The sequence below is a fragment of the Dendrobates tinctorius genome, unplaced genomic scaffold, assembly GCF_039654945.1.
Source record: "Dendrobates tinctorius isolate UK_male_01 unplaced genomic scaffold, ASM3965494v1 ptg000147l, whole genome shotgun sequence".
In the NCBI taxonomy this organism is placed as follows: domain Eukaryota; kingdom Metazoa; phylum Chordata; class Amphibia; order Anura; family Dendrobatidae; genus Dendrobates; species Dendrobates tinctorius.
The window spans coordinates 7467394-8620826 of NW_027361814.1; positions in this window are offsets into that span (position 1 = coordinate 7467394).

The following is a 1153433-nucleotide window of genomic DNA, read 5'->3' on the forward strand; positions in this document are numbered from 1 at the left end:
CATGACAGACATGATGCATCCCTGATTCTCCAGTAAAAAGAGCAACTCCTTTTGGGTAGCAGCAGAAGTACCGGCGGAGTCCATGGCCTGATCGTACTGTTACCATGGCTGGTTGGGTGCGGAAAATCTCCAGGAGTGGACCCTCTGGATCGTGGCACCGAGGGGGCCCCGGGCGAGCTGCCAGGTGGAGCCGACCCCTATACAGGGATCGTTAGGAGCAGGCCCAGGGGTTCGGGAACCACGATAGCCGGTACCGAGAGGGGCGACTAAGAGTGGACTGGAGTAGGAGCACGAGACTGTAGGAGATAGGACCAGAGTGGGGTTGCGGGACTGGAGCATAGACAGCAGGACGGAGCAGGATAACTGGAGACAGGACCGGAGTAGGACTACGGGACTGGAGCCTAGACACCAACACGGGGCAGGAACACGGGAGGCAGGACTGAAGTAGGACTGCAGGGCTGGAACATAGATAGCAGGAACACGGGACTCAGGACAGGAGTAGGACTGCAGGACTGGAGCATAGATAGCAGGACGGAGCAGGAACACGGAGTACAGGACTGTGGGTCTGTGGCAGGAACCACGGAGTACCAGACTGTGATCCTGCGGCAGGAACCACGGAGTACAGGACTGAGAGACTGCGGCAGGAACACGAGGAAGCAGGACATAGTGTGCTAGCAAGCACAACGATCAGACACCTCCCTCAAAGGAGGATGGCCTGATATGCCCCTGTCTGGACTGCCAATGGTTCAGTGGTGCTTCCAGGTCAGGGCATTGCCGGAGCATAATTGACAGGAGGGAGGCGCGGCCGCAGCCTATGGCACATGCGCATTGCATGCAGGGACGCCGTCGGCCATGGACCTGTCAGAAGGGACCGCTGTGGATGTCAGACGGCGGGGGGCTGCGGCGCTGGAGTGGAGGTCGGGTGAGTATGCAGTGGCGGCGTAACAGTATAATTTTTGATCCAAGTCCAAAAAAAATGGCTACAATAGTGAAAAGTATACTGGTATTCAAAAACCTTGAGGTCATATATCCACACTGTGTTTTTATTTATTTTTTTTTGTTATGCCGAAAATTGTTGAAGCAAAGTGGATGTGATTTCATGAAAACTCCTCTCTATTGTATGAGCAAAGACACTGATGAACTATGAGTATTTTTGGGTGTGTTTTCCCCTATAGGCTTCTATGCGGAGCCAGAAAAAAGACAAATTTAACCCCTTTTACCACCTTAGACGTATATGTGCATCTGAGATTGGCTCCCCTTGTTTGCTGTGGGCTCCGCGATGAGCCTGCAACTTTTCCGGCATATGTCAGCTGATTTGATGAGCTGACATGTGCCCCTAACAGCCACGGGTGGAATCGAGATCAACCCACATCTGTTAACATGTTAAATGCCGCTGTCAATTTCTGACAGCGGCACTTAACATGCTCGTGCCAGAAGCGCATCAGTAATCCCGCCCATTTTCATCCGTGACACATGACCGCAGGTCGCCGATGGGTTGGCAAGACAACCTGGGGTCTGTAGGAGACACCTGTGGTTGTTACTGCCAGATAGCTATGAGCGCCACCCAGCGCTCGGCACTCATAGCAAGTGAGCATTTCTGCTACACAGAGCAGGGATGAAGCACTGCTGTGGGTAGCACAAATGATTGGATGAACTCAGCTTTGAGTCTTCCATGGAGACTATTGAAGCAAGTGTAAAGTAAAAAATAGTTTTAAAAATTATTTTAAAAAAAATGAAAGTTTAAATCACACCGCATTCGTCCCATTCAAAATTAAACAATAAATAAAATGGGCATATTTGGTATCGCCACATTTAGAATCGCCCAATCAATATATAAAAAGAATTAATCCAATCAGTAAATGACATAACAAGAAAAAAAGTAAAAATGCCAGAATTGTATTTTTTTTGGTCGTCACAACATTGTATTAAAATGCAATAACCATTGATCAAAAAAATCGTACCTACACCAAATTGCTATCAATAAAAACATCAGCTCGGCACACAAGAAAGAAGCCTTCACCAGTCCCAGATCACGAAAAATGGAGATGCTATGGGTCTCAGAAAATGAATATAAACACATGGGTCATGCACACAGTGAACAAGTCTGTAGGGCAGTGTTCACACAACCAAAAGACTGAAACACAGAAAAACACAGTATAACAAATGTATAAAAATACTCTGTTGTAAAAATGTAACAGTAAACAGCAAGTTACTAGTAAAAGGATGATAACAAAACATGATATTTGGTTGATGTGTTTTTTGCAAAAAATGTATACTAAGCCGCTCTACCAAACGTCAAGGTATACCCATATCAGAGCAGTCCCTAACTGATGTATTTAAAATCTGACCATGTGTATAGTACCTATATGAGCAGGATTCAGAAAGGTAATGTCCGATGTGGACACGCTGTGGATGACTGCTTATATGTGCACGGCCCATTAGGGAGGGGTGGAGACCTACCTAATCTTGCAGAAACAAGAAACCAATTGAATATAAACACATGGGCCATACACACAGTGAACAAGTCTGTAGGACAGTGTTTACATCACCAAAAGACTGAAACAAAGAAAAACACAGTATAGCAAACGTATAAAAATACTCTGCTGTAAAAAAGTAACAGTAAGCAGCAAGTGCTAGTGAAAAGATGATAAAACAGTGTATTTGGTTGATACGTTTTTTACAAAAAATGTATACTAAGCCGCTTTACCGAACGTCAAGGTAACCCCATCAGAGCAGTCCCTAACTGTTGTATTTAAAAACCTGATCATGTGCATAGTACCTACAGTATATGAGCATAATTCAGACAAGTATTGTCCGATGTGGACATGCTGTGGAAGACAGCTTATATGTGCACGGCCCACAAGGGAGGGGTGGAGACCTCCCTAATCTTGCCTTGTGAGCTGTGCACATTTAAGCCGTCTTCCACAGCATGTGCACATCAGACAATACCTGTCTGAATTATGCTCATATAGATACCATACACATGATCAGGTTTTTAAATACATCGGTTAGGGACTGCTCTGATACGGGTTACCTTGACTTTTGGTAGAGTGGCTTAGTGTACATTTTTTACAAAAAAAAGTATCAACCAAATACCCTGTTTTGTTATCATCTATTATCAAGTAATAGCACTTGCTGTTTACTGTTACTTTTTTTACCACAGAGTATTTTTATACATTTGTAATACTGTGTTTTTCTGAGTCTCAGAAAATGGCAACTTTTTATTTATTTATTGAGAAGCTTTGGATTTTTTTTCACCACTTAAATAAAAAACAGCCTAGACATATTAGGTATCTATGAACTTGTAATGGCATGGAGAATTATACTAGCAGGCTAGTTTTAGCATTTAGTGAACATGGTAGAAAAAAAAAAAAAATTCTGAAATTAAACCTTTTTTTGCAATTTTACCGCACTTTGATTTTTTTTCCTGTTTTTTAGTACACTATATGGCAAAACCGATGATGTCACACAAACGTACAACTCGTACCGGGAAAAAAAAATCACTCACATTGCTAGGTTGACAAAAAAAACCTTATGGCTCTGGGAAGAAAGGTGAGAAAAAAAACGGAAACGCAAAAACAGAAAAACCCAAGGTGGTGAAGTGGTTACAAATTTTTTTAAATGTTATGTGCACACGTTGCGGATTTTGCTGCGGATCCGCAGCGTTTCTGGCCCTACGCGTCCGCAGCAGAATCTGCTGCGTTGTACAGTACCATTTTATTCTATGTAAAATGGAAACCACTGTGCACATGCTGCAGAATTTTCCACGTAGTTTTGCTGTGGTTTCAAATCCGCAGAAAGAAATGACATGTCACTTCTTTTCTGCGGATTCCGCTGAGGTTTACCATCTCCTCCATTGTAGAGGTGACAAACCGCAGGGCAAAACCGCAGAGTAGAGTTGAGCGAAACGGGTCGAAAAAATTCAAAAGTCGACGACTTTTGGCAAAGTCGGGTTTCATGAAACGAAACCCGACCCTAGGATGAGGTCGGCCACGAGGTCGGCGACTTACGCGCCAAAGTCGCATTTCAAAAGTTTGTTTTGCGCTCTTTTTCAGCCAATCAGGATCCACGGACACTGTGGGCAACGTGATGACCTAGGCACGGGTCACCACCATCTTTCAGAAGGGCATGCAAGTGATTGGCTTGCTTTGGTGGGCGTCACAGGGGGTATAAAAGGGCGTGCACGCCGACCGCCATCTTACTTCTGCCGATCTTAGTATAGGGAGAGGTTGCTGCTGATTCTGTAGGGAGAGCGTTAGGCAGGGAAGAAGACAAAAAAAATGCTTCTGCTGCTAGCGATTTGGCCTGCACAACACACAAGTCACTGTGTGTGCAGTGCAAGGGGAGGCTATGTGGTGTATCAGTGGTGTTGGTTGTTGGGCTGCCTTTTAAGGCTTCCTGACACGCTGGCATTGCTGTTTACCCACTGCTCCGCAAACTGCTTTTTTAAAAGCAATCCAATCTCCCTTATCCTCTAGTCACTTTTGTCACAGCTGTGCCATCGAGCCTGTCACATAGCGCTCAGATATCAGTGGGCCTCACACAATCCACAAGTGTCCAGTGTCCAAAAGTGTGCACAGAGATTCAAAATCTCCATTATCCTCTCGTCACTTTGGTCACAGGCAGCTGTGCCATCGAGCGTGTCACATAGCTCTCAGATATCAGTGGGCCTCACACAATCCACAAGTGTCCAGTGTCCAAAAGTGTGCGCAGAGATTCAAAATCTCCATTATCCTCTCGTCACTTTGGTCACAGGCAGCTGTGCCATCGAGCGTGTCACATAGCGCTCAGATATCAGTGGGCCTCACACAATCCACAAGTGTCCAGTGTACAAAAGTGTGCGCAGAGATTCAAAATCTCCATTATCCTCTCGTCACTTTGGTCACAGGCAGCTGTACCATCGAGCCTGTCACATAGCGCTCAGATATCAGTGGGCCTCACACAATCCACAAGTGTCCAGTGTCCAAAAGTGTGCGCAGAGATTCAAAATCTCCATTATCCTCTCGTCACTTTGGTCACAGGCAGCTGTGCCATCGAGCGTGTCACATAGCGCTCAGATATCAGTGGGCCTCACACAATCCACAAGTGTCCAGTGTCCAAAAGTGTGCGCAGAGATTCAAAATCTCCATTATCCTCTCGTCACTTTGGTCACAGCTGTGCCATCGAGCCTGTCACATAGCACTCAGATATCAGTGGGCCTCACACAATCCACAAGTGTCCAGTGTCCAAAAGTGTGCGCAGAGATTCAAAATCTCCATTATCCTCTCGTCACTTTTGTCACAGGCAGCTGTGCCATCGAGCATGTCACATAGCGCTCAGATATCAGTGGGCCTCACACAATCCACAAGTGTCCAGTGTCCAAAAGTGTGCGCAGAGATTCAAAATCTCCATTATCCTCTCGTCACTTTGGTCACAGCTGTGCCATCGAGCCTGTCACATAGCGCTCAGATATCAGTGGGCCTCACACAATCCACAAGTGTCCAGTGTCCAAAAGTGTGCGCAGAGATTCAAAATCTCCATTATCCTCTCGTCACTTTGGTCACAGCTGTGCCATCGAGCCTGTCACATAGCACTCAGATATCAGTGGGCCTCACACAATCCACAAGTGTCCAGTGTCCAAAAGTGTGCGCAGAGATTCAAAATCTCCATTATCCTCTCGTCACTTTTGTCACAGGCAGCTGTGCCATCGAGCATGTCACATAGCGCTCAGATATCAGTGGGCCTCACACAATCCACAAGTGTCCAGTGTCCAAAAGTGTGTGCAGAGATTCAAAATCTCCATTATCCTCTCATCACTTTGGTCACAGGCAGCTGTGCCATCGAGCGTGTCACATAGCGCTCAGATATCAGTGGGCCTCACACAATCCACAAGTGTCCAGTGTCCAAAAGTGTGCGCAGAGATTCAAAATCTCCATTATCCTCTCGTCACTTTGGTCACAGGCAGCTGTGCCATCGAGCCTGTCACATAGCGCTCAGATATCAGTGGGCCTCACACAATCCACAAGTGTCCAGTGTCCAAAAGTGTGCGCAGAGATTCAAAATCTCCATTATCCTCTCGTCACTTTTGTCACAGGCAGCTGTGCCATCGAGCCTGTCACATAGCGCTCAGATATCAATGGGCCTCACACAATCCACAAGTGTCCAGTGTCCAAAAGTGTGCGCAGAGATTCAAAATCTCCATTATCCTCTCGTCACTTTGGTCACAGCTTTGCCATCGAGCCTGTCACATAGCGCTCAGATATCAGTGGGCCTCACACAATCCACAAGTGTCCAGTGTCCAAAAGTGTGCGCAGAGATTCAAAATCTCCATTATCCTCTCGTCACTTTGGTCACAGGCAGCTGTGCCATCGAGCGTGTCACATAGCGCTCAGATATCAGTGGGCCTCACACAATCCACAAGTGTCCAGTGTCCAAAAGTGTGCGCAGAGATTCAAAATCTCCATTATCCTCTCGTCACTTTGGTCACAGGCAGCTGTGCCATCGAGCGTGTCACATAGCGCTCAGATATCAGTGGGCCTCACACAATCCACAAGTGTCCAGTGTCCAAAAGTGTGCGCAGAGATTCAAAATCTCCATTATCCTCTCGTCACTTTGGTCACAGGCAGCTGTGCCATCGAGCGTGTCACATAGCGCTCAGATATCAGTGGGCCTCACACAATCCACAAGTGTCCAGTGTCCAAAAGTGTGCGCAGAGATTCAAAATCTCCATTATCCTCTCGTCACTTTGGTCACAGGCAGCTGTGCCATCGAGCGTGTCACATAGCGCTCAGATATCAGTGGGCCTCACACAATCCACAAGTGTCCAGTGTCCAAAAGTGTGCGCAGAGATTCAAAATCTCCATTATCCTCTCGTCACTTTGGTCACAGGCAGCTGTGCCATCGAGCGTGTCACATAGCGCTCAGATATCAGTGGGCCTCACACAATCCACAAGTGTCCAGTGTCCAAAAGTGTGCGCAGAGATTCAAAATCTCCATTATCCTCTCATCACTTTGGTCACAGGCAGCTGTGCCATCGACCGTGTCACATAGCGCTCAGATATCATTGGGCCTCACACAATCCACAAGTGTCCAGTGTCCAAAAGTGTGCGCAGAGATTCAAAATCTCCATTATCCTCTCGTCACTTTGGTCACAGGCAGCTGTGCCATCGAGCGTGACACATAGCGCTCAGATATCATTGGGCCTCACACAATCCACAAGTGTCCAGTGTCCAAAAGTGTGCGCAGAGATTCAAAATCTCCATTATCCTCTCGTCACTTTGGTCACAGGCAGCTGTGCCATCGAGCCTGTCACATAGCGCTCAGATATCAGTGGGCCTCACACAATCCACAAGTGTCCAGTGTCCAAAAGTGTGCGCAGAGATTCAAAATCTCCATTATCCTCTCGTCACTTTGGTCACAGCTGTGCCATCGAGCCTGTCACATAGCGCTCAGATATCAGTGGGCCTCACACAATCCACAAGTGTCCAGTGTCCAAAAGTGTGCGCAGAGATTCAAAATCTCCATTATCCTCTCGTCACTTTGGTCACAGGCAGCTGTGCCATCGAGCGTGTCACATAGCGCTCAGATATCAGTGGGCCTCACACAATCCACAAGTGTCCAGTGTCCAAAAGTGTGCGCAGAGATTCAAAATCTCCATTATCCTCTCGTCACTTTTGTCACAGGCAGCTGTGCCATCGAGCCTGTCACATAGCGCTCAGATATCAATGGGCCTCACACAATCCACAAGTGTCCAGTGTCCAAAAGTGTGCGCAGAGATTCAAAATCTCCATTATCCTCTCGTCACTTTGGTCACAGCTTTGCCATCGAGCCTGTCACATAGCGCTCAGATATCAGTGGGCCTCACACAATCCACAAGTGTCCAGTGTCCAAAAGTGTGCGCAGAGATTCAAAATCTCCATTATCCTCTCGTCACTTTGGTCACAGGCAGCTGTGCCATCGAGCGTGTCACATAGCGCTCAGATATCAGTGGGCCTCACACAATCCACAAGTGTCCAGTGTCCAAAAGTGTGCGCAGAGATTCAAAATCTCCATTATCCTCTCGTCACTTTGGTCACAGGCAGCTGTGCCATCGAGCGTGTCACATAGCGCTCAGATATCAGTGGGCCTCACACAATCCACAAGTGTCCAATGTCCAAAAGTGTGCGCAGAGATTCAAAATCTCCATTATCCTCTCGTCACTTTGGTCACAGGCAGCTGTGCCATCGAGCGTGTCACATAGCGCTCAGATATCAGTGGGCCTCACACAATCCACAAGTGTCCAGTGTCCAAAAGTGTGCGCAGAGATTCAAAATCTCCATTATCCTCTCGTCACTTTGGTCACAGGCAGCTGTGCCATCGAGCGTGTCACATAGCGCTCAGATATCAGTGGGCCTCACACAATCCACAAGTGTCCAGTGTCCAAAAGTGTGCGCAGAGATTCAAAATCTACATTATCCTCTCGTCACTTTGGTCACAGGCAGCTGTGCCATCGAGCGTGTCACATAGCGCTCAGATATCAGTGGGCCTCACACAATCCACAAGTGTCCAGTGTCCAAAAGTGTGCGCAGAGATTCAAAATCTCCATTATCCTCTCATCACTTTGGTCACAGGCAGCTGTGCCATCGAGCGTGTCACATAGCGCTCAGATATCATTGGGCCTCACACAATCCACAAGTGTCCAGTGTCCAAAAGTGTGCGCAGAGATTCAAAATCTCCATTATCCTCTCGTCACTATGGTCACAGGCAGCTGTGCCATCGAGCGTGTCACATAGCGCTCAGATATCATTGGGCCTCACACAATCCACAAGTGTCCAGTGTCCAAAAGTGTGCGCAGAGATTCAAAATCTCCATTATCCTCTCGTCACTTTGGTCACAGGCAGCTGTGCCATCGAGCCTGTCACATAGCGCTCAGATATCAGTGGGCCTCACACAATCCACAAGTGTCCAGTGTCCAAAAGTGTGCGCAGAGATTCAAAATCTCCATTATCCTCTCGTCACTTTGGTCACAGCTGTGCCATCGAGCCTGTCACATAGCGCTCAGATATCAGTGGGCCTCACACAATCCACAAGTGTCCAGTGTCCAAAAGTGTGCGCAGAGATTCAAAATCTCCATTATCCTCTCGTCACTTTGGTCACAGGCAGCTGTGCCATCGAGCGTGTCACATAGCGCTCAGATATCAGTGGGCCTCACACAATCCACAAGTGTCCAGTGTCCAAAAGTGTGCGCAGAGATTCAAAATCTCCATTATCCTCTCGTCACTTTGGTCACAGGCAGCTGTGCCATCGAGCGTGTCACATAGCGCTCAGATATCAGTGGGCCTCACACAATCCACAAGTGTCCAGTGTCCAAAAGTGTGCACAGAGATTCAAAATCTCCATTATCCTCTCGTCACTTTGGTCACAGGCAGCTGTGCCATCGAGCGTGTCACATAGCGCTCAGATATCAGTGGGCCTCACACAATCCACAAGTGTCCAGTATCCAAAAGTGTGCGCAGAGATTCAAAATCTCCATTATCCTCTCGTCACTTTGGTCACAGGCAGCTGTGCCATCGAGCGTGTCACATAGCGCTCAGATATCATTGGGCCTCACACAATCCACAAGTGTCCAGTGTCCAAAAGTGTGCGCAGAGATTCAAAATCTCCATTATCCTCTCGTCACTTTGGTCACAGGCAGCTGTGCCATCGAGCCTGTCACATAGCGCTCAGATATCAGTGGGCCTCACACAATCCACAAGTGTCCAGTGTCCAAAAGTGTGCGCAGAGATTCAAAATCTCCATTATCCTCTCGTCACTTTGGTCACAGGCAGCTGTGCCATCGAGCGTGTCACATAGCGCTCAGATATCAGTGGGCCTCACACAATCCACAAGTGTCCAGTGTCCAAAAGTGTGCGCAGAGATTCAAAATCTCCATTATCCTCTCGTCACTTTGGTCACAGGCAGCTGTGCCATCGAGCGTGTCACATAGCGCTCAGATATCAGTGGGCCTCACACAATCCACAAGTGTCCAGTGTCCAAAAGTGTGCGCAGAGATTCAAAATCTACATTATCCTCTCGTCACTTTGGTCACAGGCAGCTGTGCCATCGAGCCTGTCACATAGCGCTTAGATATCAGTGGGCCTCACACAATCCACAAGTGTCCACTGTCCACAAGTGTGTGCAGAAATTCTAAATCTCCCCTGTCCTATAGACACCTTGTACCTTGTTTTACATTACTATATAGTTTGTTGGATTTTGTCTACATTTCTACCAAAAATGAGGAAGGCTGGTGGAAGAGGCCGTGGAATTGGGCGGGGGTTGGCAGCTGGTAATGATGGTGTTGGTGGTGGATCTGATGGTAGTGGCAAGAGCAAAATAGGACCGAATGCAGGAGGTGCTGACCCTGCATCATCGTCTGGCTACATAAGGCCTCGAACGCTTAGTTTTCTAGGAGTTGGCAAACCGCTTTTAAAGGCAGAGCATCAGGAAAAAGTTTTGTCTTACATTGCTGACTCAGCCTCCAGCTCTATCGCCTCCTCTTCTTCAGTTGTAAAAAGTAAAAGCACTGAGTCGTCATTGGAGGCTCATGTTCATGAACCACACCTTTCCTTGTGTCCTTCACCCCAACCAAGATTGAAGGATGACGCAGGCCATACTACTGATTACTCCATGGAGCTGTTTTCACATACCATGCCTGGATTATCAAGTGAAATAGTGAATTACCCAGGCCAAGATGAATCTGACATGGAGTGCACTGATGCACAGCCGCTGATGGATGATTCTGCTGGTACATTCACTCAGAGCACTACATTGTCCTCGCAGTGTACAGAGCCAGATTTTGACCCTGATGAGACTCAGGTGCCCCTTCCCACACACTATACCATCATACACGGTGACACAGAGAAAGGTGCACATGACATAGAAGAGGAGGTGATGGATGACCCAGTTGTTGACCCAGATTGGCATCCATTGGGGGAAGAGGGTGCTGCTTCCAATAGCTCAGATGAGGAGCATCCACAGCAGACATCGACATCGCAACAGCTGTTATCTGGCAGGCCCGGAGCACTCCAAAGACAGGTTCCAAACATCAAAAGAGCTGCTGGACAGCTTGTCCAGAGGGTCAAAAGATCACAGCGTACTAGGCCGCAAAATGTCTGCCAAAGTAGGAAGAGTGCAGTGTGGCACTTTTTTGAACAAAATCCTCATGATCAGGCCAAGGTTATCTGTAAGAAGTGCGCAAAGACCTTTAGCCGAGGGAAAAATCTGAAAAATTTGAATACCAGTTGCATGCTTAGACATTTAACCAGCATGCACTTGCAAGCGTGGACACAACACCAAACCTCAAGTGCCACATGTGCAACTGATCACAACGAAGGTAGTCAGCAACGCTACATTGTTTCCCCCACTGTAAGCCCACCGGTTAGCACAGCAGCAAATGTTGAGGTGTCGTTGCAAGGCCACAGCAGTCAGGGAATCCCACTGTTATATCAACGAAAGACTGATTCTAGGCCATCAGAAAGAACACCAACTCCATCACCATCATCAACCCTCTCTCAGTCCGCCCTGTCCACCGCTACTTCCACCATATGCAGCTCTCAAGTCCAGCTCACCCTCCCAGACACTATGAGTAGGTCAAGAAAGTACTCAGTCTCTCATCCGCGTACACTGGGTTTGAACGCCCACATTGCCAAACTAATCTCGTTTGAGATGATGCCCTTTCGGTTGGTGGAAAGCACAGCTTTCCGCGAACTCATGGCCTATGCAGTACCACGCTATGACCTACCCAGTCGCCACTTCTTCTCTCGCAAAGCCATCCCAGCCCTCCACCATCATGTGAAAGACCGCATTGTCCATGCACTCAAGCAGTCAGTGAGCGGAAAGGTGCACCTCACAACTGATGCATGGTCCAGTCGGCATGGCCAGGGCCGTTACGTGTCCATCACTGCGCACTGGGTTAATGTGGTGGATGCAGGGTCCACAGGGGACAGCGGTGGTGGGACAGTGCTGCCTAGCCCACGGTATAGGAAACAGTTGGCTGTAGGCGTTCGACCCTCCTCTTCCTCCTCCTCCTCCTCCAGAAGCGAAAGCTCGTCCACAGAGCGCAGTCGTACGAGCACTCCATCTACAGCTGCCACTGTTGCACACGATGTGTCCCCCTATCGAGCAGCTAGTGGAAAGCGTCAGCAGGCTGTGTTGCAGATGATGTGTTTGGGCGACAGACACACCGCCGAGGTGCTGGCCGAGTACTTGAAGCGACAAACTGAGTCATGGCTGGGCAGTGTACATCTTGAGGCAGGCAAGGTAGTTATTGATAACGGCCGTAATTTTGTGGCAGCCATAGCCCTTTCAAAACTCAGCCACATACCTTGCTTGGCTCACACCTTGAACCTGGTGGTGCAGTGCTTCCTCAAAAATTATCCGGAGTTAACAGCCCTGCTCCAGAAGGTGCGAAGACTGTGCGCGCACATCCGCCGGTCGCCTGTACACTCCGTTCGTATGCAGAAGCTGCAGCGATTGCTCCACCTTCCCAACCACCGCCTCATTATCGACATTGCAACAAGGTGGAACTCCACCCTGCACATGGTGGAGCGGCTGTGCGAGCAGAGGCAGGCAATAATGCATTTGTGGGAGGATACACGGCCAGGCACTTTGAGAGCAGACATGGAGTTGACAGGCGTGCAGTGGTCGAAGCTGAAAGACCTTTGTAAAGTCCTTCAGTGTTTTGAGGAATGCACACGGCTGGTAAGCACAGACGACGCCATCCTAAGCATGAGCATCCCACTTATGCGTCTGCTCATGCAAACTTTGACGCACCTTAAGGAGCAGGCGTCTGCAGCCAATGTTGATGAGGAGGAAGAGGAGGAGGGAATCCTTGATGACATTCAGCCATTGTCTGCTCAGGGACCTCTCCTGGACGAGGTGGAGGAAGAAGAGGAGGAGGAGGAGGATGATGGGGATGATTACTTAGGGGAGGAGGATGCATCTCGTGGGGCAAGTGAAAATGTTGGCGTGGCAAGGTCTGGTACAGGGTTTGTGCATGACTGGAGGGATGTGGATTTGCCAGAAAGTGCTCCTCCACCCAGCACTCGCAGTGCATCATTGACACCGGGAACATTGGCCCACATGTCAGATTATGCCTTGCGGATCCTAAAAAGGGACCCCCGCATTGCCAAAATGATGAACGATGACGACTACTGGTTGGCCAGCATCCTGGATCCACGCTATAAAGGCAAATTACAAAACATCATGCCACAGGAGAACCTTGACCTAATATTGGCTAATAAACAAGCAACTCTGGTAAATCGGTTGCTTGAGGCATTCCCAGCACACAGCAGCGGTGATGGTTCTCACACGAGCCGTACCGGCCGGGGGCAGCTTGGCAGAGGTGTTCGTGGTGCACACAGCAGAAGTGGCGTTGGAGACAGGGGTTTCATGACAATGTTGTGGACTGATTTTTCAAATACCGCTCACACAACAGGTAATACTGCATCGATGGAAAGTGACAGGAGACAGCAGTTGTCAAGTATGGTTACAAACTACTTTTCCTCCCATATCGATGTTCTCCCACACAGGTCATTCCCCTTTGACTATTGGGCCGCTAAACTGGACACCTGGCCTGAATTGGCCCAATATGCCTTACAGGAGCTCGCTTGCCCAGCTGCAAGTGTGCTATCGGAAAGAGTCTTCAGTGCAGCTGGATCAATCCTGACAGAAAAAAGGACCCGTCTGTCAACCCAAAATGTGGATGATCTAACCTTCATTAAAATGAACCACGCATGGGTTTCCAAGGATTTTGTCCCACCTTCCCCTGATGACACATAGGGTGACAGAAAAATGGCTTGCTTTGGTCCACATCTTCCTGGTACTTCACCTATTTCGCCTTTTGCATCAGCTGAATGTCCAACATCAACATATGCCACTTTCTAAAACTCCCTAACTGTGCTGCCTCCCCCCCCCATGGCCGGGGTCACCACCTACCGCACGACACCGTGCGAGTGCCGTTGCCCTGGACAGGTGGGTAGGCCGACTCTTGGGCGCGGGCACTGGCACAGGGTCCCTCATAGTGCAATCAAGTGTCTCTGACGGTGGTGGTGCACACCCGCCGTCAGACACACCGCTGTACTATGAGGGGCCCAGTGCCAGTACCGACGCCCACGAGTGGGCCCCCCTTGCTTGGGCAGGGCCCAAGCATTTGCAATCTTTACCTCTCCCTGCTCCTCCGCTGTGTAATCTGGGCCGTCAAATCCATACTGTGCCTGACACCGTCTGAGCCTGCCTCCTGAGACATATATTTTGAATGTGTACGCTATCCATACATGTTATCCGGGGATACGGTACCCTTTCTAACCTTTGTGCAATCACGTGCAATCCATACTGTGCCTGACACCGTCTGAGCCTGCCTCCTGAGACATATATTTTGAATGTGTACGCTATCCATACATGTTATCCAGGGATACGGTACCCTTTCTAACCTTTGTGCAATCACGTGCAATCCATACTGGGCCTAACACCGTCTGAGCCTGCCTCCTGAGACATATATTTTGAATGTGTACGCTATCCATACATGTTATCCGGGGATACGGTACCCTTCCTAACCTTTGTGCAATCACGTGCAATCCATACTGTGCCTGACACCGTCTGAGCCTGCCTCCTGAGACATATATTTTGAATGTGTACGCTATCCATACATGTTATCCGGGGATACGGTACCCTTTCTAACCTTTGTGCAATCACGTGCAATCCATACTGGGCCTGACACCGTCTGAACTTGCCTCCTGAGACATATATTTTGAATGTGTACGCTATCCATACATGTTATCCAGGGATACGGTACCCTTTCTAACCTTTGTGCAATCACGTGCAATCCATACTGGGCCTAACACTGTCTGAGCCTGCCTCCTGAGACATATATTTTGAATGTGTACGCTATCCATACATGTTATCCGGGGATACGGTACCCTTTCTAACCTTTGTGCAATCACGTGCAATCCATACTGGGCCTAACACCGTCTGAGCCTGCCTCCTGATACATATATTTTGAATGTGTACGCTATCCATACATGTTATCCGGGGATACGGTACCCTTTCTAACCTTTGTGCAATCACGTGCAATCCATACTGGGCCTAACACCGTCTGAGCCTGCCTCCTGAGACATATATTTTGAATGTGTACGCTATCCATACATGTTATCCGGGGATACGGTACCCTTTCTAACCTTTGTGCAATCACGTGCAATCCATACTGTGCCTGACACCGTCTGAGCCTGCCTCCTGAGACATATATTTTGAATGTGTACGCTATCCATACATGTTATCCAGGGATACGGTACCCTTTCTAACCTTTGTGCAATCACGTGCAATCCATACTGTGCCTGACACCGTCTGAGCCTGCCTCCTGAGACATATATTTTGAATGTGTACGCTATCCATACATGTTATCCAGGGATACGGTACCCTTTCTAACCTTTGTGCAATCACGTGCAATCCATACTGGGCGTGAGAACGGCTGGCGAGCTGTTAAGCAAGCTACAGCACCTGTCCAGACAAGTACAGGGATTCCCTAGCGAGGAGACTTATTTGATTGTTTTCAATGTTGGGACAGCAATTTTTGGGGAGCACTATACTCTGGAGAATGATAGATGGGGCCCACCATACACTGGAACATTCCAAAGGTGGACATCAGACACTGGAGCAGCATTTACAGGGCCCATTATACACTAGAGCATTAGAAATGGGGCCCATTATGTTTGGAGCATTATTTGGGCCCATAAGACAGTGGAGCTTCATCCATGGGGACCAACATATACTGTAGCATTATGTGGAGTTCATCATATACTGTTTCAAACATTATATGGGACCAATGATTCTGTATGGAGAAATAGATGGGCCTCGTCATGAGATGTAAAAAGTGAGGTATTTTTCATTGTACTATACCGCTATTTATCTGCCGTATCGGAGCATGATGAGTTGTGGTATGTGTTAAAGGGGCGCTCTTTCTCCCAGGGCACATGAAAACCTGCAGCCAGCCCTCCCCCTCCCACAACTTTAGCCAAATAACCCCCATTTTTCAGTGCGTAACTTGTATTATGAAGTTAATTAAGGTTGACAAGCTTAAGTAAGAAGAATTGATGCTTTTGGCATTCAAATGGGCACTGTAGGTGTGTTTCCTGTCCTCCTCTCACTGCCGACTTTTATTCCCCATTGACTTACATTGGGTTTCGTGTTTCGGGACGACCCCGACTTTTCCCTATAATCGGACGATCTTGCTCGACCCGACTTTTGGAAAAGTCGGGTTTCACGAAACGAAACGCGATCCTAAAAAAACAAAAGTCGCTCAACACTACCGCAGAGCAATCCGCAGGTAAACCGCAGGTCTTTTGACCTGAAATTTACCATTGGTTTGGAAACCTTGCAGAACAAAGCAGTATTTATGTATATAAGAACATGGCCTCAAAGTCACAAAATGTTAATTATCAGGATGTAGAAGAACAAAGGATTTGGCGTTTTTACACCAATATGAATTTGTGCTATGACAAATTTCGATGGTGATGCCTGCCGGGTGCTAAAACGGAAAAAAAATGTAACTCTATACAGATACTTGTTCTATATATGCTTTTTACTTCCGGAGGACTAAGAAATCTCAGCACTTTACTGTGACAGGCCATAAGGTAATATTTCTTTTCATTTTCACTAGTCACATTTGCATGGCTTTGAAGGTCTGAATATTTTAAAAAATGGAGTAACTTTTACATGTGAGTTCATATGGTAACACGTACAAAAAGAATTTTCAATAAGCCACTTTCTTTAAAGCAAAGGAGAGATAGCGCCAAGCCTGAACATCCTGCAAACTCCTGTATTTATATCTCTTTTATGCTTTTCTAACTTTTTTAAAACTAAATATTTTGTAGCAATTGTTGACTCAGAATTAGGTGTAATATTGTAGCAAAACGTTTCGTGTATGGGGAGAAAAGAAATGTGATATATTCAACAGTATATTTATTTAATATAGCATAATGCAAAAAGTCCATACAGCTCTATCAATGTCTGGCCTGGCACTTTTAGGCTGTTTTCACACGTAGCTTTTTTTTGCGTTTTCGCAGCAGTTTTAAAAGCTCAATTTTGCCACGAAAGCGCAAAAAAAAGCATACCATGCAATCCTATGGCATTCTGCACATGCTGTGCTAATGCTGGGTATTTTTCAGCGGCGGAATTGCATCACGGAAAAATACGCAGCATGTTCATTCTTTGTGCGGAATCGCGGGAAAATCCGCACACATAGGAATGCATTGTTCTGCTTGCTTTCTGCATATGACTGTGCCCACCATGCGAAAAGTAAGCAGAACATTTGCAGATGGTACCCATGGTCCAGCGGAGAGGAGATTCTTCTCCAGGCCCTGGGTACCATATCCCTGTTAAAATAGAATTAAAATAAGAAATTGTGATCTTCTCACCTTCCAACATCCCTCGAAGCGTCACGAGGCCTCAGCGATGCTCCTGGCAAGACCTGCTCCCAGGGATAACTTGCGATAATGACCTTTGATGACGTTGCGGTCTCCAGTTTTTCCACGGTAAATAGGTGGGAATTTAGAATGCGGATTGCTCGCATATTTCCCACAGAATGGAATTCCGGAATTCCCGCGGAAATTTATCCACGGTAATGCCACACGTGTGCACATAGCCTTATTCTTATTGGAGTGAGCTACAATACTAGATGCATCTAAATAGGATTAGCACTGTTTCTGGGACCAAAAAATAGAATAGTTTTTCCCATCCTGGAAAACAATAATTTTACTTCTAATAATTTTACAATAATTATTGTGTCTTCTAAGTTGTGTAATATGAAAAATAGAAAGAAAAATATATAGCACACTTTGCAGACTGGTACATTTGCAATTAGGCTTGTTGGTCTCATCAGTATACTGTATTATTTTAACTCATTATTTTCCAGATTGCTTTAGTTTAGAGGAAACACTGAATTCTATATTTATTTGTTTTTTTTTTTGCTATTCACTGCTCACATAACCAATTGGGGATTGGGAAAACCCACTCGGAACACAGAGGAGGAACAAACAGTGATCTAATTTCAGCAGACTCATCCAAATGGCTACCAAAGAATACTATTGCAAATGTCTGGTTACATCTTCACCTCTCCAAGTTGTTTTCCACAGCTCATGGAAGCCATAGTGGTTCTCAGATTGAAGTTGCTTGTGTATTGACTAGAGATGAGAGAATCGCTTTGAGAAGAATTGAATTCACCTTGCAGTGAGTTCTGATTCATCAGAATCTGATTTTTTTGCAATGCCATTTGACTAAGGCTAAGTTCACATTTGCATATATGTGTGCAGTGAATCATCTGCATGCGCAATCGCATGCTAACACAGTTTTTTTTTATCTGCATCAGTTTATACATGACTCCAAAAAAACACTGTGTGTGTATATATTTGCATGCGTTTTGGCATGTGTTTACATTATTTATGTGCATGCATTCGATAGGAAAATGCTTTTCCAGGAGAATTTCCTTGACACGAGCAACGTGCAATGGGCGTGTCTCATGGAAATTCTGTATATAGACCCTTGTACAGATGAAATCATCAACTTTTGCTGCTGCATCCAACTGCAAGATCGATCTTGGCATTGAGAGCTTCTATCGTAATCTGGATTTGGACTTGAAAATGGCTGCTGCCTTTGCTGTGGCTTGTGAAGAAGAAAGAACAAGAGAAAGATGGAGAAGACATCATTGTTGCTACTGGCAACACCCCATCGTTGAAATCCGAGAGAGCCATGGAGCCTACCACTCATTGTACACCGAGCTGCGTGCAAACCCTCAGAAGTTTATCGACTAAACAAGGATGTCGGAACAGAGCTTCAATGACTTGCTGCTACATGTCCAAGGGTCCATCACCAGGCAGGACACACAACTACGTCGAGCAATTCCTGCTGAGGAACGTCTGTTGATGACCCTAAGGTACATAATTTTGAAAAAGCAACACCTGTCATTAATATTATTGTTATAAAAGCTATGTACTGATTTTTTTCCCCATTTTCTGTTCTGCAGATTCTTGGCTACTGGAGAGACCTTATCATCTCTACATTTTCAATTCCACATTGGAGTGTCCACCCTTTCTGGGATTGTTGGAGACACCTGCCATGCTTTATGTGACGTTCTGCGTGAGGAATTCCTCCCCAACCCATAAATGAACTCTGGCTGGAAAATGCTGCAAAACTCCAGGACATTTGTAATTCTCCTAACTGTGGGCTATATTCAGCAAACACATTTGGATTAGGAAATCTGCTGGAAGTGGATCCGAGTATTTCAATTACAAAAAATATTTTTCTATTGTTCTCATTGCGATTTCAGATGCTGTCGATTTGTCGATTTGTTGCCGTGGACATTGGCTTATTTGGACATGGAAAGGACTCACAGACTTTCAAAATCTCTGACATGGGCCAATGTTTGTATGGGAATAATTTCAATTTTCCACAGCCATGACCTCTTTCGAACACTGAAGGACCACCAATGCCATTTGTTGTGGTTGGGGATAAGGCATTTCAAATGTGTGCCAACCTCATTAAACCATACTCAAGTCGGGACTTGAATCACATCAAAAGGATTTACAACTACCGACTGACAAGGGCATGAAGAACTGTGGAGTGTGCCTTTGGTTTGCTGGCATCTAAATGGTGCATTTTGGGAACACCCATCAATCTAAAAATTGAGACAAATGATGAGGTTGTGAAAGAATGTGTTATTCTGCACAATTACATCCTGGCGAAAGAGCAACACCACTTAGAACTTGAGGAACCTGTTAGTACCACACTGCAGGATTACCAAGATCACCCTCTGAGGACTACAGTGGAAGTTGCCCAAATGAGGGATACATTTGCTGCCTACTTTGTTTTGGATATTGGACATGTGGCATGGCAAGACAAAATGCTTGGCATCTTCTTTGTCTCCTGCAATAACTAAGCCACAGAAGCAAAAGATGAGCCAGTGAAGACTGAACTGGTTACCAGATGACCAGAGCTGGGCAATGTGATGGGACAAGTTTGGACTGGGTTGATATAGGGTTTTTTAGTCTCATTTTACATATGTTAATTATAATTATGCTTCTGGGGTCTGGAAAAACCTCTGGGAAAAATAATTCACATTTGATCCATAATTAAATTTAACCTCTTTCTGACATCAGACGTACTATCCCGTCCATGGGACCCGGGCCATGCCCATGGACGGGATAGTACGTCTAGCGCGATCAGCTGCGCTCACGGGGGGAGCGCAGCTGATCGCGGCCGGGTGTCAGCTAATTATCACAGCTGACACCCGACACGTTAACCCCTTGCACACTGCGGTCAAACACGATCGCGTTGTACCGGGGGTTAAAAGGAAGCATCGGCAGGGAAGGGGCTCCCTCCATGCTTCCCTGAGCCCCCCACAGCAGCGCAATGTGCAGCGCTGCTGCGGGGGTCTCCTTCCCTGCAGGTCCCCGGATCCAAGATGGCAACGGGGACCTTCGGGGGCCTGCAGGGAGCTGGCTTCCTCATGCCTGCAAAGCGCAGGCAAGGAGGAAGCCTTCTGCACTGCCTGTGACAGATTGATGATCTCTCAGTGATCTGTGATGTGACAGATCAGCAATCTGTCACATGACAGCTATATTCCCCCTGGGACAATGTAATAAAGTTTTTAAAAAAAGTGTTAAAATAATTTTAAAAAAATCGCTAAATAAATAAAAAAAAAATATTCCCTAATAAATTCATTTTTTGGAAATAAAAAAAAACAATAAAAGTACACATATTTGGTATCGCCGCATCCGTAATGACCCGCCCTATAAAACTGTCCCAATAGTTAACCCTTTTAGAGAACCCCTTAAAAAATAAAAAAAAGAAGCAAAAAATAATGATTTATTATCATACTGCCGAACAAAAAGTGCAATAACGCGCGATCAAAAAGACGCATATAAATATCCATGGTACCGCTGAAAACGTCATCTTGTCCCACAAAAAATGAGCCACCATACAGCGTCATCAGCGAAAAAATAAAAAAGTTATAGCTCGCAGAATAAAGCGATGCAAGAATAATTATTTTTTATATAAAATTGTTTTCATTGCATAAAAGCAACAAAACATAAAAAAAGACATAAATGAGGTATCACTATAACCGTATTGACCCGAAGAATAAAACCGCCTTATCAACTTTACTGCACGCGGAACGGTGTAAACGCACCCCCCAAAAGAAATTCTTGAAATGCTGGCTTTTGTTCATTCTGTGTTCCAAAAATCGGAATAAAAAGCGATCAAAAAAGTCACGCGCCCGAAAATGGCATCAATAAAAACGTCATCTCGTCCCGCAAAAAATAAGACCCCACATGACTCTGTGGGTCAAAATATGGAAAAATTATAGGTCTCAAAATGTGGTGATGCAAAAACTATTTTTACAATAAAAAGCGTCCTTTAGCGTGCGACAGCTGCCAAAAATAAAAACCCACCATAAATAGTAAATCAAACCCCCCGTTATCACCCCCTTAGTTAGGGAAAAATAATAAAATTTAAAAAAAATGTATTTATTTCCATTTTCCCATTAGGGTTAGGGTTAGGGCTAGGGTTAGGGCTAGGGTTAGGGCTAGGGGTGTGTTAGGGTTAGGGTTGGAGTTAGAATTGGGGGGTTTCCACTGTTTGGGCACATCAGGTGCTCTCCAAACGCAACATGGTGTCTGATCTCAATTCCAGCCATTTCTGCGCTGAAAAAGTCAAATGGTGCTCCTTCCCTTCCAACCTCTGTCATGTGCCCAAACAGTGGTTTACCCCCACATATGGGGTATCAGCCTACTCAGGACAAAATTGCAAAACAACTTTTGGGGTCCAATTTCTCCTGTTACCCTTAGGAAAATAAAAAATTGGGGGCAAAAATATCATTTTTGTGGAAAAAAATATAATTTTTTTATTTTCACGCCCGGACGTTATAAACTTCTGTGAAGCACTTGAGGGTTCAAAGTGCTCACCACACATCTAGATAAGTTCCGTGGGGGGGTCTAGTTTCCAAAATGGGGTCACTTGTGGGGAGTTTCATCAGTTTAGGCACATCAGAGGCTCTCCAAACGTGACATGACACTCGCAAACCATTCCATCAAAGTCTGCATTACAAAACGTCACTACTTCCCTTCCGAGCCCCGACGTGTGCCCATACAGAAGTTTTCTCCCACATATGGGGTATCAGCGTACTCAGGTCAAATTGAACAACAACTTTTGGGGTCCAATTTCTCCTGTTACCCTTGGGAAAATAAAAAAATTGGGGACTAAAAGATCATGTTTGTGGAAAAAATATGATTTTTTTATTTTCATGCCTGGGCGTTATAAGCTTCTATGAAGCACTGGGTGTTCAAAGTGCTCACAACACATCTAGATAAGTTCCTTAGGAGGTCTAGTTTCCAAAATGGTGTCATTTGTGGGGGGTTTCCACTGTTTAGGCACATCAGGGGCTTTCCAAACGCGGCATGGCGTCCAGTCCCAATTACAGCCAAAAAGTCAAATGGCGCTGCTTCCCTTCCGAGCTCTGCCATGCACCCAAATAGTGGTTAACCCCACATATGGGGTATCAGCCTACTCAGGACAAATTGCACAATAACTTTTGGGGTCCTGTTACCCTTGGAAAAATAAAAATTGAGGGTGAAAAGATCATTTTTGTGGAAAAAATGTGATTTTTTAATTGTACGGCTGTACGTTATAAACTTCTGTGAAGCCCTTGGGAGTTCAAAGTTCTCACCACACATCTAGATAAGTTCCTTGGGGGGTCTACTTTCCAAAATGGTGTCATTTGTGGGGGGTTTCCACTGTTTTGGTACATCAGGGGCTTTCCAAACGTGACATGGTGTCCGATTTCAATTCCAGCAAAAAGTCAAATGGCGGTGCTTCCCTTCTGAGCTCTGCCATGCGCCCAAATAGTCATTTACACCCACATATGGGGTATCAGTGTACTCAGGACAAATTGCACAATAACTGTTAGGGTCCTGTTACCCTTGGGAAAATAAAAATTGGGGGTGAAAAGATCATTTTTGTGGAAAAAATATGATTTTTTAATTGTACGGGTGTACGTTATAAACTTCTGTGAAGCCCTTGTGAGTTCAAAGTTCTCACCACATATCTAGATAAGTTCCTTGGGGGGTCTAGTTTCCAAAATGGGGTCACTTGTGGGGGGTTTCCATTGTTTTGGTACATCAGGGGCTCTCCAAACGTGACATGGCATCCGATCTGAATTCCAGCTAATTTTGCATTGAAAAATTCAAACGGCGTTCTTTCCCTTCTTAGCTCTGCCATGCGCCGAAACAGTGGTTCTCCCCAAATATCAGGTATCAGCATACTCAGGACAAATTGCACAATAACTTTTGCAGTCTAATTTCTCCTGTTACCCTTGGTAAAATAAAAAAAATTGGACCTGAATTATTTTTTTTTGAAAAAAAGTTAAATGTTCATTTTTTTTAAACTTTCAAAAAGTTCCTGTGAAGCACCTGAAGGGTTAGTACACTCCTTTAATGTGGTTTTGAGCACCTTGCGGGGTGCAGTTTTTAGAATGGTGTCACTTTTGGGGATTTTCTATCATATAGACCCCTCAAAGTGACTTCAAATGTCATGTGGTCCGTAAAAATAAAATGGTGTTGCAAAAATGAGAAATCGCTGGTTAACTTTTAATCCTTATAACTTCCTAACAAAAAAAATGTTGGTTCCAAAATTGTACTGATGTAAATTAGACATGTGGGAAATGTTACTTATTACATTTTTTGTGTGCTATATCTCTATGATTTAAGGGCATAAAAATTCAAAGGTGGAAAAATTGCGAAATTTTCAAAATTTTTGCCAAATTTCCATTTTTTTCACAAATAAACGCAAGTTATTTGATTGAAATTTTACCACTACCATGAAGTACAATATGTCACGAGAAAACAGTGTCAGAATCACCAGGATCCATGGAAGCGTTTCAGAGTTATTACCTCATAAAAGGACAGTGGTCAGAATTGTAAAAATTGGCCCGGTCATGAACGTGCAAACCACCCTTGGGGGTAAAGGGGTTAATAAAAATGAAATTTCCTGGCAATGTTATTAATTTGAATTTCAGCAGATTTTTAATTGTCTCTTAATGTCAGCATATTATAGTAAATGCTCTTTTCATTTTTGCCTTCTGTACACATTTATTTTTGTCTTAAGTTTACTTTTAGGGGATTTCCCAATATTTAACCATGCTGTAACAATGGCTGCTGTGTATACCAGGTTGGCATATGCCAAAAAGTCACTTCAGAAGTAATTTGAACATAGGCGTAAAGTGTAACCATTGTCTAAATTTTTATTTCATAATTCAATAGCACACTTGAAAATATCGTAATTTTCTCTTTGTAAAACGTGCCTGATTATGAGATGCACCTAGATTTTAAAGAGGAAAATAAGAAAAAAAATATTTTGAGACAAATAGTGTGCAAAAACTTTTAATAAAATACAAAAACATTATCTCATTATCTGTGGATGACGCACTGTTATGGGGGATCTGTGAATTACAGTACGGTGCCTTCAATACCGTATATTGTGACTACCACCCCCTTATGCTCAGGAATACACCCACTTACTGTACACATGGATGTATTCTGAAAGATGAGGTTGGTGGTAGTCACATTTGCAATAAACATGTCATGATCCAGGCCGGGATATGTATCCTATCTCCCTTTCCTGGTCTTATCATGTTAAGGGTTAACTTTTCTCTGCCTTGCTCTGGCGCCAGGCTGGCTATTTCTCATCACTGCATCCTGCAGGCGGTCTCAGTTATAGTTTCTGCCTACAGTGTGAGCAGCAGACTCCGTGTATACCGTGATCAGTCCTTTTGCTGTTGCTGACTTTGCTTGTGTCTCTTTTGTTCCCTTCTTCCCGTCCCGACTCTGTGTTCCCTCTTTAATGTTTTGAACTCTCTGGTATTTGACTTGGCTTGGACCCTGACCTGCTGTTTCTCTCTTGCCTTTGGCATATCTGCTCCTGACGGATACTGATACATTTGACTTGGTTCTTACTCTATGTTTGTTTATTCCTTTGGTACTGCTCTACAGATTAATATCGACCCCACTTGTTTGACTAGTCTGCTGCCACTTGCTGGTAGCCTCGCTGCTACGCTGCAGATCTGCTTTTGCTGTGTGCATTCCTCCCTCCATTCTATTGCTATTGCCATCTAGTGGAGCTTTCATCTACCTGCACAGTAGCAGTGTTGCAAAACACTTATATAATAGATACTACATTAAAGTGTATATTTACACTAAATATGGCTAGAATTCCCATCATCCTTCAGAATATACCTATTGATACAGTATATTCTGAAGGATGATGGGAGTTGTTTGCTCACCTTTCCTAAAAGGATCTCGGACTTGTGAGTACTGTAGTTGCAACAATAAATAGTGTGCAGGGACTTATATGTGATTGGTAGAGGCAGCTCAGCAACAGATCCCTCCACCAATCACTATCCATACCAGCAGGTGAGGAGGAGAATCACTCTTTTCTCCCTCCTCAGCTTTAGGCCTCTTTCAGTCATCAGTGTCTCCGGGACGTGTGGTGACAGTTTTCACACTTACCGGAGACACTGACTGACACATGCAGACCCATTCAAATGAATCGGTCTGTGCACATGTCAGTGCGTTTCCACGGACCATGAGTCCTTGCGCCCCACATGTAGACATGTCCATTTTTTACCATCAGCACGGGCTGCAAAACGTCCCGCACACGTGCACACGGAGAGCACACATGGATGTCATCCTTGTGACACTCATCAGCGCGGGGGAAGAAGCGCTACAGTAAGCGCTGTTCCCCAGCTGCAGGTGCTGAAGACATCTCTCATCATTTTCCCCTACTCTGCCGGTGATCGGCGCAAGCATAGGAGAATGATGAGAGTTATATTCAAGTCAGAACAATGAGAGCAGGTGGGGGCTCATGGGACTATTATTCCCATCAACCTTATAACAGTGACAGCAGGAGCAGATGATGGAGGTATTCCTCACCCACCGCCTGCGATATAACTAAATAAATGAATGAAAAACCCGATGTGGGTTCCTCCCTATTTTCTATAACAAGTAAGGAAAAACTCACAGCTGGGGGCTGCACCCCTCAGCTATCAGCTTCAGCAAGGTTCATTATCTAGAATAGAGGGGTCCCCACACCTTAGTTTTAATTATTTACTGTAAATAATGAAAAAAAACAGTGTGGGGTCCCCCCATTTTTGACAACCAGCCTTGCTAAAGCAGACAGTTGGGTGCTGGTATTCTCAGGCTGGTAAGGGGCCATTGATATAGGCCCCCCAGCCCAAAAATAGCAGCCCACACCTGCCCAGAAAAGTCACATCTATTAGATGCACCAATTCTTTGCTCGGCTCTTCCCACTTGCCCTGCAGTGGTGGCAAGTGGGGTTCATATTTGTGGGGTTGATGTCACCTTTGTATTATCAGGTGACATCAAGCCCACGGCTTAGTGATGGAGAAGCGTCTATAAGACACCTATCCATTACTAGTACTATAGTTGTAAGGTAAATAAAGACACAGCAAGAATAACGTCCTTTATTAGAAATAATACTAAACTCAGTTTTCCATTTTTATTTAAACGCCTAATTCCAGAAAAGGGACCTGTATAAACCCTTGTGTGCGCGAAACAGCTGTTGTCTAGTGCGTCTCCACTTTTCTGCTTCCATGCTGTTGTTGTATTTTACCAAGTAAAGGATCATTATGGGATGGTGAGTGCCAGAAGCCACTTTATTTCCTGGACTTGGTGATTTTCTGCATTCTTTGGTGCGGCACCCGAAATCCCTGAACCAGTGCCTAGTCAAAGAAATTATTCCTGGAGTTTTCCCAGCTGTGCCATCCATTCTGGTCTTTTGGTGTAATTCCAGAAAAGCCCTTGTTCTCCTGTGATAAAAGTAAAATAAAAAATAGCAAAATACCATACCTGTCGGTCGTTCTGTTCCACGCCATAATCCATGTCTGGGGAATAAACAGTTTTCAATCTGGATGGTGCCAAGATGCGACCATCCTGGCTGAAAACCACGGGTGAATGAGCTGCTGCTGCTGCTGCGAGGCCGGGCCGAGAGCTCCATTTGCGCCCGCGCCACATCTGCGGCCATTTTCCTGGAGACATGGCATAGAGGCAGGCACAGATGGAGATCTCGGCTTTCCTCCATTTCCACCTGCGCCGTGAAGCCGGAAGCCGGACGCCGGACCCTTGAAGAAGAATGGCGGCCGCCATATGCCACCTCCGCAGGGCCACCGCTTGCCGCCGTACCACCACCGCAGGACCACCTTTCACCACCGTACCACTACCACACACCGGAGGACCGCCACTCACCGCCGTACCAGTACCGCAGGACTGCCGCACAACCACTGCAACACCCCCAGCTCCGTGCCTGCAGCATCAGTAAGAACAGTGTTTGGTTTATAAGATGCACCCCCATTTTCCCCCTAATTTTCAGGATCGCAGAAGTGCATCTTATAAAGCAAAAAATACGGTAAGCAACTTTTGAATATATCTTATCTGAGAAATCTGCTTCTTGATAAACGTTCTTGAAATTCCGAGGACTTAGGTTTTCATATTTTGATAGGTTTCTCCTATGGCCTTCTAATTTTATTTTTTTTTCCTTTTGGGGGGATTTTAAAGTATATGATCATAGCTTTGGGGTACTTCCATGTAATTTATTTAGATAGAGGGTACTTAGATTAGAAATATTAAGCCAAACAATTAGTATTCATTGAATAAGAACTTAACTTCCATAATGTTCCCACACAGGACTGTATTAGGAATAGACAAGCCATACATACTGCGACTCACCACAGTCACATACTAATGATTATATTACATAACATATGCCCCAATGATATATTATTCATATTGCAGCTATCAAACCTGTTATCATAACATTGAGTTTCTTGATACAGTGAGCGTGTATGAATCCCACACATGTATCATTGCATGTCACCTATACCTGTTATACTATGCTCTAGGCTATTCCTATTTTATCTCCTCTCCGATGACTAACGTCTCTGCTGGAGTTACATAATGTGCCATATTTATTATATACTCTGAAATTATCACATCATAGATTAATAAAAAATATAAAAAGTCTATTGCTGGAACTTGTGTAGCATTTTTAAGAATAAATTTAACTAACAAAGTTTTAAAAGATCAGATATAAGATAAAGGTTGAACTCGATAGACTTGTGTCTGCTTTCATCTCAACCTTAAAACTGTGAAACTTTATAGAAATTGAAAACCAGTTGGGTTATTGTGCCATGAAGAAACACAACTCTGGTAATTATGGAGCAGTATGAACCCATGCAAGACTTTTCAACTCAACAAGAATGGCCCAAAGGTTCTTCTAAGCAACTTTGCTACAATTGAGAGAAAAATTAGGGTAAGTTGTTGCTATTTTGGAATACTGAGAAGTTTTAGCTGTATCAAAGAAGTGGTATGTGGAACCACTGTGCCACAGACCGTGGAGAGCCTGGGGGGTGTAACTAAGCGAACACCAGACTGTTAACTAGAGCCTCTGACAGTCAGATTAGACTTGGCTCCCAATGAACGCCAGGTGCCACTCCAGGACAGACCAATGGTCGTGCAGAAGCTGGACCCAGAAGGACAGACTGGATGGAGCGGCAGGCAGAGCTTGTGTCAGAGTGCAGCAGACAGGGTCTGCATCAGAGTACAGCAAGCGGGATTTGCACTTAGAGTGTAACAAGCAGGAATTGCACTACAGTGCAGCAGGCAGTATTATGCACTTAGAGTGCAGCAGGCAGGATTTGCATCAGAGTGCAGAAGGCAAAATTTGCATCAGAGTGCAGCAGGCAGGAATTCTACTAGAGTGCAGCAGGCAGGATTTGCATCTGAGTGCAGCAAGCAGGATTTGCACTCGAGTGCAGTAAACAGGACTTGCACTGGTATGCGACCTTACACAACATAGACTGAAAACAGGAAGGTTGCTCTGGCATCTCCCCAGTGGGGAAGAAGCAATACATACATAGTGTCCCACAGCCATTGGCTGGGGAGGAGATAGCAAGTGCATGAGCTGACCCTCTAAGAGGGCGGGAGCGCGTGCACAAGCCCTAAGAACATGGCTAGAGGAACGGTTGGAAGCATGCAGAGCATGGGGAAGGGAAGAACTGTCTGCAGCATGGGTGAGTGAAGAGACATGCCAGAGACCCTGCCTGTCAGAGCAGGGATCCGGCACGGTGCTAACAAGCGGTATCAGAACTAGAAATGTAGACCTATTTTATCTTTTTCCACTTGTCTTCCAATCCTCTTCGTTAACTCTTGGACATGTACCCATAAAAGTAAAAGTGCAAATAAGTTTTAAAGTGCAAAAAAGTTTGTAGTCTTCCAATACTTGTACTATATACTTGTTTTTGTGACAAACCTGAAGAAAATAATGTGGCACGTCCATCTTCAAATGCCCACACCCCAGCCAACTAGCTTGATGGGCAGAGTGGGTAAGCCGCAAGGCAGCAATGTATGGCTTCCAGCACTACATTCTACTGCTTGCCAGAGAAGGGCTTCAAATATGGAGACTCGCTCATATTTGCTATGTCAAATATATTTCAGGAACTTTAAACAAAAAAGTTTGACCTTTTCTAAACATTTTTCTTTTCCGTTACTATAGAAAGAAATGCATTACAAAGCTTCTCCTATATTTTGTTAAACACGGACAGCATACAGATGCCATCCGTGTGCTGTGTATCTTTTTCACAGACCCATAGACTTGTATTTGCCTTTGTCATCCGTGTTACCAGAAAAAAAATGGACATGTCTCGATTAGAGTTGAGCGAAATGGGTCAGTCAGTTTCAAAAGTCACCGACTTTCGCAAAAGTTGGGTTTCATGAAACGAAACCCGACCATAGCGTGTGGTCGGCCATGAGGTCGGCGGCCATGGCGCCAAAGTCGCATTTCAAAAGATGCTTCCAGCGCCCTTTTTCAGCGAATGATGGAGGACGCACACTGTGGCAACGCGATGACATAGGCAGTGGTCACCACCATCTTTGAGAAGGGCATGCAAGTGATTGGCTGGCTTTGTGTGGCATCACAGGGGCTATAAAATGGCGTGCACGCCGACCGCCATCTTACTTCTGCTGATCTCTAAATAGGGAGAGCTGCTGCTGCTGCTGATTCTGTAGGGAGAGCGTTAGGCAGGGAAGAACCAAAAAACTGCTTCTGCTGCTAGTGATTTTGCCTGTACAACACACCAGTTAGTGTGCAGTGCAAGGGGAGGCTATATTTTGGTGCATTCAGCTCTATTGGTTATTAGGCTGCCTTATAAGGCTCCCTGATAGCTGCATTGCTGTTTTCACACTGCTGTGCAAACTGCTTTTTTAAAAGCGAAAATACATTTCATCCTCTTTTTTGCCCAGTTACCAAGCGTTCATTTTTCCACACTTTTGTGTGCAGCAGTCCTGCTTATCAGGCTACCTGCTGCCATACATGGGAGTGAGAACATCATTGTCAGCTTGCTAAAATCTCTAGGGAGATTCAAATTCTCCCCAGTCCTATACAGACATTTCATACACCATCCAATTTCAGCCTGTTATATTGAGGTGGAATCTACACTGGGCCTGAAATAATAGTTCAGTGTCCTCAAGTCTGTAGGGAGATTCAAATTCTCCCTAGTCCAGTATAGACATTTTATACACCATCCAATTTCAGCCTGTTATATTGAGGTGTAATCTACACTGGTCCTGAGATAATAGTTCAGTGTCCTCAAGTCTGTAGGGAGATTCAAATTCTCCCCAATACTATATACACCTTGTACCTTGTTTTACAGTACCATATTGTTGGTGGTAATTTGGGTACATTTTCCCAAAAATGAGGAAGTGTGTTGGAAGAGGCCGTGGAAGTGGGCGGGGGTTGCCAGCTGGTAATAATGGTGTTGGTGGTGGTGGTGGATATGCTGGTAGTGGCAAAAGCACAATAGCACCTAATGCAGGAGGTGTTGAGCCTGCGTCATCGTCTGGCTCCACAAGACCTCGAAGGCTCCCTTTTCTGGGAGTAGGTAAACCGCTTTTAAAGCCGGAGCTTCAGGAACAAGTTTTGGCTTACATTGCTGACACAGCCTCCAGCTCTATCGCCTCCTCTTCTTCTAAACTTTCAAAAAATAAAAGCACTGAGTCGTCATTGGAGGCTCATGGTCAGGAACCACACCTATCCTTGTGTCCTTCACCCCTACCAAAAGTAAAGGATGCGGCAGGCCACACTACAGATTACTCCACTCTTTTCTGTCATGGTCACACGTGAGTCTGGACACAGCGACTACCGCAAGGCGAAACCATAACACACGTGACCCTGGATACACCACCTCCAGTGGGGCGAATTTAAATAATAAAACGTGCAGCTGGATACGCCGTCTCCAACTGGCGAATTTAGGTAATACACGTTATGTACAATAGTCTGGAAACCCCGCCTCCAGTAAGGCGAATTTACATAATAAGGGGGAACCTGGGCAACATTAACAATGGTGGGCCCTGTGATAGGGAATAGGGATGTGGAGACCTCCTGTGCTCCCCTGAGCCAGTGTCCCTGCACTCCTAACGTTCCCTATGCACGCGTACCTCAAACCCTGACTCGCCTTGACCTAAACGCTCACTAGGGAATTGGACGGTGCGGAAACTAATCCCACCACTTCACTAAACACACATGAGGAAAGAAGACAAAACAGGGAAACACCATTTAGCTTTGCTCTGTTGCGTACGCTCCTAGCAACAGAGCCCACCACCTGCGTGCATTTTCTCCTCCACCCGGATCCATCACCAATATCGAAACCATCAAAATAGTGCAGCCTTGGAGCAGAGTCCACCACCAATTGCAGAAGTCCAGTAACTGAGTCCCAAAGATGAGTTCAGCTCCTGCCCAAAAAGTCAAGCATGCTTGACTCCAGCTCTCAGCAACCAAGTCCCTCATGCTGAGTGTAACTCTCTCCATAGTCGCCACTCCACCAAGCCATGCAAGCATTTCCTGCCGACACCATAAACTGTGACTCCACCACGCCATGCCAGCCCTTCTTGCAGACCACATAGCTGCCACTCGTCCCCTCTGGCTAGGCTGCGCAGGACTCATGTTCAGCTCCTTCTTTCACCCAGGCTTCCTTGTGAATGACTAACACACAATATCACCAACAGTGATTGAACACACCTGACTCTCTTTTATAGAGCCTAGCACCTGATTTGTAATTAAGTGCACATTAAACCAAAGAAACTAAAGTGCACTACTGCTCACCACCACCGGGGCAACTTAGAATGAACGACACCACGTGTAATAATTCTAATGGCCATCGGGGGCAATCACACCACTTTGGCACCAAGCCAAAGGAAAAAAGTTCACTTTGTCCATTTAAACTGTCAGATCCAAACTGGATCATGACATTTTCACATACCATGCCTGGGTTATCAAGTCAAATCTTGAATTACCCAGTCCAAGAAGAATCTGACATGGAGTGCACTGATGCACAGCCACTGCTAGATTTATCTGCTGGTACATTCACTCAGAGCACTACATTGTCCTCGCAGTGTACTGAGCCAGAATTTGACCCTGATGAAACTCAGGTGCCCCTTCACGCATACTATACCACCTTACATGGTGACACAGAGGAAGGTGCACATGACATTGAAGAGTAGGTGATGGATGACACAGTTGTTGACCCAGATTGGCATCCATTGGGGGAAGAGGGTGCTGCTGCCAATAGCTCAGAAGAGGAGGAGTATCCGCAGGAGGGATCGACATCGCAACAGCTGTTATCTGGCAGGCCCGGAGCAGTCCAAAAACTGGTTGCAAAAACCAAAAGAGTTGCAGGACCTTTAGGCCAAACGGTCAAATTAGCACAGCGTGCAAGGCCTCAAAATGTCTTCCATAGTAGGAAGAGTGCAGTGTGGCACTTTTTTGAACAAAATCCTAATGATCAGGCAAAGGTTATCTGTAAGAAGTGCACAAAGACCTTTAGCCGAGGGAAAAATCTGAGAAATTTGAATACCAGTTGCAAGCTTAGACATTTAACCACCATGCACTTGCAAGTGTGGGCGGACTACCAAACCTCACGTACCACATGTGCAACTGCTCCCAATGAAGGTAGTCTGCAACGCTACATCGTTTCCCCCACTGTAAGCCCGCCGGTTAGCACACCACCAGCAGCAAATGTTGAGGTGTGGTCGCAAGGCCAAAGCAGTCAGGGAGTCACAATGTTATATCAATGAAAGACTGAATCTAGGCCATCAGAAAGAACACCAACTCCATCACCATCATCAACCCTCTCTCAGTCCGCCATGTCATCCTACCAGAGACTATGAGTAGGACAAGAAAGTACTCATCCTCTCATCCGCGTACACTGGGTTTGAACGCCCACATTGCCAAACTAATCTCGCTAGAGATGATGCCCTACTAGTTGGTTGAAAGCGAAGCTTTCTGCGAGCTCATGGCCTACGCAGTACCACAGTATGACCTACCCAGTCGGCACTTCTTTTCTCGCAAAGCCATCCCAGCCCTCCACCTTCATGTGAAAGACCACATTGTCCATATACTCAAGCAATCAGTGAGTGGAAAGGTGCACATCACAACAGATGCATGGTCCAGTAGGCATGGCCAGGGCCGTTATATGCCCATCACTGTGCACTGGGTTAATGTGGTGGATGCAGGGTCCACAGGGGACAGCGGCGGCGGGACAGTGCTGCCTAGCCCACGGTATAGGAAACCGTCCACAGAAGAGAAAGCTCGTCCACAGAACGCAGTCGCACTAGCACTCCATCCGCAGCTGCCAGTGTTGCACACTCGGTGTCCCACTATCGAACAGCTTGTGGTAAGCGGCAGCAGGCTAAGTTGAAGATGATGTGTTTGGGCGACAACAGACACACAGCGGACGTTACTGGCCGACTACTTGCAGCGACAAACTGAGTCATGGCTGGGTAGTCTACATCTTGAGGCAGGCAAGGTAGTTAGTGATAACGGCCGGAATTTTGTGGCAGCTATAGCCCTTTCAAAACTCGGACACATACCTTGCCTGGCTCACACCTTGAACCTGGTTTTGCAGTGCTTCCTCAATAATTATCTGGAGTTAACAGGCCTGCTCCAGAAGGTTCGAAGACTGTGCTCGCACATCCGCCGGTCGCCCGTACACTCCAGTCGTATGCAGAAGCTGCAGCAATTGCTCCAACTTCCCAAGCACCGCCTAATAATCGACGTCGACGGTGGAACTCCACCCTGCCCATGGTTGAGAGACTGTGCGAAGAGAGGCAGGCTGTAATGCATTTGTTGGGAGGATACACGGCCAGGCACTTTGAGGGTAGACATGCAGTTGTCGGGTGTGTGCAGTGGTCAAAGCTGAAAGACCTCTGTAAAGTCCTTCAGTGTTTTGAGGAATGCACACGACTGGTAAGCGCAGACGACGCCATCATAAGCATAAGCATCCCACTTATGCGTCTGCTCATGCAAACTTTGACGTACATTAAGGAGCAGGCGTCTGCAGCCGAGGAGGATGAGGAAGAGGAGGAGGAGGGATGCCTTGATGACATTCAGCCATTGTCTGCTCCAGGACCTCTCCTGGACGAGGTGGAGGAAGAAGAAGAAGAGGAAGAGGAGGAGGAGGAGGAGGATGGGGATGATTATTTAGGGGAGTAGGATGCATCTCGTGGGACAAGAGAAAATGTTGGCGTGGCAAGGTCTGGTACAGGGTTTGTGCGTGACTGGAGGGATGTGGATTTGCCAGAAAGTGCTCCTCCACCCAGCACTTGCAGTGCATCATTGACACCTGGAACATTGGCTCACATGTCAGATTATGCCTTGCAGATCCTAAAAAGGGACACCACATTGCCAAAATGATGAACGATGACGACTACTGGTTGGCCAGCATCCTGGATCCATGCTATAAAGGCAAATTCCAAAACATCATGCCACATGAGAACCTTGACCTAATATTGGCTAATAAGCAAGCAACTCTGGTAAATCGTTTGTTTGAGGCATTCCCAGCACACAGCAGCGGTGATGGTTCTCCAATGAGCCGTAGGGGGCAATATGGAAAAGGTGTTCGTGATGCACACATCAGAAGTAGCGCTGGAGACAGGGGTTTCATGATCATGTTGTGGACTGATTTTTCAAGTCCCGCTCACACGACTGGTAATACTGCATCGATTGAAAGTGACAGGAGACAGCAGTTGTCAACTATGGTTACAAACTACTTTTCGTCCCATATCGATGTTCTCCCTCACAGGTCATTCCCCTTTGATTATTGGGCCTCTAATCTGGATGCCTGGCCTGAATTGACACAATATGCCTTACAGGAGCTCGCTTGCCCTGCTGCTAGCGTGCGATCGGAAAGAGTCTTCAGTGCTGCTGGCTCAATCCTGACAGAAAAAAGGACCCGTCTGTCGACCCAAAATGTTGATGATCTAACCTTCATTAAAATGAACCATGCATGGGTTTCAAAGCATTTTGTCCCTCCTTCCCCTGATGACACATAGGTTGCCAGAAAAATGGCTCGCTTTCGTCCTCCTCTTCCTCGGACTTCTCCAATTCTTCCATTTGCAGCTGCTGAATGTCCAACATCAACATATGCCATTTTTTAAACCTCCCTAACTGGGCTGCCTCCCCCCCATGGGCGGGGTCACCACCTAACGCACGCAACCGTGCGAGTGCCATTGCCATGGACAGGTGGGTGGGCCGACTCTTGGGCGCCGACACTGGCACAGGGTCCCTCATAGTGCAATCAAGTGTCTCTGACGGTGGGGGTGCACACCCACCATCAGACACACCGGCGTACTATGAGGGGCCCAGTGCAAGTACCGACGCCCACGAGTGGGCCCCCCTTGCTTGGACAGGGCCCCAGCATTTGCAATATTTACCACTCCCTGTTCCTCCGCTGTGTAGTCTGGGCTGTCAAATCCTTCCCTGGGACTGCCACTACAAATTTGGAGAACTGATAGATGATGGTTAAGACATAGCTATGCCCTGTCCTGCTGGCCGGGCTCTAGCTTCAGATGATCAATGGCTTCCATTTCTTATGGACGTCGACTCACAATGAGATGCAGTGGTGATTTATCATCAGCATTCACAGTTTTCCTGCTCACAGACGTGTGAAATTCCTGCCCACATTTTTAAATGTGCCATCTCATGCCAATCCAATAGAATCGCCTACAGCCTGTGGCTTCTGTCTTTTGCACTCCAAAGTTACCTGACAGATCATGATAGGCAGTGAGGACCATGTCTACATCTCTCCCTGTGATCAAAATTTGATGGAGATGAGTAATGGTGATGGGATCAACGGTACTGTGATACAGCAACCCTTTCTTCACAAAGAACTGTTTTCGCAGTCTCCACACACAAAGTAATTGAGGGTTAGCATCGCCTCTGAGAATTCTCCCGGGAGTTTTTCCCGTGATTAGTAATTCCTATATTTCTGCAATCACTCGAATTTATGTCTGTACTTTTATCCATCTCGTTTCCTCTTGCGGAGGGTCTGGACTGTCTTACTGAGACAGAAATATATATGAAGATTTAAAAATACCCCAACAGTGTATACTGGTGTACGCTTCAAAAACATTTCCTTTTTTCTTCTTGTTGTCTAATCCATACTGAGGCTGTGAGTGTCTTTGTCGGACTCCGAAAATAAACACAGAGATTTTAAATGTTTAAACTATGCTATATATACCTGTTATCCGGTGATACTGTACCCTTTCTCAACTTTCTGCAATCTTGTCGAATCCATACTGTGCCTAAGACCGTCTGAGTCTGCCTCCTGATTACAGATGAGTGGTGCTTGAGTGGAACTGTTGGCCAAGTTAAAATTATAGCTGTTTTGGGCGGTGTTAGATACGTTCGTCGAACTACAACACTTTGATTAAAATTCGGCTGTTCGAGTTTCCGTTCGAGAATGTTTCGTTAAACAAAAGCGTATCTTTTTTTCACATTAATAATGGTTTTCAATGATAATAGATAGTTTTAGGGCATAGTAGCGGTGTCTGGTAGCCATCGGTGTAGTACACCCGTGAAGGAGCTACACCGTGTGTGTTTCTAATAATTTTTTACTGCATATTGTCCAGAAAATCCTTTTAGGCCTAGTAACTGTGTCTGCTACTCAGAAGAGGAGCCCACCCGTGAACTGAGCTATGCCGCCTGTTTATGAAAGAACCAGTTTTTGCCTGCATTTACACCACTTAATACTTTGGGCCTAGTAACTGTGTATACTGAGAGTTGGCCACTCGTGAACTAAGCTATGCCGCCTGTTTATGTAAGAACTGCGTGCTACTCAGCAGAGGAGCCTAGCTGTTAAGCAAGCTACAGCACCTGTGGTTTGGACACGTAATTTTTTCACATTATTTCTGGAATGCCATTTAGGCCTAATTCTGGAATTACGGTTGACCTGCACTTACTGGGAAATGCTTGTTCGCGGGGAAGAATTGTAATCCCAGATCCCCATCACTAACGGGGTTCAGCGTGTTATCTGCACCTGTAAGCGATACACGCTGGTCTTTTCATTGTAGCACGCATGCAGCCCCGGACATGTAAGGGCATGACAGACCTGTTATTGGCGATCTCGCGTGCCAGAGCCTCGCGTGTCCCTCTAGTAAGCTGGATGCGGACCGCGGGGGCATGCCTGAGTCTCGTTCGTTAATGGAATTAAGCTTGCAATCTGTGCAGCTTTTTTGTGGATGGCATGGTTGAGGTTGCCCGTGTTGAGTCCAATTAAGCCGCAGGCTCCACTCCTGGTCATGCCCTTCTGGACGTTCCTTTAAGGTTCAGCTTTGCAACCATACTGTCCCTGGAAACCAAACACTTTTCCTGACAGTGACATTCTGGTAAAAGAGCGGGATGACATCACGTCTGTATACCCTCTGCCTAAACAGTCCAAGTGCAGAGAGATGGAAGATGGGACGAAGAGGAGTCCAGAGTACAGGGATTCCTTGGCGAGGAGACTTATTTAATTGTTTTAAAGGTTGGGAGCAATTTTTGGGGATACTCTGGAGAATGATATCTGGGGCCCACCATACACTGGAGCATTCCAAAGGTGGACATCAGTCACTGGAGCAGCATTTACAGGGCCCATTATACACTGGAGCATTAGAAATGGGGCCCATTATATATGGAGCATTATTTGGGCCCATAAGACACTGGAGCTTCATCCATGGTGAACAACATATACTGTAGCATTATATGGAGCTCATCATATACTGTATCGAAGATTATATGGGACCAATGATTCTGTATGGAGAAATATATGGGCCTCTTTACTCAGTATGGTGCACTATACGGTGGCCATAATACTGTATGGAGGAATATACTGTCTGTTTTTGGAGCTATTGGAGAATTTAAAATGGATATTAGTCATGAGATATAAGAAGTGAAGCATTTTTCATTGTACTGTACCACTATTTCTCTGCCGTATCAAAGGATCATGAATTGTGTCATGTGTTAAAGGAGCCCAGTGACACTCTTTGGCCATGAGACCACGAAAATCTGGAGCCAGCACTACCCCCCCCACAACTTTAGCCAAATAACCCCCAGTTTTCAATGCCTAACTATTATTATAAAGTAAATTAAGGTTGACAAGCTTAAGGCATAAGAATTGATGTTTTTGGCATTAAAATGGCCACTCTAGGTGTGTTTCCTGTCCTCAACTCACTGCCGACTTTTCTTCCCAATTGACTTACATTGGGTTTCGTGTTTCAGTCGGACTTCGACTTTTCACAATAATCGGCCGATTTCGTTTCGTTCGTTTGAAACCCGACTCGACCTGAAAAAAGGCAAAGACGCTCATCACTAGTCTCGATGTGTTTTGCATGGACACATGGTCTGTGTAAAAAAAGGACATGTTTATAGCCCTATAGGTTATAAAGGTTAAGTGGGGTATCCATGAAAAAACAGATGTCACATGTACTGGAAACACGTGTAAAGGAGGCATAAGTCTAAGGGGTGTTTTTCATTTCTTAGATAAGAAAATCACTTCCTTCTACCTGTAAGTAAGCCTGCCAGATAAGTATATGTGTGGTCTTCTATCCAGTCACTCTTTCCAAAACTTCTAGTGCTAAAGGAGTTTTCCATTGGAAATGTAATTTAGATAGGTGCCGCCACCCATTTTAAGAACCTCACAGTTGCCTATCTGAAATATCATTCCGATAGGTGCCATCTTTATCCAAAAACTGAAAGCAGCCAATTTCTGGTGCAAATTGTCGTGAGCAACTAGACATTTCCCTTTTAATGGCTGTTAAGAAAATCTAGTTTTACAATGGCGTTTATTTAGATGAAGTCCTGACCTTGATATCTTCTGTTAATGCTAGATTTTAATCTTGTAAGTAAGGCATATATTATCCCATTAAAAACAGATCTTATAAGTTTCCCTTCAATTTTTATATGTCCGAAATGCATCTACTGCTACAAATTCCTTTAAAAGTCAACTTTGGCCAAAAAGAACTTGTCATTTAATTCACAATGCCAAAACATGGACCGCATGAATTAGTCCCTGTCACTAGATTCAAGCTGCCTGGAACATGGGCATTGTGAATGAATGAATCAGAGCATGGTTACATGATAGCAGCCAGGTATTTTTTATTCTGCAGTACTTCAGCTTTCCTGAAAATAGGGAAAGAGCTAACTAGTCCTGAGGCTTCTCCTTCAGCGACTCCACTTGATTGACAGATTACTTCCATTGGTGTACGTAGAGACTTATCAGTCACCTACAGTGGTTTGAGGAAATGCTGGCTGGAGGCAGTGATGGTCTAGTCAGGTCTTCTCTCTAAGGCTACTTTCACACATCAGGTTTTCGGCGTCAGGCGCGATCCGGCGTCGTGCCGGAACGCCGGATCCGGCAAATGTTTAGTAAAACCGGATGTGACGGATCCGGTTTTCTGCCGGATCTGTCTTTTTCTTGACAGACAAAACCGGATCCGTCTCATCCGGTTCATCCGTTTTTCTATCCGTTTTTCGACGGATTACGCCGGATCCGGTTTTTAAAATTGACCCTTGTGGCCTTCCGAACGGGATTGGCTACTGGAAAACTATATATAGCATGTTCCTACAGCCCTTCTTTGACAGGTTGTAGAGGAGAAAGTGCAGGTTGGAGAGAAGAGCAAGTTACTGGCGAAGATGGATGTTGTCATTGGAAATATTTTGAAGAATTTGGCGGATTTTATAGCGGAGGCGAATCGTTTGAGGGTGATTGTTCTGGAGAAGGAGAGAGCGAGACAGCAGCGCATCAGGCATCGCAGACGATGTTTGTGGATCCACCCCATCACAGCCAAGAGAATGAAGCGTGGGGTCTATTCTACACTCTGCATGGACCTTCGACGAAACCTGGATACATTTTTTGGATATGTTAGGATGAAAATGGAGAATTTTGATTACTTGGTGGAGCGCATTGCACACCTCATAAGCAAAGCGGACACCTATTGCCGCTTCTCTGTTTCACCCACAGAGCGTCTGATGGTGACTTTAAGGTAAGCCACATTTATTGGATGTGATCGCATCAGAGCACACTTTCACTGCAATCTTGTTGGTGGTAGTTTGTATCTCCAAGTGTTATAGCTCAGTTTTGGTATGTAATGCTGTGATTTAAAACTAATTTATTGTTTTTTAATTCCCCACAGATTTCTTGCAACTGGAGAATCCCTTTCGTCACTGCATTTCCAGTACAGACTCGGGATTTCCACCATATCTGGAATTGTGAAGTACACATGCCGTGCACTGTGGGACTCCTTAGCTGAAGAGTTTTTACCAGAGCCCACAACAGAGAGGTGGATTGAAATTGCTGACAAGTTTCAACAGATATGTCAGTTTCCCAACTGCTTGGGCGCTGTGGACGGGAAACATATCCGCATTGTAAAGCCAGCTGGATCGGGATCGGAATATTTCAATTACAAGAAATATTTTTCAATTGTCCTCATGGCCATCGCTGACGCGGAATACAAATTTATTGCGGTTGATATTGGGGCCTATGGCCGCTCCAATGACTCTCAAGTTTTCAAACTGTCTGCCATGGGGCGTAAACTGTATGGAAACACCTTCCAGTTCCCACCACCTAGACCGCTGCCGCAAACATCTGGTCCACCTATGCCATTTGTCTGTGTAGGGGATGAAGCCTTCCAGCTGTCAGAACACCTTTAGAAACCGTACTCTAGCAGAGGATTGACAAGACCAAAATGCATTTTTAATTACCGCCTCACAAGAGCAAGAAGAATGGTTGAATGTACCTTTGGTATTCTGACAGCCAAATGGCGGGTCCTATTGACTGCGATCAACCTAAAGACAGAAACTGTGGACGAGGTGATCAAAGCGTGCGTGGTACTCCACAATTTTGTTATCTGCAAGGAACCCATTTCCATTGAGGACACCTCTGAAGAAACCACCTTGCAAGATTACCATGACATTACCACTAGAAGTTCTGTGACGGTTTCAGTAATGAGGGACAATTTTGCACTATACTTTATGTCACCTCAAGGCAGAGTACACTGGCAGGATGACAGAGTGTGAAAGATTTGTGCCCTAACCAAACTTGTGTACCTTCTGTACCAACAGTATATACCTTTGCCAACCAAAGTTGGCTATCTTGTCATGGTCTCTATTTTTAGCTTTAGGCCACAGGTGTGTACCTGGTTGTGTTTTATGCAAAGTATTTCACCTTTTAACAAAAGTTGTGTACATTGTTAGGAAATCACCAACAATAAACACAACTTTTTAGGTGAAATACTTTGCTTCAAACACAACCAGGAACACAACTGTGGCAAAAAGCTAAAATTTACCCACAGTTATATACCTAGTTTTGAATACCATTTCACCTTTTAAATACCCTGTATTTAACCTTTTTCGCCGCAGAAAGAAATGACAGACAACAAGTGTAAAATAATTTAACTTTTATTGAAAAATGTTTTTTTTAGTAAACTTTTTTAAAATTTTAATAAACTTGTTTAATAAAGCTTTGAAACCATAAAACTGGTCATTTTTATTTAAATACACACAATATAAATCTGTGTAGTGTGTGGTGGAAATACTGCTGGAGGGGCTGCGGGACACTTCGACACTGGGAGTGTGGAGAGAGGACTGGGATCGTGGTGGGGAAGGAACAGTTAGAGGTGAAGGTGTGGAAAAAACTACAGAATGGGTGGACATGTGGGAAGCAGAAGAGGTGGTGGGTGGTGGAGTGGAGGGTTGGGCAGGGACTGTAGGAGCAGATGATGTTGATGGAAAGTTGTATGGGGAAGGAGTTTGGTACGGGGCAGGTTGCTGGAAGTGGGGAGATGTCTGGTACGGGGCAGGTTGCTGGAAGTGGGGAGATGTCTGGTACGGGGCAGGTTGCTGGAAGTGGGGAGATGTCTGGTACGGGGCAGGTTGCTGGAAGTGGGGAGATGTCTGGTACTGGGGAGGTTGCTGGTACTGGGGAGTTTGCAGGTACTGGGGAGGTTGCTGGTACTGGGGAGGTTGCTGGTACTGGGGAGGTTGCTGGTACTGGGGAGGTTGCTGGTGCTGGGGAGGTTGCTGGTGCTGGGGAGGTTGCTGGTGCTGGGGAGGTGGATGGTATGTAATAGGAGGGGGAGGATGGAAAGTGGCTGGAGGGGGTGTAGATGTAATAGGAGGGGGAGGATGGAAAGTGGCTGGAGGGGGTGTAGATGTAATAGGAGGGGGAGGATGGAAAGTGGCTGGAGGGGGTGCAGGTGGAGGAACTACTGTGGTGGGAGGAGGAGGTTGGGAGGTAACTTGCTGGAGAGCAGCGTGGCATGAATGCATTACATGCATCTGCTGGGCAGGAGAGAGCGTTTCCATGCGCTCCACAACAGACCTGAAAAAGGTGTGGTTTGGCAAAGATCTTGCTTCTGAATGCATGGTTTGCAGAAGTGTCTTCACCTCCAGAATGCTGGAGTTGATCTGCTGATAGCCTGCGGAGATTTGCTCTGACAAGACTTTTAGACAGTTCTGGAAAGATGCATTCAGATGCAAGAACTCTGGCGCATAAGTCTTTTCCTGACCCCTCTGCCGCTGCCGCCCAGTACCCGCAGGTGTACTAGAGGTGGCAGGGGCAGAAGGGTGGGGTAAAGGGAAAGCGATCTCCTCACCAGCAGCTTCATGTAATGTAGGCGGCCACGATGCTCCTGTGCTGGTGGATGGGACAGATGGGTCGAATGTGTGGGAAGGCTGGGAAGGTGCAGATGTACCGGGGCGGTCGAAGTGTCCCTCGGTGCCGGTCTCCTCAGGGATCGCCTCAGAAGGGTCCAATCGTGCAGGATCCCGAGTGCTGCTCACCGTGCTGTGGAATAAAGAGAAAAAAAAACAATTAAAATAGTGACATGGTATGGCCCTGGCTGAAAAAAAAAAGTTACATCTAAACATTTTTTTGTCACATGTGGTGTGTAATATTTACCTTCTGGTGAGCATTGTCTCCCGGAGGAACGACAGGGCTCGTGCGTACTTGTACTTGCTCCTGCGTCCTCCAGATCCACTCGGGGCCCGCATCTCTTTATTGAACTCCTTCTTGAAACGATCCCTCACAGACCGCCACCGCTTCACAATTCTCTCCCCTGAAACGAGAAAGGACAAAGTGGTTAGTATACAACATCAGTGTTTCCCAAACTCCAGTCCTCATGGTCCCCAGGGGTCATGTTTTCAGGATTTCCAAAGTAAATAGAAATCCTGAACACATGATCCGTGGGGACCACGAGGACTGGAGTTCGGGAAACACTGGTTTAAATCAAGCAACCGGTACTGTATATACTTACGCTCTTTAATCTGGGCCCGAGCTTCGAGGTCCTCCCAGCGGTCCACAAGGAGCGAACAGATTTCCTCCCAGAGTCGTCGGGTAACGATCAGGTCAGCGTGGCGGCGGTCAGCCATATTCCAGAGCGGCTCCCTTTCTCTGACGAGATCGATGAGGCGGTCCACATCAATCCCTCCATCCTCACCGTCAGAGTCGGGAGCACACTGTGAAGGCTGTTAAAGAAAAAGACAAAAATAACATAATTAGCCTCCACAAAAGAAATGAAATAAAAAGTGCAAAAAAAACAAAGCAAAAATATTTATACTTACACGCTGGTGACCGCCGCGTTGCTGTCGCCGACGACCCTGGGAGGCACTGCGAGGACCTCTTGGCCGAGCACCAGATTGGGAAGACTAGAGAAGAAAACAAAAAATGTTATGTCTTTGGATGTAGGCATTTGTTTGCTGTGTGTGGTCTGCAGAACATTGTTTTCTATGTGTTGTGTGTAGTGTGATGTTGTGTTTCTGCGTTTGATGCAAAAAACTTACCAATTGTGAGCCCACTCCAAGTGTCTGTCCACCCCTTCCTTCTTCTTCTGGGAGCTCCTCTTCATCTTGTGATTCCTGTTTTGAAATAAAAGGCAATGAATACACATATATTACAGAGATGATGGATTTTGGAAATAAAAACTTACCGTCAAACGCTGACGATGCGAGAGAGGGCTCGAAGAAGATGTGCTGTCTTCCTCATGGCCAGACTCCATGGCTGTGGGTGGTGTTTCTGCTGCTGCCATTGCTGCTGCTGCTGCATCTATTGGGCGGCTGTTGAATAAAGAGAAACAAAGGGCCAATGAATATCTTGATATTCCATAGCCCTAGTTTGGAGGAATGGGGGATTTGATAATTACCGTCTCTCATCTGCTGCTGGACTCCCCTCCCGTTGTTCAGCATGCTGCTCCATTTGGGGTGGTGCTGATGGTGCTGCTGCTGCAGATGTCTGCTGCCTTCTCCTGCTCCTGGTTCTTGGCTTGGGTGGCATGTTGGGTGTGGCTGAGGGTCCCATTGTCTTGCTTTTATATATGTCCTGTGGGCAGAGCTACTGAGCATGCTCAGACCAAAGAAACCGGATCCGGCGCATTGCGGCGCTCATAGGCTTTCATTGTATGAAAAAGCCGGACACGCCAGATCCGGCGTGTCCGGCTTTTTCGCCGGAGACAAAAAACGTTACAGTAGCCGTTTTTTCCAGATGCCGGATCGCGTCACATTGCCGGATCCGGCGAAAATCGGATGAAACGCATGGCCATCCGGCTCGATCTGGCTCTAATGCAAGTCAATGGGGGGGGGAAACCGGATCCGGCATTGCATTTCGCCGGATCCGGTTTTAGTCAAAAGCGCCGGATCGCGCCTGACGCCGAAAACCTGATGTGTGAAAGAGGCCTTAAGTCTTCGACCTGGTCAAACTACTGTATTTTTTCTCTAAAATGATGGAGCGTTTCAAAGTAAAGCATATCTGGCTGCAATCGTACAGTCCGGCTCTGCTTCCCATTAAATACACAAATCTTAACATTGCTAAAAATAAAAAATATACGTGTAACCTGAAATTGAGTACTTTTTGGTAGCTAGCATCCATAACTGGATCTAACCAACCTATAACTCTGTTGTATTAGTTTACACCACACAGAGATAAGATCATCTAGAAATTCTGCCTTAGGGAATTTCATTACTTTCTTAGGGTAACGTCATATGTTTTCATAAGTTACAGAGCGAACAAAATAAGCTGACTATGTAAACATAATAATGTTTTACTGAAAGTACATGGGCACCCTGGGACTACCGCGAGCTGAAGAAACGCATGAATCCCACACTGTTTGCTAAAACTCGGGGTGATAAAAGCATTGCTGGTTATTGCCTTGTGTAAGGAAATGAGTAGCCTAATAAAGTTAATTTTAGAGGACATCATTTTTATTGTATTTCTCTGACACAAGCTTGAATTAAAATGCAATAAAACATTATGATTATGTAACGTACACGCCTAATAAGGTTCCTTGCAGGAAGTCAGAAAATGAAAATTGAATTACTCGACAGCATTCCTTCATGGCACCTTGCCTTCTTCCGAGAACGGGATCTGTGAACCATGCTGCACACAGGGACACACTTCCTGTAGATTTATTGATTTTCTTCTAATTTATTTAGGGATTTTTTAAAAAAAAGGTCATCAGAAGAGGACAAAACACTACCTGTGATCTGTTAGGGATTGCGAATGTCATAGGCGGTGATCCACTACTTGGAAGATCCCTTCTAGAAAGAAGAGCTGCTCTGCTTTAACAATTCATGGTTTAGTGCACATGAGTCGAGGACAGACAATTATTTGAATGGCTTCAAAAGCTATTTGAGACAACCTTTTTTTAAGAGAAATGTTCTTTTAAGGGGTATTTTTTACTCATAAAGTGATGGAATATGATTTTATGATTGTGGGATTCCATTTTCTGGGTTTGCCGCCGATCCTGATGGATGCAGCACTAATTCAAAAATGTTGCCCATTTATAGCCTTGCCCTGCACAGTTGCCCACCATGCAAGGGAACTCTAGCATAGCATCATTCGAGTAAAAAGCTTGCACTGGAGTTCCCTGCACTGCCATGAGATCAGAGATTCTGCAGTGCGGAGAAAAACTGTAATTTTTTGCTCCATCTTTTATCCCCTTCACCCCATAGCATGTTTCCACCTTCCTGACCAGGCCAATTCAACAAATCCCGGTGATTCTGAGACTGTTTTCTCATGACATACTTGCACTGATCATGGGCATTGCTGCGAGTTGTAAGCTGTCACATACCACTGTCATCTGCACCTGATTGCCCTATCACTCAGCGTGAGGCCATGCGATGGTGCCGCCATAATACTAGTACTGCTGTGTATGGAAACACACCTCCCACAGAGCAGTACTAGTACGGCACATGTCGGGAAGGGGTTATGTAATTGTGTCCAAATGAGTCCAATTTCTCACAATACAAATTGAACACATGGAATCCACATCACAATTACTTGGTGACCATATATACTCTAGCATAACCATCTCCCAACAGAGTATCCAAAAACTATGTTTTTTTAAAACCTGTCCAGGTTTTTTTAGAACACATCTGTGAGCCTCATTGGATGCAATAGACATGGTCTGTTACTTTGGATGTCTGCCAAGGTGTAAAATTGGAAAGCCACTCGGTAAAATTGGTTCTCATTTTTCCATAACTGGAACATATATGCATTACATGTTTGACTATTAATTTGAAATGTGTGGCTGCTTGTTACATTACCAAACTATAGTAGGTCAATCATCAGTGGGCAGGGAAGCCAGACTGTTCTTTAAAAAGGCATCATCATTATGAGCCAACCCCTTTAAAAAAAAGTATATCTGTGCTGTAATTAAAGATGAGCAAATTGATCTGTAGTCAATCAAATTTTCTACAAATTACACCCAAATTTTAAGTTTACCAAAATCTGAATTTTTCAAGATTCGATTTACACGAATCCAGCAAAATTGTGGCTGGTCTCCATTTTGTTGGATTATTTTAGAAACCAGGAAGTGGTTCAGAGTAAAAAAAAGATTATATTCACATTTCCTACGCTAGCACTCTACCTGCCCTGTTGACACAGCTCTGCTCTCTTCAGACTAATCTTCTCTTTGTCTTCCGGCTCTGCCTAGTCAAAGGCATAAGGTCTTGTGCAAAGACCAAAGAGAAAATTGATCTGAAGACATAAGGCTCCGTCACACACAGCGATCTCACTAGCGAGATCACTGATTTTGTGATGCCAGAGCGATCTCGCCAGCGAGATCGCTGTGTGTGACGGGGATCAGCGACCGGCCCCCCGCCGGGTATCGCTGATCGTGCTCGATCGGCCTGGGCCATTTTTTCATCGCTGGTCTTCCGCTGGCCAGCACGCATTGCTGCGTGTGGCAGCAAGAGACCAGTGATCAGCGACGCTGGACGCTGGTTTCTAATGTAAACACTGGTTTCCAAGGTAAACAGCAGGTATCCAGGAGCCGCGCGGCTCTAAGATACCCGATGTTTACCTTGGAAACCAGTGTGTTCGCCGGCTTCCAAGGTAAACAGCGAGTATCCAAGAGCCGCGGCTCCAGGATTCCCGATGTTTACATTAGAAACCAGCTTGCTCGCTGGTCCTGATCGCTGGAGGGGCTATCTATGTGACAGCTCACCAGCGATCAGCCTAACGATGTCCCAGTGATCCCATCCATGTAGGATCATTGGTGGGATCGCTGAGACATCGTTATGTGTAACGGGGTCTTTATTTCAAGTGAGCTCTTTTGCTAGACCTCCACATTGATCTTTACTTCCGATCTTCCGACACTGACTGGGTCTCCATGTGACTATGGAAGGCTTAGTCAGTGTCATAACAGCTGGATTAAAGATCAAAGAGAAGACCAGTCCAAAGACGTAAACATAGCGGGCTAGGAGGATGGATCGGGATCAAGATAGGCTAAGGGCAGGCCTACGACATAATTTTATTTTAACTCTTCCTGGCTGTCCTTTGCTTAATATGATTTTTAATCGGAAGACAGCTCAGAGTAAAATAAATGTCTTTTTGTTTTCTGAACAAATTATTTTTGGACTGAATTGAATCTGTCACCCAATTCAAGCTAATCGGCTCAAAACGAATTTTGGAAGATTTGTTCATCTCTGATTATAAGCCACTACTGGTCATTAAACATTTTTTTAAATAATTCTTATAATTTATCAGCCAGTTCTTCAATGTATATGCATAGAACGTACATGAGGAATATAAATATTGCTTTCAGTCTTTTATCAGTATTGAATAAAATATGTTTTGATTCAAACAAATCTAAAGATAATGTTGCAATAAGTGCAAGATACTCCAGTGAATACAAGGAAAAGGAACAGAAGAGAGTGTTAAAGGGCATTTGATTAGTATTTCAAGCACATCTAGACTTTCCTGGAGTACATTTCACAATAACTAACCCGCTGCTCCTAAGATATTGCATTTACAATTTACAAACTCTTTCCATAATCATTACCGACTTTCCATTGTGGATCCTATCGATATCCCACACACTTACCTATGGTTCTGGATGACCAGACTGCTTTAAAGAACTGCCTTCTAATTGAAGCAGGTTCTGAAATCTCTGTTCTCACTGATTTGTGCATACAGAGGGTATTTTAAGCCTTTTTTTCAGCTCTCTTTATAAATTCACATGGAATACCATGTTGGGATCCGGTGATAATTCAGGTAGTTAGACTGTCTAATATTAAATGGCCAATTTGGAAAGAGAGTTATCCATAACAGCTTATATTTTCAGCCAAAATAGCACATGTAAAATATTGGAATCAATCAAACAAAGATCATAGTAATTTAACCAAATAGCTTATAGGTTGAATCTAAAAGTATCTCCAGGGCAGGAGACAGGCGCTGTCATGCAATATATAGTTTAAACTAAAGGCTAAAGAATGTTTTCAAAACGATTAACTTAATGTGTTTGACGTGTATTGTTTCTTTTAATGTTAACATTTAAAGAAAACTGTCATGTGAAAAAAGTCTATTAACCTGCAGGTATGAGATTAATCTGCAACTTAATAGTGATCTGAAGCCATGTGGCCGCCGTAATGAGAGCCCGGCTACTAGGAAGAAATGAACTTTATTCCTCCCAGCAGCCTCCAGTGTTATGAATGGGTCACCGAGGAGGATGGCAGGAACAGGCTAAGCCACCAAAAGACCAGAGAGGTTGGTAACTAAGCGGATTGCAGACCCCTGATCCTATCAACACAACTAGCAGTAGCCGTGGAGCGTTCCTACGATGCCCTAGACGCTTCGTCACAGCCGGAGAACTAACTAAGCCGAAAGACAGAAAGGTGAAATCTAAACTGGCCTGGAGCAGATCCCCAAAGGAATAGACAGCCCCAAACATATATTGTTGGTGAGACAAGATGAGACACAAACACAGGCAGAGAACAGACTGAGCAAATGGTGGGGCCCAAGCTGTTTAGACAGGACAGGATAGAAAAGATACTGTCTGCAATCATGCACAAAACCCTAAAAAAGTCCAACACTTCTGATAAACAAAAAACCTGAGGCCACATTTCTTCACCCCGGCTAGATCAGCACTCTGGTATAAACTGGCAGCAAAGCAAAAAGATACTAACATAACAGGGGACTGAACAAGCTGTAACATATGAAGCAGGGCCCAGTGCAGCCCCAGCAGGGAGCATGCTGAGCCCTAGCAACAAAGCAGAAAGCAAGAAAAAAAAAGGCACAACCAGATTAGATGCAAAGGATTAGCAAAAGAATCACTTAACTGAACCATGCAGATCAGGTAGGGGACAAAAGAACTCCAAATGCACAAGGAGGAAAATCACCAGCAATCTTCAAGAGCAGCCAGCTCAATTATATGCGCCCAGCCAGTAATCCCAGGTTCCCAATTATCGTCGTCAGGTGGGGAACTTCCATCAATATTGCCAGCTCCACTACTCTCAGTAACCACCAGAGGGAGCAGAGGGATCTTCAGCTCAGATATCCGAGCAAGGGAATTCACAACACTCCTGCTTTCAGTCATGAAGGCGCGTCCGACTTGGCTTCTGTTACCGCTCAATATATAGTTAGCAGTGGGTATTACTGACCCTGGGCACTAACTGATAGCCTGCTCTGCACTGATGTCTGCTTCATGCTTAACCGACTGTTAGTCAGTGCCTTGAGGCAGTTACAGCTGCAGCTCACTATGCATTGAGCCGTAACTGTAAAACACCGGCCACGCCTCTATGACTGAAAGCACAAGGCTGCCGTTAGGATCGAAGTTCATTTCCTCCCAGTAGCTGCACTCTCAGTGCACAGTGTCATGGTCACGTGTGTCGGGACGCAGATGATACCGCAAGGCGGACCCATAACACACGTGACCCTGGATACACCGCCTCCAGTGGGGCGCATTTAAATAATAAAACGTGCAGGTGGATACGCCGCCTCCACCTGGCGAATTTAGGAATTACACGTTATACATACAATAATCAAATAATAACGGGGGAACCTGGGAAACTTTAACAATGGTGGGCCCTGCGATAGGGAATGGGGACATGGAGACCTCCTAAGCTCCCCTGAGCCAGTGTCCCTGCACTCCTTACATTCCCTAAACAGGCTCCGCACCTGTCGCCGCACGCGTACCTTAACGCCCTTGCTCACCCTGACCCTAAACCCTCACTAGGGAATGGGTCGGTGCGGAGACTAATCCCACCACTGCACTAATAACACACATGAGGAAAGAGACAATACAGGGGAAACACCACTTAGCTTTGCTCTGTTGCGTGCGCTCCTAGCAACAGAGCCCTCCACCTGAGTGCATCTTCTCCTCCACCCGGATCCATCACCATAACAGGATCCTTCACCTTAGTGCAACCTTGGAGCAGAGTCCAACACCAGTTGCAGCTGCTTAGTACCAGAGTCCCAAGGAAGTGTTCAGCTTCTGCCACGAAGTCAAGCATGCTTGAGTCCAGCTCAGCGGCCAAGTCCCACATGGTGAGTGCCACTCTCCATAGTAGCCACTCCACCAGACCATGCAGACACTTCCCGCTGACTCCATCACTGCGACCCCACCACACCATGCAAGCCCTTCATCCAGACACCATAGCTGCAACACGTCCCCACTGGCTAAGCTGCGCAGGACTCCTCACCAGCTCCATCCTTCCTCCAGGCTCTCCAAGTGAAAACAAACTCACAATATCACAGGCAGTGAGTGAACACCATGAGCACACCTTTATAGGGTGTCACACCTGATCCATAATTAAGTGCAAAAAACCCTAAAGTGCAAAACCACTCACCACCACCGGGGACAGTCAAGACACCTTGGAACTTTCCAAAGTAAAAAAAGTTCACCCAGTGCAATTTAAAACTGTCAGATCACTTCAGATCATGACAGTACCCCCTCCTTAATGATGGGCCTCTGGACCCTCAAGACCACCCCTCATTAGGGAAACACCTACAGCGGGGATGCCCAGATCCTGAGTTCACCCCACCACTACCTGACACTTCAGGTTTATGACAAACACACCGCTGGTGTTGGCAATAAAGTTCCTTTTGGAGGCACCACTCATCTCCAGAGCACCGACCTGGGGAACGAGTTTATGTATGTGTATGTTTGTTTGTTATGAGCTGATCAGGCTCCACAACACACTTCCACAAGATGTTTTTTGGTGGCACCATACACGCTCGTTCACACGCAGGTCCGGACCTGAACGTTTATTGCATACATTCGTTTGTCATAATTGGTGAACTCATTCTGAACTAGACAGCAGAGCCCTGCATCACCACACTCACACCCCCGCAAATCACCAAGGGGTCACCACCCTCCAACCCTCTTCACCATGAGGTCTGCACCTCCCAGGGTTGGTTAATGGCGAGGGTTGAGATTTGTCCCTACTCCCCCGCAGCACACCTGCTGCTCACACCAGGAGGAGAGGGAATGCATATGGAGGAAATATACACTCACTGGCCGCCTCCACACGGCCAGGAGGGGCGGCTTCTATGGTGGTATTTGAAGATTTGGCGTAAACCCCGCGAGCTCTACATCAGTCAGCTCACTACAGGGACGTACCCCTTCACCTCGGGGAACCCCAGACAGCACCATGGGGACACCAATTCCACCCACCTGTCTGGTTACGTCCGCCTGTATGAACAAGTCCCGCTCCCCAGCAGCGACTCTAGGGGGCACTTTGCCAGAGCCGCAGGAATATGGAGGAAAAATACACTCGCTGGTTGCCTCCACACGACCAGGAGGGGGCAGCTTCTTCAATGGTATGGAAGATTTGGCATAAACCCTGCGGACTATCACACCAGTCTGCTCACCACGGGGATGTACCCCTTTACCTCGGGGAATACCAGACAGCTCCGTGGGGCACCATTCCTCCCACCTGCCTGGGTACCTCCCTGTGCATGAGCAAGTCCCGCTCCCCAGCAGCGACTCTAGGGGCTTTTAGCCAGATCACAGCCGCCCTTTTTTTTTTTTTCTCAGCAGAGGCCCCAGACCCAGATAACTGCTGCTGCAGCGGCTCTAACACACCATGCCGCTCCCCACTCACCTCAGTGAGGCCCGGCAGCAATTACTAACAGGTCTCCACATGGCCAAGGCTCACCAGAAAAAAAAAAACTGTATGGCCTGTGATAATGTCATGGTCACGTGTGTCGGGACGCAGATGATACCGCAAGGCGGACCCATAACACACGTGACCCTGGATACACCGCCTCCAGTGGGGCGCATTTAAATAATAAAACGTGCAGGTGGATACGCCGCCTCCACCTGGCGAAGTTAGGTATTACACGTTATACATACAATAATCAAATAATAACGGGGGAACCTGGGAAACTTTAACAATGGTGGGCCCTGCGATAGGGAATGGGGACATGGAGACCTCCTAAGCTCCCCTGAGCCAGTGTCCCTCCACTCCTTACATTCCCTAAACAGGCTCCGCACCTGTCGCCGCACACGTACCTTAACGCCCTTGCTCACCCTGACCCTAAACCCTCACTAGGGAATGGGTCGGTGCGGAGACTAATCCCACCACTGCACTAATAACACACATGAGGAAAGAGACAATACAGGGGAAACACCACTTAGCTTTGCTCTGTTGCGTGCGCTCCTAGCAACAGAGCCCTCCACCTGAGTGCATCTTCTCCTCCACCCGGATCCATCACCATAACAGGATCCTTCACCTTAGTGCAACCTTGGAGCAGAGTCCAACACCAGTTGCAGCTGCTTAGTACCAGAGTCCCAAGGAAGTGTTCAGCTTCTGCCATGAAGTCAAGCATGCTTGAGTCCAGCTCAGCGGCCAAGTCCCACATGGTGAGTGCCACTCTCCATAGTAGCCACTCCACCAGACCATGCAGACACTTCCCGCTGACTCCATCACTGCGACCCCACCACGCCATGCGAGCCCTTCATCCAGACACCATAGCTGCAACACGTCCCCCCTGGCTAAGCTGCGCAGGACTCCTCACCAGCTCCATCCTTCCTCCAGGCTCTCCAAGTGAAAACAAACTCACAATATCACAGGCAGTGAGTGAACACCATGAGCACACCTTTATAGGGTGTCACACCTGATCCATAATTAAGTGCAAAAAACCCTAAAGTGCAAAACCACTCACCACCACCGGGGACAGTCAAGACACCTTGGAACTTTCCAAAGTAAAAAAAGTTCACCCAGTGCAATTTAAAACTGTCAGATCACTTCAGATCATGACACACAGCTTCAGAATACTCTTAACCTGCAGATTAACCCTATATCTGCATGTTCAGAGTGATAGATGTGACTTGATCATGTGACTTGATCATTTCTGGCACCAACATGGACAACTGTAGAAGAGATGCAGGAACAGCAGTTGATTCAAGGGGTGCATTTTAGATCTTTTTTCTACCAGGGGTAAACTTACCATTGGTGTATCCTGTGCAGCTGCACTGGTGCTTGAAAGGTGAGGAGATCACTCCTACCTCCAAAGCAGGATGAATTGCGTATTAGCATGAGCTATTGGACTGCAAAGGACCCATGTACCGTTCTTGTACAGGGGCCTCTTCTGTGTTCATCCGACCCTGTTTACCAGGTGAAAAAAAACATCCTGGAAAACCCACTCTGACCACAGAGCTGCACTATCGGCAGGGGATTAGAAAGCTTAACCAGAATTGATCATTTCATTGCCAGGAAGACATCAGTCTATGAATGGGTTGCTCTGATTGAATTGCAGTATTATCGGGGTTAATTTAGGATGTTTGCACTACACAGACACTTGCTTTAATTCTATAAAGGTCTATGCCAATCTTTATTTTCTGCCCAGAGACATCACAGGAGCTAGCAAGAAGATATAAAAGCTATGATTAGATGAAGAATAGTGGATGAGATGAGAATCAAGGTGCAATAGGAACAATTTTGTTTGTAAATGTGTGCTTGCTGTACAAGGGGGAGAAGTCCTGAAATATACAAGCTGAGTATTATACATGTTTATTATTTTGTTATCTTTTGATTATATAGTTTGATATTATTTTTTAATGTATTTACCATTATTATTTTTGTAAAATGAATTATTTAAATAAGCCATTTTGTGTGAATCCATTTCATCCTTGAGAGAAAAAATAGATCTGCCTTTTTTTTTTTTAAATATTCTGATTCTTGTTCATGGGTTTCTGGTATTTAATTGCATTTTGTTTCACTCTACAGGGTGGGCCATTTATATGGATGCACCTAAATAAAATGGGAATGGTGACAGTTTTCTTGTGTAGGGTGTCTTGCATTGAAATCTGCTGCAATGACCCAGGTACTGCATTCACCAGACATTAACACAATGTCTATCCACTCCTCGCGTTAACCTCTGCGACATGTCAATGGCTGTAAACAAAGAGAAACTTGTAAATAACTCATGAAAGCATAAAGGTACGTTAAAACCAAGCACACCATTGTTTTTCTTGTGAAATTCTCAATAAGTTTGATGTGTCACATGACCCTCTTCCCATTGGAAAAAGTAAAGTTGGATCCAAAATGTCCGACTTCAAAATGGTCGCCATGGTCACCACCCATCTTGAAAATTTTCCCTCTCCCATATACTAATGTGCCTCAAACAGGAAGTTGATATCACTAACCATTCCCATTTTATTTAGGTGTATCCATATACATGGCCCACCCTGTATATTTACTAACTGTCTAAGGCCAGGTTTACATCAGCCGACAAGCAGTGTTAGGGTACGTTTCCAAGTACCGTAATCCCTGCGCTTTGGACGGAGCAGAAACCCCACTCCACCCAAAGCCTCGCCCCCTTCTGTATGCTCAGTGATTCCGGATATTCTCATTGAACACATCCGGAATTGCCACAGCGTATCCATAGAGTAGGCTGTTTACCTTCCTGAAACTGAGCGTCTCCGCAAGGTAAACAGACATGCTGCAGTCTAAAAATGCGTGCCGCACATCCAGTTTAGTGGGTGTGTCACCCGCGTATTCGGACTCATAGTGGAGACGGGGTTTCATAGAATCCCCTCCACTATGCTGGAACATCTGGCCGCTGTGGATTAAACACTGCGGCAGGACGCAGTGTAAAATCCACAGCAAATACTGAATGTTTCCGCTACGTGGAAACATGCCCTTAAACATCCACAGATTAAACAAAAAATACACAAAAATTGAGCTGTTAAAGTTGGTACACATGCAGCATATAAGCGCTTGTTCACTTTGTCCATAAAACATTGAAAAAACCTACAAGAAGCAAAATAAACAAAAACCCTGCCATAAGTTAAAAGCAAAATTGCGTTTAAATAACACAGGGTTCTTAGTAATACAATTTTTGATAAAAAATGTATGAAAGCCATCTCATCATCGCCAAGGTGACCCTGGTTGAGACGGTCCTACACTGTCTAATATTAAAACCGTACCATGTGTCAAAGTTGACCTCAGTGTGTGAATAAGGGCAGACAAAAGGGGTTTTTGTTCATTTTGCTTCTTGTAGGTTTTTTCAATATTTTATGGCCAAAGTGAACATGCGTTTATATGCTGTATGTATACCAACTTTAACTAGGCTCAATTTTTGTGTGTTTTTTCTTTGCATTTTTGCATTCTGTGCAAGTCGGTGTGTGGCCTCTCCCTCTTGAGCTGTAAATCACATTTTAAAGCTTCCCCAGGCTGGTGTCCTTAGGTCGGGATCTGGTCCTTTTGTCTGTCCTTATTCACACACTGAGGTCAACTTTGACACATGGTAAGGTTTTAATATTACGCAGTGCAGGACCGTCTCGATCAGAGTCATCTTGGCGATGGTGAGATGGCTTTCATACTTTTTTTGAGCAAAAATCGTATTACTAAGAACCCTGTTATTTAAACACACTTTTGCTTTTTACTTATTTAGTCATAGCAGAGTTTTTGTTTATTTTGCTTCTTGTAGGTTTTTACAACCACAGATTAGCAACATTTGCTTGCCGGTGATCATTTAATGGCCTGTTTAGAGCCATATGCACACAGAACAATCAGTAATAGATTGTACTGGTCGCAAAGACTGACATAATTCTTGGCAGCACTTTTAAAGTTTGTAAAGCACGATGTGCTGCAGAAAGCCATGATCCTTATACCAGCCAAAATATTGTTATACTAGACGAACAATTTTTTGCTCTTTCATCACATGATTGATAACCTGTTTAAATAAAATGATTATCGAGAAATGAGCAATCTTAATAATATTCAAAATAATCCTGTAGTGTAAATGGGAATCTAACAATAATTGCAAATGCTTAATTATGAGAATAGATGAAAAGATCTGACAAAATTAAAATTTGCCAAATCTCACAGATATTCCTGGGAATTTCAGTTGGCAGCAAACATGATTCTCCACGAATTGAATGCTCTAGGGCAGTGTTCCCCAACTCCGGTCCTCAAGAGCCACCAGCAGGTCATGTTTTCAGGATTTCCTTAGTATTGCCCAGATGATAACTGCATCACCTACACAGGCAGGTATTCCATCACCTGTGAAATACTAAGGAAATCCTAAAAACGTGACCTGTTGGTGGCTCTTGAGGACTGGAGTTGAGGATCACTGCTCTAGGGTCTCTCCAGACCACAGAGCATAATAAACTTAAAAAAGGTTGTCCACTACATTTACATTGATGACCTATCCTTAGGATGGGTCATCAGTAGTGTTGAGCATTCCGATACCGCAAGTATCGGGTATCGGCCGATATTAGCGGTATCGGAATTCCGATACTGACTTCCGATACTTTTGTCATATCGGATACCGGAATCGGAAGTTCCCATCATGCTATGAGCCTGCTTGCTTTGATTAAGCCAATGGGAATCCTCCAAAGTGTGGGCACATCCTGTTAGGCATGTAGGCATGTTAACTATTGGCATGGCTGTGATTGGCTGCCGAAATGATGTCATGATGCACTATAAAAGCCACCGCAGCCGCCATTTCTGGTTCACTCTGCTGTGAATTCAGATAGGGACAGGCTGCTGTAGAAGACTGTGAGGGACAGTTAGAAATAGCGATTCCACCAAACATCTAGTGCTTTACCCAGGCTACATAAACCACCACTGTAGCCTTCTTTGCCCTAGCAGCAGTGTTCACAGCTGTCTGCAAGGGCTGTGTGAGTGCAGCTCACGCTGTGGAGTGGGTCCTGCAGCCACGTCAGGTTGTAGGCTGCCCAGCGTGCCTCACTGCTGCCTCATACATCTTTTAATTTTTGAGCTGCATTTTTTACATAATTTCAATCTAGTGTGCTTCCATCCGTATCCATATACGTTGGTTGCAAACACTAGTAGTAGACAGCGGAGCCTTTCTGCAGCCTTTCAGTGCTAGTGTCCACTTTGCTGCACTGTTCACGGCTGTCTGAGAGGTCTCTGACTGTGTGTGAGTGCAGCTCACGCTGAGTAGTGTGTCCTGCAGCTACGTCTGGTTGTAGGACGCTCAGCGTGCGTCAGTGCCTCACACATATTTTTATTTGAGTGCAGCTCATTTTTTCTTCTATTAGTGTGCATCCATCCGTCTCCATCTACGGTGGTTGCAAACACTATATAGGAGTACACAGCGGATCCTTTCTGAAGCCTGTCAGTGCCAGTGCCCACTTAGCTGCACTGTTCACGGCTGTCTGAGAGGTCTCTGACTGTGTGTGAGTGCAGCTCACGCTGAGTAGAGTGTCCTGCAGCTACGTCTGGTTGTAGGACGCTCAACGTGCGTCACTGCCTCACACATATTTGTCTTTGAGTGCAGCTCATTTTTTCTTCTCCTATTAGTGTGCATCCATCCGTATCCATCAACATTGGTTGGTTGCAAACACTATATAGGAGTAGATAGAGGAGCCTTTTTTTCTGGCTTGTGCCCTGCCGGCGCAGCCAGATTAGTATTACCCAATTTTTTTGGAGCCTCATCTTTTGCATTGTAGGTTATCTGCCTGCATTGTAATAGCTCCAAAAAGTTGGTGATACTATCAGTTTCAATTCTTTGTTCACAAACTTTGAGTTTGTTTCCAACAAAGAAACCACAAAAAAAGTTCACCAAACACTACATTTGGAACTTGTGTAGGCCACATCAGCTCCTATTAAAGTGTAGTCCACACACACACACTTCATAAAATTAGTGTTTCTTGTACCTGTAACCAGCTGTTCAGGAATAAGCACACTAAGGCCCCCCTTTGTACTTTTCTGCCTATCTTAAGCAGTCTGGCAAGATGAAGAAGGCAGGGAGTAAGGCGCGTGGGCATGGAGTTTCAGCAGGGAGAGGACGTGGGGATTCTGCAGGTAGAGGACGTGGGGATTCTGGGCCTGCTGCGGGCACCAGTGGATCAGCATCCCCCAGTTTTAGCAGGCAACAGTCCTTTATGCGCAGCTTTGTAGGACCTCAACGTACCCCACTGCTGCGGGAGGAACAAATTGAAGCCGTTGTCGGATGGATGGCAGCTAACGCATCGACTTCAATTACTTCCACAGCCTCTCAGGACCAGAGCACCGAAGAGCAACCATCTGTCTCTTCACCACCTGCCAAAGTGCCCAGGCAGTCAGAGAGACATGGACAGGAGCCATCACAGTCTCTACTTCTGTTCTCGGAATCTGTTGGCTTGGAAAGAGGGGGCCAGCCAAGCAGCATTCCTGAATGTGAAGAAGAGGGAGTATGCAGTGATGCGCAACTTCTTTGTCCCTCTGAATCTGAAGAGGCGAGTGGGCCAGTACCTATGGTCAGCACACCTCAGTACGCATCAGATGATGACGAGACTCAGTTGCCACTTTCTGGTGCGTACGGTGCTGGCGAGACAACCCCGGAGAAGCAGCTGTTTGAAGAGGGGAGGGAAGATGATGAGGTCCTTGACCCATCATGGCGTGAGCAACAGGAAGGTGGTGGGAGCAGCTCGGAGGAAGAGATTCCCCTACCGGCCAAAACAGGAGGCAGAGGGAGGGGGAAGACTTGGTTGCCTGTACCCTCCACTTCGGCACCCGTTAGGAGCATTCCTCATTCCAAAGGCAAAACGGGCGCTCCCAAGACTTGCAGTGCGTGGTCCTTTTTTGACACAGTTGCAGATGACATTTGCTTTGTCAAATGCAAGCTGTGTCATCAGAAAGTCAAAAGAGGGAGAAATGTCAGCAACCTCAATACCACAAATATGTGGAAACATGTGCGCACCAAGCACGAGTTGGAGTTGCAGAGACACCCTGAAGACGTAGGCCAACGTACAGCACCACGTACCACCTCTTCAGTTCGTGTTGGGGCCTCTTCCTCCAGCTCACACACTGCTGGTTCGGCTTCCTCACAGGATCGCCAAGGAAGAACCTCTGCCACTGTTGTCCGGAGACCCTGTCAGATTCCACCCATAGCAGCACGTTCCCATCCATCACAGCCATCGGTAGCACAGGCATGGGATAAAAGGCGCCCTTACTCGGCAAACCATCCCCGAGCACAGTCTCTGAATGCTGGCATTGCCAAACTTCTGGCAGTTGAAATGCTGTCACTCAGGCTGGTGGACACTGACACCTTCCGGGACTTAATGGCATTGGCAGTCCCCCAATACAACGTGCCCAGCTGCTTTTATTTCAGCAGGCGAGCCGTCCCTGCCCTGCAGAAACATGTTGAGGGCAAAATAAAACATGCGCTACTAAACGCCGTTAGTAGCAAGGTCCACCTGACCACCGATGCGTGGACCAGTAACCATGGACAGGGACGATACCTTTCCCTCACTGCCCACTGGGTCAATGTTGTGGAGCCGGGTACAGATCTGGAGAGTGGCGCTGTACGTGTTCTTCCAACGCCACGGATTGCAGGACTCCAGTCTGTACACATAGACTCCTCCTCCTACTCAAGTTCCTCAGAAACAGCAGAGCAGGAGCCTGTTACGACCGATATGAGCACAGCCGTGGCCAAACGTCAACAGGCTGTACTCAAATTAATTTCTTTGGGGAATCGAAGCCACACAGCGCAGGACCTCTGGAATGCTATCAAGCAGGAGAGCGATGTGTGGTTTGGGCCAGCGAATCTCCAGCCGGGCTTGGTAGTGTGTGACAATGGCCGAAATCTGGTGGCAGCTCTTGGCCTAGGCAACCTCACACACATCCCATGTCTGGCACATGTGCTTAACTTGGTCGTGCAGAGCTTTCTGAGGGACTATCCGGATCTTGATGCACTGTTGCACAAGGTCCGCATAGAGTGCGCTCACTTGCGGCGTTCCAGCACGGCAAGATCGCGCCTCGCTGCTCTGCAGCGACGATTTGGCCTTCCGGAACATCGCATCATATGTGACCTACCCACCCGGTAGAATTCAATGTTACATATGTTTGAGCAGCAGGCAGCAGTCATGGAGTACCAGCTGCATCAGGCGCAAACAAGTCGCACTGTGCGTCTTTCACACTTCAGCACCATTGAGTGGGCCTCTATGAAGGACATCTGCCTCATTTTGCGTGCCTTCGATGAATCCACGCGGATGGCGAGTGCAGATGATGCACTAGTCAGCATGACTGTCCCCCTTATCTGCCTGCTTCAACAAACACTGCAAGCACTAAGGGATGAGGTTTCGGAAGAGGTGGAGGATGAGGAGTCCCAAATGCCATCTGCTTCTGGACAGTCTGCGCTACGTGTTTCCTCACAAAGGCCTAGGCAGGGGACACTTTGTGAGGAGGATGAGGAGGAGTCGATGGAGGAGGAAGACATCTCTCCAGAGGAGGGAGGTACACAAACCTCTACTCAGTATGTACAGCGAGGGTGGGGTGATGCAGAGCAGGCCGAGGTCACGCCTCAAACAGGGGACAGTGGTTCTTTGGCAGTTGGGAGTCTGCAGCACATGGTTGATTTCATGCTGCAGTGCCTGAGAAACGACCGCCGCATCGCCCACATTCTCGTCTCGGCTGATTATTGGGTGTACACCCTCCTAGATCCTCGCTACCGGGACAGCGTACAAAGGCTCATACCAATGTTGAACCGGGAGCGTAAACTGCGGGAGTATGAAGAGTCACTGGTGCAGTCCATAATGTTTTCCATTCCACCCGACAGCATTGTTGCTAGTGCCTTACAAAGCAGCTCTGTGCATCGAGGCAGTGGAGGAAACTCTGCACAAAGAGGGAGCAGAGGCAGCGCCGCAGCACAAGGCAAGACCACTATGGCCCAAATGTGGCAAAGTTTTGTGTGTCCACCACAATTGTCTACACCATCAGCGACGCCTCGAGTCAGCAGGAGGCAACGCTTCCGTCAGATGGTGTCAGACTACATGTCTTGCCCTGTCGCTGTACTCCCAGATGGCTCTTCCCCCTTCAAGTTTTGGGTCACTAAGCTGGATACATGGCCAGAGCTTAGCCAGTATGCATTGGAGGTGCTGGCTTGCCCTGCTGCCAGTGTATTATCGGAACGCGTCTTTAGTGCCGCAGGTGGTGTACTAACAGACCGTCGCACGCGACTATCTTCCGATAATGTTGACCGGCTGACTTTTCTGAAAATGAACAAGGCCTGGATCTCCACAGACTTTGCCATTCCTCTTACAGACTAAATTAGTGGTTGGCAACTGTATCCAGGTCTGCTGGTGTGTTCATTTTTTTACCTCCTGAACTATAATCCCTGTGCTTCAACACAGCCAGTTGTCGCTCAGATGTGTGGTCTGCTCAGAGAAACACACTAGCTCCTGTGTTAGTGGGGTTCAGTAACGCCAGCTGATCCCCTGCTGTGTGGACGGCAAAGTCACCAGCTCCATCAACATTCAAACCACTACTGATTTTTAACCGTGCCCAACTTAGGTCTCTGGCTCCACTGTCTCTACTATTTCCCCTGGCCTCCAACCCCGCCATCTACATCTCTGAAGTGGCGTCAGCACAATCTACACTTGTTCCTGTGTTCCTGTGGCTCAGTCTCTTCAGTTTATCCCCTGATGTGTGTCCGGCAAGGTCTCCTGCTCTGTCCACATTCCCATAACCAGTAGTGGGAATGAGGACAGAGCTGGCGAACTTGCCGGACAAACATCAGGGGATCAACTGACGGGACTGAGCACCAGTAACACAGGAACAAGTGTAGATTGTGCTGACGCCACTTCAGAGATGTAGCTGGCGGGGTTGGAGGCCAGGGTAAATAGTAGAGACAGTGGAGCCAGAGGCCTAAGTGGAGCATGGTTAGAATCAGTAGTAGTCAACAACCTCCATAAAAACCGCTGCCCATTGGCCTCTGCATGCGGCATGCGTAATCCTGGGCTCCAACAGCGTCAGTTGGTGTTCAGAAGTGTCGTCTCCACAGAGCCAAACACATTAGTTCAAGTGTTAGTGGGGTTCAGCACTGCCAGCTGTTCCCCTGCTGTGGAGATGGCAAGTCTCCTGCTGCCTACACCTGCCAAAATCCAGTAGGCCCCAGCCTGCTCCACGCCTGATCCTGGGCTCCAACAGTGTCAGTTGGTGTTCAGAAGTGTCGTCTCCACAGAGCCAAACACATTCGTTCAAGTGTTAGTGGGGTTCAGCACTGCCAGCTGTTCCCCTGCTGTGGAGATGGCAAGTCTCCTGCTGCCTTCACCTGCCAAAAGCAACAGGCCCCAGCCTGCTCCTCGCCTAATCCTGGGCTCCAACAGCGTCAGTTGGTGTTCAGAAGTGTCGTCTCCACAGAGCCAAGCACATTCGTTCAAGTGTTAGTGGGGTTCAGCACTGCCAGCTTTTCCCCTGCTGTGGAGATGGCAAGTCTCCTGCTGCCTACACCTGCCAAAATCCTGTAGGCCCCAGCCTGCTCCACGCCTGATCCTGGGCTCCAACAGCGTGAGTTGGTGTTCAGAAGTGTCGTCTCCACAGAGCCAAACACATTCGTTCAAGTGTTAGTGGGGTTCAGCACTGCCAGCTGTTCCCCTGCTGTGGAGATGGCAAGTCTCCTGCTGCCTACACCTTCCAAAATCCAGTAGGCCCCAGCCTGCTCCACGCCTGATCCTGGGCTCCAACAGCGTCAGTTGGTGTTCAGAAGTGTCGTCTCCACAGAGCCAAACACATTCGTTCAAGTGTTAGTGGGGTTCAGCACTGCCAGCTGTTCCCCTGATGTGGAGATGGCAAGTCTCCTGCTGCCTACACCTGCCAAAATCCAGTAGGCCCCAGCCTGCTCCACGCCTGATCCTGGGCTCCAACAGCGTCAGTTGGTGTTCAGAAGTGTCGTCTCCACAGAGCCAAACACATTCGTTCAAGTGTTAGTGGGGTTCAGCACTGCCAGCTGTTCCCCTGCTGTGGAGATGGCAAGTCTCCTGCTGCCTACACCTGCCAAAATCCAGTAGGCCCCAGCCTGCTCCACGCCTGATCCTGGGCTCCAACAGCGTCAGTTGGTGTTCAGAAGTGTCGTCTCCACAGAGCCAAACACATTCGTTCAAGTGTTAGTGGGGTTCAGCACTGCCAGCTTTTCCCCTGCTGTGGAGATGGCAAGTCTCCTGCTGCCTACACCTGCCAAAATCCTGTAGGCCCCAGCCTGCTCCACGCCTGATCCTGGGCACCAACAGCATGAGTTGGTGTTCAGAAGTGTCGTCTCCACAGAGCCAAACACATTCGTTCAAGTGTTAGTGGGGTTCAGCACTGCCAGCTGTTCCCCTGCTGTGGAGATGGCAAGTCTCCTGCTGCCTACACCTGCCAAAATCCAGTAGGCCCCAGCCTGCTCCACGCCTGATCCTGGGCTCCAACAGCGTCAGTTGGTGTTCAGAAGTGTCGTCTCCACAGAGCCAAACACATTCGTTCAAGTGTTAGTGGGGTTCAGCACTGCCAGCTGTTCCCCTGATGTGGAGATGGCAAGTCTCCTGCTGCCTACACCTGCCAAAATCCAGTAGGCCCCAGCCTGCTCCACGCCTGATCCTGGGCTCCAACAGCGTCAGTTGGTGTTCAGAAGTGTCGTCTCCACAGAGCCAAACACATTCGTTCAAGTGTTAGTGGGGTTCAGCACTGCCAGCTGTTCCCCTGCTGTGGAGATGGAAAGTCTCCTGCTGCCTACACCTGCCAAAATCCAGTAGGCCCCAGCCTGCTCCACGCCTGATCCTGGGCTCCAACAGCGTCAGTTGGTGTTCAGAAGTGTCGTCTCCACAGAGCCAAACACATTCGTTCAAGTGTTAGTGGGGTTCAGCACTGCCAGCTGTTCCCCTGCTGTGGAGATGGCAAGTCTCCTGCTGCCTTCACCTGCCAAAAGCAACAGGCCCCAGCCTGCTCCTCGCCTAATCCTGGGCTCCAACAGCGTCAGTTGGTGTTCAGAAGTGTCGTCTCCACAGAGCCAAACACATTCGTTCAAGTGTTAGTGGGGTTCAGCACTGCCAGCTGTTCCCCTGCTGTGGAGATGGCAAGTCTCCTGCTGCCTACACCTGCCAAAATCCTGTAGGCCCCAGCCTGCTCCACGCCTGATCCTGGGCTCCAACAGTGTGAGTTGGTGTTCAGAAGTGTCGTCTCCACAGAGCCAAACACATTCGTTCAAGTGTTAGTGGGGTTCAGCACTGCCAGCTGTTCCCCTGCTGTGGAGATGGCAAGTCTCCTGCTGCCTACACCTGCCAAAATCCTGTAGGCCCCAGCCTGCTCCACGCCTGATCCTGGGCTCCAACAGCGTCAGTTGGTGTTCAGAAGTGTCGTCTCCACAGAGCCAAACACATTCGTTCAAGTGTTAGTGGGGTTCAGCACTGCCAGCTGTTCCCCTGATGTGGAGATGGCAAGTCTCCTGCTGCCTACACCTGCCAAAAGCAACAGGCCCCAGCCTGCTCCTCGCCTAATCCTGGGCTCCAACAGCGTCAGTTGGTGTTCAGAAGTGTCGTCTCCACAGAGCCAAACACATTCGTTCAAGTGTTAGTGGGGTTCAGCACTGCCAGCTTTTCCCCTGCTGTGGAGATGGCAAGTCTCCTGCTGCCTACACCTGCCAAAATCCTGTAGGCCCCAGCCTGCTCCACGCCTGATCCTGGGCTCCAACAGCGTCAGTTGGTGTTCAGAAGTGTCGTCTCCACAGAGCCAAACACATTCGTTCAAGTGTTAGTGGGGTTCAGCACTGCCAGCTGTTCCCCTGCTGTGGAGATGGCAAGTCTCCTGCTGCCTTCACCTGCCAAAATCCAGTAGGCCCCAGCCTGCTCCACGCCTGATCCAGGGCTCCAACAGCGTCAGTTGGTGTTCAGAAGTGTCGTCTCCACAGAGCCAAACACATTCGTTCAAGTGTTAGTGGGGTTCAGCACTGCCAGCTGTTCCCCTGCTGTGGAGATGGCAAGTCTCCTGCTGCCTTCACCTGCCAAAAGCAACAGGCCCCAGCCTGCTCCTCGCCTAATCCTGGGCTCCAACAGCGTCAGTTGGTGTTCAGAAGTGTCGTCTCCACAGAGCCAAACACATTCGTTCAAGTGTTAGTGGGGTTCAGCACTGCCAGCTGTTCCCCTGCTGTGGAGATGGCAAGTCTCCTGCTGCCTACACCTGCCAAAATCCTGTAGGCCCCAGCCTGCTCCACGCCTGATCCTGGGCTCCAACAGCGTGAGTTGGTGTTCAGAAGTGTCGTCTCCACAGAGCCAAACACATTCGTTCAAGTGTTAGTGGGGTTCAGCACTGCCAGCTGTTCCCCTGCTGTGGAGATGGCAAGTCTCCTGCTGTCTCCGCATTCCAAAGACAGTAGGCCTCTGCCTACACCCTCCTATTTCCTGGGCTTCAACACAGCCAGTTGTAGCTCGGAAGTGCCGTCCACACGGAAAGAGACACTTGCTCCCGTGTCTCAGTGGGGTTCAGTAACGCTAGCTGATCCCCTGCTGTGTGGATGGCAAAGTCTCCTGCTGCCTACACAGTCCTACTACTACTGATTTTTAACCGTGCTCCACTTAGGCCTGTGGCTTCACTGATTTTCGTATTTCCCCTGTCCTCCAATCCCGCCAGTTACAGCTCCGAAGTGGCGTCTGCACAATCCACACTTGTTCCTGTGTTACAGGTGTTCAGTCCGGTCAGTTAATCCCCTGATGTGTGTCAGACCGATCAGATACTGATTACTTATCCTGAGGATAGGTAATCAATGAAAAAGTAGTGGACAACCTCTTTAAGATGCAAAAAATGTACAGAATCCTCATACTCACCTTAATGGTCACCTCTCTGCTCTCCATCCTGCACTCAGTGCATCTTATATAAGAGCCCATTTCTGCACAAGCGCATCTAAGGTCACAGCGTCATGATGTCACAACATTATGATGTCATGTCTTGCACTGTGACCTTGCATGCACAGGCGCGTAATGTCCTGGGCCTCATCAAATCCAAACGTCTCAGCCTCAAGAGGAGCTGTCCATGGATTCAGCTCTCGGTGGTGATAATAAGATGCGCCGAAGACTGGACATGGGGCATTGCAAGGTGAAATGGCCAAAAAGGTGAGCAGTAAGATAAGTATTTTATTATTTTGTTTTACTCTTTTCATGCACTTTTATGGTTCAGTTGGCTGCCATATTGCTGAATCCATATGGAAGCGATCTGCCATAAATAAAATATGCATTTTGGCAAATGTAGTTTTTTGTAATCTTCAAATAGAATGCTCTTCCACTCAAATATTTTCGCTCATCTCTACTTATTTGTTTTACAGCCCTAAGAAGAGATTTCAATCTTTTCCATTACTTGTCTAAAAGTATATCTTTTTTTAAGCTGCTTTCTTTAAGATCACATCTTATTCGTAAAATATTTCCTTTTATGAAGGCTTTATCCCTAATCCATAATTGTCATAGAATCCTGAAATGGCAGTAAAGAGTACAAACCACAACATGCCAGTCACCACATAATCGATATCTACAGCTGTTTTTATGCTGTTCAGATAATTTCCCTCTGTGAAAAGGGCACATGTTTTGTTCTGTGGGGCGAGATGACACCGCAAATAATTTATTACTCAAACTTTGACGTTTTGCTTGGTTTTCACTTCTCTGCCCTTTTCTGCTGCTGGAGATTTGCCAGTTTTAAGCTTGGAAGTCAGTGTAAAGCCAATGACAGTGTGAAGAGAGAAATGACCGTGCCTCACGTATATACATTACAAAGCCCCAGGCAAAAATGACCCCAGTTATTGTTCTTCAGGATGGAAAGAGGAAAATGTTCTGTATTATTTTACTGCAAAAAGAGAAGCTCAGATGTTTATAAATCTGTGTGGATGGTTTTTGGAGACACATGTCCTCATACTGTGGTCACACGTTTTCCATTATATTAAGACCCCCTGGACAGTCGGTACAGACCACCTGCAAGCTGGCACAGCCCCCCGGCAGGCCTGTACAGACCCCCGCAGCCTGCACAGACCCCCGGACAGTCGGTACAGACCACCGGCAGGCCGGGACAGCCCCCCGGCAGTCCGCACAGACCCCCGGGCAGTCGGCACAGGCCCCTGGCAGGCCGGCACAGACCCCCGGAAGGTCTGTACACACCCCCGAGAGGCTGTACAAGGACAGAAAAGGGTTTTTCTTATTCCGATACAGGAAGTCCCATAGACTTGAATGGGACTTCTGGTATCGGAATCGGCGATACCCGATACTTTTTTCTTATTGGTCCGATACCATCCGATCCGATATTTTAGGGTATCGGATGGTATCGCTCAACACTACTCGTCAGACCACACTTGGAGTATTGTGTGCAATTTTGGACGCCGGTGCTCAAGAAAGACATTACTGAACTTGAAAGGGTTCAAAGGCGGGCTACTAAAATGATAAATGGAGTTGGTTCACTACAATACCCAGAAAGGTTATCAAAATTAGGTCTATTTACTCTAGCAAAGAGAAGACTTAGGGGAGACCTAATATATATGTACAAGTATATCAGAGGGCAATACAGAGATCTCTCCAATGATCTGTTTGTACCAAGGACTGTGACAAGAACAAGGGGGCTCGGAAGTGCCGTCCACACGGAAAGAGACACTTGCTGCCGTGTCTCAGTGGGGTTCAGTAACGCCAGCTGTTCCCCTGCTGTGTGGATGGCAGTCTCTCCTGCTGTCTCCGCATTCCAAAGACAGTAGGCCTCTGCCTACACCCTCCTATTTCCTGGGCTTCAACACAGCCAGTTGTAGCTCGGAAGTGCCGTCCACACGGAAAGAGACACTTGCTGCCGTGTCTCAGTGGGGTTCAGTAACGCCAGCTGTTCCCCTGCTGTGTGGATGGCAGTCTCTCCTGCTGTCTCCGCATTCCAAAGACAGTAGGCCTCTGCCTACACCCTCCTATTTCCTGGGCTTCAACACAGCCAGTTGTAGCTCGGAAGTGCCGTCCACACGGAAAGAGACACTTGCTGCCGTGTCTCAGTGGGGTTCAGTAACGCCAGCTGTTCCCCTGCTGTGTGGATGGCAGTCTCTCCTGCTGTCTCCGCATTCCAAAGACAGTAGGCCTCTGCCTACACCCTCCTATTTCCTGGGCTTCAACACAGCCAGTTGTAGCTCGGAAGTGCCGTCCACACGGAAAGAGACACTTGCTGCCGTGTCTCAGTGGGGTTCAGTAACGCCAGCTGTTCCCCTGCTGTGTGGATGGCAGTCTCTCCTGCTGTCTCCGCATTCCAAAGACAGTAGGCCTCTGCCTACACCCTCCTATTTCCTGGGCTTCAACACAGCCAGTTGTAGCTCGGAAGTGCCGTCCACACGGAAAGAGACACTTGCTGCCGTGTCTCAGTGAGGTTCAGTAACGCCAGCTGTTCCCCTGCTGTGTGGATGGCAGTCTCTCCTGCTGTCTCCGCATTCCAAAGACAGTAGGCCTCTGCCTACACCCTCCTATTTCCTGGGCTTCAACACAGCCAGTTGTAGCTCGGAAGTGCCGTCCACACGGAAAGAGACACTTGCTGCCGTGTCTCAGTGGGGTTCAGTAATGCCAGCTGTTCCCCTGCTGTGTGTATGGCAGTCTCTCCTGCTGTCTCCGCATTCCAAAGACAGTAGGCCTCTGCCTACACCCTCCTATTTCCTGGGCTTCAACACAGCCAGTTGTAGCTCGGAAGTGCCGTCCACACGGAAAGAGACACTTGCTCCCGTGTCTCAGTGGGGTTCAGTAACGCCAGCTGTTCCCCTGCTGTGTGGATGGCAGTCTCTCCTGCTGTCTCCGCATTCCAAAGACAGTAGGCCTCTGCCTACACCCTCCTATTTCCTGGGCTTCAACACAGCCAGTTGTAGCTCAGAAGTGCCGTCCACACGGAAAGAGACACTTGCTGCCGTGTCTCAGTGGGGTTCAGTAACGCCAGCTGTTCCCCTGCTGTGTGGATGGCAGTCTCTCCTGCTGTCTCCGCATTCCAAAGACAGTAGGCCTCTGCCTACACCCTCCTATTTCCTGGGCTTCAACACAGCCAGTTGTAGCTCGGAAGTGCCGTCCACACGGAAAGAGACACTTGCTGCCGTGTCTCAGTGGGGTTCAGTAACGCCAGCTGTTCCCCTGCTGTGTGGATGGCAGTCTCTCCTGCTGTCTCCGCATTCCAAAGACAGTAGGCTTCTGCCTACACCCTCCTATTTCCTGGGCTTCAACACAGCCAGTTGTAGCTCGGAAGTGCCGTCCACACGGAAAGAGACACTTGCTGCCGTGTCTCAGTGGGGTTCAGTAACGCCAGCTGTTCCCCTGCTGTGTGGATGGCAGTCTCTCCTGCTGTCTCCGCATTCCAAAGACAGTAGGCCTCTGCCTACACCCTCCTATTTCCTGGGCTTCAACACAGCCAGTTGTAGCTCGGAAGTGCCGTCCACACGGAAAGAGACACTTGCTCCCGTGTCTCAGTGGGGTTCAGTAACGCTAGCTGATCCCCTGCTGTGTGGATGGCAGTCTCTCCTGCTGTCTCCGCATTCCAAAGACAGTAGGCCTCTGCCTACACCCTCCTATTTTCTGGGCTTCAACACAGCCAGTTGTAGCTCGGAAGTGCCGTCCACACGGAAAGAGACACTTGCTCCCGTGTCTCAGTGGGGTTCAGTAACGCCAGCTGATCCCCTGCTGTGTGGATGGCAAAGTCTCCTGCTGCCTATACAGTCCTACTACTACTGATTTTTAACCGTGCTCCAATTAGGCCTGTGGCTCCACTGTCTCTCGTATTTCCCCTGTCCTCCAACCCTGCCAGTTACAGCTCCAAAGTGGCGTCTGCACAATCCACACTTGTTCCTGTGTTACAGGTGTTCAGTCCGGTCAGTTAATCCCCTGATGTGTGTCCGGCAATGTCCGGCAACTAGTTATGGGAATGTGGACAGAGCAGGCGACATTGCCGGACACACATCAGGGGATTAACTGACCGGACTGAACACCTGGAACACAGGAACAAGTGTGGATTGTGCAGACGCCACTTCGGAGCTGTAACTGGCGGGGTTGGAGGACAGGGGAAATACGAAAATCAGTGAAGCCACAGGCCTAAGTGGAGCTTGGTTAAAATTAGTAGAAGTCTACAACCGATCTTAACATTTCTTCAATGCAGCCTCAGCCTGCTCCGTGCTTGTCCCTGGGCTCCAACATCGCCAGTTGCTGCTCATAACTGACTTTGGCACGGGTACTCCCTCCTGCCCAGCTTGGTTCCAGCCCTGCCTGCTGTTTCCGGGAAGTGTCAATGTCAGTTTGCCACCCCAAGTTGCCATGTCGTGTTGCGGTTGGGTTAGCCGAGGCTAGGGTGCCAGCAGTTTAGGTGCTTCCTATGTGGACTGCGGGTTCTGGTAAGAAAGGCTTGTTCCGTAGTGCCAGTAGGACAAGCACCCCCCCTGTAGGACTGTGTGATTCGGTAACTGCGGCCAGCTTGCGGCGTGCCAACTTTGCTTTTCAGGGGTAACTTCAGCTGCCCCTCCGGGTTCCAGCACCGTCAGCTGGTTCTCGGCAGAGCCTTTGGCCTAGGTGCCTCCATCTCGGTATCCGAGTTCTGGCAACGTCTGCTGGTCCTTGGTAGTGCTTTGTAGCACAGGTACCTCCTGCTTAGTAACCGTGTTCCAGCACCGTCAGCTGGTCCTCGGTAGTGCCATTGGCTCTTGTTCCTTCTGCTGCCCCTCCGGGTGCCAGTACCGTCAGCTGGTTCAAGAGGACAAAGAACAGGAAGACAACCACCAAGATGCAGAACAACAAGAGAGAGAAGACAAAGAAGCATAAAAAAACAAAGCAGAAGAACATTAAGCATAAGACTAATACTCTGAGCAAATGATATTATCTTATTTATAAGCAGAAGAAGACTAAGCAGTGTATGGGGGTGAGTCCGTTCCTCCTCGTGGTGCCCCTGGAAAAGTGAAACTGAAACACGGACAAATCCTGTTGTAAATCTTTTGTGACAGGCAGAATGGAAGGTGTAAACTTCTAACTTTTCTAGATAACAACTACAGGAATGCCTGACACAAACAAGAATATGATGAAGAAGAATAGGAAGAAGATGAAGAAGTTGAATATGTAGAATAATAATTGTTGAAGAATATGAAGAATGTAAGAAAAGGAAGAAGAAGAAGAATGTAAAAAAAGGAAGTAGAAGAATTTAAAAAAAGGAAGAAGAAGAATGTAAAAAAAGGAATAAGAAGAAGAATGTAAAAAAAGGAAGTAGAAGAATGTAAAAAAAGGAAGAAGAAGAAGAAGAATGTAAAAAAAGGAATAATAAGAAGAAGAAGGTAAAAAAAGGAAGAAGAATAAGAAAGAAGAAGAAAGAAGAAAGAAGAAGAAGACATACATGTCTGGCAAAATATAAATGAGGCTAACATAGTCAGTATCTTTGTAACTCCTAACGTCTTTAAAAAAAAAGTTTAATTCCTGCTATTCCATTTGATTGGGCTAAACCTCTATGGCTTTAATGTCTCCTCCACCTCCCACAATACATTCTACATTATTCTTAGTTGTTTTTCTTCATGTAGAATTAACCTACAAGGAAAGAAAGGGTTTTTTTTAATTCCGATATTTTGGCCCCATTGACTTGCATTGGTTCCCGGTATCGGAATCGGTGATACCGATACTTTTTTTTAAGATCGGCCGATCCATTCCGATCCGATATTTTCAAGTATCGGCTGGTATCGCTCAACTCTAGTCATCAGTGTCTTATCGGTCAGGGTCCAACATCCGTTGCCTCCACTGATCAGCTGTTCTCAGTGGTGGCTGTCAAATGAAACTGCTCAAATGCAGAGCTTGCCTGTCTTCTGGCTGCGGCAGGGTGCTACACATCCACTTCCTATTCAAATTATTAGCTGATTGATGGGAATGCCTGATGTCAGACCGATCAGATACTGATTACTTATCCTGAGGATAGGTAATCAATGAAAAAGTAGTGGACAACCTCTTTAAGATGCAAAAAATGTACAGAATCCTCATACTCACCTTAATGGTCACCTCTCTGCTCTCCATCCTGCACTCAGTGCATCTTATATAAGAGCCCATTTCTGCACAAGCGCATCTAAGGTCACAGCGTCATGATGTCACAACATTATGATGTCATGTCTTGCACTGTGACCTTGCATGCACAGGCGCGTAATGTCCTGGGCCTCATCAAATCCAAACGTCTCAGCCTCAAGAGGAGCTGTCCATGGATTCAGCTCTCGGTGGTGATAATAAGATGCGCCGAAGACTGGACATGGGGCATTGCAAGGTGAAATGGCCAAAAAGGTGAGCAGTAAGATAAGTATTTTATTATTTTGTTTTACTCTTTTCATGCACTTTTATGGTTCAGTTGGCTGCCATATTGCTGAATCCATATGGAAGCGATCTGCCATAAATAAAATATGCATTTTGGCAAATGTAGTTTTTTGTAATCTTCAAATAGAATGCTCTTCCACTCAAATATTTTCGCTCATCTCTACTTATTTGTTTTACAGCCCTAAGAAGAGATTTCAATCTTTTCCATTACTTGTCTAAAAGTATATTTTTTTTTAAGCTGCTTTCTTTAAGATCACATCTTATTCGTAAAATATTTCCTTTTATGAAGGCTTTATCCCTAATCCATAATTGTCACAGAATCCTGAAATGGCAGTAAAGAGTACAAACCACAACATGCCAGTCACCACATAATCGATATCTACAGCTGTTTTTATGCTGTTCAGATAATTTCCCTCTGTGAAAAGGGCACATGTTTTGTTCTGTGGGGCGAGATGACACCGCAAATAATTTATTACTCAAACTTTGACGTTTTGCTTGGTTTTCATTTCTCTGCCCTTTTCTGCTGCTGGAGATTTGCCAGTTTTAAGCTTGGAAGTCAGTGTAAAGCCAATGACAGTGTGAAGAGAGAAATGACCGTGCCTCACGTATATACATTACAAAGCCCCAGGCAAAAATGACCCCAGTTATTGTTCTTCAGGATGGAAAGAGGAAAATGTTCTGTATTATTTTACTGCAAAAAGAGAAGCTCAGATGTTTATAAATCTGTGTGGATGGTTTTTGGAGACACATGTCCTCATACTGTGGTCACACGTTTTCCATTATATTAAGACCCCCGGACAGTCGGTACAGACCACCGGCAGGCTGGCACAGCCCCCCGGCAGGCCGGTACAGACCCCCGCAGCCTGCACAGACCCCCGGACAGTCGGTACAGACCACCGGCAGGCCGGGACAGCCCCCCGGCAGTCCGCACAGACCCCCGGGCAGTCGGCACAGGCCCCTGGCAGGCCGGCACAGACCCCCGGAAGGTCTGTACACCCCCCCGAGAGGCTGTACAAGGACAGAAAAGGGTTTTTCTTATTCCGATACAGGAAGTCCCATAGACTTGAATGGGACTTCTGGTATCGGAATCGGCGATACCCGATACTTTTTTCTTATTGGTCCGATACCATCCGATCCGATATTTTAGGGTATCGGATGGTATCGCTCAACACTACTCGTCAGACCACACTTGGAGTATTGTGTGCAATTTTGGACGCCGGTGCTCAAGAAAGACATTACTGAACTTGAAAGGGTTCAAAGGCGGGCTACTAAAATGATAAATGGAGTTGGTTCACTACAATACCCAGAAAGGTTATCAAAATTAGGTCTATTTACTCTAGCAAAGAGAAGACTTAGGGGAGACCTAATATATATGTACAAGTATATCAGAGGGCAATACAGAGATCTCTCCAATGATCTGTTTGTACCAAGGACTGTGACAAGAACAAGGGGGCATTCCCTTTGTTTGGAGGAAAGACAATTTCTGCACCAGCATAGAAGAGGATTCTTCACGGTAAGAGCAGTGAGGCTCTGGAATTCTCTTCCTGAGGAAGTGGTGATGACCAACTCACTGAATGAATTTAAGAAAGGAATGGATGCTTTTCTTGTGAGTAACAGTATAGAAGGTTACGAATAAAGTATAGAAGGTTACGAATAACAGAATATTATAGGTAGATGGTTGACCCAGCTTAGGGGAAGGAATTTTTTTTCCCTATGGAGAAAATTGGCTTCTACTCTGTGGGTTTTTTGCCTTCCCCAGGATCAACAATGCAGAACAGCTGCACTAAAAATAGGCTGAGCTAGATGGACATAAGGTCTTCCTTCAGCCTTCAAAACTATGTTACTATGTTACTGGACTTATCATAGTTTCCCATTTTTGAGTTCCGTCTGCTTTTTTTATTTTTTGATTATCAAGTTCTTGAGTTACAACCAGTTGACTGCCACCTATCCTTTACTCTGAAGCTGTTGCTGCGTCATTTCTTTTTATTATTATTATTTATTTATATAGCGCCATTGATTCCATAGTGCTGTACATGAGAAGGGGGGTTGCATACAAAGTTATAGATATCGCTTACAGTAAACAAATTTACAATGACAGACTGGTACAGAGGGAAGGGAACCCTGTCCTTGTGGACTTACATTCTACGGACTTTACATTTCTTCTGCTTATCTATCAATTAACCAATCTATCTGTTCATTCATCCACACACCGGATGGCACTAGTTTAAAAAACACTGGCACCGATATTTAACACGTCAAATACCTACTATATGTTTTAATGACATCTCAAATGTGCATGTAGAGGTATTATTTAAGACACCTGGGGCTCTAATCAATAGGGAATGATCGTCTTTGTTTTCTAGCACTCCCATAGACTTCGATGCAGAAGACAACATCACATCTAAGCATGTGCACTTATTGAATGTGTATCTCTTGAATATAAAAAGTGGCAATTGCTGATTATTTTGATTTAGAAAATGAGGGCTTCGGAAGCCCATATGAAAAAAGTGGCATGCACCGAATAAATCCATAGCAATTCAAACTCTGGTGGCCAGATTGAAGCATAATGCTGTATTTGAATGAAAAATCATTACTGCACATGCGCTGGTACACTATGTCACGGAAGTATTTCGCTGTGTTCCGGGATATAGTGCACCGACGCATGCGCAGTAATGATTTTCGGCTTTTCCTGCAGTTGGGCAAAGTATACTGCACGTGCGCAAGGCAAGATTGCTTTGCACACGCGCGAACTATGGAGGTGAACAACACTAATTCAGGAAAAGATCTCGGACAGGGGCCATGGATGGGGTGGAGAAAAAAAGAAGAAACACCGCCTATTGGACCAGACACAGGGCATTTACATAGCCCGCCAACTTCCGGTGACAGATTCCCTTTAATGCAGTTTTTTAAAAGAGTTGCCCCATACACCATTTATTACCTAACTATAGAGAAAAAGATATGAAATACATCGATCATCTACTGCAGATGAGCAAAATTTACAATAAAAGTCCTTAGTTATGTGTTCAAAGTGTATAAGCCCACTGCCATATCACGTGACCTCTTCAATGGAATCCCTACTTTATCGGTTGTAGCATTACATGATTACAGCAGCCACTGCAATGCAGATTTTCCAGGCCAATGCCACTTGGCTCTGGGCCACACCACCCAACAGACACAGAACCGTTGCAACAGTGACCAACACACAGTACCAACACCTGATGGCGTCATATAACAGAGCAAATAGGTGAGACCCTCCTGTGAGATTTCCTGCTAAATTTAAAATACCTTGATCAAATAAGTGGAGAACTCATACAAAGGAGAAACACAAGATCCAAAAATTGTACATTGGTGCATCCACAAAATAGGTGATAAGTGTTTGAGCGTTGGGGGGGTCTTCATCACCACTCTGTCTGGGGTCTGTTTGGCAGTTTGTATATATATTTAGACTTTCAGGTCTGTGCTTATTAGAGCAGCAAGTGGGATTATCGGGTAGTATTGGTAAGTTCATTATTTAAAGGCATTCTCTGACTTTAGAAAAAAATAAATAAAGGGCATCTCCTTTAAGAAAGCAGCTGATGCAGCAGACACACAGGCTGGTGCATGTACATGAAAATCTCCCTGAGTAACCCTATTTATAGAGTATAAAATTAAATGTCAAAGACAACAATGGTGAGAACTGGAGTATGTATCACCATTTACTTAACTGACTGTGAAAGCTAAAAGTAACACATTCTGATTAATGGAAATACATTTCTGTATTGAAACACGTATTTGCAGATACCACAAGAAAATGGATCCTTAGCACACAGATCATGATTTATGCAGTCTTATTATATTTCATTATAGATTTTATTGTCAGCCATGAACAAGTCAGAAATATGCCAATACGATAATTGCTGCCTAATATGCATAACCAAGAGGAAAAAAAACACCTAAATGTAAGCTAAGGTGAAGTTTCTGAACAATGAATAATAGAATGAAAACTGTCACCCCCCAGGGCGTTTTTAAGTAAAAGAGCCACCTTCAGCAGCACTAAGGCTGCACTCTGCGAAGGTGGTTCTTTTGTTTCTGACCCCTAGTAATGCCAAAATATTGACTTTTATAAATAGGCCCCCATACCTGTATTGAGTCCCATAGGTATGTTGTGTCCCCTGTGTTAGCCACCTCCAAGCCGTCCATCATGCCCCTGTCTTGCGTCAGGGACCCGCCTCCCAGCCGTCCATCATGCCTCTGTGCCCCTGTGTGCTGCCGTCTGCTCCTGTGTTGTATGCCGGCACCTGTGCTGTGACTACAGTTCTCGGGCATGCGCAGTCACAGTTCAGGCGCTGGCATACAACACAAGAGCAGGCGGTGGCGCACAGGGGCATGATGGATGGCTGGGAGGCGGTGTCCAGACGCAAGACTGGGGCATGATGGACAGATGGGAGGTGGCGCCAAGACGCAAGACAGGGGCATGGTGGATGGCTGGGAAGCGGCGCCCAGACACAACAGGGACCTGTGTGCAGTCTCTTTTGTCTCCAAGCGCTCTTGTCAATTAAGGGGCGTAACCTCCTAATTTGGCCTCACTGGTGATCTGGCATGCCTGACTTTGGGTCAGAACGAAAACAGCTACAACATGATGGATGGCTGGGAGGCAGCTGATACAGGAGGACACAACATACCTATTGGACGCAATACAGGTATGAGGACCTATTTATAAAAGTCAATATCTCGTCGTTATTAGAGGTCAGAAACATAAGAGCCACCTTCACAGAGTGCAGCCTTAGTGCTGTTGAGAGATGGCTATTTTACTTAAAAATGCCCTGGGGGGGTGACAGGTTCCCTTTAAGCAATGGTAAAATTATTACATCTCCATCAAATCTATTACCCAAGCTCATTTGCTACATTATATGTGTGATAGCTGCAATTTTTTTAATTGATTTGGTATATATATGTATGTATATATATATATGTATGTATATATTTTGTGGACAAACATAGACCGGGTGGGAGGTTGTCCACCTTATCTCCATCCCAGGGTATGGTTTAGGGGCTAAATAGTTGGCCTCTAAAGGCATTCAGTGTTTAAAGGAAAGGAAGGAATGGACGTTACGGCTTCTTAAAATTTCAATATTTATTCATCCATATTGAAAAGCAATGTAGTTTGGCAAATTCCTTAAATCACATGGATACACACAAGGGGGGAAGAAAGTCTAGCGATGCGTTTCGATCTATAAGAAGATCTTTGTCAAAGCTAAACTACATACAACAGCATGAAATCTATATACTGCACACAAACCAATCAAATGAGTTCCTTTTATCAGATGACTAAATTGTAAGGTCTTGAAAGAGCAAACACATTTACCCAAATCACGAACTGGTACATTGTGCCGACATACTGTAAGCATAAATAATTAAAAAACAATCTTCAGACAATAAAACAATGAAAACAGTTCACCTTTCAATAATGAAACATAATTTCATTTAGTTTCTTAAGGCTGGTTGGAAATCTAAACCTACAAATATGATACACAACTGAGAATTGTAGAAATAATCATGTTTATTGATTAATAAATATAGGACAATTTGTGGAATATTTACAAAATGCAGTAGGGGGAGAGCAACTAAAACAGGTGGACAAAATGCGGGGTGATGCGGGACAAAAATATATAGTATATGCACCAAATTGTATAAACTAGAGTGTAGAAAATCTATCAAGTATCAATAATTAGTGTTGAGCATTCCGATACTGCAAATATCGGGTATTGGCCGATATTTGCGGTATCGGAATTCCGATACTGAGTTCCGATACTTTTTGCATATCGAATACTGGAATCGGAAGTTCCCATAATGCTATGAGCCAGTTTGATTTGATTCAGCCAATGAGGAATCCTAAGAAGTGTGGGCACATCCTGTTAGGCATGTAGGTATGTTAACCAATGGCATGGCTGTGATTGGCTGCTGAAATGATGTCATGATGCACTATAAAAGCCGCCGCCGCCATTTTGGGTTCACTCTGCTGTGAATTCAGTTAGGGACAGGACGCTGCTGTTCAAGACTCTGAGGGACAGTAAGAGATATCAATTAGCTATATTGTGCTTTACCCAGGCTAATTTAGCAACCACTGTGTGAAGCTTTCTTTTGCCTTGCAGCGCTGTTCACAGCTGTCTGCAAGGTCTGTGTGAGTGCAGCTCACGCTGTAGTGTTCTGCAGCAACCTCTGGTTGTAGTCCGCTCAGCGTGCCTCACTGCCTCATACATAGTCGTTTTATTTTATTGCTGCTCATTTTTCCTGATTTTTCCTATTAGTGTGCTTCCATCTGTATCCATCTACATTGATTGCAAACACTATAGGAGAAGATAGTGAAGCCTTTCTGCAGCTTTTCAGTGCTAGTGCCCAGTTCTCTGCACTGTTCACGGCTGTCTGTGAGGTCTCTGTGTGTGAGTGCTGCTCACACTGTAGTGTGTTCTGCAGCCACCTCTGGTTGTAGTCCGCTCAGCGTGCGTCACTGCCTCATACATTGTCCTTTTTTGCTGTAGTGCTGCTTATTTTTAATGAAATTCTCCTATTAGTGTGCTTCCATCCATATCCAGCTAGATTGGTTGCAAACACTATATAGGAGTAGATAAAGAAGCCTTTCTGCTGGCTTGTGCCCTGCAGCCCCAGCCTGATTAGTATTAGCCTATTTTTGTAGCCTCATCTATTGCATTGTAGGTTACCTTCCTGCATTGTATTAGCTACAAAAAGTTTGTGATACTATGGTACTATCGCTTTTACATCTTTGGTCACATCCTTTTTTTTCTGAAAAAGAACACATAGAAAAAGATCACCAAACACTCCACTTTACAGTTGTGTAGGCCACATTACCTCATATTAAAGTGTAGTCCACACTTTATAAGATTAGTGTTTCCTATACCTGTTAGCAGCTGTTCAGGAATAAGCGCACTAAGCCCTTTGTACTTTTCTGCCTATCTTTATCAGTCTACCAAGATGAAGAAGGCAGTGAGTAAGGCATGTGGTCGTGGGCGTGGAGTTTCAGCAGGGAGAGGACGTGGGGATTCTGTCCAGTGACTCAGCATCCCCCAGTTTTCCCAGGGAACAGTCCTTTATGCGCAGCTTTGTAGGAGCTAACCGTTCCCCACTGATGCGGGAGGAACAAATTGAAGCCGTTGTCGGATGGATGGCAGCTAACGCATCAACTTCAATTACTTCCACATCCTCTCAGGTCCAGAGCACTGAAGAGCAACCATCTGTCTCTTCACCACCTGCCAAATTGCCCAGGCAGTTAGAGAGCCCTGGACAGGAGCCATCTCTACTTCTGTTCTCTGAATCTCTTGGCTTGGAAACAGGGGGTCAGCCAAGCAGCATTCTAGAATGTGAAGAAGAGGTAGTATGCAGTGATGCGCAACAGCTTTGTCTCTCTGAATCTGAAGAGGCGGGTGGGCCACTGCCTATGGTCAGCACACCTCAGTACGCATCTGATGATGAGACTCAGGTGCCACTTTCTGGTGCATACTGTGCTGGCTACACTACCCAGGAGAAGCAGGTGTTTGAAGAGGGGAGTGTAGATGATGAGGTCCTTGACCCATCATGGTGTGAGGAACAGGAAGGTGGTGGGAGGAGCTCTGAGGAAGAGATTCCCCGAACGGCCAAAACAGGAGGGAGAGGGAGGGGGCAGACTTGGTTGCCTGTAGCCTCCACTTCGGCACCCATTAGGAGCATTCCTCTTCCAAAACGGGCGCTCCCAGGACTTGCAGTGCGTGGTCCTTTTTTGACACAGTTGCAGATGACATTTGCTTTGTCAAATGCAAGCAGTGTAATCAGAAAGTCAAAAGAGGGAAAAGTGTCAGCAACCTCAATACCACAAATATGTGAAAACATGTGCGGACCAAGCACGTGGTGGAGTTACAAAGACACACTGAAGACGTAGGCCAACCTACAGCACCACCTACCACCTCTTCAGCTCGTGTTGTAGCCTCTTCCTCCAGCTCACACACAGCTGGTTCGGCTTCTTCACAGGATCGCCATGGAAGAACCTCTGGCACTGTTGTACAGAGACACAGTGTAATTCCACCACAGAACCACGTTCCCTGTCATCCTCACACTCTCAGGCCACTCTACAGCCATCGGTAGCACAGGCATGGGAGAAAAGGCAGCCATACTGGGCAAACCATCCCCGAGCACAGGCTCTGAATGCTGGCATTGCAAAACTACTGTCCCTTGAAATGCTCTCATTCAGGCTGGTGGAGACTGACACCTTCCGTAACTTCATGGCATTGGCAGTCCCACAATACAACGTGCCCAGCCGCTTTTATTTCAGCAGGCAAGCCGTCCCTGCCCTGCAAAAGCATGTGGAGGGAAAAATTAAACATGCGCTACTAAACGCCGTCAGTAGCAAGGTCCACCTGACCACCGATGCCTGGACCAGTAACCATGGACAGGGATGATACCTTTCCCTCACTGCCCATTGGGTAAATGTTGTGGAGCCGGGTACAGATCTTGAGAGTGGTCTTGTACGTGTTCTGCTAACTCCAAGGATTGCAGGAATCCAGTCTGTACACATTGACTCTTCCTCATACTCCAGTTCCTCTGAATCAGCACTGGAGGAGCCGTCACGGTCTACCTCCACATGGACCCGTGAACGCTTACCTGTTACGACCGATATGAGCACAGCCGTGGCCAAACGTCAACAGGCCGTACTCAAATTAATTTCTTTGGGGAATTGAAGCCACACAGCGCAGGAGCTCTGGAATGCCATCAAGCAGGAGAGCGACGTGTGGTTTGTGCCAGCGAATCTCCAGCCAGGCTTGGTAGTGTGTGACAATGGCCGAAATCTGGTGGCAGCTCTGGGCCTAGGCAACCTCACTCACATCTCATGTCTGGCACATGTGCTCAACTTGGTCATGCAGAGTTTTTTGAGGGACTATCCAGATCTTGATGCACTGCTGCACAAGGTCCGCATAGAGTGCGCTGATTTGCGGCGTTCCAGCATGGCAAGATCGCGCATTGCAGCTCTGCAGCGCCGATTCCGCCTTCCGGAACATCGCATCATATGTGACCTACCCACAAGGTGGAATTCAACGTTACATATGTTGGAGTGGTTGTGTGAGCAGCAGGCAGCAGTAATGGAGTACCAGCTGCATCAGGCGCAAACAAGTCGCAGTGTACGCTGTTCACACTTCACCACCACTGAGTGAGCCTCTATGAAGGACATCTGCCACGTTTTGCGTACCTTCGATGATTCCACGCGGATGGCGAATGCAGATGATGCACTAGTCAGCATGACTGTCCCCCTTATCTGCCTGCTTGAAAAAATACTGCAAGCACTAAGGGAGGAGGTTTTGGAAGAGGTGGAGGATGAGGAGTCACAAATGCCATCTGCTTCTGGACAGTCTGCGCAACATGGTTCCTCACAAAGGCCTAGGCAGGGGACACTTTGTGAGGAGGATGAGGAGGAGTCAATGGAGGAGGAAGATATCTCTCCAGAGGAGGGAGGTACACAATGCTCTAGTAGTCAGTATGTAGAGCGAGGGTGGGGTGATGCAGAGCAGGCAGAGATGACGCCTTAAGCAGTTGACATCGCTTCTTGGCCAGTTGGGTGTCTGCAGCACATGGTTGATTTCATGCTGCAGTGCCTGAGAAACGACCGCCGCATCACCCACATTCTCAACACGGCTGATTATTGGGTGTACACCCTCCTAGATCCTCGCTACCGGGACAACTTACAAAGCCTCATAACACCGTTGAACCGGAAGCGTAAAATGCGGGAGTACCAAGACACACTGGTGCACTCCATCATGTTCTCCATTCCACCCGAGAGTAGTGCTACTAGTGCTTTACAAAGCAGCTCTGTGCGTCGAGGCAGTGGAGGAAGCTCTGCCAAAGAGGGAGCAGAAGCAGCGCCTCAGCACAAAGCAAGACCAGTATGGCCCAAATGTGGAAAAGTTTTGTATCCCCGCCACAAATGTCTACACCATCACAGACAGCTCCAGTCAGCAGGAGGCAACGTTTCCATCAGATGGTGACAGACTACATGTCTTGCCCTCTCAGTGTACTCCCAGACGGCTCTTCCCCCTTCAAGTTTTGGGTCTCTAAGCTGGATACATGGCCAGAGCTTAGCCAGTATGCATTGGAGGTGTTGGCTTGCCCTGCTGCTAGTGTATTATCAGAACGCGTCTTTAGTCCCGCAGGTGGTGTACTAACAGACCGTAGCATGCGACTATCCTCCGATAACATTGACCGGCTTACTTTTCTGAAAATGAACAAGGCCTGGATCTCGCCAGAACTTGCCAGTCCTCTTCCAGACTAAATCATTGGTTGGCAACAGTATCCAGGTCTCCTGTTGTGTTCATGTTTCTACCACCTGAACTGTAATCCCTGGGCTCCAACACCGCCATTTGCTGCTCAGAAGTGCCATCTGCACAGAAAAACACTAGCTCCTGTGTTATTGGGGTTCAGTAGCGTCAGCTGCTCCCCCGCTGTGTGTCCGGCAATGTTTCCTGCTCTGTCCACATTCATACTACTACGGATTTCAAACTTGCTCCATTTAGGCCTCTGCTTTCACTCTGTCTCTAGTATTTACCCTGGCCTCCAACACCGCCAGTTGCTGCTCAGAAGTGCCATCTGCACAATCAACACATGCTCCTGTGTTACTGGGGTTCAGTAACGTCAGCTGATCCCCTGCTGTGTGTCCGGCAATTTCTCCTGCTCTGTCCACATTCCCACTACATTCCCACCCTGATTGATCCTGGGCTCCAACACTGCCAGTTGCCGCTCAGAAGTGCCATATACACAGAGAAAAACACTAGCTCCTGTGTTAGTGGGGTTCAGTAATGCCAGCTGCACCCCTGCTGTGTGTCCGGCAATGTCTCCTGCTCCCTCCACATTCATACTACATCACATATTAAACTTGCTGAAATTAGGCTTCAGCCTACACCCTGATTGACCCTGGGCTCCAACACCGCCAGTTGCTGCTCAGAAGTGCCATCTGCACAGAGAAAAACACTAGCTCCTGTGTTAGTGGGTTTCAGTAATGCCAGATGCTCCCCTACTGTGTGTCCGGCAATATCTCCTGCTCTGTCCACATTCACACAACATCACATATTAAACTTGCTGAAATTAGGCCTCAGTCTTCTCCCTGATTGAGCCTGGGCTCCAACACCGCCAGTTGCTGCTCAGAAGTGCCGTCTGCACAGAGAAAAACACTAGCTCCTGTGTTAGTGGGGTTCTGTAACGACAGCTGCTCCCCTGCTGTGTTTCTGGCAATATCTCCTGCTCCGTCCACATTCACACAACATCACATATTAAACTTGCTGAAATTAGGCCTCAGCCTACACCCTGATTGAGCCTGGGCTCCAACACCGCCAGTTGCTGCTCAGAAGTGCCGTCTGCACAGAGAAAAACACTAGCTCCTGTGTTAGTGGGGTTCAGTAACGCCAGCTGCTCCCCTGCTGTGTGTCCGGCAGTGTTTCCTGCTCCCTCCACTTTCATACTACATCACATATTAAACTTGCTGAAATTAGGCTTCAGCCTACACCCTGATTGACCCTGGCTCCAACACCGCCAGTTGCTGCTCAGAAGTGCCATCTGCACAGAGAAAAACACTAGCTCCTGAGTTAGTGGGGTTCAGTAACGCCAGATGCTCCCCTGCTGTGTGTCCGGCAATATCTCCTGCTCCGTCCACATTCACACAACATCACATATTAAACTTGCTGAAATTAGGCCTCAGCCTACACACTGATTGAGCCTGGGCTCCAACACCGTCAGTTGCCCCTCAGAAGTGCCGTCGGCACAGAAAAACACTAGCTCCTGTGTTAGTGGTGTTCAGTAACGCCAGCTGCTCCCCTGCTGTGTGTCCGGCAATGTTTCCTGCTCCCTTCACATTCATACTACATGACATATTAAACTTGCTGAAATTAGGCTTCAGCCTACACCCTGATTGACCCTGGGCTCCAACACCGCCAGTTGCTGCTCAGAAGTGCCGTCTGCACAGAGAAAAACACTAGCTCCTGTGTTAGTGGGGTTCAGTAATGCCAGCTGCTCCCCTGCTGTGTGTCCGACAATGTCTCCTGCTCCCTCCACATTCATACTAAATCAGATTTTAAACTTGCTCCAATTAGGCGTCTTTCTCCACTCTGTAGTATTTACCCTGGGTTCCAGCACCGCCAGCATGTTCCCGGCAGTGTCTATGGCACGGGTACTCCCTCCTGGCCAGCCTGGTTCCAGCACGCCAGTTGTTTCCGGGTAGTGTCAACGTCACTTTGCCTCCAAAACTTTGTCATGTCGTGTTGCGGTCGGGTTAGCCGACTCTATGGTGCCTGCAGTTTAGGTGCTTCCTATATGGGCTGCGGGATCTGGCAATAAAGGCTGGTTCCGTAGTGCCAATAGGACAAGCACCCCCTGTAGGACTGTGGGTTTCGGTAACTGCGGCCGGCTCGCGGCCTTGCAACCTTGTTTTTCATGGGTACCTTCTGCTACCCATCCGGGTTCCAGTACCGTCAGCTGGTTCTTGGCAGTGCCTTTGGCTTAGGTGCCTCCTTCTCGGTATCCGAGTTCCAGCAACGTCTGCTGGTCCTCGATAGTGCTTTTTAGCACAGGTACCTCCTGCTTAGTAACCGGATTCCAGTGCCATCAACTGGTCCTCGGTAGTGCCAATGGCTCTTGTTCCTTCTGCTGCTCCTCCGGGTTCCAGCACCGTCTGCTGGTCCTCGGTAGTTCCATTGGCTCTTGTAGATTCTGCTACCCATCTGGGCTCCAGTACCATCAGCTGGTTCTCAGCAGTGCCTTTGGCTTAGGTGCCGCCTTCTCGGTATGCGTGTTCCAGCAACGTCTGCTGGTCCTTGGTAGTGCATTCTAGCACAGGTACCTCCTGCTAAGTAACCGGGTTCCAGTACCATCAGCTGGTCCTCAGTAGTGCCATTGGCTCTTGTTCCTTCTTCTGCCCCTCCGGGTTCCAGCACCGTCAGCTGGTCCTCGGTAGTTCCATTGGCTCTTGTAGCTTCTGCTACCGATCCGGGTTCCAGTACCGTCAGCTGGTTCTCGGCAGTGCCTTTGGCTTAGGTGCCTCCTTCTCAGTATCCGAGTTCCAGCAACGTCTGCTGGTCCTTGGTAGTGCTTTCTAGCACAGGTACCTCCTGCTTAGTATCCGGGTTCCAGTACCATCAGCTGGTCCTCGGTAGTGCCATTGGCTCTTGTTCCTTCTGCTACCCATCCGGGTTCCAGTACCGTCAGCTGGTTCTCAGCTGTTCCTCAGCCTTCTTGTACCTTCTGCTACATTTCCAAGTTCAAGCTTTTTGAAATGGTTTTTGGTAATCACTCTGGATCTCCCTGACGACGACCCTGAAGTCGACGACCCTGAAGACCACCCCGAAGAAGACGACGACCCCGAAGACGATGACCCTGAAGACTACCCCGAAGAAGACCAAAAAGATGACCCTGAAGAAGATGACCAAGAGGACAAAGAACATGAAGACAACCACCAAGATACAGACCAACAAGAGACAGAAGACCAAGAAGCAGAAGACCAAGAAGCAGAAGAACAAAAAGCATAAGACTAAAAATCAGAGCAAAAGATATTATCTAAATTATAAGCAGAAGAAGACTAAGCAGTGTATGGGGGTGAGTCCGTTCCTCCTCGTGGTGACCCTGGAAAATGCCTGCTGCTGCAGGCCAAACTGAACGCGGACAAATCCTGTTGTAAATCTTTTGTGACAGGCAGAACGGAAGGTGTAATCTTCAAACTTTAATAGATAACAACTACAGGAATGCCTGTCACAAATAAGAATATGATGAAGAAGAAGAATAGGAAGAAGATGAAGAAGTAGAATATGAAGAAGAATAATAGTTGAATAAGAAGAATATGAAGAATGTAAAAAAAAAAGAATATTAAGAAGAAGGCTAAGAAGAAGAAGATGAATAAGGTGGAGAAGTAGTTGATGAAAAAGATGCTGCTGCTGAGGATCTTGAAGGAGAAAGTGTAGGTAAAGTAAACAAGAAGGTGAAGAGCATGGAAGTAGTGAAACATACATATCTGCCAAAATATACAAAAGGTTAACATAGTCAATATCTTTGTAACTCCAAACATCAAAAAAAAAAAATAATTCCTGCTATTACATTTGATTGGGCTAAACCTCTATGCCTTTAATGTCTCCTCCACCTCCCCCAATACATTCTACATTATTTTTAGTTGTTTTCCTTCATGTAGAATTAACCTACAAGGAAAGAAAGGGTTTATTTTAATTCCGATATTTCTGTCCCATTGACTTGCATTGGTTTCCGGTATCGGAATCAGCGATATCCGATACTTTTTGGGTATCGGTCCGATCCAATCCGATCCGATATTTCACGATATCGGATGGTATCGCTCAACACTATCAATAATACATATCAAATCATTAAACATCAAAATTACAGTACAATGATAAGATGTTCAATACCAATATATATATATAATTTGTAAATAAGGATAGTCACTGCCAAACATATACACCAAGTAGGTGTCCTCACATAAATGAATCTGACTTGTACATAATAGTTAAAATTCACAAATGTGACATTAGCCAAGTAAAGTACAACGAAAGTGCAAGAGTATATGAAATGCAAAGTGCCAGAGTACAAAAAGTGCAAAATAGAGGAGGATAATGGCAGTATACTAACCAAAGGTAAAGCCCCGCAGCAGCCCACTCTGCCCCATGCACGTTTCGCCTGAGCTTTGACGATACACAAGTCAGATTCATTTATGTGAGGACACCTACTTGGTGTATATGTTTGGCAGTGACTATCCTTATTTACAAATTATATATATATATTGGTATTGAACTTCTTATCATAGTACTGTAATTTTGATGTTTAATGGTTTGAGATGTATTATTGATACTTGATAGATTTTCTACACTCTTATTTATACAATTTGGTGCATATCTCTATATATAAAACTGAACGTGTGTGTGTGTGTATCACCAACCAATCAAGAAGCATCTTTCATTTGAACAGAGCTGTTCAAAAGAAGCTAAGCTATGAATGGTTGCTATGAGCAACAGTTTTCCTTGCAACCAATCACTAAGCATCTCTCATTTCACCAGAGCTGGTTAAAAGAAGCTGAGCTGTGATTGGTTGTTATGAGCAAGTTTTCCCACTTGACAACACCTCAGCAGACACTGACATGGTTGGAGAAATCTAGCATTTTTGGGAACTTAAGCTCCCTGCCATTGTCTGCCCCCAGACAGGAGCACAGAGCACATGACAGAAATGAATCCCCACCTCTCATGCCCATATCCCCATCACACATCCTCCATCCTGTAGGCACATCTTCCCTCTTAAAGGGATCATTGGTATGGAAGTCAGAGCAAATCTATCCAGCACTTTGGTTTTGACCCCAGGCCTCTCTTAACGGGATCTCCAGTATGGAAGTTAGGACCGTACCACTCAGCTCTGTGGTTCTGACCCCAGTTTCTCTTAAAGGGATCATTGGTATGGAATTTAGGGCAAATCCACTCTGCGCTTTGGTACTGACCCCAGGCCTTTCTTAAATGGGATCTCCGGTACGGAAGTCAGGGCAATTGCCTTCAAATGCTCTGGTACTGACCCCAGGCTCTCTTAAAGGGATCTCCTGTATGGAAGTTAGGGCAAATCCCTCAGTGCTCTGATCCTGACCCCAGGGTTCTATTAAAGGGATCATTGGTATGCAAGTCAGGGCAAATCCACTCAGTGCTCTGGTTCTGATCCCAGGCTCTCTTAAAGGAATCCCTGGTATGGAAGTTAGGGCAAATCCACTCAGCGCTCTGGTTCTGACCCAAGGCCCCTCTTAAAGGGATCTCCGGTATGGAAGTGAGGGCAAATCCACTCTGCGCTTTGGTACTGACCCCAGGCCTCTCTTAAAGGGATCTCCGGTATGGAAGTTATGGTAAATCCCTCAGGGCTCTGAGGACCGTTCAACTTAGTGCTCTGGTTCTGACCCCAGGCTGACGGGATGATGTGGGATATTAGTGGTAGTTGTCCGGTGGCTCTGGCTGACGGAATGATGTGGGATATTAGGGGTAGTAGTCCGGTGGCTCTGGCTGACGGGACGATGTGGGATATTAGGAGTAGTAGTCCAGTGGCTCTGGCTGATGGAACGATGTGGAATATTAGAGGTAGCAGTCCGGTGGCTCTGGCTGATGGGATGATGTGGGATATTAGTGGTAGTTGTCCGGTGGCTCAGGCTGATGGGATGATGTGGAATATATGGAGTAGTAGTCCGGTCTCTCTTGCTGACGGGACGATATGAGATATTAGGATTAGTAGTCCGGTGGCTCTGGCTGATGGGACGATGTGGGATATTAGGAGTAGTAGTCCGGTGGCTGTGGCTGATGGGACGATGTGGGATATTATTGGTAGTTGTCCGGTGGCTCAGGCTGATGGGATGATGTGGAATATATGGGGTAGTAGTCCGGTCTCTCTTGCTGACGGGACGATGTGGGATATTAGGAGTAGTAGTCCGGTGGCTCTGGCTGATGGGACAATGTGGGATATTAGGGGTTGTTGTCCGGTAGCTCTGGCTGACGGGATGTTGTGGGATATTATAGTGAATGTGGCTATGCGGAGAGGGCGGGGCTCTACACTCAGCTTTATATATATATATATATATATATTAGCTGAAGAGCCCGGCGCTGCCCAGGCATAGTAACTAACTGTGGTTAGTTATAGCAAATAACTATTTGCTATATAAGTCCCATGCTCATATACCCATCACACATCCTCCATCCCATAGTCCCATGCCCATATACCCATCATACATATTCGCCATCCCATAGTCAAGTGCCCATATACCCATCACACATCCTTCATCTCATAGTCCCATGCCCATATACCCATCATACATATCCTCCATCACATAGTCCAGTGCCCATATACCCATCACACATCCTCCATCCCATAGTCAACCATTATGACATCATAATGAGCGGCGGGTCTTGCAACCTATGATGGCATCAGCGTCGCCATGGCAACCATTATGACATCATAATGAGGGGCGGGGCTTGATGCACACACACTTTTTCCCCATTATGTAGATAGGGGCAAAATTGTTTGGTGAATTGGAACGCGCGGGGTTAAAATTTCGCCTCACAACGTAGCCTAGGACACTCTTGGGGTCCAGACTTGTGACTGTGCCAAATTTTGTGGCTGTAGCTGCGACGGTGCAGATGCCAATCCCGGACATACACACACATACATACATACATACATGTATACACTTGAGCTTTATATAATATATATATATATATATATATATATATCTATATATATATATATATATAATCATTATAATTTGTTATAACTAACTGTAGTTAGTTACTATGCCCGGGCAGCGCCGGGCTCTTCAGCTAGTACTATATATTTTTGTCCTGCATCACCCAGCATTTTTTCCACCTGTTTTAGTTGCTCTCCCCCTATTACATTTTGTAAATATTCCACAAATTGTCCTATATTTATTAATCATTTTTAGTCTCTTTTGGGTATGTCTGCTGAGTAAGCACTTCTTATTACTTGGATCAAGCTTTTCTATTAACCCTCCTACTCCTTCACCATGCTTACATATGCCCTCACAGTGTTTGCTCCTTTAATCCTCACTCTCCTTCGCTATCCCCAAACCCCAGCACCCTCTAACCAAATAATCATCTCGCCTTTCCTCTTTCCTCCCCACCTGACCTCCTCTGCTGAACTGCTCCTCAACCTCAAATCTGTCCTAATTAAACATAAAACAAGCTGCCCACTCTCCTTCTCCCACCTGCTCTCCCTTTCTCTGCTTCTCCTCACTGCTAGTGACTTATCTCCCAATCTTGGACCCCCACAGCTCATACCCCCCATTACTACCCCTTCCTACCACTCCCTGTCTAATAAGAACTACCACAATCTTTCCAGCTTAAAACTCGTGCCATTGTCACCCAACCCCCTGCTTCCTCTCTCTGGAGTACTTTGGAATGCCCTCTCCATCTGCAATAAGCGTCATGTGATTCATGATCTCTTTCTCTCTCGCAATCTTGCCTTTCTCAGCCTCATAGAAACCTGGCTGACACCCTCTGACACTGCCACCCCTGCTGTGCTGTCTTACAGCGGCCTCCACTTCACCCACACTCCTCGCCCTGGCAACAGACACGGTGGAGGAGTGGGTCTTCTCCTTTCTTCCAACTGCACCTTTAACCCAATCCCACCTCTTCCCTCCCTAATCTTCCCCTCTTTTGAAGTCCACTCTGTCCGCATCTACTCTCCCTCCACCCTCCAAGTGGCCGTCATATACCGACCTCCAGGCCCGACCACTGCCTTCATTGACCAATTCTCTACCTGGCTTCTTCACTTTCCTTCAACTGACATCCGCACTGTCATCATGGGTGACTTCAACATCCCCACTGATACCCTTCAGTCAGCAGCCTCCAAACTCCTGTCCCTTACTTCATCCTTTGGACTTACTCAGTGGTCCTCCTCAGCCACCCACACAGACGGACACACATTAGACCTGGTCTTCACCCGCCTCTGCTCTCTTTCTAACTTCACCACCTCCCCTCTCCCTCTCTCTGACCACCATCTACTCACTTTCTCATCCCTGTCCTCCTCTCCTGGCATCCATGTCCAGAAACATGCACTCCCCCGCAGAAACCTTGCACACCTAGTCACCCACGCGCTCTGTGACTCTATTCTACCACTGGCATCCATATCCTCACTCCAAGACACAGACAGTGCCACTGCTTTCTACAATGCCACTCTCGCATCAGCTATTGACACAGTCGCCCTTTGGTTCATGGCAGAATGCGATGTACCAACAGACAATCCTGGCACAATAACACCACTAAAAAGCTCCAGCAAGTGTCCAGGGCTGCAGAGCGGCGTTGGAAGAAAACAAATTTGCAAGATGAATTCACTGCATTCAAACAGGCAACACTTGCTTTCAAATCTCCACAAGCCCATATGCTAGGAGGCGCCTGTCTGTATCCTGTTCATTTAGACACTGTTCACATGTTCAGGTTTTAAATACATTAGATAGGGACTGCTTCGTGAAGGGTTACCATGACGTGGTGATGCGGCTTGGTATACATTTTTTGCAAAAAACGTATCGACTAAATACCCTGTATTCGTTATACAGCACTTGCTGAGTTACTGTCATGTTTTTTACTGCAGAGTATTTTTGCAAATTTGTCATTTTATGTTTTCCTGTGTTTCAGCCATGGGGTGGTGTGAGCATTGTCTGACCAACTTGTTCACACTTGTGCATGCCACATATGTTTTTAATCCATTTTTTCCTTGCTCAGCATGGTTTGGGAGACCCTACCCCTCTCCTGTGTGATATGCACATAAATGAGCTGTCTAACACCACAAGCCCATATGCTAGGAGGCACCTGTCTGTATCCTGTTCATTTAGACACTGTTCACATGTTCAGGTTTTAAATACATTAGATAGGGACTGCTTCGTGAAGGGTTACCGTGACGTGGTGAAGCGGCTTGGTATACATTTTTTGCAAAAAACGTATCGACTAAATACCCTGTATTCGTTATACAGCACTTGCTGATTACTGTCATGTTTTTACTGCAGAGTATTTTTGCAAATTTGTCATTTTGTGTTTTCTTGTGTTTCAGCCATTGGGTGGTGTGAGCATTGTATGACCGACTTGTTCACACTTGTGCATGTGACATGTTTTTAATCCGTTTTTTCCTTGCTCAGCATGGTTTGGGAGACCCCACCCCTCTCCTGTGTGACATGCACATAAATGAGCTGTCTTACACTACAAGCCCATATGCTAGGAGGTGCCTGTCTGTATCCTGTTCATTTAGACACTGTTCACATGTTCAGGTTTTAAATACATTAGATAGGGACTGCTTCGTGAAGGGTTACCGTGATGTGGTGAAGCGGCTTGGTATACATTTTTTGCAAAAAACGTATCGACTAAATACCCTGTATTCGTTATACAGCACTTGCTGATTACTGTCATGTTTTTTACTGCAGAGTATTTTTGCAAATTTATCATTTTATGTTTTCTTATGTTTCAGCCATTGGGTGGTGTGAGCATTGTCTGACGACTTGTTCACACTTGTGCATGTCACATATGTTTTTAATCAATTTATACCCTTGGCCTGGGTCAACTCATAAAGTCCCATGAATTCGAGTACCACCTTTATGCTGATGACACTCAGATCTACCTCTCTGGCCCAGACGTCACCTCTCTGCTGTCCAGAATCCCGGAGTGTCTATCAGCCATATCTTCCTTCTCCTCTCGCTTCCTCAAGCTCAATGTGGACAAATCTGAACGCATCATCTTTCCTCCATCTCACAGATCTTCCTTACCTGACCTATCTATCACAATTAATGACATCATGCTTTCCCCAGTACCGGAAGTCCACTGCCTGGATTCTGGAATCTGCCCTTTCCTTCAAAATGTACATCCAAGCTCTTTCTACCTCCTGTCGCCTCCAGCGCAAAAATATTTCCAGGATCCGTCCTTTCCTCAACCCTCAATCAACTAAAATACTTGTGCTCTCCCTCATCATCTCCCCCCTCGACTACTGCAACATCCTTTTCTGTGGTCTCCCTGCTAACACCCTCGCACCTCTCCAGTCAATCCTTTAACTCTGCTGCCCGACTAATTCATCTCTCTCCTCGCTACTCCTCCGTTTCTCCCCTCTGCAAATTTCTTTACTGGCTTCCATTCCCTCAGCGTATCCAGTTCAAATTACTAATACTGACCTACAAGGCCTTCTATAACCTGTCTCCTCCATATGTGTCTGAACTAATCTCCCGATACCTTCCCTCACGTAATCTATGGTCATCCCAAGAACTCCTTCTCTCCTCCACACTTATTTGCTCCTCACCCAAACGCCTCCAAGACTACTCCTGAATAGCCCCCGTCCTCTGGAATTCTTTGCCCCAGCATGTCCGACTTTAAACCACATTCGGATCCTTCAGACGGAGCCTGAAAACCCACCTCTTCAAGAAAGCCTACAGCCTGCAATGACCTTGCTACCTCCTCACCACTACTGGAGATATCACCTCAACCAACATCGGAACTGCTGCAACCCACCAGCCTACTGTTTCCTTCCCCCACCATCCTGTAGCATGTAAGCATGAATGGGCAGGGTCCTCTCCCCTCTGTATCAGTCTGTCATTGTAAGTTTATTTACTGAAGGTGATATCTGTAATTTGTATGTAACCCCTTCTTATGTACAGCACCATGGAATCAATGGTGCTATATAAATAAATAATAATAATCATCAATAAACATGATTATTTCTACAATTCTCAGTTGTATATCATATTTGTAGGTTTCGTTTCTAGTGGATACACAACATTGTATTTTTTTTCTTTGTGTATATTGGTTGGAAATCTAGTTTCAAGGTTGTATATCCAGAATGCCTCGCGCGTAAGGAGTCATCTCCTCATATCTCCTCCGTGCCGAGGTTTTTTGACCTGCTCTGTACCCTGGACTTTAAGGGAGGACGCATTACTTGCATGGTAAGAAATAAAATGTTTAGCTGCTGTAGAATTATTTTGGTTAGTAATATTATTATTTGTTAAATCTCCTATGTGTTCAGATATACGGGTCTTCAATTTCCTGGTAGTACACCCTATGTATGATAATTGACAAATAGTACAGTCAGTTTTATATATGACATTGGTTGTATTACAATTAATAAACTGGTTAATATTGAATGTTTGTGAATTGTCATGATTATTGAACACTTTGGTGATTTTTGCATGTTTACATGTTCTACACTTGAGTGTGCCACATTTATAAAAACTTTTACACTCTAACCAAGTTTTCAAAGGGGGGTCTGGAATGAAATTATCCTGGAGAGATAGCATTCCCAATAGTGGGAGCTCTCCTATCTACCACATTCACTCCTGAGTCTTAGATATTTGCAAGAATTTGATCTTCATATACACTCCCTGACAGAAGTTATGTCGCTTATCCATGTTATGTAAATAAAAGCTTATAACCTGATGTTAAATTCATCCATGGGTTGCATAAATTATTCTTTTGAAAACTGAAACCCTCTGAAATGTGGTTTAGGTTAAGAAAATAAATTGACATCAATGCAGAAATATTGATCTTTTAATGGACACAGAAAGGTCAAATTTTGGCAAGACAAAAGTTTTGTCACCTGGTCATATAATGCACCCAATCCTAGTTTACATCCTCACCTGTGCTCAGTTAATTAGTGGGTGTGCATAAACAGAAACCCAGCACCCCCAGACCTTCACTTGAGCTGTGACTTGAGCTCTGACAACATGCCAAAAATCCACCTTGCGACCAAAGCCTGGATTATCAAGAGGCTGAAGACCAGATCCACTGCAGAGGTGGCTGGCACCTTTAATGTGTCTCAGCATCAAGTACAAAGAATTAAAAAAAGATTCAAAGAGACTGGAGATGTGTTTGACAAGCCCAGGTCCAGCAGACTCCGCAAGACAACTGCTCAGGAGGAATGTTTGTTGGTTAGAAAATCCAATGCAAGCCCCTCTTCCACTGCAGCAGAGCTCCAACAGGCCTGGTCACCTCAAGTCCCTGTGTCAAATAGAACAGTTTGTAGGATTCTGTCTCAAAATGGCATCCATGGTGGAATCAGTGCCCAGAAGCCAGCACTAAGCAAAAGGCAAATAAAAAAACGTGTGGCATTTGCAAAGTCCCACAGCCTGCTAAACAGATGGATGCTGGAAAAGTGGCAGAAGGTGGATTTCTCTGATGAATCTTCAGTAGAATTACACCACAGCTGCCGCAAATACTGCAGGAGACCTACTCGAGCCCGTATAGATCCAAAATACACACAGAAAACAGTTAAATTTGGTGGCGGAAAGATCATGGTCTGGGGTTACATTCAGTATGGGGGGGTGCAAAACATTTGCAAGATGGAAGGCAATACCAATAGCCTAAAATATCAAGAAGTATTAGCTACCTCTTATATTCCAAATCATAAAAGGGGTCAAATTCTGCAGCAGGATGGTGCTCCATCTCATACATCCATCTCTACAGCAAAGTTCCTCCAGGCAAAAAGTTCAAGGTGCTCAAAGACTGGCCAGCCCAGTCACCAGACAAGAACATCATTGAGCATGTTTGGGGTAGGATGAAAGAGGAAGCTAGGAAGACAAAACCAAAGAATCTAGATGAACTCTGGGAGGCATGTAAGACGGCATTCTTTGCTATTCCTGACGACTTCATTAATAAATTGTATGAATTATTGTTGAACCGCATGGATGCAGTCCTTCAAGCTCATTGAAGTCACACAAAATATTAAATATGACTCTAATTACACCACAACTGCATTCACCAATGTTATGCAACATATATTTGTATTTTAAGTTAATTATTTGTTTGAATATCACATTATTTTGGTCTTGCCAAAATTTGACCTTTCTGTGTCCATTAAATGATCAATATTTCTGCATTGATGCCAATTTATTTTCTTAACCTAAACCACATTTCGGAGGGTTTCAGCTTTCAAAAGAATAATTTATACAACCAATGGATGAATTTAACGTCAGGTTATAAGCTTTTATTTACACAACATGGATAAGTGACATAACTTCTGTCAGGGAGTGTAGTAAGGGCAGACATTTATTAATAAAATTCTTTCAGGACCTTACAATTTAGTCATCTGATAAAAGGAACTCATTTGATTGGCTTGTGTGCAGTATATACAGTAGATTACATACTGTTGTATGCAGTATAGCTTTGATAAAGATCTTCTTATAGATCAAATCGCATCGCTAGACTTTCCTCCTCCTTGTGTGCATCCATGTGATTTGAGGAATTTGCCCAACTGCATTGTTTTTTAATATGGATGAATAAATATTGACATTTTAAGGCGCCGGAACGTCCATTCCTTCCTTTCTTTTGGTTACCTGATGTCAAGATGCAGTTCCACGCACCTGTGGCTGTCGTTGAGCTTGCTGTGGCTGTATAGCCATTTTTTTTTTTACTCATTTAGTGCTTTGTAGGGCTGGAGAGAGGAACTGCAGTGTTTTGTGTCCTTAGAAGGAAGAGCTGAACCAGTGAGAGGGTATTATCCTCAGCGAGTGGATCCCCACAGACGCAGAGACTGTATACCATTTTGTTTTGTTCTCCCTGTTTTTGCCTGAAGGGCTGTGTTTATTTTCACTTTACGTTTGGTTTATATCATTTGTCTTAAGCCCCCGTCACACACAGCGATCTCGCTAGCGAGATCGCTGCTGAGTCACAAGTAGTGTTGAGCGATACCGTCCGATACTTAAAAGTATCGTATCGGATGGTATCGGCCGATCTAAAAAAAATATCGGGTATCACCGATTCTGATACCGGAAGTCCCATTCAAGTCTCTGGGACTTCCGGTATCGGAATAAGAAAAACCCTATTTTTGCCTTGTACAGCCTCTCTGGGGTCTGTACGGGCCTTTCGGGGGGCTTTGCCGGCCTGCCGGGGGGTCTGTGCAGGCTCCGGTGGTCTGTGCAGGCCTGCCGGGGGGGCTGTGCCGGCCTGCCGGTGGTCTGTGCAGGCTCCGGTGGTCTGTGCCGGCCTGCCGGGGGGCTGTGCCGGCCTGCCGGTGGGCTGTGCAGGCTGCGGTGGTCTGTGCCGGCCTGCCGGTGGTCTGTGCAGGCTCCGGTGGTCTGTGCCAGCCTGCAGGGGGGCTGTGCCGGCCTGCCGGTGGGCTGTGCAGGCTCTGGTGGTCTGTGCCGGCCTGCCGGGGGGCTGTGCCGGCCTGCCGGGGGGTCTGTGCAGGCTCCGGTGGTCTGTGCAGGCCTGCCGGTGGTCTGTGCAGGCTCCGGTGGTCTGTGCAGGCCTGCCGGGGGGGCTGTGCCGGCCTGCCGGTGGTCTGTGCAGGCTCCGGTGGTCTGTGCCGGCCTGCCGGTGGGCTGTGCAGGCTCCGGTGGTCTGTGCCGGCCTGCCGGTGGGCTGTGCAGGCTCCGGGGGTCTGTGCAGGCATCGTCCGATGGGACTACAAGTCCCATCGGGCGATGCCTGCTACCATGACAGTGATTGACACATTAGCCAATGATGGGACAGTTGTAGTCCCATCATCCAGCTAATGTGTTGAATGAAAAAAAAAAAAAAAAAAAATTACATGCTACATACATGCTACATACATACTACATACATACTACATATATACATACATGTAACATACATACTACATGCAACATGCATACTACATACATAATACATATATACTACATGCACGCAACATACATACAACATATATACTACATGCATGCAACATGCATACTACATATATACTATATATACTACATGTAACATACATACTACATATATACTACATGCTACATACATGCTACATACATACTACATACATGCTACATACTACATGCATGCTACACACATAAATAGAGTACATACTCACCGTCACTTGTCACTTTGATCCCCGAAGCCATTGTCCCCTTGAGGAATAAATATCAAAATAAAAAAACACCAATATACTTACCCCGATCCGCAGAAGTCCACGAGGGTCCCACGTCGATCTTGCGTGGAGAACAGCAGCATCAGCTGATGCTACCATTCTCTACCAGCTCCAGGAATACAATGACGGAAGGTAGGTATCCTTCCGCACTGTATTCCTCCACCACTGTAAAAAAAAAAGTCCCTAGTCTCACTTTATGCCATTGCTGCGTGGGAATTTCCCACGCAGCAATGGCATAAAGTGAGACTAGGGACTTTTTTTTTTTTAAAAAAAGTGGTGGAGGAATACAGTGCGGAAGGATACCTACCTTCCGTCATTGTATTCCTGGAGCTGGTAGAGAACGGTAGCATCAGCTGATGCTGCTGTTCTCCACGCAAGATCGACGTGGGACCCTCGTAGACTTCTGTGGATCGGGGTAAGTATATTGGTGTTTTTTTATTTTGATATTTATTCCTCAAGGGCACAATGGCTTCGGGGATCAAAGTGACAAGTGACGGTGAGTATGTACTCTATGTTATATGTACTGTATGTCTATATGTATGTATTGTATGTAGTATATATGTATGTTGCATGCATGTAGTATATATGCAGTATATATGTAGTATGCATGTTGCATGCATGTGATATGTAGCATGTATGTAGTATGTAGCATGTATGTATGTTGCATGTATGTAGCATGTAGTGTGTATGTATGTAGCATGTATGTAGTGTGTATGTTGCATGTATGTAGCATGTAGTATGTATGTTACATGTAGTATATATAGTATATATGTATTATGTATGTAGTATGTATGTAGCATGTATGTAGTATGTATGTTGCATGTATGTAGCATGTAGTATATATGTAGTATGTATGTTACATGTAGTATATATAGTATATATGTAGTATGCATGTTGCATGCATGTAGTATATATGTTGTATGTATGTTGCATGCATGTAATATATATGTAGTATGTATGTAGCATGTATGTAGTATGTAGCATGTATGTAGCATGCATGTAGTATGTAGCATATATGTAGTATGCATGTTGCATGTAGTATGTATGTTACATGTAGTATGTATGTAGCATGTATGTAGCATGTATGTAGCATGTAGCATGCATGTAGTATGTAGCATGTATGTAGTATGCATGTTGCATGTAGTATGTATGTTACATGTAGTATATATGTAGTATGTATGTAGTATGTATGTAGCATGTATGTAGTATGTAGCATGTATGTAGTATGCATGTAGTATGTAGCATGTATGTAGTATGCATGTTGCATGTAGCATGTATGTTACATGTAGCATGTATGTAGTATGCATGTTGCATGTAGTATGTATGTTACATGTAGTATGTATGTAGTATGTATGTAGCATGTATGTAGCATGTAATTTTTTTTTTTTTTTTACATTCAACACATTAGCCGGATGATGGGACTACTACTGTCCCATCATTGGCTAATGTGTCAATCACTGTCATGGTAGCAGGCATCGCCCGATGGGACTTGTAGTCCCATCGGACGATGCCTGCACAGACCCCCGGAGCCTGCACAGCCCACCGGAGCCTGCACAGCTCCCCGGCAGGCCGGCACAGCCCACCGGCAGGCCGGCACAGACCACCGGAGCCTGCACAGCTCCCCGGCAGGCCGGCACAGACCACCGGAGTCTGCACAGACCACCGGCAGGCCTGCAAAGCTCCCCGGCAGGCCGGCACAGACCCCCGGAGCCTGCACAGCCCACCGGCAGGCCGGCACAGCTCCCCCGGCAGGCCGGCACAGACCACCGGAGTCTGCACAGACCACCGGCAGGCCTGCAAAGCTCCCCGGCAGGCCGGCACAGACCACCGGAGTCTGCACAGACCACCGGCAGGCCTGCAAAGCTCCCCGGCAGGCCGGCACAGACCCCCGGAGCCTGCACAGCCCACCGGCAGGCTGGCACAGACCACCGGAGCCTGCACAGACCACCGGCAGGCCGGCACAGCTCCCTCGGCAGGCCGGCACAGACCCCCGGAGCCTGCACAGACCACCGGCAGGCCGGCACAGCTCCCCCGGCAGGCCGGCACAGACCCCCGGAGCCTGCACAGACCACCGGCAGGCCTGCACAGACCACCGGCAGGCCGGCACAGACCCCCGGACAGTCGGCTCAGCCCCCCCGAAGGCCCGAACTGACGGCGCATCATGATGCGCACAGACAGCGCATCATGATGACGTCATTTCGGCAGCCAATCAGAGCCACAAAAGTGGCTCATTGCATTTTGGACTTGCGATTCCGGTATCCGATACGAAAAAAGTATCGGTACTCGGTATCGGAATTCCGATACGGCAAATATCGGCCGATACCCGATACTTGCGGTAACGGAAAGCTCAACACTAGTCACAAGTTTTGTGACGCAACAGCGATCTCACCAGCGAGATCGCTGTGTGTGACACTGACCAGTGACCGGCCCCCCTGCCGGTTATCGCTGATCGTCCTGAAATGGCCAGGACATTTTTTTGATCACTGGTCTCCCGCTGGCCAGCACGCATCGCTGCGTGTGACAGGCGGGAGACCAGCAATCAGCGCACTGGTGACTAAGGTAAACGCAGGGTTTCTAAGCAGCACGTGGTGCTTAGAAACCCGACGTGTACCTTAGTTACCAGTGCGCTGATGCAGGGAGCCGTAACCAAGGTACACATCGGGTTTCTAAATGACACGCGCTGCTTAGAAACCCGATGTGCACCTTAGTTACCAGCTCCTTGCATCAGCGCACTGGTAACTAACGTACACAGAGAAGCGCCCGCTCAGCGTCGCTGGTGCTGATCGCTGGTGAAGCTGCCTGTTTAACAGCTCACCAGCGATCATGTAGCGACACACCAGCGATCCTGACAAGTTGATATCGTTGTCGGGATCGCTGGTGAGTCGCTATGTGTGACGGGGCCCTAATAAACCAACGGAAGAGTTAAAGAGACAGTTTACCTGAGTCTACCTCCACATGCAGCCGAATGAACAGATCTACCAAAATATATACAGTATATATATACTGTATATACAGTTGTGGCCAAAAGTATTGACACCCCTGCAATTCTGTCAGATAATACTCAGTTTCTTCCTGAAAATGATTGCAAACACAAATTCTTTGGTATTATTATCTTCATTTAATTTGCCTTAAATGAAAAAACACAAAAGAGAATGAAGCAAAAAGCAAAACATTTATCATTTCACACAAAACTCCAAACATGGGCCAGACAAAAGTATTAGCACCCTCAGCCTAATACTTGGTTGCACAACCTTTAGGCAAAATAACTGCGACCAACCGCTTCCGGTAACCATCAATGAGTTTCTTACAATGCTCTGCTGGAATTTTAGACCATTATTCTTTGGCAAACTGCTCCAGGTCCCTGATATTTGAAGGGTGCCTTCTCCAAACTGCCATTTTTAGATCTCTCCACAGGTGTTCTATGGGATTCAGGTCTGGACTCATTGATGGCCACCTTAGAAGTCTCCAGTGCTTTCTCTCAAACCATTTTCTAGTGCTTTTTGAAGTGTGTTTTAGGTCATTGTCCTGCTGGAAGACCCATGACCTCTGAGGGAGACCCAGCTTTCTCACACTGGGCCCTACATTATGCTGCAAAATTTGTAGGTAGTCTTCAGACTTCATAGTGCCATGCACACGGTCAAGCAGTCCAGTGCCAGAGGCAGCAAAGCAACCCCAAAACATCAGGGAACCTCCGCCATGTTTGACTGTAGGGACCGTGTTCTTTCTTTGAATGCCTCTTTTTTTCTCCTGTAAACTCTATGTTGATGCCTTTGCCCAAAAAGCTCTACTTTTGTCTCATCTGACCAGAGAACATTCTCCCAAAACGTTTTAGGCTTTTTCAGGTAAGTTTTGGCAAACTCCAGCCTGGCTTTTTTATGTCTCGGGGTAAGAAGTGGGGTCTTCCTGGGTCTCCTACCATACAGTCCCTTTTCATTCAGTCGCCGACGGATAGTACGGGTTGACACTGTTGTACCCTCAGACTGCAGGGCGACTTGAACTTGTTTGGATGTAAGTCGAGGTTCTTTATCCAACATCCGCACAATCTTGCGTTGAAATCTCTTGTCAATTTTTCTTTTCTGTCCACATCTAGGGAGGTTAGCCACAGTACCATGGGCTTTAAACTTCTTGATGACACTGCGCACGGTAGACACAGGAACATTCAGGTCTTTGGAGATGGACTTGTAGCCTTGAGATTGCTCATGCTTCCTCACAATTTGGTTTCTCAAGTCCTCAGACAGTTCTTTGGTCTTCTTTCTTTTCTCCATGCTCAATGTGGTACACACAAGGACACAGGACAGAGGTTGAATCAACTTTAATCCATGTCAACTGGCTACAAGTGTGATTTACTTATTGCCAACACTTGTTAGGTGCCACAGGTAAGTTACTGGTGCTGTTAATTACACAAATTAGAGAAGCATCACATGATTTTTCAAACAGTGCCAATACTTTTGTCCACCCTCTTTTTTATGTTTGGTGTGTAATTATATCCAATTTGGCTTTAAGACAATTCTTTTTGTGTTTTTTCATTTAAGGCAAATTAAATGAAGATAATAATACCAAAGAATTTGTGTTTGCAATCATTTTCAGGAAGAAACTGAGTATTATCTGACAGAATTGCAAGGGTGTCAATACTTTTGACCACAACTGTATATATATATACACATACACACAAACACACACACACATGGGACACCTCCACATTAAACCTACAGAAGCTGCTATGAATCATGAATCCCATTCTAAACCCATAGATATTCATATGGAATTAGTCCCTTTGCAGCTATATCAGCTTCCGCTCTTCTGGGAAAGTTTTCTACAAGATTTTGTAGGTGTCTGTGTGACATTTTTCCCATTTATCCAGAAGAGCATTTGTGAGGACAGACTTTGATGGTGGAGGGGATACCAGGCTCAATCTGTGTTCTAGTTCATCCCAAAGTTAGTTGATGGGGTTGAAATCCAGGCTTTGTGTGGCCAGTCATGTTCTCCACATCAAATTTCACCAACCATGTCTTTATGGACCTTGTACACTGGACAAAGTCATTGGCATGAAAAAAATCGGTCTTTCCCAAAACTTTTCTTGGAAAGTTGGCAACTACAATTGTCCAAAATGACTTTGTATGCTGAAGTATTAAAGCTCTCCTTTCACTGGAACCAAAGGGCTAAGGCCGATGGATGACAAACAAGCTCATAGCATTATCCCCCCTCAACCAAACTGTATAAGGGGCACAATGAAGTCAGGCAGCTAATGTTCTCCTGGCATTCACCAAACCCAGACTCATCCATCATATGCCTGATACAGAAGCATACATGATCCGTCACTGCACAGAATACAGCTTTCCACCACTCCATCCGACACTTACATTGTGCTTTGTGATATAAGGCTGCATGCAGCTGGTCAGCCATGGAAAACCATCCAATAAATCTCCTAATTCAGATTTTGTGCTGTTGTCAGTGCCAAAGAACATTTGTTACTCTGCAGCTGATCAGTCTGAAGATTTTGACTCCACTATCTTTTGTATGGCCACTTGATTGGGTGCCACATCGATGCCTTTTACAGTATTTACAATAAACATTACATACTAATTTATCATATTCTCTGGATCACACGTGCTGACTTCCCATGATAACACAAATGAGTAGAAATTAAAGGAGGGGAATTTGGAACATTTTTTTTTTTTATAAAATATGTTCTTTTTCAGAAACTGCTAAATACAGTATGTCAGTCATTTTTTGATTAGACTTCCAAAAATTATAGTTTTCTAACTTAGGCTAATATTTTCCAGGGTGGCCTTTAATAATAATGGTCACGCTATACACAAAACAAGCAAATAACATAAAAAAAAGCACAATCCAATTTTTTTTATCCTGTTTGATAAATATTTTATCAAAAAATGAAGTTAGACTGAATATTTTTACGGCGAGGTGATTGAAATATTTTTTTTAGTAGATTGATGCAGACTGGTAAGAGATTCATGGCTTATTTTCGACTTAATTACTCCACAGAGGTCTATCGGAGAAGCTTACTAATAGCGTCTTCGCTCAGACACGCTGATACTTGCTGTTTAGTACTAAGGCTCCTGCCTGTCATCGCCTTCAGTCCTTGATATATGGATATATTTTAGATTCCTTTTGGATAGAAAGACAAAGTGACGCTAAAGTTCAAGTGCTGCGAAGTGTTCCCAAGAGGTTTTATGCCTGGATTTATTACTGGTAGCATTGCATAGGAAAAATGAGCTTTCTCGTTTTATTAAAAAATATATAATTTTTTCAAGGCATATGGAATTTGAGGTTTATAGAGATGAGTTACTCTTGAAATTTGAATTTGCCATCTTTGCTGAATTTTCCCCCCAAAATATTTTAATGACGAATCGGTTTGCCACAAATCATAATTTCTACAAAGCCTCTAATTGCCCTGAAAATAATTAATACTTGGAGGTTTCCTAGGACTTTTTCAAATCGTTTCCAACCTCTTTCAAGCTCGTTAATGCAAGCACAGCCCTATTACAATGAAATTGACCTCAGCATATGTGGCTATAGGTAAATGAATGATAACTGTTCTTCACCGCCATGCTGTCACACACTATCTGTACAGTTTATTCAGTGTCTTATAGCTTTCTCTCCCTATTGCTATGGCTAAGCTGTGAGCTGTGACGTCCATTCACTATTCAGATTCACTACAAAATGGCAACTGCATTCCCTACTTCAGCTTTTATGCAGGTTATGATAAACCCTTCTGATTGGCTATCCCATACCATGTGACATGATAGCTGCAAAGCATTAAGGGGATGCCCACTCAGCCGTGTCCGAAGTTATATGAGCCTCTCTGGTTGAAGCAATCTTCTGCAATGTGAAAAATATCAGCAGCCATTTTAAACAGTTTTGGAATCGCAAACCGAATTTGAGTAGGTCAGAAAATTCCTAAAAATGTAAAACAAATTATAGTCACATCAGTTAGTTAAACTATCAAGGATTAGTTTTCAGCTTGCTTAATCTCTGTGAAATTTTTCAAAGAATCTAAGTCGAAAATTAGAATTTTTTAAAAAAGTTTCACAAATATAGTTGAAGACGATCACCGCCCATTGTAGTGAATATGGGTAATTTAAAGGGTTATTACAATCTTATGGCCTATTACTTGGGGAATATGTGGGATCCCATAGAATGAAGGGGCTGCACAGTTTATCTAGTAATAAGCTCCATTATAAACTCAGCACAGAAGAGCTCCTAGATACTCGCTTGTGCACGAAAATACAGCATTTGTTCATTTGAATAATGCAATGCTGCAGTTCCCCGGAAAGCAGGTAAATGGGGTACAAATCTGTAGGTAAAGGGACTGAGCAAAGCATTTTCACACTGTAAAAATTGAAGGTACATTGCAAGGATTTGAAGCTACTTCCTCCTATATGATGGTAAGGCTGTTGGAACCAAGATTCTTGGAACCACCGTGGCTCATTTACCAATTTGCCATGCACTACAAAGTTTCATGCCAACTGTTTTGATTGTACAGTGGGTACAGAAAGTTTTCAGACCCCTTTAAATTTTTCACTCTTTGCTTCATTGCAGCCATTTGGTAAATTCAAAAAAGTTCATTTTTTCATTAATGTACACTCTTCATCACATCTTGACTGAAAAAAACAGAAATGTAGAAATTTTTCCTAATTTATTAAAAAAAAAACTGAAATATCATATGGTCATAAGTATTCAGACCCTTTGCTCAGTATGGAGTAGAAGCCCCCTTTTGAGCTAGTACAGCCATGAGTCTTCTTGGGAATGATGCAACAAGTTTTTCACACTTGGATTTGGGGATCCTCTGCCATTCTTCCTTGCAGATCCTCTCTAACCAACCAATCTGTTTCATATATAGCCCAAGGAAGCAAAACAGAAACTGGCACAATTTTAAATCCAAGTATAAAATAGTTTTATTAATCCACATGGAAAATTATTAAAATTCTCACAAACAAATAAAGAAAAATTGTACAAGCCAAATAACCTCTATGGCGGGACAATAAATGGCTATAGATCACTACAATATGTAATTTGTGTGTGCCCAAATATATACAAAAATCAGTACTGGCCCTTTAAATTATTACCAAGAGGGGTTAATAGAGAATATTTAGACATTCTTATTCAAAGCCCCGTATATCATAATAAATGCACATAGGCAATGCATAAAGCGCTATCAATAAATTAACCCCATTACAGGAACTCAGTCACCGCATTAAGTTATAGTGATAACTTACATATATAGTGTCTTATGCCACATCCCTCACCCCTTTTTTTCACACATGTATTTGGGGATCCTCTGCCATTTTTCCTTGCAGATCTCTAGTTCCGTCAGGTTGGATGGTGAACGTTGGTGGACAGCCATTATCAGGTCTCCCTAGAGATGCTCAATTGGGTTTAGGTCAGGGCTCTGCCTGGGCCAGTCAAGAATGGTCACAGAGTTGTTCTGAAGCAACTCCTTTGTTATTTTAGCTGCGTGCTTAGGGTCATTGTCTTGTTGGAAGGTGAACCTTCGGCCAAGTCTGAGGTCCAGAGTACTCTGGAAGAGGATTTCATCCTGGATATCTCTGTACTTGGCTGCATCCATGTTTCCTTCAATGGCAACCAGTTGTCCTGTCTCTGCAGCTGAAACCCCCCCATAGCATGATTCTGCCACCACCATGTTTCACTGTTGGGATTGTATTGGGCAGGTGATGAGCAGTGACTGGTTTTCTCCACACATACCACTTAGAATTATCACTAAAAAGTTCTATCTTCATCTCATCAGACCAGAGAATCTTATTTCTCATAGTCTGGGAGTCCTTCATGTGTTTTTTAGCAAACTCTATGCGGGCTTTCATATGTCTGGCACTAAGGAAAGGCTTCCGTCGGGCCACTCAGCCATAAAGGCCTGATTGGTGGAGGGCTGCAGTGATAGTTGACTTTGTGGAACTTTCTCCCATTTCCCTACTGCATCTATGGAGCTCAGCCACAGTGATCTTGGGGTTCTTCTTTACCTCTCTCACGAAGGCTCTTCTCCCATGATTGTTCAGTTTGGCTGGGCAGCCAGGTCTAGGAAGACTTCTCGTGGTCCCAAACTTCTTCCATTTAAGGATTATGGAGGCCACTGTGCTCTTAGGAATCTTGAGTATTGCAGAAATTCTTTTGTAACCTTGACCAGATCTGTACCTTGCTATAATTCTGTCTCTGAGCTCCTTTGACCTCATGATTCTCATTTGGTCTGGCATGCACAGTGAGCTGTGAGGTCTTATATAGACAGGTGTGTGCCTTTACAAATCAAGTCCTATCAGTTTAATTAAACATAACTGGACTCCAATGAAGGAGTAGAACCATCTCAAGGAGGATCTCAAGGAAATAGACAGCATGTGATGTAAGTATGAGTGTCTGAGTAAAGGGTCTGAATACTTATGACTAGAGTTGAGCGATACCAGCCGATACTTGAAAATATCGGATCGGAATGGATCGGCCGATCTTAAAAAAAAGTATCGGTATCGCCGATTCCGATACCGGGAACCAATGCAAGTCAATGGGGCCAAAATATCGGAATTAAAAACAACCCTTTCTTTCCTTGTAGGTTAATTCTATATGAAGAAAAACAACTAAGAATAATGTAGAATGTATTGTGGGAGGTGGAGGAGACATTAAAGCCATAGAGATTTAGCCCAATCAAATGGAATAGCAGGAATTAAACTTTTTTTTTAAAGACGTTAGGAGTTACAAAGATATTGACTATGTTAGCCTCATTTATATTTTGCCAGACATGTATGTCTTCTTCTTCTTTCTTCTTTCTTCTTCTTTCTTATTCTTCTTTCTTTTTTTACCTTCTTCTTCTTCTTCTTCTTCTTCTTCCTTTTTTTACATTCTTCTTCTTCTTCCTTTTTTTACATTCTTCTACTTCCTTTTTTTACATTCTTCTTCTTATTCCTTTTTTTCATTCTTCTTCTTCTTCCTTTTTTTAAATTCTTCTACTTCCTTTTTTTACATTCTTCTTCTTCTTCCTTTTCTTACATTCTTCATATTCTTCTTATTCAATAATTATTATTCTACATATTCAACTTCTTCATATTCTTCCTATTCTTCTTCATCATATTCTTATTTGTGTCAGGCATTCCTGTAGTTGTTATCTAGAAAAGTTAGAAGTTTACACCTTCCGTTCTGCCTGTCACAAAAAATTTACAACAGGATTTGTCCGCGTTCAGTTTGGCCTGCAGCAGCAGGCCTTTTCCAGGGGCACCACGAGGAGGAACGGACTCACCCCATACACTGCTTAGTCTTCTTCTGCTTATAAATAAGATAATATCATTTGCTCAGAGTATTAGTCTTATGCTTAATGTTCTTCTGCTTTGTTTTTTTATGCTTCTTTGTCTTCTCTCTCTTGTTGTTCTGCATCTTGGTGGTTGTCTTCCTGTTCTTTGTCCTCTTGAACCAGCTGACGGTACTGGCACCCGGAGGGGCAGCAGAAGGAACAAGAGCCAATGGCACTACCGAGGACCAGCTGACGGTGCTGGAACCCGGTTACTAAGCAGGAGGTACCTGTGCTACAAAGCACTACCAAGGACCAGCAGACGTTGCCGGAACTCGGATACCGAGATGGAGGCACCTAGGCCAAAGGCTTTGCCGAGAACCAGCTGACGGTGCTGGGACCCGGATGGGTAGCATAAGCTGCAAGAGCAAATGGAAATAGCGAGGACCAGCTGACAGTGCTGGCACCCGGAGGGGCAGCAGAAGGAATAAGAGCCAATGGCACAACCGAGGACCAGCTGACGGTGCTGGAACACGGTTACTAAGCAGGTGGTACCTGTGCTACAAAGCACTACCAAGGACCAGCAGACGTTGCCGTAATTCGGATACCGAGATGGAGGCACCTAGGCCAAAGGCTCTGCCGAGAACCAGCTGACGGTGCTGGAACCCGGATGGGTAGCATAAGCTGCAAGAGCAAATGGAAATAGCGAGGACCAGCTGACAGTGCTGGCACCCGGAGAGGCAGCAGAAGGAATAAGAGCCAATGGCACAACCGAGGACCAGCTGACGGTGCTGGAACACGGTTACTAAGCAGGAGGTACCTGTTGTCATGATCCAGGACGGGATTTCGCTTTGACCTGTCCTGGTTAGACTAGGGGTTAATTGTGCTGCCTCTCTCTGGCAGCAGGAGGCTATTTAGTGCTCACTGGACCTGGGTCCGGTGTCAGTTATACTCCTGCCCTCGGCTGAGTTAAGTGACCTCTTGTATACGTGTGCCTTGTGCCTGATAACTTGCTTGCTTGTTCGGTTGTGATCTGGTTCTGTCCCTGTTATGAGTTCTGCCTGACCCTCTTGTACTGCGCTACCTCTCGTGTATGACTCTCTGCTTGTGACCCGACTCCTCTCTGCTCGTCCCCTTGGTACCACGTCGCCCTCTTGTGTATGACCTTTGGCTCTGTCTGACTACCCGTCTGTTCGTCCCTCCTGTACCTCGTTCGCCCGTACTGTGTGTGACCTCTGTTTTGCCTGACTCTGAGTTGTTGTATGGTGTCCTGTCCTATCTGAATACAGGATGTTAAGCCCCGCCCCCTTGCAGTCACATGACCATAGGTCCCGTGCAGACTATTCAGTTTCAGTGTCCGCAGGTCCTATGCATCTTTACCTTCCAGCGCTGACTGGACCCTGACACTATTAGCCTGAAGCACGCTTGGTCACCTCTGCTGCCCTGCTCCACAGGTATCTTTTAGCACTGCTTCTGTACTCAGGACACACGCACTGGCTCTATGAGCAAGTGCAGTGCGGTGTCTCTGACATTATAACTGACCCATACCATTTTTTTTTTTCTCTGCTCCCATTCACCTGTGTGTGTGATGGATCCTGTGCACACTCTTTCTGAGCAGGTTAAGCATCTGACGCAGATGTCTCAGAAACTCTTTGGAGAACAAAGAGTCCTGGCTCAGTCTCAGCAGCTGATCGCTGACACTGTGCAGGGGGTTCTTTCATTGGGGGCTCGGGATGTTACATTAATTTCCCCTGAGTCTCCAGTGAAGTTACCAGATACCTTTTCTGGAGATAAAAATGACTTCAGAGTTTTCAAGGAGGGCTGTAAGCTTTTTTTTTCCTTAAGACCACACTCTTCTGGGGATGAAAGTCAGAGAGTGGGGGTCATTATGTCTCTGTTAAGGGGAGCCCCCCAAGCTTGGGCTTTCTCCCTTCCTACCACAGCCCCTGAGCGTATGACGGTAGATGCATTTTTTGAGGCCCTGGGGCATATTTATGATGAGCCTGATCGGGTGCGTATGGCTGAGGACAGGCTGATGAATGTTTGCCAGGGGAAACACTCAGCCGAGTGGTTTAGCTCAGAGTTCAGACGCTGGGCTGCTGAGGTCTGCTGGAACGACGCCGCTCTCCGTGGGTTGTTCCGCAGAGGCCTGTCTGAGCATCTGAAAGACGCCTTGGCTCTCCACCCCCCACCTGATGTCCTGGAGGAAGCTATGACACAGGCCGTCCGAATGGATCGCAGGTTACGGGCAAGGGGAGTGATACAAACCGAGACATCATTGTTCTCCCAAGGAAGGGGAGCCAGTTCTTCACTGAAAATCACGGCAATGGGAACCATCAACCGTAAGGAGGAAGAAAGGAGGCAACGGCACGTGAGAAAATGCTGTGTTCACAGTGGCGAGTCTGGACATGGGAAAAAGGATTGCCCCTCCCGGCCACTAACCAACAAACGACTGAGCCCGGGTGATTATCGTGGAGGTCACCCAGGCTCTCAGGTACCCTTTTCTGCATTTTCTAAAATGTCATTCCAAGTGCAACTTTGTTGTGGGGGTGTCTCCACATCCACAACTGCCTTCGTGGATTGCGGTTCATCATTGAACTTTATTGACTCTGACTTGGTGGCCAGGTGTAAGTTAGGGACAGTTAGGTTGGAGACTCCGATTCACCTTGTTGCTATTGACAAAACACCACTGGGTAAGAATGACATTGTGTTTTGTACTGAAGAGTTTCTCCTTAAAGTGAGTTCCTTACATCAGGAACGTATTTCATGTTTTGTAATGAACAACCTGCCTGCGGGACTGGTGTTGGGGTTCCCCTGGTTACAGCTGCATAATCCTGTGATTAATTGGGAATCTCGGGATATTGTTAAATGGGGTCCCTATTGCTCTGAGAAATGTCTTGTTTCTGTGATTGTGTCGTCCGTGGGTCTAGAAGGCATTCCGGAGTGCCTGATAGATTATACTGACGTTTTCTGCGAAAAAGAGGCTGAGGTTTTACCACCACACCGCCCATTTGATTGTGCCATTGACCTGGTTCCAGGTGCTAAATTGCCCAAAGCCCGCCTGTATAACCTCTCGGGTCCAGAACGGGCTGCGATGAAGGAATATATTTCTGAGAGCCTCCGTAAGGGACATATTCGTCCTTCTGTTTCTCCTGTGGCGGCAGGGTTCTTTTTTGTAAAAAAAAAAGACGGTGGTTTGCGCCCATGCCTCGATTTTCGTGAGTTAAATAAAATAACTGTGAAGAATACTTATCCCCTTCCACTTATTCCTGATTTATACAATCAGTTGTCCAGAGCTAAGTGGTTTTCGAAATTAGACCTACGGGGAGCGTATAACCTTATCCGAGTCCGGGATGGAGATGAATGGAAGACCGCCTTTCTCACTACTGAAGGGTTGTTTGAAAATTTGGTCATGCCCTTCGGCCTGACCAACGCTCCAGCGGTCTTCCAAAATTTCATAAATCATGTGTTCTCCGATTTGATTGGACGTTTTATGGTGGTGTATTTGGATGACATTTTAATCTACTCGCCTGATAAACAGACTCACATTGGTCATGTTCGGGCAGTTCTCCAAAGGCTCAGGGAGAACTGTCTGTTTGCTAAACTTGAAAAATGTTTATTTTTTGTTCAGGAACTGTCCTTTCTGGGGTTCATCGTGTCTGCTGAAGGGTATCGCATGGATCCTAATAAGGTGCAGGCCATTCTCGAGTGGGTTCAACCGTGTGATTTGAAGGGTCTGCAACGTTTCCTAGGGTTCGCTAATTATTATCGGAAATTTATAAGGGGGTTCTCACAGGTGGTTAAACCCCTCACAGACATGACTCAAAAGGGGGCCGATATCAAGAATTGGTCAACCGCAGCGGTAGCGGCATTTCAGTTTTTGAAAAAATGTTTCATGTCGGCCCCGGTTCTTATCCAACCGGACCCCTCTGAACCATTTATTGTTGAGGTAGACGCCTCAGAGGTGGGGGTGGGGGCGGTATTGTCCCAGGGACCCGCCACTTTGACCAATTTAAGACCTTGCGCCTTTTTCTCAAAGAAGTTCTCTCCGGCAGAGAGAAACTATGATGTGGGGAATCGGGAACTTCTGGCCGTAAAATTGGCTTTTGCAGAATGGAGGCATTTTTTGGAGGGGGCTGTCCATCCTATAACGGTAATCACGGACCACAAAAACCTAGCTTACATCGAGTCTGCTAAAAGGTTGACTCCCAGACAGGCTAGATGGTCACTTTTTTTTTCTCGATTCAACTTCTCGATCACTTTCCGACCAGGATCCAAGAATATCAGAGCAGATGCGTTGTCACGCAGTCTAGATCCGGTGTCCCCCCCGGAACCTCCATCCTCCATTCTTCAGCCTGGGGTGGTGGTGGCAGAGATTTCTAATGTGTTGGAACGAGAGATTCGAGAAGCCCAGGCTCTTGCACCTCCAGCTAAGCCGGTGGATAAACTTTATGTGCCAGCTCAGTTTCGTCTCAAGGTCCTCCAGGAGTTCCATGACTCAGTTCTGGGTGGACATCCAGGGATCTCAGCGACCCGGAAGGCCATTGCTAGAATGTTCTGGTGGTCTTCTTTAGCCTCTGATGTTGGGGAGTATGTGTCTGCGTGTGAGGTTTGTGCCCGTGCGAAAACTCCCCATAACCGGCCGGCCGGGGAATTGGTACCACTGCCAATTCCTGAGAGACCATGGACTCATCTGTCCATGGATTTCATCACCAACCTTCCCCCTTCCAAGGGTAATACCATGGTCTGGGTCGTAGTGGACAGGTTTAGTAAGCAGGCACATTTTGTACCTTTGGCAGCTCTACCTAATGCGGAAACATTGTCCAGATTGTTTGTGGAGCATGTGGTGCGGTTGCATGGGGTACCCCTGAATGTGGTGTCTGATAGGGGAGTGCAATTTGTGTCCAGATTTTGGAGAGCTTTTTGTAGGAGGTTGGGTATTAGTCTGTCCTTTTCATCCGCCTACCATCCAGAGACTAATGGGCAGACTGAGCGGACCAATCAGTCTCTGGAGCAAATTCTGCGTTGTTTGACCTCAGCCCGACAGGATGATTGGTGTTCTGTGTTACCATTGGCTGAGTTTGCTTTTAACAACCGCACTAACCAGTCTACGGGTACATCTCCTTTTTTTTGCAATTATGGGTTTCATCCTCATTTTGGAGAATTTTCCCACTTGAATTCTGGGTGTCCTGGGGCGGACGAGTCGATCCAGCGGTTGGGGGAGGTATGGCGGGAGGTCCAGAATAACATTACGAAGGCCCAGGACAAATTTAAATTTTTTGCGGGCAAAAAACGATCCGTGGGTCCAGTGTTTCAGGTCGGGGATAAGGTATGGTTATCCACCAAAAATATAACGCTCAAGGTCCCCTCTGCGAAGCTTGGACCCAAGTTTATAGGTCCCTATGTAATCACCGAAGCAGTTAACCCGGTGGCTTTTCGGTTGCAGCTCCCGCCATCTCTGCGGATCCCAAATGTTTTCCATAAGGCCCTTTTGAAACCTGTGAGGTCCAGTGGGGAGGGATCATCATCTTCCCCGACACCGGTTCTGGTAGATGGGCAGGCTGAGTACGAGGTGGAACGAATTGTCGACTCCAGGTTGGTCCGTCGCGCCCTTCAGTATTTGATACATTGGAAGGGCTACAGTCCTGAGGAACGCTCGTGGGTTCCTGCTCGATCAGTTCATGCGGATCGGTTGATCCGAGCCTTTCACGCCAAGTACCCTGAGAGACCTGGGGGTCCGGTGGCCCCCCATTGAGAGGAGGGTACTGTCATGATCCAGGACGGGATTTCGCTTTGACCCGTCCTGGTTAGACTAGGGGTTAATTGTGCTGCCTCTCTCTGGCAGCAGGAGGCTATTTAGTGCTCACTGGACCTGGGTCCGGTGTCAGTTATACTCCTGCCCTCGGCTGAGTTAAGAGACCTCTTGTATACGTGTGCCTTGTGCCTGATAACTTGCTTGCTTGTTCGGTTGTGATCTGGTTCTGTCCCTGTTACGAGTTCTGCCTGACCCTCTTGTACTGCGCTACCTCTCGTGTATGACTCTCTGCTTGTGACCCGACTCCTCTCTGCTCGTCCCCTTGGTACCACGTCGCCCTCTTGTGTATGACCTTTGGCTCTGTCTGACTACCCGTCTGTTCGTCCCTCCTGTACCTCGTTCGCCCGTACTGTGTGTGACCTCTGTTTTGCCTGACTCTGAGTTGTTGTATGGTGTCCTGTCCTATCTGAATACAGGACGCTAAGCCCCGCCCCCTTGCAGTCACATGACCATAGGTCCCGTGCAGACTATTCAGTTTCAGTGTCCGCAGGTCCTATGCATCTTTACCTTCCAGCGCTGACTGGACCCTGACACTATTAGCCTGAAGCACGCTTGGTCACCTCTGCTGCCCTGCTCCACAGGTATCTTTTAGCACTGCTTCTGTACTCAGGACACACGCACTGGCTCTATGAGCAAGTGCAGTGCGGTGTCTCTGACACCTGTGCTACAAAGCACTACCAAGGACCAGCAGACGTTGCCGGAACTCGGATACCGAGATGGAGGCACCTAGGCCAAAGGCTCTACCGAGAACCAGCTGACGGTGCTGGAACCCGGAGGGGCAGCTGAAGTTACCCCTGAAAAGCAAAGTTGGCATGCCGCAAGCTGGCCGCAGTTGCCGAAGCACACAGTCCTACAGGGGGTGCTTGTCCTACTGGCACTACGGAACAAGCCTTTCTTACCAGAACCCGCAGTCCACATAGGAAGCACGTAAACTGCTGGCACCCTAGCCTCAGCTAACCCAACCGCAATACGACATGGCAACTTGGGGTGGCAAACTGACATTGACACTTCCCGGAAACAGCAGGCAGAGCTGGAACCAAGATGGGCAGGAGGGAGTACCCGTGCCAAAGTCAGTTATGAGCAGCAACAGGCGATGTTGGAGCCCAGGGACAAGCACTTAGCAGGCTGAGGCCTGATGTGCTGTCAGTTGGGAGGCAGCAGGACAGATTGCCATCAAAACAGCAGGGGAACAGCTGACGTTACTGAACCCCACAAACACAGGAGCTAGTGTTTTACTCTGTGAAGACGGCACTTCCGAGCAACAACTGGCTGTGTTGAAGCCCAGGGACAAGCACGGAGCAGGCTGAGGCTGCATTGAAGAAATTTTAAGATCGGTTGTAGACTTCTACTAATTTTAACCAAGCTCCACTTAGGCCTGTGGCTTCACTGATTTTCGTATTTCCCCTGTCCTCCAACCCCGCCAGTTACAGCTCCGAAGTGGCGTCTGCACAATCCACACTTGTTCCTGTGTTACAGGTGTTCAGTCCGGTCAGTTAATCCCCTGATGTGTGTCCGGCAATGTCGCCTGCTCTGTCCACATTCCCATAACTAGTTATGGGAATGTGGACAGAGCAGGCGACATTGCCGGACACACATCAGGGGATTAACTGACCGGACTGAACACCTGTAACACAGGAACAAGTGTGGATTGTGCAGACGCCACTTCGGAGCTGTAACTGGCGGGGTTGGAGGACAGGGGAAATACGAGAGACAGTGGAGCCACAGGCCTAATTGGAGCACGGTTAAAAATCAGTAGTAGTAGGACTGTGTAGGCAGCAGGAGACTTTGCCATCCACACAGCAGGGGATCAGCTGGCGTTACTGAACCCCACTGAGACACGGGAGCAAGTGTCTCTTTCCGTGTGGACGGCACTTCCGAGCTACAACTGGCTGTGTTGAAGCCCAGGAAATAGGAGGGTGTAGGCAGAGGCCTACTGTCTTTGGAATGCGGAGACAGCAGGAGAGACTGCCATCCACACAGCAGGGGATCAGCTGGCGTTACTGAACCCCACTGAGACACGGCAGCAAGTGTCTCTTTCCGTGTGGACGGCACTCCCGAGCTACAACTGGCTGTGTTGAAGCCCAGGAAATAGGAGGGTGTAGGCAGAGGCCTACTGTCTTTGGAATGCGGAGACAGCAGGAGAGACTGCCATCCACACAGCAGGGGATCAGCTGGCGTTACTGAACCCCACTGAGACACGGGAGCAAGTGTCTCTTTCCGTGTGGACGGCACTTCCGAGCTACAACTGGCTGTGTTGAAGCCCAGGAAATAGGAGGGTGTAGGCAGAGGCCTACTGTCTTTGGAATGCGGAGACAGCAGGAGAGACTGCCATCCACACAGCAGGGGAATAGCTGGCGTTACTGAAACCCACTGAGACACGGCAGCAAGTGTCTCTTTCCATGTGGACGGCACTTCCGAGCTACAACTGGCTGTGTTGAAGCCCAGGAAATAGGAGGGTGTAGGCAGAGGCCTACTGTCTTTGGAATGCGGAGACAGCAGGAGAGACTGCCATCCACACAGCAGGGGATCAGCTGGCGTTACTGAACCCCACTGAGACACGGGAGCAAGTGTCTCTTTCCGTGTGGACGGCACTTCCGAGCTACAACTGGCTGTGTTGAAGCCCAGGAAATAGGAGGGTGTAGGCAGAGGCCTACTGTCTTTGGAATGCGGAGACAGCAGGAGAGACTGCCATCCACACAGCAGAGGGAACAGCTGGCGTTACTGAAACCCACTGAGACACGGCAGCAAGTGTCTCTTTCCGTGTGGACGGCACTTCCGAGCTACAACTGGCTGTGTTGAAGCCCAGGAAATAGGAGGGTGTAGGCAGAGGCCTACTGTCTTTGGAATGCGGAGACAGCAGGAGAGACTGCCATCTCCACAGCAGGGAACAGCTGGCAGTGCTGAACCCCACTAACACTTGAACGAATGTGTTTGGCTCTGTGGAGATGACACTTCTGAACACCAACTGACGCTGTTGGAGCCCAGGATCAGGCGTGGAGCAGGCTGGGGCCTACTGGATTTTGGCAGGTGTAGGTAGCAGGAGACTTGCCATCTCCACAGCAGGGGAACAGCTGGCAGTGCTGAACCCCACTAACACTTGAACGAATGTGTTTGGCTCTGTGGAGACGACACTTCTGAACACCAACTGACGCTGTTGGAGCCCAGGATCAGGCGTGGAGCAGGCTGGGGCCTACTGGATTTTGGCAGGTGTAGGCAGCAGGAGACTTGCCATCTCCACAGCAGGGGAACAGCTGGCAGTGCTGAACCCCACTAACACTTGAACGAATGTGTTTGGCTCTGTGGAGACGACACTTCTGAACACCAACTGACGCTGTTGGAGCCCAGGATTAGGCGAGGAGCAGGCTGGGGCCTACTGGATTTTGGCAGGTGTAGGCAGCAGGAGACTTGCCATCTCCACAGCAGGGGAACAGCTGGCAGTGCTGAACCCCACTAATACTTGAACGAATGTGTTTGGCTCTGTGGAGACGACACTTCTGAACACCAACTGACGCTGTTGGAGCCCAGGATTAGGCGAGGAGCAGGCTGGGGCCTACTGGATTTTGGCAGGTGTAGGCAGCAGGAGACTTGCCATCTCCACAGCAGGGGAATAGCTGGCAGTGCTGAACCCCACTAACACTTGAACGAATGTGTTTGGCTCTGTGGAGACGACACTTCTGAACACCAACTGACGCTGTTGGAGCCCAGGATTTGGCGAGGAGCAGGCTGGGGCCTGTTACTTTTGACAGGTGAAGGCAGCAGGAGACTTGCCATCTCCACAGCAGGGGAACAGCTGGCAGTGCTGAACCCCACTAACACTTGAACGAATGTGTTTGGCTCTGTGGAGACGACACTTCTGAACACCAACTGACGCTGTTGGAGCCCAGGATTAGGCGAGGAGCAGGCTGGGGCCTACTGGATTTTGGCAGGTGTAGGCAGCAGGAGACTTGCCATCTCCACAGCAGGGGAACAGCTGGCAGTGCTGAACCCCACTAACACTTGAACGAATGTGTTTGGCTCTGTGGAGACGACACTTCTGAACACCAACTGACGCTGTTGGAGCCCAGGATTAGGCGAGGAGCAGGCTGGGGCCTACTGGATTTTGGCAGGTGTAGGCAGCAGGAGACTTGCCATCTCCACAGCAGGGGAACAGCTGGCAGTGCTGAACCCCACTAATACTTGAACGAATGTGTTTGGCTCTGTGGAGACGACACTTCTGAACACCAACTGACGCTGTTGGAGCCCAGGATTAGGCGTGGAGCAGGCTGGGGCCTACTGGATTTTGGCAGGTGTAGGTAGCAGGAGACTTGCCATCTCCACAGCAGGGGAAAAGCTGGCAGTGCTGAACCCCACTAACACTTGAACGAATGTGTTTGGCTCTGTGGAGACGACACTTCTGAACACCAACTGACGCTGTTGGAGCCCAGGATCAGGCGTGGAGCAGGCTGGGGCCTACTGGATTTTGGCAGGTGTAGGCAGCAGGAGACTTGCCATCTCCACAGCAGGGGAACAGCTGGCAGTGCTGAACCCCACTAACACTTGAACGAATGTGTTTGGCTCTGTGGAGACGACACTTCTGAACACCAACTGACGCTGTTGGAGCCCAGGATTAGGCGAGGAGCAGGCTGGGGCCTACTGGATTTTGGCAGGTGTAGGCAGCAGGAGACTTGCCATCTCCACAGCAGGGGAATAGCTGGCAGTGCTGAACCCCACTAACACTTGAACGAATGTGTTTGGCTCTGTGGAGACGACACTTCTGAACACCAACTGACGCTGTTGGAGCCCAGGATTTGGCGAGGAGCAGGCTCGGGCCTGTTACTTTTGACAGGTGAAGGCAGCAGGAGACTTGCCATCTCCACAGCAGGGGAACAGCTGGCAGTGCTGAACCCCACTAACACTTGAACGAATGTGTTTGGCTCTGTGGAGACGACACTTCTGAACACCAACTGACGCTGTTGGAGCCCAGGATCAGGCGTGGAGCAGGCTGGGGCCTACTGGATTTTGGCAGGTGTAGGCAGCAGGAGACTTGCCATCTCCACAGCAGGGGAACAGCTGGCAGTGCTGAACCCCACTAACACTTGAACGAATGTGTTTGGCTCTGTGGAGACGACACTTCTGAACACCAACTGACGCTGTTGGAGCCCAGGATTAGGCGAGGAGCAGGCTGGGGCCTACTGGATTTTGGCAGGTGTAGGCAGCAGGAGACTTGCCATCTCCACAGCAGGGGAACAGCTGGCAGTGCTGAACCCCACTAATACTTGAACGAATGTGTTTGGCTCTGTGGAGACGACACTTCTGAACACCAACTGACGCTGTTGGAGCCCAGGATTAGGCGTGGAGCAGGCTGGGGCCTACTGGATTTTGGCAGGTGTAGGTAGCAGGAGACTTGCCATCTCCACAGCAGGGGAACAGCTGGCAGTGCTGAACCCCACTAACACTTGAACGAATGTGTTTGGCTCTGTGGAGACGACACTTCTGAACACCAACTGACGCTGTTGGAGCCCAGGATCAGGCGTGGAGCAGGCTGGGGCCTACTGGATTTTGGCAGGTGTAGGCAGCAGGAGACTTGCCATCTCCACAGCAGGGGAACAGCTGGCAGTGCTGAACCCCACTAACACTTGAACGAATGTGTTTGGCTCTGTGGAGACGACACTTCTGAACACCAACTGACGCTGTTGGAGCCCAGGATTAGGCGAGGAGCAGGCTGGGGCCTACTGGATTTTGGCAGGTGTAGGCAGCAGGAGACTTGCCATCTCCACAGCAGGGGAACAGCTGGCAGTGCTGAACCCCACTAATACTTGAACGAATGTGTTTGGCTCTGTGGAGACGACACTTCTGAACACCAACTGACGCTGTTGGAGCCCAGGATTAGGCGAGGAGCAGGCTGGGGCCTACTGGATTTTGGCAGGTGTAGGCAGCAGGAGACTTGCCATCTCCACAGCAGGGGAATAGCTGGCAGTGCTGAACCCCACTAACACTTGAACGAATGTGTTTGGCTCTGTGGAGACGACACTTCTGAACACCAACTGACGCTGTTGGAGCCCAGGATTTGGCGAGGAGCAGGCTGGGGCCTGTTACTTTTGACAGGTGAAGGCAGCAGGAGACTTGCCATCTCCACAGCAGGGGAACAGCTGGCAGTGCTGAACCCCACTAACACTTGAACGAATGTGTTTGGCTCTGTGGAGACGACACTTCTGAACACGAACTGACGCTGTTGGAGCCCAGGATTAGGCGAGGAGCAGGCTGGGGCCTACTGGATTTTGGCAGGTGTTGGCAGCAGGAGACTTGCCATCTCCACAGCAGGGGAACAGCTGGCAGTTCTGAACCCCACTAACACTTGAACGAATGTGTTTGGCTCTGTGGAGACGACACTTCTGAACACCAACTGACGCTGTTGGAGCCCAGGATTACACATGCCGCATGCAGAGGCCAATGGGCAGCAGTTTTTATGGAGGTTGTTGACTACTACTGATTCTAACCATGCTCCACTTAGGCCTCTGGCTCCACTGTCTCTATTATTTACCCTGGCCTCCAACCCCGCCAGCTACATCTCTGAAGTGGCGTCAGCACAATCTACACTTGTTCCTGTGTTACTGGTGCTCAGTCCCGTCAGTTGATCCCCTGATGTTTGTCCGGCAAGTTCGCCAGCCCTGTCCTCATTCCCACTACTGGTTATGGGAATGTGGACAGAGCAGGAGACCTTGCCGGACACACATCAGGGGATAAACTGATGGGACTGAGCCACAGGAACACAGGAACAAGTGAAGATTGTGCTGACGCCACTTCAGAGATGTAGATGGCGGGGTTGGAGGCCAGGGGAAATAGTAGAGACAGTGGAGCCAGAGACCTAAGTTGGGCACGGTTAAAAATCAGTAGTGGTTTGAATGTTGATGGAGCTGGTGACTTTGCCGTCCACACAGCAGGGGATCAGCTGGCATTACTGAACCCCACTAACACAGGAGCTAGTGTGTTTCTCTGTGCAGACGACACATCTGAGCGACAACTGGCTGTGTTGAAGCACAGGGATTATAGTTCAGGTGGTAGAAAAATGAACACACCAGCAGACCTGGATACAGTTGCCAACCACTAATTTAGTCTGTAAGAGGAATGGCAAAGTCTTTGGAGATCCAGGCCTTGTTCATTTTCAGAAAAGTCAGCCGGTCAACATTATCGGAAGATAGTCGCGTGCGACGGTCTGTTAGTACACCACCTGCGGCACTAAAGACGCGTTCCGATAATACACTGGCAGCAGGGCAAGCCAGCACCTGCAATGCATACTGGCTAAGCTCTGGCCATGTATCCAGCTTAGAGACCCAAAACTTGAAGGGGGAAGAGCCATCTGGGAGTACAGCGACAGGGCAAGACATGTAGTCTGACACCATCTGACGGAAGCGTTGCCTCCTGCTGACTCGAGGCGTCGCTGATGGTGTAGACAATTGTGGTGGACACACAAAACTTTGCCACATTTGGGCCATAGTGGTCTTGCCTTGTGCTGCGGCGCTGCCTCTGCTCCCTCTTTGTGCAGAGTTTCCTCCACTGCCTCGACTCACAGAGCTGCTTTGTAAAGCACTAGCAACAATGCTGTCGGGTGGAATGGAAAACATTATGGACTGCACCAGTGACTCTTCGTACTCCCGCAGTTTATGCTCCCGGTTCAACGTTGGTATGAGCCTTTGTACGCTGTCCCGGTAGCGAGGATCTAGGAGGGTGTACACCCAATAATCAGCCGAGACGAGAATGTGGGTGATGCGGCGGTCGTTTCTCAGGCACTGCAGCATGAAATCAACCATGTGCTGCAGACTCCCAACTGCCAAAGAACCGCTGTCCCCTGTTTGAGGCGTGACCTCGGCCTGCTCTGCATCACCCCACCCTCGCTGTACATACTGAGTAGAGGTTTGTGTACCTCCCTCCTCTGGAGAGATGTCTTCCTCCTCCATCGACTCCTCCTCATCCTCCTCACAAAGTGTCCCCTGCCTAGGCCTTTGTGAGGAAACACGTAGCGCAGACTGTCCAGAAGCAGATGGCATTTGGGACTCCTCATCCTCCACCTCTTCCGAAACCTCATCCCTTAGTGCTTGCAGTGTTTGTTGAAGCAGGCAGATAAGGGGGACAGTCATGCTGACTAGTGCATCATCTGCACTCGCCATCCGCGTGGATTCATCGAAGACACGCAAAACGAGGCAGATGTCCTTCACAGAGGCCCACTCAATGGTGCTGAAGTGTGAACGGCGCACAGTGCGACTTGTTTGCGCCTGATGCAGCTGGTACTCCATGACTGCTGCCTGCTGCTCACACAACCGCTCCAACATATGTAACGTTGAATTCCACCGGGTGGGTAGGTCACATATGATGCGATGTTCCGGAAGGCCAAATCGTCGCTGCAGAGCAGCGAGGCGCGATCTTGCCGTGCTGGAACGCCGCAAGTGAGCGCACTCTATGCGGACCTTGTGCAACAGTGCATCAAGATCCGGATAGTCCCTCAGAAAGCTCTGCACGACCAAGTTAAGCACATGTGCCAGACATGGGATGTGTGTGAGGTTGCCTAGGCCAAGAGCTGCCACCAGATTTCGGCCATTGTCACACACTACCAAGCCTGGCTGGAGATTCGCTGGCCCAAACCATACATCGCTCTCCTGCTTGATAGCATTCCAGAGCTCCTGCGCTGTGTGGCTTCGATTCCCCAAAGAAATTAATTTGAGTACAGCCTGTTGACGTTTGGCCACGACTGTGCTCATATCGGTCGTAACAGGCTCCTGCTCTGCTGTTTCTGAGGAACTTGAGTAGGAGGAGGAGTCTATGTGTACAGACTGGAGTCCTGCAATCCGTGGCGTTGGAAGAACACGTACAGCGCCACTCTCCAGATCTGTACCCGGCTCCACAACATTGACCCAGTGGGCAGTGAGGGAAAGGTATCGTCCCTGTCCATGGTTACTGGTCCACGCATCGGTGGTCAGGTGGACCTTGCTACTAACGGCGTTTAGTAGCGCATGTTTTATTTTGCCCTCAACATGTTTCTGCAGGGCAGGGACGGCTCGCCAGCTGAAATAAAAGCGGCTGGGCACGATGTATTGGGGGACTGCCAATGCCATTAAGTCCCGGAAGGTGTCAGTGTCCACCAGCCTGAATGACAGCATTTCAACTGCCAGAAGTTTGGCAATGCCAGCATTCAGAGACTGTGCTCGGGGATGGTTTGCCGAGTAAGGGCGCCTTTTATCCCATGCCTGTGCTACCGATGGCTGTGATGGATGGGAACGTGCTGCTATGGGTGGAATCTGATAGGGTCTCCGGACAACAGTGGCAGAGGTTCTTCCTTGGCGATCCTGTGAGGAAGCCGAACCAGCAGTGTGTGAGCTGGAGGAAGAGGCCCCAACACGAACTGAAGAGGTGGTAGGTGGTGCTGTACGTTGGCCTACGTCTTCAGGGTGTCTCTGCAACTCCAACTCGTGCTTGGTGCGCACATGTTTCCACATATTTGTGGTATTGAGGTTGCTGACATTTCTCCCTCTTTTGACTTTCTGATGACACAGCTTGCATTTGACAAAGCAAATGTAATCTGCAACTGTGTCAAAAAAGGACCACGCACTGCAAGTCTTGGGAGCGCCCGTTTTGCCTTTGGAATGAGGAATGCTCCTAACGGGTGCCAAAGTGGAGGGTACAGGCAACCAAGTCTTCCCCCTCCCTCTGCCTCCTGTTTTGGCCGGTAGGGGAATCTCTTCCTCCGAGCTGCTCCCACCACCTTCCTGTTCCTCACGCCATGATGGGTCAAGGACCTCATCATCTTCCCTCCCCTCTTCAAACAGCTGCTTCTCCGGGGTTGTCTCGCCAGCACCGTATGCACCAGAAAGTGGCAACTGAGTCTCGTCATCATCTGATGCGTACTGAGGTGTGCTGACCATAGGCACTGGCCCACTCGCCTCTTCAGATTCAGAGGGACAAAGAAGTTGCGCATCACTGCATACTCCCTCTTCTTCACATTCAGGAATGCTGCTTGGCTGGCCCCCTCTTTCCAAGCCAACAGATTCCGAGAACAGAAGTAGAGACTGTGATGGCTCCTGTCCATGTCTCTCTGACTGCCTGGGCACTTTGGCAAGTGGTGAAGAGACAGATGGTTGCGCTTCGGTGCTCTGGTCCTGAGAGGCTGTGGAAGTAATTGAAGTCGATGCGTTAGCTGCCATCCATCCGACAACGGCTTCAATTTGTTCCTCCCGCAGCAGTGGGGTACGTTGAAGTCCTACAAAGCTGCGCATAAAGGACTGTTGCCTGCTAAAACTGGGGGATGCTGATCCACTGGTGCCCGCAGCAGGCCCAGAATCCCCACGTCCTCTACCTGCAGAATCCCCACGTCCTCTCCCTGCAGAATCCCCACGTCCTCTCCCTGCTGAAACTCCACGCCCACGCCCACGCCCACGCGCCTTACTCCCTGCCTTCTTCATCTTGCCAGACTGCTTAAGATAGGCAGAAAAGTACAAAGGGGGGCCTTAGTGTGCTTATTCCTGAACAGCTGGTTACAGGTACAAGAAACACTAATTTTATGAAGTGTGTGTGTGTGGACTACACTTTAATAGGAGCTGATGTGGCCTACACAAGTTCCAAATGTAGTGTTTGGTGAACTTTTTTTGTGGTTTCTTTGTTGGAAACAAACTCAAAGTATGTGAACAAAGAATTGAAACTGATAGTATCACCAACTTTTTGGAGCTATTACAATGCAGGCAGGTAACCTACAATGCAAAAGATGAGGCTCCAAAAAAATTGGGTAATACTAATCTGGCTGCGCCGGCAGGGGACAAGCCAGAAAAAAAGGCTACTCTATCTACTCCTATATAGTGTTTGCAACCAACCAATGTTGATGGATACGGATGGATGCACACTAATAGGAGAAGAAAAAATGAGCTGTACTCAAAGACAAATATGTGTGAGGCAGTGACGCACGTTGAGCGTCCTACAACCAGATGTAGCTGCAGGACACTCTACTCAGTGTGAGCTGCACTCACACACAGTCAGAGACCTCTCAGACAGCCGTGAACAGTGCAGCTAAGTGGGCACTGGCACTGACAGGCTGCAGAAAGGCTCCGCTGTCTACTACTAGTGTTTGCAACCAACGTATATGGATACGGATGGAAGCACACTAGATTGAAATTATGTAAAAAATGCAGCTCAAAAATTAAAAGATGTATGAGGCAGCAGTGAGGCACGCTGGGCAGCCTACAACCTGACGTGGCTGCAGGACCCACTCCACAGCGTGAGCTGCACTCACACAGCCCTTGCAGACAGCTGTAAACACTGCTGCTAGGGCAAAGAAGGCTACAGTGGTGGTTTATGTAGCCTGGGTAAAGCACAAGATGTTTGGTGGAATCGCTATTTCTAACTGTCCCTCACAGTCTTCTACAGCAGCCTGTCCCTAACTGAATTCACAGCAGAGTGAACCAGAAATGGCGGCTGCGGTGGCTTTTATAGTGCATCATGACATCATTTCGGCAGCCAATCACAGCCATGCCAATAGATAACATGCCTACATGCCTAACAGGATGTGCCCACACTTCTGAGGATTCCCATTGGCTTAATCAAAGCAAGCAGGCTCATAGCATGATGGGAACTTCCGATTCCGGTATCCGATATGACAAAAGTATCGGAAGTCAGTATCGGAATTCCGATACCGCTAATATCGGCCGATACCCGATACTTGCGGTATCGGAATGCTCAACACTACTTATGACCAATACTTATGACCATGTGATATTTCAGTTTTTCTTTAATAAATTTGCAGAAATTTCTACATTTCTGTTTTCAGTCATGATGGGGTGCATAGTGTACATTAATGAGAAAAAAATGAACTTTTTTGAATTTACCAAATGGCTGAGCTGAAACAAAAAGTGAAAAATTTAAAGGGGTCTGAATACTTTCTGTACCCACTGTATCTAACAAAAATAAGGAGGATTTTCAGATAATTTGCGCTGCTGGTTTCCCATATAATAGATCCAAGTCCAGACAGAAAGTATTTGTGTTTTTTCTTTATTCAATCAACGCGTTTCGTAGGAGATGTAAAAGTTTTATACTATTTTTACTCTTTACTTGTGACGCTTTAAGGAATATATTAGGAATATTTTAAAGATGATCAAAAAAGACTTGCTGGACATTCATCTAAAAGCCACATCAGTAGCCCATGACCCCCAAACCAAAGCACTGAAAAAAACCTCCTCCTACCTGCTGGATTCCCAGTGCCTTTTCTGATCAGTAGGAGGCATCGCCTTAGGTCTATTAATCAGAAGAGGCCAAATACTGACCAAATACTGAATGTGCACGTGGCTTTAAGTAGGTATGTCTCTATCTTGTGCAATCTGGCAGCACTGTTTGGACAAAGTTCAAATGAGTAGTGACTCTCATAGAATAATTGTCTTAGGGTCCCAATACATTTAGCGATGCACCAGCGATCCCTACAACGATACGACCCGGTCAGGATCGCTGGTTCATCGCTAAATGGTCACTAGTGAGCTGCCACACAGGCAGATCTCACCAGCGACATAGCAGCGGTCGGCGGTCGTTACTTACCTGTCAGATGCGGCGATGAAGACGTCCTCCCGCCCGCGTCCACGCGTCACTCGTCGGCACCAGCAGGAAGCCGCCGACGAGAAATGGTCCTGGATGTTCTTGTGCAATCAGCGATATCCAGCGGGGGAGCCGGTCAGAGGTAAGTGTCACATATAGCGATATTGCTAGCAATATCGCTGCTGCGTCACAAAATCGGTGACTCTTTAGCGATATTGCTAGCAATATCGCTATGTGTGAAGCCCCCTTTAGAAAAAATCCTGTAGTATTGTTATACTATGTAGAGTCCAATAAGTTAATAAAAAAATGTACTTAAATACAGTTCCACAACTGTCCACAAGTTGTGTGAATGTGCAATTCAATCCCAAGATGTACAAGTGCTTCTCAATAAATTAGAATAATATCAAAAAGTTAATTTATTTCAGTTCTTCAATACAAAAAGTGAAACTCATATATTATATAGAGTCATTACAGAGTGATTTAGTTCAAATGTTTATTTCTGTTTATGTTGATGATTATGGCTTACAGCCAATGAAAACTCAAAAGTCATTATCTCAGTTATTTAGAATAATTCACACAAAAAAACACCTGCAAAGGCTTCCTAAGCATTTAAAATGGTCCTTTAGTCTTTTTCAATAGGCTCCACAATCATGGGGAAGACTGCTGACTTAACAGATGTCCAGAAGGCAGTCATTGACACACTTCACAAGGAGGGTAAGCCACAAAAGGTTGTTGCTAAAGAAGCTGGCTGTTCTCCGAATGCTGTATCCAAGCATATTAACCCCTTCACGACCTTTGATGCCACGTAAGCATCATGAAAAGTCGTGACAATACGACCCATGACGCCTATGTGGCATCATGAATTGATTGCCCCCCTGCGGGTCGGGTGACCGGGGTCACTGAAAGGTCACCCGACCCGCACACAAAGGACCCTTCAGAGTTAACACCTGGGGGTGTGGCTTAGCCCCCACGTGCCTACGATCGCTCTGATTAGCTGTTAAAAGTGAAACTGCCAATCAGAGCGATTGTAATATTTCACCAATGAAAATTGGTGAAATATTACAATCCAGCCATGGCCGATGCTGAAATAGCATCGGACATGGCTGGACACCGAGACCCGACCCCCCCCACACCGACTGACGGCACCGATCGGCTGCCGCCACCGTCTGACGGCACCGATCGGCAGCCGCCGTCATAATCTGCCCCCCCGCCTTCCCTCCGCCCCCCCAGCCCTCCGATCATCCCCTCTCACCCTCCGATCACCCCCTCTCATGCTCCTTTGTGCCTCCGATCTCCCGCTATCCGTCCCGGTGTCCCGCCGTCCAGCGTCATGGGCGCCTCCATCTTAGAAGATGGCGGGCGCATGCGCAGTGCGCCGAATCGAAACTGCAATGCTGCAGATTCATTCATTTATTTTGATCACTATAATAAACTTTCATAGTGATCAAAATAAAAAAAAAAAGTAAATCACCGCCCCCCTTATCACCCCCATAGGTAGGGACAAATAATAAAAAAAACAAAATATTTTTTTTTATTTTTCCATTAGGGCTAGGGTTAGGGCTAGGGTTAGGGCTAGGGTTAGGGTTAGGGCTAGGGTTAGGGTTAGGGCTAGGGCTAGGGTTGGAATTAGGGTTAGGGTTAGAAATAGGGTTAGGGTTGGACTAAGGGTTAGGGTTGGACTAAGGGTGTCATGTCGGACGCTATTCACACCACAGCGTCCGGCAGGCAGAGGTAGTTCCACCTCCGTCCACTATAGCCTCAGTGGCGCCGGCTTGACTTTCTCAGGCTATCGGGGGTTAATCTAGCTGGAGATCAGGTTGGATGTTTGGTCACGCCCACGGTCTTTAAATAGTCGTCCTGGCCTATGAGCGTCGCCGATTATAGCTTGTGTGTCATACCAAGTGGTTCCGGTCTGGAGTGAAGGTGTTGGAGAGAGAGATTCATATCTGGTGTCGTATGATCCGTTGTTACCTTCTCGCCTTCCCATATTTGTGTTTTGTTGTGCCCTGTTCACATTACTGTATAGTCCTGTGTGTATGCGGTGCAGTTTAAGTTCTCCCTGTCTGTCATTATTGTGTGGTGCTTTGGTGGTTTGTCTCCTCACTGGGTGGAGGGTGGAGGGTTAAGCTTAGGGCTGAGCAGGAGATAAGGAAAGATTGGAGGCTCAGGCATTTGCACCATCAGCAAAAACCCTGAGTTGAGGGTCAGACAGGGTTTCCCCTAGTTAAAGGGACACCAAAGGGGCCCCGGGTATTTCTGCCTTAGTTGACCTAAGCCCCGCGTGACAAAGGGTTAGGGTTGGACTAAGGGTTAGGGTTGGACTAAGGGTTGGAATTAGGGTTAGGGTTGTAATTGGGATTAGGGTTGGGTTGGGGTTGGGATTACGGTTAGGCTTGTGGTTAGGGTTAGAGTTGGGATTTCGTTAGGGGCGTGTTGGGATTAGTGTTGTGGCTAGGGTTATGATTAGGGTTGGGATTAGGGTTAGGGGTATGTTGGGGTTAGGGTTGGAGATAGAATTGAGGGGTTTCCACTGTTTAGGCACATCACGGGGTCTCCAAACGCAACATGGAGCCACCATTTATTCAAGCCAATTTTGCGTTCAAAAAGTCAAACGGTGCTCCCTCCATTTCGAACCCCGACATGTGCCCAAACAGTGGTGTACCCCCACTTATGGGGTATCAGGGTACTCAGGAAAAATTGCACAACAACTTTGGGGGTCTAATTTCTCCTGTTACCCTTGGGAAAATAAAAACATGGGGGCTAAAATAATTATTTTTGTGGAAAAAAAATGATTTTTTATTTTGATGGTTCTGTGCTATAAACTTCTGTGAAGCACTTGGGGGTTCAACGTGCTCACCACACTTCTAGATAAGTTCCTTGGGGGGTCTAGTTTTCAAAATAGGGTCACTTGTGGGGGGTTTCCACTGTTTAGGTACATCAGGGGCTCTGCAAATGTAACATGACGCCCACAGACCATTCCATCAAGTCGGCATTTCAAAACGTCACTACTTCCATTCTGAGCCCCAACGTGTCCCTGAACAGTGCCCCCCCCACATATGGGGTACCAGTGTACTCAGGACAAACTGGACAACAACTTTTGGGGTCCAATTTATCCTGTTACCCTTGTGAAAATAAAAAATAGTGGGCTAAAAATAATTTTTTGAGGAAAAAAAAATAATTTTTTATTTTCACAGCTCTGCGTTAAAAACTTCTGTGAAGCACTTGGGGGTTCAAAGTGCACACCCAACATCTAGATTAGTTCCTTGGGTGATCTAGTTTCCAAAATGGGGTCATTTGTGGGGGGTTTGCAGTGTTTATGTACATCAGGGGCTCTGCAAACGTAACATGACGCCCACAGACCATTCCATCAAGTCTTCATTTCTAAGCGTCACTACTTCCCTTCCGAGCCCCAACGTGTGCCCAAACAGTGGTCCCCCCCCAGTTATGGGATACCAGCGTACTCAGGACACACTGGACAACAACTTCTGGGGTCCAAAATATCCTGTTACCCTTGTGAAAATAAAAAAATAGTGGACTAAAAATCATTTTTTGAGGAAAAAAAAATATTTTTTATTTTCAAGGCTCTGCGTTATAAACTTCTGTGAAGCACTTGGGGGTTCAAAGTGCTCACCTCACATCTAGGTTAGTTCCTTGGGTGATCTAGGTTCCAAAATGGGGTCATTTGTGTGGGGTTTCCACTGTTTAGGTACATCAGGGGCTCTGCAAACGTAACATGACGCCCACAGACCATTCCATCAAGTCTTCATTTCAAAGCGTCACTACTTCCCTTCTGAGCCCCAAAGTGTGCCCAAACAGTGGTCCCCCCCACATATGGGTTACCAGCGTACTCAGGACAAACTGGACAACAACTTTTGGGGTCCAATTTATCCTGTTACCCTTGTGAAAATAAAAAATAGCAGGCTAAAAATTTATTTTTTGAGGAAAAAAAATATTTTTATTTTAACGGCTCTGCGTTATAAACTTCTGTGTAGCACCTGGGGGTTCAAAATGCTCACTATGCATCTAGATAAGTTCCTTAGGGGGTCTAGTTTCCAAAATGTGGTCATTTGTGGGGGAGCTCCAAAGTTTACGCACACAGGGGCTCTGCAAACACGACATGGTGTCCGCTAACGATTGGAGCTAATTTTCCATTCAAAAAGTCAAATGACGCTCCTTCCCTTCTGAGCCATGCCGTGCGCTCAAACAGTGGTTTCTCCCCACATATGGGGTACCAGTGTACTCAGGACAAACTGGACAACAACTTTTGGGGTCCAATTTATCCTGTTACCCTTGGGAAAATAAAAAATAGCGGGCTAAAAAATCATTTTTGAGGAAAAAAAAATATTTTTTTTTTCATGGCTCTGCATTTATAAACTTCTGAGAAGCACTTGGGGATTCAGAGTGCTCACTACACATCTAGATAAGCTCCTTGGGGGTTCTAGTTTCCAAAATGGGGTCACTTGTGTGGGTTTCTACTGTTTAGGCACACAGGGGCTCTGCAAACGCAACATGACGCCCGCAGAACATTCCATCAAAGTCTGCATTCCAAAATGGCGCTCTTTCCCTTTTGAGCTCTCCCGTGCTCCCAAACAGTGGTTCCCCCCCACATATGGGGTATCGGTGTACTCAGGACAAATTGAACAACAACTCTTGTGGTTCAATTTCTCCTGTTAGCCTTGTGAAAATAAAAAATAGCAGGCTAAAAAATCATTTTTGAGCAAAAAAAAATGATTTTTAATTTTCACTGCTCTGCGTTATAAACTTCTGTGAAGCACTTGGGGGTTCAAAGTGCTCACCACACATCTAGATAAGTTCCTTCGAGGGTCTAGTTTCCAAAATGGGGTCACTTGTGGGGGAGCTCCAATATTTAGGCACCCAGGGGCTCTCCAAATGCGACATGGTGTCCGCTAACGATTGGAGCTAATTTTCCAATCAAAAAGTCACATGGCGCTCCTTCCCTTCCGGGCCCTGCCGTGCGCCCAAACAGTGGTTTATGACCACATATGAGGTATCAATGTACTCAGCAGAAATTGCCCAACAAATTTTAGGATCCATTTTATCCTGTTGCCCATGTGAAAATGAAAAAACTGAGGCTAAATAAAATTTTTGTGAAAAAAAAAGTACTTTTTTTTATTACGGATCAATTTGTGAAGCACCTGGGGGTTCAAAGTGCTCACTATGTATCTTGATAAGTTCCTTGGAGGGTCTAGTTTCCAAAATGGGGTCACTTGTGGGGGAGCTCCAATGTTTAGGCACACAGGGGCTCTCCAAACGCGACATGGCAACCGCTAAATATTCAAGCATATTTTCCATTCAAAAAGTAAAATGGCGCTCCTTGCCTTCTGAGCTCTGCCGTGCGCCCAAACAGTGGTTAATGATCACATATGAGGTATCGGTGTACTCAGGAGAAATTTCCCAACAAATTTTAGGATACATATTATCCTGTTACCCATGTGAAAATGAAAAAACTGATGCTAAAAGAAAATTTTGGTTGGAAAAATTAAAATGTCCATTTTTTCATTCCATGTTGCTTTAGTTCCTGTGAAGCACCTGAAGGGTTAATAATCTTCTTGAATGTAGTTTTGAGTAGCTTGAGGGGTGCAGTTTTTAGAATGGTGTCACTTTTGGGTATTTTCTGCTATATAGACCCCTCAAAGTGACTTCAAATGTGAGGTGGTCCCTAAAAAAAATGGTTTTGTAAATTTTGTTGTAAAAATGAGAAATTGCTGGTCAACTTTTAACCCTTATAACTTCCTAACGAAAAAAAATGTTGTTTCCAAAATTATGCTGATGTAAAGTAAACATGTGGGAAATGTTATATATTAACTATTTTGTGTCACATAACTCTCTGGTTTTACAGAATAAAAATTCAAAATTTGAAAATTGCAAAATTTTCAAAATTTTCACCAAATTTCCATTTTTTCACAAATAAACGCAAAAATTATCAACCTAAATTTACCACTACCATGAAGCCAAATATGTCACGAAAAAACAATCTCGGAATCGCTAGGATGCGTTGAAGCGTTCCTGAGTTATTACCTCATAAAGGGACATTGGTCAGAATTGCAAAAAATGGCCAGGTCGTTAAGGTCAAAATAGGCTGGGTCATGAAGGGGTTAATGGAAGATTAGTGGAATGAAAAAGTGTGGTAGAAAAAAGTTCATAAGCAACCGGGATAACTGCAGCCTTGAAAGGATTGTTAAGAAAAGGCCATTCGAAAATTTTGGGGAGATTCACAAGGAGTGGACTACTGATAGAGTCATTGCTTGAAGAGACACCACACACAGACATATCCAAGACATGGGCTACAAGTGTCACATTCCTTGTGTCAAGCCACTCCTGACCAATAGACAATGCCAGAAGCGTCTTACCTGGGCCAAGGAGAAAAACAACTGGACTGTGGCTCAGTAGTCCAAGGTGCTGTTTTAGATGAAAGTGAATTTTGCATTACATTTGGAAATCAAGGTCCCAGAGTCCAAGCTGCTTGAGGTCTAGTGTGAAGTGTCCACAATCAGTGATGGTTTGGGGAGCCATGTCATCTGCTGGTGTAGGTCCACTGTGTTTTATCAAGACCAAAGTCAGCGCAGCCGTCTACCAGGACATTTTAGAGCACTTCATGCTTCCCTCTGCCGACAAGCTTTTTGGAGATGGAAATTTCATTCTCCAGCAGGATTTGGCACCTGTCCACACTGGCAAAAAGACCAACACCAGGTTTAAAAACAATGGTATCACTGTGCTTGATTGGCCAGGAAACTCGCCTGACCTTAACCCCATAGAGAATCTATAGGGGTATTGTCAAGAGGAAGATGATAGACACCAGAACCAACAATGCAGATGAACGGAAGCTGCTATCAAAGCAACCTGGGCTTCCATAACACCTCAGCAGTCCCACAGGCTGATCGCCTCCATGCCACGCCGCATTGATGCACTAATTGATGCAAAAAGAGCCCGACCAAGTACTGAGTGCATTTATAGAACATAAATATCAGTAGGCCAACATTTACAATTTTAAAATCATTTTTCAAGTGTCTATTATAAAGTATTCTAATTTACTGAGATAATAACTTTTGGGTTTTCATTGGCTGTAAACCATATTCATCAACATTAACAGAAATAAACACATGAAATAGATCACTCTGTTTATAATGACTCTATATAATAAATAAGTTTCACTTTTTGCATTGAAGAACTGAAATAAATTAACTTTTTGATAATATTCTAATTTATTGAGATGAACTTGTAGTTTTAGGAATGACAAATTCAGGCATCCGTGTTTCACAGTCTGAGTATAGACTGCAATGTGTGGACTTACCGAGGGTCTCCTAGCCTAAAATCAGCAGTCTCATAGGCATAATATACCTGCAGCCGGTCCGTGCATTGCTGTCCAGTCAGACCATGATGCACGGATTCACATCTGAATTCAGTTGAAGAAAGCAGCTGTGACTGTTTAATCTTTCAGAGCCTCTTTAACCAATTTTCTACTGTGAAAATACTGTGAAGAGCTATATCCTTTTTATTGTCTCCCCATCAAGACATACTGTATGAATGAGGGCTTGTTTTTGTACCATATGTGATGTTACTTTTAAAGACTACCTTCATTTTACAATATAATGTACTGAAATACAGTAAAAAAGAATCTAAGCGGGATGAAATGGTGAAAAAAAATGCAATTCCACCTTTGTTATTTGGGTTTTGCTTAAATTACACCCATTGTTTGGTATGAAAAGAACGTTGTATATCAGAAACAGATCTCTCTAGATCCCTCCATTTTTAATTCTAGACCATGAATAATGGCCATGGTTTCCTACCCTAATATTTAAGTTAAATATTCTCAAGAAATAATGAATGACCTTATTTCTAGCATTGAAGGGAACCTATTCTGTTTCACACATAGTCATATATTCGGACAACATGTTGTGGAGAAAGAGAAGCTGAGCAGAATGAGATATTGGTTTGTTGGAAAAGTCTAAGGGTCCCGTTACATTTAGCGATGCACCAGCGATCCCGACAACGATATGACCTGGTAAGGATCGCTGGTGCGTCGCTAAATGGTTGCTAGTGAGCTGCCAAACAGGCAGATCTCTCCAGCGACGCAGCAACGATACATCGGGGGTCGCTGTTACCTGTCACACCGCAGCGATTCTGACAACTTCCGCCTGCGTCCATGTGTTCTGTGTCGCCAACGATGTCGCTAGTCGGCGCCGAACACAGTGATGCATGCCAGCCAGTGGGATGCCAACAAAAAAAATAGCCCAGGCCTTTCGAGCACGATCAGCGATATCTAGCAGGGGGGGGGGCGGTCGCAGGTACGTGTCACACAAAGCAAGATCGCTGGCGAGATCGCTGTTGGTCACAAAATCAGTGATGCTTTAGGGATCTCGCTATGGGAGAAAGGCCCTTAACTTGTAGTTTGTTAATTGAAATCCCTGATGTTTGTAGGCTTAAGAGTTCAGTGGGAGGTCCTACTCAGTGACCAACAGCTATTTGCATGCACAGTTTTACAGGGAATACTTTCAATCATTACTAGGACCACCCACTGGACTCTTATGCATACAAAACACAGAGATTTCAATTAATAAAAATCAAGTTTTAGAGAAACTTTTCCCACAAATATGTCACGACTCTTTTGTCTGGTGTCCCAGGACCAGGGGTTCCTTCCCTGTCGCTAACACTAGACGTGCCCTAGCTCGCCCTGCTCCCTGGATTACTTCTGATGGTGATGACGCCAGGGCCACATACCTTGCCTTAGCTCCTGATTCCACCCTCAGTCTGTACCCTTTCACCACCCAGGAAAGAGGGGAGTACTAGTGTATCATAATACACCAACCAGACTAATAAGGTAAGACAAACAGGGATAAAGGAAAATACCAAACATAAAAATATAATAGCATGCTTACTCAGACAATAGAGGTAAACACTGGGAAGTGGAGGATGGGGTTAAACCAAAGTAGGAGAAGAAATGGAATTATCACAAACTCAAAACCCAGCAACAGTCACAGATAAATCCACCAAATGCCTTCTCCAACAACAACCACCACTAACCTTAGGTTCTTTAGAAGGACGCAGATCTGGAGATTTATTCCGACAGAATATAGGCTTAACTGGATGGACAAATGTCTTTTTTTTGGCCTTGTTAACTATGTAAACCTCCAGCCATGCAGCATAAGCTAATCTGACAATGAGTGCTAGCCAGGTCCAAGATTATACAGGAGATGGGAGTGGCTAACAGTGAACAGCTTAGAGTCTTAATGCAGGAAAGCTTCCTGAAGCTCTCAACTGATCAGAATAACCACAGCACTGCTAAAAGAAATTTACATAGTTTAAAATGAAGGTGAAGTGCTTCCAACCAGTGCAGGAGAAGGAGAAATCAGACGCTGTGGTCTTCTGGTTCCTCTCGGTCATGGTTAACGCATGACAAAATCTATATATCTGTCTATTCAGCTTTTCCTCCATATCATCCCTTCTGAACATCAGATGTCATTTTTTTAAAACTGTAATTAATACATTTTACATGACGTGGTGGTTACCCAATGACAGCCCCTCTTATAGTTAAATTATTCTGGCAATCAATTAATTATTACTGATTCTGCTTCTAAAAAACTCTTCTTTCAGTTTGTACACACTTATATTCAGCCATAAACTTATGTTGCAAAAGAAATTTAGTATAGTCTGTGCAAACAAGTGGCTGTTCCATCTAATAACAGAACAGATTCTGTCCACCAAATTGGGATCCACAGCTCTCCATTATGACTCAGGTGGAGGACCACTCATAAGTCTTAAAAAAATAACTTTTCAAGTGTGGAGTGTTATCCAATATTGCTGTCTTAAAAAACTCAAAAAACTAAAAATCCCAAGATTAGGGCTCAGCAGAATGGAGCAGTGTTTGAGTAATCGTACCTCCAGTGCATTCACTGTCTATGGGACTATTGAGATAGTGGAGCGCTGTGCAGTGAATGAAATTGTGGAGGACATGCTTGACCACAACTCCATTCAGATGAGACCCTGTTCCTGGAATCAGCGGGGTCAAGCATCAGGACTTACACAATCACCATAACACTAAAGAGCCTGTAACACTAAGCGACATCGCTAGCAATATCGCTATAACGTCACTGGTTTTGTGACATTATATCAATATTGCTAGCGATATCGCAGTGTCTGATACTTACCTCCGACCGGCTCCCCTGCTGATCATCGCTGATCGCGCAAGAAAGTCCTGGACCGTTTCTCGTCGTCAGCTTCCTGCTGGGCTTCCTGTGGCGCCGACGAGCGACGCGTGAACTCAGGCAGGAGGACATCTTCATTGCCTCGTCTGACAGGTAAGTAGCGACTCCTGACCGCTGCTATGTCGCTGGTGAGATCTGCCTGTGTGGCAGCTCACTAGCGACCACTTAGCGATGCACCAGCGATCCTGACCGCGTCATATTGCTGGTCGGGATCGCTGGTGCATCTCTAAGTGTGACAGTACCTTAACTCTTATGGCCCCTTTACATTTAGCGATGCACCAGCGATCCCGACCACGATACAACCCGGTCAGGATCGCTGGTGCATCGCTAAATGGTCGCTAGTGAGCTGCCACACAGGCAGATCTCACAGCGATGCAGCAGCGATACAGCGGTCGTTACTTACCTTTCACATGCAGTGATCCGGGCGTCCTCCCGTCCGCATCCACGCGTCGCTAGTCGGCGCCAGCAGGAAGCCCAGCAGGAAGCGCCCGACGAGAAATGGAGGTGTGTGATCTCACGCGATCAGCGACAGACAGCGGGGGAGCCGGTCGGAGGTAAGTATCACACATAGTGATATCTCTAGCGATATCGCTGTTGCGTCACCAAATCGGTGATGCTTTAGCGATATCGCTATGTGTAAAACCCCCTTTAGTGTTTTTAGGCTGGGGTAACCGAAAAAAATCCATCCAATTATGCTAATCACACTCTGATTAAACTCAGATCAGTAGGTGGTCAGAGCATGATCTGATTTTCTCTTAGGTGTAGAAAAAAGAAGGTTTCTCCAACCTCTCCATTCAGGCTGTGATGTCATCCGAGTGGGATGCAATGTTTTCTATGGACACCTAGACTTTAATTGCTGAGTGTGGATCCAAATATCAGAGGTAAATCGTGCAAATCATGCATGCTGTCATGCGGGCCGAGGAAAAAAATCAGACATGTGCATGGCCTCATAGAACAACATGAGGACAAATGCTGTCTGGCAAAACAATGGATAGCACTTGTCTGAGTCATACGGTCATCTACATGAACTCTTATGTGGATTTTTTGTAGTTTTTAAACCTGGCACATCCTCTTTATTACAGCCTAAAAACTTCAGGATACAATTTTTTGCAGCATCAACTTTATTGGTTCCAGAGGAAGAAGATACATTGACAACAGCAATTCAGATAATTGCAATCACTAACCAATTGTACAAGGTCAATATTCCAAATTACTTCCTTACAAGGAACAAGAGAATTTTTAACAATAACCCAGATGGTAATGGTAATGTCAATTTTGAAGTGCTCATCTTGACAATTTGTAATGTTACATAGCAAATATCAGGTATTCTGTGTTGCCAGGATTCAATATTAATATACGAGAGCTCTTATAATTTTTTTTATAAAATATATATATATATATATACTAGCTGAAGAGCCCGGCGCTGCTCGGGCATAGTAACTAACTGTGATTAGTTATAGCAAATTATAATTATCCTCCATCCCATAGTCCCGTGCCCATATACCCATCATACATATTCTTCATCCCATAGTCTCATGCCCATATACCCATCATAAATATTCTCCATCCTATAGTCCCGTGCCTATATACCCATCACACATATTCGCCATCCCATAGTCGAGTGCCCATATAACCATCACACATCCTCCATCCCATAGTCAACCATTATGACATCATAATGAGCGGCGGGGCTTGCAACCTATGATGAGTCAGCGTCACCATGGCAACCATTATGACATCATAATGAGGGGCGGGGCTTGATGCGCACATACTGTTTCCCCATTATGTAGATAGGGGCATTATGACATCATAATGAGGGGTTAAAATTTCGCCTCACAGCATAGCTTAGGACGCTCTCGGGGTCCAGACGTGTGACTGTGCCAAATTTTGTGGCTGTAGCTGCGACGGTGCGGATGCCTATCCCAGACATACACACATACACACATACATACACACATACATACATACATACACACTTTGAGCTTTATATATTAGATATATAAAGTTGAGTGTAGAGCCCCGCCCATTCCGCATAGCCACATCCACTATAATATCCCACATCATCCCATCAGCCAGAGCTACCGGACTACTACTCCTAATATCCCACATCATCCCGTCAGCCAGAGCCATTGGACTACTACCCCTAATCAGGGGTGAACCTAGCCTATCTGCTGCCTGAGGTGAACAGCAAAATGACCCCCCCCCCCCCCGCACACAACACTGGGGAACAATTTGAAAAAAAATTTCTGTTGAGTTAGGTTTTTGAGCTGATTTATACTAAAATTGGCATGCTGATTCCAAAAATGTAGTCAGTTTTTTTCTATCACGTCAAGTTTTTCCTCCTCAACTTACCTGCCATAGAAGCACAATTGCACTGATTTCTGTAATAAGACTTGTTATCTGAGTACAATTCGACTCATATAGAGCTACGTGGCAACTTGTAAGAGTATACACCAAAAAGAGTCAAGGAATATGAGACTCAAATCAATTTATTGAATAATTACAAGTATAAACAGAACCAAAATAACATAATAAAAAAATACATAATGTGTAATCACAAAAAATGCATATATACTAAACACAGTGACCACAAAAGATACATAATCATACAGAAAATGATAAGGGTAGTAATACCAATAAAGTGCATAATGTAAGCTGAAAAAACCAACTACTGTAAAAGGTGCATATTAATAATATAAACCCAAATCAAAAATACCTGTAGTAAGTGTCTCAGTGTGTCAAAGCTCCCTCCAACGTACGTTTCGCCCACTGTGGCTTTTTTTTGACACTCCTTGAAAAAGCCACAGTGGGCGATACGTACGTTGGAGGGAGCTTTGACACACTGAGCCACTTACTACAGGTATTTTTGATTTGGGTTTATATTATTAATATGCACCTTTTACAGTAGTTGGTTTTTTCAGCTTACATTATTCACTTTATTGGTATTACTACCCTTATCATTTTCTGTATGATTATGTATCTTTTGTGGTCACTGTGTTTAGTATATATGCATTTTTTGTGATTACACATTATATATTTTTTTATTATGTTATTTTGGTTCTGTTTATACTTGTAATTATTCGATAAATTTATTTGAGTCTCATATTACTGGACTCTTTTTGGTGTATTCATTTTTGAGTAGGTTAATGTATTTATTATGAATATCCATATACGTTTTGTTATTTAGTGAATTTTGTTATTTTCACTTTGTTGTTGGCTTAACTTGTAAGAGTAGTCACAACTGAGACAGTGTGGTGAGAGGTGTGTACAGCTCCCAATACGTCATAATTATCAATATCTTTACACAAAAAATGTATCATAGTAGGAATAAATAGGATTTGTGATAGCTTCTCTCTTTACATTGGGCACTTAGTTGTAATTTATATATCTTTTATGATTTTTTTCTTTGTTAGTTTTCAAAGCTTGTAATTTTCCATCTCAGTGTTTTATTTACTTATGTACATATTTCCTTTGTTTCAGATCATGTCTGCTCCTTCTTCCTCTCGTCGTAAATGCCTAAACAACCCTGACTCCTTCTGCTATATTTGTGGTGTTTTCACCATTCCAGTTCAAAGGGCAAACATCAGTGCATTTGTCAAACAAGCATATTTTGCATATTTTAAAGTAAAACTCGGTGATCAAGATAAGCCATGGGCCCCTCACATAGTGTGCAAGCAGTGTGTCGAGAGTTTACGGATGTGACCAAAGGAACACGTGAAAAGTTGGCATTTGGTATCCCCATGGTGTGGAGAGAGCAAAAAAGTCATTCCACAGACTGTTACTTCTGTTTAGTGAAAACATCAGGATTTAACAGGAAAAATAAAAGTAAAATAGAATATCCAAATCTACCGTCAGCTATCAGACCAATGCCTCATTCAGCTGAAATTCCAGTGCCAGTCTTCGAACAGCTACCATCTCTAGAAGTTCTGAGTGATGTTGACGAACACAGTGACAGCAATGATGCAGAATTTGAAAGTCACAAGGATTCAGTTCGTAAGGGATTTGATCAGCACGAGTTAAATGATTTAGCACGTGAATTGGGCTAATCAAAAAAAGCTTCAGAATTACTAGCATCAAGGCTGAATGAGAAACAGTTACTTGAACAAGGAGCGAAGGTATCATACTTTCGTACTAGAGAAAGTACATTTTTGCAGTACTTTCGGTGTGACAGCGGTTTTGTGTTTTGCCATAATATTCCTGGTTTACTACAAGAATTAGGGCTTTCAATGTACAATCCAAATGAATGGCGACTGTTTATTGATAGCTCAAAGCGGAGTCTTAAGTGTGTCTTTCTACACAATGGCAATTTATTTGGTGCAGTCCCTATTGGGCATTCTGTCTCTCTTCGTGAAGAACATGGAGATGTAAAGAGAGTTATTGAGTTATTGAAATATGACACACACAATTGGATCATCTGTGTTGACCTTAAAATGGTTTGCTTCCTTCTTGGTCAGCAACGTGGGTACACAAAGTATCCCTGCTTTCTCTGTATGTGGGATAGCAGAGCTCGAGAAAAGCATTGGGTTGAGTCGAATTGGCCTCCAAGATCTGGTCTTAAACCTGGAGATCCTAACATTCTACATCAGCCACTTGTTGACAGGAAGAATATACTATTCCCACCTCTGCACATAAAACTAGGTCTCATGAAGCAATTTGTAAAAGCATTGCCAACTGACGGCGACCGTTTTAAGTACATCATGTTGTCACTTCCTGGACTGTCCATTGAAAAAATCAAGGCTGGTGTGTTTGATGGTCCACAAATTTGACAGCTCATCAAAGATGAACATTTCACCGGGACTATGTCAGATCTTGAGAAAAATGCTTTGTTATCATTCAAAGACGTCGTTAAGAACTTTCTTGGAAATACACGTGCAAGTAATTACAAAGAAATTGTTCAAAAACTATTGGAGAGCTACAAAGCGCTTGGTTGCAACATAAGTATTAAACTACATTTTCTGCATTGCCATCTTGCCAAGTTTCCGAAAAATCTTGGTGCTGTTAGCGATGAGCAAGGTGAACGATTTCACCAAGATTTGAAGGTTATGGAAGACCGTTACCAGGGTAGATGGGATGTACATATGATGGCTGACTATTGCTGGAGCATCAAACGTGATTGTCCTCAAGTTAAACACTCCAGAAAAAGCTATAAATGTACATTTTTACCTTAAATACTTGCATATATATATATATATATATATATCCTTTGTAAAAAACATGATAGTGTTAAAAAACATATTTGTCATGCCTATTTCTTATATATTTCATTTTTTGTTCATATTTGTACTATTTAAAAAAAAAAAAAAAACTTTTTAGGTACAGTAGTTTACATATTTTTGAGAAGACAAAAATCCTATAGTTCAAAAACTTGACGTGATAGAGAAAAACTGAGATCATTTCTGGATTCAGCATCCAAAAATTAATTAAGAACAGTTGTCTGACCTAACTCCTAAAAAATTGCGTTCCCCATATCTATCCTGTAAAACTGAGTACAATAGTGGACATTTTGATTTAGATAAATAGAAAAAAAAAGGTGTCCAAACACAAGGATGTCAGCGCCATCACACGCACAGACAAGAACAACACGTAAGTATCCAGAACAAGGGTCAATAATGGCAATGGTAGGCCTGGCACAGGGCTGGACTGGGTCAAAAATGCAGCCCTGCCACACAAATCCCACCAGCCCACAAACTATAGCACTCCTCACCCCGATCAGTGAATTTTTGCTATACTTTGTCGTCCCCCCATCACTCTCTTTCAGGAGTTATTTGAAAAGCCACATGTGAATGCACCACAGTGCGTATGACTGACCACAGCTCCATTTACATGGTGCTCTTCAAAGCTACATTTCCCAGGATCATGTCGGTCCCAGCGGTCTGATCCACAACAAACAGTAAGTCATCCCCTATCCCCACATAATGCTCCATACAGTATTATGTGCCCCACATATTACTGCATACAGTATATTGGGCCCCAAATATTATTTCATACAGCATAATAGGCCCCATATATTACTTCATACAGTATAATGGGCCCCATATATTACTTCATACAGCATAATAGGCACCATGTATGACTTCATACAGTATAATGGGCCCAATATATTACTTCATACAGTATAATGGGCCCATATATTACTTCATACAGTATAATGGGCCCATATATTACTGCATACAGCATAATGGGCCCCATATATGACTTCATACAGCATAATGGGCCCCATATATCACTTCATAAAGTATAATGGGCCCCATATATTACTTCATACAGCATAATAGGCACCATATATTACTTCGTACAGCATGATGGGCACCATATATTACTGCATGCAGTACGTATAATGGGCCCCATATATTACTTCATACAGTATAATGGGCCCCATATATTACTTCATACAGCATAATAGGCACCATATATTACTTCATACAGTATAATGGGCACCATATATTACTTCTTACAGTATAATGGACACCATATATTACTTCATACAGCATAATGGGCACCATATATTACTTTGTACAGCATAATGGGCACCATATATTACTGCATACAGTATAATGGGCACCATATATTACTTCATATAGCATAATGGGCACCATATATTACTTCATACAGTATAATGAGCCCCATATATTACTGTATACAGTATAATGGGCCCCAAATATTACTTTGTACAGCATAATGGGCACCATATATTGCTGCATACAGTACAATGGGCACCATATATTACTTCATATAGCATAATGGGCACCATATATTACTTCATACAGTATAATGAGTCCCATATATTACTGTATACAGTGTAATGGGCCCCACATATTATTTCATACAGCATAATGGGCCCCATATATTACTTCTTATAGTATAATGGGCCCCATATATTACTTCATACAGTATAATGGGCCCCATATATTACTCATACAGTATTATGAGCACCATATATTACTGCATACAGTATAATGGGCACCATATATTACTTCATACAGTATAATGGGCCCCAAATATTATTTCATACAGCATAATGGGCCCATATATTACTTCATACAGTATAATGGGCCCATATATTACTGCATACAGCATAATGGGCCCCATATATGACTTCATACAGCATAATGGGCCCCATATATCACTTCATAAAGTATAATGGGCCACATATATTACTTCATACAGTATAATAGGCACCATATATTACTTCATACAGCATAATGGGCCCCATATATTACTTCATACAGTATAATGGGCCCCATATATTACTTCACACAGTATAATGGGCCCCATATATCACTTCATACAGGATAATAGGCACCATATATTACTTCGTACAGCATGATGGGCCCAATATATTACTGCATACAGTACGTATAATGGGCCCCATATATTACTTCATACAGAATAATGGGCCCCATATATTCCTTCATACAGCATAATAGGCACCATATATTACTTCATACAGTATAATGGGCACCATATATTACTTCTTACAGTATAATGGACACCATATATTACTTCATACAGCATAATGGGCACCATATATTACTTTGTACAGCATAATGGGCACGATATATTACTGCATACAGTATAATGGGCACCATATATTACTTCATACAGCATAATGGGCACCATATATTACTTCATACAGTATAATGAGCCCCATATATTACAGTATACAGTATAATGGGCCCCAAATATTACTTTGTACAGCATAATGGGCACCATATATTGCTGCCTACAATACAATGGGCACCATATATTACTTCATATAGCATAATGGGCACCATATATTACTTCATACAGTATAATGAGTCCCATATATTACTGTATACAGTGTAATGGGCCCCAAATATTATTTCATACAGCATAATGGGCCCCATATATTACTTCTTATAGTATAATGGGCCCCATATATTACTTCATACAGTATAATGGGCCCCATATATTACTTCATACAGTATAATGGGCCCCATATATTACTTCATACAGTATTATGAGCACCATATATTACTGCATACAGTATAATGGGCACCATATATTACTTCATACAGTATAATGTGCCCCAAATATTATTTCATACAGCATAATGGGCCCCATATATTACTTCATACAGTATAATGGGCACCATATATTACTTTATACAGCATAATGGGCACCATATATTACTTTGTACAGCATAATGGGCACCATATATTACTTCATACAGTATAATGGGCACAGATTTAATCACACACTGGCTGCTCCTGCCCCTGCATACCATTCACACCTCTCTGCTACAATAACCTCACCCCCTGCTGCAACTTGTCAACTGAGCCAGGGTCTGTTCGTCACAAGTACCCAGGTTGCAAAAGAACTGAATAAGATCAAAGTTTTGAAGGCTGCAGGTCCTGACGGCATCAGTGCAAGGCTAATCAAAACCTGTGGGCACCAGCTGAGTGAGATCATTACATATCTGTTCAATATGAGCCTGAGAATGGGTATAGTACCACAACTGTGGAAATTATCGTGTGTGGTACCAGTTCCGAAGAATCCTTATCCGAAAGACCTTAATGACTATAGACCTGTAGCATTGACATCACACCTGATGAAGGTATTAGAGAGATTGGTTCTCACACTTCTCCGTCCTCTAGTGAGCTCGGATATGGACCCTCTCCAGTTTGCCTACAGGCCGGGCATTGGTGTGGATGATGCCATTATCCACCTTCTAGATAGGACTCTCTCTCACCTGGAGAAACCTGGGAACACTGTGAGAATAATGTTCTTCGATTTCTCTAGTGCTTTTAACACCATACAGCCAGGTCTACTGAGAGACAAGCTGGGCCTTGTTGGTGTGGACCTCCATCTCTCCACCTGGATCCTTAACTACCTCACGAACCGACCTCAGTTTGTAAAGGTTCGGGACAGTGTGTCAGACACAGTGATCTGCAATACAGGGGCACCTCAAGGTACAGTTCTTGCCCCTTTTCTCTTCACACTGTACACTGCGGATTTTAGGTGCAACTCATCTAGCTGCTACTTGCAGAAGTATTCTGATGACTCTGCAATAGTAGGCCTCATCACAGGAGGAGATGAAAGAGAGTACAGAGATACTAACCAAGCTTTTGTGGAGTGGTGTCAGAGGAAACACCTTAGGATTAATTCCGGGAAGACCAAGGAATTGGTGGTGGACTTTCGCAAGGGCAAAAATCCACCAGTAGTGGTGAACATTCAGGGAAATGACATTGAGATAGTCGACACCTATAAGTACCTTGGTGTGATCCTCAATAATAAGCTTGACTGGGCCTATCACTTGGATGCAGTGTACAGGAAGGGTCAAAGCAGGCTTTATCTGCTCAGAAGGCTGAGAGCCTTTGGAGTTAGAGGGGCACTCCTTGCATCCTTCTTCAACTCTGTTGTGGCATCAGTCATCTTCTTTGGTGTGGCGTGCTGGGGTAGTGGCATATCAACCAGGGACAGGAATAGGCTGGACAAACTGATTAGAAGGGCCAGCTCTGTCCTGGGATGCCCCCTTGACCCAGTTCAGGAAGTAGGCGACAGGAGGATACTGGCCAAGGTGAGCTACATGGTGCAGAATGATTCCCATCCCATGCATGAGACCGTGACAAAGATGTGCAGTACTGTCAGTGACCGGCTACTTCATCCTAAATGTGAGAGGGAGCGCTATCGAAAGTCCTTCCTTCCTGCTGCAGTTAGGCTGTATAACCAGCACTGTCCAAAACGGAGAACGACCCAAACAGAGAACTGATAGATCCAAAGTTGTGATAGTCCGGTTACATTTTTTTTTTTTTTTTTGTATATGTACCTACCGTCAATGTAATGCCTTTATGCATCTGTATCTGTACTTGTTCCTGCCTTGCTGCTGTAATGCTCTGAATTTCCCCATGGTGGGACGATTAAAGGATTATCTTATCTTATCTTATATATTACTTCATACAGCATAATGGGCACCATATATTACTTCATACAGTGTAATGGGCCCCATATAATTCTTCTACCCAAACCCTGTTGCTCTGGTCTCCTCAGTGTATTCTGATCCTCCGCAGTGCTTGGCACAGGGACATCATTAACTTTACCTATATAATTGTCCACTTGGACTAATAGTAATAGTGATTTGTTTGTACCCTGTTGTCTGGCGCTGGCCCACTTTATGGGGGTGCTCAGGGCATATGATTATACACCAGTAAAAAGTATGAGAGGCTCAATGTGACCAGTGCCATCTAGTTTCCTACCCTCTTATTTGACTGGTACTGTGGGCACACTGACTGGTACTGAGGAAAAGAAAGAAAGAACACATTGAAAAAGAAAACAGAGCGAGAAAGAAAGAAAGAACAGAGAGAGAAAGAAAGAGGGGAAAGAAAGAAGAGAGAGAGAAAGAAAGAGAGGAAAGAAAGAAATAACAGTGAAAGAAAGAAAGAAGGAAACAGAGAGAGAAAGAAAGATTCTATAAAGATACTATAGCAGCCCGGCTCCCACTGTAGTGCCCACCTGAGCCTCCCGATGCAGGACATATCATGATCCGCTCACATGGCCGGCATCCCGAGTCCACGGCGATCCTTCTGTCTGCGCTGTTGGGGGAGGATACGGTGATGGATCTGAAGCATTCCCTGAAGTGCCTCCATGGTTCCGTCACAGTCTCTTCCCAAAATTATCTCATTTCCAGTCAGCTTCTAGCACGTCACTTCCGGTGGAACATCACGTGTGAATTTAAAAGTGCTCTTCGGGGCTCTGCCGTGTACTCCTGCATCCGTGGGAAAAGTAAGCTCCCAGCCGGCACAGTGGAGCAGAATCTCTCTCAAAATCGGGACTGTCCCGCTGGGAGGTATGAATGCTCCCCACCATACACCTTGTACACGTATGGCTCCGCATACATCATACACACACGGTTCCGCTTTTTATGCCTCATACACACACGGCTCCATTCTGTACACCTCGCACACACACGGCTCCACTCAGTACACACATGGCTCCACTCTGTAAACCTCGTACAGATGCGGCTCTGCTCTGTACACCTTGTACACATGTGGCCATGCTCTGTAAACCTTGTACACAAATGGCTTAACTCCGTAAACTTTGTACACATGTGGCTTTGCTCCATACACCTCGCACACACGCGGTTCCGCTCCATACACCTCACACACGCGACTCTGCTCCGTACACCTCGTACACTTGCGGCTCTGCTCCGTACACGTGCGGCTCTGCTCTGTACACTTCGCACATGTGCTGCTCTGCTCTGTACACCTCGCACACGCGCTGCTCCGCTCAGTACACCTCGCACACGCGCTGCTCTGCTCCGTACACCTCGCACACGCTGCTCTGCTCCAAACGCCTCGCACACGCGCTGCTCCGCTCCGTACACACGGCTCCAATCCGTGTACACACACAGCTCCGCTCCGTACACACACACAGCTCTGCTCCGTACATATCTCTGCTCCGTACACCTTGTACACATGCGGCTCTGCTCCGTACACCTCGCACACACACACAGCTCCGCACACCTCACACACTCACGGCTCTGCTCCGTACACCTCGTACACACACACGGCTCCGCTCCGTGTACACACACAGCTCCACTCCGTACACATCTCTGCTCCGTACACCTCGTACACACACACAGCTCCGCTCCGTACACACACAGCTCCACTCGGTACACATGTCTACAATGTACACCTCGTACACGTGCAGCTCTGCTCCGTGCACCTCCCACACACGTGGCTCCACTCCGTACACGTTGTACACACATGGCTCCGCTCCGTACACCTCGTACACACACGGTTCTGCTCCTTACACCTCGTACACACACGGCTCCGCTCCGTACACCTCGTACACACGCGACTCTGCTCCGTACACCTCATACACACGCGGCTCCACTCCGTACACCTCGTACACTCGAGGCTCTGCTCCGTACACCTCATACACACACACGGCTCCACTCCGTACACCTCGTACACGTGCGGCTCTGCTCCGTACACCTCATACACGTGCAGCTCTGCTCCGTGCACTTTGGTCCTCGTACACATGCGGCTCTGCTCCTTACACCTCACACACTCGAGGCTCTGCTCTGTACACCTCGTACACACACACGGCTCCACTCCGTACACCTCGTATTTACGTGGCTCTGCTCCGTACACCTTGTACATACACACGGCTCCACTCCGTACACCTCGTACACACGCGGTTCTGCTCCGTACACCTCACACACTCGAGGCTCTGCTCCGTACACCTCGTACACACACACGGCTCCGCTCCGTACACCTCGTACACTCGAGGCTCTGCTCCGTACACCTCGTACACACACAAGGCTCCACTCCATACACCTCGTACACATGCGGCTCTGCTCTGTACACCTCATACACGTGCAGCTCTGCTCCGTGCACCTCGGTCCTCGTACACATGCAGCTCTGCTCCTTACATCTCGTACACACGCGGCTCTGCTCCTTACACCTCGTACACACGCGGCTCTGCTCCTTACACCTCATATACATGTGGCTCTGCTCCTTACACCTCGTACACACGGCTCCGCTCCGTACACCTCGCACACACACAGCTCTGCTCCAAACACCTCACACACTCGCAGCTCTGCTCCGTACACCTCGTACGCACACACACACGGCTCCACTCTGTACACATCTCTGCTCCGTACACCTCGTACACTTGCAGCTTTGCTCCATACACCTCTCACACTCGCGGCTCTGCTACAAACACCCTGTAAACCCCCCTGACCCCACAAATTAACTTCTCTCATCCAGGACGATGACAGCCAGCACAGACAGCAGAGTCCTGCATAAAACAAGGGCTGATGTGCACAGGACCTGTGATGAGGTCATAGGAGGGGAGGAGTCATGGTCACATGATATCGGATTGAAGACGCTACAGATGAGGAGAAGAGCGACTACAGGACCTGTGATGAGGTCACAGGAGGGGAGGAGTCAGGGGTCACATGATCAGAGGGCCCTGACTCCTTCCCTCCTGTGATCTCATCAATTACAGCCTCTTGCACGACCGCAGCACCAGCGTGAAAAGGCTAAATTGTAGGTGCTGCGGGTAGAGGAGCGCATAATGCCACCCCCTGCTGACATCCGCTTCAGCACCTGGCTCAACTTGCCTCATTATAGCTGCGGCCCTGCCACTAATATCCCACATCATCCCATCAGCCAGAGCCACTGGACAACTACCACTACTATCCCACATCATCCTGTCAGCCAGAGCTACTGGACTACTACCGATAATATCCCACATCGTCCCATCAGCCAGAGCCACCAGACTACTACCACTAATATCCCACATCATCCCATCAGCCAGACCTACCGGACTACTACCCATAATATCCCACATCATCCCGTCAGCCAGAGCCACCGGACTACTACCACTAATATCCCACATCATCCCGTCAGCCAGAGCTACCGGACTACTACCCATAATATCCCACATCATCCCGTCAGCTAGAGCCACTGGACTACTACTCCTAATATCCCACAGTGCTGAGTGGAATGGTCCTAACTTCCATACTGGGGATCCCTTTAAGAGAGGCCTGGTGTCATAACCAGAGCGCTGAGTGGATTTGCCCTGACTTCCATACCAATGATCCCTTTAATAGAACCCTGGGGTCAGAATCAGAGCACTGAGGGATTTACCCTAACTTCCATACCGGAGATCCCTTTAAGAGAGGCCTGGGGTCAGTACCAAAGCACAGAGTGGATTTTCCATCACTTCCAAAACCGAGGATCCCTTTAAGAGGGGACTTGGGTCAGAACCAGAGCGCTGAGTGGATTTGCCCTAACTTCCATACCGGGGATATATTTAAGAGAGCCTGTGGTCAGTACCAGGGCATTTGAAGGCAATTGCCCTGACTTCCATACCGGGGATCATTTTAAGAGAGGCCTAGGGTCAGAATTAAAGCACTGGATGGATTTGCACTGACTTCCATACCGGAGATCCATTTAAGAAAGGCCTGGGGTCAGTAGCAAAACGCAGACTGGATTTGCCCTAAATTCCATATCAATGATCCCTTTAAGAGACCCTGGGGTCAGAACCAAAGCGCTGGATGGATTTGCTCTGACTTCCATACCAATGATCCCTTCAAGAGGGAAGATGTGCCTACAGGATGGAGGATGTGTGATGGGGATATAGGCACGGGAGGGGGGATTCACTTCTGTCATGTGATCTCTGCTCCTTTTAGGGGGCAGGCTGGGAGCTTATGTTCCCAGGGATGCTAGATGTCTCCCACCATGTCAGTGTCTGCTGAGGTGTTGAAAAGTGGGAAAACTGTTGGTCATAGCAACCAATCACAGCTCAGCTTCTTTTGAACAGCTCTGGTGAAATGAAAGATGCTTCATGATTGGTTGGTGATATACACACACACACATTCATTTTTATATAGAGAGATATTTGTTCATGAACCAATTTAATGCACACATTCCCATTTCATTTTCTGCTTTTTCTTCTCAAATAATGGGTCCAGATAAGCCGCCCTTTTATAACTATGAATTAACCTTGAATTAATCCCCATGATTTGTGTAACTATTCCAATTCATAACCATACACAGCTACACGACGACGATAAATAATTGAAGAGAAAATCCTAATTATATTGGATTAATTCAGCCCGGTTTAATTAGAAATTAATTTGCAGATATCCTAATCTGTTTGTGAAAGGATTTGTTATGGAAGCATTTGCAGGAAAAGGTCTTTGTTTCTGTTTCTTGAGAAGATTAATTTCATTCCAATTTTGTTCTCTCTGAACTCTGGCTTTAATACGATATTCTAACACAGTGTGTCTGCTGGATCCTTATAAAAGGACATTTTCAATTTTATATGAATAAAATAAAAATATGACACTCGCTCACAAATTTTGGTCTTATGAAACATTTTTATTTATATCCTGAATCCAAAATCTTGAATTTATCAACTCCAACTAAGATCTCATTTAGACAGTTGTTTTTCATGGACTGTGTTCTTTTTTTTTATGGACAGAAAAACATTTTTAACAAGAGTTTTTTGTGGACAAAGTGTTTGCAGAAAAAAAAGTATATGTCCATTCTTGTTCCAAGTCATGGATCAAACTCTTCCATTCAAATCAAAGGGTCCATAAAAAAAAAAAAGGATATCCCACTCCCCCATATACCTTCTGTGTGTTATGCGAGTGCCATCCTTTTTTAATCATCTAATGCATAGGAAAAGTCAGTAATATATCTAATATATAAAGCTCAATGTGGGTGTGTATGTCTGAGATTGGCATCCGCATCATCGCAGCTACAGCCACAAAATTTGGCACAATCACACGTCTGGACCCCGAGAGTGTCATAGACTATGTTGTGAGGCAAAATTTTAACTCCGCGCATTCCAATTCACCAAACAATTTTGCCCCTATCTACATAATGGGGAAAAAGTGAAAGGAAAAGTGTTGGAGGCAAATTGACAGCTGTCAGATGTGAACAAGGGGGACTTAAAGAATGATGGCGCCAAAGAGTATATACCGTACAGTTGCTAAGGTGGGGCCCTGACATGGGATACTCACCACACACGGGGATATGAACACACACACACAAAATGCGCCACACACTACCACGTGCTTTAACACGTATACCACCCTCAGCACACATTTCACCACACATACACCAACCTCATCACATAAAAGTCGAAACACAAAAGTCGCCACTAAAAACTTGCCATGCTGTCCCAGAGCTGTTTAAAAGATGAAAAATGGGCTGTGATTGGTTGCTATCAGCAACAGTTTTCTTTGTAGACAGTTGTGGTAACTGAGGCCTATTATTCTTATCATTTCTATGGTGTTATCGTCCTTCTGTAAAGCTGGAAATAACACAATTTATTACCGTTCCATCACAGACCACCCTCTGACACAGACTGCAGGGGGAGCCCAGTATCACACAGGATAGGATTAGATACACGGCTCAGCAGTCAGTATCACACAGGATAGGATTAGATACACAGCTCAGCAGTCAGTATCACACAGGAGAGGATTAGACACATGGCTCAGCAGGCAGTATCACACAGGATAGGATTAGATACACAGCTCAGCAGTCAGTATCACACAGGATAGGATTAGATACGCAGCTCAGCACACAGTATCACACAGAATAGTATTAGATACACGGCTCAGCAGATAGTATCACACTGGATAGGATTAGATACACGGCTGAGCCGTCAGTAACACACATGATAGAATTAGGTACACGGCTCAGCAGTCAGTATCATACAGGATAGGGTTAGATACACGGCTCAGCAGATGGTATCACACAGGATAGGATTAGATACACTGCTCAGCAGTCAGTATCACATAGGATAGGATTAGATACACGGCTCAGCAGACATTATCACACAGGATAGGGTTAGATACACAGATACACATGTTGTTTATCAAAAGGCTCTTGAATGAGTTGAAAATAAAATACTATCAATACTTGGGTAATCATTTAGTTAATTTGTGTTGCAAATCTGTAGCGTTAAATATATGATGTGAAATGTTTTTATGTGTATAATTTGTTATAACTAACCACAGTTGGTTACTATGCCCAGACAACGCCGGGCTCCTCAGCTAGTATATATATATATATATATATATATACACTTTGCGGTCATGTGGTCCGATCTCGGGGTCAGCCTGCCCAAAACCACAGGTATCGGATTTGCATACATTCAGTCACATGCCAACTAGATGTGTACGACCTCGCTCAATGCTGACAGGTACTTCACATGTCTAGTTGGAATGTGGCTGGAAGTATGCAAATCACATACTTCAGGGGACGCCCCCTAAAGAAGTGTGGACGAAACACGCGTTGGGGTGGAGGGACACGGCACAGTCTCCGCATACTATGTAAGTTAATTTATGCTGAATTCTATTTATGATGTATATGGGCTAATGTGCAATCAACAGAGGAATGGTTAACAAAACGGAGTAATCTTAGGATATTCTTGGCTAATATTACCCCTCTGCACTGTGCACTTTTTATGGTCTATATATGGGCCTTTTATTGGTATTTAAAACATATCTTATATGACAGTATGAATAATGGAGCAAGTAGCATTATGTTTCCTTCAAGTATGAGATTACTATTGATTTGAATACTGGATAAATTGTTGTCAATAAACTTTTTTCTATGACATTTTGAGAAGTTTGTGTTGATTCTGGCCACTTCCCTTTTGGGGAGATTTTGTGGTACAGACGGATTTATGCTATTTATAGTGACACAACAGTAATTTCGGGAATTTTTGGTTTGTGATCTGGTAGCTAGCCTGAGTCCTGAAAATCAGTTTGTACCAACTCTTCTAGGAATTCATCCTGATTGTGGCTATTGGGTTTATACCTACTGAATGTATCCACCTGACAGCACAAGCGCAGTGTGTACCTAGACAAAGGGTGATGCACAGCCAACAGATGGAATCAAAATACTGAAACCCAATTTTTATCAGACTAGATACACACAGGATTTGTGCTCACCATCGAGCATTTCTTCTTAAGAAACAAGGATGTGCTTGACAAAGGCCACAGTCTGGATGGACCCCTAGGTATCTGTCCACTATATGAACCCATTGTAAAAAAAAAGTATATTAATGATTTATGTTTCTGTGCAGTGGTCCTTGGTATAGAAAAATGAGGTATTCTGCATTTTTCCATATGATACAACCTTACGCAGATATACTACAGCCAGACATTTGAACTGTGGTGAAAGGAGGCCTGTAGGAGCTTTACCATCACAGGGAAATATTCCCAAAGTATACTGCAAGCTAAATTCACAGACACAGTGTGAACTCAACCTAAAAGACACTGCTCAAGAATAGCTATGACACATTAATCATTATCAGAATTCCATTGTTCAACCACAATTGTCTTATATAGTACAAAATACAAATACATATTTTTTGTAAAAAAAAATGCAACTATGGGCAAAATGCATCAAATGTCATTAAACTCCTGTCATTATGTAAACAACAAGCTTTGTATTGATTCAAATCATTTTATAATTAGTATCTTGCAACTCCTTTAGCACAGTGGGATGATTTAGCGAATCCTGCTTTGAGCAGGGGGTTGGACCAGATGGCCCAGGAGGTCCCTTCCAACTCTGCGGTTCTATGATTCTATGAAATACTGAATAGTGATGAGCAAACCCGAACTGTAAAGTTTGGAGTTCGGACCGGTTTCCTAGCATCCGTGCACATACCCTGATGACTGACTTTTTCCCTGAAGTCTGTCATAATGTTCGGGTTATTGAAATGTTGCTGCACAGCCAATCAACAAGCTTCTAGGCTGTGTTCACTTCTGGAGCCATTACAGCCATGCCAAGTACTGGCATGTTGGAGACAGACTAACAACGTTCCACAGGCACCTCCATGCAGATTGATTTGCTTTAAATAGTAAATGTCTCCCAGCCATTGGCTGGGAACACTTTAGGATGGTGCATGTGGCCCCTTTAAGAAGGATGAAACGACCGCCCCAAGCACAGTGGCCGGGTGTCACAAAACATTTTTGGATCTGTGTCAGAGTCTGGACTCTCTCATATATAACCTTTTTTCCTTTCAGGCCATCGGGGGTTAATGTCAGCTTTTGACCCCGGTGGCCGCTGGTGTTACTGCATGTTTAATTAGTCTGCTGGAGATCACGCCCACCTTCCTATATAAGGTCACCTGGTACACCAGCTAGTTGTTGGTAATACAGTTCATTTGGAAACCAACCGTGATGAAGACTGGACCTATCTGGTGCAGAGGGGGTTCAGCTTATCTGGAGCAGTGGTGAAGCAGCTGAAGAGAGGAGCTATCAGGAGCAGTGGTGCTTCAGATGAATGTTGTCCAGTGGCTAACTCTGCTGTCCAGGAGCATTGCAGCAGAGCAAGCTAAGTTTTGTTTTTTAGTTCATTTAACCCTTAGGTGTCTGTCATATCTTTCCTTGTGTGTTATTTGGTGCAGTACTCTTTTTCCCTGTCTCACCTCCTGGGGAGAGGGTTGGGTGTTTAGCTCAGGGCTAAACAGGAGATAGGGACAGGTCAGGGACTTGGTCCTCACTACCATCAAGTGTACCCCCAAGTTAAGGAAAGTCAGGGCACCTCCTTAGCCTGAGGGGCAGCTCAGGGGCCCAGGTTCCACATCTCCTGTTTTTTCCCTACTGCCCCTTGATACCGGGAATTTGTGTGTTTTGCACACATCGTGAGCATCAGTGGACAAGGAAGAAGGAGGAGGAGTGGGACTGGGGCTGCAGTGGTGAGTCGGCATCCCTGACGTGGGAGAGGGGCAGCCTGCAAGGCCGCTGGCGCTACAGACAATAGGCGCTGCTGTGTCTACGCAATGACCGCTGGATCCTTGCTACAAAGATACTGTACCATCCTTACTTCAGTTCTTGGACCATGATCAGAAAATGCATGAATACAAGCACACAGTGGTAGGAAAACTACTGATGACTTTCCCACCTCACAACTTGGGCTCATAGGAACAACAAGGCAGAGGTAGAGGAGAAAATAGTCAACGCAGCTGGAGCACTGCCAGCACCTCGTAAGGTAGGGTTAGCATGGTCAAAATGTGGAAACACATCTTCCGCATGCCACAACATCTGGCACCACCATCTGATACGGTGCATATCAGCAGGAGGCAGTGTTTCCACATAATGATGGAAGAATACCTATCCACACGTTTCCACGTTATAATTGAGTGGTCTGTCCTATTTAATTTTTGGGTCTCCAAATTGGACACATGGCCTTAGCTTGCCCTTTATTCCTTGGAGGTGCTGGTCTGCCCAGTGGCAAGTGTACTTTAGGAAAATGTGTTTAGCACAGAAGGCGGTATCACCACAGGCCCATCCACCTGTCCACAGCCAACACGGGCAAACTCACATTAATTAACATGAACCAGGCATGGATCACTAAGGACTTGTCCATTCTTTGGGCTAACTAGACAACAATACCAGCCGCACCCAGCCATAGTCATACTCTATTTGCCATTCATTTAATTTTGGGGACTCCCCCACCAAAAAAAAATTTAACAGAGGTGTTGGCTACCTTCTCCTCCGATTTTGGTACATCCACCTCATCCTCCACTTGGATCTCCGCCTCCTGGGTTAAGATAATACTTTCCTTTTGTATTTAATTTCTGTTAATTTCATTAGTTCCCTTAAAAATGAAAAAAATCCCCTTCCCCAAAAAAAACAGTGTTGGATAACTCCTACTTCGACTGTTAAACAAACATGACAATATTTACCTCATCCTCCAGTTGGACCTCACCTCAGCTCTTTGTTCAAAATAATACTATTTTGTTTTTGTATTTAATTTCTGCTATTTTCATTAGTTCCCCTTAAAAATTAAGAAGCAAAATATAAAAATACCTAAAAAAAGTGTTGGCTCCCTCCTACTTTGACTGTTATACCTACTGTACATCACAATGTGTACCTCATCCTTGACTTGAACTTTGGCCTCCTGGTTTAAGATAATTGTTTAATTTTGTATTTTATTCTCTTATTTCCATTAGTTCCTCTTAAAAATAAAAATTGGCAAGAAAAGATGAAAATTCCAAAAAAAAACTGTTGGCTACATCCTACTTCGCCTCTTACACATAAATCATCAAATCCACCTCCACTTGGATCTCGTCCTCCTGGTTCAAGATTTTTTATTTTATTTTATTTTAAATCAGTTTGCTATCCTCATTTCTAGAGGGGTAGTTAATGAAGATTGGGTGCACTCCGTTAAAGGTGCACAGAAAAGGATACCACTCCTAATTCCTAAGAATATCAAAAATCTGGCACTCAAAAAAATAGTTGCAAAGAATTTATTAAGGATACATGATCCCAATATCTTGTGTAACGTTTCAGTCTTATAAACATACCTTATTCAGCCTGGGATAAAATAAAAAGACAAAAAGCAAACATAAACAATATATAAACATAAAATGTCAAAAGACTATACCAACGTAAAATACAAAAGTAGTATCACAGATTAATTCACAAACAACAAATATATACATAAAGAATTGTCACATTGATATAGTACAAGTTAATAAAGAACAATATAATTACATGATGAAGCACCCAGAGGTATGGAAGTATGACAAAAGTGAGTTATGATAAGGATAAATTGTAAATAGACATTTATAAACAATGTAAATAAAGATAAAAATAACACATTAAAATTAAAATGAAATGAAAAAATGAAAAAAATGGAAAAAAGAAAAAATGAAACAAAAGGAAAAAAGGGAGAAAGAAAAAAGAAAAGATAAAAATAAAAATACAATGAAATATCAAATAGAAGATACGGAATAAAGAATAAAATAAAAAATAGAGTGAAAACTAAAATAAAGGAATAGTAAATAATTGGAGTGCTAGTTAATTATGATGGAAGGAAAAATAGCCAAATGCTTACCAAGATATATAAAGAGGTGGAGAGCACAAATGTGATGATATGCTGGAGAAAGCCTGAGGGAGACAGCAAAATAATGAGCTGAAAGAGCAATACAATAATAATAAAAGCCAGAGTTCTGGGTAAACGTAGGTTACCAGGATGAGAGATGAAGAGCCCATACGTCGCGCAATAGAATGGGGGAATTTCCCTGGTGAGAGGAGCGATAGGAGCAGTGAAAAGACGCGCTTTATATAGAAGATCGTGTGTATGGAGGTGCGCGTCACCGGAAGTCGGAATCGGAAATGACATATTCGTGAACCACAGTGATGGAACGCAAGTATGGATCCAGAACAGGGAAATCAATATATATGGAAGTGGTGCCTGTGGAAAGCATACAAATTAGTATATGGACGAGAACATAAGAAAAATAATAAACTGAGAAATTAAATAAAGTGTTATAAAGAAAAAAGTAATAAAGAAAAAACACATTAGAAAGCAATTATTATGGATTAATGAATTAAGAAAAAAGGGGGAAAAAAGGGGAAAAAATTATAAAAATAAATAAATAAATAGATAGGGAATAGGGAAGAAAAAAGCACAGTGTAGAAAAAAATAAAATTAAATTAAATAAATGGAATGAAATGAAAAGATAAATATAATAGAACCAATTATTATTATTATTATTTATTTATATTGCACCATTGATTCCATGGTGCTGTACCTGAGAAGAGGTTACATACAAATTACAGATATCACTTACAGTAAACAAACTAACAATGACAGACTGATACAGAGGGGAGAGAGGACCCTGCCCTTTCGGGCTTACATGTTACAGGATGGTGGGGAAGGAGACAGTAAGTTGGTGTGTTGCAGCAGTTTCGGTGTTGGTTGAGGTGAGATCACCAGTAGTGGTGAGAGAGAAGGGGGTAGCGGGGTCATTGCAGGCTGTAGGCTTTCTTGAAGAGGTGGGTTTTCAGGTTCCGTCTGAAGGAAAAATCAAAAAGAAGAATCTGGGGATGGGAAAAATTATGAAAAATAGAAAAAAAAAATAAAATAAAGAGTAGAAATAATAAATCAGAATACCAAAATAAAAAAAAGTAAAAATAAAAATAATACAAATAGAAAAAGGAAAAAAGGATTACAAGCTTTATTCTACTCCATACATCATCTGGTGAAAAAGTCAAGTGCGAGTAACTAGGTGCTGAAAGAGAGGAAAAGACTAGTAAGACACATACAAGTATAAATCACTGGAAACTCAAGACATCGTATTTTCTATTAAGGCCTTTCTGTTCCATGCTCTGTAAATGGTGGATCCAGTAGGTCTCTCTAAGTTTGAGTTGCCTCCTCTCCTGTTTTGCTGAATATGTTTTAATATCAAAAATCTTAGTTGTGCAATAGAATGTCCTGCATTATGGAAATGAAAAGCGATTGGTAAGTTGTGTCGTCCGCAACGAATGTTGACTTATGTTGGGAAATTCGGTCTTTTACTGCCTGTGTTGTTTCACCAACATAAACTTTGCCACATGGACATTTAATCGCATAGACTACAAATCTTGAGTCGCAGGTGAAAAAACCTTGTATGGAGATATCGGCACCTGTGCAAGGATGTGACATTTTGTTACCTTTAAATATGTTAGCGCATTGTGCGCATTGGAGACAAGGAAAGGTGCCTTTTTTCTGTGTATGAAGGTATGTTTGTTTAGCAACTCTTAAAGATGATCCAATATCAGCTTTGACAAGTTTAATTCTCAGGTTGGTCGGTCTTCTAAAACAAGGCAAAAATGGTACTCCAAATTCGGGTATGTCTGGGTAGCTGGTATGTGGAAGTGGCCAGTATTTATGGATTTTTTTTATGTAATCTACCGTATTTTCCTGCATATAAGATGACTGGGCGTATTAGACGACCCCCCAACTGGACTGGCAGAAGCAAGCCTCAGACTCTGTGTGTGCACTGTTAAAATGTTAATGTAATTAAATTACTTCCTATTTTACCAAGATTGCTATGGTGAAATAACCCCTTTTAGTCATTTTCCTATCCACCACTATAATGGTCGTAGTAAGGGCTTGGTTGCAAAAGGAAACAAAATTGGGGTAAGAGCAGGACAATTGCAATGCTCTTACCCCAATTTTGTTTCCTTTTGCAACCAAGCCCTTACTACGACCATTTTAAAGCCATTTTATGGCTCGGAAGTTTGGGTCACTATTGACTTATATGATGTCCGGGGTCGAGTTCGGGTTAAGCTTGTGACCCAAACCGGACTTTAAAAAAAAAGGCCAGCTGAACACACACATCCATGCAGCCATTTGGTAAATTCAAAAAGTTCATTTTTTTCACATTAATGTACGCTCTGCACCCCATCTTGACTGAAAAAACAGAAATGTAAAATGTTTGCAAATTTATTGAAAAAGAAAAACAGAAATATCACATGGTCATAAGTATTCAGACCCTTTGCTTAGACACTCATATTTAAATCACATGCTGTCTATTTCCTTGTGATCCTCCTTTAGATGGTTCTACTCTTTCATTGGAGTCCAGCTGTGTTTATTTGAACTGATAGGACTTTATTTGTAAAGGCACACATCAGTCTAAATATGACCTCACAGCTCACAGTGCATGTCAGACAAACATGAGGTCAAAGGAGCTGGCCAAGGAGCTCACAGACAGAATTGTGGAATGGCACAGATCTGGCCAAGTTAACAAAAGAATTTATGCTGTGCTCAAGGCATGGTGGCCTCCATAATCCTTAAGTGGAAGAACTTTGGGACTACCAGAAGTCTTCCTAGACCTAGCCATCCAGCCAAACTGAGCAATCGTGGGAGAAGAGCTTTGGTGAGAGAGGTAAAGAAGAACCCCAATATCACTGTGGCTGAACTCCAAAGATGCATTAGGGACATGGGAGAAAGTTCCACAAAGTCAACTATCACTGCAGCCCTCCACCAGTTAGGCCTTTATGTCAGAGTGGCCCGACAGAAGCCTCTCCTCAATTCCAGACATATGAAAACCCGCATAGAGTTTGATAAAAAACACATGAAGGACTCAAAGACTATGAGAAATAAGATTCTCTGGTCTGATGAGATGAAGATAGAACTTTTTGGTGATAATTCTAAGTGGTATGTGTGGAGAAAACTAGGCACTGCTCAACACCTGCTCAATACAATCCCAACAGTAAAATATGGTGGGGGCAGCATCATGCTATGTGGTGTTTTTATGGGGAAACATTAATGCGGCCAAGTACAGAGATATCCTGGATGAAAACCTCTTCCACTAAGCTCTGGACCTCAGACTTGGCAGAAGGATCAGCTTCAAACAAGACAATGACCCTAAGCACACAACTAAAATAACAAAGGAGTGGCTTCAGAACAACTCTGTGACCATTCTTGACTGGCCCAGCCAGAGCCCTGACCTATACCCATTTGAGCATCTCTGGAGAGACCTGAAAATGGCTGTCCACCAATGTTCACCATCCAACCTGACGATACTGGAGAGGATCTGCAAGAAAGAATGGCAGAGGATCCCCAAATTCAGGTGTGAAAAACTTGTTGCATCATTCCCAAGACGACTCATGGCTTTACTAGCTCAAAAGGGTGCTTCTACTCAATACTGAGCAAAGGGTCTGAATACTTATGACCATGTGAGATTTCAGTTTTTATATTTTTATAAATTCGCAAAAATTTCAACATTTCTGTTTTTTTCAGTCAAGATGGGGTGCAGAGTGTACATTAATGAGAAAAAATGAACTTTTCTGAAATTACCAAATGGCTGCAATGAAACAAAGAGTGAAAGATTTAAAGGGGTCTGAATACTTTCTGTACCCACTGTTTACTATATTAGACCATTTAATGGTAGAAATCTCTTTGACCTCCTTAATTCAATGACTTTTCTTGGAAAACAGTTATTTGCCTTGTTTGTCTGAGTACATGCTTTTTTTTCCCTCTGGTTAATGGCATGTACGTCAGTAATTTTAATGGAAAAAGTACTTCTAAACAGGTATGTATACAAAGCTCGATGTTCTTCCAAGAGCACACAAGTAGAAAAATAAACTACTAGTACCATTCATGTAATCATACCTCAATGACGAATGACCCAAATGTTCTCCATGTTCTATTAAGTTAACATGTTCTTTTATAAATTATTAAGTTCAGACCCTGTACAAACAGCAAATAACAAGTCATATAAGAAGTAATTGTTCCCTGTCATATTATGGATTTACATAATTGAATATCATGCTAAACTGCAATAAACATCTGAACTGACTTTCTAAACTGCAACAAAAGTTGAATACTCCAATAAAATATGTTTAAAAATATGGAAATTAAATGCATTAGCCACATTGAAAAGGTTGCTTTCCAGAAACACTGTTACTCATCACTAATGGTTCTAGTGCTGAGCGTTATATTATTGTGCTTCTCTCTTGACTTGTTCGGCTTATGTACACTCCCTGACAGAAGTTATGTCGCTTATCCATGTTATGTAAATAAAAGCTTATAACCTGACGTTAAATTCATCCATGGGTTGTATAAATTATTCTTTTGAAAACTGAAGCCCTCTAAAATGGGGTTTAGGTTAAGAAAATAAATTGGCATCAATGCAGAAATATTGATCATTTAATGGACACAGAAAGGTCAAATTTTGGCAAGACAAAAGTTTTGTCACCTGGTCATATAATGCACCCAATCCTAGTTTACATCCTCACCTGTGCTCAGTAAATGATTGGTCAATTAGTGGGTTTGTATAAAAAGAAACCCAGCACCCCAGACCTTCACTTGAGCTGCGACTTGAGCTCTGACAACATGACAAAAATCAACCCTGTGACCAAAGCCTGGATTATCAAGAGGCTGAAGACCAGATCCACTGCAGAGGTGGCTGGTACATTTAATGTGTCTCAGCGTCAAGTAAAGAATTCTAAAAAGATTCAAAGAGAATGGAGATGTGTTTGACAAGCACAGGTCCAGCAGACTCCGCAAGACAACTGCTCAGGAGGAATGTTTGTTGGTTAGAAAATCCAAAGCAAGCCCCTCTTCCACTGCAGCAGAGCTCCAACAGGCCTGGTCACCTCAAGTCCCTGTGTCAAATAGAACAGTTTGTAGGATTCTGTCTCGAAATGGCCTCCATGGTCGAATCAGCGCCCAGAAGCCAGCACTAAGCAAAAGGCAAATAAAAAACTGTGTGGCATTTGCAAAGTCTCACAGCCTGCTAAACAGATGGACGCTGGAAAAGTGGCAGAAGGTGGATTTCTCTGATGAATCTTCAGTAGAATTACACCACAGCCGCCGCAAATACTGCAGGAGACCTACTGGAGCCCGTATAGATCCAAAATACACACAGAAAACAGTTAAATTTGGTTGGGTGGCGGAAAGATCATGGTCTGGGGTTACATTCAGTATGGGGGTGTGCAAAACATTTGCAAGGTGGAAGGCAATATGAATAGCCTAAAATATCAAGAAGTATTAGCTACCTCTTACATTCCAAATCATAAAAGGGGTCAAATTCTGCAGCAGGATGGTGCTCCATCTCATACATCCATCTCTACAGCAAAGTTCCTACATGCAAAAAGTTCAAGGTGCTCAAGGACTGGTCAGCCCAGTCACCAGACATGAACATCATTGAGCATGTTTGGGGTAGGATGAAAGAGGAAGCTTGGAAGACAAAACCAAAGAATCTAGATGAACTCTGGGAGGTATGTAAGGCTGCAATCTTTGCTACTCCTGATGCCTTCATTAATAAATTGTATGAATCATTGTTGAACCGCATGGATGCAGTCCTTCAAGCTCATGGAAGTCACACAAAATATTAAATATGACTCTAATTACACCACAACTGCATTCACCAATGTTATGCAACATATATTTGTATTTTAAGTTAATTATTTGTTTGAATATCACATTACTTTCTGTGGCCGACAACTTTTGTCTTGCCAAAATCTGACCATTCTGTGTCCATTAAATGATCAATATTTCTGCATTGATGCCAATTTATTTTCTTAACCTAAACCACATTTTGAAGGGTTTCAGCTTTCAAAAGAATAATTTATACAACCAATGGATGAATTTAGCATCAGGTTATAAGCTGTTATTTACACAACATGGATAAGAGACAACTTCTGTCAGGTAGTGTAAAAGTGTGTCTTGGTGATGTTATAACACTGGGTCATTTAAACTCGGCTCAGTTTGCGGGAAGCCCTCCGAGTAGTTACCATTCCTTCATGGCTTATGTTTCACTGCTCTGCATTGCTAAATTCTAAATTCAAGTTATTTATTTTTATATTTTTCATTTCTTCATTTTCAATGGGAAAAAGAGTGGTGAATTGAACTTTTATGTTTTTTTAAATTTCTTTTCTATGGTTTTGTAAACTTTTCTTTGCATGTTACTTTATTTTTTATTCCCTTCAGAGAACTGTAACTTGCGATCGTCTGACACTTGTATTATATACTGCAATATGAAAGTATAATAATAAAGAAGAACAGAAGAAAATATAGACTACATCTTAACAAATGACAGAGCAAGACCAAAAACTGCAAGTGAGTAGATACAACTGAGCCACCAGGAAAAATGCTTCTGATGGTCTGCTATTCATTTATTTAAGACATATCTTGCTTGTTCCATCCATTTTTATTTTCATTGAACTCTTTTGATATAAAAACACACAAAGGACATACCATGAAAAGAGTCCATTGGGTGATATACCTAGTCCTAAGAGACAAAACAGTTGCTCCAAGATCATTTCAAAATTGAGGAGCATTATGTCAGACCTGTGATGTCTTTTTTCTTTTCTTGGGGCCATTACAGTTCCTGATCTTGAACCTTTGAAAACACTGTAGGAAAATCTTTAACTTTTATGGGAATGCCAGGTAGGACAGAGTTAAAGCCTAGCACTATAGGTCCTGATTATGTGGCTAGCTATGTCTAGAGCCAGGCTCTTTGTTCATTTGTGAGTTGGAGCTGGTGAGTGACCAGCAAATGTGAGCTGTCTGGGAGGTGAACACTTCTCATAGGTAGTGGAGCTGAAGAGAAGCCAGTGTTGATTTACAGTTTGCGCCTGTGACAACTAATGCCCATGCTGTGGTGTGAGTACAATCACACACATGTACTGTGCCTACTCTGGCAAAAGGATTGTGTGGTTCGTTATATGTTTTGGTCTGAAGAAAAGCCGTTATGTTTTGATTTTCTGATGCTGGAAAAAGCATTTTCATTTAGAATGTGGAGAAATGCAATAAATCTTACCTTGTGTTGCACCAAGACCTGCAGAGGCGTATCTAGGCTTTCTGGCACCCGGGACAAGAATTTGTTTCGGCGCCCCCCCAAGTACATATGCGACTTGCACACTTAGCCATGTACTCACGAGCTGCTCTCCCTAATGTCCTCAATGTTCAGTAATAAGCTGAAAGCAGGAAGAGAAGCTCGTTGTCACAAGACCATAACTATGAAAATCGCATATGAGTGAAGTTTCCATGTGATGACTATAGGAACCTGCAGAGCTGAATCCTGACATTGCAGGCTTCTGAATTCTCACAACGAATACACTGCACACTTTTAGGATTCTCCCTTGCCGATGTACAGTCATGTCAGCACAAGAATGTGATTTGTATACTTCTGGCCACATTCCGGCTAGACGTGTCTGGCCTCGCTCTGTTCATTTTCATTGAGTGAGGCCACACATGTTTAATCAGCACGTGACCACATGTATGTAAACTACCGGCATGAGAGAATCCTGACAGCGGTCAGTGCACACTGTGAGAATTCAGAAGTCTGCCGTCACATAGAATGACTGCAGACTCAGAACAAACCTGGACAACCCCTTTTATGCTCCTAAGAAATAAAAACATGAGAATTAGTCAGTATCACAAATAATATTTAGATCCAGGTACCTTATAGATGACGTCGTCTCTGGAGTCATTCTCTTTTTATTCTTCTTGTCCAGACCCCATGATGAGTTTTCTCATCCACAGCCGTCTCTGCAGACTTCCATCTTCTCCGGTCTTCAGCAGCAAATCTCCACACGATGCCCTTAAAGATAAAAGTGTCATTACAATGCTCCTAAATAAAAATATCTGCAATGTACTGTCGCCTCACACTATTCCCCTCCCTCCTCATACTGTCTCCTCTAACATCCCACCTGTTCACCATACTGTCTCCTCATATATTTACCCCCTCACTATCTATACTGTCTGCTCACACATACCCGACTCCCCATACTGTGTCTGCACACATCCCATCACCCTCACTCCCCATACTGTGTCTGCACACATCCCATCACCCTCACTCCCCATACTGTGTCTGCACACATCCCATCACCCTCACTCCCCATACTGTGTCCACTTACATTTTTCCATTGCTACTCATACTGAGTCCACATACATTTACCCATTCGCACCCCTTACTGTCTACACCCATCCCACAAACTGTTTCCTCATACATGCCCTCATACATATTCTTCATTTTGTGTCCTCAAATCTCCCCACACACATTAAATCCCATCCCCACTCCGAATCCCCCATCCCCAATCCCCCACACACATTAAGTACCCCCATCCCCACTCCAAATCCTCCCCCACACATTAAATCCCCCATCCCCACTCCAAATCCCTCACACACATTAAATAACCACCTGTCCCCACTCCAAATCCCCCCACACATTAAGTATCCCCCACTCCAAAACCCCACACACATTAACCCCCATCCCCACTCATTAACCTCCATCCCTACATTAGCCCCCATCTCCACTCATTAACCCCCCCACTCATGAACCCCCATCTCCCATCTTCGGTGGTTCTTCAGCTCCACAGAGGAGCACCCTTACCACCAGCATTTGCTCTGGGCACCGGGAAGTGACATCAGCAGCACGATCACATGACCTGACCACGCTGCTGATGTCACTCTGACCCGGCGGTCAGAGCTTCAATTGCACTGGCGTCTGTATAGATGCCAGTACACTTGCTGCCTGGGAGCCGGCGTGGCCTCCTTCTCTGCACCAGCTGTCAGCTTGACAGCCATCACAGAGAACAGTCAACTCACAGGACGGGGAGCGGCAGAATGCAGCCGCCGGGGGGGGGAAACACTGACGACCGCTGCATTAGGCGGCCCAACTGCGCCCCCCGGCTGGCTGTGCCGGGGCAACTGCCCCTGCTGCCCCCCATGGATACGCCTCTGAAGACCTGTGCTAAGTAAGTGTCTACAGCTGAGCATGAATCCCAATACTATGGTGGGTAAGGTTAGTCTTGTTATACTTTTGGTGTCATAGTAAACTGATTTGTAAAGTAATTCAGATATGTCCAAAAGATAAAATTAAAGCACTAGAGATTCTAAATATAGAAACCCACACTAGCCATAACAGGAGTATTTTACTGCTCAGAGATACAAAGTGATTCCAACAAAGGTGATAAAATCATTATTTATTGATATATTAACACATAAAGGAAAATGAAATAAAACACAGGGTGTGGATAAACCTCCAAAGGGGATGTGAAAACAAGTCACAGTACTGGTGACATAAAAATTCATAAAATACATAATTAGTTACCTTACCTGTATATACCGATCTGTCCAGTCCTGTCTTTTTAGTGGTGTCAAAGTCAGGGGTTTTAAAGAATATGTAAAGTGTTTAGTGCAATAAAGGAATCCAATAGATATCCACTTCTTGACAGACTGTCATACAGGTATATACAGTAGAGTGACCTATACTCATTTAAACCAGCAGTAGCTTTATACACATATAGAGTTATAAAGTGCCATGAAAATATAAAACCTATAAGAGAAAAAGTGAGCAAAAACCCTGCTGTAACTTAGGGTTTTTGCTCACTTTTTCTCTCGTAGGTTTTGTATGTTTTGTGGCCAATGTGAACATGCGTTTATGTTCTGCATGTGTACCAACTCAAGTCAGTCTCAATTTTTGTGTTTTTCTTTGTATTTAGTGCCATAAAAAGTCAATAATCTTGAGAAAATTACATCACCTGAGATGTTTAGAAGTGACAGGACTTTAGGGGAGACCGGGACAATCGCAAATTCCCAACCCCTACGCCGTTTCGCAAAAACTTCTTCACCCCCGTAAGACCGCAAGGTCCCCTGCTCAAAAAGGCACATGTGTAGTCCCATCTGAAGTTTCACAAAGAATAACTGGATGATTCTGTGAGTGAATGGGAGAAGATCCTGTGGTCAGATGAGACAAAAATTGAGCTATTTGGCATTAACTCAACTCGCTGTGCTGGGAGGAATAGAAATGCTTCCTATGACCCAAACCACACCATCCTCTCTGTCAAGCATGGAGGTGGAAACATTATGTTGTAGGGGTGTTTTTCTGTTAAGAGCCCAGGACTACTTCACTGCATCAATGGGAGAATGGATGAAGCCCTGTACCGTAAAATCCTGAGTGACAACATCCTTCCCTCTGTCAGGACATTAAAATGGGTTGTGGCTGGGTCTTCCAGGAAGATAATGACCCAAAACATACAGCCAAGGCAACAAAGGAATGGCTCAAAAAGAAGTACATTAAGGTCATGGAGTGGCCTAGCAAGTCTCCAGACCTTATTCCCATAGAAAACTTATGGAGGGAGTTGAAGCTCTGAGTTGCCAAGAAAGCCACAAAATCTTAATAATTTTGAGATGATCTGCAAAGAGTAGTGGAACAAACCTCCTTTTGACTGTTGTGCTTGCTAGCTAGGGTTCTCCCATCAAGTATTAAGTCTTGTTTGCCAGAGGGATCAAATACATATTTCTCACTGCAAAATGCAAATAGATTTCTATGCGATTTTCTGGATTTTATTTTTTATATTCTATTTCTCAATCTTAAAAATTACCTAACCCTTAAAATTAAAGACTGTTCATGTCTTCGTCAGTGGGAAAACGTACAAAGTCAGTAAGGGATCAAATAATTATATAATTAGCTCCTTCAATATACTGTATATATATATATATATATATATATATTATATATATATATATATATATATATATTCACAATTCTTTTCTTGAGGTTTTTCTATCATGTATTGATGAAAGTCAATCCTTTTACCCTTGAAAAGAATATGTCAGCTTCCCACAGCTGAAGACAGCTCATGTCTAGTGTTGAGCATTCCGATACCGCAAGTATCGGGTATCGGCCGATACTTGCTGTATCGGAATTCCGATACCGACTTCCGATATTTTTTCAATATCGGAATTCGGCATCGGAATCGGAAGTTCAGTTGATTGACGGCCTGACGTCATCATGATGCGCGGTGTGTGCGCATCATGATGCGCCGTCATTTCGGGCCTTCCGGGGGTCTCTGCCGGCCTGCCGGGGGGCTGTGCCGGCCTGCCGGGGGGCTGTGTGGACTGCCCGGGGTCTCTGCCGGCCTGCCGGGGGGCTGTGCCGGCCTGCCGGGGGGCTGTGCACCCTGTGGGGGTCTGTACCGGCCTGCCGGGGGGCTGTGCCGGCCTGCCGGGGGGCTGTGCTGATGTCCGGGGGTCTGTGCAAGCATCGTCCGATGGGACTACAAGTCCCATCGGGCGATGCCTGCTACCATGACAGTGATTGACACATTAGCCAATGATGGGACAGTAGTAGTCCCATCATCCGGCTAATGTGTTGTTAAAAAAAAAAAAAATACTACATACATACTACATGCTACATACATACTACATATATACTACATACATACTACATACATACTGCATGCTACATACATACTACATACATACTACATACATACTACATGCATGCTACATATATACTACATGCTACATACATACCACATACATACTACATGCATGCTACATATATACTACATGCATGCTACATACATACTACATATATACTACATGCATGCTACATACATACTACATGCTACATGCATGCTACATACATACTACATACATGCTACATATATACTACATACATACTACATATATACTACATGCATGCTACATATATACTACATACATACTACATATATACTACATGCATGCTACATATATACTACATACATGCTACATATATACTACATGCATGCTACATACATACTACATATATACTACATGCATGCTACATACATACTACATGCTACATGCATGCTACATACATACTACATACATACTACATGCTACATACATACCACATATATACTACATACATACAATACATTCATACAATACATACATAGACATACAGTACATATAACATAGAGTAACATACTTACCAATACTTGTCACATTGTTCCCCGAAGCCATTGTCTTTCCGGAATAAATATTAACATAACAAACCACAAAAATACTCACCCACGATCCGAAGCAGTCCACGAGTGTGTCCCACGACGATCTTGGGTAGAGAACTGCAGCATCAGATGATGCTGCCGTTCTCTACGGGCTGCAGGAATCCAATGACGGAAGGTAGGTATCCTTCCGCACTGTATTCCTCCGCCACTTAAAAAAAAAAAAGTCCCTAGTCTCACTTTATGCCATTGCTGTGTGGGAAATTCCCACACAGCAATGGCATAAAGTGAGACTAGGGACTTTTTTTTTTTTTAAGTGGCGGAGGAATACAGTGTGGAAGGATACCTACCTTCTGTCATTGGATTCCTGCAGCCCGTAGAGAACGGCAGCATCAGCTGATGCTGCAGTTCTCTACCCAAGATCGTCGTGGGACACACTCGTGGACTGCTTCGGATCGTGGGTGAGTATTTTTGTGGTTTGTTATGTTAATATTTATTCCGTAGACGACAATGGCTTCGGGGAACAATGTGACAAGTATTGGTAAGTATGTTACTCTATGTTATATGTACTGTATGTCTATGTATGTATTGTATGAATGTATTGTATGTATGTAGTATATATGTGGTATGTATGTAGCATGTAGTATGTATGTAGTATGTATGTAGCATGCATGTAGCATGTAGTATGTATGTAGCATGCATGTAGTATATATGTAGTATGTATGTAGCATGCATGTAGTATATATGTAGCATGTATGTAGTATGTATGTGGTATGTATGTAGCATGTAGTATATATGTAGCATGCATGTAGTATATATGTAGTATGTATGTAGCATGTATGTAGTATATATGTAGTATGTATGTAGTATATATGTAGCATGCATGTAGTATATATGTAGTATGTATGTAGTATATATGTAGCATGCATGTAGTATATATGTAGTATGTATGTAGTATATATGTAGCATGTATGTAGTATGTATGTAGCATGCATGTAGCATGTAGTATGTATGTAGCATGCATGTAGTATATATGTAGTATGTATGTAGCATGCATGTAGTATATATGTAGCATGCATGTAGTATGTATGTGGTATGTATGTAGTATATATGTAGTATGTATGTAGTATATATGTAGCATGTATGTAGTATGTATGTAGCATGCATGTAGCATGTAGTATGTATGTAGCATGCATGTAGTATATATGTAGTATGTATGTAGCATGCATGTAGTATATATGTAGCATGCATGTAGTATATATGTAGTATGTATGTAGTATATATGTAGCATGTATGTAGTATGTATGTAGCATGCATGTAGCATGTAGTATGTATGTAGCATGCATGTAGTATATATGTAGTATGTATGTAGCATGCATGTAGTATATATGTAGCATGCATGTAGTATATATGTAGTATGTATGTAGTATATATGTAGCATGTATGTAGTATGTAGCATGCATGTAGCATGTAGTATGTATGTAGCATGCATGTAGTATATATGTAGTATGTATGTAGCATGCATGTAGTATATATGTAGTATGTATGTAGCATGCATGTAGTATATATGTAGCATGCATGTAGTATATATGTAGTATGTATGTTGCATGTAGTATGAATGTAGCATGTATGTAGTATGTAGTATGAATGTAGCATGTATGTAGTATGTAGTATGAATGTAGCATGTAATTTTTTTTTTTTTTTTTTTACATTTAACACATTAGCCGGATGATGGGACTACTACTGTCCCATCATTGGCTAATGTGTCAATCACTGTCATGGTAGCAGGCATCGCCCGATGGGACTTGTAGTCCCATCGGACGATGCCTGCACAGACCCCCGGAGCCTGCACAGACCACCGGCAGGCCGGCACAGCCCCCCGGCAGGCCGGCACAGCCCCCCGGCAGGCCGGCACAGCCCCCCGGAGCCTGCACAGACCACCGGCAGGCCGGCACAGACCACCGGAGCCTGCACAGACCCCCTGGCAGGCCGGCACAGCCCCCCGGCAGGCCGGCACAGCCCCCCGGCAGGCCGGCACAGCCCCCCGGAGCCTGCACAGACCACCGGCAGGCCGGCACAGACCACCGGAGCCTGCACAGACCCCCTGGCAGGCCGGCACAGCCCCCCGAAAGGCCCGTACAGACCCCAGAGAGGCTGTACAAGGGCAGGAAAGGGTTTTTCTTATTCCGATACCGGAAGTCCCATAGACTTGAATGGGACTTCCGGTATCGGAATCGGCGATACCGATACTTTTTTTAAAGATCGGCCGATACCATCCGATACGATACTTTGAAGTATCGGATGGTATCGCTCAACTCTACTCATGTCTCATTGTCTAATCATTTCTCCAGTACACTTCTGTTTCTTATGAAGCAATCTCAACTAATTCCTTGCTCAATCCTGTTAATCCTAGTGCTATTGCACTCTTCAATTAGCTTCTACAAACTGGGAACAAACTAATAGTATTGCTGTTCACACCTTTGTCTCTGTTCCTCTGTGTAATTATATCTCTGTGATGCATCTCTTCCTATGTATCTTCTGTTCCCATGTGCAAACCTGTCTCTGCTTTATCTGGTGCTTTCTGCTCTGCTTGTCTGCCTATGAACCTGCATATCCTGCTTTACAGGTCCTCACTAATCCACGTAGTGTACGACAAGACCAGCTCTACTGCACCATTGCTTCTGATTTGTGCTGTTGAGCCCAGTTTACAGATCAAAGAATCCAACTCATCAGCTTCCAGTGCTGAGTAGGCCTCTGAAGTCATGAGTCGTGATGCATCTCATGACATTAAACCCCATAGGAGATGTACGCTTTGATATCATGACATCATCGAGTGCATTGTGATGCTAGAGGACTACTAAATGAGGGAAGTTCCTGTGCAGTGTAAAGATGTTGGAAGATGTCACATATCAAAGAAAAGACCAAAGGGCACTTCGGGGAGGCCCTGATGGGGATCTGTGGTGATGGGAAAAGTGAAAAACAATGTAAATATTACTTTTTTTCCCCTATCGTAATTATGTTCTGGAGCTTTTTGAGATTCAAGAGCATAATAAGGAATAATAAATTTGATGCTAATTAATTTCATTAATTTAAATTTCGGTAGATATGCTTATCAAACAGAGTGCTTATCTAACAGAAGCTCAGCCACAATATCTGCCCTTGCAGTCATATACAAAGCATTGAATAAAATACAAGCAGGATTGAAAAAATGAACGTTAATATCTGGATAAGTGAGTGAAATAAATATAGGTGATATATCCCCTTTAAATTCAGTCTGTGTATATTACCCATTTATAAAATATTGGTCAATCTGTTGAATCCACAGTTTGGATACACTTTAAAAATACAATCCATTAATGCATAGATTAAATAAAATGTTTCTACTTATCTCTGAAGCTTGGATATCAGTTGTGTTAATCCCTTGATGTCATCCTAGTAGCCTTACAACATGATACTTATCCAACTGTGTGATGATAAGAAGAATCACACAACATGGGGTGCAAAACGGATTGAAAATCCCACCGTGCTTATCTTCTCAGATATATCACATGTGCTCCATATAGTCATTTAAGCATTTCTCTACTTTTGCTGACATGTAAATTTCCGCTTCTCATCTCAAACAGGGTTCAACTCTTATCAGTATTAAATTCTGTTAAAGAAGTTTCCATCTTATACTTTTCTCATCTTCCAACAGAAAACTCATCTCCTACTTCCAGTGCATTAATACATTTTTTTGCCGTGTACAAAACTTGTGTAATGTATTTGACCTGCAGGGCTATCACTTATTAATACATTCAGGTAACTCTTGCTGTGTTGGAAACAGTCCATTACACCGTCAGATATGTGGATGAAAGTCGGCTGGTTTTCAGATCTCCAGTAGAACACATTTTTAATCATCCTAAGATCTTAAGTACTGAGGCTCCATACAAGCTTCGAGATGTAATGTAGAACTAACAGAAGTTTATGGGTGCCCACCATACCACTATATGATAAAAACAAATTATGAATTGATGCATCAGATCCGCTAATACAGAAGATAGGACCCCTAAAATAAGTATTATACAGTGATATGTATCAGCTTTGACAGAAATTATTTCTACTGTATATAAAGTTTTAGCTTATTTAGGAAAGGCCGGAGTAAAGCCGCCCCCCACACAACGTGGGCAGAGTTCGGCATGACAATAGGTTGGAAGGGGTTGGGTGGTGTTGAGGGAGTGGGGCACGTCTGAGTGGAGCATTTATATGGGCACTCAAAGTGAGGGGTACCACACTTTCCCACTCCCAGGGGTTAAGAAAAGTCCTGCCTGCCTGCCCTGAATTTTGTATATTCCGGTTGTGGTTGATGGTGACAATTCTTGGGTTATGGTGGCTTTTGGTAGTTGGGGAGTCCTTGAAGCTGATACTAAATTGGTCTGAGGGATCCATGGGGAGATGGATTCCTCAATTGGAAGTAAATTGAATATGGTTTTTGATCTGGTGAATTTTGGTGGGATTTATGACAATGGATTGTCGGATCCTCGGGAAGTTTAAGTGGGCAATGGAACCCTTTGGGTTATGGTGTTCCCGAGTCAGTGGGATAACAGCTGGAATAAATATGGTTTAATTATGTTAATGGTTTATGTATTTGGCAATCACCAGATTTTGGGAGCATCAAGGACCATGCCAGTATTATATTACCTTGAATTTATTATTGTATGTTTGCTTAAATAAAGGCTTCTGTGGCCAAAATTATCCAAAGTGCAGTGTCATCTTTTTCATTTGGGGTCTCAATGGGGGAGGTTATTTTTGGTAAGGGTTTTTGGAGTTAAAGTATGGGACTTAGCCCAACCGGAACATCGACAATACCAGTGTCATGTCTATATCGTAACACCTGGACCCCCGAAATTTCTACTACTAACTTCTATCAGTAGAACTAAGTGGGTCTGAATGTTGCAGCCATAGTGTAGTATAAAATCAGTCGCAAAAAATGGGATGACCCAACCACAGAACACGAAAACAAGGTCCCAAAGGCATGAAGTGTTGGTGAGCATGTGCAACCATTGTTCCAGTTAAAACCTTTAGGAGTGGTAGTTGTGAACAGGCTTGGACTGACCCACTGGAGAACAGAAGAATCCTCTGGTGGGCCCCTGTGCAAGAGTGGGTTACCACCCTCTTATATGAGCACTACATGGCACAACATATTTGAATCACGATGCACAGACAAATGCAGCATCCTATTCATTTAGCTACTGCATCTACCCAATTCATTGTTATATAAATTTGTGATAGATAATGTCGCATTTGCATTTAGTTGAAAAGTGGGTCCCTGGAGTTAGTTACTGGTGGGCCCTTGGCACCCTAGTCCAACATTGGTTGTGCATGTGCATTAACATTTCAACCACACAGAGGGCTTTGGACCATTTTCTTGGAAGCAGTGAGTCTTTGGCGGCCGAACCTCAGCCATGATACATTTATCATCCTTTATGTGTAGAGGTGATAAATGTTTAGTTTTGGACAATCACACAATTTCTAAAAAACACTGTCCAAAGAAAGCTTTGAAAGCAGTCGCTGCCAAATCTTCGCCAGGACCAAAAGTGATGACGTCTTGTCCATTCAGTCACTTCACCTCACCAATGAAGCCACTGTTTGTCTCTGAAAGATGAACTGATTGTCATCCCACTAGAAGTGATGATGTCTAATTGGGCAATCAGTTTACTTTACAGCCAATTATTGGCCTGAGAGGTCAATGGACTGAAGGTGATGATCTCTTTTAATTGGGAGAGCTGAAGCAAAAGGGGCCTGGAACACTTATTACCAGGGGTTTAATTACTGCAGGTGTAGGGGTTGCACTTGAACCAGGGCCCTGGAGCCTAGTGAGAAATCCCATAATTTTAAAGACCCTTTATAATTAGGGACATGTTGGTGATTTAGGGTCCATGAACATCAAATCACACTGCTACTTTATTCAATAATGATGATCTCTTCAATCTTTCAAGTTTTCGAAACATCTTCAAAGTTGTTTTGAAACAGTGTCAAATTAGGAGCAGATGAAAAAGGCCTTTTGCTACAGTCGTTCTTCATCTAACATATCCTTGGTGTCAAACCTGTCTGAGGCCAATGGCTCAAAAGGCTACCTTGAACAGACTTGACACAAGCTACTCTGTCTGGCGGATTCCATAGAAATCCCAATATCCTTTAACCCCTGCACATGGATCTGGTTTAACAACAGGACCCAGTGGAATTCAACCATGAAAGAGCTGCCTTCCAGAGGCAGGTATGTCTGCCAAGCAGAGTCAGAGCTGAGAGGTCAATTTAAGGGCAAAATCAAGATCCCTAAGAATAAAGAATAGTCAGAGAAATAAGCAGAGGTCAAAACAAGAAAACACTAAACCCAAACAAAATCAGAAGACACACACAACCAGGGAAGCAAAAAGCTATATCTGGCAATTTCCCGCAGTAAGTTGGAAGCTTTAGTAGGGTGTGATGCTCTCCAATTGGCAGGAGCAGGGAGCTGATAACTTCACATGGGCAAAATACACACCCAAGCTGGATAGCACTACCGATCCCAGCCACTCTAACCTTAGTGTCTGGACAGAGCTTGCCATCCAGAGCTTCTGGTTCTGACCACTCTATCATCAGCACTGCCAGCAAAATGAATATGATGGTGTCTACTGACAGAAGCAGATGTTGCAGGAGCAGGTTCTGGTGAAAATGTGACACATAGATTGTCATTAGCCAAATGTGGCGCCCTGTGTCTGTGTCGCCAAATAATGGTCACACGTGCTATTTTACAGTGGGGCAAAAAAGTATTTAGTCAGTCAGCAATAGTGCAAGTTCCACCACTTAAAAAGATGAGAGGCGTCTGTAATTTACATCATAGGTAGACCTCAACTATGGGAGACAAACTGAGAAAAAAAATCCAGAAAATCACATTGTCTGTTTTTTTTTCATTTTATTTGCATATTATGGTGGAAAATAAGTATTTGGTCAGAAACAAAATTTCATCTCAATACTTTGTGATATATCCTTTGTTGGCAATGACAGAGGTCAAACGTTTTCTGTAAGTCTTCACAAGGTTGCCACACACTGTTGTTGGTATGTTGGCCCATTCCTCCATGCAGATCTCCTCTAGAGCAGTGATGTATCTCACCATACATGGCCCCATTCATTCTTTCATGTACCCTGATCAGTCGTCCTGGCCCCTTTGCAGAGAAACAGCCCCAAAGCATGATGTTTCCACCACCATGCTTTACAGTAGGTATGGTGTTTGATGGATGCAACTCAGTATTCTTTTTCCTCCAAACACGACAAGTTGTGCTTCTACCAAACAGTTCCAGTTTGATTTCATCAGACCATAGGACATTCTCCCAAAACTCCCCTGGATCATCCAAATGCTCTCTAGCAAACTTCAGATGGGCCCGGACATGTACAGGCTTAAGCATTGGGACCCGTCTGGCACTGCAGGATCTGAGTCCATGGTGGCGTAGTGTGTTACTTATGGTAGGCCTTGTTACATTGGTCCCAGCTCTCTGCAGTTCATTCACTAGGTCCCCCTGCGTGGTTCTGGGATTTTTGCTCACCGTTCTTGTGATCATTCTGACCCCACGGGGTGGGATTTTGCGTGGAGCACCAGATCGAGGGAGATTATCAGTGGTCTTGTATGTCTTCCATTTTCTAATTATTGCTCCCACAGTTGATTTCTTCACTCCAAGCTGGTTGGCTATTGCAGATTCAGTCTTCCCAGCCTGGTGCAGGGCTACAATTTTGTTTCTGGTGTCCTTTGACAGCTCTTTGGTCTTTACCATAGTGGAGTTTGGAGTCAGACTGTTTGAGGGTGTGCACAGGTGTCTTTTTATACTGATAACAAGTTTAAACAGGTGCCATTACTACAGGTAATGAGTGGAGGAAAGAGGAGACTCTTAAAGAAGAAGTTACAGGTCTGTGAGAGCCAGAAATCTTGATTGCTCGTTTCTGACCAAATACTTATTTTCCACCATAATATGCAAATAAAATGAAAAAAAAACAGACAATGTGATTTTCTGGATTTTTTTTTCTCAGTTTGTCTCCCATAGTTGAGGTCTACCTATGATGTAAATTACAGACGCCTCTCATCTTTTTATGTGGTGGAACTTGCACTATTGCTGACTGACTAAATACTTTTTTGCCCCACTGTATATGTGTATTGCAAATGATGGGAGTTATGCTTTTTCTGCTGGGGATAACTGCACACACAATTTACCCCGCTCCCTCACACTGCCTGAAGCTTATAGAGCATTAAAATCATACTTCTCCATTTTGGACTAAACCAGCAGGTACTGGCAGGTTCCTTTTTTTTTTTTTTTTTTTTATTCCAGGATATTTGTTTTGTGTTTTGCTTTTGGTTTTCTCTGTGTAAAGGTCATGTGTTCATATGCAATTACATTTTGCATGCACATTAATTTACTTTTTCTGCTCAGATCCAGTTTCTCATCAAAGGGAGGGAGTCTGACTTCAGCGTACTATTACGCCTGATATCGGAAAGGGGTTAAACTCACACCCTAACTTTCCAATTGCATTGGGTTAAAGCCCAGAACCAAGCTACATAAATGTATTGCACTTGTTTGTTATGGAGTTAAAAATGCTCCTGTATCTGGATATAGCATATTACATACCGTACATTTTTTTGAAAAAAGAGAAAATAATTCAGCTCACCCCTTTTCTGTCGTCCTCCTGGATATTGAATTCACCCCTTGCGCACGGATTTGCCTTTGGCTCCAGGCAGATTGAAAGTAAAGCGGGAGTCACACATAGAAATCTCGCTAGCGAGATCGCTGCTGAGTCACAACTTTTGTGACACAACAGCGATCTCACCAGCGAGATCACTGTGTGTGACAGCGATCAGCGACTGGCCCCCCTGCCGGTATCGCTGATCGCTGCAAGAAACCTCTGGACATATTTTTCGTCACTGGTCTCCCGCTGGCCAGGACGCATCTCTGCGTGTGACAGGCGGGAGACCAGCGATCAGCTGTAAAATAATTAAAAAATAAAAAATATTGTTATTCTCACCTTCCGGTGTCCCGCGCAGCCATCCCGCCTCTCTCCACGCTCCCGGTCCCAGTGATCTTTTGCACGAATGACCGCGAGACATCGCGCTCCCGTGAGACCGTGACATTCTCGCGGTCATTCTCGCAAAGGATCACTGGGACCGGGAGTGTGGAGAGAGGCAGGATGGCTGCGCGGGACGTCGGAAGGTGAGAAAAGCAATATTTTTTATTTTAATTCTATTTTTTTACAGGGATATGGCATCAGCGCTAATGAACACAGCGATGCCTGGCGCTCGGCATCGCTGTGCTGATCGCTGGTGGAGCTGTCTGTTTGACAGCTCACCAGCGATCACATAGCGACTTACCAGCTATCATGACACATTGATATCATTGTCGGGATCGCTGGTAAGTCGCTATGTGTGACTTCAGCTTTAGTCATGGAGCCCCATCACTGGGACAGTCTGGAAAATGCAGTCATTTCAACTTTGAATGGCGTTTGCATAAGCCCACCCATTTTAAGGTCCATTATTATGTCTCATACTATGTGCATGAAATCTGTATAGCAGCATATTGAGGCTATCTTACATTTTACTATGTTGGCAAAAGGCATGTGTGCACCACTGTATAAGCACCATAAAATGTAGTAAGTATATCTAATGTTGACAATCCTCTCTACTAGGGATGGGCAGTCAAGTGATGTTGAAGTTCGGGCGAACTTTACAAAAAAAGTTCGGTTTGGGTACCAGAATGGTACCTAAACTTGACCCCGAACCCCATTAAAGTGAATGGGGGGCCGAACATTCAGCAATTCCCCAACTGTCATCTGCTTTGATTAGAGGTAACCTTACTGACATTACCATAGGTCACTGCGCTGTGGATCCCACACGGTCACACAGAGGACAGCTTGAGAGCCAGCAGCTGTGCCCAGCGGTGAAAAGGTTACCGTCGTTCAGACATCTACTCTCATCAGCATATTCCTGGTCTCACTATTAGCAGCGAGAGCAGGGAATGTTAATTAGAATATTCACCAGCCTGCGCATAGTAAGAAAGATGTCAGGGTGATATATAATTTGTGCAGTGCATGTGTAGCTTACTGAACACGTATTTAGGGTCCCCCTTATTTTTAATACCTTGCTGAGGGAAAGCAGACAGCTTGGAACTCATGTTATTATTCAGAGAGGGGGCCAAGATCCATCAAACTTCCCAACCTATTAATATCAGCTCACAGCTGTCTGTGTAGCCTTTACTGGTTAATAAAATGGGGACCGCCAAAAAATGACTTGGGGTCCCCCCTATTTTTAATAATCAAAGGCTAAAAAGACAGCTGTGTGCTGATAATAATAGGCTGAGAAGGGCCATGGCCCCTTCCCAAACTAATAACATCAGCCCTCAGCCACCCAAGAAATGGAGCATCCATTAGATGCGCCAGTTCTGGAGCTTAGTGTTACGGTGGTGGAACACGCTTAAAAAAATATAAATAAGCGTGTTCGCCGCCCAGGGTCTACCGTGCGGCAGATGGAAAGACCGCTGCTAACAGAGGCAGAGCACTACGGCGGTAGTGTGCACTGGTTATAACTGCTCCCAATATGCACTGAGGCCAGCTTTGTTCACACACAGAGCTGCACACACAGAGTATACAAAAACGCTGAGTCTGTTCTATATCACAGACTGACAGCAGCACAGATACGGTATTTAAGGTCACAGGAGTAGCCTTAAACCGCTGGACTACTCCGTCTAGACCTACCATAACAAAAGATGCGGAACGTCGCAACTGCGAACGTCTGACAGACTGCAACCGCAGCGCGGTGTGCACGGAGCACCAGAGGAGACACCGCAAACTCGCTGGCGCGATGCAGGATGCTAGCTGCTGGAAAAGTATTGCTAGCGCTGCTACTGGCGGCTGCCCAATCACTCACACAATCGTAATATCAGAGGAAAGGGGATTCATAATAAGTCAGTCACCAGTCCAAGCATCCATCACCATACATACAGCAGCAGTATGAAAATACTAGCGCATGGCATAGCGGCCATGCGCACTTTTTATAGCATACGGGACCTGCCAGAAATCTCCAGAGCCCTGAGCATAACCAATCAAATCAGGAGCAGGACCTGAGCAGCTGACTCCTGAACTCCAATGAGAGCTAGTCCCGTGAGCATTCTCAGTAGCTAGGACAAAGAACTTAGCCTCTGGAGACAAATGTGTGGATCTGGATTCCCGCATAGGCATTATAGAACCCAGATTCCTAACACTTAGTCTCAGATCTTCCCACTTGCCCTGGTGCATTGGCAAGTGGGGTAATGGTTTTTTGCTTGATGTTAGCTGTTTTATGTCCGCTGACATCAAGCCTATTGGTTAGTAATGGAGAGGCATCTATAAGACACCCCCATTAATAACCCTGTAGTCAAATGTAAAAAAGACACACAGAAAAAAGTTTGTTAATTGAACAAAACACTCCTGACAAATCCCCTTTTCCCCATTTATTAGCATACAAATAAAAATGAAAAATCAATGTAATCCTCACCTGTCCGCCGTTAATCCAAAATGATGATGTCCCATGATGAACACCAACTCTGCTACATCTGGTTGCATTGCTGAGTGGTATCATGAATAAGGTAACTCAGCAAGACGACCAGATCACACTGAACTGAGTGTGAGAATGCGGCTGCGTGTGAACGGCGGTAACCTTAATGACGTCACTGCTCTTCACTGCAGCCACGTTTTCACGCTAAGCTCAGTGTGTTCTGGCTCAGGCTGAGCAGTCACATTACTGATGTCACCATTCAGCAATATAATCAGAGGTAGCAGAGTTGGTATTCCTCATGGTACATTGTCATTATGGATTAATGGGGGACAGTTGAGCATTACTTTGATATTTTATTTATATCTTTGTTAATAAATGAAAAAAGAGTTGATTTGTAATGGAGTGTTGTGTTCAATTAAAAGGACTATATTCTGGGTGAGTCTTTAATAATTTTCACTACGAGTTTAGTAATGGCATTGTCTGAGAGATGCCCTTCATTACTATCCCCTGAGCTTGATATCGGCTGACATTATGAAGCCCACATCACCCCCAAAATATTGCCCTGCTTGCCAATGAACCAGGACAAACAGGAAGAGCCAGGCAAAGCGCCTTTTCTGAGGCGGCTGCATGTTGCTATTTTTATGCTGGTGAGGGCAGCCTGAGAATACCAGCCCCCAGCTGTCTGCTTTAGCTTAGCTGGTTATCAAAAAGGAGGAACCCGACATGCTTTTTTTAAACTATTTATTTAAAGAATAAAAAAACAGCATGGAGACCCCTCTATTTTTGATAACCAGCTAAGATAAAGCTGACAGCGGAGACCCCACTTTTGTTCTGTTTTTATTTTTTTAATATTTTTTTAAAGCAGTGTGCTGACCACTCACAGCCATTCCAATAATTGACATAGCTATGATGGGACCAGAAGTGCCCACACAGGAAAAGCTTGTTGATTGACGATCGATTAACGTTCAGGTTTGCCCATGAATACTCCCTAAAAATTCATGCCATTTGTCCCATTGCATGAATTCACAAAATAAAATACCCTTGCAAGAAATGAAATGGATGCAGAAGGATAAGGCTGTATGTACATCTATGACAGCTCTTTTATGACTCCATACCAAGCAAAAATGCATTAAACTGCATATGTATGAGCCCTAAAATGTGCAAAAATATTCTTCCTGGAACCTAGGAAATAATTGTAATTCATGTACGTGCACCATTTTTTATATTTTACTTTGCAAAATTTACAGCAAGACACTAGTAAAATTACCTGCTTGTGGGCCTGTACATTAAATGCCTGGAATGGCATTAACTCCACCTACAGAATATCAAAATGGTTTATGCTTAGAAAATGCTTCCTTGCTCTTTATTTACATGCAGAAGGAATACATAAATATTACAATACATTAAAATAAAATATAATAAGTAAAATTAGTAAGTAAATGTTCCCTTAGGAGGCAGAAAATTAATTAGAAGAAAAACAGCACATGAAAATCGATGAATAAATACAATTTTTTTTTTAATAGAAACAGGTTTCATTAAATAAGACATAACACATTAAACATTGTTTGTAATGTAAAACGTAATAGAAGGTGCTCATAAAACTATGAAAAGATGCAAAAAAAGTGGAATAATATATATAAGATGCTATATAAAATACAAAAAAATAAAACCGCACCTAGCAACAACAGTGGAAAAAAAAACAAGAAACTACACTATGTCCATATTAAAACTTAAGAAACAAAATTACCATATACTTTGCTGTAAGTAAGTAAAAGTGATAGTGCATATAAATAAAATACAGTACATTGTAAACACTGTTTTTGATTAAAAAAGCGTAAAAGCCATCCCTCCAGTGCAACTCCGGACGGTTGCTTTTTACTTATTCAAATTTTACTTTTATTTCTACCTTAGGTTTTGTCTGTTTAAAGGCCAGTGTGAACATGCTCCTACATGTTGCATGTATACCAGCTTATACTCGTAGTTCATTTCTTTTGGTTTTCCTTTGGGTTTTTGCATTCAATGATGTTGCTTTCTTTTCTTTGAACTGGGCATTATGTTCACATAGATTCCCATGGCTGGATGTCCGCAGTTAGGCCCTGGTCATGCTCGACCCTTATTCACATTGAGGTCATTTTTGACACATGGTAAGGTTTTAATACTAGAGGTTAGGACCATCCCGGCTCGGTACACCTTGATACTGGTGGGAAGGCTTTTACGCTTTTTTGATCAAACACAGTACCCCATGTTATTTATATGTACTACTAGCTGAAGAGCCCGGCGTTGCCCGGGCATAGTAACTAATTGTGGTTAGTTATAACAAATGATAATGATTATATTGCACATAAAAACATTTCACATCATATATTCAACACTACAGATTTGCAACACAAATTAACTAAATGATTATCCAAGTATTCATAGCATTTTATTTGCAACTCTTTCAAGAGCCTTTTGATAAACAACATTTTTGGTTTTTCCTTTCGGTGCAATGATGAACAGATTTTTGGCAGTTCCAACTCTTGAAAAGATCACGTAAGGTTGACCATGAGAAAAGCATGGAGATTGCAAATCAATCCCTACTACTTTCAAGGACTGTCCCTGAGCCTTGTTAATGGACATTGCAAATGCCAGTTGAACTGGAAACTGGAAGCATTTAAAATCAAAAGGCAAATCAGATGGAATGAGTGGAATTCTTGGTATGAAAATGTCCTCTCATTTGGCATACAGTATCCTGTCACTGAGCTGTGTATCTAATCCTATCCTATATGATACCGTCTGCTGAGCTGTGTATATAATCCTATCCAGTGTGATACTGACTGCTGAGCTGTGTATCTAATCCTCTCCTGTGTGATACTGTCTGCTGAGCTGTGTATCTAATCCTATCCTTGTGATACTGACTGCTGAGCCATGTATCTAATCCTATCCTGTGTGATACAGTCTGCTGAGCTGTGTATCTAATCCTATCCTGCGTGATACTGTTTGCTGAGCTGTGTATCTAATCCTATCCTGTGTGATACTGTCTCCGGAGCCGTGTATCTAATCCTATCCTGTGTGATACTGTCTGCTGAGCTATGTATCTAATCCTATCCTTGTGATACTGACTGCTGAACCGTGTATCTAATCCTATCGTGTGTGATACTGACTGCTAAGCGGTGTATCTAATCCTCTCCTGTGTGATACTGTCTGCTGAGCTGTGTATCTAATCCTATCCTGTGTGATACTGACTGCTGAGCCATGTGTCTAATCCTCTCCTGTGTGATACTGTGTACTGAGCTGTGTATCTAATCCTATCCTGTGTGATACTGACTGCTGAGCTGTGTATCTAATCCTATCCTGTGTGATACTGACTGCTGAGCCGTGTATCTAATCCTATCCTGTGTGATACTGACTGCTGAGCCGTGTATCTAATCCTATCCTGTGTGATACTGACTGCTGAGCTGTGTATCTAATCCGATCCTGTGTGATACTGACTACTGAACCGTGTATCTAATCCTATCCTGTGTGATACTGACTGATTGTATCTTTTGTGTACTGGTGTACCAAACAGCCAATCCCTGATTGTAGGCTGGCTGTCTCATCGGTATTACTGCACCTGTATTGCCACCATCTATATTTGGGTCCACTGCACCCTGATAGTGCATTTGTTTTAAGGAATAGGCTGGTAAGCATCTCTGCCTTTTTCCTGGTGTTTTTTTTATAGATTTTTGGAGGATTTTCAAGTCCTCTTTTTTTGTTTTTTTGCGGAGTCCCAATGTGGACAGCGGTGATAATGGATGTTAAGCGCTGTGGAATATAATAGCGCTATATAATAAAAACATAATAATATGTTCGGCTTTGTCTGTTTAATGGCTAGTGTGAACATGCTCCTACACTTGTAGAATAAATAGAAAAAAGATATTTGAAATATTAAACATAATGAAAGATGTTAATAGAACTATGAAAAAAATGGAAACAAATGACTGGGATTACATAGATAAAATGCTGAATTTTCTATACTGAAAATACACAAATTAAACAAAAAAATAAAAATAGCAGAAAAAACAGAACAAAAAAGGAAAATATATAAGGTCCACAATGTAAAAAAACAACACTTTGCTGGAAACTAGAAAATGTTGCAGATTATTTGTTCACAAATCTGCTGAGTGTGCACATACCATAAAAGTAGCTAAAAATTTGGAAAATGGCCTTTTTTTCTTTTAGAAAAACTATGCAATGTTTGCCAGCCCAGTGTGAACATTAATATACACAGTGCTTCAAAGCAGTATGTCTTTGTAGCGTTAGTGAGGGCATAGAATGGATATGTATTGAGTATGTTGCAGCAATGGGTCCTGTGAACCGATGATTAAAAAGCTTTGCAGCAAAGACAGATGGAGTCAGGACTGTCCTTTATGCCATAGTTACAGTGCTGGTGTTCTTATTGATTGAAATCATTGATCTGGAAGAACGCAGAAAATGGTAATGAAAGGCCAACATATACTGCCCGTACCCAGTGGAGAAGAAACTAGAGTAGAATCAAAATTTAAGAAACTGTCTTAATATATAAGTTGAAGCAGGGGCAGACAATGACAGCTTTGGGCCCCCTGTGCAAGAAATGTGTCTGGGCCCCCTCCTTTTATGGCAACAAAGTTATATATATATATATATATATATCTATATCTATATATCTATATCTATATATATATATACAGTTAGGTCCATATAGCGTATTTTTCGCTTTATAAGACGCTCCGGATTATAAGACGCACCACAAATTTTGAGGAGAAAAATAGGAAAAAACATTTTTTTAATAAAATGGTGGTGCCTCTTATAATCCAGGTGTCTTATTGCTTACCGGGGGGGTGGCTGCGGTGAAGTGGGGTCCGAGGGTCGCTGCTGGAGGAGGCAGGAGTGGGGTGATACTGCAGGCCGCAGGAAGGGATGAGAGGGTGCTCTGATGTGCAGCGCGCTGCCAGGGGGGCTCGTGCTGCTACCAGGGGGGCTCGTGCTGCTACCAGGGGGACTGTGCTGCTGCCAGGGGGGTCTGTGCTGCTGCCAGGGGGCTCATGCTGCTATCCGGGGGGCTCATGCTGCTGCCAGGGGGGCTCATGCTGCTGCCAGGGGGGCTGTACTGCTGCCAGGGGGGCTTGTGCTGCTACCAGGGGGCTTGCGCTGCTGCCAGGGGGGTTTACTGCTGCCAGGGGGGCTCATGCTGCTACCAGGGGGGCTTGCGCTGCTGTCAGGGGGCTGTACTGCTGCCAGGGGGGTCTGTGCAGCAGCCCGGGGCTCTGCCCACATTTACCGGATGTCCGTCGGCCCTGTGGGTATCTCCGGGTGCCCAGCCGTGTCTCCACGTGCCCAGCAGTGTCTCCAGTTCCCATCCGGGGCTCTGGAGATATTTTGCGAAAGGCCAGAGCCCCGGGCCTCCCTCTCGGTTCCCTCTGTTTTGGTTCCGGCAATATGGCGGCTGCCGCCGGGGGCGGCGCATGCGCTGATGGTGATCTCGGGACTGAGATCTCGAGAGATGAGATTTCAGCGCTGAGATCTCATCTCTCGAGATCTGTCCCGAGATCACCATCAGCGCATGTGCCGCCCCCGGCGGTGGCCGCCATATAGCCGGAGCCAAAGCAGAGGGAACCAAGAGGGAGTCCCGGGGCTCTGGCCTGTCGCAAAATGTCACCAGAGCCCCGGGATTGGAACCGGAGACACCCACAGCTCCGACGGACAGCCGGACACCCCTGCGGCCTACATCCATTAATGTATATCCTCTTTGTAAGACGCACCCCCATTTTCCCCCCATGTTTGGGGGAAAAAAAGTGCATCTTACAAAGCGTAAAATACGGTATATTTGGACAGAGACAACATTTTTCTAATTTTGGTGAATTTTAAACAAAACAATTCAGATGCAGTTGAAGTTCAGACTTTCAGCTTTCATTTGAGGGTATCCAGATTAAAATTGGATGAAGGGTTTAGGAGTTTCAGCTCCTTAACATGTGCCACCCTGTTTTTAAAGGGACCAAAAGTAATTGGACAATTGACTCCAAGGCTATTTCATGGACAGGTGTGGGCAATACCTTCGTTATGTCATTCTCAATTAAGCAGATAAAAGGCCTGGAATTGATTTGAGGTGTGGTGCTTGCATTTGGAAGGTTTTGCTGTAAAGGAAACATGCGCTCAAAGGAGCTCTCCATGCAGGTGAAACAAGCCATCCATAAGCTGCAAAAACAGAAAAAACCCATCCGAGAAATTGCTACAACATTAGGAGTGGCAAAATCTACAGTTTGGTACATCCTGAGAAAGAAAGAAAGCACTGGTGAACTCATCAATGCAAAAAGACCTGGGCGCCCATGGAAGACAACAGTGGTGGATGATCGCAGAATAATCTCCATGGTGAAGAGAAACCCCTTCACAACAGCCAGCCAAGTGAACAACACTCTCCAGGAGGTAGGCGTATCAATATCCAAATGTACCATAAAGAGAAGACTGCATGAAAGTAAATACAGAGGGTTTACTGCATGGTGCAAGCCACTCATAAGCATCAAGAATCAAAAGGCTAGACTAGACTTTGCTAAAAAACATCTAAAAAAGCAAGCACAGTTCTGGAAGAACATTCTTTGGACAGATGAAACCAAGATCAACCTCTACCAGAAAGATGGAATGATGGAAAGAGAAAAGTATGGCGAAGGCGTGGTACAGATCATGATCCAAAGCATACCACATCATCTGTAAAACACTGCGGAGGCAGTGTGATGGCTTGGGCATGCATGGCTGCCAGAGGCACTGGGTCACTAGTGTTTATTGATGATGTGACACAGGACAGAAGCAGCCGAATGAATTCTGAGATATTCAGAGCCATACTGTGTGATCAGATCCAGCCAAATGCAGTCAAACTGATTGGTCGTTGTTGTAGTTGTTTCCTACTACAGATGGACAATGACCCAAAACATAAAGCCAAAGCAACCCAGGAGTTTATTAAAGCAAAGAAGTGGAATATTCTTGAATGGCCAAGTCAGTCACCTGATCTCAGCCCAATTGACCATGCTTTTCACTTGTTAAAGACTAAACTTCAGACAGAAAGGCCCACAAACAAACAGCAACTGAAAACCACCACAGTGAAGGCCTGGCAGAGCATCAAAAAGGAGGAAACACAGCGTCTGGTGATGTCCATGAGTTCAAGACTTCAGGCAGTCATTGCCAACAAAGGGTTTTCAACCAAGTACTAGAAATGAACATTTTATTTACAATTATTTAATCTGTCCAATTACTTTTGGTCCCTTTAAAAACAGGGCGAGGTGTACTCGCTTGGCAGCGATATAACATGCAGGAGGACTGTATTTTCTTAAAAGTTCACCTGAGTTTATTGCTCCATAACCCCAGCAACACAAAGTAAAACAGCCTTTAGATCTGGCAAAGCAAAATAACAATGTCCATAAACAGGGCTTAGCTCCATCAGACCTGTGGTCACACAGGTCTGGTTATTTGTCCAGGATTCAGGCTTGGTCTAGAGCCAAACACACACAGTTCCCCAGGCTCAGGGTTACCTGCTTACGAGGTCCACAGTTTTCCCAGCCTGGCTTCATATAGGTCCTGTAAGCCCGGACCCTCAGTGCCTCCTGGACTCCACAGGAGCACTTGACCGCTCCAGTCACACATACCGGTCTCCACAGTCCCTCACTGACCATGGTCAGTATCACTCTCAGTTGTCAGACCGTCTATAGTGTTCAGCCTGGACACAATGAAATCTGTCCATCCTGACAGATTCCCACACACTCACTGCCATGTGCTAAACACACCTCCATTACATAGCTTGTAACCACACTCACAAGTAAGGGTATGGATCACATGGGCTGGTCAAATTGTCATGACCTCACTGCAGGTCCTCAAACACCTGCAGGTCCTGAAGGAAAACAGAGGTAAGGTGAGCACCCTCACCCAGAGGTGAAGTAATATGTGTAGCCAGACCCTCCCATTTCTCATTGCTACCCGCAACCCATACACAGGTGCACTAAATGACATATTAGTGCTCATGTGCACTAAAGACAAAATACTCCGTGTTACATCGCAGGCAACATCCATCCCTGCGACATATACCTCCCATTAACCACGCGACTACCAGTCACACCACATATTCCCCCCCTCTGTTCAAACCTGTGGGGTTGAACACTTGTCCTAAACTGAGGGTCTTGAGATAGGGCACCCATATCACCTTGCCCTTCCCGTCGAGAGGGCCTTCCCAATTGGTTTCGAGAGTCAGTTCCTGAGACATAGTCCGTCACTGTCACCACATCCCTGTCTGTGAACAATGTGCTATCAGACTTTGTCACCTCATGTTTCAGCATCAAAAATTTAAAAGGCCTTCCCTGCCCCCATCGGTCAGTATGTAGGCATAATTCCCTTGCACCCATACGTCCTGTCTGGTCTGACTCTTTGTCTTTTCGTCCACTACAGGGTCTCCCACTTAGGTCACTCAGCCCTGAGCTAACTGAGACATCATTGCTTCTACTTCTTCCAACAGGCCACCTTCTGTTATGTCTCTGCTGGCCACTTCTCCTATAGTCTTTATTGCCTGGAGAGCAGTCCTTTCATCTGTCCCTATGTCTTCTTCTAGCTCCAGCTTGAGGACTTCCAGTCTTAAGCGAACCTCTTCGCCTCTCCATACCGCGAGTTGAAGTTGGCGGCCATCATCTTCCCATTTCCTGCAGCTCTCTGTTGATCTGCTCCCTCTCAAGTCTTAGCTGCTTTACTTCTTTCAGGTACACCACACGATACTCCAGGAGCAACCGGATATTCCCAAGGCTCTCCATGGATCCGACAACAAGGAATGGAACATCCCATCTTCACCTACGACCTGGGCTTCTTCATCAGTCGGATTCCTCACACCGGTCGTATTCACCATCTCCTGCATTACTTTCCCAAGTCTTCTGATGACTTTCCTCACCAGATCTCTGGGCACTTGAATGATGTCCTCCACAAAGTCCAGCTGACTTTGTGCTTTCCTCACCTGCTCCAGACGTCGAGCGGGATCTGTTGTGAGTTCATTTTCCCCTTCATTACTGAGGCCCGAGGAACTCCATCTTCTGGTAAAGAAAGGTAGTGAGCCTGATTATCAAACACCTGAGGCTGATGATGATGACTGGCTGAGTGGAGTTACTGACTGGATATAAGGCTGCCGACGCCCTTCATCCCTGCGGGTGAATTCTCTGTGGGATCCTTGGAGACCAGTCTGAATTCCTGCTCCTCTAAAGTTAAGTTTGCTGCTTGGCCTTTTGCATTGGTGCTTTGACTTTGTTTTTGCTTTGTTTTTCTGGATTTCTGCCATTCCCTGCTGGGGTGTGCTGAATTCCTTTAGCTCTGTCTTCTGAAAATACCTGAGTGCTGATTTAGTTTTTGAAGCCTAGCTGCTTCAGGGCCTTTTTCTTATCAGCTTGTTGGCTTATGTCTTTGATAGGGTTTTGGCAGATTGCAGACAGCAGCCTTCCTGTCCTTTCCTATCTAGGTAGTTTTGGGCCCCGTCTTTGCTCAGTCTATCTCTCTGTCTGTGTTGGTGTTTTCATCTTGCTTCACCGTCATTATATGTTGGGGGCTGCCTATTGCTTTGGGGTCTGCTCTGGGGCAGTTTAGATTTCCCCTTTCTTTCTTTAGGCCTATTTAATTCTCCGGCTGTGATCGAGGGGTCTAGGGCATCGTAGGAACCCCCCACGGCTACTGCTAGTTGTGTTGATAGGTTCAGGGGTCTGCAATCTGATAGTTGCCAACTTCTCTGGTTTTCTGGACTTAGCTTGTATTTCTGTTTTTGCCTCCTACGGTGACTCATTCATAACAGGGATCATCTGCTTTGTGCGGAGGCATTGTAGGTGCATGTTCCTCAGGATAGTCACTTACTTCACTGTTCCCCTCTCTTTAGTCGACAGTATGACCAACTGCTTCGTCTGTGGTGCCCAGTTAACACTACATGCTTCTACCGCCTTTCTAAAGGCCTCATGCACATCCTCACTGGCACACGTTTCTCACATGTCTTCGGGTACCTCTATTATGCACTTGAAAACCAAAGTCTCACCTTCTTGGCCATACTGTTGGACTTCCTCGTCCTGAGTGTCAGCACAGTTTCCCAAGACATCGACATCCCTTGTGTGGCCATTGCATAGCACTTCCTCTGCTGGTTTTCTTCCTCCATAGAGGCCCCTTCTTTGGTCAGCCTCTCCAGCTCACTCTCCTTCATTGTAATCACATTGGGAGAGTGCAACAGTTTGATTTCCTGGTCATCCGTGGATTTCTGGAGCTGGGCATTAGTCTCCTCTATCTTGAGCTCTCTGAGACCTTTATCCCGCTCCTCTGCCAAGCAGTGACACTCATCCTCTCTCCGGAGAAGCTCCTGCTGATGCTTTTCTTGGGCCTCTCTGAGCACCTCCATATCTTTCAAAAGGGCCTTGTTTGTAGTTTGACATGCTGATAGGTGATCTATGAGCTCAAAGTCTTCCTTCTCCAGTTCATCCACTCTGTGCTCAATCGTTTGTCTCAGGACCCTTTCTCACTCGACTGTTTCTTTCACTGTCCCTTTAAGCAGCTCTATCTTGTGGTCCTGCTCTCTTTTGGCCAGCACGTGTCGCACCATCAAGTTCTTTAATCAGATTTTCAGATGGGCTCCCTTGCCCACCCATACTCTGCTTATTCTGAGCTTCACCTGTTCGTGCATCCGCCTCTATGGTCTCTGCCGGTCTACTACATTTCTGTTTTAATTCCAGCCCATCACCAACTCCCTCTGTGCTGGGGTTTGTCAGATATAAAGTGACCTCCTTAAATGTTCCAAAAGCAGTTAAAAGGGGGCACATATTAATACTTTTATCATTATATCTTTAGGATTATGTACTAGAGGCCCATAAGCAAGAGAATTGTTGGCATCTATTGGAGAATGCTGTGGGCATGCTCAGTAAATAGATATGCAAAAAATTCAGCAGAGTAAGAATGCTTTCAAAAATAGAAGTGTTAATATTTTCTCTTTATAAATTAACAAAGTGCAAAAATAAAGTGAACAGAAGTGAAATCAAAATCAAATGAATATTTGGTATGACCACCTTTTGCCTTCAAAACAGCATCACTTCTTATAGGACTTGAACCCAGCTACACCCATCTGGGGTTTGAAGAAGAAGGACCAGAAAAGGGCTTCATGAAAAAAATGCAGCCAAAAATCATAATGTAGATATACAGTGGGTACAGAAAGTATTCAAATTTTTCACTCTGTTTCATTGCAGCCATTTGGTAAATTCAAAAAGATTCACTTTTTTCTCATTAATGTACACTCTGCACCCCATCTTAACTGAAAAAACCCCAGAAATGTAGACATTTTTGCAAATTTATTATAAAAGAAAAACTGAAATATAACATGGTAATAAGTATTCAGACCGTTTGCTCAAACACTCATATTTAAGAAACAAGCTATCCATTTTCTTGTGATCCTCCTTGAGATGGTTCTACTCCTTTATTGGAGTCCAGCTGTGTTTAAGTAAACTGATAGGACTTGAAAAGGCAAGCACCTGTCTATATAAAGGGCCTGTCACACTAAGCGATATCGCTAGCAATATCGCTATAACGTCACTGGTTTTTGTGACGTTATAGCGATATCGCTATGTCTGATACTTACTTCCGACCACTCCCCCGCTGGTTATCGCTGATCGCACGAGAACGTCCTGGACCGTTTCTCGTTGTCAGCTTCCTGCTGGGCTTCCTGCTGTGACGACGAGTGACGCGTGGACGAGGGCGGGAGGACATCAGGATCGCCTCCTCTGACAGTTAAGTAGCGACCGCCGACCCCTGCTATGTCGCTAGTGAGATCTGCCTGTGTGGCAGCTCACTAGCGACCACTTAGCAATGTACCAGCGCTCCTGACTGCGTCATATCGCTGGTCGGGATCGCTGGTGCATCGCTAAGTGTGACAGTACCTTAAGACCTCACAGCTCACAGTGCATGTCAAACCAAATGAGAATCACGAGGTCAAAGGAACTGGCCTAGTAGCTCAGAAAAAGAATTGTGGCAAGGCACAGATCTGGACGAGGTTACAAAAGAATTTCCGCGGTACTCAAGGTCCCTAAGAGCACAGTGGCCTCCATAATCATTAAATGGAAGAAGTTTGGGACCACCAGAAGTCTTCCTAGACCTGGCTGTCCTGCCAAACTGAGCAATCGTGGGAGAAGAGCCTTGGTGAGAGAGGTAAAGAAGAACCCCAAGATCACTGTGGCTGAGCTCTACAGATGCAGAAGGGAGATGGGAGAAAGTTTCACAAAGTCAGCTACCACTGCAGCCCTCCACAAGTCAGGCCTTTATGGCCCAATGGAACCTCTCCTCAGTGCCAGACATATGAAAGCCCACATAGAGTTTGCTAAAAAACACATGAAGGACTCCTAGACTATGAGAAAATGGATTCTCTGGTCTGATGAAACGAAGGTAGAACTTTTGGGGGATAATTCCAAATGGTATGTGAGGAGATAACCAGGCACTGCTCATCACCTGCCAAATTCAATCCCAACAGTGAAACATGGTGGTGGCAGCATCATGCTATGAAGATGTTTTTCAGCTGCAGGGAAAGGGTGACTAGTTGCAATTGAAGGAAACATGAATTTGGCCAAGTACAGAGATATCCTGGATGAAAACCTCTTCCATAGTGCTCTGGACCTCAGACTTGGCCGAAAGTTCACCTTCTAACAAGACAATGACCCTAACCACACAGCTAAAATAACAAAGGAGTGGCTTCAGAACAACTTTGTAACCATTCTTGACTGACCCAGTCAGAGACATGACCTAAACCCAATTGAGCATCTCTGGAAAGACCTGAAAATGGTTGTTCACCAACATTCACCATCCAACCTGACGGAACTGGAGAGGATCTGCAAGGAATAATGGCAGAGGATCCCCTAATCCAGGTGTGAAAAACTTGTTGCATCATTCCCAAGAAGACTCATGGCTGTACTAGTTCAAAAGGGTGATTCTACTCAATACTGAACAAAGGGTCTGAATACTTATGACCATTTGATATTTCAGTTTCTCTTTTTTAATAAATTTGCAAAAAATGTTGCATTTCTGTTTTTTTCAGTCAAGATGGGGTGCAGAGTGTACATTAAGAATGTATTTTAAAATGCTGACATTGTTACTGTCATCCCGTGATCTTCTTTCCCCAAACACAAGCATAAATATGTTTCTCATATATATTTAATCTTTTGTGATTGCTAGCTGATAACCAAGCATTTAATCCATCTAGAAACTATCATTTTCCCAACTCCTTCAAGGCAGTATTCCTAGCATTAACACTAGTGTTCTTTTCTTCACTTGTACTTCTCTGAATTGCCTTATACTTATTTCAAAATAATTGTTCAATAAAATGATATTTTTACTAAGTAGCATGGACTCAGTGTTCTCCGTATTTCCATATTTGATAGCATTGCTACATTTGTGGACATAACTAATAACATGAGTGTATATAAGCTCATATGTTTTACTGGAACTTTTTTCAATATAAAAAGTGAAAAACTGGGTGACAGAAGTGCACACACAAAGAACACTATCACCTGATAAGGAAAGTAAAAGGCGGGAGTATGCGCACACCTGGCAATGTTGTGTGAAGGCCCAACACCTAAAGACATGTGTAACTGCTGCTGTGGCCCCATGGTTGGTGGAGATAAACTTCTTTCAGATGATTAATAATCAAGAAGGATGATATCACATTGAACGAGGTGCGCTGCGGTATTTGAGAAGCTTTTTGCTTTCCAAAATGGCTCTTCAGTGTCCCAACGTGTTTCGGCCCCGGACCGGCATCTTTCTCAAGGTAATTAAGCAAGTATCTTACTTAGTTGTTTTTTTACCTTGAGAAAGGAGCTGATGCAGTGCTGAAATGCGTTGGTCAAGTAAAGCACCATTTTGGAAAACAAAAGGCTTCTCATGTAGCGTAGTGCAGCCCATTCATCGTGATATCATCCTCCTCTACCAGTAGTCAGTAAAAGTGACATTTTGTCTTGAAATTGGGGAAACCACTTGTTATATTACTTGTGTTGAGCTTTTGACATTTTTTTCTTGATTTGGTTTATTGCAAACAGCAGAAAGTTAGTAAATTGTGATAATAAACTTAATTTGGAGTGAGAGTTGACTCATTTTGATTGTAACTATACTGTATATGCAGCTTATACGAGATATTAAATTATGCCAAAACAATGGATAGGTAAGGTGGAATGGAAAAGAGAATCATCGGTAGTAGATCATTCTTTCTACATTACCATTAGGACGATAATGGGCACTCAAGTCAAATAGAGTTACAGTCTGGAGCTTGTTAAAATGCAATGGACCATCACAACTTCTCCCCAGGGAGTGGGAAAATATGTATTCATTATTTTAATGCCACTAATCTGAAATGGGTAAATAACAAGGGGAAGAGGTGCAGAGGTCATATATTGGTGCGACAGAAAGGGTTTTGTAAGGCACGTAGTAGCATGATTGACAATAGGCAATGTCACCTCACCAGACGTAATGTATACAAGGGGCAGCAGTAAATTAATATAATACAGAGTCTCTACATGATACTTTAATTAAATTTACAGTGGAGTGCACAGGAGGCAACGTCTTTAAGCATTAGAGAGTAATGAATTAATGAAGGGAAAAAAAAGGAATTCAGATATTCAAAGTGTTTTCTCAGACATTGTCCATAGTTTGGAGACCAATCAAGTGCATATTGCCAAGACTAAACCAAGTGTTTAAGGGGGTTTCCCAGATTTTTTTTTTTTAGAAATTATTTATTTGGACTCAAACTTTAAATAAAAATAAAAATTTAAATAAAAACTTAATAAGTAAATCCATTCACTTATTAAGGATAAGTGAATGGATTTATAAGCAAATCAAATTAATTTAGAGCTTTCTAAATGCCACAAAGTCTAGTAAATCCAAATTTTTAGGAATTTGAGTTGCCTAAATCTGACAAAATGCCAGTCACCACTTTGCAGGATCTCTCTGCTCAATAAAGGGGTGAAAAGTTCAATAAAAAAATCATACTCACCTATCTGCCCATCTATTGCAGCCGCTGCTCTCGGTTGGTCCTCCGCTGAAGAGAAAACTGGTGCCAGAGTGGCACAGGAGTATAGGTAGAGAGTAGAGGAAAGCCGGGAGCTGCAACATGATGGACAGGTAAGAGAGTAGGTGAGTATGACTTTCTATTGGTTTTTAACCCCTTCCCGTCCCATCCATTTATTATGCTTTGGGGTTTCAAGTTCTCAGAGCGTAACTAACGGCTTTTTTAATGGAAATTATGGGCTACTTTGATTCACATTGAATTTATTCAAAGTCTAATTTTCTGGATGCTTTTAGATGAATCTTCCAAATTCAAATTTTGACAGATTCACTCATCTCTACAGTTTACTTAATTTTTCTACTCTGCTCTGGTTCTTCTGATGGTTTTGTTCCTTGGTTGACATATGTTCCTGGGCACTGATATGATGTCTGCAGTGATAAGAACTAGAGTTAAGCGAATGTGCTCAGGTTCCTGCTTATTTGGCAAGCTATAGCGGTTACCGAATAAGCTGCAGAGGGAACCCCGGCTTCCTGGATATCTATGGCTGATCAGGTGTTCGGCGCCGCAGCTGCATGTGTCGCGACTGTGTGACAGTCACAACACATGCATGGAGAGTCTTTCTCACAGTGCTAGCGAGGATCTCCCTGAGGTCACTGCTTTTCATCCCGGCTGCTAACGGAACCTCAGTGACTGGACGTAACCTCTATGACGTTACTACCTGTCTCTGAGGCTGCACTCACAGCAGTTCAGTCACCAGTGGTTTTCAGCCTGGATGGAAGCATCTTGGCACCATCCAAGTTGAAAACTGCTTATCCCCAGACATGGATTACAGCGTGGGACAGAATGACGGACAGGTGTGGTATGTTGTTTTACTTTTATTACAGGAGAACAAGGGCTTCTCTGGAATTAGGCGATTAAATAAAAATGGAAAACTGTGTGTAGTCTTATTTCAAATAAAGGACTTTATTTGGGCTGTGTGTTTATATACCATACAACTATAGGATTAGTAATAGATGAGTGTCTGATAGACGCCTCTCCATTACTAATCTGTGGGCTTGATGTCACTGGACAATACAAAGGTGACATCAACCCCGCAAAAATCAACCCCACTTGCCACCACTACAGGGCAAATGGGAAGAGCTGGGCAAAGCGCCAGAATTGGCGCATCTAATAGATGTGTCTTTTCTGGGCAGCTGTGGGCTGCTTTTTAGGCTGGGGGGCCAATATCCATTGCCCCTTACCAGCCTGAGAATACCAGCCCCCAGCTGTCTGCTTTAGCAAGGCTGGTTGTCAAAAATGGGGGGCCCCACACCTTTTTTAATTATTTATTTAAATAATTTAAAAAACAGCATTCTTGCTAACTAGCCTTGCTGAAGCTGACAGCTAAGGGCTGCAGCTGTGAGTTTTGTCTGGCTGGTTCGTAAAAATACAGGGGAACCCACACCATTTTTTTAAAATTAATTCTTTACAGCGCAGGAGCAGCTGATGAATACTCCCATCCGCCGCTCCTGCTCCCGTTGTTATTAGGGACAGCAGATGTCGGATGATGGGAGCAGTTGTCCTATCAGCTGACACCAGTGACCGGAGATAAGCTTTATACCTCCAATCACAGCTGAGCACTCCCACTGTCTTTTGACTCTGTGGGAACCACGGCTCTCTGACCGGCGGGGATGATTTCAATGCCGATCAGAAGCGATGTTTGCTGCATTGTCATCCACATGACAGCTTGACAAACACCAAGTGTTCGGGCAGCCGAATACAAACAGTACCATGGACTTCCTGGTGAAGTCCATGTTTGGTGTCCATGCCCGAACAGTAGGTGTTCGGCACGAACGCCGAACTTTACTGTTCGGGTTCACCCCTCTCTAATTAACTTCAGTCCCCTGCCGTCGATTTTCCCTCAGATGGTTATGAAAATTACAGGGGACCCCATATTTTATTTATTGACAAGTACAGTAAAATACACAGCTAAGGTAACCTTTGTTCACAGCCTACAGGTGTTCCAGCAGCTGGAAACATAAGTAACCTTAAAGCGTCCGTCAAAGTTTCCCATGAGGGTTAAGGGTCTCATAGCTGCCGGAAGACTCAGTGGCTGTGAACTCTGGTAACCTTTACCTGAGTTCACAACCACTGGGTCTCCCAATAGCTTAAGTGCCAGACTGATGATTGCCGGAGTGCTCAGTGCCGGACTCTCGAATGGTCATCAGTACAGCACTGGCGCTGCGCAGCATGAGAACCAGCTGCTATGAACTCAAGTGACCTTAGAGTAAGATTATCTAATGAGGGCAAGACCATTCAATTTAATAAAGGGTTATGTCTTCAGGACAATTGGACACCATAATGGATAAACTAGGGATTTGGACATCACCTATAAGTCAGAGTAAAAAGCAGCTGATTAAAATTTGCGTACACCTTTTATTACATGGATGCTCATTTTATTGGTGGTGAATGCATCCCTACATATCTCCTTCAGTGACCTATTCTGGGAAATAAGCAATTTGTCTGAGATTTGAGAATCTGGGTGTGCAGTGATATAAAAGACCCTAAGTCGAGAGGTGACCATGTTTCTCTTTTGTCAAATTTCTAATGTCACAAATTTAACCCGATTTGTTATATGCTAGCTACATTTTTGATAGACTGCAATCTACTTCAGAAACACTAAGTGGCCACATATAGCTAAAAATCTCCTGACAGAGTATCACAAAACCATATTTTTTTTAAAAAAAGTTATCTTACACCACTCACCTTGGGATAAGATGTAAAGCCAAGACAAAAAAGGTAAGAAAGGACAAATCTGTGCATATATTCAAAGTATTGCAGTTGTAATCAAATTTTATTCCCTTTGAAACATTATAGCCTTTTACAATCTTGCCATGCATGTCACATATTGGATCCTAACTTCTGTCTTACAAACTACAAAAGTTGCAGTGTAAAGTCTGACACTTGATAAATCACTGCAGAAGACTGAACAGCTGCAGACATTTACACCATGGGCTGATAAAGGTTGATAAATCTGGTGCCATAAGTGCAGGACACCCTTTACAGGTTAAGTGTCTGAGTCATTTTCTTGGCACAGTTAATAAAAGTAAAAGAAAAACACAACAACCTGTTACTGTGACTACAATTAACTTCTTTCACAATCTCAGAGCTACCTTTTGTCAAATAGCTTCAAGTACCATCAAGAGGCCAATAACGACATTAATTAGCACTTGGACTGAGGATAAATATGGGCTCTATCAAGAGATTAAAGTAGAATAGGCAAAAGGCTCCACCAGACCTTTTTGACGTGTAAATTCAGTCAAAATATTCTTTTGATATGTCAGAAATTCAAGATGACATTGCACAACCACTATTACTGACCACCAGGAAAAATGTCTGCATATAGATTACGGTAAATGCTTTTTCCATGGCTCAGAGATTTCTGATACTGAAAATCTGATCCAAGTTTCTAAGCAAAGAACTAATCTAATCAATGCAATCTATGTGATACTTTTATACAGAGAAGGAATTTAGATTGGATTTCACCTTTACCTCCATTAGGAGGTATGAACGATTTTGGAAAAATAATAAATTGAAATTAATTAAATTAAATTAAATTGAAAACATTCCAGTTCTATATTTTTGGTTGTTTTCCCTATTGCTTCTGACATACAGTACTGTGCAAAAGTAGAAAAAAATGCTGCAAATTGAAAATGTTTTCAAAAACAGAAGTTTTAATAGCTATTTTTTATCAATTAACAAAATGCTAATTAAATGAACAAAAGTAAAATTGAAATCAAATTAGTATTTGCCTTCAAAACAGGGATCAAAATATCAATTCTTCAAGGTACATATTTGTAGTTTTTGAAGGAAGTCAGTAGGAGATTGTTCCAAACATCTTGGAGAACTGACCACAGATTTTCTGTGGATGTCACATGACCCCAGACAGACTGGATGATGTTGAGATCAGTGCTCTGTTGTGGCCATATTATCACTTCCAGGACTCCTTGTTCTTTTTTATACTGAAAATAGTTCTTAATGACATTGGCTGGATGTTTGAAGTCATTGTCCGGGTGCAGAAAAAAAATTGGAGTCAATTTGTTGCAACCCTGATGACATTGCATGATGGATAAGGTAAGAGAGACTAGGCACTCAACTTTTGCAATAAAGTGAATAAATGCTTTTTAATGGCATTTGTTTAAAAGAGAATGTGGTGCTCAATCCAGTCTACAAAACAGGCAATAGAGATTCGGTACTACTTTTACGGTAAAGTGATCAAAAATTTTTCATGGCATTCCAAAGTAATATTATAACGTTTCGGTCCCAATCTGAAACTTTGTCAGGACTAGTTGCCGCAGTGCAGGGGGTCATATGTGAATAAAGCAGTGCTGTGGAATTGCGTCCTAGGTCGCTGTGGTACTGCATTATTCACATATGACCACCTGCACTGCGACAACCACTTCTGACGAAAGTCCCGATTGGGACAGAAATATTGCAATATTGTTTTGGATTGCCAATAAAAACTTTTGTTCACTTTACTGTAAAAGTCGAGTGCCAAATCTATTTTGCCTGTTATATAGACTGGATCCCTACTCAAGCACCACATTCTCCTTTAAACAAAGTGCCATATACAACTCTGGCAAAAATTAAGAGACCACTGAACAGTTTTATAAAAATCAGCTTCTCTACATGTCTGACAGCCATTCCATTCCAGTGTCAGTTGAATTCCAACCAGAGTACACCTCATTCTACTTAATGTGCTTCTGATTAAGTGATCACCTGAGCCAAATCTTATTTAAAGAAGGAAAGTATAAAAACCCTGCTGTGGTGTTCACAATCATCTTGCAATAGGACAATAGGACAAGCTGGATGGCAAAGCAAATGCTAGTAATATCCAAAAAGTAATAGGAATGAAAAAATAACTTTTAACCATGTCAAAGGAGTTGAAAAGTCTTGAATGAGGAAAAGAAGGGCTAAATTTTGGCTATACTAGCAGAGGGATGCAGTGAGCATAAAGTTGCCTCCATCCTTAAAATTTCTAAGACGACAGTCCATTACAACAAGGTCAAGCAGCAGACAATGGGGACAACAAAGCTACAGACCAACAGAGGGTGAAAACGACTCTCCACTGACCGGGATTACCGTCATCTTATTCTAATGCAACCGCATGATGACATCAAGTGACCTACAAAATGAATGGCAAATGGCAGCTGGGGTGAAGTGCATGGCAAGAACAGTTTGTAACAGGCTCCTAGAGGCAGGGCTCAAGTCATGTAAAGGTAGAAAAAAGCCTTTCATCAATGAGAAGCAAAGGATAGCCAGGCTGAAGTTTGCCAAAGACCATAAGGATTGGACCATAGAGGACTGGAGTAAGGGGTTTTAGGAAGTTTCGCCCCCAGCAGTTCGCCCCCAGCAATTTGCCCCCAGCAGTTCGCCCCCAGCAGTTCGCCCCCAGGTACATTTCGCCCCCCGCACATTTCGCCCCTATCATTTCGCCCCCAGGAGGATTCGCCCCCGCACATTTCGCCCCCGTATGTTTCACCCCCAGCATTTCGCCCCAGCAGTTCACCCCCGCCAGTTCGCCCCCGGATTTTTCGCCCCCAGCAGTTCGCCCCCGGATGTTTCGCCCCCAGCAGTTCGCCCCCAGCAGTTCGCCCCCGCCAGTTCGCCTCCGGATTTTTCGCCCCCAGCAGTTCACCCCTGAATGTTTCGCCCCCAGCATTTCGCCCCCAGATGTTTTGCCCCCAGCATTTCGCCCCCAGATGTTTCGCCCCCAGCAGTTCGCCCCCGGATGTTTCGCCCCCATCAGTTCGCCCCCAGCAGTTCACCCCCGCCAGTTCGCCCCCGGATTTTTCGCCCCCAGCAGTTCGCCCCCGCCAGTTCGCCCCCGCCAGTTCGCCTCCGGATTTTTCGCCCCCCAGCAGTTCACCTCTGAATGTTTCGCCCCCAGCATTTCGCCCCCAGATGTTTCGCCCCCAGCAGTTCGCCCCAGGATGTTTTGCCCCCAGATTTTTCGCCCCCAGCAGTTCGTCCCTGGATGTTTCGCCCCCGGATTTTTTGCCCCCGGAAGTTCGCCCCCGGATGTTTCGCCCCCGGAAGTTCGCCCCCGGATGTTTCGCCCCCAGCAGTTCACCCCGGTAGTTTGCCCCCGGATGTGTGCACCCTGTTTTGCCCCCAGAATTTTGTGTTTGGATGTTTCGCCAGTTTGTCCTTGTGGTTCATGAATTCCCATCCGTCATCAATTCACATGTCACAAAAGTACTGTACAGAGTGCTGCACTTTGGTGACATTTTAAATCAACTGTTTCCATCTGTAAACCTCACAACTGATTGCAGTATAGTGTCAGAGCATTTTGCCGCAATTTTAACAAGACATTTTCCAAAACGTTTCTGAAACGTTTTTGTGTTACATAAACATAACATGAAAAAAATAAACGGATTCAAAAAATGTAGTGTGAATGAGGCCTGATTTAGGTGGGGAATGTAAACCACTCTAAAATCAAAACATTTTGTGAACTTTTACCTGACCCAGCACTGAGCTGCTTTTTTGCAAGTTTTGTTGCAGATGTAACAATTTTCATGTCAGGTGTCCTGCAAGTTACATTAGACTAGCTTTTATTCCATCTTTACATCAGAATATAGCAGTATCTAAAATCTCTACAAAGAGAGAGGTGTACTAGCACAAAAAATCAGTCAGCTTCCACAGCAATTCACTTTCTACAAGTATGAACTCAGTTCTGTCCAAACGTGGGAAGAAGAAGTTGGTCTACGAGAATCACATTTATGTATTTTCCAAACGGACGGCTGACGATGTCCATTCCATCTGGACTTGCAAGTAACCAATCCCCACAACCACGCAGCACAAGCAGCAACACCTGAAGCAATCCGACTTGTCATTGAGGCAGTCACCAGTGCAAGGACAACACAGGAGACACCACCACAGATTCTCACAGAAGTCACTTCAGGAGCCCATTCTTATGTTGTAGCACTTCTCCCAAAGAAAGCATCACTGAAGAGAACAATACGATTATCAAGGCAACTTGGCAATATTCCAAGGTTGCCCCAAACCCTTGATCAACTTGTTATTCCCCAGGAGTTCCAGGGGATCAATATTGATGGTATCCATCTGCAGTTCCTTCTCTGGTGAGCATTTAACATTTCCATTATATAGAATTATTGCAAAGTTTATGTTGCACAAATGTGAAAAATTATCTATTACAAAGTGCTGATATAGAATACTATGTGATTATTTTACCTTAAAGGGAAACTTTGAGGATAGTGTAATGTAGGGTGAGGCCTACTGATTCCAACTATGCCTCACTTTTTAGTTGCAGTCTGATTCTCTGCTCAGCTTCAAAGTAGAAGTCCTGCCTTTGAGATACAGTGGCCTGCCATGTTCATAAGCAGAGTGGTAACCTTGTCCACCAACCATGATTTGCAGGTATCCAGCCATTGTCAATCACAGCCAGAGGACAAGGTTGTTGCATCAAACCCGCATCACTAGATGTCAATTTTAGTGTAGAATTTTCTGCTATAAATTAGCTGCAGATTGTCTGCTGCAACTCCTTAGTGCATGTGAATGGACCTTAAGGATTCATTAACATGTCTCCTAACCTCTGCCCTGCCCCTTTAGCCATGCCCCCTGCCAACAGCCTGAAATGAAGTTCCAATGCTGCATTAGTGCTGGGAAGAGGGTACACCATGCCCCGGTAGGTGCCTGTCACTTACCGGAACATGGCAGGTTAATTAATTTTCACCACCTGCTGCCACACGCTGCTTTGATACAGGACCTGGAATGATGTATGCAATCATGTGATCGCTCACGTCTCAGGATCTGTATCGAACCAGAGTCAGGAAAGCAGCGCAGCAGCAGGCGGTATTAGTTTATCCTTGCCATGCTCCAGGAGGAGACAGGCACATACCAGAGCATGATAGATCCAGGGGGCCTGCTGTTCATGGGCGCATTACACCCCTTGGCGGCAGGCCCCTGACGGCCCGAGGGCAGTGGCGTCCCCTGCCTACATGGTAGGTACGCCACTGCTGCACTGCATGTCATTTTTTTTTAACTGTGCATTTTTTCATGAGCATGTGGATGGGATTTAGACATTTACGCTGCATATGACCCCGACCTAATGAACCGTTGAGTTAGTATGCTTTTTTTTCACAAATACTTCTTGCATGTTTGCTTGTTTTTCCTAAACCTTTTACTATCATGGAATTCTGCATTTTGCTAGTTTCTGCCGCCGATATTCCTTTCACAACTTTGAAAATGTGACATTTTTGAAGCTTGGAAGCATTTTTAAACAGGAATACATCATTTTCCACTGGGACAATACATGTCATAGATAAACTATTGTTTAGCTCCTTCACACCAGATTTTGCTTCAATTTAATGTTTTTGTTATAAAATCAGAAAATCTGAAACTAAATGTGAGTTCTTAATGTGAGATATGAACAACAGATGCTTCTGATTAGGAAAATTTATTGTGAATTCATCCCAAATTTCTCTGTCGTGCATCCGCCCTTTTTGCGCTGCACTGAGCGCACAAAAATGCAACACAGTGCGCTTGGCGCACGTGGGTGCAGCGCAAAAAGGTGGATGCACGGGCAAAAGTGCACCAGCGCATGACCAGCGTACCCAACGCTAAGTATAGGGTATGCTGATTGCATGCAGCTGACAGGAGGGGGCGAGGCCGGGGGTGGAGCTTAGCAGCGGCCCTGCACTGTGCCCAGTAACGCTAGTGTGAAACTAGCCTAAGTGTCCAAGAAAAAATATGCAACTCCAGGTAGAGAAAAGTTAATCCATGTGGCAGAAATGACCAGAGTACATATTAGAGATTTGAAAGCTAAGGTATAAGGAAGATATATTAAAGAAAAAGTGTTGCTACATTACCTTAAGTAGTGGCGGTACCCCATCGCGCGTTTTGCATTTGCTTTTTCAAGGGGAGTGTGTTTTTTAATATAATCAGGTAAAATTACCTTTTGGTATCTCTTATACAGGGTGCCGCTACCTCCTAGACTAGCGCGTCCGCCCCAACGCACATTTCAGCTCCTTTCTCAAGGGGCCTGCTACCAACCATGTGTCTCCATTATTTATATCTCCCAGCCACAGCGTGGTATACCACATGCCTTGAAGTGACACTCACCACCCGGATGTGACGCTTCACATCCGGGTGGTAAGCGTTACTTCCAGTGGCGCGGACCTGAAGTGACCACGGTTATCTGATTATATTTGCAGAGTATTATTGTAATTATGGGTATGAGGGTTATTGCCAAGCAAGAGCAAGCGGCATTGTTTTATGGTGGACATCTAGATCATAATCTGTGATGTGGCCTATACAGCTTGCGATATAATTATGGCTATATTAATATTTGTAGTAGTTTATTATTAGTAGAGTTGAGCGAAACGGGTCGAAAAAATTCAAAAGTCGCCGACTTTTGGCAAAGTCGGGTTTCATGAAACGAAACCCGACCCTAGGATGAGGTCGGCCACGAGGTCGGCGACTTATGCGCCAAAGTCGCGTTTCAAAAGTTTGTTTTGCGCTCTTTTTCAGCCAATCAGGATCCACGGACACTGTGGGCAACGTGATGACCTAGGCACGGGTCACCACCATCTTTCAGAAGGGCATGCAAGTGATTGGCTTGCTTTGGTGGGCGTCACAGGGGGTATAAAAGGGCGTGCACGCCGACCGCCATCTTACTTCTGCCGATCTTAGTATAGGGAGAGGTTGCTGCTGATTCTGTAGGGAGAGCGTTAGGCAGGGAAGAAGACAAAAAAACTGCTTCTGCTGCTAGCGATTTGGCATGCACAACACACAAGTCACTGAGTGTGCAGTGCAAGGGGAGGCTATATTGTGGTGTATCAGTGGTGTTGGTTGTTGGGCTGCCTTTTAAGGCTTCCTGACACGCTGGCATTGCTGTTTACCCACTGCTCCGCAAACTGCTTTTTTAAAAGCAATCCAATCTCCCTTATCCTCTAGTCACTTTTGTCACAGCTGTGCCATCGAGCCTGTCACATAGCGCTCAGATATCAGTGGGCCTCACACAATCCACAAGTGTCCAGTGTCCAAAAGTGTACGCAGAGATTCAAAATCTCCATTATCCTCTCGTCACTTTGGTCACAGGCAGCTGTGCCATCGAGCGTGTCACATAGCGCTCAGATATCAGTGGGCCTCACACAATCCACAAGTGTCCAGTGTCCAAAAGTGTGCGCAGAGATTCAAAATCTCCATTATCCTCTCGTCACTTTGGTCACAGCTGTGCCATCGAGCCTGTCACATAGCGCTCAGATATCAGTGGGCCTCACACAATCCACAAGTGTCCAGTGTCCAAAAGTGTGCGCAGAGATTCAAAATCTCCATTATCCTCTCGTCACTTTTGTCACAGGCAGCTGTGCCATCGAGCCTGTCACATAGCGCTCAGATATCAGTGGGCCTCACACAATCCACAAGTGTCCAGTGTCCAAAAGTGTGCGCAGAGATTCAAAATCTCCATTATCCTCTCGTCACTTTGGTCACAGCTGTGCCATCGAGCCTGTCACATAGCGCTCAGATATCAGTGGGCCTCACACAATCCACAAGTGTCCAGTGTCCAAAAGTGTGCGCAGAGATTCAAAATCTCCATTATCCTCTCGTCACTTTTGTCACAGGCAGCTGTGCCAACGAGCGTGTCACATAGCGCTCAGATATCAGTGGGCCTCACACAATCCACAAGTGTCCAGTGTCCAAAAGTGTGCGCAGAGATTCAAAATCTCCATTATCCTCTCGTCACTTTGGTCACAGGCAGCTGTGCCATCGAGCGTGTCACATAGCGCTCAGATATCAGTGGGCCTCACACAATCCACAAGTGTCCAGTGTCCAAAAGTGTACGCAGAGATTCAAAATCTCCCTTATCCTCTCGTCACTTTGGTCACAGGCAGCTGTGCCATCGAGCCTGTCACATAGCGCTCAGATATCAGTGGGCCTCACACAATCCACAAGTGTCCAGTGTCCAAAAGTGTACGCAGAGATTCAAAATCTCCATTATCCTCTCGTCACTTTGGTCACAGGCAGCTATGCCATCGAGCGTGTCACATAGCGCTCAGATATCAGTGGGCCTCACACAATCCACAAGTGTCCAGTGTCCAAAAGTGTACGCAGAGATTCAAAATCTCCCTTATCCTCTCGTCACTTTGGTCACAGGCAGCTGTGCCATCGAGCCTGTCACATAGCGCTCAGATATCAGTGGGCCTCACACAATCCACAAGTGTCCAGTGTCCAAAAGTGTACGCAGAGATTCAAAATCTCCATTATCCTCTCGTCACTTTGGTCACAGGCAGCTGTGCCATCGAGCGTGTCATATAGCGCTCAGATATCAGTGGGCCTCACACAATCCACAAGTGTCCAGTGTCCAAAAGTGTACGCAGAGATTCAAAATCTCCATTATCCTCTCGTCACTTTGGTCATAGGCAGCTGTGCCATCGAGCGTGTCACATAGCGCTCAGATATCAGTGGGCCTCACACAATCCACAAGTGTCCAGTGTCCAAAAGTGTACGCAGAGATTCAAAATCTCCATTATCCTCTCGTCACTTTGGTCACAGGCAGCTGTGCCATCGAGCGTGTCACATAGCGCTCAGATATCAGTGGGCCTCACACAATCCACAAGTGTCCAGTGTCCAAAAGTGTACGCAGAGATTCAAAATCTCCATTATCCTCTCGTCACTTTGGTCACAGGCAGCTGTGCCATCGAGCGTGTCACATAGCGCTCAGATATCAGTGGGCCTCACACAATCCACAAGTGTCCAGTGTCCAAAAGTGTACGCAGAGATTCAAAATATCCATTATCCTCTCGTCACTTTGGCCACAGGCAGCTGTGCCATCGAGCGTGTCACATAGCGCTCAGATATCAGTGGGCCTCACACAATCCACAAGTGTCCAGTGTCCAAAAGTGTACGCAGAGATTCAAAATCTCCATTATCCTCTCGTCACTTTGGTCACAGGCAGCTGTGCCATCGAGCGTGTCACATAGCGCTCAGATATCAGTGGGCCTCACACAATCCACAAGTGTCCAGTGTCCAAAAGTGTACGCAGAGATTCAAAATCTCCATTATCCTCTCGTCACTTTGGTCACAGGCAGCTGTGCCATCGAGCGTGTCACATAGCGCTCAGATATAAGTGGGCCTCACACAATCCACAAGTGTCCAGTGTCCAAAATTGTACGCAGAGATTCAAAATCTCCATTATCCTCTCGTCACTTTGGTCACAGGCAGCTGTGCCATCGAGCGTGTCACATAGCGCTCAGATATCAGTGGGCCTCACACAATCCACAAGTGTCCAGTGTCCAAAAGTGTATGCAGAGATTCAAAATCTCCATTATCCTCTCGTCACTTTGGTCACAGGCAGCTGTGCCATCGAGCGTGTCACATAGCGCTCAGATATCAGTGGGCCTCACACAATCTACAAGTGTCCAGTGTCCAAAAGTGTACGCAGAGATTCAAAATCTCCATTATCCTCTCGTCACTTTGGTCACAGGCAGCTGTGCCATCGAGCGTGTCACATAGCGCTCAGATATCAGTGGGCCTCACACAATCTACAAGTGTCCAGTGTCCAAAAGTGTACGCAGAGATTCAAAATCTCCATTATCCTCTCGTCACTTTGGTCACAGGCAGCTGTGCCATCGAGCATGTCACATAGCGCTCAGATATCAGTGGGCCTCACACAATCCACAAGTGTCCAGTGTCCAAAAGTGTACGCAGAGATTCAAAATATCCATTATCCTCTCGTCACTTTGGTCACAGGCAGCTGTGCCATCGAGCGTGTCACATAGCGCTCAGATATCAGTGGGCCTCACACAATCCAAAAGTGTCCACTGTCCACAAGTGTGTGCAGAAATTCTAAATCTCCCCTGTCCTATAGACACCTTTTACCTTGTTTTACATTACTATATAGTTTGTTGGATTTTGTCTACATTTCTACCAAAAATGAGGAAGGCTGGTGGAAGAGGCCGTGGAATTGGGCGGGGGTTGGCAGCTGGTAATGATGGTGTTGGTGGTGGATCTGATGGTAGTGGCAAGAGCAAAATAGGACCGAATGCAGGAGGTGCTTACCCTGCATCATCGTCTGGCTACATAAGGCCTCGAACGCTTAGTTTTCTAGGAGTTGGCAAACCGCTTTTAAAGCCAGAGCATCAGGAAAAAGTTTTGTCTTACATTGCTGACTCAGCCTCCAGCTCTATCGCCTCCTCTTCTTCAGTTGTAAAAAGTAAAAGCACTGAGTCGTCATTGGAGGCTCATGTTCATGAACCACACCTTTCCTTGTGTCCTTCACCCCAACCAAGATTGAAGGATGACGCAGGCCATACTACTGATTACTCCATGGAGCTGTTTTCACATACCATGCCTGGATTATCAAGTCAAATGGTGAATTACCCAGGCCAAGATGAATCTGACATGGAGTGCACTGATGCACAGCCGCTGATGGATGATTCTGCTGGTACATTCACTCAGAGCACTACATTGTCCTCGCAGTGTACAGAGCCAGATTTTGACCCTGATGAGACTCAGGTGCCCCTTCCCGCACACTATACCACCATACACGGTGACACAGAGAAAGGTGCACATGACATAGAAGAGGAGGTGATGGATGACCCAGTTGTTGACCCAGATTGGCATCCATTGGGGGAAGAGGGTGCTGCTTCCAATAGCTCAGATGAGGAGCATCCACAGCAGACATCGACATCGCAACAGCTGTTATCTGGCAGGCTCGGAGCACTCCAAAGACAGGTTCCAAACATCAAAAGAGTTGCTGGACAGCTTGTCCAGAGGGTCAAAAGATCACAGCGTGCTAGGCCGCAAAATGTCTGCCAAAGTAGGAAGAGTGCAGTGTGGCACTTTTTTGAACAAAATCCTCATGATCAGGCCAAGGTTATCTGTAAGAAGTGCGCAAAGACCTTTAGCCGAGGGAAAAATCTGAAAAATTTGAATACCAGTTGCATGCTTAGACATTTAACCAGCATGCACTTGCAAGCGTGGACACAACACCAAACCTCAAGTGCCACATGTGCAACTGATCACAACGAAGGTAGTCAGCAACGCTACATTGTTTCCCCCACTGTAAGCCCACCGGTTAGCACAGCAGCAAATGTTGAGGTGTCGTTGCAAGACCACAGCAGTCAGGGAATCCCACTGTTATATCAACGAAAGACTGATTCTAGGCCATCAGAAAGAACACCAACTCCATCACCATCATCAACCCTCTCTCAGTCCGCCCTGTCCACCGCTACTTCCACCATATGCAGCTCTCAAGTCCAGCTCACCCTCCCAGACACTATGAGTAGGTCAAGAAAGTACTCAGTCTCTCATCCGCGTACACTGGGTTTGAACGCCCACATTGCCAAACTAATCTCGTTTGAGATGATGCCCTTTCGGTTGGTGGAAAGCACAGTTTTCCGCGAACTCATGGCCTATGCAGTACCACGCTATGACCTACCCAGTCGCCACTTCTTCTCTCGCAAAGCCATCCCAGCCCTCCACCATCATGTGAAAGACCGCATTGTCCATGCACTCAAGCAGTCAGTGAGCGGAAAGGTGCACCTCACAACTGATGCATGGTCCAGTCGGCATGGCCAGGGCCGTTACGTGTCCATCACTGCGCACTGGGTTAATGTGGTGGATGCAGGGTCCACAGGGGACAGCGGTGGTGGGACAGTGCTGCCTAGCCCACTGTATAGGAAACAGTTGGCTGTAGGCGTTCAACCCTCCTCCTCCTCCTCCTCCTCCAGAAGCGAAAGCTCGTCCACAGAGCGCAGTCGTACGAGCACTCCATCTGCAGCTGCCACTGTTGCACACGATGTGTCCCCCTATCGAGCAGCTAGTGGAAAGCATCAGCAGGCTGTGTTGCAGATGATGTGTTTGGGCGACAGACACACCGCCGAGGTGCTGGCCGAGTACTTGAAGCGACAAACTGAGTCATGGCTGGGCAGTGTACATCTTGAGGCAGGCAAGGTAGTTAGTGATAACGGCCGTAATTTTGTGGCAGCCATAGCCCTTTCAAAACTCAGCCACATACCTTGCTTGGCTCACACCTTGAACCTGGTGGTGCAGTGCTTCCTCAAAAATTATCCGGAGTTAACAGCCCTGCTCCAGAAGGTGCGAAGACTGTGCGAGCACATCCGCCGGTCGCCTGTACACTCCGTTCGTATGCAGAAGCTGCAGCGATTGCTCCACCTTCCCAACCACCGCCTCATTATCGACATTGCAACAAGGTGGAACTCCACCCTGCACATGGTGGAGCGGCTGTGCGAGCAGAGGCAGGCCATAATGCATTTGTGGGAGGATACACGGCCAGGCACTTTGAGAGCAGACATGGAGTTGACAGGCGTGCAGTGGTCGAAGCTGAAAGACCTTTGTAAAGTCCTTCAGTGTTTTGAGGAATGCACACGGCTGGTAAGCGCAGATGACGCCATCCTAAGCATGAGCATCCCACTTATGCGTCTGCTCATGCAAACTTTAACGCACCTTAAGGAGCAGGCGTCTGCAGCCAATGTTGATGAGGAGGAAGAGGAGGAGGGAATCCTTGATGACATTCAGCCATTGTCTGCTCAGGGACCTCTCCTGGACGAGGTGGAGGAAGAAGAGGAGGAGGAGGAGGATGATGGGGGTGATTACTTAGGGGAGGAGGATGCATCTCGTGGGGCAAGTGAAAATGTTGGCGTGGCAAGGTCTGGTACAGGGTTTGTGCGTGACTGGAGGGATGTGGATTTGCCAGAAAGTGCTCCTCCACCCAGCACTCGCAGTGCATCATTGACACCGGGAACATTGGCCCACATGTCAGATTATGCCTTGCGGATCCTAAAAAGGGACCCCCGCATTGCCAAAATGATGAACGATGACGACTACTGGTTGGCCAGCATCCTGGATCCACGCTATAAAGGCAAATTACAAAACATCATGCCACAGGAGAACCTTGACCTAATATTGGCTAATAAACAAGCAACTCTGGTAAATCGGTTGCTTGAGGCATTCCCAGCACACAGCAGCGGTGATGGTTCTCACACGAGCCGTACGGGCCGGGGGCAGCTTGGCAGAGGTGTTTGTGGTGCACACAGCAGAAGTGGCGTTGGAGACAGGGGTTTCATGACAATGTTGTGGACTGATTTTTCAAATACCGCTCACACAACTGGTAATACTGCATCGATGGAAAGTGACAGGAGACAGCAGTTGTCAACTATGGTTACAAACTACTTTTCCTCCCATATCGATGTTCTCCCACACAGGTCATTCCCCTTTGACTATTGGGCCGCTAAACTGGACACCTGGCCTGAATTGGCCCAATATGCCTTACAGGAGCTTGCTTGCCCAGCTGCAAGTGTGCTATCGGAAAGAGTCTTCAGTGCAGCTGGATCAATCCTGACAGAAAAAAGGACCCGTCTGTCAACCCAAAATGTGGATGATCTAACCTTCATTAAAATGAACCACGCATGGGTTTCCAAGGATTTTGTCCCACCTTCCCCTGATGACACATAGGGTGACAGAAAAATGGCTTGCTTTGGTCCACCTCTTCCTGCTACTTCACCTATTTCGCCTTTTGCATCAGCTGAATGTCCAACATCAACATATGCCACTTTCTAAAACTCCCTAACTGTGCTGCCTCCCCCCCCATGGCCGGGGTCACCACCTAGCGCACGACACCGTGCGAGTGCCGTTGCCCTGGACAGGTGGGTAGGCCGACTCTTGGGCGCGGGCACTGGCACAGGGTCCCTCATAGTGCAATCAAGTGTCTCTGACGGTGGTGGTGCACACCCGCCGTCAGACACACCGCTGTACTATGAGGGGCCCAGTGCCAGTACCGACGCCCACGAGTGGGCCCCCCTTGCTTGGGCAGGGCCCCAGCATTTGCAATCTTTACCTCTCCCTGCTCCTCCGCTGTGTAATCTGGGCCGTCAAATCCATACTGTGCCTGACACCGTCTGAGCCTGCCTCCTGAGACATATATTTTGAATGTGTACGCTATCCATACATGTTATCCGGGGATATGGTACCCTTTCTAACCTTTGTGCAATCACGTGCAATCCATACTGTGCCTGACACCGTCTGAGCCTGCCTCCTGAGACATATATTTTGAATGTGTACGCTATCCATACATGTTATCCAGGGATACGGTACCCTTTCTAACCTTTGTGCAATCACGTGCAATCCATACTGGGCCTGACACCGTCTGAGCCTGCCTCCTGAGACATATATTTTGAATGTGTACGCTATCCATACATGTTATCCAGGGATACGGTACCCTTTCTAACCTTTGTGCAATCACGTGCAATCCATACTGGGCCTAACACCGTCTGAGCCTGCCTCCTGAGACATATATTTTGAATGTGTACGCTATCCATACATGTTATCCGGGGATACGGTACCCTTTCTAACCTTTGTGCAATCACGTGCAATCCATACTGGGCCTAACACCGTCTGAGCCTGCCTCCTGAGACATATATTTTGAATGTGTACGCTATCCATACATGTTATCCGGGGATACGGTACCCTTCCTAACCTTTGTGCAATCACGTGCAATCCATACTGGGCCTAACACCGTCTGAGCCTGCCTCCTGAGACATATATTTTGAATGTGTACGCTATCCATACATGTTATCCGGGGATACGGTACCCTTTCTAACCTTTGTGCAATCACGTGCAATCCATACTGTGCCTGACACCGTCTGAGCCTGCCTCCTGAGACATATATTTTGAATGTGTACGCTATCCATACATGTTATCCAGGGATACGGTACCCTTTCTAACCTTTGTGCAATCACGTGCAATCCATACTGGGCCTGACACCGTCTGAGCCTGCCTCCTGAGACATATATTTTGAATGTGTACGCTATCCATACATGTTATCCAGGGATACGGTACCCTTTCTAACCTTTGTGCAATCACGTGCAATCCATACTGGGCCTAACACCGTCTGAGCCTGCCTCCTGAGACATATATTTTGAATGTGTACGCTATCCATACATGTTATCCGGGGATACGGTACCCTTTCTAACCTTTGTGCAATCACGTGCAATCCATACTGGGCCTAACACTGTCTGAGCCTGCCTCCTGAGACATATATTTTGAATGTGTACGCTATCCATACATGTTATCCGGGGATACGGTACCCTTTCTAACCTTTGTGCAATCACGTGCAATCCATACTGTGCCTGACACCGTCTGAGCCTGCCTCCTGAGACATATATTTTGAATGTGTACGCTATCCATACATGTTATCCAGGGATACGGTACCCTTTCTAACCTTTGTGGAATCACGTGCAATCCATACTGGGCCTGACACCGTCTGAGCCTGCCTCCTGAGACATATATTTTGAATGTGTACGCTATCCATACATGTTATCCAGGGATACGGTACCCTTTCTAACCTTTGTGCAATCACGTGCAATCCATACTGGGCCTAACACCGTCTGAGCCTGCCTCCTGAGACATATATTTTGAATGTGTACGCTATCCATACATGTTATCCGGGGATACGGTACCCTTTCTAACCTTTGTGCAATCACGTGCAATCCATACTGTGCCTGACACCGTCTGAGCCTGCCTCCTGAGACATATATTTTGAATGTGTACGCTATCCATACATGTTATCCAGGGATACGGTACCCTTTCTAACCTTTGTGCAATCACGTGCAATCCATACTGGGCCTAACACCGTCTGAGCCTGCCTCCTGAGACATATATTTTGAATGTGTATGCTATCCATACATGTTATCCAGGGATACGGTACCCTTTCTAACCTTTGTGCAATCACGTGCAATCCATACTGGGCCTGACACCGTCTGAGCCTGCCTCCTGAGACATATATTTTGAATGTGTATGCTATCCATACATGTTATCCAGGGATACGGTACCCTTTCTAACCTTTGTGCAATCACGTGCAATCCATACTGGGCGTGAGAACTTCTGGCGAGCTGTTAAGCAAGCTACAGCACCTGTCCAGACAAGTACAGGGATTCCCTAGCGAGGAGACTTATTTCATTGTTTTCAATGTTGGGACAGCAATTTTTGGGGAGTACTATACTCTGGAGAATGATAGATGGGGCCCACCATACACTGGAACATTCCAAAGGTGGACATCAGACACTGGAGCAGCATTTACAGGGCCCATTATACACTAGAGCATTAGAAATGGGGCCCATTATGTTTGGAGCATTATTTGGGCCCATAAGACAGTGGAGCTTCATCCATGGGGACCAACATATACTGTAGCATTATGTGGAGCTCATCATATACTGTTTCAAACATTATATGGGACCAATGATTCTGTATGGAGAAATAGATGGGCCTCGTCATGAGATGTAAAAAGTGAAGTATTTTTCATTGTACTATACCGCTATTTCTCTGCCGTATCGGAGCATGATGAGTTGTGGTATGTGTTAAAGGGGTGCTCTTTCGCCCAGGGCACATGAAAACCTGCAGCCAGCCCTCCCCCCCCACAACTTTAGCCAAATAACCCCCATTTTTCAGTGCGTAACTTTTATTATGAAGTTAATTAAGGTTGACAAGCTTAAGTAAGAAGAATTGATGCTTTTGGCATTCAAATGGGCACTGTAGGTGTGTTTCCTGTCCTCCTCTCACTGCCGACTTTTATTCCCCATTGACTTACATTGGGTTTCATGTTTCGGGACGACCCCGACTTTTCCCTATTATCGGACGATCTTGCTCGACCCGACTTTTGGAAAAGTCGGGTTTCACGAAATGAAACGCGACCCAAAAAAAACAAAAGTCGCTCAACTCTAATTATTAGGGCTTTTTCAGTTCTGCCCCTTGTAGCTGCAATATATTGCTGGCAGTCCCTGTGTCTATCCGTTTTCATGGTAGCTGTCTCTTCCTGGATTTGCGCGTTAATAATGAATTAATTAATGAGTGACTGTGAGCAATGAGTGTATCTGTACTCTCCTACTCCCCCAGTTTTGGCAGTATGGCTTTAATGAATTTGTTTCAATAAAAATTATATTTTTATACACACAAATAATTGCCTTGTGATCATCCTTTTTCCTATGGTTCTATGAGGTACCTACAGACGCAGAGGGTCCTCTTCAGTCCTCTTCCATGCACTTCCACATTGTGTGAATATGTCATCGTTCCCGAGGGAATCCCTTTCATTATTCCGAGCTAGGGATTCCCTTGATCAAGAAAACTCTCCACACAGGTCGGGACCTCAGCAAAGGGGAGGGAAGTGATATTTATTTTCTGATTAGCAAACTCCAAACATTGCCTGTTTTGGGTCGGTGTGGTTGAACCCGAGCAGGCAATGTTCGATACGAAACCTGAACTTTCCAGATCGGGTTTGCTCATCACTATGGTATAGTATGATATGTAATGGATGACAAAAAGAAACCATTAAGTGTAACACCACTAGTACATGACAGTAAAATGATGGTCACTTGTCTTAGATCAGGGGTGTCAAACTCATATTCACCAAGGGCCGCACCAATTTAATGGTTGTCCCCAAAGGGCCGTTTGTTACTGAAAGACCAGATGCACACAATCGAGTTCCGTCCAGAACATGCATTTCTCTGCACAGAGCAGTGCATGCCCCTGTATAAGGCATGTCACAGGGGATCAGCTCTTTACCAAGCGATGTCACATTTTCCCTGGATCTCACTGAAATCATGGAGAGCTATGGCTGCAGCTTCCAGTCACTTGTCCTTGTCATTGGTGCTGAAAGCTGCTGATAAACAGCTGGTTCAATGCAGAATACAACTGGACCCTATTCTTGGCCTAATCTGAGGAATGGGCATCAAAAGAAAAAGGGATCCTGAAGTGAGAATACCACTTTTATCTGCTGCTCCATTCTTTGGTATCCTGGCAGAGTGTTCTTTGAGGGCTAATCCCAAAACCTCCCTTCTGAAGACCTGATAAAGAGGTTCTGTAGAAGCTGGTTAACCACCACTTTAGTTCAGCAAAGCCAATATCTCAGTTCTGCAGAGATGGTTGGTGGAATTAACCCTGTAGTCAGTCAACAGTCCCGCTGCTTCCATACATAGCCTGCATTAAGGGGGCATTCTCATGCCGAACAGCAAAATAAGGCAGCATGCTTTCAGCAATCATGTTGTGGTAAGCATGCTGCCGATCTTCCCCTCCTGGTACCTACCTAGAGGTCTTCTGCTCATCTTTGTCTGATCTTCTCCTGGCTGTGTGGGCTGGCAATCGCCATGCTGGATCCAGAGGCCACCACGAGTCCTCTCCTCCTTCCCAGCATCCTCTTCTTCTGCCTGATCTCAACGCGGCATTGCGCATGCGCAGCAGTGTTTTGGTGACAGGAGAGGCATCCTGCCCCCTGGATTGACTGATGAATGGGGCAGGAGTGACATAATGTCAGTGAGTGGCCAGGAGATATTCGGCCTCACTGCCACGGCATTCTTCATGCTTCATGGATCAATGATCGAGGCAAGATGAAAAGACAGCCAGAAGCAGGAGAAGACATCACGGGGAACCGCTAGACGGCACTCCGGGACCCAAGGAGATGCAGCTGCGACAGGTAAGTATGTCAGTTTTTTTGTGTTCTAGGGTGATAATACTCCTTTAAGGCCAGCCAATAGAGCTGCTGAAAAGGCAGCCACAAGAATCCCCAGCAATTGGGGGCCTGTATATTTTACCCCAAGGTATGTTCAGCCCTAGATGTTTTGTTTCCTGCATGTTGACCCCAAAAGCTGAGGGTGAAACATCTGGGGTCAAAATGCTAGGGGCAAAACATCAGATGGTGACACATCCAGGGACAAAATGCTGTAGGTGAAACATCCGGGGCAAACTGCTGGGGGCAAAAAATCCAGGCACGAAACATCTGGGGGTGAACTGCTGGGGGCGAAACATCCGGGGGCAAACTGCGGGGGGCAAACCGCTGGGGGCGAAACATCCGGGGCGAACTGCTGGGGGTGAAACATCCGGGGGTGAACTGCTGGGGGCGAAACATCCGGGGGCGAAACATCCGGGGGTGAACTGCTGGGGGCGAAACATCCAGGGGCGAACTGCTGGGGATGAAACATCTGGGGGGCGAACTGCTGGGGGCGAAACATCCGGGGGCAAACTGCGGGGGGCGAAACATCCGGGGGCGAACTGCTGGGGGCGAAACATCCAGGGGCGAACTGTTGGGGGCGAAACATCCGGGGGCAAACTGCTGGGGGTGAAACATCCGGGGGCGAACTTGCTGGGGGCGAAACATCTGGGGGCGAACTGCTGGGGGTGAAACATCCGGGGCGAACTGCTGGGGGTGAAACATCTGGGGGCGAACTGCTGGGGACTGCTGGGGGCGAAATGTGCGGGGGTGAAATGTGCGGGGGCGAAACCTCCTGGAGGCCAAATGCTGGGGGCGAAATGTACCCGGGGGCGAAATGTACCCGGGGGCGAACTGCTGGGGGCGAACTGCTGGGAGCGAAACATCCAAATCCCGGAGTAAGGTAATCTTCTCTGATAAGTCTAATTTTCAGCTTTGCCCAACACCTGTTCATCTAATGCGTAGACAGAGACTTGGAGAGGTGTACAAGCCACAGTGTCATGCACCCGCTGTGAAATTTGGTGGAGGATCGGTGAGAAATGTGCTGTCTTCCAGGTGCAAAAATTAAAGATGTGTCTGACAGGATATCAGGACTCTTCAGACCTACAGATGACTACCCATTCCTGCTACTACATGTGGGGACAAATGACACCGCAAGAAATGACCTGGAAACCATCTGCAGAGACTTTGAAGACTTAGGCAAGAAAGTGAAAGAACTGGGAGCGCAGGTGGTCTTCTCTTCCATCCTCCCAGGGGATAGCCATGGAACAAGGAGGTGGAATAAGATTCTGCAGGTGAACAACTGGCTACGTCGATGGTGCCATCAGCAGCGATTTGGATTTATGGATCACGGAGTGATTTACCTTTACGATGGACTACTTGCTAGAGATGGGGTGCACCTTACGAAGACTGGAAAACATGTATTTGGAAGTCGCCTTGCTACACTTGTAAGGAGAGCTTTAAACTAGAACAACATGGGAAGGGAAGCAAAAGACCAGAAAAAGCCATACACCTGACAAATGCTATTGAGAACTCTGCTATTAGAAGTGGAAAGGAAGAACACAGACAAAAGAATCTAATTAATAAAAATATTGGAGAAAGAGAAACCAATCACAAACTAAAATGTTTCTATACTAATGCACAAAGCATGGGCAACAAACAAGGAGAATTGGAACTACTAACACAGGAAAAGAAATATGATGTCATTGGAATCACTGAAACTTGGTGGGACAATACACATGATTGGAATACAAGACTAGAAGGATACAACTTATTTGTATGTTAGAAACGCGTATATCTGCACAGAGATTGAAGCTTCAGAGACTGGGAGTTCTGTGGAAACTGTTTGGGTAAGAATACAAGGACAGAATAATGGAAAGGACACCATTGTAGGCATTTACTACAGGCCGCCTGTGCAAGCTGAAGATATGGATGAACTCTTTATGCATCAAATGGCCAAGTTCTCCAAAAAATATAACATAGTTGTCATGGGAGATTTCAACTATCCAGACATTTGTTGGGAATCTCTCTCAGGCAAAACTAATAGGTCAAGGAAATTCTTATCCTCTCTTGCTGACAACTTTATCTTCCAAAAGGTAGGGGAGAAAACAAGGGGAACTGCTACCTTGGATCTAATCCTTATAAACAGGGAGGAAATGGTTGAGGAGGTAAAAGTGGCTGGGACGCTAGGAGGTAGCGACCATGCTATTTTAGAATTTTGGATAACTAGAGGAGGAAGACCTGTGAAGACTCAGACGTCAAGGTTAGATTTCAGAAAGGCAGATTTTAAGGGATTCAGAAAGAGAATTGGAGGGATCCAATGGCTGGATATCCTTAACCCCTTCACCCCCAAGGGTGGTTTGCACGTTCATGACCGGGCCAATTTTTACAATTCTGACCACTGTACCTTTATGAGGTCATAACTCTGGAACGCTTCTATGGATCCCGGTGATTCTGACAATGTTTTCTCGTGACATATTGTACTTCATGTTAGTGGTAAAATTTCATTCAAATAACTTGCGTTTATTTGTGAAAAAAATGGAAATTTGGCAAAAATTTTGAAAATTTCGCAATTTTCCAACTTTGAATTTTTATGCCCTTAAATCACAGAGATACGGCACACAAAAAACTTGATAACTAACATTTCCCACATGTTTACTTTACATCAGCACAATTTTGGAACCAAAATTTTTTTTTGTTAGGAAGTTATAAGGGTTAAAAGTTGACTGGCGATTTCTCATTTTTACAACACCATTTTATTTTTAGGACCACATCACATTTGAAGCCACTTTGAGGGGTCTATATGATAGAAAATACCCAAAAGTGACACCATTCTAAAAACTGCACCCCTTAAGGTGCTCAAAACCACATTCAAGAAGCTTATTAACCCTTTAGGTGCGTCACAGGAATTTTTTTGAATATTTTAAAAAAAATGAACATCTAACTTTTTTTCACAAAAAAAATACTTCAGGTTTAATTTTTTTTATTTTACCAAGGGTAACAGGAGAAATTCGATGGCAAAAGTTATTGTGCAATTTGTTCTGAGTACGCTGATACCTGATTTGTGGGGGGGAACGACTGTTTCGGCGCATGGCAGAGCTCAGAATGGAAGGAGCGCCGTTTGACTTTTTCAATGCAAAATTGGCTGGAATTCAGATCGGACGCCATGTCACGTTTGGAGAGTCCCAGATGTACCTAAACAGTGGAAACCCCCTACAAGAGACCCCATTTTGGAAACTAGACCCCCCAAGGAACTTATCTAGATATGTGGTGAGAACTTTGAACCCACAAGGGCTTTACAGAAGTTTATAACATACAGTGGTACAATTAAAAAATCATATTTTTTCCACAAAAATGATCTTTTCACCCCAATTTTTATTTTCCCAAGGGTAACAGGACCCTAAAAGTTATTGTGCAATTTGTCCTGAGTATGCTGATACCCCACATGTGGGGGTAAACCACTATTTGGGCGCATGGCAGAGCTCGGAAGGGAAGCAGCGCCATTTGACGTTTTTGGCTGGAATTGAGATCGGACATCATGTCGCGATTGGAAAACCCCTGATGTACCAAAACAGTGGAAACCCCCCACAAATGACACCATTTTGGAAACTAGACCCCCTAAGGAACCTATCTAGATGTGTGGTGAGAACTTTGAACCCCCAAGGGCTTCACAGAAGTTTATGACATAAAGCCGTACAATTAAAAAATCATATTTTTTCCACAAAAATGATCTTTTCACCCCAATTTTTATTTTCACAAGGGTAACAGAACCCTAAAAGTTATTGTGCAATTTGTCCTGAGTATGCTGATACCCCACATGTGGGGGTAAACCACTATTTGGGCGCATGGCAGAGCTCGGAAGGGAAGCAGCGCCATTTGACGTTTTTGGCTGGAATTGAGATCGGACATCATGTCGCGATTGGAAAACCCCTGATGTACCTAAACAGTGGAAACCCCCCACAAATTACACCATTTTGTAAACTAAACCCCCCAAGGAACTTATCTAGATGTGTGGTGAGCACTTTGAACCCCCCAGTGCTTCACAGAAGTTTATAACGCCCGGGCGTGAAAATAAAAAATTCGTATTTTTTCCACAAACATGATCTTTTAGTCACCATTTTTTTTATTTTCCCAAGGGTAACAGGAGAAATTGGACCCCAAACGTTGTTGTCCAATTTGTCCTGAGTATGCTGATACCCCATATGTGGGAGAAAACTACTGTATGGGCACACGTCGGGGATCGGAAGGGAAGTAGTGACATTTTGGAATGCAGACATTGATGGAATGGTCTGCGGGTGTCATGTTGCCTTTGGAGAGCCCCTAATGTACCTAAACAGTGGAAACCCCCCACAAATGTCCCCATTTTGAAAACTAGACCCCCTAAGGAACTTATCTAGATGTGAGGTGAGCACTTTGAACCCCCAAGGGCTTCACAGAAGTTTATAATGCCAGGGCATGAAAATAAAAAAATCGTATTTTTTCCACAAACATGATCAATTATTCCCCAATTTTTTCATTTTCCCAAGGGTAACAGGAGAAATTGAACCCCAAAAGTTGTTGTCCAATTTGTCCTGAGTAAGCTGACACCCCATATGTAGGAGAAAACTACTGTATGGACACACGTCAGGGCTCGGAAGGGAAGTAGTGACATTTTGGAATGCAGACATTGATGGAATGGTCTGCGGGTGTCATGTTGCCTTTGGAGAGCCCCTAATGTACCTAAACAGTGTAAACACCCACAAATGACCCCATTTTGGAAACGAGAACCCCTAATGAACTTATCTAGATGTGTGGTGAGCACTTTGAACCCCCCCAGTGCTTCACAGAAGTTTATAACGCCCGGGCGTGAAAATAAAAAATTCGTATTTTTTCCACAAACATGATCTTTTAGTCACCATTTTTTTTATTTTCCCAAGGGTAACAGGAGAAATTGGACCCCAAACGTTGTTGTCCAATTTGTCCTGAGTATGCTGATACCCCATATGTGGGAGAAAACTACTGTATGGGCACACGTCGGGGATCGGAAGGGAAGTAGTGACATTTTGGAATGCAGACATTGATGGAATGGTCTGCGGGTGTCATGTTGCCTTTGGAGAGCCCCTAATGTACCTAAACAGTGGAAACCCCCCACAAATGACCCCATTTTGAAAACTAGACCCCCTAAGGAACTTATCTAGATGTGAGGTGAGCACTTTGAACCCCCAAGGGCTTCACAGAAGTTTATAATGCCAGGGCATGAAAATAAAAAAATCGTATTTTTTCCACAAACATGATCAATTATTCCCCAATTTTTTCATTTTCCCAAGGGTAACAGGAGAAATTGAACCCCAAAAGTTGTTGTCCAATTTGTCCTGAGTAAGCTGACACCCCATATGTAGGAGAAAACTACTGTATGGACACACGTCAGGGCTCGGAAGGGAAGTAGTGACATTTTGGAATGCAGACATTGATGGAATGGTCTGCGGGTGTCATGTTGCCTTTGGAGAGCCCCTAATGTACCTAAACAGTGTAAACACCCACAAATGACCCCATTTTGGAAACGAGAACCCCTAATGAACTTATCTAGATGTGTGGTGAGCACTTTGAACCCCAAAGGGCTTCACAGAAGTTTATAATGCCAGGGCATGAAAATAAAAAAATTGTATTTTTTCCACAAACATGATCAATTAGTCCCCAATTTTTTCATTTTCCCAAGGGTAACAGGAGAAATTGGACCGCAAAAGTTGTTGTCTAATTTGTCATGAGTACGCTGACACCCCATATGTGGGAGAAAACTACTGTATGGACACACGTCGGGGCTCGGAAGGGAAGCAGTGCCATTTTGAAATGCAGACTTTGATGGAATGGTCTGCGGGTGTCATGTGCGTTTGGAGAGCCCCTGATGTACCTAAACTATTGAAACTCCCAACAAGTGACCCCATTTTGGACACTAGACCCCCCCATGGAACTTATCTAGATGTGTGGTGAGCACTTTGAACCCCCAAGTGCTTCACAGAAGTTTATAACGCTCGGACGTGAAAATAAAAAAATCATTTTTTTCCACAAAAATGATATTTTTGCCCCCAATTTTTTATTTTCCTAAGGGTAACAGGAGAAATTGGACCCCAAAAATTGTTTTGCAATTTGTCCTGAGTAGGCTGATACCCTACATGTGGGGGTAAAACACTGTTTGGGCGCATGGCAGAGCTTGGAAGGGAAGGAGCACCATATGACTTTTTCAACTCAGAATTGGCTGGAATTGAGATCAGACGCAATGTGGCATTTGGAGAGCCCCTGATGTGCCCAAACAGTGGAAACCCCCAATTCTAACTCCAACCCTAACCCCAACACACCCCTTACCCTAATCTCAGCCCTAACCCTAGCCCTAACCCAAGCCCTAACCCTAGCCTTAACCCTAACCCTAGCCCTAACCCTAACCCTAGCCCTAACCCTAGCCCTAACCCTAATGGAAAAATGGAAATAAATACATTTTTTTAATTTTATTATTTTTCCCTAACTAAGGGGGTGATAACGGGGGGTTTGATTTACTATTTATGGCGGTTTTTATTTTTGGCAGCTGTCGCACGCTAAGGCTAGTTTCACACTTGCTTTTTTTTGCAGCGCGTTTTTCCCGCAAAAAAACGCATTGAAAAAACGCATACATAAGCATACAACTGCTGCGTTTTTTTCAAGCATTTTTATGAGCATGCATGAAAAAAACGCAGCGTTTTTATGCGTTTGTATGCGTTTTTAGTGCGTTTTTACCGCGTTTGCGTTTTTTTCCAACATTTTTAGGTGGCCCCTCACACTACTCAAACCATGACTTTACTAACCCTAACCCTGACCCTAACCCTAACCCTAACCCTGACCCTAACCCTTAACCAAATCATACTTAACCCTAACCCAAACCCTAAACCCTAACTAACCCTAACCCTAACCCTAACCCTGACCCTAACCCTAACCCTAACCCTGACCCTAACCCTTAACAAAACCATACTTAACCCTAACCCTGACCCTAACCCTAACCCTGACCCTAACCCTTAACAAAACCATACTTAACCCTAACCCTGACCCTAACCCTAACCCTAACCCTAACCCTGACCCTAACCCTTAACCAAACCATACTTAACCCTAATCCTGACCCTAACCCTGACCCTAACCCTAACCCTAACCCTAACCCTGACCCTAACCCTTAACAAAACCATACTTAACCCTAACCCTGACCCTAACCCTAACCCTGACCCTAACCCTAACCCTAACCCTGACCCTAACCCTAACCCTAACCCTAACCCTGACCCTAACCCTTAACAAAACCATACTTAACCCTAATCCTGACCCTAACCCTGACCCTAATCCTTAACAAAACCATACTTAACCCTAATCCTGACCCTAACCCTGACCCTAACCCTAACCCTAACCCTAACCCTGACCCTAACCCTAACCCTAACCCTGACCCTAACCCTTAACAAAACCATACTTAACCCTAATCCTGACCCTAACCCTGACCCTAACCCTTAACCAAACCATACTTAACCCTAACCCTGACCCAAACCCCAACCCTAACCCTGACCCTGACCCTAACCCTAACCCTAAACCCCCTTAACTAACCCTAACTCTAACCCAAACCCCTAAATTCCATGGTTAAAAAAAAAAAACGCATATGCAAAAAAACGCATACATGAGCATGCCAGTGCACACATATGCGCATCCATAGGCTATAATGGCCATTTTTAGCGCAAAACATGCGCATATGTGCGCATGCGCTTTTTTGCAGGGCCAAAAAATGCAACATGCTGAGTCTGGAAAATACCAACGCACACCCCAAAAAAATGCAGCGCATGAAAATCGCATACATGCGCTTACCAGCGCGCAGGTATGCGCACCCATGTTAAATATAGGGGAAAAACGCATGCGCAGGTATGCGTTTTTTTCCAGCGCTAAAAAACGCAAATGTGAAACCAGCCTAAAAGACGCTTTTTATTGTAAAAATAGTTTTTGCATCACCACATATTGAGAGCTATAATTTTTCCGTATTTTGACCCACCGAGTCATGTGAGGTCTTATTTTTTGCGGGACGAGTTGATGTTTTTATTGGTACCATTTTCGGGCATGTGACATTTTTTGATCGCTTTTTATTCCGATTTTTGGGACGCAGAATGAACAAAAACCAGCATTTCACGAATTTCTTTTGGGGGAGTGCGTTTACACCGTTCTGCGTGCGGTAAAATTGATAAAGCGGTTTTATTCTTCAGGTCAGTACGGTTACAGCGATACCTCATTTAGGTCTTTCTTTATGTTTTGTCGGTTTTATGCAATGAAAACTATTTTATATAAAAAATAATTATTTTTGCATCGCTTTATTCTGCGAGCAATAACTTTTTTATTTTTTCGCTGATGATGCTGTGTGGCAGCTCGTTTTTTGCAGGACAAGATGACGTTTTCAGCGGTACCATGGATATTTATATGCGTCTTTTTGATCGCGCGTCATTACACTTTTTGTTTGGCGGTATGATAATAAATCATTATTTTTTTGCTTCATTTTTTATTTTTATTTTTTAAGGGGTTCGCTAAAGGGGTTAACTAATGGGACAGTTTTATAGGGCGGGTCGTTACGGACGCGGCGATACCTAATATGTGTACTTTTATTGTTTTGGTTTTTATTTATTTTCAAAAAATGAATTTATTGGGGAATATTTTTTTTTTTTTACTAATTTATTTGACGATTTTTTTAAAATTATTTTCACACTTTTTTTTATTTTTTTTTAACTTTATTACATAGTCCCAGGTGGGACATCACTGTCCTGTGATAGATCGCTGATCTGTCACATCACAGATCACTGTGACAGATCAGCAATCTGTCACAGGCATTGAAGAAGACTTCATCTTGCCTGCGCTTTGCAGGCACTGAGGAAGCCAGCTTCCTGCAGGCCCCCGAAGGCCCCCGTCGCCATCTTGGATTCGGGGGCCTGGAGGAAAGGAGCCCCCCGCAGCAGCGCTGCACATTGCGCTGCCGTAGGGGGCTCAGGGAAGCACGGAGGGAGCCCCCTCCCTGCCGATGCTTCCCTTTAACTCCCGGTACACCGCGATCATGTTTGATCGCGGTGTGCAAGGGGTTAACGTGTTGGGGACGGTCCGTGACCACCCCTGACACATAGTTCCGGGTGTCAGCTGTGATAATCAGCTGACACCCGGCCGCGATCAGCGGTGCTCACCACGTGGGCGCCGCTGATCGCGGTAGACGTACTATCCCATCCATGGGCATTGGGACCCGGGTCCCATGGACGGGATAGTACATCGGATGTCAGGAAGGGGTTAAAGACAAAAATGTCCAGGAAGGATGGGAAATCTTGAAAATTGAAATTCTCAAAGCACAATTGTTAACAATTCCGAAAAGAGGGAAGAATAGGAAGCATTTAAGGAAGCCAGGATGGATGAACACAGAACTTAAGCACATGCTAAAAAGAAAGAAAAAAATGTTTATAAAATGGAAAGAGGGAGGCATATCTAAAGAAGAATATAATGCTGTCTGCAGAACCTGCAGGGCACAAATCAGATTATCTAAAGCTGACAATGAATTGAGGCTTGCAAGAGATGTCAAAAGCAATAATAACGGATTTTGGGGATATGTCAAAAGTAAAAGAAAAGTCAAAGATGCTATAGGATTTTTACAGGATGAAAATGATGAAATGGTAAGACAGGATGTTGAGAAGGCCGAACTTTTAAATTCCTATTTTGCATCTGTTTTCTCTCAGAAAGGAAATGTAACATCAACTGTTCTTCACTGTCCTATTAAGGGAATAGAAGAATCCAGGATATCTATAAACAGAAAGATAGTGAGGAAACACTTAGCTAACCTAAATGAATTCAAGTCTCCAGGTCCAGATGAATTACACCCCAGAATACTGAAGGAGATAGCAGAAGAAATTTTTGAACCCCTCTCCATAATCTTTGAAAATTCTTGGCAAACAGGAGAAGTCCCAGAAGACTGGAGAAGAGCAAATGTTGTTCCTATCTTCAAAAAGGGGAAGACGGTGGACCCAGGCAACTATAGGCCGGTGAGTCTGACTTCTATACCAGGAAAGATCTTTGAACAAATTATTAAACAACATGTATGTCAGTACCTGGATAAGAATGAAGTGATTAAACAGAGTCAGCATGGGTTTGTAACTAATAAGTCATGTCAGACTAACTTAATTTCCTTCTATGACGGAATCACTGATTGGGTGGATCAAGGAGATGCTGTAGATATAGTATATCTTGACTTCAGCAACACATTTGACAAAGTATCTCACACAATCCTTATTGAAAAAATGACTAAGTATGGAATGGACAAGGCAACTGTTAGGTGGATTCATAACTGGCTTAGTGATCGGACCCAAAGAGTGGTCATAAATGGTTGCACATCCAGTTGGAAGAATGTCTCAAGTGGGGTACCACAGGGCTCTGTCCTGGGCCCTGTATTGTTCAACATCTTTATCAACGATTTAGATGAAGGAATTGAGGGTAAACTGATTAAATTTGCTGATGACACAAAGCTAGGAGGGATAGCTAATACTAGAGAAGAGAGAGAGCGGATTCAAAAAGATATAAATAAACTGGAGAAGTGGGCAGCAACTAACAGAATGGTTTTTAACAGGGAAAAATGCAAAGTACTACATCTGGGCAATAAAAATGAAAAAAGCATATACAGAATGGGAGGAATAGGGCTAAGCAACAGCACATGTGAAAAAGACTTGGGTATACTAATAGATCACAGACTGAATATGAGTCAACAGTGTGATGCAGCAGCAAAAAAGGCAAATGCAATTCTAGGATGTATTAACAGAAGCATACAGTCTAGATCACATGAAGTCATTATTTCCCTCTACTCCTCTTTGGTCAGACCTCATCTGGAATATTGTGTCCAGTTTTGGGCACCACATTTTAAAAAAGACATCAACAAACTAGAGCAAGTTCAGAAAAGAGTGACCAGAATGGTGACCGGTCTGCAAACCCTGTCTTATGAGGAAAGGTTGCAGGATTTGGGAATGTTTAGTTTGCAAAAGAGAATAATAATAATAATAATAATCTTTATTTTTATATAGTGCTAACATATTCCGCAGCGCTTTACAATTTGCACATATTATCATCACTGTCCCCGATGGGCTCACAATCTAAATTCCCTATCAGTATGTCTTTAGAATGTGGGAGGAAACCGAAGTGCCCGGAGGAAACCCACGCAAACACGGGGAGAACATACAAACAAAGAGAAGACTAAGAGGAGACTTAATAGCAGTCTACAAATATCTAAAGGACTGTCACATTGTAGAAGGATCAACTTTATTCTCATTTGCACAAGGAAAGACTAGAAGCAATGGGATGAAACTGAATGGGAGGAGACACAGATTAGATATTAGAAAAAACTTTTTGACAGTTAGAGTGATCAATGAGTGGAACAAGCTGCCACGAGAAGTGGAGAGTTCTCCTTCAATGGAAGTCTTCAAACAGAGGCTGGACAGACATCTGACTGGGATGATTTAGCAAATCCTGCTTTGAGCAGGGGGTTGGACCAGATGGCCCAGGAGGTCCCTTCCAACTCTACGATTCTATGATTCGGTGATGCTTCAGCAAGGCTGGAATTGGGCAAGTTAATCTTTGCGAAGTATGTATGAATCAAGCCGCATACAAGGTTATCCTGGAAAATCAGTTGATTCCTTCTGCTCAGGCAATGTTCCCCAACTCTGAGGACTGGTTTTTCCAGCAGGACAATGCGCTGTGGCACACAGCTAGGTCAATCAATGTGTGGATGAAGGATCACCACATCAAATCCCTATCATGGGCAGCTCAATCTCCAGACCTGAACCCCACTGAAAACCTCTGGAATGTAATCAAGAAGATGGATAGTCACAAGCCATCATACAAAGAAGAACTGCTAAAAATTTTGTACCAGGAGTGGCATAAGGTCACCCAAAAGTAGTGTGAAAGACTGGTGGAAAGCAGCCAAGACACATGAAAGCTGTGATCAAAAATCATGGTTATTCCACAAAATATTGATTTCTGAACTCTTCCTGAGTTAAAACATTAGTATTGTTGTTTCTAAATGACTATGAACTTGTTTTCTTAGCATTATTTGAGGTCTGCAAGCACTGCATTTTTTTGTTATTTTGACCATTTCTCATTTTATGAAAATAAATACAAAATTTAGTGCTTGGAAATTCGAAAACATGTTGTCAGTAGTTTATAGAATAAAAGAGCAATTTACATTTTACTCAAAAATATACCTATAAAGAGAAAAATCGGCCAAAATGAAAATTTTGCAGTGGTCTCTTAATTTTAGCTAGAGCTGCATATCTACAGCATAAGTATATTCTAAGTAGTAGTACACAGTGGTTAAGCATACCTACCGCTGCTCCATTTTAACAAGCATAAAAGTTTCCCGTTATGCCAGTTGGTGCTGGTCTTGGTGGTCGTTGCACCACCAATCAACAAGGTGCCAACACTGCTCTGAAAGGGGATAACTTGTTTTCATTAGGGATGAGCAGATCAGGCATAATTTACATTTGCTTGTTCGTGCAAATTTTTCTGGGAAATTTGGTTTGCAGAGTAGTTATTGTCAGAAAATGTCCTTTATTATGCTCTGGGATCTCTTGAAACTGCAGAGCATAATAAATGTAATATGTAATAAATGAAAAAAATTCTTATACCCACCTCACCACTCACCTCTCCAGCCTCTCTGCTCCTGACTGGCTGCCTATATTCTGATCCTGACGTTTGTACTGAAATCACAGAATGTCAATTAGCCAACAATCAATTTTCCATGGATCAAAAGTTTTGCAAAGCATTTAAAGGGAATCTGTCACCCTTTTTTGAAATATCATATAATGATATCATTCAATTGTGTGTCACATAAGGATTCTCTTAGTACTTTTGCTTCCCCCTGACCCCGCACCTTTCATGCATAAATACCTTTTTTATATCGGTTCAGATGTATGTAAACTGCCGCTGTCTGGTCCGATGGGCGGGGCTTATTCAACTGCTCCCCCCCTCCCTGTCTTGCTCTACACAAAAAGAAATGCGTAGAGCAAGACATGGAGGGGGGGAGCAGTTGGCTAATGCAATTTTTTACAACATGTAAAATGAACAGTTTAGGCAATTTTCCCCAAGTGAATCACAATTTGTGAGATTTTGCAGGGTACAGCGAATTCATAAAAATTTGCCACATATTTGATTCAAATGTAATTGATACGCTCATTTCTAACTGATACATATTATTCTAATTTATCGCCCACGGCCACCCTGTTATTTAAATCTCAGCCAATAGATCAGTGTTGTGATAATAGTAGGTTGCAAAATAACGCAAGAATGATAAATATCCCTTTAAGGATACAGCTAATTTGCATTTTTGAGTTGTAGTTTTGAATGACTTGCCATTTTCCCTTACTTTATATGAAAAAATAAGGCAAAAAAAAATTCCAACTGCAGTGATATGTTAAAAAAAAAACAATTTCAAAAATTTTGTTGTCTGTTTTACTTTTATGGCATTAATTGCACAGTTACCAAAAAGTTGATTCTCTAAGTCAGTACAATTACATTTTCTTACTGTGTTATTGGCTTAACCCCTTCACTACCAAGGGTGGTTTGCACATTAACTCCCGGGCCAATTTTTACAATTCTGACCACTGTCCCTTTATAAGGTAATAACTCTGGAACGCTTCCATGGATCCCGGTGATTCTGACAATGTTTTCTCATGACATATAGTACTTCATGATAGTGGTAAAATTTCATTCATATAACTTGCGTTTATTTGTGAAAAAAATGGAAATTTGGCGAAAATTTTTAAAATTTTGCAATTTTCCAACTTTGAATTTTTATGCTCTTAAATCACAGAGATATGGCACTCAAAAAACTTAATAGATAACATTTCCCACCTGTTTACTTTACATCAGCACAATTTGGGAACCAAAATTTTTTTTTGTTAGGAAGTTATAAGGGTTAAAAGTTGACCATCGATTTCTCATTTTTACAACACCATTTTATTTTTAGGGACCACATCACATTTGAAGCCACTTTGCGGGGTCTATATGATAGAAAATACCCAAAAGTGACACCATTCTAAAAACTGCACCCCTCAAGGTGCTCAAAACCACATTCAAGAAGTTTATTAACCCTTCAGGTGCTTCACAGGAATTTTTTGAATGTTTAAAAAAAATGAACATTTAACTTTTTTCACAAAAAAAATTACTTCAGGTTCAATTTTTTTATTTTACCAAGGGTAACAGGAGAAATTGGACTGCAAACATTATTGTGCAATTTGTCCTGAGTACGCTGATACCTGATATGGGGGGGAACCACTGTTTGGGCGCATGGCAGAGCTCGGAAGGGAAGGAGCGCCGTTTGACTTTTTCACTGCAAAATTGGCTGGAATTCAGATTGGACGCCATGCCACGTTTGGAGAGCCCCTGATGTGCCTAAACAGTGGAAATCCCCCACAAGTGACACCATTTTGGAAACTAGACCCCCCAAGGAACTTATCTAGATATGTGGTGGGCTCTTTGAACCCCCAAGGGCTTCACAGAAGTTTATAACGTACAGCCATACAATTAAAAAATTCATATTTATTCCACAAAAATGATCTTTTCACCCCAAATTTTTATTTTCCCAAGAGTAAAAAGCCCCCAAAAGTTATTGTGCAATTTGTCCTGAGTACACTGATACCCCATATATGGGGGGTAAACCACTATTTGGGCACATGGCAGAGCTCGGAAGGGAAGCAGCGCCATTTAACTTTTTTGGCTGGAATTGAGATAGGACGCCATGTCACGTTTGGAAAGCCCCTGATGTGCCAAAACAGTGGAAATCCCCCAATTCTAACTCCAAACCTAACCCTAACCCTAGCCCTAACCCTAGCCCTAACCCTAGCTCTGACCCTAGCCCTAACCCTAACCCTAGCCTTAATGGGAAAATGGAAATAAATAAAAAATATTATTTTATTATTTTCCCTAACTAAGGGGGTGATAACGGGGGGTTTAATTTACTATTTATGGCGGTTTTTATTTTTGGCAGCTGTCATATGCTAAAAGACGCTTTTTATTGTAAAAATAGTTTATGCATCACCACATTTTGAGAGTTATAATTTTTCCATATTTTGACCCACCGAGTCACTTGAGGTCTTATTTTTTGTGGGACGAGTTGACGTTTTTATTGGTACCATTTTCGGGCACATGACATTTTTTGATTGCTTTTTATTCTGATTTTTGGGACGCAGAATGAACAAAAACGAGCGTTTCATGAATTTCTTTTGGGGGGTGCGTTTACACCATTCCGCGTGCGGTAAAATTGATAAAGCGGTTTTATTCTTCGGGTCAGTACGGTTACAGCGATACCTCATTTATGTCAGTTTTTATGTTGCGGCGGTTTTATGCAATGAAAACAATTTCTATATAAAAAATAATTATATTCTGCGAGCTATAACTTTTTTAATTTTTTTGCTGATGATGCTGTGTTGTGGCCCGTTTTTTCCGGGACAAGATGACGTTTTCAGCGGTACCATGGATATTTATATGCGTCTTTTTGATCGTGCGTTATTGCACTTTTTGTTCGGCGGTATGATAATAAATCATTATTTTTTGCTTCGTTTTTTATTTTTATTTTTTAAGGGGTTCGCTAAAGGGGTTAACTAATGGGACAGTTTTATAGGGCGGGTCATTATGGACGCGGCGATACCAAATACTTTTTATTGTTTTCTTGTTGATTTATTTTCAAAAAATGAATTTATTAGGGCATTTTTTTTTTTTAATTATTTTTACACTTTTTTTTTTTTTACTTTATTATAATGTCCCATGGGGGACATCACTGTCCTGTGACAGATCATCACAGATCGCTGTGACAGATCAGCGATCTGTCACAAGCACTGCTGCAGGCTTCCTCATGCCTGCGCTCTGCGGGCAGTGAGGAAGCCAGCTCCCTGCAGGCCCCCGAAGGTCCCCGTCGCCATATTGGATCCGGGGACCTGCAGGGAAAGCAACCCCCACAGCGGCGCTGCACATCGTGCTGCTGTGGGGGTTGCAGGGAAGCACGGAGGGAGCCCCCTCCCTGCCGATGCTTCCTTTAATCCCCGGTACACCGCGATCATGTTTGATCGCGGTGTGCCAGGGGTTAACATGTCAGGGGCGGTCCGTGACCGCCCCTGACACATTGTGCCGGGTGTCAGCTGTGAGCGCCGCTGATCGCATTAGACGTTCTATTCCGTCCTTGGGACTTAGGTCCCAGGTCACATGGACGGAATAGTACATCCAATGTAGGAAAGGGGTTAAAAAATTCTGAACATTGTAAAAAAAAAGTTTTTTGCCACCATTTTCCGAGGCCCATAACTTTTTTATTTTTCCATCAATAGAGTTGTCTGAAAGTTTTTTCCTTTTTTATACTTAGCAAGCTGTTATAATTTAACACGATTTTGGGGTACATAACAATTTTTAATTGCATTTTTGTGGGAGGTGTACTAACAGGGATAAAATACTATTTTGGCTTTTTTTGTTATTTTTACATTTACCATATGGATTAAACAATTTTATATTTTTATGGCTCTGACTTTTATGGCCATAACAAATGTCTATTCACTTACTTTTCTTTATTTTATTTATTTTTTTTATTCTTGAACCTGTGCTTGTTAGATCACTTGTACCTTAAACAGCAATATTTCAGTATTGAGTATACAGTAAACAAGACAAACTCCCATAACGCCTATCCTATGGCTGGATATTAAAGGAGAAACACAGCAAGACAGCACATGGCTCCCTGTAATCTTGTGGGAGGGCCAATGCATGCCCATATGAACGCCTAGGCCAATGATTGACAGCAACATTTAAGAGATTAAAAGCTAGATCGGAGTTCGGAGCTAGCACTGATCCCTGCTGTTAAAAGTAGATGCAAGCTATACTGTGTACTACAGCTGGCATCTGCCCTGTGCGAATGGGGCTCTCCAAACCCCCTTACATGCTCCGAGATAGTAGGTCATGGAATGCTAAGGGGTTAACGCATCATACCTGAACTCAGCAATTTGTGCCATCCACAAAAAAATAATCAGTCGTAGTAAAGTTTTGATCCAGAGATATAAAGCTAAAACAATCACTGCCCTGCAGCACAGTAATACAACATCTATAGATCACATCCCAGATCGTTGTGTACATATTTGCATAAAATAATCAAATTAATAAAGACAATGGGGGGTGAAGAGACTTGGCGTTTAATAATGTATATTAAGATACTAATTATTTTATTGCCCTCTGGGTAGGAGTGTGATTTCTTCTGTCAACAGGGAGCTAGTCTGATTGCCGTATGTGGAGTCGGGAAGGAATTTTTTTCCCCAATGTGAAGCTTACTGTTGCCACATGGGTTTTTTTTGCCTTCCTCTGGATCAACATGTTAGGGCAAGTTAGGATAGGATATGGGTTGAACTAGATGGACTTAAAGTCTCCCTTCAACCCTAATTACTATGTTACTATGTTACTATGTAACATAAGCCCAGATGTTAATTAGTGTTTATTATAGGCGTACCGTTTATTTGGATCTGGGTTAAGGCCCCGTCACACTAAGCAATCTCGGTAGCGAGATCGCTGCTGAGTCACAACTTTTGTGACGTAACAGCGATCTCACCAGCGAGATCGCTGTGGGTGACAGCGATCAGCGAGCGGCCCCCCTGCCGGTATCGCTGATCGCTGGAAGAAACCTCTGGACATTTCTTTGGTCGCTGGTCTCCCGCTGGCCAGCACGCATCGCTGCGTGTGACAGGTGGGAGACCAGCGATCAGGTGTAAAAAATAATAAAAAATATAAAAAATATAGTTATTCTCACCTTCCGACGTCCCGTTCAGCCATCCTGCCTCTCTCCACGCTCCGGTCCCAGTGATCCTTTGCACGAATGACCGCGAGACTTTGTTATCCCTCGAGACCGTGACACCTCACGGTCATTCTCGCAAAGGATTACTGGGACCGGAGCGTGAAGAGAGGCGGGATGGCTGAACGGGACGTCGGAAGGTGAGAATAACTATATTTTTTATTTTGATTCTATTTTTTACAGGGATGGCCAGCGATGCCGGGCGCTCGGCATCGCTGTGCTGATCGCTGGTGAAGCTGTCTGTGTGACAGCTCACCAGCGATCACATAGCGACTTACTAGCGATCCTGACACCTTGATATCGGTGTCGGGATCGCTGGTAAGTCGCTTAGTGTGACGGGGCCTTTACTCTTCAATTGTCTGTAGTTCTCTGGTTATACCGTCTCCCCCTGGTCTTTATGTACAGTCAGGTCCAGAAATATTTGGACAGTGATCAAATCTTTGTGATTTCAGCTCTGCAGGCCTCTATTTTGGATTTAAAATGAAACAACTGAGATGCAATTGAAGTGTAGACTTTCAGGTTTAATTAATGGCGGTTAAGCAGCGCCATTTTTCTACCAAGCCTCCTCGTTTCACGGACTCAAAAGTAATTGGGCAAATTAACTTTGCCATAAATAAAATGTTAATTTTTAATAATTAGTAGACAATATTTTGCAGGTAATGACTGTGACTGCTTGAAGTCTGGAACCCATAGATATCACCAAACGCTGGGTTTCCTCCTTTGTGATGCTTTATCAGGTTAGCACCACTACTGACTTCAGTTGTTGCTTGTTTGTGATTCTTTGTACTTTAAGTTTTGTCTTAAGGCCCCATCACACACAGCAATCTCGCTCGCTGATTTTGTGATGCACAGCGATCTCGCCAGCGAGATTGCTGTGTGTGACGGGATCAGCGACCGCCCCCCGCCGGGTATCGCTGATAGTACAGCATATTCCTGGGCCATTTTTTCATCGTTGCTCTCCCGCTGGCCTACGCGCATCGCTGCGTGTGGCAGCAGGAGCCAACGATCAGCGAGGCTCCCAGCGCTCTAAGCAGGTGCTGGGAGCTGGTCTCTAAGGTAAATATCAGGTTACTAAGCGGCGCGCGTCACTTAGTTACCCGATGTGTACCTCAGAAACCTGCGTCCTCGCTGGTGCTGATCGCTGGTGAAGCTGCCTGTTTGGCAGCTCACCAGCGATCATGTAGCGATGCACCAGCAATCCTGACAAGGTTGTATCGTTGTCAGGATCGCTGGTGCATCTTTATATGTGACGGGGCCTTAAAGCATGTGTAATGCTACTCAAAGGAGTTGAGATCTGGAGATTGATTGGACCATTGCAAGATATTGCACTTCTATAAAAACATCTAGGCTGTAGTGATGAGCGAATATGTTCAGATAACACATCATCCGACCATGCTTAGGTGTTATCTGAGTATCTTGGGCATGCTTGGATAATATGCTCGAGTCCGTACACTTGCATGTGTTGCGGCTGTCTAACAGCCCCAAAATATGCAACCACAGGGACTCGAACATATTATCCGAGCATGCCCAAGATACTCGATTAACACCCAAGCATGCTGAGATAACGAATCATCCGAGCACGTTCTCCCAGCACTACTAGGTTGCTTTCGCAGTATGTTTTGTGTCATTGTCCATCTGTACTGTGAAGTGCCATCCAATGAATCTTGCTGCATTTGGCTGAATCTGAGCAGAAAGTATAGCCCTGTACACTTCAGAAATCATCCGGTTGCTTCTGTCTTCAGTCACATCATCAATAAACACTAATGACACATGCCATCAAACTCCCTTCACCATGTTTTATAGAGGATGTGCTGTCCTTTGAAACATGAGTTGTTCCAAGTAGGGATGAGAGAGTAGTGAAATACTCAGACTTGCTGTACTCGTTACGAGCGAGTAGCTCCTAATACTCCTAATGAGTAGCGAGTCCAATATAAGTGTATGGGAAATGCGAGTAATGGGCAGAGAATGTGTGTGAGCGGAGACTATGTGTCCGTGGAGAGTGTGTGCGGGGCTGTGTCAGGCTCTGCTGGCTCTGCAGGTGCTGTTCGGGGCCTGTGTGGCCTGTGCTGGCTCTGTGAGGGGTCTGTGCGGGCTGTGCTGGCTCTGTGCGGGGCCTGTGCCGGGCTGTGCGATCATCGTCCGATAGGACTACTTGTCCCTTCCAGCTATGCCCGCTACAGTGACAGCATTAGCGGGGGATGGGAAAGTAGTATTCCCATCATCTGGCTAATGTGGTGAATGTAAAAAAAAAAGACATACAGAATATACAGCATATAACATACAGTACATACACATAACATACAACACATAACATAGAGTACATACCGCACACACTTAATTCCCCGAAGCCATTGATCACCTGTAAAAATAATTAAAATAATAAAGCAACCTATACTCACCTTTCTGCCATAATCCCATTAACAAAGAGAGTCCCACGTCGATCTCCCGTGGAGAGCAGCCTCATCAGCTGATGCGACCGCTCTCCAGGGGCTCCAGCGATACAGTGATGCTGTGCGGCCAGCCAATCACAGTAATGCCACAACAAAAAAGGTGGCGGCTTTACTGTGATTGGCTTACACATGCCGTTGGGAGATCCGAATATTGCAATGCGAATAGTGAAATTTACTCGCTAGGATTCAAGTACTGTGAGTACCTCATTACTCGCCGAGTACCGAATCCTAACGAGTATACTCGCTCATCCCTAGTTCCAAGCCTTCTCTGTATTTTCTTTTTCTCTTTATTCTGGTAGAGGATGATCTTAGTTTATCTGTCCAAATAATGCTTTTCCAGAACTGAGCTGGCTTCTTTATATATTTTTTGCAAAGTTTATCTTTAAGGCTGAGTAATGGTTTGCACCTTGTGGTGAACCCTCTGTATTTGCTCTCATGAAGTCTTGTCTTTATGGTAGACTTAGATACTAAATCACCGACTTCCTGGAGAGTGCTTTTCACTTGGGTGGATGTTGTGAAGGGGTTTTTCTTCATCATCGAAAGGATTCTGTTGTCATCCACTGATATTGTTCCTGAGCTCACCAGTGCGCTTTCTTTTGGAGATTGTACCAAACAGTTGATTTGGCCACTATATCTTTCATAGATTTATTCCTTTTTTTCAGTCTAATGATGGTCTACTTCTCTTCTATTGAAGGTTCCTTTGACTGAATGTTGAGGGGTTAAAAACAAAAGATTCCAAATGCAAATGCAACATATGAAATCAGCTCCAGACATTTTACCTGCTTAACCCCTTCACTACCAAGGGTGGTTTGCACGTTAACTCCTGGGCCAATTTTTACAATTCTGACCACTGTCCCTTTATGAGGTAATAATTCTGAAACGCTTCCATGGATCCCGGTGATTCTGACATTGTTTTCTCGTGACATATTGTACTTCATGTTAGTGGTAAAATTTCATTCAAATAACTTGCGTTTATTTGTGAAAAAAATGGAAATTTGGCGAAAATTTTTAAAATTTCGCAATATTCCAAATTTGACTTTTTATGCCCTTAAATCACAGAGATACGGCACACAAAAAAACTTGATAAGTAACATTTCCCACATGTTTACTTTACATCAGCACAATTTTGGAACCAAAATTTTTTTTTGTTAGGAAGTTATAAGGGTTAAAAATTGACCAGCGATTTCTCATTTTTGCAACACCATTTTATTTTTACGGACCACATCACATTTGAAGCCTCTTTGTGGGGTCTATATGATAGAAAATAGCCAAAAGTGACACCATTCTAAAAACTGAACCCCTTAAGGTGCTCAAAACCACATACAAGAAGTTTATTAACCCTTTAGGTGCATCACAGGAATTTTTTGAATATTTAAAAAAAATTACCATTTAACTTTTTTTCACAAACAAAAACTTCAGGTTCAATTTTTTTATTTTACCAAGGGTAACAGGAGAAATTGGACTGCAAAAGTTATTGTGCAATTTGTCTTGAGTACGCTGATTCGGCGCATGGCAGAGCTCAGAAGGGAAGGAGCGCCGTTTGACTTTTTCAATGCAAAAGTGGCTGGAATTCAGATCGGACGCCATGTCGCGTTTGGAGAGCCCTTGATGTTCCTAAACAGTGGAAACCCCCCACAAGTGACCCCATTTTGGAAACTAGACCCTTATCTAGATATGTGGTGAGAACTTTGAACCCACAAGGGCTTCACAGAAGTTTATAACGTACAGCGGTACAATTAAAAAATCATATTTTTTCCACAAAAATGATCTTTTCACCCCAATTTTCATTTTACCAAGGGTAACAGGACCCTAAAAGTTATTGTGCAATTTGTCCTGAGTACGCTGATACTCCACATGTTGGGGTAAACCACTATTTGGCGCAAGGCAGAGCTCGGAAGGGAAGGAGCGCCATTTGACGTTTTTGGCTGGAATTGAGATCGGACACCATGTCGCGATTGGAAAACCCCTGATGTACCAAAACAGTGGAAACCCCCCACAAATGACACCATTTTGGAAACTAGACCCCCCAAGGAACTTATCTAGATGTGTGGTGAGAACTTTGAACCCACAAGGGCTTCACAGAAGTTTATAATGTACAGCGGTACAATTAAAAAATCATATTTTTCCACAAAAATGATCTTTTCACCCCAATTTTCATTTTACCAAGGGTAACAGGACCCTAAAAGTAATTGTGCAATTTGTCCTGAGTACGCTGATACCCCACATGTGGGGGTAAACCACTATTTGGGCGCATGGCAGAGCTCGGAAGGGAAGCAGCGCCATTTGACGTTTTTGGCTGGAATTGAGATCGGACACCATGTCGCGTTTAGAAAGCCCCTGATGTACCAAAACAGTGGAAACCCCCCACAAATGACACCATTTTGGAAACTAGACCCCCCAAGGAACTTATCTAGATGTGTGGTGAGAACTTTGAACCCCCCAGTGCTTCACAGAAGTTTATAATGCCTGGGCGTGAAAATAAAAAAATCGTATTTTTTCCACAAACATGATCTTTTAGTCACCAACTTTTTTATTTTCCCAATGGTACCAGGAGAAATTGGACCACAAAAGTTGTTGTCCAATCTGTCCTGAGTACGCTGACACCCCATATGTGGGAGAAAACTACTGTATGGGCACATGTTGGGGCTCGGAAGGGAAGTAGTGACGTCTTGGAATGCAGACTTTCATGGAATGGCCTGCGGGTGTCATGTTGCTTTTGGAGAACCCCTGATGTACCTAAGCAGTGGAAACCCCCCACAAGTGACCCCATTTTGGAAACTAGATCCCCTAAGAAACTTATCTAGATGTGTGGTGAGCACTTTGAACCCCCAAGGACTTCACAGAAGTTTATAATGCCCGGGCATGAAAATAAAAAAACATATTTTTTCCACAAACATGATCAATTAGTCCCCAATTTTTTTATTTTCCCAAGGGTACCAGGAGAAATTGGACCCAAAAGTTGTTGTCCAATTTGTCCTGAGTACGCTGATGCCCCATATGTGGGAGAAAACTACTGTATGGGCACACATCGGGGCTCGGAAGGGAAGTAGTGACGTTTTGGAATGCAGACTTTGATGGATTGGTCTGCGGGTGTCGTGTGCGTTTGGAGAGCCCCTGATGTACCTAAACTATTGAAACTCCCCACAAGTGACCCCATTTTGGAAACTAGACCCCCCATGGAACTTATCTAGATGTGTGGTGAGCACTTTGAACCCCCAAGTACTTCACAGAAGTTTATAACGCCCAGGCGTGAAAATAAAAAAATCATTTTTTTCCACAAAAATGATATTTTTGCCCCCAATTTTTTATTTTCCTAAGGGTAACAGGAGAAATTGGACCCCAAAAGTTGTTTTGCAATTTGTCCTGAGTAGGCTGATACCCCATATGTGGGGGTAAAACACTGTTTGGGCGCATGGCAGAGTTTGGAAGGAGCACCGTTTGACTTTTTCAATGCAGAATTGGCCAGAATTGAGATCAGACGCCATGTTGCATTTGGAGAGCACCTGATGTGCCCAAACAGTGGAAACCTCTAATTATAACTCCAACCCTAACCCCAACACACCCCTAACCCTAATCCTAGCCCTAATAGTAGCCCTAACCCTAGCCCTAGCCCTAACCCTAACCCTAGCCCTAACCCTAATCCTAGCCCTAACCCTAACCCTAAAGGGAAAAAGGAAATAAATACATTTTCTTTTAATTTTATTATTTTTCCCTGACTAAGGGGGTGATAACGGGGGGTTTAATTTACTATTTATGGCGGGTTTTTATGTTTGGCAGCTGTCATACGCTAAAAGACACTTTTTATTTTAAAAATAGTTTTTGCATCACCACATATTGAGAGCTATAATTTTTCCATATTTTGACCCACCGAGTCATGTGAGGTCTTATTTTTTGCGGGACGAGTTGACATTTTCATTGATACAATTTTAAGGCACGAGACATTTTTTTATCGCTTTTTATTTTGTTTTTTGGGACGCAGAATTTACAAAAACCAGCATTTCATTAATTTCTTTTGGGTGGTGCGTTTACGCCGTTCCGGGTGCGGTAAAATTTATAAGTCCGTTTTATTCTTTGGGTCAGTACGGTTACAGAGATACCTCATTTAGGTCGTTGTTTCATGTTTTGGCGCTTTTATGCAATGAAAACAATTTTATACAAAAAATAATTATTTTTGCATCACTTTATTCTGCGAGCTATAACTTTTTTATTTTTTCGCTGATGATGCTGTGTGGCAGCTGGTTTTTTGCGGGACAAGATGACGTTTTCAGCGGTACCATGGATATTTATATGCGTCTTTTTGATCGCGCGTTATTGCACTTTTTGTTCGGCGTTATGATAATAAATCATTATTTTTTGCTTCGTTTTTTATTTTTATTTTTCAAGGGGTTCGCTTAAGGGGTTAACTATTAGGACAGTTTTATAGGGCAGGTCATTACGGATGCGGCGATACCAAATATGTGTACTTTTATTGTTTTTTTTTTTATTTCCAAAAAATGAATTTATTGGGGAATATTTTTTTTTTTTTTAATTTATTTAGCGATTTTTTTAAAATTATTTTTACACTTTTTTTTTTTTTTTTTTACTTTATTACAATGTCCCAGGGGGGACATCACTGTCCTGTGACAGATCGCTGATCTGTCACATCACAGATCACTGTGACAGATCAGCGATTGATCTGCAGGCACTGGGTTTGCAGGCACTGAGGAAGCCAGCTTCCTGCAGGCCCCCAGAGGTCCCCGCCGCCATATTGGATCCGGGGACCTGCATGAAAGGAGCCCCCCGCAGCAGCGCTTCACATTGCGCTGCCGTAGGGGGCTCAGGGAAGCACAGAGGGAGCCCCCTCCCTGCCGATGCTTCCCTTTAACCCCCGATACACCGCGATCGTGTTTGATCGCGGTGTGCAAGGGGTTAACGTGTCGGGGGCAGTCAGACCGCCCCTGACACATTGTGCCGGGTGTCAGCTGTGATAATCAGCTGACACCCGGCCGCGATCAGCGGCGCTCACCACGTGACGTAATATTCCATCCATGGTAATTAGGTCCAGGGTCACATGGATGGAATATTACGTCCATTGTAGGTAAGGGGTTAAAGGGGTTGTCCGGTCAAAACCTATAAGTCTGTAGTCACTCTGTGTGACTGCAGACTTTTGACCCCCCACACACACACACATTGTGTGCTTCGGGTATTTGCCGGTTTCAGACCTGGGAATGGAAGGTATGCATGAGTTATACATACCCCTGGCCAGTGGGCATGGCCTTCATCCATACACTTGAATTGAGCCAAGGCCGTGCCTCGAACAATGATGCAGAGGCCAGTAGGCATGTCCGACTAGAGGGTGTTGCCTCGCTCCATGCAAGTCTATGGAGATCAAGGCTGCACCCACTGACCGGGGGTATGTATAACTCATAACCGGCAGATCCCCACACAGAGTGACTGCAGACTTATCAGTTTTGACTGGACAACCCCTCTAATTGATAATGGATTAATGATTGAAAAGCCAATTAAAAAGTTTTTAAGATAATTGTGCAACTACTTTTGGTCCCTTTAAAAAGATGCAGCTACATATTAAAGAACTGCAATTCCTAAACGCTTACTCCAATTAGGATGCGAATATCCTCAAAGCAAAAGCGAAGCGTCAAAACTTTAAGCCCATATTTATTATATAACTATATCTTGTATATGTTTTGATTAACAGCTAGAATATCGAAACTTGCGTCACTGTCCAAATATTTCTGGACCTAACCATATGTGATGAATTGATCAACCAGTAATGATTTCATAAAGCATACATAATTGCCAATACATTGACTTAAAATTCTTCTTTCTTTTGTCTTTTCCTTTGTTGGAATTGTTCTAAGTTTTCAGGACCTACTGTGCTTTTTTAGGCTTTTTGAAGGTTTTATGTGTAGCTGTATAGAAAGTTCGGAAAGTAAGATAGTAAGTCATTGTTCGTTTACCGCCCATCTCTTCACAATATTATAATAATTATAAGTATCACAATCTTCTTTGTCCCTCTGGATATATCAAAAGAAAAGCTAAGAAATAATGGGGTTCACCATTATCTTCCCTCTCATCCTCAGTCCTGATCTTAGCATGAAATGAAAAGGACTGTAATTTCATGTTGAAGTTTCTCTAAAAGGATCCATAAGTAAGATACTTATTTCAAGGTGTAGAAGTGTGTTCCTCCATTACTACAAGTAATGATCTCAGAAGGCTCCTCTCCTATGCATAATAGATAAAATAGCTCATTTACCTCCAATAATATACCTAACTAAATTGGTATGATGTAAATGAAATCTCTCCTTGTAAGGGGGATTATTTCTGGAGGTCACTTGTGGCTGGTCTACTCACAGTCAAATCTTGTGTATCCAGTTTATAATAAATTCATTTTACAAACCACAGGCTCCTTTGAATAGATCTTCCTCACAATATTATTTCCCCAAAGAATGGCAGAATTCTCCATTGTTGCCTGCACTATTATGTTAACATTTAAAGGCTTTGGAAGGATAATTTGGAAAATTACACTTAATACCTATTCTACTCTGCAGTGTCATTTTCGTTGTATCCATTTCCAACACTTTGTTGGTCATAGTAAGGGATTCATATAAAACTGCCAAATAGACACATTCAAGTTTTCTTGGCCAAGAACCAACACTGATAAGGTTATAGACTCAATCACATGTGACAAGAGAGAGCAGAGGCAAAATGAAAAAAAAAATTGGTTTCAGTTTTAGCTTTAGAGCATTTGCTTTGATGTAGTGTGCTAATGGTATCTTCCCTATATATGGTGTTTGCTTACCAATTGTAGATTTTAGCTAGTGCATTATAATTAGGGCTATGCAAATGGCCTCTTCAGAGAGGAAGAGGACTTAAACTCTAGTGCCATATATTGGAAGTAGCAATACTAAAAGTCAATATCAATCCTTTAATGAGTCATGCCTCATGATTTAGGTGTCACAACTGTGTTGTCGGGTATCCCAGGACAAGGGGCTCCGTCCCTGTCCTAAACGAAATGGGCGTCCTAGATTGCTCTGTTCCCCATATTACTCCTGATGGTGAAGTTTCTGGGGCCACTTACCTTGCCTTAGCTCCTTAATCCGCCCTCAATATGTACCCCTCCCTCGCCCAGGGCAGAGGTAAGTAGTAGTGTACCATAATACTCCAACTAGACTAATAAAGTAATACAAAAAGGATAAAGGAAAATACCAATCATACAAATATACTCACACAAACAATAGAGGTATACACCAGGGAGCAGAGAATGGGAAAAAACAAAGTAGAAGATGGGGATTAGCACACACCCAAAACCTTGCAACAGTCTCAGATAAATCCATCAAACGCATTCTCAAACAACAACCACAAACCATCATCTCCAACCATGCAGCTTAAGCAATGAGTGTTAGCCAGGGCCCAGATTATATAGGAGATGAGAGTGGCTAAAAGTGAACAGCTGAGAGCCTTAAGCAGGAACGTAGATTAACTCCTGCACTGCTAAAAGAAACCTGCACTGTTTAATATGAAGGTTAAGTCCTTCTAAACCATGCAGGAGTAGGAGAAATCAGATGCTGCAGTCTTCTGGCTCCTCTCTATCACAATAAACCTGTGACATTAGAATAACAGCCAAACCCAAAGCTGAATTTGAAGACAAGTGCTTTGCAATGTTGTCCCTCTTCAGTGCAAAGTAAGAGATCTGATTTGGCTTTATAAGAAGCAGATTTTCTATGATAAAAATACTGAACAGAATCTCCACTGCATATTCAATAGGTGTACACATGACCTACGTCCACAGTGTGAAATGGGTAAAAGCTAAGGTGACAATTATGATCATTTAAAATATATTTGAAGTTGTTGTTGCCCCAGTTACTTGTTGCAGAGGTAGCACTGGATTAGGCCAAGAAACATGGACATGAGGGGAGTGGAGAAGGAGAACGGCTTGCCTGGTCAGATAATCAGCCATCTGCTTTGCAAAGCTTAAGCTAATAGGAAAAATAGCTCATTCTGGTAACGCACTCTTGTGAGATATGTGAAAATGATATGTAATTGATATTTTAATATCTGATGGAATTCCCTATCAGATACGGTTTGGCTCAAAATACTTGCTCCCATACGCAGCCCCCACCTTTGGCATTCCCCCAGGCCAAAAGGGAAGTCAAATACATGTCAAACCATGGGACCTCATTATCCAGCAAAAAGGCCTTTGAAACTCTCCCCAGGGGGGTCAAAACGCAATTCTCAGAGGGGTGTAAACTCTTGTGCAGTTGCCAGCCAACTGGCTTCCCTTGTTTGACTCAGGCTGCCATGCAGACATTGTGGCACCACAGGTCTCAGGTTCCCAGCACAAGGCTCTGAGATATTGAATCTAGAAAATGACCTATAATAAAAGAATGCAATATCTCTAAACGAAGCCGAGCACATAATCGGAATCCGCATTCCTTTACCCACAAGCCCATATCATGCAGCCACCTCTGGAACTCTGCGTTATTTAGTTATAAAGCATAGCTGCCAGAAATTAAACACGGTAGCCATATTTGGTCTCCCTGTACAGATAAAATCCAGCAGAACCCAGTGGCGCCACCACCATCCCGTTTAGAGCCTCGGCCAGAAAGTTATAGGCATCCACAGCTCTGACCTGAAAATCATGCTCTCAGATATGGGGGAGAGAGGCGGCTGTTATGAATGAGTCACCGAGGAGGAAAAAGCAAAAAGCAAGCTAAGCCCAGAAAACCGGAGAGGTTGATAACTAGCAGATTGCAGACCCCTGATCCTATCCACAACAACTAGCAGTAGCCGTGGAGCATGCCTAAGGTGATCCTAGACGCCTCGTCACGGCTGGAGAACTAAATACGCCTAAAGAAAGAAAGGGAAAATCTAAACTGCCCCAGAGCAGACCCCAAAGCAATAGACAGCCCCCAACATGTATTGTCGGTGAAACAAGATGAAAACACAGACACAGGTAGAAAGATAGGCTGAGCAAACGATGGGGCCCTCGCTAACTAGAAAGGACAGGAAAGAAAAGCTGCTGTCTGCAATCACGCAAAAAACCCTGCCAAAAAGAATGTCCAACACGTCTGATAGAAAAAGGCCCTGAAGTCGCTAGACTTCAAATCACTATATCAGCACTCAGGTATATTCTGAAGACAGAGCAAAAAGAGATCAACTGATCAGAGACAAAATGGGGATTCAGCCCAGTCCCAGCCAGGGCTGGCTGAACACAAAAACTAAGTAAACCAGACAAAAACTCATATGAACAATAGCAGAGAAAACTTAGCTTTAGGAAGGCAGGAACCAAACTGGAAACCAGGAGCCAGAGTCAGGAAAAATCACCAGCAAGAAACTAGGGAGTTGGCTGCATTAAATCCAATCAGAAACTCCTGATGTCCAATCGCAGTCCTCCTCCTTAAGTGGCCGGTCTCTGCCATTTAGATCAGCTTCATTACCTCCCTTCACCAACATAGGGAGTCCTGATAGAGAACTCACTACTCCTCTGTCAGCACAGCCAGCTCCATAACCCTCACCAGAAGCCAGAGGCAAACCCGAAAATGAGCTCACAACAGGCAGCACAGCTCAAGGATGGGCGCAGTGTGTGGGAAGGAGCAATCTAAGGGATAATAGGCAGCTCCTCATTTTGAATTCAGTTGTTCTTCTGGCAGGAGTCCCGTTAGCTGATGCGGGCAGAGAATTGCGTAACAAAGATTTGGACCTATGATTCATCAATGTCTCCCTGTGGTCACATACTACATCACACGGTAATTGTAATATATCTGTACCCTACCCTTATACTACACTCCTGACTGTATACTTGTATATTTGTTCCTGTATATATATATATATACATGTATCTTTCTAGTGCGCCTTTCGTCGATTAAATATAAAAATAATCTTGGGCTGCTCTTTTATCATGATTCATGAATCCCCACGTCTGCACACTCAGTTGGTTATTATATGCTACCTGTGATTGGTTCCTGACTCGATATAAGCCTGTTGTCGGACGTGGCTTATATCTAAAGAGGAACTGGTGGCAGCATACTGTACTCTGTTAGTGATTAACTCTGACAGCGAAAGCCAGAGGGTTTATATATATATATCCCCATGCAGGACTAGTGATATATCCCCCCTCACTGGGAGCACCTCAGTAGCTCGTACCTGTAAGGGAAGCCTTTCCGGTGACTATTTGCCCTCAGTGCAGTTCCCTGACTGACCTGGGGTAAGTGGTGGTGCTAGAGAGCCGATCCCTGTTGGGTCATTCTCTCCCTTCCCCAGTGGTGAGTGAAGTTGACACACCCCTTCCCCTCGGTACGATCCGTTACAAAGCTAATTTTGATTCCATTTTGCCAGCCAGTAATAAACCCATCATTTTGCTTTTATGGCGAGAGTCTAAAAGCCTGACTATCCCATAATAATCCCAATACTTTGTGCTAACAATAAGTCTGTCTGCCCAAAAATAGTCAAGCATGCAGCTTTCCATGCTCATCTGCAAGACCGAGGTCCTAGCTGGTTCACTATCCACAACTTTTTGCAACGGCTTGTCATTATAGCCAGCTTCATCATAATTATCATAAATTTAATGTCTGTGCATGTCATTATTCAATATACCCCTTTATATTCTGCTTCTTCTGCCCCCTCCCATTTTCTTCTCCTCCACATCCTGCAACATATGACATTGTCCCTGAGGGTCTCCAACAGTCCCAAGGTGGTGATGAACCTGTTGAAATTCTTCCTCCATCCCTTGTCGCAGCCTTGTGAATCTTTTTTTCCACTATGAAGATGAGGGGAATGACAATGTTAACACCACAGTAGTCCCTACTGACAAATTAGATGACACAAATCCTTCAACCGAGGCAAATGTAATTTTTCGAAGTAACCCAAGCCCAGTTTGCCTACTGCATGATATGTCATCATTGCTTTACACTGCTCATACAGATGCTCTAACATATTCAGCTTTAATTTCCAACACGCTGAATGTCACAAATGGTAGATGCTCATGCAGACCATTCTTATTTTTGCCAAGTTTGAAGGATGCATTTTGCCACATAGGAACAGTGGTAATTAGAGAGGAGTGGATCGATTCACGGAGCTCCAATCTGGCGTTCAGGTCAGTAGGACCTGGTTTCTAAACAGGAGGTCTGTGAATCTCTTACCTTCTGGCATCTTATGCACATATTTTGAATAGCCAGAGCATAATAAACGTAACTTCGTAAGATGTAAAAAATAAGAAAAATCCTTATACTCACTACTCATCTCTCTGGCCTCTTTACTACTCCCCACCACCAGTGCTGTATTTGTAACGGTGACCAGGGTGGTAGTCATAAGTGAGTGTAATGTTTCCTACATGTTACAGACAATTGTGGGTCCTGGCTGGGTGTTAGTGTTGTGCGGGCCTTGTGCCCACGCAGGCTGCCGGTAGCCTATGGTATTGGCTGGCCAGGACCACAAATTCAACAGATTAATAAGAGACTTCTGTTCAAACATGGGAACTTTACTGAACTTGATGAGAGTTATGTACAAAGGATACCAGAACACAGTCTTAAGCATGTGTCATTCACAGCAATAAGCCTTTACAAAGCCATTGTTTCCTTCCACTGTAGTCTACGCCAGGGTCCTATATCGTCACAACCAAGCTTGTCACCACAGTCTTGCTCAGCGAGTTTCTCTACACCTGCTCAGCGTCCTATCACTAGGGATGCCCTGGATCTACCACTTGGGACGATCACTAGTCCACAGTCTCAGATGTATTTAGGTCCATACCTTCACCTTTTTTTGGGCCACCATTCCAGACTTGTGTAATGTGATGCTTGTATACAGATGCTTGCAAGGACATCTGGGATCTCACTATTATGAAGCATACGAGCCTCCTCCACTGCCGTGTTTGTCACACCAGAACTGATAGACCATGTGATGAGATGACATATTGACTCCAATATTTTGCCTGGATGTCCACATCTTGGCTTTTGAATGGATGGATGGACTTCTTTTTATATTCTTCCAACCATCATGACACTCACATGACGCAGGTTGGCAATTTTGGCTGAGAGACCGCTAAAAATGAGCTGGATGATGCTGTTTCTCTTTTCTTGGGAAATCTTCTTCATGGCTGCTCGTTGATTCGAACCAGTTACCTTTTGCTTGGAAATCTAGTAAAACACTGAGCTATTAGGAAATGTGAGAACATGTATTTTATAGTATACAGGAGGAAAAATATTTTTTCCACCACCAGGTGCAAAACAGCAACAGTTCAGTGACATGACAAGAATCTGCATTACTAATCATATGCTAAATAGCTGCAAGTCAAATTTATGCAAATTTATCCAAGATGATTGTCTATAAAATGATGGTAGCCTGAGTCTCACATTCGAAGCAGTAGTGAATCGTGAGATATGGAGCCTCAAAATCAAAAGTTCAAAAAAAGTTATCCTTTTGCTTGTCAGTGTAGATATATAGCATTTGTTCACTTTTTATGGCTTTCTCCATCAATTTATAATTTTAAGCTGTTAGCTGTGACAACAGCTCACTATCCAGATTTGTTCCAAAATGTCTGCTGTATTCCTTGCCTCTGCTTGTATACAGGTTTAAGGGGTGTACCGGTACCGTGTGATGCTCCACTCCCTTTTCTCATGTTAATATTACCTTGTTAATATAATTGTATATATCATTACCTGATGCTGCTATGTGTATATATATATATATATGTGTTGTGTAGATAGGGACAGTGCAGTCATAGAATTAGCCACTAGAGGGGGACATAGTAGAATAGGGTTAGGAGTTTAGTGTAACAAATATTTAACTTAGGAGGGCCCTTCTGTAGGTAAGCCAGGAGTATTTCTTGATTGTAATCAGTTGGGCCATGGAGCTCAGACAGTCCTGTAGGTCTTTAGAACCCGGGACAGTACAGTGACCCCACAACATTTACAAGATGGGAGCCCAGTCATCCAGGGTTTGGGTGCTGGAGGACTCAGCAATAGAGTTGAGCGAAACTGGTCGAAAAAATTCAAAAGTCGCCGACTTTTAGCAAAGTCGGGTTTCATGAAACGAAACCTGACATTAGGATGAGGTCGGCCACGAGGTCGGCGACTTACGCGCCAAAGTCGCGTTTCAAAAGTTTGTTTTGCGCTCTTTTTCAGCCAATCAGGATCCACGGACACTGTGGGCAACGTGATGACATAGGCACGGGTCACCACCATCTTTCAGAAGGGCATGCAAGTGATTGGCTTGCTTTGGTGGGCGTCACAGGGGGTATAAAAGGGCGTGCACGCCGACCGCCATCTTACTTCTGCCGATCTTAGTATAGGGAGAGGTTGCTGCTGATTCTGTAGGGAGAGCGTTAGGCAGGGAAGAAGACAAAAAAACTGCTTCTGCTGCTAGCGATTTGGCCTGCACAACACACAAGTCACTGTGTGTGCAGTGCAAGGGGAGGCTATATTGTGGTGTATCAGTGGTGTTGGTTGTTGGGCTGCCTTTTAAGGCTTCCTGACACGCTGGCATTGCTGTTTACCCACTGCTCCGCAAACTGCTTTTTTAAAAGCAATCCAATCTCCCTTATCCTCTCGTCACTTTGGTCACAGGCAGCTGTGCCATCGAGCGTGTCACATAGCGCTCAGATATCAGTGGGCCTCACACCATCCACAAGTGTCCAGTGTCCAAAAGTGTACGCAGAGATTCAAAATCTCCATTATCCTTTCGTCACTTTGGTCACAGGCAGCTGTGCCATCGAGCATGTCACATAGCGCTCAGATATCAGTGGGCCTCACAACCATCCACAAGTGTCCAGTGTCCAAAAGTGTACGCAGAGATTCAAAATCTCCATTATCCTCTCGTCACTTTGGTCACAGGCAGCTGTGCCATCGAGCGTGTCACATAGCGCTCAGATATCAGTGGGCCTCACACCATCCACAAGTGTCCAGTGTCCAAAAGTGTACGCAGAGATTCAAAATCTCCATTATCCTCTCGTCACTTTGGTCACAGGCAGCTGTGCCATCGAGCGTGTCACATAGCGCTCAGATATCAGTGGGCCTCACACAATCCACAAGTGTACAGTGTCCAAAAGTGTACGCAGAGATTCAAAATCTCCATTATCCTCTCGTCACTTTGGTCACAGGCAGCTGTGCCATCGAGCGTGTCACATAGCGCTCATATATCAGTGGGCCTCACACCATCCACAAGTGTCCAGTGTCCAAAAGTGTACGCAGAGATTCAAAATCTCCATTATCCTCTCGTCACTTTGGTCACAGGCAGCTGTGCCATCGAGCGAGTCACATAGCGCTCAGATATCAGTGGGCCTCACACCATCCACAAGTGTCCAGTGTCCAAAAGTGTACGCAGAGATTCAAAATCTCCATTATCCTCTCGTCACTTTGGTCACAGGCAGCTGTGCCATCGAGCGTGTCACATAGCGCTCAGATATCAGTGGGCCTCACACCATCCACAAGTGTCCAATGTCCAAAAGTGTACGCAGAGATTCAAAATCTCCATTATCCTCTCGTCACTTTGGTCACAGGCAGCTGTGCCATCGAGCGTGTCACATAGCGCTCAGATATCAGTGGGCCTCACACAATCCACAAGTGTCCAGTGTCCAAAAGTGTACGCAGAGATTCAAAATCTCCATTATCCTCTCGTCACTTTGGTCACAGGCAGCTGTGCCATCGAGCGTGTCACATAGCGCTCAGATATCAGTGGGCCTCACACCATCCACAAGTGTCCAGTGTCCAAAAGTGTACGCAGAGATTCAAAATCTCCATTATCCTCTCGTCACTTTGGTCACAGGCAGCTGTGCCATCGAGCGTGTCACATAGCGCTCAGATATCAGTGGGCCTCACACCATCCACAAGTGTCCAGTGTCCAAAAGTGTACGCAGAGATACAAAATCTCCATTATCCTCTCGTCACTTTGGTCACAGGCAGCTGTGCCATCGAGCGTGTCACATAGCGCTCAGATATCAGTGGGCCTCACACCATCCACAAGTGTCCAGTGTCCAAAAGTGTACGCAGAGATTCAAAATCTCCATTATCCTCTCGTCACTTTGGTCACAGGCAGCTGTGCCATCGAGCGTGTCACATAGCGCTCAGATATCAGTGGGCCTCACACCATCCACAAGTGTCAAGTGTCCAAAAGTGTACACAGAGATTCAAAATCTCCATTATCCTCTCGTCACTTTGGTCACAGGCAGCTGTGCCATCGAGCGTGTCACATAGCGCTCAGATATCAGTGGGCCTCACAACCATCCAAAAGTGTCCAGTGTCCAAAAGTGTACGCAGAGATTCAAAATCTCCATTATCCTCTCGTCACTTTGGTCACAGGCAGCTGTGCCATCGAGCGTGTCACATAGCGCTCAGATATCAGTGGGCCTCACACAATCCACAAGTGTCCAGTGTCCAAAAGTGTACGCAGAGATTCAAAATCTCCATTATCCTCTCGTCACTTTGGTCACAGGCAGCTGTGCCATCGAGCGTGTCACATAGCGCTCAGATATCAGTGGGCCTCACACAATCCACAAGTGTCCACTGTCCACAAGTGTGTGCAGAAATTCTAAAACTCCCCTGTCCTATAGACACCTTGTACCTTGTTTTACATTACTATATAGTTTGTTGGATTTTGTCTACATTTCTACCAAAAATGAGGAAGGCTGGTGGAAGAGGCCGTGGAATTGGGCGGGGGTTGGCAGCTGGTAATGATGGTGTTGGTGGTGGATCTGATGGTAGTGGCAAGAGCAAAATAGGACCGAATGCAGGAGGTGCTGACCCTGCGTCATCGTCTGGCTACATAAGGCCTCGAACGCTTAGTTTTCTAGGAGTTGGCAAACCGCTTTTAAAGGCAGAGCATCAGGAAAAAGTTTTGTCTTACATTGCTGACTCAGCCTCCAGCTCTATCGCCTCCTCTTCTTCAGTTGTAAAAAGTAAAAGCACTGAGTCGTCATTGGAGGCTCATGTTCATGAACCACACCTTTTCTTGTGTCCTTCACCCCAACCAAGATTGAAGGATGACGCAGGCCATACTACTGATTACTCCATGGAGCTGTTTTCACATACCATGCCTGGATTATCAAGTGAAATGGTGAATTACCCAGGCCAAGATGAATCTGACATGGAGTGCACTGATGCACAGCCGCTGATGGATGATTCTGCTGGTACATTCACTCAGAGCACTACATTGTCCTCGCAGTGTACAGAGCCAGATTCTGACCCTGATGAGACTCAGGTGCCCCTTCCCGCACACTATACCACCATACACGGTGACACAGAGGAAGGTGCACATGACATAGAAGAGGAGGTGATGGATGACCCAGTTGTTGACCCAGATTGGCATCCATTGGGGAAGAGGGTGCTGCTTCCAATAGCTCAGATGAGGAGCATCCACAGCAGACATCGACATCGCAACAGCTGTTATCTGGCAGGCCCGGAGCACTCCAAAGACAGGTTCCAAACATCAAAAGAGTTGCTGGACAGCTTGTCCAGAGGGTCAAAAGATCACAGCGTGCTAGGCCGCAAAATGTCTGCCAAAGTAGGAAGAGTGCAGTGTGGCACTTTTTTGAACAAAATCCTCATGATCAGGCCAAGGTTATCTGTAAGAAGTGCGCAAAGACCTTTAGCCGAGGGAAAAATCTGAAAAATTTGAATACCAGTTGCATGCTTAGACATTTAACGAGCATGCAATTGCAAGCGTGGACACAACACCAAACCTCAAGTGCCACATGTGCAACTGATCACAACGAAGGTAGTCAGCAACGCTACATTGTTTCCCCCACTGTAAGCCCACCGGTTAGCACAGCAGCAAATGTTGAGGTGTCGTTGCAAGGCCACAGCAGTCAGGGAATCCCACTGTTATATCAACGAAATACTGATTCTAGGCCATCAGAAAGAACACCAACTCCATCACCATCATCAACCCTCTCTCAGTCCGCCCTGTCCACCGCTACTTCCACCATATGCAGCTCTCAAGTCCAGCTCACACTCCCAGACACTATGAGTAGGTCAAGAAAGTACTCAGTCTCTCATCCGCGTACACTGGGTTTGAACGCCCACATTGCCAAACTAATCTCGTTTGAGATGATGCCCTTTCGGTTGGTGGAAAGCACAGCTTTCCGCGAACTCATGGCCTATGCAGTACCACGCTATGACCTACCCAGTCGCCACTTCTTCTCTCGCAAAGCCATCCCAGCCCTCCACCATCATGTGAAAGACCGCATTGTCCATGCACTCAAGCAGTCAGTGAGCGGAAAGGTGCACCTCACAACTGATGCATGGTCCAGTCGGCATGGCCAGGGCCGTTACGTGTCCATCACTGCGCACTGGGTTAATGTGGTGGATGCAGGGTCCACAGGGGACATCGGTGGTTGGACAGTGCTGCCTAGCCCACGGTATAGGAAACAGTTGGCTGTAGGCGTTCGACCCTCCTCCTCCTCCTCCTCCTCCTCCAGAAGCGAAAGCTCGTCCACAGAGCGCAGTCGTACGAGCACTCCATCTGCAGCTGCCACTGTTGCACACGATGTGTCCCCCTATCGAGCAGCTAGTGGAAAGCGTCAGCAGGCTGTGTTGCAGATGATGTGTTTGGGCGACAGACACACCGCCGAGGTGCTGGCCGAGTACTTGAAGCGACAAACTGAGTCATGGCTGGGCAGTGTACATCTTGAGGCAGGCAAGGTAGTTAGTGATAACGGCCGTAATTTTGTGGCAGCCATAGCCCTTTCAAAACTCAGCCACATACCTTGCTTGGCTCACACCTTGAACCTGGTGGTGCAGTGCTTCCTCAAAAATTATCCGGAGTTAACAGCCCTGCTCCAGAAGGTGCGAAGACTGTGCGCGCACATCCGCTGGTCGCCTGTACACTCCGTTCGTATGCAGAAGCTGCAGCGATTGCTCCACCTTCCCAACCACCGCCTCATTATCGACATTGCAACAAGGTGGAACTCCACCCTGCACATGGTGGAGCGGCTGTGCGAGCAGAGGCAGGCCATAATGCATTTGTGGGAGGATACACGGCCAGGCACTTTGAGAGCAGACATGGAGTTGACAGGCGTGCAGTGGTCGAAGCTGAAAGACCTTTGTAAAGTCCTTCAGTGTTTTGAGGAATGCACACGGCTGGTAAGCGCAGACGACGCCATCCTAAGCATGAGCATCCCACTTATGCGTCTGCTCATGCAAACTTTGATGCACCTTAAGGAGCAGGCATCTGCAGCCAATGTTGATGAGGAGGAAGAGGAGGAGGGAATCCTTGATGACATTCAGCCATTGTCTGCTCAGGGACCTCTCCTGGACGAGGTGGAGGAAGAAGAGGAGGAGGAGGATGATGGGGATGATTACTTAGGGGAGGAGGATGCATCTCGTGGGGCAAGTGAAAATGTTGGCGTGGCAAGGTCTGGTACAGGGTTTGTGCATGACTGGAGGGATGTGGATTTGCCAGAAAGTGCTCCTCCACCCAGCACTCGCAGTGCATCATTGACACCGGGAACATTGGCCCACATGTCAGAATATGCCTTGCGGATTCTAAAAAGGGACCCCCGCATTGCCAAAATGATGAACGATGACGACTACTGGTTGGCCAGCATCCTGGATCCACGCTATAAAGGCAAATTACAAAACATCATGCCACAGGAGAACCATGACCTAATATTGGCTAATAAACAAGCAACTCTGGTAAATCGGTTGCTTGAGGCATTTCCAGCACACAGCAGCGGTGATGGTTCTCACAAGAGCCGTACGGGCCGGGGGCAGCTTGGCAGAGGTGTTCGTGGTGCACACAGCAGAAGTGGCGTTGGAGACAGGGGTTTCATGACAATGTTGTGGACTGATTTTTCAAATACCGCTCACACAACTGGTAATACTGCATCGATGGAAAGTGACAGGAGACAGCAGTTGTCAACTATGGTTACAAACTACTTTTCCTCCCATATCGATGTTCTCCCACACGGGTCATTCCCCTTTGACTATTGGGCCGCTAAACTGGACACCTGGCCTGAATTGGCCCAATATGCCTTACAGGAGCTCGCTTGCCCAGCTGCAAGTGTGCTATCGGAAAGAGTCTTCAGTGCAGCTGGATCAATCCTGACAGAAAAAAGGATCCGTCTGTCAACCCAAAATGTGGATGATCTAACCTTCATTAAAATGAACCACGCATGGGTTTCCAAGGATTTTGTCCCACCTTCCCCTGATGACACATAGGGTGACAGAAAAATGGCTTGCTTTGGTCCACCTCTTCCTGGTACTTCACCTATTTCGCCTTTTGCATCAGCTGAATGTCCAACATCAACATATGCCACTTTCTAAAACTCCATAACTGTGCTGCCACCCCCCCATGGCCGGGGTCACCACCTACCGCACGACACCGTGCGAGTGCCGTTGCCCTGGACAGGTGGGTAGGCCGACTCTTGGGCGCGGGCACTGGCACAGGGTCCCTCATAGTGCAATCAAGTGTCTCTGACGGTGGTGGTGCACACCCGCCGTCAGACACACCGCTGTACTATGAGGGGCCCAGTGCCAGTACCGACGCCCACGAGTGGGCCCCCCTTGCTTGGCCAGGGCCCCAGCATTTGCAATCTTTACCTCTCCCTGCTCCTCCGCTGTGTAATCTGGGCCGTCAAATCCATACTGTGCCTGACACCGTCTGAGCCTGCCTCCTGAGACATATATTTTGAATGTGTACGCTATCCATACATGTTATCCAGGGATACAGTACCCTTTCTAACCTTTGTGCAATGACGTGCAATCCATACTGGGCCTAACACCGTCTGAGCCTGCCTCATGCTGTATAGACATATATTTTGAATGTGTACGCTATCCATACATGTTATCCGGGGATACGGTACCCCTTCTAACCTTTGTGCAATGACGTGCAATCCATACTGGGCCTAACACCATCTGAGCCTGCCTCATGCTGTATAGACATATATTTTGAATGTGTACGCTATCCATACATGTTATCCGGGGATACGGTACCCTTTCTAACCTTTGTGCAATGACGTGCAATCCATACTGGGCCTAACACTGTCTGAGCCTGCCTCATGCTGTATAGACATATATTTTGAATGTGTACGCTATCCATACATGTTATCCGGGGATACGGTACCCCTTCTAACCTTTGTGCAATGACGTGCAATCCATACTGGGCCTAACACCGTCTGAGCCTGCCTCATGCTGTATAGACATATATTTTGAATGTGTACGCTATCCATACATGTTATCCGGGGATACGGTACCCTTTCTAACCTTTGTGCAATGACTTGCAATCCATACTGGGCCTAACACCGTCTGAGCCTGCCTCATGCTGTATAGACATATATTTTGAATGTGTACGCTATCCATACATGTTATCCGGGGATACGGTACCCTTTCTAACCTTTGTGCAATGACGTGCCATCCATACTGGGCCTAACACCGTCTGAGCCTGCCTCATGCTGTATAGACATATATTTTGAATGTGTACGCTATCCATACATGTTATCCGGGGATACGGTACCCTTTCTAACCTTTGTGCAATGACGTGCAATCCATACTGGGCCTAACACCGTCTGAGCCTGCCTCATGCTGTATAGACATATATTTTGAATGTGTACGCTATCCAAACATGTTATCCGGGGATACGGTACCCCTTCTAACCTTTGTGCAATGACGTGCAATCCATACTGGGCCTAACACCGTCTGAGCCTGCCTCATGCTGTATAGACATATATTTTGAATGTGTACGCTATCCATACATGTTATCCGGGGATACGGTACCCTTTCTAACCTTTGTGCAATGACGTGCAATCCATACTGGGCCTAACACCGTCTGAGCCTGCCTCATGCTGTATAGACATATATTTTGAATGTGTACGCTATCCATACATGTTTTCCGGGGATACGGTACCCTTTCTAACCTTTGTGCAATGACGTGCAATCCATACTGGGCCTAACACCGTCTGAGCCTGCCTCATGCTGTATAGACATATATTTTGAATGTGTACGCTATCCATACATGTTATCCGGGGATACGGTACCCTTTCTAACCTTTGTGCAATCACGTGCAATCCATACTGGGCCTAACACCGTCTGAGCCTGCCTCATGCTGTATAGACATATATTTTGAATGTGTACGCTATCCATACATGTTATCCAGGGATACGGTACCCTTTCTAACCTTTGTTCAATCACGTGCAATCCATACTGGGCGTGAGAACGACTGGCGAGCTGTTAAGCAAGCTACAGCACCTGTCCAGACAAGTACAGGGATTCCCTAGCGAGGAGACTTATTTGATTGTTTTCAATGTTGGGACAGCAATTTTTGGGGAGCACTATACTCTGGAGAATGATATATGGGGCCCACCATACACTGGAACATTCCAAAGGTGGACATCAGACACTGGAGCAGCATTTACAGGGCCCATTATACACTAGAGCATTAGAAATGGGGCCCATTAAGTTTGGAGCATTATTTGGGCCCATAAGACAGTGGAGCTTCATCCATGGGGACCAACATATACTGTAGCATTATGTGGAGCTCATCATATACTGTTTCAAACATTATATGGGACCAATGATTTTGTATGGAGAAATAGATGGGCCTCGTCATGAGATGTAAAAAGTGAGATATTTTTCATTGTACTATACCGCTATTTCTCTGCCGTATCGGAGCATGATGAGTTGTGGTATGTGTTAAAGGGACGCTCTTTCGCCCAGGGCACATGAAAACCTGCAGCCAGCCCTCCCCCCCCACAAATTTAGCCAAATAACCCCCATTTTTCAGTGCGTAACTTGTATTATGAAGTTAATTAAGGTTGACAAGCTTAAGTAAGAAGAATTGATGCTTTTGGCATTCAAATGGGCACTGTAGGTGTGTTTCCTGTCCTCCTCTCACTGCCGACTTTTATTCCCCATTGACTTACATTGGGTTTCGTGTTTCGGGACGACCCCGACTTTTCCCTATAATCGAACGATCTTGCTCGACCCGACTTTTGGAAAAGTCGGGTTTCACGAAAGGAAACGCGACCCTAAAAAACCAAAAGTCGCTCAACTCTACTCAGCAACAGTGGAATGCAGAACAGCACCAAGATGTTGCAGCTTACTATGTAGGCAGATGCCCACAGGGGAACTCCTGAAGGTAGTGAAGCTGGACAGTCGAAGGAATGCTGCAGTACCGGACGAAAAGGTATGACCCGGGAGCATTCTTGAAGAAATTGGGAAAAGCACAAGAATAGACAAGGATGTATACTGTGATGTTCCCTGTGAAGTTGCTGTTACTGAACTGGACAAACTGCAAAAGAATACAAGTAAAGTTGTCTGGTTGTCTGTTACAAGTTGAAACTGGACTCTGTCTCTCTTTGTGTGAAACCAATAGGAGTGAACCCACAGCAGACCAGATGGGACCTTGATGGTACAGAAGGCATTACAAAAGGTATGGTGCAAAGGGGACATTGTATGTTTGTGGTGGGAGACCAGGGTGCATTTGAGCAATCTATGTCAGCCACAACTATGGCCCTGGCTCCCCTCACACAGACAATAGTGATCCCTTTTATTGGCTGTGCTATACCATGCTCTACACTAGTTTGAGTTGCATTAGCTTGATTTGCTCATCTCTACAAGAAGAAGATCCTTGTTTATGCTATGGCTCATCACCATGGCTTTAAGAATTACAGTGGATAGGGTGAAATCTGGAGTAAATTCAAATCAAAATCCAAACAAATGTTTCAAATTGTGATGTTTCAAAAAATGTGCAGACATATGGTACCTTGAGGCCATTTTCCAAGTTCAAAAACATATTTCTGTTTAATTACCAGTTAAATGTATGAGCAAGACTTTAACAAATCCAATCTACATGTTGCTGATAATTTCTTTGCAGAAACTGTGCAAAATTCACAGTGAATAGAAAAAGTGAAATCTATAGCAAATTCCACTGCAAAATCTACATGTAACACCTGCCTATTTTGCTACAGAAGAGTTGTGGCTTGAAACCGAAAAATCCGCAGTAAATATTTTACATTTTACATGTATACGGTGCACACACTCCATCAGTATCAAGGGAGAATGACACTTTTTTCATGTCTCATTAAGGGATGGAGTGACATACATCAAAGTAAAGTAAAAAGACTTGTCTGGGTGTAATATTACTGCTAGGGGCTTGCGGAAAGCACCAAACAATAAAGATGGTTGGTGCGTTCTCAGCCCGGGGTCCACCGTGCAGAGATGTAACCTGCTGCTCGGTAATGGTGGAGACAACATGGCGGTATAACAGATGAACACATGCGGGTTAACATCACCAGGTGTGTACAGAGGCGGACTCTTTTGCCTCAGAGTCTTGCCAACGTGAAACATAAACGCCGTGGCCTGTTATGCTCACAGCCCTCAGCAAGGTGAGCGTTGGTGTGCAGTCACAGGACTCTGCCCCAAGGACACAGAGCTAGAGTCCCTCTAGACCACTAACGCTCGGCGCCGCAACTGAGGCGCCAGGAGAGGCTACGCCAATAGATTATCACAAGAAGTGCATACAGCGCCGCTCTGGCAGACACCACTAACCAGCCTAAGCTTAGGTTCTGGAAAGCGCACTAATGGCGCACGGCGCTGCACTGATGGACGCTGATGTACATGCAGCACAGAGACCTGGATGCACTGTGGCGCATAGGCAATGCCACTACTAGGCGCTGACTCTAATTCCGATAACCCTATTACATAAACCAAGGGAGGGGAATCATAATGAGTCAATCACCAGAAACATGCATCCATCATCACACATTCCAGTACATAATTCTATACTAGCGCATGGCCGCCCGGCCATGCGAGGCATTTATAGTTGCAGCCTTCCGGGACCTTCCTAGTGGTCCAATCGGAGCAGCAACAGGACCTGAGCATGTGACCTCCAACTGTTATGATTGAGTCACTGAGGAGGAAAGCAAGACCAAGCTAAGCCACAGAAAACCAGAGAGGTTGGTAACTAAGCGGATTGCAGACCCCTGATCATATCCACACAACTAGCAGTAGCCGTGGAGCGTACCTACGATGATCCTAGATGACTCAACACAGCCAGAGAACTAAATATGCATAAAGCAAGAACGGGGAAATCTAAACTGCCCCAGAGCAGACCCAAAAGGAATAGATAGCCCCCAAACATATATTGTCGGTGAGACAAGATGAAAACACAAACGCAGGTAGGAAAATAGACTGAGCATACGATGGGGCCCATACTAACTAGGCAGGACAGGAAAGGAAAGACTCTGTCTGAAATCACGCAAAAAACCCTGGTTCATAAAATGCCCAACACGTCTGATAGAAAAATACTGAAGTCACTAGACTTAGCCCAATATATCAGCACTCTGGTATTTTCAGAAAGCAGAGCAAAAAGAGGCCAATCTAACCAGGGACAAAAAACAAACTGGCACAAGCAGTAACATAAGGATGGAAATTCAGCACAGCCCTATCTGACTAGCTGGCTGAACACACAATACTGAAATAGACAAAACCAGATCAAATGTGAACAATAGCAAAAGAACACTTAGCTGAGCATGCAGGGACTGAGCTGGAAACTAAGACCTCATGAGGCAGGAAAAAATCATCAGCAGGGATAGAGTGAGTCGGCTGTCTTAAATCCAATCAGAAACTCCAGATTTTCAGTCATCCTCCTCATTATCAGGTGGCAGGCCTCTGTTAATTAGATCAGCTCCATTACCTCCAGTAACCACCAGAGGGACCCCGGAAAGAGAACTCGCGACCCCTCTGTCAATACAACCAGCTCCACTACCTTCACTAGTAACCAGAGGTAGGCCAGAAAGTGAATTCACAACAGTACCCCCCCTTGAGGAGGGGTCACCGAATCCTCATCCACGCCACCAGGCCAATCAGGATGGGCCTGGTGAAAAGCACGAACCAATCTATCGGCATGAATGTCAGAAGCAGAGACCAAAGAATCATCCTCCTGGCCATAACCCTTTCATTTGACCAAGTACTGGAGTCTCCGTCTAGCCAAGCGAGAATCCAATATTTTCTCTACCTCATATTCCACATTGCCTTTAACCAATACAGGGTCAGGAGGCACCGCCATAGGAAATACTGGCTCCACAAACCTCTTCAACAGAGATTTATGAAACACGTTATGGATCTTAAATGTAACTGGAAGAGCCAATCGAAAAGAAATAGGATTAAGAATCTCCAAAATCTTATAAGGTCCAATGAATCTTGGCTTGAACTTTAGAGACGCAACCTTCATAGGAAAATTCTTTGACGACAACCAAACCATATCACCCACTTTAAACCGGGGACCAGTGGTCCTATGCCGGTTGGAAAACCGTTGGGCCTTTTCCTGAGGGAGGGACAACTTATCCACCACTTGGTCCCAAATCTGCTGTATTCTCTCTACCACAGTGTCCACACTTGGGCAGGTCGAAAATTCCACTTGCCCTGAAGAAAATTGAGGATGAAACCCAAAGTTACAGAAAAAGGGCGACATCAAAGTAGCAGAACTAACTCTATTGTTTAGCGCAAATTTGGCCAAGGGCAAAAATGAGACCCAGTCATCTTGATCAGCAGATATAAAACATCTCAAATAGGACTCCAAAGTCTGGTTTGTTCTCTCAGTCTGCCCATTGGTCTGAGGATGAAATGCAGAGGAGAAAAATAACTGAATTCCCAGTTTGGAACAAAAAGCTCTTTAAAATCTGGAAACAAATTGGACTCCTCTGTCTGACACAATGTTCTCAGGAATCCCATGCAACCGAACCACCTGTTGTAAAAACAAGGGCACCAACTCTGAAGAAGATGGCAACTTTGGGAGTGGTACAAGATGGATCATCTTAGAAAATCTATCACAAACAACCCACTAGAACGAGAACAGGGTTTAGACCGAGAACAAGTCCCACAGGACTGCACAAAATTCCTGACATCACGAGATAAGACAGGCCACCAAAAAGAACGACTCACCAAATCTCTGGTACCAAAAATACCCGGATGACCAGCCAACACGGAGCAATGAATTTCAGACATTACTCTCTTCCTCCGCTGATCAGGAGCATACAATTTTCCCATAGGGCAATGTTCAGGTTTGTCCTCCTGAAATTCCTCCAGGGCACGTCTCAAATCGGGTGAGATGGCGGAAAGAACTACCCTCTCATTTAGAATGGTAATAGGCTCGGTCACAATAAGAGAATCCGCAAAGAAACTCCTAGAAAGGGCGTCCGCCTTGACATTCTTAGTGCCCGGAAGAAAAGAGAACACAAAATTAAAACACGTGAAAAACAAGGCCCACCTAGCCTGTCTAGGATTCAAGCGTTTGGCTGATTCAAGATAAATCAAATTCTTGTGGTCAGTGAGGACCACAACTTGATGTCTAGCTTCCTCCAACCAATGTCTCCACTCTTCAAATGCCCATTTCATGGCCAACAATTCCCGATTCCCCACATCATAGTTACGTTCAGATGGGGAGAATTTTCGAGAAAAGAAGGCACAGGGATTCATTTTAGAAGTCACCGGATCTTTTGGGGGCAAAACGGCTCCTGCACCAATCTCAGAAGCATCTACCCCCACCTGAAATGGGAGTGAGACATCAGGTTGCCGTAGAACCGGAGCAAAAGTGAATCTCCGCTTAAGCTCCTGAAATGCCGAGACTGCCTCTGGAGACCAAATCACCACATCAGCACCCTTTTTGGTCAGATCCGTCAGTGGTTTACCAATACCAGAAAAATTACTTATAAATTTACGATAAAAATTAGCAAAACCCAAAAACTTCTGGAGAGCCTTCAAAGAAGTGGGCGTAACCCAATCATAAATGGCCTGTACCTTGGCTGGGTCCATTTCAATAGCCGACGGGGACCAAAATAAATCCCAAAAATGAAATCCTCTGTACACCAAAGAGGCACTTTGATCCCTTAACATACAGGGAATTTTCCCTCAAAATCCGGAACACTGTCCAGACATGTTCCACATGAGATTCCCAATCACTGGAAAAGATCAAAATATCATCCAGATAAATGAACAAAAACTTATCCACAAAGTCCTGGAAAATATTGTTCATAAAAGATTGGAGGACAGAAGGGGCATTAGTGAACCCAAAAGGCATCACCAGGTACTCAAAATGTCCCTCCGGAGTATTAAATGCTGTCTTCCATTCATCCCCGTGCTTGATGTGAATAAGATTATACGCAACCCTTAGGTCAAGCTTGGTAAACCAGCAGGCACTTTTAACTCTGGAAAATAAATCAGAAATCAGGGGTAACGGACACTGATATTTAACAGTGATTTTGTTAAGGGAACGATAGTCAATACATGGCCTTAATGAACCATCTTTCTTGGCCACAAAAAAAAAACCCAGCACCTAAAGGTGAAGAGGATGGTCTAATATGACCCTTCTCCAATGACTCCTTGATATAAGATCGTATAGCATCATGTTCAGGTACCGATAAAAAGCCGACCCTTGGGAAATTTACACCCGGGCATCAACTCAATTGCACAGTCATAACTCCTATGAGGAGGCAAAGACACTGACTTACTCTCACTAAATACATCAGAAAAATCAGCCAAATAATCAGGAATATCATGAGACTGGGGAGAGGTGGAGAAAACAGGAGTGTCACTAAGATCACACTGACAACCCCAACTCACCACAGACACAGATTTCCAATCCAAAACAGGATTATGAGTTTGCAACCAAGGAAAACCTAGAACAATAGTATCATGCAAATTGTGCAACACCAAAAATTTACAATTTTCTTGGTGGTCCGGGGCGACCCGCATTATCAACTGGGTCCAAAACTGGGGTTTATTCTCTGCCAAAGGAGTAGCATCAATACCCCTCAAAGGGATAGGAGTCCACAGGGGTATCATGGGAAAACCACAACATTTAGCAAAGTTTAAATCCATCAGATTCAAAGCTGCACCTGAATCTATAAAAGCCTTAGCAGAAAATGTGGACAAGGATCACATCAGAGTAATTGCCAAAAGGAACTTAGGCTGTACAATGCCCACAGCAAATGTGTGCGCCAAACGTTTTTCTCGTTTAGGGCAGACAGAAATAGTATGAGAGGCATCTCCACAGAAAAACCACAGCTTATTACGCCTTCTAAACTCCTGACATTGTGCCCTAGACAAAACCCCATCACATTGCATAGGTTCAGACGTTCGTTCAAAAGGCGGTGTGGCGCCCCTGAGGCTCAGTCACCACAGAGGTACTGCACCTCCTCCTGAGGTGTGGTATCCCACCATCTAGGTAAGGTGCAGACTCCTGACCACGCTCCAACACCCTCACCCCACCACAAAGTAGTGTAGCAAAGCACCTTCGGCGGCTCCCTGCTTGGAGTATAGCAAAGCACCCATTGGTGGCTCCCTGCTTGGAACACAAAATGTGCTGGGAGGTGGGTGGAGTTAGATGACATTTCAAGGAGCGGGAAAAGTTTAAGTTAGTAAGTCAGTAGTTGGAAGGAGAGAGAAGAAGATCCCTAGAAAGAGGGATAGATGGATGGAAGTGCTGCAGCAGATCCCAGTGATCTGGGTCTGCTGGCACGGAAAAGGGAGAAAGAGAGCAACATAGACTGAAAGCCTGACTCTCCATAGAAAAAAAGGATTAGTACGGAACATGAGAAGTAAAAGAGAACAGAGGACGTGGGTGAGAAGAGAACCCTTCCTAGAAGTTCTAAGCGCAAGGCCGGGGCCCGGTCCCCGAGGTTGTACGGATACTAATGTTCCTGTAGCAGACACCAGAGGAATAGAAGTAGTGACCACTTTATTCCCACATAAGACTTGGGGGCACAATAGCAACTGGATAGTGAGTCGGGACTTAGTAGCAAGGAGTCCCCGAAGCAGGCTACAGCTGTCTGCCATACAAGTAGAGTTCATAGGAACATTAGACAAGAGGAACTCCAGTGTTACTCAGTACTAGGAGTACTTCATCTAAAGGCGCTATAAGAGGATACATTCAGAAAGGCACAAGTTGGCCGGATTGTTGGAAAGGAGTATTCCATCTGGCCTGGGGGTTGACTGAGTACCAGACCCGGAGGACATGGCACAGAAGCGGGCACCTGTTTGTACAAGAGACTGTGAGTAAAGCTTTGGAACTACATGCCCTGGTGTCCTCCACTTATTCCAGCGTCAACCTGCCCGGCACTGCTACAACCCCTGCGCCTGACACTACACCACCTAAGTGTCACCATATCTACTCTGCCCTGGGACAAGAGCCCTGCTTGTGGAGGGCTATACCATCTCTGCTGCAACACACCATCTGTCCCAGAGGATCTGTCTGCAGCGTCGGCCTAACATCTACATTGCCGAACACCACAGGTAGCGTCACGACTTATTCATTCACACTGAACATTTACAATGGGCACCCAGGGCCACGGGCCGGGTCACAGCTACCGTGACAACTCCCTTTGAGATCCACCGGGCCCGGTACCGAGTACCCCACAGCCCTGGGTGTGAGGGTGTCCCAGCGGCAGCGCCTCTCGTGTAGTTTTACGCTCACGTAAATGCCGACCAACTTGAATGGCTAACGACATAGAATCATCAAGACCAGAGGGAACAGGAAATCCCACCATAACATCTTTAACGGTTTCTGCCTAACCCTTCCGAAAGAGCGCTGCTAAGGCACTATAATTCCATGTAGTAAGGACTGCCCACTTTTGGAATTTTTGACAGAATAACTGTGCAGAATCCTGACCCTAGTTCAATGCCAATAGGGTTTTCTCAGCTTGATCAATATCATTAGGTTCATCATACAACAACCCCAAGTCTTGAAAAAATGCATCCACATTAGTCCAAATAGGGTCCCCAGGTATCAGAGAAAAAGCCCAATCATGGGGATCGCCACGCAGCAAGGAGATGACAATTTTAACCTGCTGCACAGAGCTCCCCGACGAGTTAAAGTACTGTCACACTTAGCGATGCACCAGAGATCCCGACTTGCGATATGACGCTGGTGCATCACTAAGTGGTCGCTAGTGAGCTTCCACACAGGCAGATCTCACCAGCGACACAGCAGCGGTCGGGGGTCGCTACTTACCTGTCAGACGAGGCGATGAACACGTCCTCCCGCCCGCGTCCACGTGTCGCTCGTCGGCGCCACAGGAAGCCCAGCAGGAAGCTGACGATGAGAAACGGCCCAGGACGTTCTTGCTCGATCAGCGATAATCAGCAGGGGAGCCGGTCGGAGGTAAGTATCACACATAGCGATATCGCTAGCAATATCGCTATAATGTCACAAAACCAGTGACGTTATAGCGATATTGATAGCGATATTGCTTAGTGTCACAGGCCCTTTAGGCTTCAAGCTAAGAAATAGTTTACAATTATTCTTAAAATTCAAAAATTTAGACCGATCCCCAGAAAACACACCAGGAGTAGGGATTTTTGGTTCAACAGCAGATGATTGAGCGAGATAGGCGGAAATTCCCCGCACTTCAGCAGCGCACTGCTCAACACGATCAGACAATTGCTTAATCTCCATTAAAAGAAAAAAAAATCCTCCGACAGCCCCAGAGAAAAAATATATAAAAAAAATTCTGACTTTTTTTTTTTTTTTTACAATTCGCTCCTGCTTTTGAGTACCCTAGAATCTGCGGTTTAGGCTGGTGATTTTCTTATGATTGGGTTACCGAGGAGGAAAGCAAGACAAAGCTAAGCCACAGAAAACCAGAGAGGTTGGTAACTAAGAGGATTGCAGACCCCTCATCCTATCCACACAACTAGCAGTAGCCGTGGAACGTACCTACGATGAACCTAGATGCCTCGACACAGCCGGAGAACTAAATAAGCCTAAAGCAAGAAAGGGGAAATCTAAACTGCCCCAGAGCAGACCCCAAAGGAATAGATAGCCCCCAAACATATATTGTCGGTGAGACAAGACAAAAACACAAATGCAGGTAGGAAAATAGACTGAGCAAACGATGGCTCCCACATTAACTAGACAGGACAGGAAAGGAAAGACTCTGTCTGCAATCACGCAAAAAAACCCTGGTTCAAAAAATGCCCAACACGTCTGATAGAAAAATACTGAAGTCACTAGACTTCGCCCACTATATCAGCACTCTGGTATATTCTGAAAGCAGAGCAAAAAGAGGCCAATCTAACAAGGGACAAAAACAAACTGGCACAAGCAGTAACATAAGGATGGAAATTCAGCACAGCCCCAGCTGGAGCTGGCTGAACACACAAATCAGAAATAGACAAAACCAGATCAAATGTGAACAATAGCAAAAGAACACTTAGCTGAGCATGCAGGGACTGAGCGGGAAACTAAGACCTCAGGAGGCAGGAAAACATCACCAGCAGGGATAGAGGGAGTTGGCTGTCTTAAATCCAATCAGAAACTCCAGATGTCCAGTCATCCTCCTCACTATCAGGTGGCAGGCCTCTGTTAATTAGATCAGCTCCATTACCTCCAGTAACCACCAGAGGGAGCCCAGAAAGAGAACTCGCGACCCCTCTGTCAATACAACCAGCTCCACTACCTTCACAAGTATCCAGAGGTAGGCCAGAAAGCGAATTCACAACATCCAACCTCCAATGAGAGGTCGTCCCACGGGCATGCTCAGTGGACCAAAAGAGGGACTTAGTCCCAGAAGCTGCTTGCTGCTGGCTAGTGTGGATTGATATAGCTGGACCAGGGGTGGCAGCAGCAACCAAACTGACAGCACTGGCTTGGGCAAGACACCGGGATTGACGTCTCTGTTGAGCAGCCTCCTTTGTGGTCGGGGAAGAATGGGAGATCGCAGAAGGCAAGGCTCAGGATTCCTCCTGTGCAGAGGGAGAAACTCGACGCCTAACATGCTACAGCTTCATGCAATTCATCTTGGTGCATGAACCATTAGGGTGTATTCATCTCAGGAATCAATTATCTACATACATTTTTATAGATATTAAAAAAGTTATTGTATTGGTTTTGAAATAGTGTCACGGTGGTGAAACGTAATATGTTGATGTGTGTGGCTAATTTGATTATTAAGACATTGGGGACTTCATGCTTCCTTCCATCATGATGCTACTGATTCCAAGTAATAAGCAATAAAAAGAAATTTGTCATACAACAATTGGAATTTGGTTGGGAGATATATAAAGCTACTTTTAATTTTCATCTCCAGCAATTACCAGAAAACTGTTGCTTTTCCTGATATACTATTGTCAGGTGATTTCAGGTGAAGCGTGTTCCAGATTCTCAGCTGAAGCCTTCCGACAGCTAATTATCATTGTATGTATTCTCATTGTATTACCGTCCACGCTGAAGAGGAAAACTTCATCAAGTGATGTTAATAGCCATGAATTTTCCAACATAAGTGACAATGAAAAATAACAGCATGGTATCCGGAATAATCTTTTAAATTGCCCAAAATATAATTAAAAGAGAAAATGACATATAAATGTGTGAAAGCTAAAAACTTGTGAACTCTAATGGAAATGTTATGTATTAATGTAAAAAGAAAAAAATATAATTAAATATTTAGATATTTAATGTTTAACATTTACCATTTAAAAGACTATGTTAGATTTGTATAAATACAGCTTAAAGGGAATCTGTGACCATAAAATTACTGTTTAAACTTAAGTGCACCTTCTCACCTATTTGTTTTACATCTGTCTCTAGCCACAAAAGAGGAGGATGGAGATAAATGAAAAACTAATTGGTCGATTTACACGTAACCTATAGAAATCCATGGTCTTGCACAGGAGCAGACAAAGACAGAAGAGGGCCCCGTGCAAGAACAATATATGTTTTTTTGCAGCCCAATAGCTCATCATAATGCACAATTCCTCCTGCTTTGGAGATAGAAATCACCCCTACCTCTTTGGACTCTGTGTGGATACACAGTGGTATGTCTGCCCTGTTCTTTTCAAATAATTTTTATTAAAGTTTAACAATTTAAAGTGGAAGAGAAGGGAAGGGGAATGGGAAAGGAATCAAAATCATACAATTACAAACAAGAATTATGACCATCATATACCAGACTTCAAACACAAAATGGAAGACATAACAATTTCCTCATGACTTCAAAATAGGACACAACAATTCACAATTCATACATGACATCAAGGAAGGAGATAACAATTCCTTCATGACTTTAAAATAGAACATAACAAATCATTTATATTTGTATTCCAAACCTCCCACTTCAAATGATAGTGATTCAATAAACCTGCGTTGATAGCAATTTTTTCCTCCATTATACTATGGGTGCGTAGTGTGTTAACTATATCCAAGAAAATAGGAGCATCTCCCACCACTGCGCTATAAAATTCTTTACCGTAAGGAATATGTGCGTCATCACAAATTTGATTGTCGGGCTAATACCCTCTAGGTCTAGGGATAAAAGCGCCATATGGGGGTTACATCGATAAAGGTTTTGGACAGTGAGTTGACATGCATCTTTACCTGCAACCAGAGTGTATGTAACTTGGGGAGGCTCCAATAAATATGAAATAAATTTCCATTGCAATGGCAGCATCTCCAACACAATGGAGATGTATCCACACTTATATGAGATAGTCTCGTAGGTGTGTAGTACCACCGGAGCGCTACCTTCATATGAGTCTCGTGTAGTCGCATAGAAATTTTATATCTGTTGGAAATCCTAAAGGCATATTTCCACTGCTCCTCAGAAATGGGTGATCTAAGATCTAACTCCCATTTTTTCATATAACTGGTCATCGAAAACACTGTATCTCTATTGAAACAATGATAAATATGCCTAAGAGTCCATCTACTTTCAAGAGCAGTGTTGCCCACTAATGAGAGAATCACGTCTAAATTTAACTTTCTACTGCTTTTTAACTTTTGAAGGTTATCTCTAATCAGCAAATAAGACATGAATTCACCTGAGGGCAAATGAAAGCTGTCCTTAAGAGAAGAGAAAGACTTGATACATATGCCATCATAGAGATCTCCAATTTTCTTTATATTATGATTGGGCCAGGCATTTGGTATTGGGCAATCATATATGACTGTGATCATTTTGAGAGGCAGGTTGTTAAGAATAGAAACTCTATTATAATTTTTCTTAAGTTTGGCAAACTTTCTCCACGCTTCAAAAATAGCATCATAATTAGGATGTCTATGCTTTTTCAGAGAAGAGACAAGAATGTATTTAAAAAAAATCTCGTAATGAACTATAGTTAATTTGCTCCAATTCCAGATCCATTCATGCTGGATGATCCTTTTGGGTAAACCATTGGTGACTATGTTTAACTAGATACGCTTGTTGGTATGCCCAAATGTCTGGGACAGCCAAGCCCCCAAGAGTGTTCCTGGCTATTCGTGGTCTCTTGTTTTCCCAAATGAATAGGTTAATCAGGTTTTGTATCTTATCTATCAGCTTTAAAGGGAATTTTAACGGAATGGCTCAGAAAATATACAATATTTTTGGCACAATAATAGATTTAACTGTCAGTATCCTGCCCAGAAGTGTAAGCTCCAAAGAGTTAAAACGTGAGAAATCTTTGGAGATGTTAGCCTCGTGAGTTTTAATATTTACTGGCACTATAGAGCGTAAGTTGGAAGTAATGGAAATTCCTAAATAGGGTAAGCTTTTTTCTTCTAATTTGAAATTGGTTCTTTGCAGGGCCCATTCTACATCCTCCCGGGCCATGTTAAATGGCATAATTTTGGATTTGAGAGAATTAATCTTAAAGAAAGACATTTTATTAAACTTTTCTAGAAGTGATAATAATACATTAGTAGATTCGACTGGGTTTGTGACCGATATGAAAAGGTCATCTGCAAACAGACTTATCTTATGGGAGGACCTTCTAGTATCAATTCCTGATATCGATGGGAATGATCTAATTGCTTCCGCAAGAGGCTCAATTGCTGATGCATATAGTAGAGGTGACAAGGGAAACCCCTGCCTAGTTCCGTTACTGATATTAAAAGGCTTGGATAGATGGTTATTGACATAGATTCTGGCACCAGGTTCATGGTAAAGGGAAACAATATTACTAATAAATTTATTATCAAAGCCAAAACAAGAGAGGGTGTTTTTAAAAAATAGCCAATTTAGTCTATCGAAAGCCTTTTTGGCATCAAGGGATATGATCATAGAAGTAGTATTTGAGGAATTGATTAAATTTAAGGCTGGTTTCACATTAGCGCTTTTTAAGCGCACGCACGGCCGGGGGTAGCTCCGCCCCCGAGCCGACTCTCTGCCCGGCGTGCCCGCCCCTTGCTTGTAGCGCCGCCTCCTAGCGCACAGCGGCGCCTGCGATCGGCGCACCCTATCTTTAGCATAGGGTTAAAAAAAGAGGGGGTGGAAAAAGATCCACTAATATACGACCACAGATCCAGTATAAAAATAGAATATCTTTATTAGACAGGTATGCAGAACAAGACAAAAACAGTGTGGTGATACACATAGATTAACCACGTAGCATGGAAAACATAGCAGACCCCACCCAAGGACTCATAAATTAGTTTTACAAATCAGATGAAATATAAATATATACTTGTACAATACTAATCTAGGCGCGTCTGCCCCCAGGACCCTTTACATCATCGTCATACTTTGGTAAGATGCCACCTCATCGACCCCTGGCGTTATGCTGCCCGGTTTGGGTGAACATGGTTACATACATCGCATTAGCTATATGGTGATGTAACATATTTTTGACTGGTACATCAGCCAGTGTTCACTTTTTGCGATTGCGGTATGATAAAGATGATGGTGGCACTTTTATATATATTTTTGTTATAGTCTCCCTTGGATGGCTGCTATTTGATCTTTAAAATATAGCGATTTATTTGCTCACTGGGATGCCATGATATACCTGCAGGGCCCACCAGACCGGCCATTAATGCGGTTTACAATAAGTATGAGTTATTTTGGTGCCTAGATTAGTACTGTACAAGTATATATTTATATTTCATCTGATTTGTAAAACTAATTTATGAGTCCTTGGGTGGGGTCTGCTATGTTTTCCATGCTACGTGGTTAATCTATGTGTATCACCACACTGTTTTTGTCTTGTTCTGCATACCTGTCTAATAAAGATATTCTATTTTTATACTGGATCTGTGGTCGTATATTAGTGGATCTTTTTCCACCCCCTCTTTTTTCATAGTACTTTTACGATGGATCTTTATTGGGGTCCTTTTCAATTGACGGTTACATACAGGTTGAGCACTTAGTATGCATATAATGTGTTATTTCAGCCTGTTTGTGTTTATGAGTATTTCTTTTGACTTTAGCATAGGGTGCGCAGATCGTGCGCAGGCCGTGCGCTAGTTGCGCTTTGACCTGCGCTGCGCACTTTTGACGGTGCGCCGTGCGCGCCAAAATCCGAAAAGTTTGATTTTGGCGCGCACGGCGCACCGTCAAAAGTGCGCAGCGCAGGTCAAAGCGCAACTAGCGCACGGCCTGCGCACGATCTGCGCACCCTATTCTAAAGATAGGGTGCGCCGATCGCAGGCGCCGCTGTGCGCTAGGAGGCGGCGCTACAAGCAAGGGGCGGGCACGCCGGGCAGAGAGCCGGCTTGGGGGCTTAAAGCGCTAATGTGAAACCAGCCTAAAATACTTAAAATTCTTCGTGTCCCATCAGGGGCCTATCTGCCAGCAATAAATCCTACTTGGTCATTTTTGATCAACTTCGGAAGAATATTTTTAAGGCGGGCGTTCTGCCAGGATTTTAGCGAAAATTTTTATGTCCCCATTTATCAGTGAAATCGGTCTGAAATTTTGAACGCTATCCAACCCCTCCTTTCCTTTGGGAATCATGATGATTGTAGCTTCTAGCATGCTTTTTGGGAAACTACCTATAGCTGATACATGTTTAAATAGTACCTGAAGTTGTGGAGATAAAAGTCTGGAAAAAAGCTGAAAATACTCATTTACAAAACCATCTGGCCCAGGGGCCTTTGTGGGTTTAAGATTCTTAATTGTATTTGCAATATCTTCAGTTCCAATAGGCCTATTGAGGAGTTCCAAATCTAGCTTATCAATTTTTGGCAGTTTTAGTCCCTTCAAAAAGGATTCTATGGAATTTAAACTGGGGGTGGGATTTGAGGGATCCTCATGTAAATTATATATAGATTCAAAATACTCGGAAAAGGTATTCACTATGTCTTGGGGATGTGTTTTAATTACTCCCGATGACGATTGGATCTTGGAAATATTTTTTTAACACAATCTAATTTTAACTTGGCCATCATGTATTTTGAGGGTTTGTTTTTGGAAAGATAGGAAGTAAATTTAGAGGCCTTGAGGGCTGAGTCGTATTTTGACATCAGTTGGTTACTGAGCTCTTGCCGGAGCTTTAAAATTTCTTTATGAAGACTATGGGACGGGATACGTGATTTAGATTGGACTTCCTCCTTCAACTTAATATTCTCCTGTATCTCAATTATTTGTTTTCTAAATTCTTTTTTGTGTTTAGTTAGCAATTGTATAAGCTTGCCTCTAACGATAGCTTTATGAGCCTGCCATAGAATGAATGGGTCAGTATCCTCGGTTGAGTTTTCATTAAAATAATGGTAAATAGAATCTTCTATAATGTCTTTAGATTTGGGATTTTTAAGAAGTGATGAGTTGGCCTTCCACAAAAACGTATTAGTTGTTGGGGGCCTATCCTGAACTGGGCTAGTAATGGGGCGTGATCTGAGAAAGATTTGTTCAAAATTGAAATCTTCCAAAATTTTGACAAGGAAAAGATATTTGTAAGGAATGGGTCTATTCTGGAAGATGAGTTATGCATGCTGGAATAATGTGTGAACTCTCTAGAAGATGAATTCAGGCATCTGAAAACATTGAAGAGTTCGTTGCGTACTAACCAGTCACCTAATGAGAATGAAGACAAGCGAGCAGATGAGGATGAATCCAAACGTTTGTCTGGTACAATGTTAAAGTCACCTATTAATAAGAGTTCACCCTGTTTAATTTTCTCAATTTTACGAATCAGTTTATTGAAAAACGTAAATTGTCTTATGTGGGGAGCATAGACATTAACTATCGTAAAAATACCCTTGTTCAGTTTGCAAGCCAAGATATGATACATGCCTTTTAGATCTGCCTCTTCTACAATCAATTGCAACTCTAAATTGTCTTCAATAATGGTCATTACTAGAGTTGAGCGAAATGGGTCGAAAAAATTCAAAAGTCGCCGACTTTTGGCAAAGTCGGGTTTCATGAAACGAAACCCGACCCTAGGATGAGGTCGGCCACGAGGTCGGCGACTTACGCGCCAAAGTCGCGTTTCAAAAGTTTGTTTTGCGCTCTTTTTCAGCCAATCAGGATCCACGGACACTGTGGGCAACGTGATGACATAGGCACGGGTCACCACCATCTTTCAGAAGGGCATGCAAGTGATTGGCTTGCTTTGGTGGGCGTCACAGGGGGTATAAAAGGGCGTGCACGCCGACCGCCATCTTACTTCTGCCGATCTCAGTATAGGGAGAGGTTGCTGCTGATTCTGTAGGGAGAGCGTTAGGCAGGGAAGAAGACCAAAAAACTGCTTCTGCTGCTAGCGATTTGGCCTGCACAACACACCAGTCACTGTGTGTGCAGTGCAAGGGGAGGCTATATAGTGGTGTATCAGTGGTGTTGGTTCTTGGACTGCCTTCTAAGGCTTCCTGACAGGCTGGCATTGCTGTTTACCCACTGCTCCGCAAACTGCTTTTTTAAAAGCAATCCAATCTCCCTTATCCTCTAGTCACTTTGGTCACAGCTGTGCCATCGAGCCTGTCACATAGCGCTCAGATATTCATTGGGCCTCAAACTGCTTTTTTAAAAGCAATCCCAATTTTTTTTTTTTTGTCCTGCTGAGAAGAAAAAAAAACTGCTTCTGCTGCTGATAGCAATTTGGCCTGCACAACACACCAGTCACTGTGTGCAGTGCAAGGGGAGGCTATATAGTGGTGTATCAGTGGTGTTGGTTGTTGGGCTGCCTTTTAAGGCTTCCTGACAGGCTGGCATTGCTGTTTACCCACTGCTCCGCAAACTGCTTTTTTAAAAGCAATCCAATCTCCCTTATCCTCTAGTCACTTAGGTCACAGCTGTGCCATCGAGCTTGTCACATAGCGCTCAGATATTCATTGGGCCTCACACAATCCAAAAGTGTCCAGTGTCCAAAAGTGTGTGCAGAGATTCAAAATCTCACTTATTCTCTAGTCACTTAGGTCACAGCTGTGCCATCGAGCCTGTCACATAGCGCTCAGATATTCATTGGGCCTCACACAATCCAAAAGTGTCCAGTGTCCAAAAGTGTGTGCAGAGATTCAAAATCTCACTTATTCTCTAGTCACTTAGGTCACAGCTGTGCCATCGAGCTTGTCACATAGCGCTCAGATATTCATTGGGCCTCACACAATCCAAAAGTGTCCAGTGTCCAAAAGTGTGTGCAGAGATTCAAACTCTCACTTATCCTCTAGTCACTTAGGTCACAGCTGTGCCATCGAGCTTGTCACATAGCGCTCAGATATTCATTGGGCCTCAAACAATCCAAAAGTGTCCAGTGTCCAAAAGTGTGTGCAGAGATTCAAACTCTCACTTATCCTCTAGTCACTTAGGTCACAGCTGTGCCATCGAGCTTGTCACATAGCACTCAGATGTCAGTGGGCCTCACACAATCCAAAACTGTCCAGTGTCCAAAAGTGTGTCCAGAGATTCAAACTCTCACTTATCCTCTAGTCACTTAGGTCACAGCTGTGCCATCGAGCTTGTCACATAGCGCTCAGATATTCATTGGGCCTCACACAATCCAAAAGTGTCCAGTGTCCAAAAGTGTGTGCAGAGATTCAAAATCTCACTTATTCTCTAGTCACTTGTGTCACAGCTGTGCCATCGAGCCTGTCACATAGCGCTCAGATATCAGTGGGCCTCACACAATCCAAAAGTGTCCAGTGTCCAAAAGTGTGTGCAGAGATTCAAAATCTCACTTATTCTCTAGTTACTTAGGTCACAGCTGTGCCATCGAGCCTGTCACATAGCGCTCAGATATCAGTGGGCCTCACACAATCCAAAAGTGTCCAGTGTCCAAAAGTGTGTGCAGAAATTCAAAATCTCCCCTGTCCTATAGACACCTTGTTTTACATACTATAAGGTTTGTTGGATTTTGTCTACATTTCTACCAAAAATGATGAAGGCTGTTGGAAGAGGCCGTGGAATTGGGCGGGGGTTGGCAGCTGGTAATGATGGTGTTGGTGGTGGATCTGATGGTAGTGGCAAGAGCAAAATAGGACCGAATGCAGGAGGTGTTGAGCCTGCGTCATCGTCTGGCTACATAAGGCCTCGAACGCTTAGTTTTCTAGGAGTTGGCAAACCGCTTTTAAAGCCAGAGCATCAGGAAAAAGTTTTGTCTTACATTGCTGACTCAGCCTCCAGCTCTATCGCCTCCTCTTCTTCAGTTGTAAAAAGTAAAAGCACTGAGTCGTCATTGGAGGCTCATGTTCATGAACCACACCTTTCCTTGTGTCCTTCACCCCAACCAAGATTGAAGGATGACGCAGGCCATACTACTGATTACTCCATGGAGCTGTTTTCACATACCATGCCTGGATTATCAAGTCAAATGGTGAATTACCCAGGCCAAGATGAATCTGACATGGAGTGCACTGATGCACAGCCGCTGATGGATGATTCTGCTGGTACATTCACTCAGAGCACTACATTGTCCTCGCAGTGTACAGAGCCAGATTCTGACCCTGATGAGACTCAGGTGCCCCTTCCCGCACACTATACCACCATACACGGTGACACAGAGGAAGGTGCACATGACATAGAAGAGGAGGTGATGGATGACCCAGTTGTTGACCCAGATTGGCATCCATTGGGGGAAGAGGGTGCTGCTTCCAATAGCTCAGATGAGGAGCATCCACAGCAGACATCGACATCGCAACAGCTGTTATCTGGCAGGCCCGGAGCACTCCAAAGACAGGTTCCAAACATCAAAAGAGTTGCTGGACAGCTTGTCCAGAGGGTCAAAAGATCACAGCGTGCTAGGCCGCAAAATGTCTGCCAAAGTAGGAAGAGTGCAGTGTGGCACTTTTTTGAACAAAATCCTCATGATCAGGCCAAGGTTATCTGCAAGAAGTGTGCAAAGACCTTTAGCCGAGGGAAAAATCTGAAAAATTTGAATACCAGTTGCATGCTTAGACATTTAACCAGCATGCACTTGCAAGCGTGGACACAACACCAAACCTCAAGTGCCACATGTGCAACTGATCACAACGAAGGTAGTCAGCAACGCTACATTGTTTCCCCCACTGTAAGCCCACCGGTTAGCACAGCAGCAAATGTTGAGGTGTCGTTGCAAGGCCACAGCAGTCAGGGAATCCCACTGTTATATCAACGAAAGACAGATTCTAGGCCATCAGAAAGAACACCAACTCCATCACCATCATTAACCCTCTCTCAGTCCGCCCTGTCTACCGCTACTTCCACCATATGCAGCTCTCAAGTCCAGCTCACCCTCCCAGACACTATGAGTAGGTCAAGAAAGTACTCAGTCTCTCATCCGCGTACACTGGGTTTGAATGCCCACATTGCCAAACTAATCTCGTTTGAGATGATGCCCTTTCGGTTGGTGGAAAGCACAGCTTTCCGCGAACTCATGGCCTATGCAGTACCACGCTATGACCTACCCAGTCGCCACTTCTTCTCTCGCAAAGCCATCCCAGCCCTCCACCATCATGTGAAAGACCGCATTGTCCATGCACTCAGTGAGCGGAAAGGTGCACCTCACAACTGATGCATGGTCCAGTCGGCATGGCCAGGGCCGTTACGTGTCCATCACTGCGCACTGGGTTAATGTGGTGGATGCAGGGTCCACAGGGGACAGCGGTGGTGGGACAGTGCTGCCTAGCCCACGGTATAGGAAACAGTTGGCTGTAGGCGTTCGACCCTCCTCCTCCTCCACCTCCTCCAGAAGCGAAAGCTCGTCCACAGAGCGCAGTCGTACGAGCACTCCATCTGCAGCTGCCACTGTTGCACACGATGTGTCCCCCTATCGAGCAGCTAGTGGAAAGCGTCAGCAGGCTGTGTTGCAGATGATGTGTTTGGGCGACAGACACACCGCCGAGGTGCTGGCCGAGTACTTGAAGCGACAAACTGAGTCATGGCTGGGCAGTGTACATCTTGAGGCAGGCAAGGTAGTTAGTGATAACGGCCGTAATTTTGTGGCAGCCATAGCCCTTTCAAAACTCAGCCACATATCTTGCTTGGCTCACACCTTGAACCTGGTGCTTCCTCAAAAATTATCCGGAGTTAACAGCCCTGCTCCAGAAGGTGCGAAGACTGTGCGCACACATCCGCCGGTCGCCTGTACACTCCGTTCGTATGCAGAAGCTGCAGCGATTGCTCCACCTTCCCAACCACCGCCTCATTATCGACATTGCAACAAGGTGGAACTCCACCCTGCACATGGTGGAGCGGCTGTGCGAGCAGAGGCAGGCCATAATGCATTTGTGGGAGGATACACGGCCAGGCACTTTGAGAGCAGACATGGAGTTGACAGGTGTGCAGTGGTCGAAGCTGAAAGACGTTTGTAAAGTCCTTCAGTGTTTTGAGGAATGCACACGGCTGGTAAGCGCAGACGATGCCATCCTAAGCATGAGCATACCACTTATGCGTCTGCTCATGCAAACTTTGACGCACCTTAAGGAGCAGGCGTCTGCAGCCAATGTTGATGAGGAGGAAGAGGAGGAGGGAATCCTTGATGACATTCAGCCATTGTCTGCTCAGGGACCTCTCCTGGACGAGGTGGAGGAAGAAGAGGAGGAGGAGGAGGATGATGGGGATGATTACTTAGGGGAGGAGGATGCATCTCGTGGGGCAAGTGAAAATGTTGGCGTGGCAAGGTCTGGTACAGGGTTTGTGCGTGACTGGAGGGATGTGGATTTGCCAGAAAGTGCTCCTCCACCCAGCACTCGCAGTGCATCATTGACACCGGGAACATTGGCCCACATGTCAGATTATGCCTTGCGGATCCTAAAAAGGGACCCCCGCATTGCCAAAATGATGAACGATGACGACTACTGGTTGGCCAGCATCCTGGATCCACGCTATAAAGGCAAATTACAAAACATCATGCCACAGGAGAACCTTGACCTAATATTGGCTAATAAACAAGCAACTCTGGTAAATCGGTTGCTTGAGGCATTCCCAGCACACAGCAGCGGTGATGGTTCTCACACGAGCCGTACGGGCCGGGGGCAGCTTGGCAGAGGTGTTCGTGGTGCACACAGCAGAAGTGGCGTTGGAGACAGGGGTTTCATGACAATGTTGTGGACTGATTTTTCAAATACCGCTCACACAACTGGTAATACTGCATCGATGGAAAGTGACAGGAGACAGCAGTTGTCAACTATGGTAACAAACTACTTTTCCTCCCATATCGATGTTCTCCCACACAGGTCATTCCCCTTTGACTATTGGGCCGCTAAACTGGACACCTGGCCTGAATTGGCACAATATGCTTTACAGGAGCTCGCTTGCCCAGCTGCAAGTGTGCTATCGGAAAGAGTCTTCAGTGCAGCTGGATCAATCCTGACAGAAAAAAGGACCCGTCTGTCAACCCAAAATGTGGATGATCTAACCTTCATTAAAATGAACCACGCATGGGTTTCCAAGGATTTTGTCCCACCTTCCCCTGATGACACATAGGGTGACAGAAAAATGGCTTGCTTTGGTCCACCTCTTCCTGGTACTTCACCTATTTCGCCTTTTGCATCAGCTGAATGTCCAACATCAACATATGCCACTTTCTAAAACTCCCTAACTGTGCTGCCTCCCCCCCCATGGCCGGGGTCACCACCTACCGCACGACACCGTGCGAGTGCCGTTGCCCTGGACAGGTGGGTAGGCCGACTCTTGGGCGCGGGCACTGGCACAGGGTCCCTCATAGTGCAATCAAGTGTCTCTGACGGTGGTGGTGCACACCCGCCGTCAGACACACCGCTGTACTATGAGGGGCCCAGTGCCAGTACCGACGCCCACGAGTGGGCCCCCCTTGCTTGGGCAGGGCCCCAGCATTTGCAATCTTTACCTCTCCCTGCTCCTCCGCTGTGTAATCTGGGCCGTCAAAATCCATACTGTGCCTGACACCGTCTGAGCCTGCCTCCTGAGACATATATTTTGAATGTGTACGCTATCCATACATGTTATCCAGGGATACGGTACCCTTTCTAACCTTTGTGCAATCACGTGCAATCCATACTGGGCCTAACACCGTCTGAGCCTGCCTCATGCTGTATAGACATATATTTTGAATGTGTACGCTATCCATACATGTTATCCAGGGATACGGTACCCTTTCTAACCTTTGTGCAATCACGTACAATCCATACTGGGCCTAACACCGTCTGAGCCTGCCTCCTGAGACATATATTTTGAATGTGTACGCTATCCATACATGTTATCCAGGGATACGGTACCCTTTCTAACCTTTGTGCAATCACGTGCAATCCATACTGGGCCTAACACCGTCTGAGCCTGCCTCCTGAGACATATATTTTGAATGTGTACGCTATCCATACTTGTTATCCAGGGATACGGTACCCTTTCTAACCTTTGTGCAATCACGTGCGATCCATACTGGGCCTAACACTGTCTGAGCCTGCCTCCTGAGACATATATTTTGAATGTGTACGCTATCCATACATGTTATCTGGGGATACGGTACCCTTTCTAACCTTTGTGCAATCACGTGCAATCCATACTGGGCCTAACACCGTCTGAGCCTGCCTCATGCTGTATAGACATATATTTTGAATGTGTACGCTATCCATACATGTTATCCAGGGATACGGTACCCTTTCTAACCTTTGTGCAATCACGTGCAATCCATACTGGGCCTAATACCGTCTGAGCCTGCCTCATGCTGTATAGACAAATATTTTGAATGTGTACGCTATCCATACATGTTATCCGGGGATACGGTACCCTTTCTAACCTTTGTGCAATCACGTGCAATCCATACTGGGCCTAACACCGTTTGAGCCTGCCTCCTGAGACATATATTTTGAATGTGTACGCTATCCATACATGTTATCCAGGGATACGGTACCTTTTCTAACCTTTGTGCAATCACGTGCAATCCATACTGGGCCTAACACCGTCTGAGCCTGCCTCATGCTGTATAGACATATATTTTGAATGTGTACGCTATCCATACATGTTATCCAGGGATACGGTACCCTTTCTAACCTTTGTGCAATCACGTGCAATCCATACTGGGCCTAACACCGTCTGAGCCTGCCTCATGCTGTATAGACATATATTTTGTATGTGTACGCTATCCATACATGTTATGCGGGGATACGGTACCCTTTCTAACCTTTGTGCAATCACGTGCAATCCATACTGGGCCTAACACCGTCTGAGCCTGCCTCATGCTGTATAGACATATATTTTGAATGTGTACGCTATCCATACATGTTATCCGGGGATACGGTACCCTTTCTAACCTTTGTGCAATCACGTGCAATCCATACTGGGCCTAACACCGTCTGAGCCTGCCTCCTGAGACATATATTTTGAATGTGTATGCTATCCATACATGTTATCTGGGGATACGGTACCCTTTCTCACCTTTGTGCAATCACGTGTAATCCATACTGGACGTGAGAACGGCTGGCGAGCTATTAAGCAAGCTACAGCACCTGTCCAGACAAGTACAGGGATTCCCTAGCGAGGAGACTTATTTGATTGTTTTCAATGTTGGGACAGCAATTTTTGGGGAACACTATACTCTGGAGAATGATAGATGGGGCCCACCATACACTGGAACATTCCAAAGGTGGACATCAGACACTGGAGCAGCATTTACAGGGCCCATTATACACTAGAGCATTAGAAATGGGGCCCATTATGTTTGGAGCATTATTTGGGCCCATAAGACAGTGGAGCTTCATCCATGGGGACCAACATATACTGTAGCATTATGTGGAGCTCATCATATACTGTTTCAAACATTATATGGGACCAATGATTCTGTATGGAGAAATAGATGGGCCTCGTCATGAGATGTAAACAGTGAGGTATTTTTCATTGTACTATACCGCTATTTCTCTGCCGTATCGGAGCATGATGAGTTGTGGTATGTGTTAAAGGGGCGCTCTTTCGCCCAGGGCACATGAAAACCTGGAGCCAGCCCTCCCCCCCCACAGTTTGTAGCCAAATAACCCCCATTTTTCAGTGCGTAACTTGTATTATGAAGTTAATTAAGGTTGACAAGCTTAAGAAAGAAGAATTGATGCTTTTGGCATTCAAATGGGCACTGTAGGTGTGTTTCCTGTCCTCCTCTCACTGCCGACTTTTATTCCCCATTGACTTACATTGGGTTTCGTGTTTCGGGACGACCCCGACTTTTCCCTATAATCGGACGATCTTGCTCGACCCGACTTTTGGAAAAGTCGGGTTTCACGAAACGAAACGCGACCCTAAAAAACCAAAAGTCGCTCAACTCTAGTCATTACCCCTTCTTTCCTATTGGTTCCAAATGCTTCAAACGTAATGGGGAATTTTTTATTTTGGAAGGGAGGGTGGTTATTTCTGGCGAATTTTGTTTCTTGGAGACATATTATGTCCGCTTTATAAAATTTAATTTCTCTCCAGGTGGTGTGTCTTTTAAAAGGACAGTTCAATCCCCTAACATTATAGGATAAAATCTTTATGTCCATTTAAATTATTCTATCTAAACTTGAAGTCTAAGAAAAACCTATGCAAACAACAAAATAAACAAAGAAGATACAAACGATGAAGAACTTCTGGTAGAAACCAGTCCTGGTTTCTAACCTAGAGTTGGGGTAAAATCAAAGTGGCGAAAAAAACCTGTGGGGCCAATACGATTTTACTTCCATTTAAACAGAAACATTAACTTAGTTATAATTCTTAAAATGGAATTTATCTACCTAGTTCATCCTTTGTCTTTCAGCTCCTTTTGAACATGAGCAAGAAAGTCTTTACCTTCTTCAACGTTCAACAAGGAAATGTTTTTCCCCTTGTACCACACTATGAGCCTTGTGGGGAAACCCCATCTAAAAGCGATATCCAGGTCTCATAGCTTAATTGTAACCTCTCTGAAGCTTTTTCTTGCTTCCATCGTATTGCGGGAAAAGTCTGCAAAAACCTTGATATGCTCAAAGGGGACTGGGAGTATGCCTCTATCCCTAACCAGTTTAAAGAGTTTCTCTTTAGTTTCGAAGAACAATAGCCACAAGATAGTATCCCTTGGCTTTTCCTGAGGGATGCCCCTCGGCCGAGGCAGCCTAAGTATCCAGTCTATTGTTAAGTGGATGTCAGAGAGTGAGGGGATTGCTTTCTTGAAGAGGGACTTAACATATCCTGAGAGATCCCCCTGGGCAACAGACTCCAGAATCCCCCTAAATTTAAGATTATTACGACGGCTTCTGTCCTCCAAGTCCATCAGCCTAGATTTTATAAAGCAGATTTCCTCCTTCAAGGACAGATTCTGTCGCTCAAGGGTCTCCGTCCTGTCTTCGACTTGCGATATCCTGCTTTCATTAATTTCAAATCTACTAGTAAACTTATGACATACGTCCCGAATAAGAGTCTTTTGTGATTCGAATCCGTCAGCGATAGTGTCTTTAAAGGACTTACAGAAATTCGCCAAAATCCCCTCAGAAACTGGCTTATTCGAACTAAGAAACCTCTCGTAGTTGACCATGTCGAGAGTTTGGGTATCAAGGCATGAGGCCATGGAACATCCCTTTTTAGGGAGATGCTTTACCGGACTGATAGCTAGGGAGAATTCGCTTGACGTGCTATCGGAATCCGGATTAGTAGCACCTTTGTCATGTTTACCCCACTCCAAATTCTTCCTCTTATGGGATTGTTACAAGTCCATGTGGCGTTCCCCCCCATGGACCTCAGGGGTTTGAGGTGACTTTGGCGAAAGATTTTGAAACTCAGAAAGAAGCTCTCTCTGTGTCTGTTTCCCCTTAGATGCTTTACCGTGGAATGCAGTGGAGGCACCCAACAATGGAACTTGTTTACCATCTCCCCTTTTAATGGGGGACCTAGACTTAATCGGACTGACCAAATTAGATAGGTCAGCTGTTGGCCTAGTTTACGGAGAACTCCAAGTTTTTGGGATTTCAGTAGTTGAAGATTTGAATCTAGCATTACCTGAGGCCATGTTGAGAAATGGCAAGTACAGTGAGCAAAATAAAGTTAAAAATTATAGCAAAGTAAAAGAACTCCCCACACCATATTAGCGTAAAGTATGTGGACTGTCATGCACTAATCAATAGTATGACAGGAAGACTAAAACTAAATTATGGTATGGAATAAATAGAGAATTGAGTGATATGACTCATCAAGATTTCCTCAAGCCTTGTGAAATGGTCAACTCTTCCAACAATTTATCTCACTAAGATGAAATTTATATAATGAATTATATAAAAGGGTTAACACACAATATGTAACTGTTATTGCAAAAAGGAGTCAGCTGAGCAACTCTCTAGAGGCTAAAAGATATTAAATGATTAACACTTTTAGCAATTTATTTCTCTAAGATGAGATTTCTATAAACAGAATTATCACCCAGTATATAAAAGTAATTGCAAAAAAGAGTTAACTTAGTAACTCTCTGGAGACTAAAAGATATTAAATGGTGAACACTTCTAGCAATTTATCTCTCTAGGATGAGATTTCTATAAGCAGTTTATAATCTAAAAAACTCAATGACAAAATAGTTTACTTAAGCAAATAATTACATCCAATGTTTATCAGCCGGGTGAGTCTTCTTTAGTGATATGTTAGTCGAGAAAAGAGAGAGACAACAAATTGCGAGCATACATAGTATTGTAGTTTTCTTGAAGGTACTTCCGGCAACATATGAAGTGAGAGGCCAAACATATGCATCAATAACCTTGGCCAGACTTACCCACAAGCCAAATATATAAGGACATATACTATGATGCCCAAAGTGTGAAAGGAACTCTCCTCTATAAAGCAACTCAGCACAATACCCCCCTTTAATGTCCAAGTCAATAAATTAATGGACCAGTTTGTGGATGTAAAAACATGAAGTTAATGCTGAATCCCTTAAAATAAATACATACTGTAAATATATATAAAAAAGGAAAAAGAGATAAAAAAAGTGCCCAGTATTTGGCTATAACCAAGCAAGAAAGTTCAGTCTTTGTTTACCAGAGCCCTAACAGGACTATTAAAAGGTTAAATTATAGCTGCTTTTGCATAAAAAAAAACTTCTTGTTATTCTTCTTAACTTCAAATCTTCTTCATCTTTCTTCTTCTTTCCTCTGTGTCTTTGTTAAGATTCGGCTTTACCTGGCTCCTCACTCACTGGTACCTCTCCTCGCACACTCCAACCTCTGCTCTCTTCAGCGCAATAAACTTTGTGCCCTTTTCCAGCAATGGCGGCCGCGTCACTTCCGGTTTTGTTGTTTGGACGCTCACCGCTTCGTTACCTCAGAAAAACTCCCAGGCAGCCTGAGAATGCTGCGGCAGCTTCCCCCACGGTCCCGACGAGTCCATGGCAAGTATACCTCGTCACCTCAGGCGCTCCCTCTGGTTTTTTCAGAGCGGTAAAATTCGCGCTCTGTGATAAGAACAATGGCGGTGGCATCGCTTCCGGTTTTGTTGTTTGGATGCGTCACCGCTTCGTTACCTCAGAAGAGCTCCCATGCAGCCTGAGAATACTGCGGCAGTTCCCTCCACGGTCCCGACGAGTCCAGGGCAGCTATACCACGTCACCTCAGGTGCTCCCTCTGTTTTTTTCAGCGCGGTGAAGTTCGCGCTCTGTGGCTGGAACAATGGCGGCGGCGTCACTTCCGGTTATGTCTTTCAGCCGCGTCAGTGCTTCTCCTCACCTCAGGAGCCGCCGGCCTCATTGAAAAGATTGCAACAGCTCCCCAGTGGCATCAGCAGCTCCAGGACAGATGTCCCACGACTTAATAAGGTGATTTCTAGTCAGATGAACGTCGGACAGGGAGGTCCCAATCTTTCAAAATTGGCCAGACCCCTCAGCAAGCATCCTTATTCAAATAGTGCCAACGATAAAGGCAGCATATAATAGATTCCTTTGTGAAATAAATAGCGCTGATGTAAGCTTTTCTTCACCAGGGGAATCCCTTCACACCTGGTATCATCCCACTGACAGGATCACCTCACACCACACCGATTCTTGTCAGTCAGTTATTGCTGCCAATCAGAAAAAAAAAATGTCACAAGCTTTAAATAAAGTATTCCAAAGACTCACTGGTGGTTGTTATCATTTTTGGAGCATTTTAAGCGTATTTCCATCAATTTTATAATAACTGTCGTCGCTTGACTGTATAGTCCCATGGGAGCTTCAAGCTCACACAACCGCCATGGTGCTGAGCTTAGGCCCGCCCCCTGTCTGCTCTGTTCTTGCTGCTATCATTGCCCATAAGTTTAAACAGTTTTTTGGTGTACATATCTTTCTGCATCATGATTTTATCATTTTTAGGCTACTTTCACACTTGCGTTTTTTTGCGCTGCGCTGCGTGCGCAGTGCAAACACGCATAAAAAACGCATCATGCGTTTTTAATGTGTTTTCTTGGTCTTTGCGCATTGTTTTTAACAAAAAACGCTTGCAGCTTCTATAGCATGCAGAGACAGCTTCATCTGCATTCTATAGAAGCAATCAGCCTGCAAAAAATGAGTGTCCCATAGTGGGACAAAGCGTAAAAGTTAGAATGAAGTTAAAAAAAAATTAAATAATTGTAAAAATATTTTTTTAAAAAATAATAGAATAAGTATTGATTTTTTATTATCACTAAATAAATATTTGAATGAAAAAAAATCAATACAATAAAAGTACACATATTTGGTATCACTGCATCCGTAGCGACCTGGCCTATAGAACTGTCCCACTGGTTAACCCCTCTAGTGAACACCATCAAAAAAATGGCAAAAAACAATGCTTTATCATCATACCGCCGAACATAAGGTGGAATAACACGCGATCAAAAAGACGGATATAAATAAACATGGTGTAGTAGGGGGCCGGGCTAGGGGGGTGGACCACTGCTTACCAGACGAGGCAAAGATGAGACGGAGACAGCTTCCACTTGTAACAGTTCCGGATTTATTTGTCGTCCTCCTGACGACCACCAAACACGCACCGCAGCTTCTTTGCACCACTGTATCGCCAGGCCCGGGTACCTATTCTTCAGCTCCAGTTGCAGTAACGCACCTCGCGGATCTTTCACTGGGGGCTGTCCTAGACCAATCTACCCCCAGCGCTTCACCTGCCCGAGGTCGTCTTCCAATCGGTACCCCCGGGGCCTCGTCTGTCTTGTGGTACATCGAGTCAGGGTCTCCCCCCTGGCTGCCTCTTCTCCTTGCCTGTCCTGCAGTCCGTCTGGTCAGGGCCACCCCCCTGACTGTCTCTCCTCTGTCCATCCCCCTGGCCGAGCTCTTCTCACTTTCTCTGTCTTCTTCTGAGCTCCTCCCAGGACTAAAACTCTCCTGGAGCCCCACCTTCTTCTATTTATCCCCTCTCTCACAGGGGAATTTCCCACCCGGGCTCCTATCTCCCCGCCCCCCATGACTAAGCGGATCCCTAAGCCCTAAGCTGATGTTAAGTCCTGTACTACTCTCCCCTACCATCTTGTGGTCATTTCACGGTACTGCACTCCCTTTTCTGTCTTTCCCTGCTGTTACCTTTCTAACCTGTCAATCTCTGTCACTAGTGCACAAACCGTCCCCTCCTTCTACTAGTCACGTCTGTCCGTCAAGTCACCTTCCCCACACTGGTACTGCTGAAAACATCATCTTGTCCCACAAAAAATTAGCAGCCATACAGCATCATCAGCACAAAAATAAAAAAGTTATAGCTCGCAGAATAAAGCGATGCAAAAGCAATTATTTTGTTTTATTATATAAAAGCGACAAAACATAAAAAATGATATAAATGAGGTATGGCTGTAATCATACTGACCAGAAGAATAAAACTGCCTAATCAATTTTACCACACGTGGAACGGTGTAAACGCCCCCCCAAAAGAAATTCAAAAATTAGAATAGAAAGTGATCCAAAAATGTCATGTGCCCGAAAAAGGTGCCAATAAAAACGTCAACTCATCCCGCAAAAAACAAGACCTCTTATGACTCTGTGGGTCAAAATATGGAATAATATAGCTCTCAAAATGTGGTCTCGTCATGCAAAAACTATTTTTTGCAATGAAAAGTGTCTTTTAGCGTGTGATAGCTGCAAACATAAAAACCCGCTATAACGACTCTTTCACACGTCCTGATATTTCCTAATGCAGAGATGTCAATGTCCGTGTGTATAATACTTGTGGCACTCGTGTGACTTGTGTGTGCTACATCAATACCACATGGATGAGCGCCAGGGAAGAAGCGTTACAGTAAGCGTTGTTCCCTGGTGCCGCGTGCTGAACACAGCTCTCATCATTCTCCCCTGCTCTGCCGGCGATCGGCGCAAGCAAGGGAGAATGATGAGAGTTACATTTAACCCCTTAGCGACCACTTATATGCCTTTTAACGACAGCAGTTAAGGGTACTTAAACAACAGCGCCGCTTTTAACGGCACTGAGGTTTAGGATAAGTGCACACGTACCGGAACTCTCACGGAAATTACAGCGAGAATTCCGGATTTCCATTCTGCGGGAAAATCGCATTTTAAATTCACGCGATTTTCCCGCGGAAAAACTAGCATTTTGCAAGCGTATTTAGCTTGCAAAATGCTAGCGTTTTCCAAGTGATCTGTAGCATCGCCTGGAGAACTGATTGACAGGTTGGTCACACTCGTCAAACATAGTGTTTGACGAGTGTGACCAACTTTTTACTACTGAGGTCGCCTATGCGGCATCAGTAGTAAAAGATAAAATGCAAAAAAATAAAAAATGGTTTTATTCTTATCTTCCGACGTCCCGCGCAGCCGTTCCCAGTAATCCTTTGCGAAAATGCCCGACGTCAGTTCTCGCGGGATCGCGATGTCTCGCGGTAATTCGCGATGACGTCGAGTGAATGACTGCGAGACTTCGCGATCCCGCGAGAACGGACGCCATCGCGGGCATTTTCGCAAAGGATTACTGGGAACGGGAGCGTAGAGAGAGGCGGGAATGCTGCGCGGGACGCCGGAAGGTGAGAATAACAATATTTTTTATTTTAAATTCTATTTTTTACAGGGATATGGTACCCAAAGCCCGGAGGACAGTCTCCTCTCCTCCGGACCGTGGGTACCATCCGCAAATGTTCTGCTTACTTTCCACATGGTGTGCACAGCCACATGCGGGAAGTAAGCGGAACAATGCATTCCTATGGGTGCGGGATTGCCGCGATTCCGCAAAATTAATGAGCATGCTGTGGTTTTTACCGCAAAGCGATTCCGCCGCGGTAAAAACCGCAGCATTAGCACAGCATTGCGGAATCCCATAGGAATGCATGAGATGCTTATTTTTCGCGTTTTCGCGGCAAAATCGCGCGGTTAAAACCGCCGCGGAAACGCGAAAAAAACGCCACTAGAGTCCCTCTAGGCACACCAGTGCTTGGCACTGCAACTGTGGTGCAAAGAAGGAACAAATGAATAAATAAAGCGCACTAAGTGTGAACTGCACCACTCTGGCGGATGCCACTAACCATCCAGACAAGGGAAGAAAGTGCTAGACTTGCGCACGGCATTGCACTGGCGGATGCAGTCGCTTAATGCGGTACTGAAGGTGCCCAGAGCTGGACGGCAACATATGGCGCTGAGTGAGGTGCTGAGACGTGGAAGCACAGTGGCACAGACGAAGCCACTAGTAGGCGCTGACTCTAACTCTAATAGCCCTATAATATGCGTATCCAAGGGAGGGGAGTCATAATGAGTCAGTCACCATTTTCATGCATCCATCATCACTCACACAAAATACAAATAGAGTCTATACTAGAGCATGGCCAAGCGGCCATGCAAGGCTTTTATAGCAGTGTCCTTCTGGGACCTTCCTGATGGTCCAATCCAAGCTGCTTGAGGACCTGAGCATGTGACCTCCGACCTCCAATGAGAGGACGTCCCATGGGCATGCTCAGTAGGCTGCAAAAAGGACTTAGCCTCCGGAGCTGCTCGCTGCTGACTAGTGCGGATTGCTAAAGCTGAACTAGAGGTGGCAGCAGCAACCAACCTGACAGCACTAGTCTGAGCAAGGCGTTGAGATAGACATCTTTGCTGAGCAGACGCCTGTGTGCCCAGGACTCAATGGGAGACCGCAGACAGCAAGGCTTGGGGTTCCCCTGTGCAAAGGGCGAAACCCGACGCCTAATAGATTGTCCATTTAATTTCTCTCTTCTCTGATGTGATCGCACATCAGAGGAGAGAGAAAAAATCACCCCATACCTCTGTTGTTTTTGCATGCCCCCTGAAGTCCCCCAGGCCACTGGCTTCTTCTTCCAGGAGAAAATGACGTGTACATGCGCAATGTGCCCGTCGAGATCGGCCGGCTGGCACCCGGCAACAATAGGAGACTTTTTCCTATTGGTTCATTTTGATCACTGTGATAGACCCTATCACAGTGATCAAAATAAAAAAAATAGTAAATCAAACCCCCCTTTATCACTCCCTTAGTTAGGGAGAAATAATAAAATGAAAAAAAAGTATTTATTTCCATTTTCCAATTAAGGTTAGAGTTGGGCTTAAGTGAGTTGGGCTAAAGTTAGGGTTGGGGCTAGAGTTGGGGTTAGGGTTGGGGCTAGAGTTGGAGTTAGGGTTGGGATTAGGGTTAGGGTTGGATTGGGGTTAGGGGTATGTTAGGGTTAGGTTTGTGGTTAGGGTTATGGCTATGGTTGGGATTAGGGTTAGGGTTGTGTTGGGGTTAGGGTTGGATGAAGAATTGGGGGTTTCCACTGTTTAGGCACATCAGGGGCTCTCCAAAAGTCACATGGCGTCTGATCTCAATGTCAGCCAATTCTGTGTTGAAAAAGTCAAATGGTGCTCCTTCCCTTCCAAGCTCTGCTGCTTGCCCAAACAGTGATTTACCCCCATATATAGGGTATTGGCGTACTCAGAACAAATGGGAAAACAACTTTTGGGGTCCACTTTCTCCTGTTACCATTGGAAAAATAAAAAATTGGGGGCGAAAAGATTATTTTTGTGAAAAAAATATGATTTTTTATTTTTTTGGCTCTACGTTATAAACTTCTGTGAAGCACTTGGGGGTTCAAAGTGCTCACCACACATCTATATAAGTTCCTTAGGGAGTCTAGTTTCCAAAATGGTGTCACTTGTTTGGGTTTCCACTGTTTAGGCACATCAGGGGCTCTCCAAATGCGACATGACATCCGATCTTAATTCCAGCCAATTTTGCATTGAAAAAGTAAAACAGCAGTCCTTCCCTTCTGAGCTCTGCTTTGCGCCCAAACAGTGGTTTACCCCCACATATGGGGTATCAGCATACTCAGGACAAATTGCACAGCAACTTTTGATGTCCGATTTCTCCTGTTACTCTTGGGAAAATACAAAATTGGGGGCAAAAAGATCATTTTTGTGAAAAAAATATTTTTTTATTTTTACGGCTCTACATTATAAACTTCTGTGAAACATTTGGGGGGTTCTAAGTGCTCACCACACATCTAGATAAGTTCCTTAGGGGTCTACTTCCAAAATGGTGTCACTTGTGGGGGGTTTCCACTGTTTAGGCAAATCAGGGGCTCTCCAAACGCAACATGGTGTCCAATCTCAATTCCAGACAATTTTGCACTGAAAAGTCAAACAGCGCTCCTTTCCATTCGAGCTCTGCCATACACCCAAACAGTGGTTTACCTGCATATATGGGGTATCCACGTACTCAGGACAAATTGTACAGCAACTTTTGGGGTCCAGTTCCTCCTGTTACCCTTGGGAAAACAAAAAAGTTAAATGTTAATTTTTTTAAACATTCCAAAAATTCCTGTGATGCACCTGAAGGGCTAATAAACTTCTTGAATGTGGTTTTGAGCACTTTCAGGGGTGCAGTTTTTAGAATGGTGTCACTTTTGCGTATTTTCTATCATATAGACCCCTCAAAGTGACTTCAAATGTGATGTGGTCTCTAAAAAAATGGTATTGTAAAAATGAGAAATCGCTGTTTAACTTTTAACCCTTTAACTTCCTAACAAAAAAAATTGGTTCCAAAATTGTGCTGATGTAAAGTAGAAATGTGGGAAATGTTACTTATTAAGTATTTTATGTGACATATCTCTGTAATTTAAGGCTAAGTGCACACGTTGCAGAAAATTTCTGCACGAAAACCTGAATCCCTTCCCAGAAACCGCACCTATTTTTCCGTGGCTTTTTTGCGCGTTTTTGATGCGTTTTTGATGCGTTTTTTACCGCAGCGGATTCTAAACGCAAGGAAGAAGCCAAAACCGCAGAAAAATCTGCAAAATTAATGTGCATGCTGCGTTTTCTTACCGCGATGCGTTTTTTTCGCGGTAAAAAATGCATCAATGTGCACAAAAAGTGCAAAATGCATTGAAAAGACTGTGCAGCTTATTTTTAGCGGTTTTATAGCAGTTTTATAGTGAAAACCGCAGTAAAAACCGCTAAAAAAATGCTACGTGTGAACACAGCCTAAAGGCATGAAAATTCAACACTGGACAATTGTGAAATTTTCACCAAATTTCTGTTTTTTCTCACAAATAAATGCAAGTCGTATCAAAGAAATTTTACCACTATCATGAAGTACAATATGTAACGAGAAACAGTGTCAGAATCACCAGGATCTATGGAAGTGTTCTGAGTTATTACCTCATAAAGGGACAGTGGTCAGAATTGTAAAAACTGGTCTGGTCATTAAGATGCAAACCACCCTTGGGGGTAAAGGGGTTAAGCTGTGTTTTACAGAACCAGCAAAAGCTATGATATTTCAGAAATCTCATGCACACACATTGCTTTTTTTGTGACTGAATTGGAAAGCTGCTGTGTTTTTGAAAACTACAACATGTCAGTTCTTTCAGTGTTTTTGCAGCATTTTTTCACCCTTAGAAAGCAATGATTAAGTGCAAAAATGCAGCAAAAACAACAGGGCCCACTGGGTTGCATCCATAGAGTAAAAGGTGGCTGGAGAAGTGAGCTTGAGTAAAGAGTAGTCAAACAAGCCAGGTCAATAACTGGAGAGAGAAAGACGAATAAAATCAGGAGATTTGGCAAAGTCAGGGTAATATCTATGGTCAGGTAACAGGCAGGTCAAAATCAAGAGAAATAACAGAGTCAGATAAAGTCAAATTCACAATCTGGGTCCTGAGCAATATATTGATACAAACAGCAAAGAAATGACACAAGCAAAATAGAGAAGACTAAGAGTAAGGCTGGAGTCACACTAACCTGCGCAAAATACGGTCAGTATTTTACATGCGTAATACGGATCAATGACCACTAAATAGTGGTCCGTAGGTCATCCGTAAGCAAGGTGAGGTCGCGTATTTTGCGCATGTGTGTCTCCGTATGTAATCCGTATGCAATCCGTATGGCGAGATTTTCTCGCAGCCTTGCAAAATGGACATTTAACAGTTTTGAGGCCTGCAAACAATTTAAATCATTAGCCTGCACCCTATTTAGACACTCAGAAACAGGTGGCTGCCTACATTCTGTACATTTGTCACCTTGCTTTCACGAGGTGTGCTGGTGTTCTTTGTGCAGCATGGCAGAGGGTCTGACATTCAATACAACCGAGCAGGTTCTCTTTACCTGGCTTTTGTCACGGCGCTTTGGGCAACCATATCCTGTGATAGTGGATCCGCGGAGGAGGAGACGCATGTGGGTACATCCACTTTTGAGGCAACGACTCACAAGAGGGCATTTTCACCGCCTCTATTCGTCTCTGCGGGAGCATCCGGACAAATTTTACCAGTACTGTCGAATGAGCATTTCCACATTTGATCGCCTCTTGGAGACAGTGCGCCCTGGGATCACCTTTCAGGACACTAGGATGCGCAAAGCCATATCTGCAGAGGAGCGACTTCTACTCACAATACGGTATGTACTCCACAACCACATTCTCTATGTTCATAATGTGTGTGTTAATTTATGTTTTTTGGCCTTCTTGGACAAAGTTTAATACCCTCATCTTACTCAAAATATGTTTCACCTGACACAGCAGAATGTTACATCTAATATGTCCTGCATATCACTTAGTCATTGTGACACCACATATGTGTGTGTTGTTATCTCTCATTTCCTACCAAGTTTGGTCGGCATGTAACTGATTTTTTTTTACTTTAGCCATTCTAACCTGTACTATTTCTGTTGTTCTACAGCTTCCTGTCCACTGGCCTGTCTTATGCCACCCTCCACCATGAGTTTCTCATTGGAAAGTCCACCATTTCAGGCATAGTGAGGTCTACATGTGCACAAATCTGGACAACACTCCATCAGGTGGTCCTACCCAAGCCCAGGATGGAAGACTGGTTAAGGATTTCAAGGGACTTTGAGGAGGACTGCCAGTTTCCAAATTGTATTGGGGCCCTGGATGGCAAACATATCAGGGTGCGTAAGCCGCCGAACTCAGGGTCCCAATTCTTCAATTATAAGCAATACTTTTCTGTTGTATTGTTGGCTCTGGTAGACCCTCAATACAAGTTTATAATTGTGGACATTGGGGCCTATGGAAGGACGGGAGACTCTAGAGTCTTCAATACTTCCATAATGGGTCGGCGGCTACGCACCAACCAGTTGGATCTACCACCACCACGCCAGCTACCAGGCTCCCCCGAACAATCAGTCCCTTATGTCCTTGTGGCAGATGAGGCCTTTCAGTTATCACGTAATGTCATGAGGCCATATCCCCGGCGCAACCTTGACCACAGGCGCAGAATTTTTAACTTGCGCCTATCACGTGCTAGGCGACTGGTGGAGTGTTCCTTTGGGATTCTTTGTGCCAAATGGTGGGTACTCCAGTCTGCCATTCAGTTGAGTGAGCAAAATGTGAATGAAGTTGTGAAAGCCTGTGTTGTTCTGCATAACTTCACCAGGATCCATGATTGTTCCTCCTCTGATGGTGTTGTGCGTAGGCCGGACAATGTGCGCAGGGTGAGACCACCTATCATCCCTCAACGTAGACCGCTCTCTGGCCTCAAAGTGCGTGATATATTCACGAATTACTTTATCTCACCTGAGGGGGCAACGTCTTGGCAAGAGAATGCTGTGTCTATGTTATAATTTCTTTTTTTCAAAGTGTGTCTAAATATATATTACTCAAGCCTTTTTATGATTCTATGAGTGTTTCTTTGCATTGGTTGGTGTCTGTAAGTATGTTGTGATGGATAGTTAGAAATCACACAGAGACGTTAAGTAGAGTAGACAAATTTTTAGTTTTGCCTTTTTTTTGTTTGTTTTGCTTAAAGGCAAACATAATTTTGCCAGAACACAAATTTAGCAATGGCCAAAAAGACCTTTTGGGCCATCTTTAACTTGGTGTAACATTAACATTATGGAAAAAAAATGCACCAAACATTATGCAATTACAACATTGCTGCATGCCTACATTAACCTTGATTAGGCAACAAAGGGTGAGCTACATCACCAAAATAAAGTGAATAAGATAGCACTCACATTTCCTCATAATGTTTTCCAATCATAGAAAGATTCCACCATGACAGGCAAGGCTACCTCACATCTTTCACACAGATATTACCTGTCTGTAGAACAGACAATATTTAAGCATGCTATACTGGAAAGGATGAAAATACAAAAATCACTTGTTAAGACATTGAGAGAGCGTGATATTGTGAATGCTGGTCGCCTCAAATTGGTTTACTAGAGAATGCTAATAACAAAGTTGACTACTTAACTAAAGGCAAGCACGCCTTTCCTATGCATTAGCAAGTGATTAGTGTATTTTCATCTTTTCAGGTAAAACAGCATAGTGCATTTAAATATTCTCTTTTATACACACATGTAATATCTGTGTGAAAGGCGTGAGGTAGCGTTGCCTGTTATGATGGATTGTTTCATATGTTTGGAAAACATTTTTTTAAAATGTGAGTGTTAAATTATGTTCTAAATGTTGGTGAAGGAGAACACCTGTTTTTTTGTCTAGATTAGAAGCACCAGTTACATGTCACTGGACATCTTCAAATTTTTGAGTCATAAATCCTCATATGTAGGGGAAGGGGAACGGGGAGGAACAGCCTGTGGGTGCTGCTGGACATTGTGGCCAACATCGCCCTGTGTGGGGCCATACTGTTGCCCATGATGCTGTTGTTGTCCAGCCTCCTGGGCCTGTTGGTGATACTGCCCAGAGTAATAATGATGATGGTGAGGGGCTTCTTGTTGGCTCGGGTAGGCCCGTGGCTCATACCCACCAAGATAGCCAGATCGTCCCCAACCAGGTTGGGACCAGCCTCCAACACTGGGTGGGTACAAGTGGCCATATTGGTGGGGTTGGCTTGATGAAGACATTTGGGGCTGCGGAATAGAAGGATGGGTAGGGGGAGGAATGGGTTGAGGTGTTGGCCCACGTATTAGGGGCTGTTCAGACCCTGCTTGAGCAAGCATCTGTGTGGATGGTCTCATGCGCATTAAATTTCTTGGTGAGAGCTGCCACCTCTCCAGAAATTCAAACACCTCATATGGGGTATTGGGGGGGGTGCTTGCATCAATCAGGATCTGAATACACCCCCTAATACGGAGCCTGACCTCACGGGTAAGGGCACGGAGATAAAGGGTGAGGCTACGTGCATAGGCCTCCTCACCATCATCTGTAGTGACTCTGGACAAGTAATTCAGCACCCCAGTGTCCACATGGGTCCGGCTCTCTTGAATGGCGACCTGGCGCCTTCTTCTTATTCGCCGTGATGCAAGAGCAGCCTGTGGGGAGGGCCTGATCTGGGCAGTTGGGCTGCTGCTCAAGTTGCCCATCTCTTCCAGGATGGGTGAGGTTGCAGCTGCAGACCGTCCTGGTGGTGTGTTGTGTCGGGCACCCATTGGGTGGTCTTGTGATGCCTCCTCTTCAGACATCCTTCTTGTAGGGGGAGAAGATGGGCCAGCCACCTCATCCCCTACAGGATCAATAATGGGCTCTGCCTCTGAGGCCGTTCCTCGATCCGTAAGGTTGGATTGAGTTCTGTTATGAAATAGAACAGAGGCAAAAATACATCAATATTTTTGTCCCTGTAAAGTATTTGTGTAATGTATTTGTGTCATGTGGTGTGAGGTATGTACTTACGGTCTCAGAGCCAGAATTGGGGCTAGGAAGTTCAGCTGGTCATAATATATATATTTCCGCTTGACATGGCCAGCATCCCCACTCCTGGACCGCTGCTGGCGTTCCCGGCGGTACTGGTCCCGGATGCTTCTCCACCGTTTCATCACATCTTCCACTGCAATGTGACAGGAAAGATTGTCAAAATCACATATTTGAGAGGTCACATTTTAAAACAGTAGTCTAGGCATGGGGCCTTATGGGGTGTGCGTTCTACCCATGGTGGCATATGTAATTGGGCCGATACCCAGGGTCTCATTAGCTCCCCTGAAACAAATTTTAGTGGCTAGGAGGATGAGGAGCTTGTGGCCTAACCCCTAATTATGGCTGTGTGAAGCCACGTGTCACATCCTAATGTAACGGCCTCATGAGGCTAAAATTACATGCCCAGGAAGGGGGGGGGCTGATTTTAGAGTCATTTTATAGCGCGCTCTAACGTTAATTATATTTTTATGGTTGCACTTACGAATTTTCTGCTGCTCATCACGTGGTCTGTCACCGAAGTCATGGTACATCTGGCGACAGATGCGCCTCCATGACGCCTCCTTTCTTGTGCGTTTCGCATAGTTTGCGTCGCGTGGGTCCCATATTTCTGGACGCTCCTGCACCAGCACAATTAGCATCTCCACATTTATGTAAGTGGACGCCATGCTGCTGCTGTACTCCGTGGAGGCGTACTTCCTGGATGTCTGGAGCGCTTTTTGAGCTCATTTGCATGTCTACGCTTCCTGATGATGGATTGGCCCATTTCCTGTTCACCAGCCAAAAGACCTGCGTATTGCTCGCAGGTCACACGTGTGTTCAGTGTGTAATCCGTATTTTTTGCGCACCCATAGACTTGCATTGGCGTACTACGGGCGTAGTACGCTGACAATCGCAGCATGCTGCGAGTGGCACGGAGCGGAGGATACGGAGGAGAAATATACACCTGGTGCGAGTGACCCCAGAGAGAATCATTGGTCCGTGTCTAATGCGTGCTTTTTGCGCCTCTCACGCACCCGTATTCCTCGCCAGTGTGACTCCGGCCTAATAACTGTTATCCCCAATCAAGCTTCTGGGAGTTTAAGTAGGACGTGGTGCTGCCCTATTGGTTAAATGATGAGATACTACAGATGATTGCATGGCACCAAGAAGTAAAAGTAAGGGTACGTGCACACGTTAATTTGATGCAAAAATGTATGCACAATTTCTGCATCTCTTGGCAGGAAAAACGCTGTGCAAAAAAGAAGGGTATCTGCGTTGATGCATTTTTTACATGCGTTTTTGTTTCAGATTTTTTTCCCCACTCAATAGTATATGAGAAATCTGCAGCAAAAACACTGAAAGGCTACATTCACATGCTACATTTTTGGAGCACTGTTTATGCAAATTAAAGATTGCTTCTCACAGTATCAGAAAAAGCTATGAGATTTCAGAAACCTTGTAGGTACATGAGCCGACTGGGGGGGTGGTCCCTTTCGGCTGCGGAACAGACTGGAGGCAGACAACGGAATCCGCTAAATCAGGTCCAAAACTTTATTGGGTGTCCTCCTGACATCCACGGCATGTGCGACAGCTTCTGCCCCTAGGCCCGGGTACCAGTTACTTCCTGCTGCAACTATTGGCTAAGACCCTCCGGGTTCTTTCACCGTTGCTGCCATTAGGCCCACGGCCACAGCGTTTCCCCCTGGCTAAGTCTGCCCGCTGTACACCTACTCACTCTTCGGTGTCCAGTCGTCCGGTACCCAAACCTTCCATTAGTCACTGCCTTCCTTTCCTGCGGCTGCCTTCTCAGGGCCACCCCCCTTTCCGAGTAACCATCTCAGTTTCTCCTCTGTCCTTTCTGAGCTTCTCCTTTCTCCGTCCTCTCCTGTGCTCTTCTCACTTCTCTCTTACTCCTGGGTGTCTCTGCCCTGCCCCCTGGGACTCTCCTTCCTTATATTTCCTCTTTCTGGAAATCCCCTTCCCTGTCTCGTAACTCCGCCCACCATGACTATACAGTTTCCCTGGCCTAAAGCCTGCTGTTGAGTCCTTTTCTCACTGCTCTCTGTCTCCATCTTGTGGCCAAAACCCGGTACTATGTTGTTCTGCACTAATTCCCAGCTGTTAACCATACATGTACAATAAAGCATAGTGCACATCATCCTTTACGTGTTCTTCCCACATCAAACAGGTCCATAGGTCAGTCCACCCCCTACAACCTCATGCACGTTTTTTCTTTCCTGACTGAATTGCAAAACTGCTGCTTTATTTTAAATTTGTAACATATCAATACTTTCAGCGTTTTGGCAGCATTTTTTCACCATAGAAAGCAATGAAAAAGTGCAAAAATGCTGGATTAAATGCAACCTTGCATATTTGCTGTATTATTGTTGCGCTTTTGCTGCATTTCTTGTTAAACTAAAAGTTTATTAAACATGTCCTGTAGATAAACGATACGTGTAATCTGCACCGAAAAACATAGCAAAAAAACAATACAGCAAAAACGTGCCAAAATTTTGTAAGCAGCTTCTTTACTGCCAAGAGAGCATATATTTCTTGAAGTAAAAAATGCAGCAAAAATGCAAAGAAATGACACCCTTCAGATTTACGTCTGCCACAAATCTATAAGGATAAAATTAGTAACATGTGCATAACACTTTAGGGATCTCATTCACTTTGCTCGCACTTGGAAATCCTTCAGATTTTGTGACAAATCTGAGCAGAAAAAAAACGAGAAAAAATGCAACGTGTGCACAAACCCTAATGCATAGCTTGTAGCCATCGCCAGCATTGGGGGGCCTGGTGACAAGAACAGTCAAGAAAGGGTGTTAAATAGGGATGAGCGAGTATACTCGTTAGGATTCGGTATTCGGTGAGTAATGAGGTACTCGTGGTACTCGAATGCTAGTGAGTAAATTTCACTACTTGCCTCGCAATATTCAGATCTCCCACCTGGCATGTGTTAGCCAATCACAGTAAAGCCATCGTCTTCTTTGTTGTGGCATTACTGTGATTGGCTGGCCACGCAGCATCACTGTATCTTTGGAGAGCAGTCGCATCAGCTGATGCGGCTGCTCTCCACGGGAGATCGACGTGGGACCCTCGTTTTAATAGGATTACGGCGGAAAGGTGAGTATAGGTTGCTTTATTATTTTAGGTTTATTTAACCTTCGTCCGGCTGAGTAGGTACAATTGTACCTATTCCGTTTTAAAATTGCAATAACTTTTTTCGAAAAGCCGTAGAGGGCTGAAATTTCGTGACATCTCTGCAGTTTTGGTCCAGAATATATTGGCCAAATTTCAATAAAATATCTCAACCCCCTTCCGAGATAAGGGGTCGAGATATTTTTGCATCCATAACAAACTGCATAGGTACAAATGTACCCTCATATATTTTGAATGAAGATAATGCAAGGAAAAAAGAATAATATTTTTTTTAATGATAATACTATTTTATTATTATAAACAAGTAAAAAAACTGTTCATTTACATTATAAAAGAAAATATAAGAAACTTTTTTTTATTGATTTTCTTCGCAAGTAATGCATGTTGTCTTTGCTACCGAGTGTTCATCGCAAATGGGTTTCACACAAACCACACAAGACTTTCTAGTCTTACGTTGTTTTCATCTCAGGTCTCGGCAGACATAGCAACTACCAACAATAGGGGAGGGTCCACGACTACCATGAGGTATTTGAGGACCAGCTGCTGCTTGTGATGCTACCAGAATGCATCGTCCAAGCTCCATTTCTACTGCACCTCGAAGAAAATGGTTTCTCATCATCATTCGGTTTGTACTACGATCTTCAATTGCAGGCATACACAGCTGATTTGCGAGATCTTTCAGGAACTTTCTTTGTTGATCCTTTGTCCTGAAGCTTGGATTGTGTTCTCTGTAGATGATGTAGGATGCAAACCCAGTGACGTCAATCATATTGTAGAAAAATGCCAGAGGCCAACGTAATGTTCGTCGTTTCACAGTGTACTCGCCCAACATTTTATCCATAACATCAACTCCGCCTTTTGTTTTGTTGTAGTATTTTATTATCTCTGGCTTGGCTGCTAGTGTCTCTTCAACTTCTCCCGTCATGTGCATAGATGATAGGAGCACGACTGATTTGTTCTTCTTTGGTACATATGAACAGACTGTTGCATCATGATTGTAGGCAAAATTTGTTGAGTTTACAGGCCTTTCTTTGGCAGGCTGCATGTTGCTAGGTAGGAACCTTTTGTTTTTTCTCACTGTACCAACTAGTGTCATGTTCCAGGAGTTCAATACCTTAACTAGTTCCATGGTTGTAAAGAAGTTATCGGTGGTGAGATTTCTTCCATAGCCTTTATACGAGCTCACTAGGTCCAATACTGTTCGTTCACCAATGTTTACTTGTCGAGGACCATCAGTTGGTTTCCCAGTGTAGAGCTGACCTTGTAATGGGTAGGCGTTTGACGAGTCACAAGACCAGAAAATCTTTATGCCATATTTAGATGGTTTTGAAGGTATATACTGGGTAAATTTAGTATGGCCTCTAAATGGAAATAATTGCTCATCGATGGTGATACAATTATATGGCTTGTAGGCTCTCTTCAGATTTCTGTTCAGCATTGTCCAGATGTCCCGTATTGGTGCAGCTTTATCTGTTTGCACACGTTCTGCACGTGCATTTTCGTTGTCAAATCTGATAAATCTGAGTATCATCTTGAAGCGGTCACGAGACATGGCTGCAAGTATAAGAGGCAGAGCATCAACATTCCACATTTCCTCCAGATTCTCTTTGTTGTCTCTGTGCACACCAGCAGCAATCAGTATGCCCAAAAATGCATGGAGTTCAGTTTCAGTAAATTGCTTGAATGTTTTTTGTGGTGGCCGTTCAGAAGAATCAGGAAAACGTTGTACCAGTTCGTTGTTGTAAGCATCACAAACTCTCTTGGCCTTTCGATTCGTTTCTCGTAATATGATGTCACACATCTCGGGAGTCATGATTGACTTGAATATCTCTTTTGCTGTATAGAGGTTGCTGATTGCTGCAGGGCCACCTCTTTGTCGTAGGACATTACAAGATTTTGTTTGTGCATTTGGCAGTGGATCACTACACCATTGAGTTTTATCCTTAGCAGTCCAAATGTCGCCTGCACTTTGAGGCACAGACTCATCCTCAACACTTTCGTCTGAGTCGTATTCTTTTTCCTGCTCTATGACCATTTCTTGTTCAATGTCTGAATCTTCTTCAGTAACATCCACTTGTGGTACATAGTTTTCATCATCAGATGCAACATATGGTTCTTCCTCATGCTCAGAATCAGATTCTTCTAGCATTCGCATTATTTCGTCAGACGTAAATCTGTAAATATGAAAAAATGAAAAATAAATAATCTTCCGAAATACTACACAATACTACATTATTGGCTTTTCACAAAATGATACTAACCTGCAAACACGTTTTCTTGGATTATGGCAGAAACTAGATCCAGCATCACTATCACTCATGATGACTTGGTAGATGAATTTTGGCTTCGTAATTTAGTTCAGTAACACGTGGCAAGTAGAATGAAACTCGATTCTAAAGTGCAGATAAAAAAGTAAATTATTTCTAGTGATAATTATTTATAAATGTCATTTATGTATTATGTAAACCGTATACAGTTTCAGAATTTTCATTCCATCTTCGACTGTTTTTTCGACCAATAGGAAAATTGTAACAGAGCCACCATCTTTATTTTGTGCTGAATATAAGTAAAACATCGTAAAACAATATGTAGATACTAATTATTATCCATTTTTCATATAAAAATCATACCTATAGTGATAAGTATCATACAAAATATATGTAAGCCAAGTCCAGGCTCAAAGACAATTTCTGACTGTTCTGTCCCCACATAAGGTGAATGAAGGTATAACTGGCTGTTAGATGCTGTGAGACTTTCCTACCTTCGTATCCAAGAAATTGAAGACTTCACAAGCCTAGAAATGTGTGAGCTCACAGCAATGAGATGAACAGCAAAATGGCTACTGAGAGGAGGGAGGCAGGAAGAGAAGTAGAAGCCACTCCCAGTTTGAATCAACTTAATTGACAGCAACATAAGTGAGCAGTAACAACACTGGCCAATAGATATCAGCATAACATTTGTAGCTGAATGAACTTTAGTTTCTGAAGCCAAGTAAAGGAGAAAGTCTTCCCACAGTGGAGGTATATATGAAGGTACAATTGTACCTCTGCAGTCTGTTAACGTTGTAAAATTATGCAGCCTGACGAAGGTTAAGGTGATCGATGGCTTTGGGGAATTAGGTGTGTGCTGTATGTTATAAGTTGTATGTTCTGTATGTCTTTTTTTTACATTCACCACATTAGCCAGATGATGGGAATACTACTTTCCCATCACTCTGCTAATGATGTCACTGTAGCGGGCAGAGCCAGAAGGGACAGGTAGTCCCATCAGACAATGCCCGCACAGCCCGCACAGGCCCCACAGACCTCTGCACACATTCTCCATGCATACATAGTCTCCGCCCACACACATTCTCTGCCCATTTCTCGCATTTCCCATAGACTTGTAGTAATCGCAGGCACGCGGAATGCAGTGATGAGATGGGAGCCGGAGTAACCTTTAACTGTAACTTTAATAGAGATATATGTATTTCTGTTTAGGGCTATCTCGAGAAACCAGCAAACTAACAAACGTTATCCTCACAGGGATCAGAACAACACTACACAGGTAACACATTAATAACTGCCCGGTCTAGAACCGGTACCTATAAGGCCGCGGTGCGGCCGACTATGGGTCCAGAAACTACGATTATACAACTACGGCGTGTCACTTATCCTCCTCTGGCATCCGGCAGAGTGGTGATTGATATCCAGTCGATGTCTCAGACGAGGAGCTGTTGCAGGCTTCTGGAGTTCCTACGCCCATGTGGAGCTAGGGCACAACAGGTCCCTGTAGAGATCCTCTGCATGGCGCCTCCTGGCGATGGCGATGTGACGGTGAACTAGGCCCAGTGCGTTTAGGCCCCAGCCGTGGGCTGCAGTGAATGGGCCGCAGCCGGGGGCTGGAGTCGGGCTGTGGTGGCCGCAGGTGACAGCGGGTAGGCCGCGACCGCGGACTGGAGTTGGCCGGCGGCAGCCACAGATGTCAGTGGGTAGGCCGCGACCGCAGGCTGGAGTTGGGAAGTGGCAGCCGCGGATGGCTGCGGGTAGGCCGCGGCCAAGGGCTGGAGTGATGGGAGCGGGTGCGCTGTCGTTTGGTCGGTATCTCCCTCCTGGACCGCCCGGGGCTGTCTCCCTCCTGGCAGTCGTGGATCTTCCTCCGTCCTCTCTGGCTGTTATTCATTCCTGCAGGCTCTGGCTGTCTGGTGCCACCTAGACCTCCTGCTCCTTCTCTCCTGTTCTGTCGAGTGCCCCCTGCTGGCGTCCTCAGCTTCTTTTATATTGGCTCTGCCCCCACTCCTTCTGGAACTGTATATGGTCCTTCCTCTCAATATGTCCCCTAGAAACAGTCTCCCTGGGAACCTTGCTGACAGTCCCCTTGATTCCAGTCTGGTTACACAGTGGGAACTCTCCCTCCTACACTCCCCCATCCTGTATGCTCGCCAGTCCTCGGGCGAGGGCTTAGAAGGACTTGGGCCTGCTTCTTGATGTGAAATTTGTCACACAAACTGTTCTTCTTTGTAGTGTTCGGGGGGTTTGCCAGCTGTGGACCACTCGGAGCGGCGTGGTTCGCCTATGGTGGAGTCTTCTGGGGTGTGGACCACTCGGAGCGGCGTGGTTCGCCTATGGTGGAGTCTTCTGGGGTGGTGGAAGGTGGTGGATCGACTGGGGTTGCTCGATCGACTAGGGTTGCTGGGGTATAAGTTTTTGAAGTGTCCGTTTGTACCGCTGGAGGATCTTCCTTGTCATCCTCATTCCACACTGGCGGTGGAGGTTCTGGAACCTGAGGAGGGGCCTCGGGTCGTTCAGGGTCCGTGGAAGCGTAGTGCCGCAACATATTGCGGTGCACAGTTTGGGTAGGGTGCTCAGTTTGTATTTCGGACACCGGTCCACTGGGCTTATTTGGCGCAGTACTCAGTTGGGATTTTCTTCCTAGCGTTGCCCTAATTTATTCTGGGGCCGTTGGTCTTGTACGACTACACGATCTCCGGCCTGAAATGAGTTGGGATGGAGTCTTCCCCAGGTGTTCCAGGTCCTGAAGTTTTGTGTGGATGATTTGGTGCAGGGTTTGCAGCAGATACTGGTGGTTCCAGACCCACGAGGAGACTTCCGTCCATGGTAGTTCGTCTTCTGGGTTTAACTCCACTTCGGTGATTCCTTTGCCCTCCCGGCTGAACAGTAGCGAGTACGGGGTATAGCCAGTGACTCGGTGTACCTGGTTGCTATAGACCCAGACCAGTTCGGGGATGTATTCGGGCCAGTGGGCTTTCCGGTCACTCTCTAGGGTGCGTAGCATCTGAATTAGTGTCAGATTAAATGTCTCGCAGGCCCCATTTCCTTGGGGATTTTATGGCATCGTTCGGGATTTATCGATCCCGTATAAGCTATGCAATTCTTCCATTATTTTTCCCAGAAAGCACGCACCCTGGTCTGAATGAATCCACTGGGGGCAGCCGTATTCTTTAATAAAGTTCTTACAGATCGCATAGGCTGCTGACTCCGCTGTCTGATCTCGAGTAGGGGTTACCACGGTGAATTTGGTTAAATGGTCCACCATGACTAGGCAATGCTTGTACCCCTGGTGAGGGGGGCCAATGGTTAAGTAGTCTATCATTAGGAGTTCGAGGGGTGCTGATATTACTATTGTTTGCACTGTTGCTCAGGTGGTTTAGTTAGTTCGCACAGACGGCATACGCGGTAAACTTCTTCCACTGCGGCTTGCGGACGGGGGTGGTAGGCCATTTGTTGTAGCTACTGGAAAGTCTTTTGTGCCCTGAAGTGAGCCCCCTTTTCATGGGCCTCGCGAGCAAGTACAGTGAGCTGAGCTCCCGGAATCACGACCTGCCAGGCGGTCGTCAATGTTGTGCGCAGCACTGCATTATGGTACAATAGTCCTCCTTTGATAACCAGTTTTTCCCACTGGCATAGCATTAGCAGAGTGTCTCGAGTCAATGTCCTTCTTTGCGTGTCGCTGGGTAGCTGCTTCATGGCCACCCATTGATGCAGGGGGCCTATCTCCCCATCTTCTTGTTGCTGTTGTATCCATTCGTCTAGCATGCCCCTAGCATGTCCTGTGTGAGATTGCTCCCAGGTTACGGCCAGAGCGAACGGCGTCTCTTCTCCTTCCAGCTCGTCATCTCGGCTTTGCCCAGGGGTTGCATGTTGAATTCTGGAGAGGGCATCGGCATGTACATTTTCCGCTCCCCTTTAGTAGATGATTTTATATTTGAATTTGGCCATCAGGGCCACCCACCATTGTTCGTGGGCCCCCAATTTGGCATTGTCGAGGTGGGCCAGCGGGTTATCAGTCTGTACCACCACCTCAGAGCCTGCCAGGTACTCCGCGAACCGCTCCATCATGGCCCACACTACCGCGAGGAGCTTGAGTTTAAAGGAGCTGTAATTGTCAGGATTGCGTTCGGAGTCGTGGAGTGATCGGCTGCCATAAGCGATCACCCTTTCCCGGCCGTCTTGGACTTGTGACAATACAGCTCCCAGCCCGTGTAAACTCCCGTCAGTGTGCAGTATAAACGGCTGCAAGAAATCCACGCAGGCTAACACTGGGGCTTCCGACAGTGAGGATTTAAGATCTTGAAAGGCTTCTTCCTGCGATTCTCGACACTGGATTTTCCAGCCATTGGCCCCAGCAGAGGCCCCCTTCAACAGGTTCTGAAGGGCTCGAAGTTTTTTATGAAACGACGGTAATATCTGGCAAACCCCAGAAAAGCTTGTACATCTTTTACCGTCTCAGGAGTAGGCCACCCCTGTATCGCGGCGATCTTCTCCACGGAGGGTCGGACGCCCTCGGCTGAGATGGAATGCCCTAGGTATTCGATCTGCGTATGGAACAGGTGGCATTTCTGGGTTTTTTCCTTCATCCCGTACTTTTGCAGCCGGCCAAGCACCTGCCCCAAGCACTGCAAGTGGTCTTCAAACGTGGCAGCATAGATGATGATATCGCCTAGGTATATCAAGGTGGCCTCAAAATAGAGATATACTAGACATCGCTCCATTAACCATTGGAAGGTCCCGGGTGCGTTGGCTAGTCCGAATGGCATACGATTAAACTCGAACAGTCCCATGGGTAGAATGAACCCTGTCTTGGCTCGGTCCTCCTCTGACATTGGCACCTGCCAGTACCCACTGGCTAAATCGAACGTAGAAAAGTATGTAGTCTTCCCCAAGGCAGATAGGGATTCTTCTATATGGGGCAGCAGGTGCAGGCGTTCAGCTTTCGATAATCCACACAGAACCGTAAGGCACCATTTTTCTTACGGACCAACACAATGGGGGCTGCCCAAGGACTCTGGCTTTCCAGGATAACTCTTTTTGCAGCATTTGGCCCAGCAGTGTTTTTACTTCTTGGTACAAGTGCGGCGGAATCTGCCGATATCGCTCTCTGATAGGGGCCGTCCCTTCGGTGGGAATGCCGTGCGTGATGGTCGTGGTGCATCCGAAGTCATCTTCATGGTTAGCAAATACCTCATGGTACTGGCCCAGGAGTGCTTCTACTTGCTGTATTTGGGACGGGGTTAGGCCAGAGAGTTCTGCATTTTGTCTAGGATAGCTCGGCCCTTTTCTTCGGTCGAGGCCCTGGCGGTATGAATGTTTTGAGTGAATAGTCACCGCCCATGGGTCCCCCGCCTGCACTTTTAGCTGTAATGCCGGGGTCGGAAGCACCTCCTCCAAAGGTTTCACCATTTTTGCCATTTTGGCGCGCAGTTTTAGGATGACATCTTGATCTTCCAGGTTGACACAGCGCACAAGAATGGCCCCCTTTCTCACGGTGACCAAGGCGCCAGCCACTAGGACTCCAGGAGGTAGGCGCTCCTAGAAGCATGGCTCCACCTGCACCTCTATTCCCTCCAGAGGCAGATGGGCCCAGATGGGCAGGGTTACGACTGTCTGCTCTGGTGGCAACATGAGCTGAGGGCACAACAGGCCCCTGTAAAGTAGAGTTCCTCTGCGTGGAGCCTCCCGGCGATGGCGATGTGACGGTGGTCAGGCCCCACCGTGTGTAGGCCCCAGCCACGGGCTGCAGTGAACGGACAGGCTTGAGTCGGGCAGTGGCATCCGCGGACAGCAGCAGGTAGGCCACTCCTGCGGGTTAGAGTTGGGCAGTGGCGGCCACGGACAGCAGCGAGTAGGCTGCAACCGCAGGCTGGAGTTGGGCAGTGGTGGCCGCGGACGGCAGCGGGTAGGCCGCGGCCGTGGGCTGGAGTGACGGGAGCGGGTGCGCGGTCGTTTGGTAGGCATCTCTCTCCTGGACTACCCAGGGCTGTCTCTCTCCTGGCAGTCATGGATTTCCCTCCATCCTCTCTGGCTGTCATTCACTCCTGCGGGCTCTGGCTCTCTGGCACCGCCTAGACCTTCTGCTGCTTCTCTCCTGTTCTGTCAAGTGCCCGCTGCTGGCGTCCTCAGCTCCTTTTATATTGGCTCCACCCCCACTCCTTCTTGAACTGTCTCTGGTTCGTTATCTCAATATGTTCCCCGGAAACAGTCTCCCTGGGAACCTTGGTGACAGTCCCCTTGGTTCCTGTCCAGTTACACAGTGGGGACTCTCCCTCCTACAGACTTACATTGGAATCGCTACTCGTTATGTGTACACGAGTATTAGGAGATACTCGTAACGAGTACAGAGAGTCTGATTATTTCACTACTCGCTCATCCCTAGTCTAATATATAAAGCTCAAGTGTGTGTATGTATGTATGTATATGTGTGTGTATGTCCGGGATTGGCATCCGCACCGTTGCAGCTACAGCCAGAAAATTTGGCACAGTCACACGTCTGAACCCCGAGAGCATCATAGGCTATGTTGTGAGGTGAAATTTTAACCCCACGCATTCCAATTCACCAAACAATTTTGCCCCTATCTACATAATGGGGAAAAAAGTGTGTGTGTGTATCAAGCCCCGCCCCTCATTATGCTGTCATAATGGTTGCCATGGCGATGCTGATGTCATTATAGGCTGCAAGCCCCACCGCTCATTATGATGTCATAATGGTTGACTATAGGATGGAGCATGTTTGATGGTTATATGGGCACTGGACTATGGGATGGAGGATATGTATGATGGGTATATGGGCACGGGACTATGGGATGGCGGATATGTATGATGGGTATATGGGCACGGGACTATGGGATGGAGGATATGTATGATGGGTATATGGGCATGGGACTATGAGATGAAGGATGTGTGATGGGTATATGGGCACTCGACTATGGGATGGCGAATATGTATGATGGGTACATGGGCATGGGACTATGGGATGGAGGATGTGTGATGGGTATATGGGCACTCGACTATGGGATGGAGGATATGTATGATGGGTATATGGGCACGGGCCTATGGGATCATGGATATGTATGATGGGTATATGGGCACGGGACTATGGGATGGAGGATAATTATAATTTGTTATAACTAACCACAGTTAGTTACTATGCCCGGGCAGTGCCGGGCTCTTAAGCTAGTATTAAAATAATTAAAGACAAATAGTGCAAAATATTTAATGAAACCCTAATGAAATACTACTTTTTCCTCAACATACTACTTTTTCAACCAGGAAACAAAATGTGATGGCACTCACTCCGATAAGATCTTTCTTCTTCATTTCAATTCACACCCCAGCATGAGTTCACAGGAAGGAGGATTCAGCAGGGTGTGCTAACAGGTGATGGACGTTTTTTATCACTTGGCTCTTGTTCGGGTCTGATAATAAAGCATCATCATATTTGAGGTGTTCTTGATCTTGATGCGTTTTTTTATGCATTTTTTCCACTCATTATAATGGGGAAATACATTGCAAAAATGCTGAAATTATTGACATTCTGCAGATTTGAAACTGCTTCAAATCTTCCAGAAAAAAATAAGCAACGTGTGCATGAGATTTCAGAAATGTGATTCACTTTGCTAGGGCAGCAAAATGGAAAAAATGCATGAAAAATGTTGCAAAAACTTGTGCCCATACCCTAAGCTCGTTTGGGCAACTTTCATTTAAAGTGTTTGGCCAGTGTAAAGTTAGAAAAAAGTTGGCCTAACTTGCCAATTTTAGTGGTGCAGTAAGATTTTCTAATTGCTCGTAAAAAATAAATATTAGAACTCGCTCACATAGCCGAGAGAATCGGGTCAATCATTGCAAATGACACTTGGATCAAAATCTGAGTTTAGTGTCAGTATAGGTCTGATTCTCTTGGATGAGAGCGAGAATCGGAGCACACTGTCAGGAAAAGATGGAGAACAAAATTTCTCCATCTTCTCTATAGCCGGGAGTCCGTGAAAATCAGACTGCACTTATAAGTTAACCGAGTGAAATCCGATATTTCCCATGCACCCATAGACTTGAATGGGTGAGTGCCATCCAATTTGTGGGGCAAATTGCAGCATGCTGCATTTTCTTTTTCACTGACAGATCTCCAATAAAACATAGGACAGCACTCGTCCGATATATACGCTCATGTGATCGAGCCCTTAGGCATATTACGTTTCAACTTTCCGGTCCTTCTCACCTGAGATAAACCACTCTACAGGTGTCTGGCACTGAGAACACATTCATGGTCTGTCAAGCATCGATGGTCCTGAGGGATAGATTTTAGCTAAACACCAGTCTTAAGATTTTGGCCAACTGTAGTCTTTGGAATCACGGCTCTGTAAAAGTTTTCCATCAGGTCGGAAGGATGCTTGTGTCAGATGTGATTGTAAATGTTGGAGCACTTCAATGATACCAATAAGTCATGTGACTCATTCAAGCTGTTTAATCATTAATAAAAAAAAACCCGTTGTCTGGTTTAGATTTAATTTTATAGCAGACTCACCTCCCGCAGACAGATAATAATGCTTTCCATAAGATTCTGTAAAAGACATCTGTACCGGGCAGCTGGAGAAGTTAAACAGATAAATACCTCAGCATGTATCATGTTGGGTTTGGTTATTAAGGTGATAAATTAAACTTTCCATGATGACATTGAACAGCGCAGATGACATACAATGGAAATTAATTGAATTTCAACTTTTAGAGAAAACATTATGAGCAATAATCAGCTTATTGTCTCAGATGAGGATGTGCAATATCCATCGTATCCACTTCTTAACTGATTTATCCAATCGTAAATAGGACATTGTCTTCCTCTCTTTATTGCAGTTAAGGTGTTCCTGACCTTCATATCTTCAAGCATTGGCTTTAATGTATATGCTTCTAGTGATCTTTTTCCCTATTTACAATGTGAAGATAATATTTCTTGTATGCATGTTAATTCTTGCTTTGAGATAATTCGGCTCTAGTTCTTCACACTAAGTCCTATTTACAATTGTTTATATTGATTACATACCTAGTAGAGCTTAGTCACTGGATCTCTCACATTAATATATAATTTTGTACTTATTACATAACATGGTGTAATTCCCTTGTTACATTTCTATTGTATATTGAAAGAATTTTCTTCTTTTGTTTTTATTCTTCTTGTAGTGTAATTCTGATGAAGGCTTAGCATTGGCCGAAACGTCAATTGTGGATAAATTGTGGATACACCTACATCAATAAAAATTGTATTGTTTTTTGTATCTCAACTGGGAGTGCCAAATTCTTTTTTCTATATTTCTGGAGTGGTATCCTATTTGTGCACCCGTCCCATTGGAGTGCCACGCAGCCTCTTTTTTATATATTTAAACAGAAACAGGGAATTTACACCAAATTTCTTCTCAAAACTCTTCTTTTTCATGTCTATGGAAAAGCAATTTGCTAGTAATATGAGGACTTTTAGCTTTTTTGTTTGTTTTTATCCTGAAAATTTTAAAAATCCTGGTGAAAAAGTGCATGTAATTTCTTTGAAGCTGATCGTGATGGAATCTTCTCCAAATTAGTCCCTAACAAATGAAAAGGCTACAAAAAAATCCTTCCAAAACACTTTGGGAAAAGAAAATCTCTTTCAAAGACTACATAAAAAGGGGCATTTCATAAACTGGTTTTCTCTTGAAAAAACTTGTCACTTTCAAATACCTCCAAAAGCTATGCAAACATAACCTAAGGCCGATTTCACACATCCGTGTTTTGTAGTCTGTAGTAAAGCACAGCTATAGCTGTCTCTGATCTTCATGTCACAATGCCTCCTTTTCCCCAGCCATCAATGACTTCCTGCATTGGTGACCATGATGTCTACGCATGGTCACCAACCATGGTCATGAATATTTTCTATAAAACAATCTGGATGACTCTTGACAGTGCTTCTTCTTTAGTTAGAGGATATAAGATCTCCAGAACAGAAAATGTATGGCAAAAGCTACAACTTACTTTTTTGTCTGAATATAGTTTCTCGAGAATTTTATTCTAATATATACTCCATATGCAGTGGGTACGGAAAGAATTCAGACCTCCTTAAATTTTCTACTCTTTGTTTCATTGCAGCATTTGGTAAATTCAAAATAGTTCATTTTTTTCTCAGTAATGTACATTCTACACCCCATCTTCACTGAAAAAAACAGAAATGTAGACATTTTGCTAATTTATAAAAAAGAAAAATTGAAATATCACATGGTCATAAGTATTCAGACTCTTTGCTCAGTATTGAGTATAAGCACCTTTTGAGCTAGTACAGCCATTAGTCTTCTTGGGAATGATGCAACAAGTTTTTCACACCTGTATTTGGGGATCCTCTGCCATTTTTCCTTGCAGATCTCTAGTTCCAACAGGTTGGCTAGTGAACGTTGGTGGGCAGCCATTTTCAGGTCTCTCCAGAGATGCTCAATTGGGTTTAGGTCAGAGCTCTGGCTGGGCCAGTTAAGAATGGTCACAGAGTTGTTCTGAAGCCACTCCTTTGCTATTTTAGCTGTGTGCTTAGGGTCATTGTCTTGTTGGAAGGTGAACCTTCGGCCAAGTCTGAGGTCCAGAGCACTCTGGAAGAAGTTTTCATCCAGGATATCTCTATACTTAGCCGGATTTGTTTCCTTCAATTGCAATGAGTAGTCCTGTCCCTGCAGCTGAAAACACCCCATAGCATGATGCTGCCACCACCATGTTTCACTGTTGGGAGTGTATTGGGCAGCTGATGAGAAGTGCCTGGTTTTCTCCACACATGCTACTTACAATTATCACCAAAAAAGTTCTATCTTCATCTCATCAGACCAGAGAATCTTATCTCTCATAGTCTGGGAGTCCTTCATGTGTTTTTTAGCAAACTCTATGTGGGCTTTCATATGTCTTGGACTGAGGAGAGGCTTCTGTTCAGCTACTCTGCCATAAAGGCCCGACTGGTGGAGGGCTGCAGTGATAGTTGACTTTGTGGAACTTTCTCCCATCTCCCTACTGCATCTCTGGAGCTCTACCACAGTGAACTTGGGGTTCTTCTTTACCTCTCTCACCAAGGTTCTTCTCTCACAATTGCTCAGTTTAGTTGGATGGCCAGGTCTAGGAAGCCTTCTGGCGGTCCCAAACTTCTTCCATTTAAGGATTATGGAGGCCATAGCGCTCTTAGAAACCTTGAGTACTGCAGAAATTCTTTTGTAACCTTGGCCAGATCTGTGCCTTGCCACAATTCTGTCTCTGAGCTCCTTGGCCAGTTCCTTTAACCTCATGATTCTCATTTGGTCTGACATGTACTGTGAGCTGTGAGGTCTTATATAGACGGGTGTGTGTCTTTCCAAATCAGTCCTATACGTTTAATTAAACACAGATGGACTCCAATAAAGGAGTAGAACCATCTCAAGGAAGATCACAAGGAAAATGGACAGCATGTGACTTAAATATGAGTGTCTGAGCAAAGGGACTGAATACTTATGGCCATGTGATATTTCAGTTTTTCTTTTTTAATAAATTTGCAAAACATTCTACATTTCTGTTTTTTTCAGTCAAGATGGGGTGCAGAGTGTACATTAATGAGAAAAAAATGAACTTTTTTGAATTTACCAAATGGCAGCAATTAAACAAAGAGTGAAAAATTTAAAGGGGTCTGAATACTTTCCATACCCACTGTATATAGGTATTTGGGAGTTGTGTTTTTGCTTCCTTAATAACATGTCAATACATTCATCATCTTTAGTTGTGAGATTATGAAATTCCAAAACTTTGGGAATAAAAAAATTGGTACATTGGATTTTTTATTCTAAATGTCAAGGATTCACATTTTTGTCTGAATGCTATGTGCAATTTTCCCAGAGAATGTCATCCCTACTGTGCAGAACGGCTGAAATGCTATGGGAATAGAACTGCTGCATTTGTCAGGATAGAAAATAATGACTGCAGTAAACTACACAAAAGTTATGGAGGAAAAGCTGCTGTCCTCTGCAAAAAAACTAAAACTGGGATAGAACTTCACTTTCAGGAGAAAAACAGCACAAACCGAAAACAGAAAATATCACACTTACATGTACTGTCTTAATTTCATGTATTGCTGATATTATTCTGCGCATAATATATTCATGCATCAGTGCTGTAAAGGGAACCTTTCATCAGGATTTCAGCTCCAAGACTATACAGTATACATGGATAAGTAGCTGTTTCAAAGACAAGTCCAGGAATACCTTTACATGGCCAGTTTATTCCTCCATTACTGAGAAATCAATGTTTGAATTTATATGCAAATGAGGTTAAAGATCGAGATTTGTAGATTTGCAAGCCTTTGTCATTCAAGCTCTATTCCCCTCCCAGCGCTGCCTCCTTCTGCTTAACTCACTTCCTATATGCTTTTTGGCTTTCAGCCCCATAACATTTGCCACAGATGGCAGCAGGGCAGATTATAACAGCACAGATTGCAGCAAGACAGCAAGCAGCAGTACAGCAGCACAGGTCGCTCATCATGTGGCAGCTTACTACGTGGGCAGATGCCCTTTTGTTTGGGGCAAAGTGGACGGGTGAACTCCTGAAGGTGGTGAAGCTGGACGTGCTGAAGGATGACAGGGAAAGCACAGGAAAAGTGAATGAGGCAAACTGTGTGGTACCCGATGTGCACGCTGTAATTGATTTGAACGGGCTGAGAACAGACAACAGTAAAGTTACTTGTTTAAAGTTGGAAATGAACTGTGTCTCTGTTTGTGAGCTAGTGTCTAGAAGAAGCCCTGATGATGTGGAGCATGAAGCAACAGGTATGCTGACAGAGAACTGTGAACTGCATGTGATGGGAGACCAGGGTGCGCTTGAGCCATTTACCTCAGCCACAACTATGGCCCTGGCTCACCCTCACACTTGGCATAGTTGGCAGGAACCCGCTGCCTTGCGATGGGGAGATGTCGTGGTAAGAGAGGAAACTGATATCCTGAATGTGACTGCTGTATTGGACGTGACTGAGACTCTGAATGGGAGTTGGAAGCCAGTGGACCAGAAGCAATAACTGCCCTGGAAGAGTCCTCACCAGAAACAAAGGCCGAGCTGGAACTACATCGACAGGAGCTGGAGTGCGCAGCTGTACCCACGGAAGGATCCAGCGGTCATGGGACGGGTGCGGCCAGGATGATGTATCAAAAGGTGGTGAGTGCACCGCGGCCCCTGACCCCAGATGGCTGGTCCTTGCCCCAACCCCTTACCACAGAGGCTCAGTCTGGCACTCGGCCTCCCGACCCAGGTGGTGAGACCCTGTATGGTGGCCCTGTGATTTACAGCCTGTCCCCGACTCACCAGATCCAGGAGGCCAGACCCCCATCCAGTGGCAGTGCGTCCCACGGTGCATCTCAGCTCCCACCTGCAGCAGAGGGCCCCTTCCTTACTCCCAGGCAAACCGCCTGAATCGAGGAGGTGGTCAAACAAAAGAAACAACGGTAAAAAGAAGTGTGGGCAGAGCTGCGTCAACCCAGAGGGGGCGCTATGGCGGGGCGTCACACTCATGGCCAGGTCGTCTACACTGAAGCCGACCGTGGCTTTGGCTTCATATGGGAGGTTGGCACCAGCAATAAAGGTTATGTAAATGCTGCCGCCATGAAATTCGGAAGGGCCTTAGAGGAAGGGGACTGGGTCTACTTCTTTAAAAAGGACTGCCCCCGGGGATACTTTGCGGTAGTTGTCACTGTTATGATTGAGTCACCGTAGGAGGCAGACACAAAAATAGAAGCTACGTCCAGAAAACCAGAGAAGTTTGCAACTATCAGATTGCAGACCCCTGAACCTATCAACACAACTAGCAGTAGCCGTGGGGGGTTCCTACGATGCCCTAGACCCCTCGATCACAGCCGGAGCGCTAAATAGCCAAAAGACAGAAAAGGAAATCTAAACTGCCCCAGAGCAGACCCCAAAGTAAAAGGCAGCCCCCAACATATAATGACGGTGAAGCAAGATGAAAAAACACTCACACAGATAGAAAGATAGGCTGAGCAAACGATGGGGCCCAAGCTAGCTAAACAGAACAGGAAAGGAAGGTTGCTGTCTGCAATCAGCCAAAACCCTATCAAAGACATAAGCCAACAAGCTGATATGAAAAAGACCCTGAAGCAGCTAGGCTTCAAAAACTAAATCAGCACTCAGGTATTTTCAGAAGACAGAGCTAAAGGAATTCAGCACACCCCAGCAGGGAATGGCAGAAATCCAGAAAAACAAAGCAAAACAAAGTCTAAGCACAAATGCAAAAGGCCGAGCAGAAAACTTAGCTTTAGAGGAGCAGGAATTCAGACTGGACTCCAAGGATCCCACAGAGAAATCACCCGCAGGGCAGAAGGGCGTCGGCAGCCTTATATCCAGTCAGTAACTCCACTCAGCCAATCATCATCATCAGACTCAGGTGTTTGATAATCAGGCTCACTACCTTTCTTTACCAGAAGAGGGAGTTCCTCGGGCCTCAGTAGTGAAGGGGAAAATAAACTCACAACAGTACCTCCCCCTTGAGGAGGGGTCACTGAACCCTCAACCACGCCACCAGGGCGATCAGGGTGAGCCTGATGAAAGGCACGCACCAATCTTTTGGCATGAATATCAGAGGCAGAGACCCAGGAATTATCCTCCTGACCATAACCCTTCCACTTAACCAAATACTGGAGTCTCCGTCTAGCCAGACGGGAATCCAGTACTTTCTCTACCTCATATTCCATGTTACCTTCAACCAATACAGGGTCTGGAGGTGCCACCCCCGGAACAACAGGTTCAACAAACCTCTTCAACAAAGATTTATGGAACACATTATGGATTTTTAATGTGACAGGAAGAGCCAAACGAAAAGAGACCGGATTAATAATCTCCAAAATCTTGTAAGGTCCAATAAATCTAGACTTAAACTTAGGAGAAGCCACCTTCATAGCAATATTTTTTGATGATAACCACACCATATCACCAACCTTAAACTGGGGACCAATGGTCCTATGTCGGTTGGAAAACCGCTGGGCCTTTTCCTGGGAGAGAGATAACTTATCCACCACTTGGTCCCAGATGTGGTGCATTCTCTCCACCACAGTGTCAACACCTGGGCAGGCAGAGGGCTCCACCTGCCCTGAAGAAAATCGAGGATGAAACCCAAACTTACAAAAAAAAGGTGACATCAAAGTGGCAGAACTAGCTCTATTATTTAAAGCAAATTCGAGCAAGGGCAAAAATGAAACCCAATCATCCTGATCAGCAGAAATAAAACATCTCAAATATGACTCCAAGGTCTGGTTTGTTCTCTCTGTCTGCCCATTGGTCTGAGGGTGAAAAGCAGAGGAGAAGGACAACTGAATTCCCAGCTTGGAACAGAAAGTTCTCCAATATCTAGACACAAACTGGACTCCTCTGTCAGATACAATGTTCTCAGGAATCCCGTGCAAGCGAACCACCTGTTGTAAAAACAGGGGCACCAACTCAGAGGAAGACGGCAACTTAGGGAGTGGTACAAGATGAACCATCTTAGAGAACCTATCACAAATCACCCAAATAACAGTCATCCTTTGAGAGACAGGCATATCAGAGATGAAATCCATTGAAATATGGGTCCATGGCCTCTTGGGGACAGGCATAGGCATCAACAACCCACTAGAGCGAGAACACGATTTAGACCGGGAGCACGTCCCACAGGACTGCACAAAATTCCTGACATCACGAGACAAGGAGGGCCACCAAAAAGACCAACTCACCAGATCTCTAGTACCAAAAATACCTGGATGACCAGCCAAAGCAGAGCAATGAACTTCAGACATCACTCTCTTCTTCCACTGGTCAGGAACATACAACTTTCCACTGGGACAATGCACAGGTTTGTCCTCCTGGAACTCTTCCAGAGCACGTCTCAAATCGGGCGAGATGGCAGAAAGAACTACCCCTTCACCTAAGATGGTAGCAGGCTTGGTCACCACAGGAGAATCAGCAAAGAAGCTCCTAGAGAGGGCGTCTGCCTTGACATTCTTAGTTCCAGGAAGAAAAGAAACCACAAAATCAAAACGTGTAAAAAACAAGGCCCACCTAGCCTGTCTAGGGTCAAGCGCTTGGCCGACTCTAGGTAAATCAAATTCTTGTGGTCAGTGAGGACCACGACTTGATGCTTAGCTCCCTCCAACCAATGTCTCCACTCCTCAAATGCCCATTTCATGGCCAACAGTTCCCGATTCCCCACATCATAGTTACGTTCAGATGGAGAGAACTTTCGGGAAAAGAAAGCACAGGGATTCATTTTAGATGTTACAGGATCCTTTTGGGACAAAACAGCTCCTGCACCAATCTCAGAAGCATCCACCTCTACCTGGAACGGAAGTGAGACACCAGGTTGCCGCAAAACCGGGGCGGAGGTGAATCTTCGCTTCAGCTCCTGAAAGGAAGAAACAGCCTCCGGAGACCAATTTAACACATCAGCACCCTTCTTAGACAAATCAGTCAATGGCTTGGCAATACTAGAAAATTTTGCTATAAATTTCCGATAAAAATTAGCAAAACCCAAAAACTTCTGGAGGGCCTTCAAAGAAGTGGGCTGAACCCAATCGTAAATGGCCTGTACCTTGGCCGGGTCCATTTCAATAGTTGACGGGGACAAAATAAATCCCAAAAAAGAAATCCTCTGTACTCCAAAAAGGCATTTAGATCCTTTGACATACAGGGAATTCTCCCTCAAGATCCGGAACACAGTCCGAATATGTTCCACATGAGAATCCCAATCCTTGGAGAAGATCAAAATATCATCCAGATAGATAATCAAAAATTTATCGACAAAATCTCGGAAAATATCGTTCATGAAGCACTGGAAGACAGAAGGGGCATTAGTGAGCCCAAAAGGCATCACCAGGTACTCAAAATGTCCCTCCGGAGTATTAAACGCCGTCTTCCATTCATCCCTATGCTTAATGCGAATAAGATTATACGCCCCCCTGAGGTCAAGCTTGGTAAACCAGCAAGAACCTTTAACTCTGGAGAATAGATCAGAAATCAGGGGTAACGGATACTGATATTTAACAGTAATTTTGTTGAGGGCACGATAATCAATACAAGGTCTTAATGATCCATCCTTTTTGGCTACAAAAAAAAACCCGGCACCTAAGGGTGACGAGGATGGTCTAATATGACCCTTCTCCAACGCCTCCTTAATATAGGATCGCATAGCCTCGTGCTTGGGTACAGATAGATTGAAGAGCCGACCCTTGGGAAATTTACACCCCGGGCTCAGTTCAATTGCACAGTCATAACTCCTATGAGGAGGCAGAGACGCAGACTCATTCTCACTAAATACATCATAAAAGTCCGCCAAATAATCAGGAACATCATGCGACTGAGGAGAGGTGGAAAACACCGGAGCCTCACTAAAGGCACACCGACAACCCCAACTCACCACAGACACAGATTTCCAATCCAAAACTGGATTATGAATTTGTAACCAGGGAAACCCTAGAATAGTATCATGCAGATTATGCAACACCAAAAATCTGCAATTTTCTTGATGGTCTGGGGCGACCCACATTACCACCTGGGTCCAAAACTGAGGTTTATTTTTCGCCAAAGGAGTAGCATCAATCCCCCTCAAAGGGATAGGCGTCTGCAGAGGTGTCATCGGAAATCCACAACGTTTAGCAAAATCCAAGTCCATTAGGTTTAGGGCTGCTCCCGAATCCACAAAAGCCTTGGCGGAAAATGTGGACATGGAGCAGATCAGAGTAATAGCCAGAAGAAACTTAGGTTGAACACCACCAACAGAAAACGTGTGTGCAAAGCGTTTCTCTCGTTTAAGACAGACAGAAATAATATGCGAGGCATCTCCACAGAAAAAACACAACTTATTACTAGAGTTGAGCGACTTTTGGTTTTTTAGGGTCGCGTTTCGTTTCGTGAAACCCGACTTTTCCAAAAGTCGGGTCGAGCAAGATCGTCCGATTATAGGGAAAAGTCGGGGTCGTCCCGAAACACGAAACCCAATGTAAGTCAATGGGGAATAAAAGTCGGCAGTGAGAGGAGGACAGGAAACACACCAACAGTGCCCATTTGAATGCCAAAAGCATCAATTCTTCTTACTTAAGCTTGTCAACCTTAATTAACTTCATAATACAAGTTACGCACTGAAAAATGGGCTGGCTCCAGGTTTTCATGTGCCCTGGGCGAAAGAGCGCCCCTTTAACACATACCACAACTCATCATGCTCCGATACGGCAGAGAAATAGCGGTATAGTACAATGAAAAATACCTCACTTTTTACATCTCATGACGAGGCCCATCTATTTCTCCATACAGAATCATTGGTCCCATATAATGTTTGAAACAGTATATGATGAGCTCCACATAATGCTACAGTATATGTTGGTCCCCATGGATGAAGCTCCACTGTCTTATGGGCCCAAATAATGCTCCAAACATAATGGGCCCCATTTCTAATGCTCTAGTGTATAATGGGCCCTGTAAATGCTGCTCCAGTGTCTGATGTCCACCTTTGGAATGTTCCAGTGTATGGTGGGCCCCATCTATCATTCTCCAGAGTATAGTGCTCCCCAAAAATTGCTGTCCCAACATTGAAAACAATCAAATAAGTCTCCTCGCTAGGGAATCCCTGTACTTGTCTGGACTCCTCGTCGTCCCCATCTTCCATCTCACTGCACAGTATTTCAACTTTGCAAGTGCTGTGATCCTGGGCAAGCAGGGGGGCCCACTCGTTGGCGACGGCACTGGCACAGGGCCCCTGATAGTACGGTGGTGTGTCTGATGGCGGGTGGGCCGAACCTGCACTTTCATCTGCAGCTTCCTCTTTGTCACCGTGTAAGATGGAACTGTATATGGGAAGGGTAACCTGAGTTTCATCAGGGTCAGATTCAGGTCGTGTAGCGTGCGAGGGGAATGTAGTGGTCTGGGTCAATGTACCAGCAGATTCATCGAGCAGTGGCTGGGCATCAGTGCACTTGTGTCGCCCCCAGGAGTACGGTCGCCACAGTGGCATTACCTTCTTCCTAGGGAGTGTGATGTCATGCTTGGGTGCAACGAAGGATCTCTCTAGCAGGTTAACTGATTGGGCGGCGTTATTCCCACGAGTCATGACCCTCCAAACAGCGTTCATGAAGTCAAAGTGTTTGTTTTACGTGGGCAGTATGGTTGCAAAGCTGAACCTTAAAGGAATGTCCAGAAGGGCACCACCAGGAGTGGAGCCTACGGTTAAAGTCGACTCCACCTGGGAAACCTCAACCATGCCAGCTACAGAACAGATGCACACATTGCAAGCTTAATTCCGTTAACGAACGAGACTCCGTCATGCCCCGCGGTCCGAGTCCGGCTTACTAGAGGGACACGTGAGGCTCTGGCACATGAGATTGGCCAATAACTGGTGTGTCATGCCCTTACATGTCCGTGGCTGCATGTGCGCTACACTGAAAAGGCCAGCGTTTGTCGCTTACAGGTGCAGATAACCCGCTGAACAACGTTAGTGATGGGGATCACTGATTACAATTATTACCCGCGAACAATGATTTCCCAGTAAGTGCAGGTCAACCGCAGTTCCGGAATTAGGCCTAACCGTCATTCCTGAAAAAATGAAAAACTTACGTGTGCAAACCACAGGTGCTGTAGCTTGCTTAACAGCTCGCCAGCCGTTCTCACGCCCAGTATGGATTACACGTGATTGCACAAAGGATAGAAAGGGTACCGTATCCCCGGATAACATGTATGGATAGCGTACACATTCAAAATATATGTCTCAGGAGGCAGGCTCAGACGGTGTTAGGCCCAGTATGTATTGTACGTGATTGCACAAAGGTTAGAAAGGGTACCGTATCCCCGGATAACATGTATGGATAGCGTACACATTCAAAATATATGTCTCAGGAGGCAGGCTCAGACGGTGTTAGGCCCAGTATGGATTGCACGTGATTGCACAAAGGTTAGAAAGGGTACCGTATCCAAAAAAAACATGTATGGATAGCGTACACATTCAAAATATATGTCTCAGGAGGCAGGCTCAGACGGTGTTAGGCCCAGTATGGATTGCACGTGATTGCACAAAGGTTAGAAAGGGTACCGTATCCCCAGATAACATGTATGGATAGCGTACACATTCAAAATATATGTCTCAGGAGGCAGGCTCAGACGGTGTTAGGCCCAGTATGGATTGCACGTGATTGCACAAAGGTTAGAAAGGGTACCGTATCCCCAGATAACATGTATGGATAGCGTACACATTCAAAATATATGTCTCAGGAGGCAGGCTCAGACAGTGTTAGGCCCAGTATGGATTGCACGTGATTGCAAAAAGGTTAGAAAGGGTACCGTATCCCCAGATAACATGTATGGATAGCGTACACATTCAAAATATATGTCTCAGGAGGCAGGCTCAGATGGTGTTAGGCCCAGTATGGATTGCACGTGATTGCACAAAGGTTAGAAAGGGTACCGTATCCCCAGATAACATGTATGGATAGCGTACACATTCAAAATATATGTCTCAGGAGGCAGGCTCAGACGGTGTTAGGCCCAGTATGGATTGCACGTGATTGCACAAAGGTTAGAAAGGGTACCGTATCCCCAGATAACATGTATGGATAGCGTACACATTCAAAATATATGTCTCAGGAGGCAGGCTCAGACGGTGTTAGGCCCAGTATGGATTGCACGTGATTGCACAAAGGTTAGAAAGGGTACCGTATCCCCAGATAACATGTATGGATAGCGTACACATTCAAAATATATGTCTCAGGAGGCAGGCTCAGACGGTGTTAGGCCCAGTATGGATTGCACGTGATTGCACAAAGGTTAGAAAGGGTACCGTATCCCCAGATAACATGTATGGATAGCGTACACATTCAAAATATATGTCTCAGGAGGCAGGCTCAGACGGTGTTAGGCCCAGTATGGATTGCACGTGATTGCACAAAGGTTAGAAAGGGTACCGTGTCCCCAGATAACATGTATGGATAGCGTACACATTCAAAATATATGTCTCAGGAGGCAGGCTCAGACGGTGTTAGGCCCAGTATGGATTGCACGTGATTGCACAAAGGTTAGAAAGGGTACCGTATCCCCAGATAACATGTATGGATAGCGTACACATTCAAAATATATGTCTCAGGAGGCAGGCTCAGACGGTGTTAGGCCCAGTATGGATTGCACGTGATTGCACAAAGGTTAGAAAGGGTACCGTATCCCCAGATAACATGTATGGATAGCGTACACATTCAAAATATATGTCTCAGGAGGCAGGCTCAGAAGGTGTTAGGCCCAGTATGGATTGCACGTGATTGCACAAAGGTTAGAAAGGGTACCGTATCCCTAGATAACATGTATGGATAGTGTACACATTCAAAATATATGTCTCAGGAGGCATTCTCAGATGGTGTTAGGCCCAGTATGGATTGCACGTGATTGCACAAAGGTTAGAAAGGGTACCGTATCCCCAGATAACATGTATGGATAGCGTACACATTCAAAATATATGTCTCAGGAGGCAGGCTCAGATGGTGTTAGGCCCAGTATGGATTGCACGTGATTGCACAAAGGTTAGAAAGGGTACCGTATCCCCAGATAACATGTATGGATAGCGTACACATTCAAAATATATGTCTCAGGAGGCAGGCTCAGACGGTGTTAGGCCCAGTATGGATTGCACGTGATTGCACAAAGGTTAGAAAGGGTACCGTATCTCCGGATAACATGTATGGATAGCGTACACATTCAAAATATATGTCTCAGGAGGCAGGCTCAGACGGTGTTAGGCCCAGTATGGATTGCACGTGATTGCACAAAGGTTAGAAAGGGTACCGTATCCCCAGATAACATGTATGGATAGCGTACACATTCAAAATATATGTCTCAGGAGGCAGGCTCAGACGGTGTTAGGCCCAGTATGGATTGCACGTGATTGCACAAAGGTTAGAAAGGGTACCATATCCCCAGATAACATGTATGGATAGCGTACACATTCAAAATATATGTCTCAGGAGGCAGGCTCAGACGGTGTTAGGCCCAGTATGGATTGCACGTGATTGCACAAAGGTTAGAAAGGGTACCGTATCCCCAGATAACATGTATGGATAGCGTACACATTCAAAATATATGTCTCAGGAGGCAGGCTCAGACGGTGTTAGGCCCAGTATGGATTGCACATGATTGCACAAAGGTTAGAAAGGGTACCGTATCCCCAGATAACATGTATGGATAGCGTACACATTCAAAATATATGTCTCAGGAGGCAGGCTCAGACGGTGTTAGGCCCAGTATGGATTGCACGTGATTGCACAAAGGTTAGAAAGGGTACCGTATCCCCAGATAACATGTATGGATAGCGTACACATTCAAAATATATGTCTCAGGAGGCAGGCTCAGATGGTGTTAGGCCCAGTATGGATTGCACGTGATTGCACAAAGGTTAGAAAGGGTACCGTATCCCCAGATAACATGTATGGATAGCGTACACATTCAAAATATATGTCTCAGGAGGCAGGCTCAGACGGTGTTAGGCCCAGTATGGATTGCACGTGATTGCACAAAGGTTAGAAAGGGTACCGTATCTCCGGATAACATGTATGGATAGCGTACACATTCAAAATATATGTCTCAGGAGGCAGGCTCAGACGGTGTTAGGCCCAGTATGGATTGCACGTGATTGCACAAAGGTTAGAAAGGGTACCGTATCCCCAGATAACATGTATGGATAGCGTACACATTCAAAATATATGTCTCAGGAGGCAGGCTCAGACGGTGTTAGGCCCAGTATGGATTGCACGTGATTGCACAAAGGTTAGAAAGGGTACCATATCCCCAGATAACATGTATGGATAGCGTACACATTCAAAATATATGTCTCAGGAGGCAGGCTCAGACGGTGTTAGGCCCAGTATGGATTGCACGTGATTGCACAAAGGTTAGAAAGGGTACCGTATCCCCAGATAACATGTATGGATAGCGTACACATTCAAAATATATGTCTCAGGAGGCAGGCTCAGACGGTGTTAGGCCCAGTATGGATTGCACATGATTGCACAAAGGTTAGAAAGGGTACCGTATCCCCAGATAACATGTATGGATAGCATACACATTCAAAATATATGTCTCAGGAGGCAGGCTCAGACGGTGTTAGGCCCAGTATGGATTGCACGTGATTGCACAAAGGTTAGAAAGGGTACCGTATCCCCAGATAACATGTATGGATAGCGTACACATTCAAAATATATGTCTCAGGAGGCAGGCTCAGACGGTGTTAGGCCCAGTATGGATTGCACGTGATTGCACAAAGGTTAGAAAGGGTACCGTATCCCCAGATAACATGTATGGATAGCGTACACATTCAAAATATATGTCTCAGGAGGCAGGCTCAGACGGTGTTAGGCCCAGTATGGATTGCACGTGATTGCACAAAGGTTAGAAAGGGTACCGTTTCCCTGGATAACATGTATGGATAGCGTACACATTCAAAATATATGTCTATACATCAGGAGGCAGGCTCAGACGGTGTCAGGCACAGTATGGATTTGACGGCCCAGATTATACAGCGGAGGAGCAGGGACAGGTAAAGATTGCAAATGCTGGGGCCCTGCCCAAGCAAGGGGGGCCCACTCGTGGGCGTCGGTACTGGCACTGGGCCCCTCATAGTACAGCGGTGTGTCTGACGGCGGGTGTGCACCACCACCGTCAGAGACACTTGATTGCACTATGAGGGACCCTGTGCCAGTGCCCGCGCCCAAGAGTCGGCCTACCCACCTGTCCAGGGCAACGGCACTCGCACGGTGTCGTGCGCTAGGTGGTGACCCCGGCCATGGGGGGGGAGGCAGCACAGTTAGGGAGTTTTAGAAAGTGGCATATGTTGATGTTGGACATTCAGCTGATGCAAAAGGCGAAATAGGTGAAGTACCAGGAAGAGGTGGACCAAAGCAAGCCATTTTTCTGTCACCCTATGTGTCATCAGGGGAAGGTGTGACAAAATCCTTGGAAACCCATGCGTGGTTCATTTTAATGAAGGTTAGATCATCCACATTTTGGGTTGACAGATGGGTCCTTTTTTCTGTCAGGATTGATCCAGCTGCACTGAAGACTCTTTCCGATAGCACACTTGCAGCTGGGCAAGCGAGCTCCTGTAAGGCATATTGGGCCAATTCAGGCCAGGTGTCCAGTTTAGCGGCCCAATAGTCAAAGGGGAATGACCTGTGTGGGAGAACATCGATATGGGAGGAAAAGTAGTTTGTAACCATAGTTGACAACTGCTGTCTCCTGTCACTTTCCATCGATGCAGTATTACCAGTTGTGTGAGCGGTATTTGAAAAATCAGTCCACAACATTGTCATGAAACCCCTGTCTCCAACGCCACTTCTGCTGTGTGCACCACGAACACCTCTGCCAAGCTGCCCCCGGCCCGTACGGCTCGTGTGAGAACCATCACCGCTGCTGTGTGCTGGGAATGCCTCAAGCAACCGATTTACCAGAGTTGCTTGTTTACTAGCCAATATTAGGTCAAGGTTCTCCTGTGGCATGATGTTTTGTAATTTGCCTTTATAGCGTGGATCCAGGATGCTGGCCAACCAGTAGTCGTCATCGTTCATCATTTTGGCAATGCGGGGGTCCCTTTTTAGGATCCGCAAGGCATAATCTGACATGTGGGCCAATGTTCCCGGTGTCAATGATGCACTGCGAGTGCTGGGTGGAGGAGCACTTTTTGGCAAATCCACATCCTTCCAGTCACGCACAAACCCTGTATCAGACCTTGCCACGCCAACATTTTCACTTGCCCCACGAGATGCATCCTCCTCCCCTAAGTAATCATCCCCATCATCCTCCTCCTCCTCCTCTTCTTCCTCCACCTCGTCCAGGAGAGGTCCCTGAGCAGACAATGGCTGAATGTCATCAAGGATTCCCTCCTCCTCTTCCTCCTCATCAACATTGGCTGCAGACGCCTGCTCCTTAAGGTGCGTCAAAGTTTGCATGAGCAGACGCATAAGTGGGATGCTCATGCTTAGGATGGCGTCGTCTGCGCTTACCAGCCGTGTGCATTCCTCAAAACACTGAAGGACTTTACAAAGGTCTTTCAGCTTCGACCACTGCACACCTGTCAACTCCATGTCTGCTCTCAAAGTGCCTGGCCGTGTATCCTCCCACAAATGCATTATGGCCTGCCTCTGCTCGCACAGCCGCTCCACCATGTGCAGGGTGGAGTTCCACCTTGTTGCAATGTCGATAATGAGGTGGTGGTTGGGAAGGTGGAGCAATCGCTGCAGCTTCTGCATACGAACGGAGTGTACAGGCGACCGGCGGATGTGCGCGCACAGTCTTCGCACCTTCTGGAGCAGGGCTGTTAACTCCGGATAATTTTTGAGGAAGCACTGCACCACCAGGTTCAAGGTGTGAGCCAAGCAAGGTATGTGGCTGAGTTTTGAAAGGGCTATGGCTGCCACAAAATTATGGCCGTTATCAATAACTACCTTGCCTGCCTCAAGATGTACACTGCCCAGCCATGACTCAGTTTGTCGCTTCAAGTACTCGGCCAGCACCTCGGCGGTGTGTCTGTCGTCCAAACACATCATCTGCAACACAGCCTGCTGACGCTTTCCACTAGCTGCTCGATAGGGGGACACATCGTGTGCAACAGTGGCAGCTGCAGATGGAGTGCTCATACGACTGCGCTCTTTGGACGAGCTTTCGCTTCTGGAGGAGGAGGAGGAGGGTCGAACGCCTACAGCCAACTGTTTCCTATACCGTGGGCTAGGCAGCACTGTCCCACCACCGCTGTCCCCTGTGGACGCTGCATCCACCACATTAACCCAGTGCACAGTGATGGACACGTAACGGCCCTGGCCATGCCGACTGGACCATGCATCAGTTGTGAGGTGCACCTTTCCGCTCACTGACTGCTTGAGTGCATGGACAATGCGGTCTTTCACATGATGGTGGAGGGCTGGGATGGCTTTGCGAGAGAAGAAGTGGCGACTGGGTAGGTCATAGCGTGGTACTGCATAGGCCATGAGTTCGCGGAAAGCTGTGCTTTCCACCAACCGAAAGGGCATCATCTCAAACGAGATTAGTTTGGCAATGTGGGCGTTCAAACCCAATGTACGCGGATGAGAGACTGAGTACTTTCTTGACCTACTCATAGTGTCTGGGAGGGTGAGCTGGACTTGAGAGCTGCATATGGTGGAAGTAGCGGTGGACAGGGCGGACTGAGAGAGGGTTGATGATGGTGATGGAGTTGGTGTTCTTTCTGATGGCCTAGAATCAGTCTTTCGTTGATATAACAGTGGGATTCCCTGACTGCTGTGGTCTTGCAACGACACCTCAACATTTGCTGCTGTGCTAACCGGTGGGCTTACAGTGGGGGAAACAATGTAGCGTTGCTGACTACCTTCGTTGTGATCAGTTGCACATGTGGCACTTGAGGTTTGGTGTTGTGTCCACGCTTGCAAGTGCATGCTGGTTAAATGTCTAAGCATGCAACTGGTATTCAAATTTTTCAGATTTTTCCCTCGGCTAAAGGTCTTTGCGCACTTCTTACAGATAACCTTGGCCTGATCATGAGGATTTTGGTCAAAAAAGTGCCACACTGCACTCTTCCTACTTTGGCAGACATTTTGCGGCCTAGCACGCTGTGATCTTTTGACCCTCTGGACAAGCTGTCCAGCAACTCTTTTGATGTTTGGAACCTGTCTTTGGAGTGCTCCGGGCCTGCCAGATAACAGCTGTTGCGATGTCGATGTCTGCTGTGGATGCTCCTCATCTGATCTATTGGAAGCAGCACACTCTTCCCCCAATGGATGCCAATCTGGGTCAACAACTGGGTCATCCATCACCTCCTCTTCTATGTCATGTGCACCTTCCTCTGTGTCACCGTGTATGGTGGTATAGTGTGCGGGAAGGGGCACCTGAGTCTCATCAGTGTCAGAATCTGGCTCTGTACACTGCGAGGACAATGTAGTGCTCTGAGTGAATGTACCAGCAGAATCATCCATCAGCGGCTGTGCATCAGTGAACTCCATGTCAGATTCATCTTGGCCTGGGTAATTCACCATTTCACTTGATAATCCAGGCATGGTATGTGAAAACAGCTCCATGGAGTAATCAGTAGTATGTCCTGCGTCATCCTTCAATCTTGGTTGGGGTGAAGGACACAAGGAAAGGTGTGGTTCATGAACATGAGCCTCCAATGACGACTCAGTGCTTTTACTTTTTACAACTGAAGAAGAGGAGGCGATAGAGCTGGAGGCTGAGTCAGCAATGTAAGACAAAACTTTTTCCTGATGCTCTGGCTTTAAAAGCGGTTTGCCAACTCCTAGAAAACTAAGCGTTCGAGGCCTTATGTAGCCAGACGATGACGCAGGGTCAGCACCTCCTGCATTCGGTCCTATTTTGCTCTTGCCACTACCATCAGATCCACCACCAACACCATCATTACCAGCTGCCAACCCCCGCCCAATTCCACGGCCTCTTCCACCAGCCTTCCTCATTTTTGGTAGAAATGTAGACAAAATCCAACAAATTATATAGTAATGTAAAACAAGGTACAAGGTGTCTATAGGACAGGGGAGATTTTGAATTTCTGCAGACACTTGTGGACACTGGACACTTTTGGATTGTGTGAGGCCCACTGATATCTGAGCGCTATGTGACAGGCTCGATGGCACAGCTGTGACCAAAGTGACTAGAGGATAAGGGAGATTTTGAATCTCTGCACACACTTTTGGACACTGGACACTTTTGGATTGTGTGAGGCCCACTGATATCTGAGCGCTATGTGACAGGCTCGATGGCACAGCTGTGACCAAAGTGACTAGAGGATAAGGGAGATTTTGAATCTCTGCACACACTTTTGGACACTGGATGGACACTTTTGTATTGTGTGAGGCCCACTGATATCTGAGCGCTATGTGATAGGCTCGATGGCACAGCTGTGACCAAAGTGACTAGAGGATAAGGGAGATTTTGAATCTCTGCACACACTTTTGGACACTGGATGGACACTTTTGGATTGTGTGAGGCCCACTGATATCTGAGCGCTATGTGACAGGATCGATGGCACAGCTGTGACCAAAGTGACTAGAGGATAAGGGAGATTTTGAATCTCTGCACACACTTTTGGACACTGGATGGACACTTTTGGATTGTGTGAGGCCCACTGATATCTGAGCGCTATGTGACAGGCTCGATGGCACAGCTGTGACCAAAGTGACTAGAGGATAAGGGAGATTTTGAATCTCTGCAGACACTTTTGGACACTGGATGGACACTTTTGGATTGTGTGAGGCCCACTGATATCTGAGCGCTATGTGACAGGCTCGATGGCACAGATGTGACCAAAGTGACTAGAGGATAAGGGAGATTTTGAATCTCTGCACACACTTTTGGACACTGGACACTTTTGGATTGTGTGAGGCCCACTGATATCTGAGCGCTATGTGACAGGCTCGATGGCACAGCTGTGACCAAAGTGACTAGAGGATAAGGGAGATTTTGAATCTCTGCACACACTTTTGGACACTGGACACTTTTGGATTGTGTGAGGCCCACTGATATCTGAGCGCTATGTGACAGGCTCGATGGCACAGCTGTGACCAAAGTGACTAGAGGATAAGGGAGATTTTGAATCTCTGCACACACTTTTGGACACTGGATGGACACTTTTGGATTGTGTGAGGCCCACTGATATCTGAGCGCTATGTGACAGGATCGATGGCACAGCTGTGACCAAAGTGACTAGAGGATAAGGGAGATTTTGAATCTCTGCACACACTTTTGGACACTGGACACTTTTGGATTGTGTGAGGCCCACTGATATCTGAGCGCTATGTGACAGGCTCGATGGCACAGCTGTGACCAAAGTGACTAGAGGATAAGGGAGATTTTGAATCTCTGCACACACTTTTGGACACTGGATGGACACTTTTGGATTGTGTGAGGCCCACTGATATCTGAACGCTATGTGACAGGCTCGATGGCACAGCTGTGACCAAAGTGACTAGAGGATAAGGGAGATTTTGAATCTCTGCACACACTTTTGGACACTGGACACTTTTGGATTGTGTGAGGCCCACTGATATCTGAGCGCTATGTGACAGGCTCGATGGCACAGCTGTGACCAAAGTGACTAGAGGATAAGGGAGATTTTGAATCTCTACACACATTTTTGGACACTGGATGGACACTTTTGGATTGTGTGAGGCCCACTGATATCTGAGCGCTATGTGACAGGCTCGATGGCACAGCTGTGACCAAAGTGACTAGAGGATAAGGGAGATTTTGAATCTCTGCACACACTTTTGGACACTGGACACTTTTGGATTGTGTGAGGCCCACTGATATCTGAGCTCTATGTGACAGGCTTGATGGCACAGCTGTGACCAAAGTGACTAGAGGATAAGGGAGATTTTGAATCTCTGCACACACTTTTGGACACTGGATGGACACTTTTGGATTGTGTGAGGCCCACTGATATCTGAGCGCTATGTGACAGGCTCGATGGCACAGCTGTGACCAAAGTGACTAGAGGATAAGGGAGATTTTGAATCTCTGCACACACTTTTGGACACTGGATGGACACTTTTGGATTGTGTGAGGCCCACTGATATCTGAGCGCTATGTGACAGGCTCGATGGCACAGCTGTGACCAAAGTGACTAGAGGATAAGGGAGATTTTGAATCTCTGCACACACTTTTGGACACTGGACACTTTTGGATTGTGTGAGGCCCACTGATATCTGAGCGCTATGTGACAGGCTCGATGGCACAGCTGTGACCAAAGTGACTAGAGGATAAGGGAGATTTTGAATCTCTGCAAACACTTTTGGACACTGGATGGACACTTTTGGATTGTGTGAGGCCCACTGATATCTGAGCGCTATGTGACAGGCTCGATGGCACAGCTGTGACCAAAGTGACTAGAGGATAAGGGAGATTTTGAATCTCTGCACACCCTTTTGGACACTGGACACTTTTGGATTGTGTGAGGCCCAATGAATATCTGAGTGCTATGTGACAGGCTCGATGGCACAGCTGTGACAAAAGTGACTAGAGGATAAGGGAGATTGGATTGCTTTTAAAAAAGCAGCTTGCGGAGCAGTGGGTAAACAGCAATGCAGGAATGTCAGGAAGCCTTAGAAGGCAGCCCAACAACCAACACCACTGATACACCACTATATAGCCTCCCCTTGCACTGCACACACAGTGACTGGTGTGTTGTGCAGGCCAAATTGCTAGCAGCAGAAGCAGTTTTTTTTTCTTCTCAGCCGGACAAAAAAAAAAATTGGGATTGCTTTTAAAAAAGCAGTTTGCGGAGCAGTGGGTAAACAGCAATGCAGGAATGTCAGGAAGCCTTAGAAGGCAGCCCAACAACCAACACCACTGATACACCACTATATAGCCTCCCCTTGCACTGCACACACAGTGACTGGTGTGTTGTGCAGGCCAAATCGCTAGCAGCAGAAGCAGTTTTTTTGTCTTCTTCCCTGCCTTACGCTCTCCCTACAGAATCAGCAGCAACCTCTCCCTATACTAAGATCGGCAGAAGTAAGATGGCGGTCGACGTGCACGCCCTTTTATACCCCCTGTGACGCCCACCAAAGCAAGCCAATCACTTGCATGCCCTTCTGAAAGATGGTGGTGACCCGTGCCTATGTCATCACGTTGCCCACAGTGTCCGTGGATCCTGATTGGCTGAAAAAGATTGCAAAACAAACTTTTGAAACGCGACTTTGGCGCGTAAGTCGCCGACCTCGTGGCCGACCTCATCCTAGGGTCGGGTTTCGTTTCATGAAACCCGACTTTGCCAAAAGTCGGCGACTTTTGAATTTTTTCAACCCGTTTCGCTCAACTCTACTTATTACGCCTTCTGAACTCCTGACGCTGCTCTCTGGAAAAAACTCTATCGCATTGCATGGGTTCAGACATTTGTTCAACAGGTGGCAACACCTCTCGTGCAGCTTTGCGTTCGCGCAAACGCCGATCAACCTGAATGGCTAATGACATAGAATTGTCAAAACCAGAGGGAACAGGAAATCCCACCATAGTATCTTTTACGGCTTCTGACAACCCCTTCCGAAAGAGAGCAGCCAAGGCATTATCATTCCATGTAGTAAGTACTGCCCACTTTCGGAATTTTTGACAGTACAATTCTGCCGAATCACGACCCTGGTTCAATGCCAGCAGGGTCTTTTCAGCCTGATCAATGGCATTAGGTTCGTCATACAACAACCCCAAGGCCTGAAAAAATGCATTCACATTAGTCAGAATAGGATCATCTGGTTTCAAAGAAAACGCCCAATCCTGGGGATCGCCACGCAGCAAAGAGATGACAATTTTAACCTGCTGCGCGGAGCTCCCTGACAAGTTAGGCTTCAAGGCAAAAAATAATTTACAATTATTTTTGAAATTCAAAAATTTAGATCGATCCCCAAAAAATACATCAGGTGTAGGAATCTTTGGTTCAGCAGCATGTGAATGAGCAAGGTAGGCAGAAATTCCCCGCACTTCCGCAGCGAGCTGCTCCACACGATCAGACAATTGCTTTATCTCCATAGAGAGAAAAAAAAATTCCCCCTACGGACTTTTTTTTTTTTTTTTTTTACAATTCTTTCCTGCTATTGAGTACCCTAGGATCTGCGGTATGGCGGGTGATTCTGTTATGATTGAGTCACCGTAGGAGGCAGACACAAAAATAGAAGCTACGTCCAGAAAACCAGAGAAGTTGGCAACTATCAGATTGCAGACCCCTGAACCTATCAACACAACTAGCAGTAGCCGTGGGGGGTTCCTACGATGCCCTAGACCCCTCGATCACAGCCGGAGCGCTAAATAGCCTAAAGACAGAAAAGGAAATCTAAACTGCCCCAGAGCAGACCCCAAAGTAAAAGGCAGCCCCCAACATATAATGACGGTGAAGCAAGATGAAAAAACACTCACACAGATAGAAAGATAGGCTGAGCAAACGATGGGGCCCAAGCTAGCTAAACAGAACAGGAAAGGAAGGTTGCTGTCTGCAATCTGCCAAAACCCTATCAAAGACATAAGCCAACAAGCTGATATGAAAAAGACCCTGAAGCAGCTAGGCTTCAAAAACTAAATCAGCACTCAGGTATTTTCAGAAGACAGAGCTAAAGGAATTCAGCACACCCCAGCAGGGAATGGCAGAAATCCAGAAAAACAAAGCAAAACAAAGTCTAAGCACAAATGCAAAAGGCCGAGCAGAAAACTTAGCTTTAGAGGAGGAGGAATTCAGACTGGACTCCAAGGATCCCACAGAGAAATCACCCGCAGGGCAGAAGGGCATCGGCAGCCTTATATCCAGTCAGTAACTCCACTCAGCCAGTCATCATCATCAGACTCAGGTGTTTGATAATCAGGCTCACTACCTTTCTTTACCAGAAGAGGGAGTTCCTCGGGCCTCAGTAGTGAAGGGGAAAATGAACTCACAACATGTCACCTTATGTCCAGGGAAGGACCTCGACCTGTATGCGGCCCCGGAGCTGGCCCAGTCTGGCCCATGTATCTGGGTCATTACTACATCAGGGGCAGCCTCCACTCTGCCCTGGCAGGCCACGTCTCTAGTGACTGCAGAGACATCATCAGGCCGACCATGGGGAGTCCAGGGGAGGACAATTGCCGTTGAATTGTAGAGACTTTCTGCTAAACAAAAGTTGTGCTTGTTGCACCTTAAATAATAAGTTACGGAACTGTACCGCATCCCTGGGGGCAAAGAAGCCATGGAGCAATCTCCCAGAGTTGGGTCCCATGTGGCCGGACAAGCAGGAGTGAACGTTGACTTTATGTTTTTTTTCTTCTTGTTTTATTGTTGGTGCACCAGTTGTTCTTTTTCTGCTGGAAAGCAGTAATTTGCCCTTGCGGAGTGATGGGTCCTTGGACTGGTGGACTGGGTTTGGCTGTAGCAACAGACTGTTTTTGAAACAGGCAGCGCACATATCAGTGAAGGACAGTGCTCTGCTCAAAGGGAGGGGGTAAATCCCCCAATGACTGTAGACCCAATTGACAGGTCATGAAGTTGTACATATGTTTTAGTCCAGTGGACGGGACCGGAGTTTAATTTACTCCAGGTGTTACCTGGGGGACTTGGAACCAGGCACCCATAGCAAGGACTCAGCTCATGTTGGGTTAATGTATTCATTCCCGGTCTACCATTCATTCTCCCTGCATGGAGTATTGCTTGTATATAATAATGTTTATGTATGGCATGGTCGGGGACAACCATTGTTAAGGAAAGGAAGAATGTAAGAGACTGTAAAAAGAAACCATTCCAATATGATTTATTGTAATGCCCTGTTGTAAGGAAAGTGTAGTACCCTATTTAGACCATTAGATGGGATATCGCTATGCTCAGCGTGTATATAGTTAATGTAGGAGGGGCTAACTGTGGTTAAGCCAGGGAGCATCTGGCATTTTTGTCAGTTAGGCCAGGAGAGCCCTGACAAGGCATTCAGCCCTTTAATATTTGAAGACAGGAGCCCATACGTTCAAGGCCTGAGGGCCACAGATGGCAGCACAGATTACAGCAGCGCAGTGTCATGTGTACATGTCCTGTGTGATATGACCCGCAGGTCGGTAACTGAAACAACAAGACAAAGGGGAACACTGGGGACACAGTTATAATGGTGGGCCCTACAATAGGGAACGGGCCCTGCACCTATCCCTTACTAGGGAACTGGCTAGTGTGGACGCTGGTCCCACCGCTGCACTAATACACATGAAGGGAAATACACCAAACGGGGGGAAAACAACAAAACCCTTATCTTTCTCTGCTGCAGTCACAAGGCAGCAGAGTTCAGCACCAGAAAGGATTTCAGCAGTGGCTAAACACCTCAGAGCCAGCTGCAACTTCACCGCCTTTCTCTGCTGCAGAGTTCAGCACCAGATCTGCTTTTAGCCGTGGCTAAACACCTCAGAGCCAGATGCTAACTTCACCGTGGTTGGAATCCACCAAGGACCTGCTATTACCAACACCAGCTGATACATCAGGTGACCTTATATAGGAAAGGGGAGTGGTCACCTTCAGCAAAGAAAACAACAGACATGTAATAACACCTGTGGCCACCGGGGGCAAAAAACCATATTAAGCCCCCAGGCCTGAAAGGAAAAAAAAAGGTTTAAATGAGGGAATCCAGAACCTGACACAGATCCAAGAATTGGACTGTGACAGTACCCCTCCCTCAATTAGGGGCCTCCGGACCCTCAACACCATACTTCACTGGGGACCACCTACAGTGAGGACGCCTTGCTCCACCAGAGTTCACTTCAGCAATCATCTGACACTCCGGGTAATGGCAAGAGAGGGCAGATGAAGGTGACGACGTATACTCCGGAGGTAACACAAATCTCCAGAGCGCCGACGTGGGGAATGAGCTAGGCCTGGGTATAACAAAGGGTAACTCCAGTTAATAACTCGCTGGCGCGAGCATGGCAGACACCCATACAAACACGTACATACCCAGGTCTGGACCCAAACATTCATTGTCATTCACTCTCTTGCCACTAGGTGGTGAACTCCTCAGAGAACTGACAACAGAGGTGTCCCCCCTGTGTCGCAACACTCACACCCCCACAAGGCTCAGAGGTAACAATTCCTCTCTGCCCCCGCTCCTAAGAGGACTCTGAAGGGTAGCTTGTGGTGAGGGTTGCGACTTGCCCCGACTCCCTGGCAGCACCCCTGCTGACACTACTGGAGGAGAAGGGGACAGGAATAGGGAGGAAATATACACTCCCTGGTCGTATTCCTCCACACAACCAGGAGGGGGTGGCTTCTTCAAATGTATAGAAGTTTCAGCGTGAGCCCCACGGACTTAATCATCAGTCTGCTCACTACATGGACGTGCCCCCTCACCACAGGGAACATCAGGCAGCACCGCGGGGACACCAACTCCTCCCACCTGCCTGGGTGCGTCCGGGTATATGAGCAAGTCCTGCTCCCTAGCAGGGATTACAGGGGGCATATTTGCCAGAGCCGCAATTGGGGAGGGAAAGATGAAGGAAATATACTCTCCCTGGTTGTCCTCCTCCACACGACCAGGGGAAGGCGGCTTCTTCAGTAATATAGAAGTTTCGGCGTGAGCCCCGTGGACCAAATTATCAGTCTGCTCACAGCAGGGATGTGCCCTCTCACCTCGGGGAACATCAGGCAGCACCACGGGGACACCAACTTCTCCCACCTGCCTGGGTGCGTCCGCGTGTATGACCAAGTCCTGCCCCCTAGCAGGGACTACAGGGGGCACATTCGCCAAAGCCGTAAATTGGGGTTCTGGTTGAGCCAGAGGGGAGGTCCCTGACCCCAACAACTGCTGCTACTGCTCCAACACACCATGCAGCACCTCACTCTCCTCAGTGAGGACCAGAAGCAATTGGTCACAGGTCTGTACTTGGCCCATGACTCATAAGAGAAAATGAATGGTTGGTTATAAACTGTCAAGTGTACCTGTCCTGTGTGACATGACCCGCAGGTCGGTAACTGAAACAACAAGACAAAGGGGAACACCGGGGACACAGTTACAATGGTGGGCCCTACAATAGGGAACGGGGACGTGGAGACCTCCTGAATTCCCCTGAGGAAGTGTCCCTGAACACTCCTAATGTTCCCTATACAGGCTCTTCACCTGTCGCCGACCAGGATACCTGAATCCCTCACTAGCCCTGCACCTATCCCTTACTATGGAACTGGCTAGTGCGGACGCTGGTCCACCGCTGCACTAATACACATGAAGGGAAATACACTAAACGGGGGGAAAACAACAAAACACTTATCTTTCTCTGCTGCAGTCACCAGGCAGCAGAGTTCATCACCGGATTAGCTTTCAGCAGTGGCTCGACACCTCAGAGCCAGCTGCTACCTTCACCATCTTTCTCTGCTGCAGTCACTGGGCAGCAGAGTTCAGCACCAAATCAGCTTTCAGCAGTGGCTTGACACCTCAGAGCCAGCTGCTAACTTCACCATCTTTCTCTGCTGCAGACACCGGGCAGCAGAGTTCAGCCCCAGATAGGATTTCAGCAGTGGCTAAACACCTCAGAGCCAGCTGCAACTTCACCGCCTTTCTCTGCTGCAGACACCGGACAGCAGAGTTCAGCACCAGACCTGCTTTCAGCCATGGCTAAACACCTCAGAGCCAGCTGCTAACTTCACCGTGGTTGGAATCCACCAAGGACCTGCTATTACCAACACAAGCTGATACATCAGGTGACCTTAGATTGGAAAGGGGAGTGGTCACCTTCAGCAAAGAAAACAACAGACATGTAATAACACCTGTGGCCACCGGGGGCAAAAACCCATATTAAGCCCCCAGGCCTGAAAGGAAAAAAAGGTTTAAATGAGGGAATCCAGAACCTGACACAGATCCAAGAATTGGACTGTGACACGCACAGATTGCAGCAAGACAGCTAGCAGCAGTACAGCAGCACAGGTTGCTCATCATGTGGCAGCTTACTACGTGGGCAGATGCTCTTTTGTCTGGGGCAAAATGGACAGGGGAACTCCTGAAGGTGGTGAAGCTGGACAGGGAGGACACTGTGATGTCGAACGGGACGGGACAACCTGGGTACATGCTGAACGATGACAGGGAAAGCACAGGGAAAGTAAATGAGGCAAACTGTGTGGTACCTGATGTGCACACTGTAATTGATTTGAACGGGTTGAGAACAGACAACAGTAAAGTTACTTGTTTAAAGTTGGAATTGGAATGTGTCTCTGTAAACTAGAGTCCAGAGGAAGCCCTGATGATCTGGGGCATGAAGCAACAGGTATGCTGACAGAGAACTGTGAACTGCACGTGATGAGTGACAAGGGCGCGTTTGTGTCATTTACCTCAGCCATTACTATGACCCTGGCTCACCCTCACATCAGTCAAACAGGAAATGGCAGCACAAGGAGGGGAATTTCTCAGAAATGGAGGACTGGATTTGTCTTGTAAATGTATTGCTAAACTTGTCATTGAAACAGCTACATGTACATATTGTTGCACACCTGTCCTGGGTCCAGCCTCTGCTCCCCTCACCCTTGTCCACTGAACTCTGTTATACTCCACATCGAGCGTGCTCCCGTTTGATCACCTGCCAAGACCTGTCTATTATTATTATTATTATTAATAAAACTTTTAAGTGCTCTGGATTTTCTGCTACCTGTTTAAAGTCTTCGGATTTTCTGCTACCTGTCTGCGGTCTCCAGGACCTCTGTTACCTACCTACGATCTCCAGGACCTCTGCTACCTGTCTGTGATCTCCAGGACCTCTGCTACCTCTCTGTGATCTCTGTGATCTCCTGTATATGGTCTTCGGGACCTCTGCTACCTGTCTGCGGTCTCCAGGACCTCTGCTACCTGTCTGCGGTATCCAGGACCTCTGCTACCTGTCTGCGGCCTCCAGGACATCTACTACCTGTCTGCGGTATCCAGGACCTCTGCTACCTGTCTGCGGCCTCCAGGACCTTTGCTACCTGTCTGCTGTCTCCAAGACCTCTGTTACCTCTCTGTGATCTCTGAAACCTGTACTACCTACTGCAATGATGCCCCTGGCCTTTATGCCCACCCGAACCATGAACTTTGAGGATGCACTGCTCTAGGTGAGTATAACATATATAAATAGGTTGTGAAATTCTGCTGACATATTAAGAATAAATTACATGCCTTAAATCTAGTTTTTTTTCGTTATATTAAATTTAATAAAGCAATGAAAAAATAGAATTACTGTAATATCTTACTATATGATTCCTGTACCTTACAACAGTCGCAGACCTACTTTTTTTGCCATAGTCTGGAAGGTCACACATTAAATTGTCTCCTTTCGGAAAATTTTAGGGTCACATTGCCATAATGATTTTACAGTTACTCTTGGACTTCCACAAATTTCCTTTATCAGTGACCATGTTGTCTATACATACAATGCACATTATATCCGTAATTAACAGTAGTAACAATTTTAGTATTTCTTATTTCCTAAGTTGCATATACATAATAGTTACTTACATGGCAATTTAGAGCTACCGTATTTTTCGGACTATAAGATGCACCGGACCATAAGACACACCCCAATTTTCAGAAGGAAAATAGGGAAAAAAATAATAATGTGTCAAATGGGGGTCCGTCTTACAGTCCGAATTCAGCTTACCTGGGAAGGGATCCGGCACAGGTGGAGGAGTGGTCACAGGGGTCATTCAGTGGTCCAGGCTGGTGCAGTGGCGGCGGCTCTGTGCTGGGGCAGGTGTGCTGTGCTGGGGTAGGTTGGTTGTGCTGGGGCAGCTGGGCTGTGCTGGGGCAGCTGGGCTGTGCTGGGGCAGATGGGGTGTGCTGGGCTGAGGCAGCTGTGCTGGGGCAGGTGGGCTGGGCTGGGGCAGCTGGGCTGGGGCAGCTGGGCTCTGTGGGGTGAGGGTGGCGGCGGGCTGTGCTCCGGTGCAGGGGTGCCGCCGGTCCTGGGACGGCGCATGCGCAGGTTCAGATCTCGTCCCGAGATCTCTGGGGACGAGATCTCGCTGCCGAGATTTGAATCTCGTCTCCCGAGATCTCGGGACGAGATCTGAACCTGCGCATGCACTGTCCCCGGACTGGCGGCCATCTTCCCGTCGTCCATGTTCCCGGAGGCCACCGCAACATGGCAGCAGCCAGCAACGGATGTGCGGGAGCCTCTGGGCTTTGAGGAAATGCCGGCGGAGCCCCCCACGGAGCACAGAGAGCTGCTACCCCTGCACCGGAGCACAGCCCGCTGCCACCACCGCACCACAGAGCCCCGCGGCACCAGAACCAGCCACCAGTCATGGACGGATGTAAGTATATTGCGACCATAAGATGCACCCCCCAATTTCCCCAAAAATTTTTTGGGAAAAAAGTGCGTCTTATGGTCCGAAAAATATGGCATTTTAGCTTTACACAAGGTACCGTATGGAAACGTCCCAACCTCACCACCAGGAACACCCAAGAATGGGTTGAGTTTTTAAATCACGGTCATTTTCGGCCTGGCAAATATTCGAATTTCTAAGTCTATTTACAAAAACTGGGAAAGTGCACAATAATTCTATAATCATCTTGCTTCTGCATATCATTTGTTTGTTTTTACTCTTCTTTCTTTTATAGAGGGTCACTGCAGAAAAACCTATACCGTACGCTATATGGTTTATTACAATGGGTCACTATGGTGGAAGGATGCTTAGATATTCATCCTGACTATGATATTGGTGCAATTATGCCCACTGTCGGGAGTAGAAACTCAGCATGTATTCTTCTGACATTGGGCATAATTGCAGCATGTATGTAGGCTGTCATAGTTGTATTTATCCTAAAGAATTTGCATAGTCCTACTTGGCTCATAACCACGTTGCCTTTTTGTTGCATCCTACACAGGGATTAGCTGCAGCCTAGTAAGGAAAAGGAAGCTTTGGGAGAAATTTTCAGCAAGTTTTGTGCTGATTCATTTTTTTAAATATTTTTAGAGTATTCAGAGCTTTGTTTTCCAGGCACAGAGGTACAAATCCCATGCTTACATGTAAGTAAAATCATGTTATCTTCCTCCTTGCAGTCATCTGAATGTGGAATTTAGGAGTCTTCTGTGTAATTTCATTAGTTAAGGAAATATGTCATAAGAAAATAACTTGAGTTTTTTTTTGCTCTTTTTTATATTTTCCACATCACTATATTAAATCCTGAAATCTTGTGGTATTCATTCTGGTCTTCAAGGACAGACATGCAATTGGTGCAGACGTATTAGTAATCAAGAGGAAGTTAGTGGCCAATTGCAGATACCTCCTCTTGACTATGTATATGTCAGAAGGAGGCAACAGTAACGCCAGTGATGATTGTGCACCGGACTCAAGTGGCATAACAATCGCACGAGAGTCCCGTGAATGCATATGTCGACAGCACTGAGATGGCGCCAACATGGGAGTTGAGTATCCATGTTTTTATTTCAATGGGGCCAAACATAGGGAATGAGAAGGGGTTGTCCTAGTAGTTGACAACCTTTTTAAACCTTGCAAAAGATTGCTTCAAGTAGAAAAAGCTCACATGACCTTGGGCATTTTTGAGGTGGACTTCATAATTATGCATTGCAGCTATTTCATTACATTAGTGTTCCCAAACTCCAGTCCTCATAGTTCCCAACACGTCATGTTTTCAGGATTTCTTTAGTATTACACAGGTGATGGAATTATTATTAAGGTAACAAAAACTGCCACCGGCTCTCTCACCTGTGCAATATGCTAAGGAAATCCTGAAAACATGATGTGTGGGGGGGCATGAGGACTGGAGTTTGGGATACACTGCATTAGATGGTATAGCACAGCCAAACAGGACATACTATAATAGCCTGTATAAAAGTTGAAGCAGGAAATGCACTGGTAATTTCATAGTGAATCTAGAGTCCGTCACAGTTCATAGTATAGACATAGCGTAAGTAAGATCGAGCAATAAAATACTGAATAAGCTGTAAAGATAATGTATGACAGCACAGCATTGAATAACAGTTGTTTAAACATTGTAATATATGGTGAAATAGGTTTGAAACTACTGAAGCTGTGATTACGTTAAAATAGGTTTGATATAGTCCTAGGAGACCAAAGAGTGTTATTAACATCTTTTCAGGAATTTTGGACTTCTGTCAAATTATCTGTGAATTTTTGGGGAAATTTGGCATAGCTAGCAAGTTCAAATTTCAAAAGTTCTACTTATGTATAGTGATGGCCACAGTTCACCTCCTACTCCTCCTTGCATAGTGATTTCTGCACCAATCACAGATCATTTAAGGGGAACAGGGAGCCAGAGCCATTCTCCCTACTCATAAGATGTTGCACATACTGTATGCAGTTCCACCTTAAGCGATCCTATTGTAGTGTTGGGTGTGTCTTGCTAAGGAGGAAAGCAAATGGTGATCTGCATGGGGGTGCCCTGTTTTTGCTTGGTACAAAGGAGGTATGATCTGTGTGTATGGAACTGACAAAAGAGGAAGAAGTTGCCTGCACAAGTTGATGTGCTTCTCTTCTCTGCTACCTAAAATCACCATCACAGCCAAGAATTGTCCAAAAGTTACCCCCCAGTGGCCTGGGTGATCTTTACACCCATGCACTCAACACTCTCCCATAAAAATATCTTCCATCTCCAGTCTATTTATTTCCTGTAGTCCAGGCAGCTGTTGATAGCCTCTGAATGCTATTAAAAGCTAAATAATAATTATGCACAAAAAATAGATTGTTTTACTCTAATTGTGCTGGCTAGATGGTGCTTTCCGCTTTGACAGTGGTGTTAGTAGTTTCCTATTAGAGGAACATATTAATCACTTAAAAAATATATGTTTAGTAGAAATGCATTAAAAACCACACCAAAAGAAAACCGTGAAAAGTTGTAGCCATATAATAAAAACCTCTTTTACAAGTGACATGTGAATCAGAGCATTATTTTCTCGTTGGATAGGTGAGTAATATGGTTGATTATTATTTTTTGTCTTTTACAGGGGTCATGGGCATCAGTGGATTAGGAGTCAAGGTGAGTATAACTTTGCTTTTTTTTATTTTTATGTCAAATAAGATTGTCAGTGTCTTTATTTCAATTAAAGGACTTTTTCTGCATGGTTATTTTTATACAATCTAACTATGGGGCTAGTAATCGGGGTGTCTTATACATGCCTCTCCATTACTAACCCCTGGGTTTGATGACAGCGGTCATAAAACAGCTGACATCAACCCCAAACCTACTACCCCACTTGCCACCAAACCAGGACAAGTGGAAAGAGTCAGGTAAAGTGCCAGATTTAATGCATTTAATAGATGTGCCTTTCTTGGAGTGTCTGCTATTTTTAAGCTGAGGAGGGACAATATCCATAGCCCTTCCCAGTATGAGAATACCAGCCCCCTGTTATCTGCTTTAGCTTAGCTGATTGTTGAAAATTGGGGGGACCCCACGCCAGTTTTTAACATTATTTATGTAAATAATTTTAAAAAACAGCATGGGACTCCTCTATTCTTGATTACCAGCCATGATAAAGCTGCCAGCTGTGGGATGGCAGCCCACAGCTGTCGATTTTGCCTGTTTTGTCTATCAAAAAGAGAAGAGACCCCACGTTATTTTTATTTATTGCACAGGCCTGTTGATGAATATTCACATCTGCATCACCTTCTCTCACTGCTATCAGCGACAGAAGGTATACGCTGATGAGAGTAGTACGTTTTTACCACCAGGCACAGATGCTAGCTCACACGCTGTCATCTGACAGTGTGGGAACTGCAGCTCTCTAACCAGCGATAATGATATTACCACTGATCAGATTCCATGTTTGCCACGTTATCACGTAGATGACTGCATGGCAAACAATGGATGTTCTGGCCCCCCAATTCAGATGAATGGGGTCCAGGTTCAGGTTTAAGTTTGGATACTGTTCTGCTACCCAATCCAAACTTTTTTTAAATGATCGGCCGAACCCGCCAGAACCTGAACATCCACAGGTTCTCCCATCACTAGTCCTGAACATTCCACAGCTCTTGTTCTGAGGAAAAAAATGAACTTTTATGATGCCTGGACTATGTGGAATGCTACTATATAGACCTTCCACATCAATGGAAGCTAAGAGGGTGTTCTCCAGGGTAATGCTTTCCACTTGTGTAAGTAGGCATATGATGATAGCACAGTGACAAATGGATGCAGGATAAGTTTCAATATAATTCCCACTGGGTGATATCTGGGTGATATAGTCAATTCCAGAAACAATTGGGAATTCTTTAAGGGGATCCAGGCCTTTATTGATACCTTTATAATAATTATTGAGGAGGCCTCCAATATTGTAGGGTTAACAAGGGCTACATAGGGCTAGGGCTCATTTATCTGTATGGTGCCAAACTCAGCGACTAGACAGTATCAGTATAAGGTTATTAATATAGTGATTTAAAGGTTTCTTGGTGTTGCCTGGTGTTAATGGACCATATAACATAAAGTACACATTGTTCTATTGGAACAGTGAATCACAGGTCCACGTCATTACACTTTTGAGGTTTTTATTATATGACTATTACTTTTCCTGGTTTTCTTTTGGTGTGGTTTTTAATGCATCAAATAAACATATATATTTTAAAAGTATTTAAATGTTCCACTGAGTAGATATTCTTTTTGTGATACCAAATAAGCTGAGTAGTCTCCTATTAGAGGACATTGCACCTGGAAGAATCATTCTCTGCACCTGATTCTGGGAAGCAACTCGGTCACTAATACAGTACGGCCTAAAATGGTATGCTAAGACTACAGGGAAAAGTAGACAGACAGACAGGGCCACATCTTCATGATGCGAGAGGAGTGTCTGCTCTGTTTCAAGGAGGGTGAATCCTAAAAGTCAGTGTTGACCCTTTAACCCCTTCACCCCCAAGGGTGGTTTGCACGTTCATGACCGGGCCAATTTTTACAATTCTGACCACTGTACATTTATGAGGTCATAACTCTGGAATGCTTCCATGGATCCCGGTGATTCTGACATTGTTTTCTCATGACATATTGTACTTCATGTTAGTGGTAAAATTTCATTCAAATAACTTGCGTTTATTTGTGAGAAAAACGGAAATTTGGCGAAAATTTAGAAAATTTTGCAATTTTCCAACTTTGAATTTTTATGCCCTTAAATCACAGAGATATGGCACCCAAAAAACTTGATAACTAACATTTCCCACATGTTTACTTTACATCAGCACAATTTTGGAACCAAAATTTTTTTTTGTTAGGAAGTTATAAGGGTTAAAATTTGACCAGCGATTTCTCATTTTCACAACACCATTTTATTTTTACGGACCACATCACATTTTAAGCCACTTTGAGGGGTCTATATGATAGAAAATACCCAAAAGTGACACCATTCTAAAAACTGCACCCCTTAAGGTGCTCAAAACCACATTCAAGAAGTTTATTAACCCTTTAGGTGCGTCACAGGAATTTTTTTGAATATTTAAAAAAAAACTTCAGGTTCAATTTTTTTTATTTTACCAAGGGTAACAGGAGAAATTGGACGCAAAAGTTATTGTGCAATTTGTCCTGAGTACGCTGATACCTGATATGTGGGGGGGGACGACTGTTTCGGCGCATGGCATAGCTCAGAATGGAACGAGCGCCGTTTGACTTTTTCAATGCAAAATTGGCTGGAATTCAGATCGGACGCCATGTCACGTTTGGAGAGTCCCTGATGTACCTAAACAGTGGAAACCCCCTACAAGTGACCCCATTTTGGAAACTAGACCCCCCAAAGAACTTATTGTCATGTCGGACGCTGTTCACACCACAGCGTCCGGCAGGCAGAGGTAGTTCCACCTCCAGCCACTATAGCCTCAGTGGCGCCGGCCTGATCTTCAGGCTCTCGGGGGTTAATCCTGCTGGAGACCAGGTTGGATGGTTAGTCACGCCTACGGTCTTTAAATAGTCATGCTGGCCTATGGACGTCGCCGGTTATAGCTTGTGTTTCATACCAAGTGGTTCCGGTCTGGAGTGGAGGTGTTGCAGAGAGAGAGATTCGTATCTGGTGTCGTATGATCCGTTGTTATCCTTTCTCCTTCCCATATTTGTGTTTAGTTGTGCCCTGTTCACATTACTGTATATTCCTGTGTGTGTGCGGCGCAGTGCAGTTTAAGTTCTCCCTGTCTGTCTTTATTTGTGTGGGGGCTTTGGTGGTGTGTCTCCTCACTGGGTGGAGGGTGGAGGGTTAAGTGTAGGGCTGAGCAGGAGACAAGGAAAGGTTGGAGGCTCAGGCATTTGCACATCAGCAAAAACCCTGGGTTGAGGGTCAGACAGGGTTTCCCCTAGTTATAGGGACATCACAGGGCCCCCGGGTATTACAGCCTTAGTGGGACTAAGCCCCACGTGACATTATAATCGGCCCACATTTTTTCAGGAGTCCATGGATCCATTAGATTCCATAACCCGCCAGTTGGCGGCGCTGTCCTTACAGGTCTCCGAGTTGAAAGGGGAAGTTCAGCAGCAGGGCCTGGTAGTAGCGAAGGTGCAAACGGCATCTGCAGGTATCGGTGCAGAGCCGAAGTTTCCGCTGCCAGAACGTTTTTCAGGGGATCGCAGCAAATTTGTCGTATTTCGGGAGGCCTGCAAGTTATACTTCCGCATGCGGCCAATCTCCTCAGGTAATGAGGCCCAGCGGGTAGGGCTGGTGTTGTCATTACTGAGTGGTGACCCCCAAGCATGGGCATTTTCCTTACCAGCTGACTCTGCTACATTTCTTTCTGTTGATAATGTTTTTTCTGCCCTCGGACTCATTTACGATGATCCTGACCGACTGGCTCTAGCGGAATCTAAAATCCGCACCCTCCGCCAGGGGGAACGCTTGGCAGAGGACTATTGTTCGGAATTTCACCGCTGGGCCGTAGACACACAGTGGAATGACCCAGCGCTGCGGAGCCAGTTTATGCATGGGGTGTCAGGGAGGGTTAAACAAGCCCTCCTGATGTATGAGTCTCCGGCATCATTGGAGTCTGCCATGAGTTTGGTGATACGTATTGATCGCCGTTTTCGTCAGGGGGCACAGGAGACGCTACCTCTGGGGGAAAGCAGAGGTGCAAGTGTGGTTGAAGTAGATGAGTCCCCTGAACTTATGCAGATTGCTGGTGTGGCACAGGTTAAGCGTCGCGCTCCGGGATTCCGGAAGCCCGGAGCATGTTTCTACTGTGGTAAAAGAGGTCATTATATTAACGTTTGCCCGGTACTACCTAAGAAGCTCAGAGGGTATGGAGGAGACCCAACTGAGCGTATGCATATCCTCCATGATGGTATCTCAATGTATGCTCCCTGCCAAGGTTATTATCGCGGGCAGAGAGCTACCAATATCAGTGTTTGTGGATAGCGGTTCCGCCACCAATCTCATAGATGAGGAGTTTGCACTCACCGCCGGGTTTAAGATTGAAAAACTTCCTCACCCCATACAGGTGGTGACCATTAATGCTGTTCCCCTCCCTCAAGGGGAGATTATGGAGGTTATGGCAGAGGTGAAACTCCACATTGGGGTCCTACATTCTGAGTCGGTTACATGTAGGGTCCTCCGTAATCTCCCAGCACAAATGGTCCTGGGTTTTCCATGGTTGTCCAGACACAACCCGGTAATTGATTGGAAAACTCAGGACATAGTACAATGGAGTGGTTTTTTCCAAGACAATTGCTTGGCCACATGTGTGTCCGCCGTGACGCCCAGCCTGCCGGAGGCTTTGCAGGATTTCGCAGATGTTTTCTCTGAGAAGGGTTGCTCAGAACTGCCTCCACATAGAGCCTATGACTGTGCAATCAGGTTAAAACCCGGGGCCAAATTACCTAAGGCCAGGATGTTTAATATTTCTGGTCCTGAGAGACAAGCTCTGAAAGACTACATCGTGGAGAGTCTGAGCAAAGGACACATCCGGCCTTCGTCCTCGCCTGTAGCCGCGGGGTTTTTCTTCATTAAGAAGAAAGATGGGGGGTTACGCCCGTGTCTGGATTTCCGAGAGTTAAACCAGATTACTATCCGTGATCCTTACCCTATGCCGTTAATCCCGGATTTGTTCAACCAGGTAGCGGGGGCGAAATGGTTTTCCAAGCTGGACCTCAGGGGGGCGTATAACCTCATAAGGGTCCGTCAGGGGGATGAGTGGAAGACGGCGTTTAACACTCCTGAGGGTCATTTTGAGAGTCTGGTTATGCCGTTTGGGTTGACCACCGCGCCAGCCGTTTTCCAACATTTTATTAATGATGTATTTGCTCATGTCCTGGGGAGATTTGTGATTGTATACCTGGATGATATCCTTATTTATTCTAGCGATCGGGACACTCATTTGGAGCATGTCAGGCAGGTGTTACAGTTGCTCCGGGAGAACCAGCTCTATGCTAAGCTGGAAAAATGTTTATTTTTTGTCCAGGAGTTGCCCTTTTTGGGATATATTGTGTCCGCAGCCGGGTTTAAAATGGACACCGCTAAGGTGCAAGCGGTGCTGCAGTGGGAGAGGCCGGAGAGTCTGAAAGCACTCCAGCGGTTCCTTGGGTTTGCGAATTATTATAGGAAGTTTATAAAACACTTTTCGACTATCGCCAAACCGCTCACGGACATGACAAAAAAGGGTGCCGATCTGGCGAACTGGCCTGAGGTGGCTATACGTGCCTTTGAGCGTCTGAAGAATAGTTTTGCTTCAGCCCCCATTCTGGTGCAACCAGACGTGTCTAAACCTTTTGTGGTGGAGGTTGATGCGTCGGAGGTGGGAGTGGGGGCAGTACTGTCTCAAGGCTCGTCCTTGAGCGAGATGCATCCATGCGCCTACTTCTCCAAGAAGCTGTCGCCGGCCGAACGGAATTATGATATCGGCAACAGGGAGTTGTTGGCCATCAAACTGGCTTTTGAGGAATGGCAACACTTCTTGGAGGGGGCGGCTCACCAGGTCACAGTCATCACCGACCATAAGAATCTGCTCTATCCGGAGTCGGCCAAGCGTCTGTCTCCTAGGCAGGCTCGCTGGGCATTGTTTTTTACTCGTTTCAATTTTCTGGTGACTTACCGTCCCGGGGCTAAAAACACCAAGGCAGATGCTTTGTCTAGCCATGGTACCCATCCTCCAGAAAGGGGTAGTGGTCTCGGCTCTCACGACGGAGGTAGAAGCGGAGATTGCCGAGGCCCAAGAGGAGGTACCACCAGGACTTCCCGCCAACAAATCATTTGTACCCCTGCATCTTCGGCTTAAGGTGTTGAAGGAACACCATGACTCGGTACTGGCTGGTCATCCAGGAGTGAGGGGCACCTTAGAGCTGGTATCGCATCGTTTCTGGTGGCCCAAAATCCGGCAGGACGTGGTCTCATACGTGGCAGCTTGCATCACGTGCGCTAGGGCTAAGTCACCCCGTACCCATCCTGCTGGCATGCTACAGCCTCTGGGGGTACCCAATAGGCCATGGACAGAAATCTCCATGGATTTCATCACTGACTTGCCAGCCTCGGTGGGGAACACGGTCATCCTGGTGGTGGTTGACCGTTTTTCAAAGATGGCGCATTTTGTGGCGTTGTCTTCTTTGCCCAATGCTAAGACATTGGCTCAGGTATTTGTGACGGAGGTGGTCAGACTCCACGGAGTACCGTCTGACATAGTATCTGATAGGGGTACGCAATTTGTGGCGAGGTTTTGGAAAGCTTTTTGCTCACGTTTGGGGATCAAGTTGTCACATTCATCGGCGTTTCATCCACAGTCTAATGGACAAACTGAGCGCATGAACCAAAATTTAGAACAATATTTACGATGCTTTGTGTCCGACAACCAGGAGGAGTGGTCTACTTTCCTTCCTCTGGCCGAATTAACGTTAAATAATCACCGCCAAGAGTCATCGGGAGAGTCTCCATTCTTTTGTGTGTACGGTCAACATCCTCAGTTTTGTACCTTACGTCAGGGTGACTCGGGGGGTGTCACGGAGGAGGATCAGCTAGGAGCCCAATTGTCATCAGTCTGGAGTCGGGTGAAACAGTGTTTGTTGAGCATGAGTGCCAGGTACAAACGGGTGGCTGACAGTAGACGTGTGCCAGGTCCGGACCTGTTTGTGGGTGAATGGGTGTGGTTAGCTACGAAGAACATAAGACTCAAAATTCCATCTTTAAAACTGGGTCCAAGGTTTATTGGGCCTTTTAGGATTTCTGCCATCATTAACCCAGTGGCGTATCGGTTGGAACTTCCTGCGGTGTACAAGATACACAACGTGTTTCACAGAGCTTTATTGAAAAAGGTGGTAGGCTCTGTGGACGTGACGCCGATGCCACCTCCAGTCATGGTGGATGGCGATTTAGAATTTGAGGTCGCCAAGGTAGTGGACTCTCGAGTAGTACGCCGTACTCTTCAGTATTTGGTGACTGGCGGGGGTATGGTCCGGAGGAGAGGTCTTGGGTTCCAGCCTCAGACATACATGCGGATCGGCTGGTCAGTTCTTTTCACCGTCGTCATCCGGACAAGCCGGGTCCTATGAGTCTTGAGGGTCCGGAGGTCCCTCGTAGAAGATGGGGTAATGTCATGTCGGACGCTGTTCACACCACAGCGTCCGGCAGGCAGAGGTAGTTCCACCTCCAGCCACTATAGCCTCAGTGGCGCCGGCCTGATCTTCAGGCTCTCGGGGGTTAATCCTGCTGGCGACCAGGTTGGATGGTTAGTCACGCCCACGGTCTTTAAATAGTCATGCTGGCCTATGGGCGTCGCCGATTATAGCTTGTGTTTCATACCAAGTGGTTCCGGTCTGGAGTGGAGGTGTTGCAGAGAGAGAGATTCGTATCTGGTGTCGTATGATACGTTGTTATCCTTTCTCCTTCCCATATTTGTGTTTAGTTGTGCCCTGTTCACATGACTGTATATTCCTGTGTGTGTGCGGCGCAGTGCAGTTTAAGTTCTCCCTGTCTGTCTTTATTTGTGTGGGGGCTTTGGTGGTGTGTCTCCTCACTGGGTGGAGGGTGGAGGGTTAAGTGCAGGGCTGAGCAGGAGACAAGGAAAGGTTGGTGCCTCAGGCATTTGCACCATCAGCAAAAACCCTGGGTTGAGGGTCAGACAGGGTTTCCCCTAGTTATAGGGACATCACAGGGCCCCCGGGTATTACAGCCTTAGTGGGACTAAGCCCCTCGTGACATTTATCTAGATATGTGGTGAGAACTTTGAACCCACAAGGGCTTTACAGAAGTTTATAACGTACAGCAGTACAATTAAAAAATCATATTTTTTCCACAAAAATGATCTTTTCACCCCAATTTTTATTTTCCCAAGGGTAACAGGACACTAAAAGTTATTGTGCAACTTGTCCTGAGTACGCTGATACCCCACAAGTGTGGGTAAACCACTATTTGGGTGCATGGCAGAGCTCGGAAGGGAAGCAACGCCATTTGACGTTTTTGGCTGGAATTGAGATCGGACATCATGTCGCGATTGGAAAACCCCTGATGTACCAAAACACTGGAAACCCCCCACAAATGACACCATTTTGGAAACTAGACCCCCTAAGGAACTTATCTAGATGTGTGGTGAGAACTTTGAACCCACAAGGGCTTCACAGAAGTTTATAACATAAAGCCGTACAATTAAAAAATCATATTTTTTCCACAAAAATGATCTTGTCACCCTCAATTCTTATTTTTCCAAGGGTAACAGGACCCTAAAAGTTATTGTGCAATTTGTCCTGAGTACGCTGATACCCCACATGTGGGGGTAAACCACTATTTGGGCGCATGGCAGAGCTCGGAAGGGAAGCAGCGCCATTTGACTTTTTGGCTGGAATTGAGATCAGACACCATGTCACGATTGGAAAACCCCTGATGTACCTAAACAGTGGAAACCCCCCCACAAATGACACCATTTTGTAAACTAGACCCCCAAGGAACTAATCTAGATTTGTGGTGAAAACTTTGAACCCCCCAGTGCTTCACAGAAGTTTATAACGCCCGGGCGTGAAAATAAAAAAATTGTATTTTTTCCACAAACATGATCAATTAGTCCCCAATTTTTTTATTTTCCCAAGGGTAACAGGAGAAATTGAACCCCAAAAGTTGTTGTCCAATTTGTCCTGAGTACGCTGACGCCCCATATGTGGGAGAAAACTACTGTATGGACACACGTCGGAGCTCGGAAGGGAAGTAGTGACGTTTTGGAATGCAGACTTTGATGGAATGGTCTGCGGGTGTCATGTTGCATTTGGAGAGCCCCTAATGTACCTAAACAGTAGAAACCCCCCACAAATGACCCCAATTTGAAAACTAGACCCCCTGAGGAACTTATCTAGATGTGAGGTGAGCATTTTGAACCCCCAAGGGCTTCACAGAAGTTTATAATGCCCGGGCATGAAAATAAAAAAATCGTATTTTTTCCACAAACTTGATCAATTAGTCCCCAATTTTTTCATTTTCCCAAGGGTAACAGGAGAAATTGGACCCCAAAAGTTGTTGCCAATTTGTCATGAGTACGCTGACACCCGATATGTGGGAGAAAACTACTGTATGGACACATGTCGGGGCTCGGAAGGGAAGTAGTGACGTTTTGGAATGCAGACTTTGATGGAATGGTCTGCGGGTGTCATGTGCATTTGGAGAGCCCCTGATGTACCTAAACTATTGAAATTCCCCACAAGTGACCCCATTTTGGACACTAGACCCCCCACGGAACTTATCTAGATGTGTGGTTAGCACTTTGAACCCCCAAGTGCTTCACAGAATTTTATAACGCTCGGACGTGAAAATAAAAAAATCATTTTTTTCCACAAAAATGATATTTTTGCCCCCAATTTTTTATTTTCCTAAGGGTAACAGGAGAAATTGGACCCGAAAAATTGTTTTGCAATTTGTCCTGAGTAGGCTGATACCCTACATGTTGGGGGTAAAACACTGTTTGGGCGCATGTCAGAGCTTGGAAGGGAAGGAGCACCATTTGACTTTTTCAACTCAGAATTGGCTGGAATTGAAATCAGACGCCATGTTGCATTTGTAGAGCCCCTGATGTGCCCAAACAGTGGAAACCCCCAATTCTAACTCCAACCCAAACCCCAACACACCCCTAACCCTAATCTCAGCCCTAACCCTAACCCTAGCCCTAACCCTAGCCCTAACCCTAGCCCTAGCCCTAGCCCTAACCCTAACACTAACCATAGCCCTAACCCTAGCCCTAACCCTAACCTAGCCCTAACCCTAGCCCTACCCTAACCCTAACCCTAATGGAAAAATGGAAATAAATACATTTTTTTATTTTATTATTTTTCCCTAACTAAGGGGGCAATAACGGGGGGTTTGATTTACTATTTATGGCGGTTTTTATGTTTGGCGGCTGTCGCACGCTAAAAGACGCTTTTTATTGTAAAAATAGTTTTTGCATCACCACATATTGAGAGCTATAATTTTTCCGTATTTTGATCCACCGAGTCATGTGAGGTCTTATTTTTTGCGGGACGAGTTGACGTTTTTATTGGTACCATTTTCGGGCACGTGACATTTTTTGATCGCTTTTTATTCCGATGTTTGGGATGCAGAAAGAACAAAAACCAGCGTTTCATGAATTTCTTTTGGGGGGGGTGCGTTTACACCGTTCCGCGTGTGGTAAAATTGATAAAGTGGTTTTATTCTTCGGGTCAGTGCGGTTACAGCGATACCTCATTTAGGTCGTTTTTTTATGTTTTGTCGGTTTTATGCAATGAAAACTATTTTATATAAAAAATAATTATTTTTGCATCGCTTTATTCTGCTAGCTATAACTTTTTTACTTTTTCGCTGATGATGCTATGTGGCAGCTCGTTTTTTGCGGGACAAGATGATGTTTTCAGTGGTACCATGGATATTTATATGCGTCTTTTTGATCGCGCGTTATTACACTTTTTGTTTGGTGGTATGATAATAAATCATTATTTTTTGCTTCGTTTTTTATTTTTATTTTTTAAGGGGTTCGCTAAAGGGGTTAACTAATGGGACAGTTTTATAGGGCGGGTCGTTACAGACGCGGCGATACCTAATATGTGTACTTTTATTGGTTTTTTTTTATTTTCAAAAAATGGATTTATTTGGGGGAATATTTTTTTTTTTTTTGTAATTGGTGATTTTTTTTAAATTATTTTAACACTTTATTTTTTTTTTACTTTATTAAATAGTCCCAGGTGGGACATCACTGTTCTGTGACAGATCGCTGATCTGTCACATCACAGATCACTGTGACAGATCAGCAATCTGTCACAGGCAGTGCACAAGGCTTCCTCATGCCTGCGCTTTGCAGGCACTGAGGAAGCCAGCTTCCTGCAGGCCCCCGTCGCCATCTTGGATTCGGGGGCCTGCATGAAAGGAGCCCCCGGCAGCAGCGCTGTACATTGCGCTGCCGTGGGGGGCTCAGGGAAGCACGGAGGGAGCCCCATCCCTGCCGATGCTTCCCTTTAAACCCCGGTACACCGCGATCGTGTTTGATCGCGGTGTGCAAGGGGTTAACGTGTCGGGGGCGGTCCGTGAACGCCCCTGACACATTGTGCCGGGTGTCAGCTGTGATAATCAGCTGACACCCGGCCGCGATCAGCGGCGCTCACCACGTGGGCGCCGCTGATCGCGGTAGACGTACTATCCTGTCCATGGGCATAGGGGCCCGGGTCCCATGGACGGGATAGTACGTCGAATGTCAGGAAGGGGTTAATAAGCCTTGTTACATGACTTAGGATAAAAGCCAAAACCAAAATCTCTCTTCCTCTCTGAAGAGACAATTTGCATATTTTCCAGAGGAGCAACGTGGCTTTAATTCTCCTCATCTCGGCATGCTTAGCATGTCACTTTCCGCAAGGAGAAACAATACTTCTTGGATATAGGAGGGTGGAATGTTATTAGTCCTCTTTACCTGCTCCACAGCCTCCAGACTTTAATCAGATGCATGACCTTTTCCTTTAGCACTGCTGCACTTGTTGATCAGAGGATAGAAATTCTGACTAGCCCTATCTTCTTTAAGCTAAATGCTTACCATTACCCTTTCTAGCCTACTCCTTAGACAAGCTGGTGAGCTGGCGACACTCAAAGGTGAATCTTAGCCCTCCCTGAATGGGAAGAGAGTGGAATGGAAAAAAGTGGTGAGTGCAAGAAGAACAGCAGTGGAGTCAAATGAAGAGAGAAAAATGTTAGATACAGAGGAACATTTGACTGTAAAGAAAGGAGTAGGAAGGAGGATCAAAGTAAGGAAAGTTGGGGCTGGAACAGATGTACATCTTTTGCTTTAGCTATGCTCTAAATAGTGTTAAGTGACTGGCTCCATTTAACAAGTGGGTGTTATATTTCTGTCTGGTTTTACTATGTGGCTTGTGCTGACAATAAATTGTCATGGCTTTGTTCAACACTAAACACATGCTAGTGCCAACCACACAAGTTACTTTCATCTGATAAATACTGCAAATCATTTAGCAATGTTTATAAAATGGCTCGTACAGTGCCAAGGTAGGAACACATCCAGCAATGCAATAGAAAGGACTGTAAAACATTATTTATTAGTAACTATTAAAATATCAAAAGAGGAAAAAATAAAAAAAAACACACTAGACCTACACATTTCAAGAATTAAGGCTCTTAATCATAGTTATGATTAAGAGCCTTAGTGCTCGGAACGTTAAGAAATTGTATTTCTTTTTTCCCTTTTGATATTTGTGCATCTGCACATTATTATTATTTATTTATTTATATAGCACCATTGGTTCCATGATGCTGTACATGAGAAAGGGTTACATACAAATTAATGATATCACTTACAGTAAACAAACTAACAATCACAGACTGATACAGAGGGGAGAGAGGACCCTGCCCTTTTGGGCTTACATGCTACAGGATGGTGGGGAAGGAGACAGTAGGCTAGTGGGTTGCAGCAGTTCCGGTGTTGGTTAAGGTGATATCTCCAGTAGTGGTGAGAGAGAAGGAGGTAGCAGGGTCATTGCAGCCTGTAGGCTTTCTTGAAGAGGTGGGTTTTCAGGTTCCGTCTGAAGGATCCAAATGTGGCTGATAGTTGGACTTGTTGGGGCAAAGAATTCCAGAGAATAGGGGCAATTCGGGAGAAGTCTTGGAGGCAGTTGGGTGAGGAGCGAATAAGTGTGGAGGAAAGAAGCAGGTCTTGGGAGGACCGGAGATTACGTGAGGGAAGAAATTGGGAGATTAGTTCAGAGACATATGAGGGGGATAGGTTATAGATGGCCTTGTAGGTCAATATTAGTAATTTGAACTGAATGCGCTGAGGGAATGGGAGCCAGTGAAGAGATTTGCAGAGGGGAGAAGAGGAGGAGTAGCGAGGAGAGAGATGAATTAGTCAGGCAGCAGAGTTAAGGATGGACTGGAGAGGTGCTAGGGTGTTAGCAGGGAGACCACAGAAAAGGATGTTGCAGTAGTCGAGGTGGGAGATGATGAGGGCATGCACAAGCATTTTAGTAGATTGAGGGTTGAGGAAAGGATGGATTCTGGAAATATTTTTCAGCTGGAGGCGACAGGAGGTAGAAAGAGCTTGGATGTGCGGTTTGAAGGACAGGGCAGAGTCAAAGGTTACTCCGAGGCAGCGGACTTCTGGTACTGGGGAAAGTGTGATGTCATTAATTGTTATAGCTAGGTCGGGTAAGGAAGATCTGTGAGATGGAGGAAAGATGATGAGTTCAGATTTGTCCACATTGAGCTTGAGGAAGCGAGAGGAGAAGAAGGAGGATATGGCTAATAGACACTCTGGGATTCTGGACAGCAGAGAGGTGACGTCTGGGCCAGAGAGGTAGATCTGAGTGTCATCAGCATAAAGGTGGTACTGGAATCTGTGGGACTTTATGAGTTGCACATGTTAACTAAATACCTCCCACTAGGCACGCTGCCGGAAAACACAGTGCGGCGAGCACAGGGAAGGAGGAGAGAGCACGCAAGGACCACGCCATGGCAGTGACTAAGCCGGTGTCCCCACATGGTGGAGGGGGAACCATGCGGAGGCATCAGCAGATGCTTCACAATGTAGCAAACTTTATTGGACATTTTCATTTATTCACTGCAGGTATATATCCATGTATACTGTTTATTTGCTGCAGGTATATATATGCACTGCTTGTTCCCTTTTAGTTTACATTTATATACTGTACAATATATATTCTTTGCTCATGTATATTTGCACATATGGTTTATTACGGCTGCAAACACCATGGTTTCTATTGACTCTCTACTCTGCTCTGCATATGAGCTCAGGCAAGAGCTGTCTGCTGCTCTCACCTGAACTATGCACCTCACGGGGTTTTTGCTTTGATCGGTAAAGGAGGTAAGAGTCTCAGAACTCAAACTCCCCCCAATCTACTCAGACATTGAAAATGATAAAGGTTTATGTACTACTGGAGCAGTTCTAACTCTAAAAGTCTATGGTATTCATCTTATGGTTGGTGAGGACCAGGAATCATAGAATGTTTGAGTTGGAAGGGGCCTCCAAGTTCATCACGTCCAACCTCCTGCTCAATGCAGGATTCACTAAACCATCTCAGACATATCTGTCCAGTCTCTGTTTGAAGACTTCCATTGAAGGAGAACTCGCCACCTCTCATGGCAGCCTATTCCACTCATTGATCACACTCACTGCCAAAAAATTTTTTTCTAATATCTAATCTGTATCTTCTTGCTTTTAGTATTATTCCATTATTTCTTGTGTTTCCATGTGCAAATGAGAATAAGAATAATACCTCTACACTGTGACATCCCTTCAGATATTTGTAGACCTCTATTATGTTTCCAATTGAAGTAAGATGTGTCCAGTGAGCAGTGAAGGTGTTAAAATTTAACTTTTAATTCACATATATAAAAATGGTCCAACATATAATGTTTAGCACATGAAAACATACTGGCTAAAAAACGTGAACGATCATGAATAAGACGAAAAGTCGAAACGCGTTGATCGTTCACATTTCTTAGCTAGTTCTGTCTGCAAAACTCCAAACACGGACTTCTCCTGGAAGTCCGTTTTACAGTTCAGGGAGAAGAGAGGGAGAATAAAGTTCACGTCCCCATTGATTTCAATGGGGTTCAAGTTCAAGTACATTTCAGGTACCCAAATATAACTTTGGACTAAAGTTTTGTCGGGTACCAGAACCTGAACTTCCAGGGGATCAGTCATCACTATTGGGCTTGCTTAACTTAGAAAAAAGACATCTCAGAGGAGATCTCATTTATTTGTATAAATACATGTGTGGTCAATACAAAAGATTGCATTCACATGACTTATTACTTCCGAAGACCTTACAAAGAACCAGGGGGCACTCATTACAGGTGGTAGAAAGGCAATTCTAGCAGCTAAATAAGAAAGGGTTCTTTACAGTTAGAGCAGTCAGACTGTGGACTGTCGACCACAACACGTAGTTATGTCAGACACTATAAAAGTTTTTAAAAAAGGGATGGATGATTTCCTCAGTATGCATAATATTGTGGGATATAGATAATTTAATGACAAAAATGTATAATTTGATGGAGAAAGGTTGAACTTGATGGACATGAGTCTTTTTTCATCCTAGGTAGCTATGTATTTTTTTATTTCTCATTTCAGTGATATTAGTTTGAAAAGCTTAGATTTTAATTTATCAAAGGCCAATAGGGGGTTAGCAGAGATTCATATTTGGGGGTGTGTACTTTTTCCCTTGAATGAAGTTGACCAATCATAAGAAGGAGGTATCATGCAGGGAAAATAAGATCACATCCACAGAGAAGGTCAGAAATGGCTTTCTCCTGTGAGATCTAATGGCATAATCCTGCTCTCCTTTGTAAGCTCTGCTCCTACTATGTATATAAAGTAGAGCAGAGTATGTGTCTTTACAAACACTTCTTGCAGCTTTCATCTCATGGCAGTCAGTGTAGAGAGAAGGGGAGTAGATGAGGCCAGTTTAACATGCTAGACCTGCTGAAAGTTCCCCTTTAAGGCTTCTATCATTTTTCAAATCAGAATAAAAATATTGAGGATGCATTAAAATGAGGACTTAAAATCATTGCTAACATAATCAGAGAAAAACCCTTTAGGCAGCAGCTAGCAATTAGCGAGTAATGTATGTATGTTATAAGCATGTATGACTCACTTAAATTTTGCCATATTAGCAACTTGAGTGTGATTTCTAATAACCTTGTAACATAAGAGAAAATTAATTATAAATGTTTAGCCTTGGAGGGAGTTAGGAACATGTGGTAATTGCAAGAAGAAAATTAGACCTTCATAACTCTTCTTCAACCAGCATTACTACATTAATTATTAATTTCTCTGTGACCTAAATAAAAGATAAGGTTTCACTTATTTTACTTACTCCAATATATCAGTGTTCAATGAGAAAAAAATCTGAAAAGTTGGAATAGCACTTTTCTAATTTTTGAAAGATTAAATGTATAACTAATGACATTTCGAGAAACTTCTTTGGTCAGAACCTTGACAGCTATAGCTGAAAGATTCTGGGTTCACTGTAAAATCTTAACAGTGCCACTGCAGTAATAATATGTAAGTTATAGCCCAGTAAGCCAATGTGGTAGAGAAGTTATTGGGCCTGTGTTGGTCTGAAGTAAGGGAGTGGGGGAATTTCAACAGTCCCTGGAGCTGGGGCCCTCACTGTCCCTGTCCCAGGGGTACTGTTGAAATCAGAGAGGCCTGGGTCTCTGAACTTACTATGCTCCTGAATGCACAATAAAACTATTACCTCCCCCACCCATGGTGGTATGGGACCAACATGAAATGGATAACACAAACCGGACAGGCAGGGCCAACAGATTGAGATGAAAGGAAACTGCAATCCAGCAAAATCTCCCATGAAACAGCATGGGAAAACAAGTGAACAGTAGGGGCGACCAACAAAATACGAGAGGGAAAGGAAATACACACAAAACCATGAGAAGACACTAACAGACTGTCACCAAAAAGCACTACTCCTTCACCACCAAACTGGATAGTTGTAAGCTATCACCGGCAGGTAACAGAGGTAACAGGGAGGTTAAAATAGAATCCCCTGCAGAGTGATAGGATAAGCCAAATAGCAAATGGATAACACCTGTTGTAAGAAAAGAGCGAAAAAGATAAAGGATAATCAGCAACCGGACAGCAACTGGATCTCCAGTGGCTCAGTAGATAGAGTCGCCAGCAGTCAAACACAAGACTGCTGATCCGGCATGACATCCTGGGGCATGACAGTGCCCTCTTTGGTAGTTAAATCTCTAATTCCAGTATTTGGAAATGTTTGATATTTTCAATTTATAATACATGGGTATAAATCTAACATATGCAGTATTTCTAATTTCCATCTGTGCAAACCCATCGACAAATTGAAAATAATAAAACTTTGTTTATTCCCAAATCAATTTTTCATTATTTTGTAATTTTTTATTTTTTTTTAATCCTTGCTTTCCTTTAGGCATTCTTGTTTTTCATCGATGTGGTCATATGTATTTAAGACTATTTGAGATGAAATTAAAAATAAATAAATAAAACAGAAAAGCCATTTTTTTCTTTATGATTTCTTGGGGGTTAAATCTTTCTATTGTATCAGATCGATTATATAAATGTATACTTTTTTAAAACTATAATTACTTTTACGCTAGAAAAATGTACATATATTTTTGTATATTTTAATAAATCATAAAGAACTTAAGCAATAAAGTTAAGTTTTAGTGTTTTTATTTGACATTTATTTTTAAAAGCATTTTTTTTTTTAATCCTACTAGAGGATGTAAATATCCAGTCACCTGGTTAAAAAGAGAGGAGAACCAGTGAGACATACATGCTGTATTAATAGTCCCAATAGTCCCAAACTCATTTCTTAAAATTCAGTAGAGATAACGTGGCCAGCTCCTTTAAGTGTATTATACTTGTGCAATTCTTACTTTATTCTTTATAATTCAAAAAGTTTACACATTTTATAGCTTCCATCTCTGCTCATTCTTCACTTTACATGCAGAACGAAATATTCAAGAATATTTCAACTTTCAAAAGTTTTACAAAAAGTTATTTTTTCCTGTTGACATTCAGAATAATATTTGAAGGTTATATCCGTTTATGTCCTTTTATTGGAGTAAAGTTTGTGTTTTCAAAATAGTGTGCCTGGTGTTATCATCAATGAAATCACCTTCTAGATATTAGCTTACATGGTAGGATATAATATCTGCATACAGTGTCTGGCACAGGAGATACAGTATCTGCTACCTTCTTATCATCTCGGTATGAAAATTTCAAAAGATAAGATGCATTTAATATGGGAGATAAATCTTACTTATATTATTGACAAATGTAAACTTAAACCTTGAGCTGCCGCCGATAAATTCTTTCCCAACTTTAGAGATACTGGGAAAGGAAATTAAGAAAATGTTGGTGTCTTTATGATCTGAAATTCCAAGGAATTAATAGCTTTTAATTTAACTGAATGATGTTGCCTTCAACAGTAAAATGTATGATTTAGACTATTTTGATAAACAAGGTCTTGGATTTATAGGGCACTGCAAGCTATTCTGCCTCGGTAAGGCAATTTATATTGACGACTAATGCAATAACATTGAGAGTTGTCCACTTTGGGACATTTATCGAACATCGTCAGGAGTCCCAGGTCCCAGCAATTTTTTAACCTCCCATAAAAATTAATGGAGAAAGTTTCATGATGGGTGGTCAACTCTCCATTTCTGACAGTGTGCAACATCTTCAGATATGGAATATTCTATTGATATTACATAAATATCCCAGATAAGGCCAGCCCTTTAACTCTATTAACATATCTGGATTAAAAGGGTTTTCTCAGAAAAGATATCTAACGTCTCACTAGTGTGATCCCTTCTACTGTAGAATAAAGTGGCAGCTACTTTAGGAAAGAGTCTAGGAAAGCTGGTTTACCCATTATAGTTAATGATTGACTATGCTCCTACTTAGAAAAAGACAAGCAGAATTCATAGAATCATAGAATGTTAGCGTTGGAAGGGACCTCAAAGGTCGTCATGTCCAACCCCCTACTTAATGAAGGATTCACTAAACCATCTCATACAGATGTCTGTCCAGCCTCTATTTGAAGACTTTCATTTAAGAAGTCGCCACCTCTCGTGGCAGCCTGTTCCACTAATTTATCACCCTCACTATCTAATCTCTGTCTTCTCCCTTTCAGTTTTATTCCATTGCTTCTTGTGTTTCCATGTACTTCCTTCTACAGTACAATGTGACATCCCTTCAGATATTTGTAGGCAGCTATTAAGTCTCCTCTTTGCCTTTGTTTTTGCAAACTAAACATTCCCAGATACTTTAGCCGTTCCTTGTAGGACATACTTTTCAGTCTGCTCACCATCCTGGTAGCTCTTCTCTGAACTTGCTCCAGTTTTTCAGTGTCTTTTAAAAGACATTAAAAATTGAGAGGAGAGAATGTGATCAGGTGATTTCCTACTACTGCTTCCACTAGGGTCACAGTCATTGGACCACTATTCAACTCTTCAGACATCAGCAACATATCCAAACAATATTCCGCCAACATCTACCCTTCGACAACCTCTTGGAAGCTTTAACCCCTTTACAGCCTTAGAAGTATCCATATGTCCAGGTCACCTGGTACTTAACGATCTTGGATGTATGGATACATCTTGCCAATTTTGCGCTCACAGAAGTTGTGTGGGCACAATTGCCACCGGGTGTCAGCTGATTCTGACAGCTGACATCCTGATCACAATGCCAGGAGTGGTGCCCTTACTGGTCCCAGCACTTTAATCCCCTAAATGATGCGATTGCATCATTTAGCAAGCAGGCAGAGGGAAGAAAGCCCCTCTACGTTTGGATCCCATGATGTCATCGCTGAGAGCCGATCATTGTCATGGTAACCTGATGTCATCATGATGATATCTGGATCACCAGAAACTAGCAAGTTAGTTAGATCATGCGCAGTGCATGATCTAACTAACTTGTGTCAGCAACGCTGACAGGTTATAAAGTACAGTGGCGAAAGATTCCCTATAATGAGGCAGATGGAGGCACTGTGGACACCGTCTGACTTATGATCCGGCGGTGTTTGGCTTTTTATTAGGAGTGCAGTTTTTTGCACCTCTGAAAAAAGAACACTGCTGAACGGAGGCTTGACAGAGTCCAGAGTAACTCTGCTGCCTCTTTATATTGAGTGCCTCCCTCTGGGGTTTCATCTGAATTAAGTCACTCATAGATAGAGTTGAGCGACTTTTGGTTTTTTAGGGTCGCGTTTCGTTTCGTGAAACCCGACTTTTCCAAAAGTCGGGTCGAGCAAGATCGTCCGATTATAGGGAAAAGTCGGGGTCGTCCCGAAACACGAAACCCAATGTAAGTCAATGGGGAATAAAAGTCGGCAGAGAGAGGAGGACAGGAAACACACCTACAGTGCCCATTTGAATGCGAAAAGCATCAATTCTTCTTACTTAAGCTTGTCAACCTTAATTAACTTCATAATACAAGTTACGCACTGAAAAATGGGGGTTATTTGGCTATAGTTGTGGGGGGGGCTGGCTGCAGGTTTTCATGTGCCCTGGGCGAAAGAGCGCCCCTTTAACACATACCACAACTCATCATGCTCCGATACGGCAGAGAAATAGCGGTATAGTACAATGAAAAATACCTCACTTTTTACATCTCATGACGAGGCCCATCTATTTCTCCATACAGAATCATTGGTCCCATATAATGTTTGAAACAGTATATGATGAGCTCCACATAATGCTACAGTATATGTTGGTCCCCATGGATGAAGCTCCACTGTCTTATGGGCCCAAATAATGCTCCAAACATAATGGGCCCCATTTCTAATGCTCTAGTGTATAATGGGCCCTGTAAATGCTGCTCCAGTGTCTGATGTCCACCTTTGGAATGTTCCAGTGTATGGTGGGCCCCATCTATCATTCTCCAGAGTATAGTGCTCCCCAAAAATTGCTGTCCCAACATTGAAAACAATCAAATAAGTCTCCTCGCTAGGGAATCCCTGTACTTGTCTGGATTCCTCGTCGTCCCCATCTTCCATCTCACTGCACAGTATTTCAACTTTGCAAGTGCTGTGATCCTGGGCAAGCAGGGGGGCCCCACTCGTTGGCGATGGCACTGGCACAGGGCCCCTGATAGTACGGTGGTGTGTCTGATGGCGGGTGGGCCGAACCTGCACTTTCATCTGCAGCTTCCTCTTTGTCACCGTGTAAGATGGAACTGTATATGGGAAGGGTAACCTGAGTTTCATCAGGGTCAGATTCAGGTCGTGTAGCGTGCGAGGGGAATGTAGCGGTCTGGGTCAATGTACCAGCAGATTCATCAAGTAGTGGCTGGGCATCAGTGCACTTGTGTCGCCCCCAGGAGTACGGTCGCCACAGTGGCATTACCTTCTTCCTAGGGAGTGTGATGTCATGCTTGGGAGCAACGAAGGATCTCTCTAGCAGGTTAACTGATTGGGCGGCGTTATTCCCACGAGTCATGACCCTCCAAACAGCGTTCATGAAGGCAAAGTGTTTGTTTTACGTGGGCAGTATGGTTGCAAAGCTGAACCTTAAAGGAATGTCCAGAAGGGCACCACCAGGAGTGGAGCCTACGGTTAAATTCGACTCCACCTGGGAAACCTCAACCATGCCAGCTACAGAACAGATGCACACATTGCAAGCTTAATTCCGTTAACGAACGAGACTCCGTCATGCCCCGCGGTCCGAGTCCGGCTTACTAGAGGGACACGTGAGGCTCTGGCACATGAGATTGGCCAAAAACTGGTGTGTCATGCCCTTACATGTCCGTGGCTGCATGTGCGCTACACTGAAAAGGCCAGCGTTTGTCGCTTACAGGTGCAGATAACCCGCTGAACAACGTTAGTGATGGGGATCACTGATTACAATTATTACCCGCGAACAATGATTTCCCAGTAAGTGCAGGTCAACCGCAGTTCCGGAATTAGGCCTAACCGTCATTCCTGAAAAAATCAAAAATTACGTGTGCAAACCACAGGTGCTATAGCTTGCTTAACAGCTCGCCAGCCGTTCTCACGCCCAGTATGGATTACACGTGATTGCACAAAGGTGAGAAAGGGTACCGTATCCCCAGATAACATGTATGGATAGCGTACACATTCAAAATATATGTCTATACATCAGGAGGCAGGCTCAGACGGTGTTAGGCCCAGTATGGATTGCACGTGATTGCACAAAGGTGAGAAAGGGTACCGTTTCCCCGGATAACATGTATGGATAGCGTACACATTCAAAATATATGTCTCAGGAGGCAGGCTCAGACGGTGTTAGGCCCAGTATGGATTGCACGTGATTGCACAAAGGTTAGAAAGGGTACCGTTTCCCCGGATAACATGTATGGATAGCGTACACATTCAAAATATATGTCTCAGGAGGCAGGCTCAGACGGTGTTAGGCCCAGTATGGATTGCACGTGATTGCACAAAGGTTAGAAAGGGTACCGTATCCCCAGATAACATGTATGGATAGCGTACACATTCAAAATATATGTCTATACATCAGGAGGCAGGCTCAGACGGTGTTAGGCCCAGTATGGATTGCACGTGATTGCACAAAGGTGAGAAAGGGTACCGTTTCCCCGGATAACATGTATGGATAGCGTACACATTCAAAATATATGTCTCAGGAGGCAGGCTCAGACGGTGTTAGGCCCAGTATGGATTGCACGTGATTGCACAAAGGTTAGAAAGGGTACCGTTTCCCCGGATAACATGTATGGATAGCGTACACATTCAAAATATATGTCTCAGGAGGCAGGCTCAGACGGTGTTAGGCCCAGTATGGATTGCACGTGATTGCACAAAGGTTAGAAAGGGTACCGTATCCCCAGATAACATGTATGGATAGCGTACACATTCAAAATATATGTCTATACATCAGGAGGCAGGCTCAGACGGTGTTAGGCCCAGTATGGATTGCACGTGATTGCACAAAGGTGAGAAAGGGTACCGTTTCCCCGGATAACATGTATGGATAGCGTACACATTCAAAATATATGTCTATACATCAGGAGGCAGGCTCAGACGGTATCAGGCACAGTATGGATTTGACGGCCCAGACTACACAGCGGAGGAGCAGGGAGAGGTAAAGATTGCAAATGCTGGGGCCCTGCCCCAGCAAGGGGGGCCCACTCGTGGGCGTCGGTACTGGCACTGGGCCCATCATAGTACGGCGGTGTGTCTGATGGCGGGTGTGCACCACCACCGTCAGAGACTCTTGATTGCACTATGAAGGACCCTGTACCAGTGCCCGCGCCCAAGAGTCGGCCTACCCACCTGTCCAGGGCAACGGCACTCGCACGGTGTTGTGCGCTAGGTGGTGACCCCGGCCATGGGGGGAGGAGGCAGCACAGTTAGGGAGTTTTAGAAAGTGGCATATGTTGATGTTGGACATTCAGCTGATGCAAAAGGTGAAATAGGTCAAGTCCCAGGAAGAGGTGGACCAAAGCAAGCCATTTTTCTGTCACACTATGTGTCATCAGAGGAAGGTGGGACAAAATCCTTGGAAACCCATGCGTGGTTCATTTTAATGAAGGTTAGATCATCCGCATTTTGGGTTGACAGACGGGTCCTTTTTTCTGTCAGGATTGATCCAGCTGCACTGAAGACTCTTTCCGATAGCACACTTGCAGCTGGGGAAGCGAGCTCCTGTAAGGCATATTGTGCCAATTCAGGCCAGGTGTCCAGTTTAGCGGCCCAATAGTCAAAGGGGAATGACCTGTGTGGGAGAACATCGATATGGGAGGAAAAGTAGTTTGTAACCATAGTTGACAACTGCTGTCTCCTGTCACTTTCCATCGATGCAGTATTACCAGTTGTGTGAGCAGTACTTGAAAAATCAGTCCACAACATTGTCCTGAAACCCCTGTCTCCAACGCCACTTCTGCTGTGTGCACCACGAACACCTCTGCCAAGCTGCCCCTGGCCCGTACGGCTCGTGTGAGAACCATCACCGCTGCTGTGTGCTGGGAATGCCTCAAGCAACCGATTTACCAGAGTTGCTTGTTTATTAGCCAATATTAGGTCAAGGTTCTCCTGTGGCATGATGTTTTGTAATTTGCCTTTATAGCGTGGATCCAGGATGCTGGCCAACCAGTAGTCGTCATCGTTCATCATTTTGGCAATGCGTGGGTCCCTTTTTAGGATCTGCAAGGCATAATCTGACATGTGGGCCAATGTTCCCGGTGTCAATGATGCACTGCGAGTGCTGGTTGGAGGAAGACTTTCTGGCGAATCCACATCCCTCCAGTCACGCACAAACCCTGTACCAGACCTTGCCACGCCAACATTTTCACTTGCCCCACGAGATGCATCCTCCTCCCCTAAGTAATCATCCCCATCATCCTCCTCCTCCTCCTCTTCTTCCTCCACCTCGTCCAGGAGAGGTCCCTGAGCAGACAATGGCTGAATGTCATCAAGGATTCCCTCCTCCTCTTCCTCCTCATCAACATTGGCTGCAGACGCCTGCTCCTTAAGGTGCGTCAAAGTTTGCATGAGCAGACGCATAAGTGGGATGCTCATGCTTAGGATGGCGTCGTCTGCGCTTACCAGCCGTGTGCATTCCTCAAAACACTGAAGGACTTTACAGAGGTCTTTCAGCTTCGACCACTGCACACCTGTCAACTCCATGTCTGCTCTCAAAGTGCCTGGCCGTGTATCCTCCCACAAATGCATTATGGCCTGCCTCTGCTCGCACAGCCGCTCCACCATGTGCAGGGTGGAGTTCCACCTTGTTGCAATGTCGATAATGAGGCGGTGGTTGGGAAGGTGGAGCAATCGCTGCAGCTTCTGCATACGAACAGAGTGTACAGGCGACCGGCGGATGTGCGCGCACAGTCTTCGCACCTTCTGGAGCAGGGCTGTTAACTCCGGATAATTTTTGAGGAAGCACTGCACCACCAGGTTCAAGGTGTGAGCCAAGCAAGGTATATGGCTGAGTTTTGAAAGGGCTATGGCTGCCACAAAATTACGGCCGTTATCACTAACTACCTTGCCTGCCTCAAGATGTACACTGCCCAGCCATCACTCAGTTTGTCACTTCAAGTACTCGGCCAGCACCTCGGCGGTGTGTCTGTTGCCCAAACACATCATCTGCAACACAGCCTGCTGACGCTTTCCACTAGCTGCTCGATAGGGGGACACATCGTGTGCAACAGTGGCAGCTGCAGATGGAGTGCTCGTACGACTGCGCTCTGTGGACGAGCTTTCGCTTCTGGAGGAGGAGGGTCGAACGCCTACAGCCAACTGTTTCCTATACCGTGGGCTAGGCAGCACTGTCCCACCACCGCTGTCCCCTGTGGACCCTGCATCCACCACATTAACCCAGTGTGCAGTGATGGACACGTAACGGCCCTGGCCATGCCGACTGGACCATGCATCAGTTGTGAGGTGCACCTTTCCGCTCACTGACTGCTTGAGTGCATGGACAATGCGGTCTTTCACATGATGGTGGAGGGCTGGGATGGCTTTGCGAGAGAAGAAGTGGCGACTGGGTAGGTCATAGCGTGGTACTGCATAGGCCATGAGTTCGCGGAAAGCTGTGCTTTCCACCAACCGAAAGGGCATCATCTCAAACGAGATTAGTTTGGCAATGTGGGCGTTCAAACCCAGTGTACGCGGATGAGAGACTGAGTACTTTCTTGACCTACTCATAGTGTCTGGGAGGGTGAGCTGGACTTGAGAGCTGCATATGGTGGAAGTAGCGGTGGACAGGGCGGACTGAGAGAGGGTTGATGATGGTGATGGAGTTGGTGTTCTTTCTGATGGCCTAGAATCAGTCTTTCGTTGATATAACAGTGGGATTCCCTGACTGCTGTGGCCTTGCAACGACACCTCAACATTTGCTGCTGTGCTAACCGGTGGGCTTACAGTGGGGGAAACAATGTAGCGTTGCTGACTACCTTCGTTGTGATCAGTTGCACATGTGGCACTTGAGGTTTGGTGTTGTGTCCACGCTTGCAAGTGCATGCTGGTTAAATGTCTAAGCATGCAACTGGTATTCAAATTTTTCAGATTTTTCCCTCGGCAAAAAGTCTTTGCGCACTTCTTACAGATAACCTTGGCCTGATCATGAGGATTTTGTTCAAAAAAGTGCCACACTGCACTCTTCCTACTTTGGCAGACATTTTGCGGCCTAGCACGCTGTGATCTTTTGACCCTCTGGACAAGCTGTCCAGCAACTCTTTTGATGTTTGGAACCTGTCTTTGGAGTGCTCCGGGCCTGCCAGATAACAGCTGTTGCGATGTCGATGTCTGCTGTGGATGCTCCTCATCTGAGCTATTGGAAGCAGCACCCTCTTCCCCCAATGGATGCCAATCTGGGTCAACAACTGGGTCATCCATCACCTCCTCTTCTATGTCATGTGCACCTTCCTCTGTGTCACCGTGTATGGTGGTATAGTGTGCGGGAAGGGGCACCTGAGTCTCATCAGGGTCAGAATCTGGCTCTGTACACTGCGAGGACAATGTAGTGCTCTGAGTGAATGTACCAGCAGAATCATCCATCAGCGGCTGTGCATCAGTGCACTCCATGTCAGATTCATCTTGGCCTGGGTAATTCACCATTTCACTTGATAATCCAGGCATGGTATGTGAAAACAGCTCCATGGAGTAATCAGTAGTATGGCCTGCGTCATCCTAAAATCTTGGTTGGGGTGAAGGACACAAGGAAAGGTGTGGTTCATGAACATGAGCCTCCAATGACGACTCAGTGCTTTTACTTTTTACAACTGAAGAAGAGGAGGCGATAGAGCTAGAGGCTGAGTCAGCAATGTAAGACAAAACTTTTTCCTGATGCTCTGGCTTTAAAAGCAGTTTGCCAATTCCTAGAAAACTAAGCGTTCGAGGCCTTATGTAGCCAGACGATGACGCAGGCTCAACACCTCCTGCATTCGGTCCTATTTTGCTCTTGCCACTACCATCAGATCCACCACCAACACCATCATTACCAGCTGCCAACCCCCGCCCAATTCCACGGCCTCTTCCACCAGCCTTCCTCATTTTTGGTAGAAATGTAGACAAAATCCAACAAACTATATAGTAATGTAAAACAAGGTACAAGGTGTCTATAGGACAGGGGAGATTTTGAATTTCTGCAGACACTTGTGGACACTGGACACTTTTGGATTGTGTGAGGCCCACTGATATCTGAGCGCTATGTCACAGGCTCGATGGCACAGCTGTGACCAAAGTGACTAGAGGATAAGGGAGATTTTGAATTTCTGCACACACTTGTGGACACTGGACACTTTTGGATTGTGTGAGGCCCAATGAATATCTGAGCACTATGTGACAGGCTCGATGGCACAGCTGTGACCAAAGTGACTAGAGGATAAGGGAGATTTTGAATCTCTGCACACACTTTTGGACACTGGACACTTTTGGATTGTGTGAGGCCCAATGAATATCTGAGCGCTATGTGACAGGCTCGATGGCACAGCTGTGACCAAAGTGACTAGAGGATAAGGGAGATTTTGAATCTCTGCACACACTTTTGGACACTGGACACTTTTGGATTGTGTGAGGCCCAATGAATATCTGAGCGCTATGTGACAGGCTCGATGGCCCAGCTGTGACCAAAGTGACTAGAGGATAAGGGAGATTTTGAATCTCTGCACACACTTTTGGACACTGGACACTTTTGGATTGTGTGAGGCCCAATGAATATCTGAGCGCTATGTGACAAGCTCGATGGCACAGCTGTGACCAAAGTGACTAGAGGATAACGGAGATTTTGAATCTCTGCACACACTTTTGGACACTGGACACTTTTGGATTGTGTGAGGCCCAATGAATATCTAAGCGCTATGTGACAGGCTCGATGGCACAGCTGTGACCAAAGTGACTAGAGGATAAGGGAGATTTTGAATCTCTGCACACACTTTTGGACACTGGACACTTTTGGATTGTGTGAGGCCCAATGAATATCTGAGCGCTATGTGACAGGCTCGATGGCACAGCTGTGACCAAAGTGACTAGAGGATAAGGGAGATTTTGAATTTCTGCAGACACTTGTGGACACTGGACACTTTTGGATTGTGTGAGGCCCACTGATATCTGAGCGCTATGTCACAGGCTCGATGGCACAGCTGTGACCAAAGTGACTAGAGGATAAGGGAGATTTTGAATTTCTGCAGACACTTGTGGACACTGGACACTTTTGGATTGTGTGAGGCCCAATGAATATCTGAGCGCTATGTGACAGGCTAGATGGCACAGCTGTGACCAAAGTGACTAGAGGATAAGGGAGATTTTGAATTTCTGCAGACACTTGTGGACACTGGACACTTATGGATTGTGTGAGGCCCACTGATATCTGAGCGCTATGTCACAGGCTCGATGGCACAGCTGTGACAAAAGTGACTAGAGGATAAGGGAGATTGGATTGCTTTTAAAAAAGCAGTTTGCAGAGCAGTGGGTAAACAGCAATGCCAGCCTGTCAGGAAGCCTTAAAAGGCAGCCCAACAACCAACACCACTGATACACCACAATATAGCCTCCCCTTGCACTGCACACACAGTGACTGGTGTGTTGTGCAGGCCAAATTGCTAGCAGCAGAAGCAGTTTTTTTTTCTTCTCAGCAGGACAAAAAAAAAAAATTGGGATTGCTTTTAAAAAAGCAGTTTGCGGAGCAGTGGGTAAACAGCAATGCAGGCATGTCAGGAAGCCTTACAAGGCAGCCCAACAACCAACACCACTGATACACCACTATATAGCCTCCCCTTGCACTGCACACACAGTGACTGGTGTGTTGTGCAGGCCAAATCGCTAGCAGCAGAAGCAGTTTTTTTGTCTTCTTCCCTGCCTAACGCTCTCCCTACAGAATCAGCAGCAACCTCTCCCTATACTGAGATCGGCAGAAGTAAGATGGCGATCGGCGTGCACGCCCTTTTATACCCCCTGTGACGCCCACCAAAGCAAGCCAATCACTTGCATGCCCTTCTGAAAGATGGTGGTGACCCCTGCCTATGTCATCACGTTGCCCACAGTGTCCGTGGATCCTGATTGGCTGAAAACGAGCGCAAAACAAACTTTTGAAACGCGACTTTGGCGCGTAAGTCGCCGACCTCGTGGCCGACCTCATCCTAGGGTCGGGTTTCGTTTCATGAAACCCGACTTTGCCAAAAGTCGGCGACTTTTGAAATTTTTCGACCCGTTTCGCTCAACTCTACTCATAGATTTAAGGGAAACCCAGATGTAAGCACCCAGGGTAGAGCACCAAATTAATGTGATCCAAAATGTTTTGTAAAATGTTCCCAATAAAAGCTTCAACTCAATCCACAAAAAAAGCAAGTCCCCACTCAGGTCCATCATCTGCTAATGGAAATATAGGGGGCTTCCACGTTAATGGTTGCCCAAAGGCTCTGGAAAAGCAAAATGGCCCTTCCCCAAAAGAAACTCAGCAAATTCTGTGCTCCCAAATCCAAATTCTGAGCTCCAGTTTAGGCACTGCAGTTAGTGTGAACATGTTTGGCATTTTTGTAGCAATGAGCGCTCGCCTAATTTAAAGGTGCACAAGCTGGGCACAATGTACTGTTCACTACAACGGTAGTGTGCAATTTTCTGTCGCGAGTGTGCGGCACCCTGCTGGAATCTGTGGTGCACCTGGGATCAGAAGATCATGGAGATTAGTTGATCACATATCCACTTTGGAACCTACATGACCGTTCACATGTGTGGTGTAGGTTTACTCTTTCTTTTGGCACTTAAGGGGTTAACAGTCATTGGTTTAAGTCTGCTGAGATTCAATCTGGCTTTGGTGTCAGGGGGGAGGGGGTGCACTCCCCTTTACTCTATAAATTCACTTCCAGCTTCCTCCCATGCCAGCAATAGGTTTTACTATCCTGAGCTCCACTTACCTGAGTAGCTGTGGTGTTCCTGTAGAAGCCAAAGGGTCCTGGAGAAGTTGTTTGTGTTCCCTTTTTAATTCTGTGGATATCCTTTGTTGTGCATTTCCACTATCTGTCCCTTTCCCTGTGTTGTCTTATTGTAGTAGTAAGACTAGTGTCTTGCTGCCCAGTTCAATATCTATGGCTAAGAGCCAGGATCAGCCAGGGATAAGGACCCATCTAGGGTGATAGGGAAAGCAGGTGTCAGCATAAGGTGATTGTTGAGGGGTCACCATCTTCCCCCTCTCCCTACCATCAGGGCTTCCTTTCATCAGCTCCCTCACCCCATCTTTTTTTGTGTGGCACACCGGGCATCTCCCTGCCCTGGTGTGACATTTTGACTCAGCAACATCCACTGCTGCTTGTTCCTGGAAAACATTCATGGAGTCAAAATCATCACGACTCCGGACTATAAATTCCAAAAGGGGTATAATTTAAAAAATGGGGTTACTTGATGAGGGATTCTGCTGTTCTAGCACTTAGGTGCTCTGTATTTGGAGTCCGCAGACTATTATAGAAAATTCTGCACTCCAAGATGCCTTCTGTATAACAGTACTGCTTAGCTGTATGGCGAGACTTGGGAGGAACGGAGCACTATTTGCCAATAGTGCTCCATCCCTCCCGAGTCTCGCTGTATGGCTAAGCAGTACTGTACAGCCACATATGTGGTATTTCAACATTCTGCAAAAATATCACTCTTTTTCTGAGCCCTGCCATGAGCCTGTACAGTAGTTTACCCCCATATATGGGATATCTGTGCACTGAATAGAATTTGCACAACAAATTTTGGAATGGATTTTCTCATGCTATCATTGTGAAAATAATTAAATTTGAGCAAAAAAATAATAGTGGGAAAAATGTTATTTTTGTTCATGGCTCAATGTTATAAACTTCTGTGAAGCACCTGGGGGTTAAAGGTACTCACCACACATCTAAATATGTTCCCTGGGGGTATAGTTTCAAAAATGGTCCCAATTAGGGGGTTTCTACTCTTTATGCACATCAGAGGCTCTCCAAGCGCAACATGATGTCTGCTAATTATTCCAGCAAATTCTATATTCAAAAAATCAAATGGCGCTCCTTCCCTTCCGAGCCCTGACATGCACCCAAACAGTGTTTAGCCCCCATATAAGGGGTATCAACATGCTCAGGATTAATTGCACAACACATTTTGGAGTTCATTTTTTCCTGTTACCCTTTTGAAAATAAAAAAAAATTGGGACTAAAGTTAAATTTTTGTGGCAAAAAGTTAAATGTTCATTTCTTCCTTCCACATTCGAAAAATTCTTCCGAAGCACCTGAAGGGTTAGTAAACTTTTTTAATGTGGTTTTGAGCACATTGAGGAATTGAGGGGTGCAGTTTTTAGGATGGTGTCACGTTTGGGTATTTTCTGTCATACAGACCCCTCAAACTCACGACAAATGTGATGTGGTCCCTAAAAAAAGGTTTTGCAAATTTTTTGGGAAAAATTAGAAATTGCTAGTCAACTTTTAACCCTTATAACTTCCTAACAAAAAAATGTTTCAAAAATTGTGCTGATATAAAGTTGATATGTGGGAAATGTTATGCATTAACTATTTTGTGTAACATAACTAATTTAAGGGCATAAAAATTAAAATTTTTAAAATTGCAACATTTTCTATATTTTTGCCAAATTTCTGTTTTTTTCTCTCAAATAAACACAAGTCATGATGAAGAAATGTTACCACTATCATAAAGTATGGTATGTCATGAAGAAACAGTCTTGGAATCAGTGGAATCCAGTGAAGTGTTCCAGAGTTATTACCTAATAAAGTGACAGTGGTCCGAATTGAAAAATTTGTATATGTTTTAATAAATAAAAATTTGGATACTAGTTCGGTTTTTTGGTAGTTTGATTTGGTTAGTTTTCCGAATTGTCCTTTATTTGTCCATTGGTGTGCAGAAATTGGTTTATTACAACTAATATATTAAATTAGGATAAGCACTATTGTCTTGGAATTTCTATTGTACTTGTTTCAAAAATGTGTATTAAGGTATCATCTGTAGGATAACCAACTGTGGGGGTGGGAGACCTCTTCTTGCCGCAGACAAACACGAGACTGAGACAGAGTTTGTATTGAACAGGTCCATTTTTAGTGCCTATCCTTCTGTAAACAACAGCAATTCACCACAGCCGTTTCACATTTCTCTGTACACAGGCCCCGGTACCTTCACTTCCTTTGTAACCATAATCGTGACGTCCTCTGTGGCTCTTCCACTGTGGCTGGCCTAGGCCCAACCACCACAGCGCTGCACCAGTCTGAGCACACCGTCCATATGATAGCCCAAGGCCGTCTTCGTCTGCGTCTCCCGTCCTCTGGCCCACCCCCCGTGACCGTCTCAACTGTCAGTCCTCTCTGGAGCCTTTCCACTGTCTCTATTTCCTCAGCAGAACTTCTTCTTTACTGTGCTCCCTTAGCTGACTGACTCTTCCAGAACCTTCCCTCAGCCTTTTATACTTCCAGTTTTGGTAACTCCGCCCACCATCACCTAACAGCTTCTCTGACCAATGGCAGTTATTCAGTCTCACTCCTACACTTTCCACTGCCCTCCAATGGGCAAGCTAAAACACTTCACCCTTTCTCTTTATCTTAGCGGTTTCACACCTACACTGCGGTACACCTCTGCTTCTCACTACAGGCTGGTTTGTCTGTCAGTCCACCTTCCCTACATCATCCATAGTGAGTGAGTGTGTGTGGGTTACGCCTTCTATATATTCGGTGAATCGGAGAAACAAATTTTTACACTATACTCGATACAGCTTGTATCTTGTTATACAGTACCTTTGTTCAACATTTAGCATTACGGTCCAATCCATACTGTGTAAGCGTCTGAGAGTGACTATGAACTTTATACGGAGATTTCAATTGTCCCCTAAAAAATATATACTTGCTATCTTGTTATCCAGGAACATTTTTACAACATTTTTTATTATGGTCAAAACCAAACTGAGTGAGTGTCTGAGGGTGACTACGTAAATATATACCGATATTTTCAATTTGGCCAACACTGTATACAGCAGAATGCTTCTGATACAGTAACCTTTTTAGCTATTTAGATTCTGGTGTAATCCATAATGAGTCTGTAAATGTCTGTCTGTTACTCTACCAATATATTTGGAACTTTAAGATTACCCCAACACTGTACACAGCTGTATGCTTGTGTTACATAACCCATTTACAGCTTTTCATATTCTTGTGTAATCCATACTTGGCCTGAGAGTGTTTGTGTCTGCCTCCTGAAATGTATACAGAGAATCAGAATGTTTACACTATACTATATATACCTTTTATCTGGTGATACTGTACCCTTTTACAACTTGTTGTTTTATTGGTAATCCATACTGAGTCTGTGAGCGTCTGTGTATGCCTCATGAAATATATACAGAGATTTACTGTTATCCATAGACTGTATAGAGCTGTACACTTATGATACAGTACCATATATCTGCTGGTATTTTGGGTCCATTTTCAAAAACATGAGGAAGTATGGTGGAAGAGGACGCGGATGTGGGCGTGGAGGGCCACCTGGTACTGATGGTAGTGGTGGTGCATCTGCTGGTAGTGACAAAAACACAATAGCAGCTAAGGCAGGAGGTGTTGAGCCAGCGTCATGGTGTAGCTCTGGAAAGCCTGTAAGGCTCCCTTTTATGGGAGTAGGTAGACTGCTTTTAAAGCCAGAGTATCAGGAACTGTTTGTGGCTTACATTGCTGAAACAGCCTCCAGCTCTATTGCCTCTTATTCTGAAGTTGTAAAAAATGCAAGCACTGAGTCGTAACTGCAGGCTTCGGGTCAGGAGCAACACCTTTCCTTGTGTCCTTCACCCACACCAAAAGTGAAGGCTGTGGAAGCACACACCTCAGATTACTCCATGGAGCTCTTTTCACATACTATGCCTGGGTTAATTAAAAATAGGTCCCATCATGTACTGGAGCAATGTAAATGGGGCAGATCAGACACTGGAGCAGCATCTAAGGGGCACACTATACACTGGAGCATTACAAATGGAGCCTATTATATATGGAGCATTATTAGAGCCCATAAGACACTGGAGCATCATCCATGAGGCCCATGATGAACTGGAGCAATGTAAATGGGGCAGAGCAGACACTGGAGCAGCATCTAAGGGGCACATTATACACTGGAGCATTACAAATGGGGCCCATTATATATGGAGCATTATTGGAGACCATCAGACACTGGAGCATCATCCATGAATCCATGAGGCCCATCATGTACTGGAGCAATGTAAATGGGGCAGATCAGACACTGGAGCAGCATCTAAGGGGCACACTATACACTGGAGCATTACAAATGGAGCCTATTATATATGGAGCATTATTAGAGCCCATCATACACTGGAGCATCATCCATGAGGCCTATCATGTACTGAAGCCATGTAAATGGGGCAGATCAGACACTGGAGCAGCATCTAAGGGTGACATTATACACTGTAGCATTACAAATGGGGCCCATTATATATGGAGCATTATGTGGAGCTCATCAGATACTGTATGAAACATTATATGTGACTAATTATTTGGTATGGAGAAATATATGGGGCTCATTATTCTGTATGGAACACAATGTGGTGGCCATAACACTGTATGGAGTAATATACTGTCCTGTTTTTGAGCTATGGTACAATTTAAAATAGATCAGTCATGTCATGTAAGCAGTGAAGTATGTGTCATTGTACTATACCTATATTTCTGTGGTGTATCGGAGCATCATGAGTTGTGGTATGTGTTAAAGGGGCGCACTGACACTCTTTGGCCCTGGGCCCACGAAAACCTGGAGCCAGCCCAACCCCCCCACAACTTTAGCCAAGTAACCCCCAGTTTTCAATGCGTAACTATTATTAGGAAGTAAATTAAGGTTGACAAGCTTCAGTTATAAGCAGTGTTGAGCATTCCGATACTGCAAATATCGGGTATTGGCCGATATTCGCGGTATCGGAATTTCTATACTGAGTTCCGATACTTTTTGCATATCGAATACCGGAATCGGAAGTTCCCATAATGCTATGAGCCAGTTTGATTTGATTCAGCCAATAAGGAATCCTAAGAAGTGTGGGCATATCCTGTTAGGCATGTAGGCATGTTAACTAATGGGATGGCTGTGATTGGCTGCGAGCACACCACCCAGCTGCTCCTCCCCCAGACATACACTGAACAGTGATCTATGGAAAGTGAAACTAGTGAGGGAGGAGGAAACGACAAGTTCTCATTTCAGAACACACCTCCCCCCCCCGGACGTTTATCTTAGAAGCAAGAGATGATATCTTGAAAACCGTGCAGACTAGCCACAGAAGGTAAATTACTTATTGTCAGCATTCTGCAGCCTAGATATGCACTGAGATTATGTGAAAAGCCTGGACAACCTGTTCTGTTATGTATTACCGCCAAGTTGGATTGCCCGCCATTGCTGGTGGGGTACTCGGTACCTGGCCCGTTGGTTTCAATGGGAGATGTCACGGTAGCTGTGACCCGGTCCGTGGCCCTGGGCGCCCATTGTAAAAGGGAAATGTTGAACGTGTGGATGATGATTAAAGTTTATGAGTGAATGATTCGTGACGCCACCTGTGGTGTTCAGCAATGAAGATGTTAAGCCGACGCTGCAGACAGATCCTCTGGGACAGATGGTGTTGTGCAGCAATGATGTTGTGGCCCTCCACAGGTAGAGCTGTAGTCCCAGGGCAGTGTAGATGGAGAGGTAGTGAAGAGACACAGATGGTGCAGTGCCAGGCACAGAGATGTAGCAGTGCTGAGTATGTTGGCGCAGGAGTAACTGGAGGACACCAGGGCATGTAGTTCCAAAGCTTTACTCACAGTCTGTTGTGCATACAGGTGCCCTCATCCGTGCCATGTCCTACGGGTCAGGGGCTCAGTCAACCTCCAAGCTAGATGAAGCACTCCCTTCCAAAACTCCGCCAACAGGTGCCTTTTCTGAACGTCTCCCTCTATTGCTACACAACCCCTTTAACATAGTCAATATCTTTGCAACTCCGAACGTCTTAAAAAAAATTTAATTCCTGCTATTCCATTTGATTGGGCTAAACATCTATGCCTTTAATGTCTCCTCCACCTCCCCCAATACATTCTACATTATTCTTAGTTGTTTTCCTTCATGTAGAATTAACCTACAAGGAAAGTAAGGGTTTATTTTAATTCCGATATTTCTGTCCCTTTGACTTGCATTGGTTTCCGGTATCGGCGATATCCGATAATTTTTGGGTATTGATCCGATCCTATCCTATCCGATATTTCCCGATATCGGAAGGTATCGCTCAACACTAGTTATAAGAATTGATGTTTTTGACATTGAAATGGGCACTGTAGGTGTGTTTACTGTCCTCCATTCCCTGCCGACTTTGCTTCCCCATTGACTTGCATTGGGTTTCGTGTTTCAGTCGGCCTCCGACTTTTCCCTATAGTCGGCTGATTTCGTTCGACCCGACTTTTGTGAAAGTCGGGTTTCATGAAACCCGACTCGACCCGAGAAAAAAAGGCAAAGTCGCTCATCTCTAGTTATCAGCAGAGTAAAAGGCCAATAATATTCACAATTTTGTCACAGGTAGCCAATGAAAATTGCTGATATTGCATATTTAGGGTTATGAGAGCTTCGTAAACTCTGATCTTTCACGAATTTGTAAAAACCTGCAAAGAGAAAATATGAAAAAAGTTGGAAAATTTGCTAATTCTATATTTTATTTTTGCATAGAATTGTGGCTAATTTAGAACAATGATTTCTAAATACTTTATTTAAATATTTTGAGTTTCTAATGGAATGTCAACGTTCCAATTTACATCCTTAATATATCAGCCAACTGTTATGCACCTGTCTCAGATATCCTGGGCTCTACCTCCTTCAGCTCGGTCCGCTGCCCCTCATTTTACTTTTCACCAGTTCTTGAAGTTTGCCCGTAGTGATGAGCGAGTATACTGGTTACTCGAGATTTCCCGAGCATGCCTGAGTGATCTACGAGTATTTGTATGTGCTCGGAGATTTAGTTTCTGTCACCATAGCTGCATGATTTGCGGCTGCTAGACAGCCTGAATACATGTGGGGATTTCCTAACAAACAGGCAGTCCCCACATGTATTCAGGCTGGCTAGCAGCCACAAATGATTCAGCTACGGCAACAGAAACTAAATCTTCGCGTACATGCAAATACTCAGAGATCACCCAAGTATGCTCGGGATATCCCAAGCAGCGAGTATACTCGTTCATCACTAGTTACCCGGTGTGGCTCAGTGAAATCATCTCCCTAATCCTATTTAATGTCAACTAATACAAACAGCTATGTCTTAGGATTTAGTCTCCAGAATCCTAAGTTTGTTTTACTCCACATCTGTATTTATTGTGATTTTACTTCCATTCACCTCTGCTCAATTCAAATTCTTCTGCCCTACTGCTTCTGTGATTGCTACTGTCCACGTCCTCATAGTTCCACATGTCCTCAAGTAAGCTGCACCAATGTTTGGAGTCTGTGTGCCTACATGGACCAGAGGCTTAGAGGATCCACCTCATCACGTGAGTCTAAAGGTCTCGTTACATTTAGCGATGCACCAGCGATCCCGACAACGATACGACCGGGTCAGGATCGCTGGTGCATCGCTAAATGTAATGGGACCTTTACACTCACGTGATGAGGTGGATCCTCTAAGCCTCTGGTCCAGGTAGGCACACAGACTCCGGGCGTTGGCCAAACAGGCAGATCTCACCAGCGAAGCAGCAACCCCGTCGGCGGTTGTTCTTACCTGTCACACGGCAGCGATGATGACGACTTCCGCCTGCGTCCATGCGTAGCTAGTTGGCGCCATTGGGATGCCAACGAGGAAGAAATGGCCCAGGATGTTCGAGTGCGATTAGCGATATCCAGCGGGGGGGCCAGTCATAGGTACGTGTCACATGTAGCGAGATCGCTAGCGATATCGCTGTTGCGTCACAAAATCGGTGACGCTTTAGCGATATCGCTAGCGATCTCGATATATGAGAAGGGGGCTTAACATTAACCCATCCAAACTTTATAGGGACAGACTATTCTATAAGCACAGTGTAATACTTTGCTTTTAGCTATCCTGCTACTATATAGAATCCAGCTGATCTCTTGGGTTTCTATTCTGAAATTACTTTTTTGTTAATGGACATAACAATATTGACCGAGTCATTAAATTTTTCTATTCTAGTTTTTAGGTTTCCAAATGTGGTCTAAACAAGGCATAGTTACAGGACCTAAATTAATCTTGTAAATTATGTAAAGCGAACAGGCTCAGTTACTATTAAATGAGTAGAATCAGGTTGTCTGCTTGTTGCAGATGCTATTGATTTCTTCCCTTAATGATTTCTTAAGGTTAACTAAAAATAGGACAATATGTTTGTCACTTGTTAAAACTCTGCATTAACAAAGCAAATTAAAACTGCAGAGGCAGCAAATTAAAGTAAAAAATAATAATTTCTGTGGTTTTCCTCCTCCCTATGCATTGTTTTTAAAGAGAAGGGCCGCTAAACTCAAGCAACATGGATTTATTATCCAAAACTTGCACGTACATATTTTAAGAAATTCCATTGTATCCTGCAGATTTCACCTTTCCTATCCTTCTAGACAGTTTGATTACATGTGAGTGTTATTAGTAAGTGATAAGATATAGTGTACCTGAACTGTCACACACAACCTGTAGAAAAGAAAGAAGATCTTGCTGACCTCAACGACCCAAACAAGATAAAACTGCTTTTTGTGCATCTACCAATCTAATGTACTGTATCTGGAAACAGTCCAGATTCTCATGCTCTGTAACTTGCTATCTACTTTTTTTTTGAGTGTGCAGTTCTTTCTCAGAATTCTGCTGGTACCGCAGGTACAGGAATTATTTTTTATTACTTCCCAACATGCATTTTTCCTGCCATTGTCCAATTACTTTCTTGCTCTATTCTGAAAGCCTGCCCAGAAGGGAGACACCAAGTGGCCACCAATTTTGTGGGGGGGTAAGGCATATTCTCTGTTTACCACATTATCTATAACACGAGATTAAGTTATTTCATTTTCTATAATTTATGCCAAAGATTGTGATACATTGGAGCACAGATATTTGCTTCCCATAGCTGGTGTACATTTGACTTTGTGGTGTACTACAGTCAAACATATGAAAGGTTAGTCTTGATATATTTACCCCCTGGAATTTTGTGGCATGCTTTAGGGTCCCAGCACCCAAGATTCTGTGAGTTTTCTGCTGTGCTATAGATAGGCATGCCTCACAGAACACTACATAGAATATGGCATACAGATGCTAAATATGAGTATAGAGATTAAAAACACATGTGACATGCACAAATGTGAACAAGCCGGTCGGACAGTGTTCACACCACCCACTGACTGAAACACAAAACACAAAATGACAAATGTGCAGATATACCCTGCAGTAACAAATATGACAGTAATCAGCAAGTGCTGGTAAAAAGATGGCAACAAATACAGGGTATTTAGTCGATACGTTTTTTTGCAAAAAAAAATGTATACCAAGCTACTCCACCTCGTCAAGGTAACCCTTAATGGAGCAGTCCCTATCTAATGTATTTAAAACCTGAACATATGAACAGTGTCTAAATGAACAGGATTCAGACAGGCGCTTCCTAGTGTGGGCACGTGGTGTAAGACAGCTCTTTATGTGCATGTCACACAAGAGAGGGGTGGGATCTCTCAAACCATGTATAAGCAAGGAAACAAAAGGGATTAAAAACACATGTGACATGCACAAATGTGAACAAGTCGGTCGGACAGTGTTTACACCACCCACTGACTGAAACACAATCTTTGTGTTTCATGAGTATAGAGATTACAGAAGTTTAGCACTAGGGATGATCCACATTTTTTTACATTTGAATTTACCAGGTCTACAATATTGCATTTTTTTTCATTTATGGCAAACAAATTTGCTGGGAATCGCAAGTACTCCAGTTGCCCTCGAAAGAGGTAATACTCCAAGGTCTCCTAGGACTGTATCTAACCTCTTTCTATCACTTTAATGCAAACAAAACCTTAGTAACGTAAATGATGGTAACCAGCAGCCTATTTATTAACACAATGTACTGATTTTTCACATTTTTTAAATAAAAGGTAGATCCAAAATCATCTTAGTCATTTGGGATCAGTGAGGCTGTTTTACGGAGAATATCGATCCAAACTGACAGTGTCACAGTTAGAGGTAACAACATTTTGCTGTGACTGTGATGAGTGACGTGCATAACGCCCTCTGTTTCCTCTAAATTAATATGCTGACTGGAGATCAGAGAGACCAGTGATGACCTACATTTGTTACTACTACAGCCTGGATGCTAACGGTGGCGGTGGTGCTTTTGCTGCTGCTAGCGGCTCCCACATTTTTGACCATGGTGTTTGTTTTTTTTTCCTTTTACAATAAACTGTCAATTGTCATTGCCACAATTTGTTTTATATAAATAAATTTTGTACAACATTGTAACTAAATTTTCACAATCTATTTTCAATTCCAATATTGAAGTTTTGAAAAAAAGGACATAATAAGAAAATGTTAGGTAGGTACAAGGAGAAAATACAGATTAGATATTAGAAAAAACTTGCTAGCTAGTCTGACTCCACCCCCTCCTATGATAAGCAGCTCACTGTCAATAGACAATGTACATGCAGAGCCTGGTGGGGACTGGATTAACTTTCTCAGCTCTGCTTCATACTACAATTTAGGCCACGTTCTCAAGTTCAGTATTTGGTCATTATTTTCACATCAATATTTATAAGCCCAAACCAGGAGCGTGTGACAAAAACAGAATTAGTGACGTGCTTCTATTATACTTTTCCTCTGATTGTTCCAATACTTATTTTGGCTCACAAATACTGATGTAAAAATACTGACCAAATACTGAATGTGTGAACATGGCCTAAGAACTCTGATTGTGTCATAACTGCTGCATCCAATAAACTAAGTGATGTATCGTTGGATTCAGGGTATCTATGCCTATAAACCTGCTGATACATTACCTTTAATAAAGAATACAAATGTGTAATGCAGCAGGATAAATGTTAGCTAAACCATGCTTTCTGATCAATCACATCAAGTCTAGCACTGCGGTTGGCAGCATTTGCTTTTCCACCCTCCGTTATCAATTGAACCTCCACATTATTTGAAGGAAACTACTCTCATTTTCTCCACTTCTGTATTTATTCAAAATATTTCTGTCTGGAGATCTTGTCTAATATTTCAGATTTTCACTTCTTGTCTCTGTTACTGAGTTTTTGACCCCGACTCCTAAAATCACCCTAAAATGACTTCTGCATTCCCTGATAAGGCTTTTAATTAGGCCATGATAGTCCCTTTTTATTGGATACTTTATGCAATGTGATGTGATAACCGCAAGGCATTATGGGAACGTGCATACAGTTGTGCCTGATAGCATTAGTCACAGAAGACTGACATGATATCTTTTACAATGTGCAAAATGGTGGAAGGCATTTTTTTTGCATTCACTCTAAAGGAATTGTAAGTCATTTGAATTTGTTGGAACCTGCAAATTTGATAAACTTCTATTTGAATTGAATTGCATTGATTGAACCATCTCTAATTAGAGCTAGAGATGATCAAATCTTTGAAATTCAAATTTGTTAGTTTCTACAAATTTTTTCAAAACAATCAATTAGCAGAAAATTGTTTCTCCACAAATTACAATATAGAAAATCTTCCAAATTCCCTAAGAATAAAAGTGTAAAACTCTGAGGATTCCAAGACCTGTATTCAACTGATTTCTAGCTGTTTAACACAAATGCAGCCTTAGTTGTTCAAATTCACCAGGACCTGTGAATTTCATAAAATTCTTCAAAATGTTTGACTCAAATCAAATTGATTAATTTAATCTCTAATTAACCCTCCGTCAGGAACAATGGATCTGACAGGCGCACCTCTTCTGCTTTCATTTTTCCCTTCTCACCAGATTTTCAGGAAACCCCCTCCCTCTAGATAGTCTCCTGGCTCTAGCTGCTGTGTGAAACCTGATACCACAGTTGGTCTGCAGAGCTTCAGGAAGGAAGATATAGCTGTGCTGGCTTCTCAGGCTCATTGGTCCCGAACACATCACACTTTATAAGGTTGGTATGTAATGTTTTTAGTCATTACTATTGTTTATTTAGCTTGTTTTATGAATGGATAGAGAAAGGTTTGTGGATATTTCATATAAATAAGGCAGATTTTCTTACAAATGAAAGTGTGCTTCTCAGGAGTTTTGAAATTTGTGTATATCAAAGTTATTACTTTTGTGTTCAGTAAATGGGTTTGTTTTGCACCTGATAATGTGTAGTCTCTTTTATTACATCCCTATGAAGGTCTCTGATCACTTTTAGATCACTGAAATTGAGAAAATTGGATATTCTAGGCATTTTTCTAGCCTGCGCTTGACAGGCACATTGATCCATTACGAGTTAGTGCGAATATTGTTCCTGACGGAGGGTTAACAAATAATGAATGAGGACTGGATAAAATCAAGTGCAGTGCATGATCAGTGATATCTTCAATCATTACTAACATATGCTTTTATATTTTTCTAACTCTAACAAGGGTAAAAATTAGGAATTGGTTTAGAATTAGGGTGATAGGATTTGATTTAGGGCAATGATTAGGTTAAGGAAGTCCAAGCAGATATTATAATTAAATCAGTGTTTTCCTCAAATTACAATACATGTCCTTGGGGGATAATGGGTTCAGTATTGGGTGAGGTGCTTACCTTACTGCGATGCTATCAACTCTTGCTATGTCACTAGTGGATAGTAAATGTTCTTTATTGCGGTGCTGTCACACGCGATCTGTAATGTTTAGTCACTGTTTCATGACTTTATTTTTCCCTACCGCTATTGCTAAGCTGTGATTTGTGGCATTCTGTCACTAATTAGATTCAACTAAATGGCTGCTGCATTCCTTGCCTCTGCTTTTATACAGTATGCAGACTAATATAGCCGCTCATGATTGGGAAAGCCATTCTGGTCATATTAAGTGAATTTTCAGACAATGCCATTCCTATTCCGAATGGAAAATTAAAAAAGTATTGTTATTTTAAAGCAAATTTATCTACATCTAATTGGTGCCCTCAACTGTAAAATAGAAAATGTTAGAACTGGTTGGTTCACCTTGAGAATTCTACACAAATATAATACACAGCCTCATCTTATTGTTTGTTTTGCTGTCCAGTTTCGATGTGTCAGATATATTATTTTTTTCTCTAGTAAGTTCGGACTAGCTGATCCTCTGAACTCTGTAATTGACTTGTAAGGGTCTCCTGTTTTTCCAGCCCAGTCAGCCCAATCTTCGTAAAGCAGATACTTCTTCCACAGCTCTGCCAATACTGTTGGTCTTGAACATTTTTCTTCAGTGTCAGAAGTATCACAGTAATCAATAAAAGCCAAACTGCAGTGTTATATCTGTATCATGTTGCCTCATATCATTAATCTTTGTTTGATAGGAGAATTTCACAATCCAAAGGCCTCCATATATGTGATCTTACCAGTAGACTTCAGAGCTGTGTTATTCCCCATAGAGAAGAAATATAGAAAATAAAAGAGGAAAAAATAAAGCAAACAAGATCTACAATTATTTAAGCCAATACAGGTCTAGAGTGAAAACATTTTTTACATGCAAAGTAAAAAACATCATTTGGAAAAAAAAAATTCTTTTCTGTAGAAAAAATGTTTTAGTGTTTGATGTGAATTATTTTTTAATTCATTTTAAATAATAAAGTTATGTAATTTCATATTTGCATTTATGGCAATTCTTCCATAATCTACAGTGCTCTATAGACAATGCATCTCACACACCAAGATGACCCTTTTTATAGGAAAATGGAAGGGTTAAGGAAGCAAACACAAATAAAAAGATATGGAAATTACATGCTTGAGGTAAACCCAACTGATGCAATCTTGTTAACTTTATGCACATGCTTAGCATCCATAGCGGGGTCAGAAACTGCTCATCATTTTCTGCACAGGTGTAATCCACATGGCAGTGCAATAGGGCCTAGCAAGTAAGGGGCCCATTAGTTAGTGATGACTATGGATGATGCAAGGAGAGGAAAGAATGATGCAGATTTCTATGAAACAATAGAGGTGTAAAGGAGCTAGTGGAACCACTGTGCCATGGTCTTAGGAGAGCCTGGAGAGGCGTAACTAGGTGAACATCTGACTCTTCACTAGAAACCCTGATGGTGGGGCTAGATTTGGCTCCAGGTGAACACCAGATGCTAAACCAGAGCAGACCTCTTACACATGGCATCTGACACTCAAAGGGGAAGGAAGCTGCAATGGCCCGGAACAAAGTTCAGCTGCTACAGACAAGCATAGTAGGAACACAGGCGGGCACTGGCAGGTGCAGTTTGATGCGGATGGTATACAGGCAAGCACTGGCAAGTGCAGGCAGGTACGGATAGTATTCAGACAGGCACTAGCAGGCAAGTATGGCTGTTATACAATCAGGTACTGGCAGGTGCAGGCTGGTGCGCTAAGAATGGCTGGTATACAGGCCGGTACAGGAAGACAAACTAGAAAAGTTTATCTGAGAACTATCAATCATGCAACAAACAGAGTATATACATTGCTCAGGCACCTCCCAAAAGGTGAAGGTGCCTTATATATTAAATGGGAAGGCGTGCACTGTCCCTTTAAGAGGATGAGAGTTCTTGTGCCCTAAGCACCGTGCCCCGGGATCTGGGAGCCATGTGCAGACTCTGGGCAGCAGCTGCAGGAGGAGGAAGAGTAGGATGGAGTCCACGGCGGTAAGTAAGTTGGCATCCCTGCCGGGGAAGAGGGATGCTGGCACTACAAGAGATGATCGATTCAAGGCAAATCGAATTTGCTTAGAATTTTACAAAAAAATTGGATTTGCAAGAATCATTTTTCTATTTGATTCAGGTAAATCTATTACAATAACGGCCATGCAGGCATCATTGTGCCTGATTCTAATAGGCCAGGAAGGGTTTAAAAAATGTAAAATACTCACCTTTGCATAGCTCTCACATGTTCCTCTTTCCTTACTCCTCCATTCCTCTTATAGGACAGAAAAGAAGCAGATCTAGCTTACGAGTAGAGTCTTCCAGGTGTCTCTGGTTCTTTTTTATGTGTCTTCAGTCCTGTTTCTTCTTCACAGTAGTCCTTGGTGCCTTAGGTATTGACTGGGTCATGCACCATGATGTGTGTTGGCCCTGAACATCATGACATTGCGAAGCCTGGTCAATGTATGCGGTCATCTCTAAATGTGACAACTAGGTTTGGGATTGATTCCAGTTATCCAGATATTTTAATTTCTCTCCAGAATGGGTCTAGAGTAATGGAAGGAAACTGATCATGGAAATTGTTCCATAAAATTCTATATTTCCATCAGTTGTTGCATCAGGTTGCTACTAGAGCTGCTAACTGCTGCTTTTTCTGATCTGGCTTTGGACACCTGACCTTTGATCAGACTTGTGAATAGTAGAAATAAGCCGATCATGCAAAATCCAGATTTGCCTGTTTGTATGGATTTATTAGAAGTTATTCTCCACAAACTTAATGTCTCTTCAGATCCAGACAATTATAAATTTAAAATGTATAAAACTTTTAATTGCATCACAGTTAGTTTATGTGAATCAATTGTTCCCTATCATGCTATGGGGTCTTGCAAGACCCCAAACGCATAATCAATTTAAAGTGAAAAAAATATACTCACCTCACAGCTCACCTATCCTGCAGCTGCAGCCCCTCATCCGGTCTCTTTAACTCTTTTACCCCTGCGATTTGGATGTTTTGCCCCCAGCAGTTCGCCCTCGAATGTTTCGCCCCCAGCAGTTCGCCCCGAGTGTTTCGCCCCCAGCAGTTCGCCCCCGGATGTTTCACCCCAGCAGTTCGTCCCCAGATGTTTCGCCCCCGGCAGTTCGTCCCTGGATGTTTCTCCCCCAGCAGTTCATCCCTGTATGTTTCGCCCCCGGCAGTTTGCCCCTGGATGCTTGTACCCTGTTTTGTCCCCCAGAATTTTGTGTTTGGATGTTTCGCCAGTTTGTCCTTGTGGTTCATGAATTTCTGTCCATCATCAATCCACATGCCACAAAAGTACTGTACAGAGTGCTGCACTTTTGTGACATGTTAAATCAACTGTTTCCATGTGTAAGCCTCACAACTGATTGCAGTATAGTGTCAGAGCATTTTGCCCGCAATTTTAACAAGAAATTTTCCAAAACGTTTCTAAAACGTTTTTGTGTTACAAAAACATAACACGAAATTTTTTTTAAAAAGATGTAGTGTGAATGAGGCCTGATTTAGGTGGGGAATGTAAACCACTCTAAAATCAAAACATTTTGTGAATTTTACCTGACCCAGCACTGAGCTGCTTTTTTGCATGTTTTGTTGCAGATGTAACAATTTTCATGTCAGGTTTCCTGCAAGTTACATTAGACTAGCTCTTATTCCATCTTTACATCAGAATATTGCAGTGTCTAAAATCTCTACAAAGAGGGAGGTGTACTAGCACAAAATCAGTCAGCTTCCACAGCAATTCACTTTCTACAAGTATGAATTCAGTACTTTCCAAACGTTGGAAGAAGAAGTTGGTCTACGAGAATCACATTTACGTATTTTCCAAACAAACGGCTGACGATGTCCATTCCATCTGGGTGTGTGAAAAACGGTCGACTTGCAATGGACGTGTTTGGAACAATGAAGCATCTGGTGAAGTGGTGAAAGTAACCAATCCCCACAACCAAGCAGCATAAGCAGCAAGACCTGAAGCAATCTGACTTGTCAATAAGGCGGTCACCAGGGCAAGGACAACACAGGAGACACCACCACAGATTCTCACAGAAGTCATTTCAGGAGCCCATTCTAATGTTGTAGCACTTCTCCCAAAGAAAGCATCACTGAAGAGAACAATACGATTATCAAGGCAACTTGGCAATATTCCAAGGTTGCCCCAAACCCTTGATCAACTTGTTATTCACCAGGAGTTCCAGGGGATCAATATTGATGGCATCCTATTCTTGACCTAATCTGAGGAATGGGCAGCAATAGAAAAAGGGTTCCTGAAGTGAGAATACCACTATTATCTGATGCTCCATTCTTTGGTATACTGGAAGAGTGTTCTGTGAGGGGTAATCCCAACCCCCCCTTCTGAAGACCTGATAAAGAGGTTCTGTAGAAGCTGGTTAGCCACCACTTTAGTTCAGCAAAGTCAATATCTCACTTCTGCAGAGATGGCTGGTGGGATTAACCCTGTAGTCAGTCAACAGTCCCACTGCTTCTATACATAGCCTGCATTAAAGGGGTATTCTAATGCTGAACAGCAAAATAAGGCAGCATGCTTTCAGCAATTGTATTGCGGTAATCATGCTGTCGATTTTCCCCTCCTGGTACTTACCTAGAGGTCTTCTGCTCATCTTTGCCTGATCTTCTCCAGGCTGTGTGGGCTGGCAATCGCCATGCTGGATCTGGAGGCCACCATGAGTCCTCTCCTTCTTCCCAGCGTTCTCTTCTTCTGCCTGATCTCATCGCGGCACTGCGCATGCACGCAAGTTTCTTGGTGACAGGAGAGGCATCCTGCCCCCTGGATTGACTGATGAATGGGGCAGGAGTGACGTCATGTCAGTGAGCGGGCAGGAGACATTTGGCCTCACTGCCGCTGCATTCATCATGCTTCATGGATCAGTGATCCAGGCAAGATGAAATGACAGCCGGAAGCAGGAGAAGACATCACGGGGATCCACTAGACTACACTCCGGGACCCAAAGAGCTGCAGCTGCGACATGTAAGTATGTCAGTTTTTTTGTGTTCTAGGGTGATAATACTCCTTTAAGGCCAGCCAGAAGAGACTCTGGGTGAGCTGCTGAAAAGGCAGCCACAGGAATCCCCAGCAATTGGGGTCCCATATATTTTACCCCCCGGTATGTTCAGCCCTAGATGTTTTGTTCCCTGCATGTTAACTCCAAAAGCTGTGGGTGAAACATCTGGGGTCAAAATGCTAGAGGCGAAACATCAGATGGCGACACATCCAGGGACAAAATGCTGTAGGTGAAACATTCGGGGGCAAAACATCCGGGGGTGAAACATCCAGGGGCAAAATGCTGGGGGTGAATCTTCCTGGGGGCGAAATGATAGGGGCAAAATGTGCGGGGGCAAAATGTACCTGGGGCAAACTGCTGGGGGGCGAACTGCTTGGGGCAAGTTGGTGGGGCGAACTGCTGTGGGCGAAACTTTCAATAACCCATCCAGGCCACAGGCAGGTCACCACAAGGTAAAACAACAACTGCAAAAAAAGCAGACAAAAATATGTGATTTACAATGGTGCTACTGAAAAATACAACATTGAAAACAAAATTGGAGTGGGATAATGGAAAAAAGCAAAATAATAAAATTTCAAATGTAACTGAATGAATGCCAATACTATATTTTTTTTTTTCTTTCACCGTCACCTGAAAATCCCAGTTTATTAATCAAAAAATCTGGAAGTAAAGCAGCATAATTCAGAATTCATTCATTTTAAATAAATTCTAAAATTAATTTGGAAATTCAGTGGCCAACAGGTTGAGTTAGGCTGTTTGGGGGTTAAAAATATTGAAAACATCCATAAGCCCAAAAAATTTACTGTAAAATATTATTATAATATTTTCATAGAAATCAATGGATTCATAACAGTTGAGACTCCCTTTATATTCAATTTTTTGCAATTTATTCACAGCACACTATAAAATGATACGTTACGTCCCATTAACAAAGAATAGTAGTTAATATAATATTGATGAATCGAACATGTCTCATCCTGTTGAATGAAACAATGCTATATGTTATACGTTTCCTCTGGGAAATCTAAATTTTACTATCACTTTGAGACACATTTTTATTACTATCACTTATTTATGAACTGCCAATAGATTTTGCTGCTGTGAGGAAGCTGGTTGATGAATGCTGAAATATAAGGTTGCCGCTGTCAACAAAAATTAAGAGTTATTGAAAACGTAGGTCAAGAGCTGGTGTAGAAAAGTAGCTGGAAAAAAGGGAATAATTCACATTAAAGTTATATAAAGTTGCATAAATTGCATTTGAGAGATGAGTCTCCGATTGAGCATAAAATATTTATTTACAGGGGTGTTACTGACTATGGAAGATAGGAAATAATTCTTGTTTTATTATGATGATATAATTTTAATTATTAGCATAAATTGTTGGTATACATAAAAATAAGAGGTTGTACAGTTACTCAACTTAAAGTGTCCCAAGGTTACCTTTGTGGCATCTTTGGTGTGGTCATGACAATGCAAGATTTCCCAATTATTAGTATTATTTACGAACAAAAGGTTCCCAATTTATGCATTTTCATTGTTAGTGTCCACTGGCCATCATTCTTTACATTTTCCATTGACATAGCGGTATGGGGGGTTGTATATGTACAAGAGCATGAAAAGATCAGGGCTTACCACGTTTGTTATCCTGTTGCCTGTTGAAATTGATAAAAACTGGTCTGCGAATACACCGTTCTACAAATTTTCAAAAGTTTTCAGGTTCAGTTATGAAATGAGTCATTTCTTAATGAATTTGGCTTCCTGACTTCAAACCTGACGATGACAATTTTTAGTTGAGCTTTGTTTTTGATATCAAAGAGTTTTCCTTTTGCTGCTACATATGCATAAAAGTTTCAATGTTTGGAAATATAAAGATGCACAATATTTTGTTATGTCAATTTCTGAGATTTATTTGGAGGAAACCTAGCAATAATTCAAATAACTAAACATCTAAACACTGTTGCGAATTTTAAACAATTCCAGAAATGGCGCTACAAAATTTGTTCCTCATTCAGTGACAACTCTTTTTGCTTGTCTCTTGTACTCCTACATCTGATCATCTCTTATAATTGTCCAACAGTAATCTATAAGCATTTATGCATTCCATATTCCTTCATATCTTTTCTCCATTGCAGCAATATCTTGATGAAATCTCTCTCTGTGCTCATCACTCACTGCTCTGCAGTTTGGTGAGGTTAGTCTAGATGTCAATGTAAGAAATTAATCTTTATGGACATGTTACAGCCAAAATCCTTATATGTTTTGAGGAGATTTTTCACCAACTTTTAATAGTTATCTGCTGTTGAGTTTCCCAAAACATTAGCTACCACTAACGCAAATGCTACCCATGCAGCCTTTTCCTTGCCTGCCACAAACAAAGAAATTTCTCATCTTGAGGAAGTTTACAAATCTGAGGTCCAATAATGACTCCTTCATGTATCTTTGTTTCACTCCACCTTGGAAATTTATCAATGCGATACTTGGATACTTTTGCATTTGTATCCATTGACTTTACAAAGTTTATCATTAGGCCGAACTTGATATGAAATGGTGGTAACAAACTCTTATGTGGGTCAACTAGTGCTGCATGCATGACACTTTCACTCCCTGGCTAAAGTGAATGTCAGAGAGGCTTTGACACGTCAATCCCATGCACACCGAAAGCAGCAATACTTTGGGTATCCACCCTGGTGACCAAGTAAGAGGACAACCACCTTTAAGTCACCACATAGGGGCCACCAATGTTAGTCATAATTCAGACACCTCTACAACTGGAATTAAAGTTGTGTGTTGCCAATATGCAGCAAGACTGCTTTTAGGTTTGTTTTGGATGAATTGATGAAGAGCCTCCACTCCTCCGGATAATGACTTTAATCAGAGCTTCCATTAAACTGTTGATGTTGTTGCATGCCACAAGATCACCCTCCATGAAGAAATTTTGGACTAGAGCTTTATCATGGTTCCAGAACAAAGAAATCCGAACATCACCCACTAGGGAATTCCACTGCTATAGCCTGAAACCTAAAAGCTCAGCCTTACTCTTGGGCAGATCCAAGTCTCTAACAAGATTGTTCAGTTCACGTTGTGTTATAAGGTGTATTTCAGTTAATGTTGCTTACAGAAAATCTACAGAAAGCCTAGGTTGTGAGAGGAAGATGCTACATGACAATAAGCACTCTTCTTCCTCACTTGACTTGACTAAAAATGCTTCTGATACTTTTGAAACTGGCAGTTCTTCTGTATGTGGTACTGGGTGTATTGCAGATGAAATGTTTGTATACTGTAAAGTACACTTCTTCTTTCTTAAAACTCCTGTCCTAATGGAGAGTATAATGTAGAATTAGCAATTTGTAGTGTTATTAGTTAGCTCTCTTCAGGTCATTGGGACTGCAAAAGGCATAGATTGCCTCTTCATAGAATCATAGAATGTTAGAGTTGGAATGCTCTATGCATTCCTGCTCAATGCAGGATTCACTAAACTATCTCAGACAGTTGTCTGTCCAGTCTCTGTTTGAATACCTCCATTGAAGAAGAACTCACCACCTCTTATGGCAGCCTGTTCCACTCATTGATCACCATCACTGTGAAAAAGATTTTTCTAATATCTAATCTGTATCTTCTCCCTTTCAGTTTCATTCCATTGCTTCTTGTGTATCCATGTGCAAATGAGAATTGTCATGCTTACCGTGACAGCAGTCAGGAGTGGCGTGCCTGTCAGGTGGCAGAGATCCCTGTTCAGATAGATAGTGCACTGGAGGCGCGGTAGTCACAGAAGCCGGGCAGGAGAACAGCATCAGGTGAGAAATCCTGCTCCAGGACCTGTGGGAGGGGAGGAGCGGCAGAGAAGCTCTCAGTGCCCGCAGGACCTTCCTACCATGTGGCCGCACGTCAGGGGAGTGGGCGGAGCTCACCTCCGAGATGCAGCAGCGCTGGTCAGAGAAATCAGCGCTACAGAGATTAATCAATAACCGTAATCAGATGAGCCAAGGGGTCATACACGGGTCAGGCAACGTAGAACAGGCGCAAGAATCAGAGGGTAGTCAGGAGAAGCAGAGGGTCAGAACACGAGATAGCAGCAGAGGTACCAGAGGAGTAAACGTAGAGAACTCAAGACAAAGCCAGGGGGTCATACACGGGTCGGGCAGACAGGTACAAAGTCAGAATCCAAGAGACGTAAACCGAGTCCAAAACAGGTCATACACCAGGCAAACGTACAGGAACAGGCGAGAGGCACAAACGGAGCAGGGTCGGGCACACTCACACTAGGAGTATAAACGACAGGGAGGGGTGCTCACCTGAAGCTATAAAAACCCTCCCTGGCCCCAAAGAGAGGCTCTCCCTATTAACCCCTGCACCACTTGTCCAGGATCCTGAATAAACCATGGCAAGAAAAAGGATTATCCCTGTACACTGTGACATCCCTTTAGATGTTTGTATATAGCTATTATGTGTCCTCTTAGCCTTGTTTTTTGCAAGCTAATCATTCCCAAATCTTTTAGCCGTTTCTCATAGAACATAGTTTGCAGTCCGCTCACCATCCTGGTAGCTCTTCTCTGAACTTGCTCCAGTTTTCCAATGTCTATTTTTTAAAGGTGGTGCTCAGAACTGGACACCGTATTCCAGATGAGGCCTGACCAAGGAGGAGTAGAGGGGGATAATTACTTCATGTGATCTAGACTTTATGTTTCTCTAAATACATCCTAGAACTGTGTTTGCCTTTTTTTGCTGCTACATCATACTGTTGACTCATGTGCTGTCTTTGATCTATTAGAATGCCCAAGTTTTCACAAGTGCTGTTGCTTAGTTAGTTCACATCTTCCCTTGCAACCACTGGGTAAGATTTGATACAAATTTATTACAGCATAGGTCCGGAGCCTGTCTTGTCCTAATCGCAGACAACCCCTTTAAGCAAGACGTAGCTTAGACCAATTTCATACCTCCATATTTTGGTCACAAGAGGTTTGTGACTTTACTTACAAATACAAATTTCATTATTTAATACATTTTTCACTTTTTTTCTACATCTTTACAGTTCTATGACAAAAATTCACAACAAACAGAACTCCCTTTTAATCTTCCTCAAAAACCTTTGTCATTGAATTTAATCCCAAATTTGCTTTATCATTTTGCTCAAAATGTAATCTACTTCCTAATTTCTAAGTGTTTCTTATCAAGAGGATACTCCAAAAATCCTTTGAGGAACAAATGTAAATGCAATTCCTCCCGGCAAAAATCAATTTTATTTTTTTTTGCATTATTATTAAAAATAACTCTGTTATTGTGAGTTGCAATGAAAAGGATTCATACAAACTCCCCTTTTAATAGACTCTCTAGCACCAAGGCAATTAATAGTGACCAAGCCTCCATTTGTACTTTAAAAGGTTTCAGACACAAATAATTGAAGATTTCCAATTAAAAACGGATAAATGCCTTCAGAAGAGCAGCGCGGATGGTGAATAATTTAAAAGCTTTGGGCATATAATGATTTATTATATATTCTCCACCAAATGACGAGCTCTAGATTTTGATTAACGTTTTTTTAATGAATGCTAGAGAATGGAAGAAATCTGGAGCCGGGATTCAATTTTTGTCACGTTACTTTTACTAAAAAATTTTCCATACGCTTAATGGAAATATGAACAAATAAGCAAAATAAAAATATAGAAAAAAGAACAATGTAACTGCTCATTATTTTTTGGTATTTTATATATTTTCTTATACTTGGAAAAGAAGTGATAGGAATGAGTTATATTACTTAATCGTTATTGGTAAGTGTATCCGCCAACTGTGTCTGAGCAGATTTATGACACTGGATGAACAGCAAGTCCTATCTATACTGTCATTTATGCCAGTGATCATACGGCGCATTCACTCAAGCGGTCTCTGTTGTGGCCAATTATAAACAGAGAGGAGTCCTTTGTTGCCTGGCTTCATCACCTTCTAAGTGCCTGAAATAGATCCTAATAAGAAGCAAAACTGAGTACCTAAAGACTAACAACAGCAGTCAACAGTAATTACCAGTGATAAATATCTCACTAGATAACAATAGAAGTCTGAATAAAGTTGTGGTTTCCGAGACCTACCATAGCTCTCCTTGTTACAGATGATGTATTGCATTTTTGCATTTTAGTATTTTGCTTATATTGGATGTGTCAGGTTGCTGTGAAAAGAACTTTGGTGTCTTTACTTCTTGGGGAGGTTTATAAAGGACTATTATCAATGAGTGACAATATACAGTGTGCCTGTAAAGTCATGGTGCACTTTTGACCAACAAAAAAATGATAGAAATGTGAAATCTGCTCCAAATAAAAGAAAACTTCCCCCCAGTTTCATACCTATTCAGTGCAGTTCAATGTGGGCTCCATTTGTTGCCCTACACACATCCAAACGATAGTGAAGTTCTTACCACACATGGGTAAGGACGTCTGGTGTAACAGAGTGAATAACGTCTGTGATTTTCTTTTTTAAGTGATTAATGTCTTTGATACGTTCAATGTACACGTGTTGCTTCACATAACCCCAAAAGTGCAACATGACTTTACGGACACACTGTATATGAGTTTGGAATAGTTATGGTTATGTATAGATGAAATGAAACGCTGGTGTAAAAAAGTATTGTTAAGGGCCTGTCACACTAAGCGATATCGCTAGTAATATCGCTATAACTTGTGACGTTATAGTGATATTTCTAGCGATATCGCTGTGTGTGATGCTTACCTACAACCCGCTCCCCCGCTGCTTATCGCTGATCGCGCAAGAACGTCCTGGACTGTTTCTCGTCGTCAGCTTCCTGCGGCGCTTCCTGTGGAGAGACAAGCGACGAGCGTCGAGCCGGGCGGGAGGACTCAGGATCGCCTAGTGTGACAGGTAAGTAGCGACCCCCATCCCCAGCGATGTCGCTGGTGAGATCTGCCTGTGTGGCAGCTCACTAGCGACCACTTAGCGATGCACCAGCGATCCTGACCGCGTCATATCGCTGGTCAGGATCACTGGTACATCGCTAAGTGTGACAGTACCTTTAATCAAATATTTAGATTTTAGTACAGAAAGTTAGCCTTTGGTCCAAACTAGGCTCATAGACCAAGCAGTGATTTTACACAATGTTTTGCTTGTTTATTCTTTTCTGTAAAAAAAACCCCAAACATTGATTCAATAGATTGAGTCATAAGTAGATTTAAAATGAATGACTGTAACATAGTTACTAGTAAGTGGGGGTGAGTAGCAATCACTATTAAGTTATACCACCCTATATTTAGTTTGTACAGCAGAGAAGCATAAAGAAGGTCGACCTTGAGCTGCAATTGGTGATGTTGGTCCAATGTGGTGGAGACAATCTCTTATACATGAGAAAATACTCAGATTTAAGATACAAAGTAGAGGGAAGAATAGAAACTGCACAAAAGTAGTGGATCCAGCACAGTAGACATAAAGATAGCTGCTCCAATAGATGCAAAGGAATGGCCACCAGCTTTCAGATTTCTCCAGTGTGGCAGAGTGTGAAGAAGAATGCCGCACTTCGGGCAGCTAGAAAACTGGTGCCTGTGTGCAAGGGAGTATGCAGTGAGCCAAACTACTACAGGACATTTCTGTCAAAGAGAAGTGACCTTCAGTGGAGATGTGACAGGGACTGTGACTGAGAGCTGCTGAGAAAGTAAGGGCCCCGTCACACATAGCGATCTCGCTAGCAAGATCGCTGCTGAGTCACAAGTTTTGACAGCCCCCCTGCCGGTATCGCTGATCACTCTTGGAAAGCCCTGGACATTTCTTTGATCGCTGGTCCCCCGCTCGCCAGCACGCATTGCTGCGTGTGACAGGCGGGAGACCAGCGATCAGCTGGTAACTAAGGTACACATCGGGTATCTAAGGGACGTGCGTCCCTTAGATACCCGATGTGTACCTTAGTTACCAGCGCGCTGATGCAGGGAGCTGGTAACTAAGGTATACATCAGGTTTCTAAGTGACGCACGTCCCTTAGATACCCAATGTGTACCTTAGTTACCAGCTCCCTGCATCAGCGCGCTGGTAACTAAAGTACACAGCGACACCACGCGCTCGGTGTCGCTGGTGCTGATCATGTAGCGACTCACCAGCAATCCTGACACGTTGATATCGTTGTCGGGATCGCTTGTGAGTCGCTATGTGTGATGGTACCTTAAGACTTAAAGTGAAGATGGTGCTGCTCAAATTGCCGACAGACCATTGCAAGTGTCAGAAAATTGTGAGATCAACTATTGCAAATTTCAGCTGTCTAAACTTTTACTGGTCAATAAGCTGCCCCTTCGAGATTACAGAAACTATCAAGCTTGTTGCTGTCAAGATCCAGGATGGGCTTTGTCTTTGGCCTATCCTGGTCAGACAGGGGTTAATTGTTCCGCCTCTCTCTGGCAGAGGGCGGCTATTTAATGCTCACTTGACCTAGGTCCGGTGTCAGTTATACTCCGGCCCTCGGCTGAGTTAGTTGACCTTGTGTGTATGTGTGCCTTGTGCCTGATATCTTGCTTGCTTGTTTGGTTTTGATCTGGTTCTGTCCCTGTTACGAGTTCTGCCTGTCCCTCTTGTACTGCGCTACCTCTCTGTGTATGACCCTCTGCCTGTGACTTAACTATTCTCTGCTCGTCCCTCTGGTACCGCTCAGCCCTCTCCGTGTACGAACCCTCGCTTGTCTGACCTGCGTTTTCCTCTACTACAGTTTCCCTGCAGTAGGTACATTATATAATCTGCAGCAGTAGGACGCTAAGCCCCGCCCCCTGCAGTCACATGATCTAGGTCCTGGGACTCCTTACTATTTTCAGTGCCGCAGGTCCTGTCTGCTTGAACCGTCACTACTGTATTGGACCCCGCGCTCTCCCATAGTGGGGGTAAGTCACCCTGCTCGGCGTGGCAGTTTGCCGACGCTGACAGGGTCCTGACATTTGAGTCCTGACAGTTGCCTCATGTGACATCATGTAACTATTAAGTTCCATGCCTCACTGTGAGAAAAGTTACTGGACCGACAACTGTGTGCACCTGCATCCCTCCATCATTTCTGAATGGGACTATGTTACCATAAAGGGCCACTGTATTCATCAATTCTTTTGCGTGGTAAAGAGATACCAGAACAATCCAACTATCTATAGTCTTTAAAAAGGTTTCTGATTTTCTTCAAATAAAGCTCAATCATTATATAATAAGTTTCTTATAACCATCACCACATATGCAAAGCAGTTACTGCATACAAGGAAAAAATGGCTGCAGTCTTAAACTTTTATTTCAAAGCTGATACTTTGTCGAGAGATATCTATGCTCTATGTGCCAACAAGTGACAACCCAGTGATTCTGATGTGAGTTGCAGAAGTTACTTTGGAAGAAATTTAAGGAAAACGATAGATCCTGGCGGAGCTAATATAACATCCGATCCAGTAACCTACTAACAAGATCTCTCCAATCTATTTCCAATGAGTTCGTATCCATTCCCATTCAGACATCTACATGACCTGGTTGTTCTATCAATCTCTTCAATAATCTCCACATACAGGTAGTGATGAAAAGAGATGGGCGAACCTGAACAGAAATGTTCGGTGTTCGTACTGGACATGGACTTTATGCTGAAGTCCGGTGGAGAGAGACAAACATACAGAGAGACTGACATACAGAGAGAGACAGACATACAGAGAAACAGACAGAGAGACAGACGGAGACACAGATACAGACATACAGAAAGACAGACAAAGAGACAGACAGACATAGAAAGAGACACATAGAGAGACAGACACTGAGAGCTAGAGAGACAGAGAAATACAGAGAGACAGACATAGAGACAGACAGAGAGAGACACAGAGAGAGACAGACAGACATAGAAAGACACAGACATAGAGAGACAGAGAGAGAGACAGATAGGCAGAGAGAGGCAGACAGGAGAAGAGAGAGGCAGACAGACGGAGAGAGAGGCTGACAGACGGAGAGAGAGGCTGACAGATGGAGAGAGGCACACAGGAGAAGAGAGAGGCAGACAGAAGGAGAGAGTGAAAGAGACAGTGAGTGAGTGAGAGTGAGTTCTGGTGGAAGTTCAGCTACTGTACTAGTACCTGAACTGAACTTTCTAAAAAGTTTGTGTCAGGTATGAGAACTTAAACTCCGACCGATATGCCCATCTTAAGTGGTGAGCGATCTTCGAGATTTCCATACTGCTCTACTTGATATGGACTTACTATTCTTAAAGGGGTTGTACAGGATTGGAAAAATCTATTTATTTTCCGCAAAAAAAAAATAAAAAGTGACACGCCTAGTTTGTATGGTATTGACGTCCAGCCCCATTCAATTCAACGTAGACTGCCAGACTGCAGTACCAGACCCCACCCATGGATAGATGTGGCGTTGTTACAGGAAAAAAGCAGCCATTTTTCTCTAATCCTATTCAATGCCTTTGAAGGACATTAGATGCCTTATCATCCAGTTATCCAGTCTGATGTACTGTATGTTGCCTGCATCAATTTACATCCTCCGCATAGAAATTGTCTCAGTGATTAGTTATTATTTTCCTTGCAAACACATGAAATATCATTGTGTGTGACAGAAGAATAATCTGCAGATAATTACTGACGGCGCCATCACTTGCTGTGGACATTTCACTAGCTGGACTAAAGACTTGGAGAAAATGAAATTGAGAATCAGATTCGGACCCAGATACACAAAAGTCATTTTTAATGTTCGGCATAATGAAATACGTGAAGGCTGCACTTTATGAGAGCAATGACTGTGGCTGGGAGTATTTTGCCTCTTTATTTTATTGCTGATTTTATTGCTGATAATTTTTATTCTCTAGATGTAATATATCCTGGGCGGAATTAATAACTGTGACACTTGCATGAAAAATACAAGATAAGAATACGATTAAACTTACCACATTACAGAAAAAATGGTTATAGGCCTAATATACCTGGAACCCACTGTTTTATTATTCAGAAATTAATTCCCCATGATTTTACGGCTCTCTCCCAGAGTCATATCTAGATAGGATTGGCAGACCATGTGCCCCAGGGGCCAAGGTGGGAGAGAGGGGAAGGGGCAAAAATGGCACTTTTCCTAGACCACCTTTCAAAAAGAAACTATGACTTTAGGATAATTTGTGGGGTGATGATTCACCCCATCTTGACTGAAATAAACTGAAACGTAGATATTTTTACAAATTTATTAAAAAAGAAAAACTGAAACATCACATGGTCTTAAAGGGAATCTGTCACGTACCCTTTGGCGGGCGATGAAAACGAGGTCGGTCCGGTCCGATGGATGGTGTTCCCGATGTGTGCCGCCTCCCCATCCTTGCCCGCCGTCCGCAGGTTTTTGCTGAATTGGAGTAGGTGTGCGCCATTTTTTGTGCATGCGCTAAGCATTCATAGCTAGCGCACGCGCAGTATGCTTTGCCCAGCTGCGGGCAAAGCCGGACTGCGCATGTGCCGGTTAACTAAACCCCGAAAGCGCGTGTTTCGGGGCTTAGTTAACCGGAGCATGCGCAGTCCGGCTTTTCGGCTTTGCCTGCAGTTGGGCAAAGCATACTGCGCATGCGCTAGCTATGAATGCTTAGCGCACGCGCAAAATATGGCGTACACCTACTCCAATTGAGCAATAACCTGCGGACGGCGGGCAAGGATGGGGAGGCGGCACACATCGAGAACACCGCCCATCGGACCGGACCGACCTCGTTTTCATCGCCCGCCAAAGGGTAGGTGACAGATTCCCTTTAAGCATTCAGACCCTTTGCTCAGTATTGAGTAGAAGCACCCTTTTGAGCTAGTACAGCCATGAGACTTCTTGGGAATGATGCAACAAGTTTTTCACACCTGGATTTTTGGGGATCCTCTGCCATTCTTCCTTGCAGATCCTTTCCAGTTCCAGTGACTCACCACCACAGAAGGCGCCATCTCTACAGAACCTTAAGCCTCAGCTGGAACTTCTGCTTTCTATATACAGCCTCTTTGTCCTTTTTTCCTACCATTTAAGTTAGGCTCGATAAAGACCCTGAACAGGATCAAAACGTTACCTCGTACCTCATTAACCTTGTACCTTATTATCACTCTAACTGTATTACTATGTGGTGAATTTTGAATAAACTCTAGCACTATCTGCAAGACCAAGCGAGACTTATTTTGAGTGCAGCTGTTTCTCTCTCTTGTCATGATTTCTGGACTGAGTCCAGGTACAGCCAGCACCTGATTTTTCAACGTAGCGCACATCATTCATTCTTTTGTTCGGTTCTCATGAGGGCAGCACAAGTGCCGAGCTGATGAGTGATCGCTCATCAGTCCAGTACTCACACTGCCCTCATGAGAACTGGCTGCTCTGAACTTAGGAGGCCTCAGTAAGGTTTTTTCAGTTCACAGCATTTGGTTCACACGAGGGAAGCTCAAATGCCAGACTAATGAGTGACCAAGAGGCACTCAACACTCTGACACTCATCAGTCTGGCATTCTTGCTGCCTTTGTGAAAACCAGCCGCTGTGAACTGAGGTAACCATAATTAAGTCACCTCAGTTCAGAACAGTATGATCCTTGCGGAGCACAGTGCAAGACCTAGCAGTAGCTGCAGCTCCAGTCTGAACGGAGTGCCATACACTGGATGAAAAAGACTGGGTACATCATGTGAACTACATTTGGACTACGACGGACTGTTGTTCATTTATATTTATTTTTATTTGTTTTAAATAAAGGGGGGAAAGTGGGAAACTGTTGGGAGTTTTTTTAAATGTTTTTTGTGTGTTTGTTTGGATGTGCCATTTCTGGGGTGGCTGTATGCTGGTCATATTAGCCTGGGAAGGAGCCAATACTCATGTAATTTCTCAGCCTTTTAATATCAGCTCCCAGCTGTCTGTTTTGTCTTAGCTAGTTATTAAAAATGGGGGGGCACTTAATTTTTTAGGGTCCCCTCTATTTTCAATAACCAGCAAAGGCAAATCAGACAGCTGGGGGGCTTATATTAATAGGCTGGGAAGAGCCATGTATATTGGCCCTTCTTAGTATAATAAACACCAGCTCACAACAGACTGCTTTCCCTTGACTGGTTATTAAAAATAGAGTGGACTGCACATCCTTTTTTTTCATTTACTTATTAGCATTTTTCATTTATTTATTTATTTATTTATTAGTAAATAAATGAAAAAAACTATGTGGGGTCCTCCTTTTTTATTATAACCAAGGAAAAGCAGACAGCTGCTGCTTTCCCTTAACTGAGTATTGAAAATAAGGGGGACCCACGCACTTTTGTCTTTTATTCTTTATTCATTAGCTAAATAAATGCACAGTAAGCAGCACACACTGTACTAATTATATATCTCATTGACATCTTTCTTACTACGCACAGGTGCCAACTATTGAATATTCTCATCAGCATCATCTGCTCTCGCCGCTTTCAGTGAGACCAGGCATACCATGATGATAGTAGTAGTTATCAGCCAATGACTGACTGGCAGTAACCTTTTCCTTGCTGTTCACAGCTGCTGACTCACACGCTGTCCTCTCTGTGACAGAGTGGCAACCGTGACCAGCAGTGACTTCAGTAAGATTACCACCGGTCAGAGCCAGTGTCTCCCACACAGCCATACAGATGACAGCGTGAGGACCGCAGAATGTTTGGGGCCCCAATTCACTTGAATGAATTCCGGGTTCGGGATCAAGTTCGTATACTGTTCTGGTACCCGAATCAAACTTTTTTATAAAGTTCGAGTCCACCACAAGTCCACCCATTCCTAGTGGAAAGGACTACATGAAGGATGGTGGGACAAGAGGTGAGCAGTAAGGTGGATATAAGGATTTTCTTAATTTTTTTAACCTTTTGATGCCCCTTTTCTGCTTATAAAAATGGTGGACAGTGAACAACCATTTGTTAAATTCACCTGGATGTGAGTTCCAAAAAAAGTCACATTTTGGTGTATGCAGATTTTTGAAACATTCTAGTAGAATGTAATTTCACGCAAGTATATTTGCTCATCTGTAGCAGAAAGCATTGAAAGGTAAGGTGAAAAAAATAAATAATTGACTGCAATTAATGCCTTGGGCAATCTACTATAGTTGCACTGGGCAAATCACCGATCTGGCTATGACAAAATGTTGACTCAGCCTTGCTGCTTAAAATTACAACCTGATTTGCCTTAATTTATGAGAAAACATAATTTTGCGATACTCTGCCTGGAGATGTTTATGGTACATGGGGCCACCCAGTGGTTGTAATGTGATTTGCGACTTGGTGTGGATTTTACGATCTTGTCACAATTTTGCATTCATTTTAAATTGCTAGAAACTAGAGTCCCTCTGGAGAATGAAATCCATGGAAAGGTAAGTGTGGGCACTAGAGTTGAGCGACTTTTGCTTTTTTAGGGTCGCGTTTCGTTTCGTGAAACCCGACTTTTCCAAAAGTCGGGTCGAGCAAGATCGCCCGATTATAGGAAAAAATCGGGGTGGTCCCGAAACACGAAACCCAATGTAAGTCAATGGGGAATAAAAGTCGGCAGTGAGAGGAGGACAGGAAACACACCTACAGTGCCCATTTGAATGCCAAAAGCATCAATTCTTCTTACTTAAGCTTGTCAACCTTAATTAACTTCATAATACAAGTTACGCACTGAAAAATGGGGGTTATTTGGCTAAATTTGTGGGGGGGAGGGCTGGCTGCAGGTTTTCATGTGCCCTGGGCGAAAGAGCACCCCTTTAACACATACCACAACTCATCATGCTCCGATACGGCAGAGAAATAGCGGTATAGTACAATGAAAAATACCTCACTTTTTACATCTCATGACGAGGCCCATCTATTTCTCCATACAAAATCATTGGTCCCATATAATGTTTGAAAAAGTATATGATGAGCTCCACATAATGCTACAGTATATGTTGGTCCCCATGGATGAAGCTCCACTGTCTTATGGGTCCAAATAATGCTCCAAACATAATGGGCCCCATTTCTACTGCTCTAGTGCATAATGGGCCCTGTAAATGCTGCTCCAGTGTCTGATGTCCACCTTTGGAATGTTCCAGTGTAAGGTGGGCCCCATCTATCATTCTCCAGAGTATAGTGCTCCCCAAAAATTGCTGTCCCAACATAGAAAACAATCAAATAAGTCTCCTCGCTAGGGAATCCCTGTACTTGTCTGGACAGGTGCTGTAGTTTGCTTAACAGCTCGCCAGCCGTTCTCACGCCAAGTATGGATTGCACGTGATTGCACAAAGGTTAGAAAGGGTACCGTATCCCTGGATAACATGTATGGATAGCGTACACATTCAAAATATATGTCTATACAGCATGAGGCAGGCTCAGACGGTGTTAGGCCCAGTATGGATTGCACGTCATTGCACAAAGGTTAGAAGGGGTACCGTATCCCCGGATAACATGTATGGATAGCGTACACATTCAAAATAGATGTCTATACAGCATGAGGCAGGCTCAGACGGTGTTAGGCCCAGTATGGATTGCACGTCATTGCACAAAGGTTAGAAGGGGTACCGTATCCCCGGATAACATGTATGGATAGCGTACACATTCAAAATATATGTCTATACAGCATGAGGCAGGCTCAGACGGTGTTAGGCCCAGTATGGATTGCACGTCATTGCACAAAGGTTAGAAGGGGTACCGTATCCCCGGATAACATGTATGGATAGCGTACACATTCAAAATATATGTCTATACAGCATGAGGCAGGCTCAGACGGTGTTAGGCCCAGTATGGATTGCACGTCATTGCACAAAGGTTAGAAGGGGTACCGTATCCCCGGATAACATGTATGGATAGCGTACACATTCAAAATATATGTCTATACAGCATGAGGCAGGCTCAGACGGTGTTAGGCCCAGTATGGATTGCACGTCATTGCACAAAGGTTAGAAGGGGTACCGTATCCCCGGATAACATGTATGGATAGCGTACACATTCAAAATATATGTCTATACAGCATGAGGCAGGCTCAGATGGTGTTAGGCCCAGTATGGATTGCACGTCATTGCACAAAGGTTAGAAGGGGTACCGTATCCCCGGATAACATGTATGGATAGCGTACACATTCAAAATATATGTCTATACAGCATGAGGCAGGCTCAGACGGTGTTAGGCCCAGTATGGATTGCACGTCATTGCACAAAGGTTAGAAGGGGTACCGTATCCCCGGATAACATGTATGGATAGCGTACACATTCAAAATATGTCTATACAGCATGAGGCAGGCGCAGACGGTGTTAGGCCCAGTATGGATTGCACGTCATTGCACAAAGGTTAGAAGGGGTACCGTATCCCCGGATAACATGTATGGATAGAGTACACATTCAAAATATATGTCTATACAGCATGAGGCAGGCTCAGACGGTGTTAGGCCCAGTATGGATTGCACATCATTGCACAAAGGTTAGAAGGGGTACCGTATCCCCAGATAACATGTATGGATAGCGTACACATTCAAAATATATGTCTATACAGCATGAGGCAGGCTCAGACGGTGTTAGGCCCAGTATGGATTGCACGTCATTGCACAAAGGTTAGAAAGGGTACCGTATCCCCGGATAACATGTATGGATAGCGTACACATTCAAAATATATGTCTATACATCAGGAGGCAGGCTCAGACGGTGTCAGGCACAGTATGGATTTGACGGCCCAGATTACACAGCGGAGGAGCAGGGAGAGGTAAAGATTGCAAATGCTGGGGCCCTGGCCAAGCAAGGGGGGCCCACTCGTGGGCGTCGGTACTGGCACTGGGCCCCTCATAGTACAGCGGTGTGTCTGACGGCGGGTGTGCACCACCACCGTCAGAGACACTTGATTGCACTATGAGGGACCCTGTGCCAGTGCCCGCACCCAAGAGTCGGCCTACCCACCTGTCCAGGGCAACGGCACTCGCACGGTGTCGTGCGCTAGGTGGTGACCCCGGCCATGGGGGGGGGCAGCACAGTTAGGGAGTTTTAGAAAGTGGCATATGTTGATGTTGGACATTCAACTGATGCAAAAGGCGAAATAGGTGAAGTACCAGGAAGAGGTGGACCAAAGCAAGCCATTTTTCTGTCACCTATGTGTCATCAGGGGAAGGTGGAACAAAATCCTTGGAAACCCATGCGTGGTTCATTTTAATGAAGGTTAGATCATCCACATTTTGGGTTGACAGACGGGTCCTTTTTTCTGTCAGGATTGATCCAGCTGCACTGAAGACTCTTTCCGATAGCACACTTGCAGCTGGGCAAGCGAGCTCCTGTAAGGCATATTGGGCCAATTCAGGCCAGGTGTCCAGTTTAGCGGCCCTATAGTCAAAGGGGAATGACCTGTGTGGGAGAACATCGATATGGGAGGAAAAGTAGTTTGTAACCATAGTTGACAACTGCTGTCTCCTGTCACTTTCCATCGATGCAGTATTACCAGTTGTGTGAGCGGTATTTGAAAAATCAGTCCACAACATTGTCATGAAACCCCTGTCTCCAACGCCACTTCTGCTGTGTGCACCACGAACACCTCTGCCAAGCTGCCCCCGGCCCGTACGGCTCGTGTGAGAACCATCACCGCTGCTGTGTGCTGGGAATGCCGCAAGCAACCGATTTACCAGAGTTGCTTGTTTATTAGCCAATATTAGGTCAAGGTTCTCCTGTGGCATGATGTTTTGTAATTTGCCTTTATAGCGTAGATCCAGGATGCTGGCCAACCAGTAGTCGTCATCGTTCATCATTTTGGCAATGCGGGGGTCCCTTTTTAGGATCCGCAAGGCATAATCTGACATGTGGGCCAATGTTCCCGGTGTCAATGATGCACTGCGAGTGCTGGGTGGAGGAGCACTTTCTGGCAAATCCACATCCCTCCAGTCACGAACAAACCCTGTACCAGACCTTGCCACGCCAACATTTTCACTTGCCCCACGATATGCATCCTCCTCCCCTAAGTAATCATCCCCATCATCCTCCTCCTCCTCCTCCTCTTCTTCCTCCACCTCGTCCAGGAGAGGTCCCTGAGCAGACAATGGCTGAATGTCATCAAGGATTCCCTCCTCCTCTTCCTCCTCATCAACATTGGCTGCAGACGCCTGCTCCTTAAGGTGCGTCAAAGTTTGCATGAGCAGACGCATAAGTGGGATGCTCATGCTTAGGATGGCGTCGTCTGCGCTTACCAGCCGTGTGCATTCCTCAAAACACTGAAGGACTTTACAAAGGTCTTTCAGCTTCGACCACTGCACGCCTGTCAACTCCATGTCTGCTCTCAAAGTGCCTGGCCGTGTATCCTCCCACAAATGCATTATGGCCTGCCTCTGCTCGCACAGCCACTCCACCATGTGCAGGGTGGAGTTCCACCTTGTTGCAATGTCGATAATGAGGCGGTGGTTGGGAAGGTGGAGCAATCGCTGCAGCTTCTGCATACGAACGGAGTGTACAGGCGACCGGCAGATGTGCGCGCACAGTCTTCGCACCTTCTGGAGCAGGGCTGTTAACTCCGGATAATTTTTGAGGAAGCACTGCACCACCAGGTTCAAGGTGTGAGCCAAGCAAGGTATGTGGCTGAGTTTTGAAAGGGCTATGGCTGCCACAAAATTACGGCCGTTATCACTAACTACCTTGCCTGCCTCAAGATGTACACTGCCCAGCCATGACTCAGTTTGTCGCTTCAAGTACTCGGCCAGCACCTCGGCGGTGTGTCTGTCGCCCAAACACATCATCTGCAACACAGCCTGCTGACGCTTTCCACTAGCTGCTCGATAGGGGGACACATCGTGTGCAACAGTGGCAGCTGCAGATGGAGTGCTCGTACGACTGCGCTCTGTGGACGAGCTGTCGCTTCTGGAGGAGGAGGAGGAGGGTCGAACGCCTACAGCCAACTGTTTCCTAGACCGTGGGCTAGACAGCACTGTCCCACCACCGCTGTCCCCTGTGGACCCTGCATCCACCACATTAACCCAGTGCGCAGTGATGGACACGTAACGGCCCTGGCCATGCCGACTGGACCATGCATCAGTTGTGAGGTGCACCTTTCCGCTCACTGACTGCTTGAGTGCATGGACAATGCGGTCTTTCACATGATGGTGGATGGCTGGGATGGCTTTGCGAGAGAAGAAGTGGCGACTGGGTAGGTCATAGCGTGGTACTGCATAGGCCATGAGTTCGCGGAAAGCTGTGCTTTCCACCAACCGAAAGGGCATCATCTCAAACGAGATTAGTTTGGCAATGTGGGCGTTCAAACCCAGTGTACGCGGATGAGAGACTGAGTACTTTCTTGACCTACTCATAGTGTCTGGGAGGGTGAGCTGGACTTGAGAGCTGCATATGGTGGAAGTAGCGGTGGACAGGGCGGACTGAGAGAGGGTTGATGATGGTGATGGAGTTGGTGTTCTTTCTGATGGCCTAGAATCAGTCTTTCGTTGATATAACAGTGGGATTCCCTGACTGCTGTGGCCTTGCAACGACACCTCAACATTTGCTGCTGTGCTAACCGGTGGGCTTACAGTGGGGGAAACAATGTAGCGTTGCTGACTACCTTCGTTGTGATCAGTTGCACATGTGGCACTTGAGGTTTGGTGTTGTGTCCACGCTTGCAAGTGCATGCTGGTTAAATGTCTAAGCATGCAACTGGTATTCAAATTTTTCAGATTTTTCCCTCGGCTAAAGGTCTTTGCGCACTTCTTACAGATAACCTTGGCCTGATCATGAGGATTTTGTTCAAAAAAGTGCCACACTGCACTCTTCCTACTTTGGCAGACATTTTGCGGCCTAGCACGCTGTGATCTTTTGACCCTCTGGACAAGCTGTCCAGCAACTCTTTTGATGTTTGGAACCTGTCTTTGGAGTGCTCCGGGCCTGCCAGATAACAGCTGTTGCGATGTCGATGTCTGCTGTGGATGCTCCTCATCTGAGCTATTGGAAGCAGCACCCTCTTCCCCCAATGGATGCCAATCTGGGTCAACAACTGGGTCATCCATCACCTCCTCTTCTATGTCATGTGCACCTTTCTCTGTGTCACCGTGTATGGTGGTATAGTGTGCGGGAAGGGGCACCTGAGTCTCATCAGTGTCAAAATCTGGCTCTGTACACTGCGAGGACAATGTAGTGCTCTGAGTGAATGTACCAGCAGAATCATCCATCAGCGGCTGTGCATCAGTGCACTCCATGTGAGATTCATCTTGGCCTGGGTAATTCACCATTTGACTTGATAATCCAGGCATGGTATGTGAAAACAGCTCCATGGAGTAATCAGTAGTATGGCCTGCGTCATCCTTCAATCTTGGTTGGGGTGAAGGACACAAGGAAAGGTGTGGTTCATGAACATGAGCCTCCAATGACGACTCAGTGCTTTTACTTTTTACAACTGAAGAATAGGAGGCGATAGAGCTGGAGGCTGAGTCAGCAATGTAAGACAAAACTTTTTCCTGATGCTCTGCCTTTAAAAGCGGTTTGCCAACTCCTAGAAAACTAAGCGTTCGAGGCCTTATGTAGACAGACGATGATGCAGGGTCAGCACCTCCTGCATTCGGTCCTATTTTGCTCTTGCCACTACCATCAGATCCACCACCAACACCATCATTACCAGCTGCCAACCCCCGCCCAATTCCACGGCCTCTTCCACCAGCCTTCCTCATTTTTGGTAGAAATGTAGACAAAATCCAACAAACTATATAGTAATGTAAAACAAGGTACAAGGTGTCTATAGGACAGGGGAGTTTTAGAATTTCTGCACACACTTGTGGACAGTGGACACTTGCGGATTGTGTGCGGCCCACTGATATCTGAGCGCTATGTGACACGCTCGATGGCACAGCTGCCTGTGACCAAAGTGACGAGAGGATAATGGAGATTTTGAATCTCTGCGTACACTTGTGGACACTGGACACTTGTGGATTGTGTGCGGCCCACTGATATCTGAGCGCTATGTGACACGCTCGATGGCACAGCTGCCTGTGACCAAAGTGACGAGAGGATAATGGAGATTTTGAATCTCTGCGTACACTTTTGGACACTGGACACTTGTGGATTGTGTGCGGCCCACTGATATCTGAGCGTTATGTGACACGCTCGATGGCACAGCTGCCTGTGACCAAAGTGACGAGAGGATAATGGAGATTTTGAATCTCTGCGTACACTTGTGGACAGTGGACACTTGTGGATTGTGTGCGGCCCACTGATATCTGAGCGCTATGTGACACGCTCGATGGCACAGCTGCCTGTGACCAAAGTGACGAGAGGATAATGGAGATTTTGAATCTCTGCGTACACTTTTGGACACTGGACACTTGTGGATTGTGTGCGGCCCACTGATATCTGAGCGCTATGTGACACGCTCGATGGCACAGCTGCCTGTGACCAAAGTGACGAGAGGATAATGGAGATTTTGAATCTCTGCGTACACTTTTGGACACTGGACACTTGTGGATTGTGTGCGGCCCACTGATATCTGAGCGCTATGTGACACGCTCGATGGCACAGCTGCCTGTGACCAAAGTGACGAGAGGATAATGGAGATTTTGAAACTCTGCGTACACTTGTGGACAGTGGACACTTGTGGATTGTGTGCGGCCCACTGATATCTGAGCGCTATGTGACACGCTCGATGGCACAGCTGCCTGTGACCAAAGTGACGAGAGGATAATGGAGATTTTGAATCTCTGCGTACACTTTTGGACAGTGGACACTTGTGGATTGTGTGCGGCCCACTGATATCTGAGCGATATGTGACACGCTCGATGGCACAGCTGCCTGTGACCAAAGTGACGAGAGGATAATGGAGATTTTGAATCTCTGCGTACACTTTTGGACACTGGACACTTGTGGATTTTGTGCGGCCCACTGATATCTGAGCGCTATGTGACACGCTCGATGGCACAGCTGCCTGTGACCAAAGTGACGAGAGGATAATGGAGATTTTGAATCTCTGCGTACACTTTTGGACACTGGACACTTGTGGATTGTGTGCGGCCCACTGATATCTGAGCGCTATGTGACACGCTCGATGGCACAGCTGCCTGTGACCAAAGTGACGAGAGGATAATGGAGATTTTGAATCTCTGCGTACACTTGTGGACAGTGGACACTTGTGGATTGTGTGCGGCCCACTGATATCTGAGCGCTATGTGACACGCTCGATGGCACAGCTGCCTGTGACCAAAGTGACGAGAGGATAATGGAGATTTTGAATCTCTGCGTACACTTTTGGACACTGGACACTTGTGGATTGTGTGCGGCCCACTGATATCTGAGCGCTATGTGACACGTTCGATGGCACAGCTGCCTGTGACCAAAGTGACGAGAGGATAATGGAGATTTTGAATCTCTGCGTACACTTTTGGACACTGGACACTTGTGGATTGTGTGCGGCCCACTGATATCTGAGCGCTATGTGACACGCTCGATGGCACAGCTGCCTGTGACCAAAGTGACGAGAGGATAATGGAGATTTTGAATCTCTGCGTACACTTGTGGACACTGGACACTTGTGGATTGTGTGCGGCCCACTGATATCTGAGCGCTATGTGACACGCTTGATGGCACAGCTGCCTGTGACCAAAGTGACGAGAGGATAATGGAGATTTTGAATCTCTGCGTACACTTTTGGACACTGGACACTTGTGGGTTGTGTGCGGCCCACTGATATCTGAGCGCTATGTGACATGCTCGATGGCACAGCTGCCTGTGACCAAAGTGACGAGAGGATAATGGAGATTTTGAATCTCTGCGTACACTTGTGGACAGTGGACACTTGTGGATTGTGTGCGGCCCACTGATATCTGAGCGCTATGTGACACGCTCGATGGCACAGCTGCCTGTGACCAAAGTGACGAGAGGATAATGGAGATTTTGAATCTCTGCGTACACTTTTGGACACTGGACACTTGTGGATTGTGTGCGGCCCACTGATATCTGAGCGCTATGTGACACGCTCGATGGCACAGCTGCCTGTGACCAAAGTGACGAGAGGATAATGGAGATTTTGAATCTCTGCGTACACTTTTGGACACTGGACACTTGTGGATTGTGTGCGGCCCACTGATATCTGAGCGCTATGTGACACGCTCGATGGCACAGCTGCCTGTGACCAAAGTGACGAGAGGATAATGGAGATTTTGAATCTCTGCGTACACTTGTGGACAGTGGACACTTGTGGATTGTGTGCGGCCCACTGATATCTGAGCGCTATGTGACACGCTCGATGGCACAGCTGCCTGTGACCAAAGTGACGAGAGGATAATGGAGATTTTGAATCTCTGCGTACACTTTTGGACACTGGACACTTGTGGATTGTGTGCGGCCCACTGATATCTGAGCGCTATGTGACACGCTCGATGGCACAGCTGCCTGTGACCAAAGTGACGAGAGGATAATGGAGATTATGAATCTCTGCGTACACTTGTGGACACTGGACACTTGTGGATTGTGTGCGGCCCACTGATATCTGAGCGCTATGTGACACGCTCGATGGCACAGCTGCCTGTGACCAAAGTGACGAGAGGATAATGGAGATTTTGAATCTCTGCGTACACTTTTGGACACTGGACACTTGTGGATTGTGTGCGGCCCACTGATATCTGAGCGCTATGTGACACGCTCGATGGCACAGCTGCCTGTGACCAAAGTGACGAGAGGATAATGGAGATTTTGAATCTCTGCGTACACTTGTGGACAGTGGACACTTGTGGATTGTGTGCGGCCCACTGATATCTGAGCGCTATGTGACACGCTCGATGGCACAGCTGCCTGTGACCAAAGTGACGAGAGGATAAGGGAGATTGGATTGCTTTTAAAAAAGCAGTTTGCGGAGCAGTGGGTAAACAGCAATGCCAGCGTGTCAGGAAGCCTTAGAAGGCAGCCCAACAACCAACACCACTGATACACCACAATATAGCCTCCCCTTGCACTGCACACACAGTGACTTGTGTGTTGTGCAGGCCAAATCGCTAGCAGCAGAAGCAGTTTTTTTGTCTTCTTCCCTGCCTAACGCTCTCCCTACAGAATCAGCAGCAACCTCTCCCTATACTAAGATCGGCAGAAGTAAGATGGCGGTCGGCGTGCACGCCCTTTTATACCCCCTGTGACGCCCACCAAAGCAAGCCAATCACTTGCATGCCCTTCTGTAAGATGGTGGTGACCCGTGCCTATGTCATCACGTTGCCCACAGTGTCCGTGGATCCTGATTGGCTGAAAAAGAGCGCAAAACAAACTTTTGAAAAGCGACTTTGGCGCGTAAGTCGCCGACCTCGTGGCCGACCTCATCCTAGGGTCGGGTTTCGTTTCATGAAACCCAACTTTGCCAAAAGTCGGCGACTTTTGAATTTTTTTCGACCCGTTTCGCTCAACTCTAGTGGGCACCAAAGTTTAGATAAAAGACAAGAGTTTGCCAAATATTGCAGAGAAGATGCTGTCATCAAACACAACTCCTGATCACTATCTCATATTTACAGCTTTACTTTGCTAGATGTGTCTCAGAGAAACCAAGTTACACAAACTTTGCAGTTATAAAGAGTTAAATGTCAAATTGAGTTCTGTGTTCTTTTTAGGTGACCTTCAACAATTACAAAATTAGTAAATATCCTGGAGACAAATTTTTCTCCACTTGTCAATGTGATTTTCAGATTTAATATAAAACTTTATATATCCGATCTTTTTTAAGTTCCCTGAATCAGAGGCCTCGATAGCCTTGTTTCGGCTGTTCTTTTTGATTTATATGTCTCTACAGCATTGCTAGCAGATGACTTCAGTCTCTGGACATTTTACCTTGTATCTGTCACTTCTTCTCTTCTCTAATTGGTATCCAGGCTTTTCCCAATGCTGTTTAGCACTTCTGAAATGTTGGATTTCTTCAAACACGTGCCAGGGTTATCACAGACCTTATTAAACATTCTTTAGCTTTTCCTTAAATGTTTAGAAGAATTTATAAAATCTGACAGTGGAATGTTTAAATTATAAAGTGTGAACTACACCAAGTAAACATCAAGATTAAGAATTAAAAGTAATCTCTGTGAAATAATTGCAAAAGTATATAATGGTGGAATTGGTTATCAAAGGATGCACAAAGTAGGTAATAATTCAAAGTGTAAGTGGAATGTATTATAGAGATGTAGATTCAGTTTGCTGTCTTAGATATCTGTCAATACCTCCTGACCAAGGCTTAAGTGCTTAGTGGCACTTTTCTCATTTTTTTTTTTTATTAACAAGTACAGTAAAATACACACCAAAGGTAACCTTAGTTCACAGCCTAAGATGTTCCAGCAGCTGGAAACTACAGTAACCAGAAAATGTCCATCAAACTTTCCCATTAGGTTTCCGGGCCTGGCAGCTGCCAGGATACTCAGTGGCTGTGAACTCTGGTAAGGTAAGGTTACCTGAGTTCACAGCCACCGGGTCTCACAGTAGCTCAGTTGCCAGACTGATGAATGCTGGCGTGCTGGACTCACGGTCGTTCATCAGTCTAGCACTGGCACTTGTAAAGCAAGAGAAACAGCTGCTATGAATTCAGGTGACCTTACTGTACTTGTTATGTTGTGTATTTTTATGAGTATATTATATTCTGTATGATTTTCTCAAGAGATGTGCAAATGAGCAAAATTGAAATCTGTGTGAATTTTACAAAAAGTAGCATTCTGGAGTATGCAGTTTTTTTGTAATGCTCCGTGCCCACTGTCTGGTCCTCTGCATTACATATGCGGCCCTATATTCAATCGAGGCTGGGGCTACCTGCCACAAGGAGGCCTTGGGTTCACTGCATATGCTCTGGGGCTCACTCTCAGCTGAAAGGCCTGGCCTAGAGTGAACGCAAGGACAGAGATGCGATGCAGCGGGGAAGTGAAGGAATTGACAGTGGTCAGGAACCAGACGGACAGCCAATAAGGTTAGTGGTGAAGAGAGTATGTTTTTATTTTGTTTTTTAACCTTCCTCCAGTCAATTACCAGTCCAGCCTAACTACCTAACCGCTGTACAATCTTCCGCTCCTCTGTCGCATCACATCTCTGGCTCAATGTTCAACCTAGGCCATGGCTTCTGGGGATGAGCAGGCCCCATAGTTCAGTACGCATGTTCTGGAGCATGCTCATGACCAGAAGCGCCGCCATAGAGTTAACACTTGCCGGAGATGCGACATGTTGGAGGTGTGGTGGGCCAAACAGCACACAGCTAACAGCAGAAGTGGTGGGATTGGACGGACAGGTAAGCTTTTAGGCTAGTATATTGGAAATATTTTCTTTATTTTTGTTTATCATATGTTCTGGGATCTGAAGACACCACAGAGCATAACAACGGACATATGAAACTTACCAGTGAAATCTATGCAAGCAGGCAAATCTAAATGCTAACTGATCCGCTGATCTCTAATTTTTCCTATAGAGCACAAGGGGTTCAGTTGTTTATCTGAGACTTCCCTTTCTTCTTGTGCTTATGTTCTTTTCTTGGATTGGTAAATCAGCAGGCTAAGATGTTAAGGAAAGGGATATTTCCATCACTCTTGACAATTTTTTGGCATAACGAGCAGTTGTGATGGCAGCTTTGATTTATCTCTTGTCTATCATATGGGAAGGCTGTTGATGTGTTTTCTGGGCTGCTTTGCCCACTCAAAAGCCATTTTCTCTTCACTTTTTCTCTCATTTAAAGAATTTATGCACATTCATTTTCAGGAAGCCATGAAAATCACCAGCATATTTGTATCACAGCAGTAGGGAACGCCAGCAATAATTACTTCCAGCGCTCAGAGACATATTCTGCAAAATAAATCTGCAAAAACAAGAAAAATAACTCAGGCATAAAACACACAGAATTAGAAAACTATACAGGTTAAATTCTACTTGACCGACTTCCGCGGCTCTACACTTGAGAGATGTATCAACATGAAATGTAATTAGACTGTTACTACCAATACTGTCTACTGTTACTGTGTATCTATCTATCTATCTATCTATCTATCTATCTATCTATCTATCTATCTATCTATCCCATATCTATCAAGGCATGTAATTATCAGTGCACAGTAACCTACAGACACTGTCAGGTTGACGTTTTTATACTGATTACAATGATACCTTGGTTGATAAAATTCATCTTGTGGTTGTTTAAACTTTATTTGTAGTTTTCAGTTAATGAAATTCTCGTGCTCCAGGTCTTTATGTGGTGCTCTAGATATTCATACTGCATGGCGCTGCGCTGCAGCATGATCACATCTATAATGTACATTATATTGTTTTATTTAATCTCATACATTGATTCTGAAAAAAAAACTCTCAAAATGGCACTAGCCGCGCCTGCGCAGTCGTATCTATCAGTGATCTTATAGATGCTACTGCGCAGGCGCCGCCTGCGCCATCTTGGTTGAGACAATTGTTTTTATTCCTCTAGCAAAATGGAGCTGGTGGCACCGGCGCGGTAGCATCTATCAGATCGCTGATAGATGCTACTAGGCAAGTGCGGCTGGTGCCATTTTGAGAAAGTTTTTTTTTTTCATAATCAATGTATATGACTAAATAAAACACTTTAATGCATATTATAGATGTGATCTTGCGGCAGTGCAGGCGATCAGTATGTAAAATAGGAGGCAGGTCAGTGAGGGATCAGTGACCTGTCATAAGACATCAGTATGACTAGCTAATCAGAATACCAGATAAAGCCCTTCCCACAGCCCCGCCCCAGAGCATGGGCATATCATTAACTGAAAACCAAAAATAAAGGTTAAACAACAAGCACAAGATGGATTTAATCAACTAAGGTCACATTGTAATCAGTATAACAGTGCTGACCGGACACTGTCTTTAGGTTGCTGTGCACAATCCTGCTGACAGGTTCCCTTTAAAATATGAAATTGACCAGCATCTCCAAAGAGAAGTGTGAACAGGTGCAAACTGCTATGAGTGAATATTATAAAAACAAAAGCATACAGCAGTAGGGATGGGTGAACCCAAATGGTAAAGTTCGACATCTGTAACAGACATCTAATGTCCATACACAGATCCCAAACAAGGACTTCTCCTTGAAGTTTGTGTTACTTTTGGGTTCGGCAGCTGATATTCCACAATGAGCACCAACTCTGCTACATCTGTTTGCATTGTTGAGCAGTGACATCAGTAATGGTACAATTCAGCAAGACAGCCAGATGACACTGAGCTGGATGTGAGAGCGCAGATGGTTGTGACCAGCAGTAGCCTTAATGACGTCACTGCCGGTCACACTCAGCCGCATTCTCATGCTCAGCTCAGTGTGAGCTATTTGCATGACTGAGGCTGGTTTCACACTTGCGTTTTTTTGTGCTGTGTTTTTGCGCAAAAAAACGCATGCAATTTTTTTCCTATGCTTAACATGGGTGCACATAGACATGCGTTTGTACGCGTTTGTATGCGCATGCATTTTTTTTGCAGTGTGCGCCCGGCCACACAAAATGCATCCTGTTGCATTTTTTGGGCGTCCGACCTGTCTCAAAAAAACGCATGCGCATGCAATGCGCACAAAATTCACCCCAAAACACATTATAGTCTATGGGAGCGCTGACGTGCGCATGGTAATGCGCACGTCAGCGCAAAAGGCGCATTCGTTTTTTTAAAAAAACCATGCGCAAAAACACAAAAAAACGCATAATGCGTTTTTTATGTGCGCTTGCACTGCGCACGCAGCGCAAAAAAACGCAAGTGTGAAAGTAGCCTAGCAGTAACATTATTGATGGCACTACTCAGCAATGTAACCAGATATATCAGAGTTGGTGCTCTTTGTGGGACATCAGCATTAGAGTTGAGTGAATTTGTTCAGATTTGGTTCCGAACACGATCGGCAGCGAATATTGTTTTTGCAAAATTCGTCGAACACAGCCGAACGTTAGAGTCAATTGTAGTTGAAATTTACAAATATGTTTGGAACCGACCATCAAACATACATTCGGCATGAATAGGGTACCAGTATGGCACGAATATGGCAAATTCATATTTGGCGACCGAATCCGAACAAATTCACTCAACTCTGATCAGCATTATGGATTATTGGCAGAAAGATGAGTATAACTTTGTTTTTTTATTTTCATTTCTACTTTAATAAATACTAGCTGAAGAGCCCGGCGCTGCCCGGGCATAGTAACTAACTATGGTTAGTTATAACAAATTATAATGATTATATCTATATATATAAAGCTGAGTGTAGAGCCCCGCCCACTCCGCATAGCAACATTCATTATAATATCACACATCATCCCGTCACCCAGAGCTACTGGACTACTAATATCCCACATCATCCCATCAGCCAGAGCCACCGGGCAACTACCACTGATATCCCACATCATCCCATCAGCCTGGAGTCAGAACCAGAGCGCTGAGTGGAATGGTCCTAACTTCCATACTGGGGATCGCTTTAAGAGAGGCCTGACATCAGAACCAGAGCGCTGAGTGGAACGGTCCTAACTTCCATACTGGGGATCCCTTTAAGAGAGGCCTGACATCAGAACCAGAGCGCTGAGTGGAACGGTCCTAACTTCCATACTGGGGATCCCTTTAAGAGAGGCCTGACATCAGAACCAGAGCACTGAGTGGATTTGCCCTGACTTCCATACCAATGATCCCTTTAATAGAAGCTTGGGGTGAGAATCAGAGCGCTGAGGGATTTACCCTAACTTCCATACTGGAGATCCCTTTAAGAGAGGCCTGGGGTCAGTACCAAAGCACAGAGTGGATTTTCCCTCACTTCTGTACCGAGGATCCCTTTAAGAGGGGACTTGGGTCAGAACCAGAGCACTGAGCGGATTTGCCCTAACTTCCATACCGGGAATCCCATTAAGATAGCCTGGGATCAGAACCAGAGTGCTGAGTGGATTTGCCCTGACTTGCATACCAATGATCCCTTTAATAGAACCCTGGGGTCAGAATCAGAGCACCAAGGGATTTGCCCTAACTTCCATACAGGAGATCCCTTTAAGAGAGCCTGGGGTCAGTACCAGAGCATTTGAAGGCAATTGCCCTGACTTTCATACCAGGAATCCCTTTAAGAGAGGCCTGGGGTCAGAACCAAAGCGCTGGATGGATTTGCCCTGACTTCCATACCGGAGATCCCTTTAAGAAGGACCTGGGGTCAGTACCAAAGCACAGAGTGGATTTGCCCTAAATTCCATACCAATGATCCCTTTAAGAGACCCTGGGGTCAGAACCACAGAGCTGAGTGGAACTGTAATAACTTCCATACCGGGGATCCCTTTAAGAGAGGCCTGGGGTCAAAACCAAAGCGCTGGATTTGCTTTGACTTCCATACCAATGATCCCTTGAAGAGGGAAGATGTGCCTATGGGATGGAGGATGTGTGATGGGTATGTAGGCACGGGAGGGGGGATTCATTTCTGTCATGTACACACTGCTCCTTTCAGGGGGGCAGACAATGGCTGGGAGCTTATGTTCCCAGGGATGCTATATTTCTCCCACCATGTCAGTGTCTGCTGAGGTGTTGTCAAGGTTGAAAACTGTTGGTCATAGCAACCAATCACAGCTCAGCTTCTTTTAACCAGCTCTGGTGAAATGAGAGATGCATAGTGATCGGTTGCAAGGAAAACTGTTGCTCATAGCAACCAATCACAGTTCAGCTTCTTTTGAACAGCTCTGGTGAAATGAAAGATGCTTCGTGATTGGTTGGTGATACACACACACACACACACACATTCATTTTTATACATAGAGATGAAAAAGAGTGGATTTGTTGGGTAGTGTTCTTTTGTTCAATTAAAGGATTTTTTTGTGTGTGTCTTTACTACTTTTAACTGTGAGGTTAGTAATGGGGGTGTCTAATAGATGCTTCTCCAATACTAACTCCTGGGCTTGATGTCAGTGGTCATAAAACAGATAACATCAACCCCAAAACCTTTACCTGACTTGCTAACACACCAGGGCAAGTTGGAAGAGCCGAGGCTAAGTGCCAGAAATGCGCCATCTCTGGGGCAGCTGAGGGATGATGCTATTAGTCTGGGAGAGGGTCAATATCCATGGCCCCATCCTAGCCTATTAATATCAGCCCTCAGCTGTCTAATTATCTTCTTTTGCTCTTTATTAAATAGAAGGGGACCCCATGTCATTTATTTTGGTGGTCCCCCCATTTTAATAACTAGTAAAGGCTATCAGACAGCTGTGAACTGATATTAATAGGCTGGGAACCTCTGTGGATATTGGCCTCTACCCAGAATAATAACACCAGCCCCCAGCTGTCTGCTTTCCCATAGCTGGTTTGTGAAAGTAAGGGGAATCCGAAGCCATTTTTGTCATTTATTTAAGTAAATACATGTACAGTAAGCTACACACACTGCATTAATTATCTCAGTGACATATTTATTACTATGCATAGGTGCCTACTGGTGAATACTCTAATCAGTGTACTCCTGTTCCCATTGCTATCAGCAAGACCAGGTGTACGCTGATTACAGTAGCAGTCATCAGCCAAAGCATGACCAGTGGTAACCTTTTCCCAGCCAGTCACAGCTGCTGGCCCACATGCTGTCATGGGCGTGACAGCATGGGAACAGCAGCGTTGTGGCCCATGGTAATGTCAGTAAGGTTACTGTCAATCAGAGTCGGTGTTTCCTGCACTGTTACATAGTTAATAGCATTGGAAAAAACGGATGTTCAGGCCCCCCCATTCATTTGAATCGGGCATTTGAATCGGCTCTGGGTTCAGGATCGATTTCTGGTGTACGAACTGAAATTTTTTATAAATTTGTCCAAACCCGACGAACTCAAACATTCATAGATCCATCCATCACTATAAAGCAGCACTCTGTAAGCACTATGATGTATGCAAACATTGAATAATTTTAAAAGTATCTAAAATATACTTTTAAAATTTAAGGTACATAGCGCATTAATTGGTAAATTCACGAGTGCTCACCAGAGACGACTCGGCATATTTTTCTTTGATGAGACCCCAAGCCTAAAGTGTATAAAATGTTTCTCTCTCAATTGCTGGTGTATTATTTTTTTATTTTCTTTCTATCTATAATATTTTAACCACTATAAAACACTATGGCTGACTTACATGTTGCAGTCGTTATATGAAAGCGTAAAACATGAATCTGGTGAAGCTAATATGTCTAGAAACAGACGAGTCGTCAGAATCAAAGATTACAAGCTATAGATGAAAGATACAAGCCAACTAGAATCTAATAGGATGGAGGTCATTACATCAAATATTGAGATACACAGGGGAATACAATGATTTCTGCCACAAGATGTTCAACAGATTTAGATCTCATTATCTATCTCTGATATTTTTTATTTTTCTGATGAATCTGATTGAATTTTTGCTGAAAACTTCTGATGTTTGTTTTACACTAGTTCATTTGGCTTTTCAGTTATATATGCAGTAACTTATCCATTTTGTAGTGAAATAGCAATACTGCTATTTTCACACCGGGCACTGGGGCTATATTACACTCAACTTGTCATTCGCAGGTTTTTTGTTTAAGTCTTTTTCCTATTTTGTCTTCTGGTATTTGCTTCAATTTTTGACCCCCAAAATTCATCAAAATGGCACACACGTATTATGAATAAAAAAAGCTGTTTTTCTCTCTGTCTTGAACTGTTTTGCAAATTTTGTCAGCAAAAGTCACACTTGGGTGCCAGAAATGTTAATAGTGCTCTGAAATTTTTTGCATACTATACCATAAATGAAGGTGGTGCTGTAGTGAAATTGTGCAAAATTTTGCTAAATCAGGCTGAAACATTTGGAACTGCTAAACTCTGGGGGAACTCTGGGGAAAAAAACAGGCAAATGCATACAAAATAGACATAAAAAAGGCACAAATAGAATAAAGAATTAGGTGCAAACAAAAAAAGACTCAAAACTAGACAAAATCAGGTGCAAAGCCAATAATAAATCAGGGCCATAATCTTTCCGGAAGAGATTTCAGCAATGCTCCATATTACCATGGACAGGATAACAATGACACCTCTATACACAGCTGATAGCATAAGATCCACCAATAATTGATGTCACAGCTCACCTCTCCCCTCTCTTCATAATGACCTTTGCACGCACTCAAATGCTTCAATACAAAAGGTAGGGCCAGGGTTTGAGTACTGTGTGTAATGTACATGTAATGCTTTCTGAAACTACCAGAAGTCTAAAAAAGCCCCAGTGGTCAGTGTTAAAGCAAACCTGTCATCAAGATATTGCGAAGTAAACTACAGGCATTGTTAGACTGGCGGAGTTACACTGATTAAAATGATACCTGGGCTAAAGAAATCCATCTTATGGTTGCTGTTTAGCCCCTTTCCTACAATGTATGTAATATTCCGTCCATGTGACCTGAGACCTAAGTCCCAAGGACGGAATAGTACGTCTAATGCGATCAGCTGCGCTCACGGGGGGAGCGCAGCTGATCACGGCCGGGTGTCAGCTAATTATCACAGCTGACACCTGGCACAACGTGTCAGGGGCGGTCACGAACCGCCCCTGACACGTTAACCCCTGGCACACCACGATCAAACATGATCACGGTGTACCGGGGGGTTAAAGGAAGCATCATCAGGGAGGGGGCTCCCTCCGTGCTTCCCTGCGACCCCCACAGCAGCGCAATGTGCAGCGCCGCTGTGGGGGTCACCTTCGCTGCAGGTCCCCGGTTCCAATATGGCGACGGGGACCTTCGGGGGTCTGCAGGGAGCCGGCTTCCTCACTGCCCGCAGAGCGCAGGCATGAGGAAGCCTGCAGCAGTGCCTGTGACAGATTGTTGATCTGTCTCAGCGATCTGTGATGTGACAGATCAGCGATCTGTCACAGGACAGTGATGTCCCCCATGGGACATTATAATAAAGTAAAAAAAAAAAAAAAACTAAAAATAATTTTTTAAAAATCGCTAAATAAATAAAAAAAAAATATTCCCTAATAAATTCATTTTTTGAAAATAAAAAAACAAAAAAACAAAAGTACACATATTTGGTATCGCCGCGTCCGTAATGACCCACCCTATAAAACTGTCCCATTAGTTAACCCCTTTAGCGAACCCCTTAAAAAATAAAAAACAAAGCAAAACATAATGATATATTATCATACCGCCAAACAAAAAGTGCAATAACGCGCGATCAAAAAGACGCATATAAATATCCATGGCACCGCTGAAAGCGTATGACAGATACCAAAAATAAAAACCCGCCATATATAGTAAATCAAATCCCCTATTATCACCCCCTTAGTTAGGGAAAAATAATAAAATAAAAAAAATTATTTATTTCCATTTTCCCATTAGGGCTAGGGCTAGGGTTAGGGCTAGGGTTAGGGTTGGAGTTAGAATTGGGGGGTTTCCACTGTTTTGGCACATTAGGGGCTTTTCAAACGCGACATGGCGTCCGATCTCAATTCCAGCCAAAAAAGTTAAATGGTGCTGCTTCCCTTCCGAGCTCTGCCATGTGCCCAAATAGTGGTTTACCCCCATATATGGGGTATCAGCGTACTTAGGACAAATTGCACAATAACTTTTAGGGTCCTGTTACTCTTGGGAAAATAAAAATTGGGGGTGAAAAGATAATTTTTGTGGAAAAAATATGATTTTTTTAATTGTACCGCTGTACGTTATAAACTTCTGTGAAGCCCTTGGGGGTTCAAAGTGCTCACCACATATCTAGATAAGTTCCTTGGGGGGTCTAGTTTCCAAAATGGGGTCACTTGTGCTTGTGGGGGGTTTCCACTGTTTAGGCACATCAGAGGCTCTCCAAACGTGGCATGGCATAAAATTCTGAATTCCAGACAATTTTGCAGTGTAAAAGTCAAACGGCGCTCCTTCCCTTCCGAGCTCTGCCAAGCGCCCAAACAGTGGTTCCCCCCACATATCAGGTATCAGCGTACTCAGGACAAATTGCACAATAACTTTTGCAGTCCAATTTCTCCTGTTCCCCTTGGTAAAATAAAAAAATTGAACTTAAGTAATATTTTGTGAAAAAAAGTTAAATGTTCATTTTTTTTAAACATTCAAAAAATTCCTGTGAAGCACCTGAAGGGTTAATAAACTTCTTGAATTTGGTTTTGAGCACTATAAGGGGTGCAGTTTTTAGAATGGTGTCACTTTTGGGTATTTTCTGTCATATAGACCCCTCAAAGTGACCTCAAATGTGATGTGGTCCTAAAAATAAAATGGTGTTGTAAAAATGAGAAATCGCTGGTCAAATTTTAACCCTTATAACTTCCTAACACAAAAAAAATTTTGGTTCCCAAATTGTGCTGATGTAAAGTAAACATGTGGGAAATGTTACTTATTAAGTTTTTTGAGTGCCATATCTCTGTGATTTAAGAGCATAAAAATTCAAAGTTGGAAAATTGTGAAATTTTCTAAAGCCAAATTGGATATAATTCCACACCAAACATAAAAAAGAGGGTGGACAAAAGTATTGGCACTGTTCGAAAAATCATGTGATGCTTCTCTAATTTGTGTAATTACCAGCACCTGTAACTTACCTGTGGCACCTAACAGGTGTTGGCAATAACTAAATCACACTTGCAGCCAGTTGACATGGATTAAAGTTGACTCAACCTCTGTCCTGTGTCCTTGTGTGTACCACATTGAGCATGGAGAAAAGAAAGAAGACCAAAGAACTGTCTGAGGACTTGAGAAACCAAATTGTGAGGAAGCATGAGCAATCTCGAGGCTACAAGTCCATCTCCAAAGACCAGAATGTTCCTGTGTCTACCGTGCGCAGTATCATCAAGAAGTTTAAAGCCCATGGCACTGTGGCTAACCTCCCTAGATGTGAACGGAAAAGAAAAATTGACAAGAGATTTCAACACAAGATTGTGCGGATGTTGGATAAAGAACCTCAACTAACATCCAAACAAGTTCAAGCTGCCCTGTAGTCCGAGGGTACAACAGTGTCAACCCGTACTATCCGTCGGCGTCTGAATGAAAAGGGACTGTATGGTAGGAGACCCAGGAAGACCCCACTTCTTACCCCGAGACATAAAAAAGCCAGGCTGGAGTTTGCCAAAACTTACCTGAAAAAGCCTAAAATGTTTTGGAAGAATGTTCTCTGGTCAGATGAGACAAAAGTAGAGCTTTTTGGGCAAAGGCATCAACATAGAGTTTACAGGAGAAAAAAAGGCATTCAAAGAAAAGAACACGGTCCCTACAGTCAAACATGGCGGAGGTTCCCTGATGTTTTGGGATTGCTTTGCTGCCTCTGGCACTGGACTACTTGACCGTGTGCATGGCATTATGAAGTCTGAAGACTACCAACAAATTTTGCAGCATAATGTAGGGCCCAGTGTGAGAAAGCTGGGTCTCCCTCAGAGGTCATGGGTCTTCCAGCAGAACAATGACCCAAAACACACTTCAAAAAGCACTAGAAAATGGTTTGAGAGAAAGCACTGGAGACTTCTAAGGTGGCCAGCAATGAGTCCAGACCTGAATCCCATAGAACACCTGTGGAGAGATCTAAAAATGGCAGTTTGGAGAAGGCCCCTTCAAATATCAGGGACCTGGAGCAGTTTGCCAAAGAAGAATGGTCTAAATACCAAATACCAAAGAATTTGTGTTTGCAATCATTTTCAGGAACAAACCGAGTATTATATGAGAGAATTGTAGGGGTGTCAATACTTTTGGCCACAACTGTACATAGTATAATGAAACCACACACACACACGCCCGTGCACAGATATACACATGTAGATAGACACACGCACATAGAAACATGCATGCACACACACAGTATAATGTTCCCATGCGCACATATACACAAACACGCACACACACACAGTATAATGTCCCCACATACTCATACACACATGTACATGCACGCACATATACATACACGCAATCACTCACTTACACACGCAAGCACAAACATACGCACATACACACGCAAGCGCATACATGCCTGTGCATACCCACATGCAGATACGCACATACACACGCACGCACATACACATGCACGCACATACACACATGCATACGCATACACACAGTTTAATATCCCCATACACACAAACACACATTCCCATGCATGCACATACACAGATACACACGCACTCACAAATACGTATACACACAGTATAATGTCCGCACGTACACATGCACGCACATACACACATACAAGCACAAACATACAAACACATACACACAGTATAATGTCCCCACACACGCAGATACACAGACGAACATAAACACGCAAACATGCACATACATACACGCATGCGCCGCACGTGCATGCACAGACACACAGTATAATGTCCGCACATACACCTACACACATATACACAAACATGCACATACACGCAAACTCGCAGATAAACCCACACATACATAAACATGCACACACAAACACGCATATACACACGCAAGCATGCACATACACACAAACGTGCACATACACACAAACGTGCACATACAAACAAACATGCATATATGCACGCAGATACATGCACACAGGCACATACACAAACATGCATACGCACGTGCATACACATACACACAAACACACACAGCATAATGTCCCCACACACGCAGATATGCACATACACAAACATGCACATACACACAAACACACGCACTTGCAAACACTCACAGAAGTATGCACACACATGCATACACAAACACGCATACGCACAAACACACATGTACACACCCACATACATGCGCATACATTCACACATACACACATGCGCATACACAAGTACGCACAAACATACAGACATATACATGCACACATATGCATACATACACACACGCGCACACATGCCCATACACACATGCGGCATACATACAAGCATACATGCACACATACGCAAACACACGCGGACGCCATCTTTGGACACTCGGGTATAAAAAGATGGTGGCCATGTGACACATCACACCTCCACCCCCAGTGCCACAGAGCTGCCCCCATCGTGATGTCACTGCCCTTCCGATGCGATAACATTGGGCACACATCTAGTTACATATAATTTTGCTTAATTTTGTCATGACTTGAAATATCCCCTTAACACTGACGTATGATTTGTGTAAGGAACTCTGTCTTTACAGATAGGAACTTTCTAAGCACTGTGGGCGCTGTCCTCAATCCAGCCTCCTCCATCTGTAATATCCATGTGCCTTGGAACGTTTCCTTACATTACTGCATTAACCTCTGTGGTCATCATTGTAGCATGTTTCTCTGAAGGTAAGGAACTGATGTTGACTCATTCATTAAACTACAGCTCATGTTTTACCACGTGAATAATTCATTTTGAACATCACTTCTGATTTAATGCCCTCATTTCCCCATACTCAAAGCAATTTGCAATAAACTGATTTTACCAAAGCATTTACATAAAGTCTCCAAAATCATTAACCTACATGGGCTTCTTAAAGTGTTATATCTTTAAGTATATAATAAAACTAGCTGAAGAGCCCGGCGCTGCCCGGGCATAGTAACTAACTGTGGTTAGTTATATCAAATTATAATTATCCTCCATCCCATAGTCCCGTGCCCATATACCCATCATAAATATCCTCCATCCCATAGTTGAGTGCCCATATACCCATCACACATCCTCCATCCCATAGTCCCATGCCCATATACCCATCATACATATATTCCATCCCATAGTCCTGTGCCCATATACCCGTCATACATATCCTCCATCCCATAGTCCAGTGCCCATATACCCATCACACATCCTCCATCCCATAGTCAACCATTATGACATCATAGCGAGCGTCAGGGCTTGCAACCTATGATTACATCATTGTCGCCATGGCAACCATTATGACATCATAATGAGGGGTGGGGCTTGATACACACACTTTTTCCCCATTATGTAGATAGAGGCAAAATTGTTTGGTGAATTGGAACCCGTGGGGTTAAAATTTCGCCTCACAACATAGCCTAGGACGCTCTCGGGGTCCAGACGTGTGACTGTGCCAAATTTTGTGGCTGTAGCTGTGACGGTGCGGATGTCAATCCCGGACATACACACATACACATGCTGAAGTGGTGTGAGGTTTGATAAGGACCCAGTGGAATACAAAGCCATCATCAAGTTCCTTTACTTAAAAGGTCGCACACCAAAGGAGACGCTTGATGATGTTCGATGAGATGAAAGAGGTTTATGGTGATGATTCCCCATCGTATGATGTAGTCAAGAACTGGCTTCGTCAATTCAAATATGGTCGGACTTCAGAGCAAACAGCTCCAATTCCATGGCGACCTCACTCTGCTATTGATAAGCACACTATCCAGCAAGTGGAGGTCGCATTTTGGAAAATCGACGCTTAACCATTCACCACTTAGTCCAAAATTTCAAGATTAGTGTTGGGTCCGTGGAAAAAATCATCCAAGACCATCTTCACATGCATAAGGCATTCTTTCACTGGGTTCTCCGGCTGCTCACACCTGTCACGTGCCCTGTCCTGAGTGACACGGCCAGCAGGCCGGTAACTGATACAACAGAACGCGGCACGTGTAATTGTCCTATGTGACGCGGCCCCAGGCCGGTAACTAATACAATAAGACAAGGGATTAGGGAAAACCTGGGTAACAATAACAATGGTGGCCCTGCGATAGGGAGCGGGGAACGTGGAGACCTCCTGCACTCCCCTGAGTCAGTGTCTCTACACTCCTAATGTCCTCTAGGCCGGTTCCGCACCGGGCGCTGATCAAGAACCTCAAAACCCTGACTCGCCCTGCACCTAAACCCTCACTAGGGAATTGGTCGGTGCGGAAACTAATCCCACCACTGCACTAAACACACATAAGGAAAAATGACAAAATGGGGGAACACCACTTAGCTTTGCTCTGTTGCTTATGCTCCCAGCAACAGAGCCCACCACCTGAGTGCATCTTTTCCTACACCATATCCAGCATCTGGGTGCACTGTCCAGAAACGGATCTTCACAGCACCATAGTGCAGCCTTGAAGCAAACAGAGTCCACACCTGCGTGCAGCTGTCCTGAAACAGAGTCCAGCAAATGAGTCCAGCTTTTCTGTCAAAGAGTCCAACATTTTGAGTCCAGCTTTCCGCAACCGAGTCCAGCATTCTGAGTGCAGCTCTACACCATAGCTGCCACTCCACCAAGCAATGCCAGCCCTCCTTGCAAACACCATAGCTGGCACTCCACCAATCCATGCCAGCCCTCCTTGCAGACACCATAGCTGCTACTCCAGCATTCTGACTGGGCTGCCCGTGACTCTCCTTCAGCTCCATTCTTTACCCAGGCTTGCTTGCAAATGAGGAACTTATCACCAACCGTGATTAACACACCTGATACTCCTCTATAGAGCAATCACACCTGTTACCTAATTACGTGCACAAACTAAGGTAACCTGAGTGCAATGACCCTAATGGCCACGGGGGGGGGGGGCAAAACCACCTTTGGCACACAGCCAAAGGAAAAAAAAAGGTTACTTTGTGCATTTAATCTGTCAGATCCAACCTGGATCATGACAACACCTTTCCAGAAGCAAGAACGAGTTGAAAGCTCTCAGGCTCTATTGATGATGTGCTATGGAAACCAGGAGGACTTTTTCCAACAGACTGATCAAACAAGTTGAAACCTGGGTCCATCACGATGATCCTGAGACTAAAGTCCGGTTAATGCAATGGAAGCACTATGACTCACCGCCTCCAAAGAAGGCACGTGTCAAACCCTCAGCTGACAAAGTCATGCTCACAGTTTTTTGTGACCAGCACAGAGTAGTATTGATGGATTTCCTAGCAAAGGGTACCATGATCACTGGGCGATACTATGCTTCACTGCTGTGGAAATTGCAGGAGGCCATCAAAACCAAGAGATGTGGCATGTTCATCAAAGGTGTCCACCTACTGCACCAGTTCACAACTCACATGTTGCCCAAATGGAAGCATCTCAGTCTCCTGACCTCAATACCATTGAGCCACTCTGAGGAGATCTCAAGTGCGAAGTTCATGCTAGACAGCCCAGGAATTTACAGGAACTTGAGGTTTTTTACCAAAAAGAGTGGGCAGCTTTACCATCTGAGAAAATAAAGAACCTCATCCACAACTACCACAAAAGACTTAAAGCTGTCATTGATGTTAGACGGGGCAAAACACGGTATTAAGAAATGGGGTATGTGAACTTTTGATCAGGGTCATTTGAATGTTTTAGTGTGTCATTATGATTTAAAAAGAGAAAACACAGTAGTTTGACAATATATGGCTTCACCCAACCACTAACCATGAGTGGAGAAAAAGTTTTGGTGTTATCATTCATATTCTCTGAAAAAACGCCAAGAAATCAAAAATTCTGCCGGGGTTTGTAAACTTTTGAGCACAACTGTATCTCATCTATTTATCTATCTATCTATCTATTTAATATCCAGTGGCGTAACTACAAAGTTATGGGCCCCGGTGTGAACTTTCAAATGGGGCCCCCATGAGAAAATACACGCACATCTCCGCTCCGTACACCTCGAACATGCTCGGCTCCTCTCCGTACACCTCGTACACACCCGGCTCCACTCCGTACACCTTGTACCCACTCGGCTCCTCACCGTACACCTCATACACACCCGGCTCCGCTCTGTACACCTCGTACACACACGACTCCTCTCCGTACACCTCGTACACACCCGGCTCCGCTCTGTACACCTCATACTCACTCCGCTCTGTACACCTCATACATGCGCAGCTCTGCTCCGTACACCTCGTACAAGCGCCGCTCCGCTCCATACACCTCGTACACATGCGGCTCCTCTCCGTACACCTCGTACACACCCGGCTCTTTTCCATACACCTTGACCAGGCGCAGCTCCTCTCCGTACACCTCGTGCACACCCGGCTCCGCTCTTTACACCTCATACACACGCAGCTCCGCACTGTACACCTCGTACACACGTGGCTCCTCTCCGTCCACCTCGTACACACGCGGCTCTGCTCCGTACACCCCATACACACACGGCTCCGCTCCGTACACCTTGTACACACACGGCTCCGCTCCGTACACCTCGTACACACACGCTCTGCTACGTACACCTCGTACACACCCGACTCTGCTCTGTACACCTCGTACACACCCGGCTCTGCTCCGTACACCTCGTACACATGCGGCTCTGCTCCTTACACCTCGTACACATGTGGTTCCGCACTGTACACCTCGTACACATGTGGCTCCTCTTCGTCCACCTCGCACACACACGGCTCTGCTCCGTACACCTTGTACACACACGGCTCCGCTCCGTACACCTTGTACACACATGGCTCCGCTCCATACACCTCGTACACACACGGCTCTGCTCTGTACACCTCGTACACACCTGGCTCTGCTCCGTACACTTCGTACACATGTGGCTCTGCTCCTTACACTTCGTACACATGCGGCTCTGCTCCGTTCACCTCGTACACACACGGCACCGCTCCGTCCAAAATTGTACACACACAGCTCTGCTGCATCCACCCTGTAAACCCCTCCTGACCCCACACATAAACTTCACCTCATCCAGCACCATGACAACCAGCACAGCAGAGTCCTGCAGACACCGAGGCCCCTGATCATGTGATGCCTGACTCCTCCCCTCCTGTGACCTCATCACAGGTTCTGTGTGCACAGAAGAGAACAGCATAGGATGTCATTGCAGGCTGTGGGGGGCTGTGGTGGGTCTTTCTGGGAGGGCGAGGATGGGGTGCATGGGGGGGGCGTGACGGCTCAGTGCAGTGCAGGAAGAATAGACTCCTGGGCGGGACGCGGGGGGGTCAAAAACGGGACTGTCCTGCGAGAATTGGGACGGTTGGGAGATGTCATGGTCTGACCTACCGGGCACCTGACTTCCCGGCCAGGTCGCAGTGGCGACTGCTGAGACCATGGTAGTTACGTCCCTGCTAATATCTATCTATCTCTATCTTTGTACATCTAACACCTCAGCATTTGTCATTTCTATTCTTCATTCTATTCCAGTACTTGTCACTAGTAGAGTTGAGCGACTTTAGTCGAATCGGGTTTCATGAAACAAAATTCGTTTCAGATGAAACTGGTCCAACTAGGGCAAAAAAAAGTCGGAGTTTCGTCCGAAACCCGACCCCAATGCAAGTCAATGGGAAATAAAATTCGGCATTGAGCGGACGGCATTCATCCACTCAATGCCGACTTTTATTCCCCATTGACTTGCATTGGGGTCGAGTTTCGGACGAAACTCCGACTTTTTTTGCCCTAGTCGGACCAGTTTCATCTGAAACGAATTTTGTTTCATGAAACCCGATCCGACCAAAGTCGCTCAACTCTAGTCACTAGGGATAGGCAAACCCGAAAGGTATAATTCGGGGTCCGCACCAAACACCTAGTGTCCGTGCATGGACCCCAAACACGGACTTCTCCCTGAAGTCCATGTTACTGTTCGCGTTCACCAGCCAAAACATGCAGTGCTTCCTGCTTTGTGACAAACATCTGCTCTGATTGGCGATAAGTTAACCTATAAGACAGCCCCCAATACTAGTTGCATAATCAAATGTAACACAAGCACAGACACAGAGAAAAGTCCTTTATTTGAAATAAAAACACAGACTCCTTAAAGGAAAAGAAACACTTCCTGCCCTCTTTCACCAATTTATTGCTGTAAAATTTAAAATAATAAAATACCATATTCCTCACCTGTCCAACGATAGTCCAAATATTCCACGATGTGCTCCAAATCTGCTACATCTGCATTGCATGGCTGAGTGGTGGCACTCTTAAGGAGAGAATGTATAGCATATGAATATATACTAAAATCAAACTTATATGATCGCTTGTGCTGAATTTGTATTAAATGCTTACGTGTTCTTTAATTTAATTCCGTCAATAAGCTAACCTTCAGCAGACTCTGACATGATTAATCTATGAATGGAAACTGCACCTGTACTAGAGGGTATCAGGCCCCACACCTGTCATTTCCCACAGAAATCAAACACCATTAGCTATAAGGGTTAGATAAGGTGTACCTTGTTTTCTCCATAAATACTCTGCATTTTCAGCCATTAAGCCAGACATCATTTTGAGGCACAATTGCTTGCATTTGTATCTGATTTCTCTGGCCGTAAAACCTCACATTCAATTTGGCAGCAGACAATTAAGATGACACAAGATAACAAGATAACAGCATGATGCAACATCCACAGGTTCGCTCATCACTACTTGTCACTCTAATGGTGCACACGGATAATTCCCACGCACACATGGACACGTACATAAGTATGCCACATGAATGGTGTCACACTGACACATGGATGGCACACAGACACAGACCTCACCGGTACTGTTTTTTCCTGTACCAGAATTACCAAGACATTTGAAGGGACCAAAAAGTGACTGTATGTGTTCACCTTCTTACAAGAGATTGACTTTGTATCCCCATATTGACTTGGACTTGCAGAACTTATGCTCATTATGTATTTTAGTCAAAAATAAATACCGTATATACTCGTGTAAAAGGTTAGTGAGAGCTGCTCGTAGGATTGCTAGAGAGGCAAATCTGAACCCCCGCTTGACTTCAAAAGATGTTCACAAAAATTAAGCAGACTCTGAAGTTGTGCTACGTTGTTCTACTGTTCAGAGACACCTGCACAAATATGACCTTCATGGAAGAGTCATCCCAAGAAAACCTCTCTGGCATCCTCACCTTAAAATGCAGCATCAAAAGTATTCAAAAGAACATCAAAACAGGCCTGACGCATTTTGAAAACAATTCCTGTGGACCAATGAGGTAAAAATAGAACTCTTTTTATTTGGCCACAATGATCAATGGTATGTGTGGAGAAAAAAGGTCACCGGATTTTAGGAAAAGACCAGTCATCAACCATTAAGCATGGTCGTGGATCAATAATGATTTGGGGTTGTGCTGCAGCCAATGGCTCGAGGAACATTTCATGTATAGATGAAAGAATGGATTCAATGAAATTTCAACAAATTGATGATGCAAACATAAAACCATCTGCAAAAAAGCTGAAGTTGAAAAGAGGATGCTTCTACAAATGGATAATGATGTTAATCACAAGTCAAAATTCATACCAGACAATCTCAAAAGGCGCAAGCTGAAGATTTTTCAATGGCCCTCACAGTCCTCTGATCTGAACATCATTGAAAATCTGTGGCTAGACCTAAAAATAGTAGTGAATGCAAGACGACCCAGGAATTTTTCGAGGAAGAATGGATGACAATCCCTCAAACAAGCATTGAAAGACTCTTGGCTGACTATAAGAAGCAGTTACAAGCTGTGATAATTTCAAAAGGGGGTACTAACCTTACAGGGTGGCCAAACTTTTGCATCAGCCCATTTTCTTTTTTTGCAATTTTTAATATGTAAAAGTTGAAAATATATAAATATTTTTCCCTGAAATACAAAGGTAATGTGTCATCTTTAACTTTAGGCCTTTTAGAGATCATTTCATCTTCAACTTGTTTAACTGTTCACAATAACAGCAATTTTGACCAGGGGTGCCCAAACCTTTAAATGCCACTGTACTCTCCTACCACTGCTCTCTCCGGTGTCCAGTGCATTTTTGCTGCGCTTCTCAGCGACATCACCTCAATTGTGACAAGCCGGATCACTCTATACTCGATACATAATCCGTGAGGTTTTTTTTTACAATGAAGACCTATGGTGTCTCATTCTGACCGTAGGCTTACAATGTAAAATTAAAAAAACAGCAGAAAAAAGGCAGCACAACTTACCTGCCCAGGTCTTTGAACAAATGCACTACAGGATGCAGCCAGCTCATATAGCAAAATGTTGGCAACACAGGTGCAAAATAGTAAATAGACAGCCACTCATCACCTACCCATTCATGGAGAAGGTGACTGCTTAGTACACATTTGCACAATAAAGGCCTGTATAGGGCACTGTTCACATAGAGGTAATGCATAGTGTCTGGTTCTCAGTTTATTAGTCACGCCCCTGCTACTCCATTAAGTGGGCTGTCCAGGACTCTCTCAATGCATCCCAGTGTGAATACCCCTGTATACAAGACCAAACGTGCTGGGCTTGGCTGCACCATGAAAAATATAGTGCATAAAATACATATAAATAGTGAGGTATTGGTCGATATTTTGGCCAAAATACCCAAGCTCGCAACTCGCATCAAGGGTCACCACACTTGTGAGTCCTAACACTAAACTAATAGCAAAGCCACAAAAGAGGACTAAAATCCTCCAAAAATTAAAACAAAAACAGCAGAAAAAAGGCAGCACCGCTTACCTGCCCAGGTCTTTGAACAAATGCACTACAGGATGCAGCCAGCCCATATAGCAAGATGTTGGCAACACAGGTGCAAAATGCTAAATAGAAAGCCACTCACCACCTACCCATTCATGGAGGGGGTGACCGCTTAGTATGCATTTGAACAATAAAGGCCTGTATAGGGCACTGTTCACATACAGGTAATGCATAGTGTCTGGTTCTCAGCCTATTAGTTACGCCCCTACTATTCGATTAGGTGGGTTGGCCAGCACTCTCTCAATGCATTCCAGTGTGAACACCCCTGTATACAAAACCAAATGTGCTGGGCTTGGATGCCCCCTGAAAAATATAGTGCATAATATACACAAAAATAGTGAGGTATTGGTCAATATTTTGGCCAAAATGCTCAAGCTCGCACCCCACGTCAAGGGTCCCCCCACTTGGTCTTGTATACAGTGGTGTTCACACTGTAAGGGTATGTGCACACGCTGCGGATTGGGGTGCGGATTTGGCCACGCGGATTTTGTAAAATTCGCAGGTAAATCTGCAGGTCAAAAGACCTGCGGTTTTACCTGCAGATTGCTCTGCGGTTTTTCATCTCCACAATGGAGGAGATGGCAAACCGCAGTGGAATCCGCAGAAAGAATTGACATGTCAATTCTTTCTGCGGTTTTGAAACCGCAGGAAAACCGTGCGGAAAAATCTGCACCGTCTGCACTGCGGTTTTTAATATCCATAGGATATTATGGTACTGTACACCGCAGCAAAAACTGCTGCAGATCCGCAGCGGCCAAATCCGCTGCGGAACCGCAGCGTGTGCACACACCCTAATGCATTGAGAGAGTGCTGGCTAGCCCACCTAATCGAATAGTAGGGGCATGACTAATAGGCTGAGAATTCACGGAATTTTATATTGACAACAAAGTGACGAGGATTTGTCCTCAAAGGCCTCTGGTAGTAAATACTTGTATTTTCCATGCAATAACAACTCTGAAACATCTTTTCTTAGAACTTTTGTTTTGTTGTGTCTTACGCATTCTTCCTGGAAAGCTATAAATACATTGACAACTGAGTTTTATTATTTACCATTGTGTTTTTAAATACTATTCTAGTAAGAGAAAAATAGAAAAGGCTCAGGATTAATTTCTCTGCATTGTGCAATACAGGTACTACGATTTATTCAAGATATTGATGTGCATTATGTCATGTGAATTATACACGTAAATGAAAGCCTGCTACAGATTTAACCCAGCACAGTTCTCAGATTGTCGCACACAGATAGCACAAACTTGACAGCTCTTACTCTAGTAGATCTCCGTTTAGAACGACCACTAGTCAGTCAATTTCTTTTTATCCTTAAACCAAGGTTCATTATACATGCCTTAATGGTACTTGGTTTTGAATGCCCAAAATATCCTAAATCGGTCAAATTTGACAATGAATCGATCAACTTGGGGAAAATAAAAAAAAATATATTACATAATATTTGCAGAAAAATAATTCTACCTTTCAATAGAATATCCCTTTTTATGTACTGTAACTTATTAAGGCATAGTGATGTCTTAGAAGTGTTGTGGAAACATCTCCTTGGGGGAGAAGCAAGGTGTCTTGCAGGTCTGCCAGGTTTGACCAAATTAAGGTGGCAACAGGTCAGAGACAAAGCATACACAGGAATATTGTCTGTGTAAAAAACCTGTCTGCAGGATCCTATGACAAGCTTGCTTTTTATGACCGATTTAGAAAAAAGGAATTGAATACTGTAAAGGTAACACCATAAAAGAGTATAAAGTTAACACGACCTCATTTAGAGAGTTGTTTTTTTCTGAAGAATATCAGCAGGTCTTCATTTTGAGAAGAGCTTGTGAGTAATTCACTGCTAGTTCCTCATTTAGGAAATGGCTTATGCAGAGGAACACAAGAGTCTTCAATTTAGAAAAGGATTTGTCCAGCTCATCAGTAGATCTTAATTTTGAAAAGAGTCTGTGCAGAAGATCACCAGTGAGTTCCCATTAAGAAAAGGGTTTCTGCAGAAATTCACCTCGCTTAGGAAACAGCTTGGTCAAAAGATCATCAACGGGACATCATTTAGAAAAGGTTTAGTCTATAAGATCATCGTCAGGTCTTCATATTGAGAAAAGCCTGGACAAAAGATCAGCAAGGGATCCTCATTTAGAGATTTTTTTTTCCTGAAGAATATCATCAAGTCTTTATTCTTGAGAAAAGCTTTTGAATTTATCATTGATTGGTCCGCATTTAGGAAGTGGCCTATCCAGAAGATCTCAAGAGGGCCTTCCTTTAGACATAGATTTGCCCAGAAGATCTCCAGTAGTTTCTCAGTTAGATAAAGGTTTTCCCTGAAAATAAGCAGTGGGTTCTCAGTTATAAAAGGGCTTATGCAGACCAGCACCTCACGTAAGAAATTGTTTGGCCAAAAAAATCACCAGCAGATCCTAATTTAGAGCTTTGGGTTTTTTTAGAAGAGCATCAGTAAGATTTCATTTTGAAAAAGCTTAGTCAGAATATCACTTATAGTTTCTCATTTAGAAAATGGCTTATCCAGACAATCATAAGTTGATTTAAAGAAGGATTTGCCTAGAGGATCCTCGGGAGACCTTCATTTTGAGAAAGGTTTGCCCACAAGCTCAACAGTAAGTCTTTAGTAAGACAATGCTTGCCCTGAAAATTAACAGGGGGTTCCCATTTACAAAGGGGCTTACATAGAAAATCACTTCATTTAGGAAAAGTTCTTGCCCAGAATATTAGATGCCTTCACTTAGAAAAGGGTTTACATTGAAGGGTCAACCCCTTTAAAAAAAATAACCCCATTACATTGTTTTTAAATATTGCTCCATCTTGTCAAGGAATTTGACCTACTTTACACAAACCAGTGATGTTCAGCAGAAATCTACTCCATGTTCAACGTGTTTTCCCACTGATGGAAACTTTATTCAACTATCAGAAACATTTTGAACAATTTTGGCAGGAGACACAATCACAGCCAAAGGAGAATCACTTGGAGCACTAGGAAAGTTAAAAGCTTGGCATGCCTCTTGAAGCCACAAAGAGACTACAGACGAAAATCCAGGCATGAAAAAATAATGTTCTCGTTGGGGTTCCTATTGACATAAAAAGAATCACACATCAAGATTTTCTTGGCAGCAAATGCTTACCATTGAGAAAAAAGTGACAATTGACAGTAAGGGTCAATTACAAATTTTGAAAATTCATAAAGAAAACATTTATTCTTCTCTTGTGATAAAATCTTCCTGCAGCGCTGAGGAAAAAAGTGTCCTTCCAAGTATATTCTATTATCACATCATTTTACACATTATAGATTATGGTTAGAAAAGGAAAGGATTTCTCAGGCACTCCAAAGAGGTTAGTGAAAAAGATTATTCCTTTTTTCAGACATAAAGTGCAGCTAAAACAGGGGAGTGGATTAAAAAACTAACGCGTTTCTGGCGCGATACTACACCCTTAGTCATAGGTATGTCAAGAAAATAATAAAAAAAAAAAAAAAATCAACAAGACCAAATTACAATGACATTCTCTATGCACCATGTATGAAGATACACCGATGGGCAATGGAATCTGTGGAAAAATCAATCAGGAATGGAAACAAATGAATGAAAACATAAGAACCATGAACAAAGCATAAAAATGTGATGAAAACAACAACAAAAAGAAGATGTATTCAAAAAAATAAAATTTTCTTTCTTTTTCTTTTGAATTTTGTTTTATGCTTTGCTCATGACTAAGGGCGCAGTATCGCACAAGAAACGTGTAAAGTTTTTTAATCCACTCCCTTGTTTTTAGCTGCATTTTATGTCTCAATAAAGGAATAAACTTTTTCACCAGCCTCGTTGGAGTACCTGAGAAATCCTTTTCTTTTCTAACTGTTCACGGCTGAGTTCACCTGCAGGATTGGCACCCACCTGGTTTCATTACTCCCAGCCTCAGCGTACAGCTTTCAAAGCTACAGTGAAGCTCCCTGATCCTCTCTTCTGCAGCAATATAGTTTATGGTTTATGATTTTTATGCAGAAATTAAATGAGTTACACAATTAGGTGATTATCTGAGAAATAGAAATCATAGTTCTTACACAAAACAAATACCATAATAACCCAAAATTAAATAATACTTTTTTTAACTAGTTTTTCAAAGAATTCTCTCTAAGGCCTCTTTCACACCTCCGTTGGCGGCGGTCAGCTGCAATCCGCCAAAGGTGAAAAAAACTGAACAGTCACCGTACAGAGAAGTACGGACGACAGCGGACCACGGATCTGCGGAAGGAGGAAAGCGGCGTCATTTAAAGGGACCGCGTCCAAAGATCTCGCGGGCTTGAATGCATCAGCGCGATATCGCTGGCTTCCAAGACTCCCAAGAGAACTTCGCCGAGATCTCGCGTGCTCATAGGAACGAGATCAGCGCGATGTCGCGGGGCTCCAAGATATCTTCGCCGAGATCTCGCGTGCTCATAGGAACGAGATTGGCGCGATGTCGCGGGGCTCCAAGACATCTTCGTTGAGAGCTCACGTGCTCATACGAACGAGATCGGCGCGATGTCGCCGGGCTCCAAGAGATTTGCGGCCAGCGATCTCGCGTGCTCATAGGAACGAGCAAAGTCGCGGGCTCCAAGAGAATTTCGCCGCGATCTCGGTGCTATGGAGAGAGAGAGAGAGATGAATGAATTAATTCAGGGTTAAATGTTCGGCAAAGGCAAATCTTCAGCACGCGCAGTGGTGAATGCGGATCTTGCCAGCAAAATAAACGTTTCCTTGTCAGTCCAGTCATGTCAGCGGACGGCAAAATTTTGGCGGTTCTGCAACAAAAAGGGATCGAACGGATGCCCATCCATCAAGATGCGCCGATAATGCAAGTCTATGGGGAAAAAAGGGGATCCGCCAAGAAAAATGGCGGATCCGTTTTTTTTGCAAAACGGCGGATTTTAACTGATGGAGACAAACGGATGTGTGAAACAGGCCTTAATATATATTTCAAAAGACAAAAAGTTATAATATAGGGTGAAAGGAAAGAAAGAAAGTGTCTGAGTAGAGATGAGAATATCTGAGAAAATTTAAATTTGCTAAATCGAGCAGATTTTACATAGAAATTAGATTTGCAGTGAATGTTCCCTTTTAGGTTCTGGGGTTTGTCCAGAACACAAAGCATGATAAATATAACATGTAAAAAAAAGAAACAAAACATAATACTGTAGAGGGCTGGCAGCCTCGCTACATCCGAAGCCTACTGCACACTGTCTTGGCCTTTGGACCTCTTCTTTAAGCATAAAATTACTATTCTGCAACCTGAAGATCAATATAGAAATGTTTTAAAGGGTTAATGAAAAAATAAGTTTCTAGGTAATTATCTTGGTTCAGTTTAACATTTGCCTTTATTCTGGCCGCAAGTATGCAGATCCCTTAAAAACCCAGCATAGGGCCAAATCTTGGGGGAATAACTGACAAAGGGTAAAAACCAGAGCTTAATTTTTATGAGTATGGGGAGTCTGGAAAGATAGTTGTAGGCTAAACAAGCATTCAGCTGAGAGCTATCTCTGTCATTTACACATTGTTTTAAAAGGAAATATTCTTCATAACACACATATACTGTGTGTATATATATATATATATATATATATGTAATATATAAAGCTCAAGTGTGTGTATGTATGTATGTAGACGCTCCGGATTATAAGACGCACCACAAATTTTGAGGAGAAAAATAAGAAAAAATATTTTTTAATAAAATGATGGTGCTTCTTACAATCCTTGCATCTTATTGCTTACCGGGGTTGATGGTTGCCGTGTAGCGGGGTTCCCTAGTCTCGCTGCTGGAGGAGGCACGCGTGGAGTGATGCTGCAGGCCGCATTCAGGGATCAGGGGGGCTCTGATGTGCATCGCTGCTGCAGGGGTCTTGTGCTGCTGCAGGGTCTTGTGATGCTGCCGTGTTTCTCCGGGTGTCCTGTGGTTTCTGGCCGTTGCTGCAGGTGTCTCCGGTGCCCAGTGGTGCTGCGTGTGTGCCCGGCACTTCCCGGGGCTCTGCCGACATTGTGTGACAACCAGGGCCGGACTGGGACTAAAATTCAGCCCTGGCATTTGAAGTTACACAGGCCCACTAGTCACATGGTGACTATATAATATCTTTGTACACTTGTAGTTTACAAGAAGTGAGAGGAGATTAACACGACTATATAACATGTAGTCACAGCTGTGCCCAGTATTTCAGCTCAGTCCTATTTATTGCTTTTAGGTACATACCCTTTTGTATGCATGATTACAGAATTCCTGACAGAACTGCTCTCTATTGGGCAACCAGACCCCCTGGTCATAGCCGCCCCTATCATACCTCCCAACTTTTGAAGAAGGGAAAGATGGACAAAGACTGCGGCACGCTGCGCGCGCTGCTGCAAATTTTGGCCACGCCCAACCACACCCATTTCACAACTAGTCACACCCATGTCCACACCTAATCGCACCCATTTAGCACTGCTGATCACACTGACTGGTACTGAGGGCACAGTGGCTGGCATTATGGGCACACTGACTGGCACTAAGGAAGAGAGAAAACAGAGAGAGAGAAAAAAGAAAACAGAGAGAGCGAGAAAGAAAGGGGAAAGAAAGAACAGTGAGAGACAAAGAAAGAACAGTGAGAGACAGAGAAAGAACAGAGAGAGAAAGAAAGAGGGGAAAGAAAGAAAGAACGAACAGAGAGAGACAGAGAAAGAAAAGAGAGAGAAAGAAAGAAGTAAAGAAAAGAAAGAAAGAACAGAGAGAAAGAGAGGAAAGAAAAAGAAAGAAAGAGGGGAAGAAAGAACAGAGAGAGAAAAAAGAACGATTAGAGAGAGAAAGAAAGAACAGAGAGAGAAAGAAAATGAGGGAAAGACAGAACAGAGAATGAAAGAACAGAGAAAGAAAGAAAAAGAGAGAAAGAAATAAAGAAAGATTCTACAAAGATACTATAGCAGCCCGGCTCCCATTGTAATGCCCACCTGAGCCTCCCGGTGCAGGACCTATCATGATCTGCTCACATGGCCGGCATCCCCGATTCCAAGGCGATCCTGCTGTCTGCGCTGTCAGAGGAGGACACGGTGATGGATCTGAAGCATTCCTGGTTCCGTCACAATCTCCTCAAGAAATTATCTCATTTCCGGTCAGATTCCAGCACATCACTTCAGGTGAAACGTCATGTGTGTGTTTTAAAATGCTGCTCGGGGCTCCGCCGTGTACTCCTGTGTCCGTGGGAAAAGCCCGCTTTGTATGCTTTGTACACACTTGGCTCCGCTCCGTACATCCCGTACACATATGGCTCCGCTCTGTATACCCCAAACACACGCGGCTCCGCTCCGTACATCCCGTACACATATGGCTCCACTCCATACACACACGGCTCCACTCCGTCCACCTCGTACACGCGTGGCTCCTCTCCGTACACCTCGTACACGCGTGGCTCCTCCCCGTACACCTCGTACACGCGCGGCTCCGCTCCGTCCACCTCGTACACACGGCTCTTCTCCGTACACCTCATACACACACGGCTCCTTTCCGTACACCTCGTACATGCGCGGCTCCACCTCGTACACACACACAGCTCCGCTCCGTACACCTCATACACACGGCTCCTCTCCGTACACCTCATACACACGGCTCCTCTCCGTACACCTCGTACACGCGCGGCTCCTCTCCGTACACCTCGTACACACGGCTCCGCTCCGTACACGCATGGCTCCGCTCCGTACACCTCATACACACGGCTCCACTCTGTACACCTCGTACACACACGGCTCTGCTCCGTACACCTCGTACACACACAGCTCCTCTCCGTACACCTCGTACACACGGCTCCGCTCCGTACACCTCATACACGCGCGGCTCCTCTCCGTACACCTCGTACATGCGCGGCTCCTCTCCGTACACCTCGTACACGTGCGGCTCCGCTCCGTACACCTTGTACACGCGCGACTCCGCTCCGTACACCTTGTACACGCGCGATTCCGCTCCGTACACCTTGTACACGCGCGACTCCGCTCCGTACACCTCATACACACACGGCTCCGCTCCGTACACCTCTTACACACACAGCTCTGCTACATCCACACTGTAAATCCTGACCCACACATACTTACCTCAACCAGCACCATGACAACAGCAAAGCAGAGTCTTGCAGACGGTAGAGGCAAGGCTGAGCGCACAGGACCTGTGATGAGGTCACAGGAGGGGCGGAGTCAGGGGTGACATGTTCGGGGGTCTGGACAAAGGCTCCTGATCATGTGACTCCCTGACTCCTCCCATCCTGTGACCTCATCACAGGTCCTGCGAACAGAGCGAGTGCGACGCTGTGAGTGGCTGCGGGGGGGAGGGGGTCTCATGCTAAGGCGAGGATGGGGTGCGTGGGGGGCGTGGCGGCTTATCTCCCTGCAGTGCGGGAGGAACTTGGAATCTATCACCGCCGTGCCCGCAGAGGGCCGGCGGCAGGAGCAACAGTGGCCGCAGCAGCTGGCAAGCGGCCAGATGATCGGGCGCTGCCGCCCGCGGCCCACGTGACAGCGGCCCAGCGGGAAAATGCCCGGTTGGTTATATTGCCAATCCGGGCCTGGTGACAACCCAGAGCCCCGACATTTCCTTGGTTCTCTGTGTGTGTGCAGTGGTTCTGGTAAAAAATGGCCCCAAACTTGGGGGAAAAAAGTGCATCTTACAAAGCGAAAAATACGGTATGTGTATGTCCGGGATTGGCATCCGCACCATCGCAGCTATAGCCACAAAATTTGGCACAGTCACACGTCTGGACCCCGAGAGCGTCCTAGGCTATGTTGTGAGGCGAAATTTTAACCCCGCACATTCCAATTCACCAAACAATTTTGCCCCTATCTACATAATGGGGAAAAAGTGTGTGTGTATCAAGCCCCGCCCCTCATTATGATGTCATAATGGTTGCCATGGCGACGCTGATGTCATCATAGGTTGCAAGCCCCATCGCGCATTATGATGTCATAATGGTTGACTATGGCATGGAGGATGTGTGATGGGTATATGGGCACTGGACTATGGGATGGAGGATATGTATGACGAGGTATATGGGCGCGGGACTATGGGATGGAGGATGTTTGATGTGTTTATGGGCACCGGACTATGGGATGGAGGATATGTATGACAGGTATATGGGCACGGGACTATGGGATGGCGGATATGTATGATGGGTATATGGGCACGGGACTATGGAATGGAGGATATGTATGATGGGCATGGCACTATGAGATGAAGGATTCAAAAAGATATAAATAAACTGGAGAAGTGGGCAGCAACTAACAGAATGGTTTTTAACAGGGAGAAATGCAAAGTACTACATCTGGGCAATAAAAATGAAAAAAAGCATATACTGAATAGGAGGATAGGGCTAAGTGACAGCACATGTGAAAAAGACTTGGGTATACTAATAGATCACAGCCTGAATATGAGTCAACAGTGTGATGCAGCAGCAAAAAAGGCAAATGCAATTCTAGGATGTATTAACAGAAGCATACAGTCTAGATCACGTGAAGTCATTATTTCTCTCTACTCCTCTTTGGTCAGACCTCATCTGGAATACTGTGTCCAGTTTTGGGCACCACATTTTAAAAAAGACATCAACAAACTGGAGCAAGTTCATAAAAGAGCGACCAGAATGGTGACCGGTCTGCAAACCCTGTCTTATGAGGAAAGGTTGCAGGATTTGGAAATGTTTAGTTTGCAAAAGAGAAGACTGAGAGGAGACTTAATAGCTGTCTACAAATATCTAAAGGGCTGTCACATTGTAGAAGGATCAACTTTATTCTCATTTGCACAAGGAAAGACTAGAAGCAATGGGATGAAACTGAATGGGAGGAGACACAGATTAGATATTAGAAAAAACTTTTTGACAGAGTGATCAATGAGTGGAACAGGCTGCCACGAGAAGTGGTGAGTTCTCCTTCAATGGAAGTCTTCAAACAGAGGCTGGACAGACATCTGACTGGGATGATTTAGCGAATCCTGCTTTGAGCAGGGGGTTGGACCAGATGGCCCAGGAGGTCCCTTCCAACTCTACGATTCTATAATTCTATGATTCTATGATGGGTATATGGGCACTCGACTATGTGATGGCGAATATGTATGATGGGTATAAAGGCATGTGACTATGTGATGGAGGATGTGTGATGGGTATATGGGCATGGAACTATGGTATGGAGGATGTGTGATGGGTGTATGGGCACTCGACTATGGGATGGAGGATATGTATGATGGGTATATAGGCACAGGCCTATAGGATCGTGGATATGTATGATGGGTATATGGGCACGGGACTATGGGATGGAGGATAATTATAATTTGCTATAGCTAACCACAGTTAGTTACTATGCCTGGGCAGCGCCGGGTTCTTCAGCTAGTCTAATATATAAAGCTCAAGTGTGTGTATGTATGTATGTATGTATGTATGTATGTATGTATGTGTGTATGTCCGGGATTGGCATCCGCACCGTCGCAGCTACAGCCACAAAATTTGGTACAATCACATGTCTGGACCCCGAGAGTGTCCTAGGCTATGTTGTGAGGCGAAATTTTAACCCCGCGCATTCCAATACACCAAACAATTTTGCCCCTATCTACATAATGGGGAAAAAGAGTGTGTGTATCAAGCCTCGCCCCTCATTATGATGTCATAATGGTTGCCATGGCGACGCTGATGTCATCATAGGTTGCAAGCCCCGCCGCTCATTATGATGTCATAATGGTTAACTATAGGATGGAGGATTTGTGATCTGTATATGGGCACTGGACAATGGATGGAGGATATGTATGACGGGTATATGGGCACGGGACTATGGGATGGAGGATGTGTGATGGGTATATGGGCACTGGACCATGGGATGGAGGATATGTATGAAGGGAATATGGGCACGGGACTATGGGATGGCGGATATGTATGATGGGTATATGGGCACGGGACTATGGGATGGATGATATGTATGATGGGTATATGGGCATGTGACTATGAGATGAAGGATGTGTGATGGGTAAATGGCACTCAACTATGAGATGGAGGATATGTATGATGGGTATATGGGCACGGGTCTATGGGATCGTGGATATGTATGATGGGTATATAGGCACGGGACTATGGGATGGAGGATAGTTAAAATTTGCTATAACTAACCACAGTTAGTTACTATGCCCGGGCAGCGCCGGGCTCTTCAGCTAGTATATATACCCCGAGAGTGTCCTAGGCTATGTTGTGAGGCGAAATTGTAACCCCGCGCGTTCCAGTTCACCAAACAATTTTGCCCCTATCTACATAATGGGGAAAAAGTGTGTCTGCGCATCAAGCCCCGCCCTTCATTATGATGTCACAATGGTTGCCATGGCGACGGCGTCATCATAGGTTGCAATGGTGATGGTTATGTCATAACAGTTGCCATGGTGATGATGATGTCATCATGGGTATATGCAAAACACAAGCCACAGAGACACCATCACATGTTTCTCAAGCAATGACTAGCCAGGTCTTTCCCCGGGAGGGAACAACCACGGGAAGGGCAGTCTCCAATGAAGGAAACCATCTATGCCAAAACATAGCATCCATCCACAGACAGCTGTTTCGGGGTATTGCCCCTCATCAATGTGGAAAGGAGGGTGAGGGGACCATGCATACCACAAAAGGGGGGAGAGGGGACCATGCATACCATGAAAGGAGGGTGAGGGGACCATGCATACCACGAAAGGAGGGTGAGGGGACCATGCATACCACAAAAGGAGGGTGAGGGGACCATGCATACCACGAAAGGAGGGTGAGGGGACCATGCATACCACGAAAGGGGAGTGAGGGGACCATGCATACCATGAAAGGAGGGTGAAGGGACCATGCATACCACGAAAGGGGAGTGAGAGGACCATGCATACCACGAAAGGGGAGTGAGGGGACCATGCATACCATGAAAGGGGAGTGAGGGGACCATGCATACCACGAAAGGGGGGTGAGGGGACCATGCATACCACGAAAGGGGGGTGAGGGGACCATGCATACCACGAAAGGGGGGTGAGGGTACCATGCATACCACGAAAAGGGGGGTGAGGGGACCATGTATACCAGGATTTTGGGGTGAGAGGACCATGCATACCAGGATAGGGGGGTGAGGGGGTGATGCATACCAGGATTGAGGGGGTGAGAGGACCATGCATACCAGGATTGGGGGGTGAGGGGTAGCATGCATACCAGGATTAGGGGGTGAGGGGACCATGCATACCAGGATTGGGGGTAAGAAGACCATGCATACCAGGATAGGGGGGTGAGAGGACCATGCATACCAGGATAGGGGGGGTGAGAGGACCATGCATACCAGGATAGGGGAGGTGAGAGTACCATGCATACCAGGATAGGAGGGGTGAGAGGACCATGCATACCAGGATAGGGGGGTGAGAGGACCATGTGTACCAGGATACGGGAGTGAGAGGACCATGCATACCAGGATTGGGGGGTGAGGGGACCATGCATACCAGGATTGGGGGTGAGAGGACCATGCATACCAGGATTGGGGGCTGAGGGGGGCCATGCATACCAGGATAGGGGGGTGAGGGGACTATGCAAACCAGGATGAGGAATAGGGTGCCATGCTCACCAGGATTGGGGGTGGGGGTACCATGCATACCAGGATAGGAGGGGGGCAGCACATACCAGGATGGGAGACCATATACCAATAAAAATGCTCGCCACCCGGGCGTAGAACAGGTTCATAGCTAATATATATATATATATATATATATATATATATACTAGCTGAAGAGCCCGGCGCTGCCTGGGCATAGTAACTAACTGTGGTTAGCTATAACAAATTATAATTATCCTCCATCCCATAGTCCCATGCCCATATACCCATCACACATCCTCCATCCCATAGTCCCGTGCCCATATACATATCCGCCATCCCATAGTCACATGCCAATATACCCATCATACATATCCTCCATTCCATTGTCCAATGCCCATATACCCATCACACATCCTCCATCCCATAGTCAACCATTATGACATCATAATGAGCGGCGGAGCTTGCAACCTACGATGACATCAGCGTCGCCATGGCAACCATTGTGACATCATAATGAGGGGCGGGGCTTGATAAGCACACACTGTTTCCCCATTATGCAGATAGGGGCATTATGACATCATAATGAGGGGCGGGGCTTGACGTGCACACACTTTTTCCCCAGTATGTAGATAGGGGCAAAATTGTTTGGTGAATTGGAACACGTGGGGTTAAAATTTCACCTCACAACATAGCTTAGGACACTCTCGGGGTCCAGACGTGTGACTGTGCCAAATTTTGTGGCTGTAGCTGCGACGGTGCGGATGCCTATCCCGGACATACACACATACATGCATACATGCACACTTTGAGCTTTATGTATTAGATATATACCTATTCTATGTGTATACATGTATTCAATCTTTTTTATTTTAACCTGTCAGTGTGATTTTACTGTATAGCTGCATATGAATTGCCTGCTTTTCAAAGGACATCTGTGCATAATTTTTTTTTTATCGCACCCTTTGACTTCTATTGGGGATAGCATAGTAACTGTCAGGACTCTAATGTCAGGACCCTGTCAGCGTCAGCAAACTGCCACGCAGAGCAGGGTGACTTACCCACACTATGGGAGAGCGTGGGGTCCAATACTGTAGTGATGGTTCAAGCAGACAGGACCTGTGGCACTGAAAATAGTAAGGAGTCCCAGGACCTACGATCATGTGACTGCAGGGGTTGGGGCTTAGCATCCTACTGCTGCAGATAATGTAATGTACCTACTGCAGGGAAACTGTTGTAGAGGAGAGGAAAATGCAGGTCAGACAAGCAAGGGTTCGTACAAGGAGAGGGCTGTGCGGTACCAGAGGGATGAGCAGAGAATAGTCAAGTCACAGGCATACACAGAGAGGTAGCGCAGTACAAGAAGGACAGGCAGAACTCGTAACAGGGACAGAACCGGATCAAAACCAAACAAGCAAGCAAGTTATCAGGCACAAGGCACACGTACGCACGAGGTCAACTAACTCAGCCAAGGGCAGGAGTATAACTGACACCGGACCTAGGTCAAGTGAGCATTAAATAGCCGCCCTCTGCCAGAGAGAGGCAGAAACTATTAACCCCTGTCTGACCAGGACAGGTCAAAGACAATCCCCATCCTGAATCATGACAGTACCCTCCTCTCAACGGGGGGCCACTGGACCCCCGGGTCTCTCAGGATACTTGGCATGAAAGGCCTGGACCAACCAATCTGCATGAACCGATCGAGCAGGAACCCACGACCGGTCTTCAGGAGCATAGCCTTTCCAATGTACAAGATATTGAAGGGCACGACGGACCAACCTAGAGTCAACAATTCGTTCCACCTCGTACGCAGACTGCCCATCTACCAAAACCAGTGGCGGGGAAGAAGATGATCCCTCCCCACAGGACCCCGCAGGTTTCAAAAGGGCCCTATGGAAAACATTGGGGATCCGTAGAGATGGCGGGAGACGCAACCGAAAAGCCACCGGGTTAACCACTTTGGTAATTTTATAGGGACCAATAAATTTAAGACCAAGCTTCACAGAGGGGACCTTGAGCCTTATATTCTTGGTAGATAACCATACCTTATCTCCAACCTGGAACGCTGGCCCCACGGACCATTTTTTGTCTGCAAAAAACTTATATTTATCCTGGGCCTTCGTAATGTTACTCTGGACCTCCCGCCATACCTCCCCCAACAGCTGGATAGTCTCATCCGCCCCAGGACACCCAGAGTCCAAATGGGAAAACTCTCCAAAATGTGGATGACACCCATAGTTGCAGAAAAAGGGAGATGTACCCGTAGACTGGTTAATGTGGTTGTTAAACGCAAACTCGGCCAAAGGTAACGCAGTACATCAATCATCCTGTCAGGCTGAGGTCAAGCAACGCAGAATTTGCTCCAGAGACTGATTGGTCTGCTCAGTCTGCCCATTAGTCTCTGGATGGTAAGCGGATGAAAAGGACAGACCAATACCCAACCTCTTACAAAATGCCCTCCAAAATCTGGAAACAAATTGTACTTCTCTATCAGACACCACATTCAAGGGTACCCCATGCAACAGCACCACATGCTCAACAAACAATCTGGACAATGTTTCCGCACTGGGTAGAGCTGCCAAAGGTGCAAAATGTGCCTGCTTACTAAATCTGTCCACCACAACCCAAACGACGGTATTACCCTTGGAGGGGGGAAGGTTGGTGATGAAATCCATGGACAAATGAGTCTATGGTCTCTCGGGAATTGGCAGTGGTACCAATTCCCCCGCCGGCCGGTTATGGGGGGTTTTCGCACGGGCGCAAACATCACACGCAGACACATATTCCCCAACATCAGAGGCTAAAGAAGACCACCAGAATATTCTAGCAATGGCCTTCCGGGTAGCCGAGATCCCTGGATGTCCACCCATAACTGAGTCATGGAACTCCCGGAGGACCTTGAGACGAAACTGAGCTGGTACGAAAAGTTTATCCACCGGCTTAGCCGGAGGTGCAAGAGACTGGGCTTCCCGAATCTCCTGTTCCAACATATTAGAAATACCTGCCACCACCACCCCGGGCTGAAGAATGGAGGATGGAGGTTCGGGGGGGGACACCGGATCTAGACTGCGTGACAAGGCATCAGCTCTGACATTTTTGGATCCTGGCCGAAAAGTGATAGAGAAGTGGAATTGGGAAAAAAAAAAGTGACCATCTAGCCTGTCTAGGAGTCAACCTTTTAGCTGACTCAATGTAAACTAGGTTCTTGTGGTCCATAATTACGGTTATAGGATGGACAGCCCCCTCCAAAAAATGCCTTTCTTCAAAGGCCAACTTCACGGCCAGAAGTTCTCGATTCCCAACATCATAGTTTCTCTCCGCAGGGGAGAATTTCTTCAAGAAAAAGGCGCAGGGTCTCAAATTAGTCAAAGTGGCGGGTCCCTGGGACAATACCGCCCCCACCCCCACCTCTGAGGCATCCACCTCAAAAGTAAATGGTTCAGACGGGTCCGGTTAAATAAGAACCGGAGCAGACATGAAACATTTTTTTAAAAACCGAAACGCCGCTATCGCTGCGGCTGACCAGTTCTTGATATCGGCCTCCTTTTGAGTCATGTCTGTGAGAGGTTTAACCACCTGTGAGAACCCCCTTATAAATTTGCGATAATATTTGGCGAATCCTAGGAAACACTGCAGAGCCTTCAAATCACAAGGTTGAACCCAATTGACAATGGCCTGCACCTTATTAGGATCCATTCAGCAGACACAATGAATCCCAGAAAAGACAGTTACTGAACAAAAAATAAACATTTCTCTAGTTTAGCAAAGAGACAGTTCTCACGAAGCCTTTGGAGAACTGCCCGAATATGACCAATGTGAGCCTGTTTATCAGGTGAGTAGGTCAGTATGTCATCCAAATACACAACCATAAAACGTCCAATAAAATCAGAGAACACGTGATTGATTAAATTTTAGAAGACCGCTGGAGCATTGGTCAGACCGAAAGGCATGACCAAATTTTCAAACAACCCTTCAGTAGTGAGAAAAGCAGTTTTCCACTCATCTCCTTCCCGGACTCGGATAAGGTTATACGCTCACCGTAGATCTAATTTCGAAAACCACTTAGCTCTGGACAACTGGTTGTACAAATCAGGAATAAGTGGGAGGGGATACGTATTTCTCACAGTTATCTTATTTAACTCTCGAAAATCGAGGCATGGGTGCAAACCACCGTCTTTTTTCTTTGTGAAAAAGAACCCCACCGAAACAGGAGAGACAGAAGGATGAATGTGTCCCTTACGGAGACTCTCAGAAATGTATTCCTTCATAGCAGCCTGTTGTGAGCTCATTTTCTCGTTCACCTTTAATGTCCGATGAACTCCCTCTGCTGGTGAAAGGAGGTGGTGAAACTGATTTGGATGGGAGAAACCTGTCACCTGAACAGGTGGATTGCGATTGGACATCCGGAATCTGAGTGGATATAAGGCATCCGACGCCCTGTAGGGTTGCTGGTGATTTCTCTGCTCTGAGCTCTGGCCTCCAGTTCAGTTCCTGTCTTCTAAAGCTAAGTTTTGCTCTGTTATTGTTCCATGAGATTTTGTCTGATTTGCTTAGTTTTGTGTTCTGCCAGCCCCAGCTGGGGCTCTCCTGAATTTCCATTTTTGTCCCTGATCGGTTAAATCTCTTTTGCTCTGTCTTCAGAATATATCGGAGTGCTGATATAGGGATTTTGAAGTCTAGTGACTTCAGGACCATTTTTCCTATCAGATGTGTTGGGACATTTTTGGTAGGGTTTTTGTGGATTGCAGCCAGGCATCTTTTCTGTCCTTTCCTATCTAGTTAGTTGGGCCCCATCGTTTGCTCTGCCTGTCTTTCTGTCTGTGTTTGTGTTTTCATCTGTTTTCACCGACAATACATGGTGGGGGCTGTCTATTGCTTTGGGGTCTGCTCTGGGGCAGTTTAAATTTCCGCTTTCTTTCTTTAGGCTTATTTTGTACTCCGGCTGTGAAGAGGCATCTAGGACCACCGTAGGACCGCTCCACGGTTACTGTTAGTTGTTGTGAATAGGATCAGGGGTCTGCAAGCCGCTAGCTACCAACCTCTCCGGTTTTTTGGACTTAGCTTGCATTGTGTCAGATTTTTTTTTTTTTTTATGTATATTTTTTCCTCTTTTTCTCTGGGGCCGTAGGAGGAATTTTTTCTTAATGGAGATTAAGCAATTGTCTGATCGTGTGGAGCAGCTCGCTGCTGAAGTGCGGGGAATTTCCGCCTATCTTGCTCATTCACATGCTGCTGAACCAAAGATCCCTACTCCTGATGTGTTTTTTGGGGATCGGTCTAAATTTTTGAATTTTAAGAATAATTGTAAATTATTTCTTGCCTTGAAGCCTAGCTCATCGGGGAGCTCTGCGCAGCAGGTTAAAATTGTCATCTCTTTGCTGCGCGGCGATCCCCAGGATTGGGCGTTTTCTTTGACACCTGATGATCCTATTCTAACTAATGTGGAAGCATTTTTTCAAGCCTTGGGGTTGTTGTATGATGAACCTAATGCTATTGATCAAGCTGAAAAAGCCCTGTTGGCATTGAGCCAGGGTCAGGATTCTGCAGAGTTGTACTGTCAAAAATTCCGAAAGTGGGCGGTCCTTAATACCTGGAATGATGGTGCCTTGGCAGCTCTCTTTCGGAAGGGTTTGTCAGAAACCATAAAAGATACTATGGTGGGATTTCCTGCTCCCTCTGGTCTTGACGATTCTATGTCATTAGCCATTCAGGTTGATCGGCGTTTACATGAACGTAAAATTACATGAGAAATGTTGCCACCTGTTGAACAAATGTCTGAACCTATGCAATGTGATAGAGTTTTGTCTAGGGCGCAACGTCAGGAGTTCAGAAGGCGTAATAAGCTGTGTTTTTTCTGTGGAGATGCCTCTCATAATATTTCTGTCTGCCCTAAACGAGAGAAACGTTTTGCACACACATTTGCTGTGGGTGGTGTACAACCTAAGTTTCTTCTGGCAATTACTCTGATCTGCTCCCTGTCCACATTTTCCGCTAAGGCTTTTGTGGATTCAGGAGCGGCTCTGAATCTGATGGACTTGGATTTTGCTAAACGTTGTGGGTTTCCTATGACACCTCTGTGGATGCCTATCCCTTTGAGGGGTATTGATGCTACTTCTTTGGCGAAGAATAAACCTCAGTTTTGGACCCAGGTGGTAATGCGGGTCGCCCCAGACCATCAAGAAGATTGCAGATTTTTGGTGTTGCATAATTTGCATGATACCATTGTTCTGGGGTTTCCCTGGTTGCAAATCCATAATCCAGTTTTGGATTGGAAATCTGTGTCTGTGGTAAGTTGGAGTTGTCAGTGTGCTCTTAGTGACACTCCTGTTTTCTCCACCTCTACCCAGTCGCATGATGTTCCTGACTATTTGGCGGATTTTTCTGATGTATTTAGTGAGAATAAGTCTGCGTCTTTGCCTCCTCATAGGAGTTATGACTGTGCAATTGAGCTGAGCCCTGGGTGTAAATTTCCCAAGGGTCGACTTTTCAATTTATCTGTACCCGAGCATGAGGCTATGCGATCTTATATTAAGGAGTCGTTGGAGAAGGGTCATATTAGACCATCCTCTTCACCCTTGGGTGCTGTTTTTTTTTTCATGGCCAAGAAACATGTTTCATTAAGGCCTTGTATTGACTATTGTTCCCTCAACAAAATTACTGTTAAATATCAGTATCCGTTACCCCTGTTTTCTGATCTATTCTCCAGAGTTAAAGGTGCTTGCTGGTTTACCAAGCTTGACCTCAGGGGGGCGTATAATCTTATCCGCATTAAGCATGGGGATGAATGGAAGATGGCATTTAATACTCCGGAGGGACATTTTGAGTACCTGGTGATGCCTTTTGGGCTCACTAATGCCCCTTCTGTCTTCCAGTGCTTCATGAACGATATTTTCCGAGACTTTGTGGATAAATTTTTGATTATCTATCTGGATGATATTTTGATCTTCTCCAAGGATTGGGATTCTCATGTGGAACATGTTTGGACTGTGTTCCTGATCTTGAGGGAGAATTCCCTGTATGTCAAAGGATCGAAATGCCTTTTTGGTGTACAGAGGATTTCATTTTTGGGATTTATTTTGTCTCCGTCAACTATTGAAATGGACCCGGCCAAGGTACAGGCCATTTATGATTGGGTTCAGCCCACTTCTTTGAAGGCCCTCCAGAAATTTTGGGTTTTGCTAATTTTTATCGTAAATTTATAGCTAATTTTTCTGGTATTGCCAAACCATTGACTGATTTGACTAAGAAGGGTGCTGATGTGCTGAATTGGTCTCCAGAGGCTGTTTCTTCCTTTCAGGAGCTGAAGCGGAGGATCACTTCTGCTCCGGTTTTGAGGCAACCTGATGTCTCACTCCCGTTTCAGGTAGAGGTGGATGCTTCTGAGATTGGTGCAGGAGCTGTTTTGTCCCAAAAAGATCCGGTAACATATAAAATGAATCTCTGCGCTTTCCTTTCCCGAAAGTTCTCCCCATCTGAACGCAACTATGATGTGGGGAATCTGGAACTGTTATCCATGAAATGGGCATTTGAGGAGAAGAGACATTGGTTGGAGGGAGCTAGACATCAAGTCGTGGTCCTCACTGACCACAAGAATTTGATTTACTTTGAGTCGGCCAAACGCTTGAATCCTAGACAGGCTAGGTGGGCCTTGTTTTTCACACGTTTTGATTTTGTGGTCTCTTTTCTTCCGGGCACTAAGAATGTTAAGGCAGACGCCCTCTCTAGGAGTTTCTTTGCTGATTCTCCTATTGTGACCAAGCCTGCTACCATCTTAGGTGAGGGGGTAGTTCTGTCTGCCATCTCGTCCAATTTGAGACTTGCTCTGGAAGAGTTTCAGGAGGACAAACCTGAGCGTTGTCCCATTGGAAAATTGTATGTTCCTGACCAGTGGAGGAAGAGAGTAATGTCTGAAGTTCATTGCTCCGCATTGGCTGGTCATCCAGGTATTTTTGGTACTAGAGATTTGGTGAGTCGGTCTTTTTGGTGGCCTGCCTTATCTCATGATGTCAGGAATTTTGTGCAGTCCTGTGGGACTTGCTCCCGGTCTAAACCTTGTTCTCGCTCTAGTGGGTTGTTGATGCCTTTGCCGGTGCCCAGGAGGCCATGGACCCATATTTCAATGGATTTTATTTCTGATCTGCCTGTCTCTCAGAGAATGACTTTTATCTGGGTGATTTGTGATAGATTCTCTAAGATGGTCCATCTTGTGCCACTCCCTAAGTTGCCATCTTCCTCAGAGTTGGTGCCCTTGTTTTTGCAACAGGTGGTTTGCTTGCATGGGATTCCTGAGAACATTGTATCTGACAGAGGAGTTCAGTTTGTCTCTAGATTTTGGAGGACTTTTTGTTCCAAGCTGGGAATTCAGTTGTCCTTCTCCTCTGCGTTTCACCCTCAGACCAATGGGGAGACAGAGAGAACAAACCAGACTTTGGAGTCTTATTTGAGATGTTTTATCTCTGCTGATCAGGATGATTGGGTCTCATTTTTGCCCTTGGCTGAATTTGCTTTAAATAATAGAGCTAGTTCTGCCACTTTGATTTCACCTTTTTTTGTAACTTTGAGTTTCATTCTCGATTCTCTTCAGGGCAGGTGGAGTCTTCTGCCTGCCCAGGTGTTGACACTGTGGTGGAGAGAATGCACCAGATTTGGGACCAAGTGGTGGATAAGTTGTCTCTCTCCCAGGAAAAGGCCCAGCGGTTTTCCAACCGGCATAGGACCATTGGTCCCAGGTTTAAGGTGGATGATTTGGTTTGGTTGTCATCAAAGAATATCTCTATGAAGGTGGCTTCTCCAAAGTTTAAACCTGGATTTATTGGACCTTACAAGATTTTGAAGATTCTTAATCCTGTCTCTTTTCGATTGGCTCTTCCTGTTACATTTAAGATCCATAACGTGTTTCATAAGTCTCTGTTGAAGAGGTTTGTTGAGCCAGTAGTTCCTGCGGTGGCACCTCCTGACCCTGTATTGGTTGAAGGTATTGTGGAATACGAGGTTGAGAAGATACTGGATTCTCATCTGGCTAGACGGAGACTCCAGTATTTGGTTAAGTGGAAGGGTTATGGCCAGGAGGATAATTCTTGGGTCTCTGCATCTGATATTCATGCCGAAAGATTGGTTTGTGCTTTTCATCGAGCTCATCCTGATCGGCCTGGTGGCGTGGATGAGGGTTCGGTGACCCCTCCTCAAGGGGGAGGTACTGTTGTGAGCTCATTTTCTCGTTCACCTTTAATGTCCAATGAACTCCCTCTGCTGGTGAAAGGAGGTGGTGAAACTGATTTGGATGGGAGAAACCTGTCCCCTGAACAGGTGGATTGCGATTGGACAACCGGAATCTCTGAGTGGATATAAGGCAGCCGACGCCCTGTAGGGTTGCTGGTGATTTCTCTGCTCTGAGCTCTGGCCTCCAGTTCAGTTCCTGTCTTCTAAAGCTAAGCTTTGCTCTGTTATTGTTCCATGAGATTTTGTCTGATTTGCTTAGTTTTGTGTTCTGCCAGCCCCAGCTGGGGCTCTCCTGAATTTCCATTTTTGTCCCTGATCGGTTAAATCTCTTTTGCTCTGTCTTCAGAATATATTGGAGTGCTGATATAGGGATTTTGAAGTCTAGTGACTTCAGGACCGTTTTTCCTATCAGACGTGTTGGAACATTTTTGGTAGGGTTTTTGTGGATTGCAGCCAGCATCTTTTCTGTCCTTTCCTATCTAGTTAGTTGGGCCCCATCATTTGCTCTGCCTGTCTTTCTGTCTGTGTTTGTGTTTTCACCGTTTTCACCGAGAATACATGTTGGGGGCTGTCTATTGCTTTGGGGTCTGCTCTGGGGCAGTTTAGATTTCCCCTTTCTTTCTTTAGGCTTATTTAGTTCTCCGGCTGTGAAGAGGCGTCTAGGACCACCGTAGGAACACTCCACGGCTACTGTTAGTTGTTGTGAACAGGATCAGGGGTCTGCAATCTGCTAGCTACCAACCTCTCTGGTTTTCTGGACTTAGCTTGCTTTTTTGTTTTTTCCTCCTCCTGTGACTCATTCATAACAACAGCCCGCTCGGGACCCGAAAGGTTATACAAGCGGGCCTTGGGCAATTTAGCACCTGGAACCAGGTCAATGGCACAATCAAATGGGCGGTGTAGTAGTAAAACTTCAGCCTCTTTTTTAGAGAAAACGTCCGCATAGTCTTTTAGGTGCTCTGGAATACCTTCAAGACCAATGGACAACAATGACACAGTAGCAAGACATTTTTCAGAGCAATAGGGACCCCATTTAACAATGTCCCGAGATTCCCAATTAATCACAGGATTATGTAATTGTAACCAGGGGAACCCCAACACCAGTTCCGCAGGCAGGTTGTCCATAACAAAGCATGAAATATGTTCCTGGTGCAAGGAACTCACTTTAAGGAGAAACTCCTCTGTAAGAAATATGACATCATTCTTAGCCAGTGGTTTTTTGTCAATGGCAACAACATGGATAGGAGTCTCCAGCCAGCTGTCCCTAACTTACACCTGGACACCAAGTCAGAGTCAATAAAGTTCACCGACGATCCGCAATCCACGAAGGCAGAAGTGGATGTGGAGACACTCCCACACCAAAGTTTCACTTGCAACAACATTTTTGAAAAAGGTACCTGAGAGCATGGGTGACCTCCACGACAATCACCCGGGCTCAGTTGCTTGTTGGTCAGTGGACCAGAGGGGCAATCCTTTTTCCAATGTCCAGAATGGCCACAGTGAAAACAGCATTTTCACAAGCGCCGTTGTCTCCTTTCTTTCTCCTTGGGGTCGATGGTTCCCATCTCCATGGTTTCCAATGTAGGACTGGCTCCCCTTCCTTGGGAGAATAACGGGTCTCAATCTGCATCACTCCCCTCGCCCATAGCCTGCGATCCATTCGGACGGCCTGTGTCATAGCCTCCTCCAGGGAATCAGGTGGAGGGTTGAGAGCCAAGGCATCTTTCAGACGTTCAGACAGGCCTCTACGGAACAAACCCCGGAGGGCGGCATCATTCCAGCAGACCTCAGCAGCCCAGCGTCTGAACTCTGAGCAAAACCACTTGGCTGAGTGCTTCCCCTGGCACACACTCATCGCCATGTCCTCAGCCATACGCATCCAATCAGGCTCATCAAAAATATGCCCCAGGGCCTCAAAAAATGCATCCACAGTCATACGCTCAGGGGCAGTGGTCGGAAAGGGAGAAAGCCCAAGCCTGGGGGGCTCCCCTTAACAGAGACATAATGACCCCCACTCTCTGACTTTCATCCCCAGAAGAGTGAAATGAAAAAAAGCTTACAGCCCTCCTTAAAAACTTTGAATTCCTTTTTATCTCCAGAAAAGGTATCCGGTATCTTCACTGGAGACTCAGGGGAAATAAATGTAACATCCCGAGCCCCCGATGATAAAACCCCATGCACAGTTTCAGTGATCAGCTGCTGAGACTGAGCCAGGGCTAGTTGTTCCCCCAGGAGTTTCTGAGACATCTGAGTCAGTTGCTTTACCTGCTCAGAAAGAGCATGCATAGGATCCATCACACACACAGGAGAAGGGGAGCGGAGAGAAAAAAAAAATGGTAACGGTCAGTTATAATGTCAGGACTCTAATGTCAGGACACTGTCAGCGTTGGCAAACTGCCATGCAGAGCAGGGTGACTTACCCACACTATGGGAGAGCGCGGGGTCCAATACTGTAGTGATGGTTCAAGCAGACAGGACCTGCGGCACTGAAAATAGTAAGGAGTCCCAGGACCTACAATCATGTGACTGCAGGGGGCGGGGCTTAGCGTCCTACTGCTGCAGATGGTGTAATGTACCTACTGCAGGGAAACTGTAGTAGAGGAGAGTAAATGCAGGTCAGACATGCGAGGGTTCGTACACGGAGAGGGCTGTGCGGTACCAGAGGGACGAACAGAGAATAGTCAAGTCACAGGCATACACAGAGAGGTAGCGCAGTACAAGAAGGACAGGCAGAACTCGTAACAGGGACAGAACCGGATCAAAACCAAACAAGCAAGCAAGTTATCAGGCACAAGGCACACGTACGCACGAGGTCAACTAACTCAGCAGAGGGCAGGAGTATAACTGACACCGGACCTAGGTCAAGTGAGCATTAAATAGCTGCCCTCTGCCAGAGAGAGGCAGAAGCAATTAACCCCTGTCTGACCAGGACAGGCCAAAGACAAACCCCATCCTGGATCATGACAGTAACATAGTTAGTAAGGCCGAAAAAAGACATTAGTCCATCCAGTTCAGCCTATAAAATTCTGTCAGAATAAATCCCCAGATCTACGTCCTTCTAAAGAACCTAACAATAACTGTAAGATACAATATCGTTACACTCCAGGAAGACATCCAGGCCTCTCTTGAACCCTTCGACTGAGTTCGCCATCACCACCTCTTCAGGCAGGGAATTACAGATTCTCACTGCCCTAACTGTAAAGAATCCTCTTCAGTGTTGGTGGAAAAACCTTTTCTCCTCCAGACGCAGAGAATGCCCCCTTGTGACCGTCACCTTCCTTGGTATAAACAGATCCTCGGAGAGATATTTGTATTGTCCCCTTATATACTTATACATGGTAATTAGATTGCCCCTCAGTCGTCTTTTTTCTAGACTAAATAATCCCAATTTTGCTAATCTCTCTGGGTATTGCAGTTCCCCCATCCCCTTTATTAATTTTGTTGCCCTCCTTTGTACCCGCTCTAGTTCCATTATATCCTTCCTGAGCACTGATGCCCAAAACTGTACACAGTACTCCATGTGCGGTCTAACCAGAGATTTGTACAGAGGCAGTATAATGCTCTCATCATGTGTATCCAGACCTCTTTTAATGCACCCCATGATCCTGTTTGCCTTGGCAGCCACTTCTCCAGGTAAGTTTATCATTAACTAGGATCCCCAAGTCCTTTTCCAGGTCAGATTTACCCAGTGGTTTACCGTTCAGTATGTAATGGTGATATTGATTCCTTATTCCCATGTGTATAACCTTACATTTATCATTGTTAAACTGCATCTGCCCCCTTTCGGCCCAAGTTCCCAACTTATCCAGATCCATCTGTAGCAGAATACTATCTTCTCTTGTATTGACTGCGATCTGATGCAATCCATTTTGCGATTGCAATCGGAGCACGTTGCGATTTTTTTTCCAGCCTGATCTTGATCCGCTCCGAGCTGGAAAAATGCAGATAAAGACACCATCATAGATTAACATTGGTACGAATTCAATTCAATTGAATTCGTCCGATTTCATCGCAAGTGAGCATGTTCCCCAAGATATATGGCCGGCTTTAAGGTGCTGTCCAGGTGTCAGGAAACCCGCATGCAGTGACCAAATTTACCTATTAGGCTGGGGTCACACCGTCATCTCATGCGAGAGAATCGGGGACGCAAATACTCTCTATGAAAATTCTGTAAAGGGTCTGATCCGAGAGTCAGTTCCTGTGCTCTGTTTCTTTCGCATGAGAGAATCGTAGCACAAGTGGGGAAATGACAAGAAAGTAGTTTCTCCATCTTCTCCATTGCCTGTGTCCACGGTAATCATAATAAAAAAAGTTATTGCTCTGGGAAGATGGGAAGCAAAAAGCAAAAATGCAAAAACTGAAATACCTCTGGTCATTAAGGAGTTAAAGCAGTTTTTGCCACTAGCATTTTTTTTTCCACCAGTGTTTTTTTTGTTGCTTTATTTTAACAGTTCCTGTTTTCTGGGTGCATTATTTTGTGATCAATATTTGAACTTCAACAAGCAACAAAGAAATCACTAGCATGTTTTGTGTTGAAAATGCTTAAAGGGAATCTGTCACCCCTTTTTTGAGATATCATATAATGATATCATTCAATTGTGTGTCACATAAGTATTCTCTTAATACTTTTGCTTCCCCCTGACCTCGCACCTTTCATGCATAAATACCTTTTTTATATCGGTTCAGATGTATGTAAACTGCCACTGTCCGCCCAGATTTCCCATTGCCTGGAGAAAGGATGTTACTCCTTTTAAACGTTTGTCCTCTTTTGAAGGTTGGAAGCTATATATACTGTATGTTATATATGTTCATTCTTTTGACAACTTTTTTGATATTTTCTTTTGCCTTCAAAAAGTGTCGGAAAAGGACACAATGTAATTAGCAATGAGTGAATATGCTCACATAAGCTGTTATATGAGCATGCTCGGACGCTAACCGGGTGATTTCGGGGTGCTCAAATAATATGTCCATGTCCCCGCAACTGCATGTCTCGTTGCTATTCAACAGCCGCAATCCCTGTATGTGTTGTGGCTGTCAAACAGCCGCGAGACATGCAGCTGGGGGGACTCTAACATATTATTCGAGCACACTGAAGTCACCCGGTTAGCACCCAAGCATGCTCAGATAACACCTTATGTGAGCATGTTCACTCCTTACTTAATGAGAACACAGTCTTAGGCTGAGTGCAGACGGAGTTTTGAGCCCTGCGGATTTTTCCGTGCAGAATGGAAGAAAACCGCAGGTCAAATGACCTTCATTTTTCCTGCGGATTTCTTCCATTTTTCACGCGGTTTTCATGCGGTTTTTGTGCGGTTTTCCATTGCGGTCTTCCCCCTGCGGATTTGGTAACAGGGGAGATAGAAAACCGCACAAAAGAAGTAACATGCTGCGGATTTTGTACCGCAGGAAAACCACGCGGAAAAATCTGCAGCGTCTGCACAACGTTTTTTTTTTTCATTCATTTTAAAGGTACTGTACATCACAATGCGGATATGCAACGTTTCTGCACGGTAAAATCCGCTGTGGAAACGCTGCAAATCTGCATCGTGTGCACATGGCCTAAGAAGCTATGAGTCTTAAAACTGATTGCAAAACCTGTAGCAATTTGTGGTGGCCACACAAAAAATAACTCATTTGACCTATGTGAAAGTACCCTTAAAAAAAATAACCTTTTTTTAAACTGACTTTGAAAAATGCTGTCTCCACATTCATACCTCGAAGTAAACAGAAAATGAGATGTCTCTCCAGCAGATTGAGCTTCTGTATATTTGCTTTAATCCTTGGAATCTTTCCACAGTATCAAACAAATTGACAAAACGGTTTTAATTAAAGTGCGCAGAGATCTTCACCAAACGAAATGAAGTGATTGCACTCTTCAGCTCAGTAAGTACAGCGTGCAATATTTTCATCAAAAAGTAATTGATCTAAATTAGTATTTTTTTAGGCAAATTTGTGTTTCTTTCTTGCTGGCACTGTGTATGAGGCGGCAGTCATCCGGCACGTCAGGCACAAGATGCAATCAAGGCTAAACAGCTACAGGAAAAATTTGCACGACGTAACTTTCAGAACGCGCAGTTTACAGAACACGTGCAGAGAGCTTGGAATAACTAATCCGGAGCCGACTGTGAATTTCTGGAGAATCCTTGTAATATAATTACGATCTGGTTTGTTGGGGGTCTCCGTAGACCTCATTTAGCATCCGTTATTACCAAGTATATATACTCCTGCTTAATGTACAGCACCCGTTGTCTGCATGATTAATTAGCCGTTGTTTTCTATTTGTTTTACCTGTTGTGTCCTTGATTTCTTAAATACCTAATTGCTATGTAACTAGATGATGTTATTAAATATGAATGGTTGCATCGTGGTTTTAAACAGTATGTAGTAGATTTTTATCTGCATTTTGAAACAAATCTTTCACAATGCAAACTGCTTACATCATTAGATAGATTTCTTAGACCCAGTTAGGCTGGTGTACTGACTCTGAAATCTATTTTAGAATAGCTGTGTGATGCTATTTGAAAGCTTAACTCAGTTTCCCTCCACCCAACCTGATTTACAGATCCTCAGTATCTCTCCTCCTTGCTGCTTAATCTCTGCAGACCTAAACTGATTGACAGCTCCTCAGTAGTGATGAGCGAGCATACTCGTTGCTCGGGTTTTCCCAAGCATACTCGGGTGATCTCTGACTATTTTTGCCTGCGCGGAGATTTAGTGTTTGTCCACTGTGTGGAGTTCCTATCAAACAGGCAATCCTCACATGTATTCAGGCTGTCTAGGAGCCGCAAATCATGCAGCTGCGTTGACAAACACTAAATCTCTGAGCACGCCAAAATACTCGGAGATCACAAGAGCGTGCTCGGGAAAACCCGAGCATCGAGTATACTCGCTCATCACTACTCCTCAGTGTTCCTCCTCCCTACTGCTGCTGCTAAGACCTCACACTGCTCAGATCTAGCTGTAGCTGTCATTCAAGCTACTGAGATTTAATTTATTGTTGTCATGAATAGAGATGAGTGAACCCGAACTTAATTAAGTTCGGGGTTCGTACCAGACACCTAGTGTCCGATGCCCATCTCCGAACATAGACTTCTCTGGAAGTCCATTTTAGTGTTTGGAGTTCCGGGAGAAGAGAGAGAAACTGTTGGAGTACTCTGCTTCCATTGGCGGCTCCTGAGAACATTTTCCATCTCCAAACTTTGGGTCCCCATTGACTTCTATGGTTTTTGGGTTCGAGTTTTGGAAGAGTTCTGGTACTCAAACCGAACTTTGGACAAAAGTTTGGTCAAACCTGACATACCTGAACATCCATAGGTCCACTCAACCCTACTCATGAGCTCTCCCACTCTTTAGTAGGAATCATCAACATTACTATTATTCAACCATTCGGATATGGATTTTTACAGTAATTACAACAGGCTCATCAGGTCTAAGTGGTCAATTTAAAAATGTACAGTATGCAGTTTGTATTGTGAAATCTGAAGTCACATCCAGTTTAATGAAATAGTCCGCCCAACTTGACTTAATTGACATCTCTTTCAAGATTTCTATTTTTCTTTTTGTTAAAAGAGATCTTTAAAAATTGCTGATTACAGAGTATTTTGCTGCTGGGGCTGACGGCAATTAGTTTTAGCGGGAACTTGTTTCTGAGTTTGAGGGGATCTGGAAATTAGTCTTAGTGCATGATGATTTTATGGCCACTCTTGAGCATGTATGCTTAGCATGTGCCTAACAGGGGACACAGTCTGGAGGAATGTGTAGGCACCTGATTACCATAGAAGCCCTTTGGAAAAAAAACATTTACTGCATGGGTTAGACTTACTTAATCTGTCCCACTGTTTCTGAGATTCCTGTGTGTGCCTAGTCCTCGCTGCATACATATCTTCCTGCTTGCTGCATCAACACCTGAAGTCTTTGTGCCCACCTTGACATGGGGCTTAGGGGATCCACCTCACCTGGTGAGACTAACAGGGTTTTACAGATCTGATTCACATCCATGTGAGATGTGCTGTCATGCCATCTCAAGTTAAAGGGTTTTTGATGCTTACACAACTTTTTTCTAAATCATTTTTTATACAAAGTATAAATTGTAATACCGAATGAGTCATTTATATAATTTCATGCTTTCCAAAGTACTGTATATACTCGAGTATAAGCCGACCCGAGTATAAGCCGACCCCCCTAATTTTGCCACAAAAAACTGGGAAAACTTATTGACTTGAGTATAAGCCTACGGTGGAAAATGCAGCAGCTACTGGTTATTTTAATAAAATAAATATAAATACCAATAAAAGTAAAATTAATTGAGACATCAGTAGGATAAATGCTTTTGAATATCCATATTGAATCAGGAGCTCCACATAATGCTCCATACAGTTCATGATAACCCCATAAGATGCTCCATAGAATAATATGCCCCACATGCTGCTCCATAAAGGTTATGGCCCCATAAGATGTTCCATAGATTATGCCCCATAAGATGCTCCATAGAATAGGCCCCATATGATGCTCCATAGATTATGCCCCCATAAGATGCTCCATAGATTATGCCCCCATATAATGCCCCCATAAGATGCTCCATAGATTATTCCCCCATATGCTGCCCCCATAAGATGCTCCATAGATTATGCTCCCATATGCTGCCCCTATAAGATGCCCCATAGATTATTCCTCCATATGCTGCCCCCAGAAGATGCTCCATAGATTATGCCTCCATATGCTGCCCCTATAAGGTGCTCCATAGATTTTTCCCCCATATGCTGCCCCCATAAGATGCTCCATAGATTATGCTCCCATATGCTGCCCCTATAAGATGCTCCATAGATTTTTCCCCTATATGCTGCCCCCATAAGATGCTCCATAGATTATTCCCCCATATGCTGCCCCATAAGATGCTCCATAGATTATGCCACAATATGCTGTCCCCGTAAGATGTTCCATAGATTATACCCCTTAAGATGCTCCATAGAATAGGCCCCATATGATGCTCCATAGATTATGCCCCCATATGCTGCCCCCATAAGATGCTCCATAGATTATGCCTCCATATGCTGCCCCTATAAGATGCTCCATAGATTATTCCCCCATATGCTGCCCCCATAAGATGCTCCATAAATTATGCTCCCATATGCTGCCCCCATAAGATGCTCCATAGATTATGCCTCCATATGCTGCCCCCATAAGATGCTCCATAGATTATACCTCCATATGCTGCCCCTATAAGATGCTCCATAGATTTTTCCCCTATATGCTGCCCCTATAAGATGTTCCATAGATTTTTCCCCTATATGCTGCCCCCATAAGATGCTCCATAGATTATGCCACAATATGCTGTCCCCATAAGATGTTCCATAGATTATGCCCCTTAAGATGCTCCATAGAATAGGCCCCATATGATGCTCCATAGATTATGCCCCCATATGCTGCCCCCATAAGATGCTCCATAGATTATGCCCCCATATAATGCCCCCATAAGATGCTCCATAGAATATGCCCCCATATGCTGCCCCATATGCTGCTCCATAGATCATGCCCCCATATGCTGCCCCCATAAGATGCTCCATAGATTATGCCTCCATATGCTGCCCCTATAAGATACTCCATAGATTATTCCCCCATATGCTGCCCCCATAAGATGCTCCATAGATTATGCTCCCATATGCTGCCCCTATAAGATGCTCCATAGATTATTCCCCCATATGCTGCCCCCATAAGATGCTCCATAGATTATACCTCCATATGCTGCCCCTATAAGATGCTCCATAGATTATTCCCCCATATGCTGCCCCCATAAGATGCTCCATATATTATACCTCCATATGCTGCCCCTATAAGATGCTCCATAGATTATTCCCCCATATGCTGCCCCCATAAGATGCTCCATAGATTATTCCCCCATATGCTGCCCCCATAAGATGCTCCATAGATTATGCCCCCATATGCTGCCCCTATAAGATGCTCCATAGATTATTCCCCCATATGCTGTCCCCATAAGATGCTCCATAGATTATGCCCCCATATGTTGCCCCCATAAGATGCTCCATAGATTATGCCCCCATATGCTGCCCCCATAAGATGCTCCATAGATTATACCTCCATATGCTGCCCCTATAAGATGCTCCATAGATTATTCCCCCATATGCTGCCCCCATAAGATGCTCCACAGATTATACCTCCATATGCTGCCCCTATAAGATGCTCCATAGATTTTTCCCCTATATGCTGCCCCATAAGATGCTCTTTAGATTATGCCCCAATATGCTGTCCCCATAAGATGTTCCATAGATTATGACCCTATATGCTGCCCCCATAAGATGCTCCATAGATTATGCCCCCATATGATGCCCCTATAAGATGCTCCATAGATTATGCCCCCATATGCTGCCCCATATGCTGCTCCATAGATTATACCACAATATGCTGCCCCCATAAGATGCTCCATAGATTATGCCCCCATATGCTTCCCCTATAAGATGCTCCATAGATTATTCCCCCATATGCTGCCCCCATAAGATGCTCCATAGATTATGCCCCCATATGTTGCCCCCATAAGATGCTCCATAGATTATGCCCCCATATGCTGTCCCTATAAGATGCTCCATATATTATTCCCACATATGCTGCCCCCATAAGATGCTCCATAGATTATGCCCCCATATGCTGCCCCCATAAGATGCTCCATAGATTATTCCCCCATATGCTGCCCCCATAAGATGCTCCATAGATTATGCCCCTATATGCTGCCCCCATAAGATGCTCCATAGATTATGCCCCCATATGCTGCCCCCATAAGATGCCCCATAGATTATTCCCCTATATGCTGCCCCATAAGATGCTCCATAGATTATTCCCCCATATGCTGCCCCCATAAGATGCTCCATAGATTATGCCCCAATATGCTGCCCCTATAAGATGCTCCATAGATTATGCCCCAATATGCTGCCCCTATAAGATGCTCCATAGATTATGCCCCTATATGCTGCCCCTATAAGATGCTCCATAGATTATGCCCCCATGTGTTGCCCTGCTGCATTTAAAAATAAAAAAATTATATACTCACATCTCCATTGCTGGGGCCAGGTGCTGATGTCACTGCTGGCACCTGAGATATTCACCTGTCCCCCAGTCCATCACTGCTTGCTGCTGTCTGGCACCTCATTTGTTAGTGACGTTCAGACTGCAGGGGGCGCGGCGCTCACGAGCCACGTCACCGCGCCCTCTGCTGTCTGAATGTCACTGAGAGATGACGTGCCAGACAGCAGCAAGCACCGATGGACCGGGGACAGGTGAGTATCGCTATACTTACCCGTCCTGGCATGGTCTCTGCAGCCCCCAGCTTCTCCGCGATCTCCCTTCCTGCCTTCAGCAGTCACGTGGTACCGCTCATTACACTCATGAATATGCGCATATTCATGAGTGTAATGAGCGGTACCATGTGACCCCTGAAGGAAAGAAGGGAGATCGCGGAGAAGCTGGGGGCTGCAGAGACCATGCCAGGACGGGTAAGTATGACCTGACACCCCCGCCCCCATCCCCCTCCGACCCCCTGGTGTATACGACTCGAATATAAGCCGAGAGGGGGACTTTCAGCCCCCCAAAAATGGGCTGAAAATCTCGAGTATATTCGAGTATATACAGTACATCCTTTTCCGGCCATACGTACATTGACCAATGTTGCCAAATATTGGCAGTAACACTGACACTTTGGAGATTTGTCAATTCTTGCAATAAGGGAAAGCATGATTTTGCAATACTCTGTCGGGAGATGTATATTGTGTATGTGACCACCCAGTAGTTGGGATGTCATAAGCTTGGTGGTAAAATCTTTGCATGACATCATTATTGCTTATACTTATATTTTGAAGTGTTACCTAATGTATGGCAACATATTGTATTGTACTATTCATTAGGCACTATATGGTGTGTTGCACATTTTAAGAGCGTAAATTGGAAGGAACTTTTTCAAAAGATACCACGCGGGATACAATTTAGGCCAACTTTGCCTATTGAGTAATTTTGGTACTGCTGTAGAATCATAGAATGTTAGCGTTCGAAGGGACCTCCAGGGTCATCGTGTCCAACTCAAGGCAGGATTCACTAAACCATCTCCGACAGATGTCTGTCCAGCCTCTGTTTGAAGACTTCCATTGAAGGAGAACTCACTACCTCTCGTGGCAGCCTATTCCACTCATTGATCACCCTCACTGTCAAAAAGTTTTTTCTATTCTCTAATCTGTATCTTCTCACTTTCAGTTTCATTCCATTGCTTCTTGTGCTTCCATGTGCAAATGAGAATAAGGATGATCCCGCTACACTGTGACATCCCTTCAGATATTTGTAGACAGATATGTGAAAATTTGCACTTGAAATATACCAACCATATTAAGACAGCTTGTGCCGCTTCCTTATAATGTCTCCCAGAATTCAGAATCTAATATTTACATCGTGTTCTCTTATGTAAATGTAATAGAATTTTGAATATAGATTGGACAGCGCCGATCGATCTGCTGGGAATTAAATACGTGCAAGTAAGAACTGTGTTTCAGCCTTTCTTGAATCTAAGAAACACAAGGTTCAGTGTTGTGTGAGTGTACTTTTATTGATGAAGGTAATGTTTACCTGGTAATTTTACTGCAACACAGACATATAAATCTGAATCGGAACCAAGAATGAAGAATCACTTCTCCTAATCATCTGGAGAAATTACAATGTAATGCAAGATGAAATATATTACATAAAATGTAGGCAATTAGAAAATATTTACATTGAAAGTTCAGCACATTTGTAAGCACTAAGAGTGATTTTATTGATCAATGTGTGCTCAAATTGTAGCAATAAAAAGTCATGAGTTTTGATGTATACTTTACTTTATAACAATATGCATCTTTACAACCTCAAATTATTCATGCAGGGTCCATTGGACCCCAAGAGAGTTTGTTTTCATCATATTTCCGCAAGTATGGAAGATAAGTAACCCATCCATTTTGGTAGTTTTATAACATGGGTGCCCATTTCTCCAGTGTTACGTGAGACGCAGTGTTCACTGCACGTGTCACAGCGAGGTGTAAGTATTACACTACATTTTAGGGCAACTAACTGAAGGTCAAATATAGCATATATCTATCTAATGCTTTCCAAATCCCAAGAGGCACTCAACCTAGTGCTTACATATCTGAGGAGGAGAGAAAATATATTGGAAATCATGTAGAAATAGAAAACGGAAACTGTTTACATGTTAAAATATTCTGGCTTCACTATCACTGACGAGATGTCTTGATACTTTCTTCTCACCTACTTGAACCTCTAGTGACTTTGTCCTAATCCAATCCTCTCATTCCCTCACAATTAACTTGCATTACATAGTTGGTTTATTCCACTACAAGGGAAATTACCATATATATGTGTGTATAAGCCGACCCGAGTATAAGCCGCGGAACCTAATTTTGCTACGGAAAACTGGGAAAACTTATTGACTCGAGTATAAGCCGGGTATGCATTGTTCCCTCACCCCTATCCTTGTATGCATGGCTCTTTATTCCCATCCTTGTTTGCATAGCTCCTTACTCCCATACTTGTCTGCATGGCTCCTTATTCCCATCCCATGAGAAAAACAGAAAAAAATCCCACTTACCTTCCCTGTGCACCCTCACAGCATCTTGTTCTAGTGCCATCAGCTCCTGTGGTTGGGTGATCACATGTCCCCGCTCATTAAGGCAATGAATATTCAGTTGTTTCCAAGAGAAAAAGGTCGCACTCTGCGGGATAATGATGAATGTTTATTGACACTGAATTACATGTCACGTCGGAGATGTGAAGGAGAGTGTGTCAAATGGCTGACTACGGCCGTTTCACGCTACTCGAGCGCTTCCACAGGTCAAAGTGCAGGAGGAAATGACGGATACTTATGCACACCAATCACTCCTCCTGCCAGCCACTACAAAACTAACAAGTGAAACAGACAAGTGTTACGTGCAGACATATAAAAACATACAATTTACCGCCTCAGCGGGAACAATACCTTTACATGTAAAATTGCAAAGATTACAAGGAACAATAAATCATTATCAGTATTACTGGTTAACCCCTATAATTAAGTTAACTCTTCTGGATAATCTATACCGGACCAAAAATGTGCTCCCATTAAATATAATATAATTGTGATATATTGCGACTATGCCGTAGCTCCTGTCACCAGGATAGAAATCACTGACACCTATCTTTTTGCCATTTATATTATAATAATATCCTAGAAAAACTATTTTCTCCCGATCAAATCGGATTAAGACAAATTTAACTATGTAGTACAAAATTAAGCGAATAATAAACTGCCCCAATTTTATATGAATTTTTTATCAAGCAAGATACTACGCCGAATGTCATAAATTTATATACCTCCCAAACATGATTCTTGTGTTATAATCTCATAATATTAAGCAAAATACATTTATATGAATCAGTTATCATAAAAAAATGGTCATATCTACTTTATCATTGAAACCTGCGGGATCCGTCGCCCGTGTATCCATGATCCATTTCGATTCCCGCTGCAATAATAATTTATGCAAGTTCCCCCCTTGTGGGGGTAACATCACTTTTTCAATACCCACAAAAGTAAGGACACCCGGATCCGTCCCATGTACAGTCCTGACATGGTCAATGAGACGTGGCACTCCTTTTCCAGATTTTATCGACTTGAAGTGCTCCCGAAATCGAACATAAAGCGGGCGTATTATCTTTCCTATATAAAAAAACCGACATGTACAGAAGATAACATAAACCACATGATCAGTCTTGCATTTAATAAAGCTGGACACCGTATGTCTAACTGCACCCATTTGCAGTGTACGATCAGTACAATGTTACCTACAATAGGGACATTGTCCACATTTATAATTACCTTTAGGTATTCCTTGATTTAACCATGTGTCACGTTGAGTTATTAAACGATTCTGGACTAAAACGTCCCTAATCCTTGTACTGCGTCTATTGGAAATCAAAGGTCCTGTGGACACTATATCAATCAATTCCCTATCTTGTTCCAAAACATGCCAATGTTTCCTTATTACGGATCTGATTTGTCTATCCATGGGGCCATAACAAAAACAAAAGGTAAATCTTTTTTCTTTCTACTTTCTTTACTCTGTTGATTTATTATGCATCTCCTCTGCATAATATAAACATATTTCTCCTCAAAAGCTCCCAAGAACAAATTCGCAAACGTGCAAGATACCGGCGTGCCCATCGCAGTTCCCACATTTTGACAATACCATTTCGAATCAAAAGTAAAAGCATTGTGTGTTAGAATAAAACTCAATGCATCACAAATGAAATCTATGAAACCTTGCTCTTTCCCTGTCGTACCTAAAATTTCCCTAATAGTGTCAACTCCCAATTGTTGAGGAATTCTTGTATAGAGACTTTCTACATCTATTGATGTTAAAAAGAAACCAGGTTGCCACCCAAACCCATGTATTACTTCTAGAAAAGCTTTAGTGTCTCTTATATAGGACGGGATCTGAATAAGCAATGGCCGTAATAGCCAATCTACATATTGTGAAAGTGCCTCCGTCACTGATCCTATCCCGGAAACAATGGGGCGACCTGGAGGACAAGATAGGGATTTGTGTATCTTAGGTACATGGTACCAATGGGGACGCGTAGGAAAATTAGGCAACAATTTTTCTGCCTTTTTTTCAGAAATAATATTTTTTATGACATATTGCCTGAGTAAAGACCTCAAATCTTTTATGAATTTGTGGGTAGGATCCCCCATCAATTTCGTATATGTGACTGTATCTGATAGATGTCGATGGGCTTCTGCTAGGTACATATCTCTCGGCAATAACACTGTATTCCCTCCTTTATCTGATGGTCTCACCACTGTGTCTGTCCATTCTCTAATTTCTCTCAATGCTGACTTCTCTGCCACTGTCAAATTTGAGGGAGCTGTGGGATATACTAATGCCTCTACATCTTTAATGACTAACGTCTCAAATAAATCAATAAGATTTCCTGGGAAGACGGGGCATATATTGTGATGTTACCCCACCTAAAAAAGGTGTATAAATCGTTTGTGGGTAGTCACCCCTAGATTCAGTGATACTCAACAATAGGGCAGCATCTTCATGCACTTCTGCCAATGTACCTACTCCTGCCATAAATCCCAAAGGACCCACTTCACATTGCACCTCCCCTGATAATGGAGTGTTAATGGGGGTTTTTTGTAAAAATTGCTTATGCAGATGCATCTTCCTAATGGATTTAAATAAATCAATCTTAAATTCTGTCAAATCAAAACTATCTGGTATACAAAAATTCAGACCCTTAGCTAATAATGAATGATGTGAATCATTCAACACATGATCAGTTAAATTTATTACTGCATGCGACAGTGTGTCCCTTATCGTCTCGATCTCTATGAGACTTGCTTTCTCTTGCGGTTTTGTCCATACAGCCTTCCTCCTTCCTCTTCTGATCCTCCGCCTAAAGGGATATTATGTCCAGACACACCTGCTTCTGCTGATATCTGCTGGTCAATTGCAGACATGGATAAACTGGCTCCCTCTCCCATGCTTGAATCAGAATCCGTTGTTAAATAATCTCTCCTGTTTGGAGCCTGATTCTGTTTACGATAATGGCGCTTATATTTCCCTTTTCCTGATTGTCCAGTATGTACATTCATTCTTTGCTTATTCCAACTGAATATCTGGCCATTCAAAAAATCATGTTTGTCTCGTAAAAATTTGTCTCGTTTTCTAGACTTAATCTCTGCCTGCATTGGCAACAATTTACTGTCCATTTTTTTATTAAATGTAAGCCACTGATTATCTGTCATTCTCGATTTTAACTCTTCTTGTGATTTCATTAAATCCTCTTTTAGGGTGGTTTCACATTAGCGCTTTTTAAGCTCACGCACGGCCGGGGGTAGCTCCGCCCCCGAGCCGGCTCTCTGCCCGGCGTGCCCGCCCCTTGCTTGTAGCGCCGCCTCCTAGTGCACAGCGGCGCCTGCGATCGGCGCACCCTATCTTTAGCATAGGGTGTGCAGATCGTGCGCAGGCCGTGCGCTAGTTGCGCTTTGACCTGCGCTGCGCACTTTTGACGGTGCGCCGTGCGCGCCAAAATCCGAAAAGTTTGATTTTGGCGCGCACGGCGCACCGTCAAAAGTGCGCAGCGCAGGTCAAAGCGCAACTAGCGCACGGCCTGCGCACGATCTGCGCACCCTATGCTAAAGATAGGGTGCGCCGATCGCAGGCGCCGCTGTGCGCTAGGAGGCGGCGCTACAAGCAAGGGGCGGGCATGCCGGGCAGAGAGCCGGCTTGGGGGCGGAGCTACCCCCGGCCGTGCGTGCGCTTAAAAAGCGCTAATGTGAAACCACCCTAACTGTGTCATAATTACGCAAGTTGGTATCCAAGACCAATTGCAATAAATCTTGCGAACATTTAAGCAGAATTTTCTCCCATTCCATTCTAAAGGAAGCATCACCTTTGAACTCAGAAATTTCCTTCCACACTCTCAATCCGCGGGGTACACATCCACAGTCTCTGTAGGACTTCAATGAATTATTGGTCCAAAATAACTTTGTTTCCCTCTCAGCCAAATTCATTAATTTAAATTCCAAAGCTTTAGTGCTTAAAGCCTGCACTTCATCACACGTTTCACACTCTTTGAAGTAATTATCAACATCCTCCCGACCAGCCTGTAAGCTCTGTCCCAGTGTGGCTGTATCCGCCTCCATGTCCAACGACATGGTTAAACTACTTCATGTGCTGCGTCTGGATAATCCAAACTAACAATCCAGTAACCAAGCGTGCTCAGTCCAGAAACAAATAATGCTAATGAAGTCAATGCAAGAAAGCGGACGGCACCGCTGTTACCGTGCTAAGGTCCGTGGCTGGCAGCAGGCTTTCTTGCATTGACTTCATTAGCATTATTTGTTTCTGGACTGAGCACGCTTGGTTACTGGATTGTTAGTTTGGATTATCCAGACGCAGCACATGAAGTAGTTTAACCATGTCGTTGGACATGGAGGCGGATACAGCCACACTGGGACAGAGCTTACAGGCTGGTCGGGAGAATGTTGATAATTACTTCAAAGAGTGTGAAACGTGTGATGAAGTGCAGGCTTTAAGCACTAAAGCTTTGGAATTTAAATTAATGAATTTGGCTGAGAGGGAAACAAAGTTATTTTGGACCAATAATTCATTGAAGTCCTACAGAGACTGTGGACATGTACCCCGTGGATTGAGAGTGTGGAAGGAAATTTCTGAGTTTAAAGGTGATGCTTCCTTTAGAATGGAATGGGAGAAAATTCTACTTAAATGTTCACAAGATTTATTGCAATTGGTCTTGGATACCAACTTGCGTAATTATGACACAGTTAAAGAGGATTTAATGAAATCACAAGAAGAGTTAAAATCGAGAATGACAGATAATCAGTGGCTTACATTTAATAAAAAAATGGACAGTAAATTGTTGCCAATGCAGGCAGAGATTAAGTCTAGAAAACGAGACAAATTTTTACGAGACAAACATGATTTTTTGAATGGCCAGATATTCAGTTGGAATAAGCAAAGAATGAATGTACATACTGGACAATCAGGAAAAGGGAAATATAAGCGCCATTATCGTAAACAGAATCAGGCTCCAAACAGGAGAGATTATTTAACAACGGATTCTGATTCAAGCATGGGAGAGGGAGCCAGTTTATCCATGTCTGCAATTGACCAGCAGATATCAGCAGAAGCAGGTGTGTCTGGACATAATATCCCTTTAGGCGGAGGATCAGAAGAGGAAGGAGGAAGGCTGTATGGACAAAACCGCAAGAGAAAGCAAGTCTCATAGAGATCGAGACGATAAGGGACACACTGTCGCATGCAGTAATAAATTTAACTGATCATGTGTTGAATGATTCACATCATTCATTATTAGCTAAGGGTCTGAATTTTTGTATACCAGATAGTTTTGATTTGACAGAATTTAAGATTGATTTATTTAAATCCATTAGGAAGATGCATCTGCATAAGCAATTTTTACAAAAAACCCCCATTAACACTCCATTATCAGGGGAGGTGCAATGTGAAGTGGGTCCTTTGGGATTTATGGCAGGAGTAGGTACATTGGCAGAAGTGCATGAGATGCTGCCCTATTGTTGAGTATCACTGAATCTAGGGGTGACTACCCACAAACGATTTATACACCTTTTTTAGGTGGGGTAACATCACAATATATGCCCCCTGTCTCCCCAGGAAATCTTATTGATTTATTTGAGACGTTAGTCATTAAAGATGTAGAGGCATTAGTATATCCCACAGCTCCCTCAAATTTGACAGTGGCAGAGAAGTCAGCATTGAGAGAAATTAGAGAATGGACAGACACAGTGGTGAGACCATCAGATAAAGGAGGGAATACAGTGTTATTGCCGAGAGATATGTACCTAGCAGAAGCCCATCAACATCTATCAGATACAGTCACATATACGAAATTGATGGGGGATCCTACCCACAAATTCATAAAAGATTTGAGGTCTTTACTCAGGCAATATGTCATAAAAAATATTATTTCTGAAAAAAAGGCAGAAAAATTGTTGCCTAATTTTCCTACGCGTCCCCATTGGTACCATGTACCTAAGATACACAAATCCCTATCTTGTCCTCCAGGTCGCCCCATTGTTTCCGGGATAGGATCAGTGACGGAGGCACTTTCACAATATGTAGATTGGCTATTACGGCCATTGCTTATTCAGATCCCGTCCTATATAAGAGACACTAAAGCTTTTCTAGAAGTAATACATGGGTTTGGGTGGCAACCTGGTTTCTTTTTAACATCAATAGATGTAGAAAGTCTCTATACAAGAATTCCTCAACAATTGGGAATTGACACTATTAGGGAAATTTTAGGTACGACAGGGAAAGAGCAAGGTTTCATAGATTTCGTTTGTGATGCATTGAGTTTTATTCTAACACACAATGCTTTTACTTTTGATTCGAAATGGTATTGTCAAAATGTGGGAACTGCGATGGGCACGCCGGTATCTTGCACGTTTGCGAATTTGTTCTTGGGAGCTTTTGAGGAGAAATATGTTTATATTATGCAGAGGTATTTCAGACATATCAGATTATACCTCAGATATGTGGATGATGTGTTCATAATCTGGGAGGGTACAAAAGAGACATTTGTTGAATTTGTTAACTATTCAAATGACATGAACCACATGAACATGGTATTCACATATAATTTTGGAGGTACCAAATTGGAGTTTCTTGATGTCCTTTTGGAGATCAAGGATGATACTATATGTACATCGGTTTTTAGGAAACCTATAGCCACCAACTCTGTATTGCGGTTTGATAGTTATCACCCCACACATACTGTTAATTCATTACCATATAGTCAATTTTTACGAATATTTTGTGTGAATAATACAGTTGAGGGTCGGGAACGACAATCCAGAGAATTACATGAGAGATTGAGACAACGAGGGTACCCTGACCATTTATTAGATACTACACTTCAAAAAGTGAAATCACAAAGGGATGACAACATGAGATGCATAATAAATCAACAGAGTAAAGAAAGTAAGAAAGAAAAAAGATTTACCTTTTGTTTTCGTTATGGCCCCATGGATAGACAAATCAGATCCGTAATAAGGAAACATTGGCATGTTTTGGAACAAGATAGGGAATTGATTGATATAGTGTCCACAGGACCTTTGATTTCCAATAGACGCAGTACAAGGATTAGGGACATTTTAGTCCAGAAACGTTTAATAACTCAACGTGACACATGGTTAAATCAAGGAATACCTAAAGGTAATTATAAATGTGGACAATGTCCGTATTGTAGGTATCATTGTACTGATCATACACTGCAAATGGGTGCAGTTAGACATACGGTGTCCAGCTTTATTACATGCAAGACTGATCATGTGGTTTATGTTATCTTCTGTACATGTCGGTTTTTTTATATAGGAAAGATAATACGCCCGCTTTATGTTCGATTTCGGGAGCACTTCAAGTCGATAAAATCTGGAAAAGGAGTGCCACGTCTCATTGACCATGTCAGGACTGTACATGGGACGGATCCGGGTGTCCTTACTTTTGCGGGTATTGAAAAAGTGATGTTACCCCCACAAGGGGGGAACTTGCATAAATTATTATTGCAGCGGGAATCGAAATGGATCATGGATACACGGGCGACGGGTCCCGCAGGTTTCAATGATAAAGTAGATATGGCCATTTTTTTATGATAAGTGATTCATGTAAATGTATTTTGCTTAATATTATGAGATTATAACACAAGAATCATGTTTGGGAGGTATATAAATTTATGACATTCGGCGTAGTATCTTGCTTGATAAAAAATTCATATAAAATTGGGGCAGTTTATTATTCGCTTAATTTTGTACTACATAGTTAAATTTGTCTTAATCCGATTTGATCGGGAGAAAATAGTTTTTCTAGGATATTATTATAATATAAATGGCAAAAAGATAGGTGTCAGTGATTTCTATCCTGGTGACAGGAGCTACGGCATAGTCGCAATATATCACAATTATATTATATTTAATGGGAGCACATTTTTGGTCCGGTATAGATTATCCAGAAGAGTTAACTTAATTATAGGGGTTAACCAGTAATACTGATAATGATTTATTGTTCCTTGTAATCTTTGTACTTTTACATGTAAAGGTATTGTTCCCGATGAGGCGGTAAATTGTATGTTTTTATATGTCTGTACGTAACACTTGTCTGTTTCACTTGTTAGTTTTGTAGTGGCTGGCAGGAGGAGTGATTGGTGTGCATAAGTATCCGTCATTTCCTCCTGCACTTTGACCCGTGGAAGCGCTCGAGTAGCGTGAAATGGCTGTAGTCAGCCATTTGACACACTCTCCTTCACATCTCCGACGTAACATGTAATTCAGTGTCAATAAACATTCATCATTATCCCGCAGAGTGCGACCTTTTTCTCTTGGAAACTACTATCGTCTTGCTACGAGGTCAAGCACCCGGGAGTCCTGGACGTGAGCTCTCCGCCTGCTGCCAGCCACGGACCTTAGCACGGTAACAGCGGTGCCGTCCGCTTTCTTGCATTGACTTCATTAGCAATGAATATTCACCTCTCTCCACGCGTATGGGAGTGGAGAGAGGTGAAAATTCATTACCTTAATGAGCGGCCACCCCTGGTAGCCCAGCAGCTGCTGGAAGCCGAAGGCTGTGGCTGTAAATGTGCACACTATAAGAGAAATGAATATTCAATGCCAGTGCAGTGAATGTTCATTTATCTTTAGCAGTGAGCACAGTTACAGCCACAGCCACTGGCTCCTGACTCCTGTGACCTGCTGCTCCGCTGCTCCCCCTTCCCGCCGTCTTCTGTCACAATGACTCATGTATAAGCCAAGGGGGGCATTTTCACCACAAAAAAGTGATGTGCTGGAAAAACTGAGCTTATACACGAGTATATATGGTATATGGTTTCCAAAGGGAAGGACTAAACAAATGGCTTTCTATCAAGGCTGGCTCACACTCAACAACTGCTAAAGCATGCCAAAACTCCCCCTTCTATAGTAAACCACTAAAATGCCATGGAAGTTAATGCGGATTTTCACAGACTGTCAGAATGGAGAAGGTGGAGAATTTTTTTTTATCTTCACTTACGAAAAAATCGGATGCCACTCAGACCACACTCTGATCAAACTCTGATCAGAGTCTGATCAGAATAATCGGTCCGATTTTCTCATACACAAAAAAATCTGACGTCTGAATGAGGGCTTAGGTTTAGGGAAACATAGCTCTTTTATACTTAAGACACATATGAATTCACAAGGATTGTTTTTTTTTGTTTTTTTTTAAATTGAGGCAGTCCTAACAAATAATTTGGCAAATACGTTGGAGACAACCGATCATGCATTGCCACCTCTTAATTTCCTGCAACATGAGACGGGATCCTGTTCTTCAGATAGGTTATTGTTTCATAGCCGGTGGTTGCATTCATCATACATTTATGGCACGTCCTATGAATACACCCATCTAACTTTCCTCTTATGAGTACCTGATAGCTTCCTTCAGAAACAGATCCTCCAAAGAAGACCAATTTTTGATGCGATTTCGGGTGGTTATCTCAAATATGTTTCACTGTATACAATTTTTTGGAATATTATGTTTATCTTTATTTTTAACATAGGGTTTACACTTTTGTCTTTCTTTTCTTTTTTTCTTGTCCTTCCCCTGTGTTCTTATCTATTGCTTTATCCTATTTGGACTGCTGGTATATGAAGGATTAGTCAGTACTATTATAAATCTTCTTTCGCTCCTTGGTCATTGTAAATAGTGAAATAGAAGTTAACGCTCTGTATAACACTGTGCTTTCACATATCATTAAGGCACTTTCTAGACATATTTGTCTATTTACTTTCCAGCTCTTTATGATGTGATAGATGATTAAGACTGTAAATAAATATTACGAAGAGTCTCACGTTTGAAACCGACTGAGTTTTAGTTTTATATGAAACCTCATATAATGGCTCTGGTTATCATTTTATAAAATATTTAGGCCCCTGCAGGGTAAGTGTATGCACATGTTGGTGATATTTTCGGTGAGCAGATGAACCCACTTTATCTTTGTGCTCTATAAACTTTTATGATCTGGCAATTTTTCATAAGACTCATGTTTACCCAGCAACATCATATATTTAGTGTAATGTTTCAAGGAAGTTGGTGATCAGAGCAAATATTTCCTAAATGTTCTAGATATCGAAGAAACATCCAAATATAGTGAAAATAAGGGTAGAAAAAAATGCAGAAATCCAATCAGTTGAAACTAGTTGAGTCGGCAGAAATACCAATAAATCAAAAGCCAATTTTTCATATCTTAAGGGAAAAAATTCCATGCCAAATTCAAAACAATATGACTGAATCAGTCCTTGGATAAACAACCCATCGCCAGTGATTTATTACCCATAAGTTGTAATATTATTATTACGCTCATGAAAATGCAAAGAACATTTTAGTTCTGAAGTTATTTAAAAGGACCTTCAGGGCTCATAAAATCCCTCTTCCCTGGAGAGCTGAACTTACTCATGCTCCTCTGGTCCAGTGCTGAGTCTCCTCCCCTCTGCTCCTGATGCCTGTTATTGTCTGCAGAGCTGACGTTACATTCGCCAGCGCTGCAGCCAATCAGTGAGCTTAGCTGCTCTGAATTGCTTGTGCCGTCAACTCTGGCAGAGCTGATGAGCTTATTTATTGGCTGCAGCGTTGTCAATGTGAGTCAGATCTTTAGACAATAAAAGTCACCGGGAGCAGCGGGGGAGGCTCGGTGCGGGACCTTCAAGGGTGGGTAAAGCTGAATTTGTTTTTTTAAAACAAACTGCAATTGGAGGATTGATGTTTTAAAATCAAGTGTCTATTGTACCTATTACCTAAACTGCACTTAATTTATTTTTTCCGTTTTGGCAAATCGGTGTACGGACCTATAACTGAAATTATATAGCTACGTAGTATGAGTTCAACTAAGGCATGAGAAAGAATAAAGAGAAAACGGTATAGAATCAACTATTATGTAGTTTTCCCCCATGATCCCAATTGTTAATCGACTGGATCAATATTTAGAACAAAAATTTTATAAATGTACATAAAAATTTCTAATTTTATTTTTCTAAAAAATGCATCTAAAAATGCATCTAGGCCCTTTTTGAAGCTTTAATATACAACGCTATGTAAGCTAGCCAACCAGCTGTAAGCAATGGAGCTCTCTGGTTTCTTGTTACACCCTTGATGTTTGCCTAAACCTGTTTTCAAGTAACTGGCTTCACATGGGGTTGTCTTGTGCGTTACCCTTGGGTCCCATTACTGGGACAGTGCCTTGGCACTCTGGAGGATCCTATGGTACTACTTAAAATTACAGACCTGCCAAATTTCTTAATTTTCTTATAGACATCATTTTTTTTCCTTCTGTGCAAGTGTGTTCCATCTGACGTTAGACCTGTACACAGTGAACTAAAGCAAAAGAAAAAAATCAAAGCCCACAAGGCTGACGTAAGCTGCTGGTGCTTTGAAAAGAGAACATCAAAAGGTCTGGAGATCCAAAATTGCATACGGAATTCTGACTTAAAAATAATATTGCTGTCATAGTTTTCCAAGACTGTCACAACATACATTGGGATAGCGAGGAGGAGAATGGAGTTTGGGCCATGAGGCATTATTAGGATTATATTGGTACTCCATTTTTTCTGCATTTACTCTTGCTAATGCTATTTTAACAAGGGTGTTTCAGGTGGTTTAATCTACTATTTAAATTTTTCTTTTACTAAATCTCATGAAAATGCAACAAAAATCATTAAAGTAAATGTTAATTTTAATTGAAAAAGAGCAGTTAATTTAAAGACTAACATTATTTTAATTTTTATTTCATAACTCAATAGTAGACATGACAATAAGCATCTTTGGAATATATCTGATCAGAATGATTTTCTTCTTTCGCTGCCAAAAAGTATCAGTCATTATCAAAACTTTCAATTCTGAGGTCAAATCTGTCCAGAGTGAAGACAAATTCTCCGATTACTAAGATAGGCGATGCTATGAATACACTTCTATGTAGATGGAAGGAGGAAAGAGCTAGATACAGAGCTCCTCATTTCTCCTCTCCCTCTCTCACCATCTACACAGAATCTTATCAGTAGTAAGACCTCCTGACGAAACTGCAGAGGCGGTGAAACGCACGTCGAGGTGCGGGCACAGACCAAATAACATCCCCACGACGTGGCTACAGGTAATTGACTAGTTATTTTAAAATGACCTAGATCCATGTGTGCTAGGTAAACATGATAGGCTTTTTAATGGTATATGATATACACCTATGCACTTGTCACTGTCTATTTAGCCTATATGTGTCTTTAGATGGGTCTCACAGCATTGTTGGTAACTATATTGTCCAAATATTTCAGGCTGCCATACATGTTGTGAGTGATATTTTAGCACTTATTCAGATAAGTGGTTATGGTCCGTTGGTGTCAGTGTTCCATTAATGCTCTTATACTCCATGTGAGGCAGGATATATAGCACTCCTGTTCTCATTATAAATATTAATTTTTTTGTATAGTTTTCTTTTGCATTTTAGTATATATGCTGTATAATTTTTATTCAAGAATATTAATAAAATTGCATATTTTAATATATTTTGATTGTGTTGTTCCATCTGTATCGCTATTGGTTTATAGAATGTTATCAGTAGTAACTCATCTCCTATCTCAGTAATGGGAGAATCTGTTTTCACCGAATACAGATTTTACCCTTAGAATTGAGAATTCTGATAATGACTTAGAAGCAGATTTATCTGATAAGATGTACTACAAAGATGCTTATATTCATTTTGATTTATTAAATAAAAATTAAAATGACAGTTACACTTTAAGTCAAATTGAAGTTCTAAGCGCAAGAAAAACAAAGAATGCAATAAAGTCTCTGTGTAATCCTTTGTCATTCAAAACCAAGCACACTGCGAGCTATAGACAGTCTGTGGATACTCTGGGCAGCTAGTTGAAGGCTCCATATAAAGGAATTCATCAATGAGCATAGATTAAAGGCCCCATTTAGCGATGCACCAGCGATCCGACCAGCGATCCGACCCGGTGAGGATCACTGGTGCATCGCTAAATGATCGCTAGTGAGCTGTCACACAGGCAGACCTCACAGCGATGCAGCAGCGATGCAGCGCACGATACTCACCTTTCACACACAGCGATCCTGACGTCCTCCCGCCCGTCAGCGTCAGCAGGAAGCCCAGCAGGAAGCTGACGACGAGAAATGGAGCCGGACATTCTCACGCGATCAGCGATGGACAGCGGGGGAGCCGGTCGGAGGTAAGTATCACACATAGCGATATCGCTATAACGTCACAAAATCGGTGATGTTACCGCGATATCGCTAGCGATATCGCTATGTGTAAAACCCCTTTAGTCTCTTTGTCTCTCCCGGATTAGAGCACATCTCTGTTTCAAATCCAACATGTTAACTATTCGTGTTAATCACACATTAGTTATTCTTTTGCCTTATACATTTTAAAATCACGGTCCCTAAAGAAATGACAAAAAGTTTTTCATGTAAAAGTGATTATTTCCAAAAGTTCCAAGGAAACTTTTTTGCAGGTATCTTTAAGCAAAGAGAATGTTGTTCTTTGGAAGTTTATAAATGATAGGGGTGTGATTTTTTTTTTCTAAATAATATAATGGGTTCTCGTATATATGGGAAATATGTGAATATCTAATGAAGAGGGGCTGTGTCCTGGATAATAAGAGGGGTGCAACACAGCTTCCTTGTACAAACTATAGACCTAATTTAGAACAGCAATGTGAATTTTTGCTCAAGATAATGGAAGGCCTAGCTATCGTTTGGGATACTATTACCTCCATAGTTTTTCCTATGACACCAAAGTACATAAAAAGTGACAGCTTGACTTCCAGAGATCTTGAACTCTACCGGAAATGTTAAAAAATGTCTCATAGATGTGGATCCAAGATAGAGGCAGACACAGACAGAAGTGAGCCCCTGTTTAAGAACAATATATGAAGCCCTATGTAGTCCAATTTCAGCGCTCAGATATCATCTCCCGAGATCTTGGTGCCGAGATCTCCATCTGCGCATGCGCCACCCCCAGCAGCCAATTTCTCAGAATCCACCGCATAGGAAACAATAGAACTGCGGAGGCTCTGGCCTTTCACAAAATGTCAGCAGAGCCCCGAAGCACCGGACACAGGAGGCACTGGACACAGGCAGCAACGGACACCCACAGCGACGCAACGCACATCCGAACGACCCTGCTCCACCGTGGCCGGTAAGGTATATCCATAAGACGCACCCCCATTTCCCCCAAAATTTGGGGGAAAAAAGTGTGCCTTATAATTCGAAAAATACGGTAAATTCTCAGAAGTTTTACAAAAAGTCTGGCCGCTTTATATGACCTAGGTTATTAATAAAGAGAACTTGGGAATGATCATTGAATTTTTTTCTGACATCTATGGTAGACACATTATTCATCTGCTTTTATGACTGAAGTAAAGATTTTATTAATACAATTATAGTTCATAGAAATGAGCGAATATTTTTCAAAAATCCTCATTGCCCAAAATGCAGATTTTTTTTTTGTAATTCGATCCCGTGCAGATTCAGCAAAATGTCAGTCGCTGGCCAACAGTTTTATGGACTATAAAAGATCATTAATATGTTAATCAATAAAAAAATCCTTCCCACGTTCCTCTATGGCTCCTCCACATCACTTGCCCAGTCCTCGTCACATCTTCAGATCGCTGCCACAAGTGCATGAAAGAAGTTGGCATTATTGTGTCACAGTATGCCCGGTCACCTTGCGTGCATGCCCACAATGAAGCTGGGCTTCATCATTGTGAAGTCCCAGGATAGGTGAGAGGACCAGCTACAGCGGTCATTAGATGCGGCAAGGATAAGACGGGTGGCGGTGCAAAATGAAGGTTTCGGTGAGGTGAGTGTTCAGGTGAGTATAGAATCTTCTATATTTTTTTAAATATCACATTAACCAGTGATTCAAATCTTATTAACATTTAAAAGTCACTGAGCTATTTTCCTTATGGAACTACAGATGATTGAAAATGGAATTTTCCTAAAGAATGTTACTAGCAAATAACATAAGTGCTGCAAAAAACAAGGCAAGTGCTAAAACTAAATTCATCTGTATGCCAGCTGTATCATGGATGCAAATAAAGATATTTCTGTGGCTAAATCTATTGGGACTCACACGAATTCACATTGACATTTGTCTGGAATATCATTAGAAAGTCAAAGTTTCAGGTCAGGGTTAGCACCATGCATGTTTTAGTTAGAATGTTTTTTTTTTAACAAAGTATCTTAAATAATAGGACAATCATCAGGCTGAAAATATTTATATTTTATATGCAACCAAAATTAATTTATGGCTGAAATTTCAAAGTTGTTTCAGATATTTCTTTCTCCATTATTGTCTACTTTGCAATCTTTTTCTGAGACAACAAGAAAATTCTTAAAATGCTCTGTAATGTTTTAGCTTAAAAATAAATATTTACACATCTTAGTGAAAGCATTTGAAAAGTTACACTATAGGGGCAAAAGTATTAGGAAGGACACCAACAGGAGCTTTATGACATCCCTGTCATGATCCAGGATGGGTTTCGCTTTGGCCCGTCCTGATCAGACTGGGGGTTAATTGTTCCGCCTCTCTCTGGCAGAGGGCAGCTATTTAATGCTCACTGGACCTAGGTCTGGTGTCAGTTATACTCCTGCCCTCGGCTGAGTTAGTTGACCTTGTGCGTACGTGTGCCTTGTGCCTGATATCTTGCTTGCTTGTTTGGTTTTGATCCGGTTCTGTCCCTGTTACGAGTTCTGCCTGTCCCTCTTGTACTGCGCTACCTCTCGTGTATGACTCTCTGCTTGTGACCCGACTTCTCTCTGCTCGTCCCCTTGGTACCATGTCGCCCTGAATTTCCCCATGGTGGGACGATTAAAGGATTATCTTATCTTGATTAAAGGATTATCTTATGACCTTTGGCTTTGTCTGACTACCCGTCTGTTTGTCCCTCCTGTGCCTCGTTTGCCTGTACTGTTGTGACCTCCGTTTTGCCTGGCTCTGAGTTGTTGTATGGTGTCCTGTCATATCTGAAAGCAGGATGCTAAGCCCCACCCCCTTGCAGTCACCTGACCATAGGTCCTGTGCCAGCTTGCTAATTTCAGTGTCCGCAGGTCCTGTGCCTCTTTACTTTCCGGTGCTGACTGGACCCTGACACTAATAGTTTGAAGCATGCATTGTCACCTCTGCTGCCCTGCTCCACAGGTATCTTTTAGCACTGTTTCTGTACTCAGGACACGCGCACTGACTCTGTGAGCGAGTGTAGTGCGGTGTCTGTGACACTCCCATTCTAAAGCAATAAACTTTATTATGGAATTAATACACAATTTGCAGCTAGAATAACTTCCACTTTTCAGGATAGGATTTCAACAAGACTTTGGAGGTGACTTTGGCTATTTCTGTCCATTCATCCAGAAGTACAGAGAGAATGAGGTGTACTCTGGTTGGAATTCAACTGACACTGGAATGGAATGGCTGTCAGATATGAAGAGAAGCTGATTTTTAAAAAACTGTGCAGTGGTCTCTTAATTTTTGCCAGAGCTGTATATATTCATCCTCTCCTATTAGGTTTTTCCTGTGAGTGCATATTTGTATGATTTGTATTTTCATTTATCCCTGTATGTCTTCACTTGTTAGTTTGGTTTATGTATTCTAATATACTACAACTCCCCACTTACCTGTGTGGCACAGGGTACAGATAAGGGCTGATTTAGGAACTCGGCAAGGCTTGTGGCCCCAGTGTCTGGACCATCAGAAGTAATCCGGGGAGTAGGGATAGATTTAGGGATAGGAAAGAAGCCCCGGGATATCCTGCAACAGTGCCATGACATCTGGGCTCACAATCTCCATTGTAGTTCATCCCAAAGGTGATGAATGGTACTGGGGTCAGTGGTGTGTGTGGCCATCATGTTCTTCTACATCAAACTCCCCCAACCATGTCTTTATTAACCTTGCTTTGTGCACTGGGATAAAGTAATTGGGGACAGAAAAGGATTCTCCCCAAACCTTTCCCACAAAGTTGGAAGCTAAAACTGAACAAAATGTCATGTGCTGAAGCATTAAGAATTCCCTTCACTGAAAATAAGGGTCCTAGGCCTAAAAAAATTATTTCATTGGATTTGTCCTCCTCCACCCAACTTTACAGTTGGAGCAATGCAGTCAGGTGGGTAACAGTCTCCTGGTATTCTCCAACCCCAAAAAGAGAAATGAGAACCATCACTCTGTAGACCACATTTTCACTACTCCAGAAGCAAGTGATGGTAGCTTTACACCACTTTATCCTGCATTTGACTTTGTGCTGTGTGATGTAAGGTTTTCCTGCAGCTACTGTACTTGGCCATGTAAACCAATGTCATCAAGCTTCTAATGCATAGATTCTGCTCTGATAATAGTGCCAGAGGAGGTCTGCAGTTATGGCATCAGCCATCAGCTTGTCAGCGCTCAGTGACTCCGCTGTGTAAATTTACGTGGTCTTCACTTCAAGGCTGAGTTGCTACAGATCCCAAATGCTCCCACTTTTCAATAATACCACTCACAGTTGATAGAAGAAAATTTAGGAGGGAGGAAATTTCATGAGCTGGCTACAAAACTGGCACCCTAATATAGTACCGCACATGAATTCATTGATCTCTAAAGAATGAACCATTGTTTGAAAAAATTTACTATAGGCGGAGATCATGATGACGTGCTGGATGCTATATATCTGTGGCCAATGTTGAATCTTAATAAGAAAAGATTTATAAAAGGTTGGATAAAACAGGCGGAAGTGCTTTATTAAGGATAATGAATGACAACTAATAAATAATCACTGAACTATTACATAACTTCAATAGTAATACCAACAACAACATAGTCCTTGATTGACTCAAGCCGCTCATCATGTCCATTCTTAAATACTTATGAAAAAACACACAGCCGGAGAGCAGCAATAAGATCTGGAGAATTATATTGCCAGCTTGATTTTAGCATATAGTGAACATGGTAAGTGAAAACCCCAGAAACAATTGTGGGTTTTGTTTTTTTGGAGTGTTATTTTTTTGCGATTTCAGCACACTTAGAATTATTTTCCTGCTTACAGTGTATCACATGATCAAATAAATGGTGTCATTCAAAAGTACCACTCGTGCTGGTAAAAATCAAGCCCTCACATGGTTATGTGGACAAAAAAGTAAAAAAGTTATGGCTCTTGGAAGAAGGGGAGGAAAAAAACAAAAGCAAAAAAATGGAAACTGATTGTGGTGTGAAGGGTTTAAACACACAGAGTCAGTTTTAAGAATCCCTGAAAGGTCATAAAGTATAGAACTTGGAATAGCTTCCCGGTTCACATCAATATAATTAGTACTGTATAGGTGTCAACCACACTTTGATCAACCAAATCATAGTACATATTTTCATCTATATCTCTACAGATTTCAGACACTAATTCATAATATCTCATGAAGGCAACTTCAATCATGTGCCCTATAATGACAAAGTAGATGTAGATGAGGTGAGATCTATTTGCAACACAATCTGTTACACAAAGCATAAATCCCTAAAAAAAGAGCTCCTTCTCAGATGGGAAACTCAACAGCAGTTCCACCTGCATTATCTCCTATTTGTTAGTAGTTTTCAGAGTTGTACTTTTTTTAATGTAGAGGAAGATCCAATATGGATTTATTGGCAGCGGATTATTCAGGATACTCTCCGGGTGATCTCAGAGTATTTTGGCGTACTCGGAGATTTAGTGTTTGTTGACACAGCTGGATGATTTGCAGCTGCTGGACAGCCTGAATACATGTGTGGAATTCCTAACAAACAGGCAACCCCCACATGTATGTATTCAGCCTGTCTAGCAGCCGCAAATCATGCAGCTGCGTCGACATACACTAAATCTCTGAGCATGCCAAAATACTCGGAGATCACCCGAGCATGCTCAGGAAAACCCGAGCAATGAGTATACTCGCTAATCACTGTTCAGGAACAATCAAGAACAATATGCTTAATAGATCAGGAATAAATCATTTGTGTGTGTCTATCTGTGCATCATCTACAGCAGGCTGCTTCTCTCATATACAGACACAGCTTATTGCTGAGATTTGATCTTTCAAGCACTTTCTGTAACTCATTCCACTTCTCGTTTGCAGTTGCACACTTGCATATATGCACAATCTGATTATCATCTACAATGACAGAGATCGTGCTTTGTGCTTTCTGATCCTTCTCTAGCCAATCATCTGGTAATGGATCAGGCACTTCTTCCTGAGTATATTTCCACGTACCTTCTCTTATGAGTAGCATTTTCACCTTGAATTTCCAGGACTGGTAGTGCTGGTTAGTGAGGCTTGGCAATGAGAACTTGACAGGGTTGATGCTAGTGGACATCTTTTCTGTTGCTCTATGCTGCTTTTGCTTTGGGCTTCTGTTGCTGTGTTACTCTGGGGTTCTGTGTCACCCTGGGCCCATAACCTGTTGGAAGCAGATTATTCAGGATACTCATCAAGCGCGTGACAACAGAGCTTCTTTATTCAGGAACAAACAGGAACAATATATGATAAGCTAAACAGATCAGGAATAAATCATTTGTGTGTCTCTATCTGTGCAGCACCTACAGCAGGCTGCTTCTTTCATACACAGACACAGGAAAACAGGAAATACAGTCACATGCTCTCCCTGTGTGAGCCTCTGGGAGTTTTTTTTTTTACTTTATAAACAGCATGCAAATCTAGCAACTGAACACTCATAGACAGGAATGGAGTTGTTGCACCAAACATATTCCAACAGGATTTTCAAGAAATGTCTTGCGAATAGTTCACATTGAAGTTGCAGATTAAGTGGATTCTTTCCCACAGATGTGTTCTGTGATTTTCCCAGACAACAATCTCTGTTAACAAACAGCACAGGGATGAAATATTAGGCTGATGGAATTCAATATAGTTTGTGTAAGTAAAAAGTATGGCATAAACAAGGCATTACACAGCAATCAGAGCTACTGCTTTCCCCTCTGAGGTAACAGCATGTTCAAGAACAAAATCGATGATTCAGCTCCCTTGGTCATATTTTTAATCTGTGATATTGACAACAAGGGTGTTTATACATTTAATTATCTGTTTGTTTCCAAGCTGCAGACTGAATATGATTACTAGTATGCATGAGGAGCCCAGAGCTTCCAGAAATGAAAAATGGGATATTGACTTGTACACAGACGAAGTTTCATGAGTAAAGCAGAAAGTGTATACAGATCACTTCAAATCATAACATTAGTACTATGTCTCAGAGTTATTCTCTTGGGGGCAATGTTCTTACCCTCCAACTTCTGAAAATCCAAAATAGAGAAATGGTATAATCAATCCCCATGACAGAAAAGGATGCAATGCAGTGTGACAACATTTTCAATACCTTCTTTAACTTGAAAATGGGGTGCCAATGTCTTCTGAGATGAGTTAGCCATGGAAGCCCCTATAAAAAGGTAATGCAATATCAGACATGAAATGCTAGGTGAAATGCTGAGAAACAAAGAAAACCCTATATCAAAGGTCACTAGAGTTGAGCGATACCGTCCGATACTTCAAAGTATCGTATCGGATGGTATCGGCCGATCTTTAAAAAAAGTATCGGTATCGCCGATTCCGATACCGGAAGTCCCATTCAAGTCTATGGGACTTCCGGTATCGGAATAAGAAAAACCCTTTCCTGCCCTTGTACAGCCTCTCTGGGGTCTGTACGGGCCTTTCGGGGGGCTGTGCCGGTCTGCCAGGGGGTCTGTGCAGGCTCCGGTGGTCTGTGCCGGCCTGCCGGTGGTCTGTGCAGGCTCCGGGGGGCTGTGCCGGCCTGCCGGGGGGCTGTGCCGGCCTGCCGGGGGGCTGTGCAGGCTCCGGGGGGCTGTGCCGGCCTGCCGGTGGTCTGTGCAGGCTCCGGGGGTCTGTGCAGGCATCGTCCGATGGGACTACAAGTCCCATCGGGCGATGCCTGCTACCATGACAGTGATTGACACATTAGCCAATGATGGGACAGTAGTAGTCCCATCATCCGGCTAATGTGTTAAATGTAAAAAAAAAAAAATTACATGCTACATACATACAACATGCATACTACATACATGCTACATTCATACTACATACTACATACATGCTACATTCATACTACATAAATACTACATGCAACATACATACTACATATATACTACATGCATGCTACATACATACTGCATGCTACATACATACCACATATATACTACATACATACTACATGCATGCTACATGCATGCTACATGCTACATACATAACACATATATACTACATGCATGCTACATACATACTACATGCTACATACTACATATATACTACATGCATGCTACATACTACATGCTACATACATACTACATATATACTACATGCATGCTACATACATACTGCATGCTACATGCATGCTACATACATACTACATACATACTACATGCTACATACATACTACATATATACTACATACTACATGCATGCTACATGCATGCTACATACATACCACATACATAACACATATATACTACATGCATGCTACATACATACTACATGCTACATACATACCATATACATACTACATGCATGCTACATACATACTACATGCATGCTACATACATACTACATGCTACATACATACTACATATATACTACATGCATGCTGCATACATACTACATGCTACATACATACTACATATATACTACATGCATGCTACATACTACATGCTACATACATACTACATATATACTACATGCATGCTACATAGATACTACATGAATGCTACATACATACTACATGCTACATACATACCACATACATACTACATATATACTACATGCATGCTACATACATACTGCATGCTACATGCATGCTACATACATACTACATACATACTACATGCTACATACATACCACATATATACTACATACATACAATACATTCATACAATTCCCACGCAGCAATGGCATAAAGTGAGACTAGGGACTTTTTTTTTTTAAGTGGCGGAGGAATACAGTGCGGAAGGATACCTACCTTCCGTCATTGGATTCCTGCAGCCCGTAGAGAATGGCAGCATCATCTGATGCTGCAGTTCTCTACCCAAGATCGTCGTGGGACACACTCGTGGACTGCTTCGGATCGTGGGTGAGTATTTTTGTGGTTTGTTATGTTAATATTTATTCCGGAAAAGACAATGGCTTCGGGGAACAATGTGACAAGTATTGGTAAGTATGTTACTCTATGTTATATGTACTGTATGTCTATGTATGTATTGTATGAATGTATTGTATGTATGTAGTATATATGTGGTATGTATGTAGCATGTAGTATGTATGTAGTATGTATGTAGCATGCATGTAGCATGTAGTATGTATGTAGCATGCATGTAGTATATATGTAGTATGTATGTAGCATGCATGTAGTATATATGTAGCATGTATGTAGCATGTAGTATGTATGTAGCATGCATGTAGTATATATGTAGTATGTATGTAGCATGTAGTATGTATGTAGTATGTATGTAGTATGTATGTGGTATGTATGTAGCATGTAGTATGTATGTAGCATGCATGTAGTATATATGTAGTATGTATGTAGCATGTAGTATGTATGTAGTATGTATGTAGTATGTATGTGGTATGTATGTAGCATGTAGTATGTATGTAGCATGCATGTAGTATATATGTAGTATGTAGTATGTATGTAGTATGTATGTGGTATGTATGTAGCATGTAGTATGTATGTAGCATGCATGTAGCATGCATGTAGTATGTATGTAGCATGCATGTAGTATGTATGTAGCATGCATGTAGTATGTATGTAGTATGTATGTAGTATGTATGTAGCATGCAGTATGTATGTAGCATGTATGTAGTATGTATGTAGCATGTAGTATGTATGTAGCATGCATGTAGCATGCATGTAGTATGTATGTAGCATGCATGTAGTATGTATGTAGCATGCATGTAGTATGTATGTAGTATATATGTAGTATGTATGTAGCATGTAGTATGTATGTAGCATGCATGTAGTATATATGTAGTATGTATGTAGCATGCATGTAGTATGTATGTAGTATGTATGTAGTATGTATGTAGCATGCAGTATGTATGTAGCATGTATGTAGTATGTATGTAGTATATATGTAGTATGTATGTAGCATGCATGTAGTATGTATGTAGCATGTAGTATGTATGTAGCATGCATGTAGTATGTATGTAGCATGTATGTAGTATGTATGTAGTATATATGTAGTATGTATGTAGCATGTAGTATGTATGTAGCATGCATGTAGTATGTATGTAGTTTTGTTTTTTTTTTTTTAACATTTAACACATTAGCCGGATGATGGGACTACTACTGTCCCATCATTGGCTAATGTGTCAATCACTGTCATGGTAGCAGGCATCGCCCGATGGGACTTGTAGTCCCATCGGACGATGCTTGCACAGACCCCCGGACATCAGCACAGCCCCCGGCAGGCCGGCACAGCCCCCCGGCAGGCCGGTACAGACCCCCACAGGGTGCACAGACCACCGGCAGGCCGGCACAGCCCCCCGGCAGGCCGGTACAGACCCCGGGCAGTCCACACAGCCCCCCGGCAGGCCGGCAGAGACCCCCGGAAGGCCCGAAATGACGGCGCATCATGATGCGCACACACCGCGCATCATGATGACGTCAGGCCGTCAATCAACTGAACTTCCGATTCCGATGCCGAATTCCGATATTGAAAAAATATCGGAAGTCGGTATCGGAATTCCGATACAGCAAGTATCGGCCGATACCCGATACTTGCGGTATCGGAATGCTCAACACTAAAGGTCACCAATCTAACCCAAGAAGAGGTGCAAAACCGGCTAAATAAGATTAAAATAGATAAATCTCCGGGTCTGGATGGCATACACCCACTAGTACTAAGAGAACTAAGTAATGTAATAGACAAGCCATTATTTCTTATATTTAGGGACTCTATAGCGACGGGGTCTGTTCCACAGGACTGGCGCATAACAAATGTGGTACCAATATGCATAAAGTGCTCTAAAAGTGAAGCTGGAAATTATAGGCCAGTAAGTCTAACCTCTATTGTTGGTAAAATATTTGAAGGGTTTCTGAGGGATGTTATTCTGGATTATCTCAATGAAAATAACTGTTTTTCTCCATATCAGCATGGGTTTATGAGGAATCGCTCCTGTCAAACTAATCTAATCAGTTTTTATGAAGAGGTAAGCTATAGACTGAACCAAGGTGAGTCATTGGACGTGGCATATCTTGATTTTTCCAAAGCGTTTGATACCGTGCCACACAAGAGGTTGGTACACAAAATGAGAATGCTGGGTCTGGAGGAAATGTGTGTAAATGGGTAAGTAACTGGCTGAGTGATAGAAAGCAGAGGGTGGTTATAAATGGTATATTCTCTAACTGGGTCGCTGTGACCAGTGGGGTACCGCAGGGGTCGGTGTTGGGACCTGTTCTCTTCAACATATTTATTAATGATCGAGTAGAAGGTTTCCACAGTAAAATATCAATATTTGCAGATGATACAAATTATGTGAAGCAGTCAATACAAAAGAAGATAGTATTCTGCCACAGATGGTTCTGGATAAGTTGGAAACTTGGGCTGAAAGGTGGCAGATGCAGTTTAACAACGATAAATGTAAGGTTATACACATGGGAAGAAGGAATCAATGTCACCATTACACACTGAACGGGAAACCACTGGGTAAATCTGGCATGGGGAAGGACTTGGTGATCCTAGTTAATGATAAACTTACCTGGAGCAACCAGTGCCAGACAGTGGCTGCCAAGGCAAACAGGATCATGGGATGCATTAAAAGAGGTCTGGATACACATGATGAGAGCATTATACTGCCTCTGTACAAATCCCTGGTTAGACCACATGTGAGGAGGCACGTAGGATGCAGTAACGGACTGTACACAGACCAAGGGTGAAAGGGGTTTATTATGCAGTAGAAACTCCACGCAGGGAGAAAACAGAGGGATAATATTCCCTAATACAGCAAAATGCTAATGGGGATAACTTAAGCAACAGGGACAAGTAAAGCCGACAATGCAATAAAATATAACTTATCACACAGGCACCAGTCACGGTTGAACTTCTGTCTGTAACTGGTGCTGCCTATATTGCGTCGCAGTGGGGGTCTGTCACAACCCTGAGGTAAATGATGTAGTATCTTTTGACGTTGGTGGTGTCCTCCCATGGTCCTGATGATGGCGGAGAATCCACAGGATCCTGATGTGGGTCTTGGGTCCAGCAGATGAGGTGATGAAGAGGGATACGTCCTTATCCTCAGCGGTGAGTGTCCCAACACTATGGAGATTGCAGCACTGCTCAAACACAGTTTACAATTGGCAGCCCGGTTCGCTGTGCCGACGCTTCCTGACCCTTCACGGAGGAGAAATGCCTAGTTAGGTCCTTCCCCTTACACGCACATGGAGTACTGTGCACAGTTTTGGACACCAGTGATCAGGAAGGATATAATACAACTAGAGCGGGTACAAAGGAGGGCAACAAAATTAATAAAGGGGATGAGGGAACTACAATACTACAAAATTAGGATTATATAGTCTAGAAAAAAGACGACTGAGGGGCAATCTAATAACCATGTATAAGTATATACTGTAAGAGGACAATACAAATATCTCTCCGAGGATCTGTTTATACCAAGGAAGGTGACGGTCACAAGGGGGCATTCTCTGCATCTGGAGGAGAGAAGGTTTTTCCACCAACATAGAAGAGGATTCTTTACTGTTAGGGCAGTGAGAATCTGGAATTCCTTGCCTGAGGAGGTGGTGATGGCGAACTCAGTCGAGGGTTCAAGAGAGGCCTGGATGTCTTCCTGGAGCATAACAATATTTTATCTTACAGTTATCAGGTTCTTTAGAAGGACGTAGATCTGGGGATTTATTCTGTTGGAATATAGGCTGAACTGGATGGACAAATGTCTTTTTTCGGCCTTGCTGACTATGTTACTATGTTACATTTATGGCATACCCACATGATATGCCAAAAATGTCTAGTAGATACAGGCCCCATCTTTTGGGGCCCACATCTTTTTCAAGATCAGGGCTTGTCTATCATCCCCATGAATAGAAAAGTTGAAGCTCATGCATGGCTCTCTTGATTTATTTTCATAGGTGTTCCAAAAATAGCTGAACTCTAGAGATGAGCGAATCTGTTTGCCTGAAGTTTTACAAAACAATTACATTCAGAAGGAATTGCAATTTTAGCCATTTGCTTTGTGGAAACTTGAAAGAATTTCGACCAGCCATTATTTAAATGAATTATTAAGGGCCAAGAAAACAATACTCTGCTGCATGTCTTCTTTGTGTAACACCTGCACAGGGAACTGTCAGAGCAGCTACTGGTATACTGGAGCTTACAGACACTAAGAAGAGTTTTGCAGCGGCTGTTAAACAGGGACCTACAGACATTAACCATTTTTCCCGTGAGCGGCAGTGGACTACAATTCCCAGGGACCCTTGTCTCAGTCAGATGACACGGCCAGGAAGGATAGATGACACGGCCAGGATAGGAAGGAGAGAGAGTGGATTGAAGGAGGAGGGACTTGGGGGAGGAAGCTGGGCAGGAAGTGAAAGTAAATATTCAGAGGAGAAAGAGCGTGGCAGCTTGTGAGAGATGGAGCGGTGTGGATCTGCATTCCTCTACGCTGCAGAGTGTGGCGGCCCCCGCTGAGATACCTGTTACTACATGCCGCCTGTGCAAGCTGAAGATATGGATGAACTCTTTATGCATCAAATGGCCAAGTTCTCCAAAAAATATGACATAGTTGTCATGGGAGATTTCAACTATCCAGACATTTGTTGGGAATCTCTCTCAGGCAAAACTAACAGGTCAAGGAAATTCTTATCCTCTCTTGCTGACAACTTTATCTTCCAAAAGGTAAGGGAGAAAACAAGGGGAACTGCTACCTTGGATCTAATCCTTATAAACAGGGAGGAAATGGTTGAGGAGGTAAAAGTGGCTGGGACCCTAGGAGGTAGCGACCATGCTATTTTAGAATTTTGGATAACTAGAGGAGGAAGACCTGTGAAGACTCAGACGTCAAGGTTAGATTTCAGAAAGGCAGATTTTAAGGGATTCAGAAAGAGAATTGGAGGGATCCAATGGCTGGATATCCTTAAAGACAAAAATGTCCAGGAAGGATGGGAAATCTTGAAAAATGAAATTCTCAATGCACAATTGTTAACAATTCCGAAAAGAGGGAAGAATAGGAAGCATTTAAGGAAGCCAGGGTGGATGAACACAGAACTTAAGCACATGCTAAAAAGGAAGAAAAAAATGTTTATAAAATGGAAAGAGGGAGGCATATCTAAAGAAGAATATAATGCTGTCTGCAGAACCTGCAGGGCACAAATCAGATTATCTAAAGCTGACAATGAATTGAGGCTTGCAAGAGATGTCAAAAGCAATAATAAAGGATTTTGGGGATATGTCAAAAGTAAAAGAAAAGTCAAAGATGCTATGGGATTTTTACAGGATGAAAATGATGAAATGGTAAGACAGGATGTTGAGAAGGCCGAACTTTTAAATTCCTATTTTGCATCTGTTTTCTCTCAGAAAGGAAATGTAGCATCAACTGTTCTTCACTGTCCTATTAAGGGAATAGAAGAATCCAGGATATCTATAAACAGAAATATAGTGAGGAAACACTTAGCTAACCTAAATGAATTCAAGTCTCCAGGTCCAGATGAATTACACCCCAGAGTACTGAAGGAGATAGCAGAAGAAATTTTTGAACCCCTCTCCATAATCTTTGAAAATTCTTGGAGAACAGAAGTCCCAGAAGACTGGAGAAGAGCAAATGTTGTTCCTATCTTCAAAAAGGGGAAGAAGATGGACCCAGGCAACTATAGGCCGGTGAGTCTGACTTCTATACCAGGAAAGATCTTTGAGCAAATTATTAAACAACATGTATGTCAGTACCTGGATAAGAATGAAGTGATTAAACAGAGTCAGCATGGGTTTGTAACTAATAAGTCATGTCAGACTAACTTAATTTCCTTCTATGACATAATAACTGATTGGGTGGATCAAGGAAATGCTGTAGATATAGTATATCTTGACTTCAGCAAAGCATTTGACAAAGTATCTCATACAATCCTTATTGAAAAAATGACTAAGTATGGAATGGACAAGGCAACTGTTAGGTGGATTCATAACTGGCTTAGTGATCGGACCGAAAGAGTGGTCGTAAATGGCTGCACATAAAGCTGGAAGAATGTCTCAAGTGGGGTACCACAGGGCTCTGTCCTGGGCCCTGTATTGTTCAACATCTTTATCAACGATTTAGATGAAGGAATTGAGGGTAAACTGATTAAATTTGCTGATGACACAAAGCTAGGAGGGATAGCTAATACTAGAGAAGAGAGAGAGAGGATTCAAAAAGATATAAATAAACTGGAGAAGTGGGCAGCAACTAACAGAATGGTTTTTAACAGGGAAAAATGCAAAGTACTACATCTGGGCAATAAAACTGAAAAAAGCATATACAGAATGGGAGGAATAGGGCTAAGCAACAGCACATGTGAAAAAGACTTGGGTATACTAATAGATTACAGACTGAATATGAGTCAACAGTGTGATGCAGCAGCAAAAAAGGCAAATGCAATTCTAGGATGTATTAACAGAAGCAAACAGTCTAGATCACGTGAAGTCATTATTTCCCTCTACTCCTCTTTGGTCAGACCTCATCTGGAATACTGTGTCCAGTTTTGGGCACCACATTTTAAAAAAGACATCAACAAACTGGAGCAAGTTCAGAATAGAGCGACCAGAATGGTGACCGGTCTGCAAACCCTGTCTTATGAGGAAAGGTTGCAGGATTTGGGAATGTTTAGTTTGCAAAAGAGAATACTGAGAGGAGACTTAATAGCTGTCTACAAATATCTAAAGGGCTGTCACATTGTAGAAGGATCAACTTTATTCTCATTTGCACAAGGAAAGACTAGAAGCAATGGGATGAAACGGAATGGGAGGAGACACAGATTAGATATTAGAAAAAACTTTTTGACAGTTAGAGTGATCAATGAGTGGAACAAGCTGCCACGAGAAGTGGTGAGTTCTCCTTCAATGGATGTCTTCAAACAGAGGCTGGATAGACATCTGACTGGGATGATTTAGCGAATCCTGCTTTGAGCAGGGGGTTGGACCAGATGGCCCAGGAGGTCCCTTCCAACTCTACGATTCTATGATTCTATGATTCTATTAGAAAAAACTTTTTGACAGAGTGATCAATGAGTGGAACAAGCTGCCACGAGAAGTGGTGAGTTCTCCTTCAAAGGAAGTCTTCAAACAGAGGCTGGACAGACATCTGACTGGGATGATTTAGCGAATCCTACTTTGAGCAGGGGGTTGGACCAGATGGCCCAGGAGGTCCCTTCCAACTCTACGATTCTATGATCATCCTGCGCTGCTGGAGAGAGCGCGGTCCTGTCACCCTTTGAGGCAATTAACATCAAAGACCTGGAGAGTTCTGCCGGCACTCCCACCGCATAAAGGCCATAATCCTGCCAGCTGGTTCCAGAGAACCCTCCGACCGCTTGAGACACACATTGAGTGCCCTTCTGAGACTTGTGGTTCTACCAGCACTATTTACAGTGAGTACACTACAACCCAGACTATTGACAGTAATATTCATCTAAGTGCACCAACGGTTCTAATTTGCGCGCCAACATCCGCGGCAACTGGGCCCCAACGCTTGGACTGAGTTAATACAAAAGAGGGGGAACCTGCTACGTTATATTTGCAGGGTCGGAGAAGAAGTAGACTGTGATGTGTATATGACTTTTATAGAGCACCGTTACTTGTATTGTATATTATTCCTTTAAACCCACCTCAATTCTGCTGCATAGCAATAAACCTGTTAAACGGTTTTACTCCTGTTCACTGAGTGTGTGTACTGAGCTGTGGCAGGGGTTTCCCGAATCAGCCCCTGGCAGAAGATAACTGTCCTTCTGCAGTCCCAGAGAGAGAGCTCTAATCAAGATTCGGGAGGAGGCACAGCGCCCTAGAGAGGTGAGACCCCCCCATAACACCCAGTGTATTGTGGTATCTCTAAAGGGGTGTTACATTTGGTTCTACCTATATCTTCACTCACCACCGTGGCTTAATCCTCAGATATCATGACATTCATCATGACATCATGATGTTCACATGCGTGCTGTCTAAGGCCTCTTTCACACTTCCGTTTTTGACAATCAGTCAAGATCCGCCAATTTTTTAAAAAAACGGATCCTCCATTTTTCTTTGCGGATCCGTTTTTTTCCCCATTGACTTTCATTAGTGGCGGATCCTGACTGATTGCCATCCGTTGCATCCGTTTTTTTGAGGATCCGCCACAATGTTAGTGTCCGTCAACATCCTCAAATATTTCCAAACGGACCTTGCAACGTTTTTTTGTCCGGCGGATCCTCCAGACACTGAATTAACCCCAAAATCTGGGTGCCGGACGAAAAATATTCTCTCTCTCTCTCTCTCTCTCTGTACCAGAGTGCAGCAGGCAGAGTTTGCAGCAGAGTGCAGCAGGCAGAGTTTGCAGGAGAATGCAGCAGGCAGAATTTGCACCAGAGTGCAGCAGGCAGAGTCTGCACCAAAGTGCAGCAGGCAAGATTTGCACCAGAGTGCAGTAGGCACGATTTGCACCAGAGTGCAGCAGGCACAGTCTGCATCAGAGTGCAGCAGGCAGGGATTTGCACCAGAGTGCGGCAGGGACTGGTATGCAACCTTACACAACATAGACAACAAACAGGAAGGTTGCTCAGGCACCTCCCCAGTGGGGAGGAAGCAATATATACATAATGCTTTTCAGCCATTGGCTGGGGAGGAAATAGCAAGTGCACGTGCTGGTCCTTTAAGAGGGCAGGACCGAGCACGTGCACTAAGGACATGGCTGGAATCCCGGCTGGAAGCTCTGCTGGAAGCATGCAGATAAAACAAATGAAGAAAGCAATGCAAAAAGTCCAAGGTATATTGTGGTTAAAAAATCACAAATCTTTATTGGAATATCAGGTAAAGACATATGTGGCTAAAAAGGTGACACATGAACAAACGGCAGAGTGAAAGTACACAGAAATCCAAACCAGATGGCGTCAGGAATATAACATAAACCTGGTTATGTGAGTACATAAAAGTAACATTCATATGGTCAAATGAATAACTACCAAGTACAAATAGTAGATAGATGGCCAACAATAACCAAGTGTAGGGAAAAAGTCCCAAGCTGATCACCAAAAATATTTATTAATAGTTTTAAAGCCATATGAAAAGAGTAACTAAATTAAAAACATACCAGGATAGAAGGAGCACTGTGCACCACACTCCACCAACCCCAACACGCGTTTCAGAAAAAATTCCTTCCTCAGGGGGCGTGTAAGAATTCTGATGTGAAAGCTATTTATAGATATGTATGCAGAACTATAGCCAGTAGCGCTAGATAGTGGAGACAAGCCCCCCTGACCCAAACCACCCACACAGCTGACGCTGACGAGTGCATAGGGCCCCGTGACGTCAGACACCAGACCGTGGGTGGAAGTGACAAGGGCAGAAGCCGCATCATCCGGCGCATGCGCAAAAACAGAATGACACACGGCGGTCGTCTTGTGAGAGTGCAAACATACGGGCATGTCTCCTGCAAATGCAGGAGTAAATAGGCAGCGCAATCTGGAAAAAAATACACAAAACAGAAGTGATTAAGGAGGGGAAACAGTAGGGAAAAAAAAAAAGTAAAGATGTCTAGAATGAGAGCATAAAAATATCGTCAAGCGCATGCGCAGAGGCAGTATGGCATATGGCGGACATCTTGGAAGAGGGCACAAATCAGGGCATATATATACAAAAAGGCAATAGTGTATAAAAAGCACAGCTTGAAACAAAATCACACAAAAAATAGAATATAGTGTAAACATATATCCCTAAGCCACAATCAAAAGATATATAGCCAGGGAGACATGCAACGTATATACATATACACAAGTACAAGCCCATATGTGCACCACACGTCCGTGGACAGAAAATACCATACAGGGTAATAACTGAAACATATAGATATATGGTGGCACATGAAGAAGACCAGCCAAAAATTACATGCATAATATATACACATCAACCAATATATAAACTAGTCCATCATATTGAAGAATCATGATGATGTATGGTTCATCCTCCTGTCGCCAAAGCGGGTAACTGTGATATCCTCACAAAGAGCTGAACAAACAGCAACACAGCAGCAGAATAGGTAACACAGCAATTAGTCACTATAAATAAAAACAAAAAATAAATTAAAAACAACACCGAACAGCGTCACACATAAAAATGCAGCTTAAGGACACTATAAGAAAGGGGCAAAGGACAAGCATTCGTTTAGACCGTGCGGATGAACTGTTTTTAGTTTCCATATCCACCTAGATTCAAGTTGACCTATTCTCTTAGATAATCCACCACCCCTAATACCTATTCTCAGGGCATCAATGCCTCGTACTTTCAACAAAGAAGAATCACTCCATCTGGTTTGGAGTTCTATGTACTTTCACTCTGCCGTTTGTTCATGTGTCACCTTATTAGCCACATGTGTCTTTTACCTGATATTCCAATAAAGGTTTGCGATTTTTTAACCACAATATACCTTGGACTTTTTGCATTGCTTTCTTCTTTTGGTTTATATTCATATGTTTGCAGCGTGTCCTGCATTGTCCCTACGATGAGCTGGAGTGGTCATTTTGATCATTTTTATTTTTAACACTCTATATATGATGTTATTGGTATGCAGCTTTTTGTGCTGTCATTTATGCTTACTTTTCAATTTTGCTGTGTTATGCACAGGTACCTTGACTGGCATTATGGATTTCCGGGCAAAAGAAAAATCTTGGCTCTCACAAATGGACCAGGTGTTGTGCAATAATGTGGCTGATACACAGCTGCCGGGTGATTCTGGATTAGAAGATAAATTTGCTATTGTTAAAACAATGTTGGTCAAGCTCTTGAGGAGGAGCATGCCAGTTCACTGGAGCCACTGTGATGATCCTAGTGGGATCAATGATATGCGAAGGTTCCTCCGTGGTTTTGTGTGGCTGGAAGACCCTGGACAGGGCGTCGGCTTTGGTATTCATGTTGCCAGGACGGACACGGAGCTCGAAGTCAAATCGGGCGAAAAATAAGGACCATCTGGCCTGACGAGGGTTGAGTCTCTGGGCAGGCAGGAGATAGGCCAGATTCTTGTGGTCCGAGAAGACGACAAAGGGATGGACAGCTCCTTCCAGGAGGTGACACCATTCCTCCAGGGCCAACTTGATGGCCAAGAGTTCCAAGTCGCCGATCGAGTAGTTACACTCAGATGGAGAAAAGGCCTTTGAGAAGAAGCCTGTCATGATCTCAGTGCGGGCTTGACTCGCACACGTGGGGTTAATGTTTGGAACCAGTGCTGATGACTGGCATTTCTGGGGTTAAAGGTTGTGATCCCGATGCAGGCTTACCTGCACACCTGGGGCTATGATTGTGGCCTCTCCCTGGTTCTGGGGGAGGCTTCTTATAGCCTCAGGACGCTCCCATCCCTGTCAGTTATACTCTTGCCCTTGGCATTGTGTGGTGACCCCTGAGTGTGTTAGTGCTGTGTTCTGGTTGCTTGATTCTCTGTGTATGACTCGGTCTGTTCCCTGGATATCGCTTTGGATTCTGCCTGGTACCTCCTATGTCTGTTTGGTTTTGATCTCTGCTTGGCCCTGATTATCCGCTCTGTCTCCTCCCTGGTACTGTACTGATATCTTGTGTATGACCTTTGGCTTTGTCTGACCTCCTGTCTGTTTATCCCTCCTGTACCTCGCTGGTCTGTACCGTGCATGACTTCTGCTTTGCCATAATCTGAGTTCTCTGGCTTCTCTGACACTATTAGTTGAAGCACGCTTTGTCACCTCTGCTGCCCTGCTCCCCAGGTAACTCTTAGCACTGCTTCTGTACTCAGGACACACGCACTGGCTCTATGAGCAAGTGTAGTGCGGTGTCTCTGACATTATATCTGACCCTTTCAGTTGTTTTTTTTTTTTTTCTGAAGAAAAAAAAAAAGTGTGTGTTATCCTCATGGATCCCATACAAGCCTTGGCTGATCAGGTCAAGCACCTGACCCAAATGTTCCATAAGCTCAATGTGGAACAACGCACGATGGCCCAGACCCAGCAACAGTTGGTGGTTACTGTGCAGGGGGCTGTCGATGCAGGGGCTTCTGGTTCTGGGGGTAGGGATGTGTCATTAGCGTCCCCCGAATCTCCGGTCAAATTACCAGACCTTTTCTCAGGGGATAAAAAGGAGTTCAGGTCTTTCAGAGAAGGATGCAAGCTTTTTTTCTCTAAGGCCCCGCTCCTCCGGGGATGAGTTCCAGAGGGTGGGGGTCATTATTTCCCTACTTCGGGGGGCTCCGCAAGCATGGGCTTTCTCTCTGTCTTCCTCTGCTCCTGAACGTATGTCAGTGAACGCATTCTTTGAGGCCCTCGGGCACATTTATGATGAATCTGACCGAGTGCGATTGGCAGAGGACATGGTGATGAGTGTCTGTCAGGGGAAACACTCAGCTGAGTGGTTTTGTTCTGAGTTCCGCCGCTGGGCGGCAGAGGTCTCTTGGAGCGACGCCGCACTCCGAGGACTCTTTCGCAGAGGCTTGTCCGAGCGGCTGCAGGATGCCTTGGCGTTACATCCCCCACCTAACTCTCTCGAGGACGCCATGACCCAGGCCGTCCGGATGGACCGCAGGCTGCGGGCCAGAGGGGTGATGCAGGTGGATACTCCATTATTCCCCAGTGGAAAAGAGACTGCCCCTGAGCCCATGGATGTAGGCGCCCTCTCCCTGAAGGATACGGAGAGGAAACGCCGGAAGGACAAGCAGTTATGCTTTTACTGCGGTAAAACGGGACATTGGAAAAGGGAGTGTCTGAATTGCCCGTCTTCAAACCCGGTCGGCGGGAAACGACTAGGTCTGGGTAGTCAACGGGGAGGCTGCTCAGACCCTCAGGTACCATTTTCCTCGTTTTCTAAAGTAGTACTGCCTGTGGAACTGTTTGTGGATGGTAGTTCTTTTTCCTCTACAGCCTTCGTGGACTGCGGATCATCTATTAATCTTATTGACTCCCAATTGGTCACACACTGCAAGATTAGGCTGAGACAGTTAGGCTCAAGGTTCCGATCAAGGTGATGGCCATTGACTCATCTCCCCTCACTAAGGAGGGAATTCGCTTTATGTCTGATGTGTTTTCGCTCAGAGTGGGCGCTACTCATGTGGAAAACATAAGTTGTTTTGTGCTGAACAATCTACCTGCAGGGTTGGTGTTGGGCATGCCCTGGTTACAACACCATAACCCAGTTATTAACTGGAAAACGGGGGAGATTGTACAATGGGGGTTTAATGATTTTGAGCTACAGTATATGATAAATCCGCACTGCTGGTTGAACCTGTTAAATCTGTGTCTGTATCATCTGTCGAGCTGGAAGGTATTCCGGAATGCCTGAAGGACTTCGAAGATGTATTCTCTGAAAGCGAGGCCGAGACGTTACCGCCACATAGACCCTTTGACTGCGCTATTGAGCTGGTCCCGGGGGCTAAATTACCCAAAGCCCGTCTGTTTAATTTGTCTGGTCCTGAGCGCTTAGCTATGAAGGAGTACATTACTGAAAGTCTGCGCAAAGGACACATACGTCCTTCAGTCTCACCTGTGGCGGCAGGTTTCTTTTTTGTAAAGAAAAAAGATGGCGGGTTACGTCCCTGTCTCGACTTCCGGGAGCTTAATCAAATTACTGTACGGAATACGTACCCCCTTCCGTTGATTCCCGATTTATGTAACCAACTATCAGGGGCAAAGTGGTTTTCTAAACGGGACCTTCGGGGGGCATATAATTTGATAAGGGTCCGAGAGGGGGATGAATGGAAAACCGCGTTCCTCACGACCGAGGGACTATTTGAAAATTTAGTCATGCCGTTTGGTCTTACCAACGCCCCTGCCATATTTCAGAATTTCATCAACGTGGTATTCTCGGATCTCATTGGTCGTTTTGTCGTTATCTACTTAGATGATATTTTGATATATTCCCCCGACAAGTATTCTCATTTGGAACATGTACGAACTGTGCTCCAAAGACTGAGGGAAAATCATTTGTATGCCAAATTGGAAAAATGTGTATTCTGTGTACAAGAGTTGTCCTTTTTGGGGTTAATTGTATCCGGTGAGGGTTTTCGCATGGACCCCAAGAAGTTGCAGGCCATTGCGGATTGGGTGCAACCCCGAGATCTTAAGGGTCTTCAGCGCTTCTTGGGGTTCACCAATTATTACCGCAAATTTATCCAGGGGTTTTCACAAGTGGTCAAACCTCTCACGGATCTAACATGCAAAGGTGCGGATGTGAGAAATTGGTCCTCGCTCGCAAAAGAGGCCTTTGCGATGCTGAAAAAATGTTTTATGTCTGCTCCTGTGTTAGTGCAGCCAGATCCGTCCAAACCATTCGTCGTGGAAGTGGACGCCTCTGAGGTGGGGGTGGGGGCGGTGTTGTCCCAAGGGCCTGCCACTCTAACCAACCTCAGGCTATGTGCTTTCTTTTCCAAGAAGTTCTCTGCTGCGGAAAGAAATTACGACGTAGGCAATAGAGAGCTTCTTGCGGTCAAATTGGCGTTTGAAGAATGGAGGCACTTTTTGGAGGGGGCCAGTCACCCGGTTACGGTGATCACGGATCACAAAAATTTGTCGTACATTGAGTCTGCTAAAAGACTAATGCCCAGACAAGCCCGTTGGTCACTTTTTTTTTCCCGTTTTCAGTTTACAATTACATTTCGTCCAGGGTCTAAGAATGTAAGGCTGACGCCTTATCACGCAGTTTTCAGCCGGTGTCGCCCCCTGAGCCACCGTCCTCCATTCTTCACCCTGGGGTTGTGATAGCAGAGGTCTCATCTGAATTGGAACGGGAGATTCAGGGGGCCCAGTCGCAGGCCTCGGCGGCCAAGCCGGAGGGGAAGTTGTTTGTCCCAGAGCAACTTTGCCTGAAACTCTTGCAGGAGTTCCATGAATCCAAGCTGAGTGCTCACCCTGGTATTTCAGCCACACGTCTGGCGGTGGCTAGGATCTTTTGGTGGCCTACCCTTGGTTCGGACATAAAAAAATTCATTGCTGGTTGTGGGGTCTGCGCTCGTTCTAAAACCTCTCATAGCCGGCCGGCAGGGGAGCTGATACCCTTGGCAGTGCCCGAAAGGCCATGGACTCACTTATCCATGGATTTTGTTACCAATCTCCCTCCATCTAAGGGTAATACAGTGGTATGTGTAGTGGTGGACAGGTTTTCTAAGCAGGCTCATTTCGTACCCCTGTCCGCACTACCGTCAGCTGAGACGTTGTCCAGGTTGTTTGTGCAGCATGTGATCCGGTTGCATGGGGTACCCCTGAATGTGGTGTGTGATCGTGGTGTGCAGTTTGTGGCTAAGTTTTGGTGTGCTTTCTGCAAAAAATTAGGTATGTCTCTGTCCTTTTCATCTGCATACCATCCTGAGAGCAATGGGCAGACGGAGCGCACTAACCAGTCCCTGGAACAGATCCTCAGGTGTCTAACCTCTGCTAGACAGAGTGACTGGTGCGATGCACTGCCGTTGGCTGAATTTGCCTTCAATAGTCGGGTGAGTCAATCCACTGGTAGGTCCCCTTTCTTGATTAACTATGGGTTCAGTCCTCATTTTGGTGAGTTTTCTCGTCTGGATTCGGGGTGCCCCGGGGCTGAGGACTCTGTTCAGCGGTTAAAAGATACATGGGCAGAAGTTCAGCGGCGTATATCCAGGTCTCAAGGCAGGTATAAGTTTTTCGCGGACAGGAAACGAACACCTGGTCCCATGTTTCGGGTGGGAGAGAAAGTTTGGCTCTCCACGCGAAACATTAAGTTAAAGATTCCGTCAGCCAAGTTAGGACCTAAATTCATTGGCCCGTACAAGATTGTGGGAAAAATCAATCCAGTGGCGTATAGGCTGTGCCTTCCACCCTCTTTCAAGATCCCTAGCGTCTTCCACAAATCTCTACTGAAACCTTTTGAAGCAGTCCGGGGAGACTCCAAGTCTGCTGCTTCTCCTGTTTTGGTCGAGGGGCAGGTGGAGTACGAGGTCGGTCATATCGTAGATTCCAGGTTGGTACGGCGGTCGGTACAGTACCTGGTTCATTGGAAGGGGTATGGACCGGAGGACAGGTCCTGGGTACCGGCCCGGTTGATGCATGCTGATCGCCTGGTACGGGCTTTCCATGCTAAGTACCCGGGCAAGCCTGGGGGTCCAGAGGCCACCCGTTGAGAGGGGGGTACTGTCATTATCTCAGTGCGGGTTTGACTCGCACACGTGGGGTTAATGTTTGGAACCAGTGCTGATGACTGGCATTTCTGGGGTTAAAGGTTGTGATCCCGATGCAGGCTTACCTGCACACCTGGGGCTATGATTGTGGCCTCTCCCTGGTACTGGGGGAGGCTTCTTATAGCCTCAGGACGCTCCCATCCCTGTCAGTTATACTCTTGCCCTTGGCATTGTGTGGTGACCCCTGAGTGTGTTAGTGCTGTGTTCTGGTTGCTTGATTCTCTGTGTATGACTCGGTCTGTTCCCTGGATATCGCTTTGGATTCTGCCTGGTACCTCCTATGTCTGTTTGGTTTTGATCTCTGCTTGGCCCTGATTATCCGCTCTGTCTCCTCCCTGGTACTGTACTGATATCTTGTGTATGACCTTTGGCTTTGTCTGACCTCCTGTCTGTTTATCCCTCCTGTACCTCGCTGGTCTGTACCGTGCATGACTTCTGCTTTGCCATAATCTGAGTTCTCTGGCTTCTCTGACACTATTAGTTGAAGCACGCTTTGTCACCTCTGCTGCCCTGCTCCCCAGGTAACTCTTAGCACTGCTTCTGTACTCAGGACACGCGCACTGGCTCTATGAGCAAGTGTAGTGCGGTGTCTTTGACAAAGCCACAAGGGTGCAGGCGACCGGAGGCAGATCTCTGAGACAATACTGCCCCGGCACCTGTCAAGGAAGCATCCATCTCGAGTACAAAAGGTTGATTGCTCTCAGGGCAATGCAGGACCGGAGCCATGGAGAAAGCCTGTTTTAGGGTCAGAAAGGCCTCTTCCGCCTCAGGAGCCCAATCCTTGGGGGTAGTACCTTTACAGGTGAGAGCAGAAATAGGTCTTGTGATCGCGGAGAAGTGGGAGACGAATTGCCGGTAATAATTGGCGAATCCGAGAAAGCGTTGTATCGCCCTTACTCTGATGGGGCCAGGCCATTTGAGAAAGTCAGACAACTTCTCAGGATCCATCCTTAGTCCAGCATCGGAGAAAATGTATCCCAGAAACGGCAGAGAGGACTGTTCGAAGAGACATTTCTCTATCTTCGCATACAGACGGTTCTCCCGCAGACGTTGTAGCACCAGGCGGCACTCTTTCTGTGGGACGAGAGGTCCAGTGAGAAGATGAGGATGTTGTCTAAGTACACGACCACACAGGAGTACAGGAGATCCCGGAAGATCTCATTGACGAACTCTTGAAACACCGCAGGAGCATTGCAGAGACTGTTATGAATGGGTCACCGAGGAGAAAAAAGCAAAACAAGCTAAGTCACAGAAAAACAGAGAGGTTGGTAACTGTTGTGAGTTCATTTTCCCCTTCGTCACTGAGGTCTGGTGAACTCCCTATTCTGGTAAAGGAAGGTAATGAGCCTGATTATCAGGCACCTGAGTCTAATGATGATGACTGGCTGAGTGGAGTCACGGACTGGATATAAGGCTGCCGACGCCCTTCTGCCCTGCGGGTGATTTCTCTGTGGACTTCTAGGAAACCAGTCTGATTCCTGCTCCTCTAAAGCTAAGTTTTCTGCTTTGCCATTTAGCATTTGTGTTCTGTTTTTGTTTGCCTTGCTTTTCTGGATTCTGCCATTCCCTGCTGGGGTGAGCTGATTCTTCTTTTGCCTGTTGCTCTGTCTTCAGAATATTCCTGAGTACTGACATAGTCTTTTTGAAGCCTAGCGTCTTCAGGGCCTTTTTCACTGTCAGTCTGTTGGCTCTTATTTTCATAGGGTTTTTCATGGATTGCAGACAGCAGCCTTCCTGTCCTTTCCTATCTAGTTAGCTTGGGCCCCGTCTTTGCTCTGTCTATCTTTCTGTCTGTGTTGTGTTCTTTCTTCTTGCTTCACCGTCATTATTTGTGGGGGGCTGCCTTTTGCTTTGGGGTCTGCTCTGGGGCAGTTTAGATTTCCCTTTCTGTCTTTAGGCTATTTAATTCTCCGGCTGTGATGGAGGGGTCTAGGGCATCGTAGGAACCCCCCATGGCTACTGCTAGTTGTGTTGATAGGTTCAGGGGTCTTCAATCCGATAGCTGCCAACCTCTCTGGTTTTCTGGACTTAGCTAGCATTTCTGTTTTTGCCTCCTACGGTGACTCAATCATAACAGGTAACTATGCAGATTGCAGATCCCTGATCCTACCACACAACTAGCAGCAGCCGTGGAGTGTACCTACGATGTTCCTAGATGCTTCATCACAGCCGGAGGACTAAATAAGCCTGAAGCATGAAACAGGGAAAACTAACTGCCCCAGAGCAGACCCCAAAGGAATAGATAGCCCCCACACATGTATTGACGGTGAAACAAGATGAAGGCACAAACACAGGCAGAAAAATAGGCTGAGCAAACGATGGGGCCCAAACTAACTAGAAAGGAAAGGAAAGACACTGTCTGCAACCTGCAAAAAACCCTACAAAAATAATGTCCAACACTTCTGATAGAAAAATTAACCCTGAAGTCACTAGACTTCTCCCACTATATCAGCACTCTGAAATATTCTGAGACAGAGCAAAAAGAGACCAAACTAGTAAGGGACAAAAAGCAAATTGGCAAAATACTGATAAATAAGAGTGGAAATTCAGCACAGCCCCCAGCCGGGGCTGGCTGACCACACAAAAAACTGAATAGACCAACAAAATCAAGTGTGAACATTAGCAGAAAAACTTAGCTTTAGATGACTGGAACACAGCTCAAAACCAAGAGCTGACAAGCCAGAAGGAATCACCAGCAACTGAATAGGGCGTCGGCTGTCTTAAATCCAATCTGAGACTCCTGAGGTCCAATCGTCATCCTCATTCTCAGGTGGCAGATCTCCACCGATCAAATCAGCCTCACTACCTCCTGTTACCACCAGAGGGAGTCTGGAAGGAGAACTCACAACTGGTGAACCAGAGAATGAACTCACAACAGTACCCCCTTGAGGAGGGGTCACCGAACCCTCATCCATGCCACCAGGCCGATCAGGATGGGCCCAGTGAAAAGCACGAACCAATCTATTGGCATGAATATTGGAGGCAGAGACCCAAGAATTATCCTCCTGACCATAACCCTTCCATTTGACCAAATACTGGAGTCTTCGTCTAACCAAACGAGAATCCAATATTTTATCTACCTCATATTCCACATTGCCTTCAACCAACACAGGGTCAGGAGGTGCTGCCATAGGAACCACTGGCTCAACAAACCTCTTCAACATAGATTTGTGAAATACGTTATGGATCTTGAACGTAACTGGAAGAGCCAATCTATACGAAACAGGATTAAGAATTTCCAAAATCTTATAAGGACCAATATATCTTGGCTTAAATTCAGGAGATGCAACCTTCATAGGAATATTCTTAGATGACAACCAAACCATATCACCCACTTTAAACCGGGGACCAATGGTCCTATGCCGGTTGGAAAATCGCTGGGCCTTTTCCTGAGAGAGTGACAACTTATCCAACACTTGGTTCCATATCTGCTGCATTCTCTTAACCACAGTGTCCACACCTGGGCAGGACGAAGATTCCACTTGCCCTGAAGAGAATCGAAGATGAAACCCAAAATTACAGAAAAAGGGTGACATCAAAGTGGCAGAACTAGCTCTATTGTTCAGTGCGAATTCGGCCAAGGGCAAAAATGAGACCCAATCATCCTGATCAGCAGATAAAAAAACATCTCAAATAAGACTACAAGGTCTGGTTTGTTACAGTGGGGAAAAAAAGTATTTAGTCAGTCAGCAATAGTGCAAGTTCCACCACTTAAAAAGATGAGAGGCGTCTGTAATTTACATCATAGGTAGACCTCAACTATGGGAGACAAACTGAGAAAAAAAAATCCAGAAAATCACATTGTCTGTTTTTTTTTCATTTTATTTGCATATTATGGTGGAAAATAAGTATTTGGTCAGAAACAAAATTTCATCTCAATACTTTGTGATATATCCTTTGTTGGCAATGACAGAGGTCAAACGTTTTCTGTAAGTCTTCACAAGGTTGCCACACACTGTTGTTGGTATGTTGGCCCATTCCTCCATGCAGATCTCCTCTAGAGCAGTGATGTTTTTGGCTTTTCGCTTGGCAACACGGACTTTCAACTCCCTCCAAAGGTTTTCTATAGGGTTGAGATCTGGAGACTGGCTAGGCCACTCCAGGACCTTGAAATGCTTCTTACGAAGCCACTCCTTCGTTGCCCTGGCGGTGTGCTTTGGATCATTGTCATGTTGAAAGACCCAGCCACGTTTCATCTTCAATGCCCTTGCTGATGGAAGGAGGTTTGCACTCAAAATCTCACGATACATGGCCCCATTCATTCTTTCATGTAACCGGATCAGTCGTCCTGGCCCCTTTGCAGAGAAACAGCCCCAAAGCATGATGTTTCCACCACCATGCTCTACAGTAGGTATGGTGTTTGATGGATGCAACTCAGTATTCTTTTTCCTCCAAACACGACAAGTTGTGTTTCTACCAAACAGTTCCAGTTTGGTTTCATCAGACCATAGGACATTCTCCCAAAACTCCTCTGGATCATCCAAATGCTCTCTAGCAAACTTCAGATGGGCCCGGACATGTACAGGCTTAAGCAGTGGGACACGTCTGGCACTGCAGGATCTGAGTCCATGGTGGCGTAGTGTGTTACTTATGGTAGGCCTTGTTACATTGGTCCCAGCTCTCTGCAGTTCATTCACTAGGTCCCCCCGCGTGGTTCTGGGATTTTTGCTCACCGTTCTTGTGATCATTCTGACCCCACGGGGTGGGATTTTGCGTGGAGCACCAGATCGAGGGAGATTATCAGTGGTCTTGTATGTCTTCCATTTTCTAATTATTGCTCCCACAGTTGATTTCTTCACTCCAAGCTGGTTGGCTATTGCAGATTCAGTCTTCCCAGCCTGGTGCAGGGCTACAATTTTGTTTCTGGTGTCCTTTGACAGCTCTTTGGTCTTCACCATAGTGGAGTTTGGAGTCAGACTGTTTGAGGGTGTGCACAGGTGTCTTTTTATACTGATAACAAGTTTAAACAGGTGCCATTACTACAGGTAATGAGTGGAGGAAAGAGGAGACTCTTAAAGAAGAAGTTACAGGTCTGTGAGAGCCAGAAATCTTGATTGCTTGTTTCTGACCAAATACTTATTTTCCACCATAATATGCAAATAAAATGAAAAAAAAACAGACAATGTGATTTTCTGGATTTTTTTTTCTCAGTTTGTCTCCCATAGTTGAGGTCTACCTATGATGTAAATTACAGACGCCTCTCATCTTTTTAAGTGGTGGAACTTGCACTATTGCTGACTGACTAAATACTTTTTTTCCCCACTGTATCTTGGTCTGTCCATTGGTCTGGGGATGAAACGCGGAGGCGAAGGAATTCTCAGATTGGAACAAAAGGCTTTCCAGAATCTGGAAACAAACTGGACTCCTCTGTCGGACACAATGTTCTCAGGAATCCCATGTAACCAAACCACCTGTTGTAAAAACAAGGGCACCAACTCAGCGGAAGATGGCAACTTTGGGAGTGGTACAAGATGGACCATCTTCGAAAATCTATCAGAAATCACCCAGATAACAGTCATTCTCTGAGAGACAGGAAGATCAGAAATAAAATCCATTGAGATATGTGCCCATGGCCTCTTGGGCACCGGCAAGGGCATCAGCAACCCACTAGAACGAGAACAGGGTTTAGACCGAGAACAAGTCCCACAGGGCTGTACAAACTTCCTGACGTCACGAGATAAGGCAGGCCACCAAAAGGACCGACTCACCAAATCTCTGGTACCAAAAATACCTGGATGACCAGCCAATGTGGCGCAATGAATTTCAGACATCACTCTCTTTCTCCACTGGTCAGGAGCATGCAATTTTCCCATAGGGCAACGCTCAGATTTATCCTCCTGAAATTCCTCCAGGGTGCGTCTCAAATCAGGCGAAATGGCAGAAAGAACTACCCCCTCACCTAGGATGGTAGTAGGCTCGGTCACACTAAGAGAATCGGCAAAGAAACTCCTAGAAAGGGCGTCTGCCTTAACATTCTTAGTGCCCGGAGAAAAGAGACCACAAAATTAAAACGTGTGAAAAACAAGGCCCATCTAGCCTGTCTAGGATTCAAGCGTTTGGCCGACTCCAGATAAATCAAATTCTTGTGATCGGTGAGGACCACAACTTGATGTCTAGCTCCCTCCAACCAATGTCTCCACTCCTCAAATGCCCACTTCATGACCAACAATTCCCGATTCCCCACGTCATAGTTGTGTTCAGATGGGGAGAACTTTCGAGAAAACTTTCGAGAAAAGAAGGCACAGGGATTCATCTTAGAAGTCACAGGGTCTTTTTGGGACAAAACAGCTCCTTCACCAATTTCAGAAGCATCTACCTCCACCTGAAATGGAAGTGAGACATCAGGTTGCCGTAAAACTGGAGCCGAAGTAAATCTCTGCTTAAGCTCCTGAAGTGCTGAGATAGCCTCAGGAGACTAATTCAGCACATCAGCACCCTTCTTGGTCAGATCAGTCAGTGGTTTGACAATACCAGAAAAATTACCTATAAATTTACGATAGAAATTAGCAAAACCCAAAAACTTCTGGAGGGCCTTCAAAGAAATAGGCTGAACCCAATCATAAATGGCCTGTACCTTGGCCGGGTCCATTTCAATAGTCGATGGAGATGAGATAAATCCCAAAAATGAAATCCCCTGTACACCAAAGAGGCATTTCGATCCCTTAACAAACAGGGAATTCTCCCTCAAAATCCGGAACACAGTCCGGACGTGTTCCACATGAGAATCCCAATCACTAGAAAAGATCAAAATATCATCCAGATAGATGATCAAAAACTTATCCACAAAGTCACGGAAAATATCATTCATAAAGGACAGGAAGACAGAAGGGGCATTAGTGAGCCCAAAAGGCATCACCAGGTACTCAAAATGTCCCTCCGGAGTATTAAACGCCGTCTTCCATTCATCCCCATGCTTGATGCGAATAAGATTATACGCCCCCCTGAGGTCAAGCTTAGTAAACCAGCAGGCACTCTTAACTCTGGAGAATAAATCAGACATCAGAGGTAACGGGTACTGATATTTAACCGTCATCTTGTTAAGGGAACGATAATCAATACACGGTCTTAATGAACCACCTTTCTTGGCCACAAAAAAAACAGCACCTAAAGGTGATGAGGATCATCTAATATGACCCTTCTCCAACGACTCCTTAATATAGGATCGCATAGCATCATGTTCGGGTACTGATAAGATGAAAAGCCGACCCTTGGGAAATTTACACCCAGGCATCAACTCAATTGCACAGTCATAACTCCTATGAGGAGGCAAAGACGCAGACTTACTCTCGCTAAATACATCAGAAAAATAGGCTAGATAATCAGGAATATCATGAGACTGAGGAGAGGTGGAGAAAACAGGAGCGTCCCTAAGAACACACTGACAACCCCAACTCACCACAGACCCAGATTTCCAATCCAAAACTGGAATATGAGTTTGCAACCAAGGAAAACCCAGAACAATAGTATCATGCAAATTATGCAGCACCAAAAATTTACAATTTTCTTGGTGGTCTGGGGCAACTCGCATTGTCACCTGGGTCCAAAACTGAGGTTTATTCTTCGCCAAAGGAGTAGCATCAATACCCCTCAAAGGAATAGGCGTGCGCAGAGGCGTCATGGAAAAACCACAATGCTTAGCAAAGTCCAAATCCATCAGATTCAACGCTGCTCCTGAATCCACAAAAGCCTTCGTGGAAAACATGGATAAGGAGCAGATCAGAGTAATTGCCAAAAGAAACTTAGGTTGTATACTGCACACAGCAAATGTGTGTGCAAAACGTTTCTCTCATTATGGGCAGACAGAAATAGTATGAGAGACGTCTCCACAGAAAAAACAGCTTATTACGCCTTCTAAACTCCTGACAATGAGCCCTAGACAAAACCCCATCACATTGCATAGGTTCAGACGTTTGTTCAAAAGGTGGCAGCGCCTCCCGTGTAGTTTTACGTTCACGTAAACGCCGATCAACTTGAATGGCTAATGACATAGAATCATCCAGACCAGAGGGAACAGGAAATCCCACCATAACATCTTTTATGGTCTCTGATAAGCCCTTCCGAAAGAGAGCTGCCAATGCACTATCATTCCATGTAGTAAGGAACGCCCACTTTCGGAATTTTTGACAGTATAATTCTGCAGAATCCTGACCCTGGTTTAATGCCAACAGGGTTCTCTCAGCTTGATCAACAGCGTTAGGTTCAACATACAACAACCCTAAGGCTTGAAAAAATGCATCCACATTAGTCAGAATAGGATTTTTAGGTGTCAGAGAAAAAGCCCAATCCTGGGGATCGCCGCGCAGCAAGGAGATGGCAATTTTAACCTGCTGCACAGAGCTCCCCTATGAGTTAGGCTTCAAGGCCAGAAATAATTTACAATTATTCTTAAAATTCAGAAATTTAGACCGATCCCCAGAAAACACATCAGGAGTAGGGATCTTAGGTTCAGCAGCATGTGACTGAATGAGGTAGGTGGAAATTCCCTGCACTTCAGCAGCCAGCTGCTCCACACGATCAGACAATTGCTTAATCTTGATTAGGAAAAAGAAAAAAAATCCTCCAACGGCCCCAGAGAAAAAAAGAGGAAAAAATATTAAAAAAAAAAAAAAATCTGACACTTTTTTTTTTTTAACCAACTTTTTCCTGCTTTTGAGTACCCTAGAATCTGCAGTATGGCTGGTGATTCTGTTATGAATGGGTCACCGATAGTGTTGAGCTTTCCGATACCGCAAGTATCGGGTATCGGCCGATATTTGCCGTATCGGAATTCCGATACCGAGTACCGATACTTTTTTCGTATCGGATACCGGAATCGGAAGTCCAAAATGCAATGAGCCACTTTTGTGGCTCTGATTGGCTGCCGAAATGACGTCATCATGATGCGATGTCTGTGCGCATCATGATGCCCCGTCAGTTCGGGCCTTCGGGGGGGTCTGTGCCGACTGTCTGGGGGTCTGTACCGGCCTGCCGGGGGGCTGTGCCGACTGTCCGGGGGTCTGTACCGGCCTGCCGGTGGTCTGTGCCCACTGTCCGGGGGTCTGTGCAGGCTCCGGGGGTCTGTGCCGACTGCCCGGGGGTCTGTGCGGCCTGCCGGGGGTCTGTGCAGGCTCCTGGGGTCTGTGCAGGCATCGTCCGATGGGACTACAAGTCCCATCGGGCGATGCCTGCTACTATGACAGTGATTGACACATTAGCCAATGATGGGACAGTAGTAGTCCCATCATCCGGCTAATGTGTTGAATGTAAAAAAAAAAAAAAAAAATTACATGCTACATACAACATATATACTACATGCATGCAACATGCATACTACATATATACTATATATACTACATGTAACATACATACTACATATATACTACATGCTACATACATGCAACATACACACTACATGCTACATACATGCAACATACATACTACATACATGCTACATACTACATGCATACTACATACATACTACATACATGCTACATAAATACTACATACATACACTACATGCATGCAACATACATGCTACATATATACCACATGCATGCAACATGCATACTACATATATACTGCATATATACTACATGCATGCAACATACATACACTCACTGGCCACTTTATTAGGTACACCATGCTAGTAAGGGGTTGGACCCCCTTTTGCCTTCAGAACTGCCTCAATTCTTCGTGGCAGAGATTCAACAAGGTGCTGGAAGCATTCCTCAGAGATTTTGGACCATATTGACATGATGGCATCACACAGTTGGCGCAGATTTGTCGGCTGCACATCCCTGATGCGAATCTCCCGTTCCACCACATCCCAAAGATGCTCTATTGGATTGAGATCTGGTGACTGAGGAGGCCATTTGAGTACAGTAAAATCATTGTCATGTTCAAGAAACCAATCTGAGATGATTCGAGCTTTAGGACATGGCGCATTATCCTGCTGAAAGTAGCCATCAGATGTTGGGTACATTGTGGTCATAAAGGGATGGACATGGTCAGCAACAATACTCAGGTAGGCTGTGGCGTTGCAACGATGCTCAATTGGTACCAAGGGGCCCAAAGAGTGCCCAGAAAAAATTTCCCACACCATGACACCACCACCACCAGCCTGAACCGTTGATACAAGGCAGGATGGATCCATGCTTTCATGTTGTTTACGCCAAATTCTGACCCTACCATCCGAATGTCGCAGCAGAAATCGAGACTCATCAGACCAGGCAACGTTTTGCCAATCTTCTACTGTCCAATTTCGATGAGCTTGTGCAAATTGTAGCCTCAGTTTCCTGTTCTTAGCTGAGAGGAGTGGTACCCAGTGTGGTCTTCTGCTGCTGTAGCCCATCTGCCTCAAAGTTCGACGCACTGTGCGTTCAGAGATGCTCTTCTGGCCACCTTGGTTGTAACGGGTGGCAATTTGAGTCACTGTTGCCTTTCTATCAGCTCGAACCAGTCTGCCCATTCTCCTCTGACCTCTGGCATCAACATGGCATTTCCGGCCACAGAACTGCCGCTCCCTGGATTTTTTTTCTTTTTCGGACCATTCTCTGTAAACCCTAGAGATGGTTGTGCGTGAAAATCCCAGTAGATCAGCAGTTTCTGAAATTCTCAGACCAGCCCTTCTGGCACCAACAATCATGCCACGTTCAAAGGCACTCAAATCACCTTTCTTCCCCATACTGATGCTCGGTTTGAACTGCAGGAGATTGTCTTGACCATGTCTACATGCCTAAATGCACTGAGTTGCCGCCATGTGATTGGCTGATTAGAAATTAAGTCTTAACACACAGTTGGACAGGTGTACCTAATAAAGTGGCCAGTGAGTGTATATACTACATACAATACATACATATAGACATACAGTACATATAACATAGAGTACATACTCACCGTCACTTGTCACTTTGATCCCCGAAGCCATTGTCGCCTGAGGAATAAATATCAAAATAAAAAACCACCAATATACTTACCCCGATCCGCAGAAGTCCACGAGGGTCCCACGTCGATCTTGCGTGGAGAACAGCAGCATCAGCTGATGCTACCGTTCTCTACCAGCTCCAGGAATACAATGACGGAAGGTAGGTATCCTTCCGCACTGTATTCCTCCACCACTGTAAAAAAAAAAAAGTCCCTAGTCTCACTTTATGCCATTGCTGCATGGGAAATTCCCACGCAGCAATGGCATAAAGTGAGACTAGGGACTTTTTTTTTACAGTGGTGGAGGAATACAGTGCGGAAGGATACCTACCTTCCGTCATTGTATTCCTGGAGCTGGTAGAGAACGGTAGCATCAGTTGATGCTGCTGTTCTCCATGCAAGATCGACGAGGGACCCTCGTGGACTTCTGCGGATCGGGGTAAGTATATTGGTGGTTTTTTATTTTGATATTTATTCCTCAGGCGACAATGGCTTCGGGGATCAAAGTGACAAGTGACGGTGAGTATGTACTCTATGTTATATGTACTGTATGTCTATATGTATGTATTGTATGTAGTATATATGTATGTTGCATGCATGTAGTATATACTGTATGTTGTATGTATGTTGCATGCATGTAGTATATATGTATGTAGTATGTATGTAGCATGTATGTAGTATGTATGTAGTATGCATGTAGTATGTATGTTGCATGTATGTAGCATGCATGTAGTATATATGTTGTATGTAGCATGTATGTAGCAAGTATGTAGTATGTATGTTGCATGTATGTAGCATGTAGTATATATGTAGTATGTGTGTTACATGTAGTATAAATGTAGTATATATGTAGTATGCATGTTGCATGCATGTAGTATATATGTTGTATGTATGTTGCATGCATGTAGTATATATGTATTATGTATGTAGTATGTACGTTGCATGTATGTAGCATGTACTATGTATGGAGCATGTATGTAGTATGTAGCATGTATGTTGCATGTAGTATATATGTAGTATGTATGTTACATGTAGTATATATGTAGTATATATGTAGTATGCATGTTGCATGCATGTAGTATATACAGTATGTTGTATGTATGTTGCATGCATGTAGTATATATGTATTATGTATGTAGTATGTATGTTGCATGTATGTAGCATGTAGTATGTATGTAGCATGTATGTAGTATGTAGCATGTATGTTACATGTAGTATATATGTAGTATGCATGTTGCATGTATGTAGCATGTATTATTATTTTTTATTTTTTTTTACATTCAACACATTAGCCGGATGATGGGACTACTACTGTCCCATCATTGGCTAATGTGTCAATCACTGTCATGGTAGCAGGCATCGCCCGATGGGACTTGTAGTCCCATCGGACGATGCCTGCACAGACCCCCGGAGCCTGCACAGACCACCGGCAAGCCGGCACAGCCCCCCGGCAGGCTGGTACAGACCCCCGGCAGGCCGCACAGACCCCCGGGCAGTCGGCACAGACCCCCGGAGCCTGCACAGACCCCCGGGCAGTCGGCACAGACCCCCGGGCAGTCGGTACAGACCCCCGGCAGTCCGCACAGACCCCCGGGCAGTCCGCACAGACCCCCGGCAGGCCGGCACAGCCCCCCGAAAGGCCTGTACAGACCCCAGAGAGGCTGTACAAGGCAAAAATAGGGTTTTTCTTATTCCAATACCGGAAGTCCCATAAACTTGAATGGGACTTCCGGTATCGGAATCGGCGATACCCAATATTTTTTTTAGATCGGCCGATCCATTCCGATCCGATACTTTTAAGTATCGGACGGTATCGCTCAACACTAGTCACCGAGGAGAAAAAAGCAAAACAAGCTAAGTCACAGAAAACCAGAGAGGTTGGTAACTATGCAGATTGCAGATCCCTGATCCTACCACACAACTAGCAGCAGCCGGGGAGCATACCTACGATGTTCCTAGATGCTTTGTCACAGCTGGAGGACTAAATAAGCCTTAAGCATGAAAAGGGGAAAACTAACTGCCCCAGAGCAGACCCCAAAGGAATAGATAGCCCCCACACATGTATTGACGGTGAAACAAGATGAAGGCACAAACACAGGCAGGAAAATAGGCTGAGCAAATGATGGGGCCCAAACTAACTAGAAAGGAAAGGAAAGACACTGTCTGCAACCTGCAAAAAACCCTACAAAAATAATGTCCAACACTTCTGATAGAAAAATTAACCCTGAAGTCACTAGACTTCTCCCACTATATCAGCACTCTGAAATATTCTGAGACAGAGCAAAAAGAGACCAAACTAGTAAGGGACAAAAAGCAAATTGGCAAAATACTGATAAATAAGAGTGGAAATTCAGCACAGCCCCCAGCCGGGGCTGACTGACCACACAAAAAACTGAATAGACCAACAAAATCAAGTGTGAACATTAGCAGAAAAACTTAGCTTTAGATAACTGGAACAGAGCTCAAAACCAAGAGCTGACAAGCCAGAAGGAATCACCAGCAACTGAATAGGGCATGGGCTATCTTAAATCCAATCTGAGACTCCTGAGGTCCAATTGTCATCATCATTCTCAGGTGGCAGATCTCCACCGATCAAATCAGCCTCACTACCTCCTGTTACCACCAGAGGGAGTCTGGAAGGAGAACTCACAACTGGTGAACCAGAGAATGAACTCACAACAAGAGACCAAAGGGCATGACCAGGTACTTGTAATGGCCATCTCGATTGTTGAACGCGGTCTTCCACTCGTCACCTACACGGATACGGACCAGATTATAGGCTCCTCTGAGGTCCAGCTTGAAGAAGACCTGAGCCCCTCTGAGACGGTCAAACAGCTCCGGAATGAGCAGAAGAGGGTACCTGTTCTTGATGGTAATCTCATTCAGGCCTCTATAGTCAATGCATGGCCGTAGAGTTCCATCCTTCTTTTTGACGAAGAAGAACCCGGCTACCGCGGGCAAAGAGGATTTTCATATAAAGCCTTTGGCGAGGTTCGCTCGGACGTACTCGGACATGGCGGTGGTCTCTGCGGGAGACAGGGGGTAGATTCTGCCCCTTGGAAGGGTTGAACCAGGAACAAGTTCAATTGGGCAGTCAAATGGCCAGTGTGGAGGAAGGACCTCCGCTTCCTTCTTATCAAAAACATCAGCGCAGGAGCTGTAGGCTGGAGGAAGACCCGGAAGGTCTGGAGGTGACCGAGGAACGGCCGACAGGCGGACAGGAGTCAGACAGCGAGCTTGGCACGAGTGCCCCCAGAGGAGTATCTCCCCAGAAGACCAGTCGAGAACAGGCTGATGAGTCCTTAACCATGGAAGACAGAGTAGAATGGCATGAGAGAGCTTAGGCAAAACGTAAAAGGCTATCTTCTCTCGGTGTAAGGCTCCAACTTGCAACTCCACTTCTTCAGTGACCAAGGTGACGGTCACCTGTAGCAGTTTGCCATCCACTGCGGCAATCTGGATAGGGTTAGATAGAGTAACCACGGGAATTTAGTATTTGTCCACCTCTTCAGGTCGAATGAAGTTACCTGCCGAGCCTGAATCCACGTAGGCCACCTCAGAACCACGTCTCTCCCCTGAAACCAAAAGCACAGAAATCGTAAGAGGTTGAGAGGGATCATCATCACCTAGGGAGGCCTCTCTTACCTGACCTAGGTGGAGAAGTTTCCCTGTCTCTTAGGACAGGTACGGACATAGTGTGATGGATTACCACAATAGAGTCACAGATCTTGTGCCCGCCTCTCTCTCTGACGCTACTCGGCCAACTTTAGGCGATCTATCTGCATGGATTCGACCGGGGAGGGAGAAGAGGACCCAGCCGAACGGGGACTGGCAGAACGGGTGAAAAGGGGAACTGGCCTGGTGGACCTCCTGTCTCTCACTGACTCCCGAGCGCGCTCCTGGAAGCGTAGATCAATGCGGGTAGCCAGCGAGATAAGGTCCTCTAAGGTGGACGGGGTAACTCGACCTGCGAGTTCATCTTTTATTCTGCCTGAAAGACCGTGCCAGAATGCCCCTACCAAAGCCACGTTATTCCAGCCGAGCTCGGAGGAGATAGTGCGAAAGCGAATAGCGTACTGTTCGACCGTGAGAGAACCCTGATGTAAGTTAAAGAGTGACTCAGTGAGAGAGGCTAACCGGCCCGGCTCATCGAAGACTCTGCGAAAAGTATCCAGGAAAACCGGGAGACTCGAGACTACAGGGTTGTCACGTTCCCAGAGGGGATTCAACCAAGACAGGGCCTCCCCCTCCAGATGGGACATGATGAAGGCCACCTTGGCCCAGTCAGAGGGATATTGCTGCAGCAACCATTCAAAGTGGAGGCTACACTGATTTAAGAACCCCCTACAGAGCTTGGGATCCCCGGTGAAGCAAGGCAGTTTGGCAAGGCGGGGCATCGGGAGATCTGTAGACGCGGAGGCAGGAGTCGGGGCTGCGGTGGCAACCTGGAGGGCCGACAAGCGACTGTCAAAGGAGGCCATGTAAGACAAAATGTGAGCCTGAGTATCTTGTTGCTGACCCAGCTCCTGTTGGAGACTGGCCAGTTGAGTGGCATTTCCAGGATCGGCCACCTGCAGAGCCGACAAACTGGTGTCCATAGACTTCATGACCGACATAATGCGTCCCTGATTCTCCCGCAGGAAGAGCAACTCTTTCTGATTAGCAGCAGTAGTACCGGCGGAGTCCATGGTCTGATCGTACTGTTAGCGTGGCTGGTCTGAGCCGGAATCTCCAGGAGTGGACCCTCTGGGCAGTGGCACCAAGGGGCCCCGGGCGAGCTGCCAGATGGAACTGACCCCTATACAGGGACCATTAGGAGCAGGCCCAGGGGTTCGAGTACCATGGTAGCCGGTACCGAGAGGGGCGGCTCAGGATGGACTGGAGTAGGACTGTGGGACTGAAGTGTAGATGACAGAACAGAGCCGGAACACAGTAGACAGGAATAAGACTATAGACTGGAACGTGGAGAAACTGAAGTGTAGATGACAGGACAGAGTTGGAACACAGGAGACAGGAATAAAGGGGGACGGAAGGACTGTAGCAGGATGGAACTGGAACACAGGAGGCAGGACTGGAGTAGGACGGCAGGACTGGGGCAGGATGAAACAGGAACACCGGAGGCAGGACTGGAGTAGGACGGCAGGACTGGAGCAAGATGGAACAGGAACATCGGAGGCAGGAATGGAGTAGGACGGCAGGACTGGGGCAGGATGAAACAGGAACATCGGAGGCAGAACTGGAGTAGGACGGCAGGAGTGGAGCAGGATGGAACAGGAACACCGGAGGCAGGAGACGGAGGAACCAGGAGTACTGGAGCAGGACTGAGAATACTGCTGAGAACACGGAAGACAGGCTGCGAGGCTGCTGCAGGAAACACCGAAGACGGCACCGAGAGGCTGCAGAGCACAGGAGGAAGCAGAGCCCAGTGTACAAGGTAACACAACGATCAGGCGCCTCCCTCAGGGGGAAGTGACCTGATATGGCCCCGTCTGGTCTGCCATTGGTCCGAAGGTGCTCCCGGGTAAGGGCACAGCCGGAGCACAAGAAGCAGAAGCGAGCCCGTCAGACGTGACCACCGTGGCCGTCGGGTGGCGAGAGGCTGCGGCGTGGGAGCGGAGGCCGGGTGAGTATGCAGAGACGGCGTGGGATTGGAGGCCGGGTGAGTATGTCAGAGCGGTGTAACAGAAGAGTTGGACTGGCATAAGCAAAGAAGAGCGGAAGCTGCAGAGGTGGTTCGTCCGGGTTTATCGAATCCAAGAATACAGACAAATTGGAATTGCTAGGGTCTTCTCTCTCTCATAATGGATTCAACCACGAAAGGGCCTCAACACCAAGATGTCACATAAGAAATCCCACCTTTGTTGAGTTTGACGGGAAATGATAAGGAAGGAGTTCAAAGTGTAGCCGACACTGATTGATGAACCTGCGGCAAAGCTTCAGTTTGCCATCAAAGCATAGTGGAGCTGAGAGTCGGAGACCTGGATTTCGAACTAAGCAAACTGTCTGGGAAGTCTCCAGAGAAGACACGACTGCTTCAACACGCGGCCTTCAACTTGGTGTTATGAATTGCAACTGTATGGAAAGCTCTTGTGTGTCCTTATGGCAGCAGAGGTCCTGGTACATGGTCCGAACAGGCAGGATCCGGGGTCCAGCGGGGTGCATGGCCTGAGCAAACTGTCATAGATGTGGTTTGTGGATCCACTGTGCCACGGACCGTGAAAAGCCTGGAGGGGCATGACAAAGCGAGCACCTGACTGTTCACTAGAGCCTCTGATGGTGTGGTTAGACTTGGCTCCTGATGAATGCCAGGTGCCACACCAGGCAGACCAATGGATGTGCAGCGCTAGACCCAGAGGACAGACTGGATGGACCAGCAGACAGAGTTTGTACTAGAATGCGGCAGACAGAGTTCGCACCAGAGTGCAGCAGACAGAGTTCGCACCAATGTGCAGCAGGCAGAGTATGTATCAGGGTGCAGCAGGCAGAGTTTGTATCAAAGTGCAGCAGGAAAAATTTTCATCAGAGTGCAGCAGTCAGGGTGTGCATCAGAGTGCAGCAGGCAAGATTTGCACCAAAATGCAGCAGGCAGGGATTTGCACCAGAGTGCAGAACGGACTGGTATGCAACCTTAGACAACATAGACAGCAAACAGAAAGGTTGCTCAGGAACCTATCCAGTGGAGAGGAAGCATAATGCCTCTCAGCCATTGCCTGGGGAGGAAATAGCAAGTGCACGCGCTGGCCCTTTAAGAGGGCGAGAGCACGTACACATGCCCTAAGGACATGAATGGAAGGCCGACTGGAAGCTTTGCTTGATACATGCAGAGCATGAGGAAGGGGGGAAAACGACCGCAACGCAGGGGTCTGGCGTGGTGCTAACATAGGGCAAATTATCCTGATTCCAGAAATGTGTCACTTTACTAGGCTATGAGCTGTAGTTTCAATACAGTGTTTTATCAGTAGGAGATAATCACTACAGGACTAGGTCTCATGTGCAAGCCAGTCCAGATAATTTGTGTAACCCCACCCCCACCACTGATTGGCAGCAAGCACAATGTACACAAGAAGCTGCCAATCAATGGTGGGGGTGGGGTTATGCACAGCTCAATATTCTGAGCACTGCTACATCTACAACATAGAAAGCAGGGATTCTATCAAAACTACACCAAGCAGCCCAGTAAGTGATACATGGCTGCAATCAGGGTCTCTGCCCCTACATCATGTAGCTCTCAGATTACATAGCAAAAAACTGGTGACAGGTTCCCTTTAAGCCATGATTTTAGGTTGTTAAAAGCATCATTATTTAATAAATATTAGCTAACATAAGCATAGCATCATTCAAATACAGTCTGAGACAAGTAAATGTCTAATATTCTGTTATTTGTTTTAATGTACCTTTTTCTAATTTTAGACAAGGGTCAAGGTCCGTTTTTAGGTTGATATTGATATCGTGATGATATTCTGTTCTTTTCTGTTCATATCAGTCAATATAAATAGGTAATGAATAGAATGCCATATTTTATGCAAGTAAAAGCTCGCACTGGTCTGCTTCTGCATGCATGGTTGGTAGAGTTGAGCAAAACGGGTCGGTCATATTCAAAAGTTGCCGACTTTCACTGAAGTCGGGTTTCATGAAACGAAACCCGACCATAGCGTGAGGTCGGCCACGAGGTCGGCGACCAGAGCGCCAAAGTCGCGTTTCAAATGATGCTTCCAGCGCCCTTTTTCAGCACACTGTGGGCAACGCGATGACATAGGCATCGGTCACCACCATCTTTGAGAAGGGCATGCAAGTGATTGGCTTGCTTTGTGTGGCGTCACAGGGGCTATAAAAGGGCGTGAACGCCGAACGGCATCTTACTTCTGCCGATCTTAGCATTAGGGAGAGGTTGCTGCTGCTGATTCTGAATAAGTGAGAGCGTTAGGCAGGGAAGAAGAACCAAAAAACTGCTTCTGCTGTTAGCGATTTCCACTTACAACACAACACTTTGTGTGCAGTGACAGGGGAGGCTATGTTTTTGTGCATCAGCTCTGTTGGTTATTAGGCTGCCTTATAAGGCTCCCTGATAGCTGCATTGCTGTTTGCACACTGCTGTGCAAACTGCTTTTTTAAAAGCAAAATTACTTTTCCTCTTTTTTGCAGTTACCAAGCGTTCATTTTTCCACCCTTTTGTGTGTGCACTGTGCAGCAGTCCTGCTTATTAGGCTGCCTGCGTCCATACTTGGACTGAGAGCATCATTGTCAGCGTCCTCAAATCTCTAGTGAGATCCAAAATCTCACCAATCCTATAGACACCCTCCACCTTGTCATATGGGTCGCCCTCCCAGGGCTGTGGGGTACTCGGTACCGGGCTCGATGAACTTCAATGGGAGATGTCACGGCAGCTGGGACCCGGCTCGTGGCCTTGGGCGTCCATTGTAAAAGGAGTTGTTGCAGTGTGCTTATGGTGATAAAAGTTTATAATTGATTTGTGACGCCACCTGTGGTGTTCGGCAATAGAGATGTAAGCCGACGCTGCAGACAGATCCTCTGGGACAGATGGTGTGGTGCAGCAGTGATGTTATAGCCCTCCACAGGCAGGGCTGTAGTCCCAGGGCAGTGTAGGTGAAGTGGCACGTAGATGGTGTAGTGTCAGGCGCAAGGGATGTAGCAGTGCTGGGCAGGTTGGCGCAGGGATAAGTGGAGGACACCAGGGCATGTAGTTCCAAAGTTTTACTCACAGTCTGTTGCAGGTACAGGTGCCGCATCCGTGCCATGTCCTCCGGGTCAGGAGCTCAGCCAACTTCCAGGCAAGATGAAGTACTCCTTTCCAACACTCCGCTAACATATGTGCCTTTTCTGAACGTCTCCTCTTATAGCGCCTTTGAATGAAGTACTCCTAGTACTGAGTTACACTGGAGTTCCTCCTGTCAGATGTTCCTATGAACTCTACTTGTACGGCAGACACTTGTAGCCTGCTTTGGGGACTCCTTGCTACTAAGTCCCGGCTCACTATTATGTTGCTGTTGTGCCCCCAAGTCTTGTGTGGAAATAAAGTGGTCACTACTTCTATTCCTCCGGTGTCTGCTGCAGGACCATTAGTATCCATACAACCTCGGGGACCGGGCCCCGGCCTTGCGCTTAGAACTTGAAAAAGGGTTCTCCTCTAACCCTGGTCCTTGTTCTCTTATTCTCCTTACGTCCCATGCTAATCCTTCTTTCCAATGGAGAATCAAGCTTCCTTTCTCTGTCTCTTTCCTGTGCCAGCAGACCCAGATCACAGTGGCCTGCTGTAGCACTTCCTTCTTCCATCCCTCTCCCGGGGATCTTCTCTGTCTCACACTCTGTCCTTCTACATCCTCACTCACTGACTGAATGAATGACTGAACGACTGACTCAACTCTTCCCGCTCTTTTATGTGAACTAAACTCCACCCACCTCCCAGCACGTTTCGTGTTCCAAGCTGGGAGCCACCAAGGGGTGCTATGCTACACTCCAAGCAGGGAGCCGCCGAAGGTGCTTTGCTACACTACTTTGTGGTGTGGGGTGCAGGTGTTGGAGTGTGGTCAGGTGTCTCCACCTTACCTGGATGGTGGGGTACCACACCTCAGGAGGATGCGCAGTACCTCTGTGGCGACTTAACCCTCAGGGGCGCCACACAGACACCATTCAATTTCAGCCTGATACAGTGAGGTGTAATCTCTACTGGGCCTGAGACAATAGTTCAGCGTCCTCAAATCTATAGTGAGATTCAAATTTTCACCAATCCTATAGACACCCTACACCTTGTCATACACCATCCAATTTCAGTCTGTTACATTGAGGTGTAATCTCTACTGGGCCAGAGACAATAGTTCTGCGTCCTCAAATCTATAGTGAGATTCAAAATCTCTCCAATCCTATAGACACCCTCCACCTTGTCATTCACCATCCAATTTCAGCCTGTTACTTTGAGGTGTAATCTCTACTGGGCCTGAGACAATAGTTCAGCTATCTCAAATCTATAGTGAGATTCAAATTCTCACCAATCCTATAGACACCCTACACCTTGTCATACACCATCCAATTTCAGTCTGTTACAGTGAGGTGTAATCTCTCCTGGGCCAGAGACAATAGTTCTGCGTCCTCAAATCTATAGTGAGATTCAAATTCTCACCAATCCTATAGACACCCTCCACCTTGTCATACACCATCCAATTTCAGCCTGTTACATTGAGGTGTAATCTCTACTGGCCCTGAGACAATAGTTCAGCGTCCTCAAATCTATAGTGAGATTCAATTTCTCACCAATAGTAGATACACCTTCTACCTTGTTTTACAGTACCATATAGCTTGTGGTATTTTGGGTACATTTTCACAAAAATGAGCAAGTATGGTGGAAGATGCCATGGAAGTGGGCGGGGGTTGCCAGCTGGTCCCGATGGTGGTGGTGTTGCATTTGTTGGTAGTGGCAAAAGCACAATAGCACCTAAGGTAGGAGGTGTTGAGCCTGCGTCATCGTCTGGCTCCACAAGGCCTCGAAGGCTCTCTTTTCTGGGAGTAGGTAAACCACTTTTAAAGCCGGAGCTTCAGGAACAAGTTTTGGCTTACATTGCTGACACAGCCTCCAGCTCTCTCGCCTCCTCTTCTGAAGTTTCAAAAAATAAAAGCACTAAGTCATCATTGGAGGCTCCTGGTCAGGAACAACACCTTTCCTTGTGTCCTTCACCCCTACCAAAAGTGAAGGATGTGGCAGGCCACACTACCGAATCGATTACTCCAAGGAGCTCTTTTCACATACCATGCCTGGGTTAGCAAGTCAAATCGTGAATTCCCCAGTCCAAGATGAATCTGACATGGAGTGCACTGATGCACAGCCACTGCTAGATTTTTCTGCTGGTACATTCACTCAGAGCACTACATTGTCCTCGCAGTGTACTGAGGCAGAATCAGACCCTGATGAAACTCAGGTGCCCCTTCCCGCATACTATACCACCTTACACGGTGACACAGAGGAAGGTGCACATGAAATTGAAGAGGAGGTGATGGATGACCCAGTTGTTGACCCAGATTGTCATCCATTGGGGGAAGAGTGTGCCGCTGCCAATAGCTCAGAAGAGGAGGAGGAGGATCCGCAGCAAGCAACAACATCGCAACAGCTGTTATCTGGCAGGACCGTAGCAGTCCCAAAACGTGTTACAAAAAGCAAAAGAGTTGCAGGACAGCTTGGCCAGATGGTCAAATTAGCACAGTGTGCAAGGTCTCAAAATGTCTTCCATAGTAGGAAAAGTGCAGTGTGGCACTTTTTTGAAAAAAGTCTCAATGATCAGGCAAAAGTTATCTGTAAGAAGTGCGCCAAGACCTTTAGTCGAGGGAAAAATCGGAGAAATTTGAATACCAGTTGCATGCTTAGACATTTAACCACCATGCACTTGCAAGCGTGGACGGACTACCAAACCACACATACCACATGTGCACCTGCTCCGAATGAAGGTAGTCAGCAACGCTACATCGCTTCCCCCACTGTAAGCCCACCAGTTAGCACACCACCAGCAGCAAATGTCGAGGTGTCGTCACAAGGGCAAAGCAGTCATGGAATCACAATGTTATTGCTACGAAAGACTGAATCTAGGCCATCAGCAACACCACCAACACCATCACCAACCCTCTCTCAGTCCGCCATGTCCACCGCTAGTTCCACCATATGCAGCTTTCAAGTCCAGCTCACCCTACCAGAGACTCTCAGTAGGACAAGAAAGTACTCATCCTCTCATCCGCATACAATGGCTTTGAACGCCCACATTGCCAAACTAATCTCACTAGAGATGATGCCCTACCGGTTGGTTGAAAGCAAAGCTTTCCACGAGCTCATGACCTACGCAGTACCACGCTATGACCTACCCAGTCGGCTCTTCTTTTCGCGAAAAGCCATCCCAGCCCTCCATGTGCACGTGAAAGACCACATTGTCCATGCAATCAAGCAATCAGTGAATGGAAAGGTGCACCTCACAACAGATGCATGGTCCAGTAGGCATGGCCAGGGCCGTTACGTGTCCATCACTGCACACTGGGTTAATGTGGTGGATGCAGGGTCCACAGGGGACTGCGGCGGTGGGACAGTGCTGCCTAGCCCACGGTATAGGAAACAGTTGGCTGTAGGCGTTCGACCCTCCTCCTCCTCCAGAAGCAAAAGCTCGTCCACAGAGAGCAGTCGCAAGAGCACTCCATCCGCATCTGCCAGTGTTGCACACGAGGTGTCCCACTATCGAACAGCTAGTGGTAAGCGTCAGCAGGCTGTGTTGAAGATGATGTGTTTGGGAGACAACAGACACACCGCGGAGGTACTGGCCGACTAATTGCAGTGACAAACTGAGTCATGGCTGGGCAGTCTACATCTTGAGGCAGGCAAGGTAGTTAGCGATAACGGCCAGAATTTTGTGGCAGCCATAGCCCTTTCAAAACTCAGACACATACCTTGCCTGGCTCACACCTTGAACCTGGTGGTGCAGTGCTTCCTCAATAATTATCCGGAGTTAACACCCCTGCTCCATAAGGTGCGAAGACTGTGCTGGCACATCCGCCAGTCGCCCGTACACTCCAGTCGTATGCAGAAGCTGCAGCGATTGCTCCACCTTCCCAAGCACCGCCTAATTATCGACATTGCAACAAGGTGGAACTCCACCCTGCACATGGTTCAGAGGCTGTGCGAACAGAGGCAGGCTGTAATTAATTTGTGGGAGGATACACGGGCAGGCAGTTTGCAGGCAGACATGGATTTGTCTGGTGTGCAGTGGTCGAAGCTGAAAGACCTCTGTAAAGTCTTTCAGTGTTTTGAGGAATGCACACGGCTGGTAAGCGCAGACGACGCCATCATAAGCATGAGCATCCCACTTATGCGTCTGCTCATGCAAACTTTGACGCACATTAAGGAGCAGGCGTCTGCAGCCGAGGAGGAAGAGGAGGAAGAGGAGGAGGGAAGCCTTTATGACAGTCAGCCATTTTCTGGTCTAGGGAAATCTTGTGGACGAGGTGGAGGAAGAAGAGGAAGAGGAGGAGGATGATTATTTTGGGGAGGAGGATGCTTCTCAGGGGGCAAGAAAAAATGTTGGCGTGGCAAGGTCAGGTACAGGGTTTGTGCATGACTGGAGGGATGTTGATTTGCCAGAAAGTGCTCCTCCACCCAGCTCTCGCAGTGCATCATTGACACCTGGAACCTTGGCCCACATGTCTCATTATGCCTTGCAGATCCTAAAAAGGGACCCCCGCATTGCCAAAATGATGAACGATGACGACTACTGGTTGGCCAGCATCCTGGATCCACGCTATAAAGGCAAATTCCAAAACATCTTGCCACAGGAGAACCTAGATCTAATATTGGCTAACAAACAAGCAACTCTGATAAACCGTTTGTTTGAGGCATTCCCAGCACACAGCGGCGGTGATGTTTTTCCAACAAGCCGTAGGTTTCAACATGAAAAAGAGGTGTTCGTGGTGCACACAGCCAAAGTGGCGTTGGACACAGGGGTTTCATGACCATGTTGTGGACTGATTTTTCAAGTACCGCTCACACGACTGGTAATACTGCATCAATAGAAAGTGACAGGAGACAGCAATTGTCAACTATGGTAACAAACTACTTCTCCTCCCATATCGATGTTCTCCCTCACCGGTCATTCCCCATTGACTATTGGACCAGTAAACTTGACACCTGGCCTGAATTGGCACAATATGCCTTACAGGAGCCTGCTTGCCCTGCTGCTAGTGTGTTATCTGAACGAGTCTTCAGTGCTGCTGGATCAATCCTGACAGAAAAAAGGACCCGTCTGTCGACCCAAAATGTTGATGATCTAACCTTCATTAAAATGAACCATGCATGGGTTTCAAAAGATTTTGTCCCACCCTCCCCTGCTGACACGTAGGTTGCCAGAAAAATGGCTTGCTTTTGTCCTCCTCTTCCGCGGACTTCTCCAATTACTCCATTTGCAGCTGCTGAATATCCAACATCAACATATGCCAATTTTTCCACCTCCCTAACTGGGCTGCTTCCCCCCACAGGGCTGGAGTCACAAGCTGGCGCCCTGTGCCAGTGCCGTCGCCAACGAGTGGGCCCCCCTGCTTGCTCAGGATCACAGCATTTGCAAAGTTAAAATACTTACCTCTCCCTGCTCCACCGCCGTGATGTCTTCCACGTTTCCTGACAGTGAAATTCTGGTCAGAGAGCGCAATGACATCACGTCTGTACGCCCTCTGCCTAAACAGTCCAAGTGCAGTGAGATGGAAGATGGTTACGACGAGGAGTCCAGACTAGTACAGGGATTCCCTAGCGAGGAGACTTATTTAATTGTTTTCAATGTGGGGACAGCTATTTTTAGGGAGCACTATACTCTGGAGAATGATATATGAGGCCCATTATACACTGGAGCATTCCAAAGGTGTACATCAGACACTGGAGCAGCATTTACAGGGCCCATTACGCACTGGAGCATTAGAAATGGGGCCCATTATATATGGAGCATTATTTGGGCACATAACACAGTGGAGCTTCATCCATGGGGACCAACATATACTGTAGCATTATGTGGAGCTCATTATATACTGTTTCAAACATTATATGGGACCAATGATTCTGTATGGAGAAATATATGGGCCTCATTACTCTGTATAGCGCACTATGCGCTGGCCATAATACTGTATGGAGTAATATACTGTCCGTTTTTGGAGCTATTGGAGAATTTAAAATCGATATCAGTCATGAGATGTAAGAAGTGAAGTATTTTTCATTGTACTATACCGCTATTTCTCTGCCGTATCAGAGGATCATGAATTGTGGTATGTGTTAAAGGAGCCCATTGACAGTCTTTGGCCCTGGGCCCACGAAAATCTGCAGTCAGCCCTACCCCCCACGCAACTTTAGTCAAATAACCCCCAGTTTTCAATGCCTAACTATTATTATAAAGTAAATTAAGGTTGACAAGCTTAAGTAATAAGAATTGATGTTTTTGGCATTAAAATGGGCACTGTAGGTGTGTTTCCTGTCCTCAACTCACTGCCGACTTTTCTTCCCCATTGACTTGCATTGGGTTTCCTGTTTCAGTCGGCCTTCGACTTTTCACAATAATCGGCCGATTTCGTTCGACACGACTTTTGAGAAAGTCAGGTTTCATGAAACCTGACTCGACCTGAAAAAAGGCAAAGTCGCTCATCTCTAATGGTTGGTTTACCCACCACACTGCACTTCTATCCCAAAATGGTTTCAGTAAAAATGTCAATTCTGGATGCAAAGATGAAGCCCACGCACAGCCCCATATCCCAAAAATTGAAAACATTATGATTCTCGGAATATAGCGACACAAGCAAAACATTTTTTATACACATTTCTGAATATTTTACTGTATTTACCACTTAAATAAAAAAAAAAATTATATATGTTTATGATATCTGTGTACTCGTACTGATCTGGAGAATCACACTGCCTGGTCAGTTTTACCATATAGTGAACATGGTAAATTTAAAAAAATATTGTGGTATTGCATTTTTTTGCACTTTCAATGCGCTTGGAGTTTTTGGTTGCTTGTTTTTTTTTTTTTTTGCTGTTTTCCAGTGCTTCATATATATAATACAGTGTGTGATTCAAAAGTAAGACTTGTCCAACAAAAAAATAATATATTATCTACATCAAAAAATGACTCAAATCATTGTGTAAGTCATTGTCAATGGCCCTAAGTCATTATCTTTCTTATTCGACTGTACTGTTGTAAGTGGATTACCGTAATTAAAAAAACATCACTATAGCTCCAAAATGCGTCAGCATCAGCCCTAATCCTCTACAAGTTGTAATATGTGTTAAAAGTAAAGATCAGTATGGCTCAAAAATGCATCAGTGCTGGTACTAGTCTACTATTCCTATGCTACAAGATGCTTTAAAAAGATGACTCAAAATACATCGGCATAATATTATTTCTAGTACTATATTGTAAAAGAGTTTGTTAATTAAGATTTCTGTAGCTGCAAAATGTGTTACCGTAATTGAATTGCTGCTGTTTTTAACAGGATTCATTAAAAAAAATCAGTTTAGTTTTGTGCCAAAGTTGTTTTGCTTGTTATAGGATTAATTTGCAAGCATCAGGAATTAGGATAGATCCAAAATGCATCACCCCCAATATTAATAATACTTATAATATTAGTACTAATCATAATACTTTTACACATAATAGATATATACACAACACAGACAAATGTACAATATAGACAAATACACAATACAGATAAAAAAAAATACTGACAGCAAATACACAGTATACACAAAAAACACTACAGAGCTAAAATAATTTCAATATACATAGCCTAAATAATGGCAAAATACAGTGCTCAAATAATGCAAAACAAATAATACCAACAAACAGTGAAACAATTACCTACAGTGACCAAATATGTAAAAAAGAAAAACTATCCGATTAATACTAAATACCAACATATTAAAAATACCAATATGTACCAAAAATATCATCCAATTAATACCAATATACAGTGCTGAAAAATACAAATATCCAGTGCCCAAATAATACAGAACAAAAAGATGCACTTTTTCCCCAAAATTTTTGAGGCTGAGTCTTATAATCTGAATGTGGCTTAACTGGGGGGGGTGGCTGTGGTGGAGCAGGGTCACAGGAGGCAGGATCGCTTCTGCGAGCCACGGGCTGGGAGGAAGGGGTATCCCAACACCGCAATGCTGCGGGCTCTGGGCTGTCATGAAATGTCAGCAGTGAGCAGAGTCCCCACTCTTCCCCGTTGATTTCCTTCTGGTGGTCTCCAGGAAAATGGCTACTGGAGGCGGCGCATGTTCAGATTGAGATCTCGACTTCCGAGATCTCGCCGGAGAGAAATCAATGGGTAAGTGCAGGGACTCCACTCAATGCCAACATCCCAATCCACCGAAGGACCTATTAACCAGGAATCACCAAGCAGGATATAATTAATCAATAATTTTTATTATATTGGTAGTAAAACAGTAAAAAAACAATTTAAAAACAATGTGCACGTATGATGAAGGAAATACTCCGAAACGTGCGTCGGGGTGCACGCTAAAGGGATGTGGTGACCCTTAAAGATATATGAACTATTTCCCTGTATTCCTCTCTAGCACGGCACTTTATGTAAAAGTCACTATGACTCTTTCTGCACAGCAATGAGAGCCCAATGATTTATGGTTGTCTTTTGGCACATGCACACTGCACTTTATAATGCAGTAGTTAATTATTTCAATATTTGTTTTTCTGCACATGCACATTGCACTTTATATCGCAGTAAAATAATTGATTTAATATTGAGATATAAATTTTCTGATTTTTTCAGCCCACAAAAAAATTTATTATTTTTATTGCTTGCACAAAAAAAGTTTTTTTTATCATTTTTTATATTTGAGGAATACATACAGTATGTGAATATAGTATGTATAATTGGGCCCATATTATTACTTTACAGTTGTGGTAAAGTTGTCCCCATAAGTGCACATTGTTTTTAAGTTGTTTTTTTTTACTGTTTTACTACCAATATAATAAAAATTATTGATTAATTATATCCTGATTGGTCTTTCCTGGTTAATGGGTCCTTCGGTGGATTGGGATTTTTTCTCTTAAATCAGTGGGTAAACCACTAATTTCATTGAACACTGGTGGTAGTATATATAATAATTCTAATAATTCATTAGTATTATAGTATATATTTTTCATATATATATATAGATATATTATATATCATATATAATACTATATCTGGTGTTCGTGTGAATTTACATATCAATGCCAACATTCTCTGACAGCCCAGGGCCTGCAGTATCGCTACCGCCACAGCCAGATTCCTGCAGTAGCGACTCTTCTTCCTGTGACTCTGCTTCACAGCAGCCACCCCACCCCAGTAAGCTATGGTAAAATCGGACTATAAGACGCACAACCATTTTATTAAAAAATATACGGCTCTGGCAAAAATTAAGAGACCACTGCAAAATTTTCAGTTTGTCTGATTTTTCTCTTTATAGGTATATTTTTGAGCAAAATGTAAATTGCTATTTTATTCTATAAACTACTGACAACATGTCTCCGAATTTCCAAGCACTGAATTTTGCATTTATTTTCAGAAAATTAGAAATGGTCAAAAAGAACAAAAAAGACGTGCTTGCAGACCTCAAATAATGCTAAGAAAACAAGTTCATAATCATTTAGAAACAACAATACTGTTTTAACTCAGGAAGAGTTCAGAAATAAAAATTTTGTGGACTAAGCAAGATTTTTAATCACAGCTTTCATACATCTTGGCTGCTTTCCACCAGTCTTTCACACTGCTTTTGGGTGACCTTATGCCACTCCTGGTACAAAAATGTAAGCAGTTCTCCTTTGTTTCATGGCTTGTGATTATCCATCTTCCTCTTGATTACATTTCAGAGGATTTCAATGGGGTTCAGGTCTGGAGATTGGGCTGGCCATGATAGGGATTTGATGTGGTGGTCCTTCATCCACACATTGATTGACCTAGCTGTGTGGCATGGTGCATTGTCGTGCTGGAAAAACCAGTCCAAAGAGTTGGGGAACATTGCCTGAGCAGAAGGAATCAACTGTTTTTCCAGGATAACTTTGTATGCGGCTTAATTCATACGTCTTTCGCAAAGATTAGCCTGCCCAATTCCAGCCTTTCTGAAGCATCCCCAGCTCATCACCGATCCTGCACCAAATTTCACAGTGGGTGCAAGACACTGTGGCTTGTACACCTCTCCAGGTCTCCGTTTAACCATTAGATGACCAGGTGTTGGGCAAAGCTGAAAATTACTCCAGTCCTCTATGGTCCAATCCTTATGGTCTTTGGCAAACTTCAGCCTGGCTCTCCTTTGCTTCTCATTGATGAAAGGTTTTTGTTCTAGTTTTACATGACTTGAGCCCTGCCTCTAGGAGCCTGTTACGAACTGTTCTTGCCGTGCACTTCACCCCAGCGGTCATTTGCCATTCCTTTTGTAGGTCACTTGATATCACCCTGTGGTTGCTGAGTGACATTCGAATAAGATGACGGTCATCCCGGTCAGTGAAGAGTCGTTTTTGCCCTCTGCCAGTCTGCAGCTTTGTTGTCTCCAATGTTTGCTGCTTGACCTTGTTGTAATAGACTGCCATCTTACAAATTTTAAGGATGGAGGTGATAGGCGTCGGGTTCCTCCCTCTGCACAGGAGGAATGCCGAGCCTTGCCTTCTGCCATCTCCCATTCAGTCCCGACCACAGAGGAGGCTGCTCAGCAAAGGCGTCGATCACGGCGTCTTGCTCAAACTAATGCTGTCAGGTTGGTTGCTGCTGCCACCTCTGGTTCAGCTTTAGCAATCCGCACTAGCCAGCAGCGAGCAGCTCCAGAGGCTAAGTCCTTTTTGCAGTCTACTGAGCATACCCATGGGATGACCTCTCAATGGAGGTCGGAGGTCACATGCTCAGGTCCTCAAGCAGCTCGGATTGGACCATCAGGAAGGTCCCGGAAGGACGCTGCTATAAAAGGTTTGCATGGCTGCTCGGTCATGCGCTAGTATTGACTCTAATTGTATTTTGTGTGAGTTATGATGGATGCATGAAACTGGTAACTGACTCAGTATGACTCCCCTCCCTTGGATACGCATGTTATAGAGCTATTAGAGTTAGAGTCAGCGCCTACTAGTGGCTTCATCTGCGCCACTGTGCTTCCATGTCTCAGCACCTCACTCAGCGCCATATGATGCCATCCAGCTCTGAGCACCTTCAGTACCGCATTAAGTCTAGCGCTTTCCTCCCTTGTCCTGGTGGTTAGTGGCATCTGCCAGAGTGGTGCAATTTGATGTATTTCATTCCATCATCCATGTATGCTGTCTGACAAGTGTGAACTGCATCATATATTGCCAGATATTTTTATGGTATTTCATTCCATCACTCCTGTGGTATTTCATTCCATCATCCATGTATGCTGTCTGACAAGTGTGAACTGCATCATATATTGCCAGATATTTTTATGGTATTTCATTCCATCACTCCTGTGGTATTTCATTCCATCATCCATGTATGCTGTCTGACAAGTGTGAACTGCATCATATATTGCCAGATATTTTTATGGTATTTCATTCCATCACTCCTGTGGTATTTCATTCCATCATCCATGTATGCTGTCTGACAAGTGTGAACTGCATCATATATTGCCAGATATTTTTATGGTATTTCATTCCATCACTCCTGTGGTGGGTCTTTTTTTTTTTTTTTTTTAACTATTTGGTTTCTGCTTTGAAGTGTAGAAAGGTTTTTTTTTCCCTTTCTCTGTTTGATGGCCTTGTCCAGCATTAGTTATTTACCCTGCATAGTAATGCCTGCTCTGGCCTTGTGCTAATTGGTTAATTACTGATTGTGGTCTTTTGGTGGCTGAAGCTAGCAGACATTTCATTTCATATATATTTAGCTCTGGTTGGGATAGCACGCGTGCGGGCTCACGCGTGCAACAGATATTAAGTGCAACGGGATCAAGTGTTTTGCAGTTAGACAATGCAGTTGGACAGGGCAGGAGACAGGTAAGGTGCATAAGTTTTTCATGCACGCATGCTTCTTGGTCAGTCGTACTACATATGCATTGATCATATCAACCTGCTGCTTTTTTGTCTTCACCTCTGCTTTCTAACAACTCGCCTGCCCTTTTACACATTCTGTGCACTCTCTGCATATCCACCCCTCCCTTTTCCCCTCTCCCATGTATAACTCTGAGGCTCTATTGACATTTCTTACCCACACCAAACCATCCAAAACCACCATGCAGCACTCAAAACGTTCATACAAATCATCCCACCACCTGCTTTTTCTGTTTTTTCTCCTTTTAATAGTTGCAGGTGACATCTCCCCCAACCCTGGGCCTCCCTCCACCAGCATACGTTACTCTCCTCCATCTGCATATAGAAACCCTGCTAATCTTATTAACATTCAGTGCATGCCTTCTCCTCTCACTTTCCAATGTGCTCTCTGGAATGCACGGTCTGTGTGTAACAAACTGACTTACATTCACGATCTTTTTCTCTCTAATTCCCTTAACCTTCTGGCTATTACAGAAACCTGGATCCAGCATTCAGACACCACCGCTGCTGCCGCTCTCTCGTTTGGTGGGCTAAAATTTTCACATACCCCCAGACCTGAGAACAGACAGGGTGGAGGTGTTGGTTTGCTCCTTTCATCACAATGTGCTTTCCAGGTCATCCCCCCGGTTCCCTCACTTACATTTCCTTCCTTTGAAGTCCATGCCGTCAGACTCTTTAAGCCCTTCTCCTTACGAGTGGCGGTCGTTTATCGCCCTCCAGGCTCCTCCCGCCAGTTTCTAGACCACTTCACCACCTGGCTTACTCACTTTCTATCCTGTGACATCCCCACCCTCATCATGGGAGACTTTAACATCCCCATCAATGATCCGCTCTCCCAGTCTGCCTCTCATCTTCTTTCTCTAACTTCTTCATTCGGCCTCTCACAGTTTACTAATTCTCCTACACATGAGGACGGGAATACTCTGGACCTGGTTTTCTCCCGTCCCGGCTCGCTGCACGACTTTACTAATTCACCCCTCCCGCTCTCGGACCACAACCTTCTTTCCTTCTCTGTCAAGAATTGTCTCCTCACCCGGAACACCCCCACTTACCACACTTATCGGAATACACGTACCATTAATACCCAACAGCTTAGGGACAATCTCCACACATCTTTAGCCCCCATCTCCACCCTCTCCTGTCCAGACATAGCATTGTCACACTTCAATAATACACTGAAGAATGCCCTAGATGAAGCAGCACCTTCTATACGCAGAAAGACCCGACACAGACAACGGCAGCCCTGGCACACAACGCAAACACGCTTTCTTCAGCGCTGCTCGAGGTGTGCAGAGCGGCAGTGGAGAAAATCTCTCTTAGCAGAAGACTTCATCCACTATAAGTTCATGCTCAAAACCTATAACTCTGCCCTTCATCTGGCCAAACAATCCTACTTCACTACCCTCATCACCTCACTATCCAACAACCCAAGACGACTTTTTGAAACCTTAAACTCCCTCCTGAAACCTAAAGTACAGGCCCCCATCACCAACCTCAGCGGTGAGGATCTGGCCACTTATTTCCTAGAAAAAATCAACCACATCCATCAGGATATCTCAGCCCTATCTCCTCAGTGCCTGGATCCCCTTCCCTGCCGCACCTCAAGCTCACTAGACATCTTTGAGCCTGTTTCAGAAGAAGAAGTTTCCAAGCTCCTCGCTTCTGCTCGGCCTACAACCTGCAACAGTGACCCTATTCCTTCACAGCTCCTGCAGTCTCTCTCACCAGTGGTCACCACTCACCTGACTAAAATATTTAACCTCTCTCTTTCTTCAGGTATATTTCCCTCCTCATTTAAACATGCCATCATAACCCCTTTACTTAAAAAGCCATCCCTGGACCAGAACTGCACTGCTAACTACAGACCTGTCTCTAACCTTCCCTTCATCTCTAAACTCCTGGAACGCCTGGTCCACTCCCGTCTAATCCGCTATCTCTCGGATAACTCTCTTCTCGACCCCTTACAATCTGGTTTCCACTCTTTACACTCTACTGAAACTGCCCTCACTAAAGTCTCTAATGATTTAATAACAGCTAAATCGAAAGGTCATTGCTCCCTGCTGATTCTCCTGGATCTCTCTGCCGCATTTGACACTGTGGATCACCAGCTCCTCCTCACTATGCTCCGCTCTATAGGCCTCAAGGACACAGCCCTCTCCTGGTTCTCCTCCTACCTCTCTGACCGCTCCTTCACTGTATCTTTTTCCGGCTCCTCTTCCTCTTCTCGTCCCCTTACTATCGGGGTCCCGCAGGGCTCAGTCCTAGGCCCCCTCCTCTTCTCTTTATACACTGCCCCTATTGGACAAACAATCAGCAGATTTGGGTTCCAGTATCATCTCTATGCTGATGACACCCAATTATACACTTCTTCCCCTGACATCACCCCTACCCTAATTCAAAATACCAAGGATTGTCTGTCTGCTGTCTCTAGCATCATGTCCTCCCTCTATCTGAAACTAAATCTCTCTAAAACTGAACTTCTTGTGTTTCTCCCCTCTACTAACCTCACTCTACCTAACATCGAAATAACCCTGGAGGGTTCAACCATAACTCCCAAGCAGCATGCCCGCTGTCTTGGGGTCATATTCGACACTGAACTTTCCTTTACTCCGTACATCCGATCACTCAGTCGCTCTTGTCACCTGCATCTTAAAAACATCTCCAGAATCCGACCTTTTCTCACCTTTGAAACTGCTAAGACTCTTACTGTCGCTCTTATTCATTCTCGCCTGGACTACTGCAACTCTCTTCTGATCGGTCTCCCTCTTACCAAACTTTCTCCTCTCCAATCCATCTTGAATGCGGCAGCCAGGGTCATATTTCTGTCCAGCCGCTTCACCGATGCCTCCATCTTGTGCCAGTCATTACACTGGCTACCTATTCGCTACAGGGTCCAGTATAAACTCATCTCTCTCACCCACAAAGCTCTCCACTGTTCTGCACCGCCTTATATCTCCTCTCTCATCTCTGTCTATCGCCCTACACGTGCCCTCCGTTCTACAAATGACCTAAGACTAACATCCCCCGTAATCCGAACCTCGCACCTCCGCCTCCAAGACTTCTCTCGTGCTGCTCCAGCTCTCTGGAATGCACTTCCCCAGGCGATCAGACTGATACCTAGCCCTGACCTATTCAAGCGCGCTTTGAAAACCCATCTCTTCAAACAAGCCTACCACATCAACTACCCAGCAAGCTAACTTTGCCCTGTTCCCTCCTTCCAAATATTATTCTAAATCTGCACCCTACTATTCATCTGTCTCCACACCCTTCATGCACATGATAACTGCACTTGATACTTGTCTATTGCACTTAAACACACGGGCTGATGACCGGATCATGCAGCTTTATATGAAAATCCCTATTATAATTGCCAGACCTGAATTAACAAGCATTTTTCACCTACTGTGTCCCCCCATTTCCTTGTAGATTGTAAGCTTGCGAGCAGGGACCTCACTCCTAATGTCACTGTTTGAATTGTCTTAACTTGTATTGAATTTATTGTCTGTACATGTCCCCGCTTAATTGTAAAGTGCTGCGGAATATGTTGGCGCTATATAAATAAAAATTATTATTATTATTATTATTATTAATTTACACATAGTGCACTTTATCTATTCATTTGTTCCTTCCTGGCACCACAGTTGCGGTGCCAAGCACTAGTGTGACTAGAGTGACTCTAACCCAGTGTATCAAGGGTAGAGTCCTGTGACTATACACATGCGCTCCCTTTGCCGAGCTCTGTGAGCATAAGCAGGCTACGGAATTTGTGTTTGGCAGTCAGGCGGCTCTGTGAGGTAACAGAGTCCGCCTCTGTACACACTAGGTGGAGTTAACCCCGTGTGTTCCTCTAATGTACAGCCATGTAACGTCCGCCATTACCGAGCAGCAGTTACCATCTCTGCACGTGGACCCCGGGCTGCGGACGCACCCAAATACCTTCTTTATTATTTGGTGCGTTCCGCCAGCCTGTAACAGGAGGCAACATGACACTCAATCTATCCCTCTGCTAGTAAAGACAGAATTGAGCCCTTCTTTTCCTCACTCAAGACTTTTCTTTTCAACTTGTTTGGCATGGTAAAACGTTATTTTTTCATTCCTATTACTTTTGGGATATTACTAGCACTTGTTTTGCCATCCAGCTTATCCTATTGCAAGAGGATTGTGAACACCATAACAGGGTTTTTTATATTTTCCTTCATTAAATAAGATTTGTTTCAGGTGATCACCAATCAGAAGCACATTAAATAGAATGAGGTGCACTCTGGTTGGAATTCACCTGACACTGGAATGGAATGGCTGTCAGACATGTAAAGAAGCTGATTTTTATAAAACTGTACAGTGGTCTCTTAATTTTTGCCAGAGCTGTATTTTTTACTATTTTTTACCCCAAAATTTGAGGTGCATCTTATAGTCTGCAACACATGCTAATATCAAAATTCAGAGCACAAATAATAGCAACATATAGTAAATAATATACACCCCAAAAAATCCCAGTCAACTAATGCCAGCATACAGTGCCCAAATAATATGGATATTCAGTGTCTAAATATTACCAACCAATTAATTCCAATATACAGTGGCCAGGGATACCAGATACCAAAACACATATCCTAAATAATACCAAATACCAATATACAGTGTTCAAATAATGCCAAAAAATATACATTCCCTAAACCAGGGGTCTCCAACCGCCGGTCCGCGGCCCAGCACCGGGCCGCTGCAGTGCCCTTGCCGGTCCGCGGACACAAGGGGAGCCAGGGGCAGTCAGTGGTGTAGCGGGGGCTGGGGCGGCACGCAGCAATTCTTAAACTGCGTGTAGCGGCGGGCAGGGAGCGATCAAGCAGCTCCGCTGCCTGCAAGAGGGAATAGCAGGAGCGGAGCTGCAAGGACCCATCCAGCTTCCTGCCCGCCGCCTGCGCTTCCTGTCTCTGACTGACAGAGAGGAGCGCGCCGCTGCTGTGTGAGAGCGAGGAAGCGCAGGCGATGCTGCGACAGGTGAGAGGTGGTGTGTGTATGTATGTCTGTGTGTGTGTGTGTGTGTATGCCTGTCTGTGTGTGTATGTATGTCTGTCTGTGTGTGTATGTATGTCTGTCTGTGTGTGTATGTATGTCTGTCTGTGTGTGTGTGTGTTTGTCTGTGTTTGTGTAGGTGGAGCCTGGCCCTGGAGGAGATGGGGACATGAGGAGAAGACCGTGATGGGGAGAGAAGGCCATGAGGGGGTAATGGGAGAAGGCCATGATGCCTGGGGTGATGGGAGAAGGCCATGAGGGGGTAATGGGAGAAGACCATGATGCCTGGGGTGATGGGAGAAGGCCATGAGGGGGTAATGGGAGAAGACCATGATGCCTGGGGTGATGGGAGAAGGCCATGAGGGGGTAATGGGAGAAGACCATGATGCCTGGGGTGATGGGAGAAGGCCATGAGGGGGTAATGGGAGAAGACCATGATGCCTGGGGTGATGGGAGAAGGCCATGAGGGGGTAATGGGAGAAGACCATGATGCCTGGGGTGATGGGAGAAGGCCATGAGGGGGGTAATGGGAGAAGGCCATGAGGGGGTAATGGGAGAAGACCATGATGCCTGGGGTGATGGGAGAAGGCCATGAGGGGGTAATGGGAGAAGACCATGATGCCTGGGGTGATGGGAGAAGGCCATGAGGGGTAATGGGAGAAGACCATGATGCCTGGGGTGATGGGAGAAGGCCATAAGGGGGGTAATGGGAGAAGGCCATGAGGGGGTAATGGGAGAAGGCCATGATGCCTGGGGTGATGGGAGAAGGCCATGAGGGGGTAATGGGAGAAGGCCATGATGCCTGGGGTGATGGGAGAAGGCCATGAGGGGGTAATGGGAGAAGGCCATGATGGGGGTGATGGAGAGACGTCAGTGATGGGGTGAAGGCAATGATGGGGAGAAGGGAGTGATGGGGTGAAGGCAATGATGGAGAGATGGCAGTGATGGGGTGAAGTCAATGATGGAGAGATGGCAGTGATGGGGAGAAGGGAGTGATGGGGTGATGGAGCAGGCAAGAATGGGGTGATGGAGCACTCATTCAAAACCTATGGTGAGTTGAGTCACATTATAAATGTTATTTAATTATAAGTATGCACTGCTACACTACAACCGCGTCCATAGCCCCGCCCCCTTATGACCAAAGCCCCGCCCCTGCCACACCTCCATCCCCGCCCTACCGGGCCATGGAAGAATGGTCTTGCTTGAAACCGGTCCCTGGTGCAAAAAAGGTTGGGGACCACTGCCCTAAACAATACCAACTAAATTAATACCAACGTAAAGTACCCAAACTTTACAAATCAAATAATACTGAGATACAGTGTCCATATAATGCAAAAAAAAAACCAAACAGATGGGGCATTACTTACATTTTGATTTTGGCACAACTTATCTTCCTGCTGCCGCTTTTAGTTGAGTAAGGGGATAAAAATGGAGGATTATAATAAAGTTTATAATCACAAGTCTGGCATACAGTAGTGTCTCCAATCACTCACCTCTAAGTCACTACTTTTATAGTGACAACGTAATCTGCAGCACCTTGCCAGTCAGAGGGAACGTGTACAAACAATATCAGATGTTACAGAGTAACACATAGTTCACCAATTCAAACAAGAGAAGTGAGGACCCTGCTCGGGAGCTACAATCTATAAAGACATAATTGGTAAAATAGGTAAAAGACCATCTTCAGAATAAATAAGGGTTTACATGTAAAATTACATGAACCGGTCATCAGCAGGTATCTGTCTACGTCCAGATACAAGGTGCTATGGAGTGCAAAGGAACAGAAATTGAAAAGTCCAGATTCTGAGGAATATGTAAGAAGAGAGAACAGGGAACAGTTAAGTTCATAAATTAACATGATAAGCCAAACTAAAAAGATGTCTTTAGGAATCAATTAAATCTGTGGACTTTCAAAATAAATCGATTGTTTGAGGTAGTGTACTCGAGAGAATTGGTAAAGCGCAAGAAAAGTTGTACTCTGCAGTCCTCATAGATCATGTGGCCAGCAAGGACTGGATGCAGATTCTCATCCTTTGTAAGTTGTTGATTACAGTGGTGTGAAGATGAATGATGGAGCTCAAAATCCATCTCCTCTCCATAATCTTTGAAAATTCTTGGAGAACAGGAGAAGTACCAGAAGACTGGAGAAGAGCAAATGTTGTTCCTATCTTCAAAAAGGGGAAGAAGGTGGACCCAGGCAACTATAGGCCGGTGAGTCTGACTTCTATACCAGGAAAGATCTTTGAACAAATTATTAAACAACATGTATGTCAGTACCTGGATAAGAATGAAGTGATTAAACAGAGTCAGCATGGGTTTGTAACTAATAAGTCATGTCAGACTAACTTAATTTCCTTCTATGACGGAATCACTGATTGGGTGGATCAAGGAAATGCTGTAGATATAGTATATCTTCACTTCAGCAAAGCATTTGACAAAGTATCTCATACAATCCTTATTAAAAAAATGACTAAGGCTAGTTTCACACTTGCTTTTTTTTGCAGCGCGTTTTTCCCGCAAAAAAACGCATTGAAAAAACGCATACAAAAGCATACAACTGCTGCGTTTTTTTCAAGCATTTTTATGAGCATGCATGAAAAAAACGCAGCGTTTTTATGCGTTTGTATGCGTTTTTAGTGCATTTTTACCGCGTTTGCGTTTTTTTCCAACATTAGGTGGCCCCTCACACTAACCCAAACCATGACTTTACTAACCCTAACCCTGACCCTAACCCTAACCCTAACCCTAACCCTGACCCTAACCCTAACCCTAACCCTGACCCTAACCCTTAACCAAACCATACTTAACCCTAACCCAAACCCTAAACCCTAACTAACCCTAACCCTAACCCTAACCCTAACCCTAACCCTGACCCTAACCCTAACCCTAACCCTAACCCTGACCCTAACCCTTAACCAAACCATACTTAACCCTAACCCTAACCCTAACTAACCTTAACCCTAACCCTAACCCTGACCCTAACCCTAACCCTGACCCTAACCCTTAACCAAACCATACTTAACCCTAACCCAAACCCTAACTAACCTTAACCCTAACCCTAACCCTGACCCTAACCCTAACCCTAACCCTGACCCTAACCCTTAACCAAACCATACTTAACCCTAACCCAAACCCTAACTAACCTTAACCCTAACCCTAACCCTAACCCTAACCCTGACCCTAACCCTTAACCAAACCATACTTAACCCTAACCCAAACCCTAACTAACCTTAACCCTAACCCTAACCCTAACCCTGACCCTAACCCTTAACCAAACCATACTTAACGCTAACCCAAACCCTAACTAACCTTAACCCTAACCCTAACCCTAACCCTGACCCTAACCCTTAACCAAACCATACTTAACCCTAACCCTGACCCTAACCCTAACCCTGACCCTAACCCTAACCCTGACCCTAACCCTTAACCAAACCATACTTAACCCTAACCCTGACCCTAACCCCAACCCTAACCCTGACCCTGACCCTAACCCTAACCCTAAACCCCCTTAACTAACCCTAACTCTAACCCAAACCCCTAAATTCCATGGTTAACAAAAAAAAACGCATGTGCAAAAAAACGCATACATGAGCATGCCAGTGCACATGTATGCGCATCCATAGGCTATAATGGCCATTTTTAGCGCAAAACGTGCGCATGCGCTTTTTTGCAGGGCCAAAAAATGCAACATGCTGCGTCTGGAAAATACAAACGCACACCCCAAAAAAACGCAGCACATGAAAATCGCATACATGCGCTTACCAGCGCGCAGGTATGCGCACCCATGTTAAATATAGGGGAAAAAACGCATGCGCACGTATGCGTTTTTTTCCAGCACAAAAAAACGCAAATGTGAAACCAGCCTAAGTATGGAATGGACAAGGCAACTGTTAGGTGGATTCATAACTGGCTAAGTGATCGGACCCAAAGAGTGGTCGTAAATGGCTGCACATCCAGTTGGAAGAATGTCTCAAGTGGGGTACCACAGGGCTCTGTCCTGGGCCCTGTATTGTTCAACATCTTTATCAACGATTTAGATGAAGGAATTGAGGGTAAACTGATTAAATTTGCTGATGACACAAAGCTAGGAGGGATAGCTAATACTAGAGAAGAGAGAGAGAGGATTCAAAAATATATAAATAAACTGGAGAAGTGGGCAGCAACTAACAGAATGGTTTTTAATAGGGAAAAATGCAAAGTACTACATCTGGGCAATAAAACTGAAAAAAGCATATACAGAATGGGAGGAATAGGGCTAAGCAACAGCACATGTGAAAAAGGCTTGGGTATACTAATAGATCACAGACTGAATATGAGTCAACAGTGTGATGCAGCAGCAAAAAAGGCAAATGCAATTCTAGGATGTATTAGCAGAAGCATACAGTCTAGATCACATGAAGTCATTATTTCCCTCTACTCCTCTTTAGTCAGACCTCATCTGGAATATTGTGTCCAGTTTTGGGCACCACATTTTAAAAAAGACATCAACAAACTGGAGCAAGTTCAGAAAAGAGCGACCAGAATGGTGACCGGTCTGCAAACCCTGTCTTATGAGGAAAGGTTGCAGGATTTGGGAATGTTTAGTTTGCAAAAGAGAAGACTGAGAGGAGAATTAATAGCTGTCTACAAATATCTCAAGGGCTGTCACATTGTAGAAGGATCAACTTTATTCTCATCTGCACAAGGAAAGACTAGAAGCAATGGGATGAAACTGAATGGGAGGAGACACAGATTAGATATTAGAAAAAACTTTTTGACAGTTAGAGTGATCAATGAGTGGAACAGGCTGCCACGAGAAGTGGTGAGTTCTCCTTCAATGGAAGTCTTCAAACAGAGGCTGGACAGACATCTGACTGGGATGATTTAGCGAATCCTGCTTTGAGCAGGGGGTTGGACCAGATGGCCCAGGAGGTCCCTTCCCACTCTACGATTCTATGATTCTATGATTCTATGATCCAAGATGGCATCCACTCCCTGTGCTGTCCCAGCTCTAGGACTAAGCACTTAGCTAAAGAGGCAGTTCCAGTACAGGGAGCTGGTATATCTGGTATTTAGAGCTCTAGGTAAAGTGGAGAGCTGTTTCTTCTCTGTCCACTGCCTGTGAGTTGCTAAACCAAGTGATGTGGAGGTATACGCTGAAACTCGGAATTCAAGATGGCACCTGCTCTTTGAGCTGGATGCAGCCATTATTTTCAGAGAAGGCGGTATCTGCACAGGGAGCAAGTGTCATCTTGGATAGTGATCAGCTTCTCCAAAATTTTTAGCAACTCGCAGGCAGTGGTGCAGCTCTGACAGGCCTCTCCAGGCACCATAGCCACCATTCAAGATGAGAAGCTTGGTGCCAAAAAAGTGAAATGGACTCGCTATTATCAAACTTTGTCCTAAAGGACATTTTGACCTTTTACTGACAAAGTTGCACACAAAGTTGGTCAAAGGTTGGAAAATGTTATCTAGGTTGGAAAATGTTATCTATTTTATCAGCAACTGAGAGAAAAAGTTGCATACAAGCTTATTTGGAGTCAAGCTCCATTGCCTGTTTCAATACATCTTTGTCTGCATCCAACAGAGCTAACTATTTCCACATTAGAAATATGCAGTAAGAGAAAAATTGATGTAGAAGGAGGGCAATTTAAAGAAAGATGGGAAAGCGAATACATATTAGTGTTTCAAGGAGAAAAAACAGTATGTCTTTTGTGAATTAATAATATATTAAACTGTATTTTAACTAAGAAATCTAGTTGAATTACATTTTCACCATGCATTTGAAAACTTGTGCTTGTTTTTTTTATATTTGTTGTTATTTTCAGAACATGATCAATAAATGTAGATGATGATGTGTCATGCATCTGGATTCAACCCATGATTCTGTGGTTGGTGACTCTTTCTTGGATGTTTTAGTTCTGCTAACTATGTTTCTGTAGGATTAGGGTAACAAGATTTTTTGTTTATTCTGTTCTTCTGTCCTATCACCTTTCGAGTGCTGTTTTAAATTTTACTGGTGTTTCCTGCTCGTTGAATTCATTCACTTTGCTGTAGTTTGTGTTAGTTGCAGCTGTTTTCGGTGTGTCCTTTATTCCTTAGAAAACTGCTATTGCAGCAATCCTAGGAGTTGCTAAGTACATTCAAGATAAGCCACTATCGAGTGGGGGTGACATTGTGTTATCTTGGGGTGCCAACCTCTGCAGTCAGGCAGGAACAGACCAGGGTCAGAGAAGGGCCTTTCCATGTCTGAACAGAAGTAGTTACACTTAAAGAGGTTGTTCACTACAATGTGTAGTGGGCAGATTGATATAAACCTTGGAAATAAAGCTTTCTTCAAATACCTTGCATTTACAATTGTACCTGTGAGCGGCGCTATTGCTGTCTGCTAATTCCTATCACTCGACCCTGTTTGCAGCTGCCTCTGATGTCCGGTGAGGACACATCAACTTCCGGAATTGGAAACTGACTCGGCATCACTGAGGTTGGACCCAGTCTCCCTGAGTGATTGAGCTATGGGAAGAACTTCACCATAAGTCACAGCCCAGTATCACACGGGCATTCTCCATTCTGATAATGAAAGCAATGAAGGAGAAAGCACGCATGATGCTGGGCTGTGAATTGCTGTGAAATTCCGGCCACAATCCGGTCACTCAGGGAGACTGGGTCTGACTTTGGTGATGCCGGGTCAGCTTCCAGTTCAGAAAGTTGATGTGACATCACCAGACATCACAGGCAGATGTAGCCAGGGATCACTTATTTCCAAGATTTTTATCAATTTGCCCACTACACATTGTAGTGGACAACCTCTTTAAACAGTTTTATAATTGCAAACCATCCTTTGAAAGCAACCACAATACTAATCTGGCTCACTGTGAACATTTTGACACCCTTGCTGTAGTGGATGGATTACCAGTGCAATGGCTGGAAAGAAGTATAAGCCTGGCTGCTGCATTCAGGATAGATGGCAGAAGGAAGAGTTTAGACATGGGAAAACCAATATGTAGTGAGTGGCAGTAGTCCAGAGAAAAATGAATCAAAGTATCAGTAAAAAAATTTGCAGTTTCAAAGGTTAGAAAGGGGTGGATTCAAAAGGTTTTTTGTAAGTTCAAAGTAAGTCAGAATCCTTTTTATATTACCATACTATTGTAAGTAGATTCATTAAAATAAAAGATCCATATAGGCTCAAAAAGGAATTTGCATCTTTCTGTATGAATGTCTCTTGTCATATATGTCAACGATAAAGATTGTTGCGGCTCAAAATTGCATCAGTATTTTGATCCTAGAGTACTATTCTACTGTTAGATTAATTATAAAATGATTGTAGATGAAAATACATCAGTATGATTCCTATTCTATTACTGCAAAATAGTTCATTATTTAAGATCATTGTAGGTCCAAAATACATTAGCGGCATCATTGATATGCTACAACTGTCCTGCAAAAAGACTCATAAAAAAGATTACTTTAGCTCCAAAATGCATCTGTGATTCTTATGCAACAACTCTGTTGCAAAATAGATTAAAAAAACTGTGGATCCAAAATTATATTACAAGTGGATTATAGGAAATTTGGTTAATAAAAATCACTGAATCTCTAGTCTAGTTTCAGTTTTCTCTGCACTAGTGAGTGAAGACTAGCTATTAGGGCTACCCATTTGCAATAAAAAAAAGGTCCGATTTCCAGACTGAAAAAACGGACGAGTGCTATGCGAGTGTCATGCGAGTGTAATGCGATTTTTCCATGGAACATCCGTATGACATGCGTATGCAATCCGTAGATTATGCGATTTTAACATAGCAGTTCTCTCTATGTAAAAATTCATGTTAAAATAGCATTGTAAAAAAAACTACACATCTAGATAGATAGATAGATAGCTTAAAAGCCGGCAGATCCCGGTACAGTATACAGTAGAATAGGTTAGAATATAATAGATAGAATAGATGTATACACATATAATAGGTGTACATATATATATATGTCATTGACACACACACATATATACTGTATATATGTATATATATATATATTAATATTTCATACAGAGGTAAATAGCTGAATAGTCGACAATTCAATTGTCGTCTTCTGTAAAATCATTACAGAACCCGACAGGATGTGAGACATGGTTTACATACAGTAAACCATTGCATATCCATTAGATCTACAGTATATATGTCCCTCACTAATAATGTTAGTAATGTGTGTGTTAAATTTTGGAGCTGTAGGTGTTAAATTAAAGGATTAGTTCATGGAAAAAACTTGAGTGGGCTCCCGCTCAAGCCAGTGACTGTGGGCAGAGATTAATAGCCTAGAGAGGGACCATTGTTTTTGGGCCCCCTCTGGCTAAAAATTCTTCCCCCAGCCAGCCCAGAAAAGGTGCATCTGTAAGATGCGCCAATTCCGGCACTTACCCTCTCTCTTCCCATTGTCCTGTAGTGGGTGCCACATGGGGTAATAAAGGCTTAATGTCAATTTGCTATTGTAAGGTGACATTAAGCCTAGTTAATAATGGAGAGGTGTCAATAATACACCTATCCAATTTTAATCCACTAGTCTGAAAGGGGTAAGAAAAAGCACACAGACATTAAGACTAAAGACATTTAATGAAATAAATAAACACACATTTTTTCCATTTTTATTTAACTCTCAATCTAATCAAAGCCATCGTTCTCCTGTAAAAAATCCAAATTAAAAAAACAACAATATCCCATACCATTCCGCCGTACAGTCATGTCCCCTCTGCAATCTATCTGAAGGGGTTAAATAGTTTACAACCGGGAGCGGTGCTAATGGCCTGACTGTAAATCACAGAGGAATATAGGAAAAGCTGCCTGCACAGCCTCCCCGCCTGACCGGAGATGAACTCATTAGCGTGGGAAAGTTTCTGAACATTTTCCCACGCTGTCAGTTCACTGCCGGTCAGGCGGGAAGTCTGCGCAGCCTCAGTGACTACCGCTGACGTCACATAGGCTGTGCAGACTCCCCGCCTGACCTGAGGTGAACTCAACTTCAATAGGCAGCTTGTAACCTGATACCACAGCTGTGCTTTAGAGGAAATAATGAATGTTGGGATCAGGGGAAGAGAAGATATGGCTCCTAAATTGTAAAGGAAGGATATTTTTCCATACCATATCAACATTTTTAATTTCACTTGTACTTTTGATTTATGCAAACATTTTTGAAGTGACAGTAAACATTTACGCTTATTGTAATTATAATATTCTCTACATTGTTGCATTCATAGCATTAAACGAAAAAAGAAATAAGGTTCATTTTTAGAAAAACAAATTGAAAATTTGTTTAGCTTTACATGTAACCCATAAAAAGCTCTGGCTGGTTTGTTTTATAGCAAAGCCACTAAAGAAGACTCAGGTCTTCAAAAATTCATTTTTAAACAGCAAACAAAAAGGCAGCAACACTTACCTGCCCAGTATACAATTTATTGCGCAGTTTTATACTGGGCAGTCACCCCCCTCCAGAAATGGGTAGGTGGAGAGTGGCTGTTAATCTGGTATTTTGCACCTGTGTTGCTAACATCTTGCTTTATGGGCTGGCTGCACCCTGCAGTGCATTTGTTCCTAGACCTGGGCAGGTAAGTGTTGCTGCCTTTTTGTTTGCTGGTTTGCTTTATGCTCTTTTGGATTTCTTAGATGACATTGATATCGCACTTGTTCTCAATATTGTTCTTGAAGTGGTAAGGCTGATATTGTTAAAAAAAAACTCAATACAATAGATGTCACCGGTGTGCAAATGTCTCTCTGTGCTAAGTGGTAACAAGAGAATGTCGGCTAAGTGAATAGCAGGCAGGTTTCACATCAGACGCGTTTCATTTTCTTCTTTTGATCTACTGTATATAACAGAGGCACGATGAATGCCTTCATTATCCTGGTATAAAGTAGCTTACAATGAGGATGGACTATTGCAAACAGAACAATCAAGAGTCTGTGAAATTCATATTTTCATCTAGTTAACAATTTTAGAAAATGTATTTTAGTCGACTGAAGTCAAGGTCAAATCAAAGTCTCGGGAAAGTCAACGAGTCCCAGAGAGGAATATTTTTTTTTATTTTGAGGAAAGGTATTTTGCATCTAGAAACAGCTCTTTTCCGTAGGCTGACAATATGTACTATGTATTGTCTTACCTTTAAGGGCATAAACTGTTATTATTTTAAGTTTTTTCTTCTTTAATAGCATAATAGATTATGTTACTTTAAGCATGAAAAGGTAATAAAAATTTTGACGAGGGGAAATCCACTTGACGTCTGCTGGAAGGCTCAAATATGTCTTATACAGTATATGCTTCTGTCCTCCTCCTCCTCTTGTACGGTTGTACACGACGAAGTAAAGTTACAGCATTTCGCTATTGGAACTATAAAGCTTTCATCTTGTCATAGAGTCACCCTGGCAAGGACGGCCTTAGCTGTGTTCAACCGAGGTACTGGCTACCAGACCCCATTCATGACCACCAGACACGGAGATGGAGAATCATTTAAACCTACTGCCCATCACCCTCAAGGCTTGATTACTGCTAGAGAAAAATAGAAAGCATCCAGCCATTTTTCAAATACGAAAGTATGCAAAATCTTTAGTGTAGATTTTGCTAAAACAGGATAATTTTAGTACTGTAAAAATATAAGTGCTTAAACCATGTGTTTTGAACTAAAACACTACTTCAAAACTTTACCGGCAAGCAATTATTTAAAGGGGTTTTTCCTTTTTGACATTCATTATGCCATCAATGTGCCCCTGTAAAATATTATAAAATCAGCTGTTACACTCCCCAGGCCCAGTGCTGTGTCTCTACTGATGTTCCAGTCATTGGAGTCATGCACAGGTGATGTCACATCAACAGTGCATGTGATCGCTACCTGTATTCACCTGGCTCGGCAGCACAAGCTGTCTAGATTAACAAGGCCACTGAAGCCAGTAAATCGATGCTTCCATGACATATAACTATTACATAGCAGTCCATAGTGTGTTACGGGGAGAATATATGGCATATGAATATATACAAGAATCAAAATTATATTATTATGTGGATGTTTTGCTGAATATTAGAATCATGTAGCTTTAAGATGTTTCTGACATTTCTGATTCTCTAATACTTATTTCTGTATCATAGAACCCACCTAGCTTCATCGAAACTGGGTGGACTAGGGTGGATTAGGATAGAAACAATAATTATGTGCGTAATGATTATACAGTAGATATAGGACATAGGAGATCATATGAGATCAATAATAATTTGCTATTTAGGGTAATCAGTAATTTGGAAAGAACCCATGATGTAATGCAATGAGACAGCTCGATTTTTGCCATAAAATGTTGTACACTTCTGGAAATAAATCAGAAATCATTTGGGAGACAAATGCTTGCATTTGTCCCGATTTCTCTGGCCGTAAGACCCCACATTCAATTTGGAAGCAGAACAATTAAGATGAGAACACACGCATTCTGTGTGCCATATCAAGTGTAGAGTAAATACCTTGGATGGTCAATCTAAAATGGTGGCTCAGAAGTACTATTTCTGTGCAGCGCTGGAGTCCTGGATTCAAATCTAACCAAAGACAACATCTGCAAGGAGTTTGTATCTTCTCGCCGTGTTCAAGTGGTTTTCCTCCAGTTACCCTAGTTTCTTCCAGTTACCTTAGTTTCCTCCTATACTCCAAAGACATACTGGGAGGAAATACAGATCGTGAGCCCCAATGGGGACATTGATGATGATGATGTCTGATGATTAGTGCAGTTCAATATGATGGTGCTTTATAAGCAAGCATAATAAATAAAAGAGTGTAAATGCTGCAGACCACAGTCAGCAATGATGAAGACTGAAATTAGGAGAAGGATGAGAGACAAGAGAAGATGATTGGGTGGGTGTACTAAAGGCCGATTTTGTACAAGGCACCAATCAGTTTAACCCCTTAACCCCCAAGGGTGGATTTCACGTTAATGACCGGGCATATTTTTACAATTCTGACCACTGTCCCTTTATGAGATAATAATTCTGGAACGCTTCAACGGATCTTGGCGATTCAGAGAACATTTTTTCGTGTCATATTGTACTTCACGATTGTGGTAAAATTTCTTCGATATAACTTGCGTTTATTTGTGTAAAAATGGAAAATTGGCAAAAATTTGGAAAATTTTAGCAATTTTCAAAATTTAAAAATGTATGCCTTTAAAACAAAGAAATATTCACATGAAATAGTTAATAAATAACATTTCCCATATGTCTACTTTACATCAGCACAATTTTGGAAACAAAATTTTTTTGTTAGGAAGTTATAAGGGTTAAAAGTTGACCAGTGATTTCTCATTTTTACAACAAAATTTACAAAACCTTTTTTTAGGGACCACCTCACATTTGAAGTCACTTTGAGAGGTCTATATGACAGAAAATACCACAAAGTGACTACAATTTAAAACTGCACACCTCAAGCTGATCAAAACCATATTCAAGAAGTTTATTAACCCTTCAGGTGTTTCACAGGAGCAGAATCAATGTGGAAGGAAAAAATTAACATTTAAATTTTTAGTCACAAAAATGATCTTTTTAGCAACAATAATTTTATTTTCGCAAGGTTAAAAGGAGAAAATGGACACAAAGTTGTTGTACAATTACTTCTGAGTATGCTGATACCCCATATGTGGGGGGAACCACTGTTTGGGCGCATGGCAGAGCTCAGAAGGGAAGCAGCGCCGTTTGACTTTTTCAAGCCAAAATTGGCTGCAATTGAGATCGAACGCCATGTCGCATTTGGAGAGTCTCTGATGTGCCTAACAGTGGAAACCCCCCACAAGTGACCCCAATTTGGAAACTAGACCCCCCAAAGAACTTATCTAGATGTGTGGTGAGCACTTTGAACCCCCAAGTGCTTCACAGAAGTTTAAAATGCCTGGGCATGAAAATAAAAAATCCTATTTTTTGCCCATAAAAATGATATTTTAGTCCCCAATATTTTATTGTCCCAAGGGTAACAGGAGAAATTGGACCCCAAAAGTTGTTGTCCAATTTGTCCTGTGTACGCTGGTACCCCATATGTGGGAGAAAACTACTGTTTGGGCACACGTCGTGGCTCGGAAGGGAACTAGTGACATTTTGGAATGCAGACTTTGATGGAATGGTCTGCGGACGTTATGTTCCATTTGCAGAGCCCCTAATGTGCCTAAAGAGTAGAAACTCCCCACATGTGACCACATTTTGGAAACTAGACCCCCTAAGAAACTTATTTAGATGTGTGGTGAGAACTTTGAACCCCCAAGTGTTTCACTAAAGTTTATAATGCCCGGGCATGAAAATAAAAAATCCTATTTTTTGCCCACAAAAATGATCTTGTAGTTCCCAATTTTTAATTTTCCCAAGAGTAAAAAGGAGAAATTGGATCCCAAAAGTTGTTGTCCAATTTGTCCTGAGTACACTGATACCCCATATGTGGGAAAAAACTGTTTGGGCACACCTCGGGTCTGGTTAGGGAAGTAGTGATGTTTTGGAATGCAGACCTTGATGGAATGGTCTGCGGGCATCATGTTCCATTTGCAGAGCCCCTGATGTGCCTAAACAGTAAAAAAAACCAAGTCACATCATTTTGGAAACTAGACTCCCAAGGAACTTATCTAGATGTGCCCCCTTTTTGGAACTAATCTGTTTCCTGTAAAGTAAATTAGTAGTGCATGGAGGTGTGGTACAATTTGAAGCAATCCTTCATACACAGGCTAGGTTTTTGGGGGCAGGTGTCACATTGATAAATTGTGTCCTTGCATATTCCCCTTTTGTAACATGCTCGGCGCCTTTTTTGCAACTTACCTCTTTTTCCAGTTTGCGGGACTTCCCCCAGGAAATGCTGACCTGGTACGATACGAGCACCTTCAGTTCCGGGAGTATTGGGGCCCGCTCCTTACGGAGTGCTAAATATCAGGGCTTAACCACTTCCTCGTGGAACTGATGGTATGATGTATCGGTGTGGACTGCACATTGGAACAGCAGGAAAGCGTTGAGCATTCCCATTTGTGCGACGTGCACGGCAAGCTTTTTGTACCACACCCTGGCCTTTTTCAAAGCACTGTACGGTTGGAGGAGTTGATCGGAGAGATCAACACCCCCTATGTTTTTGTTATACCCCACTACACAGTCTGGTTTGCAGTCCTGGGTAGAGGTACCCCGTACAGTGCTGAGAGCGCTGCCATCACCATGTAAAGTGGTCAAGAGAAGGACATCAATCTTGTCCTTGTACTTGACCACCAGTAGGTGGTCGCTACTTTAGGCTCTGCTGTCACCCCTTCTGGGCATCTGCCAAGTAGCGTCTTCGGGAGGCCTCTCTGATTTTTGTGGACAGTACCGCAGGCTGCGGTACCTCATGCAGAGAGGGATTTGTAGAGTGGGATGCTAGTATAAAATTTATCCATGTAAAGGTGATAACCTTTATCCAGCAGTGGGTCCACCAAATCCAACACAATTTTCCCACTCACTCCCAAGACAGGAGGACACTAAGGGGGTTCAATCCTGGTGTCCTTCCCTTCGTAAACACTAAACCTGTGGGTGTACCCTGAGGTACTCTCACACAGTTTATAGAGTTTGATTCCGTACCTGGCCCTTTTACTGGGCAGGTACTGATGGAATCCGAGCCTTCCCTTAAAATGAATTAAGGACTCATCTACGCAAATGTCCCTTTGGGGCCTGTATACTTCAGCAAACTTTTTGTTGAAGTGTTCGATGACTAGCTGAACTTTGAACAGACAGTCAAAGTTTGGGTCAACTCGTAGGAGACATTGTGCATTATCAGTGTAATGCAGGAATTTGTGGATCACCTCAAAACGCTTCCGGGCCATGACCATCGGAACATTGGAGTGTTGTATAAAACATCAACACTCCAATATTGCCGAAGTTCTGGCTTCTTCAGGATCCCCATGTGATGGACCAGGCCCCAAAACTGCATCATTTCAACTGCGTCTACAGGAGACCAGTTAGAATATGATGAATGGGGTTTTTTTTCCAAAAATTGATGAGCATACAAATTAGTTTGCTCCACCATGAGATTAACAAAATCCTCAGAGAAAAAGACTTTGAAAAAGTCCATTTCTGTGAGGCCGGTGGTGTGAAACTTGATATCTGATTCTGCCACAAAATCAGGAATCAGTGGCTCATAATTTTCGGAGGTGAGGTCCATACGAAGTCCGCAGTGGGGTGCGCTGGTTCATCGTCATCATCTGGAATGGTGGGTGCTGCCTCATCTTCTGTCCTGGGACGTCTGCATGGCGGTTCCACAGGACCCGAGAAGGAGGAAGAGGATGAAGAATCCAAAAAGTACAGAAATGTGGGATCATCTCCCTCGCTATCAGTGTCGGAGGCAAGAAAAGCATATGCCTCCTCCAATAAATAGCACTGTTGGGACGAACGTGACTGGTGGGACATTTTTTGTGTGAATATGGTGGTTTGTGTGTACTTTATTTATAACTGTATGTGTATGTGTGGGAGCTAGTGATTGGTGCAAACTATTCTGAAAAGAAAAAGCTAAAAGAAAAAAGAAAATAGGGAGCAAAAATGCCTGTGAAAAGAAAAGTCTAAAACAGCAGGCCCTAGCTCTGATAAGTGAACTGTGTCACTTATCAAAATTCGGCGGCAGCTGGATGTGCGCACAGGGGTGGCGCAAGGAAGGGGGTAAAAAAGAAAAATGGAAGCAACCAGCACGAGCTCTGATAAATTAATTACGTCACTTATCAAAATTCGGGGGCTGCTGGATGTGCGCACGGGAGTAGCGCAAAGGGGGTGAGAAGAAAGGGAGCACGAGTGTTGATTGGTGAACTGCGTCACCGATCAACGCTCGGCGGCTGCTAAATTTGTGGCACAAATGGGGTGGAGGGGGGTAAAAAGAGGGGTTAGGAGAAGAGGGGAAGGGGGGATGGGGGAATGGGGTGGATGAAGAGAGATCGGGCAGGGGGCAGGGATCAGTGATCAACACTTATGGGTGTAGTCTCTCTTCTTTCTTTTTTCTTCTTTCTTCTGTCTTTTTTCTTCTTTTTTCTGTCTTGTTTCTTCAGCAGGGATTATGGTGTCACAGGCTGCTGTGGCACCACAAATCCCAGCACAGGAGGAGCTCTGGCAGTGTGACCGCTCTGCAGGAATCCTCAGCTAGAGTGAGGATCCCTGAAGAGCAGGTCACATACAGGTGAGATAGGTCACATAGTGGTCATACCGCTGCTGTGGCCTGTCATTGGTGGAATCGAATGATCACACCGATCCCACCAATCACTGCTGGCCCTGGTGACCATGGCAACTGCATAGGATTGCTACGAACCTAGGCAGGTAACACCTTGACCGCAGCGTGGTAATGCCATTGCTGTGCCCTGCGATTGGCGCGATTGATGCGATCGGCGATCCCGCCAACCCGGGGGGTATTTGTCGGCGCCTGGCACCGGCCTAGGATCGAGTACATTGGCACTCGATCCTAGCCTGGGACATCATTGTTTCAGCCGATCTCATTGGCTGAAACCATGAGAAAGACTGTGATTGGCTGTTCAAAATTGAACAGGCATTCACATAAATCGGGAGGCCGGACGGGGGAGGATGCAGCCCGGGATCCCGACACCATCTTCCTACAGGTAAGATGGCGTCAGAATTTTAATGCAATCACTGCAACTTAAGTCGCGATGTCGCATTAAAGGGCATGACGTACTATTCTGTCCATGGGCATTAAGTACCAGGGCACATGGACGGAATAGTACATCTAAGGTCAGAAAGGGGTTAAGCCCAGCCCTGCACCCAGGCTTTTTAAAAATGCACATCCCCTCCTATCTAGTAGTATGGAAAATATATTAGGTTTTTTTTATTGAAAAATCATGGAGGAGCTCTTATAAGACTGTGATTTCATAGGCCAATTTTAAACTGAATTGGTCTTAAGAAGATAAAATTTATTAGAAAATACACTTGAACCTTTTCCCTATATCAGCAATATACAGTATGTACAGCGCATGTCTGCTGCAGTTATAAAAAGGAATCTCAGGCACGTGACACCTGTATTATACTAACATCATCAGCAACCAGGCCTAGCTTCAGTCACTCATGTTTAACCACTCAAATGCTGCTTTCAAACACTGACAGTGGCAGTAAACTCTGGTGCACCCATCAGACCCCTCAAAATGTGATCACAGGGTACCAATGGAATAAAAGCTGCTAACTTAGTACTTTGCAAAGCTAAACCACAGCCTGAGCTTCATAGGAGATATTTTCACTATACAGAGGGGAAATAAGCATTAAACACATCACCAATTTTCTAAGTAAAAATATTTCTAAAGGTGCTAGTGACATGAAATTCTCACCAGATGTCGGCAACAACCCATCCAATCCACACAGGCAAAGAAATCAAACCATAGATGTCCTTAAATTAAGTTATGTGTAATAATGAGGAATGACATAGGGAAAAAGTATTGAACGCATGAAGAAAGAGAGGTGCAAAAATCATAGAATGTCATGAGAGACGATAAACTTACTCAGCGACTCCGGAGATGGAAAATGACTCTAATTGAACAAACTGTGCTCCACTGGGAAACGCTGAATTGTGATGTCCCCGGTACTCAGGGCTGCCACTAGGAATTTCGGGGCCCCATACTGACAAAATTTTCAGGGCCCTCTTGAAACTCCACCCAGGCTACACCCTAGCCCTGCCTCCACCTTTCGAACCTTCCACAGTCCCACCACCCTCTCTTGTAAAAACTCCACTTCTGCACCATGTCCTCCCCATCACACATTAACAGTTCCCATCACCAAATCACATATATAGCCAGCAGCCTTTTGTTTTGGCCAAAGGATTTTTAAATCCTGCACAACCACAAGGTAGACTCTTCTGGCCGGGCCCTGCACTATTGTAACTTAGTAAACATTTGTTAAAATATCCAATACAATTTTAGGCATATTTTTATTTATTTTTCAATTTTTGAAATGACCAATAATACTAGATACAAGGGACAAATACCACCGCACCATGACCAGCTCACATATTATGACCACATCGTTACCTATACTACCACATACAAGGAACAAATACCGCCACACCATGACCAGACAGCATATTACCAACACATGGAGACAAATAATGCCACATGAAAGGAACAAATACTGCCACACCATGACTGGAACACATATTACCACCACATAGTGACTGAATAATACCACAAACAAGGAACAAATACCGCCACACCATGGCCAGACCACATATTACCAACACATAGTGACCGAATACTACAATACCGATCATTAATAAAAAAAAACAATACTAATGCCATTATACACAGGAGCTCTGTACTTAGTATACAGGGTCCATGTACAGGTAATACAGTGATCACTGGTGACATTATACACAGGAGCTCTGTATATAGTGTCAATGTACAGTTAATACCATGATCACTAGTGACATTTTACCCAGGAGCGCTGTATATAGTGTCAGCGTACAGGTAATACAGGTATCTCCAGTGACATTATGCACAGGAGCTCTGTATATAGTATACAGTATATAGTGTAAGTGTACAGGTAACACACTGACTCATCGGTAACGTCTCTAGATGAAGTCCTTCATCTTCGCTTTTCTTCTTCATCCAGTTCAGATGACCATCACTTCTTCCAGCTAGGACTCATCTCTGCATAAAATAACACAGTTATCTAGAACACATTCCCCAACCTCTATACTACGCCAGATGAAAAGAAAAGGAACTGTGTCACCCTGCACAGTAACAGGACCTCTCTTCCCCCACACTGAAAACAGTATCTTCAAAAAAATCCTTTAATTATCCCATACAGTAAAAATACCCCATATTCTGAACCCCACGAGTCCTCCCATTCTGAACCCCATGTGTCCTCCCTTTCTGCCTCATGTCTCTACATATTGCCCCCAAAGTCATCCATAATAGTAAAATGCATCCCTTAGGCTGGTTTCACATTTGCGTTTTTTAGTGCTGGAAAAAAACGCATACCTGCGCATGCGTTTTTTCCCCTATATTTAACATGGGTGCGCATACCTGCGCGCTGGTAAGCGCATGTATGCGATTTTCATGCGCTGCGTTTTTTTGGGGTGTGCGTTGGTATTTTCCAGACGCTGCATGTTGCATTTTTTGGCCCTGCAAAAAAGCGCATGCGCACATATGCGCACGTTTTGCGCTAAAAATGGCCATTATAGCCTATGGATGCGCATATGTGCGCACTGGCATGCTCATGTATGCGTTTTTTTGCATATGCGTTTTTTTTTTTTAACCATGGAATTTAGGGGTTTGGGTTAGAGTTAGGGTTAGTTAAGGGGGTTTAGGGTTAGGGTTAGGGTCAGGGTCAGGGTTAGGGTTGGGGTTTGGGTCAGGGTTAGGGTTAAGTATGGTTTGGTTAAGGGTTAGGGTCAGGGTTAGGGTCAGGATTAGGGTTAAGTATGGTTTTGTTAAGGGTTAGGGTCAGGGTTAGGGTTAGGGTTAGGGTTAGGGTCAGGGTTAGGGTTAGGGTTGGGGTCAGGGTTAGGGTTAGGGTCAGGTTTAGGGTTAAGTATGGTTTTGTTAAGGGTTAGGGTCAGGGTTAGGGTCAGGATTAGGGTTAAGTATGGTTTTGTTAAGGGTTAGGGTCAGGGTTAGGGTTAGGGTTAGGGTCAGGGTTAGGGTTAGGGTCAGGGTTAGGGTTAGGGTCAGGGTTAGGGTTAAGTATGGTTTTGTTAAGGATTAGGGTCAGGGTTAGGGTCAGGATTAGGGTTAAGTATGGTTTTGTTAAGGGTTAGGGTCAGGGTTAGGGTTAGGGTTAGGGTTAGGGTCAGGGTTAGGGTTAGGGTTAGGGTCAGGGTTAGGGTTAGGGTCAGGGTTAGGGTTAAGTATGGTTTTGTTAAGGGTTAGGGTCAGGGTTAGGGTTAGGGTTAGGGTCAGGGTTAGGGTTAGGGTTAGGGTTAGGGTCAGGGTTAGGGTTAGGGTTAGGGTCAGGGTTAGGGTTAGGGTCAGGGTTAGGGTTAGGGTTAGGGTTAGGGTTAGGGTCAGGGTTAGGGTTAGGGTCAGGGTTAGGGTTAGGGTTAGGGTTAGTTAGGGTTTAGGGTTTGGGTTAGGGTTAAGTATGATTTGGTTAAGGGTTAGGGTCAGGGTTAGGGTTAGGGTTAGGGTCAGGGTTAGGGTTAGGGTTAGGGTTAGGGTCAGGGTTAGGGTTAGTAAAGTCATGGTTTGGGAAGTGTGAGGGGCCACCTAAAAATGTTGGAAAAAAACGCAAACGCGGTAAAAACGCACTAAAAACGCATACAAACGCATAAAAACGCTGTGTTTTTTTCATGCATGCTCATAAAAATGCTTGAAAAAAACGCAGCAGTTGTATGCTTATGTATGCGTTTTTTCAATGCGTTTTTTTGCGGGAAAAACGCGCTGCAAAAAAAAGCAAGTGTGAAACTAGCCTTAGTCATATATAGTAGTATAATGCAGTCCCATAGCAGTATAATGCAGCCCCATAGAGGTATAATGCATCCCCATATGCGTATAATGCAGCCCCATAGGAGTATAATGCATCCCCATAATATAATGCTTCCCCATAGGGGTTATAATGCAGCCCCATAGGGTAATAATGCACCCCATAATATAATGCTCCCCCATAGGGGTATAATGCTCCCCCATAGTATAATGAACCCCCATAGGGGTAGAATGCTCCCCCATAGTGTAATGAATGCCCATATGGGGTAAAATGCTCCCCCCATAATATAATGCTCCCCCATAGGGATATAATGCAGCTCCATAGGGGTATAATGCACCTCTATAATATAATGCAGCCTGTTGTGAGTTCATTTTCCCCTTCACTACTGAGGCCCGAGGAACTCCCTCTTCTGGTAAAGAAAGGTAGTGAGCCTGATTATCAAACACCTGAGTCTGATGATGATGACTGGCTGAGTGGAGTTACTGACTGGATATAAGACTGCTGACGCCCTTCTGCCCTGTGGGTGATTTCTCTGTGGGATCCTTGGAGACCAGTCTGAATTCCTGCTCCTCTAAAGCTAAGTTTTCTGCTCGGCTTTTTGCATTTGTGCTTAGACTTTGTTTTGCTTTGTTTTTCTGGATTTCTGCCATTCCCTGCTGGGGTGTGCTGAATTCCTTTTAGCTCTGTCTTCTGAAAATACCTGAGTGCTGATTTAGTTTTTGAAGCCTAGCTGCTTCAGGGTTTTTTTCATATCAGCTTGTTGGCTTATGTCTTTGATAGGGTTTTGGCAGATTGCAGACAGCAACCTTCCTTTCCTGTTCTGTTTAGCTAGCTTGGGCCCCATCGTTTGCTCAGCCTATCTTTTTATCTGTGTGAGTGTTTTTTTCATCTTGCTTCACCGTCATTATATGTTGGGGGCTGCCTTTTACTTTGGGGTCTGCTCTGGGGCAGTTTAGATTTCCTTTTCTGTCTTTAGGCTATTTAGTGCTCCGGCTGTGATCGAGGGGTCTAGGGCATCGTAGGAACCCCCCACGGCTACTGCTAGTTGTGTTGATAGGTTCAGGGGTCTGCAATCTGATAGTTGCCAACTTCTCTGGTTTTCTGGACGTAGCTTCTATTTTTGTGTCTGCCTCCTACGGTGACTCAATCATAACAGAATCACCCGCCATACCGCAGATCCTAGGGTACTCTATAGCAGGAAAGAATTGTAAAAAAAAAAAAAAAAAAAAAAAAAAAAAGTGTGTATATTTTTTTCTCTATATCTCTGAGGCCGTAGGGGGAATTTTTTTCCTCTCAATGGAGATAAAGCAATTGTCTGATCATGTGGAGCAGCTTGCTGCAGAAGTGCGGGGAATTTCCGCCTACCTTGCTCATTCACATGCTGCTGAACCAAAGATTCCTACACCTGATGTATTTTTTGGGGATCGGTCTAAATTTTTGAATTTCAAAAATAATTGTAAATTATTTTTTGCCTTGAAGCCTAACTCGTCAGGGAGCTCCGCGCAGCAGGTTAAAATTGTCATCTCTTTGCTGCGTGGCGATCCCCAGGATTGGGCGTTTTCTTTGAAACCAGATGATCCTATTCTGACTAATGTGAACGCATTTTTTCTGGCCTTGGGGTTGTTGTATGATGAACCTAATGCCATTGATCAGGCTGAAAAGACCCTGCTGGCATTGAACCAGGGTCGTGATTCTGCAGAATTGTACTGTCAAAAATTCCGAAAGTGGGCAGTACTTACTATCTGGAATGATAATGCCTTGGCTGCTCTCTTTCGGAAGGGGTTGTCAGAAGCCGTAAAAGATACTATGGTGGGATTTCATGTTCCCTCTGGTCTTGACGATTCTATGTCATTAGCCATTCAGGTTGATCGGCGTTTGCGCAAACGCAAAGCTGCACGAGAGGTGTTGCCACCTGTTGAACAAATGTCTGAACCTATGCAATGTAATAGAGTTTTTTCCAGAGAGCAGCATCAGGAGTTCAGAAGGCGTAATAAGTTGTGTTTTTTCTGTGGAGATGCCTCGCATATTATTTCTGTCTGTCCTAAACGAGAGAAACGCTTTGCACACTTGTTTTCTGTTGGTGTTGTTCAACATAAGTTTCTTCTGGCTATTACTCTGATCTGCTCCCTGTCCACATTTTCCGCCAAGGCTTTTGTGGATTCGGGAGCAGCCCTAAACCTAATGGACTTGGATTTTGCTAAACGTTGTGGATTTCCAATGACACCTCTGCAGACGCCTATCCCTTTGAGGGGGATTGATGCTACTCCTTTGGCTAAAAATAAACCTCAGTTTTGGACCCAGGTGGTAATGCGGGTCGCCCCAGACCATCAAGAAAATTGCAGATTTTTGGTGTTGCATAATCTGCATGATACTATTGTTCTGGGGTTTCCCTGGTTACAAATTCATAATCCAGTTTTGCTTTGGAAATCTGTGTCTGTGGTGAGTTGGGGTTGTCGGTGTGCCTTTAGTGAGGCTCCGGTGTTTTCCACCTCTCCTCAGTCGCATGATGTTCCTGATTATTTGGCGGACTTTTATGATGTATTTAGTGAGAATGAGTCTGCGTCTCTGCCTCCTCATAGGAGTTATGACTGTGCAATTGAACTGAGCCCGGGGTGTAAATTTCCCAAGGGTCGGCTCTTCAATTTATCTGTACCCAAGCACGAGGCTATGCAATCCTACATTAAGGAGGCGTTGGAGAAGGGTCATATTAGACCATCCTCGTCACCCTTAGGTGCCGTTTTTTTTTTGTAGCCAAAAAGGATGGATCATTAAGACCTTGTATTGATTATCGTGCCCTCAACAAAATTACTGTTAAATATCAGTATCCGTTACCCCTGATTTCTGATCTATTCTCCAGAGTTAAAGATGCTTGCTGGTTTACCAAGCTTGACCTCAGGGGGGCGTATAATCTTATTCGCATTAAGCATGGGGATGAATGGAAGACGGCGTTTAATACTCCGGAGGGACATTTTGAGTACCTGGTGATGCCTTTTGGGCTCACTAATGCCCCTTCTGTCTTCCAGTGCTTCATGAACGATATTTTCCGAGATTTTGTCGATAAATTTTTGATTATCTATCTGGATGATATTTTGATCTTCTCCAAGGATTGGGATTCTCATGTGGAACATATTCGGACTGTGTTCCGGATCTTGAGGGAGAATTCCCTGTATGTCAAAGGATCTAAATGCCTTTTTGGAGTACAGAGGATTTCTTTTTTGGGATTTATTTTGTCCCCGTCAACTATTGAAATGGACCCGGCCAAGGTATAGGCCATTTACGATTGGGTTCAGCCCACTTCTTTGAAGGCCCTCCAGAAGTTTTTGGGTTTTGCTAATTTTTATCGGAAATTTATAGCAAAATTTTCTAGTATTGCCAAGCCATTGACTGATTTGACTAAGAAGGGTGCTGATGTGTTAAATTGGTCTCCGGAGGCTGTTTCTTCCTTTCAGGAGCTGAAGCGAAGATTCACCTCCGCCCCGGTTTTGCGGCAACCTGATGTCTCACTTCCGTTCCAGGTAGAGGTGGATGCTTCTGAGATTGGTGCAGGAGCTGTTTTGTCCCAAAAGGATCCTGTAACATCTAAAATGAATCCCTGTGCTTTCTTTTCCCGAAAGTTCTCTCCATCTGAACGTAACTATGATGTGGGGAATCGGGAACTGTTGGCCATGAAATGGGCATTTGAGGAGTGGAGACATTGGTTGGAGGGAGCTAAGCATCAAGTCGTGGTCCTCACTGACCACAAGAATTTGATTTACCTAGAGTCGGCTAAGCGCTTGAACCCTAGACAGGCTAGGTGGGCCTTGTTTTTTACATGTTTTTCTTTTGTGGTTTCTTTTCTTCCTGGAAGTAAGAATGTCAAGGCAGACGCCCTCTCTAGGAGCTTCTTTGCTGATTCTCCTGTGGTGACCAAGCCTGCTACCATCTTAGGCGAAGGGGTAGTTCTTTCTGCCATCTCGCCCGATTTGAGACGTGCTCTGGAAGAGTTCCAGGAGGACAAACCTGAGCGTTGTCCCAGTGGAAAGTTGTATGTTCCTGACCAGTGGAAGAAGAGAGTGATGTCTGAAGTTCATTGCTCTGCTTTGGCTGGTCATCCAGGTATTTTTGGTACTAGAGATCTGGTGAGTCGGTCTTTTTGGTGGCCCTCCTTGTCTCGTGATGTCAGGAATTTTGTGCAGTCCTGTGGGACGTGCTCCCGCTCTAGTGGGTTGTTGATGCCTTTGCCTGTCCCCAAGAGGCCATGGACCCATATTTCAATGGATTTCATCTCTGATATGCCTGTCTCTCAAGGGATGACTGTTATTTGGGTGATTTGTGATAGGTTCTCTAAGATGGTTCATCTTGTACCACTCCCTAAGTTGCCATCTTCCTCTGAGTTGGTGCCCCTGTTTTTACAACAGGTGGTTCGCTTGCACGGGATTCCTGAGAACATTGTATCTGACAGAGGAGTCCAGTTTGTGTCTAGATTTTGGAGAACTTTCTGTTCCAAGCTGGGAATTCAGTTGTCCTTCTCCTCTGCTTTTCACCCTCAGACCAATGGGCAGACAGAGAGAACAAACCAGACCTTGGAGTCATATTTGAGATGTTTTATTTCTGCTGATCAGGATGATTGGGTTTCATTTTTGCCCTTGGCCGAATTTGCTTTAAAAAATAGAGCTAGTTCTGCCACTTTGATGTCACTTTTTTTTGTAACTTTGGGTTTCATCCTCTATTTTCTTCAGGGCAGGTAGAGCCCTCTGCCTGCCTAGGTGTTGACACTGTGGTGGAGAGAATGCACCAGATCTGGGACCAAGTGGTGGATAAGTTATCTCTCTCCCAGGAAAAGGCCCAGCGGTTTTCCATCCGACATAGGACCATTGGTCCCCAGTTTAAGGTTGGTGATATGGTGTGGTTATCATCAAAAAATATTGCTATGAAGGTGGCTTCTCCTAAGTTTAAGCCTAGATTTATTGGACCTTACAAGATTTTGGAGATTATTAATCCGGTCTCTTTTCGTTTGGCTCTTCCTGTCACATTTAAAATCCATAATGTGTTCCATAAATCTTTGTTGAAGAGGTTTGTTGAACCTGTTGTTCCGGGGGTGGCACCTCCAGACCCTGTATTGGTTGAAGGTAACATGGAATATGAGGTAGAGAAAGTACTGGATTCCCGTCTGGCTAGACGGAGACTCCAGTATTTGGTTAAGTGGAAGGGTTATGGTCAGGAGGATAATTCCTGGGTCTCTGCCACTGATATTCATGCCAAAAGATTGGTGCGTGCCTTTCATCGGGCTCTCCCTGATCGCCCTGGTGGCGTGGTTGAGGGTTCGGTGACCCCTCCTCAAGGGGGAGGTACTGTTGTGAGTTCATTTTCCCCTTCACTACTGAGGCCCGAGGAACTCCCTCTTCTGGTAAAGAAAGGTAGTGAGCCTGATTATCAAACACCTGAGTCTGATGAAGATGACTGGCTGAGTGGAGTTACTGACTGGATATAAGGCTGCAGACGCCCTTCTGCCCTGTGGGTGATTTCTCTGTGGGATATCCTTGGAGACCAGTCTGAATTCCTGCTCCTCTAAAGCTAAGTTTTCTGCTCGTCTTTTTGCATTTGTGCTTAGACTTTGTTTTGCTTTGCTTTTCTGGATTTCTGCCATTCCCTGCTGGGGTGTGCTGAATTCCTTTAGCTCTGTCTTCTGAAAATACCTGAGTGCTGATTTAGTTTTTGAAGCCTAGCTGCTTCAGGGTTTTTTTCATATCAGCTTGTTGGCTTATGTCTTTGATAGGGTTTTGGCAGATTGCAGACAGCAACCTTCCTTTCCTGTTCTGTTTAGCTAGCTTGGGCCCCATCGTTTGCTCAGCCTATCTTTCTATCTGTGTGAGTGTTTTTTCATCTTGCTTCACCGTCATTATATGTTGGGGGCTGCCTTTTACTTTGGGGTCTGCTCTGGGGCAGTTTAGATTTCCTTTTCTGTCTTTAGGCTATTTAGCGCTCCGGCTGTGATCGAGGGGTCTAGGGCATCGTAGGAACCCCCCTCGGCTACTGCTAGTTGTGTTGATAGGTTCAGGGGTCTGCAATCTGATAGTTGCCAACTTCTCTGGTTTTCTGGACGTAGCTTCTATTTTTGTGTCTGCCTCCTACGGTGACTCAATCATAACAGCAGCCCCATAGGGGTATAATGCACCCTTATAATAAAATGCTCCACCATAAGGGTAAAATGCATCCCCATAGGGGTATACTGCTCCCCCATAGGGGTATAATGCTCCCCATAGTATAAGGAAACCCAATAGGGGTATAATGCTCCCCCATGGTATAATGAACCCCCATAGGGGTATAATGCACCCCCTAAGGGTATAATGCTCCCCCATAGTTTAATAAACCCCTAGTTGGGGTTCTAAGCACCCCCATAGGGGTATAATGCATCCCTATACCGCAGTTTTCCAATAAAATAAAAAAAGGTTCTCCTTACCGGGCCGAGATCCTCACCTAGATACATCTGAGGCATGCAAAGTGACGTCATATGCCGAGGACGTGTCCGCTGACGTCAGCTGTCGGCCTGTGATTGGCTGACGTCAGCTGCCAGCCTCTGATTGGCCGTCGGCTGTTAACTGTTGCTGTGCGGGAAGAATCTCTTGCACGACAGCAAATTTTAACTGCTCATGCGTCTGAGGGTGCACAGGCAGTTACTGAGCCTGCAGAAGCCTGCCGCTGGGGGCCGCTGAGTGGCCATACACCAGTAAGGGCAGTAATGCCCTGATGGCGGCCCTGCCGGTACTGACCACCACTGTACAAGGTATGATAATACACTAGATGTCATAGCTGCAAAGCATTGTGGGGAAGCCCGCACAACAATCCAAAATGACATCAGCCTTCTCTCTGATTCTTTCCCAATGTGGGAAATGGTATCCGTTAGATATTTATTTTTTCAAAATTGCCAATCAAATCTCAAAATGTTTGAAATCACGTGAAACTGATAATTTCAGGAAATTCATTTGAAACTCGATCCTATACAGATCAATTCACTCATCTCTACCTAGGCTAGTTACTTCACATAAAAAATTGCATTGATTGAAACCCGGTAAGTCTGTGTTATTGGCAGAATGTGAAATAACTAGAACACAGGCGAGCTACAAGTTAGAATGCGCAACAAATCCTCATGTGTCTGAAAGTAATTGCGCCTGCCAATGCTTCCTCTAAGGTTGCAACCTCCTGACTCTATACAAATGTCTTTTAAAATGTGCATAGCACAGGATGGAAGAGTCAGGCCATGCTTATGGTTTACATTATTTATAAGCAAATATTAAGAATGATAAAGGACGGCGAGAGCCGCACTTGTTTCCAGTTATTTCAGTGTGTAGCCACCGTGTACAATTTTAATTGTGTCAATCTGCTCATGTTTACAATTTTTATTTCTTCCTCTTCTTTGCTGTTTATTTAAAGGTCTTCACACTGAGATCAATGGTAACTGCACAATTGTTCTTACGGGTTGCATCAAATATTTATCTAGACCTAATAAAATACATGGAGATTTTTTTTTTCCCATATTTTCTTTTGGGCCTTTTTTTTTAGAAGAAATTTATTGCCAGCTTGATCTTAATCTTAAGAACTTTTTGACTATATAGAGCAGTTTACATGGTTCCATAAATTGAAAAAAGACAAGTTTAAAGGCCACGTTACACACAATGATGTCCCAGCGATCCCACCAACGATCCGACATGGATGGTATCGCTGGGACATAGTTAGGCTGATCGCTGGTGACCTGTCACATAGACAGACTCACCAGCAATCAGGACCAGTGAGCAAGCTGGTATCTAGGGTAAACAGCGGGTATCCAAGAGCCGAGCGGCTCTTGGATACCCGCTGTTTACCCTAGATACCAGCGTGCACGCTGGTATCCAAAGTAAGCAGCCGGTAACTAAGAGCCGCGCAACTCTTGGATACTCGCTGTTTACCCTAGATACCAGCGTGCACACTGTTCTCCAAGCGATGTTACAGATCGCTTGGAAAACGCTAGCATTCTGCAAGCTGATTACGCTTGCAAATTGCTAGTTTTTCAACGGGAAAATTGCGGGAATTTAAAATGCGATTTTCCCGTGGAATGGAATTCCGGAATTCTTGCGGTAACTTCCACGGGAATTCCGCTACGTGTGCACATAGCCTAAGAGTTCAGAAAAATGCTGCCGTCCTAGCGAATCCGTGCTGTAGTGAAACACAAAAATAAAAATTAGCATACTGAAAAATGTGGATTTTTGTAAAATTTCAGTGGAATTCAATTCCACGCACATTGATTTGCTCATTTCTAGCGAGTAATAGGCCAATGCCATGCCTATTTATTCGCTCATTTCTACTACTGAATGATACCAACTTAAATACGGCCCGATCATTATGGAATTTCATTTGTTTTGTGTCTAGTTTTTGGTGTTTTGGTGAATTTTTTTTCTTATTTGTACCTAATTCTTCTTTTAATTTACACATTTTTGTTTAAATGCTTTACCTGTGGGTTTCCAGATGTTTTCTCCTGATTCATAAATAGTGATTTATTGTTTTTTTTAAAGTTGCAAAACCTTGTGCAAATGTCCGCTAGTCCTCCTCTTCCCCGGACTGATTTTGGGTATCACATATATTTTGGCTAAATATTTTGCTCCATTTTGTGTCACAAAATAGGTCAGAGACAAAAATAAAGACCATTTTTGTTTTTCCGCAAAATTCATGAATTGTAGGTGCCATTTTTAAGAATTTGGCACAAAAAGAGGCAACAATTACCACAAGATAAAAAAGAAAACTGACTGAAACCCCTCAAAAAAATTGAATAAGGGCAATAGTTTTTTTTTTGTTTAATTACCCTTTAAAAGACATGGACATCTTTGGAGGCATTTATTTAGCGATGTTTATTAAACTTCTGCCTGTAGTTTAGATAAAATCATGAGATTTTACTATAAAGCTCAGAGGTGGATCGCTGGTGTTTTGGGGATATATGAGCTATGAAAGCACAGGAAACTTGATCGGAGTTGAAAGAAAGATGAATGCAGTAAGTTATCAGCAAATACTGGAGGCAAATTTGCAATCATCAGCCCTGAAGCTGCGCATGGGGCGTACTTAGACGTTCCAACATGACAACTATCCAAAACACAAGGTCAAGTCGACCTGTCATTGGCTACAGCAGAACAAAGTGAACGATCTGGAGCGGCCATCTCAGTCTCCTGACCTCAATATCATTGAGCGACTCTGGGAAGATCTCAAGCATGCAGTTCATGCTAGACAACCCAAGAATTTACAGGAACTGGAGACTTTTTGCGAAGAAGAGTGGGCAGCATTACCATCTGAGAAAATAAAGAACCTTATTCACAACTACCACAAAAAACTTCATGCTGTCATTGATGTTAGAGAGGCAATACATGATATTAAGAAATGGGGTATGTGAACTTTCTTCAGGGTCATTTGGATGTTTTGGGTTGTCATTATGATTTAAAAAGAGAAAACACAGTAGTTTGACAATAAATGGCTTCATCCAACCACTAACCATGAGTGGAGAAAAGTTTTGGTGTTATCATTCATATTCTCTGAAAAAAAGGCCAAGAAAGCAAAAATTCTGCTGGGGTATGTAAACTTTTGAGCACAACTGTATGTGTATATATATATATATATATATATATATATATATATAAATATAATATTGGTAGTTCAACTCACGCGGTGGTATACAGAGGTAGAAAATGGGAACACTGTCTCTTTAAGTCCTCATTCATTTACTATAAGACACCAAAAACCAACATGAGGGGAAAACAAACTCAGCCTGTCTAGCTAAAAGAGGAAAACAACAAAGAAAACAAAATGCTGCAACACAGGCAGTCTCCAGTGTTTTGGTGTCTTGCACTGGAGAAAGACTGAACCTGTTTTGCTCCAGAGCGGGATGCCACCCGCAACGTAAGGACTGTCTTATAGCATTTTGTTTTATTTGTTGTTTTCTTCTTTTAGCTGGAAAGGCTGAGTATGTTTTCCCCTCATGTTGGTTTATGCTGTCTTATAATAAATGAACAAGGACTTAAAGAGACAGTGTTCCCATTTTCTACTTCCGTATACCACCAGGTGAGTTGAGCTGTTCATATCTTTGTCAGTGGGCAAACTATTTCCTCCTCTGTATATATATTTCGTATGTGTGTGTTGTGAGGCAGCGCTGTCATTTAAGTAGGGGATTCTCGCTAGGCAGCGAACAAACCACATCCGGCACAGGTTTTCCATCAAAACATAGCAGTCCTTGCGGTTTATTATGCAGCATAAAAAGTGATCAATAACATACAGTTCATTTCACCAGCATAGCGTCCATTACAGAGTTTCCCTCTGTTAGCAATGTCCAGCAAACATAGGCTCTTCAGCCTCATCATTATCTCACCCACGTCAGGGTTCTCTCAAGGCTGCATTCACTCTCTCCTCCGGGACTCTCAGACGCTGGCAGCCATTACACACAGCCACTCCACAGGCTGTTAGCCAGGAGATGCTTCTCCTAGCGGGACCTTCCACACTGGACCAACCGGTTCCCAGCATTCACCCCTTGTGACTCACCCTGGCCACATTATATATCGTTCACAGCCACACCCACTGGGCCACATGACTCTGACCTCATCACAGGTCATTCAGGCATTTTCACACTCTTTACATCCGTGCTTTAAACACATCCCCTGGGTGGGTTTGTAGGTAACTGGCCTGCCCAACTCTCTAGTTACCTGGAGACTTCTCCCTTATACCTTGAAACAACACCTCAGCAATATCATTGCTGATCAATATGCATAACTAAGTCTCCATCTCAAAGCCACTCACTTTGAGATACATAACGGCCACTCAACACTCTGCCATTCATCCCTTCTCCTGGGATCTCCACACAGCGCCCCCTAGCGGACACAGTGGTTACTATACCACAGTGTGTGTATTTATATATACATATATATATATATATATATATACATACATACTGTATATATACTAGCTATGAACCCATTCTATGCCCGGGTGGCGAGCATTTTAATTGGTATATGGTCTCCCCTCCTGGTATGTGCTGCCACCCTCCTATCCTGGTAAGCATAGCACCCCTCATTCCTATCCTGGTATGCATGGTACCCTCACCTCCCCAATCCTGGTATGCATGGCACCCCATTCTTCATCCTGGTATGTATGGTCCCATTACTCCTCAATCCTGGTATGCATGGTTCTCCCTCATCCCTATCCTGGTATGCATTGTCCCCTCACCCCCAATCCTGGTATGCATGGCCCCCTCACCCCCTATCCTGGTATGTATGGTCCCCTCACCCCCTATCCTGGTATGCATAGTCCTCTCATCCCCCAATCCTGGTATGCATGGTACCCCTCATCCCCCAATCCTAGTATGCATGGTCCTCTCACCCCCCAATCCTGGTATGCATGGTACTGCCTCATCCCTATCCTGGTATGCATGGTCCCCTCACCCCCTATCCTGGTATTCATGGTACCCCTCATCCCTCAATCCTGGTATGCATGGTACTCTCATCCCTATCCTGGTATGTATGGTCCTCTCACCCCCCTATCCTGGTATGCATGGTCCCCTCACCCCCTATCCTGGTATGCATGGTACCCTTCTTCCCCAATCCTGGTATGCATGGTACCCCTCATTCCCCAATCCTGGTATGCATGGTACTCCCTCATCCCTATCCTGGTATGTATGACCCCCTATCCTGGTATGCATGGTACCCCTCATCCCCCAATCCTGGTATGCATGGTAGCCCTCATCCCCCAATCCTGGTATGCATGGTACCCCTCATCCCCCAATCCTGGTATGTATGGTCCCCTCACCCCCTATCCTGGTATGCATGGTACCCCTCATCCGCCAATCCTGGTATGCATGGTCCCCTCACCCCCCAATCCTGGTATGCATGGTCCCCTCATCCCCCAATCCTGGTATGCATGGTCCTCCCTCATCCCTCAATCCTGGTATGCATGGTCCTGTCATCCCCCAATCCTGGTATACATGGTACCCCTTATCCCCCAATCCTGGTAAGCATGGTCCTCTCACCTCCCCTATCCTGGTATGCATGGTCCTCTCACCTCCCCTATCCTGGTATGCATGGTCCCCTCACCCCTATTAAAACTACACACATACAAAAAATAAGAAAACATTTATAATCACCCTTCTTTCCTGTGCTCCAACGCTGTCTCCACGTTCTGCTGGAGGCCGGGGGAGGAGTCTGGTGCCGGAGTACGTGCATGCCCTTAGTGCTGTCTGGCGCCATATTGCTGAAGACACACTGCAAGTGTGTCTTCAGTAAAATGGCGCTGGATCGCGCTGTGCGCATGTGCGATTCCGGCCGCACTCCCGCCCCGGTCTCCGGCCGAAGAGAAGCGCCGCGGCAATGCTCCTCCCGGTCAGGTAAGTATGTATGTATGGCATCGGAGGTGGCAGTATGCAGTGTGTACGGTACCGCCTTCTCCGGCGCCATACACACTCGTCACCGCTGGCTGCCTCATTCTGTCTAGAGCCAGACTGCGCAGGCGCGTCGCGCTTGCACAGTCTATAAAGGCTCCGGACAGAGTGACGCTTACAGCGTGATATTATAGATATATATATATATATACATACACACAATAATCCTGGTTCTAGCTAGAACTAGATAAGCCAACCACTGCTTATAATTTCTAAGCCATTATGAACTTCAGGATTCAGGAATCACTTAAGCTGTGCATTTTATTGTTCTCAGTGGTACCCCTACTTTGACTCATTTTAAATTGCTCCATTTCTGCAGAAAATTTATCTTATTACAGAATACACTTATAGTTCTGGAAACAGATTGTGGGGTGATAAAAAGCTGCATTATTTTGTATTTACTATTTTCATTACACAGGGATTAATACCGGTCATATATATCTATACATATTTAAGCTTTTTTTTATATTCGCTGTTTATTGTTCACCATTGTTGGGAAGCCTAATTAATGCATTCAATATACTCCAGTAACAAAGTATTTCTAATTAGATGTAAGCAGAGTAAATAAGACATATATAATTAGTAAAATTCTTCCTAGGAAAAATCTTTGGTGCCACTAGCCAAGGCAGAGGCATTTATAATTCATAAGCTAGATACTCACCACCCAGAAGTCTAGAGGTGAGGTATGATCAACTGAGAAAATACGCCAAAATATCCGGGGATATATGTGTAAAGTCTGATTCTACTTCTAAAAACTTCTTTGTAAGCTTATCCACTTCACCAATTTTTCTTTTTCGCTGTTTCGTTTTTTCTCTACGTCTTCTAAGAACCATACTTTTTTTTATTTTTCCTTCAACATAACCATATAGGCGCTTATTTATTTTTTTTAATTCAAACCATTTATTTAGCTATGTAATGTACTGAGAAATGACACAAAAGATGTATGTGAACAGAAAGACAAATCTGTCAATTTTTTTCAAGTTTTGTTTTTACTATTTGTTATGTTCTGCTTCTGTAGTGCTATTATATTCTGCAGCACTTTACATACATCATCATCGCTGTCCCCGTTGGGGCTCACACAATCTAGTTTCTCTATCTGTATGGTCTTTGATGTTTTGGAAGAAACCAGAAAACCCAGAGGAAACATGGGGAGAACATAAAAAAACTCCTTGCAGATGTTGTCCTTGGTGGGATTTGAACCCCAAAGAAATAGTGCTAACCACTGAGCCACTATGCTGCTCCCTACTATGTTAATTGTGCGATAATCTGCAAACATAATTCTTCAGGTCAGTACTAGATACCAAATTTTTATATTTGAAAGTTATGAAAAAGTTCAGAACTTTGTTAAAAACAAAATAAACTGAATTTATGCCTCAATTTGATGAGACCCCAATTATTTTGTTTTTCTATTATCCCCTTAAGCACCAAGCCACTTTGTAGGTTAATGACCAGGCCTTAATTTTGAAATCTAACAACTGTCACTTTATGTGGTTATAACTCTAGAATTCTTCACTGGATCTCACTGATTCTGAGAATGTTTTTCCATGACATATTATACTTTCTGACCATGGTAAAATTTATTCAAAATTTCTTGTGTTTATTTGTGAAAAAATGTAAATTTGGTAAAAATTTAGAACATTTCACAATTTTCAATCTTTTAATTTATATGCCCCTAAGGCTACTTTCACACATCAGGTTTTCGCCGTCAGGCGCGTTCCGGCGTCGTGCCGGAGCGCCGGATCCGGCAAATGTTTTGTAAAACCGGATGTGACGGATCCGGTTTTCTGCCGGATCCGTCTTGCGCATGACAGCCAAAACCGGATCCATCTCATCCGGTTCATCCGGTTTTCGATCCGTTTTTCGACGGATTACGCCGGATCCGGTTTTTAAAAACGACCCTTGTGGCCTTCCGAACGGGATTGGCTACTGAAAAACTATATATACCGTGTTCCTACAGCCCTTCTTTGACAGGTTGTAGAGGAGAAAGTGCAGGTCGGAGAGAAGAACAAGTGACAGGCAAAGATGGATGTTGTGATTGGAAATATTTTGAAGAATTTGGCGGATTTTACAGCGGAGGCGAATCGTTTGAGGGTGATTGTTCTGGAGAAGGAGAGAGCGAGACAGCAGCGCATCAGGCATCGTAGACGACGTTTGTGGATCCACCCCATCACAGCCAAGAGAATGACGCGTGGGGTCTATTCTACACTCTGCATGGACCTTAGACGAAACCCGGAGAAATTTTTTGGATATGTACGGATGAAAATGGAGAATTTTGATTACTTGGTGGAGCGCATTGCACACCTCATAAGAAAATCGAACACCTATTGCCGCTTCTCTGTTTCACCCGCAGAGCGTCTGATGGTGACTTTAAGGTAAGCCACATTTATTGGATATGCTCGCATCAGAGCACACTTTCACTGCAATCTTGTTGGTGGTAGTTTGTATCTCCAAGTGTTATAGCTGAGTTTTGGTATGTAATGCTGTTATTTTAAACTAATTGATTGTTTTTTAATTCCCCACAGATTTCTTGCAACTGGAGAATCCCTTTCGTCACTGCATTTCCAGTACAGACTCGGGATTTCCACCATATCTGGAATAGTGAAGCACACATGCCGTGCACTGTGGGACTCCTTAGCTGAAGAGTTTTTACCAGAGCCCACAAAAGAGAGGTGGATTGAAATTTCTGAAAAGTTTCAACAGATATGTCAGTTTCCGAACTGCTTGGGCACTGTGGACGGGAAACATATCCGCATTGTAAAGCCAGCCGGATCGGGATCGGAATATTTCAATTACAAGAAATATTTTTCAATTGTCCTCATGGCCATCGCTGACGCGGAATACAAATTTATTGCTGTTGATATTGGGGCCTATGGTCGCTCAAATGACTCTCAAGTTTTCAAACTGTCTGCCATGGGGCGTAAACTGTATGGAAACACCTTCCAGTTCCCATCCCCTAGACCGCTGCTGCAAACATCTGGTCCACCTATGCCATTTGTCTGTGTAGGGGATGAAGCCTTCCAGCTGTCAGAACACCTTTTGAAACCGTACGGTAGCAGAGGATTGTCAAGAACAAAATGCATTTTTAATTACCGCCTCACAAGAGCAAGAAGAATGGTTGAATGTACCTTTGGTATTCTGACAGCCAAATGGCGGGTCCTATTGACTGCGATCAACCTCAAGACAGAAACTGTGGACGAGGTGATCAAAGCTTGCGTGGTACTCCACAATTTTGTTATCTGCAAGGAACCCATTTCCATTGAGGACACCTCTGAAGAAACCACCTTGCAAGATTACCAGGACATTACCACTAGAAGTTCTGTGACGGTTTCAGTAATGAGGGACAATTTTGCACTATACTTTATGTCACCTCAAGGCAGAGTACACTGGCAGGATGACAGAGTGTGAAAGATTTGTGCCCTTAACCAAATTTGTGTACCTTCTGTACCAACAGTATATACTTTTGCCAACCAAAGTTGGCTATCTTGTCATGGTCTTACTATTTTTACCTTTAGGCCACAGGTGTGTACCTGGTTGTGTTTTATGCAAAGTATTTCACCTTTTAACAAAAGTTGTGTACATTGTTAGGAAATCACCAACAATAAACACAACTTTTTAGGTGAAATACTTTGCTTCAAACACAACCAGGAACACAACTGTGGCAAAAAGCTAAAATTTACCCACAGTTATATACCTGGTTTTGAATACCTTTTTACCTTTTAAATACCCTGTATTTAACCTTTTTTTTTAACATATTTCGCCGCAGAAAGAAATGACAGACAACCATTGTGAAACGATAATTTAACTTTTATTTAAAAAATTTTTTTTATTAAACTGTTTTTAAAGTTAAAAAAACTTTTTTAATAAAGGTTTGAAACCATAAAACTGGTCATTTCTATTACACACATTATAAATTTGTGTAGTGTGGGGTGGAAATACTGCTGGAGGGGCTGCGGGACACTTCGACACTGGGAGTATGGAGAGAGGACTGGGATCATGGTGGGGAAGAAACAGTTAGAGGTGAAGGTGTGGAAAAAGCTAGAGAATGGGTGGACATGTGGGAGGCAGAAGAGGTGGTGGGTGGTGGAGTGGAGGGTTGGGCAGGGACTGTAGGAGCAGATGATGTTGATTGAAAGTTGTATGGGGAAGGAGTTTGGTACGGGGAAGGAGTTTGGTACAGGGCAGGCTGCTGGAAGTGGGGAGGTTGCTGGTACTGGGGAGGTTGCTGGTACTGGGGAGGTTGCTGGTACTGGGGAGGTTGCTGGTACTTGGGAGGTGGCTGGTATGTAATAGGAGGGGGAGGATGGAAAGTGGCTGGAGGGGGTGCAGGTGGAGGAACTACTGGGGTGGGAGGAGGAGGTTGGGAGGTAACGTGCTGGAGAGCACTGTGGCACGAATGCATTACATGCATCTGCTGGCTAGGAGAGAGCGTTTCCATGCGCTTCACAACAGACCTGAAAAAGGTGTGGTTTGGCGAAGATCTTGCTTCTGAATGCATGGTTTGCAGAAGTGTCTTCACCTCCAGAATGCTGGAGTTGATCTGCTGAAAGCCTGCGGAGATTTGCTCTGACAAGACTTTTAGACAGTTCTGGAAAGATGCATTCAGATGCAAGAACTCTGGTGCATAAGTCTTTTCCTGACCCCTCTGCTGCTGCCGCCCAGTAACCGCAGGTGTACTAGAGGTGGCAGGGGCAGAAGGGTGGGGTAAAGGGAAAGCGATCTCCTCACCAGCAGCTTCATGTAATGTTGTCGGCCACGATGCTCCTGAGCTGGTGGATGGGACAGATGGCTGTAATGTGTGGGAAGGTGCAGATGTACCGGGGCGGTCGAAGTGTCCCTCGGTGCCGGTCTCCTCAGGGATCGCCTCAGAAGGGTCCAATCGTGCAGGCTCCCGAGTGCTGCTCACCGTGCTGTGGAATAAAGAGAAAAAAAAACAATTAAAATAATGACATGGTATGGCCCTGGCTGAAAAAAATTTTTTACATCTAAACATTTTTTTTTTACATGTGGTTTGTAATATTTACCTTCTGGTGACCATTGTATCCCGGAGGAACAACAGGGCTCGTGTGTACTTGTACTTGCTCCTGCGTCCTCCAGATCCACTCGGGGCCCGCATCTCTGTATTGAACTCCTTCTTGAAACGATCCCTCACAGACCGCCACCACTTCACAATTCTGTCCCCTGAAATGAGAAAGGACAAAGTGGTTAGCATACAACATCAGTGTTTCCCAAACTCCAGTCCTCAAGGTCCCCAGGGGTCATGTTTTCAGGATTTCCATAGTAAATAGAAATCCTGAACACATGATCCGTGGGGACCACGAGGACTGGAGTTCGGGAATCACTGGTTTACATCAAGCAACCGGTACTGTATATACTTACGCTCTTTAATCTGGGCCCGAGCATCGAGGTCCTCCCAGCGGTCCACAAGGAGCGAACAGATTTCCTCCCAGAGCCGTCGGGTAACAATCAGGTCAGCATGGCGGCGGTCAGCCATATTCCATAGCGGCTCCCTTTCTCTGACGAGATCGATGAGGTGGTCCACATCTATTCCTCCATCCTCACCGTCAGAGTCGGGAGCACGCTGTGAAGACTGTTAAAGTAAAAGAGAAAAATAGCAAAATTAGTCACCACACTTTAAGACATGAAATAAAAAGTGTACCAAAATTTAACTTAAATATTATACTTACACGCTGGTGACCGCCGCGTTGCTGTCGCCGACGACCCTGGGAGGCACTGCGAGGACCTCTTGGCCGAGCACCAGATTGGGAAGACTAGAGATGAAAAGAAAAAAATTTATGTGTTTGGATGTTGGCATATTTGTTTGCTGTGTGATGTCTGCCGTACATTGTTTTCTATGTGTTGTGTGTAGTGTGATGTTGTGTTTCTGCGTTTCATGAAAAAATCTTACCAATTGACAGCCCACTCCAGGTGTCTGTCCACCCCTTCCTTCTTCTTCTGGGAGCTCCTCTTCAGCTTGTGATTCCTGTTTTGAAATAAAAGGCAATGAATAGACATATATTACAGAGATGATGGATTTTGGAAATAAAAACTTACCATCAAACGCTGACGATGCGAGGGAGGGCTCCCAGAAGAAGATGTGGTGTCCTCTTGCTGGCCAGACTCCATGGCTGGTGGTGGTGCTGCTGCTGCTGCTGCCAGTGCTGCCAGTGCTGCTGCTGCTGCATCTCTTGGGCGGCTGTTGAATAAAGAGAAACAAAGGGCCAATGAATATCTTGATATTCAATGGTCCTAGTTTTAAGGAATGGGGGATTTGATAATTACCGTCTCTCATCAGCTGGTGGACTCCCCTCCCGTTGTTCAGCATGTTCCCTTTGCTGCTCCATTTGGGGTGGTGGTGGTGCTGATGGTGCTGCAGTGGTCTCCTGCCTTCTCCTGCGCCTGGCTCCTATCTTGGGTGGCATGTTGGATGTGGCTGAGGGTCCCACTGTCATGCTTTTATATATGTGTGCTGTGGGTAGAGCTACTGAGCATGCTCAGACCCAAAAAACCGGATCCGGCGCATTGCGGCGCTCATAGACTTTCATTGTGTGAAAAAGCCAGAAGCGCCGGATCCGGTGGGTCCGGCTTTTTTGCCGGAGACAAAAAACGTTACAGTTGCCGTTTTTTCCAGACGCCGGATTGCAACACATTGCCGGATCCGGCGAAAACCGGACGAAACGCATGGCCATCCGGCTCGATCCGGCGCAAATGCAAGTCAATGGGGGGGAACCGGATCCGGCATTGCATTTCGCCGGATCCGGTTTTTGTCAAAAGAGCCGGATCGCGCCTGACGGCGAAAACCTGATGTGTGAAAGAGGCCTAAATCAGAGTTTTGTCACAGAAAAAAAGTTAATAAAAAACATTTCCCACATGTCTACTTTACATCAGCACAATTTTTGAAACATAATTTTTTTTGGTAGGACGTTATAAGGGTTAAAAGTTGACCAGCGATTTCTCATTTTTCCAACAAAATTAAACTATTCCAACAATAAAAACTATTTTTTTTTAGGGACCACCTCACATTTGAAGTGACTGCAGGGGCCTATATGACCGAAAATACCCAAAAGTGACAACATTCTAAAAACGGCACCCCTCAAGGTGCTCAAAACAACATTCAAGAAGTTTATTAACCCTTCAGGTGCTTCACAAGAACTGAAGCAATGTGGAAGGAAAAAACTAACATTTTACTTTTTTTCACAAAAATTTTTACTTGGGACACAATTTTTCTACTTTCTGAAGGGTATCAGGAGAAAATGATCCACAATATTTGTTGTGTAATTTCTCCTGAGTATGCCGATACCAAATGTGTGGAGGAAGATCACTGTTTGGGCGCACGGCAGGGCTCGGGAGGGGATGAGCACCGTTTTGAACGCAAAATTGCCTGGAATTAAGAGCGGACACCATGACACATTTAGAGAGTCCCTAATGTGCCAAAACAGTGGAACCCCCCCACAAGTGACCCCATTTTGGAAACTAGACTGTTCAAGGGACTTGTCTAGATGTTTGATGAGCGCCTTGAAGTCCCAGGTGCTTCATATAAGTTTATAACGTAGAGCCGTGAAAATTAAATATCACATTTTTTCCACAAAAATCATCTTTTAGCACCACATGTTTTATTTTAACAAAGGTAGCAGGAGAACATGGACCTCAAAAATTGTGTGGAGATAGACCACTGTTTGGGCGCACAGCAGGACCCAGAAGGGAAGGAGAACGGCTTGACTTTTGAACACAAAATTTTCTGGAATCGAGAGCGGATGCCATGTTGAGTTTGGAGAGCACCTGATGTGCCTAAACAGTGGAAACTCCCCACAAATGGTACCATTTTGGAAACTAGACCCTTCAATGAACTTATATAGATGTGTGGTGAGCATCTTGAACCACCAGGTGCTTTATAGAAGTTTACAACAGAGATAAGAAAATTAAGCAAAACACATTTTTCCCTCAAAATTTTTCTTTTAGCCCCAAATTTTTCATTTTCATAAGGGTGACAGGAGAAAATGGACCCCAGAATTTGTTGTTCAATTTCTCCTGAGTCTGCCAATATCCCATGTGTGGTGCTGAAAAGAGAAGGAGCGCCATATTATTGTGCAGATTATATTATTATGGTTTGAGAGTGCCATGACCCACTGGGAGAGCCCCTGAGGTGCCAGAACAGTAAAACGCCCCATAAGTGACCCCATTTTACAAACTACACCTCTCAATGAATTAATCTAGGGGTTTAATAATCAGTTTGATACTAAGGGTGTGTCTCAGAATTCTATACCATTGGGCAGTAAAGAACAAATAATTTCATTTTTGCCACAAAAATGTTGTTTTAGCCCCAGATTTAACATTCTCACACAAGAAGTGGGTAAAATTGGCACCAGAATTTGCCTCACAAATTCTCCTGAATATTGGCTGTATGTGCCTAAGCAGTATGTGGCTGTACAGCACTGCTTAGGCCTCTTTCACACTTCAGTTTTTTTGCATCAGTTGAAATCCGCCAAAAAGTCAGACAAGCGGATCCGTTCTCAACTGATGTGAACGGATGCCACAGGATCCGTTTTCAGACGGATCCTGAAAATGAGGAAATTTAAAGGAACCGCTGGCCGGGAAAAAGAGAGAGAGAGAGAGAGAGAGAGAGAATGAGAGAGAATGAATTTTTTTTTGTTCGGCACCCAGAAAGAATTTCGGGTTAAATCAGTGTCTGGAGGATCCGCCAGAGAAAAAAACGTTGCAAGCTCCGTTTTGAAATCTTTCAGGATGGTGACGGACAGCAACTTTTGGCGGATCCTCAAAAAAAACGGATGCAATGGACAGCAATCCATCACAATCCGCCATTAATGGAAGTCAATGGGGAAAAAAAACGGATCCTCAAAAGAAAATTGAGGATCCGTTTTTTTCAAAACCTGGCAGATTGTGACTGATTGTAAAAAACTGAAGTGTGAAAGAGGCCTTAGCCATATGGAGAGTCTCGGGAGGGATGGAGTGCTATTTGCCTCCTGGAGCGCAGATTTTCCTTGAATAGTTTGCAGACTCCATATACAGAGCCCCCTAAGAGCTAGAGAGAAGAACCACCCTCCAAGTGACCCCATTTTGGAAATTATACCCCAGACAAATGTGAATGCTAAAGATGGTGTATACACACAGGGGCTCAGAAGGAAAGGGGGGATTTGGATTTGAGAGCGGAGAATTTGCTGAATTTCTTTTTGGCAGGTGAGGCGCTATTTTGCTTTTCCAAAGCCTTTTTGCTACCAGTAACGTGGAAGCCTCCTAAATTTCTGTTTACAGATGACGGACCTGAGTGAGGACTTGCTTTTTTTGTGGATTGAGTTGAAGCTTTTATTGGAAACATTTTTCATAACGTTTGGGATCACATTTATCCGGTGCTCTATGCTGAGCACATACTTTGGGATATCCATTTAACCCCTTAGCGACAGAGCCAGTTTGCTGCTTAATGACCAGGCCAATTTTTACAATTCTGACCACTGTCCCTTTATGAGGTTATAACTCTGGAACACTTTAATGGATCCTGCTGATTCTGAGATTGTTTTTTCGTGACATATTGTACTTCATGTTAGTGGTAAAATTTCTTCGATAATTCTTGTGTTTATTTATGAAAAAAACAGAAATATGGCAAAAAATTTTAAAATTTTGCAATTTTAAAATTTTAAATTTTTATGCCCTTAAATCAGAGAGATGTGTCACATAAATTTCTTAATAAATAACATTTCCCACATGTCTACTTTACATCAGCACAATTTTGGATGCAAAATTTTTTTTTGTTAGGAAGTTATAAGGGTTAAAAGTTGACCAGCGATTTCTCATTTTTACAACAAAATTTACAAAGCCATTTTTTTTAGGGACCACATCATATTTAAAGTCATTTTGAGGGGTGTACATGACAGAAAATACCCAAAAGTGGCACCATTCTAAAAACTAGACCCCTCAAGGTGCTCAAAACCACATTCAAGAAGTTTATTAACCCTTTAAGTGCTTCACAGGAACGAAAGCAATGTGGATGGAAAAAATTAACATTTAACTTTTTTTTGGAAAAAAATTACTTCAGAACCAATTTTTTTTATTTTCACAAGTGTTAAAAGAGAAAATCAACCACAAAATTTGTTGTACAATTTCTCCTGAATACGCCGATACCCCATATGTGGGGGTAAATCCCTTTTTCAGCACGCGGCAGAGCTCGCAAGGGATGGAGCACCGTTTGACTTTTTCAACGCAGAATTGGCTGGAATTAAGATCGGATGCCATGTTGCGTTCGGAGAGCCCTTAATGTGCCTAAACAGTGGAAAACTCCAACAAGTGACCCCATTTTGGAAACTAGACCCATTAAGGAACTTATCTAGATGTGTGGTGAGCACTTTGAACCTTCAAGTGCTTCACAGAAGTTTATAACGTAGAGCCGTGAAAATAAGAAATCCATTTTTTTTTCCACAAAAATGATCTTTTCGCCCCCAAATTTTTATTTTTACAAGGGTAACAGGAGAAATCATACCCCCAAAGTTATTATGCGATTTGTCCTGAGTACGCTGATACCCCATATGTGGGGAGGAACCACTGTTTGGGTGCATGGGAGAGCTTGGAAGGGAAGGAGTGCCATTTTGGAATGCAGACTTTGATGGAATGGTCTGCGGGCATCATGTTGCGTTTGCAGAGCCCCTGATGGGCCTAAACAGTGGAAACCCCCAACAAGTGACTCCATTTTGGAAACTAGACCCATGAAGGAGCTTATCTAGATGTGTGGTGAGCACTTTGAACCTTCAAGTGCTTCACAGAAGTTTATAACGTAGAGCCGTGAAAATAAGAAATCCATTTTTTTTTCCACAAAAATGATCTTTTCACCCCCAAATTTTTATTTTTACAAGGGTAACAGGAGAAATCATACCCCCACAGTTATTATGCGATTTGTCCTGAGTACGCTGATACCCCATATGTGGGGAGGAACCACTGTTTGGGTGCATGGGAGAGCTTGGAAGGGAAGGAGTGCCATTTTGGAATGCAGACTTTGATGGAATGGTCTGCGGGCATCATGTTGCGTTTGCAGAGCCCCTGATGGGCCTAAACAGTGGAAACTCCCAACAAGTGACTCCATTTTGGAAACTAGACCCATGAAGGAACTTATCTAGATGTGTGGTGAGCACTTTGAACCTTCAAGTGCTTCACAGAAGTTTATAACGTAGAGCCGTGAAAATAAGAAATCCATTTTTTTTTCCACAAAAATGATCTTTTCGCCCCCAAATTTTTATTTTTACAAGGGTAACAGGAGAAATCATACCCCCAAAGTTATTATGCGATTTGTCCTGAGTACGCTGATACCCCATATGTGGGGAGGAACCACTGTTTGGGTGCATGGGAGAGCTTGGAAGGGAAGGAGTGCCATTTTGGAATGCAGACTTTGATGGAATGGTCTGCGGGCATCATGTTGCGTTTGCAGAGCCCCTGATGGGCCTAAACAGTGGAAACTCCCAACAAGTGACTCCATTTTGGAAACTAGACCCATGAAGGAACTTATCTAGATGTGTGGTGAGCACTTTGAACCTTCAAGTGCTTCACAGAAGTTTATAACGTAGAGCCGTGAAAATAAGAAATCCATTTTTTTTCCACAAAAATGATCTTTTCGCGCCCAAATTTTTATTTTTACAAGGGTAACAGGAGAAATCATACCCCCACAGTTATTATGCGATTTGTCCTGAGTACACTGATACCCCATATGTGGGGGGGAACCACTGTTTGGGCGCATGGGAGAGCTCGGAAGGGAAGGAGTGCCATTTTGAAATGCAGACTTTGATGGAATGGTCTGCGGGCATCATGTTGCGTTTGCAGAGCCCCTGATGGGCCTAAACAGTGGAAACCCCCCACAAGTGACCCCATTTTGGAAATTAGACCCCCTAAGGAACTTATCTAGATGTGTGGTGAGCACTTTGAACCCCCAAGCGCGTCACAGAAGTTTATAAACGCAGAGCCGTGAAAATAAAAAGTCTTTTTTATTTCCACAAAAGTGATTTTATAGACCCCAATTTTTAGACCCCCAAAGTTGGTAAATAGTGGAAACCCCTAAATTCTTGCTCCAACCCTAACCCCAACACACCCCTAACCCTAATCCCAACCCTAACCCTAATCCTAGTTCGCCCTAACCCTAGCCCAACCCTAGCCCTAACCCTAGCCCAACCCTAACCCTTAACCCTAGCCCAACCCTAACCCTAGCCCAACCCTAACCCTTAACCCTAGCCCAACCCTAACCCTAACCCTAGCCTAGCCCTAACCCTAGCCTAACACTAGCCTAACCCTAACCCTAACCCTAGCCTAACCCTAACCCTAGCCTAACCCTAACCCTAGCCTAACCCTAGCCTAACCCTAACCCTAGCCTAACCCTAACCCTAGCCTAACCCTAACCCTAGCCTAACCCTAACCCTAGCCTAACCCTAGCCTAACCCTAACCCTAGCCTAACCCTAACCCTAACCCTAGCCTAACCCTAACCCTAGCCTAACCCTAACCCTAGCCTAACCCTAGCCTAACCCTAGCCTAACCCTAGCCTAACCCTAACCCTAGCCTAACCCTATCCCTAACCCTAGCCTAACCCTAACCCTAGCCTAACCCTTAACCTAGCCTAACCCTAGCCTAACCCTAACCCTAACCTTAGCCTAACCCTAACCCTAACCCTAGCCTAACCCTAACCCTAACCCTAGCCTAACCCTAGCCTAACCCTAACCCTAGCCTAACCCTAACCCTAACCCTAGCCTAACCCTAACCCTAACCCTAGCCTAACCCTAACCCTAAGCCTTATGGAAAACTGAAAAAAAAAATATTTTTTTTATTTCATTGTGTGCGCCTATATAAGGGGGTGATAAACGGGGGGGGTTATGTACTATTTTTATTATTTTGATCACTATGATCGTTTATCATAGTGATCAAAATAATGAATGGAATCTGCCAGCCGGAGCCAGCAGATTCCCGGCGGGCGCACTGCGCATGCGCCCGCCATTTTCAAGATGGCGGCGCCCATCGGATGACGCCGGCGGGCGCGGGACCACCGGGAGGGGAAGGAGGACAAGGGAGAGGTACCGGGAGGGGACCGGGGGGATCAGGGACCCTATTTCTCTATCCTCTGATGTGCGATCACATCAGAGGAAAGAGAAATTAAATGTAAAATCGCGGCTTTTTTTTTTTTGCGGTCGCCGTTATAGGGTTAATAACGGCGATCGCAAAAGCGGGGGTCGGTAAAAACCGACCGATTCATGTTCTCTGGGGTCTCGGCTACCCCTGGCAGCCGAGACCCCGGAGAAAATCCAACACTGGGGGGCGCTATTCACTTAAATCACAGCGCCGTGAATTAACGGCGCTGTGGTTTAAGTACCCTTAATTACCGCCGTTAAAAGGCGGTCGTTAAGGGGTTAAATCTCCGAACTACATGACAGATGAAACCCCCAATGGGTCCATTCACTATAATGAGGCAACAGAGTTACTCTGGACTCCATCTGGCCTCTGTTCAGCTTTGTCCTTCCTTTCAGAGGTGCACAAAACTATGGTGGACCACAATTTTATGCACACTTAAAAAGACGGATACCACCGGATCACAGGTCCTATGGCATTCACAGTGCCTCCATCTGCCTCGTTATAGGGAATTTTTCTCCGGCGGTTCTGTCTGAATCATGTATTTCAGAGATCTGCATGGAAATCCTAGTATAAGCGCTTAGTGTAGAGCGCAGTTTAAATGTGCGCCGAGCCTTACTGTGATCTTTGAGAGGCAGAATGAACAAATCCACAAATTTTGCATTGCCATATTTTGAGAACTATAATTTTTCCATATTTTGGCCCACGGAGTCATGTAAGGGCTTGTTTTTTGCGGGACAAGCTGACTTTTTTATTGGTACTATTTTCGGGCACATGACATTTTTTGATGGCTTTCTGTTATGATTTTTGTGGAGGCAGAATGAACAAAAAAACAGAAATTCAGGAATTGTTTTTTATTTTCTCCACTCCACGTGTGGCTAATTGTTAAGGTAGTTTTATTCTTTGGGTCAGTACGATTACAGTGATACCACATTTATACTTTTTTATGTTTTGACGCTTTTGCACAATAAAAACTTTTGTAGAAAAAATAATTATTTTTGCATTGGTTTATTCTGAGAGCTAAAACTTTTCTATTTTTCCATTGTTGGAGCTGTATGGCAACTTGTTTTTTGCAGGACAAGTTGGCGTTTTCAGTGATACTATTTTTATTTACATTTTTCTTTTTGATCACATTTCATTACACTTTTTCCAAGTGGTATTATGAGAAAGCATAGTTTGCTACTAATATTGTGTTATTTTTATGGCTTTCACTGAAGGGGTTAACTAGTGTGACACTTTTATAGATCGAATTGTTCTGGACGCGGCGATACCAAACGTGTACTTTATTTGTTTATTGAATTTTTCCTACATAAAAATATGCATTTATTATTGGATTTTTATTATTATTATTATCATCATTATTTTGTAATTTTTTTATATATATATATTTTTTAAATTTCCTTTTTTACCTAGTCCCTTTAAGGGACTTTCAGTTTTTTCACTTTGATTGAAGGTATAATGTAATAATTTAAGGTATAATATACTGAAAGCTTCTGACTAGTGTTGAGCATTCCGATACCGCAAGTATCGGGTATCGGCCGATACTTGCTGTATCGGAATTCCGATACCGACTTCCGATATTTTTTCAATATCGGAAGTCGGCATCGGAATCGGAAGTTCAAAGTTGATTGACAGCCTGACGTCATCATGATGCGCGGTGTGTGCGCATCATGATGCGCCGTCATTTCGGGCCTTCCGGGGGTCTCTGCCGGCCTGCCGGGGGGCTGTGTGGACTGCCCGGGGTCTGTACCTGCCTGCCGGGGGACTGTGCCGGCCTGCCGGGGGGCTGTGTGGACTGCCCGGGGTCTGTACCGGCCTGCCGGGGGGCTGTGCCGGCCTGCCGGTGGTCTGTGCACCCTGTGGGGGTCTGTACCAGCCTGCCGGGGGGCTGTGCCGGCCTGCCGGGGGGCTGTGCTGATGTCCGGGGGTCTGTGCAAGCATCGTCCGATGGGACTATAAGTCCCATCTGGCGATGCCTGCTACCATGACAGTGATTGACACATTAGCCAATGATGGGACAGTAGTAGTCCCATCATCCGGCTAATGTGTTAAATGCTAAAAAAAAAAAAAAAAAAAACTACATACATACTACATACATACTACATGCATGCTACATACATACTACATGCTACATAAATACTACATATATACTACATGCATGCTACATACATACTACATATATACTACATGCATGCTACATACATACTGCATGCTACATACATACTACATACATACCACATATATACTACATACATACTACATGCCTGCTACATACATACTACATACATACTACATACATACTACATGCATGCTACATACATAACACATATATACTACATGCATGCTACATACATACTACATGCTACATACATACCACATACATACTACATACATACTACATACATACTACATGCATGCTACATACATACTACATGCTACATACATACTACATATATACTACATGCATGCTACATACATACTACATGCTACATACATACTATATGCTACATACATACTACATATATACTACATACATACTACATACATACTACATGCATGCTACATACATACTACATACATACTACATGCATGCTACATACATAACACATATATACTACATGCATGCTACATACATACTACATGCTACATACATACCACATACATACTACATACATACTACATACATACTACATGCATGCTACATACATACTACATGCTACATACATACTACATATATACTACATGCATGCTACATACATACTACATGCTACATACATACTACATATATACTACATGCATGCTACATACATACTGCATGCTACATGCATGCTACATACATACTACATACATACTACATGCTACATACATACCACATATATACTTCATACATACTACATACAATACATTCATACAATACATACATAGACATACTTACCAATACTTGTCACATTGGCATAAAGTGAGACTAGGGACTTTTTTTTTTTTAAGTGGCGGAGGAATACAGTGCGGAAGGATACCTACCTTCCGTCATTGGATTCCTGCAGCCCATAGAGAACGGCGGCATCAGCTGATGCTGCAGTTCTCTGCCCAAGATCGATTGTGGGACACACTCGTGGACTGCTTCGGATCGTGGGTGAGTATTTTTGTGGTTTGTTATGTTAATATTTATTCCGTAAAAGACAATGGCTTCGGGGAACAATGTGACAAGTATTGGTAAGTATGTTACTCTATGTTATATGTACTGTATGTCTATGCATGTATTGTATGAATGTATTGTATGTAGTATGTATGTAGTATATATGTGGTATGTATGTAGTATGTATGTAGTATATATGTGGTATGTATGTAGCATGTAGTATGTATGTAGTATGTATGTAGCATGCATGTAGCATGCAGTATGTATGTAGCATGCATGTAGTATATATGTAGTATGTATGTGGTATGTATGTAGCATGTAGTATGTATGTAGCATGCATGTAGTATGTATGTAGTATGTATGTAGCATGCATGTAGTATGTATGTAGCATGTAGTATATATGTAGTATGTATGTAGCATGTAGTATGTATGTAGCATGCATGTAGTATATATGTAGTATGTATGTAGCATGTAGTATGTATGTAGCATGCATGTAGTATGTATGTAGTATGTATGTAGTATGTATGTGGTATGTATGTAGCATGTAGCATGCATGTAGTATGTATGTAGTATATATGTGGTATGTATGTAGCATGTAGTATGTATGTAGCATGCAGTATGTATGTAGCATGCATGTAGTATATATGTAGTATGTATGTAGCATATATGTAGTATGTATGTAGCATGTAGTATGTATGTAGCATGCAGTATGTATGTAGCATGCAGTATGTATGTAGCATGCATGTAGTATATATGTAGCATATATGTAGTATGTATGTAGCATGTAGTATATATGTAGCATGCATGTTGCATGCATGTAGTATATATGTAGTATGTATGTTGCATGTAGTATGAATGTAGCATGTATGTAGTATGTAGTATGAATGTAGCATGTATGTAGCATGTAATTTTTTTTTTTTTACATTCAACACATTAGCCGGATGATGGGACTACTACTGTCCCATCATTGGCTAATGTGTCAATCACTGTCATGGTAGCAGGCATCGCCCGATGGGACTTGTAGTCCCATCGGACGATGCCTGCACAGACCCCCGAAGCCTGCACAGCCCCCCGGCAGGCCGGCACAGCCCACCGGAGTCTGCACAGCCCCCCGGCAGGCCGGCACAGCCCACCGGAGCCTGCACAGCCCCCCCGGCAGGCCGGCACAGCCCCCCGGCAGGCCGGCACAGACCACCGGAGCCTGCACAGACCCCCTGGCAGGCCGGCACAGCCCCCCGAAAGGCCCGTACAGACCACAGAGAGGCTGTACAAGGCAAAAACAGGGTTTTTCTTATTCCGATACCGGAAGTCCCATAGACTTGAATGGGACTTCCGGTATCGGAATCGGCGATACCGATACTTTTTTTTAAGATCGGCCGATCCATTCCGATCCGATACTTTGAAGTATCGGACGGTATCGCTCAACTCTACTTCTGACACAATGCTGTGAGCATGGTCTTAAGCCCCGTCACAGTTTTGTGACACAACAGCGATCTCACTAGTGAGATCGCTGTGTGTGACACTGACCAGTGACCGGCCCCCCTGCCGGGTATCGCTGATCGTCCTGGAATAGCCAGGACATTTTTTTTGATCACTGGTCTCTCGCTGGCCAGCACGCATCGCTGCGTGTGACAGGCGGGAGACCAGCGATCAGCAATCAGCTTGCTGGTAACTAAGGTAGACGCAGGGTTTCTAATCGCCGCACTGCTCTTAGAAGCCCGATGTGTACCTTAGTTACCAGCTCCCTGCTTCAGCGCGCTGGTAATTAAGATACACTGCGAGTAACTAAGCGACGTGCATCGTTTGTTACCCGCATGTCACTGGTCCTGATCGCTGGTGAAACTGCCTGTTTGACAGCTCACCAGTGATCATGTAGTGACACACCAGCGATCCTGACAAGGTGATATCGTTGTCAGGATCGCTGGGGCGTCGCTATGTGCGACGGGGCCCTTAGAGGCTTTCTGTAGCTTGGTGACCCGAGGGGTGTAATGACGACCCCAGATCACCATGGCAACGAATGGGCCCTGCTATGACGTCACGGGGACACCAATCTGAAGGCAGAGGGAGCTTCAGTCCCTCTGCCTTCCTTCTGAGCACTGCGATTGCATTCACTCACAGCATTTAGGGGGTTAACAGCCTGGGGTAGCATTGACACCACTCCTGGCTGTTAGTGCAGGTGCTCGGCCACTGACAGAGCTGAGCTGCTGCACTGATCGTGCAGGAAGTGCTGATATTTCAGCATCTCCTGCGTGATCATGCTGTGATCGGTGAGTGAGATTGACTGACCGATCACAGTGATCTGAATGCGGGGACCGACAGCATGAGTCTCCACACCTCTTCCCGTGCCTCTCAGCTGTCACAGATAGTTGTTGGCACTGGACTATCACTGCGTGTTTATACGCAGTGATAGTTTAAATGCATGACAGACATAGTTCGTCCTGGCGCGGGAACTGACACCCGGCCATGAAGGACTGTGTCCGTCATTGGACGTTAAGGGGTTAATGTAGCTATATGAGAGTTTATTTGTTGACTCTTGAGTCAATGTTTCTGTAGGTAATATTTTGGTGACATACAATGTATTGATCCCTTTTTATTTCATTTTTTTTCATATTGACCTGTTTTTATTGATACAATTTTGACAATATTTTCGGGACTCATGATATACTGATCCTTTTTATTTCTTTTTTTCAAAATGCGACAGCTGAAAACTGCAAATTCAACAAATTGATTGTTTTTTCAGCTTTTAACATATGGCTTATATAGTATTACATTTTGATATATAAACTTTTATAGACATGACTTAACCAAATATATTTATTTATTAATTATTATTATTATAGCACCATTTACTCCATGGCGCTTTACATGTGAAAAGGGGTACATATAATAAAAAACAAGCACAATGATCTTGAACAAAACAAGTCACTGACTGGTACAGGAGGAGAGAGGACCCTGCCCTCGAGGTCTCACAGTCTACAAGGGCTGGGTGAGGATACAGTAGGTGAGGATAGAGCTGGTCGTGCAGCGATTTGGTGGATCGGTGGTTACTGCAAGTTGTAGGCTTGTCGGAAGAGATAGGTGTTCAGGTTCCTTTTAAAGGTTTCCATTGTAGGTGAGAGTCTGATATGTTGGTGTAGAGTTCCAGAGTAGGGGGGATACAAGGGTGAAATCTTGTGGGAAGAGGAGATAAGAGTGGAGTAGAGAAGGAGATCTTGTGAGGATCGGAGGTTGCGTGCAGGTAAGTACCGGGACACTAGGTGACAGATGTACGGAGGACTAAGGTTGTGGATGGCTTTGTATGCCAAGGTTAAGATTTTGAACTTGAGTTTCTGGGCAGTGGGGAGCCAGTGCAGGGATTGACAGAGGGGAGAGGCCGGGGAATAGCAGGGGGACAGGTGGATTAGGTGACCGCAGAGTTTAGAATAGATTGGAGGGGTGCGAGAGTGTTAAAGGGGAAGCCATAGAGCAGGAGGTTGCAGTAGTCGAGACAGGACATAATGAGGGCATGTGCTAGTGTTTTTGCAGATTTTTGATTAAGGAATGAACAGATCCACAAAATATTTTTGAATTGGAGTCAGCAGGATGTAGAAAGGGTTTGGTTATGTGGTTTGAAGGAGAGATCAGAGTCCAGGAATACCCTGAGGCAGCGAGCTTGTGGGACTGGGGAAAGTGAGCAGCCATTGGCTTTGAAGGATAGGTATGTTGGAGGGATTGAGTGAGATGGGGAAAGTTTAAAATTTGGTTTTATCCTTGGTAAGTTTTAGAGTTTTAGAAATCTAGCAGACAAGAAAGATGAAATAGCAGACAGACATTGTGGTATCCTGGTTAGTAAGGATGTGATATCGGGTCAAGAGTAGCGTTGAGCGATACCACCCGATACTGAAAAATATCGGATCGGAATGGATCGGCCGATCTAAAAAAAGTATCGGGTATCGCCAATTCCGATCCCGGAAGTCCCATTCAAGTCAATGGAACAGAAATATCGGAATTAAAAAAAACCCCATTTTTTTCCCTGTAGGTTAATTCTACATGAAGAAAAACAACTAATAATAATGTAGAATGTATTGTGGGAGGTGTAGGAGACATTAAAGCCATAAAGGTTTAGCCCGATCAAATGGAATAGCAGTAATTTGTTTTTTTTTTTAAAGACGTTCGTAGTTACAAAGATATTTACTATGTTAAAGTCTTTAATATTTTGTCAGATATGTATGTTTCACCTTCTTCTTCTTCTTCTTCTTCTTCTTCTTCTTCCTCTTCCTCTTCTTCTTCTTCTTCATCATATTCTTATTTGTGTCAGGCATTCCTGTAGTTGTAATCTATAAAAGTTTGAAGATTACACCTTCCGTTCAGCCTGTCACAAAAGATTTACAACAGGATTTGTCCGCGTTCAGTTTGGCCTGCAGCAGCAGGCCTTTCCCAGGGGCACCACGAGGAGGAACAGACTCACCCCCATACACTGCTTAGTCTTCTTCTGCTTATAAATTAGATAATATCATTTGCTCAGATTTTTAGTCTTATGCTTAATGTTCTTCTGCTTTTGGTTTTTATGCTTCTTGTTCTTCTGTCTCTTGTTGTTCTGCATCTTGGTGGTTGTCTTCATGTTCTATGTCCTCTTGGTCATCTTCTTCAGGGTCATCTTTTAGGTATTCTTCTGTGTGGTCTTCAGGGTCGTCGTCTTCAGGGTCATTGTCAGGGAGATCCAGAGTGAGAATCAAAAACCATTTCCACAAGCTTGAACTTGGAAAAGTAGCAGAAGCAGAGTTGAGCGACTTTTGGCTTCTTAGGGTCGCGTTTCGTTTCGTGAAACCCGACTTTTCCAAAAGTCGGGTCGAGCAAGATCGTCCGATTATAGGGAAAAGTCGGGGTCATCCCGAAACACGAAACCCAATGTAAGTCAATGGGGAATAAAAGTCGGCAGTGAGAGGAGGACAGGAAACAAACCTACAGTGCCCATTTGAATGCCAAAAGCATCAATTCTTCTTACTTAAGCTTGTCAACCTTAATTAACTTCATAATACAAGTTACGCACTGAAAAATGGGGGTTATTTGGCTAAAGTTGTGGGGGGGTAGGGCTGGCTCCAGGTTTTCATGTGCCCTGGGCGAAAGAGCGCCCCTTTAACACATACCACAACTCATCATGCTCCGATACGGCAGAGAAATAGCGGTATAGTACAATGAAAAATACTTCACTTTTTACATCTCATGACGAGGCCCATCTATTTCTCCATACAGAATCATTGGTCCCATATAATGTTTGAAACAGTATATGATGAGCTCCACATAATGCTACAGTATATGTTGGTCCCCATGGATGAAGCTCCACTGTCTTATGGGCCCAAATAATGCTCCAAACATAATGGGCCCCATTTCTACTGCTCTAGTGTATAATGGGCCCTGTAAATGCTGCTCCAGTGTCTATTGTCCACCTTTGGAATGTTCCAGTGTATGGTGGGCACCATCTATCATTCTCCAGAGTATAGTGTTCCCCAAAAATTGCTGTCCCAACATTGAAAACAATCAAATAAGTCTCCTCGCTAGGGAATCCCTGTACTTGTCTGGACTCCTCGTCGTCCCCATCTTCCATCTCACCATTTGACTTGATAATCCAGGCATGGTATGTGAAAACAGCTCCATGGAGTAATCAGTAGTATGGCCTGCGTCATCCTTCAATCTTGGTTGGGGTGAAGGACACAAGGAAAGGTGTGGTTCATGAACATGAGCCTCCAATGACGACTCAGTGCTTTTACTGTTTACAACTGAAGAAGAGGAGGCGATAGAGCTGGAGGCTGAGTCAGCAATGTAAGACAAAACTTTTTCCTGATGATCTGGCTTTAAAAGCGGTTTGCCAACTCCTAGAAAACTAAGCGTTCGAGGCCTTATGTAGCCAGACGATGACGCAGGCTCAACACCTCCTGCATTCGGTCCTATTTTGCTCTTGCCACTACCATCAGATCCACCACCAACACCATCATTACCAGCTGCCAACCCCCGCCCAATTCCACGGCCTCTTCCACCAGCTTTCCTCATTTTTGGTAGAAATGTAGACAAAATCCAACAAACTATATAGTAATGTAAAACAAGGTACAAGGTGTCTATAGGACAGGGGAGATTTTGAATTTCTGCAGACACTTGTGGACACTGGACACTTTTGGATTGTGTGAGGCCCACTGATATCTGAGCGCTATGTGACAGGCTCGATGGCACAGCTGTGACAAAAGTGACGAGAGGATAAGGGAGATTTTGAATTTCTGCAGACACTTGTGGACACTGGACACTTTTGGATTGTGTGAGGCCCACTGATATCTGAGCACTATGTGACAGGCTCGATGGCACAGCTGTGACAAAAGTGACTAGAGGATAAGGGAGATTTTGAATTTCTGCACACACTTGTGGACACTGGACACTTTTGGATTGTGTGAGGCCCACTGATATCTGAGCGCTATGTGACAGGCTCGAAGGCACAGCTGTGACAAAAGTGACTAGAGGATAAAGGAGATTTTGAATTTCTGCACACACTTGTGGACACTGGACACTTTTGGATTGTGTGAGGCCCAATGAATATCTGAGCGCTATGTGACAGGCTCGATGGCACAGCTGTGACAAAAGTGACGAGAGGATAAGGGAGATTTTGAATTTCTGCAGACACTTGTGGACACTGGACACTTTTGGATTGTGTGAGGCCCACTGATATCTGAGCACTATGTGACAGGCTCGATGGCACAGCTGTGACCAAAGTGACTAGAGGATAAGGGAGATTTTGAATTTCTGCACACACTTGTGGACACTGGACACTTTTGGATTGTGTGAGGCCCACCGATATCTGAGCGCTATGTGACAGGCTCGATGGCACAGCTGTGACCAAAGTAACGAGAGGATAAGGGAGATTTTGAATTTCTACACACACTTGTGGACACTGGACACTTTTGGATTGTGTGAGGCCCACTGATATCTGAGCGCTATGTCACAGGCTCGATGGCACAGCTGTGACAAAAGTGACGAGAGGATAAGGGAGATTTTGAATTTCTGCACACACTTGTGGACACTGGACACTTTTGGATTGTGTGAGGCCCAATGAATATCTGAGCGCTATGTGACAGGCTCGATGGCACAGCTGTGACCAAAGTGACTAGAGGATAAGGGAGATTTTGAATTTTTGCACACACTTGTGGACACTGGAAACTTTTGGATTGTGTGAGGCCCAATGAATATCTGAGCGCTATGTGACAGGCTCGATGGCACAGCTGTGACCAAAGTGACTAGAGGATAAAGGAGATTTTGAATTTCTGCACACACTTGTGGACACTGGACACTTTTGGATTGTGTGAGGCCCACTGATATCTGAGCGCTATGTGACAGGCTCGATGGCACAGCTGTGACCAAAGTGACGAGAGGATAAGGGAGATTTTGAATTTCTGCACACACTTGTGGACACTGGACACTTTTGGATTGTGTGAGGCCCACTGATATCTGAGCACTATGTCACAGGCTCGATGGCACAGCTGTGACAAAAGTGACTAGAGGATAAGGGAGATTTTGAATTTCTGCACACACTTGTGGACACTGGACACTATTGGATTGTGTGAGGCCCAATGAATATCTGAGCGCTATGTGACAGGCTCGATGGCACAGCTGTGACCAAAGTGACTAGAGGATAAAGGAGATTTTGAATTTCTGCACACACTTGTGGACACTGGACACTTTTGGATTGTGTGAGGCCCAATGAATATCTGAGTGCTATGTGACAGGCTCGATGGCACAGCTGTGACCAAAGTGACTAGAGGTTAAAGGAGATTTTGAATTTCTGCACACACTTGTGGACACTGGACACTTTTGGATTGTGTGAGGCCCACTGATATCTGAGCACTATGTCACAGGCTCGATGGCACAGCTGTGACAAAAGTGACTAGAGGATAAGGGAGATTTTGAATTTCTGCACACACTTGTGGACACTGGACACTTTTGGATTGTGTGAGGCCCAATGAATCTCTGAGTGCTATGTGACAGGCTCGATGGCACAGCTGTGACCAAAGTGACTAGAGGTTAAAGGAGATTTTGAATTTCTGCACACACTTGTGGACACTGGACACTTTTGGATTGTGTGAGGCCCACTGATATCTGAGCACTATGTCACAGGCTCGATGGCACAGCTGTGACAAAAGTGACGAGAGGATAAGGGAGATTTTGAATTTCTGCACACACTTGTGGACACTGGACACTTTTGGATTGTGTGAGGCCCACTGATATCTGAGCGCTATGTGACAGGCTTGATGGCACAGCTGTGACAAAAGTGACGAGAGGATAAGGGAGATTTTGAATTTCTGCACACACTTGTGGACACTGGACACTTTTGGATTGTGTGAGGCCCAATGAATATCTGAGCGCTATGTGACAGGCTCGATGGCACAGCTGTGACCAAAGTGACTAGAGGATAAGGGAGATTTTGAATTTCTGCACACACTTGTGGACACTGGACACTTTTGGATTGTGTGAGGCCCACTGATATCTGAGCGCTATGTCACAGGCTCGATGGCACAGCTGTGACAAAAGTGACGAGAGGATAAGGGAGATTTTGAATTTCTGCACACACTTGTGGACACTGGACACTTTTGGATTGTGTGAGGCCCAATGAATATCTGAGCGCTATGTGACAGGCTCGATGGCACAGCTGTGACCAAAGTGACTAGAGGATAAAGGAGATTTTGAATTTTTGCACACACTTGTGGACACTGGACACTTTTGGATTGTGTGAGGCCCACTGATATCTGAGCGCTATGTCACAGGCTCGATGGCACAGCTGTGACAAAAGTGACTAGAGGATAAAGGAGATTTTGAATTTCTGTACACACTTTTGGACACTGGACACTTTTGGATTGTGTGAGGCCCAATGAATATCTGAGCGCTATGTGACAGGCTCGATGGCACAGCTGTGACCAAAGTGACTAGAGGATAAAGGAGATTTTGAATTTCTGCACACACTTGTGGACACTGGACACTTTTGGATTGTGTGAGGCCCAATGAATATCTGAGCGCTATGTGACAGGCTCGATGGCACAGCTGTGACCAAAGTGACTAGAGGTTAAAGGAGATTTTGAATTTCTGCACACACTTGTGGACACTGGACACTTTTGGATTGTGTGAGGCCCACTGATATCTGAGCGCTATGTCACAGGCTCGATGGCACAGCTGTGGCAAAAGTGACGAGAGGATAAGGGAGATTTTGAATTTCTGCACACACTTGTGGACACTGGACACTTTTGGATTGTGTGAGGCCCACTGATATCTGAGCGCTATGTGACAGGCTCGATGGCACAGCTGTGACAAAAGTGACGAGAGGATAAGGGAGATTTTGAATTTCTGCACACACTTGTGGACACTGGACACTTTTGGATTGTGTGAGGCCCAATGATTATCTGAGCGCTATGTGACAGGCTCGATGGCACAGCTGTGACCAAAGTGACTAGAGGATAAGGGAGATTTTGAATTTCTGCACACACTTGTGGACACTGGACACTTTTGGATTGTGTGAGGCCCAATGAATATCTGAGCGCTACGTGACAGGCTCGATGGCACAGCTGTGACCAAAGTGACTAGAGGATAAAGGAGATTTTGAATTTCTGCACACACTTGTGGACACTGGACACTTTTGGATTGTGTGAGGCCCACTGATATCTGAGCGCTATGTCACAGGCTCGATGGCACAGCTGTGACAAAAGTGACTAGAGGATAAGGGAGATTGGATTGCTTTTAAAAAAGCAGTTTGCAGAGCAGTGGGTAAACAGCAATGCCAGCCTGTCAGGAAGCCTTAAAAGGCAGCCCAACAACCAACACCACTGATACACCACAATATAGCCTCCCCTTGCACTGCACACACATTGACTGGTGTGTTGTGCCGGCCAAATCGCTAGCAGCAGAAGCAGTTTTTTTTTCTTCTCAGCAGGACAAAAAAAAAAAAATGGGATTGCTTTTAAAAAAGCAGTTTGCGGAGCAGTGGGTAAACAGCAATGCAGGAATGTCAGGAAGCCTTAGAAGGCAGCCCAACAACCAACACCACTGATACACCACTATATAGCCTCCCCTTGCACTGCACACACAGTGACTGGTGTGTTGTACAGGCCAAATCGCTAGCAGCAGAAGCAGTTTTTTTTTCTTCTCAGCAGGACAAAAAAAAAAAATTGGGATTGCTTTTAAAAAAGCAGTTTGCGGAGCAGTGGCTAAACAGCAATGCAGGAATGTTAGGAAGCCTTAGAAGGCAGCCCAACAACCAACACCACTGATACACCACTATATAGCCTCCCTTTGCACTGCACACACAGTGACTGGTGTGTTGTGCAGGCCAAATCGCTAGCAGCAGAAGCAGTTTTTTTGTCTTCTTCCCTGCCTAACGCTCTCCCTACAGAATCAGCAGCAACCTCTCCCTATACTGATATCGGCAGAAGTAAGATGGCGGTCGGCGTGCACGCCCTTTTATACCCCCTGTGACGCCCACCCAAGCAAGCCAATCACTTGCGTGCCCTTCTGAAAGATGGTGGTGACCCGTGCCTATGTCATCACGTTGCCCACAGTGTCCGTGGATCCTGATTGGCTGAAAAAGAGCGCAAAACAAACTTTTGAAACGCGACTTTGGCGCGTAAGTCGCCGACCTCATCCTAGGGTCGAGTTTTGTTTCATGAAACCCGACTTTGCCAAAAGTCGGCGACTTTTGAAATTTTTCGACCCGTTTCGCTCAACTCTAAGCAGAAGGTACAAGAAGGCTGAGGAACTGCCGAGAACCAGCTGACAGTCCTGGAACCCGGATGGGTAGCAGAAGGAACAATAGCAAATGGAACTAGCGAGGACCAGCTGACGGTGCTGGACCCCGGAGGGGCAGCAGAAGGAACAATCGCCAATGGCACAACTGTGGACCAGCTGACGGTGCTGGAACACGGTTACTAAGCAGGAGGTACCTGTGCTACAAAGCACTACCAAGGACCAGCAGACGTTGCTGGAACTCGGATACCAAGAAGGAGGCACCTAGGCCAAAGGCTCTGCCGAGAACCAGCTGACGGTGCTGGAACCCGGATGGGTAGCAGAAGGAACAATAGCAAATGGAACTAGCGAGGACCAGCTGACGGTGCTGGAGCCCAGAGGGGAAGCAAAAGGAACAAGAGCCAATGGCACAACTGTGGACCAGCTGATGGTGCTGGAACACGGTTACTAAGCAGGAGGTACCTGTGCTACAAAGCACTACCAAGGACCAGCAGACGTTGCTGGAACTCGGATCCCAAGAAGGAGGCACCTAGGCCAAAGGCACTGCCGAGAACTAGCTGACGGTGCTGGAACCCGGATGGGTAGCAGAAGGAACAATAGCAAATGGAACTAGCGAGGACCAGCTGACGGTGCTGGACCCCGGAGGGGCAGCAGAGGGAACAAGAGCCAATGGCACAACTGTGGACCAGCTGACGGTGCTGGAACACGGTTACTAAGCAGGAGGTACCTGTGCTACAAAGCACTACCAAGGACCAGCAGACGTTGCTGGAACTCGGATACCAAGAAGGAGGCACCTAGGCCAAAGGCTCTGCCGAGAACCAGCTGACGGTGCTGGAACCCGGATGGGTAGCAGAAGGAACAATAGCAAATGGAACTAGCGAGGACCAGCTGATGGTGCTGGAGCCCAGAGGGGAAGCAAAAGGAACAAGAGCCAATGGCACAACTGTGGACCAGCTGATGGTGCTGGAACATGGTTACTAAGCAGGAGGTACCTGTGCTACAAAGCACTACCAAGGACCAGCAGACGTTGCTGGAACTCGGATCCCAAGAAGGAGGCACCTAGGCCAAAGGCACTGCCGAGAACTAGCTGACGGTGCTGGAACCCGGATGGGTAGCAGAAGGAACAATAGCAAATGGAACTAGCGAGGACCAGCTGACGGTGCTGGACCCCGGAGGGGCAGCAGAGGGAACAAGAGCCAATGGCACAACTGTGGACCAGCTGACGGTGCTGGTCCACAGTTGAAGAGTCTTGAGGAGATCATTTGCATATTCCCAGTGCCTTCTGGGATAAGTGAAGAGTCTCCGCGAGCTCAACGATCACTGGGTTTTGGCCGTTGCAGCTGAAAAGAGGAAATCAGAAAAACCGCGCGCCGAAATTTGGCTCATCTTTCATCGTTTTTAAGAAATCTCAAGATGGAAGAGGCCAGGAGCCATTTGGTGAGCTGCATTTCTTGCTACATGTTCACAGATTTACCAGTGGAAAAGCCAAACTTCACATGCCACAAATGCAAGCTTGTGTCCCTGTTGGAGGAAAAGTTGCAAAATCTCGAAGAGAGGTTAGCTACGTTGAAGATCATTAAGGAAGGTGAAGAGTTCTTGGACAGAGCAGAATTATCTCTTCATGTTACAGAAAGAGAAAAAATTCGAAGTGCACCTGAAGAAACAGAGGAATGGAGACATGTGACCCAGAGAAGCAGGAGGATCAGGAGGCAGTCAGCACCCATACTGCTCAGAAACCAGTACCAGGCTCTCACGCAGGAAAACGATGAAGAAATACATCAGGATAAGACTTTGCCAACAAACAGCAACCTTGTACGCCCTCAGAGTCCTACTGGATGGAGAAAGAAAAATCTTGTGAAGAAGAAACGGAGAGTGGTGGTCATGGGGGATTCCCTGCTGAGAGGAACAGAGGCCGCTATCTGCAGACCGGATATAACTTCAAGAGAAATGTGCTGTCTTCCAGGTGCAAAAATTAAAGATGTGTCTGACAGGATATCAGGACTCTTCAGACCTACAGATGACTACCCATTCCTGCTACTACATGTGGGGACAAATGACACCGCAAGAAACGACCTGGAAACCATCTGCAGAGACTTTGAAGACTTAGGCAAGAAAGTGAAAGAACTGGGAGCGCAGGTGGTCTTCTCTTCCATCCTCCCAGTGGATGGCCATGGAACAAGGAGGTGGAATAAGATTCTGCAGGTGAACAACTGGCTACGTCGATGGTGCCGTCAGCAACGATTTGGATTTCTGGATCACGGAGTGAACTACTTATACGATGGACTACTTGCTAGAGATGGGGTGCACCTAACGAAGACTGGAAAGCATGTATTTGGAAGTCGCCTTGCTACACTTGTAAGGAGAGCTTTAAACTAGAACAACATGGGAAGGGAAGCAAAAGACCAGAAAAAGCCATACACCTGACAAATGCTATTGAGAACTCTGCTATTAGAAGTGGAAAGGAAGAACAAAGACGAAAGAATCTAATTAATAAAAATATTGGAGAAAGAGAAACCAATCACAAACTAAAATGTTTCTATACTAATGCACAAAGCATGGGCAACAAACAAGGAGAATTGGAACTACTAACACAGGAAAAGAAATATGATGTCATTGGAATCACTGAAACTTGGTGGGATAATACACATGATTGGAATACAAGACTAGAAGGATACAACTTATTTGCAAGAAACAGACTTGATAAACGAGGAGGGGGTGTCGCATTGTATGTTCGAAAACGCGTATATCTGCACAGAGATTGAAGCTTCAGAGACTGGGAGTTCTGTGGAAACTGTTTGGGTAAGAATACAAGGACAGAACAATGGAAAGGACACCATTGTAGGCATTTACTACAGGCCGCCTGTGCAAGCCGAAGATATGGATGAACTCTTTATGCATCAGATGGCCAAGTTCTCCAAAAAATATGACATAGTTGTCATGGGAGATTTCAACTATCCAGACATTTGTTGGGAATCTCTCTCAGGCAAAACTAACAGGTCAAGGAAATTCTTATCCTCTCTTGCTGACAACTTTATCTTCCAAAAGGTAAGGGAGAAAACAAGGGGAACTGCTACCTTGGATCTAATCCTTATAAACAGGGAGGAAATGGTTGAGGAGGTAAAAGTGGCTGGGACCCTAGGAGGTAGCGACCATGCTATTTTAGAATTTTGGATAACTAGAGGCGGAAGACCTGTGAAGACTCAGACGTCAAGGTTAGATTTCAGAAAGGCAGATTTTAAGGGATTCAGAAAGAGAATTGGAGGGATCCAATGGCTGGATATCCTTAAAGACAAAAATGTCCAGGAAGGATGGGAAATCTTGAAAAATGAAATTCTCAAAGCACAGTTGTTAACAATTCCGAAAAGAGGGAAGAATAGGAAGAATTTAAGGAAACCAGGATGGATGAACACAGAACTTAAGCACATGCTAAAAAGGAAGAAAAAAATGTTTATAAAATGGAAAGAGGGAGGCATATCTAAAGAAGAATATAATGCTGTCTGCAGAACCTGCAGGGCACAAATCAGATTATCTAAAGCTGAAAATGAACTGAGGCTTGCAAGAGATGTCAAAAGCAATAATAAAGGATTTTGGGGATATGTCAAAAGTAAAAGAAAAGTCAAAGATGCTATAGGATTTTTACAGGATGAAAATGATGAAATGGTAAGACAGGATGTTGAGAAGGCTGAACTTTTAAATTCCTATTTTGCATCTGTTTTCTCTTAGAAAGGAAATGCAACATCAACTGTTATCCACTGTCCTATTAAGGGAATAGAAGAATCCAGGATATCTATAAACAGAAAGATAGTGAGGAAACACTTAGCTAACCTAAATGAATTCAAGTCTCCAGGTCCAGATGAATTACACCCCAGAGTACTGAAGGAGATAGCAGAAGAAATTTTTGAACCCCTCTCCATAATCTTTGAAAATTCTTGGAGAACAGGAGAAGTGCCAGAAGACTGGAGAACAGCAAATGTTGTTCCTATCTTCAAAAAGGGGAAGAAGGTGGACCCAGGCAACTATAGGCCGGTGAGTCTGACTTCTATACCAGGAAAGATCTTTGAACAAATTATTAAACAACATGTATGTCAATACCTGGATAAGAATGAAGTGATTAAACAGAGTCAGCATGGGTTTGTAACTAATAAGTCATGTCAGACTAACTTAATTTCCTTCTATGACGGTATCACTGATTGGGTGGATCAAGGAAATGCTGTAGATATAGTATATCTTGACTTCAGCAAAGCATTTGACAAAGTCTCTCATACAATCCTTATTGAAAAAATGACTAAGTATGGAATGGACAAGGCAACTGTTAGGTGGATTCATAACTGGCTTAGTAATCGGACCCAAAGAGTGGTCGTAAATGGCTGCACATCCAGTTGGAAGAATGTCTCAAGTGGGGTACCACAGGGCTCTGTCCTGGGCCCTGTATTGTTCAACATCTTTATCAACGATTTAGATGAAGGAATTGAGGGTAAACTGATTAAATTTGCTGATGACACAAAGCTAGGAGGGATAGCTAATACTAGAGAAGAGAGAGAGGATTCAAAAAGATTTAAATAAACTGGAGAAGTGGGCAGCAACTAACAGAATGGTTTTTAACAGGGAGAAATGCAAAGTACTACATCTGGGCAATAAAAATGAAAAAAGCATATATAGAGTGGGAGGAATAGGGCTAAGTGACAGCACATGTGAAAAAGACTTGGGTATACTAATAGATCACAGACTGAATATGAGTCAACAGTGTGATGCAGCAGCAAAAAAGGCAAATGCAATTCTAGGATGTATTAACAGAAGCATACAGTCTAGATCACGTGAAGTCATTATTTCCCTCTACTCCTCTTTGGTCAGACCTCATCTGGAATATTGTGTCCAGTTTTGGGCACCACATTTTAAAAAAGACATCAACAAACTGGAGCAAGTTCAGAAAAGAGCGACCAGAATGGTGACCGGTCTGCAAACCCTGTCTTATGAGGAAAGGTTGCAGGATTTGGGAATGTTTAGTTTGCAAAAGAGAAGACTGAGAGGAGACTTAATAGCTGTCTACAAATATCTAAAGGGCTGTCACATTGTAGAAGGATCAACTTTATTCTCATTTGCACAAGGAAAGACTAGAAGCAATGGGATGAAACTGAATGGGAGGAGACACAGATTAGATATTAGAAAAAACTTTTTGACAGTTAGAGTGATCAATGAGTGGAACAGGCTGCCACGAGAAGTGGTGAGTTCTCCTTCAATGGAAGTCTTCAAACAGAGGCTGGACAGACATCTGACTGGGATGATTTAGCGAATCCTGCTTTGAGCAGGGGGTTGGACCAGATGGCCCAGGAGGTCCCTTCCAACTCTACGGTTCTATGATTCTATGATTCTATGATTCTATGGAACACGGTTACTAAGCAGGAGGTACCTGTGCTACAAAGCACTACCAAGGACCAGCAGGCGTTGCTGGAACTCGGATACCAAGAAGGAGGCACCTAGGCCAAAGGCACTGCCGAGAACCAGCTGACGGTGCTGGAACCGGAATGGGTAGCAGAAGGTTCCCAGGAAAAAAACAAAGTTGCAAGGCCGTGAGCCGGCCACAGTTACCGAAACCCACAGTCCTACAGGGGGTGCTTGTCCTATTGGCACTACGGAACCAGCCTTTATTACCAGAACCCGCAGTCCACATAGGAAGCACCGAAACTGCAGGCACCATAGACTCAGCTAACCCGACCGCAACACGACAGGACAACATATTGCTGGCAAAGTGACGTTGACACTTCCCGGAAACAGCAGGCGTGCTGGAACCAGGCTGGGCAGGAGGGAGTGCCCGTGCCAAAGACACTTCCGAGAACCAGCTGACGGTGCTGGAACCCGGATGGGTAGCATTAGCTACAAGCGTCAATGGAACTACCGAGAACCAGGTGACGGTGCTGGAACCCAGAGTGGCAGCAGAAGGAACAACAGCCAATGGCACAACCGTGGACCAGCTGACGGTGCTGGAACACGGTTACTAAGCAGGAGGTACCTGTGCTACAAAGCACTACCAAGGACCAGCAGACATTGCTGGGACTCGGATACGAAGAAGGAGGCACCTAGGCCAAAGGCACTGCCGAGAACCAGCTGATGGTGCTGGAACCCGGATGGGTTGCAGAAGGTACCCAGGAAAAAAACTAAGTTGCAAGGCCGTGAGCCGGCCGCAGTTACCAAAACCCACAGTCCTACAGGGGGTACTTGTCCTATTGGCACTACGGAACCAGCCTTTATTACCAGAACCCGCAGCCCACATAGGAAGCAACAAAACTGCAGGCACCATAGACTCGGCTAGCCCGACCGCAACATGACAGGACAACGTATTGGTGGCAAAGTGACGTTGACACTACCCGGAAAAAGCAGGCGCGCTGGAACCAGGCTGGGCAGGAGGGAGTACCCATGCCAAAGACACTTCTGAACAGCAACTGGCGATGTTGGAGCCCAGTATCAATCACGGAGCAGGCTGAGGCCTACTTGGAGCAAGTTTTAGATCGGTTGTACACTACAACTGATTGTAACCTTGCTCCACTTAGGCCTCTGGCTCTACTGTCTCTAGTATTTCCCCTGGCCTCCAACCCCGCAAGTTGCTGCTCTGAAGTGGCGTCTGCCCAATCCACACTTGTTCCTGGGTTACAGGGGCTCAGTCACGTCAGTGGATCCCCTGATGTGTGTCCGGCAAGGTTTCCTGCTCAGTCCTCATTCACACTACTAGTAATGGGAATGTGGACAGAGCAGGAGACATTGCCGGACACACATCAGGGGATCCACTGACGTGACAGAGCCCCTGTAACCCAGGAACAAGTGTGGATTGTGCAGACGCCACTTCAGAGCAGCAACTGGCGGGGTTGGAGGCCAGGGAAAATACTAGAGACAGTAGAGCCAGAAGCCTAAGTGGAGCATGGTTAAAAATCAGTAGTAGTGTGACTGTGTAGGCAGCAGGAGACTTTGCCATCCACACAGCAGGGGAACAGCTGACGTTACTGAACCCCACTGACACAGGAGCGAGTGTTTCTATCCGTGCGGATGGCACTTCCAAGCTACAACTGGCTGTGTTGGAGCCCAGGATCAATGCTCCAAGCAGGCTGAGGCCTACTTGGAGCAAGTAGAAAATAAGATGTTGCATGATTTTGGAGGCAGCAGGAGACTTTGCTATCCGCACAGCAGGGGAACAGCAGGCGTTACTGAGCCCCACTGACACCGGAGCGAGTGTTTCTATCTGTGCGGGTGGCACTTCCAAGCTACAACTGGCTGTGTTGGAGCCCAGGATGAAGCATGCAGCAGGCGGAGGCCAACTTGCAGCTGGTTTTATAGAGGTTGTAGACTACTACTGATTGTAACCATGCTCCACTATGGCCTCCAGCTCCACTGTCTCTAGTATTTCCCCTGGCCTCCAACCCCGCAAGTTGCTGCTCTGAAGTGGCGTCTGCACAATCCACACTTGTTCCTGGGTTACAGGGGCTCAGTCACGTCAGTTGATCCCCTGATGTGTGTCTGGCAAGGTTTCCTGCTCAGTCCTCATTCACACTACTAGTAAAGGGAATGTGGACAGAGCAGGAGACCTTGTCGGACACACATCAGAGGATCAACTGACGTGACTGAGCCCCAGTAACTCAGGAACAAGTGTGGATTGTGCAGACGCCACTACAGAGCAGCAACTGGCGGGGTTGGAGGCCAGGGAAAAAACTAGAGACAGTGGAGCCAGAGGCCTAAGTGGAGCACGGTTAAAAATCAGTAGTAGTTTGAATGTGGATGGAGCAGGAGACATTGCTGTCTACACAGCAGGGGAACAGCTGGCGTTTCTGAACCCCACTAACACTGGAGCTAGTGTGTTGTTCTCTGCGAAGACGACACTTCTGAACATCAACTGGCGTTGTTGGAGCCCAGGTTGAGGCATGGAGCAGGCTGAGGCCTGATATTTTGGGCCTGTGGAGTCAGCAGGAGACAATGCCGTCTGCACAGCAGGGGAACAGCTGGCGTTTCTGAACCCCACTAACACAGGAGCTAGTGTGTTGTTCTCTGGGAAGACGACACTTCTGAACACCAACTGGCGTTGTTGGAGCCCAGGATGAGGCATGGAGCAGGCTGAGGCCTGATGTTTTGGGCATGTGGAGTCAGCAGGAGACATTGCCGTCTACACAGCAGGGGAACAGATGGCGTTTCTGAACCCCACTAACACAGGAGATAGTGTGTTGTTCTCTGGGAAGACGACACTTCTGAACACCAACTGGCATTGTTGGAGCCCAGGTTGAGGCATGGAGCAGGCTGAGGCCTGATGTTTTGGGCCTGTGGAGTCAGCAGGAGACATTGTCGTCTACACAGCAGGGGAACAGCTGGCGTTTAAGAACCCCACTAACACAGGAGCTAGTGTGTTGTTCTCTGGGAAGACGACACTTCTGAACACCAACTGGCATTGTTGGAGCCCAGATTGAGGCATGGAGCAGGCTGAGGCCTGATGTTTTGGGCCTGTGGAGTCAGCAGGAGACATTGCCATCTACACAGCAGGGGAACAGCTGGAGTTTCTGAACCCCACTAACACAGGAGCTAGTGTGTTGTTCTCTGGGAAGACGACACTTCTGAACACCAACTGGTGTTGTTGGAGCCCAGGATGAGGCATGGAGCAGGCTGAGGCCTGATGTTGTTGGCATGTGGAGGCAGCAGGAGACTTTACCGTCTACACAGCAGGGGAACAGCTGGCGTTACTGAACCCCAATAACACAGGCGCTAGTGTGTTTTTCTCTGTGAAGACGGCACTTTTGAACACCATCTGGCGTTGTTGGAGCCAAGGATGAGGCATGCATCAGGCGGAGGCCAACTTGCAGCTGGTTTTATAGAGGTTGTAGACTACTACTGATTGTAACCCTGCTCCACGTAGGCCTCTGGCTCCACTGTCTCTAGTATTTCCCCTGGCCTCCAACCCCACCAGTTACAGCTCTGAAGTGGCGTCAGCACAATCCACACTTGTTCCTGGGTTACAGGGGCTCTGTCACGTCAGTGGATCCCCTGATGTGTGTCCGGCAAGGTCTCCTGCTCTGTCCACATTCCCACTACTAGTAATGGGAATGTGGACAGAGCAGGAGACCTTGCCGGACACACATCAGGGGATCAACTGACGTGACTGAGCCCCAGTAACTCAGGAACAAGCGTGGATTGTGCAGACGCCACTTCAGAGAAGCAACTGGCGGGGTTGGAGGACAGGGGAAATACTAGAGACAGTGGAGCCAGAGGCCTAAGTGGAGCACGGTTAAAAATCAGTAGGAGTTTGAATGTGGATGGAGCAGGAGACTTTGCCGTCCACACAGCAGGGGAGCAGCTGGTGTTACTGAACCCCACTAACACAGGAGCTAGTGTGTTTTTCTCTGTGCAGACGACACATCTGAGTGACAACTGGCTGTGTTGAAGCCCAGGGATTATAGTTCAGGTGGGAGAAACATGAACACAACAGGAGACCTGGATACAGTTGCCAAACAATTATTTAGTCGGGAAGAGGACTGGCAAATTCCGGAGAGATCCAGGCCTTGTTCATTTTCAGAAAAGTAAGCCTGTCCACGTTATCGGAAGATAGTCACGTGCGACGGTCTGTTAGTACACCACCTGAGGCAATAAAGACGCGTTCCGATAATACACTGGCAGTAGGGCAAGCCAGCACCTCCAATGCATACTGGCTAAGCTCTGGCCATATATCCAGCTTAGATACCCAAAACTTGAAGGGGGAAGAGCCATCTGGGAGTACACTGACAGGGTAAGACATGCAGTCTGTCACCATCTGACGGAAACGTTGCCTCCTGCTGACTGGAGCCGTCTGTGATGGTGTAGAAAATTGTGGCGGACACACAAAACTTTGCCACATTTGGGCCATAGTGGTCTTGCCTTGTGCTGAGGCGCAGCCTCTGCTGCCTCTTTGTGCCGAGTTTCCTCCACTGCCTCGACGCACAGAGCTGCTTTGTAAAGCACTAGCACCACTGCTGTCGGGTAGAATGGAAAACATGATGGACTGCACCAGTGTGTCTTGGTACTCCCGCAGTTTACGTTCCCGTTTCAATGTTGGTATGAGGCTTTGTAAGTTGTCTCGGTAGCGAGGATCTAGGAGGGTGTACACCCAATAATCAGCCGTGTAGAGAATGTGGGCGATGCGGCGGTCGTTTCTCAGGCACTGCAGCATGAAATCAACCATGTGCTGCAGACTTCCAACTGCCAAAGAACCGCTGTCCCCTGCTTGAGGCGTGATCTCTGCCTGCTCTGCATCACCCCACCCTCGCTGTACATACTGACTAGAGCTTTGTGTACCTCCCTCCTGTGGAGAGATGTCTTCCTCCTCCATCGACTCCTCCTCATCCTCCTCACAAAGTGTCCCCTGCCTAGGCCTTTGTGAGGAACCACGTAGCGCAGACTGTCCAGAAGCAGACGGCATTTGCGACTCCTCATCCTCCACCTCTTCCAAAACCTCATCCCTTAGTGCTTGCAGTGTTTTTTGAAGATAAGGGGGACAGTCATGCTGACTAGTGCATCATCTGCACTCGCCATCCGCGTGGAATCATCGAAGGCACGCAAAACGAGGCAGATGTCCTTCATAGAGGCCCACTCAGTGGTGCTGAAGTGTGACCGACGCACAGTGCGACTTGTTTGCGCCTGATGCAGCTGGTACTCCATGACTGCTGCCTGCTGTTCACACAACCGCTCCAACATATGTAACGTTGAATTCCACCTGGTGGGTAGGTCACATATGATGCGATGTTCCGGAAGGCGTAATCGGCGCTGCAGAGCAGCAAGGCGCGATCTTGCCGTGCTGGAACGCCGCAAGTGAGCGCACTCTATGCGGACCTTGTGCAGCAGTGCATCAAGATCCGGATAGTCTCTCAGAAAGCTCTGCACGACCAAGTTCAGCACATGTGCCAGACATGGGATGTGAGTGAGGTAGCCTAGGCCAAGAGCTGCCACCAGATTTCGGCCATTGTCACACACTACCAAGCACGGCTGGAGATTCGCTGGCATAAACCACACGTCGCTCTCCTGCTTGATGGCATGCCAGAGCTCCTGCGCTGTGTGGCTTCGATTCCCCAAAGAAATTAATTTGAGTACGGCCTGTTGACGTTTGGCCACGGCTGTGCTCATATAGGTCGTAACAGGCTCCTGCTGCGCTGTTTCTGAGGAACTTGAGTAGGAGGAGGAGTCTATGTGTACAGACTGGATTCCTGCAATCCGTGGAGTTGGCAGAACACGTACAGTGCCACTCTCCAGATCTGTACCTGGCTCCACAACATTGTCCCAATGGGCAGTGAGGGAAAGGTATCGTCCCTGTCCATGGTTACTGGTCCACGCATCAGTGGTCAGGTGGACCTTGCTACTAACTGAGTTTAGTAGCACATGTTTTATTTTTCCCTCCACATGTTTGTGCAGGGCAGGGATGGCTCGCCTGCTGAAATAAAAGCGGCTGGGCACGGTGTATTGTGGGACTGCCAGTGCCATGAAGTCCAGGAAGGTGTCAGTCTCCACCAGCCTGAATGACAGCATTTCAAGTGCCAGTAGTTTGGCAATGCCAGCATTCAGAGCCTGTGCTCGGGGATAGTTTGCTGAGTATGGCCGCCTTTTATCCCATGCCTGTGCTACCAATGGCTGTCGAGTGGCCTGGGAGTGTGAGGATGACTGGGAACGTGGTGCTGTGGGTGGACTGTCACAGGGTCTCTGGACAACAGTGCCGGAGGTTCTTCCTTGGCGATCCTGTGAGGAAGCCGAACCAGCTGTGTGTGAGCTGGAGGAAGAGGCCCCAACACAAGCTGAAGAGGTGGTAGGTGTGCTGTACGTTGGCCTACGTCTTCAGTGTGTTTGTGTAACTCCACCTCGTGCTTGGTCCGCACATGTTTCCACATATTAGTGGTATTGAGGTTGCTGACATTTTTCCCTCTTTTGACTCTGGTGACACAGCTTGCATTTGATAAAGCAAATGTCATCTGCAACTGTATCAAAAAAGAACCACACACTGCAAGTCTTGGGAGCGCTCGTTTTGCCTTTTGAAAGAGGAATGCTCCTAACGGGTGCCGAAGTGGAGGCTACAGGCAACCAAGTTTTCCCCCCTCCTTCTCCCTCCGGTTTTGGCCGTTCGGAGAATCTCTTCCTCAGAGCTGCTCCCATCACCTTCCTGTTCCTCACGCCATGATGGGTCAAGAACCTCATCATCTACACTCCCCTCTTCAAACACCTGCTTCTCCTGGGTTGTCTCGCCAGCACCGTACGCACCAGAAAGTGGCACCTGTGCCTCGTCATCATCTGATGCGTACTGAGGTGTGCTGACCATAGGCACTGGCCCACCCGCCTCTTCAGATTCAGAGGGACAAAGAAGTTGTGCATCACTGCATACTCCCTCTTCTTCACATTCTGGAATGCTGCTTGGCTGGCCCCCTCTTTCCAAGCCAACAGATTCAGAGAACAGAAGTAGAGACTGTGATGGCTCCTGTCCAGGGCTCTCTGACTGCCTGGGCACTTTGGCAGGTGGTGAAGAGACAGATGGTTGCTCTTCGGTGCTCTGGCCCTGAGAGTATGTGGAAGTCATTGAAGTCGATGCGTTAGCTGCCATCCATCCGACAACGGCTTCAATTTGTTCCTCCCGCAGCAGTGGGGTACGGCGAGGTCCTACAAAGCTGCGCATAAAGGACTGTTGCCTGCTAAAACTGGGGGCTACTGACTCACTGGTGCCCGCAGCAGGCACAGAATCCCCACGTCCTCTCCCTGCAGAACCCCCACGTCCTCTCCCTGCAGAATCCCCACGTCCTCTCCCTGCTGAAACTCCACGCCCACGTGCCTTACTCCCTGCCTTCTTCATCTTGCTAGACTGATAAAGATAGGCAGAAAAGTACAAAGGGGGGGGCTTAGTGTGCTTATTCCTGAACAGCTGGTTACAGGTAGAAGAAACACTAATTTTATGAAGTGTGTGTGTGGAATACACTTTAATAGGAGATAATGTGGCCTACACAACTTTCAAATGTAGTGTTTGGTGAACTTTATTGTTTTTTTTTTGTGAAAAAAAACTAAAAGGATGTGACCAAAGATTTGAAAGTGATAGTATCACCAACTTTTTGGAGCTATTGTAATGCAGGCAGGTAACCTACAATGCAAAAGATGAGGCTCCAAAAAAATTGGGTAATACTAATTTGGCTGCAGATGAAGGGCACAAGCCAGAAAAAAGGCTCCTCTATCTACTCCTATATAGTGTTTGCAACCAACCAATGTAGATGGATAGGGATGGATGCACATTAATAGGAGAAGAAAAAAATGAGCTGCAATTAAAGAAAAATATGTGTGAGGCAGTGACACACGCTGAGTGGCCTACAACCAGACGTAGCTGCAGGACACACTACTCAGCGTGAGCTGCACTCACACACAGTCAGAGACCTCTCAGACAGCCATGAACAGTGCAGCTAAGTGGGCACTAGCACTGAAAGGCTGCAGAAAGGCTCCGCTGTCTACTCCTAGAGTGTTTGCAACCACCGTATATGGATACGGATGGATGCACACTAATAGGAGAAAAAATGAGCTGCAATAAAAGAAAAATGTGTGAAGCAGTGACACGCTGAGCGGCCTACAACCAGACATAGCTGCAGGACACACTACTCAGCGTGAGCTGCACTCACACACAGTCAGAGACCTCTCAGACAGCTGTGAACAGTGCAGCTAAGGCTTCTTTCACACTTCAGTTTTTTGCATCAGTTCAAAACCGCCAAAAAGTCAGACAAGTGGATCCGTTCTCAACTGATGTGAACGGATGGCACAGGATCCGTTTTCAGACGGATCCTGAAAATGAGGAAATTTAAAGGAACCGCTGGCCGGGAAGGGGAGAGAGAGAGAGAATTTTTTTTTTTTGTCCGGCACCCGGAAAGAATTTCGGGTTAAATGTCTGGAGGATCCGCCAGAGAAAAAAACGTTGCAAGCTCCGTTTTGAAATCTTTGAGGATGGTGATGGACAGCAACTTTTGGCAGATCCTCAAAAAAAACGGATGCAACGGACAGCAATCCGTCACAATCCGCCATTAATGGAAGTCAATGGGGGAAAAAAACGGATCCTCAAAAGAAAATTGAGGATCCGTTTTTTTCAAAACCTGGCGGATTGTGACTGATTGTAAAAAACTGAAGTGTGAAAGAGGCCTAAGTGGGCACTAGCACTGATTCCGGTATCCGGTATGAAAAAAGTATCGGAAGTCAGTATCGGAATTCCGATACAGCTAATATCGGCCGATACCCGATACTTGCGGTATCGGAATGCTCAACACTAGTCAAGAGAGGTAGATCTGTGTGTCATCAGCATAGAGGTGATACTGAAAGCCGTGAGATTCTATGAGTTGATCTTTGTTTTTAATTTTGAAAATTTGAAACTTTTGTTAACTTTTATTAAAAAAGGTTACCTTTGTAATATTTTTTAAAACATTTTATTTTAATTTCTTCAGTCCTCATAAGAGTATTAACATGGAAGCAATCAAGAATTTTAACATGACTTCAGCTGCCATACCATTTCATCAGGCTCAGCTTTGGAGTCTACTTCATAAACACACACCTTGATTTTCACCAGATTCTCTGCAGATTCCATGTTCGGATAAGGCCGGTTTCACATTAGCGCATTTTATGCGCACGCACGGCCGGGGGTAGCTCCGCCCCCGATCCGGCTCTCTGCCCGGCGTGCCCGCCCCTTCCTTGTAGCGCCGCCTCCTAGCGGACGGCGGCGCCTGCGATCGGCGCACCCTATCTTTAGCATAGGGTGCGCCGATCGTGCGCAGGTCGTGCGCTAGTTGCGCTTTGACCTGCGCTGCGCACTTATGACGGTGCGCCGTGCTAAAGATAGGGTGCGCCGATCGCAGGCGCCGCTGTCCGCTAGGAGGCGGCGCTACAAGGAAGGGGCGGGCACGCCGGGCAGAGAGCCGGCTCGGGGGCGGAGCTACCCCCGGCCGTGCGCGCGCAGAAAATGCGCTAATGTGAAACCGGCCTAAGGTGGTATCTGTGCATGTTCTGGTGGTCAATAATATGTTTGAGTCTCCGCGGCTGCATGTCTCCTAGCTATGCGACAGCCACAACATATGCAGGGATTGTCTATTTGTTAGGCAATCCCTGCATGTGTTGCGCCTGCCAGACAGCTGTGAGACATGCAGCTGCGGGGACTCGAACATATTGTTCAAGCATGCCAAAGACACTCTGATAGCACCCGAGCATGCTCAGATAACACCTTATACCAGAATATTCTCTCATCACTAATTCTCATATATTTCATATATTAATAGTACAGGCAAATATAAGAAAAGTTTGTTGAAAATGCAGCTCACATTTAAAGTGTATGCAGTAAGTTCCTGGAGTTCTCCTAATGGCAGTTGCATAAAGACAATTTGTATAGCTTTCTTAGGGCTGAGTCAGACGGCCATATAATTCGTGCGAGATCGCATCGCACTGCACGGACTGGCCCGGCACCTCTCCTGACCTGAGCAAGACAGCATGATATATTACTATGCAGCCGTCAAGCTCAGGTCAGGAGAGCCGACAGCCAGTACGAGGTTTACCATGCGATTCTCGCACAAGAAATACGTCAGTCTGTCTCTGCCTTTATGCAGAGAATTTGAAGTTTGCATCAAGTAAATAAATCTCCAATCCCAATAACCATATTAACACATTAGTCAGCCCTGAAGTTTTGGACTTGTGCTGAATGAGGACATTCCCTTTAAACTTTCCTTCTAATTTAAAGTTCTAAATCTTCACATAGATAATTTGTGCAGCACAGTCGTAAAGTAAGCAAGATCTCAGATTCAGAATCCTGCATCTTTCACATATAATTTTCAATTAAACTGTCATGCGCATCCAAAATAATGCTGTTAATGACGAATTGCTAATCATTACTTTGTACCCACTGCAAACTAATCATCGCCTAGGCTTTCAGTAATTGCAATGATGCACATAAATAATATTCATGCGTGTTATAAAAATCCGAAGAGACTGGATGATGCAATCATGAAAATGTCAGATAGGAAATTCCTGTGACCTGCAATTATAACTGTGTCTCACCTCTTCTTAAGACTTCCACTTCAAAGTTACAGCCTTTCTTGCCTCAAGTGCTGTAATATCAAGCATCACATAGTTCGACAATTCATTTTCTGATCATTTGCATTGGAAATATCTTTACTAACCTGACGTGTGATATACAGGACAACTTTCTAAAAGTTTTAAAGTTCATTTCATGCTATTTTAATCCCTTTACCCTTGAGGGTGGTTTGCATGTTAGCGACCCAGCCAATTTTTACAATTCTGACCTCTGTCCCTTTATGAGGTTATAACTCTGGAATGCTTCAACATATCTTGGCGTTTTTTTCATGACATATTGTACTTCAACGTTAGTGGTAAAAAAAAAGTCGATATATCTGGTGTTTACCTGTGTAAAAAATGGAAATTTGGCGAAAATTTGGAAGATTTTGCAATTTTCAAACTTTGAATTTTTATGCCCTTAAATCAGAGTATTATGTTACACAAAATAGTTCATAAATAACATTTCGCACATGTCTCCTTTCATCAGCACAATTTTTGACGGCGGTAATTAAGTGTACATAAACCACAGCGCCGCTAATTCACGGCGCTGAGCAGAAAGTGAATAGCGCCTCCCAGTGTCGGATTTTCTCCGGGGTCTCGGCAGCTGGGGTAGCCGAGACCTCAGAGAACATGAATCGGTCGGTTTTTACCGACCCCGCTTTTGCGATCGCCGTTATTAACCCTATAACAGCGACCGCAAAAAAAAAGCAGCGATTTTGCATTAAATTTCTCTTTCCGCTGATGTGATCGCACATCAGAGGAGAGAGAACTAAGGTCCCTGATCCCCCCGGTACCTCTCCGTGGTCCAGGGTCCCCTCCCGGTGGTCCCGCGTCCCGCCGGTGTCTTCCGGTGGGCGCCGCCATCTTGGATCCGGAAGAAAATGGCGGGCACATGCGCAGTGCGCCCGCCAGGAATCTGCAGGCTCCGGCTGGCAGATTCCATTCATTCATTTTGATCACTATGATAAACTATCATAGTGATCAAAATAAAAAAAATAGTACATAACCCCCCATTTATCACCCCTTAGTTAGGCCAACATAACGAAATAAAGAAAATATTTTTTTTTACAGTTTTCCATTAGGGTTAGGGCTAGGGCTAGGGTTAGGGTTAGGGTTAGGGTTAAGCTTAGGGCTAGGGTTAGGGCTAGGGCTAGGGCTAAGGTTAGGGCTAGGGTTAGAATTAGGGTTAGGGCGAATTAGGATTAGGGTTAGAATTATGATTAGGGATTAGGGTTGGGATCAGGGTTAGAGTTGGGATTAGGGTTAGGGGTGTGTTGGGGTTAGGGTTGGAGCAAGAATTGAGGGGTTTCCACTATTTACCAACTTTGGGGGTCTAAAAATTGGGGTCTAAAAATCACTTTTGTGGAAATAAAAAATACTTTTTATTTTCACGGGTCTGTGTTTATAAACTTCTGTGAAGTACTTGGGGGTTCAAAGTGCTCACCACACATCTAGATAAGCTCCTTGGGGGGGTCTAATTTCCAAAATGGGGTCACTTGTGGGGGGTTTCCTCTTTTTAGGCCCATCAGTAGCTCTGCAAGTGCAACATGATGCCCGCAGACTATTCCATCAAAGTCTGCATTCCAAAATGGCACTCCTTCCCTTCCAAGCTCTCCCATGCGCCCAAACAGTGGTTCCCCCCACATATGGGGTATCAGCGTAATCAGGACAAATCGCACAACAACTCTGGGGGTATGATTTCTCATGTTACCCTTGTAAAAATAAAAATTTGGGGGCGAAAAGATCATTTTTGTGGAAAAAAATGATTTTTTATTTTCACGGTTCTACATTATAAACTTCTGTGAAGCACTTGAAGGTTCAAAGTGCTCACCACACATCTAGATAAGTTCCTTAAGGGGTCTAGTTTCCAAAATGGGGTCACTTGTTGGAGGTTTCCACTGTTTAGGCACATTAAGGACTCTCCGAACGTAACATGGCATCCAATCTCAATTCCAACCAATTCTGCATTGAAAAAGTCAAACGGCGCTCCATCCCTTGCGAGCTCTGCCGTGTGCTGAAAAAGTGGTTTACCCTCACATATGGGGTATCGGCGTATTCAGGAGAAATTGTACAACAAATTTTGTGGTTGATTTTCTCTTTTAACACTTTTGAAAATAAAAAAAATGATCCTGAAATAAATTTTTTGCAAAAAAAGTTAAATGTTAATTTTTTCCTTCCACATTGCTTTAGTTCCTGTGAAGTACGTAAAGGGTTAATAAACTTCTTGAATGTTGCTTTGAGCACCTTGAGGGGTCTAGTTTTTAGAATGGTGCCACTTTTGGGTATTTTCTGTCATGTACACCCCTCAAAATGACTTTAAATATGATGTGGTCCCTAAAAAAAATGGTTTTGTAAATTTTGTTGTAAAAATGAGACATCGCTGGTCAACTTTTAACCCTTATAACTTCCTAACAAAAAAAAATTTTGCTTCCAAAATTGTGCTGATATAAAGTAGACATGTGGGAAATGTTATTTATTAAGAAATTTGTGTGACACATCTCTCTGATTAAAGGTCATAAAAATGTAATGTTTTAAAATTGCAAAATTTTCAAAATCTTTGCCATATTTCCATTTTTTTCATAAATAAACACAAGACTTATCGAAGAAATTTTACCAATAACATGAAGTACAATATGTCACGAAGAAACAGTCTCAGAATCAGCAGGATCCATTAAAGCGTTTCAAAGTTATAACCTCATAAAGTGACAGTGGTCAGAATTGAAAAAATTGGCCTGGTCATTAAGCTGCAAACTGGCTCTGTCGCTAAGGGGTTAAAAGGTGACCAGCGCTTTCTCATTTTTACAGCAACATTTACAGAACGGTTTCTTTTAGGGACCACCTCACAATTGAAGTCACTTTGAGAGGTCTATATGGCAGAAAATGCCCAAAAGTGACACCATTCTAAAAACTGCACCCCTCAAGCTGATCAAAACCATATTCAAGAATTTTATTAACCCTTCAGGTGCTTCATAGGAGTTAATGGAATTTGAAAGGAAAAAAATGAACATTTAACTTTTTTTCACTAAAATGTAACTTTAGACTAATTTTTTTTATTTTCACAGTAACAGAAAAATGAACCCAAAAATTTATAATGCAATTTCTCCTGAACATGCAGATACCCAAAATATGGGAAAAAAACACTGTTTAGGTGTAAGGCAGAGAACCAAAGAGAAGGAGTGCTATTTGACTTTTTCAATTTGCTGGAATTGAGATTGGATGCCATGTCATGTTTGGAGAGCCCCTGATTTGCCTAAACAGTGGAAACTGTGACGAACAGCCCACCGCCGTTCGTCTACTTACGGGCGACACTAACGGGGGTCCCGCTGCCACCAATACGTGACCGACAGCGGACCCTGTGTCACCACTATGTCACAATCCCACCACTGACACCGGTGTATCAGCGGACGGAGGGACGTGACACAATGCCGGCACACGGCTATCACAGGCACCGTTGGGGCTTATCTTAGTTATCCCACCACCGGCACCATGTGACAAAAATATCCAGCAAGCTAATCTCGCTCTACAATTTGCCGCAGGGGGAGTTTAATTTGGATGCCCCACCACTGCTATCAATCTTCCAAGTACTGCGGGGATTTATGTATATCCCACTTTCTCAGTTCCACTTTGGAACTCGCAGCTCTCCGGCGCCCCCCTTACCCTCAGGTCAGTCAGGGAACTGCACCTAGGATAATTAGTCGCCGGACGGGCTGCCTGTTGTGAACCGGCAATTAGGCTTCTGCAGTAAGGGAATTATCAATGCTGTGGCTGAAGCCCCTTACTCAGCAATATAAGACCCTTCTAGACTGCCAGCAAGCCGCAATAGCCGTGCACAACGCGCTGCCACCAGTCACGGTTACTTAATTCACAGTGTTAAATTAAGAGGGTCCGTGGCAAACCCCTCGAATTAGTAGCGATTATCTAACAAAGGCGTATAGTTCGAGTCTTAGAGCATAGAGACAGATCTAAATAATTATTTCATTTATTTTCCGAAAGAGGACAGTGATTACAGATAAAAGTTGCTATAAAATTGAGACATAAAATATGTACAGTACAGGTATAAAATAAAAGTGGAGAAAACAAAGAGATTACACTCACAGTTCCATATTGTTCCTTAGGCAGACCATGTGGCTTTAAGGTGGGTGGAGGCGGAGCTGCACTTCTCCGCTCATCTGAGTTCTTGTCAGCACGGACTCTGCAGCTGTTCTCAGCTGGTTTGCCCAGGAAATGCCTTATAGACTTTCCTATGTGACATCACAGAGAGGTGCATTCTGGGTTGATCCCACCTCTCTTATCCAAGTTATGTTTTGGCTACAAAACTTAGATTAGCTATAACTTTATGGGAGAAGCTGGTATGGACTCATCAGTGGTATCATGTTTCCCAGCGTAATGAGCCCATCAAGAAAACATCAAACATCTATGCGATATGACCGTCCATTTGGGCGCAAATCCTATCTCATGTTCTGGACAGGGTAGAACTTCGAAACATACGCGGTCTCGAAGCTGGGACTGCTCAGGTTACAAAAATATGATTTTCATATCTCTAGGGTATTTGGTTCTTATGGTATAGGCTCTCATAGTTTTATTCGTTTCAAACAAAGAAGTTTTTCCCGCACTTTTTTTTTCTTCTCTTTCAGCCGATGCACATGAGAAGCCAAATGGGGTGACAGGAAATTGGTTTATGGCACTCGGGGGAAGGGAAGCTGCTGTAGTGTGCAATGTAACTGAGACACTGGCAGGCAGCTTCTCAAAAGAAAATGGAGGGTTTGTTAGCACATTGCAAAAGAAAACATATCTTGCAGACATTGTACATCACAGAAACCCCCCACAAGTGACCCGATTTTGGAAACTAGACCCCCCAAGGAACTTATCTAGAGGTGTGGTGAGCACTTTTAACCTCCAAGTGCTTCACAGAAGTTTATAACGTAAAGCCGTGAAAAAAAATATTTTTTTTTTACAAAAATGATCTTTTAGCCCCCAATTTTTTATTTTCCCAAGGGTAACCGGAGAAATTGGACCCCAAAATTTGAAGTGCAATATGTCCTGAGTATGATGATACCTCACCTCATATCTCAATTTTTTTTTTTCCCAAGGGTAACTGGAGAAAATGGACCCCAAAAGATGAAGTGCAATATGTCCTGAGTATGCTGATACCCCATATGTGGGAGGGAACCACTGTTTGGGGACATTTTCGGGGCTCGGAAGGCAAGCAGTGATGCTTTGGAAAGCAGACTTTGATGGAATAGTCTGCGGGCGTCATGCATTTGCAGAGCCCCTGATGTGTGTAACAGTAGAAACCCCCACAAGTGACCCCATTTTGGAAACTAGACCCCCCAAAGAACTCATGTAGATGTTCCTAAACAGTGGCAATGCCCAACAAGTGCCACATTTTTGTAACTAATCTAATGTTTCCTGTTATATAAATTTCATAACGTAGTAGCATAAGTGAGTTGTGTAGTGTTTGTCATGTTGTCATACTTCAGTTGTGTAGTGTTCATCATGTTGTCATACGTCAGTTGTGTAAGTCAGAAATGAATTTAGTAGTGCATGGAGGTGTGGTACAGTCTAAAGCATTCTTTCATACACAGACCAGGTTTATTGAGTCTGGTGTCGCATTGATAACACACTCGGCATCTCTTTTGCAACTTTCCTTTTTTCCACTTTGAGGGTCCTCCCCCGGGAAATGTTGACCTGGTACGACAAGCACCTTCAGTTCCGCAAGTACTGGGGCCCGCTCCTTCATGAGTGCCAAATATCAGGGCCTTGATCACTACCTCCTGGAACTAAAGGTACGATGTATTGGTGTGGCCTGCACATCGTAACAGCAGGAAAGCATTGAGCATTGCCATTCGTACGATGTGCACAGCCAGCTTCTTGTACCACACCTTGGCTTTCCTCAAAGCACTGTACGGCTGTAGGAGTCAATTAAAGAGATCAATGCCCCTCATGTTTTTATTGTACTCCATTACACAGTCTGGTTTGCTGACCTGTGCAGAGGTACCTCGTACAGTGCTAAGACCGTCAAAGCTTGATTCATCTCATGGGGACACTGTATTATCAGTATAATGCAGGAATTTGTAGATGGCATCAAAACGTGCCCAGGCCATGACCATTCAGAACACTGTAGTGTTGCATAAAACATCAACACTCCAATATTGCTGAAGTTCTGGCTTCTTCAGGATCCCCACGTGAAGGACCAGGTCCTGAAACTGCATCATTTCAACTGCGTCTACAGGAGATAAGTTAGAAAACTATGAACTGGGGTTTTGTGCCAAAAAATGTTGAGCATACAAATTAGTTTGGCCCACCATGAGGTTAACAAAATCCTCAGAGAAAAAGACTTTGAAGAAGTCTAGTTCTGAAAGGCCGGTGGTGTCAAACTTGATTCCTGATTCTGCTGCAAAATCAGGAATCAGTGGCTCATAATTTTCGGGGGGCAAGGTCCATACGGGGTCAGGAATCGGGGACGCTGGTGCATCTTCTGTCCTGGTGCAGCAGGACCTGAGGAGGAAGATGAGGAGGAGAAAGAGGAGGAAGACGAATCTGAAAAATAAAGAAATGTGGGATCCTCTCCCTCGCTATCAGTGTCAGAGGCAAGGAAAGCATATGCCTCCTCCAATGAATAGCATTGTTTGGACGAGCGGGACAACATTTTTTTATGAATGTGGTGATTGTGTCAGTGCTTTATTTAACTGTTTGTGTGTGTGAGTGTGTGAGTGAGTGTGTGAGTGTGAGTGTGTGAGTGCATGGTGTAAACTTATTTGTCTGAAAAGAAAAAGCTAAAAGAAAAAAATTATTAACCAGAGAGAAAAAATTGTCAGTGAAAAGAAAAGTGTAAAACAGCAGGAACGAACTCTGATGAGTGAACTGCGCCACTAAGCAAAGCTCGGCGGCTGCTGGATGTGCGCATGGAGGTGGAGAAGAAGAAATGTGTCTGAAACAGCAGACACAAGCTCTGATGAGTGAACTGCATCACTAATCAAAGCTCAGCGGCTGCTGGATGTTGGCACAGAGGTAGCTTAGAAGAAACGTGTCTAAAACAGCAGACACGAGCTCTGATGAGTGAACTGCGTCACTAATCAATGTTCGGTGGCTGCTGGATGTGCGCACGGAGGTGGCAAAGTAGAAATGTATCTAAAACAGAAGATATGAGCTCCAATGAGTGAACTGCATCACAAATCAAAGCTTGGCAGCTGCTAGATGTGCGCATGGGGGTGGCGCAAAAGGAGGGTGAAAAAGGAAATGGATAATTGCAGGCACGAGCTCTGATGAGTTTACTGCATCACTCATCAAAGCTCAGCGGCTGCTGGATATGCGCAAAGTGGGATGAAAAAGAAATGTGGAAAACAGCAGGCACAAGTGCTAATCAGTGAGCACGAGTGCTGATTGGTGAACTACGTCACCAATAAATGCTCGGCGGCTGCTGGATGTGTGCACAGGGGTGGTGCAAAGGGGGGTGGAGGGGTAAAAAGAGGAGGAAAGGGGGAAAGGGGGGGAAGAAGGGGATTTGGGTGGATGAAGAGAAATCAGGCAGGGATCAAGGATCAAAACACACTTGTCTCTCTTCTTTCTTCTGTCTTGTCGTCTCTGTTCTTTGTTCGTCTCTCTTCAGTAGAGATTGTGGTGTCACAGGCTTCTGTGGCACCACAAAGCTCAGCACAGCATCAGATCCTGTAGCGTGACCACTCTGCAGAAATCCTCAGTTACTGTGAGGACCTGCAGCTCAGTCACAAACAGGTCACAGAGTGGTCATACTGCTGCTGTGCCCTGTAATTGGTGCGATTGATAATGACATCGATCGCAACAAACAGAGCTGGCACTGGTGATACTGGCGTTGTCAGGAAACAGCCTAGATTCAGATCTCACAGCTCTGATCCTGTGCACTGTGATTGGTGCAATCGATGTAATTGTCGATCATGTCAATCAACGGGTTCGGGACATGCCTGGCATTGCTAGGCACCAGCCTAGGATCAGTGCTCTTACAGCTCCGATACTAGGCAGTGCACAGCGCGGTCACATCGCGGCTGTGCCCTGTGATTGGCACAATTAATGATTACATCAATGATGCTGAGATAATCTTATAAATGTGCCCCTGCTGTGTAGTGTGTAATGGCTGTGTCTGACCTGCAGGAACATGGTCTGATCATACCACAGCTCATGGGCAGGGGGATAAAAATAAGTATACATATATTATAGCATGGGATCACAGTTGATGCTTTGAAATAATACATTGTTTAAAAACATATGTGATGCCCTATGTCTTTACTGCCACAAAAGGGTTAAATATGTACTGTTTTGCATGTGTTTTGTGAGCAATGGGAGTTATGCTTTCTCTGCTAGAGACCACAAGACACACACAATTTACCTCACTCCCTTACTTGTCTGAAGCTTAGAGCTTTGCAGACATACCCTAACTGGGAGGGGGAGGAGTCAATAGTTGTTGTTTTCAGTGAAGAAGGAGGAGAAGAACGCTCCTGGAAGCCATGATGACATGTGCTCCCTCTAGGAGTAAGGCTAATAAGCATCAGGGAATCAGCCCCTAGGCCATCCATGCTTTCAGAGCAGGGTGGAAAGCTGAGAGACTGTGTGAGTTTATACAAGGATTGTGCAAGAAGGAACTCGAGCTTCACACAGGATCCAAGCTACAAGTTGCCAGCAGAGGAAAACACAGTGAGTAGTGGCTATACTGGAAAGTTCTAAATTCCAGGAAGCCATGGTCCCAGAAGGGATTAGATTAGAAGGAAGCGTACACCGAGTCACATCAGAGTGAAGGATAACTCCCATTCTGCAGAGCAGACTGTAACCTGGTGAGAGTTGTAATGTCTACTTTGAACTGCACCTGAACTACAGTAAATGATAAAGTGACTTTCCTTGTCTCCTGCCTTATTACTCTGTGCCTTCTACTTCCATCACAATCTCTGGGAGCCAGCCCTGGTTGGAGAGGGTTAAACATCTGCATTGCCATCACCATCTACTCCCCCAGGGATCATCTGCAGTGCCGGCTATACTACAGTCGAACACTCCAACTGGCGTCACGAATCACTACATAAACTTTATCCCTAATCAATACTCCCCTTTTCATGACCGTCTGGGACCACGGACTGGGTCACTACCACTGTGACACCTCCCTTTAATTTGTCCGGCCCAGTACCAAGTATCCCATGGCCTCTGGGGAGTGTCACATGCAGAGAAATGTTTTACCTCACAAAAAGATTCAGCTGGGATCCTCTGCTGTCCTGTCTGTATACTCTCTTTTTCTCGCCCATGTCTAGGAGGTGTGGTGTGATCAGACTATGTTCCTGCACGGTCAGACACAGCCATTACACAGCAGGGGCACATTTATAAGATTATCTCAGCACGGGAATTATTATTCCAAGATCTAGTGATGAAAATGCATTTTTATTTGTGGGAAAACCCCTTTAAATACTTTAAAATTTCAAAAAAGAGCACGAAATAAAAACGCACACATGGGGTATGGGTGATTCATCCATTTCAGTGATAATACAATATATTGCAGTGGCAATCTAAATTCCCTATCAGTATGTCTTTGGAGTGTGAGAGAAATCGGACAACCCAGAGGAAACCCACGCAAACACGGGGAGAACATACTGACTCCTTGTAGATGTAGTCCTTGGTGAGATTTGAACTCAGGACCCCAGCGCTGCAAAACAACTGTGATTACCAGGGAGCCACCGTTCTGTCCATTACATTATAATTAGCATCAAAAGTAATCCTTGCACTCTCAGACACAGCTCCACACTTATCCACAGGTTCTGTGTGGTATTACAGCTTAGCTCCGTTAGCTGGGTTGCAATACACAAAATAACTTGTATACAGGTATTGCACTTTTTTTGGTACAAAAACAGTCATGCTTTTCTGATCATGTACAAGCTTAACTCCTTTTCGAAGCAAAGTATTTAGTGGAAAGTATATTATTGTTAGGACGCAGTCAGACGGCCATGTAACACGGACAACGATCGCATTGTAGTGCACGGACTGGCCAGTGGTTCTTCTGACCTGAGTGTGACAGTATGTATTTCTAATGCAGCTTTCACGCTCAGGTTAAGAGAGCTACCCGCCAGTCCGTGCACTGCGATTTGATCGTTGTCTTTGTTATATGGCCGTTTGCCTGCGCCCTTATGGTACCTGATGAAGCATTGTGGTTAACCGGCTCCTTTCAAGGAGACCATCTGATCATCGAGACTAATTAACAATACTCTTTAGGAAAGCATTATACAAATTAGGTCTGAAAAAAAGATTTAGTGCCACTTATTGTTCAACTCTTTAATGTGCCAACAACATCAATGAATGGGGGCATGTGAAAGTAAAGGAGCGTCACATCAAAAAAGTAAAGGACCGCCGCATCAAACCCCCATGGCTCTGGAAAGCTGTAGCATTAACAGCCTCAAATGCATGAACCTTATTTTCCCAATTTAATTACATGATAAGCAGGATGACTACTTTTTCTTTATATCACTTTAAAGGTTTCACTTTTGGTCTCCTCAGTTACTTTATTGCTATATTTATGATGACCAATTAATTTACCGTACTTTATGCTTATATGGCCTTTGGGTCAACATCATGAAATATACTTTACCTAATTGCTCATTCTTCTGTTTACTTTCTATGTAAATCTCTGAAGGAATAAAAAATAATTGCTGATCCCCCTGGCAACAATAAACAATTGTTAGAGTCGCGGCTCCGACTGTCAGCATTTATGCCCGGTGTGTTCCCTCTCCTCTGCCTTTTTTACTGGTGTTTTACAAAGTTGAAATTACATCTCTCATTTGAGCTGTTATTTTCCAGGGCTTTGAGTCGCCACAAAAATGTTTAAGGGACAAGTAAATCTCAGTTTTCCCAAACAACACAAAATATTCACTAGCTGGTAATATTCTTGCAAACAAAAATCCAACATGCCAACTTAATGCAATTCATTTAATGGTTTAAGCACAAATTCCTATTCCAGTCTGGAAAGTGGCATAGTGGGGATGGCCAACACTTTTTTTCCTGCCTCCTCTCTCGTGAACTGTTAGGCTGTGTGCACACATTGCGTTTTTTAAGTGTTTTTGCTGCTTTTTTCCACAGCGGAAACGCTTAAAAAATGCTAATAAAACGCATCTAACGCAATCCTATGGGATTCCGCAGTTGCTGTGTCATTGCTGCGGATTTTATCGCTGCAGTATCGCATAGCGGTAAAATCCGCAGCATGTTCATTATTTCTGCAGAATCGCGGCGATTCCGCAGCCATAGGATTGCATTGAAACGGTCACTTTATGCATGTGGCTATGCCCACCATGCGTAAAGTGAGCGCTTCATGTGCAGATGGTACCCAGGGTGTGGAGAAGAGGAGACACTCCTCCATGCCCTGGGTACCATGTTCCTGTAAAAAATAGAATTAAAATAAAAAATAGGGATATACTTAACCTCTGACGGCCCCCGGAGCTCTCCCACCTCTCAGCCACGCTGACAGCATCTTCCATTCCCAGGGATGCATTGCGCAAATTGCCTGAGATGACATCGCGGTCTCGAGAGCGTGACGTCACAAAGGTTCTTCGCGCAAAGCATCCCTGGGAACGGAACATACCGGGTGTGTCGCTGAGGAGATCGGGGGCATTCGGAAGGTGAGAATAACCATATTTTTTATTTTTTTAAATTATTTTTAACATTCTATCTTTTACTATTGATGCCGCCTAGGCAGCATCAATAGTAAAAAGTTGGTCACACTTGTCAAGTACTATGGTTGATGACCAACCTGTCAATCACCTTTCCAAGCGATGCTTCAAATCGCTTGGAAAGCGCAAGGATTCTGCAAGCTAAAAATGCTTGCAAAACGCTTGTATTTTGTGGGAAAATGCATGCGTTTTACCCGCGGCAGGGACTTGCGGAAATGCTGTGGACATTTCCGCAGCATTTCTGCAATGTGGGCGCATAACCTTATACATAAAAAGTTATAAAAAAATAATCAATGTGGAAATTTATTTTTAACAGTTTTGCATTTTTAAGTAATTATTACTGTAGTGTTAAACCTAGCACTACCGTAACACTAGCACCTCCCTAACCCTAGTCCTAACCCTGAACCAAACTCTAGCACTACTCCTAACCAAAGGATTAGCCCTACTGCTATCAGATAAGAAGGAATTGCTTGCAGCACTCTTGAATAGACATCTGCAGGTCAGCGCAATCGCTCATGAGTGGAGTCTAAAAAATCCCAAGGAACCCACTTAAAAAAAACACGTAGATGTAGACAGCTTCCAATAGTACCATAGGTTATGGAAACATCAGAACATCTTTATTCTGCCATGAAAAATGCAACGTTTCAACCAGTAAGCTTAAAAAAAGATCTATGATGTGTCAAAGCGTTGCATTTTTCATTGAATAACAATGATGTTTTGATTTTTTCATTGCCTACTATTGGACGCTGTGTACGACTTTTTATCTAAGTCCTAACCCTACTCATAACCTGAGGCCTAGCCCTTTTCCTAACCCTAACCCAGGATTTGGTTAGAAAAACTATGTAAATAAATACTTTCAAATAGAGTTGAGCGACTTTTGGTTTTTTAGGGTCGCGTTTCGTTTCGTGAAACCCGACTTTTCCAAAAGTCGGGTCGAGCAAGATCGTCCGATTATAGGGAAAAGTCGGGGTCGTCCCGAAACACGAAACCCAATGTAAGTCAATGGGGAATAAAAGTCGGCAGTGAGAGGAGGACAGGAAACACACCTACAGTGCCCATTTGAATGCCAAAAGCATCAATTCTTCTTTCTTAAGCTTGTCAACCTTAATTAACTTCATAATACAAGTTACGCACTGAAAAATGGGGGTTATTTGGCTACAAACTGTGGGGGGGGGAGGGCTGGCTCCAGGTTTTCATGTGCCCTGGGCGAAAGAGCGCCCCTTTAACACATACCACAACTCATCATGCTCCGATACGGCAGAGAAATAGCGGTATAGTCCAATGAAAAATACCTCACTTTTTACATCTCATGACGAGGCCCATCTATTTCTCCATACAGAATCATTGGTCCCATATAATGTTTGAAACAGTATATGATGAGCTCCACATAATGCTACAGTATATGTTGGTCCCCATGGATGAAGCTCCACTGTCTTATGGGCCCAAATAATGCTCCAAACATAATGGGCCCCATTTCTAATGCTCTAGTGTATAATGGGCCCTGTAAATGCTGCTCCAGTGTCTGATGTCCACCTTTGGAATGTTCCAGTGTATGGTGGGCCCCATCTATCATTCTCCAGAGTATAGTGCTCCCCAAAAATTGCTGTCCCAACATTGAAAACAATCAAATAAGTCTCCTCGCTAGGGAATCCCTGTACTTGTCTGGACAGGTGCTGTAGCTTGCTTAACAGCTCGCCAGCCGTTCTCACGCCCAGTATGGATTACACGTGATTGCACAAAGGTGAGAAAGGGTACCGTATCCCCAGATAACATGTATGGATAGCGTACACATTCAAAATATATGTCTCAGGAGGCAGGCTCAGACGGTGTTAGGCCCAGTATGGATTGCACGTGATTGCACAAAGGTTAGAAAGGGTACCGTATCACCGGATAACATGTATGGATAGCGTACACATTCAAAATTTATGTCTCAGGAGGCAGGCTCAGACGGTGTTAGGCCCAGTATGGATTGCACGTGATTGCACAAAGATTAGAAAGGGTACCGTATCCCTGGATAACATGTATGGATAGCGTACACATTCAAAATATATGTCTCAGGAGGCAGGCTCAGACGGTGTTAGGCCCAGTATGGATTGCACGTGATTGCACAAAGGTTAGAAAGGGTACCGTATCACCGGATAACATGTATGGATAGCGTACACATTCAAAATATATGTCTATACAGCATGAGGCAGGCTCAGACGGTGTTAGGCCCAGTATGGATTGCACGTGATTGCACAAAGGTTAGAAAGGGTACCGTATCCACGGATAACATGTATGGATAGCGTACACATTCAAAATATATGTCTATACAGCATGAGGCAGGCTCAGACGGTGTTAGGCCCAGTATGGATTGCACGTGATTGCACAAAGGTTAGAAAGGGTACCGTATCCCTGGATAACATGTATGGATAGCGTACACATTCAAAATATATGTCTCAGGAGGCAGGCTCAGACGGTGTTAGGCCCAGTATGGATTGCACATGATTGCACAAAGGTTAGAAAGGGTACCGTATCACCGGATAACATGTATGGATAGCGTACACATTCAAAATATATGTCTCAGGAGGCAGGCTCAGACGGTGTTAGGCCCAGTATGGATTGCACGTGATTGCACAAAGGTTAGAAAGGGTACCGTATCCGCAGATAACATGTATGGATAGCGTACACATTCAAAATATATGTCTCAGGAGGCAGGCTCAGACGGTGTTAGGCCCAGTATGGATTGCACGTGATTGCACAAAGGTTAGAAAGGGTACCGTATCACCGGATAACATGTATGGATAGCGTACACATTCAAAATATATGTTTATACAGCATGAGGCAGGCTCAGACGGTGTTAGGCCCAGTATGGATTGCACGTGATTGCACAAAGGTTAGAAAGGGTACCGTATCCCCGGATAACATGTTTGGATAGCGTACACATTCAAAATATATGTCTATACAGCATGAGGCAGGCTCAGACAGTGTTAGGCCCAGTATGGATTGCACGTGATTGCACAAAGGTTAGAAAGGGTACCGTATCCCTGGATAACATGTATGGATAGCGTACACATTCAAAATATATGTCTCAGGAGGCAGGCTCAGACGGTGTTAGGCCCAGTATGGATTGCACGTGATTGCACAAAGGTTAGAAAGGGTACCGTATCACCGGATAACATGTATGGATAGCGTACACATTCAAAATATATGTCTATACAGTATGAGGCAGGCTCAGACGGTGTTAGGCCCAGTATGGATTGCACGTGATTGCACAAAGGTTAGAAAGGGTACCGTATCCCCGGATAACATGTATGGATAGCGTACACATTCAAAATATATGTCTATACAGCATGAGGCAGGCTCAGACAGTGTTAGGCCCAGTATGGATTGCACGTGATTGCACAAAGGTTAGAAAGGGTACCGTATCCCTGGATAACATGTATGGATAGCGTACACATTCAAAATATATGTCTCAGGAGGCAGGCTCAGACGGTGTTAGGCCCAGTATGGATTGCACATGATTGCACAAAGGTTAGAAAGGGTACCGTATCACCGGATAACATGTATGGATAGCATACACATTCAAAATATATGTCTCAGGAGGCAGGCTCAGACGGTGTTAGGCCCAGTATGGATTGCACGTGATTGCACAAAGGTTAGAAAGGGTACCGTATCCCCGGATAACATGTATGGATAGCGTACACATTCAAAATATATGTCTCAGGAGGCAGGCTCAGACGGTGTTAGGCCCAGTATGGATTGCACGTGATTGCACAAAGGTTAGAAAGGGTACCGTATCACCGGATAACATGTATGGATAGCGTACACATTCAAAAAATATGTCTATACAGCATGAGGCAGGCTCAGACGGTGTTAGGCCCAGTATGGATTGCACGTGATTGCACAAAGGTTAGAAAGGGTACCGTATCCCCGGATAACATGTATGGATAGCATACACATTCAAAATATATGTCTATACAGCATGAGGCAGGCTCAGACGGTGTTAGGCCCAGTATGGATTGCACATGATTGCACAAAGGTTAGAAAGGGTACGGTATCCCTGGATAACATGTATGGATAGCGGACACATTCAAAATATATGTCTCAGGAGGCAGGCTCAGACGGTGTTAGGCCCAGTATGGATTGCACGTGATTGCACAAAGGTTAGAAAGGGTACCGTATCACCGGATAACATGTATGGATAGCGTACACATTCAAAATATATGTCTATACAGCATGAGGCAGGCTCAGACGGTGTTAGGCCCAGTATGGATTGCACGTGATTGCACAAAGGTTAGAAAGGGTACCGTATCCCCGGATAACATGTATGGATAGCGTACACATTCAAAATATATGTCTATACAGCATGAGGCAGGCTCAGACGGTGTTAGGCCCAGTATGGATTGCACGTGATTGCACAAAGGTTAGAAAGGGTACCGTATCCCTGGATAACATGTATGGATAGCGTACACATTCAAAATATATGTCTCAGGAGGCAGGCTCAGACGGTGTTAGGCCCAGTATGGATTGCACATGATTGCACAAAGGTTAGGAAGGGTACCGTATCACCGGATAACATGTATGGATAGCGTACACATTCAAAATATATGTCTCAGGAGGCAGGCTCAGACGGTGTTAGGCCCAGTATGGATTGCACGTGATTGCACAAAGGTTAGAAAGGGTACCGTATCCCCGGATAACATGTATGGATAGCGTACACATTCAAAATATATGTCTCAGGAGGCAGGCTCAGACGGTGTTAGGCCCAGTATGGATTGCACGTGATTGCACAAAGGTTAGAAAGGGTACCGTATCCCCGGATAACATGTATGGATAGCGTACACATTCAAAATATATGTCTCAGGAGGCAGGCTCAGACGGTGTTAGGCCCAGTATGGATTGCACGTGATTGCACAAAGGTTAGAAAGGGTACCGTATCCCCGGATAACATGTATGGATAGCGTACACATTCAAAATATATGTCTCAGGAGGCAGGCTCAGACGGTGTTAGGCCCAGTATGGATTGCACGTGATTGCACAAAGGTTAGAAAGGGTACCGTATCACCGGATAACATGTATGGATAGCGTACACATTCAAAATATATGTCTATACAGCATGAGGCAGGCTCAGACGGTGTTAGGCCCAGTATGAATTGCACGTGATTGCACAAAGGTTAGAAAGGGTACCGTATCCACGGATAACATGTATGGATAGCGTACACATTCAAAATATATGTCTATACAGCATGAGGCAGGCTCAGACGGTGTTAGGCCCAGTATGGATTGCACGTGATTGCACAAAGGTTAGAAAGGGTACCGTATCCCTGGATAACATGTATGGATAGCGTACACATTCAAAATATATGTCTCAGGAGGCAGGCTCAGACGGTGTTAGGCCCAGTATGGATTGCACATGATTGCACAAAGGTTAGAAAGGGTACCGTATCACCGGATAACATGTATGGATAGCGTACACATTCAAAATATATGTCTCAGGAGGCAGGCTCAGACGGTGTTAGGCCCAGTATGGATTGCACGTGATTGCACAAAGGTTAGAAAGGGTACCGTATCCCCGGATAACATGTATGGATAGCGTACACATTCAAAATATATGTCTCAGGAGGCAGGCTCAGACGGTGTTAGGCCCAGTATGGATTGCACGTGATTGCACAAAGGTTAGAAAGGGTACCGTATCACCGGATAACATGTATGGATAGCGTACACATTCAAAATATATGTTTATACAGCATGAGGCAGGCTCAGACGGTGTTAGGCCCAGTATGGATTGCACGTGATTGCACAAAGGTTAGAAAGGGTACCGTATCCCCGGATAACATGTATGGATAGCGTACACATTCAAAATATATGTCTATACAGCATGAGGCAGGCTCAGACGGTGTTAGGCCCAGTATGGATTGCACGTGATTGCACAAAGGTTAGAAAGGGTACCGTATCCCTGGATAACATGTATGGATAGCGTACACATTCAAAATATATGTCTCAGGAGGCAGGCTCAGACGGTGTTAGGCCCAGTATGGATTGCACGTGATTGCACAAAGGTTAGAAAGGGTACCGTATCACCGGATAACATGTATGGATAGCATACACATTCAAAATATATGTCTATACAGCATGAGGCAGGCTCAGACGGTGTTAGGCCCAGTATGGATTGCACGTGATTGCACAAAGGTTAGAAAGGGTACCGTATCCCCGGATAACATGTATGGATAGCGTACACATTCAAAATATATGTCTATACAGCATGAGGCAGGCTCAGACGGTGTTAGGCCCAGTATGGATTGCACGTGATTGCACAAAGGTTAGAAAGGGTACCGTATCCCTGGATAACATGTATGGATAGCGTACACATTCAAAATATATGTCTCAGGAGGCAGGCTCAGACGGTGTTAGGCCCAGTATGGATTGCACATGATTGCACAAAGGTTAGAAAGGGTACCGTATCACCGGATAACATGTATGGATAGCGTACACATTCAAAATATATGTCTCAGGAGGCAGGCGCAGACGGTGTTAGGCCCAGTATGGATTGCACGTGATTGCACAAAGGTTAGAAAGGGTACCGTATCCCCGGATAACATGTATGGATAGCGTACACATTCAAAATATATGTCTCAGGAGGCAGGCTCAGACGGTGTTAGGCCCAGTATGGATTGCACGTGATTGCACAAAGGTTAGAAAGGGTACCGTATCACCGGATAACATGTATGGATAGCGTACACATTCAAAATATATGTCTATACAGCATGAGGCAGGCTCAGACGGTGTTAGGCCCAGTATGGATTGCACGTGATTGCACAAAGGTTAGAAAGGGTACCGTATCACCGGATAACATGTATGGATAGCGTACACATTCAAAATATATGTCTATACAGCATGAGGCAGGCTCAGACGGTGTTAGGCCCAGTATGGATTGCACGTGATTGCACAAAGGTTAGAAAGGGTACCGTATCCCTGGATAACATGTATGGATAGCGTACACATTCAAAATATATGTCTCAGGAGGCAGGCTCAGACGGTGTTAGGCCCAGTATGGATTGCACGTGATTGCACAAAGGTTAGAAAGGGTACCGTATCACCGGATAACATGTATGGATAGCGTACACATTCAAAATATATGTCTATACAGCATGAGGCAGGCTCAGACGGTGTTAGGCCCAGTATGGATTGCACGTGATTGCACAAAGGTTAGAAAGGGTACCGTATCCACGGATAACATGTATGGATAGCGTACACATTCAAAATATATGTCTATACAGCATGAGGCAGGCTCAGACGGTGTTAGGCCCAGTATGGATTGCACGTGATTGCACAAAGGTTAGAAAGGGAACCGTATCCCTGGATAACATGTATGGATAGCGTACACATTCAAAATATATGTCTCAGGAGGCAGGCTCAGACGGTGTTAGGCCCAGTATGGATTGCACATGATTGCACAAAGGTTAGAAAGGGTACCGTATCACCGGATAACATGTATGGATAGCGTACACATTCAAAATATATGTCTCAGGAGGCAGGCTCAGACGGTGTTAGGCCCAGTATGGATTGCACGTGATTGCACAAAGGTTAGAAAGGGTACCGTATCCCCGGATAACATGTATGGATAGCGTACACATTCAAAATATATGTCTCAGGAGGCAGGCTCAGACGGTGTCAGGCACAGTATGGATTTGACGGCCCAGATTACACAGCGGAGGAGCAGGGAGAGGTAAAGATTGCAAATGCTGGGGCCCTGCCCAAGCAAGGGGTGCCCACTCGTGGGCGTCGGTACTGGCACTGGGCCCCTCATAGTACAGCGGTGAGTCTGACGGCGGGTGTGCACCACCACCGTCAGAGACACTTGATTGCACTATGAGGGACCCTGTGCCAGTGCCCGCGCCCAAGAGTCGGCCTACCCACCTGTCCAGGGCAACGGCACTCGCACGGTGTCGTGCGGTAGGTGGTGACCCCGGCCATGGGGGGGGAGGCAGCACAGTTAGGGAGTTTTAGAAAGTGGCATATGTTGATGTTGGACATTCAGCTGATGCAAAAGGCGAAATAGGTGAAGTACCAGGAAGAGGTGGACCAAAGCAAGCCATTTTTCTGTCACCCTATGTGTCATCAGGGGAAGGTGGGACAAAATCCTTGGAAACCCATGCGTGGTTCATTTTAATGAAGGTTAGATCATCCACATTTTGGGTTGACAGACGGGTCCTTTTTTCTGTCAGGATTGATCCAGCTGCACTGAAGACTCTTTCCGATAGTACACTTGCAGCTGGGCAAGCGAGCTCCTGTAAGGCATATTGGGCCAATTCAGGCCAGGTGTCCAGTTTAGCGGCCCAATAGTCAAAGGGGAATGACCTGTGTGGGAGAACATCGATATGGGAGGAAAAGTAGTTTGTAACCATAGTTGACAACTGCTGTCTCCTGTCACTTTCCATCGATGCAGTATTACAAGTTGTGTGAGCGGTATTTGAAAAATCAGTCCACAACATTGTCATGAAACCCCTGTCTCCAACGTCACTTCTGCTGTGTGCACCACGAACACCTCTGCCAAGCTGCCCCCGGCCCGTACGGCTCGTGTGAGAACCATCACCGCTGCTGTGTGCTGGGAATGCCTCAAGCAACCGATTTACCAGAGTTGCTTGTTTATTAGCCAATATTAGGTCAATGTTCTCCTGTGGCATGATGTTTTGTAATTTGCCTTTATAGCGTGGATCCAGGATGCTGGCCAACCAGTAGTCGTCATCGTTCATCATTTTGGCAATGCGGGGGTCCCTTTTTAGGATCCGCAAGGCATAATCTGACATGTGGGCCAATGTTCCCGGTGTCAATGATGCACTGCGAGTGCTGGGTGGAGGAGCACTTTCTGGCAAATCCACATCCCTCCAGTCACGCACAAACCCTGTACCAGACCTTGCCACGCCAACATTTTCACTTGCCCCACGAGATGCATCCTCCTCCCCTAAGTAATCGTCCCCATCATCATCCTCCTCCTCCTCTTCTTCCTCCACCTCGTCCAGGAGAGGTCCCTGAGCAGACAATGGCTGAATGTCATCAAGGATTCCCTCCTCCTCTTCCTCCTCATCAAGATTGGCTGCAGACGCCTGCTCCTTAAGGTGCGTCAAAGTTTGCATGAGCAGACGCATAAGTGGGATGCTCATGCTTAGGATGGCGTCGTCTGCGCTTACCAGCCGTGTGCATTCCTCAAAACACTGAAGGACTTTACAAAGGTCTTTCAGCTTCGACCACTGCACACCTGTCATCTCCATGTCTGCTCTCAAAGTGCCTGGCCGTGTATCCTCCCACAAATGCATTATGGCCTGCCTCTGCTCGCATAGCCGCTCCACCATGTGCAGGGTGGAGTTCCACCTTGTTGCAATGTCGATAATGAGGCGGTGGTTGGGAAGGTGGAGCAATCGCTGCAGCTTCTGCATACGAACGGAGTGTACAGGCGACCGGCGGATGTGTGCGCACAGTCTTCACACATTCTGGAGCAGGGCTGTTAACTCCGGATAATTTTTGAGGAAGCACTGCACCACCAGGTTCAAGGTGTGAGCCAAGCAAGGTATGTGGCTGCCACAAAATTACGGCCGTTATCACTAACTACATTGCCTGCCTCAAGATGTACACTGCCCAGCCATGACTCAGTTTGTCGCTTCAAGTACTCGGCCAGCACCTCGGCGGTATGTCTGTCGCCCAAACACATCATCTGCAACACAGCCTGCTGACTAGTGTTGAGCATTCCGATACCGCAAGTATCGGGTATCGGCCGATACTTGCTGTATCGGAATTCCGATACCGACTTCCGATATTTTTTCAATATCGGAATTCGGCATCGGAATCGGAAGTTCAAAGTTGATTGACAGCCTGACGTCATCATGATGCGCGGTGTGTGCGCATCATGATGCGCCGTCATTTCGGGCCTTCCGGGGGTCTCTGCCGGCCTGCCGGGGGGCTGTGTGGACTGCCCGGGGTCTGTACCGGCCTGCCGGGGGGCTGTGCCGGCCTGCCGGTGGTCTGTGCACCCTGTGGGGGTCTGTACCAGCCTGCCGGAGGGCTGTGCCAGCCTGCCGGTGGTCTGTGCACCCTGTGGGGGTCTGTACCGGCCTGCCGGGGGGCTGTGCCGGCCTGCCGGTGGTCTGTGCACCCTGTGGGGGTCTGTACCGGCCTGCCGGGGGGCTGTGCCGGCCTGCCGGTGGTCTGTGCACCCTGTGGGGGTCTGTACCGGCCTGCCGGGGGGCTGTGCCGGCCTGCCGGGGGTCTGTGCTGATGTCCGGGGGTCTGTGCAAGCATCGTCCGATGGGACTACAAGTCCCATCTGGCGATGCCTGCTACCATGACAGTGATTGACACATTAGCCAATGATGGGACAGTAGTAGTCCCATCATCCGGCTAATGTGTTAAATGTTAAAAAAAAAAAATACTACATACATACTACATACATACTACATGCATGCTACATACATACTACATGCTACATACATACTACATACATACTACATACATGCTACATACATACTGCATGCTACATACATACTACATACATACTACATACATACTACATACATACTACATGCATGCTACATACATACTACATACATACTACATGCATGCTACATACATACTACATGCATACTACATGCATGCTACATACATACTACATGCATGCTACATACATACTACATGCATGCTACATACATAACACATGCATGCTACATACATACCACATACATACTACATACATACTACATACATACTACATGCTACATACATACCACATACATACTACATACATACTACATACATACTACATGCTACATACATACTACATATATACTACATGCATGCTACATACATACTACATGCTACATACATACCACATATATACTACATACATACTACATACAATACATTCATACAATACATACATAGACATACAGTACATATAACATAGAGTAACATACTTACCAATACTTGTCACATTGTTCCCCGAAGCCATTGTCTTTTCCGGAATAAATATTAACATAACAAACCACAAAAATACTCACCCACGATCCGAAGCAGTCCACGAGTGTGTCCCACGACGATCTTGGGTAGAGAACGGCAGCATCAGATGATGCTGCTGTTCTCTACGGGCTGCAGGAATCCAATGACGGAAGGTAGGTATCCTTCCGCACTGTATTCCTCCGCCACTTAAAAAAAAAAAAGTCCCTAGTCTCACTTTATGCCATTGCTGTGTGGGAAATTCCCACACAGCAATGGCATAAAGTGAGACTAGGGACTTTTTTTTTTTAAGTGGCGGAGGAATACAGTGCGGAAGGATACCTACCTTCCGTCATTGGATTCCTACAGCCCGTAGAGAATGGCAGCATCAGCTGATGCTGCAGTTCTCTACCCAAGATCGTCGTGGGACACACTCGTGGACTGCTTCGGATCGTGGGTGAGTATTTTTGTGGTTTGTTATGTTAATATTTATTCCGGAAAAGACAATGGCTTCGGGGAACAATGTGACAAGTATTGGTAAGTATGTTACTCTATGTTATATGTACTGTATGTCTATGTATGTATTGTATGAATGTATTGTATGTATGTAGTATATATGTGGTATGTATGTAGCATGTAGTATGTATGTAGTATGTATGTAGCATGCATGTAGCATGCAGTATGTATGTAGCATGCATGTAGTATATATGTAGTATGTATGTGGTATGTATGTAGCATGTAGTATGTATGTAGCATGCATGTAGTATGTATGTAGTATGTATGTAGCATGCATGTAGTATATATGTAGTATGTATGTAGCATGTAGTATGTAGCATGCATGTAGTATATATGTAGTATGTATGTAGCATGTAGTATGTATGTAGCATGCATGTAGTATATATGTAGTATGTATGTAGCATGTAGTATGTATGTAGCATGCATGTAGTATATATGTAGTATGTATGTAGCATGTAGTATGTATGTAGCATGCATGTAGTATATATGTAGTATGTATGTAGCATGTAGTATGTATGTAGCATGCATGTAGTATATATGTAGTATGTAGCATGTAGTATGTATGTAGCATGCATGTAGTATGTATGTGGTATGTATGTAGCATGTAGTATGTATGTAGCATGCATGTAGTATATATGTGTTATGTATGTAGCATGTAGCATGCATGTAGTATGTATGTAGTATGTATGTAGTATGTATGTGGTATGTATGTAGCATGCATGTAGTATGTATGTAGTATACTGTATATGTGGTATGTATGTAGCATGTAGTATGTATGTAGCATGCAGTATGTATGTAGCATGCATGTAGTATATATGTAGTATGTATGTAGTATATATGTAGTATGTATGTTGCATGTAGTATTTATGTAGTATGAATGTAGCATGTATGTAGTATGTAGTATGAATGTAGCATTTATGTAGTATGCATGTTGTATGTATGTAGCATGTAATTTTTTTTTTTTTTTTTTTTTTTACATTCAACACATTAGCCGGATGATGGGACTACTACTGTCCCATCATTGGCTAATGTGTCAATCACTGTCATGGTAGCAGGCATCGCCCGATGGGACTTGTAGTCCCATCGGACGATGCCTGCACAGACCCCCGAAGCCTGCACAGACCACCGGCAGGCCGGCACAGGCCCCCGGCAGGCCGGCACAGCCCACCGGAGCCTGCACAGACCACCGGCAGGCCGGCACAGCCCCCCGGCAGGCCGGCACAGACCACCGGAGCCTGCACAGACCCCCTGGCAGGCCGGCACAGCCCCCCGAAAGGCCCGTACAGACCCCAGAGAGGCTGTACAAGGCAAAAACAGGGTTTTTCTTATTCCGATACCGGAAGTCCCATAGACTTGAATGGGACTTCCGGTATCGGAATCGGCGATACCGATACTTTTTTTAAAGATCGGCCGATCCATTCCGATCCGATACTTTGAAGTATCGGACGGTATCGCTCAACTCTACTGCTGAAGCTTTCCACTAGCTGCTCGATAGGGGGACACATCGTGTGCAACAGTGGCAGCTGCAGATGGAGTGCTCGTACGACTGCGCTCTGTGGATGAGCTTTCGCTTCTGGAGGAGGAGGAGGAGGAGGGTGGAACGCCTACAGCCAACTGTTTCCTATACCGTGGGCTAGGCAGCACTGTCCCACCACCGCTATCCCCTGTGGACCCTGCATCTACCACATTAACCCAGTGCGCAGTGATGGACACGTAACGGCCCTGGCCATGCCGACTGGACCATGCATCAGTTGTGAGGTGCACCTTTCCGCTCACTGACTGCTTGAGTGCATGGACAATGCGGTTTTTCACATGATAGTGGAGGGCTGGGATGGCTTTGCGAGAGAAGAAGTGGCGACTGGGTAGGTCATAGCGTGGTACTGCATAGGCCATGAGTTCGCGGAAAGCTGTGCTTTCCACCAACCGAAAGGGCATCATCTCAAACGAGATTAGTTTGGCAATGTGGGCGTTCAAACCCAGTGTACGCGGATGAGAGACTGAGTACTTTCTTGACCTACTCATAGTGTCTGGGAGGGTGAGCTGGACTTGAGAGCTGCATATGGTGGAAGTAGCGGTGGACAGGGTGGACTGAGAGAGGGTTGATGATGGTGATGGAGTTGGTGTTCTTTCTGATGGCCTAGAATCAGTCTTTCGTTGATATAACAGTGGGATTCCCTGACTGCTGTGGCCTTGCAACGACACCTCAACATTTGCTGCTGTGCTAACCGGTGGGCTTACAGTGGGGGAAACAATGTAGCGTTGCTGACTACCTTCGTTGTGATCAGTTGCACATGTGGCACTTGAGGTTTGGTGTTGTGTCCATGCTTGCAAGTGCATGCTGGTTAAATGTCTAAGCATGCAACTGGTATTCAAATTTTTCAGATTTTTCCCTCGGCTAAAGGTCTTTGCACACTTCTTACAGATAACCTTGGCCTGATCATGAGGATTTTGTTCAAAAAAGTGCCACACTGCACTCTTCCTACTTTGGCAGACATTTTGCGGCCTAGCACGCTGTGATCTTTTGACCCTCTGGACAAGCTGTCCAGCAACTCTTTTGATGTTTGGAACCTGTCTTTGGAGTGCTACGGGCCTGCCAGATAACAGCTGTTGCGATGTCGATGTCTGCTGTGGATGCTCCTCATCTGAGCTATTGGAAGCAGCACCCTCTTCCCCCAATGGATGCCAATCTGGGTCAACAACTGGGTCATCCATCACCTCCTCTTCTATGTCATGTGCACCTTCCTCTGTGTCACCGTGTATGGTGGTATAGTGTGCGGGAAGGGGCACCTGAGTCTCATCAGGGTCAGAATCTGGCTCTGTACACTGCGAGGACAATGTAGTGCTCTGAGTGAATGTACCAGCAGAATCATCCATCAGCGGCTGTGCATCAGTGCACTCCATGTCAGATTCATCTTGGCCTGGGTAATTCACCATTTCACTTGATAATCCAGGCATGGTATGTGAAAACAGCTCCATGGAGTAATCAGTAGTATGGCCTGCGTCATCCTTCAATCTTGGTTGGGGTGAAGGACACAAGGAAAGGTGTGGTTCATGAACATGAGCCTCCAATGACGACTCAGTGCTTTTACTTTTTGCAACTGAAGAAGAGGAGGCGATAGAGCTGGAGGCTGAGTCAGCAATGTAAGACAAAACTTTTTCCTGATGCTCTGGCTTTAAAAGCGGTTTGCCAACTCCTAGAAAACTAAGCGTTCGAGGCCTTATGTAGCCAGACGATGACGCAGGCTCAACACCTCCTGCATTCGGTCCTATTTTGCTCTTGCCACTACCATCAGATCCACCACCATCACCATGATTACCAGCTGCCAACCCCCGCCCAATTCCACGGCCTCTTCCACCAGCCTTCCTCATTTTTGGTAGAAATGTAGACAAAATCCAACAAACTATATAGTATGTAAAACAAGGTACAAGGTGTCTATAGGACAGGGGAGATTTTGAATGTCTGCACACACTTTTGGACACTGGACACTTTTGGATTGTGTGAGGCCCAATGAATATCTGAGCGCTATGTGACAGGCTCGATGGCACAGCTGTGACCTAAGTGACTAGAGGATAAGTGAGATTTTGAATGTCTGCACACACTTTTGGACACTGGACACTTTTGGATTGTGTGAGGCCCAATGAATATCTGAGCGCTATGTGACAGGCTCGATGGCACAGCTGTGACCTAAGTGACTAGAGGATAAGTGAGATTTTGAATGTCTGCACACACTTTTGGACACTGGACACTTTTGGATTGTGTGAGGCCCAATGAATATCTGAGCGCTATGTGACAGGCTCGATGGCACAGCTGTGACCTAAGTGACTAGAGGATAAGTGAGATTTTGAATGTCTGCACACACTTTTGGACACTGGACACTTTTGGATTGTGTGAGGCCCAATGAATATCTGAGCGCTATGTGACAGGCTCGATGGCACAGCTGTGACCTAAGTGACTAGAGGATAAGTGAGATTTTGAATCTCTGCAGACACTTTTGGACACTGGACACTTTTGGATTGTGTGAGGCCCACTGATATCTGAGCGCTATGTCACAGGTTCGATGGCACAGCTGTGACCAAAGTGACTAGAGGATAAGGGAGATTTTGAATCTCTGCACACACTTTTAGACACTGGACACTTTTGGATTGTGTGAGGCCCAATGAATATCTGAGCGCTATGTGACAGGCTCGATGGCACAGCTGTGACCAAAGTGACTAGAGGATAAGGGAGATTTTGAATCTCTGCACACACTTTTGGACACTGGACACTTTTGGATTGTGCGAGGCCCAATGAATATCTGAGCGCTATGTGACAGGCTCGATGGCACAGCTGTGACCTAAGTGACTAGAGGATAAGTGAGATTTTGAATCTCTGCACACACTTTTGGACACTGGACACTTTTGGATTGTGTGAGGCCCAATGAATATCTGAGCGCTATGTGACAGGCTCGATGGCACAGCTGTGACCTAAGTGACTAGAGGATAAGTGAGATTTTGAATCTCTGCACACACTTTTGGACACTGGACACTTTTGGATTGTGTGAGGCCCAATGAATATCTGAGCGCTATGTGACAGGCTCGATGGCACAGCTGTGACCTAAGTGACTAGAGGATAAGTGAGATTTTGAATGTCTGCACACACTTTTGGACACTGGACACTTTTGGATTGTGTGAGGCCCAATGAATATCTGAGCGCTATGTGACAGGCTCGATGGCACAGCTGTGACCTAAGTGACTAGAGGATAAGTGAGATTTTGAATGTCTGCACACACTTTTGGACACTGGACACTTTTGGATTGTGTGAGGCCCAATGAATATCTGAGCGCTATGTGACAGGCTCGATGGCACAGCTGTGACCTAAGTGACTAGAGGATAAGTGAGATTTTGAATCTCTGCACACACTTTTGGACACTGGACACTTTTGGATTGTGTGAGGCCCAATGAATATCTGAGCGCTATGTGACAGGCTCGATGGCACAGCTGTGACCTAAGTGACTAGAGGATAAGTGAGATTTTGAATCTCTGCACACACTTTTGGACACTGGACACTTTTGGATTGTGTGAGGCCCAATGAATATCTGAGCGCTATGTGACAGGCTCGATGGCACAGCTGTGACCTAAGTGACTAGAGGATAAGTGAGATTTTGAATGTCTGCACACACTTTTGGACACTGGACACTTTTGGATTGTGTGAGGCCCAATGAATATCTGAGCGCTATGTGACAGGCTCGATGGCACAGCTGTGACCTAAGTGACTAGAGGATAAGTGAGATTTTGAATGTCTGCACACACTTTTGGACACTGGACACTTTTGGATTGTGTGAGGCCCAATGAATATCTGAGCGCTATGTGACAGGCTCGATGGCACAGCTGTGACCTAAGTGACTAGAGGATAAGTGAGATTTTGAATGTCTGCACACACTTTTGGACACTGGACACTTTTGGATTGTGTGAGTCCCAATGAATATCTGAGCGCTATGTAACAGGCTCGATGGCGCTGCTGTGACCAAAGTGACTAGAGGATGAGGGAGATTGGATTGCTTTTAAAAAAGCAGTTTGCGGAGCAGTGGGCAAACAGCAATGCCAGCCTGTCAGGAAGCCTTAGAAGGCAGCCCAACAACCAACACCACTGATACACCACTATATAGCCTCCCCTTGCACTGCACACACAGTGACTGGTGTGTTGTGCAGGCCAAATCGCTAGCAGCAGAAGCAGTTTTTTTGTCTTCTTCCCTGCCTAACGCTCTCCCTACAGAATCAGCAGCAACCTCTCCCTATGCTAAGATCGGCAGAAGTAAGATGGCGGTCGGCGTGCACGCCCTTTTATACCCCCTGTGACGCCCACCAAAGCAAGCCAATCACTTGCATGCCCTTCTGAAAGATGGTGGTGACCCGTGCCTATGTCATCACGTTGCCCACAGTGTCCGTGGATCCTGATTGGCTGAAAAAGAGCGCAAAACAAACTTTTGAAACGCGACTTTGGCGCGTAAGTCGCCGACCTCGTGGCCGACCTCATCCTAGGGTCGGGTTTCGTTTCATGAAACCCGACTTTGCCAAAAGTCGGCGACTTTTGAATTTTTTCGACCCGTTTCGCTCAACTCTACTTTCAAACTCTAAGGTTAAAATAAAATTCTCATTTTTTTTTTTTAAGAGGAGATACTTTGTAAAAACAGGTCTCGGTCTCTGAAAGATGTAACAATTGTTATTTTAGTTGCAGCCTATGCAGAGAACAGCAGTTGAGATGAGTTTGCCATTGAATACTGTGCACTGCATAGGCAGCGATCGAGATGACAAAGCTCAAGTTATCATAAAGAGAGTTTTGATTATCAGTTGCTGCCTATGCAGAGCACATAGCCTATGACAAATGTTATCGCAAATGCTGAACTCTGAATAGGAACCTGTGGTGCCAAACTAGATGGCAAAGTAGCCCTTACGGCTTTACTCATTCAGTTCGCCAGCAGCCAGGTGGTTATTCACTGTGCACCCTCCCTGCTCCAATAAAAAGCAGTGGTGAAGGATAGGGGTCAAATATGACATCTTATAGAATTTGGCATGTGGAGCATCCACCCGTATGACCTTCCAATGCTACAACACATAGTCTAGTGTCCACATTTCTACTTCTAAAGATAGGTGCACTTTTAATTTAACAGAGTCAGATTGTTCTAATGGAAGGAAACTTAATAAAACTAAGGCTGGTTTCACACTTGCGTTTTTGTGCGCTGGATTTTAGCGCTAAAAAACGCATGCGTTTTTTTCCTATATTTTGCATGGGATGCGCTTATGTGCGCATACACATGCGTTTGTATGCATTCTTTTGCGGTATGCGCTCGGGCGCACAAAATGCATCCTGTTGCATTTTTTGGACGTCCGACTTGCCTCAAAAAACCGCATGCGCGCGCAATGCGTTTTTTTACAGTAAGACACCCATTATAAGTCTATGGGTGCGCATATGTGCGCATTGGCATGCTTATGTATGCGTTTTTTTGCGCATGCGTTTTTTTTTTACCATTAGTTAGACAATGGAATTTAGGGGTTTGGGTTAGAGTTAGGGTTAGTTAAGGGGGTTTAGGGTTAGGGGTAGCTAGGGTTTAGGGTTAGGGTTTGGGTTAGGGTTATTAGGGTTTGGTTAAGGGTTAGGGTTAAGGTTAGTATGGTTTGGTTAAGGGTTAGGGTCAGGGTTAGGGTTGGGGAAAAACGCGCTGCAAAAAAAAGCGAGTGTGAAAGTAGCCTAATACGCGATATGCCAGACTAGGAAAATATGGCAGCTTTCCTATAAAACAGCACCACGACTGTCCACAGGTCATGTGTGGTATTGCGGCATTGCAGTACAGAGCAGTGGAAATCACTTAATTTGACCAAGCAGCACTGTTTTGTGACATCTGCCATAAATTGAATTTATAGAGCATTAAAAATTAAAATTTTCTACATTCTACTTGCTGCACAACATGGCATCGACCATTTGTTCCAAGTTTCTTGTTGAACATGTTAGTAAAGAAAAGTTTCGATAATTTAAAGTGTACCTGTCGTTTTAGGTGAATTTTCAGAAATAGTTTTTGAGTGGTAATTGGTGGAATAATACAACATTTCGGATCATTTTATGATTTGCAACCTGTGTTTTCACCCGTTTTTCCCCTCTGCAAGCTCTATTCATACGTTTCAGTCATCTCTGAGCTAGTGAAAGAAGACTAGCTACAATGATGTCTCCTGTACGCTGCACACACAGACTAGAGAGATTCCTCCTCTCCTAGCGGCATACAGGACATTATATAGCAGTACTGAGCAGTGTAGCTGTAAATCCAACTCTGGGGTAAGCTAAAACATTTTCTAGAAAACAGCAGCACTCTTGCACCAATGAAAACCCAAAAGTCAATATCTCAGTAAATTAGAATAATTAACAAAAAATACCCGCAAAGGCTTCCTAAGCGTTTAAAAAGGTCCCTTAATCTGTTTCAGTAGGTTCCACAATCATGGGGAAGACTGCAGACTTGACAGATGTCCAGAAGGCAGTCACTGACACACTCCACAAGGAGGGTAAGCCACAAAAGGTCATTGCTAAAGAAGCCGGCTGTCCACAGAGTGTATCCAAGAATATTAATGGAAACTTGAGTGGAAGGAAAAAGTGTGGTAGAAAAAGGTGCACAAGCAACAAGGGATAGCCGCAGTCTTGAAAGGATTGTTAAGAAAAGGACATTGGGTTTTCATTGGCTGTCAGCCATAATCATCAACATTAACAGAAATAAACACTTGAAATAGATCACTCTGTGTGTAAGGACTCTATATAATATACGAGTTTCACTTTTTGTATTGAAGAACTGAAATAAATTAACTTTTTGATGATATTCTAATTTTGTGAGAAGCACCTGTAGGCTAGGGTCAGACAGCCATATTTTCCCTCTTCTGAGACAATTATGCTAATCACACTCTTATCAGAGTTTTATCAGTGTGATCCAAATCTCTTGGATGATGAGAAGATGGAGAATAAAATGTCTCCATCTTCTCCATTGTGTCAGTCTGTAGAAATCGAACTGCACTCAGATGTCATCCATGTGCAGTCCGGTGTTTTCCACCTACCCATTCACTTGCATTGCCGAGTGCGATCTTAAAAAAAATTGGAATAAAAAAAATAGAATAACGTTGGTCCGAGTGTCATCAGATGTTTTGTCAGATTGCACATTGACCGAAATGGCGTCCGTCTGCACAAGTCCTAATGTTATTCTCTCCTGTCTTCAAAACACAGTAGAACAGGGTTCCCCAACTCCAGTTCTCAAGGCCCACCAACAGGTCATGTTTTCAGGATTTCCTTAGTATTGCCCAGGTGATAATTGCATCACCTGTACAATGCAAGGGAAATCTTGAAAACATGACCTGTTGGTGGGCCTTGAGGACTGGAGTTGGGGAATCCTGCAACAGAGCATAGATAATAACTCCTGCACATTAAGGGTAAATTTACTTTTTTTCTTTTTTTTCAGCATGTTTTAAATGTTTTTTTGTGCAAATTTTCAGCTGCGTTTTACAGTACCAGCTATGGCTATGACACTTCAGAAGTCTCATGCACACAGCTTGTTTTTTTTTTCTCATTAGTATTCTGTGCTTTGCATGTTTGTTTGCTTTTTGCTCAATAGAGCATACACTTCTTTCATGTTTTTTTCAGTATTTTTTCAGCCATAGACATGAATGAGTGGTGAAAAAACGCTGAAAATTTGCAGCAAAAGCACAGGTATCAGGTTTTGCTGCTCTTTCTTTTTTTTTTTTTGCCAAAACCGGATTCTTTATAAGGCTACTTTCACACTTGCTTTGTTTTGCAGCGCGTTTTTCCCGCAAAAAAAACGCATAGAAAAAACGCATACAAATGCTGCGTTTTTTTCAAGCATTTTTATGAGCATGCATGAAAAAAACGCAGCGTTTTTATGCATTTATATGCGTTTTTAGTGCGTTTTTACCGCGTTTGCATTTTTTTCCAACATTAGTTGGCCCCTCACACTAACCCAAACCATGACTTTACTAACCCTGACCCTAACCCTGACCCTTACCCTAACCCTAACCCTAACTCTAACCCTGACCCTAACCCTAACCCTTAACCAAACCATACTAACCCTAACCCTTAACTAAACCCTACCCAAACCCTAACCCTAAACCCTAACTAACCCTAAATCCTAACCCTTAACCAAACCATACTAACCCTAACCCAAACCCTAACCCTAAACCCCCTTAACTAACCCTAACTCTAACCCAAACCCCTAAATTCCATTGTCTAACTAATGGTCAACAAAAAAACGCATGCGCAAAAAAACGCATACATGAGAGTACCAATGCGCACATATGTGCACCCATAGACTTATAATGGGTGTCTTGCTGTAAAAAAAAAAACATTGCGCGCGCATGCGTTTTTTTGAGGCAAGTCGGACGCCCAAAAAATGCAACAGGATGCATTTTGTGCGCCCGAGCGCACACCACAAAGCAACGCATGCACAGAAAGACGCATGCAAACGCATGTGTATGCGCACATAAGCTCATCCCATGCAAAATATAGGGAAAAAAACGCACGCTTTTTTAGCGCTAAAATACAGCGCAAAAAAACGCAAGTGTGAAACCAGCCTAATATGACTTTTTTTTTTGCACTAAACTTTATCAGCATGCACAAGAGACAAATCTAGCATGCCAATAACAGCAAAAAGCGCAGAAAAAAAACACAGCAAAAGTGCAAGAGAAAATAAGATAAACAAGGCAAAACGTGCTCTTTTTTTTTCTGCAGCTTCTTTCCTGCCAAGAGATCAGATTTTGCTGCGGGAAAAAAAAATTAGCTGAAAAAACACCTGGTGCGAACTTACCCATATTGCTCATACACATACTATAGATATAAGCTGGAAATACAGAATAAATCTAATTATTGCCTATTAGTTATAGTTGCAGTTCTTTTTGTGTAATCACTTCTAGTACACAGGAATCCTCCACTGATTATAGCTGCTACTCGGAAGTCATCTAATATTACAAATTCTTAACGCTTTGCATCAATTTGCATTTTGATTTGTTACAGATGTAAAAATAAATATGGTATTGTTAAACTGGCAAATCCTTCTCCGTTCAAGAATATGAAGAGATGGTAATTTAGCATTAAAAGACCCGCTGTGCACAATGCTAATATTAAAGTTTACCTTCTAGTGCTGATTGCACAACATCACTCGCTGATTGCCTGAATTAGAGCGGATAAATGATTGACTGATAGTCCTAACAAAGCCGGATGGCCCTGAATATAAAGTGTGCCTCACCCGCCGGGCCTCGCTCTTCTCATACCGCATACTATCTGTGCGATTGAATATACTGCCACAGTTTTTCCTTATCTGCATTTTGAATGGATGGGAAGATTGCTGATAATTGGTGACAAACTAGACAGACTTTAATGCACGGAGGCACCTAGACACGGCACCTAACAAGGGATGATAAACTATGGCAGGCAAAGTGTGGGTTTTACAATTGAAGATACAATCTACAATATGCAAATTGCATTATTTTACTGACTGGGGATTAAAAACCCCCACAAAGCTTACAGTGCAAGGTGACTTTGGAGAAATTAGAGAGATCATAAGGAGAATGTTTGAAGACAGTATTTCCTTCCATTGGACTTAGTTCATTTCTTGGCTGAGTGCAATTCAAATATCGGATGCAAATCATGCATGCTGCTAATATTTTTTCCTTGGACAGACTTGGTCCGAGGATAAAATCGAACACGTGCACTGCTCCTTTGAACAGATTTGGTCAGACTGTGATACAATGTTTTCACAGATCGTACTCCAACCAAAAAAATGGTCGTCTTTGCAAGAACCTTAATGCCTGGATGTTCTGGGACCTGAGAGCTTCTCTTTCTCTCTACTCTCAGTTATGACTAAACGGGTGAATGTTAGGACACCGGCTTTTTGTAAAATATTTGTGGATGACTGCTCTAAATCAGCACTCATTTAAGACCTTGATTATAAAAATATTCTGGGGCAGAAATGTAGCTTAGAATCAAGTTTTCCTGTTCATTTGTCAGCTATGATTTATTAGCCATTTTTACATTTTTTTTCCTCTTAATTTAATTACTCTTAATAATTCACATTTTATACTTTGCTACATTTTATAATCTACTATTATTCACTCCAAACTTTATTATTTTTTTTTTTACAACGCTTACCGTCTTTACGACTTGCTGTACATCATGATACATAACATTTCCAAACTAACTGTTTTATGTTTCTACTCAACTGTTCCGATTGCGGGACAATTGACCTAACCAAGGGTGAAAAGGATGAAAGGATACGCTTTATTTTAGGCCTGAATAATTTTACAAAATGAACGTTAACTTCAATACATAAACTTCTGACACCCGTGACGATCGGTGTCTAAAGACAGATTGCGATATTTCTTTCGGAACTCTTAAGATCCCATAAAGCGGCTCAACAAGAAGGGCTGTCAGCTCTTGCGGAAAATATGTGTTTTGTTTCATATAAATAGTCTTATGATTCTCAAGTTGAAAGGTGAAATGATTAATAAAAATATTTATAGCGGAGGATACACAAGAGTCACGCTGTGGCGGCTGAATACTGCCGAACTTGTCTCCAAGAAGGGTATGAATAAAAGAAATTATAGAATACGGACAAGTACTCGAGATAAAGGCCAATCTCCTGCCAGAATACAAATGAAAGAAGCATTAATCACTGCGGCTTCCTTACTAAACCTTACATGAACTGCGCTCTGCATATTCATTACAGGAAATATGGTAAATCAACATTTTGCTTTTAAGTCATTAACCATTATGTTGCCAAATATTAAGGTAAGCATCAAAGAAAATTTATAATCTGAAAATGACTAATTATTTAAATTAAGTTTTTATTTTTTAATATTTTTTTTTTAATTTTTAATTTTGACACCTTTTAATCTTCATCTTGTGCTGTGCACATTGTGGTCATCGTCTGTAGTCATCCTAGTCTAAAGGCAGGTATCATAGGATCATAGTAATGACGATAAGTGTGTGTAGCATTAATGGCGATGTACTCATGGCGCTGGAGACATGGATCATTTATGATTTATTATGGATTTCCAATGTGTCCTTAAAAAATATTGTCTGCCTTTAATTTTTTAATAACCTGTTGAGAGAAAATAAAAAGGTAAGTTGGCAACCCTACTTCCTGTGCCTTCTTGTGTTGCTAGTCAACAGGTCCAGTCCCAAAGTAACAAGACATTATTAGTTCCCGGCCTTCTTTTTTAAACAGATAGACATTGAGTATTGTTCTTTTGATTCGCTTTGTCGCTCGTCCCATATGAAGAACATTGCATTAGCTTAGGAATCAATGATTACAAACACTAAGAGCTAACTAACTATCTGTCACTATAAGAGTAGTCGTAATCATCGATATCTAAGCTATTGCATTGCCCTGCACATGGGGTAAGCAACATAGCGAATAATAAGAACTATACTACATGTCTAATTGAAGGTATTTGCTAATATTATTATTACACCTACAACATATTGGGATAAGATCTTGTAGATGGGAATACCCCTTTTAAGCTTTATCTTTGGGTCCTCGAGGCTCTGACTTATGGCTGTGGCATACAATGATTCAGTCTACTTTCCCAGGCTTTGAAGCATAGCTGTAATACATAAAGCGGAATAAACTCAATCTTTTGCAATTTTCACAATGTCTGTATGATGTCTACTTCTCTCATCTTATTCTCCATTCCAGTCCTCCTGGCTTTTTCCCATTGATCCATCTGACTATGCTCAAGCCTGGTTCCTACATCTTCCTTCCTCTTGCACCAATGATATGATCGCCCCTGAGTAAGATCTCTCATGTAATCTACATCTACTGTCCAGTGCCATAACTCCTGGCTGCCATCTAATTATCTGATTATTCTGGGGGCTGTATCATGCTCTGTTTTTTGTTCACATGGATTAAGGGTAAAAATCAGGGAATTTTTTAGGTTCGTTCACCAAATCTCAGCTCTTCTGCCCTCCTTCGTAACAGAGCCACGGCTCATGTCACAAACTCTTCAGATACAAGTCACCGTATGTTTTAATGTTAACTTTCATCACTTTATTCAATCTCTTTTCGTCTTTCATTGGAGAATCACATAAGCGTTTCTAAGTCTTATTAATCAGTGTCATTGGTTATGGTCTCACGATTACAGTGACGGGAAAAAAACAATATATTCTAAGACAGAACAACACAAAATAGTGGAGCAGCACAAGAAAGTGTGAAGATGGCATGGCGGTGTACTAGCACTTACGTGATGCTACGGCATCTGGAAATACTCTTTAGTGTGATGGTCAATGTGTGACTGGACTCACCGCCTCAAGCAGGGCAAATTACTCTGACACACGTGCCCCTGGATACACCGCCTCCAGTAGGGCGAATTTAAATAATATAGCGTGCAGCCGGATACACCGCCTCCAGCAGGCGAATTTCAGTATTACACGTGTATCAGGATACACCACCTTCAGCACGGCGAATTTAAATAATAAAGGGAAACACCAGGGAAACCGATACAATGGAGGGCCCTGCGATAGGGAACGGGGACGTGGAGACCTCCTGCACTCCCCTGAGTCAGTGTTTTTACACTCCTAACAGTCCCTATGCAGGTTCTGCACCTGGCAACAATCAGGATACCTAAAAACCCTAGCTCACCCTACACCTAGCCCTTTTTAGTGAAGTGGACGGTGAAGAAACTAATCCCACCACTGCACTGAAACACACAAAAGGAAAGGTACAAACAGGGATAACATCACTTAGCTTTGCTCTGTTGCTATTGCTCCCAGCAAGAGTCCACCACCAGAATGCAGCTTTCCTCTTGAATAGCTGCTGCTTCACCAAGCTTTGTCAGAGCTGCAAGGAACTCTCTCTAGCTCCTTCCACACCAGGACTCTGACTGAGCTGCCAGGAACTCTCACTCAATAGCTCCTTCCTTCACCAGACTTGGTTGGAAATGACCAATATCACCAACAGTGATTGCAACACCTGACACTCTTTTATAGGTCAGAGCCAGTGCAATCACACTTGCTTCATAATCACGTGCACTAAACTAAAGTAACCAGAGTGCAATGACCCTAACGGCCACCGGGGGCAAAACTAGAACTGAAACCACCACAGTGCAATGACCCTAATGGCCACCGGGGGCAAAACCAACTTTAAGCACACAGCTTAAGTGAAAAAAAAGGTTACTAGTGCTTTTATCTGTCATAATCCAATCTTGATCATGACAGTACCCTCCCTCAATGACAGGCCTCTGGACCCTCAAGACCGCTCCTCTTCAGGGAACCACCTATGGCGGGGACACCCAGGTCCAAAGTTCACCCCATCAACTACCTGCACTTCAGGTTTATGACAATCGAGCACCGCTGGTATTGGCAAAATATGTTCCGGAGGCACCACATATCTCCTAAGCGCCGATCTGGGGAATGAGAGGTGTATGGGCAAGTATGTGGGTAACTCCAGCTGGTAAGTCTCCGGGCCCTGGATAGCCAACACCAGATACGGCCCGATCATCTGAGAATTCCAGACCCCCGCAACACACTTCCACTGGATGTTTTTGGTGGCCACCCATACATGCTCGTTCACACACAGGTCCGGACCTGAACATTTATTGCAACACATTCATTTGTCACAACACGGTGAACTCTTTCTGAGATTGACAACAGAGGTGTCCCCCTGTGTCACCACACTCACACCCCCACAATTCACCAAGGGAAACACCACCCTCCAACCCCTCCTACTACGAGGTCTGCTCCTCTCAGGGTTGGCTAATGGCGAGGGTTGAGCCTTGCCCCTACTCTCCTGCAGCATCTCCGCTGCTCTCTTTGGAGAGGAAGGGGACGATTGTAGAGAGATGGCAGGGACAGTAGCCCCTAGGCAGCAGCCCTCACATGACTGCTCCCAGCTGACTACTTCCCTAGTCTGCCAATCTAAGACCGGGTTGTATATTTTAGACCAAGGGGGGTCCACAACGATAGGTACTGGATTTCCCTCCAAGACGTAGTATGACTGGGACTCATCATGATGTCCACTATGCAGCACAATGTCTTCTACGACTTGGTGAGTCTGGACAAACTGAGCATCCACCAGACTGACTTCTGCTCCACTCTTAACAAGCACCGGTATGCCCTCAGGTACCTCACCAATCATCACCTCCGCTGACATAGTACCTTCTGAGGGCGAGGAGGAAATATACACTCCCAGGTCGTCTCCCTCCACACAACCAAGGGGGCACAGCTTCTCTGACAGTACAGAAGTTTCGGCGTCAGTGCCAAGGACTAAATCATTAGTCTGCTCACTACAGGGACATACCCCTTCACCTTGGGGAACAGCAGGCAGCACCATGGGGACACTGACTCCACCCACCTGCCTGGGTACATCCGCCTGTATAAGCAAGTCCTACTCCCCAGCAGGGACTCCTTGGCACATCCTCACCAAAGCCGTACATGGACCCTCTAGTTGATGCAGAAGATAGGCCTCAGACCCATAATTCCGCTGCAGGTGCTGCTGAAACACATCATTCAGCTCCTCACTAATCTCAGTGAGGGCCAGCTGCAACTGCTCACCGGTCTGCACTTGGCCCATGGCTCACCAGAGGAAAAAAATGTTCGGCTTGGTGATAATGTGATGGTCAACGTGTGACAGGACACACCGCCTCCAGCAAATTATTCTGACACACGTGACCCTGGATACACCGCCTCCAGTAGGGCGAATTTAAATAATATAACAAGCTGCCAGATACAGTGTCTCCAGCAGGCGAATTTCAGTATTACACGTGTATCTGGATACACCGCCTCCAGCACGGCGAATTTAAATAATAAAGGGAAACACCAGGGAAACCGATACAATGGAGGGTCCTGCGATAGGGAACGAGGACGTGGAGACCTCCTGCACTCCCCTGAGTCAGTGTCTCTACACTCCTAAAAGTCCCTATGCAGTTTCTGCACCTGGCGACGATCAGGATACCTAAAAACCCTAGCTCGCCCTGCACCTAGCCCTTTCTAGTGAAATGGACGGTGAAGAAACTAATCCCACCACTGCACTGAAACACACAAAAGGAAAGGTACAAACAGGGATAACACCACTTAGCTTAGCTCTGTTGCTATTGCTCTCAGCAAGAGTCCACCACCAGAATGCAGCTTTCCTCTTGAATAGCTGCTGCTTCACCAAGCTTTGTCAGAGCTGCAAGGAACTCTCTCTAGCTCCTTCCACACCAGGACTCTGACTGAGCTGCCAGGAACTCTCTCTCAATAGCACCTTCCTTCACCACACTTGGTTGGAAATGACCAATATCACCAACAGTGATTGCAACACCTGACACTCTTTTATAGGTCAGAGCCAGGGCAATCACACCTGCTTCATAATCACGTGCACTAAACTAAAGTAACCAGAGTGCAATTACCCTAACGGCCACCAGGGGCAAAACTAGAACTGAAACCACCACAGTGCAATGACCCTAATGGCTGCCAGGGGCAAAACCAACTTTAAGCACACAGCTTAAGGAAAAAAAAAAGGTTACTAGTGCTTTTATCTGTCATAATCCAACCTGGATCATGACATTTAGCTTTCAAAAAATATTGCAACAGTTTATTAGTGTCCTGCAAGTCACAAGGGGCGTAACTACTAACTACAAAAAGTGCAGGGGTTACAAACGCACTTGGACCCTTAAGTTTAAGGGACCGAAAAAATCCCTCTGGCCTATATGAAAAGACCAATGCTATTAAAGACTTGCAATGATTCCAGGTCCAGTTGGAACTTTTGCATTGGGACACATGAGCTTCAAATTACGCCTCTTCAAGACACCTAATTCAAGCGCCATAAAAACGATCTGTTGTTGAAAAGGTTTGGCCACTTTTGATACATATATTGAACCTAAAGATATAAATCCAAAAAAACTATTGCACCTCAGCTGACCTATAGTATTGATTTATTTTTCACTTTTTACTTGCAGTGAATGCACCAAGGGTGACCGAAGCATATTTTGTCTTCTGGATCCATAAAAAGTTCAGGACAAAAAAAAGTTTAAGAGGATAATATATACGATAGAAAAAAAGTTGTGAGTTACTCATAAGAAGGAAGAATGAACAGTAAAACGAGCAATAAGATAATGTGCCTGTGGGCTTTTGGGGAAGTTCTCTAATAGGAAAATAAAATTAAATTCTCCTAAAATTAATTTATATTTAAATTTATTAAAACGTCTGCTGCAGTCGTAAAAATATCAGCACTTCTCCTCCGGAATATTCTGTCATATAAATAAGGTCTGTTTAACTGCTTTTCTGGTTGTATCGGAAAATTTAAAGTCTCACAGATTATGTTATAATGACCACACTCATTACCAGAAAAAAAGGGCAAAGAAAAGAGAAAAGTGACATTAGTCACCTGTTCGCACAAATTTTTCTAGGAGATAAGATTTGCAGACAAGTTATTCTCCATGAATTTTATGTCCTTTATTACTTTATTGTGCTCTGGGGATTCTCCTGTCCTGAGATCATAACAAATGTAATTGTAAATATTTCTTAAAAAAATACACTCACCTCACTGTTTACCTGAATGCTCTCTTTTCTTCTTCCATGTCTCCCGGTCCAGTGCCCAATCCTCCGAGAGTTGCATCTCCGGCCTGGTGTTCACTCTAGTACTGAGCTTCTGGCCAAGACCATCACCGGAGTGTACTACTCTTCTACAGTAACCTCTGGGCCTGAGGCCACAACTTGTGTCCTACTGTTCACTCTAGGCTGAGACTTCCGGCTGAGAGTAGACACCAGAGCATGCACAGAGTCTGCTTGCGACTGCAAGCCCTGGCCAACAGTGAACACCGGGTCATAGAAGTGGTGAGATAGAGGCACAAAGGACCAGACAGTGATCACGAAGTAGTGGGGGTGACTGGAGAGGTAAGCAGAGGCGAGCAAGGCGACCTACAAACTTGGATCAGTTACATCATTTTTTTCATGAGTAATGGGCCAAAATTCCAACCAACTATTGTGAGAAACCTGTGGAAGGAGATCCCAAATGTTTAACCCAAGTCATTCAGTTTAAGGGAAATGGTACAAAATATTAATGAAATGTATGTAAACTATTGACTTTGCAATAAGTAACAAAAATACCTTAAAAATTCTCTCTCACTCTCATTATTCTGGCATTTGGCAAATATTAATAACTATCTGAAGAGCCCGGCATTGCCTGGGCATAGTAACCAACTGTGGTTAGTTATAACAAATTATAATGATTATATTGCGCCTAAAAACCGTGCATCTAATCCTATCCTGTGTGATACTGACTGCTGAGCCGTGTATCTAATCCTATCCTGTGTGATACTGACTGCTGAGCTGTGTGTCTAATCCTATCCTGTGTGATACTGGCTGCTGAGCCGTGTATCTAATCCTATCCCATGTGATACTGACTGCTGAGCCGTGTATCTAATCCTATCCTGTGTGATACTGACTGCTGAGGTGTATCTAATCCTATCCTGTGTGATACTGACTGCTGAGCCGTGTATCTAATCCTATCCTGTGTGATACTGGGCTCCCCCTGCAGTCTGTGTCAGAGGGTGGTCTGTGTTGGCACGGTAATAAATTGTGTTATTTCCAGCTTTACAGAAGGACGATAACACCATAGAAATGATAAGAATAATAGGCCTCAGTTACCACAACTGTTTACAAAGAAAACTGTTGCTGATAGCAACCAATCACAGCCCATTTTTCATCTTTTAAACATCTCTGGGACAGCGTGGCGAGTTTTGAGTGGCGACTTTTGTGCTTCGACTTTTGTGTGGCGAGGTTGGTGTATGTGTGGTGAAATGTGTGCTGAGGGTGGTATATGTGCTGAAGCACGTGGTAGTGTGTGGCGCATTTTGTGTGTGTTCATATCCCCGTGTGTGGTGAGTATCCCATGTCAGGGTCCCACCTTAGCAACTGTACGGTATATACAGTTGTGGCCAAAAGTATTGACACCCCTGCAATTCTGTCAGATAATACTCAGTTTCTTCCTGAAAATGATTGCAAACACAAATTCTTTGGTATTATTATCTTCATTTAATTTGTCTTAAATGAAAAAACACAAAAAGAATTGTCCTAAAGCCAAATTGGATATAATATAAAAGAGGGTGGAAAAAAGTATTGGCACTGTTCGAAAAATCATGTGATGCTTCTCTAATTTGTGTAAATAACAGCACCTGTAACTTACCTGTGGCACCTAACAGGTGTTGGCAATAACTAAATCACACTTGCAGCCAGTTGACATGGATTAAAGTGGACTCAACCTCTGTCCTGTGTCCTTGTGTGTACCACATTGAGCATGGAGAAAAGAAAGAAGACCAAAGAACTGTCTGAGGACTTGAGAAACCAAATTGTGAGGAAGCATGAGCAATCTCAAGATTACAAGTCCATCTCCAAAGACCGGAATGTTCCTGTGTCTACCGTGTGCAGTGTCATTAAGAAGTTTAAAGCCCATGGCACTGTCGCTAACCTCCCTAGATGTGGACGGAAAAGAAAGATTGACAAGAGATTTCAACGCAAGATTGTGCGGATGTTGGATAAAGAACCTTGACTAACATCCAAACAAGTTCAAGCTGCCCTGCAGTCTGAGGGTACGACAGTGTCAACCCGTACTATCCGTCGGCATCTGAATGAAAAGGGACTGTATGGTAGGAGACCCAGGAAGACCGCACTTCTTACCCCGAGACATAAAAAAGCCAGGCTGGAGTTTGCAAAAACTTACCTGAAAAAGCCTAAAACGTTTTGGAAGAATGTTCTCTGGTCAGATGAGACAAAAGTAGAGCTTTTTGGGCAAAGGCATCAACATAGAGTTTACAGGAGAAAAAAAGAGGCATTCAAAGAAAGAACACGGACCCTACAGTCAAACATGGTGGAGGTTCCCTGATGTTTTGGGGTTGCTTTGCTGCCTCTGGCACTGGACTGCTTGACCGTGTTCATGGCATTATGAAGTCTGAAGACTACCAACAAATTTTGCAGCATAATGTAGGGCCCAGTGTGAGAAAGCTGGGTCTCCCTCAGAGGTCATGGGTCTTCCAGCAGGACAATGACCCAAAGCACACTTCAAAAAGCACTAGAAAATGGTTTGAGAGAAATCAATGGAGACTTCTAAGGTGGCCAGCAATGAGTCCAGACCTGAATCCCATAGAACACCTGTGGAGAGATCTAAAAATGGCAGTTGGAGAAGGCACCCTTCAAATATCAGGGACCTGGAGCAGTTTGCCAAGGATGAATGGTCTAAAATTCCAGCAGAGCATTGTAAGAAACTCATTGATGGTTACCGGAAGCGGTTGGTTGCAGTTATTTTGGCTAAAGGTTGTGCAACCAAGTATTAGGCTGTGGGTGACAATACTTTTGTCTGGCCCATTTTTGGAGTTTGGTGTGAAATGATCAATGTTTTGCTTTTTGCTTCATTCTCTTTTGTGTTTTTTCATTTAAGACAAATTAAATGAAGATAATAATACCAAAGAATTTGTGTTTGCAATCATTTTCAGGAAGAAACTGAGTATTATCTAACAGAATTGCAGGGGTGTCAATACTTTTGGTCACAACTGTACTCTTTGCACCATCATTCTTTAAGTCCCCCTTGTTCACATCTGGCAGCTGTCAATTTGCCTCCAACACTTTTCCTTTCACTTTTTCCCCATTATGTAGATAGGGGCAAAATTGTTTGGTGAATTGGAATGCGCGGGGTTAAAATTTTGCCTCAAAACATAGCCTATAACGCTCTCGGGGTCCAGACGTGTGACTGTGCCAAATTTTGTGGCTGTAGCTGCGACGGTGCCGATGCCAATCCCAGACATATTGTACATACATACACACATTGAGCTTTATATATTAGGTTATGGGAATCCTAATTGACCTAAAACAGGAAAAATTTATTCTGATTTCATGTCAGATTTTGAGAAAATCATGCAGATATGTCTTTTTATATAGTGTATGGAAACTTCTAGTTTCAACTATATGATATACTAGACCTTTTAACCCCTTCCTGACATCCGACGTACTATCCCGTCCACGGTACCCAGGCCCGTATGACCGTGGATGGGATAGTACGTCTACCGCGATCAGCGGCGCCCACCTGGTGAGCGCCGCTGATCGCGGCCGGGTGTCAGCTGATTATCACAGCTGACACCCGGCACAATGTGTCAGGGGCGGTCACGGACCAACCCTGACACATTAACCCCTTGTACACCGCGATCAAACACGATCGCGGTGTACCGGGAGTTAAAGGGAAGCATCGGCAGGGAGGGGGCTCCCTCCGTGCTTCCCTGAGCCCCCCACGGCAGCGCAATGTGCAGCGCTGCTGCCGGGGGCTCCTTTCCTCCAGGCCCCCGAATCCAAGATGGCGACGGGGGCCTTCGGGGGCCTGAGGAAGCTGGCTTCCTCAGTGCCTGCAAAGCACAGGCATGAGGAAGCCTTTTGCAGTGCCTGTGTCAGATCGCTGATCTGTCACAGTGATCTGTGATGTGACAGATCAGCGATCTGTCACAGGACAGTGATGTCCCACCTGGGACTATTTAATAAAGTAAAAAAAAAAATAAAAAAAAGTGTTAAAATAATTAAAAAAAAATCGCCAAATAAATTAGAAAAAAAAAAAATATTCCCCCAATAAATCCATTTTTTGGAAATAATAAAAAAAAAAACAATAAAAGTACACATATTAGGTATCGCCGCATCCGTAATGACCCGCCCTATAAAACTGTCCCATTAGTTAACCCCTTTAGCGAACCCCTTAAAAAATAAAAATAAAAAACGAAGCAAAAAATAATGATTTATTATCATACCGCCAAACAAAAAGTGTAATAACGCGCGATCAAAAAGACGCATATAAATATCCATGGTACCGCTGAAAACGTCATCTTGTCCCGCAAAAAAAGAGCCACAATACAGCATCATCAGCGAAAAAATAAAAAAGTTATAACTCGCAGAATAAAGCGATGCAAAAATAATTATTTTTTATATAAAATAGTTTTCATTGCATAAAACCGACAAAAACATAAAAAAAGACCTAAATGAGGTATCGCTGTAACCGTACTGAACAGAAGAATAAAACCGCTTTATCAATTTTACCGCACGCGGAACGGTGTAAACGCACCCCCCCAAAAGAAATTCATGAAACGCTGGTTTTTGTTCATTCTGCGTCCCAAAAATAGGAATAAAAAGCGATCAAAAAATGTCACGTGCCTGAAAATGGTACCAATAAAAATGTCAACTCGTCCCGCAAAAAATAAGACCTCACATGACTCAGTGGGTCAAAATACGGAAAAATTATAGCTCTCAAAATGTGGTGATCCAAAAACTATTTTACAATAAAAAGCGTCTTTTAGCGTATGACAGCTGCCAAATATAAAAACCGCCATAAATAGTAAATCAAACCCCCCGATATCACCCCCTTAGGTAGGGAAAAATAATAAAATTTAAAAAAAAGTATTTATCTCCATTTTCCCGTTAGGGTAAGGCTGTGTGCACACGCTGCGGATTAGGTGCGGATTCATCCGCGCGGATTTTGTAAAATCCGCAGGTGAAACCGCAGGTCGAAAGACCTGCGGTTTTACCTGCAGATTGCTCTGCACTGCGGTTTTTGATTCCCATAGGGAATCATGGTACTGTACACCGCAGCAGAAACTGCTGCGGGTCCGCAGCGGCAAAATCCGCAGCGTGTGCACACAGCCTTAGGGTTAGGGCTAGGGTTAGGGCTAGGGTTAGGGCTCAGATTAGGGTTAGGGGTGTGTTGGGGTTAGGGTTGGAGTTATAATTGGGGGTTTCCACTGTTTGGGCACATCAGGGGCTCTCCAAATGCAACATGTAGTGTTGAGCATTCCGATACCGCAAGTATCGGGTATCGGCCGATACTTGCTGTATCGGAATTCCGATACCGACTTCCGATATTTTTTCAATATCGGAATTCGGCATCGGAATCGGAAGTTCAGTTGATTGACGGCCTGACGTCATCATGATGCGCGGTATGTGCGCATCATGATGCGCCGTCATTTCGGGCCTTCCGGGGGTCTCCGCCGGCCTGCCGGGGGGCTGTGCCGGCCTGCCGGGGGGCTGTGTGGACTGCCCGGGGTCTGTACCGGCCTGCCGGGGGGCTGTGCCGGCCTGCCGGGGGGCTGTGCACCCTGTGGGGGTCTGTACCGGCCTGCCGGGGGGCTGTGCCGGCCTGCCGGTGGTCTGTGCACCCTGTGGGGGTCTGTACCGGCCTGCCGGGGGGCTGTGCTGATGTCCAGGGGTCTGTGCAAGCATCGTCCGATGGGACTACAAGTCCCATCGGGCGATGCCTGCTACCATGACAGTGATTGACACATTAGCCAATGATGGGACAGTAGTAGTCCCATCATCCGGCTAATGTGTTAAATGTTAAAAAAAAAAAATACTACATACATACTACATGCTACATACATACTACATGCTACATACATACTACATATATACTACATACATACTACATACATACTACATGCATGCTACATACATACTACATGCTACATACATACTACATGCATGCTACATACATACTACATGCTACATACATACTACATGCTACATACATACTACATATATACTACATACATACTACATACATGCTGCATGCTACATACATACTACATACATACTACATGCATGCTACATACATACTACATGCTACATACATACCACATACATACCACATACATACTACATACTACATATATACTACATGCATGCTACATACATACTACATGCTACATACATACCACATACATACTACATACATACTACATACATACTACATGCTACATACATACTACATATATACTACATGCATGCTACATACATACTACATGCTACATACATACCACATACATGCTACATACATGCTACATACATACTACATGCATACTACATGCATACTACATACATACTACATACATACTACATGCATGCTACATACATACTACATGCTACATACATACCACATACATACTACATACATACTACATACATACTACATGCTACATACATACTACATATATACTACATGCATGCTACATACATACTACATGCTACATACATACCACATACATACTACATACATACTACATATATACTACATGCATGCTACATACATACTACATATATATATACTACATGCATGCTACATACATACTACATATATACTACATGCATGCTACATACATACTGCATGCTACATGCATGCTACATACATACTACATACATACTACATATATACTACATACATACAATACATTCATACAATACATACATAGACATACAGTACATATAACATAGAGTAACATACTTACCAATACTTGTCACATTGTTCCCCGAAGCCATTGTCTTTTCCGGAATAAATATTAACATAACAAACCACAAAAATACTCACCCACGATCCGAAGCAGTCCACGAGTGTGTCCCACGACGATCTTGGGTAGAGAACTGCAGCATCAGATGATGCTGCCGTTCTCTACGGGCTGCAGGAATCCAATGACGGAAGGTAGGTATCCTTCCGCACTGTATTCCTCCGCCACTTAAAAAAAAAAAGTCCCTAGTCTCACTTTATGCCATTGCTGTGTGGGAATTTCCCACACAGCAATGGCATAAAGTGAGACTAGGGACTTTTTTTTTTTAAGTGGCGGAGGAATACAGTGCGGAAGGATACCTACCTTCCGTCATTGGATTCCTGCAGCCCGTAGAGAACGGCAGCATCATCTGATGCTGCAGTTCTCTACCCAAGATCGTCGTGGGACACACTCGTGGACTGCTTCGGATCGTGGGTGAGTATTTTTGTGGTTTGTTATGTTAATATTTATTCCGGAAAAGACAATGGCTTCGGGGAACAATGTGACAAGTATTGGTAAGTATGTTACTCTATGTTATATGTACTGTATGTCTATGTATGTATTGTATGAATGTATTGTATGTATGTAGTATATATGTAGTATGTATGTAGCATGTAGTATGTATGTAGTATGTATGTAGCATGCATGTAGCATGCAGTATGTATGTAGCATGCATGTAGTATATATGTAGTATGTATGTAGCATGCATGTAGTATATATGTATGAATGTATGTAGCATGTAGTATGTATGTAGTATGTATGTGGTATGTATGTAGCATGTAGTATGTATGTAGTATGTATGTAGCATGCATGTAGTATGTATGTAGTATGTATGTAGTATATATGTAGTATGTATGTAGCATGTAGTATGTATGTAGCATGCATGTAGTATATATGTAGTATATATGTAGCATGTAGCATGTATGTAGTATGTATGTGGTATGTATGTAGCATGTAGTATGTATGTAGCATGCATGTAGTATATACGTAGTATGTATGTAGCATGTAGTATGTATGTAGCATGCATGTAGTATATATGTAGTATGTATGTAGCATGTAGTATGTATGTAGCATGCATGTAGTATATATGTAGTATGTATGTAGCATGTAGTATGTATGTAGCATGCATGTAGTATATATGTAGTATGTAGCATGTAGTATGTATGTAGCATGCATGTAGTATATATGTAGCATGTAGTATGTATGTAGCATGTATGTAGCATGCATGTAGTATATATGTGTTATGTATGTAGCATGTAGCATGCATGTAGTATGTATGTAGTATATATGTGGTATGTATGTAGCATGTAGTATGTATGTAGCATGTAGTATGTATGTAGCATGCAGTATGTATGTAGCATGCATGTAGTATATATGTAGTATGTATGTAGTATATATGTAGTATGTATGTTGCATGTAGTATTTATGTAGTATGAATGTAGCATGTATGTAGTATGCATGTTGTATGTATGTAGCATGTAATTTTTTTTTTTTTTTTTTTACATTCAACACATTAGCCGGATGATGGGACTATTACTGTCCCATCATTGGCTAATGTGTCAATCACTGTCATGGTAGCAGGCATCGCCCGATGGGACTTGTAGTCCCATCGGACGATGCCTGCACAGACCCCCGAAGCCTGCACAGCCCCCCCGGCAGGCCGGCACAGCCCCCCGGCAGGCCGGCACAGCCCACCGGAGCCTGCACAGACCACCGGCAGGCCGGCACAGCCCCCCGGAGCCTGCACAGACCCCCTGGCAGGCCGGCACAGCCCCCCGAAAGGCCCGTACAGACCCCAGAGAGGCTGTACAAGGGCAGGAAAGGGTTTTTCTTATTCCGATACCGGAAGTCCCATAGACTTGAATGGGACTTCCGGTATCGGAATCGGCGATACCGATACTTTTTTTAAAGATCGGCCGATACCATCCGATACGATACTTTGAAGTATCGGACGGTATCGCTCAACTCTAGCAACATGGCGTCTGATCTCAATTCCAGCCAATTCTGAGTTGAAAAAGTCAAATGGTGCTCCTTCCCTTCCAAGCTCTGCCATGCGCCCAAACAGTGTTTTACCCCCACATGTAGGGTATCAGCCTACTCAGGACAAATTGCAAAACAATTTTTGGGGTCCAATTTCTCCTGTTACCCTTAGGAAAATAAAAAATTGGGGGCAAAAATATCATTTTTGTGGAAAAAAATGATTTTTTTATTTTCACATCCGAGTGTTATAAACTTCTGTGAAGCACTTGGGGGTTCAAAGTGCTCACCACACATCTAGATAAGTTCCGTGGGGGGTCTAGTGTCCAAAATGGGGTCACTTGTGGGGAGTTTCAATAGTTTAGGTACATCAGGGGCTCTCCAAACGCACATGACACCCGCAGACCATTCCATCAAAGTCTGCATTCCAAAACGTCACTGCTTCCCTTCCGAGCCCCGACGTGTGTCCATACAGTAGTTTTCTCCCACATATGGGGTGTCAGCGTACTCAGGCCAAATTGGACAACAACTTTTGGGGGTCCAATTTCTCCTGTTACCCTTGGGAAAATGAAAAAATTGGGGACTAATTGATCATGTTTCTGGAAAAAATACGATTTTTTTATTTTCATGCCCTGGCATTATAAACTTCAATGAAGCCCTTGGGGGTTCAAAGTGCTCACCTCACATCTAGATAAGTTCCTTAGTGGGTCTAGTTTTCAAAATGGGGTCATTTGTGGGGGGTTTCCACTGTTTAGGTACATTAGGGGCTCTCCAAAGGCAACATGACACCCGCAGACCATTCCATCAAAGTCTGCATTCCAAAACGTCACTACTTCCCTTCCGAGCCCCGACGTGTGCCCATACAGTAGTTTTCTCCCACATATGGGGTATCAGCATACTCAGGACAAATTGGACAACAAATTTTGGGGTCCAATTTCTCCTGGTACCCTTGGGAAAATAAAAAAATGGTGACTAAAAGATCATGTTTGTGGAAAAAATACGAATTTTTTATTTTCACGCCCGGGCGTTATAAACTTCTGTGAAGCACTGGGGGGTTCAAAGTGCTCACCACCATCTAGATAAGTTCCTTGGGGGGTCTAGTTTACAAAATGGTGTCATTTGTGGGGGGTTTCCACTGTTTAGGTACATTAGGGGCTCTCCAAAGGCAACATGACACCCGCAGACCATTCCATCAAAGTCTGCATTCCAAAACGTCACTACTTCCCTTCCGAGCCCCGACATGTGCCCATACAGTAGTTTTCTCCCACATATGGGGTATCAGCATACTCAGGACAAATTGGACAACAAATTTTGGGGTCCAATTTCTCCTGGTACCCTTGGGAAAATAAAAAAATGGTGACTAAAAGATCATGTTTGTGGAAAAAATACGAATTTTTTATTTTCACGCCCGGGCGTTATAAACTTCTGTGAAGCACTGGGGGGGTCAAAGTGCTCACCACACATCTAGATAAGTTCCTTAGGGGGTCTAGTTTCCAAAATGGTGTCATTTGTGGGGGGTTTCCACTGTTTTGGTACATCAGGAGTTTTCCAAACGCGACATGGTGTCCGATCTCAATTCCAGCCAAAAACGTCAAATGGCGCTGCTTCCCTTCCGAGCTCTGCCATGCGCCCAAATAGTGGTTTACCCCCACATGTGGGGTATCAGCGTACTCAGAACAAATTGCACAATAACTTTTACGGCCCTGTTACCCTTGGAAAAATAAGAATTGAGGGTGAAAAGATAATTTTTGTGGAAAAAATATGATTTTTTAATTGTATGGCTTTATGTTATAAACTTCTGTGAAGCCCATGGGGGTTCAAAGTTCTCACCACACATCTAGATAAGTTCCTTAGGGGGTCTATTTTCCAAAATGGTGTCATTTGTGGGGGGTTTCCACTGTTTTGGTACATCAGGGGTTTTCCAAACGCGACATGGTGTCCGATCTCAATTCCAGCCAAAAACGTCAAATGGCGCTGCTTCCATTCCGAGCTCTGCCATGCGCCCAAATAGTGGTTTACCCCCACATGTGGGGTATCAGCGTACTCAGGACAAATTGCACAATAACTTTTAGGGTCCTGTTACCCTTGGAAAAATAAGAATTGAGGGTGAAAAGATCATTTTTGTGGAAAAAATATGATTTTTTAATTGTATGGCTTTATGTAATAAACTTCTGTGAAGCCCATGGGGGTTCAAAGTTCTCACCACACATCTAGATAAGTTCCTTAGGGGGTCTAGTTTCCAAAATGGTGTCATTTGTGTGGGGTTTCCACTGTTTTGGTACATCAGGGGTTTTCCAAACGCGACATGGTGTCCGATCTCAATTCCAGCCAAAAACGTCAAATGGCGCTGCTTCCCTTCCGAGCTCTGCCATGCGCCCAAATAGTGGTTTACCCCCACATGTGGGGTATCAGCGTACTCAGGACAAATTGCACAATAACTTTTAGGGTCCTGTTACCCTTGGGAAAATAAAAATTGGGGTGAAAAGATCATTTTTGTGGAAAAAATATGATTTTTTAATTGTACCGCTGTACGTTATAAACTTCTGTAAAGCCCTTGTGGGTTCAAAGTTCTCACCACATATCTAGATAAGTTCCTTGGGGGGTCTAGTTTCCAAAATGGGGTCACTTGTAGGGGGTTTCCACTGTTTAGGTACATCAGGGACTCTCCAAACGTGACATGGCGTCCAATCTGAATTCCAGCCAATTTTGCATTAAAAAAGTCAAACGGCGCTCCTTCCATTCTGAGCTCTGCCATGCACCGAAACAGTGGTTCCCCCCCACATATCAGGTATCTGCGTACTCAGGACAAATTGCACAATAACTTTTGCAGTCCAATTTCTCCTGTTGCCCTTGGTAAAATAAAAAAAATTGAACCTGAAGTATTTTTTTTATGAAAAAAAGTTAGATGTTCATTTTTTTTTAAATATTCAAAAAAATTCCTGTGACGCACCTAAAGGGTTAATAAACTTCTTGAATGTGGTTTTGAGCACTTTAAGGGGTGCAGTTTTTAGAATGGTGTCACTTTTGGGTATTTTCTATCATATAGACCCCTCAAAGTGGCTTCAAATGTGATGTGGTCCTAAAAATAAAATGGTGTTGTAAAAATGAGAAATCGCTGTTCAACTTTTAACCCTTATAACTTCCTAACAAAAAAAAATTTTGGTTCCAAAATTGTGCTGATGTAAAGTAAACATGTGGGAAATGTTAGATATCAAGTTTTTTGTGTGCCGTATCTCTGTGATTTAAGGGCATAAAAATTCAAAGTTGGAAAATTGCAAAATTTTCAAAATTTTCGCCAAATTTCCGTTTTTCTCACAAATAAATGCAAGTTATTTGAATGAAATTTTACCACTAACATGAAGTACAATATGTCACGAGAAAACAATGTCAGAATCACCGGGATCCATGGAAGCGTTCCAGAGTTATGACCTCATAAAGGTACAGTGGTCAGAATTGTAAAAATTGGCCCGGTCATGAACGTGCAAACCACCCTTGGGGGTGAAGGGGTTAATGATAATTTGCAATATTTACTGACAGATTTATATTTTTTATTCTGAGCAGTCTATGACCTTATTCGAGATTCAGCACCACGGACGGCTCCTGGTACCAAGTCCTTTACACCAATCACTATCTTGCCTTGAGTTTGATATGTCATTTATATCAGTATGACATATAAAGCGTTCATTGCAGGACAGCAATCCTATATTAGCTAACTTATCTAATAAATATAAGACCAAATAATATTAAATCTTAATTTTGCAAACGTATTTATAAAAAAATGCAAAGTTAATCTGAAGAAATTCTAAAAATACCCCTTTAAAAATGTTTAGGACAGACTAGACGGATGCACCCTCCTAGATGGTTATCTATTTATCCCCAATGTACACATTGTATTACTACATGAGACTATTATTTCCAAGCAATTAACCTTAATGTCCTAAATGGTTTTAATGAGGCATTTTTATAGTTTCTTCAGATAGATTTTGCATTATTTGTATACGTATGTTTGCAGAATAAAAATATTGATTTTTGCCATTTGCGCTTATATTTATTTAATTGAGCATGTATTCTTTTTCTTTTGTTAATTTACATACTTATGTATTTGTAGTGATTTGGTTCCAGATTACATTTTGGATATAAACATATTAAAGCAAACCTGTCATCAGTGAGTAAACTAAAGGCATTGTCAGGTTGGTGCCGTTATACCGATTAAAATGATACCTGGGTTGAAGAAATCCGTCTTATGGTTCTTGTTTAATCTTTGCAGATTTTTCAGTTAATGAGACGCTTGTGCTGCAGGACGGGACTTTGGGCAGCTCTCTTTTTCATGCTCTCTGGCCTCATCGTCATCATTGTGGCTTAAATGACAGGCCATTGATCCTTCAGTGACCCGACTCTTTTTTTAAATATTGTGCTTATGCACTTAAGGGTGTGTGCACACGCTGCGGTTTTGGCCGCTGCAGATCCACTGCAGTTTTTGCTGCGGTGTACAGTACCATTATTCCCTATGGGAATAAAAAAACCGCAGTGCAGACGGTGCGGATTTTTCCGCGCGGTTTTCCTGCGGTTTTGAAACCGCAGAAAGAATTGACATGTCAATTCTTTCTGCAGATTCCGCTGCGGTTTGCCATCTCCTCCATTGTGGAGATGAAAAACCACAGGGCAAAAACGCAGAGCAATCCGCAGGTAAAACCGCAGGTCTTTTGACCTGCAGATTTACCTGCGGATTTTACAAAATCCACGCGGCCAAATCCGCACCCCATTCCGCAGCGTGTGCACATACCCTAATATTGTCGTCTTTAAAAATAAAAAGTAAGTCTAGCAAAATAGCGGCGGTGGCACTTGCGCAGTAGTATGTATTACTTGTTGATAGATGCGCCAGCAACATTTTTCTGGAACCAATTTTTTTGCTGCTGCACTACTTGATATGTGTATAAGCAGCTCTATCAGATTGCACCTGCTCACTTTTGCTTTATTCTGTTATGCGTCGGACGTGCTGGTAAGATTTTGTTTCACAGGAAACCAGAGTACTCAGAGGAAACTATGGAAACATCCATTGGGCCTGACTGGTATTACTGCTCATCCCAATTCACCAGAATGAAGTTGAACCACGATAACAGACAAAGCCCATTGGTTCTGTAATAAAAACCCCTAATCCTACAGAACTCAAGAAATATCCACCTTAGCTACAATGACCATCTGTCCACTCTTTGAACCCTGGCTTCACCAGACTGAGGTGTCACGATTGACACTTCTGTGTTCTCCGTGAAAAAACCCTTGGTTCTGGGTTCCTGTAGTCAAAATACCTAGAGGTTACGCCCTTTGCGTAGCAACAGTCTTGGGAATTCAGTCCTAACTAATATTACTTTACTGGTGTTTCCCTTACAATCAGGTTTTCAAAAGACACAAAGTGCTTAAGAGAAGCAACATATATACATTCATCTGGCGAAAAAAATTTTGAAAAATTTTTTGAAAAAGACCAAAAAAATTGTTGAAAAAAGACACTTCTGGTTTACAAAACTCCAGAGAAGAAGAACAGCGATTTCTGAACCGTGTTCTATTTTAAAACAATTGCTTTTCACCAACGTAAAAAATGACCCAGTGTGAACATACCCTTACAGATTTTGGAATGAGACCTAAGAATTTCTTAGTTACACAAAGGATTTACTTTTTACAAGTTTACATTGTGGATTTGCTAAATGACACCAGTAGGAGAGACACTATGTCATTATAAAATGCAGTGTGGAAACATTATTAAAGTACTAAATTAATCTGTAAGTACATAATAAAAAGCAATCACCTCGTATAAATGAGTAATACAAAAAGCGCATGAAGCTTATTTCTGTTTTCCGTCAGTTCTTGACTTCACATAGTCTTTTGTCTCGTCCTGTGGGAGTTGATTATCTTTTCTTGTTTATGTCTTCTCTACTTGCTCTCTGATGTTAATTAGTTATGTGACTGACTACATCTCCTTGCAGCATACATTACCATTATTTAGTCACTCATGTATGTGTCTGACTGTGCAATCCCCGCTATGGATCATTCTCTTCCTTTCTATCACTTAGTGGATGTTGACATTGATGCCTTCTCTTTTATTTTCGTTATGTTCTTACGTTGCAGTCATTGTTACAAGTTGATAATGATCAAGGTATCGGAGACATAAGGCGGCAGATGTGTTCGGCAATCACAAGAAATGGTGATGTAAACATAATTTGAGACATTTCATACCAATAGAAGAAAAATTCTATTTTGTATTTTTGCAAATGCTTTTTACCTTTCTGCAATGCAAATACTCAGAGATGCCCAAACTCTTATTATCTTGAGATTGGAAATCAGCTCAGGTAGCATACACTGAAAATAGGGGACCAAAAAGCAAAAATAAAAATGCCGCTCAGATTATGGTGCTTGGTTTTGCCACCAAGGACATAAGAGCAGTGATTTTTTTCCCTTTCACCCAATCCATGATGGGCCAAATTCCTTGCCCTTTTATATTGATGTTAAGTGAGTTTGTGGTAAGGGCCAGGTTTGGGGGGTGGTCCATTGCTTACCCTGTCCGAATGACGCTGACACCAGGTGATTCAAGGACAAGGCAGAGACAGATTTCACTTGTAACAGTTCCGTATTATATTCGTCGTCCTCCTGATGACCACAACTACGCACTGCAGCCTCTTTACAGTTCTCTGCCTCCAGGCATGAATACCTGCACCTTTGCTCCAGTCGAAGTAACGTCCCTCGCGGATCTTGCACTGGGGCTGTCCTAGACCAATCTACCACCAGCACTTCACCTGCCCGAGGTCGTCATCCAATCTGTAACCCCGAGGCCTCGTCTGTCCTGCGGTCCGTCTGGTCAGGGCCACCCCCCTGACTGTCTCTTTCCTGTCAGTCCCCTCGCCGAGCTCTTCGCTGTTCTCCATCTTCTGTCCTCCCAGGACTAACCTGTCTGGAACCCCAACCAGTCCTATTTGTCCCCTCTCTCACTGGGAATTCCCCTCCTGGGTTCCTATCTCCCCACCCCCCATGACTAAGCGTTTCTCAAGCCCTAAGCTGCTGTTGAGTCCTGAACTACTCCCCCTGCCATCTTGTGGTCATTTCTCAGTACTGCACTCTCCTATCTACCTTTCCTAGCTGTCACCCTTCTATCCTGTCAATCTCCGTCTCTTGTGCACAAACCGTCCCCTCCTTCTACCCGTCACATCTGTCTGTCAAGTCACCTTCCCCACAAGCCCATAGCATTTTCCAGTGTAATTAAGTCAAAACACGACAAGGGAAGCAGTAGGTAGATAGTCAAATAGTTGGTAGATAGAGTTTTGGTAGTAAGGGACATTTTAAGAGACAGAAAGATAGGAATGAGTTAGAGGAGTTATCCAGGACTATTTTTGTTTTTACTATAAGCTAAAAAATTAACAGGCAGGTTAGCTCTATCCAACTCAAGTTCAGAGCGGTCACTGTCCATTTCTGTTGGCATATCAGCTGCTCCATGTCAACAGAGCAGCTCCTCTACTTCCAGGCTCCTCTGTCAACAGTGCGTGACTGCTTCCCTCATGTTGATTGACAGTTGGTTTCCCACAACTGGCAGCCGGCTTATGCAACCGGGAGCTGGCTGTCAATCAGCATGGGCAGTCACGCTTCATCAACATAGCAGAGCGGAAGAGAAGATGTCTGTAGACATGACCACTGAATCACCGGCAAGAGAGGTTTATGACCTTTCTGTGCAGGCAAAGATCAGCCATAGGCACAACAAACTTGGAATTAGCAACTATCTATTGGCCCACAATAAAAAAATAGCATAGTCCTGGAAAATGCCTTTAACCCTCCATCAGGCACAGCTGAATTAGTTTTGTTTCTCTCTTCTCTACAAATTATCAGAAAATCTCCCTCCTCCTAGTTATTTCCTGTCTTTATATGCTCTTTGACACCAGATCTCACAGTGTTACAGCAGACCTTCTGGAGAGCAGATCTGATCATTGTGGCTTCCCAGGCTCACTGTGCCTGAACTCTTCTTACATTTAAAGGTTAGTGTTTAACACAGTACAAGGGCCTCCTGTCTTTTTCTTTGCCATGGGGGAACCAAAAAGTTCTGCTACCCACACCATAGTCAACAATTCTGGGGGGCCCATAAACAAAAAATCATCCAAATAATGAATGACCGACTATAAAGCAGAAACATATAATACCACCCATTCCAAAAAGGTACTAAACATTTTGAACAACGAGCAAGAAATTGCACAACCCATTTGCAAATATCTATCCAAATAACACTCCCCATTCCAATAGCAACCTAACAATCATGTACTTTTTGGATGCAACAGCAGCAACCTAAACGACACAGAGCCATATAGCAGTTCCACTGCACAGCCGCATCAAGTGAAATAGATTCCACTGAGTATAAGTAATGGTCAATACTATCATTAATTGAAAGGGGAAACAATTACGTGCAGAACTGGTAAACTACAACGGGACCGTCATACGTCCCAACTCCACTTCCTTTCTCAATTTCTCACTAACCACAAATGGATAAACCAAAGCTGACCTCAAATTCTTCAACAAAAAGGAAAATATTCAGAATTAAGAGTCCTCAGTGTGTGATACCTTTTAATGGCTAACTGAAAAGATGGTAACACATTGCAAGCTTTAGAGACTACTCAGGTCTCTTCATCAGGCATAGACTAATACAAAATCTGAAGGGTCACATATTTATGCACAATACAGCACAGAAAAAATGCAATAGATGAGACAAGTGACGTGAAGCAGAATTATGATTAAGGGAGAGGGAGAAACATAAATATTGCTCCAGTTCATAGATAAGGAGTCCGAATGTTTTATTGTCCTCCGATTGGGGTCTCCTAATGTGTTGTGATGCCCTCACAAGGTCTTAGGAGCAAATTCTTTAATTGATGTAAAAAGACATAAATCCATGCGACACATTCATTCCAGCATTTAGCGTGTCAAAGGTCGTCATAAATTTATACTCACAGACTCTTCTCTCTCTTTGAGATGTGAAGTTACCTTTCAATACCAGTAATTTCATATCCCTGGTGTTGTAGTCCATCATACAAAAATGTTTTGCCACAGGTAGATCCATTCTTTTTTCTCTTATTGTGTGACGATGAGCATTCATCCTTGTTCTAAGCTTTTGCCCTGTCTCCCCCACATACAGACTCCCAGTTGGACATTTAGTACAAATAATTAAGTACACCACATTAGATGTAATGCAGCTGAAAGTACCTGGGATCTTGTAGTCCTGATGTGAATTGGGGATCTTTATCTTGTCATTATAGATGGACAGGTTTTACATTTTTTCTGGTTGCAAGGAAAGGTTCCTCCAGCTGTTGGAGAGGACAGGGAGCTTCTGACAATGATGCTTCTTAGATTTGAGGGCTGCCTTAAGCACAGTAGTGGGGGGTCTGGAAAAATGGATTGTAATCGGGCATCTTTTTGTAGTAATGATTGTAATTTCCGTGCAGCTCCCCTTAGCACTTCCAGATTTGGGTTGTAGGTGACTACTAGAGGCACCCGGTTATTTTCTTCTTTAGCTTTGTAATGTAGCAGGTGATTCCTTGACAATCTGGTGGCTCTTGTAATTTGGTTTTCAATTGTTCTTTGATGGTAGCCCTGATTCAAAAAGGTCTTTTTGAGGCGACCAAGGTGTTTGTCTCTATCCATGGGGTTGGAACATATACGATTGTATCTGATGACTTGGCTATAGATAATAGAGTTCTTTATGTGTTTTGGATGGAAACTGTCCCATTTCAGGTATGTTGGACGGTCGATTGGCTTCTGATACAGGGATGTCTCTATTTCATTGTTTTTTAGCTTAATGATAGTGTCCAAAAAGTTAATTTCAGTGCTGGAGTAGTTGAGTGTTAAATTGATGGTGGGATGAAATTTATTAAACTGTTCGTGGAACGTCTTTAGCTGTTGCTCAGACTCCGTCCAGATGATTAAAATATCATCAATGAAGCAGTAGTAGGCCAGGGGCCTGATGGGGCATGAGGACAAAAAGTCGCTTTCAAGCTTGGCCATGAAAAGATTTGCATACTGCGGACCCATTTTACTTCCCAAAGCTGTGCCAGTCTCCTATAGATAGATCTTGTTGTCAAATTCAAAGTAATTGTGGGTGAGGATGAATTTTATAAGTTTCACCACAGCATCAGCATCAGTCCCTGTGTTTTCCATGAAGAATTTGCAGGCATTTAATCCATCCTGGTGTGGGATATTTGAGTACAAAGATTCCACATCCATGGTGGTGTGGATGGTTCCTTCTGGTAGAGGACCTATTGCTGCTTGTTTATTCAATAGGTCAGTTGTGTCCTGAATGTAGCTAGGTGTATCCTTCACCAGTGGTTTAAGAATACCCTCTACCCATCCAGATACCTGCTCGGTGAGGGTGCCCACGCATGAAATAATTGGTCATCCTGGATTTCCAGATTTGTGCATTTTGGGAAGCATGTAGAATGTCCCTATTCTTGGACTCTCTGGTATCAGGTCATCACCGGCTCTTATGGACTGGTCAGGCAGACAAGATACCAACTTGTTTAGTTCCTTGTAATAGTACTGTGTAGGATCGGACTCCAATTTTCTATAGTAGCGTGTGTCCATAAGTTGCCTGTTTGCTTCCTTAATGTAGTCTGACATATTCATCATGACTATTGCACCTCCCTTGTCAGCAGGTTTAATGATAATTTCTTTGTTGGTTTTTAAAGACAGTATGGCCTTTCTCTCCTGGGCACTGATGTTGGATGCTTGTCTCCTGTTAGTGTCTATGATTGTGGATTTTATCAAATGTCTGAAGGAGTCTATATATTTATCCAAATGAGGGTTGCGTCCAGGTGGAGGTGTCCAGTCTGACCTTTTCCTAGTTGTTAGGATCCCTTTTCCTTCGATCTGAGTGTTTTCTGAATATTCTGTATCATTGAAATATTCCCTCAGGCGCAGTCTCCTGAAATAATGTTCCATATCACTGCAGAGGTCAGTTTTATGTAGGGCCTTAGTGGGACAAAATGAGAGTCCTTTAGAAAGCACGGCCAGTTCCACTTTGTTGGGTTTATAATCTGAGAGATTGATGATACAGTTAGATGCTTTTGTGTCTGGAATGGAGTGGTTGTCCAAGTTGTCAGGTTTCGTATTTGTTTTGTATCTGTTTGTATAGAGTCCTGAATTGAGGCGCAATCTGTGTAGTTTCTTTTCCTTGTTATGAACCAGAAAGGTACGTAGTTTGTTGTAGTATTGTTGTAATTTTTGCTCTGTGCTTTCTGTAAGTGTTTTCCTCAGAGTTTCAAATTGCCCCTGGACTTTACTCCTTATGCTGTAGCAGACATGTAAAAGGTGGTTCCTTAGTCTCTCAGAAGTCCTGTGACAAAAGTTTTGTGCATAATGGGTATTGTAGGTATGAAGAATTGGGTTTGTAATCCAGAGTCCTTTGGGAATTAGATTCTCCTTTTTGCATTTAGATAAGAAAAAATGTCGCTGTCCATTTGTGCACGTTTCTTCAGAAGTGGTGTTAGTTCCATAAAGATGTGGTACATTCTGGTATCCTCCATTTTGATACAGGAAAGATGTATATCTTTGTACCGTGTTAGCCAGTAGATAGAAAAATATTCAGAATTGAGAGTCCTCAGTGGTTGATACCTTTTAATGGCTAACTGAAAAGATGGTAAAACTTTGCCAGCTTTCGAGACTACTCAGGTCTCTTCATCAGGCATAGATAAATACAAAATCTGAAGGGTCACATATTTATGCACAATACAGCACAGAAAAAATGCAATAGATGAGACAAGTGACGTGAAGCAGAATTATGATTATGGGAGAGGGAGAAACATAAATATTGCTCCAGTTCATAGATAAGGAGTCCGGATGTTTTATTGTCCTTCGATTGGGGCCTCCTAATGTGTTGTAATGCCCCCACAAGGTCTAAGGAGCAAATTCCTTAATTGATGTAAAAAGACATAAATCCATGCGACACATTCATTCCAGCATTGAGAGTGTCAAAGGTCGTCATAAATTTATACTCACAGACTCTTCTCTCTCTGAAATGTGAAGTTACCTATCAATACCAGTAACTTCATATCCCTGGTGTTGTTGTCCATCATACAAAAATGATTTGCCACAGGTGGATCCATTCTTTTTTCTCTTATTGTGTGACGATGAGCATTCATCCTTGCTCTAAGCTTTTGCCCTGTCTCCCTCACATACAGACCCCCAGTTGGACATTTAGTACAAATAATTAAGTACACCACGTTAGATGTAATGCAGCTGAAAGTACCTGGGATCTTGTAGTCCTGATGTGAATTGGGGATCTTTATCTTGTCATTATAGATGGACAGGTTTTACATTTTTTCTGGTTGCAAGGAAAGGTTCCTCCAGCTGTTGGAGAGGCCAGGGAGCTTCTGACAGTGATGCTTTTTAGATTTGGGGGCTGCCTAAAGCACAGTAGTGGGGGGTCTGGAAAAATGGATTGTAATCGGGCATCTTTTTGTCAAAAGTCGGGTCGAACGCAATTGGCCGATTATCGTGAAAAGTTGAAGGCCGACTGAAACACGAAACCCAATACAAGTCAATGGGGAACCAAGGTCGGCAGGGAGTGGAGGACAGGAAACACACCTACAGTGCCCATTTTAACGCCAAAAACATCAATTCTTATTACTAAAGCTTGTCAACCTTAATTTACTTTATAATAATAGTTAGGCATTGAAAACTGGGGGTTATTTGGCTAAAGTTGTGGGGGGTAGGGCTGGCTCCAGATTTTCATGGGCCCTGGGCCAAAGAGTGTCACTGGGCTCCTTTAACACATGCCACAATTCATGATCCTCTGATACGGCAGAGAAATAGCGGTACAGTACAATGAAAAATACTTCACTTCTTATATATCATGACTGGTATCCATTTTAAATTCTCCAATAGCTCCAAAAGCGGACAGTATATTACTCCATACAGTATTATGGCCTCCGCATAGTGCGCTATACAGAGTAATGAGGCCCATATATTTCTCCATACAGAATCATTGGTCCCATATAATGTTTGAAACAGTATATGATGAGCTCCACATAATGCTACAGTATATGTTGGTCCCCATGGATGAAGCTCCACTGTCTTATGGGCCCAAATAGTGCTCCATATATAATGGGCCCCATTTCTAATGCTCCAGTGTATAATGGGTCCTGTAAATGCTGCTCCAGTGTCTGATGTCCACCTTTGGAATGCTCCAGTGTATGGTGGGCCTCATATATCATTCTCCAGAGTATAGTGCTCCCCAAAAATTGCTGTCCCAACATTGCTGTCCTCGCTAGGGAATCCCTGTACTAGTCTGGACTCCTCGTCGTCCCCATCTTCAATCACACTGCACTTGGACTGTTTAGACAGAGGGCGTACAGACGTGATGTCATCGCGCTCTCTGACCAGAATGTCACTGTCAGGAAACGCGGAGACGTCACGGCGGTGGAGCAGGGAGAGGTAAGTATTTCAACTTTGCAAGTGCTGTGATCCTGAGCAAGCAGGGGGGACCCACTCATTGGCGACGACACTGGCACAGGGCCCCTCATAGTACGGCGGTGTGTCTGACAGCGGGTGGGATGGGCCCTCGGGGTGGGCCCTCCGGGTGGGCCGGGCCCTCCCACCAGCAGAGACACTTTTGCATACTATGAGGGGCCCTGTGCCAGTGCCGTCACCCATGAGTATGCCCCCCCACCTGCTCAAGGAACCTGCACTTTCATCTGCACCTTTCTCTTTGTCACCATGTAAGGTGGTATATTATGCGGGAAGGGGAACCTGAGTTTCATCAGGGTCAGATTCTGGCTGTGTAGAGAGCGAGGGGAATGTAGTGGTCTGTGTCAATGTACCAGCAGAATCATCTAGCAGTGGCTGGGCATCAGTGCACTTGTGGCGCCCCCAGGAGTATGGTCGCCACAGTGGCATAACCTTCCTTCTAGGGAGTGTGATGTCATGCTTGGGAGCAAAAAAGGATCTCTCTAGCAGCTAAACCAACACACAACACAGTTCCCACTCCAGGCCAGCAGGGAGACCTCTGAACCTGACTGCTGAGGAGCTGCTCTCTGTGGTCAGGAGGAGGTAAGTTAGGGCAGTCTGTGAAGGGAAGGGGAAGTGTGTGGATGTGAGAAGGGGAGCTGGGGGATGAGCAGAGCTAAGGCTCATTCCTAGCTGGAGCGCATGGTCTGGATTCCGGTCTCCGAGTTTGTAGGGACACTGACGGTCCTGCAGCAGAAACCGGAGGAAGTAGCAGCTGTAAATGCTCTGTTCCCAACTAAGGCTCGGAGGCCCCAGCAGCGACGTGTGTGAGCCAGAAGGAAAAGGCTATGGCTGCCTGCCGTACGAGAAAGTTCCAAAAGAGAGTCAACAGGGGGAACTTCAGTGAACTCAGTACTGCGAGTACCTCAGATAAGCGCTAGAACGGAGGCCACACTACCAATCTGCAGAGAGAGAATTCCAAATTTGCTTCCAGGCTGACCAACTCCTTCTCCATCTGTACTCTGGGTCCTGGACGGCACTTACCAAGTACAGGTAAAGGAACTGCACGACTGTGTCTGTCATCTTTCTCCTGCACCTGGTGCACAGCTCTGCTACATCCTGCACTGCACACCATCTACCAACTCTTTCATCTGCCCTGCGAATACGGCCCTACCTGTGCAGGGCTTCTACATCTTAGCTGCACCACAACATCTGTTCTAGAGAAGCGATACTGCAGCGCGGGTCAATCTGATCAGAAACCACAGGTGGCGTCACGTATCATTCACCTTTAAACGTTATTCACCCCTTTGCATGGATGCCCAGGGCCACGGAACGGGTCATCACCACCAACGTGACACATCCCTCTGAGACACCGGCCCAGTACCGATTAACCCCACTGCCCTGGCTGGCCACCCACACTCCATGTCAGATTCATCTTGGACTGGGGAATTCACAATTTGACTTGATAACCCAAGCATGGTATGATAGAAAGATCTACATGGACTAATGTGAAGTGTGGCCTGCTGCATCATTCACAAGGGGTTCTTCCTGACCAGGAGCCAGCACTTGACTCAGTGCTTGCATTTTTTGAAACTGTAAGCCAAAATCAGTTCCTGATGCTCCGGCTTTAAAAGCGGTTAACCTACTCCCAGAAAAGGTAGCCTTCCAGGCGTTCCGGAGCCAGACGATGACGCAGGCTCAACACCTCCTGCCTTAGCTGCTATTGTGCTTTTGCCACTACCAGAAGATGCACCACCACCATCAGCACCAGCTGGCCCCCCAACACCCACATCCGCGGCCTCTTCCACCAAACTTCAAAATTTTGCAGAAAATGAACCCAAAATAACGTCAGATAGATGGTACTGTATCAGATGCGTACAGCTCTATACAGTCAAAGGATATTTGTCAATCTCCCTATATATTCCATCAGTCACACAGAGACGCTCACAGGCTCAGTATGGATTAGACAAGAATATAAAAAGTAGAAAAAGTGTACAGTATCATCAGATAGCTGGTATATATAGTATAGTTTAAACATTCAAAATCTCCGTAGATATTTCAGGAGGCAGACACAGACTCTCTCAGGCTCAGTATGGATTACAACACAATATAAAAAGTCATAAAATGTTAATGGATCTGAAGAGTACAGCTGTACACAGTGTAGGGGTCATTGTTGTCAATCTCAGTATTTATTTCCACAGTCAGAAAATAACTCTCACTTGGTCAGTTTGGATTAGACCAGAATATAGAAAGCAGGAAATGGGTAATGTATCACAAGCATACAACTGTATACACTAGTGTTGTGGTAATTTTTATATGTACATCTATATTGCAGGAGTAGCCCACAGACTGTCACATGCTTAGGATGGATCACACCACAATATAACAAGAAGATCCGCAAGAAATAATCACACATGTGGGACAATGTTCCAGGTGTCAATTATACACTTAGAGTGGTGGGTGGAGGAGGACTTCCTGGCAGAAAGGGTAGAGTATCACCAGATACCAGGTATATATAGCATAGTTTAAACATTGAAAATGTACGTCTATATATCAGGAGCAGTGTTGAGCCACCCCGCTAGTGTTTGAGTTCGTTATGGTTCGTCGAACAGGAGGCAAGTTTGTTAAATGTTCATCGAACATTCGACGAACACCGTCGGACACCATTGAAAACAATGGCAAGCAAGCACAAACACATACTAACACATAGAAAACAATTACAACACACCTTAAAAGGTGTCCCAAAGCAGACAAAATGCTCAGAATACAAAAATAACATATGGAAAAGGGCAACTACATATAGAAAAGAGGTGGAGGAGTAAAAGGAGGAGGAGGAGACACAGATATAGACATGTCATGCCCTTATGAAGTCAAGAAAGGATGGAATAAAAATGTAAAATACAAAAAAAATTAAAATCTGAAAACGAAGACGATCATATACCGTCGGACTTCCCACCATAAATTATGCCAACTGTCGATCGGGCGGCGTTATTCCCATGAACCTCCGAACAGCGTCCATGAAGGCAAAGTGTTTGGTTTCCAGGGGCAGTATGGTTGCAAAGCTGAACCTTAAAGGAATGTCCAGAAGGGCACCACCAGGAGTGGAGCCTGCGGCTTAATTCGACTCTACCCGGGAAACCTCCACCATGCCAGCTACAGAAAAGATGGACAGATTGCAAGCTTTGTCGATTCAGTGGGTGGTGGTGGATGTCCGTTTTTAGTTGTGCTAGCGATTTGTCAGCTTAATTCCTTTAATGAACGAGACTCCTGCATGCCTCCGCGGTACGCGTCAAGCTTACTAGAGGGACATGCGAGGCTCTGGCATGCGAGATCAAGCAATAACAGGTCTGTCATGCCCTTACATGTCTGGGGCTGCATGCGCGCTACACTGAAAGGACCAGCGTGTGTCGCTTACAGGTGCAGATAACCTGCTGAACACCGTTAGTGATGGGGATCTGGGATTCCAATTCTTCCCCGCGAATGAGGATTTCCCAGTAAGTGCAGGTCAACCGGAATTCTGGAATTAGGCCTAACCGGCATTCCAGAAAGAGTGGAAAAATTAAGTGTCCAAACCACAGGTGCTGTAGCTTGCTTAACAGCAGGGCTCCTATTCTGAGTAGCACGCAGTTCTTACATAAACAGGTGGCATAGCTTGGTTCACGGGTGGGCAACTCTGCTGAGTAGCAGACAGTGCTTACATAAACAGGCGGCATAGCTAGGTTCACAGGTGGACTCCTCTGCTGAGCAGTAGACACCGGTACTAGTCCCAAAGTATTCACTGGGCTAAATGCAGTCAAAAACTGGTTCTTTCATAAACAGGCGGCATAGCTTGGTTCACTGATGGGCTCCTCTGCTGATTAGCAGACAGTGCTACAAGGCCCTAAAGGATTTTCTGGACAAGATGTGGTAAAAAATTATTAGAAACACACAAGTTGTAGCTCCTTGACAGGTGTACTACACCGCTTGCTACCACACACCGCTACTATGCCATGAAACAGTCTATTAACATTGAAAACCATTATTAATGTGAAAATGAAGTTACGCTTTTGGTGAACGAACCATTCTCGAACGGAACCTCGAACAGCCGAATTTTAAAGCAAAGTGTTCTAGTTCGATGAACGGCTCGAACACCGCCCAAAACAGCTGGAATTATAACTTGGCGAACAGGTCGACTCGAACACTGCGCATCTTTAATCAGGAGGCAGACTCAGATGTTCTCAGGCCCAGTATGGATTTTACAAGATTGTAGAAGGTTGAGAAAGGGTACAGTATCACTGTATAACAGGTATATATAGCATAGTATACACATTAAAAACCTATGTCTATATATCAGGAGGCAGACTCAGAGGGTCTAAGGCCCAGTATGTATTCAATGTGATTGTAGAAAGTTGAGAAAGGGTACAGTATCACTGGTTAGCAGGTATATATAGCATAGTTTAAACATTAAAAATCTGCGTGTATATTTCCGGAGTCCGACAAAGACACTCACAGCCTCAGTATGGATTAGACAAGAATATAAAAAGTAGAAAAAAGCACTTAAAGCGTTAATAAACTTCTTGAATGTGGTTTTGAGCACCTTGAGGGGTCTAGTTTTTAGAATGGTGCCACTTTTGGGTATTTTCTGTCATGTACACCCCTCAAAATGACTTTAAATATGATGTGGTCCCTAAAAAAATGGTTTTGTAAATTTTGTTGTAAAAATGAGAAATCGCTGGTCAATTTTAACCCTTATAACTTCCTAACAAAAAAAAATTTTTGTTCCAAAATTGTGCTGATGTAAAGTAGACATGTGGGAAATGTTATTTATTAAGAAATTTGTGTGACACATCTCTCTGATTTAAGGGCATAAAAATTTAAAGTTTTAAAATTGCAAAATTTTCAAAATTTTCGCCTTATTTCCATTTTTTTCATAAATAAACACAAGTCTTATTGAAGAAATTTTACCACTAACATGAAGTACAATATGTCACAAAAAAACAGTCTCAGAAACAGCAGGATCCACTAAAGCGTTCCAGAGTTATAACCTCATAAAGGGACAGTGGTCAGAATTGTAAAAATTGGCCTGGTCATTAAGCTGCAAACTGGCTCTGTCGCTAAGGGGTTAAACCACAGGCTGAACAGATCTGAATCAGAGATTTTCAAATTGACACTGTTCATATAATGTTTTGAAATATGATCCCTTTGAGATCCCAACTTGAATTTTAGTACAGATGTGGCTAAGAGCATAGGAGGCACATGTGAACTTTTTAAAAGTTTTATATCATATCATTTTTTGGGGAAATGCTTTATGCTTTGTGGGTAAAATATTAACAGAGATACTCGTGACATATCAGATGAAAGCCTTTACAGTTCTGAGTGGAACGGTGTTTTTTCCATTTCTCTATTGGTTTTGGCCTCCTCAGTTAACGAGGAGAAGCCTAAAGGCATGTAACACAGGAATTTGTATTTTTTCAAAACGTTGAAAAGTAATTAAAAAAAACTTAAGTATTTAGATTTTTTTCTTCACGTTTTGCATTCTCTAACACACTGTTACCAGAGAACAAAATCTCAAAGAATGAAAAATATAAAGGAAAAATGCATTGGTTCATTTGAAATGGAATGACCCTAAGTTGTTTCTGATGAGACAAGCCATGAAAGATTTGTTTATTTTATTTTGTGCTTTTTTGGCCTTTTCTTTGGATTTCTTGCTGCATTTTGGATTTGAAAACTTGTAGTCAAAATGGCATTGGTGGGGCTATTTTTTTACATCAAGTTTTGTGGTTCAACGTTGGAGTGTTTCCTACAAATTTATCACCTGTCATCTTGACTAGAGATGAGCAAATTTGTTCGGATTCGTTTCCGAATACAATCGGAATCAAATATAGTTTTTGCAGTATTTGTTGAACGCAGACGAACGTCATTAGGGTCAATGGGAGTAGAAATTACCGAATATGTTTGGAACCGATCATAAGACAAACATTCGGCACGAATAGTGTATGAATACGGCTCAAATATGTCAAAATCAGATTCGGGGACAAAATCCAAACAAATTTGCTCATCTCTAATCTTGACCACTGTAGCTCAGTACACCAATATTGAATTTTGCTTGGGCTATTTGATCACCTCTTGGATACTCATCTCAAGAAAATGGAGGATTCTGAGATGGGTGTTCGGTAATCATACCCAGCAAAGAGATCTATGTAAGTTACTGCATACTTCATAGGCTAATAGAGCCTTTGGCTAAGCAATGTCTAAAATTCTTTTAGACCTCAGTGGAATATGCCTTAAAGTGTATTTGCTTTAAGGCGTTTTCCAGGCTCAGTCTATCTGACTGCAGATTTTTGAAACCTAACAATATGCAGTGTGCACACAGTGGGGATTGCACTTTGTTGCCTCCTTGAGTAATCGTCAAGATTTGCATACAGGTGATCACATGAGCGTCTAAGAACTTTTCTGCTTTTACCATTGATTTATTGAAAGAAACAGCAAAAGTTGCTAATCAGCACAAACAGTATGAGTGGTTATACCGTATGATGATAAGCAAACCTGACAGTGTACATATCATATGACACATTTTTAGGATTTGGCAATCTTTAGTCAGACTAACTACGAAAAAGTAAGTTAAGCTCAGAAAATCTCTTTTAAGGAAAAAGGTTACCTGGGTCCCAAAACATCATAAATATATGCAACTTATTTTTCATCAAGGAACTTTAATTATCCTATGTCTCCAATGATGAGTTTGTGACATATTTTGGTGTAGAAAGCAGCACGTCATTTATTTGCGTGCATCAACATACATCTCCCGTTATGTATCCTATAGGGTCCTATTAGATTTACCATATTATGCTCCTTTTTTACATTGTTTTGATCACCATTTACAGAGGATATGCAGCCTTGTCGCCAACACTGCACTGCAGATTGTGTCATGAATTTTTGATTTCCACAACAAATACAGCAAGTGCCATTGGTGTTATATTAGAGTTCATGCGCCCCAGCAGACTACAAGTCCTTATAATGAAATGGATAGAAATCTATGACTCCAAATGTTAGGGCTGGCGGAACGCACCAAATTATAAAATGATAGTAGGTGCGTTCGCAGCCCCGGGTCCACCGTGCAGAGGTGGTACACTGCTGCTAGATAATGGCGGATGCTCAATAGGGTGGTATAATGGCGGAACACACACGGGTTAAACGTCACCCGGTGTGCACAGGGCGAACTCTGTTGCTTCACAGAGCCGCCGAACCGCTAAACACAAATACCGAGCCTGTTCAAGCTCACAGAGCTCGGGGAGATGAATGCTCAGTATATGGTCACAGGACTTGGACCCAAGGACACAGAACCAGCGTCCCTCTAGACCTACTGAGTGTGCGGCATCGCAACCGCGAATGCCGCTAACTGAGGCTGACTGCAGCGGAGCGACAGTGACTGCCACGGTACGATAGTGCCCTATAGTAGGCGACACCATTGGATGCTAGTGCTGTGGACTGATGTGCACTGTGGCCTATAGCTTAGCCACTGACTGGCGCTGACTCTAACACTGATAACCTAACCACATGCGTAATATCCAAGAGAAGGGAATCTTAATAAGTCATTTAGCAGGTACATTCATCCGTCATCATCCACACATATAGCAAAAAGAGTCTATACTAGCGCATGGCGGAGTGGCCATGCGAGTCTTTTATATCCAAGACCTTCCGGAACCTTCCAGATCCCCCTGATGGACTAACCAGAACTGGAGAAGGACCTGAGCATGTGACTCCCGATCCCCAATGTGGAATCGTCCCATGAGCATGCTCAGTGGAGTGACGGAAGGACTTAGATTCTGGAGTCTTTTGCTGCTGGCAAGGGTCCATTATCATACCTGAACCAGAGGTGGCAGCAGCAACCGACCCCACGCTGCTGGTCTGGGCAGAACGCCGGGAATGACGAGACTGCTGAGCAGGCTCCACTGCGACCAAAGGAGAATGGGAGACCGCCGAGTGCAAGGCTCTGGATTCTTGCTGTGCAGTGGCAGGAACCCGACGCCTAACACCAAGTTCATAAAAAAATTTTTCAAAGATTATGGTGGCAGGTTCCATTATACGCAGCATTACAAAAATATCTTCCCCTTGACTCATTGCTTATGAGGGGAAGACTGTGGTGAAAACTGAGTCGGAAAATCGGCATGTTTAGGGCCTACAGCTTATACTCATCCATAGATGTATGAAATGTATGCACATATATATCAGTATGAACATGGGATAGTAATTATTTTCTACCGTCAGGCAGAAATTAGTTTCAAGGCTTACTATATTATGCAATAAAAACCGAATGCACAGGACGTACTCACACGAATAAACTTTGCAGATGAAATATAAGTGTTTTCTTAATTCTTCCATCGTTCCATCACTCAGTGGAGGTTTTTATTCTCACAAGTAACTACAGAGCCATTTACTAAGGCTGTGGTTTGGGGCAATCTATGCTGATAATATTATGGTTGTTAAGCTGATCACCGTGCTGTAACTTCGATCATTATAACAGATGCATGCTCCGAAGCTCATAGCAGGTGGCATAGGGTTAATTTAAATGTTTCCATAGCAATTTAATGAAAGATTTGGGCAAAAACAATTAATCTGGAAGTTCATAAAGTTTATTAGCATATTGCCATTCACCACAGCACTTAGCAACAAAAGATGGACAAAAGGGAATATAAAACATCTAAACAATTCAAAAGATAGAACCTAGGATAAAAAGAAAATGAGAAAATATCCTGCAGTAAGTAAATAAATAGTAATTATACATATAAATATAATACTACACTATTTTGATTTAAAAAAACGTAAAAAGTAAAAACCATTCCACCACAATAAGATGTTCTTAATCAGGATGTTGGGGCAAAGCAGAAGCCAGACCTGACTGTATAGATACTTGCTCATGGAAAGATATTTAGACAAAATGCACAATCCAAAAAAGGACAAGCGATGCCGCTGTATGAACAAGGACAAAAAACTAAAGTAAAACCAAGGAAATGAGCTGGAACCCATGTTGGCATAAGTGCAATGTGTAGGTAGGTGCTTATTCACACGTGGCCATAAGCAGATAGAAACTAGGATAAAAAAATTGAGCAAATACCCTGGAGTAGGTAAATAAATCTATAGTTATTGTACATGTAAATAATAGTATATTTTGATTAAAAAAGTGTAAAAGCCATCCCACCCCGTCAAGGTGTGCCTAATCAGGACGTTCCTTATCACAAAATAGATGGGGCAGACCAGGACATAGGCCTGACTGTTTAGATACCTGCCAGTGGAAAGCTATATAAACAAAATCTACAGAACAAAAAGGGGGAACCACATATCTCTATGTACAGTCCAAAGAACCTAAAGCAAAACAAAACAAATGACCTGAAAAACATGTTAGTATAAGTGCAATGGGTAGATGCACATTCACACTGTGCCCATTACAGAACAGAACCTTGAATAAAAGCAAAATGAGCAAGTACACTGAAGTAAGTAAATAAATGTCGCTTGAGTTGACTGTTGAATGCTGTGTTGTCTTCCTGGCACTTCAGTTCGACATATCGCTATATGTGTTGTTGTAATGACAAAGTAATGTAGGGACAGCATAGTTATGTAGTGCATAGGACACTAGAGGTCACTGTAGGGTTAGAATGTAAGTTGTTGGCTATAGATATAGGAAGATTACATGCTAGATAGGATAGCAATAGTTAGCTGGTTTTAGCCAGAATAGAAACAGTTAACTAGCTGTACCAATGGGATTTTTGGTGGGAGGAGTTACCCAGAGGAGCCAGAATTGTTCTAGAAAGTTAGTCAGAGTGTGTGTGAGGAAGCAAACGGAGCAGAACAACAGTGCAGTTGCAGCAGGAGAGTGGAACAGTCAAGCCGAGAAACAGTGTTGGTCTGAAAGAAACTGGAACTTCTGGGGTGCACTCTCGGGGAGAGGCCAGGAAGAGGATCTCAGGTTAGAGTCTGAGGACACCGTCTGGAACTGTCAGAGACCTAAGGCTCAGTTGAGGCGGCAAGCGGCAGTCTGGTACTTTTGCCAAAAATGAGCAACGTAGACCCCTGTTACAAAGGGAAGGGGCTGGGGAGGACCCAATGATAAAGTTATAGGTAAGTGAGAGGTCCATAAAGATTATTTCAGGGAATTAGGCTGTAAGGTTAAAGCTAGGACCTTGAAGGAAATATTTTCTGAAATACTACCTGTACTTCGTGGCATGCCAGAGAGGCAGTGGGAGATTTGGGAGGTGAATAAGTGGCACAGGAATTGGAGAACTGGGCCGACTTCTCAGTTGGCGACAAGCTCTACGCTATGGTAAGGGTGAATCTGAATGCAGCTGTGATGGGGTAAAAATGGCTAGAAAGTTGGAGGAGAGTTTAAACGAGGAACTGGGGGAGTGCAATTATTATACAGGAGGGGAAGATAATGCAGATAGTGACCTGGGCCGAAGAAGTCAAATTGGAGGTTGCATGGGTGAAGATGTTAGGACAGTCAATGGAGAAATAATAATTGACAACAATAGGTATTCACAAAAATACTTCTTTATAAGGTTTAAATCAGTGAGGGGCATTATACTGTAGAACGTAGTGGACAACCTCTTGAATAAGATGTGTGGTAGAGGGGCTACAAGGACACTAATCTTCAGAAAAGCAAATTCCCAATGGCTGAGAGATGATCTCAGTGCCATAACTGGGACAACATCCTGAGAAATAAAAGTGCACAAAGTAAATGGAACACTTTTATAAGCCTCCTTCCTCAACAGGACTTGTCTACAATATATTCTCTATGGGAATAAACAAGTGAGAAATAGGAGGAAACCACTAAAGTTAAAACTGTAAGAGACCAACAAATTGCAAAAAGAAAGCAATTTGAGAAATAAAGAAAGAGTGAAGTGACGAGACATTAAATAATTATAGAAAAACAAAAATTGTGTAAAAATCAAATCAAGGATGCAAAAAATGAGACAGAGAGACTCCCTCCCAAAGAACGTAAAGATAATCCTACTTCAACTATTTGCACAGTAAGAATGTAAAAAATGATAGTGTTGATTCCGTCAAAAATAGTATGGCTGAAATGGTGGAAGAAGATGAAGGAAAGGACCATCTGCTAATCTAATTTTTCTCTTTAGTATTTATGCAAGAAAATCCCATGACAGATGACATAATCTGTGATACTAGAAATTCTCCACTATATGTCACCTGTTTAACCCAGCAGGAAGCACAGCATCGCCTCAAAATCACTAAAGTAGACAAATCCCAGATGCCCCGGAAGGCATAGTTTGCTCTACTTCAGACTTGATGAATCGGCCCGAGTGTTGCATCAGACAATTATGGCATATCTGGTAAGATGTACATCATGTCACACAGTCAGTGGAGAGGTGGACGCTGTTCTCCTTTACTTTGCTGGGAGTTCTAAGCACACTTGTCTGGCAGTTTGTGGAACTCCAATTAAGTGAAGGATAATGGATTAGCTATTGTGGCCAACTTTCCATTCCCTGCCATGCTTAATGGGACCCAAACCTATTGTACATTAATAGTACATCACAGAGGGGACACGTAACCCTTAAAGTCTTTTTAGTCTGATTAATCTAAAATCTAATTTACACATTAAATGGCTGACAGTCGAATGAAGCTCTTGGCAATAGATTATTGTCAGTCCAAAATTGGCTGTGGGCGAGCAACATCACCTCTTCACCTCTGGCGATCGGTTGTCTAGGGTCCCCACAAACATTAGAGTGTCATCCGAACCAGTTGATTTTGGCCAGTTTGGCTAACATTCGGTTAATGTGTATTGTGGCCTGTAGTTTCATTTCGAGGCCAATTCTTCCACCTCCTGCCACCCGCTTCCCTCTTTTCTAGACTATACTTATATACAGTATATCAGTGAATTTAGCATTATTATACTTCTTGGAACTAGGTGTAGATATTTTACTGATATATTTGTGACAAAATATTATTTTAATCAGAAATAAATACAAAAAAAAAACAGAATTCATTTTAGCCACCCTTTATGTTTATCTCTTAAGTCACACACGGCCTTTTAATAAAAGGAGAAGAATTCCTTCTCACAATAATGTAATTTCCACCAAGTGAAGTATCTAATCATCATACAGTTTTAACAATACTGCTTATAATTATCAATGTAGAGAATACACAGCGTGATATGGCGCTTGTGCACGATGCCTAAACAAACTCTGCAAGTGAACATCCCTTTTAATTAAGTTTATTCTTTTGAAAAGTAAAATATATGGCCGGTGGGTACATAAAAAGGTTAGCCTAATAAACATGGCCCTTTTAAGTGACTTCACTAGATAACGTAATTATAATGTTCACTGAATGCCATCTACTTAGCCAGAAGCTTAGATGTGTTTTTTAAGTAAAAAGCCCTGTGGTTTAATTAAACTGGAATGCAGTAAGTTTGCCCTTTTATCCATAAACATGCCATTTAAAATACTAAAGTTTTCTATTAGTCCAGGGTTTGGACTTATTCTGTGCTTTTTTCAGGATCAAATAGGTAGTTCAAGACCAAAACAAATAAAAATTATCATCAGCTACATTTAATTTTAATGAGGTCTTTGTTATGTGGTAATTCCTATTAAAAGAATACTGAGTGCAGTTTACATGCCGGACAAAGAGTGCACCCAGTAGGGTCACACTGTTCTCTGCAGGTTTTTTCTGGCTTTTTTTGTATAGACTGTGACATGGTTTAGCAGAGTCATCTCATTGTCATTTAGGGCTGGTGTATTTAAAGTAAACCTGTAAGTAACTTTTGGATTAGAGAACTGAATATATGTCTGAGTGTAACATTAAAAGACACATTCCAGTATATCTTGCTGCAATGTGATGTTCCTTGTGATGCAGAAATCTATGTGTAAATTGGCCTTTAAATGTATCCAGGGCTATGTGATGCACGGGTACTGCAAAGAAAATGGCAAATTTATGGAATTGAATTCTATTCGAATTTTACAAACAGATGAATTCTGGAGAATACAATTTTTTTTTGCAATTTGATACACATCCAACCACAGCCAGCATCTTGATAAACACTAAATAACCAGCAAAAGGTGAAACGAGATACTCCAGCCCGGTGTTCTTCCCATGGTCTACTTGTGGCCGGAATCCTAGAGTGAACATTGGACTGGAGATGTGAAGTGACGGGTTTTTGGGGAACTGGAACGCCAAAGTGGACTAGCGGGAGAGATGAGCATAAGAATTTATTTTATTTCTATTTTTTACATCTTACCGACCCAACAGCGTAACCAGGGATATTAAATTTACCAGTAAAATCATTGCGAACAAGCAAATTTGAGTAGTGCCTGATCTGCTCACCTCTAGTGTTACGTAGATCAGATTCATTACTCCTTACCTAGCTCCACTGCTGAGTGATAGATTGACATGCTGTCTCTGCCAGTATGGTGCAGGTCTCAACCAAGAAATCTTACATCTGCTCTTTTTTGCGTATGTGCAATTCTCTTCTGCGGATTGTGCCTCCATTATTACAGCCTCTTGCAGGTGCACTAAGAATTCATAGTAAACCAACAGAAGGAAGAGCACTACGCATGCGCTTGGAAAGGGACTAAGTGGAGAATGTGTAAGATTTCACAGATAATACCTATGAAATATCAAGAGGATACGAAATACTAAATTAGCACTTAAGGTTGGTGCTAGGGGAAGACTAAAGAGGCAGATGGATGCAATCCCTACCTGTGCTTACATTCTCTTTAACCTTAATTTTTAGACTACTCCAAAGTCAACTTTCTCTACAAAGGAACATTGCTTTTGGGAAAGAAAGGTTTCCTGAAACCTGTCTTTTGATGACCAATGCATTTAGTTTTCCAACCCTAACGCTACCTGGCTACCTTCCTCTTTAGTGCCACATCTCCTAATATACCGTAATGATGTTCTTCACGAATTGCATCAGAAATGTTTCTAGTTATTTCACTCTAAACTCGTTTTCCAGCTTATAGTCTTCTGAAATGTCAAATTTTATTGTACTGAACTGAAAATACAGTATATGTTGGATTATCATTAATGATAAGCGAGTATACTCGTTGCTCGGGTTTTCTCGAGCATGCTCGGGTGTCCTCTGAGTATTTTGGCGTGCTCGGAGATTTACATTTTGTCGTCTCAGCTGCATGATTTGCGACTGCTAGACAGCTTGAATACATGTGTGGAATGCTTGTTTGTTAGGGAATCCCCACATTAGTGTTGAGCATTCCGATACTGCAAATATCGGGTATCTGCTGATATTCGCTGTATCGAATTCCGATACCGAGTACCGATATTTTTTCAATATCTGTTATCGGAATCGGAAGTTCCCATAATGCAATGAGCCACTGTTGTGGCTTTGATTGGCTGTCAAAATGACGTCATTATGATGCGCGGTCTGTGCGCATCATGATGCGCCATCAGTTCAGGCCTTCCGGGAGGTCTGTGCCGACTGCCCGGGGGTCTGTACCAGCCTGCCCGGGGGTCTGTACCGGCCTGCCGGGGGTCTGTGCCGACTGACCGGGGGTCTGTGTGGACTGCCGGGGCTCTGTACTGGCCTGCCGGGGGGCTGTGCCGGTCTGCCAGTGGTCTGTGCCGACTGACCGGGGGTCTGTGCAGGCTGCGGGGGTCCGTGCAGGCATTGTCCGATGGGACTACAAGTCCCATCGGGCGATGCCTGCTACCATGATGGTGATTGACACATTAGCCAATGATGGGACAGTAGTAGTCCCATCATCCGGCTAATGTGTTGAATGTAAAAAAAAAATACATGCTACATACATACTACATACTACATACTGCATGCTACATACATACTACATATATAATACATGCATGCAACATGCATACTACATATATACTACATGCATGCTACATACTACATATATACCACATGCATGCAACATGCATACTACATATATACCACATATATACTACATGCATGCAACATATATATACTACATACAACATACATACATACTACATATACCACATAAATGCAACATGCATACTACATATATACAACATATATACTACATGCATGCAACATGCATACTACATATATACCACATGCATGCAAGATGCATACTACATATATACCACATATATACTACATGCATGCAACATGCATACTACATATATACCACATATATACTACATGCATGCAACATACATATATACTACATATATACTACATGCAACATGCATACTACATATATACTGCATGCATGTAACAAACATACTACATATATACCACATATATACAACATGCATGCAACATACATATATACTGCATGCAACATACATACTACATATACCACATGCATGCAACATGCATACTACATATATACCACATATATACTACATGCATGCAACATACATATATACTGCATGCAACATACATACATACTACATATACCACATGCATGCAACATGCATACTACATATATACCACATATATACTACATGCATGCAACATACATACAACATATATACTACATGCATGCAACATGCATACTACATATATACTACATGCATGCAACATATATACTACATGCAACATGCATACTACATATATACTACATGCATACTACATATATACTACATGCATACTACATATATACCACATGCATGCAACATACATATATACAACATATATACTACATGCAACATACATACTACATATATACTACATGCATGCAACATACATACTACATACATACTACATATATACTACATGCATACTACATATATACCACATGCATGCAACATACATATATACAACACATATACAACATGCATACTACATATATACCACATATATACTACATGCATGCAACATACATACATACAACATATATACTACATGCATACTACATATATACTACATGCAACATGCATACTACATATATACTGCATGCATGTAACAAACATACTACATATATACCACATGCATGCAACATGCATACTACATATATACTACATGCATGCAGCATATATACAACATATATACTACATGCAACATACATACTACATATATACTACATGCATGCAACATACATATATACTACATACATACTACATGCATGCAACATGCATACTACATATATACAACATGCATGCAACATACATACTACATATATACTACATGCATACTACATATATACCACATGCATGCAACATATATATATATATATATACAACATATATGCTACATGCATGCAACATGCATACTACATACACTCACTGGCCACTTTATTAGGTACACCATGCTAGTAAGGGGTTGGACCCCCTTTTGCCTTCAGAACTGCCTCAATTCTTCGTGGCAGAGATTCAACAAGGTGCTGGAAGCATTCCTCAGAGATTTTGGACCATATTGACATGATGGCATCACACAGTTGGCGCAGATTTGTCGGCTGCACATCCCTGATGCGAATCTCCCGTTCCACCACATCCCAAAGATGCTCTATTGGATTGAGATCTGGTGACTGAGGAGGCCATTTGAGTACAGTGAACTCATTGTCATGTTCAAGAAACCAATCTGAGATGATTCGAGCTTTATGACATGGCGCATTATCCTGCTGAAAGTAGCCATCAGATGCCTGTTCTTAGCTGAGAGGAGTGGTACCCAGTGTGGTCTTCTGCTGCTGTAGCCCATCTGCCTCAAAGTTCGACGCACTGTGCGTTCAGAGATGCTCTTCTGCCTACCTTGGTTGTAACGGGTGGCAATTTGAGTCACTGTTGCCTTTCTATCAGCTCGAACCAGAATGCCCATTCTCCTCTGACCTCTGCTGCTGTAGCCCATCTGCCTCAAAGTTCGACGCACTGTGCGTTCAGAGATGCTCTTCTGCCTACCTTGGTTGTAACGGGTGGCAATTTGAGTCACTGTTGCCTTTCTATCAGCTCGAACCAGTCTGCCCATTCTCCTCTGACCTCTGGCATCAACATGGCATTTCCGGCCACAGAACTGCCGCTCACTGGATTTTTTTTCTTTTTCGGACCATTCTCTGTAAACCCTAGAGATGGTTGTGCGTGAAAATCCCAGTAGATCAGCAGTTTCTGAAATACTCAGACCAGCCCTTCTGGCACCAACAATCATGCCACGTTCAAAGGCACTCAAATCACCTTTCTTCCCCATACTGATGCTCGGTTTGAACTGCAGGAGATTGTCTTGACCAGGTCTACATGCCTAAATGCACTGAGTTGCCGCCATGTGATTGGCTGATTAGAAATTAAGTCTTAACACACAGTTGGACAGGTGTACCTAATAAAGTGGCCAGTGAGTGTATATACCACATATATACTACATGCATGCAACATACATATATACAACATATATACTACATGCAACATACATACTACATATATACTACATGCATGCAACATACATATATACTACATGCATGCAGCATACATATATACAACATATATACTACATGAATGCAACATACATATATACTACATATATACTACATGCAACATGCATACTACATATATACTGCACGCATGTAACATACATACATACATACTACATATATACCACATGCATGCAACATGCATAATACATATATACAACATATATACTACATGCATACAACATACATATATACAACATATATACTACATGCAACATACATACTACATATATACTACATGCATGCAACATACATATATACTACATATATACTACATGCATGCAACATGCATACAACATATTTACAACATGCATGCAACATACATACTACATATATACTACGTACATACTACATATATACCACATGCATGCAACATACATATATAAAACATATATACTACATGCATGCAACATGCATACTACATATATACCACATATATACTACATGCATGCAACATACATATATACAACATATATAGTACGTGCAACATACATACTACATATATACTACATGCATGCAACATACATACATACTACATATATACCACATATATACTACATATATACCACATGTACCACATGCATGCAGCATACATATATACAACATATATACTACATGCATGCAACATGCATACTACATAAATACCACATATATACTGCATGCATACAACATACATATATACTACATACATACTACATATATACCACATAGATACTACATGCATGCAACATACATACTGTATATACTACATATATACTACATGCAACATGCATACTACATATATACTGCATGCATGTAACATACATATATACAACATACATACTACATGCAACATACATACTACATATATACTACATGCATGCAACATACATATATACTACATATATACCACATGCATGCAGCATGCATACTACATATATACAACATGCATGCAACATACATATATACAACATACATACTACATGCAACATACATACTACATATATACTACATGCATGCAACATACATATATACTACATATATACTACATGCAACATACATACTACATATATACTACATGCATGCAACATACATACATACTACATATATACTACATGCATGCAACATGCATACTACATATATACCACATATATACTACATGCATGCAACATACATATATACAACATATATACTACATGCAACATACATACTACATGCATGCAACATACATATATACTACATATATACTACATGCAACATACATACTACATATATACTACATGCATGCAACATACTACATATATACCACATATATACTACATATATACCACATGTATGCAGCATACATACAGTGGGGCAAAAAAGTATTTAGTCAGTCAGCAATAGTGCAAGTTCCACCACTTAAAAAGATGAGAGGCGTCTGTAATTTACATCATAGGTAGACCTCAACTATGGGAGACAAACTGAGAAAAAAAAATCCAGAAAATCACATTGTCTGGTTTTTTTTCATTTTATTTGCATATTATGGTGGAAAATAAGTATTTGGTCAGAAACAAAATTTCATCTCAATACTTTGTGATATATCCTTTGTTGGCAATGACAGAGGTCAAACGTTTTCTGTAAGTCTTCACAAGTTTGCCACACACTGTTGTTGGTATGTTGGCCCATTCCTCCATGCAGATCTCCTCTAGAGCAGTGATGTTTTTGGCTTTTCGCTTGGCAACACGGACTTTCAACTCCCTCCAAAGGTTTTCTATAGGGTTGAGATCTGGAGACTGGCTAGGCCACTCCAGGACCTTGAAATGCTTCTTACGAAGCCACTCCTTCGTTGCCCTGGCGGTGTGCTTTGGATCATTGTCATGTTGAAAGACCCAGCCACGTTTCATCTTCAATGCCCTTGCTGATGGAAGGAGGTTTGCACTCAAAATCTCACGATACATGGCCCCATTCATTCTTTCATGTACCCGGATCAGTCGTCCTGGCCCCTTTGCAGAGAAACAGCCCCAAAGCATGATGTTTCCACCACCATGCTTTACAGTAGGTATGGTGTTTGATGGATGCAACTCAGTATTCTTTTTCCTCCAAACACGACAAGTTGTGTTTCTACCAAACAGTTCCAGTTTGGTTTCATCAGACCATAGGACATTCCCCCAAAACTCCTCTGGATCATCCAAATGCTCTCTAGCAAACTTCAGACGGGCCCGGACATGTACAGGCTTAAGCAGTGGGACACGTCTGGCACTGCAGGATCTGAGTCCATGGTGGCGTAGTGTGTTACTTATGGTAGGCCTTGTTACATTGGTCCCAGCTCTCTGCAGTTCATTCACTAGGTCCCCCCGCGTGGTTCTGGGATTTTTGCTCACCGTTCTTGTGATCATTCTGACCCCAAGGGGTGGGATTTTGCGTGGAGCACCAGATCGAGGGAGATTATCAGTGGTCTTGTATGTCTTCCATTTTCTAATTATTGCTCCCACAGTTGATTTCTTCACTCCAAGCTGGTTGGCTATTGCAGATTCAGTCTTCCCAGCCTGGTGCAGGGCTACAATTTTGTTTCTGGTGTCCTTTGACAGCTCTTTGGTCTTCACCATAGTGGAGTTTGGAGTCAGACTGTTTGAGGGTGTGCACAGGTGTCTTTTTATACTGATAACAAGTTTAAACAGGTGCCATTACTACAGGTAATGAGTGGAGGAAAGAGGAGACTCTTAAAGAAGAAGTTACAGGTCTGTGAGAGCCAGAAATCTTGATTGCTTGTTTCTGACCAAATACTTATTTTCCACCATAATATGCAAATAAAATGAAAAAAAACAGACAATGTGATTTTCTGGATTTTTTTTTCTCAGTTTGTCTCCCATAGTTGAGGTCTACCTATGATGTAAATTACAGACGCCTCTCATCTTTTTAAGTGGTGGAACTTGCACTATTGCTGACTGACTAAATACTTTTTTGCCCCACTGTATATACAACATATATACTACATGCATGCAACATACATATATACAACATATATACTACATGCATGCAACATGCATACTACATATATACCACATATATACTGCATGCATGCAACATACATATATACTACATATATACTACATACATACTACATATATACCACATAGATACTACATGCATGCAACATACATATATACTACATGCATGCAACATACATACATACTACATATATACCACATGCATACTACATATATACTACATATATACTACATGCATGCAACATACATATATACTACATACAATACATTCATACAATACATACATATAGACATACAGTACATATAACATAGAGTACATACTCACCATCACTTGTCACTTTGATCCCCGAAGCCATTGTCATCTGTGGAATAAATATTAAAATAACAAACCACCAATATACTTTCCCCTGATCCGCAGAAGTCCACGAGTGTCCCACGACGATCTTGCGTGGAGAACAGCAGCATCAGCTGATGCTATCCTTCTCTACGGGCTCCATGAATCCAATGACGGGAGGGAAGGTATCCTTCCGCACTGTATTCCTCCACCACTGTAAAAAAAAGTCCCTAGTCTCACTTTATGGCAAAAGCTGCGTGCAAAATTTCTCACACATCAATTCCATAAAATGAGACTAGGGACTTTTTTTTACAGTGGCGGAGGAATACAGTGCGGAAGGATACCTACCTCCCGTCATTGGATTCCTGGAGCCCATAGAAAACGGTAGCATCAGCTGATGCTGCTGTTCTCCACGCAAGATCGTCGTGGGACACTCGTGGACTTCTGCGGATCAGGGGAAAGTATATTGGTGGTTTGTTATTTTAATATTTATTCCACAGATGACAATGGCTTCGGGGATCAAAGTGACAAGTGATGGTGAGTATGTACTCTATGTTATATGTACTGTATGTCTATATGTATGTATTGTATGTAGTATATATGTATGTAGTATGCATGTTGCATGCATGTGGTATATATGTAGTATGTATGTATGTTGCATGCATGTAGTATATATGTAGTATGTATGTTGCATGTAGTATATATTTATGCTGCATGCATGTAGTATATATGTAGTATGCATGTTGCATGTAGTATATATGTATGTTGCATGCATGTAGTATATATGTAGTATGCATGTTTCATGTAGTATATATGTAGTATATATGTATGTTGCATGCATGTAGTATGTATGTGGTATATATGTAGTATGCATGTTGCATGCATGTGGTATATATGTAGTATGTATGTTGCATGCATGTAGTATATATGTTGTATACTGTATATGTATGTTGCATGCATGTGGTATATATGTAGTATGCATGTAGTATATATGTAGTATGTATGTAGTATGTATGTGTGTTGCATGTATGTAGTATATATGTAGTATGTATGTTGCATGTAGTATATGTGTAGTATATATGTATGTTGCATGCATGTAGTATATATGTAGTATGTATGTAGTATATATGTTGTATGTTGCATGCATGTTGCATGCATGTAGTATGTATGTAGCATGTATGTAGCATGTATGTAGCATGTAGTATGTTTTTTTTTTACAGTCAACACATTAGGCTGATGATGGGACTACTACTGTCCCATCATTGGCTAATGTGTCAATCACCGTCATCGTAGCAGGCATTGCCCGATGGGACTTGTAGTCCCATCGGACGATCCTGCACAGACCTCCGCAGCCTGCACAGACCCCCGGGCAGTCGGTATAGACCACCGGCAGGCCAGCACAGACCCCCGGCAGGCTGGTACAGACCCCCGGGCAGTCCGCACAGACCCCCGGGCAGTCGGCACAGACCCCCGGCAGGCCGGCACAGACCCCCGGAAGGTCCGTACACACCTCCGAGAGGCTGTACAAGGACAGAAAAGGGTTTTTCTTATTCCGATACCGGAAGTCCCATAGACTTGAATGGGACTTCCGGTATCGGAATCGGCGATACATGATACTTTTTTCGTATCGGGCCGATACCATCCGATCCGATATTTTAGGGTATTGGATGGTATCGCTCAACACTACCCCACATGTATTCAGCCTGTCTACAAGTCACATATCATGCAGCTGAGACGACGAAAACTAAATCTCCGAGCACGCCAAAATACTCAGAGCACACCCGAGCATGCTCGGAAAACCCAAGCAACGAGTATACTCGCTCATCACTAATTAACGTATGTGGTGTATTGTCAAATGTCAGATAAAAATAATTGACACATTCCCCTAACCCTAATCCTACTTAATCGATATCAATATAACTCAATACTGAATGCCTTAACATGTATTTCCAATGTTATTCGAAACTACCATGTCTAAAATGGGGACCTATTATTGGTATTCCGCGCCTTGAAAAAGTATTTATAGCCTGTGAGCACTTCTTCACGTTACACACACAAACGTAAATGTATTTTATGTGACATGCCAACACAAATTAGCAATTTATCGTGAAATATAAAGGAAAGGCAAAAATGGTTTTACAAATATAAATCAAAAAATTGTGAAGTGAATTTGCATTCAGCCCCTCTGAATTAATGGTTTCCATGCAATTACTGCTGCGACTCTTTTGGCGTATGTCTCACAAGCTTTGCACATCTAGAGGTGACATTTTTGCCCCTTCTTCTTTGCACACTCGCTGTCGCTCAGTGAGATTGGATGGAGGTGTCTTTGAACAACAATTTTCATGTCTCACAGATTCACGATGGGATTCCGGTCTGGTCTTTGACTGGGACGTTCACATATGTGAACATGCTTTGATATAAGCCATCCATTGTGACTCTGGAAGTATGATTAGGGTCGTTGTCCTACTGGAAGGTGAACCTACGCCACAGTTTGAAGTCTTTTGCAGCCTCTAACAGGTTTTTCTCCATGAGTGTCCTGTGTTTAGCTACATCCATCTTCCCCTGATTATCCCGTCTGCAGAACTGATCAGATCCACTTTCTGGTATGACAGAAACAGTGATACATAGTCAGATCATGTATCTCACACTCTACAGTGCTTAAAAATTCTTAACTAATCAAATTATCCTTGCAAATTTTTCCTGCAGTATGAATTGCTACAATCTCCAAAGTGTAATATGGTTCAGTAGATAAATTTGATTTTGAGATGATTGGTGAAAACACCTGAGGATATTTATAATTTGTTGGATTCACATGGTATACATACCATCTGGAAGGTATCATTTCCTGCGCAATTAGTTTTCACTCTCTTCAGAATGGTGGTTTCCAAGTGTCTATTGCATCTTTCAGATTATAGCATTTAAGCGAAAATTAAATTTCACGAAGAAATTGTCAAGATAACATTTGTTTGGCGCCTAGTCCTTCTTACGGTAAAATCTTTGGAGAAAGCTAAAGCAGTTGTTATGATATATTGTAAAACTATGTCCATCTTTGTTAAAATGTAATTCATTTTTCCAAAGCGTAAAAAAAAAATTTTGTTTATTTATTTCTTATGCAAACTAAAGGGTGTCCATGTTTACAGACTACGACAATAGTTTTATATATAATCGCCATACTTCTTGTCCTCCCAGATGACTGGGAAATGCTGGTATATAGAAACTCTGCACTCAGAAGCATGCACAAAAGAAGATTTATTGAAGCAATCCAAGAGCTAATTATACAATAACATTTCGATCCAATATTCCTGACTTTCGTCTTGACCACACATGAGGCTGCTGTCGCTTTACTACAGCTCTACCTACATGTGCAACTCTTACCTGCGGCAATCCGTTGCATTCTGACGAAGGTCCTGAATAAAGACTCGAAATGTTAATGTATCTTGGATCTTGGATTTCTTCAATAAATGTTTATCTACCTTTCTGCATACTTCTGAGGGCCTATATATATATAAAATTTACCGATTGGATCCCTACTCTGGCAACATCCATCTGTGTGACGTATATTACCTTCCAGTGGGAGAATACTGGTTTTCTAACGTTGTCTAGTTTTACGAACATGAATACTTACCAGCTCATGTCACAGGATGAGTAATTTTGAGTTAGGGCTCATTCATACTTTCCATTTTCTCACACAAGTGCTATCTGTGGTTTTCACAGATAGCACTCGTACTTGTGATAGTCTATGAGGCCATGCACATTTCCATGATTTTTCACAGACTTAAGGCCCTTTTACATTTAGCGATGCACCAGCGATCCGACCAGCGATACGACCTGGTCAGGATCGCTGGTGCATTGCTAAATGATCGCTAGTGAGCTGTCACGCAGGAAGATCTCACAGCGATGCAGCAGCGATACAGCGGACAATACTTACCTTTCAGACACAGCGATCCAGACGTCCTCCCGCCCGCCTCCACGCGTCGCTCGTCTCACACAGCAGGAAGCCCAGCAGGAAGCGCCCGACGAGAAATGGAGCCGCCCGATCTCGAGTGATCAGCGACAGACAGCGGGGGAGCCGGTCGGAGGTAAGTATCACACATAGTGATATCGCTAGCAATAACGTCACACAACCAGTCCTATTTTGATCCAATGGTCAGATCAAATCGGCAATGCAAGTCTATAGGACTGTAAAAAGATCGGACCGAACTCAGATGGCACGATTTTCAAGGGCTATCACACAGGAGAAGGTAGAGAAACTTTTTTATCTCCACGTATGAGAAAAACTCATACTTACATTCTTATCGTACACTGATCAAAGTTTGATCAAATCAGTCAGTTTTTCTTGTACATGAGAAAAACTTATGTCAGAATGAGATCTAAAGTGAGCATTCATTGGAAGATTGGGAATTTCAGGGTCAAACATAAATTCCATCAGTTATTGGCTGTAGTGTAACTGGGCATGGAGGCATAACTTTAGATTCCTGAGCCCAAATATAAATTATTCCATTGCAATATTTCATTGTGCGCAATAGGGGAAAGGAAAAAGTAGACACGCGGATGAACAGATAGCGCAATGAGTCACGGGACTGGTGAGTATTGATTTTTTTGTTACCTTTTGCTGGCCCTCTATGGTTCAGAAAATGGCAGACAGCTGACCTCCGTTTTTCTGAATTTGCAAGAAGTGAATTGCGAAACAATTTCAGCAAAATTCAAGTAGAATTCAACTCAACTCAAACAAATTCGCTCTTCTCTAATGAAGACATCACATTTAATACTCCATGGAAAAATTATTCAAAGTATCTCTCCTCCGAAGGGATTAAAGCTTATTTGTATCAGTCAATCGAAGGATTCACAAAAAAGGAAGAGGCCTTTACACCTGGAAAGTAGACACCTATTTCAAGGTACTTGCCCTAGAAAAGCAAGGTATTCAGGGCAGAACATAGTATTGGTGCAGCCTGTGCATTCGAACAGGGTCCCAAAAGGTAAGGGGGCCTATTTCCAGTTACAAAATAGGTAGAATTGTGCATTATGATGAGCTATTGGACTGGAAAGGGACTACACACTGCCTAATTTTCAATGTAGAAATAGAGTAATTCCTATCTAGAATTTTCCTACAGAAGAAAGAAAGCATACTTATATAAGGCAAACCAGATTCTCTTAAAAATTAAGATGTCAGGGTTCTTGCTCTTTCTCGGTCCAAATAACCATACTTGTTGGCTGCATAAGATTACACCTGAATCTTATAAATGGGAGCCAATACTCCTCTGAGGAGTATTATAGGTAAAACATTTAAAGGGATTATCCAAGATTTTTTTTTTCCCTAAGAGGCAAAACACTTACCCTCTTATACCATGCAACCATCTCACCCAGCTGAAAGAAGTCACGGACCACTGCTTCCAGCATTACTCCTGGTTCCTGTGAGATCACATTGACCAGGCAGTTCCTTCTCTTCTGTTCTGCTCTGTCAACAGGGAGTTAATGCCAAAATCATGTTGACTGACAGCTAGCTCAACGTAATGCAGTGTCGAGATGGCTGTCAATCAACATAATGTTGGTAGAGACACCCGTGATATCACAGGAACCAGAAGAATCATCGTTAGGAGTGGGTCATGATTGCTGTGAGATGGGAGAGATCGGTGCCGGGCCGCACCGGCAAATAGTTAACAACTACCTGCTAATTAGTGCTTAATCCCATAGGAAAAAAAAGTCCCAGATAACCCCATTAACCAGCAAACATCCAGCTCTGAGAGACTACATCAACCAGGAACTGCTTAGAGATTACTGTCTATTCCTTTTCGAAAAGTCTTTTGTTTATCTGCTGTAAGAAAGTTTTCTTGTTTCTGGTGGAGAGCTAATTTACATAGGTTATTTTATTTTACCATGGATCATTGCTTATACACGAGTCTCCATAGGCCTTCTGGATTTCTTCAATAGGAACCTGTTTCTTCCATTTGTTTCTTTGAAAAAATGGTGTCTTCATGTAATAGATGTGTTGGGTCAATTAGAGCAAGAGATTCTGTTCGGAGCCGCTCTCCACTCTGACCACTAAATTAGTGCAATGAATGGTAATTTTCAAGAACTATAAATGTGTTTATAACGCAGAATTTGTAGATGTGCTTTCTGAACCCATTAGAGTAGAGCCAATGGGCATATCGCCATTGTAACCTCTGCTCAAATCATTTTTTAATGTTCTCCACGTACAATTTGAATGTATAATTTTTCCTTCGCATTTATTAATATCCATTAGTAATGTCTCTGAATATCAATATCGGTCTTAGGATTGTTTTTAGAAAATAGAATTACTGGAGTCTGGTGTATTGAAATGCACAGCCATGCAGCTCTGGCGAAAAATTGATTTAATATTGTGTCACTATGAGAACAATCATTCCTTAATCTGCCGGATGAAGGATGGGTTTTGGACTTTCTTGGCTCAGAGAGAAACATATTATCGCTCTTGAACACCAGTAAAAATATTATTAAAATCAATTCTCCGGTACTGCAAAATTGGGAAGCATTATGTGATATTTACAATAATCCTCTTTAAAAAGTTACAGTTTAGAACATTTAGGAATCGTCTTATTTCTTTCTAATCCAATTAATTTAATTTAGTCAAGAAAGATTTCTGGTACCTAACTCAAGGTATTGTCAACTATTTGGACAAAAGTATAAAAATGTGACAGTGCCTAATTCCAAGAGGCTTTTTTTTCAATGTTAGAATAGTAATTGGTACTTGGATAAGGTAAAAGGAAGGTGCATGAAATAGACCACTAGAGTGACGTTGTGAAGAATTATACCGGCCATCCAGAAATTTCATAGAACATGGGTAAAAAACATACAGGTGTTCTCTAATTTAGAAAAAATGATTTAAGGGTGGACCTCAACTCAGGATTCTCTTCTATTAAGCAGAGTAGAAAGATAAACCATTTTTTTTATTTTATTAAATCCCATTGTATAACATTTGGCCCATCATCCACGTTGTATAACGTGTGGCCACACCCAGTATATAACATACGGCCCCTTGCCCCAAGGTGAATAACATCCACCCCTTAACCTCTCGGTGTATAACCTTCGGCCCTTCACCCTCAGAGTATAACATCTGGCCCCTCACCTCCAGTGTAAAACATCCGGCCTCTCATTCCCGAAGTACAAACTTTGGCCCTTCACCCCCGATGTATATCAATCGGCTCTTCGCCCTCAGTGTATAACTTCTGGTCCCTCGCCAATGGTATATCGCATCTGGCACCTCACCGCCCATCACCCCTCAGTATATAACTTCTGGCCCCTTGTGCATAACATCCGGCCCCTCACCCCCCTGGTGTATAACCAATCACTGGATCCAGAAGTAATGCAAAGGTAGGTGGCACAATAACTGATTTCAGAGATTGGTTGATGAGGTCAAATGCTGTAAGTGGGATTTGACAACAGTAGCCCAATGAATGAACCCCACTGTGAAGCAGCAGTGAAGCCATGGCACAGCAGACGCATAGCTACCGGGGTGAGACATGGATGCACTCAGAGAGGTAAACCTGGGGCTATGTTACCCTTAACTGTATCGGAGTACAGAGCATGCCAATACAGTTATGCCCTATGGTAGATCAGCTAGACATGAACTCCTTGCACTACTGCTCTCTGTTCTGCAGTGTAGACCACAGGTTGCTTTAAGCCTGAGGTCTATACAACAGCCAAGGTGCCGACGCATGCACAGTAGGTTAATGTGAGGACCATTATACAGTTTGGAGGCTAATGTGGGTTCCAATATACAGACTGAGGACTAATACAGTGGCTATTATACAGTTTGAGGGTAATGCAGGGGCCATTATACAGTTTGGGGATTACTGTGGGGGCCAATATCCAGTGTGGGAGCTAATGCGGGGGCCATTATACAGTTTGTGTCATGGTGATACTGCTGCTGAGACTGATCTCCTCTATTTCAGGGGTCAGAAGATTGAAGTGTTAGGCAACACGCATGCCTGCACTTGTTGGATTTGTTTTGCTTTCCAGTTATGCTGATTTCCCTTGTTCGTTGGTGGCAAAGGTTAATCACTGTTGCTTCTATCCTAAATTTTTCCTGTTCTGTTTTCTTCAAAACAATTGCACTAACAGGGTGCAGTGGGCCCATCTAATTATGGCAGCAATACAAGTGCAAATACTAATGCACAAAAAACTCCAATATGTATGTGGCATAATTCACACAGAGGTGATGCAGAGCATCTGGGTTACAGCCTATTACCAACACCCATACTTTTAGATCAGGCGGGCCACCTGGTGCCTCCCAAATGCATCCTGTGTGAACAGAGGCCACGAATACAGAGCCATATGGGCCCAAATGCACCTTGAAAAATAGATAAAGTGCCCAAAAACATGTCAAAATATGTAAGGTATTAGTTAATATTATGGCCACAATACGTAATCAGGCAATCCACGTCACAGATCCTTACACTTGCCAGTCATACCACTAAACATCAAAAACTCACTGACACTGTCTTCCTTTTCCTTATTTTCCTTTTGGTTTGCCTCTCCCTTTCTTTTTCTTTATGTACCATTCCATAGTCTGGCTACGCTTAGAGTGATTGCTGTTTTCTTTTATCCTTGTCTGCTTCCCTTTATGTCTGTATTATAGAGCAGGACTAGTGTTCCTGCTTATCCAAGCAGTAGCCAGGACCATGCTTAGGGCACGACAGGGATAGCCGCACAGGGTAAAAAAACTCAGGGTTGCGCAGGGCAAGTTTCAGGGGTTGTCCCTCTAGTCCTTCCCTACTGGCAGTGGTTCCCTTCCCATCAGTCTCGCTGTGCACCGTCTTGCTCCTTGGTGGAGCTTGACAGTTTGAGAGTAAAGGTACTGTCACACTTAGCGATGCACCAGCGATCCCGACCAGCGATATGACGCGGTCAGGATCGCTGGTGCATTGCTAAGTGGTTGCTAGTGAGCTGCCACACAGGCAGATCTCACCAGTGACATAGCAGGGGTCGGGGGTCGCTACTTACCTGTCAGACGAGGCGATCCTGACGTCCTCCCGCCCACGTCCATGCATCGCTTGTCGGCGCCACAGGAAGCTGATGAAGAGAAACGGCCCAGGACGTTCTCGCGCGATCAGCAATAACCAGCGGGGGGAGCGGTCAGAGGTAAGTATCAGACATAGCATTATCGCTAGCAATATCACTATAACGTCACAAAAAACAGTGACGTTATAGTGACATTGCTAGCGATATCGCTTAGTGTGACAGGCCCTTTAGGGTAGGTACTTCTGTGGAGGCCATGAAACAGTGTGAGGGCTTCTGTTGGGTTCATTATACTCATTTTGGGGGAGCACTGGGAGCATCATAGTATGTATAGAGAAGCTGTGGGGGTATCATACTGTGTATAGCGGAGAGCTGTGGGCCCATCATACTGTGTATAGGGGAGCTGATGGGACATCATACTCTATATAAAGGAGCTATGGACCCACCAAGCTGTGTATAGGGAAGCAGTGAGCCACTATACTGTGTATAGAGGAGCTATATATTGTGGACTCAGTGAACATTATTAAATGTTAAGTGGGCACTTAAGAAGCATTGTTATAGAGGCACTCCGAGTATTGTGGCCATCAAAGGGGCAACATGTGGATACTGTTTTCTAGGGCATTTGCACAGGCCATTAATATTTTTGGCAGGGCAATTTTACCATATAGATGGTACAACGAGGCATTATAATTATGTAAGTGGCACAGTGGTGGGCGTTATTGTGTGGGGCAGTATTAGGAACACTGTTATCAGTAAGATGAGGCGTTTGTGCAGGTTGGAAATAGTTGGGGACGGTGCAGGAAATGTGAGAAGCCAAATGTGTCTTTGTTGTAACCTCTGTAGACGAGTCGTGGCTGGAAGAGATTGCCATGTTGGTCTGAGTCAAATGGAAAACATGTGAAAAATGAACGACTCCATTAGAAAGAATCGTCATCTGTTAGTCACTATATATAACTATACTGTAAACACTTGTATGTTCTGCAAGACTGGTATCTACCACTATATGGCCACCATATAGTGGTAATATTAGTGTGCCATCATAGTTATAATCAGGGTTACATGGTTAATGGCGGCCCACTCAGATGTTTCCCCCCCAAGCTGAACTTCTAAAACCTTTTTGCTATAAATCTATATTGCTGGCAAATGTCATAACTTATTAACCAGGGTTCCCTTTTTAACTTTGCAGTTTTCCTCTTTATAGCATAATTCCTAACTTGTCCCTTTGCAAATCACAACCTAGTACTAGGTTGGGAGCATTCTAGGAATTGTGTGGGTCTCGACACTCAGAACTATCACTGATAGATTATTTTTTAGTGAAGCTTTGTGTTCTCATAAATGAATAATTTACTGTCTGAATCAATCTTTTACTGCAATGACGATATTATTATACATAATAATTTCTTGTAATCCATACGACTCTAGCAGGGCCCGAGATTCTATTTCCAGTAGTATTCAGGTTTTTTTTAATAATTAGTTTGATTAGTTTAACTTTGACAGATAATGTCACTTTTTATCATTGATCCATAAAAATATTTCTACAGTTTTCTAACCTCCTCGTCACATACCTCCCTCATTTCTCCTTTGAGGGGTGTTTTAATAGCTGCTTTCATTACTCCAAAGGATAGATGTAGAAGGTGAGTGATTTTTATAGAAAACTAACAAACTGCAGTGAGCAGAAAGAAGGAGGGGAATTCACACCTTGAAATGCAAGAGTGTCACATTGTCAGCCTGCAGCAAAGATGATCAGTCGATCACAAGTAATGTGCTGCTGCTCTGCCCACAAGGCTGCTCCTATGTACAGGTAGGTTGTTAATGACTATTGTTGAACATTTTTTTGTGGTACTATTCTTGTTAAGCATCTCCAAACTATTCATACTTTGCATTATAACCTGACTCGACCACTGTAACCACTCAGATAAGAGCAACTTTGCAAACTTGTTCTAGTAACTATGTTTACTTCTTTACGAGTTATTTACTACTAATTAGCTCTAGATTAAATCAGAATGTGGTTTTACCCTTTTGGTTGCTTAGAAACTACTTGTTTTCATGACTGCCTTGTGAGTACATGAATCTATGCATGTAAATAGAACCTGTCACCTCCCCGACTCGTCTGTTTTATTCTATTTTATTTGCATTATCTATAAAATCTGGAGAATATGGAGATTATTTTTCTTGGAATTTTTAAAGAAAACCTTTTACTGTTCCTGACAAGTTTTTTTTGGTAGCTTCTTGCATTTTTATTATCTAAGAACTCTGAAACTTTTTTTTTTTTAAAGGGAATTTTACTTTCAGCAAACTTTGCATGAATCAACAGCACAGGCAAATATTAGAAACTTTGTAATATATGTTAATCAGACAAATCTTCTTCATCCCTCACTTATAACAAAGTATTAACTTTCCCCCAAAATACCTAAACGTGTCATCTATTCTTAAAACAAAAAACAACTCAGCTTCATTTTACTCAAATAATAGTGACTGCTAACTCTCTGTGGTGTCAGGTTACACAGCCCACTATACTTTAGGGAGAAGGCAGGGTGTAAGAGGAGTGACTTGAAGAGCAAGGAGAGGAAACAAGCAGAGGGAGACACAGAAAGATTCTGCTGAACTTTTTCAACAAGTATTTTATCTTACCTTAAGGCCCCGTCACACTAAACGATGTCCCAGCGATCCCACCAACGATCCGACATGATGGGATCGCTGGGACATCGTTAGGCTGATCGCTGGTGAGCTGTCATATAGACAACCCCAGCGATCAGGACCAGCGATGCTGGACGCTGGCTTCTAATGTAAACATCGAGTATCCAGGAGCCACGCGACTCCTGGATACCAGACATTTACCTTGGAAACCAGCGTGAACGCCGGTTTCCAAGGTAAACATCGGGTATCCAGGAGCCGCGGCTCCTGGATACCCGATGTTTACATTAGCAACCAGCGTCCAGCGTCGCTGATCGCTGGTCTCTCGCTGCCACATGCAGCGATGCTCGCTGGGCAGCGGGAGACCAGCGATCGAAAAACGGCCCAAAGCCGCTTGAGCACGATCAGCGACAACCGGCAGGGGGGCCGGTCACTGATCCCCATCACACACAGCGATCTCGCTGGCGAGATTGCTGATGTGTCACAAAATCAGCAATCTCGCTAGCAAGATCGCTTAGTGTGACGGGGCCTTATGAGCGGAATTCACATCTACACTTCTCAGTACTGCAGCATAATGTCATCCATGCTGCTGCTTCTCTTGTGTGTTAAAAAGAAATAAAGAGCAGGAATCCATTACCTTGTTTTGTTCTCTGAATGGGAGAGTACATAGCAGCTAGTCTCATTACCACCAGCTTATTGAAAATTATGAACTAGAACCGACAGAGGGGAAACTAGTGAATATTCAGGATATAAGTCATCTCTCTATGCTAAACAAACCCATGTACTAAGCTCCAAATCTTTGGATACAGCTGAAAGATCATTATGGGACCTCAGTCTCTAACTTTTTTGCAGTTCTAGTACACAAATGAACCCAATAACTTTCCTTCGGTAAGGACTCTAGTGCTTAAAGGTGTTGTCCACTACTAGGACAACCCCTTCTTAATCAAAATTGTTGGCCCCAATAGAATAATAAAAAATTATACTCACCTCCTGTGCTGGCACCATTCCAGTGGTGTTGGCACTTGTGGTCCCGGAACTTGTAATACGTGACACTGGTGCCCAATCAATGCTAGCGTCACTGTCTCCACCTTCAGACAAATTGAACATGAAGAGTAAGTCCGGGCTGCAGCCTCTCCCTGTCATCTTCTTCATGCTCAATTCGTACAAAGGTGGGGACAGTAAGGCAGCAGACAGGCCATGGCAGAGCATAAGACCCTACCCACAGTCCCGCCCCTATGAACCAAAAGGTTATTACACTTAAACTTCAAATTCGTATTAAAGAGCAACAAAGAAGTGGATTTCTTCACTAAAAGTACCTATTGAATCTGTATAACAGCACCATTATTGCCATGCCTTTACTTTAACATGCAAAATTATGATCACAGGTTCAATTTAAGGAAGTATTCCTAGAAAAAAATACTTAATGCCTTAGCGATATGTAAGGAGTGTAATGTGTTCAAATAATCACTAATTATCTTCTTCTTCTGTTCCCATAGCTGCTTCAATCCTCATCTATACCAGATGAGTGCAATTCAGAGTAACTGGCTGTAACGCTGGTGGTTGTGGGTTCACTGCACCAAGGGCTAGGCTTACCCTGGACAGACATGAATAAGTGTCCACCAGTTCTTCACTAGGGCCTCAGATGGTGAGGATAGACTGGATTGCTGGTAGACACCAGTTGCTATGTCAGGGCAGTTCCCAAGACTGCAGCAGCTCATTGGAGGGTCAGGATGATACAGAAGTAAAGTCAGATGGCCCGAGGTCGAGGCAGGCAGCATGGGTTCACAGAACAAAGCCGGAGTCAGAGATGTAGAAGTCAAACAGAGTGTGTAAACAGGTCGAGTCAATAACGGAAGACAGAATACATAGATGTGCAAACACAAGATAGTACCAGGCTATTAACCAAATTTCGTGCAAGGGGCGGTGGGAGGAACTGCCTAATATAGACCCTGAAGGCATGGGAGGATAGGCTAGGAAACCTAATCTTTGCAGGACACAGAATGGTTGCACTCCTGTAGAGACCAGCCATGCAGATGCAGCAGTGCTGAGGAGTGCTGCAAGAGGCAATCTCGGTGGTTTGGCCTGACATGAGGAGTGTATAGGAAACACAGTGAATAGGAAGACGCTGAGGAGGCATGCAAGTTACCACCATTAAACCGGCTCATACACGGTCTTCCAAGTCAAGAAGTCACTTTCTCAATCTAAACCTAGGAGAACATTGATGTGATTCTGATGGGCTTAGGTTTGGAAAGCAACTGTCAGCTCAATTGAATTGCAGTCATCTAATATGTAATTACCTTGTAATGTCTTCACACCCTGTTCCATCCAGATGTGTCCGGATCCCAGAATTCCAAGCGGCGGAATTTCACCGACCACCATATTGGGACACCCAAGTGATGGGTGTTTCAATATGGAAACTGTTGGTGGTACCAGCCGACAATACTGACATTAAAGCAGGGAATCACAGAGGATTCATTTTGTGAGGTAAAATATTTCACTGACTGTTTTTAAAAAACGTTTTACCTCATAAAATGTATCCTCTGCGATCTCCTGCTTTAATGTCAGTATTGTCTTTTGCTTCCTACCCTACCCAGGAGCTGTGGTATGTTCTGTACACATTGTATAGATCCACCATATGAGTGGACGGGGATTTAATTGCGTGGCCGGTCTTTGAGGCATACACTGGGACACCTAGGGTTAAACTATTCATTCGGTTTATTAAACATCAGCATAAACCGCTCTTCATGAACTAAATAGCATGTAGCTTCCAGCACAACGTTCATTAAACATTCAGCTTTACAACAAAGTCTCTTACTGACCATAGTCAGCATTACTCAGGGTTATCGCTCACGGGTTATCAGGAAAGGGGCCGCATTGGGATCACCGTTCCGGACAATGCCTTGCTCACTAGGCCGCCTAACAGTTCCAGACCCACAGCCAGGCAGTAGCTCCCCTACACAGAGCCGTCACAGACTCTACCAGGTCCGGGGCCTTTCCTTGTGCTCTCCAGGAAGTCCAGTCCCTTCCACTTCCAGCACACAGGCCTTCCAAGACCTTGCACTCTGACCACTCAGGATCCAAACATACGACCCATGTGATCAGACCTCAGTCACATTATATATCCCAAACCACCCCCATATGTGGGCGGTGTATGTTTGGCTAGCCGATCCCGCCCAGCTCTCTGACTAGCCCTATAAGCCCCCCTTATTGGTAAATAACTCATTAACTATAAGTCCCAGCATGACAACATTATTTTTGGGCTTATAGCGCAGAGAAGCTGTGCGACACATACTGGACATTTACAAACATGCTAGTCACTGTTTCACCACCACAATCAAGGAAATGCCCACACGCATATTCTGAGTAGCATATGCAGTGCCCCCTACCTTTAACAGAGGTTACTGCACCACAACGGTCAGACACAAACAATGAGAGAAGACAGCAGATGGGGGGGGAGAAAGCGCACAGGGGTAAGAGAGACAGAGCACAGGGGTGAGACAGCTCAAACGGGACAGCACATGAGGGGAAAACACATCACAGGAAGGAGAGAGACAGCAGAAAAGGGGGATAGCGCATGGGATAGACAGGTCAAAGAAGAGAGCACAGACGGGTGAAGTCAGCACATGGGGAGAGAGTGGATATGTGGGTGAGCACATGGGGGGAGAGATTCTCAACGCTGCAAAGCCTGCCCCCATCGTGACATTACAGCCCTCCCGATGCGATAGCATCGGACCTCCATCTAGTGTTATTAAAAAACAAAATTGAAACGGCATCGGGAACAAGAGAAGATAACTACAGGTGATTATTTAAACACATGCACCATTACACTATATATTGATAAGGAATTAATATTTTTCGGCAAGTGTTTGTTTAGTTTTAAATTCAAGGTCCAAGCCTGCAAATAAGAAAAACTCTATTACAGCATTTCGGATAAAGCAGTAATATTAATTTAACTCTTATTACTGTGGAAATAGAGTATATAGGATGAAACTTATTATTAGGTTTGGAAGGTGAACACAGATTTTTGAAGCATGGTCTACCTCTTTCTGAGCCATTCATCCTAAATTTGACTTTTATTCTGGTGTCACCATTTTGAAAAAAAAAAAAATAATGAAATTTCTAAATGCTGTATTAAATGGACAGTAATTACTGGAAAAGTACACTAATCACAGTTCATCCTGACTGTGAGCTACACGTCTGGCTAATTAACAAGAACATCAATGATAATAGTACTTATGTGACTGATGTTCAGGGCTGCCACTAGGAATTTCGGGGCCCCATACTGGCAAAATTTTCAGGGCCCCCTTTGAGACTTCACCCAGGCTCCACCCCAGCCCCTTCTCCACCCCTCGAACCTTCCACAGTCCCACCACCCACTCATAGAAAAACTCCACATCTAAGCCACATCCTCACTATAGGCCGGTGAGTTTGACTTCTATACCAGGAAAGATCTTTGAGCAAATTATTAAAAAACATGTATGTCAGTACCTGGACAAGAATGAAGTGATTAAACAGTGTCAGCATGGGTTTGTAACTAATAAGTCATGTCAGACTAACTTAATTTCCTTCTATGACAGAATCACTGATTGGGTGGATCAAGGAAATGCTGTAGATATAGTATATCTTGACTTCAGCAAAGCATTTGACAAAGTATCTCACACAATCCTTATTGAAAAAATGGCTAAGTATGGAATGGACAAGGCAACTGTTAGGTGGATTCATAACTGGCTTAGTGATCGGACCCAAAGAGTGGTCGTAAATTGCTGCACATCCAGTTGGAAGAATGTCTCAAGTGGGGTACCACAGGGCTCTGTCCTGGGCCCTGTATTGTTCGACATCTTTATCAATGATTTAGATGAAGGAATTGAGGGTAAACTGATTAAATTTGCTCATGACACAAAGCTAGGAGGGATAGCTAATACTAGAGAAGAGAGAGAGGATTCAAAAAGATATAAATAAACTGGAGCAGTGGGCAGCAACTAACGGAATGGTTTATGACAGGAAAAAATGCAAAGTAAAAGTACTACATCTTGGCAATAAAGATGAAATAAGCATATACAAACTGGGAGGAATAGGGCTAAGCAACAGCACATGTGAAAAAGACTTGGGTATACTAATTGACCACAGACTGAATATGAGTCAACAATGTGATGCAGCAGCAAAAAAGGCAAATGCAATTCTAGGATGTATAAACAGAAGCATACAGTCTAGATCACGTGAAGTCATTATTGCCCTCTACTCCTCTTTGGTCAGACCTCATCTGGAATACTGTGTCCAGTTTTGGGCACCACATTTTAAAAAAAGACATCAACAAACTGGAGCAAGTTCAGAAAAGAGCGACCAGAGTGGTGACCTGTCTGCAAACCCTGTCTTATGAGGAAAGGTTGCAGGATTTGGGAATGTTTAGCTTGCAGAAGAGAAGACTGTGAGGAGACTTAATAGCTGTCTACAAATATCTCAAGGGCTGTCACATTGCAGAAGGATCATATTTATTCTCATTTGCACAAGGAAAGACTAGAAGCAATGGGATGAAACTGAATGGGAGGAGACACAGATTAGATATTAGAAAAAACTTTTTGACAGAGTGATCAATGAGTGGAACAGGCTGCCACGAGAGGTGTTGAGTTCTCCTTCAATAGATGTCTTCAAACAGAGGCTGGACAGACATCTGTCTGGGATGATTTAGCGAATCCTGCTTTGAGCAGGGGGTTGGACCAGATTGCCCAGGAGGTCCCTTCCAACTCAACGATTTTATGATTCTATGATTCTCACCAATCACACATTAACAGTTCCCATCATCAGACCACATACATAGCCAACAGCTTTTGTTTTGGCCAAAAGATTTTTAAAGCCACCACCACAACAAGGTAGACTCTTTTGGCTGGGCCCTACTCTACTTTAACCTATCAAACATTTGATAAAATATGCAATACAATTTAGGTTTATTTTTATTAATTTTTAAATTTTAAAAATGACTAATAATATCACATACAAGGGACAAATACCACCACACCATATCCAGACCACATATTACCACCACATGGTGACCAATAATACCACATACAAGGAACAAATACCACCACACCATGACCAGACCACATATTACCACAACATAGTGACCATATAACAGCACATACAGGGAACAAATACTGCCAGACCATAACCGGACAACATATTACCACAACATAGTGACCAAATAATAGCACATACAAGGAACAAATGCCATCACATCATGGCCGGACAACATATTACCACAAGATAGTGACTAAATACTACAATACTGATCATTAATAAAAAAAAGCTATACTAATATCACCATGAGTGCCATTATACACAGGAGATCTGAACTTAGTATGCAGTGTCCTGGTACAGGTAAAACAGTGATTACTGGTGACATTATACACAGGAGCTCTGTATATAGTATCATTGTACAGGTAATACAGTGATCAACAGTGACATTGTACACAAGAGCACTTTATATTTTGGGCAGGTTATACAGTGATCAATGACATTATACACAGGAGCTCTGTTTATATAGTTTCAGTGTAAAGGTAATACAGTGATTACTGGTGACATTGTGCACAGGAGCTCTGTATATAGTGTTAGTGTACAGGTAATACAATGATCACCAGTGACATTATACACAGGAGCTCTGTATATAGTATACAGTGTATAGTGTCAGTGTACAGGTAACACACTGACTCACCAGTGACATCTCTAGGTGAAGTCCTTCATCTTCACTTTTCATCTTCATCCAGCACAGACCGCCATCACTTCTTCCAGTCAGGGCTCGTCTCTGCAGGAAACAGCACAGTTATCTAGAGCACCACTTGCAGAACACATTACTTATTTTTTCCCAACTTCTACACTACACCAGATGAAGAAAAAAAAGGCAACATAGTGTCGCTCTGCACAGTAGCAGGAGCGCCCCCGATTTAAAACAGTATCCTCAAAAAATAAATAAATAAATCACTGCAGTAATAATATCACTTAATTAGTCCCTATGGTACTAATATCACCCATTCTGGCCCAAAGATGTGTCTCAATCCTGGCTTCAGTCATATGTTCTCCCATCCTGCCCACATGAGTATCCATTCTAAACCCATGTGATGTTCCATCCTGCCCCAAATGAACTCCCCATCGTGCCCCATCTGTCCCATGATCCTGCCCCATCTGCCCCATATTCCTGCATCATGTGTCTCCATCCTGCCCCATCTGTCTCCATCCAGCCCCATATTGCTGCCTATCTGTCTCCATCCTGCACAATGTTTCCATCCTGCACCATGTGTCTCCATCTTGCACCCTGTGTTTCCATCCTACTCCTTGCGTTTCCATCCTGCCCCCTGAGTTTCCATCCTGCCCCCTGTGTTTCCATCCTTCCCCCTGTGTTTCCATCCTTCCCCCTGTGTCTCCACCTGCCCCGTGTCTCCATTCTGCCCCGTGTCACCATTCTGCCCCATGTCTCTATTCTGCCCCGTGTCTCCATCCTGCCCTGTGTCTCCATCCTGACTAATGTCTCCACTCTGCACGGTGTCTCCATCCTGCCCTGTGTCTCCATCCTGACTAATGTCCCCATTCTGCACGGTGTCTCCATCCTGCACTGTCTCCATCCTCCACTGTGTCTCCATTCTACCCTGTCTCCATTCTGCACCATGTCTCCATCCTGCACCATGTCTCAATTCCACCCCATGTCCCCATTCTTCCCCATGTGCACATTTTGCCGCAAGTCCTCATTCTGCCCCGGGCATCCTGCCCCATCTGTCCCAAGATCCTGCCCCATAGGTCGCCATCGTATCCATCCTGCCCCATATTCCTGCACCATGTCTCCATCCTGCACCCTGTGTCTCCATCTTACACCCTGTGTTTCCATCCTACCCCCTGTGTTTCCATCCTGCCCCCTGTGTTTCAATTCTTCCCCCTGTGTTTAGAACCTGCCCCGTGTCTCCATTCTGCCCTGTGTTGCCATCCTGGCCCGTGTCTCCATCCTGCCTCGTGTCTCCATTCTGCACCGTGTCTCCATCCTACACTGTGCCTCGATCCTCCACCGTGTCTCCATTCTGCCCTGTGTCTCCATTCTGCACCATGTCTCCATCCTGCACGGTGTCTCAATTCTTCCCCATGTCCCCATTCTTCCCCATGTGCACATTTTGCCCCATGCCCTCATTCTGCCCCGGGCAGGATGGAGACACATGGTCCATCTTTCTCCATCCTGTCATCGAAACATATTGCGGCTTGCCACTTTCAATAGAAATAAAAACAAAAACTTTCTCCTTACCTGGTGCGCTCCTGCGGTGATGTTCCCTTCAGGCATTTCAAGCGCAGACTTGCCGGCAAATGACAATGTTGTCATACGCCAACAATGTGTGCGCTGATGTCAGCTGCCAGCCTCTGAATGGCTGGCGGCTTTTAAATATTGCCCTGTGGGCTCGCACGGCAATAGAGTTTAACTGAACCTGCACCAGCAGAAGTCTGCCACTGGGGCCCGATGAGCAGAAGAGATGGGGCCCGGTACGGGCCCACTCTGCTCATCGGCCTTCATACACCAGTCAGGGCAGTAATGCCCTGATGGCGTCCCTGCCGATGTCCACCAATCAGCGCTAAAATGTGTTAATTATACTGTATCTTATACTGGGGAATAAGACTGGAATTAGATTTGTGGGGAGAGATCATAATAGTTTGCAGAAGAGTAATGACAATTGATATTTGAAGAATATTTGTGCTAAAAGAGTATTTAGTTGTACTAAATACCTGGTCTTGTATTACATTTGTACCGATTATCCACATGTCCTCTTCTTGATCAATATTCTAAGCTTCAGTGAAAAGTACCTAGCACCTCATATGCCCTCCTTTTCCTCTCCTTGTGCTTTCTCTTTTTAGGTTTAACAATTACCATAATTTGACTCGAAAGTAGCACTCTGAGAACAGAGCCAATGTCCTGGTTGCAGCTAAAAGCTCTTGAAATTTAATGCAAAAGTTTAGATCCCCCATATCAGGCTTGGACTGGCCCATAGGAGAAGAGGAGAATCCTCCGGTGGTCCGCAGTGAGCCACCACCCTCTTATATGAGCAGTACTTGGCACAGTATATATGAATCACTATGTACAGACAAAGCCAGTATCTTATTCACTTAACAATCTACCCAGCTGATTGTTACAAGTATATAAATTTGTGACTAAGGATATGTCACATTTGCATGTAGTTGAAAAGTGGGACCCTAGAGTTGGGACCCAGTCCAATACTGCTCCTCACCTATTCCCCTACAACACAGCAACCATAAAAATAGGATTAATGTTTTTTGTCTATATCCCTGGTGGTCTAGGGGAAGCAAAGATTTAAATGTCTCTATGCCAGCTAATGTAGGGAAGTGAAGAAGTCCATTTCTGTATGACTATCACAGCCCTGGTTAGGTAGATTAGTTAAAGGTTTAATGTAATATAAAAATCCCAGGTGGTCTAGAAAACCGAAAGGGTTCATGTTGAAACCCATGATGGTCTAGGAAAGAGAAGGGATTTGTGGTGATTTGTTAGGCAATCCCCACATCTGTCTAAACAGCCGTGAAAAATATGCAACCGCAGGGACTCGAAAATATTACTCGAGCACGCCCTAGATACTTGGCTAATACTCTCCATATCCGAGCACACTCTCACATCCCTAATCCCACAGTAACAGTAAAATAACCCGATTTTCAAAAACTATAGCACTTTTATGTTACTTAATGAGAGAAAAGAATAGCATAGTACTCACCGATCCAGGTGAAAAAGTCCGCTTTATTTAGCAATCCACATTAAAACTTCACGACCGGGAGGCTGGAGGGAGTAGTGAGCAATGTCTGACAACGGCTGTTTCGTGCTTACTAGCACTTCGACGGGTTTATGTACTTATTTGACATTTATTTCACAGGCCACCATTAAATCAATCTCTTCTCTGATTTAAATGACAAATCCACATATCAGTCGTTAAAATAATGTGATACATCCTAATTAAGACACATCAGGATCAAATTATCAGAAGAAACGATTTGCATTTTCAGTCAATGGTAGAATTTAAAAAAATGTATTAAAACCTTTTATTTCTTTTTGATGTTAAGCATTTTTTTTCCTTAAAAAATAACATTTTATTGCAGTTTTACTATCAAATTATTATTAATTGTGTATTTTTAATAAAAGTTAAAATTGTGGTGTTATTTTCGCCTAATTTGCTGTGGATTATTTGTCCATGTAAATATTCCAATCCTCAAATAAATTAAAAAAAAAGGATTCTAAAAAGAATTTAAATTGGCTGTTTGGGCTGATGTGACTTGTCACCCATAGGGAATGACTGTTCCTCGAGATTAATACACTCACCTTCATGCATTGCTGTTTCGCCTCTAGGGAAAAACTTTCATTTCGGTTTTGAGTGATGTAATGAAAGGTCAAAGCTTTAAACCGTGGATACTTCCTAACGACAAGCTGCCATGAAACTTTCTATGGCTGTGCCCGGGCAATGTGATTCGATTGCAAATGCTGTTCTCCCTACATAATTCTGATCTCTTAGTAACCCCATGTAATAAAACTTCTGTGAACCTTCAGAATGCGATTTTCGCTTTGAATTTTTTTTTTTATTTATGATTTCAAGTGTGTCAGACTGTTGAAAAAGTTGGATGAGCTCTATTGATCTCTGCCAAAAATATCCCTTAGGGTGCATAAAGGCAGAAATAGGCTGCTAAGAAGTTGCTTTTGGGACTCGTGAAACTTTTAGGTACATTAAATGTTGAATTTATTATATGATCAGCCATAATTTCTGATCGTAGCACAGTATTATGCTGTGGTAAAGGATTGCAGTGGTTTTGATTGAAACTTTGGGGACGCGATGCAAAGTCTTTAACAGAATCCCTTAGATTTTCCTGGTCACGTCATGCCGGTTTGTCCAAGAACTGCTTTGTCTGTATTATTCATACAGATATATACTGATATCTTCCTATGGGAAGGTGCAGACGACCATAATAATGGGACGAGTGCAATACGTCGTTTTGACAGATAGCACTCGGGCCAATGTTATTCTATTAGGCCGTGCACATGTCTCACCATGGTTGAGTTTGATACTACAATTGAATCGCACTTGGCAGTGCAATCCAATGGAAACCATCGGATCAGACCGCTCTCGGATAACATCAGAGTTTGATCAGCATATGATTTGCTTAATTGACGAATGAGAAAATGTACGGTCGTCTGCCCCTAACCTAAGGATCTTGAACAACTTGAAACTCTAGGGCTACTGTGTGACTGCTAACTTTGCGCTTCCTATAGCTACACCCCTGCCATCCACCAGTACTAGTTCACAGACCAAAAGGCCCTCACACATATTAAACTAATGTCGGCTGTACTCACTGATATTGGTGGGATCAGCTGACAATCTTATGTGTGCCGGGGGCCCACCAACTCTCCCCAACTCCCATCTCTCTCCAACAGATGATGTCAAAGGAGAGAATGATCCGGCCTGTAGGATTTCTAGCAGTCTATTCTTTCATTCTTCCCTGAGATAAGCCTTTGTTAACCCCTTCCCGACCAATGACGCCACATAGGTGTCTTGAAAACCGGTGCCATTATGACCAGTGACGCTTTTGTGGCGTCATGACTTTAAAGCCCCCTTGCGGGTCTCGTGACCGGGGTCACTGAAAGGTCATCCGACCCGCACACAGAGTACCCTTCAAAGTTAACCCCAGGGGGCATGGCTTAGCCCTCACGTGCCTACGATTGCTCTGATTGGCTGTCAAAAGTGAAAACAGCCAATAAGAGCGATTGTAATATTTCACCAATGAAATTTTGGTGAAATATTACAACTCAGACATGGCAGATGCTGTAATAGCATCTGCCATGGCTGGAGAAACCGATCAGCCCCCCCATTGACTGGAGGCGCCGATCGGCTGCCGCCACCGACTGACGGCACTGATCGGCAGCCGCCGTCATAATCTGCCCCCCCCTTCCCTCCACTCACCCCACCTTCCGATCCCCCCTCACCCTCCACGGTGCCTCCGACATCCCTCTGTCTGTCCCGGGGTTCCACCGTCTCCGATGATGGGCGCCGCCATCTTGGAAATTGGCGGGTGCATGCACAGTGCGCCCGCTAGAATCTGCAATGCTGCAGATTTATTAATTTATTTTGATCACTGTGATAAAGTCTCACAGTGATCAAAATAAAAAAAAGTAAATCACAGCCCCCTTTATCACCCCCTTAGGTAGGGACATATAATAAAATAAAGAAAATATATTTTTTTATTTTTCCATTAGGGTTAGGATTAGAATTAGGGTTAGGGATAGAAATAGGGTTAGGGTTAGAATTAGGGTTAGGGTTGGAATTAGGGTTAGGGTTGGAATTAGGGGTACGGTTGGAATTGGGGGTACGGTTGGAATTGGGGGTAAGGTTGTAACTAGGGTTAGGGTTGGAATTAGGGTTAAGATTAGGGTTAGAGTTGGGATTAGGGTTAGGGGTGTGTTGGGGTTAGGGTTGGAGGTAGAATTGAGGGGTTTCCACTGTTTAGGCACATCAGGGGGTCTCCAAACGCGACATGGCACCACCATTTATTCCAGCCAATTTTGCGTTCAAAAAGTCAAACAGTGCTCCCTCCATTCCGAGCCCCGACGTGTGCCCAAACAGTGGTTTACCCCCACATATGGGGTATCAGAGTACTCCGGAAAAATTGCACATCTTTGGGGTCTAATTTCTCCTGTTACCCTTGGGAAAATAAAAAATTGGGGGCTAAAAAATTATTTTTGTGGAAAAAAATATTTTTTATTTTCACGGCTTTGCGATATAAACTTCTGTGAAGCACTTGGGGGTTCAAAGTGCTCACATATTGGGTACCAGCGTACTCAGAACAAACTGGACAACAACTTTTGTGGTCTAATTTATCCTGTTACCCTAGTGAAAATAAAAAATAGTGGGCTAAAAATCATTTTTTGAGGAAAAAAAATATTTTTTATTTTCACGGCTCTGCGTTATAAATTTCTGCGAAGCACTTGGGGGTTCAAAGTGCTCACCACACATCTCGATTAGTTCCTTGGGTGGTTTAGTTTCCAAAATGGGGTCACTTGTGGGGGGTTTATACTGTTTAGGTACATCAGGGGCTCTGCAACTGTAACATGATGCCCCCAGACAATTCCATCAAGTCGGCATTTCAAAACATCACTACTTCCCTTCTGAGCCCCAACGTGTGCCCAAACAGTGGTCCTCCCCACATATGGGGTACCAGCGTACTCAGGACAAACTGGACAACAACTTTTGGGGTCTAATTTATCCTGTTACCCTTGTGAAAATAAAAAATAGTGGGCTAAATTTCATTTTTTGAGGAGAAAAAATATTTTTTTATTTTCACGGCTCTGTGTTATATACTTCTGCAAAGCACTTGGGGGTTCAAAGTGCTCACCACACATCTAGATTAGTTCCTTGGGTGGTCTAGTTTCCAAAATGGGGTCACTTGTGGGGTCTTTCCACTGTTTAGGTACATCAGGGGCTCTGCAAACGTAACATGATGCCCTCAGACCATTCCATCAAGTCGGCATTTCAAAATGTCACTACTTCCCTTCCGAGCCCCAACGTGTGCCCAAACAGTGGTCCCCCCCCCCACATATGGGGTACTAGCGTACTCAGGACAAACTGGACAACAACTTTTGGGGTCCAATTTCTCCTGTTACCATTGTGAAAATAAAAATAGCGCACTAAAAATTCATTTTTTGAGGAATAAAAAGATATTTTTATTTTCACGGATCTGATCTATAAACTTCTGTGAAGCATCTGAGGGTTCAAAGTGCTCACTATGCATCTAGATAAGTTCCTTAGGGGGTGTAGTTTCGAAAATGGGGTCATTTGTGGGGTAGCTCCAATGATTAGGTACACAGGGGCTCTCCAAACACGACATGGTGTCCGCTAACGATTGGAGCTAATTTTCCATTCAAAAAGTCAAATGACGCTCCTTCCCATCTGAGCCTTGCCGTGCGCCCAAACAGTGGTTCCCCCCAAATATGGGGTACCAGCGTACTCAGGACAAATTGGACAATTTTTGGGGTCCAATTTATCCTGTTACCCTTGGGAAAATAAAAAATAGTGGGCTAAAAAATCATTTTTGAGAAAAAAATTTTATTTTTTTATTTTCATGGCTCTGCGTTATAAACTTCTGTGAAGCACTTGGGGGTTCAAAGTGCTCACTACACATCTAGATAAGCTCTTTGGGGGTTCTAGTTTCCAAAATGGGGTCACTTGTGGGGGGTTTCTACTGTTTAGGCACATCAGGAGCTCTGCAAACGCAACATGATGCCCACAGAACATTCCATTAAACTCTGCATTCCAAATGGCGCTCCTTCTCTTCTGAGCTCTCCCATTCTTCCAAACAGTGGTTCCCCCCACATATGGGGTATCAATGTACTCAGGACAAATTGCACAACAACTTTTGTGGTCCAATTTCTCCTGTTAGCCTTGTGAAAATAAAAAATAGCGGGCTAAAAAATCATTTTTGAGGAAAAAAAATGATTTTTTATTTTCACTGCTCTGCGTTATAAACTTCTGTGAAGCACTTGGGGGTTCAAAGTGCTCACTACACATCTAGATAAGTTCCTTTGGGGGTCTAGTTTCCAAAATGGGGTCACTTGTGGGGGAGCTCCAATATTTAGGCACACAGAAGCTCTCCAAACGCGACATGGTGTCCGCTAACGATTGGAGCTAATTTTCCATTCAAAAAGTCAAATGGCGCTCCTTCCCTTCCAGGCCCTGTCGTGCGCCCAAACAGTGGTTTATGACCACATATGAAGTATCGGTGTACTCAGGAGAAATTGCCCAACAAATTTTAGGACCCATTTTATCCTGTTGCCCATGCGAAAATGAAAAAACTGAGGCTAAAGGAAAATTTTTGTGAAAAAAAGTACTTTTTTTTTACAGATCAATTTGTGAAGCACCTGGGGGTTCAAAGTGCTCATTATGCATTTAGATAAGTTCCTTGGAGGGTCTAGTTTCCAAAATGGGGTGCTCCAATGTTTAGGCACACAGGGGCTCTCCAAACGCGACATGTCAACTGCTAAATATTCCAGCATATTTTCCATTCAAAAAGTCAAATGGCGCTCCTTCCCTTCTGAGCCCTGCCATGCACCCAAACAGTGGTTTATGACCACATATGAGGTATCGGGGTACTCAGGCGAAATTGCCCAACAAATTTTAGGATCCATTTTATCCTGTTGCACATGTGAAAATGAAAAAATTGTAGCTAAAAGAAAATTTTTGTTGGAAAAATTAAAATGTCCATTTTTTCCTTCCACGTTGCTTTAGTTCCTGTGAAGCACCTGAAGGGTTAATAATCTTCTTGAGCGTAGTTTTGAGTAGCTTGAGGGGAGTAGTTTTTAGAATGGTGTCACTTTTTGGTATTTTCTGCCATATAGAACCCTCAAAGTGACTTCAAATGTGAGATGGTCCCTAAAAAAATGGTTTTGTAAATTTTGTTGTAAAAATGAGAAATCGCTGGTCAACTTTTAACCCTTATAACTTCCTAACATAAAAAAATTTTGTTTGCAAAATAGTGCTGATGTAAAGTAGACATGAGGGAAATGATATTTATTAACTCACATAACTCTCTGGTTTGACAGAATAAAAATTCAAAATATGAAAATTGCAAAATTTTCAAAATTTTGGCCAAATTTTCATTTTTTCACAAAGAAACGCAAAAATTATCGACCTAAATTTATCTCTAACATGAAGTCCAATATGTCACGAAAAAACAATCTCGGAATTGCTAGGATGTGCTGAAGCGTTCCTGAGTTATTACCTCATAAAGGGACACTGGTCAGAATTGCAAAAAATGGCCTGGTCATTAAGGTCAATATAGGATTGGTCATGAAGGGGTTAAAGAAATCTGGCAGCGGCTCTTTCATAGATTATATAGTAGCGCCCGACCAAGTTTAATATTTCTGTATAACAAGGAGGCTGGAGAGATTTTTGAGGAACTATCATTTGTCTGACACGTATCTAATGTTTCTGGGGGCATTGAAAGGGCATTAACATCTCCAAGATCCTATCCCAGTATGTAGTAGGTGTAATAATAATAATAAAAATAATAATAATAATAATAATAATAATAATAATAGCAAATACCTAAAATTAAATGTGTAGTATAGTTCTTTTGATTTGCTATCTCGCTAACTCCATGTGGTGAGCAATGCAGTAACTTTGGTATCCATGGTTAGGACCACTACCAGGTAACTAAGTAACTAACTGTCACTATATGAATGGCCGTAACCATGGATGTCTAAGCCACTGCAATGCCCTGCACATGGAGTAAGCAACATAGTGAATCAGAAGAACTATACTATATTTCTAATTGGAAATATTTGCTAATATTATTATTATTATTAGGGCTCAAACTCATTTGTGAGAGACTTGCACTATTCTCGTGCAAGGGTCTTGCATGAAACCTGGCAGTGCCACTGGCACTTGGACTGGAGCGTGTGGCTGCATAGAAATACATGTAGCCGCACACTCCGGTCCAAGTGCCGGCGGCAGTGCCAGCTTTTCATGCGAGAGACTCGTACAAGAATCGTGCGAGTCTCTCGCAAATGAGTATGAGCCCTTACACCTACTATATATTGGGATAGGATCTTGGAGATGGGCATACCCATTTAAATTGTAAAGAGTAAGAGACCCATGGGACACTATGAAATAGGCCATTATCAGGATTATTACTATAAGCATAAACATGTCTCATGTCTCCAATGGTCTCCTAAAGATTAGGACGATGTATTTTCTTAAGTTGCCTGGGACTCCAGGAAATATGAGGCTACAATAATCTGATCATCGCCTGTACAATGAAACTCCATCGATCAATGCATTAAATTTCCATTGAACTTCCAGTGTCACATATTAATTGAACTGTTATGATTGAGTCACCGTAGGAGGCAAAAACAGAAATGCTAGCTAAGTCCAGAAAACCAGAGAAGTTGGCAACTATCAGATTGCAGACCCCTGAACCTATCAACACAACTAGCAGTAGCCGTGGGGGGTTCCTACGATGACCTAGACCCCTTGATCACAGCCGGAGAGATACATAGGCCTAAAGAAGGAAAGGGGAAATCTAACTGCCCCAGAGCAGACCCCAAAGCAATAGGCAGCCCCCCACATATAATGACGGTGAAGCAAGATGAAAACACTTACACAGACAGAAAGACAGGCTGAGCAAAGACGGGGCCCAAAAACTACCTAGATAGGAACGGATAGGAAGGCTGCTGTCTGCAATCTGCCAAAACCCTATCAGAGACAAAAGCCAACAAGCTGATATAAAAATGGCCCTGAAGCAACTAAGCTTCAAAAACTAAATCAGCACTCAGGTACTTCCAGAAGACAGAGCTAACGGAACACTGCACACTCCAGCAGGGAGTGGCAGAATCCAAAAAGCAAGAAAAACAAAAACAAATCTTAAATGCAAAAGGCAAAACAGAAAACTTAGCTTTAGGAGAGCAGGAATCAGACTGGTGTCCAAGAGTCCACAGAGAAATCACCCGCAGGGCAGAAAGGGCGTAGGCTGCCTTAAATCCAGTCAGTGACTCCACTCAGCCAATCGTCTTCATTAGTCCCAGGTGCCTGATAATCAGGCTCACTACCTTCCTTCACTAGAACAGGGAGTTCACCAGGCCTCAGTGACGGAGGGGAAAATGAACTCACAACAGTACCCCCCCCTTGAGGAGGGGTCACCGAACCCTCAACAACGCTACCAGGGCGATCAGGGTGAGCCCGATGAAAGGCACGTACCAATCTTTTGGCATGAATATCAGAGGCAGAGACCCAGGAATTATCCTCCTGACCATAACCCTTCCACTTAACCAAATACTGGAGTCTCCGTCTAGCCAGACGGGAATCCAGAATTTTCTCTACCTCATATTCCAAGTTACCTTCAACCAATACAGGGTCCGGAGGTGCCACCTCAGGCACAACTGGTTCAACAAACCTCTTCAACAAGGACTTATGGAACACATTATGGATCTTAAATGTGACAGGAAGAGCCAAACGAAAAGAGACCGGATTAATAATCTCCAAAATCTTGTAAGGTCCAATAAATCTAGGCTTAAACTTAGGAGAAGCCACCTTCATAGCAATATTTTTTTATGATAACCACACCATATCACCAATCTTAAACTGGGGACCAATGGTCCTATGTCGATTGGAAAACCGCTGGGCCTTTTCCTGGGAGAGAGATAACTTATCCACCACTTGGTCCCAGATCTGGTGCATTCTCTCCACCACAGTGTCAACACCTGGGCAGGCAGAGGGCTCCACCTGCCCTGAAGAAAATCGAGGATGAAACCCAAAGTTACAAAAAAAAGGTGACATCAAAGTGGCAGAACTAGCTCTATTATTTAAAGCAAATTCGGCCAAGGGCAAAAATGAAACCCAATCATCCTGATCAGCGGAAATAAAACATCTCAAATACGACTCCAAGGTCTGGTTTGTTCTCTCTGTCTGCCCATTGGTCTGAGGGTGAAAAGCAGAGGAGAAGGACAACTGAATTCCCAACTTGGAAGAGAACGTCCTCCAAAATTTAGACACAAATTGAACTCCTCTGTCAGATACAATGTTCTCAGGAATCCCGTGCAAGCGAACCACCTGTTGCAAAAACAGGGGCACCAACTCAGAGGAAGATGGCAACTTAGGGAGTGGTACAAGATGAACCATCTTAGAGAACCTATCACAAATCACCCAAATAACAGTCATTCTTTGAGAGACCGGCATATCAGAGATGAATTCCATTGAAATATGGGTCCATGGCCTCCTGGGGACCGGCAAAGGCATCAACAACCCACTAGAGCGAGAACAAGATTTAGACCGGGAGCAAGTCCCACAGGACTGCACAAAATTCCTGACATCATGAGACAAGGTGGGCCACCAAAAAGAACGACTCACCAGATCTCTAGTACCAAAAATACCCGGATGACCAGCCAATGCAGAGCAATGAACTTCAGACATCACTCTCTTCTTCCACTGGACAGGAACATACAACTTTCCACTGGGACAACGCTCAGGTTTGTCCTCCTGGAACTCTTGCAGAGCAAGTCTCAAATCGGGCGAGATGGCAGAAAGAACTACCCCTTCGCCTAAGATGGTAGCAGGCTTGGTCACCACAGGAGAATCAGCAAAGAAACTCCTAGAGAGGGCGTCTGCCTTGCCATTCTTAGTTCCAAGAAGGAAAGAGACCACAAAATCAAAACGTGTAAAAAACAAGGCCCACCTAGCCTGTCTGGGGTTCAAGCGTTTAGCCGACTCTAGATAAATCAAATTTTTGTGGTCAGTGAGGACCACAACTTGATGTTTGGCTCCCTCCAACCAATGTCTCCACTCCTCAAATGCCCATTTCATGGCCAACAGTTCCCGATTCCCCACATCATAGTTACGTTCAGATGAAGAGAACTTTCGGGAAAAGAAAGCACAGGGATTCATTTTAGATGTTACAGGATCCTTTTGGGACAACACTGCTCCTGCACCAATCTCAGAAGCATCCACCTCTACCTGAAATGGGAGTGAGACATCAGGTTGCCGCAGAACCGGGGCGGAGGTAAATCTACGCTTCAGCTCCTGAAAGGAAGCAACCGCCTCCGGAGACCAATTCAACACATCCGCACCCTTCCTGGTCAGGTCAGTCAATGGTTTGGCAATACTAGAAAATTTTGCTATAAATTTCCGATAAAAATTAGCAAAACCCAAAAACTTCTGGAGGGCCTTCAAAGAAGTGGGCTGAACCCAATCATAAATGGCCTGTACCTTGGCAGGGTCCATTTCAATAGTTGACGGAGACAAAATAAATCCCAAAAAAGAAATCCTCTGTACTCCAAAAAGGCATTTTGATCCTTTGACATACAGAGAATTCTCTCTCAAGATCCGGAACACAGTCCGAATATGTTCCACATGAGAATCCCAATCCTTGGAGAAGATCAAAATATCGTCCAGATAGATAATCAAAAATTTATCGACAAAGTCTCGGAAAATATCGTTCATGAAGCACTGGAAGACAGAAGGGGCATTAGTGAGCCCAAAAGGCATCACCAGGTACTCAAAATGTCCCTCCGGAGTATTAAACGCCGTCTTCCATTCATCCCCCTGCTTAATGCGGATAAGATTATACGCCCCCCTGAGGTCAAGCTTGGTAAACCAGCAAGCACCTCTGACTCTAGAGAATAGATCCGAAATCAGGGGTAACGGATACGGATATTTAATAGTAATTTTATTGAGGGCATGATAATCAATACAAGGCCTTAAAGAACCATCCTTCTTGGCCACAAAAAAAAAAACGGCACCTAAGGGTGAAGAGGATGGTCTAATATGACCCTTCTCCAACGCCTCCTTAATATAGGACCGCATAGCCTCGTGCTCGGGTACAGATAAATTGAAGAGCTGACCCTTAGGAAATTTACACCCCGGGCTTAGTTCAATTGCACAGTCATAACTCCTATGAGGAGGCAAGGACGCAGACTCATTCTCACTAAATACATCATAGAAGTCCGCCAAATAGTCAGGAACCTCATGCGACTGAGGAGAGGTGGAAAAAACCGGAGCCTCACTAAAGGTACACCGGCAACCCCAACTCACCACAGACACAGACTTCCAATCCAAAACTGGATTATGAATCTGCAACCAGGGAAACCCCAGAACAACGGCATCATGCAGACCATGCAACACCAAAAATCTGCAATTTTCTTGGTGGTCTGGGGCGACCCGCATGACCAACTGGGTCCAAAACTGACTTATTTTTAGCCAGAGGGGTAGCATCAATCCCCCTCAAAGGGATAGGCGTCTGCAGAGGTGTCAACGGAAATCCACAACGTTTAGCAAAATCCAAGTCCATTAGGTTTATTGCTGCTCCCGAATCCACAAAAGCCTTGGCGGAAAATGTGGACAGGGAACAGATCAGAGTAATCGCCAAAAGAAACTTAGGCTGAACCCCACCAACAGAAAACGTGTGTGCAAAGCGTTTCTCACGTTTAGGACAAACAGAAATAATTTGTGAGGCATCTCCACAGAAAAAACACAGCTTATTGCGCCTTCTGAATTCCTGACGTTGCGCCTTAGACAAAACTCTATCACATTGCATAGGTTCAGACGTCTGTTCAACCGGTGGCAACACCTCTCGTTTAATCCTGCGTTCACGTAAACGCCGATCAACCTGAATGGCTAAAGACTAGAGTTGAGCGAAACGGGTCGAAAAAATTCAAAAGTCGCCGACTTTTGGCAAAGTCGGGTTTCATGAAACGAAACACGACCCTAGGATGAGGTCGGCCACGAGGTCGGCGACTTACGCGCCAAAGTCGCATTTCAAAAGTTTGTTTTGCGCTCTTTTTCAGCCAATCAGGATCCACGGACACTGTGGGCAACGTGATGACATAGGCACGGGTCAACACCATCTTTCAGAAGGGCATGCAAGTGATTGGCTTGCTTTGGTGGGCGTCACAGGGGGTATAAAAGGGCGTGCACGCCGACCGCCATCTTACTTCTGCCGATCTTAGTATAGGGAGAGATTGCTGCTGATTCTGTAGGGAGAGCGTTAGGCAGGGAAGAAGACAAAAAAACTGCTTCTGCTGCTAGCGATTTGGCCTGCACAACACACCAGTCACTGTGTGTGCAGTGCAAGGGGAGGCTATATAGTGGTGTATCAGTGGTGTTGGTTGTTGGGCTGCCTTCTAAGGCTTCCTGACAGGCTGGCATTGCTGTTTACCCACTGCTCCGCAAACTGCTTTTTTAAAAGCAATCCAATCTCCCTTATCCTCTAGTCACTTTTGTCACAGCTGTGCCATCGAGCCTGTCACATAGCGCTCAGATATTCATTGGGCCTCACACAATCCAAAAGTGTCCAGTGTCCAAAAGTGTGTGCAGAGATTCAAAATCTCCCTTATCCTCTAGTCACTTTTGTCACAGCAGTGCCATCGAGCCTGTCACATAGTGCTCAGATATCAGTGGGTCTCACACAATCCAAAAGTGTCCACTGTCCACAAGTGTGTGCAGAAATTCAAAATCTCCCTTATCCTCTAGTCACTTTTGTCACAGCTGTGCCATCGAGCCTGTCACATAGCGCTCAGATATCAGTGGGCCTCACACAATCCAAAAGTGTCCAGTGTCCAAAAGTGTGTGCAGATATTCAAAATCTCCCTTATACTCTAGTCACTTTTGTCACAGCAGTGCCATCGAGCCTGTCACATAGCGCTCAGATATCAGTGGGCCTCACACAATCCAAAAGTGTCCAGTGTCCAAAAGCGTGTGCAGATATTCAAAATCTCCCTTATCCTCTAGTCACTTTTGTCACAGCAGTGCCATCGAGCCTGTCACATAGCGCTCAGATATCAGTGGGCCTCACACAATCCAAAAGTGTCCAGTGTCCAAAAGTGTGTGCAGATATTCAAAATCTCCCTTATCCTCTAGTCACTTTTGTCACAGCAGTGCCATCAAACCTGTCACATAGCGCTCAGATATCAGTGGGCCTCACACAATCCAAAAGTGTCCACTGTCCACAAGTGTGTGCAGAAATTCAAAATCTCCCTTATCCTCTAGTCACTTTTGTCACAGCTGTGCCATCGAGCCTGTCACATAGCGCTCAGATATCAGTGGGCCTCACACAATCCAAAAGTGTCCAGTGTCCAAAAGTGTGTGCAGATATTCAAAATCTCCCTTATCCTCTAGTCACTTTTGTCACAGCAGTGCCATCGAGCCTGTCACATAGCGCTCAGATATCAGTGGGCCTCACACAATCCAAAAGTGTCCAGTGTCCAAAAGTGTGTGCAGATATTCAAAATCTCCCTTATCCTCTAGTCACTTTTGTCACAGCAGTGCCATCGAGCCTGTCACATAGCGCTCAGATATCAGTGGGCCTCACACAATCCAAAAGTGTCCAGTGTCCAAAAGTGTGTGCAGATATTCAAAATCTCCCTTATCCTCTAGTCACTTTTGTCACAGCAGTGCCATCGAGCCTGTCACATAGCGCTCAGATATCAGTGGGCCTCACACAATCCAAAAGTGTCCAGTGTCCAAAAGTGTGTGCAGATATTCAAAATCTCCCTTATCCTCTAGTCACTTTTGTCACAGCAGTGCCATCGAGCCTGTCACATAGCGCTCAGATATCAGTGGGCCTCACACAATCCAAAAGTGTCCAGTGTCCAAAAGTGTGTGCAGATATTCAAAATCTCCCTTATCCTCTAGTCACTTTTGTCACAGCAGTGCCATCGAGCCTGTCACATAGCGCTCAGATATCAGTGGGCCTCACACAATCCAAAAGTGTCCAGTGTCCAAAAGTGTGTGCAGATATTCAAAATCTCCCTTATCCTCTAGTCACTTTTGTCACAGCAGTGCCATCGAGCCTGTCACATAGCGCTCAGATATCAGTGGGCCTCACACAATCCAAAAGTGTCCAGTGTCCAAAAGTGTGTGCAGATATTCAAAATCTCCCTTATCCTCTAGTCACTTTTGTCACAGCAGTGCCATTGAGCCTGTCACATAGCGCTCAGATATCAGTGGGCCTCACACAATCCAAAAGTGTCCAGTGTCCAAAAGTGTGTGCAGATATTCAAAATCTCCCTTATCCTCTAGTCACTTTTGTCACAGCAGTGCCATCGAGCCTGTCACATAGCGCTCAGATATCAGTGGGCCTCACACAATCCAAAAGTGTCCACTGTCCACAAGTGTGTGCAGAAATTCAAAATCTCCCTTATCCTCTAGTCACTTTTGTCACAGCTGTGCCATCGAGCCTGTCACATAGCGCTCAGATATCAGTGGGCCTCACACAATCCAAAAGTGTCCAGTGTCCAAAAGTGTGTGCAGATATTCAAAATCTCCCTTATCCTCTAGTCACTTTTGTCACAGCAGTGCCATCGAGCCTGTCACATAGCGCTCAGATATCAGTGGGCCTCACACAATCCAAAAGTGTCCAGTGTCCAAAAGTGTGTGCAGATATTCAAAATCTCCCTTATCCTCTAGTCACTTTTGTCACAGCAGTGCCATCGAGCCTGTCACATAGTGCTCAGATATCAGTGGGTCTCACACAATCCAAAAGTGTCCACTGTCCACAAGTGTGTGCAGAAATTCAAAATCTCCCTTATCCTCTAGTCACTTTTGTCACAGCTGTGCCATCGAGCCTGTCACATAGCGCTCAGATATCAGTGGGCCTCACACAATCCAAAAGTGTCCAGTGTCCAAAAGTGTGTGCAGATATTCAAAATCTCCCTTATACTCTAGTCACTTTTGTCACAGCAGTGCCATCGAGCCTGTCACATAGCGCTCAGATATCAGTGGGCCTCACACAATCCAAAAGTGTCCAGTGTCCAAAAGCGTGTGCAGATATTCAAAATCTCCCTTATCCTCTAGTCACTTTTGTCACAGCAGTGCCATCGAGCCTGTCACATAGCGCTCAGATATCAGTGGGCCTCACACAATCCAAAAGTGTCCAGTGTCCAAAAGTGTGTGCAGATATTCAAAATCTCCCTTATCCTCTAGTCACTTTTGTCACAGCAGTGCCATCAAACCTGTCACATAGCGCTCAGATATCAGTGGGCCTCACACAATCCAAAAGTGTCCAGTGTCCACAAGTGTGTGCAGAAATTCAAAATCTCCCTTATCCTCTAGTCACTTTTGTCACAGCTGTGCCATCGAGCCTGTCACATAGCGCTCAGATATCAGTGGGCCTCACACAATCCAAAAGTGTCCAGTGTCCAAAAGTGTGTGCAGATATTCAAAATCTCCCTTATCCTCTAGTCACTTTTGTCACAGCAGTGCCATCGAGCCTGTCACATAGCGCTCAGATATCAGTGGGCCTCACACAATCCAAAAGTGTCCAGTGTCCAAAAGTGTGTGCAGATATTCAAAATCTCCCTTATCCTCTAGTCACTTTTGTCACAGCAGTGCCATCGAGCCTGTCACATAGCGCTCAGATATCAGTGGGCCTCACACAATCCAAAAGTGTCCAGTGTCCAAAAGTGTGTGCAGATATTCAAAATCTCCCTTATCCTCTAGTCACTTTTGTCACAGCAGTGCCATCGAGCCTGTCACATAGCGCTCAGATATCAGTGGGCCTCACACAATCCAAAAGTGTCCAGTGTCCAAAAGTGTGTGCAGATATTCAAAATCTCCCTTATCCTCTAGTCACTTTTGTCACAGCAGTGCCATCGAGCCTGTCACATAGCGCTCAGATATCAGTGGGCCTCACACAATCCAAAAGTGTCCAGTGTCCAAAAGTGTGTGCAGATATTCAAAATCTCCCTTATCCTCTAGTCACTTTTGTCACAGCAGTGCCATCGAGCCTGTCACATAGCGCTCAGATATCAGTGGGCCTCACACAATCCAAAAGTGTCCAGTGTCCAAAAGTGTGTGCAGATATTCAAAATCTCCCTTATCCTCTAGTCACTTTTGTCACAGCAGTGCCATCGAGCCTGTCACATAGCGCTCAGATATCAGTGGGCCTCACACAATCCAAAAGTGTCCAGTGTCCAAAAGTGTGTGCAGATATTCAAAATCTCCCTTATCCTCTAGTCACTTTTGTCACAGCAGTGCCATTGAGCCTGTCACATAGCGCTCAGATATCAGTGGGCCTCACACAATCCAAAAGTGTCCAGTGTCCAAAAGTGTGTGCAGATATTCAAAATCTCCCTTATCCTCTAGTCACTTTTGTCACAGCAGTGCCATCGAGCCTGTCACATAGCGCTCAGATATCAGTGGGCCTCACACAATCCAAAAGTGTCCACTGTCCACAAGTGTGTGCAGAAATTCAAAATCTCCCTTATCCTCTAGTCACTTTTGTCACAGCTGTGCCATCGAGCCTGTCACATAGCGCTCAGATATCAGTGGGCCTCACACAATCCAAAAGTGTCCAGTGTCCAAAAGTGTGTGCAGATATTCAAAATCTCCCTTATCCTCTAGTCACTTTTGTCACAGCAGTGCCATCGAGCCTGTCACATAGCGCTCAGATATCAGTGGGCCTCACACAATCCAAAAGTGTCCAGTGTCCAAAAGTGTGTGCAGATATTCAAAATCTCCCTTATCCTCTAGTCACTTTTGTCACAGCAGTGCCATCGAGCCTGTCACATAGCGTTCAGATATCAGTGGGCCTCACACAATCCAAAAGTGTCCAGTGTCCAAAAGTGTGTGCAGATATTCAAAATCTCCCTTATCCTCTAGTCACTTTTGTCACAGCAGTGCCATCGAGCCTGTCACATAGCGCTCAGATATCAGTGGGCCTCACACAATCCAAAAGTGTCCAGTGTCCAAAAGTGTGTGCAGATATTCAAAATCTCCCTTATCCTCTAGTCACTTTTCTCACAGCAGTGCCATCGAGCCTGTCACATAGCGCTCAGATATCAGTGGGCCTCACACAATCCAAAAGTGTCCAGTGTCCAAAAGTGTGTGCAGATATTCAAAATCTCCCTTATCCTCTAGTCACTTTTGTCACATCAGTGCCATCGAGCCTGTCACATAGCGCTCAGATATCAGTGGGCCTCACACAATCCAAAAGTGTCCACTGTCCACAAGTGTGTGCAGAAATTCAAAATCTCCCTTATCCTCTAGTCACTTTTGTCACAGCTGTGCCATCGAGCCTGTCACATAGCGCTCAGATATCAGTGGGCCTCACACAATCCAAAAGTGTCCAGTGTCCAAAAGTGTGTGCAGATATTCAAAATCTCCCTTATCCTCTAGTCACTTTTGTCACAGCAGTGCCATCGAGCCTGTCACAAAGCGCTCAGATATCAGTGGGCCTCACACAATCCAAAAGTGTCCAGTGTCCAAAAGTGTGTGCAGATATTCAAAATCTCCCTTATCCTCTAGTCACTTTTGTCACAGCAGTGCCATCAAGCCTGTCACATAGCGCTCAGATATCAGTGGGCCTCACACAATCCAAAAGTGTCCAGTGTCCAAAAGTGTGTGCAGATATTCAAAATCTCCCTTATCCTCTAGTCACTTTTGTCACAGCAGTGCCATCGAGCCTGTCACATAGCGCTCAGATATCAGTGGGCCTCACACAATCCAAAAGTGTCCAGTGTCCAAAAGTGTGTGCAGATATTCAAAATCTCCCTTATCCTCTAGTCACTTTTGTCACAGCAGTGCCATCGAGCCTGTCACATAGCGCTCAGATATCAGTGGGCCTCACACAATCCAAAAGTGTCCAGTGTCCAAAAGTGTGTGCAGATATTCAAAATCTCCCTTATCCTCTAGTCACTTTTGTCACAGCAGTGCCATCGAGCCTGTCACATAGCGCTCAGATATCAGTGGGCCTCACACAATCCAAAAGTGTCCAGTGTCCAAAAGTGTGTGCAGATATTCAAAATCTCCCTTATCCTCTAGTCACTTTTGTCACAGCAGTGTCATCGAGCCTGTCACATAGCGCTCAGATATCAGTGGGCCTCACACAATCCAAAAGTGTCCAGTGTCCAAAAGTGTGTGCAGATATTCAAAATCTCCCTTATCCTCTAGTCACTTTTGTCACAGCAGTGCCATCGAGCCTGTCACATAGCGCTCAGATATCAGTGGGCCTCACACAATCCAAAAGTGTCCACTGTCCACAAGTGTGTGCAGAAATTCAAAATCTCCCTTATCCTCTAGTCACTTTTGTCACAGCTGTGCCATTGAGCCTGTCACATAGTGCTCAGATATCAGTGGGCCTCACACAATCCAAAAGTGTCCAGTGTCCAAAAGTGTGTGCAGATATTCAAAATCTCCCTTATCCTCTAGTCACTTTTGTCACAGCAGTGCCATCGAGCCTGTCACATAGCGCTCAGATATCAGTGGGCCTCACACAATCCAAAAGTGTCCAGTGTCCAAAAGTGTGTGCAGATATTCAAAATCTCCCTTATCCTCTAGTCACTTTTGTCACAGCAGTGCCATCGAGCCTGTCACATAGCGCTCAGATATCAGTGGGCCTCACACAATCCAAAAGTGTCCAGTGTCCAAAAGTGTGTGCAGATATTCAAAATCTCCCTTATTCTCTAGTCACTTTTGTCACAGCAGTGCCATCGAGCCTGTCACATAGCGCTCAGATATCAGTGGGCCTCACACAATCGAAAAGTGTCCACTGTCCACAAGTGTGTGCAGAAATTCAAAATCTCCCTTATCCTCTAGTCACTTTTGTCACAGCTGTGCCATCGAGCCTGTCACATAGCGCTCAGATATCAGTGGGCCTCACACAATCCAAAAGTGTCCAGTGTCCAAAAGTGTGTGCAGATATTCAAAATCTCCCTTATCCTCTAGTCACTTTTGTCACAGCAGTGCCATCGAGCCTGTCACAAAGCGCTCAGATATCAGTGGGCCTCACACAATCCAAAAGTGTCCAGTGTCCAAAAGTGTGTGCAGATATTCAAAATCTCCCTTATCCTCTAGTCACTTTTGTCACAGCAGTGCCATCAAGCCTGTCACATAGCGCTCAGATATCAGTGGGCCTCACACAATCCAAAAGTGTCCAGTGTCCAAAAGTGTGTGCAGATATTCAAAATCTCCCTTATCCTCTAGTCACTTTTGTCACAGCAGTGCCATCGAGCCTGTCACATAGAGCTCAGATATCAGTGGGCCTCACACAATCCAAAAGTGTCCAGTGTCCAAAAGTGTGTGCAGATATTCAAAATCTCCCTTATCCTCTAGTCACTTTTGTCACAGCAGTGCCATCAAGCCTGTCACATAGCGCTCAGATATCAGTGGGCCTCACACAATCCAAAAGTGTCCACTGTCCACAAGTGTGTGCAGAAATTCAAAATCTCCCTTATCCTCTAGTCACTTTTGTCACAGCTGTGCCATCGAGCCTGTCACATAGCGCTCAGATATCAGTGGGCCTCACACAATCCAAAAGTGTCCAGTGTCCAAAAGTGTGTGCAGATATTCAAAATCTCCCTTATCCTCTCGTCACTTTTGTCACAGCAGTGCCATCGAGCCTGTCACATAGAGCTCAGATATCAGTGGGCCTCACACAATCCAAAAGTTTCCAGTGTCCAAAAGTGTGTGCAGATATTCAAAATCTCCCTTATCCTCTAGTCACTTTTGTCACAGCAGTGCCATCGAGCCTGTCACATAGCGCTCAGATATCAGTGGGCCTCACACAATCCAAAAGTGTCCAGTGTCCAAAAGTGTGTGCAGATATTCAAAATCTCCCTTATCCTCTAGTCACTTTTGTCACAGCAGTGCCATCGAGCCTGTCACATAGCGCTCAGATATCAGTGGGCCTCACACAATCCAAAAGTGTCCAGTGTCCAAAAGTGTTTGCAGATATTCAAAATCTCCCTTATCCTCTAGTCACTTTTGTCACAGCAGTGCCATCGAGCCTGTCACATAGAGCTCAGATATCAGTGGGCCTCACACAATCCGAAAGTGTCCAGTGTCCAAAAGTGTGTGCAGATATTCAAAATCTCCCTTATCCTCTAGTCACTTTTGTCACAGCAGTGCCATCGAGCCTGTCACATAGCGCTCAGATATCAGTGGGCCTCACACAATCCAAAAGTGTCCAGTGTCCAAAAGTGTGTGCAGATATTCAAAATCTCCCTTATCCTCTAGTCACTTTTGTCACAGCAGTGCCATCGAGCCTGTCACATAGCGCTCAGATATCAGTGGGCCTCACACAATCCAAAAGTGTCCACTGTCCAAAAGTGTGTGCAGATATTCAAAATCTCCCTTATCCTCTAGTCACTTTTGTCACAGCAGTGCCATCGAGCCTGTCACATAGAGCTCAGATATCAGTGGGCCTCACACAATCCAAAAGTGTCCAGTGTCCAAAATTGTGTGCAGATATTCAAAATCTCCCTTATCCTCTAGTCACTTTTGTCACAGCAGTGCCATCGAGCCTGTCACATAGCGCTCAGATATCAGTGGGCCTCACACAATCCAAAAGTGTCCAGTGTCCAAAAGTGTGTGCAGATATTCAAAATCTCCCTTATCCTCTAGTCACTTTTGTCACAGCAGTGCCATCGAGCCTGTCACATAGCGCTCAGATATCAGTGGGCCTCACACAATCCAAAAGTGTCCAGTGTCCAAAAGTGTGTGCAGATATTCAAAATCTCCCTTATCCTCTAGTCACTTTTGTCACAGCAGTGCCATCGAGCCTGTCACATAGCGCTCAGATATCAGTGGGCCTCACACAATCCAAAAGTGTCCAGTGTCCAAAAGTGTGTGCAGATATTCAAAATCTCCCTTATCCTCTAGTCACTTTTGTCACAGCAGTGCCATCGAGCCTGTCACATAGCGCTCAGATATCAGTGGGCCTCACACAATCCAAAAGTGTCCAGTGTCCAAAAGTGTGTGCAGATATTCAAAATCTCCCTTATCCTCTAGTCACTTTTGTCACAGCAGTGCCATCGAGCCTGTCACATAGCGCTCAGATATCAGTGGGCCTCACACAATCCAAAAGTGTCCAGTGTCCAAACGTGTGTGCAGATATTCAAAATCTCCCTTATCCTCTAGTCACTTTTGTCACAGCAGTGCCATCGAGCCTGTCACATAGCGCTCAGATATCAGTGGGCCTCACACAATCCAAAAGTGTCCAGTGTCCAAAAGTGTGTGCAGATATTCAAAATCTCCCTTATCCTCTAGTCACTTTTGTCACAGCAGTGCCATTGAGCCTGTCACATAGCGCTCAGATATCAGTGGGCCTCACACAATCCAAAAGTGTCCAGTGTCCAAAAGTGTGTGCAGATATTCAAAATCTCCCTTATCCTCTAGTCACTTTTGTCACAGCAGTGCCATCGAGCCTGTCACATAGCGCTCAGATATCAGTGGGCCTCACACAATCCAAAAGTGTCCACTGTCCACAAGTGTGTGCAGAAATTCAAAATCTCCCTTATCCTCTAGTCACTTTTGTCACAGCTGTGCCATCGAGCCTGTCACATAGCGCTCAGATATCAGTGGGCCTCACACAATCCAAAAGTGTCCAGTGTCCAAAAGTGTGTGCAGATATTCAAAATCTCCCTTATCCTCTAGTCACTTTTGTCACAGCAGTGCCATCGAGCCTGTCACATAGCGCTCAGATATCAGTGGGCCTCACACAATCCAAAAGTGTCCAGTGTCCAAAAGTGTGTGCAGATATTCAAAATCTCCCTTATCCTCTAGTCACTTTTGTCACAGCAGTGCCATCGAGCCTGTCACATAGCGTTCAGATATCAGTGGGCCTCACACAATCCAAAAGTGTCCAGTGTCCAAAAGTGTGTGCAGATATTCAAAATCTCCCTTATCCTCTAGTCACTTTTGTCACAGCAGTGCCATCGAGCCTGTCACATAGCGCTCAGATATCAGTGGGCCTCACACAATCCAAAAGTGTCCAGTGTCCAAAAGTGTGTGCAGATATTCAAAATCTCCCTTATCCTCTAGTCACTTTTGTCACAGCAGTGCCATCGAGCCTGTCACATAGCGCTCAGATATCAGTGGGCCTCACACAATCCAAAAGTGTCCAGTGTCCAAAAGTGTGTGCAGATATTCAAAATCTCCCTTATCCTCTAGTCACTTTTGTCACATCAGTGCCATCGAGCCTGTCACATAGCGCTCAGATATCAGTGGGCCTCACACAATCCAAAAGTGTCCACTGTCCACAAGTGTGTGCAGAAATTCAAAATCTCCCTTATCCTCTAGTCACTTTTGTCACAGCTGTGCCATCGAGCCTGTCACATAGCGCTCAGATATCAGTGGGCCTCACACAATCCAAAAGTGTCCAGTGTCCAAAAGTGTGTGCAGATATTCAAAATCTCCCTTATCCTCTAGTCACTTTTGTCACAGCAGTGCCATCGAGCCTGTCACAAAGCGCTCAGATATCAGTGGGCCTCACACAATCCAAAAGTGTCCAGTGTCCAAAAGTGTGTGCAGATATTCAAAATCTCCCTTATCCTCTAGTCACTTTTGTCACAGCAGTGCCATCAAGCCTGTCACATAGCGCTCAGATATCAGTGGGCCTCACACAATCCAAAAGTGTCCAGTGTCCAAAAGTGTGTGCAGATATTCAAAATCTCCCTTATCCTCTAGTCACTTTTGTCACAGCAGTGCCATCGAGCCTGTCACATAGCGCTCAGATATCAGTGGGCCTCACACAATCCAAAAGTGTCCAGTGTCCAAAAGTGTGTGCAGATATTCAAAATCTCCCTTATCCTCTAGTCACTTTTGTCACAGCAGTGCCATCAAGCCTGTCACATAGCGCTCAGATATCAGTGGGCCTCACACAATCCAAAAGTGTCCACTGTCCACAAGTGTGTGCAGAAATTCAAAATCTCCCTTATCCTCTAGTCACTTTTGTCACAGCTGTGCCATCGAGCCTGTCACATAGCGCTCAGATATCAGTGGGCCTCACACAATCCAAAAGTGTCCAGTGTCCAAAAGTGTGTGCAGATATTCAAAATCTCCCTTATCCTCTAGTCACTTTTGTCACAGCAGTGCCATCGAGCCTGTCACATAGCGCTCAGATATCAGTGGGCCTCACACAATCCAAAAGTGTCCAGTGTCCAAAAGTGTGTGCAGATATTCAAAATCTCCCTTATCCTCTAGTCACTTTTGTCACAGCAGTGCCATCGAGCCTGTCACATAGCGCTCAGATATCAGTGGGCCTCACACAATCCAAAAGTGTCCAGTGTCCAAAAGTGTGTGCAGATATTCAAAATCTCCCTTATCCTCTAGTCACTTTTGTCACAGCAGTGCCATCGAGCCTGTCACATAGCGCTCAGATATCAGTGGGCCTCACACAATCCAAAAGTGTCCAGTGTCCAAAAGTGTGTGCAGATATTCAAAATCTCCCTTATCCTCTAGTCACTTTTGTCACAGCAGTGCCATCGAGCCTGTCACATAGCGCTCAGATATCAGTGGGCCTCACACAATCCAAAAGTGTCCAGTGTCCAAAAGTGTGTGCAGATATTCAAAATCTCCCTTATCCTCTAGTCACTTTTGTCACAGCAGTGCCATCGAGCCTGTCACATAGCGCTCAGATATCAGTGGGCCTCACACAATCCAAAAGTGTCCAGTGTCCAAAAGTGTGTGCAGATATTCAAAATCTCCCTTATCCTCTAGTCACTTTTGTCACAGCAGTGCCATCGAGCCTGTCACATAGCGCTCAGATATCAGTGGGCCTCACACAATCCAAAAGTGTCCAGTGTCCAAAAGTGTGTGCAGATATTCAAAATCTCCCTTATCCTCTAGTCACTTTTGTCACAGCAGTGCCATCGAGCCTGTCACATAGCGCTCAGATATCAGTGGGCCTCACACAATCCAAAAGTGTCCAGTGTCCAAAAGTGTGTGCAGATATTCAAAATCTCCCTTATCCTCTAGTCACTTTTGTCACAGCAGTGCCATTGAGCCTGTCACATAGCGCTCAGATATCAGTGGGCCTCACACAATCCAAAAGTGTCCAGTGTCCAAAAGTGTGTGCAGATATTCAAAATCTCCCTTATCCTCTAGTCACTTTTGTCACAGCAGTGCCATCGAGCCTGTCACATAGCGCTCAGATATCAGTGGGCCTCACACAATCCAAAAGTGTCCACTTTCCACAAGTGTGTGCAGAAATTCAAAATCTCCCTTATCCTCTAGTCACTTTTGTCACAGCTGTGCCATCGAGCCTGTCACATAGCGCTCAGATATCAGTGGGCCTCACACAATCCAAAAGTGTCCAGTGTCCAAAAGTGTGTGCAGATATTCAAAATCTCCCTTATCCTCTAGTCACTTTTGTCACAGCAGTGCCATCGAGCCTGTCACATAGCGCTCAGATATCAGTGGGCCTCACACAATCCAAAAGTGTCCAGTGTCCAAAAGTGTGTGCAGATATTCAAAATCTCCCTTATCCTCTAGTCACTTTTGTCACAGCAGTGCCATCGAGCCTGTCACATAGCGCTCAGATATCAGTGGGCCTCACACAATCCAAAAGTGTCCAGTGTCCAAAAGTGTGTGCAGATATTCAAAATCTCCCTTATCCTCTAGTCACTTTTGTCACAGCAGTGCCATCGAGCCTGTCACATAGCGCTCAGATATCAGTGGGCCTCACACAATCCAAAAGTGTCCAGTGTCCAAAAGTGTGTGCAGATATTCAAAATCTCCCTTATCCTCTAGTCACTTTTCTCACAGCAGTGCCATCGAGCCTGTCACATAGCGCTCAGATATCAGTGGGCCTCACACAATCCAAAAGTGTCCAGTGTCCAAAAGTGTGTGCAGATATTCAAAATCTCCCTTATCCTCTAGTCACTTTTGTCACATCAGTGCCATCGAGCCTGTCACATAGCGCTCAGATATCAGTGGGCCTCACACAATCCAAAAGTGTCCACTGTCCACAAGTGTGTGCAGAAATTCAAAATCTCCCTTATCCTCTAGTCACTTTTGTCACAGCTGTGCCATCGAGCCTGTCACATAGCGCTCAGATATCAGTGGGCCTCACACAATCCAAAAGTGTCCAGTGTCCAAAAGTGTGTGCAGATATTCAAAATCTCCCTTATCCTCTAGTCACTTTTGTCACAGCAGTGCCATCGAGCCTGTCACAAAGCGCTCAGATATCAGTGGGCCTCACACAATCCAAAAGTGTCCAGTGTCCAAAAGTGTGTGCAGATATTCAAAATCTCCCTTATCCTCTAGTCACTTTTGTCACAGCAGTGCCATCAAGCCTGTCACATAGCGCTCAGATATCAGTGGGCCTCACACAATCCAAAAGTGTCCAGTGTCCAAAAGTGTGTGCAGATATTCAAAATCTCCCTTATCCTCTAGTCACTTTTGTCACAGCAGTGCCATCGAGCCTGTCACATAGCGCTCAGATATCAGTGGGCCTCACACAATCCAAAAGTGTCCAGTGTCCAAAAGTGTGTGCAGATATTCAAAATCTCCCTTATCCTCTAGTCACTTTTGTCACAGCAGTGCCATCAAGCCTGTCACATAGCGCTCAGATATCAGTGGGCCTCACACAATCCAAAAGTGTCCACTGTCCACAAGTGTGTGCAGAAATTCAAAATCTCCCTTATCCTCTAGTCACTTTTGTCACAGCTGTGCCATCGAGCCTGTCACATAGCGCTCAGATATCAGTGGGCCTCACACAATCCAAAAGTGTCCAGTGTCCAAAAGTGTGTGCAGATATTCAAAATCTCCCTTATCCTCTAGTCACTTTTGTCACAGCAGTGCCATCGAGCCTGTCACATAGAGCTCAGATATCAGTGGGCCTCACACAATCCAAAAGTGTCCAGTGTCCAAAAGTGTGTGCAGATATTCAAAATCTCCCTTATCCTCTAGTCACTTTTGTCACAGCAGTGCCATCGAGCCTGTCACATAGCGCTCAGATATCAGTGGGCCTCACACAATCCAAAAGTGTCCAGTGTCCAAAAGTGTGTGCAGATATTCAAAATCTCCCTTATCCTCTAGTCACTTTTGTCACAGCAGTGCCATCGAGCCTGTCACATAGCGCTCAGATATCAGTGGGCCTCACACAATCCAAAAGTGTCCAGTGTCCAAAAGTGTGTGCAGATATTCAAAATCTCCCTTATCCTCTAGTCACTTTTGTCACAGCAGTGCCATCGAGCCTGTCACATAGAGCTCAGATATCAGTGGGCCTCACACAATCCAAAAGTGTCCAGTGTCCAAAAGTGTGTGCAGATATTCAAAATCTCCCTTATCCTCTAGTCACTTTTGTCACAGCAGTGCCATCGAGCCTGTCACATAGCGCTCAGATATCAGTGGGCCTCACACAATCCAAAAGTGTCCAGTGTCCAAAAGTGTGTGCAGATATTCAAAATCTCCCTTATCCTCTAGTCACTTTTGTCACAGCAGTGCCATCGAGCCTGTCACATAGCGCTCAGATATCAGTGGGCCTCACACAATCCAAAAGTGTCCAGTGTCCAAAAGTGTGTGCAGATATTCAAAATCTCCCTTATCCTCTAGTCACTTTTGTCACAGCAGTGCCATCGAGCCTGTCACATAGCGCTCAGATATCAGTGGGCCTCACACAATCCAAAAGTGTCCAGTGTCCAAAAGTGTGTGCAGATATTCAAAATCTCCCTTATCCTCTAGTCACTTTTGTCACAGCAGTGCCATCGAGCCTGTCACATAGCGCTCAGATATCAGTGGGCCTCACACAATCCAAAAGTGTCCAGTGTCCAAAAGTGTGTGCAGATATTCAAAATCTCCCTTATCCTCTAGTCACTTTTGTCACAGCAGTGTCATCGAGCCTGTCACATAGCGCTCAGATATCAGTGGGCCTCACACAATCCAAAAGTGTCCAGTGTCCAAAAGTGTGTGCAGATATTCAAAATCTCCCTTATCCTCTAGTCACTTTTGTCACAGCAGTGCCATCGAGCCTGTCACATAGCGCTCAGATATCAGTGGGCCTCACACAATCCAAAAGTGTCCACTGTCCACAAGTGTGTGCAGAAATTCAAAATCTCCCTTATCCTCTAGTCACTTTTGTCACAGCTGTGCCATCGAGCCTGTCACATAGTGCTCAGATATCAGTGGGCCTCACACAATCCAAAAGTGTCCAGTGTCCAAAAGTGTGTGCAGATATTCAAAATCTCCCTTATCCTCTAGTCACTTTTGTCACAGCAGTGCCATCGAGCCTGTCACATAGCGCTCAGATATCAGTGGGCCTCACACAATCCAAAAGTGTCCAGTGTCCAAAAGTGTGTGCAGATATTCAAAATCTCCCTTATCCTCTAGTCACTTTTGTCACAGCAGTGCCATCGAGCCTGTCACATAGCGCTCAGATATCAGTGGGCCTCACACAATCCAAAAGTGTCCAGTGTCCAAAAGTGTGTGCAGATATTCAAAATCTCCCTTATTCTCTAGTCACTTTTGTCACAGCAGTGCCATCGAGCCTGTCACATAGCGCTCAGATATCAGTGGGCCTCACACAATCGAAAAGTGTCCACTGTCCACAAGTGTGTGCAGAAATTCAAAATCTCCCTTATCCTCTAGTCACTTTTGTCACAGCTGTGCCATCGAGCCTGTCACATAGCGCTCAGATATCAGTGGGCCTCACACAATCCAAAAGTGTCCAGTGTCCAAAAGTGTGTGCAGATATTCAAAATCTCCCTTATCCTCTAGTCACTTTTGTCACAGCAGTGCCATCGAGCCTGTCACAAAGCGCTCAGATATCAGTGGGCCTCACACAATCCAAAAGTGTCCAGTGTCCAAAAGTGTGTGCAGATATTCAAAATCTCCCTTATCCTCTAGTCACTTTTGTCACAGCAGTGCCATCAAGCCTGTCACATAGCGCTCAGATATCAGTGGGCCTCACACAATCCAAAAGTGTCCAGTGTCCAAAAGTGTGTGCAGATATTCAAAATCTCCCTTATCCTCTAGTCACTTTTGTCACAGCAGTGCCATCGAGCCTGTCACATAGAGCTCAGATATCAGTGGGCCTCACACAATCCAAAAGTGTCCAGTGTCCAAAAGTGTGTGCAGATATTCAAAATCTCCCTTATCCTCTAGTCACTTTTGTCACAGCAGTGCCATCAAGCCTGTCACATAGCGCTCAGATATCAGTGGGCCTCACACAATCCAAAAGTGTCCACTGTCCACAAGTGTGTGCAGAAATTCAAAATCTCCCTTATCCTCTAGTCACTTTTGTCACAGCTGTGCCATCGAGCCTGTCACATAGCGCTCAGATATCAGTGGGCCTCACACAATCCAAAAGTGTCCAGTGTCCAAAAGTGTGTGCAGATATTCAAAATCTCCCTTATCCTCTCGTCACTTTTGTCACAGCAGTGCCATCGAGCCTGTCACATAGAGCTCAGATATCAGTGGGCCTCACACAATCCAAAAGTGTCCAGTGTCCAAAAGTGTGTGCAGATATTCAAAATCTCCCTTATCCTCTAGTCACTTTTGTCACAGCAGTGCCATCGAGCCTGTCACATAGCGCTCAGATATCAGTGGGCCTCACACAATCCAAAAGTGTCCAGTGTCCAAAAGTGTGTGCAGATATTCAAAATCTCCCTTATCCTCTAGTCACTTTTGTCACAGCAGTGCCATCGAGCCTGTCACATAGCGCTCAGATATCAGTGGGCCTCACACAATCCAAAAGTGTCCAGTGTCCAAAAGTGTTTGCAGATATTCAAAATCTCCCTTATCCTCTAGTCACTTTTGTCACAGCAGTGCCATCGAGCCTGTCACATAGAGCTCAGATATCAGTGGGCCTCACACAATCCAAAAGTGTCCAGTGTCCAAAAGTGTGTGCAGATATTCAAAATCTCCCTTATCCTCTAGTCACTTTTGTCACAGCAGTGCCATCGAGCCTGTCACATAGCGCTCAGATATCAGTGGGCCTCACACAATCCAAAAGTGTCCAGTGTCCAAAAGTGTGTGCAGATATTCAAAATCTCCCTTATCCTCTAGTCACTTTTGTCACAGCAGTGCCATCGAGCCTGTCACATAGCGCTCAGATATCAGTGGGCCTCACACAATCCAAAAGTGTCCAGTGTCCAAAAGTGTGTGCAGATATTCAAAATCTCCCTTATCCTCTAGTCACTTTTGTCACAGCAGTGCCATCGAGCCTGTCACATAGCGCTCAGATATCAGTGGGCCTCACACAATCCAAAAGTGTCCAGTGTCCAAAAGTGTGTGCAGATATTCAAAATCTCCCTTATCCTCTAGTCACTTTTGTCACAGCAGTGTCATCGAGCCTGTCACATAGCGCTCAGATATCAGTGGGCCTCACACAATCCAAAAGTGTCCAGTGTCCAAAAGTGTGTGCAGATATTCAAAATCTCCCTTATCCTCTAGTCACTTTTGTCACAGCAGTGCCATCGAGCCTGTCACATAGCGCTCAGATATCAGTGGGCCTCACACAATCCAAAAGTGTCCAGTGTCCAAAAGTGTGTGCAGATATTCAAAATCTCCCTTATCCTCTAGTCACTTTTGTCACAGCAGTGCCATCGAGCCTGTCACATAGCGCTCAGATATCAGTGGGCCTCACACAATCCAAAAGTGTCCAGTGTCCAAAAGTGTGTGCAGATATTCAAAATCTCCCTTATCCTCTAGTCACTTTTGTCACAGCAGTGCCATCGAGCCTGTCACATAGCGCTCAGATATCAGTGGGCCTCACACAATTCAAAAGTGTCCACTGTCCACAAGTGTGTGCAGAAATTCAAAATCTCCCTTATCCTCTAGTCACTTTTGTCACAGCTGTGCCATCGAGCCTGTCACATAGCGCTCAGATATCAGTGGGCCTCACACAATCCAAAAGTGTCCAGTGTCCAAAAGTGTGTGCAGATATTCAAAATCTCCCTTATCCTCTAGTCACTTTTGTCACAGCAGTGCCATCGAGCCTGTCACATAGCGCTCAGATATCAGTGGGCCTCACACAATCCAAAAGTGTCCAGTGTCCAAAAGTGTGTGCAGATATTCAAAATCTCCCTTATCCTCTAGTCACTTTTGTCACAGCAGTGCCATCAAGCCTGTCACATAGCGCTCAGATATCAGTGGGCCTCACACAATCCAAAAGTGTCCAGTGTCCAAAAGTGTGTGCAGATATTCAAAATCTCCCTTATCCTCTAGTCACTTTTGTCACAGCAGTGCCATCGAGCCTGTCACATAGCGCTCAGATATCAGTGGGCCTCACACAATCCAAAAGTGTCCAGTGTCCAAAAGTGTGTGCAGATATTCAAAATCTCCCTTATCCTCTAGTCACTTTTGTCACAGCAGTGCCATCGAGCCTGTCACATAGCGCTCAGATATCAGTGGGCCTCACACAATCCAAAAGTGTCCAGTGTCCAAAAGTGTGTGCAGATATTCAAAATCTCCCTTATCCTCTAGTCACTTTTGTCACAGCATTGCCATCGAGCCTGTCACATAGCGTTCAGATATCAGTGGGCCTCACACAATCCAAAAGTGTCCAGTGTCCAAAAGTGTCTGCAGATATTCAAAATCTCCCTTATCCTCTAGTCACTTTTGTCACAGCAGTGCCATCGAGCCTGTCACATAGCGCTCAGATATCAGTGGGCCTCACACAATCCAAAAGTGTCCAGTGTCCAAAAGTGTGTGCAGATATTCAAAATCTCCCTTATCCTCTAGTCACTTTTGTCACAGCAGTGCCATCGAGCCTGTCACATAGCGCTCAGATATCAGTGGGCCTCACACAATCCAAAAGTGTCCAGTGTCCAAAAGTGTGTGCAGATATTCAAAATCTCCCTTATCCTCTAGTCACTTTTGTCACAGCAGTGCCACCGAGCCTGTCACATAGCGCTCAGATATCAGTGGGCCTCACACAATCCAAAAGTGTCCAGTGTCCAAAAGTGTGTGCAGATATTCAAAATCTCCCTTATCCTCTAGTCACTTTTGTCACAGCAGTGCCATCGAGCCTGTCACATAGCGCTCAGATATCAGTGGGCCTCACACAATCCAAAAGTGTCCAGTGTCCAAAAGTGTGTGCAGATATTCAAAATCTCCCTTATCCTCTAGTCACTTTTGTCACAGCAGTGCCATCGAGCCTGTCACATAGCGCTCAGATATCAGTGGGCCTCACACAATCCAAAAGTGTCCAGTGTCCAAAAGTGTGTGCAGATATTCAAAATCTCCCTTATCCTCTAGTCACTTTTGTCACAGCAGTGCCATCGAGCCTGTCACATAGCGCTCAGATATCAGTGGGCCTCACACAATCCAAAAGTGTCCACTGTCCACAAGTGTGTGCAGAAATTCAAAATCTCCCTTATCCTCTAGTCACTTTTGTCACAGCTGTGCCATCGAGCCTGTCACATAGCGCTCAGATATCAGTGGGCCTCACACAATCCAAAAGTGTCCAGTGTCCAAAAGTGTGTGCAGATATTCAAAATCTCCCTTATCCTCTAGTCACTTTTGTCACAGCAGTGCCATCGAGCCTGTCACATAGCGCTCAGATATCAGTGGGCCTCACACAATCCAAAAGTGTCCAGTGTCCAAAAGTGTGTGCAGATATTCAAAATCTCCCTTATCCTCTAGTCACTTTTGTCACAGCAGTGCCATCAAGCCTGTCACATAGCGCTCAGATATCAGTGGGCCTCACACAATCCAAAAGTGTCCAGTGTCCAAAAGTGTGTGCAGATATTCAAAATCTCCCTTATCCTCTAGTCACTTTTGTCACAGCAGTGCCATCGAGCCTGTCACATAGCGCTCAGATATCAGTGGGCCTCACACAATCCAAAAGTGTCCAGTGTCCAAAAGTGTGTGCAGATATTCAAAATCTCCCTTATCCTCTAGTCACTTTTGTCACAGCAGTGCCATCGAGCCTGTCACATAGCGCTCAGATATCAGTGGGCCTCACACAATCCAAAAGTGTCCAGTGTCCAAAAGTGTGTGCAGATATTCAAAATCTCCCTTATCCTCTAGTCACTTTTGTCACAGCAGTGCCATCGAGCCTGTCACATAGCGCTCAGATATCAGTGGGCCTCACACAATCCAAAAGTGTCCAGTGTCCAAAAGTGTGTGCAGATATTCAAAATCTCCCTTATCCTCTAGTCACTTTTGTCACAGCAGTGCCATCGAGCCTGTCACATAGCGTTCAGATATCAGTGGGCCTCACACAATCCAAAAGTGTCCAGTGTCCAAAAGTGTGTGCAGATATTCAAAATCTCCCTTATCCTCTAGTCACTTTTGTCACAGCAGTGCCATCGAGCCTGTCACATAGCGCTCAGATATCAGTGGGCCACACACAATCCAAAAGTGTCCAGTGTCCAAAAGTGTGTGCAGATATTCAAAATCTCCCTTATCCTCTAGTCACTTTTGTCACAGCAGTGCCATCGAGCCTGTCACATAGCACTCAGATATCAGTGGGCCTCACACAATCCAAAAGTGTCCAGTGTCCAAAAGTGTGTGCAGATATTCAAAATCTCCCATATCCTCTAGTCACTTTTGTCACAGCAGTGCCATCGAGCCTGTCACATAGCGCTCAGATATCAGTGGGCCTCACACAATCCAAAAGTGTCCAGTGTCCAAAAGTGTGTGCAGATATTCAAAATCTCCCTTATCCTCTAGTCACTTTTGTCACAGCAGTGCCATCGAGCCTGTTACATAGCGCTCAGATATCAGTGGGCCTCACACAATCCAAAAGTGTCCAGTGTCCAAAAGTGTGTGCAGATATTCAAAATCTCCCTTATCATCTAGTCACTTTTGTCACAGCAGTGCCATCGAGCCTGTCACATAGCGCTCAGATATCAGTGGGCCTCACACAATCCAAAAGTGTCCAGTGTCCAAAAGTGTGTGTAGATATTCAAAATCTCCCTTATCCTCTAGTCACTTTTGTCACAGCAGTGCCACCGAGCCTGTCACATAGCGCTCAGATATCAGTGGGCCTCACACAATCCAAAAGTGTCCAGTGTCCAAAAGTGTGTGCAGATATTCAAAATCTCCCTTATCCTCTAGTCACTTTTGTCACAGCAGTGCCATCGAGCCTGTCACATAGCGCTCAGATATCAGTGGGCCTCACACAATCCAAAAGTGTCCAGTGTCCAAAAGTGTGTGCAGATATTCAAAATCTCCCTTATCCTCTAGTCACTTTTGTCACAGCAGTGCCATCGAGCCTGTCACATAGCGCTCAGATATCAGTGGGCCTCACACAATCCAAAAGTGTCCAGTGTCCAAAAGTGTGTGCAGATATTCAAAATCTCCCTTATCCTCTAGTCACTTTTGTCACAGCAGTGCCATCGAGCCTGTCACATAGCGCTCAGATATCAGTGGGCCTCACACAATCCAAAAGTGTCCAGTGTCCAAAAGTGTGTCCAGATATTCAAAATCTCCCTTATCCTCTAGTCACTTTTGTCACAGCAGTGCCATCGAGCCTGTCACATAGCGCTCAGATATCAGTGGGCCTCACACAATCGAAAAGTGTCCACTGTCGACAAGTGTGTGCAGAAATTCAAAATCTCCCTTATCCTCTAGTCACTTTTGTCACAGCTGTGCCATCGAGCCTGTCACATAGCGCTCAGATATCAGTGGGCCTCACACAATCCAAAAGTGTCCAGTGTCCAAAAGTGTGTGCAGATATTCAAAATCTCCCTTATCCTCTAGTCACTTTTGTCACAGCAGTGCCATCGAGCCTGTCACATAGCGCTCAGATATCAGTGGGCCTCACACAATCCAAAAGTGTCCAGTGTCCAAAAGTGTGTGCAGATATTCAAAATCTCCCTTATCCTCTAGTCACTTTTGTCACAGCAGTGCCATCAAGCCTGTCACATAGCGCTCAGATATCAGTGGGCCTCACACAATCCAAAAGTGTCCAGTGTCCAAATGTGTGTGCAGATATTCAAAATCTCCCTTATCCTCTAGTCACTTTTGTCACAGCAGTGCCATCGAGCCTGTCACATAGCGCTCAGATATCAGTGGGCCTCACACAATCCAAAAGTGTCCAGTGTCCAAAAGTGTGTGCAGATATTCAAAATCTCCCTTATCCTCTAGTCACTTTTGTCACAGCAGTGCCATCGAGCCTGTCACATAGCGCTCAGATATCAGTGGGCCTCACACAATCCAAAAGTGTCCAGTGTCCAAAAGTGTGTGCAGATATTCAAAATCTCCCTTATCCTCTAGTCACTTTTGTCACAGCAGTGCCATCGAGTCTGTCACATAGCGCTCAGATATCAGTGGGCCTCACACAATCCAAAAGTGTCCAGTGTCCAAAAGTGTGTGCAGATATTCAAAATCTCCCTTATCCTCTAGTCACTTTTGTCACAGCAGTGCCATCGAGCCTGTCACATAGCGTTCAGATATCAGTGGGCCTCACACAATCCAAAAGTGTCCAGTGTCCAAAAGTGTGTGCAGATATTCAAAATCTCCCTTATCCTCTAGTCACTTTTGTCACAGCAGTGCCATCGAGCCTGTCACATAGCGCTCAGATATCAGTGGGCCTCACACAATCCAAAAGTGTCCAGTGTCCAAAAGTGTGTGCAGATATTCAAAATCTCCCTTATCCTCTAGTCACTTTTGTCACAGCAGTGCCATCGAGCCTGTCACATAGCACTCAGATATCAGTGGGCCTCACACAATCCAAAAGTGTCCAGTGTCCAAAAGTGTGTGCAGATATTCAAAATCTCCCATATCCTCTAGTCTCTTTTGTCACAGCAGTGCCATCGAGCCTGTCACATAGCGCTCAGATATCAGTGGGCCTCACACAATCCAAAAGTGTCCAGTGTCCAAAAGTGTGTGCAGATATTCAAAATCTCCCTTATCCTCTAGTCACTTTTGTCACAGCAGTGCCATCGAGCCTGTCACATAGCACTCAGATATCAGTGGGCCTCACACAATCCAAAAGTGTCCAGTGTCCAAAAGTGTGTGCAGATATTCAAAATCTCCCTTATCCTCTAGTCACTTTTGTCACAGCAGTGCCATCGAGCCTGTCACATAGCGCTCAGATATCAGTGGGCCTCACACAATCCAAAAGTGTCCACTGTCCACAAGTGTGTGCAGAAATTCAAAATCTCCCTTATCCTCTAGTCACTTTTGTCACAGCTGTGCCATCGAGCCTGTCACATAGCGCTCAGATATCAGTGGGCCTCACACAATCCAAAAGTGTCCAGTGTCCAAAAGTGTGTGCAGATATTCAAAATCTCCCTTATCCTCTAGTCACTTTTGTCACAGCAGTGCCATCGAGCCTGTCACATAGCGCTCAGATATCAGTGGGCCTCACACAATCCAAAAGTGTCCAGTGTCCAAAAGTGTGTGCAGATATTCAAAATCTCCCTTATCCTCTAGTCACTTTTGTCACAGCAGTGCCATCGAGCCTGTCAAATAGCGCTCAGATATCAGTGGGCCTCACACAATCCAAAAGTGTCCAGTGTCCAAAAGTGTGTGCAGATATTCAAAATCTCCCTTATCCTCTAGTCACTTTTGTCACAGCAGTGCCATCGAGCCTGTCACATAGCGCTCAGATATCAGTGGGCCTCACACAATCGAAAAGTGTCCACTGTCCACAAGTGTGTGCAGAAATTCAAAATCTCCCTTATCCTCTAGTCACTTTTGTCACAGCTGTGCCATCGAGCCTGTCACATAGCGCTCAGATATCGGTGGGCCTCACACAATCCAAAAGTGTCCAGTGTCCAAAAGTGTGTGCAGATATTCAAAATCTCCCTTATCCTCTAGTCACTTTTGTCACAGCAGTGCCATCGAGCCTGTCACATAGCGCTCAGATATCAGTGGGCCTCACACAATCCAAAAGTGTCCAGTGTCCAAAAGTGTGTGCAGATATTCAAAATCTCCCTTATCCTCTAGTCACTTTTGTCACAGCAGTGCCATCGAGCCTGTCACATAGCGCTCAGATATCAGTGGGCCTCACACAATCCAAAAGTGTCCAGTGTCCAAAAGTGTGTGCAGATATTCAAAATCTCCCTTATCCTCTAGTCACTTTTGTCACAGCAGTGCCATCAAGCCTGTCACATAGCGCTCAGATATCAGTGGGCCTCACACAATCCAAAAGTGTCCAGTGTCCAAAAGTGTGTGCAGATATTCAAAATCTCCCTTATCCTCTAGTCACTTTTGTCACAGCAGTGCCATTGAGCCTGTCACATAGCGCTCAGATATCAGTGGGCCTCACACAATCCAAAAGTGTCCACTGTCCACAAGTGTGTGCAGAAATTCAAAATCTCCCTTATCCTCTAGTCACTTTTGTCAGAGCTGTGCCATCGAGCCTGTCACATAGCGCTCAGATATCAGTGGGCCTCACACAATCCAAAAGTGTCCAGTGTCCAAAAGTGTGTGCAGATATTCAAAATCTCCCTTATCCTCTAGTCACTTTTGTCACAGCAGTGCCATCGAGCCTGTCACATAGCGCTCAGATATCAGTGGGCCTCACACAATCCAAAAGTGTCCAGTGTCCAAAAGTGTGTGCAGATATTCAAAATCTCCCTTATCCTCTAGTCACTTTTGTCACAGCAGTGCCATCGAGCCTGTCACATAGCGCTCAGATATCAGTGGGCCTCACACAATCCAAAAGTGTCCAGTGTCCAAAAGTGTGTGCAGATATTCAAAATCTCCCTTATCCTCTAGTCACTTTTGTCACAGCAGTGCCATCGAGCCTGTCACATAGCGCTCAGATATCAGTGGGCCTCACACAATCCAAAAGTGTCCACTGTCCACAAGTGTGTGCAGAAATTCAAAATCTCCCTTATCCTCTAGTCACTTTTGTCACAGCTGTGCCATCGAGCCTGTCACATAGCTCTCAGATATCAGTGGGCCTCACACAATCCAAAAGTGTCCAGTGTCCAAAAGTGTGTGCAGATATTCAAAATCTCCCTTATCCTCTAGTCACTTTTGTCACAGCCGTGCCATCGAGCCTGTCACATAGCGCTCAGATATTAGTGGGCCTCACACAATCCAAAAGTGTCCACTGTCCACAAGTGTGTGCAGAAATTCAAAATCTCCCCTGCCCTATAGACACCTTGTACCTTGTTTTACATTACTATATAATTTGTTGGATTTTGTCTACATTTCTACCAAAAATGAGGAAGGCTGGTGGAAGAGGCCGTGGAATTGGGCGGGGGTTGGCAGCTGGTAATGCTGGTGTTGGTGGTGAATCTGATGGTAGTGGCAAGAGCAAAATAGGACCGAATGCAGGAGGTGCTGACCCTGCGTCATCGTCTGGCTACATAAGGCCTCGAACGCTTAGTTTTCTAGGAGTTGGCAAACCGCTTTTAAAGCCAGAGCATCTGGAAACAGTTTTGTCTTACATTGCTGACTCAGCCTCCAGCTCTATCGCCTCCTCTTCTTCAGTTGTAAAAAGTAAAAGCACTGAGTCGTCATTGGAGGCTCATGTTCATGAACCACACCTTTCCTTGTGTCCTTCACCCCAACCAAGATTGAAGGATGACGCAGGCCATACTACTGATTACTCCATGGAGCTGTTTTTACATACCATGCCTGGATTATCAAGTCAAATGGTCAATTACCCAGGCCAAGATGAATCTGACATGGAGTGCACTGATGCACAGCCGCTGATGGATGATTCTGCTGGTACATTCACTCAGAGCACTACATTGTCCTCGCAGTGTACAGAGCCAGATTCTGACCCTGATGAGACTCAGGTGCCCCTTCCCGCACACTATACCACCATACACGGTGACACAGAGGAAGGAGCACATGACATAGAAGAGGAGGTGATGGATGACCCAGTTGTTGACCCAGATTGGCATCCATTGGGGGAAGAGGGTGCTGCTTCCAATAGCTCAGATGAGGAGCATCCACAGCAGACATCGACATCGCAACAGCTGTTATCTGGCAGGCCCGGAGCACTCCAAAGACAGGTTCCAAACATCAAAAGAGTTGCTGGACAGCTTGTCCAGAGGGTCAAAAGATCACAGCGTGCTAGGCCGCAAAATGTCTGCCAAAGTAGGAAGAGTGCAGTGTGGCACTTTTTTGAACAAAATCCTCATGATCAGGCCAAGGTTATCTGTAAGAAGTGCGCAAAGACCTTTAGCCGAGGGAAAAATCTGAAAAATTTGAATACCAGTTGCATGCTTAGACATTTAACCAGCATGCACTTGCAAGCGTGGACACAACACCAAACCTCAAGTGCCACATGTGCAACTGATCACAACGAAGGTAGTCAGCAACGCTACATTGTTTCCCCCACTGTAAGCCCACCGGTTAGCACAGCAGCAAATGTTGAGGTGTCATTGCAAGACCACAGCAGTCAGGGAATCCCACTGTTATATCAACGAAATACTGATTCTAGGCCATCAGAAAGAACACCAACTCCATCACCATCATCAACCCTCTCTCAGTCCGCCCTGTCCACCGCTACTTCCACCATATGCAGCTCTCAAGTCCAGCTCACCCTCCCAGACACTATGAGTAGGTCAAGAAAGTACTCAGTCTCTCATCCGCGTACACTGGGTTTGAACGCCCACATTGCCAAACTAATCTCATTTGAGATGATGCCCTTTCGGTTGGTGGAAAGCACAGCTTTCCGCGAACTCATGGCCTATGCAGTACCACGCTATGACCTACCCAGTCGCCACTTCTTCTCTCGCAAAGCCATCCCAGCCCTCCACCATCATGTGAAAGACCGCATTGTCCATGCACTCAAGCAGTCAGTGAGCGGAAAGGTGCACCTCACTACTGATGCATGGTCCAGTCGGCATGGCCAGGGCCGTTACGTGTCCATCACTGCGCACTGGGTTAATGTGGTGGATGCAGGGTCCACAGGGGACAGCGGTGGTGGGACAGTGCTGCCTAGCCCACGGTATAGGAAACAGTTGGCTGTAGGCGTTCGACCCTCCTCCTCCTCCACCTCCTCCAGAAGCGAAAGCTCGTCCACAGAGCGCAGTCGTACGAGCACTCCATCTGCAGCTGCCACTGTTGCACACGATGTGTCCCCCTATCGAGCAGCTAGTGGAAAGCGTCAGCAGGCTGTGTTGCAGATGATGTGTTTGGGCGACAGACACACCGCCGAGGTGCTGGCCGAGTACTTGAAGCGACAAACTGAGTCATGGCTGGGCAGTGTACATCTTGAGGCAGGCAAGGTAGTTAGTGATAACGGCCGTAATTTTGTGGCAGCCATAGCCCTTTAAAAACTCAGCCACATACCTTGCTTGGCTCACACCTTGAACCTGGTGGTGCAGTGCTTCCTCAAAAATTATGCGGAGTTAACAGCCCTGCTCCAGAAGGTGCGAAGACTGTGCGCGCACATCCGCCGGTCGCCTGTACACTCCGTTCGTATGCAGAAGCTGCAGCGATTGCTCCACCTTCCCAACCACCGCCTCATTATCGACATTGCAACAAGGTGGAACTCCACCCTGCACATGGTGGAGTGGCTGTGCGAGCAGAGGCAGGCCATAATGCATTTGTGGGAGGATACACGGCCAGGCACTTTGAGAGCAGACATGGAGTTTACAGGTGTGCAGTGGTCGAAGCTGAAAGACCTTTGTAAAGTCCTTCAGTGTTTTGAGGAATGCACATGGCTGGTAAGCGCAGACGACGCCATCCTAAGCATGAGCATCCCACTTATGCGTCTGCTCATGCAAACTTTGACGCACCTTAAGGAGCAGGCGTCTGCAGCCAATGTTGATGAGGAGGAAGAGGAGGAGGGAATCCTTGATGACATTCAGCCATTGTCTGCTCAGGGACCTCTCCTGGACGAGGTGGAGGAAGAAGAGGAGGAGGAGGAGGATGATGGGGATGATTACTTAGGGGAGGAGGATGCATCTCGTGGGGCAAGTGAAAATGTTGGCGTGGCAAGGTCTGGTACAGGGTTTGTGCGTGACTGGAGGGATGTGGATTTGCCAGAAAGTGCTCCTCCACCCAGCACTCGCAGTGCATCATTGACACCGGGAACATTGGCCCACATGTCAGATTATGCCTTGCGGATCCTAAAAAGGGACTCCCGCATTGCCAAAATGATGAACGATGACGACTACTGGTTGGCCAGCATCCTGGATCCACGCTATAAAGGCAAATTACAAAACATCATGCCACAGGAGAACCTTGACCTAATATTGGCTAATAAACAAGCAACTCTGGTAAATCGGTTGCTTGAGGCATTCCCAGCACACAGCAGCGGTGATGGTTCTCACAAGAGCCGTACGGGCCGGGGGCAGCTTGGCAGAGGTGTTCGTGGTGCACACAGCAGAAGTGGCGTTGGAGACAGGGGTTTCATGACAATGTTGTGGACTGATTTTTCAAATACCGCTCACACAACTGGTAATACTGCATCGATGGAAAGTGACAGGAGACAGCAGTTGTCAACTATGGTAACAAACTACTTTTCCTCCCATATCGATGTTCTCCCACACAGGTCATTCCCCTTTGACTATTGGGCCGCTAAACTGGACACCTGGCCTGAATTGGCCCAATATGCCTTACAGGAGCTCGCTTGCCCAGCTGCAAGTGTGCTATCGGAAAGAGTCTTCAGTGCAGCTGGATCAATCCTGACAGAAAAAAGGACCCGTCTGTCAACCCAAAATGTGGATGATCTAACCTTCATTAAAATGAACCACGCATGGGTTTCCAAGGATTTTGTCCCACCTTCCCCTGATGACACATAGGGTGACAAAAAAATGGCTTGCTTTGGTCCACCTCTTCCTGGTACTTCACCTATTTCGCCTTTTGCATCAGCTGAATGTCCAACATCAACATATGCCACTTTCTAAAACTCCCTAACTGTGCTGCCTCCCCCCCATGGCCGGGGTCACCACCTACCGCACGACACCGTGCGAGTGCCGTTGCCCTGGACAGGTGGGTAGGCCGACTCTTGGGCGCGGGCACTGGCACAGGGTCCCTCAAAGTGCAATCAAGTGTCTCTGATGGTGGTGGTGCACACCCGCCGTCAGACACACCGCTGTACTATGAGGGGCCCAGTGCCAGTACCGACGCCCACGAGTGGGCTCCCCTTGCTTGGGCAGGGCCCCAGCATTTGCAATCTTTACCTCTCCCTGCTCCTCCGCTGTGTAATCTGGGCCGTCAAATCCATACTGTGCCTGACACCGTCTGAGCCTGCCTCCTGAGACATATATTTTGAATGTGTACGCTATCCATACATGTTATCCAGGGATACGGTACCCTTTCTAACCTTTGTGCAATCACGTGCAATCCATACTGGGCCTAACACCGTCTGAGCCTGCCTCATGCTGTATAGACATATATTTTGAATGTGTACGCTATCCATACATGTTATCCGGTGGATACGGTACCCTTTCTAACCTTTGTGCAATCACGTGCAATCCATACTGGGCCTAACACCGTCTGAGCCTGCCTCCTGAGACATATATTTTGAATGTGTATGCTATCCATACATGTTATCTGGGGATACGGTACCCTTTCTCACCTTTGTGCAATCACGTGTAATCCATACTGGGCGTGAGAATGGCTGGCGAGCTGTTAAGCAAGCTACAGCAACTGTCCAGACAAGTACAGGGATTCCCTAGCGAGGAGACTTATTTGATTGTTTTCAATGTTGGGACAGCAATTTTTGGGGAGCACTATACTCTGGAGAATGATAGATGGGGCCCACCATACACTGGAACATTCCAAAGGTGGACATCAGACACTGGAGCAGCATTTACAGTGCCCATTATACACTAGAGCATTAGAAATGGGGCCCATTATGTTTGGAGCATTATTTGGGCCCATAAGACAGTGGAGCTTCATCCATGGGGACCAACATATACTGTAGCATTATGTGGAGCTCATCATATACTGTTTCAAACATTATATGGGACCAATGATTCTGTATGGAGAAATAGATGGGCCTCGTCATGAGATGTAAAAAGTGAGGTATTTTTCATTGTACTATACCGCTATTTCTCTGCCGTATCGGAGCATGATGAGTTGTGGTATGTGTTAAAGGGGCGCTCTTTCGCACAGGGCACATGAAAACCTGGAGCCAGCCCTCCCCCCCCACAGTTTGTAGCCAAATAACCCCCATTTTTCAGTGCGTAACTTGTATTATGAAGTTAATTAAGGTTGACAAGCTTAAGAAAGAAGAATTGATGCTTTTGGCATTCAAATGGGCACTGTAGGTGTGTTTCCTGTCCTCCTCTCACTGCCGACTTTTATTCCCCATTGACTTACATTGGGTTTCGTGTTTCGGGACGACCCCGACTTTTCCCTATAATCGGACGATCTTGCTCGACCCGACTTTTGGAAAAGTCGGGTTTCACGAAACGAAACGCGACCCTAAAAAACCAAAAGTCGCTCAACTCTACTAAAGACATAGAATCGTCCAGACCAGAGGGAACAGGAAATCCCACCATAGTATCTTTTACGGCTTCTGACAAACCCTTCCGAAAGAGAGCAGCCAAGGCACTATCAGTCCAGGTAGTAAGGACCGCCCACTTTTGGAACTTTTCACAGTACAACTCTGCAGATTCTCGACCCTGGTTCAATGCTAACAGGGTCTTTTCAGCCTGATCAATAGCATTAGGTTCGTCGTACAGCAACCCCAAGGCTTGAAAAAATGCGTTCACATTAGTCAGAATAGGGTCATCTGGTTTCAAAGAAAATGCCCAATCCTGGGGATCACCGCGCAGCAAAGAGATGACAATTTTAACCTGCTGCACGGGGCTCCCTGACGAGTTAGGCTTCAAAGCAAAAAATAATTTACAATTATTTTTGAAACTCAAAAATTTAGATCGATCCCCAAAAAATACATCAGGTGTGGGGATCTTTGGTTCAACAGCATGTGAACGAGCAAGATAGGCGGAAATTCCTCGCACTTCAGCAGCGAGCTGCTCCACACGATCAGACACTTGCTTTACCTCCATTGAGAGAAAAAAAAATTCCCCCTACGGCCTCAGAGATATAGAGGAAAGAATATACACACTCTTTTTTTTTTTTTTAAACACAATTCTTTCCTGCTATTGAGTACCCCAGGATCTGCGGTTTGGCGCGTGATTCTGTTATGATTGAGTCACCGTAGGAGGCAAAAACAGAAATGCTAGCTAAGTCCAGAAAACCAGAGAAGTTGGCAACTATCAGATTGCAGACCCCTGAACTTATCAACACAACTAGCAGTAGCCGTGGGGGGTTCCTACGATGACCTAGACCCCTCTATCACAGCCGGAGAGATACATAGGCCTAAAGAAGGAAAGGAGAAATCTAACTGCCCCAGAGCAGACCCCAAAGCAATAGGCAGCCCCCCACATATAATGACGGTGAAGCAAGATGAAAACACACAGACAGAAAGACAGGCTGAGCAAAGACGGGTCCCAAAAACTACCTAGATAGGAACGGATCGAAGGCTGCTGTCTGCAATCTGCCAAAATCCTATCAGAGACAAAAGCCAACAAGCTGATATAAAAATGGCCCTGAAGCAACTAAGCTTCAAAAACTAAATCAGCACTCCAGCAGGGAGTGGCAGAATCCAAAAAGCAAGAAAAACAAAAACAAATCTTAAAGGCAAAACAGAAAACTTAGCTTTAGGAGAGCAGGAATCAGACTGGTGTCCAAGAGTCCACAGAGAAATCACCCGCAGGGCAGAAAGGGCGTAGGCTGCCTTAAATCCAGTCAGTGACTCCACTCAGCCAATCGTCTTCATTAGTCCCAGGTGCCTGATAATCAGGCTCACTACCTTCCTTCACTAGAACAGGGAGTTCACCAGGCCTCAGTGACGGAGGGGAAAATGAACTCACAACAGTACCCCCCCCTTGAGGAGGGGTCACCGAACCCTCAACAACGCTACCAGGGCGATCAGGGTGAGCCCGATGAAAGGCACGCACCAATCTTTTGGCATGAATATCAGAGGCAGAGACCCAGGAATTATCCTCCTGACCATAACACTTCCACTTAACCAAATACTGGAGTCTCCGTCTAGCCAGACGGGAATCCAGAATTTTCTCTACCTCATATTCCAAGTTACCTTCAACCAATACAGGGTCCGGAGGTGCCACCTCAGGCACAACTGGTTCAACAAACCTCTTCAACAAGGACTTATGGAACACGTTATGGATCTTAAATGTGACAGGAAGAGCCAAACGAAAAGAGACCGGATTAATAATCTCCAAAATCTTGTAAGGTCCAATAAATCTAGGCTTAAACTTAGGAGAAGCCACCTTCATAGCAATATTTTTTGATGATAACCACACCATATCACCAATCTTAAACTGGGGACCAATGGTCCTATGTCGATTGGAAAACCGCTGGGCCTTTTCTTGGGAGAGAGATAACTTATCCACCACTTGGTCCCAGATCTGGTGCATACTCTCCACCACAGTGTCAACACCTGGGCAGGCAGAGGGCTCCACCTGCCCTGAAGAAAATCGAGGATGAAACCCAAAGTTACAAAAAAAAGGTGACATCAAAGTGGCAGAACTAGCTCTATTATTTAAAGCAAATTCGGCCAAGGGCAAAAATGAAACCCAATCATCCTGATCAGCGGAAATAAAACATCTCAAATACGACTCCAAGGTCTGGTTTGTTCTCTCTGTCTGCCCATTGGTCTGAGGGTGAAAAGCAGAGGAGAAGGACAACTGAATTCCCAACTTGGAACAGAACGTCCTCCAAAATTTAGACACAAATTGAACTCCTCTGTCAGATACAATGTTCTCAGGAATCCCGTGCAAGCGAACCACCTGTTGCAAAAACAGGGGCACCAACTCAGAGGAAGATGGCAACTTAGGGAGTGGTACAAGATGAACCATCTTAGAGAACCTATCACAAATCACCCAAATAACAGTCATTCTTTGAGAGACCGGCATATCAGAGATGAAATCCATTGAAATATGGGTCCATGGCCTCCTGGGGACCGGCAAAGGCATCAACAACCCACTAGAGCGAGAACAAGATTTAGACCGGGAGCAAGTCCCACAGGACTGCACAAAATTCCTGACATCATGAGACAAGGTGGGCCACCAAAAAGAACGACTCACCAGATCTCTAGTACCAAAAATACCCGGATGACCAGCCAATGCAGAGCAATGAACTTCAGACATCACTCTCTTCTTCCACTGGTCAGGAACATACAACTTTCCACTGGGACAACGCTCAGGTTTGTCCTCCTGGAACTCTTGCAGAGCAAGTCTCAAATCGGGCGAGATGGCAGAAAGAACTACCCCTTCGCCTAAGATGGTAGCAGGCTTGGTCACCACAGGAGAATCAGCAAAGAAACTCCTAGAGAGGGCGTCTGCCTTGCCATTCTTAGTTCCAGGAAGGAAAGAGACCACAAAATCAAAACGTGTAAAAAACAAGGCCCACCTAGCCTGTCTGGGGTTCAAGCGTTTAGCCGACTCTAGATAAATCAAATTTTTGTGGTCAGTGAGGACCACAACTTGATGTTTGGCTCCCTCCAACCAATGTCTCCACTCCTCAAATGCCCATTTCATGGCCAACAGTTCCCGATTCCCCACATCATAGTTACGTTCAGATGAAGAGAACTTTCGGGAAAAGAAAGCACAGGGATTCATTTTAGATGTTACAGGATCCTTTTGGGACAACACTGCTCCTGCACCAATCTCAGAAGCATCCACCTCTACCTGAAACGGGAGTGAGACATCAGGTTGCCGCAGAACCGGGGCGGAGGTAAATCTACGCTTCAGCTCCTGAAAGGAAGCAACCGCCTCCGGAGACCAATTCAACACATCCGCACCCTTCCTGGTCAGGTCAGTCAATGGTTTGGCAATACTAGAAAATTTTGCTATAAATTTCCGATAAAAATTAGCAAAACCCAAAAACTTCTGGAGGGCCTTCAAAGAAGTGGGCTGAACCCAATCATAAATGGCCTGTACCTTGGCCGGGTCCATTTCAATAGTTGACGGAGACAAAATAAATCCCAAAAAAGAAATCCTCTGTACTCCAAAAAGGCATTTTGATCCTTTGACATACAGAGAATTCTCTCTCAAGATCCGGAACACAGTCCAAATATGTTCCACATGAGCATCCCAATCCTTGGAGAAGATCAAAATATCGTCCAGATAGATAATCAAAAATTTATCGACAAAGTCTCGGAAAATATCGTTCATGAAGCACTGGAAGACAGAAGGGGCATTAGTGAGCCCAAAAGGCATCACCAGGTACTCAAAATGTCCCTCTGGAGTATTAAACGCCGTCTTCCATTCATCCCCCTGCTTAATGCGGATAAGATTATACGCCCCCCTGAGGTCAAGCTTGGTAAACCAGCAAGCACCTCTGACTCTAGAGAATAGATCCGAAATCAAATCAGGGGTAACGGATACAGATATTTAATAGTAATTTTATTGAGGGCATGATAATCAATACAAGGCCTTAAAGAACCATCCTTCTTGGCCACAAAAAAAAACGGCACCTAAGGGTGAAGAGGATGGTCTAATATGACCCTTCTCCAAAGCCTCCTTAATATAGGACCGCATAGCCTCGTGCTCGGGTACAGATAAATTGAAGAGCCGACCCTTAGGAAATTTACACCCCGGGCTTAGTTCAATTGCACAGTCATAACTCCTATGAGGAGGCAAGGACGCAGACTCATTCTCACTAAATACATCATAGAAGTCCGCCAAATAGTCAGGAACCTCATGTGACTGAGGAGAGGTGGAAAAAACCGGAGCCTCACTAAAGGTACACCGGCAACCCCAACTCACCACAGACACAGACTTCCAATCCAAAACTGGATTATGAATCTGCAGCCAGGGAAACCCCAGAACAACGGCATCATGCAGACCATGCAACACCAAAAATCTGCAATTTTCTTGGTGGTCTGGGGCGACCCGCATGACCAACTGGGTCCAAAACTGAGGTTTATTTTTAGCCAGAGGGGTAGCATCAATCCCCCTCAAAGGGATAGGTGTCTGCAGAGGTGTCAACGGAAATCCACAACGTTTAGCAAAATCCAAGTCCATTAGGTTTAGCGCTGCTCCCGAATCCACAAAAGCCTTGGCGGAAAATGTGGACAGGGAACAGATCAGAGTAATCGCCAAAAGAAACTTAGGCTGAACCCCACCAACAGAAAACGTGTGTGCAAAGCGTTTCTCACGTTTAGGACAAACAGAAATAATATGTGAGGCATCTCCACAGAAAAAACACAGCTTATTGCGCCTTCTGAATTCCTGACGTTGCGTCTTAGACAAAACTCTATCACATTGCATAGGTTCAGACGTCTGTTCAACCGGTGGCAACACCTTTCGTGTAATCCTGCGTTCACGTAAACGCCGATCAACCTGAATGGCTAAAGACATAGAATCGTCCAGACCAGAGGGAACAGGAAATCCCACCATAGTATCTTTTACGGCTTCTGACAAACCCTTCCGAAAGAGAGCAGCCAAGGCACTATCATTCCAGGTAGTAAGGACCGCCCACTTTCGGAACTTTTGACAGTACAACTCTGCAGATTCTCGACCCTGGTTCAATGCTAACAGGGTCTTTTCAGCCTGATCACTAGCATTAGGTTCGTCGTACAGCAACCCTAAGGCTTGAAAAAATGCGTTCACATTAGTCAGAATAGGGTCATCTGGTTTCAAAGAAAACGCCCAATCCTGGGGATCGCCGAGCAGCAAAGAGATGACAATTTTAACCTGCTGCGCGGGGCTCCCTGACGAGTTAGGCTTCAAAGCAAAAAATAATTTACAATTATTTTTGAAACTCAAAAATTTAGATCGATCCCCAAAAAATACATCAGGTGTGGGGATCTTTGGTTCAAAAGCATGTGAACGAGCAAGATAGGCGGAAATTCCTCGCACTTCAGCAGCGAGCTGCTCCACACGATCAGACACTTGCTTTATCTCCATTGAGAGAAAAAAAAATTCCCCCTACGGCCTCAGACATATAGAGGAAAGAATATACACACTCTTTTTTTTTTTTTTTTTTAAACACAATTCTTTCCTGCTATTGAGTACCCCAGGATCTGCGGTTTGGCGGGTGATTCTGTTATGATTGAGTCACCGTAGGAGGCAAAAACAGAAATGCTAGCTAAGTCCAGAAAACCAGAGAAGTTGGCAACTATCAGATTGCAGACCCCTGAACTTATCAACACAACTAGCAGTAGCCGTGGGGGGTTCCTACGATGACCTAGACCCCTCTATCACAGCCGGAGAGATACATAGGCCTAAAGAAGGAAAGGAGAAATCTAACTGCCCCAGAGCAGACCCCAAAGCAATAGGCAGCCCCCCACATATAATGACGGTGAAGCAAGATGAAAACATACAGACAGAAAGACAGGCTGAACAAAGACGGGGCCCAAAAACTACCTAGATAGGAACGGATAGGAAGGCTGCTGTCTGCAGTCTGCCAAAACCCTATCAGAGACAAAAGCCAACAAGCTGATATAAAAATGGCCCTGAAGCAACTAAGCTTCAAAAACTAAATCAGCACTCAGGTACTTTCAGAAGACAGAGCTAACGAAACACTGCACACTCCAGCAGGGAGTGGCAGAATCCAAAAAGCAAGAAAAACAAAAACAAATCTTAAATGCAAAAGGCAAAACAGAAAACTTAGCTTTAGGAGAGCAGGAATCAGACTGGTGTCCAAGAGTCCTAAGAGAAATCACCCGCAGGGCAGAAAGGGCGTAGGCTGCCTTAAATCCAGTCAGTGACTCCACTCAGCCAATCGTCTTCATTAGTCCCAGGTGCCTGATAATCAGGCTCACTACCTTCACTAGAACAGGGAGTTCACCAGGCCTCAGTGACGGAGGGGAAAATGAACTCACAACATTGAACCATAATTCAACAGTTACATGATGCTAAATCCTCTATTTAGACCTGGCACCAAATGCACACTTGATCCCTATAAATAAGACTGTTTAATAAACTACCGGTAGTAGCAGGCAATGTCTGCTGAGTATCTCAGATTGTTTATGGCATTTGATCTGTTTTCTGCATATATGGTGGACACAGTGGCACACAATGGCATTGCTAGATGCGAGGGGGGGGGGTCTGAAAGCACAGAGCAATTAGCTTGGAAGTTTAGTATTTGTTTCCCTGCCACCAATTTGGCCTGATGCCATTGTAGTCCTCTGATGTTGCAAAGATAAAGCTGCCTCTGCTTAACATAACAATGCTGCTGGTCCAAACTGTCAATCAAACAGGAGCACACCACCCCCCAGGATGCAGGAGGAGGATGTTAAAATCTAAAGCTGATGCAAGACTGATTGGCGATGTCTGTGATCAGTGGCTGCTGACAACATCTGCTTCAGCCTCTTATAACACTGTCCTACAGCCAAATTGGTTCAGAGATGAAAACAGTTGAAATCCACAAATTTTGTGGTGCTGAAAATGAATATGATGCTTAAATTTCCTGATTGGCTCCAATCTTTAAGATCCAGAGGAGGTCCTAATTATTTATGACATCTTTCATGCAGGCTTATAGAAAAATTGCGTCTTTATTATTTCATCCTCATGAATGCATTGTTAGTAGCTCGTCTATTACATCATCTATTTAGTCTATTGAGCCTTCAGTATTCTATCATCCTGGGGTGACCAATCAAAAACGCCAACTCAGCACAGATGATGTAATTCTAATTACAGTTGTGCATCACCTACTTTTATAAATGCTCTCTGTGTAAGGTATACAGTTTCAGGTTTTCTTAGTTTAGTTGATTAGCATATTGACATGTTTCTATATGTTTTTTCAGATATGCCTTGTTCGTGCATTAATATAGTTGATAGTTTCGCTACATATCTGGAGAAGTCACAATGGTGAAACTTGACTATCATGATAAGGAAAGCCTACAACCTGTATTTTGGTTGTAGAATAGGAGATCAAAACAAGAGTTGGGCTCTACATATGCTGTAATAGATATGTATCACATCTTACCCAGTGGTTGCATGGGAAGAGGCAATCTATGTCTTTTACAGTCTCAATGAACTGGAGAGAGCCAACTGATAACACTACCAAATGCTAGTTCTGCATGGTGCCCCCCCACTGGGAAAAGAGTTTTAAAGGCCCCATCACACTAAGCGATCTCGGTAGCGAGATCGCTGCTGAGTCACAACTTTTGTGACGTAACAGCGATCTCACCAGCGAGAACGCTGTGTGTGACAGCGATCAGCGAGCGGCCCCCCTGCCGGTATCGCTGATGGCTGCAAGAAACCTCTGGGCATTTCTTTGGTCGCTGGTCTCCCGCTGGCCAGCACGCATCGCTGTGTGTGACAGACGTGAGACCAGCGATCAGCTGTAAAAAATAATAAAAAAAAATAAAAAATATAGTTATTCTCACCTTCCGATGTCCCGTTCAGCCATCCTGCCTCTCTCCACGCTCCGGTCCCAGTGATCCTTTGCACGAATGACCGTGAGACTTTGTTATCCCTCGAGACCGTGACATCTCGCGGTCATTCTCGCAAAGGATCACTGGGACCGGAGCGTGGAGACAGGCAGGATGGCTGAACGGGACGTCGGAAGGTGAGAATAACTATATTTTTTATTTTGATTCTATTTTTTACAGGGATGGCCAGCGATGCCGGGCGCTCGGCATCGCTGTGCTGATCGCTGGTGAAGCTGTCTGTGTGACAGCTCACCAGCGATCACATAGCGACTTACTAGCGATCCTGACACCTTGATATCGGTGTCGGGATCGCTGGTAAGTCGCTTAGTGTGACGGGGCCTTTAGGAAGAAGTGGATTTTACAGTATCCAAATATTCCACTTCCAATACGCCCGGTACCACATACAGAAGAACTGCCAGTTCCAAAGGCACCAGAAACATTTTCAGTCGAGTAAAGTGAGGAAGAAGAGTGCACTGGTTGTCAGGAAGCATCTATCTCTCACGACTCAGACGTTCTATCAGCTACATCATCTGAACCACACCTAACACAAAGTGAACTGAAAGATCTTGTCAGAAATTTAGACCTGATAAAGAGTAAGCCTGAGATCTTACGAGATTCCACTTCTGTAGCCTGGAATGGGCAATGTTCAGATTTCTTTGTTCCACAGCCATGATAAAGATGCAATACTGCTTCATGGAGGGCAATCTTGTGGTATGCAACACCATCAACAGTTTAATGGAAGTCCTGAAGATAAGTCATGATCCAGAGGAATGGAGGCTCCAAATTGATTTGTCCTAAGAGCCATCTTACCTTCAAACCCAGTTGCTTATGCAGTCCCCATGAAAGAAACCTATGATAACATGAATCAGCTGTTAAGGTGCCTGAACTGTTTCCAACATATGTGGCCACTCTGTGAGTTAAAGGTGGTTGCCCTCTTACACGGTCCAGGGTGGATACACAAAGTGTTCTGCGTGAGTGGAATAGTCATGCAAGAGAATATCACCGCAATAAAAGAGACTGGCCTCTCTGACGTTCACTTCAGGCAGCGAGTAAAAATGTCCTGCATCCAGCCACTTGTTCACCCACATAAGATTTCGCTACCACCATTGCATATCTAGTCAGGCCTAATGAAAACTTTGTAAAGGCAATGAGTAAAAATGCAAAAGCATCCAAGTAAATCATTCATTACTGTCCTAGGTTGAATGAAGCAAAGCTAAAGGAAGGAGTCTTTATTGGACCTCCGATTTGTAAGCTTCTTCAAGATGAAGAGTTTCTACATTTGTTGCAAGGCAAGAAAAAGCCTGCATGGGTAGGTTTCACATTAGTGGTGACTAATTTTTGGGGGGCACTCATGAGCAAATATCTATGAAGAGTTGATGGAAAATCTCTCAAAACAAATAAGGATATTGGCTATGTAATATGTCCTTATAGATCAATTTCTTACATTCGCATCTCAACTGTGGAGCAGTGAGCGACGAGCACGGTGAGAGATTTCATTAAGATATTGTGGCTATGTAGAAGCATTTCTATTTTTATCATTTTTCTGTATAAAACAATTTAAGTGAATAATGAAGAACTTTTTTTACCAGCCTATATCTCCTCCCTCATCTCTGTCTACCACCCTACCAGTGCCCTCCATTCTGCTTATGACCTGAGGTTAGCATCCTCAATAATCAGAACCTCCCACTCCCGTCTCCAAGACTATACACGTGCTGCACCAATTCTTTGGAATGCACTTCCCAGGTCAATACGATTAGTCCCCAATCCCCACAATTTTAAGTGTGCCCTAAAAACGTATTTATTCAGGATGGCCTACCGCCTCAACACATTAACCTAATCTATCCCTGTGTGGCCCAGTCAAAAGTTTTACCATAACCAGGTTCCCCGCATCATGTTCCCACATGCTTTATGCATCCATTAGCCCTCTGTGTCTGTACTGTTACATACTCAACACTATGGTTGGTCCATACAATTAGGGCAATTGTTACCACCCACCTTTCGTGTCTACCTCTTTCCTCATAGACTGTAAGCTTGCGAGCAGGGCCCTCATTCCTCTTGGTATCTGATATGACTTATGTGATTACTTGTTTATGCTGTAATGTCTATCGTCTGTACAAGTCCCCTCTAAAATGTAAAGTGCTGCGGAATTTGTCGGCGCTATAGAAATAAAATTATTATTTTTACTATAATAAAGTAATAATTACTTTTAGAAAGTTTTCTTAGAGTAATTGGCATTCACTTTACTCTCTGTACCTCCTTTTCCTGTGTTTAGGCTTCATGCAAATGTCCAATGAACAAAAACAGTTATGAAGTGTCAAGCAGTAAATACTAAACTGGGAGGAGGGAGATGCAGCTGCAGTTTCTTAGCCTGTTTGTGAGACTGTATGTTCGAAGTGGGAAGTGTGAAGCCAGGTATTTCATATCACACAGCACATTTCTGCAGTTATACACAAATACCAAGTGCCTTACCATAGTGACCAGTCACAAATTAAAGGGGTAAACCAGTTTTTGAGAACAGATATTAGTCCTTGAAGAATAAAATGCTTTGCAACTTTCTAAAGAAAAAAGTGCCCTATCGCTCTCCATATGGTCACATTCAATATTTGAATGCATTTGGTTAGTTCCGTATTTTAGGCTGGTTTCACACTTGCGTTTTTTTGCGCTGCTTTTTAGCGCAAAAAAACGCATGCGTTTTTTCCCCTATACTTTATCATGGGTGCACATATGTGCGCATACATATGCACACGTACGCGTTTGCATGTGCATGCGTTTTTTTGCAGTGTGCGCTCGGGCGCACAAAATGCATCCTGTTGCATTTTTTGTGCGTCCGACTTGCCCCAAAAAACCGCATGCGCACGCAATGCGTTTTTTTACAGCAAAACACCCATTAAAGTCTATGGGTGCGCATACGTGCGCATGGGTGCATTATAATGCGCACGTATGCGCAAAAAAATGCACCAAAACCCGCAAAAAATGCACACAAACGCATGATGCGTTTTTTTCATGCGTTTGTGTGCGCAAAAAACGCGCAGCAAAAAAACGCAAGTGTGAAAGTAGCCTTACATCAGTATTTGTAAGCCAAAACCAGGAGTGGAACAATCAGAGGAAAAGTATAATGGAAACACGTCACCACTTCTGTAATTATCACCCACTCCTGGTTTTGACTTACAAATAGTGATGCAAAATACTGACCAAATACTGAACGTGTGAATGTGGTCTATGGCTGAAATCTGAAAGTATACCCCCAAGAAAGTATGGAATAATGCAGTAGACTATATAAGTTTACAGAAATGGATGCAGTGACAAATATGTACTGTATACATATATATATATATATATATATATATATATATATATATATATATATATATACACGGTGCATACTGTAGTCAAACAACGCCTAAGAGTATCTGACATGGGAATTTTTTAATATTGTTGTTTTCTTGTGTTGCAGTAGGGTATTTGGGCCTCGTCAAGCACCAGGATCCAGGTACTACTGCTACTTCTTCATCATCTGATAGCTAGGTCTCTTGGCTGATATATGACACTATGCAAACTAGTGGCGGGCGACCTTTGTGCATCGGGCATTGGAAAGGACTGACTTTGTTAGAATATTTTTTAAAGCTTTACAATTGGAAGCTTTTTCAGGAGTCGTAAGGACCCTTTAGCTTATACCTATGAGTCAATAATAAAACATGAAAAAAACCTGTTAAATAATTCTAGCCATTGAAAATGGCAGTAATTTAGCCCCTTAGTGACCAGGCCAAATCTTTCAAATCTGACATGTAACACTTTATGTGACAATAACTCTAGAATGTTTCAACATATTCCAGGGATTTTGTGATTGAATTTTCGTGACACATTATGCTTTATGTTAATGTCAAATTCAGGTCAACATGTTATGCATTTAATTATAAAAAAGTATCAGAAATTTGACAACAATTTATAAAAATTAGCCATTTTCAAACTGTGAATGATTATCCCTTTAATCTACAAAGTCACACAACACAAAGTATGTTAATAAATAACATTTTCCATATGTCTACCTTACATCAGCACCATTTGTCAAAGATCCTTTTATTTTGTTAGGATGTTAGAAATTTAAAAAATGTAGCAACAATTTTCCATTTGTTTCAGGAAATTTACAAACCTTATTTTGTTAGGTAACTATTCAGTTTTGAAGTTACTTTGGGGATCCTGTATATTGGAGAAAAACCCAAAGTGATAACATTTTAAAAACAGCGAGCCTCAACATATTCAAAACTATTGTCAGGTAGTTTATTAACCATTCAGGTGGTTTTCAGGAATTAATGTAAAGTGTCATGACAGGAAAGAAAAATGTTAGGTGGTAAAAATAAGTGTTGCTAACATCTGAACAGGCCCTGTACCAGGCACACTTTAGGGCCATTATTTGGCCATGAATTGCAATGGCAACCATCAGGACCACACAACCATGATCTCAGGATGCCGGCGGGGTGAAGTGGGAGACCCAACATTCTGTTAACCATCTAGATGCAGTAGTCACTATTGGCAGCAGTATGAAAGAGGTGTGACATCGGCGGCTATGCCCACCGATGTCCCTCCAGTGGCAGCGCACGCCGCAGCGTCCTCTTACCTGCGCGCCCCCGTCCAGGCGCGCGCCCGTCCTGCGTTCCCCCTCACAGCGGCTCCTGGCACCCGCTCCCTGTCGCGCGCACGCCCCCTCCCGCTCTCTCCCTCCAGCGGTGGGCGGCGCTGAGGGGCAGGACAGGGGAACGCACTTCCGGGTGTTAGGATACTTCAGGCGTCCTCGCTGTGAGGAGGACGCCTGATGATTGTGTAGCTTACTGCACCCTCTGGCTGCTACAGTACACCTGTAGTCCTCCCGTTCTCTGCCTTGATCTCCTCTTTCTCCAGCCCCTCCAGGCTCAGCCTCCCTGCCGTCCTCGGTCTTGATTCCCCCTCTCTCCAGCCTGTCCAGGCTCAGTTCCCCTTCCGTCCTCTGTGTTCCTCTCCCTCTGTCTCCAGTCAGTCCAGGCCAGCCTTCCTGCCGTCCCCCGTATTGTATTTCCTCTGTGCCCTCCGGTCCTTGGCCGTATCTAAGCCCACCGTCTCCCGAGTCCTCATATGTCCGTGGAGCCGTCCCTCTTGGTTCCGGCTGTCGCGCCTCCGTCCTCTGTGGTCCTGCCCCAAACGATCCCTGTATAGGGGTCGGTCTTCACCTGGCTTGCTCGGCCCAGGGGCTCCGGATCCGCGATCCAGAGGGTCCACTCTCTGACGTAGTTTTTACCTAAAAACGTTACAGTATCATCAGGCCATGGACCCCGCCAGTGCTGCAGCTGCCACTCAGAAAGAACTGCTTTTCTTAAGAGAGAATCAGACCCGAATTATGTCATTCATGAAGTCCATGGACACCAGGCTCTCCGCCCTGCAAACCGCTGACCCAGCGCATGCTCCTCTCTTAGCCAGCCTCCAGCAGGAGCTCGCGCAGCAGCGAGATGCGCAATCTCACATTTTGGGGTATATGGCGTCCGTGGATGATCGGCTCTTGCTCTGCAGTCCTCCGCGGCCGCTTCAACCCAAGCCCGGGACGCTGTCTCATCCCCACCTCCCCGCCTTGGAAAGCCGCCCAGGTACTGTGGGGACCCAAAGTTGTGTAGGGGTTTTTTAAACCAGTGCAGACTGCACTTTGAGCTTCTGCCCCAACAATATCCCACGGACCGTGCTAAGGTGGCCTTTATAGTGTCCCATCTAGAGGGAGAGGCGTTGGCTTGGGTGAATCCGTTGTGAGAGAGGGATGACCCGGTGGTTACTAATATCCAGAGTTTTTTGGAAACATTTCGTAAGGTGTTTGATGAACCCGGGCGCCTTGCTTCCTCTACGGAGGCCCTTTTTAACCTCCGCCAGGGGCCCCTTACGGTAGGGCAATACGCCATCCGTTTTCGGACCTTGTCCTCGGAGCTGGGGTGGAATAATGAAGCCCTTGTAGGTGCCTTTTGGAGAGGTCTTTCTAGTAAAATCAAGGATGAGCTGGCCGGGCGTGACTCCCCAACCACCCTGGAAGATCTCATCTCTCTAGCTACTCGTATTGATCTGCATTTTCAGGAACGCGCTAGAGAGTCAGCCAGGGAGAGGAGGCCCTTTAGGTTATACCAAGCCCCCATTCCGTGCGCTGTTGCTCCCTCTAGTAACTCTGCTCCTGAGCCTATGCAGGTGGATCGCGTCAAGCTGTCCGAACAACGGCGCAAGGAGAGGATAACTAATGGACTCTGTTTATATTGTGGAGGGGCCAATCACTTCGTACGCACTTGTCCTGAGAGACCGTGAAACGCATCCACCTAGGCCAGGTAGGAGAGGGCCCCCTAGGTGATCTGACCCCCTCTCTTCCACTTACTCTTTCAGCTCTGCTTATTACAGGTCGGGGGCGTGGCTCCGTGGAGGCGTATGTGGACTCGGGCGCAGCAGGCAACTTCATCCGCCAGGAAGAGGTTGACAAACTCCAGATTCCCGTGGTCGTCTTAAGTAATCCGCGAGCAATCACCTCCGTCGATGGCAAACCTCTGCCTGGACTCATCACCACGGTTACCACCGAAGTTAAGCTACAAATTGGCGCACTTCACTCCGAGAAGATTGCCTTTTATGTCCTGCCTCAACTATCCCACGCCATTCTCTTAGGGTTACCTTGGCTCAGGCGGCATGAGCCAGTTGTCGACTGGCGCTCCGGGGAGATCTTGCGCTGGGGGCACGCCTGCCATGCACGCTGTTTGCGTACCCTTGTTCGTCCCCATTCTCTGCCTAGGCCAACGGATCTCCCGGGCCTTCCTGTTCCATACCACGCCTACGCTGATGTTTTCTGCAAGAAGGAAGCGGATTCCCTGCCTCCACATCGGTCCTATGACTGCCCTATCGACCTGATTCCCGGAGCTGTCCCTCCCAGAGGAAGAACGTACCCTCTTTCTCCAGCCGAGACCTCTGCCATGACGGAATACATTCATGAAAACCTGACCAAGGGGTTTATCCGGAAGTCCTCTTCTCCTGCGGGCGCGGGTTTTTTCTTCGTCCGGAAGAAGGATGGATCACTGCGGCCTTGTATAGATTACCGGGGCCTAAACAATATCACCGTTAAAAACCGATATCCCCTTCCGTTGATTCCGGAGCTCTTTGACCGGCTGTGAGGAGCTCGGATCTTCACGAAGTTAGATCTGCGGGGAGCTTACAATTTGATCCGGATCCGCGCAGGGGATGAGTGGAAAACGGCCTTCAATACCCGTGACGGGCATTATGAATACTTAGTCATGCAATTCGGTCTTTGCAATGCCCCAGCTGTGTTTCAAGAATTTATCAACGAGGTGTTCCGGGATCTGCTCTATTCCTGTGTGGTGGTGTATTTAGACGACATTCTCGTTTTCTCGCCCGATCTGTCCTCCCATCGCAAGAGCGTATGCTTGGTCTTGCATCGCCTTCGAGAGAATCGACTCTACGCCAAGATTGAGAAATGCCTTTTTGAGCAGACGTCATGGCCCTTCTTGGGATATATCGTCACCGATTCCGGTCTGAAGATGGATCCCGAAAAACTCAGTGCAGTACTCAAGTGGCCCCTTCCAGTGGGGATAAAGGCCATCCAGCGGTTCCTTGGGTTCGCAAACTATTACCGTCAATTCGTGCCTCATTTTTCTACGGTTACTAAACCCATCACGGCCTTGACCCGTAAGGGAAAGAAACCCAACAGCTGGTCCCCCGAAGCTGAAAACGCCTTCCTGGCTCTGAAACGTTCTTTTGCATCGGCACCCATCTTGCATTGGCCAGTGACCAGCAGGCCCTTCGTCCTAGAGGTGGATGCCTCCTCCACTGGAGCGGAGGCGGTCCTGTCCCAGCAGGCTTCATCCGGGCGGCTGGTCCCTTGCGGCTTCTTTTCTAAAACCTTTTCGCCTGCGGAGTGCAACTACTCCATTGGAGACCGGGAATTACTTGCCATTAAGATGGCCTTGGCTGAATGGCGATATTTACTCGAGGGGGCTGTACATCCCTTCACCATCCTCACGGACCACAAGAATCTGGCTTACCTGCAGTCTGCCCAAAGACTCAATGCCCGGCAAGCCAGGTGGGCCCTGTATTTCTCCCGCTTTGACTTTCAACTTCACTTTCGACCTGGTAATAGGAACATCAAGGCCGATGCCCTTTCCAGGTCGTTACAGTCACCGGAGAGGGATGAAGACCCATCCTATATTATCGAGCCTACTAAGATGATCACCGTGGCCCCTGTGAATTTTTCTACTCCTCCGCCTGGTAAAACTTTCGTCCCTCAAGGCAGACGTTCAGAGGTGTTGCGCTGGGGGCATTCCTCCAAAGTTGCTGGACACTTTGGGACTAAGAAGACTCTCTTGCTGCTTTCCCGGTATTACTGGTGGCCCACGCTTCGCCAGGATGTGATGGACTATGTAGCCTCGTGCACAATCTGTGCCCAGAACAAGGTGGCTAGGGCTTTGCCCCCCGGTCTTCTTCACCCATTACCAGTTCCAGAGGCTCCCTGGCAGCAAATCGCCATGGATTTTGTGACTGATTTACCCCGTTCAGCTGGATGTACCACCATCTTAGTCGTAGCAGATCGTTTTTCCAAGATGGCCCACTTTGTTCCCTTACCGGGACTGCCGTCCGCCCCGAAGTTGGCTGAGATCTTCATCCACCAGATCTTCAGGCTACATGGTCTTCCTCAGCGGATTGTGTCGGATCGGGGGGTCCAGTTCACCTCTCGCTTCTGGAGGGCTCTCTGCCGGCTTATGGGTACATCTCTCGACTTCTCCTCTGCATACCATCCTCAGACCAACGGGCAAGTGGAGCGAATTAATCAGGTGTTAACTACCTTCTTACGTCACTTCTCCAACGCCCATCAGGACAATTGGGTCGCGCTCCTACCTTGGGCTGAATTCTCGCACAATAACCATCCCAGCGAATCTACCGCCAAGTCACCATTCTTTGTGGTAACCGGTCAAAATCCAAGTATTCCGCTACCTTTTTCCACGTCTACGGGAGTGCCCGCAGCTGATTCACTCGCAATGGAATTCTCGCAGATTTGGAGAGAGACCAGGGAAGCGCTCAAGAGTACCAACAACCGAATCAAGAAACATGCGGACAAAAGACGAAAGGACGTGCCTCCGTACCATCCAGGTGACAAAGTCTGGCTTTCAACTCGACATATCCATCTGAGAGTCCCCTCTTACAAGTTGAGTCCTCGGTACATTGGGCCGTTTGAAGTGATCGGACGCATTAATGAAGTGGCTTATAAGCTGAGGTTGCCTGCTTCGCTCCGGGTTCCCAACGCTTTCCATGTCTCGCTCTTGAAACCCGTAGTCCTGAATCGGTTCCAACCAGTTTCCATCGCCCCTCCTTCACCAGTTGTCTCGGACAAGGTCTTTGAGGTCAAGGACATCTTGGCTATGAAAAGAGTCAGGGGAAAGACCCTTTTTCTTATCGATTGGAAGGGTTTTGGCCCCGAGGAAAGGTCCTGGGAGCCTCGAGAAAATATCAATGCTCCCCGGATTCTGAAAAAGTTTTTGGCCAATCTCAGTGGGGGAGGACGTAAGGGGGGGGGTACTGTGACATCGGCGGCTATGCCCGCCGATGTCCCTCCAGCGGCAGCGCACGCCGCAGCGTCCTCTTACCTGCGCGCCCCCGTCCAGGCGCGCGCCCGTCCTGCGTTCCCCCTCACAGCGGCTCCTGGCACCCGCTCCCTGTCGCGCGCACGCCCCCTCCCGCTCTCTCCCTCCAGCGGTGGGCGGCGCTGAGGGGCAGGACAGGGGAACGCACTTCCGGGTGTTAGGATACTTCAGGCGTCCTCGCTGCGAGGGGGACGCCTGATGATTGTGTAGCTTACTGCACCCTCTGGCCGCTACAGTACACCTGTAGTCCTCCCGTTCTCTGCCTTGATCTCTTTCTCCAGCCCCTCCAGGCTCAGCCTCCCTGCCGTCCTCGGTCTTGATTCCCCCTCTCTCCAGCCTGTCCAGGCTCAGTTCCCCTGCCGTCCTCTGTGCTCCTCTCCCTCTGTCTCCAGTCAGTCCAGGCCAGCCTTCCTGCTGTCCCCCGTATTGTATTTCCTCTGTGCCCTCCGGTCCTTGGCCGTATCTAAGCCCACCGTCTCCCGAGTCCTCATATGTCCGTGGAGCCGTCCCTCTTGGTTCCGGCTGTCGCGCCTCCGTCCTCTGTGGTCCTGCCCCAAACGATCTCTGTATAGGGGTCGGTCTTCACCTGGCGTGCTCGGCCCAGGGGCTCCGGATCCGCGATCCAGAGGGTCCACTCTCTGACGTAGTTTTTACCTAAAAACGTTACAAGAGGTTAAACGGCCATGGTCAGTGTCAACACCGATCGTGATTGATGTAGCCGGGTGTCAGCCATTCTGTACAGTTGACAGCTATCCGGGATGTTCACTTATGTCTCAGGTCAGTAAAAAGATATATTAGTGCCAAGTGGTCATCAAGGGATTACTTTTACTTGCGAGTTTTGAAGCTTTGTTATCCCTGATTGCAGCTTTCCTCTCCACAATGAGGTGTCCTGGTTTAACCCAAATGTATAGAGAGTATTCATTGAACTATGTCTAATCCTAGTGAGGACGTCAGGCTAGTATTTATTTCTGCTAGACTCCTGTCATTACTACTTTTTTACAAAAGAATAGAATTGTGAACCCCTCCCTATAAAGCTATATCAAATCCATACAAAAGATTCAATAATATGGTAAAGAATAAAGTAAAGAACTATCGAAAAATATGTGAGAAGAGAAAAATGAAGTTTTCATTTCATCCGCTGAGAATATTAGGTATTTAGAAATCCTATTACAATTAGAGATGGGCGAACCTGAAGAGTAAACTTTGGCGTCCGTACTGAGCACCTATTGTTCAGGCACGGACACCGAACACGGACTTCACCAAAAAGTCTGTGTTACTGTTCGGGTTTCAGCCCTCCAGAACATCAGTTGTTTCTCGTGCTGTCATGCACATGCAAACACTGTTTCTGATAGGTGGTAAAATCATTGATCGGTGGTCAAATGACAGTGTGAGCCCGCAGCGGTGATCTGAGGTCAAAAGTTTACCTCCGGTCACTGGCGTCAGCTGATGGGACAAATGACAACGTGGGAAACATAGCTGTCTGACCGGCGGGGATGATTTTACCTCTGATCAGAACCAGTGTTTGCTGTGCTATCATGCACATGACAGCATGGTAAACACTGGATATTTGGGCCCCCATTCAAGTGAATTGGGGTCCACGTTCGGGTCAGAGTACTGTTCTGGTACCAGAACGCAAATTTTTTTTAACTGTTGGGCCGAACCTGAACATCCAGTGGTCCTCCCATCTCTAATAACAATCCAAAAGTATTAGTATTAGTATTAACTGTGCTTAACCTTGGGGGGGTCTACATCTAGAAAAAGGATCTGCTTTTTTTATTTAAATAAATCCCCACTCCTGATTTCTTATTTTCAGGCTGTGAATGGTTTTACAGTACAATCCCAACTGGAGTGGAGCTATTTTGGGGGAACTAAAAGAAAAAAAAGATACTGTACTTTTTATTAGAAAACAACTATAAAATATTTTTTTTCATAATCCCCTATTAGGGCATCCTAGAGTTAAAGCCAATCTGTCAACTCCACATTGCATTCTAAATTGACCTTATAGAGGACTCCGCCACAGCGACTCGTTTTGTTCATTTGTGGCTTCCAATTCTGTGTCCATCTTACTACTTTTTTCCTGCCTTTCTCTCTTCTGATTGATAGCGCTTGCATTGCCAGATCCAGCGCTGTGTCCGAGTGTGCACAGTTACACAGCATTCTCCCCAATCTCCTGACATCGCTCTCTGTATAGCTACACCCAAAAGTGTAGTGGAGTGACTTCAGTGACCAGACCCCATAATTCAGACACCAATAAGTAGACACCTGGCCAGACTCCAATATTTAGACCTCAAACCATATTCATGACCAGAACACAAAAATTAGACCCCAGACCTCATAATTCAAACTTTACCATGCAGACCTCTACAAGACCCCAATATTTGCCAAGCAAACCTTATAGCAAAGATAACTAAATCACAGAAAATGCTACTATTATATAAAACATTCCTTTATTGAAAAATACTATTAAAAAATTGTCAAGGCAAACCCAAAAATGAATGATAATAAATCTGGAAAGCATAGGATAATCCAACTGACTCATTCATCAGCCAACGAATATATATACAGTACACAAAGGGGTTAGAAGAGTTCCGTCACATTGATGGCTTTGCATTGCCAACTTTTTATTAGTATTTTTCAATAAAGGAATGTTTTTATAGCAGTAGATTTTTTGTGATTTGGTTTTATCTATGTACTACCATTATCCAATTCACTTTGTGATACATTACAGTAGAGACCCCACTCCAGACATCAATATTTAGATCTCAGACCATACCCTTGAGTAGATGTTAATATTTAAAGTCTAGGTGCCATAGTTCTTTCCCCATCTCATACCAGAACCCAATGTTTAAACCTCAGATTATACACAACTGTAGATCCAAATATGAAAAATTTGGGTCTTATAATCCTGACTAGGGATGAACGAGTATACTCGCTAGGATTCGGTACTCGGCGAGTAATAAGGTACTCGAATCCTAGCCAGTAAATTTCACTACTCGCCTCGCAATATTTGGATCTCCCACAGGCATGTGTTAGCCAATCACAGTAAAGCCACAGCCTTCTTTGTTGTGGCATTACTGTGATTGGCTGGCCGTGCAGCATCACTGTATCGCTGGAACCCCTGGAGAGCGGTCACTTCAGCTGATGTGGCAGCTCTCCATGGGAGATCAATGTGTGACCCTCGTTATTAATGGGATTACAGCAGAAAGGTGAGTGTAGGTTGCTTTATTATTTTAATTTTTTTACAGGTGATCAATGGCTTCGGGGAATTAGGTGTGTGCGGTGAGTATGTACTCTATGTACATCCGCTAATGCTGTCAATGTAGCGGGCATAGCCAGATGGGACAAGTAGTCCCATTGGACGATGTCCGCACAGACCCCACACACAGCCCCACAGACCCCCGCACACATTCTCCACGCACACATAGTCTCCGCCCATACACATTCTCTGCCCATTACTCGCATTTCCCATAGACTTACATTAGACTCGCTACTCGTAACAAGTACCCGAGTATTAGAAGCTACAGCAAGTCCGAGTATTTCACTACTCTCTCATCCCTAATCCTGACCTCAAGATCAGATCGCAATATTCAGACAAGTAGGTCAGATCATAGACCCTAATTTTCAGACCATAGACAAGACCCCATAATTTATAGTCAGATCAGGCTACATAATTCAGACCTCATATCTCAAAATGTAGATCCCAAATCTATGCCACTTTGATGGCTGACCTTTGATTGCTACCAGCTCTTCATCTGAAGACCAGACTCCTGATGACACTATACATGATGCAAAGCATGAACACAGCCAAATTCATAATAGGTACACAGGACAAGCAGTGAGCTACTTTTCCTTTTACTTAGTGTAACACTATGGAGCTTTGAGTTCGTGCATTGCTGCATACTGCACCAAACAAGAATGTAACACGTTCTATATCTGTATGAACTACAGGGAAGGTGGAGAGGCTGATCTGCAGTCATTGGCAATATTACAATGCTTGGAAGTTATTTTTACTCTTAAAATAGTTCCCTTGATTCTGGTTCTGGAAAGAAGCCTGCCTTGATAGATAACACCGCAGCCTACGGCCAGATGGGTATTGAAAGGAGAATAGAACTACTTGTTAATCCCTTTAATAATAAATCATTCCTTTATTACAGTCACTTTTATTTCCCAGTGATGTGTGTCCATACTCAGCATGCACATCCTCCAAATCCTCTGTAAGACTTTCTGGGTTTGCAGATGTGGAAAAGAAAGGGTCATGGTTCTAATAAAAATGTCCCTGCTAGGGATATTTAATTACTTAAAGGGAAGCTGCCACTCGATTCCTGCTGCCCAAACTGTGAGATGCACAATTGCAGCTGGGTATATTATTCTATGAAACGTTCTGGCCGGGGACCATAGCAAGAGACCAGACTAGTCTAGCACCATCACAGGCCGGCTTCTCCACATTCTGCTGCAGGTGATTGACAGATCTGTCCCTAAGGCTACTTTCACACATCCGTTTTTTTAAATCTGGCACGATGCGGCGAAAATTGTGAAAATCAAATCCGGAATTGGATCCGTTTTTTTCACATAGAATGTAATGATTGCCGCATCGTGCCGGATGGACATGCGGCGCCTCCGGGTTTTGCCGGATGCGGCAAACATGCGCCGTCCGGCGTCTGCAAAAAACGTTGGCTGCAACGTTTTTTTGCAGCGACGGACTGGCTTTTTCAACAGCGCATGCCCGGGCACTGTGAGTTTTAACCCCACAAGTGCCCGGCGCGCATCTCTCTCTCTCTCTCCCCCTCCCCTTCTCTCTCTCTCCCTCTCTCTCTCTCTCTCCATACGCTCCATACCTTTCTTTGGCTGGCTCTCTCGTCCCCCGCTGTCTCTCTGGCTGCTCTCTCGTCCCTCACTCTTTCTTTGGCCGCTCTCTTGTCACCCACTGTCTCTCTTGCTGCTCTCTCGTCCCCCGCTCTCTCTTTGGCTGCTCTCTTGTCCCCCGCTCTCTCTTTGGCTGCTCTCTCGTCCCCCGCTCTCTCTTTGGCTGCTCTCTCGTCCCCCGCTCTCTATCTGGCTGCTTTCTCGTCTCCCGATCTCTCTCCGGCTGGCTCTCTCGTCCCCCGGTGCTGCAGCTCCTTTAAATGTCCTCCAAGCCTCATCAGGGGCCGCATGTACATCCGGTGTCACCGCTGCAGGCCGGATCCGGCGGCCCGGCTTTTTGCCGCATGCCGCCAGACCCCTGACACCGGATGTGTGAAAGAGGCCTTATGTGCACAGAGGAAAAGACCTGTCAATTACTTCTAGCAATGCTGGCAAGAGCAGGCTGTGGAGGCTGTGATCCCTGGCCAAATTTTCTAAATATGTTTTCTCTGGAGTGTTTCAGGGAATAATATATCTGAACCTGGCTGCAAATGTTCAACCAGGCAGCGATTCAGACTGCTCACAGTTTGGGCAGCATGAATCACCTGACATGTTCCTTTAAGGATACAGCCTAAATTTGGTCTTCAAGATGCAGCTCCATTTTTCAAATCTGACATGTGTCTCTTTATGTAGCAATAACTTTGTATTTATCCAAGGGATTTTTTTGTTGTCACACACTGTACGACATTTTGAATAAAATATTGATTTTAGAAAAATATGAATAAAATTAATATAACATAAATTGTGGCATAATTAATGTTGTACAGCGCTCGTCATGCTGTATGAATGAAATGTAAACTTTTATTTTAGGAGTCAAATTCTGCAAATTAGACAATTTTCTTCTAAATATTTGATTCACTGTGAATCGTAGCTCTGCAAACCGTCCAATTGCCCTGAAAAGATGTGTGTATCACTCTCAGGTCTCCTAAGACTGTGTCCAACCCTGTTAAAGTGATCTCACCATAGAGACAGGTGTTAACTTGATGATAACCAACAACTTAGTTAATAAAACTGTACACTGACAGAATTTTCATGTTTAATAAATAAAAAGGGTTCATAAATTATCCCTCTTAGTCATTATTGAACAGAAACACCATTCTGTATTGTACATTGACTCAAATGATAGTGTCGCTGCCAGCGGTAACATCATCCCTCTGTAACTGAGCTTGGTGAGGTGCCATATATTAAATAGTGCTCTTCACTTTCTCTCCACTAAATGCTTTCCAAAGTCAAATAAAGTGAATAAGAACCCTTGTTTTGAACTACTACTACTACTGCTCGGATGGCTAGTGCCATTGGTGGAGGTGGTGCTTCTGCTGCTGCTGCTAGCACCTTCCATATTCTTAGCTGTGGTATAAGTATTGTTTTCTTTTACACTACCCAGTCCATTGCAATTTCCACTTTCTTTTTTACCATACATTTTGCAGAAAATACTATAATTAACTTCTGACAATATTTTCAACTCTAATTATTTAACCCTTTGTAAAAAAAAGAAAGATGTAATAAGAAATACTAGGTAGTTAGGAATATGTACATAAAGCAAAATGTGGTGGCAGACTGTAGTATATGTCTGAAGTGCAAGGTTTTCACATTGGACTAGTAAAAAAAGGTGTACAAAAACTAACATACACAGTTAAATGTAGAGGATGATGGGGATCCAAAGCTGCAAAAATCAGGTAAGTTAAAATTTCTCATTTATTGTAAAAAAAAAAAGGCAAGGTGTAACAGGCTGGGTGGTGGAACCCCTGTGCCAAAGTCCAAGTAAGACCTGGAGGGGGCATGACTAGGAGCCTCACCCAATGCGACCATGGACACGCAGCAGCTAATGACACCGCAGACCGTGAAGAGACAAGGGAGGTGATCCAACTGACCTTGGGTAGATGGCGGCTGACACCTAGGAGTGGATAGCTGGAATGGCCCGGGGAAATGTCCAACAGATGCAGACAGGCAGAGATGACAGGAACTGCAGGTGCAAACAGGACAGTCTAACAGAGAGATGAGCATTGACAGGTGCAGCTGGCTCGGCTGCCATTGAAGTGAGCCCTGGCAGGTGCAGCAGGCTCTGCTGCCATTGAAATGAGCAATGGCAGGTGCAGCTGGCTCTGCTGCTGTTGAGATGAGCACTAGCGGGCGCAGCCAGCTCTGCTGCTACTGTGGTGAGCACTGGTGGGTGCAGCAGACTCGAATACAAGTACAGGTATCTAAGAACTGACAAGCATGTTAGGAACAAACTTACAACATTGCACAGGCACCTCCATGTTAGAGGAGGTGGTTTAAATAGAAAGACCTCCAGCAATTGGCTGGAGACACTTTAGAGGAGCGCGTGTGGTCCTTTTAAGAAAGAGGAAGGGTGCGCACGCACTCTAAGCATAGTGCTTGGAGACCTGCTAGGAGTGCGTGCACCCCGGGCAGCAGCAGACCCGGAAGGGGCAGGATGGAATCCTTGGCGGTGAGTACACCGATGTCTCTGCAGGGAGAGAGGGCCTGCAGGCAGCGATGCGGGTGCTACACAAGGCTCATCTCTAATATTGTGATCAGAGCTCTATTTTTCTAATTCAGACCTCCAAAATGTTTCCATGAATTAAAGTAAACCTGTCAGTTTGATTTTGCTAGCTAAATTATGGGAATTGTCAGGTTAGCAGTGTTACATTGATTAAAATGATACCTGGGATGAAGAAATCCGTCTTGTGGTTCTTGTGTAATCAGTGTTAGAAGTTTCCAGTTAATGAGATTTTGTGTTCTGGGGAGGGATTGTTGGCAGAGTCTTATCTTCCTGCTCTAAGCCAGAAAAAAAACAAAGAAAGACCTGCCCACAGGTCACCCTGAAGCACAAACATGTATAGAGACAGAGAGACTGTTTGTGTTTCAGGGCGGCCTGTGGACAGGTCTTTGCTTGGTTTCTCGGGCTTAGTGCAGGAAGATAATACCCTGGCTACAGTTCTGCCATGGAGCGCGAGCATCCCATTAAATGAAAACTTCTAAAGCCCCCATCACGCACAGCGATCTGTGTGACGGGGGCTTTAGAAACCCGCTGTTTACCTTGGTTACCAGCTCCCTGCACCAGCGCGCTGGTATCTAAGGTACACAGCGACGTGCCTGCTCGTCGTCGCTGGTGCTGATCGCTGGTGAAGCTGCCTGTTTGACAGCTCACCAGCGATCATGTAGCGACACACCAGCGATCCTAACCAGTTCATATCATTGTCGGGATCTCTGGTGAGTCGCTGTGTGTGACGGGGCCCTAACACTGATTACACAAGAACCACAAGACGAATTTATTCACCCCAGATATCATTTTAATCAGTTTAACAGCACCAAACAGACAATGCCTCGGCTTGCTGACAGGTTTGCTTTAAGCGATAACCTGCTGGCTGCCTGAAACAAATACTGGTAGGAGTTTAGAGTATAGTAAACTTTTGCATTGTCTCTATTAGTGATGAGCGAGTATACTCGTTGTTCGGGTTTTCCCGAGCATGCTCGGGTGTCCTCCGAGTATTTAGTTTTCGTCCTCTCAGCTGCATGATTTGCGACTGCTAGACAGCTTGAATACATGTGTGGAATGCCTGTTTGTTAGGGAATTCCCACATGTATTCAGCCTGTCTACAAGTCACAAATCATGCAGATAAGACAACGAAAACTAAATCTCCGAGCACGCCAAAATACTCGGAGATCACCCGAGCATGCTCGGGGAAACCCGAGCAATGAGTATACTCGCTCATCACTAGTCTCTATTAGTAGCTCCATGAATACAAAACATTGTTTTTTCAAATCTACATTTCTGCAGGGAATTAGGTGCTTTGTATCAAGAAAAGCAAATCTCGGACTGTTTTAAAGACATTTTAAATCAGCATGTCTCCATGATTGCACATTGCAAACAAAACCTTTCTGTAGTTCATACCTACAGTCATGTGTTGCTCCCTTACATTAGCCCCATCTTCTATTGTCTGCAAGTAACAGGAAGAATGAAAGATGTGATTACGGGATTAGACTACACCAGAGTTATTTGTAGTCTGTTACTATGGAAACACTTAGGTCTGCATAGTGGCTGTATACATAAAACAGTAGTATTTCACCATAGTATAGCCACCTTAGCGTAAAGTTATTTTTCAACTTTATGTAAAAGAGAGACAAGAAATAACCATTTGAAACTATAAAAACTTCTGCATTAGTAAGACAACCTTCTTTCATGAATTAATCATGACACTTAGAAACCAATCTTAGATGTAAATGTCCAGAATTCTCAGTAGAGATAAAAATTCAATAAAGACAAATACACAGTCACTATTTATATGCATCTTTAAAGGCTATATAATTGAACTAAACTTCTCATTTACTAAAAAAAAGACACAGACCACTTGTTCTGAAATACTGCCATTGTGAAAGCAATTAACAGGGCAGCGTTTCCCAGAATGATTAGAAACATGATCCTTCTCGAGGTTTCAATCACAACCTGCATGGATATGGCTTAAATAAATAACGATTGTTAATGCAAAAAAAAAAGCTCTACATATATTCCATAAAAATGTAAAATATTAACAACAGACAATTAAAAATTTGCAATGGGTGTGTAGTGGGTTCTTCTCCAGAAGAACAGAAAAGTGCAAATGGGGATTTAGAAGTTCATTTTAAGCATCTTGAAATTAAAACTTGTCTTAAAAGCACAAAAACCTGTCTTTTCAGAATAAGCTGTAACTAGCTTGACACGTGTGAAATTTTCACGTCAGGGGCGCAGGCAATTTCAGAAAAAGCAAGCTGTCAAATATAAATGTATTTCATGAGATGAACACAGGCAGGTATTTACATATGTAGATTGATAATACAATAATTTGGTTTGATAAGTAGAGGGCAAAAAATGTCTTCCGGTTGAGGTGCCACCTGCAGGTCATTGTGTCTTTCTGCAGGTTTATGAAAATGAATGTTTAAACTGTATTTAGTGATAAAATCATGGATGTGTGGTTTGTTTGGCTGTTTTTTTGCTGAAGGGGGCAAGTTTACCTTTCAAATGGTGTATCATTTGTGTGTGTGGGGCAAAGTAATCAGCGAAAAAGCAGTGCATGTTTACAAATGTATAGCTAAATGAATTACTACTGCGCTTAGAGTCACTGGTATCTATTGTCTTACTCAAATGGATTTGAAGAGAAAAAAAAAAAAATCAAAGTCCAGAGCACAATAAAAGAACCAGGTTTGGACAGAGAACAACAATAAGTAACACTAAAAGAGTCATATATATCCCTTTGGGTGCTTAATGCCAATTGTAGAGCAAGAAACTAAGATTACCTTGTAAAGCAGTAGGGGTTAACAGCCACAGAGGGGGAGGGCGGACTCAGTCTCACAAGTAAACGCTGATGATTCTGTGTTTGGAGATCCCAAAAGTCCTTCTGTAAGAAATAACACTCCTCCGGTGGGTTGCTGATTAAATGCTTCTTGCTTAAGAACTGCAGTAATCCTGTTAGCGATGCTACCCCGGCCGGTGGCAGCAGTCGCTCTAATGGCAGGCTGGGTGGGAAAACACACTGAACTAGGTGCCTGAACTTCACACTATGCTCGTCAGCACAGGACCTGTGTGAAGTCAGAGACACGTGATGCACTGGGCTGCAGCCTAGAGATTGCAATGAGGACCAAAAAGCTATCCTACATGTTTCAGAGACTCCTGTCTCCTTCCTCAGGGATATTTACAAATGTGTTTGCATATGTGACTCATCAGCAGTGAAGTGTGCAATCCCTCCAATGTGCCTGAAATAGGCTGGGCAAGCACTTGAGCAACCTGGAAAGACCCCAAGGCAAATGATTGGATTTGTTTGTGATGTCTGTAATCAGCTTTGTGGTACAGTGCTTTGGGGTAGTGTGCTGCCACCTGCAGGTAATTTGACCTTTCAAAAGGTGTATCATTTGTTTGTGTGGGTGGAGTATGAACGGAGCAAGTGTGCAATTCAACAGGCAGTGCATGTTTACAAATGTGTTTGCATATGTGCCTCACCTGCAGTGAAGTGTGCAATCCTCCAATTTGGCTAAAATAGGCTGGGCAAACAGTTCAGCTAGCTGGAAAGCCCCCAAGGCAAATGTTTGGATTTTTTTGTGATGTTTGTAAGCAGCTTTGTGGTAGTGTGCTTTGGGGTACTGTGGCCACCTGCAAGTCTTTTTTCCTTAATGCAGGTTTATGAAAATTAATGTTTAAACTGTATTTTGTGATCAAATCGTGGATGTGTGGTTTGTTTAGCTATTTTCTTTCTGAAGGGGGCAAGTTTACCTTTCAAATGGTGTATAATTTGTGTGTGTGGGTGCAGTATGAACGGAGATACAAAGTAATCACCGAAAAACAGTGTTTAGAAATAATAGAATAGATGGGTGTGTACATGAGGAATAACACTATTTCTACACATTGTTTGATTGTATCCTGTAATTTTTCATCATCTGTCCCCTTTGCAGGCTCTGTCTCTAATCTTCAGTTGTCTATGAGCTAGTTGGTCGAGAGTAGATTCTTTGATGTCTCCCATACAAAATACACTCAGACATGAGGGATACCTGCTCTTCTTTCTCTATGTAGCAAATGGTGAGAAGTAGCAGTATTATTAAAGACATCATACAGAAGTACTGAGTAGCGTAAATGTAAATCCAGCCCTGGTTGATTGAACTCTGGTGATGAGGGCACTAGTTTTCATCACATGACTATTTTAGCCTATAAGTAGCTGCTAATTGGTTGCAGCCTTTACAGCTTGTCTAGTTGGAAAAGCCAACTGAGAATATCAAGGATGCACATGACCAGCTGGCACTGATTGGCTGTAGTGGTCACATGACTGCAAGTGGCTGGCTTAGCTGTATAAACTGGGACTGCCCCTTGTGGTCAATTGCCTTGGTGCCCGAAGACAACAGTGGTTCAAGTGCCTGAAGACAATCCCTTGCCTCCTCCTTCCATCATTTTCTAGATAGGTCCTTTAAAGGGGAGCACAGAACCTTATACATAGTATATATATATATATATATATATATATAATTTTTAAAAAATAGTATTCCAAACAGTTACATTAAACTATTGAGCTACAATACCAGAAACAACCCATGGACAGGTTTGGCACTGTTTCTGGAATACAGATGAGCGGATATTTTGAAATTTGAATTTGCCGATTTTGCTGAATTTTCCCCAAACATTTGATTTGCAACAAATAAATTTGCTTGCATCTCAATACTGGAAAACTTGGAATTGCTCAAAAATTAATGTGGAGGAGACAAGTAAGAGAGAGAAAGAACTGTGCTGACTATAAGAGCTTACATTGTACAGGAGAGAGAGGACCCCGCTAACCATAACAGCCTACACTCTACAGGAGGGAGAGAACTCCACTAATCATAAGCTTACAGTCTACAAGAGAGAGAGAAGACCCAGATGACAATAAGAGATTATACTTTACAGGAGAGAGAGAGGACCCCACTGACCATAACAGGTTATACTCCATAGAAGAAAGAGAACTCCACTGACCATAAGAGCTTACACTCTACAAGAGAGAGAGAACTCCACTGACCATAAGAGCTTACACTCTACAAGAGTCAGAGAGAGGATCCCACTAATCATAAGAGCTTACACTCTACAAGAGAGAGAGAACTCCACTAACCATAAGAGCTTACACTCTACAGGAGAGAGAGAACTCTGCTGACCATAATAGGTTACACTCCACAGGAGAGAGAGACTTACCCAGTGACTGTGGAGATGAAAAATAGTTTTGCTGTACAAAACTGTTCTCAGCTGGGGACCGCTGATCTGTCTTGGCTCAGGTACTGACCACCACTGTACAAGGGATGTTTATCCTCTAGATGTCATAGCTGCAGAGTATTTTGTGGAGGCTAAGTGGCAAAGCAAAATGACTGATTACCTTCTGATGCTGCAGCGGTCTGGGAACCGAGCAAGTTTTTTTAAAAAATTTTTGTGAACTGCTATTCGATTCTAAAAATATTAAAATTTGCGTAAAACCACAAATTTCAGGAAATTCAACTAAAACTCCATCCTCCACGGATCAATCAATTCATCTCTATTCTATAGCAAAATAGCCAAGTTCTACTAAACCTGTACAACCCCTTTTAATTGTGTCATTTCGGTAAGATGCAGAAACTCAAAGCCTGTATGCAACCAAGTCAGCTTCAACTTCTCCATGTCACAATTGTAGATGAAAAAACAAAAGCTTATACTTTCACATTTTATACTGCAATTTTATTAAAGTACAGTCAATGGACGAACAGTATATCAACCACCTATGCTGAGAATATCCACATTGTGTTCAGGGCTTGTTCTTCTCATTAGCTGAAAGTGAAACATCAGAAATGAAATTAGACTATGTTGTTGCTTTTGTTCCTACCATATTACCTTCGGTCTATTGGGAATGTAAAGTGCTGAGTTTCTACTCATTTTCACAATTTTCTTAATTCAGATTTTAATGCAGACGTTTAATGTTCGGTTATATTGACAAAGGATGATGTTTTTCCGTTAACTGCAGTAATTCAAAACACCATTTGATACACAAAGGAGTTGGATAATTAAGAAAACTTTCAGCGGAGCAGATGAGATAAGCCTTGTTTCATATAAACTTAAATAAAAGTAAGAGCTGTAATGTAGAAGTGTAATAAAGTTACATGCCGGCTTTGTTCATAATCTGTAATCATATCCTGCACTTTATGGGATTTGCAAAAACGATACAACAATCCAGTTAAACAATATTCTGAGTACATTTGTAATATAGCACAAAAGAAGTGGCTTCAAGGGACTTTCTGAAAACATTAAAATAGGGTTAGACTAAACCAGCACCAATAGCTTATCTCAGAAATCGCATTGCTAGAACAGATAAAGTTGTTTGGCTACGGGTAAAAAAAAAGGCCATCTTTTTAATCAGGTGTCATTACAGCCTTTAATTAAAATTTGTAATGCCCTTTAATCTTAAATATTCCCGTGGAGCAAACACAGTAGTCCAACATTTCCTGTTTTCTACATTTCAAGGTTTAGCTTTTCTCTTTAGGCTTGGTCAGGGTCAGCAGAGTCATCTCAATATCACAAGACATTAAGAGATTTAGGGCAGGTGCAAATGGACATGTATTCGGTCTGAGTGCGATCTGACAAAAGATTGGATCGTACGCGGACCAATGTTGTGCCATGGGGCTGTGCACATGTCCGATTTTTTTTCTAGCACCAAGTCAGTCCTAGGAAAAAAATAGCTGCATGCCCAAGCTCGATGTGATATTCAGAACCCACTTGGCAAAGCAAGTCAGTGAGTGACATGATCCAGGATGGGCTTTGTCTTTGACCCGTCCTGGTCAGACAGGGGTTAATTGTTTCTGCCTCTCTCTGGCAGAGGGCGGCTATTTAATGCTCACTTGACCTAGGTCCGGAGTCAGTTATACTCCTGCCCTCGGCTGAGTTAGTTGACCTCGTGCGTACGTGTGCCTTGTGCCTGATATCTTGCTTGCTTGTTTGGTTTTGATCCGGTTCTGTCCCTGTTACGAGTTCTGCCTGTCCCTCTTGTACTGCGCTGCCTCTCTGTGTATGACCCTCTGCCTGTGACTTGACTATTCTCTGCTCGTCCCTCTGGTACCGCACAGCCCTCTCCGTGTACGAACCCTCGCTTGTCTGACCTGCGTTTTCCTCTACTACAGTTTCCCTGCAGTAGGTACATTATATCATCTGCAGCAGTAGGACGCTAAGCCCCGCCCCCAGCAGTCACATGATCTAGGTCCTGGGACTCCTTACTATTTTTAGTGCCGCAGGTCCTGTCTGCTTGAACTGTCACTACTGTATTGGACCCCGCGCTCTCCCATAGTGGGGGTAAGTCACCCTGCTTGGCGTGGCAGTTTGCCGACGCTGACAGGGTCCTGACATTTGAGTCCTGACAGTGAGTGCATGGAAAACATCAGACTGCACTCGCATGACATTTGAGTGTAATCTGATTTCTGCTCAGTCACAGAATGGAGAAATTATTTTCTCCATCTTTTCCTCATCCGAGAATCAGATCACACAATGCTCACACTCTGATCAAACTCTGGTAAGAGTTTGATCGGAGTGTGATTTGCATAATCAGCCTGATTCTCTCGGATGAGAGAAAAACTCTTGTCTGTACCTCATCTTAACGACTAAAATGTTGTAACTGCTGATTAGACGGAAGTAAGAAGTTACATCACAAGAGCTCAATGCAAGTCTATGAGAGACAGATCGAGCTTCTCATAGAGATATATTCAAAAGTGACCTCCGGCGCTCTCCATGAAACACTAGAAAACACCGGCAGATCGCTTTTCAGACCAATGGGAGCAACGCTGGAAAAGGATGATGGCCGTAGCAGATGAGTATAAGACGGGGGGCAGGGGACTTACAGGGGTCAACTAATGACTCCCGTGCTTGTCATTACGGAGCTCCTTTGAAACTCTGCCTGTGGCCAGGCTTCAAAAGAGACGGTGATTTCTGCTATATGCAGCAATGCTGAGGAGGAGACTATGGCATCTTTGGGGACTAACAAAATCATGAAAAAGTAAAAAAAAAAGTTTAAAAAATATGAACAAAAAGTTCAAATCAAACCCCTTTTCTTCCTATTGAAAATAAAGATATATATATATATATGTTATATATTTTTTTTTTTAAATACACATATGTAGTATCACCACTTTCAGAAAAACACAATCTATCAAAATTAAAACCAATTAACCTGATCATTAAACACCATCACAGAAAAAATTCAAGAACTGCAAAATTATGGGGCTTTTTGGTCGCCATAATTCCACAAAAAAATGCTGTAACAAGCGATCAAAAAGTCTCGAATATCCTAAAATGGTACTAATGAAAACGTTGTCTCGACCCGCAAAAAATAAGCCATCACTCAGATCTATCTTCAAAAATGTTACGGGTCTCGGAAAATGGCGAAACAACTCAAAAAATACTTTTTTTTGCAAACTTCAGATATTTTTTCATCATTAAAATAATAAAAAAAACTGGACGTGATTGGTTTCACCATAATCATATTGATGAGGAGAATTATATTGCATGGTCATGTTTACCACAAAATGTACAGCGTAAAAACAATTCCCAAAAAACAATGTCAAAATTATTTTTCTGTTATTATTATTTTTTTAAACATTGAAGTATTTCTCATTATATATGAAGAAGTAAACAAGTGTCCAATCCGGGAGACAGGAAATTCACTGTGATGCTCCACTGATACATTTGGAATTGTAATACAGAGGGCATGGTCCGATACAGCGGAGGCCAAATGTGGCATTTTCTTATTCATTTAAAGTGATTGTTATCAATTGATTGTGAATCGTTAATGGTAATTTAGCACAAAGACCTGTGTGAGGGCACGTGGGCTGCATCCGTACATTGACCTCTCAGCTTAATTACATTTCTTCCAGGGCCGCTTCAATACCTGATCGTGCGTCCTGAGATGCACAATTAGATAAAATCTGTTGTTGTGCAGGAGGGTCCTTCGCCGACGAATGATGTCACTGTTGTATGCCGGAATGACGCTGCCCAACTCAGCTGAATCGTAGGGGAAGACACCGCTGGACCTCGGCCATGTAAGGAGAAACTTTTTTTTTGGAAAGCCGCAGTATACTTTTATGGGGTACATTATACTATTGGGCTGTATTATACTATGGGGTGCATTATACAGCTATGGGGTGCATTATACTATATATGACAAAGGGGTGCATTATACTATTGGGGTGCATTATACTATATATGAAAAGGAGGTGCATTATACTATGGGGTGCATTACTCTATGGGGGTGCATTATACTATGTATGACAAGGGGATGCAGTATACTATGGGGTGCATTATACAGCTATGGGGTGCATTATACTATATATGACAAGGGGGTGCATTAAACTATGGGGGCGCATTATACTATATATGACAAGGGGGTGCAATATACTATGGGGGTGCATTATGCTATATATGACAAGGGGGTGCATTAAATTTTGGGGTGCATTATACAGCTATGGGGTGCATTACACTATGGGGGTCCATTATACTATATATGGCAAGGGAGTGCATTATACTATGGGGGTGCATTATACTATATATGGCAAGGGGATGAGGGTCGCCCTCCCAGGGCTGTGGGGATACTCGGTACCGGGCCCGATGAGCTTCAATGGGAGATGTCACGGTAGCTGGGACCCGGCTCATGGCCCTGGGCGCCCATTGTAAAAAGGGGAAAGTCTATGAATGATTCGTGACGCCACCTGTGGTATTCGGCAATGAAGATGTAAGCCGACGCTGCAGACAGATCCTCTGGGACAGATGGTGTGTGCAGCAGTGATGTTATAGCCCTCCATAGCCATAGGCAGGGCTGTAGTCCCAGGGCAGAGTAGGTGAAGTGACACTTAGATGGTGTAGTGTCGGGCGCAAGGGATGTAGCAGTGCTGAGCGGGTTGGCGCAGGAATAAGTGGAGGACACCAGGGCATGTAGTTCCAAGGCTTTACTCACAGTCTGTTGCAGGTACAGGTACCCGCATCCGTGCCGTGTCCTCCAGGTCAGGAGCTCAGCCAACTTCCAGGCAAGATGAAGTACTCCTTTCCAACACTCCGCCAACATATGTGCCTTTTCTGAACGTCTCCTCTTATAGCGCCTTTGAATGAAGTACTCCTAGTACTGAGTTACACTGGAGTTCCTCTCGTCTGATGTTCCTATGAACTCTACTTGTATGGCAGACAGCTGTAGCCTGCTTCGGGGACTCCTTCTACCTAGTCCCGGCTCACTATGGTTGCTGTTGTGCCCCCAAGTCTTGTGTGGGAATAAAGTGGTCACTACTTCTATTCCTCCGATGTCTGCTGCAGGACCATTAGTATGCATACAACCTCGGGGACCGGACCCCGGCCTTGCGCTGTGAACTTGGGAAGGGTTCTCTCTTCCAACCCTGATCCTTAGTCCTCTTATTCTCCTCACGTTCCGTGCAAATCCTTCTTCCCAATGGAGAATCAAGCTTCCTTCCTCTGTCTCTTTCCTGTGCCAGCAGACCCAGATCACTGTGGCCTGCTGCAGCACTTCTTTCTTCCATCCCTCTCCCGGGGATCTTCTCTGTCTCACTCTCTGTCCTTCTACATCCTCACTCACTGACTGAATGAATGAATGAATGAATGAACCACTGACTCAACTCTTCCTGCTCTTTTATGTGAACTAAACTCCACCCACCTCCCAGCACGTTTTGTGTTCCAAGCAGGGAGCCACCAAGGGGTGCTAGGCTACACTCCAAGCAGGGAGCTGCCAAAGGTGCTTTGCTTCACTACTTTGTGGTGTGGGGTGCAGGTGTTGGAGCGTGGTCAGGTGTCTCCACCTTACCTGGATGGTGGGGTACCACACCTCAGGAGGAGGTGCAGTACCTCTGTGGCGACTGAACCCTCAGGGGTGCCACAGATGCCTTATACTATGGTGGTGCATTATACTATGGGGGTGCATTATATTATGGGGTGCCTTATACTATGGGGGTGCATTATATTATGGAGTGCATTATACTAATATGGGGCTGCATTATATATATGACAAGGGGGTGCATTATACTATGGGGTGCATTATGCTAATATGGGGCTGCATTATACTATATATGAAAAGGGGGTGCATTATACTGTGGGTGTTCATTATACTATATATGACAAGGGGGTGAATTATATTATGGGGGTGAATTATATTATGGGGTGCCTAATACTACTATGTGGTGCATTATACTATATATTATGGGGTGCATTATAAAAATACAACAAAAATGCCTTGAAAACACAGAAAACCAGTGTTTTGAATGCATTTTTATCACTAGGAGAGCTGGTTTTGGCTGCAGAAAAAATGTAGCAAAAACTCTGCGTGTCAACACAACCTAAATCAAAGTAGTGACCTTTATCACTAAAAATCTGTTAGATTCCCAAAGGTCACACTTAGGGTTAATCGAATAGCTGTGGATAAGTACTTATCCGAATAGCTATAGCACTTACTGAATAGCTTCATCGGGAACCCGGATACCTGGAGCGCTCCCAATGATCAGCTGTTCGGCACCACAGCTGCATGTGTCGCGGCTGTGTGACAGTCACAACACATATATAGAGAGCCTATTTGTTGGGCTCTCCATGCATGTGTTGTGACTGTCACACAGCTGTGGTGCCGAACAGCTGATTATCGGGAGTGCTTCAGGTATCGGGGTTCCCGCTGCAGCTATTTGGTAAGCGCTATAGCCATTCGGATACTCTAAAGACATGCTGATAGGGAAATTGTGGACCCCACTTTGAAATGAGACTGATCATCATACTTCGTAAAGTGCTGTGGAACATGTTGGTGCCATATAAGCAAGCATAAAAAAAATAAACAAGTGTTAAACCGGAGCTGCCATTACTTCATTCACAGGATTGACGAGGGACCCAGAGGTCAGACTTTCACAATTACTTTATCAGATGGATGGCCAGGTGTACTGGCGTACAGAAAAAAACTGTGAGCTGGGAATAACCTTTTAAACCGATATTAGTAATGGATATCGCAAACCCTTTTCTTAGCAGCAGGACTATAAAATGTCATAGTCTCAGCAGAATATCATTTATGCCGTCTCACCTGTTTCCAAACAAACCAGCTCCTGTAATGTCACAGAGCTCCACTAGATCAATATTGCTTGTGCCATATTTAACAAATAAAATAATGTTTCCGTCTCTTCAAAGAAGCTTTATTCCCCCAGCGCTGCCCGTCGGGTCACTCCTCAACATTTTAGGAGATGAATAATAGTTTGACGCCGGACCGACGCGATGCTTCTTCTAAAAGAAAATTTCTGCTTCCTCAGCTTTATGTCGGATCTGTCACTTTTTTATGTGTTTTTTTTTTATTATTTTCCACCTTTTATTTGACAATAAATTCTGCTGTCTGATGTAGACGACTGTCAGATTGAAGTATTTTAGCCGAGCGCCAAGACTGAGACCATAAACAGATGCTTGGCATTTAGAACAGTAGGGTGACTGTGAAAATACGGATGTTGACAAATTCTGTGTTACTTTTTTGAAATTCTGACAATTTACCAGCAGTGAATGAGTTACCAAGTTCTCTGCGTTTGGACTGCATGGCACAAAATCAGTTCTTGCTTCTAATCCCCCCCACCAGGAGACAACCATCAGATTTATGGAGAACGGCCGTCTTCTGTTATGATGGGTTATAAGAATTGGAGTAAAGGACGACTTTAAAATCCAAGTGATACAATATTTCTTGTCGGTTGCTACATTCAAACCAATATTTCCGTTATCCGCCCTTTCTCACGGTGAGAATAAAGAGTTTTCTATAGGAACTGGGTGGTTGTCTTGGTTCCAACAGCTCAGCTCAATGTGAAATTTATGGTGAAATATTCCCTCTTAATATTGACATTGCACAATGGACTTCGCTTGTATATATATATAGATTGTGTCCTTGTGTTGGCATTTTCAGAATATTAAGGATTCGATTAGCCCAAACTGACAGTATAAGGCCAGGGTCACACTGGCGAGGAATACGGCCGAGTGAGAGGCGCTAAAAGCAGGCATTAGACACGGACCAATGATTCTCTATGGGGTCCCTCGCACCAGCCGTATATTTCTCATCCGTATTCTACGCTCCGTGCCAATCGCAGCATGCTGCGATTGTCAGTGTACTACGGCCGTAGTACGCCAATGCAAGTCTATGGGTGCACAAAAAATACGGATTGCACACGGACCAGACGTGTGACCTGCGAGCAATACGCAGGTCTTTTGGCTGGTGACAGAAAATGGGCCAATCCATCATCAGGAAGCCTAGACATGCAAATGAGCTCAAAAAGCGCTCCAGACATCCAGGAAGTACGCCTCCATGGAGTACAGCAGCATCATGGCGTCCACTTACATTAATGTGGAGATGTTAATATTCCTGGTGCAGGAGCGTCCCGAAATCTGGGACCAACGTGATGCCAATTATTCCAACCGGGCAAGAAAGGAGGCGTCATGGAGGCGCATCTGTCGCCAGATGTACCATGACTTTGGTGATCGGCCACGTGAGGAGCAGCATAAAATTCGTAAGTACAAGCCAAAACATGAGTAACCTTAGCGCACAACAAAAAAGGAATATAGAATCAGCACCCCCCTTCCTGTGCATGTACTTTTTTCCTCATGATTTGGATGTGACACGTGGATTCACACAGCCATAATCTGGGTTTAGGCCACAAGCTCCTCATCCTCCTAGACAAACCAATTATTAAGTGTAGCTAAAGAGACCCTGTGTATCTGCCCAATTAGATATGCCTCCCTGGGTAGAAAGCACACCCCAGAAGGCCACATGCCTAGACTACTGGTAGCAAATTTGACCTATCAAATATGTGAAATTGACAATATTTCCTGTCACATTGCAGTGGAAGATGTGATGAGACGCTGGCGAAGCATCCGGGACCAATACCGCCGGGAACGCCAGCAGCGGTCCAGGAGTGGGGATGCGGGATACTTAAAAGAAAATATATCTATTACGACCGCCTCTCCTTCCTCGCCCCAATTCTGGATCTGAGACCGTAAGTAGATACCTCACACCACATTACACAGATACTTTACAGGGCCAAAAATATTGATGTATTTTTGCCTCTGTTCTATTTCATAACAGAACTCAATCAAACCTTACGGATCGAGGAACGGGCACAGAGACAGAGCCCATAATTGATCCTGTAGGGGATGAGGTGGCTGGCCCATCTTCTCCCCCTACAAGAAGCATGGGTGAAGATGAGTCATCACAGGAGAACCCATTGGCTGCCCAACAAACCACACCACCAGGACGGTCTGCTGCTGCCCCATCACCCATCCTAGAAGAGCCGGGCAACTTGAGCAGCAGCCCAACTGGCCAGATCAGGGGATCCCCACAGGCTGCTGTTACATCCCGGCGAGGCCGAAGAAGGCACCAGGTCGCTGTTCAAGAGAGCAGGACCAATGTGGACACAGGGGTGCTAAATTATTTATCTAGAGTAACTACAGATGATGGGGAGGAGGCCTACTCACGTAGCCTGACCCTTTTGGCTCATCTTTCATCGTTTTTAAGAAATCTCAATATGGAAGAGGCCAGGAGCCATTTGGTGAGCTGCATTTCTTGCTACATGTTCACAGACTTACCAGTGGAAAAGCCAAACTTCACATGCCACAAATGCAAGCTTGTGTCCCTGTTGGAGGAAAAGTTGCAAAATCTCGAAGAGAGGTTAGCTACGTTGAAGACCATTAAGGAAGGTGAAGAGTTCTTAGACAGAGCAGAATTATCTCTTCATGTTACAGGAAGAGAAGAAATTCGAAGTACACCTGAAGAAACAGAGGAATGGAGACATGTGACCCAGAGAAGCAGGAGGATCAGGAGGCAGTCAGCACCCATACTTCTCAGTAACCAGTACCAGGCTCTTACACAGGAGAGCGATGAAGAAATACATCAGGATAAGACTTTGCCCACAAACAGCAACCTTGTACGCCTTCAGAGTCCTCCTGGATGGAGAAAGAAAAATGTTGTGAAGAAGAAATGGAGAGTGGTGGTCATGGGGGATTCCCTGTTGAGAGGAACAGAGGCCGCTATCTGCAGACCGGATATAACCTCAAGAGAAATGTGCTGTCTTCCAGGTGCAAAAATTAAAGATGTGTCTGACAGGATATCAGGACTCTTCAGACCTACAGATGACTACCCATTCCTGCTACTACATGTGGGGACAAATGACACCGCAAGAAACGACCTGGGAAACCATCTGCAGAGACTTTGAAGACTTAGGCAAGAAAGTGAAAGAACTGGGAGCGCAGGTGGTCTTCTCTTCCATCCTCCCAGTGGATGGCCATGGAACAAGGAGGTGGAATAAGATTCTGCAGGTGAACAACTGGCTACGTCGATGGTGCCGTCAGCAACGATTTGGATTTCTGGATCACGGAGTGAATTACTTTTACGATGGACTACTTGCTAGAGATGGGGTGCACCTTACGAAGACTGGAAAGCATGTATTTGGAAGTCGCCTTGCTACACTTGTAAGGAGAGCTTTAAACTAGAACAACATGGGAAGGGAAGCAAAAGACCAGAAAAAGCCATACATCTGACAAATGCTATTGAGAACTCTGCTATTAGAAGTGGAAAGGAAGAACAAAGACAAAAGAATCTAAATAATAAAAATATTGGAGAAAGAGAAACCAATCACAAACTAAAATGTTTCTATACTAATGCACAAAGCATGGGCAACAAACAAGGAGAATTGGAACTACTAACACAGGAAAAGAAATATGATGTCATTGGAATCACTGAAACTTGGTGGGACAATACACATGATTGGAATACAAGACTAGAAGGATACAACTTATTTTCAAGAAACAGACTTGATAAACGAGGAGGAGGTGTCGCATTGTATGTTAGAAACGCGTATATCTGCACAGAGATTGAAGCTTCAGAGACTGTGAGTTCTGTGGAAACTGTTTGGGTAAGATTACAAGGACAGAACAATGGAAAGGACACCATTGTAGGCATTTACTACAGGCCGCCTGTGCAAGCTGAAGATATGGATGAACTCTTTATGCATCAAATGGCCAAGTTCTCCAAAAAATATGACATAGTTGTCATGGGAGATTTCAACTATCCAGACATTTGTTGGGAATCTCTCTCAGGCAAAACTAACAGGTCAAGGAAATTCTTATCCTCTCTTGCTGACAACTTTATCTTCCAAAAGGTAGGGGAGAAAACAAGGGGAACTGCTACCTTGGATCTAATCCTTACAAACAGGGAGGAAATGGTTGAGGAGGTAAAAGTGGCTGGGACCCTAGGAGGTAGCGACCATGCTATTTTAGAATTTTGGATAACTAGAGGAGGAAGACATGTGAAGACTCAGACGTCAAGGTTAGATTTCAGAAAGGCAGATTTTAAGGGATTCAGAAAGAGAATTGGAGGGATCCAATGGCTGGATATCCTTAAAGACAAAAATGTCCAGGAAGGATGGGAAATCTTGAAAAATGAAATTCTCAAAGCACAATTGTTAACAATTCCAAAAAGAGGGAAGAATAGGAAGCATTTAAGGAAGCCAGGATGGATGAACACAGAACTTAAGCACATGCTAAAAAGGAAGAAAAAAATGTTTATAAAATGGAAAGAGGGAGGCATATCTAAAGAAGAATATAATGCTGTCTGCAGAACCTGCAGGGAACAAATCAGATTAGCTAAAGCTGACAATGAATTGAGGCTTGCAAGAGATGTAAAAAGCAATAATAAAGGATTTTGGGGATATGTCAAAAGTAAAAGAAAAGTCAAAGATGCTATAGGATTTTTACAGGATGAAAATGATGAAATGGTAAGACAGGATGTTGAGAAGGCCGAACTTTTAAATTCCTATTTTGCATCTGTTTTCTCTCAGAAAGGAAATGTAACATCAACTGTTCTTCACTGTCCTATTAAGGGAAAAGAAGAATCCAGGATATCTATAAACAGAAAGATAGTGAGGAAACACTTAGCTAACCTAAATGAATTCAAGTCACCAGGTCCAGATGAATTACACCCCAGAGTACTGAAGGAGATAGCAGAAGAAATTTCTGAACCCCTCTCCATAATCTTTGAAAATTCTTGGAGAACAGGAGAAGTCCCAGAAGACTGGAGAAGAGCAAATGTTGTTCCTATCTTCAAAAAGGGGAAGAAGGTGGACCCAGGCAACTATAGGCCGGTGAGTCTGACTTCTATACCAGGAAAGATCTTTGAACAAATTATTAAACAACATGTATGTCAGTACCTGGATAAGAATGAAGTGATTAAACAGAGTCAGCATGGGTTTGTAACTAATAAGTCATGTCAGACTAACTTAATTTCCTTCTATGACAGAATCACTGATTGGGTGGATCAAGGAAATGCTGTAGATATAGTATATCTTGACTTCAGCAAAGCATTTGACAAAGTATCTCATACAATCCTTATTGAAAAAATGTCTAAGTATGGAATGGACAAGGCAACTGTTAGGTGGATTCATAACTGGCTTAGTGATCGGACCCAAAGAGTGGTCGTAAATGGCTGCACATCCAGTTGGAAGAATGTCTCAAGTGGGGTACCACAGGGCTCTGTCCTGGGCCCTGTATTGTTCAACATCTTTATCAACGATTTAGATGAAGGAATTGAGGGTAAACTGATTAAATTTGCTGATGACACAAAGCTAGGAGGGATAGCTAATACTAGAGAAGAGAGAGAGAGGATTCAAAAAGATATAAATAAACTGGAGAAGTGGGCAGCAACAAACAGAATGGTTTTTAACAGGGAAAAATGCAAAGTGCTACATCTGGGCAATAAAAATGAAAAAAGCATATACAGAATGGGAGGAATAGGGCTAAGCAACAGCACATGTGAAAAAGACTTGGGCATACTAATAGATCACAGACTGAATATGAGTCAACAGTGTGATGCAGCAGCAAAAAAGGCAAATGCAATTCTAGGATGTATTAACAGAAGCATACAGTCTAGATCACGTGAAGTCATTATTTCCCTCTACTCCTCTTTGGTCAGACCTCATCTGGAATATTGTGTCCAGTTTTGGGCACCACATTTTAAAAAAGACATCAACAAACTGGAGCAAGTTCAGAAAAGAGCGACCAGAATGGTGACCGGTCTGCAAACCCTGTCTTATGAGGAAAGGTTGCAGGATTTGGGAATGTTTAGTTTGCAAAAGAGAAGACTGAGAGGAGACTTAATAGCTGTCTACAAATATCTAAAGGGCTGTCACATTGTAGAAGGATCAACTTTATTCTCATTTGCACAAGGAAAGACTAGAAGCAATGGGATGAAACTGAATGGGAGGAGACACAGATTAGATATTAGAAAAAACTTTTTGACAGTTAGAGTGATCAATGAGTGGAACAAGCTGCCACGAGAAGTGGTGAGTTCTCCTTCAATGGAAGTCTTCAAACAGAGGCTGGACAGACATCTGACTGGGATGATTTAGCGAATCCTGCTTTGAGCAGGGGGTTGGACCAGATGGCCAAGGAGGTCCCTTCCAACTCTACGATTCTATGATTCTATGATCTCCGTGCCCTTTCCCGTGAGGTCAGGCTCCGTGTTAGGGGATGTTTTCAGATCCTGCTTGATGCAAGCACCCCCCCAATACCCCATATGAGCTTTTCGAATATCTGGAGAGGTGGCAGCTTTCCCCCCGAAATCTAATGCGCATGAGACCACCCACACAGATGCTTGCTCAAGCAGGGTCTGAACATCCTCTAATACTTGGGCCTACACCTCACCCCCTTCCTCCCCCTACCCAACCTTCCCAACACCAGCAACAGATTTCTGGCTCTAGCCAACCCCACCAATATGGCCACTTAGTCCCACCCAGTGTTGGAGGCTGGTCCCAACCTGGTTGGGGCCGACATGGCTATATTGGTGGGTATGAGCCACGGGCCTACCCGCCCCAACAAGATGCCCCTCAGCAGTATTACTATGGCCACTACCCCCAACAATCACAGGAGGAAGGTCACTACCAACAGCATGGGCAACAGTATGCACCCACACAGGGCGATGTTGCTCAAAGTAGTCAGCAGCAAGCACAGGCTGCTCCTCCGCCTTCTCCTTCCCCAACATTCCACAATTTATAAGTGTCTTAAAACATGGAATTAGTAAACCCATACTGTACATGAGTGTTGTTAATCGGTCTGATGGGAGGAGATGTCCAGTGTGTTTGAACTGGTGGTTAAAATCCCAAGGCAAAGTAAAAAAGAGGTTTTCTCCAGCAGCAAAATGAGCTAAAACAGATAATACTAACATTTCTTATGATGGTTTTCAAATCATATGATTAAGACACCATGACAGGCAAGGCTACCTTATGCGTTTCTGAGACATATTACATGTCTCTAAAAAATACAATATTTCACGGGGCTATACTGACAAAGTCAAAGGATCAAAATAGACTACTCACTTGATAATGCATAGAAAAGTCGTGCTGTCCATATTCTCTTAGTACAATTTAGGCCAGCTAACTATATTCCAAAATCAAGGCAAACAGCCTCAAGACCATCACGCTCTCTCTATGTATTATCAAGTCAGTCTTCTAATTTGATCCTTTGACTTTCCCAGTATAGTGCGGTTAAATATTGTGTTTATTACAGACATGTAATATGTGTCAGAAACGCGTAAGGTAGCCTTGCCTGTCAAGGTGGCTTATTAACCCCTTCACCCCCAAGGGTGGTTTGCACGTTCATGACCGGGCCAATTTTTACAATTCTGACCACTGTACCTTTATGAGGTCATAACTCTGGAACGCTTCCATGGATCCCGGTGATTCTGACAATGTTTTCTCGTGACATACTGTACTTCATGTTAGTGGTAAAATTTCATTCAAATAGCTTGCGTTTAATTGTGAAAAAAATGGAAATTTGGCAAAAATTTTGAAAATTTCGCAATTTTCCAACTTGGAATTTTTATGCCCTTAAATCACAGAGATACGGCACACAAAAAACTTGATAAGTAACATTTCCCACATGTTTACTTTACATCAGCACAATTTTGGAACCAAAATTTTTTTTTGTTAGGAAGTTATAAGGGTTAAAAGTTGACCAGCGATTTCTCATTTTTACAACACCATTTTATTTTTAGGACCACATCACATTTGAAGCCACTTTGAGGGGTCTATATGATAGAAAATACCCAAAAGTGACACCATTCTAAAAACTGAACCCCTTAAGGTGCTCAAAACCACATTCAAGAAGTTTATTAACCCATTAGGTGCGTCACAGGAATTTTTTTGAATATTTAAAAAGAAATGAACATCTAACTTTTTTTCACGAAAAAAATACTTCAGGTTCAATTTTTTTATTTTACCAAGGGTAACAGGAGAAATTGGACTGCAAAAGTTATTGTGCAATTTGTCCTGAGTACGCGGATACCTGATTTGTGGGGGGGAACGACTGTTTCGGTGCATGGCAGAGCTCAGAATGGAAGGAGCGCCGTTTGACTTTTTCAATGCAAAATTGGCTGGAATTCAGATCGGACGCCATGTCACGTTTGGAGAGTCCCTGATGTACCTAAACAGTGGAAACCCCCTACAAGTGACCCCATTTTGGAAACTAGACCCCCCAAGGAACTTATCTAGATATGTGGTGAGAACTTTGAACCCACAAGGGCTTTACAGAAGTTTATAACGTACAGCGGTACAATTAAAAAATCATATTTTTTCCACAAAAATGATCTTTTCACCCCAATTTTTATTTTCCCAAGGGTAACAGGACCCTAAAAGTTATTGTGCAATTTGTCCTGAGTATGCTGATACCCCACATGTGGGGTAAACCACTATTTGGGTGCATGGCAGAGCTCGGAAGGGAAGCAGCGCCATTTGACGCTTTTGGCTGGAATTGAGATCGGACATCATGTCGCGATTGGAAAACCCCTGATGTACCAAAACAGTGGAAACCCCCCACAAATGACACCATCTGGAAACTAGACCCCCTAAGGAACTTATCTAGATGTGTGGTGAGAACTTTGAACCCCCAAGGGCTTCACAGAAGTTTATAACATAAAGCCGTACAATTAAAAAATCATATTTTTTCCACAAAAATGATCTTTTCACCCTCAATTCTTATTTTTCCAAGGGTAACAGCACCCTAAAAGTTATTGTGCAATTTGTCCTGAGTACGCTGATACCCCACATGTGGGGGTAAACCACTATTTGGGTGCATGGCAGAGCTCGGAAGGGAAGCAGGGCCATTTGACGTTTTTGGCTGGAATTGAGATCGGACACCATGTCGCGATTGGAAAACTCCTGATGTACCTAAACAGTGGAAACCCCCCACAAATGACACCATTTTGGAAACTAGACCCCATAAGGAACTTATCTAGATGTGTGGTGAGAACTTTGAACCCCCAAGGGCTTCACAGAAGTTTATAACATAAAGCCGTACAATTAAAAAATCATATATTTTTTCCACAAAAATGATCTTTTCACCCTCAATTCTTATTTTTCCAAGGGTAACAGCACCCTAAAAGTTATTGTGCAATTTGTCCTGAGTACGCTGATACCCCACATGTGGGGGTAAACCACTATTTGGGCGCATGGCAGAGCTCGGAATGACCCCATTTTGGAAACTAGACCCCTTAAGGAACTTATCTAGATGTGAGGTGAGCACTTTGAACCCCCAAGGGCTTCACAGAAGTTTATAATGCCCGGGCATGAAAATAAAAAAATCGTATTTTTTCCACAAACATGATCAATTAGTCCCCAATTTTTTCATTTTCCCAAGGGTAACAGGAGAAATTGGACCCCAAAAGTTGTTGTCCAATTTGTCATGAGTACGCTGACACCCCATATGTGGGAGAAAACTACTGTATGGACACACGTCAGGGCTCGGAAGGGAAGTAGTGACGTTTTGGAATGCAGACTTTGATGGAATGGTCTGCGGGTGTCATGTTGCCTTTGGAGAGCCCCTAATGTACCTAAACAGTGGAAACACCCACAAATGACCCCATTTTGGAAACGAGAACCCCTAAGGAACTTATCTAGATCTGTGTTGAGCACTTTGAACCCACAAGGGCTTCACAGAAGTTTATAATGCCCGGGCATGAAAATAAAAAAATCGTATTTTTTCCACAAACATGATCAATTAGTCCCCAATTTTTTCATTTTCCCAAGGGTAACAGGAGAAATTGGACCCCAAAAGTTGTTGTCCAATTTGTCATGAGTACGCTGACACCCCATATGTGGGAGAAAACTACTGTATGGACACACGTCGGGGCTCGGAAGGGAAGCAGTGACGTTTTGGAATGCAGACTTTGATGGAATGGTCTGCGGGTGTCATGTGCGTTTGGAGAGCCCCTGATGTACCTAAACTATTGAAACTCCCCACAAGTGACCCCATTTTGGACACTAGACCCCCTCACGGAACTTATCTAGATGTGTGGTGAGCACTTTGAACCCCCAAGTGCTTCACAGAAGTTTATAACGCTCGGACGTGAAAATAAAAAAATCATTTTTTTCCACAAAAATGATATTTTTGCCCCAAAATTTTTATTTTCCTAAGGGTAACAGGAGAAATTTGACCCCAAAAATTGTTTTGCAATTTGTCCTGAGTAGGCTGATACCCTACATGTGGGGGTAAAACACTGTTTGGGCGCATGGCAGAGCTTGGAAGGGAAGGAGCACCATATGACTTTTTCAACTCAGAATTGGCTGAAATTGAGATCAGACGCAATGTTGCATTTGGAGAGCCCCTGATGTGCCCAAACAGTGGAAACCCCCAATTCTAACTCCAACCCGAACCCCAACACACCCCTAACCCTAATCTCAGCCCTAACCCTAACCCTAGCCCTAACCCAAGCCCTAACCCTAGCCCTAACCCTAACCCTAACCCTAGCCCTAACCCTAACCCTAGCCCTAACCCTAGCCCTAACCCTAACCCTAGCCCTAATGGAAAAATGGAAATAAATACATTTTTTTTTATTTTATTATTTTTCCCTAACTAAGGGGGTGATAATGGGGGGTTTGATTTACTATTTATGGCGGTTTTTATATTTGGCAGCTGTCGCACGCTAAAAGACGCTTTTTATTGTAAAAATAGTTTTTGCATCACCACATATTGAGAGCTATAATTTTTCCGTATTTTGACCCACCGAGTCATGTGAGGTCTTATTTTTTGCGAGACGAGTTGACGTTTTTATTGGTACCATTTTCGGGCACGTGACATTTTTTGATCGCTTTTTATTCCGATTTTTGGGACGCAGAATGAACAAAAACCAGCGTTTCATGAATTTCTTTTGGGGGGGTTCGTTTACACCGTTCCGCGTGCGGTAAAATTGATAAAGCGGTTTTATTCTTTGGGTCAGTACGGTTACAGCGATACCTCATTTAGGTCGTTTTTTATGTTTTGTCGGTTTTATGCAATGAAAACTATTTTATATAAAAAATAATTATTTTTGCATCGCTTTATTCTGTGAGCTATAACTTTTTTATTTTTTCGCTGATGATGCTGTGTGGTGGCTCGTTTTTTGCGGGACAAGATGACGTTTTCAGCGGTTCCATGGATATTTATATGCGTCTTTTTGATCGCGCGTTATTACACTTTTTGTTTGGCAGTATGATAATAAATCATTATTTTCTGCTTCGTTTTTTATTTTTATTTTTTAAGGGGTTCGCTAAAGGGGTTAACTAATGGGACAGTTTTATAGGGCAGGTCGTTACGGACACGGCGATACCTAATATGTGTACTTTTATTGTTTTTTTTTTTTATTATTTTCAGAAAATGAATTTATTGGGGAATATTTTTTTTTTTTTACTAATTAATTTGGCGATTTTTTTAAATTTATTTTTACATTTTTTTTAATTTTTTTTTACTTTATTACATAGTCCCAGATGGGACATCACGGGCCTGGAGGATAGGAGCCCCCCGCAGCAGCGCTGCACATTGCGCTGCCGTGGGGGGCTCAGGGAAGCACGGAGGGAGCCCCCTCCCTGCCGATGCTTCCCTTTAACTCCCGGTACACCGCGATCATGTTTGATCGCGGTGTGCAAGGGGTTAACGTGTCGGGGGCGGTCCGTGACCACCCCTGACACATTGTGCCGGGTGTCAGCTGTGATAATCAGCTGACACCCAGGCGCGATCAGCGGCGCTCACCACGTGGGCGCCGCTGATCGCGGTAGACGTACTATCCCGTCCACCTTCACACGGGCCCGGGTACCGTGGACGGGATAGTACGTCGGATGTCAGGAAGGGGTTAATATTATTTGAAAACCTTCTGAATAAATGTTAGTATTATCTTGTGTAGCTCATTTTGATGATGGATAACTCCTCTTTTTTACTTTGGATTCCAAATGTGTACAGTTGCAATGTTGTTATTGCACTATGTATGTTGTAGGATATGTTTGTAATTTTGTTTGAACAGCAATGTTGAAATATGCCAAAAGCCCAATGTGGGCCATTGCCCAAGTTTTTCATAGGGCAAGAATATGTTTGCCTTACAAACTAAAAAAAACCCACAAAAAAGCCAAAACGTCTCTGTCTTAATTGTCCAAACCCATATCAAAATACGCTTAGCAAATCAAATCAACAGTCATAGATTCAGAAGGGGTAGAAATATATATATTTTGACACACATCAAACCAACATTGCCAACATAGATCCAGCATGCTCTGAGGCCAGAGATCGGTCTACGTTGATGGTTGATAGGTGGTCTCACCCTACGCACATTGTCCGGCCTACGCACAACACCAGCAGAGGAGGAACAATCATGTATCCTGGTGAAGTTATGAAGTACCACACAGGCTTTCACTACTTCATTAACATTTTGTTCACTCAGCTGAATGGCAGACTGGAGTACCCGCCATTTGACACAAAGAATGCCAAAGGAACATTCCACCAGTCGCCGAGCATGTAATAGGCGCAAGTTAAATATCCTGCGCCTGTTGTGAAGGTTGCGCCGGGGATATGGCCTCATGACATTGCGTGTTAACTGAAAGGCCTCATCTGCCACAAGAACACAAGGGACACATTCTTGAGTGGAGCCTGGTAGCTGGCGTGGTGGTGGTAGATCCAACTGGTTGGTGCGTAGCCGCCGAGCCATAATGGAAGTATTGAAGACTCTAGAGTCTCCCGTCCTTCCATAGGCCCCAATGTCAACAATTATAAACTTGTATTGAGGGTCAGCCAGACAATACAACAGAAAAGTATTGTTTATAATTGAAGAATTGGGAGCCAGAGTTCGGCGGCTTACGCACCCGGATATGTTTGCCATCAAGGGCCCCAATACAATTTGGAAACTGGCATTCTTCCTCAAAGTTCCTTGATATCCTCAACCAGTCTTGCATCCTGGCCTCGGGCATGACGGCTTGATATAGTCTTGTCCATATTTCAATACATGTTGACTAGAGTTGAGCGACTTTAGTCGGATCGGGTTTCATGAAACAAAATTTGTTTCAGATGAAACTGGTCCGACTAGGGCAAAAAAAGTCGGAGTTTCGTCCGAAACCCGACCCCAATGCAAGTCAATGGGAAATAAAAGTCGGCATTGAGCGGATGAAATTCTTCCACTCAATGCCGACTTTTATTCCCCATTGACTTGCATTGGTGTCGGGTTTCGGACGAAACTCCGACTTTTTTTGCCCTAGTCGGACCAGTTTCATCTGAAACAAATTTTGTTTCATGAAACCCGATCCGACTAAAGTCGCTCAACTCTAATGTTGACCTGACTATGCCAGATATGGTTTATCTTCCATCAGAAACTCATGGTGGAGGGCAGCATAAGACAGGCCAGTGGCCATGAGCTGAAGAACAACAGAAAAGGATGATTGTCGAATGCACATATTTACAAAACAAACAGGTTCATACATACCAAACTTGGTAAGATTTCAGAGCAAATAACACACACATCTTGCTTTGCACAATGAGTAAGTGATATTCAGTACATATTCCACACAACATTCAGGTCTGTAAGTTGAAACATATGTGGACTAAGATGAGGGCCTAAAACTTACTCCAAGAAGGCAAAAATTCAAACTTTGCCCAACACATCATGAACATAGAGAATGTGGTTGTGTAGTACATACCGTATTGTGAGTAGAAGTCGCTCCTCTGCAGATATAGCTTTGCGCATCCTTGTATCCTGAAAGGTTATCCCAGGGCGCACTGTCTCCAAGAGTCTAGCAAATGTTGCAAGGCTCATGCGACAGTATTGGTAGAATTTGACAGGATGCTCCCGCAGAGAAGAATAGAGGTGGTGAAAATGACCTCTTGTGAGTCGTTGCCTCAAAAGTGGATGTACCCACATGCGTCTCCTCCTCCGCGGATCCACTATCACTGGGTATGGTTGGCCAAAGCGCCGTGACAAAAGCCAGTTGAAGAGAACCTGCTCAGTTGTGTTGAAAGTCAGACTGTCTGCCATGTTGCACATACCACAGCAACACACCTAGTGAAGGCAAGGTGACAAATGGACAGAATGGAGGCTGCCATATGTTCCTGAGCCAATAAATACAGTGCAGGCTAATGATTTAAATAGTTAGTAGGCCTCAAAACCGTTAAATGTCCATTTTGCAAGGCTGCGAGAAAATCTGGGCCTACGGGTTGCATACGGATGCCATACGGATTACATACGGATGCTCACATGCGCAAAATATGCGACCGCACCTTGCTTACGGCTGACCTACGGAGCACTATTTAGGGGTCATTCATCCGTATTACGCCTGTAAACTACGGACCGTATTTTGAGCAGGTTAGTGTGACCCCGGCCTTATTTTGGATGTGGCCCCAATAAAACCTAACCTTTAGGCCTCATTCACACTTACGATTTTCCTGTATGAGTGCAATCTGTGTTTTTTTACGGACAGAACTTGTACTTGTGATAGTCTTTGGGGCCATTCAAATGTATGATTTTTTGCGGTGACATGTCTGATTTTTCATGGTGACATGTCTGGTTTTCATCCGAGGTTTTAATCAAAATCAGTAATTTATGGTTATGGGTCCATGAAAAAATTGGACCGCACTCTGATAACATCCCATTGTGGTCTGATGTTCAAAGTATGCCAAGATGGAGAAGGGGGCAAAACTTTTTTCTTTCTCCGCATATGAGAAAATCTGATGATAACACTGGTCAACAGCATTTTTGGTGCCAAAGATATTTCATCGAATTTAGGGTATTTTTGGGGTGCTGATTCTGAATATGTCATCAGTTTTGCCAGATTGGCTCAAGTTTTTGAGATTTTTGGTATCTTATTTATAGCACTTGTTGGTAAATGCGACGCATCATCTCATTAATTTCTTTGGATTAGTACTTGAACTGAGCAGTTCTCAATATAGTTTTGTGTTAATTAGTGTTCTAAAAGTTTGTTCATAGCTTGATTTTTGCACTAACTTTATGTTGTTGTCTGTTTTCCAGTGAAAAGCATGAACTCATCAAGAAGAAGTTGTCTTAACGATCCAGACTCATTCTGTTACATTTGTGGTGAATACACACTGCCAAAACATAGAAGAAACATAACAGACTTCGTAAAAAAAGTGTATTTTGCCTATTTTGGGGTTATGCTTGGGGACCAAGACAAGTTTTGGGCACCACACATAGTGTGCAAAGCATGTATCGAATTATTACGAAAATGGAGCAAAGGACAAAGAAAAAGCTTCAAATTTGGTGTTCCAATGGTGTGGAGAGAGCCAAAAAATCATCATGATGACTGTTATTTATGGTAAACACAGGTACAGGCACATCTTCACAATGAGGGACAGGCCTTCTTGCAGATTCCATGTTACTCCCATTTTCGTTTCTTATGCTTATTGAATCCTTGCACTTGCACTGCACAGAAATAACAGTCATCATGATGATTTTTTGGCTCTCTCCACACCATTGGAACACCAAATTTGAAGCTTTTTCTTTGTCCTTTGCTCCATTTTCGTAATAATTCGATACATGCTTTGCACACTATGTGTGGTGCCCAAAACTTGTCTTGGTCCCCAAGCATAACCCCAAAATAGGCAAAATACACTTTTTTTACGAAGTCTGTTATGTTTCTTCTATGTTTTGGCAGTGTATATTCACCACAAATGTAACAGAATGAGTCTGGATCGTTAAGACAACTTCTTCATGATGAGTTCATGCTTTTCACTGGAAAACAGACAACAACATAAAGTTAGTGCAAAAATCAAGCTATGAACAAACTTTTAGAACACTAATTAACACAAAACTATATTGAGAACTGCTCAGTTCAAGTACTAATCCAAAGAAATTAATGAGATGATGCGTCGCATTTACCAACAAGTGCTATAAATAAGATACCAAAAATCTCAAAAACTTGAGCCAATCTGGCAAAACTGATGACATATTCAGAATCAGCACCCCAAAAATACCCCAAATTCATTAAAATATTTTGGACACCAGAAAAAAAATTTTTTTTCGTTGACCTGTGTAATCGGACCACTCGCTGATTAAAATTATTGGTCCGTTTTCCTGGTAAGTGAGAAAAGCTGAGACACAGAAAAAACATACAGTATGACAAACACGTGTGTGAATACACTTTTGTAAAATATATGTAACAGTAAGCAGCAAGTGCTAGTAAGAGATGATAACAAAAACAGGGTATTTAGTTGATATGTTTTTTGCAAAAAATGTATACCAAGCCACTCCACCACGTCATTGTATACCCTTCTCAGAGCAGTCCTATCTAATGTATTTAAACCTGATCATGTGAACAATACCTACATGAGCAGGATTCAGAAAGGTGCTGCCCGGTATCGGCGCTGGGCAAAATGGCTCTTCATGTGCAAGTCCCACAAGAGAGAGGCGGGGATCTTCCAAAGCTTGCATGAGCAAGAAATTAATAAATTAAAAACACATGGGACATGCACAAAAATGAACAGGTCAGTAAGACAATGTTCACACCACCCAAAGACTGAGACACAGAAAAAACACACACAGTATGACAAAAGTGCATGAATATTCTGTTGTAAAATATATGTAACAGTAAGCAGCAAGTGCTGGTAAAAGATGATACCAAAAACAGGGTATTTAGTTGATACGTTTTTGCAAAAAAACTGATGACAAAAACTGATGTCTGAATGAGGCCTTATTGTTCTAATTGCTGCCTCCGTTCTTCTGAAAGTGAAGGTTAATGAAAACTGTTAATTAGGGTGCTTGGTGCATTCCTGAGGTGGCCAAGAGGCTTAGTGCAATGCTCTGAGTACTTGTTTTGCATGCCCTGCCTCCAGGGCCGGACTGCCCATCCGGCAATACTGGCAAATGTCAGAAGGGTCTGTCTGGTCGTGGGCCGCCTTGTCTGCTACGTTGTTAACAGAATTGGTGTTCTCAAGAAACCCATACTGTTAAAAGTTGTGACGAAGCACAAAGTTGCTGACTCTGTCACTTACCCCAGCAGGCCACGGGTATCATTAGAAATATTGATCTTGTAGAAAATCTTCATTTCCTGCATCTAGAGTAATATTAGTAATATATCCCATCTGGTTTATGGGGATGGGGACAACATGGGCCTGTGTGATTTCAAATGCCAGGACTGAATTAAAGCCCCAGTCCGTACTTGCCTGCTTCCCTAACTGGTGATTGACAGCAATGGCTTGCCTGGAGTGAGCACTGTCTACAGAGAAAGCTCAGACAAGTCAGTGTCGCCGCTCATCAATGCGGGAAGTGGAGCATGCAAAACCAGTGGGACAGTGCACTGAGCTTCTCGGCCACACCAAGGGTGCACTGAGTACCAAAGTTAACATGTTTGATTGCAGCCATTAGAAAAGTGAAGATGCAATTTTTATAAGGGTTTTATACCCTATAAATCTAAGTGCTTACTATATACTGTCAGTTTGGGCTGACAGACTGCCTTTAACTCTTTATGTCAGCAGTTGTACAGGCAGATGTCAGATCAAAGTATAACACCAGAGATGGCTCTAGTGGTGGATGACTTGTGTAATTGCTTGTGAATCTGTCCAAAAAGACGTTCATTATGGCTCTTCAATAGAGTTGAGCGATACCGTCCGATACTTCAAAGTATCAGATCTGAATGGATCGGCCGATCTTAAAAAAAAGTATCGGTATCGCCGATTCCGATACCGGAAGTCCCATTCAAGTCTATGGGACTTCCGGTATCGGAATAAGAAAAACCCTGTTTTTGCCTTGTACAGCCTCTCTGGGGTCTGTACGGGCCTTTCGGGGGGCTGTGCCGGCCTGCCAGGGGGTCTGTGCAGGCTCCGGTGGTCTGTGCCGGCCTGCCGGGGGGCTTTGCCGGCCTGCCGGTGGTCTGTGCAGGCTCCGGTGGGCTGTGCCGGCCTGCCGGGGGGCTGTGCCAGCCTGCCTGGGGGCTGTGCAGGCTCCGGGGGGCTGTGCCGGCCTGCCGGTGGTCTGTGCAGGCTTCGGGGGTCTGTGCAGGCATCGTCCGATGGGACTACAAGTCCCATCGGGCGATGCCTGCTACCATGACAGTGATTGACACATTAGCCAATGATGGGACAGTAGTAGTCCCATCATCCGGCTAATGTGTTGAATGTAAAAAAAAAAAAAAAAAAAAAATTACATGCTACATACATGCTACATACATACAACATGCATACTACATGTAACATACATACTACATATATACTACATGCAACATGCATACTACATACATGCTACATTCATACTACATACATGCTACATTCATACCACATATATACTACATGCAACATACATACTACATATATACTACATGCATACTACATATATACTACATGCTACATACATACTACATATATACTACATGCATGCTACATACATACTGCATGCTACATACATACTACATATATACTACATGCATGCTACATACATACTACATGCTACATACATACTACATGCTACATACATACCACATATATACTACATACATGCTACATTCATACTACATACATGCTACATTCATACCACATATATACTACATGCAACATACATACTACATATATACTACATGCATACTACATATATACTACATGCTACATACATACTACATATATACTACATGCATGCTACATACATACTACATGCTACATACATACTACATATATACTACATGCATGCTACATACATACTACATGCTACATACATACTACATGCTACATACATACCACATATATACTACATACATACTACATGCATGCTACATACATACCACATACATACTACATACATACTACATACATACTACATGCATGCTACATACATACTACATACATACTACATGCTACATACATACCACATATATACTACATACATACTACATGCATGCTACATACATACTACATGCTACATACATACCACATATATACTACATACATACTACATGCATGCTACATACAATACATACATAGACATACAGTACATATAACATAGAGTAACATACTTACCAATACTTGTCACATTGTTCCCCGAAGCCATTGTCTTTTACGGAATAAATATTAACATAACAAACCACAAAAATACTCACCCACGATCTGAAGCAGTCCACGAGTGTGTCCCACGACGATCTTGGGTAGAGAACTGCAGCATCAGCTGATGCTGCCGTTCTCTACGGGCTGCAGGAATCCAATGACGGAAGGTAGGTATCCTTCCGCACTGTATTCCTCTGCCACTTAAAAAAAAAAAAATCCCTAGTCTCACTTTATGCCATTGCTGTGTGGGAATTTCCCACGCAGCAATGGCATAAAGTGAGACTAGGGACTTTTTTTTTTTAAGTGGCGGAGGAATACAGTGCGGAAGGATACCTACCTTCCGTCATTGGATTCCTGCAGCCCGTAGAGAACGGCAGCATCAGCTGATGCTGCAGTTCTCTACCCAAGATCGTCGTGGGACACACTCGTGGACTTCTTCGGATCGTGGGTGAGTATTTTTGTGGTTTGTTATGTTAATATTTATTCCGTAAAAGACAATGGCTTCGGGGAACAATGTGACAAGTATTGGTAAGTATGTTACTCTATGTTATATGTACTGTATGTCTATGTATGTATTGTATGTAGCATGCATGTAGTATGTATGTAGTATATATGTGGTATGTATGTAGCATGTAGTATGTATGTAGCATGCATGTAGTATGTATGTAGTATATATGTGGTATGTATGTAGCATGTAGTATGTATGTAGTATGTATGTAGCATGCATGTAGTATGTATGTAGTATGTATGTAGTATGTATGTGGTATGTATGTAGCATGCATGTAGTATGTATGTAGTATATATGTGGTATGTATGTAGCATGTAGTATGTATGTAGCATGTAGTATGTATGTAGCATGCATGTAGTATATATGTAGTATGTATGTAGCATGTAGTATGTATGTAGCATGCATGTAGTATATATGTAGTATGTATGTAGCATGTAGTATGTATGTAGCATGCATGTAGTATATATGCAGTATGTATGTAGCATGTAGTATGTATGTAGCATGCATGTAGTATATATGTAGTATGTATGTAGCATGTAGTATGTATGTAGTATGTATGTAGTATTTTTTTTTTTTTTTTTTAACATTTAACACATTAGCCGGATGATGGGACTACTACTGTCCCATCATTGGCTAATGTGTCAATCACTGTCATGGTAGCAGGCATCGCCAGATGGGACTTGTAGTCCCATCGGACGATGCTTGCACAGACCCCCGGACATCAGCACAGCCCCCCGGCAGGCCGGCACAGCCCCCCGGCAGGCCGGTACAGACCCCCACAGGGTGCACAGACCACCGGCAGGCCGGCACAGCCCCCCGGCAGGCCGGTACAGACCCCGGGCAGTCCACACAGCCCCCCGGCAGGCCGGCACAGCCCCCCGGCAGGCCGGCAGAGACCCCCGGGAGGCCCGAAATGACGGCGCATCATGATGCGCACACACCGTGCATCATGATGACGTCATTTCGGCTGTCAATCAACTTTGAACTTCCGATTCCGATGCCGACTTCCGATATTGAAAAAATATCGGAAGTCGGTATCGGAATTCCGATACAGCAAGTATCGGCCGATACCCGATACTTGCGGTATCGGAATGCTCAACACTACTCTTCAAACTATAATGAACAGATAGCTGAGAAATGGCTAAAAAAAATAACATATTGCATTCACCTTTCCCAAGCTCGCCCTTTTCCTATATCTGTCCCAGTTGCACACTAACTTTGGATTGATCTTCGTCGATTTACGGTCTTAAGATATTCCATGCTAACTCGGTCTCATGTTGGGTGCAACGAACGTCAATGAGGTGCATCGGCCTACCTACGTCGCCCCATGAGAAACATGTCGCAAATGTGATTCTTTATGGATCACTTCACTCATCTCTAGTGCGAACAGATGGCACTACTCCTTCTGCGCAGCGCATTGTTAAGCCTAAGGCAACGCCGTGAATCCTTTTGTTTATTGTCAGTGGATAGTAACAAGCTAGTAACGACCAACTGTTATCTGTAAGAAAACCTGGGAACAAGTGATTAATTTTTCTGCGGTGCCCCCACGGCTCCCATTTAAATCAATAATTGATCTCAGTAATGCACGGACGCGCTGGGTCTTCCAGTTTCTCTTTGTGACTTGATTGTAGAGTGGGTTTATAAGCTTTTAGCAGTTGACTGATCGCTTTTTGGCATCACGGTAATCCCAGGTCTTTTGGTCCATTACACATAATGTATCATTTATAGCACTATTTTGTTGTTGGTGCACTCGGTGGGTGGATTCGGATCAGCGCCCTTCTTTTTTAATGAGCTGCACTTTTTATGTATTTATTATTACGAGTGTAAGGTTTCATTTTAACTCCTCACCTATGATTTCATATTTTGGAGATTTTATAACTGGTACAGAGAGGGGTTTACCTTCACATACATGCATCTGGGTGGACTCTTTTATGAATTGTCATCCTGCTGAGTTCAACCAAGTGACATTATTTTGCATTATCTGCTAATGTAACTGTTATTAGAGATTTCAAAAGCAAAAGTAAAAGGGTTAACCTCTTATATCAAATAACAGCAGAAAAAGGTAGAGATGTTTACCTGTCAGGGCCTCCAAACAAATGCAGTGGACATATTTAATGCAGGTGCAAGAATGCAGATGAGACAACCACTCTCAGCATGCCCATCCATGGAGGGGGTGGTTGCTTGGCATATTAATTGCTTTCAAAGCAACCTGGGCTTCCATAACCCCTCAGCAGTGCCACAGGCTGATCGCCTCCATGCCACACCGCATTGATCCAGTAATTGATGCAAAAGGAGCGCGACCATGTATTGAGTGCATTTACTGAACATACATTTCAGTAGGCCAACATTTCAGATTTTAAAATCATTTTTCAAGCTGGTGTTATAAAGTATTCTAATTTACTGAGATAATGACTTTTGAGTTTCCATTGGCTGTAAGCCATAGTCATCAATATTAACAGAAATAATCACTTGATATACAGTAGATCACTCTGTAATGACACTATATAATATGAGATTCACTTTTTATTATTGAAGAACTGAAATAAATTAACTTTTTGATGATATTCTAATTTTGTGAGATGCACCTGTACATTCAAAAAACCTTGGCATCTGAAAAAAAAAATTGCTTTGTAAACTGGTGTCTAAGGGTACCGTTACACTTAGCGATGCACCAGCGATCCCGACCATGATATGACCCAGTCAGGATCGCTGGTGCATCGCTAAGTGGTCGCTAGTGAGCTGCCATACAGGCAGATCTCACCAGCGACATAGCAGCGGTTGGGGGTCGCTACTTACCTGTCAGAAGAGGCGATCCTGACGTCCTCCCACCCGCGTCCACGCGTCGCTCGTCGGCACCACAGGAAGCCCAGCAGGAAGTGGCCGACAAGAAACGGCCCAGGACGTTCTTGCGCGATCAGTGATAACCAGCGGGAGAGCTGGTCGGAGGTAAGTATCACATGTAGCGATATCGCTAGCAATATCGCTGCTACGTCACAAAACCAGTGACGTTACAGCGTTATTGCTAGCGATATCGCTATGTGTAACGGGCCCCTAAGATAGATCCTTGCAGGAGAATAGGCACCTCACACCTATTGAGAATAGCAGGAGCTCAGCTCTGAGTAGGGATGAATGGAACTGTGGAATTTTGGTTTATTCCAAAGTTCGGTTTGGATACCAGAACTGCACCCAGACTTAAACCAGAACGCAAACTCTATTGAAAACAATGGGGACGCAAACATTTGAGCTGGAAAATCTCTTTCATTTTTCCCGGAACTCCAAACATTACAATGGACTTCCGGGTGAAGTCTGTGTTCGGCATTTAGCACCGGTCACTTACAGTTCTGTACAAACCCCGAACTTTTAAGTTCGGGTTTACTCATCTCTACTCCTGAGTAGAGTAGAGCGAATATGTTCGGATTCGGTCACCGAATCTGAATTTGCCATATTTGTGCCATATTGGTATCCTATTCGTGCCGAATTTATGTTTGATGATCGGTTCCAAACATTTTCGTTCATTTCTACTCCCATTGATTCCAATGACGTTCAGTCGGCTGTTTTCGGCGAATATTGCAAAAAACAATATCCGCTGCCAATCGTAATGGAAACGGATTTGGAAAAATTTTCTCAACTCTACTCCTGAGTCCATTCATGGATGGTAGTTTGTGTTAACTCGTTAGCGGCAATACAATATATTATACATACTTGATGCAAACACCTGATTTTGTTAGGACTATCTAATTGGGGTTTTAGATTATTTGATTAATGTTTAGAGGGGAAAAAATATGTATAACACGCCTGTATACCCACGGAAATAAGCATGCATGTCTATGGGGAGGAGTCAAGGACCAATCTTAGAGCAATATGGCTACTACTCCTAAAATCAGACCTGTCTATGGATCGCTCCCTCTATTGCAGCTCAGTTCCATTAAATTGAATATGGCTGACCTGCAATACTACACACGGCCTGTGAACTGGTGTGAGGCTGTTTTTGGATGAAACTAGTCAAGTTTTTCTAATCCCCTTTAAGACTTTCATTCATTGATGATGGCAGGGAAGTTGCTAATTCTATAAACTACAAGCCATGGGAAGCTGGTAGAAATTATAATAAAGGCTCCTCTTGTATCTTTCATGCCCGTGAAAGAACACTATTCTCATAACATCAGTGTAATCCTTTCTTTTACAACTCTGAATATTAACATGATCAGTGTAGCAAGGATAAATTAACCGTGGCGTACTTTTTCACGCAAGTCTTAACATATTTTTATTTTAATTTCAGACACATTTTTTTTTGCCGAAACTTCTGCGATCTTCAAAGCAGGGATTATAGCATGCTGGAGGCGCTATCCTGCTGTAGTGAAAACGGATTTGCTGAGTCTATCCTAATCTGGGTTATTTTCTTGCTTAGCAGAAACGTACAACATAATCATTTTATGCATAATGGCGCATAAAGGTAACACAGCCAATGTATTGTGCTTATAGAAAACCTTCACAATCCCAAATTGGGTGCTAAGAAAACCCTCAATTGGGCTCTGTTTTACTTCTATATGTCCATGATATGATTTTGTTGTAAACTTTTATTATGAACACTAAAAAACATCATATGCTAATAATCAATTTCTTCTAGCTTTCAATCAAGATCTTTCTTGTTTGATGGCAATCAGTTATAAGCTTCATGGTTTGGATGTGATAGCAAAAAAAAAAAATCAATACTAGTGTATTCTATAATTTACCAATAAGTTATGTGACTAGAGTTGAGCGAAACAGGTCGGCCAGATTCATAAGTCGCCGACTTATGCCAAACTTGGGTTTCGCCGACCGAAACCCGACCATAGCATGAAGTCGGCCATGCGGTCGACAAAACGAGCGCCAAAGTCGGATTTCCCAGAATGCTTGCAGGTGCCTTTTTTTCAGCCAATGAGCAAGGACGTACACTGTGGGCAACGAGATGACATGTGCAGCATCCACCACCATCGTAGAGAAGGGCATTGCAGTGATTGGCTTGCTTTGGGGGGCATCATAGTGTCTATAAAAGCCCTGACCGCCGACCTCCGTTTTACTTCTGCCGATCTTAACAGTAGGAAGAGGATGCTGTTTATCAGTAGGGAGAACGTTAGTACTGTAAAGATATAAGAAGTTCTTATGTGCTTGTGCTGATAGCAATTGTGCTGTACAGTTAGAGTGCAGTGACTGGGGAGGATTTTCTTGTGTGCAGCAGCGCTGGTTATTAGGCTGCCTGATAGCTGCATTGCTGTGTGCACACTGCTGTGCACACTGCTTTTTACACAGCACTAGCACTTTTATTCTTTTTTTCTGCACAGTTACCGACCGTTCATTTTTTCCCACACCGTATACAGCTGTACGCTCCTCATACAGTACCGTATACCTGCTGTTTGTATCACGGTCAAATCCATACTGAGTGAGCGTCAATGTGTGACTCCGGAAATATATATGGAGATTTACATTTTTCCCTACACCGTACACAGCTGTACGCTCCCCATACAGTACCACATATCTGCTGGTATTTTTGGTACATTTTCCCAAACATGAGGAAGTATGGTGGAAGAGGCCGTGGGCGTGGGCGGGGGGGGGCAGCTGGTACTGATGGTGGTGGTGGTGCATCTGCTGGTAGTGCCAAAAGCACAATACCACCTAAGGCAGGAGGTGTTGAGCCTGCATCATCGTCTGGCTCCAGAAGGCCTGGAAGGCTCCCTTTTCTGGGAGTAGGTAAACCGCTTTTAAAGTCGAAGCATCAGGAACAGGTTTTGGCTTACATTGCCGAAACAGCCTCCAGCTCTATCGCCTCCTCTTCTGAAGTTTCAAAAACTGCAAGCACTGAGTCGTCAGTGCAGGCTCCTGGTCAGGAACAACACCTTTCCTTGTGTCCTTCACCCCCACCAAAAGTGAAGGATGCGGCAGGCCAAACTTCAGATTATTCCCTGGAGCTCTTTTCACATACCATGCCTAAGTTATCAAGTGAAATCCTGAATTCCCCAGTCCAAGATGAATATGACATGGAGTGCACTGATGCACAGCCAGTGCTATATGATTCTGCTGGTACATTCACCCAGAGCACTGCATTGCCCTCGCAGTCTACTGAGCCAGATTCTGACCCTGATGAAACTCAGGTGCCCCTTCCCGCATACTATACCACTTTACATGGTGACACAGAGGAAGGTGCAGATGAAATTGAAGAGGAGGTGATGGATGACCCAGTTTTTGACCCGGATGGGCATCCATTGGGGAAAAGGGTGCCGCTGGCAATAGCTCAGAAGAGGAGGAGGATCCACAGCAGGAATCGACATCGCAGCTACGGTTATCTGGCAGGTCCGTAGCAAGGCCAAAGCAGTCAGGAAATCACAATGTTTTTCCAACAAAAGACTGCATCTAGGCCATCACCAGCACCACCACCATCAACATCACCAACCCCCTCTCAGTTCGCCATGTCCACCGCTAGTTCCACCATATACAGCTCTCAAGTAGGACAAGAAAGTACTCATCCTCTCATCCGCGTACACTTGCTTACATTGCCAAATAGATCTCATTAGAGATGATGCCCTTCCGTTTGGTTGAAAGCGCAGCGTTCCGAGAGCTCATGGCCTGCGCTGTCCCACGCTATGACCTACCCAGTCGGCACTTCTTTTCTAGAAAAGCCATCCCTGCCCTCCACCTGCATGTGAAAGACCGCATTGTCCATGCACTCAATCAGTCAGTGGAAAGGTGCACCTCACAACAGATGCATGGGCCAGTAGGCATGGCCAGGGCCGTTACATGTCCATCACTGCACACTGGGTGAATGTGGTGGATGAAGGGTCCACAGGGGACAGCGGCAGTGGGACAGTGCTGCCTAGTCCACGGTATAGGCAACAGTTGGCTGTAGGCATTCGACCCTCCGCCTCTTCCTCCTCCAGAAGCGAAAGCTCGTTGACAGAATGCAGTCGCACAAGCACTCCCTCCGCAGCTGCCAGTGTTGCACACGAGGTGTCCCACTGTCGAACAGCTAGTGGTAAGCATCACCAGGCTGTTTTAAAGCTTATGTCTTTGGGTGACAACAGACACACCACGGAGGTACTGGCCAACTACTTGCAGCGAGAAACTGAGTCATGGCTGGGCAGTCTACATCTTTAGCCAGGCAAGGTAGTCAGTGATGATGGACATAATTTTGTGGCGGCCACAGCCCTGTCAAAACTCAGACACATACCTTGCCTGGCTCACACCTTGAACCTGGTTGTGCAGTGCTTCATAAATAATTATCCGGAGTTTCCAGCCCTGCTCCAGAAGGTGCAAAGACTGTGCTTGCACATCCGTCGCTCGCCCGTAGACTCCAGTCGTATGCAAAGGCTGCAGTGATCGCTCCATGTCCCCAAGCACCGCCTAATCATAGACATTGCAACAAGGTGGAACTCCACCATGCACATGGTTGAGAGGCTGTGTGAACAGAGGCAGGCTGTAATGCATTTGTGGGTGGATACACAGTCAGGCAGTTTGAGGGCAGACATTGAGTTGTCGGGTGTGCAGTGTTCAAAGCTGAAAGACCTCTGTAAAGTCCTTTAGTGTTTTGAGGAATGCACACGGCTGGTAAGCACAGACGATGCCATCATAAGCATGAGCATCCCACTTATGCGTCTGCTCATGCAAACTTTGACGCACATTAAGGATCAGGCATCTGTAGCGGAGGAGGAGGAGGGAAGCCTTGATGACAGTCAGGCACAGTCTGCTCAGGGAACTGTCCTGGATGAGGTGGAGGAAGAAAAGTAAGTGGAGGTGGAGGAGGATGAGGGGGATGATTATTTTGGGGAGGATGATGCTTCTCAGGGGGCAAGAGAAAATGTTGGCTTGCCAAGGTCAGGCACAGGGTTTGTGTGTGACTGGAGGGATGTGGATTTGGCAGAAAGTGCTCCTCCACCCACCACTGGCAGTGCATCATTGACACCTGAAACATTGGCCCACATGTCTGATTATCTCTTGCGGATCCTAAAAAGGGACCCCCGCATTGCCAAAATCATGAAGGATGATGACTACTGGTTGGCCAGCATCCTCGATCCACGCTATAAAGGCAAATTACAGAACATCATGCCACAGGAGAACCTAGAACTAATATTGGCGAACAAACAAGAAACTCTGGTAAACCGTTTGTTAGAGACATTCCCAGCACACAGTAGCGGTGCAGGTTCTACCACTAGCCGTACTGAGCAATATGGAAGAGGTGTTCGTGGTGCACACAGCCGAAGTGGTGTTGGAGACAGCTGTTTCATGACCATGTTGTGGACTGATTTCTCGAGTACCGCTCACATGACTAGTAATACTGAATCGATTGCAACAGACAGGATACATCAGTTGTCAACTATGGTTCAAAATTACCTCTACTCCCCTATCAATGTTCTCCCTGACAGGTCATTCCCCTTTGACTGCTCGGCCTGTAAATTGGGCACCTGGCCTGAATTGGCACAATATGCCTTACAGAAGCTTGCTTGCCCTGCTGGTAGTGTGTTATCAGAAAGAGTCTTCAGTGCTGCTGGATCAATCCTGACAGAAAGAAGGACCCGGCTGCCGACCCAAAATGTAGGTGATCTCACCTTCATTAAAATGAACCATGCCTGGGTTTCAAAGGATTTTGTACCACCTTCCCCTGATGACACATAGGTTGCCAGCAAAATGGCTTGCTTTGTCCTCTTCCTCTGACTTCTCCAAATCCTCCATTTGCAGCTGCTGAACGTCCAGCCTACACCTCAACATATGCCAGTTTTTCCATCTCCCTAACTGGGCTGTACCCCCCCCCACATCTTTAGCCAAATAATCCCCAGTTCTCAACGAATTACTATTATTATAAAGTAAATTAAGGTTAACAAGCTTAAGTAATAAGAATTGATGTTGTTGCCATTGAAATGGGCACTATAGGTGTGTTTACTGTCCTCCACTCACTGCCGACTTTTATTCCCCATTGACTTGCATTGGGGTCGGGTTTCGGTCGGAACTCTGACTTTTGCCGATGGTCGGCCGATTTCGTTCGACTCGACTTTTGGTAAAGTCGGGTGGTCCGAAACCCAACTCGACTCTCCCGGAGGCAAAGTCGCTCATCTCTATATGTGACGAGTTACAGTGGGTATAAAAAGCTAACACACCCATGCACTAGTGAACACAGACAGTAACAATATATCATGGGGTATTCATAATGCACAATTTCACCTACTTTGGTGGTGGAAATGGGCCCCCTTACCTCTTGGACCCCTATGAGGCAGCAAAGGTTGCACCAATGATAAGTCATCCCCTATGCCCCTGCTAAAATTGAAGGTTTTTCTCGTGTAAAAAAAAAAATCATACTGAGGAGAATCATTTCAGAACATTTTTCCCTTTTTAAAATCATCCATAATCTGTACAATTCAATTGAAAAATAAACTGAAATCATTTTGAGGGTAAAAATAAAAATAACAAAACTAAGATAATGTTGTTGCATAACAGTGAACACCCTCTCATAATTAGGGATGTGGTTGTGTTCAGAATTAGCCAACCACATTTAATTAATTGTTAAATAGTAGTCAGTACACAGCGGCCATCACTTACTGTGATTGTCGGTAATCCCATATAGAGTTTAAATGTTCTAGAAGGATTTTCCTGACACTTTGTTAGCTGTATATTACAGCAAAGCCATAGTCTGTAAACAGCTTACAACACAGCAAAGGGATCTCATTGTTGGAAGATATCAGTCAGGAGCATACAACATTTTTTTCAAGACACTAGGTATGAAATAGTAAACTTTGAAGAAAAGAAGCATCTTAAATTTGGCACAACGGTGGCATTGCGTAGAACTGAAAAGATAATAAGAAAATAAGTCCAGGAGGCTGCAAACACATGTACAGCGACATTAAAGGAGCTGCAGGAGTTTTGCAAAGTACTAGTGGTCTAGTGCATGTGACAACAATCTCCCATCTTCATACGTCTCGCCTGTGGTGTAGGGTGGCAAGATGGAAGTCTTTTCTTATAAAGAAAAACGTCTATGTTTTGCCGAAATCTGCATCAAGTATGCCAAAAGCATGTAGGAAAAGTTGAACTTTTAGGCCATAATTTCAAATGGTACCTGTGCATTGCCAAAAGTAGCAGTATTATGCCTTGGGACACAATACAATCTCATCTCTAGACACACTGAATGAGTCCAAAGGCTCCACATTTACTTTCTGAACCAGGGTGGAGATATGGTGAACAGCCTACCACCCAGTCCTTAATATGGTCGAATAATCCCTCTGAAGCCAATGTGCTGGAGCATTTTTAAAGGTTCATATCACTGATTTAACGTCCTCAGTGAGACAAATCTCCAAGATTTCCCAGTGACATCCAGGCCAAAAGAACCTCAGCATGACGAGTTCTTCGGTTTTGTCCACCCCCAGATGGCCAGCCAAGACATGTGAGTGGGCCAGGTCCAACACCCTCCGTGACACATATCTTCCCTCCAGTATTTTACCAGTGACCTTTTCACACTGTATATATTTTGCTTATGCATTGTTTTATTATTACTAATGTGAAATATTCTGTGATTTGGTCATGCACAGAAACTCCATGGCTGTGTATTTTTAATTACAGCACAACACCCTTGTGCAGCAGGTCATATATATTTCCCTCATCTTCATAGAGCTCTCTGTATACATACCTTTTTATCTCTTATCATTACCTATCCCTTTTCATTGTAATAATTATTCTAAATAAACTTCCTTCATATTCACGTAACCTGTGAAGACCGGATGCTTGCTAGTACATTTTTTCATATCAGATGCAATATGTCATTCTACCTCAAAATTTCGAAAAAATTCAGATTAGCCAGAATCTGACATTTTTGCAATTTTATTTGCTGGGAGATAATAAGAAAGTGTAAAAAATGAAAATTTAAATCTCCCCAAATCTCAACTAGTCTGTTCATCTCCTCGTTTTGTTATACCGGTCTTCTTCACTACCTGGGACCCACAGCATCTTCATCGCCTCTGGCAACCGCTAGGTTTTACAACATCAAGTTGGGCCTCGAAATAATGATGCCACAAGGCCTATAATCTGGGAGAAGCACTGTAGACCTGAATGAATCCAAGGTGTGATGAATACTGGTTGTCTACGAATGAAGATCGGCCTGGAACAAACTAGTGGGGAGTTGCATAGATGAGGTGAGGGCTGGGGAAAGGTGCATAGGCTATTTAAAAAAAATTACACACATTTTTTATTCCATGGGGTCTAGAAAAATAATTTTTCTTAAAGCCAGAGCCAATGATAGGACAGTGAGGGGAAAAGAAGACATGGCTGAGCTTCTGACACATAGAGAAGAATTCTTTGTGCATTTCTCAGTTTTAATTGTAATATGAAAAAATATGGGAACAAATTAAATTAGCAGAAAGAGTTGTGATTGTTTTTTTTCTTTTTTCCAATGTTTAGTAAGCCTTCAGAATGTTTTACTTGGAAAAAACTGTGTTTCAAAGTTGGCAAATTGATTCTCACATTTCTAACAATTCCTAAAGTTTGTCAAATTGATTTCTGAACTAAGAGCCATAAACTTGACTACTCAATTTGTTGACTATATGAAATGCTTAAAGATTTACAAGTTAGCTTGAGAAATAGAAATGACAAAATTAGCAAATAAATATGGTCATAGGGGAAAAATATATAAAAAAAATTTATAGGGAGGAGTTCCCCTAAACTCATGTATAATGGGGGAAAGATACAATGATGGACTTGTCCGGTTGTTTACGGCGTTGGATAGTGGATAATGGATATTCAAGGGAGTTTTGGTGGATAATTTTAATTTTGTGAGACAGTTTGACCTTCTAAAGCTTTTTATCTATCAGGCAGAAACTATGGGGATTAAAAGCTATAGATTTTTAAAGCACATTCATTATCAAAGGACATCACTTTTGTGATTGTGGCAGATTTATTAACTGTTTAGACAAGGGTCTATTTACGTCCCTATATTACGTTCTCAGGATGCAGATTTATTTTTTTGTGGATTGTACACGAATAAAATATAAAGTTTTCTGCACAAACAGAGCATGTGACCCGAATGTGATAGCTTAAAGAAGTTATCCATTACTTGGACAACCCCTTCTCATACCACATGCTTGACCCCCGATAAGCTTATACTCACCTCCCATGCCGGCGCCGTTCCAGCGGTGTCAGCACTCGTGTTTCCGGGACTTTGGGGGGATTGTTATGACACATGAGCCTGGTACCCAATCAGTGCCAGCGTCATTGTAATCCGTCTTCGGACAAATTGAACATGAAGAAAAAGTCAGAGCTGCGGCTGTTCTCTCACTTCCTATTGATGTTCAATTTATCCGAATGGGGGGACAGTGACACCAGCGCTGGTTGGGCTATCATGTCATAACAACCACACAAGAGCCCCGGGAACATGAGTGCCGACACCACTGGAATGGCACCAGCATGAGTGGTAAACTTGTCTAGTACCTTGCTGCAAATATAGAGTGTCTTGAAAAAGTATTCATGCTCCGTGAGCACTTCCATTTTACAAGTTACACCCTCAAACTTAAATGTATTTTATTGGGACTCTATGTGATACACCAACACAAAGCAGCAAGTATTTGTGAAGTGTAAAAGAAGTGATACATGGTTTTCTAATTATGTTAAAAATACACAGTGTCTTGTAAAAGTATTTATACCCAGCTAACATTTCCACATTTTTGGGTCCATAAAAAACATTTATTGGGAGAATTTTTACACAGGACAACTAATAGTCATATATTCCACAAATCTGGCCTTTATGGAAGAGTGACAAGAAGAAAGCCATTTTTGAAAGAAAGCCATAAGAAGTTCCATTTGCAGTTTGCAAAAAGCCATATAGTGGACACAGCTAGCATGTGGAAGAAGGTGCTGTGGTCAGATGAGGCCAAAGTAGAACTTTTGGGGCTAAATGTCAAATGATGTGTGTAGCGGAAAACTAACACTGCTTCACCCTAAAAAAAAACATCACCACCGTCAAACAAGGTGGTGGCAGCATCATACTTTTGGGAGGCTCTTCTTCAGCAGGGACAGGGAAGCTGGTCAGAGTTGATTGGAAGATGGATGGAGCTAAATGCAGGGTAATCCAGGAGGAAATGCTGTTAAAGACTTGAGGCTGGGGCGTAGGTTCACCTTCCAGCAGGACAATGACCCTAAACATACTGCCAGAGCTACAATGGATGGTTTGGACTAAAGCATATTGATGTGTGTGAACAGCCCAGTCACAGTCTAGACCTAAATCCCATTGTGAATCTGTGGCAAGATATGAAAATTTCAGTTCACAAACGTCTCCATCCAATCTCACTGAGTGACAGCGAGAGAGCAAAGAAGAAAAGGCAAAATGTCACCTCTAGATGTGCAAAGCTGGTGAGACAAAAAAAGAGTTGCAGCAGTAATTGCATCAAAAGGTGGTCCTACAAAGTACTGACTCAGGGGGGCTGAATACAGATGCATGTCACAATTTTCAGATTTATATTTTTAAAATACTTAGAAAATCATGCATCATTTTCTTTATACTTCCCAAATACTTTCTACTATGTGTGGGTATTTCACATAAAATTCCAATAAAAAACATTTAAGTTTGGAGGTGTAACGTGAAACAATTTGAGTTCACAGAGCATGAATACTTTTTTAAGATGCTGTAGCAATGAAGAATACTTTCTGCTACAGCAAGCTTCTTCCTATGCAGATAAAGATAATTGTATAATTCATAAATGCCTTATAAAGTCAGCTTTACACATCATTTTTATTTTTTTTATTTTTTTATTTTTTTGGCTGCTGAAAAACACCAAGCTTTAAAGTATTTTTAAAGTCTAATGGAGCATTTCTGGGGACTTTTATTTTACAAAGATATTTTTACATGCAAGAGTCTATGAGAAAACAATCTAGCTGTCACGAGTACAGAGAGGAGCCAGAAGACCACAGCGTCTGATTGCTCCTACTCCTGCACTGAGAAGAAGCACTACACTTTCATATACTGTATGGAACATTATATGGGGTCTATTATGTATAGAGCATTAAATGAGGCCCATTATACTGTATGGAGGAGCATTATATGGGGCACATCATATACTGGAGCTTTATATGGGGACCATTATATGCTCTACGGAGCATTATATGAGGCTCATTATGTATGGAGCAATATATAGGAGTCATTTTACCATATGGAACATTATATGGGGTCCATTATTCTCTATGAAATAATATATGTGGCTCAATGTTCTGAATTGAGAATTACATGGGGCCCATAATACTGTATGGAGCATTATATGGGGCTCATTATTCTGTAAAAAGCACGTGGGGCCCATAATACTGTATGGAGGACTATACTGTCTGGTTTCTGAGCTATTGTAGAATTTAGAATAGATATCACTCATGTATTGTAAGAAGTCAGTGAAATTTTTGGCATATCTGTGCATCATGAATCGTGTAGAAGGGGACCACTTTGACTCTTTTGCCAGAGGACCACGAAAATCTAGTCTACTATATATGACTATGGGGGTGCATTATACTACTATGTATGACTATAGCATTACAATATATTTTATGGATGACTATGGGGTGCATTATACTTTATGGATGACTATGGGGTGCATTATACTTTATGAATGACCATGGGGTACATTATAATTTATGGATTACTATGGGGTAAATTATACTTTATTAATGACCATGGGGCTGCATTATACTATATGAATGACTTTGGGCTGTGCAGTATATTATATGTAGGACTATGGGCTGTGCATTATACTATATGATTAACTATGGGCTGTGCAGTATATTATATTGAGGACTATGCGATGCAATATTCTATATGGATGACGATGGGATTCATTATACTGTATGTAGGACTATGAGAAGTGCACTATACTTCTGCAATGGAGGCCCATGACTTGTATGAAGTGCACTATACTTCTGCAATGGAGCCCCATGACTTGTATGTACAGTATGCCCCTAATGGGTATAGTAGTTTATTTTTTTACATATTAAAGAACAGCGTCAATGGTGGCCAATCATACTAATTGGGGGTCTGATGGAGGTCATAACACTGAGTGAGGGACTGGTAGCTGCTATAATACTGAGTAGGGCATCGTGGGGGCCATTATACTGAATGGGGGACTACGGGGGCCATATTGCTGTTTGAGGTGCTATGGGGATTTTGATGATCCCCCATATTAAGTTGAAGACAGTGAGGGCCCTTAAACCGAATGCTGTTCTGTGGGAGTAACCTCATTGTGTGGGGGTTCTCATTCTCAGTTTAGACTGTGGTGACCCCAATACTCTGTGGGGGACTGTGGCAGCCATCATACTAAGTGGAGAGTTGAGGGGGCCATTATATTGTGTGAAGGGCTGTGGGAGACAATATACTGAGTGGTGGGCTGTGCATGCTCCCATGCTGGGTGAGGCACTGTGGGGGCTCCTATGCTGATTGAGGGGCTGGAGGGGCTCCCATACTGAGTGTAGGCTCCCATACTGAGTGGGGATCTGTGGGAGAGTTCATTCTGTTGGGGGAAGGCTATGGGAGTTCTCATTCTGTGTGGGGGCTTTCATTTTGTGTGAGGGGCTGAGGAGGTTCTTAACTTGTGGGGGCTGTGGAGGCCTTCTTACAGGGTAGGGGACTTTGGGGGTCCTCATACTAAATTGGGGGCTGTTGAGGCCCTCATACTGAGTGGAGGCATCATACAGACAGGTACTACACTATATGTATGGGGTGAAACTATGGAGGCTCACTGTAGGGAAACCATACTCAGTATGGGTGGGGGTTGTTTTGGGAGCATCATTGCTGGTGGCTTCAATTTGGGATTTTATTGATTGGGTGGCATTTAGAAATTTTTCTGTGGGCCATAAGATTTCTATGTCTGCCACTGCTCTATCTCCAACTCTTTAAATTGATATCAATATCCAAGTAGGAAATTAAATGCTGCCAGGAACCAAAACCAGAAAACCCTTTTAAGGGTTCCTTACTTTTTGTCATCTTGTTTTCATCCTAGAAAAACATATAAAAATGCCAGCATTTTACATACATTTATTTTTGCAATTTTTCTGTGTTTTTGATGCATTTTTCAAGTGTTTTTTATTTTTATTAAATTACAAGTCCTTCTTAGATCATGTTATTCCTGCATTAGGCCAGGGTCAGACTTGGACTGAAGTGTGCGGCTGCATAGAAATACATGCAGCTGCACAGTCCGGTCCCGAGTGCGGGTGGCAGCGCCGGGTATTGATGCGAGAGACTCGCGCAAGTGTGACCCCGGCCTAACTCTTAGAATTGCTTGATTGATAATGACACAATGCAACAAAAAAGCCATAAAAAAGTGTTATACAGTAACAATAAAAACACAAAACAAATGCATTTTATGAAATGTATTAAATATGTCACTAGTAGTCACTTCCTCTAAACATTTGGCTGCAGTGGGATGTTTTGTTTTTTTTCACAAAAATAAAAAAAAAAATCACAACAAAATCTTACATCCTTACATTTAAAGCCCAATGTTTTCATGCTGAAGTGGTTTTCAAAAAAAGTGTATACTGTATTCCAAAGTGGTGCAATTCCAGACAACGCGAGGTCAGCATCGACAGTCTCAGATCTTGTTCACAGGGACAATGTATTACACAGGTTAGGTCACAAAGACTCCAAAATCGTTACGTTAAAACAATGTGAATTACCCAGGGGCCTGAAATCTGGCCAATCTTGTGCAATTATTCCTTAAACATCCAAGTCAATAAAACTTTAGTAAGTTATCACATTAAAGGGACACGGTTAAATAGACTGTACATTATTGATCTCGCCTGGTCAGTATTTCACATTCATAGCACAGTTTTGTTTGACTTGTACATATTCTCCTTTAATTAGATCCACCCTCAGGAGATAGACTTTTGTATTTGTGAAAGTTTTTTGTTTTGGGCACAGAGACTTCAAGTTACACCTCTTGCATAACCACTTGGATAACCATTTTACTGTGCTCATTGCATAAAAATAAAAATATATTTAACATGCTTTCAACCTTTTAAAATAAAATGTCCATCTAACAAGATTTAAATAAATAAATAGCACAGATGTACAGATGTCCGTGACAATAGGCCCGATGTCAGATCGCAATGCATGGACTGGCCGCACATTTCTTGACCCAAGCATGACAGCCTTATGTCATTGCCCGAAAGTGTTGGCATTGTTGAAATTACTACAGAAATTGAAGTATTTCCCCCAGAAAATTATTGCAATTACACATATTTTGTTATACACATGTTTATTGACTTTGTGTGTATTGGAACAACACAAAAAGAAAAAAATGGCAAATTGGACTTCATTTCACACAAAACCCCAAAGATGACCCGGACAAAATTGTTGGGACCCTCAACTTAATGTTTGGTTGCACACCCTTTGGAGTAAATAGCTGAAATCAATTGCTTCCTATAACCATCAAGAAGCTTCTTACACCTCTCCAATGCAATTTTGGAGCACTCTTCTTTTGAAAACTGCTCCAGGTCTCTCATATTTGAAGGCACCTTCTCCCAACAGCAATTTTAAGATATCTCCACATGTGTTCACTGGGATTTAGACCCGGACTCATTGCTGCCACTTCAGAACTCTTCAGCGTTTTGTTTCCATCCATTTCTGGGTGCTTCTTGAAGTTTGTGTTGAGTCATTGGCCTGCTGGAAGACTTATGACCTATAACACAAACCCACATTTCTGACACTGGGCAACCCAAAATCCTTTGGTAATATTCAGAATTCATGATGCATTGCACACAGTCAAGATAGATTCAGAGGATTGGCGTGCACTCGGTCGGTTATCAAGGTGCAGGAGTAGCAGGGTACATGACCAAAATCTGAGGCAAGAGTAATTCACCGCACACTTTGCTAAGTAGTTTTAGGTGGTTGGAGGCAAGATAGAGAAAGTTTCTTAGTTGAGGAATATGGCACAAAGCACATGCGGTGTTATGTTGCTGGTGCTGGTTTCTGGCGCTCCTGCACCTGTATGGCTGTCAGGCAACAGCCCCAAAAATATCTTTGAACCTCCACCATATTTGACTGTAGGTCCTGTGCTCTTTTCTTTGTAGGCCTCATTCCGATTTCAGTAAACAGTAGAATGATGTGCTTTACCAAAAAGCTCTATCTTGATCTTATCTGTCCACAAAATGCTTTCCAAGAAGGACTTTGGCTTACTAACATACATTTTGACAAACTGCAGTCTAGGTTTTTATGTCTCTGTCTGATCAGTGGGTAGTCCTGTGTCTCCTGCCATAGTGTTTAATTTCATTCAAATGTTGGTAGATAGTATGCGCTGACACAGATGCACCCTGAACCTGCAGGACAGCTTGAATTTGTCTGGAACTTGATTGGAGCTTCTTGTCCACCATCCGGACTATCCTGCACTGCAACCATTCATCAATTTTTCTCTGCTGTCCACATCCAAGGAGATTAACTACAGTGCCATGGATTGTAAACTTCTTGATTATGTTGCGTCCCATGGACAAAGAAAAATCAAGACCTCTGGAGATGAACTTGTAACCTTGAGATACTTAGTGAGGCACACACAGACACACAATGCAAAGATTGAGTCAACTTATACCCTTTTTATCTGGTTCAAGTGTGATTTTCATATTGCCCACATCTGTTACTTGCCACAGGTGAGTTTAAATGAGCATCGCATGCTTGAAGCAAAGTTGTTTAACCACAATTTTGAAAAGTTGCCAACACTTTTGTCCGGCCAATTTCGGGGGTTTTGTGTGAAATTATGTCCAATTTGCCTTTTTTTCTCTATTTTTTTGTGTTGTTCCAATGCACGTAAAGGAAATAAACATTCGTTTAACAAAAAATGTGTAATTTTAATAATTTTCTGGGAGAAATACTTTATTTTATGGAACAATTTCAAGTGTACCAACACTTTCGGCCATGACTGTATATTTCTATGAGGCTGTCACGATCAGGTCAGGAAATGCATAGCCTATCCATACATTGCAATCAGACCGATTATCATGGACATAAGAAAGAGCCCTAAGGAATGGGAGAGGATATGGAGAAGGGATATACTGTATGTACAACCACAATTTATGATCCATTCTGTCCTAAAATTTCTACTTTTGCCATCCTGATTCCAATTTTTGATCTACTGGACCAAACTTTTAGAAAAAAATCTCTACACATTAATATAATTGTTTATGTTAATTTGTTCCCCCAAAAAATAACATCTTAAGACTTTTTAGAAAACATCAATGGTTCACGCTATGACCAGTCCTTGAGGAAGACTATTCCACAGAGTAATAGTTGGTAAGGAAGGATTGTCTTCTCTGGAGATTGAACCCTTCTGTCTTCAGATGGAGAGATTGTTCCCTTGTTCTTTGACCGTATTTTTTCCATGAGCCATATATGTACATGTACAGATTAATTAATTATGTTCCTCCTTAGACGTCTCTTCTCAAGACTAAATAAATGTAATTATTGTAATCTTTCCTCATAACCATTATTTTTCTTCTAGCTTTCTTTGTATCGTTTTTTGCTCCAGTGCATCATTTGCATGAAATAGTGCCCAGAACTGAATAACATAATCCAGATAAGGTTGCACTAATACTTTGTACAGGGGTCTCTGTCCCATGAGATCATACTACTTTTAAAGGGAATCTGTCACCCCATTTTAGCCCTATAAGCTGCGGCCACTGCCATCAGGGGCTTATCTACAGCATTCTGTAATGCTGTAGATAAGCCCCCCGATGAAACCTGAAAGATAAGAAAGACACGTTAGATTATACTCACCGGGGGGCGGAGTCGGGTGCGGTGGGTGACCGGTCCGGCGCCTCCCATCTTAATACAATGATGTCCTCCTCCTTGCTTCTCCCTCAGCTCCTGCGCAGGCGTACTTTATCTGCTCTGTTGAGGGCAGAGCAAAGTACTGCAGTGCGCAGGTGCCGTGAAAGGTCAGAGCGGTCCAGCGCCTGCGCACTGCAGTACTTTACTCTGCCCTCAACAGAGCAAATAAAATACGCCTGTGCAGGAGCCGAGGGAGAAGCAAGGAGGAGGACATCATCGTATGAAGATGGGAGGCGCCGGACCGGACGGCAACACCCATCGGACCGGACCGAACGTCAAGGTGAGTTTAATCTAACTCTTTTTTCTTATCTTTCAGGTTACATCGGGGGTTTACCTACAGCATTACAGAATGCTGTAGATAAGCCCCCGATGGCTGTGGCTGCAGCTTATAGGCCAAAAATGGGGTGACAGACTCCCTTTAATACATGACAATATCCTGCTGACGTTAGAAGTCGCTGATGGACATTGCATGATTTTCTTTAGTCTGTGTTCTTCTTTACTAGTGACTCTCCTAGTTTTACTCCTTCTAGCACAAATAACGCTGGCATATTTTTAGTGCCCAGTTGCAGCATTTTACATTGCTCCACATTGAACCTCCTCTCTCACGTGGATGCCCAAGATCTCAGTTTGTCCAAGTCGGCCTGTTACTTTTGAACATCTTCCATAGATCGCGCTATGCTAAATAGATTTGTGACATATGCAAAAATATAATATTATTAACTTTATAGTATAATCAGAGAAAAAAGGTTCTTTCTCCACTCTTGAGCCACATTTTTTTTCTTCCCCCTGCCATTTAAACTTTTCATTAACTCAGAAATACTGCTAAAATCTCTCTTGCTCAAGACAAGATCAATTGCTAGCTCACTACTGGATCAGATTACAACAGTTTTTAAAGTCAATAGTGAGGACAAAAGGGAAGAGCAGAGTAAGCGAACATGCAGAGGAAGACACAGACGGATCATGCTGCTACTTTCTACAAAGTATTTAATACATTTGAACGAATCTCCTGATTATTGGGGTTGGCACTGTGGGTGCATTATACTCTGGGAAGTAGGCACTGTGGGGGCATTATGCTGTTTGTGGGGCATTATATTGAGTATGGGGCATCATAATGTGTGGGAAGATATACTGTGGAGAGGCACTGTTAAAGCAACATACTGCTTGTGGGGTATAATATTGATTATGGGGGCATCATAATGTGTGGGAGGATATTATATTGTGGGAGCACTGTAGGGGCTTCACACGATATTGGGGGGACTATGGAGGTATCATACTGTGAGGATGGTCATAGTGGTGTTGTATTACTATGTGGAAAGGCATTGTTCTGTATGAGTGACATGAATAAGGTAGGTGCACTAAGGGGCCTCATAAGGGGCATTATTTCTGTGTTGTGGACGAAAAAGGACAGGGCATGTAATGGATTTATCTGAAAGTGAAAAATTGCTATGGAGCACTGTCAAAATAATTGTTTAATTTGATTTTTGACTTTTTGGGAAGGGGGGCGAAGTTAAGGGCATGTCACACTAAGATATCGCTAGCAATATCGCTATAACTTGTGACGTTATAGCGATATTGCTAGCGATATCTCTGTGTCTGATACTTACCTACAACCCGCTCCCCCGCTGGTTATCGCTGATCGCGCGAGAACATCCAGGACTGTTTCTCGTCGTCTGCTTCCAGCGGAGCTTCCTGCTGTGACGACGAGCGACGCGTGGAGCCGGGCGGGAGGACGCAGGATCGCCTGGTGTGACAGGTTAGTAGCGATCCCCGTCCCCAGCGATGTCGCTGGTGAGATCTGCCTGTGTGGCAGCTCACTAGCGACCACTTAGCGATGTACCAGCGATCCTGACTGCGTCATATCGCTGGTCGGGATCGCTGGTACATCGCTAAGTGTGACAGTACCTTTAGACTCTTGCTATGGAGTCCCGTAATTTTTCTGTACACCCTCGTACCTATACCTGTACCTGCCCCTCAGAGTATTGGATACATGAGTACAATGGTTGCTTGGCCATGAATGGGTGCAAACCTCTTCATAGATGACATTCTGCTTGAAAAATGCAAATTCTGCAAAACCAGAATCTGCAATTAAGTAGAAATCCTCCAGATTTAAACAGGAGCAGACAATAGATGTTAATATCATCTCCACTCAGATGTATTGTTACCCAAGTGCTGGAGCAGAGCTACAATCACCGCACAGACGTCTTGCTCTTCTGCTAAGATGTATCTACTTATTAATCTCCTGGAAACTATTTCAGATGTCATTTGATTTTCCACTCCCTTCCTTGCTCATTGTAATGTACATTTATCAAAGTTCTTTCAGGTGTAAAAATCGGACAACAGGATATGTTAATTTAAAGTGTATCAGACAGTTCTTTCACATAAAGCATAGTCATTCTGCTCTCATCCTCCTAACAAGCGAAAACTGCATTCATTGTACATACCAGTCCTCTCTTTTTCACCGTTCAGTTACTTCTCATCAGCATCTTGCCAGCACTGTAGGTGCAGTGACTTCCTTTCTCTCAGCTTCCCAGCATGCTTTGCTCCAGGCTTGTCTTGCCTGCACTTGCCGTTTGATTGGAGAGCAGAAGCAGAGAGACAAAATTCCAACATAACTTCCTCCAATCCATCTCTGTTCCTCTGCTGCTGGAGAATGATTGCTCTTGACAACAGGCAGTGGACAGAAACAAAAGGAAGACACTTAGTAGCCATGGCATTGGAGTAATTTTTCAGGTGCAAGACAAAATAATATGTAAGTAAAATGATTTTTATATAAATAGTCTCAACACAAGAAGTTATCGAGCAACCCTACGTAAACGTTTGCTGCCGTTTTTTAGTTTTCCGATGCATCAATAAAAATGGATGAAAGTTTGCAAATAGTTTTCAAGTGCAGACTACAAGCAAAACTTATGTATTATGATCCCGCAGTTATGCTTGGCTCCACTTTTCCACTATTTCTTGCCTATCAATTGAATGCATAAATACCAGTATTACGCAGTTGAAGAGATGGCATAATTCCATAAGGTTGAAAATTTAAAATACACTGCACTTCTGCAACCATTCTGACAAGTTGCTTGGCTGCATCAGGGATCAATTAATTTCATAATTTAAAAGTTTTGATTTTGCAATTGTACATCTATCAAATAATTAGATCACCCAAAATAATTGAAAAAAACAAAAACTTTTTTTGGCAGTATAGGAGTTAATATTTTCCTCCATTTAATCAAATCTGCCACCCTTGTATTTTGCCTTTCAGATGATGCTAAAGTAATTTGTTTCTGTTGCCTTTGGGGCATAAACAATCTGTATTCATGAGTGGAGGAGACCAACGCAAGAGAGAAGCAGGGAAAAGACATTTTTCGGAAAAAGTGTTCGGTTACAGACTTTTAGACTGAAGCAAATGCACTGAGGGGTGAAACGCTTTGAATGGATTTACATATATGGTGAGGGCATTTCTGATCTTCAACAAAGACAGTATGGAGATAGAGGAAGTCGTCTGCTCCTCTGACACTCACAAATACATTATTGGATTGTGACCAACTGGGGGACACATTGCCTTCATTATATTTATGGTGGGACAACTGTTTCTTTTCTGCTAAAGGTGTATTCTTATCATATACAGAGAACATCACTAGGACAAAGTCGGACCTCGATGACTTACATCAGTCAGTTCAACACAGACAGAGACATCCCTTGTTGTTCATCTTTCTTGGCTCCAGTTCTGGACTTCCCACCTGGTTCTCTCTATTCTCCTGCATGTCAGGTTAACCAGAGCGCTCTTGTGATATTTCGCCCCCTCACCTTATAGGTTCGCTCAGGCCTCCGAATGCAGTCAGAGCATTCAGATATTTGCCACTATTTTTTCTTCTCACGTATTGGGGGTCCCACAACAACCCCAACTCTGCTCCACATGCTGGGCTCTGCTACATCCAAATTCCTAGTCTCCTGACAAATCAAACTCAGCTCCACATGCTGGGCTCTGTACATCCAAATTTCAAGTCTTCTGAAAAATTAAACTCAGCTCCACATGCTTGGTCTCGCTACATCCAAATGTATAGTCTCCCGAAAAAGCAAACTCTGCTTCACATGCTGGGCTCTGCTACATCTAAATTCTTAGTGTCCTGACAAAACAAACTCTGCTCTACATGCTGGGCTCTGCTACATCCAAATTCCAAGTGTCCTGACAAATCTAACTCTGCTTCACATGCTGGGCCTTGCTACATCCAAATTTATAGTCTCCTGAAAAAGAAAACTCTGCTTCACATGCTGGGCTCTGCTACATCCAAATTCCAAGTTTCCTGACAAATCTAACTCTGCTTCACATGCTGGGCTCTGCTACATCCAAACTACTAGTCTCCTGACAAAGCAAACCCTTCTCCACATGCTGGGCTCTGCTACATCTAAATTAGAAGTCTCCTGACAAATCAAACTCTGCTTTACATGCTGAGCTCTACTACATCCAAATTCCTAGTCTCCTGAAAAAAAAAAACTCTGCCTCACATGCTGGGCTCTGCTACATCCAAATTCCTACTCTCCCGACAAAGCAAACTCTCGTTCTCATTCTGGGCTCTGCTACTTCCAAATTCCTAGTCTCTTAAAAAATTAAACTCTGCTTTACATGCTGGGCTCTGCTACATCCAAATTTATAATCTGACAAACCCAACTCTGCTGTATGTGCTGGGCACTGCTACATCTATATAGTAAGTCTCCTCACCTACTCCACTTTTTCTTCACCCTGGGCTCTACTACATTCTAGTCTAGAGTCCTCTATACAGCTATGTATTACTACATAACCCTAATCTGCTGATCTTCTCTCCAATGGACTTCCGGTCTTGTCCAGCTTTTCAGTACTGCTGGTCTGCTGTGCCACATTTCCAATTCATCAGTCTCCCCATGTTATCCTAGTGGATCATTATTATGTTATTCCAACCAGATCACCCTGCTACACCATCTGTCCATGCTGCACTATAACTGCGCATGCAGACCAAGGGCTTCAAGGATCCATATCACCAGCTGAGACAGAACATCCCTTCAATAGAATTTGTGCAAACTGGCTGCCATAACAGAAAAGAAATGTTCAAGAAAATTAAAGAAAAATAGAAAATGGGCAGAAAGTCAGTCATAATAAAGGGAAGTTGGTATTGAGGGATTAAAGACTCCAACAATAAGTACTGTTTGGATTAATGACTTTTTGGATTAATGACTTTAAGTCAGTTATGCAAATTGTCTCTTCAGAGAATCAGAGAAAAAGAGGACTTGAACTCTATACCGTCACCTATTGGTAGTAGCGATCCTACAAAGTCACAATCAACCCTTTAACGAATCTTGTAATATGACTTAGGATAAAAGCCAAATCAGAATCTCAATTTGCAGACACGGTGTTTCTGGCTATTGGCCCTCGTCAGTGCAAAGTATGAAAACTGATTTGGCTAGGGGAGAGGCTCTGGACTGAGGTCTAAGGGGTAAGGTTTCTCCTTATGGAGAGTGACATACCAGCTCTGGCTTGTCAAGGTAAGGAGGCTTATAGTCTTATAGACACCTCTCCATTTCTAATCATAGGCTTGATGTCACAGGACAATACAATGGGGACATAAACCCCACAAATATTACTCCACGTGCCACAGCCGCAGGGCAAATAGGAAGAGCCAGGGAAAGTACCAGAATTGGCGTATCTAATAAATGCGTATTTTTTGGGCTTTAATTTTTTTAGGCTGGGGGACAATATTCATGGCCCCTTACCAGCCTGAGAATACCAGCCCTCAGCTGCCTGCTTTAGCTTGGCTGGTTGTCAAAAATGGAGGGCACACTTTTTTTTCATTAGTTATTTAAATAATTTCAAAAAAATCACATGGGGACCCCTCTATTCTTGATAACCCTGAGTTCCAAATTACTGTATTTTGCAAATTGGATTTAAGTGTCATAAAGATGTAATTTTTTGTTTTTCAAATAAATTCATGGATGGTATTGTGTATCAGGGCTCTTTGGATCACCGAAATCAATCTTAGGCTACTTTCACACATCAGGTTTTCGGCATCAGGCGCGTTCCGGCGTCGTGCCGGAGCGCTGGATCCGGCAAATGTTTTGTAAAACCGGATGTGACGGATCCGGTTTTCTGCCGGATCCGTCTTGCGCATGACAGCCAAAACCGGATCCGTCTCATCCAGTTCATCCGGTTTTCGATCCGTTTTTCGACGGATTACGCCGGATTCGGTTTTTAAAAAGGCCCCTTGTGGCCGTCCGAACGGGATTGGCTACTGAAAAACTATATATACCGTGTTCCTACAGCCCTTCTTTGACAGGTTGTAGAGGAGAAAGTGCAGGTTGGAGAGAAGAGCAAGTGACTGGCGAAGATGGATGTTGTGATTGGAAATATTTTGAAGAATTTGGCGGATTTTACAGCGGAGGTGAATCGTTTGAGGGTGATTGTTCTGGAGAAGGAGAGAGCGAGACAGCAGCGCATCAGGCATTGTAGACAACGTTTGTGGATCCACCCCATCACAGCCAAGAGAATGACGCGTGGGGTCTATTCTACACTCTGCATGGACCTTAGATGAAACCCGGATACATTTTTTGGATATGTTCGGATGAAAATGGAGAATTTTGATTACTTGGTGGAGCGCATTGCACACCTCATAAGAAAATCGGACACCTATTGCGGCTTCTGTTTCACCCGCAGAGCATCTGATGGTGACTTTAAGGTAAGCCACATTTATTGGATATGCCTCGCATCAGAGCACACTTTCACTGCAATCTTGTTGGTGGTAGTTTGTATCTCCAAGTGTTATAGCTGAGTTTTGGTATGTAATGCTGTGATTTTAAACTAATTGATTGTTTTTTAATTCCCCACAGATTTCTTGCAACTGGAGAATCCCTTTCGTCACTGCATTTCCAGTACAGACTCAGGATTTCCACCATATCTGGAATAGTGAAGCACACATGCCGTGCACTGTGGGACTCCTTAGCTGAAGAGTTTTTACCAGAGCCCACAACAGAGAGGTGGATTGAAATTTCAGAAAAGTTTCTACAGATATGTCAGTTTCCCAACTGCTTGGGCGCTGTGGACGGGAAACATATCCGCATTGTAAAGCCAGCCGGATCGGGATCGGAATATTTCAATTACAAGAAATATTTTTCAATCGTCCTCATGGCCATCGCTGACGCGGAATACAAATTTATTGCTGGTGATATTGGGGCCTATGGCCGCTCCAATGACTCATCAGTTTTCAAACTGTCTGCCATGGGGCGCAAACTGTATGGAAACACCTTCCAGTTCCCATCCCCTAGACCGCTGCCGCAAACATCTGGTCCACCTATGCCATTTGTCTGTGTAGGGGATGAAGCCTTCCAGCTGTCAGAACACCTTTTGAAACCGTACGGTAGCAGAGGATTGTCAAGAACAAAACGCATTTTTAATTACCGCCTCACAAGAGCAAGAAGAATGGTTGAATGTACCTTTGGTATTCTGACAGCCAAATGGCGGGTCCTATTGACTGCGATCAACCTCAAGACAGAAACTGTGGACAAGGTGATCAAAGCTTGCGTGGTACTCCACAATTTTGTTATCTGCAAGGAACCCATTTCCATTGAGGACACCTCTGAAGAAACCACCTTGCAAGATTACCATGACATTACCTCTAGAAGTTCTGTGACGGTTTCAGTAATGAGGGACAATTTTGCACTATACTTTATGTCACCTCAAGGCAGAGTACACTGGCAGGATGACAGAGTGTGAAAGATTTGTGCCCTTAACCAAACTTGTGTACCTTCTGTACCAACAGTATATACCTTTGCCAACCAAAGTTGGCTATCTTGTCATGGTCTTACTATTTTTACCTTTAGGCCACAGGTGTGTACCTGGTTGTGTTTTATGCAAAGTATTTCACCTTTTAACAAAAGTTGTGTACATTGTTAGGAAATCACCAACAATAAACACAACTTTTTAGGTGAAATACTTTGCTTCAAACACAACCAGGAACACAACTGTGGCAAAAAGCTAAAATTTACCCACAGTTATATACCTGGTTTTGAATACCTTTTTACCTTTTAAATACCCTGTATTTAACCTTTTTTTTCAGCATATTTCGCCGCAGAAAGAAATGACAGACAACCAGTGTAAACGATAATTTAACTTTTATTTAAAAATTTTTTTTTTGTAAACTGTTTTTAAAGTTAAAAAAACTTTTTTAATAAAGGTTTGAAACCAACTGGGCATTTTTATTACAAAACACACATTATAAATTGGTGTAGTGTGGGGTGGAAATACTGCTGGAGGGGCTGCGGGACACTTCGACACTGGGAGTGTGGAGAGAGGACTGGGATCGTGGTGGGGAAGGAACAGCTAGAGGTGAAGGTGTGGAAAAAGCTATGGGTGGACATATGGGAGGCAGAAGAGGTGGTGGGCAGTGGAGTGGAGGGTTGGGCAGGGACTGTAGGAGCAGATGATGTTGATGGAAAGTTGTATGGGGAAGGAGTTTGGTACGGGGAAGGAGTTTGGTACGAGGCAGGTTGCTGGAAGTGGGGAGATGTCTGGTACTGGGGAAGTTGCTGGTACTGGGGAGGTTGATGGTACTGGGGAGGTGGCTGGTATGTAATAGGAGGGGGAGGATGGAAAGTGGCTGGAGGGGGTGCAGGTGGAGGAACTACTGGGGTGGGAGGAGGAGGTTGGGAGGTAACTTGCTGGAGAGCACCGTGGCATGAATGCATTACATGCATCTGCTGGGTAGGAGAGAGCGTTTCCATGCGCTCCACAACAGACCTGAAAAAGGTGTGGTTTGGCGAAGATCTTGCTTCTGAATGCATGGATTGCAGAAGTGTCTTCACCTCCAGAATGCTGGAGTTGATCTGCTGAAAGCCTGCGGAGATTTGCTCTGACAAGACTTTTAGACAGTTCTGGAAAGATGCATTCAGATGCAAGAACTCTGGCGCATAAGTCTTTTCCTGACCCCTCTGCCGCTGCCGCCCAGTACCCGCAGGTGTACTAGAGGTGGCAGGGGCAGAAGGGTGGGGTAAAGGGAAAGCGATCTCCTCACCAGCAGCTTCATGTAATGTAGGCGGCCACGATGCTCCTGTGCTGGTGGATGGGACAGATGGGTCGAATGTGTGGGAAGGCTGGGAAGGTGCAGATGTACCGGGGCGGTCGAAGTGTCCCTCGGTGCCGGTCTCCTCAGGGATCGCCTCAGAAGGGTCCAATCGTGCAGGCTCCCGAGTGCTGCTCACCGTGCTGTGGAATAAAGAGAAAAAAAAACAATTAAAATAGTGACATGGCATGGCCCTGGCCGAAAAAAAATTGTTACATCTAAACATTTTTTGTTCACATGTGGTGTGTAATATTTACCTTCTGGTGACCAATGTATCCCGGAGGAACGACAGGGCTCGTGCGTACTTGTACTTGCTCCTGCGTCCTCCAGATCCACTCGGGGCCCGCATCTCTTTAGTGAACTCCTTCTTGAAACGATCCCTCACAGAACGCCACCACTTCACAATTCTGTCCCTTGAAATGACAAAGGACAAAGTGGTTAGTATACAACATCAGTGTTTCCCAAACTCCAGTCCTCATGGTCCCCAGGGGTCATGTTTTCAGGATTTCCATAGTAAATAAAAATCCTGAACACATGATCCGTGGGGACCACGAGGACTGGAGTTCGGGAAACACTGGTTTACATCAAGCAACCAGTACTGTATATACTTACGCTCTTTAATCTGGGCCCGAGCATCGAGGTCCTCCCAGCGGTCCACAAGGAGCGAACAGATTTCCTCCCAGAGCCGTCGTGTAACAATCAGGTCAGCATGGCGGCGGTCAGCCATATTCCATAGCGGCTCCCTTTCTCTGATGAGATCAATGAGATGGTCCACATCAATTCCTCCATCCTCACCATCAGAGTCGGGAGCACGCTGTGAAGGCTGTTAAAGTAAAATAGAAAAATAGCAAAATTAGTCACCACACTTTAAGACATGAAATAAAAAGTGTACCAAAATTTAACTTAAATATTATACTTACACGCTGGTGACCGCCACGTTGCTGTTGCCGACGACCCTGGGAGGCACTGCGAGGACCTCTTGGCCGAGCACCAGATTGGGAAGACTAGAGAAGAAAAGAAAAAATTTATGTGTTTGGATGTTGCCATATTTGTTTGCTGTGTGATGTCTGCGGTACATTGTTTTCTATGTGTTGTGTGTAGTGTGATGTTGTGTTTCTGCGTTTGATGAAAAAATCTTACCAATTTTGAGCCCACTCCAGGTGTCTGTCCACCCCTTCCTTCTTCTTCTGGGAGCTCCTCTTCAGCTTATGATTCCTGTTTTGAAATAAAAGCCAATGAATAGACATATATTACAGAGATGATGGATTTTGGAAATAAAAACTTACCATCAAATGCTGACGATGCGAGGGAGGGCTCCAAGAAGAAGATGTGCTGTCCTTTTGCTGGCCAGACTCCATGGCTGTGGGTGGTGCTGCTGCTGCTGCCAGTGCTGCCAGTGCTGCTGCTGCTGCTGCTGCATCTCTTGGGCGGCTGTTGAATAAAGAGAAACAAGGGGCCAATGAATATCTTGATATTCCTTGGCCCTAGTTTTGAGGAATGGGGGATTTGATAATTACCGTCTCTCATCTGCTGGTGGACTCCCCTCCCATTGTTCGGCATTCTCCCTTTGCTGCTCCATTTGTGGTGGTGGTGGTGGTGCTGATGGTGCTGCAGTGGTCTCCTGCCTTCTCCTGCGCCTGGTTCCTGTCTTGGGTGGCATGTTGGGTGTGGCTGAGGGTCCCACTGTCATGCTTTTATATATGTGTGCTGTGGGCAGAGCTACTGAGCATGCTCAGACCCAAAAAAACGGATCCGGCCACCAGATCCGGCTTTCGCCGGTTCCGACGCATTGCGGCGCTCATAGACTTTCATTGTGTGAAAAAGCCAGACGTGCCGGATCCGGCGGGTCCGGCTTTTTCGCCGGAGACAAAAAACGTTACAGTAGCCGTTTTTTCCAGACGCCGGATTGCGACACATTGCCGGATCCGGCGAAAACCGGATGAAACGCATGGCCATCCGGCGCGATCCGGCGCAAATGCAAGTCAATGGGGGGGAAACCGCATCCGGCATTGCATTTCGCCGGATCCGGTTTTTGTCAAAAGAGCCGGATCGCGCCTGACGGCGAAAACCTGATGTGTGAAAGAAGCCTTAAACACCTGTGATATTTAGTTTGCCAGGTGAGCCCAATTAAAGGAAAACTACTTAAGAAGGATGTTCCACATTATTAAACAGGGCACAGGTTTCAAGGAATATAGGAAAAAAAAAGGATCCCTCTGTTGCCGAAAAGCAGGGGCGGGCTGGGCGGGGTGGCAGGGGGTGAAAATGCCCCCCGGACCACTCCCCAACAGCTGTGCAGGGCCGGCCGCCTAAAGGCCCTGCAAAGTGAACTGCGTGCGGCCGTGTCTGCTGTGCTGTGATGTGATGCGGCCGGCAGCAGATAGTGCCACGGCCGTGCACATCACAGTCTGTCTCACAAGTTGCGGCTGAGACATCAGCGTACAGTTGTAGTGGTACACACTGATGCCTCAGCCGCGGTCTGTGGCTTATGAGATAGACTGTGTTGTGCACGCAGGTGGCGCGATGACATCATTTTCTCACGCCGCTCTACAGGAGAGTAGTGGACACGGAGGCAACAATGACCGGAAACAGGATGAGGTGAGTATAAACTTTATTATTTTTTATATGAACGGGCTGTGGGGCCTTCATACTGTAAATATGGGGGTGAAAATGTGGCCATCCTATTGCACATATGGGGGTGAAAATGCGGCCATCCTACTATATGGGGGTGAAACTGCGGCCATCGTACTGTACATATGGGGGTGAAACTGTGGCCATCCTAATATATGGGGGTGAAACTGCGGTCATCATACTACACATATGGGGGTGAAACTGCGGCCATCCTACTGCACATATGGGGGTGAAACTGCGGCCATCCTACTATATGGGGATGAAACTGCAGCCATCATACTGCACATATGGGGATGAAACTGCGGCCATCAAACTGCACATATGGGATGAAACTGCGGCCATCCTACTATATGGGGGTGAAACTGCGGTCATCATACTACACATAAGGGGGTGAAACTGCGGCCATCCTACTGCACATATGGGGGTGAAACTGCGACCATCCTACTATATGGGGGTGAAACTGCAGCCATCATACTGCACTGTTATGATTGAGTCACCATAGGAGGCAGACACAAAAATAGAAGCTACGTCCAGAAAACCAGAGAAGTTGGCAACTATCAGATTGCAGACCCCAGAACCTATCAACACAACTAGCAGTAGCCGTGGGGGGTTCCTACGATGCCCTAGACCCCTCGATCACAGCCGGAGCGCTAAATAGCCTAAAGACAGAAAAGGAAATCTAAACTGCCCCAGAGCAGACCCCAAAGTAAAAGGCAGCCCCAAACATATAATGACGGTGAAGCAAGATGAAAAAACACTCACACAGATAGAAAGTTAGGCTGAGCAAACGATGGGGCCCAAGCTAGCTAAACAGAACAGGAAAGGAAGGTTGCTGTCTGCAATCTGCCAAAACCCTATCAAAGACATAAGCCAACAAGCTGATATGAAAGACCCTGAAGCAGCTAGGCTTCAAAAACTAAATCAGCACTCAGGTATTTTCAGAAGACAGAGCTAAAGGAATTCAGCACACCCCAGCAGGGAATGGCAGAAATCCAGAAAAACAAAGCAAAACAAAGTCTAAGCACAAATGCAAAAAGCCGAGCAGAAAACTTAGCTTTAGAGGAGCAGGAATTCAGACTGGTCTCCAAGGATCCCACAGAGAAATCACCCGCAGGGCAGAAGGGCGTCGGCAGCCTTATATCCAGTCAGTAACTCCACTCAGCCAGTCATCATCATCAGACTCAGGTGTTTGATAATCAGGCTCACTACCTTTCTTTACCAGAAGAGGGAGTTTCTCGGGCCTCAGTAGTGAAGGGGAAAATGAACTCACAACAGTACCTCCCCCTTGAGGAGGGGTCACCGAACCCTCAACCACGCCACCAGGGCGATTAGGGTGAGCCCGATGAAAGGCGCGCACCAATCTTTTGGCATGAATATCAGAGGCAGAGATGCAGGAATTATCCTCCTGACCATAACCCTTCCACTTAACCAAATACTGGAGTCTCAGTCTAGCCAGACGGGAATCCAGTACTTTCTCTACCTCATATTCCATGTTACCTTCAACCAATACAGGGTCTGGAGGTGCCACCCCCGGAACAACAGGTTCAACAAACCTCTTCAACAAAGATTTATGGAACACATTATGGATTTTAAATGTGACAGGAAGAGCCAAATGAAAAGAGACCGGATTAATAATCTCCAAAATCTTGTAAGGTCCAATAAATCTAGGCTTAAAATTAGGAGAAGCCACCTTTATAGCAATATTTTTTGATGATAACCACACCATATCACCAACCTTAAACTGGGGACCAATGGTCCTATGTCGGTTGGAAAACCGCTGGGCCTTTTCCTGGGAGAGAGATAACTTATCCACCACTTGGTCCCAGATGTGGTGCATTCTCTCCACCACAGTGTCAACACCTGGGCAGGCAGAGGGCTCCACCTGCCCTGAAGAAAATCGAGGATGAAACCCAAAGTTACAAAAAAAAGGTGACATCAAAGTGGCAGAACTAGCTCTATTATTTAAAGCAAATTCGGCCAAGGGCAAAAATGAAACCCAATCATCCTGATCAGCAGAAATAAAACATCTCAAACATGACTCCAAGGTCTGGTTTGTTCTCTCTGTCTGCCCATTGGTCTGAGGGTGAAAAGCAGAGGAGAAGGACAACTGAATTCCCAGCTTGGAACAGAAAGTTCTCCAAAATCTAGACACAAACTGGACTCCTCTGTCAGATACAATGTTCTCAGGAATCCCGTGCAAGCGAACAACCTGTTGTAAAAACAGGGGCACCAACTCGGAGGAAGACGGCAACTTAGGGAGTGGTACAAGATGAACCATCTTAGAGAAACTATCACAAATCACCCAAATAACAGTCATCCTTTGAGAGACAGGCATATCAGAGATGAAATCCATTGAAATATGGGTCCATGGCCTCTTGGGGACAGGCAAAGGCATCAACAACCCACTAGAGCGAGAACACGATTTAGACCGGGAGCACGTCCCACAGGACTGCACAAAATTACTGACATCACGAGACAAGGAGGGCCACCAAAAAGACCGACTCACCAGATCTCTAGTACCAAAAATACCTGGATGACCAGCCAAAGCAGAGCAATGAACTTCAGACATCACTCTCTTCTTCCACTGGTCAGGAACATACAACTTTCCACTGGGACAACGCTCAGGTTTGTCCTCCTGGAACTCTTCCAGAGCACGTCTCAAATCGGGCGAGATGGCAGAAAGAACTACCCCTTCGCCTAAGATGGTAGCAGGCTTGGTCACCACAGGAGAATCAGCAAAGAAGCTCCTAGAGAGGGCGTCTGCCTTGACATTCTTAGTTCCAGGAAGAAAAGAAACCACAAAATCAAAACGTGTAAAAAACAAGGCGCACCTAGCCTGTCTAGGGTTCAAGCGCTTAGCCGACTCTAGGTAAATCAAATTCTTGTGGTCAGTGAGGACCACGACTTGATGCTTAGCTCCCTCCAACCAATGTCTCCACTCCTCAAATGCCCATTTCATGGCCAACAGTTCCCGATTCCCCACATCATAGTTACGTTCAGATGGAGAGAACTTTCGGGAAAAGAAAGCACAGGGATTCATTTTAGATGTTACAGGATCCTTTTGGGACAAAACAGCTCCTGCACCAATCTCAGAAGCATCCACCTCTACCTGGAACGGAAGTGAGACATCAGGTTGCCGCAAAACCGGGGAGGAGGTGAATCTTCGCTTCAGCTCCTGAAAGGAAGAAACAGCCTCCGGAGACCAATTTAACACATCAGCACCCTTCTTAGTCAAATCAGTCAATGGCTTGGCATTACTAGAAAATTTTGCTATAAATTTCCGATAAAAATTAGCAAAACCCAAAAACTTCTGGAGGGACTTCAAAGAAGTGGGCTGAACCCAATCGTAAATGGCCTGTAACTTGGCCGGGTCCATTTCAATAGTTGACGGGGACAAAATAAATCCCAAAAAAGAAATCCTCTGTACTCCAAAAAGGCATTTAGATCCTTTGACATACAGGGAATTCTCCCTCAAGATCCGGAACACAGTCCGAATATGTTCCACATGAGAATCCCAATCCTTGGAGAAGATCAAAATATCATCCAGATAGATAATCAAAAATTTATCGACAAAATCTCGGAAAATATAGTTCATGAAGCACTGGAAGACAGAAGGGGCATTAGTGAGCCCAAAAGGCATCACCAGGTACTCAAAATGTCCCTCCGGAGTATTAAACGCCGTCTTCCATTCATCCCCATGCTTGATGCGAATAAGATTATACGCCCCCCAGAGGTCAAGCTTGGTAAACCAGCAAGCACCTTTAACTCTGGAGAATAGATCAGAAATCAGAGGTAACGGATACTGATATTTAACAGTAATTTTGTTGAGGGCACGATAATCAATACAAGGTCTTAATGATCCATCCTTTTTGGCTACAAAAAAAAAACCAGCACCTAAGGGTGACGAGGATGGTCTAATATGACCCTTCTCCAACGCCTCCTTAATATAGGATCGCATAGTCTCGTGCTCGGGTACAGATAAATTGAAGAGCCGACCCTTGGGAAATTTACACCCCGGGCTCAGTTCAATTGCACAGTCATAACTCCTATGAGGAGGCAGAAACGCAGACTCATTCTCACTAAATACATCATAAAAGTCCGCCAAATAATCAGGAACATCATGCGACTGAGGAGAGGTGGAAAACACCGGAGCCTCACTAAAGGCACACCGACAACCCCAACTCACCACAGACACAGATTTCCAATCCAAAACTGGATTATGAATTTGTAACCAGGGAAACCCCAGAACAATAGTATCATGCAGATTATGCAACACCAAAAATCTGCAATTTTCTTGATGGTCTGGGGCGACCCGCATTACCACCTGGGTCCAAAACTGAGGTTTATTTTTAGCCAAAGGAGTAGCATCAATCCCCCTCAAAGGGATAGGCATCTGCAGAGGTGTCATCGGAAATCCACAACGTTTAGCAAAATCCAAGTCCATTAGGTTTAGGGCTGCTCCCGAATCCACAAAAGCCTTGGCGGAAAATGTGGACAGGGAGCAGATCAGAGTAATAGCCAGAAGAAACTTAGGTTGAACACCACCAACAGAAAACGCGTGTGCAAAGCGTTTCTCTCGTTTAGGACAGACAGAAATAATATGCGAGGCATCTCCACAGAAAAAACACAACTTATTACGCCTTCTGAACTCCTGACGCTGCTCTCTGGAAAAAACTCTATCACATTGCATAGGTTCAGACATTTGTTCAACAGGTGGCAACACCTCTCGTGCAGCTTTGCGTTCGCGCAAACGCCGATCAACCTGAATGGCTAATGACATAGAATCGTCAAGACCAGAGGGAACAGGAAATCCCACCATAGTATCTTTTACGGCTTCTGACAACCCCTTCCGAAAGAGAGCAGCCAAGGCATTATCATTCCAGGTAGTAAGTACTGCCCACTTTCGGAATTTTTGACAGTACAATTCTGCAGAATCACGACCCTGGTTCAATGCCAGCAGGGTCTTTTCAGCCTGATCAATGGCATTAGGTTCGTCATACAACAACCCCAAGGCCTGAAAAAATGCGTTCACATTAGTCAGAATAGGATCATCTGGTTTCAAAGAAAACGCCCAATCCTGGGGATCGCCACGCAGCAAAGAGATGACAATTTTAACCCGCTGCGCGGAGCTCCCTGACGAGTTAGGCTTCAAGGCAAAAAATAATTTACAATTATTTTTGAAATTCAAAAATTTAGACCGATCCCCAAAAAATACATCAGGTGTAGGAATCTTTGGTTCAGCAGCATGTGAATGAGCAAGGTAGGCGGAAATTCCCCGCACTTCCGCAGCGAGCTGCTCCACACGATCAGACAATTGCTTTATCTCCATTGAGAGAAAAAAAAAATTCCCCCTACAGCCTCAGAGATATAGAGGAAAAAATATACACACCTTTTTTTTTTTACAATTCTTTCCTGCTATTGAGTACCCTAGGATCTGCGGTATGGCGGGTGATTCTGTTATGATTGAGTCACCGTAGGAGGCAGACACAAAAATAGAAGCTACGTCCAGAAAACCAGAGAAGTTGGCAACTATCAGATTGCAGGCCCCTGAACCTATCAACACAACTAGCAGTAGCCGTGGGGGGTTCCTACGATGCCCTAGACCCCTCGATCACAGCCGGAGCGCTAAATAGCCTAAAGACAGAAAAGGAAATCTAAACTGCCCCAGAGCAGACCCCAAAGTAAAAGGCAGCCCCCAACATATAATGACGGTGAAGCAAGATGAAAAAACACTCACACAGATAGAAAGATAGGCTGAGCAAACGATGGGGCCCAAGCTAGCTAAACAGAACAGGAAAGGAAGGTTGCTGTCTGCAATCTGCCAAAACCCTATCAAAGACATAAGCCAACAAGCCGATATGAAAAAGACCCTGAAGCAGCTAGGCTTCAAAAACTAAATCAGCACTCAGGTATTTTCAGAAGACAGAGCTAAAGGAATTCAGCACACCCCAGCAGGGAATGGCAGAAATCCAGAAAAACAAAGCAAAACAAAGTCTAAGCACAAATGCAAAAAGCCGAGCAGAAAACTTAGCTTTAGAGGAGCAGGAATTCAGACTGGTCTCCAAGGATCCCACAGAGAAATCACCCGCAGGGCAGAAGGGCGTCGGCAGCCTTATATCCAGTCAGTAACTCCACTCAGCCAGTCATCATCATCAGACTCAGGTGTTTGATAATCAGGCTCACTACCTTTCTTTACCAGAAGAGGGAGCTCCTCGGGCCTCAGTAGTGAAGGGGAAAATGAACTCACAACACTGCACATATGGGGGTGAAACTGCGGCCATCAAACTGCACATATGGGGTGAAACTGCAGCCATCCTACTATATGGGGGTGAAACTGCGGCCATCCTACTGCACATCTGGGGGGAAACTGCGGCCATCATACTGCACATATGGGGGTGAAACTGCGGCCATCAAACTGCACATATGGGGGTGAAACTGCGGCCATCCTACTATATGGGGGTGAAACTACGGTCATCATACTACACATATGGGGGTGAAACTGCGGCCATCCTACTGCACATATGGGGGTGAAACTGCCGCCATCCTACTATATGGGGGTGAAACTGCAGCCATCATACTGCACATATGGGGGTGAAACTGCGGCCATCAAACTGCACATATGGGGGGAAACTGCGGCCATCCTACTATATGGGGGTGAAACTGCGGCCATCATACTGCATATATGGGGGTGAAACTGCAGCCATCATACTGCACATATGGGGGTGAAACTGCGGCCATCAAACTGCACATATGGGGTGAAACTGCGGCCATCCTACTATATGGGGGTGAAACTGTGGCCATCATACTGCACATATGGGGGTGAAACTGCAGCCATCATACTGCACACATGGGGGTGAAACTGCGGCCTTCCTACTATATGGGGGTGAAACTGCGGCCATCATACTGCACATATGGGGGTGAAACTGTGGCCATCCTACTATATGGGGGTGAAACTGTGGCCATCCTACTGCACATATGTTGGGAAACTGCGGCCATCATACTGCACATAGGGGGGTGAAACTGCGGCCATCATACTGCACATATGGGGGTGAAACAGTGGCCATCCTACTATATGGGGGTGAAACTGCGGCCATCATACTGCACATATGGGGGTGAAACTGCGGCCATCCTACTGCACATATGGGGGGGAAACTGCAGCCATCTTACTGCACATATAGGTGAAACTGCGGCCATCATACTGCACATATGGGATTGAAACTGCAGCCATCATACTGTATATATGGGGGTGAAACTGCGGCCATCAAACTGCACATATGGGGGTGAAACGGCGGCCATCATACTGCACATATGGGGATGAACTTGCAGCCATCATACTGCACATATGGGGGTGAAACTGCGGCCATCCTACTATACATATGGGGGGGATACTGCGGCCATCATACTGTATATATGGGGGGAAACTGCGGGCATCCTACTGTATATATGGGGGTGAAACTGCGGCCATCTTACTGCACATATGGGAGTGAAACTGCGGCCATCATACTGCACATATGGGGGGGAAACTGCGGCCATCATACTGCACATATGGGGGGGAAACTGCAGCCATCTTACTGCACATATGGGGGTGAAACTGCAGCCATCTTACTGCACATATGCAGGTGAAACTGCAGCCATCTTACTGCACATATGGGGGTGAAACTGTGGCCATCATACTGTATATATGGGGGTGAAACTGCGGCCATCATACTGCACATATGGGGGTGAAACTGCGGGCATCCAACTGCACATATGGGGGGAAACTGCGGCCATCATACTGTATATATGGGGGGAACTGCGGGCATCCTACTGTATATATGGGGGTGAAACTGCAGCCATCATACTGCACATATGGGGGTGAAACTGCGGCCATCCTACTGCACATATGGGGGGAAACTGCGGCCATCATACTGCACATATGGGGGTGAAACTGCAGCCATCACACTGCACATATGGGCACTATGTGGGCACTCAGAGGACATTATTTGTTATAAATGGGGACATTATTAGTTTTGATAGGGGCACTCAGGTTCCATTATTTTTTTCTTAGGGCTCAGATCTGCTCCCATATATCTGTAGTAAGCTTGATTCTGCTCCTATATCTCTGTAGTAAGCTCGGTTCTGCTCCCATATTTCTGTAGTAAGCTCTGTTCTGCTATCATATCTCTGCAGTAAGCTCAGTTCTGCTCCCATATCTCTGTAGTAAGCTTGTTTCTGCTCCTATATCTCTGTAGTAAGCTCGGTTCTGCTCCCATATTTCTGTAGTAATCTCGATTCTGCTCCCATATTTCTGTAATAAGCTCAGTTCTGCTCCCATATCTCTGTAGTAAGCTCAGTTCTGCTCCTATACTTCTTTAGTAAGCTTGATTCTGCTCCTATATCTCTGTAGTAAGCTTGGTTCTGCTCCCATATTTCTGTAGTAAGCTCTGTTCTGCTATCATATCTCTGCAGTAAGCTCAGTTCTGCTCCCATATCTCTGTAGTAAGCTTGTTTCTGCTCCTATATCTCTGTAGTAAGCTCGGTTCTGCTCCCATATTTCTGTAGTAAGCTCTGTTCTGCTATCATATCTCTGTAGTAAGCTCAGTTCTGCTCCTATATCTCTGTAGTAAGCTCCATTTTGCTCCTATATTTCTGTAGTCAGGTCAGTTCTCCTCCCATATCTCTGTAGTAGGCTCGGTTCTGTTCCCACATCTGTGTAGTAAGCTTGGTTCTGCTCCAATATCTGTGTAGTAAGCTTGGTTCTGCTCCCATATCTCTGTAGTAAGCTTGGTTCTGCTCCCATATCTCTGTAGTAAGCTTGGTTCTTCTCCCATATCAATGTAGTAAGCTCGGTTCTGCGCCCTTATCTCTGTAGTAAGCTTGGTTCTGCTCCCATATCTCTGTAGTAAGCTTGGTTCTGCTCCAAATCTCTGTAGGAAGCTTGGTTCTGCTCCCTTATATTTGTAGTAAGCTTGGGTCTGCTCCAATACCACTGTAGTAATCTCGGTTCTGCTCTCATATCTCAGTAGTAAGTTCGGTTTTGCGCCCTTATATATCTGTAGTATGCTCCGTTCTGCTCCCATATCTCTGGAGTATTTTCCATTCTAATCTATATCGCCGTAGTAAGCTTGGTTCTGCTCCCATATCTTTGAAGTAAGCTCCGTTCTGCTCCTATATTTCTGTAGTAAGCTCGGTTCTGCTGCCATATCTTTGTAGTAAGCTCTGTTCTGCTCCCATATCTCTGTAGTAGGCTCGGTTCTGCTCCCATATCTCTGTAGTAAGCTCGGTTCTGCTCCCATATCTCTATAGTAAGCTTGGTTCTGCTCACATATCTCTGTAGTAAGCTCTGATATTTGTGTTTTTTGCTTTTTGTTTTCTCTGGTTAATGGTCATGTGTTAATATGCACTTACATTGTGCATACACATTAACTTACTTTTCTCAGTTCAGATTTGTTTTTTATTCATTTCATTGTGCATTCAGTGCATATATGGGTGTGACCGCCCTCTTTCTGAGCTGGGAAAGCCATCCAGTCTGGCCTAAGCTGTTGCTAGTGGTTCAGCCGCTCGACCCTTATTCACATTCACGCCACTTGGCAAGTGAAAAGGTTTTAAATACTAGAGTAGGGACTGTCCCACAAGGGTTGCCGTGACGTGGCGGGATGGCTTGTACATTATTTTGATCAAAATTATGTTTACTAAATACCCTTATTATTATTATTATTACCTTTATGCATTATTTGCAGTATATTTTTTACTTTTAGTTCAGGATATTTGTGTTTTTTGCTTTTTGTTTTCTCTGGTTAATGGTCATGTGTTAATATGCACTTACATTGTGCATACACATTAACTTACTTTTCTCAGTTCAGATTTGTTTTTTATTCATTTCATTGTGCATTCAGTGCATATATGGGTGTGACCGCCCTCTTTCTGAGCTGGGAAAGCCATCCAGTCTGGCCTAAGCTGTTGCTAGTGGTTCAGCCGCTCGACCCTTATTCACATTCACGCCACTTGGCAAGTGAAAAGGTTTTAAATACTAGAGTAGGGACTGTCCCACAAGGGTTGCCATGACGTGGCGGGATGGCTTGTACATTATTTTGATCAAAATTATGTTTACTAAATACCCTTATTATTATTATTATTACCTTTATGCATTATTTGCAGTATATTTTTTACTTTTAGTTCAGGATATTTGTGTTTTTTGCTTTTTGTTTTCTCTGGTTAATGGTCATGTGTTAATATGCACTTACATTGTGCATACACATTAACTTACTTTTCTCAGTTCAGATTTGTTTTTTATTCATTTCATTGTGCATTCAGTGCATATATGGGTGTGACCGCCCTCTTTCTGAGCTGGGAAAGCCATCCAGTCTGGCCTAAGCTGTTGCTAGTGGTTCAGCCGCTCGACCCTTATTCACATTCACGCCACTTGGCAAGTGAAAAGGTTTTAAATACTAGAGTAGGGACTGTCCCACAAGGGTTGCCGTGACGTGGCGGGATGGCTTGTACATTATTTTGATCAAAATTATGTTTACTAAATACCCTTATTATTATTATTATTATTACCTTTATGCATTATTTGCAGTATATTTTTTACTTTTAGTTCAGGATATTTGTGTTTTTTGCTTTTTGTTTTCTCTGGTTAATGGTCATGTGTTAATATGCACTTACATTGTGCATACACATTAACTTACTTTTCTCAGTTCAGATTTGTTTTTTATTCATTTCATTGTGCATTCAGTGCATATATGGGTGTGACCGCCCTCTTTCTGAGCTGGGAAAGCCATCCAGTCTGGCCTAAGCTGTTGCTAGTGGTTCAGCCGCTCGACCCTTATTCACATTCACGCCACTTGGCAAGTGAAAAGGTTTTAAATACTAGAGTAGGGACTGTCCCACAAGGGTTGCCGTGACGTGGCGGGATGGCTTGTACATTATTTTGATCAAAATTATGTTTACTAAATACCCTTATTATTATTATTATTACCTTTATGCATTATTTGCAGTATATTTTTTACTTTTAGTTCAGGATATTTGTGTTTTTTGCTTTTTGTTTTCTCTGGTTAATGGTCATGTGTTAATATGCACTTACATTGTGCATACACATTAACTTACTTTTCTCAGTTCAGATTTGTTTTTTATTTGTTTTTTATTTGTTTTTTATTGTTTTTTAATCTATATCGCCGTAGTAAGCTTGGTTCTGCTCCCATATCTTTGAAGTAAGCTCCGTTCTGCTCCTATATTTCTGTAGTAAGCTCGGTTCTGCTGCCATATCTTTGTAGTAAGCTCTGTTCTGCTCCCATATCTCTGTAGTAGGCTCGGTTCTGCTCCCATATCTCTGTAGTAAGCTCGGTTCTGCTCCCATATCTCTATAGTAAGCTTGGTTCTGCTCACATATCTCTGTAGTAAGCTCTGTTCTGCTCCCATATCTCTGTAGTAAGCTCGGTTCTGCGCCCATATCTCTGTAGTAGGCTCGGTTCTGCTCCCATATCTCTGTAGTAAGCTCGGTTCTGCTCCCATATCTCTATAGTAAGCTTGGTTCTGCTCACATATCTCTGTAGTAAGCTCTGTTCTGCTCCCATATCTCTGTAGTAAGCTCGTTTCTGCTCCAATATCTCTGTAGTAAGCTTGGTTCTGCACCCTTATCTCTGTAGTAAGCTCGGTTCTGCTCCCATATCTCTGTAGTAAGCTCGGTTCTGCTCCCATATCTCTGTAGTAAGCTTGGTTCTGCTCCCATATCTCTGTAGTAAGCTCGGTTCTGCTCCCATATTTCTGTAGTGTCGTAGCTGCTTTTTGTTCAGACCAAGAGTCAGGTATGCCAGATCACCAGTGAGGCCGGATTAGGAGTTTTCGCCCTTAATTCACAAGCACTTGGAGACAAAGAGACTCAACACACACGAGCCGTGGTCAAATCACTTTATCTGATGTAATGAAATACAAGGCAATCTTTTATTCCATTTACAGCAATATGTAATTCTATGGAGCTCATGTGGCCCTCACCATCACCTTCATGGTTATACCATGTTTACAATGTACCCAGAACACGTTGTGGCTGACTCTTCAGAACATATATGATAAGAAGCATTTTTCCCTTGAAGAGGAGGCAGGCAAAACTGCAGCGTCATATGAATAAATGAAAGGCAAAAGGCAAATCAAGAATTAAAGGCAGTTTAGGCCTTTAAAGGTAAATCATTAACCCTTCTATATCAATTTCCCCCTTTTGTAAATGGTATAACCTTTGCCACAGGGTCAGCTGATGTCCACAAAGGAGCTACTGTGTCATCGGTCTAGTACCCATAAGGGGGCTTCCTACCTGCTTCGCCCATCCACCCTCAGTGTGGACACTCACTTTCCCCATCAGCAATGCCTACCTGGGGTCTATGATACACTACAGAAGGTTCAGCCTTAGATTTTTTTTTCCCATACATACATTATTCAGTAGCTTAAGTAATACATATACTGTATTAGTGCTTTTACTGCTTCATAAAACAATAAGCAAAACAACAAAATTTGCATACAAGTCTGTACAATGCCAAAAATCCATCCTGCTATGCCATTAAACCAATTTGCTGGATTTAAAAAAAGAGACTGTGTTACCCCACCAGGAGTCTCTGTGTTGCTTTAATCATTGGTCTCTAAGTTCACCTATTTTGTCTATACTGGCCCTGATCTGGAGATTGCCAGCAGGGTCGATATAATTACAACAGGTGGGACCAATTATCTGACACATTCCTCCTTCTTTTGCTGTCAGGTAATGCTGGTTAGTAACTATGATTAATTGTCTCTGTATTGTATTAGTTTCATTAAGAACTTCAAGAATCTGGAAAATCTAATCATCCAGGTAGTCAGTAGCTTCCACTAATGTATCCCACATTTCTGTTGTGAAGGGATATATTAGCATACTACTGAATATTTTATTTGTTATCCCCATCTCTACTAGATGCGGCCTACCATTTGGCTGGGTCTTATTGTCTGCAGCCCTTCTATACAAAGTATGAATTGGAACTGCTGCTGTGTCTATTTTACTGTGAGGCTGGTGGTAGTTTGGCAAGAGTGCAAACCCCTCTTATGTCCGGGCTCACTCACCTGTAGGCATGACGTCTGCAAACCAAGAATACTCCTTCAGGGAGAACACAAACGTGACCCGGGGTCTGTTCACATTGGTATAAACTCAAAAGTCCTGACATATGCTTATGGGCACACCAAGTATTATTCATTTGTTTTCCACTTATACCAGATGTACATTTACCCCTTTCTTTCCTTATTATTTTACCTGTAGATGCTTTACAGCCTTCAACACCATCCAGGTACACCGTCTCATTAACCTGTGTTTGATCGTGAGCAGGGGCGTAACTAGAACTGATTGGGCCCCATAGCAGACTTTTAAATGGGGCCCCCTTCAAGACACACCCCCTTCAAGATGCACCCCCTTACCGTTAATGCATACTAGAGTCAATTGTTACCAAACACCACTGCAGAAAAGACTGGGCTGGGCTGGCGCTGAAGAAAAACAATAAAATCCGAGGGCGAGGCAAGAAATCAGGCTGGCTGAGTGGCTGGCATTAACTAAGCTGAGACAGTGAGGGCTGCCTGCCTTCCTCCGCGCAAACCGACCTCTAGGAACTACATTTCTCAGAGGTCCATGCGGCAGGCAGCTCTGCAGAGAGATAATAGACAGCGAGGGCTCAGGGAAGGGGTGGGACTGAACTAGTCTGAAGCAATACACTGGCTGCAGGCAGGGAGTCGGGCCCAATATGTGCTTTGCTCCGCACAGCAGGCACAGAAATGCAGCGTTGGCTGCAAAATCATTCATAGACAGTGTGCATTTTTTTCCGCCGGGGCCCCGGATCCCCTACACTACACGGACCGGGCCGGCGGGCCCCTAAGACAACGTTGGCCACAGCACCCGCCGGAGCGCTGCAGACGCAGTAATGTACTTAATTGCCAGGGGCTGGCTGGCACATTTTAGCCTGGGGGGCAAGCACACAGCAGTGGCCCATGAGTAGCGGCCCATCATTAAAATGGTTGTCCGATCTTAAGCTACAAGTCTAAAGTCACTATATGTGAATCCTCACATCATGTGTGCTGTGAGGATTCTCTGGTGCTGGCGGTGGGAGCGGGCACTTATGTGATCAAGTATGTGATGTGTATATTCCCGGCCATATTACAACTAGACTGTTTCTGGCCTTGCTCAATACAGGTGTAATAAGTGGGGCCGAGCAAGGCTAGTTGTCATGTATGCAAATCACATACCTGCAGTCACACGCCTGCCGAATCATGACAGCACTGCGAGCAATGTGAGGATTCACGAGTCTGCAGTCACAGAGTGACTTGTAACTTAAATCTGGACAACCCCTTTAACATGTTTACCTCCGGCTGCTTCATAGGCTATATGCCTACTATTGTATTGCCTGTCTGAGAGCTGTTCAATGAAAAACCTGAAAGTACTGGGATCAGCTCAGATGAGCGTTTCTATTGATCAGACAAATCACATATTATGCTCATGTATTATTAATTTTAAACTGGATATACATTTTCAGATATGTAGTAAAGCAAAGTATGCTATGCTTCTCATCATTACCTAGGATTTTTTTTCCAATGCTCTATACTGGTCACACCTGGACCTGCCTACAGAACCTCAGATATCACATATGGAAACATGTAAGTTTCAGATTTAACATAGCCATGAAGCACATTATGGTTTGCAACATGTGTATATGATCAGAACCAGTAGTAGAATGAAGTGACAGAACCGTCAGTAGATACATGCAGCACCAGAACCACCGACAAGTAGATAAATGTAGCACCAGAACCCCCATCAGTAGATGAATGCAGGGCCAGAACCACCATCAGTAGATGAATGCAGGGACACAGCCACCATCAGTAGATGAATGCAGGGTCATAACCACCATCAGTAGATGAATGCAGGGCCAGAACCACCATCAGTAGATGAATGCAGGTCCAGAACCACCATCAGTAGATGAATGCAGGTCCAGAACCACCATCAGTAGATGAATGCAGGGCCAGAACCACCATCAGTAGATGAATGCAGGGACACAGCCACCATCAGTAGGTGAATGCAGCAACAGGACCACCATCAGTAGATGAATGCAGGGCCAGAACCACCATCAGTAGATGAATGCAGCAACAGGACTACCATCGGTAGATGAATGCAGGGTCAGAACCACCATCAGTAGATGAATGCAGCAACAGAACCACCATCAGTAGATGAATGCAGCAACAGAACCACCATCAGTAGATGAATGCAGCAACAGAACCACCATCAGTAGATGAATGCAGCAACAGAACCACCATCAGTAGATGAATGCAGGGCCAGAACCACCATCAGTACATGAATGCAGCGCCAGAACCACCATCAGTAGATGAATGCAGCAACAGAACCACCATCAGTAGATGAATGCAGGGCCAGAACCACCATCAGTAGATGAATGCAGGGCCACAGCCACTGTCAGTAGATGAATGCAGGGACAGAACCACCATCAGTAGATGAATGCAGGGTCATGAATACCATCAGTAGATGAATGCAGCGACAGAACCACCGTCAGTAGATGAATGTAACGTTAGAACCACCGTCAGTAGATGAATGTAACATTAGAACCACAGTCAGTAGATGAATGCAGCACCATGCTTATTGCAGTGGCCAATTTCAGTGTTAGATCAGCCCCATGATACACTTGTATGACATGAACATGTAGCTCCCAGTATGTCCTTAACTATGGTAAGAAGATACTGGGAGTTGTTGCTACCTTTATCATCAGACAGCGGACCATACAGGAACCTCACTACTTATGAGATGTAGTCAGTATTAGAGATATCACTGAATTGGCACTCTTAAACCAGATACAAATCCAACAAATTACCATAATTGCAAAAATCACTGACTGTGGTGGAAAAATAATAAAACTTTTAATAAATTGTGAATAAACAATATATCAAATCATCCACCGTGCTTGTGTGCAGTCTGTCCAATCAACCCCTACCACAAGAGGGGGTCATAAAGGACACTAATATAATTATACAACATTGTATTCATGGACTCCAAGACACCCTTTAATGAGGGAAAATCTCACTAGGCATCCTTTTTTAAGGGAAGTGTTTAACAATTATTGCATATATGGATATACTATATATGGATATACCATTGCATCATTCCCAATCATTAATAGCCAATTTTACACTCCAATATCCGTAGACTAAAGTGCTAATTCTATTGCACATTGTCCCCAATAGAATAACGGAATCTCCCTAATACAGTGTCATCCGTTGACTACACAAAGGCTCCTTTGCCCAATTGAAACAGATGCCAGCCAGTGACCGAATGATTTATCTCACTCAGTCCGTAGATGTCACCTCTCATATGCACATGCTATCCCCTTATTCACATGGGAGTAACATTAATATAGTCTGCCAGTATACTGAGCCATAAACTTAAGGCTCTACCACATCCCGGCAATTTTGCCTCATCCACGTACTCATAATGGGATTAATATGTCCACAATGTGCCTGAGATGTTAAGCCGTGATATTAAGCTCTGTCACACCTCAGCAATGTTGCCTCAACGCGTTTCGCCCTACACTGTCATATTAGGGTACATCAGGAGGCTTAGCCCTTTTGCTGTGCGCTTATGATTTTACAACGGCGCAAAATACTCCTGGCCATGATGAGAGCCGGGTGCGGCGGCATGGACGCCGAGCTTTTATAAACAACGCGCGTGGCTCTCATCGTGGCCAGGAGTATTTTGCGCCGTTGTAAAGTCATTATACTGCCAACAAAGTATAAATATCTACCATGTTGTAATAATTGTCCATCAATGTGCTTCCTACAGAAAAAATCCCCCTAGACTGTCTCTCTCCATAATATCCCTCCACACCACCCTTCTCCATAATATACCCCCTACACGACCCTCCCCATAATATACCCCCACACATGCCGCCCCTCCCCATGATAAATGTCCCTCTCCATAATATCCCACCTACACCGTCCATCTCCATAATGTTTGTCTCCATAATGTCCCCCACATACTGCCCCTAGTCTCTATAATGTCCTCCCTCCACACTGCCCATCTGAACACACACACACTCATACACACACTCACTTACACATACTCATACACACACATACTTACACATACACACACTCACACACACATACTCATACAAGCACACACACACTCACTTACACATACTCATACACACACTCACTTACACATACTCATACACACACACACACTCATACACACTCACACACTCATATACACTCACTGGCCACTTTATTAGGTACACCATGCTAGTAAGGGGTTGGACCCCCTTTTGCCTTCAGAACTGCCTCAATTCTTCGTGGCAGAGATTCAACAAGGTGCTGGAAGCATTCCTCAGAGATTTTGGACCATATTGACATGATGGCATCACACAGTTGGCGCAGATTTGTCGGCTGCACATCCCTGATGCGAATCTCCCGTTCCACCACATCTCAAAGATGCTCTATTGGATTGAGATCTGGTGACTGAGGAGGCCATTTGAGTACAGTAAACTCATTGTCATGTTCAAGAAACCAATCTGAGATGATTCGAGCTTTATGACATGGCGCATTATCCTGCTGAAAGTAGCCATCAGATGTTGGGTACATTGTGGTCATAAAGGGATGGACATGGTCAGCAACAATACTCAGGTAGGCTGTGGCGTTGCAACGATGCTCAATTGGTACCAAGGGGCCCAAAGAGTGCCCAGAAAAAATTCCCCACACCATGACACCACCACCACCAGCCTGAACCGTTGATACAAGGCAGGATGGATCCATGCTTTCATGTTGTTTACGCCAAATTCTGACCCTACCATCCGAATGTCGCAGCAGAAATCGAGACTCATCAGACCAGGCAACGTTTTTCCAATCTTCTACTGTCCAATTTCGATGAGCTTGTGCAAATTTTAGCCTCAGTTTCCTGTTCTTAGCTGAGAGGAGTGGTACCCAGTGTGGTCTTCTGCTGCTGTAGCCCATCTGCCTCAAAGTTCGACGCACTGTGCGTTCAGAGATGCTCTTCTGCCTACCTTGGTTGTAACGGGTGGCAATTTGAGTCACTGTTGCCTTTCTATCAGCTCGAACCAGTCTGCCCATTCTCCTCTGACCTCTGGCATCAACATGGCATTTCCGGCCACAGAACTGCCGCTCACTGGATTTTTTTTCTTTTTCGGACCATTCTCTGTAAACCCTAGAGATGGTTGTGCGTGAAAATCCCAGTAGATCAGCAGTTTCTGAAATTCTCAGACCAGCCCTTCTGGCACCAACAATCATGCCACGTTCAAAGGCACTCAAATCACCTTTCTTCCCCATACTGATGCTCGGTTTGAACTGCAGGAGATTGTCTTGACCATGTCTACATGCCTAAATGCACTGAGTTGCCGCCATGTGATTGGCTGATTAGAAATTAAGTCTTAACACACAGTTGGACAGGTGTACCTAATAAAGTGGCCAGTGAGTGTACACAGTCACACAAACACACTCATATACACACCACACTTACACACACTCATACACACACTTTCATACACACAATGCTGTTTGGCTGCCCTTGTGGACTAACACCATGGATTCATGCCCCATACCTTATGCACAGCAAATGACAGTTCTCCAATCTTCAGCAGCTCAGCTCTGAGTCCGGCTCCTCATTGGAGCGCTGCTCACCATTCTTCCCGCCGGCCGCCTTGTCCCCGCCTCTTCTGCCCTGCTCTGCGTCGCCAGCAGCAGTGTGAGGAGGTCGCAGCATGATGACCTCATCACTCTGCTGCACGCTAGGCCGCGGAGCAGCAACAACGGCGATGCTCTGCCACTCGGCCCAGCCCGCACTGTTAATTGCACTACCGGGTAGCGCCGATCAGAGCCTGGGACCCGGGCCCCTAAATGGGCCGGGCCCCAAAGCAACCGCTTCGGCTGCTACCCCGGTAGTTACACCCCTGATCGTGAGTGTATATGCGGAAGCAATTATTGTCCTCACCACAGGTGTTTGCTTCAGTGTGTTGAAGACTGAACCACACTCCATCATTGGGAATGGGGTCTGAGTGAGGAATTTAAGTCCTCCTCCTGGCGACCATATTTCCGACATCTGAATCATATTCCCGCCACCACATTTGTACCTTAGGCTGCGTTATATTAAACTGAAATCAGGGATTAGCGGCCCATCCGATTATAGCCAATGAGGCAGATACATCACGGGGCACATCTTTTTCCCAAAACCTAGATTAAGTCCAAGTCTCATTATGTATGCAGTGTGGGGTTAATACCTCCCATGACTCCAGAGGTAAGGCTAAGTACGGCATGGTCCTCGCAGATACTGGGCTGTGTGTACAGATCCAAAAGTCTTTCGGTTTCTGTCCTTCTATGTCCCTTATGAGAAGAGCATGATGCCGAATAAGTTTGGTGTCCCAGTCAGCATTTAAGAGTTTGTCCTGTGTCTCTGTAGAGTGCAGTAACCCTGTCACTGCCAGCAAGGTGATGAGGAGAACAGTCATTCTGCTGTTGAAAGGACCTTCTTGCAGTGACTGGCATGGATCCAAGTGGGCTTTCCCTCAAGTTTTACTCAGGTGGATGTGGTCAGCTGGACTTGGAAGGGGCCGTCAAATCGTGGGTCCAGGCTCCTTCTCACGTGTCTGCGTATTACCACCCAATCACCTGGATACAGCTGATGCACATCTGCACTTTCATTAGGATCTGGAATGGATCAGAACACATGTTTATGCACCACATTAAGTCTTTCCTGCAAGGCCTGGACATAGACTGTCATAGAACCGTGTTGCATTTGCAGCACCTGTGGGAAGTACAGACCAGTCTTTGGTGCACTACCAAACAGGACTTCAAAGGGAGACAAGCCTGTCTTTCTATTCGGAGTGTGTCTGACTGAAAAGAGTGCAAGAGGCAAGCACTCTACCCAGCTCTTTCCTGTCTCTGCCATGGCCTTTTGAATTTTCAATTTAAGTGTCCCATTTAGTCTTTCCAGTTTCCCACTACTTTGTGGCCTATATGGTGTATGAAATGCTTGCTGTACACCCAGGGCCTGCATAACTTCCCTCATTATTTCTCCCGTGAAGTGTGTACCCCTTTCGCTTTCTATGGCTTCTGGGACACCATACCTGCAGATCAGTTCTTTCATCAGTTTGTCTGCAGTCATTTTAGCATTTGCACATTTTACCAGATAGGCTTCCGGCCAACCAGAGAAGAGATCTACACATACTAGGACATTTGCATAAACTCCTACCTTTGGTAGCTGTATGTAGTCAATCTGCAGTTTCTGAAACGGGTAGAGAGGCCTAGGTGTCGCTTTCTTAGGGACTTTTACTGCTTTACCTGGGTTGTGCAGTGCACAGATGAGGCATGATTGTACAAGTTTCGCGGCTGCGTAACTGAAACCAGGAGCGATCCAGAAGGCATCTACCATGGCACACATGTGACTTTTTGAGGTGTGAGTGGGGCCATGTGTTGCTTGCGCCATGATTGGGAGCAGGGACTTCGGTAGGCACAACGTATCCTTATTCTCCCATACTCCGTTTGAGTTCAGCTCAGCTCCCAGTCTCCCCCGGTGTACCTTCTCTGTTTGGGCAGCCTGTTGCTGGAGAGATTTCAGGACATCTAGGCTCAGTGTGGCTGGAATACACTAACTCCCCGCCACCGTCCACTGCTCCCTAGGCCGCCTTGCTGCTACTTTAGCAGCCTCGTCCTTCCTTCTGTTGCCCTCTACCTCCACGGAGTCACCTTTTGTGTGTGCTTTTACCTTGACAATGCCACCCTGGACTGATAACATCAATGCCTCCATTAATTGTTTCACCAACTCTGCATTTTTAATGGGCTTCGAATCTGTGTAAATATTAGTGACTTTACATGCATCGGCGCTACACGCCTCAGTGAGTGCCTTCAACTCTGCCTCCTGTGCCGCCATTTGAGGAGGGAGTGGTTCAGCTCGGATTACCTCATGTGAGGATACTACTGCATATCCAGTGTAGAATCGTCCATCCTGGTGGTATCTGGAGCCATCTACAAAAAAAACCTCAAAATCTGCATTAGGAACAGTTCTATGCAGTCATGTTCATGCGTCATGTCAAAGTATTCTTCCTCACTTGCTAATACGGTCACCAATTCCCCCTTTTCTGAATCAACAGGCAGGAGGGTGGCTGGATTCAGAACGTTACATCTTTTGAGGGTGACATACTCAGGAATTAGTAGATTAGTAGCACATTCAAGTCGGAGATTTCTGGCCATAGACAGATGTTTTGGTTGAACTTGTACGAGTATGGAATGGATGTCATGTGGGGAATAAATTGTCAAAGGAGTGAGATCATAGGGGTCTGATGACAGTCATAAAGTGGTTGCATCATTTGTGAAGAAGGCCTTATCCAAGGCCTACAGTAGGTCATCAAGCCTAGGAAAGTGTGTAGATGCTGATGTGACCTGTGTAGAGGGAGATTTTTGAATTGCCTGTTTCCTGTCAGGTGTCTGGTACCTTTGGCAATACAATGTCCCAAAAATGTCACCTTTTGTTTGCAATACAGTAATTTTTCACTTGAGACCTTGCAACCTTTTTCTGCTAAAAAAAAAAAAACATAGCAAGGGACCTGTGGCTTCCCTGCAGGACCTCTGGTCCAGGCAGAACAGCCAAAGGTCATCCACGTACTGTAATAGTACAATCTGCGGATGAGGTGATTGCCACTACTCAAGGATACCTGCCATCGCTGCTAAATAGATGGCAGGGGATTTCTTTCCCCCTTTGTGGGAGGACTGTCCAACAATATTGTTTATCTTTATGAGTAAAGGAAAAAGATACTGACAGTCAGGGTGCTGGGGTACAGAGAAAAATACACCTGCTAAATCAATGACTGTGAAACATTTTGACATCACTGGGATCTGTGACAGTATTGTTTGTGGATCAGGGACGATTATGGTCACACTCTCTGTAACATCATTAATAGCCCTTAAGTCATGAACCTTTCTGTAAGTGTCAGCAAACCCTTGAGTCCTTTTTCCCTAATGGGATACAAAAAGGGGAGTTGCAGGGGGAAGATCTTTGCACTAGAACCCCTGCCTTAACATACCGTATTTTTCGGACCATAAGACGCACTTTTTTCCCCAAAAATTTTGGGGGAAAGTGGGGGGTGCGTCTTATGGTCGCAATGCACGGTACCTGGTGCGGTGGTGGCAGCGGGCGAGGCTCTGCGGTGCGGTGGTGGCAGCGGGCGGCGCTCTGCGGTGCGGTGGTGGCAGCGGGCTGTGCTCCGATGCAGGGGCGGCGACTCCGCCAGCGTTTCTTCGCAGCCCGGAGGCCCCCCGCACACCCCTTGCTGGGCGCTGCCATGTTGCGGTGGCCTCCGGGAGCATGGACGCCGGCAAGATGGCCGCCGGTCCGTGGACGGCGCATGCGCAGCTTCAGATCTCGTCCCGAGATCTCGGGGGACGAGATCTCGCTACCGAGATTTGAATCTCGTCCCCGAGATCTCGGGACGAGATCTGAATCTGCGCATGCGCCATCCCCGGACCGGCGGCCATCTTGCCGGCGTCCATGCTCCCGGAGGCCACCGCAACATGGCGGCGCCCAGCAAGGGGTGTGCGGGGGGCCTCCGGGCTGCGAAGAAACGCCGGCGGAGTCGCCGCCCCTGCACCGGAGCACAGCCCGCTGCCACCACCGCACCGCAGAGCACCGCCCGCTGCCACCACCGCAGAGCACACCTGCCCCAGCACAGCTGCCCCTGCCCCAGCCCACCTGCCCCAGCACAGCTACCCCTGCCACAGCTGCCCCAGCCCAGCTGCCCCTGCCACAGCTGCCCCTGCCCCAGCTGCCCCTGCCCCAGCTGCCCCAGCCCACCTGCCCCTGCCACAGCTGCCCCAGCCCACCTGCCCCAGCACAGCTGCCCCTGCCGCAGCACAGCTGCCCCTGCCACAGCACAGCTGCCCCTGCCACAGCTGCCCCTGCCCCAGCCCACCTGCCCCAGCACAGCTGCCCCTGCCACAGCCCAGCTGCCCCAGCACAGCTGCTCCTGCCCCAGCACAGCTGCTCCTGCTCCAGCACAGCTGCCCCTGCCCCAGCCCACCTGCCCCAGCACAGCTGCCCCAGCACAGCTGCCCCTGCCCCAGCACAGCTGCCCCTGCCAACAGCACAGCTGCCCCTGCCCCAGCTTCCCCTGCCCCAGCTGCCCCTGCCCCAGCTGCCCCTGCCCCAGCCCACCTGCCCCAGCACAGCTGCCCCTGCCACAGCCCAGCTGCCCCAGCACAGCTGCTCCTGCCCCAGCACAGCTGCCCCTGCCCCAGCCCACCTGCCCCAGCACAGCTGCCCCTGCCCCAGCACAGCTGCCCCAGCACAGCCCAACCGCCCCAGCCCCAGCGCAGCTGCCCCTGCACAGAGCCACCACCACCGCACGAGCCTGGACCACTGAATGACCCTGTGACTTCTTCTCCACCTGTGCCGGATCCCTTCCCAGGTAAGCTGAATTCGGACTGTAAGACGGACCCCCATTTGACACATTATTATTTTTTTCCCTATTTTCCTTCTGAAAATTGGGGTGTGTCTTATGGTCCGGTGCGTCTTATAGTCCGAAAAATAAGGTACTCTCTAATATCTCTGCTTGAGGCCATTGATTTGGCTAGGCTCAAGGGGTATTGCTTTAAACAAGGAGGAGTGATTCCTTTTTTTTTCCTCTTCAATTTAATCATGACAGTAAATTCATAGGGGTATTGTCACTAACAATACCGTATATACTCGAGTATAAGTCGATCCAAGTATAAGTCGACCCCCCTAATTTTGCCACAAAAAACTGGGAGAACTTATTGACTCGAGTATAAGTCTAGGGTGGGAAATGCTCCATAGATTATTCCCCCATATGGTGTCCTCAGAAGAAGCTCCATAGATTATTCCCCCATACGCTGCCCCCATAAGAAGCTCCATAGATTGTTCCCCCATATGCTGCCCCCACAAGAAGCTCCATAGATTGTTCCCCCATATGCTGCCCCCACAAGAAGCTCCATAGATTGTTCCCTCATATGCTGCCCCCATGCTGCTGCTGCTGCATGTAAAAATAAAAAAAATGACATACTCACCTCTCCGTCGCTGGGTGTCAGATTCTCACCAGTCCTGCGTCCATGGCTGCTCACCGCTATCTGCCACGTCATCAGTCAGTGACGTTCAGACTGCAGGGGGCGCGGCGTGCACTAACCACGTCACCGCACCCTCTGCTGTCTAAAGTCACTGACCGATGACAGACAGCAGCAAGCAGCCATGGACGCAGGACAGGTGAGTATCGCTGTACTTACCCGTCCTGACGCTGTCTCTTGAGCCCCCAGCTTCTCCGCGCGCTCTCTTCCTGCCTTCAGCGGTCACGTGGTACCGCTCATTAAAACTCATGAATATGCGCATATTCATGAGTTTTAATGAGCGGCACCACGTGACCGCTGAAGGCAGGAAGAGAGCGCGCGGAGAAGCTGGGGGCTCAAGAGACAGCGTCAGGACGGGTAAGTATGACCTGACACATCCGCCCCCTCCGACCCCCTTTGTATATGACTCGAATATAAGACGAGAGGGGGACTTTCAGCCCAATTTTTTGGGCTGAAAATCTCGACTTATATTCGAGTATATACGGTAAGTTTTGTAAGTACCACAATTCCAGCACCTCACTGTTTCTAGGTCCCTTGGTCCCCTATTAAGTCTCCACTTTTTTCCTTGTGCTCCAGCATACATGACAGGTTGTCTTATTGGGTCGCCCGCCAGGGCAGTGGGGTACTCGGTACCGGGCCGGTCTCTCAGAGGGGAATGGCCCTGGGCACCCATGTAAAAGGGATTGAGTGTTGGATTAAAGTTTATGAGTGAATGATGCGTGACGCCACCTGTGGTGTTCGGCAATGAAGGTGTTAAGCCGACGCTGCGGACAGATCCTCTGGGACAGATGGTGGGGTGCAGCAATGATGGTGTAGCCCTCCACAGGCAGGGCTGTAGTCCCAGGGCAGAGTAGATGAAGAGGGTGGGTGTTGAGGAAGAAGGCAAGGACACAACAGGTTGCAGTTTCTTTGCCTTTACTTTGCTTGGCAAATGCAGTCCAGGGTCCAGATTACAAATGGCACAGGAGCTGGTTAGCGTGGAAGCAACTTAGGAATCTCTCTAGGCAGATAGGTTGTGTAGTCTCCTTACTAGTGCTTACTTGAGGTACATGCAGTACTGTTTTACACTGAAGTTGCTCCTTCTTGTTCCCTCTCAGATCTACCTCATATGGCAGACAGCTGTAGCCTTCTATCTCTTCTCTTGGCTCACCCGTTGCTGTTGTGCCTCCGAGTCTTAGGTGGGAATAGAGCATTTACAGCTTCCTATTCCTCTGGTTTCTGTTGCAGGACCATTAGTATCCATACAGCCGTGGAGACCAGGCTCCAGATCATGTGCTCCAGCTGAGAACGAGCTCTCAACTCTGCTCAGTCCCCCAGCTTCTCTTTCTATGTCTACACAATTCGGCCTCCTCACACTAACTCCCCACTTCCCTTCCTGGCCCTCAGAGAGCACTCCTCCCCCAATTCTGGTTCAGAGCTCCCTCTACTGGCCCGGAGTGGGAACTGTGTTGCATGTTATGGTTAACTGCTAGAGAGACCCTTCATTGCTTCCAAGCCTGACATCACCCTCCCTGGAGGAAGGCAATGCCACTGTGGCGACCATACTCCTTGGGGGCTCCACATTCCCCCCTAGTGCAATTCAGTACTTTTGGACTGATAAAAAAAAACATATGAACATATTAACACATTAACACTTAGAAACATTTACATTAACGGATTTATACATGATATCTGAGGGGTGGAATACCTTGGGTACTACAGACAGACCTACGTAGCTCTGGTGTGGGTAAACTGGGTAATCTGGGTAGTAGCCATCTACGGACTCTTAGACTCACCATGGGTATGACAGATTCACAACTGGCAGGGCGAGGATTCTCTGGCTCCATTGCTGGTGTGGCATCTGCTACCTGAACTTCCTGATTTTCAGAGTTCTCTTGAGTCACTTCTTCTTGTACTACCAGTTGGGAAAGGTCAAATACTGGCACCACTATGGCATTATTTGCTCGAGTCCAATTTGCAGGGAATTCTCCAAGTACAGTGCTGACCTTTTCTTCTTCTTCCTCTATGGGTTGGATGTTGTTTTGCTCTTCCATTCTTTCTTTTAACTGGTCAGGGCACAATTTCAAATGATCCCTTGATACTGCTGCTGAGGTTTCTCCAACATCCTTACTGATAAGGCACACCTTGGTGTTATCGAAGTTTGATGGTAAGATGGTGTAGGGTTCAGCTTCCCATTGGTTATCTAATTTATGCATCCTCCTCTTCCTTTTTTGGACTTGTTCCCGTGGTGACAAGGGAATTGCAGGTGCATGGAGATTGTAGTGCTTTTCTTGTTTTTGTCTTGCCTGAGCTAGATTCTTTTCTACACACTCTTGTACTCTTCAATACTGTTGCTGCCTCTCTGTGTCCCAGTCAGCATCTGGTGATGTCACCTCAGGTGTAAGGACTCCCATATCCAAATCAATAGGCAACTTACCAGGCCTCATTCTCATTAGGTAGGCTGGAGTGCAGTTTGTGGAATTCACAGGAAAGTGGTTGTAGAGGTCTACCAGATCTGGCAACTTTTCTGGCCACAGATTCCTCTCCTCCAAAGGCAAGGTCTTCAGTAGGTCGATCACCACCTGGCTCATCTTTTCACACATGCCATTGGTCTGTGGATGGTACGGTGTTGCCCTGATCTTCTTGCAACCATACAAATTACAGAATTCCTGGAACACTTCCACCTCAAAGGCTGGACCTTGATCTGTAAGCACTCGCTCAGGATATCCGTGTGGTCGACAAAAGTGTTGTTGGAAGGCTCTGGCTGCTGTCCTGGCTGTTTGATCCTTGACAGGCACGACTACCAGGAATCTCGAGTAGTGGTCAACGATGGTAAGAGCAGAAATGTAGCCTGAACGGCTTGGAATCAGCTTCACATGGTCCAGGGCTACCAACTCAAGTGGTTGTTTGGTTATTATTGGCTGCAAATGAGCTCGCTGGCTGTTACGGTCCTTCCTGCGCAGGTTACATTGTCCACACTCCCAGCACCAATTTTCAATGGCTTTCCTCATACCAGCCCAGTAGAATCTCTCTCGGAGCAAGGCCTCCAACTTCTTCCATCTAAAGTGTCCAGCTCCATTGTGGTATGCTTCCAAAACCATTGATGCTTCTCTCTTTGGGACTACCACTTGCCCAACCAACTCATGAGTGCGGGCATTGATACTCCTCCGACACAGCTTTCCTTCATAGATGAACAGCCAGCCTCTTTCCTTCCACAACTGCTGGGTTTCTTCAGGAGCATCCGACTCTGGGTGCGAGTCAGCTTGTGACATTAGCTCCTTCACCAGGCGGACTGCGGGGTCGCTATCCGGCATTTCTGCCCAGTCATGATCAGATAATGGATTTATGGTGGCCTCTTTCAAGACGGACTGTCTGTTTCTCACTCCTTGGGCACGTTGGGCCACAATTGGCCGGTGGAAGGGTGGAAGGCAGGTAACTCGATTTCTACAAGTGCCTCAGGGTCTTCTCCTGCATCTGGCAGATTAGGCATTCTGGACAGTGCATCAGCATTGGCATTCTTGTGTCCTGCTCGGTACTTGATGGTGAATTCATAGTTAGACAGCCGAGTCATCCATCGCTGCTCCAGTGCACCTAGCTCGGCAGTTTCCAAGTGAGTCAATGGGTTGTTGTCCGTGAAGATGGTAAACTTGGCTGAAGCTAGGTAATGCTTGAATCGTTGAGTCACAGCCCAGACTACAGTGAGGAACTCCAGCTTGAAGGAACTGTAGTTGTCAGGGTTCCTTTCAGTGGGACAAAGCTTCCTGCTGGTGTAGGAGATCACTCTTTCTTTGAAATCTGTACCTGTGACAGTACTGCTCCAAGTTCCACATTGCTGGCATCAGTATACAACACAAAGGGTTGGTCATAGTCTGGGTAGGCCAGAACTTCATCTCCTGTGAGAGCCATCTTCAGTCGAGTGAAGGACCTCTCCAGCTCCTCATTCCATTCGAATGTAGGACTCTGCTTTCTGGCCTTCTTGGGCTGACCCACAGAAGATTTTGCATAGGAGTGTCTAACTCAGTGCAGCCTTTGATGATCCTTTGGTTGTAGCCTACCAGCCCGAGGAATTGACGTACTTCATGGAGGTTGCTGGGCTTCTGCCAGTCCCGGATGACTGTGACTTTGTCAGGATCCGGTGCCACACCTTCTGCACTCACTACATGACCGAGGTACTGAACATTGGGCTTCAGGAGGTGGCATTTGGAAGGCTTCACCTTCAGGCCAAAGTTGAACAAGGCTTCAAACACCTCAGCCAGGTGCTTCAGATGGTCTTCATAAGTCTTGCAGGAAACAATGACATCATCAAGGTACAACAGGACTGTCTTGAAGTTCTTGTGTCCAAGCCAGCATTCCATTAGCCGTTGGAATGTCCCTGGAGCGGTGCAGAGCCCGAATGGCATGTAGTTGAACTCACAGAGACCCCTTGGGGTGGTAAACGCTGTTTTCTCCTTGTCTGCCTCTGCCACGGGAACCTGCCAATACCCACTAGTGAGATCTAAGGTGGAAAAATAGTTAGCAGTTTTAAGTGCAGCTAATGACTCCTCAATTCTGGGTAATGGATAGGCATCTTTATGTGTAATGCTGTTAATTTTTCTGTAATCAACACACATTCTCATGGTACCATCCTTCTTTTTTACAAAGACTATTGGGGCTGCCCACGGGCTACAACTGTCTCTGATCACCCCAGCCTCCTTCATTTCCCGCAACATACCTTTGGCACCCTGGTATTGTGTTGGGGGTATAGGCCGGTACCTTTCTTTTATGGGTGGATGGTCTCCAGTGGGGATATGGTGTTGAACCCCTTTTGCCTTCCCAAAATCTAGAGGGTGTTTACTGAATACCCACTCATACTCCTGAGTCACTCAGTAAACCCCATTCTTTTGGTATGAAGGGGTGGAGTCATTCCCCACCTGCAGTTGCTGACACCACTCCTCCAGCTGTTGACAGAGCCATTGTCCTCCACCTGGTCGGATGAGACCAAGGGCTCTGCTGCTTGTATTGCGTTGTTACTGACAGTAAGAAGCTTAGCAACTGTGGCATACCGAGGTATTGTGGCCTCTTCCTCCCCACAATTCAAGAGGCGTACAGGTAATCTCCCTTTACGGACATCAACTACCCATCTGGCTGTCAGGACAGTGGGCCTGCTATCAGAGTACACTGGTTCTACCATTGCCTGGTAATCTTTTCCTCTGAGGCCTATGGCTGCCCGACACCAAATCAACATTTCACATCTGGGGGGTATTGCAATTGGGAAAGAATCACTCACTCTGACGCTGCCAATTTCTCCGCCAGAGAGTTCTACCTGTTGTCTTTGCATCAGGGCCTTAATCTCCTTCTGCAGGACTCGTTGCTCACTGGAACCAGCAGTCTCAGCCACCTGTTGCAACAAGACAATAACCTCGGAAAGACAATTTTCAATCACATTGGTACCAAGAGTCATCATTGGGTTACATTCTCATCGATCAATATCCACAACTATCAGACCTTGAGATTTTAACTCTACTCGACCCACTTTAACAGTAATTTCTTTACATCCCACTTGCGGTAAAGACTGACCATTACTGGCAACTACTATGAGTTCATCACTTGGGCTGCGAGTAAGTTCAGAATCAGCCCAATACCGCTTGTAAAGGATATAGGGCATAGTTGTCACCAGGGAGCCAGTGTCCAGCAAAGCGTTCATGGGGATACCGTCAATCACCACTGGGAGGACCGGTCACCCACCAACATACTTGTCTCTCCAATTCTTTGGGCCTTGTGGTCCTACTCCTAGGGGTTGGCCCTCTGCCCCAGGGGTTGCTCGTTTAAATGACAGAATCTTGCGATGTGGCCTGCCTTGTGGCAGTGACGACAGATGGGACGTCCGTCCTGGTCATAGCGATCGTTGGTTCTCCCTAGGAGTGGCGGGATTCTCTTCTTCTCTAGCCACGGGACATCCTCTGGACTGGAGGTGAGCTGGATCTTCTCCTTGGAGGATACCTGCAGGGACTGCACGGTTTTAGCAAGTGCAGCCTTACCCTTGGTCAACTCCTGGACCTGAAGACGCAGTTCTGCAGATGGATCTTTGTCCAGAGTCTGTGCATCAGCCTCCACAGGGATGGAAGAGAAAGATGTTGCTTCCTGGTGGTAGGTGATCGCTGGGCGCCTAGTGGGCGCTGGACGGCTGACATTTGGTTCATGCAGCACCCAGATAGCCCTGTCTTTGAAATCAGCAAAGTCTAGGTCAGACTTTTGTAGGGCTATGATGCGCAGCTGTGCTCTGTGGGTACTGGATAGGAGTCCCTCATTGAATTGCTCCTTTAACAGTCCGTCTCCATCTTTCACACTGTCTGGGTCAATCTGCTTGACGGCTCGCAGCGCCTCCTGCAGCTTAAGAGCATAGTCCCATATACTGTCCTGCACTCTTTGCTTACACCCAAAGAATCTCATCTTGATTTCAGCGGTGTCAAAGCGGTGTCAAAGGTGCTTCTTAGCTTAGCCAGGATCTTTTTAACAGTCTCCTTATCAGTGTCCTGCCAGGCTTTTACTTCTCACTATGCTGCACCTGTTAGCTGCCCAATAAGGATGTTCACCTTCTAGCTTTCAGACAGAGGATACACTTCAAACAAACTGCACAGTCTCTCTTTGAAGTCACTCAGGGTATGTGACTCCCCTGAATACTGCAGTACCCATGCTGCTCCCGGTATGTAAGGCATAGACAGCGGCATTATGGAGACCGCTGTGGTGGGTGCTATTGGAGCCACAGCCGCGTTGGTCCCTGCATCTTGCGGCACTGAGGGGTTGGCGGGGGCATCCGCCGCTGCATCGGCGCGTGCTTCCGACATTCTCTTCCCTCCCTAGTTAACGTTAGCCAGGCCCCGGGGTTGAGCAGGCTTACCGGCGGCAGCTTTGCAGGCTGGATGATGGGGGCTGCAGGCCTCCGCTTCCCACTTCTCGCGCGCTGTCCTCTTCCCGCGCGGTACTTCACTGTTTCGCGCTCCTCGGCAGGCTCCGCCCACGATGGCCCGCCTCTTTGGTTTCCCACGTGCGCCAAGCAGCGGGGTAATGGCGGCACTTTCACAAACAGTCTATAGCACACAAAACAGTCTCTGGCACACAGGACCCGGGGAAACCGGGCTCCGTACATCCTGTTCTTGACGCCAAAATGGGTCACCCACCAGGGCAGTGGGGTACTCGGTACCGGGCAAGTCTCTCAGAGAGGAATGTCACAGCAGCGGTGACCCGGTCTGTGGCCCTGGGTGCCCATGTAAAAGGGATTGAGTGATGGAATAAAGTTTATGAGTGAATGATTCGTCAAGCCACCTGTGGTGTTCGGCAATGAAGGTGTTAAGCTGACGCTGCGGACAGATCCTCTGGGACAGATGGTGGGGTGCAGCAATGATGGTGTAGCCCTCCACAGGCAGGGCTGTAGTCCCAGGGCAGAGTAGATGAAGAGGGTAGGGGTTGAGGAAGAGGTAGTGTTTTTCGCACAGAGTTGTAGCAGTGCTGGAGAGTTTGCAGGAAGAAGGCAAGGACACAACAGGTTGCAGTTTCTTTACCTTTACTTTGCTTGGCAAATGCAGTCCAGGGTCCAGATTACAGATGGCACAGGAGCTGGTTAGCCTGGAAGCAACTTAGGAATCTCTCTAGGCAGATAGGTTGTGTAGTCTCCTTCCAAGCGCTTACTTGAGGTACATGCAGTACTGTTTTACACTGAAGTTCCTCCTTCTGGTTCCCTCTCACATCTACCTCATATGGCAGACAGCTGTAGCCTTCTATCTCTTCTCTTGGCTCACCCATTGCTGTTGTGCCTCCGAGTCTTAGGTGGGAATAGAGCATTTACAGCTTCCTATTCCTCTGGTTTCTGTTGCAGGACCATTAGTATCCATACAGCCTTGGAGACCAGGCTCCAGATCATGTGCTCCAGCTGAGAACGAGCTCTCAACTCTGCTCAGTCCCCCAGCTTCTCTTTCTATGTCTACACACTTCGGCCTCACACTAACTCCCCACTTCCCTTCCTGGCCCTCAGAGAGCACTCCTCCCCCAATTCTGGTTCAGAGCTCCCTCTGCTGGCCCGGAGTGGGAACTGTGTTGCATGTTATGGTTAACTGCTAGAGAGACCCTTCATTGCTTCCAAGCCTGACATCACCCTCCCTGGAGGAAGGCAATGCCACTGTGGCGACCATACTCCTGGGGGTGCCACATTATCGTCCTTGTTTGCTCAACTACTTTAGCTACCTTAAGGAGGTCTTTCTGATCTACATATCTCCATTCAGATCTGGCTGTCTGTACTGTGTCTGGTAAGTCTTTGTTCATACCATCAATGAATGCATTCACCAGTATTCTAACATCAAGTGGGTTTATGCAAATGTACCCCATGTCTGCCCATTTCAGCTGTAACCGTCCAAAGTACATCTCTACACTCTCTCCTCTTTGCTGTGTAACGTTAGTCAGGAGTACGGACTGTTCTACTGTAGCCTATTGTTTTAGTGATTCACAGTACGACTCCCCAGACCGTGCAGATTTATCATCCATGCCCCAAGCCTGATTCTTTGCCTCATCTGTATGTGTCTTAATTAGATGTCCTTTAAACTCACCAACTTCTCTAGGTCTACCCAGGTACACTTATATGTCTGCTGTATTTCCTTTATGTGTCTGTAAAACGGGAATGGTTGGTTTTCAGGGTCAGGCAATTGCTTTAGCATAACCAACTGGTCAGAGGGGCTCCAGGGATAATACACCTGCATCTTTCTTATTTTAGTCGCCCTTCTAAGTCCTGATGTGGTTGGTCATCTGATGTCTACTGTCAGCTTACTCCTCAAAGGTCAATGTCCCCACTACCCACACTATTATGTCAGCTTCTTATGTCCCTACATATGATCTTGTCCGGACAGGATTTAATGCAATTTGCTTAGGTCAGTAGCACTGGTCACACAAGTAGCTATTCAGTCTGGGTTTGTCTGAGTCTGTCCATAGTGTTTACAAGTCCATCTGTTTTGTCTGGGTCTCTGGTTAAACTTTGTCAATCAAAACATTCATAATACACCTTCCATACTGCTGCACATTCTCAAACATCATTTATTCATTTGCTATTTTCTTCCCTTGTCTGTGCCTTTTTGTACATCTAAACATTCACACGCTGGTATTTTTGCCTTTTTCAATATTGGTCCCACTTGTTTTACTGCTTCCTTTCTTCTCTGTCTTTTACAATTTGCATAGCTGTCTTGGATTCCATTGGGGGCACCGACTGTACACAGAAAAAGTTGCCCATGGCTTCAACCTTTTTCTCCCGACAGCTCACCTTTATTCTGAAATGCCCTTCTAGTGTGCCTAACCTTATCTACGGGCGGCCACACGTAGCAAGTCAGAGCGAGCCTGCCATGGTGTAGCGGGAAGGTTCCTTGCCTCTCACCCGGTAGACCTACAGGATGTAATGAAAGGCTCTCTGCCTCTCACCCATTAGATCAGCTGGCTAGAATAGGAATAGGCCTTTTTCCCTCCAGCCCAGCTCCATGGAACGTGGGAAGGCTGCTTCAACTTAGACAGCTCATCTTTCTTCTGAAATGCCCCTCTGTGTGTCTGGACCTCTGTCTTACAGCCTACACATAGCAAGTCAGAGTGAGCCTGTCAAGGTGTATCCAGAAGGCTCCTTGCCCTCGCCTCTCACCCACAACAAAAAAACCCGGTGACTAAAGTAAAAAGGCCCAGGTGTGATAAGCCTCTAACCTACTTTATCAGTCATACAGTCGGCTACCTCCTTTGTTGATCCACAATTTGCTATACAAATCAATCACACAACTAGAAGCAGGTTCAAACACATTAATGACCAAACAATCGCTTAAAATTTCCTTCTAAATTAGGCACCATATTTTACTTTCAACTTCAACTTACAAAATTTCATTCCACTTCAATTAAGTACTGTTGCTTTAAAATGCACAAATCTAATAGCGAGCATTTCACCAAGGACAGAACCACAGAGAATCTTGAGCGCAGCTCTGTGCCCCCTCCAATTAGACACTCAGCAGAGAAAGACGAGAGGAGCGAGAGGAGAAGAGAAACCGTGCAGCGGCATCATTCCCCCTCCCATCAGAATGTAGTGTCCTTCATAAAGTAACAGAATGCCGTAGCTCTTTAGACTTAATCAAAATCAATTTCTACAAAAACCCTCAAAATCACGGGATTTCACTGTAAGAGCAGATAACTGTATAATTATTATTATTATTTATTATTATAGCGCCATTTATTCCATGGCACTTTACATGTGAGGAGGGGTATGCATAATACATACAAGTACAGTAATCTTAAACAATACAAGTCACGACTGGTACAGGATGAGAGAGGACCCTGCCCGCGAGGGCTCACAATCTACAACGGGATGGGTGAGGATACAGTAGGCGAGAGTAGAGCTGGTCGTGCAGCGGTTTGGTGGATTGGTGGTTACTGCAAGTTGTAGGCTTGACAGAAGAGGTAGGTCTTCAAGTTCTTTTTGAAGGTTTCCATGGTAGGCGAGAGTCTGATATGTTGTGGTAGAGAGTTCCAGAGTAGAGGGGATGCGTGGGAGAAATCTTGTATGCGATTGTGGGAAGAGGAGATAAGAGGGAAGTACAGAAGGAGATCTTGTGAGGATCAGAGGTTTCGTACAGGTAAATACCGGGAGACTAGGTCACAGATGTACGGAGGACTCAGGTTGTGGATGGCTTTGTATGTCATGGTTAGGGTTTTGAACTGGAGTCTTTGGGTAATGTGGAGCCATTGCAGGGATTAACAGAGGGGAGAGGCCGGAAAATAGCAGGTGGACAGGTGGATTAGTCGAACAGCAGAGTTAAGAATAGATTGGAGGGGTGCGAGAGTGTTAGAGGGGAGGCCACAGAGCAGGAGGTTGCAGTAGTCAAGGCGGGAGATGATGAGGGCATGGACTAGGGTTTTTGCAGATTCTTGGTTGAGGAATGTACGGATCCGTGATATATGTTTGAGTTGAAGTCGGCAGGAAGTGGAAAGGGCTTGGATATGTGGTTTGAAAGAGAGATCAGTGTCAAGGATAACCCCGAGGCAGCGAGCTTGTGGGACTGGAGAGAGTGGGCAGCCGTTTACTTTAATGGATAGGTCTGTTGTGGGGGGGGTCACGTGACATTGGCGAAAGATTCGTATATAATGTATATAATGTGAGTAACCGAGTCTTGCCCTTTTCTGGCCAAATGCATTCAGGAAACTTTACAATGTAATGCCACATATAACACGAGCTATATCATTACTCAATTCATTCAGTCTCAGATGTAGATTTGAAATATCTATAACGCATCTGTCCAGGATCTCCCACAAAGCTAGAAAGGTAACAATCTCTTGACACAAAATGATGTGTGATGATTCATTCATACGTGCTCATTCAGGGATTTTTTTTTCCTTCTCTTTCACTTTTCAGTGGTCATTTGATTTTACAAAGAGAACATAACAAAAATCCCTTATATTCAATTACTCCTCTCTCATCTCATTCAGAGGTTCTCATAGACATACATACAAGGATTCACACAGCCTGCCTATCTTGCACTTTGGATTTGACACCTTAACCTACAGCAGTGTCCACTGACACTCTGAAAACACCAAAGTCAACTTCTTAAACAACAAGAATCAACAAAGACCAAAACAACCAAAAACCACAGCCCTATACAAAATACAGCCTCATATGATTTACTGCCAATCCAAAATCACACTGCACGGAGTCTATCCCAGGCTCTGTGCTACACAGTACACCAGTACACAACCAGTTAGTGTATTAGTATATTGCCAGAACAGATTGACAGATACTACAGATGACATTTATTATCTTATTACTCTATTATTCAACTCTCTTACGTACAGTACATACTCACCACTCACTGGTGATGTGGGTTCTTTTAAACAGTGTTGTACAGCCTTACCCAGAGATATGTAGGCATCCTTAGAGAGGTTGCAATGCAAAATCAGTGTAAGAATAAATGTTCTCACCTGCTGCAGCCTGGATTTTGAATATTCAACCTCCCAGGAAACTCCCACATACGGATTCCGAATAGGCTGGTTTCCACGGTCCCCGTTGGGCGTCAAAACTGTCGTTGCTGCTTTTTGCTCTGACCAAGAGTCAGGTATGCCAGATCACCAGTGAGGCTGGATTAGGAGTTTTCGCCCTTAATTCACAAGCGCTTGGAGACAAAGAGACTCAACACACACGAGCCGTGGTCAAATCACTTTATCTGACGTAATGAAATACAAGGCAATCTTTTATACCATTTACAACAATATGTAATTCTATGGAGCTCATGTTGCCCCCACCATCACCTTCAGGGTTATACCATGTTTACAATGTACCCAGAACACGTTGTGGCTGACTATTGAGAACATACTGTATATGATAAGAAGCATTTTTCCTTTGAAGGGGAGACAGGCAAAACTGCAGCGTCATAAGAATAAATGAAAGGCAAAAGGCAAATCAAGAATTAAAGGCAGTTTAGGCCTTTAAAGGCAAATCATTAACCCTTCTATATCAGTAGTAAGCGCTGTTCTGCTCCCATATCTCTGGAGTAAGCTTGGTTCTGCTCCCATATCTCTGTAGTAAGCTCGGTTCTGCTCCCATATCTCTGTAGTAACCTCTGTTCTGCTCCCATATCTCTGTAGTAAGCTCAGTTCTGCTCCCATATCTCTGTAGTAAGCTGGGTTCTGCTCCCATATCTCGGTAGTAAGCTCCTGTCAGTTTCCTTGTCTACATAGCAAATCTTGGTTACGGTCTTGGGTCTATGTAGTCAGCTTGCTTCTGTTACAGTATCTATGTAGGCAGTAAGCTTGGATCTGCTTCCATTTATATGCAGCTAGCTCCGTTCTGTTCCCATATCTAAGTACCACCCTGTTTTTAAAGCCTGTTATCTCTGCTTCTTTAATGCAGCAGCCACAGATAAGCAGGGCAAAAGCACCGCAACTGGAGGGCCACTGCCTTGTGATTGCCCCCCCAGGCTGAAAAGTGCCAGCCAGCCCCTGCCGAAAAGCATCACATAGTGCAATGCCTTGGTCATGGGATGAAAGCATTAGATTTTTCCTGAAAACTTAAAGGGAATCTGTCACCCCATTTTAGCCCTATCAGCTGCCGACACCGCCATCAGGGGCTTATCTACAGCATTCTGTAATGCTGAAGATAAGCCCCCCATGTAACCTGAAAGATAAGAAAAACAAGTTAGATTATACTCACCGGGGGCGTGGTCGGATGCAGTGGGTGTCGCAGTATGGTTTGGTGCCTCCCATCTTCATATGATGCCATCCTCCTTCTTCTGCCACGGCTCCAGCGCAATCGTACTTTCTCTGCCCTGTTGAGGGCAGAGTAAAGTACTGCAGTGCCCAGGCACTGGGAAAGGTCAGAGAGGTCCATGGCAGAAGTAAGAAGGAGGACGGCATCGTATGAAGATGGGAGGCGCCGGACCGCGACACCCATCGGACCGGACCGGACGCCAGGGTGAGTATAATCGAACTTGTTTTGTCTGGATGGTCCAGATGGATGGAGTAGTGGATGGTTGGTGGATGGCCACCATGTCCCAACAAGGCTGCGACATCAGCAGAGATGGAGGAGTCATGTTTTGGGCCGGAATCATGGTGAAACAGCTGGTGTGAAAATGGTGTGAAATGACCTCTGCAAAGTATATAGAGTTTCTGACTGACAACTTTCTTCCATCGTATAAAAAGCAGAAACGTGCCTTCAGGAGCAAAATCATCTTCATGCATGACAATGCACCATCTCATGCTGCAAAGAATACCTCTGAGTCATTGACTGCTATGGGCATAAAAGGAGATAAACTCATGGTGTGGCCACCATCTTCCCCTGACCTCAACCCTATAAAGAACCTTTGGAGTATCATCAAGCAAAAGATCTATGAGGATTGGAGGCAGTTCACATCAAAACAGCAGCTCTGGGAGGCTATTCTGACTTCATGCAAAGAAATCCAAGCAGAAACTCTCCAAAAACTCACAAGTTCAAAGGATGCAAGAATTGTGAAGGTGATATCAAAGAAGAGTTCCTATGTTAACATGTAACTTGGCCTGTTAGGATGTTTTGGAGTTAAATAGCTTTTTTGTTCAGTGAATGTGACCTCCTAATGCTGCAAATTCCACATTTGAGCATTTTCAGTTCTTTAAAATAATAATTTGGAACAATGCATTTTGAGTTTTTATTCATTTTGGAGATTATACTGTTATCATTGGGAGGTTTCCAATGGGTGATGACTTTTATTAGACTGTCATTTGCACCGACCATTTAGGAAAATCAGAGAAAAATATCATTTGCATAATGATTTGGAGCATGGTGTAGATGCAAAATCCAAAATCGTGCGTACAGCATTCCTAGACTGGGAGATGTTAGAACCGCAAAATGGATTGCCAACGCCATAGGATTGCTCATGATTTTACGATGAAATGTCTAACAAACTACATATAATTGTGACGTTAATATATTAAGTTACATGAAGTTGGCTGATACCACTTTTCCCAACCTTCACCTGAATGTTTATACAGTACAACTTTTTTGAAAACTCATGCTGAAATATCTGGAATGTAATTGCTGCCCTAGCTATAAATAAATGGCATATTTCAGCCCCTGAAAGAAAAACGATATTTGTCTATTTCCTTACAAGCATCATTATTTTCTTTCACTGTTAATATATTTAGCAATGATAACACCTTTGTGACTCGAATAAAAAGAAGTTTGTCCCTTGGAGCAAAAGCTGAAAAACTCCCATATAATAGTGGAATGGAGGCGCTGACAGCAGATATATCTCTAGATTTGCCTGGAGCAATTGATTTAATTTGACTTCTTAGGAACACTGTGGATATCTCTACCAGAGTTTTCATTGCAAAAGTTTTCCAGCTAAACATTGGTGATCACCTAAATATTGCCATGTCAGTGATATTTGCGGGATGCCTGCGCTGAAAATTGGGAACTTTCCTGCAGCAATAAAAAAGCTTAGAAGAACAAAACTTTGAGCAGCAAAACTTTCCACATAAATATCACATATGGAGTCCCTACAAGTCCGTGCTCCCGTTTCATGCTTGCTATGTGTCACCTGTTTGGTGGTATAAGGCATTTTCCCTTTGTAGCAATACGAGAAATCTATATTATACTAAACTACTATTGTACAATTTAGTTGGTTGGCCTGTTTTATCTTTTTTTAAATATTTTAAACTTTTAACTGTTTTTGCTGTTCTTGCTTAACTCTATGTATGAACTCCATCTAATATATAAAGCTCAATGTATGTGTGTATGTATGTATGTATCTATGTCCGGGATTGGCATCTGCACCGTCGTAGCTACAGCCACAAAATTTGGCACAATCACACGTCTGGACCCCGAGAGCGTCATAGGCTATGTTGTGAGGTGAAATTTTAACCCCACGCGTTCCAATTCACCAAACAATTTTGCCCCTATCTACATAATGGGGAAAAGTGAAAGGAAAAGTGATGGAGGCAAATTGACAGCTGCCAGATGTGACCAAGGGAGACTTAAAGAATGAGAGCGATGGCTCCAAAGAGTATATAGCATACAGTCGCTAAGGTGGGGCCCTGACATGGGATACTCACCACACACGGGGATATGAACACACACACAATATGCGTCACACACTACCATGTGCTTCACCACATATACCACCCTCAGCACACATTTCACCACACATACACCAACCTCGCCACATAAAAGTCGAAACACAAAAGTCGCCACTCAAAAGTTGCCATGCTGTCCCAGAGCTGTTTAAAAGATGAAAAATGGGCTGTGATTGGTTACTATCAGCAACAGTTTTCTTTGTAGACAGTTGTGGTAACTGAGGCCTATTATTCTTATCATTTCTATGGTGTTATCGTCCTTCTGTAAAGCTGGAAATAACACAATTTATTACCGTGCCAACACAGACCACCCTCTGACACAGACTGCAGGGGGAGCCCAGTATCACACAGGATAGGATTAGATACACGGCTCAGCAGTCAGTATCACACAGGAGAGGATTAGATACACAGCTCAGCAGTCAGTATCACACAGGAGCGGATTAGATACATGGCTCAGCAGTCAGTATCACACAGGAGAGGATTAGATGCACGGCTCAGCAGATGGTATCACACAGGAGAGGATTAGACACAAGGCTCAGCAGGCAGTATCACACAGGATAGGATTAGATACACAGCTCAGCAGTCAGTATCACACAGGATAGGATTAGATACACGGCTCAGCAGTCAGTATCACACAGGAGAGGATTAGACACATGGCTCAGCAGTCAGTATCACACAGAAGAGGATTAGATGCACGGCTCAGCAGACGGTATCACACAAGAGAGGATTAGACACATGGCTCAGCAGGCAGTATCACACAGGATAGGATTAGATACACAGCTCAGCAGTCAGTATCACACAGGATAGAATTAGACACACAGTTCAGCAGTCAGTATAACACAGGACAGGATTAGATACACGGCTCAGCAGTCAGTATCACACAGGATAGGATTAGATACGCAGCTCAGCACACAGTATCACACAGAATAGGATTAGATACACAGCTCAGCAGTCAGTATCACACAGGATAGGATTAGATACACAGCTCAGCAGTCAGTATCACACAGGAGAGGATTAGATACACGGCTCAGCAGTCAGTATCACACAGGATAGGATTAGATGCACAGCTCAGCAGTATCACACAGAATAGGATTAGATACACAGCTCAGAAGTCAGTATCACACAGGAGAGGATTAGATACACAGCTCAGCAGTCAGTATCACACAGGAGAGGATTAGATACACGGCTCAGCAGTCAGTATCACACAGGAGAGGATTAGATACACAGCTCAGCAGTCAGTATCACACAGGAGAGGATTAGATACACAGCTCAGCAGTCAGCATCACACAGGAGAGGATTAGATACACGGCTCAGCAGTCAGTATCACACACACAGGATAGGATTAGATGCACGGTTTTTATGTGCAATATAATCATTATAATTTGTTATAACTAACCACAGTTGGTTACTATGCCCGGGCAACGCCGGGCTCTTCAGCTAGTTGTTAATAATGATTATAATTAGAGATGAGTGGATTGACCCGCGAAGGATGAAGTTGGAGTAAAATTTCCTGAAATTCTCAGTTTCACACAAATTTGAACATTTTGAGATTCGACTTGCATGTGCGCAAATAAACAAAAAACATTAGAGAACAGGCTAGCATCATTTTGCGTATCCTCCCCATAATGCCCTGCAGCCATGACATCTACAGGATTACCATACCTTGTTCAATGGTGGTCAGTACCTTGGTCATCACAGTGGAGCATAATTTGTAAAGCAGAGTCATTTTCTATCTTCATAGTCACTGGGTATGACTCTCTCTCCTGTAGAGTGTAAGCTCTTATGGTCAGTGGAGTCCTCTCTCTCCTGTAGACTGTAAGCTCTTATGGTCAGCAGGGTCCTCTCTCTCCTGTAGAATGTATGCTCTTGTGGTCAGCAGGGTCCTCTCTCTCTTGTATAGTGTATGCTCTTATGGTCAGCAGGGTCGTCTTTCTCCTATAGAGTGTAAGCACTTATGATCAGAGGGGTCCTCTCTCTCTCCTGTAGAGTGTAAGCTCTTATAATCAACAGGGTCCTCTCTCTTCTGTAGAGTTTAAGCTCCTATGGTCAGCAGGGTCATCTCTCTCCTGTAGAGTTTAAGCTCTTATGATCAGTGGGTTCTGCTCTCTCCCTCTTCTGTAGAGTTTAAGCTGTTATGGTCAGCAGGGTTCTCTCTTTCTATCTCCATCTCCTGTAGAGTGTTAGCTGTTATTGTTAGCGGAGTCCTCTCTCTCCTGTAGAGTGTAATCTCTTATGGTCAGTGGGGTTCCCTCTTTCTCGTTCTGTCTGTCTCCTATAGAATGAAAATTCTCATCAATTGCAGGGTCCTCTCTCTCTCTATCTTCTTCATGTCTAATTACCTTGCAATTACAAGCTTTCCAGTATTTATTCATAAATTTATTTGCCACAAATCAAATTTTGGGGTAAAATTCAACTAAGGCGGCGAATTTGAATTTCAAAAGATTCACTTATCTTTTAATGATGATAAATTATTTATATTGTCAGGACCTGAATATTAAATAAGTGCACGTTATATTATAGTACTTGTTTTCGGTGACCAGAAACTTTTGGCTCATCAGCAACAGGTAAAGAGGTCGCTAAAAATGGCAAAAAAGCTGTTAATAAACACTCTTATGTGAGCAGGATTTAGGCAGTATCTCGTATCTCCAGGGAGAGCAAGAACAAATAAGATAAGAGTAAAAAAGCAAGATTAAGTGTTATTTTATTGAGCTTTACATGAAATATTACAAAGTTACAGCTGTAAATGTAATGTTCCAGATATTTCATAGGAGGACTCTTCACAGGGTGACGTGCAAGCAGCGGATCACGGCAAAAATGGGAATGGCTTTTTTTGAAAGTGTGGCTTTTGTAAAGTTACATAATTCAGACCCCAGGCCAGACTATATACTTATCATCAATCCTCTGGACTTTCTTTTCATCTATCACACCCATCTCTATCCATCACTTAACAGCCAAGATAGAAATCGCACTCTGATAAAAGTTATTACCACTTGTTTCTATTAGAGAGAGACAAAATACTATGAGGAGAGTCATATCCATTAATGTGGGGTCAAGATGGCACAACTAACCCTGTTATGCTTCTATTGTTATATTATTTAATACTATAACACCATTTATTCCATGGCATTTTACATATGAAAAAGAATATACATAATAGAAAACAAATACAATGATCTTATACAATACAAGTCACAATTGGTACTGGAGGACAATCAAAAAAATGTCCACAGGACCAGGGAAGAAATATCAAAAGTGCAATCATATAATCCCTTTAAAAATATGAAACTTTAATAAATTGAGGTAAAAAACACCCCCCTAGTGCAATAACACAATTAACAAACTCTATACAATAATAACCTACGATAGCCCTACACTAGCCTACTATCCCTTCCTGACAGTGGAGATTGGCAACCTAAAAGATACGATTTGGCGCCCCCACGCCGCCGCGGCTGTCCCAGACTCGCCCTAAATGACCCTTATAAACTACAGGTGGGAAAACAATAACAAATAAAATAGATGAAAGATAGTGCTTAATATAATACACAGGCTAGTGTAGGGCTATCGTAGGTTATTATTGTATAGAGTTTGTTAATTGTGTTATTGCACTAGGGGGTGTTTTGTTTTTTTTTTCATTTTGTCTTCTCCTTCTCTTTATAGGTATATATATATTTTTTTTTTATAAATTCTTTATTTAAGAATGTTATTGCAGGAGAAAATTAACAACATACAGTTCAGTATAATCAACATTCTATTTTCTTCATAAGGAGAGGGGGGATAAGAGAAGGGAAGGGGAAACAGAGACAAGTAGGGATGGGATGGGAAAGGGAAAACCTGGGAAAGTAATCCCGTTGGAGGATAGCCTCTAGCTTTTTATTTTCATCATCAAAGACAAAGCATAAGTGGTCTAGTGTAGCATAAACAATATATAATAAAAAATCCCTGTGTTAAAACTTAATAGTATTTTGGTACTCGAATCATTGATGCCATTTTCTTTGTAAATCATCTTGTTTACTGTATAACAGTCGAATGTTGTGAGTTCATTTTCCCCTTCACCGTCGATGTCTGATGAACTCCCTCTTCTGGTGAAGGAAGGTAGTGAGGCTGATTATCAAACACCTGATCTGGGTAGATAATGACTGGGTAACAGGAAATTCTGACTGGATATAAGGCAGCCGACGCCCTTCTGAGTCGCTGGTGATTTCTCTGCTGGATTCTTGGAGACCAGTCTGATTCCTGCTTCCCAAAGATAAGTTTTTTGCTCTGCTTTTGAACTTATTAGTTTTGTTTTGTTTACCTTGTTTTTTGGAGTTCTGCCATCCCCGGTCGGGGTTGTGCTGAGTTCCATTTTTGTCTCTGATCAGTTTTTCTCTTTGCTCTGTCTTCAGAATTTACCTGAGTGCTGATATAGTCATTTTGAAGTCCTAGCGACTTCAGGGCCTGTTTTTCCTATCAGACGGTTGGGACATTTTTTGGTAGGGTTTTTTACGGATTGCAGACAGCAGCTTTTCTATCCTGTCCTTTTTAGTTAGTTTGGGCCCCATCGTTTGCTCAACCTATCTTTCTATCTGTGTTAGTGTTTTCATCTTGCTTCACCGTCATTATATGTTGGGGGCTGCCTATTGCTTTGGGGTCTGCTTTGGGGCAGTTTAGATTTCCCCTTTCTTTCTTTAGGCCTATTTAGTTCTCCGGCTGTGATCGAGGGGTCTAGGGCATCGTAGGAACCCCCCACGGCTACTGTTAGTTGTTGTGATAGGATCAGGGGTCTGCAATCAGATAGCTTCGAACCTCTCCGGTTTTCTGGACTTAGCTAGTATTTTTGTTTTTTCCTCCTTCGGTGACTCATTCATAACAGTCGAATTTTTTCGAGAGAATAAATGTTATTAGCTTCAATTACCCATTCTGAGAGGGATGGTGGATCGACATCCTTCCAATGCCTAGCAATGAGAATTTTAGCTGCGTTAAACAGATGAAAGCATACAATATGATCATTTGCCCTATTGTATTGAGGATGAACGCTGAGGAGAATTTGTTTGGGCGTCAAAGGGGGTATTGTTTGAAAAACATTTTTTGTGTGCCCGTGTATCATGTTCCAGTAAGGGGCAATTCTAATGCAGTCGTACCATATATGGGAAGGTGTACCTGGTGATAGGTTGCATCTCCAGCAGTTGGGTGAATAAGATTTATCAATCCTATGAAGAAGATCTGGAGTTTTATACCAACGAGAAATAATCTTGTAATTTAATTCTTGGTATCTTATTGATGGAGATATGGAGAGAACCTCTTTCCAAATCTTTCTTGTGTTAATGAAATTTTTAATTCCCTCTCACATTTGCTTATGAAATTAGGAAATTCACCTGGGTTACAAAGTGATTTATAAATTTTTGATATTATTTTTTTATGTGTCTTTTAGCCAAAAATAATGTCCTGCGATAAACTATTGGTAGAACCGCTGGAAGTGTTAGGGATGTGGATTTTAATTGTTTCTTTTATAATTTCAAGTTCTGGTTCTGTCATATTAACACTAGAACTACCGGAGGGGTCATTTTGACCCTTTTGCTATTTCTTTTTCCTATAATTTCTAAAATTTTAACAAATGAGTTCTGACTTTTTGTGACTTTTATTTATTCATGGTAGTGTATATTTTAGGACACAAAAATGAATTGTAACTTTTTCAGGGGCCCGGATTTTACAATTCATACCTATAAGTACTGAAGGGGTCAATTTGACCTCATACATAAAAGTAGTAGTAGGCAAGTCACCTAATATTACAGAGTACAGAAAATCACAGTGCTTCTCCCTAGTTGTAGAGTGTAATTGTATCTTTGCATATCAGAGATGATTCAGCATTTTTTTGTCTGAACATGTTTGATCCATGTCTCTTGTAGCGATTTCTGTCTGCACTTCAGTAGCAAACATTACAGTTGAAGCTACAACTCTGCATGTTTGTACAGTGTCGCTTTTATTACTTCTGCGATCTTACAAGTCCCTTTTTGCGACGTATATTTGAAGCATGAGTAAGCAGAGGGGTCTGACAAGTGATGAAATTTTGAAATGTCTTCAGAATTTATCTGAAAGTGAGTCAGGAGAAGTGGCCCATCATCCGCAATGTCTGAACCACAATCAAAAGGACAAGAAATCCGCAAGCGTCGAAAATGTGGAGTTGGAAGATGCGACGAAAACAAAACAACTAAAACTTGCGCAAGCTGTAACAAACCAGTTTGTGGAAAATGCACTGGGAAAGTGAAAGAAAGTACTGTTTGTGTTAACTGTTGGACACTGCATGCTATGACCATGTAAAAGGAAAATGCGTGCTGTACTTGATCTTAACACTGTTCCTACTAAGTTAAAATAAATGTTCTTTAATTTGTTGGCAACAAAAAAGTTATTTTTACTCCAGAGTCAGTACTTTTGAATGGGGGTCAAAATGACTCCTAATGGTAGTTATAGGTATTATGAAACATGCGGTAGTTCTAGTGCTAAAGTCACTAAATAAAGTTTTAATTTCACTAGTAGAGACGGTGTTATTTTTTGGGATAAAATGACCAATATGAATATAGGAAGACTTTCCTAGGGTTTTAAGTTTGTTATTAATGGTTCTATATCTATTTGGGATCAAGAATAGCAATGGAGTATGTGCACAAGTGCCCGGAGCAAATTTATATTTTTTATTAGTTTTGTTCCAAATAGATATTGATAATTTAGTCAACGGATTTTCAAGTTCACAATATTTAAACTTATTATAAGGCGTTGGCCAAAGATAATGGTTGATATCTCTGACCAAAAAATTAGATTCAATATCAACCCATAGTTTCCTAGGGGGAAAGATTCTTGCCTCCCTGATTCTAGTCACATGTGAGGCCAGTCTATACTTTTCAAAATCTGGCAGGCCCAGTCCTCCTTTTCATTTTCTATTTGTTAATGTTGAGTGCTTGATCCTACTACTTTTGTTTTGCCAAATATATTTGTGATTTACAGTAGCATGTAAATCAATTAAAAAAAAAACCGCTGTGCAGACGCTGCGGATTTTTCCGTGCGGTTTTCCTGCGGTACAAAATCCACAGCATGAAACTTCTTTTGTGCGGTTTTCCACCTCCCCAGTCTTCAAATCCGCAGGGGGAAAACCGCAGTGGAAAACCGCACAAAAGCCGCAAGAAAACCGCATTAAAAATGGAAGAAATCCGCAGGAAAAATGCAGGTCATTTGACCTGCTGATTTCTTGAATTCTGCGTGGAAAAATCCGCAGGGCAAAAAAGTAATTGTGCACTCAGCCTTAGTGTCGTCTTTGCCCAGTAGATCATTGAATATGCTGGTGAGGATTAGGAATATCTTTATCCAAAAAATTTTCCGGGAGACCTCTAATTCTTAGATTATTCCTTCTTGACCTGTTTTCCAGGTCGTCTATATGGAATTTTTTGAAGGAACTTTCTTTTTGGTTATCAATTAGAATTTCCGTAACGCGATCAGAGTGCGTAGATAGTTGATCACAGGTGTCCTCCAAATTCTGTAGTCTTGTATGCACTTGCTTGACATCTTTTTTGAGTTCTGCAATTTCTTCTTTAATGGTTTGGGTAAAGTCCTTAAAGAGATTTCTCATGCATTCTGTAGTAGGTAGGGTTTTGATATAATCCTTGAGGTTAATTTCTTCACATGTAGAGTCCTCCTCCTCGTCACTATCAGACCATTGCATATGACAGGAAGAGCTTTGTTTATGTGTGCATGTGACAAGCTATTTAGTTTGTTGGTGTGGGTGTCCATGTGGAATTGTTTTCTAGATTTCTCTCTCTCCTGGCCTTTCTTGGGGGTCTTTGTGGCCTTGACTGCTTCTTCAGTGTGAGGTTTTGTGGTTTTACCCATTTCTATGATTGGTCTGAATATAACTCATTCAGGAGACAATGATAAATTTAGGTCATCTAGATATTATACGTTATCTTGTGCACAACTGTTCCTAAAGGGTTAAATTGAGGCAACAATTAAATCTTCATGTTGTGCCTGATGACAGGCCCGGATTAGTAATATGCCCAATGGGGCATTTTCCCGCTGGGCCATTGTTATGTGGGCCGCGGGCGGCAGCGCCCGCTCATATAGCCGCTTGCCAGCTGATGCGGCCACTGGCCTAGCTGTTGTTCCTGCAGCCAGCCCTCTGCGGGCACGGCAGTTATAGTTTCCAACCCTCCTGGGATTTTTCTATCCCGCACTACAGGGAGATAAGCCGCCACGCACCCCATACTCACCCTAGCTTGAGACCTCCGCCCGCTCGCAGCCACTCACAGCGTCGCTTGCCTGCTCTCTTCCTCTCTGTACACAGGACCTGTGATGAGGTCACAGGAGGGGAGGAGTCAGGGGGTCACATGATCATGAGCTTTTGTCCAGACCCCTGATCATGTGACCCCCTGACTCAGCCCCTCCTGTGACCTCATCACAGGTCCTGTGCGCACTGCCCTGCCTCTTGGTGTCTGCCGGACTCTGCTGTGCTGGTTCTCATGGTGCTGGATGAGGTAAATATGTGTGGGGTCAGGAGAGGGTTTACACGGTAGATGTAGCAGAGCTGTGTGTGTATGAGGTGTATGGAGCGGAGCCGTGTGTGTACGAGGTGTACGGAGCGGAGCTGCTTGTGTACGAGGTGCGCAGAGCCGCGTGCGTACGAGGTGTGTGGAGTGGAGCTGGATGTGAACGAGGTGTACGGAGAGGAGCTGTATGTGTACGAGGTGTACGGATCGGAGCAGGATGTGTACGGTGTATGGAGAGGAGCCGTGTGTGTATGAGGTGTACAGAACAGAGCCGCGTGTACGAGGTGTATGGAGAGGAGCCGCGTGTGTACGAGGTGTACGGAGTGGAGCCGCGCATGTATGAGGTGTACGGAGAGGAGCCACATGTGTACGAGGTGTATGGAGCGGAGCCACGTGTGTACAAGGTGTATGGAGCGGAGCCGCATGTGTACGAGGTGTACGGAGCGGAGCTGGATGTGTACGAGGTGTACGGAGCGGAGCTGGATGTGTACGAGGTGTACGGAGAGGAGCTGTGTGTGTACGAGGTGTAAGGAGTGGAGCAGGATGTGTACGAGGTGTACGGAGAGGAGTGGCGTGTGTACGAGGTGTACGGAGAGGAGTCGCGTGTGTACGAGGTGTACAGAGAGGAGCTGTGTGTGTACGGAGAGGAGCCGCGCGTGTATGAGGTGTACGGAGAGGAGCCGTGTGTGTATGAGGTGTACAGAACGGAGCTGCGTGTACGAGGTGTACGGAGAGGAGCCGCGTGTGTCCGAGGTGTACGGAGAGGAGCCGTGCGTGTCCGAGGTGTACGGAGAGGAGCCGCGCGTGTACGAGGTGTACGGAGAGGAGCCGCGTGTGTACGAGGTGTACGGAGAGGAGCCGCGCGTGTATGAGGTGTACAGAATGGAGCCGCGTGTATGAGGTGTACAGAACGGAGCCTCGTGTACGAGGTGTGCGGAGAGGAGCCGCGTGTGTATGAGGTGTACGGAGAGGAGCCACATGTGTACGAGGTGTACGGAGAGGAGCCGTGTGTGTACGGAGAGGAGCCGCGTGTGTACGAGGTGTACGGAGAGGAGCCGCACGTGTATGAGGTGTACGGAGAGGAGCCGCGCATGTACGAGGTGTACGAAGAGGAGCTGCGTGTGTACGAGGTGTACGGAGCGGAGCAGGATGTGTACGAGGTGTACGGAGAGGAGCCGTGTGTGTATGATGTGTACAGAATGGAGCCGCGTGTACGAGGTGTACAGAACGGAGCCGTGTGTGTACGAGGTGAACAGAACGGAGCCACGTGTGTACGAGGTGTATGGAGCTGAGCCACATGTGTACGAGGTGTACGGAGCGGAGCCGCGTGTGTACAGGGTGTACGGAGCAGAGCCGCGTGTGTACGGGGTGTACGGAGAGGAGCTGCGTGTGTACTTGGTGTACGAAGCGGAGCCGCGTGTGTACGAGGTGTACGGAGTGGAGTCGCGTGTGTACTTGGTGTACGGAGCAGAGCCGCGTGTGTACGAGGTGAACGGAGCGGAGCCATATGTGTACAGGATGTACGGAGTGGAGCCAAGTGTGTATGAAGCATATAAAGCGGGCTTTTCCCACGGACACAGGAGTACACGGCGGAGCCCCAGAGGAGCATTTTAAAACTCACACATGATGTTCCACCGGAAGTGATATGCTGGAAGCTGACCGGAAATGAGATAATTTCATGAGGAGATTGTGACGTAACTAGGAATGCTTCAGTTCCATCACCATGTCCTCCTCCAACAGTGCAGACAGCAGGATCGCCTTGGAATCGGGGATGCCGGCCATGTGAGCGGATCATGATATGTCCTGCACCGTTATGCTCAGTTGGGCACTACAATGGGAGCCGGGCTGCTATAGTATCTTTATAGAATCTTTCTTTATTTCTTTCTCTCTTTTTCTTTCTTTCTCTGTTCTTTCTTTCTCATTCTCTGTTCTGTCTTTCCCTCATTTTCTTTCTCTCTCTAATCTTTCTTTTTTCTTTCTCTCTCTCTCTGTTCTTTCTTTCCCCTCTTTCTTTTTCTTTCCACCTTTTCTTTCTCTCTGTTCTTTCTTTTCTCTACGTCTTTCTTTCTTTATCTCTCTCGCTCTGTTCTTTCTTTCTTTCCCCTCTTTCTTTCTCTCTCTGTTCTTTCTTCTTTCTCTCTCTGTTCTTTCTTTCTCTCTCTCGGTTTTCATTTTTTCTCTCTCTCTGTTTTCTCTCTTCCTTAGTGCCAGACAGTGTGCCCATAATTATATCTCAATTTCTGCCAAAAATTTGTGCAGACATAACAAAGACAAATAGGCAAAAAATAGATGAATCAATAAAACCAATCATTTATTAATAAATTTCATAAAATTCTTTTTTACAAGGAAATTTCTAAAAAAGGGAGTACAAAAGTAATGATAGATGCTCACAGAATTAAGCTTTATGCAACATAATCACAGAATGTTTTTTTCTTTTCATTTTTAATTTTTTACATACAAATTATCTCCAAATAGTGTTTATTTCTTAAGCATAAATTCATAAGCTATATTTATATAAACTTCTGTCTAAATATTTTTAGGGAAAGGCCCAATAGTTCTAAAAGCAGAAGAAACACATCTTTGATTAAATAGTGTGAAATACACACTGCTGAAGGTAAATAACAATTGGGTTTAACTCCCTATACTATGTGTATACCATGATAATCAAAGACAAGGCTAACTAATCCTTAATGGAGTAATCACAATGCATAAATGCTCAGATAGTAGCGACTTTTGTTCTCAATGTTTCTCTGATTAATTACAAATACTTATAAACGAAAATGCATAAGCTTACTTGATTGTGTAAATATGTATCTAATTGTTGTAACAAAGGAACAACCTAACTGTGTGTGCGGCAAAGAAAATTTCTCCTTAATATGAATATATCCAATGCCTAGTGCAGAGAACTACAGGTTAATCATGTGTCCTGCTTAATATGCCAGCTATACTGATTCAATTTGAAATAAGCTATTCCTGCATGATGTAACAATGCAATCCTGTTTGCAATTATATAACAACTTACATGTATAAAACTTCTGCGGCTCTCTCATACACGTGTCTGGTTACCCAGAAATTGAGATATAATATGCTGAATTGAGGTGGCTATTAGTTTTGGACTATTTTGTTATGTATAGTGTGCCCATAATGCCAGCCACTGTGCCCTCAGTACCAGTCTGTGTGATCAGCAGTGCTAAATAGGTGCGGTTGGGCGTGGACATGGGTGTGAGTAGTTGCGAAATGGATGTGGCCGGGGTGTGGCCTAAAATTTGCAGCGGCGCGCTGCATGCACCGCTATCTTTCTCCCTCTTTCCCTTCTTCAAAAGTTGGGAGGTATGATAGGGGCGGCTATGGCCAGGGGGTCTGGTTGCCCAATGGATAGCAGTTCTGCCAGGAATTCTGTCACCGTGCGTACAAAAGGGGACAGAGCTTTGGGAGGAGTACTGTACCTAAAAGCAATAAATAGGACTGAGCTGAAATACTGGGCACAGCTGAGACTACATGTTATATAGTCGTGTTAATCTCCTCTCACTTCTTGTAACCTACAAGTGTACAAAGATATTATATAGTCACCATGTGACTAGTGGGCCTGTGTAACTTCAAATGCCAGGGCTGAATTTTAGTCCCAGTCTGGCCCTGACTGATGAGGACAGCAGATGGCAACAGAGCCTTTCCCTCCTATCTCTCTTTAGTTTAAAAGCTCTTATTGCAGCTGTATATAGTGTACAAGAAAAGAGAGCACAATTAAGGAAGGTCCAATGTGCTTATAAAATAGTGTCCTCTATAAAACCCCTCTTTTAGTGAAGATATTTATTGGGAAAAAAGTTCACCAGTAATGGTCTATTTCAGTACACAAGAGCAAGGGAATATTGGTGGATATATGGAGCGAATATTTGCTTAGTTATATCCCAAGGGTCCTCCGTTTTCATCAGGAGAATAGACAGGCGGATGGTCTTAGGTATAAATTAATGGCTCAGCAGCTATTGCTTCCCAAGCAGTCCCGTCATAAGAGAGAGGAAGGATTCAGTCTCGGGGTCTGGGAAGGGCAGGCAGCAGGCTTTGTGGAGTAGGAGCAGCGAGCCCCAGCGCCGGCCGCGCCAGTATCCTGGACCCGGCAGGCGCAGGAGCACCGTGCGCCCCTGAGATGTTTATGCAGATATTGTTAACGATGGCGGAATGCACCAAATATAAATAATAGGAGGTGCGTTCGCCGCCTGGGGTCCACCGTGCGGTAGGTGACTAGACCGCTGCTGGACAATGGCAGACACGCTAGAAGATGGCGTACAGCGCTCGGGTTAACGTCACTCGAGAGCCTAGGAGTGACTCAGTTGGGACACAGAGTCGTCTCTGCACAAAATAATATAATGACGCTGTCCCTGTTGACCTCACAGGGTAACCAGCGGGTGACATTGCAGCCGCAAACGCCAATAGACGCTGCTGAGTGCAGCGCGGCTGTAACTGAAGCCGCAAGCGACGGTGCCGGAGAGCCGGACACTGACGGACGCTAGTGTAGGTGCGGTAAGCCCAGTGGCACTAGCTTGCCACTACCTGACGCTGACCTAAGAACACACTCTGTCACCAATCGTATTATCCGAGGGAAGGGGTTTCTGTTATGAATGAGTCACCGTAGGAGGCAAAAACAGAAATACTAGCTAAGTCCAGAAAACCAGAGAAGTTGGCAGCTATCGGATTGCAGACCCCTGAACCTATCAACAACTACTAGCAGTAGCCGTGGGGGGTCCTACAGTGCCCTTGACCCCTCGATCACAGCCGGAGAACTAAATAGCCTAAAGACAGAAAGGGAAATCTAAACTGCCCCAGAGCAGACCCCAAAGCAATAGGCAGCCCCCAACATATAATGACGGTGAAGCAAGATGAAAAAACACTCACACAGATAGAAAGATAGGCTGAGCAAATGATGGGGCCAAAGCTAACTAAATAGGACAGGATAAAAAAACTGCTGTCTGCAATCCGCCAAAACCCTATCAAAACAAGAGCCAACAGACTGATAGGGAAAAAAGCCCTGAAGACGCTAGGCTTCAAAAAGACTATATCAGTACTCAGGTATTTTCTGAAGACAGAGCAAAAAGGAATTCAGCTCACCCCAGCAGGGAATGGCAGAAATCCAGAAAAACAAAACCAAAACACAAATGCAAAAAGCAGAGCAGAAAACTTAGCTTTTGAGGAGCAGGAATCAGACTGGTCTCCTAGAATCCCTCAGGGAAATCACCAGCAAGGCAGAAGGGCGTCGGCTGCCTTATATCCAGTCAGCAATTCCAGTCACCCAGTCATCATCATCCTGCTCAGGTGCTTGGCAATCAGCCTCACTACCTTCCTTCACCAGAAGAGGGAGTTCATCAGACCTCAATGGTGAAGGGGAAAATGAACTCACAACAGTACCTCCCCCTTGAGGAGGGGTCACCGAACCCTCATCCACGCCACCAGGGCGATCAAGGTGAGCCCGATGAAAGGCACGCACCAATCTTTTGGCAGGAATATCAGAGGCAGAGACCCAGGAATTATCCTCCTGACCATAACCCTTCCACTTAACCAAATACTAGAGTCTCCGTCTAGCCAGACGGGAATCCAGTATCTTCTCTACCTCATATTCCATGTTACCTTCAACCAATACAGGGTCCGGAGGTGCCACTCCAGGAACAACTGGTTCAACAAACCTCTTCAACAAGGACTTATGAAACACATTATGGATTTTAAATGTGACAGGAAGAGCCAAACGAAAAGAGACCGGATTAATAATCTCCAAAATCTTGTAAGGTCCAATAAATCTAGGCTTAAACTTAGGAGAAGCCACCTTCATAGCGATATTTTTTGATGATAACCAAACCATATCACCAACCTTAAACTGAGGACCAATGGTCCTATATCGGTTGGAAAACCGCTGGGCCTTTTCCTGGGAGAGAGATAACTTATCCACCACTTGGTCCCAGATCGGGTGCATTCTCTCCACCACAGTGTCAACACCTGGGCAGTCAGAAGGCTCCACCTGCCCTGAAGAAAATCGAGGATGAAACCCAAAGTTACAAAAAAAAGGTGACATCAAAGTGGCAGAACTAGCTCTATTATTTAAAGCAAATTCGGCCAAGGGCAAAAATGAAACCCAATCATCCTGATCAGCGGAAATAAAACATCTCAAATACGACTCCAAGGTCTGATTTGTTCTCTCCTTCTGCCCATTGGTCTGAGGGTGAAAAGCAGAGGAGAAGGACAACTGAATTCCCAGCTTGGAACAGAAAGTCCTCCAAAATCTAGACACAAACTGAACTCTGTCAGATACAATGTTCTCAGGAATCTCGTGCAAGCGAACCACCTGTTGCAAAAACAGGGGCACCAACTCAGAGGAAGATGGCAACTTAGGGAGTGGTACAAGATGAACCATCTTAGAGAACCTATCACAAATCACCCAAATAACAGTCATTCTCTGAGAGACAGGCATATCAGAGATGAAAGCCATTGAAATATGGGTCCATGGCCTCCTGGGGACTGGCAAAGGCATCAACAACCCACTAGAGCGAGAACAAGGTTTAGACCGGGAGCAAGTCCCACAGGACTGCACAAAATTCCTGACATCATGAGACAAGGTGGGCCACCAAAAAGACCGACTCACCAGATCTCTAGTACCAAAAATACCTGGATGACCAGCCAATGCAGAGCAATGAACTTCAGACATCACTCTCTTCTTCCACTGGTCAGGAACATACAACTTTCCACTGGGACAATGCTCAGGTTTGTCCTCCTGGAACTCTTCCAGAGCACGTCTCAAATCGGGCGAGATGGCAGAAAGAACTACCCCTTCGCCTAAGATGGTAGCAGGCTTGGTCACCACAGGAGAATCAGCAAAGAAGCTCCTAGAGAGAGCGTCAGCCTTGACATTCTTAGTTCCAGGAAGAAAAGAGACCACAAAATCAAAACGTGTAAAAAACAAGGCCCACCTAGCCTGTCTAGGGTTCAAGCGTTTGGCCAACTCCAGGTAAATCAAATTCTTGTGGTCAGTGAGGACCACGACTTGATGTTTAGCTCCCTCCAACCAATGTCTCCACTCCTCAAATGCCCATTTCATGGCTAACAGTTCCCGATTCCCCACATCATAGTTACGTTCAGATGGAGAGAACTTTCGGGAAAAGAAAGCACAGGGATTCATTTTAGATGTTACAGGATCCTTTTGGGACAAAACAGCTCCTGCACCAATCTCAGAAGCGTTCACCTCTACCTGGAACGGGAGTGAGACATCAGGTTGCCGCAAAACCGGGGCAGAAGTGAATCTTCGCTTCAGCTCCTGAAGCCTCCGGAGACCAATTCAACACATCAGCACCCTTCTTAGTCAGATCAGTCAATGGCTTGGCAATACTAGAAAATTTTGCTATAAATTTCCGATAAAAATTAGCAAAACCCAAAAACTTCTAGAGGGCCTTCAAAGAAGTGGGCTGAACCCAATCATAAATGGCCTGTACCTTGGCCGGGTCCATTTCAATAGTTGACGGAGACAAAATAAATCCCAAAAATGAAATCCTCTGTACCCCAAAAAGGCATTTCGATCCTTTGACATACAGGGAATTCTCCCTCAAGATCCGGAACACAGTCCGAACATGTTCCACATGAGAATCCCAATCCTTGGAGAAGATCAAAATATCATCCAGATAGATAATCAAAAATTTATCCACAAAGTCTCGGAAAATGTCGTTCATGAAGCACTGGAAGACAGAAGAGGCATTAGTGAGCCCAAAAGGCATCACCAGGTACTCAAAATGTCCCTCCGGAGTATTAAACGCCGTCTTCCATTCATCCCGATGCTTAATGCGGTTAAGATTATACGCCCCCCTGAGGTCAAGCTTGGTAAACCAGCAAGCACCTTTAACTCTGGAGAATAGATCAGAAATCAGGGGTAACGGATACTGATATTTAATAGTAATTTTGTTGAGGGCACGATAATCAATACAAGGCCTTAATGAACCATCCTTTTTGGCCACGAAAAAAAAATGGCACCTAAGGGTGAAGAGGATGGTCTAATATGACCCTTCTCCAACGCCTCCTTAATATAGGATCGCATAGCCTCGTGCTCGGGTACAAATAAATTGAAGAGCCGACCCTTGGGAAATTTACACCCAGGGCTCAGTTCAATTGCACAGTCATAACTCCTATGAGGAGGCAAAGACGCAGACTCATTCTCACTAAATACATCATAAAAGTCCGCCAAATAGTCAGGAACATCATGCGACTGAGGAGAGGTGGAAAAAAACGGAGTCTCACTAAGGGCACACTGACAACCCCAACTCACCACAGACACAGATTTCCAATCCAAAACTGGATTATGAATTTGCAACCAGGGAAACCCCAGAACAATGGTATCATGCGAATTATGCAACACCAAAAATCTGCAATGTTCTTGATGGTCTGGGGCGACCCGCATTACCACCTGGGTCCAAAACTGAGGTTTATTTTTCGCCAAAGGAGTAGCATCAATCCCCCTCAAAGGGATAGGCGTCCGTAGAGGTGTCATCGGAAATCCACAACGTTTAGCAAAATCCAAGTCCATTAGGTTCAGGGCTGCTCCCGAATACACAAAAACCTTGGCAGAAAATATGGACAGAGAGCAGATCAGTGTAATTGCCAGAAGAAACTTAGGTTGAACACCACCCACAGAATACGTGTGTGCAAAACGTTTCTCTCGTTTAGGACAGACAGAAATAATATGCGAGGCATCTCCACAAAAAAAACACAGCTTAATACGCCTTCTGAACTCCTGACGTTGCTCCCTGGACAAAACTCTATCACATTGCATAGGTTCAGACACATGTTCAACGGGTGGCAACACCTCTCGTGCAGTCCTGCGTTCACGTAAACGCCGATCAACCTGAATGGCTAATGACATAGAATCAGGTGGGAACAGGAAATCCCACCATAGTATCTTTTACGGCTTCTGACAAACCCTTCCGAGAGAGAGCTGCCAAGGCATTATCATTCCAGGTAGTAAGGACCGCCCACTTTCGGAATGTTTGACTGTACAATTCTGCAGAATCTCGACCCTGGCTCAATGACAACAGGGTCTTTTCAGCCTGATCAATAGCATTAGGTTCGTCATACAACAACCCCAAGGCTTGAAAAAATGCGTTCACATTAGTCAGAATAGGATCATCTGGTTTCAAAGAAAACGCCCAATCCTGGGGATCGCCACGCAGCAAAGAGATGACAATTTTAACCCGCTGCGCGGAGCTCCCTGACGAGTTAGGCTTCAAGGCAAAAAATAATTTACAATTATTTTTGAAATTCAAAAATTTAGACCGATCCCCAAAAAACACATCAGGAGTAGGGATCTTTCGTTCAGCAGCATGTGAATGAGCAAGGTAGGCAGAAATTCCCTGCACTTCCGCAGCGAGCTGCTCCACAAGATCAGACAATTGCTTTATCTCCATTGAGAGGAAAAAAAATTCCCCCTACGGCCTCAGAGATATAGAGGAAAAAATATGCACACTTTTTTTTTTCTTTTTTTTTTTTATAATTCTTTCCTGCTATTGAGTACCCTAGGATCTGCGGTATGGCTGGTGATTCTGTTATGAATGAGTCACCGTAGGAGGCAAAAACAGAAATACTAGCTAAGTCCAGAAAACCAGAGAAGTTGGCAGCTATCGGATTGCAGACCCCTGAACCTATCAACAACTACTAGCAGTAGCCGTGGGGGGTTCCTACAGTGCCCTAGACCCCTCGATCACAGCCGGAGAACTAAATAGCCTAAAGACAGAAAGGGAAATCTAAACTGCCCCAGAGCAGACCCCAAAGCAATAGGCAGCCCCCAACATATAATAACGGTGAAGCAAGATGAAAAAACACTCACACAGATAGAAAGATAGGCTGAGCAAATGATGGGGCCAAAGCTAACTAAATAGGACAGGATAGAAAAGCTGCTGTCTGCAATCCGCCAAAACCCTATCAAAACAAGAGCCAACAGACTGATAGGGAAAAAAGCCCTGAAGACGCTAGGCTTCAAAAAGACTATATCAGTACTCAGGTATTTTCTGAAGACAGAGCAAAAAGGAATTCAGCTCACCCCAGCAGGGAATGGCAGAAATCCAGAAAAACAAGGCAATACAAAACCAAAACACAAATGCAAAAAGCAGAGCAGAAAACTTAGCTTTTGAGGAGCAGGAATCAGACTGGTCTCCTAGAATCCCTCAGGGAAATCACCAGCAAGGCAGAAGGGCGTCGGCTGCCTTATATCCAGTCAGCAATTCCAGTCATCATCATCCTGCTCAGGTGCTTGGTAATCAGCCTCACTACCTTCCTTCACCAGAAGAGGGAGTTCATCAGACCTCAATGGTGAAGGGGAAAATGAACTCACAACAGGTTTCATAATAAGTCAGTCACCAGTCCATGCATCCGTCACCATTCACACACATAGCAAGATAAGTCTACACTAGCGCATGGCCGAGCCGCCATGTGGGCTTTTTATAGCCATGCGCTTCCGGGACATTCCAGTACCCTGGAAAGGACCAATCAGATCCGACACAGGACCTGAACATGTGACCCCTGCTCTCCAGTGAGAGGTCACCTTGCGGGCATGCCCAGTAGCACGGCATGAGGACTTAGCCTCTGGAGCAGTTCCCTGCAGAGCAGGTTGCGCTACCATTGCTGCACCAGAGGTGGCAGCAACACCCAGACTGTCAGAGCGAGTCTGAGCAGCACGCCTGGCTCGCTGTGATTGCTGAGCAGCACCCGGAGCGGTCGGAGGAGAATGGGAGGATGTCTGGCTCTGCATTCCTGCCGTGCAGTGTCAGGAATCCGACGCCTAACATTACCCCCCCTCCCCGCCGCGATCAGGAGCGGTGCGTCGATGTTTTCCACCGTCTCCCAGGTTCGAGCCTTGGGCCCATGACCCTTCCAATCCGCTAAATAAAATTTTTTGCCACGGACAAACCTGCGCCCTACGATGGCATTAACCTCAAACTCGTCAGACGATAAGTCTGACGACCCGGCCGATGACTCAGAAAACCGTGCCATGTGGACTGGTTTGAGGAGGGACACATGAAACACGTCCGAAATGGCTAAATGTGGAGGAAGAGCCTGGCGGTAGACCACCGAGCTAATTCGCTCAAGGACCTTGAATGGTTACAATATATTGCGGCGCGAACTTAGGGGACTTGACCCGTAGTTTGATGTTTCAGGTGGAGAGCCACACCATGTCGCCAGGGGAGAAGCTTGAAGCAGGTCGCCGATACGTGTCGGTGGACGCCCTCATCCTCTCCTTAGAGGCACGGATAGCATCCTGAGTGCGATCCCAGATGTCCCGGGCCTCCACTGCCCAGTCTGCCACCCTGGAGTCAGTGGAGGACACTGGCATCGGGACAGGGACGCGTGGATGTTGGCCGTAGTTTAAGAGGAAGGGCGTCTGTCCAGTGGAATCAGCCACCGCATTGTTTAGGGCAAATTCAGCCCAAGGTAGCAAGGATGCCCAGTCATCCTGCCTGGCAGAGACAAAATGCCGTAGATAGGTGACCAAGGTCTGATTGGCTCTCTTGACCAAGCCATTCGTCTCGGGATGGTAGGCGGAGGACAGATTTAGCTCGATGCTGAGTAGGCTGCAGAGCTCCCTCCAAAACCGAGATGCAAACTGGCGACCTCGGTCACTCACGATTTTGTCCGGCATGCCATGCAAACGGAATACGTGCTTAATAAACAAAGTGGCCAGTAGAGTTGAGCGATACCGTCCGATACTTCAAAGTATCGTATCGGATGGTATCGGCCGATCTTTAAAAAAAGTATCGGTATCGCCGATTCCGATACCGGAAGTCCCATTCAAGTCTATGGGACTTCCGGTATCGGAATAAGAAAAACCCTTTCCTGCCCTTGTACAGCCTCTCTGGGGTCTGTACGGGCCTTTCGGGGGGCTGTGCCGGCCTGCCAGGGGGTCTGTGCAGGCTCCGGTGGTCTGTGCCGGCCTGCCGGTGGTCTGTGCAGGCTCCGGGGGGCTGTGCCGGCCTGCCGGGGGGCTGTGCCGGCCTGCCGGGGGGCTGTGCAGGCTCCGGGGGGCTGTGCCGGCCTGCCGGGGGGCTGTGCCGGCCTGCCGGGGGGCTGTGCAGGCTCCGGGGGGCTGTGCCGGCCTGCCGGGGGGCTGTGCCGGCCTGCCGGTGGTCTGTGCAGGCTCCGGGGGTCTGTGCAGGCATCGTCCGATGGGACTACAAGTCCCATCGGGCGATGCCTGCTACCATGACAGTGATTGACACATTAGCCAATGATGGGACAGTAGTAGTCCCATCATCCGGCTAATGTGTTAAATGTAAAAAAAAAAAAAAAAAAAAAAATTACATGCTACATACATACAACATGCATACTACATACATGCTACATTCATACTACATACTACATACATGCTACATTCATACTACATAAATACTACATGCAACATGCATGCTACATACATACTGCATGCTACATACATACCACATATATACTACATACATACTACATGCATGCTACATGCTACATACATAACACATATATACTACATGCATGCTACATACATACTACATGCTACATACTACATACATACTACATGCATGCTACATACTACATGCTACATACATACTACATATATACTACATGCATGCTACATACATACTACATGCTACATACTACATGCATGCTACATACATACTACATGCTACATACTACATGCATGCTACATACATACTACATGCTACATACTACATATATACTACATGCATGCTACATACATACTACATACATACTACATATATACTACATGCATGCTACATACTACATGCTACATACATACTACATATATACTACATTCATACTACATACATACTACATATATACTACATACATACTACATACATGCTGCATGCTACATATATACTACATGCTACATACATACTACATATATACTACATGCATGCTACATACATACTACATAAATACTACATGCAACATGCATGCTACATACATACTGCATGCTACATACATACCACATATATACTACATACATACTACATGCATGCTACATGCTACATACATAACACATATATACTACATGCATGCTACATACATACTACATGCTACATACTACATACATACTACATGCATGCTACATACTACATGCTACATACATACTACATATATACTACATGCATGCTACATACATACTACATGCTACATACTACATGCATGCTACATACATACTACATATATACTACATGCATGCTACATTCATACTACATAAATACTACATGCAACATGCATGCTACATACATACTGCATGCTACATACATACCACATATATACTACATACATACTACATGCATGCTACATGCTACATACATAACACATATATACTACATGCATGCTACATACATACTACATGCTACATACTACATACATACTACATGCATGCTACATACTACATGCTACATACATACTACATATATACTACATGCATGCTACATACATACTACATGCTACATACTACATGCATGCTACATACATACTACATGCTACATACTACATGCATGCTACATACATACTACATGCTACATACTACATATATACTACATGCATGCTACATACATACTACATACATACTACATATATACTACATGCATGCTACATACTACATGCTACATACATACTACATATATACTACATTCATACTACATACATACTACATATATACTACATACATACTACATACATGCTGCATGCTACATATATACTACATGCTACATACATACTACATATATACTACATGCATGCTACATACATACTACATACTACATATATACTACATACATACTACATATATACTACATACATACTGCATGCTACATACATGCTACATACATACTACATACATACTACATACATACTACATGCATGCTACATGCATGCTACATGCATGCTACATACATACTACATGCATGCTACATACATACCACATACATACTACATGCTACATACATACCACATATATACTACATACATACAATACATTCATACAATACATACATAGACATACAGTACATATAACATAGAGTAACATACTTACCAATACTTGTCACATTGTTCCCCGAAGCCATTGTCTATTCCGGGATAAATATTAACATAACAAACCACAAAAATACTCACCCACGATCCGAAGCAGTCCACGAGTGTGTCCCACGACGATCTTGGGTAGAGAACTGCAGCATCAGATGATGCTGCCGTTCTCTACGGGCTGCAGGAATCCAATGACGGAAGGTAGGTATCCTTCCGCACTGTATTCCTCCGCCACTTAAAAAAAAAAAAGTCCCTAGTCTCACTTTATGCCATTGCTGTGTGGGAAATGTGACAAGTATTGGTAAGTATGTTACTCTATGTTATATGTACTGTATGTCTATGTATGTATTGTATGAATGTATTGTATGTATGTAGTATATATGTGGTATGTATGTAGCATGTAGTATGTATGTGGTATGTATGTAGCATGCATGTAGTATGTATGTAGCATGCATGTAGCATGCATGTAGCATGCATGTAGTATGTATGTAGTATGTATGTAGTATGTATGTAGCATGTATGTAGCATGCAGTATGTATGTAGTATATATGTAGTATGTATGTAGTATATATGTAGTATGTAGTATGTATGTAGCATGCATGTAGTATATATGTAGTATGTATGTAGCATGTAGTATATATGTAGCATGCAGCATGTATGTAGTATGTATGTAGTATATATGTAGTATGCATGTAGTATGTATGTAGTATGTATGTAGCATGCAGTATGTATGTAGCATGTATGTAGTATGTATGTAGTATATATGTAGTATGTATGTAGCATGCATGTAGTATGTATGTAGTATGTATGTAGCATGCAGTATGTAGCATGTATGTAGTATGTATGTAGTATGTATGTATGTAGTATGTATGTAGCATGCAGTATGTATGTAGCATGTATGTAGTATGTATGTAGTATATATGTAGTATGTATGTAGTATGTATGTAGTATGTATGTAGTATGTATGTAGCATGCAGTATGTATGTAGCATGTATGTAGTATGTATGTAGTATATATGTAGCATGCATGTAGTATGTATGTAGCATGCATGTAGTATTTTTTTTTTTTTTTTTTTTTTTTAACATTTAACACATTAGCCGGATGATGGGACTACTACTGTCCCATCATTGGCTAATGTGTCAATCACTGTCATGGTAGCAGGCATCGCCCGATGGGACTTGTAGTCCCATCGGACGATGCTTGCACAGACCCCCGGACATCAGCACAGCCCCCCGGCAGGCCGGCACAGCCCCCCGGCAGGCCGGTACAGACCCCCACAGGGTGCACAGACCACCGGCAGGCCGGCACAGCCCCCCGGCAGGCCGGTACAGACCCCGGGCAGTCCACACAGCCCCCCGGCAGGCCGGCACAGCCCCCCGGCAGGCCGGCAGAGACCCCCGGAAGGCCCGAAATGACGGCGCATCATGATGCGCACACACCGCGCATCATGATGACGTCAGGCCGTCAATCAACTGAACTTCCGATTCCGATGCCGAATTCCGATATTGAAAAAATATCGGAAGTCGGTATCGGAATTCCGATACAGCAAGTATCGGCCGATACCCGATACTTGCGGTATCGGAATGCTCAACACTAGTGGCCAGACCTCGAGCGGAAGGCAGGCGTGCGAGTGGCACCAGATGCACCATTTTGGAAAAATGGTCGGTGACCACCCAGATGACCGTACTGCCACCAGACTTGGGCAGGCCAACTATGAAATCCATGCCAACCATCTCCCACGGTCTATCCGCCACTGGCAGGGGATACAACAGCCCCGCCGGCCTCTGTCTAGAGGGTCTGTTTCGAGCACACGAGACGCATGCTTGCACGTATTCCTTGACATCTCGAGCCATATGTGGCCACCAATATGATCTTGCCAGGAGTTCGGTGGTCCGTTTATTGCCAAAATGACCACCCACCCTGGAGGCATGTGCCCAGCCGAGGACCTCCAGCCGTAGCTAAGGAGGCACCAAGGTCTTGCCTGGTGGCACTGACTCGAGAGCAACTGGAGCCACGGTCGTAAAACTCTCTGGCGGGAGAATTAACCGAGGCTCAGCCTCTCCTTCTTCCGCTGAGACCACCGAGCGTGAGAGAGCATCCGCACGGACGTTCTTCTCTCCAGAAAGGTAGTGCAGGGTGAAGCGGAAGCGGGAAAAGAAGAGCGACCACCTAGCCTGACGGGAGTTCAGGCGCTGGGCCGTCGTAAATAGACCAGATTTTTATGGTCCGTATATACCTGGAAGGAAAACCAAGCCCCCTCCAGGAGATGTCTCCACTCTGAAAAGGCCAACTTCATGGCTAGCAGCTCCCTGTCACCGATGGAGTAATTCTCTGCCGGTGAGAAGGTCTTTAAGAAGAAGAAGCAGGGATGCTTCCGACCTTGAACGTCCTTTTGGAAAAGAACTGCTCCTGCACCGACAGAAGAGGCAACTACCTCTAGTATAAATGGCTTATTCACATCAGGACGATGTAGGATGGGAGCACCAGCAAAAGGAGACTTTATAGCCGAGAAGGCCTTGGAGACCTGTTCAGACCAAGCATTGGGGTTAGCTCCTTTTTTGGTGAGAGCAACCAAAGGAGCTACCAGGGTGGAAAAGTGTGGTATAAACTGGCGGTAATAGTTCACGAACCCCAGAAAGCGCTGCACCGCTTTGAGTGAATGAGGTTCTTGCCAGTCCATTACCGCTTGCAGTTTGGCTGGATCCATAGCCAATCCCTGGGCCGAGATGATGTAGCCCAGGAACGGCAAGGATTCCTGCTCATACTGGCACTTATCCAGCTTGGCGAACAGAGAATTTGCCCGTAGACGGTCGAAGACCCTGCAGACATCTCTCCGGTGGGTAGTCAAATCTGGCGAGAAGATGAGGATGTCATCCAGATAGACTACCACCGAGGTTGAGAGCATGTCGCGGAAGACGTCGTTGACAAAGTCTTGGAAGACAGCAGGTGCATTACACAGGCCGAAGGGCATGACCAGATATTCATAGCGGCCATCCCTGGTATTAAAGGCTGTCTTCCACTTGTCTCCCTCGCGAATGCGAATCAGGTTGTATGCCCCCCGCAGATCTAGTTTGGTAAAGATCTGGGCCCCTCGCAACCTGTCAAACAGTTCAGAGATCAGCGGAAGGGGGTATTTATTTTTTATTGTAATGGCATTGAGACCTCTGTAGTCAATGCACGGACATAACTCTCCGCTCTTCTTCTGAACGAAGAAGAACCCTGCACCAGCCGGCGACACCGACTTCCTGATAAAACCTCTCGCCAGGTTCTCCCGGATATATTGTGACATAGCTTCTGTCTCAGGGAGAGATAATGGATACACACAGCCTCTAGGAGGTTCTGTGCCTGGCATGAGGTCTATCGGGCAATCGTATGGACGGTGCGGTGGGAGCGTCTCCGCAGATTTTTTAGAGAAGACGTCCGTGTACTGGTGGTATGGTTTTGGTAGCGCGGAGAGATCCGCAGGCACTTCAGTGGAAGCCACCTGAAGGCTGCCCCACAGACACCTTCCCTCACAGTTTTTGCTCCAGGCCAGTATCTTCCCTGTCGCCCACTCGATATGAGGAGAGTGGCAACGGAGCCAGGGAACCCCGAGAAGCACCTGATCGATGCCATCTGGCAAGATGAGCAGGGACAGAGTCTCACGATGAGAGGGTGAGATAGAGAGCCCAAGTGGAGCTGTCTGATGGGTCACCTGGGATGGTAACGGTGCTCCGTTAACCACCCTGATAGTCAGAGGCTGAGGTAATAGTACCAGGGGAATGGTGTGTTTCTGGGCGAAGGTAGAAGACATAAAGTTCCCCTCGGCCCCGGAATCCATGGTAACCTCTGCCTCCCTGGTGGAGGACCCACTGTCTAAGATGCCCTGGAATACCGGTTTGGGTGAGAAGGGTTTCATATTGGACTGCCCACCACCTACGGCCACTGGGCGTGGACGCCTTTTCGCCCGCAGAGGACACATGCTAGCCAGGTGACCAAACTGTCGGCACTGGTAGCAACGTGTAGAGCTTCGCATCGGTCGTGCATTTGAGCCGGTGCGAGACATCCCCATAGGTTTGGAGGGTGAAAGCTCCTGTGCGGGGTATATTAGTGGTTCGGTGAATGTGGGAGCCAAGTTAACCCTACGTCTGGATTGTGCCCGTTCCAGCCCGTGCTCCGTAAACCGGAGGTCAATGCGGGTGGAAACGGCAATCAAAGCCTCCAGACTTGCGGGAACCTCTCTGGTAGCTAGAGCGTCTTTAACGTGCTCAGCCAACCCTCTCCAAAACACCCGGACTAATGCTTTGTCCGGCCACTCTAATTTGGAAGCCAATGTCTGGAACCGGACGGCATAGTGGCTGACCGAGAGTGACCCCTGTGTTAGGGAGAGTAATTGTAAAGAGGTGTCGTGCGTGATCCGTGGTCCCAAAAAGACCTGCTTCGGGGCCGCGAGGAACTGGGCAGCACCCTGAACCACCGGATCAACACGTTCCCACAATGGTGTAGCCCACTGTAATGCCCGGCCAGACAAGAGTGACACAATAAAGCCCACCTTAGCCCGCTCTGTAGGGAACCGTGCAGCCAGTAGCTCGAGCTGAATTGAGCACTGGCTCACGAATCCCCTACAGGTGGCGCTGTCACCCGAAAACTTGTCGGGAAGCGGGAGGCGGGAAAGTGTCGGCGTGGGCAAAAGAGTAGGCACACGTGAGACAGCCTCAGCGACTGTCTGAGCAACAGCCAGCGTGGCATTCGCAGCTGAGTTGGCGCTCTCAATGGCCGCCAACCTGCTCTCCAGCTGCCGAATATAGCGCTGCAACTGCTGCATGTCTGCCATTGCCAGCCAGACCCTGGCACTAGTGTAATGTGAAGGACAACGGAACGCACCAAATATAAATAATAGGAGGTGCGTTCGCCGCCCGGGGTCCACCGTGCAGTAGGTGACTAGACCGCTGCTGGACAATGGCAGACACGCTAGAAGATGGCGTACAGCGCTTGGGTTAACGTCACCCGAGAGCCTAAGGGTGGTTTCACATTAGCGCTTTTTAAGCGCACGCACGGCCGGGGGTAGCTCCGCCCCCGAGCCGGCTCTCTGCCCGGCGTGCCCGCCCCTTGCTTGTAGCGCCGCCTCCTAGCGCACAGCGGCGCCTGCGATCGGCGCACCCTATCTTTAGCATACGGTGCGCAGATCGTGCGCAGGCCGTGCGCTAGTTGCGCTTTGACCTGCGCTGCGCACTTTTGATGGTGCGCCGTGCGCGCCAAAATCCGAAAAGTTTGATTTTGGCGCGCATGGCGCACCGTCAAAAGTGCGCAGCGCAGGTCAAAGCGCAACTAGCGCACGGCCTGCGCACGATCTGCACACCCTATGCTAAAGATAGGGTGCGCCTATCGCAGGCGCCGCTGTGCGCTAGGAGGCGGCGCTACAAGCAAGGGGCGGGCACGCCGGGCAGAGAGCCGTCTCGGGGGCGGAGCTACCCCCGGCCGTGCGTGCGCTTAAAAAGCGCTAATGTGAAACCACCCTAAGAGTGACTTATTTAAGACACAGAGTCGTCTCTGCACAAAATAAGATAATGACGCTGGCCCTGTTGACCTCACAGGGTAACCAGTGGGTGGCATTGCAGTCGCAAACGCCAATAGACACTGCTGAAGCCACAAGCGACGGTGCCAGAGAGCCGGACACTGACGGACGCTAGTGTAGGTGCGGTAAACCCAGTGGCGCTAGCTTGCCACTACCTGGCACTGACCTAAGAACACACTCTGTCACCAATCATATTATCCAAGGGAAGGGGTTTCATAATAAGTCAGTCACCAGTCCATGCATCCGTCACCATTCACACACATAGCAAGATAAGTCTACACTAGCGCATGGCCAAGCCGCCATGCGGGCTTTTTATAGCCATGCGCTTCCGGGACATTCCAGTACCCTGGAAAGGACCAATCAGATCCGACACAGGACCTGAACATGTGACCCCTGCTCTCCAGTGAGAGGTCACCTTGCGGGCATGCCCAGTAGCACGGCATGAGGGCTTAGCCTCTGGAGCGGTTCCCTGCAGAGCAGGTTGCGCTACCATTGCTGCACCAGAGGTGGCAGCAACATCCAGACTGTCAGAGCGAGTCTGAGCAGCATGCCTGGCTCGCCGTGATTGCTGAGCAGCACCCGGAGCGGTCGGAGGAGAGCGGGAGACCACAGGATGTCTGGCTCTGGATTCCTGCCGCATTAGCCCCCGTCCACCTGTCCGCTCTTTATAGTCTGTGGCAGACGCTTCCAGTGGAAGTGGATAGGGCTTGTCCACCACCCCTTCAGCTAGTACCGCCAGCTGCTGCCCCAGCGTACCTGGTGATACAATGAACTGGCCCTCCTCTCGCCGCCGTAAACAACGGGTCTCACAGCCTCGGGTGGCGCCCATCACAGCGCTGGCCTCACCACACTCCTCCGGTGTAAGTGATTCGGGTCCTCCACCTCCACCATCGCGAACCAGAAGCTCGGGATGTCCGGGGTCACGTTTTACCCACCTTGCCTTTCCTGGCGCAGACAGCGGGTGATCAGGCTCTGAGGCCGCGCGCTGCCGGCAACCAAGGGGCTTGGGGGGGAGCTGCGGGACTCACCGCCGACTGCGCCGTCTGTCCCGGGAGGGGATCCACAGCCTCAAAGTCCCCAAGGTCTTATGCTGCAGCCGCCTGTAACTTCCCAGGCAGGGAGGGGGGAAGGCGAGGTCCGACAGGAGGCAATCCAACAGGAGGCAATCCGGGACTAGATGGGGCCAGGACAGGGCCCGTTAGCGGTGATTAGGCCTCAGTTCGGCCTTTGTAGGCCTCAGATCTTTGACAGTCCAGACCGGCATAATATAGGGTCGATTTTCCAGATCTATGTCTCAAAATGAGCCCTGGGTAAGGCGTAAACAGATACTCAAATGAATTGAGTTAGATGGCTTTTAAAAGTTGTTATAGTAGATAGATTCAAGATTCTGCCTCAGGAGCCTCCTGGAAACACGTCTTACTGCCCTGAGCTCGAAGCCACGCCCCCTAGGGGGTGTTTTTTACCTCAATTTATTAAAGTTTCATATTTTTAAAGGGATTATATGATTGCACATACTGGAGGAGAGAGGACTCTGCCCGGGAGGGCTCACAGTCTACAGGGGATGGATAAGGATACAGTAGGTGAGGGCAGAGCTGGTCATGCAACGGTTTGGTGGATCGGTGGTTACTGCAGGTTGTAGGCTTGTCAGAAGAGGTAGGTCTTCAGGTTCATTTTGAAGGTTTCCACGGTAGGCGAGAGTCTGAAATGTTGTGAAACTAGATGATATGTTGTGATATGTTGTGAAGCTACATATCCTTTTCACCTTAGGTGAGGTATTCTGGGAATTAAATTTCAACAGCTAAATACAGACCTGGTAGATTGATTCCTTCTATAAGTGCATAATTATAAGGCAAATTGTACATGATATCCTGCATAGGAGGCTATTAAGAGGAACCAGGGTTTAAATAAAATTTGGAGACTTCCTTAATACTTCCTTCTGCTCACTCATTGCCCACAGCATCCATACCAATCACATGTTTGGTACCCTCTCACCACACACACACTGCAGGCTTTCACTACTGAGCGAGATAAATAGTAAGGCTCCATCATGCGTTGTTACATCATCAAGTAAAGCCTCCATGTGTAATGCCGGGTCTGTCACTCCATACTTGTCCTCCATGTGCAGTGGTGGGTCTGTCACTCTCTACTTGTTATCCATATGTAGTGAAGGGTATGTCAATTTCAACCTGTCCTCCATGTGTAGTGCAGGGTCTGTCACTCCACACTTGTCCTCCATGTGTAGTGCGGGGTCTGTCACTCCCTACTTGTTATCCATATGTAGCGAAGGGACTGTCACTCTCTACCTGTCTTCCATGTGTAGAGCAGGGTCTGTCAGTCTCTACCTGCCCTCCATGTGTAGTGCAGGGTCTGTCACTCTCTACCTGTCCTCCATGTGTTGTGCTGGGTCTGTCAGTCTCTCCCTGTCCTCCGTATGTACTGCCGGGTCTGTCACTCCCTACTTGTCCTCCATATGCAGTGCAGGGTCTGTCACTCTCTACCTGTCCTCCATGAGTAGTGCAGGGTCTGACACTCTCTACCTGTCCACCATGTGTAGTGCTGGGTCTGTCACTCCCTACTTGTCCTCCATATGTAGTGAAGGGTATGTCACTATCTACCTGTTCTCCGTGTGTAGTGCAGGGTCTGTCACTCTGTACCTGTCCTCCGTGTGTAGTGCAGGGTCTGTCACTCTCTACCTGTCCTGTATGTGTAGTGCAGGGTCTGTCACTCTCTACCTGTCCTCCTTGTGTAGTGCAGGATCTGTCACTCTCTACCTATCCTCCATGGCAAGCGTGAGCAAAGTTCTAAAAAAAGACAAAGTCCAAAAAAAAGAGTACATATAAAATTTAAATATTTATTGTTGCATTACAAAAGACAGACGACAAGTACAAAAGGGAAAAAGGAGGGGACAATGAAGTGTGGCATATCCATAACCGCATGGGTATAAAACAAAGGGTGCTGGGCCAATTACAGCCTATGCAGCTGATATAGCATTTGACATAGTATAACAAATCATACCATCAGGTAAATAGTAATCCATGCAATAGACTCTCACTAGATAGGAATCACATAAGGAATGAGCATCACATGTTGAATACCTATATATGGTCAGTAGCAAACAGAGGCTTCCTTGTGTCCAGACACCCACCCCGACGCATGTTTCATAGGGTCAGTCCTTCGTCAGGGGGCGTGAGAAGTTAGGGAAAAGACCCTGTATATGTACCGGTAATATCGGAAGTGGATGTGCCGCTAACCGGATGTGACGCATCCGCGATTCTAGCAACCGAGACACTGCACGGCGTCATGCAGCAGGGAGGCGTCATAGCAACCCCTGAAGCATGGAGACGCCGAGAGACACCCAGCAGCAGGGACACAGGATGCGCATGCGCCATGGCAGCAGAACATCCACACTAGCTATGGGAGGAGATTCATAAGGATGCACCCAGTACTAGCATTAAGTATTGAAAATAACAAATAAATGGCAATGTGCCCTAAAAGCTAAACGCAGGCAAATGACCACTAAATTAAGATAGTCAAATATGATGCATAAACAATAAGATGACATATATTTTACATTAAATATAAGAATCTAAATATGGATATATACATGGGGACATACCAATTTAGCCATTACACAAGACATATAGCTATATAAGATACTGCAGCCTACAGCATATATAATTATACAAATGCATCTACAAATAAATCTCTGTATCAAGACATAAAACATAATTGCACATATCAGTATATCAAAGACACAGAGTGAGGTAAATAGGCACAGAAATCCATAATTACGGACATTATAGTCACAAATATAGACTGGCAACGTTTCAGAGCACCGAAGATGGATCCGACAGTTACTGATGTCATTCCTTTCATGGAGTAAAGCCTAGCTGAGCATTACTATTTATGAGGAAAGAGGGAAGATGACTCCCAGTTGGATACTCAATTACCTGACAACTACTTTATATATATGACAGGTTTGATTGTCAGTTGCTGAGAAGCTTCTGTAAAAGTGATGACTAATATGGCAAGTGATCCAGTTGGTATTTCGCAAAAAAACAGAAACAGCAGTGAAGCAGAAAATACCATTAATTTAAAGCTAAATAAAAGGTAAAGGGAACCTGCCACTAGATTGATGATGTCACAGACCATGGGCAGCATCAATCAGATCCTGGCACTACTCTTAAAAAATCGGTCCGTTTTTCACGGACGAGAATCGCACAAATGTTTCATGAACAGTGATCCATATGTCATTCGTGTGCAATGCGAGGATGCGATTTTCCCGCATCTAAGCATGCGTGTTACATCTGTGTGACATCCGTATTGCATCCGTATGGCGATATTTTCTCCCCGGCGTGCAAAATGGACATATAATGGATCCCAATGGACAGGTTAAAATAGAAAAGAAAGAATATATATATATATATATATATACACATAGAATACATACTGTATAAAATCATTTTTCAAGCTGGTGTTATAAAGTATTCTAATTTACTGAGATAATGACTTTTGGGTTTTCATTGGCTGTCAGCCATAATCATCAACATTAACAGAAATAAACACATGAAATAGATCCCTCTGTAATGACTCTATAGAATATATGAGTTTCACTTTTTGTATTGAAGAACTGAAATAAATTAACTTTTTGATGATCTGTATTAATAAAATGATCCCCCATTCAATTTATCCCGCACCTGTAGATAGCAGTAAAGCTACTGCTCTGCACAGGCACTGGTTGATGAATACTGACATCAGCGTTGCTGGCGAAAGTAGTAGTTATCAGCAGGCGGCTGACTAGACTAGAGGTAATCTTGTCAGAGCCTATGGTTCACACTCTGTCCTCTGTGTGACAGCATGGGAACTCGCAGCAGTCCACGATACCCAGCAGCTGTCACTGGCCGTGGCTTCTGTAAGGTTACCATCGGTCAGAGGCTTTGTTTCCCACGTTGTCACACAGAGGACCACATGGGAACTACTGGTTGTTCAGGCCCCCCATTCACTTGAATGAGGTTTGGTTTGGCATCAAGTTTGGGTACCATTCTGGTACCCGAACAAAACTTTTTTATAATGTTCGGCCCAACTCGACGGATCTGGACATCTACAGGTCCGCCCATCTCTTTTGACAACCAATGCATGCTCAATAGAGCAGGGACTAGCAAAGCCGCTGAAATGGAAGACCACAACCTCGGCCCATTGAGGACGTCTTGTTTGAGGATCCTGGGATGAACTGTGGATTCTCAAACAAAATGTCATCAAGTAGATTTTTTTTTTTAATTAAAGCAGCAGATAGAGTATAGAGGGAACAGTAGGGAAAATTTTAATTAAAGTATATCAGAAAAGAGATTAGATTATTGCATTAAATTTGAAAACAATATTAGTTTTGGATGACCTCTTTAGAGTTTTGGGGTGTAAACACTGTTTGACTGCAGTAAAATACAAACCAGTGATCTATATTTTGTCTGGTTGTCTCCATTATGAGTCGCCTGCCCTAAAGGTAGCTAACTTTATTCTAGAATATCGTTTTCTTCTAAATCATAACAACACAGAAATCTGAAGCCGTGCTTATCATAGCCTCTGCTTCAGAAATAATTTCCTTTCTTCAGTTATCTGATTTATAATGCATTTGTTCCCTTCCCAAAAGTAATGCTTTCTCTTTTAAGACAAATAACTAAATTTCTACCCTGGGCGCCACAAGTGTTACATTTTTCAAGCAATTTCATTGTATTTGATTCAGCATCGCTGCTTCTTTCAGATTTAATGGATCCTACAATGTTTTTTGACTTGCAGATATACATGTAAATATTTATTGGATGACATTGGGGGAAAATGATTTATTGCGATGACTGGAATGAGCACAAAAGAGACTCATAGAGATGCCATTTTCAAGAATTATTTTTGTTTACAGTTATAAACCCTAAAAATACCAAACAGGTGGGATCTTTATTCTTCTTTTTCCATTCGATGTATATACGTTTATTTAGACATTGAATTACAAGTTACCCTGCTAGTTCCAGAAGGATGAACTAAACTCCAATTATTATTCGACATGCTGCGCAAGGAAACAAATTTGTTTAGTAATATTATTTTCCGCTCTTCATGTTTGTACAGCAACTCAGCCTTGAATTGCAATTCGTATTTGCACATTTATTGTATATTAAGCAGTAGTAATTTGTGGCAAATCATACACGTAAATTTATTTTGTGCTGGCTTTAGAGAACATGTTGGACTTCGTGTACTAAGACCGCCACAGTTGCTTTGTCTCCAGCATCAAGCAATCAGTGCTTTTCTTTCATTTTTTAAACCCCATAGACAAAAACAAAATATTAACCTAACTCCTTAATGACCAAGAATATACCATTTTACATAGGTTTGGTGTGTTTTTAGTGAGGTGTGAATTTATGGAGTTCTATCAGCCACTTCCCCTCCCATTTGCGTCCTGAGCTGTTAGACTGGGCAGACTGGGCGGTGGAGGCACACGACATTTGGGATCGCACCCAAGATGCTATCCGGGCTTCCAAGGAGAGAATGAGGACCTCCGCTGATGCACACCGGCGCCCCGCTCCGACTTTTGCCCCTGGCGACTTGGTGTGGCTCTCCGCCCGAAACAGCAGGCTGCGGGTAGAGTCCGCTAAGTTCGCACCGCGCTATATTGGCCCCTTCAAGGTCCTTAAGCAGATCAGCTCTGGCCGTCTGGCCCTTCTACCACCCTTGGCTATCTCTGATACATTCCACGTGTCCCTCCTTAAGCCTGGTCACTTGTCCCGGTTCTCCGAGTCATCTGCCGCGACATCAGACTTGTCTTCGGACGAGTTTGTGTTCAATGCCATCGTGGGATGCAAGGTGATGCGGGGCAAAAAGTCTTATTTGGTGGATTGGAAGGGTCATGGTCCAGAGGCTGGGACATGGGAGCCAGTGTAGAGCATCCACGCTCCGCTCCTCATTGCGGCGTTTGAGCGTAGCGAGGCTCAGAGGGGAGGGGGCTCATGTTAGGCGTCGGGTTCCTGCCACTGCACAGCAGGAATCCAGAGCCTTGCACCCAGTGGTCTCCCATTCTTCTTCGGCCACAGTGGAGCCTGCTCAGCAGATTCATCGGTCCCGGCACTCTGCCCAGGCCAACTCCGTGGGTTTGCTTGCTGCAGCCACCTCTGGCACAGCTATGACAATGCAGGCTGCTCAGCAGCGAGATTCTCCAGGGACTAAGTCCCCATGTCGGGCCACTGAGCATGCCCGTGGAGTGATCTCCCATTGGAGATCGAAGGTCACGTGCTCAGGTCCTGCTCCTGTTCTGATTGGCTCATCCGAGAAGCCAGGAAGGTCCCGGACGCTCGCGCCTATAAAAGGTTTGCATGGTCGCTCGGCCATGCGCTTGGATAGACTGTATTTACAGACTATGTGGAGTGAGTGATGTATGCACGTATGAATATCTCTGGGGAATGACTCATTAAGAAACCCCTACCCTTGGTACGCATGTGTTGTGCAGCCTAGCCTGCTAGCGCCCAGGCTTAGGCGTAGGTAGGTCTGAGGTTGACTCAGGCATCAGGCCTCACCAGGGACTCGGCACGCCTCAGTGCACGTGCTCCATAGCAGCGTCTATAGTGGCGCTCGCGGCAGCGGGCCTAGAAGGACTCTAACCCCGTGTCCTTGGGGTAGAGTTCTGTGGCCGTACACTGTGCGCTCTTTTGGCCGGGCTCTGTGAGATAAACAGGCTCCGGCATCTACTTTCAGCGGTGGTGCGGCTCTCTGCAGTAACAGAGTTCGCCCTGTTCACATTGGGTGATGTAACCCACTTGTGACTGGTTTCACACCACTTAACTCTTCCGTCATTACTTAGCAGCAGTGTACCACCTCTGCACGGTGGACCCCGGGCTGCGAACGCACCTACTATTATTTTATAATTTGGTGGGTTCCGCCAGCCCTAACATTATCCTAGCGCCAGGGTCTGGCTAGTAATGGCGGATGAACAGCGACTGCTGCAGCACATCCGGCAGCTGCAGGACAGTTTGGCGCCTCTCGAGCGTTCAGCCTCAGCTGCGGATGTTACTGCGGTCGCTGCCCAGGCAGCCACAGAGGCTGTCTCCCGTGTGACCACAGCCATCCCTGTCCCGACTTTGTCCCGCCTCCTGCTGCCCGAGAAGTTCTCGGGTGATAGTGCTTCTTGTAGGGGTTTCGTAAGCCAGTGCTCTATACAGCTGGAGCTGCTGGCCACATGATTCCCCTCTGATCGGGCTAAAGTGGTATTTATTATTTCCCTCTTGTTGGGCAGGGCTCTGGAGTGGGCCACTCCGCTGTGGGAGCGTGGTGATCATGTGGTGCAGAGTGTCTCGCGGTTCTTGGACACTCTGAAGCACGTCTTCCTGGGACCACAAGTCACCCATGACACCGCGCTCCGGCTGCTGGTATTGTCACAGGGCTCGTCCATGGTCAGCCACTTTGCCATCCAGTTCCGGACGCTGGCCTCAGAGATAGAGTGGCCAGATAAGGTCCTCATTCCGGCATTCTGGAGAGGTTTGGCTGGCCATCTGAAGGATGCTCTGGCCACCAGGGAGATTCCCTCTACACTGGAGGAGCTTATCACTGTCTCCACCTGTATTGATCTTCGCTTCGCCGAGCGAAGGTTGGAGCGGGCCCAGTGTAGGCAGAGGTTTAGGTTGGCACCTAGTTTTGCTAAACCTCTGGAATCTCCTGATCGGGCGTCCGAGGGTCAGGGGGCTTCCCGTGAGGGATCCAGGCCCCGGTCCGCTCGAGCTCCTGTGAGCTGTCATGTGTGCCGGCAGTCCGGTCACCTTGCCAACCGGTGCCCACAGCAGCTGGGAGAACGCTCGTGCTTAGTGGCCATAGGAGGCGGTGCACTAGAATCAGCGGCGTTTTCTTCCAAGCTGTCCTTTAAGGGGACACTTGAGGTTGATTCTTCCACTCTGGCGGTGGAGGTTTGCGTGGATTCCGGGGCAGGGGGTAATTTTATGTCGTCAGCCTTCGCTCAACGGCACGCTATGCCCCTGGTTATGATGCCTACACCAGTCACCGTCAGAGTGGTGAATGGCGCCACTCTACCTTCACAGATAACCCACCAGACCGCCCCCTTGTTACTCTCAGTGGCTCCATCTCATCAGGAGACGATATCCCTCCTCGTCATGCCCGAGGGTATTGACAAGGTACTTATAGGGGTCCCCTGGTTGCGGTACCACTCCCCCCATATAGAGTGGTCCTCAGGAAGGATTATTGGGTGGAGTAAATCATGTGAGGGTAGATGTCTGAGGGAGTGCGTTCAGGTTGCCTCCACCGAAGTTCCTGCAGATCTCTCCTCGCTCCCCAAACACTATCGACAGTATGCCGACGTGTTCTCCAAAAAGGCAGCGGAGACCCTTCCACCGCATTGCCCCTATGACTGTCCTATTGACCTCTTGCCTGGTGCTGAGCCTCCCCGGGGTCAAGTCTATCTCCTATCTCTCCCAGAGACAGAGGCCATGTCTCAATACATCAGGGAGAATCTGGCAAGAGGATTCATTAGGAAGTCAGTGTCACCAGTGGGGGCGGGATTCTTCTTCATCCAGAAGAAGAGTGGGGAACTACGTCCTTGCATTGATTACAGGGGTCTTAACGCCATCACCGTTAAGAATAAGTATCCTCTGCCCCTGATATCAGAGCTGTTTGATAGGCTACAGGGAGCGAGGGTGTTTTCCAAACTTGATCTGCTGGGGGCTTACAACCTGATTCGCATCCGTGATGGGGGCGAATGGAAGATGGCATTTAACACCAGGGATGGGCACTATGAATACCTGGTGATGCCCTTCGGCGTCTGTAATGCCCCGGCCATCTTCCAAGACTTTGTGAACGATATCTTCCGGGATATGCTTACCACCTCGGTTGTAGTCTATCTGGATGATATTCTCATCTACAGTCCAGATATTGACTCCCACCGGAGAGATGTTTGCAAAGTTTTCGATCGCCTGCGGGCAAACTCCCTCTATGCCAAGTTGGAGAAGTGTGTGTTTGAGCAGGAGTCCTTGCCTTTCCTGGGCTATATCATCTCCGCCCGGGGATTGGCCATGGATCCTGCCAAGCTACAGGCGGTGATGGATTGGCAGGAACCTCATTCTCTCAAAGCGGTGCAGCGCTTTATGGGGTTCATAAATTACTATCGCCAATTCATCCCCCACTTCTCGACTTTGGTAGCACCCTTGGTAGCCCTCACCAAGAAGGGTGCAAACCCCCAGTTGTGTTCGGAACCGGTCTCCAAGGCCTTCTCCTCCATTACGCCCCATTTCGCTAGCCCTCCCATTCTACATCGCCCCGATGTAGATAAGCCCTTCATTCTGGAAGTGGATGCTTTTTCCGTTGGTGCTGGAGCGGTCCTGTTTCAGAAGGACACGCAAGGTCGGAAGCACCCATTCTTCTTTTTCTCCAAGACCTTCACACCGACGGAGAGGAATTATGCCATCAGGGACAGGGAGTTGCTAGCGATGAAGTTGGCCTTCTTGGAGTGGAGACACCTCCTAGAGGGGACTCTCCATCCTTTCCAGGTGTTCACTGACCACAAAAACTTGGTGTATTTACAAACAGCCCAGCGGCTAAATTCTCGCCAAGCCAGATGGTCTTTGTTCTTTTCCCGGTTCCACTTCACCCTCCATTTTCTCTCCGGGGAGAAGAACATCCGGGCCGATGCTCTCTCCCGCTCCGTGGTGTCATCGGAGGAAGAGGAGGAGGAGCCTCGGCTGTTCATCCCATCCGAGAGTTTGAGGACTGTGGCTCCAGTTGCCCTTGAGTCAGTACCTCCGGGCAAGACATTTGTCCCTGCCCGTCTGCGACCGGAGGTCCTCTCTTGGGCTCATTCGTCCAAGGTGGGTGGAGATTTCGGGATAAAACGGACCTCTGAGCTTCTGGCGAGGATGTACTGGTGGCCGCATATGGCCCGTGACATCAGGGACTATATTCAGGCATGCATCTCTTGCGCCCAGAATAGGTCCTCTCGGCAGCGGCCCGCTGGGCTTCTTTTTCCTCTGCCGGTAGCGGACAGGCCCTGGGAGATGGTCGGTATGGACTTTGTGGTGGGGCTACCCAAGTCCAGTGGCAGCACGGTCATTTGGGTTGTCACCGACCATTTCTCTAAGATGGTGCACCTGGTACCTCTCTCACGGTTACCTTCTGAGCGGGGCCTGGCAGTGTTGTTCATTAAGCACGTTTTCCGCCTGCATGGCATGCCAGACAAGATTGTCAGTGACCAGGGTCCTCAGTTTGCGTCCCGGTTTTGGAGAGAGCTTTGTTCCTTGCTCTGCATTGAGCTGAATCTCTCCTCGGCCTATCATACCGAGACGAACGGGTTGGTAGAGAGAGCCAACCAGACCCTGATCACATATCTTCAACATTTTGTCTTGGCCAGGCAGGATGACTGGGCATCCTTGCTGCCGTGGGCAGAGTTCGCTTTGAACAATGCTGTGGCCGACTCCACCGGTCAGACCCCATTCCTCCTAAATTACGGCCAGCATCCACGCGTCCCTGTGCCCATACCCGTGTCATCCACCGACTCCAGGGTGGCAGACTGGGCAGTGGAGGCACACGACATTTGGGATCGCACCCAGGATGCTATCCGGGCTTCCAAGGAGAGAATGATGACCTCCGCTGATGCACACCGGCGCCCTGCTCCGACTTTTGCCCCTGGCGACTTGGTGTGGCTCTCCGCCTGAAACATCAGGCTGCGGGTAGAGTCCGCTAAGTTCGCACCACGCCACATTGGCCCCTTCAAGGTCCTCGAGCAGATCAGCTCTGTGGTCTACCATCTGGCCCTTCCACCACACTTGGCTATCTCTGATACATTCCACGTGTCCCTCCTTAAGCATGTTCACTTGTCCCGGTTCTCCGAGTCATCTGCCGGGACATCAGACTTGTCTTCGGACGAGTTTGAGGTCAATGCCATCGTAGGATGCAAGGTGATGCGGGGCAAAAAGTTTTATTTGGTGGATTGGAAGGGTCATGGTCAAGAGGCTCGGACATGGGAGCCAGTGGAGAACATCCACGCTCTGCTCCTCATTGTGGCGTTTGAGCGTAGCAAGGCTCAGAGGGGAGGGGGCTCTAGGAGAGGGGGTAATGTTAGGCGTCAGGTTACCGCCACTGCACAGCAAGAATCCAGAGCCTTGCACCCAGCGGTCTCCCATTCTTCTTCGGCCGCAGTGGACCCTGCTCAGCAGATTCGTCGGTCCCGGCACTCTGCCCAGGCCAACTCCGTGGGTTTGCTTGCTGCAGCCACCTCTGGCACAGCTATGACAATGCAGGCTGCTCAGCAGTGAGATTCTCCAGGGACTAAGTTCCCATGTTGGGCCACTGAGCATGCCCGTGGAGTGATCTCCCATTGGAGATCGAAGGTCACGTGCTCAGGTCCTGCTCCAGTTCGGATTGGCCCATCCGAGAAGCCAGGAAGGTCCCGGACGCTCACGGCTATAAAAGGTTCGCATGGCCGCTCGGCCATGCGCTAGGATAGACTGTATTTACAGTTGTGGAGTGAGTGATGTATGCACGTATGAATGTCTCTGGGGATTGACTCATTAAGAAACCCCTACCCTTGGTACGCATGTGTTGTGCAGCCTAGCCTGCTAGCGCCCAGGCTTAGGCGTAGGTAGGTCTGAGGTTGACTCAGGCATCAGGCCTCACCAGGGACTCGGCATGCCTCAGTGCACGTGCGCCATAGCCAGCGTCTATAGCGGCGCTCGCGGCAGCGACACCGCGCGTTCAGTGGGCCTAGAAGGACTCTAACCCCGTGTCCTTGGGGCAGAGTTCTGTGGCCGTACACTGTGCGCTCTTTTGGCCGGGCTCTGTGAGATAAACAGGCTCCGGCATCTACTTTCAGCGGTGGTGCGGCTCTCTGCAGTAACAGAGTTCACCCTGTTCACATTGGGTGACGTAACCCATGTGTGACTGGTTTCACACTGCTTAACTCTTCCGTCATTACTTAGCAGCAGTGTACCACCTCTGCACGGTGGACCCCGGGCTGCGAACGCACCTACTATTATTTTATAATTTGGTGGGTTCCGCCAGCCCTAACATGAGCTCATCATTCATTCTGAAATACTGCTACAATCCATCTTGCTAGAGCAAAATAACTTTTAGTTCACTGAGAGATCAGGTTACATACTGTCCATAGAAGTCAAAACAAGCTTCAGCGAAAGCCAAAAGCAGACAAACACACGGAGAAAATGCTGCTTCTTTTTAGTAAGTGTTTATCTCTTCCCTGTTCAGAATTCACAATTACACTTCACACTCCTCTCTCCTGCAATTACACTGCACGATATGTGCTGCTGAGAGACAGTAGAGGAGGATCTCCTTTTCTATGTGTGTATTGTATATAGAACACATCAAAGCTGTCAATCTCCACTCACTAGCTCAGTGCGAACTGAAAATTGATATAACTATCCATAAAATAGGGGGAAAAATCATATAATGGTAAAAACAGTGCTAATCCTCATGTGCAGTACATACACTAAAAATTTTAATTCATAAAACGCATCTGAAATTGGAGTTTTGTTTTTTTTTGGTTCTGTAGTTTCAGTTCCCAGAATGTCCTGTTCTTCAGCATTAAAGCACCACACCAGCATTTTTTTTTATTTCAGTGCTGGAGTGGTGCTTTTAATCTAAGTTTTGGGAGCCTGCTCTTGTATTTACCAACTGCCGTCTTCAGTTTTTCCCAGCGCAGCCCTGCTCCCATGCCGCAATATTGTGACTGCAACTTCTGACTGTTCAGAAGTTAAGGGCAATGGTCCTAAGCTCTCAGTGTCTTGTTCTGGCTCTCATAGACTAACTCTGAATTGTAACTTATGGATCTGCAGGTCACAAACTGCTGGAGACTGACAGGAGTGGCACTGGGAAGAGTAAAAGACTGTGGTTGGTAAGTAGGAGACTAAATGAAGAAAATTTAGATTCATAGCACCACTCTAGTACTGCAATAAATAAAAAAAATGCTGGAGTGATGCTTTAACAATTTATCACAATGGGCTGATTCTTTCAAAAGCATCTAGATGACCGCAAGTAAACATAGTGGTTCTCTAGAAACTTCCTGACAGGTCTGTAAATTGATACATGCTTTACCTTCTGATTCCAGTAGTCATCTCCATTGGAGATCACAATGAATAAACCAGAAAGAGGCTTGAATATAGAGATGGTAAGTGCATACTGTATATATTGCAAACAGCAATATTCCCACTATTAAACATAAAGAAAAATTGCGATACATAACAATTGACTTTAAAAGTTGCGTCCGTTTAGCAGAACTATTTACCTTGTGTTATTGCTTTCCATTCAGGAAGATAAAACATGGCTCTCTAACTTGAAAGATGCAATTTCTGATATGGAACGGAAGCCATTACACAGTGTCACTTATAACTAAGTAACAAAACTACTCATTCTCACTTTCACGGACCTTACAGTAAAGAATGGTAATGTTCTTATTTCACCCGCTGAGGAATCTGCCATCCTTTCTCAACAGATCTCTTATTCACATCCTTCCTATTAATCAATTTCAACTGAAGTAGGAGGAGGAGAGTATTAAACCTACAAAAATGCTGCAGGCCAAGACCAAACGTTGTTGTGTGAGGAAAAATAATCCCATAATAGTGGTAAGATAAAACGAAATCCACTTTCCAGTACTTGATGTAGGCGATGACGCCACGATTATTTATGATCCTGTCCTTGGTGTTTGTGTCCAACTTTGCTGCCCAACTAAAGATTAAAAAGATTTGTCTAAATGTCTGACTTGTGTCGGAACATAATTTACGAACTGGTTTCTAAAGGACGGCTATTTCCTGTGAGAAGATATTAAAGCATTAGAGGACATAGTTGGTGCTTTTGCATGGAAAAATCAGACCTGAATGATCTCTTCACATGTAACAAAAATTACATCTGCTGAATAATACCCAATATCTTCTCTATCTAAGATCTTTGCGCAGAGAAGACAGATGTTCCCACATTTATTGAGCAGTCTGTCGATCATTGAATTTAATTTTCCATATATGTTAGCCAGTGAACATGTAAGGGGAAGCCAGGACTATAGTCGTGGCCAGAGACATTGAAACATCTGTGTCCCTACCTTCCCTCACAGAAAACTGTAATCCACTGCTCAGTATACCTGCGTCTTCAGGTTCGGGTCCTCCTGGGCACTTCCCAAGCGGCAATGACCCTTCTCCGAGATGACCCACAGTCCAGAGTAACTTGAACATTTTCTTTACTTATGACTTCACACATTATATCCACAGTTGGTATATCACGGGATACACATTCAACTTCACTTGTTTCCTCAGCTCTCGCTACTGTGCTGACGCTTCCATATGGCACAGGTCCAGACCGAGCCATCTTAGACTGCTTCGCAGTTTCTTCCTGGCCTAACCTTGTCATGATGACAATTCCTTCTGCCTGTTTCGCCCCAGACTTGAAATCATACGCCACCTGGTCTGGTTGCCTCTGGAAAAGCATCCGGCCCATCTGTACCGTTACCTGCGAATCTGCAACTTCCTTCTATTCCTCACTCCAACCAAGTCCCACCCTAAAGGCATCCGCCCAGGCTATGAGTCGCAACATCTTCCTACTCTACTGGCCCACTGCAATGATGCCCAGTGGCCATGGATAACATGGGCTGTCGCTGCTTAACGTTGCGTGGCTGCCGAGCTGTCATGGGCCTATAGCCCATGTAGACATTATGGGCACCCTGGTCCCATCTGACTAACTTCCCTTCTGCTCTAACCTGTCTTGGTCAGGAAATGGTTAATGTCCTGTTCTCTCAGGGTTAATTTTGCTGGCCTTCATTTGGATCTGGGAGGGGTTTTTATATGCACTCCAGACTAAGATTCCCTGTCAGCTATACTGTTTTTCTGACTCTGTGTCTGACCCCCTGGTGTGCATGTATAGTGCATTGCTTGATTGCCTTACGTGTATGACCTGGTCTGTCCGCTCACTCTGTTCTCTGTCTCATGTTTTGGTACTATTGTCTTCTTCGGTTCTGACCTACTGGCTTGGCTATTGTTACTCCTTTACAGTTTGTCCCTATTGTACTGCACTGCTCGTTCTGGCTTTTTGACCTCTGGCTTCCCTTCTGACAATCCCCTGTCTCACTCCATTGGTACCTCGTGATCTTCTGGTTCTGATCTTAGCTTGTTTGACTACTCTCCTGTGTTTATCGTCTCCTCTGCCCCCCGTGTCTGGCTCCACCCCCGACCAACTCCTACTTTGTCACATGGTTCAGGTCCTGGTTGTTACCTGGTTAGTTACCCGGCACTTTGCTCAGCTCCCTTGCTGCTGTGTGCAGCTCTCCCCGCAGCAGTAATACCTGGGAGTCATGACATAACCTTAACTCCTGGCAGCCCCTCCTACACTTAACCCTATACTACCTACTAACTGTTCTGTATACTAGAGTGCCCCCCTCTAGTGTTTAAACAGGAGCTCTATGCATTCCCTATACTGTACATGAAATGCAGTAAACATTATTACAACTATGTGCAAGTAAGAACAATAAAACATGAAGACGAGGCAATGGTAATACCCAGAAGGGGTAGCAGTACATGTAACCATGTAGCAATACCAGTTAGCAAAAAGTCATAAATACAACAATGAACATTTTTTACTTAACCCCTTTACAAATAAACCTGTATTGCAACTGAGCAACTGATTCTATGTCATTGCCTAACAACAGATTTCCATTGTTTTCTAACAACAGAATCCAGGCCATGGCGTAAAAACAATTGCCCAAAAAAATATGTGTAGAAACTTTGAATTTGAACCTAATAGGTGACAGGCAACCCATTTGGGGCACAATCAAACATACAACATTTTCTTGTATTGCAATATAGGACTTGCATGAAAGCAAAGAAAAAGGTCATATACATCTCATAATGTTCTGAAGCTTATACTGAAAAAGGAAGATCAAACTCCTGTGTGTTATGGAGCAATCTGCAACTACTTCCTACCAACTCTGCTGCAACAAGGTACCTGATATGATAATAAATTCACTACTATTAATACTGGTGCTATTCACACCTTTGTCTCTGCAAGCAAGGTACCTTATTATTCATCTCTGATATTCCTATGCTGCCTACACTCTCAACTATTCTGTTTCTTTGAGTAACCGCATCTCAGCTGCAGTTATCTGATTACCTGTACATCTAACATTCCTGTGTGTGAATGCATTTTTGCAAGCAAGTTATCAGGTTGCCTATACATCTACTATTCCTGTGTGTAATTGTATCTTTACAAGCAAGATACCAAAATGCCTACACATCTTCTGTTCCTGTGTGCATTCACACAACTGGCTTTTGTGAGTTAATTTTCCCCTTCACTACTGAGGCCCGAGGAACTCCCTCTTCTGGTGAAGAAAGGTAGTGAGCCTGATTATCAAACACCTGAGCCTGATGATGATGACTGGCTGAGTGGAGTTACTGACTGGATATAAGGCTGCTGACGCCCTTCTGCCCTGCGGGTGATTTCTCTGTGGGATCCTTGGAGACCAGTCTGAATTCCTGCTCTTCTAAAGCTAAGTTTTCTGCTCGGCTTTTTGCATTTGTGCTTTGACTTTGTTTTGCTTTGTTTTTCTGGATTTCTGCAATTCCCTGCTGGGGTGAGCTGAATTCCTTTAGCTCTGTCTTCTGAAAATACCTGAGTGCTGATTTAGTTTTTGAAGCCTCGCTGCTTCAGGGTCTTTTTCCATATCAGCTTGTTGGCTTATGTCTTTGATAGGGTTTTGGCAGATTGCAGACAGCAACCTTCCTTTCCTGTTCTGTTTAGTTAGCTTGGGCCCCATCGTTTGCTCAGCCTATCTTTCTATCTGTGTGAGTGTTTTTTCATCTTGCTTCACCGTCATTATATGTTGGGGGCTGCCTTTTACTTTGGGGTCTGCTCTGGGGCAGTTTAGATTTCCTTTTCTGTCTTTAGGCTATTTAGCTCTCCGGCTGTGATCGAGGGGTCTAGGGCACCGTAGGAACCCCCCACGGCTACTGCTAGTTGTGTTGATAGGTTCAGGGGTCTGCAATCTGATAGTTGCTAACTTCTCTGGTTTTCTGGACATAGCTTCTATTTTTGTGTCTGCCTCCTACGGTGACTCAATCATAACAACTGGCTGTGTTTCATCTAACGCTTCTTGCTCTGCTTCTTTGTTTGCTGCCCTGTTCCTCACTGATCCATGTTTTGTCCGTAAACACTTGCTCCGCTTCATCATTGATTGTGGTCTGTGCTGTTGACCCAGATCTACAGCTTAGAGAATCTACCTTACTAGGAGAGCCCATAACAGTTTTAATAGGCATGATTACGAAAAGATCTTTTAATCAACTATTGGGACTGTCCACTGGACGCCTAAGTCAGGAGCAGAGAAAAAATAAATAAATTCAAAATCCAAGAAAGCATTCTTTTAGTTTATGTAAATTAATTGTTGTCCATCCAAAAGCTGTTCTTCAAAATTTCTGGGTCTAAGGCCCCCATCACGCATAGCGACGCACCAGCGATCCCGACAATGATATGACCTTGCCAGGATCACTGGTGTGTCGCTACATGATCGCTGGTGAGCTGCCAAATAGCAGATCTCAGCAGCGATCAGGACAGTGACGACACGGGTAACAAGCGCGCACGTCGCTTAGTTACCCGCTGTGTACCTTAGATACCAGCGTGCTGGTGCAGGGAGCTGGTATCCAAGGTAAACAGCGGGTTTTTAAGCGCCGCGTGGCACTTAGAAATCCGCTGTTTACCTTGGTTACCAGCTCCCTGCACCAGCACGCTGGTATATAAGGTACACAGCGGGTTTCTGAGCGTCGTGAGGCACTTAGAAACCCGCAATTTGCCTTGGATACCAGCTCCAGCTCGCTGATCGCAGGTCTCCCACCTGCCACATGCAGCGATGCGTGCTGGCCAGCGGGAGACCAACGATCAAAAAAATGTCCAGGGCTTTCGAGCATGATCAGCGATACCCGGCGAGGGGGGGGCGGTTGCTGATACCTGTCACACACAGCGAGATCGCTGGTGAGATCGCTGTTGCGTCACAAAACTTGTGACTCAGCAGCGATCTCGCTGTGTGTGACGTGGGCATAAGAGTAGGAAGGGGAGGCATCTTGAAACTGCTGTCTTAGGGCAAGTTTATAACTACTGTAGCTCCTCAATATTATCAAGAAAACAAAGGGTCTGTATTCTTTCACAGGGACCCACTGTATCAGTGTCTGTCTCTGGTGGATAGGTATAAGTGCCATTGAGGACTTCCAGGAATTAGCAGTAAGTGCTCCACAGCTGTAGCATCAAGCATCAACTAAAAATGGACTTCTTTAGTTAGTCTGTACATTATCAACTTTAAGTCTAAAAAGCCCCCTGGCTTTTACTCTTCACCCCTATATAGGGATCCACCCTTTCCTGTTGAGGCTCCCAGTTTGTAGAGTAGTCATAGACTTTTAGAAATTGAAAAATAAGGATAGAAATCAAAACCAAATGTCAGGGATAGCTAGGTCAGAATCCTGAAGGTCATAGGCAGAAGATAATAAGCAGTCCATTGTGGAGCCAGAATGGGCTTCCATTGTTAATCCTGAATGGTTTGTGAAAAGTTGGGTCAGAACACTTAAGCTATAAGCTTAAGGCCTCTTTCACACTTCAGTTTTTTACAATCAGTCACAATCCGCCAGGTTTTTAAAAAAAACGGATCCTCAATTTTCTTTTGAGGATCCGTTTTTTTTCTCCATTGACTTTCATTAATGGCGGATTGTGACGGATTGCTGTCCGTTGCATCCGTTTTTTTTGAGGATCCGCCAAAAGTTGCTGTCCGTCACCATCCTCAAAGATTTCAAAACGGAGCTTGCAACGTTTTTTTTTCTGGCGGATCCTCCAGACACTCATTTAACCCGAAATCCTTTCTGGGTGCCGGACAAAAAAAAAAAAAATTCTCTCTCTCTCTCTCTCTCTCTCTCTCTCTCTCTCTCCTTTTCCAGGCTGCGATTCCTTTAAAATTCTTCATTTTGCGGATCCGTCAAAAAAACGGATGGGTGGCATCCGTTGTCATCAGTTCTAAAACGGATCCAGCATCCGTCCTTTTGGCGGATTTTGACTGATGCAAAAAACTGAAGTGTGAAAGAGGCCTTATGGACACACAAGGTAGTATTTGGGATATGCTACCTGGCACAAAGTAATACAACATTGACTACCGAACCTTCTATTTTTTTGATCAGCAAATTAACTGCCTTGATTGGCCAACAAAATTCTTCCGCAAAATAGGTGGACAGTTGTGCACACTGCACAGGACACGTCACCTCTACCAGCTTCACCGAAGAGACCAAAGCAGCAGCAACTTGCCGAGTAAATTGGCAAAAGAATATAACAAGGTAATTTTGAGAAAAAAGAGAAAAAAAAAACAACCTATGGGGTTAATCCACATTACAGTGCTCCTCAATTTGTTGCAGTGATAGCGTAATAATGTTCAAAAGGAAAGGAACAGAATGTGAGTGAATACTGGAAATATGTCGTCTACATGAACCTAATCACAGCCGCTGCACACACCGCTTGTGGCATTTGAGTTTTCCGAATTCATGCACCTGGAACTAACTACTGTGGGAAATAAAACACTTCAAACACTTTCAAGTAAAGCTAAAGAAATGTACGATGTGGTGTGAACATCCCTGGAATGTAATTACATTGATTGCAGTTTGTGCTCTTAGGCAATGGCTTGATTACCAATATGACATAACGGTGACAAATGTGTCTGCGACTGAAGCAGAAGGTACAAAGAAAAGATCTTCATACAGTTCTGGAACAAAAGGAACTTCTCTTCTTGCCTTACCCTGCACTTTGGTGGATGAATACTGCTGTAATTGGCTGATAACATGTATATACAGAACATACCTGACATGGCCCTGGGGTAATACTACCGATATGGAGGCAAAAATAGAATAACTACATAGATTTCCAGAAACCAACCATGAAAGTCGGTAAAAAGTTTTATCAATACTGGCTGTTCTAGCTCTCATCATATGAGACAACAGTTATCATTATTTCTTTTATAGGGGTCATTGGACCCTACCCATGTGCTGCAAATTGTGAAAGAACCCACCAGAAAGTGTTTAATTTTCTCATTGAAATCGATGAGCTGTCTGTGTAATCAGATTGTAAATATTACTATCATCTTTCTAATTAGGTCCCCTAGCTTCTCAAAGAGCATGTCCATAGCATTACTTAAAATATGTACGTATTTGTAACTACATTGCTTTATTTATTTTGTTCCAATGTTGTGTTATTTCTTTTATTCATATTTTCTGGTATAACTGAAAATAAGAGAGATGGTGTAGCTTATTCGAAGGTACAGGTCTAAATGTTTCAAATCTTTCATTACAGACAGAGCAGAGGGGAAAAGCTCCTTCTGCAGTCTGTCGTCTTATAGCCAGAAGCAATTTTGTGAGATGGAGGGGCAAAATGGCTGATCTCTTGAGATAAATACTATAGAACTGATTTCTTAAAGAAGCTCTCAAATCAAAGTTTTTATCATCTTAATATATTCCAATCATCACATTATATAACTATGTGTACAATTGCTCATTTTGTCTTTCTACCCAGTTAATTCTTCTCTTTTTTTTCCTCTTTGTAAAAACAAGAAGTTTCTTGTCCCTGCATTTTTCATTACCCTCTTAACCTCCTGACCGAGCTGCCAGGGACTTTTCCATTGACTTCAGACTCATGCATGGGGCTTAGAAGGATTCAGTTAGTTTTTAATCACATGATATCACAGACCTAATGGAAAAGAAAAGAATTAGCTGGGTGGAAGGACAAAATAAGCAAATGTAAGTACAGAGTGCTATATAATACGATGATTGCAATATATTAAGAGGATAAAAATTTTGATGGGAGGAGTGTTCTTTAATATATATTTCACAGTTTTGAGAAAAAAATGGATTAAGAAGATTTTAATTGCTTCATGATGGAATCATTTTTTGATGGAATCTCAGCGCTGAAATCTCATCTCCCAAGATCTTTGTGCCAAGATCTCCATTTGCACATGCGCCGCCTCCGGCGGCCATTTTCCCGGAGTCCACCGCATAGGAAACCATGGAACTGCGGGGGCTCTGGCCTTTCACAAAATGTCGGCAGAGCTCTCACAGCACCGGAGACACCCGCAGCAGCGCCAGAGACACCTGCAACATCATCGGAGACACCCACAGCGGCGCGCCCCACATCGGAACACCCCCTCATCCCAGCCTGCAGCCTGCAGCATCACCCCACTCTTGCCTCCTCCAGCAGCGACCCTGGCACCCGCTTCACTGCAGCCACCCCAATAAGCAATAAGACGCATGGATTATAAGAAGCACCACCATTTTTTTTTTTTTAAATGTCCTATTTTTCTCCTCAAAGTTTGGGGTGCTTCTAATCTGGTGCCTTGCATAATCTGAAAAATACAGTGTATATATATGTATGTATATATATATATATATATATATATCAGTTGCCTTTTATTTAATCCTGCCTGTTATGACAGTGAGTTCACAATTAAAAATTAAAATGCTTGAGAAAGGTTTTCGCTATAGAACCTAAACGTGAGTTCACAATAGATAAGTATTCTCAGCCTATCATGAGGATAGAGTGGGGTCAAGGAAAAAAATTCAACATTTCTGACATAAAAGAGCATTTTTAAAGGGACACCCTATAAATTTTTAGAAAATAATAATAGATTTAAGATAAAACTTGATTTAAACACTATGTGATTTTCTACTGATGTCCCCCGCATCATATATACCCTGGATTGCATATACTCTATAAACTATGCCTTCAGAAAATGTAATATCAATCACAAATACAATAATAATACCTCCATAGTAGACTGAACCCAGGAAATAAGTCAGCGCATGAATCAAATGATAACTCAAGCATAAATGATATGATGTATCGGCTTCATTTTTCACAAATAGGAAATAATTCATCTTTACCTGTAAAAGTTCCTGAAATCCACAGCTCAGGATGACAGCAGCAAAGCACAAGACATAGAGCAGGTAGGAAATTGAATGTCAGGAATACTTACTATATAGATGTCTCATTGATATAATTATTTTGTGCTGTAATTTCATGAGATACACATTTCATAAGCAATAAAACTGTAAAGGCAAAAAAATGTCAGTAATTGCGGCTTTAATGTATTGTAGATGTCGCAAACAATTACATTTTTTTTATATGGCAAATGTGAGCATTGTGGATGTCCATGTATAACTGCCCATTCTATGATGTAGTTGTTCGGGATTTTTTTTACTTGTCTAATAGCATCACCAATAATTCTAATTTTGGAAAAGATGCTTCCTAAACTCATAGCTAGTGCTAAAATAACTATTTTGGCTGTAGTTATGTTCACGGCTGCGCCTTGAATGGAAGTAGGCATGGCATAGTTCTGTAATTCACTAGAGTAGAGCGTATAAATTCAAGTGAAATTACTTGAATTTTACAAGAAAAAGATGTTACGACTACCATTTTTCCAGAATCCACACGGAGGCAAATTATGAAAAAATCTGCATTTATTTTTTCTTTTATAGTTAGCCTCTGTGTGGATTCAACAAAATGGCAGCCTTAACTTTTTTTAATCATAAAAGGCCATCAAAATATAAAATAAATACTAACCAGTTTGCATATTTCTTAATCCGCTCATCTCTATTACTCACCACTGTTCTATGGCCGTTTTTCTTGGCTCGTATTCCATCACTAGGTCCCTGCAGGTGATTATGCTCCTGGTGCACAGCCTGTGTCTTCACTGTGCTTCTTCTGCTCTGGACTGCAGTCTTTCTGTTCTTGGAGGTAATTGCATCCGGTTGCTTGTGCAACCAGCACTTTTTCTGATGATGTCTGTCCTGGTAGTTTTTTAAGCGGTCTTCAGTTCAGACTTCAGCTCTTTTCCTGACCTTAGTTTTTGGCCTTGTGCCCACAGCCTAAACTGATCTGGTAATATTGTGATTTAACCCCTATCAAGTAGAGTTGAGCGAATATCTTCGGTTCCCCCCTTATTCAGCAAGCTATAACGCTTGCTGAATAACCTGCAGAGGGAACCCGTCTTTCTGGATTGCTCCGACTGGACAGCTGATTGGCACCACAGCTGCATGTGTCATGGCTGTGTCACTGTCACAGCACATGTGTAAGGGGGATGACGGGAGCGCGGGTACCTGCATGCCGGGTCCAGAATGGTTGAGGCTGCATCCCCTGTTACCAGGTGGAAGTCTGAGGGTGCTGGACCTTCCTCCTGACAGAGGGGGGTGGGGGGATAAAAAGACAGAGCATGTGCAGCAGGGGAGATTTGGCGCGAACCTGGGGCAGTGCGCAGAGAGAGGAGCGCTGCTCCCTGTCCCCAGAGGCGTATCTAGGCTTTCTGGCACCCGGGGCAGGAATTTGGTTCGGCGCCCCCCCCCAAGTACATATGTGACTTGCACACTTAGCCATGTACCCACGAGCTGCTCTCCCTAATGCTCTCAATGTTCAGTAAAAAACTGAAAGCAGGAAGAGAAGCTCGTTGTCACAGGACCATAACTATGAAAATCGCATATGAGTGAAGTGTCCATGTGATGAGTACTGGAACCTGCAGAGCTGAATCCTGACATTGCAGCTTCTGAATTCTCACAACGAATGCACTGCACACATTTAGGATTCTCCCTTGCCGATATACAGTCATGTCAACACAAGTATGTGATTTGTATACTTCTGGCCACATTCCGACTAGATGTGCCCGGTCTCGCTCCGTTCACTTTCATTGAGTGAGGCCACACATGTCTAGTCAGCATGTGACTGTATGTATGTAAATTACCGGCACGAGAGAATCCTGACAGCGTTCAGTGAGCACTGTGAGAATTCAGAAGTCTGCAGTCACATAGAATGTCTGCAGACTCAGCACAGACCTGGACAACCCATTTAATGCTCCTAACAAATAAAAACATGAGAATTAGTCAGTATCACAAATATTTACATCCAGGTACCTTATAGATGACGTCGTCTCTGGAGTCATTCTCCTTTTCTTCTTCTTGTCCAGACCCCATGATGAGTTTTCTCATCCACATCTAGTCTCTGCAGACTTCCATCTTCTCCGGTCTTCTGCAGCAAATCCCCACACGATGCCCTTAAAGATAGAAGTGTCATTATAATGCCCCTAAATACAAATATCTGCAATATACTGTCGCCTCACTCTATTCCCCTCCCTCCTCATACTGTCTCCTCATATATTTACCCCCTCACTCTCTATACTGTCTGCTCACACATATCCCCGACTCCCCATACTGTGTCCACATGCATTCACCCGTTCGCACCCCTTACTGTCTGCACCCATCCCCCATACTGTTTCCTCATACATACTCTTCATTTTGTGTCCTCAAATCTCCCCACATACATTAAATACCATCCCCACTCCAAATCCCCCCATCCCCAATCCCCCACACACATTAAGTACCCCCCATCCCCACTCAATAACCCCTCGTCCCTACTCCCAAATCCCCCCACACATTATGTACCCCCACTCCAAATCCCCCCACACATTATGTACCCCCACTCCAAATCCCCCCACACATTATGTACCCCCACTCCAAATCCCCCCACACATTATGTACCCCCACTCCAAATCCCCCCACACATTATGTACCCCCACTCCAAATCCCCCCACACATTATGTACCCCCACTCCAAATCCCCCCACACATTATGTACCCCCACTCCAAATCCCCCCACACATTATGTACCCCCACTCCAAATCCCCCCACACATTATGTACCCCCACTCCAAATCCCCCCACACATTATGTACCCCCACTCCAAATCCCCCCACACATTATGTACCCCCACTCCAAATCCCCCCACACATTATGTACCACCACTCCAAATCCCCCCACACATTATGTACCCCCACTCCAAATCCCCCCACACATTAACCCCCATCTCCACTCATTAATCCCCATCTCCTCTCATTAATCCCCATCTCCACTCATTAACCCCCACACTCATTAACCCCAATCCCCACATTAACCCCCCACTCATTAACCCCCCACATTAATCCCATCTCCACTCATTAACCCCCATCTCCACACATTAACCCCCACTCATTAACCCCCATCTCCACTCATTAACCCCCCACTCATTAACCCCCATCCCCACATTAATCCCATCTCCACTCATTAACCCCCGCACATTAATCCCCATCTCCACTCATTAACCCCCACCCCCACATTAACCCCCATCTCCACTCATTAACCCCCATTCCCACATTAAGCCCCATCTCCGCTCATTAACCCCCATCCCCACCTTCGGTGGTTCTTCAGCTCCACAGAGGAGCACACTTACTACCAGCATTCGCTCTGGGCGCCGGGAGTGACATCAGCAGCGTGATCACATGACCTGATCACGCTGCTGACGTCGCTCTGACCCGGCGGTCAGAGCTTCAATTGTACTGGCGTCTGTATAGACGCCAAGTACAATTGCTGCCTGGGAGTCGGCGCGGCCTCCTTCTCTGCGTCGGCTGTCAGCTTGACAGCTGACACAGAGAACCACCGACTCCCAGGACTGGTAGCGGCAGAACACAGCCGCCGGGGGGGAGGGAGATACTGGCATACTGCGGACCGCTGCATTAGGCGGCCGGGCGGCTCGACTGCGCCCCCTGCTGCCTGCGCCCGGGGCAACTGCCCCGGCTGCCCCCCCTGGATACGCCACTGCCTGTCCCTCCAGACAGTACCGGCGCTGTGACAGGCCCCCGCCTGCAGAGGGGCCGCAGAAGAGAGAATGACCAGGCGTGCTGAAGAAGACCAGGTAGAGAGGGAATCCGTATGTCCAGCAGCCAAGCAGAAGAGTGCGCTGTCCTGGGAGCATCAGCAGCATGCAAGGCAGTGTCCGCCATCTCCTGCCGCCAAGAGCGGGGACCAGAGAGGGAGAAGAACGTGCAATGTCTGTCAGGTGACTACAGAGAAAGGGGCAGTGTGCCGGTGACTTACAGAAAGCAAGGCACAAAACGTACTATGTCCGTGAGTACAACACGCGTACCCCATACGAGTGACTGGGACAAAACAGACACTTACACCCTGACTGTGCCAGTAAATACTGTATTTGCTGAGCCATGTTGGACTCGTACAGGACTGTGGCCTGTACCCTTGCCAGACACTGCAGCAGCGACCAGTGAGTGCTTCGGTCTCAGAGCATCTGTACAGCATAGGCCTACGCCCAAGCATCGCCACTGGTGACAGAGAATGTGAGGAGAGTCCTGCAGGGGCCACGTTGGGCTCAGACAGTGCCGTGGCCCATGCTCCTCTGGCCACATCAGTATATAGACTAGGCTCAGCGGAAGGTACCGGAGACTGACCGCTGCCGCCAGAAGATGAGGAATTGATGCCCACAGGACCTTCCTGGAAAAGACACTGCACCAGCCGTTGATGGCGCTTTTGAGATCACAGCAGGATTTACAGTTTGAGGAGCTCCTGTCACACGTAAAACCAAACTGCCATTATCTGAACCATTGTTCTTCACCTCACCATATCCTTTGCCATTTATACTGTTTAATCCACTGTTTAACCCTTCACCTCCCTGCGTGGAGTATTCCCCTGTTAAATGAAACTGTTAACCCTTGCTCTGCCTCCTGTCCATCACTGCATCCCGCGTACCTGCTCACACTTGGCGTAGTCGGCAGGATTGCAGTGTACAGTTGCAGAGGTGGCAGACCAAGCGGTCAGGGGTGCCCCAAGAGTCAGTATACCGCTGGGGGCAATGTTGAGCAACCTCCCCAAACTTACAGGAATAACACCATGCTGGGGGACTGGTTTTGGAAGTGGAGGCAAGGAGCTCCGTCATGTTACGACCTCGCCATGAGCGAGACACTTTTGACAAGGTGTTACACATATTGGAGGAAATGCACAGAGACTCCACGGACGTAGGGGAGTTGTGCAGGTGCGTGTTTAGGCATGTACAAAGGGAGGGGAAGACTATGACCCATTACATGAATGCACTGCAGAAGATCCACGCTGCGATCGCTAAGCGAGGTGATGTAGGCGTAGGACCTCCTGGCATAATTCTGAGAGACCAGTTAGTGACAGGCTTTAGAGATGAACTGCTTAAGCAAGCCTTTCGTGAGTGCCTGCAAGTTAATCCGCGCATGACTTTTGCAGAAATTGGGGTAGAGGTACACATAAGCGAGCAGGAGCAGGGGACCACAGCCTTGACAGGGATTGTCCAGAGCCATGAAGTACCTACTCCGAATGAGGAAGAGCCGGAGTGGTCCCGAGAATTACGGCAGGGAATGCAGAAAATATGGGAAGAAATCGAAAGCCTGAAGGAAGTCCTTCCTGCCACCTTGGAGTCCAACCCCATACCCCGGGGTAATTTATGTCAAGAGGAAAGAGACATTAGAGGAGAGATCCGGAGCATGAGAAAAACACCAGCCGCAGCCCCGAAATTTACTTCCATATCCTGGGGTGAAGAGCAATTGCAGAGGAGGTATGCTTCCCATAGAGGATGGCGATCCAGACCGAATCACCAAACAAACAGGCGTGGAAGTGAGTGTTGGACATGTGGAAGAATGGAGCACCTGTCAAGGAGTTGCAAGAGACAGCCGACGGCGAAGATTAGCTCACCCTTCTGATGGTCATGCCAACTGGAGAGAGCGCTTCCCCTAGAAGAAATGGTCAGATAAGAGGAAGGGAGCAGCAGCCAGAGCCAGACAGAGCTATGATGTCAGACGCCGAAAAGAGAGCGAGAAGATGTCAACTGTCTATAGTGAGGAGTCTGTGCTGCTCCGTCGCGTGGAGGTGAATTGGGTAGAACGTCAAGTTGGATCCAAAGGTCCCATCTGTGAGGATCAACCCGAAGGAGGGGAAGAAGTGTCAAGTGTCCTTGAAACATTCATTACCACGGTTCCCAACGGTGATGAGGAAGAGTCCCTTGCCTCATCCTCTGAAGTGGATAGTTCGCCACCCGCTAGTCCAAGGAAATTACATAGGCCTGAAATTGTAGAGATAGCTGCTTCGTTGAACCTGGACATACTCCCGTCCTCTGTGACCCAACCTGACCCTACCACTCAACTTGAAGTACTGTGTACTCCTAATTAGCAAAGTCAAAAGGAGCTTCAAGGTACCCCGTGTGACCATGCTGGTTATTCACCCCTGCTGAATGCACAGGACAAATTCTTTTGGCAGAATGTGGTGCAAGAGAGGCAAAAGTTGATGCGAAAATTGTGGGCATCGGTCCCATCTCCAAAGAACATAAAGGTGCACAAAGAACTCTCACCCATGGAATGGCGAGTTAAAGGAGAGGAGGAGTGTAAGGGGGATGACCGGAGCACGGGTACCTGCATGCCCAGTTCAAAACTGTTGAGGCTGCATCCTCTGTTCCCAGGGGTAAGCCTGAGTGTGACAGACCTTCCTCCTCACAGAGGGAGCAGGGGGATAAAAAGGCAGAGTGTGCGCAGCAGGGGAGTTTTGACACGAATCTGGGGCAGTGCGCAGTGAGAGGAGTGCTGCTCCCCGTCCCTCCACACAGTGCCAGCGCTGTGACAGGCCCCACGGCCTACAGAGGGTCTGCAGCAGAGAAAAGGGCCAGGCATGCTGCACCAGACTAGATAGAGAGGGAAGCCGTGTGTCCAGCAGCAGCCAGGCAAAAGAGTGCTCCATCCTGGGAGCATCAGCAGCGTGCAGGGCAGTGTCCACCATCTCCTGCTGCCAACAGCGGGGACCAGAGAGGGAGAGGAATGTGCAGTGTGTGCCCTGGGACAACAGAGCAAAGGGCAGTGTGCTGGTGACGCCAGAAAGCAAGGCGCAGAACATACCGTGTCCATGAGTACAACACATGTACCCCATAAGAATGACTGGGGACAGGACAGACACTTGCACACTGACTGTGCCAGTAAATATTTGCCAAGCCACATTGGGCTCATAAAGGACTGTGGTCTGTACCCTTGTCAGACACTGCAGCAGGGACCAGTGAGTGCTTTGGTTCCAGAGCATTCATAGAGTGTAGTCCCATGCCCAAGCACCGCCACCGCTGACAGAGACTGAGGAGAGTCCTGCAGGGGCCACATCGGGCTTAGACAGTACCGTGGCCCACTCTCCTCCGGCCACATCAGTATATGGACTAGGCTCAGTGGAAGGTACCGGAGACTGACTGCTGCCGCCAGAAGATGGGGCATTGATGCCCACAGGACCTTCTTGGAAAAGACACCGCACCAGCCGTTGATGGCGCTATTGAGTTCACAGCAGGAGTTACAGTTTGAGTAACTCTTGACACACGTACAACTGAACTGCCGTTATCTGAACCATTGTTCTTCACCTCACCATATCCTTTGCCATTTATACTGTTTAATCCCCTGTTTAACCTTTCACCTCCCTGTGTGGACTATTCCCCTGTTAAATAAAGCTGGTAACTCTTGCTCTGCCTCCTGTCCATCACTGCATCCCGCGTACCTGCTCACACATGCATGGAGAACCTGTGTGTTGGGCTCTCCATGCATGTGCTGTGACAGTGACACAGCCACGGCACATGCAGCTGAGGCGGCGATCAGCTGTTCAGCAGGCACAATCCAGGAAGCCGGGTTCCCTTTGGAGCTTATTCGGCAAGCTATGGCGGGGAGCCTAAGATATTCGCTCAACTCTACTAGCGAGCCCTTGACTATAGATCTCTACAATCCTTGGGTGTGATACTTCCAGCTTGTCAATCTGGTGACTATCACCCAGCTCAGTCCCTGATCACAAAATCCTGACTACACCGCCTCCATGGCCAATCTGAGATTATTCCAGGAACAAAACCTAGGACTTTTTTGCCATTAAACCAAAATTTCTGGAAGCTTTAAAGATTTAAAGGTGTTGTCCACTTCAGTGAAATCAGCAGCAAGCACCGCAGCTTGCCGAATCTTTAGGGCTCGTTCAGATGATCATATTTTTAGTCCAAGTGTGATCCAACAAAACAATGGATTGTTCTTGGAGCAATGTTATTTTATGGAGCCGTGCACATGTCTGAATTTTAATTCTGACAGAGTCTGTCCGAGGAAAAAATCACCATCCGATCACATCTGAGTGTGGTACGATATTCATGAACTGACATAAAAGAGAAGATGGAGATGGAGACATTTCTTTTTACCATCTTCTCCGTACCTGAAAAATATCAGATCACACTCTGATCACACTCTAATTCATAATGTGATTAGTGTGATTAGCATAATCGGACCGATTTTCTTGGATGGAGAAAATATGGTCATGTGACCTTAATCTAACAGTGAGCAATACATACGGTGTTAGGATTTGGCTCTTCTTGCCAAGAAGGCAAATGGTGATTAGAGGCTCAGCAGCACAGATGTTGGAATCGGCAAGTGAAGCTGCAGCACTTACCAAAGATTTCACCAGGGAGGGGTGAACAGTCCATTTAAAGATTCTTCAGCTGCATAAATCAGATTGCAACCACTAAGAGTTCTTTTCACCAGATTCTGATGTATATCTGCAACATGGACTTTGATAGGGCAATGTGAACATTTGACTTTGTAATTTCTGATGTTATAATGTCTAAAACTTTATGTAAAATTGTATTTCTAATTGACAAGGCACAAAAAAGTGTTTACACATAGTGCCATATGCTTATCCAATGGTTTGTGTACTAAAATCACAGCTATGAAAAATCCTCCCACATTTAAAAGTGTTATCCAGTACAAGTAAATTTTTTGACTCTGGGACAAACTTTTTCATTATGTGCCGAATTTTTTCACTATGGGACGATCTCTGCTGTCACAGACCGCTCCTGCCACTGATTTAGCAGCTTCCGCTGATGTCATGTCAATGGGGCAATGGCTTCTCTTCATCTTTGCTCTGTGATGGGCCGTTACTGCCGACGTCATGCTGAAAGACAGCCTAACTACAGGGAGCCAGCTGTCAATCAGCATGACGTCAGCAGTCACTGGAAGAGCTGTTATGTTGATGTGGAGCAGCTGAATCGCCGGCAGGAGCGGTGAATGACAAAAAGAGTAGGTGCTGGGTTGAACAGGCAGGCAATTGCCTTTGTTAGGAACTTCATGTCTACAAGTCTGCAAGTTTTTAGTCCCATAGTAAAAAAAACTTGATGCAGAAAGGAATGACTTGTCATTGTCAGTGACATTTCATGTGTGAAATGGCAAGGTAAAGTTTCCTGTTTCATGGTATGTAATATGTTAAATTTCCAGCATACATATTTATAGTCTTTCATTTCATATTAATGATTTCTTAAGCTTGCCAGGAAAGCTTCAGATCCTAAGTATGTGTCATGCTGACACTTCGCTATATGCGGTGTATGTGATTTCCCTTTATTGTAAGAAGTTGTACAGAACGCTCATTCAATCTTTATTTGATCTAGATCACACTGATCCGAGGATTGATGGACAATTCCCCGTTCTTAATGTATATCATTGCAAAGGTACTAACTCCAGCGCTTTGTGTTCTGCAAATGGGGAAATTATCAACTCCACAAAAACATGTCCACTATAAGATGCAGCAGACCCCCATGATAAAGGTGGGGGCAGCACATGTGAACAATACTGACTAAAACACCAACTCACACACCTATGATACAAGGAGGAGTTGGTAGCCTAGTATTATAAATGCACACAGATGAGGCTTTTACAGGGTGCGAGTCACACAGATACGTGTAGTGCACAGTGTTGCCTTTTGTCATAGGGGTCTGCTGCATCCTTCATTGCAATGGTAATAAGACCAGGGGTTGGTAAGGCTTTATCTTTTTCTGTGATGGTCCTTGAAGATCTGTAAAATTTTCAATGAAGATTAGACGATGCTCCATACTATAACCCCCACTGAAGACGCTTTGCACATCAGGCTCATCTTTAAGATCATTGGGTACCAAGAGCCGCCGATTAGTGACGGGCGAGCATGCTTGGGACTACTCAAGGTTTGAACATCTTGCTGCTCAAGGAGAATGTATGAATGTAATGAAGAATGTATCAGGGGAACTTAGAGCAGGATAGATTGCATAACAGTCCTTTTATGGTGTTTCTGGTGTTTCTTTTCAGGGCTAATTCAAATAGATTCTTTTCTCTCCTAATACCCCTCATATCTTAAAATAGTTTAGGGTCTGCTATTGCAGTAGAGATCATCGTATTACAGACATTTCGGCAGGTTTGATTGCATTCTAGAGTTTGTTGCTGCACGTATAAGAAATAATCCTTTCAGTGAAGATTCAATTAGAGTCTACTCTCTCCTAATACCCCTCATGTAGAGCCCGCGTCTCTGCCTGCAGAGATATCAGCGTACTAACTGCAAAGGCTCCAATTCTGTCCCTTCCAGGTCTGCTGCTGCACGGGGTGCACGCACTTCTAGCAGGTCTCCAGGCACTGTGCTTAAAGTGCGCGTGGGCACCCTTCCTCTTTCTTAATGGGGCCACAGCCATTCCACTAAAGTATTCAACGCCAATGGCTGGAGGTCTCTTACTATTTAAACCGCCTCCTCCAACATGGAAGTGCCTGTGCAATGTTAGGTTTGTTACTAACATATTTGTCAGTTCTCAGGTCCCAGTACATGTATCCTAGCCTGCTGCACCCACCAGTGCTCACCTCAACGGCAGCAGAGCCAGCTGCACTCACCAGTGCTTACCTTAACGGCAGCAGAGCCAGCTGCACTTGCCAATGCTCACCTCAACGGCAGCAGAGCCATCTGCACCCGCCAGTGCTCACTTCAATGGCAGCCGAGCCAGCTACACCCGCCAGTGCTCAAACGGCAGCTGAGCCAGCTGCACTTGCCAGTGCTCACCTCAACAGCATCAGAGCCAGCTGCACCCACCAATGCTCACCTCAATGGCAGCCGAGCCAGCTGCACCTGCCAGTGCTCACTCCAATGGCAGCTAAGCTAGCTGCACCTGCCAGTGTTCACCCCAAAGGCAGTTGAGTCAGCTGCACCCACCAGTGCTCAAACACCAGCTGAGCCAGCTGCACTTGCCAGTGCTCAGCTCAACAGCATCAGAGCCAGCTGCACCAACCAACGCTCACCTTAACGGCAGCAGAGCCAGCTGCATATGCTAGTGCTAACCTCAACGGGCAGCTGAGCTAGGTGCACCCGCCAGTCCTCACCTCAATGGCAGCTGAGCCAGCTGCACCCGCCAGTGCTCACCTCACCGGCAGCTGAGCCAACAGCACCCGCCTGTGCTCATCTGTCCGACTGTCCTGTCTGCACCTACGGTTCCTGTCATCTTCTATACCTGCCTGCATCTGTTGGACATTCCCCCAGGCCATTCCAGCTATCTGCTACTAGGGGTCAGCAGCCATCTGCCAAAGGTCAGTCCTGGAGTAGCACCTAGATCACCTCCCTTGTCTCTCCACGGACTGCTGTGTCGTTAGCTGATGCGTGTCCATGGTCAGATTGGGTGAGGCTGCTAATCACGCCCCTTCAGTTCTTCCTTGGGCTTTGGCACAGTGGTTCCACCACCCGACCCGTTGCACTTCATGTCTGAAAATAATTTTGGTTTGATGGCAGAGTAGGAATTATCGTTTTATAGACATTTTTCATGTTTAATTGCATTAAAGACTTTGTTGTTGCCACATACAAGAAAAAGTCCTTTCAGGAACAATAAATATAGACTCTATTCTGTAATAATACTGCTTTTAGCTGCATCCATGCGCAAGGCATGCAGTATGGAATATGGAAGTGGATGTGCTGCTGATAGTGCATGCAAAGACTGTGGCTGTGGTCCAGGTGAAACTGGGTCTGCTGCAGGAGAACAACAAACACGTTAATCCACGAGACCTTTACTTTTCCATTTATGACTTCTGGCCTGTCACCGTGCAAGTTTCAAAAGGTATATGAGGAGATTGTGTCCATAGATGCCCAAATATTTGAGCAGCCATGGCCAGAAGAAGCCAACGGCAGTGAACAGCAATTAGAATCTCAAGAGGTGGATGATGATGAGACACAGTTGCCAACACACAGGCGCAAACGACCACATTTCCAGACTGCTTGCCCTGGTAATGTTGCTGTATAGGCTTGTGGGCTTGTGGATAATGAGGCTATCCTCAACCTCATGGCAGTGGCCATCCCTCAGTACTTGCTCCCCAGCAAACACTATTTTTCCTGGAAACCGTCCACGCATTACACTATCACATGTCCCATAGCATAACTCATGCCCTAATCAATGAAGTTACTGGTGAGGTCCACTTAACAACTGACACATAGACAAGCAATTGTGGCCAGGGATGCTACATTTCCCTGATGGCACACTGGGTGAACATGTTGTAGGCCAGGACCAAGTCACACACATGCTACCAATGCCTAGAATTATGGGCCCAAGTTCCATCAGTTCCATCTCCTACACCAGTTCCTGCACTCATTTCTCCTCCTCCTCATCCTCCATCTCAGAATTTTTGTCCATATCAGTCGCAAGTTGGAAGCACTCTAGCATTGGCTCATCTAAGTGGCAACAGGCTCTGCTTAAACTAATATGTTTAGATGACAAACAGCACACAGCAGCAGAATTGTTGAAAAGTCTAAGGCCTCTTTCACACATCAGGTTTTCGCCGTCAGGCGCGATCCGGCGCTTTTGACAGAAACCGGATCCGGCGAAATGCAATGCCGGATCCGGTTTCCCCCCCATTGACTTGCATTTGCGCCGGATCGCGCCGGATGGCCATGCGTTTCATCCGGTTTTCGCCGGATCCGGCAATGTGTCGCGATCCGGCGTCTGGAAAAAACGGCTACTGTAACATTTTTTGTCTCCGGCGTAAAAGCCGGACACGCCGGATCCGGCGCGTCCGGCTTTTTCACACAATGAAAGTCTATGAGCGCCGCAATGCGCCGGATTCGGCGAAAGCCGGATCCGGTGGCCGGATCCGTTTTTTTTGGTCTGAGCATGCTCAGTAGCTCTGCCCACAAGACATATATAAAAGCAAGACAGTGGGACCCACAGCCACACCCAACATGCCACCCAAGAAAGCAACCAAGCGCAGCAGGAGAAGGCAGGAGACCACTGCAGCACCATCAGCACCACCACCACCCCAAATGGAGCAGCAAATGGAACATGCTGAGGAGGGGAGGCCAGCAGCAGATGAGAGACGGTAATTATCAAATCCCCCATTCCTCCAAACTAGGGCTATTGAATATCAAGATATTCATTGGCCCTTTGTTTCTCTTTATTCAACAGCCGCCCAATAGATGCAGCAGCAGCAGCAATGGCAGCAGGTGGAACACCACCCACAGGCATGGAGTGTGGCCACCAGGAAGACAGCACATCATCATATTCTGGGAGCCCTCCCTCGCATCTTCAGCGTTTGACGGTAAGTTTTTATTTCCAAAATCCATCATCTCTGTAATATATGTCTATTCATTGCCTTTTATTTCAAAACAGGATTCACAAGATGAAGAGGAGCTCCCAGAAGAAGAAGGAAGGGGTGGACAGACGCTTGGAGTGGGCTCACAATTGGTAAGTTTTTTGCATCAAACGCAGAAACACAACATCACACTACACACAACACATAGAAAACAATGTTCTGCAGACCACACACAGCAAACAAATGCCTACATCCAAAGACATAACATTTTTTGTTTTCTTCTCTAGTCTTCCCAATCTGGTGCTCGGCCAAGAGGTCCTCGCAGTGCCTCCCAGGGTCGTCGGCGACAGCAACGCGGCGGTCACCAGCGTGTAAGTATAAATATTTTTGCTTTGTTTTTTTGCACTTTTTTTTTTCATTTCTTTTGTGTAGGCTAATTATGTTATTTTTGTCTTTTTCTTTAACAGCCTTCACAGCGTGCTCCCGACTCTGACGGTGAGGATGGAGGACTCGATGTGGACCACCTCATCGATCTCGTCAGAGAAAGGGAGCCGCTCTGGAATATGGCTGACCGCCGCCACGCTGACCTTATCGTTACCCGACGACTCTGGGAGGAAATCTGTTCGCTCCTTGTGGGCCGCTGGGAGGACCTCGATGTTCGGGCCCAGATTAAAGAGCGCAAGTATATACAGTACCGGTTGCTTGATGTAAACCAGTGTTTCCCGAACTCCAGTCCTCGTGGTCCCCACGGATCATGTGTTCAGGATTTCTATTTACTATGGAAATCCTGAAAACATGACCCCTGGGGACCATGAGGACTGGAGTTTGTGAAACACTGATGTTGTATACTAACCACACCTTTCTCGTTTCAGGGAACAGAATTGTGAATCGGTGGCGGTCTGTGAGGGATCGTTTCAAGAAGGAGTTCAATAAAGAGATGCGGGCCCCGAGTGGATCTGGAGGACGCAGGAGCAAGTACAAGTACGCACAAGCCCTGTCGTTCCTCCGGGAAACAATGGTCACTAGAAGGTAAATATTACACACCACATGTGAAAAAAAATGTTAGATGTAACTTTTTTTTTTCAGCCAGGGCCATACCGTGTCAGTATTTTAATTGTTTTTTTTTCTCTTTATTCCACAGCACGGTGAGCAGCACTCTGGAGCCTGCACGATTGGACCCTTCTGAGGCGATCCCTGAGGAGACCGGCACCGAGGGACACTTCGACCGCCCCGGTACATCTGCACCTTCCCAGCCTTCCCACACATTCGACCCATCTGTCCCATCCACCAGCACAGGAGCATCGTGGCCGCCTACATTACATGAAGCTGCTGGTGAGGAGATCGCTTTCCCTTTACCCCACCCTTCTGCCCCTGCCACCTCTAGTACACCTGTGGGTACTGGGCGGCAGCGGCAGAGGGGTCAGGAAAAGAGTTATGCGCCAGAGTTCTTGCATCTGAATGCATCTTTCCAGAACTGTCTAAAAGTCTTGTCAGAGCAAATCTCCGCAGGCTTTCAGCAGATCAACTCCAGCATTCTGGAGGTGAAGACACTTCTGCAAACCATGCATTCAGAAGCAAGATCTTCGCCAAACCACAACTTTTTCAGGTCTGTTGTGGAGCGCACACTATCTCCTACCCAGCAGATGCATGTAATGCATTCGTGCCACGGTGCTCTACAGCAGGTTACCTCCCAACCTCCACCTCCCACCACTGTAGTTCCTCCACCTTCACCCCCTCCAGCCACTTTCCATCCTCCCCCTCCTATTACATCTGCACCCCCTCCAGCCACTTCCCATCCTCCCCCTCCTATTACATCTGCACCCCCTCCAGCCACTTTCCATCCTCCCCCTCCTATTACATCTGCACCCCCTCCAGCCACTTTCCATCCTCCCCCTCCTATTACATACCAGCAACCTCACCAGTACCAGCAACCTTCCCAGTACCAGCAACCTCCCCAGTACCAGACATCTCCCCACTTCCAGCAACCTGCCCCGTACCAAACTCCTTCCCCGTACCAAACTCCTTCCCCGTACCAAACTCCTTCCCCATACAACTTTCCATCAACATCATCTGCTCCTACAGTCCCTGCCCAACCCTCCACTCCACCGCCCACCACCTCTTCTGCCTCCCACATGTCCACCCATTCTGTATCTTTTTCCACACCATCACCTCTAACTGTTCCTTCCCCACCACGATCCCAGTCCTCTCTCCACACTCCCATTGTCGAAGTGTCCCGCAGCCCCTCCAGCAGTATTTCCACCCCACACTACACCGAGTTATAATGTATTTTTTGTAATAAAAATGCCCATTTGGTTGGTTTCAAACCTTTATTAAAAAAGTTTTTTTTACTTTAAAAACAGTTTACACAAAAAAAAAATTTTAAATAAAAGTTAAATTATTGTTTACACTGGTTGTCTGTCATTTCTTTCTGCGGCGAAATATGTTTAAAAAAAAGGTTAAATACAGGGTATTTAAAAGGTAAAAAGGTATTCAAAACCAGGTATATAACTGTGGGTAAATTTTAGCTTTTTGCCACAGTTGTGTTCCTGGTTGTGTTTGAAGCAAAGTATTTCACCTGAAAAGTTGTGTTTATTGTTGGTGATTTCCTAACAATGTACACAACTTTTGTTAAAAGGTGAAATACTTTGCATAAAACACAACCAGGTACACACCTGTGGCCTAAAGCTAAAAATAGTAAGACCATGACAAGATAGCCAACTTTGGTTGGCAAAGGTATATACTGTTGGTCCAGAAGGTACACAAGTTTGGTAGGGCACAAATCTTTCACACTCTGTCATCCTGCCAGTGTACTCTGCCTTGAGGTGACATAAAGTATAGTGCAAAATTGTCCCTCATTACTGAAACCGTCACAGAACTTCTAGTGGTAATATTTCCAATGACAACATCCATCTTCGCCAGTAACTTGCTCTTCTCTCCAACCTGCACTTTCTCCTCTACAACCTGTCAAAGAAGGGCTGTAGGAACATGCTATATATAGTTTTCCAGTAGCCAATCCCGTTCGGAAGGCCTCAAGGGTCAAATTTAAAAACCAGATCCGGCGTAATCCGTCGAAAAACGGATAGAAAAACGGATGAACCGGATGAGACGGATCCGGTTTTGTCTGTCAAGAACAAGACGGATCCGGCAGAAAACCGGATCCGGCACATCAGGTTTTACAAAACATTTGCCGGATCCGGCATTCCGGCACGACGCCGGATCGCGCCTGACGCCGAAAACCTGATGTGTGAAAGTAGCCTAACAGACCAGACAGATCTGTAGCTCTTGCCGCTGAACCTAAAATTAGGCATGGTTATGTGCGATAATGGACGTTATGCTATGTGACACTATCACATGTCCCATAGCATAACTCATGCCCTAATCAATGAAGTTACTGGTGAGGTCCACTTAACAACTGACACATAGACAAGCAATTGTGGCCAGGGATGCTACATTTCCCTGATGGCACACTGGGTGAACATGTTGTAGGCCAGGACCAAGTCACACACATGCTACCAATGCCTAGAATTATGGGCCCAAGTTCCATCAGGGATTCCCCCTTCTCCTACGCCAGTTCCTGCACTCATTTCTCCTCCTCCTCATCCTCCATCTCAGAATTTTTGTCCATATCAGTCGCAAGTTGGAAGCACTCTAGCATTGGCTCATCTAAGTGGCAACAGGCTCTGCTTAAACTAATATGTTTAGATGACAAACAGCACACAGCAGCAGAATTGTTGAAAAGTCTAACAGACCAGACAGATCTGTAGCTCTTGCCGCTGAACCTAAAATTAGGCATGGTTATGTGCGATAATGGACGTAACCTGGAGGCAACTCTGAAGCTTGGCAACCTCTCACCCTTACCATGCTTAGCCCATATGCTCAACTTAGTGGTTCAACACTTTCTAAAAACCTACTCCAATTTGTGTGAGCTATTTGCCAAGGTACGCAGCATGTGCGCCCATTTCCGCAAATCAGCTACAGCTGCCGCCATTCTGGCAGTGCTGCAGCACCACTTGCAACTGTCACCTCACCAACTGGTTTGCGACCTGCCCATGCACTTGAACTCAACATTTCAAGTGTTGGCAAAACTTTGTGAGTAGCAGAGTGCAGTAGCTGAATAACAGCTCCAATGTGCCCATCCGCTCAACCTCCGCACATAACAACTGAGGAGTGGCCATGGATGTCTGACATCTTAGTGGTATTCCAAAACTTTGAGGAGTCAAGCAAGATGGTGAGCGGTGAGGGCGACATAATTAGCATGACCATGACTATCCTGCTTCTGTGTCTACTCAAATGCTAGCTGCTCATAATGAAAGATGAAGCTTTGAGTGCAGACCAGGTGGTGATGGAAGAAGAAAGCAGACTAGGTGATACTAAACAGCCCTGAAATTATAAAAAAGGCACTAAACATCCCAAATAGCAAAATGAATACAATAATGACTAGAAAAATTATGTACAAAAAGAGCTTTATTAGTAACACACACAAACTCTATTAAGTGTATATAAAACCATTTAAAAACGCACAAAAAAGTAAAAGATTATTCCCTTACAGTAAGGCATTTATTTGTCATGTCAGACTCATAATAGACAATGCTTGGAGCAAATAAGTTTGCCTCCTCAAAAGATGGTATGGACTGTATAGTATCGGGAAAAGGTCCAACATATATAAAGCACCATAAATCAGTGTAAAACAGAGATTCCTATGCCAATATTGTGAATATGAATGAACGGCATATTAGAGCAAAATCTGCCAGCTTAGGAAAAATCAAATACTAAGAAGTGCCTAATACAACACTAATAAGAATGCAGTATATCTGAGAAAATATTAATTATGGTGACATGATAACAATTATAAATAATAAAGTGTCCATACAAACCACCAGTCAATAGTCCATGGGAGGAGAAGAGTACCAGACCCTACGTGTTATGCCTTAACCCTATGGCTTCTTCAGGGAAAAAGTGCTAGTGCTTGTGCGAAGTAGTATAAATAGGGAATATCACGTGTTCAAGTAATCAACCAAAAAGGTGGCCAAAAATTGAGGTCCAGGTAAAAAAGTTCACCTCCATGGAGTAGCGCATCACCGGAAATGATGTAGTCATATGACACATGTGACCAGGAATGATGCGGCCATGCCCGCAATTGTTCCTGCCTACATGTAAAATGAATTAAAACAACCATACCCTAGACGGATATTAGGAATTAGGAAATCGGAAAATTTTGGCTCATCTTTCATTGTTTTTAAGAAATCTCGATATGGAAGAGGCCAGGAGCCATTTGGTGAGCTGCATTTCTTGCTACATGTTCACAGACTTACCAGTGGAAAAGCCAAACTTCACATGCCACAAATGCAAGCTTGTGTCCCTGTTGGAGGAAAAGTTGCAAAATCTCGAAGAGAGGTTAGCTACGTTGAAGATCATTAAGGAAGGTGAAGAGTTCTTGGACAGAGCACAATTATCTCTTCATGTTACAGAAAGAGAAGAAATTCGAAGTGCACCTGAAGAAACAGAGGAATGGAGACATGTGACCCAGAGAAGCAGGAGGATCAGGAGGCAGTCAGCACCCATACTGCTCAGGAACCAGTACCAGGCTCTCACGCAGGAAAACGATGAAGAAATACATCAGGATAAGACTTTGCCAACAAACAGCAACCTTGTACGCCCTCAGAGTCCTCCTGGATGGAGAAAGAAAAATGTTGTGAAGAAGAAACGGAGAGTGGTGGTCATGGGGGATTCCCTGCTGAGAGGAACAGAGGCCGCTATCTGCAGACCGGATATAACTACAAGAGAAATGTGCTGTCTTCCAGGTGCAAAAATTAAAGATGTGTCTGACAGGATATCAGGACTCTTCAGACCTACAGATGACTACCCATTCCTGCTACTACATGTGGGGACAAATGACACCGCAAGAAACGACCTGGAAATCATCTGCAGAGACTTTGAAGACTTAGGCAAGAAAGTGAAAGAACTGGGAGCGCAGGTGGTCTTCTCTTCCATCCTCCCAGTGGATGGCCATGGAACAAGGAGGTGGAATAAGATTCTGCAGGTGAACAACTGGCTACGTCGATGGTGCCGTCAGCAACGATTTGGATTTCTGGATCACGGAGTGAACTACTTATACGATGGACTACTTGCTAGAGATGGGGTGCACCTTACGAAGACTGGAAAGCATGTATTTGGAAGTCGCCTTGCTACACTTGTAAGGAGAGCTTTAAACTAGAACAACATGGGAAGGGAAGCAAAAGACCAGAAAAAGCCATACACCTGACAAATGCTATTGAGAACTCTGCTATTAGAAGTGGAAAGGAAGAACAAAGACGAAAGAATCTAATTAATAAAAATATTGGAGAAAGAGAAACCAATCACAAACTAAAATGTTTCTATACTAATGCACAAAGCATGGGCAACAAACAAGGAGAATTGGAACTACTAACACAGGAACAGAAATATGATGTAATTGGAATCACTGAAACTTGGTGGGACAATACACATGATTGGAATACAAGACTAGAAGGATACAACTTATTTGCAAGAAACAGACTTGATAAACGAGGAGGGGGTGTCGCATTGTATGTTCGAAACGCGTATATCTGCACAGAGATTGAAGCTTCAGAGACTGGGAGTTCTGTGGAAACTGTTTGGGTAAGAATACAAGGACAGAACAATGGAAAGGACACCATTGTAGGCATTTACTACAGGCCGCCTGTGCAAGCCGAAGATATAGATGAACTCTTTATGCATCAGATGGCCAAGTTCTCCAAAAAATATGACATAGTTGTCATGGGAGATTTCAACTATCCAGACATTTGTTGGGAATCTCTCTCAGGCAAAACTAACAGGTCAAGGAAATTCTTATCCTCTCTTGCTGACAACTTTATCTTCCAAAAGGTAAGGGAGAAAACAAGGGGAACTGCTACCTTGGATCTAATCCTTATAAACAGGGAGGAAATGGTCGAGGAGGTAAAAGTGGCTGGGACCCTAGGAGGTAGCGACCATGCTATTTTAGAATTTTGGATTACTAGAGGTGGAAGACCTGTGAAGACTCAGACGTCAAGGTTAGATTTCAGAAAGGCAGATTTTAAGGGATTTAGAAAGAGAATTGGAGGGATCCAATGGCTGGATATCCTTAAAGACAAAAATGTTCAGGAAGGATGGGAAATCTTGAAAAATGAAATTCTCAAAGCACAGTTGTTAACAATTCCGAAAAGAGGGAAGAATAGGAAGCATTTAAGGAAACCAGGATGGATGAACACAGAACTTAAGCACATGCTAAAAAGGAAGAAAAAAATGTTTATAAAATGGAAAGAGGGAGGCATATCTAAAGAAGAATATAATGCTGTCTGCAGAACCTGCAGGGCACAAATCAGATTAGCTAAAGCTGAAAATGAACTGAGGCTTGCAAGAGATGTCAAAAGCAATAATAAAGGATTTTGGGGATATGTCAAAAGTAAAAGAAAAGTCAAAGATGCTATAGGATTTTTACAGGATGAAAATGATGAAATGGTAAGACAGGATGTTGAGAAGGCTGAACTTTTAAATTCCTATTTTGCATCTGTTTTCTCTCAGAAAGGAAATGCAACATCAACTGTTATTCACTGTCCTATTAAGGGAATAGAAGAATCCAGGATATCTATAAACAGAAAGATAGTGAGGAAACACTTAGCTAACCTAAATGAATTCAAGTCTCCAGGTCCAGATGAATTACACCCCAGAGTACTGAAGGAGATAGCAGAAGAAATTTTTGAACCCCTCTCCATAATCTTTGAAAATTCTTGGAGAACAGGAGAAGTGCCAGAAGACTGGAGAAGAGCAAATGTTGTTCCTATCTTCAAAAAGGGGAAGAAGGTGGACCCAGGCAACTATAGGCCGGTGAGTCTGACTTCTATACCAGGAAAGATCTTTGAACAAATTATTAAACAACATGTATGTCAATACCTGGATAAGAATGAAGTGATTAAACAGAGTCAGCATGGGTTTCTAACTAATAAGTCATGTCAGACTAACTTAATTTCCTTCTATGACGGTATCACTGATTGGGTGGATCAAGGAAATGCTGTAGATATAGTATATCTTGACTTCAGCAAAGCATTTGACAAAGTCTCTCATACAATCCTTATTGAAAAAATGACTAAGTATGGAATGGACAAGGCAACTGTTAGGTGGATTCATAACTGGCTTAGTGATCGGACCCAAAGAGTGGTCGTAAATGGCTGCACATCCAGTTGGAAGAATGTCTCAAGTGGGGTACCACAGGGCTCTGTCCTGGGCCCTGTATTGTTCAACATCTTTATCAACGATTTAGATGAAGGAATTGAGGGTAAACTGATTAAATTTGCTGATGACACAAAGCTAGGAGGGATAGCTAATACTAGAGAAGAGAGAGAGAGGATTCAAAAAGATTTAAATAAACTGGAGAAGTGGGCAGCAACTAACAGAATGGTTTTTAACAGGGAGAAATGCAAAGTACTACATCTGGGCAATAAAAATGAAAAAAGCATATATAGAATGGGAGGAATAGGGCTAAGTGACAGCACATGTGAAAAAGACTTGGGTATACTAATAGATCACAGACTGAATATGAGTCAACAGTGTGATGCAGCAGCAAAAAAGGCAAATGCAATTCTAGGATGTATTAACAGAAGCATACAGTCTAGATCACGTGAAGTCATTATTTCCCTCTACTCCTCTTTGGTCAGACCTCATCTGGAATATTGTGTCCAGTTTTGGGCACCACATTTTAAAAAAGACATCAACAAACTGGAGCAAGTTCAGAAAAGAGCGACCAGAATGGTGACCGGTCTGCAAACCCTGTCTTATGAGGAAAGGTTGCAGGATTTGGGAATGTTTTAGTTTGCAAAAGAGAAGACTGAGAGGAGACTTAATAGCTGTCTACAAATATCTAAAGGGCTGTCACATTGTAGAAGGATCAACTTTATTCTCATTTGCACAAGGAAAGACTAGAAGCAATGGGATGAAACTGAATGGGAAGAGACACAGATTAGATATTAGAAAAAACTTTTTGACAGTTAGAGTGATCAATGAGTGGAACAGGCTGCCACGAGAAGTGGTGAGTTCTCCTTCAATGGAAGTCTTCAAACAGAGGCTGGACAGACATCTGACTGGGATGATTTAGCGAATCCTGCTTTGAGCAGGGGGTTGGACCAGATGGCCCAGGAGGTCCCTTCCAACTCTACGATTCTATGATTCTATGATTCTATGAATGTTACAAGAAAGTTTTTTTTATAATATAAAAAATAGATTTATTATTCAACATTCAAAATTTGCATAATATAGGTACACATAGATCAATCAGAAACGGGTGGGAATGAAAACACAAGCAGCCAGATCCCAGAATCAATTATACATACCATGCTAGGTGGAACATGAAACTCATGTATTCATGAGTATTCAAACTCCCAATGAAGTTGCACAAATTTGTAACTATTTAAAGGCAGATTAGCCAGCAAATCAATGTATCCAATGTATTATAAACAGAGCATCATGGCGCCTGACCACAGCCTGCCCTAAAGTGTCAATGTGCCAACTAGATCTCAATTGAAGCAGAAACTAAATAGTACAAAGTTTGTTGTATGAAAACAATTAACACCATTATGTGCATGACATGTTAAAGTACCTGTGCTGCAGTATCAGGACCCACCACGTATCCCCAGACGTGCGTTTCGGCGTTCCTTCTTCAAAAGCACCTATATTATGTAAATTTTGAATGTTGAATAATAAATCTATTTTTTATATTATAAAAAAACTTTCTTGTAACATTCCTAATATCCGTCTAGGGTATGGTTGTTTTGATGCATGTGCGGAATGTGACCCAGGTTTGAGGTCAAGGACTATAATGTTTAAATGTTTAAATGTAAAATGGATGGTGGAAGAGTTGAATGTCCTGCCTGTCACGCTGGAACACATATCGAGGTAATAAGCACCACAATAGAGGGTAGGGCCCCAGTGTGGTACAGGAGATGGAGGAGGAGTACAGAGTCCTGGAACGCACATGAAATAATGCGTTCCACAATGAAGCAATGCGTTCCACAATGAAGCGCACAGCCCCAGCGTGGCACAGGCAGAGGATAAGAAAATTTATGCAAAAATAGATATCACTAGTATAAATACACAAATAAGTATGGCACGTTCTGTGTCTCAAATGGGGCCATCACATAAATCTTGCTAAAATGTCAACATACTCCCTATCGGACAGTAAAGTCCCATATTAGAGCAAGAATATGCCATACAATATAGTAAAGTAGGGGCAGACAAAAAACATAGAACAGATTAAAGCCCCAATGTACCAAAATGTACACTATACATGATACATGATGATAATTAATTTTCTGCATAAAATAAGCAATGGTCACGACAAGGAAAGCAAGGACCCAAGAAAAAAACAAGGAACTGGCTTGGATGTCAAAGAAAACAGCCTATTTGAATCAGTACTGATGCAAAAATGAAAAATGAATTGAGACATAATAATATATGAAACTTAATCTTTGTCTTTTATAAAAACCTGTAAATAACAGCTCCTTATTGATGGCTCTAGGGGATACACAATTCATCCAGTAAATCCAACAGGACTCCAAACGCAAGAGTGCTGGCTTCATATCCCCTCCTCGGATGTTGGAAGGGGCAGAGTACAGATCGATGACAATGGTTCCACTTATTTTACACCAATGGTAGTGCGTAGCCACCATCGACACTAATCCAGTGTGTATCGTTGTCCCTCCTCCTTCTAATTTTTGCCAGTTCTTGCATTGTCTGCATGGGCTTGGTGGCATATCACAATCCTTCCTTAATAAATTAAAAGGGATGTGTCTCACCTTGTCATACACACCACATGCCCAGACAAGGTAGTAAAATGTTAATATTACATTTACCGTGAAATGTTTTTTTTCACAATTTAAAGCAATGAGAAAGTACAAAACCGCTGCAGAAACGCAGGAAAAAACGCTGTGAGTGAACATAGCCTAAAGGGGTGGAGGAGGCTTTTTTTTCTCTATTTTATATTGTCTTATATACAAGTCTTTATACAGGAAAAGTGGAGTAATACTCCCAGAAGTGACCGGGGAGGTCATAGATGTGCCCAGGCATCTTACTCATGCTGTCTCCACTCAATTTGATCACTTTTCCCATCCATGTTAGCAGTTTTAATACCCCCTCAGACCTTCTGGAAAGGTCGGGCAGAAAAATGCTCAAGTTTCCCTTTGACTTCCATTATACTCATTACTTGAGATGAGCACTGGAGTTTTATGGAAAGCTTTTTACAAGTAACGGCACCCGCGCATTTTAGGGCTCATTCATCACTACTGTCGATGCAGTTACTTAGAATAGAGGCTTGCGTGCAGGAGAAGAATATTAGTCTCTTGATCCAAACACTTCAATATAGGGCAGCCTCTTATGCCTCCTTAACAGTTTTCAGGAGATTGTGATCTATTAAATTATCTCAGTCAATTAACTACAATATAATAGACGATCAGAAACTTTTGAGGGCCGCCATTATCTTCTGAACCTTGAACAATTGCACGAGTTGCCTATTTGGTATGTCCATCCCTAGAATCCTATAGAAGTCCTCTACTGACAATAGACACACTTTCCTATTTCGACATCTTCAGATCACAATGACTCTTTACTAGCTTTTATTTAGAAAGGGGGTTTTATTGCATGAATGAGGGCATGTTATGCAAATCAAGAACATTTTGCATATGAAAATATTACTGTCATGAATTAGAAGAGAGGGACTGACTGAATAATCACTTGGCATTTGAGTTTTCTGATTTATAACCACTTCTTTTATAGGGTATAATAAAATATGAACGATGAATGGTTTAGGGAGACCAATTTAAATTCCGAATTTAAATGTAAGGAGTACAAAAGTTAAAAGACGAGCGGTGATCTTCTACCAAAAGGACAATGGTTCAGAAGATATTATTCTTTTCTTAAAGGGGCACTACAAATTGGGAAATTTTGCAAGACGCTGCAGAATTCAGCTGCTGATTATTGACTGTATTTAAAAAGAAGCATGAACCAATATTTAAAAATGAGAAATAGTATGTACCTTATGCTACTCATTGCTGATCTGTCGATATTCACAGCACAAGGATACACATTTTGGATTATCTGCAACATACATTTTCTTGTCTATAATTTTCATTTTCTACATTAACTTTATTTTTATTAATTCCTTTTATAGACAACAAACATCACAGAAAAAATACAGCCTAAGACTAGTCCGATTACCAATGCCCTACTGGACACAGAAGACCCCATTGTCACGGGGTCCTTCTCCGATACCACACAATCAACAGAGTGAGGGAAGTGTGAGCAATCACAAGACCTTTATTATAGGCAAAACTAAAAGGTCCATAAACAATCCACCACACTGAGGATACAATAGTCCAGAACACGAATGCAGTTCAGTAACAGGATGAATGTCCAAGGAGATGAGAGTCCAATAATCCAACAGACAGAGGATAACATGGGTCCATATGCTTCCCCTTCTCTCTGATGTGCCGTCTTCACACGATCATCACCACACAGGGTCTGACTTGTCCAGCTCCTGTCCTCCCCAGCCCCTTCCTTATGTCCAAGGGTAGACAGACAAGATGGTGCGGTTTTCAGGCTTCCCAGACCTGACAAAGGTGCCTTGGGGATTAAGGCACTACAGGGGGTTCATCAAGAGGCATAGATACAGTCAGGCTGCAGACAGTAAGTGAGCTAATTCAGTTATCACACTTTTGGAAGGTAATTGAGACTTTAGACAATAGGGGAATATACTGAATGATACAGGGCAACAAGAGAACACTATGAAAATCCATAAAATATAAATAGACACAAAATGATACCCACATAACATATCACACCATCACAACCTCTCCCCCTCATAATAAGTGAGCATGCCATGAGGACTACACAGACCTCTGGCCTGCTTACTTTAGTCCACATTGCTCAATCGTTTATATATCCTTGTACAGTGGCAGGGTTAGGTCGCCTGGGGAGCCTATGGTTCTTCTTGTCGAGACAGTCCATCGGCGTTCTGGTGTTGGCTTCCCTGCTTGTATTGAATGGAAAAGCTGTAGGGTTGTAAGGACAAGCTCCACCGCAGCAATCTTCCATTGTCCCCCGTTACGCGGTTCAGCCATGTGAGGGGGTTATGGTCTGTAACAATGGTAAAGTCTCTGCCATACAATTATAGCTGCAATTTTTTTAGCGCCCATACGATGGCAAGGCACTCCTTTTGAATAGTGGCATATGCAACTTCCCGATTCAGTAGTCTCCAACTGGCAAAAGCAACAGGATGTTCTTCTCCGGCGGCGTTCACTTGGCTAAGTACTGCCCCAATCCCAAAAGGTGGATGAATCTGTCTGCACGAGGAACCTGCGCTTATAATCAGGGGCAGCCAAGCCATTAATGCTGAAAAGCCATCCTCACAAGCAGTCGTCCACATCACATTCCTAGGCATGTTCTTGTGGGTCAGGTCGGTAAGCGGCTTTGCCAAGGTGCTGAAATTAGAAACAAATTTTCGATAGTAACCAGCAGTTCCTAAAAATGCAAGTACCTGCTTTTTAGTCTTGGGTCTACACCAGTTGCTAATGGCTTCCACCTTGGCATGCTCAGGCCTTAGGGTCCCACCCCCTACTCTATGCCCAAGGTACTGCACCTCAGCCATGCCTATTTGGCATTTATCAGGGTGATTGGTCAGCCCTGCAGTAAGGATACATTCTAGCACTCTGCCCAAGTGTTTAAGATGTTCCTCCCAGGTTGTGCTAAATATGGCAATGTCATCCAAGTAAGCACAGGCAAAGTCCTGACATTGTTCTAACAGTCAATCTACCAGTCTCTGAAAAGTAGCGGGGGCAGTTTTCATCCCAAAGGCATTCCCAGGAACTCGAAAAGCCCAAATGGAGTAATGAAGACCGAGCGCTCCCGAGCGTCCTCCGTTAGGGGTGTCTGCCCTCACTCTTGGCGGCATCATTTAATCGTCTGTAATCAGTGCAGAATCGTGTTGTACCATCCTTCTTGGGGACCAGGACGACAGGAGAGGCCAAAGAACTGTGAGATGGCTGAACAACTCCCAGTCGTTTAATCTCCTCCAGTTCGTCCTTTATCATGCATTGAACAGCCTCTGGAACCCGGTAGGCAGCCTGCTGGATGGGGCGTTGTTCGGGGGTTCCCACATGGTGGCTGGTGAGATAGTCTTCCCCGGCTTTGAGGAGAAGGCAGCAGCCCTCGGCCTTAGTACAGCGAAAATATCGCCCTTTTGTATATCCGATAAATGGGAGCCCAGGGGCACTTGTTCCAGTGATCCTCCCGCTTGAGCAGCCTGGAGAAGATCGGGGAGACACTCATCGTCGTTGGTATCACTAGGGGGGTGGCAGACGGCTAGAACAGGCAGAGATCGGTCGTGGTATTCTTTCAGCATGTTAATGTGGACGGTTTTCTGTCGTCGACCACTAGAGTCCAGGGCAATAACGTAGTTAGTGTCATTAATTTTCTTGACAACCTGATAAGGGCCTTCCCACACTGCTTGAAGCTTGTTGGCAGGGGAAGCAGTAATCATGAGCACTTGTTGTCCTTCCATAAATTCCCGGGTCCTGGCATTACGGTCATACCAGGTTTTTTTGTCTGGATTGGGCTATTCGCTGATGTTCTTTAGCCAAGGTAGCTAGCTGGGCGAGACGGCCTCTGAAGTCTAGAACATAGGGAACGATGGGCATTCTGGTATCTGAGGTGTCTCCCTCAAAATGTTTTTTCAGAAGAGTGAGAGGCCCACGGACCTTCCGGCTAAACAGTAGTTCGAAGGGAGAGAACCCTGGGGACTCTTGGGGAACCTCCCGATAGGCGAAGAGGAAATGTGGCAGGTATTTTTCCCAGTCTTTTTCAACGTCAGCAAAAGCCCTCAGCATATTTTTTAGGGTTCCATTAAAGCGTTCACATAGTCCGTTGGTCTGCGTGTGGTATGGGGTGGTGCAAATGGCTCAAACACCACAGGTATGCCATAGGGACTGGACCAGATCTGACATGAACTGAATGCCTTGATCTGATAATATTTCACTAGGAAACCCTACCCGGGTAAAGATGGTAACAAGGGCCTCAGCTACCTTTACTACTGTAATACTGGATATGGCCACAGCTTCAGGATACTGAGCGACATAGTCCACCACTGTCAGGATATTTTTTCCCTGACTGGCTGAGGTGGGCCAGAGGGCCTATGATGTCGACAGCCACACGTTGAAATGGTTCTTCATTTATGGGCAGGGATTGCAGGGGTACCTTATGTCAAGCTCCTGGATTTGCTGGCACACATCGCAGGTGCGGCAATTATGGGCTACTGACTGCGAGATGCCAGGCCAGTAAAAACTTTGGGTGAGTCTTTTTTCAGTCCTTTTCCTCCCTTGATGTCCAGCCAAGGAGATGTCATGGGCCAGTTGGACTAGCTGTGCCCTGTACTTCTGAGGGACAATGAGTTGCCTGGTCATTGCGTCAGGGTTGCCCGTGTCACTGACCTTTGTTACACGATAATACAGTCCGTTTTCTCGAGTGAAGCCATCCCCATTATCTCCCATGTGCCAAGTTTCTGCCCTTCACCTAAGGGCTGCTAAGGTAGTGTCACCATCTATTTCTCTTCTAAACTCCTCTCTGTCCTAAGACTCTCCCAATGTAGTACCAGCAGATGTATTGCTTACCAACTCTGAGAGTTCCAGGAGAGCACCAGGAATCAGAGGCAATAGATCCAGTCTAGTAGTATGCTTGGGATAATGGACAAGGTATCCACCGCTAGTCGTGCCACGTGCTGGATCTATTGCCTCTGATTCCTGGTGCTCTCCTGAGCCAGGATACCTATAACCTCCGGACTATTTGTCTATTGGGGGGATCCACATACTACCTTAGTACATGCATTCGGTACATTGATGAAGGTCTATATGACCGAAACGTCTGTAATTGTATGTACTGGACTACATTAAATTCTTTTCACTGCAACTTCTTTCGTGTGGTCTTATTTATTTCATTCCTCTGATTTTTGTGCACCATTATTCACTACATATGTTTATTATGATCACCTTGTCTTTTGTATTTTGCATCTCCATCAGATTTTTTTTCATTTAATTTCTTTTTATTTATTATATTTTATTTCATTTTCTTTATAACTTCTACCTGCTTCTTTCTTGTGTCCCCCTCTTTTTTATTCCTCAGCATGTAGTCTCATTTTCCTTACCTTATACTTACTGTCATGATCCATGCTGGATCATGACTGATAAAAAGCACAGGTAACCTTTTCTTTTCTTAAGCTGTGCTTAAGTTTGTTTTTTGCCCCCGGTGGCCATTAGGATTATTGCACTGTGGTGTCGTTTGTTCTAAGTTTGCCCCCGGTGGTAGTGAGCGTCATTGCACTCTGGTTTCTTTAGTTAATTGCACTTGATTATAATGTAGGTGTGATTGCTCTGGCTCTGCTATAAAAGAGTCACAGGTGTTGCAATCAGTGTTGGTGATAGTGTTCATTTCAACCATCCTTGGTGGAGGAAGGAGCTGGAGAGCGTTCCTTGCAGCACTGTCTTAGCCCTGGTGTGGAAGGAGTCATAGTGGATTTCCTTGTAGCTCTGACAGAGCTTGGTGGCAGCGATTCAGGGGGAGAGCTGCATTCTGGTGGTGGACTCTGTTGCCAGGAGCAAGTGCAACAGAGTAAAGCTAAGTGGTGTTTCCCTGTTTGTGTTTTTCCTTAGTGTGTATTAGTACAGCGGTGGGGCCAGTGCCTGCGCCACCCTGCTCCCTAGCAAGGGATAGGTGTAGGGTGTGCTAGGGCGACAGGTTCCTGATCGGTGCCCGGTGCAGAACCGGCATAGGGAACGTTAGGAGCGTTAAGGACACTGACTCGGGAGTGCAGGAGGTCTCCACGTCCCCTTTCCCTATCGCAGGGCCCACCGTTGTAACTGTTTCCCCTTTCCCGTGTCTTGTTGTTTTAGCTACCGGCCTGCGGGCCGTGTCACACAGGACAGTATCACATGCCGCGTCTTGTTGTTTTAGTTACCAGCCTGCGTGTCGCGTCACACAGGACGGGTCATCGTGACACTTACCTAGTGTGAACCTTCTGTCTATTTATTCCACAGAAATCCACTCTCCCAAATCTGGTCCTGCGTATCAATCACCTACATTTATTGAATACTTACCTTTCATTGGAGATATAAGTGTTTCTTATTTATACATTTCTGGACTTCTGCATGTGTAGTCTTAGGGTGTGTGCACACGCTGCGGATTCTGCTGCGGATCCGCAGCGGATTTGGCCGCTGCGGATCCGCAGCAGTTTTTGCTGCGGTGTACAGTAGCATTCTAACCTATGGAAAAAAAACGCTGTGCAGATGCTGTGGAATTTTCCGCGCGGATTTGCTGCGGTTTCCAAACCGCAGAAAGAATTGACATGTCAATTCTTTCTACGGATTCTGCTGCGGTTTGCCATCTCCTCCATTGTGGAGATGAAAAACCGCAGGGCAAAACCGCAGGCTAATCTGCAGGTAAAACCGCAGGTCTTTTGACAAGCAGATTTACCTGCGGATTTTACAAAATCCGCGCGGGCAAATCCGCAGAGCATTCTGCAGCGTGTGCACATACCCTTATTGGGATACCCACTTTAATCTTGTGCAACACAATTATAAATTTCTGTTATTTTTCTGCAAGTCTTGTATATACTTTATGTCTGAATATATATATATATATATATAATTGTGCAGGTAACCTTGATAGAGGCCATATCGGACAAAACATCGGACTTCTTGTCTGTTTTTTACTGGTCAGGGAATAATAAATCACTTCTTGAACGTTCAATTATCATTTTGTCATTTTGTTGCTGAACAAGCTGCTGACAACCTGACGAATTAGCTAAAGGCTTGTTCGTTGGGTGAAATGATCTTTTCGTTTGTTGAAAACATTGGCAGCCAAAGTGCACAGAACGATCGATTATTGCTTGGACTTCGCGTCTATGAGTAATCCCCAATAATCATGCAGCGTACATGTACCTTAAGCATTTGTACTGAGATAGGAGTTACAGTCAAAGATAGAGTTCAAGACAGACAGGCTTAAACTAGAAAAGTCATCAAGAAGTCAGAAGCCAAAACAGAAATACCATATGTCCAGGCATTAAGGTGGTGTTCTTAGCTAGAGCAAAAGATTGGTGTCATTAATGCTGTTATTTTGGAGTTAGTGGTCCTTTACATCTAAGAAACTATGGTGCACAAGGATGTATCTTACGAGCAGAGTCAGTCTGAGATCAGTGGGGTTGGTGTGTTACATTCATGATAAAGATCTAATAAAGCTCAATGTGTTATTGTTTTCTTTCTTTTCCGTATGACTGTTTCTAGTGCTCTTTCTCCGTTATTATTTTTGTCCTTTCTTCATTGGCTTTTTCTTCCTTTCTTTCTGGCTTCTTTCATCATACTTACCTCACTGTAACGCTGGTTACATTGCTTTCTCTTTATCATGTGCTTTCTCCATTCTGTCATTGAATTTTTTAAAACTTTTTGAAATACTTAACTCCTTTCCTTTTGTCTTCCTTCCACCTCAATCTTTTTTTCACTTTCCTTGTAACTTTCTTCTTTTCTTCGTTCCTTTGTCCATTCCTTTCTATCCTCTCTATCACTATATATATTTTCTATATTCTCCATATCTCTTCCTTTTGTCTTTTCATTTCTTCCCTCCCTTCAATTTTGCCTTCCTCCTCTTGGCCTCTCTCACTTTGTTACTTTCGTCACTCCCTCTTTCCATCCTTTTTGCTCTTCCTTTCTTTCTCCATACATCTTTTACGTCAATCCCATCTTTTTTCTTTCTCTTTTCATTGCTAATACATTTTCTCCATCCTATACATTCTTCTTTCCTTCCTCAAAATCATATTCCTTTTTGGCCTTCCTTTTTCCTCTATTTCCTCATTTTTCTTATTTCATACCCTTTTCCTTTCTTTCTTTATTCCTTCCCTGATTCATTTTCTCCCCATTCCTTTCTCACGCTTTCATCTATCCTTGTTCTCTCCAACGTACTTCTCCATCCTTTCCTTCATTCTCTTTTCTCTCCATCCATTCATATTTCTTCTCTGTCACTCTCCCACTTTCATTTATCCTTCTTTTCCTTGTTCCTCCCCCTTCCTTCCATCCTCTTTATCTTCCTCCCTTCCTCTGTATCTTCATTTCATTTATCCTTCCTGCCTTTTCTCCTACTCGCCATGCCGTTCTTCATCGTCTCTCTATCCTTCTTTCCTCTCCTTTACATCTATCCTTTCTTCTTTTTCCATTTCTCATCTATTACTTCATCCTTTCTCCTTCCTATCACTTCTATTATTTTCTATCTCTTTCCTTATCTCACTCTAAAACATTCACCTACTGTTCTCCTTTCCTACCCTCCTCTCCCTTTCTCCTTCATTCTTTCCCCTACATACGGAACAGTATATTCTTCCTCTGTTCTCCGTATCCTCTCCTTCCTGCTTTATTTCCCTCTCTCCTGCTCAACATTTCATCTATCCCTCCTTCCCCTCTTACTTTCATCTCCTCCTTCATCTTCTCCTTCTCTGCATTTATCCTTCCTTCCCACCTTCTTTCCCTTCCCGTCCATATGAGCATTAACATAAAAATATGATGACAAACATAGGTGAAGAGGCTATTATGAAGAGCATCATTGAGAGTAATTAGGTTTTAGTTGCATGACTCTTCAACCAAGCTATATTTAGCCTGGACTGGATCAGAAAAGTTACACTGAATATTTTAAGTTTGAAGTATACATTTATTAAACTTGACACCGTTACTAAAGAGCCAATTTTCCATAATTAACAGCTACACATTGTTACAGCCATCTGCTTGATACATTTTTCCTCTTATTGAGCTTTCACCTTTAGTTGATGGCACAAAAGCCGTTTTAAGTTCATAAAATTCTTTCTGTGGCAAATAGCTTGGGAATTGTTTGATGTCAAAGAATAAAACCGGCAAAGCTTTTATATATTATGCATGTGCAGATAATTTGAGTTATGTAAACTATACTTTTTCATTTTTATCCTTCTCATCTCTTTGATACAGAACGTTGAGGTGAGTTTTTGCCTTTAAAGGAGACATAAAAAAAATCCATCAAAAAACTACAGCATTTACATAATGTCCAACCGAGTCTTGATTCTCTTCTAGATTCTGCCTAAATTCACCAAAAGTGTCTTTGTTCCGATGACAATATGGCAACACTATCTGTCACAGGTTTCATCCATTATGCATTATAAATAATTCATTATTCTTCTTTATACTTTCCAAGAGGCAATGTGTATTTATTCTCCCTTACAATTCCAATGTCAATAGGTCACATATATAAAGTTTTTTTTCACTTTTCAAAAAGTACATGTGTGGCTCTTTCTCTATTACATGACAGGGGTTGAAAGACCTCCCACATTCTTGAGATAGTTCCGGTCACGAAGATGGGACCTACATTATTCAGTCATTTATTGGTGCCTATAGTGGTTCAGGCAGCACAACTCTCATTACGCCATATGTTGACCACTTCTTTTTAACATATGTATACATCTGTTACATATAGCGGACTCACAAGTTGAGCCAAGGTCCAAGTGAGCATGTAAGCCGTGGACTGGGGTGGACTCCCCAGGATTCAGTGAAGCCGTGGACAAGGAAAGCTGTAAACACTAAACTTGTCAAATGAACTTTTACTGTTCAACCCTGACAACTTGCCCTTTCACCAACTAACAAAATGTAACAGGTTAATTCACAAACATCTGGTCAGAACTGACCGGGACCACTGTGCTGCCTCACTCAGTAGGCACGGAAATGTTGACTACGTTACTATAATTTACCTAATTGTGCACCTGCCAAAAACCTGGAAAACTGGAACAATCAAATGAATGCCTATTAGTGCCCTCAGGCTTGTATTTATCCTATTAGTGATTGAGCACAGCAGCTTACAATCTTAACAAGATGACTCTAAACCCTGTGTAGAACCCAGTGATAGCATTATGCACAGCCATGTTCACTTTAAGGATCATGTTAATGCAATGGACCGCTCATCAGATCACCTCTGTATATTTCGGTAGATTCCTCTTTAATGCTGTAGTCTCTGTAAGTCACTAGTGGTTCATCAAGCTGAGTCTGATGGGCACTGATGCATTCAAGTGCCTGTATCTGTCTGAGTTTGGCACCAAACTAACTGTGTGAGTGTGCACACTACCACCGTAATCATAGCGGTAGTCCTGAGCACTGTACTTACCGACCTGTGCCTGGTCGTTGCGTCGTTGCAGAGATGAGCCCGCCTGGATGACGGCTTTTTTGACCAAGGGATGCTGAATCTCTAACCGATGTGAGTTGACAGCTGACCTGCTGAAAGGCCCTCCGGGTGCTTCACAGATGTCGGAAATTGGGGATTTCAGCTCCGCTACTTCCTGCAGATGTCGTCACTCCAAACTTCTCCAATGCAGGTGAAACTGGAACAGGATGCTCTCTACCCAGTGTGGTCTTTGTCCCCCTGGAACACCTGGCTCCGTGGATAGTGCTTGATGGAGATGTGACACTTCTTCCTTCCTCCAGCTCTCACCTCCCTTTCTCAAGATGGCCACCAAACCAACCAAGTTTTATATGGGAAAACCTCTATAAAGGGGCTTGTTGAGACAACTTTTTTATGTATTGCTCTTTAAGTTTATTATATGTAGGGGGATTGTGACATTATATATCTGCAGGATATCTATATCTATAAAGAGATACAGTAGATAGTAGTGATGAGCGACCAGGCATTATCTGAGCATGTCAGGTGCTAACCAAGTGTCTCCGGCGTCCTCGAATAATATCGCGTCCCAGCGGCTACTTGTCTCGTGGCTGTTCGACAGCACTAACTCATGCGAGATTGCGTAACAAAAAAGCAATCCCTGCATGTGTTGCATCTGTAGAACAGCTGCAAGAAATTCAGCCACAGGACTCGACATATTATTCGAGCACGCCCAAGACACTCAGCACCCAAGCATGCTCGGATAACACCTGTTTGCTCATCACTACTATATACTGTATCTCTTTATAGAATATTGCTTTATTAATTTGCAAACTAGCTCTAAATTACATAGAGAATTACAGTATGTAAAAGATTATTTTAAAAATGCATTGTATACAAATTGCATAAGCATATCATACGGAAGCGATTCAAATGCCAGGTGAGAAAAATCACAATGTACTCTCATGACACTCGTCTTACTCGGACCGATTTTTTTATACTCTAATGTGACCCCAGCCTTACATGGAATAACTAAGGTAAGTATGTTCTAAATTTGGTCATTGGTTTATCAACTGTTAGCCAAAATTGATTTTCCAACCCCAACAATCCCTTTTAATTATTGCGGAAAAGTAAAACTGAGAAGTGAAAAATATCCATACCTGTCAGTGACTCATATACATTGTCACCAGTAAGTGTTCTATGTTTTTGATTGCTGTGGTCTACACATAAGACATTTCTAAAAGTTTAAGACTTTTAATATTTTCCTTTTTCTTCCTAATTTTTCTATGAATCCTCAGCACACCCATCATTTTCCACTACAATTATTTGTCTAAATCTTAGACCATGTAAAGCAGATGCAATGATGCTCCCAGAAATGTCACCAGCCTGTGGGAATAATGTGATTTCTGACATTTCATGCTTTATTGTCTTATTAGAGAATATTCGAGATGAATAATGTGCTATCAGGGATTGAATACCTTTATTACGCATCGGTAGTGAAGGATCCAGTAAGATATTGCAGCAATCCACAGAAGTTGGGTTCATTAAAGTGTTCTCGACCCATGCACACAGGGAAGCCAGACACTTTATGCCATAAAGGGACATTAGTCACGCACTATGGTACTGGTAAAAGTGAGTAATAAAGTACCGTATATACTCAAGTATAAGCCAAGATTTTCAGCCCATTTTTTTAGGCTGAAAGTGCCCTTTTGGCTTATACTCAAGTCAAGACATCAACAAACTGGAGCAAGTTCAGAAAAGAGCGACCAGAATGGTGACCGGTCTGCAAACCCTGTCTTATGAGGAAAGGTTGCAGGATTTGGGAATGTTTAGTTTGCAAAAGAGAAGACTGAGAGGAGACTTAATAGCTGTCTACAAATATCTAAAGGGCTGTCACATTGTAGAAGGATCAACTTTATTCTCATTTGCACAAGGAAAGACTAGAAGCAATGGGATGAAGCTGAATGGGAGGAGACACAGATTAGATATTAGGAAAAACTTTTTGACAGTTAGAGTGATCAATGAGTGGAACAGGCTGCCACGAGAAGTGGTGAGTTCTCCTTCAATGGAAGTCTTCAAACAGAGGCTGGACAGACATCTAACTGGGATGATTTAGCGAATCCTGCTTTGAGCAGGGGGTTGGACCAGATGGCCCAGGAGGTCCCTTCCAACTCTACGATTCTATGATTCTATGATTCTATGATTCAATGCCCCGGGGGTCAGCGGGGAAGGGAGAGCACGGCTGTCAAATCATACTCACCCCCTCCTGGCGTGGTCTCTGCAGTCCCTGCTTCTCCGATGGTCTCCAGCGGCGCAGCTCTTCCTGTGTTCAGCGGTCACGTGTACCGCTCATTATAGTAATGAATATGCGCATATTCTTTACTTTAATGAGCGGTACCACGTGACCACTGAACACTGGAAGGAGCTGCCAGAGACCATGGGAGAAGCAGGGACTGCAGAAACCGCGCCAGGAGGGGGTGAGTATGACGGGGAGCCATGTGATATTCTCCTGTCCCCATTCCACCACAGCATGCTGCTCTGTCTTCCGCGTCCTCTGGCTGTGACGTTCAGGTCAAAGGGCGTGATGACGTGGTTAGTGCACACCCTCTGCCTTAACAGTCACTACACAGAGTCAGAAAACATGCTATGGAGCATTTTATGGGACCATCAACCTTTATGGAGCAGCATATGGGGCATATTATTCTATGGAGCATCTTATGGGGCCATTATTAACCTATGTGCAGCATTATATGGGGCATATTTTTGTATGGAGCATATTTTTGTATGGAGCATCTTATGGGGCCCATCATGAACTTTATGGAGCATTATATGGGGCTCCTGATTCAATATGGATAGTCAAAAACTTTTAACCTAATGATGTCTCAATTAATTTTACTTTTATTGGTATCTATTTTTATTTTTATTTTTGAAATTTACCAGTAGCTGCTGCATTTTCCACCCTAGGTTTATACTCGAGTCAATAAGTTTTCCCAGTTTTTTGTGGCAAAATTAGGGGGGTCAGCTTATACTCGGGTCAGCTTACACTCAAGTATATACAGTAAATGGTGGGGGGAAAAAATCGGAAATTTGTATGGGAAAAAAATGTTGCTTTTGTCACCATTTTTCCGAAATACATAACGGTGTCATTTTTTAGAATATGAGGCTATGTGAAGGTGTATTTTTGCATCCTTAGATGATGTTTCTATTGATATCATGTTAGGGTAGATACAATGTTTTTTATCGCCTCAGTCTTAATGCATTCTATTGCAATGTTGCAGGGGCCAAAAAAACTTAATTCTGACATTTTGAATTCTTTTTTCGTTACACTGTTTACCGATCGGATTAATTTATTTTAAATGTTGATAGATCGAACGTTTTTGAATGTAGCGATATCAAATATACTTATATGACCACATTTTTGCAGAGCTGGGAGAAACTGACGTGGAAGCATCAAAAGTCGCAAATTATCTGTATGGTCGCACATGGATAGATACAGTCAATATATTAAATATATAAATATGAAGTTAAATTATTATCCCTGCTTACTACATGACATTGCTGTATAAATCCTGATTAGAAATACAACACTAGATCAATGTCATTGGTGGCTCATTTAGAATAAAAGCTGTTTACTCCTGACTCTTATCATCTATCACATGCAAATTACCTTGTATCCTCATGCATAACATGTATTATACAAATATCACTGTACAGACCTGACACATTATCTACTCACTCTGCAACATGTACTATAGCTAATATCGATGGGCGACACATTTATGGGATATTTAAAGTGATTTTCTGATTTTATATAAAAGTTAAGCTATATAAATATAATAGAAATCTAATAGATTGACTGTCTCAATGTCTCACCATGTACAGATCCTTTTTTGCTGTACATGAGAGAGAACTCTGTTTACAGACTTAAAGTGATTTTCGCACAAACAAACTTCAATTTAATGAGTAGATCTCGGGATAATAATAATTTCCACAATTGGATGTGTTTTTAAAAAAAATGTTCCTGTGCTGAGATAATCTTATAAATGTGCCCCTGCTGTGTACTGTGTAATGGCTGTGTCTGATCATACCACAGCTCCTGGGCAGGGGAGGACACAAAAGAGTATATAGACATTACAGCATGGGATCGCAAATAATTCTTTGCTTGCGGTAAAACATCTTTTAAAAACAGTCAGGGAAATCCTTTACCTCTCAAAAAGGCAGCTGTGATCCCATGATGTTCTGTCTGTATACTCTTTTGTGTCCTCCCCTGCCCAGGAGCTGTGGTATGATCAGACAATGTTCTTGAATGGTTAGACACAGCCATTTCACAGTACACAGCACATTTATAAAATTATCTCAGCACAGGGACATTTTATTTAAACACATCCAATTGTGGAAATTATTATTATTATTCCAAGATCTAGTGATTAAAATCAACTTTAAATTTATCTTTGTTCTTATGGAAAAACCCCTTTAATAATAAATTGACATGATTATTTTTTTAATTAATAAAACGTAAAAAATGGAATCAGAAATCTTGCAACATTCACACTGGTCACTAGAACTTATTCTAGTCTCACACATTTTGTTTTGTGCAGCATATTTTTCAGCAGCCTGATTATCATTACAGACAGGATTACAATACAGATAACACTTCTCTATACAGTAGATAACATAGGATCGCCCTTTCACAATTGGTGATGTCATAGGTTATTTAAACTTTTATCTTTTGGGAGATTTTTTTATCTAAAAATATATTTTTTAATGCTTTTTAAATTTTTAATCAGTTGAAAAGGCGATTGCTTAATTGCCTATACAATATACTGCAGTACAACAGTTTACTTCAGTATTACAGTGTATTGATAAATTGATGATCTATGAAGTCCAGTCACATAAGCATCATAGGGGTTCAAACATAGCAAACATGCTGATTTTCGGTAGGTCATGGCAATGCACCCAGCATTTAAAGAGGATCTTGTACCAAATTTTTCATATTGAACTGTACACACCATGTAATAGTGGTTGCAGAATAAAAAGTTATTTTTTTGTTTTTATTTTGTCTCTCTATTGCGGAGATATTATCAGTCAAAATATTTAGAAACAAATGAGTTAACTTTAGGTAAGCCCAAGTGAGTGTTATTACATAGTCCTCACTGGAGGTGTGTACTTCTTCTCCCTGTATGGTGCTGACCAATCATAAGCAGGCAGCAACATAGAAGTGCAGAAGAACCTGTGATGATGTCATCAGGGTCAAGTGACCTGAGTCTACAGATTCTGCCAGCCAGTGTGTGCAGCCGAAATAAGCACTGAGGATAAACTGTATTACACAGCACATAAGCGTAGAACTATTAACTTCTGTGTATGTTGTGTGAGAGGCGACCAGACCTGTTCAATTGAAAAACACTTCACATAACAAAGCTGACTTTTTATTGGAGGAGGCTGATCGACAGATCTGATCACATGCTCCAAACAGGAGAGCTGTGCTGTCAGTAAGGAAAGCTCACCACCAAAAACTCCCAATTCAATTAAGAAAGAGAGAACTCAGAGTTTTTCAAGCTAAAAATGTAGATTTTATTACACAAAATTAAAACATAAATCAGAGTATAAATACTAATAAGGCACAGGGCAAAATCAGTATGACCTTATGGAGCATAATAATAGCACAAAAATATAAGTCTTGCATAATAAATGTGTACTGAAATACAAAATATAAAGTTCATGTGTGCTTAAGTAAACAGAAGTACCAACTAAGGAGTTAATTAGTATAAAGTGCAATCATTTCTGCCCTAAGAAAAAACACCAGGCTGTACACCTATTCAGAAGCTGGAAGGATAATCCAATACGCAGTAGCTTCTTCTTCACACCTCCTGAAGAAGCTTCGGAGTAACGCGCGTAGGGGCGGTGGGCCAGGGCAGCGTTACTGCATATTCTCATTTAAGTTTGCACTACTATGGCACCTTATATTATTGAGCACCTTTTTCTTATCTTGCGTCTCATGCATTAATGATATTATACTATTTGCGTGGGAGTGCACTTTATATTATATCTAGAACTAGTGTTTAATCCCCCTTGTTTAACACTGAAGTATTGGATTATCCTTCCAGCTTCTGAATAGGTGTACAGCCTGGTGTTTTTTCTTAGGGCAGAAATGATTGCACTTTATACTAATTAACTCCTTAGTTGGTACTTCTGCTTACTTAAGCACCCATGCACTTTATATTTTGTATTTCAGTACACAATTATTATGTAAGACTGATATTTTTGTGCTATTATTATGCTCCATAAGGTCATACTGATTTTGCCCTGTGCCTTATTAGTATTTATGTTCTGATTTATGTTTTAATTTTGTATAATAAAATCTATATTTTTAGCTTGAAAAACTCTGAGTTCTCTCTTTCTTAATTGAATTGGGAGTTTTTGGTGGTGACATTGCATTTGAGTTGTGCTTTCCGGTTTTAGGGAATTTGTGAACTCAGTAAGGAAAGCTGCAGTAACAAGCTGGGCCACTACAAAAAGAAGTGATCAGAGCTTAACTTGTAATACTTATCTATATACAGTATATAAAACTCAAAATCTGTAGTAGCCCGCTCTATACAAATCCACAGTTCTCGCCCTAGTTGGGTGAAATTTGGCACGCCCCCTTTCCACCCACAGGAGCAGAATACTGCGCACGTCCCCCCATCATAAGATTGGGGCCCCCGAAGATAGGTCCCATACATATAATGGAGAAACGTGAAGGGGAAAGTAAAAGTGCTAAACAGAAAACAACAGTTGTGACTGACAGGGACGGGTAAGAGCGACGGTGCAAAAGAGTCACTGCTAAAGGGGCCGCACCACCACACACAACACACAAACACTTCACAAACACAATACAAACATCACATACACCAACCCACAAGCACAACACCACACAAATGCCACAACACACCACACAAACACCAGACCACTATAGACACACACAACACAAACACCACCCCACATATACCACAACACCGCCCCATAAATACCACATGCACACCACACACACACGCACGCAAAGACCACACATGCATGCAAACACACTCAGATGGATGCACCCTACGCACACCAATGAACAGAGCACATGCATACTCACACACACCATGGACACCTGCACTGCGCATGCACAAACACATGGATCACATGCGTGTGGGAGCTTTTATCACTGAAGCTACTGAGGTAAAGTGTGTGCAAGCAGCCTTACTGAGCAGCAATATTGGTCAGGCGAAAAATGCCTTGTAGTAAGATTGCCATTATTGCTTAGCTTTCATCATTGAAGCTGCTGAGGTAAAGTGAAAGCTGAGCTCTGATTGGTTGCTATGGGCAACTAGACAAGTCTGCCTGTGAGGTGGTTTTCATTACTGAGATGTGAGCTCCTTCAGGTCATAGTAATACTGTGTGAGGGCTGCTCTGTATTTACTATTCATCCTATTATATCTCTTATCAGTTGTCTGGTGAATACTAAAGGGTCATAATACTAAGGACTGTTTTTTAAAATGCCTCCCAAAAAATGACCATCTCTTGGGCAAATTCATCCAAAAGCTAAGAAAGCAAAATTGTGTCAACGAGCTGAGACAAGTGAACAACGTGACTTGTGTCTTGAAAAGAAACGGATGAGATGGGCTAAATGTAAGGCAGGTGAGTCATCAGAGGAATGGGAATGTTGTCTTCACAAGAAGCAGGCAGGCTGAAGCAAGGAATATGGAAACATCTGAACAAAAGGATGAACGTTGCGAAAATGACCGCATACGACATATGCAATGTGTGCAAAGATAGAAAGGTAGGCAGGCTGATATGAGTTTGGAAGCATTTCACGATAACCCAATTCAAGACTATAGGTCACATCAGAAAGTCATGATTGGCAAAATGGACATAATATGCAAACATTGTCAAGCAAAGAAGTTTAACTTGGAATCGCCAGGTATGTGCTGCTCAAATGGCATAGTCAGCTTGCCACCTTTAGGGCTCATACTCACATGTGAGAAACACGGACGAGTCTCGCACGTGAATACCCGGCACTGCCGCCGACACTCGGGAGCGGAGCGTTCAGCTGCATAGAAATACATGCAGCCGCACACTCCGGTCCGAGTGCCGGGTATTAAGATGCGAGACCCATCCATGTTTCTCACATGTGAGTATGAGCCCTAAGATCTACCTCCTGAACCAGAAACATTGTTTACCAAAAAGCCCTACAATAGATAGCTGTTTAACTGTAAACCAATTTTACTCTTTTATCCGTGAACTACTTATGGATTACACTGGAGTGAGGGGAAAAGGGTTACACTATGTTATTAATTGGGTGTAAATGTTTTATATGATTGTGTAAGGTGCATACATTTTCATTTTTGATTAAAAAAATAGTTAAAAAAATAGTTGTAATAGTTTATACTACATAACATGTACTGAATATGTAAAATCAATAAAAATGTTGAAATAAAAAAAAAAGTTGCTGTTCACATCAATGTTCCGAAAAATTAGTAAAATGCCAAAATAATAAAAATTTAAAGTGGAAAAAAAAAAATTACTGTAGCACTCTGAAAATGTCATTTTCAGGGTGACACTGAAAATTTTACTTTAACTACCGTAACCGACATATTTACCGCGAGCGAAGCCGTGGCTATTCTACTATTATGTTAATAAGTGACTGAAACTCATTTACGTAACACATTACGTAACACATTTGATAAAATAAAGATAAAGTAGACAATCCCTTCAATTTAAGTTTTAAGAGGAGCTTAAAGGGAATCTATTTAAGTTTTTGATACCTCATCTGAGAGCAGCATAATGTAGAGAAAGAGACCCCGATTCCAGCGATAGTTTACTGGGTGCAGCAGTTGTGATTAGTGTTGAGCATTCCGATACTGCAAATATCGGGTATCGGCCGATATTCGCTGTATCGGAATTCCGATACCGAGTACCGATATTTTTTCAATATCGGATACCGGAATCGGAAGTCCCCATAATGCAATGAGCCACTGTTGTGGCTGTGATTGGCTGCTGAAATTATGTCATCATGATGCACGGTCTGTGCGCATAATGATGCGCGGTCTGTGCCGACTGCGGGGGGCCTGTACGGGCCTGCCAGGGGCTTGTGCTGGCTGCCGGGGGTCTGTACGGGCCTGCCGGGGGCTTGTGCCGGCTGTCAGGGGTCTGTACGGGCCTGCCGGGGGCCTATGCCGGCGGCCGGGGGTCTGTACGGGCCTGCCGGGGGCTTGTGCCGGCTGCCGGGGGTCTGTGCGGGCCTGCCGGGGGCTTGTGCCGGCTGCCGGGGGTCTGTACGGGCCTGCCGGGTGCCTGTGCCAGCTGCCGGGGGTCTGTGCGGGCCTGCCGGGGGTCTTGTGTGTGTGCAGGCATCGTCTGATGGGACTACAAGTCCCATCGGGCGATGCCTGCTACAATGACAGTGATTGACACATTAGCCAATGATGGGACAGTAGTAGTCCCATCATCCGGCTAATGTGTTGAATGTAAAACAAAAAAAAAAAATATACATACTACATACTACATATATACTACATTCATACTACATACATACTACATACATACTACATAGATACATACAACATGCTACAGACATACAGTACATACTACATACATACTACATATATACTACATTCATACTACATACATACAACATATATACTACATTCATACAACATACATACATACTACATACATACTACATATATACTACATTCATACTACATACATACTACATATACACTACATTCATACAACATACATACTACATATATACTACATTCATAATACATACATACATACTACATACATACAACATGCTACAGACATACAGTACATACTACATACATACTACATACATACTACATATATACTACATTCATACTACATACATACTACTTTCATACAACATACATACTACATATATACTACATTCATACTACATACAACATGCTACAGACATACAGTACATACTACATACATACGAGATACATACTACATTCATACTACATACATACTACATATATACTACATTCATACAACACACATACATACTACATATATACTACATACATATAACATACATACTACATACATACAACATGCTACAGACATACAGTACATACTACATACATACTACATATATACTACATTCATACTACATACATACTACATATATACTACATTTATACTACATACATACTACATTCATACAACATACATACATACTACATATATACTACATTCATACTACATACATACAACATGCTACATACATACAGTACATACATACTACATATATACTACATTCATACTACATATATACTACATTCATACTACATACATACTACATACATACTACATATATACTACATTCATACAACATACATACATACTACATATATACTACATTCATACTACATACATACTACATTCATACTACATACATACTACATACATACTACATTCATACAACATACATACATACATACTACATATATACTACATTCATACTACATACATACTACATATACCCTACATTCATACTACATACATACTACATATACACTACATTCATACAACATACATACTACATATATACTACATTCATGCTACATACATACAACATGCTACAGACATACAGTACATACTACATACATACTACATATATACTACATTCATACTACATACATACATACTACATATATACTACATTCATACTACATACATACTACATTCATACTACATACATACTACATTCATACTACATATATACTACATTCATACAACATACATACATACATACTACATATATACTACATTCATACTACATACATACTACATATACACTACATTCATACTACATACATACTACATTCATACAACATACATACTACATATATACTACATTCATGCTACATACATACAACATGCTACAGACATACAGTACATACTACATACATACTACATATATACTACATTCATACTACATACATACATAAAAAAATAGTCCCTGGTCTCACTTTATGGCAAAAGCTGCGTGGGAACTTTTTCACACAGCAATGCCAAAAGTGAGACTAGGGACTATTTTTTTTACAGTGGCGGAGGAATACAGTGCGGAAGGATACCCACCTCCCGTCATTGGATTCCTGGAGCCCCATAGAGAGCGGTCGCAACAGCTGATGCTGCTGTTCTCCATGGGAAATCGGCGTGGGACACTCGTGGATTTCTGCGGATCAGGGAGTATATGGCTTGTTTGTTATTTTCATATTTTTTAATAGATGACACTGGCTTCGGGGAACAATGTGACAAGTATTGGTGAGTATGTACTCTATGTTATATGTACTGTATGTCTATATGTATGTATTCTATGAATGCATGAATGTATTGTATGTAGTATGTATGTATTGTATGAATGTATGTATGTTGTATGTAGTATGTATGTTGTATGTATGTTATATGTCTGTAGCATGTTGTATGTATGTTGTATGTATGTAGTATGTATGCATGTTGTATGAATGTAGTATGTATGTATGTATGTTGTATGTAGTATGTTTGTAGTATGTATGTTGTATGTCTGTAGCATGTTATATGTATGTAGTATGTACTATGTATGTATGCTGTATGAATGTAGTATGTATGTATTGTATCAATGTATGTTGTATGTAGTATGTATGTAGTATGTATGTTGTATGTCTGTAGCATGTTGTATGTATGTAGTAAGTATGTATGCATATATGTTGTATGAATGTAGTATGTATGTAGTATGTGTGTATGTTGTATGAATGTAGTATATATGTATGTAGTATGTATGTATGTTGTATGAATGTAGTATATATGTAGTATGTATGTTGTATATATGTTGTATGTCTGTAGCATGTTGCATGTGTGTTGTATGTATGTAGTAAGTATGTAGTATGTATGTATGTTGTATGAATGTAGTATATATGTAGTATGTATGTTGTATGAATGTAGTATATAGGTAGTATGTATGTATGTATGTTGTATGAATGTAGTATATATGTAGTATATATATATATATATATATTTACATTCAACACATTAGCCGGATGATGGGACTATTACTGTCCCATCATTGGCTAATGTGTCAATCACTGTCATTGTAGCAGATATCGCCCGATGGGACTTGTAGTCCTATCGGGCAATGCCTGCACACACACAAGACCCCCAGCAGGCCCGCACAGACCCCCGGCAGCCGGCACAAGCCCCCGGCAGGCCCGTACAGACCCCCGGCAGGCCCGTACAGACCCCCGCCAGCCGGCACAAGCCCCCGGCAGGCCCGTACAGACCCCAGGCAGCCGGCACAAGCCCCCCGGCAGGCCCGTACAGAACCCCGCCAGCCGGCACAAACCCCCGGCAGGCCTGTACAGACCCCCGGCAGCCGACGCAAGCCCCCGGCAGGCCCGTACAGACCCCCGGCAGCCGGCACAAGCCCCCGGCAGGCCCGCACAGACCCCGCCTGCACACACAGGCACGCACAGTGTCCGCCCACGCACCGCCCACACTCTTCCCCCCTCCCGAACTGGATGTGCAAGTAAAGAAAGGGTTTTTTTCATTCCGATATTTCTGTTCCATTGACTTGAATGGGACTTCCGGGATCGGAATCAGCGATACCTGATACTTTTTTTGTATCGGGCCGATCCAATCCGATCCGATATTTCTCTATATCGGATGGTATCGCTCAACACTAGTTGTGATACAATCAGAGATTTTAGTTGAAGCATGTAGCAGAGCTCAGAAAGCTGTCCCTGCGCCACCCCTGAATGGCATCTTTCTGTGTACAATGTACATTGGCAGTAAGATGCTAATCTGTGGAAGGGGAGTGGTTGGACCACAAGGGGAGTGGTTGGATGCATGCAGGCATTAGTCCTGGTAATGGTAATCTCCTGCTGATAAAACATTCATTGTGTTGAAACAACAGCACAAATGTAAATCATGCACCGAGGGCATTGTTGTTTGAGATACAGGGGAGTCACAGACCAGAAAAGAACTAATTTCCACACAGTCCACTGTCAGTAACTATTTTACTTGGGAACGAAGATATTCCTACTCGGTTTTGATAAACGCTCAAAGAAAACACATCAAACAAACATTTTGCCAGAAGGCTATATCCACTGTGCCGGACAGCTCCGCACCCAAGAGAACTGTTTCTGTTATTTTCTCTATGGAAATTTACCTGTTGGTGTGCCCATCTGAACAAGCCGCCATTACCTTATTACACCCTGAGAGAAAACTGGTTTAATTAAGTGAGTGCAAAGCACAGGCTCGCGAGTGGGCTAGCACAGTGGTTCAAAATCTTAAGAATATATATATATATTTCTATTCCTATTTCCTAACCAAATGTTCCCCTCCCGTCCCCGTATAAACTTGAGAAACTAGAGAAAAAGTCCATCATCAACTATATGGAGAGTATTACAAAATTAACTTATACACATCAGAGAAGGTGCCATGGACAAAGTCTGATGGAACCGAATCTCTGCTCCACCTTATACTGTCCCACAGAGAGACCCCTCTTCCAGCAGAACAGAGAGGAAAACACAAGTCCTTCCTGGAGTTCACTGCGTGCTGTGTCAGCACCTAAATGTAGCATAGAATCCTTAGTTACTTAACAGCACGAAAACGTACTGACAAATCTAGGGTTTCTGGACGTTGATTCCGATAGAAAGATGTGGTCCGTACAGTCAATATACCTAACTAACTAACTAAAGGTTTTGTTCCGGTCTTGTGCCTCTCGGTGTCAAAATGTATTGTGATGCGTGCATGTTTACTTACTGTGATGTCGCAGTGGGATTTTAGCATTTCTTACCACCTGGTCTGCTCCGAACGACACATTCAGGACACGCAGGTGGATGCAGAGTTCTTCCTGCCGGTGAGCTGAAACACATCTCGCACACAGCCTAATAAGAGAAGCATCACTAAAATCAGTGTCTCAAACTCTTCTTCATGAAGTCCTCAGATTACATAGCAAAAACCTGCTGACAGATTCCCTTTAAAAACTGATATTCCCGTGAAATAACACTATGGGAAAAATATGTTTTCAATCTCCAGATTTTGGCTTTCCTCTCTTATTTGTCCTGTAAATGTATTCATAGATTGCCATTTTGGTGCAATTGTTCCCTTAGCCAATAGGGCGTCTCCCAATCAATGTGCAGAATCTTTTGTCTGGTTGCAACAAAGTCATGTGTTTGTAAATATGAGGCGTTCCCTCATCTCATCCGTGAACTGCGCTATAAACTGCCCCGATTCACAGAATTTCCGCCTTCACCCTACCTTACTGACATAGCATCGCACAGCGAGCTCCGCCAGCACAGAGAGGGTGAGATGAACAAGTCTTACTTGGATATTACTTTCTACGGCTCATTGAGATTTCTGCTGATTACAAAACAAAGGTTTTCAGGCATACAGAAAGAAGAGGATTGGAAAATGAAAATTTTCCTATTAGAATGTGTGGGATGAAATGCGGACACAGGAATTGAAGCAGCAAGCTGGCAAATAGATAATTTTGTGGCATACAAATGAGGCATGATGTAATAATCAGAATAAATGCATTATCACTTATTACAGACATCGGCTCGGGGGACGTCTCTTGGCATTTGCTGGATACAGTTTCTAGGTATAGGTTTTGCATTTTGTATGCGACGAAATTGGTATTATCATTTTGTTAGATCCTATGATACTTTCATTGAGCAGAAATATGGAATCAAGAGTAGAATTACTAAACAGTCAGAAGTGCACTGGAACAATATAAGCCCCTCTCTAAAAGCCAAACCAAGATGGTGACTTAAAAGTGACTATCAGTAATCCTCCAGTGCCGGTGCAGAAAGTGATGAAGTCCCGTTATTTTGACACCTGACTAGTGATTGGTTGCAGCCATCAGATGACGGGAGTGGGACATGATGTGAGGTACATTTGACGATGCCATTGATTCCAGACCTGGTGTAGAGTACCGGAGCAACTTGAGCCAAAGCCGTAATACTGTAGTCAGTGACTATATCTCGTTTTATTATTTTAATATCATACCTGTTGTTCAAAGACTTTTTTTTTAGAAGTCAGAATACCCCTTATAAAAAATTAGATGATATGCTGAAATCTGTGCCCATAAGAAAGCATTAAAGGGGTGTTCTCAAAATCTCAAGTTATCCCATGTCATGGGGTTTCAGTAAAACAAGAAAATTGCTCCCTATTGCCTCATCATGAATGACCTCCACTACACATATTGTCAATGGAACTTCTGGAAATTAATAATCAATGGGCATTCTCCATCAGTCCTATGCACAATGTATGGAGTGGAAGTTGAGCATGGGCCCATCTGCTCCAGTCAAGATGAATCAGCAAGTTTATCCCTTTCAAATCACTTTAGGTTTGGGAAAACCCCTTGAAGTCAATAAAAAAATTTAAAAAATGAAGCAACTTTGCAAATAGACTTCATGAAGAATATACAAAAAGCAAAAAACACAAATTTACTAAATACCCTTATTATTATCATTACCGTTATGCATTATTTGCAGTATATTTTTTACTTTTTAGTTATATTTGTGTTTTTTGCTTTTTGTTTTCTCTGGTTAATGGTCATGTGTTAATATGCACTTACATTGTGCATACACATTAACTTACTTTTCTCAGTTCAGATTTGTTTTTTATTCATTTCATTGTGCATTCAGTGCATATATGGGTGTGACCGCCCTGTTTCTGAGCTGGGAAAGCCATCCAGTCTGGCCTAAGCTGTTACTAGTGGTTCAGCCGCTCGACCCTTATTCACATTCACGCCACTTGGCAAGTGATAAGGTTTTAAATACTAGAGTAGGGACTGTCCCACAAGGGTTGCCGTGACGTGGCGGGATGGCTTGTACATTATTTTGATCAAAATTATGTTTACTAAATACCCTTATTATTATCATTACCTTTATGCATTATTTGCAGTATATTTTTTACTTTTTAGTTATATTTTGTGTTTTTTGCTTTTTGTTTTCTCTGGTTAATGGTCATGTGTTAATATGCACTTACATTGTGCATACACATTAACTTTTCTCAGTTCAGATTTGTTTTTTGTTTTTTTTTGTTTTTTTATTGTTTTTTATTCATGAAGAATATAGCATTTTCTCTAGGCTGCTCCTACAGAACGAAGTTGCTTCATGATAACAAACTAAAGGCAACTTTCTGTACTCTGATCATACCGTCATGTGTTAAGGTCCCGTCACACTAAACGATGCACCAGCGATCCCGACAACGATACGACCTGGTCAGGATCGCTGGTAACCTGACAAACAGGCAGACTCACCAGCGATCAGGACCAGCGAGGACGCTGGAATCCAAGGTAAATTTCGGGTAACTAAGCGCGCGTGTCACTTAGTTATCCAATATTTACCTTGGATACCAGCGTGCTTGTGCGAGCACGCTGGTATCCAAGGTACACAGCGGGTAACTAAGTGACACGCGCTCTTAGTTACCCGATATTTACCTTGGATACTAGCTCCCAGCGTCTGTTTACAGCACTGGGAGCTCGCTGATCGTTTGTCTCCCGCTGCCACACGCAGCGAGGCGCGCTGGCCAGTGGGAGACCAATGATCAAAAAATGGCCCAGGACATTCCTGCATGATCAGCGATACCCGGCGGGGGGGAGGTTGCTGATGCGTGTCACACACAGTGATTTCGCTGGCGAGATCGCTTTTGCATCACAAAATCAGCGATCTCGCTGTGTGTGACGGGGCCTTTACTCTCTTCCATCTGCCAGAAGAATCAGACTAGATTTAAGGTCAAAGGATATCGTATCTTAACTGCAGCCCACCTGCCTGATAAAGTGAACATCTGCAACTGCATGCAGATGGAAGATGTATGGAGAGGATGTCAAGCATGGACACAATTCTCTACATTCACTTCCATTAGCATTACATCACTCTTACTTCACTTTTTCCATCAGTTCCATGGAACAGAATCGAAAGAGAGATATAAAAATGGCGCTTTCTCCGTTCATTTTCCTCCTCGATAACATTGCTACTGGCTAACATTAGGTTGGTTAATTCTTGTGCTCGATACAGCACAAATCAATGGGAGGAATATATCCATGTGTTAGGAAAGCAGATCTATGCCATGTGTTAGCAAATTGCACTGTAATTTTGCAGCAATTTATGGCATAAATTATAGTAAATAATTTTGGGACACAGTCCACTGTTTTCAAATTGACACGAGTGATGGGAAAATTAAAAATAAATTGCAATTTTTTTTGAACCTACGTAGAGTAATGCGTATCATAGAGGCCGAATAATTATACCTGAAATATTCAATTTATTTGTTACCATTGTAGGGATGCGACACGCTCAGGTGCAGCGGGAGACAATTATGAGGCAGGTTTTCCCAAAGTCCATGTGGTTTATTAACTTCATAAACCCACAAGGCAGCATAACACTGAAATGTAACCTTCACTTCAGGCAAAGGAACTGAAATGTCCGTGGCTTCAGACTCGGACTGAGAGTCTCAGCACTTGCTGGGAGCTGTAGTCCTCCCCATATACACTCTCTGTAGTGTCCCACCTGGACACATGGAAGTCTGTCCACACTCAGACAGACACTCTCACATGTGCCAAACACCTCAATTACATAGCCCTGTAACCACACCCACAGGTGATCACATGACTATGACATCACTAAAGGTTGTATAGACACACACAGGCTTCCCTGACAGTGTAACAGAAAGATCAGCAGTACCTCTGCTGATCAATACACCCTGGAGCCTGCATCCCAAGGCCACCCACCTTGAGACCCATAATGGTCATTTAGGACCCTGCTCCTGTTACCACACTGAATGTGCCTGTACACCCGTCCTGGGACACCCACGCAGCGCCCCCTAGCTGACATAGTGGTAACTACACCACACCATACTCAGGAGCTGCCAGGTTGCATATTATTACTGGGCCATACTAATATTGTATAAATGCAATATAATTATAGACTACCAAATACATTTAATTTTGTAGGTATAATTGTTCTGCCTCTATGACACGCATTACTCTTTATAGGTTCAAAATTTCGTTAACCCATCCATCTCTATTTTAGTTAGCACTTTTACATTTATTATTTTCTCTCTATTTGCCAAGCGACAAGTGGCTTTGTCAAATTATTTGCTGTTTGTAGAAGAGGACAACAGTTTGTAGCACTATTGTGGATATCGATTTCTAATTTATAAATAAATGTCTCCTATGCAATAATTTGTGTCGATTTTACACGAAAAAAATTGTAGCGTGAAAGTGATAAACTCTCAGCAATGCGTTACTGTGTCTGACCTTAAGGCAAAAAAAAAAAAATCAGCAGTAATGCAATAATCAGAGAAGATTGTTATTGCGTAGTTTGGTGCGGACACCGGAACAAAACAAAAATACAGTATTTATGCAATGTGTGAACATCACGCCCTTACAGACACCAAAAAGCCAGATGTCATATAGTGAAGCTACACAGAGATGAGAAAGTTCTGGTAGCTCTGACTGTGAATGAAAGAACAAAAAATAAATCCACAAGTACCAACTAAAAATGGGTAGGACACACAGATGATGTTGCACCAGCTATGGATAATCAAAAGCCGCCACAGGGACGCCGGAAGGTAAGAGATTCACAGGCCTCAAGTCCAGCCTCCAGGTACCACTGACCTGAACGCTCAAGCAGAGATCCATGAATCGATCAACTCTTCTTTAGTTCCTAAACATCCCGGTGTAACAGGCAGAGTAACCCCCCGCCCAGAATATACCCGGGGTTAAAGTGGCCTAGGCCAGATTATAGCCCTCCGGGTCAGAATATACCCCAGCTGCTGTAGATCAGATTTTTCATGCTTTTGAGAACCATCAAAAATGGGGCCCCAGGCAGCACACAGGGGCAGAGACAGTGAACGGGTTCCCAGGCAGTACACGGGGACCCCAGGAACCGCACAGGGCCCCAGGCAGCACACGGGACCCTAGGCAGCACACGGGGACCCAGGCAGCGCACAGGAGCCCCAGGCAGACACAGGGGCCCCAGGCAGCACACGGGGCCCCAGGCAGAGCACAGGGGTAACAGGCAGCACACGGAGCCCAAGGCAGCACATGGAGGCCCCAGGCAGCACACAGGGCCCCCAGCAGCACACAGGGGGCCCCAGGCAGCACACAGGGGCCTCAGGTAGTGCACAGGGCCCCAGGCAGCGCACAGGAGCCCCAGGCAGAGCACAGGAGCTACAGGCACCACACAGGGCCCCAGGCAGCACACGTGGGCCCCAGGCAGCGCACGGGGGCCCCAGGCAGCGCACGGGGGCCCCAGGCAGTGCACGGGGCCCCAGGAAGCACACAGGGGCCCCAGGCAGCGCACAGAGCCCCAGGCAGCACACAGGGGGGCAGAGGCAGAGCACATGTGCGCTGTTTCTGCCCCCCTGTGCGCTGTCTGGGACGCCGTGTGATTTGTTTGGGACCCCCTGTGTGATGTCTGGGGCCCCGTTCTTGAGAATATCACTCAATCCTGTGCGATAGCTGGGGTCCCTGTGTGATGTCTGAGGCCCCTGTTTGATGCCTGGGGCCCCTGTGTGACGTCTGGGGCCCCGTGTGCTGTGGGGAGCCCTGTGCACTGCCTGGGGCCCTGTGCACTGCCTGGGACCCCCGTGTGCCAGGAAATGCACAGGGCCCCAGGCAGTGCACGGGGGCCCCAGGCAGCACACGGAGGCCCCAGGCAGCACATGGGGCCCCAGGCAGAGCACAGGGGCCACAGGCAACACATGGGGCCCTGTGCTACCTGGGGCCCCTGCACACTGCCTGGGGTTCCTGTGTGCTGCCTGGGGCCCCCGTGTGCAGCCTGGGACCCCGTACACAGTCTTTTCCCCTCGTCTGTTGCCTAGGGCCCTGTGTGCTTCCGGGGGCCCCTGTGTGCTGCCTGGGGCCCTGTGCGCTGCCAGGGGCCCATGTGTGTTGCCTGGGGCCCTGTGCGCTGGTTGGGGCCCCCATGTGGTGCCTGGGGCCCTGTGTGCTGCCTGGGAACCCGTTCGCTGTCTCTGCCGCTGTGTGCTGCCTGGGGCCCTGTGCGCTGCCTGGGGCCCCCGTGTGCTGCCTGGGACCCCGTTCGCTGTCTCTGCCGCCCCGTGTACTTCCTGGGGGCCCCGTTTTTGATGGTTCTCAAAAGTGTGAAAAATCTGATCTTCAGCAGCTGGGATATATTCTGACCCGGAGGGGTATAAACTGGCCTAGGCCACTTTAACCCTGGGTATATTCTGGGCGGGGGTTAATCTGGCCTGTTACACCAGATACAGCAGACAGTCCTGGATTTGGGTCTACACCCTGCAGTCTCAGGCATCTGGATTTCCCTTACTACCACTGCCCCTCTGACATCTCTTCCTGCCACAGGAGAAATAAATGGTTAATGGGTGTGAATTGGGGTGTGGCCAGGGGCATAGCCAAATGTGACCTTCTTTCTATTCTTCAAAAGTTGGGAGGTATGGAGAGACCACAGATAAATAATCAGGAATGGGACAAGAAAAATAGACAGGCAAGATGAGAACACTGCTAAAGGCATGTGCAATGCACTGCAAAAGCTGGAGAGATACACCGAGATTCAGTGCGCATGTCCGGGAAGCCGAAGGGCAGTGTGCAAGTGCGGGGTTTCAGAGGCAGTTGCTGTAACACCATGCCAGTCATGGCAATCAATCACAATGCGGTGAGTGTGAATAATTTTGAACAGGACCATGACTGATCGTAACTGAAAGCGCCACCCCATGACTCAAACTAAAGGTATGTGATGCAAAAAATGTTAGTGATGCACATTGCATCATTAACAACACACTGAGGGAAGATTAAAACACAAAAAGGACAGGTTGCCTTTAAATAACAAGGAAACTATCTTGCTTGATGGTGGCAGAAGAAATTCGGAAGGTACTGTAAACCTCATGTTCTCCAGTAAAAATGGGCATAAGGAGGACTGTTATCCATAAGGAATTTCATAGAATCATAGAATGTTAGAGTTGGAAGGGACCTCCAGCGTCATAGTGTCCAACCCCCTGCTCAATGCAGGATTCACTAAACCATCTCAGACAGATGTCTGTCCAGCCTCTGTCTGAAGACTTCCATTGAAGGAACACTCACCACCTCTAGTGGCAGCCTGTTCCACTCATTGATCACGCTCACTGTCAAAAAGTATTTTATAATAGCTAATCTGCATCTCCTCCCATTTAGTTTCATTTCATTGCTTCTCTGGTTTCCATGTTCAAATGAGAATAATGATGATCCCTCTACGCTGTGACATACCCAGATAATTTTAGACAGCTATTAAGTCTCCTTTTAGCTTTCTTTTTTGCAAGCTAAACATTTCCAGATCCTTTAGCTGTTCCTCGTAGGACATACTTTACAGTCCGCTCACCATCCTGGTAGCTCTTCTCTGAACAAGCTCCAGTTTTTCAACGTCTTTTTTAAAATGCAGTTGCCAGAACTTGACACAGTATTCCAGATGAGGTCTGATCAAGGAGGAGTAGAGGGGGATAGTTACTTCACGTGATCTAGACTCTAGGCTTCTCTTAATACATCTTAATACATCCTAGAGCTGTGTTTGCTTTTTTTGCTGCTGCATCACACTGTTGATTCATGGATTTACTAATAGATCACAGACTGCACAAATCTTTTTCACACGCGCTGCTGCTCAGTTCTATCTCTCCCATTCTGTAGATGTAATTTTCATTTTTTTTTTGCCCAGATGTAGAGTCCTGTATTTCTCCCTGGTAAATACCTTTCTATTAGTCACTACCCATTGTTCAAGCTTATCTAGATCCTTCTGAATCCTTTCTCCTTCTTCTCTAGTGCTATCTATCCCTCCTAGCTTTGCATCTGCAAATTTGATTAGTTTACCTTCAGTTCTCTTATCTAGGTCATTTATAAAAATGCTGTGCCACTTGAAACACTCTTCAAACATTTGACAGGTAAAAGACTATCTGTAAAATTCCAAGGTGATAATTGTGCTATTCTCAATGGATAGTGGGTGATAGCTAATAACAAAGAAAATAAGTATTTAAACTTACAGTAAAAGAATAGATCACACCCTTCACACATGAACACAATGACTGTGTACATATATGGCATGGATATCTAGCTCACAAATATTCAGAAAGTATTAAGGAACTGCAAACACAGGACCTGACAAATGCTCTGAAAAATAATGTGATGACATCACAGGAAATAAGATCAGAAGAGAAAACTAACAGCAATCAGACTACTTCTAAACAAACAACAAAAGTCAGCGTAAACCCAAGCACAAATGAACACATACAACCAAAGCCAAATTCAAACCCAAGGGTTTTAACAAGAGAAAACAAAAGTAAACCACCTGTAACTAAAACAGCTGAAACAAAGGCACCAAAAACCATAAAAGAAAGATTAACATCAGATGCAAGAGTTAACCCAAGAACCAAGCATGTGATATGAGGTTCCATTTTCGGAAAGATCTTCAGGAACAAGGACTTCGTGACTTACAGTGATACCCAAGCGAGGAGAGACTTTCTGGACTGATGAAGAAGCTAAGCTTAATGGACTGAGCCTTAGATGTTAAGAAGAAGTGTTGGAGTATAAAACAGTTCATTTGTATGACATCTGATTTTGTCTCAGTCTCATTTTGTAATCCTCCATGCTGTGACGATACAGAATATAGTTGCTACCACAATGTGCTGATGATTCTACTGAAAGCTGAAATCTGCAACAAATTTACAGGATCATATATGCCTTTAAAGCGTAACGTTTGCGTCAAGGGACCCGCGGTCGGTATGTGCACAATGAAATGTTGTAATCTGAACTTAGCCTCACTGGTAGGAAAAGGGAACTTTATATACTTATAATAGGAGTGGTAGTGCTCATGTGCAACCACTACTCCTAAAGAACACCGGTCCTAAAGACATGTTCAGGGGACAGGGGAGGCATGGAAACCCTACTCTCGTGATCAACTGGGATAACAGAGGTTGAACCCCCATCAATCAAACATTTATCATTTGTCCTGTCTTAATAATCTACTACCCAGAGTCTGAATAACACCAACATCCAAATCCTTTATTTGTTGACAGTATTCCTATAACTTAATCACAGACATCTGAAAATCCAAATAATACCTCCATTAGGGATCAGCTATCAATCATTGGTTAAATGTCTATAAGTCTTGGCATGAAGCAGTCTTCTGCCTAAGGGTAACCTAAGGGAAGATAAAAGCGAACACTTCTCGCGCTCATTTACATGCCCAAAACCATCAACGTAAATGCTTTCAGCGCTTCACAGTGTGCGATTTCCAGGTGTCTAAGAGCAGACTCTGCGGGGCATATCAATGAAGGCTGAAGATTTCCCAATACAGCATTAGTCTTCACACTCTTCCTTTCAATCTTAACCTAACAGGGACAGGCTGCAACTGTTATTTATGTGACTAGATGCATTCAAAGTTAACTCCTGGCTTTACCTGGATAAGAAAACTATTCCACCATTATGTCAATTTAAGACTAATTATTTCAACTGGCAGCTGCTCGCATCTAATCAATGAGATTCTTGCATTAACTGCCTAATTATGTGGAAATTTATGTCACGTCCATTAAGGTAGCAGGAAGTTTTAGCTTAAAGTTTTCTAAAAACTTTTATATCACCGCAGCAATACAACAATGCAGATCAGAAATGTATCACCTATCCTGAAGATAAGTTGTAATAATTACTCCACATCTCCCCTTTAAAGTAAATCTAAATTAATTCATTAATTTAAAGTAAATACCGTATATACTCGTGTATAAGCCGACCCGAGTATAAGCCAAGGCCCCCTAATTTTGCCACAAACAACTGGGAAAACTTATTGACTCAAGTATAAACCTAGGGTGGGAAATGCAACTGCTATTGGTAAATTTAAAAAATAAAAATAGATACCAATAAAAGTAAAATTAATTGAGACATCAGTAGGTTAAATGTTTTTGAATATCCACATTGAATCAGGAGCCCCATATAATGCTCCATACAGTTCATGATGGGCCCCATAAGATGATCCAAACAAAATACGCCCCATATAATGCTCCATAAAGGTTGATGGCCCCATAAGATGCTCCATAGAATAATATGCCCCATATGCTGCTGCTGCTGAGATTTTAAAAAATGACATGCTCATCTCTCATCACTAGGGGGCCAGGTGCCGATGTCCTGAGCAGGCGGGGACACCGGCGCATTATGGGGGCCAGATGCCGGTGTCGCCGCAGGCTCAGGGCCCCGACACCTGCTATATTCACCTGTCCCTGTTCCACTGCCGCGTGCCGCTCTGTCTTCCGGGTCTCTGCTGTGACTGTTCAGGCAGAGGGCACGCACTAACCACGTCATTGCGCCCTCTGACCTGAACGTCACAGCCAGAGGATGCAGAACACAGAGCGGCACATGGCAGTGGAACGGGGACAGGTGAATATCTCATGGCTCCCCCTGTCCTCCCCATCATACTCATCCCCTCCTGGCGCAGTCTCTGCACTTCTTGCTTCTCCAATGGTCTCCGGCGCCGGCAGCTCCTTCAAGTGTTCAGCAGTCACGTGGTACCGCTCATTAAAGTAATGAATATGTGCTCCATGCCTATTACTTTAACCCCTTCCTGACATCAGACGTACTATCCCGTCCATGGGACCCGGGCCCCTATGCCCATGGACGGGATAGTACGTCTAGCGCGATCAGCGGCGCCCACGTGGTGAGCACCGCTGATCGCGGCCGGGTGTCAGCTGATTATCACAGCTGACACCCGGCACTATGTGTCAGGGGCGGTCACGGACCGCCCCCGACACGTTAACCCCTTGCACACCGCTATCAAACATGATCGCGGTGTACCGGGAGTTAAAGGGAAGCATCGGCAGGCAGGGGGGCTCCATGCTTTCCTCCAAGCGCAGGCATGAGGAAGCCTTGTGCACTGCCTGTGACAGATTGCTGATCTGTCACAGTGATCTGTGATGTGACAGATCAGCGATCTGTCACAGGACAGTGATGTCCCACCTGGGACTATGTAATAAAGTAAAAAAAAAATAAAAAAAAAGTGTAAAAATAATTTTAAAAAAATCGCCAAATAAATTAGTAAAAAAAAATATATATTCCCTAATAAATTCATTTTTTGAAAATAAAAAAAAACCAAAACAATAAAAGTACACATATTAGGTATCGCCGCGTCCGTAACGACCCACCCTATAAAACTGTCCCATTAGTTAACCCCTTTAGAGAACCCCTTAAAAAATAAAAATAAAAAACGAAGCAAAAAATAATGATTTATTATCATACCGCCAAACAAAAAGTGCAATAACGCGCGATCAAAAAGACGCATATAAATATCCATGGTACCGCTGAAAACGTCATCTTGTTCCCCAAAAAATGAGCCGCCACACAGCATCATCAGCGAAAAAATAAAAAAGTTATAGCTCGCAGAATAAAGCGATGCAAAAATAATTATTTTTTATATAAAATAGTTTTCATTGCATAAAACCGACAAAACATAAAAAAACGACCTAAATGAGGTATCGCTGCTTTATCAATTTTACCGCACGCGGAACGGTGTAAACGCACTCCCCCAAAAGAAATTCATGAAACGCTGGTTTTTGTTCATTCTGCGTCCCAAAAATCGGAATAAAAAGCGATCAAAAAATGTCACGTGCCCGAAAATGGTACCAATAAAAACGTCAACTCATCCCACAAAAAATAAGATCTCACATGACTCGGTGTGTCAAAATACGGAAAAATTACAGCTCTCAATATGTGGTGATGCAAAAACTATTTTTACAATAAAAAGCGTCTTTTAGCGTGCGACAGCTGCCAAAAATAAAAACCGCCATAAATAGTAAATCAAACCCCCCCGTTATCACCCCCTTAGTTAGGGAAAAATAATAAAATTTAAAAAATGTATTTATTTCCATTTTTCCATTAGGGCTAGGGTTAGGGCTAGGGTTAGGGTTAGGGTTAGGGCTAGGGTTAGGGCTAGGGCTAGGGCTAGGGTTAGGGCTTGGGTTAGGGCTGAGATTAGGGTTAGGGGTGTGTTGGGGTTCGGGTTGGAGTTAGAATTGGGGGTTTCCACTGTTTGGGCACATCAGGGGCTCGCCAAATGCAACATTGCGTCTGATCTCAATTCCAGCCAATTCTGAGTTGAAAAAGTCATATGGTGCTCCTTCCCTTCCAAGCTCTGCCATGCGCCCAAACAGTGTTTTACCCCCACATGTAGGGTATCAGCCTACTCAGGACAAATTGCAAAACAATTTTTGGGGTCCAATTTCTCCTGTTACCCTTAGGAAAATAAAAAATTGGGGGCAAAAATATCATTTTTGTGGAAAAAAATGATTTTTTTTACTTTCACGTCCGAGCGTTATAAACTTCTGTGAAGCACTTGGGGGTTCAAAGTGCTCACCACACATCTAGATAAGTTCCGTGGGGGGGTCTAGTGTCCAAAATGGGGTCACCTGTTGGGAGTTTCAATAGTTTAGGTACATCAGGGGCTCTCCAAACGCACATGACACCCGCAGACCATTCCATCAAAGTCTGCATTCCAAAATGGCACTGCTTCCCTTCCGAGCCCCGACGTGTGTCCATACAGTAGTTTTCTCCCACATATGGGGTGTCAGCGTACTCAGGACAAATTGGACAACAACTTTTGTGGTCCAATTTCTCCTGTTACCCTTGGGAAAATGAAAAAATTGGGGACTAATTGATCATGTTTGTGGAAAAAATACGATTTTTTTATTTTCATGCCCGGGCATTATAAACTTCTGTGAAGCCCTTGGGAGATCAAACTGCTCACCACACATCTAGATAAGTTCCTTAGGGGTTCTCGTTTCCAAAATGGGGTCATTTGTGGGTGTTTCCACTGTTTAGGTACATTAGGGGCTCTCCAAAGGCAACATGACACCCGCAGACCATTCCATCAAAGTCTGCATTCCAAAACGTCACTACTTCCCTTCCGAGCCCTGACGTGTGTCCATACAGTAGTTTTCTCCCACATATGGGGTGTCAGCGTACTCAGGACAAATTGGACAACAACTTTTGGGGTTCAATTTCTCCTGTTACCCTTGGGAAAATAAAAAAATTGGGGAATAATTGATCATGTTTGTGGAAAAAATACGATTTTTTTATTTTCATGCCCTGGCATTATAAACTTCTGTGAAGCCCTTGGGGGTTCAAAGTGCTCACCTCACATCTAGATAAGTTCCTTAGGGGGTCTAGTTTTCAAAATGGGGTCATTTGTGGGGGGTTTCCACTATTTAGGTACATTAGGGGCTCTCCAAAGGCAACATGACACCCGCAGACCATTCCATCAATGTCTGCATTCCAAAACGTCACTACTTCCCTTCCGAGCCCTGACGTGTGTCCATACAGTAGTTTTCTCCCACATATGGGGTGTCAGCTTACTCAGGACAAATTGGACAACAACTTTTGGGGTTCAATTTCTCCTGTTACCCTTGGGAAAATAAAAAAATTGGGGAATAATTGATCATGTTTGTGGAAAAAATATGATTTTTTTATTTTCATGCCCTGGCATTATAAACTTCTGTGAAGCCCTTGGGGGTTCAAAGTGCTCACCACACATCTAGATAAGTTCCTTAGGGGGTCTAGTTTTCAAAATGGGGTCATTTGTGGGGAGTTTCCACTGTTTAGGTACATTAGGGGCTCTCCAAAGGCAACATGACACCCGCAGACATTCCATCAATGTCTGCGTTCCAAAACGTCACTACTTTACTTCCGATCCCCGACGTGTTCCCATACAGTAGTTTTCTCCCACATATGGGGTATCAGCATACTCAGGACAAATTGGACAACAACTTTTGGGGTCCAATTTCTCCTGTTACCCTTGGGAAAATAAAAAAATGGTGACTAAAAGATCATGTTTGTGGAAAAAATACGAATTTTTTATTTTCACGCCCGGGCGTTATAAACTTCTGTGAAGCACTGGGGGGTTCAAAGTGCTCACCACACATCTAGATAAGTTCCTTGGGGGGTCTAGTTTCCAAAATGGTGTCATTTGTCGGGGGTTTCCACTGTTTTGGTACATCAGGGGTTTTCCAATCGCGACATGATGTCCGATCTCAATTCCAGCCAAAAATGTCAAATGGTGCTGCTTCCCTTCCGAGCTCTTCCATGCGCCCAAATAGTGGTTTACCCCCACATGTGGGGTATCAGCATACTCAGGACAAATTGCACAATAACTTTTAGGGTCCTGTTACCCTTGGGAAAATAAAAATTGGGGTGAAAAGATCATTTTTGTGGAAAAAATATGATTTTTTAATTGTACCGCTGTACGTTATAAACTTCTGTAAAGCCCTTGTGGGTTCAAAGTTCTCACCACATATCTAGATAAGTTCCTTGGGGGGTCTAGTTTCCAAAATGGGGTCACTTGTAGGGGGTTTCCACTGTTTAGGTACATCAGGGACTCTCCAAACGTGACATGGCGTCCAATCTGAATTCCAGCCAATTTTGCATTGAAAAAGTCAAACGGCGCTCCTTCCATTCTGAGCTCTGCCATGCGCCGAAACAGTCGTTCCCCCCCACAAATCAGGTATCAGCGTACTCAGGACAAATTGCACAATAACTTTTGCAGTCCAATTTCTCCTGTTACCCTTGGTAAAATAAAAAAAATTGAACCTGAAGTATTTTTTTTGTGAAAAAAAGTTAGATGTTCATTTTTTTTTAAATATTCAAAAAATTCCTGTGACGCACCTAAAGGGTTAATAAACTTCTTGAATGTGGTTTTGAGCACCTTAAGGGGTGCAGTCTTTAGAATGGTGTCACTTTTGGGTATTTTCTATCCTATAGACCCCTCAAAGTGGCTTCAAATGTGATGTGGTCCTAAAAATAAAATGGTGTTGTAAAAATGAGAAATCGCTGGTCAACTTTTAACCCTTATAACTTCCTAACAAAAAAAAATTTTGGTTCCAAAATTGTTCTGATGTAAAGTAAACATGTGGGAAATGTTAGTTATCAAGTTTTTTGTGTGCTGTATCTCTGTGATTTAAGGGCATAAAAATTCAAAGTTGGAAAATTGCGAAATTTTCAAAATTTTTGCCAAATTTCCATTTTTTTCACAAATAAACGCAAGTTATTTGAATGAAATTTTACTACTAACATGAAGTACAATATGTCATGAGAAAACAATGTCAGAATCACTGGGATCCATAGAAGCGTTCCAGAGTTATGACCTCATAAAGGGACAGTGGTCAGAATTGTAAAAATTGGCCCGGTCATGAACGTGCAAACCACCCTTGGGGGGTGAAGGGGTTAATGAGTACCACATGACCGCTGAACACAGGAAGAACTGCGGCGCTGGAGACCATCTGAGAAGCAGGGAAGTGCAGAGACCGCGCCAGGAGGTGCTCCTGTGCTCCCCCTCTCCCGCCCACCCCCTGGGACAATGACTCAAGTATAAGCCGAGAGGGGCACTTTCAGACTAAAAAAATGGGCTGAAAATCTCGGCTTATACTCAAGTATACTGTATACGGTAAATGTTTTGCACACTAGTTTGCTTTCTAATTTAGCCCTTTTAAGACTCGCCATTTTTTTTTAAGCTTTTATTTTTTTTTTCTTCCCGTCTATCAAGAGCCATAGCTTTTATTTTTTATTTTTCCATCTACATAACTGAATGAAGGCTTGTATTTTGCTGGATGAGTTGTTCTAAGTGACATCTTTCATTTTACCATGTAATGTTCTGAAAAACAGGGAAAAATAATCCAAGTGAAATGATGAAAAAAATTCAATTATGAAAATTTGGGCATTCATCGTGCTGTAAAAATGACTTGGCAATATGATTTTCCAGTTCAATATTATTACTACAGTTCAAAACTTTTTTTCATATAATTTAGTAATTAGAAAATTTCAGAACCTTGTAAAAAATATGTTCGTGTTGTTACTTTGAGACCTGTAACTTTTTATCTTTCTATCCATGGAACTAGATGAGGGCTTTTTTCTATTTTTGTTGAGATTTCTGTAGTTTTTATTGATACCATTTTTGGGTACATACAATGTTCTGATCAATTTATATTTCATTTTTCACGGGAGCTGTGGTAAAAAATGTCAATTCTGCTATTTTATTTTTTTTCTTTTAGGCACCTTATGTTCAGTTTACATAATTTTATGTTTTAATAGATAAGACTTTTCAAGATATGACATTACTACATTTTTTTTACTTTTTTTATTTCTTTATTTTTGAACAGGTATTTTTTAAAAACTTTTTCTTTACCGTTTTACATTATTTGTTTGTTTGCTTGTTCCCTTAGGGAACTTTAACCTGCAGTCGTTTGGATCTCATAAAATACTGTACTAATCCAGTTGAAGTGTAAATGATGGTCTCCTTCATCATGGTAACCCATTGTCTCCCTGAGATTGCATTGTGGAGAGCTGATGGGATTGCTCAATTTAAATGCTGCTATCAGAAAATGACAGTGGCATTTAATTCGTTAAACAGCAGTAACCAGAGATTGCTTCCATAACTGGTATTACAGAAAATGCGGGCTCTGTGTAGCATAGCCTGTATCTGCTTGGTACTGGCTAACATTAGGTTGAATCATAGAATCATAGAATCATAGAATTGTAGAGTTGGAAGGGACCTCCTGGGCCATCTGGTCCAACCCCCTGCTCAAAGCAGGATTCGCTAAATCATCCCAGTCAGATGTCTGTCCAGCCTCTGTTTGAAGACTTCCATTGAAGGAGAACTCACCACTTCTCGTGGCAGCTTGTTCCACTCATTGATCACTCTAACTGTCAAAAAGTTTTTTCTAATATCTAATCTGTGTCTCCTCCCATTCAGTTTCATCCCATTGCTTCTAGTCTTTCCTTGTGCAAATGAGAATAAAGTTGATCCTTCTACAGCCCTTTAGATATTTGTAGACAGCTATTAAGTCCCCTCTCAGTCTTCTCTTTTGCAAACTAAACATTCCCAAATCCTGCAACCTTTCCTCATAAGACAGGGTTTGCAGACCGGTCACCATTCTGGTCGCTTTTTTCTGAACTTGCTCCAGTTTGTTGATGTCTTTTTTAAAATGTGGTGCCCAAAACTGGACACAATATTCCAGATGAGGTCTGACCAAAGAGGAGTAGAGGGAAATAATGACTTCATGTGATCTAGACTGTATGCTTCTGCTAATACATCCTAGAATTGCATTTGCCTTTTTTGCTGCTGCATCACACTGTTGACTCATATTCAGTCTGTGATCTATTAGTATACCCAAGACTTTTTCACATGTGCTGTTGCTTAGCCCTATTCCTCCCATTCTGTATATGCTTTTTTCATTTTTATTGCCCAGATGTAGTACTTTGCATTTTTCCCTGTTAAAAACCATTCTGTTAGTTGCTGCCCACTTCTCCAGTTTATTTATATCTTTTTGAATCCTCTCTCTCTCTTCTCTAGTATTAGCTATCCCTCCTAGCTTTGCGTCATCAGCAAATTTAATCAGTTTACCCTCAATTCCTTCATCTAAATCGTTGATAAAGATGTTGAACAATGCAGGGCCCAGGACAGAGCCCTGTGGTACCCCACTTGAGACATTCTTCCAACTGGATGTGCAGCCATTTACGACCACTCTTTGGGTCCGATCACTAAGCCAGTTATGAATCCACCTAACAGTTGCCTTGTCCATTCCATACTTAGTCATTTTTTTCAATAAGGATTGTATGAGATACTTTGTCAAATGCTTTGCTGAAGTCAAGATATACTATATCTACAGCATTTCCTTGATCCATCCAATCAGTGATTCTGTCATAGAAGGAAATTAAGTTAGTCTGACATGACTTATTAGTTACAAATCCATGCTGACTCTGTTTAATCACTTCATTCTTATCCAGGTACTGACATACATGTTGTTTAATAATTTGTTCAAAGATCTTTCCTGGTATAGAAGTCAGACTCACCGGCCTATAGTTGCCTGGGTCCACCTTCTTCCCCTTTTTGAAGATAGGAACAACATTTGCTCTTCTCCAGTCATCTGGGACTTCTCCTGTTCTCCAAGAATTTTCAAAGATTATGGAGAGGGGTTCCAAAATTTCTTCTGCTATCTCCTTCAGTACTCTGGGGTGTAATTCATCTGGACCTGGAGACTTGAATTCATTTAGGTTAGCTAAGTGTTTCCTCACTATCTTTCTGTTTATAGATATCCTGGATTCTTCTATTCCCTTAATAGGACAGTGAAGAACAGTTGATGTTACATTTCCTTTCTGAGAGAAATATATGTCACAGGTCAGTAACTGGTTAAATGTGTAAAAAAAATCAAATCTACTTTATGTAATTGTATCATATGTCTGTATAATAATCTGAACTCAGTTTTTCTAATATAAGACTTCAAATCCCCTGCAGGTACATAGAGAAAAACAATAAAATTCGGGCTACCTACATCCAGCCCTAGATGGAGTTTCCTTACTTTTTAACCCCTTCATGACATATGACATAAATTTACGTACTTTGGTGGAATATATTAGCATTTGGGCCCCCCCTTTAAACTTTTGCCCAGGGCCCCACTTTGTCTAAAACTGGCCCTGAGGATAGAGGACAGTATTACAGGGGCTCATACACCTGAACAACATGCTGGTTGAGAGCCCAAGTCCAACTTTTGTAGCAGGGCTATAGGACTCTAGTTATACCACTGCACACAGGTGCTGAAGAATAGTTGGCCCAATAAGTTCCTTTGGCATTCATGGCAAGACCAAAGCTATCAAAAACCTGTGACAGTTGGATGTCCTATTAAAAGTTTTGCACAAAGGTCCACAGGCTTCTAATTATATTAATGACATATTCGCACAATAATATTATAACCCGAAGACATGCACCTTGAGGGATCACTATAGTGTGATGGTTGGAGAGAGATAGAAGAAATGCTATTAAGGGGGTCAGATTCCTTGTAGGAATGCTCGGACCTGACACCCATAATGTGGTGGTGCACCATCTTGCTGGAAAAACTCCGGGAACGTGCCATCTTCAGTGCATAAAAAGGGCAGCACATCATCATGCAGCAATTTCAGATATCCAGTGGCATTGAGGTTTCCATTGATGAAGAATGGCCCCACTATCTTTACCCCATATACCACACCATACCATCAATTATGGGTGTCAGGCCCGAGCATTCCTACATGAACAGTTTCCTGGATAGTGGATTGGTCATCGTGGGCCAGTTGAATGGCCACCAAGGTCTCCCGATCTGACACCCTTAGACTTTTATCTTTGAGGTCATCTGAAGGCAATTGTCTATGCTGTGAAGATATGAGATGTGCAGCATCTGAAACAATGGATACTGGAAGCCTGTGCTAGCATTTCTTCTGCGGTGTTGCCATCAGTGTGTCAAGAGTGGGAGAAGAGGGTTGCATTGACAATCCAACACAATGGGCAGCACTTTGAACACATTTTATAAGTGGTCATAAACTTGTAAATAACTCATTGAAGTATAAAGTTACGTTAAAACCAAGCACACCATTGTTTTTCTTGTGAAATTCTCAATAAGTTTGATGTGTCACATGACCCTCTTCCCATTGAAAAAAATAAAGTTGGATCCAAAATTGCCAACTTCAAAATGGCCGCCATGGTCACCACCCATCCTGAAAAGTTTCCCCCCTTCCATATACTAATGTGCCACAAACAGGAAGTTGATATCACCAACCATCCCATTTTATGTAGGTGTATCCATATAAATGGCCCAACCTGTATATCCATAACTGTTAATAGCTAAGATGACAGACATTGCAATAATGATTTCAACAGTAATATTTAGTATAAATACCTTTCACCATTACCTACAGTCTCATTTCTTCACTTTTTATGATGCTTATACTATGATTACATCTGTGATTGTGAATGTTGATATGTACGCTGGTCCTAGATGTAGTCTTCTGCCCCCTTGTGGATAGTTGAGAATACACACATAGACCTAGCATTTTATAAAATGTAATATTGCAGTAATTGACTAATTATTGTGATATCAGCTTATACCAGGGCTGCCACTAGGAATTTCGGGGCCCCATACTGGCAATATTTTCGGGGCCCCCTTTAGACTCCGCCCAGGCTCCATCCAGCCCCGCCTCCACCCCTCGAACTGTCCACAGTCCCACCGCTCTCTCTAGGAAAAACTCCACTTCTCACCTATCACACATTAACAGTTCCCATCACCAGGTCACACATATAGCCAGCAGCTTTTGCTTTGGCCAAAAGATTGTTTTAAGCCGCCACCATAACAGGGTAGACACTTTTGGCCAGGCCCTACTCTACTGTAACCTATTAAATATTTGTTAAAATATGCAATACAATTTAGGTATATTTTTATTTATTTTTCAATTGTTTAAAATGACCAATAATATCACATACAAGGAACAAATACCACCGCACCATGTCCAGACCACAACTTACCACCACATACAAGGAACAAATACTGCTACACCATGTTCAGACCACATATTACCACCACATAGTGACCTATAATAAGACATACAAGGAACAAATACCGCCATACCATGACCAGACCACATATTACTACCATAGTGACCGAATAATATCACATACAAGGAACAAATATCACCGCTCCATGAACAGACCGCAAATTACCACCACAAAGTGACCAAATAATAGAATATAGAAGGGACAAATACCACTGCACCACGCCCAGACCACATATTACCACCACATGGAGACTGAATACTACAATACTGACATTAATAAAAAAAACATAATACTATGACCATAAGAGACATTATACACACAAGATCTGTACTTAGTATGCAGTGTATGTGTACAGGTAATATAGTGATCAATGACATTGTACGCAGGAGCTCTGTATATAATGTACAGGTAACACAGTGATCACCGGTGACATTATACACAAGACCTCTGTATATAGTGTCAGTGTACAGGTAACACACTAACTCACCAGTGATGTCTCTAGGTGAAGTCCTTCATCTTTGGTTTTCATCTTTCATCCAGCACAGATCGCCATCACGTCTTCCAGCCAGGACTTGTCTCTGCAGGAAATAACACAGTTATCTAGAGCTCCGCTTGCAGAACACATTACTTATTTTTTCCCAACTTCTACATTACACTACATGAAGAAAAAAAGGCGACATAGTATCACTCTACACAGTAACAGGACCGCCCCCCCATTTACAACAGTATCCTCAAGAAAATAAAATAAATACATCACTGCAGTAATAATATCCCTTAATTAGCCCCTATGGTAATAATATCCCCCATCCTGACCCCCGTGTGTCTCATTCCTGGCTTCAGCCATATGTTCTCCCATCCCACCCTCATCAGTATCCTTTCTGCCCCATATGATCTCCCCTCCTGACCAATCTGTCTAAATCGTATCCATCCTGCCCCATGACCCTGCCCCATCTGTTTCCAATCATGCCCGGTGTCTCACATTCTGCCCCCTCCTGTGTCTCACTGTCATATTCTGCCCCCTCTTGTGTCTCACTTTCACATTCTGCCCCCTCCTGTGTCTCACTGTCACATTCTGCCCCCTCCTGTGTCTCACTGTCACATTCTGCCCCCTCCTGTGTCGTCACATTCTGCCCCCTCCTGTGTCTCACTGTCACATTCTGCCCCCTCCTGAGTCTCACTGTCACATTCTGCCCCCTCCTGTGTCTCACTGTCACATTCTGCCCCCATGTCAAGCATTCTGCCCCAGTGTCTTGCATTCTACCCCCAGCGTCCAGCATTCTGCCCGCAGCGTCCAGCATTCTGCCCCAGCTCACAGCCTGCCCCATGTCCAGCATTCTGCCCCCAGCGTCCAGCATTCTGCCCCCAGCATCCAGCATTCTGCCTCAGTCTCCAGCATTCTGCCCCATGTCCAGAATTCTGCCCCAGCGTCCAGCATTCTTCTGCCCCATGTCCAGCATTCTGCCCCGTATCACAGTCTGCCCTCATATCCAGCATTCTGCCCCCAGCGTCCAGCATTCTGCCCCCAGCATCCAGCATTCTGCCCCATGTCCATTCTGCCCCCAGTGTCCAGCATTATGCCCCATGTCCAGCATTCTGCCCCAGCGTCCAGCATTCTGCCCCATGTCCATTCTTCCCCCCAGTGTCCAGCATTCTGCCCCATGTCCAGCATTCTGCCCCAGCGTCCAGCATTCTGCCCCATGTCCATTCTGCCCCCAGCATTCTGCCCCATGTCCAGCATTCTGCCCCCAGCATTCTGCCCCCAGCGTCCAGCATTCTGCCCCCAGCATTCTGCCCCCAGCATCCAGCTTTCTGCCCCCAGCATTCTACCCCAGCGTCCAGCATTCTGCCCCCAGCGTCCAGCATTCTGCCCCCAGCATTCTGCCCCAGCATTCTGCCCCAGCGTCCAGCATTCTGCCCCATGTCCATTCTGCCCCAGCATTCTGCCCCATGTCCAGCATTCTGCCCCCAGCATTCTGCCCCCAGCGTCCAGCATTCTGCCCCCAGCGTCTAGCATTCTGCCCCCAGCATTCTGCCCCCAGTGTCCAGCATTCTGCCCCCAGCGTCCAGCATTCTGCCCCCAGTGTCCAGCATTCTGCCCCCAGCATTCTGCCCCCAGCGTCCAGCATTCTGCCCCCAGTGTCTAGCATTCTGCACCCAGCATTCTGCCCCCAGTGTCCAACATTCTGCCCCCAGCATTCTGCCCCCAGCGTCCAGCATTCTGCCCACAGTGTCCAGCATTCTGCCCCCAGAATTCTGCCCCCCAGTGTCCAGCATTCTGCCCCCAGCGTCCAGCATTCTGCCCCCAACATTCTGCCCTGGGCCCCCTGGATAGCCGCTATCAAAAAAAAAAAAAAAATTCTTCTTACCTTGTTATCTGGCTGTGCTCCAGCGGCGAGGCTCCCTCCCTCTCCCAGTCCCACGTGGCACACTGACTGAATGAGGAAGTGGAGGAGCAGAGCAGTGCGTGACGTCAGGTGAGGGCGGAGCTGTGGCTGGACCATTGTGCAGGGGGGGATTTTGGCGCTGGCTGGACCATGGTGCAGGGGGGGCCTGCCCGAGGGGCCCGGGGGGCCCGGCAGGCGCTGAGTCTGAATTTAAAATAAAGCTGCAGAAGCCTGAATAAAATGTAGGGGGGCCCCAGCGTGGATCGGGCTGCCAGCGTGGTCGGGCCCCCCTAATCACCGGGCCCCATACACATGTAAGGCCTGTCATGCCCTGATGGCGACCCTGGCTTATACATATGTAGAAATATATATATATAATATAATGTGTGTGTGAAAGGATAGAAATGTATATTTACATATTTACATATATAAGCTCTTAAATATATAATAGCTTATATATCTAAATATATACATTTATTCTTTTACATATTTTATAATTCTTATATAAACTTTTATTTAATATTTTGTCAGCTTTCTGTACATTCTGAATAGGGACTGCCACGTTGACTCAAAGGAGTAATCCTCTTACACTTCTTATGAACCAGACCATTTCACCACTGAACTCCAGGTGATCTTTTCCATGTCATAACAGCTAGTTGCTACATCTGTGGGCATTGATTGGCTGCAGTGGTCACATATCATGTCGATATGTCATTGCTGGAACTGTGTGAAGAGAAACCTGCAGGAAACGAGGGAAGCGTCACTATGGGAGTGATAGTGGATTGGTAAGGAATCTTGAAAAAGGATCTATCCATTGCGTTAAGAAACTGAGTGAAATACCATGTAAAAATCCCTGAGCCTCCTGATTCTGCTGTTCTTTTTCATTTTACTCTGTATTGCACCATTGCAAAGATACTCATATTTCTTGATTTTGGACCGCAGTATGTGAAATCTCTACTTTCAGTTCAACTGGGCATTTCTTCAGAGTCTTTGCTGGGGGTGTGTTCTTTCACTCCTCCCTCCCAGATGTTACCAATTACAGCATGGCAGCATCAGAGACTGATAAACAACAAGATCAGATGCTGAGCTGTGTTTGGCAGTATTTGGGAGTGAGGGATGACAGCAGATGCCCACAGAGAAGACTCTGAAGAAACGCCCAGTTGAACTGCAAAGCAGAAATTTCACATTATGTGCTTCAAAATCAACAAATGTGAATATCTCTGCATTAGAGCAACACAGCGCAAAATGGAAAAGAGCATCAGAATCAAGGGAACTCAGAAATTTTTACAAGGTATTCGACTCCTTTTTTGAGAAAGTGATAGGTTTTCTTTGAGTGCTCTCTGGAACAATAGATCTGGTATGTTGATGATCCTTGTTTCCTAGCCTAGCAGACATCAGAGGTGAGCTGAGTTGTATTCATGGATATTAGATTATCAAACAACATTCATCTTAAGTACATTAAACTGGACTACAGTGGTCTTTTCTTTGATGAGTTGTTCCAAAAACATGTGCAATTAAGTATTGAGTAGGGAGAACTACTAAACATAACAAAGTGCCTTTAAAATAGACATATACCCTCCAGTCTTTATACTCACTTGTATATTGTCATGGCGGGGCTTCCCTTTGTAATGTTATCTGTGGAGCACTTTTCTGAGCTCTTTGCTGTTTCTCTCTTGCCAAAAAAGGTAGTTGGGTTCCATACTGTGTTTTGCGTTTGTCCCTAAAAATGTATTCCAGCCTAAACAAGTTATCATCTATCCACTTGATTAGTGATAACTGTTGTGTTGCATAATGAGAAAAGCTTAAAAAACACTTAGGTTCATCAAGTTGAACCTTTATACGCCAGTTTTTGATATCGCTAGATAATTTATTTTCCACAAGGCCATTTGTTGTTAGAAACGCTCTTTTCTAAAAGTCGTCATAGTGTCAGCCATTACTACCTCTTGTGGTCGGCATTCCACAGTTTGACTGCTCTAACCGTAAAGAGTCCTTTCCTAAATAGCTTCTGGAATTGCCTTTCCTCCACACATAATCAATGCCCAGTGGTCCTTTCTAAGGTCTTTGGAAGGAAGGAATAAGTCATGTGGTAGTCCCTTGCATTGACCACACATGTATTTATACATATAAATGAGATCTCCTCTGAGACACCTTTTTTCTAAGCTGAACTTGACCAACTTTTCCAACCTCTTATCACATGAGAGGCCTTCCATTCCTTGTAATGATCTAATTGACACCTTTCTGCTGACTCTACCTTCCGAATATTATTTTTAAAATGTGCAGCCTAAAAGTGGTTCCCATATTGTAGATGTGACCTTACAAGTAATTAATACATGGGTCACCGGAGTTTATTTCTCTTTTCATACATCCTAAAATTTTGTTTGCTTTTGCAGCTGCTGCCTGACATTGAGTACTTCTGCTTAGCTTACTGCTCCGTTTACTTACAGTCAGAATATACAATCCTTCTCCTTGTGACGCTGAGTCACTTTTCACAGACAAGCCGTGAGTCAGGATAGCTAAGGAGTTCAAGGTCAATAGCCAAGAGGGTATGTTATAAACAAAGGGAAGAGACAAAGGCATAGTCAGGTAACGGTTTGAGGTCAGAATACCAGGAAGATAGTGGATCAAAGCAAAAGGGGTAATACAAACTGATAGTCAATAGGAAAGTCCAGGGACCAGCAACAAAGTATCAGAAAATGGTGAGAACAAGGCATAGAGGAACAAGCCACACAGAGCTGAAAGCTACGATTGGCAGCTATCTGGGCCAGACAACTCTGATAAGTAGCTAAGTAATCCCTGGAACAGGGAGTACCTGAAGAGAGCTCAGCACCGTCCAGACTCAGATTGGACAGCCGAGCTGTCAACAAAAACAGACAGTTAGGCACACCCCTGCACAACATTGGATGACATAGCTGTCAATCACAGCACAGACAGCTCAGCACTCCCCTGCACCAGACAGGATGACTGAGCTGTCAATCACTTTGTCCTAAGATACAATGAGGGATGGAATCATTACACTCCTGTTCTGTAGTCCTGAGTATACTTTCATTTAATGTAAATGCAGCAATAGGATTACTCTGTTCTAGGTGCATTACTCTACATTTATCAACATTTAATCTCATTTGTCAAGTGTTAGACCCTGATTCATTGCAGAAACAGTATCTTATGTCCTTTCTAGCTACTGGTCCTCCTTTGGCTGCATGTCAATTACTGACAAGAGTTGAATGGTTGCGCATGTTTCCTGCTAGTCTATTACAGTCTATAATAATAATGCTGTCTGCGGGTATTTTCTGTGGCATAGACTTCAATGTAACAGAGAAACGCAAGATCAACTTATTGTGGATGCAGTCGTACAGCCAGAGGCAATACATTCCTATTCTGGAGATCAGTGGTTGTCCCACTGGTGGAAACCACATTGATTCAATCCAGAAGACCATTTGGATAAAGTAGATAGGCGATAACTTGTTTAGGTTGGCATACTTTTTATGGAGTTGTTCCGTTTGGGCCAAAATGCTTTTATTTGTATTTATTTATTGTACTCACTTATATAGCTCACAATATAAATTCCGTATCAGTATACTTGGCTCAAAGTGTTCCTGAATGATATATTGACCACATTTATCCCAGGTTGTCCTGCTATATCAGTCCCAAGCAATCAGTTGCAATCTGTCAATAAATCCAGCAATAACTGTTCAAAATTCTTGCAGCACACCCACAGGAAAAATTAAGAATTACGCTTTTTTTTTGTAGGAATCAATGTGCTTTTCATTTAATATACAATTTGTAACTTGTTGAGTTCTCCAGAGTGTAGGACAGTCTTTAAAGCTTCTTTGTAGACTGGCTACTAGAGGAGGGTCCAAAATAAGGGTTTAAAACTCTAAAATTCCCTATATGGACATTTGACAATGAGTTTTCAGCATTAGACATCTGCTTTAAAGGGTTAATGAAATCTATGTTTGCAGTTACTTTCTAATTTCAACCTCATCCACTAAACTCAGAAGTGTAAATTGCATTTTCACTGCTCCTTTCTCATGTACGTGTTTACAAATTTAATCTAATCTCCTTTATGGAATGTGCAAAGAGCAGATTGGTATTAAAATAGTTTTTTTTTTTCTTTCTTTCAGATCAGCATGTTAGGAATCCCTTTGAATTACCGGCAGTGTATTATTCGTCTCATTTGAAGGCTGCTCAGATAGAAGATTTAACACTTGTTTCAATTCAGATGGTAAAATTCAATGGAGGATATAATGATGCCCCTAAAGATGTTTCAGAGAAGTTTGGCATCTAGCGATTTCTGGGAGCCGGCTCGCTCTCCATATGCTGAAACCTCGTAAAGTGGGAACTATCCTGGGGTTAATTTAAATCTATTTGCATTACTTCTTAATAAGAGGAAAATAACTGGTGAGGTGTCAGCATTTTCTTTTGCAGTCTGGTCTAGAATGATTAAAAGATTGTAATACTGGCTCAGTTCACCTTTTGCGCAAGCAGCACATTGTTCTACTGTTCTCACAGCTTCATAAACATACGGAAGAGCAGATAAGGCAAAATTCAGGAAATTCAATTCACAACAAAGTAATTCTTTGTATATTTAATATCCCATTGATGGGTTGTCCCCTACTCAGATAACTCCTTCTGAATCCCTTTGTTTCCCCCAGTAAAAAAACAAGACTAAGGCTAGGTTCACATTTGCGGATGGCCGAGCTGCAGAGGGCTGCAGACTTCCTCTGTGAAGCTCCGACCACTGCCGCACCTCCTCCGGTCAGCTCTGCCTACGTCCACATGCGGCCTGCGTACCCTATCTTTAACATTGGGAATGCAGGCTGTGCGGATGTATGCGGATGCGTCGTTTTTACGCTGCAGCGACCCGTGTCAAACGCAACAAGTTGGAATTTTGATGCGGTTGCCGCATCGTCAAAACTATGCATGTTGAGGCATCCGCACGGCCTGCATACCCAATGTTAAAGATAGGGTATGCAGGCCGCATGCGGACGTAGGCGGAGCTGACCAGAGGAGGTGCGGTGCGGCAGTGGGCGGAGCTTTATGAAGGCAGTCCGCAGCTCGGCCATCCGCAAATGTGAATCTAGCCTAAGACTCATCTCAGGTGTGGTGCCATTCCATCAGTGTTGTCACTGGCTCTCCCGGGGATTGCATGACATGAGAGGTGCCTATACACATGTATACATAAAAATATTCAGAAACTGAAAAAGGCCTTTAAAACGGGACGCTAAATTAGAGAAATTCACCTTATACCTAATTTTCACATATGGAACTACCCTAGGGAATGCAAGATGGCAAAGACTGAATGGATGTGTTCCATTTATTGGTGCTCCATCATTCTTTAGGAAAGCCATGAATATCACAAATTCCTCAATCATAAAAATAATTACCCCCCAAAAATGAGCAGTCTCAAAATCATCTTGTCCAAATGTTATTTGCAATTTCAAACTGGAAAATTTGCTTAAACTGAAATGAAAGCTATCATCACAAAATTACCTATAGATGACATTGGGTCTTTGTGTTAAATATACCGTATTTTCGGACCATAAGACGCACTGGACCATAAGACGCACCCCAAATTTTCAGAAGGAAAATAGGGAAAAAAAATAATGTGTCAACTGGCGGTCCATCATACCGTCCGAATTCAGCTTACCGGGGAAGGGATCGGCACAGGTGAAGGAATGGTCACAGGGGACATTCGGTGGTCCAGGCTGGTGCGGTGGCCTCCGGGAAATCCCATCCCAAGCTGGTGCGGTGGCGGTGGTCTGTGCTGGGGCAGTGGTGGTGGCTCTGTGCTGGGGCAGGGGCTCTGTGCTGGGGCAGGGGCTCTGTGCTGGGGCAGGGGCTCTGCGGTACTTATTTTTACTTTTTTTGTACTTTTTTTCATACAATAATCAGCATTACAAAAAAAAATCTTGCAGTTCTCTCTCTGGCCACTGGGGCTTTTTTAAACTCTAACTTCCTGTACCATATTTTTTGAATTATAAGACGCACTTTTATGATCCCCAAAATTAGGGGAAAAATGGGGGTGCGTCTTATAAACCGAACACTGTTCTTACCGAGGTGTCAATGCGGTGGTGGTCCGGCTTACGGCTTCTCACTCAGCGCAGGCGCAGATGGAGGAAAGTCGAGATCTCCATCCACGCCTGCCTCTACGCGATGTCTCCAGGAAAATGGCCGCAGATGCGGCGCAGATGGAGATCTTGGCACCAAGATTTCGGGAGATGAGATCTCTGAGCCAAGATCTCAATCTGCGCATGCACCGCCCCGGCAGCCATTTTTCTAGAGTCCACCACATAGTAAACAGAGGGGGTTCAGGGCTTTCACAAAATGTCGGCAGAGCCCCTACACCACCGAACACCTGCATCGCCACTCTGGTCTCTTCCAGCTGCGACCCTGGAACCCTGCTCCACTGCGGCATGCACTACCAAACACCTCTTTCTCCCAGTCTGGAGTCCACAGCATCGCCCCACTCCTGCCTCCGCAAGCAGTGACCCTGGGATCCCGCTTCACCGCAGCCACCATCCCCGGTAAGCAATAAGACGCCTGGATTGTAAGATGCACCACCATTGTACTAAATAAAGTTTTCTTTCCTATTTTTCTCCTCAAAATATGGGGTGCGTCTTATAATCCGGTGCGTCTTTAATCCGCAAAATACGGTACTTTAGTGATAATCTCCTTGCTGGTTTTATAAAAACTACAGCAAGAAGCCTATTAATTGACATATCGCTGGAATCAGGCTCCATGTCTCTACATTATTCTGCTTTTAGATTAGGTGGCAAAAAAACCTGGTGACAGATTTTCCTTTAAGACCATTCATAACTGTTATGCGAGAAAATAAATTAAATTTTCACCACTGCACACGGAAAACAAAATTGTGTGGTGACAATGATTCACTGAGCAGGCTCTTCTAGCCTTTAGTGGCATTTCAAGACTGAAACGCAAGGTAAAGACCAGAAAGGACAAGGTAAGCCTCATTATTAAGTGGATTACAAGGGATCAGTGGGGATGAGTTTCACTTCCTTTTTTAGTCAGTCTGAGTTCTTTAAAAAATATTCAGTTTTTTATTCTTTGAAGTCTGTCGAGCTCCCTGATATATTGTTTAAGGACTTCTGTCCAAAACTGGGCTGCAGCCATAGGAATACGCGCTTTTCTAGAAGCCTTATCTTTCCATACATTATACATGTGTTACCCATGAAATCTCATGTGATTGCTACATTTTACACATATTCTATAACATTTACATTTAGGATTTCTCACTTTATTTTTCACCAATAAAAGCAAAGTATCAACTCAGAAAAAAACATTGTATAAAGGTTATTTCATTTTTTTGGCAGCACAGTTAGGGGAGAAATGGCATGCTGCGTGTATCAGGATTTTTCCAAATGAAAAGGTTTGTAACTACTTAATTGGACAAAAATCTGTCCAAATCGGCAGAATATCCTGCAGAGTGAGAAGGTTCAGAGTCTCACCAATGTGACCGGATACTTGTAATATATGGATGCGGTCTTCAAGTGGCCGTCATCTCGCTGTCACATAATTAAAGATGCATCAAGGTTTACAAGCCGCAGCTTCCGAACAGCATGACATAATATAATCTCACTGCCTCGGTCTTCCAGACTCATCAAATATGCCAAGGTCTGTGAAACAAAAAAAAAATCCAAGACGGTGTGGCTGTAATGAAATACAAACCTGCACAATTAGGATAGTTTTCTTCTTCTAAAGGTAGGTAATGACTACAAAAGATCAGATAATGAGGCGACTTTTAACAGGAATACACTGACTTGCAAGCAATGTATTAAATGAGATGTTTGGTTTAGAACAAAAAACATTTTAAAATACTGTTTTGGTTAGTGATGAAAGTCACCATTCAAAATTCTTATCTGAAGCTTTCTCATCCTGGAGGACCCCAAATTTCTATGCATACACCAGGTCATGGATTTCAATGTAGACCGCGTAATGCCGCATTTCACCTGTGGAGGTGCTGCAGAAAAACTGAATACTTTCCTTTATATTGAATTATAGATGATGACTGATCTGCGGAGTATTTGGATTTGTATCTGCTGCAAATTTCCTGTGATTGGCTGAAAATTAGGTTAATGTGATCGTCCAAAACAGAGGTGATGAGTGTTAAACCATATCAATGTGTATCAGTGCTATTAGAAATAATAATTGCCTGAAAGGAGACCAATTGGAATTGTGAGTTTGTGAGTCAAGATGGTGCCAGGTTTTTAATTTTCTTTTGGAATCTTCCAATTTCCTATTGTGAATTCCTCAACTTTCCCAACAAGTATTTTCATCGATAGAGGATATAACGACTGTGTTTGCCAGTTACAGACTGCATTGGTTGAGAAGGAAATATACAGTACAAATGAGAGCCTTACTTGGGTATTTTTATAGGTTTCCACAAAATTAACAGCCATCCATATGTCTGTGGAACTGGAATTGGAATGGTTGGATTTTGTATGGTGTTGTCAATGTCCAAAGATGTCTGAATGCTCGTTCAGATGACAGCTATTTCTCCCAATGGCTTTTTCTTTTGATTTCATCCTTACCAACTGATGAATGTCATGTCTCGCCGTCATGACCAGCCAGCTCCCTGGAGATGTACTTTTTTCTGCTTTCCCCAGCTGACCATTGACATCCTGCCATGTCTGGAACCTCTTGTGGTGTCTCTAGGGCCTGGCCCTTCTTCCCCAACCAATGCCCAGAGGATACGTAAAAGAATATCCCCCAGTGTCTCAGAAAGCATGCTATATAACTGTCCATTCTCTGATGTTTTTCAGCATAGTCGTCTAGTTTCTTGTCCAGCTTCCACCTTGGTTTTGATTCTTGTCCATCACCTTCCTGTTCTTCTGCTTGGCCAATATTTTGATAGACATCTTCTTGCCCTGATTTCAGCTAGAGAGTTGGATGTTTCTCGGATCTCATCTAACATCTTAAATTCCATTGCATGGCAGCTGTTACTGATGGCGACATCTGGAAAGTGACACTTTGAGAAATTCTTAAGCAAAGTTCAGATCCCTGGGATTAAAGGTTGAAATCCAGGACTTAAGGTACTGTCACACTTAGTGATGCACCAGCGATCCCGACCAGCGATATGATGCGGTCATCACTAAGAGGTCGCTAGTGAGCTGCCACACAGGCAGATCTCACCAGCGACATAGCAGCGGTCGGCGGTCGCTACTTACCTGCCAGACGAGACGATGAAAACGTTCTCCCGCCCGCATCCACGAGTCGCTCGTCGGCGCCACAGGAAGCTGACGACGAGAAACGGTCCAGGACGTTCTCGCACGATCAGCGATAACCAGCGGGAGAGTCGGTCAGAGGTAAGTATCACACACAGCGATATCGCTAGCAATATCGCTGCTACGTCACAAAATCAGTGACGTTACAGCGATATTACTAGTGATGTCGCTTAGTGTGACAGGGCCTTTCAAATATTTTCTCACTCCTTAATTTAGCCCAAATCAAGTCTATTGAAACCCAAGAAGTCCACTACATCCATGTAGGTTTTAAAACAATGTACCTCATGCTTACCATATTGCCTTATGGACACAAGCATATGACAAATCATTACCATTAAACGTCTAGATTCACAATTTGAAACTCCTTGGCTTCAATGCATCTACCAATTATTATTTTATAATATTAATGTATTTGGCCCTGTAAGGCACTACGGCACAGCTGTCACTCCTAGCTCTGGACTCCCAATAGCTCCAACACCCACCAATGTTGATGCCAAAAATGGGAGTTGGAGAAGATGCCAGTTGTCTGAATGATTTGCTATCCTATGTGGAACTTTACTTCTGAAATAGAGGCAAGTGGAAAGGTCTTGGCTTCTGTCCCACATACAGATGGAGTATTTGTCACAAAATACTAAACTTCATTAGGATCTATCTCACTATATGACAAATCGACATCATAGACAAAAGTGCCTAAAAAAAAAAGCTGAGATACTCTAGGAGCATTTCTATGAATCATTAATAAATAATCAAAATGGAGCAACTTTTAATTATAGATTTCCTTTGAAATGTAAAATCAAAGTGGAGCAGAAAACATTACCCTTAATCAAAAGCCATGTTGACTATAAAGGAAGCAATCAGATAGCTACTGGATTACACCTAAAATCATTATGACAGAACCAATTTCCTCCCAAGGGCAAGATTTGCAATAACTTTTCACATCGGTCGGGAAATGTATTTTGTTCTTTTCCTTGGATTCCGAGCTCATTACGGAAAACTTCACATAATTCAAATAGAAAGCATTATGGGTATGAGTGCGCAATTAAACTTAGGAGCGGGTGTACTGTTTTGGCAGGTTAACAACCCAAAAAAACCATGTTGGACGATAGAATATTTTGGCTGCTGTAGTGTTTGCTAGCTTCAACTTTTAATTCCAAAAATATTTACTTTTCCAAAGCAACTACCTAGTAAAATCCACACAGTATCTTTCAGAAAGAATTGCTTTCGTAAGACAGAGGGCAAATATTTGCTCATTATTTTGCAATTACAATGTGTAGAGAAAAATCGATACAAAGAATCCAGAATAGCTCATGCTAATTTGTAAACAGTGAAGCGGCCGTGGTATTGGGAAAGCAGCCTATATGATACAGCGGATCGCAAAGTTTACTACTAGGTTACAAACTGCATTTGTAAACCAGTGGAATGGTTTACAAAGATGTCTCTTTCCAATGAGGTATGGACAACTTTTACATGGATTAAATATTTTTTAAAAAATATATTAATAGCTACTTTAAGTTAAAAGTTTAAGTTTATTGGGGTTACCGCAACAGTGTGGAGTGAGAAGACCGCTGCCTGTTGAGGGCAGAGCAGAGTACTGCAGTGCGCAGGTACCGGGAAAGGTCAGAGAGGTCCGGTGCCTGCACACAAGTTTTTCTTTTTTAATAAATTTGCAAAAATATCTGCATTTCTGTTTTTTTTCAGTCAAGATGGGGTGCAGAGTGTACATTAAAAAGAAAATATGAAATTTTTTGAATTTACCAAATGGCTGCAATGAAACAAAGAGTGAAAATTTTAAAGGGGTCTGAATGCTTTCCATACCCACTGCATACAGTTGTGCTGAAAAGTTTACATATCTCAGCAGAATTTTTGCTTTCTTGGCCTTTTTTCAGAGAATATGAATGATAACACCAAAACTTTTTCCTCACTCTTGGTTAGTGGTTGGGTGAAGCCATTCATTGTCAAACTACTGTGTTTTCTCTGTTTAAATCATAATGACATCCCAAAACCTCCAAATGACCCTGATCAAAAGTTCCCATACCCTCGTAATTCTGGCCTGATAACATGCACAGAAGTTGAAACAAATGAGTTTGTATGGCTACTATAGGTAACATCCTCACCTGTGATCAGTGTGTGTGCATAAAAGCTGAGTGAGTTTCTGGGATCCAGACAGACTCTTGCATCTTTCATCCAGCCACTAATGTTTCTGGATTGTGAGTCATGGGGAAAGCAAAAGAATTGTCAAAGGATCTACAGGAAAAGGTGGTTGAACTGTATAAAACAGGAAAGGGATACAAAAAGATATCCAAGGAATTAATAATGCCAGACAGCAGCGTAGAAACTTTGATTAACAAATAGAAAATAAGGACCTTTGTATAAACAAAACCATGGCCAGGTAGACCAACAAAAATTTCGTCCACAACTGCCAGGAAAATTGTTCGAGATGCAAAGAAAAATCCACAAATAACATACTGGACTCTCTGATAACTAGCGGTGTGGCTCTTTCAAGATGTACAATAAGGAGGCACTTGAAAAAAAATGGGCTGCATGCTCAAGTCGCCAGAAGAAAGCCATTACTGCACAAATGCCAGAAAGTATCTCTCCTACAATGTGCAAAACAGCACTGAAACAAGCCTCAAAACTTCCGAAACAAGGTAATTTGGAGTGATGAGATCAAAATTTAACTTATTGGCCACAACCGTAAACATTACATTTGGAGAGAGGTCAACAAGGCCTATGATGAAAGGAACACCATTCCTACTGTAAAGCATGGAAGTGGATAGCTAATGTTTTGGGGATGTGTGAGCAACAAAGGACAGTAAACTGGGTCAAAGTTGAAGGAAAGATTAATTCAGAACGTTATCAGCAAATACTGGAGGCAAATTTGCAATCATCAGCCTGGAAGCTGTTCATGGGACATACTTGGATGTTCCAACATGAGAACGATCCAAAACACAAGGTCAAGTCAACCTGTCATTGGCTACAGCAGAACAAAGTGAAGGTTCTGAAGTGGTCATCTCAGTCTCCTGACCTCAATATCATTGAACCACTCTGGGGAGATCTCAAGTGCACAGTTCATGCTAGACAGCCCAGGAATTTACAGGAACTGGAGGCTTTTTGCCAACAAGAGTGGGCAGCTTTACCATCTAAGAAAATAAAGAACCTCATCCTAAACTACAACAAAAGACTTCAAGCTGTCATTGATGTTAGAGGGGGAACTACAAGGTACTGATAAATGGGGTATGTGAACTTTTGATCAGGGTCATTTGGATGTTTTGGGTTGTCATTGTAAGGGGGTGGCATTGCTATGGAGAGTAGAGACAAACTACCACTTTAAGAGACAGAACCCCCTTGGCTAGAGCAATGGGACATTCGGCTCTCCCTGCAATAAGACTGTTTTGGTTTGTTCTGCCAGCTATGAGAGGGTAGGGGCTGCTTTACCTGTGAGTGTTCTGAGCTGGGAGTCTGTAGGAAGCTGGCATGCTGGATTTTGTGAGGAGAAAAACGTGCAGCTTGTAATTGAATGAACTTGTGGGATTGTGTATACCCTTCTGGGTATAACAAAGGTGGTTTTCCTGTGTTGCTGCAAGGAGTCACTTAGATATACAAGGAATGAATCCAGAGGAGGGAATTCACCATTTCTAGGAACAGGCTCGGAATCTTCACACAAGGACTAGACCACGTTGCACAGAGCTTCCAGAGAGGACTTCGCATCATCTTGCAGAGAACTGCAGGGGGCCCCCGGGAAGGAACTGAGACACCAACTTTACTGTGAGTGTTAACCGTGTGTGCGCACATGTTAAGGGCTTAGGATAGGCTGCAATAGACAGAGCATGATAGCCGTACAGCCGGAGTAGCAGTGGCCAGTCAGGCTATAGTTAGAGTAGCAGCATACTGTACTTTATTGCAATGTTTTGCCTTTTGAAAAATGCACTGATTTGTAATAGTTGGTGTACCGTGCCATTTGTACAGCATAGCTAGAGAATATCACTTTTGTAAATTGTTTTATACTCATTGCATATCCCTGTTTACACTTTCTTAACACTGCATTCCTTGCTTGTAATTAAATTAACCCTTTGTTGTTTGCACCTCATCTTGTGTACTGTAGTCTCCCTGCATTGTGGTGGTCCCCCGGCCATCGCTTCATCATTATGATTTAGAAAGAGAAAACACAGTAGTTTGACAATAAATGGTTTCACCCAATCAATAACCATTAGTGGAGAAAAAGTTTTGGTGTCATCATTCATATTCTCTTAAAAAAAGGACAAGAAAGCAAAAATTCTGCTTTTGAGCACAACTGTATTTCTTTGGTAACTGTGTGGTGCATCACATCATGGATAAGAGCATTTTTGCTATATACGGTACATATGAATGGGTAAATGTATGTTTGTATACACACAATATAGGTTTTGACCACTGTGTCTATTACTTAAAACTTTAAACAATTTATATCTATTGTACCCATTGTGGTGTAATGACCACTGTGTCCACGAGGGGGCGCTGTGTGGATGTCCCAAGAGTGTGAGTGGTTGAAGAGCCATTATGTATCTCAAGGTGGGTGACCTTGAGATAGAGACATATGTATGTTTATGAATGCTATTGTAAAGTATATATGTCTGTGTGAAGGACCTGTGGTGAGGTCATAGTCATGTGACCCGGTGGGCATGGCTATGGACCATATAATGTGGCCAGGTTAGGTCACATGGAGTGAATGCTGGGACCTGATTGGTCCAGTTTTTGGAAGGTCCCGTGAGGAGAAGGATCTCCTCACTAACAGCAGCCTGTGGAGCCGCTGTGTGTGTAATGGCGGCCAGTATCTGAGAGTCCCTGAGGAGTGAGTGGACTTCTGCGGCCTGGAGAAACAGCCATATGGGAACCCTGACGTGGGTGAGATAACCCTGGGGCTAAATAGCCTGTATAATGGACGCTCTCCTGTAATGCTGTGTATATTGCTGCTGGAGGTTTATGAAGGATGAATAAACCTCATAGACTATGATTTGTTGGAAAATCCTGTGCCGGATGTGTTTTTCGATCGCTGCAAGCGAGAACCCCTTACTTACATGACAGCGCTACCTCACACCATTTTACAATACTAAATACATTTATCTGTTACCAATGTTCTGTTTTTTTGCCATCTGTCATGTTTTTTGGTTAAATACTCTTTTATACATGTATATTTAATAAAAAAAAGAAATACAATTGTATATGAGACAAAAAAAATCAATTGTTCATGGCTAAATAAAATACAAGAACAATAAGACATAAAATAATTTAAATTGAAGAAAGTCATAACCTAGCATACAAATGTGAAAAATTACCTACTTTTTATAGACAGCACTTTACTTCTAGTTTTCCTTCCACAAAAAAATTAGTATTCCCTCATGAAGCAGTATAAAATCCCCAGTCCATTTCTCAAGCTGTTTGCTAAAAGCCTAAGGCCTTAATATAACCAAGGGACCGTGATGACTATGAAATACAGATGTGTTATTTCTATCTACCTTTTTGTGGTATCTCAGTATTATTAATTTTTAATATTTGAAGTTTATGAAAAAGACAAAATATTTAAGTACAATGTAAATAAAAAAAAATTAAGATGAAAAATTAATAAAGATTGGTGATACAGTATTATTACTAAGTAATGAGAAGTGTCTTTTTGTTTCTTCAATGAGCAGGATTGGGAAAAAGTAAGTGAATGAGGAGGCAGGAGTGGGCAAATGCATCACATATACAACTGATCTGTGAAAACAATAAAACCACCTCCAGTGTAAGTCCCCATCATCATGCCTGTTACTTTTGTGTGTGGATCATGTACCCATGGTGCCACAGTCCGGAGAAAGTCTAGAGGGGCGTAACTAAGCGATCACCTGGTTGTGTGGCCCTTTAAGGTGTGGATAGACTTGAACCCAGGTGGACGCCAGGTGTTGCTCCAGAACAAACTCCAGAGCCACAGCAGCTGACTCCAGAGGGGTAGGGAAGCAGGACCAGAGCCAGAGTAATGGGCCAGACAGGAACTGGCTAACAGGTGGAACGGATGCGGTATGGCGGAAAGACAGAATGGATAGGGATCAGGCAGAGACGGAATAGGTTCTGAAGCACAGGACAGACTCGGGTGCGGCATCACATGTGGTGGTTCAAACTGGACAGGTGTGGATAGCAGTACAGGAGCAAACTGGGCGGATCAAGATCAGGACTAGGTATAAGCAGGATGGGATCAGGAACAGGTACAGCAGAATGGATAGGACTAAGTTCAATCAGGTTGGACAGGAACAGATTCAGAGAGACCTAGGTCACTAGCAGGAGAGGTACAGGACCTCAGGTGTGGACAGATTAGGAACCACAGCTGCAGACAGAAATGGAACCGCAGGTGCAGATAGACAGGTTACGGCAGGTGTGTTCTGGCTGGGAAGCACAAGAGCGGACAGGTACAGAACCGCAAGTGTGTACAGGTACAGAACTGTAGGTGCAGACAGGATGAAACCGCAGGTGACGACTGGTACAAAACCACAGGTACAGAACCGCAGGTGAGTACAGGTACAGAATCACAGGTGTAGACAGTTATGGAACCACAGGTGCAGACAGTCAGGAAACTGCAGGTGTGGAAAGTCAGGGAGCCGAAGGTGCAGACAGGCAGGGAACCACATGTGTGGACAGGCTGGGGACTGCAGGTGCGGACAGGCTGGGGATTGCAAGTGCACACAGGTACAGGGCAGACAAGACAGACAAGATCAGGTTCAGACAGGACAAACAGGGTCAGGTTCAGAGAGGACAGAGAGGGTCGGGTTTAGACAAGACAGACAGGGTCAGGTTCAGATAGGACAGACATGGTCAGGTTCAGACAGGACAAACAGGGTCAGGTTCAGACAGGACAGACTTCAGACACAGAAGATTTGGAGGAAGGTACTGATTCAGAAACAGCAGGTTTTAAAGAAAGCATACTGCTACTGGCAAGGCAGGTTTAGAGTTGGGGACTGATTCAGACCCAGCAGGTTTGGAGGAAGGTACTTATTCAGACACAGCAGGTGAGGAAGCATATACTGAATAAGACACTGATAGATTCAGAAACATGTCTAGATTCAGACATAACAGGTTCAGAAATAAGTCAAGGTTCAGATACAAGCAAATTCAGATACAACAGGTTCAGGAATCAAGTCCAAGCCTGACAGGCCCAGAGAGGGGTTCAGACAGGACAAGATCAGATGCAAAGTACAGGTTCAGAGATGAGGCCCAGGTGAGACAGGCCCAGGGAAGGATTCAGTTATAGAGAGAATCTGACAACAGACTAACGGACTTAGCCGCTGTCATGCCAGTGCCACCGGTCAGGTCGGGGCCGGCGTCGAGTGTCATGCCGGGTTCCACTCCTCCTGCTGCTGCTCCCAGGGTTCCCCCTCGGATCCCCACTTACCGCTCTAGCCGCCGCGCGGCATCCCCAGCCTCCCATCCTGCAGCACGGGGGATTCAGCACGAGGGTTCCTCTTCCTGTCCTGCTCCTGCTCCAGGTATGCGCCTTAGGCCGCGGGCGTGTGCCCTTCCCCTCACTTAACCCCTTCTGCACCACCCCTGTGGAGCGATCACCAATCAAGCTCCAGCACAGTGTATATCAAGCGGCTCCTCCCTCATGGAGGCACCTGATTATCGTGTGCCTTCCTGTACGGTACTCTGGCCCCGTCTGGTCGCTCCTGACTCTAGTCGCTCCTGACTCTGGTTGCTCCTGACTCCAGTCGCTCCTGACTCCAGTCGCTCCTGACCCTCCGCCTTTTGCCTCATCCGCACCTGAGCCGCCCCTCTTGTTATCATCTGTCGCGGTATTCGACTCCTTCGGGCCTGCTCCTAATGGTCCCTGTATAGGGGTCGGCACCACCTGGCCAGCTCGCCCCAGGGATCCCAGTACTGGGACCAAGAGGGTCCACTCATGCTACTCCTTATAGTATAACAGTATAATCAGGCCATGGACCCCACTGGTGCCTCGGCAGCCACCCAAGAAGAATTACTCTTTTTGTGGGAGAACCAAACCCGGATTATGGCTTTTATGAAGTCCATGGACACCCGGTTATCCGCCATTCAAACCTCCGATCCAGGGAGCACCCCTCTGCTGGCGGGACTCCAGCAGGAGCTCGCGCAGCAGCGTGATACACAGTCCCACTTTCTTAATTACACGGCGTCCTTGATGACCGTTTGCAGTCCCTGCAGTCTTCTGCAGCGGCCTCTGCTCTGCCCCGCGACCCTGCACCTCACCCACCGCCACGTTTGGGAAAGCCTCCAAGGTATACCAGGGATCCCAAATTGTGCCGGGGGGTTTCTCAATCAGTGCTGCCTAAATTTCAAGCTGCTGCCCCAACAATACCCGTCTGATAGGGCTAAGGTGGCATTTATTGTGTCCCATCTCAAGGGGGAGGCCTTGGCATGGGTGAACACCCTATGGGAATGGGATGATCCGGTGGTATCCAACATACAAGACTTCCTGGACACCTTTCGCTGGGTCTTTGACGAGCCTGGGCGTCTGGCCTCTACCACGGAGTCCTTTTCAATCTCCGACAGGGAACTCTTACCGTGGGACAGTACGCCATTCTCTTCCGGACGCTGGCCTCAGAGCTGTGGTGGAATAATGAGGCATTGGTAGGGGTCTTTTGGAGGGGGCTTTCGGCGAAAATCAAGGACGAGCTGGCTGGTCGGGACACCCCTACCTCTTTAGAGGACCTTATATCCTGGCTACTCGTATTGACTTGCGGTTCCAGGAACGCTCCCGCGAGACAGTCAGGGAGAGAGGCTCGTCTAGGTATAACCTAGTCCCTAGCCCTCGTTCGACCAAGCCTGCCAGTAGTTCTGCCCCGGAGCCCATGCAGGTGGATCGCGTAAAGCTATCTGAGCTGCAGTGCAGGGAAAGATTAGAGCAAGGTTTATGCCTCTATTGTGGTGGAACCAACCACTTTCTGCGTTTCTGTCCGGAGAGGCAGGGAAACTCCTCCGCCTAGGCCAGGTAAAAGAGGCCTCCCTAGGTGACTCTGTTCCCTCTCTACCCCTTACTATCTCAGCTTTAATTCTCCTAGGTCGGGAGCGTAGATCTGTGGAGGCGTATGTGGACTCGGGTGCGGCGGGCAACTTCATTTGGATGGAAGAGGTGGACAAGTTCCGGATTTCTGTTGTCACCCTTAAAGAGCCGCGTGTGATCACCTCGGTGGATGGCAAGCCGTTACCTGTCTCTGTCACCTCAGTCACTCTTGAGCTGGAGATGCAAATTGGAGCCCTACACCGGAAGAAAATTGCTTTTATGCTTCGCCTAATTTGTCTCATGCTCTGCTCCTTGGCCTGCCCTGGCTCAGGTTACATGAGCCAGTCCTGGCTTGGTGCTCCGGGGAAGTGCTTCGCTGGGGTCACTCTTGCCAAGAACGGTGTCTGCTGCCTATTACCCGTACCAGTCTGCACCAAGTGCCCACGGACCTTCCTGGGCTTCCCGTGGCCTACCATTCGTTTGCGGATGTCTTTGACAAGAAGGGAGCTGAGACCCTTCCTCCGCATCGGGCCTATGATTGCCCAATCGAGCTAGTTCCTGGAGCTACTCCTCCTAGGGGGAGAATATAACCATTGTCGCCTGCAGAAACCTCAGCCATGACGGAGTACATCCGGGAGAATTTGGCCAGGGGCTTTATCCGGAAATCGTCTTCTCCAGCAGGGGCCGGCTTTTTCTTTGTTCGGAAGAAGGATGGATCCCTTCGACCCTGCATTGACTACCGAGGCTGAAATAACATCACGGTCAAGAATAGGTATCCTCTACCACTTATCCCTGAGCTGTTTGACCACCTACGTGGGGCCCGGATCTTTACTAAACTGGATCTGCGGGGGGGCCTACAATTTGGTCCGAATACGTGCCGGAGATGAGTGGAAGACCACCTTCAACACACGGGATGGCCATTACGAATATTTGGTCATGCCCTTTGGACTTTGTAATGCCCCAGCGGTCTTCCAAGAATTTGCTAACAACGTCTTCCGGGATCTTCTGTACTCGTGCCTCGTGGTATATTTAGATGACATCCTCATCTTTTCACCTGACCTGTCCTCTCACAGGAGGAGTGTTTGCCTGGTCTTGCAACGCCTGCGGGAGAATCGACTTTATGCCAAGATAGAGAAATGCCTGTTTGAACAGACCTCCCTACCCTTCTTGGGGTATATTATCATGGACTCAGGGTTGCGAATGGACCCAGAGAAATTGTCCGCGGTGCTCAAATGGCCACGACCTGTCGGAGTGAAAGCCATTCAACAATTCTTGGGCTTCGCAAATTATTATAGGCAATTCGACCCGCACTTCTCCGCTTTAACCAAGCCTATTGTTGCCCTTACCTGGAAGGGAGCAAGACCGAACATCTGGCCCTCAGAAGCTGAAGACACTTTTCTCGCCCTGAAGCGGGCCTTCGCCATGGCTCCAGTTTTGCATCAGCCAGAGGTCGGCAAGCCCTTCGTCTTGGAGGTAGATGCATCTTCTACAGGGGCTGAGGCGATTCTTTCCCAAAAGACATCTACTGGGTGCTTGGCTCCGTGCGGGCTCTTCTCCAAGTCATTTTCACCCGCAGAATGTAACTACATGATTGGGGATCGAGAGTTGCAGGCCATAAAGATGGCGCTAGAGGAGTGGCGTTATCTCCTGGAAGGGGCAGTCCATCCCTTCACAATATTCACTGACCACAAAAACCTGGCCTACCTCCAGTCGGCACAAAGACTCAACTCCAGACAAGCCAGGTGGTCATTGTTTTTCTTTCACTTCGACTTTGAGCTCCACTTCCGACCCGGTGACAAAAATACCAAAGCAGATGCACTCTCCCGGTCCCTGCAGTCACCCGAAGTCGAGGAGGCTCCGTCGCATGTTATCAATCCTGCCCGGTTTATCACAGTAGCTCCTTTCAGTCTTCATTCAGTGCCGCCTGGCAAGACCCTCGTCCCGCAAGGCAAAAGGATAGAAATACTATGTTGGGGTCACTCCTCCAAGTTCGCTGGACATGTTGGCATCAAGAAGACCCTTGCTCTGGTTTCCCGTTATTATTGGTGGCCTTCTCTCCGGCAAGATGTGTTAGACTTCGTGGCCTCCTGCTCAATTTGCGCCAGGAACAAGGTACCTAGAAGCTTGTCCTCCAGCCTCCTTCAGCCTCTGCCTGTTCCTGAAGCTCCTTGGCAACATATCGCCATGGATTTTGTTACCGATTTACTCCGCTCTTCCGGATGCACGACTATTCTGGTAGTAGTCGATCAGTTTTCCAAAATGGCCCATTTTGTTCCGTTAGCTGGCTTGCCCACGGCCCCTGAATTGGCTAAAATCTTCATTCATCAGATTTTCAGATTACATGGGCTTCCTCAGCGGATCGTGTCTGACCGCAGGGTACAGTTTGCCTCCCGCTTCTGGAGAGCACTCTGTAAACTCTTGGGCGTATCTCTGGATTTCTCTTCCGCTTATCACCCACAGACCAACGGGCAAGTCGAACGGGTCAACCAAGTCTTGACCTCCTACCTGCGTAACTTCTCTAATGCCCATCAAGACAATTGGGTCAATCTTCTTCTGTGGGCAGAGTTCGCCCATAACAATCATTCCAATGAATCCACCACCAAGTCTCCGTTTTTTGCGGTCTTCGGTCAGAACCCAGGTGTACCTCTTCCAGTATCTTCGTCCTCTGGTGTACCTGCCGCGATGCCCTCTCCCAAGAGTTTTCCCAAGTCTGGTGGAAGACCAAGGAGGCTCTCATACAAGCCGCAGTCTGGATGAAAAGACATGCCGACAAGAGACGGAGGGATCTCCCCCCATACCATCCAGGAGTCAAAGTCTGGCTGTCGACCAAGCACATCTGCTTGAAAATCCCTTCTTATAAACTGGGTCCCCAGTACATCGGCCCCTTCAAGATTCTTGGACAAATCAATAATACAGCCTATAGATTGAGGCTGCTTGCTTCACTCCGGGTCCATAACACCTTCCATGTCTCGCTCCTGAAACCGGTCATCCTCAATCAGTTCTGACCTGCGCCTCCCGTTGTTCCTCAGCCAGTAGGGGCTGATGACGTTTTTGAAGTGAGAGATATTTTGACCATGAAAAAGGTTAGGGGAAAGACCTTTTTTCTCATCGATTGGAGAGGGTTCGGGCCTGAGGAGAGGTCTTGGGAACTGCGAGAGAATGTTTAAGCTCCTCGCATCATGGATAGATTCTTGGCCAATCTCAGAAGGAGGAGACGTAAAGTGTGGGGTACTGTCATGCTGCCACCGCCTGTCATGCCGGGTCCCGCTCCTCCTGCTGCTGCTCCCAGAGTTCCCCCTTTGATCCCCGCTTACCGCTCTGACCGCCGCGCGACACCCCCAGCCTCCTGTCCTGCAACCCGGGGGATTCAGCACGAGGGTTCCTCTTCCTGTCCTGCTCCAGGTATGCGCCTCAGGGCGCAGGCGCACCCTTCCCCTCACTTAACCCCTTCTGCACCACCCCTGTGGAGCGATCACCAAACCAGCTCCAGCACAGGGTATATCAGGCGGCTCCCCCCTCATGGAGGCGCCTGATTATCGTGTGCCTTCCTGTACGGTACTCTGGCCCCGTCTGGTCGCTCCTGACTCTAGTCGCTCCTGACTCTGGTTGCTCCTGACTCCAGTCGCTCCTGACTCCAGTCGCTTCTGACTCCGGTCGCTCCTGACCCTCCGCCTTGTTGCCTCATCCGCACCTGAGCCGCCCCTCTTGGTATCAGCTGTCGCTGTATTCGACACCTTCGGGCCTGCTCCTAATGGTCCCTGTATAGGGGTCGGCACCACCTGGCCAGCTCGCCCCAGGGATCCCGGTACCGCGACCCAGAGGGTCCACTATTGCTACTCCTTACAGTATAACAGCAGCATAAAAATGAGCTAGACACTAAAATCCAAAATGTTGAACACGCACCTCCCTATAAAGGAGGGTGCCTTTCATATCAGATGCCTTTCCGTTATTGGCTGGGCACATTTTAGACATGTGGGTGTTGCCCCTTTAAAAGCAGAAAGTGCACACGTGCGCGCACTGGTTGCGTTGCCCAAGACATGCGAGAGGTATGCAGGCACGGGGGCCTGGGAGCTGCAGAGGATACCCGCAACAGGAGCGCTGTCAGGATGGTGAGTATGTAGGCATCCCTGGTGGAGAGGAAGGCAAGCAGGGATGCTGGTGTTACAATGCCAAAATAGTTATCACCCCTGGAGGTACAGACTTCACAAAACACCTAATAGTTAAAACATTAGCTCTGTAACTATGGCTAATATCTCAGATGCTTTTACAGGGGAAATCAGCAATGTAATATTAAAAATAAAATGAAAACACATTTCCTTTTTAAGTTTTTTCCCCCTGAAATTATCAAAAACTAAAAAATATAAAATTTATAGAAAAAGTAGGTCCGCTGTATTACAAAAAAAGGATATAAAAAATATTTCAATAGCTGAAAGAGAAAAAAATTAGATGTTCCATTCATAAATGAGGGAAAACTGTCTTGGTCTTGAACAGTGGTTAAGATGTGTACAAAAATACTAGATAGTTGCAATGCTTCCAGAGAGTTCAGACATAAGTGTCAATACCAGCAAGTACAAAAAAATATATATATGACAAAAATAATGATCATAAATGTATAAGTGTATGATGATCAAAGGGAACGAACTATGCCAGAGACCCAGACACTCATGTAATGAGTAATCAAAAGTCCAAAATAGTTAAAAAAAAGTTATGTGCTTGGCAATCGAACAAAGAGTGAACAAATCCCCTCTTCATTAAAGGGGTGGCTCAAAATTAAAGTTTAATCTAATCATAAATGTATATTTAATGTAATATTCTAATCACTTTTGTAGTATAGTTTAATCAAAAATTCACAACTGTTCCCTCTTTCCCACTTTTTTTGCTTCCATTTTGATGACGTTTTATTTGAGAATCCAAAGTGCATGCTGGGATACTCAAACAGGAAGTCATCAGGAAACAGTGGTACCCTGAAATGAAGCGTCATCAGTGACATCCATTTCAGGGGATGGGCTTGTCCCTTATTTACTGAGCATGAGTGAGTTGTCAATTCCAACACATGCTCAGTATAAGCTACATGCTAGCAGTGCTATATTTCCTTTGAACGCAGTGCATTCCCTAGCCAGCTGTAATGAGAAGTGACGAGCCAGCAAGAGAGCAAACTGTCAGTACGCATTGAAATGAAATGCACCGAACAAGGAGAGCAATGACAGACATAGTCATCAAAATGGAAGTAAAAAAAAGAAAGCAGGAAGATAGATTAGAGAGGGAACAGTAGAGAAATTTTTCTTGAACCATATAAGAAAAGTGATTTGATGGTTACATTAAATTGATAGACATTTTGGATTAAAATAAACTTTGTTTTCTATCCATCCCTTTAATAAAGATGATATTTGCTAGTTCCTTATTCAATTGTGTAGTAAATTCCTTTTTTTTTACTTTTTTGGACTCTTGAGTACTCATGAGTCATGACATGATTATCTGGTGCAAGGTGAAGGTGCGTTTACAAGCAGAGGGTACTAGTTAAACTTAGAGAACTTAGTTTTTGACGCACAGATAATGATGGGGGAGAACCACAAACCATTTTCACATTAAAAAGAGCCTGCTAATGAGTTATCCCCAGGCAGTGTTCTCATGCATTAGCCTAATGAAGTCACTTTCTAGGCCAGATGTCAGCTACCTAATTCACAAGTCTATACAATAAGTTTGGATATAAAAGAAAGCCACCATATACTCCCAGCAATACTATCAGTGCTGACTATTCAGTTGCACAAGAATTTTAAGGACATGAAAGCCTACGTTTATGCTTAAAGGGAATCTGTCACCCTTTTCTTGCACTATCAGCTGCCGGCATTGACATCAGGGGCTTATCTACAGCATTCTGTAATGCTGTAGATAAGCCCCCGATGTAACCTGAAAGAGAAGAAAAACACGTTAGATTATACTCACCGGGGGGGCGGTCCGATCCGATGGGTGTCGCGGTCCGGCTCCTCCCATCTTCATACGATGACGTTCTCTTCTTCCCTTCCTGTAGTTGCTACGGCGCAGGCGCACTGCTCTGCCCTGCTCAGGGCAGAGCAGACTCCTGCAGTGTGCTGGTGTCGGGGAAGGTCTGGCGCCTGCGCACTGCAGTATTTGATGATTTTGGTGCCAAAAACATCAACTATACCAGAAGATAAAAAAGGAAGAAAACTCGCCAGCATATAAAATGCAACATGATCACAGCCAAAGAGTTCAGGTGCTGCAGATTTCAAAATGACAATGACAATTTCCATACAGGCAATCTTCCACAGCAAGTAGATAACATTTTAAACTCTCATCTCCTTAGCTTGCACAGTATTATACTACAAATTTTGCTTGAAAAGCTTAAGCCTGTTTGTGGGCTAAAAAAGATAAAATAACATGTAAAGGGATCATGACAAATGATACATATTGCCTGATCCATTAGCAGCATGTATTAGACAGTGTTTGGATGACTCCAGCCATACAAGTTTAACAATGAAACCCTGCAGTGTTTAAGAGATAGCCATAGTATAGTAGCCAGGGACAGAGCTGCGTTGCAGACTAGTCGGACAGGTGTATACCCAGCGGTTTCTCCCTTTGCGCTGCTAGTGATTAACTGATATCTCCCTATGTGCATGTATCGGAAGAGACCTATTACTCAAGGCCAATGGGTGGGGAGAAGCTGGCGGTGACCGGTCTGTCTGACTACTCTCCAGCATGGCATGGTCCTTGGCGAGTACTAAATTATGTTTTTCTCTGAAACGATGCAGAGTTTCAGCATTAAACATATGGCTCTGGTAAAAATTAAGAGAACACTGCAAAATTTTCATTTTGTCTGATTTTTCTCTTTATTGGTATATTTTTGAGTAAAATGTAAATTGCTCTTTTATTTTATAAACTACTGACAACATGTCTTCAAATAAATACGCACGACCTGCATACCCAATGTTAAAGATAGGGTACGCAGGCCACATGCAGAAGTATGCGGCGGTAGGTGGAGCTGACTGGAGGAGGTGCGGCCGTGGGCGGAGCTTCACAGAGGAAGTCCGCAGACGACCGAAGATCGTCCATATGCAATACGCAAATGTGAACCTAGCCTTACTTCAGTCCTCTATAGTCCAATCCTTATGGTCTTTGGCAAATTTCAACCTGGCTCTCCTTTGCTTCTCATTGAGTAAAGGCGTCTTTCAAGCTTTACATGACTTAAGCCCTGTCTCTAAGAGCCTGTTATGAACTGTTCTTGCCGTGCACTTCACCCCAGCTGCCATTTGCAATTTCTTTTGTAGGTCAATTGATGTTATCCTGTGGTTGCTGAGTGACATTCGAATAAGATGACGGTCATCCCGGTCAGTGAAGAGTCGTTTTCGCCCTCTGCCGGTCTGTAGCTTTGTTGTCCCCAATGTCTGCTGCTTGACCTTGTTGTAATAGACTGTTGTCTTAGAAATTTTAAGGATGGAGGCAACATGACGCTCACTGTATCCCTCTGTTAGTAAAGCCAGAATTGAGCCTTTCTTTTCCTCACTCAATACTTTTCTTTTCAATTCCTTTGGCATGGTTAAAAGTTATTTTTCATTCCTATTACTTTTGGGATATTACTAGCACTTGTTTTGCCATCCAGCTTGTCCTTTTGCAAGAGGATTGTGAACACCACAGCAGGGTTTTTTTATACTTTTCTTCATTAAATAAGATTTAGTTCAGGTGATCACCTAATCAGAAGCACATTAAGTAGAATGAGGTGTACTCTGGTAAGAATTCAACTGACACAGGAATAGAATGGCTGTCAGACATATAGAGAAGCCGATTTTTATAAAACTGCAGTGGTCTCTTAATTTTTGCTAGAGCTGTATATGGCTGGAATGATACAGCTGTAAGCAGGTTGCGGGATGCAGTGACAGACAGGAGGCAGAGCAAGGGTTAATAGGATGTAACAATTTAATAAAACAAGTTATTCACTCCTCACAGGGAGGTAAATGGTTAAAGGAGGGATAATCGGGGTAGCAAACGTAAAACAATAGCAGTCCAATGAAGGAATCTATCGTGTCCTGTATGGTCGGCAGCAGATGATCCCACAAGGTGGTTGCAGAATTGGCAGCGGCCAGGTGATGTCCTCAGATGGGGTCCTTTAAACAATGGTCCATCTTCCGGTGGCAGCAGTCGGTACCCAGTACCTTCCGCTGAGTCCCTAGTCCATAAGTACTTGGGGCCAAAACAAACAAGGCCACTGCACTCTCAGAGTCAAACGTAAACAGGCGCGCTACTCACAGTCATTGAGCGCACTGCACTTCTGTCTCTGGCAGCTATTGAGCGCATGGCACTTCTTTCTGCAGCGGTCCCACTGGAGGCGACGGGGACCAAACAACACAGCTTGTCACGACATTGGTGTTCAGAGGACAGAGCACGCTGCTTACCTGGCTGCACACTGCTGCTGGTTCGCGCCAAGCTGCCCGTGGCTGCGCGTGCGTTGCTTTTTAAGCTGCCCCTCCTACCCGGGTCATGAGGATGGTCCGGCTACCCATTCCTTCCCCCAGGCAACAAGGGAGGTAGCCTCGACAGTTCCGGATGTAGCTTGGTACAGGTACCCGCGGCCCGGTCTTCCTCCTTACACAGCCAGTGCCTGATACATGCTGTTTATTTATCGGGTAGCATGAATCAGAGGTCAGGTTCCCTTTATTCCCTTCATGACATTGCATTAAAATGCAATAACAGGGGATTAAAAGATCAAATCTACCCCAAAATGGTATCCATAAAAATGTCATCTTGTCGCACAAAAAATAAGCCCTCAACCAGCCCCAGATCCTGAAAAATGGAGACGCTACGGGTCTCAGAAAATGACGCAATTTATTTATTTTTTTTTATAAACTTTGGAATTTTTTTTCACCACCTAAATAATAAGAACCTAGACATGTTTGGTGTCTATAAACTTATAATGAACTGGAGAATCATAATGGGAGGTCAGTTTTAGCATTTAGTGAACATGGTAAAAAAAAAAAAACAATAAACAATTGTGGCATTGCACTTTTTTGCAATTTCACCACACTTGGATTTTATTTCCTGTTTTCCATTACATTATGTGGAAAAAAAATCAATGGTATTTTCAAAAGAACAACTTGTCCCTCAAAAAGCAAGCCATATTGCTGAAATAATAAAAAAGTTATGGCTCTGGGAAGAAGGGGAACAAAAAACAAAAACTCAAAAAAGGAAAATGGCCGGGGGGTGAAAGGGCTAAAAAAAAATATTGTATATATGTATGTAAGGTATAGTTCCTAGAAATCAGAGGCAAAAAAACTAAATAAAATACTCTGTAGCCCCAAAGCAAAACTGAGTTGTGTCTTTCAAGCGGTTACAAAAGAGGCTAAAACTGCAGAATTAACTTTGCACCATTTAAGAAAGCAACTTAAGACTTAACGCAACAGTAAATAGATAATGTAAATGGATGTCTCTCTCCATCTCACCACTTTTTTTTCTAATTTCAACAACCTTTTTTATGCAAGACTGCACCCTAATGGAGACTCCACAAAGCAATTCTATCATATGAGAATTAAAGTTGAGAAAAAAAACTAAACCTAAATCTCATTTCTCAGCAGGTTGCAGATGCTTGACAAACATTTGTTTAGTTTCCCACCACAAAACAGCTGTAGATGGTTCAATATTAAAGCCGCCCTACCTTGTGGCTAGATCCCCGTGGAGCCTTAATGCCCCTTTAAGGAATACTTCCAATCCAATAGCTGTAATGAGCAGGCTCCTGAGATCCACGTACTGGAGAAGACAAGGCATTTTACACTTGCAATTATCCAACTATTGGAACTATTTTTACTCTGCGCCTTTGGCTATTTATACAAACACAAGTGAAACAACTGCTGGTTCCAATTAGTAGTAAAATACTGCGCTTTAGGAAGAACCTTGAGTGCTTAACATTCACTATTCATCTGATAAAATGTGATGAATTAAACATAAGAATCATGAGAAAATGTTGATATTAAACTGGAGGGAGCAAATAAAAATACACTTAACTCAGCTGCTTTTGATAAATTTGACTTATATGGCACACTATTGAGTGACACATGGCATAAAGCATACAGCCAGTTGACGACACAGAGGTCTACCATTCATTGGTGACATTTCATCCAGGGGCGTTACGATCGGAGTTGCTGAGGATGTGACTGTGACCGGGCCTGTGTGGTAGGTGGCCCACCAATGACTGCTATTTCAGCTGAATGCTGCGCAGGGACCCGCCGGATCTTTACACTGCAATTCATGCCATCGGCCAATCAAAGCTGCCAACAGCTGACATCAATCTCGAGAGTGCAAATCACGAGCAGCGCGTGGCAGTGACGTCATGCTCTGCCTCTGCCAGCACACTGAAGTTGACTACAGAAGAGGACGACGCGTGTCGTGGCAGCAGAGGAAGGTAAGAAGAATTGGTTATTTTTTTTAGATTTAATGGATTGGAAGAGTGGCAGATCATTATACCAGGACATGGGATTGGGAGCACTATACAAGGAAGGGGCCCGGGATAAGGAGCATTATACAAGTAAGGGATCCAGGATAAGGAACATTACACATGGAAGGGACCCAGGATGGGGAACATTATACCAGAAAGTGATCCAGGATAGAGGACATTACACCAGAAAGGGGCCCAGGATTGGGAGGGGGGCATTATACAAAGAAGGGTCCCAGAATGTGGGGCATTATTCTGGGAAGTGGTGCAGGATGGAGGACATTACACCAGAAAGTGGCCCAGGATGGGAGTCATTAGGAAGGGGCCCAGGATGGGGTGAATTACAGCAGAAAGTGGCCCAGGAAAGTGGACCTTACAGGAAGGGGACCAGGATGGGGATAATTATACAAGGAAGGGGATCAGGATAGGGAGCATTATACAAAGGAAGGGGACCAGTATGAAGAGCATTATAAAAGGAAGGAGCACAAGTTGAGGAGCATTTTACAAGGAAGGGGTATCATACCAGGATGGGGGTCATTATACCAGGAAGTGACCTATGATGGAGAATATTACACCAGGAATAGGCCCAGGATAGGACTCATTATACCAGGCAGGTGCCCATGATGCTAGACATTATACCAGGATTGAGGACTTTAAAACAGGAAGAGGTCCACGACAGAGGATATTATAACAGGAAATGGCACAGGATAGGAGACAATATACCAGGATGGGGCCTAGGATGAGAGACATTATTACAGGATGGGGGCAGTGATGGGTGGAGAACATGCATATTATTATAGGATCTAGAGCTCATACACCTGACCAATGTGCAGGGGGGCCAGATTCAAATTTTGCACTGGGGTACTGACTCTAGTAATACCACTGAGTCCTTATTTTCCTTATAAGTATAAATTTAAAAACCTTATTTTTACTCTAAGTTTATGTTACTGCCTATACACAATATAAAAAATGTCTCTATGTGTTTGCTAGTCCAGTCCTTATATTGGTCATGGCAGCCTGCAACACCATGTAGAGAGGAAAATTTAAAGAACCCTTGTCCTCCAGATCAAATTAGTGCTATATCCTAACCTGGACCTGCCACAACCGTTAGTTTTGGGGCAGGAATGGCTCTCCATTAGAAGGTAGAGTCTTATTAGCAGTTCTCTATGGTACGAAAATAAAGTACCCTTTAACAGCTGTACATGGTACAGATGAATGCATTTCCTACAATATTTCAGCAAAAACTACAATTCAAATTCAACATGTGAACACAATGAAAAATACTGACAGGTGACAGTACAGTTATGTCACCGTTCCATGAGCCAAGTGAGGTCATCTGCATTCAGGGGAAGTTTTTAATGGTGGGAAATTGGGCCATCATATACAGCCCCATCAAAATCACAATGGCAACCGGATTTTTCCCTCGACCCATACAGTGACCTAGACAACCATGAAATGTAAAATAAAGCCCTTCTCTAACCTAGATCACAATTAATCTTACAAATAAACAATTCATTACCCTTGGCCAATATTTCAAAATTGCAAGAAAAACTGACTTCTACACATTGTCAGGATGCTCTACTTTGTTAACTATATTGTTAACTAATTTGCACTTCGCTACTTTTAATTTGGATTGAGGATCAGGCATTCTCCCAGAATAAAGACTCATGAGGTCAGAGCTTGCAGGATTGATGCACTGAAAACACATTAAGACTAGTGATGAGCCAGTATACTCGTTGTTCTGGTTTTCCCGAGCATGCTCGGGTGTCCTCCGGGTAATTTTGGCGTGCTCGGAGATTTAGTTTGTGTCGACGCAGCTGCATGATTTGCAGCTGCTGAACAGGCTGAATACATGTGACGAATGCCTGTTTGTCAGCTAATTTCTATATAAGTGGAAATACTAAGTGCTATTAACCTCTTGGAGGGTGTGGGAACAGATAACAGAAAGGACCAGATTCTGAGGAAAAGATAGGAAAGGAGAACAGCGACAAGTTAGGTGAGGTAATAGGGCAGACTAAAGAAATTGGGTTTTAACCCCTTAGCGACAGCCAGTTTGCAGCTTATTGACCAGGCCAATTTTTACAATTCTGACCACTGTCACTTTATGAGGTTATAACTCTGGAACGCTTTAATGGATCCCGGTGATTTTGAGAATGTTTTTTCGTGACATATTGTACTTCATGACAGTGGTAAAATTTCTTCGATAAGTCTTGTGTTTATTTATGAAAAAAATGGAAATATGGCGAAAATTTTGAAAATTTTGCAATTTTAAAACTTTACATTTTTATGCCCTTAAATCAGAGAGATGTGTCACACAAATTTCTTAATAAACAACATTTCCCACATGTCTACTTTACATCAGCACAATTTTGGAACCAAAATTTTTTTTGTTAGGAAGTTATAAGGGTTAAAAGTTGACCAGCGATTTCTCATTTTTACAACAAAATTTACAAACCATTTTTTTTAGGGACCACATCATATTTAAAGTCATTTTGAGGGGTGTACATGACAGAAAATACCAAAAAGTGGCACCATTCTAAAAACTAGACCCCTCAAGGTGCTCAATACCACATTCAAGAAGTTTATTAACCCTTTACGTGCTTCACAGGAACTAAAGCAATGTGGAAGGAAAAAATTAACATTTAACTTTTTTTTGCAAAAAAATTTAATTCAGAACCAATTATTTTTATTTTCACAAGTGTTAAAAGAGAAAATCAACCACAAAATTTGTTGTACAATTTCTCCTGAATACGCCAATACCCCATATGTGGGGGTAAACCACTTTTTCAGCACACAGCAGAGCTCGCAAGGGATGGAGCGCCGTTTGACTTTTTCAACGCAGAATTGGCTGGAATTGAGATCGGATGCCATGTTGTGTTCGGAGAGCCCTTAATGTGCCTAAACAGTGGAAACCTCCAACAAGTGACCCCATTTTGGAAACTAGACCCCTTAAGGAACTTATCTAGATGTGTGGTGAGCACTTTGAACCTTCAAGTGCTTCACAGAAGTTTATAAGGTAGAGCCGTGAAAATAAAAAATCATTTTTTTCCACAAAAATGATCTTTTCGCCCCAAAATTTTAATTTTTACAAGGGTAACAGGAGAAATCATACCGCCACAGTTGTTGTGCGATTTGTCCTGATTACGCTGATACCCAATATGTGGGGGGGAACAACTGTTTGGGTGCATGGGAGAGCTTGGAAGGGAAGGAGTGCCATTTTGGAATGAAGACTTTGATGAAATGGTCTGCGGGCGTCATGTTGCGTTTGCAGAGCCCCTGATGGGCCTAAACAGTCGAAACCCCCAACAAGTGACCTCATTTTGGAAATTAGACCCCCAAAGGAGCTATCTAGATGTGTGGTGAGCACTTTGAACCCCCAAGCGCTTCACAGAAGTTTTTAAACGCAGAGCCGTGAAAATAAAAAGTATTTTTTAATTCCACAAAAGTGATTTTTTTAGACCCAAGTTTTTAGACCCCCAAAGTTGGTAAATAGTGGAAACCCCTCAATTCTTGCTCCAACCCTAACCCCAACACACCCCTAACCCTAATCCCAACCCTAATCCCTAATCATAATTCTAACCCTAATCCTAGTTCACCCTTACCCTAATTCTAACCCTAGCCCTAACCCTAGCCCTAACCCTAGCCCTAACCCTAATCATTTGTGTGTCTCTATCTGTGCAGCATCTGCAGCAGGCTGCTTCTCTCATACACAGACACAGGAAAAACAGGAAATACAGTCACATGCTCTCCCTGTATGAGACTCTGGGAGTTTTTGCTTTTTTTATCTAATTTTATAAACAGCATACAAATCTAGCAACTAAACACTCATAGACAGGAATGGAGTTGTAGCACCAACCATATTCCGACATTGTGGATATTGAGAATTTATTGGATTGTCTGCAATAGTCATTCAGAGAACTGAGTTGGCAGTATTTTATATGAGAAGCAATGTCAGATGAGTTCCTGTATATTAAGGAACATCAGGGAAAAAAGGGGGATCTAGAAGAATTATCCATAGAGGTAAATATTGTGACAGTCTTATTTTTATTGAAGTTGCTGCTGGCTGTATGTGTATGAAGTAAAAAATTGAGATAAAACCTTTATAGGCAACAGTCTTCTCCTCTTTAACTGCCTGCATAACTAAGAAAAGTTTTTCCTTCTTTGTTGGTTCACAGGCGCCCATTACAATGAATCAGTGAATTAATTATTTGCCATGTTTGTACTTTGCTTTTAACTAATTTATGAAAGAAATAGGTAAATCCATTCACCAATAACCAAAATACAGAAAGATACAAATAGACCAGTTCACCTTGGATCCTGGCAAGATCTGAGCACAATGTTACACTTACCTTTGCAATTCTGTACAGAATCATCTTCCTCTTACTCAGTTGGCAGCTGTGAGAGAAGAGATTCTCACCAAATTTTGTGCCCACTGTGCAAAAATGGAAGTAAAACCTGTTTCCCCAAAATACTGAGAGAAATAATTTAATTTACTGCTGACACTTTGGCTTTGCGATTAGCTCAAGCACCTTATTGATTTTTGCATTTCTGTTATGGAGCAATATCCTTCTCCCTCTAGGATCCAACAGTTACCTCCACCTTCAGCTGCTAATCACACACCTGTGCTGAAGGTTTAAATACATTCAATTACTGCAGCATGTTGCTGGTGTTAGCTCATACTTGCGTCTGTCTTGATGGACGTTCTAGCAGTTGGTGTCTTTCCTGAGGACCCTTGGAGGATTACTGGCATGACATCTTGGTGGTCTTCTCAAGCTGTGTTTCCCCTCATTTGTTTACCCTCTCTGTCTTTAGTTTTAGTGGGGACTGACTAGTGATTACCCCGTCCCCTCCCTATCTAGGGCCTATCGCTAGGGTCAGGCAGGGATTAGGTTTCTGCTCGGCGATATGTGCAGAACCTATATAGGGATGTTTAGGGCAGACAGGATGATTATAGATCTGCCTAGAGATCTCCACTCCCCTCTTCCCTAGTGTTTGGGCTCCCCCTCCCTCTTCCCATTGTTGTGCACTTACTTATCCTCCACCCAGCGTGACATGTTTTCAATTCAAAGGAATGTAGGTTGATCCTTCTATTTTTGACCATTTTGGAAAGGAGATGTCTAAAAGTAACTGAAAACAACATTTCATCATTAAAGCCAGTTAGTTACTATCAAATTTGCAAGATTTTTTTTTACTTTTTTTAATGTTTTTTGGAAGTTAAGTAGAAACTTACATTCCAGTTGTAGCATAATTGGAAGTGAAATGTGAAATTTCTCAGTGAAATGCCCTGTGAGAGTTACACAGCCAGCAGTATGTAATCTGTGAAGCCACTTAACTATGCATTGCTCAGCAATGTTCTATTACCCCCTCCTATTATCTCTCATTACATTAAATGCATGCTCATATGAAGGCTGCAGTTTATGGATGGAACAAGCCAAGGGATACAAAGTAGACTGAATGTGATGCAAACATTTGGTCCTTTACTAGTAGTGTGCTCCTTTTTTATATTATACAAAAAAAATTATAATATTTGTGACAACTTTTAAGTAAAGATGAGTGGAGCCTCTGAAATTAAATTTACCAACTTTAGTGTCTTTTCCCCCCCAAAAAAATCGAAAATTGATAGGCAGCGAATAAATTCGTGCTAATCTCCATTCTAGAAAGCTTATAATGGCTCGAAAAATACTCATGGGGGAGAAGAGCTTACACTTTAAAAGTGAGAGAGAGGACTCCACTAACCATAAGAACTTACACTCTACAGGAGAGAGAGAACCCCGCTAACCATAAGAGCTTACACTCTACAGGAGAGCGAAAGAGAGGACCTGCTTATCATAAGCGCTTACACTCTACAGAAGAAAGAGAGAAAGAAGACCCTGCTAACCATAGGAGCTTATATCCTACAGGAGAGAGAGGACCCCAATGACCATAAGAGCTTAAACTTTTCAAGAGAAAGAGTGGGGAACCTACTGACTGTAGAAAATTTCACAGTACAGAAGAAAGAGAACCCTGCTAAGCATAAGAGCTTACACTCTGCAGGAGAAAGAGAGGATCCTATTGACCTAAAGTGCTTACACTCTACAGGACAGAGAGTGATCTCCACTGACCATAAGAGCTTACACTCTACAGGACTTGGTGGAGAAAGATTGAACTTGATGGACCTAGGTATTTTTTCAACCTATGTAACTATGTACTGTAGCTATGACTTACCCAGTGACTCTGGAGATGGAAAATGACTCTGCCTTACAAACTCTGCTCCACTGGAAACCGCTGATCTGGGATGACCCTGGTACTGACCACCACTGTATAAGGTATGATAATCTGCCACATGTCATAGCTGCAGGGCATGGCCACGCACAATGACTTTAGCTGCCTCTCTGATGCTTCAGCAATGTGAATATGGTGCTAAGCGGGTTTTTACTTTTTTTTCGTTTTTTTAAACCACAAATCTTTTGTTTGAGATCAAATCTCAAAGTATTCAAATTTGCATGAAAACGCTAATTTCAGGAAATTTGACTTGAACTCGATCCTGAGCAAATTGATAGGCTCATCTTTATTTTTATGCTGCATGCAGTAAACATGAGAGATCTGCATCATGCTGGTTTCAGATGGCCATAGTGTAGCCACATTTTAGTGTCCATATTAGTGAAAGCTTGCTTGCTTAAAGTCCATACAACCTTAATATTTACTTCTGGAAAACAAGGTCGCTGTTGACCTTGAACCCAAGACAAAAAGTCTGAACTGGACAGAGTTTTTGGAAACCCTTTCCAAGTATTAGAACAACCCTCTCCTAGTATCCCTTTGTCAATACAGCAAATCATGGGTAACCACATGTCAGTACCATGTGGCACCCAACTTGAACCATTTGAAACTCATGGACTTGAATGTAAAACTTATAAGAGGGTCCCCCCACCTACCATGTGCCATTTATAATACTGGTAAATCTGACTTCTCCTGTGATGGGAGAGTCTTTGGACCCTTTTATACTTCAGAGACTACTACCTCTGTACCTCTTATATTCATGCTTGTCCTATATATCTATATGGTACCCTATCTTTTATTATATGCTCAATTTGGGCACCATATGTGTTCTGTGTACTTTTGAGTACCAATAGTTTATGGAGGAAAACCTGTAGTTGTGGACAGGTTTTTGCACAGATCTGAATATATAGATGGAATTGTTGGTGTTAATTTTATTTATATGGAAGAAAATCCAAAGATCTATCAGGCAACCAACGGCCTTGACAAGATTTTTCTTATATAGCAGCATACATATTGCTTAACATGTAGGTAAGGAAATAGAAAGAAACAGTAGAAAAACGGGAAAAAATCAAATAAAAAAGTGCTTCATATGGTGAGTACCTATGCTCACATAGGATATAACATACCGTATATACTCGCGTATAAGCCGAGATTTACAGCCCATTTTTTGGGCTGAAAGTCCCCCTCGCAGCTAATACGCGAGTCATATACCAGGGGTCAGCGGGGAAAGGGGAGCGGGGGTGTCCAATCATACTTACCCCCCCGGCGCAGTCTCTGCAGCCCCCCTTGCTTCTCCCAGGTCTTAGGCTCCTTCCTGCAGCGGTCACATGATACCGCTCATTAAAGTCATGAATATGCGGGGGTTATTCTATGGAGCACCATATGGGGCAGCATATAAGGGGGTATTCTATGGAGCACCTTATGGGGCAGCATATGGGGGGTATACTATGGAGCACCTTATGTGGCAGCATATGAGGGGTATACTACGGAGCACCTTATGTGGCAGCATATGGGGGTATACTATGGAGCACCTTATGGGGCAGCATATGGGGGTATACTATGGAGCACCTTATGGAGCAGCATATGGTGGGTGTACTATGGAGCATCTTATGGGGCAGCATATGGGGGTATTCTATGGAGCTACTTATGGAGCAGCATATGGGGGGTTCTATGGAGCACCTTATGGGGCAGCATATGGGGGATTCGATGGAGCACCTTATGGGGCAGCATATGGGGGTATTCTACGGAGCACCTTATGGGGTAGCATATGGGGGGTATACTATGGAGCACCTTATGGGGCAGCATATGATGGGTATACTATGGAGCACCTTATGGGGCAGCATATGGCGGTATACAATGGAGCACCTTATGGAGCAGCATATGGGGGTATACTATGGAGCACCTTATGGGGCAGCATATGGGGGTATACTATGGAGCACCTTATGGGGCAGCATATGGGGGGATTCTATGGAGCACCTTATGGGGCAGCATATGGGGGTATACTATGGAGCACCTTATGGGGCAGCACATAGGGAGGATTCTATGGACCACCATATGGGGCAGCATATAAGGGGGTATTCTATGGAGCACCTTATGGGGCAGCATATGGGGGGTATACTATGGAGCACCTTATGTGGCAGCATATGGTGGGTATACTATGGAGCATCTTATGGGGCAGCATATGGGGGGTATTCTATGGAGCTACTTATGGAGCAGCATATGGGGGGGTTCTAGGGAGCACCTTATGGGGCAGCATATGGGGGGTATACTATGGAGCACCTTATGTGGCAGCATATGGTGGGTATACTATGGAGCATCTTATGGGGCAGCATATGGGGGGGTATTCTATGGAGCTACTTATGGAGCAGCATATGGGGGGTTCTATGGAGCACCTTATGGGGCAGCATATGGGGGGATTCTATGGAGCACTTTATGGGGCAGCATATGGGGGTATTCTACGGAGCACCTTATGGGGTAGCATATGGGGGGATTCTATGGAGCACCTTATGGGGCAGCATATCGGGGGTATACTATGGAGCACCTTATGTGGCAGCATATGGGGGTACACTATGGAGAACATTATGGGGCAGCATATGATGGGTATACTATGGAGCACCTTATGGGGCAGCATATGGGGGTATACAATGGAGCACCTTATGGAGCAGCATATGGGGGTATACTATGGAGCACCTTATGGGGCAGCATATGGGGGGTATCCTGTGGAGCACCTTATGGGGCAGCATATGGGGGGGATTCTATGGAGCACCTTATGGGGCAGCATATGGTGGGTATACTATGGAGCACCTTATGGGGCAGCACATAGGGAGGATTCTATGGAGCACCTTATGGGGCAGCATATGGGGGGTATACTATGGAGCACCTTATGGGGCAGCATATGGGGATATACTATGGAGCACCTTATGGGGCATAAACTTTGGGGCAGCATATGGGGGCATAAACTATATGTCATCCTACGGGGCAGCACATGGGGGCATATTCTATGGAGCAGCATTTGGGGGCATAGTCTATGAAGCAGCATATGGGGGCATATTCTATGGAGCAGTATATGGGAGCATAATCTGTGGAGCATCTTATGAGGCCATAACCTTTATGGAGCAGCATATGGAGCATATTATTCTATGGAGCATCTTATGGGGCCATTATTAACCTTTGTGCATCATTATATGGGGCGTATTTTGTATGGAGCATCTTGTGGGGCCATAACCATTTATGGAGCATCTTGTGGGGCATAATCTATGGAGCATCTTATGAGGCCATAACCTTTATGGAGCAGCATATGGAGCATATTATTCTATGGAGCATCTTATGGAGCCATTATTAACCTTTGTGCAGCATTATATGGGGTGTATTTTGTATGGAGCATCTTATGGGGCCATCATGAACTGTATGAAGCATTATATGGGGTTCCTGATTCATATAGATATTCAAAAGCATTTAACCTACTGATGTCTCAATTAATTTTACTTTTATTGGTATCTATTTTTATTTTTGAAATTTTCCAGTAGCTGCTGCATTTTCCACCCTAGGCTTATACGTGAGTCAATATGTTTTCCCGTTTTTTGTGGCAAAATTAGGGGGGTCGGCTTATACACGGGTCAGCTTATACATGAGTATATACGGTATATATGATTGATATGAAAAATACAGCTAATTTTTCCAAAGTCCCTAGCCATTGGTAACCTACAGTAAAGGAAATAATTATTCCTTCCCTGACATCCCTAGAAAACTCTTTGGCCTTGCCCATGTTGTATTGGTTAGAGTCTGACTGATTAATTGAGTCTGTGAACAGGAGTCTTTTATAAAGGTAACATTGTAGAGGGCCTGTCACACTAAGCGATATCGCTAGCAATATCGCTATAACGTCACTGGCTTTTGTGACGTAGCAGCGATATTGCTAGCGATATCGCTATGTGTGATACTTACCTCTGACCGGCTCCCCCGCTGATTATCGCTGATCGCGCAAGAATGTCCTGGACCGTTTCTCGTCGTCAGCTTCCTGCTGGGCTTCCTGCTGTGGCGACGAGCGACGTGTGGACGCGGGCGGAAGGACGTCAGGATCGCCTCATCTGACAGGTAAGTAGCGACCCCCGACCCCTGTGATGTCGCTGGTGAGATCTGCCTGTGTGGCAGCTCACTAGCGACCACTTAGCGATGCACCAGCGATCCTGACCGCGCCATATCGCTGGTCGGGATCGCTGGTGCATCGCTAAGTGTGACAGTACCTTAAGGCAGCTGTCTTTAATGCAGGTAACGAGTAGATTAGGAGCGTCTAACTGGTCTATAGGAGCCAGAACTCTTAATGGTTGGTAGGGGATCAAATACTTAATTCTCACTGCAAAATGCAAATAAAGTTATATCATTTATACAATGTGGTTTTCTGGATTTTATTTTTGATATTCTATCTCTCAATGTTAAAATCAACCTACCCTTAAAATTATAGACTGTTCATGTCTTTGTCAGCAGGCAAACTGACAGACTCATCAAGGGATCAAATAATTATTTCCTTCATTGTACCTAGTCTGAAATATGTGGATTCAAAATATAAGGGTAAAACCAAGACTATCGGAAAAGCCAAAAAGGTTAAAGGTAGAACAGCGAAAATAAATCCATTGATTCTTAAAGGGGTTGTCTGGGACTTTAACATTGATGGCCTATCTTTAAGATAGATCATCAATGTCTAATTGGTTGGGACATGAACTTTGGACTAAAGTACGGTCTACCGGACAATCCCGAACGTCCATGGGTTTGCTCATCCCTATTCATGAGCCTATGGCCTGTGTGTATTCACCTGATCTACATCAAGCATGCCCATGGGTGTTTAGAGCATATTTCTGTGTTACAGAATACTAATGTAATTATTAATTACAGCAAATTCACTTTATGCTTCATTAGGCGGAATAAAGTTACATTTAATAATGAAAGTGCTGTTATCTAATATCACAAAGCAGCCCGGAATCAAATTCAGTAAACACAAAAAAAGTATATAGAAAATATCTCCTAAATATCATTAATTTGTAGCGCTTTGTAAAAATGGAACATAATTGAATTTCACTGTTAAATGACAGTGTGATAAAGATTTGCAAATTCACACAAGTACCCAAAGAGCTGAAAGCGCAGCCTGGCATTATCTCACTGCCATATTAAAATGTATGCAAGCAGTGACATTAGTTTATGAACCAGAAATTATTATTCTGAAGTTGTACGGGAGCAGTCGCATTCAAACAAATCTGCAGATTAGCGGTGGCAGAACACAGCACAATAGCCAAATTTCATACTAGTGAGACTCAGAAGGGAGGGATGCAGATGTAAAATTAAAAAATCCAGTATAGCCAGGGACATATAAACATCAAATATGCAAGATTATGGCTGTGAAAACACAGTATGAATTACAGACTAAACTTGTTAATATCTAAATTTAGGTAAGTATAAAGACACAGAAACAATTAGTTAAAAAAAATTTCTAGGGGTCTTCTAGGACTTCAGTATCAGATTAGGGATGAGCGAGTACTGTAGTATTTGGACTCGCTGTACTCATTACGAGTACCTCCTAATACTCGGGTACTCGTAACGAGTCCAATGTAAGTCTATGGGAAATAAGATTAATGGGCGCGGACTGTGATGGACTGGGCAGAGACTGTGCGAAGAGTGTGCCAGACTATGCGGGACTGTGCTCGCCTGTGCGAGGACTACTGTTCAGGCTATGCGGGACTGTGCTGGCCTGTGCGGTACTGTGCTGGCCTGTGCGAAGACTGTGAAGGGCTGTGCGGGACTGTGCTGGCCTATGCGAAGACTGTGCCATGCTGTGCAGGACTGTGCAGGGCTTTGTAGGTACTGTGCGGGACTGTGCTGTGCTGTGTGGGACTGTGGTGGGCTGTGCTGGGCTGTGCGGGGACTGTGCCATGCTGTGCAGGACTGTGCAGGACTGTGCTGCGCTGTGTGGGACTGTGGTGGGCCGTGCTAGGCTGTGCGGGTACTGTGCCATGCTGTGCAGGACTGTGCAGGACTGTGCTGCGCTGTGTGAGACTGTGGTGGGCCGTGCTAGGCTGTGCGGGGACTGTGCCGTGCTGTGCGGGACTGTGCAGGGACTGTGCGGAACTGTGCTGAGCTGTGTGGGACTGTGGTGGACCATGCTGGGCTGTGCAGGGACTGTGCGGGGACTGTGCCGTGCTGTGCGGGACTGTGCAGGGACTGTGCGGGCTGTTGCGAATATTGCGAGGCGAGTAGTGAAATACTCGCGAGGATTCGAGTACCGTGAGTACCGCATTACTCGCCGAGTACCGAATCCTCACGAGTATACTCGCTCATCCCTATATCAGATCAGTGGAGGTTCGACCCCCAGCATGCCCATGATCAGCTGTAAAGAGATCCCGCAGGAGCAAATTGTAAACAGCGTACTGTAAAATTTGCCATAAGCTGTCAGCTCAAAATGGCAATCACCAACAGACTTGACACCAGCCAATCATAGAATCATAAAATGTTAGAGTTGGAAGGGACCTCCAGGGTTACATGTGTCCAACTCTATGCTCAATGCAGGATTCACTAAATCATCTCAGAGAGATATATGTCCAGCCTCCGTTTGAAAACTTTCTTTGAAGGAGAACTCACCGTCTCTCATGGCAGCCTGTTCCACTCATTGATCACCCTCACTGTCAAAAAGTTTTTCCAGTATCTAATCTGTACCTTCTCCCAATCCATCTATTAAATCCAATTTTAACCCTGATGCAGGGATCTGGACGTATAATGGGGTCTCCTGGGTTGTATCCACGGAGAAGCTGCTTGTCAGAAGAGCGAACCTAAGGCTAGCAGAGTCAGTAACAAAAATGAGCAAACCAAGAATCACAGAGGCAGATGTAGCCAAGGTCACAATCAGGGTCAAGAACAAGATGAGCATAATAGATGAACAGCAGAGTACAGTGAGTAAACCAAGTACAATAACTGGCAACTTTTAACAATAAGCTGAGAGTTTAAGTAGGGATTAGTTCTACCCAATTGGCTAAAGTAGGAAGCAGATTTTACGTTCTGAGCTGCTGAACAGAACAAACACACCCAGCACAATAAGTCTCAACCTCTCCAGATTGCCTGCCTGGCCAGAACCTGCACCATTCAGTGATATTGGACATGCTGTGTGATCCATGATCAGAATCACCTGCTCAGTGAATATAGCAGTGCCCGATGACAGAAGAAAAAAATTACTGGAGCAGGTCTAAGTAGGGATGTAATACTACTGAGGTGGAAAGTAATAGCTATCTATAATGTGTGGTGAATGGAAGCTGAGTTGCAATGCTTGAGAACAGCCACTACACGGCAGATCGATGGGGATGTCATGTGTCGAAACCCAATGGTTTGATATTGATGACCTATCCAAAGGATAGTCCATGAACATCTATGTCCTAGACAAGGGTTCCCCAACTCCAGTCCTCAAGGCCCACCAACACATCATGTTTTCAGGATTTCCTTTGTATTGCACAGGTGAAGCAATTATCACCTGAGCAATACTAAGGAAATCCTGAAAACATGATCTGTTGGTGGGCCTTGAGGACTGCAGTTGGGGAACCCTGTCCTAGACAATCCTTTCAAGTTCAAAAGATTGTATAGAATTCTAGTAAAGTTTCCAAAACATGTTGAAAAATACTAACCAATAAATCAGTGTTTTGATTCAGAATTTGCCAGATAACAGAATACCTCTTCATACTACACAGCCTTGTTTTAGTCTTGACATTATTGCACCATATGCATATACCCACTAATTACAAGCCTTAAACTGGTTTTCTAAGGCTGGTTTCACACTTGCGTTTTTTTGCACTGCGTTTTTGCGCATACATGCGCATGCGTTTTTTTTTCCTATACTTAACATGGGTGCGCATAGTCATGCGTTGGTACGTGTTTGTATGCGCATGAGTTTTTTTGTAGTGTGTGCCCAGGTGCACAAAATGCATCCTGTTGCATTTATTGTGCTTCCGACCTGTCTCAAAAAAACGCATGCGCACGCAATGCGCACAAAATTCACCCAAAAATACATTATAGTCTATGGGAGCGCTGACGTGGGCATGGTCATGCGCACGTCAGCGCAAAAAAAGCATGCATTTTTTGTAAAAAAAAAAATGCGCAAAAAAAACAAGAAAACGGATAAAAACGCATTATGTATTTTTTATTCGCATTTGCACTGCGCACGCAGCGCAAAAAAATGCAAGTGTGAAAGTAGCCTAACACTTCGAAAGAATACCCTATACATTTTGCTATCATTTTCTTTCCATTCTTTCAGGATCTCAGTTCTTCTGATGCGTGACTATTTTTCTACAGATAACATGGCACGGAGCTAAAGCCGTGGATGAGGTACTCGTCTCTTGTGCCCCTGCACGTTAGGTAGGGTTATATACATTATATAGCAGGTACATATCTTCTCAAACATTTCCTTGGCAATGCGCAACATTTTCCTCATTCAAATTCAATTCCTTTCTCTTCTCTCTCTTTATTCGTCCTCTCTCCTTACTATTCCTCACTACTTCACCACAACCCAACTCAATACTACAGCTCAGCTAGCAAGAGTCCTTTACTCAACCCATGGTTCATCGTCTTCTTTCCCCTTAGAGAAGCTACTTGGCCAGTATTGTCCCCTCTGATGCTGACGCTCTGGAACTCCCGCCTGCGGCACTCTTTTCGTCTTGCGCACTCCATCATGTCTGGGTCGTTTGCCTATTAAACTCTGGGTCTTACTGCTAGGCGTCTTCTCCCAGTACTTGTCTACTATAAACCACTCTGTCTCTTGGTCTTTCTTCCTCGCTTTTTGCTCCGGATATGCCATCTCTCTCCCAGTCTCCTCTCCCTTCTGGGGATACACAATAAATGTGGCACTGCTCACACCAGACATTAGGTCTGTTCTCTATACACTCCAGGCCCTATCTGACCTCTCATCAGGAAACTGTCTCTTTCCTTTCAGCTTAGGCTAGTTTTACACTAGCGTTCTCGGGTGCAGCGCAGGGCCGCCGCTAAGCCCTGCCCCCGGCCGTGCCCCCTCCGGTCAGTTCCTCCTCCGATCGCATGACACTACATGCGATCAGTGTACCCTATATTTAGCGTTGGGTATGCTGGCCGTGCGCTGGTCGTGCGCTGGTATGATTTTGCTGGCACTGCGCCCTTTTGGCGCTGTGCCCAGCGCACAAAAATGCAACACAACGCGTTTTTGTGCGCTGGGCACAGCGCAAAAAGGGCGCAGCACCAGCAAAATCATACCAGTGCACGACCAGCGCATGGTTAGCGTACCCAACATTAAATATAGGGTACACTGATCGCATGCAGCTTCATGCCACAAGAGGAGGAACTGACTGGAGGGGGCGTGACCAGGGGCGGGGCTTAGCGGCGGTCCTGCGCTGCGCCCGAGAACGCTAGTGTAAAACTAGCCTTAGCTACTCCCACTCTGAGCTAGTCCCAGACATTAACTCTTGTTATCCCTACTGCCAAGCAATTCACATTAAAGGGAATCTGTCACCTTTTTTGAGATATCATATAATGATATCATTCAATTGTGAGTCACAGAAGGATTCTCTTAGTACTTTTGCTTCCCCCTGACCCCGCACCTTTCCTGCATAAATACCTTTTTTATATCAGTTCAGATGTATGTAAATTGCCATGGTCCGTCCGATGGGCGGGGCTTATTTGCCTTCTTCCACCCCCCTCCTAGGCTTGCTGAATGTAACTTCATCTGTGAATATCACAGATGTCGTTGTTTTTCAGCACTTGCGCATTGAAAAGACAGCCTGTTATGAATGAGTCACCGTAGGAGGCAAAAACAGAAATACTAGCTAAGTCCAGAAAACCAGAGAAGTTGGCAGCTATCGGATTGCAGACCCCTGAACCTAACAGCAACAACTAGCAGTAGCCGTGGGGGGTTCCTACGGTGCCCTAGACCCCTCGATCACAGCCGGAGAACTACATAGCCTAAAGACAGAAAGGGAAATCTAAACTGCCCCAGAGCAGACCCCAAAGCAATAGGCAGCCCCCAACATATAATGACGGTGAAGCAAGATGAAAAAACACTCACACAGATAGAAAGATAGGCTGAGCAAATGATGGGGCCCAAGCTAACTAGATAGGACAGGATAGGAAAGCTGCTGTCTGTAATCCGCCAAAACCCTGTCAAAACAAGAGCCAACAGCTGATAGGGAAAAAAGCCCTGAAGAAGCTAGGCTTCAAAAAGACTATATCAGTACTCAGGTATTTTCTGAAGACAGAGCAAAAAGGAATTCAGCTCACCCCAGCAGGGAATGGCAGAAATCAAGGAAAACAATGCAAATCAAAACCAAAACACAAATGCAAAAAGTAGAGCAGAAAACTTAGCTTTTGAGGAGCAGGAATCAGACTGGTCTCCTAGAATCCCTCAGAGAGATCACCAGCAAGGCAGAAGGGCATCAGCTGCCTTATATCCAGTCAGTAATTCCCGTCACCCAGTCATCATCATCCTGCCCAGGTGCTTGGTAATCAGCCTCACTACCTTCCTTCACCAGAATAGGGAGTTCATCAGACCTCAATGGTGAAGGAGAAAATGAACTCACAACAGCAGCCGGCGCTTGCGCAGTATGCTTTGCCCAACTGTGGGAAAAGCATAAAATCGTTACTGCACATGCGCCGGTATTTTTCAGCGCTGTCTATGCCCCGGAAGTCTTCACATGCAAGACACACTTCCTGGACGTCGGCTGCCTAGTAAAGCCCTGCGTACCCCGGGAGCTGAGGAAGCCGAACATAGACCGCGCTGAAAAACACCGGCGCATGCACAGTAACGATTATATGCTTTGTCCACAGTTTGGCAAAGCATACTGCACAAGCGCCGGAGGCCTTTGCAATGCACAAGCGCTGAAACACTACGTGAATGCAGGAAGAAGAAAGAAGAAATGCGTAGAGCAAGACAGGGAGGGGTTGGAGCAGGCGAATAAGCCCCGCCCATCGGACCAGACCACGGCAATTTACATACATCTGAACCGATATAAAAAAGGTATTTATGCATGAAAGGTGCAGGGTCAGGGGGAAGCAAAAGTACTAAGAGAATCCTTATGTGACACACAATTGAATGATATCATTATATGATATCTCAAAAAAGGGTGACAGATTCTCTTTAACAACATCATTATCACACATTACAGTTCAGATCATGCAACACAATGATATTTGTTTCTTCAAGAAGCAACATGGGCAATAATTAGTCCGTCTCCTTACATATGCACTGCTGTTACAGTCTGTGGAAGTCTCCTGTGTCGATAGACTTCATATCCCAGCTTGCATAGCACTGATATCTTAGCCTGCTACAGATTTACCTAGAACACCTCCCTAAGGCCTGTTTCACACTTCCGTTTTTGACCATCAGTCAAAATCCGCCGTTTTTGCAAAAAAACGGATCCGCCATTTTTTTTGGCGGATCCGTTTTTTTCCCCATTGACTTGCATTACGGATCTTGACGGATGGCCATCCGTTGGATCCGTTTTTTTACGGATCCGTCAATTTTTTTGCGTCCGCCGAGATGCCTGGACGGACCTTGTAACGTTTTTTGTGGTGAAGGATCCGCATTTTTATACAGCGCATGCCCAGAGGAATGAAGTCAGGAGTAAACTTAACCCTGAAATCATTTCTGGTGGCCAGAGAAGAAGAAAAAAAGTCTCTCTCTCTCTTCCCGGGCAGCGGTTCCTTTAAAATGTTTCATTCAGCGGATCCGTTAAAAAACGGATCCGCTGCCATCCGTTCACATCAGTTAGTAATGGATCCGCTTTTCCGCCTTTTTGGCAGATTTTAACTGACACAAAAAACTGAAGTGTGAAACAGGCCTAACACTGTTTATCTAGCCAGTCCATCTTGTGAATGTTATGTATTTCCACTGGCTAGCCTGAATCTGGGGCATGTGCAATACAGTGGCAGGGGTTTGTAGGTTGAGCAAGGCTTCATGCAGGAATAGAGACAAGAATATACTGATTGTGAAGCAAAATGAGCATGTTTGAACCACCCATGTACATTATATGTTTAAAATGATTTCCTGCCCCCCTTCTGTTCGAATGTAAGTGAGCTTTAGTAATTACACTCTGTATATTGCATAGGCTAAAAGGGACTGCAAGAGCCAATGGACAGGACATCATTGAAAGTCATCTGGGAGCATAAATATGGCACCAAACCCAAACATATTTTCTCCTCATCTACACATAAACAGTGGGGAAAATAAGTATTTGATTCACTGCCGATTTTGCAAGTTTTCCCACCTACAAAGAATGGAGAGGTCTGTAATTTTTATCGTAGGTACATTTCAACTGCGAGAGACAGGATCTTAAAAAAACAGAAAATCACATTGTATGATATTTACATAATGAATTTGCATTTTATTGCATGAAATAAGTATTTGATACAATAGAAAAACAGAACTTAATATTTGGCACAGAAATCTTTGTTTGCAATTACAGAGGTCAGACGTTTCCTGTAGTTCTTGACCTAGTTTGCACACACTGTAGCAGGGATTTTGGCCCACTGCATACAGATCTCCAGATCTTTCAGATTTTGAGGCTTTTGCTGGGAATCATTGAGTTTCAACTCCCTCCAAAGATTTTCTATTGGGTTCAGGTCTGGAGACTAGCTAAGCCACCTGAAGACCTTGAAATGCTTCTTACGGAGCCACTCCTTTGTTGCACTGGCTGTGCGTTTCCGATTATTGTCATGCTTGAAGACCCAACCACGACCCATCTTCAATGCTCTTACTGAGGGAAGGAGGTTGTGGGCCAAAATCCCGCAATACACCACCCCATCCATCCTCCCTTCAATATGGTGCAGTTGTCTTGTCTCCTTTTCAGAAAAGCACACCCACAGTATGATGTCCCCACCACCATGCTTCTCGGTCGGGACGTTGTTCTTGGGGTTGTACTCCTTCTTCTTCCTCCAAACACGGCAAGTGGAGTTGATACCAAAAAGACCTATTTTGGTCTCATCTGACCACATGACCTTCTCCCATGCCTCTTCTGGATCATCCAAATGGTCATTGGAAAACTTCAAATGGGTCTGGAAATGCACTGGAGTCACTAGGGGGACCCTGCGTGCCCTACAGGATTTTAATTCATGACGGCGTAGTGTGTTACTAATGATAATGTTTAAGACTGTGGTTCCAGCTCTCTTGAGGTCATTGACCAGACCCTCCCAAGTAGTTCTGGGTTGATTCTTGACCTATCTCAGAATCGACCTTACCCCACAAGGCAAGATATTGCATGGAGCCCCAGAGCATGGAAGATTGACAGTCATCTTGTGTTTCTTCTGTTTTCTAATAATTGTGCCCACAGTTATTGCCTTCTCATCAAGCTGCTTGCCTATTGTCCTGTAGCCTATACCAGCCTTGTGCAGGTCTACAACTTTGTCCCTGGTGTCCTTAGACAGCTCTTTGATCTTGGCCATGGTGGAGAGGTAGGAATGTGATCTTTCATACAGGTAACGAGTTCAAACAGGTGCAATTAATACAGGTAATGAGTGCAGGGTAGGAGGGCTTCTTAAAGAAAAACTAACTGGTCTGTGAGAGCCAGAACTCTTGCTGGTTGGTAGGTGATCAAATACTTTTTTCATGCAATAAAATGCTATTTAATTATTTAAAATCGTACAATCTGATTTTCTATTTTTTTAATTTTAGATTCTGTCTCACAGTTGTAGTGTACCTATGATAAAAATTACAGACCTTTCCATTCTTTGTAGGTGGAATAACATATATACACATACTGTACAATTTTCATTAAACAACATTTCTTAAAGCATACCTGTCATCTTACACAAAACCTGTAGTTTAGTTGCCCTAATCCTCCACTAGGAGTTAAAACTGCTTTAGGTGCACATGCCTGTCTAATATGCCCCTAAACTGTCCCCTATCTGAAGCTCTTTAACTTGCGATCTACTCTTTTTAAGCTGGTAGTTCCTCTTCATCCACAATCTGCCAGCATTCTTCAGTAGTGTGCAAAAGTTTTAGGAAGGTGTAGAACAAATGCTGCCAAGTAAGTTGATTAAAAAATTGAAGTATTAATAGCATTTTGTTAATTGATCAAAAATACTGTATGTGAATGAACAAAAGAGAAATCTAAGTCACCTAAATATTTGGAGAGATGATTCTGTTCCTTTAAACAGCATCAATTCTTCCAGGTGCACTTGAACATTTAACTTGGAAACTGAGACCTTTAGAGTCTGAGCTGTAACTCTTGGTCTTTTTAATTTCTTTGAGCATTGCATAGTCTGACCCTGAGATGAACTTGCTGGGAAGCTTATCAACTGTTTTGAATGTGTTCCACTTGTGAAATCTTTCTTACTGTATAATGATGGACTCCACATTGTTTGGAAACTACCTTACCTTACCCAGTCAGGAAATGCTGAGGATTGGACTATGCGTACAGCTGCAGCGTCCAATCCGCAGCATTCAAATATTGCTGCTCCGTGAAGGGTTACCGTGACGTGGTGGACCAGCTTGGCATATATTTTTTGCAAAAAACGTATCGACTAAATACCCTGTATTTGTTATCCAGCACTTGCTGATTACTGCCATATTTTTTACTGCAGAGTATTTTTGCAAATTTGTCATTTTGTGTTTTCTTGTTGTATTTCAGCCATTGGGTGGCGTGAGCACTGTCTGACCGACTTGTTCACATTTTGTGCATATCACATATGTTTTTTATCTGTTTTTTCCTTGCTCAGCATGGTTTGGGAGACCCCACCCCTCTCTTGTGTGACATGCACATAAATGAGCTGCCATAAACCACAAGCCCATATACTAGGAGGCGCCTGTCTGTATCCTGTTCATTTAGACACTGTTCACATGTTCAGGTTTTAAATACATAAGATAGGGACTGCTCCGTGAAGGGTTACCGTGACGTGGTGGAGCAGCTTGGCATATATTTTTTGCAAAAAACGTATTGACTAAATACCTTGTATTTGTTATCCAGCACTTGCTGATTACTGCCATATTTTTTACTGCAGAGTATTTTTGCAAATCTGTCATTTTGTTTTCTTGTTGTATTTCAGCATTCAAATATTACAGCATCGTGGAGGGTTTTTATGAAATCCCATTCCACTATGCATTCAAAGACGCAGGTGGTAGACCTGCGTATGCGCACATGCGGCGTGTCTTTATAGACCGCAGCATATCTATTTATCTTGCGGAGACGAAGACAATGAACACATGCGGAATCACTGTGCATACAAAAGGGGGCAGCACTTTGGGCTGAGCTGCGTCCAAACCAATGCCAATATGCCATGTGGAAACAAACCCTAACCCTTCCCATTATGATGGGCAACAATAATTGCTTCTCTAAAATTATTCCTGATGTCTTTCTTCCTTGGCGCTGTTCAAAAATGCTCCAAACCTGCAAACTGCCCAAACTTCTTCTTTTATAGAGGTGGTCATACTTGCTAATGAACAAGTAACCAAGAACATTTGATTAGCAGAACTTGGCTTTGACTTACACTCTTAATTCTTATAGAAGCAGTAACGGTGTACTAATTATTGGGCTATTGTTCATTTGAGGTTGTATTTAATAATCTCTCAAGATGAGATTTTTTTTATGTCCTGACATGCAAAACTATAGAATTCGAAGAGGGTGTATTTTTAGGTGGTTTTTCTCGTGACTGTATCATATGATGAGCCAGCTCCTTTAAGAAGTAAATAGGCACAGAATGGTGGACCTAAAAATTACATTCTTTTAAACTGTGGAAATTCACATTAAACTTTGTCCAAACACTAAAAGGCCATTTGCTGTAAATAATCTCCTTTTGAGCTCAGACCGGCCGCTTTACAAGGCTCTTAGATTACATATGGCCAACGTGGACATTGATCCTGTTGCCCGTTGGTTTATGGAGCCTTTCAAGTGTATAGATAAAATCGTTTGCAGTATTAGGGACACTGAGGTTTATAAGTAAGTGCAGGAAGCTCGTAATGCCTATGAACCTGTACATTTAGCCGTTCTGCGGCGTTAATTGAAGCAGATTGCTCAGACGTTTCTTAATTTGCTTGGGCAGTGTGGTGAGAAATATCTCATTGTCTAGCAATAGCTTTGGCTAAATCCGATTACACCCATAACCCAGGCTGCATGATCGTGTTTGTTTAAGGCTAATGTAATAGCGAGGCTGAAGTTGCTTTCATCTGCCTCTTAATGCTCCTTAATGTTTTAATGGCGATTTCAAGCTCGATCCGTTTTTGTTAGCAAAGATTTATCCTAACGTTATTATCTGTTTTCTTCAGGATTTCAATAAGATGCACAAAGGAGAATCCATAAAGAACACTTTGCCATCTACTTTATGATAAAAATAACCAAAAAATAGACTTCTCTGGGATTATTAGAAATAGGATTATATAAACTATATAGAAGGGGATATTGAATTTTTTTGCTTTTTATAGCTTGATATTTATAGCTGGATTAGCATGGTAAGGTTTTAATACTAGAGGTTAGGACCGTCCTGATTGGGTACAACTTGGCGCTGGTCGGATGACTCTCACGCTTTTATGATTTTTTTTATATCAAAAACAGCGTTTACTTAGTACCCTATGTTATTTATATGCACTGTTGCTTTTACTTACAACAGGGTATATATTCATTTTTCTATCTTACGTTTTGAAGTGGTCACATGATATAACAATGGCACCAGACTATCATGAGACACAATGCAAACATTGAAGGAATGGTGCCAATCCGGGAGGTAGGTATTCGTTTGGTTTTTTTTTTTGGCAACAACACTAGAGTTGAGCGAAACAGGTCGGTCAGATTCAGAAGTCGCCGACTTTCGCCAAAGTCGGGTTTCAGGAAACGAAACCAGACCACAGTGTGAAGTTGGCTGTGCGGTCAGCGACCCAAGCATCAAAGTCGGGTTTCGCCGAATGCTGGCACGTGACTTTTTTCAGCCAATGAGAGAAGCGGAGCGTAGCGGGAGCTGTTATAAATGGGTCACCGAGGAGGAAAACTAAACAAGCTAAGTCACAAAAAACCAGAGAGGTTGGTAACTATGCAGATTGCAGACCCCTGATCCTAACCACACAACTAGCAGCAGCCGGTGAGCGTTCCTACGATGAATCTAGACGCCTCGTCATAGCCGGAGGACTAAATAAGCCTAAAGCAAGAAAAGGGGAAAACTAACTGCCCCAGAGCAGACCCCAAAGGAATAGACAGCCCCCACACATGTACTGACGGTGAAACAAGATGAAAACACAAACACAGGCAGGAAAATAGGCTGAGCAAACGATGGGGCCCAAACTAACTAGAAAGGACAGGAAAGGAAAGACACTGTCTGCAGTCTGCCCAAAAACCCTACAAAAATAATGTCCAACACTTCTGATAACAAAATTAACCCTGAAGTCACTAGACTTCTCCCACTATATCAGCACTCTGAAATATTCTGAGACAGAGCAAAAAAGAGGCCAAACTAATAAGGGACAAAAAGTAAGTTGGCAAATACAGATAAATAAGAGTGGAAATTCAGCACAGCCTCAGCCGGGGCTGGCTGACCACACAAAAAACTGAATAGACCAACAAAATCAAGTGTGAACATTAGCAGAAACACTTAGCTTGAGATGACTGGGAACAGAGCTGAAAACCAAGACCTGAAAAGCCAGAAGGAATCACCAGCACCAGAATAGGGCATCGGCTGTCTTAAATCCAGTCTGAGATTCCAGAGATCCAATCGTTATCCTCATCATCAGGTGGCAGATCTCTACTAATTAAATCAACCTCACTACCTCCTGTTACCACCAGAGGGAGCCCGGAAGGAGAACTCACAGCTGGTAGACCAGAAAATGAGTTCACAACAGGGAGCGTAGCTGGAGGGGGAGTGGGAGAGAGAGAGAGAGACAGACAGAGGGAGAGAGAGAAGAGAGAGAGAAGAGAGAGATTTTGCCGCCTCTAGGGTTAAAATTCATGCCAGGTGTGTTTACAGTCCTCCACTCACTGCCAACTTTTCTCCCCATTGACTTGCATTGGGTTTCGTATTTCACAACTTTTCCCGACTTTTCCCGATAGTTGGCCGATTTTGTTCAACTCGACTTTTGAGAAAGTCAGGTTTCATCGGGTTAGAGATGAGCGACCCTAAAAAAGGCAAAGTCGCTCATCTCTAAACAACACCTTTAAGATTTCAACCAGAATTTACAACTTATGCTTTTTTTATTTATTTAAAAAAAATATCAATGCAGAAACAAAATAACATTCTGCACACATTATTGTTCTGTCATATTTTCTGGGTTTTTTTTTCCAATTACTGTATTTAAATGCTTGCTGTTTGTGGAAATAAGTAAAAGCTGTAGAGCGTATATACCATTTTCATGGCAGAATATCAGCACCGATTGACATAATCTTTAGAGCAAAACATAATCTATTGTAAGTGTATAAATCTGAGTGATTAACTGTCCACCCAGCTCTAAAGAAGAAAAATGATACATCTCATAACTAAGGAAACTGGAGTCATGAATTTCACTCTTCCATACACACATATAGAAATGATTACGATGCTTTACACGTCTTATATAGTAATTATTAAATCTGTATATTAAAAGATGAGTCACTCTTTTGGAATACAAATTTGCCAGGTTCTAGAAGTTTCTCCAAAAAATTAGATTTGCAGCATATCGCAATACTACAAAACCTTCAATAGCCCCTCAAAGATAAGTGCAACACTCTGAAGTCTCCTAGGACTGTATTGACCTGTCTCAAGCTATTTAACGCAAACACAGCCTTAATAATATCAAAATGTCCTCACCATAGAAATAAATTATAAACCGTTGGTAACCAACAGACACAACGCACTGCTAGACGTGTCATATTTTTCACGGACGTAAATACGGCCCTCACGGCCATACGGAGCACGGCGCTCCGATGAATTTTTGCGGGTCGTTTTTGCAGCCCCATAGAAATGTATTGGGGCCGCAAAAAAGCCCGCAAAAACGCAGCAAGAGTAAAAGAAGCCTAAAACAGATGTGCAAAAACGCTGATATATCTACAGTTATTAATGGTTGTCTGAGGAATAGTGTTGAGCATTCCGATACCGCAAGTATCGGGTATCGGCCGATATTAGCTGTATCGGAATTCCGATACTTAGTTCCGATACTTTTTTCATATCGAATACCGGAATCGGAAGTTCCCATAATGCTAGGAGCCCGCTCGATTTGATTCAGCCAATGGGGATCCTCAGAAGTGTGGGCACATCCTGTTAGGCATGTAGGCATGTTAACTACTGGCATGGCTGTGATTGACTGCTGAAATGATGTCATGATGCACTATAAAAACCGCTGCAGCCGCCATTTCTGGTCACTCTGCTGTGAATTCAGTTAGGGACAGGCTGCTGTTGAAGACTGTGAGGGACAGTTAGAAATAGCGATTCTAAAAACAATATTGTGCTTTATCCAGGCTACATAAACCACCACTGTAGCTTTCTTTTGCCTAGCAGCAGTGTTCACAGCTGTCTGCAAGGGCTGTGTGAGTGCAGACCCACGCTGTGTAGTGTGTCCTGCAGGCACGTCTGCTTGTAGGCCGCCCAGCGTGTGTCTCTGCCTCATACACATTTTTCTTTTATTGCTGCTTTTTTTTTCTCCTGTATAGTGTGCTTCCATATGTATCCATATACGTTGGTTGCAAACACTAAAGGAGTGGACAGCGGAGCCGTTCAGCAGCCTTTCAGTGCTATAGCCCATTTCTCTGCACTGTTTTTGGCTGTCTGATAGGTCTCTCTGTGTGTGAGTGCAGCTCACGTTGCAGTGTGTTCTACAGCCACCGCTAGCTGTAGTCCGCTCAGCGTGCGTCACTGCCTCATACATAGTCCTTTTTTTGCAGCTAATTAAGCCAGATTTTTGCTCCTATATTAGTGTGCTTCCAACCGCATCCATTGTCATTGGTTGGTTGCAAACACTATATAGGATTAGATAGAGGAGCCTTTTTGCTGGCTTGTGCCCTTCAGGGCCAGCCAGACTAGTATCACCCTATTTTTTGGAGCCTCATCAATTGCATTGTAGGTTAGCTTCCTGCATTGTAATCGCTCCAAAAAGTTTGTGATACTATAGCTTTCAAACTTTGGTCACATCCTTTTCTTTCCCCCCCCCCAAAAAAAAGGAAATAAAGTTCACCAAACACTCCACTTTACAGTTGTCTAGGCCACATTAGATCATATTAAAGTGTAGTACACACACTCTTAGCCAAATTAGTGTTTCTTATACTGGTTAGCAGGTGTTCAGGAATAAGAACACTAAGCCACCCCTTTTTTACTTTTCTGCCTATCTTTATCAGTCTACCAAGATGAAGAAGGCAGGGAGTAAGGCACGTGGTCGTGGCCGTGGAGTTTCAGCAGGGAGAGGACGGGGGGATTCAGCAGGGAGAGGACGTGGGGATTCGGTGTCTGCTGCGGCCACCAGTGACCCGGCATCCCCCACTTTTACCAGGCAACAGTCCTTCATGCGCAGCTTTGTAGGACCTCGCCGTACCCCACTGCTGCGTGACGAACAAATTGAAGCCGTTGTCGGATGGATGGCAGCTAACGCATCCACTTCAATGACTTCCGCATCCTCCCAAGGCCAGAGCACTGAAGAGCAACCATCTGTCTCTTCACCACCTGCCAAATTGCCCAGGCAGTCTGAGAGCCCTGGACAGGAGCCATCTCAATCTTTACTTCTGTTCTCAGAATCTGTTGGCTTGGAAAGAGGTGGCCAGCCAAGCAGCATTCTAGAGCGTGAAGAAGAGGGAGTATGCAGTGATGCGCAACTGCTTTGTCCCTCTGAATCTGAAGAGGCGGGTGGGCCAGTGCCTATTGTCAGCACACCTCAGTGCTCATCTGATGATGATGAGACTCAGTTGCCAATTTCTGGTGCGTACGGTGCTGGCGAGACAACCCAGGACCAGCCGGTGCTTGAAGAGGGGAGTGGAGATGATGAGGTCCTTGACCCATCATGGCGTCAGCCACAGGAAGGTGGTGGGAGCAGTTCTGAGGAAGAGATTCCCCGAACGTCCAAAAGAGGAGGGAGAGGGCGGGGGCAGACTTGGTTGCCTGTAGCCTCCACTTTGGCACCTGTGAGGAGCAATCCTCTTCCAAAACACAAAACGGGCGCTCCCAGGACTTGCAGTGCGTGGTCTTTTTTTGACACAGTTGCAGATGACATTTGCTTTGTCAAATGCAAGCTGTGTCATCAGAAAGTGAAACGAGGGAAAAATGTGAGCAACCTCAATACCACAAATATGTGGAAACATGTGCATACCAAGCACGAGGTGGAGTTACACAGACACACTGAAGATGTAGGCCAACCTTCAGCAGCACCTACCACATCTTCAGCTCGTGTTGGGGCCTCTTCCTCCAGCTCACACACAGCTGGTTCGGCTTCCTCACTGGAACGCCATGGAAGAACCACTGCCACTGTTGTCCAGAGACCCAGTGAAATTCCACCCACTGAAACACGTTCGCAGTCATCAGCACACTCCCAGGCCACTCACCAGCCATCGGTAGCACAGGCATGGGAGAAAAAGCGGCCATACTCGGCAAACCATCCCCGAGCACTGGCTCTGAATGCCGGCATTGCCAAACTACTGGCCCTTGAGATGCTGTCATTCAGGCTGGTGGAGACTGACACCTTCCGGAACGTTATGTCATTGGCAGTTCCACAATACAATGTGCCCAGCCGCTTTTATTTCAGCAGGCAAGCCGTCCCTGCCCTGCAAAAGCATGTGGAGGGAAAAATTAAAAATGCGCTACTAAATGCCGTCAGTAGCAAGGTCCACCTGACCACCGATGCGTGGACCAGTAGCCATGGACAGGGACGATACCTTTCCCTCACTGCCCATTGGGTCAATGTTGTGGAGCCGGGTACAGATCTGGAGAGTGGCTCTGTACGTATTCTGCCAACTCCAAGGATTGCAGGAATGCAGTCTGTAAATATTGAGTCCTCCTCCTACTCTAGTTCCTCGGAATCAGCACTGCGTGAGCCTGTTAGGCCAGATATGAGCACAGGTGTGGCCAAACATCAACAGGCCGTCCTTAAATTAATTTCTTTGGGGAATCTGAGCCACACAGCACAGGAGCTCTGGAATGCCATTGTAAAATAATGCTTATCCTGTAAAATACTCAGGACTAGTTACCAGATAAAAATATAGTGGTTTATTTGGATTCTTCCAACAAAGAAAGGTTATTACAGAAAAACAGGTGAATAAAAATAGGTGAAAGAGAAATTGTCCATAGTTCATACTCTGAGATCCCACATGGCAAATGGCGTCTGTCTCTCAGTTCGGCTTCTTCGTACTAAAGTAACATACCAGCTGTTGAGTTATGTCATCTTGCGTCTGTGTCTCATGATGGTGAGGGAAGAAGAGCGACCTCTACAGTTAGCCATGAATTATATACGTCTCCTAAAGCACGTGGTCTCTACATATATGGAGCTGTCTTTCTACCATGAGCCAAGCTTAAAAATAGCCTATGTCGTGTAAGCTAAAGCATTCTACAGAACTGGGTGTAATAAGAAATAATTAACGGATTATTAATATTTAACAATTCCCCCTTTTGAGGGAGACAGACATTAATTAGAACCCTCAAATATAACGATCTTTTTTCTTCTTTTCTTCTTCTTTGACAAAATAATTTAATATCAATAATAATAATAATAATAATAATAATAATAATATTAGATTACCGTTATAAGTACTCAATGACATAATTGATGTGAATTCATGTTATGGTAAGCCGTGAACAATATTCATATAAAATATGTATAATTATACTTCCCTAAGTCTAAATTGAAGCATCTCAGGTCCAGTCATCATCATCTGATGTCATCTGGTCTTCATTTTGATGTCTTCTGTCTTCTTCTTGGTTCTTTTAAAAATACAGTTTTTCTCTAGCATATAGATGTTGTAAAAATCGTGTTGTATATAAAATCAAAGTTCATAAATTCAAATGTTAATACGAAAACAAAGTCTATGCAGCTTTAATATCTGTGCAGTGTCACATTTTAAAAACCTGGGCTTACATTGGCTCGCCTTGGATATTCTGGAATCCTCCATCGGCACTGGTCTTTGAACAGGTGTGACGTCTTTGGTCAGCAAAGCAAGGGTTAAAATGACTCTTCCTTGCTAAACATAGCACCATAACCAGTCCTTGTCCTAATGCACAGGACATATGTCAGGGTTGTAGCTTCCTGATAATTACCTTCATTGTTCACCAGCCTTCATCGAAGCTTTTCAGGTGATTGAAAACCTCTGGAACTTGATAAGAACGTGATAACACAGTTCATCTCAGCATCATAGGATCATCGTCCTCTGGTTGTCAGGTTAGACACTTTAATCGTGACCGTCAGTGGTGGATACTGCACTTGTGACTGTCAGTGGTGGATATTGCACTTGTGACTGTCAGTGGTGAATATTGCACTTGTAATTAACACAGTCTATTACTCAGTAATCATAGCTTTGTTACCTTCTGGGATTTCTGGATCGCGGCATTCTTCTTCTTGCAACTGATAAAAATCAATGAAGTTTAGAAATGTGAAAAGTCTTTATTAACATAATTTCAGTATCTTGCTTGAAGTCTTCATTCCCTATTCTATACCAAATCTGGTAATTTCCCTATCCCATAATATCACAGCGTACCATAGCAATCAGTAATATCCATATAATTATTATCAGAATTTGTACCATATATGGATTTCAATATTTGAAATAATAAACGATAATACATTATTATCCGCATTTTTCATGTGATAGAACATTTTTTTATGTCATAGGTGTAATTACCTTTTTCAACCCATAGGTGTCACTGTGTTTTATGTAACCAGTGTTATCATCTTTATTAATAAGGAATATATTTATTATACTAATAATATGTAGGAATGTAAAGCCATGAACCAAAATAAGAATATATGAGTGAGCGAATGAATGAATAAAAGAATTGTTGCATATAACTCAGAAGTGAAACATTTTCCTTAGTAAAAGAACCATATAATTGCTATATTTAATGAAGCAATATTCTCAGTAGATATTACTTTACTAAATATTGGTGAAAGAATTAAAAATAATGAAAAATAAGAATAAAAATAAAAATAAGAATAAGGCCTTTATGTTGATGCAGAGTAGTTATGTCTTCAGTAACATATACCCTTAATATTTCCATGATCTGGATTATTTCATAATTGTCATAAACTTGTGTTACCAAAATATTCAAATTATGCAACTTTGCATGTAATTCCTCTTAGTGTAAAGAAATGAATCCTTATAATACTTGTTATTATACCCAATACTTATACCATTGTACCTTATTAATATTTTTTTTTTCCTATTAAAATGTGTGAAGAAGAGGTATTAATCAAATGTGATTATGTAGTCAGGATAAAAAACATATTTCCCCCTTAATACCAAAAAATATTGTTTCATGAAATAATTCATTTATCAAAACCAAAATTAAAAATAATTAATGTATAAATTATGTGAATTTATACTTGCTTATACCATTATTTGTCTGAAGATGTGTAACCATCAAAATTAATTTGAATATCATAAAATTATCCTTTGGAAAAATTAATTTAAATGTAGTTTAAGATTAACACACTTGGACAGAGAAGGAAGGTCCACTATTCCCAGATGCAGCTGGTGAATACCAGGCTCTGTGCTGGTGCCTGTTTAAAAGAGCTAAAGCTGATAAGGAAAGAATAGATTTTCTTCCTAAACTATTTTCTATTTTGTTGTGCGATTGCACTTATCCACAATTAACTAAATCAAGAAATAATTACTATAGAAATACAGAAATATATGTTGTATAGATAATATTTCATTATATATCCTAATATTCTAATAATCTAACTGATCTGCATATTTCTCCTAAAGATAAAAGCTTTGGGGTTTTTTTTTTTTTTTTCTCTTATAGAATCCTGAGGTCTCACAAACATATCACATTACTCGCTCAACAGCTGCTCATACACTCAGTCACTGTCACTCAGACTGTGTCACATATTAACTTTAAACCAAATACCTCACATATGAAGGTGTGATGAATACACGTATTTTAACCCAAATTATCCTAATTATCAATGCATTGTAAACTATTTCAATTTAGTCTCTTAATATTTCTTTGAATATTCCCCAAATACACATGACATAAATATATGTATAGCTATACTTGACATTTAGGCCTGGAAAAAAAATTCCATTGCTTTGCAAAAGTTGAGACCCCCTTTAAAATTCTTTCCCTAAGGAACAGGGACATAATATACTGGTATACTTGTATTATTAGAACAAGGTTCAAATTCCCCTGCTTTGGTTGTCATTCAAACCATGCAGTAAAGCACACACCCAGAACATTTTAAAAAGCAATTAGTTATTTCCTTTTAAGGGTTAGATATATAAAATCATGCAATTATTGCAACTTCCTGTGTAAATAAAGGCATAAATCCTTGGAAGAGAATTTTTCTCGATTAAGTCCTGCTTTGAAATGAAAATTCTAAGGAAACATAAAAAATAAGGTTAATATCATATTCATATTCTAAATATTATTACTGATGTAGATTTTAATTTTCATTAAAAAATACAGTTCTACTATTTCTACTTCTACAAACACTCTATATATACTGTATGACTATGTATATATCCACAAACCATAAAACTACAGGATTATACTCTATAACTCACTAATTGTATAACACTGTTACACAATATATATTACTTTTTTCCTAGCCAATTCCTACACCCATACTTATTTCTCTGCAAAAAATATCCTGAAAGGTTCTTGCCATTTTAAAGCTGATAGATTCTTGGAGCAGAGTATTCAGTTTACAGGCCATGATGTCACTCACCACCTGTTTCTGTCTGTTAAATTTGGCCATCTTTGTTACAGAAAGAAAATCAGAACTCATCATTTTTCTTAATTCCATTTGTGTCTTTTCGGTGTTCTTTTGCATCATTCCATATGGCTTATAACAAACATGTGATTTTCTTTTTCTTTCTTCGTAGATTTGATTTTGGGGAAAACTCATTTTAGAAGGTTTTGCTAATACCGGCTTCTGATAAGATTTTACTCTGCCTGTCTTCACAAAATTAGCACAATTTACTTTCCTTTCACGATTCTCGTGTTTTCTGGCAAAATCAAGGGATTGCGCACATTCAAACAAAGAATCTTTTTGTGACGCAATAACACGAGATGCAGGATTTAGAAACCAAAATTTGCTTACAAAACTCCTTATGAGGGACTGTGTTTTGACATTCTCACTCAGCATTTTGTACAAACGTTCATATATGGACATGAACGTAAAAATACATTCCTTCCGACCAATTCTTAATTTTTGAAGAATATCAATATCTGGCTGATTTTCATTTGATGAACAAAAAATGAGAATTTTTAATCTGTCTTTATCAGTTAAATTCTCATGTGTTTCACCAGATAACTTTAAAGACAATCTCCTAGCAAAATTTACAGGGATCCACATTTTGAACAACTGATTCTTCTCCTCGTTAGATAAATCAAATTTATCAGAACAACTTTCAAAGATCTCAGAGTTCCTACAAACATCTATTTTGTTGTCATAAGCAGGAATTATTTGGCATATCTTTATCAAATCCTTCCTCACGCTACTTCGGATTTGGGCCTGTGAGTCGTCTATTTTTAGTGGTACGTCTTTCCCTTGTACGTCCTCTACATCAGTTCTGAAGTCTCCTCCTACTTCTCCATCTTGTTCCACGTCTGCAAGGTCACCTTCAATGGCTGCTACAGACACTTGATTACAGTCAATCTCCCTAACTTTACAGCCAATCTCGAGAACATCACAACAATCATTTTTGGATTTCTCTGACACAGATCTATGAAATATATCTACCATCTGTAGAATATTTTTTAATCTCTCTCTTTCTCTATTGAAAAACTTAGAATCTAACCTCTGATTCTCGAGTTCACACTCGGCATATAAACTTAACCATAAAACTTCTGAATTAGAATTGTCTACAGACTTAAATTTCAATTTACTCTGCTTAGCAAGACAATTAATGACATCCATTTTATCTTACCTTGAAATGTCTCAGCTTGTTCCCTTTGATGGACAACGCTGGGTTCCTGTCTTTACACGTCTGGCTTACGTCTGGTACTTTTGGCACTTGTAGTACTTCTCAATCTATCTGGTACTTCTTACTTCTAGGTTCTATGTGATTCTTGTAAGTAGTGGAATTCCCGATAACTTGCACATATGATTTGACGTTAGCAAAGTCCAATCCCCCGTGTGGGCAAGTTGAGGGAAATCCGCAAAAAAGTACAAAAATTCAGATCTGGCTGGCTCTCCAATGTAAAATAATGCTTATCCTGTAAAATACTCAGGACTAGTTACCAGATAAAAATATAGTGGTTTATTTGGATTCTTCCAACAAAGAAAGGTTATTACAGAAAAACAGGTGAATAAAAATAGGTGAAAGAGAAATTGTCCATAGTTCATACTCTGAGATCCCACATGGCAAATGGCGTCTGTCTCTCAGTTCGGCTTCTTCGTACTAAAGTAACATACCAGCTGTTGAGTTATGTCATCTTGCGTCTGTGTCTCATGATGGTGAGGGAAGAAGAGCGACCTCTACAGTTAGCCATGAATTATATACGTCTCCTAAAGCACGTGGTCTCTACATATATGGAGCTGTCTTTCTACCATGAGCCAAGCTTAAAAATAGCCTATGTCGTGTAAGCTAAAGCATTCTACAGAACTAGGTGTAATAAGAAATAATTAACGGATTATTAATATTTAACAGCCATCAAGCAGGAGAGCGATGTGTGGTTTGTGCCAGCGAATCTCCAGCCAGGTTTGGTAGTGAGTGACAATGGCCGAAATCTAGTGGCAGCTCTGGGCCTAGGCAACCTCACTCACATACCATGTCTGGCACACGTGCTCAATTTGGTCGTGCAGAGCTTTCTGAGGGACTATCCGGATCTTGATGCACTGCTGCACAAGGTTCGCCTAGAGTGTGCTCACTTGCGGCGTTCCAGCATGGCAAGATCGCGCATTGCATCTCTGCAACGACGATTCCGCCTGCCAGAACATCGCATCATATGTGACCTCCCCACCAGGTGGAATTCAACGTTACATATGTTGGAGCGGTTGTGTGAGCAGCAGGCAGCAGTAATGGAGTGCCAGCTGCATCAGGCGCAAACAAGTCGCACTGTGCGCCGGACACACTTCACCACCACTGAGTGGGCCACTATGAGGGACATCTGCCAAGTTTTGCGTGCCTTCGATGACTCCACGCGGATGGCCAGTGCAGATGATGCACTAATCAGCATGACTGTCCCCCTCATCTGTCTGCTTCAAAAAACCTTACAAGCACTTAATGAGGAGGTTTTTGAAGAGGTCGAGGATGAGCAGTCAGAAATGCCATCTGCTTCTGGCAAATCTGCGCAACGTGCTTCCACACAAAGGCCAAGGCAGGGGACACTTAGTGAGGAGGATGACGAGGAGTCAATGGAGGAGGAGGAACACATCTCTCCAGAGGAGGGAGGTACACAAGGCTCTAGTAGTCAGTGTGTACAGCGAGGGTGGGGTGATGCTGAGCAGGCAGAGATGCTGCCTCAAGCTGGGGACAGCGTTTCCGGTCCAGTTGGCAGTCTGCAGCACATGGTTGATTTTATGCTGCAGTGCTTGTTAAATGACCGCCGCATCGCCAACATTCTCCACACGGCTGATTATTGGGTGTACACCCTCCTAGATTCTCGCTACCGGGACAACTTACAAAGCCTCATACCACAGTTGAACCGGGAGCGAAAAATGCGGGAGTACCAAGAAACACTTGTGCAGGCCATCATGTTCTCCATTCCCCCCGCAAGTGTTGCTGGTAGTGCTTTTCAAAGCAGCCATGTGGGTAGAGGCAGTGGAGGAAGCTCTGCACAAAGAGGTAGCAGAGGCAGTGCCGCAGGACAAGGCAAGGCCAGTATGGCCCAAATGTGGAAAAGTTTTGTGGGACCGCCACAAACGGCTACACCATCACAGACGGCTCCAGTCAGCAGGAGGCAACGTTTCCGTCAGATGGTGACAGACTACTTGTCGTGCCCTGTTAGTGTTCTCCCAGACAGCTCTTCCCCGTTCAAGTATTGGGTCTCTAAGCTAGATACATGGCCAGAGCTTAGCCAGTATGCATTGGAGGTGCTGGCTTGCCCTGCTGCCAGTGTATTATCGGAACGTGTCTTTAGTGCTGCAGGTGGTGTGGTAACAGACCGTCGCACGCAACTATCCGCCGATAATGTTGACCGGCTTACTTTTGTGAAAATGAACAAGGCCTGGATCTCACCTGAATTTGCCAGTCCTCTTCCAGAATAAATAATTGGCTGGCAACAGGATCCAGGTCTCCTGTTGTGTTCATGTTTCTATGACCTGAACTTTATTTCCTGGGCTACAGCAACGCCCGTTGTTGCTCAGAAGTGCTGGCCGCACAGACAAAACACTCGCTCATGTGTAAGTGGGGTTCGGTAACGTCAGCTGATCCCCTGCTGTGTGTATGGCAAAGTGTCCTGCTCCCTCCACAGTCAAACAACCTCAGATTTACACCTGGCTCCAAGTAGGCCTCGGCCTACTACCTGATTTTCCCTGGGCTCCGACACCGCCACTTAGTGCTCAGAAGTGCTGTGCGCACAGACAAAACACTCGCTCATGTGTAAGTGGGGTTCGGTAACGTCAGCTGATCCCCTGCTGTGTGTACGGCAAACTCTCCTGCTGCCTACAACTTCTGACTACCTCTGATTTAATATGTTCTCTGATTTGCCCTCTGTCTCCACTCTGTTTTGAGTATTTCCTCCGGCCTACAACACCGCCTGTTTCTGCTCTCAAGTGCCGTCTGCACAATCCACACTTGTTCCTGTGTTACCTGGGTTCTGTAACATCTGCTCATCTCCAGAGGTGAGCACGGCAATGTCTCCTGCTTTGTCTACATTCCCACTACTTGTAGTGGAAATGTGGACAGAGCAGGAGACATTGCCTGACTCACCTCTAGGGAGAAGCTGCTGTTACAGAACCCCAGTAACACAGGAACAAGTGTGGGTTGTGCAGACGGTATTTCAGAGCAGCAACTGGCGTGGTTGGAAGCCAGAGGAAATACTCGAAACAGAGTGAAGACAGAGGCCTAATTGGAGTACGTTGACAGTTAGTAGTAGTCTAGAAACAATCGCAAACTGCCACCAAGAAGGCCTCGGCCTACTACCTGATTTTCCCTGGGCTCCGACACTGCCAGTTGGGCTCAGAAGTGCTGTCCGCACAGACAAAACACTCGCTCATGTGTAAGTGGGGTTCGGTAACGTCAGCTGATCCCCTGCTGTGTGTATGGCAAAGTGTCCTGCTCCCTCCACAGTCAAACAACCTCAGATTTACACCTGGCTCCAAGTAGGCCTCGGCCTACGACCTGATTTTCCCTGGGCTCCGACACCGCCACTTAGTGCTCAGAAGTGCTGTGCGCACAGACAAAACACTCGCTCATGTGTAAGTGGGGTTCGGTAACGTCAGCTGATCCCCTGCTGTGTGTACAGCAAACTCTCCTGCTGCCTACAACTTCTGACTACCTCTGATTTAATATGTTCTCTGATTTGCCCTCTGTCTCCACTCTGTTTTGAGTATTTCCTCCGGCCTACTACACCGCCTGTTTCTGCTCTCAAGTGCCGTCTGCACAATCCACACTTGTTCCTGTGTTACCTGGGTCCTGTAACATCTGCTCATCTCCAGAGGTGAGCACGGCAATGTCTCCTGCTTTGTCTACATTCCCACTACTTGTAGTGGAAATGTGGACAGAGCAGGAGACATTGCCTGACTCACCTCTAGGGAGAAGCTGCTGTTACAGAACCCCAGTAACACAGGAACAAGTGTGGGTTGTGCAGACGGTATTTCAGAGCAGCAACTGGCGTGGTTGGAAGCCAGAGGAAATACTCGAAACAGAGTGAAGACAGAGGCCTAATTGGAGTACGTTGACAGTTAGTAGTAGTCTAGAAACAATCGCAAACTGCCACCAAGAAGGCCTCGGCCTACTACCTGATTTTCCTTGGGCTCCGACACTGCCAGTTGGGCTCAGAAGTGCTGTCCGCACAGACAAAACACTCGCTCATGTGTAAGTGGGGTTCGGTAACGTCAGCTGATCCCCTGCTGTGTGTATGGCAAAGTGTCCTGCTCCCTCCACAGTCAAACAACCCCAGATTTACACCTGGCTCCAAGTAGGCCTCGGCCTACTACCTGATTTTCCCTGGGCTCCGACACCCCCAGTTGGTGCTCAGAAGTGCTGTGCGCACAGACAAAACACTCGCTCATGTGTAAGTGGGGTTCGGTAACGTCAGCTGATCCCCTGCTGTGTGTACGGCAAACTCTCCTGCTGCCTACAACTTCTGACTACCTCTGATTTAATATGTTCTCTGATTTGCCCTCTGTCTCCACTCTGTTTTGAGTATTTCCTCCGGCCTACAACACCGCCTGTTTCTGCTCTCAAGTGCCGTCTGCACAATCCACACTTGTTCCTGTGTTACCTGGGTCCTGTAACATCTGCTCATCTCCAGAGGTGAGCACGGCAATGTCTCCTGCTTTGTCTACATTCCCACTACTTGTAGTGGAAATGTGGACAGAGCAGGAGACATTGCCTGACTCACCTCTAGGGAGAAGCTGCTGTTACAGAACCCCAGTAACACAGGAACAAGTGTGGGTTGTGCAGACGGCATTTCAGAGCAGCAACTGGCGTGGTTGGAAGCCAGAGGAAATACTCGAAACAGAGTGAAGACAGAGGCCTAATTGGAGTATGTTGACAGTTAGTAGTAGTCTAGAAACAATCGCAAACTGCCACCAAGTAGGCCTCGGCCTACTACCTGATTTTCCCTGGGCTCCGACACTGCCAGTTGGGCTCAGAAGTGCTGTCCGCACAGACAAAACACTCGCTCATGTGTAAGTGGGGTTCGGTAACGTCAGCTGATCCCCTGCTGTGTGTATGGCAAAGTGTCCTGCTCCCTCCACAGTCAAACAACCTCAGATTTACACCTGGCTCCAAGTAGGCCTCGGCCTACTACCTGATTTTCCCTGGGCTCCGGCACCGCCAGTTGGTGCTCAGAAGTGCTGTGCGCACAGACAAAACACTCGCTCATGTGTAAGTGGGGTTCGGTAACGTCAGCTGATCCCCTGCTGTGTGTACGGCAAACTCTCCTGCTGCCTACAACTTCTGACTACCTCTGATTTAATATGTTCTCTGATTTGCCCTCTGTCTCCACTCTGTTTTGAGTATTTCCTCCGGCCTACAACACCGCCTGTTTCTGCTCTCAAGTGCCGTCTGCACAATCCACACTTGTTCCTGTGTTACCTGGGTCCTGTAACATCTGCTCATCTCCAGAGGTGAGCACGGCAATGTCTCCTGCTTTGTCTACATTCCCACTACTTGTAGTGGAAATGTGGACAGAGCAGGAGACATTGCCTGACTCACCTCTAGGGAGAAGCTGCTGTTACAGAACCCCAGTAACACAGGAACAAGTGTGGGTTGTGCAGACGGTATTTCAGAGCAGCAACTGGCGTGGTTGGAAGCCAGAGGAAATACTCGAAACAGAGTGAAGACAGAGGCCTAATTGGAGTATGTTGACAGTTAGTAGTAGTCTAGAAACAATCGCAAACTGCCACCAAGTAGGCCTCGGCCTACTACCTGATTTTCCCTGGGCTCCGACACCGCCAGTTGGGCTCAGAAGTGCTGTCCGCACAGACAAAACACTCGCTCATGTGTAAGTAGGGTTCGGTAACGTCAGCTGATCCCCTGCTGTGTGTATGGCAAAGTGTCCTGCTCCCTCCACAGTCAAACAACCTCAGATTTACACCTGGCTCCAAGTAGGCCTCGGCCTACTACCTGATTTTCCCTGGGCTCCGGCACCGCCAGTTGGTGCTCAGAAGTGCTGTGCGCACAGACAAAACACTCGCTCATGTGTAAGTGGGGTTCGGTAACGTCAGCTGATCCCCTGCTGTGTGTACGGCAAACTCTCCTGCTGCCTACAACTTCTGACTACCTCTGATTTAATATGTTCTCTGATTTGCCCTCTGTCTCCACTCTGTTTTGAGTATTTCCTCCGGCCTACAACACCGCCTGTTTCTGCTCTCAAGTGCCGTCTGCACAATCCACACTTGTTCCTGTGTTACCTGGGTCCTGTAACATCTGCTCATCTCCAGAGGTGAGCACGGCAATGTCTCCTGCTTTGTCTACATTCCCACTACTTGTAGTGGAAATGTGGACAGAGCAGGAGACATTGCCTGACTCACCTCTAGGGAGAAGCTGCTGTTACAGAACCCCAGTAACACAGGAACAAGTGTGGGTTGTGCAGACGGCATTTCAGAGCAGCAACTGGCGTGGTTGGAAGCCAGAGGAAATACTCGAAACAGAGTGAAGACAGAGGCCTAATTGGAGTACGTTGACAGTTAGTAGTAGTCTAGAAACAATCGCAAACTGCCACCAAGTAGGCCTCGGCCTACTACCTGATTTTCCCTGGGCTCCGACACCGCCAGTTGGGCTCAGAAGTGCTGTCCGCACAGAAAAACACACTTGTTCATGTGAAAGTGGGGGTCAGTAACGTCAGCTGATCCCCTGCTGTGTGGAGGGCAAACTGCTGCTGCCTCCAAATTCAAACAACGTCTGATCTTAAATAGCCTCCAAGTTGGCCTCAGCCTACAAAATGACTATCCCTGGGCTCCAGCATCGTCAGTTGTTGCTCGGAAGTGCTGTCCACACAGAAAAACACACTTGTTCATGTGAAAGTGGGGGTCGGTAACGTCAGCTGATCCCCTGCTGTGTGGAGGGCAAACTGCTGCTGCCTCCAAATTCAAAATACCACAGCTTTACACCTGGCTCCTAGTAGGCCTCGGCCTGCACCCTGATTGTCCCTGGGCTCCAACAACGCTAGTTGGTGCTCGGAAGTGCTGTCCACACAGAAAAACACACTTGTTCATGTGAAAGTGGGGGTCAGTAACGTCAGCTGATCCCTTGCTGTGTGGAGGGCAAACTGCTGCTGCCTCCAAATTCAAAATACCACAGCTTTACACCTGGCTCCTAGTAGGCCTCGGCCTGCACCCTGATTGTCCCTGGGCCCCAACAACGCTAGTTGGTGCTCGGAAGTGCTGTCCGCACAGAAAAACACACTTGTTCATGTGAAAGTGGGGGTCGGTAACGTCAGCTGATCCCCTGCTGTGTGGAGGGCAAACTGCTGCTGCCTCCAAATTCAAACAACGTCTGATCTTAAATTGCCTCCAAGTAGGCCTCAGCCTACAAAATGACTATCCCTGGGCTCCAACATCGTCAGTTGTTGCTCGGAAGTGCTGTCCACACAGAAAAAAACACTTGTTCATGTGAAAGTGGGGGTCGGTAACGTCGGCTGATCCCCTGCTGTGTGTATGGCAAAGTGTCCTGCTCCCTCTAACGTCAAAATACCTCAACTTTACACCTGGCTCCTAGTAGGCCTCGGCCTGCACCATGATTGTCCCTGGGCTCCAACATCGTCAGTTGTTGCTCGGAAGTGCTGTCCACACAGAAAAAAACACTTGTTCATGTGAAAGTGGGGGTCGGTAACGTCGGCTGATCCCCTGCTGTGTGTATGGCAAAGTGTCCTGCTCCCTCTAACGTCAAAATACCTCAACTTTACACCTGGCTCCTAGTAGGCCTCGGCCTGCACCCTGATTGTCCCTGGGCTCCAGCAACGCTAGTTGGTGCTCGGAAGTGCTGTCCACACAGAAAAACACACTTGTTCATGTGAAAGTGGGGGTCGGTAACGTCAGCTGATCCCCTGCTGTGTGGAGGGCAAACTGCTGCTGCCTCCAAATTCAAAATACCACAGCTTTACACCTGGCTCCTAGTAGGCCTCGGCCTGCACCCTGATTGTCCCTGGGCTCCAACAATGCTAGTTGGTGCTCGGAAGTGCTGTCCACACAGAAAAACACACTTGTTCATGTGAAAGTGGGGGTCGGTAACGTCAGCTGATCCCCTGCTGTGTGGAGGGCAAACTGCTGCTGCCTCCAAATTCAAACAACGTCTGATCTTAAATTGCCTCCAAGTAGGCCTCAGCCTACAAAATGACTATCCCTGGGCTCCAACATCGTCAGTTGTTGCTCGGAAGTGCTGTCCACACAGAAAAAAACACTTGTTCATGTGAAAGTGGGGGTCGGTAACGTCGGCTGATCCCCTGCTGTGTGTATGGCAAAGTGTCCTGCTCCCTCTAACGTCAAAATACCTCAACTTTACACCTGGCTCCTATTAGGCCTCGGCCTGCACCATGATTGTCCCTGGGCTCCAACAACGCCAGTTGGTGCTCGGAAGTGCTGTCCACACAGAAAAACACACTCGTTCATGTGAAAGTGGGGTTCGGTAACGTCAGCTGATCCCCTGCTGTGTGGAGGGCAAACTGCTGCTGCCTCCAAATTGTAACTACTTCAGATTTAAACATTCTCTGATTTGGCCTCTGTCTCCACTCTGTCTCTAGTATTTCCCCTGACCTCCAACACTGCCAGTTCCTGCTCACAGTTGCCGTCCACGCATTCCACACTTGTTCCTGTGTTACTGGGGTTCTGTAACATCAGCAGATCCCCCAATATGTGTCCGCCACTGTCTCCTGCGCTGTCCACCTTCCCACTGCAAGCGGTGGGAATGTGGACAGAGCAGGAGACAGTGGCAGACACACATCAGTGGATCTGCTGACATTACAGAACCTCAGTAACCCAGGAACACGTGTGGATTGGGCAGACGGCTGCTGTACGCATAAACTGGCGGTGTTGGTGGTCACGTGAAATCCTGGAAACAGAGTGGAGACAGATGCCTAATTGGAGCATGTTGACAGTCTGTTGTAGCCTACAAACAATCTAAAACTGCCACCAAGTAGGCCTCGGCCTACACCATAATTCTCCCTGGGCTCCAACAACGCTAGTTGGTGCTCGGAAGTGCTGTCCACACAGAAAAACACACTTGTTCATGTGAAAGTGGGGGTCGGTAACGTCAGCTGATCCCCTGCTGTGTGGAGGGCAAACTGCTGCTTCCTCCAAATTCAAACAACGTCTGATCTTAAATTGCCTCCAAGTAGGCCTCAGCCTACAAAATGACTATCCTTGGGCTCCAACATCGTCAGTTGTTGCTCGGAAGTGCTGTCCACACAGAAAAAAACACTTGTTCATGTGAAAGTGGGGGTCGGTAACGTCGGCTGATCCCCTGCTGTGTGTATGGCAAAGTGTCCTGCTCCCTCCAAAGTCAAAATACCTCAACTTTACACCTGGCTCCTAGTAGGCCTCGGCCTGCACCATGATTGTCCCTGGGCTCCAACAATGCCAGTTGGTGCTCGGAAGTGCTGTCCACACAGAAAAACACACTCGTTCATGTGAAAGTGGGGTTCGGTAACGTCAGCTGATCCCCTGCTGCGTGGAGGGTAAACTGCTGCTGCCTCCAAATTGTAATTACTTCAGATTTAAACATTCTCTGATTTGGCCTCTGTCTCCACTCTGTCTCTAGTATTTCCCCTGACCTCCAACACTGCCAGTTCCTGCTCACAGTTGCCGTCCACGCATTCCACACTTGTTCCTGTGTTACTGGGGTTCTGTAACATCAGCAGATCCCCCAATATGTGTCCGCCACTGTCTCCTGTGCTGTCCACCTTCCCACTGCAAGCGGTGGGAATGTGGACAGAGCAGGAGACAGTGGCAGACACACATCAGGGGATCTGCTGACATTACAGAACCCCAGTAACCCAGGAACACGTGTGGATTGGGCAGACGGCTGCTGTACGCATAAACTGGCGGTGTTGGTGGTCACGTGAAATCCTGGAAACAGAGTGGAGACAGATGCCTAATTGGAGCACGTTGACAGTCTGTTGTAGCCTAAAAACAATCTAAAACTACCACCAAGTAGGCCTCGGCCTACACCATGATTGTCCATGGGCTCCAACAACGCCAGTTGGTGCTCGGCAGTGTCTTTGGCACGGGGACTCCCTGTTGCCCAGCCTGGTTCCAGCACGCCTGCTGTTTCCGGGTAGTGTCAAGGTCACTATGCCACCAATCCGTTGTCCTGTCGTCTTGCGGCTGGGTTAGCCGACTCTACGGTGCCTGCAGTTTAGGTGACTCCTATGTGGGCTGCGGGAACTGGCACTGAAGGCTGGATCCGTAGTGCCAATGGGACATGGACCCCCTGTAGGACTGTGGGTTTCGGTAACTGCAGCCAGCTTGCGGCCTGGCTACTTTGCTTTGAATGGGTACCTTCTGCTACCCACCCGGGTTCCAGCACTGTCTGCTGGTTCTCGCCAGAGCCTTTGGCCTAGGTGCCTCCATCTCGGTATCCGAAGTCCAGCACCGTCAGCTGGTCCTTGGTAGTGCTTTCTAGCACAGATACCTCCTGCCTAGTAACCGTGGTCCAGCACCGTCAGCTGTTCCTCGGTAGTGCCATTGGCTCTTGTAGCTTTTGCTACCCATCTGGGTTCCAGCACCGTCAGCTGGTTCTCGACAGTGTCTTTGGCACGGGGACTCCCTGTTGCCCAGCCTGGTTCCAGCACGCCTGCTGTTTCTGGGTTGTGTCAAGGTCACTATGCCACCAATCTGTTGTCCTGTCGTCTTGCGGCCGGGTTAGCCGACTCTACGGTGCCTGCAGTTTAGGTGACTCCTATGTGGGCTGCGGAAACTGGCACTGAAGGCTGGATCCGTAGTGCCAATGGGACATGGACCCCCTGTAGGACTGTGGGTTTCGGTAACTGCGGCCGGCTTGCGGCCTGGCTACTTTGCTTTGAATGGGTACCTTCTGCTACCCACCCGGGTTCCATCACTGTCTGCTGGTTCTCGCCAGAGCCTTTGGCCTAGGTGCCTCCATCTCCGTATCCGAAGTCCAGCACCGTCAGCTGGTCCTTGGTAGTGCTTTCTAGCACAGGTACCTCCTGCCTAGTAACGGTGGTCCAGCACCGTCAGCTGTTCCTCGGTAGTGCCATTGGCTCTTGTAGCTTTTGCTACCCATCTGGGTTCCAGCACCGTCAGCTGGTTCTCAGCAGTGTCTTTGGCACGGGGACTCCCTGTTGCCCAGCCTGGTTCCAGCACGCCTGCTGTTTCCGGGTAGTGTCAAGGTCACTATGCCACCAATCCGTTGTCCTGTCGTCTTGCAGCCGGGTTAGCCGACTCTACGGTGCCTGCAGTTTAGGTGACTCCTATGTGGGCTGCGGGAACTGGCACTGAAGGCTGGATCCGTAGTGCCAATGGGACATGGACCCCCTGTAGGACTGTGGGTTTCGGTAACTGCGGCCGGCTTGCGGCCTGGCTACTTTGCTTTGAATGGGTACCTTCTGCTACCCACCCGGGTTCCAGCACTGTCTGCTGGTTCTCGCCAGAGCCTTTGGCCTAGGTGCCTCCATCTCGGTATCCGAAGTCCAGCACCGTCAGCTGGTCCTTGGTAGTGCTTTTTAGCACAGGTACCTTCTGCTTAGTAACCGTGGTCCAGCACCGTCAGTTGGTCCTCGGTAGTGCCATTGGCTCTTGTTCCTTCTGCTACCCATCCGGGTGCCAGCACTGTCTGCTGGTTCTCGCCACAGCCTTTGGCCTAGGTGCCTCCATCTCGGTATCCGAGGTCCAGCACCGTCAGCTGGTCCTTGGTAGTGCTTTTTAGCACAGGTACCTTCTGCTTAGTAACCGTGGTCCAGCACCGTCAGTTGGTCCTCGGTAGTGCCATTGGCTCTTGTTCCTTCTGCTACCCATCCGGGTGCCAGCACTGTCTGCTGGTTCTCGCCAGTTTCTCAGCCTTCTTGTACCTTCTGCTACATTTCCAAGATCAAGCTTTTTGAAATTGTCTTTGGTAATCCTTATTGATCTCCATGACGACGACCCTGATGACGACGACCCTGAAGACCACACCAAAGAAGACCAGAAATATGACCCTAAATAATAAGACCAAGAGGACAAAGAACATGAAGACAACCACCAAGAAACAGAACAAAAGACAGAAGAACAAGAAGCAGAAGAAGCAAAAGCAGAAGAACAGAAAGCAGAAGAACATTAAGCATAAGACTAAAAATCAGCATAGAAGAAATCAAAATTATAAGCAGAAGAAGACTAAGCAGTAAATGGGGGTGAGTCCGTTCCTCCTCGTGGTGCCCCTGGAAAATGCCTGCTGCTGCAGGCCAAACTGAACGCGGACAAATCCTGTTGTAAATCTTTTGTGACAGGCAGAACGTAAGGTGTAATCTTATAACTTTTATAGATAAGTACTACAGGAATGCCTGTCACCATAAGAAAATGAAGACAAAGAAGAATAGGAAGAAGATGAAGAAATAGCATATTAAAATTAATAATAGCTGAATAAGAAGAATATGAAGAATGGAAAAAAAAATTAATGGCAAGAAGATGAAGAAGAAGAAGATGAATAAGGTGAAGAAAAAGTTGATGAAAAAAATGCTACTGCTGCGGATCATGAAGGAAAAAGTGTGAGAGAAGTACAAAAGAAGGTGAAGAGCATGGAAGTTGTGAAACATACAGTACATATCTGACAAAATATAAAAAAGGTTAACATAGTCAATATCTTTTTCACGCCGAACGTATTGAAAAAAAAAATTGGAATTAATGCTATGCCATGTGGTTTGAATAAACCACTATGCTTTTAATGTCTCCTCCACCTCCCACAATACATTCTACATGATTCTTATTTGTTTTCAATTATGTAGAATTAGCCAACAAGGAAATAAAGGGCTTTTTTTAATTTCGATACCGGAAGTCCCATTGACTTGAATGGGACTTCCGGTATCGGAATCGGCGATACCGATATTTTTTTCGTATCGGGCGATACCATCCAATACGATATTTTTGGGTATCGAACGGTATCGCTCAACACTACTGAGGAATGTTCTGCTGCATTGAATGCCCTTGGGAAAATCATCAAGATCCACTGCTGGCAGCTCCTTGTGTAAATGACAACCAATAGCGTCCCATTAGATGTGCTCAAGATGTGCTTGATGGGGGACAAGTCCAGAGATGCTACAGGCCATGATAGCAGGTTTCAGCTATGCAGGCTGCTTACAGTGAGATTAGCAAGATTTGGGCTGGTGTTCTCCTGGTGAAAAACTGCTCCTGAAATACTTCGGAGAAATGACCTTACCATTCGTTCTACAAGAAAATCAATGCAATGCCGAGCTGTTAGTGTACCTGGAATAAAGACTAGAGGTTTCACACATTATGCCACCTGTCACCATAATCCTAGATGTAGGACTGTTGTGACGTTTCTTCATGAAGACCTCTTTATGGCGTTATCCATGTGGTCTCCAGATGGAGACCACAGGCTGTAATGGAAAAAATGGAGGCTATATTGGAGGTCTATTCTCTTAAGTGAAGAGTCACACTTTTCTCTTGGACACAATAATAGCTGGAGATTAGTCTTTATATCACGAAGGCAAAGCCATGAAGAGACCGTCACAAGGGAAGGTCACACCCGAGTTATTTCCATGAATTTTGTGGGGAGTGACATCATGAACTGTAGCTGGATCCCTCCAATCAGAGCCTCCATACTTGTAACCAATTGGGCACATCTGGGACATCATTGGTCGGAAATTGTAGAGGGAGCTGCCAGCGGCAGATGTTGATGACTTTCATGCCCAAGTGCATTCAGCCAGGCAGAACATTCCTTAGACAAACATTAATTACCTCATCGATAGCAGCTGAGGCTGTAAACGTGGAGATTTCTGGTTGCGGTGTTCATGCTCAATAATGGATAAATCAAATTTTTTTTAAAAAAAAATTTCCATTTTTTTCATCATTTACAGATCAATGATGGTGAGTTTTTGATGTTGCAGATTTTCTGCATCATTTCTGCAAGATAGGTTACTTGCATTTTGTTAAAAAAAAAACTCACCAAAAACTCATTGTAGAAGTTCGTCTTATATAGTAATGATTATAGTATATACTATTTTTTATATTATATACTAGACATGAGCAAATCAAATTTGAGCTAATTTTTGGAAATTCGCTAATTTTTGAAAAATTTGAGATTCGACTACCACACAAGGCTCATATGACCGTGGGCGTGACCGTGGGGCATCCTCATAATGTCCTGAAGCTATCACATCACATGGTATAGTGCAACCAATCAGAAGGGCCTAGCATATCCTGGTAAAAGTCAAAGCAGAGAATGCAGTGACCATTTTATCGTGATTCTGGATAGCGAGAGGACATCAAAGCTCACAGCTCAGCAATATAGGTAGGGAGAAAAAGTCTTAAAATATCGGACTAATAATCCAGACATTATATATTGTAAAACTGCAGCTGTGAAAACAATAGGGGTAAAAGACTATAAATAATACAAGGGATTCCATTAATAGAGGGAGAGAACGGCAGCAGTGCCAATGTGCTTGATCAGTGGCCAATCGTCGCAGTAGGGTGCGGAAAATGAGCCGATAGTGCCCTCTGTAATTCTGGTGAGTAGAGTTGAGCGACTTTTGGTTTTTTAGGGTCGCGTTTCGTTTCGTGAAACCAGACTTTTCCAAAAGTCGGGTCGAGCAAGATCGTCCGATTATAGGGAAAAGTCGGGGTCGTCCCGAAACACGAAACCCAATGTAAGTCAATGGGGAATAAAAGTCGGCAGTGAGAGGAGGACAGGAAACACACCTACAGTGCCCATTTGAATGCCAAAAGCATCAATTCTTCTTACTTAAGCTTGTCAACCTTAATTAACTTCATAATACAAGTTACGCACTGAAAAATGGGGGTTATTTGGCTACAGACTGTGGGGGGGGAGGGCTGGCTCCAGGTTTTCATGTGCCCTGGGCGAAAGAGCACCCCTTTAACACATACCACAACTAATCATGCTCCGTTACGGCAGAGAAATAGCGGTATAGTACAATGAAAAATACCTCACTTTTTACATCTCATGACGAGGCCCATCTATTTCTCCATACAGAATCATTGGTCCCATATAATATTTGAAACAGTATATGATGAGCTCCACATAATGCTACAGTATATGTTGGTCCCCATGGATGAAGCTCTACTGTCTTATGGGCCCAAATAATGCTCCAAACATAATGGGCCCCATTTCTAATGCTCTAGTGTATAATGGGCCCTGTAAATGCTGCTCCAGTGTCTGATGTCCACCTTTGGAATGTTCCAGTGTATGGTGGGCCCCATCTATCATTCTCAGACGGTGTTAGGCCCAGTATGGATTGCACGTGATTGCACAAAGGTGAGAAAGGGTACCGTATCCCCAGATAACATGTATGGATAGTGTACACATTCAAAATATATGTCTATACATCAGGAGGCAGGCTCAGACGGTGTTAGGCCCAGTATGGATTGCACGTGATTGCACAAAGGTTAGAAAGGGTACCGTATCCCCAGATAACATGTATGGATAGCGTACACATTCAAAATATATGTCTATACATCAGGAGGCAGGCTCAGACGGTGTTAGGCCCAGTATGGATTGCACGTGATTGCACAAAGGTTAGAAAGGGTACCGTTTCCCCGGATAACATGTATGGATAGCGTACACATTCAAAATATATGTCTCAGGAGGCAGGCTCAGACGGTGTTAGGCCCAGTATGGATTGCACGTGATTGCACAAAGGTTAGAAAGGGTACCGTATCCCCAGATAACATGTATGGATAGCATACACATTCAAAATATATGTCTCAGGAGGCAGGCTCAGACGGTGTTAGGCCCAGTATGGATTGCACGTGATTGCACAAAGGTTAGAAAGGGTACCGTATCCCCAGATAACATGTATGGATAGCGTACACATTCAAAATATATGTCTCAGGAGGCAGGCTCAGACGGTGTTAGGCCCAGTATGGATTGCACGTGATTGCACAAAGGTTAGAAAGGGTACCGTATCCCCAGATAACATGTATGGATAGCGTACACATTCAAAATATATGTCTCAGGAGGCAGGCTCAGACGGTGTTAGGCCCAGTATGGATTGCACGTGATTGCACAAAGGTTAGAAAGGGTACCGTATCCCCAGATAACATGTATGGATAGCGTACACATTCAAAATATATGTCTCAGGAGGCATGCTCAGATGGTGTTAGGCCCAGTATGGATTGCACATGATTGCACAAAGGTTAGAAAGGGTACCGTATCCCCAGATAACATGTATGGATAGCGTACACATTCAAAATATATGTCTCAGGAGGCAGGCTCAGACGGTGTTAGGCCCAGTATGGATTGCACGTGATTGCACAAAGGTTAGAAAGGGTCCCTTTTCCCCGGATAACATGTATGGATAGCGTACACATTCAAAATATATGTCTATACATCAGGAGGCAGGCTCAGACGGTGTCAGGCACAGTATGGATTTGACGGCCCAGATTACACAGCGGAGGAGCAGGGAGAGGTAAAGATTGCAAATGCTGGGGCCCTGCCCAAGCAAGGGGGCCCACTCGTGGACGTCGGTACTGGCACTGGGCCCCTCATAGTATAGCGGTGTGTCTGACGGCGGGTGTGCACCACCACCGTCAGAGACACTTGATTGCACTATGAGGGACCCTGTGCCAGTGCCCGCGCCCAAGAGTCGGCCTACCCACCTGTCCAGGGCAACGGCACTCGCACGGTGTCGTGCGCTAGGTGGTGACCCCGGCCATGGGGGGGGAGGCAGCACAGTTAGGGAGTTTTAGAAAGTGGCATATGTTGATGTTGGACATTCAGCTGATGCAAAAGGCGAAATAGGTGAAGTACCAGGAAGAGGTGGACCAAAGCAAGCCATTTTTCTGTCACCCTATGTGTCATCAGGGGAAGGTGGGACAAAATCCTTGGAAACCCATGCGTGGTTCATTTTAATGAAGGTTAGATCATCCACATTTTGGGTTGACAGACGGGTCCTTTTTTCTGTCAGGATTGATCCAGCTGCACTGAAGACTCTTTCCGATAGCACACTTGCAGCTGGGCAAGCGAGCTCCTGTAAGGCATATTGGGCCAATTCAGGCCATGTGTCCAGTTTAGCAGCCCAATAGTCAAAGGGGAATGACCTGTGTGGGAGAACATCGATATGGGAGGAAAAGTAGTTTGTAACCATAGTTGACAACTGCTGTCTCCTGTCACTTTCCATCGATGCAGTATTACCAGTTGTGTGAGCGGTATTTGAAAAATCAGTCCACAACATTGTCATGAAACCCGTCTCCAACGCCACTTCTGCTGTGTGCACCACGAACACCTCTGCCAAGCTGCCCCCGGCCCGTACGGCTCGTGTGAGAACCATCACCGCTGCTGTGTGCTGGGAATGCCTCAAGCAACCGATTTACCAGAGTTGCTTGTTTATTAGCCAATATTAGGTCAAGGTTCTCCTGTGGCATGATGTTTTGTAATTTGCCTTTATAGCGTGGATCCAGGATGCTGGCCAACCAGTAGTCGTCATCGTTCATCATTTTGGCAATGCGGGGGTCCCTTTTTAGGATCCGCAAGGCATAATCTGACATGTGGGCCAATGTTCCCGGTGTCAATGATGCACTGCGAGTGCTGGGTGGAGGAGCACTTTCTGGCAAATCCACATCCCTCCAGTCACGCACAAACCCTGTACCAGACCTTGCCACGCCAACATTTTCACTTGCCCCACGAGATGCATCCTCCTCCCCTAAGTAATCATCCCCATCATCATCCTCCTCCTCCTCTTCTTCCTCCACCTCGTCCAGGAGAGGTCCCTGAGCAGACAATGGCTGAATGTCATCAAGGATTCCCTCCTCCTCTTCCTCCTCATCAACATTGGCTGCAGACGCCTGCTCCTTAAGGTGCGTCAAAGTTTGCATGAGCAGACGCATAAGTGGGATGCTCATGCTTAGGATGGCGTCGTCTGCGCTTACCAGCCGTGTGCATTCCTCAAAACACTGAAGGACTTTACAAAGGTCTTTCAGCTTAGACCACTGCACACCTGTCAACTCCATGTCTGCTCTCAAAGTGCCTGGCCGTGTATCCTCCCACAAATGCATTATGGCCTGCCTCTGCTCGCACAGCCGCTCCACCATGTGCAGGGTGGAGTTCCACCTTGTTGCAATGTCGATAATGAGGCGGTGGTTGGGAAGGTGGAGCAATCGCTGCAGCTTCTGCATACGAACGGAGTGTACAGGCGACCGGCGGATGTGCGCGCACAGTCTTCGCACCTTCTGGAGCAGGGCTGTTAACTCCGGATAATTTTTGAGGAAGCACTGCACCACCAGGTTCAAGGTGTGAGCCAAGCAAGGTATGTGGCTGAGTTTTGAAAGGGCTATGGCTGCCACAAAATTATGGCCGTTATCACTAACTACCTTGCCTGCCTCAAGATGTACACTGCCCAGCCATGACTCAGTTTGTCGCTTCAAGTCCTCGGCCAGCACCTCGGCGGTGTGTCTGTCGCCCAAACACATCATCTGCAACACAGCCTGGTGACGCTTTCCACTAGCTGCTCGATAGGGGGACACATCGTGTGCAACAGTGGCAGCTGCAGATGGAGTGCTCGTACGACTGCGCTCTGTGGACGAGCTTTCGCTTCTGGAGGAGGAGGAGGAGGGTGGAACGCCTACAGCCAACTGTTTCCTATACCGTGGGCTAGGCAGCACTGTCCCACCACCGCTGTCCCCTGTGGACCCTGCATCCACCACATTAACCCAGTGCGCAGTGATGGACACGTAACGGCCCTGGCCATGCCGACTGGACCATGCATCAGTTGTGAGGTGCACCTTTCCGCTCACTGACTGCTTGAGTGCATGGACAATGCGGTCTTTCACATGATGGTGGAGGGCTGGGATGGCTTTGCGAGAGAAGAAGTGGCGACTGGGTAGGTCATAGCGTGGTACTGCATAGGCCATGAGTTCGCGGAAAGCTGTGCTTTCCACCAACCGAAAGGGCATCATCTCAAACGAGATTAGTTTGGCAATGTGGGCGTTCAAACCCAGTGTACGCAGATGAGAGACTGAGTACTTTCTTGACCTACTCATAGTGTCTGGGAGGGTGAGCTGGACTTGAGAGCTGCATATGGTGGAAGTAGCGGTGGACAGGGCGGACTGAGAGAGGGTTGATGATGGTGATGGAGTTGGTGTTCTTTCTGATGGCCTAGAATCAGTCTTTCGTTGATATAACAGTGGGATTCCCTGACTGCTGTGGTCTTGCAACGACACCTCAACATTTGCTGCTGTGCTAACCGGTGGGCTTACAGTGGGGGAAACAATGTAGCGTTGCTGACTACCTTCGTTGTGATCAGTTGCACATGTGGCACTTGAGGTTTGGTGTTGTGTCCACGCTTGCAAGTGCATGCTGGTTAAATGTCTAAGCATGCAACTGGTATTCAAATTTTTCAGATTTTTCCCTCGGCTAAAGGTCTTTGCGCACTTCTTACAGATAACCTTGGCCTGATCATGAGGATTTTGGTCAAAAAAGTGCCACACTGCACTCTTCCTACTTTGGCAGACATTTTGCGGCCTAGCACGCTGTGATCTTTTGACCCTCTGGACAAGCTGTCCAGCAACTCTTTTGATGTTTGGAACCTGTCTTTGGAGTGCTCCGGGCCTGCCAGATAACAGCTGTTGCGATGTCGATGTCTGCTGTGGATGCTCCTCATCTGAGCTATTGGAAGCAGCACCCTCTTCCCCCAATGGATGCCAATCTGGGTCAACAACTGGGTCATCCATCACCTCCTCTTCTATGTCATGTGCACCTTCCTCTGTGTCACCGTGTATGGTGGTATAGTGTGCGGGAAGGGGCACCTGAGTCTCATCAGGGTCAGAATCTGGCTCTGTACACTGCAAGGACAATGTAGTGCTCTGAGTGAATGTACCAGCAGAATCATCCATCAGCGGCTGTGCATCAGTGCACTCCATGTCAGATTCATCTTGGCCTGGGTAATTCACCATTTCACTTGATAATCCAGGCATGGTATGTGAAAACAGCTCCATGGAGTAATCAGTAGTATGGCCTGCGTCATCCTTCAATCTTGGTTGGGGTGAAGGACACAAGGAAAGGTGTGGTTCATGAACATGAGCCTCCAATGACGACTCAGTGCTTTTACTTTTTACAACTGAAGAAGAGGAGGCGATAGAGCTGGAGGCTGAGTCAGCAATGTAAGACAAAACTTTTTCCTGATGCTCTGGCTTTAAAAGCGGTTTGCCAACTCCTAGAAAACTAAGCGTTCGAGGCCTTATGTAGCCAGACGATGACGCAGGGTCAGCACCTCCTGCATTCGGTCCTATTTTTCTCTTGCCACTACCATCAGATCCACCACCAACACCATCATTACCAGCTGCCAACCCCCGCCCAATTCCATGGCCTCTTCCACCAGCCTTCCTCATTTTTGGTAGAAATGTAGACAAAATCCAACAAACTATATAGTAATGTAAAACAAGGTACAAGGTGTCTATAGGACAGGGGAGATTTTGAATTTCTGCAGACACTTGTGGACACTGGACACTTTTGGATTGTGTGAGGCCCACTGATATCTGAGCGCTATGTGACAGGCTCGATGGCACAGCTGTGACCAAAGTGACTAGAGGATAAGGGAGATTTTGAATCTCTGCACACACTTTTGGACACTGGACACTTTTGGATTGTGTGAGGCCCACTGATATCTGAGCGCTATGTCACAGGCTCGATGGCACAGCTGTGACCAAAGTGACTAGAGGATAAGGGAGATTTTGAATCTCTGCACACACTTTTGGACACTGGACACTTTTGGATTGTGTGAGGCCCACTGATATCTGAGCGCTATGTGACAGGCTCGATGGCACAGCTGTGACCAAAGTGACTAGAGGATAAGGGAGATTTTGAATCTCTGCACACACTTTTGGACACTGGACACTTTTGGATTGTGTGAGGCCCACTGATATCTGAGCGCTATGTGACAGGCTCGATGGCACAGCTGTGACCAAAGTGACTAGAGGATAAGGGAGATTTTGAATCTCTGCACACACTTTTGGACACTGGATGGACACTTTTGGATTGTGTGAGGCCCACTGATATCTGAGCGCTATGTGACAGGCTCGATGGCACAGCTGTGACCAAAGTGACTAGAGGATAAGGGAGATTTTGAATCTCTGCACACACTTTTGGACACTGGACACTTTTGGATTGTGTGAGGCCCACTGATATCTGAGAGCTATGTGACAGGCTCGATGGCACAGCTGTGACCAAAGTGACTAGAGTATAAGGGAGATTTTGAATCTCTGCACACACTTTTGGACACTGGATGGACACTTTTGGATTGTGTGAGGCCCACTGATATCTGAGCGCTATGTGACAGGCTCGATGGCACAGCTGTGACCAAAGTGACTAGAGGATAAGGGAGATTTTGAATCTCTGCACACACTTTTGGACACTGGACACTTTTGGATTGTGTGAGGCCCAATGAATATCTGAGCGCTATGTGACAGGCTCGATGGCACAGCTGTGACAAAAGTGACTAGAGGATAAGGGAGATTGGATTGCTTTTAAAAAAGCAGTTTGTGGAGCAGTGGGTAAACAGCAATGCAGGAATGTCAGGAAGCCTTAGAAGGCAGCCCAACAACCAACACCACTGATACACCACTATATAGCCTCCCCTTGCACTGCACACACAGTGACTGGTGTGTTGTGCAGGCCAAATTGCTAGCAGCAGAAGCAGTTTTTTTTTCTTCTCAGCAGGACAAAAAAAAAAATTGGGATTGCTTTTAAAAAAGCAGTTTGCGGAGCAGTGGGTAAACAGCAATGCAGGAATGTCAGGAAGCCTTAGAAGGCAGCCCAACAACCAACACCACTGATACACCACTATATAGCCTCCCCTTGCACTGCACATACAGTGACTGGTGTGTTGTGCAGGCCAAATCGCTAGCAGCAGAAGCAGTTTTTTTGTCTTCTTCCCTGCCTAACGCTCTCCCTACAGAATCAGCAGCAACCTCTCCCTATACTAAGATTGGCAGAAGTAAGATGGCGGTCGGCGTGCACACCCTTTTATACCCCCTGTGACGCCCACCAAAGCAAGCCAATCACTTGCATGCCCTTCTGAAAGATGGTGGTGACCCGTGCCTATGTCATCACGTTGCCCACAGTGTCCGTGGATCCTGATTGGCTGAAAAAGAGCGCAAAACAAACTTTTGAAACGCGACTTTGGCGCGTAAGTCGCCGACCTCGTGGCCGACCTCATCCTAGGGTCGGGTTTCGTTTCATGAAACCCGACTTTGCCAAAAGTCGGCGACTTTTGAATTTTTTCGACCCGTTTCGCTCAACTCTACTGGTGAGCATGGCAAAGTGCATGCTCCATTGCTTTAGCAATAACAGGGGCGTCACCAGGGCTTCTCAACTGCAGGCAATTATAGACACTGGGATCTGTAACAGAGAGGTTGTTGACTATTTTTTGAGTTCTAATTCTCATTTCAGAGCACATGAAAAAATTCAACATATATTTTATGTAAAATATTGAAACTCCACGAAATGGGGACTAGAGGCCATGGGTTTTATGCCTATGGGGGCCCTCAGTTCTGCATAACCATTATTAGCCACAATATTAGGAGATAACAGATTGCTGAAAGCTTCAAACTGAACAGATTTATTAATGAAGACATTCTGTGGCCAGGTAATAACTGGGGAATATAAAGACAAGGTAATGGATTTATTATTGATCTCCAGCAGAGTCCGGTGCAAGCACCATACATCCTGAACCACTGTCGATGGGAGAACGTCCAGGACATATTGGGCTCTATAGGATGTATGTCTTTGATCAGTTGTTGTTGTTTCCTGGACTTGCTTGTCCCTCTTGGTCGCATTGTGACCTCATTCCCTTTTATGGTGCTGCGATATAGAAGCAACATCTAGCAGACTTTGGTTGCATACCATGTAGCCTCAGCGTAAAGGATTCTAAAAACAAATGCAATAGCTGACAATCTACATTATATGAATCAATCTGATTCTTTCTTATATCGTTTGGCCGCCTTGGCATTTTTTTAATTTACGGTAAGTGCATGTATTTTTGGATAAAACAATTATTTTTTGCATTGAGGTTTCATTAAAACTGAGGACTGTTTGGCTTCTACAGCCTCTATGTATAACTGTCCATGGCACACTTCTCTCCGCCACTGATTCATTTTCTAAACTGATTTATGACCGCATCAGAACCAAACTTTGGTTTTAAGCTGCTTTGTACCGTGATACATAGAAGCTGTAGAAGCCAAATGGCCTACAATTTTTAATGACAAGGAATTGCAAAAATATTTTTTTCATATATTTAAGTAAAAAAAGGGCCCAAAATATGTCCATATCCTTTAAGATTTTAAATGAATGCATCCTCGCTTCTTACTCTGGAAACAATGATGATTTAGAATCATAGAATCGTAGAGTTGGAAGGGACCTCCTGGGCCATCTGGTCCAACCCCCTGCTCAAAGCAGGATTCGCTAAATCATCCCAGACAGATATCTATACAGCCTCTGTTTGAAGAATTCTAGTGAAGGAGAACTCACCACCTCTCGTGGCAGTCTGTTCCACTCATTGATCACTCTAACTGTCAAAAAGTTTTTTCTAATATCTAATCTGTGTCTCCTCCCATTCAGTTTCATCCCATTGCTTCTAGTCTTTCCTTGTGCAAATGAGAATAAAGATGATCCTTCTGCAATGTGACAGCCCTTGAGATATTTGTAGACAGTTATTAAGTCTCCTCTCAGTCTTCTCTTTTGCAAGCTAAACATTCCCAAATCCTGCAACCTTTCCTCATAAGACAGGGTTTGCAGACCGGTCACCATTCTGGTGGCTCTTTTCTGAACTTGCTCCAGTTTGTTGATGTCTTTTTTAAAATGTGGCGCCCAAAACTGGACACAGTATTCCAGATGAGGTCTGACCAAAAAGGAGTAGAGGGCAATAATGACTTCACGTGATCTACACTGTATGCTTCTGTTAATACATCCTAGAATTACATTTGCCTTTTTTACTGCTGCATCACACTGTTGACTCATATTCAGTCTGTGATCTATTAGTATACCCAAGTCTTTTTCACATGTGCTGTCACTTAGCCCTATTCCTCCCATTCTGTATATGCTTTTTTCATTTTTATTTCCCAGATGTAGTACTTTGCATTTTTCCCAGTTAAAAACCATTCTGTTAGTTGCTGCCCACTGCTCCAGTTTATTTATATCTTTTTGAATCTTCTCTCTCTCTTCTCTAGTATTAGCTATCCCTCCTAGCTTTGTGTCATCAGCAAAGTTAAGCAGTTTACCCTCAATTCCTTCATCTAAATCGTTGATAAAGATGTTGAACAATACAGGGCCCAGGACAGAGCCCTGTGGTACCCCACTTGAGACATTCTTCCAACTGGATGTGCAGTCATTTACAACCACTCTTTGGGTCCGATCACTAAGCCAGTTATGAATCCACCTAACAGTTGCCTTGTCCATTCCATACTTAGTCATTTTTTCAATAAGGATTGTGTGAGATACTTTGTCAAATGCTTTGCTGAAGTCAAGATATACTATATCTACAGCATTTCCTTGATCCACCCAATCAGTGATACTGTCATAGAAGGAAATTAAGTTAGTCTGACATGACTTATTAGTTACAAACCCATGCTGACTCTGTTTAATCACTTCATTCTTATCCAGGTACTGACATACATTTTGTTTAATAATTTGTTCAAAGATCTTTCCTGGTATAGAAGTCAGACTCACCGGCCTATAGTTGCCTGGGTCCACCTTCTTCCCCTTTTTGAAGACAGGAACAACATTTGCTCTTCTCCAGTCTTCTGGGACTTCTCCTGTTCTCCACGAATTTTCAAAGATTATGGAGATCGGTTCAAAAATTTCTTCTGCTATCTCCTTCAATACTCTGGGGTGTAATTCATCTGGACCTGGAGACTTGAATTCATTTAGGTTAGCTAAATGTTTCCTCACTATATTTCTGTTTATAGATATCCTGGATTCTTCTATTCCCTTAATAGGACAGTGAAGAATAGTTGATGTTACATTTCCTTTCTGAGAGAAAACAGATGCAAAATAGGAATTTAAAAGTTCGGCCTTCTCAACATCCTGTCTTACCATTTCATCATTTTCATCCTGTAAAAATCCTATAGCATCTTTGACTTTTCTTTTACTTTTATCATATCCCCAAAATCCTTTATTATTGCTTTTAGCTTCTCTTGCAAGCCTCAATTCATTGTCAGCTTTAGTAATCTGATTCGTGCCCTGCAGGTTCTGCAGACAGCAATATATTCTTCTTTAGATATGTCTCTCTCTTTCCATTTTATAAACATTTTTCTTCCTTTTTAGCATGTGCTTAAGTTCTGGGTTCATCCATCCTGGTTTCCTTAAATGATTCCTATTCTTCCCTCTTTTCGAAATTGTTAACGATTGTGCTTGGAGAATTTCATTTTTCAAGATTTCCCATCCTTCCTGGACATTTTTGTCTTTAAGGATATCCAACCATTGGATCCCTCCAATTCTCTCTCTGAATCCCTTAAAATCTGCCTTTCTGAAATCTAACCTTGACGTCTGAGTCTTCACAGGTCTTCCTCCTCTAGTTATCCAAAATTCTAAAATAGCATGGTCGCTACCTCCTAGGGTCCCAGCCACTTTCACCTCCTCAACCATTTCCTCCCTGTTTATAAGGATTAGATCCAAGGTAGCAGTTCCCCTTGTTTTCTCCCCTACCTTTTGGAAGATAAAGTTATCAGCAAGAGAGGATAAGAATTTCCTTGACCTGTTAGTTTTGCCTGAGAGAGATTCCCAACAAATGTCAGGATAGTTGAAATCTCCCATGACAACTATGTCATATTTTTTGGAGAACTCGGCCATTTGATGCATAAAGAGTTCATCCATATCTTCAGCTTGCACAGGCGGCCTGTAGTAAATGCCAACAATGGTGTCCTTTCCATTGTTCTGTCCTTGTTTTCTTACCCAAACAGTTTCCACAGAACTCCCAGTCTCTGAAGCTTCAATCTCTGTGCAGATATACGCGTTTCTAACATACAATGCGACACCTCCTCCTCGTTTATCAAGCCCATTTATTATGGACTGGCTTTTTAGTTGCATAAATAATTGCAACTTTTCACATATTTTTTTTCTTTTGCGAAAATGTGTCCTTTTTTACCTCTTGGCAAAAAAAAAGTGTAGAGGTTCCACTTGGAAGATGGATTCCCAGTAGTTAATTGTTAACAAACATTGGAACAAATACATTATAAAAGTATATATATATATATATATATATATATATATATCAATCATAAGACAGAAGGCCATTCAGTAGAATGGAGAAATTTGTGACCTCATTTTCCTTTTTGCTTGGTTGCGCTCTTTTATTTTTAGAGCTGGTTCCCAATTATTTCCTGGTATATGATGTCAGACCTGAACTCTTCATAGCTCATTAAGGTGGACTCAGGAAGGTCTCTAATAACCGGGAAGATGATTATGGAGACATAGAACCTCAAGAAATGTTTTCTTGTTAAATGTATCAAAACAATGACAAACACATAAAGAAAACTAAAAATTAGCGAGTAGAAGACAGTTTTTTTCCCAATGACTTCATACAGTTGTGGCCAAAATTATTGACACCCTGCAATTTTGTCAGATAATACTCAGTTTCTTCCTGAAAATGATTGCAAACACAAATTCTTTGGCATTATTATCTTCATTTAATTTGTCTTAAATGAAAAAACACAAAAGAGAATGAAGCAAAAAGCAAAGCATCGATCATTTCACACAAAACTCCAAAAATGGGCCAGACAAAAGTATTGGCACCCTCAGCCTAATACTTGGTTGCACAACCTTTAGGCAAAATAACTGCGACCAACCGCTTCCGGTAACCATCAATGAGTTTCTTACAATGCTCTGCTGGAATTTTAGACCATTCTTCTTTGGCAAATTGCTCCAGGTCCCTGATATTTGAAGGGTGCCTTCTCCAAACTGCCATTTTTAGATCTCTCCACAGGTGTTCTATGGGATTCAGGTCTGGACTCATTGCTGGCCACCTTAGAAGTCTCCAGTGCTTTCTCTCAAACCATTTTCTAGTGCTTTTTGAAGTGTGTTTTGGGTCATTGCCCTGCTGGAAGACCCATGACCTCTGAGGGAGACCCAGCTTTCTCACACTGGGCCCTACATTATGCTGCAAAATTTGTTGGCAGTCTTCAGACTACATAATGCCATGCACATAGTCAAGCAGTCCAGTGCCAAAGGCAGCAAAGCAACCCCAAAACATCAGGGAACCTCCGCCATGTTTGACTGTAGGGACCGTGTTTTTTTCTTTGAATGCCTCTTTTTTTCTCCTGTAAACTCTATGTTGATGCCTTTCCCCAAAAAGCTCTACTTTTGTCTCATCTGACCAGAGAACATTCTTCCAAAACGTTTTAGGCTTTTTCAGGTAAGTTTTGGCAAACTCCAGCCTGGCTTTTTTATGTCTCGGGGTAAGAAGTGGGGTCTTCCTGGGTCTCCTACCATACAGTCCCTTTTCACTCAGACGCCGACGGATAGTATGGGTTGACACTGTTGTACCCTCGGACTAAAGGGCAGCGTGAACTTGTTTGGATGTTAGTCGAGGTTCTTTATCCAACATCCGCACAATCTTGCGTTGAAATCTCTTGTCAATTTTTCTTTTCCGTCCACATCTAGGGAGGTTAGCCACAGTGCCATGGGCTTTAAACTTCTTGATGACACTGCGCACGGTAGACACAGGAACATTAAGGTCTTTGGAGATGGACTTGTAGCCTTGAGATTGCTCATGCTTCCTTACATTTTGGTTTCTCAAGTCCTCAGACAGTTCTTTGGTCTTCTTTCTTTTCTCCATGCTCAATGTGGTACACACAAGGACACAGGACAGAGGTTGAGTCAACTTTAATCCATGTCAACTGGCTGCAAGTGTGATTTAGTTAATGCCAACACCTGTTAGGTGCCACAGGTAAGTTACAGGTGCTGTTAATTACACAAATTAGAGAAGCATCACATGATTTTTCGAACAGTGCCAATACTTTAGTCCACCCTCTTTTTTATGTTTGGTGTGGAATTATATCCAATTTGGCTTTAGGACAATTCTTTTTGTGTTTTTTCATTTAAGACAAATTAAATGAAGATAACAATACCAAAAAATTTGTGTTTGCAATCATTTTCAGGAAGAAACTGAGTATTATCTGACAGAATTGCAGGGGTGTCAATACTTTTGGCCACAACTGTACATAATACTTGATGCTTTCAAGGAACCTTTTGCTTTTCTTCCTGTGTTATTCTTGTCTTGTCTTCTACTTGAGGATTATATGATCATCAGAGATGATTATTATCCATTTATTTAATACCATTAAAACCATGACATTTGGCTGCCGGGCTGGATATGATATATTCAGAGACTTCACGATCCAAGTGAACATTTTCCAACATTTCAAAGTGCTGCGGTGCTCTGTGGATGAGCCCAGGCAATTTTCGAAGACTGTAATGAGAACCCATCTGTTTCCCCGCTATTAGATGTGCAGATGAATGCCCCTCTCCAGCGTCAGGTGATCCAGCAATGATTTTTTTTATAACACTCTGGTGACTGATAACAGCAAAGGGGTTAAAGAGAATTACATTTACAATGGCCACAAGATCAACATTTTCTCAATAAGTCCAATTGCATTTTGGCCCTCTCCTTTACGGAAAAAGTCATCTTTAAAGCTGGATATGCCATCGGTATGGGGTCTGCGAGTTCACAACCCTCCATCATCCTAAACTGGGCATAGTACCTGAACCCAGTGGTGCAACTTGAAGCTTGAGGACCCCAATGCAAAATCTGCAACACAGTCACCAAGTATCACGGCTCTTTATTAGCACTTGTCTTCTCATATGGCCAAAAGAGACCACTTTGGCTCGCAAAGATTCCAATGCCTGGGTGTGATTGTAACCCCTGCATCCACTATAGTTACGCCCCTTCCTAAATTCTTTCAGAGCAAGTCACAGAGTTTCCAGATTTGTATTAGTGATGAGCGAACGAGCACAGATAAAGTGTTATCTGAGTATGCTCGGGTGCTATCCGAGTGTCTTGGGCATGCTCAAATAAATGTGTTTGAGACTACGCAGCTGCTTGTTTCGCAGCTGTTTGACAGCCACAGTACATACAGGGATTGCCTGTTTGTTAGGAATCTCCAACATCGATTTTGGTTTTGCAACTCCTTTAAGTTAAATATCATTGAGAGATTGTGTAACTTCTTTGAGGTTAAATCATTGCTGAAAATACCATATTATATTAATTAATGTCACATGTTATAACTAATGAAAAACTTATAATCAAGGTGTGATTCCAATATCCCCTACTTTGCATATATGGTGCTCCAGGAAGCTGAGAGCAGGGAGGTTGTTTGTCAGGGACCCCTACTCCGGAGCAGGTTTTCACTAGTGATTTTATTTCCTTCATTAAAGAGGTGGTCCTCTACAATGTATACCATGCACATTGATTTAAACCTTTCGAATAAGTCTTTTTGCAAATACCTTATGTTGACATATTAGCACCACTCAGAGGCAATCACTGCTTGCACAGTCGCAATCACATGACCCAGCCACTGACATCTTGTGATGTCATGTCAACTTCCGGAATCTGGAAGTTAACCTTGCATCACCGAGGTATGACTCAGTATCACACATTCCCCCAGTGGGCGATGTGTCACCACATGCCACAGCCCAGTATCCCTGTAAGCACAGCCCAGTATCCCTATAAGCACAGCCCAGTATCCCTGTAAGCACAGCCCAGTATCCCTGTAAGCACAGCCCAGTATCCCTGTAAGCACAGCCCAGTATCCCTATAAGTACAGCCCAGATTCCCTTTAATCTCTGGTAAACAGAGTGGCCAGCGTAAAACCTGACAACAAATGGTTACAGCTGATATCTTTGTTGCAAACAGGATCTGATTTTGTCACCTATAAAAACTCAATATCGCAAAATGAATGAGAAATACACAAACCAAATATGTATCATGGTTTCCTCAATTTAATTACTTACAAAATACACTTAATATTATTATTATTATTTATTTATATAGCACCATTAATTCCATGGTGCTGTACATGAGAAGGGGGTTACAGTTACATACGAACTTATAGATATTGTTAACAGTAAGCAAATTTACAATGACAGACTGGTACAGAGGGGAGAGGACCCTGTCCTTGCGGACTTACATTCTACGGGATAGTGGGGAAGAGACAGAAGGTCGGGGGGTGCAGCAGCTCTGGTGGTGATGAGGTGGTAGCTCAGGCGGTGGTGAGGCGGCAGAATGGTTATTGCAGGCTGTAAGCTTTCCTGAAAAGATGGGTTTTCAGGTTCCATCTGAAGAATCCGAGGGTGGTGGATAGTGTTGAGCATTCCGATACCGCAAGTATCGGGTATCGGCCGATACTTGCTGTATCGGAATTCCGATACCGACTTCCGATATTTTTTCAATATCGGAATTCGGCATCGGAATCGGAAGTTCAAAGTTGATTGACAGACTGACGTCATCATGATGCGCGGTGTGTGCGCATCATGATGCGCCGTCATTTCGGGCCTTCCGGGGGTCTCTGCCGGCCTGCCGGGGGGCTGTGTGGACTGCCCGGGGTCTGTACCGGCCTGCCGGGGGGCTGTGCCAGCCTGCCGGGGGGCTGTGTGGACTGCCCGGGGTCTGTACCGGCCTGCCGGGGGGCTGTGCCGGCCTGCCGGTGGTCTGTGCACCCTGTGGGGGTCTGTGCCGGCCTGCCGGGGGGCTGTGCCGGCCTGCCGGGGGGCTGTGCTGATGTCCGGGGGTCTGTGCAAGCATCGTCCGATGGGACTACAAGTCCCATCGGGCGATGCCTGCTACCATGACAGTGATTGACACATTAGCCAATGATGGGACAGTAGTAGTCCCATCATCCGGCTAATGTGTTAAATGTTAAAAAAAAAAAAAAAAAAAAAAAAATACTACATACATACTACATGCATGCTACATACATACTACATGCTACATACATACTACATATATACTACATACATACTACATACATGCTACATACATACATACTACATGCTACATACATACTACATGCATGCTACATACATACTACATGCATGCTACATACATACTACATGCTACATACATACTACATATATACTACATACATACTACATATATGCTACATACATACTACATACATGCTACATACATACTGCATGCTACATACATACTGCATACTACATACATACTACATACATACTACATACATACTACATACATACTACATGCATGCTACATACATACTACATGCATGCTACATGCATGCTACATACATACTACATGCCACATACATACCACATACATACTACATACATACTACATACATACTACATGCTACATACATACTACATATATACTACATGCATGCTACATACATACTACATGCTACATACATACCACATACATACTACATACATGCTACATATATACTACATGCATGCTACATACATACTACATGCTACATGCATGCTACATACATACTACATGCTACATACATACCACATATATACTACATACATACAATACATTCATACAATACATACATAGACATACAGTACATATAACATAGAGTAACATACTTACCAATACTTGTCACATTGTTCCCCGAAGCCATTGTCTTTTCCGGAATAAATATTAACATAACAAACCACAAAAATACTCACCCACGATCCGAAGCAGTCCACGAGTGTGTCCCACGACGATCTTGGGTAGAGAACTGCAGCATCAGCTGTTGCTGCCGTTCTCTACGGGCTGCAGGAATCCAATGACGGAAGGTAGGTATCCTTCCGCACTGTATTCCTCTGCCACTTAAAAAAAAAAAAAGTCCCTAGTCTCACTTTATGCCATTGCTGCGTGGGAAATTCAATCACTTGTAGTCCCATCGGACGATGCCTGCACAGACCCCCGGAGCCTGCACAGCCCCCCGGCAGGCCGGCACAGCCCCCCGGCAGGCCGGCACAGCCCCCCGGAGCCTGCACAGCCCCCCGGCAGGCCGGCACAGCCCCCCGGCAGGCCGGCACAGCCCCCCGGAGCCTGCACAGACCACCGGCAGGCCGGCACAGACCACCGGAGCCTGCACAGACCCCCTGGCAGGCCGGCACAGCCCCCCGAAAGGCCCGTACAGACCCCAGAGAGGCTGTACAAGGGCAGGAAAGGGTTTTTCTTATTCCGATACCGGAAGTCCCATAGACTTGAATGGGACTTCCGGTATCGGAATCGGCGATACCGATACTTTTTTTAAAGATCGGCCGATACCATCCGATACGATACTTTGAAGTATCGGACGGTATCGCTCAACTCTAGTGGTGGATAATCGGAGGTGTTGAGGCATGGAATTCCAGAGGATAGGGGATATTCGGGAGAAATCTTGTAGGAGGTTGTGTGAGGAACGAATAAGTGTGGAGGAGAGTAGGAGGTCTTGGGAGGATCGAAGATTACATGAGGGAAGATATTGGGAGATTAGTTCAGAGATATAGGGAGGGGAAAGGTTGTGGATGGCTTTGTAGGTCAGTGTTAGTAGTTTGAACTGGATTCGCTGGGGAATTGGGAGCCAGTGAAGGGATTTGCAGAGGGGAGAGACAGGGGAGTAGTGAGGAAAGGTGGATTAGTCGGGCAACAGAGTTGAGGACAGACTGGAGTGGTGCAAGAGAGTTAGCAGGGAGGCCACAGAGGAGAGTGTTGCAGTAGTCAAGGCGGGAGATGATGAGGGCGTGTGCAAGAGTTTTAGTAGATTGAGGGCTGAGGAAGAGACGGATTCTGGAAATATTTTTGAGTTGGAGGCGACAGGAGGTGGCAAAAGTTTGGAAGTATGGTCTGAAGGAAAATCACAGTCAAAACTATTGAAAAATCAGCAAAGGAGAGAGACTGATGTTAAAAAATTGTTTTAGCTTTCGCATAAGCAATATATGGCTAGGGACTGGATCACACAACCGATTTTCTATCAATCGACAAAATCAGTCCGGTTATACTAATCCCACACTGATAGATATCCGATAATTGGGTCAATTAAATATATAGTATCTCCTAAATTGCCAATTTATCCTATCAAAGAAACTGGACAACTCTTATTTAAAATAATATACAAATCTTTATTAATACAATAATTATAAAAACATAAGTGTTACAAGGTAGAACACGGTAAGACAACACATGGTACGCTCTGATGAGAAAGTGGTTTCAATTAATTAAATAAATAAATTCTTTATTATTTTACATAAAGAGTAGCTAAAAATAAATAATGAATGACTATGTCTTTAAATTATGCATGCAAGAACTTCAGAGGGTATCCGCTTTAAAAAAAAATTATAAAGACAGGGTACATACTGGAGGGGGAATACATTAGTAAACCTGCTTATGCATACTATATGGGAGTTCTTGAAAAAAAAGGAAAGAAGATGAGTATTGCAAAAGCTGCCAAGCACTATATAGTTCGTTTATCAAAATTCAGTTATAAAACCTGATATATGCAAATTGTCTCTTCAGAGAGGAAGAGGTCTAGAACTCTAGTGCCACCTATTGGAAGCAGCGATCCTAAAAGTCAATGTCGACCCTTTGACGAGCCTTGTCACATGACTTAGGATAAAAGCCAAACCAGAATCTCAATTTTCAGACACTGTGTTTCGGGGTACTGCACCTCGTCAGTGCAAAGTGTGAGACCTGGTTTGGCTGTGTGAGAGGCGTCTGACGGATATCCAAGAAGTATTGTTTCTCCTTGCGGAGATTGACATGCTAAGCATGCCAGGCCTTGTCACATGACTGCAAATAACACAGTGTCTGCAAATTGAGATTCTGGTTTTGGCTTTTATAATAAGTCATGTAACAAGGCTCGTCAAAGGGTCGACATTGACTTTTAGGATCGCTGCTTCCAATAGGTGGCACTGGAGTTCTAGTCCTCTTTCTCTCCGAAGAGACAATTTGCATATTTCCCAGAGAAGCATTGCGGCTTTAAGTCTCCTCATCTCGGCATGCTTAGCATGTCAATCTCCGCAAGGAGAAACGATACTTCTTGAAAACCTGATATAAAAATAAAAGTGCATAATTGACAGGTTCAAAAAAGTGCCAATAGTGCATATATACAGTCATATGTAAAAGTTTGGGCACCCCTATTAATGTTAACCTTTTTTCTTTATAACAATTTTGGTTTTTGCAACAGCTATTTCAGTTTCATATATCTAATAACTGATGGACTCAGTTATATTTCTGGATTCAAATGAGGTTTATTGTACTAACAGAAAATGTGCAATCTGCATTTAAACAAAATTTGACCGGTGCAAAAGTATGGGCACCCTTATCATTTTCTTGATTTGAACACTCCTAACTACTTTTTACTGACTTCCTGAAGCACTAAATTGGTTTTGTAACCTCATTGAGCTTTGAACTTCATAGCCAGGTGTATCAAATCATGAGAAAAGGTATTTAAGGTGGCCACTTGCAAGTAGTTCTCCTATTTGATTCTCCTATGAAGAGTGGCATCATGGGCTCCTCAAAACAACTCTCAAATGATATCAAAACAAAGATTATTCAACATAGCTTTTCAGGGGAAGGATACAAAAAGTTGTCTCAGAGATTTAACCTGTCAGTTTCCACTGTGAGGAACATAGTAAGGAAATGGAAGAACACAGGTACAGTTCTTGTTAAGCCCAGAAGTGGCAGGCCAAGAAAAATATCAGAAAGGCAGAGAAGAAGAATGGTGAGAACAGTCAATGACAATCCACAGACCACCTCCAAAGACCTGCAGCATCATCTTGCTGCAGATGGTGTCACTGTGCATCGGTCAACAATACAGTGCACTTTGCACAAGGAGAAGCTGTATGGGAGAGTGATGCGAAAGAAGCCGTTTCTGCAAGCACGCCACAAACAGAGTCGCCTGAGGTATGCAAAAGCACATTTGGACAAGCCAGTTACATTTTGGAAGAAGGTCCCGTGGACTGATGAAATAAAGATTGAGTTGTTTGGTCATACAAAAAGGCGTTATGCATGGAAGCTAAAAAACACAGCACTCCAAAAAAAACACTTGCTACCCACAGTAAAATTTGGTGGAGGTTCCATCATGCTTTGGGGCTGTGTGGCCAATGCCAGCATCGGGAATCTTGTTAAAGTTGAGGGTCGCATGGATTCAACTCAGTATCAGCAGATTCTTGACAATAATGTGTAAGAATCTGTGACGAAGTTGAAGTTACGCAAGGGATGGATATTTCAGCAAGACAATGATCCAAAACACCGCTCCAAATCAACTCAGGCATTCATGCAGAAGAACAATTACAATGTTCTGGAATGGCCATCCCAGTCCCCAGACCTGAATATCATTGAACATCTGTGGGATGATTTGAAGCGGGCTGTCCATGCTCGGCGACCATCAAACTTAACTGAACTGGAATTGTTTTGTAAACAGGAATGGTCACAAATACCTTGATCCTGGATCCAGGAACTCATTAACCCCTTACCTACAATTGACGTAATATTCCGTCCATGTGACCATGGACCTAATTACCATGGACGGAATATTACGTCACCATGATCAGCGGCGCCCACGTGGTGAGCGCCGCTGATCGCGGCCGGGTGTCAGCTAATTATCATAGCTGACACCCGGCACAATGTGTCAGGGGCGGTCACGGACCGCCCCCGACACGTTAACCCCTTGCACACCGCGATCAAACGCGATCGTGGTGTACCGGGGGTTAAAGGGAAGCATCGGCAGGGAGGGGGCTCCCTCCGTGCTTCCCTGAGCCCCCCACAGCAGCGCAATGTGCAGCGCTGCTGCGGGGGGCTCCTTTCCTCCAGGCCCCCGAATCCAAGATGGCGACGGGGGCCTTCGGGGGCCTGAGGAAGCTGGCTTCCTCAGTGCCTGCAAAGCGCAGGCATGAGGAAGTCTGCAGCAATGCCTGTGACAGATCGCTGATCTGTCACAGTGATCTGTGATGTGACAGATCAGCGATCTGTCACAGCACAGTGATGTCCCACCTGGGACAAGGTAATAAAGTAAAAAAAAGTGTTAAAAATAATTTAAAAAAAATCGCTAAATAAATTAGTAAAAAAAAAAAAATATTCCCCAATAAATCCATTTTTTCAAAATAAAAAAAAACAAAAACAATAAAAGTACACATATTTGGTATCGCCGCGTCCGTAATGACCTGCCCTATAAAACTGTCCCATTAGTTAACCCCTTTAGCGAACCCCTTAAAAAATAAAAATAAAAAACGAAGCAAAAAATAATGATTTATTATCATACCAACGAACAAAATGTGCAATAACGCGCGATCAAAAAGACACATAAATATCCATGGTACCGCTGAAAACGTCATCTTGTCCCGCAAAAAACGAGCTGCCATACAGCGTCATCTGCAAAAAAATAAAAAAGTTATAGCTCGCAGAATAAAGCGATACAAAAATAATTATTTTTTATATAAAATTGTTTTCATTGCAAAAAACCGACAAAACATAAAAAACCGACCTAAATGAGGTATCGCTGTAAGCGTACTGACCCGAAGAATAAAACCGCTTTATCAATTTTACTGCACGCGGAACGGTGTAAACGCACCCCCCCAAAAGAAATTCATGAAATGCTGGTTTTTGTTCATTCTGCGTCCCAAAAATCGGAATAAAAAGCGATCAAAAAATGTCACGTGCCCGAAAATGGTACCAATAAAAACGTCAACTCGTCCCGCAAAAAATAAGACCTCACATGACTCGGTGGGTCAAAATACGGAAAAATTATAGCTCTCAATATGTGGTGATGCAAAAACTATTTTTACAATAAAAAGCGTCTTTTAGCGTGCGACAGCCGCCAAACATAAAAACCGCCATAAATAGTAAATCAAACCCCCGTTATCACCCCCTTAGTTAGGGAAAAATAATAAAACTAAAAGAAAATGTATTTATTTCCATTTTCCCGCTAGGGTTAGGGTTAGGGTAGGGTTAGGGTTAGGGCTAGGGTTAGGGTTAGGGTTAGGGCTAGGGTTAGGGCTAGGGCTAGGGTTAGGGCTAGGGCTCAGATTAGGGTTAGGGGTGTGTTGAGGTTAGGGTTGGAGTTATAATTGGGGGGTTCCCACTGTTTGGGCACATCAGGTGCTCTCCAAAGGCAACATGGCGTCTGATCTCAATTCCAGCCAATTCTGCGTTGAAAAAGTCAAATGGTGCTCCTTCCCTTCCAAGCTCTGCCATGCGCCCAAACAGTGTTTTACCCCCACATGTAGGGTATCAGCCTACTCAGGACAAATTACAAAACAACTTTTGGGGTCAAATTTCTCCTGTTACCCTTAGGAAAATAAAAAATTGGGGGCAAAAATATAATTTTGCGGAAAAAAATGTTTTTTTTATTTTCACGCCCAGGCGTTATAAACTTCTGTGAAGCACTTGGGGGTTCAAAGTACTCTCCACACATCTAGATAAGCTCCGTGGGGGGTCTAGTTTCCAAAATGGGGTCACTTGTGGGGAGTTTCCACTGTTTAGGTACATCAGGGGCTCTCCAAAAGCAACATGACACCCGCAGACCATGCCATCAAAGTCTGCATTCCAAAACGTCACTACTTCCCTTCCGAGCCCTGATGTGTGCCCATACAGTAGTTTTCTCCCACATATGAGGTATCAGCGTACTAAGGACAAATTGGACAACAACTTTTGGGGTCCAATTTCTCCTGTTACCCTTGGGAAAATAAAAAAATTGGGGACTAATTGATCATGTTTGTGGAAAAAATACGATTTTTTTATTTTCATGCCTGGGCATTATAAACTTCTGTGAAGCCCTTGGGGGTTCAAAGTGCTCACCACACATCTAGATAAGTTCCTCAGGGGGTCTAGTTTCCAAAATGGGATCATTTGTGGGGGGTTTTTACTGTTTAGGTACATTAGGGGCTCTCCAAAGCCAACATGACACCCACAGACCATTCCATCAAAGTCTGCATTCCAAAACGTCACTACTTCCCTTCCGAGCCCTGACGTGTGTCCATACAGTAGTTTTCTCCCACATATGGGGTGTCAGCGTACTCAGGACAAATTGGACAACAACTTTTGGGGTCCAATTTTTCCTGTTACCCTTGGGAAAATAAAAAAATGAGGACTAAAAGATGATGTTTGTGGAAAAAATACGATTTTTTTATTTTCACGCCCGGACGTTATAAACTTCAGTGAAGCACTGGGGGGTTCAAAGTGCTCACCACACATCTAGAGAAGTTCCTTGGGGGGTCTAGTTTCCAAAATGGTGTCATTTGTGGGGGGTTTCTACTGTTTTGGTACATCAGGGGCTTTCCTAACGCGACATGGTGTCCGATCTCAATTCCAGCCAAAAACGTCAAATGGCGCTGCTTCCCTTCCGAGCTCTGCTATGCGCCCAAATAGTGGTTTACACCCACATATGGGGTATTAGTGTACTCAGGACAAATTGCACAATAACTTTTAGGGTCCTGTTACCCTTGGAAAAATAAAAATTGGGGGTGAAAAGATCATTTTTGTGGAAAAAATATGATTTTTTAATTGTACCGCTGTACGTTATAAACTTCTGTGAAGCCCTTGTGGGTTCAAAGTTCTCACCACATATCTAGATAAGTTCCTTGGGGGGTCTAGTTTCCAAAATGGGGTCACTTGGGGGGTTTCCACTGTTTAGGTACATCAGGGGCTCTCCAAACCCGGCATGGCGTCCGATCTGAATTCCAGCCAATTTTGCATTGAAAAAGTCAAACGGCGCTCCTTCCCTACTGAGGTCTGCCATGCGCCGAAACAGTGGTTCCCCCCCACATATCAGGTATCAGCGTACTCAGGACAAATTGCACAATAACTTTTGCAGTCCAATTTCTCCTGTTACCCTTGGTAAAATAAAGAAAATTGAACCTGAAGTATTTTTTTTGTGAAAAAAAGTTAAATGTTCATTTTTTTTTTAATATTCAAAAAATTCCTGTGACGCACCTAAAGGGTTAATAAACTTCTTGAATGTGGTTTTAAGCACCTTAAGGGGTGCATTTTTTAGAATGGTGTCACTTTTGGGTATTTTCTATCATATAGACCCCTCAAAGTGGCTTCAAATGTGAAGTGGTCCCTAAAAATAAAATGGTGTTGCAAAAATGAGAAATCACTGGTCAATTTTTAACCCTTATAACTTCCTAACAAAAAAAAATTTTGGTTCCAAAATTGTGCTCATGTAAAGTAAACATGTGGGAAATGTTACATATTAAGTTTTTTGTGTGCCGTATCGCTGTGATTTAAGGGCATAAAAATTCAAAGTTGGAAAATTGCGAAATTTTCAAAATTTTCGCCAAATTTCCGTTTTTTTCACAAATAAACGCAAGTTATTTGAATGCAATTTTACCACTAACATGAAGTACAATATGTCACGAGAAAACAATGTCAGAATCACCGGGATCCATGGAAGCGTTCCAGAGTTATGACCTCATAAAGGGACAGTGGTCAGAATTGTAAAAATTGGCCCGGTAGTTAACGTGCAAACCACCCTTGGTAGTGAAGGGGTTAATAGCTACAGGAAGCGACTAGAGGCTGATATTTTTGCAAAAGGAGGATCTACGAAATATTAATGTCACTTTTATGTTGAGGTGCCCATACTTTTGCATCGGTCAAATTTTATTAAAATGCAGATTGCCCATTTTCTGTTAGTACAATAAACCTCATTTGAATCCAGAAATATAACTGAGTCCATCAGTTATTAGATATATGAAACTGAAATAGCTGTTGCAAAAACTAAAATTGTTATAAAGAAAAAAGGTTAACATTAATAGGGGTGCCCAAACTTTTACATATGACTGTAAGTGTTTCACTAGTGCAGTGCAGCCTTTCCAGTAAAACACACAGTTAGGCAGACATATTCATTACCACAATCTCAGTGCTGGCGGACCACGTGCAGGGACACCTTAACTCGCTTTTCGCGTCTGCTTCCTCCGAAGGGGTGTCTTTAGCTTTCACACAAGCAGTATATCGCTAGGGTCACACAACCGATTTTCTATCAACCGACAAAATCGGTCCGATTATACTAATCCCACACGGATCAGAGTATGATCCAATTTTCTTGGATGTAGAGGAAAATAATGTTTCTCCATCTTCTACATGCAGTGTGTCCATGAAAATCAGACTGCACTCAGATGTCATTCGATTGCAGTCCGATGTTTTCCATGGACCCATAGACATGAATGGCCGAAAGCCATCCGATCATAGATGGCAACTTGTGCATGCTGAAATTTATTCCTTGGACCGAATTCGTCCAAGAAAGAAAAAAAATGATAAATCGGACACGTGCGCTGCCCCAATGGAATAACATGAGGACGAGTGCTATCTGTCTAAACAACAGATAGCAATCGTACGATTATTAGTGAGATGGTGCAGTGCCAGCATATAAGAGATGGCAGGAGTCCAGTATATGGACAGAATTTTGCTTTTTTTAAAAGGGATTTGTTTCAAAAGTAAAGATTTTCTTGTGAAAACAGAACCTGCTCTTATTCCGAAAACTGCGCCACTCTTATGAATGGCATGCGATTGGTATGGCATCTCAGCCATGTATTGGATGCAATACCAGGCATGTGTCGTGAGTAAGAGAGGCGCTGTATACATAATAAATGCAGACCTTACTGTGTAATCCCGGACAACCCCCTTTAAAGAAAAACTTTACTTTTGAAACAAATCCCTTAAAAAAAAAAGTAAATAAGAGTCAAGTCTAAGGCTAGTTTCACACTTGCTTTTTTTTGCAGCGCGTTTTTCCCGCAAAAAAACGCATTGAAAAAACGCATACATAAGCATACAACTGCTGCGTTTTTTTCAAGCATTTTTATGAGCATGCATGAAAAAAACGCAGCGTTTTTATGCGTTTGTATGCGTTTTTAGTGCGTTTTTACCGCGTTTGCGTTTTTTTCCAACATTTTTAGGTGGCCCCTCACACTACCCAAACCATGACTTTACTAACCCTAACCCTGACCCTAACCCTAACCCTGACCCTAACCCTAACCCTAACCCTGACCCTAACCCTTAACCAAATCATACTTAACCCTAACCCAAACCCTAAACCCTAACTAACCCTAACCCTAACCCTGACCCTAACCCTAACCCTAACCCTGACCCTAACCCTAACCCTAACCCTGACCCTAACCCTTAACAAAACCATACTTAACCCTAACCCTGACCCTAACACTAACCCTGACCCTAACCCTAACCCTAACCCTGACCCTAACCCTAACCCTAACCCTGACCCTAACCCTTAACAAAACCATACTTAACCCTAATCCTGACCCTAACCCTGACCCTAATCCTTAACAAAACCATACTTAACCCTAACCCTGACCCTAACCCTAACCCTGACCCTAACCCTAACCCTGACCCTAACCCTAACCCTAACCCTAACCCTGACCCTAACCCTTAACAAAACCATACTTAACCCTAATCCTGACCCTAACCCTGACCCTAATCCTTAACAAAACCATACTTAACCCTAATCCTGACCCTAACCCTGACCCTAATCCTTAACAAAACCATACTTAACCCTAACCCTGACCCTAACCCTAACCCTGACCCTAACCCTAACCCTGACCCTAACCCTAACCCTAACCCTGACCCTAACCCTAACCCTGACCCTAACCCTTAACAAAACCATACTTAACCCTAATCCTGACCCTAACCCTGACCCTAATCCTTAACAAAACCATACTTAACCCTAACCCTGACCCTAACCCTAACCCTGACCCCAACCCTAACCCTAACCCTGACCCTAACCCTAACCCTAACCCTGACCCTAACCCTTAACAAAACCATACTTAACCCTAATCCTGACCCTAACCCTGACCCTAACCCTTAACCAAACCATACTTAACCCTAACCCTGACCCAAACCCCAACCCTAACCCTGACCCTGACCCTAACCCTAACCCTAAACCCCCTTAACTAACCCTAACTCTAACCCAAACCCCTAAATTCCATGGTTAAAAAAAAAAACGCATATGCAAAAAAACGCATACATGAGCATGCCAGTGCGCACATATGCGCATCCATAGGCTATAATGGCCATTTTTAGCGCAAAACGTGCGCATATGTGCGCATGCGCTTTTTTGCAGGGCCAAAAAATGCAACATGCTGCGTCTGGAAAATACCAACGCACACCCCAAAAAAACGCAGCGCATGAAAATCGCATACATGCGCTTACCAGCGCGCAGGTATGCGCACCCATGTTAAATATAGGGGAAAAAACGCATGCGCAGGTATGCGTTTTTTTCCAGCGCTAAAAAACGCAAATGTGAAACCAGCCTAAGATCGTTACCACATGAATGCAGAAGTCATCTACGCCCCCGTGATACCCTACTAACGCACTGAATGATATGGATCTGCAGGCATCTGCATGTGGAATTCTTTTTAAACAAAGTTCATGATAATCAGGGAGGCGCTAGGTGTCATTTATGAGATGGAAGGTACTAAGCATGACTCCATAACTGCGATAAAATGGTAGTTTATTCATAGTAAATGATATCATTTGGTAAATTGCCAAAACTGAAAATGTAACCTGTCTCGACAAAAAGCACCGAGCGCCTGATATTCGCATTTTTTCAGGAAATCTATTTCATTGAAATCTACTTGAGATATATCCGTGCAGGAACACAAAGGCACAGATCAGTCTTACCATCATTAGCTTCCAGCTACTTCTTCTTCGAAGATCCACTTCATTAGAGTTTTTTACGCTTCCTTTCATCTAGATTTACGGCGGCGGTAAATTAGGAATAATCGTGCGGGAGACTCGACCAATGCTTTTTGCATCAGATTAGAATTCATTAGGTCTATTCGCTCATTAATTTTTTTTCACCTTAACCAAATATCATGGAGTGTGTCAGCTTCCAGGAACACCTGCATTATTTACAGGGTTCACTTCTCCGAGCTGATGCTTCATGGAGGAGGAGGAGGAGGAGGAGGGAATGAAGACGCAGACAAGCTGCAGTGCGCGGATCAGCACTAACTATACCGCATGTACAAGGCACATTCGACAAGCACGAATTCCAACATGAAGGGTTGAAAACCCTTAAAATAAGTCCAAATGGGTCAATATGTTAGAATCTACACTCACCACTGTAAATGCTGGGGCAATAGCTTTTTATGTGATCAAGTTTCATCTAGAGAAGTATCTAATTATCCCCATTTTTGTCTTATTGGTTTCTGGCCAACAGACTGACCTGTCGTATTAAAGAGGTTGTCCACTACTTGAAGAACCCCTTTTTGAATTCCTAAGTTCCCCCAGCTATACTCACCACATGTGCCGCCACCATTCTAGCGGTGTTATCACTGGACCTACCGGGGATCATTGTCATGTTACGCTGTTGTGAGCTCATTTTCGGGTTTGCCTCTAGCTTCTGGTGAGGGTTATGGAGCTGGCTGTGCTGACAGAGGAGTAGTGAGTTCTCTACCTGGACTCCCTCTGTTGGTGAAGGAAGGTAATGAAGCTGATCTAAATGGCAGACACCAGCCACCTGAGGAAGAGGACTGCGATTGGACATCAGGAGTTTCTGATTGGATTTAAGGCAGCCGACTCCCTAGTTTCTTGCTGGTGATTTTTCCTGACTGTGGCTCCTGGTTTTCAGTTTGGTTCCTGCCTTCCTAAAGCTAAGTTGTCTCTGCTATTGTTCATATGAGTTTTGTCTGGTTTACTTAGTTTTTGTGTTCAGCCAGACATGGCTGGGACTGGGCTGAATCCCCATTTTGTCTCTGATCAGTTGATCTCTTTTCCTCTGTCTTCAGAATATACCTGAGTGCTGATATGGTGATTTGAAGTCTAGTGACTTCACGGCTTTTTTTCTATCAGACGTGTTGGACATTTTTTTGGGCAGGGTTTTTTTGCGTGATTGCAGACAGCAGCTTTTCTTTCCTGTCCTTTCTAGTTAGCGAGGGCCCCATCGTTTGCTCAGCCTATCTTTCTATCTGTGTCTGTGTTTTCATCTTGTTTCACCGACAATACATGTTGGGGGCTGTCTATTGCTTTGGGGTCTGCTCTGGGGTAGTTTAGATTTTCCCTTTCTTTCTTTAGGCTTATTTAGTTCTCCGGCCATGACGAGGCGTCTAGGACCACCGTAGGCACGCTCCACGGCTACTGCTAGTTGTTGTGGATAGGATCAGGGGTCTGCAATCCGCTAGTTACCAACCTCTCCGGTTTTCTGGGCTTAGCTTGTTTTTTGTTTTTTCCTCCTCGGTGACTCATTCATAACATTACGCGATCACTGCAGGCAATCAGTGGCCGCTTCACTCTTCTGTTCCGTGGACATTACTGAGATCTGGAGAAAGTGAGAGCTGTGGCTGGTCTTATTTCCTTCACATGTCTGATTGGTCTGAAGGAGGGGAGAGTGAACTGATTGGCTGCAGTGATCGCGTGACATAAAAATGTCATGCAAGCTCATGGAAAGTCAGTGCCGACAATTCTGAAAAGGTACCGACGGTGAGTATAGGTGTTAATTTACTGGGTGAAAAACATAGTGATTGATAAGGGGTTGTCGATGTAGTGAGAAGCCCCTTTAATATTCATCTGTTTTACTCTAGCTTGATCAACTTTCTCACCATCTACACCATTCTAAAAGGAATCTGTCAACACAAAATGACGGTTCAAATGAATTAGAGGCGATCTTTTCACCTTTGGTGTGGCCAAATAGTTCAGTGCACCTTCTCACCTACTTGTTTTCTGTCGTTCTGTGGCTTCTGTAATGCCAGAGCTGCTAATCAAGGTAGAGGAGAGTGGCGGTAGATGGAAAACAAGTAGGTGGGAAGGTACAATGAACCGTTTTGGAAGAGTTCACCGAGTGCCTGCTCTTGGTTTGAAGAGTCCCTTTAATGTATTTTGAAATCGTTCATCTTCCTTCCCATGTACCTACCTACTCCTTATCCATATCTGATCCCATTAGTTGAACTTGATGGACACATTTCGTTTTTCAACCGTACAAACAGTAAGTAACATCTTGGCTCCTATCTAACCTAACAACCTCCCCCTGTCATAAGGAGAAGTGTCCAATTATTCCCCCTGACCATGCTGGTGCATAAACAATTGACACCCCCTCCTATTTAAATTTATGGCCAGCTGCACCCTCTCTACATCATTAATGCCTAGTCATCCCTCTTTACCATATTAGTATTTGATCAACCCACCCCTCATGCCATATTGGGTGCCATTTTGTTTGTTTCTCTCTTGCCATCTTGCGTCCCATCCAACTACCTCTCTATCCATATTGGGTACTACCCAACTGGCATTCTTGATACCCTCTAACTAATTATACCTCTCTGTCATCTGTTTCTCAACTTCTGAGTCCAGTGGGTGGTCGTGACCCTACTGTATATAGTGATGAATTGATATCTTTGCCTGCACAGATATACAAGGAAGACTGATGGTAACTAATAAATATGGCATCTCATGGACTCCGAAGCAAAAGTATACTGTACATAATCAAAATACAACTCGGAATCTTTTTCCATAAAACTATACATCATGGGTTCAGTGTCCCACTTGCTCTATGCCATGCAAAAAAAATTGCAGTTTGGTTTCATTAAAAGCCTTGCATCATTTTGCTTTGTTTTCCTGCTTACTCAACTTTGCTGAGGTCATAAATCAGATGAGAGCAACTCAGAAAAAGACAGATAAGAGTTTTAGGGTGTGTGCAGACGCTGCGGAATCCGCTGCTTATTAATCCGCACGGATTTTTCAAAAACCGCAGATAAACCGCAGGTCAAAAGACCTGCGGATTATCTGCGGTTTTGCCTGCGGTTTGGTCCTGCGGATTCACCATCTCCACAATGGTGGAGATAGGAACCCGCTGCGGATTCCGCAGAAAGAATTGACATGTCACTTCTTTCTGCGGTTTCAAAACCGCAGCAAATCCGCGCGGATTTTTCCGCAACGTCTACACAGCGGTTTTTTTTACCATTCATTTGAATGGTACTATACACTGCAGCTAAAACTGCTGCGGGTCCGCAGCAGCCAAAACCGCTGCGGAAACGCAGCGGAATCCGCATCGTGTGCACATACCCATACACTCCCCATCAGAATGAGCTCACTGACAGATTTTTAGTTAACCCATTCTACAGCCAGCAGTAGACAGTGTAAAAAAGGCTATGAAAGGTAAATGGTGCAAAAAAACAAACTGCAAAAAAAGATTCTTTTTTTTTGCAAAATAACATAAAATACATGCACTTAGATAATAAATAGATAATAACCTTTTCTTTTTTTATTTATTTATAGGTGAAGAAGATAAAAAAAGATGCACTTGAAAAGTATATCGTATATGTGTGCATGTAGATAAAATGAATTTGAATTCAGGACATGAAAATGTTCTAATCTTATACTGCAGTGAACTCAGAACGCCGCGATAGATGACGTTAATAAGAAGAATTCACAGCCTCATGTGAAATTTAAAAAATGTAAAATGAATCTTTAAAAAAAAATTTCCCAAAATGATTATTTTTCGTCCAACATTCTTCTCCTAAAGTTTTCTTCAAAACTCCCTTCTTTTCAAAAATTTTTCTTTTTAAAAATTTATCATTTTAAAAATTTGGGGTTTTTTTCTTTGAAAAGAAGGGAGTTTTGAAGGAAAATTTAAAAGAAAAATGTAAGAGACAAAAATAAAAATTTTGGGAAGATGTTTTTTAAAAAAAATGTTATTTCACATGAGGCTATAAATTCTTCTTGGTCACTTCATCTAACACGGCGCTCTGAGTTCGGTGCAACATAAGATTAGAACATTTTCACGTCCTGAATTCGAATCCATTTTATCTACATATATATAATAAAACGCTGTAAGCGTCACTCCGTCTGAAGCCTTTATAGACTGCGAAAGCGCAATGCGCCTGCGCAGTCTGGCTCCAGACAGAATGAGGCATCCAGCGGTAAGAGGAGTGTGCATGGCGCCGGAGATGGCGGTACGCGTACACAATGCATACCGCGATCTCGGGCGACATACTTACATACTTACTTGACAGGGAGGAGCGTTGCCGCGGTGCTTCTCTTCGGCCGGAGACTGGAGCAGGAGTGCGCTTGGGAATCGCGCATGCGCATAGCGCTATCCGGCGCCATTTTAATGAAGACACATTTGCAGTGTGTCTTCAGCAATATGGCGCCGGACAGCACGGTATGGGCATGCGTGTACTCCGGCGCCATACTCCTCCCCAAGCCTCTGACAGAACAGGACAGCGCTGGACACAGGGAAGAAAGGTGAGTATAAATGTTTTGTTTTGTTTTTTGTATGTGTGCAGTTTAATAGGGGTGAGGGGGACCATGCATACCAGGAAAGGGGGGTGAGGGGTAGCATGCATACCAGGATAGGGGGGTGAGGGGTAGCATGCATACCAGGATAGGGGGTGAGGGGTAGCATGCATACCAGGATAGGGGGTGAGGGGACCATGCATACCAGGAAAGGGGGGTGAGGGGTAGCATGCATACCAGGATAGGGGGTGAGGGGTAGCATGCATACCAGGATAGGGGGTGAGGGGACCATGCATACCAGGAAAGGGGGGTGAGGGGGACCATGCATACAAGGATTGGGGGGTGAGGGGACCATTCATATCAGGATTCGGGGGTGAGGGGAACCATGCATATCAAGATTGGGGGGTGAGAGGACCATGCATACCATGAAAGGGGGGTGAGGGGACCATACATACCAGGATAGGGGGGTGAGGGGACCATGCATACCAGGAAAGGGGGGAGAGAGGACCATGCATACTAGGATAGGGGGTGAGGGGAACCATGCCTACCAGGATAGGTGGTGAGAGCACCATGCATACCAGGAAAGGGGGGTGAGGGGACCATGCATACCAGGAAAGGGGGGTGAGGGGACCATGCATACCAGGAAAGGGGGGTGAGGGGTAGCTTGCATACCTGGAAAGGGGGGTGAGGGGCAGCTTGCATACCAGGAAAGGGGGATGAGGGGACCATGCATAAAAAGAAAGGGGGAGGGGACCATGCATACCAGGAAAGGGGGGTGAGGGGTACCTTGCATACCTGGAAAGGGGGGTGAGGGGCAGCTTTCATACCAGGAAAGGGGGATGAGAGGACCATGCATAAAAGGAAAAGGGGGAGGGGACCATGCATACCAGGAAAGGGGGGTGAGGGGTAGCTTGCATACCAGGAAAAGGGGGGGTGAGGGGACCATGCATACCAGGAAAGGGGGGTGAGGGGACCCTGTATACCAGGATTGGGGGGTGAGGACACCATTCATATCAGGATTGGGGGGTGAGGGAACCATGCATACCACGATTGGGGGGTGAGGGAACCATGCATACCACAAAAGGGGGGTGAGGGGACCATGCATACCACGAAAGGGGGGTGAGGGGACCATGCATACCACAAAAGGGGGGTGAGGGGATCATGCATACTAGGATAAGGGGGTGAGGGGACCATGCATACCAGGATGGGGGTGTGAGAGGACTATGCATACCAGGATAAGGGGGTGAGGGGACCATGCATACCAAGAAAGGGGGGTGAGGGGACCATGCATACCAGGATTGGGGGTTGAGAGGACCATGCATATCAGGATTGGGAGTGAGGGGTAGCATGCATACCAGGATTGGGGGGTGAGGGGACCATGCATACCAGGATGAGGAATGGGGTGCCATGCATACCAGGATTGGGGAGTGAAGGAACCATGAATACCAGTATATGGATAAGGGGGTACCATTCATACCAGGATTGGGGGGTGAGGGTACCATACATACCAGGATACGGATCAGGGGTACCATGCATACCAGAAAAGGAGGGGGGCAGCACATACCAGGATGGGAGACCATATACCAATAAAAATGCTCGCCACCCGGGCGTAGAACGGGTACATAGCTATATATTTACTTTTTAAGAGCATCTTTTTTTTTCTTTCTATCTATTTCACCTAGAAATAAATAAAAAAGAATGTATAATTTAGATGTCAATAGTTCGTATATTTATTAGGGTGTGTGCACACACTGCAGATTCTGCTGCGTTGTACAGTACCTTTATTTCCTATGAAAAAAACAAAACGCTATGCACATACTGCAGATTTTTCCACGCAGTTTTGCTACGGTTTACAATCCGCAGCATGTCAATTCTTTGTGCTTTTTCCACTGCGGTTTCACACCTTATCATTATGAGGTGTGAAACCGCAGGGCAAAACCACAGGCTAATCCGCAGATTTTCCAACAAAATCCGCACAACCAAAAAACTACATGTGCACTTACCCTTAAAGGGAGTCTGTCACCCCCCACGACGTATATGACCTATTAATATGGGTATACAGGTCATTTATTTATTTTACTCATTTATATAGCACCATTAAGGCTGGGTTCACACGTAGCGGAAATCCCGCGGAAGTTACTGCGAGAATTCCGGAATTACATTCCGGGAAAATCACGGGAATTTAAAATGCCGCAGAAAAACTAGCGATCTGCAAGCGTAATTAGCTTGCAGAATGCTAGCGTTTTCGAAGCGATCTGTAGCATCGCTTGGAGAACTGATTGACAGGTTGGTCACACTTGTCAAACACAGTGTTTGACGAGTGTGCCCAACTTTTTACTGTTGAGGCTGCCTATGCAGCGTCAGTAGTAAAAAGATCAAATGTTAAAAAAATTTAAAAAATAAAAAATTGGATTTTTCTCACCTTCCGACGTCCAGTGCTGCGTCCCCAATCATCGCGATGCTGCCGGCAGGTCCCGTTCCCAGTGATGCATTGCGGCAATAACCTTTGATGACGTCGCGGTCTCGCAAGACCGCTACAGTGTCGCGAGAACGCGATGTCAGCAGAAGTCATTATCGCAATGCATCACTGGGAACGGGAGCTGCCGTGTGTATCGCCGAGGCCTGGGGACGCTGCGAGGGACATCGGAAGGTGAATATAACCTGATTTTTTTATTTTAATTCTATTTTTTACAGGGTTATGGTACCCAGAGCCCGGAGGACAGTCTCCTCTCCTCCAGACCGTGGGTACTATCCACAAATGTTCTGCTTACTTTTCGCATGGTGAGTACAGCCACATGCGGAAAGTAAGCAGAACAATGCATTCCTATGTGGGCGGAATCACTGCAATTCTGCAAATTAATGAGCATGCTGCGTATTTTTCCGCTCTGCGATTCCGCCGTGGGAAAATCCACAGCATTAGCACAGCAATGCGGAATCCCATAGGATTGCATGGGATGCTGTTTTTTTGCGTTTTCGCGGCAAAATCACTCGATAAAAACCGCCGCGAAAAAAAATGCAACGTGTGAACGCAGCCTACTTCTACAGCACCTTACAGACATTATTGACACTGTCCCCGATGGGGCTCACAATCTAGAATCCCTATCAGTATGTCTTTGGAATGTGGGAGGAAACCGGAGGAAACCCACGTAAACACGAGGAGAACATGCAGACTCCTAGCAGATGTTGTCCTTGGTGGGATTTGAACCCAGGAACCCAGCGCTGCAATGCTAACCACTGAGCCACCGTAGAAATGTTACACTAGTCCTACCTGTATGCCTCATATTAATGGTCTTGTTATGGAGAAATGTTATATGCTTTCCTTATGCTAATAAGTTCTTCCAGGTGTACAGTGCCTGGAAGAAATCCCTACCCCCTGTCTTTGTTATAATACTACCCCCTCCCGTGCACGTCAGTTCTGGCGCTGGAATCTCTCACCTGCGCCCTGCACACCCTCCATGATACGTACCTTTTCCTCCCTTCTATACAGGGATCTTCTGCGCAGGTACCAATGACTTCTGCTCCAGTGACCTCCGGAGATTTTTGACGCTAAGGTACCTCCACTTCCTCCCTGCAGAGTCATCACTATGTACATGTAAGGCGACCAGAGTGGTAGTCGTGGTAACGGGCTGTTCAGTTCCCACACCCGCGCGCCCCACAGATCAATTACAATGTCCCTTCTGCTGCACATGCTGCATGCGCAGCAGAACACTTACGGTTAGGCTGTGTGCACACGTAGCGATTTTTTCAGCGTTTTTGCCACGATTTTCGGCGCGAAAACGCTTAAAAATCGTGTACAGAACGCACCCCATGCATTCCTATGGCATTCCGCACATGCTGTGCTAATGCTGCGCTTTTTTCCACGGCGGAATCACATCGCAGAAAAAATCGCAGCATGCTCATTCTTTGTGCGGAATCGCAAAGAATTGCCGCGATTCGGCACCCATAGGAATGCATGAGAATCGCTTACTTCCCGCATGTGGCTATGCCCACCATGCGGGAAGTTAAGCGTCTCATGTGCGGTTGGTACCCACGGTGTGGAGGAGAGGAGACTGTCCTCCAGGCCCTGGGTACCATACCCCTCTTAAAAAAAGAATAAAAAATAAAAAATCGGGATATATTTACCTTCCGACGTCCCGCGCTGCATTCCCGGCCTCAGCGTTCCCAGTAATGCCTTGTGGCAAGGTTCTGTGATGACGTAGTCTCGCGTGACTCTAGCGGTCTCGTGAGATCGCTATAGCAACGCGAGACTACGTCATCACAGGTCTCGCAAGGCATTACTGGGAACGCTGAGGCCCGGGAATGCAGCGCGGGACGCCGGAAGGTAAATATACACCGATTTTTTATTTTTTTTTTAGCATTTTAACATTCTATCTTTTACTATTGATGCTGCATAGGCGGCCTCAATAGTAAAAACCTGGTCACACTTGTCAAACACTATGTTTGATGAGTGTGACCAACCTGTCAATCACTTTCCAAGCGATGCTTCAAATCGCTTGGAAAGTGCTTGAATATCGCACGCGAAAATCAAGGCAAAATCGCGGTGAAATCGCGTGGAAAAAAACGCGTGATTTCTGGGAAGGAGTCCGGTTTTTAGTAAGCGTTTTAAAACGCTACGTGTGCACATAGCCTTACTGTCAGAATTTCTTCCAGTTCTGTCACTCCAGCTCTGTGTTTCCAAGTTCCACAAAGCACCTCAGACTCACAGTCTTTTTCAAACAGTTCAACTTTACTTATCAAAAGGGCACTCATGACCTTGACAGCACAATTCACACAGAGCCATGTATCCTGCGCTTTGCCTGCCTTCCGTGCAGACTCTACTCTTTCCGTAATCTCCCTCTCCTTCCTCCCGGCAATCCCTGCAGTCTCTTTGGATAATTCGTGTCCCATCCAAGCAGCCCACGTCACCAGCTCCCTGTCAGCCCCGCGTCCGGTTCCAATTGTGAAAGGTGACGGGAGTGCCATCTCAGCGGCTCCCATCCCGGTCATAGACCCCGGATCCTTCCTGAGGATGATCCCGTTGAGCTAGTGCCCGGTTGCAATATTCTCCATCTGGGAACACCTTACTGCCGTAACAGCTTTATCCCCATGGCCGGCCGGCTGCTTTATCTGCTGCTTACACCTCGCCCTGGGCTCTGGCTCTAATCAGGAAGTGCCCATCCTATACCTCCCTTCTCTGTGCTGCTCTGCTCTGTGGCCCCCCCATTTAATTTACCCCTATGCTGCCTGCATCTAACTAACACTCCTATCTATTCTCTAATGTGCCCCCTTCTATTCTAATCCTGCTGTTACTCTATACTAACTTCTATCTCTAATCCTAAACCTACAGTTGTGGCCAAAAGTATTGACACCCCTGCAATTTTGTCAGATAATACTCATTTTGTTCCTGAAAATGATTGCAATCACAAATTCTTTGGTATTATTATCTTCATTTAATTTGTCTTAAATGAAAAAACACAAAAGAGAATGAAGCAAAAAGCAAAACATTGATCATTTCACACAAAACTCCAAAAATGGGCCAGACAAAAGTATTGGCACCCTCAGCCTAATACTTGGTTGCACAACCTTTAGCCAAAATAACTGCGACCAACCGCTTCCGGTAACCATCAATGAGTTTCTTACAATGCTCTGCTGGAATTTTAGACCATTCTTCTTTGGCAAACTGCTCCAGGTCCCTGATATTAGAAGGGTGCCTTCTCCAAACTGCCATTTTTAGATCTCTCCACAGGTGTTCTATGGGATTCAGGTCTGGACTCATTGCTGGCCACCTTAGAAGTCTCCAGTGCTTTCTCTCAACCCATTTTCTAGTGCTTTTTGAAGTGTGTTTTGGGTCTTCCTGGGTCTCCTACCATACAGTCCCTTTTCATTCAGACGCCGACGGTTAGTACGGGTTGACACTGTTGTACCCTCAGACTGCAGGGCAGCTTGAACTTGTTTGGATGTTAGTCGAGGTTCTTTATCCAACATCCGCACAATCTTGCGTTGAAATCTCATGTCAATTTTTTTTTTCCGTCCACATCTAGGGCGGTTAGCCACAGTGCCATGGGCTTTAAACTTCTTGATGACACTGCGCACGGTAGACACAGGAACATTCAGGTCTTTGGAGATGAACTTGTAGCCTTGAGATTGCTCATGCTTCCTCACAATTTGGTTTCTCAAGTCCTCAGACAGTTCTTTGGTCTTCTTTCTTTTCTCCATGCTCAATGTGGTACACACAAGGACACAGGACAGAGGGTGAGTCAACTTTAATCCATGTCAACTGGCTGCAAGTGTGATTTAGTTACTGCCAACACCTGTTAGGTGCCACAGGTAAGTTACAGGTGCTGTTAATTACACAAATTAGAGAAGCATCACATGATTTTTCGAACAGTGCCAATACTTTTGTCCACCCTCTTTTTTATGTTTGGTGTGGAATTATATCCAATTTGGCTTTAGGACAATTCTTTTTGTGTTTTTTCATTTAAGACAAATTAAATGAAGATAATAATAACAAAGAATTTGTGTTTGCAATAATTTTCAGGAAGAAACTGAGTATTATCTGACAAAATTGCAGGGGTGTCAATACTTTTGGCCACAACTGTATACACAGTGCATGACATTACAATACATAGACGTTACATTTCACATTAATAATCAATGAGGTGCCGCATGTAATCGTGTGTACAGCGTCCAGGGGAAATGAGGTACGCGAGGGTCCCAGCCACCTCCTTACGTGCCTCCCTCCTAGAATATGGTTGTCCCCGACCATGGCGGCACCTTTAAACTGTAAAACAGCATATATAAAAACATCAATAAAGTTAATACAGTCTTATTCAAATGTTTCTTGTGAGTCATCCGTGACTCTGGCTCCACTCGGTTGGAGCCCCAGAACGGAAGAGTTCAAGTTCTTTTAATGTGGGTCAAACTGACCCTGGTCCCGTGGCTCCTGGGACCCATACACACAAGGTGCTCATTAACAACAGTTCAGGCCCGTGGGCAAGTCCTTCCCTACTCCAGGTATCAGAACATAGGTGACCTATAAAAACAGACACACTGTCCTGGTGGCCAATTCAGCAGTAGTCCATGTAGTCCTGATCCGACTCACTCCTCGGGTCCTCCTGCACAGGTTCTTCCCCCTCCTTGAGTGGAATATGGACCCTCAAACACAAGTGGGCTGCTTTACCAGGGGACAGTTCAAGAATAAAACAGGCAAGTTCAGCATTAAAACAATTCAGTAGTTAAAGCAGCTGCACACAGTCCATTTTTCCAAGGCAATTAACCCCTTCAGGGTTCAGTCCCGTAATCAAGCAGGGGGTACGCAAGCGGGTGCATGTAAAACTTGAATGATGGGAGGAAACAAAACAAAGTCACTTTTACCGTGACCGCACTGGTCACCTACCGGTACAGTCCTGTTGACATCCAGAGCTTCCTGAACTTCCTGAGACGCGGAACGGTCTTACATATTTTCATTCAGTGCAACTAGCACCACACACTTAAAAGTCACATCAGTCACTACAGGGCCAGCGTAGTGGGCCACATTCTGTCCCTGGATAATAATGAAAGCATGACCCGACGACCAGATGGAGGAGGAATCTCCACTGTTTCTTCTGCTCCTCCCCTCCTCCAGTGGCAGATTCAGTGCACCCGGAGCCTCTGGCTCCCATGACCTGACTGCAGCCACTGTGTACATTAAAGGAGCCTCTGCCCCCTGGCTGACTGCAGGGACTGCAGTCGTTGTAGGTGGCCGCACACAATACTGTGCTTCCCACACTTGTCTCTCCTCAGTGCTGGAGACTACTTTTACTGCCACTGCATACGGTCCCCAGGGCCCTCGTTCCTTAATAAATGTCACTCGGTCCCATTACTGTAGCGGACTGTCAAAATCAATGGACCTGGCGTTCACATTGACCTTGTCCCTGGCCACTGCTTTGTGGATGAATCAATACCCCTGCGTGGGATTAAAGTATTGATGAGGCCTCATGTCATCCGGCCAGACATGGCTCCCCTGCCGGGGCACCGCAGCTCCTTTAAGATCCGATACTCCCGCCGTTTCTTCTTTTCGATTACGCTCCTCACCCACTGGGCTTCCTCCGCCGAGGGAGCCCGGGGGTTCATCCGGATATGCATTACGGGAGGACACGGGCCTGGGAAGGTGACGGGGCAGGAGTCGGTGCAGGAACTGAGGTGAGTGCAGGTCTTTCACTCACCAAAGCTACAGCCGGCTGTGACGGTCCTCCATGGCAACCGCACATGATGGAAACCATAGCCACGACAATTCCTCTCTGTACGGCCCCCAGCTTCCTTATGACCTTGTCTGACTCCAGCTCCCTGACGTCCACGGTGTCTTGGCTCCCGGTGATCTGCTTTCCTAGCCGACTGAAGGGGAACCAATCCTCCATCTCTTCCATCCGCCAGCTTCCAGGACATGGGCCCAACTTTGGCTGAAATACGGACCGAGTCTTGCCGACCTATGCCCCCATGGAAGGACATGCTGCTGCGCTGCATCACAGTGGGTACTTTACTGGATAATGGTGTCTCTCCTCTGGACACGCTGTCCTGCTCTTCTGGGCTCCACCTGTTGGTGGATGTAGTTACTCTCTGATGCTCCACCCCTTTCTCCAGATCCTGCTGCAGGGCTGGGGGCTTCATCTTCTGCCATGCCCATCCAGGGCAAGCACCAGTCACTATGGGACGTAAACTCAGCTTAGGCAACTGCTTCTTCCATCTTCGCGCCCTTTTCTGCTTAGGACACCCACGTTGGACAGCACCACTCTCAGCTTTCGCACCACTGACTGCCATTTTCTTGTCAGTGCTCAGCACCATCTTTAACATCTTCAAAGCTCCTTCGCTCTTTGTACACAAGGCATCGCAATCCTGCCAAATACGCCATTTCTGAAAGGCGGCCATGGTGGTAGTCGTGGCAATGAGCTGTATGGTTCCCATACCCTGGTGCCCCACAGACTTGCTTCCAGTTCTGTCACTCTGGCTCTGTGTTTCCAAGTTCCACAAAACACCTCAGAGTCATAGTCTTTTTCAAACAGTTCAACTTTACTTATCAAAAGGATGTCATGATCCAGGTTGGATTATGACAGATAAAAGCACTAGTAACCTTTTTTTTCTTTAAGCTGGTTGCTTAAAGTAGTTTTGCCCCCGGTGACCATTAGGGTCATTACACAGTGGTGCCTTTTGTTCCAGTTTGCCCCCGGTGGTGGTTAGCGTTATTACACAGGAATCACCAACAGGTGTGATTTCTCTGGCTCCTACCTATAAAAGCGTGTCAGGTGGTTGAAATCACTGTTGGTGATATTGCTCATTTCCAACCAAGATTGGTGAAGGGAGGAACTACAGAGAGCAGCTCAGGGGAGCTCTTGTGTTAAGTCTGGTGAAGGAAGGAATTACAGAAAGGTGTTCCTTGCAGCTCTGACAAAGCTTAAGAAGTAGCAGCTATTCTGGAGGAAAGCTGAATTCTGGTGGTGGACTCTGTTGCTGGGAGCAATAGCAACAGAGCTAAGCTAAGTCGTCTTATCCCTGTTTGTATTTTTCCCTGGTGTGTATTAGTAAAGCGGTGGGGCCAGTGCCTGCACTACCCTGCTCCCTTGCAAGGGATAGGTGTAGGGTGTGCTAGGGTGACAGGTTCCGGCTCGGCGACAGGTGAGGAGCCTGTATAGGGAACGTTAGGAGTGTGAGGGACACTGACTCAGGGGAGTGCAGGAGGTCTCCACATCCCCGTTCCCTATCGCAGGGCCCACCGTTGTAACTGTTTCCCCTTCGCCCGTGTCTTGTTGTTTTAGTTACCGACCTGCGGGTTGTGTCACACAGGACAGTTACACGTGCCGTGTCTTGTTTTAGTTACCGACCTGCAGGTCGTGTCACACAGGACGGGTACACGTGACAAAGGGCACTCATCACCTTGGCAGTTCAATTCACATAGAGCCACGTATCCTGCGCTTTCCCTGCCTTCTGGGCAGACTCTATTCTTTCCGTAAACTCTCTTTCTTTCCTCCCGGCAATCCCTGCCATCTCTTTGGGCAATTCGTGTCCCATCCAAGCCACCGACGTCACCATGGCAGGTCGTCTGCGTCATCTGTAGAAAAAAATTATGCAAAATAAGAAAACTTGAAAAAATGTAAATGTTGATGTATTAATTTTTATTAATTAACAAAATATAAAAGTAAATGAACAAGAGATAAATCTAAATAAAATCAATATTTGGTGACCACCCCATTACCATCGTCAGTTTTTCTAAATACACTTGCATACAGTTCGGGCTTTTGCAGTTTTAAGCTATGTTCACATATTACGTTTTTGCGTCTTTTGTCTGCATGTTTTACATTAAAAATGTAATGTAAAAAGACTCAATGAAAAAACGCAAAGTCCAGAAATGTTGGAGAAAATCTGCAACATCAAAAACTCACCAAATACTCATGTAGGAATCCAGCCATAACGTCTCAGCAAAGTGAAGGATATTTCTGAAATCTCATGCTGCATTCTTGCAGCGTTTTTCAACCGTTCTAGATAATGGGAGAATTGCATTAAAAAGTGCATCAAAAACACATGGAAAAAAGCAGGAAAAACTTGTGTATTTTACGCAGCATTTTTCCTTCCAACACATCAGGATTTCCAGCAGATTTTTATGCTGCTATTTCTGAACATGTGCATATAGTCTTATAGTCCAGTTCATAAGTAACTAATTTTACCAAACCTGTGATAATGATCATTTTAATATGTAGTGTGTATTCATCAACTGAAACAGCTGTGTATGAGGCTTAAAACTGGGTGAGGAACAGCCAAACTCTGCTACGAAGGTGAGGTTATTGAAGACAGTTTCATGTCACATGTCATATATCATGGCAATACTGAGCACAGCAACAAAATACAAGGTAGTTATAATGTATCTGCAATGTCTCTCCCAGTCAAAGATTTCACATCAGACTTGGTCTTCAAGATTCATTATTGCATTTGTACTTTTTTCACTTGCACCTAATTCTTTTTTTAATTAGAGTCTTTTCAAGTCTTTTTTATATGTGTTCACCTGTTTTTGTATTTTTTTTTTTTATTACATTTATCATGGGGGGGTTTCCAGATGTTTTTGGCCGAACCATTTTTGACTTTGCACAAAATTCATGAACCTCGTGTGCCACAAGAATTTGGTCCAAAATATGGCAACGAATAACCACAGAACAAGCAGAGAAAAGCCACTTAGAAAAAAATAAAAAACATAAATGATGAATCGTGCTCCATGTGTTTTCCAGACTTTGGCAATATATATCCAAAAACATATCTCATTTTTTTATTTCTTAGGTTATTTCTTTAGAGACAATAACTTTGCTGCGGTAATTCAAACTTTATAGATATCTATATAACTAGTAAAGGAAATGTGCTTTTATAAACCGCAGAACAGAATGATCAATTGGAGGAAGAAATGGAAAAGCACTCAGTGGGATTCAACCCAGAGCCGGATGGAGAATTCTGTTGCCTTACACTGCCCTCTGCTGGAAAATTTTGCTACTGCATATCAGCTTCATGAATGGCTTTTCAAAAAATAAAATTCAAGATTGGACAACTCCTTTAAATATAGAAAATAGCATCCTGTGACCTTTGTATTTGCATTTTGGAAGCACAAATAAGTAAAAATAACTATTTCTTCATGAATACATTCTGGGGGCCATACTTCTTCATGGTCCCCATACAGTACAACGCTCGTCCACACAGTTTGATGCCTCAATGATGTCCCTCACAGATGGTATATTATCTTCTAGGGAGATGTGAACATCATAGGACAAATAATTCCCTTTTTTATCCCATTAGGAAACATTTACGTTTCATTTCTTTTTTGCTCAGTGCAGAAATACAGTGGCATGTAAAAGTTTGTTAGGCTATGTTCATACATTGCGTTTTTGCTGCGTGTTTTTATGCCAAGTTTAGGCTGCTTACGAAAAGCAGATTTTGATTTGTTTTTGCTGCGTTTTTTATTTAGGTTTTGCTAGGTTTTTGGTGCTTTTACTGCGTTTTTGCCAGGGTACAAAGAAGTGATATGCTGCATTTTGATAAAACAGTCAGGAAAAAACAAAACACAAGCTGTGTGCACGAGATTTCTGAAATCTCATGACGTTGGTATTGTCAAGTATTTACCTTGTAAGGGGATATCAAACGTCTTGACTTACCCCAAGACCCCCCTCCACCCCACCGTGACCATAAAATGACCACCCCCCACCTCGGCGCCAACTAATACACAGACACCGGTATTTCTTTTGGAATTTTATGGCCACAGCAGCCTTTTATTATAACAATAAACAAACAATAAACACTGTATCATAAACAATACAATGAATTTAACCCTGGAAGGAGGAGTCCTTGAAGCCACAAGATCGTGGTGAAATAGTACAAATATCGTGGACAACCCCCAACCATTTGCTCCCAGCCGTTACCCCACAGGCTCGGGAGCACCAGCACACCAGTAGATGTTGTCCACAAACTCCTTGGGGATCCGACCTCTTCCGACGGAAAACTCCCCATCCACCTCTCACCAGATCACGACCAGCATACCTTTAAACGAAGGAGACCCTACCCAGAGAGTCTCCCAAACCAATTTCCACCGACTTCAAGGACTCCCCCTCCCCCAAACCGCCATGACCCAAAATAGAATCACGTACTACCAACCCAAAATAAAAAAGGGAGGGAGGGTGGGACTGCTTAGAAGCTGTGACAACTGGAACAGAGGGTGGGCACCCCCCAAACCCTGCATTAAATACCCCCTAGCTCCCCCTCCCCTTTAACCCTTCCCCTTCCCTCACTAACCTCCAACCCCCCGTCATGTTGGCCTCCGCCCACGCCTCCTCTAGGGGGTTGGGAGGCTCACTCCGGCCATTTCTTACACTTTGCTGGTACTGTGAAACGCAGCTGAAAATTGCATTGAAAAAGCTGCAAAAACCCATAGCAAGAACGCAACGTGTGAATATAGCCCTGTTGTGAACAGTTAAGCAAGTTGAAGATGAAATGATCTCTAAAGGGCCTAAAGTTAAAGATGACACATTTCCTTGGTAATTTTAGGGAAAAATATATATATGTTTTCATCTTTCACATTTAACCCCTTTCTGACATCAGACGTACTATCCCATCCATGGGACCCGGGCCCCTATGCCCATGGACAGGATAGTACGTCTAGCGCGATCAGCGGCTCCCACGTGGTGAGCGCCGCTAATCGTGGCCGGGTGTCAGCTGATTATCACAGCTGACACCTGGAACTATGTGTCAGGGGTGGTCACGGACCGCCCCCGACACGTTAACCCCTTGCACACCGTGATCAAACACGATCACGGTGTACCGGGGTTAAAGGGAAGCATCGGCAGGGAGGGGGCTCCCTCCGTGCTTCCCTGAGTGCCCACAGCAGCACAATGTGCAGCGCTGCTGCGGGGGGCTCTTTCCCTGCAGGCCCCCGGATCCAAGATGGCGACGGGGACCGTCGGGGGCCTGCAGGGAGCTGGCTTCCTCAGTGCCTGCAAAGCGCAGGCATGAGGAAGCCTTCTGCACTGCCTGTGACAGATCGCTGATCTGTCACAGTGATCTGTGATGTGACAGATCAGCGATCTGTCACAGGACAGTGATGTCCCCCCTGGGACAATGTAATAAAGTTAAAAAAAAAAAAAAGGTGTAAAAATAATTTTTAAAAAAATCGCTAAATAAATACAAAAAAAAAAACATTCCCTAATAAATTCATTTTTTGGAAATAATAAAAAAAAACAATAAAAGTACACATATTTGGTATCGCCGCGTCCGTAACGACCTGCCCTATAAAACTGTCCCATTAGTTAACCCCATTAGCGACCCCTTAAAAAATAAAAATAAAAAACGAAGCAAAAAATAATGATTTATTATCATACCACCGAACAAAAAGTGCAATAACGTGCGATCAAAAAGACACATATAAATATCCATGGTACCGCTGAAAACGTCATCTTGTCCCGCAAAAAACGAGCTGCCATACAGCATCATCAGAGAAAAAATAAAAAAGTTATAGCTCGCAGAATAAAGCGATGCAAAAATAATTATTTTTAATATAAAATTGTTGTTATTGCATAAAAGCGCCAAAACATAAAAAAAAGACATAAATGAGGTATCGCTGTAACCGTACTGACCCGAAGAATAAAACCACTTTATCAATTTTACCGCACACGGAACGGTGTAAACGCACCCCCCCCAAAAGAAATTCATGAAACGCTGGTTTTTGTTCATTCTGCGTCCCAAAAATCGGAATAAAAAGCGATCAAAAAATGTCACATGCCCGAACATGATACCAATAAAAACGTAAACTCGTCCCGTAAAAAATAAGACCTCACAAGACTCAGTGGGTCAAAATACGGAAAAATTATAGTTCTCAATATGTGGTGATGCAAAAACTAGTTTTACAATAAAAAGCGTCTTTTAATGTGTGACAGCTGCCAAAAATAAAAACCGCCATAAATAGTAAATCAAACCCCCCGTTATCACCCCCTTAGTTAGGGAAAAATAATAAAATTAAAAAAATGTATTTATTTCCATTTTCCCATTAGGGCTAGGGTAAGGGCTAGGGTTAGGGCTGATATTAGGGTTAGGGGTGTGTTGGGGATAGGGTTGGAGTTAGAATTGTGGGGTTTCCACTGTTTGGGTACATCAGGTGCTCTCCAAACGCAACATGGCGTCTGATCTCTATTCCAGCCAATTCTGCATTGAAAAAGTCAAATGGTGCTCCTTCCCTTCCAAGCTCTGCCCTGCACCCAAACAGTGTTTTACCCCCACATATGGGGTATCAGCCTACTCAGGACAAATTGCAAAACAACTTTTGGGGTCCTATTTCTCCAGTTGCCCTTAGGAAAATAAAAAATTGGGGGAAAAAATATGATTTTTTTTTTCACGCCCGGGCATAATAAACTTCTGTAAAGCCCTTGGGGGTTCAAAGTGCTCACCACACATCTTGATAAGTTCCGTGGGGGGTCTAGTTTCCAAAATGGGGTCACTTGTGGGGAGTTTCCACTGTTTAGGTACATTAGGGGCTCTCCAAAGGCAACATGACACCCGCAGAGCATTCCATCAAAGTCTGCATTCCAAAACATCACTACTAGAGTTGAGCGACTTTTGGTTTTTTATGGTCGAGTTTCGTTTCGTGAAACCCGACTTTTCCAAAAGTCGGGTCGAGCAAGATCGGCCGATTATAGGGAAAAGTCGGGGTCGTCCCGAAACACGAAACCCAATGTAAGTCAATGGGGAATAAAAGTCGGCAGTGAGAGGAGGACAGGAAACACACCTACAGTGCTCATTTGAATGCCAAAAGCATCAATTCTTCTTACTTAAGCTGGTCATCCTTAATTAACTTCATAATACAAGTTACGCACTGAAAAATGGGGGTTATTTGGCTAAAGTTGTGGGGGGGTAGGGCTGGCTCCCGGTTTTCATGTGCCATGGGCGAAAGAGCGCCCCTTTAACACATAACACCACAACTCATCATTCTCCGATACGGCAGAGAAATAGCGGTATAGTACAATGAAAAATACTTCACTTTTTACATCTCATGACGAGGCCCATCTATTTCTCCATACAGAATCATTGGTCCCATATAATGTTTGAAACAGTATATGATGAGCTCCACATAATGCTACAGTATATGTTGGTCCCCATGGATGAAGCTCCACTGTCTTATGGGCCCAAATAATGCTCCAAACATAATGGGCCCCATTTCTAATGCTCTAGTGTATAATGGGCCCTGTAAATGCTGCTCCAGTGTCTGATGTCCACCTTTGGAATGTTCCAGTGTAAGGTGGGCCCCATCTATCATTCTCCAGAGTATAGTGCTCCCCAAAAATTGCTGTCCCAACATTGAAAACAATCAAATAAGTCTCCTCGCTAGGGAATCCCTGAACTTGTCTGGACTCCTCGTCGTCCCCATCTTCCATCTCACTGCACAGTATTTCAACCTTGCAAGTGCTGTGATCCTGAGCAAGCAGGGGGGGCCCACTCGTTGGCGACGGCACTGGAACAGGGCCCCTGATAGTACGGTGGTGTGTCTGATGGCGGGTGGGCCGAACCTGCACTTTCATCTGCAGCTTCCTCTTTGTCACCGTGTAAGATGGAACTGTATATGGGAAGGGTAACCTGAGTTTCATCAGGGTCAGATTCAGGCCGGGTAGCGTGCGAGGGGAATGTAGTGGTCTGGGTCAATGTACCAGCAGATTCATCGAGCAGTGGCTGGGCATCAGTGCACTTGTGTCGCCCCCAGGAGTACAGTCGCCAGAGTGGCATTACCTTCCTCCTAGGGAGTGTGATGTCATGCTTGGGAGCAACGAAGGATCTCTCTAGCAGGTTAACTGATTGGGCGGCGTTATTCCCACGAGTGATGACCCTCCAAACAGCGTTCATGAAGGCAAAGTGTTTGTTTTACGTGGGCAGTATGGTTGCAAAGCTGATCCTTAAAGGAATGTCCAGAAGGGCACCACCAGGAGTGGAGCCTACGGCGAAATTTGACTCAACACGGGCAACCTCAACCATGCCAGCTACAGAACAGATGCACACATTGCAAGCTTAATTCCGTTAACGAACGAGACTCCGTCATGCCCCGCGGTCCGAGTCTGGCTTACTAGAGGGACACGTGAGGCTCTGGCACATGAGATTGGCCAATAACTGGTGTGTCATGCCCTTACATGTCCGTGGCTGCATGTGCGCTACACTGAAAAGGCCAGCGTTTGTCGCTTACAGGTGCAGATAACCCGCTGAACAACGTTAGTGATGGGGATCACTGATTACAATTATTACTCGCGAACGATGATTTCCCAGTAAGTGCAGGTCAACCGCAGTTCCGGAATTAGGCCTAACCGTCATTCCTGAAAAAATGAAAAACTTACGTGTGCAAACCACAGGTGCTGTAGCTTGCTTAACAGCTCGCCAGCCGTTCTCACGCCCAGTATGGGTTACACGTGATTGCACAAAGGTGAGAAAGGGTACCGTATCCCCGGATAACATGTATGGATAGCGTACACATTCAAAATATATGTCTATACATCAGGAGGCAGGCTCAGACGGTGTTAGGCCCAGTATGGATTGCACGTGATTGCACAAAGGTGAGAAAGGGTACCGTATCCCCGGATAACATGTATGGATAGCGTACACATTCAAAAGATATGTCTATACATCAGGAGGCAGGCTCAGACGGTGTAAGGCCCAGTATGGATTGCAAGTGATTGCACAAAGGTGAGAAAGGGTACCGTATCCCCAGATAACATGTATGGATAGCGTACACATTCAAAAGATATGTCTATACATCAGGAGGCAGGCTCAGACGGTGTAAGGCCCAGTATGGATTGCACGTGATTGCACAAAGGTGAGAAAGGGTACCGTATCCCCGGATAACATGTATGGATAGCGTACACATTCAAAAGATATGTCTATACATCAGGAGGCAGGCTCAGACGGTGTAAGGCCCAGTATGGATTGCACGTGATTGCACAAAGGTGAGAAAGGGTACCGTATCCCCGGATAACATGTATGGATAGCGTACACATTCAAAAGATATGTCTATACATCAGGAGGCAGGCTCAGACGGTGTAAGGCCCAGTATGGCTTGCAAGTGATTGCACAAAGGTGAGAAAGGGTACCGTATCCCCGGATAACATGTATGGATAGCGTGCACATTCAAAAGATATGTCTATACATCAGGAGGCAGACTCAGACGGTGTTAGGCCCAGTATGGCTTGCAAGTGATTGCACAAAGGTGAGAAAGGGTACCGTATCCCCGGATAACATGTATGGATAGCGTACACATTCAAAATATATGTCAATACACCAGGAGGCAGGCTCAGACGGTGTCAGGCACAGTATGGATTTGACGGCCCAGACTACACAGCGGAGGAGCAGGGAGAGGTAAAGATTGCAAATGCTGGGGCCCTGCCCAAGCAAGGGGGGCCCACTCGTGGGCGTCGGTACTGGCACTGGGCCCCTCATAGTACGGCGGTGTGTCTGATGGCGGGTGTGCACCACTACCCTCAGAGACACTTGATTGCACTATGAGGGACCCTGTGCCAGTGCCTGCGCCCAAGAGTCGGCCTACCCACCTGTCCAGGGCAACGGCACTCGCACGGTGTCATGCGCTAGGTGGTGACCCCGGCCATGGGGGGGGAGGCAGCACAGTTAGGGAGTTTTAGAAAGTGGCATATGCTGATGTTGGACATTCAGCTGATGCAAAAGGCGAAATAGGTCAAGTCCCAGGAAGAGGTGGACCAAAGCAAGCCATTTTTCTGTCACCCTATGTGTCATCAGGGGAAGGTGGGAAAAAAATCCTTGGAAACCCATGCATGGTTCATTTTAATGAAGGTTAGATCATCCACATTTTGGGTTGACAGACGGGTCCTTTTTTCTGTCAGGATTGATCCAGCTGCACTGAAGACTCTTTCCGATAGCACACTTGCAGCTGGGCAAGCGAGCTCCTGTAAGGCGTATTGTGCCAATTCAGGCCAGGTGTCCAGTTTAGCAGCCCAATAGTCAAAGGGGAATGACCTGTGTGGGAGAACATCGATATGGGAGGAAAAGTAGTTTGTAACCATAGTTGACCACTGCTGTCTCCTGTCACTTTCCATCGATGCTGTATTACCAGTTGTGTGAGCGGTACTTGAAAAATCAGTCCACAACATTGACATGAAACCCCTGTCTCCAACGCCACTTCTGCTGTGTGCACCATGAACACCTCTGCCAAGCTGCCCCCGGCCCGTACGGCTCGTGTGAGAACCATCACCGCTGCTGTGTGCTGGGAATGCCTCAAGCAACCGATTTACCAGAGTTGCTTGTTTATTAGCCAATATTAGGTCAAGGTTCTCCTGTGGCATGATGTTTTGTAATTTGCCTTTATAGCGTGGATCCAGGATGCTGGCCAACCAGTAGTCGTCATCGTTCATCATTTTGGCTATGCGGGAGTCCCTTTTTAGGATCCGCAAGGCATAATCTGACATGTGGGCCAATGTTCCCGGTGTCAATGATGCACTGCGAGTGCTGGGTGGAGGAGCACTTTCTGGCAAATCCACATCCCTCCAGTCACGCACAAACCCTGTACCAGACCTTGCCACGCCCATTTTCACTTGCCCCACGAGATGCATCCTCCTCCCCTAAGTAATCATCCCCATCATCATCCTCCTCCTCCTCTTCTTCCTCCAACTCGTCCAGGAGAGGTCCCTGAGCAGACAATGGCTGAATGTCATCAAGGATTCCCTCCACCTCTTCCTCCTCGTCAACATTGGCTGCAGACGCCTGCTCCTTAAGGTGCGTCAAAGTTTGCATGAGCAGACGCATAAGTGGGATGCTCATGCTTAGGATGGCGTCGTCTGGGCTTACCAGCCGTGTGCATTCCTCAAAACACTGAAGGACTTTACAGAGGTCTTTCAGCTTCGACCACTGCACACCTGTCAACTCCATGTCTGCTCTCAAAGTGCCTGGCCGTGTATCCTCCCACAAATGCATTATGGCCTGCCTCTGCTCGCACAGCCGCTCCACCATGTGCAGGGTGGAGTTCCACCTTGTTGCAATGTCGATAATGAGGCGGTGGTTGGGAAGGTGGAGCAATCGCTGCAGCTTCTGCATAAGAACGGAGTGTACAGGCGACCGGCGGATGTGCGCGCACAGTCTTCGCACCTTATGGAGCAGAGCTGTTAACTCCGGATAATTTTTGAGGAAGCACTGCACCACCAGGTTCAAGGTGTGAGCCAAGTAAGGTATGTGGCTGAGTTTTGAAAGGGCTATGGCTGCCACAAAATTACGGCCATTATCACTAACTACCTTGCCTGCCTCAAGATGTACACTGCCCAGCCATGACTCAGTTTGTCGCTTCAAGTACTCGGCCAGCACCTCGGCGGTGTGTCTGTCGCCCAAACACATCATCTGCAACACAGCCTGCTGACGCTTTCCACTAGCTGCTCGATAGGGGGACACCTCGTGTGCAACAGTGGCAGCTGCAGATGGAGTGCTCGTACGACTGCGCTCTGTGGACGAGCTTTCGCTTCTGGAGGAGGAGGAGGAGGAGGAGGGTGGAACGCCTACAGCCAACTGTTTCCTATACCGTGGGCTAGGCAGCACTGTCCCACCACCGCTGTCCCCTGTGG